Raw genomic sequence first — 1,153,433 nt, 5'->3', positions numbered from 1 at the left:
AAGGGATGTGATGGGAACAGCAGAAGCTACCCCAATACCCCACCAAGAGAGGCTATTTGGGGTCCTATGGCATGAGTGATAGCTTTGGGATCCCACTTTTGGCTCTACTGAGCCCCCTCAATCCTAATTATAAGTATATATTGAAAACTCATGATATTTCACATTTCCAGAGGATATTATTCCCTATTCCATTTCTGAGGTAGGCTTATACAGATATTCTTTGCAGGTTTTACAAAAGAAGATAAACATTTATAAGGCCCAGACCATATTGTGAATGTCATGATTTTACAATGTATCCTTAGACATCTAAGAAAAACAAAAACAAAAAACAAAAACCTACCCACCACAAAACCTTTCAGTTAAGAAGATTGTGGGGAAACTAGACCTTTGGTGATGAGTACACAGTAGTGTATATAGATGTTGAATTATAATCTTGTACACCTGAATGTTATATAATGTTATAAACCAATGTTACCTCAATTTTTAAAAACTTGAAAAAAAAAGAAGCTCGTGGCCTGTAGCATTAATGAAAAATATGAATCAAGTGTAAAGGGGTATTTTTCAGTGGCAATTTCACATAGACTTATTGGGGGCAATCTGATAGATAGATGGGTTCTACTCTTAGGATGGCACTATACTCACAAAATAACATTCACTTTAAGTTCAACACACTTTATGCCACAGATGTATTCCTGCAAAGTTTTCCTGATACTGGACTTTTGTTGATCCATACCTTCTTTACTTTCGGTCATTTTAGAATGGCTTTATTTTCATTTTCATCTTCATTTGGCAGTGGTTCTACTGTAGCTCACCTATCACTCTCTCTCTAGAAATTAATAGTGTATGCAGCAATATGTACGACCCAGGAACTCCTAGGAACTCCTAGTTAAAAGAAGCCTGAATTGTTTGGTAAAGCAAAGAACCACTCTGTAAAGGGCATAGTCACCCTCCAAAATGTTGTGCTTTATAAATCTAGATCTTCTTATAGAATGGTCTCTTAAAACATGGATTACCATCTCAAATCTAGCAGTCAAGTTATTTTCAAAAGATCTAAAAGACAAATGATGTTCAAGATTCAGCTTATCTGTCCCCACAATTTTCAAATCCAGATTTAGAAAATGAATGGCGCTTCCTGTAGGCAATTTTTTCCAGTCATAATAAAGATTAATAGAGAGCAATTTTAAGTTCTGCAGCAACCTTTTTGTTGCTATTGCATAAGCTCAACCACAGGAAACCACTTTCTGGTACACTGCCCATTTCTGATTTCAAAATTCTAAGCTCCTTAGGTTATAGAACTTAGGGTATATCTTAGGCTTTGTACACTTACCTATCTGTAAAACTATTTTAAATGTTTAAATATTATGCTAATAGTTTCCATACCAAACAAAGGTGGATTTCTGCAAAACCTTAGACAATATTTGAACTTAAGAGCAAGCATTTTAAGAGTCTTATTCCAGAGCATTATTTTGCAAACACATTTCAAAGACAAATCAAAAAGCATAATTTCAGATCATGTGTACCAAAGGTACTAGTTTTAAGTACCCGAACTATAATTGACTTCCACTGTAACAAAAGTTGCTTTTTACAGTACATCCTTGTTAAATGGATACTGCCTCTCCTATGGTTTTTCTCAGACTATTTTGACAATGGTATGTTAGAGATCACTGATATAATTCTCTGTCAAAGTTCTTCCTGAGTGTGGATAATATTTGCTTTCTTCCTGGTTTTACTCTCTCTTCCATATGGAGCTTTGGACCTGATTATTTTATGGCATTTCCTAATCAGTAAAAATCCGAATCCACACAGTACACAAATGCATTCACAAACATACACAGAAGTGGTTTGGGAGCTTCTAATGAAATTTGCCAGACACGTTTATTTAGTTTAAACTTTATGTTTGCAAGTATCAAAAATCGACACACATTTCCTGAATATCAAAAGAAATCCGATTACAAGGAGATAGGAGTGTCTCAAAAAATTCAAGGGCAGGAATGATACCTGGAAGGACCGGATCTTGCAATTAGAAAGCTCGCAGAAACCAATTCTAGGTTGACCTGGCAGTCTGTGTCTCATCACTGCTTCTTTCTTTGCAAACTAACTTTGCTCCCCTGGGCACATGGTGGAAAACAGGGCTGCCCCATAGCTAAAGAGATTTTGTATTGTGAGTCACCCACTAAGAAAGTCACTCTTTATGAGTCCCAATGTCCAAGGGGGTCAGAAACCTGTCCCCACAGAGCGAAACTACTGTGGCCAGAGGAGCAGGGTTACGCAGGACATGTATGGTTGTAAGCCAGGTGTGAGGTGCTGGATAAGCAGGGGTGAACAGCAGGATCCTTGCCCTCAAGTTACTCACTATCTAGGACACAAAGTAAAAACAGAAAACTTGTATGTTTGTACCACAGCTTCTTTATCCATTTATCTATCGATGGACACCTAGATGGTTTCCATATCTTTGCTATTGTAAATGATGCTGTGATGAACATAGAGGTGCATATTTTACTTATATGTGGAATCTAAACAAAAGAACAAAAACAAAAAAAACAAAAACAGACATAGAAACAGAGACCAAAGGGATGGTTGCCAGAGGGAAAGGGGTAAGAAGATGGGTGAAAAAGGTGAAGGGGAATGTACTCAATAATATTGTGACAAGTTCACATGGTGACAGCCTATTACTAGAATTAGTGGGGTGATCACATTGTAAGGTAGAAAAATATCGAATCACTATATTGTACACCTGAAACTAATATGACTAATATTGTATACCAATTATGCTTAATGAAAAATACAGAAAACTTGGAATCCAATGAGATAAGGAGTTTATGAACAGTACTGTGGAGGACACACAGGCGAAAGCAACTTTGCCTAGAAGACATGCCAAAGCGTTAGCAGTTGAAGTAACATTAAGCTGGGTTTTAAAGGCAGAATAGAAGTTTGTCAGGAGAAAAATGGTGTGGTGGTAGCAGCGAGAGGTGAGAGCATTCCTGAGGGGGAAAAAAGGTATACGCAGTGGGCCAAGGTGTTTGAAGATACACAGAATTTCACTGTGATTGCAGAACAGAATGTGAGGTGGGAAGGGAAGTAGAATGATAGGAGATGAAGCCAAAGAGGAACATTTTGGGTTTGGTGGGTGTGGTCTCATGTGCTATGCTAAAGAGCACAGATTATATTAAATATGGAAAGATTTTGGAGAGAAGTGATAGGATCAGGCTTTACTTTGTATTTATTTTTTAGGTCAAACTCTGCCACAAGTAGGACAGGCAGATACAGCTCATTATGATGAGAAAGAAAGAATATAATCTTATTACTAGTAGATCACAAATATGTTTCAGTGCATACTGAATTCAGAGAAGCAATCCAAGCTTTTCTGTGTGACCTTGGATGTGTCATTTTATCTCTGTGCTTCAGTTTTCTCATCAAGTTCCTCGTCTGTAAAATGGAGAATAATACACACAGGTTGTTTTGCGGTTAAAAGTGTTAATACAATAGTGCCTCGTACACAGTAGACACTGCAAGTGTTACCTGTCATTTCCTTTTCTACCCTCTGCCCTGACCTCAGGGTACCAAGCTACATCCTGTCACGGGCACATTTAGTGCAGACTGGGGATGCCCACTCAAAGGCTTCACTGTCGCTTAACTTTGGTGTTACGCTAAATGGCTCCTTTCTCAAGATCTGCAAGCATGAGAAGCAATCCATGCAGTGGTCTCTACTTCAATAGGTGACTGGAATCCAATGGGGAGCCTGTTGTCAGGAAGACTAATTGTAGTAATTAATCTTGAAGAAAATGAGAACAGTGGGTTATGGGAATAGAGCGGAGTAGGCTGTGAATAGGAAGATATTTCTGAGACAAAATCAATACAGTTTTGTGCCCAGCTCAACGTCAGAGTTGAGGAAGAGTGAGGAGTTGTAATGTAACATGTATGGAAGCAAGATGAATAGATCTTTTGATTCTCCTGTATCAATTACTTCCATTAAAAATAACTTGTCCACATTTCAGTTGACTTATTCATTTGTTCTATCAGTAGCTCTAGTTTGATAAAAACAACTGGCGTGATCTCCACTCAGCAATAGCCCTTGAAAAACAGGAGATCTACTGCCCCATCAGCACCAGTTGTTGAGAGCAACAGTTGATAACAGTTACACTATATTTTTAAAACAGGAAAAGGTTGGATATTAGGTGTGGATAATAGGGGCATGTTATATTGTACAATATATACTTCCAATTTTGTTTCTTAAAAAGAAATATATTCAACAGATTCCCATGGAAATAGCAGTCACAAGGCCAAATGTATACAGGTACCAGTGGGGTTTCATGTTGTAAACTAGTAGAAGTCTCCATGTTGCAACATCTAAAAAAATGCCTAGATAATTTTAGAGGTTAAAAAGCATTAACAAAGTTTTATTGTTGCTATTTGTTCAATCAACAAAATACACAATAAAGTAGGTTATCTAAGTTGCAACAATGTAAATTTTCCCACTTTATGAGACTCAATAATGCTATTTCCATTTTTCTCATTTTTAATTAAAGAGAGATAGAGATAGAGATGAGAAAGGGAGGGACAGAGGGAAGGAGGGACAGAGGGAGGGAAGAAAGGAAGGAGGACAAGAAGAGAGAGAGAGAGAGAGAGAGAGAGAGAGAGAGAGAGAGAGAGAGAGAGAGAGAGACTCTGTAAACATGTTATTTATTATGAACTACTTGCCCTTCTGCTAAAGAGGCTGCTCAGCAAGGCTCTTTCTCTGTGACTCTAGAAGCCATTGACCAAAGGAAATAATTTAAATCTGTGATTTTTATAGCCCATGGTTTCAAAACATTGGAAAACAAAATATACAGGACAGGACTGAATCCTGTAAGTCCTCCTTTTCAGAAATAGGGGAGAGTAGTCATGTTGTAAAGTAAGACAGCATCTATAGGTAGTTAATTATTATTAATCAGTAGGCTTTTATCAGTCATTTAAAAAATTTACCATGTAAACTTTCAAACACAAAAATACAAAATAGAAACAACCTCCCATATAGCATAACCTAGATTTAACCATTGTTAACGTTTGGTTATATTTGCTTCCTGTATTTAAAAAAAATCTCTAACAGATAAATGCCTTTAAAAAGAAACATTATCACACTCAACAGTTAAAATTAATTCCTTAATATCAGCTAACACCCAGGAAATAGTCAATCCTCTGATTGTCTGAAAATGATTTCTTGTTTTTTGGTGTTTCTTTTGGGGGGGTATGGAATTCGCATCCACTTCTACTTTTTATTTTTTTTATTAGTTTCAGGTGCACAAGACAAAGTAATACTTAGACGTTTATCCTTTATATCCCTCACACTGTGGACCCCCTCCCCCCATCCACTATCCCTCTGACATCCCACAGAGCCATTACATTTCCACTGTCTCTATTCCTAATGCCGTACTCGGCTTCTTGTAAATATATATATATATATAAATTACAGTTGGCATTCATTATTCAGGTGTGAGTGCAGTGAGGAGGCTTCAGCTTCAGGTGTACAGTGCAGTGATCAGGCATCTACATCATCCCTGAGGTGGTCTCCCAAATGGGGCAAGTGTCCATCGGATACCCTACAAAATCTTTACAACATTATTGATTATATTCCCCAAATTAGTTTTCAAAACCCCATGGCAATCTTGTGGTTACTGACTGTTTTCTAGTCCCCTCACCTTCCCCCTTATCCCCAACGCCCCTCCCATCTAGCAACCCTCAGCTTTTCCTCTATGTCTCTAAAACTATTTCTGATTAGTTCATTCACTTATTATTTTCTTTAGATTCCACATATAAGTGAAATCATATGGTATTTGTCTTTCTCTCTCTGACTTATTTCACTTAACATAATGTTCTCTAGGTCCATCCATGTTGTTGCAAATGGTAAGATTTCTTTCTTCTTTATGGCTGCGTAATACTCCATTGTATAAATGTACCACAGTTTCTTAATCCAGTCGTCTACCGATGGGCATTTCGGTTGTTTCCATGTTTTGGCTATTGTGTATAATGCTTCAATAAACAGAGGAGTGCATAAAGATTTTTGAATTAGAGTTTTGGATTTCTCCGGTTAGATACCTAGGAGTGGAATTGCTGGATCATAAGGTAGTTCCATTTTCAGATTTTTGAGATACCTCCATACTGTTTTCCATAGTGGCTGCACCAATCTGCAATCCCAGCAACAGTGCACAAGCGTTCCCTTTTCTCCACATCCGTGCCAGCACTTGTTGTTTGTTGATTTATTGATGATAGCCATTCTGACTGGCGTGAGGTGACATCTCATCGTGGTTTTTATTTGCATTTCTCTGAGGGTTAGTGAGGTTGAGCTATTTTCATATGTCTGTTTACCATCTGAATGTCCTTTTTAGAAAAATGTATCTTCATATCCTCTGCCCATTTTTTATTTGGGTTGTCTGTTTTTTTGGAGTTAAATTGAGTGAGTTTTTTATAAATTTGTGACATCAACCCCTTATCAGATACATCATTGGCAAACATCTTTTCCCATTCAGTAGGATCCCTTTTTGTTTTATTGATGGTTTCCTTTGCCGTGAAAAAACATTTTAGTTTGATGTAATCCCACATGTTTATTTTTTCTCCTACTTCCCTCGTGTGAGGGGATATATCAGTAAAAATCTTACTCCGGGTAATGTCTGTAAAGTTTCTTCCTATATTTTCTTCTAGGAATTTTATAGTTTCAGATCTTACATTTAAGTCTTTAAGCCATTTTGAATTTATTTTTGTATATGGTGTAAGGAGGTGGTCCAGCTTTTTCTTTTTTTTTTTGCATGTGTCCCAGCACCATTTATTGAATAGACTGTCTTTACCCCACCATACGTTCTTGCTTCCATTGTCGTAGATTAAATGGCCATATAGGCATGGATTTATTTCTGGACTCTCTATTCTGTTCCATTGATCTATGTGTCTGTTTTTATGCCAGTACCATGCTGTTTTGATTACTGTAGCCTTGTAGTATAATTTGATGCCAGGTATTGTTATACCTCCCACTTTGTTCTTATTTCTCAAGATTGCTGAGGCTATTCAGAGTCTTTAATGGTCCCATATAAATTTTAGGATTATATGTTCTATTTCTGTGAAAAACGTCATTGATAGTTTGATAGGAATTGCGTTGAATATGTATATTGCCTTAGGCAGTATGGACATTTTAACTATATTAATTCTTCCTATCCATGAACATGATATGTGTATCCATCTATTTATATTTTCTTTCATTTCTTTCTTCAGTGTCTTATAATTTTCTAAGTACAGATCTTTTACTTCTTTGGTTAAATTTATTCCCAGGTGTTTTATAGTCTTTGGAGCAATTGTAAATGGGATTTTTTAAAAATTTCTCTTTCTGATGTTTTATTATTGGTATATACAAATGCAACTGATTTCTGAATATTAATTTTGTATCCTGCTACTTTACTAAATTCATCTATCAGCTCTAATAGCTTCTTGGTGGAGTCTTTAGGGTTCTCTATATATAGTATCATATCATCTGCATATAATGATAATTTTACTTCCTCCTTACCGATTTGGATGCCTTTTATTTCTTTTTCTTGTCTGATTGCTGTGGCTAGAACTTGCAGCACTATGTTGAATAGAAGTGGAGAAAGTGGGCAACCTTGCCTTGTTCCTGATCTTAGGGGGAATGGTTTTAGCTTTTCCCCGTTGAGTATGATGTTAGCTGTGGGTTTGTCATGTATGGCCTTTATTATATTGAGATATGATCCCTCTATTCCCACTTTCCTAAGGGTTTTTATCATAAATGGCTGTTGGATTTTATCAAATGCTTTTTCTGCATCTATTGATATGATCATGTGATTTTTATTTTTCATTTTGTTAATGTGGTGTATCACATTAACTGATTTGTGGATGTGGAACCACCCTTGCATACCAGGGATGAATCCCACTTGATCATGGTGTATGATCTTTTTAATGTATTGCTGAATTCTGTTCGCTAATATTTTGTTGAGGATTTTTGCATCTATGTTCATTAGCGATATCGGCCTGTAGTTTTCTTTTTTTGTGGTGTCTTTGTCTGATTTGGGGATCAGGGTGATAGTGGCTTCTTAAAAAGTGTTTGGGAGTCTTCCCTCCTTCTGGATTTTTTGGAAGAGCTTGAGGAGAATAGGTGATAATTCTTTTTTGAACGCTTTGTAAAATTCACCTGTAAAGCCATCTGGTCCAGGACTTTTGTTTGTTGGGAGATTGTTGATTACTGATTCAATTTCCCTGGTAGTAATCAGTCTATTCAGGTTTTCTGTTTCTTCTTGAGTTAGCCTTGGAAGGTTGTACGCCTCTAGAAAATTGTCCATTTCTTCCAGATTGTCAAATTTGTTGGCATATAGTTGCTCATAGTAATTTCTTAAAATTTTTTGTATTTCTGTGGTGTCTGTTGTCACTTCTCCTCTTTCATTTCTGATTTTATTAATTTGGGTCCTCTCTCTTTTTTTTAATGAGTCTGGCTAAAGGTTTCTCAATTCTGTTTATCTTCTCTAAGAACCAACTCTTGGATTCATTGATCTTTTGTATTGTTTTTCTGGTTTCTATTTCATTTATTTCTGCTCTGATCTTTATTATCTCCCTCCTTGTACTCCCTTTGGGCTTATTTAGCTGTTCTTTTTCCAGATCCCTTCAGTGTGAAGATAAACTGTTGATTAGTGATGTTTCTTGTTTCCTTAGGTAGGCCTGCAATGCTGTGAATTTCCTTTTTAGGACTGCTTTCACGGCATCCCATAGATTTTGGGTCGTCATGTTTTCATTTTCGTTTGTCTCGAGATATCTTTTGATTTCTTCCTTGATCTCCAGGTTGACCCATTCATTATTTAGTAACATGTTATTCAGCCTCCATGAATTGCTGTGTCTTCCAGTTTTTTTCCTGTAGTTCATTTCTATTTTCATAGTACTGTGGTCAGAGAAGACAATTGGTATGATTTAAATTTTCTTAAATTTATCAAGACTTGTTTTGTGGCCTAACATATGGTCTATCTTGGAAAATATTCCATGTGTGCTTGAGAAGAACGTGTATTCTGCAGCATTGGGCTGAAATGCTCTGAAAATATCGATTAAATCCAAGTGGTCCAATGTATCATTTAAGGCTGTCGTTTCCATATTGATTTTCTGTCTGGAAGACCTGTCCCTTGTTGTCAAAAGTGTGTTGAATTCCCCTACTATAATAGTGTTACTGTTGATCTCTGTCTTTATGTCAGTCAGCACCTGTTTTATATACTTAGGTGCTCCTATGTTGGGTGCATAGATGTTCACTAGGGTTATGTCCTCTTGTCGGATCGACCCCTTTATTATTATATAGTGCCCATCTTTGTCTTTTAATATGTTCTTCATTTTAAAGTCTATTTTGTCAGATATAGTATTGCAACTCCAGCTTTTTTCTCGTTTCCATTTGCATGAAATATCTTACTCCAACCCTTCACTTTCAGCCTGTGTGTGTCTTTTGTTCTGAGGTGAGTGTCTTGTATACAGCATATACAAGGGTCTTGCTTTCTTATCCAGTCAGCCACCCTATGTCTCTTGATTGGAGCATTTAATCCGTTTACATTTAAAGTGATTATTGATAGGTACATAGTTATTGCCATTTTTAAATTTGCAGTTAGATTGTTTTCATCTTTCTTCTATTTACAGAAGTCCTTTTAGTATTTCTTGCAATGCTGGCTTGGTGGTAATAAATTCCTTTAGCTTATTCTTTTCTGGGAAGCTCTTTATCTCTCCATCAACTTTAAATGATTGACTTGCTGGATAAAGCAATCTAGGTTGTAGGCCTTTGTTTTCCATCACTTTGAGTATCTCCTGCCACTCCCTCCTGGCCTTCAATGTTTCTGTAGAAAAGTCTTTTGATAGTGTTATGGGAGTTCCCTTGTATGTAACCCTCCGTCTTTCTCTTGCTGCTTTTAGGATTCTCTCTTTGTCTTTAACCTTTGCCATTTTAACTATTATGTGTCTTGGTGTGGACCTGTTTGGGTTTATCCTGGTTGGAACTCTCTGCACTTCCTGGGCTTGTATGGTGGTTTCCTTCATCAGGTTAGGGAAGTTTTCGGACATTATTACTTCAAATTTGTTCTCAATCCCTTGCTTCCTCTCTTCTCCTTCTGGTATTCCTATGATGTGCATGTTGTTGCACTTGATGTTATCCCAGAGGTCTCTTAAACCATCTTCATTGTTTTTTATTCTTTTTTCTTTCTGTTGTTCCGTTTGGGTGATCTCTGCTACCTTTTCTTCTAAGTCGCTGATTCAATCCTCTGCTTCATCTAACCTGCTGGTAATTCCTTCAAGTGAGTTCTTAATTTTGGTAATTGTGTTCTTTAGTTCTAACTGGTTGTTCGTTATGATTTCTACATCCTTCTTTATGTCTTCTCTAAGCTCCTTAAACATTCTTATCACCAGTGTTCTGAACTCTGTCTCTGATAGGTTGGTTACCTCTGTTTCATATGGGTCCATTTCTGGAGGTTTCTTCTGTTCTTTTATTTGGGACATGTTTCTTTGTTTCCCCATTCTGGCTGACTCTCTGTGTTTGCTTTGATGTATTGGGTAGATCCCCTAGGGTTCTTAGTTCTTGCTGGGTTATCTTATGTAGTCAGTGTCCTTTATATTTGACTTGCACTACTTCATTCTTCTGCTCTGCGTGTGCTCCAAAGGTGACTCTTGTGTTGTGTATATTGTCCTGTTCAAGAAGATCTTTAATTGCTTTTTGCTTGTGAGTAGGTGGGGTAACTCCTAGGCTGACTAGTTATGAGACTTGGCTCTGCCCACTGCAGGGTGTTCTGCTGCGTGAGGGTTGACCGCTTAAATGGGGTTTGGCCTCTATGGGCTCTTGTGCCTGTAGAGAATTCCCTCTGGGTGTGTCACTTGTAGGTCAAACCCAGTAGTACTCTGGTTTGGTCTGGAGTTGGCCTCTGGATATGTTGAATCTTGTGCCTCTTAAGCTGGGCCCTGGTAGGGCAATTTCAGAATAAAGCAAATCACCAAGCACAACAACAACAACAACAAAGAAAAAATCAAATACATTTACATGTAAAAACAACCGACAACCCATAATCAACACAGGCAAAGATATCAAAGATATAAAGACAAAACAATAGAAAACAAAACAAAAAAGCAGCGCCAGTCTTGGCTTATGCCCACCAAGTAATCTCCAGGTTGTCCTCTGCTGTACCAAAGAGTCTTCTGTGTATTGTGCAGGCAGAGCCGGTCACCTGGTTCCCAGAGTGACGTTGGGACTGTAGATTTAGATATGTGGGGCTGAGGGGTCTGGATGGTAGTTTCTACAAAGTCAGTGCAGTTTCTGCCCTTGCCTGCACATATGTGCACTGAGAGTAGCACCACCAGCCCTGTGTCCAGTTCTCCTGAGTCTGAGGGCACTTCTTCCGTGTGTGTGTCTGTGTGTGTGTGTGTGTGTGTGTGTCGGGCGGGAGATTTCTGAGCTGCTGAAAGGCCAGAGCTGCATCTGCCGCCTACTGGTGATCCCTGAGAGTGCCTCCGCAGTTGTAATTGCCCTGCCCTAGGCAGGCCATAAAGAGTGGTGGCTGGGGGTGGAGGAGTCTCTTCTCTCCTAGCCCAGCAAAAATCACACTCTTCCCAGCCTCTTCCCTGGGTCAGAGCTGCACGCCAGTCTTCCCAGAGCCTGAGCACTAATGCTCCTCTGTAATCTGACACCACTCCTCAGTTCAGGGTCCAGTTTAAGTCTCTGGAAGGGCGGAGGTAGGATTGGAAGGGGGGCGCAGATATGGAGTATGTGTCCTTTGTCCAATCTAGGGCCCAACTGGAGCAATCAGCTGAGGTTATTGCCTCAAATGCTGGATATGCTGCCCCCTCGGCGGGAGAGATCAGCTGTGGGATGCAGGGAAAGAGCCCACCTCCTGCCTTTTGTGTTCTCTGTTCCGTCCTGGGATCCCCTGCATCTCTGCAGCTGCAGATGCTGGCCATGTTTCCGCCACCGTAGATGCAGGCCGCGTCTCCACAGCCGAAGGTGTGGGCCGCGTCTCCACTCCTCTCCCTTCCCTCTTCCCCTGCTCGCCCAATTTGCCCACCTTCAAGTAATCCTTGCACAAGTCTCTTAGCTGTTCTGCGTGCTGAGCAGAGAGTCCTTTGATGGGTTATAGATGTCCGGTTTGTGATAAGATCCGGAGGAGAATTCAAAAAGTGTGCCCCGCTGCTGTCATTCCTATGACGTCACTCTTGGTTTTTTTTTTTTTTTAAAGGTTTCATTTGTTCAAAACAAGGTCCAAACAAGGTAATTATGTTGCACTTGGTTAATGTCTGTAAAGTCTCCTTTAATCTGTAACAGGGCTCCATTATTTTCTGTGTCAGTTAACTGTTGATAAAATACAATCCTTTGCTTTGTAGAAATTTATACATTTTATCTTCGTGGTATCATTTAATATGCTCCTGTCATGTGGGGATTCAGCTCCCGCTCCACGCACTAGAATGCAGAATATGGCTAGGCCATAAAGGAACACCAATGGAGCCATGGATAGGGGAATCATACCACTATATTCTCGCTGGCGGCTGGGTTGGAGACACAGGAAGCAGGAGCCACTCGATGTGCAATCCACTGTCCGCTTCTCTGCCAGCCAACCAACCAAGCAACCAACCAACCCCCTAGCGTAGCCACAGCAGTTATATCAGTGGCCAACGGCCAACCGGTAACAGCTGATACCCAACCAGTCACAGCTGATGACCATCTACTACCCAAGCCAGCACCTTTCCACATGAGGCCGAGAGACTGGAAACTGCTTTCTGGGACTCCATCCCCACACTCCACACCTATGGGGTCTTGCCTCACAGTCTATGTGACAAGCGTCTTCCGCGAAGGGACCTGTGTCAGGAACCTGGAGGTGGATGCAATATCCTGGGCACAGCCAGGGTTCTCAGGGCACCACCAGTCCTTCTGGGCACAGATGGCAGAATCACAGCAGGCATCTGCTATCTCCTGCCATTTCAAAGGCAGACCCCAGCGTCTGCTCACCTGCCACATGGTTCAGCTTCCAGCGTGCTGCAATTTCCTATGCAGCCAATGGGCCACATCGGTGGCAGGGGCCCATTCTAACCATCGGACCCATGCTAGGGCATCTGTTTCATCGTTACCCAGGGGCACTAAGGGAGAGTGACCTGTGACATGCATTAGGGTCACCTCCTTGCTCTGCCCTAGGACCCAGATGTCCTGCCACATGGCCTGACCCCGCAGTGGATGGTGTCTTACCAACCAGTTTTGGTGTTTCCACGTAGGCAGCCACAACGTTACACCCTGGAACACCACCCAGCTGTCAGTACAAATAACTAGGGGCTCGGGCTCATGACTGATTATCATCTACACAGCCCATAGCTCAGCCCACTGGCTACTCTGGCCCGTCCCAGTATCAAACCAAATGGTCTCTGTTTTGGGCTGCACACCAATAGCCGTCCAAACGGCTGCAGCTCCTCGGCTAGAACCATCAGTAAACCAGGCATCCTCAGGTACTGGGGGCTGTCCTTCTCTGTAGGGTGAGGGCTCCAAGTACTCCCCACTAGGCAGAGCGCTTGGCTCAGCCTGGGCTACAAGCTCCACAGGCCCCAGGACCTGTTGTAGCTCTGTGCACAAAGGGCTTGAACTAAAGGTGCTATGTTGCTCCAAGTAGGCACCCCACTTGGTGAGGGTGGTGGTGTGTGCCACCCCCGTTTTGGGTCCCTGGGTCCACATACGGACCCACCCCTGGACGGGATAGGTTGTTCGAACCAACACCCGTGCCATTCCTGTGATGGCTTCTGTGGCCACTAGGGCTGCATACACAGCGGCCAGCTGTTTCTCTATTAGAGAGTAGCAGACCTCCACTCCTTTCCACAATTGGGACCAAAATCCCACTGGCAACAAGAGACACTCCTGCCATTGCCAGAGGCCCCAATCATACCCCTCTTGGGTTACATGAACATCAAGTTCAAGTGGGCGGCCAGGGTCTACTACTTGCAGAGCCTGTGCCTGCTGTACTGCTCGTTTTGTGGCAACAAATCCTTGCTCTATAGCCTCTGTCCAATCCCATGAGGCCCCCTTTTTTATCATGTTATACAAGGTCCTTGCCATTTGTGCTAAATGGGGTACAAACACCCACCAATATCCTAGCAGACCCAAATGCGTCTGCAGTTGGGAGACCTTGGTCGGCCAGGGAAATTCTTGTATTTTATCAATAATCGCCTCAGGTATGACCTTTGTCTTACCTGACCACACAACACCCAAAAACTTGACGGATAAGCCAGGGCTGTGCGTTGGCCTCACAATGTGTGATCTCTCCGCAGGGCGAGGGCTCCAAGTCCTCCCCAACCTGGGGGTGAGGGACGACCTTGACCTCACCCACATCTTCCACCAAGGACTCAGCAAGCGTTTCCTCCTGGGACTATAAGTCCCGCACCTGGGCTGCCTCAGCAAGCACCTCCCAGCCCACAGGGCTGCAATGACCTTTGCTTACCCCAACCTGTACTGGTCAGAGAACCGTTCACGTCTTCCCATTCCTCCACGGGAGTCCATCTCCTGAGAACAGTGGCCACTGGGCACCAGACACTGTGTGGGGGCCACATGTTCTCCCGCCCAGAGTCAGACGCCATTCCTACCTGGCTGGAATCCTGCTCGCCATGCTAGGCGTCCGATTGGGTGGAGGCCTCAGAGTAAGATGTCCACAACTCTAGGAGCCCACGGCAGCAGCAGATTACCAAAAGGAAGGTGACACCCGCCACAGCCTACAGGGTGGCGTGCCATCCCGAGGCTAGAGAGGACCACCAATTCACCGAGGGATCACATTTCTCCCAGGCAGATGGCATTTCCTGCTCCCGGCACCGCTCCTCATGGGTTTCCTGAGACTGAGTGTTCATACGCACAAACTGCTCCACCGCCCTTCGGAGAGCTTTGGCCGGCACCGCACCCTGCTCCCAAAACTGAGCTTTCATACGTATAAACTGCTCCACTACCCCTCTGGGGACTCTGGCCAACACCGCACCCTGCTCGCTGTGCCATGTGTCATGCGGGGACTCTGCTCCTGCTCCCCGCACCAGAACACAGGATATGGTGAGGCCAAAAAGGAACACCAACGGAGCCATGGATACGGGAGTCATACCACTATCGTCTCACTGGCGGTTGGGTTGGAGACACAGGAAGCAGGAGCCACAGGATCCGCAATCCGCCGTTTGCTTCTCTGCCAACCTGCCAACCAACCAACCAACATAAGCACGGCAGCTCTATCAGTGGCCAATGGCCAACTGGTAACAGCTGATGGTCATCTACTACCTGAGCCAGCACCTTTCCATGCGAGGCCGAGCCCAGAAATTGCTTTCTGGGACTCCGTCCCCCTGCAGCTCTTCTATCCCTACTGTCTATAAATTGGCAGTTAGATATAGAGGCTTGATTATATGCAAGTTGAATATGGGGTTTTTTTGGTAAGAATTTTTCTGAGTTAATGCTGTGTTCTTCCTATTACAATACAGGAGGCTTAGGACATCTGATTTTCTACTTGCAATGACTGTAAGATTGATTAGTAGGTTCAGGTGATGTGTCTGCATCAACCTTTCAACTAAAGGTTTTAGCAGCCATTGATCATTGCCTAGGTCCATTACTGTATTGGGTTTACAAAGAGATTTTTGGAATTCTATCATTTCTCATGCATTTATTGTGATTCTTGTATAAAAACTTTCCTTCAACAACATTTGGATACCCTGAATAACAGTTTTTACAGGAAAGATAGGATATTTGCTTCTTTGTATTAGTTTCTAGAATAAAGGGTTGATGCCCTAGCAATCTTCATGTCTGGTCAACGAAGTTCGTTTGCTCTTTTGGAGTATCATTACGAACTCTTGATTCTGAAATGGTTTCGTCAATGACCAACGGGAGCCCCTTTGAGTTGCTTATGATGTCCTTTGGACATGACACTAACAGCCTTTACCAGCTTCCTAGCTAGCAAATACATACTTTTGAGAATGAGAAAAATGCATCTTGAATTTCTATTGACATTATCTAGTTAAAATTAAACATCACAGGGTTTTTGCTTATCTTTGCTTTATCTTTTTCTTATTCTGTCACCAAGCCCACTGAATAAAGTTTAAATTTATTTGTGCTGTGTACCCATGTCATCCCCTTAGAGTGTATAAATACTGTGCTTTAGTTACCTAAAAGAATTCTTGTCCATATGGTTATGCCAACACTCAATATATAATTATCTTCAATGGCTTTAGTTTAACATTTTAGGGATTGCTTTTGGTTTCAAGTTAAAACTATAAGACAAGGTACATTCGAAGAGGACTAGCTTCCATTCCTGTGCCCTGCCTCTTCCTTCTCCCAAGAGGTAACCATTTAAATATGTATGTTTAATACCCCTCCCCTTCTTACACAAAATGCAGATATTATATACACTTTTGTATATAGGGTGCCTGGGTCCCTTAATATGTTCTGGAGATCACACTAGAACAGTATATATTTTCCTAATTCAATTTAACAGCTGCACAGCATTCCATTCTAATGGATGTATCATGGTTGATCTAACTAGTCACCTATCTGTCATATCTTAATCGCACTTTATAAAAACATTGATGTAATCCAATGTCTATTATTTTTGGTCACTATTTTTGGTGGTCTCACACACCACATAGGAATTTGGTTGGATTACTAAACAGATATTTTTTTCATGAGATAATAAATACTTGCTACTTATAAAAATTCTTTAAAAATATGTAGAATTAGAAATTATACTTTTATTTTCCCTCCCACCAATCCCAATCTCTTTCCAATGTAACTAGTACGTTTAGTATATAAACTTCCCAAACTTTTCCTCTGATATATATATAATACACATAGGGTTTTGTTTTGATTTTTACATAATTAATTTAATATACTTATTCTGTGACTTGATTTTAAAAGATGTGTTGGAGAGGTACCACATATAGATACATCTCACTCTTTTTTTGCAGCTGCATAGTATTCAATACTATAGAATGCATGCATTAACAATTTAAGCCAGTCTCCTTTTAATGAACATTTAGGTTATTTCCAAAATTAAAAAAAAAAAAGCTACAGTGAGCAACCATGTATTTTTAGGTACATGTACAAAACTTTCCACAAGCTAGATTTTTAGAAGTGGAACTGCTTGGTAAAAAGGTATGTGTTTAGGATTTAGATAGGTAATACCAAATTACCCTTCAAAAAGGCTATAACCAACTTATACTCATGTGCATAATGTATGAGAGTGCCTTTTCTTCTACACTCACCAATCTGGATATTATCCATCCTTTACTTTCTTCCAACTCGATGAGCAAAATATATCTCCTGGTTTAGTCTGCTTGGAGACTGGGCATTATTGCATAGCTTTAACATGTTCAGTATTTCCAGAACTATTAGGATGCTGACATTAAATTTTTGATTTCCACTGAATTCTGGGCAAAATTACTTTATTTGTTTAAAGAGAAAAATGTTATGCTTATAAGATGAAATAGAGTAATAGTACTAATATAGATTAGAAATGGGAATAGAACATTAAGAGCTAGTATTTCACCTTTTCGAGCTCTACAAATAAATCCTCTGCTCAATTGGTATAGTCTTGCTATTTTTTCTACACAGGAAAATCATGAATAGAACAATTCACTAATGCTTCTTGATCAGCAAGTGTCCATCTCTAAAAAATATTTCATTTAAGGGTCGACTGTCTCATTGATAGGATTGACACATGCAAGTCCTATTAACATTAATAGGAGTTACCAGCACAAATCCCCCTGCAGTGATAGGTTCAATGATCCTACAGTCTACTAGAATCCAAGTTCTAATGATTACCTGGTCCTAAGAGTCATCCTCACCAGGAAGAGCAGATGTGGCAACTTGTAAGGGAGGGGCATCTCACGGCAGCCTTACAGCTAAACTGTATTAATGGAAAGAAAAGTCTTCAAAATGTGACCTGGGATGCTAAGTGTTAAACCACCTTACTGGTGTTTTTAAAAAGCCACCATTAAAGAGGGGAATTCAAACATATCAAAGCACTTGTTTTTTGTTTTTTTTAAAGTGTGAATACTGTATGAGCTCCAAGGTGCTTGAAGGATAATACAGCTACTTGTTTAAAAATTCAATTAACCTTATCTTTGTCAAACTTGACTTATTAATAATCTCACAGATAAACTGCCAGTTTTGAAAGAGTCTTGTTATCTTTTGAATGTGTCCTGTGTGAGAAGCTTTAGAAACTACTTGGAATTGACAGAAGATGTCACTCTGCTTCAATTATTTGATTCAAGAACAAATCATAGTTCAATGAATGGTTTCTACATAAAAAGAACATCAGCAGTCTCTTGTCTGTTGCAAGTAAGCTGTTGGGGACTCAACCACAACAGACAAAAACATTTCAGGTTTTCATTCACCAATTAAGTATGAGAAACTTCAGATTCTCATACACCCAGTGAAATGTAAAAACAGTTTGTAGGCAATCAACGTACTATAAAGCCATAGCCCATGCCTCATAGCACTGATTTCAAACAGAATGAGATCTGATGCTGGCATCTAGAACAGTTCACTAAGTAAAGCATACCCACCTATCACTTGATTACCTTTCCCACAAACCTGACACAGTCGACAGATGCTTAGAAACAAAATCAATTATACAGTTGGACAGTTAAATAATAAACTGATACTAACAAATAAATCAGTTCCAAGACAGTCTTTAATTTCTTGGCACATATACAAAACTTTAACATTAAAAAATAGCATAGCATGTCTAAAAGGCATTTAAAACACTTCATTTCCTCTGAAAGCTTACTGCTACAGTGTGCAAATTATGAATAATCATATATTCATGCTTTGTGAAATACATATAAGAAAATTAACTGAGAGGAGAGAGATAAATTATTCAATACCTATAGCAGTAAATAACTTATTTGTTAAGAAAATTGCTTAATTCCTGCTTTAAAGAATCATTACAATTGAGCAATCCAATTTCAACAAAATTTTTTGAGGTCATAAGGACTTAGGACAAAGGGCTACCTTCTTAAGAACTGTAGTTGTGATAGCAGTTAATCATTAGCATGGCCATTATTTTAGACAAAGGCTGCCAATCTCAGAAACTACCATTCTAGAGGTTAACCATTAACATGGCCATTTTACTATGGGCAACTAAGTATCATAGGAGATGAGGAAAACTGTAACTTAGTTTCCTATAGAAAAATATATAAGTTTGTTTTATTTATATATCTTTTTCTGGTCAGGCATACCAACTAAAGAAATATACATTAGCAACATAGGGTTAATAACTGGTTTTCATATTGATCACTGAACTGGATGGTATTATCATTTTTGCTTAATAAGAACCATGCATACATAACTAAGCATTTTAAACACATGAATCAAAATTCTTTGATAATAGCAGTTTTTAAATTTTCAAATTAGCTACTGAAATTTCTGCATCACGTACAACATATTAATTTTATTTATATGACTTCAGGCTTATGGTTTTACAACATAACCAAAAGATTTGACTTAAAACTAAGAAAACAAATATTTATTTGCAGTAATTAAGATAGCTGAAAAGAAAGCACTTAGAACAATTTCTACTACATTTTGAGGCAACAGGAAATATCTAAAGTTCTCTAACAGTCGTGTACTATCTTAATCATCACTAATCATATTCAGGAGCTTTTAAACATTTCAACAGTATTTACTAAATAACCTGGAAGAGAAATTCTGATGCTGGTCAATAGATGAAATAGGGTGCAGTATGGGCTTGGTCACGCGACTACAGAATATCTCTTTCATTGCTCTACATACAGATAGCTGTAATAAAGCTCCCAGAATTTTTCTAGTTATTCTGGGCCCACCCTGATTAGCTGTTTACATAAATGTGCATGCTGCATTCAAGAGGCCTTAACTCTAAGACTATAACAAAGTACAATATCTTAATCGGTGCAACTTACTGCAATTGTATTCAGACTTAATACTCTCATATAGTGGAACCTATTATATTGCTGGTATTGAGGGGCAGGGTCAATACCCAGTGCTTATAGCTATGTATTGTGCATTCAGTGCATGCTACAGTTGGGATTCAGAAAACATGATTTGACTGATAAAAGATCTGAATCCATATAACAAAGGTTATAATGTAATTCTACTGTCCCTGATTCGTATAGTATTATAAAAGGGGAAGAGGGGGAAAGAAGGAACTAAAGAGATAGGGGAGGGGCTGTACAGTGAGCAGAGGGGTTAGGAGTAGCCTGAAAGGCTGGGAAGGTTTTCGTTGCATCTGGATTCAGCTATATTTGCAGGAGGTTGGAAAGGTGAGGCAAGAGATACATTCCTTGGTTCTTTCCCATGAGTCTGTGACCTGATAGAGCTAGATCTTCCCAGAAATCTGGAGAGGTCAGAGCCTCACTGCAGCTGAAGTGTGTAAGAACTATGTGCTTTCTACTGTAGCCACAGCTCTCTGGTCAGCAACACATGCCAGACTGCACAACAATAAACTTTTTATATATTTACGAAATGAAATAAGTTGTTAAATCCAAACTATTGCTGAAAACAAGTAAACTATCAGAGCATTTGGAAAAACTTTTAATATAGTCACTGTCACTGTAACTAGATTTGCTGCCTATGTACAACCCTATATTTTATGTTAAGTGCATACTATGGTTTAGCAATTGTCATATTCTATTATTTAGTCCTTGGTGGTTTCAGGTTTAGTTATCGGAAAAGAAATATGAAGAATTTGCAGTGTTTTCCTTATTAAGATTCAAAACCAAAATTCCACATGTTACTATGTTTACTGGTGTATAAGACTATAAAATACTAATACAGGAAATAGAATTTTATTTTAAAAGCTTAATACAATAAAAAAACACTATGATCTACTATGTTGGGGGAGTTGACAGCAATTATTTGCTGCATGAGATTTTTGATATTCACCTCCAAGTCAATGGGAAAATTTTGAAACAACTTTTCTTCCAGAAAAAACATTTTAAAGATGGCACTGCATTTATCTTCAAAATCATTCTCATAGAATAGGCAGGGTATTCCTATACCCATCTTACATACGGAGAAACGGAGGCCCAGAAATTACATGATTTGCCTAGTATCATCCATTAGCATAGCCAGGACTAAATGAGGTCTACAGACACTTGCGCTGGTGCTCCAGTTACTTGACCAGAGAAAATTTCCAAATACTGATGGGTCTATCCAAATCTTTCCTTCCATTTCTTCAGTATTGAGTTTTCCTAATGTATAAATGGTTCACATATACATATCACTACTAACACTAAAAAACACTGAGTAATGGGCTCATGATTTCTTTCTTAAAAATGTCTACTTTAATTATTAGCATTTGAATACTTCTTTAGAAAACAAAACAAACCTCTATGCCACAAAAGCTCTTGCCAGATCATGATACTTTAGTTTTTCTCGACTTCATTTACATATGTTTTCGTAATTTGTGTCATGATGCTCATATCCTTAAAGATAATATAATTCAAATAGTCAAAGGAAAGAAGTGAGCTGATTCCGAAGATGTGGCTTTCAAAGAAAGACACAAAGGGGAAGCAAAAGCTGCCATAAAAGCACAGAATTATTAATAATGTGTAGGATCACTTTCATCTCCAAAGCTGTATTACTGGGAATCAATTCATTTATAATTTTTATCTGCTAACTCCACAGGTTTGGTATCTTAAAGCAGGCAAGTCAATGTGCTTTACAAGTACTATGTGTCCTATTTTAGGAAAAATAAAATTTAGATTTTAGATTTCTATGACCTGTTCCTTTTGGTAATTCTGCATGTCAATTAGCTGCTGCTTTTCAACATTTTTCAAACAGTTCTTCTATCAAGAAGACTCTGAGGCTGGGAGGAATTTCCAAACTGAGGTATCCAGTTTGGTGTATTTCTGTTATTCAGAGGGCTCCTCTGGATTTCCCAGGCTTGCAGTTTCCTTGGGAGTCTCTGAGTTGGCCTCTAGTACAGCACTGGAGTCTGAAGCCCCTGGTTGTAAACTGTCTCCATCCAGGATGATGTCTTCAGGATTTGGTGGGGGTGGGCAGAATTCTTCGTTGGGGCAGATTTGCTGGAAAAGTGTCTCAGCCTGGCCAGGGAAGAAACGACACACCAGTTTTTGGACATCAGCTTCAAAGGTATGTGCCTTTCTGATACTATTTTAAAAAGTAAATATTACCCTTAAAAATATCTTTGAGTTATAGAACTTTACTCAATATACATGACCTTCAAAAAAAAATCTACTTTCAGAATTCCATGACTTTTCCCCTTTAATTCTATACATGTATTCAGATCCACTCTTCACGTGTATCTGTACTTGATAAGATTCTTCATCAAGTGTCCAGATAGTTGAGAATTTAAGGACAGGCATTCTACATGTCAGCTGAAACACAAGTTCCCTTAATACTCTTTATGTAATTTCCCAGTACAGCCTATTTGTGATATCCATAGCCTAATTTAGCATATAATAATTTTATAAAGTCATTGTTCAAATCAAGAAAACTTTTCACTATTTGCTCAACCATTTGTATTACTGGTATCATTTTTCTCCACCTGGGCTTTAAGGAGTATAGCACAGTATTCAAGATCGTAGACTCTGAATAGCCAAGTACAAATACTGACTCTGCCACTTAGCGGCAATGTGATTTGGGGAATGCTTACTCAACTTCTGAGCCTTGCTTTCTTTGTCTATAAAATGGCAGAGACTAAGCCTCTATACGTGGTAGCTGTTATCACCATCATCAAAAATAATATAAGTTAAAATGTCAAGATGTATGCTTAGCTTAGGTGGCAACGTAAGAGAATAAGAAAGTAAATGTGATCATAATTAACAACAACAATACACACACAGGAAAGTAAATATGGCAAGTAGCATTGCTATCCCATTCTAAATATATTTCTACTTTTATTTAGATGAATACAGCTCATTGTTAGATAAGGGTCTCTGCCATGCTAGGGAGCTTGCACTCTATCCTATTGGTAAAAGAAAGCCATTAAAGGGTTTTAAGATATGTGCTTGTTTTAAAGGCTATGTCTTTCTGTACCACTTCAACCCTCCTTTCCGAGGTACACACAAGGTCACGCATTAGTCTAGGAACTGATAACTGGCCCACAGGGCAAATCCAGCCTGCTGCCTAATTTTGTAAATAAAATTTTATTGGAACACAACCAATAAAATTTCTTTATCTATTGTCTACGGCTGCTTTTTCACTGCAATGGCTGAGTTGAGTAGTTGTAATAGAGACCATATGGGCTGCAAAATCTAAACTCTTTACCACCTGGCCATCTACAGTTGGTAGACTCCTGCATCAGGTGATTAAAACTGATATTCTTTGGGAGTGGGTGGAGGGATAGTAAGAACAAACTTCTGAGCTTTGATGTGGAGTTGAAAGAAAGGACAGGGAGAAAGAAATGGCTCCTTTCCCTCTTGAGTAGAGTTTAAGGATATATTTTTGTACATGTCATTTTCCTATGGATATTTTGAAATTAAATATTTGAATGCCTGCTTTGCTCTCCATCCCAGGAACTCACCACAAGTCTTTGGTGGAGACACCTTAGACCCTAGAATCAGGAGGACTGAGGTCAGACAGAGCCTGTACCTGACACTTCAGTTCCCCTAATGGACTTTTGGTGTTTTACCTCTACCTTGTCCATTTGTTAAAGTTCTCCCTCCCGTTCACTCTCTGCATGCATTCAATCACCAAATCCTATCAGTTTTATCTCCTAGTGCTTGACTCCATCTGTTCCTTCCCTACAGACATAGCTCACGCATGCACCATCTTTCCCCTAGACAAAAACAACATCTCAGAACTGGACTGGTCACCTGGCCTCTAGGGTCCCTCTGTGTAATCCATCTGCATGCTGCCCTCAGAGGTCTCTATGGAAAATATAATTCTGTTTATGCCATTTTCAGGCTTAAAACTCTTCAAGGACTCCCCACTTCGAATATGATACAAATCAAAGACACCTACTACAGCATACAAAACCCTCAGGCCTACCTTTTCTGGTCTTATCATCTTCTACTTCATCCCCTCTCCACCTGTCAGACTTTTTGCTAACATCCTAGGCTGGTGCAGATGCTACAACGCTTGAAACGTTTCAATTCAGTTGTCTTCCATTTAGATGGAGAATTGCTACTCATCTTTTATATCCCACTCTGTAAGGTTCTTTGACTCCTAGATAGATGTCATGGCTCCTCTGTATTGCTTCTGGACTTTGGATATTAACCTATTATTGCATATACTGCACTGCTATTTGTTTACATATTTTTCTCCTTTACTATATACTGATTTGTCCAGGGATGACAAGGACTGGGTTTTAGACAACTCCGGATCTTTAGTGCCTGGCATGGAGTAGAACACCTCTCTCTCTCTCGGCGTGTGTGTGTGTGTGTGTGTGTGTGTGTGTGTGTGTGTGTGTATGTGCGTGTATATATGTATATATATACTTGCATATATGTATATATATTACATATAACATACATATAATTATATATATTATTATTAATACTATTACTTTTACTTCTACTCCAGTTCCTCTGTATGTCACACTTTGTCTCCCTTTTGCCACCTCCCTGTAGGATAGATTGTCCCCTGAACCCCAGTCCCTGTGGCTGGATCCCACTCCATCTGTTCCTGTATACCCCTCTCATAAACAATCTATCTCCTCAGACAGCCAACCAATTGCAAGCTGTGGCACTACCCTTATTTGTGCTCTATTTGCCTGTGGAACTCCCACTTTCAGCCCATGTGCCACTGGTCTTTCCAGACTCCAGTCTATCCGAAGAATCTCCTCTTTCTATAACTGCTGGAAACTTTTTGAATCAACTGCCATGTTCTCGAAGGTCCACCTAATGCTTCTTTATTTGTTGCATTTCATTTGCCAACTAAGCCCCAGTTCTGAGAGTTGTCATAAAGAGATTAGTTCAGAGTAAAATGTCAACTTCTAATCCTCCACACCCTTTATAAGCCAGAAGTTAGCTTAAAAAGAGTTTCATGTGGTTTAAAAAAAATTAAGGGCTGATTATATTGTGATGTGGTTTTCTTATATTAGGAAGTACAGAGAGGACAAGCTGAGTTATTTAAGACATTCCTATGTTTATTTTATTATATTTTTAAAAATTTATTGGGGTGATAATTATTAGTAAAGTTACATAGATTTCAGGTGTACAATTCTGTATTACATCATCTATAAATCCCATTGTGTGTTCACCACCCGGAGTCAGTTCTCCTTCCATCACCATGTATTTGATCCCCCTTACCCTCATCTCCCACCCCCCACCCCCCTTACCCTCTGGTAACCACTAAACTATTGTCTGTGTCTATGAGTTTTTTTTCTCATTTGTTTGTCTTGTTCCTTTGTTGTTTTCAGTTTTATATATCACATATCAGTGAAATCATAAGATTCTCAATTTTTTTCTGACTTATTTTACTTAGCATAATAATCTCAAGATCCATCCATGTTGTCGCAAATGGTACTATTTAACATACATCTACACAAAACAAAAATAAATACTTTGTCAATCTAGTGGCTTAATATACTTAGGATATAGTTACACTAACAAGATAAAAACACTGCACATTAGATGAATTTACAAACACTAGGGTCCAACTGACTTGAGAATAAATCTTGGCTCAAAAACTTACCAGCTAGCTATGTGACCTTTGGACAAGTTATTTAGCCCCATATGGACCTTAGTTTCCTCGTCTGTAAAATGGGGATATCATGGATACTTACCTCATAGGGTTGTTCTGAGGACCAAATAAGATAGTATATATAAGATGCTTAGGATAGTGTCTGGCCCATAGAAAATGCTCAATGAATGGTAGCTTCAGAATATATGACACCTAAACTTGCCCTCTCCCTCAATGACACGAGAAAATGAATGATACTGCAATATGTGAGCAACTTGATAGTTCATCTGACCTATAAAGGTGGACTTCAACTTACAAGTTATGTGCCAAATGTCATAAGTGAGTTGGTAACCTGTCCATAAAAAGTGTTCTAAATGGTGGTTAGGTTGCCAGTCTTGCTCACATCAGCCAATTTAACTCATTTTATACCTGAAGTATGATACAAAGAGTACAGCACTATTTAACTATTGTTCCTATGGTAGTGACAGCTCCTGGGGGATGGGGCTCCTGAAGGAGGAGTGACCTATCAATGCCTTGGGAGTGGGAGGTCACAGACCAAGTTGTTCATCAGTATGAGTGGGTAAATGAGACACTAGCAGTATTATGAGAGACCATATGTCACATTCAGAAAAAAAATGAATATAAACTATAAAAACTAGCGAGTCACAGAAACAATCACAACTACCATGTTTCCCTGAAAATAAGACCAGATCTTATATTAATTTTTGCTCCAAAAGAAACATTAGGGCTTATGTTCAGGGGATGTCCTCCTGAAAAATCATGCTAGGGCTTATTTTCCGGTTAGGTCTTATTTTCGGGGAAACACGGTATCACTTAGGTTAGCATCAGTGTGGTGGTAACAGGGAATGTACCCGTATGCTCCTGCACACAACTTTAACTTGTATTACACAGAGATCATTTTATATTTTCAGTATGCCTCTAAATCATATAGTTCCATATAAATACAAAGGAGGCAGGACTATGTTATTCAACATCTATATGTTTGCAAATAAGCGTATGGTTGCAAATAAGTGTATAGTTTGCAAATAAGTTGACAAATAAGATATCAACTTGTTAACTGGTAAAATGAAGCATTTCCTTTGTTAAAAAAAAAAGGGAAATCTGCAGGTGCTTATGTTTTCTACATAGGAAAAGCCTAGGTGATATTCTGAGAGCTTTTATGGACAATTTAGAAAACAGAAGTCATCAATTAGTGAACTGGATGAACAAAGGATGATATACTGAAACCAGGAAAGTTTATCTAAATAAACTAGCATTTGTAAAACTATTACTGATTCCCTTTAAAGTAGGCATTATGTTTTCTCCCCAAACTGATGTGAAGTTAAAAGTTACATAACAAATTTAAAACTACTTATATTTAATAGCATGTAATAATTAGTACCCAAACTAGCATTATGACTATTTTCTATTGTGATAACACTGTAGTCCTGAAAACTATTTTCTTGGGAAGTAAATTACCTCATAATAAAATTACCCTTTAATTATAATCTTCTAGCTTGCAGTTTAGATCACATTAGCACTTGTATAATAAGCCCTTACTTAAAAGGCCTTCCATTTTGGTTAAAAAACATTAAAGTTCACTCAGGAATAAAAATGACCTAAGCTACCTGGCTGAAAACTTGCTGGCAATGTCTACTTTAAAAAAATTAGAACATCAAAGCAAAAATGACTTGGTCATTTTAAGCCATAAATGTAGATCTTGAACCATCCTGGGTTCCTATTAAACTAATAGGATGAATGATGAACGAGAGAGGTGACTGCCTGCTTTTGTTATCACTGGCTGAATCTGATTACCCAGTACAACTATTAGGCTCTGAAGATGAGAAACAAAGAATTTGGCAAAAAACAGTAAATGCATGGGTCATGGCCTTGCCGCTATGACTAAAAATTAAAGGCTCAGTGAAGCCATTTGCTCCTGTAAGATTCCTGTCACTCGTGGAAAATGAAACTTCCTTCTGTGGTCTTAGAGCAATGTTAAATTATCTATTTATTGATTCAATTGATAGTTGTGCCAACTATGTCTGTGTAAAGTTTAGATTTGTGCTTCGAAAAATATTTTCTGCTCTTCTCTTTCTGTCAAGTGCTGAGAAGTATATTTGTATACAAATTATGAATCTTCAGTTTAATAGTCATAGCTCATGTTTGGCAGCTTGTATCAGCCTGCTCTGTATCTCTGCATAGCCCTGCCTAGGAGGGCTGTCACAAAACTCCACCTCGATTTACCATTCTTCTCAGCAGCTAGAATAGATCTTGGGACATTGGCTTGTATCAAAACTTTAAAGGAATCGCTGGGTCACATGGTAATTCTATTCTTACCATATGACCCAGCCATCCCTCTCCTGGGTATCTACCCCCAAAATCTGGAAACATTTATCCATAAAGATATATGTACTCTGATGTTCACTGCATGCATTATTTACAGTGGCCAAGACATGGAAACAACAAAGGTGTCCTTCGATACATAATTGGATAAAGAAGATGTGGTATATATACACAATGGAATATTACTCTACATAACAAAAGATGAAATACTGCCATTTGTGACAACATGGATGGATCTTGAGATTATTATGCTGAGCGAAATAAGTCAGACAGAAAAAAACGAGAACTGTATGACTTCACTCATATGTGGGACATAAAACTGAAAGCAACAAAGAAACAAGACAAAGAGACAAAAACTCATAGACATATACAACAGTTTAGTGGTTACCAGAGGGTAAGGGGAGGAGGAGAGGGGTGGTAGAAGAGGGTAAAGGGAGTCAAATACATGGTGATGGAAGGAGAACTGACTCTGGGTGGTGAGCACACAGTGTGATATATAGATCATGTATTACGGAAATGTACTCTTGAAACTATATAATTTTACTAACCAATATCACCCCAATAAATTAAAAAAAAAACTTTAAAGGAATCATGTTAATTGTGAAACACTGTAAGTTACATGTCCTTTTCCAAGATAAGAAAATGCCTTAAGACCATTTTAAAATTACATTTTATATGCCTTACTAGTTACACTCCTTTTGAAATGATTCAGGTTAACAGAGAAAAAAAGTTTGTGCATTGCAAAATAATACACTGATAGGTCAACAGTTTAAATTAGAAACAGTGTTTCTTTAGAATATTGGCATTTTAAGTTCATTTTTATGAATATGTATTTGCAACATTTCTCTATCCTTATTCAAACACAATGGAGCTCACAAGTGACCACTTGTAGTTCATCATTATATTGAAGAACATGACAATATCTGATACTATATTGAAAGTATATTTAAAGTAGCTTTCTTATTTATAAAAAAAAGTTTAGGGACAAATTGCAGAGATGGTATTAAACGAGAGAGGTGCTTTTCTAGTCTCTTTTTCCACCTCCCAGGGGAAAAAAAAAAACACAATTCTGTTTCCCTACCATACCTACTTCTTAATATAAGACCAAGAAATATCAACAGCCTTACCTGTTTGACTGCATTATCATTTCCTAAGCCACAGTCTGGGCCAGAGCAGACGTAAACGTTGGATGGTAAATCATTATAAGAGCTCCTGCTGACATCTGAAGAATCTCTCATATTGAAGTAAAGAGCCCACAGAAGTCTTGGCTTTTCAACTTCTTCATTTTCTAAATGCAGACATAAATTTTATTTACATCTAAAGCACAAAATGCCTGTCAATTACTACAATATACAGTCAATTATTAACAAAGCCATGACTACATATTGTAGTAAATCAGAGTTTTGTATGTAAATAATAGTAAATCTAATTTACTATTGTTTCACACTCTAATTAATACATGTGCATGCTATTTCAAGCGATGGCTTTTCAACCTCAGATAACTTTGATTTTTAAAATTATTTTAATGATTAGTAAGTTACTTAAATTTAACTCCAACTGTGTTCCCTTGGATTTCTATTATTCCATCTTACAAGTATCAAAGAGTTTATGATCACGTTCATCTTTAAATTATGCCTTTAAGTAAGAAGACAACATAAATTGATTTTCTTATGTTTCCCATGGACAATTCAACTTAAAAAATTATATAGTAAGTCAATAGTATATACAGGATTATGAGATGTGCACAATAGACAGATCTACAAAGACAGATGTAGATCGGTGGTTACCTAGGCCGGGGGGGCATGGAGGTCAATGAGGGACGGCTCCTAATGGGTATGAGGTTCCTTTTAGGGTGATAGAAATATTCTAAAATTGACTGTGATAATGTTGTAACAATTCTGTGAATCTAATTAAAATACTAAATTTTATACATTAAATGGGTGAATGGTATGATATGTGAATTATTTCTCAATAAAGCTGTTATTAAAAGTAATATATACAGGATTAAAACTTTCATATCTTAACTCACTAATGCTTTGTCCTACCAGATTACAAAACTAATGGGAACCAACCAACAAATTACACAAATAAGATTCAAGATTGCAAGTTGTTTTAGCACACAGTCTCCCATTTAATAGGAAGCATCTCTAGAATGTGTGCTAGGGACTGGCCTAGGAGATGGGGATACAAAGATGAAGCAGACTTAATCCTTAATCTTCTGCTTTTTAATGTTCCCTCATATGGGGCCTAGCACACAGCAAACACTCAATGAATAATTTCTGAATTAATTTTAATCCTCTTTTCAGGTATAATCACAGTATGATATACTTATTAAAAGGCCCAACATTATTAACCTGAATAACTAAAGCCTATTCCTTGCTATCTTAATAATTACTTTTCTGCATGTCTTCCTTAGAAATGTTATAATTAAATTTTCTTCAGTTGAAAACAGAAAATGCTGCTGCTAACATATTTATTGACTAAAGCATTTTCTTTAGCCTGAATCTGAACAAAACTTCAAATTATATATAATGATAATGGATGTATATGAAGATTACCCAAGACCATGAGGCACCTTACGAATCACAAACAAAATACTAAAGGTATAATTATCTAGTTGATTAACATTTGTTAAATTGGTAATCAATGTAGAGAAATTCTCAGCTAATTGCAGTACTCAATTAACAAGAATGTCCCATTCCTCAATTCAGGATGAATAGGATTTTACTGTATTTAATTTAAAATATCTCTATGACAAGAATACCAAATGTCATTTTTCTAGTTCATCCTGAATAATCCATAATGACTACTGTGATAGGATGAAGAAACTCTGAATGGAAGAAGTGATCCCTTAAGATGCCCCTTTCTAATGCTAAGATCTACGAGTCTAAGGAAGGTATTGCTATAACTAATTTCACACAAGAACAAGATAGATGGCGAAATCTATTTATTGATGAAACAAAGAATATAAGGAACTCATATTTCACAGCTAAAACCATACGGTTCTTAGTAAATTTATTGGTGAGTTTAGTTTGACTAAATCTTACAGGAAGATAATTCAACATATTGCCTATGAATTCTGACACCAGACTCCAAGAGCACTGCAGAAAAGTGGGCTAAGGTCTGGAAGTCGTTTAATATTGTCCGTTTCTGAACATACACTAAGAGAGTTTATCTTGTATTTATTTCATCAAAGTTCCAGCTCAGAGGAGTGCTTTCACTAAATAAAAGTTGGGGAAAATGAATACGCCAATAGGTTGTAGGAAAGAAGTTTCATAGAAATTGAAGCTTTGAAAAGAGACCAGGAAGAAGATGAAAAGTTAACATAGGCTGGAGATAAATGCTCCTGATAGAAGGGAGTTATTAGGCTTTGACCTTAAAACCCTCAAAGAGACTTATAATTGTTTCATCCTTCTTTGAGGTCAGCGGGAAGGCAGAGATACCTAGAAAAATAACATGCAGTTGTGCAGTACACAATTGTCAAAAAAATATTGAAGTTGCCGAGGTTTGGCTAGGAATACATCAACTGGCCAAAAGTAGAATTGGTTTTCTGTAATACCTCACTTTATTCAACTAGACAGTGTGCAGAAACAGTAATAGGTAATTTAGAATAGGATCCTGAGCAAATTAAATTGGGGTAAGTACAGAATAAGGTAGGCAGATGAAAATCAACAATGGCACACAATACTTGGTCTATAGTTGAATGACATGTTTAGGATGAGAGAAACTATTTTAGTAACATAGAGTAGCATGAGACCAAGAGAGCAGGAGACTGTCATGGCCTCTTTCCAATACTCTTGGAAGTATTAGTATAACCACTTCTGAAGATACAGCATAAAGGTGAAGAGCTCTGGCTGATATCTTGAATGTGAAAAAGTAAGAAAGAAAAAAGAATATCTTCACAACCCTACTGGAATTTCTCAGCTGCACTGGCAAAGAAGTAGTGTATTTGAGAAGAGAACATTATCTTTTACAACAAATAAACTACCTTGTCTGGTGAATAGGCTGACTTTCACAAAGGCTTAGGAAGCACAGCACTACACAGAACATAGAACACAAATAAAAAGAAAAAAATAAGCCCAAATAATGTTATTCCTTTTGCACAGGTTTTAAAACAAAATATTTACAATGCTCTAAAGCATAAGGTTTCATATCACTGTCAAATAAGCAAAACAATAATAATAAAAGCAATCAATCTGTGAAAAAAGGGGCTTTTGCTACAGAGAAGAATGTGCTTTAATGTATTAAAAGTTCACATTGCTCATAAAGTTCCTTCTTCCTCATTTAGGCAGGAAAATGAATTGAGTTCTCTTCTCCAGGTGACTTTGCCTATTTGACCTGCCATGGCCCAGTGCTCACTTTATCTGGTGATTCATTTTCAATAACTCCAACAGTATTTGTTCTGACATTTTAATTAAAATATGACCACTACCTCATCCTGATGATAAAAAGGCCTATGTGTCAGTGAAAACTAGCTTTTCAGTGCCTCGGTGCACCTGAGGACCCCTGTGTGCACATAGTTCTTACTACAGAATTTCACTCAGGTTTTAAATGATACATCATTTTAAAACAGGATCGTTTAAACCATTAAGATTAATGTTTAAAAATCTAAAATTGGCTAAAGAAAAATCTAAAATGGCTAGAGGATGCTAGGTAATGAACATGTAATTGCCCCAACTTGATGCTTTTTAAAAAAAAAAACACAAAAATTAAATGCATTTCAAACGTGAAGAGCAATGATATGAGATTCAAATTTAGTGGACTCTTTGAGACTACCACACAATAAAAATAAACAACAAAAATTATTAACAACTTCAGAAATAAAGAAGGAATTCAGAGTTTTTGTAACCAAGGTAATTAAAGCCAAGGATGAAACTATGATTCCACATAGGTTTAGGAATATTATCATATACCATAACTTTGCAATCAAATTTTTAACAATAGTCCAAACATTTATATGGGACTTCCCAATGAAGAAAATGTAAACATGAAACAAATTAAATTTCTAACTAAAGTCAAGAAAATTTTTAGATTGTAGGATTTTATTCAGGTAGCTCAAAAAGAAATTAATTATATTGCTATTAGCTGCAAAGAACAGAGCAGTTTTCTTACGTAAATAAAAATATCCCTCTACACATGATCTCTGCATTAAGAAAACCAATAATACACTTATGAGATGAACTAAAAGTAAATAATAGTTAGGAGTAAATAAATGGTTTTCTGAACAAATAAAACATCCAAAGAGAATGAAGATACTTGAATCAATGAGGAAACGGGCCATGATTCAAGTAGACATGCAAATCCTATAATAAAAATCACCATCACTTCATATAAATGAAGAAGATCCACCAGGCTATTTTTTTGATCACTTACACACAAAATACACTATAATTTGCTCCATTCACAATTACAAGAGCTAGCTTATGATGTGGAGAGAAAAGTTTCGAAATTTGTGGTTGAAAAGCATTTTTATTTTTACCATGAATAAGTAGCATAGTGGCATATGTATCTGAGAGCTATATATCAGACCACTAGCATGCTATGCCTTAAAACACAGTTAAGAAGGATTCCTCCATTTGTCAACTAATATTTTACTCTTCCCTCAGTAGAACCAATTTTTCTTTGTAAATGGAGATAACTTTTTCTGATAAAGGAATATATGCTCTCTGTACACCTGTAAAATAAAGAAAATTTAAAAAAAAATAAAGAAATAAAATAAAGATATAAAATAAAATTAAAATAAAGAAAAAAAATAATTGTCCACAATCCCACCCAAATTAAGAGACTTAATGGCAGTGTTTTTTTTATGCATGTGAGTATGTACACATATAAATGTATATTTTTGCACTTAAATATATACATTGTGTGTATGCTATATGTTTTTCCTTTACCTTTACAGGGTGAATATATTCCCATTTTTAGGAAGAGAATGTGTTCAATCATCCTAATAAAACATGTAAGCATGATTGCCGAATGCTTTACATTTCAGTGCAGGTTGCAGAAACCTTCATGAGCTATTTCAGAGGAGTAAAGTGATTACGTTACCTTTCTATCATGAATACTATTTAGGATTATTGAACATGATTATTGTTCTTACCAATCTCCAGTTCGGTATATGGAGTAAACAATTTCTGCACAACTGGTTCTAAATCTTCTCTTGCTGATTTAGAAGATGTACATGTCAGATGGACCAAATCTGTTAAAAAAAATATTTTGAGTTCCTGCTTATCACAAATTTCACTCATATTCAAGGTACTAAGCTGGTACCATGGGGAACAGAGAGCTGAACAAGTCATGGCTGCTGCCTTCAAAGAGTTTACAACCTAGTGATAGGGGGACATGTAAAAACCATAACAATATGCTGTGTGTGTTAACTGAATAGCTGAAATATATGCTAACTAATAACTAAGAAGGAACACACGGACACCCAAGAAGAAGTAACCGTTGATGGTTCATTCTGTAAAACTAGCAGAGTAGAAAAGCTTAGGAAGGCATTCATTCATAGGAAGAGCTTAAGTTTTCCTTATAACATTCCCAAAGAGAGTGGATAAAGGATTGCTAAGCAAAATAATTGTGTAGGAAAGACTGCAAGTAGAATATTTGTTCACCTAGAGATCACGCTTCACATTTGTCAGACAGAAGAATCCACTTACACAAACTTTACTGTTAAGTTAATAACAGATCATCTATTTATTATAGGATTCTCTAAGAAATCTTTTGGGGAACACTGTTGGCTTAGTTTGAATAATACATGTAATGGAAAGTCTATAAAATGGCACAACTTAAAATAGTCTGTAATACTTTCAGAAATTCCAAATCACTTCCTCTTGCATCTATCATTTCATGGGGCTTGGACCTTGGAGAATGTTTGTGTTAGACAATATCATGTACCAAAAATAAGCCCTTCACAGAAGTGAAATATTGTAGCCTAATACATTTAGAATTTCTAAAGGCCTACATACAGAGGTAGAGGAAGGATGAAAAGTTCTACATATTGAGAGAAAGGACTAAGGGGACCCCTAAATGGGAGAAATTCTTATGGTCCTGGAAATGGCTAGGGAGGGATAGAATAATGACAGAAAGAATACATATTAGGAACAGTGTAAGTATGGAGAAATTCCTTCCCCTAAAACACTAGTAGAAAAAGTACACCCACTTCTTTTCTAAAACTTTATTTCAGACTACTCGATTTTTCTAAAATACCCCAAGAAGATAGTTCAGAATTTATCATGGAAGCCAATATCAGAATAGGTATCTTGTTATTAAAATTCATTCCACATTCAACTACTCCAAAATATATCTAAACATAAATTGAGGAACACCTAATAACCATGTGAGCTAAAATCAAATTTTGCAGTATTTTTTTCCAGGTCCACCAAAGAATGTGACATTCTAAGATGGTTCCTGTCTTATGAATGGCCTAATAAAAGATCTACCTTATTTAAGCAATATTTTTACATGAATGTCACAATAATTCCCATTGATTCAGGGATATTGTAGGATATATATGGTACTAATTATTTTAAAAGGTATACCAACCTTCACAACAAAATTATTCCTAATTAGCTTAAATTTGTCAAATGTTATATACATTGGTGGGAGTTTAATCTCCCCAGATAACTGCTGAATTAAACAGGGTATAGAACCACAAAGGTAGAAATCCCTGATACATTACACTCAAGAGAAACTATCCTGTCTCCTCATTCCCCAGTCTCAGAGAATATCATATCTCTGAGAATATCATATCTATGAGAATGTTCATATCAAAGTTCTCAATTTTCCAGTTCTTTCCTATTCAATTAATGTGTACTAGGGGAAAAAGGAGATGAATGTGAATATAAAATCAAAAAAGTGTATTTTGAAAAATATCTTCATGGTAAATTATTGGTTCTGTTAAACAGGATATATAAAAGAAATACACTGGAACAAAAATATCCTTATTTTTCCAAACAATATAACAGTTCAGTTTAGGAAGCGCTAGCAAAAATTTCTAGTAATGAAATCAGGTTACTATCTTGTACTTACTGAGTTTTACAGAAATTCTTAGAAAGAAAAATTAAAGACATTCATAACCTGAATTCCAATGTTTGTACCTTGATTTCGCTTAAATGCTACATTATTAATTGATCTACAAATTTAGGACATAAACAACTTTTTTTCTCCCTAAATATCCTGTTTTTCCTGTTGCCTATGTCACTTCCTCGTATAGGTTACTCTAAAGTCACTGCTTCTCTCCAAATCAGAGAGATTCTTGATTATGTTATTGTTTTAAAAAATTCTGATTATTCTCAAAATTAGTTTATTAATCTTTGTTCCTCTTGTAAGGGCACGTCTTAGAGTCGATTTTTCTCTTCTTTGTCTGTCAGATATAATTCTCACTTACAGTGGGTGTTCAATAAATATTTGTGGCTTAAGATAACTTGCTTCCCTGTCATGGGCAGACATTAAATACTCACAGGCTTAAATGGACATAAGTGTGCACATGAATATATGTATGCATACACACGTATGGGGAAATTTTTACTAGTTTCTTATATGAAATATAGGAAATTATCTGATCAACCAGGATAGAGTTAAGGGAAGTTATCAATGGGTAATCCTCAAATTATTTAAATCTGCCTGAGAAATGTTCACAGACACTTTAAGATACATCTATAAAATTCTCAAGAGTTTAAAAGATTATCTAGAAATGACTGTATAGCTCACCTGCATGTGTCAGACACTATTCTAAGCATGTTAAAAGTATTATCTTACTTCACCTATACAACAGCTGTTATCCTCATTTTACAGGTGAGAAAACAGAGGAACAGTGAAGTTAAGCAGATTTCCTGAAGTCATGCAATTAATAAAAGAACGTGCTGGGACTCAGAGCTAGAATTCAAGGCCCCTTGGTCTGCCTCTAGAATGTCTGCTCTTAGTCACTAAATTATGTTGGATAACTGTAATAGTCTCCTGTAGAAGTTGCAGCCTGTCACTTAAAGCAGCAATCTTCATACTAGGGTGTATACAAAGATACAAGAGGATTTTGCACAAGGTACAGTAACTAAAGGGAGTCATTGTCCAGCTGCCCAACCCAGCCTCCTTCCACTTTATTAATCAAAGCGTTTTAGTAAATTTATTTTTTGTTTAATAATCCTTTATCAAAATTATAATACATGTATTCGGGTTTGATTAATTTTATACAAATAGTAATTGTATTAATTGCTCAATCCAGAAGACATTTTCAAAAATACTTAGAAGCTTATTGTTGTAAGAAATTAAAAAAGAATTCTACTTCCATTTATTTTTTTAAATGGGTGATAGTGGATATAAAATATCTCTGGTACTTAAAAGCGTGATATTACAGTTTTACTATTATACATCAATACTTATAATGTTAGAAATTATATTCTTGGCAATTATTTGAATCTTATGAGGCAAAATTGTTTATGTCAACTTATAAGTATCCAAGGGGTACATGAGCAAAAAGTTTGAAGGCCTTAAGGCATTAAGGTAATCACAAAACCAGACATGTACAACATGTTGTCACATTTCTACTAATATTTAACTCTGCATATTTTTCAATTTTAACTCTTCAATTTTTCTCCACAGGATTAACTTGCTCAATAAATGCTAGTTAGATCAGATAGAGCTGTCCTAAAAGTACTACTCAACGAAAAAATTTTAAACCCTGACTCTATCATTTAGAAACTATGTTCCTTTTATTTCATTTAGCAACTGCTCAAAGGCTTAATGGGCTGAAAAATAACAAAATGCGTTCTCTATCACAATCCCTCTGTCTGCAATATACTTAGATTTGTGTTGACATTAAAGAAACTTTGGTGCAACATAAGCTTTGATTCATAGAACCTAAGGGTAATACTTGACAAAACGCTTGCAAATGGAGCACCATCCACAATCAGCACTACTGAAACAAGAGCATCTGAAATCCAGAAGAAGACATCACTCAACACAAAACTAGATGTAAGAACACACTTTCAGTTCTCTAAAACTGGACTTGAACACTGATCTCTCATATCATAAGCTCCTATCCTCTTATAAGGGTTTTTTTTTTTAACCACATGACAAGTGAGATTTCTACTCAGAATTTGCACAATAATGAGCACATTTAAAAGTGACAAAAGTGACAAGTCTAATGTACAGTATCAGAGTGACATAGTAGAAGATGGTTGTGTGGATCTGGTATGATTTTTGCTGTTTGTATCTACTTGACTAAGTCAGTTTATCTCTCTGGCTTCAGTAGCCTTGTGATTAAACACAAGGGGTGGAATTAGTTCATCTACAAGACCTCTTTCTAGTTCTCAAGTTTTATGAATCTAACTCCTTACTCATCAGCCATTATTCTTTCAATGATGGTATTAAACCAAAAGCTGATGGCATTACAAATGTGAATGTAAAATATAAGTTAAATGCTTGCTGAAAAAGGTAGGAAATCTATTCCTCACACTTCTGAGATTATCACACACAGCAGCCATTCACTCTATACAAGTAGGCATAAACTATTCCAAATGCATTTAAAGAAACTTCATGTATAGGCTAGCCAACAAATGCATCTCGTTGTGCAACCTAAATAGGAATATATAATTTATGCACATAGGCTCATAACTCGTCTTTCATATAGGCAGAAAGGCCAAATATAATTTATGCAATATAGTCCAAGTAAGAATGTATGACTGTGTCAATAAGATAGAAAAGGTCAGAAACACATTTTCTTTATGGTACCAAGAGAGGAACTCAGTTTGATGACATATGAGCACACATTTTGGTTTTTGAATCCAACCATGGAAAATTCCACAGTAACTACAGAGGCAGCTTGTATTTTCACAATAGAATTTAATGAAAAACACCTTTGAATGTCAACCTGAGATCACAAGGAAAAATAACTTTACTTGTAAAATAAAATCCATGCTTCGTGACAATACTAACAAAAAATAATTTATAAAGTCACATTTTCAAAAAACAAAAGAAAAAAGGCACCAAACATTGTTTTAAGTCATTATCTAAACTTATTTTTATGAAAGGTAGATAACATTTTCTTTATAGGGTCATAAAAGCAGAAAAGATTATATAAACCAATATAAAATTCTTGATTGCTCATTTTATATATGTATACATTTTCACATTATACACAAATATATAATCATATCACAGACAAATTACAACCTGTAACATCAAATCCCAAAATAACACAGCTGTTACTGACGGATTATCTACAAAAAAAAAAAAAAAGATTTCAAACTGCCTAGAATATGAATAAGAGTGTGAACTTAAACGTGAAATAGAAAGGCTACAGAGATGATGTCTTCCTCATTTGCTCATTTACAAATGTTAAAAGAAAATAAATCCTATATTAGATTCATTTAGGATAAGAAAAAATGAGTTGAAAATAAAGATGTAACAAAAAACTGCATAGAAGAAAACATAGGTACTAAACTTATGGACCTTGGGTTCAAAGAGCATTTCATGAATTTGACACCAAGGGCAAGGGAAGTAAAAGCTAAATAAATGAATGGGACTATATGAAACTTAAAAGCTTCTGCACAGCAAAAGAAACCATCCACAAAATAAAGAGGCAACGAACTGAATGGGAGAAGATTTTTGCAAACCGTGCCTCCGATAAGGGTCTAATATCCAAAATATACAAGGAAGTTATGAAACTCAACAAAAAAAACAAACAACCCAATTGAGAAATGGGCAGAGGACCTGAAGAGACATTTCTCCAAAGAGGACATACAAATGGCAAATAGACATATGAAAAAATGCTCAATATCACTAATCATCAGAGAAATGCAAGTAAAAACCACAATGAGATATCACCTCACCCCAGTCAGAATGGCTATCATCAACAAGACAAATAGTAACAAGTGTTGGAGAGGCTGTGGAGAAAAAGGAACCCTCATACACTGTTGGTGGGAATGCAGACTGGTGCAGCCGTTATGGAAGGTAGTGTGGAGGTTCCTCAAAAAATTACAAATAGAATTACCATATGACCCAGCAATCCCTCTCCTGGGTATCTACCCAAAAAATCTAAAAACATAAAGTGTGCTTCAATGTTCACTGCAGCTTCATTTACGATGGCCAAGACATGGAAACAACCAAAATATCCTTCGATAGATGAATGGATAAAGAAGATCAAATATATGGTGATGGAAGGGGAACTGACTCTGGGTGGTGAACACACAGTGTAATTTATGGATGATGTGATACAGAATTGCACACCTGAAATCTATGTAATTTTACTAACAATTGTCACCCCAATAAATTTAAAAAATAAAATTAGAAAAAAAAGAAGTTGTGGTATATATACACAATGGAATACTATTCGGCAGTAAGAAAAGATGAAATAGGAACATTTGTGACAACATGGATGGATCTTGAGAGTATAATGCTAAGCGAAATAAGTCAGACAGAAAAAGCAGAGAACCACGTGATTTCACTGATATGTGGTATATGAACCAAAAACAACAAAAGAACATGACAAACAAATGAGAAACAAAAATTCATAGACACAGACAATAGTTTAGTGGTTACCAGAGGGTAAAGGGGTTGGGGGGTGGGAGATGAGGGTAAGGGGGATCAAATATATGGTGATGGAAGGAGAACTGACTCTGGGTGGTGAACACACAATGGGAGTTATGGATGAGGTAATACAGAATTGTGCACCTGAAATCTATGTAACTTTACTAACAATTGTCACCCCAATAAACTTTAATTAAAAAAAAAACAACAAAACAAAACAAAAAAGAAAATAAAGATGTAAGGTATGTTCTGAAAGATGAACTATGTGTGTGAAATATAACTTGTTCAGCTTTGAAAAACACAATAAATGAATTTCAAATATTTAACAGTCTCAATAACTTGAATCAAATAAGCTGAGGGGAGGGGAACTTAAATTGATTTATAGATTGAAAGATATGCACAACATTACTACTTTAAAAAAGAAAAAATAACTAGGCTAACTTAGGGTTGCTTGGAAAAGCCCTACATTACTGGATAACAAATGATTTGCTATAGTGTATCAAAATACCAACTTAACCAATATTGACTTCTGTTTATCTTGCAATTACAGTAACATCTCACTTATTCAGAGGTATTTTACCTAAAACCAAGAACAAAGAAGTGTCCCCCCTCAAAAAAAAATCTTTTCAGCACCCAAAGTAGATGTTATAATGCCCACAGACTAACACAACCACTAGATCAGAACTTGGTTATGTTAATATTACATGCAATTTCAACAAATTTGGCTGTTTTGTTTTCTGGCACTCTGCAGATTATAAACAGCAAATAACAGGGAACGGAGGTCAGTGCAAAGTGCTGCCAGAAAGAACATCGTGACAGCTGCATGGAAACAGCTGGAGGAAGATATAAAATGTAGATGCAAGAAATGATAAAAGCATGACAGTGCAGGATCATTTAGCATGGGAACAAATAGGCCTAAACACGTCAATAGACCTCAAGGACATCACTGGATTACAATGAATATAATAATCTTCACGGTATCCCTAAGTTGTTAGAAAAAAGGTTAAAATATGTTTCATATATTCAGCATAGAATGGCAAGGAAATGTGTGATGCATGTTAGAAAAATAAGTATTTAAAATACTGTAAAAATTTCAATACTTAAAGAATACATCTCAGCTACTTGAAGAATGCATTTGGGGAGGCTACAGCCCACTATGGGGTATTAAATAAATGATGTATTTATTGATCAGTGTATTTCTAACTGGTTTTCAAACCTTTTCTATCTAACCTCAACTGCACTGTAATGAAAACTCATTTAACAAATCACCTACAATATTTTAATTTTGAACAAAATGTCTTTCCGGTTTCCTTAGAAGGTATTTATACTAGGCCTTTCTGGCCTGTATGCAGATCAGAAGTCTGCTTTTGGAGCAGGAGATTATTCTGAAATAAATGAGGGACAATCGCTCGCTCAGCTCACCAAGGCATGTCTCTAAGGGTATCCACCTGTTTTGGAACACACCTCTATGGCTCCTAGAGTTTTCTTTAACTCTGGTGATTGATTTTAAAGTAAAAACTAATATTTATTGAACACTTAGTAGTGCCATACACTGTTCACATTAATTTGATCCCAATAATAATCCTGAGGTGGGTACCATCATTATCCCTATTTTATAGATAGGGAAGTTGAAGCCCAGAGAGATTAAGTAACTTGCCTAAGATCAATCAACTAGTATGTAAAAGGGCTGGGATTTGAACACAGGCTACACTCAACCACCACACAACTGTGTGTCCTTAGAACGCATCTTGTTAACTATTTAGTTGCCTCGCAAGTACCTTTCATATATATGATACCCATAGCATATCATGGTAAACTTCAGTTGCACGCTTATGGCTTTACAAATTCTAAATCAAGCCAAATCTAAGGCAATGTGACATGCATGAAAAGTCATTAAACAGACTAAAAAGAGAAAGTGAACTTAAGGTATTTCAATGTCTTAAGCATTCTTGGCTACATACGTAAGACTACAGTGCAGCATTTGCATAGCATAGGATGAAAACTATGAAGTCTAAAATGTGTGATTTGTAAAAAGAAAAATTAAACTTGTTGAAAAACTGAAAATATTACATTACATATTCTGTCTTATTACACGATCCCTAAAACACTAATATAAGAGTTTCTTTAACAAAGACTACAAAACAAATTTTATGTATTATACTTCACTGAATCCAACACAGTAATTGTATAATATTTAATATAAAGTACTACAGTATTGGTCAACCCTCAATTACACTGTAAAAGGTCACAAATTTCTACCCTGTTCCTAATGGGAAGAGTTGGTACTGATTCAAGAATGGGAGAATTTGAGCAGTAGATACTGAACAGAGACAAAGGAGTATCAGAATTAGTCAACAAGTACTTACTGTGTGCTCAGAAAGAACAACGTGAAAACTTCTTTAGATAAGAGCAGAGGACCTATGGCAAATTTAAATTCCTTGTCTTCTCATATTTAAGAAAATATCTTTAAAATCAGTAACATCTTTAAAAGGAAAATATTTATATATAGATTGCTATGGCTAATGAAGAATGGACTTTACTAGATTTAGACATTAATAAAACCTAGTACTTAAAAGTAAAAAATACATCAATTTTTACTAAAAAAATCCCATCTTTTCTCTAAAAGCCATAATTTTGTAATAAGTATGTCTAACAAACAAGCTAATTTGTTCATAAATAATATATCTTTAATGCATTTCTTTGTTAAACAACTGAACTATAAATCACCAAACTTCACATCATTTATTCTCTATAAATTTCATTTTATTACCTATGAGGAATGGGTACAAGTCATAAAGTTTCATTGGTATATATTTTGATTATGTTTGATTTATTCAGGTATAACTGCATTAGTTACAGTGGTTGCCAACATTTATCTTCAAGTGAATCTTCCAAGAGGAAGAACAATGAGTTCATGATTTCATCATTACAGCCTCAATTTTCAGGGCAAGTGAAGGAATTTGGTTTCACTCAACTGGCAACACTGATTAGATGCTTGTCATTTATACAATGGGACCAAGCTCTAGATGTATTTGTCTACTTAAGTAATTGTTTTAAGGGAAAATAAGTCACAATAAAACCTACTTAATTATTTAAAATATCAAACTTATACAGTATTTAGAATTTATTCCTAAATTCTACAATATTTTGGTTTTTGATTGCTACAAACAATGAGCACATGGATTATTAACAGTTAAAAACACTTTAATTAGTGTAAATGTAAGAAATCTACAACATAGCTAGTCTAGATATATAAAAACAAGAACATTCAGACAGCATAGTAATAAGTCTTCTCCCAAGAATCTTAATTGAGACAAATTCTTCTGGAGATTTATTTTTCAAACATGAGTAATGTCTGTCAAATTCTATACCCTCCTCCCTCAAAAGGTGGGTTCTTACACCATGAATATTCAGCTTTTTCAGTTGTTAGTGCTCGACCTAAGAAATAATGAAGTTTTTCTGTTAAGAAATAATTACGTAAATTAAAAAATCTGTTGTACCGTGTTCAGGATATGCTTTACTCAAAAGGTTCAGGAAAAAATATGAACCTCTTAGAAGAGATTGTATAACATTGTAAGCTAAGAAATTTGCCTATAACCAGGGAGTTTCAAAGAGAAAAATAAGTGAACAGAGAACAGGTTTGGATACATAAAATAAACACAAGACATATTCTCTTTTTACCCCTTTTTTCTGACTTGAAAAAGAAAAAACTCAGGAGAAAGGGAAGGGTTGGTTTAAAGCCTTCTGTGGTATTATCAGACTAGTTCTATTTCAGAAAACAGACAAGCTAATTACCAAGAGCAGAACAACATATGACTAGTTGAGACATCAACGACTCTCATTTAGGAGAGCAACAAGAAAAACATACCATTAAAGATTTTTAATGTCCAAATTACAAATTACTCCTGAAAGTCTGTGAATAGGCACAAAGCATAAGAAAAGGAGGGGAAAAAAAAGCCAAACTTTAACTAAGTAATAAAAGCAAGTGTATGATAAACATGTCAATTTCTATCTCAGTGTATTTCTTAAATCTTGTTATGTATTCTATCAAAAATTAGATCTATTATAACTACTAACTAGGACTTTTTAAATAGTGCATGTTTTTATAGAAGCATACAAGATTTAAAAATGAACATGAAATTCTCTTTTACTCTGGAACAAGGCAAAGTATAACTAATAAATTCAAACTTATTTCCTTCAGTCAACATTCTTGGTGTAAGCCATACTATTGAGACTAAAAACCAAAGCCAGCCTATTTGTATATACTGCGGGTTTTGTATTTATATATTGATTAAGCTATAATTAAAGATCAACGAGGTAAGTTTACCATGGAAAAACGAAGTGAGAAAGCTAGAGATGGAGAGGGCTTTAGAAGAAAAAAAAAATCTTAGCCATTTTGCCTAAAATAATGTCCCCTGCATTATCAAACACGGATACAGGACACGTGGCTTTTTCACATGCATGCAAAATCTGAACCACTAAGGATTTTCAACTTGTATGGAATCTTCACCAATTCTATAGACTAACCCCTCAATTTCTTTTAATTGAAGTATAATTGACATACATTATATTGTATACATCATGGTATATTGTATACATCATTTCAGGTATTTGTCATGATTCAACATTTGTATACAATGTACACCAATCACCACAATCAAGTCCAGTTACCCTCTGTCACCAAAGTTAATACATTATTGAGTACAGTTACCATGCTGTAAATTATATCCTTGTGACTTATTTTAAAACTAGAAGTTTTGTACTTCTTGATTCCCTTACGTGTTTCACCCCCTCCCCAACACACCTCCCCTCTGGCAACCATCAATCTGTTCTCTATGAATAGGTTTTGTTTTGCTTGTTCTCGTTTTGTTTTTTAAATTCCACATGTAAGTAAAATCAGGTAATATTTGTCTTTCTCTGTCTCGCTTAGTTCCCTTAGCATAACACCCTCAAGGTCCATCCATATTGTCACAAATGACAAGATTTCATTCTTTTTTTAGGCTAAGTAGTACTCGATTGCATGTATACATGTACATACAATTTCCTTTATCCATTCACCCATCGGTGGACACTTATGTTGTTTCCATACCATAGATATTGTAAATAAGGCAGCAATGAACATAAGGGTGCATATATCTTTTCAAATTAGTTTTTGTTTTCTTCAGATATATACCCAGAAGTGAAATTGCTGGATCAGAAGTTTGTTCTACTTTTACTTTTTGAGGAACCTCCATACTGTTCTCCATAGTAGCTGCACCACTTTATGTGGCGTTTCCTTTTCTCCACATCCTTGGCAACACTTATTACTTGTCATTTTGACAATAGCCATTTTGACAGGTGTAAAGTGATGTTTTATTAGGTTTTGATTTGCAGTTCCCTGATGTTTGTCGATATTGAACATCTTTTTATGCGCCTGTTCACTACCAATATGTCTTCCTTGGAGAAATGTCTATTCAGATCCTCGGCCCAATGATTGCTTATTTATTTTTTGCTGTTCAATTGTATGAATTCTTTATATATTTTGTTTTTAGCCCCTTATCAAATCTACTCCCATTCAACAGGTTGCTTTTTCATTTTGATGTTGGTTTCTTTCATGGTACGCAAGCTTTTTAATTTGACGTAGTGACATTTATTTTTTTAAAAGATTTTTATTAAAATATAGCTAATATACAATATTATATTAGGTTTAGGGGTATACCATAGTTATTCAGCATATATATACCTAATGATGTGGTCATCATGATAAGTCCAGCAACTATCTGACACGGTACCATGCTATCACAGTATTATTGACTGTATTCCCTATGCTGTCTGTTACATCCCCATGACTTGTTTTATACCTAGAAATTTGCGCCTCTTATTCCTCTTCACATTTCCCTCTTTATAATTTTTCAACAGTTGACATTCAGTATTATTTTATATTAATCTCAGGAGTACAGCACAGTGGTTATACATTTATATAATTTAAGAAGTGATCCCCCTGACTAGTCTAGAACCTACCTGGTTCTGGTACTATTACCATAATATTGACTATGTTCCCTATGCTTTGCTTTACATTCCCATGACTGTTTTGTAACTATGTTTGTACTTCTTAATCCCTTTACCTTATTTTTTTTCTTTTGTTGACCTTGCCTTTGGGGTGATAACCCTCTCCCCCCAAAAAACTGGTAAGACCACCATCAAGAAGCTTACCATCTGTTTTCATCTACCCATTTTTAAGTTTCAGGTCTTACACTCAAGTCTTCAAACCATTTTGAGTTAATTTAGTGTATGGTATAAGATAGTGGTCCAGTTTCATTCTTCTGCATGTGGCAGTCCAGTTTTTCTAACACCATTTATTGAAAAGAATGTCGTTTCTTCCGTATCTTGGCTGTTGTAAATAATGCTGCAATGAACATAGGGGTGCACACACATAACTTTTCGAATTAGTGTTTTGGATTTCTTCAGATAAATACCTGAAAGTGGAATTGCTGGGTCAGAGATAGTTAGTTCTTTCTTTTCTTTTTCAATTCATATTTTTCTTATTAGTTTCAGGTGTACAAAACAATGTAATAGACATTTATCATGTAAATCCCTCACAAAATAACCCTCCTCCCCCCATCTACTACCCCTCTGACATCGCACACAGCCACTACATTTCCACTGTCTCTATTCCTAACGCTGTACTCCACTTCTTGTAACTATATATATATATATATAAATATATATATAATTATATATATATAATAAAATTATATATATATATAAAATTGTAGTTGACATTTTTTATTGTTCTGCTTCAGCTTCGGGACCCAGCAATTCCACTCCTAGGTATCTATCTGGAGAAATCCAAAACTCTAATGCAAAAACTGTATGCACCCCGATGTTTACTGCAGCACTATACACAATAGCCAAGACATGGAAACTGAAATGCCCATCGGTAGACGACTGGATTAAGAAACTGTGGTACATTTATACAATGGAGTATTACGCAGCCATAAAGAAGAATGAAATCTTACCATTTGCAACAATATGGATGGACCTAGAGAACATTATGTTAAGTGAAATAAGTCAGACAAAGACAAATACCATATGATCTCACTTATATGTGGAATCCAGAGATAGTTCTATGTTTAATTTTTTGAGGAACCCTCATATTGTTTTTCACAGTGGCTGTACCAATTTGAAATCTCAACAGTCCACAAGGGTTCCCTTTTCTCCACATCCTTGCCAATACTTTTCATTTGTTGATTTACTGATGATAGCCATTCTGATGGTTGCCAGATGTGAGGGGTGTTAGAGAGCTGGGTGAAAAGGAGAAAGGAGTTAATATGCATAATTTGGTAGTTACAAAATAGTCATGGGGATTTAAAGTACAGCACAGGGAATACAGTAAATAATATTATTTAGTCAATAACTACGTATAGTGCCAGATGGGTAGTAAACTGATCAGGGGGATCACTGCATAAATTATATAAAGGTCGAACCACTATGCTGTATACCTGAAACTGAATACCAACTGTAATTGAAAAATTAAAAATCAAAAAGCCTAAAGAATGTCCTATCCCCATTGTATATTCTTACCTCCTTTGTCATAAATTGACCATAGATGTGCGCGCAGATTCCTTACAGATTGAAGTCAATCTCTTATAAGCATCATGTAGATGGGTCTTTTTTTTTTTTAATACCCATTCAACCACTCTGACTTTGGATGGGTAAATTGAGTCCTTTTACATTTAAAGTAATTATTGATAGGTGTGCACTTACTGACATTTTGTTAATTGTTTTATGGCTGTTTTATAGTTCCTTTCTTTTTCTCTTGCTTTCTTCCCTTTTGGTTTACTCACTGTCTATAGTGTTATCCTTAGGTTCCTTTCTCATTATGTTTTGTGAATCCAGATTTTTGTTTTGTGGTTACCACAAGGCTCACATGTAACAGTCTCTGCCTCTCTCTATCTCTATCATGTGTGTGTGTGTGTGTGTGTGTGTGCATATATATTGTCTGACAATTAAGTTCGCGAACTTGCCATCATGTGCCTAAATTGGCAGCACTGTACAAACAGCTTGGTAAGGTTTCATAACCTTGGTATATCAGTGTCTCACAGCTGTGTTCATTTTGATGTGTGGCGGTGTCTTGCTGACTTGCATTCATTAGTGTTGCATGTTTTTGTGTGCCGTCGCGAGAATGTCTGAGCTTGAATTAGACAACAAACAAACATTAAATTTCTTGTTAAACTTGGCAAGAGTGGAAGTAAAATTAAGGGCATGTTAGTTCAAGTTTATGGGGATTATGCCATGAGGAAAACGGCAGTGTGCAAATGGATTAAACGTTTTTCTGAGGGGAGAGAACATATCACTGATGAGGAGAGGTCAGGGTGGCCAGTAACAAGCAGAGCTGATGAAAACATTGCAAAACTTCATCGAATTGTGTAGCAAAATTGTCAGCTGACTGTGAGAATCATAGCCAACCAAGCAAACATGAATAGCGAAACAGGAAAATCTTAACTGAAAATCTTGGCAGGAGAAAGGTGTGTGCAAAATGGTCTCGAAGGAGCTCTTGCATCACAATGCACCAGCTCAAACGGCACTGTGGGGACAGAGCCAGGAGTGCAGTTTCCAGGCTCTCGGCCTCACATGGAAAGGTGCTGGCTCAGGTAGTAAATGGCCATCAACTGCGATTGGATGGCCATCAGCTGTGGCTAGTTGGCCGTCAGCTGTAACCAGTGAGCCATTGGCCACTAATATAACTGACATGGCTACGCTAGCAGTAAATGGGGGCTAGCAAGAAGATGGTGGCTAGCAAGCGCAGATTGCAGTTAGCGCGGCGGAGTGCGGGTTGCAGATTGCAGAGAAGTGGACAGCAGGTTGCAGATAGTGTGGCTCCTGCTTCCTGTGTCTCCAACCCAGCCGCCAGCGAGACTACAGTGGTGTGACTCCCCTATCTATGGCTCCGTTGGTGTTCCTTTTTGGCCTCACCATGTCCTGCGTTCTTATGTGGGGAGCAGGAGCAGAGACCCTGCAGGCCGCCCGGCACGACAGGCACTGTCTGTGAGGGAGTTTTTAGCCAGTAAACAAATAACTGTATTGGAACACCCTCCCTACTCACCTGACCTGGCCCCCAATGACTTCTTTCTTTATCCAAAGATAAAGGAAATATTGAAAGGAAGACATTTTGATGACATTCAGGACATCAAGGGTAATATGACGACAGCTCTGACGGCCATTCCAGAAAGAGTTCCAAAATTGCTTTGAAGGGTGGACTAGGAGCTGGCATTGGTGCATAGCTTCCCAAGGGGAGTGCTTAGTGATACTAAGGGGTGACAGTAGTGATATTCAGCAATGAGGTATGTGGCACTTTTTCTACGATGAGTTTGCGAACTTAATTGTCAACAGTGTATCTATACATTTTATACATATACATATATGTATACATATATACATATATAGATTTTATACATATATATACATATCTATATCTATCTATCTATCTATCTATCTATCTATCTATCTATCTATCTATATCTCTCTCTATATATATATATGTGTATATTGGGGGTTCCAGAAAAATGTACACAAGTGAACACTTTGGTCAACGTTGCTCAAGCAGTTTGCTATAATCAGAAGTGTCTGGACACTGATGGTAACCACTTTGAGCACCTCTTGTAATTGCAGAAGTCAAACGTGACTTGCATTCATCTTTTGTTATCGGTATGTATTGAGTATTACAATTTTAATAGATTTTTCCTTTCTTATAATGTGTATACATTTTTTTTGGCGCCCTCTGTATATATAACTCTATTTTAAGTTCCTCACACGTGTTGTGTTTTGATGTCACATTTTGTATCTTTTCATTTTGTGTATCCTTTAACTAGTTGTTTTTACTACTTTTGTCTTTTAACCTTCACATTAATCACTACCTTTACTATATATTTACCTTTACCAGTGAGACTTTTACTTTCAAGCGTTTTCTTGTCACTAATTAGTACCCTTTATTTTCAGCTTAAAGAAGGCCCTTTAACATTTCTTGTAAGGCCAGTTTAATGGTGATGAACTTCTTTAGCCTTTGTTTGCCTGAACAGCTCTTTTCTCTCCAATACTGAATAATAACCTTCCCAGATAGAGTATTCTTGGTTGGAAGTTTTTGTCCTACTAGCATTATAAATAAATCATGCAATCTTTTCTGGCTTGAAAAGTTTCTGTTGAGAAATCTGCTCAGTGTTATGGAGGATTCCTTGTAACAAGATGTTTTTCTCTTGCTGCTTTTAAAATTCTCTTTATCTTTAAATTTTGGCATTTTAATTATAATGCCTTGGTATGGGTCTCTTTGGGTTCATTTTGTTTGAAACCATCTGGGCTTCCCGGATGTGTTTCCTTCCACAGGATAGAGGAGATTTTGGCCATTGTTTGTTCAAGTATATTTTCTGCCCCTTTCTCTATCTCTTCTACTTCTGGGACCTGTAAAGCAAATGTTATTCTATCTGATGTTGTCCCATAGGCCCCTGAAGCTATCTTGAATTTTTTTAATTCCTTTTTTTTTCTTTTAGCTGCTCTGCTTGGGTTAGTTCCAGTACCCTGTCTTCCAGATAACTGATTCTTTCCTCTGCTTCCAGTCTGATGTTGAACCCCTCTAGAGTATTTTTGTTTGTTTGTTTTAGTTCTGTTATTTCACTTTTTCAGCTCTGTTACTTCAGTTTGGCACTTTCTTATATTTTCTATCTCTTTTTGAAGTTTTCACTGTGTTCATCCATTCTTCCTCTGGAGTTCAGTGAACATCTTTATGACCATTACTGTGAACTATTTCTCAGGTACATTAGTCATGTCCGATTCATTAAGGTTCTATTTTTCATGAGGTTTTTATCTTGTTCTTTCATGTGGAACATATTTTGTATCTCAATTTACTTGGATCTCTGTGTTTGTTTCTATGTATTTCTCTTCAATTGTTTCAAACCCATAGGGTCCAGAAGCACAATTTCCCTAGCTGCCACAGTTAGGTGTTTAAGGGGAAATCCCTGTGTGGGATGCATTCACGGGTTGGGGTGTTTTCTCACGCAACCAGCTGTGTTGGGGACATGTCAATGGCATGGGGAGGGGCAGCGTGCCCATCCAGCTGGTTCTGTTGGGGCTGTGCTGGAGGCACACAGCCCTCTCCATTTCTAATGAAGATGCCAAGATGCAAGAAATTAATAAACTTGTCCAAGGTCAAATAACTAATTGGAAGTAATTCTGTAGACTCTTGGGAAAATATTCTTTCCACTACACCAGCATTCTCCTTAAATTTCCTATGAAGTCAAGCTGGAAACTGATTCCTACAACATGAGGCACACAAACAAAAAAAATAACTTGTTAAAATAATTTTTCTTTTCAATTTCATGACATATTAAGATAAAATGGTTTTACAGTCTTTGTTTTTCATTTGATAGTGGTTAAAAAGTTTCCAAAAAACTTTAGTTTTTTTAATTTTCAAGTTAGAATATATCACTTTAGAAACAAGACTTTGCATGTAGGGCTTTTTTGGTTTTGTTTTTTTCATTTATTCAACAGTGCTATGCATAATGTACATAATTAAGTTCTAGGAATAGAAATGGTATGCCATGGTTCTGTTCCTCACATTGGACAGGAAATGTAAAGCTAATTATGCTATAATTGCTCTGAGAAGCAGGATGGCATAACGGTTGGTTAAAGTACGGGCTCCAGAGCCAGATTGTCTGTGTTCAAATTCTGCTTCTCCCTCGTACTAGTTCTGTGACTTTGGGTAAATCATTTACCTTTTATGTGTTCAGTTTCCTCATCTGAATAATAGAGAAGACAATGGGACCTATCTCACAGAATTGTTGGAGGCATAAATTAACTCACGTAAAGTTTTTTAGAACAGTGCCTGCTTACAGTAAGTGCTTAATAAATGTTAGTTATCATTATTAAAATGGAATATATGTAAACCTAGGGAGAAGTTCAAGGGTCTACCTAAATACAGGAGCAAAAACCTAAGTGAAAGAATGAGGCCGGGAAAGGGTTGGGAAAAATAATAATATTTGAACTAGGATTTGAGGAATGAAGAGGCATTTAGTGGTTTGCAAGGCCACCTTAGGTCAAAGGAACAGTATAATGAAGGGCAAGAGGGTGAGATAAAATATAGTAATATTAAAAAATAATATTTTGCTCAATAACCCAGTGTATTAGCAATGGTATTCTTAGTATTAACAGCAGCTGTCATTTATTATATTCTTACTCTTTGCCAGGCACTGTGTTAAATGCTTTATAAACGTTGAATCTTTACCATAGCCCTAATTCATTTATATCCATTTAGTAGAAGCTCAATAAATATTTGTTGAATGACCATCATCACACAATGCAAGCAAATTGTTTTCTCTATTGTATGACAGAAAAAAGCCCATTGTTTTATGGTTGGCACAGTGTTTATGATTTATGAACAGAAAGAAAAGTATATGAGGGCAGCATTATTATTTTTTTAATTTTCAACATCAGCAAAGTGGTAGGCTGCTTCATGGGCCCTGAATGAAAAAAAAATTATGTTTAAACCCCTGCTCTGCCAGTTACTGAAGTGTGTGATCTTAGGCAATGTAATTAAACTTCCTATGCCTTACTTTTCTAATATATAAAATGGTGCTAATGGTACCTACTTCATAGGATTACTTTAAGGATTGTATGAAATAATGAATGGGGTGTACTTAGCACTGTACTGACTCCCAACAAATCCTTCATGATAGCTATTATTATTACTGGTGGTGGTGGTGGCAGTAGTAGCAGTGGTAATAGTAGTAGTAGTAGTACTATAGCAGTAATAGTAGCAGTAGCAGCAGCAGCAGCAGCACTATAATAGTAGTAGTAGTAGTAGTAGTAGTAGTAGTAGTAGTAGTACTATATTTCAAAGATAAGTATCTCCATATGACCTCAGGCAAATAATTTCACCATCTCTCTGGTTCTTCTAGGCAGGCGTAAAGAAGACCTATACAGTACTCTAGGTTATTCTTACCCACCTGACTGACAATCCCTGTGTGAAATGCAGAAGTGAGAAGACAAAAGTTTGCCTCACCACACACTGTTTTAACAGATCTGTCAAGAAATATGCTTTATCCAAAGGTGGGGATCTCCTATATTTGGAAATGTGGAGGTGTTCTCCTGCTATTTCATACCATACAACATTGTACTCTGTAGTATTTAATAATATGAAGGAAGTTCTTTGATCTCGTTAGTTATTCTGTTATATAAATCTAACTCTACTGTATGAAAAAGATACTAAGACACATACATGCAAAATGCATTTTAGTCTTTCCCCCAAAGAATACGTTGGAAATTAAACAGTGTCAAAATTCCATGGAAATGTCCAAGGCATGTTTAAAATAGCTATGACTTAACTTATAAAAGAAAATGTGAAGTTCACAATACCACTTCATGTGGCATATGACTATAGAATACAACAGGCATACTTTGTCCTCCTCAATCAGTCAGAAGACTCTTCTGAATGAACTGACCTGAAGAAGAGGTTTGGGAATGGGAGAAGATATACACACATAAATAAATGAATTAAGCGGGAACAGAATTCAGACGGCAAAGTAGGAAAGAGCCATGTGGGAAAGAGCTAACTTAGGATGAGTCACTGATTAGTATGTTACAGGGTAATTTGGAGAAGTGGTTTAAAATTTTAGGAACTATTTATCAAAGTAGGAAGATTTGATAATAATGAAGACTACAGAAAAAAGGTCAAATTTAATGACCACTTGAAACATTTTTATATCGTACTAGTCTGAAAATAAACATCCAAAATTGTGGATTCAATTGTACATAATCAAAATTATAGCAAACATTTGGTATAGTGTGTCAAATTTTCATCACAGTATCATACATGTCTGTAATATGGCCCTTTATCTTTGTGGCATGTCTAGTTAAGTATCTTTTTCATTCATGTTGCAGAGAAATCAGAAAAATCAAGATAAACAAAGTTTATGTTGTTGTTGTTTTCCTCTTCCCCATAATTTAAAGCTTCCTGAGATCAGGAATTACTTCTTTTATCACTTCTTGTCTTACTCTTAAGACCTAGTACAATGCTCTCCACTTACCCTATGCTTTAAAAAAAATGCTTAATGAGCCCAGAAACATACTTGCAACACATTGAGACTACAGGTATAGATGCCATTAATGTTTCATTGCTCTTATAAGTTGATAAGAAAAGAACAAGCACTGCTATAGATAAATGAAATGAATAAGGAATTCACAAAAGTATAAATATCCAATAAACATTACAAAAGGATGTTCAACTTAAATTATTAAATACAAATTTAAGCAAAATATCATTTTTCAACTTTCAAATTGCCAAAGGAGTTTTGATAAGATAATACCCAGTGCTCTTGAGGGTTTGGAGAAAAACGTTCTTGTTTAAAAACTATCATTGGATATATAAGTTGATAGAACTTTGGGAGGGGGGCATGTATCAAAAGTCCTAAAAGTCTAGACATATAAGGACTTTCACTTCCAGAGAAATGGAGTAAAGGCACTTTTCCCTATTCCTCCTGCCAAATACAGCTAAAAATTTTAAACATATAAAATCTCTGTGAGGTAGAAGAAAGCAGTCCGGATAGGGACCTTGGGACAAAAAGAACAAAATGGCAGAATTTCCTGGGTTTTCCTTTTGCCTCATGTATCCCAGACTGGTTACCAGAAAAACTGGCAATGCAGAAACATCAGTGGACTCAGGCGGGGAAAACAAAAAGCCCCATTGAAATACTGCTTTCTCTAGTGACAGAACCAGGAAAGGAGCAACCAAGCAAGACAGAAAAATAATTACTCTCCTCCAGTCAAAAACCACAGGAAAAACCACGGTCCTACTTCTATATCCACCATTAAAGGCTGAATGGGGAGCCCAGACTTCCAACCCTCACCAGACTGTAATGAGGTGCCACTCATTACACCCTGGTGGGGTGGTTTCAGAGAAGGCCAAGTAGGGGGCCAGGACTTTCATCCCCACCGGAAGCAGCAGTCCCCATCCTCTATAGTGTTAGTGGAGATTATGGTGGAATCCTGGATTTCCGCCCCCTACCCAGCAGTAATGAGGAACTGCTCCTCTGCCCCAGTGAGGTAGTGTCAGAGGAGGTCTAATGGAGAGTCAGGGCTCTTACCACTGCTTGAGTAATGAGGCCACACCCCTCTCCCCATGGTGTCAGTGAAGACCACGTGGGGAGCAGTAACAAGGCACTCCTGCTCCTCTTAGCCAGGGTGGACTGAATGGAGGCTTAGTGGAGAACTTTCACTACAATCACTAAACAGTAATGAGGACATTTTCCAACCTCCAAGTCCCAGCAGAGGCCAAGTGGGGAACCAGGACTTTGACCACCACCTGGCAATAACAAGATGGAACCCCTTTTCCTCACGAGAGCAGTGTAGAAAAGGCCTCCTAAAACAGAGTAAGATCTAAGCCCCATTATATAATAACAAAAATGCCTGAGTGTCAATCCAATATTACTCATTATACCAAGAACCAGGAAAACCTCAACTTGAATGAGGAAAGACAATTAACAAATGTCACATGACACAGCTACTAGAGTTATCTGAAGATTTAACATAACACAGCCACCATAAAAATGTATCAACGAGCAATTACAAACATGGTGCAAACAAATGAAACAACAGTCTTAGCAAAGAAAGAGAAAGCCTCAGGAAATAAATCAAAGATTTAAAGAACCAAATGGAAATTTTTAAACTAAAAATATAATAATTAAAATTTTAAAAAAAACCCTCAATGTATGGGTTCAACTGTAGCATGGAATGGACACAGGAAAAAAAATCAGTGAACTTGAAAGTACAATCAAAGACATAACAATAAGAAAAAAAGAGAAAACAGACTATATAAAAATGAACAGAAACACATGTAGCTTGCTCTCTTCTTGGTGCTTTTTGTACTATCTTAATATTGTTACCATTTTGGTAATATTCCTTTGCATAATCCATTGTACCTAACATGGTAGATTGCTCTTAATAGGTACAATAAATATTTTTAAATCAAAAAATGGGCAGAACCTCAGAGACATGTGGAACTATAGTGAAAGATCTAACAGCCATGTAATAGGAGTCCCAGAAGAAGAGGAGGGAGAGGCTGAAAAATATTTTAAAAAATAAAGGATGAAAATTTCCCACATTTGGCAAAAGACAACAATCTACAGATTCAAACGGGATGCATCCCCAATAGGATAAATCCAAAGAAATGTATGCCAAGACACATCACAATCAGAGTTCTAAAAAATGAAGACTAAGAAAAAAATCTTGAAGGCAGTCTGAGAGAGAAAAAAAATTACCTATAGGTAAAAAACAATTCAAATGACAGGATTTATCTCAGTAGAAACCCTGGAGGCCAGAAGAAAATATAGCTTATCATGGAATACCACTCAGCAACAAACAGGAACGAACTATAGATACATGCAAAAAGTTGGATGAACCTTAAGGAAATTACACTGATTGAAAAAGTCAATCTTATAAAATTATACACTGTATAATTCCTTTTATATGACAATCTCAAAATGACAAAATAACTGAGATGATAAACAGATTAGCGGTTGGCAGGGATTAGGTAGTGGGTGTGGGGAGGGAGGGGAATGCCTGTGGCTATAAAAGGGCAACACAAGGGATCCTTGTGGTGATGGTCACAAGAATCTACACAACTGCGTACGCACATTGTACCAATGTCAAATTCCTGATTTTAATATTGTAATATAATTTGGTAAAATGCAACTATTATAAGAAACTGGGTGAAGGGTACTCAGGACCTCTTTGTACTATCTTTGCAAATTCCTATGAATCTATAATTATTTCAAAATAAAAATATCTACACACTTTGACCCAGTAATTCCACTCAAAAAACTTAAAAAACAGTAATGGATGCTTCCAAATATTTACTTATAAGGATGGCTGTTTTTTACAGGACAATTAAGTAAAATGTTCATTAACTCTTATCACAACAGCATGGGATTAAATAAATATGGCATATCCACAATCACTGATAATGGTATCATAAGACATGCAAAAAGATTTTTGTTGCATTATTTATAAAAGCACATTTTAAAACAGTATGTAAACTATATTGTATTTTTATGAAAATACATATGTATTCACATACAAAAAAAAACAAAGAAACATACATCAAGTATTTATCATCTCTAGGTAGAGGGCTTATAGTAATTTTACTTTTCTTTTTAATATCTTCCAAATTGTCAATAGTGAATATGTATTATTAGACAAGATATAAAAATATTTCACATAGAAATATTTTTATAAATATAAATTTACAAAAATATTCATGAACATAAAATGAAATGTAATTTAGAAAACCAAAGGAGACTGCAGTTTTCTTTTATATCTAAGACACTAACACAGATAAAAAGACATGAAAAAAACTGATTAAAGTAATAGGGGAAAATAATGGTGTCATGGTAAAGATTGACCAATAGCATAAATAACTATAAAAGGAGAAAAACCTTCTCTGAGCTACTTTTTAAAATGGAAATTTAGTATCACAGCAATATTGCACAAGTTTTCTTCACTCTCCCTGCTGGCATCAAGCTCCCACACTTCTGTTCTACCACATTTTTTGCCATCTTTTAGTAAACAGTAGCTCTACACTTGAAAATATAGTCAAGTTTTCCTTCACTATTCCAAACCAGATTAGTCTTCTGCTTCTCATAATTCTTGTAGCAGTTTGAGTAAAACTTAATATAAGTTTACAGAAAAAACTCATAGACATAGACAACAGTTTCGTGGTTACCAGAGGGTAAGGGGGGTGGAGGGTGGGAGATGAGGGTAAGGGGGATCAAATATATGGTGATGGAAGGAGAACTGACTCTGGGTGGTGAACACACAATGTGATATGTAGATGATGTATTACAGAACTGTGCACTTGAAACCTATATAATTTTACTAATCATTGTCACCCCAATAAATTTAATAAAGATTAAAAAAAGTAAATAAAATAATTCTAGCTAATGATATTATGTTCCCCTCCTATGAATCTCTAGAGTCCACTGTTTGTTGGTATCTCTCTTGTTGTATTTTCATATTGTGCCTCTACTTTTGTGTTTGTCTTATCTGCCCCACCAAAACTGTGAGTCCAGTAAGGTCATGGCCTATTTCATATTCATCTTTACCTATCCTGAAAATGCCTTGAAGAGTACACTGCACTCAGTTAACATTGTCTTGTTCCATCAGGTATACAATAAGATTATGAACACTTCAAATCAGGCATGTCAGCCACTGAGTCTTTATAAGCCCTACAGTACACAGTTTAGGTTTAGGCATAGTGATGCCTAATGCATACTTGCTGATTTCTACTTACTGAAACATCTTTAAGAAATATGTTGTAGAAGGCATAATATCTGACAGTGTTACAGACAGCTATTTTAGTACATACAGGAAAAAAAACAGAACTATTTGGTCTCAAGTAGTCCCTAACTTTAGTCTCATAAAAAAGAAATAAATTGAGGATTTATACATGGTAGAAGTTCAGTATTTCGATTAAGAATTCTAAGAAAAAGTAAAGAACAAAACTAGCAGTAAAGAAAACATATTTTATGAAAGTATGTTTCCAATAAGTTGAAGAAAAATTACAGAAAGACTGGAAAGTAACAGAAATTATTTCACTGGAGAACTTATAATGGGGCCTGTGAAGATTTAGCCACTGAATGTTTACAGGCATGCGGAAAGAAAGAAATGACTTATTATATAAACATACACTGTGTGAAGAAATACTGTGAATAAAAAATATATATGGCAAAACTATAAACACGACCCTGACAACTGTAACAATACATGCCCTCTTCACTTCCTAAGCAAATGCAGAAGACAAATATAAGGAGACTCTACTGTGCTTACATGTGCCTTTCATGCATGTCATTGTTGAAGAACACAATTCAATGACCCGAACAGCAGAAGTTCCTGATTCCTCTGCTGGCACTGTCAAAATGGAAATCTAAAGAGCAGAAAAAAGTGTCAAAGATAGCTGTTAGATCTCATTTTCATTTTTTCTATCATTAGAGTGTAGTTAACTTCCAAATCAAGTATCTTCTTTTCAAACACTCATTGATGCTTGAAATTTTTTTTTAGCTTGTAAGGATTTAATTTTAGAACAGAATTTGATACAAATAACATGCAAAAGTGTCTTAATGTCCAATTTCTGCATTGTTTACATATTTATATATCATATGAGGTATGATCAAAAAACTTGGCGAATGTTTAAATTAAAAAAAAAAATTATTACAGTAGAAGACACATTGCCATGAATCCCCTTCAAAATACTCCCTCCTCGCTTTGAACTCACTCACCCCATTGTTCTTTTTTTTTTTTTTTTTAAAGATTTTTTTGGGGAAGGGGAACAGGACTTCATTGGGGAACAGTGTGTACTTCCAGGACTTTTTTTGTTTTTTCCAAGTCAAGTTGTTGTCCTTTCAATCCCAGTTGTGGAGGGTGCCATTCAGCTTCAAGTTGTTGTCCTTTCAGTCTTAGTTGTGGAGGGCGCAGCTCAGCTCCAGGTCCAGTTGCCGTTGCAGGGGGCAGCCCACCATCCCTTGCGGGAGTCCAACCGGCAACCTTGTGGTTGAGAGGACACACTCCAACCAACTGAGCCATCTGGGAGCTCAGTGGCAGCTCAGCTCAAGGTGCCGTGTTCAATCTTAGTTGCAGGGGGTGCTGCCCACCATCCCTGGTGGGACTCGAGGAACTGAACTGGCAATCTTGTGGTTGAGAGCCCACTGGCCCATGTGGGAATCGAATCGGCAGCCTTCAGAGTTAGGAGCATGGAGCTCCAACCGCCTGAGCCACCGGGCCAGCCTCATCCCATTGTTCTTGCCACTTTCTGAAGCAGTTCTGGCAGTCCTCTTTCGTGAGTGTCTGTAGTTGGACTGTCATGGCTGCCTCGATGTCCTGAATCATTTTGACTTTGGGGAAGAGCCAGAAGTTGCATGGTGCTAGATCTGGGGAATAAAGTAAATGAGGACACACCAGAATGTTTTTATTTGACAGAAATTGCTGTACCAGAAGCGATGTTTGACACGGAGTGTTATCATGATAGAGGATGAAATCAAGACACTCACGAAAGAGGACTTCCAGAACTGCTTCAGAAAGTGGCAAGAATGATGGGATAAGTGTGTTTGAAGCGAGGGGCAGTATTTTGAGGGGGATTCGAGGCAATGTGTCTTTTACCGTAACAAGTTTTTTTTATTTAAACATTCACCATATTGTTTGATCACACCTCATATATAGTGCATTCACGTAATTCATAGGCAATAAATATCTCAAATTTCCTTAATATTTATTAAATCCTTCGTTTATTTTAAAGGGATACAATTATGGTGTATGGTGTTAATACTGAATTATGTGCATTTCAGTGTTTGAAATCAGATCATATTAAATCAATTTTGATTATTCATAATGACTAAAAATAGCAGAGTACTAAAAAGCTTTTAATGTTAAAAACCCCAAAGATATTAAAACAAGCTAAGTATATGTCAACATATACCAAAGTATAGCTAAGCATATACCAAATGTTTCAAAATGAATGGCTTCAAATTAACTTAAGGGCTTCATTAATAAAAATAGAAATTCTAGATTAAAAGTGAAATTGAAAATTATTATTGTTTATTGATATACAGTATGCTGTCCTTGGCACTACTGATATGCTATATAGCTTTATATATTGACCATCAGGTCAATGTTTCTCTATAAAACCAAAAGCTTCAATATTAATTCTCAATCTCATCTTCAATCTGAGGAAACTATATCCTCTCATACAGGAAATATTTGCCAAAAGGTAAAAGCCCCCTTTTATCTGTGAGCATTATGCTTAGATCTTACTGGTAATGTCACGTTGACAGCCCACCGAGGAAATGCCGAAAAGTTCTCAAAATACAAATTCTTTTGATAACCATGACTATCCTACTATCATGTGTATTTTGGGGCTTAACATGTCTCAAAAACTGTGTTCTCCATATTCTTAACTCCCTTTTCTGCTGCCCATGATAGAAAATGTACTTTAGCATTAAAGAAGGGGCGCTATTAAAACATGTATCTAATGTTGTGTTATAGTTATCAAATGATTATGACTAAAAACATGAACATAACTGGAAAGGTATCTTAAAGACTGTACCAACATGTAAGTTCTTCTTTTGTTTCCTTTAAATATCATCTATAATTTTTAAAAATTGAGATTTAATCAGTAACCCCGCCTACCACAGCACTTTCCATTTTCTGAACTCTGAGAAGGTAACTGTCTTAAATCTCAGAGATTATAAAAGCCATCAAAAGAGAATTTCAACTCTGTAATACCACTTCCGTAAAATTTATCCAGACCTACACCTACTCTTCCTCTCTTTAAGTCTTATCATTTAATTTTATTCCAAAATTTAAAAAGAGGGAAAAATACAGGAAAGAGAAAAGCTGACCAGCTGTACATTTTAGACTGATCACTGCAATGGCTGTGTGGAGGATGCAGGATTCGAAGGAGACAAGGTAAGAGGCAGGACAACCAATCAAAAGGCAGAGATGATGAATTCCGAAACCGGAGCACTGACAATAAGGACTGAGAGAAAAAGCAGATTGGAGGAACTCCTAGGAAGTACACTGACAGGACCTGGAGGATCGTGATATGTCAGAGATGAGAGGAAGAAGTTGTTGGAAGGATGTCAGTGCTATTCATGGAGGTACGAACATTGGAGTAGCAGTTTTGAGAGGGAAGACTGTGAATTCAGCTCTGTGCATGTTCAGTTTGAGGGACCTTGGGACAGATGTCCAGCAGGAAGTTTGGCAAGTGGGCTAACACTCCTGGGAGACATAGAAGTAGCTGTCACCAACATTTATGCAGCGCTGAAACCATGAGTACATGAAGTCAAGCAGCAAATGTGCACAAAGCAAGAGGTACCGTGGGCTGAAGCAAAAACTGTGAGGAGCCCCGGTATTCAAAAGGAGGCTAGAGCCCACAGAGGAAGCAGAGAGGGAATACCTAGAGTTATGAGGAGAAACAAGAGAGCATATTGTCACAGAAGCCAAAAAGTATAGTTTCAAGAGAAAGAAAACAATTGACATTGTCAAATGTACCAGAAATGACTTAGTAGACAAAAAACAAAAACTATTCTGTAGCCCTGACCATTATGAACTTATTAATGAATTTAGCAAGAGAAACTGTGGTAGAAATGTGAGGACAGAAGCGAGGTTGGTCTAGAAATGAATGAGAAGTAAGGAGCTGGAAGCGGCAAGTATAGATAGCTTTGCAAATATTGATAAGAGCGAGAGAGAGATTGGATACTAGCTAGAGATGGGGGCAGAGTCAAGGAAACATTTTATTATTTATTTTTGGAACAGAAGATGCTAGTACTCGTATATGTATATAGGTTGAGGGGGAAATGCCAGTAGTGTGTGTGTGGGAGGGCGGGGGCTAGAGATGCAGGAGAGAAAGCAGGCATACAGGGTGCTGTTTATATGTGTCAAGGGAACTTGTAAAAGGTCTTGGCCTTGAACAAGGAGGGGAGCCCTCTCAGTTTCTGTCCTGGCGCACATAAGTTGTGGGTGGTGGGGCAGGAGGAAAAGGGCCACTGTGTTTAGTAGATGGCCTCACTTTTCTCAGTGAAGTGGTGGAGGGGGAGGGTTGAGAGGTTTAAAAGAAGATTCGGTAAAATAGCGAAGACTTGGACTGGGCACTGAGGAGAAAGGGAGAGGAAGCTGTCTGAGGCCAGTGAAACAGCTAACTGGTGGTGGGTATTAAGAGTCCAGCTGAATGCGGTTGGTGCCCTTGACAATGCCAGTCTGTCTGCTTGTGTGGTTTTCTCAAGCATCCCTCAGTGATAAAGGTGGACATTACGGCACCATCCAGCGATGGGGTTTTCCTTTGTGGGTGCAGTGGAAGAACACGGCTACAAAGGAACTGAAGGTGGTAGAGGAAGGGCAGTTCAGAAGATCTACCATGGGGTCTAAACACGGAAAAGGGAGAGGGTGGAATGGAGGTGGTAATCTGGGAGGAAACAGAGGGGACAAAGAATTGTAGGTCTCTTAAGAGGCCAATGAGCAGGCTGGGTGGGGGTAAGAGAATGAAAGCTAAAGGACAGGAGCAGATTTATGCCAATGTAAACCCATGACCTCCACACTCAACTGGGCCATTAAAACTGCCCAGCCATGTGACCATGAGACAAGTCACTCTCCAACTCCCCACAGCGATTATCTGACATTTCCCCGTGAGCTCTGACACATACCCACTCTCACACCCCCATTCTCAGGAGATGAACTCACCTTGTAATTTAAAGAGTAAGCGGAACCCACCAGATGGGAAGTCCGAAACCTACACATGGTCCTGCATTCACCCTCTTATTTCAAGGTGCTTCACATCCCATCTAAGGGGAATGCTTTGACCTATTCTCTGAATCCCATCCTCCCCAGCCTTTCCCTGACCTTGCTACATCAATCATCCTCCTTTTCTCGTGGGTATCTTCAACCTCTCTCTCTCTCTACTGGCTCCATCTCATCAGCTGAAATACACACTATCTTTTAAAGAAAAGAGAAGCCCTATTCACTTCCACAACCCTCTTCAGGAACCACTTTCCCTCTCTTACTCTTCACAGCTCAGCTTCTTCAGAAGTGTTTCTATTTGCTCTTTACTTTTCTGCCTCCCTGTTACACTTCAACCTACTCACAAAGCTCTTGGTTTACTGAGGGATACAGACGAGTCAACTGGCAATTACAGGACAGTGTGATGAGTGCTATGATACATGCTGTACCATTCCTTGCTCACACTTGTCACGTTGATTTAGTTGCAATTTATCTGTGTGTATCTGTATCCTCCAGACTGCAAACTATGAGGGCAGAGATGCTATCATGGTTAACACTGTCTCATCAAAACCCAGCAAACTGACTGGCATGTAAAAGGCACCCATTGTTTGCTGAATGATGAAATGAAAATACTGATGCTGATACACATAACAAGCATATTTGTTTCATACAACAGAAAGTTTACAACTTAAAGGATTTTAGGAACCTATTTTTAGCGGTTAACATATAGAACAGGTCTGACAGTCACACTTATTGAATAAACTGTTTTTATCAGTCACTGTAAAATACAGTCAGAAGGAGAAGGGGGCATGTTTCTGGAATTTCAGTGTTCAGACCGAGGGAAGAACCATAGGTATAAAGACACTCTTACAGAACTGGGGGTGAGGAGGAGGAAGAAGGTACTGAAATAGACAATGCTAATACGGAAATATCAGAACCTGAAATGTGTGCTGATACTCATTCACACCAGGCCTAATGGTGGGCTTAACACCAATGTTGTACACCATAAAGTCTTTTCCTCCAAGATTTTTAAATGGATTCTCAGGGGATTACTTTTTTCTTCCCATAACAATTTCATAAAAATAGTTGTCAGAAAACTAGGATTTAGTCCAATTTTCCTAGCATAAATCTGTTACATACATAAGACACAATTATTTGTTCTGCCAGATGGAAATATTTAAGAAATCAAGATTATTAAATAACTGTCATGGTATATTCAAAATGCATTAAACATATTACCACAGATGGCTTAATACATTTTGTTTCACCAAAATTAATTTAGACATTATTACCATATAGATTAAGTTAGCAACATATTAAAAAGTTAAGAACTGAAATTACCTGTTGATCTGAATCTGTTTGTAGTACAGATCTATCTGTAATCAGGACTGCCCTGGAGATCTGCCTATAATGCACAAAACAGTTAATCGGTGATTCAGATTCCATAGATAAATTTCATTTACAGTTATATAACCACCAGAAGGCATTTTTCAAAGATTTAAGTCACGATAAAAGTGTCACCTCCCCAAACCGAGTCAAGTTCTGCTTTAATCTTTTCTTGGCTCATTAAAAAAGGATGTGTGACCTGCAGACAAACCCCAGCTGATGCAATGGAGTCAAAATTAGGCTATGCTCCCCCAAAACCAGACACTGTAACGGAACAGTGGTAACATATTCAATATCTTTTGTTTGGCATACATTCGCATCTCACTCGAGCAGCAGAGTCATATAGAAGTGTCAATATAATCACGCAGCTAAATTTTCCTCAGTTTCACTTTCCCTTGGACAGTTGGTGAAGGGGGGTGCCTTACCTGTATTGCACGTGCGAGCATGTGTTCTCAGAAAAGTAACTGTCCTCCACAAGGAAATGCTTAGACATTATTCTCTGACCAAACTGATCTATGATTGCTTTGCATCTACGAAGAAGCATAGCAAAAAAGTTCTCATTGACAATTAAATAACTGAGCAAACGAACATAACGAGCTACCAATTCTGAACCTAGAAACCAATTTCTTGGAAGACAAGATTTAAAAGTTGTGTACAGTTTCATATTTTTGACACAAAACTGACACTAACTTAGAGAATACATATTCTCATTGCTATTTTGAAGTCTTTTAAACTATAAAGTAAGTGTGGGACAGAACTTATTTATTTTGAATGGCATTAATAAGTCACAAAGTTAGGACAGGTGTTATCATTTAAGTTTTTCTAATGTTTAGGAAAATAGAAGCTTTTCCTTTGTTTAGAAAACAGACTTTTTCTTAATAGAGCTAAGAAAAGGGGGAGAGAAAACTTCATTAAATACCTTGCTGTATCATTTACAGTCTGTAAAAGCCACTAAAAGCTCCTTATTTTTCTGTTAAGTGTTGCTTTCTCTTTTGTTCAAGAATAGCTATCTTGTCACACGTGTGATAATGTTTTTTTTTATTTAAGAAAAGGACTAGAGCTTCTTTTAATATCTGTTTCCACTTTACTTCAAAGGATGATCACAGAAAGATTTCTTTCAAGTGCTGTTTCCAAATAAGGAAAACACTTATGCGCGGACATTATCAGGTCTCTGTCATCTGATATGTGTTGGGGCAATGAATCATATAGAACCCTCCATTGACCTTCTTTCAATGTGTCTAGATAAAAGGATGAAAATTAGAATCCATCTCCTTGCAGTGCCACAAGTTATAAATGTACTTTATAGGGCTCATTATCCAAACTAATGGACTAAGGGCAACATCCTTGAAATGGACTTACCAGCACTGACAAAGCCAGTATGCAATATTTCAGGAACTATATGCAAATGTCTACATGTTTGCTATATCTTCTTATTATGGAAATATCACAATTGACTTTTGTCACAGCTTCTCCTTTTGGGACCAGAACTATTTTATTAGAAATCTACTTATACGTTGTTCCTCATAAAATGCAAGCAAATAATTTCAAACTTAGACCATATTTTAAATATACTGGTATAAATTCAAACATGCTATTCTCACTAAAAATTAAGCCAAATAAGAGATATTTACTAGGCATAAAGGCATTAAAAACAAAATGATGAACACCCAAGACCAACAGTGAGACAGATTTAATGTGTATTTCCTAAAGGCAGATTATGATATACTGGTATTCTTGAATAAATGATGTGCCACTGTTGTCAGGATAGACTATGATATCTCGTGATATTAGATATACATAATGTATAGTTTAATCAATTAACCATATATTAATATATAATGTAATAAAATTAATGTTATTACATTAATATTTGAGATTTCTTTCCCATCTCAACTCCATTTCCTTATCACCTCACATTTCACTGAACAAGAGCTCTTACCTTATAAAATACTTAACTAAATAGATATAAGGTATTTACACCTCAATACAGTATTTTTCAAAATAATTATTTAAAAAGTAAAAATGTAAGTTACTCACTTAGACTCCTGTTTTAAAGCATTCATAAACAATTTAAAACACAAAGTACTTCAGGCAATGGAAAAAAGAAATCTGCTGATCCATCACTAAACACTGATGGCTATTTGGCTTGAAAGCACTGACAAGCTTTTTTCTTACCTTTAACTCAGAGACTACCTAAAGTCAAGAGGGAATAATCTGGGCAGAAAAAAAGAGGGGTTAAAATCTTCTGTATCTTGATAGGGATTTGGGTTATACAGATATGTCATTTGTCAAAACTCAGCTAATGAGCACTTAAGATTTGGGCACTTCACCGTATGTAAATTTTATACCAAAAGAAAAAGCTATAAATAAATATTAAACTCTAGTTAATCATATTCATGCTGAGGTGTTTAGGGACAATTGTACTGATATCTGGAATTTACAATGAAATGCTTTGAAAAGGTGAAAAGATGGGTAGAGGGATGAACATTTGGGCAGATATATGATTAAGCAAATACCTATATTAAAATGCTAATTATAGAATCTAGATGATGGATATACAGGTTGTTCATCCTAAAATTCAACATTGGTGTAGATTTGAAAATTTTCATTGTGAAATGTAGGAATAAAATTGGGGCGTAGTGTTAGTATAAATCCTGGATTCTAAGCCTTTGCACAAAAGCTTCCATTTAAATAAACTACACAATTAAATCCTGCCATAAGCTATGGAAACCTCTTTGCTTTGTAGGATTCCAAGATCTAACAGGACTGCTTTAATGGTAGCTACACTTTTGGTGACAGGCAGGCATTGGTTTCAGAAGTTGTGGTATTAGAAGGAACTACTGGGGGCCACTCAAAATGGAAGTATGGGGGCATGGGGATTAAGGAGCTCAACTACACAGGACAATATACCAATAAATGTGCCTATTTATGCTGAAGCTTCTGGATGAAATAGTGATTCTCAGAGGAGGAGGAGAAGGAAGCAAATCAGAATCACACCTGGGGGACTTTTTCAAATTATAAGTACCCCTGGAGATTCTGATAAGCTTCCAAATCCCAGGGAAGAATCACTGTCAAGCATGCCACTGTTTACTAGTTTATGCTGTGCTAGGTGGAAAAAAGTCAAGAGCTACTGCTACATAAATATATATATATATATATTTGATTTCTGTAGAAATCGAGGTTATGGTCACATATCCCCCGTCGGTCTGGTAGATGATAATAACATGACTCACCTGGCCGTCTCATTCTGAAGTACTAAGGCTCTAGGCCTGAACAAAGCTGTTCAAAGCAAGACACATTTAAGTAAGTGATAAGATTTGTTTTCCCTCAGATACTTGACTTACTGTCATATATTTGGCCTAATTGGGAGAACGATGAAGAAAGGGATATTGATTTGGGACCTAAACTTGGAGTTTGTATTATAAGATTAATATAAAAAAATTAGATGACAGTCAAGTAATGGAAAACAGCAAAATGAAACAGTGCTGCCAGAGACATTAAAATACCCTCCTGCCCACCACTCGCACATGAACCTGAGGAAGCCATTAAAGACTAACAGCATTTTGGATTTAGTTGAGGGCCTTCCTGAGCCTCATAAATAGTAAATTGAGGAGGAACATGATAGGAGTTCCCAGTTACAGGGACACAATGACCACAAAGTTGATCATAAGAATCACTGAAGCCACACAGAACATTTCTAGAGCTGAGCTTTCTAAATCAACAAATCAAATAGTTCTCGGTTCATTGACATGAGGGCATAAATAGGACAATGATGATAAGGAAGAAAACACTCAGCAAGATGAAAATACTTTATCTGGAATTTGGCCCAGAAGAGAAAAATTGCATTAAAACAGGTATCCAACCTCTATGATCTTCAGAATTAATATCCTAACTAACTATATGATAAGGAATGCAGAAATAACATAGGAAATAATTAAAAGGAAAATATATGTAGGAAATTAGAAGATTCCCAGTCACTGAATGAAACAAAATAATTCTTCCACACTTTCTCACACACATTAGTCCACATGCCACCTCTTCAATGAAACCATTCCAAAACACTTATCACTCATTTCTCTTGGGTAAAAATCCACTCCAATAGTTTCAAACACCATTAACCTGCTCTGGCCAACCAAAGTTCTATATCCATATTTTTAACTATTTATTATCTATTTCTTTCTGGAGAGACTCCAAACACTTTTTAAACCCAGCATGCCCCAAACTGAGTTCATCACGGCTCCTCATCTGCTTCCCCCCTTGGAATCCCTGACCAGTACTTAAGAGTTTCCTAAGCTCAGAATCTCTCTTCCCACATCTAAGTTGCTTCTCAATTTTCATTCCATCTTATAAAGATTTCTTGAAACTCGCCCGTTTTCTCTATCTCCACTGACATTGCCTTAGACTCTTGTTAAGTCTAGTAAGACAATGGACTATTAACAAGTTGGTAGCTCATTTGCTCGACATAAATGTATGGCATAATGACAATGTGCCAATCGCTGTTCTAAAAGGTGAGAACAAAAATATCTTGTCCTCAATAAACTGCCAATGAAATGCAGATGCATACACAGGGATATAAAGACAATGCCCAAGTCCAGTGATAAGATGAGATAGAGCATCATGAGATCACTAAGGGGAGGTACCTAACTCAGCATAGAGGTGGGGCATGGAGGGCGGGGGAGGGATGGAGTACCAGGCAATGACCTGAGGGGAAGTAGTACATTAGCTGCTTTGGAAGGATGAAAACCAGTTAAGCAAGCAAGTAAGAACACTTCCCATAGAAAGGCATCAAGTGCAGGGGTACAATGGCAAGAAAGAGAAGTGCAGGAAACCACCGGCAGTTCAGTGTTAATTGTCAATAAAATGGAAGTGGGTGGGGAGAGAAATGAGCTTAGACAGGCAGGCAGAGACCAGATCCCAGAGTTTCATGTGTCCTGTAAAAGGGTCTTAAACTTTATTCTGAAGTGATATAAAGCCACTGAAGCTTTTTCCACAGAGAGGGACAGAGCCAAATCGGCATACTGAACAGATCTCATTGTGTGATTATCTCGTTAATTTATTTGTTATTTAATGTCCCCCAGCAGACTCTAAACTCCGTGAGAACAAAGACCATGATTGTCTTGTTCTCTGCTGTATCCCCAGTGCTTGGCACACATCAGTTAATACTTGTTGCATGGATGGCTGAATGGATGGATAGATGATGCAAGTATTCCATGCACGTGGACACTGCAGAGACAGAAATAAAGATACAGAATCTCTGATTTACGAGGTAAAGAATCTCTTTCCATCACAGGGTTTCTCCCAAATCACTGCCAGAATTACTAACTTAAAAAGTAGCAAATCTAATCTTATAATTTACCCACTTAAAACTAGTACCACTGACCATAGTCCAAACTCCTTAGCACAGCATGGAAGGATCTTCACAATATATATAATTCCTCCATGGGATTCCAAATGATCCAATTACATGAATTACATTAATTGAGTTCTTGCTGTGTGTAACAAAGGGTTCTACATGTTTTATCTGTTCACTTAATACTCAAAATAACTCAGTGAGGTTGGTACTGTCATGTCCCACTTTACAGATAAAGAAATTAGAGCACAGAGAGGTTAAACAACTTGTTTAAGTTCACCCAGCTAAGAAGCGGGGAAGCCAGGATACAGATCCAGCTCTATCTGACTTTATAGCCTGCATTCTTCACTGTGGTCTCTTTGTATACAAGGGCAAGGTCCATGTTTTATTCATCACTTTATCCCCATAGGAACTAGTATGGGGGTTGGTGGAGGTTAAATATTTAGAATGTTATCACTATCATTTTGCAAATGGGACGGGCAAAAATCCGAAACTCAGCAATTTTCCTACAATGACAAATGGTATTCAGTCACCTCATATAGTCTAACACGCTATTCACTACTAACTTCCAAGTATCTGGGAAAGGTATAGTTGCTATCCCTGACATCAGAAACAGGATATTTCCAAGAAATAGTCATAGCAGGAAATCTAGTGAGACAGCTGAAGTACACAAGGAACACTAGCTGAAGGAATTAGATTCAGACTATTGGTTACAGACATATCTGGTCCAAGGTTATCCATACCCTACCCTAATATCTAATACTGTATTGCTATATGGCCAAATCTAATTTACAGGAGATTTACATGGTCAGCACAGCTGCAAAGGAAAAGGAAGCTGCTCAACAAGAACATTCAGTGAGTGTTTCCAGAAACAGTGAACAGAGGGGCTCAGTATTAGAATTTAGTGAGAGGGTATAGAAAAAGAACTATGAGTACCTATGTCCTCTAAAAATTAAGAAAGCAGAGCCAATGGATAATACAGCACAGAGAGCACAGTCAATGGAGATCTCAGGAAAAGCAAATTAAGCAAAAGTGAAAAATAATATCTAGCTGAAAATAAGTATGCATTTGGTTACATATTCCATATTTCTTCTCTCAAAGTTTATATAATACTTTGATGTGTAATCACCACAGTAAATATGATGATACATAAATGCTATGATCATTTATGCTTCTATCAGCTTTTCTCAATGGAAGGTGAAAAGAAAAGCACAAAAAAAGTATCATCCATTTTTAATCTCCATTCATCCATTTAGCACATACTTTTTGAAAGGAATCAGCCTTGCTTCTGGAGATGTAGTAGTGAGATCCTGCCTTTTCTTACAGGACACTCAAAAACAATCAAACAAGGGGACCTGACTCAGGAGGCTGGCAAAGGGTTCTGATCCACTCTGCAGGTTCAGGAAATGATAAACTTAGACCTTAGACGTGAGGCATGAGCAGCTCTTAACTACAGCAAAGGGGAGAGATGTCAAGTGTTCCACACAGAAAAATAGGAAAAGAAAGGCAATCTAAGGAGACAAATGCAAATCTTTGCATATTCCTTGATTAATATTCTAATCACACTTAGCATAAATAATCATTTGAGTCAACCTGGAATCCTTAAAAAGAAATGTATACTGCATATATCCAAATATATGTTCAAGGTTTTTCCCTTAAAAAAATTACCCCTCACTTTACATTAAGTCTTGATAAAATATCTGCTATTACTGGTAGCTCTCTTAGTTATTTGATTTTGAACAACAAAGTAGTGTTTAGGAAAGATACATTAGCCTGAGTCAACTTCAATCAATGCCAGCATTATATATTTATGGAGACTATTTGACTTGATATAATGGATTTTTTTTTAAAGAGGCAAAACATCATTATAATTTTGGCAATTATTAGTTGAGGTATGAATGTACAATTTTGAAGTATTGGTTGTCTCTTACATAAAACTTATGACGATCACGTAAGTGATTCAGTACTGTGAGAATATTGTAGATATCATGAATATTATGAATGCAGGTCAAATTTTAAAAACTGTCCTACTATTAAGGAAATAAATAGTTATGGTTTGGAATAAATTTTCCAGTAAGAGAATCATACATAGAATCCAAAATGGCTGTATCTTAAACAACTCAGATGAACAAGAAAAAGATATTCATTAGAAAACTGGGGACCTAGTAAAATAATAATACAATAGCATAAGTAGACATTTTGTTATTTTATTTACGTGTATCCGTAAATGTAGATACATACATGTTGGTTTTTTTTTTTAATTTCTCACTGGGACTGCAGATTACACTAATATGTAATTTTACAATACAATATGATAATGGCCTACATTTGGGCATACGAAATATTTTAAGATAATTTATTTCTAAATGTTGAGGAAAAACTAAGTTCTTTCTAGGTAGTTTCATTAACCAAAGCATGTCATATCTGGGAGAAGGCTCGGAGATTACTGCAGAGTCCATCTAACTCATCTTACATATAAAGGAACTGGCCCAGAGAAAAATGACTTGCTCATTGTAATTCATGGCAGTAATAAAGTTTCAGGTCTTCTCTCATTCTAGGCCCACCTGACCATGCATGCCTTAGGAGCTGTTAGACAATAACTGTTGACTGAAGTCTTTCTATGAAGATACAGAAGATACGTTAAATCAGTAGCAATCTGTCTGCTATTTAAAATTCACATTTAATTCTAGTAGACCTGGAAGGTTCATCTTTTTTTTTTTTTTTAAGATTTTATTAAGATTTTATTGGGGAAGGGGAACAGGACTTTAAGGGGAACAGGACTTTATTGGGGAACAGAGTGTATTTCCAGGACTTTTTTTTTTCCAAGTCAAGTTGTTGTCCTTTCAATCTTTCAAACCTAGAAATCAAAGACTACTGCTTACTTAGTGTAATTCAGAGAACTGCATTTGTTAGCAACTAAGTAATAAATCCCAGTTGTGGAGGGTGCCGTTCAGCTTCAAGTTGTTGTCCTTTCAGTCTTAGCTGTGGAGGGCGCAGCTCAGCTCCAGGTCCAGTTGCCGTTGCTAGTTGCAGGGGGCGCAGCCCACCATTCCTTGCGGGAGTCGAACCGGCAACCTTATGGTTGAGAGGATGCGCTCCAACCAACTGAGCCATCTGGGAGCTCAGCTCAAGGTGCCGTGTTCAATCTTAGTTGCAGGGGGCGCTGCCCACCATCCCTTGTGGGACTCGAGGAATTGAACTGGCAACCTTGTGGTTGAGAGCTCATTGGCCCATGTCGAATCCAACCGGCAGCCTTCGGAGTTAGGAGCATGGAGCTCTAACCGCCTGAGCCACCGGGCGGCCCCTGGAAGGTTCATCTTAATAAGGGCTTAGGATGAATTAGGACCCAGAGCCCCGCGTCCATCATGAAACACAGTACCATTGGCTCGGTCCTGAACTTGACATTATAGATCAGTGTTCCTCAGTGTCATCTAAGAAGCACCTACATTAGATTCATTTGGGGTCTTCCTGAAACTGCAAATGCCCTAGCTCTACTCTCAGTACATTACTCAATTTTACTCTCTGAGGGTGAGGTTCAAACAGCTGCATGTTTTGTTTGGTTTGCTTTTTTTTTTTTTTACAAGTTTACCTGGTGATTCTTAAGCACATAAAATTTGAAAACTACCAAACTTTGGTCTTTAGATCCTTAGTCCTCAGGTATCTGTTGCAACTGAAATCTGCAGCAGATCATAATGAAGAGCTCCTCTGTTCACAGTTTGTAATAAAAATGAAGTCAACGTGAAGGTAAATGTAGCCTTTGTTCAACAAATGCTATTACCAAAGTAACGTAACCATTTTTTTTTTTTAGACAAACACGAGCCACACAAATTCTTCATGTCACTAAGAGCAACATGTGGGACTGGAATGAGGCCCAAAAAAGGTAAAAGGATCTAAGAAAATAAGCACCAAACAAGTAATTCATTATCTGGCTTTCCATCATGGGAACATACTCATACTTCAAAATGAACACATAAGGAAAAATGACTCTAAAAATCATAGAGACAACTATTCCTTCATGAACCTCCACAGAGCTCTTCATGAGCCAATATATGAATATCCTGGGCCTTCAGAGATAGATTTTTCATGTTTCACTTACATAGTGCCTTCATGTTAAATACTGTAAGTATTTTATAGGCCTTTAAGCTATATGTCTACTTTATCTTATAATGGAGAATTATTTTTCTAAAGCAAATTCACTATCTAAATATTATATGATCTAGAGTTGAATTTTTTCTCACCATATCTTAAAATACTAGTTATTGCACTATAACTAGTCTGTAAGAAGATAACAGACATGTTATGCCACTTAGACTATAAAAAATTATTGCAAAACGAAAGAAACAGCATAAAATTTATATTTTTAAGCTTCCAGTTCAAGATAGTAAGGTATTTTCTGAATGAACAATTTCTTTATATACCCCTAAAAACAGTCATCCAAGAGATATAGGTCAATAGATGCTTAAGAACACATAAGAACAACAACAACAAAAAAACACATTAGCAATTTAAATAGCTTGTAAAAGTTGATGCAATTGACCCATTTAAGTTTTAATGTAAAACCTAGAAATCAAAGACTACTGCTTACTTAGTGTAATTCAGAGAACTGCATTTGTTAGCAACTAAGTAATAAATCCCAGAAAAATATAATTGAAATACAAAAATGCACAGATAAATAGGTGGTGCTCAGCTTTTTCAAAAAAGAAGGTACATTCTTATTTCAACCTTACACCAGCCTGCAGGCCTGCTATGGTTGTAAAAGAATTTATCCTCAGATAACAGGGCAGCATAGTTTATGACAACAATCTACCTAAAAACTCATTAAAGTCTTTTCTCTTGGAGTGACATGCATTATCAGCAGAGATTAATCTGATGAGTCTTTAGGTGAGCTCCATTTTTAAAAATGCAATAACAGAGGGCTTTGTTGTCATCTGATGAAAATCAATTAGAGGAGGTAAGGCCACAAGGAAAACTAACATCACTCATCACCCACCCCCAGCAGCTGAAATGATTTGTCTTCCAAGCTTCGGTGATCAGGAGCTATAGTCATATTGCAGGGAAATTAATTTAGTTTCTATATTCTGAATTCACTTTCCTTGTTCTGGAGGATCTAAACACAAATTACTTTTAATCAAGGTTGATATGTTATTAATACCAAGGAGGATCTTTGAGGAATCATTTTTTAAAAATCGACTTTAGCATTTTTCACCTCTGCTTGGGGTGTAAATATAGGAAGGTAACTTATATCATCCTTACCTTCCGGATTCTTTGTCCACAACAAGGCACTGTACTGAATGGCGAAGACAATATATTCCACCAAACACAGCACACATCCTGGAAGAGAATAGAAGGAGAAGTAAGAGTCTTGAGGTGAAAATTAAGGTAACATTATTTGCTTTTAATAACTAATCTTATAGACAAAGGATTTTGATAATTTATTATTTTCTCTATCAGGGCATTAAGAATTTATCAGAGATAAGAATAGTAATATATTGACACAACAGAGGTCCCACTGCTAATAATACAACATGGAAGACTAGAATTGTGACCAAGCCAAAAGTACCCCTAAGCAAAGCTCAGCTGTCCCAAGTCAGCAACTAACTACTTAAGATACACAGGCTACAAACAGCCTCAAGAGGTGATGTTACCTCGAACTGAAGTGACCACACAGAAGTGTTAAGGAGGAAATGAGCAGGGAGGACTCTGGGGGACCCCTGGCTTACCAAAGAGAAAGCAAAAACTAAACCGGGAACTGAAAACTAGAGCAGTAGGCACATGAGTTAATGCTGCAGTAGCTCTGAGGAGTTTGCTGTCTCGTGAATCTAAGAGCTTGGGTTTTAATGCCCACATAGAGAAAGGAGAGGCCTTAGGTTCCAGACAAGGCAGGCAATAGAAAATGAGATGTTCCCTCACAATGTCTGGATCCTTTAAGGACTACACCTTAGTGAAAGGGTGGTCTAGGAGGGAAAAATCACTTACTACAAGAGGGAGAAAACAAAAGAAATTGTTTTATCTAAAGCTGGGTGGAGGAAGATTACACCTCTGTATTTATAACCAGTAGTCTGCCCTCACACAGGTTGGGGGGTTTGAAATTACTACACAATCCAAGAAACCTTAACCAATAAAATACCATGAAAAGTGCCTCTGGGTCTGTAGTACCCGTGGAGACTTGGTAAAAGCAATTGCTGAAACTTTCTGGAGTGATATGTCCTCATCCCAGGCTACATGGGATTGCCACAGATTTGAGTCCCCTTACCATGAGTTTATAATCTAAAATTATAGAACAGATGAAGAAATATATCTTATTCTGAGAATTAACAGACACAACAAACAGCAGGATTAGACTCCCAGGAACTGTATTCAGATTATAGAACTATCACACAGAGATTAAAAGGGATGAATAAAAAGATAAGAATAATGAAAAGTCCAGAAAGAAGGCTGTGTTACGCTAAATAATGCCCCCACTAACGATGTTCACATTCTAATCTCTGGAACCTGTAGGTATATTCCTTTACACAGCAAGAGGGCCTCTGCAAATGTATCAAATTAAGGATCTTGAGTTAAGGAGATTAATTTGGATTATACTAGTGGGTGCAGTATCATCAAAAAGGTACTTTAAAAAAGGAAGTAGGAAGCTCAAAGTCAGAGAAGATCTGAAGATCGAAGCCGAGATTGGAGTGATGCCACTGCTGGAAGGGGCTACAAGCCAAGGAACGCAGGGAGCCTTTAGAAGATGGAAAAGGGAAGAACGAGATCCTCCCCTAGAGCTCCAAGAAGGAATGCAGCCCTGCATACCCATTTTAGACTTCTGATCTCTAGGACTGTAAAATAACAAATTCATTTTGTTTTAAGAAACTAAGTTTGTGGTAATTTGTTATGGCAGCAACAGCAAACTAACACAAAGCCCCATACATATGTAGGCATGATTAAGACAGCGACGGCACTACAGACCCGTGGGAAAAGAATGGACCATTGAGACGATACAGAGAAACTAATTATATCCCTGTTTTACACCATATTCAGAATCAATTCTGGGTGGATGAAAGGCACAAATATAAAAGGCAAAACTTCTAGAAGAAAATACAGGAGGATATATTTTGGGGCTCAGAGGAAAGAAATATTTCTTAAATAACATGCAAAAGGTATCATATAGAAAAATATTGAGAAAATGGTGTACTTTAAAATTATAAACATCTGGACAACAACAAAAAAAGTGAAAAGAAAACCCACAGTCTCGGAAAGATGTGTGCAAACATGTTACAAATTGCTTAAAAATATCAGTTTGGATAATAATTTGGCAGTATCTAGTAAAGTTGAAGATGCACACATCTCCAGTGCAGCAATTCTACTGTTAGGGATAAATCTTATAAAATCTTTTATACATGTATAGAAGATGGTAAAAAAAAAATTATCTGTTGCTGCATTATTTTTAGACAGCATAGCATAGTGGTTATGAGGAAAGATTCTGACTGCCTGAGTTCATATCCCAGATATTCTCTCTACTGGCTGTGTGACTTTGAACAGGGTATTTAGCCTCTCTGTATCCTATTGTTTTTCATCTATAGAATGAGAACAAATGCATTTATGTCACAGAGGAGTCTTCTGGGGATTAAAGAAGCTACACAGTACCTGGCATACAATAAGAATTACATAAGCATTTGCTAATTAAATAAAATCGGTCCTATTTTACATATGCCACATGCAACCTAGATATCCATCAAGAGGAGAATGAATAAAATGTGTTATATTCACATGTGTAATAAAAAACTTAGCTCACAAAGAGTTCTGACCTTTGTCCTTGGCTTCTGGGAGGTGACCTCTAAGCCTCTGGAATGCCAAGCCTGTAATGAGGGCCTTGAGTCACCAGTCTGTGATATAGGGTGAGGGCTGACCACAACAGATAGTCTTATGGTGGAGACTAGCCATGCCAGAAAAACCAAGAGTGTGATATAGGGTGGAGGATTTGGGTCATGTACAATCAGTCAACTTCCAGTGGGGCTGGAGACATCCCTGTGGGAGATAAGCCATGTCTGAGTGATGGAGCTCCAATAAAAACTCTGGACACTGAAGCTCAAATGAGCTTCCCTGATTGGCCATCCTTTGTGCATACTGTCACACATCAGCGCCAGAGGAGTAACACTGTCCTGACTCCCAAGGAGAGGAAAACTGGAAACTCCACATTTGGAACCTCCCTATACTCCATTCTATACACTTCTTCCCTTGATTGATTTCTATCGATAACCATTCCCTGCAATAAAGCATAACAGTAAGTATAACAGCTTCTAGTCCTGGGAGTTCTTTTAATGAACTACCGAACCTGAGGAATCCCCTAAACTTGCAGCTGGTGTCACAAGTGTGGGAGGTTTTGTGGTAACTGTACTTCCTCTAACTGTATAGCTGACTTAACCTCTCTCATTGTATAATGGAATACCGTAAGCAATTTAAATGAATGAACGAACTATAACACCATCTATCAACATGGATAAATGGCAAAAAAAAAACCCACAAAAATTGAATGATAATAACTGGTTGGGGAATGATAATAACTGGTATGCCCAGAGTAATATTATTTATAAAAAGTTTCAAGACTGTATATGCAAAATACTATTTATTATTTGTGGATACATACATATATAGTGAAACTGCAGAAACATTTAAGAGAATTATAAACACCAAATTCAGGATAGTAGTTATCTCTGGGAAGGGAGTGAAAGTTACACTGAAGGTTTCTTTAAAGAAATTTCTCAGTTTCTTTAAAAAAACATATTGAGAGCAACTATGTCAAAATGTTAAGATTTGACAAAACTGTGACTGGCTACATGGTGGTCTTCACATTATTCTCTGTACTTTCTGAAATATCCTTAAAATATTTCATAATCAGATTATAGTGAAAAATAGAAATTCATGGTAGAGATAAGTGACATTCTCTAAGTATGGCGTAATATTCCTGCTGTCTTTATAAATTCAATCATTTTAGTGGATATGACTAGGTTAGTTAGGGTAGATGAGGTTAGGTGATAATTTCTTCTGGTATAAACAACAAGAAAATTATTTTTCCATTGAGAAATTTAGAATATTAATAATACCAGGTCTGACAATTAAGTTCCCAAACTTGTTGCAACGATCTTGCTAACCCTTTTTGGTATCAGAGGGATTATTCATTGTGAATTTGTACCAACTGGACAAACAGTTACCAAGTTTACTATTTGGAAGTGCTGAGAAGGCTTGTGAAAAAGTTAGACGACCTGAACTTTTCACCAACAATTCATGACTCTTGCATCACGACAATGCACCAGTTCACATAGCACTGTCTGTGAGGGAGTTTTTAGCCAGTAAACAAATAACTGTATTGGAACATCCTCCCTACTCACCTGATCTTGCCCCCAATGACTTCTTTCTTTACCCGAAGATAAAGAAAATATTGAAAGGAAGACATTTTGATGACATTCAGGACATCAAGAGTAATACAACCGCTGTGATGGCCATTCCAGTAAAAGAGTTCCAAAATTGCTTTGAAGGGTGGACTAGGTGCTGGCATCAGTGCATAGCTTCTCAAGGGGAGTACTTTGAAGCTGATTATAGTGATGTTCAACAAAGAGGTAGGTAGCACTTTTTCTAGGATGAGTTCACGAACCTAATTGTCCGACTTTGTATAAGAAATAGCACATTAGAGCAAGCAAGCAATATTTCATGTGCTTGAGAAACTGAACATTTTACCCAGGACACCGACTACAAGATATTCTCCGTTCTTGCTAATCTTGTTCATTAGTCACATATCAAATTATGGAACAAGAAGTATGAACTGTGCTCATATACCTGGTACTATTTGAGACATTGCACTTGATAGATTCTAAAGAGGGTTAGAAGAAGACATCTTCCTGTTGGACATTTCCCAAGTGGTATTCTACCTATTAGTGGTAGGGGAATACTGATAATAAGCCCAACCTTCATCATCAATTTCCTCTTGGTACTGAAAGATACTGTGTGCACATGAAATATTACTGGCCGACTTAAAATAAATAGGCTGAATAATGTTAAGGCTTCAAAATGTGTTCATTTTGAAGCAAGTTAAAAGTGTGAACCACACAATAAGCATTCGCAGTCGCTTAGGATATCTTTCTGTCAACTGAGTAGTAGCAGCAGTGTTTCCAACTTCCTCAGAAGCAGCTATAGATAAGCTGTTTCTAACTGACTTATGGAGTTTTTAATTTCAGACCGGTTCATGTACACACACACACACACAGATACACACACAGATACACACACAGGAAAAACAGTTTTTAAATATCTTCCCAGACTCCAAGAAAAGCAAGGAGATAAAGTTCAGAATCAGTTGTAAGTTGTATAAGGTTAAAAAATCATAAAATACTATAGCATAGACAATTACAGTATGAGAATTATCAAAAGCATAAGAAATCCACTTAACTAAAATCAACTGTAATTCTCTATGAAGACTGCCTTCCATTAAATATTACTGCCTATGAAACACATTGCTACTTTATCAAGTATCCTTTTGATTAAAAATTAATTAATTTCTATGAAGGGTAAATGAGACCTCTGAATAGTACATTTAAATATAAAATGCAATAGAGGCATCTATAACTATTAATTTTAGTAAGCCATCAAAAAATTACCAGGTTTTCAACAACGTGATTTAATTTTTCTAAATTTATTTGCTTATTTCAATTACAATTGACAGTCACTATTATTTTATATTAGTTTCAGGTGTACAGCACAGTGGTTAGACATTTATAGAATTTATGCAGCGATCTCCCCAATTAGCCCTAGTACCCATCTGGCACTATACATAGTTGTTGCAACATTATGGACTATATTCTTTATGCTGTACTTTACATCCCTGTGACTATTTTGTAACTACCAATTTGTATTTCTTAATCCCTTCACCTTTTTCAATAGATAATTGGATAAAAAAAGATGTGATACATATATAGGAAGAACACAAAAATGTAGAATGTTAAGAATTGGCTTGTATGGATAATGGTGAATATTATAGAGGAAGAAGTCCAATAGTAAGACACTGTCATGATAATTCAACAAATTTCCTCTTAATTTAAAATGAGAACATAAGAAGTATTCTGTGCTCTTGGAAAGAATTACTTGATACCTAGTATTAATTTCTGCAACTATAAATGCATACAGTTGCCATGTGCATATACGTTTTTCGTTTTTCGTTTTTCGAACTGCTTCTCACTGGCTTTTTTCCCTCATACCAGTCTTGGCTGTTGGGGGAATATGTGTTGTTCACAATGGTGGCATCTGTTCTTTCTCACCTCTGTATTTTCCTCGTGTACCTTAAGCCCAACTGACAAAATTCAGTGGTTTGTAAAAATGCCAGGTAGAATGATGGGATTGATAAAGACTCCTGTGTGTGCTATTCATATCAGTCATTCTCATAGTTTTCAAAAAGACATTTTTGGCTGGGGGAGGGATACTTAGTGGCAGTAAGCCATTGAGGAAAGTGTTTCTAAGTCAGTAAGAAGCATGATAGCAAACAGTTCTTGAGAGCTGCATTCAAAACTCAAAGAGCAGTCATTTACGTGAGAAGCAGGGAATTACATGAGAAGTGAGGAAATAATTTGGCTAGACACTGGCCTTTGGGGCACACAGCCAATAATAACAACAGTACAAATAATCATCACAGCTAGCATCGACTGCTTACTACATGTCAGATGCTTTACATGTATTAACACATTGTACCCTACAACTCTATAAGTATTACAGATTTGGAAACTGAGGTGAATGGAGATCAAGTGACTTGGACAAGGTCATTTAGTAAATGGTATTGCTGAATAAAATACCACCAAACACCGCTCAGATGACCTGGTCCCGGTGGCTTCTCTGTTAACCATCATACAAACTGCATTGCTGTCAATACCACCTTTTTTGGCATAATGGAGGAAAACAGCATGGAGTCAGGTGGTCAAAATTACTCTGAGAGTTGTTCTAATTCCTGACAGGTTGCAAAGTTATTACAAAGAGTAAAATAATTCCTCAATTTCTATACATTCTTGTCTCTCCAAAAAGCACAGTTATTCTCTACCTGTACATGTTAAATGGATGTGGAACTTCATTTCAGATAGAACATAAACTCAGTAAGAATAACTGTGGAAATACTTAACTTTAGAGTACCTATCAAATTATAAATACACTGCAGTCCACATTTTAAAAAGTGATTTACAAAGTCTACTGGTAAGCTAGAGATTTTTAAAAAGAAAAAGTGCCATTAGTAGAAGGCAAACCCTTTACCATGATTTTTTTTTCCAGGTAATAAGACTCCACAAGACACACGTTTTCTCACAGCACATTAAATGGCAGCCTAGGGACCCGAAACATGCCTTTAATGATGGACAAGTGAGATACCAAAGACAGTGAATACCCCTGAGATTCCAAAAGTCAGGCCCCAGCTTTGGTGTAGTTCCTATCAGCTATCCTGGAGCCTCACATGCCTTGCAAGGCAGCTCTGTACACCTACCTTCTACAGAACACTATGGAGCCTAGAGGGAAACAAATGTACATTTTATGGGCTTACCTAAAAAAAAAAATCTACTAATGTACTACATACAATAGGTAGTACTACCAACAAAGTCACTACAAAAATGCATTTGAAACACTTTATCAGATGTCATTAAAAGAAAGCACAGCATAGGGAATAGAGACGCTGGAATTGTAACAGCTATATATGATGTGAGAGGGGTAATAGATTGGCAGAGGGGCGTTATCACTTTGTGAGGGGGTGTAAATGTCTATTACATTGTTTTGTACACCTGAAACAAACAAAAAAGAGGTCTGTTACAATAGAATTCTGAGCGACCATTGATCATTATCGCTGTTCTTTAATGACACCCCAGCTTAAATTGTACTGATAAAGCAGAAATTCCATTCAATAGTATTAGGTTTTGTGCGAGAAACATCTAAGTTTTGTGTGAGAAAATAAAGCTTCAGTAACTGCATCTATCTATACAAAGTTCAAATGTGTCACTAACTTGTAATTACATTCAGACATATGGATTTATCATATCAGAGCACCATACTTAACACAATACAGTGAGTTTTCTACTATGTTTACCCAGTGTCCACCGGTCTGAAAAATGTGTATGGGGAGGTATATATGTTTATTTTTATAGACTTAAATAAACACAAAAGTCTTAGTGCCGTATGTGTACGTACACACACACACACACACACACACCAGTTTTAATATATAGCACATAGCATGTTTACGGGTTACATACTTCTGATGTACATTTATAGTACCACATCATGTTTACTGGTTACATATTTATATTACTTAGCAGTGTTTACTTAGACTGACATCCCTTTTCTTCTTTCTTTCTTGGTATCTGGTGTCTTTCTTCTAGCTGGAATTAGTAGGAATGGGAGTGACTGTATGATGTGTATCAGAAGTGAATGATGCATTTTTGCTGTGTTGGTCTGTCTCCTGGGAACACAAAATTGGGCAGCATACAACTCACAGTAACGTCTCCACTACCCTCCAACTCAAGATCCCCTCTACGACTGAAGCTATTGTCATCCAACTCAGCATAGACTTCCTATTGGCCCAGAACTAAATGCTTTCTCCAGAGCAAGAGCTAAACAATAGGTAATGACTCTTGTAGCCTCAGGAAACAGTTATATTCATAACAATCCCAAGCCAGGCCTTATCCCTTGCTATAAATTCTTGGGATTCATTACCTGTGAAGTTTTAGACTAATCAGTAAGACCATTAAAAAAAACAACACAATTCTCAATTGAGTGCTCCATTACATGGCCTCATTCACAGTAATCCAGTATGGCTAAAATAGCAAGCTTCTCTCAATATTGGTCATGGTGATAGAACCCAAAGGAACTTGTTGGAAGGCAATCAGTGATCACTAAAACTAAAAGGTCACTAAAAGTCATGGGTACAGTCTCAGTCACGAAGCACAAATTGCACAGAGATCAGCTCTTAGAGATGGTTATGAAATCAGTGTGGACAGTGTATCCCTGGACTTAAGAGACTGCCTAGGCCTATCCGGATTCCCCTACTTACTAGCTGTGCAACTATGCTTCAACTCTCAAGACTATAAAATGAAGATAATACCTACGGCACAGGACTGTTGCATGGATTGATTTAATGCGTGTGAAGTGCTTATTCTGTGCCTGGTAATCATAAACATTCAATATATTGTAGCTTTTGTTAGCTATCACATTCTTTAGCAAAAGGAACAATGGTAACAGGCTGTACCAACCATGCGGGGTGTGTGGACTCCATTGCTGTTACAGACTGTGAGAATGTGTCTCTAGGTGTTTAAGGCCAGTAGTTTCTTCTAACACAATGTAAGCAAATTAGGCACCTGGTCAATTCAACTACCTTTCCCGAAGGGAACTGTGACACCTCTAAGAGAACTGTTGCTGCTAAGGACAAGCCCTGATATTTACTTCTTCATTCCCAAATATTTATGAAACTAGGCCTAGTATGCACCAGATGTAGTTGTAGGCAGTAGCAATACAAAAGTAAACAAGACAAATGCTGTCCTTGCTAACATATAACTTATCTAGTGCATGAGAGAGACAATAAGTAAGAAATAAAATAGAAGATTGTGGTATGCAGTCTGAAACAGTAAAACAGGATATTGTGAGGGTGGGGTCCAAATATCAGACAGAATAATCAGGGACAGTCTTTCTGAGGAAGTGACATTTGAACTGAAACCTGATGACCAGAAGAAATCAACCATGTGAAGATCTGGAAAAAGAATTTTCTAAACAGAGGGAACAGCAAATTTGAAAACTTGGAAGTGTAAATTAACTCAGTATATTTGAGGAAGAGAGAGATAGCCATTGGGGTTGGAATATAATGAACAGTTAGAAGTACAGTGTGAAATGGGATCACAGAGACAGTCAGCGGTGTGTGATCATGTAGGGCTTCAAAGGCCAGAGGGAAGACCTTAAAATTTATTCTGAGAATAATGAAAAGCCACCAGAAGGTTTTGAGCAGGTCAGTGACATGCTCAGATTCGTATTTTTTAAAAGATGAGCCTGGCTGCTGTGTGGAGAATCGTCAAGGGGACAAGAGTGGAAAAGGGGAGACCAGTTATGTCTGCCGTAGACCAAGTGAGAGATGGTGGTGACCTGAAGCAGAGTAGTGGCCATGGAGTGTGGAGAGGTTGGGGACATATTTGAGACACAGAGCTGACAAGAACTGCTTATGGACTAGATGTAGCAGGGAGATATGCTCCTGAAGACAAGCTTAACGTAATTCATATATTCGTGAGAGCAGTCTCCCCTCTGAAATGTGTAACAATCAAATGCAACTGCTCAAGCCTCATGTAGTCTTCCCGTGCAGGTAGTGCTTGAAAGGATTCTGCGAAAACACCCTTCCTCCACCTGGGATGTGATTAGTAGAGCCAGCTAATTGTTACCAACCTCAACAACCACTATCTCCTGGCCATTCATCAAGATTAATGCTTAATACTCTGGGTACTAAACTCTAAATAGGAGGGCACACGGACCACATTTGTTTCTGTGCCTTCAAGGAGCTTTCACGGGCCTGGAAGGACACAGTGTTGTTAATTCAAGAAATTATATGATATAAGTATCTGAGTCCAATGGGGCTTTTGATGCAAATTTCATACTCATTGAAAAGGTTGTGGGCAGATGGATTGCAATTTGGGCACTGCTGTCACCCTTGGAAGGCATAATCATCATGCTTAACTTAGAAAAAGCTGTCAAAAAACAATACATAGCCTTCAGAAAATTCACTCTCAGAAACTGCCTCTATTTTATAGGTCTTAGCCATATATCTAGCTTCCTCTGTTCTTGGTGACATTCTGTAGATGATATATTCATTTTTTTTCAGCTTTTCCAGCTGTCCTTAAATTTAACCTTCTATAGGAAAAGTCACAATAAAACTATGTACTGGATGACAGAAATAGATCTATATTAATAACTGCACCAGGACCCCTGAATAAATTAGCATAAATTATAGAACACAAGTCATCATTCAATCTTAAAAAAAATATAAAGCCTTCTAAAATATTGGGGGTCAATTTATATGCTTGGGTCACAACCTAGGTTCTGTATCTACAGTTCATGTGTAGAACGGCTCCCTGATTTGTACAAGGGCCAGAACCATCATTCCAACGCAATGATTCTTCAATACAGCCTATCACAATGACATCAACAGAACTTTGGATGGGAGAGCACTGGTGTTTCCTGACTACTCTTTAAACATATCATAATTTAAACTAAGCTCTTAATGAAACTGAGCTTTGCAGTCTGAACACTCAGGCTAACAGCCTCCTGTTTCTTATCGACCACATATCTACTTAAGCAAATTCATGTAAAAATAGATCTTTCCCTTTCAAAGGGAAGCCTTTGGTTCAAACTTTTGGGATGTAGCAAACAAGTCAATTGTAAACCTACTTAGACTCTCCATGAGATTTCTTTTGAGTAATCTCCTTTTTCAGCCTCTTTCTCTGCTTTGACATTCTGTACATGATATATTCATTTCTTATTTGAATAATCTTTATTTAAATCCTTGATCCATTTTGCTGCCTAGTCTTCAAAAATCAAGTTGTACTACTAATAGCACAGGTAAAGAGGCACCAGTTTTGAATCAGGATGATAAGAATCTCTCTTTAATTTCTAATGCCCTTTATGACTATGTCCAGTATTATGTGGGTCTTTCTGAACGCAGACACAAGAATACTCAAAGCTAATGTCTTCAGAGATCCCTACATAAAGACTCCTTTCATGGGTTGGAAAATACGTGCAGAGCCATCTTCTTAGAGATAGTCACTCATACCATTTTCCTGCCTTCTCACCCTGCCTTGTGAAGCAGTCCATCGGCTAATACTCTTCAGCTTAGTTATTTTACTACTGACAAGGTCTCAGGGTCAACTATAAGTTGGGAAGTAGCTGGGAAAGTTACTATGCTGACTCTCCAATCATTTATAAAAATGTTAAAATATGGAAACAAAAATATTAAACACTGATTCTTGCAAGAGCCTACTGTAAAATTTTCTCTATGCAAGTAAGAGTTCATTTAAACCACCCCCCGTTCCTTCCTTCCAGTGCTTAAAGCAGATTTCCGTGCATAACTAAACATTACCCCAAGCCCCCATGGTGAGAGGACATTTTTTTATAGCAGTCTTTGGTATACAACCTTATCAAAGGCGTTTTGAAAATCTAAACGTTCACTGGCTCCCCCTTGTTCATACCTTATTTATCCCTCTCAAAGAACTCTGTTAGACAGCTAAGATTTAATTACCTCACAAAAACTATGTTCTTTCCCCCTGTGGGTTATGTGCTCAATAATTTTACCCTTTAACTATTTATTACAAAATTGACTGTCAGGTCAAAGAGTTAGCCTTATTCCTGTGTGGCTCCTGGACTGCTTCTTTAAATCATGCACTTCCACACCTTCCTCATACCCCAAATCAACTGATTTCCTGTAACTGCTCCTCCCAAACTGAACCCCTGCTCAAGATGGTCACGCTTTAAACGGAAATGGTTCACACACAAAAGTGACCCAGACGTCTGTGATCCCAGTATTTTCACTTTTTTTTTTTTTTACCTCTGTTGGCATGTATCTATTCATATAGTGAAATAAAATGAAGGACAGTCACTTGTGTTAGGTAAATCCTAGGAAAGGGCTGCAAGCTTCTCACTTCAAAGGTCAATGGTAATATCCTGAGACTGAACGTGGAGCAGTCGGCCGTGATTCATATCGAGTTGTGTATAAGATTAAAATTGCTCAAAGCAACCAACTAGCTACCTGCACTACACTAGTTCCACAGTAGATGCAGAGTGTAAGTCATGGACTTTGCCTTCTGTTAAGCTTATGAGACAAGTGACATTATTAAGTGTAACAGCTAGAGAAAAATTAAAAACCGTATTATGTGGTAGAGACTAGAAAGAAAGGTCGAAGAAGAGAGAGGGCAATGTGTGTTGGAGGAAAAGGAGTTACAGAATGTCAGAACTGGAGGAAACCTTTAAAACAGCTAGACCAATTCCTGGTTACAGAAAATCAGAGAGGTTTAACTATTTGCCTAAAAGCACATAGCTTCTAGCAAACAGAGGTAATGGAAGAAGATCTGATGGCTTGGCCTGAGTCAAGCCTTGAAGAGGAACAGGTTAGACTGTTGGTGGTGGGGGCAGATTCTAAAAGATGGGAAAATGAGAGAAAATGCAGAATGGTGAGAATGTGCATAGATACCTGAATATGGACGTACAAATTGGGGAATAGCAGGAAGGTTTTGAAGGATAAAATTATTATGGAATGGGGTTAAATAAAAGGTAGGTATTAAGTGTTTGGATCTGATGGGATAGGCAACAGAATGCCACTGAAAGTGACATGTCAGCTTAATGGAGAAGGCAGATACCGGGAGCAGGAGGGCAACTATAGGGGTTCTAGCAGGAATCCAGTAAGTAGTAAGTCCTGGACATGGCAGAAGAGTGGAAACTGAAAAAAGCATAACTCCAAAAAATTGAGAAGAAATAACACAGTAGTAATTAGGACAGAGTCAAAGGTTAATCCCAGAATTTCTAGTCTTTCGATTTGTAAGAATAAAAATATCACTGAAATGCTTGTGGTTTCCTTAAGGAGTACTCAATTTATACAGTAATTCAAAACCTAAGTCTAGTCTTCTGAGGTAGTATATGCATGGTATAAATTCACTACCTACTATAGTTGCTAACTATGAGTGTGATACAGTGAAGAAGCATTATGGAATGGCTATAATACTGTTTTTAAAAATCTCATTTTGGTGTAAGATATCACCCCTTTAAATAAACAAGTAAAAATTGTCATTTACATATAGCAAGGAGTTGCCAACTGGAGTCCATGGGATAAAGCTGCTGGTAGATACATTTTGTACGATCTCACAGTTTAAAAAAAAAAAAAGGCTACCATGGCACAAACAATCGTGTCCTATGCTCAACAGTTCACCATGGTGTCTACCACTCCTGTCATCTCCTTACAGCCCACTTTACTTACTTTCTATGACTTCCCTGACCTCTGTAGACATTTGTGATTGCAATCAATCTCTATGCCCCAGTTAGTTACTAAGCTTTCTTTAGTGCACATTTTATAAATTTTTATTTACGTTGTCATAAGTACGTTCTATGTTAAATGAGTATTACTTAGGATATTGTGCATTAATACTTAAAATACGGACCTTCTAAAAGAAAAAGAACAAAGAGAGCAAAATCCAATGTTAACAGAATTGGTAGAAATCTGAGTGTCCATTCATTTTATTAGCTATAGAAGATATGGAAAAAGGAAAAGGTATTTGATGCTTTGAGGTGGTCACAATTTATTTTTCTGAAAACAGTAGGATGTTTCCATTTCAAATTGACTGTAACAAGTAACAGAGGTATCTTGGGAAAGCCTGTGAATTTAGATTTATCTTAGCTTCTTTCTTTAGATTAAAAAAAAAATCGACCTATGAGAATCAGTGTTAAATCAATATTTAAACTTTATTCTGAATTCCTCTTACATGGAATAACACATTTTATACTTCAGTTGCCATTTACTACAGAGATACTCTATACTTTTCAGACATTTGAGAGATCTAAAAAATTAACAAAATGAAAATACAAATTTGAAAACCTAGCAATGGTCACGTAAAATTAATAGCTGGGTCTGCCTAATGACTAAGAGTAAAGATGATTTTCCTCACTTGTGTATATGTCTTTGTCAAAATTAGAGGAAAAAAGAGAAAATGTCACTTTTCAAGATACAAAATAAAATCATTATACTGCACATTAATTATAAAAACGACAACTTGCTTTCTAACTTCACAAAGTCTTGGATTTTTTTTTCTTCCAAAAAGAAATTCACTTTATTTTAATAGGCTCTGACAGAGTGTAATGCTTGACTGCAGAAAGCTGTGGTTACAGCATGTTTTTAAGTATCATCAACTATATATGAGTGGTGATCTACCATTCCCATACATGCAACTGTAAAAAATGCAAAGCTCAGCAGCAAGTAATTTCCCATTTGTCCCATTGCAATTAAAGTTAAAAAGAACATCGGGATCCATGTAAATAGTTCCTGAGAAACATGAAGACTGATCTAATGAGATATACTGTATCTGTAAGTTTCAAATATTAAACTGCCACTTCAATTATTTGTTTATAACAAGCTCAAGTAAAATTTACAAAAGCAACCTAATATCCATCTAATATATTATTCAGATAATTGTGAATATTTGGACTATAACCAACCTCTTTGATGCCATTAACCCCAACCAACAGACATTTAAACCAATAGAACTCTAATTAATTGAGTACTGCTTCCAACAATGAGTCAGATTTTACTAAAAGACAGCACACTAACACTGTACTCAATTTCAACTTTGCCCTAGTGACATCAAATTGTATTACAGATAAATTAACAGTTGTGAACATTTTTGGCTGGTAGCCCCTATCATACATAGCCTTTAAAAAAAAGCAATTTCAGTGCCTATCAAGGTAGAAATCAGCAGTTGTAATTTTTTTAATACCGCTGCGAAACAATAAGACCCATTATAGTTGAACTTTTGACAGCACTATTCATGATGATTTATGAGTTTGTATATAATTTGATTATTCTATTAATTCTGCTGATTACTGCTTCAGCTAATAAAGTGAAGGTCACTTCTAAAATAAATCTTCATTACATTTCACAGAAAGTAACTGCCTCCAACTAGTTGTTTTCTTTAATTAAAAACTAATGTAACAAAAAAGAAAATAGACTTCAGGGTTACAGCATCTGTTGTTATAAGAGAAATATACTGTGTATATGTAATGTTCCCAAGACAAATCCAACAAAACAGAAAGTGTCTCCTCATCGAATGTCTTTATTTTCAAAACAGAACTATTTTATACATATTCATTTGTACTAATTTTGAAATTACAAGAATAAAAACTGAACCGTAGTAATGTTTTAGAATTTGAAAACATAAAGAAAAAAACCTTTGAAAATATTCTCCAAATTCATAAATGTTAAAAATGTAACTCAATGTTTTCATTTCTAAAATTATATATGAGGAATTCTGTATATGGAAAATGAACAGGAGGTCTCTGCCTTAAGCAGAGTTTTTCCTAAAGGTGGCAAGAGACCTTCTCTGCCTCTTAAGATAAATACTGGGCACAAGGCTCTGACAGCTTTGGACAGAGATCAGAGGGAAAATTGCAAGGGCTCACATTAAAATATTAGTCTCATTTAATCTATTTTTACACACAGAACATTCTGTGTCCTGGATTTAATGCTTCATTTTTATTATTTTTTTGAAGTTCTCTAGACCTTCAGCTGAGGTCCTATCATCAAAGCTGTTGAATGATACAACTACATCAAACCAATAAAGTAAATTAAACATGATGTATACTCTCCCACAGAAGTAAAGTAATCCTCAAACAGGAAATAATATTTCAAAAGCTAGAAAATTTGAATATAAGAAATCATTGGGGCACAGTAACAATACTGCAAAGGAGCAGGTAGCAATTATAATATTTATATGCTTTCCAATGGTCTCAATTGGGGTACCATGATAAACCCCACTCCTGACTAATTTGCTCACACAATATTAACCTCCAAGTCATATTAACCTCTCTGTATCTCAAAAGACTCCATCTCAGACCTCTGAGTTCTCACTGCCTAGAATCCTTCAAATCTTCAAAAGCATATGCCTTACCATCATACTTTGGTATCACTACACCTCAGTGCCACCCTCCTGCGAGTCCTTCCCTGACATTCACAGCATCCAAAGTAGGACCACCGTACCCCTGCCAATAGTCACTTCTGCCATATCACCCTATCCTCTTTTCTTCGCAGCACATGTTACCCTTCTAAATTTTATTTGTCTACTGTATATCCAACGTTCTTTTACATCCCTCTCAACCAGAGACTTTCTGTTTTCAACAATGTGTGACTAACACATACAAAAGAGTATAAAGAAAAAATGTATATATATAAAATGAATTTTAATATTTATTCTAAATTCACATATGATAAAACAGAGATATCAAGTTTATAGTCAATGCTTGCCTAACTTTTTATGTAAAAAATTTATTAGTTTAGGACTTTGGTAAAATAGTAACTGTTACCCATGGGGGGGGGGAGAGAGAGAGAGAGAGAGAGAGAGAGAGAGAGAGAGAGAGAGAGAGAGAGACTGAGAGAGAATTCCGATAGAATGCATATGGCTACAAAAAAAACTACAAAAATATGCAAATGCATTGGTCTTAACTAACACAATAGACGCTATTACTAGATTCCTCTTGGGATCAAGAGTATCTGTTTACAAAACAGCCTTAAGGACTTAATAAACTTCAGCCAGGGAAGAGATCCATTTCAAAAGGGATATACTCAGTGGCTAGAAAAACTGAGATCAGAAACAATACAAGCCTCCGAGGCCTCAGAAAATTTTTGTATTTTTATAGGTTTATTTTGAAAAACCTCTAATGCAGAAAAGGTTGATTTCGGTGAAACTTCAAGTTTCTAATTTAATAATCATAACAAATAGCATCTTTTGTAATTTACTTATTTTTGTCAGTTATAATTGACATTCAATGTTATTTTATATTAGTTTCAGGTGTACAGCACAGTGGTTCGACATTCATATAATTTATGCAGTGATCCCCCCTAGTAACTCTAGTATGCACCTGGCACTAAACCAGTATTCTTCACTATTGTAAAAAGTAGTACATAAACACATAAATACTGAACTGTTTTCCATACTATTCTTACATTCTGTAGAAAAAACATGTTTCAACTTTGATGGCTTGATCTCTGAAATACTCTCTCTTCTTCCCATTCCTCACTAGAAACTTGTGATAACACTTAAAAAAAATGGTGTGTGTGTGTGTTGGGGGGGGATGTAATACTTTCCTATTGCTTAATTTCCCCAATATATGGACTCAAGTTTACCATACTTGTAACTCTTCCTCTCATGGGAAATTCAAGTTTTTAACCAAGTTATTTGAAGAAGGATTAGTTTCTACCTTTGTCAATAAACTACCGGGGGTGCCAAAAAAATGTATACAAGTGGACACTTTGGTCAATGTTGCTCAAGCAGTAGATCGCTGTAATCAGAAGTGTCTGGACACTGACAGTAACCACTTTGAGCAACTCTTGTAATTGCAGAAGTCAAACGTGACATGTATGCATCTTTCGTTATTGGTGTATATCGAGTATTACAATTTTAATAGTTTTTTTTCCTTTCTTAAAATGTGTATACCTTTTTTTGGCACCCTCTGTATATAAATACCGTGTTTCTCCGAAAATAAGACTGGGTCTTATATGAATTTTTGCTACAAATGATGCATTAGGGCTTAAGTTCAGGGGATGTCTTCCTGAAAAAATAATGCTAGGGCTTATTTTCCAGTTAGGTCTTATTTTTCAGGGAAACATGGTATTGACAAAGGCAAAACATGCTTAGGACACTAGCAGACATGGTAAGAGAAAAACAAGCTTTAGAGTTTTCAAAAGTAGGCAACAACAAAACAACAAATTTTTTTATAAAGTGATACCACATTGAACAATCTGGAAGAATTGTTTTAATTTTCAAACATTAGTTTTGACACTATGCATAAAGTAAGGCTGGGACACTAAGTCAATAATAAGATGGTGAAAGTAAAAATGATAACCTTATGAAAGCCACTTTAAAACCAAACCAAAATAACCAGCTGCCTCTCCCAGCCGACCCCACCCCCATCCTTGATGGCTGATCACAGTGGGGGTACCCGGGACATCTCAGGCAGTGGAGCACTGCATCTGGCTACAGCGGCAGCACTGAGATTTCGGGGGCTCAGAACCCAATCTCCCACCAGATTCTCCTACAGGGGTGGTACCTGAGGTGACCTGGCAACAGAGAAGACACCCACCTCCCCAAAGAATCTTCCACCACAGGAAGCAACACCTGGGCAAGAGGAAATAAAACACTCCAGCGCCACCTACTGGAAAACAAAAGAAAGACCTCTTCCTATCAACCTGCCCCACAGCTCAATCCCATACACAACTAAAAGGAGAAATAAACCATCAAATGCTATGAACAAAGGTAAAAAAGGCAGTGCAAAAATGGAAATGAGAAATATCCAGAAAAATAATCATAAAGGCATAGAAATAAGTGACTTAAATGACAGAGAATTCAAGACTGCAGCTCTGAAAAACTCAACGAGATGCAAGAAAACTCAGAAATAAAAATCAATGAACAAAATGAATACTTTACCAGAGATTGAAATTTTAAAAAAAGATCCAAATAGAAATTCTGGAGATGAAGAACTCAATAAAAGAAATGAAGAATGAAATAGCCAGCTTAGGAAACACCTGACCAGATGAAGGAAAGAATTAGTGATATCGAAGAGAGAAATCTGGAAATGATGCAGAGGGATGAAGACAGAGACTTGAGAGTAAAAAAGAAAAAATGAAAGAACTCTGCAAGAACTATCTGACTCCATCAGAAAAAGCAATAAAAGAACAATGGGTATACCCAGAAGGAGAAAGGAGGGAGAAGGGCACAGAGAGTCTATTCAAACAAATAGTCCACAAAAACTTTCCAAACATATGGAAAGAACTGGATCTTCAAATCCAAGAAGTGAACAGAACACCAATTTACCTTAATCCTAACAGGCTTTCTCCAAGGCACATCATATTGAAGCTGTCAAAAATTAATGACAAAGAAAAAAATGCTCAAGGCAGCCAGGGAAGAAAAGACAGTAACTTACAAAGAAAAGCCCATTACATTATCATCAGATTTTTCAGCAGAAACTCTACTGGCTAAGAGTAAGAAGAATCAAATATTCAAACTACTGATACAGAGATTACCAGCCAACAATAGTATCTCCTACAAATTTGTCTTTCACGTATGGAGGAGTAATAAAGACCTTTCCAGATATACAAAATGAGGGAATTTTCCACCACAAGGCCTGCATTACAGGAAATACTAAATGGGGTTATTCTACTTGAAACAAAAAGAAAAATGGATACAAAACTATGAGCAAGATGACTGACAGACAGAAGCAGGAAATGGCAACCCCTACACAAAACAGGGGACTATAAACTTAAATATAACATAAAGGTTAAAGGAGATAAGATATAAAAAAGAAAAAAAAGATGAAGACAGTTTACTATTGCAACTCAGAAATGAACACAGCATAAATAGGAATAACTTGTGACGACAAAAACATAAAAGGGAAGGGGTAAAGTTCCAAATTTGCAAAGGGGAATGGAGATAAAACGATGCTGACAAAAAAATGATGCTGTATATACGAAACTTTCATTTACACAACATTAATCGTAACAACACACAAAAAATCTAGAACTGAGACACATAAAAAAGAGGAAACAGAAGAAAAATATAACAGAATATCATACTAAAATAACAAACAGAAACACAAAGTCAAGGAGACAGTGGAGACACCAAACTTCCAGAAAACAAAAGATAAAATGGCTATAGGAAATCCTCATATATCAATAATCACCCTCAATGTAAATATTACATTGGTGCAAAAGAAATTGCAGTTCTTGCAATTATTTTTAATCCTTTAAACCTCAATTACTTTTGCACCAACCTAACAGACTGAATAAAAAAGACACAGTGTAGAAGATTGGATCAGAAAACAAAACCCAACCATATGCTGCCTTCAAGAGACACATCTCAGCTGCAAGGACAAATACAGACTCAAAGTGAAGGGTAGAAATGGATACTCCAAGCAAATGGCATCCAGAGAAAAGCATGTGTAGCCATACTTACATATGATGAAACAGACTTCAGGATAAAAAAAGTAACAAGACACAAAGATGGACATTCCATAACGATAAAAAAGACAATACACCAAGAAGATATAACACTTGTCAATATATATACTCCCAATCAGGAAGCACTAAAATATATAAAGAAGCTACTAACAGAACCAAAGGGAGAAACTGACAAAAACACAATTATAGTAGGAAATCGAAATACTCCATTGACAGCTATGGATAGATCATCCAAACAGAAAATCATTATGGGAAATATCAGCTTTAAATGACACATTAGAATAAAGGAACATTTACAGAGCCTTTCATCCCAGAATCCCAGACTATATTCTTTTCTAGTGCACATGGAACATTCTCAAGTATAGACAATATTTTGGGAAACAAAACTAGCCTCAACAAATTTAAAAAGACTCAAATCATACCAAGCATATTCTCCGACCACAGGGCTTTCAAATTAGAGATCAAGTGCAAAAAGAATGTGGGAAAAATCACAAATATGTGGAGATTAAACAACATGCTACTAAAGAATGGCAGGGTCAAAGAAAAAATAAGAAGAGATCAAAAGATACATAGAAACAAATGAGAAAGAAAATACAACATATCAAAATTATTGGGATACTGCAAAACCAGTAATAAGAAGGAAATTTATATCGTTACAGGCCTATCTCAAGAAACGAGAAAAATCCCAAATAAACAATCTGACATTGCATCGTAAAATACATCTAATTTGGGAATGAAGAAGTTAAACTGTCATTTTTTGCAGGTAACATGATTATTTATATAGAAAACCCTAAAGATTCCACCAAAAAAATATAAGAAACAATAAACAAATACAGTAAAGTTGCAGGATACAAAATCAATGCACAAAAACTATTGTGTTCCCTTATACTGACTATGAAATTTCAGAAAAAGAAATGAAAATAAAAATTCCTTTTGCAATTTCAGCAAAAAGAATAAAATTCCTAGGAATAACTTAACAAAGGATGTGAAGGACCTATACACTAAAAACTAGAAGACATTATTAAAAGAAATTGAAGAAGGCACAAAGAAATGGAAAGGTATTTGGTGTTCATTGATTGGAAGAATGTACACAGGTAAAACGGCCAGATTATCCAAAGCAATATACAGATTTAATGCAATCTATATCGAAATCCCAAAAGCACTTTTTCAAGAAATAGAAAAAAATCATCATATTTGCATGGAATGACAAAAGACCCTCAATTGCCAAACTTATCCTGGGAGGGGGGGAACAAAAACAGAAACAAGGTGGGAGGTATCACTCCCTGACTTCAATTTATACTACAAAGCGATAATAATCAAAACAGCATGGTGTTGGCTGAAAAACAGACACAGACCAATTGAATAGAACTGAGAATCCAGAAATAAACCAACATATATATGGGCAGATAACTTTTGACAAAGGAGTTAAAAACATACAATGGAGATTAGAAAGCCCCTTCAATAAATGGTGCTAGTAAAATTAGAAAGCCACGTGCAAAAGAATGTAACTAGACTGCTATCTGTCACCATACACTAAAATTAACTCAAAATGGGTCAAAGACCTAAACAACCTGAAACAATAAATTGCATAGAAGCATAGGTACTAAACTTATGGACCTTGGGTTTAGAGAGGATTTTATAAATTTGACTTCAAAGGCAAGGGAAGTAAAAGCAAAAATAAATGAATGGGACTAACATCTAAATAAAAAGCTTCTGCACAGCAAAATAGAAATCATCAATAAAACAAAGAGGCAACCAACCAAATGGGAGAAGATATTTACAAACAACACCTCTAATAAGGCACTAATATCCAAAATATATAAAGAACTCATGCAAGTCAAAAAAAATCCAATTAAAAATGCGCAGAGGACCTGAATAGACACTTCTCCCAAGAAGACATACAAATGGCCAACAGTTACATAAAAAGATGCTCAAATTCATTAGGTAGCTATTAGGGAAATGCAAATCAAAACCACAATGAGATACCACCTCATACCTGTTACAACGGCTATTACCAACAAGACAAGTAATAACAAGTGTTGGAGAGGTTGTGGAGACAAAGGAACCCTTATATACTGCTAGTGGGAATGTAAACTGGTACAGCCACTATGAAAAACAGTATGGAGGTTACTCAAAAAATTAAGAATAGAATTACCATAAAACCCAACAATACCTCTGCTGGGTATCTACCTAAAAAAATCTGAAAACATGTATCCATAAAGATATACATACCCCTAAGTCCACTGCAGCATTATTCATGGTGGCCAAGACATAGAAATAACCGAAATGTCCTTCAACAGATGATTCGATAAAGAAGATATGGTACATATATACAATGGAATATTACTCGGCCATAAGATGAAATACTGCCATTTGCGACAGCACTGATGGATCTTGAGATTATCATGATCAGTGAAATAAGTCCGACAGAAAAAGTTGAGAACCATATGATTTCACTCATATGTGGGATATAAAACTGAAAACAACAATTGAATAAGACAAACAAGCAAGCAAAAACTCATAGACACAGACAACAGTTTAGTAGTTCCTAGAGGGTAAGGGAGGAGGAGGAGTGTACAAGAGGGTAAAGGGGATCAAACATATAGTGACAGAAGAATTGACTTTGGGTGGTGAACACACAATGCAATATATAGATGATGTATTATGAAACTGTACACTTGAAAACTATTTAATTTGACTAACCAATGTCACCCCAATAAATTTAATAAAAATTTTAAAGAAACACCTAATCACTTTCTTAGAGATTTTATTCCATTTGCTTAAAAATACAATTCATTTTAAAAAAAATGAATCAAAGTAATTCTGATAAAAATAATAATTTCATCAATTTAATTTTTACGTTCTTTATAACTTTTTTATTATTTAAATCTGTCATCATAAACATGGATTATTTTGATAAGCAGAGAAAGAAAAAAATTCCTTTCAGGAGAAAAATAAAGGTCAACTTGCTGCAATGTATAACCAGAAATTATGCAGTAGCACGTTAGGAGAGAAAATAGCAATAGACTAAACAGAATCCTGTGTTTACTTAATATATGCTCTGCTAAAATGTATCTTTCAGTCAGCTTTATGGAATTGAAAATATATAAAAACCTAGAACCTAGAAAGCTATAGTTCACATGTTAGTTACTATTTTTTTCTTCCAAACAAGAGTATCTAAAATTACATTTTCCTTTTTCCTTAAAACACAAGGAAACATACTTAATGGCTGTTAATAAGCCAACTTCCATTTAACAGGATCGATAAATGGCATCACTCCTAGGTAAATTCCAGATCTCATTTGAATTCCATGCTTAATTTAACAACATAGTGGTTTCTCAACCTCGATGTTCTACGAGACTGTGTGCCTTAAATCTGTGGGATAAAAAAAACAAAAGGTGATGCCTCAGTGACACTTATGCAGAACCTACATCCTGTCTTATCTATGCCAACCAAGCCTCTAAAAACTCTGAGTATATCCCTGGGAATGGGTCAAACATGTAATTACATCTATCACATATGTTGACATAGAAAGGGGCTGAGAACTACTGATTTTTTAAATATTCTATTCTTAACGAAACTAGAGGACACCCTGAAACACAGAGAAATTTAAAACTGAGTAAGTAGTACCTTTCACTATGCTTTTGTGCTTCGCTATCTTCAGTGTCCTATTTTTTGCTACTTTGCTTTCATTTCCCATAGATGAGTGTTTTTCCCACAATATGGGTCTACACATGTGGGATCACGATTAAAGACTGTGGGTTCAAGAAATTAGTATTTTCAAATTCGAATATAGTCAAAAAAAGATTTACTTTAGAAACAGCCACACTGCGAGCTCCATTTTTCCTTTAAAAACTCCAGATGGGAAAGCAAAATGCTTGAAAGATATGGCTGTTTATAAATACAAGTGCATTTGTGTGAAACACTGTAGGGATATCAGTCTAAGTGTAAATTATAAATTAAAGGTCTATGACTTTCAAGTATACATAAATTAAAGATTGCAAGAGTCATTTAAAAATAATTGAAACTAGTTTGGTTTCTTGAGTAGGCCAAATGTATCTTCCTGTTTATGCTATTCATTGTTTAGCAAACTCTGTTTACATACAAAGTAAAAACATTCAAATTGTCATGAATCCCAAACTGGTGAGATTAAAATCAGTGAAGTTTTACCATATGAAAGTGGGTGGGTTTTTTTTTTTGCAATACTTTTATTCTATTTCATTATATCAGGCAAGCGAGAACCTATTGCCTAAACTGGGGAGAGGGGAGCGGATGAGTCATGAAGGAATAGAGAATAAGGAGGAACAGAGAACAAGGAAAGCCACATTAATTATTTTAGCACCAACAGAGTTCTCTTTTACAAATTATTTCTCTAGTACATAAAGAAAAAAAAACAGTTTCTATCCTGTAGTAGTCAATATTTTCCAACAGTATTTCCTAATTCAATTGTTAACACATTTAAGTTATTAAGCACCTACTATGCACCAGCCAAAGGTCTATGCAGTTAACTATGTATGAGTAAAATACACCGAATTCAATAGAAAGGAAAAAAATTATGAGTATAAATTTTGTAGAAGGCTGTGTGCTAGGAACTACAGGAGACAAAGACAACTAAATTTTATATAGCCAATATATCTATCAACAGACAATTTATTAGGTAATTTAATTACATAATTAAATTCTAAATACAAGCTCCAGTGTGTATAAACAGTCTAATATATACATTAATGCTTCAGTAATTACAAAAACATTTATTCTAAATACCAAGACTGTGATGTCATGAAACTTTTATGCTACAATACTTTGGTGTGGCACAACTTTCAATGCACTTTCCCTAACATCAACACATTTGAGTCTCACAGTAGCCCAGAGAAGGCGCTAAGATTACCCTCTCCAGAGTATAGGTAAAACAATTAAGGCTGAAAATTTAAATGACATGTGCAAGTTCATGTAAATAATAACATGACAGAGCCAGAATCAGAACCCCATTCTGATACCAAAACTCTTGTAACACACGGAAAACCTTGTAACTTTCATGTCATGAAATACAAGGAATTTTATAAAAAGACTCAGTTTTTGAGCATTCCCTACCAAAGTAGAAGGTGAATTGATGAAGAATTGGAAATAAACAGCTACAATGAAGAGCTCCATTACAATTGTATGTAATCACATTAATTGGATCAATCTGGAACAAAAACCAACTTAAACAGGGGAATAGAAGAGAACACATGGAAACTCAGCAATCTAACACAGACTTACACTTGCCAGCAAGTCAAGCCTTAGATATTTGTAATCTGGTTGCCTTCCGGTTTTTTGTTTGTTTGTTTTTTGAATTAGCTTGAAAACAAACACACTTCGCATATTATTTCTATTATATTTGCACAATATATATTAATTCCAGAGATGGGTCAAGAGCTGATTTGAGTGACCCTTAAAAAGTTAATCTGTGCAATAACATAGCGTTACCTTTCAATTTAGTCAAATGAAAATCTCAGCTCCAAAACACTGGACTTGATATAAATGTCACTGGACTTAATTCAAGTATCACTTGTCCTGTAGTAAGCCAGCCACCTTTCACTCTAATACAAGTGTGGGGACAGAGCCAGGAGTGCAGTTTCCAGGCTCTCAGCCTCACGTGGAAAGGTGCTCACTCAGGTAGTAAATGGCCGTCAGCTGTAACCAGTGAGCCATTGGCCACTAATATAACTGCCATGGCTTCGCTAGCAGAAAATGGGGGCTAGCAAGTGGATATTGGCTGAGCTAGCAAGGGCGGACTGCAGTTAGCATGGTAGTGTGTGGGTTGCAGATTACAGAGAAGTGGACAGCAGGGTGAGGATAGTGTGGCTCCTGCTTCCTATGTCTCCAACCCAGCTGCCAGCGAGAATACAGTGGTATGAATCCCCTACCTATGGCTCCGTGGATGTTCCTTTTTGGCGTCACCATGTCCTGCGTTCTTATGTGGGGAGCGGGAGCTGAGACCCTGCATGCCACCCCACATGACAAGTTATTAGAATTATTTTAAGATCTGGAGTAGTAGACCTATGTAACCTAAGAGAAAATGATTGGTTGAGTTTTTACATCTAGCTATGAGGATAATCTACTATTGGAATCAGTTAGCATTGAAGGGGGCTATTACTAAAACAGAAACTCAACCTGTATAGTTTGTGTATCCAATATAATTCTAATATATTCATGGGAGTCAGAATAAATGCTTCAGCAGCACACACTTAAAAGATAATGTAATTTTTAATATGAGGTTATTCTCAAATTAAAAGCCTTTTCTGATCAAAACCTGAAGAATAGTGCAGGCAAGGACACAAAGGCATTCCATTGCTTTATTAACAACAATGCTCACTGATCTGTGAATAACCAGGAAAAAAATGAAGATTATTGAGTTACTTTACCAATCTACCCATCCATCACCAGAGAACAGGTTTCAAAATGATGAATTATCTCTGTACCCTGCTGTTTATCCCACATAACATTCTCTCCTCAAGGGAAAAACAAACAAATGATCATACAAACATAATCACGCTTACCCTCTATACTTTATGCATCCTCTCTATGCCAATATCAGCTGTTAACTAGAGGGAAAACTATCTTTAAAATCATATAAAAACGAGGTATGTTGCTGTACTTACTTTACCCTCTAGGATCCTACAGTTTATAGAAATTCTATTGAAACAACAGTCCTCAAACTTTTGAGAGACAATCTTTTGGTTCATGTACTCCACTCTGCTATGAACCCCTGTAATGCAGGGACTCAGCTCCCACTCCCCGCACAAGAATGCAGGACATGGTGACGCCAAAAAGGAACACCTACGGAGGCACAGACAGGGGAGTCATACTACTATATTCTCGCTGGCGGCTGGTTTGGAGACACAAAAGCAAACATCCGCCAGTACCCCAACGAGGGATCTTCTTGCACCCCAGTCTCGCTGGTGGCTGGGTGAGACACAGGAAGTAGGATCAACATGATCTGCAATCCACAATGCGCTTGCTAACCGCACTTGCTAGTTGCAATCTGTACCCGCCAGCACAGCCACTGCAGTTATATTAGTGGCCAATGGCTAACTGGTTACAGCTGATGGCCAACGAGTCACAGCTGATGGCCATCCACTACCCGAGCCAGCACCTCTCCACGTGAGGTCGAGAGCCTGGAAACTGCTCTCCGGGCTCTGTCCCCACAACCCCCTTCCTAGAAAAATACAGCTACGCACGACAGACAGACAGACAGACAGACAGACAGTCTCTCTCTCTCTCTCTCTCTCTCTCTGGCATGCAATTACAAGGTATTTACCCCCAAATTCTGGAAACCCAGGTGACTGTTTCCAGGCACCGGATGGCAGCTTAAGGACCCCTGAATTTGAAGAACTCCTCTTACTATACCCAGACTTCTACTGTTGTCTATTTTAAGCTGAGGTATATGTTTTTAAGACAGTGGCTATAAGTTTGTTTATGCTATAATCGAAGATGGCCAAATAAAAACTTTAAGAGGATTGTAATCACATATATTTTTTTAAATGTGTGTGGATTGAAAAAAAGAAGAAAATATGCCAAAATGCTGTGTCATTACTGTTAACAGGTGATGGGATTTAAGTTAATTATAGTAATAATAATACTTCTGTTAGTGTTTTCCAAATTTTCTGGATATGAAATTGTATTTCTTATATAATGAAGACAATTTTTTTTATTTTAGCATGATGTCACCAACAATAGGAAAATGGTTAAATAAATTATGGTACATACATCCATATACCAAAAAACTTCAGCCATTTAAATTTTTCAAGTATGCACATATATACCCAATTATACAAAGATGTCTGTATAAGCATAGAAAAGAAAGGAAGATATGCAACTAACTTAACAATGGTTAACTCTAGGGGTGGGATTCGAGGGTGTGCAAATAGGGCTTCTATTTCTTGTAAGAGTGTGTATGTTTTCTATTTTTTCAGTATTTTCATTTTTTCTATAACTACTGAGATAATACATTATCCAAGAATTTGCTTTTTAATGGCTATTTAGCATCTCCTATATGTCAGAACTTCGCTAAATGACCTGCATGAATTATTCCATTGATTCAAATGCCAAGGTGTTTTAAACTTTTCTGTTCCTTAAAAATTTTTTACATAGCTTCAGAATATAGAACCAAAAATTGAGTAATAAGATTGTAAGAATAGACTGCAAGAACATTTTAATCTCCCTGCCTTTCAACACTAGCTAGACTACACCAATTCAACATATACTGAGTTGGACTAACCTAGTATTTCTCAAACAGGGATTGTTTTGCCCCTAGAGGACATTTGGCAAAGTCTGGAGACATTTTTGTCTGTCTCAGGTAGGTGGGTAAAGGTAGTGGCATTGTCATGGGGAGACCCTGCTCGCTCCGCCATTTGTCGTGCGAGGCGGCCTGCGAGGTCTCTGGTCCCGCTCCCCACATAAGAACGCAGGACATGGTGAGGCCAAAAAGGAACACCCACGGAGCCATAGGTAGGGGAGTCATACCACTACAGTCTCACTGGAGGCACTATAGTCTCACCAGAGGCTGGAGTTACACGACCTGCAACCTGCTGTCCGCTTCTCTGCCTGCCAACCAACCAACTCAGTGACTCTAGACTCAACTGGACTCACCAGCGCAGCCGTGGCAGTTATATCAGTGGCTAATTGGCTAACTGGCTACCGCTGAGGGTCAATTAGCCACAGCTGACGGCCATCTACTACCCGAGCCAGCACCTTTCCACGTGAGGCCGAGAGCCTGGAAACTGCTCTCTGGGGCTCTGTCCCCACAGGCATCTAGTGGGTGGAGTCCAGAGGTGCTGCTAAACATCCTATAATGCACAGAACTGCCTTTCCCCCAACACAGCAAAGAATTATCCCATCCAAAATGTCAATGGTGCTGAGACTAAGTAACTCTGGCCCATGTTCAATGACAGACCATTGATAGTTCTTGGCTCAGAGTAGAGTCCAATCTTACTCTTTTCTGGATATGGATGGGATATCAGAACAGTCTGTAATTCCTTTAAGTTCATCAGAGTCCTCTGTATGCCCTGATTAATTTCATTTCATATCTGTTTAGGCTCCTTCCAATCATTTCTTAAGACTGATCACATTCATACATACACTGCACATTCTGGAACATGATGAAATATATTTTCTTGTTCTCTAATCGGTCCATGAGTGTGCATTTTCTTTCCTCAACTGGAGTAAACATTCTTAACACTGACATTAAAGTATGTCTATGTCATATTGTTTTTCATATACATCTACACCTAAGAGAGTAGGCACAGTAGATGCTTAAAAATAGCTTCTGAATTAAATGGGGAAAAATGAAAATAATCAAATTTACAACAAATGACACAGATGCGTCTTCACAAGTTTTCTCTCACTTGAACTAAATCTTTTTTTTTTTTCTCGCTGATTAGAATTAGGCCCAGAGAATAATTCCCCTGGTTGCTTCCTCTTCAGCAATGTTCCACAGACAACAGCATCAGCAACACATGGCAATGCAAATTGTCAGATCCCACCCCAGTTCTACAAATCAACTCTGGGAATGGGGCCCAGTAAATCCATGGGTTAAATTCTGAAGCAAGTGAAAGCTTGCAAAACACTACTCTACAATTTCTTTAACATACAGGTTTTGTAGCAATTCGTAAATACCTACTATTCATTCATTTATCCATCAAATACTTAATGAATGACTAATATACACCAGGCATTGCACTGAGGCAATCCTGTATAATCTCCTAATATCAGGCTTTTTAACAATTATATTTTGTAGACAAAAGATTATTCAACTGATTAAACAGGGGTCGAAAAACCTGACAGCTATTTTTGTAAATAAGAGTTTTTTGAAATACAACCATGTCCATTCTTTTACATATTGTCTATGACTGCAAATAGTTTCAACAGAGACCATACGGCCTGCAAAGTCTAAACTATATACTACCTGACCCTTTACAGAAAAAAATCTGTTGACCTCCTGATTAGAACACTAAATCTGGCTCAGTCCCTAACTTGGCCTCATACTTACCTTGGTGGCATTCTACAACAACAGCAGCAGTAACACCCATCATAGTAACAGTGACAGTAGTAACACCTAACACTTATGCAGTACTTACTACGGCAAGCACTGTTTTAAGCACTTTCTAGATATTAATTCATTTTAATCCTCACAACCTATGAGGTAGATAGTATTATTATCCCCACGAGAAATGAAGAAACTGGAGCACATAGAGGTTAAATAACTTGTCCAAGAATACAAGGATGCAGTCTTTAGATCCCAGAAGCACCTCTGTTATTCACTTTTTAAGACCTCTTCTTTTTATAAGCACTTAAGGAATGATTATCTGAGTGAAAAGCAAAGAATGTTTTCTTTTGGTGAAAATTTGTAACAAATAGTTTTCAACCCTAGTTTTTAGGTCATGGATGCCTGTGAAAATCTGATGAAACTATGAATTTTTTTCACAGACACATATATAACATTTTCTGTATAAAGTCCCAGGATGTATGGACCCCAGATTAAGAACCTCTGGCATATTGCAGTGCAGCTCTACTCAGCTGCAGGGTTGTAAAACAATAGCGTGTAGCGAACCACTATGAAAATATTTCTTACTTAACCATGATTTATGAACTCAATGTTTAATTAGTCTGTTTCTTTTCAATTCACTTTGCCAATTTTTTAACATTTAATTTGAAATATTTAAGGCTTGATTCAATAATCAGCCTTTATACACAGACACATATTTAAACTGGTCAAATCTACTAATAAGACATAAGGCAGTTTCTGCAGCTACATATAGGTGTATAATGGAATCCTGCCTATGACACCGTGGGAGGAAACCAATGAGGCTGGCGGCATGAAACAGAGCAATGCTAACTCATCTCCAAAATATACAAAACGTAACTGCTACTGGGCTCATCCACATTAGTGTTTATGAAACTGCACACATACAAGTTATATGAGTGGAGAGATCAATCTGCTCATGGTCTGTTTTTCTTTTTACCTTTACCAACTAGGCAAAATGTGGGAAGTTGAATGAATTTCTTTATTCATCTAAACTGGTATTTGCTTTTGGGCATAGAATCAGAAACATGTTTATGGAACACCATAAGAATAGCCCTTATACTCTTCTGCTTTTTGAGGGAAAATGACTATATATAGACAGTGAGGAAAGAAATCGTAGCAAATTAAAAGTTATTAAAAGCTGACAAATGCCACAAATATTTAAAAATTCCATTGAAAAACAATATTTTTATTAATTATCTACTTTTCATTTTTTCAGGAAACATTGTTTAAAAATTATGTAAGAGGTGAGTCATAAAGAATGCCTATCAGGAAATCTGGTTTTTAGCCTTCTTTTTATCTTAAGTTTCCTCATTTGTAAAAATAGACCACCAGTCAAAACAATATAAAAGCATTCTTCCAACTCTATTTTTTTGTTGTCATTATATTACTACCAGAATAGTACGGAAATTTTTTACAAGGAAAGAGATTAAAGAGAATACTGTTGAAGGAAAAAATAATGTCAAAGAATCTAGATCCCTAATTGAATCCACACTTGTTGGGAAGAAGGGCAAGAACACTTGGGGCAGACACTAAAAAGCCATCTGAATTTTGCTCTGGTTTCACATGTAATTGAATATGTAAACTAATAAAATTTTCCTTCAGACCAAACTGTAGCCAATTTTAACACTTCTGTTAGTTTTCTAACAGGTTGATCCAGGTTAACAAATGTCTCTCAGATTTCCAAAAGTTATCTGAATAAAAAAGTTGATTATTAGAGAATAAAATAAGCAGGTTACTTTGGTCTGAGAGATGTTTTCTATTATCAGTTCTTTAAAGGGAACAATAAAACATTCAGTAACGTGTTAGTTTCAATCTTGGACTAAAGAAGGTTAGTTTTTTTAAAGCAAAGGAAAAAGGCAAAACAATATAAAATACCTTACAATTTATCTTAAAAAACAAATTCCATGGTTATGACAAAATCACAGTAGCATTTATGTGACCCATTTTGAGCATGTTCTTTCTGCCATTACTGAATGAATACTCATATATCAAATGGGAGACTCCCTTTCCTGTCCTTCCATGCTGCTCATATAATCTTGACCAAGTTACTTACGTATTTTTTTTTTTACATTTTTCTAATTTTTTGGGGTGACAACTGTTAGTGAAATTACATAGATTTCAGGTGTACAATTCTATATTACATCATCTATGAATCCCATTGTGTGTTCACCACCCAGAGTCAGTTCTCCTTCCACTTATGTATTTTTGACTTTTGATGTCCTCTCATTCTCTCTTTTAAAAGCTATATGTTAGAGATCAACTTGTGCTCTGCGATTTCCTGAGGTAGATCTTGCATCTATTCAATTTCCACATACAATACTCAGGAAAATGTTGTTTGACTACGAACACCTGGTAAAAAAGTACTTGGTGGTGATTTTACACACACACACACACACATACACATAAACACACACACACAATTTATCTGACATGTTAAAAGTAAAACATACCCATCCTTTCTTTATGTTTTAATAATCCTACTACATTAAAGGAAATGAAACCTAAGCCACTGAAGAATGGAAGACTGAATTACCTAGCAAACCATCAGTTAAATGCCCTCTCTTTAGAAAACACAAGTAACAATCTCTGGGCAGTCTAGGTCTACTTATAAAAAAATGTAAAGTTTGTTTGCTCCCACCGGTACTGCTCCATTTCACAGGTTATGAAAACATAACACAGTATATGAAAGCGACTCTGAATTAGAAAGTAGTTCTAAAGGCTACTATGTTACCAACCACACAGATAACAGAAATGAATTAGTCAGTTAGGGCTTAAAAAGAACTTCTGTTTGGAAGATATATTGTGAAGGTTTAAAAACCTATATACTGCATACATATCCTGTCCAGCGTGCCAGAAAAAATATTAACCAACTAATATGTAGTAGAGAAAATTCTATGGCTTGCTAGACTGGAAAAATATATGTTTCAATGACTTTTCTTCCAATATGGTCCAATTTATGTATCTTGACATATTAATGGATAGTAGGTAGTACAATAAATAAGCATCATTTTCTTTGCTTAAAAAAAATCTACCTATTTAAATTGATAAAAATCTCAAAGGGCATTTATTCATGAAAGGTATCTCTAGTAGTTAAAATGTTATACTGTTTATACAGAATTCATTTAGAATGCAAGGATATGACTTACAAATGTCTTTGAATCCTTCACATAAATATGCATGCATGCCATTTATAACAGTAGCCTTGATGAGAACACACTGTAACTGGCTGTGAGAAACGCTTAAGAGGCTCATATTAAAACAGAATATAGAATGGTGGTTAGAAATCACAGAACAGGTGACACCTAATTCTGATAACCTGGTGATAAAAAGTGCAGGCTATGATGTATAGATGGTGATAGTGTTACCACTTTAGGACATAAACAGAACAATATTTATATGAAATTATAAAGCATTACGCAGGGGATCAAATATAAAATCAAGAGTTAATATGCCTAGTTAATAGGCCAAGGAAATGCATTTTTATAATTCACAAAAGACATATTATGTAGGAAGAACTCAGAGTTAACTTTAATTACCAAAGATCCACCCAGAAGTTTAACATACAAGTTCAAACACAACGGAAGGAGTTTTTTGTTGTTCTTTTTCCCTCTCTTCCTTCCTTCTTTCCTTCTTTCCTTCCTTCCTTTCTTCTTTCCTCCTTTCCTTCCTTCCTTCCTTTCTATGTCTGTCTGTCTGTCTATCTATCTATCTATCTATCTATCTATCTATCTATCTATCTATCTATCTATCTGTCAATCTACAAACACACACACACACACACACACACACACACACACACACACACACACACACACACAGTTCCATCATTTCCTGAAAGTATCACTTCAAATTAAAGGGTGAGGTGTAATTTTTATAACAAACATCAAATCTGAACCACACACAAAATTCTGAGATAGGCTCTGCAGAGGATAAAAAGATATGGAAGGCTGATAAAACCTCATCCTTAGGAGATTATAATCATCTTTGGGGAAAAATGTTTTCTTTGTCTAGTATCCAACATATAAGGGTTTCATTCTGAATTTTTTTTTTATCACTACAGGACAAACAAAACTTTTAAATGTCTTTTCCCATTAAAAACAACAAATAAGCAAACACAAAATACATATTTACAAGATGCGTAAAATTAGGAAAGGAAATGTAGGGATTTGGTGGAAAAACAGAAATGAGGTTAAATATTCCCTTTTCATGAAGTGCTGGTAAGGAAGCCACAGATCTTCGGCTCACTCCCCAGTGATGTGTTCTTTCTGTTCCTATATTCCTTACCCTAATGCTCTGTAGGAGTGAGTAACAGTGGCAACATAAGAAAAAACAGTGTGTCTCCTTTTTTTTTGTTTGTTTTTTTTTGTTTGTTTTTTGTTTGTTTTTTTTTACAGTGGAGGGATGATCAGAGATTTATTTCATTATCTGCTATATCTTCTTTTTTTAAATTTATTTTTAATTCATTGGGGTGACAATTGTTAGCAGAATTACATAGATTTCAGGTGTGCAATTCTGTATCACATCATCCATAAATCACACTGTGTGTTCACCACCCAGAGTCAGCTCCCCTTCCATCACCATACATTTGATCCCCCTCACCCTCATCCCCCACCCCCCAACCCCCTTACGCTCTGGTAACCACCAAATTACGTTCCCCAGATTAATTTTCAAACCCCGTGGCCATCCTGTGGTCACCGACTGCCCTCCAATCCCCTCACCCTCCCCCCCACCCCCCACCCCTCCCGCGCATCTAGCAACCCTCAGTTTTTCCTCATTGTCTCCCAAACTGTTTCTGATTAGTTCATTCACTTATTCTTTTCTTTAGAATCCGCAAATAAGTGAGATCATATGGTACTTATCTTTCTCTGTCTGACTTATTTCACTTAACATAATGTTCTCTAGATCCATCCATGTTGTTGCAAATGGTAAGATTTCTTTCTTCTTTATGGCTGCATAATACTCCATTGTATAAATGTACCACAGTTTCTTAATCCAGTCATCTACCGATGGGCATTTTGGTTGTTTCCATGTCTTAGCTATTGTGTATAGTGCTGCAATAAACATAGGAGTGCATAAAGATTTTTGAATTGAAGTTTTGAATTTCTCCGGATAGATACCTAGGAGTGGAATTACTGGATCATAAGGTAGTTCCATTTTCAGAATTTTGAGATACCTCCATACTGTTTTCCATAGCGGCTGCACCAGTCTGCAATCCCACCAACAGTGCACAAGCGTTCCCTTTTCTCCACATCCGCGCCAGCACTTGTTGTTTGTTGATTTATTGATGATAGCCATTTTGACTGGGGTGAGGTGGTATCTCATTGTGGTTTTTATTTGCATTTCTCTGATGGTTAGTGAGGTTGAGCATTTCTTCATATGTCTGTTTGCCATCTGTATGTCCTTTTCAGAAAAATGTCTCTTCAAGTCCTCTGCCCATTTTTTAATTGGATCGTTTGTTTTTTTGGAGTTGGGTTGAGTAAGTTTTCCATAGATTTGTGATATTAATCCCTTATCAGACATATCATTGGCAAATATCTTTTCCCATTCAGTAGGATCCCTTCTTGTTTTATTGATGGTTTCCTTTGCTGTGAAAAAACTTTTTAGTTTGATATAATCCCACATGTTTATTTTTTCTCTTAGTTCCCTCGAGCGAGGGTGTATATCAGTAAAAATCTTACTCCGGGTAATGTCTGAGAAGTTTCTTCCTATATTTTCTTCTAGGTATTTTATGGTTTCAGACCTTACATTTAAGTCTTTAAGCCATTTTGAATTTATTTTTGTATATGGTGTAAGGAGGTGGTCCAACTTCATTTTTTTGCATGTGTCTGTCCAGGTTTCCCAGCACCATTTATTGAATAGACTGTCATTACTCCATCGTACATTCTTGCTTCCATTGTCGTAGATTAAATGGCCATATAGGCGTGGATTTATTTCTGGACTCTCTATTCTGTTCCATTGATCTATGTGTCTGTTTTTATGCCAGTACCATGCTGTTTTGATTACTGTAGCCTTGTAGTATAATTTGAAGTCAGGTATTGTTATACCTCCCACTTTGTTCTTATTTCTCAAGATTGCCTTTGCTATTCGGGGTCTTTTATGGTCCCATATAAATTTTAGGATTATATGTTCTACTTCTGTGAAAAACGACGTTGGCAGTTTGATAGGAATTGCATTGAATATGTATATTGCCTTAGGCAGTATGGACATTTTAACTATATTAATTCTTCCTATCCATGAACATGATATGTGTTTCCATCTATTTATATCTTCCTTCATTCCTTTCTTCAGTGTCTTATAATTTTCTGAGTATAGATCTTTTACTTCTTTGGTTAAATTTATTCCCAGGTATTTTATAGTCTTTGGAGCGATTGTAAATGGGATTGTTTTTTTAATTTCTCCTTCTGATGTTTTATTATTGGAATATACAAATGCAACTGATTTCTGAATATTAATTTTGTATCCTGCCACTTTACTAAATTCATCTATCAGCTCTAATAGCTTCTTGGTGGAGTCTTTAGGGTTCTCTATATATAGTATCATATCATCTGCATACAATGAATCAGGGATGCCACAGGAAGACTAAAAGAATGATTGAGAAAACAATAGAACTTCCCTTAGTTTCAATTGATAGGAGGACTGCTGGTCCTGGGAGACATGACACTCCCTATCCATCTCTACTCTGGCAACTAATTAGAGAAAGAGCTTGTCTGGAAATACACAGACATATCATATTCAGAATTAAGGTACTTTGAAACTTATAAAATTCTCACCTCCCTTCATAAAATCACATAGTTAAAAAATAACAGATATGAAAATACCTACTACTAGAAATATATTGGAAAGGATAGTGTGAAGGGAACCTCCTGTTACAACCAAATAACTGCCATGTTTCCCCAAAACTAAGACCTAGCTGGACAATTAGCTCTAATGAGTCTTTTGGAGCAAAAATATAAGACCCAGTATTGTATTACATTACATTATATTATATAAGACCCACATTACATTACATTATATTATATAAGACCCAGTCTTATAGTAAAATAAAACTCGGTATTATATTATGTTATATTATATTATACCTAGTCTTATAGTAAAGTAAGACCGGGTCTTATATTAATTTTTTGCTCCAAAAGATGCATTAGAGCTGATTGTCCAGCTAGGTCTTATTTTCGGGGAAACGGTATTTCTTACATTATACATAAGTTTCATTACACTGTTGAGATTTACGGTAATAAATGTCCACAGGAAACCCCCCAACCCCGTATACACACACACACACACACACACACACACATACACACAGTATAAACAAACCCTGAGCTGAATTCAAAGCTTTGAACATCAAACACTGCAATTAAAAAAACCAAGTCTTGTTGTTCGTATCAGTATGGGAGCCGTATCTGGGGCTCCTTTATAAGTAAGGATCCCCTGAAGGGAGTGGAAATGGTCCCAAGTCTTAGAGCCTTCTGGCTGAGGCAAACACAAATAATCCTTAAAGGAAAGCATCCTTAATTTGGGTTCCCAGATTTCCACAGATTAAAATCAATCAAATATAAACTCTCAATCAAAAATAAGTGCAGAGCAAGGAAATAAACCATTAACATAAATCAACAGAAACGACACATAGCAGAACATAAAATATCTATATATGAAAAGAATGGACAAGAAAATATCAAACATGACAAGGAAGATTTGAGGGGAAAAGCAGACTTCTATAACTGAAAGAAAAATATTGAAAGAAAAAAAGTTAAACTACAAATTTGTCACAGGTGAAGAGAATTAATAAAATGAAAAACATCTTTATAAAGTACCCAGAATGGAGCCAGAATGACAAGAAGACAGAAAATATGAAAGAGATTAAGAAATATGAAAGAGAGAATGCTAAGCTCTAACACATATCTAGCTGAGGTTTCAAAAAGGTGAAGAGAGACAATGGAGGTAAAACAATATTTGAAAAGATACTGGCTGATAATTTTCCAAAATAATAAATAACAATTCACGGATAGAGGAAATACAATGTAGTTTTTTTGAACCATATGGAATGGTTTAATATTGTTAATTTCATATGGTTCAACCTATACCAAGCTAGATAAATAAATACAAAGAAACCAACACCTCAATTCACTATAGTGAAATGCAGAACACCAAAGACACGATCTGAAAACAGACTGAGAGAGGAGAGGTATTATCACTTATAAAGAAATTACAGGGGCAGGCCCAGTGGCTCAGGTGGTTGGAGCGCCGTGCTCCTAACACCGAGGTCGCCCGTTCAATTCCCACATGGGCCAGTGAGCTGCGCCCTCTACAGAAAAGATTGTGAACAACAGCTCTCCCTGGAGCTGGGCTGCCGGGGGCTGCCGGGGGCTGCCAGGAGGGGCCGGTGGCCAGCGTGAGTGGCCGACCAGCAACCAACTGCCTCAGCTGGGGGGAGTGCAAGGCTCATAATACCAGCATGGGCCTACATGGGCCTATAATACCAGCTGTATTAATACTACAACTAGACTGAGAAACAACAGCTTGAACCACAGTGGGGAGGAGGAAGAGGTGTAAAAAAGGGGAAAAAATTATAATTAGGCTGACATCAAACTTTTCAACAGCAAAAATGGATCACAAATGTCAGTGGAATAAAACAGTAAAGTACTGAGAGGAAAAGAATTGCCAACCCAGAAATGTTTATCTAGCAAATCTTCACTCAAGACAAAAAGTTATTTTCATATAAACACAAACTAGGAAGCATTCACTACCAACAAATGTAAACTAGAGGAACTTTCTAACTTACATATTCCAGAAGAAACAGAATCCTGGTAACAGGACTCATGTTCTGCTTGGTAAAAGACTGAGATGGTCATATGGGATTAAAAATATGTAACAATATGCTATTTAGAGCCCTAAATATAGACTCGGAAAAGTTGAAAAATAAAGGGATGAAGAAAGACATAACAACAGGTATATACTAAAAAGCTAGAGTAACTATTTGAATATCAGAAAAGTAGACTTTAAGAAAAAAAGTGCATTATTAGGGAAGAAGAAAGTCATCAAATAATGTAAAATATTAAATTCATCAGGAAGATTAAACAATTATAATTTTATATGACCTTAATAAATTGCCTCAAAATAAGTATACAGTAAAAACTGACAGAATTATAGGGAGAAACTGACAAATCAAACATCATAATGAGATTTCAAAACATGTTACTCTATTATTGACAGATCGAAGAAAAAGACCTTAATAAAAATCAAGTTTGAAAATTACAACTCAAAGCTAGACTTAGATTCCAAGACCAATAATTAGAGAACCCTGTACTCAACAACTAGATAAACACATTCTTCTTGAGTATACAGGGAAGAATTTCAAAAATTGATAACATACTAAGTCATAAAGTTCAAAGAATTAGTGCCATAAAAACATATTTTCTAGACACAATACAATTAAATTAGATGATAATAGCAGAAGAATCAACCAAATTAGCTATTTTAATACACCTCATAACAACTCATGGGGCAATGAAAAATCACAATGGAAATTAAGATACTTAGGACTAAACGATAATGAAAATAATACATAGTAACTGTGTAAAATTTAAAACAGTAGTGAGAACTTTATCATCTTAAATGCTTGTATTAGAAAATAAAAGGTGAATATTTAACTCATTGGGTTTCAGTCTAAGAATAGGCAAGGGCAGAGGAAGGGAGGAATGAGCTGAACAAAACCCAAATAGAGTAAAATAAAGGAGATAATAAACAGCAGAAATTAATGAACAAGGACAGAAAGCTATAATAGAGAGAATTTTAAAACACCAAAAATTGATTCTTTGAAAACATAATAGGGAGATTGTGAAACTTGCCCAAGGTTACACAGCTAATAAATGAAGGAGCCAGGATTTAAATCTAGGCAGTCTGTCCACAGTCTAGTTTCTTAACTACTATGCTCTACTACTCCCAAAAGTGCCAACTATAATAGAAAAGATTGCTATATTTGACTACATTAGTCTTAATGACCTCCATGCATCATAAACACCATAAGGCAAGATATACGCGACATGTAACTGAGAAAAGATTAATGTTCAGAATATATAAAAACTCCTACAAACCAATAAGAAAAAGACAATAACCCAATAGACAAATGGGCAAAAGACATGAAAAAGCATTTCCCAGAAGAGAAAACATGAATAGCCTATAACCATATAAGAAAACCCTCCATCTCATAAGTAATCTGGGAAATGCAAAATAAAAATACAATATGATGATATCTTATGTGAGTCACATTGACAAAAATTAGGAAGTCTGATAATACCAAATGTTGGCAAAGATGTAGAGCTATGGAAATTCTGACCTACTGCTAGGGGAATAGGAATAGAAATTGATTCAACTCTCTGGAGAAATAACTGGGTACTATCTTGTATGAACATTCATATATCCCATGACTCGGGAATTCCATTCCTAAATACATATTATCCTAAAAAAACTCTTGAATACATATATCCTGAACACATACAAGGATGTCAATAAAAGCAAAAAACTGCAAACACCCAGTGTTCATCAACAGAAAAATGGAAAAACAGATTGTAGTGTATTCACAATATACAATTCACAATATATAGCAATTGAAATAAATTACCTATAATTGTACACAACAAGGACGATACTTGGAAACATAATATCTATTGGAAAAAAGAATTTACAGTATTTTTTTTAAGTAGGTAGGCAGGCAGACAGATTATAAAAGAGCAGAACAACAAAGTATATGATTACATATACTAAACCTTGAGTAAATCTCATTTTTGTCTTTCTAATTTTCATTTCTTATTCAAGTATCACCTTAACAAGAAACAGGACAACCAGCAGCAGTCTTACCTGCAGAAACACTGAGGGAGTTCTCCTTGTCCATATAAAGGAAACAAAAATGGAGTGTTGCCATACCGCCCAAGACAGTGAAGAAAGTTTTTGGTAGCTTTGAGACCATCTATGGTGCTGCTGGCTGTCTCTGATGTCATTGCAATTGAATGCAGGACAAAATATTGGAGGTTGGGAGTTAATTTTTGAGTTTTTAAATATTCAGAAAATGTAATCTTCTCATAGTCTATAAAAAGAAAGATGAAAATTTATCAATTAAAATCAGAAACACACTTCAATTTAAAACCACTGCAAAAAAATGAGATGAAGTCTGTTTGAAACACTTGGCAAAGGACATAGGTGGCATGCTACTACATTTTGGACATAGACCGTTGATTTGGGGGGGGACTAGAAATCACACTATCCTAATTGGATTGATAGCACATTTTTTAAGCTTTAAGTGATGAATCTTTGGTTAGTATTTTAGAGATTTAAAAAGTAGAAAAGCATTAAATAATTAATTAACCATCACAATAGTTTTCCATGGTTGGCAAAAATCTTAATTATCGTTAAATCTGAATAATGCTAAGAACTGTACTTTGAAATATTTAATAAATATGACAAATGGCAATTTTTTGGTAAAAACAACAATAGAGTAATACTTGATTTTTTTAAAAAAATGTATATTTCTTACTAAAACTAGGAACGATGAACTATGGCTAAAAAGTAATGCAACTAATTTCTCTGTGGCTATTGGAATCAGTCCTACTGCCTTATAATCACACATAAGGGACCCTTAAAAACTATTTAAATCAAGATCAGAAAAATGGACTGTTAATGGTAGGAAATACAATTCCATGACAAATGACAAAAACTTTACAGAAATAATTTATATAAACAAATAAAATTATAAAAAGTTTAACCACTGTGGAGAACAATTTGGCAGTATCTAATGGATTTGAAACTTTAAAGAGCAAGAGCCACATTTAGTAAAAAAAATTAATAATAATAATCCTGATGTATTTCTCATTGTAACTTTATAAATGAATCAGCAATATTATATTCCTATTTTGGATAACTTTTCCACCCAATGCCCTTCCAGTATAAAGCTCTGATACTAAAGCGGTTTATTCAAATTTCAACAAACTGTGAAGTAACTGGCTCCAGATCAGAGTGAGATGGGTCAAAGCCCAGACTAGAAAGCATGTCTTCTCCTAATCCAAGGGGTTTCTCCCATACCATCTAGCCTCTTTTTTTTAATCAATCAAAATGAACAATTCAATATTCCAAACAAAAGTAATCCTGTGAAAATGAAAAAAAAAAATAGAGATTTTTTTTTCATTACTGATGAAACAAAATTAATGGAACAATAAAAAATACAGTAACTCCCCCCCACTACCCACAATTTTACTTTCCGTGGTTTCAGTCACCCGTGGTCAATCACAGCCCAAAAATATTAAATGGAAAATTCCAGAAATAAACAATTCATAAGTTTTAAATTGCACGCTGTTCTGAGTAGCGTGATAAAGTCTTGTGCTGTCCTGCCCTGCCCTGCCCTGGACACGAATCATCCCTTTGTCCAGCATATTAACATTGGACATGTTAGCTGACTGTTAGTCATTTAGTATCCATCTCGGTTACCAGATTGACTGTCGCAGTCTCATTGTGCTTGTGTTCAAGTAACCTTATTATACTTAATAATGGCCCCAAAGCACAGGAGTAGTGATGCTGGCAATTCAGATATGCCAGAGAAGCTGCAAAGTGTATATACATATAAGAAAAAAACTAGTGTTGATAGGGTTCAGTACTATCTGCAGTTTCAGGCATCCACTGGGGGTCTTGGAATGTATGCCCCATGAATGAGGGGAGACAACTGTTATCATCTATGAAGAAGCAGTTGACAGCAGTATTTAATTAATAAGAATAAAAACTAACACCCAGCACAGCATTTCGGCAATGATAAAAATGTTCTATAGCTGCACTGTAGCCTCAATAGCCACCAGCCACTTGGAATGTGGCTAGTGCAACTGAGGAACTGAATTTTAAGTTTTATTTAAATCAAATTAATTTCAGTTTAAATAGCTACATGGTGCTAATGGCTACCCTATTGGATAGTGCAACTAAGAATGTATTTTAAAAGAGTAATGAGTGGGGTGGGGGTCGGCCCAATGGCTCAGGTGGTTGGAGCTCTGTGCTCCTAACACGGAAGGCTGCCAGTTCGATTCCCACATGGGCCAGTGGGCTCTCAACCATAAGGTTGCCAGTTCGATTCCTCGACTCCCACAAGGGATGGTGGGCTCTGCCCCCTGCAACTAAGATTGAACACGGCACCTTGAGCTGAGCTGCCGCTGAGCTCCCGGATGGCTCAGTTGGTTGGAGTGTGTCCTCTCAACCAGAAGGTTGCCGGTTTGACTCCCACAAGTGATGGTGGGCTGCGCCCCCTACAACTAACAAAGGCAACTGGACCTGGAGCTGAGCTGCGCCCTCCACAAGTAAGATTGAATGGACAACGACTTGACATGGAAAAAGTCCTGGAAGCACACACTGTTCCCCAATAAAGTCCTGTTAACCTTCCCCAATAAAATCTTTAAAAAAATAAAAAAAAGAGTGATGAGTGGCTCACTACATCAGAAGCAGCATATTAAAATACTAAAAAAGCTCAAATAATTGGAAAACACAATTACATGAAAAGCAATACCTTTATATTCATCAAGGTGTTCCTCATACTCCATACAAAATGTAAGAAACTTCATTAGCATTCGCTTTTCTACCATAGAAAGTTGTTTGCTATTAAAGACATCTGCTCTGGAACAAGGAACCTGAAACACATGACTTTAAGTTAAGACACTACTTCCTAGTGATAAACAAGTATTCCACATTATATTTTTTTCCTTGAACAAGATTATTATTTCCATTCTAGTCAGGCTGCTTCTCGTCGCCTTCCATCAGTTCTAATGGCATCTTTGTTGACTTCAGAGCTAATTAACTTATGAGCTCTTGCTTAATTCAGCCAAGTTTCCCCTTATGCCATTAAAAAGCCAATGGCATGTCACCCCTAATTGGGAACAAATGACAGCTCAAATCTAGCAATGCTGCCTGAAATTAACACTTTCTCAACCCCAACATCAAGCTGCAGAATAACTCATGAGAAAATTAACACTAGACATTTTAATTGAGCAATTCCTTACTACTTATATTTGCAAATCACCATGCAGGGTTTGAATTTTCTGTTTTACCAGGAAAATAACAATCCTTTTGCTTATCATTAATACAAACCATACAAACCACCAAAACAAACCATAACAACTTAAGCTCATACACAGTTACAATACTTGATCAGCAATAGTACCTGTTCCACTCTTCCTTCTCGAAATGCAAGAATTCTGGTAATATTTTTGAACTCTGCATATCGACTAACATTAGATTTGATTAGAAGATCAATTAGCAATCCTCGAGAATACAGCACCTGTACAAAGAAAGTATTTTAGAGGATGAAATAAATGGTGAAAATAGTGGAAAAATTTATAACACTAAATGAAGATATATAACTTTGTTATATTTTGAATTATTTGTAAAAAGCATTATACCTATTAATATTATAATACATATAATTTACTAGAGTCTCACAATTGATTATCTGAAACTCAAAATCCAAAAAAACCTGGAATGCAAGGTTTTTTCATAGCTGACTGGGAAACAAAATCTGACCCAAAGTGATAAAAGACTCTTCTGTCTTTGTCCCATTTAATGTGAATATTCATACATCTGACTGCAGAAATATAAATATGCTAAATTACAGAGTTTCTCCTCAGACCCTGCTGAGTGTTATATCATATATAGCATACCAGCATATGTACTTTATCAAATATGTATTTTTTAATCTGAATAACAGAACATACCAGGCCCCAAGGAGTTTAAATAAGGAAATGTAGCCTTATATAAGTCCGGGTAGTTATTAAGAAGAAACCACCCCAGCCCGCTAGACTTCCTTATCAACCAAAAAAGAAAAAGACCGGTTGTGCATTTCCACTGAAAAAGTATAATTATAAAGTTCCTCTGTAATCTTAGCAGTCTAGATTTATCTGAGCTATGTCTTTCTCAAGAAGTGAGGATGACGGTTATTGCCAGCATTCATACAAGGGATTGATTTAACCTTTCAGAATCTCTCATGACCAGTATCAGAGAGACAAAGACGTGAATTCCAAAAAATTTATGCACCCCTATGTTTATTGCAGCGCTATTCACAATAGCCAAGACATGGAAACAACCAAAATACCCATCGGTAGACGACGGGATTAAGAAACTGTGGTACATTTATACAATGGAGTATTACTCAGCTATAAAGAAGAATGAAATCTTACCATTTGCAACGATATAAGTGGACCCAGAGAACATTATGCTAAGTGAAATAAGTCAGACGGAGAAAGACAAATACTGTATGATCTCACTTATATGTGGAATCTAAAGAACTGAATAGATGAGCAAAGTAATCAGAAATAGTCTCAGAGATATAGAGGAAAAACTGACGGCTGCTAGATGGGAGGGAGGTGGGGATGAGGCAGAAGAGGAGGGGATTAGCCAGCACAAATTGGTAACAACAATATTGCCACTGGGATATGCAAAACACTTTGGGGAATACAATCAATAATGTAAAGATTTTGTAGGGTGTCAGATGGGCACATGTCTTATTAGGGAGACCACTTTATGGACGGTGTAGGTGCCTAACCATTGCACTGTACACCTGAAGCTGAATAATATTGTATGTCAACTATAATTCAATATATATATAGTCACAGGATATGGAGTACAGCATAGGGAATAGAGTCAACGGAATTGTAACAGCTATATACGATGCCAGAAGGGTAACAGATGGGAGAGGGAGGGTTATCACTTTGTGAGAGATATAAATGTCTATTACATTGTTTTGTACACCTGAAACTAATTTAAAAACAAACAATTTCAATGGTATTATTTAGCACGTTTTAAATTTAACTATATGGTTAAATGCAACAGATTTGGCTAATTTTCTACTGAGTTACCTTTAAGTGACTCTAACTCAGTAAATGTTAAAAATGTAAATGCTACATCTGTAATAAGGGGGGAAAGAAAATGAAAAAATTAGCTTTACTTCCAAGAAAAAGGAAATTTCAAATATCAATCTAAACCATTGGTTTGAGTACCTAAAAAGTCCATGCAAACTTTCTGTAAATCAATTATCAGTTAGATGAATTTTTATAAACTATTATATTAGTCTAGCATTGTGCAGAACAAACAAAATTGGCATTACTTTGTTTTTGAAACTAATCCTAGTACACTGACTAAATTATGGCATTTTACTTCATTACTTTCAGCCTAATATACTATGCAACTAATATAGCCCATGTTTTTAAGAATATATTGCCAAGTCTTAATTCTATACTTATAATAAAAAAAAAAGATACTTCACATTACTCACTTGTTTAAAAACACAAATATTCGCGATTCAATGATCCCTCAGTGGTCATAATTTCAAAAATATTAATGCATCAAACATAAAATGTATTTACACTTAGTGAGACCCAGTAAAGCTTAAGATTTAATGCCAGCTTAAAAAATAATGCATTCAAGATATCACTCAAGAGTGAAAACATATTTCAATTAAAACTATACTAAACTTTTGTCTGAAGCTTAGAAATAACGAATATGTACCATATTTAAACTTAAGCCTCTTTTTCACCACTCTAAAGTGATCTGCCTCAGCAATTTCACAGTGGTGAGAGGCTAAAGAATACTTCAATTTGATTAAGACAATGGGGACTAGATTTAATAATTAACAATTTTTGCTTCACTTACTATGCTGTTTCCATACTTATTAAAAGTATGGACATTTTTACAAATGAGTTTTAATTCTAAGAACTTCATCTTTGGTCATCATCTCTATTAGTCTAAGCAGAATAACACTATAAAGCATTTTATTTAACTAAACTACCCTGAGCTATAAGATTACTTTTTAAAAGGCTGTACACATGGATGTGTTTTGTAAAATCTAAGCACCACTGTACATGATGACTGTGAGATAGAATGCATACAGAAATGTCAAGTGGCTTGGAGATATCAAACTGAACTTTAGGAAAAAGGCTTCTGATAGGTATTTGACAATCATCCTAAACTTAGACGTAATAACTTCAATTATTAGAACAGATGGGATTTCCAAGGAATGAATGATTATCCCAATATCATGGAATACAATGTTTTCCAAAGAGTACATATTCAATAAATGTTCATTAAATGACTAGCATTAAAAATATGATAATAAGCCTCTTCTAACTGCTATGGATATACATTCTTTAGCTACTCCTGCTTTTGTAGGATGAGTACAGGAAATTATTATTGGTTATCTTTTAAAGGCATAAACCCCTGAAAACTATGTAGAAGAAAGTACAACTTCCTTGACCCCTGTAGACATGTTTGTTTTTAATTTACCCTAAGAGAACCACTACTATTAACCATTTGAACTCGTAAAAAATACCCAGAAGTCCCTTTCAGCAGCTCCTCAAATCTCTCAGCATCCAATTAAACTATCTCCCGCTCCACCACAACCAGCATTCACTTTCTTACACAAGTGAACAGTTTCCTACACTAATTCCAAAAATTGAAAAATCAACATCTTCTACCATTTTTCTCTGCATGATTTATACTGTATTTCAGTTACCCTAAAGGTTAGAGACTTTTATGAACTAGCCTTGATTCTTAACCATCATTTATTTAAGTTGAGCATTCCAAATTCCAAATAACTAATTCAAAATGAAATTTCAGACGAAATCTATTTGTTACTTCACATCCAGAGTTTTCTTTTGTGTGTGTATGTGTTTTTTTAATTAAAATTTATTGGGGAGATTGGTTAGTAAAATTACATAGGTTTCAAGTTTTTAAACTTATTTCCTGCTCATGAGAACAGGAAGACTACTAATGAACTACGATTAAACTTCCACCCAGAAATCAATAGCCAAGGTAACAAAGAAAGAAGATAGAGAAGGTGGGAAAGATAGGACCAAGGCGGTAGCCAGGACAAAATCAGACACAGAGAACTATGTGATAGAAAGAAACAGTAGGTAGTAAAAAGATATTCGTATTTTCAGGCATCAGGTTCAAAGACAGCAGCAATATGAGGACATGGAATTATATCAGCAAAATGTGAGAAACACGCAATTAGTCCCTCTGTTTACTCCGTAACTTGGAACTTGCAGAGGACACATTAAATCGAAAAGCCTAGTTTTGAAGGTAGTCTGATGTTATTAACTACCCTCTTCTACTTCTTTTCAATTTCGCATTGCTTGCCCTCAACTTATGGGACTTGGTCTCTGTTTCTTTATACTTTCATCCAGCCCTATATCTTGCCTCTTTAAGGCCATTATCCTTTATCTTACTGGTTTTCTATTCTTTCGCACTAAATCAGCCTAAATCAGCGTTGCTTCCTATAAACCAAATGCAACACTGTCACACCAAACTAACATTAGAGTTAAGGATGGAAACATAACCGAGGACAAAAGCATTCTTCCCAGCCTCCCTGCCACCACTTAAATTATCCTCCAAAGAACTCATACCTGAACAGACGATTTTAAAAAATCATTACTTTATTCAGAATGTTATCATAGAGATGTTAAAAAAATAGTTACTATATATAAAGGCTAAAAAAAGTTCATTTAATGGACAGACTATAAATAACATGGAACTGTAATTAGGATCATTAGAATTTTTCTGATGATAGAATTCACAGTGTCCATGCAGTAGGAGAATCTCAGAATGGACTTTGTGCTCCAGTACTAAAGCACCCTTGCAATATAGTACCGAGAATTTTTAATGGGTTTTTAAACCTATGTTTAAAGATATTTATCTGAACTAAAAAATTCTAGCTACTACTTCTTTATAAAATGAATGTCGTACACTTCAGAGAATAAAAGTATGAAAATAGAGTTTATGGGCTCAGATGCTATTCTCAATTAATTGAAAATTAGTATTGTTCTATGATAAGATGGGCAAAATTGGTACTTACCTTTGATACCAAATCGATATTAAATCTCCTGCCTTCTTTAATAATCTGCGAGTAAGTAATTCTATTTTGCTTTGGCTGTTCTGCGATGTCTTCTACCGTAGGCACATTTTCATTTGTTTCCTCTTCTGAAGTTGATGCCACACAAGTTTTATCATCACAATGGTTTTCTTTCTCCCCTGTCGTGTCAACATCATTTACTTCTAGGGCATGCTCTGGATCACTGCTTGGAGTTTGTCCTGTGGGCATTTCACAGCTCATGGTGCTTAATGACTCATCTTCTGTAGGCAGGCAGGCAGAATCCCCAGCTTCTGTGGAGTTCGCAGATGTCACAGAAGCGTGATTTTTCTGCAGTGCACCAGCCTCTTCGACACCATCATGCAAATCCTGACTAATGAAAAATTATAATAATAATAATACCACGCTTTTGATAATCGTACTTGCCTATATTTTTACCTTCTGACTTTTAATGACAATTTTTATTTCTTTACCCCATTTATCTTAACAAGTTCACTGTATGTTTTGCCTTCTGAGATCCACACATTAAACAATCACCTGTTAAGATTTCAACACAATATGAAACATAATTAAGATTTGAAAAATAAACATAAAGATTTCAGAGTTTAGCAGGCTATGTCACGCAGCACATGAGAACTTGAAGCCAACAGGGTAATTGTATTTTAGAAACAAATCAACACAGTGCTTATAAGCACAGCCTTCAGAATAAAAATAATCAACGTTCAAACCCTGACCTATGACTAGGTAACTCTGTGAAATTGTTATTTATCCTCTTTGACCTAAATTATCCTCCTGTAACATAGGGCCATCATCCTGCTATAACATAGGTGGCCAATAACACCTACGTCACAAGGTTGTTCTGAAGATTAAATGAGGTATCATATCACATGCAAAGAACCTGGCACATATTAAATTCTCAACAATGGTAGTTATCAAAGGTTATTATTGGTAGTGGTGGTGTGACAGTTAGAAAAAAGTATCTGAAAGCTTAAGTTGGCTTATCACAATGTAGTATCTACAGAATCTCTCTATATTCTTTTCTGCTGTATTTTTAGTATTAGTGTCTATTACTCTACTGGAAGCCCCACTTCCAAGTTCCTACTGGAGTTAACATTCTCAGGACATTATTGCCTTGACTGATACAACAGGCTCCCGTTCAGTCAGCCTGCATCAATGTATTTCTCCATGATGTTTTATCCTCCACAGAACTACATTTCCATGGAGTTGCCCACCATACAAAACTGATCAAAAATAAAACTGCATTGTACATGACAGGCTATGGGATGTAAACATCTGATAACTGATTGCTCAAGAACTAACAGTAGCTCTTCCTTACATCAAATCTAAATCCTACACCATAAAAGTCTTCCTCTTCCTGTCTCTAAACCAAATCACCTTCTGTATCTACTATCTTCTGGTCTGATCTCTCCTACTTTCCAACAAGGCATCTCTAACTCCTAATGTACCAACTTTAATCTCCATACTTTGGCCCATATCGTTTGTTTCTTCTGGATTATCCATTCCGCTCCCCATAATATCACAATCTCCCGATCCCCAAACAATCGCACACTTCAACAATCACTAAGAAAAAGTTTAAATTGTACTTCAAAGGAGTCTTCCCCAACCCAACCACACTCATCATTCTATCACTACATACCACCAATACACACATGAAGTTTACCTTGCATTCATGTATCAGTTCCTTTTAAACAGTCATTTTGTGGTTCAGTATATACGTTATCTTCTAAACCACATTTTAATTCTCTTGAGAGAAGACCCGAACATCTCTTCGTGTGTGCTCCTTACAATATCTACCATACTGCTCTGTAACTGTGGTATGTATTTAATAAAACGCTAGACACATAAATGGTTTGTACATGCAATACACATATACAGAGGTTGCCAACACATGTATATACATAACTTGTATACATCTTTTGCTATCAGTATATATTAAGTATTACAATTTTAATACAGTTTCTGCCTTTCTTAAAATGTGTATACATTTTCTTGGCACCCTCTGTATTTCTATCCTTTAACTGTGAAACAAACTTATTTATAGAAAACACAAAAAATTAGGCCAGAAAAAACAAACAAACAAATAAATTGTAAATTCTAAAGTCTGGGCCTTATTAAATAAATTAACACAGTAAACACTACAATAAAAAAGGTACAATGATTATGTCATAAAAATGGTGACGTGAGGTGAGCTTCTTGAAATCTCTCCTAGAACTTACAACAAATTGAACAGCTATAACTCTACAAAGGTCTCCCTGAGCACCAGAGAGGCAAGACTAAGAGATTCGCAATTGAAATCATCTAAAGGTGGGCAAATTGGGCGAGCAGGGGAGGAGGGAAGGAGGAAATGCAGAGACACCGGCTGCTGTATGGGCCACAGAGCACAGAACGCGCTCAGTGAACTGACCTCCCTGCATTCCAGAGTTACCGCAGTCACAGAAGAGGGAAAAATTAGGGCTGACAGTGCTCTGCTTATGGCCTACAGTCCCACCTGAGGGAACAGCAAATAACACGGTTGAACCCAATGCTCATGGCAGAAACCCTGGAGCAAAGACTGAGGTAAGAAGGGTAAAAACAACGGTTTAAACCCTCACTGCCAAGGAAAGGACAGAGAGCACAGGCACGGAGCCTAGCCTCCCGACCCACACAGAACTCGCCAGACCCTAACCCTCCCAAGGCAAGAAGCAGAAGGGTACCAGTGTCAGACGAAAAAAAAAGGCAGAATAATCAAAGGTCTGAGAACTGCAGCCAGCGGCCACAGATTCATAGCCCAACTAGTACTGGCGAAGGGGAGGGAGCCTTGGTAGCAGGACTGGCTGTGCTGGTGGTTGCACCCATTGCTCTGGGCCACCTCCTAATACCCACCCTACGCCTGTCCACACCTATCTGGGAGGATCCCTGCAGCAGTAAACAGAGTCTCTGAAACATACAGACTGTGAAACTGGTGCAGGACGAGCTTTGAAACTTCAGAAGCTCTCCACATCCCCCCACGGAGGTGGTGCTCTGTGACCCAGGTGACCTGTTCAGGGGACAAGCCCACCTTCCAGAGATACCCATCATTGTGTGGGAAGCTGGAACAGTGTACAAGTGTACAGAAAATATGACACTATAGTGAGAGAGAGAATAAAAGGCTGCAGTCAGAGACAAAAATAAAACATTCTACAAACAACTACTGGAAAACAAAAGAAAGACCTCTTCCTATCAACCTGTTGCAGAAGCCACTCCTGTAGAGGTCTAGGAACAGAAATAATAAATCAGTAATTGCCATGAATAACCAAGGCAACAAGACAGCTCAGATAGAAAGTGAAACATCTCCAGAAAACGAACTTAAATATATGGAAATATGTGACTTAAATGACAGAGAATTCAAGATTGCAGTTCTGAAAAAACTCAACGAGATGTAAGAAAACACAGACAGGCAGTTTAATAAACTCAGAAACACAATCAAAGAACAAAATGAACATTTACCAAACAGATAGAAATTTTAAAAAAAAGAATCAAATACAAATTCTGGAGATGAGGAACTCAGTAAAAGAAAGAAAGGATAAAATTTCCAGATTAGGTAATAGAGCTGACCAGATAGAAGAAAGAATCAGTGACATCGAAGATAGAAACCTGGAAATGACACAGATGGAAGAAGAGAGAGGCTTGACAGCTAAAAGAAATGAAAGAACTCTACAAGAACTTTCTGACTCCATCACAAAGAGCAACATAAGAATAATGGGCATATTAAAAGGAGAAGAAAGGAAGAAGGGAACAGGGAATGTATTCAAACAATAATTAATCAGAACTTCCCAAACTTGTGGACAGAACTGGATCCTCGAATCCAAGAACCAAAAAGAACACCTAATTACCTCAACCCCAACAGGCCTTTTCCAAGGCAGATTGTACTGAAGCTGTGAAAAATTAATGAAAAAAGAAAGGGAAAAAAAGAGAGTAACCTACAAAGGAAAGCCCATTAGACTATCAAATTTCTCAGCAGAATTTCCACAAGCCAGAAGAGAGTGGAATCAAATATTCAAACTATCAAAAGAGAGAAATTATGAGCGAAGAATAACATATACAGCAAAGTTATCCTTTACATATGAAGGAGGAATAAAGACCTTCCAAGACATACAGAAGCTGAAGCAATTTTCTAAAACACGACTTGCACTACAAGAAATAGTGAAGGAGGCTATTCGACCAGCATAAATAGGAATAATGGGTGACAACAAAAACATAAAAGGGGGGACAGTAAAGGCCTGAACCGGAATATGGGAATGGAGAAACTAGGCATGATGAAGAAAATGGAATACTCTAAACATGAAACTTCCTTTTATATAAACTTAACAGTAACTACTCAAAAAAAAAAAAAAAAAAGATCCAAAGCTGAAATACATACTGTAATAAAAGAAGAAACAGAGGGAAACATCATAGAATACCACCACACTGAAATAACATACTACAACAAAAAGGCAAAGAAACAATGGAGACACAGCCTTACCAGAAAACTAAAGACAGAATGACAGGAAACTCTCACATATCAATAATCACCTTAAACGTAAATGGACTGAACTCACCAATAAAAAGGCACAGAGTAGCAGATTGGATCAAAAAACTAAACCCAACCACATGCTGTCTCCAAGAGACACATCTCAGCTACAAGGACAAGCATACACTCAAAGTGAAAGGGTGGAAATTGACAGTCCAAGCAAATGGTATCCAGAGAAAATAAGCTGTAGCCATACTGATATCAGACGAAACAGACTTCAGGGTGAAAAAGATAACAGGAGACAACGACGGACATTTCATAACGCTAAAGGGGACTATACAACAAGAAGACATAACAGTCATCAATATTTATGCCCCCAATCAGGGAGCACCGCAATGTACCAAGCAACTACTAACAGAACTAAAAGGAGAAATTGACCAAAACACAATTATACTAGGGGACCTAAATACATCATTGACAGCTATGGATAGATCATCCAAACAGAAAATAAATAACGAAATAGCAGCCCTAAATGACACACTAGATGAAATGGACATAATTGACATTTATAGAGCACTTCATCCTAAAACATCAGACTATAGATTCTTTTCTAGTGTACATGGAACATTCTCAAGGATAGAGCACATATTGGGACATAAAACTAACCTCAGCAAATTTAAGAAGACTGAAATCATCCCAAGCATATTCTCTGATCATAAGGCTTTGAAATTGGGTACCAACTGCAAAAAGAAAGCAGGAAAAACCACAAACACGTGGAGATTAAACAAAATACTTTTAGAGAACGACTGGGTCAAAAAAGAAATAAGAGAGGTCAAAAGACACATAAAACAAATGACAATGAAACTATATCCTACTAAAATTTTCGGGATGCAAGAGGGAAATTTACATCATTATAGGCCTACCTCAAGAAACAAGAAAAATTCCAGATGAATAACCTCATGTTACACCTTAAAGAACAGAAAAAGAAGAACAAATGAAACCCAAAGTCAGGAGAAGGAAGGAAATAATACAAATCAGAGCGGAACAAAAAGAAATAGAGAACAAAAATAGAAAAAATTAATCTGACAAAGAGCTCGTTCTTTGAAAGATTAATAAATTCGACAAACCTTTGGCTAGATTCAGTAAGATAAAAAGAGAGAAGACACTAATAAACAAAATCAGACTTGAAAAAGGGGAAGTTATCACCGATGTCACAGAAATATAAAGGATCATCCAAAAATACTATGAAGGACTATATGCCACCAAATTCAATAACCTAGAAGAAATGGACAAGTTCTTGGAAACATATAGCCTTCCTAGGCTGAATCATGAAAAATTGGAAAATCTAAATAGACCGATCAACAGTAAGGAAACTGAATCAGTCATCAAAAACCTTCCCAAAAGAAAAAGTCTGGGACCAGATGGCTTCACTAATGAATTCTACCAAATCTTCAAAGATGATGTAATACCAGTCCTACTGAAAGTCTTCCAAAAAACTGAAGAAGAGACAGTACTCCCTAACTCATTTTATGAGGCCAACATTACCCTGATACCAAAACCTGATAAGGAAAACACACAAAAAAGAAAATTATAGACCAATATCTCTGATGCATATTGAAGCAAAAATCCTAAACAAAATTCTATCAAATCGAATGCAACTATCTATTAAAAAGATTATACATCACCACCAAGTGGGGTTCATCCCAGGGGCACAACGATAACTCAACATATGCAAATATCCAATGTTCATTGCAGCTTTGTTTATGGTGGCCAAGACATGGAAAAAACCAAAATGTCCTTCGATAGATGAATGGATAAAGAAGTTGTGGTATATATACACAATGGAATTCTATTTGGCTGTAAGAAAAGATGACATTTGTGAACATTTGTGACAACATGGATAGATCTTGAGCATAATGCTAAGCAAAATAAGTCAGACAGAAAAAGCAGAGAACCATATGATTTCACTGATATGTGGTATATAAACCAAAAACAACAAAAGAACAAGACAAACAAATGAGAAACAAGAACTCATAGACACAGACAATAGTTTAGTGGTTACCAGAGGGTAAGGGGGGTGGAGGGTGGGAGATGAGGGTAAGGGGGATCAAATATATGGTGATGGAAGGAGAACTGACTCTGGGTGGTGAACACACAATGGGATTTATAGATGATGTAATATAGAATTGTACACCTGAAATCTATGTAATTTTACTAACAATTGTCACCCCAATAAACTTTTTAAAAAAAGAAGGAATATACCTTAACATAATAAAGGCCATATATGACAAGCCTTCAGCTAATCTCATAATTAATGGTGAAAAACTGAAGCCCTTTGCTCTACATTCAGGAACACGACAGGGCTGTCCCGTATTGCCTATGCTTTTCAACATAGTGTTGGAAGTCCTTGCCAGAGCAATCAGACAAGAGAAAGAAATAAATGGCATCCAAATTGGGAATGAAGAAGTTAAACTGTCACTCTTTGTAGATGACATGAAGCTACTCTGTTTCCCCGAAAATAAGACCTAGCCGGACAATCAGCTCTAATGCGTCTTCTGGAGCAGAAATTAATGTAAGATCCGGTCTCATTTTATTATAAGACTGGGTCTTATATTAATTTTTGCTCCAAAAGATGCATTGGAGCTGATTGTCCAGCTAGGTCTTATTTTCAGGGAATGACGGTACGTATAGGAAACCCTAAATAATCCACCAGAAAGCTATTAGAAACAATAAACGATTACCGTCAACTTGCTCGCTACAAAGTCAATGTACAAAAATCCACCGCATTCCTATATACTAACAATGAAATCTCCGAAAAAGAAATAAAAACAAACAATTCCTTTTGCAATTGCAATAAAAATAAAGTACCTAGGAATAAACTTAAGCAAGGATGCAAAAGACTTATATACTAAAAACTATAAGACATTTTTAAAAGAAATTGAAGAAGACACAAAGAAATGGAAAACATTCTGTATTCATGGAATGGAAGAATCAACATAGTTAAAATGGCCATAGTACCCAAAGCAATATACAGATTTAATGCAATCCCCATCAAAATCCCAACGACATTTTTTAAAGAAATAGAACAAAAATCATCAGGTTTGTATGGAACCAGAAAAGACCCCAAATACCCAAAGCAATCCTAAGAAAAAAGAACAGTGCTGGAGGTATCACACTCCCTGACTTCAGCTTGCACTACAGGGCAACAACAATCAAAACCGTATGATACTGGCAAAAAAAACAGACACACATACCAATGGAATAGAATTAAGAACTCAGAAATACACCCACATACATATGGACAGATAACTTTTGATAAAGAAGCCAAAAACATACAATGGAGAAAAGACAGCCTCTTCAACAAATGGTGCTGGGAGAATTGCCAAGTCACGTGCAAAAAAATGAAACTATATTGCTATCTGTCACCGTGTACCAAAATTAACTCAAAATGGATCAAAAATCTAAACATAAGACCTGAAACAATGAACTGCATAGAAGAAAGCATAGGTACTAAACTTATGGACCTTGGCTTCAAAGAGCATTTTATGAATTTGACCTCAAAGGCAAGGGAAGTAAAAGCTAAAATAAATCATTGGGAATACATCAAGCTAAAATGCTTCTGCACAGCAAAAGAAACCATCGACAAAATAAAGAGGCAACCAACCAACTGAATGGGAGAAGATTTTTGCAAACAATGCCTCCAATGAGGGCCTAATATTCAAAAATATATACGGAACTCATACAACTCAACAACAAAAAAACAAACAATCCAGTTAAAAAATGGGCAGAGGATCTGAAGAGACATTTCTCCAAAGAAAACATACAAATGGCCAATAGACATATGAAAAAATGTTCAACATCATTAATCATCAGAGAAATGCAAATAAAAACCACAATGAGATATCACCTCACCCCAGTCAGAATGGCTATCATCAACAAGACAAATAGTAACAAGTGTTGGAGAGGCTGTGGAGAAAAAGGAACCCTCATACACTGTTGGTGGGAATGCAGACTGCTGCAGCTGCTATGGAAGGCAGTGTGGAGGTTCCTCAAAAAAGTAAGAATAGAATTACCATATGAAACAATAATCCCTCTCCTGGGTATCTACCCAAAAAATCTGAAAACATTTATCTGTAAAGATATATGTGCTCCATGTTCATTGCAGCTTTATTTATGTTGGTCAAGACATAGAAACAACCAGTGTCCTTTGATAGATGAGTGGATAAAGAAGTTGTGGTATATATACACAATGGAATACTATTTGGCGGTAAGAAAAGATGAAATAGGACCATCTGTGACAACATAGATGGATCTTGAGATTATAATGCTAAGTGAAATAAGTCAGGAAGAAAAAGTAGAGAACCATAGGATTTCATGGATATGAGGTATATAAAACTGAAAACAAGAAAAGAACAAGACAAACAAAGAAAGAAACAAAAACTCATAGACACAGACAATAGTTTAGTGGTTACCAGAGGGTGAAGGGGATCAAATATATGGTGATGGAAGGAAAACTGACTCTGGGTGGTGAACACATAATGTGAGATATAGATGATATATTACAGAATTGTACGCCTGAAATCTATGTAACTACTAACAATTGTCACCCCAATAAACTTTAATTTTAAAAAATAAAATACAAGAATAAAATAACTTATTTTAAATGTCAGGAAATAAAATGCCATGATATTTACTGTTATAATCTAGTACTTTTAATTAAATGTAGTGAAAGAAGGGCTTGACATCATTAATGTTACAATACTTTTCAGATCTAGGGAACTCCTGTCAGAAAGTTCTATCCCTACACGCCATTACTTAGTGGATATTAAGCAAGTCACAATCTCTCAGATTCCTTATCTATAAAATAGAGACCATTCCATCTACCTTACCTCTCATGAGGCTGCTGTAAGATAAATGAGCTAACATATATGAAAAGTATCCTATAAACTCTAAAAGGTTACTCAAACATAAGATATTAATCAAATATAAGATATTGCTAAACTTCCCACTGTTAACAGGCAACTGAAAACACGTGTGCCTAGTTTTTTGAGAGCACATGTTGAAAGCTCTTTGGCCACATAACCACACACTAGCACCATGCCATTAGCAATATTAAAAATGAAGAGCAATTATATGAAATGTGATTTGCATGTTTTCTACAGAATTGTTCACACTCTGTATTCACTGTGATTATTTTGAAAACCAATATACTAAAGAGCATTACATGAGGGATCTAAGATGACAACTTCCAGCAAAATTCCACGCCTACAGATTAAACTAAGAAATGACAGGATAGTTAATTGCACTTTACAGATAAGACAGAATACGGCAACTTCTCCTATTACAGACCATGAGAATGACACTGTGAAAATTGAGCACAGCAATTGATCTAGTCAGTGGCTCTTTATTGCATTCTGAGAAAGGGGGCTTTGTAGAATGAATGAAATACATTAACCAGTGCAGGACAATCTGGAAGACATAAGTCAAAATACTTATAGTTTGAGCGTAAGAAAAGAAATTATACTTTGTGAATTTGTTCAACAACCATAAGCTATTAAGGTTCACTATTCTCAACATCATAATTTGGTGAAATCCTGACCACTATGGAAAACATATGCATTAAAAACACAGTAGTGTTCTTACTTTCCATTAACAACAACCATAATATTTTTGGAGTTCTGCCAAGGTTAAGTTTACCTAACTAGAAGTTATAAAGATACTATAAAACTCAAAAAACTTCACTTAATTCCTCAGTAAGCAAAATTCTGTTCATCAAAAAGGACTTATCTTTCCTCTAATTTAAAACTTTATATTGTGGTAAAAAGAATTCTTGAAAAAGGCAACTCAACCTTTTGAAGCAAATTTCAGAATGAAATAACTCAACTTTATTAATTTTAAAGTATTTGGGAAAGATGAAAACACATTTGCCAACTAAAAATTAATGTCGCTGGATTACAATCTCTCAAAGGAAACTTTGACTTCTAAAATGCTACTATGATTTTAATATATGAAGGTGAAAATCTGCAGTATTAGCTCTTATAAAAATTTCCAATATTAAAAGATTTCACAAATGAAATTTAATGTCATTTATATTGCTAATTTGAATTTCAAAGGCTATTTACAATGCAGTATAACAATATTTTTGAGATAATTTTGCCTAACTGCAAGTGACCACTGCTTTGTATAATGCATTTTTCAATAATTGCCAAAATTTATATATAGCTCTGAGAATTTGGCGGTACAAATTGTGATATTGTCTAGTACTGCTTATCAATCAAAGGCAGTAACAAAAGAACATCTCAAAGTGAACATGTCTTATTAATGCCTTGCAAGTCACCCTTTTAGATAAGTCAAATGAAAAATTGCCAACCAGCTAGTTTTATTAAGCACAGGTGTTCACTATTTATTTTTCAACCATTTGCACCTTTTCCCGCAGTAGGCTTGTTGCAGAAATTGTATTCTTTTACTCTAATATATGCACTTCGTTGTAAGGACAGTCATATCTGATTTGCACAGTATATGTTATACTCATAGCCAGCTGTTGATTCCTGCAAAGAATGTTTATGGTTACTTGTAAGAGTTACAAAACTCCCACTATCCAAAAAGTGTTTTTCCAGAAAATAGTAATATAAAAACAACACTGTAATCAATTTTGAATTGCTGAAATATATTGGTAGATATATTTCCCTATTTGTTACCCACTTAAATGCTAACACATACTGTAGAATATAGCTGAAATAGCAACCTCTTGTCACCTTTGTCAAAGAACAAAATTTCATAAGGTGGTGTACAGCAGATACTGTTGGTTGCCTACTCAAAAACCATTACCTTCTTCCTCCCTTACATAAGAGATGCAATTTTGTTCCAATATCAGGCAGAAAGTGCCCAGAACTGGGGGCTGATCAAAACCAATTATGGTAATTTTACTATTTGCTAGTGATTGCTTTTGGAGTGAGCAGGTTATCTAGTTTTAGCCAATGAGATAAGGGAGAGTGCTGGGGGCTTTTGGTAAAAACTCTCCTGTCTAATAATAACAAAAAAGGAACACATGTTAGGAAAAACTCTGTGGGGACAGAGCCAGCAGTGCAGTTTCCAGGCTCTCTACCTCACGTGGAAAGGTGCTGGCTCAGGTAGTAGATGGCCGTCAGCTGTAACCACTGAGCCATTGGCCACTAATATAACTGCCGCGGCTGCACTGGGGAGGAGAGTCGAGGAGAGTTGAGTCGGTCAGTTGGCAGAAAAGCGGACAGCAGATCGCACGTCGTGTGAATCCAGCCGCCAGTGAGACTATAGTGGTATGACTCCCCTACCTATGGCTCCGTAGGTGTTCCTTTTTGGCCTCACCATATCCTGCGTTTTTGTGTGGGGAGTGGGACCAGAGACCCCGCACGACACCCTGCACGACACATGGCGCAGCTAGCATGGTGTGGTGTCGGCCAAAACTCTCCAGAATGTACTGGAGCAGTTTATACGTATAAAAGCTCAGTTTCATAAGCAGGGTATGGTGCCGGCCAAAGCTCTCTGAAAGGCGGTGGAGCAGTTTGTGCGTATGAACACTCAGTCTCAGGACGACCAGGAAGAGCAGCTGCCGGAGAGCTGGACCCCCGTGGAGGGGTGGGAAGCCGTGGACGGTCCCCCAACCAGCAGAGGCCGGAGAAAGCAAAGGTCCTTGTTGCCCTGTGGGCTGGGAAGTGCTTCCTGACGCAGCCCGGATGCAGGACTTGTAGTCCCAGGAGGATACGCTTGCTGAGTCCTCCCTGGGAGATGAGGGTGAGGTCAAGGTCGTCCCGCACCCCCAGGACAGCCCTGGCGAATGACTATGGACTACAGGGAATTGCCTTCTATCCCTAATTTAATGGGCCCCTTAACTGTTTGCTTGGGAACGTATCACCATGTAATGGAACTGGCAGATGTTTGCTTTTGTGTCTTGACCTGCCGCCATCAAGAATATGTAAGTACCTTGACTGTGAGCCGCTGTTGTTCCAGCACGGTACCCTGAGAGGCCCAGAGAGAGTGGCAGTGCCCTGAGAGCCCTGGCTGTGCCCAGAGAGCCTGGCTGTGTCCAGGATATTGTATTCACTTCCAGGCTCCTCAAACAGGGCCCCTCATGGAAGACGCTTGTTGCGCAGATTGTGAGGCGAGACCCTGTAGGGGTGGAGTGTGAGGACAGAGGAAGGAGTGCAGTTTCCAGGCTCTCGCCCTCACGTGGAAAGGTGCTGGCTCAGGTAGTAAATGGCCATCAACTGTGATTGGATGGCCATCAGCTGTGGCTAGTTGGCCATCAGTTGTAACCAGTGAGCTACTGGCCACTAATATAACTGCTGTGGCTACACTAGCAACAAATGGGGGCTAGCAAGAAGATGGTGGCTGAGCTAACAAGAGCGGATTGCAGTTAGCAAGTGAGGTTGGTTGGCAGAGAGACGTGGACGGCACGTTCCACATCGTGTAGCTCCTGCTTCCTGTGTCTCCAACCCAGCCGCCAGTGAGAATATAGTGGTATGACTCCCCTATCTATGGCTTTGTGGGTGTTCCTTTTTGGCCTCACCGTGTCCTGCGTTCTTATGCAGGGAGCAGAACCAGAGACCCGCATGACACCCCACATGACAGAATTACATGATAATTTTGGTATTTATCCACTAGACTTGGGTCATCTGCAAATCTAAAAAGTAAGATTTCATCCTGATTTAACATTATCATGCCAGAAAACGGAAAAATGTTTCATATTATCCAAAAACAGGGATAGAAAAGGCACAAGTTCTTGCCAATATTTTAGAAACATAAAATCTCTCCTCTCTAAAGAAACTACATGGCATTATGCAATTAACAGGCAACAACTGATTGGGTTTGTATGACTTAACTGTGAATTAATGTATTGTGCCTTTTCATAGTCTGCTGAATATTTAAAACTAGAAATAGTAGCTTTACTTCCCCATATAAACTACAAAAATATCTCATGGCATATAAACTACAGTCACGAAAACTAAAGGATACTGGGTTCATCCCTTATCTTCCTAACACTGGGAGGTAAGCACTTTAATTTCCCATTATAGATATGACTACTTTACAATAGTCTTCACAAAGGAAATGCTTTATTTGCTTTTTTCACTTGGAGCAATAGCTCCTTTTATGTGCACACATGTATTTGTCATTTATATGCTGCCTGAAATATAACATGATACAATGGAAACAGCACAAGTTTTTCAGTTAGATAGACATGGAATGAAACACTGGCTTTTCTACTTCTGGCTCCCCTTGATCTTCAGATTATTCATAAGTAAAACATACCTACAGCTCATCATGTACATGTCTGTAGCAAATTAAATGAAATCAAATGAAATAAAATATGTAAAGTACCAGGTTACAGCAGGTGCCACAAAGATAACATCCAATAAATGCTAGTCATTTTCACCTCTTTTCTATAAATAAATTGCATAATTACAAAGTTTGTTTTAATGAAAAACAATGTATGTATAGCAAACATATTTCTGGCCCAAACTGGAAATTATCCCACTTACTTCAAGCAGCATTCAGTATAACAAAGCTCTGATATAACAAAATAAGCTGGACAATTCTTTACAGACTTTGTGATACCTGCACTAAGCTATGATAATAGACTAATCACTACAATTTATATTTTAATATTTAGTTTAATTTTGCAGTAACCAAAAGTAATAAATTTAACATTCAAAAGATCCCTAAAACCTTTAGGTTGAGCATCAGAATTATTTTTGAAAATAAGTAAAGTCAACAATGATGAAAAATAATGTGCTGTTCTATATGTTTATGTTAGAGCATGCTGTTACTGATTTTTCATGTACTTTCAGGTCTTTTCCAAGCAGTGATAAGTTTGCAAGGATATAATTACTTATATCCTTTCCCTGTCCTCCCTGTAATCAAAGATGAAAAATCAGGAGGCTACTGGTTATAGCTATAATATTGTTTATGACCAAAATATATTAGGTTGGTGCAAAAGTAATTGCAGTTTAAAAGGTTAAAAATAATTGCAAAAACCACAATTACTTTTGCACCAACCTAATATATACTTTATTCTTCCCTGATGAAATATCAAGTGGCATATGTGAGAATCAAACCATAGATTTTGGCCTAATAAACATCAGTTCTATACATAAGCTAACTCATCTGGTCTAAAATGGGAAGACAAGTCATATTTCAGCATTCAGATCAATATAAAGCTGTCTTTACTTTATATTTTTGAAATGTATCATAATATTTAAAACAATATTAGGTATATGTAGTGCACCAAAGATTGAAGTTTGACTTCTATTTTCTTGATGTAACTAAAAACAATAAACTCTTGGCATGAATGACCATTAAAGTTTAGGACTTCTGATAATTTGTCATTTGGTCAGATTGTAGATTTGCACATGCTGAGAAAGGAGTGTGCAAGAACAAGATAATTAGCAAGTGAGAGACCCTAAAAGATTGCCCAGCATTAGTGTATAATTACAAAGTCCTCAGGAAGTGATAATAACTTCCCTTCTGAAAAAAAAAAAAAAGCTCATTAAGTGAGCCTAAGGGTAAGGAGAAAACACAATTAACTTGTGGCGTTTGGCTATGGAGAGAAAAACACATGACTCTCAATAGAAAATAGACTCTAAAAATAAAAGCTAATGGAAAGAAAGACATAAAACTGTTTCTCTTTGCAAAAGACATGCCTGTCTATGTAAAAATCTCAAGGAATCTACAAAAAAATCTCCAGAACTAATAAGGGATTTCAGCAAGATTTCAGGATACAAGATCAACACATAAAAATCAATTGCATTTCTAGATACTAATTATGAACATGTGAATACCCAAATCAAAAAGACAATACCACTTACAATTGCAATTGCTCCAAAGAAAATAAAATACTTAGGTATACAATTAACAAAGCATGTACAGGATTGGTATGCTGAAAATTATACATTCTATAATATAAAGAAATCAAAGACAACCTCCATAAATGAAGGCACACACTTTGTTGATGGATCGGAAGACTCAAAATAATAAAGATGTCAATAATCCCCAAGTTAATCTATAGATTTAATGCAACTCCTATCAAAATTCCAGCAACATTTTCTAGACATAGACAAGCTTATTAAAACATTTATGTGGAAAGGCACATTCTAGTATAACTAAAACAATCTTGACAAAGAAGAATAAATTTGGAGAAATCATTCTACCTGGTAGTAAGTCCTAGTATACAGCTGCAGGAACCATGGCAGTGTAGTACTGATGTGGGAGAAGACATACAGATGGTCCCTGACTTACTATGATTCAATTTAGGATTATTTCGACTTTACGATGATGTAAAAGCAATATTCATTTAATAGAAACCATATTTCTAATTTTGAATTTTGATCTTGTCCCAGGCTAGCGATATGCAGTACAATACTTTCTCAAGATGCTGGGCGGGGGCAGCGAACCACAGCCCCGTCAGGTACTCAATCACATGGGTAAACAACCAGTACTCTGCAGTGCACTGTGTTACCAGTAGTTTTTGGATATTGTGTTCTGAGCACGTTTAAGGTAGGCTTGGCTAAGCTATGATGTTTGGTAGGTTAGGTGTATTAAACGAATTTTCAACTTACAATGGGTTTATCACAGTGTAACACCATCGTTAAGTTGAGGAGCATCTATAAGATCAATGGAACAGAACAAAAAATCCAGAAATAGACCAATCCAAGTACAGCCAAGTGATTTTTGACAAAGATGCAAATTCATTGGAGGAAAAACAGCCTTTTCAATAAATGGTGCTGAAGCAACTGGATATCCTTAGGTTAAAAAAAAATGAACACTGACCTAAACCTCACACCTTATACAAAAATTAACTCTAAAGTGGGTCATAGACTTAAATGTAAAACATAAAACTCGTTTTTTAAAAAAAGGAGAAAATCTTCCGGATCTGAAGCTAGGCAAAGAGTTCTCAAGTTTGATACCAACAGCATAATCCACAAAAGAAATAAAAATGATAAATTGGACCTCATCAAAATTTAAAATATTTGCTCTGCAAAATACTTGGTTTAAAAGGATTGAAAGAAAAGCTGCAGACAGGGGAAAATATTTGCAAACTGCATATCTGACAAAGGACACATATTCAAAATATATGAAGAACTCTCAAAACTCCACAGGAAAAAAAAATCATCTAATTAAAAAGTAAGCAAAAGACAAGAACAGACATTTCACCAAAAGGGTACATGGATGGCCAATAAGCACATGAAAAGATGTTCAAAATGTAATGTGATACCACTCCACACCTATCAAAATGGCAAAAATAAAAAAGTGACAACACCAAATGCTGATGAAGATGTGGAGAAACTGAATTACTCATACATTTCTGGTGGGAATAGAAAATGGTACAGTTCCTTTAGAGAACAGTTTGTCAGTTTCTTTTAATACTAAACATGCAATTGCCATATGACGCAGCAATTGTACAGTTGGGGATTTATCCCAGAGAAGTAAAAAGTTATGTTCACACAAAAATCTTGTAAATGAATGTGCATAGCAGCTTTATTTATAACAGACAAAATTGGAAACAGCGCAGATGCTCTTCAATGGGTGAACAAACTGTGGTACATCCATAACATGGACTACTACTCAACAATAAAAAGGAGCAAACTACTGATACATGCAACAACCGGGATTAATCTCAAGCTAACAGCAAAAGGTTACATGCTGTACAGTTCCATTTACATAACATTTGCAAAATGACAAAATTATAGAGCCAGAAAACATATTAGTGGTTGCCAGGAGTTAGGGATTGGAGGGAGGGTAGGAAGGAGATGAGAGGGGTTATAAAATAGCAATGGCAGGGAACTTGTGGTGATGGGACTGTTTTGTTCTGTAAGTTGACTGTGAGGATAGATATATGAACCATGTGTTAAAATTGTATAGAACGAACACGAACACACACACACACACACACACACAATGTCCACAAAATATAACATTAACATCAGTAACAGTTGTAAAAAAGCAACTGAAACAAAAAAATTTCAGGAATCTGTACCACATTTTTCATTATCTGTAAAAGGGGATTCAAAAAGATTTTATGATGTAGTCTACAAGAAAGCCAACGATCTACTACATAGTGATAACTTTACTTGGAGAGAAAAATGAGGGTATTTTCTAGAAAACCAAAACTAATCTCTTAAAATGATAAAACTGTTAATTCTAATCATTTTTTAAATATTCATCTTTTGAAAATATATTTCAAATCCCCTTACTTTTTCAAGTGGAGGATACAGAACATCATTTAACTTTTGCCTGAAGACAACAGCATGCATTACGACCATCAACTAACTGGTGTACTATGCTACAATACAATGATGTCATTAAGGGATCCTCCAGTATAAAAGCCATTTGCCCCTACACTAAATGGCCCAAAACTTTCTCTCAGCTTGCTGATGCTGTCTACTCCTCCTCTGTTAGCTTCTCAGCTAGTACCTACACTAGCAGCAGGTTCAGACCCAGAGGGACTTTTGAGATCAACTAGTCCAAACCCTCGGTGTTTTGCTAATGAGACCCAGAGAGGAGACATGTCTTGTACCATATCACAGAGCAAGTCAAATGATAAAGGCAGGCCTATAAACCCAGGTCTTGGTGTGGTTCTCAGTGTGCTTGCCTCTAAGCAGATCTCCCTTTCTTATTTGCTGCTTTAAACTACTCTGCTACAAAAAACAAAACAAAACAAAACAAAACAAACAGAAAACAAGATTGTCAGAAATAAGCATTAAAGGGAAGGCTTTTGATTTAAATCAGTGGGTCCCGAGTGATGCTCTCATATGAAGTAAATCTTTGTAACAGCTACTTCAGCTCTAGCCCCTTTCACAAAATTCCAAGTCTGTGGCCATGATCCAAAAAGGTTAAGGATGCCACAGTCTGGCTGGGTCTAAGTGAAGTAGTGTTATTCCTGTTGACCCATGTTTGTAAGAACTTGTTAGAGACAAGTGGATTTTCTGTACATTCCTCCATTGGATGCTCTCAGGGCTCTTCCTGTCTACTGTGACATTAATAACCAACTACTTTTCCCAAGTAAATGAAGAAATAAAACACATTATCTCATTTCACCTTTTGCTCCACCCTTAACAGGCAATGAGAGGACCATACAGCAGAGTTCTACTTCTCTGGTTTAAAACAAACTTTCTACCACCAATTTTTTACATTATCACTTTGAGAAGTTCCACACATGAAACTGAAGAGATCAGAAATTGAAAATGAGATCATTTCCTTTGCACTCAAAATGTGTTAGTTCAGTCATTAGAAACTATTACCGTGTTTCCCCAAAAATAAGACCTAGCTGGACAATCAGCTCTAATGCGTCTTTTGGACCAAAAATTAATATAAGACCTGGTATTATATTATATTATATTATATTACATTACATTATATAAGACCGAGTATTATATTATATTATATTATATTATATTATATTATACCAGATCTTATATTAATTTTTGCTGCAAAAGACGTATTAGAGCTGATTGTCCAGCTAAGTCTCATTTTCAGGGAAACACTGTATTGTAAACCCTGAGATCAGACGAGATCAGTCGCATTCGCGGTGGTATGGCTGAGAACAGACTCTGGGTGGTGAACACATGATATGATATACAGATGAGGTATTACAGAATTGTACACCTGAAATCTATGTAACTTTACTAACAATTGTCACCCCAATAAACTTTAATTTTAAAAAAAGAAACCATAAAGCCCAATTGTCATAAAGAGTAGAGAAATCAAAGGCCTTGAAATATCAAAAAGTACCTCTCAAAGGACCATAGTGTGACTGTCACTATATCCTAGTCAAGTAGTAGTCATGGACACATACGAAAGTTACCAAATATTTATTCCTGACTTCATTAAAGTATATGACTTTTCGGTTGAGATCACCTTCTGTTAGAAATCTGTCTAACTGGCTCTAAACAATGTCAGATAGGTATACCTTTTCAAACAAAATGCCATTTAGCATTATGGAAATTACAATCTATATCTGACATTTCAAAGGCTGTCCTTTTGCAGAAAATTAACTGTGTAATTATGGGAGAAAATGCTAGTTACCTGAAAGATATGAACATAGATTAAGAAATAAACCACAAGTTCCCAAACTTTTTACAGTCTCAGGTCACACTCACCACTGTACCACAAGGATATGTAAGATGACAGAGTATCCTGAAGACTCTCTAGTGTCTTGGATTTTAAGTTTTAATTACTATTAAAGTGCCTGCCAGTCTGATGTTCTAAACTCCTTGACTCTATAACTACTTAAATGATTCACTGAACTGTGTGATTGTTGCCATTCAGTCTATCTACCACATCATTTGGAGAAAAAAAAAAAGATTTCAAATGTTTTAAAACATGAATTCTCTCAGTCAAAGACACATAAAACATTACTTCCCACTGTTCTCTCCTGGGGATTTACAATAATATGTCCCCAAATGTGATGACCACTCAACTTGATTTTTTAATTCAAAATTATAATTTTCTATTAACCTATACGGAATATTCTCTAAGAAGAGTGGTGTGCATTTTCCATTTTGTTACTTTGAATATTATCTAAGGAGAGTTTGAAGAACACTGGACTATGATTTAAAAACCCTGTATTTTAACATTGGGCTCCACCACTCTCTAGCTCTCTTGCTTAGGTGTGGCTTTGACATTTAACAAACAATGTGACCTTCATCAAATTAATCTTTCTGAGTTCTACTGAGGATTCTTTAAAAAAGAAAAAAAATGCGACTGTCTGCTCTATCTTAGTACAAGATTGTTATAAGGATCAACATAAGATAATGGACTTAAAAGAGCTTGGTAAATTATAAGTCATTAATATAAGATATTATTGTTGTTATTGTTATCTAAACAGAGAAAACTGAAAGTTACTTTTTTAAATAGGGAAACTAGCTTATCAATTAGATTTATAACAATCAATGCCACATAAATCCTTATTGTTGGCTTCTTCTGAAGAAGTGTGAATAAGAAGACATTAACTTAGTTTATGATAGATAAATACTTTTCATACCTGGCATAACAAAACACTTCTACATGTTGAATGGTTTTGTCGTTCCTGCCAAGAGCAATGGCTTCTTCATTTTCAAGGATCTGTTCTTCCCATGCTGGGTTTTCATTCACAATGTCACGGTTTTCCTAAACAAAACACAGATGACAAATTTTAATTAATTGAGCAATCTGAACTTCTACTTTTTTGAGAAAATTTATACCTTTCTAAATTCATGCTTTTCCTTTCATCCCATCAAAACTGAAAGAAGGATCACTTCAGAGTTACTGAAGCGACTCCAGCATAGTGTGCCAACTTCAAAGGAAGGAGAGGAAAACAATGTATAAAAATCAATCCCATCAAAAGCTAGCCCTGGTTTACAGATTTCTGTCAGGATATGTGGTTTTTTGATGAAGTCATTTGGATGTGGCTGTTTTGACACTGCTTAAAAACTAGGACAACTAAACTAGGACAACTAACCCTCCATCTGCTGAGTATCAAGTGTATCTGTTCTACATATTACTTGTTAGTAATAAAGCTTTTATACTTTGTTATCAAAACAGGCTCAATATTACTTCATTCTACTTATTTTCAGATCTTTGAAGGTCGATCACTAGCCATGTCGAATTATGACTATATGTAAAAGTATTTTTGAAAAGAACTCAGCCCAATATCACTAAGGACTTCGTAAGAATCAACCCCTGGATAGTTTATATTCAGAAAGATAATAAAAACAAGAAAGTACGATAAAGTACGTATGTAAACTCTCACTGTGTTGAAAGCGATTCTTTACATTTCTCAGTAATTCCTACTTAAATTTTATGGAGGAAATATGATACAGCAATATTTGAATACAGGGGATTTCTGAAGATGTCAAGATATACCTTTTCCAAATGTCAAGTATCAATTTTTAATCCATTTCAATTTTTAATCTATTTGATATCCATCTCTCAGAGAAAAATGTTTTAAAATGTATTATATATACCCAGAGAACTAGTAGTGAAATATAACTACCCTATCCTTTGTTTTAAGTAAATTCACCTCAGAAAATTTCTAAATGTACTGATTTCATAAAGTAGGGCAATAATTATCTTTCAAAGTTTCACTGTCCTGAATTCAATGTTCTAAACTGAAGAAAAATAGTGGCAGACAACTCTTATTATCAACTACAGTTATTAGATAGTATTAAACATCCAAACATAAATAGAAGAGGAGGTGAAGTACAGAAATTTTGAATGTGTAAACATAGTGTTACCAGCCTGAAAAAAGAACTGTGCACCAGTGACAAAGAGTGAAGGGGAAAAGGATATGGTGACTGATTCAAGATACTGAAGCAAAAAAAAAAGCATTAAAATAAAAGAAACATCTACAAAAATAATTTTGTTTTTATAAATTTAACCCACTACCAAAATTTATTTTTCAAAAAATTCCTTCGGTCACCAAAAGTTCTCCATTCACACAACTAGGGGAATTTTTGTTTTTCTGAGAATCTAGACTAAATTTTCTCACGGAAGTACTAAATATGCCTCAATATCAGGTGACCCTCACATATATTTCCCCAGGATCAGGTTGAAAAAAGGGTTTTGATCAACATAAATAAATGAAATAATTAAGGCACATAGATAAAACATTTAAATGTCTACTGATAACATTTACTTCCTTGATATATACATAGTTTGAATTAGTACATAAAATGCTACTTTACAAATACTGCTTGTTTCTCCACATTCTCAGTTCTATACAATAATATTATTCAAACTGAATCTTCACTATATCTTCAACGTCAATGTCTTTGTCGTCACCAGAGGCACTTGAGTCAGGTACACCATTAATCAGTACAACTACAATGCTGAGTGTGGTGCTTCGCATATAGGAAGTGCTGAGTAAGTCTTAGCTATATTATTTTAGCTAACTGAATACAATTTTCTAGAGTATATTATCCTCCTTTCTGAACTCTTCCGATATGGCAGTTTGTGATTATGTCATTACATGGTATGATGCTCTCGGTAGGAATTTCATTTAAAGCCACATGTGCCACTTATATAAAATTAGGACAGTTGCTTTTTAAATCAGTCTCATAAAAATTGGTAAATTCCATTGACATAACCAACCCCCACATTACAATGCTTTAAATGAGCTAGAAAAAGCTTCTTTACAATGATATACGACAGTTGTAGTAGTGAGATTCTAACTTTAGAAAAAATTACTAAATTTCTATTAAATTTTTTTCCTTACTTTCTGTTTTCACTGATTCTGTTGCATGAATTCTATAATTATGCAAAACCATAAATGACTGAGATCCTTTCAAATGAATGTATCTTCCCCAAAGAGTGTCTATTTTCAAAACATAATAACTAAAAGAGCAACTAGTAATATGTGAAATCTTATAAGAAGTGAAATATTTTTTCTGAAAATCTATTTTGGGGGAAAAAAATCTTGTCTTATATTTGGGCATATAGAAAAATTACAAAAAGGTATCAAGTATATATGATTTATCTTCAGCCAACATATCTATTTATATTTTAAAATGATACCTATATTTTGAAGGCATTCAAAAAATATTAGCTGAAATGGTGACTGCGTAATTTTTGTTAGCAAGTAAATAAAAATGAAGTATCAATTCGATATTACAGATGGAGCTTAGAGTTTTCTTCAATGCAGTGTTATTATGTAACATAAAATACACCCTAGTAGATTAAAAAATCAGATAAGAACGTTACCTGGTATTCCCTTAGCCAGGACAACAGTCCTGAAAAGCTAAAACTGGCCCAGTTTCCTCCATAGTAGCTTCTTCTGTAACAAAAAATAAAAGTAAAGGGTATAAAAATCTAGTCACCAATTTTCATCAACAAACCACCCTTGACCCTTCAACTTATTTTTAATATTGCTACCTCAGAGTTCAAAAGCACACATAATTGGGATGTTGAAATTACAGGAAATAGTAGGCTGAAATAAATAGAAGTGCACCTCTCAGATCCCAAAGGTAACTTTTCATCGTATAAGGAGTTAACAATCAATATCTCTCTCTCTCTCTCTCTCTCTCTCTCTGTCTCTCTCTCAGTTGGCTACTCTAAATCTAGTTGTAGGGCCCTGTGCTATTCTTAGCCTTCAGGGCCAAAAATAAAAGTACCTCCTGGGATACAGTTTTTCATATCAAAACTTTGTGGTAAGTATAAAAAGAGCAATATTCCCACTAGATGAACTATTATTCTTCATTCCACAGTCCTGTGAAGATCACTCTGTTTTAGAGAATTCAGAGGTCTCCTAACTAGGATCAGAACCATGTAGACACCGGACTTCTGCTTAATTTCCTTAAGTAGGAGATTTTGGGCAACTAGAACTCTCTAATTCTGCACTGCATATTGAACTTTCCAATCCTTGCAAAACTCTTCACGCTTATTGATCCTTTGTATGATGAGCCCCAAAACACACTCAATCCCACCTTTGATAGTATTCAGTCTGGTTCTGGTATAGGCAAGATTCTTGGTTCTGCTTTTGTTTTCATTGTTGTTTCTTTGTATCTTTCTCTAATGAAATAAAAATCTACGAAAGCTCTTTTTTTAATTAAACAAAACTAAAATATTTAATATGATATCCAAAATTACTCAACCATAATGTTACTGGATATCCTCTCAAAATTCTGGTATGTTTCTCCTCAATCAACTGTTGACATGGACCTGAAGAACAGTCAGCATTTAGGCTCAAGTATTTTACCAATAATCACTTCTTGCTCTAACAGAAAAAAATGGTTAAATTGAACACCTGTGAAAGTAGGTCTATTAATATTAGATCACTACTTCACTTATAATCTGATAGTTCTTTCAGGGATGATGCAAATTCATACACTGTCCAGAATCTCTAGTGGGCTTTAAAATTTAAATAGAATTTCAGCTATTCTAACAATTCTAGATGGACACCCCTTGTTAACATGTTAGACTCAGGAAGCCTGGAAGTGTGATCCCTTGGGTCAGAGAGAACAGTGGAAGGAGAAGGTGGGCAACAGCCAATAGCATAAAGAAGAAGGAAAAAGAGAAGGATGTCAGAATTAGTGGTTTTCCCATAGCAATTTACACCTTCTTCTCCCTTGCCTAAGAATAATACATTTCTGCCATCCCTTCACATCCTCAAAATATACCCTCATCAAAACTAGAAAATATCCTTGGTGTTGAAAAACATTTTTAAAACCCTGCAACTGCTGCCCATATACATATTTTGAATTAATTTTTGTATGTGGTGTGAGGCTAGGGTCCAATTTCATTTCTCTTCATGTGGATGGCCAGCTGCTCAGCACCATTTGTTGGAAAGACCCTTCTTTACCCAATGTCATACATACATACATATACATATACATATATATATATATATATATATATATATATGAAATATTTAGATTTCTTTTAGCTACCATAAGGTCATAAGTGAGACGCTCTAACTATTGGGTGAAAGCTTCAAAATCTAAGCAAAATTTTTAATGGATACATGGATTTATAATAAATATACATGAGAAATCTGACATTGGGAGTGGACAAAGGTTTCTCAGGGCACAGAAAGTAATAAAAACTATTGATAAATTAGAATTAATGAAAATGAAAAACTTCTCCACAAAATACATCATTTTTTTTAAAAAAATAAATGGGCTAGGCACAAAATAGGAGAAAATATTCACAAAACATATCTGATAAATGATTAGTATCCAGGATACATAAAGAACTTTCAACTTAATAAGATAAATACTCAAATTTTAAAATGGGCAAGGGATTTACACAGATTTCACAAAGGAAGATAGATGTGATCAATGAACACATGAAAAGGTGTTCAATATTAGTAGTCATTAGGTAAGCACATATTAAAATAAGCATTAAAAATGAGCGTAATGAGATACTATTAAACATCCACCAGAATAGTTAAAATTAAAAAGACTAACAATACCAGGTGTTGGTGTGGATGGCCAGAATGCTCATACATTTTGGTGGGTGTGTGAAATGGTATACTGTGGGAAAATGTCCTGCAGTTTCTTACAAAACTAAACATAAACCTACATTATGACCCAGTAATTCTATCCCTAGGTATTTACACACAAGAAAAGTGTATGTTCACAAAAGATTTGTAAAAGTTTTTCATGGTCGCTTTATTCAATAATAGGTCCAAACTGGTAACGACTCAAGTATCCACCAATAGGAGAATGGATAAATAAGCTATGGTATATCCACAGGATGGGATCTATTCAGCAATGAAAAGGAATAAACTACTGATACATTCAGCAAGATAGATGAATCTCAAAAACATTATACTAAGTGAAAGAAGCATAATGTTTTACCCAAAAACAATACATTCTGCATAATCCTATTCATATGAAGTTCTAGAACAAGCTAAATTAATCTATGGCAAAAATATCCCAAGTATGGCTGCCTTTGAGGATGAAGTGAGGGTAGAACTCGACTTTGAAGGGGCATGAGGAACTTTCCAGAGCGATCACAATGTTATCTTGATAAAGTTCTTAGTTACACAAGCGTATGCATATGCCAAAACTTGTTAAATAGTACACTTAAGATCTGTGCATTTCACTATATGTAATTTTACCTCGGAAAAAAAATGCATAAATACTGAACTCTAGTTAATGATATGCATGCTGTAGCATTCCAGACTGAAGGTACTGATGTGCACAACTTACTTTGAAATGTATAAAACAATGAGATGGAAAGATGGATGGACAGAAAAATAAATACACGGAAAGCTATGTAATAAGCAATATAGGAAAACGTTAATGGTAGAATCTAGGTAGTGGATACATAGTAAAATTTTACCAATTTTTCTGTACGTCTGAAAAATTATAATACAATGTGAGAAAATCAAAAGTAACCTAACATGAGTTTTCAAACATCCAGATACAAGATTTGTCAATTTCTAAGGTATTTTCTGCTATTAAAAAAACTTTAAGAAGGGCCATCTTGCTGTATCGTTCCATTACTAAATGACCTGAGGTCAGTTCATGGTCAGAATCTATTTTGCACCCCCATACTTAGTCATATGGTCTTTGACAGAGTTAATTGGTTCTAGTATTTTTCCATGCAGCTTCCATTTTCAACTTTTCCTGTTGATGTGCTCTTAATATCAGCATCTGGTGATCTCATCCAATTATGTATGTAAAAGGTGAAACATGGTTTTCATTACTGTGGTCTTTCTGACAAAAGACAGTAACATAATTATTAATCTACTCACTATAAAACCAACACAGACTTTGACTTAATTCATTTTGGTATCTGTATAGTTCTAAATGTGGTTTGCAATATCCCTTAAAGAGAAAGCCGAAGAATTTAGATATCAGAATCAATATAACAAAAAAAGAAGAAAAATCATACTACATTCTAATATGCTCTCTGGAAGTACTGCAATGAAAATAGTAAAAATTAAAGAATACCAAATATTTTCTTGAATTTTATCTTTGAAGATATAGCTTCGGAACTCTGATGTTCAGATTCAATTATAAAATACTATTTTCACTGTCTTTAAAATTGTTTCTGTAGTGAATAGCAAGGCTAGGTTACTGATTGTGTTTTTAAAACCCCACAAATACAATTTATTTTAAGAATAAAGTGAGAACTTCCTGACTGAGAAGAAGGGGGAATGGAACATTTTCTGCCAATTTTGTGTCACAACTGCCTCTGTACATCAAGTAAAACAAAGAGTAGTTTATGATGAAGGATGACGTTTATCTCAATTGCCAGGAACACTATTTTTTATATGATGAAAAAGACTTCCGTAAAACCAGATTCTCTTTGTGGAACTAGATAATGAGTATTCACAGTATTTAGCCAACAAACCATAAAAATACTGTCTAAAGTTTCATGATGGGAAAGTGACCTAAAATTTTCAGCTAAAATAGTAAAAATCACAAATGGGTATTTTTATTTCAAAGACAGAAAAGCCCAATAATCACAACACTGAGGTATAACTCTCCCTTGTGTGAAATATTTACCCGAAAACTACAGAAAACATGGTTTTAATCTTTCTAAAGTTTCACAAAGCTTACTGAGAGTACCACCTAAGATTTTCCAGACACAGAAAGGAAATGAGTTACATAACTGTCTCCACTAACACTAACCAACAAAACATGAAAAAAATAGTATTAAAACAGTAACAAGAGATTCATCATCCTTTACATAGTGTCTAATGTTAAAGCAATATCACTGTCTTATTGTCTACTGACAGAAACTACATTACAGGTGGAAATAAAGTTGAACTGTAAGAGAAGGCTGAGCTTGAAACCTATTAATTAGAGCCCATTCCTTAAATCATAACAATCTTCTTTTCCATTGTGCATCATAATTACAATACAGTATTTAATCTTCAGCAACAGCCATAACTACATGATGCTAAATTACATCCTGTACTGGGAAATGGATTCTGTAAGTAAGTACAGGAACATTGACAAAAGATAAGAGCTACGGACTGACATTCAGGGACATTCAGCTGGGAATCGTTTTAATTATTAAGAAGCCCAGGAGTTGAAAATGTTTTCAGGCAGGTACCTGTGGGGTCTAAGCATGCTCAATGGAAAAGGAAAACAGCAGAGCTCAACCTCTAGACCTTCCATTCTATATTTACTACTTTTACAATTTTCCTAGTAGAGTTGTAATACCACCTTCCACTGACAGCATTTTTAGTATTCAAAACTGTTTTCACAAATATTTTCTCATGGATACTTCCATGACAATGGAAGAATGGCAGGACTGCAACTGAAACTCAGTTCTCCTGAAACATAATCCTGTCTATTGCAACATAAGCAACCCAGCACTTCTAACCTGGTAAGCATTATTTAGTGACCTTATGTGTATTATAAGGATAGCTGTGGTTCAACGAAGCCAAACAGTTAGATACTCAATAGCACCTGAACCTGATTACTAAATTCACTTTTTCCAAAATGTATCCTATCAACAGCATGGGCTGTTAATAGGTGTTCCGAGAAAAAAAAGAAAGAAAAAAGGTACGATGACAGAATAAACTTGGAAAATGCTAGGTTTAAAAAGTAAAATCAGAGAGATGTCATCAAAATGGCGGCATGAGGCGAGCCACTGGAAACATCCACTGAAATTTACAACAAACTACACAGCTATAACTCCACAAAGGACTCCCTGCACAGCAGACAAGCAAGACTAAGAGGCTCACTACTGAATTCACCTAAAGGTGGGCAAATTGCAACAGCAGGGAAGGAGGGAACGGAGAAGTGCCGGGACGGAGCCGTGCGGGCATCGGACGCAGACCCAGCTCAGTGCTCCGAGCTCACTGCATGGCAGAACTACCGCAGCTGCGGGAGAGGGAAGAACTCGGACTGCTAGGGCTCCGCTGATGGCCCAGAGGGCCGAGGGAACAGCATATAACAAGGCTGAACCCAACGATCACAGCAGAGACCTTGGAGCAAAGACTGAGGGAAGAAGGCTGAAAACGGTGATTTAAGCCCTCACTGCCGAGCAGAGAACGGAAGCCTTAGGCACTGAGACTAGCCGACCCTCCCTACCCTCCCACAGCTCGCCGGGTCCCCACCTGCCCAGTGCTAGAAGTGGAACAGTAGCAGTGTAAGACCAAAAGAACAGAATATTTGCAGTTCTGAGAACTGTGGTCCGCAGACACAGATTCGCAGCCCAACTAGTTCCAGCAAAGGGGAGGGAGCTGTGGAAGCAGGACCGGCTATCGTGGCAGTCACCACCATTGCTCTGGGCCACCTCTCACAACTCACCCCGCCCCTATCAACATCTATCTGGGCGGATCCCTGCAGGAGTAAACAGAAATGCTGAAACACAAGGGATCTGAATCTGGTGCAGGAAGACCTTTGGGACTTCAAAAGCTCTCTGCATCCCCACAGGGACATGGCGCCTTATGACCGAGGTGAACTGTTAACAGATGAGAAGCCCGCCTTACATGGAATCCCCCCATAGTGTGACACGCTGGAATAGTGCAGAGAAAACATAACACTACAGTGTGTGACACAAAAACACGGCTGCAGTCGGAGAGAAAAAAAAACATTCTACCCACACATACTGGAAAGCAAAAGAAAGACCTCTTCCTATCAACCCGTTGCAAAACCCACTCCCGTAGACAGATGTCTAGGAAGAGAAATAATAAATCATTAATCGCCATGAATAAACCAGGCAACAAGACAGCTCAGAAAGAAAGTGAAGTTTCCAGAAAATGAAGTTAAAGACATGGAAATATGTGACTTAAATGACAGAGAATTCCAGATTGCAGTTTTGAAAAAACTCAACGAGATGCAAAAAAAATACAGAAAGGCAGTTTAATGAACTCAGAAACACAATAAAAGAACAACATGAGCACTTTACCAAAGAGACTTAAACTTTAAAAAAGAACCAAATAGAATTTCTGGAGATTAAGAACTCAATAGAAGACATTAAGAATGAAATAGCGAGCTTAGGAAATAGAGTTGAGCAGATGGAGGAAAGAATCAGTGATATCGAAGATAGAAACCTGGAAAGGACACTGATGGAAGAAGAAAGAGACTTGAGACTTAAAAGAAATGAAAGAACTCTACAAGAACTTTCTGACTGCATCAGAAAGAGCAATATAAGAATAATGGGCATACCAGCAGGAGAAGAAAGAGAGAATGGAACAGAGTATATTCAAACAAATTGTCAATGACTACTTTCCAAAATTGTGGAAAGAACTGGATCCTCGAATCCAAGAAGCAAAAAGAACACCTAATTACTTCAACCCCAAGAGGCCTTCTCCAAGGCACACTGTATTGAAGATGTCAAAAATCAACGACAAAGAAAGAATCCTCAAGGCAGCCAGGGAAAAGAAGACGGTAACCTACAAAGGAAAGCCCATTAGACTATCATCAAATTTCTCAACAGAAACTCTAAAAGCCAGGAGGGACTAAAACCAAATATTCAAACTATTGAAAGAGAGAAATTATGAGCCAAGAATAATATACCCAGCAAAGATATCCTTTAGATATGAAGGAGGAATAAAGACCTTTCCAGACATACAGAAGCTGAGGGAATTTTCTGATACATAACCTGCACTACAAGAAATACTAAAGGAGGCTATTCGATCACTATCAACAGGGACAATTTGCGGGAACCAACACATAAAAAGGGGGAGAGTAAAGGCCTGAACCGGAATATGGGAATGGAGAAAGTAAGCGTGCTGAAGAAAATGGAATACTCTAAATATCAAACTTTCTTTTACATAAACTTAATGGTAACCACTCAAAAAAAATCCAGAACTGAAATATATACTGTAATAAAAGAAGAAACAGAGGGAAATATCATAGAATACCACCACACAGAAATAATAGACAACAACAAAAAGACAAAGAAACCATGGAGATACAATCTTACCAGAAAACTAAAGATAGAATGATACGAAATCCTCACATATCAATAATCACCTTAAATGTCAATGGACTGAACTCACCAATAAAAAGGCACAGAGTATAAGACTGGATCAAACAACTAAACCCAACCATATGCTGTCTCCAAGAGACACATCTCAGCTACAAGGACAAGCACAGCCTCAGAGTGAAAGGGTGGAAATGGACACTATGGCAAATGGTACCCAGAGAAAATCAGGTGTAGCCATAATGATATCAGATGAAACAGACTTCAGGGTGAAAAAGATAACAAGAGACAAAGATGGACATTTCATAATGGTAAAGGGGACTATACAACAAGAAGACATAACAGTCTTCAATATTTATGCTCCCAATCAGGGAGCACGGAAATATACCAAGCAACTACTAACAGAACTAAAGGGAGAAACTGACCGAAACACAATTATACTAGGGGAGCTAAATACATCATTGACAGCTATGGATAGATCCTCCAAACAGAAAATAAATAATGAAATAGCAGCCCTAAATGACATGTTAGCTGAAATGGATATAATTGACATATATAGAGCACTTCATCCTAAAACATGAGACTATACATTTTTTTCTAGTGTACATGGAACATTCTCAAGGATAGACCATATACTGGGATGTAAAACTAACCTCAGCAAATTTAAGAAGATTGAAATCATACCAAGCATATTCTCTGATCACAAGGCTTCCAAATTGGATATCAACTTCAAAAAGAAAGGAGGAAAAAACACAAATACATGGAGATTAAACAACATACTTTTAAAAAACGACCGGGTCAAAGAAGAAATTAGAGAGATCAAAAGATACATAGAAACAAGTGACAATGAAAATACATCCTACCAAAATTTTTGGGATGAAGCAAAAGCAGTTTTAAGAGGGAAATTTATATCATTACAGGCCTATCTCAAGAAACAAAAAAATCCCAAATAAATGACCTCACGTTACACCTTAAAAAACTAGAAAAAGAAGAACAAATGAAACCTAAAGTCAGGAGAAGAAAGGAAATAATAAAAATCAGAGCAGAACTAAATGACATAGACAACAAAAAGACAATAGAAAAAATTAATGTGACAAAGAGCTGGTTCTTTGAAAACATTAACAAAATTCACAAACCCTTGGCTAGACTCACTAAGATAAAAGAGAGAAGACACTAATTAACAAAATCAGAAATGAAAAAGAGGAAGTATAATGGATGCCACAGAAATACAAAGAAAGGATCATCCAAGAATACTATGAAGGACTATATGCCACCAAATTTAATAGCCTAGAAGAAATGGACAAGTTCTTAGAAATATATAGCCTCCCAAGGCTGAACCATGAAGAACTGGAAAATCGAAACAGACAGATCACCAGGAGTAAAATTGAATCAGTCATCCAAAACCTTACCAAAAGCAAAAGTCCAGGACCAGATGGCTTCACTAGTGAATTCTACCAAACCTTCAAAGAGGATCTAATACCAATCCTGCTCAAACTCTTCCAAAAAAGTGAAGAAGAGACAGTACTCCCTAACTCATTTTATGAGGCCAACATTAGCCTAATGCCAAAACCTGGCAAGGACAACACAAAACAAGAGAACTACAGACCAGTATCTCTGATGAATACAGATGCAAAAATCCTAAACAAAATTCTAGCAAATCGAATACAACAATGCATTAAAAAAGTTATTCATCACGACCAAGTGGGGTTCATCCCCGGGGCACAAGGATGGTTCACATACGCAAATCCATCAATGTGATACATCACATAAACAAAATAAAGGACAAAAATCATATGATTATATCAATTGATGCAGAAAAAGCATTTGACAAGATACAACATCGATTTATGATTAAAACACTTAGTAAAATTGGTATAGAAGGAAAATACCTTAACATAATAAAGGCCATATATGACAAACCCTCAGCTAATCTCATAATTGACGATGAAAAACTGAAGCCCTTTGCTCTATGTTCAGGAACACAACAGGGCTGTCCCCTATCACCTCTGCTTTTCAATATAGTGTTGGAAGTCCTTGCCAGAGCAATCAGACAAGAGAATCAAATAAAAGGCATCCAAATTGGGAACAAAGAAATTAAATTGTCACTCTTTGCAGTAGACATGATGATGTATATAAAGAACCCTAAAGACTCCACCAAAAAGCTATTAGAAACAATCAACCAATACAGTAATGTGGCCAGCTACAAATATCAACGTACAAAAGTCCATTGCATTCTTATATACTAACAATGAAATCTCAGAAAAAGAAATTAAAAAAACAATTCCTTTTGCAATTGCAGCAAAAAGAATACAATACCTAGGAATAAACTTAACCAAGGATGTGAAAGACCTATATGCTGAAAACTACAAGACATTTTTAAAGAAACTGAAGAAGACAAAGAAATGGAGAAACGTTCTGTGCTCATGAATTGGAAGAATCAACATGGTTAAAATGGCCTTATTTCCCAAAGCAATATACAGATTTAATGTAATCCCCATCAAAATCCTAATGGCATTTTTTAAAGAAATAGAACAAAAAACCATCAGATTTGTTTGGAATCACAAAAGACCCAGAATAGCCAAAGCAATTTTCAGAAAAAAGAACAATACTGGAGGTATCACACTCCTTGACTTTAGCTTGTACTACAGGACAACAAGAATCAAAACAGCATGGAATTGGCAGAAAAACAGACATGTAGAACAATGGAAGAGAGCTGAGAACCCAGAAATAAACCCCCATAAATATGGACAGATCATTTTTGACAGAAGCAAAAAACATACAATGGAGAAAAGACAGCCTCTTCAATAAATGGTGCTGGGAGAATTGGATAGCCACATGCAAAAGAATGAAACTGGACTGCTATCTGTCACCATGTACCAAAATTAATTCAAAATGCATCAAAGACTTAAGCATAAGACCTGAGACAATAAACTCATGAAAGAAAACGTAGGTACTAAAGTTATGGACCTTGGGTTCAAAGAACATCTTATGAATTTTATTCCAAAGGCAAGGGAAGTAAAAGCTAAAATAAATGAAGGGGACTATATGAAACTTAAAAGCTTCTGCACAGCAAAAGAAACCAGCGACAAAATAAAGAGGCAACCAACTGAATCGGAGAAGATTTTTGCAAACAGTGCCTCTGATAAGAGGCTAATATCCAAAATATACAAGGAACTCATGCAACTCAACAACAAAAAAACAACCCAATTGAAAAATGGGCAGAGGACCTGAAGAGACATTTCTCCAAAGAGGACACACAAATGGCAAAGACATATGAAAAAATGCTCAACATCACTAATCATCAGAGAAATGCAAATAAAAACCACAATGAAATATCACCTCACCTGAGTCAGAATGGCTACCATCAAGAAGACAAAATAGTAGCAAGTGTTGGAGAGGCTGTGGAGAAAAAGGAACCCTCATACACTGTTGGTGGGAATGCAGACTGGTGCAGCCATTATGGAAGGCAGTGTGGAGGTTCCTCAGAAAATTACAAATAGAATTACCGTATGCCCCTGCAATCCCACTCCTAGGTATCTACTCAAAAAATCTGAAAACATTTATCCATAGACACGTGTGCTACAATGTTCACTGCAGCTTTATTTACGGTGGCCAAGACATGGAAACAACCAAAATGTCCTTCGATAGATGAATGGATAAAGAAGTTGTGGTATATATACACAATGGAATACTATTCAGTGGTAAGAAAAGATGATATAGGACCATTTGTGACAACATGAATGGACCTTGAGAATATAATGCTAAGCGAAATAAGTCAGACAGATAAAGCAGAAAGCCGTATCATTTTACTGATATGTGGTATATAAACCAAAACCAACAAAAGAACAAGACAAACAAATGAGAAACAAAAACTCATAGACACAGACAATAGTTTAGTGGTTCCCAGAGGGTAACTGGGGAGGGGGGTTGGAGATGAGGGTAAGGGGGATCAAATATATGGTGATGAAAGAAGAACTGACTCTGGGTGGTGAACATACAATGGGATTTACAGATGACGTAATACAGAATTGTACACCTGAAATCTATGTAATTTTACTAACAATTGTCACTCCAATAAACTTTAATTAAAAAAAAAGTTAAATCACCATCAAGAAATGTCTCAATACTGTTAAATAAGTTCATGTCTGTTTTCTCCAAGAGGGAACAAATTCAGTTGAACAAGGAGCATTTTTTTTTTTCCTTTTGAAAAAGCATTTGGAGGGATTAGAGACCAACAGAATATACTTTGAGAAATGCTGGTTTAATTCATATTAAGGAGAAGGAAAAAAACAGGATACTATGAAGTTGAGCTTGTCGTTTTCCATTCATTATCTCCCTTAATCTCCATAAGAATCCTGAGAGATTGGTGCTATAATTATCCCTATTTTAAAATTAGAATTAAAAAACCAAATTCATCATGAATTTGTGTATCTTGTTTAACTCAGCTAGGAAATGGCAAAGCCTGGATTTAAGTCCAGGGCATATCAGGCCCCAAAACCTATGCCCTTTCCACTATATAACACTCTCCTACAATCTACAAGATTGGAATATTTAAAATTATAAGCATAAGCATATAATAGGAATCCTGGAATCTGACTTAGTAAAGGCAATGGAGTGAAGTTTAACTTTTGTCCTATTTCTCCAGTTCATCTGGATAATGAAAATGAGACAATAACTTCATGACTGCATCTACTCTAATCATTCCTAGAACCTAAAATACAACCAATTTTATTGCATATCTCCTATTTAATGTGCACAAATATCTTTCTGTATATGATAGCACTCGGAAAATAATAGTGTGGCACATCTACTAATATCCATTTCCCAGCTAGTATTGTGTGATACACTATGCACATTAAAAGAGAGGCTATTCTATTTAAATTTGGTAGGAGTACTACAAGGAATCATGACATGTTTCTGTCCTCCTGGTTGACAAATAACAGAAGAGGCTAGGGAATATACTGGACTTACTGCCTTCACCAATTCTCATTTACTAAAAGCTCCACATACCTGAAACACAAGAAAGCCCTGTTCCTTTCACCATCCCCTCATTCCAAGATCAAGGAAGGTGGTCCTCCTTGTAGAGTATGCAGGTGCAATTCTAATATTAGAGAGGGAGACCAGGCCCTTACTTGGTTCTAAAAGGGTGCTATGAGTTGCTCTGCCAATCAGCTCGGCCGTGTTTCCAGTCCTTAGGAATGGAGAGGCCTTCCTGTGTTTAGCGTTATTAGTCATTCCATACTAGTGCACTCATTCAAATCCATTTTTAGACAACCACGCCAGGTACATGAATAAGTAATATACAAAGGCTGCCCTCAATTCTTGTTTTTCTCTGTGATATCATCTATTCCTACTGACTCAATTATCAGTTCTCTGCTGATGACTCACAAATTGGTATCTCCAATCTGGGCCTCTCTGGTGAGCTCCTGACAGACTTACAGTTATTTCTGGGCTGAAAATACAGATCATGAATCATCAGCTTATTTGACATCTCCCTTCATTAAATCTCTCAGGTTAACTTTAATGTCTACATGTCCAAGAGACAAATTTATTATCTGTCCCCCACCCCCAATTCAGTTTTCCCCATTTCAATAAATACCAACACCATTTTTACAGCTGCCTATGTTAAAAATGCTTGAACTCGCTCATCAGTCTTTCCTCATGTGTCAATTGTGGATAATTTCTCAAATTCATTCTGTCTTTGTCATCCCTACCTCTGATGCTTCGTTTCTTCCACTTCCAACCCAACCTCCACATTACTGCCATTGTAATCAGGCCTCGACAGACAACATTGTGCCATTCCCTGGCTTAAAGATGTTTAATGGCTCAGTAATGCCTCTAGAATTGAGTCCAAAATCCTTAGCCTTATTACAAGACCCTTCAAAACTTAGTTCCAACTTAACTCTCCAGCTTTATATCTGGGCATCACCCTTCTCTGCCATGCACCAAATGCATCAACCACAACCACACACCCAATATTGCCTGAGTCAAGTGCCTGCCTGTCTCTCCGCCTTTATTGATGCTATTACCCTCTACCGAAAATGCTATTCCATCACAGAACTAATGATGACCTACTCAAACTAGTATCATCTTCTCTGGGAGGCCTTCAGCCCTCCGATATATAACCAAAGGAAGTGATTTCTGCTTCCGTAGCTCTGCACATACTTCCATAAGAGCTCTGTTATATACTCTTATAATTAGACTGCATGGATGTTTCCTGACTAGACTAGGAGCAACTTAAGGGCAAGGACAGCAGTTTGGTCAGCTCGGAACCCTTAACACATGTTAATAACTGCTAACTAAAAGAATTAATGCACTGCTATTAATCAAGGCTTTAGGATCAGACGGACCTAGGTTCAAATCCCAGCTGTGCCTCTGACCAGCTGCATGACCTTAGCCAATAGCCTTACAGAGAGGTTCCTCTTTAAAGCCTGTTTCTTTACCTGTACAATAGGAATGAAAGCACTTAAAGCAGGTCCTGCACATAGTAAGTCTTCCTCCTCCTTCCCCTCACAAAGTACGGACACAAGAGAACATCCCCACGATGTCTCCAGTGCCCTTCCACTGGCAATTACCAAAGTCCAGGGCCAGACAGATACATTGAGTTTCACTGCCAACCGTGAGAAGGAAGAAGAGAGACAGACACAAGAATGGGGACACTGCTGAGAGAAGGACAGAAGTGACAGATCAAAGGACTTGAGGACAACTGATTCCCTCTCCCTTTTTCCCTATCCTCTACTTCACAGAGTAGTCACAGTTCCTAAAATTTAGGAACCTAAATTTAACCCTTCCTGTGTCATGAAAAGGCAAATCAAACTCCATTTTCATTAATGGAAAAGAAAAAGGAAATTAGAGTGACAGGATAAACCTTTAAGGTTTATTGCTGTAGATTACTCTGCTTCCACCTGTGAAGCTGAATGATATGCTTCAAACTCCCAAGGGGCTGGTACACAGTTGCCATTTCAAAGTAAAGATAAAACAAGGAGAAAGAAAAATATAAGAGAAAAAAGATTTTTCTTTATTTTCTTTTCAAAAGAAGGTGAATGGTAAAGAAGTTGGTCAGGGGGAGGGAGCTGTAGTGAAAAAATGCATATGTGCACTCAATTATCTTTGCATGTAGTTTTCTAGGTTCAAATTCAAACCCACTGAATAAAACAAGTCAAAGTTAGTAATATCTAGAAAGAAGATGATTTATCATGATTTCTACAAAGAGCTGTCTCAATCAATCTAGCCTGGTTGAGCTCTATGGGAAAAACAATCCTCCTTTTGCCAAGAATTGTCATTTGTAAATGAAGCTCATTTGCAAATGAAGCTCCTGTCATACAGATTTCAGTGACCTAAAGATAAAATGACATTTGTTTCAAAACCATAAAATTTCAGATTGCTTCCTAGGATTTTTTTTCCTCCACACTACCCCCCAAAATAAACGCTGAACATATTCCTGATGATTCCAAAGTAAAAGCCTTTTAATGAACCTGCTACATTTTATTATCAGACCTGCCGGCAACACCTCAACTTTTTACATGTATCCCACTGGGCCCTCACAGTGACTCTTCAAGATTGGATGTGCACTAGACCCGCTTTCTGTTGGGGAAAACAACATATGTCACATAACTAATGAGTGACAGTCACAATCTGAATCGGGTCTCTTGACCATCAAGCCTAGTGTTTCTTTGTTTTCCAACCCTTCAGCTTGTTTTTAGTGAAAAAGCACAGGCTTTGCAGTCAAATGCACCTGAGTTGTAAATCCTGGTTCTTCCCCTTAATAGACAGACATGTGACATTGGACAAGTTATTTCAATTTTCTGAGTATTTCCTCACCTGCAAAAGGAGGGAAATTGTACTTCTTTTAGAGAACTGCAATAAGAATTAACTAAATATTTGTAAAGTATCTGACATAGTACCGAGCAAATATTCAATAACTGATTATTATTATTATACCACACTGTCTTTAGTAGCATACAGCTACTAAAGAAAGAAAACAAACAGACCTCAATCTTGAATACTAGAATAGGTTAAGCAAATGAAAACTACTTTCACAAATTAGTGCCACAGATATCATGAAATCTGTCTTTAACATGGGGGAATACGGAAAGGATAAAACTAGGGAAACACTTGGTTCTTTGAAACTTTATGTCCATTTTTCTCACCCTTACAAGAGATCACTGCTGTATTTTATCTAAATAATAGAAGGTAAAAATAAAAATCTTCTAAGTGAGGTTACGTTTTCTTTTATTTCCCTTTATGGTAGACTTGAATCTAAAACCTTTCAAATACTTCTTTTTGAACTACCTCAGTCACATAGGTGCGAGTATTCCAGTATGAAAGAACCATGTTATTTTATTTTTGCCTTAAAGAAAACAAACAGACCTCAATTTCTACAAACTAAAAGCTACTAAAATAACTTCACAAGAGTAGCTGTTGAATCAATACTGGTTTCTTCTTTCAGAAGATAATAATCATAGAATACCTACACAGAGTATTTTTGTCCTTTCATTACAGAAGAAAAGCATCAGCCCTAAATTTTTCACTTAACTCTACATATGCAGAGTTAATTTCCAGGGCAGAAAAACATCACAAAACTGACAGACTACTGCAGATGCAATTTCTGAGGTGACTCAATGAGGTAGAGCTTTATTAAGCCACACACACACACACACACACACACACACACACAAATCTGACTCTAATAGGAAATCCAGTAACTCTTTCTATAAAAGGAAAAATGATGCTTAGCTCTCAAAGATCTTCATAGTCTCATATACATGGTAAGAAATCAGTAAGAAGTTATTGCGACCACTCCCATTCATGCCACCCTCCTACCATCAAATCTACATTATGCCCGTTACTCTCTTGTAGCACTACTCTTTTTTCCTTCACAAGCACAATTTATAACATAAACTTTAAGCATGTTTAATGCCTAAATCCCCTACTATAAGTGCAGGAGTCATGCTCTGTTTTGTTGTTCTCCTCTCCATATTCAGGGACTAGCAAAGCCCATTATCACATTTGAGTTTTACAACTGGATTCTAATTATAATGTATGTATTTCTTGAGAAGTGACAATTCTTGACAAATTTTGTGTCTCCCACCTCAGTGCCAAAACATAATGATGAACAATAACAGAGAGAAAAAGGAGATGTCAAAATAATGCCAACTCAATGATGGAGAAACAGTGAGCCCAGAAAGCACCATTTGAAATGATGGTCAGTCATAGCTCTACATTTCTCAGGAAATCTAATGGGATGAATTTTCTAATACGATCCTATATGATTTAATTTCGTTTTGATCAACTATTTATTTGTAAAAAAAAAAAAACACAATTAGTTTTTTTATTGTTCTTTCACCATGAGTACCACAACATAACATAATATCACTAAATAATACTCTTAAATGTGAAAAGAATGAGCAAATACAGAGTGGTGATGATGAGACACGATTATGGCATATTTTCGCCTCATCAATTCAATTAATTTTATCCTTTCACTCATGTATTCATTCTTTTCTCATGAACTATCCTTAAGTACTCCAGATAGAATATACCACACTAATACTGGTCTCTTGAAAGTGGTATGTGGGAGGAATGACATGTATATTTTTCAATTTATGTGTGCATATGTGTATGTAGTATATAGACATACACATTGCTTAAATTTTTATTATAAGTATATGTATATATTTACGATTCGGGAAAAAAGAGTTTTACAAACAAAAACAAAGAACAACTCCAGAGACAAAATAATTGTTTACTTCTCTTTATCGCAATTCCTAGATACAATTCCTAAGTAGAAAAAAAAACTTCTTTTGTCAGACAATAGAAAAATCTAGCTCAGAGATTGATAGATATCAAAGAGTGACATCAGTTCATAACCTCACAAGATAATACTATTTAGATTATCATGCTTTTTTGGACAAATTGTTAAAGTACGACAATGTTTTCAACTTTAGAAATAATAATGTGGTCATTGTATCAGATTAAAACAGCTATATTTATGACATTCATTTGGGCCCACATCAAAAATCCACTAAATACTTAATATAATGAGACTTAAAGACCCCAAACATCGAGTGCTCTCTTTTGTAAAAAGTCTCTAAGAAGAAATTAATTTAAATGAATTCAGTTAGGTAACATAATTGTTTTCAATGTATTTAGTTTATTTTCTCTCTCTGTCTGAAGCAGTTATAGTAGAAAGTGAAGACTGATAGGAAAAACAATGAAATCAAACAGTGATTCACACGATTAGGAGAAAAGATTGAGTCTGTAGACAATTATTGGTAGAAGTAAATTCTGTTCAACTATAACTGTTGCTCTCAATGAAGGCCCTTTAGCAACTTCAAGTTTAAAGTAAATGCCAATCTCTACATTTTAAATTGCAAATTGCTTTTCTAAATCACAACATCTATTCTTGAAATTTCACATGTCACCAGCTCATTAATATCTACAGTAAATGTAGTTCTCTGGAAAGAACCACAGATTTTACATTTACTGAGACAGATAGCTGGCACACAAGTATATAGCTCCTCCAATTACAATTTAGCAGAAATTAACTTTAGTTTAAAATCTGTCTACAGAAATTTATGACAACACAGCAATGAAGTGACTATTTTGAGTAAGATTAGCTGCTGTTGATAGTGATGATGCTCAGATAATGTTTATAAATCCGCAGAGGCCTATTTTGTAATAGGCCACCCCAGAACCATTTACCATCATCACTTAAATAGTATATAAATATAAACAAACAACAGCAGAAGATTAAAGTACTAAGTTGATCTTCATAAAGTCATGAATGTAATACATACACATAAAAAAACTCAGAGTGCATTTTTGCCTGTTGTTATTCTTATAGCTTTGTCTCATTTAATATTTAATGTTTTAATGTATGAAAGACTTTAATCAAAATAAGAAAGATAACACCACTCAACAGTTTGTCAGGATGAAATTATCAGTTTGGGTCACCATTCTACTGGCTAACTACATAAATCTTCCTGCAAAAAAAAAAGTGAATTTTACCTAATTGCATTTTATTGAGGCACATAGTTATACGTGTAAGTAAGTCAAACTGACTTTGTGACAATTTAAATTAGAAAAAAAGATGCTAAGACTATTATACAAATATAGAAACATGGTAAAAATTTGGAACAATACATTTTTTACCAAAATATTAGACATATACAAATAAAATTGAAATGCATATGGATGTCCACATTGTGTTTATAACAGGAAATTGCAAACACCTCAAATACAGCAGTATAGAACATGTTAAATTGTAGTGCATGAAAAAAATATACAGCCCATTACAATTAACTGAAAATTTGTATTTTTCATATGTTAAGGTGTTATTTAAGTAAAAATAAAAAGTAACACCTTCTGTAAGAAAATTTATGTATCTACAGAAGAAACTATTACCTGTCCACCAAAATCTCCCCTTCCTCCCCAGATGGGAGCAGACATATAGCCATCAAGCTAGGGATGGGTTTCTTGCCTCCATCCAACTATAACTATTTGTGGATATCTGACTTAGTTTTTGTCCAGGGAATAGGTGAGGAAGTGATAAATGCCATTCCAGGCCCAGCCCTTAAAAGGACAAAGGTCTATCCACACTCTGTCTCCTTCCTAGAAGCTGAACCTGGGCAAAACTTGTGACCCAGTTTAGACCATGCAAACAAGAATGCCCTACTGGATGCTAAAGTGAGAAGGAAGGAGCCTGAGTCCTCATGGAGCAGAGCCATTCCCCTATTAGCGGTGGACTCTTCATTATTTGTTTTAATCACAAACAATTTTTAGTAACTGTTCTTCAAGCCACTGTATTTTGGGTCTCTTTATTACAGTCCCTTATTCTTTCATTCTAACTAATGTGGCATGGCATAGAAAAAATGTCGTAACTAATGTTCATGGCATATATGAAATAAAGAGTGACAGCAGTATGCTTTCTTATTTTTGTCTTCATGATACAGGGTACATATATTACTCTTATAATTAAAAAAAATCTTAAGCAGGGTTTAATAAATTTTACAATATAAATAATTATTTCTCTGATCCTATCTTTGTCATCCTCCCTTACTAAATACAGAAGACAGGTATTGTACAGAATAATTAAAGTAATACATAATACATTTAGATGGCCTAAAAATATTCTCTAGAGCAGTGGTCAGCAAACTTTTTTCTGTAAAGGGTATGACAGTAAACATTTTAGGTTTTGCAGGCTATATGGTCTGTCACAACTACTCAACTCTGCCACTATATAACAAAAGCAGACGTAGCCAACACATGAATGAATGAGCATGGCTGTGTTCCAATAAAACTTTATTCACAAAAACGGTTACCTGGCCTGTGGACCAGTTTGCCAACCCCTTGTCTAGAGTATAAATAAAAATAACTATAAATATAAATTTAAAAAATAAATAAATAAAATAGTATAAATAAAATAAATCCTCACTGTACCATTATAGTAGTACCTCGGTTTTCGAACATCTCTGTTGACAAACATTTTGGTTTATGAATGCCGTAAATCGGAAGTAAATGCTTCGGTTTTCGACACAACTCAGAAGTCGAATATGTCACACAGCTTCCCCTGAGTGCAAGATCCTGAGGCCTAGCTGTCGGCTGTTTTCGAATGTTTCAGAGCTCGTGGATTACGTTCGAAAACTGAGACACCACTGTATTACATAGTTTAGATTGTTTTAAAACACTAAAGAAAAGTAAGAGTGAGCAGTTTTCATTCTCCATGAATAGAAACATCTTCCCCAAAAATGGAAAATCTGAAAATTGGAAAACAAATCAAACATGATCTATAGAAATTTGCTTTTTCTATTCCTTCAAGAAATGAAAAGCAAGCTCCCCTGAACCCTACACTATCACCAAGTGGCATTTATGTAGTGTCTACCCACAGATGGTGCTCTGTCAGGTGACAAACACAAGGCTCCTCATATGCCAAGATGCTAGGATATGTGCTAACTGCTATTGTTACAACTGTGGTGATGAATTGCAACAGTTATTTTTCTTTATCTCAAATCGCCCATATGGGAGATGGCTATGTTACTAATTCTGACCATAATCATGGAATGATATAAGTTTCTAGCCCCTTCACATTCATAAACTCTTACATTGAGTCATTTACCCAAAAAATATTTATTGAGCGCCTATGTACCAAGAGTCTCAAGACAGATGAAGTATATACTAATATAAGACTTCTCATTATTTCCTTTGAAGCAGCTCTCATGGCTTAAGAGAAAGCTTATGCCAGGGGATATCTTACAGTAGTCATCCATAAGCACAAAATGTTAAAATTTCATGTGTAATCTTTTAAAAATCTGGTAAATTTTGCATCTTACTCCATTATTAAATGTTTTCAATTTGATTGGAGGTATTGGTATGCATTCATGGTTTATACACACACACACACACACACACACACATACACACACACACACACACAGGTAGACAGGTACAGAAATATAGATGTACATGTATGGCTTAATATACATAAATATATTAACTAGCTCTGTCTACTGAGAGAGCCTAGAAGTAATACCACTCCAGTAAGACTCCAGTAGCACACTTAGTACTCAGAACTTGGTTTCTGAATACCATTGTCAAATACATGGAGAGAGGGCTCCTTGATAAGTGGTTGATTCTAGGGCTAGAGCAGGGAAATGCAAGATGAGCCTGGGATACCTTGCTGTGTCAGAAAGTCAGAAAGTGCTCAAATAAGGATGGGGCATTTCATAAGGAGATAGGAACTTACTGGAAGGAACTCATGATCAGCAAAGTCGGAACAATTTGAGCAAAATAAACAATGGTAGTATTAGATCATGACCCAAAGAATAAAACAAATATCCAAGAACCCACACTGATATAAATAATAGAAGAAATAAAAAGGGGGAGAAGAAACAACTCTTCTTTACAGAAGAATTGCAATAAATAATTGAAGATGGGAAGAGGAAAATTTTAAAAAATCACCATTAGGCAAACATCAGTGTACCTTGGGGAAGATAATGTGAGACTATTAACAACTAAAAAGTGGGATCCTGGACCAGATCCTGGGACAGGAAAAGAACATTATTGAAAAAATTAGTGAAATTCAAATGGGGTCTGCAGTTTAGTTGGTAGTATTCCACCAATATTAACTTCTGACTTTTGATAATTATACTATGGTTACATAAGATTATTAATTAGCATTAGTGGAAGCTGAATAAAGTGTATACAGAAACTCTCTGGGGTCGGCAGGTTAGCTTAGTTGGAGTGCCGTGCTCTTAACAACAAGGTTGCCAGTTGGATCCCCACATGGGCCACTGTGAGCTGCGCCCTCCACAACTAGATGGAAACAACTACTTGACTTGGAGCTGATGGGTCCTGGAAAAACACTTAAAATAAATTTTAAAAAGTTTTTTAAAAAATGTGTACATTAAAAAAAAAAGAAAGCTCTGTACTAATTTTGCAACTTTACTGTAACTCTAAAATTTGTTCAGAAATTTTTAATGTTTTAATGCATTTAATGCATCATAATGTTTATAAAAGTTACACACCAGGCAGATGTTCCACTGTTTATCCTTTGGCTTCATATTTCACCACCACCCCACCAAGAACCAGAACACCACTAGTATGAGAAGCATGGTTCTAACCTATTCAATAGAACTTAATTGAGAAAACAGCAAAAATACAAGGTAATGGTTTTCTGCTGTGTCTACAAATTAGAATTAGTTGGAGTAATTCAAGTCATCAGCAACAACAAAGTTAGTGTGGTATATTTCAAATATATTTGGAATAGGAATAAGAAGATCTGAGTTTTGGTTCCAGTCATCTGCTTGTCTGACCCTGGGCAAACCTCAACTTTTCATCAACAGATGACTGCCTCCCTTTTAAACTACCATGAATTTACCAGCTGTAGATCAGTAAGGACCAATGCTGTACTGAGCACGGATGAGGCAATTCTTAACTCCCATCACCAGGTACATGGCTTGGCACACACAAATATTCTTAACATTTATATATTTATCAAATATTTATTTAGGGACTGTTACACATTAGGCCTTAAACACTGGGAATATAAAGATGGCTAAGACATGATCCTTGATCGCCAAGAGTCTAACGGGGCCAACAGATCTATAAACAATAATACTGTGTAAAAAAATGTTACATTATAAAAATGTTCAGAATACTTCAAAGTACAGACAAAAAAAAAATTGACACTACTGGGATTATCAAGGAAGACTTCACTAAAAAGCAGTGTCTTAGCTATGTCCTGAAGGAGGAGTAGGAACTGTTCACACAGAACAGGGACCAACATGAAAAAGGGCATAAAGATTTGAGAGAATATTGTATATTCAGAGAAGGTAATGTTGGGACGCTGATGAAACAGGATGTAAATAGAAGGGGAAATTTCTTTGAGAATTTACAACTGCAAACCTGAAGCACAGGTGATTATGGTGTGCTAGTGTATATAATACTTGTATAAACCAGGAACTCTCAAGCCAAGAAATATAAAAATTGAGTTGGGCCAGTGTTGTTGACAGAATAATGGTTCCCCAAAGATGTCCATGTCCTAATGCCCAAATGCTATGAATATATTATCTTACATGGCAAAAGACACTTTTGAATAAATTAAGGATCCTGAGATGGAAAGAATATTCTAGAATATCCAGGTGGGCCCTAATGTAAACTCAAGGTTCATTATAAAAGGGAGGCAAGAAGGTCAAAGGCAGAAAAATGACAATGGAATATTATTCAGTCTTAAAAAGGAGATTCTGATACATGATACAAAATGGACGAACCTTAAGGACATTATGCGATGTGAAATAAGCCAGTCACAAAAAGACAAATATGGTACAATTCCAATTATATGAGGTATGTAGTCAGATTGATGGAGACAAAGTAGAATGGTGGTTGCCAGGGGCTACAATGAAGAGGAATAGAGAGTTATCGTTTAATGGGTATAGTTTCAGTTTTGCAAGATCAAGAGTTCTGGAGATCTGTTGCACAACAATACGGATATACTTAACACTAGTGAATTGTATGCTTAAAATGGTAAAGATTGCAAATTTTATTATGTTTTTTTTTACCATGATTTAAAAATTATTTTAAGATTTCTGGTCAAGATAAGAAAGTAGATGAACATGTGCTTGCCTCTTCTCATGACATCAAAATTACAACTAAACTACAGAGCAACCATCATTGAGAATCCCCTGAAGTCTAGCTAAACAGAAGTCCTACAAGTAAAGACATAAAGTAAGAAGCCAAGTCGAGAGTGGTATGAGGGGCAGAGATGCAGAATGAGTAGGTTCCACACCTGCATGTGGCAGTTAAAAATCAGGGGGAATATCTCGGCTGCAGAGGTTCCCCCTCGGAGGAGCAAGGGGTCCCAGCCACACACCAGGCTTCCCAGCCCAGGGTTCCAATGGCGGGTAGAGAAGTCTCCATAAATTCTGCCTTTGAAAACCAGTGAAGATTGTGGCTGAGTGAGACTGAGGAAGCTGGAGTCCAAGGTGCTCCTGTTTAAGGGCCTCCACGAGGACTTACTCACTTACAGACTCACTCACTCTGAGCTCCAGCACTGGGGCAACAGCTTGAAAGGTAGGAACATACGGGGAGGAACTGAGTTGTCTGACTTTAGGGCGAGGGCTGGAGAGGCAGCTTTCTTCTAGATAGAAAGGCTGGCAGAAGGCATTGCTTCTGTGTCGGGCCCTACCCCGCCCAGCAGGCAAACAGAGGTGAGTGCTGCCTCTGAGTCTCCATCAACCAAGCTGACACAGTTCACCCTGCCCTGGTGATTCACTGAGACCCTGCCCCACCCAACTTGCTGGCCCACCCAAGCCCTTTCCAGTGGCTTTTCCATACAAACAGCCTATGTTGGTTCATGCTGCAGATTTTCTTAAAGTCTCTCAAACCTTCACAAACTCCAAACAAGCAACGTCTAGCCTCGGCATGCCCAGTAGCTGTTGCTAAGCAGCCCCAAGCCTGGTATGAGTGGCAGCCACCCTCAGTTCACAGCTTAGCCTCTCCAAGGCACCTCTAAATCCAGTGCAAGTGGCGGCAATCTGCAGATTGCTTTGTGGCACATGCCAGGTGGCTCTGGACAGGGCACAGGCTGCAGCTGAACTTTGCCATCGGCAGGAATCCTCCCAAGAGACCCCAGGGCTGGCAAACCCAGTGGTTGGCTACAGATGAAGCCAAAGCAATACCTGAAGGCCTCTGTGGACAACACACCCAAAGGGCAGACAGGGCAGGCACCAGAGACCTGCTAAAGCAAATCCTGCTCAGTAGGGGTCAGCCCCTGCACAACAGCTCCTTCACTGCAGTCATGGCCAGTCCTCACAACCAATCAGCCCGAGGATCAATCCCTACCACTAACAGGCAAACAGCAACCAAGGCTCAACTACAACAGGAGGGCACACACAACCCACACAAGGGACACACCTGGAGCACCCGGCTCAGGTGACCAGGGAGACTGTGCCACTGGGCCCCACAGGACACCTACTACATAAGACCACTCTATCAAGACCAGGAGACATAGCAGCTCTACCTAATACATACACACAAACACAGGAAGAGAGCTAAAATGAGGAGACAAAGAAACACGTCCCAAATGAAAGAACAGAACAAAGCTCCAAAAAAGAACTAAACAAAATGTGGACAAGCAATCAACCAGATGCAGAGTTCAAAACAATGGTTACTAGGATGCTAAATGATATCAGGGAGAACTTCAACAAAGAGATAGGAAACATAAAAATGGAGATAGAAAACATAAAAATGAACCAGTCAGAAATGAAGAATAGAGTAACTGAAATAAAGAATACATTAGAGGGAATCAACAGATTAGGTGAAGCAGAGGATCGAATCAGCAAATTAGAAGATAGCAGACAGCGCCCAATCAGAATGAGAAAAAGGAAAAAGAATACAAAAAAAATGAGGATAGTGTAAGGGATCTCTGGGACAAAAATCAAGGATAACAACATTTGCATCACAGGGGTACCAGAAGAAAAAGAGAACAAGGAAATATATGGTGATGAAAGGAGAACTGACTCTGGGTGGTGAACACACAATGTGATATACAAATGATGCATTACAGAATTGTATACCTGAAAGTAATGTAACTTTACTAAGCATTGTCACCACAATAAACTCTAATAAAATAAAAAAAAAAAATAAAAAAAAAAGGACGAATGACGGAAAATGTCCCAAACCTGGTGAAGGAAATAGACATACAAACCCAGGAAACACAGAGAGTCCCAAACAAGATGAACCCAAAGAGGCTTACACCAAAACACATCATAATTAAAATGTCACAGGTTAAAGACAAAGAAAAAATCTTAAAATCAGCAAGAGAAAAACAGTTCGTTACCTACACGGGAGATCCCATAAGACTCTCAGCTGATTTCTCAACAGAAACTTTGCAGGCCAAAATGTACTGGCACAAAATACTCAGTGATGAAAAGCAAGGACCTACAACCAAGATTACTCTACTCAGCAAAGCTATCCTTTAGAATCTAAAGACAGGTTAAAGAGCTTCCCAGACAAGAAAAAGCTAAAGGAGTTCATCACAACCAAAACCGTATTACAAGAAATGTTAAGGGACTCCTTTAAGAACAACAACAACAACAAAAAATAAAAAATCTGAGTAACAAAATGGCAGTAACTACATACCTATCAACAATTACTTTCAATGTAAATGGATTAAATGCTCCACTCAAAAGACAAAGGGTGGCTGAATGGATGAGAAAATAAGACCTGGGGCAGCCGGTTAGCACAGTTGGTTAGAGCACAGTGCTCACAACACCAAGGTTGCAGGTTCGATCCCCGCATGGGCCACTGTGAGCTGTGCCCTCCACAACTAGACTGAAACAACTACTTGACCTGGAGCTTATGGGTCCTGAAAAAAACATACTTAAAATAAATAAAAGTTTAAAAAAAAAGAAAGAAGACACTTACATATGCTGCCTAAAACACACTTCAGATCAAAAGCAAACACAGGCTGAAAGTAAAGGGATGGAAAAAGATGTTTCATGAAAATGCAAATACAAAAAAAGCTGGGGTAGCACTACTTCTACCAAACAAAACAGACTTTAAAACAAAGGCTATATCAAGAGACAAAGAAGGACCCAGTAATCCCATTTCTGGGTATTTATCCGTAGGAGCACAAAACACTACTTCAAAGGGACATGTGCATCCATATATTCATTGCAGCATTTATGATAGCCAAGATATGGAGGCAACCTGGGTATCCATTAATGAATGAATGGATAAAGAAGAGGTGGTACATATATACAATGGAATATTACTCAGACAAAAAAGAATGAAACCTTGCCATCTGCAGCAACATTGATGTACCTAGCTAGAGGGTGCTGAGTGGAGTAAGTCAGACAGAGAAAGACAAATGCCATGTGATCTCACTTATATGTGGAATCTAAAAAGACAAAATAAACGAACAAACAAAACAGAAACAAACTCAGAGATACAGAGAACATTTTGAGGATTGCCAGATAGGAGGAGGCGGGGGTATGGGTGCAAAAGAGGAAGGGATTAAGACGTACAAATTGGTAGTTACAAAATAGTCATGGGGATGTAAAGTATAGCATAAGGACTATAGTCAATAATACAGAGGATGACAAAAAAATGTATACACATTTTAAGAAAGGAAAAAAACTATTAAAATTGTAATACAATGAATGACGCTAGCATTCATTTGATTAATGCCATCTTTTAAGCGAATGTCATACTATACAATGCTACCATAATTCAATTCAATTTCGAAAAGTGATACGTACATAGCATCTCTTAAAATGTGTACATTTTCTTGGGACGCCAGTATTATAACAATAACTTCATATGGTGTCATAGGGGAACTGATTTATCAGGGTGATCACCTCATAAGTTATATAAATATCTAAACACTACATTGTACACTTGAACCTATTATACTATTCTATGTCAACTGTAATTGAAAATTTTTAAAAATATATTTAAAAAATAAATTTAAAAAATTATTTTAAAAACCGTGGGAAGGTATGTCCATGGAACAGAGACATATGGTACTATAATACGTTTAAATCCGACATGAAAAATAGGGCTGGGAAAGATTAACCGGGACTATGAAGAGCCTTAAATGCTAAAATGAATAAAAATGAGAGAATATTTAAACATGGCTCATAGCCGAAAAATGTCTTATAAATCAATTCCTAGAATGTTTCTAAACTCTCAGAAAGCCCCCAAATCTGAGGATCTAAAACAGAAAAAACATTTTCTCACTTGAAATAACTATTTTACTAAGCTGTAAGATCTTAAGGTAGCCACATTATCAAGCCCTTTCTAATTGATTCACTGTTTATCAAAATAAGATTTAGCTTCTTATATTTCTAATCAAATATTATGTTGGTATATCACCAAACCCTATGTGATTTCTAAAACATTTTTCATTCTGGAAGACCTCAGGTTTCAGAATAAGAAAACATAAAATAAATTCAAATTTCAAGTTAGATAAGCACCAACTGGGTAATGTTAGAAAAATTACTTAACTTCTCTAAGCCTCATTTTCCCAATTTGTTAAATTAGGATAACACCACCTACCTCACTTGGTTGTGATGGTTATTCAACTACGTAACATGTGTAAAAAATTGATATGGTGAGTAGCATAAAGTGTGAGCACAAAAAATAACAACTTCGGGAAATTTAAGTATTATTTTCAATTTCAGGTTAATTAACATTGTCAGAAATAAATTTGAATTTATACTTTTGTTTATTGCGCTTTTAAATCACACTGGCCCGGTACCTGGGCTTACAGTGTGGCAGATTTTTCCACATGTGAATCCATGATATGTCAAAAAGACTGAATTAAAACATTAATACAAGCAGCTATGTATATGAGGTCTGACAATTAAGTTCACAAACTCATCTTAGAAAAAGCGCTACATACCTCATTGCTGAATATCACTACGGTCACCTTCGAAGTGCTCACATTGGAAAACTATGCACCGATGCCAGTGCCTAGTCCACCCTTCAAAGTAATTTTTTTTTTTTCTGGAATGGCCATCATGTCCTGAATGTCATCAAAATGTCTTCCTTTCAATATTTCCTTTATCGTTGGGTAAAGAAAGAAGTCATTGGGGGCCAGATCAGGTTAGTAGGGAGGGTGTTCCAATATAGTTATTTGCTTACTGGCTAAAAATTGTGTCCCAGACAGTGCCATGTGAGCTGGTGCATTATCGTGATGTTCTGAAAAGTTCAGGTCGTCTAACTTTTTCACACAGCCTTTTCAGCATTTCCAAATAGTAAACTTGGTTAACTGTTTGTCCAGTTGGTACAAATTCATAATGAATAATCCCTCTAATATCAAAAAAAGTTAGCAAACATTGTTGCAATAAGTTCACGAACTTAATTTTCAGAACTCATATAACAGTAAAACAGAATTGCAAGAGCAGGACACGTTTAAAAACTGAACCTAATTTAATTTAGAAGTTTCATCCAATTAGTAAAGAGTTCATATGCTCTCAAACTAAATTTAGAAAGGGTTAAGTGTAAATGAACTAATATCACTTTTTGGATTCCTACATATTTACAATGGGATAACATATGAGAAAGCACTGCTGTGTTTCCCCGAAAATAAGACCTAGCCAGACAATCAGCTCTAATGCATCCTTTGGAGCAAAAATTAATATAAGACCCAGTCTTATTTTACTATAATGTAAGACCACGTATAATATAACACAATATAATATAATGTAATAGCCGGTCTTATATTAATTTTTGCTCCAAAAGACACATTAGAGCTGATGTTCCAGCTAGGTCTTATTTTCGGGGAAACACGGTATAAACCAAAACAAACCTAGTTATTCTCTAATTCTGATATTCTGAAAAACATTGCAGTTAATATCTAACAGAAAATAAAAAATTCATTTCTTCTTGTTTCTTTTCTATTCTAATTTAATGAACAATTAAAGTGCCAAGATACAATGTTCAAAAGCACTAAATAGATATGTACAAACTTAGGGATTTGTTTCAGGAAGAAGCAGGACTGGAGAGATTTAAACTATGCTTTACCTTAAATTTGAATTTTCCATTAACTTCCTTTTTACAATCAATCACATTTAAGGAAAATAGAGAAAATCAAAATAGACATTTTTCTTAGTTAAGATTTTTTTAATAGTTTAAATTTTTATTAATTTTAAGAAAACCACATACACTAAATGTATTAGCTGCATTCTTTTAGCAATCAAATATAAAGCCTAAAATAAAATTGTGTATACAGGTTGTATACACCCACACAAATGTACAAGTATAAGAAAAATGGCAGGTGTGAGGTTTCCAGGCCTCTTGGAGAATTATTTATCATTGATAAAACAAAATCACTCATGTGAAAAATAATTATGGTACATTTGGTTTATTTTCAAAGTAAACATCATTGTTTCAGAGTATAACAGTAAAATTTATGTACTATATATTTCACGTGTTTTTGATGAAAACTGAACAATTCTAACAATTTTTCTAACTTAAGTTTATATATGACATATATAAATATGTGTGTATACACACACACACACACACGTGTGTATTTAAATTTTAATTCTGTACATATATTAGGAAGTATTAAATGCTACTATTGATAAACTTACGAATCAACATGCAGAACCCTCTGGCCACTTCTTGAACATGCAGCTGCAATGATGGATTCAGGCAAACCTATAAAAACACACACCTATATCATTTAGAATGTAGAAATACATATATATATATATTTACACACATATATATATATAAAATCACAAAATGTTTGATTCATGCCATCAATGTATAGAAGAGTGGCTCATCCTTGCATCCTAAACTGTAAAGTTTATATTATCATACTATTGGATGTTTCTTAAATGTACAACTAATGCTGAAAATTTATTACGTGGAGGAGATACTGTTAAAAACCAAGTACTCTAAATTATTTTTATTGGCAAATTACCATAAATGAGCAACTGTCAAAATATTGTTCATATAGCACTTTGTTATTTAGAAACTACGAGGTGTGATCAAAACATATGGTGAATGTGTAAATAAAACAAAATTATTAAATAAAAGACACATTCCCATTAATTCCTCTCAAAAATACTCCTTCTTGCTTCAAACACATTTATGCCATTGTTCTTTCCACTTTCTGAAGCAGTTCTGGAAGTCCTCTTTCATAAGTGTCTTTAGTTGCACTGTTGTAGCTGCCTCCATGTCCTGAATTGATTCAAAATGTTTACCTTTCATGGTCATTTTGACTTTGGGGAAGAGCTGGAAGTCGCATGGTGCCAGATTTGGTGAATAAGGTGAATGAGGATACATCATAATGTGTTTATTTGACAGAAAATTCTGTATCAGAAGTGACGTGTGACACAGAACATTTCCGTTGCGATCAAGACATAAGGTCAATGCTGCTGCCAAGTGCATCCAATGGAAAGAAGGCAAGGGGTCTTCAATACTGGAAGCAGTGTGTCGAATCTTAGTAACAGTGTGTAACAAGTTTCAACTTGTTTCATGCAGTCAGTCAGGTGTGAGCTACGGTTGAGAGCAGATGTGTTTTAAAGTGTGCCGTAAATCATCCTCCATCATGACAACGCTCCACATCACACATCACTTCTGGTATACAGCAATTTCTGTCAAATAAAAACATTCCGGTGTGTCCTCATCCACCTTATTCACCACATCTGGCACCGTGCAACTTCTGGCTCTTAAAGTCAAAATGATTCAGGACAATGAGGCACGGCAGTGCAACTAAAGACACTCACGAAAGAAGACTTTCAGAACTGCTTCAGAAAGTGGCAACAGTGAAGGGATAAGTGTGTTTGAAGGGAAGAGGAGTATTTTGAGGGCAGTTAATGGCAATGTGTCTTTTACTTCAATTTTCTTTTTTTTTTACTTAAACATTCACTGTATTGTTTGATCACACCTCATATGGTCACATTAGCTTCTCTGATTCTCCCAACTACACAGAAAGAAGCATGTGCATATACATTTTAAAGATTATGAAGGAATAGGTGCAAATATGTTAACTTGTTGCCCAATGTTTTAATAAAAAAGTCCTAGAGTTGAAATTTGTACCCAAATCTAATTCCAAAGCCACAGTGCCTGTGAGGAAGAATGCACACATTCATTTGAGCAATAGGTTAGCTAATTTAAAAAGAGACCATTTACAAGATATAGTATTGTACTTTCTGGTTAATACAGCCATTAGAAAAGAACATTACTGTTTGGGAATTGAATTATACAACACCATAAAGTTGGTTGTCATAAAAGGAAATATATATTACTACTCTCAATACCAACAAAAAAAATCAAAAATTACCAAAGATAATGATTTAATGATTTCATAACAAAAAAAAAATCAGGTGTTCTGCTACATTGGCTAGTTAATACCCTATGTTGTAAATTTAAGACTTTTACATAGTTTTTTGTCACTGAACTCTACCATTTCAAAAGAGGCTATTGAATATTTTATGTCGGAGGAACAAAGCATGTTTTGAAAGTTTAGTGCAATTCTATAGCGCTACTAACTGACTTTTTCACTGCAATGAAACACCCTGATCCTCTTGGATTTTTACCTAGTTGTAAAGAAATAGCACCATTCTCTTGACAAGGATTTAAACTACACACAAAACATCAAGGATTTCAAGAAATGGGAACGGTTATCTTCTTTATGTAGAAGGCAATATGCATATGGAAGCAATTGCCAGTCAATCTCTAGTTAAAAACCACATTAAACACAAAGCTGCAGCTGCATTCACGGAAGAACTAATTTTCCAGCGGTGAACACGTGCGTATATAAAGCTTGGTTCAAAAATGTAGTTCTGACCAAATGTACTATTTATCACCATTAAATATCAATTATTAGAAATAAGCCATCATAAAGTTTCAACCTTAACTTTGGAAATATTTCAAAGAAATATTAGAGTGAGAATTTGTGGTGGAGAAGGAACTAGGAGTAAGAAAGGAAAGTTTTAAATAGTTAAGCATACTTCTTCAGGTAAAACTGTATTGCTCTAGTGTTTTTTATCTTAAGATTATCTGAACTTTTTACACCAACAGAAATACTTTTCTTATTAATGAAATGCAGTCATTATGGTACTTTAAAAGCTGCAATGCTGCTTAGTCAAAAAGGACAAGAGCAAAGAAATATTCAAGGAGCTGAATAAGTATGTTAAAGTGTGTAATAATGACAGGATTAATAATACACCACCAAATATTAGTATGCGGCTTTAAGGTTCACGATGTATTTTCACATACATCAAGTCATTTAGTCCTCATTATAATCCTGGGAGCCAGGCAGCATTATCCATGTGAGAAATGGGATGAAAAAGGTTAAATAACTTGCCAAAGATCAAGTAATTCAGTAATTCATTGCCTCTAATTCAAATTACCATGGTAAATTCACTTTCTTCAACTAGAACATGAGTCTGGCTGGGAATGAGGATTTAAGAGCAGAACAGCAACGTAATGACATGGGCATTGTGTCAGTTCGACAGACCTCGGCTTGAATCTTAGCTTCGCTGCTTAACTAAGCTGTGCAACCTCACACAAGTTACTTGACTTCTCTGAGCCTTTGTTTCTTCTTCCATCAATAGGAATACCACCATTTACTTCATAGAATTGTTCAGTTGTTAGCAGAGAGGGTACTTGCTCTATAAATACTATCTACTTTTATTATTCTTCGGAAAGATATTTTTAGAAGTACTACATTTTCACCTAAATACAACTCCAAACATACACCTATTTTTACCAGATGCCAACTCCAATGGCAAACAATAATAAACTTACTCTCTCCAATCCCACCAACAATACACGAGGGTTCCCTTTTCTCCATATCCTCACCAACACTTGTTGTTTGTTGATTTACTGATGACAGCCATTCTGACCCGGGTGAGGTGGTATCTCATTGTGGTTTTTATTTGCATTTCTCTAATGATTTCTGACCTTGAGTATTTTTTCATGTCTGTTGGTCATCTGTATATCCTCTTTAGAGAAATGTCTCTTTACGTACACACACTGACGAGATGTGGAGTACAGCATAGTGAAGATAGTCAATGGAATTGTAACAGCTACATACGATGTCAGAGGGGTAACAGACTCGGGGGCAGTTATCACTTTGTGAGAGCTGTAAATGTATAACTATTACCTGTTTTGTACACCTGAAACTAATAAAAAAATTTTTAAAAAATAAAATAATAAACTTAAACTCTCCTCTATTTGGCCCAAATTAGCTGCTATTTTGTATAGTCAAATAACAAGGTCAGACAATTAAGTTCGCAAACTCATCCTAGGAAAAGTGCTACATACCTCATTGCTGAATATCACTACGGTCACCTTCGAAGTGCTCCCCCTGGGAAGTTATGCACCGAAGCCTACGGTAGGTAGTCCACCCTTCAAAGCAATTTTGGAACTCTTTTTCTGAAATGGCCATCAGAGCTGTCGTCATATTACACTTGATGTCCTGAATGTCATCAAAATGTCTTCCTTTCAATATTTCCTTTATCTTCGGTAAAGAAAGAAGTCATCAGGGGCCAGATCAGGTGAGTAGGGAGGGTGTTCCAATACAGTTATTTGTTTACTGGCTAAAAACTCCCTCAAAGACAGTGCCTTCCCTGTGAGCTGGTACATTGTCGTGATGCAAGAGCCATGAATTGGTGAAAAGTTCAGATCATCTAACTTTTTCACGCAGTCTTTTCAGCACTTCCAAATAGAAAACTTGGTTAACTGTCCAGTTGGAACAAATTCATAATGAATAATCCCTCTGATATCAATAGAAGGTTAGCAACATCGTTGCAACAACTTCACAAACTTAATTGTCTGACCTCTACACATGTGGTTTGCATGTGGTTATTTCCAGGGCTGTGATCAACACTGTCAAAAGTCATGTCTCTACTGACAAAGCAAAGCCAAGAATGCATTTGAATACTGAACATGATTTGAGTCCAAGTTACATAAAACTAAAATGACTATCATTTGTTTTACCTTAATATTTCCATTCAGATATCCCTACAAGTTTGTGAAATTGACAGGCTATTCCTATGTTAAACAAATGGCAAGGGCCTATTATCTTTGTGCTTAAAGTGACTAAAATAACAGACTAATAATATAGTTAGTAATGTCTTCCTGGCCAGGATTTCATATTTCTTCCCACCCACTTAATAAACACTGAATTCCTCGAGCAGAGGAGGCACATGGTAGATTATTTGTAAATATCTGTTGGAGAAAAGGAAAGAGAAAAGGAAAGAGAAAAGACAAAGAGAAAATGGGGAAAGAGAAGAGGGAGACAGAGATAGAGCAGACTGTTATAGGTGGTGAGGAAAAAAGTTAAAATTAAGGCAATACCTAAAAAGAGCTCAGAGTGTACAGAACACTAATTTAAATGGATTAAAACAATAAATGTAATTAAAACTTATAGGAACACAATGGAAAGAAGCACTTCCTCTGTAGAGGGGACTCCTGGAAATCTCCAAAGAGCAAAGGACACTAGCTGGGTGTTTTGGGATCTGTAACCACCCAACTGAAGAGTGTAGGAGAAAGAAAAGGTGGAAAGGAAAAGGGAAAGTGGAAGGAAAAGGGTAAAGGAAGAGGACACTAAAAGACGATGCTCAAAAAATAGTGGTTGGAGCCAAACTGTGGAGCCTAAACTGGAACCTGTAAGCAACAGGGAGTCTTGAAAGGATTTTAACTGGAACAGCATGGTCAAATCGGTGTTTCAGAAAAACAATTCTAGTCACAGAATGAAGGATGCACTTGTATAAAATCTAAGCTATAAGTTTCAGGTTTTTGTTTTTTTTTTAAGTTCTTGTTTAGGAAAAATTAACATACTAAAATTTCGTGGTCTTACTGATAATTTAGTAAAATAAATAACTGCTTGTTTTGTTTAAATTAATATTTATAAGCCAATTTTAATAGCATTTAAACCCTTGACTAATTTCAAAATAAAACCTTTTTTTAACACTTGGCACCGTAAAAAGTGAACTACTTTCAAATGATTGCTCAAATGCACAGAACATTCTCGTGAGGCATTTATGTGAAACATATACATATAGGCTTGCAATCAATTATACAACCTCTCCCACTAGGAAAAGCCAGACATGAGTTAGAAACAGATAACCTAGATAAGAGTCAAATCACACAGTATTACACCGGAAAGACACTGTAAAATATGTGAGCAGACGTACAAACACAATGTTTTCAACTGTAATATGAAGCTAATTATATATCCTACAAGGGTGTACGGAGGAACAGGTACAAAATTAAACACCTTACACAGTGTCTCCTAGCATGTCACTAACATTCAATAAACACTGGTTCTCTTCCCTTCTTTTCCTATTCCAATAAGATTAGTTATTTGAAGGGGAGAAAAAAAAAACTATCACTTGTCTACTATTTACTTAAATTATCTTCAAAGATCTAACAAGTTAACATAGTTTTATAAAAAAAGAAGTCCAATAGCCTTTTCCATATGTCTATTATAGGCCTTTTCTATATGTACACTATAGAAGTCCATCAAACATTTAATATCACTCATGCATGTCAATAATAAATATGATTATTAAATTCAGCAGTGAGGCTGTACCAAAAAACTCTACCAAAGGATTATAAGAAAAATGTAATTCTGATGCAAAACCAACAACATTTACTGGCAAATCATTATCATTAAACACAGGTAAATATGAGGTATTAAATTAGCATTTCGTAACAGTTTGTAATGAGGGAAACTCAGATTACATACTACCTTTCTCAGTTGGGGTTCTGTTATATATTTGGCAGCTAGAAAAATATATTAGAAGCTTATAAAATGTTATATGATCATATTAACAAACATGTATAGTCCCAGCTTTCTGCAATTTCCCTAAACCTGTCCAGATAAAAGAGAGATGTTTTATTATCAAATGAAGGAGCTAGGCTAAAATCAGGAGCCAAAAAGTTATGAAATTAGTATTTTCAAGGATATTACCTAAAACATTTTGTAGAAATGAAACCACTGTTCATTCATTTTTCAATAACCCCTTTTAATCCAAATTCTGAATGTTAAACCTCATCATTTATAACTATAATATTTAGGTTAGTTCTCTATGATCTATTCTTAAAATTGTATTAGTATCTGGAATTAATTTTTCTTAACACTATACTTACATAAGATAAACATAAAGTACTTACACCACTCACAGCATATCGAACAATAAATAATAGATTCCCCTGACAGGACTTTGATGACCTGGCAAAGCCCGGGTGTTTTCAGGCCAAATCATATGAAACCATTAAATCATTCTTTATTTTATAGAACATTTCAAAATGGATTCCTGCTTTCTACCTTGAAAGTCATTTCATGTGTTATTTATAACTCGGGAAGACTAGAATGGAAAGCAAATTACAAAGAAGTAGAAAATTTACTGTGACTTTTTTTTAATAAAGAATAACGTATTTCTTTAGGAAAAAAATAGAATCATTGGCAAAGAAAAACTTGTGAGTACAACAAGCTCTTAGAGAGCCACACCCATCACTATTTAACCCTATGTACAGACCTTCTGCACCACTGCAAACAAACCATAAACATTAGGTACAGAACTAACTAGAATAAACAACGCAAAGGTAAAACTATAAACTTATGTCATAGACACTAAAAAAAAAAAAGACATCAGAAAATTAGGTAGAATTGAATTTCAATCCAACTTCAAATCGTTTTGTTCATTCCTATTAAATTCTAATTTAAAAGTTTAAATCTTATATTTACACTTCAGTGGTTATCTTCAAAAGAAAAAAAACTGCCAGTGAAGTAGCCTAGGGGACTGCCAACATAGAGATAAAAATATTTTTTAACTGAAAATTATTTTAATTCAGTGAACGCCCTCCCCTCCCCCATACACACAACCATATACCTCATTGTAACCATAGACAAAATCCTACAATAGATACTCAAAAAATAAAGAGAAAGAACCCAAACATAACACTAAAGAACACTATGAAACCACAAAGGAAGAGATCAAGAGAAGAAAAAAGTAACAGAACTACAAAAATAAAAACACAACAAAATGCCAATAAGTACATACCTATGTATAATTACTTTAAACGGACTAAATGCACCAATCAAAAGACTAAATGGATTAAAAAAAAAGACCCATCTACGAGGTTAGATCAGGTTAGATCAAAAGATATGGTGAATGTTTAAATAAAAAAAATTATTACAGTAAAAGACACATTGCCATTAATCCTACTCAAAATACTACCCCTCGCTTCTAACACACTTATCCGATTGTTCTTGCCATTTTCTGAAGCAGTTCTAGAAGTCCTCTTTCTTGAGTGTCTTTAGTTGTGCTGTCGTGGCTGCCTCAGTGTCCTAAATCATTCTGACTTTAGGGAAGAGCCAGAAATTGCACAATGCCAGATACAGTGAATAAGGTGGATGCGGAAAGACCAAAATGTTTTTGATAGAAACTGTCATACCACAATCGATGTGTGACACAGCATTGTCACGATGGAGAATGAAACCATTTGCCCATTTAATGTTAATATGTTGTTCGTGATCCATGATTTAGGACACACTTAAAAACATACCTTCTATCAACCGAACTGACACCCGACTGCACCAAACAAGTTGAAATTTGTCACACTGTTACTAATGTTCAATGCACCACTTCCCATATTGAAGATCCCTGCCTTTCTGTTGGATGGCACTAGGCAGCCGCATTCACTGTAATTTTTTTTATCACAACAGAGAGGCTCCACGTCACAGATCACTTCTGGTATGAAAATTTCTCTCAAATAAAAACATTACAGTGTGTCCTCATCCATCTTATTCACCGGATCTGGCACCATGCCACTACTGGCTCTTCCCCAAAGTCAAAATGACTATAAAAGGTAAACGTTTCGAATTGATTCAGTGCATTGAGGCAGCCACGAAAGTGTAACTAAAGACATTCACGAAAGAGGACTTCCACAACTGCTTCAGAAAGTGGCAAGAACGATGGGGTAAGTGTGTTTGAAGCAAGAAGGAGTATTCTGAGGGGGATTAATGGCAATGTGTTTTTTACTGTAATAATATTTTTTATTTAAACATTCACCGTATTGTTTGAACACATCCTCGTATATGTTGCTTACAAGGGACTCACTTAGATATAAGGACACACACAGACTGAAAGTGAAGGGATGGAAAAGGATATTTCATGCAAATGGAAATGAAAAGAAAACTGGGGTAGCAATATTTTTATCAGACACAATAGCCTTTAAAACAAAGAATTAAAAAAAAAGACCAAAACAGGGCATTTCATAATGATAAAGTGCTCAATCTGATAAGAGTATACAATATTCATAAATATTTACACACCCAACACAGGAGCACCTAAATATATAAAGAAAATATTAACAGACATAAGGGGGAAACTGACAGTAATACAATAATAGTAGACTTTAGTACCCCACTTACATCAGTAGATAGATCAGTCAGACAGAAAATCAATGAGGAAACATTGTTCTTAATACATTACAGCAGAGGTAATTATAGATATTTAAAGAACATTTCATCCAAAAACTGCAGAATACACGTTCTTTTCAAGTACACCTGGAAAATTCTCCAGGACAAATCACATGGTAAGCCATAAATCAAGTCTCAAAAAATTCAAAACTAAAATGATATCAGGCCTCCTTTCTAACCACAATGGCATGAAACTAGAAATCAATCAAAAAAAGAAAACTAGGAAAAAACACGGAGAGATTGAATAACATGCTACCAAACAACCAAGGGGCAATGAAGAAATCAAAGAGAAAATAAAAAAAATACCTTGAGACAATAAAAAGTGGAAACACAACTTTCTAAAATCTATGGGACTCAGCAACAGCAGTTCTAAGTACGAAGTTCACATACCGTGTTTCCCCTGAAAATAAGGCCTAGCCGGATCATCAGCTCTAATGCACCTTTTGGAGTAAAAATTAATATAAGACTGGGTATAATATAATACAATACCAGATCTTATGTTAATTTTTACTCCACAAGACGCATTAGAGCTGACGGTCCGGTCTTATTTTCAGGGAAACATGGTAGATACAGGATTACCTCAAGAAACAAGAAAAACCCCAAATAAACAATCTTTACACATATGAGAAACAGAAAAAGAACTAACAAAGCCCACAGTTGGTAGAAAAGGAAATAAAGATCATAGCAGACATAAATGAAACAAAAACAAACAAAAAACATCAATGAAAATAAAACCTGGTTCTTTGAAAAGATGAACAAAATTAATAAAACTTTAGCAAGCCTGATCAAGGAAGAAAAACAAAACAGGGCCCAAACAAATACAGTCAGAAATAAATAAACCAGAAGCTACAACTGACACCACAGAAATACAAAGGATCATAACAGAATAGTAAAGTTATACGCCAACAAATCAGAAAACCTAGAATAGACAGATTCCCAAAACAATCTTCCAAAACAGAATCATAAAGAAATAGAAAATCTGAATTGGCCAATTACAACAAATAAAAATTAAATCATTAATTTTAAAAGCTCCCAAAAATGAAAGTCCAGGAACAGACGGCATCACAGGTGAATTCTAAGAAACATTTAGAGAAAAGCCTTCTCAAACTAAAGACTAGCCTTCTCGAACTACTCAAAAAAAAAAAAAAAATGAAGAGCAAGGAATGCTTCCAAACTCATTTCATAAAGTCAGCATGCCAAAGCCAGAGAAAGAGGACACTAGAAAACAACAACCACAAAAACATATATGTATGTGTGTGTATATATATATATATATACACATATATGTGTATATATATTATGTGACTATATCCCTGATAAACATAGATGGAAAAAAAAACCTCAACAAAACAGAAAATGTTAGCAAACCAAATGTAACAATACCTTAAAAGATTCAAATACCATGATCAAATATATAAAAGTGATACATTACATTAAGAACATGATGGTTAAATATCATATGATCATCTCAATAGTTGCAGAAAAAGCATTTGACAAAATTCAACATCCATTTATGATAAAAACTCTCACCAAAGTGGGTATAGAAGGAATGCCCCTCCACATAACACAATCCATATATGACAAACCCACAGCTAACACCATACTCAATGGTATGGCGATTAGATAATAGGAACATTTGAAAAAGGGTGAAATGATTCAAGAAGAAATTTTTTAAAAATCTTTTCAAAATGAAAACTAAACTAGAAGGAACACTAGAATAAAGAAACACAATGGATAACTACCCTAGGAAAAACTGAAGATGCAAATAAGGGCATGAAGTTACTGTAGTTATGTTTAAAAAGGAGAGCCCTTATCTTTTCGTTATATATGTTAAAATACAGATGGAATGATATACAGTAGTACCTCGGTTTTTGAACGTCTCCGGTGACAAACATTTCGGTTTACAAACGCTGTAAACCGGGAAGTAAATGCTTCGGTTTTCAAACAAGCCTCGGAAGTCGAACATGTCACATGCCACCCGCTGAGTGCAAGATCCTGAGGCCTACCTGTTGGCTGTTTTCAAACGTTTCAGAATTCAGTCTTCCAGAATGGATTACATGAGAAAACCGAGGTACCACTGTACCTGGGATGTGCTTAAAAATAATCCAGTGTTGGATAGTGAAATGAGGAAAGCTGGAGGGTACAGAGAAAATGAGATAGACCTTAAACTGATAACTGTTGAACCTGGGAGACAGATACATGGAGGGGTTATTTTATTCTCTCTGCTTTTATGTTTGAAATTTACCCATAATAAAAAGTTTTTAAAATAAGATGTAATACCAATTTCGATAGTTAATGAAAGACTGGGCCAACCAAATAAAACAATCCTTTGGAAAGCAGAGATTTAGTATTTTGGTTTTTACCTAAATTGAGAAAATTCGAACTCAAATTGTCTTAATGAAAGTGTTAAGTAATGTAACTATTTGTCAAAGACTTATGCCATGCCAGGAAATAAAATAAGCAGATTCCACTACAATTTATTTTTACTTAATTTTCTTAACACTAATATTTCTGTTGTATCAATATAAGTGATCAAAATGATCTTATCACAGCAATGGATATCCCAGCTGTCTTCAAACTTAATAACAATATTTAACTTGTGATAAGAAAAATAAAATTTCTCTGTTCTGAACATAGTTTACTTACGTGCCACAAAAGAAAAATTACCTACACTGTATAGCTATGAGACTAAAACAAATGATGAGAGACTGTGTGCTCATTCCAAGAATGTTATAAAATCACACAACAAATAACCTTCCTCCCTTATAAGAAATCCTATCATGAAATCCATTTTTTAGTAGAGAAAAAAACTTATGAGCCTTACAAAGTAAGTTTGAAAGGGCCTATGATTTTTTTTTAACTATACAACATTCCTTAGGTAATGTTGTATAGTTTTTAGGTTTTAACTTTGAAGGTAAAAAGGTTTTAACTTTGAAGGTAAAAACACTTCAAAGTTTTAAACTTAGTCTCATTTTAAGCTCAGTCTCATTATGTATTTAAGAGAAAAATCAGATATATATCTTTGAGAAAACATTGAAGATAATTATTTTATCCTGCTTATTAAAAAGCTGAACAGTAATTACATTGAGTTTATTAAAATAAAACAGTTGAAGTATAAAATTTGATCTAATGAAAATTATAATTTTTCTGCAATAAGAATTTCTGAAATACTATCAAGGATAAACCAAAATTAATGTAAATGGTTCATGAATCACTTGCCAGTGTGTTTGCACTTTAAAATGCACATTAAAAACACCTAAAAAGCAGATGGCAGTTACTTTTTTGATTTTCTCTCTTAGCCTGTAAATATAATACAATGGTAAAGAAAATATTTTAATCACCCATAACCCGACCCCTAACTTTTTTTTGCATTGTTCCCTTACTTTCCAGTGTCTGTCCACATGTATATATAAGGCAGTAGAAAATAGGGACACTGAAACAGAGGGGTTAAGTAATTTTCCCAAAGTCATGTACCCAGTAGACAGCAAAGTTAATCCTAGCCAGTCTGGCTCCAGAATCTGTGCTCTTCAACTCTGCTGTTTCAGGACATCTAAATCTTTGTCTACCTCCCCAAGCAACCTCACAATTAATTCAGTTTCCTAAATGACCTGATTCTCAGAAATGGGTACTCTAACTGGTAGTCACCAATTGCTGGAAAGGTACCGGTATGTTCCCTTTTCTAAATTAAGAAATTGGCATTCAGTGGAAGCTATTAAATGTAGAAGGAATCAAAGAACTAGAAAAAAACATTTTGTACATCCTAACAAAAATACTTATTTATACAAAGATTACCTACTGATGTTAAAACAATTATGTGAATAGGTAGTATCAAACTGAATATTTGCTCCAAATTAGCAATACCATTATTTTCAATACACAGGGGGGAAAATATATCCATACAATAGAGGCATCAGATTGTCATCATCCTAATCCAGGATCAATCTTAGCATCACTCATGGTGGATCAACCTGGTATTATGTGTCTTCTGGTATAATCCAACATGACATCCGTATCACCAAAGATCTATTCTAGCCAAAACTATTAACCTGGAATCCATCATGTCTTTAGATAGATCTTCCAATCTACAGGAAAAACACAGGCTAGAGGAAAAAGATAAACGATACTTTAAGGAAGAAAGCAGCCAAACTCAATAGGTAGAACATTCTATAGGATCACTGGCCCAGTCTCTTCAACTAGGCGATCATTAATGATGACCATCATCTCAGTCATCATTAAAAAAAAAAAAAAGAACTATGCTAGAATAAAACAGACTCACAGGACATAACAACCTGAAGCAATGCCTAATACAGAATTGGAAACAAGCTTGTACATATCAGCTGTAAAGGGTATTTTGGGGTGGGAGACTATGTAAAGTTAAACATCTCATTTAGTAGATAAAATTTTACTAATGAGATAAAATTTTACTAGAATAAACATAAAGGTAAAGACTACTGACTGAAAGTTGCAGAACGGTTATGTACAGAATGATCCTATTTTGTCATGAATGTGTGTGCTTTTGACATTATGTATTTCCTGAGGGTGGTAGGGACTTGAAAAGTTGAAAACCAAAAGGCAAATCAATAGAATTACATTGGTAAATAGGCATAACGTACTGAAGTTTACTATTTGCAAACCTAGAATACTATACAATAGCAGTGTGTGTGTACGCACGCACACAGAGAGGAATTACACTACAGTAGTAACCTCAGTTTTCGAATGTCTCCATTGACAAACATTTCGGTTTACGAATGCCATAAACCCAGAAGTAAATACTTCGGTTTTCGAACATGCCTTGGAAGTCGAACATGTCACGCAGATTCCGCTGAGTGCAAGATCCTGAGGCCTAGCTGTCGGCTGTTTTTGAACGTTTCAGAACTCGAAGGGTCTCCCAGAATGGATTACGTTCGAAAACTAAGGTACCACTGTATATGCATGTGTACACATGAACCTCACAAGCATAACCCTGATCAATGAAAGCAAGTCACAGAAAGAATACATAGAGTAGAATTCCAAAAGTTAGACAAGGGTCAAAAACAGATAAAACTAACAATGTATTGTTTAGAGATACAAACACATGTGATAAAAATACTTTATGAAAAAAAAAAGGGAACAATACAATTTACCATATTGATTACATCTATGGAAAAAGAAGAGGAGACAGTTGACAGGGAGTTTCTAAGGTAAGGGTGATGTTCTTTTTCTTTAGCTGGGTCATATATACGCGCCATTCACTTGATTATTGTTCATTAAAATAGCACACACACACACACACACACACACACACACACACACTTCATTTATATGTATATTTTACAATAAAAAAGAAAGCTGTGGACCAAATCCTGGGCCACATTATAAGACTGTCTACTCCACTGGTCAGCTAGCCTCGTTTGAAATATTGGGGCTCTTTAATATACAACATTTATATTATTTTCAAATTTTATTATGACAAGCTGCTTTAAAATAGATGTTGTCACCCTTGTAGCTTTTTACCTGTGTTGAATGATTTTCTCAGAATAAATTCTCAGATCTGCAGTCTAGGGAAGGAACATATTTACAATACTTAGTACAAACTGTCATATTACCTTGCCAAAATGTTGTCCCAATGTATAATATCATTAACATGTCAACTGAATACAACTGCATCAACAATTAGCTATTGCTCTTTTAATGTTTTCAATTAGGTTATTTTGCATTTCATTAATAAGAAAAATTGTAGGAACCAAAAGAATAGCCAACCAAAATAAGTAAAGCTTCATAAACAGGACGATGAGTCGCACACTTGATCTTGAAATTTTAATTTTCTTCACTAAGAAAACTGAAAAAAAGACATAAAATGGCAAACCCTAGCACAGGCCCAAACAGCCTATGGGTTATTTTTAACAATGATTTTATTTCAGTAGAAAATTATGTGTTTTGGAATCAATTCCGAAGGGAACAGATTATCGCTTAAAATATTACTGTATTTTCTGATCCGATTCCTTGCCATCACTTTTTTCAGTTTTAAAGGATTTACAACCAGGTCATTCAGTTCACCTGCATCAAAAGGATTGCTGGCTGACACAGATGTGTCACAATGCTGTCAATAATAAGAAGTTAACACCACCAGACTTTGTTGGTATCAGATATTAATGTCAACAATGGTAACTCCCCAAAATGAAGCAACTGCAAACTGCCAAGCTAGGGCACATTAATCTAATCGTGATAGTCTAAGGTATTTTTTTCACTTGGAAGAATCCAACAAGCTCAGTCTAATATGTCAGCTTTAGGCAAAGCAACTCCAGTCTTAACAGTTTGACCTAGGTCAAACTTAACTAAGCCTTAGGTCTGACATCTGTAAAATGGAGATAATAATCGTATCAACCACAGACAAGGATATCATGACAATCAGAGATAATGCATTTTAAGAGCTTAGCACAGTACTCGGCATATCATAAATGCTAGAAAATATTTTTCATGTATTTGTTTAGCAGCATATTGCAGGTACTAAAATTACTAAGTGTCATCTATTTGGCTTAGATAGCTCATGCCAAAGTAACACCGTTGATAGAAAAATAAGGATTAGAACTCACAACTGGACATCTTCCTGATATCTGTTTGTAAAACCTTATTTCTCTGTAATTCAGCTTGTGTAAACTTTTCCATGATAATTATTTTAAATCCCTATATAGAAAAGCAGTTTAACAAATGTGCAAATTGCAATCACAGCTATATGATTCAAAACATTTCAAAGCAATACAAAATGACTAAAAATGCCCATAACTAATAGACATTGTAACTCAACGTTAACATTGGGTTGGACAAAAAAAGATATGTAAAAACACTACTCAGAAATAAAAAATAGATGTTGGTACTTTTCTAAATGAGATATAAAACAAAGCAGTCAAGTAGTACGACATTACCCACTTAGGTTCTTGGTCAAATCCAATACGAGATGAAAACACCACACTGGCCAAGCTGCTCCGGTCCCTTCTGTCTATTTGCAAACTATTTTTAAAATACTCTCAGTATGGTAACATGAGAGGTCTCATAATCATGGATGCTTTGAGAAATCAATGTCTGATAAATTATCATACTTTTTTTACATAGCCCTTTAATAAAATTATTAGAAAAGCAAAACGACAACAAATCAATGTTTCAAAGTATTCCTATTTGGCCATAGCTAAATTTCAAACACATACATATATATATATAGTTTTTCAATATATATTAATATAAACTGGGAACTAATGGTGATTTTTAGACAATTTTATTTTTAAAACCATTTATATACATAGCAGGCACAGTCTACGTTTTCAGTTAAAAGACTCCACACTGAAACTGAAGAACAGATAATTTAGCATGAAAACAGGTCAATTATATGGAATTATAATTGTTTCTGTGCATTGGGATTTTATGTTAAACACGAGAGTATGATGGTGAGCAGCCGTATTTGATTTTAATTGCTACAGCCTGAGTTATCCAAAACATCATGAGAACACTGGAGAAAATGAGAAACTGACATGGGGCATGGGAAATGAAAATGATGCTACAGAGGGAACTCTGGTTAACAGATGCGGCTCTCTCTCTGAGGGATTGGCTGGCTCAAACTTCTGATTTACAGGGAAGGGTAAGCCTCTCCCAGAGAGTCTTCTCTGGAGTTAGATGACTCCCTTTACTTTTCTAGGTATAGAGAGCAGAAAAGACATACTTTTCCATCAATAAATGCCTGAAAAATTGCAAAGCATTTTTCAGAACAGCAAAATCGGTAGGCTTTCTTTAGCTACTTCAGGATTCTTACATTGACATGGAAGTATGCCCCAAATAAGATAAATTTGTTCAAAACCTTCAGGCAAAACAAATGACAAATAATGCAAGCTGGTGAACAAAACACAATAAAAGAAAAAAATAGAAAACATATAAATCTCCAAAAAAATATGGATAGAAATGGTGCTAATACACACAAAGGTCTTTCCCACCAAGCAGCCAAAGGAAAGAGGAGGAAGATGACCCAGACACATGAATCTTTCCACCACTCTCCATGGAAAGCATGAGCCCCAGCATGGCATTATGGGTCATAAAGTTTAACTACATTATGTGAGCACTTACCAAGCATTTTGCAAGAACTATTTCATTGAATCCCTTTTAGAAATGAGAAAATTGCAACTTGGACATTAAAGAACGTGTGAGGTAGCACAAGACGCACTGCTAATTCAGTCACAGGCTGTCTGATGTCCAAGCCACACTGTCAATCACATTATACTGCTGAAATGAGATACAAACATACCAAAGTAAATAAAATATATGGATGGTACAGCATTTGTATAACTACAGGACTTTTGAAATACCATTTTGATTCCTAGACTTTAAAACTTTTTGCCCCTGGCCACCTCCCCACCCCCAAATATATCTATTATCTATATCGATCTCTCTAGATATCTGGTTATCTAGAGATATAGATAGATACAGATATATAGATACAGATATAGATATATGCATATATATAGATATGTGTGTGTATTTTACAGTGACCTATTACACACAGGAAGTGTTTCAGAAAACTACACTTATCCTTACTACATGTAATATATTCTGATATATTCCATTCTACCTCTTTTATTAATGCTGGAATTGATTTCATGGAGAAGATATTTGCAAACAATGCTTCCGATAAGGGATGAATATTCAAAATATATAAGGAACACACAACTCAACAACAAAAAGACAGACAATCCAATTAAAAAAGTGGGCAGAGGACCTGAAGAGACATTTCTCCAAAGAGGACATACAGATGGCCAATAGACATATGAAAAAATGCTCAACATCACTAATCATCAGAGAAATGCAAATAAAAACCACAATGAGATATCACCTCACCTAAGTCAGAATGGCTATCATCAACAAGACAAATAATAACAAGTGTCGGAGAGGCTGTGGAGAAATGGAACCCTCATATACTGTTGGTGGGAATGCAGACTGGTGCAGCCGTTATGGAAGGCAGTGTGGAGGTTCCTCAAAAAATTAAGAATAGAATTACCATTTGACCCAGCAATCCCTCTCCTGGGTATCTACCCAAAAAATCTGAAAACATCTGTAAATCTGAAAACTTGTATCTGTAAAGATATATGCACTCGGATGTTCATTGCAGCTTTATTTACGGTGGCCAAGACATGGAAACAACAAAAATATCCTTCTATAAATGATTGGATAAAGAAGATGTGGTATCTATACACAATGGAATACTATTCTGCCTTAAGGAGAGATGAAATAATGCCATTTGCAACATGGGTGGATCCTGATATCATTATGCTAAGAGAAATAATCAGACAGAAAAAGTCTAAAAACATGTGACTTCACTTATTTTTGGGGTATAAAACTGAAAGCAACAAAGGAACAAGACAAACAAATAAAGAAAAACTCACAGACACAGACAACAGTTTAGTGGTTACCAGAGGGTAAGGGGTGGGGGGAGAGGATATGGTAGAAGAGGGTAAAGGGGTCAAATATATGGTGATGGAAGAACTGACTCTGGGTGAACACACAATGTGATATATAGATGATGTATTACAGAACTGTGCACTTGAAACCTATGTAATTTTACTAACCATTGTCACCCCAATATATTTAATTTAAAAAACAGAAAAAGAAAAAAAAATAAACTGCTCTAGACCATAAGTCCATGGATGTTTGGAAATGCAGGCAGAGGACTACATATAGGCATCCTGGAAGAGGATTAAAGGAGATACAGATATGGGAAATCACTTGGCACAGTCTGGGACAAACGGGTATTTGGTAAATATCAGTTTCTATGACACCTCCTGCAGCATTCCTATTCCCCAGTGTTTGAAGAAGTGAAGCTAATCCACCACCACCATAAGCATTATAGTCAATGAGCTGCCAGCCAAGGCTAACTTCCTTAAAGTTTTGATCCTCAACTAGCATCAAGGAATGGAACCTACATGACCTTTCCTGATAAAAGTAGCTTATCAATTTCAAGAAAATGTTTTTTATGAGCCATTTTGGTAGAAAATTTTCTAAAGTATATTAAACACTGACTTGACTTCTTATAAGGCCTACACAGAATTTAGCATTTTTTCAAGGACCCAGTGTCATGATTATGTACACACAATGGTAAATTTTTGAGCTGGTAGATGCCTACTTTAGAGGTCACTTAATGCAAATCTCTCATTTTGCAGATGAACAAAATGCGTCCCAAGAGGTTATGCAATTTGCCCCAAGTCACCCAGTAGGAAGGTCAAGTGATTCCAATTATGCCATGCCGCCATATCTAGTATTGCACCTTGTGGAGTACTATCTAGCAAGGTAGTCAGGATTTAGGAACAACAACCTTTGTAATTTCCATGTGTGTTATTCTGGTTATCTCATTTCTTTCCCCATAATCTTTAGCAATAAAACTTTTTAAAAGGATTTATGTGTTTACCCTCTGCAAAAAAAAAAAAAATTAAGCTAGCCTATCCTACAACTCATCTTCGGGGAAGAACTCCAAAATACAGTGTGGTGTACTTTAGAAAAGAAAGGGATGCAGACTGAATCTCTATATGGTGTTCAGAAAGTAAGAAGGATGCAATGAAAAGCCTACCCTGGCTTATGAATAGCTCTGAGAATGTCAGAGCCCCAAACAGGTCTTTAAACTAAGCAATACAGTAAATTTCACAAGGACAGTAATTAGGTTCTCAGTAAATGTGGGTTGAAAACCCAGAAAAGTGAGTGTTTGTCACTACACTAAATGGTCCCAGGACATTGTGCTGTTTGATGTAGGTTTGCATTTTAGGTGTTAAGACTCTTCCCTTTCCCATAAGGATATGAACGGTCACTTATATCTAATGAAATCCCCCAAACACAGCTTTTGCAGAAGCTGATAACATTCCCCATATCTTTTAATAGGATGCTTCTAATATACACTGAGCTGCTAGAATTATTTCTAAAATAAGAATGAATAATGCCCTAAGTAAGAGTCTAAGGGATTCCCCTAAATAAGAAACATGTCAGTATTATCACGTAGCTCTTGTAACTTCCATCTTGCCTGATCTTCTGTTGAGTTGTTGGCTCTGCTGCAGATTGCGATTACACAGGTTGCCAGGTAAGTCACCTCCAGTAACGTGTTATGCTACTGGGACTATTTTTAACCTGAAATCAATGATACTACAACCCATAAAATTATCATTCAAATAAATGTCTTTTTAAATGGCAAAATGTCTTGAAAATGACAATTGTGTACCCAAACTGAAGGTGACATTCTAGACACTTAATCACTTATATCCAGTTTTGTCCTCTCCCTTGAGACTCCAGTTGGCTCTCCTCTTATTCCATTTTCTTCCGTATTTTCCATGGTTTAAGTACTTTATCTTAACTACTCTGTCTTTGGGTGTTCCACAGATATTTCTTGTATATTCTAATTAGAAGTAAATGGGCTTAACTAAGAAAATACATACAAAAGTTTATTTTCCCATAATCTCTTCAAAACAGGATCTTAAGGAATACCTTATGTTATGCAAAACGAAATACAAATCAATCAAGGTCAAAGGGATTTAAAATATTTTCCATAGATGATTTTACTTGATGAAGCAATTATCTGTTAATGACATTGTAACTATTAATAGAACTAAATCTGTTTTAAGAAAAGTTACATCTCACAGCCTATTTCTTTTCTTTTTCTTTTTCTTTTTCCTTGTTTTTAAGGAGGGTGCAGCTCACAGTGGCCCATGCAGGGATCAAACCGACAACCTTGGTGCTACCAGCACCACACTCTAACCAACTGAGCTAACCGGCCACCCCAATTATTTCTTCTTGTTTCTGATACATGCATGATTAACTCTGCTTTTGTCAGTAAAACTAAATCTATGAAATACTGCTTTTCCTATGATTTACTCAAACCAGCACATTTAGCAATACAAATACAATTTAAGGGCTACTTTCAGCAAACTAGTTCAAAAGAGAAATATTCCAAACACATTAAATTCCAATTAAGTAATGATTGGAATTATTAGAATAATTTATCTGGGAAATGACTTTTATCCAATTTTTTCACTTTGACATACCTAAAAACAAAGCTTCATGCCATAAATTTAAGCAATGTGCTTGATAAACTCAGAATATGTTCACCATTAAGTGATAATGAAAACATTAATGTTTAAGATTAACTTCAAATAAGTTCTTCCCATATTTTGAGAAATAACATTACTCTCACTGAATTAAGTCTAAAATGAATCTTTTTCCCGATATAACAGATGCTTCCTGATGTAATTTGTTGATCACTCAAAGTATCTTCCTACATCTATCATAACATACTCCAACAGGATGGTTGCAGTCCATATTATGAATTGAACTGGAAGGCAAAATATTTATTATAAGAACTAACAGCATTTACCAATAAGAAATAGTGCCATTGCCAATTAAAATATGAATCCAGGTAAGAAAAAAAATCTCTTAATGATTCAAAAAGATATTTTAACACCCCAAGTGTTTCGGTAACAAAAACGAAAGGCAATAATATAGAACCCAAGTATGGTACAACAACTACTCTAAAATGGATGTTGTTCTCAGTTTTAGGATAGACTGAAGAGAATACATTAATAAATAGTCTACTGGCTTCTTCCAGCTCTCATCCAACATCTGTTCATAGCAATTACAAACAGGTTATCTGCAGCCATGCAGTTTTCAGGCTGGGAACAAACAACATTCTTGGTGTTCTGAGAACAATTACCCAGGTACAACTAGAATAAGAGAATTTCTGGTTAGATGACACCGAAAGACTATCTAGATTACCCTCCTTATATTCAAAAACAAGGAAACTGAGGAGCAGAGAAATTAAGTGCCTAGCCCTAGTATTTCACACAGCTAGTTAATGGCCAAGCAAGGTCTAGAACCGAGTTTTTCCAATTATCTTTACTAATGTGGGTTAATCGGAGGGTCTGAACTACTGATTCTCATTCTGGGATGTAATGGGCCTTTGGAAATTTACCAGCTATGTGATTGTGAGCAAACTGCAACCTTTCTAAGTCCTCTTGCAAAGTGTAGGGAATACCTACTCTTAACAAGGTTGTTGTGAGGATTACATACAGCTTGTAAAGTGCTCAGCACATGGAGTAGCAAATAATAAACACTGGAAAACAGGTAGCCATTATTTTTACTCCTGCCCTGGAAACATGGCTGCTCCTACTGTTTTAAGACGAACTGAATTCATTAACACAATGGACAGGGTCTCACTCTACCAGAGCTTCTCTGGCCTACCACGTTCTGCAGACAGGAGAAATCCCCACTCAACAACCTATTCCACCCCATCTAAAATCCACCCTTTACACTGTTAAGAAAAACAAAATACCAACTGCTGCCAAATGCCTTCTGCTACGTGTTGTATGTAGAATTTGTCAACTAGAAATTGCAGAGGGGTTTCTGGCTCCACCCAAAACATGGAAAATAAACGATGGGAAAACAAGGGGAAGATAAGATCACACACCTGAACTGGAACTCACAGCTTGTTCTCAGCTCATTTAATTGTGAGTAGGTCAGTGGGGTGGTAGAAAGCAAAATGCTTTCTTTCTGCACCATGAAGCAGGAATAATAGCTACCTCAAAAAAATACAATTCCCTAGGCTTCTCCACACAATAGAAAATAATCCGTTTCCTCGCCAAAGTAAATTAATACGCACACGGGTAACAACTGAGCATCTTTTGCGAAAAATTTAGGATTAAGCTGTATCCGAGCTGCACTGCACCCTAGGATTATATAAATATACGAAAAATTCCTATGAAATGGCGAGACAAAATGATGGGGAATATCACCTTGAAATCAACAAGAAGGAAATCATAACGTATGCCAAAGTCGTCTCCATTGATAAAATCCCGACCCTCCATTCTCGTGGCACTGCAAACCCACCTCCCTCTAAGGCAATTACAGGAATCACCCGCAGCAACCAACCTCAGCAATCGGCACGACCAGATCGACCCCCTACTCAAATGGCGCTAAACACCGCGGGTCCAAGCCCCTCCCTGGAGCTGCTAAATCCCGCGCTGACTCCAGACTACCTCACTTCCTTTCCGTCCTTCCTCCTATGCTCGACCCCTGGTATTTCTCGCCAACCCTCGCCACTGACAAGATAAGGTAGGAACGAGATAGACTTCCTATACTTTGTCCGGGAAGTACCAGAGCCACACATACCCGTCCCTATTACGATCACATCAAACTCCGAAGGGAGATTATCCGCCATCTTGACAGGAAACGTGTCATGTGACTATTGCTTGTGGAAATGAAATCAAGGTTGGCATTGCCTTGGTAGAAAGCGGAAGGGAAAGCAGTGCATTCTGGGTATTGTAGTTCTTGGGTGGCGGATCCAGGTAGGCGGCTACAGCATTATGCATGACAAATTTACGGGAATGTGAAAAGCTCAGTTCCTTTTCCAGGCTGAGTGCAACAGCGCATTAAGCCTGGAGATTTGGAGTACAAAACACATGTTGATTTTTACCCCAAAGGTTAGAATGAATGTGAGAAGACGTGGTAACCCTTGACAATGATGAAGCAAGAATTGTTAGAAGACAGGCAGGGCGGAGTGAAATTGCAAAGGGATTGCTCTATGAACAAAGGAAATTTGTCATTCCAGCCTGGAAACTGTTTTCCCGAGCGTGTCTGTACTTTCGTTTTGGCCCCCAAAGCATAATTTTTCACACCAGTACTTTCGGACTATATCCTGTATCTTTTTCGTTTCTGTGTTTCCTCCACAAAGTTCACGAAAAATTTCTCGCCCTTGTTTCGCCAGAATGGAACCCTCATCGTGTCTGTATTGGTTCTAGTGGGTCCAAACAGCTACCCCGGCGATATATATTGGCAAAATTAACCTTTCTTTACAGAAGGGAAGAAATACATGAAAGCATAGTAGTTGTTTGATAAGCGTTTATTGATTCAGAATCTGGTTTTCTATACATACACGAGGAGTACATTCAAGATTCTCCTGATAAGCAACTGCAGAAATGATCAAGATAAAATGGCCATTATATTAAGGTGATTGTATTTGATGAGGTGGTTTAGATTGTCTATGCTAAGCAGCTGATATAGCTCTCACAAGTATTTTCAAGACAGCCTCCTCCCACCCCGTTATATAAAATTCTTTGCTGTCTGAAAATACTAAAGCAAAAGGGGGCGGGGTGTGCATGGGAGTGAGGGACCGTACTTTTTGATCTCAGAAATTAGTTGTGTAGTTATTTTGCAAGACTTTCAAAATAATTCGAAGAGAAAGTGCAGTAGTGGACCCTCCCTTACACCACCTGTCCTCCAAGATGTTGGTGGTTTCCCCAGTCACTCTGTTGTTCCTTCTGCATGGTATGATCTTCACATTCTCTAGCAACGTTCGTCCTCAAGATTCAGTTCAGCTTCTATAATACCACCTCCTCCTTTCATCTCTTCCCTATATTTGGTTAAATTTCCCTACATAGCGCTACCACTCTGACATAACCTCCCATATTGCACTGAAAGTATTTGCATTTATATTGGTTCCTATATAGTACCCATATTCCCACACATTCTCACAAAAATACAGGGACCATGCCTTATTTGTTTTTAATTCCTGCATCTAATGTAAGCCTGGCACGTAGTAGGAATTTAACAAATGTTTGATGAGCTGAGCTTAGTCCTGACTCCCCTAATAGATGGTAAATACTGTGGAGACAGGGACTGAATCTTCGCTTTTATATTTGCGCACCACTCTCATGTGTCGTCATTTGAAGACACTCGATATCTTTGTTACTTTATTAAAGTTCCAGGAAAATTCTTGAAAATAGTATTTTGCTGTTTTGGGCTGCATTTTGCCCTAATCGTTAGCAACATTGTACATGAATATTATCAGAAGTGAAATAGATCTTATCTGTGAGACTCTTAATACCACCAATGGAAATGGAAATTAATAGTTTTCCCAGGGTAAACACAGGAAACTTTCCAAAATCTCCTCTAACAGCGAGAAACCACAAATGGGTGGTTAAAAACATGATAAAATATTTCTATCTTACTTTGGAGATATATGTGTATACATGTATATGCAAGTATACACACACACACACACACACACACACACACAGAAGTTCTGACAATTAAGTCCACGAACTTGTTACAACGATGTTGCTATCCTTTTTTGATATCAGAGGATTATTCATTATGAATTTGTACCAACTGGACAAACAATTAACCAAGTTTACTATTTGGAAGTGCTGAAAAGGCTGCATGAAAAAGTTAGACGAACTGAACTTTTTGCCAACAATTCATGAATCTTGTATCATGACAATGCACCAGCTCACAGGGCACTGTCTGTGAGGGAGTTTTTAACCAGTAAACAAATAACTGTATTGGAACACCCTCCCTACTCACCTGATCTGGCCCCCAATGACTTCTTTCCTTACCTTAAGATAAAGGAAATATTGAAAGGAAGATATTTTAATGACATTCAGGACATCAAGGGTAATACAATGACAGCTCTGATGGCCATTCCAGAAAAAGAGTTCCAAAATTTCTTTGAAGGGTGGACTAGGTGCTGGTGTCGGTGCATAGCTTCCAAGGGGAGTACTTTAAAGGTGACCGTAGTGATATTCAGCAATGAGGTATATAGCACTTTTTCTAGGATGAGTTCACGAACTTAATTGTCCAACCTCGTATAGTATATCCTTTTCAATATGACTATATCTAACTTTCGATTTTCCTTAAATATTCATTTAGTACCTACTATGTGCAAGGCACTGATTTAGAAGCTGGGATTACAGCAATGAACAAAACAGACAAAATCCCCTATCATCATGAACATTGCATCTAGTGGAATAAAACAAAACAAACAAATAATTACTCTGTAGTGCTAGTTTTCCAACATGTTTTACCCCAAATTTCAAATCCCACTGAGGCTAGAAAGCATGACCCTCAGAAAGATAAAATGCCAGCCTATATTTAATTGTTCTTTCTCTAAAGTCATCACACCCTCTCTAAGCAGGGAAAAGATTATTACATTAGAAATAGTCAAAGCTTCTACATGGAAAAAATGCTCAAAATACCTGTTCTTTCAAATGTATTTTTATACATTTTTTGCAAAGTAAAGATGAATATAAGAGTTGATAATGTCAGTAAAATTTCTGTCTATTCCATTATTCTACGGACATCTATGTTTGAGAACTGAAATATTTTAATTGGATAAGTCACAGTACAATGCGATGATGGATACCTGTGAACTGACTACCCGATTAAATCACTGTGACACTAATTTTATACTTAGTGGTTTCCTGAGTTGAAAACCAAATTCCTTCTATTCATAAGTGTACTCGACTGTGAAGTCTGATGTGTTACTTTTTTACAAACCTATAATTTGATGGTCTCTATTCCTGTCCTTTCCTTTGAGCTCCACATACATATATCCAACCCCTCCTTACTCAACATCTCTTCTGAACATGTTCATTACTGAATTCCTGAACATTTCAACCCCACACCCAATTCTCTTCATCCAATGTTTCCTACCTTAGAAATGACACCACCTTCTAATCAGTTCCTCAAGTCAAAAACTTAAGAATCATCCCTAATATATCATTCTCTTTCACCCTTCAACCATTTCATTGGCAATTCTTACCAGATTTATCTCAAAGATATATTGTAAATATATCCACTTCTCAATCAGGACTACCCTCATAATCTCTTGCCTAGAATACTACAGCAGGTCCCAGCTGGACCCCATAAGGGGTCCATAAATAATTGTGGTTGCTTCTCTCTAATCCACTCTCCACACTGCAGGTAGAGTAAATTTTTAAAAATTCAAATCCGATCATGTCCTCCTCGACCTAAATCCTTCATGATTTCACATTGCTCTTAAAACACACTCCAAAATTTTAAACATGGTCTAAAAGGCCAGGCTAAACTCTCTAGTTTCATTTTACACCCTTTTCTCTCTAAGCTCCAGCCATTGGCTGTCTTTCATTTCCTCTAATACCCCATGCTCCTACCTGCTTCAGGAACTTGAAACATGCTCTTCCATGTGCCTGAGGTGCATTTTTACCCTTTCTACTACCTTAATTCTACTCATTTTTCAGTTCATTCGAAAGGTCACATACTCTGGCAAGTCTTCATTTAGTGCACAGTCTAGCTAGCTTAGGTCTTCTAACACCCCATACCCCTCCTTTGTTGAACTTTTCATGATTAGAAATATGAAATTACTTATTTCAAAATTAAGTATTGAAAATTTCAAGTATTAAAATTACTTGTTTTATATCTGCCATTTTCTTAGAAGTTAAGTTTCACAAAGGCAAGGACTATACCTATATTATTCATCATTATATTCCCGATACATTATTTAGACCCTGCCTGACACATAATAGGCACTCAAAAATATCTGCTGAAGTCCCTCCTCTGGGTATATATCCAAAGCAAATAAAATCACTGTCTTGAAGAGATATCTGTACTCCCATGTTCATTGCAGCATTATTCACATAGCCAAGATATGGAAACAACTTAAATGCTCGTTGACAGATGAACGAACAAAGAAAATGTAGTGTATACATATAATGGAATATTATTCAGACTTTAAAAGAAGGAAATGCTGCTCTTTGCAACAACATGGATGAATCTGGAGAACATTATGCTAAGTGAAATAAGCCAGACACAGAAATACAAATATCACATGATCTCCTTTGTATGTGGAAAATAAATAAATAAATAAATAAATAAGTAAACAAACAAGTCAAATCCATAGTAATAGAGTGTAGAATGGTGATTATCAGAGGCTGGGGAGGTATTGATGAAAAGGTACATATTTTCAGTTATAAGATGAATAAGTTCTGGATACCTAATATACAGCATGGTGACTATAGTCAATAATAATGTATTGTGTATTTGGAATTTACTAAGATTGCAGAACTCAGGTGCTCTCACCACACACAAAAAATGGTAATTGTAGGAAGGGGTTAATATGTTAGTTTGTGGTAATCATTTTCACTGCATACATCTATCAAAACATCACATTGTACACCTTAAATATATACAATTTTTATTTGCCAAAAATAAATAAAATTTAAAATCTGCTAAATGAATGGATGAATCATAAAATATAGAGAGTCTTTAAAAAACAACACGAGTATTATTTTAAATGGGAATAAAATCAGTTTATTGCTCAGCAAACTTGTTTCATCAGCTGGTTCTATATGCATAATTCAACAAGTAATGCATACAGGGTTAATAAAAAAATCCAATCATCACAAAAAGTCATACAAGGCCTATTAAGACTAATAAGTCTCCATACCCTACCTGCTCATCAGTTGTCCTCCCCAGAAATAAGCACTACTATCTGTTTCTTATGAATCCTGTTAGAGATTGTGTGTGTGTGTGTGTGTGTGTGTGTGTGTGTGTGTATCAGTAATCCCTGTCTTTTTTGGCACCAAATGTAGCAGGCTATAAACATTATTTGTCACCTTATACCTTTATTTTGCATTAAATATATTTGGGAGATCCTTTGTTCTCAGTACATATAGGAATGCCTCCTTTTTAATGGCTTCGTATAATTCCATTTTGTGGATATACCATGATTTATTTAGTATTCCTCTATCGGTGGATATTCAGTTGTGTTTTTTCTAGTCCTTTGCTACTACAAATGATGCTGCAAAGAACATCCTTTTCTTAGGGAGGTAGTATAGGATGATGGTTATGAGTTCAGACTCTTGGCCAGACTTCCTAGGTTTGAGTCCCAATTCCGTCATTTACCAATGGGCCTCAGGTAAGTTATTTAACGTCTCTGAACCTCAGTTGCCTCATCTTTAAAATGGCAACAATGATATTATTTACCCTCCAAGGTGGTTATGAGTGATAAATAAATAAAGTACTTAGAACTATAATGGACTGGTAGTAAGCACTCAATAAATGCTGTTGTTAGTATTATAGTAGTTATGGTAGGAGTAGTCATTGTGAGCATGTGGGAAACACCGACTTTCACCAATCAGATTGGCAAAAATGAAAATGTTTGATACCACACAGCATTGGTAAAAGTATAGGGAAATGGGTACACTGCTGATGGAAGTGAAAATTGATACAATTTCTTTGGATGATGATTTGGCAATATCTGTTAATGGTTTAAATGCATATACTTGTTGATTTAGCATTTTCTCATTTGGAATTGATCCTACAGACTGGTGAACTTTATAATTATTATTGCAATGATACAACACCATATTGATCATTTCAATATTTTTCTGACCTTTGGGTTTTGAATTCATTTGATCAAAAAGTAACTTTTCATTTTAATAGTTATTTCAACATGCAATACCACAGCATAATCTGTTCTTAAATAAAATGTAAATTATTTTCCTCCAAGATGGCTTAGGAATTGAACATATAAACATATTTAAGAAAATCTTAAATAAATTCAAGGATTATAAAAGCTAATATTAGGAAGGTAGAACTCTTTGTTTACTGAACTATCCCAAGCATCTAGAAGAATGCCTATAATTGAATGGGCGCTTGATAAATATTTCTTGAGTGCTGAAGGGGTATAGATCTATAATACTCACCTATGAAACCCCTTTCAGTTCCATGGTCAGCGTCAACCTTTTTTCCCAAAGTGTGTTCTGGGAACATGTAATTCTGCAGGATATTAATAGCAGTTTCATGATCAAATAAATTTAGGGAGCTATTAACTAAATGGTTTCTTTACTGGAGGACTCTTCAAATCTTTCATAATAAATATACATGTGAACTATGAGGATTTCATTAATAACTTTTAAAACACAGAACATACTTTGGGAAACACTAGGCTGGACTATTGGTACACAGAATAATATTTCTTGTGTTTTCATAGATGATATTACCCTATCATCAGTAAGACACAACAAAAATTTTCTGGGAGCGATAATGGGCCAGGAGTGATTTTCTGGGAGTGATTATGGGCCGGAAGAATTATTACATACTCTTCCCAGATGTCAGTGTTGTTAGTACTGTTTAGGCTCCAGCAATCACATAATTTTACACACAAACATGCACACACACACACACAAATTGAAACCACTACCATGGAATCTCATTCTTTCCGTATTGTAAACAACCAAAACTAACCAGACACTGATATTCTAGTATAAACTACAGTTAAGAGTGTCAGTCAGATAAACCATTGATAGTCTGAGTTCTTTAAGGTTAAGAGAACTTTTTAGAAAATAGTTATGTTTGTATGAACATATATCTCTTATGAAAAACAAGCAAGAACATTTCAGGAAGCAGATTATTAACACCTTATTACAAGTTCCAGACTTACAAAGGAAACTTTTTTTTTTTTTAATGCAGAACTAGTGTTAGAGCTTGCTTTGAACTTCTGTCTCTAAGCCTGTGGCTGTAGTGGTAATATAAATTCATGAGTACAAGTAAATAAAACTTAGCTAAAAATGGAGAAAGTCCAGTCTGCTGAAGAATAACCTAAAATTACACAAAGTAGTACTTTTGTCAGCATACACACACTGTGAAGAATTTTACAGTATACCCAGATGAAGTCAGTTTAGACTTTTCATTTCAAATATGTGCAAATATTATTCCATCATACCATTTTTTTGTTGTATAAAATTCAGTTTCTTTGAATTCATGTTCATTTCCATCTTTAAAAGATCATCAGTGTCATGACAGCAACCATTTGCACTGTCAAAAATATGTTTTAAGTACAACTTTTAGTAACAAAATGATTATTTGTAATAGCTATTGTATTTGTCAGCTTCTTCAATACAGAAATATTTAGAACTCATTTATGCTTTTTCATAGTCATTGAAAAACAAAACAATAAACTATGAATAATTTTGCGGGAATTTCATGAACCTTTACAGAAAGTCTTGTTGTTCTTCTTTTAGTTGTTTAATTGTAATGTCATAGTAACAGAAAGCAGCATACCCAATTCTGCATGGATGAATAGGCACATTCAATAAGGAAGATTTAACAGAGTAAATCAAATGCCGGATTAAACATTTTCTGCATAACAGACCACAAAATGGGCATTCATTTTACCAATGGATCTTTGGCATTAGAAGCAAATAGAAGTGCATACCAACATAATTAAACTGAATATTCAGCGGCCTGATTGCAAAAGTTCCTTATATTTTATCGAACTAACATCCAGTTAATTGGAATTGTCTAAACATATTCAAGCACACACATTGAAAAGATTAAGTATAAACACTATTTATTTGCATTTCTTCATTCAATAAATTAATTTGTTTTCTTCTGTTTTATTATCCCCAAAGTTTGAATGTAGTAAATTTTCTGTATGGTTGCACAAAATGAAAAGTTCAGACAAACACATGGAAATCTGCAATATGGGATGGTTTTACATTTAACTGAATTTGATGTTTCATTTTTGGTAAGAACAAAAATCTTATGTAAAGAGATATTCAAACTCAAAATGTGAACTATTTCCCCCAAATTTGCTGACAAAATCTCACATCAGAATTTATAACATGGCTATTCATAGTAATGAATGTTGATTTCTATAATTTTTAATATTAAGTTTGGAGTTCTAAGTGATGTGTTAATAATATATTAATATCACATCATGAAATTATTGAAAATAAAACAACTAATGCCAGTTCAGCCTAGCATTCCAAGCCTTCCAAACAATGGTCCCAACATAAGCATGGTATCATAAGGAGTCTGTGAGAAATGTTATACAACTATGAAAACACATAAAATCAACTGCTCAGTTGCAGTCTTAATTTCCCTAGAGCAGTATATAAATTACACGTTTTCATCAAGATATTAAAATCATAACTGTGGGAGCCAGTCTCCAAAATGGCCCAGTGGGCCCCACATCCTGGCAGTCATGCCCTTGTGCAGTCCCTTCTCACATAAAATCGGCTAACCTGTGTACAAATAGGATTTTGTGGAGATGATGGAGTGTTTACTTCAGAGGACAGGTCACTTAAGACATTACAGTTTCCCCCTTACTCTGTCAAGGATCACTCATTCTGGAAAAAGCCAGCTGTCAGCTCATGAAGACACTGAAACAACTCTATGTCTATGTGACAATACTTTCTCCACACATGCAGCAGGGAATGAAGGCCTCCTGACAGAAGTCACGTGAGTGAATGAGCTATCTTGGAAGTGGCACTTCCATCTCTTGTTAAGCCTTCAGCCTCTTGCTGACTGCAGCCTCAGCTGCCATCTTGACTGCAACCTCATGAGAGAACCCAAAACAGAATCACTCAGCTAAGCTGCCCCTGAATTCCTGCTACACAGAAACTGTGAGACAAGAAATGTTTATTGTTCTAAGACACTAATTTCTAGGATGATTTCTAATTCAGTAATAAGTAGCTAGCAGAAAAATAAAACACTATAATCCATCTGAAGGTGACACTTCAACCGTGCTGTCTCATGGAGAGAATTGCCACTGCTACATCCAAGAAATCTATGCCCCAACCCCATCCCAAATGTTTTAGTCAAATCAAGCCCTAATCTAAACCCTCCAGCTTTATCTACTACTAATTATCTACTACCTATACTCTGTGGTCCAGCAAAACTGGTCAATTTCACTACTCCCTGAACATTTTTGTCTCCATGTCTTTCTTTATTCAAATTGCTTCCTCACACTGAAAAGCATTTCTTTTTTTTCTATCTTTGCTATAAAAGTCACATATTTCCTTCATAATCCCTCTCAGCTGCCACCTGCTTCATGCAAGCTTTACTGAGCTCCCAAACTCTATGATATAATCTTCTTTTTAAACCCTGTGTTCTTAAGTACTATTTTAGGTACAAGTGACAGAATCCCAACTCAAACTAGCTCAAGCAAAAAAGGAATTTGTTGGTTCACATAACTGAGATAACAAAAGGGTGGAGATAGCTTGACCATGGGCTGGCTCAAACAATGTCACCAGTTTCTCTCTCTCTCTCTCTCTCTCTCTCTCTCTCTCTCTCTCTCTCTCTCTCTCTCTCTCTGATGCTTCCCTGATCACCTGTGAAGATTTCCTTTGTTCCATAAGCAGTTTCTTTAATTGTCAGGGAAAACAGCTGTTGGAAAAACAACTTAAATCCTTACAGTTTATTATAAAAAGTAGAGAGTCTCTCTCTCCCCAGGTCCATATATAAGTGAAGACTCTCTTATTCCTGTCTATCGTGGTCCCAGCAGGAATTGAGGACACACTCAACCTGTATAATTTATTGTCAGGGTTTGGGGAAACCTACAAATAATTGTGCAGCAATTACAATAGAAGAGAGCTGTTATTATCTCTTGTCCAGAAGCGGTAAGGGGCAGGAAAAGTTACCCGATCCCAGAGAGAGTAGCTGTATGGAAAAGGCCACCTGGCAAGGGCTGTGACTTCAGCAGAAGGATATAGCCAATTCACAGCAAACTTGCAAGGAAGGAACCACAGGAATAAATACCCTGGCCTCATTTTCCTTCCTTCTTTTAATCTCTTGAGGCTCCCAATTGGCTGAACCCAACAAGAAGACAGGGGGCAAAGAAGTCCTTTAATGTATTTCATAAAGGTCAGCTTCCCAGGGTCTTTTTTAAATGCATGGAAATGATGATTTGTGTTTTTCCTCTTACAAAAAGTTATACCAGATCTTGCATCTGAGGCACAGATGCCATTATCTTAGAGTGACATGAGGTTAGGATTTACAATCTGTCAACTTTTCTCAGCTGGAAATCCCACGCCAAGATACCTTCCCTGCACATACATGGATATTTAGCTCCACATATTAATAATCACCTGTCTCTAGGAATTTAGACCTACTAAAAAGTTGGTTTGACCATTGCAATAGATGTTAAATAATAATGAAGTTGAGAGAGATGAAATGTACCACATACCATGTATTATTTCTCCTAATAGAAGTCTGAAATGTTTAAATTACATGCCCTTATGTGCACAAAAGTGTTTGTTAGTCAACTGGAATAATAAATTTTCTTAATTACCCTGGATGTGCATTTTTATTTTAGTAAAATACATATCTGTACAAATTTTATAAAAATGGCATGGTTTGATTTGCCAAAATGTAACATTGACAGAATTTTGCATATATTCTAATAAATGTTAGTTTAAGATCACCAAAAGAGGACACCAATCTTTGTAACTAAAATTATAAGTTTGTCTTTGCTTTTCTTTTGTAAACTGCCTGGCTCCATTAGACCTATTTTTTAGAATAAGAAATAGTGTTGTGGCATTTGAGGTATAGATAATGTGGAAATGTTTGTGATAACAATCATATGAATTACAATTGCATAAAATGATCCTAACTTTGAATTTGCTACAATTAAAAGAAGAAATCATATGGTTCTTGACTTTTTCTGTCTGACTTATTTTGCTTAGCATGATGATCTCAAGATCATTCATGTTGTCGCAAATGGTGTATATACGAAAGATGTGACATTTAAGTTCGCAAACTTATTGCAACGATGTTTCTAACCTTTTTTTGATATCAGAGAGATTACTCATTATGAATTTGTACCAACTGGACTAACAGTTAACCAAGTGTACTATTTGAAAGTGCTGAAAAAGCTGCATGAAAAAGTTCAAAACAACCTGAACTTTCCACCAGCAATTTATGGCTCTTGCATCACGACAATTAAGCAGCTCACACGGCACTGTCTCTGAGGGAGTTTTTAGCCAGTAAACAAATAACTGTATTGGAACACCCTCCCTATTCACCTGTTCTGGACCCCAGTGAATTCTTTCTTTAACCAAAGATAAAGGAAATATTGAAAGGAAGACATTTTGATGACATTCAGGACATCCAGGGTAATATGATGACAGCTCTGATGGCCATTCCAGAAAAAGAGTTCCAAAATTGCTCTGAAGGGTGGACTAGGTGTTCGCATGGGTGCATAGCTTCCCACAGGAGTACTTCGAAGGTGACCATAGTGGTACTCAGCGATGAGGTCTGTAGCACTTTTTCTAGGATGACTTCACGAACTTAATTGTCATATCTCATATACCACATCTTCTTTATCCAATCGTCTATTGAAGAACACTTTGGTTGTTTCCAAGTCTTGGCCACCATGAATAACTCATATGCGGGATATAAAACTGAAAGCAACAAATGAACAAACACTATAGACATAGTCAACAGTTTAGTGGTTACCAGAGGGTAAAAGGAAAGGGAGTGTAAATGGGGTCAAATATATGGTGACTGAACGAGAATTGACTAGGTGGTGAACACCCAATACAATATATATGTGATGTCTTATAGAATTGTACGCTTGAAACCTATATAATTTCACTAACCACTATCACCCCAATAAATTTGTAGTTTTTTTTTTTAAAGTAAGAGAATAAAATTTAGGGAGCAGCAAGTAAACAAGTAAAGTTGAATAATAAATCCAGCAAAGTGACTTAAGACTATGTGTTTAAATGATATTTATGCATTACTTTACTATACTGTTTCATTTGCCTTGTTACAAGAAGCAGTTGTTTGGAATAGCAAGCTTTCAAACTAATCTTCTCAGGGTTTAGGATAAAGCAGAGTTTGTGTTAACTGTATTGAAAAATAGTTAATATACTGTAGAATTCAACCACTTAAATTATACAATTGAATATGTTTTTACTTCATTTGAAGAGTTGTGCAACAATCAACACAGTCAATTTTAGAACATTTTCATCACGCCCCAAAGAAACTCCATATCCTTTGGCTATCACCCCCTTTCCTTTTTTGGTGCCACCCCTCCCCCTACTCCCCAGCCCCTGGTACCCGCTAATCTATTTCCTATCTCTATTAGGTTTACCTGTCCTGGACATTTCATATGAATGGAATAATATAATATGTGGTAATAATATAATATGTGGAATAATATAATAATATAATATAATATAATTTGTGGCTGTCTTCTTTCACTCAGCTTAATGTTTTTTAAGGTTCATCCATGTCATAGCATGTATCAGTACTTCATTTATTCTTATGGCTGAATGATATTCCATCATGTGGATATACCACCGTTTGTTAATCCACGAATCAGTTGATGATGTTTGGGTTGTTTCTATCTTTGGCTATTATGAATAATGCTGCCATAAACTTTTGTGTAGAAGTTTTGTAAACTTTTGTGTACAAAAAGAATGGATATGTTTTCATTTCTCTTATGTACATAATATACCTAGAAATGGAATTGATGGGTTTTGTGGTAACTCCATGTTTCATGGCTTGAGGAACTGCCAGACTGTTTTCCACAGTGACTGCACTATTTTACATTCCCACCAGCATTGTATCAGGGTTCTGATTTCTTCATATCTTCACCAACACTTGTTATTATTTGACTTTTTTATACTAGCCATCCTAGTGGATGTGAAATAGCATTTCATTATGGTTTTTGTTTGCATCTCCCTAATTGTTTGGGGCTAATAGCAGGCCATCCAACTAATATCTTCCTACTTAGGGGAAAGCAAATATTATTTTAAAATCTTGAAATCAGTATGCATTTAAGAAAGAATCAAAAATGTTGAAGTTAAAAGATATATTGAATAGACCTACTAGGTACAAGACACTAGTAGAATGTATAAAGAAAAATAAGAAATTGATATTTTCTTCTTTGAGAGAAGAGACACAAATGGCTTATAATACCAGGCATTAGATTATAAATGCTATTATAAAAGAATAAACAAAATGTCATGAACATGCAAAGGAAAGAGCTCTTCCTTCTGCTCAGAGGGTTGGTAGAAGTCTTCAATGAGATTAAAGCATAAAAGTCAAGATATGTTTGAAGAACAAAGAAGAGGTCTATGTGGCTGTAGCTAAATAAACCTGTCTAAACTTACTTTCTTCAGATAAAGATTTTTAAGTAATAGAACATATATTCTGGATATTTTCATAACTGTTAAGTGATAAAGCCATTTTTCCCTCAATATAGTCAATATATGAATTTTTACATGGTTCATTGAAAATTCGTATTCATTAAGATATTGACAAAAATTGATTAGAACAAGTTCCTTTGTAACATATGGGCTAAAGGTAGAGTTTTTAAATGGCAGGATAGTGTCTAATTTTGAACAATGTGTATTGATTTTAAAAACTACGTACGAGGAGGTATAATAATAATAATAATGTAATTGCCATCATTTCTTATGGAATTGCTGTGCCACACACTGTATTAGATATTTTAAGTACATTATCTCAAATCTTTTGAGCAACTTCACATGGTAGATATCTTCATCATCATTTACAGAGTAGAAAGCTGAGGTTCAGAGAGGTACAGAGACATTTGAGACGTAATTCCTATATTGAACTTTCTCACACATAACTTTTTAAAGCTCACTTACTGACTACACACCGCATTTGCATAGTGCGACTACAATTTGGCTTTCCTTCCACGAAACTCGACTCCTTCAATGGTTTTCACAAGAATTCCAATCGTATTGAACATATTGCTTTTTGTTTTTGTTTCCTTTTGTTGTTTTGAGTTTTACTAAACATTTGTGAAAACACAGGAAGGATCACATTGCATGTTGCATAGATTTTAATGATAAAAATCCTCAGTAGACATGTGTCTCCTTTCATGTTTCCCTAGTTGCACCATCAATGTGTATGCATCTGTATGTGTTGGGTGGAAGGCAGTGATTCTTTCATCCCTTCTTTCCATTTCACTTTCATTCTTCCTCCCTACTGTTCAGTCTTGCTGACGTGTATCTTTGATCCAAGATCTTACCCCCTGGACCTTTAAATCTTGCTCCTTTCTCTGTTTATAAAGATTTTTATTAAAATATAGCTAACATATAATATTATACTACTTTCAGGTGTACACCAAAGTTATTCAATATTTATGTACCTAAAGAAGTGATCACCGTGATAAATAAGTCCAGCAACCATCGGACACTGTACCACACTATCAAATATTATTGACTATATTCCCTATGCTGTACATTACATCCTCATGATTTATTTCTCTTATACCTGAATATTTGGACCTCTTATTCCCACTCACCCTTCCCCCCTTTTGTAATTTTTCAATTGCAGTTGACATTCAATATTATTTTGTATTAATTTCAGGTGTACAGCAGAGTGGTTAGACATTTATATACTTTAAGAAGTGATCCCCCTGACTAGTCTGTAATCATCTGGCACTATACATAGTTATTACCATATTATTGACTATATTCCCTGAGCTTTACGTTACATCCCCAGGACTGCTTTGTAACTACCAGTTTTTACTTAATCCCTTCACCTTTTCACCCTGCCCTCCAATCCCCTTCCCATATATAACCCTGATATATATCTAGTAGCCATCTAGCACCGTACATACTTATTACAATATTATTGACTGTATTCCTTATGCTATACTCTACATCCTCATGATTACTGTGTAACAACCAATTTGTACTTCTTAAGCCCTTCCTCTTTTTCACTCACCACCAACCGTCCTCCCATCTGGCAACCATCAATATGTTCTTTGTATCTATGAGTTTGTTTCTGTTTTCTTTGTTTATTTTGTTCTTTAGATTCCACATATAAGTGAAATCACATTGCATCTGTCTTTCTCTGTCCTACACTCCACTCAGCACAATACCCTCCAGGTTCATCCATGCCGCTGCAGATGGCAAGAACCCATTCCCTTCCGTGGCCAAGCAATATTCCATTGAATATATGTACCACCTCCTCTTTATCCATTCTTCCATTGACAGACACCCAGGCTGCCTCCACATGTTGGCCATTGTTAACAATGCTGCAATGAACATATGGATGCACATTTCCCCTCAAAGTAGAGTTAGGGTTTCTTCAGATAAATATCCTGAAGTGGGATTACAGGGTCCTTCTTTGTCTTTTATTATAGCCTTTGTTTTACACTCTGTTTTGTCTGGTATAAGTACTGCTGGGCAAAGTAATCTTGGTTGTAGGTCCTGGCTTTCCATCACATTGAATATTTTGTGCCAAAAGTTTTTGTTGAGAAATCAGCTGACAATCTTATGGGAGTTCCCTTATAAGTTACTAGTTGCCTTCATCTTGCTGCTTTATGGATTCTTTCTTTGTCTTTAACCGTTGCCATTCTAATCTTAATGTGTTTTGGTGTGGGCCTGTTTGGGTTCCTCTTGTTTGGGAACTCTCTGAGATTCCTGGACTTGTAAGTCTATTTCCTTCATTAGGTTAGGAAAGTTTCAGTCATTATTTCTTCAAATGGGTTCTCAATCCCTTGCTTTCTCTCTTCTTTTGGTATCCCAGTGATGTGAATTGTTGTTTGCCTGATGTTGTTCCAGTGGTCTCTTAAAATATCTTCATTTTCCTTTTTTTGATTCTTTTTTCTTTTTGCTGTTCTTATTGGGTGTTTTCTGCTGCCTTGTCTTCCAAATCTGCTTCATCTACTCTGTTGATGATTCCTTCTAGTGTATTCTTCATTTCAGTGATTGTATTCCTCATTTCTGACTGGTTCTTTTTTATGGTTCCTATGTCCATTTTTATGCTTGCTGTCTTTTTTTTGAAATTCTCACTAAATTCCTTGAGCATCCTTATAACCATTGGTTTGAACACTGTGTCTGGTAGGTTGTTTGCCTCCATATTGTTTAGTTCTGTTTCTGGAGTTTTCTCCTGTTTTTTTCATTTGGGACTTTTTTCTTTGTTTCCTCATTTTGGCTGTGTCTCTGTTTGCTTCTATGTATTAGGTAGATCTGCTATGTCTCCCAGTGTTGGCCAGGTGGTCTTCTGTAGTAGGTGTCCTGTGGGGCCGTGGCACAGTCTCCTTAGTCATCTTCTCTGGGTGCTCCAGGAGTGTCTCTTGTGTGGGTTGTGTGTACCCTCCTGTTAATAGTTGAGTCTTGGTTACTATTGGCATGTGAGTGGATGGGATTGACCCTCAGTCTGATTGGCTGAGGGGTTTGGCCTCATCCACAGCTTACAGGCTGCTGTGCAGGGGGCTTACCCCACTGAGTGCAATTCACCACAGCAGGCTCTGATGCCTGTTGAGACCACCCTTTGGGTGTGCCACTTGTGAGCTAATTGGCTGGGTCTCTATTGTGCTCTGAAGCCAACTTCTAAGTATGTTGGTTCTGGGGCCTCTTGTGAGGGGCTTCGGTGCAGGCCCAGGTCACTGCCTGTGACCAGCCGGGACTACATGGTAAGAACTACAAAGTGATCCATGGTTGTTCACTGCCTGTGCTAACCCTGGAGGCACGTGTGAGAGGCCACACTGTGAACTGAGGATGGATGCCACCAGTACCATGCCTGGGATATCTCCACAAAAAGCCAGGACACCCTGAGGCCTGCTGCCACTTGCCAGCTCCCTTAAGGTTCAGTCACTGATAAAGTGTCCTGTAGTATGCGAATTGGGTGAGGCAGGATCTCAGGAAGTCACTAGAGTGGGAAGAATTATGGTTACCAGGTTAATACAGAGGGTGCCAAGAAAAATATGTACACATTTTAAGAAAGGAAAACTGTATTAAAATTGTAATACTCAATATATACTGATAACAAAAGATGAACACAAGTCACATTTGACTTCTGCAATTACAAGAGGTGCTCAAAGTGGTTACCATCAGTGTCCACACACTTCTGATTACGGTGAACTACTGCTTGAGCAATGTTGACCAAAATGTCTACTTGTATACATTTTTTTGGGCACACCCAGTATAAATTCTGATTTGGTGCTGAGCCTGAAGCTATTCGGCAAAGGTCTCAGAGCTCACGGAGGCCAGTTGCTGCCCGCCTGGGGTCTGTGGGACTCTGATAATTCTCCAGAAAGAGTGCAATGTGGGCAGGGCTGGCTGCTCTCAGAGAAAGTGCCTCCTGTGTTGGGCGAGCTGGGGTCCCAGGGAGTCAGCAGGGTGGAATTTCACAGCTCACCAGACCAATCAGATTCAGACTTGACCATGTGGAGGTGGGCTCAACCTGTGAAAGATGGCATCCCCCTGCCAGCTACATGGGAGGAGGCCTCCTCATAAGGAAATGGCGACTGTTCTCCAGCCCTCAACCTAAAGCAACACAACTCATTCTGCCCCCCATATGTCTCCAATCCCTTCTCTTCCCCGAGTTACTGTCCCTTTGCTGGAGCCTAACGTGAGTGCCTGGGAGTGAGAGAGTCTGTGCACGGGCCCTTTAAGAGGATGCCTGGGTTTCCTGCTGCCTTCTGTACCACCCAGATGGTCCTAACCCCCATTGTTTTTCACAGCCAGATGTTGTAGTGGCTCCTCTTCCCAGCACTACTACTCTGGGCTGGGGAAGCCGGTGTGGGACTGGGGTCACTCGATCCCCTGGGGGGAACCTCCAAAGCTGAGATATCCTTCCCAGTTCTCAACTGCCACATGGAGGTTTGGTGTTAGCCAGTTCCGCGTCTCCGCCCCTCCTACCAGTCTCGACATGGCTTCTTCTTTATATCCTTAGTTCTAAAACTTCTATTCAGCCAGACTTCATCTGGTTCTCCAGGTTGATTGTTCTATAATTTACTTGTAATTTTAACGTGTTCATGGGAGGAAGCAAGCACAGTGTTTATCTACTCCACCATCTTGGATCTACCTCTTGCTCCTTTCTTAAGCAGCACTGTTGAAATTTGCCTCAGCGCTTCTAAACTCATGCAGCAGATACAAATTGCACTGTCCCACAAGTCAGGTATGAAGCTTCAGAACTTTTATTATAATTCAAATTAGCTCATGAGTCCCAATTTCACAACTGGTATAAAACATAAACCTGCCAAATCAATGTAAGTCAGTCACCTCGAATTTTAAATGTTGTTGGTGCAGGATTTGAATTTATCACTTCCTCCTTTTTTAATCTTCAAAGCTGGTTCCATCACCACTGTCTTTTTATTTTTTTAATGTTTCAATTACAGTTGGCATTCAATATTATATTAGATTCAAGTGTATAGCATACTGGTTAGACATTTATATAACTTATAAAGTGATCCCCTGATAAGTCTAGTACCCACCTGACACTATACATAGTTGTTGCAACATTACTGACTATATTCCCTATGATATACTTTACATTCCTGTGACTATTTTGAAGTGAAATAAGTCAGACAGAGAAAGATAAATGCCATATGATTTGACTTATATATGGAATATGAAGTAATTTAGTGGTTACCAGAGGGTAAGGGGGTTGGGGGGTGGGAGATGAGGGTAAGGGGGATCAAATAGATGGTGATGGAAGGAGAACTGACTCTGGGTGGTGAACACACAATGTAATTTATAGATGATGTGATACAGAATTGTACACCTGAATTCTATGTAATTTTACTAACAATTGTCACCCCAATAAATTAAAAAAAAAAAGAAAAACAAAATAGACAAGCAAACAAAAAGAAACAAACTCAAAGATACAGAGAACAAACTGATGGTTGCCAGATGGGAGGGGATTGGGGAGTCTGGGTGACAAAGGGGAAGGGATTGAGAAGTACAAATTGGCAGTTACAAAATAGTCACAGGCAATAGCGCTGTGTTGATCTCTTCTTGGGGTCTCTGGAGGACACAGTTGCTTTCCATGCACCATGTTGAGGTATGCATGATGTATTCAGGCTGCCCTGACCGAGGTCTATCTTCCTGAACACTTCTCACCACCATTGCTAATCTACTCCCAAGGTATATCCCTATGAGACTTTTAGTTTTTAGGACACTACACCTTGAGAAGCTGGACAATGACTTCTGGTGTTCTGGGTCCCATTCTCCACAAAAAAACCAAAAACAAACAAACAAACAAAAAACTTCCCTTAGTTGCTAATAATATAAATTCCATATTCTTATCTTTGCCTCCATATATAAATTTTAGAATTCCAGGAGCAATTTTCTTTATCAGCCATACTTGGCTCTTATAAATCAAAATGCTCTGGCTTTTAAATTGTCATGTTTGCTATAAGTTTCAAATTCCAATCAGCAACTCAATTGACATTTTTTTGTTCTAAGACAGGTCATCCTGCAAGCAAGGGCAGGGTATAGAGAAAACTACTTCTGTTGTTTAATTAGCAAAAAAGGATAATGGATACAAGGAGTAGAGGCAGGGGAGATGAAACATCTCAAAATATTAGCTCACAAATATTTCACAACACAGGAGCGCAACAAATAAAGGTCCCTAAATTTACATGTACCCACATTCCCTAAAAAGCAGTGGAAAATTAGGAAAAAAACAATCATTACTGTTATACAATAATATAATAATATTGAGACACAACTTGAATTAATATTTATTTACTGGAAAAGAGGAATAAAAATTACATGTGTGAAAACACATGTACACTTCCATATGTGTTCCATTGAAATCCTGCTTTTGTCAACTTTTATGAACAAGGACATGAGAAGCATTACTATAAATTGTGTTGCCTACACTGTGCTCCTAGGGCAGTGAGTTCCATGAGGGCAGATGTGTCATCTGTTTTGTTCACTGGTTTTACCCTTGATGATCAGAATAAGGTCTGGAATATAATAATAGGAGCTCAAAACTATTTCTTTCATAAACAAATGCTGGATTTTAAATTGGTGGCTAATAACTGGGATTTTATTTTGTTTGGCACATGCAGTGTTGACAACAAAAACAATAGTTGCCAATATTTAAAAACTGGAGCATTTCATGTAAAACTACAGATTTTGCGGTTTTCCTTGAAAACTCGGGGGATATGGCAATATTGGATCCATATTCCCACAGGGCAACTGAACTAAATATCATATTTGCTTTTCAGTTCACCACAGTCCCCACTGATCCTTTGTCTCAACCCACTTCATTTCTATTACCTGCCTGATGTCTGTAGATATTTGCTTTTGTGATCCTTCTTAAAATTATTAATCCATTTTACACACATATGTGTGCACGTGTACATACATAGTAAATAATTTTATATTGAGATATCTATCTGCTATTTGACAGAATGAAAAAAATAGCCCATCAGGAAATGTACATTTTATCCATTTTCTGATTCACTATTTTTGAAAATTTGAGGTATAAAACTTATTTTAAAAAAGTGAAAATAAGCTTCCCATGGAAGATTTTAAAAGTTCACAAAATTATTCTCCATTATTTACAAATATGACTTCTTAATCATTTCGTTCCTTCCCAAATGGCTTAGCTTTCTGAAGTGTTCAAGAAAGAGAATAGAATGTGCACTCATCCCCTCCACAGAAGAGTTGTTTTTCATCTACCTCCAGTTTTTTTAGCCCTTAAATTTGTCAGCTTATTTGTTCAGCTTGTTCTGTGGAGGCATCTTACTTTGCTGTACATACTTCCCTGAGTGCTGTACATACTTCACTGAGTGCCCTTGAAGTTTTCCGGAACCTTCTTTCAGAACACTATAATGCATGGGGTGGGTGTAAGTTCACAACTTAACTACTGCTCACCGACTTCATGATGACACACTTCTATCAGACAAGAACTCAAACTCAAACTGCCTGAAATTTAAAGAATTTATTGACCTGTAACTGAATATCAAGGAGTATGGCCCAAAAATGTCACTAAAACTCCACTCCATTTTTCAGCTTTACTTTCTGCTGTGTGTCACTTCTTTTTCAGATTGTGCTGGCCCCCAGTGACTCTAAGCTCTCCCCTTTTAATGGCAAGATGGCTAAAGCACCTTGATCCTCTTAGGTAAACACATTTCCAATAGGGAAGATGATTTGTTTTTCATTCAATCAACCCAGTGAAAGTCTCACTTGCTCGAACTGGACCATATACCCATCGCTGAAACAATCATTGTGGAAATGTGAAGTTCTCGATGGCAAGGATCAAGTGTCATACGTGGTTTCCCCTAGAGCTTAGGATGGACTCAACTTCACCCTAAGCACGTAAACTTGGTAGAAGAGGGGATAGCTTCCCCAAGGAAAATTATGGTACATTTTATCACAAATTGAGTAGTGAATGATTCCTCTGGAGCAAAAGTAACAGATATCTACTACAGCATCTTAATAGTGGGAAATATATTAGGTTACATTTTCTATTTTTATTGACATTTTAAATATATATATATATATATATATATATATAATTTAATTTCTTTAAGACCCTGTTAATTTCTTTAACATCTCAAAATCCAAGGCCTTTACTAATTTACATTAATGTTTGTGGTTTCTCGTGATTTAAAACATAACATTTATTTTCTTTTTTTCTTAGTTCTTTATATTCATACATCCTGTTAGCATATACCCTATACTTCTGTGGTAGTCATGTACAGGATAAAAGAAGAAGCCCCGGGGAAGTGCCATTCTTAGGAAGAAGTCCCAGAACCTAGTGCTTAAATAATATGAGAACTAAGAAAGTCATCATTGGAGAGATGGTTTCATTATTTTTTAATTGTTCTAGAGCTGCCTTAGGGCTTACTTTTTAAACCTAGATTTTATTTTACAGGCTCTCAAAACTAAAATCATACCTAAATCACCTATTAGAGTGTTTGTGAGAAAAAAGTAGATGACAACAAGAACAAATGCTATCATGTTTGTCAGTTAAGTTTTCCAGATACATAAGCCTAGAGCAAATGTCTGTGGAGTCAAAGATGGAAGCTTACTGAAGAAAGAGTTGCAACTGAGCTAAGAAGACTAGCATTGCTGTACTGTGTGTGGGTAACTGGTTCTATCTCAGCTGGCATCCGTATCAAATTTTCATGGGTTCTATTTGTGGTTTAGGCCAAGACACTGGTCCTTTCAGAACTGTACTAAGATTCATTGACGGGGGCTGAAACTAAATCAAAATGACTGAAATTACATGCAGATATAAAAGGGAAAGGTTGCAGCTGTTTGAAAACTCACAAGCTTGTGGAGATTGCCTTAAGCCTACTGAATATGGGAACGATGCAGTGGTTCTCAAACTTGAGTATCAGAGTCACCTGGAGAGCTTAAAACACGGATTCCTCCACTCATTCCCAGAGTTCCTGATTGGATAGAGAAATATGGGGTGGGGACTGAGAATGTGCCTGTGAATTTTGTTGAAAGTTCCCATGTAATATTGATGCTGCTGGTCTTGGGCCTTCACCTTGAGAACTACTGGATTATGGCAACAAGACTAATTACAGACTCCCATCATCTGGTGGAAATAGAGCTCCTGGTAAAAGGCCAGACTTGGTCAGGATTGTTTTAGGAGGGGAGGATATTAAATCCACAGTTTGAAGGTCTCAATATATAAAGCTTGATAGGGTAGAGTAAGTGGGGACTGATATCTCCTGGGCAGCAGTACACTGGAGCCACATCATACTGGCTCCTGAGAGCCATTGTCCACATCTCTTTCCAGCTCCAAATTCAGGGATCTCAGATTGGTAATCTGAAATCAGCCTTGGTGGGATCTTTATGCCACACCCATTTCCCAGCACACTACATTCCTTGCAAGTGATATTGAGTACTGATATGTGCATAAGGTTAGAAACTCCACAGAGTTTAAAATTCATAGACACTACTTTTAAGAACTTACATTCCAAATACAAACAATTGTAGCTATCCCATTAAAATTCTGTGGTATTACTCATTCAACAAAAATTGAATACTTGTCACATTTCAAGAACTGTGACAAATGCTGGGGATACATACAGCAATGAACCAGTAAAACACAGTCCTTACCTTCTTGGAGCTTACACAATTTTTTAAAAATTAAATTTATTTGGGTGACAATGATTAGTAAAATCACATCGGTTTCATGTGTATAATTCTATAATACATCAACTATATATCAAATTGTGTGCTCACCACTCAGAATCAGTTCTCCTTCCATCAACATATATTTCACCACTTTACTTCTGCCATCCCACCAACCCCTTACCCTCCGGTAACCACTAAACTATTGTCTCTGCCTATGAGTTTTTGTTTCTTTGTTTGTCTTGTTCCTTTGTTGCTTTCAGTTTTATATGCCATATATGAGTCAAGTCATATGGTTCTTGATCTTTTCTGTATGACTAAAAAAGGGCACAATAATCCCAAGATCTATCCATGTTGTAGCAAATGGCACTATGTTATCTTTTCTTATGGCAGACTAGTATTCCATTCTGTATATATACCACATCTTCTTTATCCAATTATCCATCGAAGGACACTTTGATTGTTTCCATGTCTTGGCCACAATAACTAAAGCTGCAATGAACATCAGAGCACATATATCTTTACGAATAAATGTTTTCATATTTTTTGATTTATACCTAGGAGAGGGATTGCTGGGTCATATGGTAATTCTATTGGTAATTTTTTGAGGAACTTCCACACTGCCTTCCATAACGGCTGTACCAGTCTGCATTCCCACCAACAGTGTATGAGGGTTCCTTTTTCTCCACAGCCTCTCCAACACTTGTTACTATTTGTCTTGTTGATGATAGTCATTCTGACTGGGGTGAGGTGATATCTCATTGTGGTTTTTATTTGCATTTCTCTGATGATTAGTGATGTTGAGCATTTTTTCATATGTCTATTTGCCATTTGCCAAGAAATGTCTCTTCAGGTCATCTGCCCGTTTTTCAATTGGGTTGTTTGTTTTTTTCTTGTTCAGTTGCATGAGTTCCTTGTATAGTTTGGATATTAGCCCCTTATCGGAGGCACTGTTGGCAAAAATCTTCTCCCATTCAGTTGGTTGCCTCTTTATTTTGTCGACGCTTTCTTTTGCTGTGCAGAAGCTTTTAAGTTTCATATAGTCCCATTCGTTTATTTTAGCTTTTACTTCCATTTTCTATGGAGTCACATTCATAAAATGCTCTTTGAACCCAAGGTCCATAAGTTCAGTACGTATGATTTCTTTTATGTAGTTTATTGTGTCAGGTCTTATGCTTAAGTCTTTGATCCATTTTGAATTAATTTTGGTACATGGTGACAGATAGCAGTCCAGTTTCATTCTTTTGCACGTGGCTATCCAATTCTCCCAGCACCATTTATTGAAGAGGCTGTCTTTCCTCCATTGTATGTTTTTAGCTTCTTTGTCAAAAATTATCTGTCCATATTTATGTGGTTTTATATCTGGGTTTTCAATTCTATTCCATTGGTCTATGTGCCTGTTTTTCTGCCAATACCATGCGGATTATTGTAGCCCTGTAGTACAAGCTAAAGTCAGGGGGTGTGATACCTCCAGTATTTTTCTTTTTTCTTAAGATTGCTTTGGCTATTCGGGGTCTTTTGTGGTTCCAAACATATCTGATGATTTTTTGTTCTATTTCTTTAAAAAATGCCATTGGGATTTTGATGGGGATTGCATTCAATCTGTATATTGCTTTGGGTAATATGGCCATTTTAACTATGTTGAGTCTTCCAATCCATGAGCACGGAATGTCTTTCCATTTCTTTGTGTCTTCTTCAATTTCTTTTAAAAATGTCTGATACTTTTCAGCATATAGGTCCTTCACATCCTTGGTTAAGTTTATTCCTAGGTATTTTATTCTTTTTGCTGCAATTGGAAAAGGAATTGTTTTTTGTATTTCTTTTTCTGAGATTTCATTGTAAGTATATAGGAATGCAATGGACTTTTGTACGTTGAACTTTACTGTATTCGTTGATTGTTTCTAATAGCTTTTTGGTGGAGTCTTTAGGGTGTTCTATATATAGCATCATGTCATCTGCAAAGAGTGATAATTTAACTTCTTCATTCCCAATTTGGATGCCTTTTGTTTCTTTCTCTTGCCTGATTGCTCTGGCAAGGACTTACAACACTATGTTGAAAAGCAGAGGTGATAGGGGACAGCCCTGTCGTGTTCCTGAACGTAGAGCAAAGGGCTTCAGTTTTTCACCATTAATTATGAGATTAGCTGAGGGCTTGTCATATATGGCCTTTATTATGTTAAGGTATTTTCCTTCTATACCTGTTTTATTAAGTGTTTTAATCATAAATGGATGTTGTATCTTGTCAAATGCTTTTTCTGCATTAATTGATATACTCATATGATCTTTGTCCTTTATTTTGTTTATGTGATGTATCACATTGATGGATTTGCAGATGTTGAACCATCCTTGTGCCCCGGGGATGAACCCCACTTGGTCGTGATGAATAATCTTTTTAATGCATTGTTGTATTCGATTTGCTAGAAGTTTGTTTAAGATTTTTGCATCTGTATTCATCAGAGTTATTGGTCTGCAGTTTTCTTTTTTTGTGTTGTCCTTACCAGGTTTTGGTATCAGGGTAATGTTGGCCTCATAAAATGAGTTAGGGAGCTAGGTCTCTTCTTCAATTTTTTGGAAGAGTTTGAGCAGGATTGGTATTAGATCCTCTTTGAAGGTTTGGTAGAATTCACCAGTGAAGACGTCTGGTCTTGGACTTTTCCTTTTGAGAAGGTTTTGGATGACTGATTCAATGTCGTTACTGGTGATTGGTCTGTTTAGATTTTCCAGTTTTTCATGGTTCAGACTTGGACGGCTATATGTTTCTAAGAACTTGTCCATTTCTTCTAGGTTATTGAATTTGGTGGCATATAGTCCTTCATAGTATTCTTGGATGATCCTTTGTATTTCTGTGGTGGCCGTGATAACTTCCCCTTTTTCATTTCTGATTTTGTTAATTAGTGTCTTCTCTCTTTTTATCTTAGTGAGTCTAGCCACGAGTTTGTCAATTTTGTTAATCTTTTCAAAGAACCAGCTCTTTGTCATATTAATTTTTTCCATTGTCTTTTTGTTCTCTATTTCATTTGGTTCTGCTCTGATTTTTGTTATTTCCTTTCTTCTGCTGACCGTGGGTTTCACTTGTTCTTCTCTTTCTAGTTCTTTAAGGTGATTTATTTGGGATTTTTCTTGTTTCTTGAGATAGGCCTGTAATGATATAAATTTCCCTCTTAAAACTGCTTTCGCTGCATCCCAAAAATTTTGGTATGATGTATTTTCATTGTCATTTGTTTCTATGTATCTTTTGATCTCTCCTCTAATTTCTTCTTTGATCCAGTCGTTCTTTAAAAGTATGTTGTTTAATCTCCATGTGTTTGTGTTTTTTCCTGCTTTCTTTTTGCAGTTGATATCCAATTTCAAAGCCTCGTGATCAGGGAATATGCTTGGTATGATTTCAATCTTCTCAAATTTTCTGAGGCTGATTTTATGTCCCAATATATGGTCTATCCTTGACACTGTTCCATGTACACTAGAAAAGAATGTATAATCTGATGTTTTAGGATGAAGTGCTCTATATGTGTCAATTATATCCACTTCATCTAATGTGTCATTTAGGGCTGCTATTTCGTTATTTATTTTCTGTTTGGATGATCTATCCATAGCTGTCCATGACGTATTTAAGTCCCCTAGTGTAATTATGTTATGGTCAATTTCTCCCTTTAGTTCTGTTAGTAGTTGCTTGGTATATTTCGATGCTCCCTGATTGGGGGCATAAATATTGATGACTGTTATGTCTTCTTGTTGTATAGTCCCCTTTATCATTATGAAATGTCCATCTTTGTCTCTTGTTACCTTTTTTATCCTGAAGTCTGTTTCATCTGATATCAACATGGGTATACCTGCTTTTCCCTGGATACCATTTGCTTGGAGTGTCAATTTCTACTCTTTCACTTTGAGTCTATCTTTGTTCATGTAGCTGAGATGTGTCTCTTGGAAGCAGCATATGGTTGCATTTAATATTTTGATCTAATCTGCTATTCTATGCCTTTTTATTGGAGAGTTCAGTCCATTTACATTTAGGGTGAGTATTGATATATGAACATTTCCTATCATTCTATCTTTGGTTTCCTGGTAAGACTGTGCCTCCATTGTTTCTTTGCCTTTTTGTTGCTGTCTGTTACTTTAGTGTGGTGGTATTCTATGATTTTTTTCCCTCTGTTTCTTCTTTTTTATATTATATATCTCAGTCATGGATTTTTTTGAGTGGTTACCATTAAGTTTATGTAAAGAATATTTCATATATACCGTAGTCCTTTTTCTTCAGCATGCTTCTTATCTCATTCCCCTTTACAGATTCAGACCTTTACTCTCTCCCCTTTCGTATTTTTGTTGTCACAAGTTATCCCTATTTATGCTGTCAGTTGATTGCTCAGTTGTAGTAGCAAGTTATCTTTTTTTTTCTTTTTGTAAAAATGTTTTTACCTTCTTTACCCTTTATGTTATATTTAAGTGTATTATGCCATATTTTGTGTAGGGGTTGCCATTTCCTGCTCTATCTGTTCATAATATTGCTTCTGGTTTTGTATTCCTTTAATTTTTTTTTTTTGTTTCAGAGCAAAGAGTATTTTCTGTAATGCAGGTCACGTGTTGGAAATTTCCCTCAGCCTCTGTGTGTCTAGCAAGGTGTTTATTCCTCCTTCATATCTAATGGATATCTTTGCTGGATATATTATTCTTGGCTGATAATTTCTCTCTTTCAATAGTTTGAATATTTTATTCCTCTCCCTCTTAGCTTGTAGAGTTTCTGCTGAAAAATATGACGATACTCTTATAGACTTTCCTTTGTAGGTTACCATCTTATTTTCCTTGACTGCCTTGAGGATTCTTTCTTTCTCTTTTTTTTTTTTTTGTTTTAAAGATTTTATTGGAGAAGGGGAACAGGACTTTATTGGGGTACAGTGTGTACTTCCAGGACTTTTTTTTTCCAAGTCAAGTTGTTGTCCTTTCAATCTTAGTTATGGAGGGTGCCATTCTGCTTCAAGTTGTTGTCCTTTCGGTCTTAGTTGTGGAGGGCGCAGCTCAGCTCCAGGTCCAGTTGCCGTTGCTAGTTGCAGGGGGCACAGACCACCATCCCTTGCGGGAGTCGAACCGGCAACCTTGTGGTTGAGAGGACGTTCTCCAACCAACTGAGCCATCTGGGAGGGAGCTCAGCTCAAGGTGCCGTGTTCAATCTTAGTTGCAGGGGGCAGAGCCCACCATCACTTGCGGGACTCGAGGAGTTGAACCGGCAACCTTGTGGTTGAGAGCCCACTGGCCCATGTGGGAATCGAACCGGCAGCCTTCAGAGTTAGAAGCACGGAGCTCTAATTGCCTGAGCCACCGGGCTGGCCCCGAGGATTCTTTCTTTGTTGTTAATTTTTGACAGCTTCAATACAATGTGCCTTGGAGAAGGCCTATTGGGCTTCAGGTAATTAGGTGTTCTATTTGCTTCTTGGATTCGAGGATCCAGTTCTTTTCACAAGTTTGGGAAGTTCTCATCCACTATTTGTTTGAATATACTCTCTGTTCTCTTCTCTCTTTCTTCTCCTTCTGGTATGCTCATTATTCTTAAATTGCTCTTTCTGATGGAATCAGAAAGTTCTTGTAGAGTTTTTTCATTTCTTTTAACTCTCAAGTCTCTTTCTTCTTCCATCTGTGTCATTTCCAGATTTCTATCTTCGATGTCACTGATTCTTTCCTCCATCTGGTCAGCTCTATTACCTAAGCTGGCTATTTCATTCTTTATTTCTTTTATTGAGTTCTTCATCTCCAGAATTTCTATTTGGTTCTTTTTTAAAATTTCTATTTCTTTGGTAAATGTTCATTTTGTCATTGAATTGTGTTTCTGAGTTCATTGAACTGCATATCGTGTTTTCTTGCATCTCGATGAGTTTTTTCAAAACTGCAATCTTGAATTCTCTGTCATTTAAGTCACATATTTCCATGTCTTAAGTTCAATTTCTGGAGACTTTTCATTTTCTTTCTGAGCTGCCTTGTTACCTTGGTCATTCTTGGCAATTAATGAATTATTATTTCTCTTTCTGGTCATCTACAGGTGTGGGTTCTGCAGCATGTTGATATGAAGAGATCTTTCTTTTGCTTTCCACTAGGTATTGTTGGAATGTTTTATTTTTCTCTCCATCTGCAGCCTTTTATTTTCACTCATGCTGTTGTGTTTTATTTTCTCTTGCATTGTTCCAGCTTGCCACACAATGATGGGTTTCCTGGAAGGTGAGCTTCTCCTATGTGAACAGGTAGCCTGGGTCTCAGGGCACCACCTCTGTGGGAGGATGTGGAGGGTGATAGGGTTCTGAACTTCTGACATCACAATGCTTCCTCTGTAGCCCAATGCAAAGCCTGAGTATCTCATTGGCTCTGCTTGTCCTTGCATGGATCCACCAGATAGCTGGGGGCAGCATGGGCTGAGAGAGGCGTCCAGTGTGTTTGTGCCTCTGAGCAATGGTGACTATGAGCACATAGCTGTCTCCCCTCTGCAACACTTTTTCAGTATCAGAATTAGTCACGCTGTGTGTCTGTGGCTGAGGTAGCACCGCTCCAGTTCTCAGGGCTGTAGATATTCTGTTCTTTAATCTGAAACTGCTACCTTTCTTCTGGAGCCCACTTCTAACACTAGGAAGTGGGGGTGGGTGGGTGGGGAGGAGGGGGGCAGCGAGCTCTGGGAGGGTGGGAGGGAGTCAGCCAGGCTCTGTATCTTTGTTTTCTGTTTTATACCTGGCAGTGAGGTCTTAAACCACAGTTCTCACCCTTCTGTGTTTGATCTTTGCGCCTGAATGCTGGGTTCAGCCGTATTATATGCTGATCCTTCAGGCAGTACTGAGGGGCAAAGTGTGTGGGCCTATAGCCTAAATTCTTCCCTCTCCCAAGACTGCAGTGAACTCTGGACTGTGGCCTGCAGCCTGCATCTGTGCACTTTCGCCTTCCATCCTCCCCTCCTCACGTGATTTGCCCACCTTCAGAAGATTTGATGCTCGCATCTCTCAGACATGCTTGTGTGTTGCTTGGGTTATCGTTTGTTGAATTATAGCTGTTCAATTTGTTGTAACTTCCAGGGGATATTTCAAGAAGCACTCGTCATGCCCCCATTTCTGTGATGTAATCTAGAGAGTTTACACAATTGTAAAGAAAATAAATAATTGTAATGTGAGTGACTTAACTTAATTATTTTTTTAATAACTGCTTTTTAAGTTAAATGAAGGAAATTCGTAATAATTATCTTTATGATCCCTGGAGCACAGTGGAATATTGTTAATTATTAAAATTATTTATATTTGTTGACACTACATATTTAATATATTTACTGAAAATATTTATATAATGATTATCTATCTGTCTCTCTCCAATATCGACTCTGTTTAAATTTAGAAACAGTGTGGGTACTTACTGTTTCTTAGGTATATGTTCTCTCATTTCTAGACACAGAGTTCATTGGCTTCACCCTCTGTGTATCTTTTTTAAAAAGAAAAAAATACTCATGCCATTTGGGAGAAAAGAGTTGAAGAAAATAGGCTTAAAGGTACTTAAAATATTTACATTTCAAAAAGAGTAAATACATGTTAATTTCAAGAATGGAGTTTTTTAACATGGCTTAATGTAGGGACCTGAGCCACAGGCAGATGAGCTGGCAGGCAGTCAAGGTCTCCCGACTCCAAGGGAACACTGCTTATCAGACAGTTTTGTATGCTTACCAGCAGTCAAGGTCTCCCAGCTTCTTAGGACGCTGTGTACATGAAAGCAAGGCTTGCCAGATGATTTCTCCCATGAAATGCTCTTTGTTTTGCTGTACTATATAACCTTGCTTCTTCTTTGCCTGTGTGCAGATCAGTAGCCATCTAGTCCACTGCCACCGGAGACTTCTGGTCAGTAAGTTTCAATAAACTTATGTGCTGCACTCAGCCACCTGGTGTGTTCTTTGGGCTTGTGGCTTCTCAGGTACAACTCTTTGGAACAACTCGGACTAGTCCGAACTATTGGCAAGTCAGACAGGAGCCCAGAAACACCCTTGGCTGAGTGGGCATGGAGAAAAATAAGGGGAGTTCTATGGGCAAAGTCCTGGGATGGCCTAGCACCTCTGTGTAGCGGGCTGTGGTATCCATAGTCAATGGGGGGTCATCTACCGGAGTACATAGGTGCCCCGAAAATGCTAGCCAGGCTTGAGCAATTACTGAGCACCATAGCCAAGGACTTAGGCTTAGAGAAAAGGAAAGCTGACTGCATGGTGGCGGTGGCAGTAGCTGTGGCTTAGCCGCTGTTTATGGCAGTTAAATGGGACACCACAGCAGAGCTTCAGGCTAGAATGCAGGCAGCTAAGCTACAAGAGGTGTTTCATTTAGAAAAGGAGTTTCGGTTGACATAAGCCGATGCCAAGGAAGCTATGTCAGAAAGATTAAGGAAGGTACATGAACAGCTGGAATCTCTGGCCTGCACTTCACCTGCACATGGGGCTGTAAATAACCCCATGCCCAGATCCACAGAGTGCTCACCCACCCCAACTGGGATCCCAAAGCCTCGGATCCATTAGACACCACTTCGGATGATAAAGAGGAAATATAGAAGGATGTAATAGAAAGGGGTGCAACACACATGCCCCATGCTGCAAACTCATCCAATTCTGCAGCAAAAATAGAAAACAGAACAAAACCAGCCACGGGGAGCTGACCTTGCTAATTTGCTGACACTTGAAAGGAAGCTTTTACCCCCTATGAGAGAATATACTGCTACTGAATTAATTGAGCTGGGCAATCGCTTTAGATAGAAAGCTAGAGAAAAATATGCCAGAATGGCTGCACCAGTTATGGGATAACAGGATGGAAGGAGTCATTCTGAATAGGACTGAGATGAGTAACCTTGTATCGGTACTGAGCCTCCCTCTCACTGAGGCAGCGACTTTATGCGGCGATCAATGAGGAGGAGATAATTTCACTCCATGCATGGTTAATCACTGCATGCAAGGTAGCCTGGCCCAACGAAAGGGACATATCCATGCAACCCATTAGATAGCAGATTATGGAAGAATTGCAGGATGTTCTTTGAAGTCTAGAATTAGACATGCAGTCTGTTCTCAGAACTTCATAGGGCCTGACAATGAAATTTTCACAGGAGGGTTCAAGGATCTCATGTTACAGTCAGTCCCTAACAAACAGTATGGTACCTTGGTTTCCATCTTGAGTCCTCTAGTAGAGCAAGCAATCTCCCTTGCTGCACAAGCAACAGTGGACCTAGGAGAGACTGAAAGAGTCTACCACCTGGGGTGGGGAAAGTGTCAGGAAGGCCAAACAAAAAAAAAGGAGGCCTATTTGTGTCACCTTTAAGCAAATATAGTATGAACTGCTCCAAGCAGGGACCACCCTGGAACAAACTGACAGACAACCAAATGTGGTCTTAGTAAAATTGTGGCAGAAGCTGCCCAAAGAGAAACGTTTCTGCAAAATGCCACCCAGAGATGGTCGCCTGCAGGAGAAGGGAGAAACTCAGCCCACAGCACCATCTGTGGAGGAGGGGTGGCAGGAGTCATACCTTCTGCAGTAGGATAGAGGCCAAGGCCCCTGACTCTAAGTCAGGGTACGTACTGGGGACTGGAGGCCTCATGTAGAACTGATCATCTACTGGTCTTCCAAGAATAAATAGAAGGTTTTTACTCTTGTTGATACTAGAGCAAAGTGCACTCAAAGTGTACATCTTGTTGAATACTATATGTACTATATATCAACGTGTACTCTTGTTGAATACACTTTGATATATAGCAACCCCAATCGTTTCCAGAGCTCCATTCTAGCCAAAAATGGCTATAGAGGAAGCACTATTTAGGGCTAAAATACCTGTAGTCCTACAAATTAGCTGACTCCTCCCTAAATGATATGTAGTGCACATCTCACCCATAGCTGAATACGTCTTGGGCATGGACATTCTGGCAGGCCTTACACTTAACACAACACAGAGGAATTCAGACTCAGATGCAGAGTGATGAAGCCAATCTCCTCAGGACACGCCATATGGTCTCCAGTGAGACTCCTATCCCTACATCGCACAATGAATACCCAGCTATATTGCCACTGGGGTGGGGGGGGGGTGGGCGGTGGGAGGTAGAGAAAGAAGAAATAACCCAAACTATACAGGAATTGGCAAAGAATGGGCATTGTTTGTCCAACCCACAGGGCCTTCAACAGCCCTGTGTGGCCCATGCAAAAACCCAATAGAACTTGGAGGATGACTGCTGATTATCGGGAATTAAATAAGACCCATCCTCTCCGAAGGCTACCTACACAGTTCCACTATCTGCCACAGCCTCATGGCAAGAGATCTGCAGTTCTGGCAAAAGCCTTTCTCAGTGCATCTGTTTCACTGCATAGATGACATAATGTTACCCTGTAAAGTCTCTTTCAGATCTAGAGCAAGCAGCTAAAACACTGATTTCCCATCTAGAGTAACAAGAATGGGTGGTGAACTGTAGCAAAGTGTAAGTGCCTGGGTTCTCTGTAAAATTCTTAGGCGTTATATAGGCAGGTAAGACAAAAGTCATGCCTGAAGCAGTTATTGACAAAATACAGGCTTTTTTCCTCCCTACATCTGTTCCCCAGTTACAATCTTTTGGGGGCCTCTCGGGCTATTGGCGACCCTTCATCCCTGCTTGGCCCAAATCCTTAGGCTATTGTATAGACTGGTTAAGAAGGGGGTGCCTTAGGATTGGGAAACCCAACCTAGTCATTCATTGCAGCAATAGGGCAATCAAACAGGTACAGGCGTTGGGCATGACTCAACCTGATGTACCCTGTAAATTAGATGCAGCCAGTGCCATGGAGGGTTTTGGCCAGGGCCTATGGCAATGGCAAAATGGATGATGTGTGCCTCTTGGCTTCTGGTCGCAATTATGGAAAAGAGCCAAACAACGGTACAGCCCCATCAAAAAACAGCTCTGTGTGGTATACCACACCCTTCATCTGTGTGAACTGCCCACCAGCACATTCCCTGTCACCGTAAAAACTTCCCTCCCAGTTGCTGGGTGGATTTAGGACATGCTGTAGAAACCGTGTTCAGATGCTACACAGACACTGATTCTAAATAAATGGCATACATCTTCGCAGCAGCACAGAACCTTTGCAACCAGCCCCCTCAGTGAAAAGATGCATGCTGTCCTGAGACCCATAACTTATCTCAGTATGGACCTCTCTACTGACACCCCCAATATGGACATACGAAGGGCAGCCAATTAAGTTCATGAACTCATCCTAGAAAAAGTGCTACATACCTCATTGCTGAATATAATTAAGGTCACCTTTGAAGTACTCCCCTTGGGAAGCTATGCACTGACGCCAACACCTAGTCCACCCTTCAAAGCAATTTTGGAACTCTTTTTCTGGAATGGCCATCAGAGCTGTCATCATATTACCCTTGATGTCCTGAATGTCATCAAAATGTCTTCCTTTCAATATTTCCTTTATCTTCGGGTAAAGAAATAAGTCATCAGGGGCCAGATCAGGTGAGTAGGGAGGGTGTTCCAATGCAGTTATATGTTAACTGGCTAAAAACTCCCTCAAAGACAGTGCCGTGTGAGCTGGTATATTGTTGTGATGCAAGAGACATGAATTACTGGCAAAAAGTTCAGGTCGTTTTTGTCCAACTTTTTCACGCAGCCTTTTCAGCACTTCCAAGTAGTAAACTTTGCTAATTGTTTGTCCAGTTGGTACAAATTCATAATAAATAATCCCTCTGATATCAAAAAAGGTTAGCAACATTGTTGCAACAAGTTCACAAACTTAATTTTCAGACCTCGTACAGCCATCCCCTGTGAAGGAAGGATGGGGAACAATCCAAGCAGATGCCTGGCACACAGAGGGCTATGCAGTAGGGCAGCCACCCCAGTGGACTGCCATTGCTGTGCAGCCCATCACTGATACCTTATGGTAGGATGCTGGAACGGGACAAAGCAGCCAATAGGTGGAACTATAAGCAATATAGATGGTGATTACCTTAGAAGCAGCCTTTGTCACCTTATGTACCAACAGCTGGGAGATCTTTAGGGGCATCACTCTATGGTCCCCACCTGGGCTACAAATAACTGGATGGTTGCAAAACGACCTCTATGGGACAAGGACTTATAGCAGGACATATGGGCAGTAGTACAATGAAAAACCGTCACAGTGTACCATGTCCCAACTCATGCAGTGTTAAATACCCCACCTGGAAATCATGAGGCACACAGCCTCGCCCACCTGCGCTAGGCCCGACTAATGTCAAAAGAAATAGCGCAATGGCTACATAATAAGAGCGCCCACTGAGGACAACATAGTCTCCTCCAGCTGGCTACACAATACAACCTCGATGTGTCAGCAGAAGACCTCAAAGTTGTTTGTGAATAATGACCCATGTGTAGTCAACAATGCCCTAAACAACTGGGGCAACACATAGGGCACATCAGCAGAGAACATGAACCCATTTGTCACTGGCAGGATAATTATGTAGGACCACTTCTCCCGTTGAGGGCTATAAATATGCCCTGACTCGTATGGATACAGCTAGTAGCTTTCTGTAGGCCTTCTTGAGTAAATGGGCCACACAATGGAACACCATCCGAGGACTTGAGCACCTAAGTGCGGCTGAGGGGCTCCAATCACACATTGACAGTGACAATGGGACACCCTTTTCTAGAGTCTACCTAGATCTGGGCTGAACAGCGTAACATAGTATAATCATTTCACTTACACTGCAATCTAACTGTTGCCAGTCTAATCGAATGATGCAATAGACTATTAAAGGAACAATTGAAAACAGAGACTGGCTCCCAGCAGGGATAGCCTACCCAGATACATCAGGACCTCCAAACCATCAACGACTTCCCTCGAAGAGGAAAGCCCAGTGTGTACTTTCTCCTGACAGCTGGGACCTACAAGGCCCTCCGAATTCAGGTAACTGGGCCACACAGTCTCATGCCCCAACAAAGCATGGAAAATAATCTCCTTTTGCCGTTACCACAAGATCTATTTACGCGGATGCATATGATCTCTTGGCCATCGTGCTGGCAAACCAGGCCTGGGTGGTTGGGGATCCTAGCTCCACAGGGTATTAATATATAACCTGTACTAATAATATCTCCAACCTTTGTCCTTAAAACTCCTCCCAACATCACTTTCAGAACCCCAGGCCCATGATAAAGCAGGGCTCCCTATGCATAACTCTATAAATGGTTATTATGCATGTCCTGACCATAGACCAAAGCCCACATCCCACTTCTCCTGCAGGAGATGAAATTTGGTACACAAAGCCTGGTAGACAGTCCTCTCCAGGCATAGTGTTATCTACCACTAATCAAATTGCATCTATCTTATTAGAGAGGCAAGAGCTCCTGCTACTAGGGCCCAGAAAAGACCACACTTTTTGTCCTTGGTGTAACAGGTAACCTCTTCCTAGATCAAACGTCTGATACAGACAGTATCAAACGTCTAAAGTCAAATGGACTGCTGTGCTTGCTCAGACAGGGTTAGCAGAATATATCAAAGCACGCTAGGGCCTACAGTTCCTCTTAGGGTTAGTTATTGACCTGCTGCATCCATAGATAGCCATATCTGCCATACAGTTAGACTAGTAGGTGCACCTTGGGCAGGCTTTACCTACCAGTAACCGTTAAAAAGACCCTACACCACCGTGCAATTAGAATGCAGTGAAGGCCAGACACTGCATAGCCCGTGCAGCATGGTGATTTTACCCTCTGGCCATCTTTTCTCCTCAGGCTGCTTCTATCGATGTAGAGCTACAAATCACCGCCTTTTAATCACACAGCTTAAGCTCTTAATGCTTCCCAGCAAGCTATAGCCCTGTTAAATAAAGAAGCCACCCAACTGCATAAGGTAGTACTACAAAATAGGATGGCATTAGATATCTTCTCCGTGGTCCAAGGGGGCACCTATACCCTAGTAGGAACCGAGTATGATGTCTATGTGACGGATTATCATGCCAACGTAAGTTACGCTTTGATACAAATGCAACAGCACATTAAAGCAATAGACAGGTTAGTATATGATGCCTTTTCTAGTTAGCCTCCCTTGCCCCCTCCTGACGTCTCACATTTTTTAATATTATTGCCTTCCTCCTGGGCCTGTTACTGTTTTTCCTTTGCCTATACTGTTATTGCAATAACTGCTTTCAATGTACATCTTTAACCCACAAGAGTCCAGGAGCTATGACTGCTGGGGGGTGGGATGTAGGGACCTGGGCCACAGGCAGATGAGCTGGCAGTCAGTCTAGGTCTTCTGACTCCACGGGAACACTGCTTATCAGATAGTTCTGTATGCTGCTCAGCAGTCAAGGTCTCCCAGCTTCTTGAGATGCTGTATACATGAGAGCAGGGCCTGCCAGATGATTTCTCCCATGAAATGCTCTTTGTTTTGCTATACCTATATAACCTTGCTTCTTCTCCTCCTGTGTGTGGATCACTACCCCTCCGGCCGGCTGCCACCGGAGACTCTCCCTATCAGTGTCTCAATGAACCTATGTGCTGCACTCAGCCACCTGGTGTGTTCTTTGGACTTGTGGTTTCTCAGGCACAATTCTTAGATCGACTCAGACTCAGTCCAAACACTTAGTTTTGTCTATTCTCCTGTTTTTTGTTGTTGTTGTTTCACAGAATGGCAATTTTTAAAGAAGTAATTAGTTAATGTGCATTCGGCATAATAGGGCAATTTCTGCAGTAGGTAATGGAGAAGAGGTTAGGAGTGTCCTTTTAAGGAAGCCCTGACATGAACATCAATGTGGTGTCCAGGCTATGCCAAAGGCACCTCCCTCTGTCTTCTCTCCCTTGCCTTCTAGAACTTGCCAGGTTCCAACAGGGTTGTAGGAATGGGTAAGAGCCTGCACTTTTTGATTGGTGGGTGAGTGAGGACATAAAAAATAATAATAATACTCATTTGCTCCCATCTCAGGCTCTCACTACTATTTTTTCTTTTTTTTTCTGCTATATAATTTGATTTAATTACAAAGTCTCTTTTTATAAGCAGTAATGTAGACACATATTGTTCGTTCTTTAAGTAAAGGTTAGATAATGTCATCCAAGAAAGGATCTGTTTAAACCATATTATAAAAATTAGATAAACAATTAGGTACATTAAATAAAATTGTCATTTGCATAAAAAGACATTTTAAGCTTTACATATATAGCATCATAACAGTTATAGCTACTGTAATGTAATGTGATTAATGGAAGTCAATCATTTGTAATTAGAACACATATAAAGATTTACTTTAATGCCCTCTTATTCCAGACAAGCAAGAATAATATTTGGGGTATTCCATATAATTTTAACAATTAGCTAGTACAATCCAACTACACAAAACTTTCTTGAACTGCAGCGATTCCAAAGTGATGAAAGTACTTGAAGAGCAAAAATGGCTTGAATTGAATGGAAATTCTAGGTAATGGACAGATATCATCTAGAATGCATTTGTTATGGGTGGTATATTAGCAAAGACACAAACTGAAAAGGTAAAAAGGAAGAAATACACCAATTCCCATTACTTCTTGCAAAAAGAATGGCTACCTTCACAACATATTAGCAAATCAAAACATTGTTTTAAAGTGTTTTTTTCTTATAATGTTTTTGTCTGATTTTGATATTAGAGGAATAGGTATATACAATAAGTTGGGAAGTGTTTCCTCTTCTATTTTCTGGAAAAGATTGTGTAGAACTGATTATTTTCCCCTTAAGTGTTTCATAGAATTCCCATTTAAATCGTTTGGGACTGTAGTTTTCTTTTCTGGAGGATATCTATTTCTTCACTGAGCTTTGGTAGTTTGTACCTTACAAAAAATATCAATTTCTTCGTGAACTTTGTTTTGTCTAAGTTGTTAAATATATGAACCTAGAGTTGGTTGTAGTATTTTCTAATGATCCTTATAATGTCTACAGGGTGTGCAATGATATCTTCTCTTTCACTTCTGATACTGTTGATTTGTATTTTCCCAATTTTCCTAGTCAGTGAGCTAGAAGCGTACCAATTTTATCAACCTGAAAGCATTTTTAATGCTCTCAAAATAGCTATGCTAGAAAATTTTTCTTCCTCAACACTGAATAAGAGTGACTAATTTTTAATTAAGGATCAACTTCACTGTTTTTCATCACAGTCATCACTTTCATGTAATTAGTTCGTACTTCATTCTGTGTAACACTTGACCACTAAGAGCTGAATTTCACTTATAAAAAATTAAGTAGGTTTAGACGGAATATAAAAGAGTTAATTCAGAGGGCCTAAGACTTAAGTCCTGCTCTTCTCTGGCCAAAACTATATGTTCATATAGGTATTCATTGTAGCCTGAGCACAGGGGGGTTAGGTACAGTATTTGCTGGTCTAACTGAGGAGAAATCTCTAACTTAGTGCTGCTCTAAATTAGAGTCTTTGGATCTATATCAGAACGACCTGGTGTACTGTTCAAAACGGTGATTCCTTATTATAGGACGTACTAAATAAAAATTGACAGTGTGGTCCTGAAACTGCATTTTTAACAAATTCCCTGGGTGATTCTTACAGTGAAATTATAGAACCACTGGTCTTATCTCACAGAGGGAAAGAAAGGAAAAGTTGGTTTTTAAACTTCAAGATAATAAGTAGTCTTTTGAGAAGAATAGTGATAGTAAGGCCCTTATCATCATCTGTATTACTAATTTATTATTACTTCCTCAGTTTTGTCTCACAACACTTATGAAATCATTATGTGTCCACATAACTTAACAAATTTCATAATTAACAAACAAAAGAAATGCCAGTTGAAATTAGAACAGTCTCATCCATCACTGTAGTTAGCACCATGCCATTACTACCTAACAATGCCACTTCCCTCCACTAACTATTCTAATTTCAATATAATATTTGAAGCCCCTATTATGTTTAAGTTGCATCAACATAAGGTTAAACATAAAAGGAACATGCCAAACCAAATTATAGCAGATTACATGAACAAGCATTGTTAGTGATAGATACTTTTTATAATCCATATCAAATAATTACTGAGTTTATAAAAATCTGTTTGTGGGCATATAATTAAATCCCACGTAGAAAATCCTGTACTTAGGGGCCTAGAAATTGATTTATTTAAATGTAGGTATATTTGAGAGTTTCCATGGTAAGGTCACCACTAAGGAAATTGTGCTAGTTAAAGTGAATAGTTATACAACGGACCTAACCAGGACCATTAAGGATTTCTAAATGTATTTTACTATGTAATTAGCATAACTGGCAATGCTAATGTTAACAATGCCAAACTGCAGGCAAGATTAGTTAAGAACTATGCAGAAAACCTGAGCATCCTACCCACCTTCACTTTTTATACATTCACAGCGTCTATTTTTTCTTTTCAAAACAACAACGCTTCCACCAAACGCTGCTTTCCACCAGCTCCTGAGATCCCCTGTCACTGATCAGAACGAGCAGCCTTAAAGATAATACTGGCCCCTAAGATATATTCATGACTGATAGCACTATCAAAGCTAAACCTAGATAACAAATTTCTTCTTCTCTCCAGATATGTTACTCAGTGGCAAATACATTTCTCCTAACCCAGCATGAGAAACCTTTCCTTTTGGCCATCTCCTCTTTCAAAAAGTTTGCTTACAGGAATTTGGAGCTAGAGAACTCACCAATAAACAGCCTTACTGTGCAATAAATATATTTTGCTATTAAGTCTAATGTACAAATACAATGATGAAGATTTGAAAATGGTACCCTGTCCAGTGCTATACTGGCACTTAACAAGGCTACTGATCATTCATTTACAAAAGAGTCATGTTCAAGTCTGTTTGTGATAAGCATATTGTCTAGACAGATTTATTCTTTAGGTTTGTTTTTGGTTTTGTTTTTAGTCCAGTGTCTACAACAAATACTTCAGAGTCATAACCATTTGCATTCTGGGCTTGGGTCCTGTCACGCAAGGTGGCATGCAGGGTCTCTAGTCCCGCTCCCCGCATAAGAACGCAGGATATGGTCAGGCCAAAAAGGAACACCCACGGAGCCATAGGTAGGGGAGTCATACCACTATAGTCTCGCTGGTGGCTGGGTTGGAGACACAGGAAGCAGGAGCCACACTATCTGCAACCTGCCGTCCACTTCTCTCTGCCAACCAACCTCACTTGCTAGCTGCAATCCGCTCTTGCTAGCTCAGCCACCATCTCCTTGCTAGCCCCCATTTGCTGCTAGCGTAGCCACGGCAATTATATTCGTGGCCAATGGCTCACTGGTTACTGCTGACAGCCAACTAGCCACAGCTGATGGCCATCCAATCACAGTTGATGGCCATTTACTACCCGAGTGAGGCCGAGAGCCTGGAAACTGTACTCCTGACTCTGTCCCCACACTGGCAAAGTCAAAAATGGTCTTCAGCGCTGCTGAAGGATCTGCTCAGGATGGGATTTCTCAGCTGTTCTATAAATTCAGGATTCTGTTGCTGTATGTATTGAGCAAACTTCTGTCCCACTTAGATGAGGCTAGATAGGTTAGTTAGGCCCTAACTCCAGCTGCAGGTCCCCCAGTGGCACTTGTCATGATTCCTGACATTACCTGTTAAGTTTGAGGATTCTGCATTAAACTTGCTGCCATTCTAATGAAGGCTGGATTATTTATTAAATTGGCCGTGCCAAAGCTCAATCCAGTTCTTGTAGGACTGCATACCTCTCTTAACTTCTGTTCAGCTATTCTCAGATTTGACTTATTGGAATGATTTTCAGGGTCAAGATCTAATGCCTTTTGATAACTTGTAACTGCTTCTTCAAATTTATTCATTGCAGTGAGGGCCAGCCCCATTCTCCCGTAGGCCTTGCTACACTTTGAATCAATTGTTATTGCTTTTTCACAATCCTTTATTGCAGCTGTGTAGTGACCTCATTTACTCTGAGCAGCAGCCTCGCTCTGAGCTCCATCGCTGAAGCAGCAGCTCAAAAGGCGCCAGGGACTTATGAAGAGGAATGGAATTGTCTGTTCTTCCGTTGAAGTGTCCTCTACCCAGCCTGCACATGTAGGTGTACACCATATCTGAGTCTCCATCAACTTCACTACTAATTTTTCAATTGCATAATTCACATTATTCTTCTTAGGTCTTGTCATTATATTTTAAGGCTACTGAAAGTGAGGTCTTTGACCAGTACCTGTCCCAAACTGTTATCCGCCTAAGCTAAGTAGAGCAATTGAGAATACACATTTCAAAACTTTTATAGCAATTCAACAGAGTGATTTTACGTATGTTGAATATAATGATAAAATAACTAGGGCTTGTATTTTATGTCTATTTCCTTTTCATTTATTCTAATCGTTCTTATTACATTTTACAAGGTTGCAGTCTGTGATTGAAATTTTTTTTAGAAAGTTCCTTCACAACAGCTGGTTTGAGAGCCCATGGTCTAAGCAATTTTTAGGTCAATGTGCAGTTATTACCTTTAAAAGTGTTTATAAGGTGCTACTTTGGGAGACAGATCTCAAACATAAGCAACCACTTACCCTGCTTCTTCCCTAACCATACTTCTTTGGGAGCCATAATGGGAGTCTAGAAAAGATGAGGATGGTAATTGCTACGAATACTTGCCCTTCTCATGCCATGCATTCTCCCCACCTACTGACTGATGCCCATGGAATACTATATGCTCACAGTTAGAATGCTCTGGGGTACCCACATACCTCTGCTCTACTGCTTGTATACCTAGCAAGAGTCAGTTTATGAAAACAAAGCCAAATGCTTCAGAAGAACTGAATAAAGTGCAGTTGCTCTAAAACACTTGTTCAATTGGGGTAGAATGACCACAGAGTGGGAAAAATCTGAAAAATTCTGCACTTACATTCATTTACAAATGTCGTTACTTTCTTTGTTTTAATTAAACAAATTGAAATAGTAACTGACTGTACAAAACTTCAATCAGCAGAAGTGTTCTTAAAGGAAAAGCCTTGATATCCATGTGAAAAGATTGTCAAATTAATGCACATTTGTATTATTTATGTTTTGATAAAACATTAGGAAATGAAGTCACACAATTAAGCTCGCGAACTCATCCTAGAAAAAGTGGTACACATCTCATTGCTGAATATCACTATGGTCACCTCCGAAGTACTCCCTTTGGGAAGCTATGCACCGACGCCAACACCTAGTCCAGCCTTCAAAGCAATTTTGGAACTCTTTTTCTGGAATGGCCATCAGAGCTGTCATCATATTACCCTTGGTGTCCTGAATGTCATCCTTTCAATATTTCTTTTTTCTTCAGGTAAAGAAACAAGTCATTGGGGGCCAGATCGGGTTAGTAGGGAGGGTGTTCCAATACACTTATTTGTTTACTGGCTAAAAACTCCCTCATAGACAGTGTCGTGTGAGCTGGTGCATTGTTGTGATTCAACAGCCATGAATTGTTGGTGAAATGTTCAGGTCGTCTAACTTTTTCATGCAGCCTTTTCAACACTTCTGAATAGTAAACTTGGTTAACTGTTTGTCCAGTTGGCACAAATTCATAATGAATAGTCCCTCTGATATCAAAAAAGTTTAGCAACATCGTTGCAACAAGTTTGTGAACTTAATTCTCAGACTTTGTATGTCTCACCTCTCACTAATTTTTAAATAGTAACCTCCAAAGTACTGTTCCCAATCACACTGTTTAAGAAGTACTTCTTACTGTACTTCTACAGTACAAACAAAAGGTTCAAAAGATATTCAGAGAAGGGAGGGGTTATTTTGTACTGAAATGTCAGGTATTACGTCACAGAGGGCTTAGAGGGACCTTGAAAGAACTGGCAACCTTGTGGTTGAGATGACGCGCTCCAACCAACTGAGCCATCTGGCCACCCGGGAACTGAGTGGCAGCTCATTGACTTCATTCTAGTTGCAGAGGATGCAGCTCACTGGCCCATGTGGGAATCAAACCAGCAGCCGCATTTCCCAGAGCTCGCGCTCTAAACAACTGATCCACCCATCCGCTCCAGTTCTGAGTTTTTTTATGGAATTTTTTGCATTCCCTCTATATAGTATAATGTCATATGCAAATAATGACAGTTTTACTTCTTCCTTTCAAATTTGGATGCCTTTTGCTTCTTTTTTTTTTTCTGATTGCCGTAGCTAGGACTTCTAGTACTATGTTGAATAAAAGTGGTGAAAGTAAACATCCCCGTCTTCTTCCTGATTTTAAGGTGAATACTTTTAGCTTTTCACCCATTGAGTATGATGTTAGCTGTGGGTTTGTCATATATGACTTTTATTATGTTGAGATATATTCCCTCTATTCCAACTTTGTTGAGAGTTTTTATCATAAATGGATACTGATTTTGTCAAACACTTTTACTGCACCTATTGATATGACTATATGATTTTTATTTTTCATTTTGTGTATCTGGTATATCTTGTTAATTGATTTGAAGGTATTGAACTAACCTTGCAGACCAGGAATGAATCCCACTTCATCATGTTGTAAGATATTTTTAATGTATTACTGAATTCAGCTTGCTAATATTTTTTCGAAGATTTTTGCATCTATGTTCAAAATATAGACATATCAGTCTATAGCTTTCTTTTTTTGTTATGTCTATCTGGTTTTGGAATCAGGGTAATGGTGGCCTCATAAAACCAGCTTGGGAGACTTCCCTTTCCTTGAATTTTTTAGAATAATTTAAGAAGAATGGGTGTTAATTCTTTTTTGAATGGCAAAATTCACCTATGAAGCTGTCTGGTACTTTTGTCTGTTGGGAGCTTGCTGAGTACCGATTTGATTACATTAGTAGTATTTGGTTGGTTCAGATTGTCTGCTTTTACTTGATGCAGCCTTGGAAGTTTCTATCCTTCTAAGAAGTCATCCATTGCTTCCAGATTGTCCCATTCATTAGCATATAGATGACTGTATTATTTTTAAAAAATACTTTTTATTTCTGTGGTGTCCATTGTCACTCTCCTCTTTCATTTCTGATTTCATTTCTTTCGGGCCTCTCTCTTTTCTTGCTGAGACTGGTGAAAGGGTTTTCAATTTTATTTATCTTTTCAAAAAAAACCCAAAAAAACCACGGTCATCAAAATGGCGGTGTGAGGTGAGCCTCTGTGGATCTTCCCTGGAATTTACAGCTACTCGAACAACTACGACTTCACGGAGGACTCGCTGCACAGCAGACAGGCGGGATGAGAAGGCCCAATACTGAATTCAACTAAAAGTGGGCAAATCACGCGAGCAGGGGAGGAGGGAAGGGAGAAGTGCGGAGACGGAGACGCGCGGGCACAGAATACAGACCTGGCTCAGTGCTCCCAACTCCCTGCATCCTGGAACTGCTGCAGCTGCAGGAGAGGGAAGAACTCAGACTGCTAGGGCTCTGTTTATGGCCCACAGGGCTGAGGGGACAGCATATAACACGGCTGAACCCAGCGCTCACGGCAGAGACATCAGAGAAAAGACTGAGGGAGGAAAACTGAAAACCTTGGTTTGGGCCCTCTGCCGAGCAGAGAACGGAGGCCGAGGGCACTGAGACTAGCTGCCCCCTCCCTACCCTCCCAGATCTAGCCCCGCCCTCACCTGCCCAGTGCTGGAAGCTGAACAGTAGCAGTGTCAGATCAAAAGAGCAGAATGTTTGCTGTTCTGAGAACTGTGGACTGCAGACACAGATTCGCAATCCAACTGGTTCCGGCAGGAGGGAGGGAGCTGTGGAGGCAGGACCAGCTGCGGTGGTGGTCACTGCCATTGCTCTGGGCCACCTCTCACAACTCACCCTGCCCTAGGCCCCACCTATCTGGGGGGATCTCTGCAGGAGTAAACAGAACTGCTGAAACACACAGGCTCTGAATCTGGTGCAGGAAGAGCTTTGGAACTTCAAAAGCTCTCTGCATACCCACATGGACACTGTGCCCTGTGACCCAGGCGAACTATTAACAGAGGAGAAGCCTGTGTCCCAGGGAATCCCGCCATTGTGTGAGAAGCTGGAATACTGCAGAGAAAACATAGCACTACCGTGTGAGAGAGAAAAAAAGGCTGCAGTCGGAGAGAAAATAAAACATTCTACCAACAAGTCCTGGAAAACAAAAGAAAGACCTCTTCCTATCAACCTGTTGCACAAGCCACTTCTGTAGATGTCTAGGAAGAGAAATGATAAATCAGTAATTGCCATGAATAACCAAGGCAACAAGACAGCTCAGAAAGTGAAAAGTCTCCGGAAAAGGAACTTAAAGATATGGAAATATGTGACTTCAATGAGAGAGAATTCAAGATTGCAGTTCTGAAAAAACTCAACGAGATGCAAGAACACACAGAAAGGCAGTTTAATGAACTCAGAAACACAATCAAAGAACAACATGAACATTTTATGAAAGAGATTGAAATTTTAAAAAAGAACCAAATAGAATTCCTGGAGATTAAGAACTCAATAGAAGAAATTGAGATGGCCAGCTTAGGTAGTAGAGTTGACCGGATGGAGGAAATAATCAGTGACATCGAAGATAGAAACCTGGAAATTACAGGGATGGAAGAAGAAAGAGACTTGAGACTTAAAAGAAATGAAAGAACTCTACAAGAACTTTCTGACTCCATCAGAAAGAGCAATATAAGAATAATGGTCATACCAGAAGGAGAAGAAAGAGAGAAGGGAACAAAGAATATATTCAAACAAATTGACGATGAGAACTTCCCAAACTTGTGGACAGAAATGGATCCTCGAATCCAAGAAGCAAATAGAACACCTAGTTACCTCAATCCCAACAGGCCTTCTCCAAGGCACATTGTATTGAAGCTGTCTAAAATCAACGACAAAGAAAGAATCCTCAAGGCAGCCAGGGAAAAGAAGACGGTAACCTACAAAGGAAAGCCCATTAGATTATCATCAGCTTTTTTTCAGCAGAAACTCTACAAGCCAGGAGGGAGTGGAACCAAATATTCAAACTGTTGAAAGAGAGAAATTATGAGCCAAGAATAATATATCCAGGAAAGATATCCTTTAGATATAAAGGAGGAATAAAGATATTTCCAGACACACAGAAGCTGAGGGAATTTTCTAATACTCGACCTGCACTACAAGAAACACTAAAGGAGGCTAGTCGACCACTATCAACAGGGACAACTTGTGGCAACCAAAACATAAAAAGGGGGACAGTAAAGGCCTGAACCGGAGTATGGGAATGGAGAAAGTAAGTGTGCTGAAGAAAATGGAATACTCTAAATATCAAACTTTCTTTTACATAAACTTAAGGGTAACTACTCAAAAAAAATCCAGAACTTCAATATATACTGTAATAAAAGAAGAAACAGAGGGAAACATCATAGAATACCACCACACAGAAATAACAAAAAGGCAAAGAAACAATAAGAGACACAGCCTCACCAGAAAACTAAAGATAGAATGACGGGAAATACTTACATATCAATAATCACCTAAATGTAAATGGACAGAACTCACCAATAAAAAGGCACAGAGTAGCAGATTGGATTAAAAAATTAAACACAACCATATGCTGTCTCCAAGAGACACATCTCAGCTAGAAGGACAAGCATAGTCTCAAAGTGAAAGGGTGGAAATTGATACTCCAAGCAAATGGTATCCAGAGAAAGCCAGGTGTAGCCGTAATGGTATCAGATAAAACAGCCTTCAGGGTGAAAAAGGTATCAAGAGATAAAGATGGACATTTCATAATGGTAAAGGGGACTATAGAACAAGAAAGCAAAACAGTCATCAATATTTATGCCCCCAATCAGGGAGCACCGAAATATACCAAGCAACTACTAACAGAACTAAAGGGAGAAATTGACCATAACGTAATTATACTAGGGGACTTAAACACGTCATGGACAGCTATGGATAGATCATCCAAACAGAAAATAAATAACGAAATAGCAGCCCTAAATGACACATTAGATAAAATGGACATAATTGACATATATAGAGCACATCATCCTAAAACATCAGACTATACATTCTTTTCTAGTGTACATGGAACAGTGTCAAGGATAGACCATATATTGGGACATAAAATCAGCCTCAGAAAATTTGAGAAGATTGAAATCATACCAAGCATATTCTCTGATCACAAGGTTTTGAAATTGGATATCAACTGCAAAAAGAAAGCAGGAAAAAACACAAACACATGGAGATTAAACAACATACTTTTAAAGAACGACTGGGTCAAAGAAGAAATTAGAGGAGAGATCAAAAGATATATAGAAACAAACGACAATGAAAATACATCCTACCAAAATTTTTGGGATGCAGCGAAAGCAGTTTTAAGAGGGAAATTTATATCACTACAGGCCTATCTCAAGAAACAAGAAAAAATCCCAAATAAATAACCTCATGTTACACCTAAAAGAACTAGAAAAAGAAGTACAAATGAAACCCACGGTCAGCAGAAGAAAGGAAATAACAAAAATCAGAGCAGAACCAAATGAAATAGAGAACAAAAAGACAATAGAAAAAATTAATGTGACAAAGAGCTGGTTCTTTGAAAAGATTAACAAAACTGACAAACCCTTGGCTACGCTCACTAAGATAAAAAGAGAGAAGACACTAATAAACAAAATCAGAAATGAAAAAGCGGAAGTTATTACGGACACCACAGAAATACAAAGGATCATCCAAGAATATTATGAAGGACTATATGCCACCAAATTCAATAACCTAGAAAAAATGGACAAGTTCTTAGAAACATATAGCCTTCCTACGTTGAACCATGAAGAACTGGGAAATCTAAACAGACTGATCACCAGTAAAGAAATTGAATCCGTCATCCAAAACCTTCCCAAAAGCAAAAGTCCTGGACCAGATGGCTTCACTAGTGAATTCTACCAAACCTTCAAAGAGGATCTAATACCAATCCTGCTCAGACTCTTCCAAAAAATTGAAGAAGAGACAGTACTCCCTAACTCATTTTATGAGGCCAACATTACCCTGATACCAAAACCTGGTAAGGACAACACTAAAAAGGAAATCTATAGACCAACATCTCTGATGAATACAGATGCAAAAATCCGAAACAAAATTCCAGCAAATCGAATACAACAATGCATTAAAAAGATTATTCATCATGACCAAGTGGGGTTCATCCCCAGTGCACAAGGATGGTTCAACATCTGCAAATCCATCAATGTGATACATCACATAAACAAAATAAAGGATAAAAATTATATGATTACATCAATTGATGCAGTAAAAGCATTTGACAAGATACAACATCCATTTATGATTAAAACACTGAATAAAATAGGTATAGAAGGAAAATACCTTAACATAATAAAGGCCATATATGACAAGACCTCAGCTAATCTCATAATTCATGGTGAAAAACTGAAGCCCTTTGCTCTACGTTCAGGAACATGACAGGGCTGTCCCCTATCACCTTGCTTTTCAACGTAGTATTGGAAGTCCTTGCCAGGGCAATCAGACAAGAGAAAGAAATAAAAGGCATCCAAATTGGGAATTAAGAAGTTAAATTGTCACTCTTTGCAGATGACATGATGCTGTATATAGAAAACTCGAAAGACTCCACCAAAAAGCTTCTAGAAACAATCAACAGTATACAGTAAAGTTGTCGGCTACAAAATCAATGTTCAAAAGTCCATTGCATTCCTATATACCAACAATGTAATCTCAGAAAAAGAAGTACAAAAAACAATTCCTTTTGCAATTGCAGCAAAAAGAATAAAATACCTAGGAATAAACTTAACCAAGGATTTGAAGGACCTGTATGCTGAAAACTGTAAGACATTTTTAAAAGAAATTGAAGAAGACACAAAGAAATGGAAAGACATTCCGTGCTCATGGATTGGCAGAATCAACATAGTTAAAATGGCCATATTACCCAAAGCAATATACAGATTTAATGCAATCCCCATCAAAATCCCAATGGCATTTTTTAAACAAATAGAACAAAAGATCATCAGATTTGTTTGTAACCACAAAAGACCCCGAATAGCCAAAGCAATCTTAAGAAAAAAGAACAATACTGGAGGTATCACACTCCCTGACTTTAGCTTGTAACACAGGGCTACAAGAATCAAAACAGCATGGTATTGGCAGAAAAACAGACACATAGACCAATGGAATAGAGATGAGAACCCAGAAATAAAACCACGTAAATATGGACAAATAATTTTTGACAAAGAAGCAAAAAAAAAAATTACAATGGAGAAAAGACAGCCTCTTCAATAAATGGTGCTGGGAGAATTGGAAAGCCACGTGCAAAAGAATGAAACTGGACTGCTATCTGTCACCATGTACCAAAATTAATTCAAAATGGATCAAAGATTTAAGCATAAGACCTGAAACAATAAACTGTATAGAAGAAAACATAGGTACTAAACTTATGGACCTTGGGTTCAAAGAGCATTTTATGAATTTGACTCCAAAGGCAAGGGAAGTAAAAGCTAAAATAAACGAATGGAACTCTATGAAACTTAAAAGCTTCTGCACAGCAAAAGAAACCATCGACAAAATAAAGAGGCAACCAACTGAATGGGAGAAAACTTTTGCAAACAGTGCCTCCGATAAGGGGCTAATATCCAAAATATACAAGGAACTCTTGCAACTCCACAACAAAAAAACAAACAACCCAATTGAAAAATGGGGAGACGACCTGAAGAGACATTTCTCCAAAGAGGACATACAAATGGCAAATAGACATATGAAAAAATGCTCAACATCACTAATCATCAGAGAAATGCAAATAAAAACCACAATGAGATATCACCTCACCCCAATCAGAATGGCTATCATCAAAAAGACAAATAGTAACAAGTGTTGGAGAGGCTGTAGAGAAAAAGGAACCCTCATACACTGTTGGTGGGAATGAAGACTGGTGCAGCCATTATTGAAGGTAGTGTGGAGGTTCCTCAAAAAATTACGAATAGAATTACCATATGACCCAGCAATCCCTCTCCTGGGTATCTACCCAAAAAATCTGAAAACATTTATCCATAAAGACATGTGTGCTCCAGTGTTCATTGCAGCTTTGTTTACGGTGGCCAAGACATGGAAACAACCAAAGTGGTCTTCGATAGATGAATGGATAAAGAAGTTGTGGTATATATACACAATGGAATACTATTCGGTGGTAAGAAAAGATGATATAGGAACATTTGTGACAACATGGATGGATCTTGAGAGCATAATGCTAAGTGAAATAAGTCAGACAGAAAAAGCAGTGAACCATATGATTTCACTGAAATGTGGTATATAAACTAAAAACAACAAAAGAAGAAGACAAACAAATGAGAAAGAAAAACTCATAGACACAGACAATAGTTTAGTGGTTACCAGAGGGTAAGCGGGGTGGGGGGTGGGAGATGAGGGTAAGGGGGATCAAATATTTGGTGATGGAAGGAGAACTGACTCTGGGTGGTGAATACACAATGGGATTTATGGATGATGTTATACAGAATTCTACACCTGAAATCTATGTAATTTTACTAACAATTGTCACCCCAATAAATTAAAAAAAAAAACGAGAAAGAAAAAGAAAAAAAAAATAAAAACCACAAAAAAACCCCAGCTGTTTGTGTCATTGATCTTTTGTATGGTTTTTTTAGCCTCTGTTTCATGTATTTCCCCTCTGATCTTATTTCCTTTCTGGTTCTCACTTTGAGTTTTTTTTTTTTTGCTGTTTTCTCCACTTCTCATAGGTATAAAGTTAAACTGTTTATTTGACATTTTTTTCTTGTTTCTTTAGGTAGGCCTGAATTGCTATGAGTTTTTTCCTTCGGACTTCTTTCACTGTATCCCACAGATTTGGGGTCATTGTGCTTTCACTTTAGTTTGTCTCATGGTATCTTCTGTTGTTCCTTGATCTCATTATTGATCCATTCATTATTTAGTAGATTTAGTAGCATGTTATTTAGCTCCCATGTATTTATGTAGTTTTCAGTTTTTTCTTGTAATTGATTTCGAGTTTCATACCATTGTGATCAGAGAAGACACTTGATATGATTTCAGTCCTTTTCTATTTAGTGAGACTTTTTTTGTTGCCTAACATGTGGTCTGTCTTGGAAAATGTTCCATGTGCAACTTGAAAGGAATGTATATTCTGGTGCTTTGGGATGAATGCTCTAAACCAGGGGTGTCCAAACTTTTTTCAACGTTTTTCACCAAGGGCCATATGCGGTAAAATACACAAACAGCCGGGCCACTCACTCGAGGTGAAGTACGTATTGCCTCACCTGGTTTATTTAAGTAAACTAAATATATTTTTGGAATTTGCTGCGGGCCAATTAACAATGGATCATGGGCCGCAGTTGGCCCGCGGGCCGCAGTTTGGACACCCCTGCTCTAAACATAGCAATTAAATCTGTTTGGTGTAGTGTGTCATTGAAGGCTGTTTGTTTCCTTTTTGATTTTTTGTCTGGATGATCTGTCCATTGGTGTCAGCGAGGTGTTAAAGTCCCTATTATGATTGTGTTCCTGTTGATGTCTGCCTTTATGTCGGTCAATATTGTTTGACATATGAGTTCTGACAAATAAGATTGCGAACTCATCTTATAAGAAGTGCTGCATACTTCATTGCTAAATATCACTATGGTCACCTTCAAAGTACTCCCCTTAGGAAGCTATGCACGGATGCCAGTGCCTAGTTCACCCTTCAAAGCAGTTTTGGAACTCTTTTTCTGGAATGGCCATCAGAGCTGTCATCATATTACCCTTGATGTCCTGAATGTCATCAAAATGTCTTCCTTTCAATATTTCCTTTATCCTTGGGTAAAGAAAGAAGTCATTGGGAGGCAGATCGGGTTAGTAGGGAGGGTGTTCCAATATAGTTATTTGTTTATTGGCTAAAAACTCCATTTACTTTTATTCATTGGTGAGCTCCTTTAGGACCATTTTTGCACACAACTTTCTCTTGCCAAGATTTTCGGTTAAGATTTTCCTAACTGTTTCTCTATCAATGTTTGCTTGGTCTGCTATGCTTCTTGCAGTCAGCCGATGATTTTGACGCACAATTCAACTAATTTTTGCAATGTCTCATCAGTTCTCCTCGTCACTGGCCGCCCTGACCTTGTTTTCATCAGTGATGTCTTCTCTCCCCTCAGAAAAATGTTTAGTCCTTTTGTACACTGCCATTTTCTTCATGGCATTATCTCCATAAACTTGGACTAACATGTCCCTGATTTCACTTCCACTCTTGCCAAGTTTAATAAGTAATTCAAGATCAGACATTCTCATGACAGTACACAAAAATACACAACAGCAATAATGAACGCTACTCAGTAAGACACGGCCACAGGTCGACATGCACACAGCTGTGAAACACTGGTATACCAAGGTTATGAAACCTTACTGAGTTGTTTGTACAGTGCTGCCCATGTAAGCGCATGGTGGCAAGTTTGCAAACTTAATTGTCAGACCTCATATTTAGGTGCTCCCATGTTGGGTGCTTAGATGTTTACTAGAGTTTATTCCTCTTGTTGGATTGATTCCTTTATCATTATGTAATGTCCTTCTTTGTCTCTTATTATAGTCTTTGTTTTAAAGTCTATCGTGTCCAATATAAGTATTGCTAACCCAGATTTTTCTCATTTCCATTTGTGTGAAATATCTTTTGCCATCCATTTACTTTCAGTCTATGTGTGTCTTTCAATCTGAGGAGGATATCTTATAGACAGCACATGCATGGATCTTGTTTTCTTATCCATTCGGCTACTGTATGTCTTTTGTTTGTTTGTTTGTTCTTTTAAATTAAAGTTTATTGGGGTGACCATTGTTAGTAAAGTTTTACTAACAATGGTCACCCCAATAAGCTTTAATTGTATAGATTTCAGATGTACAATTCTGTAATACATATTTTGATTGGAGCATTAAATCCATTTACATTTAAAGTGATTATTGATAGGTACATAGTTATTACCATTTTATTATTCATATTTTCGATCTTGTGTTGTTTTTATTTGTTTGTTTTCCTTCTTCTTGAAGAAGTTCTTTTAACATTTCTTGTAATACTGGCTTGGTGATAATGAATTCCTTTAGCTTTTTCTTTCCTGGGCAGCTCATTATCTTTCCTTTAATTTTAAATGATAGCCTTGCTGGGTAGAGCAGCCTTGCTGGTAGAGTTGGTTTTAGGTCTTGTTTTCCTTCACTTTGAATATTTCCTGCCACTCCTTTCTGGCCTGCAAAATTTCTGTTGAGAAATCAGCTTGTTCTCTTATGGGAGCTCCCTTGTAAATAACTAGTTGTCTTTCTCTTGCTGCTTTTAGGATTCTCTCTTTGTCTTTAAACTTTGTCATTTTAATTATGACGTTTCTTGGTGTGGGCCTATTTGGGTTCATCTCTTTTGTGACTCTCTGCACTTCCTGGGCTTGTACGTTTATTTCCTTCACCATTTTAGGGAAGTTTTCAGTCATTATTTCTTCAAATAGTTCTGGATCCCTTGCTCCCTCTCTTCTCCTTCTGGTACTCCTATGATGCAAATGTTGTTATGCTTGATGTTGTCCCACAGGTCCCTTAAACTATCTTTGCTTTTCTTCATTCTCTTTTTTCTTTTTTGTTGTTCTGATTGGATGTTTTCTGCTATGTTGTCTTCTAAATTGCTGATTCAATCCTTTGCTTCATCTAATCTGCTATTGATTCCTTCTAGTGTATTCTTCATTTCAGTTATTGTATTATTTATTTCTGACTAGTTCTTTTTTTATGGTTTCTATGTCCTTTTTAATGCTTATGATCTCTTTGTTGAAATTTTTACTAAGTTCCTTAAGCATTCTTATGAACAGAATTTTCAACTCTGTCTCTGATAGATTGGTTGTCTCCATTTCCTTGAGTTTTGTTTCTGGAGCTTTTTCCTTTTCTTTTATTTGGGACATGTTTCTTTGTTTTCTCATTTTTGCTGCCTGTGTTTTCTTCTATGTATTAGGTAGATCTCCTGTGTCTCTCAGTCTTTGCTGGGTGGCCTTATGCAGTATATGTCCTGTGTGATCCAATGGTGCAGTCTCCCTAATCTCCTGTGTCTATGTTCCAGGAGTATCCTTTGTGTGTGTTGTGTGTATTTTCCTATTGTAGTTGAGCCTTGATTTCATTTGGCATGTCAGTGGGTGAGAATGACTCCCTGGCTGACTGACTGTGAGGACTGCTGCACCCACAGTGTATGAGCTGCTGTGTGTGGGCTGACTGCTCAGAGGGGGATTTACCTTCCGGGAGCTCTTGTCCCTGTTAAGACCACCCTTTGTGTGTGCCTCTTGTGTGGCTAACCAGATAGTGCTCCAGTGTGGTCTGAAGGTGACCTCTGAGTGTGTTGTTTCTGGTGTCTCTTGGGAGGGTTTCCTATGCAGGCCAATTTCAGCCTTGCCTGTGACTGGCCCACAGCCACCTGGTAGGAGCTACAAAGCTATATGTAGTTGGTTGCTGTCTGTCCTGGGTCTGTAAGGGTTTGGGGGTGGCCTCGCTGTGAATTGAGGCACTGCCACCTATATTGGACCTGGGACAGCTCAGCAAAAGGTCCAGGGTCCCCCTAGGCCTTTTGCTATCTGTCAGCTGTCTGTAAGTCTCAGCTGTTGAAAAAGCCTCTTTAGATGTGTGGACCTGGCTGGTTGACCTGGTGTTGAGAGTATCACTGGCGATGCAGCACTAGCTGAGTGGGCTGGGGTCCCAGAGACTCCCAAGGCATGGCCAGGGTTTTTATGAATTTAATGCAGACTCAGTTTTTACACCAGTGGCTGTCCTGTGACCACTTTGCAAAATGCCCTGTGAACACTGTGGCCAGTCATCGCTCACCTTGGTCCCGCTGATCCCCAAGAACCACCCATGAGAGGCTGTAGCTCAAGTTGTGGCTAACTGCTCACCACTGAAAGTTCCCCAGACCACCGTGGGCCCTCTGCCAGTATAAAAAGGCTTCCACAGTTTGTGTGGTGGGGACATCCACACAGGCACCAAGAGTGCCCCTGTTCATTCAGCACTAGGTTGGTGGGGCAAGAACCCAGGACTTTGGCAATGTGGTGTGCATGTGCAGATTTTACCAGACCAATGTGGTCTCATATTTGGCCTTTTGAGGTAGGGTTTAGTATAAGAAAGATGGCACCCTCCTATAGGCTACATGTGAGGTGGTCTCCACACAAGGACAAACAATGGCTGCTGTCCCTCAAGCCCTTGCTCCAAAGCCACACAACTAAGTCTTTCCCTGTATGTCTCTGGCACCTCTTGAGCTGCAATCCATGTGAGTGTTTGCAAGCGAGTGAGTACATAGGCTATATGTTGTGTGTACTACAGTCTAAGTGCTCTGATATTTTGTATTCAGTTTGATTTCGTTTAAAAATGCTGGTTAGTACTGTCATACATGGTGTCATATGGTGTCTCTGGTCCCACTCCCCACATAAGAACGCAGGATATGGTGAGGTCAAAAAGGAACACCCACGGAGCCATAGACAAGGGAGTCATACCACTATAGTCTCACTGGCGGCTGGGTTGGAGACACAGGAAGCAGACATCTGCCAGTACCCCAATAAGGGGTCTTCCTGCACCCCAGTCTCTCTGGCAGCCAGGAGAGACACAGGAAGTAGGATCCACACGGTCCACAACCCACTGTCCGCTTTTCTGCCTGCCAACCAACCAACCATCCAGTGCAGTCACAGCGGTTATATCAGTGGCTAATTGGCTCATTCGTTACAACTGATGGCCAACCAGTCACAGCTGATGGCCACTTACTGCCTGAGCCAGAACCTTTCCACGTGAGGCCGAGAGCCTGGAAACTGCTCTCTGGGGCTCTGTCCCCACAAGTACCCACTAAATTAATTTTAGTTCCCAGTAAAGGGAGATGATTTTGCCCCCCAGGAGACATTTAACAATGTCTGGAAACACTTTTGGTTCTTGCAGTTGGGGAGCTGGCAGCTACTAGCATCTAGTGGGCAGAGACCATAGATGTTAAATCTCCTACAATGCACCAGACCATCTCTGCCCTTACTCTCCAATAGAAATTATCCTGTCCCCTTTATCAATAGTCACATGTTGAGAAGCTCTGCTACAGAGAACCCATCAATGGTATATGAGAGTTTGCTCCAGATATTGTATTTTCATTTTCCCTGAGCAAATGAGACGCAAGTGTTTCTTGTATTGCCATCCTGAAATTTCCAATGAGTAGAGCTGTATGAGAATTCACTATCTCCTTTTCTATTGCTAGGTGCCCTTAGTTCTTTTCCATAGCACCATTACACAGAAACAAGAGGTCAAAATACTTGGAGCCATTAATTCAAGTACCACTTCCTGTGTTATACTTAGAAATGTATCCTAAGCTAGTTAAGCTGTCCCTCTTCCAATTTTAACCTCGTGAGTTGACTATAGAAAAGTTAGCTAGGTGCAGTTTATTCTTTTATTCCACATTAGTGTTCTATTTATAATAGACAGCTTTGCACATGCCAGTGTGCCTTTCCCGAGGCCATGAGTAACGTTAAATATGTTGACTGTGCTGTAAATTTGTTCAACACTGTAGAAACATTAACACTGGAGGGTAGAACAGGGGAGGGATGTCATAAAGAAAAGGCATTTTCTTCTTTTGAGGAGCGTACAATATGGAAAGGCAGAAATTTGGAAAGTCAAAAATACAGTCAAATGAAAGAATTTGTTCACAATGCAGCATATGAAGAAGTGCCCAGAGTCCCTTCTCCCCCCGTCCCCCCTTGCTCTTGAGGAAGCAAAGTGTAAGTTGCTACTCATAGTGTGAGGAGCCCACAAGGCTCATGTGGCAAGGAACCAATGTCTCTGCCCAACAGCCAGTGAGGACCTAACACCTGCCAACAGCCACATGAGTGAACTTTGAAGTGGATATTCTGAGGCCTGTCAGCAGTCAGGACCATGAGCTTAGAAGTGAATCCACCCCCACTGAAGCTTTGAGATGGTCACAGTTTCAACCAATACCTTGACTTCAACAAAAGGTATTCTTAACCCACAAAAACTGTGAAATAGATGTTTGTTGTTTTAAGCCAATAAGGTAATTTGTTATGCAGCAATAGATAACTAAAAAAGACTATTAAATTCTCCAGCTATGATTGTGAAATGATCTATTTTGCCATTTACTTTTGTCACTTATTGCTTCATATATTTTGAAGCTCTCTCATGGGACACATACATTCATGACTGTTACATCTTCCTGATGAACTGAACTTTTATCACTATGAAATGTCCTTCTTTATCTCTCATAATATAGTTTACCCCGAAATCCATTTCATCTGATCAATATGGCAATTCTGGTCTTCCTATGCTTATTCTTTGTAAAATGTATCTTTTTACATCCATTTACTTTCAACCTATATCTATTTATTGAAAGTATATCTCTTTTAGACAACATATAGTTGTTTTTTGTTATCTTTTTGTCCATTTTAACGATTTCTACCGTTATTTGGAGTATTTAGTTCAATAATTTTTAATGTAATTATTGATGTGTGCTTGATTCTACCATTTTGTTTTGTTTTGTTTTCAACTTGTGTCTTCTGTTTTTCATTTCTCTTCCCCTCCTTTCCAGCCTTTAATTGAATCGTTTAAATTTTTTAGAATTACATTATTATTTCCTGATAAATGTTTAGCTACAATTCTTTGCATTTTATTTCTTCATGATCTCCTTAGGGTTTACATTATTAACCCTTAAATTCTATAGTCCATTCACAGTTAATGTCATTTCTGCTATAGTTGTTATATGTATTATGTATATATACATTCAGATGCCCACAAGACAATGATATTGTTTTTGCATTAAACAGTGTGTGGTTTATAAAGCAAAGAAAAAAAGGGCAAAAAAAGAGTAGTCCTTTCATTTACCCAGATATTTGCCATTTCTAATGCTCTTTATTCTTTTCAAATGGTCTGAGTTTCCACCTGGTATTATTTCCCTTCAATCCAAAGAACTTCCTTTAGCATTTAATGTAATGCGTGTGTACTAGTGGTGGAATTATCTTAGCGTTCTTTTACCTGAAAATGTCTTTATTTCCCTTTCATTTTTGAAGAATACTTTTGATGGATATAAAGTAACGGGTTAACATTTTATTTAATTTTAGCATGAATTTTTTTTTTCTCCATTCTATTCTGGCCTCCTTCCTTTCTGAGAAAGTCAGGTGTTAATTGAGCCATTGTCCCCTCCCCCCATATTATCTTACTCTTGCTTTGGAGATTGTTCTTTACCTTTGGCTTTCAGTAGTTCGACTGTGATGCTCCTTGGCATGAGCTTCTTTTTGTTCGTTCTGCATGGCATCTATTGAATATCTTGAATCTTCAAATTTCTGCTTTCATCATATTTGGGAAATTTTGAGCCATTATTTCTTTAAATGTTTTTCTGTCCCATTCTCCTTCTCCTCATCTTCTGGTATTGTACGTACTACACACATGTCAATTCATTTGGTATAACCTAATGGTTCTCTGAGTCTTGGTTCATTATTTTTAAATCTTTTTGCTCTCTGTACCTCACACTAGATAATTTTAATCACTCTATCTCCAAGTTCATTTACTCATTCCTCTGTCATTTCCATTTGGCTGTTAAGTCTATCTGAACTTTTAATTTTAGAAAATATATTTTTCATTTCTTAGATTTTCACTTAGTTCTGTTTTATTGTTTCTCTGCTGAAATTTTTACTTGTTGAAACCATATTTTGTTTACTTCATTGAGATGATTATTAAAGCCGTTTTGAAATTGTTGTACATTAATTCCAACAACTGATTCATCTTGAGGTCACTCAATTTATTTTTTCTTTGGATGTGTTCCATTTCTTGGTTCTTTATGTGCCTCATAATTTTCTACTGTATCCTGAATATTTTGAATGTTAAACTGTGGAGATTTGGGGTTCTTTTATTTTTCCCTGATTAATGTTGTTTTGTTTTGTTTTAGTTTTTGTTTTAGTGGGTGGTTTTCTTTCTTTTTCTTTCTTTCTTTATTCTTTCTTTTTTCTTCTTGTCTTTCTTTCTTTCTTTCTTTTCTTTCTTTCTTTCTTTTCGTTCGTTCTTTTCTTCTTTCTTTTCTTTCTTTCTTCTTCTTTCTTTCTTTCTTTCTTTTCTTTCTTTCTTTCTTTCTTTTCTTTCTTCTTTCTTTCTTTCTTTCTTTCTTTCTTTTCTTTTCCTTTCTTTCTTTCTTTCTTTCTTCTTCTTTCTTTCTTTCTTTTTCTTTTCTTTCCTTTTTTTTTCTTTTTCTTTCTTTTTTTCTTTCTTTTTTTCTTTTTCTTCTTCTTTTTCTTTTTTTCTTTCTTTTTCTTCTTTCTCTTTTTCTTTCTTTTTCTTTCTTTTTTCTTTTTTCTTTTCGTTCTATCTTTCTTGTTTCTCTTCCTTTCTTTCTTTTTCTCCTTCCTTTCTTTTCTTTTCTCTTCTTTCCTTCTTCTTTCTTTCTTTTCGTTTTTTCTTTTTGGTACAGGGGAGGCTGCGCTTGAATTCAAACTTCAAACTCAGTTCAAATTGGATTTAAATGTGTCTATTGCAGGACACACCCATGAGCTGTCAGTTGCAATCTCTAGTCTAGAGTTAGATGGTCTTTAGCTGAGTATTTTTAGTCTGTTCTATACCCGCCTAATTCAGAGGTCAGTCAGAAATGTGGGTAGACAGACTTTGAGGATCTCTTCTCTGGTTCTTTCTTTTGCAGGATTCCTCCATTCTCTTCAACATTCACAGTTTCCTGCGTTCAATTTTCTTTTTTCACAGGTCAGAGACAGTATTTTTTTTTCCTACAAGAATCCAAGCCAAGTGTGGACTGCAGTTAGCCTCAGGCTAAAAACTGTGGAAATACGAATTTATTTGTCCTTCTCTCCTCTACATAACTTGCACTTGCCACCAGTAGACACTTCTGTTCACTCTTTAGTGCATTCAGGTATTTGCTTTTTGTTTACACTCAGACCTTTATATTTATTTTATTCAATGGAGGAAGAGAGTTGTAAGGCAGGATCTTAATCTATCATACCTGGAAGGTAGAACTCTCTGTAGTTTAAAAGTTTTAAATGAACAATTTCAAACAAAAAATAGAAAATAGTATAATGGATTCCCAAATACCTATCACCAGATTCTATCAAGATTTGCCTCACTTGTTTCATCTAACTTTTTGTTTGTTTTTTCATTTTGGTTTAAGTATTAGGTTGGTGCAAAAACTATTGCAGTTTAAAAGATTAAAAATAATTGCAAAAACGGCAATTCCTTTTGCACCAACCTAATATAAAAGGCAAATCCCAGACACCATATTATTTCACCTCTACATACTTCTGTATGCATCTCTAAGAATCATGGATACTCTCATACATAACTAGAATGCCATTATCGTGCCTACAATAATTAATAATGTTTTAATCATCTAATATTTAGTCCATAAACAAATGTTCCTGATTGTTTAAAATGCATATTTGAATTAAGATCCACAACTGCATTTGATAGATGTGCCTGTTTGGTTGCTTTGAATCTAGAGCAGTATCTTCCTTTCATCTCCATTTTCCCTTCCATTGGCTTATTGGAAAAACCACATCAATTGTTTGTATGAAATTTTCACACTCTAGATTTGTCTCTCTCCTTCCTTGAGGTGTTATTTTACTTGTTCCTCTATCCTTTATATTTCTGTAAATGAAAGTTAACTCTAGAGATTTAATTAGATTGAGGGTCAACTTTTTGGTAAGTTGGTGCTGTGTGTGTGTGATATCACAATAGTTGCACAGGTTAAGAATTTTTATATTTCAATCTATACTAGAAGTCACGAATTGATATCACATGGCCAAATCTTGCACATTGACACATTCGACTCCATCAGTTAGTCGCTATTTCTTGTTTTGCTTGCATTGTTGTTTTTCCTAAAGTAATTCAAAAGAAAGCAAACAAAAAACCTGTAGCTGTAACTGAATCACAAAGTAGGAAAATGGAAGAGCATGATTGCTTCCTGTTTAAAGATAAAGACATTACTCGATTTACAATGGGGTTACGTCCCGAAAAACCCATCATATGTTGAACATATTGTAAGTCAGAAAAGCACTTTACTACCCCAACCTACCTAATATCATAGTTTAGCTTCACCCACCTCAAACATGCTCAGAATACTTACATTAGCCTACAGTTGGGCAATTATCATGAGTTTCATCTCAAGAATAATAGCTTTCCTCTCCTTCTTACCAGAAGCAGGAGACATAGCTGGGCATTTTGTAGACATGATGGGGTACAAAAATACAAAATACAATGTTCAAAACATGCTGGCAACATAGTATATTGTAGATTATCGGTTTTTACCTTTGTCACCACATGCCTGACTTGGAGCTGTGGCTCATTGCCCCTGCCCAGCACGGTGAGAGAGAATTATATCATATATCGCTAGCTTGGGAAAAGATCAAAATTCAAAGAACAGTTTGTACTGAATGTGTATAGCTTTTACACTATTGTAAAGTTGAAAAATCTTAAGTTAAACCCATTGTCAGTCCGAAACTGTCTGTATTTATTCTTACACCAGATAGCTTCATTCATTTTTAATACCCGCCAGGCCCCTGTAAACGCAGGAGTTTGTAACTGCTGTTTATATATATATATATATTCTCCAGCCCATTGTTGCAAGTACGCCAAAACGCTGAACACAAATGTTGAACCCAGTCTCAGTACTCAACTTACATTTACCCTAACCACATACAATTAGTTTTGGTATACTGAAACCTCTGTGTCACTGCATAGCTGAGCTCCAATTTGAAGCTTACATTGTATGTGTTTTTTAAGAAATGAGAACATTAGGGAAATTAAAAAAATATATGTACCTCTCCTACAACCCTGAGAACTAAAATTATGCATGACCAAAAAAATCTTCATAATTCCAAAAGTTTTGAAACTGGTTAAACTCCTTTAGGAATTTTACCATACATTCCATCACACAATTAAAAGTTTAAGGTGATTCATAAAGCTAAAGCATTGATGTCTCCCATTTGCAGTATCTTAACTTGGACTTTTAAAAGAGAAATCATAAACAAAAGGCCATAAAGACATCATATAAAATGAGTTTTATAAAATCAGATTCGTTGAAGACACTTATTTTAAACTGACAAGGGATATAAACAAACATGAAACTTTAGTACCCAGGACATGCAAACCAGAATATTGAAAAACATAAATTACAGGTTAAACATGTTTCTAGTTCTTTCAGGAACAATATATTTATCTAGTGTCTAAATTGAGACAAAGGAAGTCAGAAAAAGCGGGGAATTACCAAAAGAGTGTGTTATGTGTTCTCCTTGAGATTGTTTTTGAAAGCCTTTAAAAACTGGGTGTGTAAGTTAAAGCTGCTTTTAGCACTTCCTCGACAGCTCACCTTAGCTTTTGCTAAACTTGGCAGCATTATAGGGGTCATATTTTCACACGGATGCACTCTTCCTGAACAGAATGTATTTGACAGAAACAAGTTTTTCTCTCATGCCAGGCATTTGTGTGCCTGCTTTTCATAACAAACAGCAAGACAAAGCTCACCATTCTGGACTCACTCCCAATATTTCCAATTTAGCTATGAAAACAAGATTTTTGCTTCATGGTTTGGAGGAATGCCCTTTAAAAGTTAACTCTTTACAAGAACACAACATTTTCCCTTCAATAATCATTGTATCATTTATTATTTGGATTTTGTTTGCATTTCTTTGGATATCCTCATATCATCTGAGTTGGTAAGGAAGACGTTCTCATATAAGTTGTACTTCCCCCCGCCTCACATAATTTAGCATTTTATTATAGTTCTTATTTGCATTATTTTTTGTTTCAGATACTAAGTCTGATCTCAATAATCAGATTGGGAATAGCATTTGTTTTGTTTCTAGGTTTTTGACACAGTCTAGAAGAATCCCAAGCTGCCAGAGTTTTGTTTGAAACAGACTGTTTTTCAAGAGTTCATGTGTTTTCATACTCTATCCTTTCATAATGAATAGTGTCTGTCAAAAAAGGGACAAATTATTATGGTAGATTAGGACCTTAGTGGAGTAAGGGAAAAAAACCTTGCCAGGCTAGATCTAAAATATATATTCAAATACACCATAAGCTTATCTTCAGTGGTTCAAGGACAGAATGTCATGCAGCCAGTATTCTCAGTCTTCGGCAGAAGTCAAAGCATCCAATGAAAACTTTGACACTGAAAGAATGACTATTCAGTTCTTCATTTTGGAGCAGGTTATTAGAAGGACACTGGCAAAAAGACCTACTTTTAAATGGCTACATTCCTATTAGGAAGAGAAAGAAATATATATATTTTTTTATTTGTAAAAGAACATGGATGAATTAAAATTGGTATTTTAGCTGAATATAATTATGTCATCATAATCATCATAATTATCTTTGTGAGCCTCAATGACTGATTTGGAATAGAATGTTAGTGTATTGTACATGTCACCTTAATTCTTTACTGTCGTGCTTTCCTTTTTAAAATTTGCTTTCTTTAACCCCTGAAGTATTCAAAGATGCTATTATCATCCTTTTCAGTTCATAGGCCTACATTATTCACTGTTTGAATACAATATAAAACTAGAACAGCTATTTTGTGCTGAAATATATTTTTCCATCTTTGCTGGGAGAAAAAATATCAACCTTCTTATACACAGAAAACTGATATACAGAGATATTAGTTGATTCCATAATACATAAGAGTGCTACTTGTACATGAAATGAGATATTAGAAAATGTTAATGTGTGTATTATTCTGTGTGACTTCAGATCTCATCACTAAACTTATGAAAGACTATTTTGATTAGTGCCTGGACTAGATACAAATCAGATACTGAAATCAAAAAGAGGATAAATGAGCTCCTGCATAAAGGTTGGCACAAGTACCATAAAAAACCAATTTTGTATCATTGGAGTATGAGTTGAAATTTATGAATATGAGTCTCTTTTACTCAGGGTTCAAAATAGTCCTTATGAAGCAAGGCTTATACTTCATGAACTGGGCCTTCTTAGCATTCACAACTGTGTATGTATGTCTGGGTGGCTTTCAATTTTTAGTTTGAGTACAAAACTGAACTTTGCTGAACATGTGTAAAAACCTTGAATTTTCTAGACCATTTTAGCCTGAGAGAAAAAAAGTCCTATCACTAGAAGAGCAACAAAACTAAATTTTTCTGACACTTCCCCTATAACTATTGCAGGACCTCCCCATTTGGTTCAAGGAGTTCAGGAAGAACGGGAAGGGGTGGTATATCTTAAATGGGATTGACCTTCCTCTCTACTTTTGTGTAGCTAACTCCTATTCACATATCAAGAGACTCTTAGCCCAAGGAACACCTCCTTTGGAAAGTTTTTCCTGATCCTCATTATGATTTAGATGGCCCTCCTCTATATATTCATAAAACCTTATGCCTAACATCCTCCTTTTTACAGTGTTAATTATGGAATTGTAATCATTGATTACTTATTTGCTGCCCTGTGCCTTTTCCATCATCTCATTCCTTTCCTTCCTCCTCTCCTCTTTTCCCATTCCTAAATGACCACACACATACACAGGACTATGAATTCCTCACCTGTAGAGAATATGGTTTGTCGAACTTTGAATTTTCAGCACTTAGAATGATGTATTGTACATAGTAATGTCCAACCAATATTTATTGAGTGAATATATATGAATGAATGAATGCTTAGAAATTAGTCGTATCGGCTATCACCATTTTCTTCTTTTCCTCCAGCTTCCTAGCAGGATTCTGCTGCTGCTAATGCCCACTGTATTAGTAATGCCCATAACAAAATACCACAGACTGGGTATCTTAAACAATGGAAATTTATTTTCTCATAGTTCTGGAGGCTAGAAGTCCAAAATCAAGGTGTCATCAGGGTTGGCGCCTTCTGAGGGCCCTGAAGGAAGATTTGCTCCAGGCTTCTCTCCTTGGCTTGTAGATGGCTCTTTTCTGTATTCACATGTCTTCCCTTTACATATATGCCTGTGTCCAAATTTCCTCTTCTTGTGAGGGAATTTTAGATTAGGGCCCACACTAATGGCCTCATTTTAACTTAATTACTACTTTAAAGACCCTATCTCTAAATGTAGTCACATTATGAGGTGAATTGGGGGGGGCACACAATTCAGCTTATAACACTCACCAATGGTGACGCTACTAGTAATAATGATATATATTAAGCAAACATTGTTTGAGCACATATTTTGTGTCAGAAACTGTGCTAAGTGCTTTATATGCATATCTGTGACACATAAGGTTACCCTAGTGCCTGCCACAGGCACCCATACCCATTGAATCCCACCAAAGGCACCAATATTTTGTCCATCCTGTGCTTTAGTAGTTAACCTCACTGTAGAAAGAATCCTTTCCTTCCATTGGTGTGATATCCTACTAAGCAGGTTATAGAGAAGTGCTGCTCAGCACTTCTAATACTTCTAATATTCTTAAGGATTCATAGAAACAGCTCTTTCCCTTTTATTCTTTTACTGCATTCTCCATATATGGAACCTCAGCCATGGGTCCACAGGAATTCAGCCAAGGGACCATGCTGAATACAATCGCAGTGCTATACTCAGAACTGTACCTCCCCATTCATTCCTTGCAATGTCTTTGTGTGCTTTGATTCCCTCTTCTTTTGGTTTGATTTTTTTCCCCAAGACTTACATGTAATGAATGGATCCATAGCCAAATCACTTCTATCGTACCTCTAGACATGCCTGATTTCTACAAAATGCATAGCCTAAGTTCTCAAGGGAGACCCCAGCTAAATCCAGCTGCATATTGAGTCTTTACCATGATTTGTAAAGAAATTTTAATTATGCAATTGTTTCCCCTTTTTAAATATGTTGTGAGAGGTGATGAAGGGGTAACTTTCTTAAATCTGTAAACATTTTATTATTATTATTATAAGGATTGAAAATGTTTTGAACAGAGCTGGAAATTGAGGAGAAATTTAGGTGTTTGGGGAAAAAAAGACTATACTGTAAAGAGAAGTAACCTTGTGATTTCATGTAGTCCATCTTTTTTGAGCTAGATTATACAAATGCCTACATTATAGGCATTTAAGAACATAATGAACTCTTTTTATCCTTCTCATGGAAAAAAAGAGTTTATTCAGAGGTACTGGGGGAAAAAAGTTGATGCATGAGTGAAAAAAAATCATTCCCTTCTGTTTTTTAGAGGTATTGGGAATAGCTCAACTGTAGCTGCTCCAAGGCTGAGCAAGGCCTGGTAGGGAAATATGTTCTACCACAGCCTCTCAATGGACCAATGGCAGTATCCTGCGTTCAGTCATGGAAATGTTGACTTACCCAATCCCCCACCATGTGAGTACAGACAGAATTGCCCAGAGATTTTTATCCATCTAGCTGAATCCATCTTTGTAAAGATAATTTTGGAAATCCAATTACTCTAGAGTTAAAATAAAAATGAATCCCAAATATACCCTGCAGGTTTTCTTTATTTTATTTTTTTTCAGCAAAATGGATTTATTCAGAAAAAAACAAAAATTGGCATTTCTGGACATGTCATCCAATGGCAGACCATGTGCAAGTCCCGGGCTTTCTTTATTTTAAAAACTTCAAATCAATAAGGAAAAAAGGAGTTCGAAGTTGTTTCCCATTCTATGAGTGCTCCTCCACATGATTCTATTAGAATCTTTGTATTTATCACAGTTTTAAGTTTAATTGACAGCATGTTTCATTGTTCTTTCACATTGTGATTAATTTGCAGTACATCAATATTATCAAAACTTTTCAAGCTAGATTACCAAAATCCTGGTGACTTTTATTGCCAAGATTTGACAGAGAAATTATTTTCTCTAATGTTCAATCCTTTCACCCTCGATTCAGTTTACCAAAACCTCTTACAATTGCTGTTCTTGTAGTGTCAGGAAGAATTTCACATCTCTTTGCAGAATTAAACTTATTGAGTTGGTGTTTCATACACCAGACCTATAATTTTGTTTTCTTATCCTTGGGGATTGCCTATTCACATTAGTGGGAGCTGAGCAAACACATCAAGCAAACAGGAGCCCTCCCTTCACTTGAGAACTAGGTAACAAGGGTACAGTTATCAGTGCTAGTAATATTGCATCTCCGGTAGAATTTAAAGGATCACTTTTAATTACAGGTAGAGAACTAAACTTGATACGGTATTACATAGCTGCACTATTTATAAAATTACAAATCCCTTCACAAACATCGAAAAACTGACCTTTACATGTTAGCGTTATAATAAAGATGTATTTTACAAGTGTATGCAATTAAAATTTTTGCCAACAATGTTAAAAACTTGAAATAACTCAACTCTACTTCAATTTAAAAAAAAAACAAACAAACTTGAAATCACTGTGGAAAATAAAAGGCCCTTATTATGTATTCTTTAGGAGATGACAACACAGCAGTTTTCACCTGGAATTTTAATTTGCAGATCCAATATCTCTCTCTCTCCAAACAAACGCAATTTGGTATAAACTTGCACCAGTGTGTAACATGCCAATTAGATACCCCAAATAAGGTCAAGATCCATCTCAGCCGTAAGTAGGGCCTAACAGGATTTCTTTATAGTTTTAGGCTTGATTGACACTGTTGGCACTTCTCATAGATTGAAAATGTTTCATTAGGTCTTAAAATTTTCTAACAATATTGTATGATATCTATAGCAAATCATCTTTCCCAAGCAACAAACAAACAAAAAAGAGGGCATTACTAAACAGAAAACATTATTTAAATTTGTTTTGGATTGATTCCTTTTTATGTATAATATCTACTTCCCAGCCTTAATTCTTTTTTTCCTGAACAATAAACATAACCGAATATATGGCAGGTATAGAGCATGATTTGGACATTTCACTTGTTGGTGCTTTTCCACATCATTATTGGACGCACCATGCTACTGACTATATAAAAGAAACAACTAAAACTCAAGAAAGGTCACTTATGAGAGTCTACTCAAAAAATCTGATGGAGGGAAAAATGACATGTAAAACCCTGTGTAAGTAAAAGAATCCTATAATAGTCAATGTAGGTACTCCTTTGAGACAAACAACAATGTATGTTTAAAAGCTTTGTACAGATGGGATTGCAAATTGGTGCAGCCACTATGGAAAACAGTAGGGAAGTTCCTCAAAAAATTAGAAATAGAGGGCGCTGGCCCTGTGGCTCAGGCGGTTGGAGCTCCGTGCTCCTAACTCCGAAGGCTGCCGGTTGGATTCCCACATGGGCCTGTGAGCTCTCAACCACAAGGTTGTCCTTGGACTCCTGCAAGGGATGGTGGGATGCGCCCCCTGCAACTAACAACAGCAACTGGACCTGGAGCTGAGCTGCGCCCTCCACAACTAAGATTGAAAGGACAACAACTTGACCTGGAAAGAATAAAGTCCTGGAAGTACACACTGTTCCCGAATAAATTCCCCTTCCCCAATAAAATCTTTTTTAAAAAATTAAAAATAGAGCTACCTTATGACCCAGCAATTCCACTTTTTATCCAAAGAAATCCAAAACACTAATTCAAAAAGGTGTATGCACCTCTATGTTCACTGCAGGACTATTCATAATAGCCAAGATATGACTGAATAAGGAAGGTGTGGTACATATGTACAATGGAATATTACTCTGCCATAAAAAAGAATGAAATCTTACCATTTGTAACAACATGGATGGACCTAGAGGCTATTATACTAAGTGAAATAAGTCAGGCTGAGAAAGACAAATACTGTATTATCTCACTTAAAAGTGGACTTTAAAGAACAGAATGAAGAAAGAAACAAAACAGAAAGAGACCAATAGATACAGAAAACGAACTGGTGGTTACTAGATAGAGGATGATTGGGGGCTGGGTGAGAAAGGTGAAGGGAATAAGAAGTAGAAATTGGTAGTTACAGGAGGGTTACCGGGATGTAAAGTACAATATGGGTAATATAGTCAAAGTATTGTGAAAACTATGTATAGTGTCAGATGGGCACTATACTTACTGGGGGGGGATCATATCATAAATTATATAAATGTCTGACCACTATGCTGTGCACCTGAAACTAATATAAAATAATATTGAATGTCAACTGTAATTTTTAAAAGATAGTCATGGGGATGTGTAGTGCAGCGTGGGGAATATAGCCAGTAATGTTTTAATAGCTACGTACAGTGTCTGGTGAGTAGTAGTAGACTTGTTGAGGTTATCACTTTGTGAAGTGTGTAAATGTCTGATCACTATGTTGTTCTGTACACCTGAAACTAATAAAATCAATTAATTAATTAGGAAAAAAATGAAAGCTTTGTGCAGAGACCTATTTTTCCAAGTGTTGTCTGCTTCAATTGCTTTTGATGCTCCCACAGAGAAACAATAGATGGCCCTTTCTCGTAAGTGTGCTATTGCTTCTGCTGTACTGAGAGTCTGCATTAAGGAACAGTTACAAGTAATAAGAGTTAAATCTTATTTAAACAGTTACAAGTAATAATAGTCAAATAAGAGTTAAAAAAGGGTTGCCAACTAGTGAGGTCCTAACTCTGACCATGTGATAAGTACATATGAGGCAATTCAAAGAATCATCAGTCTTGAAATAAGGATTCTGTGCTTACTTTCCTTCACCCCAATCTGATTTTTCTTAGGTTCAAAAGAGAGGCATAGGTGACTCTTTGTATGATTGTTTTAGTATACCAAGCAATAGAGATGCACGTCCTTGTTTATGTGGTGAAATGAATCTCTTTACATCATTGTCCTTGAGATATTTATTTTAATATATCTTATGTTATCTAATAAAGTGTAATGGATCCATTAAGTAGTCCTAAAAGATGTTTTAATTTATCAAATTTTTGTAATAAAAATAACTAAATTTTTAAAAATCCTCAAATGCTGACAGGCAGATATGAAAAACAATCATTTAATAAGCTTTCTTATTAAGGTTTAAAGAAAATTAACAATCCACATTTGACTTGGAATTCAACAAATTCACTCTTCTTAGCAGGTATAGAAAAAATAATAATAGTCAAATTTCTAATTTGAAATGTGAGATTGATGACAATTATAGCAACTCCTCTTATTTGTTCCGTTGCTATCCAAATGCTTATTTAAGGAATGTAGCTAACTTTGGCTGACAAGAGCACTGAACACTGACCAACAATCCAATGTATTTGTTATTTTTATGAATTTTCTGATATAATGGAAATGACTGAGTTTGCAATCTATGTTCTCATCCAAGTCATTCCTACCCATGCTGAGCAGAATGGAGGATAGGACTCTGTGGTGCAATACAGAAACTTGCAGTTGATATTACTCCACTATTGGTATTCATCCAATTATCCAGCTAATATATATTAACATATTTTTTTGTTTTATCTGTAAAAATGTAACTGAAAATGTAAAAGTTTTCTAATTCGTTTGATTTAGGAAAATTGAGATAATCTATGCCTTTAGGATTTCTTTTTTTTACCACTTGGTAGTTTCCTGTGTATCCATCCAGAGCCCTACGGTGCACATAAAGCTTATACTCATATGTGTAAATTTGTATTCCTTTCTTTAACACAAACAATAACATACTATGTAAATGGTAGTATACTGTGAAACTGTTTTACATGTTGCTTTTTTCACATAATATATCTTGGACATTTTTTTCCCAGTAAATCTAGATCTGCTGCATTTTTAAATGGCTAAGTTGTATTGTAGTTATATGGATGCACCATAATTTATTTAGTCAGTTCCCTACTGGTAGACATTTAAGTTGTTTCCAATATTTTGCTACTATTGCAAGAAATCTTCAGTAACTATCCTTGAACATACTTCTTGGTCTGCATTTACAATAATACCTATAGAAAAAAGATCTTAAAAGTAGAATTGTTAAGTGAAAGAATATTTTAAATTCTAACACATTTTGTCAAAATGCTTTTCAACCAAAAATTTATGAGAGTGCCTGATTCCCTATACTTTCACTCTTCTGTTTTTGTGTGGCTCTAATTGTTAAAAGTTTTTTCTTATATTGAGCTGTAATCTACTTTTCTATAATTTCCCCCATTAGTTCTAGTACTGACCTGTGAACTTATACATACATATTCAACCCCTCTCCGATATAACAACCCTTTAAGAAATTAAAGAGTGTTATCATGTCCTGCCCCAATTTTTTTTCTCCAGATTTCACGTCTGTATTAGACATCTGCCTGAGGGCTGTCATATCCATCCCTCTTTGCCCTTCCTTTGTCCTGCACTGAAACACAAAGGGGCTATCTTGTCAGGTTATTTTTCCCAGACTCATACGTTGGTTGACTTCTGACTGTGTTCACCAATGTGAGACAATTGCAGGAGTCTGGAAGGAGGGAGGATCTAGTCATCTATGTACCCATCTCAAGATTTGAAAAGAACAGCAAATTAAACTCAATGAAAACAGATGGAAAATAATAAAGACAAAAACAGAATTTTATTAAATAGAAGGAAGACATATAATAGAGTAAATCCAATAGGTCAAAGTTACTTTTTTGCAAAGACTAATAAAGTCGATAAACTCCTTGCAAAACTACTCAAAACAAAACAAAACAAAAGATAAGACACAAATCACCAATATCAGGAATAAAAAGAGGAATAGGATCTTACAGATATTAAAAAGGTTGGAGGATATTTAGCCTTATGGCAATACAATTCAATTTTAGATAAAATAGAAAAATTTCTTCAAAAATACAACTTAACAAAACTGACACAAGATATAAGACATTTGAATAGTATTATACCTATTAAAGAAATTGAATTTTCAGTTCAAAACTTTCCCCTGCAGAAACTCCAGCCCCAGATGACGCTAAATTTTTCAAAACATTTGAGGAGAACTAGTACCAATGTGATACAAATTCTGTGAGAGAATAGAAAATGAGGGAATGTCTCCCAATGCACTCTGTGTGATCAGAATAACACTTATAACGAAATCTGAGAAAAACATAAGGAAAAAAAATTATAGCCAATCTCTCTGATGCACTTAAATGAAAAATTATTTTAAAACATAAAATTTAATCCAGTGTTATATAAAATGAATAATCATCATGGCCAAGTTGCATTTAGTCCAAGAATTCAAAGGTAAATGATATTCAAAAAATTTTCCAATTAATGTATCAAAATTTTCATAGCTCTAATTTTAAGAGAAGTGTCCTTTCTTATGGTGTATTTAACATTTTTTTCAAAATACTTTAATATGTACTTGTTGACTATTGAATTTATGCTAATAATAAAAATTAACTTTGTAAAGAAAAATCATTTAATTTATTATAAATTAATTAAATTAATAAAAATCAACAAAGGAGAAAGGAGAGAAGGAGAAATTAGAAAAAAAAAACAGGCTAAAGTTAAAATTCTATACCCATTTACAATTTCAAAATCTCTTGATCTTTTAGCAAACCAGAAAGAGAAGAGCAGTTCCTTAATCTGATAAGTAGTATAGAAGCCAAAACCTTATAACAAAGATCATGTTTAATAGTGAAATATTGATAGCTTCCCTTCTGAGAGTGGCAATAAGGCAAGAATACCTGCTATCATCACTTGCATTCAACGTTGTACTGGTGGTCCTAACCAGTGCAATAAAGCAGGAAAAAAGAAATAAAAGGTAAAAGAGTTAGAACTGAAAAAATAAGGGCATTACTATTTGTACATGACTGTTATTTATAAATAAAATACAAAAACATCTACTCACATGTTAGAAATAGTAAGTGAATTTCATAAGTTCTCTGGATACAATGTCAATATACAAAAAGCAATCAATGTTAGTATTTGAGAAAAATGACATCTTTCATAATAGCATCAAATACCTAAGAACAAATGTAACAAAAGGTGCACATACACCCTACACAGAAAGCTATAAAACATTATTGCGTAAAATTAAGGAAGACCAAAATTAATAGAGGGATATGCCATGTTCATGAATTTAAAGACTGAAAACTGTGAAGATGCCAATTTGTTGCAAATTGATATATTTTGACCCCCATGAAAGCCCCAGCAGGCTTTATGCAGAAACTAATAAATTGATTCTCAAAATTATATTGGAAATGCAAAAGCCCAAGAATAGCCAAGAATAACAACCTTAAAGAGGGTTGTCAAAAAATAATGAATGGAGCCACTTTAAAATGTAGCTGAAGCTTCCATCCTAGAGAAACTGCCTTGTACTCATGCTTCAAACCTTTGGAATGTTAAAACAGGGCAAAATAACCTTTGGATTGGGCCTAAAACAACATTGTGTCCCAAAGAACTGTTTGCAAAGATAACAAGAAAGCAGATACATATTATGACTACCGGACTGATGACTACCGGACTGAAAATTAAAAATATTGTTTAGAATTATCATCACTATGTTATGTTATCTGCACCAATAGAAATGCCTTCCTTTTAGTGATATAATTGTTCCCCTTTTCTTTCTCATAAATACCCCTCGCCTTTGTCTCCTCATCAGAACACGATTGGGCTTCTGCTTGAATCGGTGATTCCCGAATAGCTATTCTTTTTAATCTCAAATAAATGCGTGTGGCCTCTTACTTTGAAAGGCCTTTTATTTTCAGGTTAACAGAATTAATAAAATGAAACTGCCATATATCAAGATCTATCATTAATGTACATTGACTAGGGTAGTACGGTATTGGTGCATGCATAGACAAATAGAGTAATGGAGTTGAATAGAGACACCAGAAACAGACCTACACATACATGGTCACATGATTTATGACATGACAGATTTTTGAAGTACAATAGGGAAAGAATATTTTACTTAAATAACTGGGTCATTTTGATATCCATATTAAAAAAGACCCTTATTTCACACCCTTCTTCCCAGAGAATTGAAAATGTAAATATGTGTAAAAGGTAAAACAAAACTTGTAGAATATAACCTGGGAAAATATCTTCATGACCACTTGGAGTAGGCAAAGATTCCTTAAGCGGAGCACAAAAAGCACTAACTATAAAGGAAAAGAATAACAAATTAGACTTCATCAAAATGAAGATGTCTGTTCTTCAAGAATTCTAAATACTGACATTTGTGGATGGGCTTGCTTTACGGCTCAATCAGGCAACATTGAAGCCTAGAGTTTACAAGCTCTAGACACAAAGAACTAAGAAGAGACGTTAACAAGCTTTAGGAGGAAGCTGCTCACTAATAGACTGGTGGGAAGTTAGCCTATGTGCATTGTTCCCTGCCATAGGCTAAGTCAGTTACCACACCTTTATTCACTTTTCATCTTCCCTTATTTCTCTAAATGTAGTAATTATAATTTTTGTAAAGTTTTCTTCTATTTCTAGCTTTGACTTTTTTTCCCTATTATTTCCCATTCTCTGTTTTGATCTGTGTCACAATTAAGGTTTTAAAAAAATTCCTTTGCTGTTATTTTAAAGGGGTTTTGGGAGGTAAAAGTGGATAAATGTCCCATCATGTTCAACCTAGTCTCCAGGTGATTTTCAGGTAAACTAAACCTTAAGAACACTAGGCTATGTATAACAATGTAATATCAACCAAGCAGAGAGATTATAGGGCTGATTCTCCTTTTTGGCCATGTTTTTAATTTCCAGTATCTAAGTCTTTGGTACTGATTATTATTTTTATAGTATCTTTTTTTTTCCCTGGCTGCAACATCTTCTCTCACCTGTCTGAGTATATTATTTATATGTTTTAAAGTTTTATTCTGGTCTCAGCCTTGGCTCTGGCTCTCTAGTTTTACTCTCTCCAACTCTCCGAGTTTTCTTTGTTTATTTTGGCTATTTTTTTTGGGGGGACAGCAAGAGTCTTCCTTAAACGTCTAGTGATATTTGGCTTCCCATTCGCGTTAAAAATGAGACACTACAAAGCTTATTGGTAGCTAGAAAGATATTTTCAGACATGTCAAGACTCAAAAAGTACCTTCAATGTGGCACTTAGAAAGTGACTGGAGGATATAGTCTACCAACAGAAATGAGTAAATCAGGAAAGAAGAAGATTAAAAAAATGGGATCCCACACATGATGATGGCAAAGAGAACTCCTAGAATAATAGACATGCCACTGACTGGAGAGAAACTAACCCAAAGCAGAGCAGAAAAGGGCTCCAGGAGGGACCACTTCTGGTAAAACAGGAATTGAAGAATTATCTGATCGGTTTGCTTATGTGGAAAATAGCACTGAGACAATGATGGAGTATTTGGGTAGAATTAGCCCTAAGTACATGAAAATTTAAATACATATGAGGCAATTATTAATATTTGGTTAAACAAGAAATTGTTAGAGAAGGGAAATGTTATCACAGTATACTAATTGGCTAAACTATGGATAAGATGTATATGATCATCATACCAATGTAAACACTGAATACTGGTTTTTCCCCAATTGTGATATAACTATACAAGGAGTGTGGGGGAGGGGAAAGAATAAGGGTGGAAGTGTAAAGGACTTAAATTCTTATCTACTATAAGAAGCCAAAAGGTAATATTTAAAAGAGATTAACCAAGATACAGCAATATAAGCGTATTAGTTAGAAATGTGGCGATAGATGCAAGTAGAGTAATCAAAACATTTGAAAGTTGTTACCATTGAGGAGGAAGTTTGAAGATTTGGGAATGGATTGGCCAAGGCAACTACTATTTATTGCACTTGTTTTAGCATTGTTTGACTTTTCAAATTATATTCACTTTCAGGAAAGGGATTGCTAGGTCATATGGTAATTCTATTCTTAATTTTTTCAGGAATCTCCATACTGTTTTCCATAGCAGCTATACCAATTTACATTCCCACCAACAGTATATGAGGATTCCTTTTCCGCCATAGCCTCTCCAACACTTGTTATCTTGTTGATGATAGCCAATCTAACCTGTGTGAAATGATATCTCATTGTAGTTTCGATTTAATAGATAGTGAAGTTGAGCATCTTTTCATAGATCTGTTGGCTGATTGTATGTCTTCTTGTTTTTTTAAAAAAAGATTTTATTGGGGAAGGGGAACAGTGTATACTTCCAGGATTTTTTCCAAGTTAAGTTGTTGTCTTTTCAATAGTATTTGTGGAGGGCGCAGTACAGCTCCAGGTCCAGTTGCCGTTGTTAGTTGCAGGGGGTGTAGCCCACCATCCCTCGCGGGATTCGAGGAGTCGAACCAGAAACCTTGTGGTTGAGAGCCTACTGGCCCATGTGGGAATCGAACCCGCAGCCTTCGGTGCTAGGAGCACGGAGCTCCAACTGCCTGAGCCACTGGGCTGGCCCTGTATGTCTTATTGAGAGAAATATTTATTCGGGTCCTCTGCCCAATTTTTACTTGGATTGTTTGTTTTCTTGTTGTTGAGTCGTACGAGATTTTTGTACATTTTGGATATTAGCCCCTTATCGGAGGCATTGTTGCAAATATTTTCTCCCATTCAGTGGTTGCCTCTTTGTTTTGTTGATGGTTTCTTTTGCTGTGCAGCTTTTTAGTTTGATATAGTCCCATTCATTTAACTTTTCCTTCCTTTGCCTTACCATATGACACAGCAATCCCTTTCCTGGGGATCTATCCAAAAACTCTGAAAACACTTATCCGTAAAGATATATGTACTCTGATGTTCATTGCATCATTATTTATGGTGGCCAATACATGGAAACAACTAAAGTGTCCTTCAATACATGATTGGATAAAAATGTGATAAAAAACTCATAGACATAGACAATAGTTTAGTGGCTACCAGAGGGTATGTGGGGAGAGGGGTGGTAGATGAGGGTAAACAGGATCAAATATATTGTGATGGAAGGAGAACTGACTCTGGGTGGTGAACACACACACAAAAATAATAACAGCAACAAAAAAGAAACAAGTGCCCAAATGATATAAATAAATTTCTCCTTATCAGTAATTCCTTTAAATGTAAATGGATTCCATTTCTATGAGATACCTACAATATTCAAAATCACAGAGATAGAAAGTACAATAGTGGTTGCCAGGGGCTGAGGGGAGGGAGGAATGGGGAGTTATTGCTTAATGGATATAGAGAATCAATTTTGCAACATGAGAAGAGTTCTAGAGATCAATAGTGGTGATGGTTGCACAATATGAATGTTTAACTTAGTAACACTAAAATTGTACACACAAAAATGGTTTGGATGGTAAAAAAAAAAGAAGAAGATGTGGTATATATTCACAATGGAATACTATTCTGCCATAAAAAAAGATGAAATAGTGCCATTTGTGAAAACATGGATGGATCTTGAGACTATTACGCTAAGTGAACTAAGTCAGACAGAAAAAGTCGAGAGCCATATGATTTCACTGATATGTAGGATATGACACTGAGAACAACAAAGGAGGAAAACAAACAAACAAGGAAACAAAAACTCATAGACACAGACAACAACTTAGTGGTTACCAGAGGGTAAGGGGGTGGGGGAGGGGGGAATGGTAGAAGAGGATAAAGGGGATCAAATATATGGTGATGGAAGAACTGACTCTGGGTGGTGAGCACACAATGTGATATATGGGTGATGTATGATAGAAATGTGCACTTGAAACCTATGTAATTTTACTAACCATTGTCACCCCAATACATTTAATTAAAAAAAGAAAGATTAGATGGTAATTTTATTTTGTGCAGAAATACATATAATTTAAAAACAAACAAACAAAGAAACCCCCAAATTATATTCACTTTCTCCATTGAAAAAAATTTTAAAAATTCACTGGGGATTTAATGAAAGTGTAGATTCCTGGGCCCAATCCTGGATATTTGCATTCATTTAGTACAGGGGGAGGAATTTGCATTTTAAATAAACATCCCAACTCTGAGAAACACATCTGTGTAGCCCGTTTCTGTTCTTGTCCAAATAAAACATTTTTTCAAAAAGGCATTTTTGGTGGTTTTGAATTTTTCTTCTAATTTTACAGTTCTCATAGCTTCCTTGGCTTCAACCTTCTTAATAGTGTATAAATAGGTATATATGTGCCATTTAAAAATATTTGTCCTTGAATATGTTTATTTTTATAATCTGAGTTTATCTGAAAGGTCTCTGTAATGTCCCGTCATGTTTCGATTCACTCTCCTTTTCTTTTTGTCTTCTTTTTTATTTTATTTTAATTTTTCAATTACAGTTGATGTACGACATTATATTAGTTTCAGGTGTACAACATACTTGGAGATTATTCTTAGTTGTACAGTGAGATTTTTCATTTTTGAGAGCTTCCCATCCTCTTATTGTGTAGTTTCTCTATCAGAGTCTCAGTCAGTGGATTCAGAACATTTTCTTTTAACTGAGCCAATCAGAGTTGCCTGATTTTAAATTTGTTGCCTTTGTCTTAAATTTAAGAATTACCTCTCAGTTTAATTCTTGCCTTATAATGCTACAGGATACAGCAATATAGGATTTCACTGCTTTTCCAGAACCTACAACAAAATTTCCTACTGCAGAGTTTACACATGGGAGGTTTCCCTCTGATGAATTATTGTAGCCTAACCTCTGACCTACATGCTGACTTTAAATAAGAAATGCTGAATGCATTCAAAGCATGCATTTTAAATTGGAAGCAAAATATCTAGCTCAGAATTGAAGAAACTAACATGCATATTTGGAAAAATAATTTTTTTATTTAATGAATGTCCTTTACATTTTTACTATAATATTCTCTCTGATGATTCCTGGACAACTGAAAAAAAATGTTTTGTGTCTAACTAAAGCAAAAGGTTGCTTCTAGTGATTCCTCTTGCTATATTAGTACCTTAGTTAGGAAATTTTACTCTTTTTAAAAATTGATTCCCATAATACAAATGAAGCAATGACCACTTAAGAAATGAAGCTGAGAAAATGTTCTTCTGATGTTTGAAGTATCTGTGCTTATTCAATTTAATCATCTTAATGCCCCATTTATTTTCACATTAAATATAATCTTTTTGATTTCCATACTGCTAAAACCATTACATAATTCCTGTAACATTCTTTATTTGCATGTATTAAAGGAGTATTCTATAATATCCAGAGTACAATGAGGGCACTTATTAACTATTTCTCAACTTAGATTCCACTTCTAGGGTAAAATCATGAATATGAGAACAGAGAAAGATGACCAGGAAGAAAGACTATTTTATATTACTTTGAATATTTCACATGATGAAAATAGATTGCCCTTTAAATAATGAACATAAATTTTTATAATTCTCAAATAACAATATAATTCCATCAGCATCGTATGTATTTAATTTGAAAGCATTTAAAACATACTCCAAACAAATATTCCAATTAATTTGTAGATGTCTATTTCTAAGGCATCAGTTGATTGTAATCCTTATATTCGTAATATTATGACTCAGTAATATCACTATGACATTTCTTCAATTCAATTCTGATATTAAATTGTGAAAGAGCTAACCCTCAGAAATCTGTTACTTTTGTTTTCCTTTCTAATTCAGATGGAGAAAGCATTATATCACACATTTTAATGTGACCTCTATAACTTTTTACAAGACATAGATTAATGAGACTTTGTTTCAGTGACTCTAGGAAATGAAAAGTGGCTGCTAACTTAGAGACCCAGAACTTACCCATTCGTATTTAAGCGTTTCTCACTGGCAGAGACAAAAGAACTGACCTAAGCACTGCAGCAGTTTTTCAACTGGATGAAGTGATTAAATTGCCCTTTTGGAGTAGTTGCTATCCATGGTAAATATGTTTATCCTGTTCCTTAGGGAAAAGTGAACTAGGAATATTATATATAATTCTTAGTATTTTAAAAAGTCAAGACAGATGATTTTTAAATAAGCACTATTTGACACTAATTACTTGTTATTTATAAAATCTAGCCATATACATGGAAGTTATCATTTGTAGTCAATAGGACTGCATTTGATTCTTACAAAGACTGGACTGAAATTCTGCAGTTTCTATGCTTCCTAGTTTAAACAAGAGGTCCCTTTCCATATTGAGGTTACTGTGTGTATGACCCTGAAAAATGATAGTAGGGCACTGTTTAATAATAAAAAAAAACTTTCTAAATCCTACATAGCAGATATATTTACATTAAGTTATTTAATACCCTATTTCTAAAAGAATTCTAAAATATTTTGACCAAATGTTAACACTTTTTTCCTTCAAGGCAATATTTATGTAGTCATGAATGCAAGGAAATCATTTGTGACAACATCTCAGGAACCTGCACACACAGAAAACTTCTCAAGATAAGAGCTACAGATGTAAGCACATTCTATAAAAATAGCAAATTATTATTATTGAAAACAATTGGTAAGTCAATAAAAAAGAAATGTTATTTCAGCATAGAATTTCAACAAGTTTAAGATACAAAGAAATACATAATCTGTATAGTTTACATTTTCATTACAAAGTAAAACATTAACATGCTAGAAATCTGGAAAAAATCCAATTTATTTGAAAACAAAAATAATTACCTTCATTTGCACTCACACAATGCTGTGGAAGATATATTGTATACTAAAGAGTTCTATCAGGGTCTTTATATTTATTTTATTGTTTATTTCCTCTTTATTTTACTTTTAGAAATTTAAGGCAATTTAGTTTTGAAAAATAAATAGATTAAATACCCCTACTTGTCACTAGATGGCGGTAAGTCCAGGATGGGTCCCGCAGTAAAGCAGTAAAATGGAAGGAAGTTTTTGTTTGCTTGCACCAAAGATAAAAATGCATAATAACCCAAGATTGATATTTTACTGGTAGTGGTATAGTGAGTGTGTGTGGGGAAAGGAGGACAGAGGTGTGTGTGTGTATGAGTGAATGTTTTTATTCTCGTTGAAGACGTTGTCCATGGCTTACAAAAGAATTGAGACTGTTTTAGATCCTTGTTTTGTATATGTATGAAATTAAAACCAAATAAGGAATTAGAGAAAGATTAAAATGTCATATGACGAAACACAGAACATTTTCGTTTTCACACATTGCCCTTATATACAGATACTTGGTATTTGTATTCCATACAGAATGATTTACAAGTCATTGTTAATGATGTAATGACACATAATTTTTATATAGGAGCAGGTCTCATTTTTCACTTGATGTTTTCTTTCTTTTCAGACATTTTGAGCTCAAAATGCATCCATTTGGCTCTATGTTTTAACTAGAGAGTTTAGATAAGTTATTTCAAAATGCATGACTTATTGAGTTTGAATTGAATTTTTGAAACTCCTTATGACGACTGATATCAATGGGAATTTATACTTTGTATGAAGAACCCTCCCAGGGCAATAGAGATAAGTGTGATTTGCCACGATGTAGGCCTCATATTGAGAAATTCTAGTAACATGATGAACATTTCATGCTTAGAACAAAACTTTTCAGGAGTCAGTATCCAAACAGGATACAAACATCAGTTTATATTGAAGGGCATTTGGTTCTATCATCAACCCTCAGTTATTGGTAAAAAAAAATTTCCTTTTGGAGCACTCGAATTTCCTACCCCAGCCATAAAATTGCATTGAGACCTGACATCCTGACAGGCGGAAACAGTTGCATGGAATGTGGAATGTGACATGTTCAAAGAAAAGAGAAGTGATCGGATTCCTTACTGGAGAAAATCAAAGGCCAATTAGCTCTCACAGAGCAAGGTGAAACCTGTTGCAATTTTTGAAAGAAGCGAAAGAATTTTGGACAGAGCAGAGCTTTGTATTATTTTAAGCAACTGTTTTGCACAAGTGCTGCTATGTGTTTGCACCTGTCAGACTTCACTGTGAACTTGGAGAAAAGGGTTGGAGATTCAAGTAAAATAATGTCCCTTTTATCTGTTATCATTGTGAAGTTAGAAGTTAATTTTCTAGATAAACTGAAGGGCTCACTCCTATTTTTAATTTCTCATACTCTCTTAACACTCTTCCTATCCTTTAGTCACAGTTATCCTCTATTATCTTCATGCCTCTGCCCCAAATGCCTTGCCCAACACTTCCACATACTTTCACCTAGCTAACTTCAAGTGATCCTTCACGATGGCTCAAGTATCACCTCACCTGAGAAGACTTCCTTGATACCCCCTAAGTAAGGGTTGCCAGATTTAGCAAATGAAGATGCAAGGACCATGGTTAAATCTGAATTTCAAATCAGCAATGAACAATTTTTTCTATAAGCATGTCCCAAATATTGCATTCTGTATTTTACTTGCTCAATCTGGCAACCCTATCTTAGTTAGAGCTTTTTAGTCACTTGCACAATGCAATGTTTCATTGACCTTATCAAATAATTCCACATGAGAATTCCTTCATCATTGTTTGCTTTGTATATTAACAGAATAAATGAGTATGGCTTTTGTTGAAGGACTGATTACAAAATGTTACAAATTGGCCTTCAACACAAAAGTCTTCATTGTTCTTTTTTGGCCTGATTACACCATGTTTATATCTTTACTCTGTAACTTCTCAGTGTGGCGGAAGAAGAGCCTACCATTGCTAATTGATAAACTTTCAATGAGATAGAGCAATGTGACCAAAGAAGAGTTCTTCAATTTATTTCCACAGAAAGAAAGGTTTTATATCAGAGTATTGTCACTCAATAGATAGTGGATTAAAATGTAGTTATTGCAAGAAGTATAAAAGCCTTTATTAGATCTCCTTGAAGATACCACCATAAATGCCCACCACTGAAAAATCTCTAGTAACTCCTTCTTTTGCTTATAAAAGATACCTCATCTTTAAAACATTAAAAACAGATGTCACTGCATTACTTCATTGCTGATGTATGTAATAGAAATGACACACTAATTAATTTAATGCAGTATAAATGTACTGATTATTTATCACGGCTGACAATAAAATTATGAAAACATTCAATTACAGTCAGTGGTAATTCATTATTTATTGATTTTACATTATGCACACATTAATACAATGCACTTAATTACGCAGAAGAAGGGGTCGTTTTTTCTGTTGATATGCAGACATTTGAATTCATCTGTTTTATTTAAAAAACAAAAAAAATAAGTTTGAGTAATAGGAGTTGATCCAAACTGCAATAAGAATGCACTTGGGATATTAATATCAAACCGATTTTAAGTCTCCTTTAAAAGAATGCCTAAGAAATATGAGCTTTTGAGCAAGATTGCATTAATTTTAATATGCTGCTCAATTATATATCTCTGAAGGTGGCCAATGATTCTTCGCTTTGTAGAACTGCACAGCTTTAAGCACTGAAACACATACCCTGCACAATGCTTGATAGAATGTCTTGTGCATAGTAGGAAGGCAGCAGATATTTGCTTTCTAAATGCTGATCTTGAAGAAAATATGAGAAATTTTTATGACGGAAATGTATCCTGTAGATTTCTGGAGAAGGTAGTGTCACCTCTGTGACAGGAAGACTTTAAGATAGACTAAATATTTGGGAGATAGATTTTCATAAGCTGAGAGATAATATTTCAGGCAGAGGAGTGGCATGCACAAAGGCTTGGAGACATGGAAGAGAAATGCAGGTTTAGAGGATACTGACTGTAACAGTTTGACTTGTAGGAGAGTAGTGAGAACAAAATGTGGTAATTCATGGGGGCCAGGCTGGGTAGCAGGACAGAGTAAGCAGGGCGTCTAGAAGAGGGGAGTTCATAGCAGAAACAAGTTCAATTGCTTAGCATTGCTAACCTAGGTAACCGTTCTTCCTACCTCCCCATAGGCCCCAAAGTAGTCCCTTGGCTTGGTACGTAGCTCAACCTACTAGTGTTGTACATATAAATAAATTTTTAAGAGCAACTCATTCTATTTGGTGTAGGTCACTGGAGATGGCAAGAGGCTTATTTTGTTCTTACCATGTAAGATTATTTCTCTTATCTTTAAGGTTTCCATTAAACTAAGTTTAATTTCAATAATATGGTTAGTAAAGCCAAAACCATAGTGACACTGCTCCCAATGCCGTCACTTGGATTCCACACCACAAACCATAGTTTTCTTCGGAAGTATCTGAGAGGAAGTTATTTTCATCATCATTTTTAGGAAAAGAACATGGATGGCTCTTAATGTAAGCAAAGAAGAAATCAGCATTCTAGTTGGCAAAAGAGGGGAGGAGAATTACAGCCTCATTTTCCTATATTTTTCTACACTTGCTTTTGGGGCTGTACCTCTCACTTAATTGTAAAGGTGTACTGTTCAGGTTTCCATTATTTGAACACTCGTTCTGGAGGCTTATTTCCTGTTAGTTTTTCTATGTCTTTTATAACCTGTATAATTACCATCCACGGAAACATAGAACATGTAGGCGTCTATAGAAAATTCTAATAGAGAACATAATGTATATATCTTAGGCTCTCTTTAGCTTTCTGGTCCACTGTCAATTTTATCAATTCTACTTCACCATTTGGACAAGTTAATACATTAAATAATATTCCATGTGCTGCATTTAAATTGAGTTGTTTTATGGTCCAGACATACATGTGGCTTGTTTGTTCTACAAATTTATACACTTGATGAAAATGCCTACGCATTGGAACTGGGTCGAGGAGAAGAAGGATTATAGGTAAAAGATCTCTCTGACAAATATGATTCCTACTCCTTTGCCTGAATCCTGGGAGTGTTGAGGTTGGATTAAATTAAGTATGTCTGTGAGAAGAAATGGTGGAAATAGGAACTGGTGACAACTAATACGTGAGTGGAGCTTCACAGACAAAATTTATCATTCGATTATTGATATGAAATCAGCACAATTTTGGTATCCAGACAGCATGGAGGATTACAGCACCAGCTAAGGCTTCCTGTTTATTTTCATGCATAATAAGGCCCATTAAAACTAAGTAGTTGAAGGATAAATCGACAAGATGAAGACCAGTCAACAACCAGATGAAGGATACACACACACACACACACACACACACACACACCCCATCTGGATATATATACACTTTTTTATAAAATGTGTTCCTGGAGAATATATTATTTAAATCCTTTACTATAAATTAAAATCAAGTGACATTGTACTTGAGCCTGAATGCATATTCAGTGCTACTATCATCTCTTCTAACATCACTGGAAATCACTGATAAGCAGTTAAAGTAGGCAAGAATTGTAACAGGTGGGTAACCACGAGGGCCAGGTTCCTCAAAATCTCTTTTAATAGGAGAGGTCATGTTTGAAAAACTTACAATTTTAGGCATCCAGATTTTGAAAGATTGACCCTACGAATGCCCCTAAAAGCCCTTATAGATTTTAAATGCACTAAACTGACAAGATGACTCTGGTACATTAAGAGACAGACTTATAAGGGCTTTTTCCACATTATAAATGATCAATACTGAGGACTGGACAATTAGTGTTCATTTGTCATACTCTGCTCATTAGAAACTGCTCAGAATTTCCTTCTTTCTCCTGTTTCCTCTTGCAGTTTCAATTAGAGAGTTATCAGCTTGTTTCACTTTAATGCTGGTTGTATACATATTAGTAGATGGTAACAGTATTCCTCCATGTCTAGTCCACCATTCAAATGCTCAAGGCCTTTCAGGTGCTGTGATTCAGTATTGTTTTCTTAGGCTGCAGATCCCAGAGAAGCATAGACCCCTGGAAACTCAAGATGAAAAAAATCTCTGCGGGATTTTTTTTTTTTAAAGAAACGACCCCATTTAGCTGAGTTCCTATGTTTCAACCTTTTTTTCCCACAAAACATGCTGTCAGATCCTCTTGCCTTTATCGCAATTCTCTTCTTCCTCAGATACCGAAATACAATTCTAAGGCCTGGTTTACTCTCTCTCTGCTTCTTGTATCTCCCCTAGCCTGCATTGCAGAAATGTATACAGTCGTCCTTCGGTAACCACAGAGGATTGGTTTAGAACCCTCAGCAGATACCAAAATCCTTGGATGCCCTTAGATAAAATGGCGTAGTATTTTCATATAACCTACACACATCCTCCCATATACTTTAAATCATCTCTAGGTACATATAATTCTTAGTTACTTATAATATTATGTAAACACTATGAAAATAGTTGTCCTGCACAGCTAAGGGAATAATGGTAAGAAAAAAAGTCTGTACCTGTTCAGTGCAGACACAACCATTGTAGGCCTAACTACATAGTACATGTCAGCAAACATCTAACTTTTTTTCTAAAAAGTTTTGATTAGCAGTTGGTTGAATCCATGGATGCAGAATCCGTGGATGCAGAACCCACAGATACAAAAGGCTTACTGTACTTTGTCTTCTACTCATTTCCCTTATCTATTACCACTTGTCAGTATCACCCTTTCCCCACTTTTTCTGATTATTCCCAGTTCTGGGAGTCACAATTTGTATATACTGAAATTGAAATTTTGAAAAAATGTTAAAAGATGAATGATAATAGTTAACAGGAACAACACTTACTCTGTGACAGGCACTATTCTAAGCATTTTACATATGTTGTATACATTGACTCCTGCAATCACACAAAACTCTATGAGGAAGTACTATTACTATTATTCCGATTTTATAGATCAAAGAACTGAGGCACAGCAAGGTTATGTAATTTGCCCAAGATCACACAGCTAACTAAATTGTGGACCCAGGCAGTCTGGCTGCAGATTCCACTCCCTCAGCCACTCTGTTAGACTGCTTTCTCAGTGAGGGATAACTAAGATTTGGCCTGAAGGAATCTTATGGTTGTGGAGGAATTACTGTACTGTACAGTCCTAATTAGGCAGCGATCAGTGAATAAAGCAGTGAACTGTAAAGTAAGAACAAATACAAGTGCTCCTCCTACTGCAATGGGATGTCTTGGGTTTATATTCCTTTTCATAAAGTATTCCTCTTCATTGAATGTAAGGCAAGTATTGGAAATAATGAAAGTTTCTCAGTAGTTTGGAATGTGAAGATATAATTTATGCCTTTTTTGTCACCTCAGAACTTAACGGATTTCAAATGTAAACTTTGAAAGTTATTTTATTAACATTTCAAAAAAGGTTAAACCTGAAATTTATGGTTTGTGTCATCATCATATGGAGAATGGCTTAAAATCCTAGATAAAAGCTTCGTCTTAAATTCAGATGACGTATTTTTTCTAATACTACAACCCTTCTCCTACTTCTTAAAATAGTTCCTATCTTGTTTATTAAAGATGCAACTTTATATTTAAAAATCTAAACTTTACATTTTTTTTTTTTTTAGAATTTAGTGTAGAACAATATCTTTTAAAGAAAAAGTCTAAGAATAGTGCAATGGTTAAGACTTGGGTTTCTAGAGTCATATCGGAATTTTATTTCTAGCTCAGCCTTTTCATATGGGTGTGACTTTGGACAAGTTAATCATTTTGAGCCTTGGTTCCCTCATCTGAGAAATGGGGATAATAAAAGAATTTACTTCTCAGAGCTGTCATGAAAATTAAATAAGATGATACACAGAAAGTTTTTAGCACAATGCTTGCACAAGGCAAGCATTCAATAAATGTTAGTTATATAAATAGCAATACAGTAACTTTATTATGAATATTTTACATTTTTACACAACTTGCCCAACCCTCTGATGGCATATATACATCTGGGAGTTGAATGTCAACTTTTAGATTGGCTTGGTGATGAAGTGCTTAGACCCGCTTATCTGTATAAAATCCAAAAATGGCTCAGTCATTTTTGTCTGGATTGTTGCAGAAAAACCCAGGGAAGAACTTAGCTGTGTTTTCAATAACACAACATTTAGAATTCTTGCTTTCTTTCCTCATTTTTGCAGAAGAAAAATAAAAATGATAAAAGGCAGTAATTGCCTAGTGTTCCGATGTTGCTGGGACGATAAATACCCTCATATTTATATTTTCCCCACATCAGAGAAATTTCTCTTCTATCTAGGATGAAGAGGGATATAGTATCTCTTTTCTCTCAAGTCAGAGCTGGTTATTTTGCATATTTTGTAAATTTACACATTAGCTCTGTGAAGTTTTAACATCTCTCAGCGATTATTTGAAAGAGTTATCTCAATGATCTACTTCCTCATTTAAGGTACCCTTACATAAAAACATGTAGAATAAAAAAAGTTAATAAGATTTCAAAGAGAGATTTAAATGTCTTATTATAATTTTGTAATATATTCATTACAAATGTACAACAAATTCCTTAGAAGAAAACATAACACAATATAAATTTATCACACTTAAAAGAAGCTTTTGTGAGGAAATTCATGCTTAGATAAATAAAAATTGAAATAAGTTTTACGTAATCTGAGAAGCCAGCCATCAGTAAAAAGATCCAAAAACTACCAATAAGCAAAGTCATCATTCTTTTAACAAAAAAAATCTTTAATGCTCATCAACCTCTTACACTCTGCTTCAGAATTGGTAATAATGAACATTTATATAGCTTAATAACATATAGATAACTATCACATATCCATTCATTTAATAGACATGCGTGAGCACCTACGATGAGCCAGGCACTATGGTTGGCACTTGAAATAGCGTATTGATTAAGATACATCAATATGCTCTAACCTCACCGAACTTATTCTAGGAGAGGAGTGAAGACTGTAAGATACAAAAGAATGTAATACAAGGCAACATGTTTTAATTGTGTTAAGAGAGGCACAAAGTGCTATGACAGTTCCTAAGAGGAAAAGCCCATTTCTGGCTGGTAAAAGAGAGAATGAGGGAGGTCTTTGTGGAGGTGAATTGGAGTTAGTCTTAAAGGATGTTTAGGATTTGGATGGGTGGAGATAAGGAGGTAGGCGTGCAGCAACGTCTTCTATGTGGAAAGAATGAAAGAGGCATTAGCACCAGGATGGGAAGGTATAAGAGGTTTGAGAGTATGGGAAATTAATACCCATTTACCAGTGCACAGGCAACATGTCAGATTATTGGAGGAAAGGATGTAAGGTAAAACAAAGAAGGAATTAAATGTCACTCTAAAGAGTTTGGAATTGATCTGGTAGCCAGAGGGGTAGTAATGAAGATTTTTAAATAATAGGGTGAAACTAGAAAAAAATAATCTGATATAGTAGCTAGATTGGAAGAGGAAGTACCTGAAAGTAGGGAGATTAAGAGGTAATTGTTGTAATGGTACATACAGTGAATAATGAACAATACTAAGGTGGCAACATTGAGAATGGAAAAGAATGAAAATGAGAGAGACTGCTGAAAGGGTATTCACAAAACTTACTGACTAACTGAATAGGGGTACAATGGATACAGAGAAATCAAAGATGTCTCCCAAGTTTCTATTTCATCTGCATGGAGAAAGCATTAAGATACATCAGAAATGAAATAACAAAGGGAGGATTTGAAGGGAGTAAGATAATCAGTTTTGAGCATGCTGAGTTTGAGGTGACACATGCAAGTGGAAATGTTTAATTCTCCAGGAGAGTTTTAAGAAAGCTAGAACTAAATTTGGGGTAATCTAGAAAGAAATGATGGTTGAAGCTGTAGAAAGCTGATGAAATTGCCACATGTAAGAGTATAGACATTACTCTTTTTTTGTAACATTTCACATTTAAGATCGAAGATGTGAAAAGGAAAGGGAGTGTGGGAAAGAAGATAAACAGATTGTTGGAGTCATGAAAGCCTAAGGATAGGTGTTCAAGAATGATGCTGGTAGTGTAAAAAGCTGCAGAATATCAAAGGATGAGGATTTAGAAAATGACTTTGGATTTGGCATTTAGGTGGTCAATGATTACCTCCGTTAAAGTTGTTTCAGCCAAGTGCTGAGGAGAAACTCAACTGCAAAAGGTTAAAGCATGAAAGTTTGGTAAGGAAACAATTGTAGATTTTCAATAAGGGTGTGAAAAGCTGATAATTCCAGGGCAACTGGGTTTGAAAATTTTGCCTGCATCAGAATCACCAGGACTTGTTAAAATGCACGTTGCTGGGCCTCATTCCCAGAGTTTCTGATTCAGTAGGTTTTAGGGCCACACAATTTGCATTTCTATCAAGTACTCAAGTAATGGTGACACTGATGGGTCACATGCTGAGAGCCACTGGTTAAAGTTGAGGAATTTTTTTTTTTATTTGTTGGCTTAAGGATTTGTAGCCTTGACAATTTTCAATAATAAAAGGGGAAAGAGCAAGTAGAGAGGGAGAGATTGGAGATGCCAAAGAAGTGGTGGGAATAAAACTGCTGGATTAGTGATTTGGAGGAGGTGAGAGGCGTCAAGAGCATCAATAAAGGGAGTAGAGGGGACTTTTTATTTCCTGACAGATGAGGGAAATAGGAGAAGATAAGAAAGAATACGGAACACACTTTTTATGAGGAGAGAAGGGAGGTTGAGGAAGCTTCTGTCGCCTAATTTTGTGGTAAAATCATAGAGAAGCAGGAAGCTGTAGCTGATGAGAGTGAGGGGGAGGGTGACTTGCAAAAAGTAGAAAAGGGTTAGAGTAGCTGCTGCAGGGAATTCAATGGGGAGTCAACAAAATGAATAAAAGGATACTAAGTAGCAGTGGGAGTCCAGTTAAAGTTAGAATGGCTTGAATTTGAACAGTTAAAGCCTAAGATTTAAAAGGGAACTATACCTTGAAAGACACAGATGGAATTTAAAGCTCACCCAGCTCCTCCTCCCCTAGAACAGTGCAGACTGGGGTATGATATGTTAAGAGCTGGCTAGTGCTTATACTTTATGAGGTGCTTTGAGAGTTTCTTTTTCTATTTCAGTTAGTAAATTTTCATTGTTCCTTTAAGTGTCTTATTTTCACTGTTACTCCTTGGCTTATGATCAGTTTTCTTCTCGCTCCAGTGGTGCCCCATTCTCCATCTTTGCTTCCATTTTAACTCATCTTCAATTTAACACTGACTTGGATGAAAAAAAGAGAATTTATGTGGTAGAAGGTCATTTTTTAGCCAACTTCTTAGAAAAACATATATTCTATTGAATGGGGTGTACCTATACACTTTAGCCAGTTAAATTCTTGATTATATGAATACTTTCATTTTACATTTATTGCCTTGCCTAATCAATTTCCTTTTATTGTTTACCTAAAAATGAACCTTAGGGGGCTCTTGAGAGGTTCTGATTAGAGGCCATATTATAGATTGCAACCTCAGTTGGCTGCTGGTTTCAAATATTTCCATTAATTACCTTGGGTTTTGCTTGAATGCCCATTCTGAAAACCAGCTCCTTCAAAGGGTTCTGGACATTTTGTAATCCCTCATAAAATTGCCAATATATCTATTTTTAAATATAATAATACCTGCATTTAATTGACAATGTCAAACTGGAATTTTTTGCCTGAAATCACAAATGAGCACACTCTCCCTCCAAATGGAGTATGAGTTAGGACAAAATGTAAATTGCTAATTAAAGCCCAGAAGATTACAGTATTTCAGTGGCTGAGAAGTTACACTTAGGTCCCAAATCATTCTGCTAGAATAGTGGCATCTAGAACTTACTGTTCTGATGAGATATGATATCTGCTTGTACTAATTTTGTTCTTATGTGCTGGGGTGCTTTGCTCTTGTCTGGAAATAATTCACAAACCTTGCTTATTTTCTTAGTTTTAGTGCAGTGCCTCTCTCCATGGAGGGTCATCTCCCAAGGGGACTCTATTTACTGCAGCCTTTATGATTTTATACTGCTCCATGCACTTCCAACTTACAGGGTGCTGACATGCAAGGCTTCCTCTGGCCTTGTAGAAATCCAGCCTTATTTAGAAATATGTTTGGCTTATGGAAGACATTAAAGTTAGAAGGGATAAAAACAAATTCTCTATGTGGAACTTGATTGTCCCAATCTCAAAGCACAGATAATAATAAGAGCAAAAATAGCAGTAATAGAAATAGAGCTATCAAAATATCAAGAAAACCCAAGAAGACAACACCTGGCCTCTTAGATCTAACTGGCTAAATCTTTAAATTACAAGTATACCTTAAGAAAATTGTCAAGTTTATTTTCTGGAAGACTGCAAATGGCAGGGAATTCAAATCATGAAACCAAGAGTCTTTTGTGTGTTGAATGCTTGGACTTTAACCCTTCAGTGATCAATGGCTAATTTTAGTCTCTAGTATTTCTACTAGAATTTGAACCTTAATCTCTGGTAATAAGTAAAATGTTACTACATATCTGCTAGATCACAATAAATATATGACATGTCTAGTTCAAGCCTTTTCTAAAGTTGTCAAAGTATATTTGTTTTTTAGTAGTACAAATAATGATTGCAGCCTCAAATGTTCTATCTTTCCTGTTTACATTTCAGGATTTCTTAAATTTGAAACACCATACTAACAATTGTCACCCTAATAAAAAAATAAAAGAAAAAAGAAAAAAATTGAAACACCAAAACTTCTGTGTAATGCCCTATTGCTGAAAACTCCAAATCACTCTGCAAATAAAAATGATTTTATAATGTAAGTGAAGCAATATACTGTGTTTTTTTAATGCAATTAGAGGAATTAAAAATAAAACCAACTCTTTCCTTTAAAGTCAAACTTATTCACCTGGCAATGTCAGTCGCACTAAGTTAATCAGAGGTAAATTACTTCAACACACAGCTTAATAGCCATTTCTGTCAAAACACCTGTTGAACAAAATTTGGGGTTTATCTTTTAAAAAACCAGTAAATACAAACATTTTTGTCAGTGCTTTCCTATTCTTCCTTGAAAACCTCTACTTTTTGTTGCAGATTCCTGCCTCTGCTATCTCTTCTCAGTTGTCCTTTTTTGCTCCTTGTTATCTTCTTCCCACAACAGTAACAAACGAGCAAAAACGATTTAATGCCTTTTTAAAAGTGTTCTTTGGATGGCTGCATGCATTTCAGTCTATTATGTTAGAGTCGCTTACCATTATATTCCCAAACCAACTATCATAACAACTTGTTAGCATTTTGACTCTACACAACTTAAAATTGAAACAATATGAAGTGACTCAAAAGGTAGTTCTTACGACTTTGTTAACAAAATTGAAAAAAGGAGAAAATCTGTTAAAGAGAGAGGCAGAAAAATCCAATTTAAAACATTTATGTTTCATTAAGGAAGAAAAAAAAAGCCCACCCATTCCTTCTCTTTAATACTGCTAAATACAAGAAGAGCTGAATAAAAATTCAGTAACTTTCTAAAAATTGTTTACATTCTGGTAGGATACTGGAGAAGTTGCTTAAGCTATATCATAGGCAACGTTTTGTAAAGAAATGAAGAATGGATTTCACTTTCTGAATAACAGTCTCTAGAGGAGAGGAGTACAGAAAAGGAAATAACTTGATTTCAGAGAATCAAAAGGTGTCTTTAAACAACTTTGATACAGTGATTTAGCCACCATATACCATATGGAAAAGACCGTGTCTTTTCCCTGAGATGTACCTTGCGTAGACATTTTGCTTATTATGAGCTCTTGTAGTGCGTTTATGCACTTGACAAATTGGGGAAGAGAAATCTTGAGTTACATACAGTTCAGGACGTGGAGTTCTAATCACTGGTCTATCAAAGTCCATGGACGAGGGAAGAAAATACAACATGAGAGAGCGCAAATTCTCACTCTTCTCTCGTGTTCTGTAATGACTGTCTTGCGTCATAAAGGAACTTTTCGTATCCATTTCAGCCGGGACGGGGCAATCCTGAAATTAAGGGATGGTGACAAAGAATGCCAAGCCTGTTCTAGGACAGTGGCGGAAGTACTGTAAATGAGGCGTCTGTCACCCACAAATCAAGTCTCTGCCTGCTTTCCAAAGTGTTCGCAGGCTCACGGTGCCTGCTGAATGTCAGTGCGTAGGAGCAGGTTAGTAACCTGCATCTCTATTTGAGTGCGTATCTTGGTTCCTCTGTGCGCTTGGGTATGGGAGAACTTGCACCAAACGCACTAGGTGGGCTGAACAAGGGCTGAACTGAATACTTCTGAACTCACTGGAGTCTTTCTCCTTAAAGCTGGGCGAAGCCATGTCTTAGCTCCCGCAGCTTGGGAATAATGTGCAAATGAAATTGGAGCTGCCACCTCCTTTTTCTCGTTTGAACCCGGGTGCAGGGTGGCGGGGGAGAGGGGCACGTTCTAGAGTGCCCCTTTGTGTTCCCACGTCGAGACAATCATGGGGCGCGGAGGGGAGGGGTTCGTAGCCTAGGCCACATTGAGAGCTCTGCGTGATAACTGCACATTCTCTTGTCAGACTGCTAGGCAAGAAGCGGCGGCACCACACCGCCCCCTTCTCGGGCTCCATCCCCATTCACCCTCCAACCCTGAACAGCCTCAGGTAGCCAGGAGGCGGGCCAGGCAGTCTCCACCTCCTGGCGGGCGGCAGCGATTCGGCGCACTCGGAAGCCGAGGGGTGGGAGTCCATTGGCTGACGGAAGCTGCCAGTCTCAGGAGGGGGTGTGGTGGGGGTGGGGTCTCGGGGCGCCGCGGGTTGGGTCTGCTCACTGTTTGCTGGGTGGTGGGTGTGCGTGAGCGTGAGCCCTGCTACTGTAGACTTGCGAACAGTTCTGAGAGATAGCGCGCCAGAGAGAACGAGAGTGAGGGAGTGAGTGCGAGGGGACCTAGAGGAGACAGGGCGAGAAAGCGAGGGCCCGAGGACCTACGATTTGAGACTGAATGACCATGGCTGTATCCGCACCTCCGGTGATCATTGCAACTTCCAGTGGCGCCGGCGTCCCGGGGGGCTTGTTTCGGGCCGAACCTCTGTACTCAACTCCTGGAGAGCCTCCCCGTCTCACCCCGAATATGATCAACAGTTTCATGGCCAATAACCACCACAGCGGCAGCACTGGAATCGGCGGGGTCGGTAGTTCCAGCGGAGGCAGTGGCAACACCAACACCAACGAGTGCAGGATGGTCGACATGCATGGGGTGAAGGTGGCTTCGTTCCTGATGGACGGCCAGGAACTCATCTGCCTGCCGCAAGTCTTTGATCTCTTTCTCAAGCACCTGGTGGGAGGGTTGCACACTGTGTACACCAAACTGAAGAGACTGGACATATCCCCCGTGGTGTGTACTGTCGAGCAGGTCCGGATCCTCCGCGGACTGGGGGCCATCCAGCCCGGAGTGAACCGCTGCAAACTCATCACCAGGAAAGACTTTGAAACTTTGTTCACCGATTGCACCAATGCCAGGTGAGATACTAGATTCTTGGTTTGTTCTCCCCCTTTTGCCCTCTTCTGCATGTCTCATCGCTCTTATCCAACTTTGTAGAGAGTGAGTCGTAACTAGCTTGCCTCTACTGTTCACGCTGTAAGTCCGCGGGAAAAGAGGACTAGAAGGACTCATTAGTTAATTTGTCCGTCCGTTCTAGTCCGCACTGAATGGCAGGGCTTGAGCCTAAGGAAGTCCCGAACAAACTTTAGTTTGCGGTCCTTTGCTGAAACTTTCCAGCCTTTCTCCCATATCTTGCATGGCTTCTTGGCTGCTTGTGGTTATTCGTTAATTTCTCTATTTGGTTTTCTTTCCTGCTCTTTTGTGGCCGTACGGGTCGGATAGGTTTTCTCCTGAACACCGACACGAAGGGCTTTCTGGGGTAGAGGGCTGGCTGAGCTGTACACTGGGCTCCTAAGCTGGCAATCCAGAACACAGCATTTGCGGGATGCAGAGGGTCGGAAGTCTAGAAGCCATCCCAGAGGGTGATTCGTTCCCCATCCTGTGTGTTTGTTGTGAGAATGCCTGGGGTGTGCGGTGGTAGTTGTGTTGGTGGAGGAGAAAGACGAGAGAGAGAGAGAGAGAGAGAGAGAGAGAGAGAGAGAGAGAGAGAGAGAGAGAGAGAGAGAGAGAGAGAAAGAGAGAGAGAAACGTGTGCTCATGCCTGCTACGCAAAGCTCCCCGTACACGATACAGGAAAGTCGATGGATCCTATTTGTTTTTTTAAAAAAGAACCACGACAGATGTCACTTTCCTGGGATCGTCCCTTTTGTGTCATCTGCAGAGGGCAATGTGGGGCATGAAACGCTGGGGCTGGGATCGGGTTGGGGGTTGGAATAGAAGTTGGCAGGTTTTCTAGAGAGGATGCTTTCAGCTCTTCCCCCAGGAAAACAGTTGGAAGGATCCCATTCCCCCAAAGAGAGGATTCCTTAAATGATGATGGCCAGCTTCTCTGGTTGTAAGTGTACTTCCTTCATATCACAGCTTAGAAGTACATTATAGAACAAATGTCTATTTGCAAATGTGCATAAGCAAACTGGATTCAATGTTTCTGACTTAAAAAAGAAAAAAAAGGAACGTTAACTATATTCAAGGTTATTTGACTTTTTAAAGACCTGTGAATTAGTCGTTTTAGTGTTTATTCCATCTCCAGCCTGCTAAAATCTGTTAGGAAGATACACATTTGGCAGATGTGATTAGTATACAAACCAGGAAATCATCACCACCACGTTAAAGGGAGCAAAGGGTTTTGTTGTAAAACAGCACTACTGTTGATCATTTTGCAAAAAACTTCTGCAGAAGTAGACTTTCTCACAGCGCAACTTTAAATCCTAAAATCTCCGGGTTTATGAGCTAAAACTGCACTCAGTTGCCATATCTGTTGTAAAATGCAAATTATTATGTAGAGTTGAAGTATACTGACAACTTGCAGACAAACTGTTGCAATAAGATAATGCTACAGAACTGAGAAGGGAACCTTTCGGTTTTGTTTGTTTGTTTGTTTCTTTTTGAGTAGTGTTCTCCTGTAATCTAGCAATTAAACAGAAACCTGTTCATATGGGAACTCCTACCAGATTCATATCTGGGGCTTCCCAACCTGGTTTATTAGATCAAAAAATTTTAAGGAAGATTGAGGGCCTTGAAACACAAAGGATAACTGCTCTCTCAGTAACATAAGTAATTATAGGCGGTAAGAGTAGGAAGGACATTTTATTTTGACCACAGAGCACTTCACTAATACACAAACTCAGAGGGTTACTGGGGACTTCAGGTGAGGACCATCTAATTCATTTGTAGCATTTGAAAAGACTCACATTTAAACAATTGTAGATGTGAAAACCTATTTTCTCTCTTTCTGTCTCTCCCTATCTCTCTTTACCCCTCCCCCTTCTCCTCCTCTCTCCTTTCTCTCTTCTCTCTCTTACAAACACCTATATCTAAAGTGTAACAATTATTACACATAAGAAATTCTTCCTTCCTTAATAATCAATTTACACATACTTGAGCAAAATCTATGATTTTCATTTAAAAATGAAATAGATTACTATTTTAATGCGATTTGATGCTTTTCTCTGTAAATAGAAACTTTTTTAAAATTAATTTTTATTAGAGCTACTTACTGAAAGCAAAAATGATAAATTACTCTGTATCTAGAGGCAGGTGTTCTTATAGTATTTTGGGACCTTGTTATATGATGTGGTTTTAGGTTATAGTTTTATTTCAGTTAAGTTTTATTTACTCCTTGTCATAGCATTTACAGTGCTAACTTTTTGGCTTAAATTGCTTTTGTGTATGTGCATAAAGGTGATAGAGAAATATTAAAAATGTAAGGAGAAATATACCTGAGGTATGATACGTGTGCCTCTTATTACTTTCTTTTCTTTATGGGTATTTTATTTATTAAATTTATTTTCTATAATTGTGTTATAAGCATTGTGATATGTAATTGTAAACATTTATGAAATATATTCTATTAATATTCTATTAATGCAATCCATGAGTGAAAATGAGAAAACTAGAAACACACCTATATTGCATTTTTTAAATAGTAAAAAAAAAAGCAACCTTACAATTTCTGGGAAAATATAATTAATGGTAAAATAACATCACCATATTTTATTGATGCAAAATGCTCCCATAGTCATGTTGTTAAAAACTACAAAATATGATAACACTTATAATGGGTGCTTTATGACTTTAGGTAACATTATTTACAAAAATGTATATCTCAAATCGTTCCCAACATCTGAGTGATTTAATGAAATTGTGAAATTGGTATTTAGATAAACGTTATTTCTATGACTTTTCTATTCAGCAAAAATAAAAAAAGTGAGGGATGTAAACAGGAAATGAGGCCCATGAGAGAAAAAATAAGGTAGATGAGACATGAAGCCAGTAAGAGAAAAGAGATGTAGGATATGAGCAGAATAATGCCATGAGAGTAAGTGAAAGATGGATCAGGAGAGCTTATAGAGATGCCCAAAGAAGATGAGTAATGTACCAATGGAGACTTGGCTAAAGAGGATTGTCATTCAGGACTCATGACTTCTTAGCACTTTTAGCTAAAAGGGGGGAAAAGTGCAAGGTAAAAGTACACGATCAGTGAGTGGAAACTCTTACATACTATTCTTATTTGAAAAAAGAGATTTTTCATTTCCCGATAGATTTCCATAAAGTGTTGTTGAATAGAAGGTCTATTTGTAATGGTGTCATTGAGAATTTTATTTTCCTACATAAACATTTCTTCCCCTCTCTGTCGGGTAACTGGGGAAGACAAGTCCTGACTTTTAGGGTATTTTAATTTGAAATGCTTCCTACACTATTCCAAAATACACAAAATGGACCATTTTCAATTCATTCACTTTCAAAGACCTTAACTTATTGGCATTAAGTGGCATTTTGATTTGTCTCAGAGCATATTTTCATTAATGTCCACTGAAGAAAAATGAATGAGTAAAATACATACATGATTATTTCTTTGGCAGTACTGAAAGTCAAAAGAACTCTATCAGTGCCTTATATTGACTGTTTTGTTATTAGCTAATTATCAAGATATTCAAAATTGTCTTCCCAGAAAAGAAGTTGGAAAATAATACCTGCCTCAGGTATTAGAGAATAGTAAAACCAAAACTCTTAATTATTCATTGTTCTATGAAATAAGTCAAGCTTTACATCACTGCAATTACAAAGGGCTATACAGTATTTTTCCTTGATGCCCTTTAACTTCAAAAATTCATTGCAAAGAGATTATTTTTGAGGATTATTCAGAAAACGGTAATTAACAGACCCAAAAGAAATGGGAAAAGTTGTTATCTTGTTTCAGATCTTTGTTTTTGCGGATAGAGCACTGTGAATTTTTTTTTCATTTCTTTTGTAAGAGAACTTGGAGTTTTTACTATCAGAGAGAGCAGGCAGATTCAGAAAGCAAATGTCTGAAAAATCTCACTCTAATGCAATCTGTTTTCCTTATTAAATTCTTCAAAGTTTAATGTAGCAGTAAAATATTAAATTAAAAATTGGTATTCAGTGAAAATCAGACAACATATTTTAGTGTTATCTCTTTATTTACCTATCTACATAAAAGTACATTGTCAGATTTCATGATCAGCATTTAATTTCATTTGAGGACCAACTAATCAAATGTTATTCGGTCATTTAAATATAGTTAAATGGATGCTTGAAAAAAACAAGAATGTATGGCTAAGAAAAGATTTTAACACATTTGGAGACATGATTCAACATATATTCAAATGAATAAAATTCACTCTTTTAAATTAAAAATTTAAATGGTCTAATTGCAGTTTATTGTTATTTTGACTGTTGTGAACAGAATATAAATGGGCTTCCATATTAGAATTACTTTATGTGAATTATAAGGACTTTTACAACAATTTTAAACTACTTTCAAATACTAGAAATATGATTAGTGTAAGCACTCGATGAGTTTGGCTTTACATTCACACTTGATGAATATAGGTCGTAATCCACACAGAATAACACTTTACTTTGAAAATTGGTATTTTCGTTATAGTAAAATTAAGCAGAATCAAATTTTTGAAGAACTTGCATCACTTTCCTGGGCTAACATTTTGTATGACTTATATTTTCAGAAATGATAAAAAGGTTTTAGAAATTAATCTGAGCGGTAAATACAGACTTTTTTTTCATAGGATAATGAGGGAACAGTCATATTGTTTACTAAATGCAGTCACATAGTGAAAAATATTCTGTCTTTTATTAGAAGAACGATGTCAAGATTATAACTAAAGCAATCTATTCATGTGCCAGTGATCAGAACTTCCACGTGCACATCCATTTCAAATATACACTTCTGCCTAACCAACATTTTTTGTATTTCTCTAAATACTTTAGCTGGATTTCTTATTTGTCCCAAACACTCATTTATGAGGTGATGGATATTACATTAAAGAAATGATGCATGATATGTTGGAGAATATCTTTGGATATTTATGTAGGATATTACCCTCCATGTAGAGTACATGAATGCCAATAAATAATTAGGAAGTGATGGTCTTCAGACATTTATGTTTTATATGGTTTCACACAGGAAATCCCTAATACCTGTAGAAAATATCAAGTCTGAATTATTTGATGCTTTCTTATGTAAGTTTTTTTGTCTTAATGAAATCCCTACATGTTTTAAAAGTGCTTCTAGCAGGCAAATATAATTGTGAGAAACCCTAATCATAATGTATTATATTTCAGTTGGTAATCTAGACCTCCAGTGGCACTTAATCTGGTGCATTTAAAGGTACCAATGATTTAGGTTTGTACACTCTATACATTTCAAATATGTATTAAAACTGTCCTAATCGACTAAAACTGAAAATACTATGTTTTTGGAGAAAGGACATCAAACCTTTCCCCAAAAGCAAAACAGTTAGGTATTAATAATATTCTTGTTGCATTTTCAAAAGGTCTTTGGTAGCATTTTTTTCCTCCCTTTCTTCCCTTTCACCATCTCAACCTGCAAAAGTCTTCACTGTCACTTCAGATCACACAATTCTAAAAAGATAAAACAACATTTAAACACATTTGCTTTGGAAGGGAAATTGAGCATTTGCACCCAATAAGCCTGATTGTGGAACTGCATGCAAATTGTGTTTTGATTTATCTCTTTTACACTTTTTTCCATTTGAATTGATCTTGCATTAATTTCACCAAGCGGCTCTGTGAGGCTGCAGATGTTGCCCTGTGTTTAATAAATCAATGAGACAGATTTGAATGAATCACTTCAGATGGATTCTCTGCTCGGTTTGATGTCTAGATGTTATTCTTAGCTTGTTATCATGACAGATGCATTAATGTTCCCATACACTGCCAGCGATGTCAAAGAGATTGAAGCTTTTAAAGTGGCGGCATCCCTTTTTCCATTTTCTGCTAGAACAACTAAATTTATTTTTTCAAATTTATAAATCAGAGGAAAATATCAAACCCGTCATAAGTTTCTTCATGGGAAAGATTCTTAATTTTCATGCTTTGTTAACTATTCCAAAATGATGGAAATCAATAGAGTAAAACCTAAATATAATGTAGCTGCTTAATAGTGCTTCCACATTAATATTTAATCATAGTAGGAAAAATGAGAATAAGTAATATATGATTGGGACACATTGAACGTGTCACTATAAATAGAATAATGCTGTATCCAAATTGATTACAGAAGGGTGTTAGTTTTTAAATCCTTACTAATAAGCTTCTTGTTGGCTTAATGCAGCTGCAATATACTCTTATCAAGGGATTTAGGACTCCTTCAGGATTTAATATTTCTTTTTAGTAGGATGGGGACAGCCTGTGTTCATTGTGTATTCATCATTTCTTCACTTTGTAAAACTGAAAATCTTAGAAAAGTTAATTTTATTTTAGTATATTTCAGTTATTTATATTCTGGGTTATTTGTAAATCATAAAAAATTCAGTAACAATGAATGCTACTTTTATAATTTAATTTCTTAGACTACAGAAAAACATACACACACCAAAAGGAAATTGGTGATAACTAGTGAAATCTATTACCTATCTGCATTAAATATAAGTACCATACTTTATTTCATTTAATCCATGGTTTCATTACCTTGGTTTTTGGAGCAAAACAATTTTGTCACTTGTGAAATATTTTGAATTTAATAATGTAGGTGTTAAAACTTTTTAGTAAACCTCTGATATTTGAAAATACTCATTTTAAAAATGAGATTCAGTTTTTCTCTTGTTCAACCTTCTGAGGACCATATATTTTTAAAAATCAGCTTTTGGAGATAGTTCCTCTTTACAGGTCTTTACAGTATGCTTTCATGATAATTTCATTGTTACCTTTATTAGAGTAGGAAAACAGGAAACACTGTTAACGGATACTTTTGAGGTCTCAAATTCTTTAGGAAAATTTTTATCTCTATGTTAGGCTAATATTGGAAACTTAGGATACATGCTATGATCTATAGTATAATTTAAATTGGAATTTATAATGAAGTTCTATAAAGTTATGGAGGAGTCATTTTTTTTTTTCAAATTTTGCTTAAAACATGGGAACGTCTTCATGGTGAGATCTTGCCACATTCTTCTTTACAGCTGAATTTATATACACGTGTTAGAATTGGTGAAATAATTCTCCTGAGAATGTAGATATAAGATGTAATTCACATTATTTTATGGCAAATTGAATTTAATATAGCTAAAGAACAAATTGATATATTTATCACTACCTATAATGATATCCTTAAGAGAAAACTAAATTGGTTACATAAAACAAAACCTTGGGTTTGTAATAATTTCTGAGGAGTAATTTTTAACCAGTAATATTCATAGTAAAATTTAATTAAGCCTAATATCGTGTATGTATTGGGCACCTAATTTACATTTGTTAAATGAATACAATGATAAACACACGGGCACGCGCATGTATCCCTCTTATCAGAATTCTTTGCACAAATTGCTGTTCCTTAAAAAAAACTAAGAAACAGTTATATAATCTATGCAATTATTAAAAAGATACTAATCCTGAAATTTTAATTTATTATAAAGCCATTTGTAATCATGCCGTATAAGCTTTTCACAAATAAACATATAAGGCTATCAAAATCTAATACATGAAATTGGGATGCTTGAACTGAACTACATCTTTAAAGAAAGTATGACTTCTTGATATTTCCTTTTATTGAAAACGCACAGGAGATGTTCTAATATTATGAATAGGCAAGGATTAACAAATAAAACAAGCCTACTACTATAAGATGATTCTCTAGCTATTTAGATTTATATTACTAGATAATCAGCACTAACCCTGGTGACAGTTGATTTTTGATCTTTTCGAAAAGTAAATGCATGTTTATCCAAATGAGTTGGTAAGAAGAGAATTTTCCTCCCTTCTATCTATAGCCTGTAAATAGAAACACAAATACTTAACGAATTACTTTTTTCCTGAATAATATCAAGACCCATCCAATTGCAGCACAAATTTGCATGAATATCCTCCTCACCCATTTAAAGGAATAACTTAGTTCTTTCAGGTGTAATTAATTTTGAAAAGTAAATTACCTTTCCTCTAGGACCCCTGAGGTTGAAACTACTCTCTATATGCACTATTTTGACTCATTACAATTAGTTTATTAGAGCAAATTGTGGAGAAAACTTTGTAATTATAGTACTGGAAAAATACATAGTATAGGAAAGTTTAAAAAATAATGAACCGCAGCATTTTTATTGCTATGTAACTATTTTTATTTTTAAACAAATTGACTCCTTAATAGTGTATAATGTAGTGTGTATGTTAAGGTATGAAACATTCAATTGCAGTTGTTTCCCATCATCTTATCAGGTTGTTGGCAACTGCTAGCTGGTAACAGCATTTAGGCTACATTTAGTCTATCTGGTATTTATGTGATGGGTTAAAAAGAAAAAAAAAGTAATATTGATCTGTCTCCGGATTAAAGTTTGAAATGGGCAACAGCCTGAACACAAAAGGCTTTTTTTTTTTTTATGATTTCTCAGCTAGCCATTGATCTCCTAGTTTTATTGCATTCATTATTTATTAAAAGAATTTGCAAGCTAAACATAACGTTAAGCTAGTTTGCACACAGGGACCGCACTTAGGAAATTGAATGGAAATTGCATTAGAGATGAACATCTGTGCTATTTTTCCACTCATGTGTTTATGGGTTTGTATAAAAGGTGTATTGGATTAACAGTTATAACCATTATAGCTTACAGCAATATGTTAGATTCTGAGCTTTTAGTTATTTAGAAGAAGTCTGCCTCTCACTTGTTTGTCTAAAAAGTATTGTAATATCAGAAATAATATTTATATAAATTTATTTTTATTATATTTGTTAATGCATTATCTATATTATGTATCATTGTGACATACCCTGTATTGAAGTAAAAACATTTAAAAAAAACATAATTATCATAGAAGACTATACCATCTCAATGGCTTTGGTAATAGAGTACATAGATGCAGTTTACATAGTTAAGAATGTTGAGTTTAGTGTTATATTTAAGCACACCAAATCTACAGAAATGATATGAAAAAGCTTTAATGTGACCCTCCATAAAATGTTATTATTATATATGTATATTAGGCCTTGATCCTTTTGAAAGGATAATAGACATACAGACACTGAAGACTTGTACTGTATAATACTAGAATATTAGGGTAAGATGCTTTCTGATATGGTTCCCCTCTTGAATTCAATCCAAGGAAGTTTAATTACAGACACTCACGAGGATCTCACCTGAAACAGTTCTCCAAAGCATGTAAGTTAGACACTAGTGAGTGTCTTTTTTCAGTATTGTCTTTAATCTGTAGGCCTTTGGAAAACTCATTCTATCCACTTCATTATTGAAATTTAAATAAAATAAAGTAAAAACTGCTTCATAATCATTTTGATTTCCCATGATTAGATTTGTCATGATTTTGTGTGTGTGTGTGTGTGTAAAGTATACTGTGTGGTGCCAGGCAGTGTTCTAGGTGCTGTGTACAGAGCGAACAAAACAGTCTTTTCTCTCTTGGAGCTTGCATTCTAGATCCATGATGTTTTTAGCTCATTGTATAGAAACCATATACCTCCTCTATTATGTTTGCTAAATTGAGAAATCTTTGAGATTACAAATTTTGTCATATCCATTGTTGAATAATCCTTAAATTTCCGTTCTCATATCTGCCTCATGTGTTGTATCAGTAAACACTGTTTTTTTTGTGTGTGTGTGTGTTTTGAATTATACCAGAAAATGTCCAACTAAAAATAGAATTATTGAGATATAAAAAAAATATTTTAGTTTTATAAACGTTGAGAATTACTCATGTTCTAAGTAAAAGACATCAAAAGGAGATTGGAATAAAACACGTATTTCCTCGTAAGAATAGCTGTAATGAATTGACTTTAGTATCTTTTATCTGACATACATTTGTTGCAAGGGATATGAGTCCTTAAAAATTCAGAAAATTAGTCATTCTATGAGACATATGTTTTTGGAGTAAAATGTGCAACTGTGGATTAAAAAACTTGTTTTTCATGTAAAAAAGCTTGCTTTCATTTGTGTTAAGAGTTTTAAATAGATCAAGCTTAGAGTTTGGTTTGCTTTGCATGTCGTCCTATACAATATTGTATGCCAAAAATTAAAACAGAGATAAGAAAAAGTCATTTGTTTTTATTTGTTCAGAATACATTGACCCTTATATGTATTATATTTAAATATAAATATTTTTGGAAAACAAGATTATTTGCAGACATGTATAATTATATATTTAATTTCTATATTAAGTTTTCTGCTTTGAAAATAACTTGTGATCTTCCAAACTTCTAAATTTATTTTGTAAAAAAATTTATGAGTACCCTCTAGGATTTTATTTGAGAAAAACAAAAGGGGACTTCATTCATAGAAAAAAATTTACTGCATAGTGCATTTTATGCATAGTACACAAGTTTCAGGTCACATTTTATAAGCCAATTAGAATATTCAGTTAGAACACACTATATATTTATATATATACACATGTACATTTGTCACTTTATTTCAACAAATATTTAATAACTACCTACTATTAGCCTGTATAAGGCTACTTACAAAGGAGAAAGTAGTGATCTTAAGAACTATCCAAATTCTTATTTGTCTCATCTCCAGATTACAAAGATGGAGTTTTGTTGTTATATGGTTAACTCTCAGCTAACCTACATTAATGCAAGGAACAGTAAATGATGTATACAATTCAAAATCGTGGAAAATTAAAATAACATTAATTAGGCTTTTCAGTGCATTATAAAATGTTTATGGCATATTTATCTGTCTAAATATATTTTGCTTATTCTACTATTAAATTGTATTTACATTTTATGAATATTCACTGGTAGGAAGGAGAGATAGCCCAGAAACATGCCAAGGTTGAATTAAATCTGAAGTTGAATGCTTCATGTAGAAAATGTTTGAAGTGAACAAAGCATAAACAGGAATTGAGCTTATATGTCGTAGCTAATAGCAGTGTACTAATCATGTTAGTTAGTGATTAACTAAACTCGTATTTTGCTTGAATTGATTCCTATGTTGTCTGTGGAAAGATTTATGTACTTAATGGATACAGCACTCATTACAGCTGTTGGCAGATCAAAACCTGGCAAATTGCATGAGGCCAGTTGTTAACTTTATCACACTTTCTGTGTTTAGGACACCTACATAACCATGTTCCATAAGTTAAATAAACATTTGTTGACACCAGAGGAATCGTGGCTTTGGGTTAAAACACATTAATGAATATAGCACTAAATCAGATTTTTGTGAAATGTTTCTACTCTGTAATGGTAATGATTAATTGATTTTTAACGAGCAGTTTAAGAAATGGAACATTATATTCTTGATGGTAATCATGTCCTGCAAGAGTGGTCATTTTGATGATAGGCACAGGTTGAACATTGTGACCTCCTTAGGGGTAGGAACTGCTCCAGAGCCTAATTGATACAAGTACATTTGGTAGAGCCACTTTCTTACATTTGCTGTTGTTTTGGATTGGTCCTTGTCGTACTAGAAGACTGACAGGTTTTAGTTAATTTAGGGGCACGTTCTTTTTCATGAGGTTGTATGATGTTTACATCATCCCCATTCTGCCAGAGTCTAAAGCTTTTCTTATTCTTTGCAGTTTAGTGCCATTGAATTGAATGACTCTTCTTTTCTTTTTAAAGATTTTTATTAACATATAGCTAACGTACAATATTATGTTAGGTTCAGGAGTACACAATAGTTATTTAACATTTATATACCCGCAGAAGTGATCTCCATAAGTCCAGCAACCACCTGACCCTGTACCACGCCAATTAGAATATTCAGTTAGAACCATCACAAATTATCAACTATATTCCCTATGCTGTACATTACATCCCCACAACTTATTTGTCTTATACCTGGAAATTTGAACCTCTATTCCCCTTCAACTCCCCCGCCCCCTTTTTAAATTTTTCAATTACAGTTGACGTTCAATATTATTTTGTATTAATTCAAGGTGTAGAGCATAGTGGTTAGACATTTATATAATTTAAGAAGTAATTCCCCTGACTAGTCTAGGACCCACCTGGCACTATATGTAGTTATTACCATATTATTGACTATATTCCCTATGCTTTGCTTTATATCCGTGTGATTATTCTGTAACTACCAATTTGTACTTCTTAATGACCTCCCTTTTTTCACTGTGCTCCCAACCCCCTCCCATATATCAATCCAATAAATACAGTATCTATCTGGTACCATACCTAGTTATTACGGTATCATTGACTATATTCCTTATGCTATACCCTACATCTCCATGACTACTTTGTAACAACCAATTTGTACTTCTTAATCCCTTCCCCTTTTTCACCCATTCCCAAACCCCCTCCTGTCTGACAACCATCAAAATGTTCTCTTGTCACGCGGGGTGTCATGCGGGGTCGCAGCTCCCGCTCCCCACACAAGAACACAGGATATGGTGAGGCCAAAAAGGAACACCCACGGAGCCATAGCTAGGGGAGTCATACCACTATAGTCTCACTGGAGGCTGGATTCACACCACGTGCGACCTGCTGTCCGCTTTTCTGCCAACTGACCGACTCTCTCTCTCTCCACCACAGCCACGGCAGTTATATCAGTGGCCAATTGGCTAACCGGCTACAGCCGACGGCCAACTAGCCACAGCCGACGGCCATCTACTACCTGAGCCGGCACCTTTCCACGTGAGGCGAGAGCCTGGAAACTGCTCTCTGGGGCTGTCCCCACATTTCTGTATCCATGAGTTTGTTTCTGTTTTATTTGTTTGTTTACTTTGTTCTTTAGATTCCACATATAAGCAAAATCACATTGCATCTGTCTTTCATTATCTGACACACTCCACTCAGCACAATACCCTCCAGGTCCATCCATGCCATCGCCGATAGTGAGAACCCATTCCCTTCTATGGCTGAGCAATATTCCACTGTATATATGTACCACCTGCTCTTTATCCATTCATCCATTGATAGACACTCAGGCTGCCTCCACATCTTGGCCATTGTAAACAATTCTGCAATGAACATATAGATGCACAGGTCCCCTTGAAGTAGCATTTTGGGTTTCTTTGGATAATTATCCAGAAGTGGGATTACTACATCCTTCTTTGTCTCTTGTTATAGCCTTTGTTTTAAAGTCTATTTTGTCTGGTATAAGTATTGCTATGACAGCTTTTTGTTTGTTTGTTTCTGTTTTCAGGAAATATGTTTCCCCCATCCCTTTACTTTTATTCTGTGTGTGTCTTTTGATCTGAAGCGAGTCTCTTGTAGGCAACATATGAAACAGTCTTGTTTTCTTACCCATTCAGCCCCCCCCATCTTTTGATTGGAGAATTTAATCCATTTACATTTAAAGTAATTGTTGATAGATAATGTAGTTATTGCCATTTTATTATTCACGTTTTTTATTTTTTCGTTGATGGTCATCTTAAAGAAGTCCCCCTAAGACTGGTGATGATGAACTCCTTTAGCTTTTTCTTGTCTGGGAAGCTCTTTATCTGTCCTTCAGTTCTAAATGATAGCTTTGCTGGGTAGAGTGCTTTTGGTTGTATGTCCTGGCTTTTCATCACTTTGAATATTTCCTGCCAGCCCCACTGGCCTGCAAAGATTCTGTTGAGAAATCACCTGATAGTCTTATGGGAGCTCCGCTGTAGGTAAATAACTGCTTTCTCTTGCTGCTTTTAAGATACTCTCTTTGTCTTTAACCTTTGGCATTTTAATTATGATGTGTCTTGGTGTGGACCTGTTTAGGTTAATCTTGTTTGGGACTTTCTGTGCTTCCTGGGTTTGTCTATGTATTTCTTTCATCAGGTTAGGTAAATTTTCAGTTATTATTTCTTCAAAATAGGTTTTCAATTCCTTGCTCTCTCTCTTCTCATTCTGGTACCCCTATGTTGCGGATGTGTTGGTATACTTGATGTTGTCCCAGATGCTCCTTAAACTATCCTCATTTTTGTGGGTTCTTTTTTTGTGTGTGTATGTTCTGATTGGGTGTTTTCTGCTACCTTATCTTCTAAATCACTGATATGATCCTCTGCTTCGTCTACTGTTGATTCCCTCTAATGTATTCTTCATTTCAGTTTTATAGTCTTTATTTCTGACATTTTAATAAATGTTTTCTATTTCCATTTTTATGTTTCCCATCTCTCTCTCTTTTTTAAAAGATTTTGTTGGGGAAGCGGAAGGGAACAGGACTTTTTTGGGGAACAGTATGTGCTTCCAGGATTTTTTCCAAGTCAAGTTGCTGTCCTTTCAATCTTATTTGTGGAGGGTGCAGCTCAGCTCCAGGTCCAGTTGCCATTGTTAGTTGCAGGGGGTGCAGCCCGCCATCCCTTGCGGGAGTCATGGAGTCGAACTGCCAACCTTGTGGTTGAGAGCCCACTGGCCCATGTGGGAGTCAAACCGGCAGCCTTCGGCGTTAGGAGCATGGAACTCCAACCACTTGAGCCACTGGGCCAGCCCTGTTTCCTATCTCTTTGTTGAAGGTCTCCCTGAGATCATTGAGCATCCTTATAACCAGTGTTTGGAATTCTGCCCCTGGTAGAACACTTGTCTCCATTTTGTTTAGTTCTTTTTCTGGAACTTTGTTCTGCTCTTTTATTTGGCAATGTTTCTGTCGTGCGAGGCGGCCTGCGGGGCCTCTAGTCCCGCTCCCCACATAAGAATGCAGGATATGGCTAGGCCAAAAAGGAACACCCACGGAGCCATAGATAGGGAGTCATACCACTATCTTCTCTCTGGCGGCCGGGAGAGACACACGCAGTAGTAGCCAAACAATCCGCAGTCCGCCATTCACTTCTTTTTTTTTTTTTCCCCAGCCATTCACTTCTCTGTCTGCCTGCCAACCAACCAACCAATCAATGCAGCCCTGCAGTTACATCAGTAGCCAATTGGTTAACCGGTTACAGCTGATGGCCAACCAGTCACAGTTGATGGTCATTCACCATCCGAGCCAGCGCCTCCCCACCGAGGCCGAGAGCCTGGAAACTGCTCTCTGGAACTCTGTCCCCACAGTTTCTTTTTCTTCCCATTTTGGCTGCCTCCCTGTGCTTGTTTCTATGTAGGGCTGCTATGCCTCCCAGTCTTGTAGAGTGGCCTTATGTAGTAGGTGTCCTGTGGGACCCAGTGGTGCAGTCTCCCTGGTCACCAGAGCTGGGTGCTCCAGGTGTGTCCCTTAAATCGGTTGTGTGTGCCCTCCTGTTTTAATTGAGACTTGATTGCTCGTTGCACATCAGTGGGAGTGATTGACCCTGCAGCTGATTGGTTGTGAGGACTTGCTGTTACTACACTGGAGGAGCTGTTGTGCAGCGGCTGACCCTACAGAATAGGGTTCATGTCAGCAGGGCTCTGGTGCCTTCCTGGTGTGCTTTTTGGGTGTGTCATCCCTGAGGGGACCAGATGATGGTCTGGTTGGGTCCGAAGAAGGCCAGTGGACATGCCAGCCCTGGGGCCTCCTGGGAGGGGACCCTCCTACAGGCCAAATTCAGACCAAGTTCAGCCATAGCCTTTGCCCTGCTGGGGGCCACTTAGCATGAGCCACAAAGCAATTTGCAGGTGGCCACTGCCCGTGACATGCTTGGAAGTGTCTCAAGAGGCAAACCACAAACCAAGGCCAGCTGCCGCTGGTGCCGGGCTTTGGGCTATTCAGCCAGAGGGACAGGACATGCTGGAGCCAGATGCTGCTTGTTTGAGTTTTGTGAACCTTTGAGAGATTTTAGGAAAGTCCTCAGCATGAGCAAGGTAGGCTGTTGATATGGAAAAGCCACTGGAAGTGGTTTTGGTGTGCCCAAAAGTTGGGAGGGGTGGGCTCTCAGGGAATCAGAGCAAATGATGGTGTTAGCCAGGTTGATGGAGAGTCAGATATGGCATCTGCGTGCATTTGCATGCTGGGAAAGGGGAGGTCTCAACAAAGAAACAGTGGCTTCTGCTAGCTCCTCTGTCATGGACAAAGCTGCCCCTATAGCCCTCGTTCTGGAGCCAGACAACTCAGTTATCTCCCATATGTCCCTGACACCTTTTGAGCTCCTGCCCCACTGCTGGAGCTCAGAGCCAGTGAGTCCATCAGCAAGTCTGTGCACAGGCCCTCTAGGAGAGTCGCCTGGAACTTCAGCTGCCCTGTCTCACTCAGCCACAATCTCTGCTGCTTCACATACTCAGAAGTTATAGGGACTTCTCTCTCCAACACAGGAACCCTGGACTGGGGAGTCTGGAGTGGGACTGGGACCCCTCGTTTCTCTGCAGTGACCTCCACAGCCGAGCTATCCCTCCAGATTTTTTAATGGTAATACGTGGGTGTGGGACCAGCCCGTTCTGTGTGTCTATCCCTCCTACCAGTCTCAAGGTGGCTTCTTCTGTATGTCTTTAGTTGTAGGGCTTCAGTTCAGCTAGATTTCAGTGATTCTCAATGATGGGTGTTTTGCAGTTTATTTATAATTTTTATATGGTCGTGAGAGGAAGTAAGCACAGCATTTACCTACTCAGCCATCTTGTCAGGATCCCTTGTTACTGAATTGCCTGTTCTTCTGTGTATTGCTTGTTTTTTTTTTTCAAGAGGGTTCTCAGTTTTTAAGTGGAAACACAACTCCAGAAATACCTTTTAAAAGATCTTTTTCTGTATTAATGGGAAAAATGTAAAAGTATTTGTCCCATATGGATTCAGGTTCCATCAAAGAATGGGCAGTGGAGCCCAGTAATTTAAAATTTTCTGTCCAGTTAGAATGCTCTTGATTTTAAAGACATGAGGACTATAATTTGGGTTATGTTAGCATTGATGTAGTTCCATTTGGGCATAGACAAAGGAATGAAGCTAAAGAAATTCAAGAAAACCTTATGAGAAAATATTTCTCATGGAAATATTGAGTGGACTAGAAACTAGCTGATAGGTGAGAGGTAGGTAGTACACTATGGGATGATGAAGGCATTTCCACAGAGCTCTTGAATGAATTATTTATTTTAATTGCATTCATTTTATTTTAGTGGTTAATTTAAGCAGATTCATGAACAGAAACAGAAAAGCATAAAAAAATTAGCCTTAAATAAAAATAAAAACACTAAAGGCAAATTGTAGAAATGTTATTCCACTTGAGGTGAGCTGGTGGCATTTGAAACCATAACAGTACCTTTGAATATGTGTTGTCAGTAAAATAATATTCCTTTATTACACTAGTAATTGTTAACTTTAATTTCTAAAATATTTTACGCAGTGTCCATTTATATTGCTTCTGTAAGTTTCCTATCATTGGTCTGTTAGTCTAATTCTAGCTTGCCATAGCACATTTTTGAAACACATGTTGAATATGAATTTTTTAAAAAGGGTTACATTTTGCCTTTGGGTATGTGTGTGAAGTTTTTATTGTATTCAATAGTAACTAAGTTTGCATTTTAGGAAGTAATTCGAACCACTGCCTTCAAGATTATTTAATGTGTATTAAAAGTTGAATTAAAGAACATCAAAGTGACATTTTTGTCATTTTTTAAATTTAATAAGTACAGTAAAGTTTAAATATTTCCTTCATTCCTTCTGCCTGAAACTATATCTGGAAGTTTAAAAAGATTAGTTAGATGTAATGGTAAAAACTTTACATGTATATACTGGTTTATAGTTTATATAGTGCTTTCATATACATTAGCTCATTTAATCTGATCCTTAGAATAGTATATTTTTATAATTTTCTTGTGAAATTGCTACATTTTTATAAACAGATGACTGATCACTTTACCACATGATACTTCTGGGGATCGCTTAATCTCATTCAGACTTTTTTCACTCAATGCTAAATCAGCATCATTCGTAGTTATAATGAAACTTACTATGCTTCTAGGGAAAAATAGTACTTTATGTTCATGCAGAAGTTCACAGGCTGCAAAACTTGTTCACACACTATCTGTATTTATCCTCACAGCAACTGTAGGGGGCAGGTCACCTGATCGGGAATTTAGGTGAGAGAATTGAAATGTAGACAAGTAAAATGAATTGCTTCAGACTATGCTGTCTAGTACAGGCAGAGCCAGTTCTTGAATCTAAGCCTTCTCTTGTACCTTCTCGGGTACACTATGCTCTCTCTATGTGTCTCTGATGTAGGAAATCTTGATAGCTGGACTTGGGCAAACAACTTCAGTTAGGCAAAGGAGTGTTCCAGACATTAAGGGAATTATGGAAAATCTAGTGGTGGGAAAGAGAGATAAACAAACTAGTAGGAGAGATAAGCACTGCACAGGAACTTCCAGAATGTCTTTAGGGTACATGCCTTGATATGAAATATTGGTTTTTAATGGTGATGTTTTTAGAAATATAGTAATTAAACTCCTTCAGTATAGAATCAATTCCATATGCATGTACAGAAAGGTTTGGGGAACCAACCAAAACTTAAAATTTTGAATGGAAAAGTGAAAGGAATAATAATTCAAGAAAATATGTAGAGATGGCAGTAATTCATTAAAGCATGATATTGAAAGAATTTATGGAACTGGGGCCTAATTACTAAAAAATATGAATTATCTCTTGTGTCCAAAATACTATGCTAGGATCTGTGGGTACCTTCAAGAGAGCTTTAAATATTATTGTAGAGACAGGGCATACACACATAAAAAGACTACCAGTCATTCATTCATTCATCAAATAGCTATTGGATGTCTACTCTGTATCAGGCACTTTTCTAGGTGCTTGGGACACATCTGTTAAAAATAAACAGAAAAAGATCCCTGCTCTTGACAAAGGGGTTATATTCTAGAGTATAGTAGTGTGAATGGAGGGAGACAATAAAAAATATGTATAATAAAGCAGTAAATTGTATGTTAGAAGGTGGTAAGTGCTATGGAAAACATAAAGCAAGTAGAGCAAAGTAAGGATATGCAGGGACTGGAGTTGGTTGCTGTGTTAAATAGAATGGGCATTATAGGCCTTATTGAGAATGTAAGCTTTGTTCACAGACTTGAAAGGCAGGAGAGTTAGCTAAGCCAATTCTGGGGAGATAATGTCTCAGGCAGAGAAAATAGTTTGACCAAAAGCCCTAATGCAGGAGCATACTTAACAGGTTTGACCAACACTAAGGAGGCTAGTGGCTAGAGTGGCATGAATGAGGGGAAGAGTAGTAGGAATGAGATCATAATGGTAACTTTGGGGAACAGGCCATATAGGGCCTTTTTGGCCACTTTGAGGACATTGACTTTTACTCTGAATGAAATGGGGAGTCACTGCAGAGTTTTGAACAAGGCTCTACCAGGATTTGACTTAGGTTTTTAAAGCCTCACTCTGGCTGATAGGTTGAGAATAGGCTTCAAGTGGGGCAAGGGTAGAAGCAGTTAAGATGCTCTTGCAGTGAACTGGGAGAGAGGTGGTGGTGGCTTAGACCACAGTGGTACAGTAGAGGTGGTAAGAATTGGTCAGATTCTGAATAGGTTTTGAAGGTAAAACCAATAGGACCTCCTGATGGATTAGACACTGAGTGTGAGAGAAAGAGTAAGGGACACCTCCAAGATTTTGGTATGAGCAACTGGGAGGATGGAGTTTCCATCATTTGAGAGGGGGAAGGCTATAGGTGAAATGGGTTTGGGAAGAAAGCTCAGGAGTTCAATTTTATATGTATTAGTTTTTAGGTATCTTTTTGCCTTTTCAGCAGACATGAGTAGTCATTGGATACAACTGGGATGTTTGGGAGAGACATCTGGACAGGTGATATGAATTTAGGACAGGAGTGACTAAATAGAAAAAAAAAAGAGTTTTGAGGACTGAGTCCAGGGTAATATCAACATAAAGAGATTATGGAGAAGAGGAGGGATTAGTAAAATACTGAGAAGGAACATCCAATGAGGTAGTAGAAAAACCAAGAGAGAATTGTTTCCTAAAAGCTAAGCAAAGAAAATGTATCAAAAAGGAGGGAGTGATTAACCATATCAAATGCTGCTAATAAGCCAAAAATCATGAAGACTGAGAATTAGCTACTGGATGTGGAAATGAGTCACTGGAGCAGTTTTGGTGGAAGAATAGTAATGAAAAAAATTTTTTTATTAGTTTCAGGTGTACAAAACAATGTAATAGTTAGATATTTACACCCCTCACAAAGTGATAGCTCCCCTCCCCCGATCTATTACCCTTCTGACATCGAATATAGCTGCTACAATTCCACTGACTATTCCCTATGCTGTACTTCATATCACGTAACTATATATATATATATATATATATATATATATATATATATATATATATATATATATATTAAAGTATAGTTGACATTCAATATTATTCAGCTTCAGCTTCAGGTGTACAGCGCAGTAGTCAGGCATCTACACCGTCCATGAAGTGGTCTCCCTAATAAGACAAGTGCCCATCTCACACCCTACAAAATCTTTACAACATTATTGATTACATTCCCCAAACTGTCTTTCATATCCCTGTGGCAATATTGTGACTAACAATTTGTGCTTTCTAATCCCCTCATGTTCTCCCTTATCCCCAGCCCTCTCCCCACTAGCAACCCTCACTTTTTCCTCTGTATCTCTGAGACTATTTTTGTTTAGTTTGTTCATTTATTCAGTTCTTTAGATTCCACATATAAGTGAGATCATATGGTATTTATCTTTCTCTGTCTGACTTACTTCACTTAGTATAATACCCTCCAGGTCCATCTATGTTGTCACAAATGGTAAAATTTCATTCTTTTTATGACGGAGTAATATTCCCTTGTATCTATGTACCACATCTTCTTTATCCAATCTTCTATTGATGGACACTTGGGCCTTATTTTCTTATGCATTCAGCCACCCTATGTCTTTTGAATGGCACATTTAACCCATTTACATTTAAAGTAATTATTGCTAGGTATGTAGTTATTGCCATTTTATTATTAATATTTTTATTTCTTCTCCTTCTTCCTTCTTCTCCTTCTCCTTCTTCTTCTTTCTCTTCCTCTTCCTCCTTTCTTTAACATTTCTTGTAATACTGGTTTGGTGGTGATGAACTCCTTTAGCTTTTTTTTTGACTGGGAAGCTCATTATCTGTCTTTCTATTCTAAAGGATAGCCTTGCTAGGTAGAGAAATCTTGGTTGTAGGTCCTAACTTTTCATCATTTTGAATATTTCCTGCCAGTCTTTTCTGGCCTGCAACGTTTCTGTTGGAAATCACCTGACAGTCTTATGGGAGCTCTCTTGTAGGTAAATAGCTGCTATTCTCTTGCTGCTTTTAAGATTCTCTCTTGGTCTTTAACCTGTGGCATTTTATTTATGATGTGTGTTGGTATGTACCTCTTTGAGTTCATCTTGTTTTGGACTCTGCATTTCCTTGGCTTGTATGTCTGTTTCTTTTTGCAGGTTAGGGAAGTTTTCCATCATTATTTCTTCTTTGAGTTCATCTTCCTCTTTGAGTTCATCTTGTTTTGGACTCTGCATTTCCTTGGCTTGTATGTCTGTTTCTTTTTCCAGGTTAGGGAAGTTTTCCATCATTATTTCTTCAAAGAGGTTTTCAGTTCCTTGTTCTCTCTCTCCTCTTTCTGGTACTCCAGTGATTCAAATGTCAGTATGCTTAATGTTATCCCAGAGGTCCCTTAAACTATCCTCATTTTTAAAATTCTTTTTTTTTCTTTTTGCTGTTCAGATTGGGTGTTTTTTGCTACTTTGTCTTCCAAATTGCTGATCAGTCCTCTGCTTCATCTAATCTACTGTTGATTCCCTCTAATGTGTTCTTCATTTCAATTATTGTAGTCTTCATTTCTGACTTTTTAAAATGGTTTCTATCTCCATTTTTATGTTTCCTATCACTTTTTTGAAGTTCTCACTGAGTTCATCTGTTCTTCCCCTAAGTTCATTGAGCATCCTTACAACGAGTGTTTTGAACTCTGTATCTGGTAGATTGCCTGCCTTCATTTTAATTCTTTTTCTGGAATTTTGTCCTGTTCTTTCATTTGGGACATGTTTCTTGCTTCTCATTTTGCCTGCCTTCCTGTGTTTGTTTGTATGTATTAGGTTGAAATGCTATGTCTTTCAGTCTTGGCAGGGTGGCCTTATGTAGTAGGTGTCCTGTAGGGCCCAGTGCCACAGTCTCCCTGGTCACCTGAGCCAAGTGCCCCACGTGTGTCCCTTGTGTGGATTGTGTGTTCCCTCTTGTTGTAGTTGAACCTTGATTGCTGTTGGTATGTTAGTGGGTGGAATTGAACCTCAGGCTGACTGGCTGTGAGGACTGGCCATGACCACAGCGGACAAGCTGTTGTGTATGGGCTGACCCCAAGGAGTGGGATTCACTGTAGTGGGGTCCTGGTGCCTGCTGAATTCAGCCTTTGGGTGTATTATTTGTGGAACTAGTCGGGTGGTGTTCTGGTGTGGTTTGAAGCTGGTCACTCTGTTCTGGAGCCTCTTGGGAGGGGCTCCAGTGCAAGCCCAGATCAGTTGCTCCCTGTACCTGCCACAGGGCCACCTGGTAGGAGCTACAAAATAATCTTCATTTGGTAGTTGCCTATGCTGGGCTTGGAGGTACCTGGGAGAGGCTGTGCTGTGAACTGAGGCAGGCTGCCACTAGTATCGAGATGGGGGCCACTTATCAAGAGGTATAGGGCACGTTGAGTCCAGCTGCTGCTTGTTTGGGGTTTATGGACCTTTCAGATATTTTAGGGAAGTCCACAGCATGGGCTGAGGCCAGCCACTTGTACTATCAGTGGCTGACAGAGGTTTGGGTGTATGCACATGTTGGGTGGGACAGGTTCGGTTCTCAGAGTATCAGCAGGGTGGGGCAAGTTTGATGGTGCCTGCCTAAGCCTGCAGGCTGGGTTGGAGGAGGCCTAAACAAAGGAACAATGGTGCCTGCGTGCCAGCTCTGTGGGGGAAGGGCTAAACAAAGGAACATAATGGTGGTTGAGATCTGCCCCTCCTGCCCTCACTCTGAAGCCAGACAGTTCAGTTCCTCCCCATATGTCCCTGGCACTTTTTGGTCAGCTACCCCAGTGCTAGAGCTCAGAGTGAGTGCATCCATCGGTGAATAAGTGTGTATGCTGGTCCTTTAAGAGGATGCCTGTGTTTCTATCAGCCTGCCTGTCTCACCCAGATGGAATCTCCACTGATTTTCAAACCCAGCTGTTGTAAGGACTTCTCTTCGGGGCACTGATGGTCTGGGCTGGGGAGCCGGTGTGGGGTGGGGCTCCTCGCTCCTCAGGGGTTCCTCTGCAGCTAAGATATCCCTCCTGATTCTTAACTATCACAGGTGAGTGTGGGACCAGCCCGTTTTGCATCTCTGCCCCTCCTACCAGTCTCAATGTGGCTTCTTTATATTGTTAGTTATAAGAGTTCTGTTCAGCTACTCTTTAGGTGGTTTTCAATGGAGATTGTTGTATAATTTAGTTGTAATTTTGATGTGGTCATGGGTGGAGGTAAGTGTTTACCTACTCCTCCGTCTTGACCAGAAGTCTGATTGTTTTAAGTTTCTCAATGAAATGGGAAGCAAGTCATTAGTTGGGAATGAGGATTGGAAAAGAGGTGTTGGAGGTTTGAGGAGAAAGAGAAAGTGTAAAATACGAGCCATTTAGATGAGTAGAAGAGTAAATGTCATGTGGGAGACCCTGCTCGCTGCGCCATTTGTCATGCAAGGCATCCGGCGGGGTCTCTGGTCCCGCTTCCCACATAAGAACGCAGGATATGGTGAGGCCAAAAAGGAATACCCATGGAGCCATAGGCAGGGGAGTCATACCACTATAGTCTCGCTGGCGGCTGGGTTGGAGACACAGGAAGCAGGAGCCACACGATCCGCAATCTTCACTCCGCTGCTTGCTGGCTCCGCCACCATCTTCTTGCTAGCCCCTATTTTCTGCTCGTGTAGCCACAGCAGTTATACTAGTGGCCAACGGCTCACTGGTTACAGCTGACGGCCAACTAGCCACAGGTGATAGCCATCCACTCACAGTTGATGGCCATTTACTACCTGAGCCAACACCTTTCCATGTGAGGCCGAGAGCCTGGAAACTGCACTCCTGGCTCTGTCCCCATAGTAAACTATTTAAAGATGTTTAATATAATTGCCAGGTAACATTAAATATCCATGGAGGTTTATGATCATAAATTCAAAATGATCAATGTGGTCGTGCATTTTAATTCCACTATGTAGAGCTTCATTGGTACTGGCGCAAAGTAGTCAAATTTGATTTAATGAGAATTGTGGTTTTGCTAAGTGGTATGTGTATAACAAAGACAGAGGGGGCAAGAGAGTTGAGGGTTTATGCACAAAGTGATTATGTTGAATGACAATGCATTTTAAACTGGTAAGGAAAAAAAAGATATCAAGGAGATGAGAGACAGTGAAAGGATGGTAGTATCAATGAATTGAAGATGCCAAGGAGAGGTCAAAGTATTGTTGAAGTTGGAGTACTGGAAGGAGTGAACCAGAAGTGGTGGTTTGAGAGTAGGATGCACAGAATTAAGACTACGGAAAAGTTGCAGTTATTGGTAATTACAAGGTTTAGGGTATGACCATGCACATGAGTGGCTGAAGTCAAGAGGACAAGATCTTTGGAGGAAGGGAGGTCAATAAACTGAAAGGCCAGACTGTTGGTCGTATCACTTACATGTACATTGTTCATTGAAATTGCTAAGGACTAAGAGAGGAGTGTCAATGTCACATTTCAAATTTTGTAGTACGTACAGTAATGCTATTAGACTTTGCTTTGTTAAAAAAACAAAAAAACTTTTTAACTTGATTTCTAAAATGTTAAAAGTTATTGGAATTAAGAACACAGGGAACTCAACTTGACCAAAGGTATTGTTTACAAAGTAATCCAGGGAGCGCCCTTTTTGTTGCTAGATGGGATGCTGCCAGATTTCATGAATCATTTAATAAAACCTGTTAGATCTTCAAATTAAAAGAAATTAATCCATTCGCTGTATTCTGAAAGTTTGAATATTTACTCTGACAATCCCTGTTTTGCAGTGGGCATGCTGTGCTTCAGTTAAGCTGTCTTGAAGAATATGGTGAAAAATAACATTTTCTAAATAATTGAAATAATGTTTGGTTTATTTCATCCATTATTAACATTATTTTACAATAGATGATGTACTTCATTTTATTATGAACTGATCTTATACGTGGAACACTATCAGTCCCGGGATGTGTGTTTGTTGATTTTATTAGTACATCATATATCCATGAAGAATAAATTAAGTTCCTACTTTCATTTCAGCACATCGGTATTTTATAGGCAGAGTACTACAAATCTGCTAGATATAGTGCAGAACTGAGAAATAGTCCTGGTTCTTTACCTATAGATGGCTCCTAATGTATTCAAAGTGGCAGGAGCCCAATTAATATATATTTTTAACACCTGCTTTTTTTCTGATTCATGCATTATTAACCTCACATAGAAACTACTTAAACAGCTCGTGCTGTAGTCACCACTTCTCCTAGCCACTCTTTGACTGCTCTTGGGATTTCTGTGACCTTGGAGGTTTGGTAATGAAGAAATAGTTAAGCTTTAAATCAGATTCTCATGTGAAATCATTGTGGAGCACAGCTAAGAAGTTGGTGGTCTCAATCCTATTAATAATTCCTTGCTAATTACCTAGGAAATGAAGTTTCTCTGGTGAGGCTTGCCCAGCCATTCACCTGGCATCTTAATAGAGTGGTTGAGAAGAAGGATTTGGTCAGCATTTGCAAACTCCCATTAGATTCAGTCACTTGTTCTGAGTGAGTTTTAATTTCTGCAGCTGGAGAATAGCGAGGGAAGCCAGATGTAGTAACATCTGCTATTAAGACTCTTGTTTAGGGAAAAAAAAAAGGCAGTTCTATTGTTAAAAGTTGATTTTAGCTTTGTTGGGTGGTTTAAAAAATCTTGTTTTCCTTCTTTATATAACACTGAAAAGAGACATGTGCATACACCAGACACTGGGTTATCTCAATCAGGATAGACTGTGCACTGTCCAGAGTGTTGTAGAAAGACTATTTTAGGCACTATGACCCTAGTATCTATTACACAAAAGCAAAGTAAAGGAACAAGTGATTACACAATCTGCCTGATATTTTAAATTTGATAAGATTAGAACTTCAAATGATTTTTTTATTCAAACATGAATCATTGGCAGGTTTGTTAAAACTGAATGGAACTGCAATGCTGTAATGTAAACTGCTAAGGAAATTGGTATCAGAAAATGTTAAGGTTGAGATTCCTTCCCAGGAAAAATTTCCTCTGCTCAAGGTCTAGTTGAAAATAGCCATCTTTAAGGATCTAGCTGAAATCTTACTTCCTCTGTGAGTACTTCCTTTATCATCTGCAGTGCTCTCTTGCTTCTCCGAACTTTTATCTGCAGATTACCTTTCTCCTTCTCCTTCTCCCTCTTCCTCTTCCTCTTCCTCCTCCCCTCTCCTACCCCCCTTTCTCCTTTCTCTGCCTTCTCTTTGCCCTCCTCTTCCTCTCCTCCATCTTCTTCCTTTTTTAATATATATAGTTAACTTTTAAGCTGTATATGTTTTCTCTCACCCCAAACTAGCTTCTGAATTAATCAACTTTAGGAATAGTTGGATGTGTTGTTTTATCACTCATAGTGTCTAATAGAGTACATGGATGTAAGTACTCAAAATGTTTTCAGTTTGTTGGTTTGACAGTCTAACGATGATTTATAATTAAATTTATTTACTTTGGAAAATGTTTATATTTTAAGGAAATCTATTGCTATACATAAGGGGTGTATTATTCTGATTCAGATTGACAACCCTTTGAACAACAGAAGCTTAGGGAATTACTATTCTATCTCAGATAGCCATATTTGTCCTGATTCCAAAATTTTCTAGATGTATGATCTTCCAAGCCTCAGTGTTTTCATCTAAAAATGGGGATAATATTAGTTGCATAACTCATGGGGTTAACGAAGATTGAGATCATGTACCTAAGGTGCTTAGCACATAATAAGAGCTCAGTAAATGTTAGCTCTTATCAATACTAAAAGTAGTATTACACAAATATGTGTGAACACACATGTATACATACATCATTTAGAGCACAAGAAAGGAAGCAAATCTCAGAATAAAAGGAACCAGTTTTCAGAGTATTTTGCAACCAGTACTAAATTAACTGGTTTACTGTGAGTGGCACTGTATGCACTTCATTTTCTAGGAAATTCTTGCATGTTGACTTTCTAGGCTGATATGGCAGCTGGTAGGCCATTTATTACTAGTTCTATTTTGGTGGAAAATTCAGCCTTGTGTGTCATTTAGAGTTTGTGACACATGTACCCTCCCAAGGCTTAATGAGTTTTCTGCAGATGGGCTGTTATTTATTACAGTCATGTAGAATAAAATTGATTGTCTTCTAAAATTAATTTTTCATTTGCCTCCAGCCTTGCTTTAATAGAGGACACACAGTTGCCTGTTTGCAGAAATACTGTTTAATCACATTAATATCTCAACCCCCCCAGGCTGAAGAAGATAATTGTACAAACGAACAGCAAAATCTGTATCTTTAACTTCTTTTTATGATTAAATTATGCAAATGACTTATCTTCTGCCCTTCCAAGCACTAATCATCTAATGAGGAATGATGTGTTAAAGGGATGGTTTTGAATCAGGAGAGGAATGAATGCAGGAAGCAGAAAATGGGAGCTGACAACGAAACCACTGAAGGTACAGTAATGTGTACTAGATGAAGCTATGTATTTGGTACAAAAAGAGATAGGAAGGCTCATATATACTATCCACAGAACTGGCATGTGTCATGTTTTGGCAGGAAATATAATTCCTTATCTCTGATGACATATTTTTTGAGATTAACTTCAAATGCTTAGTAAGGCAAGTGTTAAGTTTCCTGTATTCTTGAACACTCAGGGGATCTAAGGTTGTTATTATCTCACCCAATGAGGGAATTGGCTTATTCTTTTAATCCATGGAGGATAATCTGAAGCAAAGTGGTGGGACTGTCCCTTGATCATGAACATACACTAGGTTTTTCAGAATACTCCTTTACCAAACCCAGTTCCCTTTTCCCTGAAAAATTAAACAAAGCCAGGACATGCAAACCCAGAACAAGTAGAGTCCTTCTACTGAGCAACTCAGAGTTAAATTCCAAGCAGCATTCCAGATATGTATTTGCAAGATCTGACCTCGGTTTTGTGCTTCTGCTTCCAGACATTGATTGTGAAAAGATTTTAGCACAATAGTACTATTTAGTTGTGAGTATAATTATTCTATACAATAAAGATATAGTCTCTTTATCCATAATAAATATATTATGTTAACAATAACTATAATAACATTAATATTCCTTGTGGTTTTAGCAACCATGTCAAACTTTATACATTGATGTAGTTCTTATAAAAATGTAAAACAAAATGTAATAAATCAGCCCATAGGAATAAAATCACTTTACTGTGGATGTTTTAGAGTCTCCTAAAATTCTTTCTTGTATGTACATCTGTGGGAGTCAGAAATCATAATGTTTATGAAGTCTGACAATTAAGTTCGAGAACTTGTTGCAACGATGTTGCTAACCGTTTTTGAATATCAGAGGGATTATTCATTATGAATTTGTATCAACTGGAAAAACAGTTAACCAAGTTGACTATTTGGAAGTACTGCAAAGGCTGTGTGAAAAAATTAAACAACCTGAACTTTTCGCCAACAATTCATGGCTCTTGCATCACAACAATGCACCAGCTCCCACAGCACTGTCTGTGAGGGAGTTTTTAGTAAACAAATACTGTATTGGAACACACCCTCCTTACTCACCTGATCTGGCCCTCAGTGACTTCTTTCTTTATCCAAAGATAAAGGAAATATTGAAAGGAAGACATTTTGATGACATTCAGGAGATCAAGGGTAATACGATGACAGCTCTGATGGCCATTCCAGGAAAAGAGTTCCAAAATTGCTTTGAAGGGTGGACTAGGCGCTGGCGTCAGTGCATAACTTCCCAAGGGGAGTACTTTGAAGGTGACCATAGTGATATTCAGGAGTGAGGTATGTAGCACTTTTTCTAGGATGAGTTCTCGAACTTAATTGTCAGACCTCATATGTCCATTTATTGTCTTTTATTGATTTGAACTCTGTGCTTTAACTGGTCATTATAGTGAACTCCAGGATATTTTATTTACATAACATAAACTATTTCCTAATGAATTTGAGAACAACATCTCAAGAAATATTCCCTAAGTAGAACATAAAATTTTTTTGAAGTACCAGATACATTTTCTCAAGTTCTTGAGACCAGTCTTGTCATTCTGTTACTATTTTTTATTGAGCTTATTCTCCTGCATGTGCTGGTTCAGATCACTGAGAAGACCCACTGATCACCAGCAGCTGCTGTTGTCTATTGGAATATGGCAAGTCCTTACTATATTGATGCAAACTGGATATAGGAATATATTTAACATCCTTGCTTGTTAAGAGTAGGCACCAAACTATAGTGTATCTGCTTTTATTGGGAAAAAATGTTTAAGGTATTTATTTGGACAACTGTAGTCAATGAGTCTAACTTACTGACCTTTCGTAAGGTTGACTTTTTTGAACTTTGTTCTGGAGATTTGACATGCATTCCTGTAGAGGACAACCATTTATAGATTTTTTTATGGTGAAGAGACTACTGCCTCCAGTATTGCGCCAAATTCAGAAGGACCAAGTTAGCCTGTGAAAGTGAAGGGTGAGTCTTTTAGAACCTATTCCATTGCCATCCCATGAAATTTATCTCACTTTTCCCTTTGGAAACTAGCATGATTATTACACTCGTCCCCCCACCCCTGCCAAAGTTGTTCATTACTATATTGTGTGAGAAAAAAAAATGAACTGGATATGACCGTATTAATATATTCTTTTCTTGTGATATTTGGTTAATACTCAAAGACATTACTGTGGTTTTTCTAATAAGTCTGAATAAATTGGATGGGCAGTCCTTTGTTTTCTTTATAAATAATTTATTATTTTTCAATTACAGTTGACATACAATATTATATTAGTTTCAGGTGTACAACATAGTGATTAGATATCCCCCTCCCATATGGCAACCATCAAAATGTTCTCTTTATCTATGAGTTTGTTTCTGTTTTCTTTGTTCGTTTATTTTGTTTTTTAGAGTACACATATAAGTGAAATTATATGGTATCTGTCTTTCTCTGTCTGAGTTATTTCACTCCATATGATACCCTCTATGTCCATCAATGTTGTTGCATACGGCAAGATTTCATTACTTTTTTATGGCTGAGTAATATTTCATTGCATGTATATACCACTTCTTCTTTGTCCATCTATTGATGGACACTTAGGTTGCTTCTGTATCTTAGCTATTGTGAATAATCCTGCAGTGAACATATGGATACATATGTCTTTTTGAATTAGTGATTTGGGTTTCTTTGGATACATACCCACAAGTGGAATTTGGGGCCTTCTTTTTCTTGTTATCTCCTTTGTTTTGAATTCTATCTTTTCTAGTATCAGTATTTTGACCCCAGCTTTTTTGCGTTTGTTCCCATTTTCATGAAATATCTTTTTCCATCCCTTTATTTTCAGTCTGTGTGTGTCTTTCGATCAGAAGTGAGTCTCTTGTAGGCAGCATATGTAAGAGTCTTGTTTTCTTATCCATTCGGCCACCCTGTCTTTTAGTTGGAACATTTAATCCATTTACACTTAAAGTAGTTGTTGATAGACATGTAGTTATTGCCATTTTATTATTCATAGTTTTGAACTTTTTTTTTTTTTTTTTGTCTTAAAGAAGTCCCTCTAAGAGTCCTTGTAATACTGGTTTGGTGGTGATGAACTCCTTCAGCTTTTTCTTGTCTGGGAAGCTCCTCATCTATTCTTCAATTCTAAATGACAAGCTTGCTGGGTAGAGTAATCTTGTGTAGGTCCTTGCTTTTCATCACTTTGAATATTTCTTGCCAATCCCTTCGAGCCTGCAAAGTTTCTGTTAAGAAATCAGCTGGCAGTCTTATGGGAGTTCCCTTGTAGGTAACTAACTGCTTTCTCTTACTTCTTTTAAGATACTTTCTTAGTCTTCAACCTTTGGCATTTTAATTATGCTGTGTCTGTGGTGTTGGCCTGTTTGGGTTCATCTTGTTTAGGACTCTCTGGGCTTCCTGGATTTGTATGTCTATTTCCTTCACCAGATTAGGGAAATTTTCCATCATTATTTCTTCAAATAGGTTTTCAATTCCTTGCTGTCTGTCTTTTCCTTCTGGTACCCCTATGATGAGATTGTTCATATGCTTGGTATTGTTCCAGAGGCCCCTTAAACTATCATCATTTTGCGGGGATTATATTTTTCTTTTTGCTGTTCTGTTTGGGTGTTTTCTGCTACCTTATCTTCTAAATCACTGATTCTATCCTCTACTTCATCATCTACTGTTAATTTCCTCTAATGTATACTTCATTTCAGTTATTGTATTCTTTATTTATGTCTGGTCTTTTTAATGTGTTCTATCTCCATTTTTATGTTTCCTATCACTTTGTTGAAGTTCTCCCTGAGATCACTGAGCCTCCTTATAACCGGTGTTTTGAACTCTGCATCTTGTTGATTGCTTGTCTCCATTATTTCAGTTCTTTCTCTGGAGCTTCATTCCGATCTTTCCTTTGAGACATGTTTCTTTGTCTCCTCATTTTGCTACCTCCATGTGTTTGTTTGTATGTATTAGGTAGAGCTGCTATGTCTTCCAGGCTTGGTAGTGTAACTGTATGTAGTAGGTGTCGGTGTCCTATGAGGCCCAGTGGCACAGGCTCTCTGGTCACCTGATCTGGGTGCTCCAGGTGTGTCCCTCATATGGGTTGTGCATGCCCCACTATTGTAGTTGAGCCTTGATTGCTGTTGGCACATCATTGCATGGGGAGGGGCATTGGTACAGGCCAGTGTCGGCTGCTACCTGTGCCCTGCCTGGGGCCACTGGGTATGAGCTACGATGTGATCTGCAGATGTTTTCCTCTTCTCCTGGGCCTGGAGGTGCCTGGAAGATGCTAAGCTGTGAACTGAGGCATGCTGTCACTAGTGCCAGGCTTGGGACTACCTAGCAAGAGGTACAGGGCATGCTGAGGGCAGCTTCTGCTTGTTTGGGGTTTGTGAACCTTTGAGAGATTTTAGGAAAGTCCACAGCATGAACAAAGACAGGCTGTTTGTATGGAAAAGCCATTAGAAGCAGCTTGGGTGACCGCTTAAGTTTGATGAGGCAGAGTCTCAGGCAATAACCAGGGTGGGGCTAACAGTATTAGCTAGCTTGATGGAGACTCAGATATGACTCCTGCCTACATCTGCAGGCTGGGTAGTAGGAGGGCTCAACAAAGGAACAATAGCTCCTGCCAGCACTTCTGTCTGGGAGAAAGCTCTCCCTCCAGCCTTTGCCCTGAAGCTAGACAATTCAATTCTTCCCTGTATGTCCCTGGCACCTTTGAGCCATTGCCCCAGTGTTGGAGCTCAGAGTGAGTGAGTCTATTAGTGAAAAAGTCCATGTGGGGGCCCTTTAAGAGGAACACCTGGGATTCTAGCAGCCCTCTGTTTCACTCAGCCACAATCTCCACTGGTTTTCACAGCCAGAAGTTTGGAGTTTTTCTTTCCTGGGACTGGAACCATGGGCTGGGAGCCTGGTGTGGAGCTGGGACCCCTCACTCCTCACGAGGAACCTCCACAGCTGAGGTATTCCTCCCAATTTTTAATTGCCACAATGGGTGTTAGATCAGCTCATTACACGTGTCCTACCTTCCTACCAGTCTCGAAGTAGCTTCTTCTGTATATCATTAGTTATAGTTCTTCTGTTCAACTAGACTTCAGACATTCTGAATGATGGTTGTTATGTAGTTTTGTTGTAATTTTGAGCTGGCTGTGAGAGGAAGCAAGCAGTGTTTACCTACTCTGCCATCTTGACCGGAAGCTGACATTCCTTTGGTTTTAAAGGAGCCAAAGAAGAATGGTTTGAATGTTTGGGAATAATAGTAATCAATTTTATAACCCCTGGGTTCTAGTAAGTTTTCCACAACATGTCATTTGTACATGACAATACAACAGTAATATCCAAACTAATTTTTATTATTTTGTTTTAATAAAATAAATATTTTAGATTTATGATTGTATTATTTAAATAAATTAACAAGAGATCTGATTGAGAGAGTTGCCACATCTCCACTGGCTCAGTCACAACATTAAGTGCTACCCCCACCTCCGGGCTCTTATAGCACTTCTACAGAGTTTTAGGGTTATTAGAAACAGATTTGAAAATATAGTATGGAGCAATTAAGTGCTTTTAAGTACGATCAAGAAAGTTGGTCAAACAAATGAGAAACAAAAACTCATAGACACAGACAATAGTTTAGTGGTTACCAGAGGGTAAGGGGGCTTGGGGGTGGTAGATGAGGGTAAAGGGGATCAAATATATGGTGATGGAAGGAGAACTGACTCTGGCTGGTGAACACACAATGTGATTTAATAGATGATGTAATACAGAATTGTACACCTGAAATCTATGTGACTTTACTAACAATTGTCACCCCAGTAAACTTTAATTAAAAAACACACAAAAAAGAAAGTTGGAAAATAATTTGAATCTATAACTCCACTGTTTTTCTTAATTCAATGCCTAGAATAAGAGATACATAAAACAACATGATTATCCACCAAATGGGAGATTAGTACCCTCTACTCAGGAGGCTTATATCCTCCAAAAATTGGGGGAAAAATGAGAGAAGTTTATCATCTAGTGTTGCATTATAGCCAGAATTCAGACATCTCTTTCTTAGAATTAAGACTACAAAGCTGGGTTTATATTATGCCTCAGAAGGACTCAGAAGCATAGGAAGTATGGAAGATTTACCTGCCACTGTTTTATCTCTCCTCCTGTTCAATAATTGGGAATATTGAGTACTCTTTTGAAAAATCTGATTGCCATACCTATATGTCAACTTGGTATATGGTAAACCATACTAAATGATCTGGTGGCAAAAAATGTATGCCTCTGGTGAACGCTACCTGTAAGAGGCAACTTTCTCAGCTTCCTAGGACTATAGGGCTTCCTATAGTCAATAGTTTTTCTGTGTTCTTCTCATTAATGTGACTTTGTCTTTTCTCCAATCCTTTATTCCGTGTAGTGGTAGGGAATCTTAATGAGATGGGACAGGGTCTCACCCCAGGCTGTAATTTCTAGGTAATTAGTTTAAGAGGCTGAGGCAGGAGTAGAACATGTCTTTTGGTTTGCTAAAGGACCTGGTTCCTTATCCAGTGCATGCTTAATGTCCTGGCATGCTTAGTTCTCTAGACTCTTGCCCTTAGTTGATACCAGTTTAGTGGTAGTGATTAATTTCTGTCTTTTTATGTAGGGGCTTTTGAAGTTCACTCATTTTCAGAGTGATATTTATTAAACATATAGCATTATATAGCTTTCTTTCATAAGTATTCTACATACAGAATGTTACTAAATAGCTGTTACTAAATATATTTTGAATAACTTTCTAACTGCCCATAACATTATTTAGTTTAAAAACCTGATTTATTAAATGGCATCCAATAGCATGCATCTATACCCAAACATAGACATGATTGCCACATTATAATTCAATGAAAATACATAGATTAATATTTTTAGAAAACAAGAAGCCTGCCATCTTTTTTATAGGGTTTGAAGTTATAATAATAATGTCCGTTTATTGAGTGTCATCTGTGAGCCAGGCACTGTGCTTGGGACTTTCCATTCATTGCCCAGTTTAATCTTCACAATCACCTTATGAGTTTGCTATTGCTAGTCTATTTTTACTGTTGAGAAAACTCACCCTGAGGGAAATTAGATAAAAGAGCTAATCAGTGCAGATCCAGGGATTCTCTGATACCAAACCTTGTTTTTTTGACTATACAATACTGTACTAACTAAAATAATACATTAATTAAACATTTGTAATCTAAGGCATCAACTGTATCAAGCTTGAGGAAAGAATATTTGAGATAAGGACACAAAATTGAAATGATCTATTTTTGGTTGCTTAGAATATAGAACATTTATCTTTGATCATTGGTATATACTAACACATTTTAGAGGGCTGATATTGGAAAATGTTGGTTTTCTTCAGATGTATTTCCATCAAGCTCTGATTTTAAAAGGGTTAGAGATTGTCATCTATATAATGAATATCTATTTATTTTGACATTGCACTTATTCATTGAACTTAGTAAATATTTCAAATAATGAAGAACGTATTTCAGCAGAAAATAGAGTAACTGAATCTACCATTGTTCTGTTTCTCTTGTCTACTGCCTTTAAATGATAAAATGGTGTTTTGAAGACAGGTAGTAACAACCCTCTAAAAATAATTCAGGCTGTTGAATATTAAGTAGGATGTTTATAGGGAGCTATAAACTGGAAAAAGTCTTACATCTCTACTGCACAGGATTTAATTATGCAATTTGCTATGACTTCAAGGGGAATGAGAGACCATGTTTTATACAATATTGCAAAGGAACCATATTAGGGAAAGGAATAATGAGAATCCACGACAATGGGGGTCCAGATGTCAGGCGAGGGTATAGAATATGTAAGTCATTTAACCTTTTCCTAATAATTGTGGTGATCTAAATTGTGGGGCCTGCAGGAACTTGCTTTTTCTTACATGTGTTTTCATGACCCCTCTGTCAAGTTAGTACTACCTCATTTTGCAAGTTGAAGAACCAACTCTCAGAGGAATTAAGTGTCTTATCAAAGCCAAACTGGCAATGGTGGAAAAGAAACGACAATGTGCTTACTTTGAATCCTCTGGTCACTGAACAATGTCTCCTATAACATCATTTTCATTGCCATATAACTCAATTTACTTAGGAATCTTGGAACAGCTTATTAACAGTAGTTAATGAAGTATTATCGTTATATAGGATGACAGTAAAATTTAATGAGAGGCATTCAAGAAATCTAGAGAAGGCTGAGACCCAGAAGGGCAGCAATGGAAGAATTAGGAAAGATTACCCAGAGCAAAGACATGTCATTAGAGACCGAAGCTAAAATCATCCACAACCTTGTATCCCCAATTACTATGCACGGTTGTGAAACTTGGACAATGGAGAAGGCTGATACGCGTAAAAATGATTCATTTGAAATGTGGTATTGGAGGAGAGCTCTATGGATACCCTGGATGGCTGGAAAGATGGACAAGTGGGTTGTACAGAAATTAAGCCCAAAACATCACTGGAGGCAAAAAATAATAAAACTGAATCTGTGCTACTTTGGGCATATCATGAGCAAACCAGACTCTGGAAAAGACAATACTGCTGGGAAAAATAGAAGGCAGCAGGAAAAGAGGAAGACCTAATATGAGATGGATTGAGTCCATAAAGGACACCATAGACATGAGTCTACAAGAGCTGAGCAGGACTTTTGAGGACAGGACATTGTGGACATCACAGATTCAATAGGGTTGCCAGGAGTTGGAGCCGACTCAATGGCACATAACACACACATTTCATGAGCAGAGTGAGATGTTTGACTGGATATTGTGAAAGCATAGTCAGAGGTGTCAGCTACCTGGAGATCATAATTGATGCCATCAGAGGAAAATCTCTCCTAAAGTTTTGGGATGGCATAAACAACTATAAGAGTATTTTAAAAAGATTTAGGAGGGAGAGGGACCAAGATGACGCAGTAGCTAAATGCTGTGTTTACCTTCTCTCGCAACCACATTAAAATTACAACTAATCTATAAAATAACCATTATTGAGAATTGTCTAAAATCAAGCTGAACTGAAGCCTTTCAACTAAGGGCGTGCAGAAGAAGCCACCTCCAGACTGGTAGGAGGGCCAGAGACATGGAATAGGCTGGTCCCACACCCACGTGTGACCATTAAAGATTGGGAGAGCTATTTCAGCTGTGAGGGTCCCTCATCATCTCCAAGAGGAGCAAGAGATCCAAGCTCCACTACAGTCCAGCGTTCCAGTGCTGGGGAGAGAAGTCCGCATAATTTCTTCCTGGGAAAACCGGTGGAAATCGTGACTGAGTGAGATGGAGTGTGGCTGCACTCACAGGTGCTCTTCTTAAAGGGACTGTGCGCTGACTTACCCACCAATGGAATCACTTGCTCTGCCTCCAGCACTGGGGCAGCAGCTGAAAACGCAGCAGGGATAAATGGTGGGGAATTGAGTTGTCTGGCGTGAGATGGGGGCTGGAGAGGCAGCTTTCTCCTGGACGGGAGAGCTGATGGAGGTTTCTTTGCTGAGTCCTCCTTCCCAGCGCCCGAACATAGGCAGCCACTATATTTGAGTCTCCGCAATTTGTTCGCCACACCCCGGTGATTTGAGACCTGGCTCTGCCCAACTTTTAGGCACTCTCAGGCTGCTTCCAGTGGCTTTTTCATGCAGACTGCCTGCCTTGGCTCAAGCTGCAGACTTTCCTGGACTCTCAAAGGTTCGCAGAACTCAGACAAGCAGCATCTGGCTTGAGCATGTCCTGTGCCTCTGGCTGAGCAGCCCTAAGCTGGCACAAGTGGCAGCCGGCCGTGGTTCGCGGCGTGGCCTCTTAAGGTGCTTCTAAGCACAGCATGGGTGGCAGCCATCTGTGGATTTCTTTTTCGCTCCTGCTGGGTGGTCTCAGGTGGAGCATAGGCTGTGGTTTAAGTGGACCTACAGCGGATCCCCTCCATGGTGGTCCTGGGGCTGACGCCCCCAGTGGCTGGCTTCAAAATGAGCTGGAGCCATAGGATCAGCCCCTGCACAACTCTTCCACTGTAGTCAAGGCCAGTCCTCACAGCCAGTGAGCCCAAGCATCAGTCCTCACATTGATGTGCAGTGGACAGAGGGTCAGCTATAAGAGGAAGGCACACCCAACCCACACAAGGGACACACCTGGAGCACGTGGCTCAGGTGACCAGAAAGACTGCGCCACTGAACCCCACAGCACGCCTACTACATAAGGCCATTCTACTAAGACTGGGAGACATACCGTCTTTCCCCGAAAATAAAACCTAGCTGGACAATCAGCTCTAATGCGTCTTTCGGTGCAAAAATTAATATAAGACCTGGCCTTATTTTACTACAATATAAGAACAGGTCTTTAATATACTGTACTGTACTGTAATGTAATACTGGGTCTTATATTGATTTTTGCTTCAAAAGACACATTAGAACTTATTGTCTGGCTAGGTCTTATTTTCGGGGAAATATGGTAGCAGCTCTATCTAATACATAGAAACAAATACAGGGAGGCAGCCAAAATGGGGAGACAAAGAAACATGTCCCAAATAAAAGAACAGAACAAAGATCCAGAAAAAGAACTAAGCGAAATAGAGATAAGCAATCTATCAGATGCAGAGTTCCAAACACTGGTTATGAGAATGCTCAATGATCTCAGGGAGAACTGCAACAGAGATAGGAAGCATAAAAATGGAGATGGAAACCATAAAAAAGAATGAGTCAGAAATAAAGGATACAATAACGGAAATTAAGGCTATATTACAGGGAATCAACAGTAGGTTAGATGAAGCAAAGGATCCAACCAGTGATGTAGAAGATAAGGTAGTAGAAAACACCCAACCAGAACAGCAAAAAGAAAAAACAATCCAAAAAATTGAGGAGAGTTTAAGGGGCCTCCGGGGCAATATCAAGCATACTAACATTTGCATTGTAGGGGTAGCAGAGGGAGAAGAGAGAAAGCAAGGAATTGAAAACTTATTTGAAGAAATAATGACAGAAAATTTCCCTAGCTTGGTGAAGGAAATAGACATACAAGCCCAGGAAGTGCATAGAGTCCCAAACAAGATGAACCCAAAGAGGCCAACTCTGAGACACAGCATAATTAAAATGCCAAAGTTTAATACAAAGAGAGAATCTTAAAAGCAGCAAGGGAAAAGCAGTTAGTTACCTACAAGGGAGCCCCCATAAGACTATCAGCTGATTTCTCAACAGAAACTTTGCAGGCAAGAAGGGAGTAGCAGGAAATATTCCAAGTGATGAAAAGCAACGACATATAACCAAGATTACTTTACCCAGCAAGGCTGTCATTTAGAATTGAAGGACAGATAAAGAGCTTCCCAGACAAGAAAAAGTTGAAGGAGTTCATCACCACCAAACCAGTATTACAAGGACTCTTAGAGGTACTTCTTTAAGATAGGAGGGGGGTTAAGGATGGGTGAAAGGAGAAAGGATTAAGAAATCTAAATTAGTTGTTATACGGTAGTCGTTGGGGTATACAGTATAGCATAAGGAATATAGTCAATAATATTGTAATAACTAGGTATGGTGCCAGATAGGTACTAGATCTATCAGGGTGATAGATGGGAATGCGGTTGGGGGCAGGGTGAAAAAGGTGAAGGCATTAAGAAATACAAATTGGTAGTTAATACAGTATGGGGAATATAATCAACAGTGTTGCAAAGATCATGGAAGGTGCCAGATGGGCACTGGACTTATCAGAGGGATCGTGTCATAGACTGTAGATGCCTGACCAATGCGCTATATACCTGAAGTTGAAGTAGAATAATATTGAATGTCAATTATAACTATGTATATATATACATGTATATATATAGTCACAGGATGTGGAGTACAATATAGGGAAGATAGTCGATGGTATTGTAACAGCTGTATAAGATGACAGTGGGCCAGTAGCTTGGGGGGTGGGTTATCACTTTATGGGGGTTTAGATGTCTAACTATTATGTTGCTTTATACACCTGCAACTAATAAAAAATGGAAAAAAATAAAACTAAAAAAATTAAATAAATAGATAAATAAATAAATAAGGTTTAGATATTGTCCTGTCAGATCTTACCATATAAAGGAGAAACTGCAAGATACTCTAGTTGGTATTAATTCCTATTCAATAGTAATTAATAAAGTAACTTGCTATCTGACTTAGGTGGTTTTTCTGGAAAACATTTTTACAAAACTTTTAATAATTTGAGACTAGGAGGGTACCAGAATGTATCTAAGTCTGAGATTCCACTCTGAGGAAGAAGGAAACTCTAGGACATAGAATGTCAAAAGGGTGGTAATAGGTTTACAGGAAAGATATACCAAGGAGATGGATCAAAATAAATAACAGTGGGCTCCTAGGTTTGATTTATTGTCATATACTTCTGCTACGGCTTGCATGTAACTACTGACTTATTCTTCCAGTGAGTGTTAACAAGGAAACGCTATGCCAGTAGTGAAGAAGCTTATTTTATTGGTTAGATAGCCCATTTAACCCAAAAGAAACGGAGCTTATAAAATTTTATGTGGCCTGGTACATTTTAGGTATTTTTATCTGTACAATAGATAAAATGAAAGGGACCCTCAATACTAATTACAAACGAGCCAATTTCTGCTGAAAATATAAATGGTATGAGTTGTTAATTCCATTCTCTTGTCTCTGGTTCGCTGTGTAATAGCTGTAAATCAAGAACTAAGGGAAGATAGACAAGATAGTGATTGAAAGTTAGGGTGAGTTAGTAGTTGGGAAGAGTTATGTTGCTCTCTACTCCCAGCCTGCCATCTAGTTACAGGTAAGGAGCTGTCTTTTGATGGTGCTTACAATAGAGTATTTATGTGTGGCGAAACCACTGATCTCACCAGATAAGGTATTTGACATGAGTTTCTATCTTTTTAATATGATGTGCCCTGTGGTAGGTTGAATAATGACTCCCCAAAGATGTCCACATCCTAATCCCTGGAACCTGTGAATGTTACCTTACATGGCAAAAGGGATTTTGCTGATGTGATTAAGGTTAAGGACCTTAAAATGAGACTATCCTGAATTATCTGAGTGAACTTGATGTAATCACAAGGGGCCTTATAAAACCAAAGTAGGAGGGTCAGAGCCAGTAGGAGATGTGACACTGGAAGCAAGAGGTTGGAGTGATGTGAGGAAGGAGCCATGAGCCAAGGAATTCAGGGAGCCTCTAGAAACTGAAGAAAAGGCAAGGAATTATATTCTCCCCTGAAGGAACCAGGTCTGCTGATACCTAGAGTTTGGACTTATGCCCTCCAGAACTTAAGAGAATACATTTGTACTGTTTTAAACCACACTTTGTGGTAATTTATTATAGCAGCAATAGGAAACTAATACATGCCTTAAGTTCTGTTGTCTGTCCCACAACAGCTGTCACATGACTGAGTACATGGTAGACGGTAAGCGTTTTTTCCTTGGCTATCCTACCAGAAAAGCTAGGAAAAAATTAACTAGAAGTGACTCTGGGAATCTTTATATAACAAGTGGACAGTTGTTGAAAAGGATTTGGAAAATCTTCAAAATTTCTGTAAAATGCTAGAATTTGTCTTGAGCAAATTAAAGATTAATGTAGCTAAATTCTATGCAAACTGCTATAGGTCTCCATATTCATACACACATATTTAGAAAGTATAGGAAGTTAGTAGTCATTACAAATTTTGACTTTGTTATCATTTAGCTGTAGCAGAAATGTCTGGATGCAGTAGACTGTCCACATTACTATTTTTATCACTGGAACTAAAATCTAATTAAAGAAAAAGAAAGATAATTGGGGTATTTAGAAAGCTTTGGTTGCATTCACCTTCATAAACCATGACAATGACCAAATGTCATTTTTTAACTGCTTATTCAGACCCCATCATATTAATGGGTTCAAATAATGGACACGAACACATCACAGATAGGCATGTTTAAAATAACAATAGCCTGTATGGCTCTATAATAGCCTTGGAATGAGTTTCATAAAGTACTGTTTGTTAGTTCAGTTTGAAGACCCTCCAGTAGGGTGCATTAGCCATTAAGCAACTAAACCAAAAGAATATAGATAAGACTTTTCTTAGGCTGTGGTACCAAAATTCTCAGTAAAAATGTTATCTAAGTTATAGCTGTATTAAGAAAACACAAATATTAACATAAAACATTCATTTGTTCATATTCGTATTTTAATGTCCTTCTGGCATTGAAACATCATGAAAATTAAATTTGTCATTTTTCCATCACCAGATGCTCACTCTTTCTACTTTTTCCATCTTGTTAATAGTCACCTTATCCCCTATACTGTAAATTTTATAATTTTAAAAAATCCTCACTTCCTTTGTCCTTCACATCCAAAATATCAAATCCTCCTGATTCTTTCTTCTCAATATCTCTGAGACCATTCATCTCCTCTCTGAGATGCAGATCTCTACATTTCATTCTTAATACCATAAACAGCTATATTAACTCCTCTTTTTTTTTCAATCCTCTGCATATTTGACCAATTTCATTACTCATTACTCTCCACCATGGTGACTTTTCTGCAGACACTTTAATCTTTTAATCTGCTTCAATTTTCCTGACTCAAGACATGTTCATTTCTGGAAAGCTCTCCCCGATCTTTTCCATTAATACATGCCTCTTACCCTTTCAAAACTTCTTAAAACTTATGTTTTGAAACAATATCTCTTAATTAGTCTTACTCAATTTTGATTTCTCTTTGTTGTTAGTGTGGTTTCCAACACTGACTGACTCCCTGAGCTGTGCTTTGTAGGTAATGCAATGTTGGCCCATACTCACTGACACTCTTTTTTTTTTTAAATTAAAATTTATTGGGGTGACAATGGTCAACAAAACTACATAGGCTTCAAGTGTACAATTCTGCAAAACATCATCTGTATATTGCATTGTGTGTTCACCACCCAGAGTCAGTTCTCCTTCCATCACCATATATTTCACCCCCTTTACCCTCTTTTGCTACCCCCCTCGAGATTGACAGTCTTACTGCAAGGTGCTCACCTTGCCTCACCTCTATCAATGTCCCAGGTGTGTGTGGTATCTGTTCAGTGTATTGCAGTGCACTTTCAGATTTACACACAGACAAGTTTTCATAGAACAATGGTCAAAAAAGATCATTTTATATTCCTAATGTTATGAATAGTGTTGAAGTGAACAATTGTGTTTAGAAAAAAAATCCAAAAAAATTCCAACAGTAGCTACAAAAAAGAGCACTTTGTGCATTTGATTGTTGCTTTCTAGGTTGTTATCCCCTTGAAATCAGTAACAAGCCTTGTGTGTTTTGATTTTTCACAAGAAAGTGCCTAACAAATAGGAGGTGCTCAATAAATATTGAGTTTAATTCAAATATTATAATGAATATTTTATTAAAGTTTAAATGATACAAATAGCTGCTTCTGGCTTTTACTATTCAATCTGTTTGCAACCAGCTTGACTTTAACAGTGAGAAATATTGCCAAAGTCATGTGTATAGTGAAAAATTCAGTATTTTGTATAAAGTGTGTGTGTGTGTGTGTGTGTGTGTGTGTGTGTGTGTGTGTTGTGCAGCTTAGTACAGGGCCTATAACATAGTGAATTCTCAGTTCATGGTAATTAGCAAGAGTAATATTTCAAAACGATCCAGTGTTCCTTTATGGGATATGAAATAGATATTTGGTCGATTGTTGCTCTCAGTTGTTGTCTTGGTTAACTCCACATAACGTTCTAATAAATTTAAATGGTGTTCACTAATATTTTGGCACTAGGAAGAGGCAGTGAATTCCAAGAAGTAAATGATCTGTTCCTGTTTCCTACCTTCAAGGAATTCTATTGGGTAAACAGTATGTGCATACATGAAACAACAAAATAATATAACTATCAACACATGTAATATGGACTGTTTAGTTTCTGTAGAAGTTTAGAAAAGGAAGGGATCTGGCTGTTTTCAGTTCTTTAAAAAAGGTAAGTTTGCTTTTCATTTATTTTGGGATAGTGTGGAGAATCATAGCCTCTTTATACTTACACATTTAAACTATACACTGTCTGCAAGAATTTGGTCTACCTTCTTTTTATGCGGTATAGTGCCCTCTGGTGAATGTTCACTCCAGTATAAGCATTCTATTCCACTAAGTTTATTGTAAAATCATTTATTCTATGAACCATTACTGGAAAATAAATTCTATTTCCCCATTAGTTTCCAGAAAATAATGCCATATTGAATACAAGAGAGATAATATTCTGATTTGTAATTAAAAATTTTAAATGATTGTAACTTAAGCCCATGTAAATTTCTGTTACTCAATATAACAAAAATTTACCTGCCTTTTTTTCATTATCTTCCTATGTGAATCACTAGATTAAACTTCCTGCAATTATTGACAGTGTTGCCTGTCGCTACTTTTGCATTTCTTAAAGGTAAAGAGGTTTTACTAATACTGATATTTTAATAAAATAACAAAGTCAAGGATGATATTCTACAAGGGAAGGCATTTGATACAGAAGCTGAGATATCACAGGTCATAACTGGGCTGCATTATTTTTTTCCTTTTTTTAAGCCATGCATTTTCTTACCCCCCCTTTTTTAAACATGTTTGCTTAAAGAGGTAGAGTCTACTTTTTTCTGGATATAACTGGAAGCTGTCTTGTGTTTAAAGTGGTTTGTAACTATATATATAGCAAGTCAAGGCAAATAGCTGTTGTAGAGATATATTTTAAGCATTTTCAATATAGACTGTTTATGACCTCTGTCCAATTCGTGACTTTTCTCAAGGAGTAAACTAAAGTTCACACACACACACACACACACACACACACGCAAAAGAACGAAAGAAAGGTGAATATCTTAAAAGAACAGTAATTGTCCTTACCAATTATTTTTTCTAGGTACTAAGAACTCCCTTAGTTTATATACTAACAGGTATGTGCTGTTAGTCACAAGAGAACTTACTGCAGGTTCCATCTACCATTTGTGAATGACTTTATTGTTTTCTTTAGAGATCTGTATGGCATTTTTATCATAAAGATATTCATTATTTTTTTGTATTTTTAAGTAGACATAGGTCAAAGGGAATATATTGTGAATTCTCCTAATTATTCATAAGTCAGCTCTGCTGTTCACATCATTGTGATGTGATCTTCCTGCTCCTCTAGTAATCTCCTGAAACTGACAGATTGATGGAATTGTTTAGAATTCTGTGTGACATAGAAAGAAACCAGACTTCCCCAATTCAGCTAATTTGACCGCGGGAGACTAATTAGCATTGAGTTGTTTTTTGTAAAAATATCAAAGCCATGCAGGAATTGTTTAAAGTGAATATCCATCTTATGTTAGGGAATTTAGTGCATCTTGGGAAAAACCCTTCATATTCTTCATGAAGAAAGTTATGAACTCACTAAAATGTAGTCTTCCTTCAAGATATATGGAAGTAGAAAAAAATGACAAATAATCGTTTTAAGCACTTAGTTAAAGTTATTTATTTCAGTTGGTTTTCCATCCTAAAATACTATTATTGTGGTTTCTTTTTCTTTTTAACGTATTTTAAATTAGTTTCAGTTGTACAAAACAACATAGTGATTAGACATTTACACCCCTCACAAAGTGATAACCCCAACAAGTCTACTACCCGTCTGACACCGTACATAGCTGTTACAATACCATTGACAATATTCCTTATGCTGTAACTTACATCCCGTGACTACATATTTTTTAAAATTATAGTTGACATTCAATGTTATTTTATACTATTTTATATTAGCTTCAGGTGTACTATGTAGTAGTTAGGCATTTATATAATTTATGAAGTATGTTGTGGTTTCTTAAATTACTCTTCAAAAGAGCAGCTATTAAATATTTAACATGAAAAATTTTATAAAATGAAAATGAAAAATTACTGACTAATAAATAATATATATAACTTATTTAGTAGTATTTATTTTTACCAGAATAAAGTATATTTTATTTGAGTAGGCTGAAAGAGTAATTCTATGATTCTTAGTAAATTAAGTCTAAATTCACACATTTGGGCAAGTGCTTGCTAAGAAGTGTTTTTACTCTAAGAGTCAAGTGACTGAAGTTCTAGTTTGTTTCTCTCTGTCTCTCTTTTTTTAAGCGAGGAAAGTAGCAGATTTGTTAAAAGCGTAGTGTACTCTCTAGAACAGCGGTGTCCAAACTTTTTTCAACGTTTTTTACCAAGGGCCATATGCGGTAAAATACACAAACAGCCGGGCCACTCACTCGAGGTGAAGTACGTATTGCCTCACCTGGTTTATTTAAGTAAACTAAATATATTTTTGGAATTTGCTGCGGGCCAATTAACAATGGATCATGGGCCGCAGTTTGCCCGCGGGCCGCAGTTTGGACACCCCTGGTCTAGAAGGTGAGAGCAGGCAGACCTGGAGAACAGCAACTGCCTGCCTCTCTCCCATTTTTTAAATAAATTTTTCAGTTTTATTGAGGAATAATTGCCAGATATATTTGCATATATTTAAAGTGTACAGTGTGATGATTTGATATCTGTGTACATTGTGAAATGATTACCACAATCAAGTTAGTTAGCATTCATCACCTCACATAATTAATTTTTTAATTTATTCTACATATAAGTGATGCCATACAACATTTGTCTCTATGTGGTTTATTTTATTTACCATAATGCACAAAATGGGTTTATCCCCATTTTGTTGCAAATGGCAGGTGTCACGCAGGGTGTCATGTGGGGTCTCCTGTCCCGCTTCCCACATAAGAATGCAGGACATGGTGAGGGCAAAAGGAACACCCACGGAGCCATAGGTAGGGGAGTCATACCACTATAGTCTCGCTGGAGGCTGGGTTGGAGACACAGGTAGCAGGAGCCACACGATCCGCAACCTGCCGTCCACTTCTCTCTACCAACCAACCTCACTTGGTAGCTGCAATCCGCACTTGCTAGCTCAGCCACCATCTTCGTGCTAGGCCCCCATTTGCTGCTAGCGTAGCCACAGCAGTTATATTAGTGGCCAATGGCTCACTGGTTACAGCTGACGGCTAATTAGTCACAGCTGATGGCCATCCAATCACAGTTGATGGCCATTTACTACCTGAGCCAGCACCTTTCCACGTGAGGCCGAGAGCCTGGAAACTGCACTCCTGGCTCTGTCCCCACAGCAAGATTTCTTTCTTTTTTAAGGCTGAATAATATTGTGGATGTGTATTTGTCTGTGTGTGTGTGTGTGTGTGTGTGTGTGTGTGTATGTCTGTGCATATGTGTGTATAATCACATTTTCTTTATCCATTTCACCTGTCAGTGGATACTTAGGTTGACAGTTAACATGAGAGTGCAGGCATCTCTGGGATATATAATATAAAAATATTGTGTTTTTATTTCCTTCAGATACATACTGAGAAGTGGGATTGCTTGATAGTACAGTAGTTCTATTTTTAATTTTTTTTAGGAAACTTTTCTACAAAGGCTGTACCAATTTGCATTCCCACTAACAGTATACAAGGACCTGAATAGACATTTTCTAAATAAGACATACAAATAGCCAACAGATACATGAAAAAGTGCTCTACACAACCTATCATCAGGGAAATGCAAATCAAAACCACAATGAGATATCGCTTCATACCTGTCAGGATAGCTATCATCAAAAGGACAAGAAATAACAAATGTTGGTCAGTTTGTGGAGAAAAGGGAACCCTTGCTCCTCTTTATCTTGTTTTGTGACATAGCACAAGTCACCTGTCCTTTTTCAGCCCTGTTTATTTGTAAAAGGGGCATAATAACTGTGGGGACAGAGCCCCAAAAAGCAGTTTCCAGGCTCTCGGCCTCACGTGGAAAGGTGCTGGCTCAGGTAGTAAATGGCCATCAGCTGTGATTGGATGGCCATCAGCTGTGGCTAGTTGGCCGTCAGCTGTAACCAGTGAGCCATTGGCCACTAATATAACTGCTGTGGCTACGCTAGCAGAAAGTGGGGGCTAGCAAGGAGATGGTGGCTGGCAAGCGCGGATTGCAGAGAGGCAGATGCCGCCAGTGAGAGTAGAGTGGTATGACTCCCCTACCTATGGCTCCCTAAGTGTTCCTTTTTGGCCTCACCATATCCTGTGTTCTTATGTGGGGAGCGGGAGCAGAGACCCCGCAGGACACCCTGCACAACAATAACTACCTTACTTCTTTGAGTGATTGGAAAGATTGAATTGAAATATAAATGTAGGTTTGCAATGCATCACTATACATTTTTATATTTGTTTTATCCCTCCCTTCACTAAATTACAAACTACTTGAAGACAGAAACTGCATCTCATTGTCTTAAGCTAATTTTCGTTTACTAGCTACTAAGTACATGCTAGGCTCTATTGTAGCTCCTTGAAACAAAAAAGTTAATAAAATATAGTCCATATGTTGGAGGAGCATATACTTTATGGAGAGAGAGAGAGGAGGGTATTAAGTGGGGGCAGTAGATGAACATTCAACTAAATATAGTGCTATAGAGCTATGTAACAGAGGTATATGAAAAATACAGAAAGTGCTATAGCAACGGAGATGGGGAAGTTATTGATCCTGATTTGGGAGAGTCAAATGGTTTCCCACAGATGGCTTTACAACTTGTTCCTGCTGCATGGGTCGGATTGTTTTCAGGCAGAATTGGAAGAGGACATTCTAAAGAGAGAGAAGAGGCTGGAGAAAGTACAGATGTGTGGAAGTACTTTGCACGTTCTGGAGAGACAGAGTAATTTCGTGTTGTTGAGGTGTAGTGTAAATGCATGGGGAACTGGCTAGAGATTCTTGAGAAGCTGGCTAGGGTTTTTAAAACCTTGGGAAAAATATTCTAAGAAGAAAGGGTGGAGTGAAGAAAAGGAGACTGAAGGCTGGGAAATTATCTAGGAGACTGCTGCAATGCTCTGAGAAAGATTTTGAGGAGTTGGCTGTGGTAGTGGGAATGGAGAAGGGATTTGTTTGAGAGCCATTCCAGAAGTAACATTGACAGGATTTGGTGACTTAATGAAAAGCTAGGCAGAGCCTTTTTAGGTAAAGAAAATGAGCCACTTTAGATCTTGTCACTCAGCACCATGCACAATGCCTTGTACATGGTAGGGGGTCATTAAATTGTTGTCTATTGTGATTGATTCAAGTTATTCACTAGAAGACATTAATATTGTTATCATAAAGCCAAGGCTTTACTTTCTTGCTTCCCAAACTGTCATTCTGTTATCTTTAAAGAGTATTAGATTAACTGGTAAATGATTTTTAAGGTCTGCAAGGGCAAGAAAACAATTCTGTTTTTCAAATAAAAGCGTAAAGATTGGCTTCCTTGTTATTGAGGACATGGAAGAAGAGGTAGAGATATTCAGAAAGTTGCCATTTGTTGTCATGTGAACAGAACTAGGTTGATGTTTATCTTTTCAGTATACCTGATGAAAGGATTTGCGAGACAGATTTATAGTATTCTTAGTTAAAATATTACATTTACAAAAAATTTAATTACCCTAGGTAATTCTCCAAAAAGCCCTTTGAAGTTGACAGAAAATATATTACTACCCTCATATTGTAGCTGAGGACACTGACACTTAGAAAAGTAAAATAACTTCTCTAAGGATGACAGCTAGTAAATCTTAGTGTCAGGAATTTCCCTCATTTCTGATTTCAATTTCTCAGTGAGACCCAGGAATATGTAATTTTTATCAAGCCTCAGCTTATTTTTCTGCAGACAGTACTTGAGAATTTCTCATTTGTAAACCAGACTGGAGTTGGGAAATAAGAATGGAGTGGGAGAGAGGGATTATCTAAAAGAGAAGTAGGTGTCTCAAGGGTTATGGGATTATGGAAGAGGATGGAGTGTCTACAAAAGGCAGGGAAACAGGAATATTTCTGAGTCCTTAGTGCAGTTCTTGGGCTCAGAATCAAGGAGCAGTGGTTCTCGTGGTGATGATGGTTGTTGTTGCTGCTGTGTTTATTGTTATTTGATGTTATTATTAGCTTATTTAAGCAGATATGGGACAAATTCAAGTTACTGCTTGAAAGTATACGCCTTGCCTCGCCAGGACCTAGCGGTGAAGCTGTATTCATGGTTTCCCTGGTTGAAAGTCAGTAAAGTAAAAGCTCCAAGAAGGTAGGACCTTTGTCTGCTTTGTTCATTGTTCTGTCTCCAGAAGTTAGAACTGTTTCTGCCACAGACTAGTTACTCCAAAAACCTTTGTTGAATCAATTTTCCTGTGGAAAGATATGTTCTAAATTTAAACCTTTGTTTTTGTTGTTAAGCAATGATAATCTTTCTGTAATTGAAGTCTCAAGAGGTTAAGATATGTAACATAAATGTGATGGTTGTTTGGTTGCATTGCTGTTTGTAGGACTGCTACAAATGCTCCCCAGGATTGGGCCAAGCAGTTTCTAAAGGCCTGATCTGAGTAGTAGTTGGGTCTATTGGAAGTAGAACTATTACGTCATGTAGATTATACAGTTAAACAGGCCTTTGTGAGCTGGCCTAGGGACATTATATTTTGAATGAGTTGTTTCAGTTGACTTACAATTTAGGAAAGTGGTAAATTGAAGTCCGTGGTATTATTGTGACATTATTTGAAAAAAGTGTTTGCACCTTGGCATTGTTTAATTTATACTAAAATGTAAAAGCAAGAAAATAAATTCAGAAATACTTTTCAGATTAGAGTTAAAGCAATGTATGATAACTTCTCCTGGAGTTATTTGACTTGTATTGCAGGAATCTTGAAGATTGAAGTCTTCAAGTTCCAAAGAAAACATCCTTAATGCAAGAATTGTTTTTAACAAAAACAAGAACCTGGGGGAAGCATCTAGGGGACTGGAGGTACATCCAAATACCCCTCAAATTGTATTATATAAACAACTGCCTGTTCCATATACTTGAAAGGAAGCCCTGTGCAGCTGACTTGCATGAAGAAACAAGGTATTTGCATGAGGATATGACACACATTACAGCATAGTTTTTCTTTTCCTCCTTATTAGTAAGGAAGGCAATCCATTAATGATTTATGCTTTTACTTATAAAAGCAGAACTATATATGCTGGCCCTTGGATACTTTAAGAACTCATTTGAGAGTGATTTGAAAGGTACTAGAATGGTAACCCCGGGAAACAGAGAATAAGTTTTCTTTTTATAGAGTATTTTATTTTATTCAATTAAACCACTCAATTCAATAAATAGGTTTGTTGAGTCAATGAAAAAAATGGAATGTATAAATGCTAGTGTGTGTATAATGTTCCATCTGAGCAAGATTGTGGAAGTTTCAAAGATAACTAAGATGTGGCTCTTTAACTTCAAAAGTTTGTAATGGAGTTATAAGCTCTTACCTGCTGCCTACTCCAAATCAACAGCTTTTATGCTTTATGAAATGCTTTTACATATCTTCTCTCAATGAATTCATAAAACTCTATGAGTTAGGTAGAACAGACTTTCCCTCATTTTATAGGGAGGGAAAATGACTTGCCTGAGGTTCTATTGCTAATACTAAATGGCTGAAGGACTAGTGCAATCTACCCTATATATGTAGAAAGCCAAACCTTGATCAGTCCCTTGCTAAGAAGCTCGCTCTGATGAACCACGACCCCTTTACCATTCTGTTCAGTTAGCATTACATGTGAATATGCACTCCTTGGTGTATACATTTGACTTGTTCTTAAGTTATTTTCACTGGGGTATGTTCGAAAAGGAAGAACCTAGGCGTACTTGTTTTTCACATCCTCTCCTTGGTAGTGTTCTGTTGGCTCATGCTGAAGAATGCACTTCACCGAGAATCTCTGGTACAAGATGATGGTTGTGTCTGAGTCTGTTTGGTACTTCGTTTCCTTGAATTACCTGTCTAAATGAACATTGGTGGTAAAGTTCACACTGCATTTGTAAAATGTAAAATGTTTTGCACACTTGTCCTTTAAAAGATTAAAATACAAATATATGCAGTCTACTTACCAGGAAGGCATCATGATATAATAGAAAGACACCAGATAGTAGGCAAGTGTTAGAAGACCCAAGTTCAAGTCATGATTCCAGAACTTAAAAATGGCCGTCATTTAGCCTTGCTGAATCTCTTTCTTCATTTGTAAAATGTGGATAATAACAACCATCCTATTTGCCTCATTAGTTGTAAACTGTCTTGTTTGCCTCACAGTTTGCTATCAGAGAGTCCATCCTTGGACCTACCTCCACTATAGTTTTCTAACCTAGAGCACTGCCCACGTACTAAACAGACTTCAGTGGCCTGAAAGGTTAATGTTCTTTCATAACATGAGATGTTTGTTTACATATTTTTGGAGAGAAAACAGGTGTAATATTGGGTATAATCTTTATTATAATTAATTTATAAACTGATAAAAAAGTCACTTGATAACTTTATAAACCAGTGATTCTCCAGTTTTGGAGAACATCGTAGTCCACAGGGAAGCATGTTAAACATACACATATTCAGGTCTCACCCAAAGATTCAGTGGTTTGGACTGGGAGAATCATTTTGATCATGAAGAAATCCAGGGAGAAGGAAGTAACGTAAAATGATTCAGCCAAACGTGAAGATTAGTTAGTCACAGATACGTGATCCCAGTTCTGGGTCTATTATTATATGTTCCAGGCCACGCTTCTGTATTTATTGCCAGGAAGGGGAGAAGTAAGTTGGGTGGCATTCTCATATGTCCTAGAACACAGATCCATTGTATTCTGATTCCACAGACTCTAAAATCCAGTCAGTCTTTGTGTAATTCTGTGTATCATATCGCTTTGCAATTAGTGCCAGGACCTTTTTAGTGGATGCATTCCATGTACAAGGTGTCAATGTTTTTGTTAATAAATCTGATGTAGCTACAAATTTGACAAGGCAGAAGTAAAATGTTGCATTAATAATATATTTTTAGGATTTTGTTACCCATAATGATGCTCATAGAAGACAGTAAAGAATCTGGAAACCTTAGGCCAACAGCAAACTTCTGTATTTTAAAATAAAAGTATATTTTCATGGACCTGAAAACGATTGAAAAAGAATATAACTTGGTTTTGTTCAAGTAAAGACACAGGTAATGGGTATTGGGGCTGAAGCTTTGACTTAAACATGTGTAATGAATTGTGCCCATATGATATGCTTATACACCCTAAAAAAAATATCTATTCATGTTAAAAGTAGCTTTGAGGTAAATATTTGGACCTAACAATTTTTTATACTATAATACTTATTTCAGTTTTATTTTATTCTGTTCTATTTTAATTTTTGATAATTTTCATTTTCATTGCATGGTAGAAGCCCTGTAACATGGTATATTTGATTTGGGTTAATGAAAAAACACAAACAGGAAAACAAAATTTATTCAAGCAGGTTAAGCATTTCAGCCTGCCCTCCACAGTACTTTTCAAGTGTGGTAATGATATAGTTAAATTAATATAGTAATTAATATAGTTTATAATTAGAAAAGACTCCAGTTCCTAATGCAAGGTCCAAATATATCACCAAAGTTTCCTAATCACAAATAATACCTTTTTTGAAATTCAGAACACCTGAGTGGGGTTGGGGGACTAGGGTTGCTTTTCTTTGTCCATCTGTAGATTGGTATTTACAAAACTACTGGTCAGACAGTGTATTTATAGAGGACTTTGAACTCCTACCAGGAAAAGCATTATAAAAATGTAGCTTTTATTATCATCACACAGGCATTATAACTGGTAAAATTGGTTGTGTTAAGCACTAAAGATCAGGGTTCACAGATTACATTGTCAATTTTGTCGTAAACTTCCTATTTGACTGTGAACATTCAACTTCACACCTTTTGTTCCTGAGTTTACCTTCTGTAAAATGTGGATAATAATATTTAACTATGTCATCCAGGATGTTATGAAGCTTAACTTTCCTTTTTTCACGATTGTCAAATATAAAGGACCATAACAATTATTAGCGCCACTTTTTCTAACTGGCATCTTTGTGGAAAGTCTTAGCATAGCATGTATAAATAAATCAGAGAGGTAAAATCTTTTCCTTCTCACTAATATGTAGTTAAAGAATTTTGCATGTATCTTTTCCCTATATTACTTTTTCCCATTCATGGACTTAAAGGAAGGATCTTGAATTCTCTTGATTGACTTCACTCATTAAACAAGTGTCTACTGCACACCTACCGTGTGCCAGGAATTGGGCTTCGTGCCAGGAGTTCAAAAATGGTGCTTCCCTGTCTAAGCTTTTGGAAGGCTGGTAAGTATAGATCACAAGTTTCTTCAGCTGAGTCCTGCTGTTGTGCAGGGGATCCTGCCGACTACGCCAAGTGTCATGCGGGGCGTCTGGCGGGGTCTCCGGTCCCGCCCCCCACACAAGAACGCAGGACATGGTGAGGCCAAAAAGGAACACCCACGGAGCCATAGGTAGGGGAGTCACACCACTATACTCTCACTGGCGGCCGGGTTGGAGACACAGGAACCAGGAGCAACACAATTCTCAACCCTCACTGCGCCGCTTGCAGACTCAGCCACCATCTTCTTGCTAGCTCCCCCCTTTCTCCTTTTCTTCTCTGCTAGCCTCTTCTCCTAGCCTAGCCACGGCAGTTATATTCATGGCTAATGGCTCACTGGTTACAGCTGACGGCCAACTAGCCACAGCTGCTGGCCATTTGATCACAGTCGATGGCCATTTACTACCTGAGCCAGCACCCTTCTATGTGAGGCCGAGAGCCTGGAAACTGCTTTTTGGGGCTCTGTCCCCACACTCCACCCCTACAGGGTCTCGCCTCACAATCTACGCGACAAGCGTCTTCCGCGAGGGGCCCTGTGCGAGGAACCTGGAGGTGAATGCTATTTCCTGGACACAGCCAAGCTCTCTGGTCACAGCCAGGGTTTCTCAGGGCACCACCAGTACTTCTGGGCACAGCCAGACTTCCTGGACTTCTTAGGGTCCCACTAGTCTCCCCGGGCACAGCCAGGGTTTCTCAGGGCACCACCAGTACTCCTGGGCACAGCCAGACTTCCTGGACTTCTTAGGGTACCACTAGTCTACCCGGGCACACGAGGGCCTCTCAGGGCACCGCCACTCTCTCTCTCGGCACAGCCCGGCTTCCTGGACACAGCCAGGGCCTCTCAGGGCACCGCCACTCTCTCTGGGCACAGCCCGGCTTCCTGGACACAGCCAGGGCCTCTCAGGGCACCGCCACTCTCTCTGGGCACAGCCCGGCTTCCTGGACACAGCCAGGGCCTCTCAGGGCACCGCCACTCTCTCTGGGCTCAGCCAGACTTCCTGGACACAGCCAGGGCTCTCAGGGCACTGCCACTCTCTCTGGGCCTCTCAGGGTACCGTGCTGGAACAATAGCGACTCACAGTCGAGGTGCTTACATATTCTCAATGGTGGCCGGTCAAGACACAATAGTAAACATCCGCCAGTTCCACTACATGGTGGTATGTTCCCAAACAGTCAAGCTGTCCATTAAATTAGGGATGGAAGGCAATTCCCCATAGTCCATAGTCATTTGCCAGGGCTGTCCTGGGGGTGAGGGATGACCTTGACCTCACCCTCAGCTCCCAAGGAGGACTCAGCAAGCCATTCCTCCTGGGACTACAAGTCCTGCATCCGGGCTGTCTCAGCAAGCACTTCCCAGCCCACGGGGCCGCAACAACCTTCGCTTTCTCCGGCCTTTGCTGGTTGGGGAATCGTCCACGTCTTCCCACCCCTCCACGGGGATCCAGCTCTCAGGCAACTGCTCCTCCTGGTCTTCCTCAGACTCACGCACAAACTGCTCCACTGCCCTTCGGAGAGCTTTGGCCGGCACCGTACCCTGCTCGCTGCGCCATGTGTCGTGCAGGGGATCCTGCCGACTACGCCAAGTGTCATGCGGGGCGTCTGGCGGGGTCTCCGGTCCCGCCCCCCACACAAGAACGCAGGACATGGTGAGGCCAAAAAGGAACACCCACGGAGCCATAGGTAGGGGAGTCACACCACTATACTCTCACTGGCGGCCGGGTTGGAGACACAGGAACCAGGAGCAACACAATTCTCAACCCTCACTGCGCCGCTTGCAGACTCAGCCACCATCTTCTTGCTAGCTCCCCCCTTTCTCCTTTTCTTCTCTGCTAGCCTCTTCTCCTAGCCTAGCCACGGCAGTTATATTCATGGCTAATGGCTCACTGGTTACAGCTGACGGCCAACTAGCCACAGCTGCTGGCCATTTGATCACAGTCGATGGCCATTTACTACCTGAGCCAGCACCCTTCTATGTGAGGCCGAGAGCCTGGAAACTGCTTTTTGGGGCTCTGTCCCCACACCTGCTGTTACTTCCGGTACAGTGTAAGACATCAGGATGCTGACAGGGCTCCAGAAAGCACACCAGTTGAAGCTATTAATGATCATGTCTACTGTTTCATAGGAGTGAAGGTGGAGATGATGCTGTCTCTTAGATTCCATCATTCACCCATTATGTAGGTGTATGACCTTGGGTACTTCAGCTCAGCTTCTTTGCATCTCAATTTTCTCATCTGCAGTCTCTAAGATAGGGGTGTCCAAACTGCGGCCCGCGGGCCAACTGTGGCCCATGATCCATTGTTAATTGGCCCGCAGCAAATTCCAAAAATACATTTAGTTTACTTAAATAAACCAGGTGAGGCAATACGTACGTCACCTCGAGTGAGTGGCCCGGCTGTTTGTGTATTTTACCGCATATGGCCCTTGGTGAAAAAACGTTGAAAAAAGTTTGGACACCCCTGCTCTAAGACCTCGTTTAGTTCTGAATTTCTATGGCTTCTGCCTTCCAAACTGTAGGCAAAATGGCAGTTTATAAAGACAAGGGAATTTGTTTCTTTTCATTAGTCTCATTAGCCAATCAAGAGTGGGGAAAAAATGCCTGGTATGAAAGTTCTATCAACCCTGAATAAATAATATTCCACAGTAGAGGGAAACTATGAGCTTGGTGATCCACCATAAACACAAACAAATTATCAAGCCACATTTGTTGTCTTCTTGGATTACATTTCCTCATTTTAGAGGATCAACCAAAATTGGACTTTTCTTTGAGGTTAATGTAATGTGCAGTGTTAAGTGAAGGCAGAAATGAAACATTTTAGTTTTCAAACAGAAGGCTTTGTGTGATTTACTCTGTTTGTAGTAGGCAGATTTATCATGCTCAGAATATCCTTATTGTTTGTACTCCTTAAAGTCCTAAGAAAATCCATGCAGAATTTCCATTTCAGTGCAGATTATACAGGCTTCCTAAAAGTTTCAGTTTAGAATCTCTGTTTCTCTTTCCTTGCTTCACCTGAGTGGCAGGAGGCTTATCGCTGAGGAGGGTTGAGCCTCCTAGTACTTGTGTATCATGGCCCCTCAGCTCGATGCTTTAGGTGATTATTTCAAAATCCAATATATTCAAACTTTGGTCTCTGAGAGCAGTAGAATCAGCACACAAGAACAATAGAGTGATAAATATAGAATTTTCATAAATGAAAAGACAATATCCTGCCATTTTAAATCAATGTTCAGAAGGTGATCTCAGCATTCATAACCTACTATGTGCTTTAGTTTTGTGCTTGTCAAGAAAAGAAAGGAACAGACAAGAAGTTGACAGTACTTATTTCAAATATTATTGTGGCATAAAGAATAAGTTTAATATATGCCAAGAGTGAGCTCCACTAACATTGTGACGTTAATTTAATGCGAGTCTCTTTAAGCCCTGCATAATTGCTGCCACAAAAGGTAGTGCAGCTCAGTGAAAAATGCTTTGTGCAGAGCCACCCAAAATTTGTCTGGCTGATTAGAGTAATACAACTGTTACAATTTCTAGTTTTATTTTTCTTCACAGTATTGGTTCATCTGTGAAGATAAAAAAGGGCTCTTTAAAAATGTCCATTTTGTTCAAAAGCATGATTACTATCTATATTTTCCTTGAATTGCTTATTGTGTCATGTTCACAAAAGCTTTTTTGTATTGAAATGCATGAACTTTTGCATTTAGAATGTGTATAATTTTTCTCAGTGTGATTATATCCTTTTTAAGAATAATAATTTTAAAACCGCCTTCTTTTAACCTTGTGAGGGTTTCATTTTTAAAACATCTCAAAAATAAAAGGAATGAGTTAGTAGTAATTTTATTGTTGATATTCTATGGACTTTGGCTCTGCAAACTTTCATTCAAGATTACTTTGACAGAGAATTAAATTAAAAGAAAATAAAAGAAAGACAAGAAACACTGACATCAGCTCAAAAGTTTTTTCGCTGACTTTTAGTTAACAAAGTTCTAAATGACTACTAGTCTTCCACCTGCAATCAAGTGTAATAAACCTTCACAGCAGAAGTCAAATTCTAGGGGAAAAAAGTTGGAAGCTCACACTTACACCATAAAACCTTGTTTATTGCAACCATCAGTCTTCTAAGATATGCCCCACAATGGGATTTGGTAAAGCCATTACAAGGTGCCGTATGAGTTCCATTTGCCTACAGTAAATAGAATGTCAGAAGTGTCAGGGGGAAATAAATATCGGGCTGGTTAAAAGGGAGCAGAGATGGCTCAAAGCATCATTGAGAGGATTGATTTATCTGGCGTGCTGTAATGACTGCAGATGTGGATCTGTTATTCTAGATGAGCAATGAATTTGATGAGCTGATAACACAGGGCCAGAGAGGCCTGGTTTTAATTACTGATGAGGAATTTATTTGTGAAGCACTGTGATTTACTGAGGGTTTGTTCTGTTATTGACAGGTGACCTTGGGGCTTTTCTCTTCTGATGAATCTAAAAAAAGGAGCTTTTAAAAGAAATAATCAAACAAAAAGTATTTTATCTGCACTTAGAACACAATGAAGTCATTTGAGATACGTTGTTGGGGTGGAGGTTGCATTCTTGCTACATAAAAAGTTTGCTGTTCCGATTATTTGCTGTTTATAAATTACTGTTGATTTTACTCAAATATATTTTTATATATTTCCTTTTAAGTAAGCCAGACTTCTGTAACTAGATGTGGGCATTTATTAGTGTACTTCTGTCACTAGTATAAACTATTAAGACAGATTTGCATGGAACCCTGGAATGCCTAGCATAGTTGCTTCATTAAATGATAGCTAATTTGTGTAATTTGAATTGGGAGTTAAAGGGGAGTTTATGGCTCTGATATAATTCTGGTGGTGACCTGGAGTTTCTTGTTTTTGTGAGTGATACAGAATATTAAAATTAAAGAAAGGAAGGTCAAAAGAACAGTGATCATTTGTATTCATTGTATCAACTCCCCTCCTTAAAGTTAGAGAATTTGCCTCAAGTTAACTAAATGATAAATTTTGAATATTTGCAGCACAATTTGCATGCCTTTTATCTTGGCAAAGCAGGGTTGAGTATGGCAATTATATGTGTTTTTTTCTATGTATTTTTAAACAATTGAAATGTAGAACTTGTAGACTTCCATCTAAGTCATGTATTCAAAACTCTGAGCTCCAAAGCGTTGCTTACCTATTTTATTTCAACCAGCATTTTTCAAAAGTGATTCTGTAGTGACTGTGTGTCAAACAGTAATTTCTGTTGCTGTAGTTGTTTGCAAAAAAACATTGACCCTGTCCAGTTTATAGATACAGTTAATTGTTTACAGGCTACTTAAAAACTCACTAAAGCAGGAAAACAGCTGGACCTCAAAAGTTCCTAGAAGAGACCTGACTTGCATTGAATGGTATTTATGTGTATAAACTTGTTACTAGTTTCTTTGGGAGAAAGACAAGGATCAAGTCAGTTGAGAGGTAGTTAGTCAACTAATTTTCTTTGGCAGACTTTATGTCTGATTTCATTTCTTTCTTATTTTGAAGAGTTAACAGGCACTGCAATTTCTTTGTGAGGGTTGTAATGTTTTCTGAAAAAAAAATTGCGCAATCTGTAGTGTTGAAAATCTTTGCTTATATAAATAGGCTGAGGTCTATACGTCTGCATTTGTATGCATGTATAGATCAGCAACTAATTAAATGTTTTTGTTTATAGTGGATTTTATTAACTAACATTCTGAATGTTTTAGATAGAGGAATTTTATGGTTAAAGACAAATGTGACTATTTTAGAATTAATTTATAATTTCAACAGCACCTCAAATTGTGTTCTTATTAACATAATGTATACCTAAGGTATATATTCCTAAAGCTCATATATTTTTTAAATTTATCAAACCAAGGTGACTTGAATTTTTTTTTTAGTTGGAGGTCAGTAGAAATCATATAATAATTAAAGACAGGATTTACCTGTCTTTTGCCTGTTTTGTACTTTCCTGTTTTTTGTTGTTTTTTCTTTCTGTGTTTTTCTATTGTGGGTTTACCATTATAAACTACACATAAATTTCTGTATTTTCCCATTAACTAGAAAATACACTTCTGATCTTATTAATTTTAGGTAGGTTAAGTTCCACTAAACAAATGCCAAGTGTATGTTTTCAGACAATGGGTAAATGCTCTCATGGTAGTAAAATCTGTATTTTGGGAAGCTCAAGTACATCAAAGGGCCAAGTGGTTCAAACTACAGTTACCTTACCACAAACTTTGACCCAGGAGACACAAGAGTCAGTACCTACTTTAAAGTGTGGGACTTACTTCCATAGGACCAACTATGTGACTTAACTTCCATAGCACGTTTACATATTTGCCTTTACACACGCTCTTTAAACTCTTCAGTGCAATCTCCTGACAGCATTCTGTTAGTCTCCATGGCTGATCTCCAAAGAAAATAGAAGTAACTGGCATAAATTCCATTTACTGTGGTGAGACAGGAATCAAAATCAAATACTTTAAAAAACTTGAACAAATTAAGGAGTGAATGTAATTAAGAGGCTGCTGCTAGCAAAGGAATAAAGGTAGAGTAGGCAGTTGTCTATGAACTGTGTCCACAATGTGGTATTTAATAAACACATCAGGATTTATGTATACAAACTAGTTACTTAGGTACAAATAGTTCTCAGTAATACTGCTTCTGCTCATAACAGTATTGAATCACCATTTTTGGAATTACATTTTAATCATATTTCATTTTTCTAAAAATAGTCAGTGATGGTAGTCCGTATCCTTTTAAGATGAATTATTTTTCATTTATAGCCTCATAAAATTTAGATAGTGAAACACTGGAAAACTCAAGTAATATTTTTCTAAGGTATTTTCCTTGACCTTTGAAAAGATTGAAATTCTAAGATTGCATTTCTTTCTTCCTTGCCTTCTGTGATAATATAATTTTTTTTTGTCTCTTTGATCACTCTTCATCGTTTGATGGTTCCACTGTATCCCCATACCTAATGAATAACAAAATTCTGTCTTGGCTCTCTGTTCTTCTACCTTTATATGGACTGCCTTGAAGAGTTCATGATTTAAATTATCACCTCTTCAAAAATCATCATCAAATCCCAGAAACAATAGCTTCTCTTCTTTCCTGTCTTAAAATTCTAGTTTCTTTCATGTTTTACTTCATATATCCTAAACTGAAAATTCCTTAGAATTTTTATCTTTAAAACAGCCTTCATAATTGTCTCTACTAACATTAATTGTATACATAACAGTTGTATATATTCTTCGTAATTGTGAATAGCATTGTTGTGATTCCATTTAACAAGCTTATGATTCTCATTCACATTTTCCGGACTTTTAACCACCTTTTCACCCTATTTTTCTTCCTCTTTCCTCTTCTCTAATTTCCATACCTAACCAACCCTAACATACAATAGCTATGATGCTGAAATAGCTTCCTGGCTTATTTCAAGTCTCTTCCTCTTCTGGTTTATTCTTCATATTGCTTCTAGGATAATCATTTTAAAAATTGTATGTTATGCTGTTATTTTCCTTAAGAGTCTAGTGAATCTTTTAGTGGCTTTTTAATTGCCGTTAGTGTGAAATTTGAACTCCTGAGCTAAGCATTCAGTCTTTTCCATTCATTGATTACCTCCTACTTATAAAGTCTTATCTAGCTTTCAGAGTTTTTGTTCTGACAGCTTAAGTGATCACTCATGGGCATGTGGCTCACAAATTAATATCTTCAATTTGATGTTGTAGAAGAAGGATGAAACTGGTGAATCATGGCATTTGGCTTTGCCTCTCACCAAGTAATTCTGGGTAAGTCAGAGATCCTCTGCAGTGCATGCAGAAGGCACTTAATAAATGTTGATAGAATTAAAATACTTTCTTAAAGTGTTATTTCTATATATGATCATTTAAGAGTAGTTATTATTATTTCCATGAATGAACATCTATATCACAAATATAGTGAAATCCAGAGAGTTTTCTATATTAGTTCTAGACCCCCCTTTGTTTCTATTCAATTTATTATAAAATTATCTTCGTTAAGCAAGTACACACTGTACTACTTTTCTCATCCTTATACACAAAAGTGGTTTCTTTTTTCTTTTGACCAAATAGAGATAAATATTCCTCATTTTCCTCTCAGCAGGTTTGGGCATTTGGTGACTTCTCGGCATTCCTATTTTCACTTTTCTGAAATAAAATTTTTGATTATTTCCCTACCTGCATGATCTCTTTTTATAGAGACCTTTTTCAAAAAACTTGAAGTATGTATGGCATGTATTTGGAATCAGATCTTCATTTATTCTCATTTTATTTTGGAGGTACCGTTCCTCTTATAGTGTTATAGTAAAATTTATCGAATTCAAAAATATACGTGGGGTTTTACTTCCTTCCTATATAAGATTCAAAATAACAAAAATATAGCATCTTTCTTAGTTTTCTTAGTGAAGGACCCTGTGGTTGAACTGAATGTTCTTGTATCTACTTAGGGGTTTACAGGAGAGGGAAATACACAGCCATTTAAGCACTTGCTATAATGTAAAAGATAAAGGGAGGGAAACCTAAACCTCATGTGTTGAATGTAATATTTATTTATACCATTAACATTCTAAAAAACAAGGCTGACATTAAATTATGGGAAAAGCCATTTGTGATGTCAGGATATGGTACAGGGTGTAGAGGGTGAGGTAGTTGCCTTTCTCTTTCCCCTCTCTCTGTCTCATTCTTGGTAGTCCTTCCCAGTATTCCCATAATTACACTAACTTAAAAAATTTTTTGTTATTGGAAATATTTCTTTTCCCACATTTTTTTCTCTCCACACTCTTTTAGAAACAAGTGACTGTTTGGAAGGACATAGTTGGCAAAAGGGATGCACATTTCTAGAATACCTGGATCTAAGGAAAAAGTAAAGTTAAATCACAGGAATTCTACCATTTAAGAATTCTTGATAACATTTACCCAGAATGGACTGATGTTTCTTTGGTATCCTCTTTGGGAAGAGTTTGCTAGGCAAAACAATAATGGTTAAGATTAAATATGTATTGTTTTTTAAAAATATGCAAGACAACTTCCAAGTGTTTAGTCGTATTTAGTCATATATAAACAATGGATGTACTATCCTATGTTGCAGAATATACATAGACTTTATAGAATTGAGGTTCTTTTTGAATAGGTAATAGATGCATGTGTTAAGAAAAATTACAAAAGGGTATGTATGTCATTAAAAGAAAGTCTTGTTTCCATCGATTCCTTTCTGTCAGTCACCCAGTTCCCTTTGATTAGGTTTACATTTGTGTGAGGTTGTGCCACTTTAGTTCTGAGCACCTACCACTTGCTAATAAATGAGTAGCTTGAAAAGAGGTTGGTGAGGATGTAGGCACAAGTGCCAGGTTCTTGTGTCCTTGATAGCTGATGAAGGACAGTCTGCTAGTTACAGTAACTGGGTAAGAGGAAGGTTAGATCATGACCCAAATTTCTACAAAAAAGAAGTCAAGTTGACATGTGGTAGATAGACTCAAAAAATTTTATTATGACAATTGTAAATGAGCCTTATCTGATTATTAAAGCAGTATATCTTCTCAGCGACTTTGTTAGCAGTTCTCAGATATGACTATATAGATCTGCATTCTGTAAATAAAAAAAATTCACTATATCCAATGAGTATTTCCTCCATTCCTGAATGAGCAAATCTGTATATACTTATCAAACAAACTCTAAATTAAAATATGTTAATAGTTACTTCAGCAATATGATGATTTTGTGTGCTTTGTAACAACCACATTTAAATATGTCATTGATCTAAAAATTGATACAGTGTTTCATTGAATATATATGGACAAGTTGTGAGCACCAATTTGCCATGGAGATATCATGGCTTTAGGAAATATAAACAAAAGATTTATATTTTGGGAGATAAATGTTTTTCTGGATACCTGTTAGTTTTTATTTGTGATAAGGGAGATTGCATTGAATGCTGCATTCAACAAATACTGCTCCAGGGACTTTTATAGAGGGATTTGGAAAAATTAATATAGTTGAAAAGAGAGGGAGATAGCACAAGTGAGTAGCAAAAGTTATAAATATTAAAAAGTAACAGGACTGTAATAACTATACAGGGATTTCTTTATTCACAGTGGCATTGAAATACAACATTTTACCTTTGAGTAATGCAATAATAAATGAAACATAAAAAGGAATAGAAAGAATAGGAAAGGTAAGAATTAAATAAACAGTAACTAAAATGCCATATTGTCTATTATACACATCCTATTTGGAAAAAAAAAAAAGGTTGATTTGTAAACTACTCTACCCCATTCTGTTCTCCTACTCTTAACCTCATAACAAAACAGTTATGCATTAGAAGTTCTATTCATGAAATTAAAAAAAAAAATGCCCTTTTAGGAAATTAATGTATAAACTGTAAATTCATTATTATTAATAAAACTACAGAAAATGTCACATATCACATCTAAATATATACAATGGTAGTAAGATAGTGATAAGTATTTAGAGAATAAAAGATCAATTTATTTGAATGTATACTGTTGTTTCAGGGAACATATCAACACACATGCAAAATGCATACAATATTAGTGAAGTCAATAATCAAATCTGGCAGTGAAATATGGGACTCGATTTGAGAATGACAGATAATATCAAAACTACAAAAATGGAAAAATATTGAGATTGTTATTACATATAAAAGTGATAAAAAAAGAAATACTAGTGTTTAGAAAAAGAAACAAATAATTTAATATTAGCAACATAGAAGAAATCAGGTAGATGAAGAAGTAAAGATCATGTAGAAAGCAAAAGAAACAAAATGGTTAGAAGTTGTAAGCAGAGTGAATACAGTTAACAAATATAACAAAGTCATGAAAACTTTCAGGTTATGTATCCATATATGTGGGCAGATATAAAGTTTTTCCAACTGTGGTTCTTGGAATTCCAAGATCATATAGAGTTGCCTCAGGGCCATCAAGCAGAGGGTTGGGGTCTGATGGTTGTAAAGGGGCATCGATTAGAGTAGTTCTATTACATGTTGGGCTTCCAGGTAAGATTGTTTAGATAAAGGATTTAGTATCTCCTCAGTCTCTCTCCATCTCTCTCTCTCACCGTTGCTCTGGGTGATTACCCAAGGTCTCACAGTTACTATGAGGAGAAGGTATGAACATCATGCTGTATATTACAGCTAGGATAGTGTGTAAATAAAAAAATCCAAGAAGAATATATGATTTTATACCTCAATAATATTTAAATCTTAAATGTTACTTGATTTTAGTTGTTTGATAATTTTGTAGAAAAAAGGCTTGTTAATATTTGTCTTGTTATATTGTTTTGCATTCTTTAGTGATTATTATGTAAATGGTTTCCTCAAAATAACTGTTAAATCACCTATTAATTTCTTCTCAATTTTTGAAAAATGTTCATTTATTGTTTTCTAAAATCAGTCATCAGCAGCAAGTTTTCTTGACATTCGTGAGAATTAGTAAAAATCTACTGTATCAGTTAACTTTTAAGTAACAGTTATCAGTGTTATCACATTTATTGCATAGTTAATGCTTTCTGATTTTCCTTTGTATTAAAGTTTGATGGTTGATGGTAAAACTGGAGTCTATAATTACATGAATTCTAAGGAAGAGTAAAACACCATTTTGTGGCTCATAAGGTGCAGTTTGTTTGTGAAAAAAGTTTTGTTTGTAAGGGTCTCCACCATCTCTCCCTTTTTATTCCTTTTGTGATTTTCCATTAAGATCTGCACATAATGTAAATTTGAGATTTGAAAAAGAACAATTATTTTATATTATTTGTATTCCATATAAAATAGCTTAAAATTCCATTTAATATAAAAATGTGCTTACAAGGAAACACTTCCCTAGTCCCACAAAGCCTGAATCCTTATCCCTGGGTTGTAATTACTGGAAATATGATAGAAGGATATTTAAAGAAATACATACAGTGTTGATCTGCTCTCATTTCTTCTTTGATATCCTGATAGAACTTGGGAGAATAGTTTGAATGTCAAATGCACATTGATAGGAATAAGATAGCTGATCTATTTTTATGTTTTTTCCCTTTAATATGTGATTTTAGTAATAACTGGCACTATGATGAACTACTTAATGTCAGTTTTCTAATGAAACATCTGTACAGACTCAGAATGTAAGATGATGGATTTAGAATGCAAGCTCTAGGTTTATGCATTATTTCTGAGGGGAGACACTTCGTATGAAATAGAATCCCCTGGTAACAATTGCTGAGAAGAGGGTTTATGATTCCTAGGGAACTTTCTATGGGATCATTTTTTATGTTATGTTGTTTAGTGAAAAGGGGCTTATAACCAAACTACTTTTAAATAAAAATATTTGTTAAGTTGAAACATGAATAGTGGGAATTGTTATATATTTTAACAAAACATTAAATCTTATATAATAGAATTTGTGGACCAAGTTAAGTTATAGAATGTCATTACATTAAAATAAAAAGTTAAATGAGAATATAGTACTGTAGTGAGTTCTAGTTCTTGTTTCATGAGAAAAACTGAATTTATGATTCCTGCCATCCAATAGTTGGTGTATTTATATTCATATTTCAACATAAATATTTATTAACATCAATAGCAAACTGGAACAATACCAGGATGCGTAAAGTCAGGTGTATTTGACTACACAGGCTGCTATAACAAACTACCACAGATTGGATAGCACAAACAACAGAAGTTTATTTTCTCACAGTTCTGGAGGCTGGACACCCAAGATTAAGATGTCGGCTGGCAAGTTTGGTTTTTTTTGAGGCCTTTCTCCTTGGCCTGCAGATGTCCACTTTCTCTCTCTGTCCTCTCATGGCTTTTCCTTTGTGTATGTGTACTGCTAAGCAGAGAGATCTCTGGTATCTCTTCCTCTTTTTATATTTACCCCAGTTGTTTTGGATTAGAATCCCTCCTTTATAATTTCATTTAACCCCAATTGCCTCTTTAAAGGCCCTATCTCCAAATACACACACACTGGGGGTTTAGGGCTTCAATATATGAATTGTAGGGGCCACAATTCAGTCCATAATATCAGGTAAACTCTCCTATATAAGGTAAAATTTTCTGTATGTGAAAATAATGCGTTAAATTGGATTAAAACATAAGAGGAATTTCTCAGTCCTCTCAAGTATTAGCACAATGGGTTGGGTCTCTAGAAATTATTGCTTCAGATTGTAACAGGCTGGAGTTCTAGACTGTAGCAGGTCAGTTCTAGAAGATGAACTATAATGCATAAAAGTAAGGATCTGCACATATATTGAGGATATCATTCTAGAAATACAGGATAGGCAAGATCTAGCTTACCAGCAGCAAATGAACAAATGACCTAAGAGCCAGTGGTACAAGAAGGGGATCAAGGTGGGTATCACTTAGTAATGAATAGATTCCTTTGGGAACTGGATACAAAACAACCATATTGGGACTAGATGTTGAAGAGTCTTGGGGCACAGGGTCAGTTATTGGGTGGGAGGGTTTAGGCAGTCAGGGATAACAAAAAAACACTGGAACTGCTACTGGGAGGAGACAGCTGACTGTAAAATGTTAGTTGAATATTTTCAAAATTTTACCCAAGGTTGTTAAAAGGAAGTCGATTGAAGAGAATGCAGCACTAGTGAAATGGGACACAAAGCTGACTACTTAGCCAGTATAAAAAAGCTGGATAAAGGAAAATGGTCACCAACCAGGAGAGCATTGGAAAGGAGAGAAAAGTCTGAGACCATAACATGAAAGAAAGAAGGGGAATTATATCAGTTCTGTATGAGGGTAATCCAAGTTATAAGGGCCAGAGTCGCAAATGACAACTAGGAGAAGAAAATGCATCAAATATACAATAAAAAAAGTGGTATGAGTGGGAGCAGGGAGAAAAGTTTAATGTCTAGGAAAGAGGGTACAAACTTTGTGTTTTGATGAAATGCGAACTTGCCTCAAAACCCACACCAACCAAATGCCTACAGCTCCTGCTTACAGTGGGGGGTATTCCAAAAGAAAGCATGTTATTAAATGATCACAATGTAACTCTTGGATGAAATAATAATTCATTGCTTTGTAAACAATAAGAACTCAATAATACCTAACTTGTCGTGTCCAGCATGACTAGAGCAGTGGGAAGCGAGGAGGGCAGCACAAGGTTAAGAAAGACAGTAGACAAGAGTAGAGTGCAAGCGGGGCCAAGGGACTCAAGTCTCAAGGACTGAGCCCCGAATCTGGCCAACACATGGCTTTTATTAGGTGTGGAAATAAAAGAAGTAAAGCTTGTCAATCTCAAGATCTGTGAATCCAATCCATTACAATAGGAAACTGATTTAAGCTAATCACCTTGCCTGCAGGCAGTGGAACCTTTAGTCTCAGGATAAGTACTTTCCCAAGGGATAAAACCTTTACACATATGAATAGATGGACAGCACATCATTGAGTCACTTCCCCTGCAGGTTTGTGGGAAGGAATGCAGCCACAGAGGCAGAGGCTCTCCTTAGCCCGGGGAAGGTGGGGGGCTATGCTCACTTCTATGAACCCCTTGGGTTCTCCTGTTGGTACCCCACACGGCTCTGTGTGGCTTGGGTTGCCCCCCCCATGGGGAATGTTATCCGTCATTGGCTAACCAGCCATGTTTCTGGGGCGAACCAGGGAGAAATAAGGTGCAAGCACAAAGGTGAAGCAAAGTCCCTGAAAGGCTCGGTCTCACAGACTCTCCTTTCTTTAGGGGCAGGTATGAGGAGATAGACGGGTCGGCTGCTGCTTGGCAACACTAACTGATACTCAATTACAGGCCTTTGCACCATAGCCATTTGTCCTTTCCATAGGGAATTGAACTATATATAATCACATTGTTGAACTTCATATTTTTTCATGTACAATGTAATGTCCTCATTAGAGAACTTTGCTTTCTTTTACATTGAACCTCAAAGATAAGTTGTCTTTTTTTACCTCTAGATTTTAGTTTCTGTTGGTGCCTTTTAAAATTTTAGCCTGATCCCCTTTTTGTTAAGTCTTCTACATTAGCATGACGTCCAGCAATGAATACTTCTCTCTGAGCTCAGGAATAGTCTAAATTTTGATGTCTATAATTAACCTTACACCATTATGTACATTATGTAAGTAAATGTATATTATTTTTGTATGTATGTATAATAAAGGACACTTTTTCTTTCTTTCCATCATTTGTTTGGTGTCAGATAAAACAAAAAACTTTTTTTCTTATACCAGAAAATAGAATTGGGAGATGTCTTTATAATGACGAGCTTGCTATCTGCTCATGGATCATCCTGACAACTTCTGTTTTCGAGGGAAGGTCCAAACAGAAAGGGACATCACAGTTTGTCTCCCTGCCAAAGGGAAATATAGACCTTAGCTTTAAGGAGAAATAGCCTTTTGCTGTTCATTTGATTGTTAGGGTTGTAGTTATTTATCTTCTATTGTGCACACATTCTAAAGCATTGAATGCTGGACTGATATCCCCATTTCCAGATGCTGACCCTCTCTTGAGAAGTAGGGCCTTGGTGTATCGCTATGTAGCTTGTATGTCTTAATGACATGGAAAGGTGTTTTTTCATTTATCAAAGAGGGTTCTCTTTGAAATTCTAGTTTCATAGCTTTCTCCATCAGTCTCTTCTCCATGTTTGGAATGTTGTTTCTGTTTTGTCTTGGGGTTATTGATCTGGCCTTTGCCCTTTCCCGGAGGAAGGAAAGCTGTCATTTAGAAATAATGTGAGTTTCTAAGTTTATTGTGTATTTTTGTTTTCACTTAGGAACTGAAAATGGGCTGCGGTATGCACATGTATCTAGACATGAGTGCAACTTTAAGAAGTTATTTAAGAACATGTACATTTTTGTGAAATTTTGGTCATCTATTTTAAAAAACAAAAATCTTGAGAAGTATAATTGGAATTTACTTGATTCTTGTGCCTGCGTTTGCTAGTGTGCTCACTCTCTCTCACCTGAGAAACATACTCCACACATAGATGATGGTTGTCATTGATGCATGTGCGTTTTGTAACTTATTAATCACAAACCAGCACCTTCCATACTGAATTATACAAATACCAGTAGATGACCCAGATTACCCAGAAATTTCAGAGTAAGGTTAGTAACCATACTTAGTTTTCTATTTGAAATGGTTGTTAATAACTTAAAAAGTGAGGTGGCTTATGACAAGTATTTTTTTAGTTAGGATTTTTTTTTTTCATATTATTGGGAGGCAACATTTATAAATATAATTAATGAAACTCTAATAAGAGAAAAAATTTTCTTCAATGCTGAGCACAACTGGATTTCAACTCGTTCAGCATTGTCATACACCTGAAGCGATGATTTAATATGCAACCAGTTTTTACTGTTTTGGAATAGGAAATGCATGGTCTTCAGGAAAGCCTAAGACTTCCCCTGTTATTGGCGTAGCAAATAATGAGTTTCACTCAACAAAGCTGCTTTGTTGTTTCTAATCCAACCCCCAGCTCCATTTTCTCCCCCCTATATTTGGAGAGTCCGTTCCTGCATGTGGTAGCCTTCAGTGAGGTTCTAAATGATGGGTTAGAGCTGACAGTACTGACAGGGGATGGAGAGATGCTCTTTTTTAACCAAGTCAGAGAGAATTTGCTCTTCACTTCCTAGTGAGCTCTGACCTTAATATTTCTATAAGAAAATTAAGAATTTTGCATGCACTCTCTTAAAAAAAAATCTATGGATACTCTAAAAGAGAGGAATTTGTATTTCCAAATATGCTGACCACCTGCATCCAAAAGTGTGGTGAATTTAGATATATCATTCTGGATTGAAGTTCCAATAAATGTATTGTGATTTTGTTTCAATTCAATATTGCAAAATTTTCACCCTCCCCTGTTGCCATATTAGGAGACTAGCATTGTTTTAAAAAAATTTTTTTTGAACTAGCTTATTTTCATGACTCTGGTAATTAGTGGCTTGGGATATTTTTCTTTTAGATTCAGTCTGGGAGTTACCTAGTTTTAGAATTTACCACAGGTATTTTCCCCATTCTTTTTTGCATAAAAGGGATCTTAAGTTACAAAATATGGCACAAAATTATTCTCAGTGGATATTATTTTGAAGTTTTTGAATCTGAATCTGAAATTTGTCTATCCTTTGCTTCACAAGGTTTGTTCTTTGAAAAAAACATGGTTGGAGCTATTAAAGTAACCTATTTGTCCCAAAACTTCTGAAAAGCGGGGGAGGAAGTGTTGGACCCATCTTGATAACAACAATCAGCCTTTGTAAGGTTTCATTCCAGGCTAATGGCTGGTGAAATTGTTCTGGGTAGTTAAAATGAAATGAAATGAATTAAAGAACATGAAGGAGAGCGAGTAGAATGGTTTATTGCTTTTCTTTGAAGGCACAATAGCCATACTCTGTCTCTTTGTTACTCATATCTGTGTGGCAGATATTTAAAGACAGGGCTTTGAATACCATGATGGCTAAATGAAGGCTATAAATCCAGAGCTATGGTGCAAAATTCTATGGTGAGCAGGTATTAAAAGAGGATACCAAAGACTCCAGTCCTCAAATTGTTTTAACTGATGAATATTCATAGTTGAAGAAAGGAGCAAACACAATTCTTCCCCATCTCTGAGAAACATCATACTAGAAGTGAAAGAACTAATGCCTGGTTTTAAAAAAATACACGTATTGAATATAGACACAAGAAGGCAAAGCCCAGGCAAAGTCAAAATGTTACTTCTTTTGGAACTGTTCAGAAGTTTTCCTGAGAACTCTATAAAGATGAAGGCAGTTTTGAAAATATGAAACAGTCAAGTGAGATGTTATTTATAATTCAATTAAAAATTAACCAGCTAGGTGACTTGGATCTAGCAGTGAACAGAAATTGGACTTTTAAATGTCTGGGAGCTTACAGCTATCAATGCGAAAGTTGCACAAACTGGTATAATGCAACTTAAAAAGCACTTGGTCTTATGGTGTTGTTACACAGCTGAAAAAATAAAGTGTCATATCAGGTTGGGGTCACATTTGTCTAAGAAAAACTAACAGGAGGATTTCTTTTGTCAACACAGGAGATGAGCTGTATGATAAGGGGAAATTATACTCTCTGATCTACCCTTCTCTTATGGAAGTGACTAGAGATTAAAGCCTCAGTCTGGAGTTGCATTACTTTTATACATTTTTCATGTAAGGCAATTTTACAAAAGAAAAATGCTGGTAAAAAGAGGTCCAAATTTCTTTACAAAATTAAGTCTGTTTGGGATTCTTGTTTTTCTTTTTTTCTTTGTTGTTCTGACAAATGGACTTAGAAAAAAAGAAAAGCTAAGTATTCCAAGTTAAGAAGTTGTGTGCATGCATACTATGCGTTTCTAATATGTTTGTATTCATCATAAGTTGTATGTGAAAAACAACTTATTTTTAGTTCAAATAATGGAATATATATTATAGTGTCAATATAATTTCTCATTGGAAAACTACACTAATTTCCCATTAAAATATACATTAAATGTTAACTAGATACAAATGTTGTTATAAAAATATAAAAAGATCTCATTTTTTTGGAGGATTTAGGCCCTTGCCTTTGGTTACAGAGATAAATTTAGTCATTTAGTCTGGGGGAAAAATCGATCCTACCCACTCTTTGAAATGTGCATATCAGTATTCTTTCAAATGTATGTCACTATTAAAATAATTTAATAGATTAAATTATTTGACATTTAAAATAATAGTTTACATTTATTGAGCATGTACTATGTGCCCAATACCAATATTATAAGTCTAAGATCAATCATATGAAGTGGATCTCATGATGAATTAAGTGGGATTATATAATCTTCAATATGTTTTGGACATTATGATACCTGTGTTTGCCTTTTTTAAAAAATTTTATACCACGGACTGGTTGGGTACAAGAAAAGTGCCATTTTGATTCACAAGGACTTAGCTTCGTACTTCTATAAAGAGAGCTTTTTTTCCATATCTTTTGGTGTGTTTACTCAACTTCTTTGCATGATTTTGTTTCTCATCAGTCATATACATTTTTTTTTCTCATCCATGTTTGAATTCAGCATTTTTTCAGCCATACTGTCTCTGGTAGGCTTCAAAGAACATCAGAAGGTCCTCATTCAGCTAAAAACATTACCCCCTATGAAGCAGCGTGGTTCCCCAAATTCTCAGTATTAGCCCCTCCCCTACCCCAATATTAATGCCTCTATTAAGATGCTGATAGATTCTTCAGGGTACGCCTGGATGGGATATGCAACCCTGAGCATGTTGATCCTGCATGACCAGTACAGGGCTGACAGATTGGGAAAAATCAGGTTGATGATCTTGAAAGATGCTAAAGACAACTCTGCCTTACTTCATTTGCTTGATCATTACCATCAACCAGTTGGTGTAATGAGTTGGAATTTGGAACTCTTTTCAGAGTTGCCCAGGTTCTGGCAAGAGTAAATTTCATCTGCTCTAGGGTGGGAGATAGTAGTGAGGATACACCTAAGGAAATAAAAGATGGAGAGTTGTGTCTCTATGAGAACTTTTAAGGTAAGCTAGAGAAGGACTTTGTAGAGGAAATGCTTTATAGAAAAATTATAGTGAGCAGTTCTTCAGCGTAGGTGCTTGTGATTCAGGATAGTAAATAAACTTCTCTCAGCATTTTACTCACTTGGGCATGCGTTTTTCAGGGAGATGAACTTGGGAGACATAAACTTTGAGGAAAATTTTAAAAGATGGTACAAATTGTGTAATTTGAAACCTGTGGACGGACAGTGACATGTGCATATGAAATAAGTGGTGACTTGGTCAGGAAGATTGACTATAGTTTAATGTGTTTTGAGAAATTTCAAGCTGTTCCAACCAACACAATTGGACTTTCTTCTATGATTCCAGCTATCGTTATTTTGCAACATGAATTCTGCCTACAAATTATTCTGAAGTACTCAACATTTCTTGAATACATACAGCCTTCTACCAAATTTGTACCTTGGCCACACCCCACTTTGTCTCAGATAAACTTTATTTTTTAGAACAGTTTTATATTTACTGAAAAGTTGAGAAGATAGTACAGAGAGTTCTCATGTACACTGTAGCTAGTTTCCCCTATTTTTAACCTATTACGTTAGTACAGTACATTTGTTACAATTAATGAACCAGTATTTATACATTGTTTTAACTAAAGTCCATATTTTATTCAGAACTCCTTAGTTTTTAACATCATGTCCTTTTTCTGTTCTGTGATCCCATCCAGGATGCCACTTTATATTTACTTGTCATGTCTTTTTAGGCTCCTCTCATCTGTGACTAGCCTTGTTTTGGATGACTTTAACAGTTTTGAGGAATAGCGGTCAGGTATTTTGTAGGATGTCCTTAATGTGATTTGTCAGATGTTTTTCTCACAATAAGCCTGGGTTATGAGTTATTGAGAGGAAGACCACAGAGGTAAAGTGCCATTTTCATCATATTATATCAAGGGTATGTACTATCAACACGATATATAACTGTTAACGTTGATCTTTTAGGATAGTTTTAACTTATTGGTTTAACTTCATGTCTTGTTTTGTTTTCCACCATTTTCTGTCATCAACCTTCACTGAAGCCGTATTGAATTACATTTACTTCATGGTGTTTCACCTATTGAGACATGCTGTTCCCTCTGTTTACTTTCCCATCTTCACCAAGGTCATGCATTCATATTGTTCAGAAATACCACCGTCCCTGGGATGCCTCTGCTCATTTAAAGGAGCTTCCTCTCTGTCCATATATCTATAAAGCACTTATTAAGCTGTTAGATAACTGTTTTCACTTGTTTGTCTTTCCCACTGGATGTAAGCTCCAGGACAAGAACCATGTCTTATTTGAGTTTGTATCCTCAACTAGCAAGCAGTGTCTCATAATTTGTGGGCACATGGTAAATGCTTATTGAATGAAGAGATGAATGCAGGAGTGAGTGAAAGAACTATAAAGTTGAAAACGGTTGTTAACACAAGCCCAAATATTATCTCATATAATTATTAATTATTTCCCCCTATAATTCACAGTTAAAAGGAAACCTATTAAAAAGAGGAAAAAAAGTACATATCAGATACTTGGGGTAAAAAGCTAGAACAAATAACTTTGATGGAGTATCCTTTGGCAGTACATATTTTGTCCTCTCCTTTTCCTACATTTGATGTGGTCATTGATGTGCAGAATTATGATCTTCTTGTCTTGTGAGATCTTTAATCATTTTAGATTAGTTTTGTTTAAGTTTTTTTATTTAATTAAATTTACTGGGGTAACAATGGTTAGTAAAATTATATAGGTTTCAAGTACATTTTTATAATATATCAATTTTGTTTAAGGTTTGAAACAAAAACATGTTTTAGCTCAATCCTGAGGTAATCAGATTTCTCTAAATCAGAATAATCCATTCGCTGATCATTCTGGTTAATTGAGGTTTTATTATTTTTCACTTGACAGATTTTAGTATTCAGAATAATAAATAAATATTCACAATAATAAATATTTCACAATAATAAATAATTCTTAATTCCAATGATTTGTCCTCAATCATTCTTTTTACCTCATTGGCCTCATTTTTCTGAGAGTATCCTTAGGTGCCATTTGGCAGGTTTTTCTTCCTAAATGTCATAAAGTTTCTCCTAAGAATATGGGAAGCATTTATAGTATGTGTCTGACAATCCAGGTTGGGGAAAAAAAAGGGGGTGGGTATTAGCCTTGATTTAATAGTTTTGCTGTGGTGGCCAAATTTCAAATATAGCTTTATTTACTCCTTTGAAAAACTTCAAATGTTTTTATGGCTATCTGGTAGCACTAGGCACATGTTGGGATACATTCTTGTAAGGAAGTGATTAAGTCCTTCATAGCAAAGAAGCAAATACCAAACCAGCAGCTTTTTATGGTTATGAAACTTATTCTTAAACTTTGAAAATGATGTATATGTTGGTAAAAATATAATGTTCCAGTAAAAGTCATTGCCCGTTTATTAAACTACAACACTACTGCATTTTCGTAATAAAAACTCGACATTTGGATAGTGTTTACTTTAATAAAATTGCTCACTGCTTCTCTCTGATTGTATCTGTTCTTGGATAAAAGAGCAATTCAGATATAATAATAGTTTGCATGGCATAATGAATGTGTGTCCCTACCAGTACATAATGCAAGAACATGAAATTAATCAAAAATATAAGGATTTTTTTTGTTTCCAATATTGGGTGTTTGTTTTCATCTTGAGTTCAGTTGATTAGTGGGATAACTGAATTTTATATTAAAATTTAATAGACAGGGTTTTCATTTAAAAATATTAGCAGTGTTCTTAAATAAAACAAGCAAATGTAAATCATGATAAGGTAATTCAGTTAGAAAGGGATGGCTTTAGTGTGTGTATATTTATGAGGATTAATGGGATGACTGCTAGAATGTGAGAAGTACTAAAAATCAAAGGCAAGCAAAGAGCAATTTTCAGGGTTTGCATTTTGGTTGCCAGTGAGCCACTTCTCTGTTGATAGAGAAAACAGTAAGGTCACAGTACCAAATCTTATCCATCATAGTTTATATCATAGTTAATGCAATATTATTATAAGTAAGAGTAACCAGTCATGGTTACTGGTATGAACTTTGAAGTAACTAATTTAGGTTGTTAATTTTCTTCTTTTTTTTCTTTTAATGAAATATACATACAGAGGAGTGCACAAATTATAAGGATACAACTTAATTTTCACAAGGGAAACACATCTGTACTTGTAAAGCAGCACCCCGATCAAGAATTAGAGCATCATCAGCACCCCAGAAGTCCCTTTTTTGCCCTGTGTTAGATACTGCCTCCCTGCAAAGGGATACGCTGCATTCTGACATTTACCATCATACATTTGTTTGCTTATTATTGAGCTTCATCAAAATAGAATCACAATGTATGTAGTCTTTTGTATCTGGTTTCTTTTATTCACTTTTATATCCATGAGATTCATCCATGTTTTTACGTGTAGCAGTAGCTTATTCTTTTTCATTGCTGCATGATAGTCTATTGTATGAATATATAAAAAATATTCATCCATTCTACTGTTAATGGATTTTGGGGTTATTTCATTTTTGGTGCTATTATGAATAGTGTTTCCATGAAAATTCATGTTTGTGTTTTCGTGTCTTTGGAGGACACATACACTCATTCCATATGTGTGTGTGTGTGTGTGTGTGTGTGTGTGTGTGTGTATGTGTATGTATATATACACATATATACAAATATACATATATTTGCTGTATCATAAGACACTCTTATTTTAAGCTTTATGAAAGCTGCTAAATAGCTTTATATTTCTACCAGCAAGCAAAGCATAAGAGTTACAGTTTCTCCACTTTATTTTTAATACTGGGTATCATCCATCTTTTTCATTTTAGATATTCTTGTGAGTGTGAAATGAAGTCTATTAAAATTATTAGAAGAAAATATGTGTCTGCTTAGGGGTTTTTAAATATAGAAAATTCCAATCAGTGAGCATCTCTAAGTGATATCCTGATATTGACTGTGGAGTCCCCTGGCTGGGAAGAACCAAGTGTCATCATTTCTCCTTGGAGCAGCTCAGTGTCATTCACTTAATTTCAATCTTTTCATCTCACCAAATACTACCAAAGCAAAACATTTAAAACTGATTCTATTTAAAATGTTATTTGAAACCAGCACTGCGAGTGTGAGTCCTGGAAATGAAATCTGCAATAGTCCTGAAAGATTAACTTGGTAAACTGAATTCTGAACTTTAAACATACACTCACCGCAGCAGAGAATTTTGTTGGGTTTTGGGTGAGCAACAAGCAGGGTATGGATTTTGAATATCTATGAAATGTTTAGGAAATGTTAAAGTTGGATTCTTGAACTTAAGTTCTTTGGGCTGCAGCTATTCACAATTGAATATAATGAGAGAATACATTAATCACCATGGCTGCTGTATCAGAGTATTATTATTCTATGTTTTGTTCTTCATCTTTTCCCAGATGGTCTTTAAATCTAGATGGCAGTGAAGAGACAGTTACTCTGTTGACCATTTTCTGATCATTATCTCTTTAAGAGAGATTATTTTTTATCTCCTTTAAACAGATTATCCCCATATGATAGGTTGCCCACTACTCAGAGAAAGTGGATTTATACAGAGACAGAGAATATTATTTTTGGTGTTGCCACCACTCAGGGTTCCTTCCAAGAAAGGTGTGGTCTCCACAGTCTCTGGTAATCTTTTTCAGTTCATCAGAATAAGTCTGTTACTGTAACATAGAAAGAGGCGATGTCTGATACCTGATCATTGTTTATGAAGGGTAATTTATAGTAGAATATTCATTCAGGTCATAAATTAACTCTGAGTTGGCATTATTTTTAGAGTCATAGAATTCAATTAGATTTTTCTTTCTGAAACCAACAGAGTGTTTACATTTCTACCCTATCATTCTAACATTAGACGATTGGCAGTATTTTTGTAGTGTTATATTTAGTACTTGAATATTTATTAAAATATTTGCATTGATAGCTTAGAATAATTCAGTTTTACTTTACCAGGTAGCAACATGTTGGGAAATTCAATGGGTGTTCTATATTCACAGAACAATATTTGTAGGTCAGGCTTACTCTGTAATACATTTTAAGAATTGATTATCTTGTATTAAGAGGTGGGGGTTATTCCTAAAAGGGTTTAATCTGTTATTAGGTCCTAAGAGAGGCCACATTGCAAAGCCATTCAAGAGCACTGGTTAAATCAGTCTGGGTTTATTGACCGTCCACACTGAATTTAAAAAGAGGACAGAAGCCTTTCTCTTGTATAATCAACCTCTGAGTCAATTGATTATCCTAATACTACAACAACAACTATTTTTCCCCACTCACTCATACCCATATGGCATTTATTTTTCTTACCAGGGTAGTATCAGTCTGTTCCACAACCTATTTCTTAAAACTTAACAATAATGCCTGAACAACTTTCCAAGACATTAAGTACTCTTTTACAGCAAAAATTATAAAGCTTCATAACAGTCCACTGTACACATTTACTTGATTTAACTAACCCACTCTTGTTTAAATTTTTAGGTGTCTAATATTTCACTGCACTAGCAAATTCTATTATGAAATCTGCATAGCCTAATCTTTTTGCACATTGTCATTAATTTTTTAAAATTTATTTTTCAATTACAGTTGACATACAATATTATATTAGTTTCAGGTGTACAACATAGTGATTAGACATTTATACACCTTATGAAGTGATCACCCCAATAAGCTAATACAACTTCTAATACTGAATAAATATCTTGGAAAGATACAGTTATAGCTAATTTATGGATGGAGCAAGTCTAATTTGATTAGACTGAGGTTGAGGCAATGTGTTGTACAGAAAGAAGAATGGAACAGGTGGTAGAAAATTTCTAGTATTTGTTTGGTGGGGCCGGTTGCTCTCTGTGTAATATTATGCAAGTCACTTACTTCTCTGGATCTTAGCTTCTTCATCTGTAAAATGAGGAAAAATATTCACTGTTATTACCACATATATTCATCATAAGCATTGAAATGACTTGCAAATTTAAAGCACTCTGTAAACAAAGTACACTATTATCAGAATTTTTCAAATATAGGATAGAGAGATTGCCACTAAAAATTATTATATAAGAGAGGAAAACTTGGTTTCCATTGAGTACACATTATATATGATAACTAGTGAAATAATTGAACATAAAACAAAAAAATACATTCACACCTTATGTATATTATATAATCTTAATTTTAATAGGGTTTTGCACTATCAGTAAGATATAGTCTGATAAAGGATTTAGGGCAGGACTTATAAGAACAAAATTAATATTATTATAGAAAATAATATAGATGTAATGTGAAAACCAATAAAGCAAAGATATTGGTGTAACTATCTTACTTTGAGGAAACATTGAAAAAAACCGATGACTTCTTCACCACCCATTTTTCCCATCCATGGCAAAGGAATTAAAGTAAATGTGCAAATTCAAAATTATCAAATAAAAGCTAATTAAAATGTCATCAGTGGTATCATGTATTTGTACTAGCTGAGTATATTTGAAAACTGAGAGCCTTTTTTTTGGTACTAGTTCAGGAGTAATATCAAATACTTACCTATCACTTGGATATTTCTAGCTCAGTCATAGTATTGCTTTTTACTTGGACAATTGGTCCATATTGTTATATGGATGTACAAAATAGTAATTGGACTTATAAAAATTATTAATAATACTACGTATTTAATGATAGTTTGTACTATTTCAAAGTACTTTATACATCTCATTTTTTTCCCTTTAAGTCATTATAAATTTTGAAAATGTTATTTGAGTTCTCTACATTCTTATTATAAACTGCCTTTATAGGTAGCTACAAAGTTCCAAGAGTAGGGAGATTCTGACATACCATTCTGAATAACATTTATTTTGGTTTTTAAGTTAATGTCACTGAAAAACCCTGTAATATAACAATTCAATGAATCCACAGTAATTTAACACCAAATAAAGAGCTTATAATATTGATCTTTCTGGGTTATTACTTCTGCTTTTAAAGGTAAATGAAGCATTAACACCTGAGACTACAGCATTGATCACAACAGTGTCATTGTAAAAGTCTCACTGCTGTTGATTTACTTTAAGATAAAATAAAGGGCAACCTACCTTTGAATCAGGTGATTAACTTACTGAAGCTGCAATGTTAGCTTTTCAGTTAGTTTCCAGAAAGCACATTTCCCAATAGGAGTTCTGACTTCTTACTTTTATAGATGCTCTGGACATTGGATGCTTGCTTTCAGTGTCTTTCCAGTAATGTGTCCACATCTGCTCTGAGTATTAAAAATATCTTATTAGAAGAATTTATTTAAAGCATAGTTGTCCATTAAAATAGACATATACACTAAATGAGTCTTGGAGATGGTCTGTTTTCATAGTCTCATGGAAATATCAAAGATGTAAAAGCAGCAAATTTCATGTAAGTTTCATTAACTGAAGAAATACTTCAGCCTGTTTGAAATATCTCAGTCATTCATTGACAATTTTATTTCCTCTTAAATGACTACTTCCTAAATTCCTTTCTATTATGCTGTTGTTTCCCTAGTGATAAATGTGTATTGCCTTTTCACGTGCTGATGTACAAATTTGAGAATTTCTAAAAACAAAACAAAACAAAACAAACCCCCCCCCTTCAAACAAGACTAATTAGATTCAAATTTAACATGAATATTTCTGGAAAATAGACCAATTAAGACACAAGGGGTAAATAATAAAGTTTTATGGCTTCAGTTTTAAGAATTCTAAGGGAACTTAGTAGGAAGTATGCATTAAGAGGAATGTGCTTACTTGTCTACAAATTTTTTTTGGCTTTACTCTCTATTTGAATTTTTCTTTAGTTTAAAAGCCATATGGATTTTGAAAACCAGGTGTCTATGGAATAGACAGAAAGATAAAGAAAGGCTAAATATATAAATGCCATGTAAGCCATCCAGAGATCTGGTTAGATTCTTCATGTTTACTGTACTAGGGAGATGATACCAAAAAGGAAGTGACACAGATATTTGCATATTATGTTATCTATACTTTTGACCCTCTGGTTAATATGCTTCCCATATTTACAGAGAACTCTATTAAATCCTAGCAAATACTTTGTATGATTTATTAGATTTTTAAATGATCCATGTAAATACTATAAATCAGGCAGTACCAAGTTAAAAAGAATCAGCTCCGAGAACAATCCCTGGGTATAAGGGGACATCACAACTCTTTTTAGGTGACAATTGGCTAATGCTTTCTAACATGTTTAAATGAATATGAGCATGTATTATACATGACCGTCATACAAACAGATATGTATAACAGCATCACTTTAATATTCTTCCATCTATTGCTGAGTAAGAGAAATATAATGTTCAGAATTGTTGCTGGCTGCCTAAACACAGAATACTATTTATTAATCTTCTCTTTCCCTTATTCATTACCTTTCTAAAAACTTTAGATTCTCATCTGGTACTTTCTCCCTCTCTTGTGTTTGCTCTTATTTTTTTTTGTGTGTGTGAAGCAATAAAAACGTTTATTTCAGGAACTAATTTACATCATGTGCCAAATTCAAAAATGACAGCTAAGAATAAAATTCAGCTCTAGCAAGGAGGTTTTAACAAAGGATCCTTGCATCTATTCCAGTGAGTTCCCAATAGTAATTAAATCATTTCTTGATTCACTATTTTTGCAAACAAAGCTTCTTTACTTACTTTTTGTTGTATTTCACAAGAACTAAAGAAGCACTCATAAAAAAGGGAAGGAAAGAAAGCAAGTATAACTTAAGATATACTGCCAAGTATATGGTGTGTCATTCTAATACATATGTGAGGAAGAAGGTTTGTAAAACAAAAATTGTGGAAAGTGTATTTTCATAGTTTGTTTAAAGGAGAGCCCACAAAAGAAGTTTTTCAGAGATAAAGATGAAAAATGCACCAAGGGGCAGGTGGTGCCATTAGACCTGCTGTTAGGACTGACAGATCAGTACCGAGGTGGCATCAGGGCAGGGAGGCATCAGCTTCAGTAATGGAGAGTTGTCTGGGGGAAAGATTGCTCTATCACAGTGATGGGTTCCTAGCATGTTATAAATCGAAGATTGTTCTTTCCTGCCACTGAGATGAGCAGCTCTTTCTCCTTTCCAGAATGAAATGTCTGACAGAGACAAGGAACAGATGAAAACAAAAAGTAGAAGAAAGTTTTATCCCTTTAACATAAATCTCCAGGAGGGAAAGAAAGACAGTGTAGTGCCAATCTCTAAATTACACGTGAGGTGAAGAAAATGCCCCCTTTTAGCAATTCCTTCTCAGACTAGCAAGCAGCATAGATAGACCATGATAACAGTTCCCTCTTGGCTTGATGTAACTCGGTTCTTAATTTTAAAAATCGGAAACAGAATTTTTTTTAATGGATTCATACTTTTGCTTTAGCCTGAAAGACATGTTGAGCTGGGATGGTATTCAGTTAGAAGGTACAGTATGTCGTAACATATGTAGAACCCAGGTCTTGATTTCTGGCTAAGCACAATTCTACGTGAGTAACCCTTCAATTTTAAGCAGTGTACTTACCCTCTTTGGTATATGTCTCCTCATCAGGAAATTGTGAATGATAATATTGATTGCATCAATTATGGGGATAATACATGGGATGACATGTAAAAAGAATCTGCAACAGTGCTTTGTGCCTAATAAATAACTGGAAAGTGTTAGTGTCTTTTCCTTTGCACCAGTCTATTAACTTATGTAGCCATCATTTCCAATTTCCCAGAAATGATTAAATGGGAACAAAAAACCTTTTTTCTGATTATTAAAAAATAATATTGTCATCAAGATGATAATATCAGTGAGGAGATACATATATACATATATAAAAATATGTATTATATATAATATATAATATAATATATAATATATATATGTCTCCTCACATGTATTATCACCAAGTTACCAAAATTGATTGCATTTTTAATAAATGAAATGAAAGGAAACACACCTACTTTGCAGAAAAAAACATTGTGAACAACGTGTCTAGGGTAAATTCATACTATGGTGAGTGTGACAACTTTATAATAATTTTAACCACAGATTGGTTAAGTGATCTACCTAAAACCCCACAGAGAATTATTAGCAGAGACAGAAATGAGCATTGCATCTTCTTTCTTTCCATTCAGTACTATAGCTTTTGGTTCATTAATTTGGTTCAATTAATAAATCCCTAGATTCACACAGGGATTTTCTTTAAAAAAAAAAAAAAAAAGTAAAAGAGAAGACCAAACTAGGAGGGAAAACATGTCATTGCAGGCTCAGATACCTCTTAGGGAAACAGGTAGAGTAACAATGAGGGTACTAATAGATCCACATACTAAGTCATCACCATACTTGTGAACAGTAAATTGCCAAATTCTAACTCCTTGAAAAGCAGCACGGTGTTCCTTGAGCTACTTTGCTTTGACCAAAGTAATAGATTGCAACTTCCTCCTTAAGAGAGATTATCACTGATCTCTAAGATGAGAATTATAGTAAAAGTGTAGAAAAAAATTCTCACAAAATCATATGTTGAATCAAGGCAGCAGTTCTCAAAGTATGGCCCAAGGTATCCCTGGGGGCCCCTAAGATACTCCCCAGAAGTTCACAGAGTCCCCTCTTTTTACAGTTACACGTGTGTAAGGTTGGATTTTCTCCTTGTACTTCAACCAAAACAATAGAATGCATCAGATTGAATTCAGAACTAGATAAGAGACTCCAGCTCTCTTCCAGATTTAGAAAAATGTGAAACAATGCCAGTCTTCTCACTAAGTGCTTTTTTGTTTTTATTTGGAAAATAGTTATTTTTTCCATAAAAATGTGTGATTTCTGTTAATATATAATGGTTTTATTATTTTAATGAATTAATAAATAAGTTGGAAAGGGATCCTGAGAGCTAAACCTTTTGAGAACTATTGAATTAGGATGCAAGAATTTTTATTTGCTTAGCGATTAGATCTTTATCTCATTTTATATATATATATATATATATATATATATATATATATATATATATATATATGTTTCTGGAGAGAGAGAAAGTCTGATTATAAAAGTAAAATATGAGAACATTTGGGAATCTACTTAAATGCAAATATAAACCCCCTATATTCACACCATACAGAGAGGCATTAAGTGATTTTTCTTTCTTTTTTTTAATGCATACATCTACATATTTATTTAAACAAATTTGGGATTAAAAGATATGCCTATTTGTCTATCCCTTTTCTTTCATTTAACTTTATATCATGAATACTTTTTGCAGTGTTTTTAATAATCTCCAGAAACATGGTATTTAATGATGGTATGATTCCTTGTGTATAATCTTTAAGCTATTACTAATAGGCATATAGATTTATTTTTAGATATTGTTATCAGCATATTTTAAAAAATTTTTTTAAATTGTTTTTAAATTTTTTTTATTTTTTAAATTTTATTGGGGAAGGGGAACAGGACTTTATTGGGGAGCAGTGTGTACTTCCAGGACTTTTTTCCAAGTCAAGTTGTTGTCCTTTCAGTCTTAGTTGTGGAGGGCGCGCTCAGCTCCAGGTCCAGTTGTCGTTGCTAGTTGCAGGGGGCGCAGCCCACCATCCCTTGTGGGAGTCGAGGAATTGAACTGGCAACCTTGTGGTTGAGAGCCCACTGGCCCATGTGGGAACCGAACCAGCAGCTTCGGAGTTAGGAGCTCGGAGCTCCAACCACCTAAGCCACCGGGCCGGCCCCTATTAGCATCTTATCGTCATCACTCCTTTCATTTTATCAAACATACATTTGGTTCTAGTAATGTTCTAGGAACTGTGCTAAATTCCTAATCTCCCTTGTTGCATTTAAACCACTTTTGGGGTGTCTGCTTATTTACCTAGGAAATAGTCTTTTTCTTTCATCCCTTTAATTCTTTTTCTTTCTTTCCTTTTTTTTTTAATTAAAGTTTAATGGGAAGGCAGTGTGGAGGTTCCTCAAAACATTAAGAATAGAATTACCATATGACCCAGCAATCCCTCTCCTGGGTATCTACCCAAAAAATCTGAAAACATTTATCCGTAAAGATATATGTGCTCCAATGTTCATTGCAGCTTTATTTATGGTGGCCAAGACATGGAAACAATCAAAGTGTCCCTAGATAAGTTATTGGATAAAGAAGATGTGGTATATATACACAATGGAATACTATTCTGCCATAAGGAAAGATGAAATAGTGCTATTTGTGACAACATGGATGGATCTTGAGATTATTATGCTAAGCAAAATAAGTCAGATAGAAAATGTCGAGAACCATATGATTTCACTGATATATGGGATCCCTTTAATTCTTTATATCATGGGAGCTAGTTGACAGATCATACCTAAAATGCAGTGGGATGTACTGGACCATTTCTTGGATTCAATACAAGGTCAGACAATAAAGTTTGTGAACTTGTTGCAACAATGTTGCTAACCTTTTTTGATATCAGAGGGATTATTCATTATGAATTTGTACTAACTGGACAAACAGTTAACCAAGTTTACTATTTGAAAGTGCTGAAAAGGCTGCATGAAAAAGTTAGATGACCTGAACTTTTCGCCAACAATTCATGGCTCTTGCAACAGGACAATGCACCAGCTCACACAGCACTCTTGGTGAGGGAGTTTTTAGCCAGTAAACAAATAACTGTATTGGAACACCATCTCTACTCATCTGTTCTGGCTCTCAATGACTTCTTTCTTTACATGAAGATAAAGGATATATTGAAAGGAAGACATTTTTATGACATTCCGACATCAAAGGTAATATGATGACAGTTCTGATGCCCATTCCAGAAAAAGAGTTCCAAAATTGCTTTGAAGGGTGGACTAGGCACTGGCATCAGTGCATAGCTTCTCAAGGGGAGTATTACAAAGATGACCTTAGTGATACTCAGCAATGAGGTATGTAGCACTTTCTCTAGGATGAGTTCTCGAACTTGATTGTCATTCCTCATATATAAGAATCAAAGGGTTTTCTTTCTGTCAAGATGGTGGAGTAGGAAAACACTGTGCTTGCTTGCTCTCATGGCTACATCAAAATTACAACTAAACTATAGAACAAGCTTCATTGAGAATTGCCTGAAGTCTAGCTGAACTGAAGTCTTACAACTAAGGACACACAGAAGAAGCCACCTCAAGACTAGTAGTAGAGGTGGAGACACATAAAAATCTGGTTATACACCTTTGTGTGGCAGTTAAAAATCAAGAGCAACATCTTGGCTGTGGAGGTCCCCCCTGAAGAGCGAGGGGTCTCAGCCCCATACCAGGCTTCCCAGTCCAGCATTCCATTGCTGGGGAGAGAAGTCCCCATAATTTATAGGTATGAAAACCAGCAGAGATTGTGGCTGAGTGAGATAGAGGGTGACTGGAGTCCTAGATGTTCCTCTTAAAGGGCCTGTGCATGGACTTACTCACTGACAGATTCACTAGCTCTGAACTCCAGCTCTGGGGCAGCAGCTCGAAAGGCGCCATGGACATACTGCTTCAGGGTGAGGGCTGGAGGGGCAGCTTTCTCCTGGACAGACGAACTTTCAGAAACCATTGTTTCTTTGCTCAGCCCTCCCCTCTCCCAGCATGCAGACTCCGGCGGCTGCCCTATCTGAGTCTCCATCAACCTCGCTAACACTATTCATCTGCCCTGCCCTGGTGATTTCCTACTACACCCAACTTGCAGAACCACCTAAACTGCTTCCAGTGGCTTTTCCATACAAATGGCCTTTCTTGGTTCCTGCTTTGGACATTCCTAAAATCTCTCAAAGGTTAACAAAACCCAGTCAAGCAGCATCTGGCTTCAGCAAGTCCTGTAACTGGCTGAGCATCCCTAAGCCCAGCAATAGCAACAGCTAGTCTCAGTTCATAGCTTCGCCTCTCCCAGGCACCTCCAAGATTAGCAAAATAGGCAATCATCTATAGATCATTTTGTACTTCATATCAAGTGTCTCCAGGCAGGGAAGAGGTGGTGGTTGACACTGGTCAGAACCAGAGCCCCTCCCGCCAAGAAACCACAGAACCAAAACACCCAGTAGCCAGCTTTGGACCAAGCCTGAGTATCACCCGGTCACCTCCAAGAGTGACACACACAAAGGGCAAACTAGGCACACACCAGAGCCATGCTAAAACAAATCCTGCTCTATAGGATCAGTCATGCACAACAGCTCTTCCACTGTAGTCACGGCCAGTCCTCACAACCGATGAGCTTGAGGCTCAGTCCCTCCCATTGATGTGCAAACAGCAACAAAGGCTCAACTATAACAAGAGCACACACACAACCCACACAACAGACACACCTGGAATTCCCATCCCATCTCAGGTGACCAGAAAACTGTGCCACTGAGCCCCACAGCACATCTACTACATAAGACCACTCTACTAAGATCGGGAGACATAACAGCCCTACCTAATATATAGAAACAAACACAGGGAGGCAGCCAAGTGGGGAGACAAAGAAACATGTCCCAAATAAAAAGGTAGAATAAAGCTTCAGAAAAAGAACTAAACAAAATGGACAAGCAACCTACGAGAGGCTGAGTTCAAAACACTGGTTATAAGGATGCTCAATAATCTCAACTTATTGATGAACTTCAACAAAGTGATAGGAAACATAAAAATGGAGATAGAAAACATAACAAAGGACCAGTCAGAAATAAAGCAATAACTGAAATGAAGAATACATTAGAGGGAATCGATAGTAGATTAGATGAAGCAGAAGATCGAATCAGTGATTTAGAAGATAAAGTAGCAGAAAACACTCAAACAGAATACCAAAATGAAAAAAGGATCCCCCCAAATGAGGATAGTTTAAGGGGCCTCTGGGACAACATCAAGCATACTAACATTTGCATCATGGGGTACCAGAGGTGAAGAGAGAGAGAGCAAGTGGGGTACCAGAAGGTGAAGAGAGAGAGAGCAAGGAATTGAAAACCTATTTGAAGAAGTAATGATGGAAAACTTCCTTAACCTGGCAAAGGAAATAGATTTACAACCCCAGGAAGCACAGAAAGTCCCAAATAAGATGAACCCAAACAGACCCATACCAAGACACATCATAATTAAAATGTCAAAGGTTAAAGACAAAGAAGGAATCTTAAAAGCAACAAGAGAAAAGCATTTACCTACAAAGGAGACTATCAGCTGATTTCTCAACAGATACTTTGCAGGATAGAAGGGTTTGGCATGAAATATTTGAAGTGATGACAAGCAGGGAAATACAACAAAGACTACTCTAGCCAGCAAAGTATAATTTAGAATCGAAGGAGAAATAAGGAACTTCCCAGACAAGAAAAAGCGAAAGGAGTTAATCATCACCAAACCAGTATCACAAGGTCTCTTAGGGGGACTTCTTTAAGATGGCCAAAAAAAGTCCAACATATGAATAATGAAATGGCTATAGCTATATATTTATTAACAATTACTTTGAATGTATATGGTTTAAATGTTCCAATTAAAAGGCATAAGGTAGCTGAATGGATAACAAAAAAAGACCCTTACATATGCTGCCTACAAGAGACTCACTCAAATTGAAAGATACACACAGATGGAGTGTAAAGGGATGGAAAAACATATTTCATGAAAATGGACACAAAACCCAAATAATCTGAGGTAGCAATACTTATACCAGACAAAATAGACTTTAAAACAAAGGTTACAACAAGAACAAAGAAAGACCCAGTAATCCCACTTCTGGTTATTTACCTGAAGAAACCCAAATCACTACTTTGAGGGGATGTGTGCATCCATGTGTTCATTGCAGCATTGTTTACAATGGCCAAGATGTGGAGGCAGCCTGGGTGTCCGTCTATGGATGAATGGATAAAGAGGAGGTGGTGCATATATACAATGAAGTATTGCTGAGCCATGGAAGGGAATGGGTTCTTGCCATCTGTGGTGGCATGGATCGTCCCGGGGGTTATTGTGCTGAGTGGAGTATATTAGACAGAGAAAGACAGATGCAATGTAATTTTGCTTATTTGTGGTATCTGAAGAACAAAATAAACAAAACAAACTCATAGATACCAAGAATATTTTGGTGGTTTTCAGATGGGAGGGGTGGGGGGGTAGGTGAAAAGGGGAAGGGATTGAGAAGTACAAATTAGTTGTTACAAAGTGTGCATGGGGATGTAAAGTTAAGCATAGGAAATATAGTCAATAGTATGGTAATCACTATGAATAGTTCCAGGTGGGTACTGGACTAGCCAGGGGGGGATCACTTCTTATATAAATGTCTAACCACTATGCTATACACCTGAGATTAATATAAGATAATATTGAATGTCAATTGCAATTGGAAAATTAATAAAGGGGGGGAGTTGAAGGGGAATAAGAGGTTCAAATTTCCAGGTATAAAACAAGTCATGGGGATGGAATGTACAGCATAGGGAATATAGTCAATAATACTGATAGCACAGTATGGTGTCTGATGGTTGCTGGACTTACCATGGTGATCATTTCTTTAGGTATATAAATGTTGAATAACTATGGTATACACCTGAAACTAATATAATATTGTATGTTAGCTATATTTTAATAAAAGTATTTTAAAAAGAACCAAAGGAAAATCATTTCTAAATATTAGAATCTAAATTATTGTAATGAACTCTAACTTTAAAAAATTATCATGACTTTTTTTCCTGCTTCTGTTTGATGTGGTTAGCTAAGATCTCTCTCTCTCTCTCGCTCTCTCTTAAAATCAGTGATCAAAATACATGAAGGAGCAAGAATACTTAGTCTAATACATTTTCCTATGTACATATTTTTTGTGCTCTGTTGTACTTCTAAGTTGTACTCCTTGAATAACTTGTTATTTATAGAACAATATAATTTTTCATAAGATACCCATGTTGGTTGTGACAAGACCCATTAAACATTTAAATAGTGTTATTCAGTACATCATTGAAATACATGTGGAAATTGTTTATTTTAGGCTGTTTATTTGTATATCAAATATAAAATTTTACTAATGTGCTGAGTTGAGATTTTGGTTAATCTTTGAATGGGTGTATTGTCATCTAATCTTTTGAGAATCTTTTGTTTCTTTAAGGACACAAATTGAAGGGAACTTTTATTTCTGTGGATAATTGTGACAAGCACATTTAAAAATGAAATGTTTAATGGAATCATGAATAAATGGAAACAGATTTGTCTGTCAAAAATTAAATAGCAGTATTTTCTGAGTAATATCAAAATCTAATCTAAAAGAGTTTTAGCCATTTCATACAGGTGACATCTGTACTTAAATATAATTTTCTCTCCCTGTTCTGGCATGACTGTTAATTACTTACTCAATGTAGTTCAACATTTAGTTAATAAATATGTCAAGCTTTTACCATGGTGTTCTTTTTGCAGAGTTGTGAATTTGCAATTAGTTTTAGATTTACAACATGGTGACAGACAGTGCTGTATAAATAGAGGTTAAACACACAATTTACATATTAATTTCATGATTCATTTAGTCAATGATTTATGTGGATATAGATTGTATTTAATCTCTGTGCTGTAGTTGTTTCAGGCATGACGAACAGAATCACTATTCTAGCAGAGAAGTAATGATGTCTGTATTGAACTACAGGAAGTTGAGAGGAAAATAAGAAACGTTTGGAAACATAATGATTCATTATCTTTAATACTCTCTCAAAGGCAAGTGAAAAGCAATTATGGATTTTTAAAAGGAACACATCTGACAAAACTAAGAGTGGGGGAGGAGGGAAGTTAACCAGCTAGCGCGGTGCCTTGCATGCAGTAAGAACTGAAGTATTTGTTAAATTGAAATAACTTGAAGTTGAGCATCATAATATATTTTGAAGTCTGGACAAAACTTACTTTAAAATTTGGGAAGTTTTAAGCAGTTCCATTTAACTGGCTTATATTAATTAATCTTGTTCCCTCATGACAAGCAACCCCATATTTTAAAATCTTCTTAGGCATGCGGGAAAGAATTTGACATTCTCAGTCATACTGGTGCAATGTTAAATACAAATTACAGTAAATAAGAAATTTTCTTTCTGCTTCTTTTATTTGAAACATTGATACATCTGAAGGTTTGAAATAGATTGTCACATAATGAAAAATCCCCTCAAGCTTGCAATGGACATAGGTCAGCTTTAAGTTGATCTACTTAAGGTTTTCAACATATTTTTTAAAAGATCTTTTTAAGATAGGGTAATTCTGTATATGCCTCTCTTTTTACAATATCAGACATTATGATTAAGCATTAAACCAGACAAAACTTAATAGTTATAGTAATATTCCTGAAGCAGCTTGTGGTCTTCAAACTGACCCCATTTTGCTCTTTTTAAATGGGAACATCATTATTGTGGAGAATCCTTCAGGTAGTGTTGCGAGATTGACCTTGTTTTGTTCTTGAAAAGAAGATCATACCCTACAAACCTGATATTCTCAAGACCCTCTGTGTGACAGTACAGATGGAAAACCCAATATTGCTCAGCAAGGACTGTGGAATGCTTTCACAGGTCAATCAATGAGCTAGGTTCTCTGAATAGGTAAACTACTTTGGACATCTTTGCGTTATGTACTTTTTCAAGCCACTAGGTTAACACTGCAAGAATTTGAATTTTTGAATTGAAATTCTAGTGGCTTGAAATAATAGCAAAAACCAGGTAACATTTATTTAATTTAATAAAACAAATCTATTCACTGTGTATTTAATCCCTATTTTATGCCAGGTCCTTTTACATACTCAAAAGATCTGGACAATACATATATATACACACACACATATATATATTCTATTCCCTATGCTGTACTCCATATATATAGGGGAATAGAATCAATGGAATTGTAACATCTACATACAATATCAGAGGGGTAGTAGATTGGGGGAAGAGGGTTATCACTTTGTGAGGGGTGTAAATGTCTGTTACATTGTTTTGTACACCTGAAACGAATAAAGAAAACATCTCATTTAATCTTCACATACCCCTCAATAAGGTATTAATTCAGGTTTGTGGATGAAAAATCTGAGCCTCTGAGAGATTAAGTGACTTGCCCCATGGCAGGTTATGAGGATCTAAACCCAAATGGAGTTTCCAAAGACTTACTTTGTTTTGTTTTTTTCCACGTCATACTGTTTCCTGTTAAGGGAAGGAGTTGATGTTTTTGCAAATGTACCTAAAATATCCCAAGAAGTGAAAATGGAGGATCTAATCCCAGGTGTTCAATTTTCATTCTTGTCAACACAGAGATTAAATACAATCTATATCCACATGAATCATAACACCCTTACTTAATGTTGCCCAGTCTAAAGTGTCTATGATGATTCCAGTGAATTTAGCTGATTTACTTAATAGACAAAACTGATTGCTTCTGTTGTCTGTGTTCCCTTTTGCTGGTTCAATTCCAGCTATTTCTCATGTGCAGAGTTCCCATAGACTTTAGAAAAGTTTTAAGAACCAAAGAATTCGATGACCAGTAGGTAAATGTTGATGCTTTTTCACTCAGTAGTGTCTCAGTGTTTTTCTTGGATGCAGTAGTTTCTTGTGATGCCACTTAAAAGAGATGAAAACGTGTCTCCAGTAGAGGTAATACACAAATCCGTGGCATGTGTTCAGTCCTTCGGATAATCTAATGGCTTAATACAGGGGAACTTTTTGGAAAATAAAGCCACGGCATCAAAGCAATTGGTGGTAAAGGGAACAGAAAATTCCACAAGCCAATTCTTTGGTTCCTCTTCCCCTAGTTGTTCTTACTCCCTTTCTTCTACTCTCCATTTTGTACTGTCATGATGATTTCCAAAGAGTGAGGCAGGGATTACAACTTGATTTCATCTGAAGACATCTTCTGACTACTTAAAATTCAAAGCCAATAGTCCTGGATTTAAAATTATCAAAGGTGACTGATAGGAGTGGAGGGTGGAGAGGAATTCCTGGGAGGAAAATGCCTAATGAAGTATATTGCATTCTGGGGCCAATACTTGAAATGGTAACTATTTCCATTTGCTGAGCACTTAATAGGAACTTCTCAACTTGAGCAAATGGAGGTGAATAAAATAATTCCCTTCCCATTAAGATAAGTTAGTTTATTAGAGCCTTCTGCACTTTGAGCTGTCCTCTCAGCCAATGAGCAATATCCCCTAGAGCATGCATGTGGAGGAAACTGAAGAAGTAGCATGAGTGAAGTGGTCATTTTCAACAGCAGAATGTCTAGAAAAAGGCAGTTTAATGAATGAACAGGCAGATATTCTTGGCAAGATTTCAAATATTGCAAAAATAAACACTTGAAGCTAAGGGCAGGAAAGGGTGCTGAGGATTAAACATTCTCCCATATAAATCCACAAAACTGAATCCATTGCATTTCCATTTATTTAAATAATTTGCATACTACGAGCAGTGTACTCTCATCTTGGTTTATAGATGAATTTCTTTTTTCTTACTGGACATAGAGTTAAATCTCACTTTTAAATCCCTTGAAATTGTAATGTGATGAGTAGCTGACTATAGGGAGCAGGTGTCAAACAATATTTAAATGACATTCTCAACAAAATAAATATTGAACCACCCTGTCACTTTCGTGAGGGAATAATCTGCTCAAAAAAAAAAAAAATCCCATTCATAGTATACCAGCTCTGACATTTGTTCTTCAGGAATTATTTGCAGTTTATCTTCTGAGCTGGAGCCTTTTATCAGCACAGCAGTTGAACTACAGTGTAAAAAGATGGTAATTGAGTATTTTATCAAATGCTTCTAACCAAACGGACTTTGGAAGTCGTAAATGAAGATTAAAACCATCGCTTGCAGGGATGAACAAATTGGAATGATTTATTATCTGAAACATCAATATGTCACTGTTCAGAAATAAAATAAAAAGAAACAAACAACCCCAGCTCTCCTCTACAGTAACACCACCCTCCACCCCACTTCCAGAGATAGACATCCAAAGCACTTTTAGTGGCAGCGAAAGCAGTGGAAGGTAAGTGCATTTTAATTACTTGTGCTAGCAAGGCCACTAAAGGAAAAGACAGGAGAAAAAGCATCATAATAATAGGCCAGCTGCTGTGGAACATTATGTAAGGAAAAGAGACAGTAATAAAAGAACCATGTCAAAGGAAAGCAACTATGAATGTGTACTTCAGTGCTCCTGATTACAGAAAGAGGATTAAATATAATAAATGGGGCAATTTAGAAAAGTGAATGTACTGCTTATGTTTAACACCTAAGTAGCCAATGCTTTTAAAATGGGCTTTATCTTACTTATCTAAAATAGCTTTAAAGAATGATGTTAGAAAAACATTGCAGGAGTATTCTGTCTTAATTATGTTAATCTCAGGATGATTTGGATTAAATGCAGCATGTCTGTGTATTCAGATTGCAGCCACCAAGTAGATTAACGACATGAAAATTATTTATAGGGACTTGATATATTTTTATCACATTTTATTAAATGAAATATTAAGGTTTTTCTTTTTTTAAGTAAAAAGGTCAGAATTTCATTGAGTAAAAGAGAAACCCCCCGTTTTTTGTGATAGTTCAAGCTATTAAAAATGGTGTTTTCACTTTGGGGATGTCATTGAGTAAGAATGTTTAGCTTCCTTCCAGGCTGCCAGCAGGATGCAATTGTCTTCGCTGTTTATTCTTTGTGTGAATCTAAGAGCTCGCTAACCATGACTACTCACTAAGTACAAAACAATCTTACATCAGGTAGAAATCCAGGCTAGGAACTTTTTAAGGCATGTGAAAAACAATTAGGTACAGTACTTCTGGTTTGGATAAAGGAAGCTTTATTTTCTTCCTTCATTGCCCTCAAACTTCCATCTCTTTCACATCTTCTGGATATAAAATTCAGGAAGCAATTGCTTGTTACACACCAAGCATAGAATAATTTTATAAAGAAGTCTTAAATGCTTGAATAATATTTTGAAAACCTAAAGAATCTTCTTCTCTCTTGCATTTCAGTGACATTGAAAAAAAACAATTTTCTCTCTTTTTAAAATTAGTTTCAGGTGTACAGAGAAATGTAATAGACATTTACACCCCTCAAAAAGTGATAAGTCCCCCAATCTACTACCCCTCTGACATCCTATATAGCTGTTACAATACCATTGACTGTATTCCGTATGCTGTACTTTACATCCCATGAATGGATACGGGGGAGGTACCAAAAAAATGTATACAACTGGACACTTTGGTCAGCGTTGTTCGAGCAGTAGTTCGCCATAATCAGAAGTGTCTGGACACTGATGGTAACCACCCTGAGCACCTCTTGTAATTGCAGAAGTCAAACGTGACTTATATTCATCTTTTGTTATTGGTATATATTGAGTATTACAATTTTAACAGTTTTCCTTTCTTAAAATGTGCATGCTCTCTCTCTGTCTCTACACACACACACACACACACACACACACACACGGTACCAAAAAATGTGTACATATATTTAATTATAGTTGTTATCAATATTATTCTACTTCAGCTTCAGGTGTATAGCACAGTGGTGAGACATCTACACAGTCTGTGAAGTGATCCCGTTGATAAGTCCAGCGCCCATCTGGCACCCTACATAGTCTTTACAACATTATTGATTATATTCCCCATACTGTATTTTATATCTTCACGACTGTATTCTGACTACTACTTTGTACTTTCTAATCCCTTCACCTTCTTCCCCATCAACATTCCACTCCCATCCAGCAACCACCAGATTTTTTCCCTATATCTCTGAGTCTATTTCTGTTTTGACCTAACTATTCCACTCCTGGGTATCTATCCAAAGAAATCCAAAACACTAATTTGAAAAAAAATATATATATATATGCACCTCGATGTTCATTGCAGCACTATTCACAATAGCCAAGATACGTTAACAACCAAAAAGCCCATCGGTAAACTATTGGGTAAAGAAACTGTGATACATTTAAACAATGGAGTATTACTCGGCCATAAAAAGAATGAAATCTTACTGTATGCAACAACTGGATGGACCTATAGAATGTTATGCTAAGTGAAATAAATCAGACTGAGAAAGACAAATATCATATGATCTCATATGTGGAATCTAAAGAACACAATGAACGAGCAATTTTCTTTTTTTAAAAAAGATTTTTATTAAAAATATTCATAACATACAATATTGTATTACTTTCAGGGGTACAGAATAGTTATTCAACATTTATATACCTAAAGAAGTGATCTCCACGATAAGTTCAACAACCATGTGACACCATACCACTCTATTACAATATTATTGACTATATTCCCTATGCTGTATGTCATATCCCCATGACTTCTTTTATACCTGAAAATTTGGACCTCTTATTCCCCTTCCACTTCCCCACCCTTTTTAAACTTGTCGATTACAGTTGACATTCAATATCATTTCATATTAATTTCAAGTGTACAGCATAGTGATTAGACATTTATAAAATCCAAGAAGTGATACCCCTGACTAGTCCAGTACCCACCCAGCACGATACATATTTATTGCCATGTCATTGACCACATTCCATATGCTTTACTTTACATCCCCAATTTGTAACTACCAATTTGTTTTTCTTAATCCCTTCACCTTTTTTACCCTGTCCCCCAAGCCTCCTCCCATCTGCCGACCATCAAAATGTTTTCTGTATCTATGAGTTTGTTTCTGTTTTATTGGTTAATTTTGTTCTTATATTCCACATGTGAGTGAATTCACATTGCATCAGTCTTACTCTGACACTACTAAGCACAATACCGTCCAGGTTGATCCATGCCGCTGTAGATAGCAAGAACCCATTCCTTTCCAGGGCCAAGCAATATTCCATTGTATATATGCACCACCACCTCTTTATCCGTTCATCCATAGACTGACATCCAGGCTGCCTCTACATCTTGGCCATTTTAAACAATGCTTCAGTGAACACATGGATGCACACATTTCCTTGAAGTAGCATTTTGGGTTTCTTGGGATAAATACCCTGAAGTGGAATTACTGGGCCCTCCATTGTCTCTTTTTATAGCCTTTGTTTTAAAGTTTGTTTTGTCTGGTATAAGTATTGACACCCCAGCTTTTTTTCCCTTCATTTCTATTTTCATGAAATATCTTTTTTTTCCCCTTGCTTTCCTGTCTGTGTGTGTGTTCAGATCTGAAGTGAGTCTCTTGTAGACAGCATATGCAGGGGTCTTGTTTTCTTATTCATTCATCCCTCCTATGTCTTTTGATTGGAGCATTTAATCCATTTACATTGAAAGTAATTGTTTATAGATATGTAGCTATTATCATTTTAGTATTCATAATTTTATTTAGTTTTTCCTTCTTAAAGAACTCCCTCTAACAGTCTTGTAATACTGCTTTGCTGGTGATGAACTTATTTAGCTTTTTATTGTCTGGGGAGCTTTTTATCTGTCCTTTGATTTTAAATGATAGCTTTGCTAGGTAGAGTAGCCTTCATAGGTCCTTGATTTACATCACATTGACTATTTTCTGCCAAACCCTTCTGACCTGCAAAGTTTCTGTTGAGAAATCAGCTGACTGTCTTATGGGAACTCCCTTTTAAGTTACTAGTTGCCTTTCTCTTGCTGCTTTTAGAATCCTCTCTTTGGCTTTAACCTTTGCAATTTTAATTATAATGTGTCTAGGTGTGGGTCTATTTGGGTTCATCTTATTTGGCACTCTCTGCCCTTCCTGGACTTGTATGTCTATTTCCTTTGCTAGGTTAAGGAAGTTTTCAGTCATTGTTTCTTTAAACATGGTTCTCAATCTCTTGCTTTCTCTCTTCTTCTGGTACCCCTATGATGCCAATGTTGTTATGCTAGATGTTGTCCCAGAGGTCTCTTAAACTACCCTCATTTTTGAGGGTAGTTGATTCTTTTTTCTTTTTGCTGTTCTGATTGGGTGGTTTTTGCTACCTTGTCCTCCAAATCACTGATTCTATCTTCTGCTTTATCTGTTTGCTGGTGATTCCTTCTATTGCATTCTTCATTTCAGTTATTGAATTCTTCACTTCTAACTGGTTCTTTTTTATGCTTTCTATGTCCTTTTTTTTAATCAAAGTTTATTGGGGTGACAATTGTTAGTAAAGTTACATAGATTTCCGGTGTACAATTCTGTGTTACATCATCCATAAATCCCATTGTGTGTTCACCACCCAGAGTCAGTTTTCCTTCCATCACCATATATTTGATCCCCTTTACCCTCATCTACCACTCGCCTCCCCCCTTACCCTCTGGTAGCCACTAAACTATTGTCTGTCTATGAGTTTTGTTTCTCATTTGTTTGTCTTATTCTTTTGTTGTTTATGGTTTGTATACGACATATCAGTGAAATCATATGGTTCTCTGCTTTTTCTGTCTGACTTACTTCGCTTAGTATTATAACCTCAAGATCCATCCGTGTTGTTGCAAATGGCAGCGTTTCATCTTTTCTTATGGAAGAGTAGTTCCATATACAATTCCATTGTATATATGTACCGCATCTTCTTTATTTAGTCCTCTATCGAAGGACACTTCGGTTGTTCCCATGGCTTTGCCACCATGAATAATGCTGCAGTGAACATAGCAGTACATTTAAGGATAAATGTTTTCAGATTTTTTTGGGTAGACACCCAGAATAGCAATTGCTGGGTCATATGGTAATTCTATTCTTAATTTTTTCAGGAACCTCTATACTGTTTGTGGCTGCACCAGTCTGCATTCCCACCAGTAGTGTATGAGGGTTCCATTTTCTCCACAGCCTCTCCAATACTTGCTATTACTTGTCTTGTTGATGATAGCAATGCTAATGGGTGTGAAGTGTTATCTCATTGTGGTTTTGATTTGCATTTCTCCAATAGCTAGTGAAGTTGAGCTTTTATCATATATCTGTCTGCTGGCGGTTTCTTTCTCTCCTTGGGAGAAGTGTTCAGTTCCTCTGCCCATTTTTTAAAAATTGGATTGTTTATTTTTGTTGTTGTTGAATTGTATGGGTTCTTTATATATTTTGGATATTAGCTTCTTGTCAAAGGTGTTGCAAACTCCTTTTTTTGTTAAGATAGTACAAGATATTCAGCATTTTATGTGTGAATCTGCAAGGTTAAATTCTGTTTATTGAAGAGTTGGTATCTCCACTAGGTCTTTCCAATCCAAGTTAAATAGAAAGATCAAACTCATGAGCTTTTAGAAACTTGAAGATGTTACAAAACTGTTCTCTTATAATTTAACTAACGATGACTTACTATGTCCATTTTTAGCAATGCAAAATCTTTCCCAAGATATCTATTTTTATAACAACTGGGAATATTAGCAACAGTTTTTTTGAAAGAGAGGCATTGTTGTAATTAAAAGGATTGGTCAGCTGGATATCAGGAAATGTGCATTCTGCTGCTAATTGGTCATGTGGCTGGAATAAGCTAACCTTTGTAGGTCTCAGTTGTGTTATTTATAATATGAGAGAGGCTTGAAGATTATTTCATTTAAGTCATTTAACTTTCTAAAAGACTGAATGATCTGTGACTTGCCTGAAATTGGGACTAGAACCTTGACATCCTATTTTACAGCTCACGACACTGTACTACTGTATATAGACTTGCCTCTCACCGTCAAGGCCAGTTAACTGGTTTCTTTTGGACTGGAAAGAAAGAATTACCAAGTTCTCAGCTCTCTGTGGGAAATATCCTTTCTTCTTCTTTTTTTAAATTAAGTTTATTGAGGTGACAATTGTTAGTAAAGTTACATAGATTTCAGGTGTACAATTCTGTATTACATCATCTGTAAATCCCATTGTGTGTTCACCACCCAGAGTCAGTTCTCCTTCCATCACCATATATTTGATCCCCCTTACCCTCATCTCACACCCCCCACCCCCCTTACCCTCTGGTAACCACTAAACTATTGTCTGTGTCTATGAGTTTTTGTTTCCCATTTGTTTGTGTTGTTCTTTTGTTGTTTTTGGTTCATATATCACATATAAGTGAAATCATATGGTTCTCTGCTTTTTCTGCCTGATTTATTTCGCTTAGCATTATAATCTCAAGATCCATCCATGTTGTCACAAATGGTCCTATTTCATCTTTTCTTACCACCGAATAGTATTCCATTGTGTATATATACCACAACTTCTTTATCCATTCATCTATCGAAGGACATTTTGGTTGTTTCCACATCTTGGCCACCGTAAACACAGCTGCAATGAACATTGGAGCACACGTGTCTTTATGTGTAGATGTTTTCAGACTTTTTGGATAGATACCCAGGAGAGGGATTGCTGGGTCATATGGTAATTCTATTTGTAATTTTTTGAGGAACCTCCACACTGCCTTCCATAGGGGCTGCACCAGTCTGCATTCCCACCAACAGTGTATGAGCGTTCCTTGGAAATATCCTTTATCATCATTTTTTCTGAAATATAGACCTGGGAATAGGATAACATTTCTAATCATAAATGTGCATGGGGAGTTGGGAAGCTGTGGGTAATTTCTGTAGTCATTGGGTTCAAAGCCATCTTAAAAGTTTTAATTCATAAGTTTAGTTAGGTTTGAAATGTATAGAAAATCAGTGCATATTATGGAGAGTGTTGTAGCAAGCAGTTCCTAGTACTTCCTTGTTTCAATACAAGCAGTTCCATTTATAAATGAATGCACATAGGCAACACTACTGTGGGTGGATGAGTGTTAAAAGTGATTCTTCCACCCTTCCTAGAGTGTAGGAATCTTCTTCTCTTAAGGGAACATTTATATTTACCTCCAATAGTGCATATTTTATTAACTTTCTAAAAGACTAGAGTCACACTTTGCATTTTAAAAGGCCTGTTACCACTTTTACCCCCTTTCAGTTGCTGACCAGTTTTCATAGAGCAAAGGGCAAAAGGTGATGGTTATCAAAACAGAAAACATTATATATACATTTTTTCTTTTGTAATTAGAGTTTTTTTTTTTTAAAAAATTCACCCTTGAAATAGAATTCAAGTAACATTACTGTTTCATCTTTTTAAGAAATACCATCTGAATAAAGGCAATTTCATAGGCATGCCCTGTCTTTGAATCAACATTGTGAATGTTGAGTCACTACATTTGTATACAGTATAAAATCAGAGAATAAATAAAGCATTAATTGTGTGTCTCTATTTTTTAAAAAAGATTTTTATTAAAATATATCTGACATGCAATATTATATTAGTTCAGGTGTACATCATGTTTTTTTTTGTTGTTTGTTTTTACTTTTTAATTTTTTAAAGACGTTTATCTATTTCTTTAACTAATTTCTTAGAAATACCGGTTATCTAGCAACTTTGCCTCTTATGAAAGAAGTGGTACTGTTAACAGTATAGTCCACAGATGCTGACATCAGAGAGAAATAGGAGGCATTTCACTATCTTAAAGAGGAAATCTGGTAGAGTGGAAATTTTCTTATTAAAGATAGGTAAGCATGGAGATTGGAATGGAAGCATGTCAGGGATATGGCAGAACTATCTGCATAATACACATAAATAACTTGATCATACTTATTTATGTGTATTATGTAGATATTATTAATTAGTTCTAATTATATTTATAAGGAAGAACGTGTTATCTATGTGTAAATAGTATTATGTATATAATATGTAGTATTTTATATATACTATAATTAAAATTTATAATGCTATAAATAGTATGTATGTAATACTATAATAAATGTCAATAGTATTATGTATATGTATACATGTAAAAATAAAATTTGTGTTTGTGTGACTTGATAAAGGGCTACTTTCTCATTGTGTCTGTAAAACTGAAGGGATTGCAATGAACAAAATGAAGTTGTCCAAAGCTATAACTTGAGTTTAGAGGAAAAGCAGGTTCTAGACAGCGGTTTTCAAATTTTATCATGCATCGGACACCCCTAGAGATCTTGCTACAACCCAGATTGCTGGGCCCCAGTCCCTAAGTTTCTGATTTGGTAGGTGCCCCCAATGATTTGGTCAGTGTCCTCAAGGGACCAAGGGTTTGCATTTCTAACAAGTTTCCAGGTGATGCTGATGCTGCTGGTCTGGAGACCACACTGAGAAGCACTGTTCGAGAATCAATCCGCAAAATTTTACTTTCATATTCAATCTATGTTAATTGTAGGAAACAAGGGTTGGGTGCTAGTGTCAACTCAACAATAGTTAATGAAATGATTTTAAGCAAGTTATAGAACCTCCCCAAACCTTAGTTTCCTCATCTGGAGAATGAAGAGATCAGACTTGAATAATTTTGAATACCACTACAACACAGAAATTCTTTAAAAAAAGACACACACAAAAACTGATAATGACAATTGATGACATAAAAGTATATAATTTTACTTTATTACATGGTCTCATGTAGTGTTTTATGCAGTGTGTTCCACGTAAATTTGTAGCATGATTTGGATGCAGCATGGCTTAGTAGTTAATAGTGTAGGTTCTGGAACAGACTGTCTGGATTTGAGAGGTGGCTTTGCCGCTAACTTGGAGTGTGAGCTTGGGCATGTTACTTAACTTCTCTGTGCTTCAGTTTTCTCAAAACATTATATGGTTCCTACTTCATTGGATTATGAAGAGTAAATTACATTACCCATGTAAAAGTTCGTAAAACATGTTTCTGACCCACAATAAGTGCCATATAACTATCAGTTACTAGTATTATTAGCCAATTATATAAATTTATCTCTGTAAACTGTTTTACAGAATATTGAAGTAACTTTTTTGGTCTGATATTCAACATCTATGTATGAAAAAATAATTTCGATAATAGTCTGAAATAACCATAATGATGCACCTCAAGCTACTTTCTAAATTATATTTTCTAAATGGTTGAAGCCAAAGTTAAATCAATTTAATTTAAGTGTTTGATTATTTTTATATCAATAAATGATCATGAGTTTACACTAATGATTAACCTCACTATTGATTGTAACTTTGAAAGGAATATACACTCATTACTGTGGATGAAACCTTCTATATACATATATTGAATATTCAATATCGAAATGTTAGAAAACATTCCTCTAATTGCTAGAAAATAAACTGAGATAAGTGAGCATAACCTTATTCATGAGAACTTATACTGTTGAGATGTGTGTCTATATAAAATCTGTGAAGATAACTGTCTATTCAAATATAAACATCTGAAGACTGTCTTGACTATGCAACATCTGAAAATTTGAAATCTGAAAAATTCAAAACTATTGATTTTTAAAATAATTTGTTTTTCTGAAAATCAGCACCTTAAATGGAGACTAATGATTGAATGCCTTCTCAAGGATAAATTTTTTTCATGTCCTCACTACCTGTGTGTCATTCATTTTTCTATTCATTTAATTATTTTTGGCCTCAGTTACTTTGTTTGTAAAATGTGGTCAGAATGAATAGTTTTTTTTTTTGTAACACCTTTTTTGAAGTGCCATTTACACTTGTAAGAGTTCAGTTCAATGATTTTTAGTAAATTTACAAGAGTTGTGCAGCTATCACTATAATCTATTAGGTTGGTGAAAAGTAATTGCGGTTTAAAAGGTTAAAAATAATTGCAAAAACTGCAATTACTTTTTTATTATTAGTTTCAGGTGTACAAAACAATGTAATAGTTAGACTTTTACACCCCTCACAAAGTGACAACCCCCTCCCTCAATCTACTACCCCTCTGACATCATATATAACTGTTACAGTTCCACTGACTATTCCTTATGCTGTACTCCACATCCTGTGACCCTATATAGACACACACACACACTCATATAATTATAGTTGACATTCATTATTTTTAGCTTCAGCTTCAGGTGTACACTGTGGTGGTCAGAATCAATAGTTTTAAGATCCCTTTTAGCCATAACCTTCTACATTTTTTATACTATTAGTACTATAAGAAAGTGATCACAATACTGTGCCAAATAGAGATTATTCATATTCATCGCCTGAATGTTTTAAAACCAGTCCTGGCTTAGTATGTTAAGTACCTCCCCCGATTTTCTAGCACTAAATGTTATAGTTGAATTCATAATAGCCCTAAATTTCACCATACATTGGCTTCATGGCTAATATAGGTAAAACAAGTGCTCATTACTTGAATGGCATAGACCACAGTCTGCCAGGTTAAATTCTGATAGCAAAAAATTTGATGTCAGTCACTATGTGCTAATTTTTCATGTTTGCGTGTTTGTAGTTGTGGGAATGGTAGTGGATAAGAACAATTGGCAGGAAAAAAAGATTACTAGAAAACATAAGGAATTCTTTTCTTTCAAAAAAAGTAATGATTTCCGTTCTGTGGATGAAAAGAATTGGGTTAAGTTTATTTTAGCATGTACCAAAGGACCATAGTGTAATAGACTTCTTTCATTGCTTTAATCATATAATGGAAATATAATAATCTCAATTTTCTTAAGTTCCCTGAGAAAAACAGCATGCAAATGAACAGTAATCGTAGTAAACAGTAGCTAACATTTAGTGAATGCTTACTATGTGCCAGGAATTCTTCTAAATGCTAATATGTATTGACTCATTTAATCCTCACAACAACCTGTGAGCTAGGTAGGTACTGTTGTTATCCCTGTTTTTCAGCTGAGGCACAAAGAATCTAAGCAACTTGACCAATGTCACATAGCAAGTAAAAGGCGAAGCTTAATTGAAGACCTAATACTATACTTCTGACAAGAAATATTCCTTAGTGAGTGTTATTACTAGGTGCAAAGTTACTTTGTTACTGAAAGCCTCTTGGGCTAAATATAGAGTAATAGTAGAGATAATTTTTTTAAGAATAAGTTTACAAAACAGAACAAAACAATGATGATTCCTCAAAATTTAATACCTAAGTTTCACCGAGGAGGGAAGTTCAAGGAGCAGTTGGACTGCCCTATAGGTTTCTGTTGCACACTCCCTGCTGCTGTCTTTGGAGAAGTGTAAGTGTTGGTGAAAACTCTTTGTCTTATCACCATATTTGGTTTGAACCTGTAGCAGCTAAACCTTATATACTGCATTATATACTGCATAAAGCGACAGTCCACTGCCACACAATTTAATGACTCAGTTAGTAGTCTGCTAGTTTTTTTTTTTAAAGCAAACTCTGATAATACAGATAATCATATTTCACACTATAGACAATACGCTGGTCTTCTGCAGAATTTCTTCTGCCCCATATAATGAACTCAATAGTTGACTGGTTGCATTATTTTCATTTAATCCCCAGCCATAGGACCTGGTATTTTCTTTTACCAAAGGCAGGACTAAAACTTAAAAGTATATTACAGTGGGACAAAATTTATGTAGAAATGACGTGTGAGGTGTCAACTTGCTTAACTATAGTAGAATGGGCTAAAACCACAGAACTTACTATTGCTCTCTAATGGGGTTCTGTGAGATTTGTCATTTTGGTATTAAAAATTACTTTGAGACTTTTAGGTCTTTGCTGTTTGGTTTTATATATTCACTATTATTGTCTATTAACTTTGAATTTTTGAGCTAATGGGGTGGCTGGTTCTAAATGTAAGGCTTTCAGACAAGTGAATGGGAATCAATTCTGCACCCACTACTCAAAGTGGGAAACAAACTTGGATGGAATTCATCTTTTAATGATGAATTATACTTTTTTTCTGAAAGAGCTAAGCAACTTTCACATGTATTTTCTAATTTCTATTCAGAATATTCCTCAGCTAGGGTAATGTTGTGTTGGGGCTAGTGATGCATGCAGATCATAGAAATCCATGTTTCCAAATTGGTGTATTTCAGTCAGAATTAAGTTGAGTGACTTGTTGAGCTTTGAAGGCTGATTGATATTGGAACCTAATTCTACTGATTCCTAATAATACTTTGTTTATTAGACTTTGATACAAAATATGACTTTGAATAGTAAAGTCGTTGTTTTGACTCTGATACTGCACATAGAAAAGAAACAACACAGATTTATTTTTGAGACTATAGTGGAGGACCTCTGATGATGAAACATGTTGGAAGGGGAAATGAAACAATAATCGTTAAGTAAATTTCTCCATATACACACGTGGGAATAGCTCACTCTATATAAAAAAGTTATGAGTCAAATGAAATTTGCCAGCACCTGTAGATGTCGTTTCAATTATGAAACATGGTTAGTTAGAAGTGGGATTAGTTTCATGTCAGATTTTTCTATAAATTTATAAGGTTAATTCCTCAGTAGTCATTGATTTTGATGCTTCAAAACCACCAGCAGGTAATCAAATCTTCTCACTCTTTACACTTGCACCTGTTTTAGCAATTTTTCTTCTAACTCACTAGTTATCACTCTTACCTAATGTGTTGTTATATTTGGATATTAGAAAGACAGAGTGTAGACTCGACAGTATTTCAAATATAGTTTTCCATTTTGATAAGTTTTCCAATTTGATATAGTTTTCCAATTTGATAGTGTGCACATTTCATCTGGGTTTCACTTTTAACATCCTTTTTGGATGCTTATAGGTAGGTCCCCCAAAGAAAGAGATATTACCTCTTTCTTTTTTAAAGCATCAAAATAAATCAAATTAATATTTAGACACATGTCTATAAAACCTCCCATTTTAATCAATCAATCAATGAATCAATGAACTGTATCTTGGTTGTGTATTATGTACCCATGCTATAATAAATATTGCAGGCGAAATTTATAAGAAATATAAGATGTTTTGGCACTCATATAGCTTACAGTCTCCTGTAGGAGTCAACAGATGTACAAAAAAGAGTAGACAACAGCTTTACAGCAAATAAGTGCAAAATTGTGTACTATGGAGAACAAGTGCGATAGGAGGTCAGAGGAGAGATTGATATGAGATAGTTCCATCAAGGCTCTTCAAAAATTAGCTTGTTTGACTCTCTATGTTAATGCTGTTCTTTCAGCTTTATAGTTCAGTTTCATAATGTTCCCTGCTCCACCCCCTGCTCAAATTGCTACTTGTACTATTTTAAGAGTAATTCAAAAGCTACCCTTTCCATGAGTCTCCACTGTTAGATTTGATTTTTACCTTTTCTGTGTACTGAATATTGTAACACAATATTTCTATTATTTTATTTGCCTCTAGTGCCTATCACAGTGCTTTGCTCACAATAGAACCTCAATATATGTTTATTCAGTGGAATTGTTATTAAAGATTGGAATTGTATAGAAGCTGAGCCATGAGAGATGAATGGGAATTGGTTAGGCAGAGAGAAGTAAGGAATGCAGCTATGGGGATGCAAATGAATTTGGCAATGTTAGAGGCAGTAAGAAAAGTGCACTGTAAAATATACACTTTGAGTTGAGTATAATAAAGGCATTTTTTAACTTTCCATTCAATTCCCCAGAACCAGTGTATTTTAATGCAAGAACTAAAAAAACGCTACCTTAAAATTTATCATGCCCTTGTTAAAATAGTTTTATAAAAAGGCTCATGGTGTTTCCAATTATCCTTCTTAAAATAATGCCTACTAAGTTAAGTATATTGTTTTAACAAAAGGGGGCATTTTGAGAAAGATGGGGAAAAAGTAAAAGATGACAGAATTTAATTCAGATTTAGAGAGAACTGAAGAGTAAATGATAAGAGTGTTATTAAGTTTATTGTAGAGGTTATTCTCTGAAAGTAGCTAGAGCTTAGAGATAGAGCAACAACACCCCCTTAAAAAAAACATGAGCAAAACAGTTTTGCATGAGCATTACTAAGGTAATTTGGATTGGGATAGATTGGACACTTAATTAAAGGGTTGGAGAGCTCTTTAGGTCTTTCTGATGCAGAGAGAAAATGGCATAAATCAGTACCATTTAAGAGCAACTAGGTTTAGATTGTTGTTGAATTGAATTATATGGATCATTTCAGAAGTTAACTCAAGTGAGGTGGTGTACATCAGATAAAAGTCCCCTTAAAGATTTAGTTGATGATTCCATATGATAAGATTAGTTGAAAACCTTTTCTGAATAAACAGAATCTTTCACTAACATTGCAAATACTTCCAGACTCTCACTGTGGCTCTCATCTAGTGTGGCTTTTATCACTAGATCAGCAAGTCTGTGGCTCGTTTGGTTTCATGTATCTCTTGACTGTGTTGCAATCATTTTAGAAGGAGAGAGGACTAAAGATTTTAATGCTGACAGGACCACAAAAGAGCTTTCTTTCCCCCTCCAAGTAGTTGTCTCCCTCTGTAACAAAGATGACATCCAAATGGGGGACATGCAGATAAGCCCATGCAGCTCAACGGACAAACGAATTATTTGATAATAGAGAGTTTTATTTATTTTTTTACATGATGTGTTCATGTCTCTGTTACCATTCATAGACCTTTTCATAGTGCTCCTGTTATCTGTATGTGTATTTTAGGAAAACAAAACTGTAAAAGTAAAGAGTTATGTATTTTTACTAATATATAGATATCAGTCTTTCAGAAGATCTTACTTCACTTTTACTTTCAGTTAGCCCTATACATTAATTTCCTTTTTTTCAAAGTAAAGAATGAGGAATTCTTTTTTTTTTTTTTTTTTAAATCTCCTACTTTATTTGAATAGGATGCCCAGGCACTTCTCCTAGGCTTTTCATTACTTATTGGTTGTTAGTTACATTTTAATTCACACTTTTGGGCCTCTATTTAGTACAATTAAATTATTATATATTGTGATGCCTTAGCATTCTAAAAATATACATATTCCTATTGGTGCCTAATGATAATGCATACTATGGCTAATAGGGGAAAAAGTCTCCCTCAAAACAAATATTCCATCAGATAAAATGGAAAATTACTAAAAAGAGTTTCAGCATATCACTATTTGAATTTTCTCCAGATAAAAACAAAAGCATGTTTTGATATAAATTTTGTCAATTAGGGATATGATGATTTTTCTAGAGATCTATATATAGTATTATGGTACTGTGGGAAATAAAGTAAGATTAGTTCACCTGAAAACAAGCGAGGCTCTTTTTTTTTTTTTAAAGATTTTTATCAAAATATAGCTAACATACAATATTATATTAGTTTCAGGTGTGCATCATAGTTGTTCAACAGTACCAACCTGGCACTATAAATAGTTATTACCATATTATTGATTATATTCCCTATGATAAAGAAGTGATCACCATAAGTCCAGCAACCATCTGACACTGTAGCATGCTATCACAATATTATTGACTATATTTCTATACTGTATATTAAATCCCCAAGACTTACTTGTTTTATACCTGGAAATTTGGACCTCTTAATCTTATTTATCTTCCCCCCTTTTTAAATTTCCGATTAGAGTTGACATTCAATATTGTGTTGTATTAGTTTCAGGTATACAGCATAATGGTTAGACTCTTGATATCTTTTGGAAAATCATAAGTATTTAGAATTTCCAAATTATATGATGCTGGTCTAATGGGGTTACACCCAGATTCATATTTAAGAGAAGCCCAGTGGCTCATAGAAATAATATGCTTATTGCTTTCAGAATTGATTTTAATGTTCAGATCTTTCTTTTGATCTTTACAGAATGTGCATTTTAGATTTAGGTATCCTGTTTGGGTATTTTTATATTTTTCCTTTAGGGAACATTATTGGTGTGCATCCTGCACTAGAAGTTTCAAGGTCGGCATTACTTACACAGTGGTAATAGTCCCAACAGAAAGATAAATATATAGTGACTGAGGCTGGAGTTCTAGTTCTTTCAGTTACTGAAGGTCAACAGCCCCTTAGAGGTACTCTCCAACCTTCAAATGTCTATAGGTTAAATTACTGATGAATCGCTGCATTTTTCTAAATGGAGGGATCCTACATTGTACGGGGAAGCAGCCCGATGCATTGTGTCTTTGAAGTGATGTAATTTTCAACAAGATGGGAAGCAATTTCAGTCCAGGACCAGTTCCAGAACTTTATGGAAATGATTGTAAAACTGACCACTCAGGCTGAGTATATTGGCCAAAAAGATTTAGGGGGCACCATTTCTTTTGCAAACCGGACTTGTAACGTTGCCTTAGGATAGATTTGGAATGAACTGACACATTAAATTCTCAATCATGTTAACATTTTAAACTATGTATATGTACTGAAGGTATATAGTATTGAAAAGTCTGGGGGTGTTGGGGGCAGAATTAATTAATAAAAACAATAAAGGACATCACAAAAGAAGATAAATATAAAAATCACCTTCGATGAATACAAAACAGTTTCAGGCTTGAGGGAATCATGTAGCACAGAGTATTGAACAAAGCACAGTAGTACATAGTAAAACTAATGAGACACTTGACTGCACATTTCTACTGGCATATTTTAAAGAATGTGATCCTCGAAGGTCAGGGTTGAGAGAACTAAAAAGGCAGAATAAAGAAGAATGCATGGCAGCTGCTAATTTTTTTTCCTCCTGGTTTGCATATAATGAAGTAACATTCCACAAAGGGTTTATACCACAAACTTTATTGTGTAAGTTAAAAGTTCTTTGTAGTCCAGGGACTTTCAATTACAGAAAATTAATACCATAACAATGTTTTGATATTGTCCTTAAAATAATTTAATGTTTAATGACTTAAATTTTAATTACAGTTTGATACTAATTTAGAATCCTTTCATTAAAATGGATGGAATAACAATTTCAGATAACTTTTTTAAACAAAAATTATGTGTGAAAATTGTATGTGAAATATCTTAGTACATGATGACTTTGATATCATTTGTGACAAATGTATCACCTCATTTATTTAAGTCAGATATAATGTTTATTATTAGTAGATTATATGTCCAAGTTCGCCTATAAAATATAAGAATCAATGGCAGTGTCTTCCATAAATTTATATGAGAATAATCTCACTTTTTTATTATTAAACTTTTTATTATTAGACCCCTCCTTTTTATTATTTTGACTTATCTATCAGTTGAATAAAAATGGAATCCTTTTGATTTCAAATGGGTATTTTGAGATTTACAAATATATATCACAGTGATTAAAAATAGTTTGTAAGAAGATCTGGTGAAATTGATTACATATATGTTGGAATTATTACAACATTTTACTGAGCTTAGTAATTTTATTATACTGGATTATTCTTGGGAATTTGGAATGTGAGGGATCTGTAGAGGCTGCACACAGAAGATAAAATACTAGATGTTACTGGCAATGTCTTGTTGGAAGATAGTGAACCAGGAAACGGATACAGTGCATATGTACACACATACATTCACAAATATACTTTTTCTGGCTTCAGAGTCATATACAGAAATATAATTTAGGTAGAAGGCAATAAAAACTCTACAATTCTACTCACACAACGTGTCCATCTGGTAAACTTATAATAGAGTGATAAGTAGTTCAATTTTCAGAATGTTATAGGGTTAAAGAAAAACAAAAGAAGAGCTTTGACCACAGGACAAACAAGACCAAGTTCACAGTCCATGGGTCACATCTGGCTCCCAATAAGATTTGATATGACCTATATCACGACCCAGTGACAGCAAGTGCCTTTCTGCTTTCTGGTGTAAAATGTTAATTTGTCAGTTGTATTGGTCTGTGAGCAGCTGCCTGAACATGAACACATATAGCAACCCTATCATAGGAGGTTAGTTATACTAGGTCCTGTGATTACATGATTTCATTTATGTAGAACATTTCAAAATCTTTCTAAATGAAATCTCTTTCCAGCAAGAGTAATGCCAAAAGGAGAACTTGTTGGAATTCAGTCAAATTGTATGAGGCTGTTAAATTATTCTACTGCAAGTGAATCAGGGGTGAAGTATGTGAAATTGGTGGTAGCTGAATTGTGAGTGATAGCACTCAGTGGTCACACAATATTATGTTGTCTTTAGAAAATGTTTCATACTCATACTGCTGTCAGAGTGTAATCTCTGAAAAAAAGAGAACATGAAGATATTTCCTGTAGTAGATCATTCTAGGTATTTATATATGGTCAATGGGATACTAATAGGGAGACCATGTAATTTATCTTACAACTGGAACACTTTTGAGTGTGGAAGGGGGCACTATTAATAATTACATCAGAAAACTGGCATAAGCCAGAAAGGTCTGTGGGATGTATAGGTATCCTAAGAATGAGATATAAAACTTTAAAAAAATATTTTACTTCTATTTTAAATACATATTTTTTATTTTTCAGTTACAGTTGACATACAATATTATATTAGTTTAAGGTGTACAACATAGTGATTAGACATTTATATAATTTAGGAAGTAATCACCCCAATTAATCTGACACCATACATAGTTAATGCTATACTTTACATCCCCATGACTATTTTCTAACTACAAATTGCACTTTTTAATCCCTTCCCCTTTTTCGCCCATAGCCCAACCTCCCTCCCATCTGGGGACCATCAAAATGTTCTCTGTTTCTATGAGTTTGTTTGTTTATATTGTTTTTAGATTCCACATATAAGTGAAATCATATGGTATTTGTTTTTCTGTCTGACTTATTTCACTTAGCGTAATACCATGTAGATCCATCCATGTTGTCACAAATGTCAAGATTTCATTATTTTTTGTAGCTGAGGCATATGCCATTGTATATATGTACCACTTCTTATTTATCTGTTTGTGTATTGATGGACACTTAGTTGATTCCATATCTTGAGTATTGTAAATAATGCTGCAATGTACGTAAGGGTGCATATATCTTTTTGAATTAGTGTTTTGGGTTTCTTCAGATAAATACCAGAAGTAGAATTGTTGGATCCTTCCTTGTCTCTTGTTACATCCTGTGTTTTAAAGTCTATTTTGTCTGATACAAGTAAGTATTGCCACCCCAGTTTTTAATTTGTTTGTTTGTTTCCATTTGCATGAAATATCTTTTTCCATCCCCTTACTTTCAGTCTCTATGTGTCTATCTGAAGTGAGTCTCTTGTAGGCAGCATTTGTATGGGTCTTGTTTTCTTATCCATTTGGCCATCCTATGTCTTTTATTTTTTTGTGTGATTACTTTTATATTTTTACTTTTATTTTTTTAATTAAAAAAATTTTTCAATTAAAGTTGACATAATATTATGTTAGTTTCAGGTGTACAACACAGAGATTAGACATTTATATAACTTACCAAGTGATAACACTGATCAATCCAGTACCCATCTGACACCGTACATAGTTATTATAATACTACTGACTATATTCCCTATGCTATACTCTACAATCCTGTGACTATTTTGTAATACCAATTTGTGCTTCTGAATCCCCTACCCCTCTTCACTCATCCACCCCCATCTGGCAACCATTAAAATGCTCTCTGTATCTATGAACTTATTTCTGTTTTTTTTGTTCATTTATCCTGATCTCTAGATTCTATATATAAGTGAAATCATATGGCATTTGTCTTTCTCTGTCTGACTCACTCCACTCAGCACAATACCCTCTTTAAGTCCATCCATGTTGCTTCAGACGGCAAGATTTCATTCTTTTTTTATGGCTGAATAACATTCCATTGTATATATGCACCACTTCTTTATCTGTTATCCATTGATGAACTCCCAAGTTGCCTCTATAACTTGGCTGTTGTAAATAATGCTGCAATGAACATTGCACATATCCCTTTGAAGTAGTGTTTTGGATTTCTTCACATAAATATCTGGAAGTGGGATTACTGGATTCTTCTTTGTTTCTTGTTATAGCTTTTCTTTTAAAGCCAGTTTTGTCTGGCATAGGTATTGCTACTCCAGATTCTTTTCTGTTTCCATTTTCATGAAATATCTTTTTCCATCACTTTACTTTCAGTTTGTGTATGTCTTTTGATCTGAAGTGAGTCTCTTGTAGGCAGCATATGTAAGGGTCATGTTTTCTTATCTATTCAGCCACCTTTTTTGTGTGTGGATGTTTTTAGAACTTAATTTTATATATTTTTATATTAATTTCAGGTGTACAAAAGCCAAGATATGGAAACAACTGAAATGGCCATTAATAGATGATTGGATAAAGAAATTGTGGTAGATGTATACGATGGAGTCCTACTATGCCATAAAAAAGAATGAAATCTTACCATTTGCAACGACATTGATGGACCTAGAAAATATTATGCTAAGTGAAATAAGTCAGACTGAGAAACACAAGTACCATATGATCTCACTTTAATGTGGAATATAAAAAACAGAATAAATGAGCAAACAAAACAAAAATAGACTCAGAGACACAGAGGAAAAAAAACTGATGCTTACTAGATTGGAGGGGTATTGGGGGATGGGGAAAATAGTGAAAGGATTAGAAAGCACCCTGTACTTTTTAATTGGAGCATATAATCTGTTTATATTGAAAGTAATTCTTGATAGATACCTAGTTATTGCTATTTTATTATTCATATTTTTTATCTCTTTTTTTCTTCTTCTTAAAGAAATCCCTTTGACATTTCTTGTAATACTAGTTTGGTGTTGATGAACTCCTTTAGCTTTTTCTTGTCTGGGAAGCTCTTTATCTGTCCTTTGATTCTAAATGATAGCTTTCCTGGGTAGAGTAATCTTGGTTGTAGGTCCTTGCTTTTCATAACTTTTAATGGTTCCTGTCAATACCTCTGGCCTGTCAAATTTCTGTTGAGAGATCAGCTGATAGTAATATGGGATCTCCTTTCTAGGTAATAGCTGCTTTTCTCTTGCTGCTTTTAAGATTCCCTCTGTCTTTAACCTTTGGCATTTTAATGATAATGTGTCTTGGTGTGGGCCTCTTTGGGTTCGTCTTGCTTGGGACTCTGTGCTTCCTGGGCTTGGATGTCTGTTTCTTTCATCAGGTTAGGGAAGTTTTCCGTCATTATTTTTTGAATTGGTTTTCAATTCTTTGCTCTCTCTCTTCTTCTGGTACCCACTGATGTGAATGTTGGTACACTTGATTTTGTCCCAGAGGCCCCTTAAACTGTCCTCATTTTTTGGGATGCTTTTTTCTTTTTGCTGTTTTTTGCTACCTTGACTTCCCAATCACTTATTCATTCCTCAGCTTCATCTAATCTACTGTTTTTTCCCTTTAACGTATTATTCATTTCAGTTATTGTATTCTTCATCTCTGACTGGTTCTGCTTTTTTTTTTTTTTTTTTTTTTGGTTTCTATGTCCTTTTTTATATTTACTGTCTCTTTGTTGAAGTTCTCACAGAGTTCATCTATTCTTCCCCCAAATTCATTGAGCATCATTATTATAACTAGTGTTTTGAACTCTGCACCTGGTAGATTGCTTGTCTCCATTTCTTTAGTTCCTTTTCTGGAGTTTTGTTTTGTTCTTTCATTTGGAACACCTTTCTTTGTCTCTGCATTTGGCTGACTCTCTGTGTTTGTTTCTATGTATCACCCTCTTTCCCCGAAAATAAGACCTAGCCAGATCATCAGCTCTAATGTGTCTTTTGGAGCAAAAATTAATATAAGACCCAGTCTTACATAAGACCCAGTCTTACATTATAGTAAAATAAGACTGGGTCTTATATTAATTTTTGCTCCAAAAAAACATTAGAGCTGATTGTCCAGCTAAGTCTTATTTTCGGAGAAACACTGTAGGTAAATGTAGGGACGGAGTCCCAGAGAGCAGTTTCCAGGCTCTCGGCCTCATGTGGAAAGGTGCTGGCTCTGTTATTAGATGGTCATCAGCTGTCATCAGATCACCATCAGCTGTAACTATTTGACCATCAGCTGTAACCAGTTAGCCATTAGCCACTAATGTAAGTGTCGTGGCTACGCTACCAAGCGTGGATTGCAGCTAGCAAGTACGGTTAGCAAGTGGATTGTGGATTGCAGATCGTGTTGATCCTACTTCCTGTGTCTCGCCTGGCCACCAGTGAGACTGGGGTGCAGGAAGACCCAACGTTGGGGTACTGGTGGATGTTTGCTTTTGTGTCTGGACTGGCCGCCATTGAGAATATAGTGGTATGACTCCCTTATCTATGGTTCTGTTGTTATTCCTTTTAGGCCTCACCATGTCCTGTATTCTTGTTCAGGGAGCAGGAGCTGAGTCCCTGCATTACAGTAGAGCTCCTACGTCTCTCGGTCTTGGTAGAGTGGCCTTATGTAGTAGGTGTCCTATGGGGCCCAGTGGCACAGTCTACCTTGTCACTTGATCCTGATGCATCAGGTGTGCCCTTTGTGTGGGTTATGTGTGCCCTCCTGTTGTAGTTGAGCCTTGATTGCTGTTTGCATGTCAGTAGGATTGATTGACCCTCAGGCTCATTGGCTGTAAGGAATGGCTGTGATTACAGCAGAGGTGCTGTTGTGCAGGGCCTGACCCCATGGAACAGGATTTGGTTTATCAGGGCTTACTGAGTCCACCCTCTGGGTGTGTTATTTGTAAAGGTGGTTAAGTGGTGCTCTAGTGAGGTTTGAAGCTTGACACCAGGTTCTGGGTTCTAGGGTTTCTTGGGAGTGTTGCTGGTGCAGGCCAAGATCAGCAGTTGCCTCTGCCAGGCCAAGGGCCACCTGATATGAGCTATAATGTGAGTTGCAGATGGTTGCCACTTGTGCTGGGCTTTGATGTGCCTGAGAGAGGCTAAGTTGGGAACCAAGGTTGGCTGCCATTAGTACAAGGCTTGGGGATGCTTAACAAGAGGTACGGGACGTGCTGTGGACAACTGCCGCTATTTTGGGGTTTGTGAACCTTTGAGGGATTTTTAGGGAAGTCTCCAGCACGAGCCAAAACAAGCCATTTGTATGGAAAAACCAATGGAAGCGGGTTGGGTGGGTATACCAGTTAGGTGGGCAATGGTCTCAGGGAATCACCAGGATAGAGCAAACGGTGTTAGCCAGGTCAATGGAGAGTCAGGCTTGGCGCCTGCCTGCATATGGGCCTGCAGGCTGCATTGAAGGGAGGGCTCAGCAAAGGAATAAAGGTGTTTACCAGCACTTCTGTCTGGCTCAAACATGTCCCTCCGTCTCAAGCCAGAGAATTCAGTTCCTCCCCTTATGACCCTGGCACTTTTTGAGCTGCTGCCCCAATGCTGGAGTTCAGAACAAGTGAGTTGTCAGCAAGTTAATCTATGCATGGGCCTCTAGCCACTCTCTGTCCCAGCCACAATTTCCGCTGGTTTTCACAGCCAGAAGTTATAGGGACTTCTCTTCCCAGCATTGGAACCCAGGGCTGGGAATCCAGTGTGGGGCTCAGACCTCTCACTCCTCAGGGAAGACCTTCACAGCTGAGATATCCCTCTAGTTTTTTAACTGCCACATATGGGTGTGGGACCATCCTGTCCAAGTTTCCGCTCCTCCTACAAGTCTCAACGTGGCTTCTTCTGTATGTACTTAGTTATAGGACTTAGGTTCAGCTAATTTTCAGCTGGTTCTCAACAATAGTTGTTCTGTAATTTAGTTGTAATTTTGATATGGTCATGGGAGAAGTCGAGCATACTGTTTACCTACTCTACCATCTTGACCGGAAGTCCAGAGATCTAAAATTTTACAAGATAGTTTCACAGATGACCTTGGGATGACCAATAGTGAAACTCATTGTCATTTGCCTAGCATTGAAGTGACATTTGTATAAGTGAATCAATTTTCATGTAATAGGTATCCGTTTTATAACATGAAAATATAATATGTTTTCCTGAGCATTTTGTGTGTATGGATTTTCCTTGTGAGCTCTACAAAGTTTGAATGTGGTAGGATGTTGCAACATCATTAGATGGAAATTCTTGATACAATGGCTGCATTAAAAAATGATATAATTTCATAATTTCCACTAGTGTTTTGAACTTTTTGGCCTACTTCCAGTTTTTGTTTTCTTCTAATTAGAATTTTTGTTTAAGGCTGATTTACAATGTAACATAACAGGGCATGTTTTATTTGCTTTCCCTTTGAACCCTATTCTTTTCTGCATACCTTCTAATATTGTTGTTAAAAGATTTGAGAAAAACACTGTTGATTCTCTTGTTTGCTCTGATGCTATCTTATTGTGGCCTCTTAGACAAATGACCAAGCGGCTTGTTGATGTCTTTATGAAGTTTTATAATAAAATAAACTGTGTGAGTGAATTTTGTGCAGCTTACCTTGGTTTTAATCTAAAAGACAATATAGTTACGTGGAGCAAGCAGTACCATGTTTTCCCGAAAATGACATGGGGTCTTATATTAATTTTTGCTCCAGAAGACGCATTAGGGCTTATGTTCAGGAGATGTCATCCTGAAAAAATCATGCTAGCACTTATTTTCTTGTTAGGTCTTATTTTCGGGGAAACATGGTAGTATCTAAATAGAACCACAAACTAAGTCCTTTGCAGGTAATACATTCATCAACAAGCCTTTAAATCCATTTCAAAATGCTGTTGTAAAGGATATTTTTCCAGTTTTGAAAACACCTAATTAGATCAGTTGCTGCAGTGTCTCTGAATTATTTTCATAGAAAAGGTTTCTTTTTTTAAAATTAAATTTATTGGGGTGACAATGGTTAGTAAAATACAGATTTCAAGTGTGCATTTCTATAATACATTATCTATATATCACATTGTCTATTCACTACACCCCCCCAAAAAAACCAAAAAGAAAATACAGCTTTCAAAGTTCAGGTGCAACTTGTAAAGTGATGGCAAAAATTATTTTATCTACGACCTACTTGGTTAATTCATATTTGTTTCTGTCTTTCTGCACCTTTGGTGTATAACTAGGTTTACTGAATTTTCATAATATTTTGAGGAAAAAACACAGTTCAGTTTAAAATTGTTTGTGTCACTGTATAACTGTTGTTGAAAGATAAGTACCTTCCACCCTCCTACTGGTTTAAGAGGAAATGCAATCATCAATGTATTCTCTTGGTTTAATCCATTGTCGTGTTCAAATTATTTTTTCATTTGTATCTTTAGATTCTGAGATATGTTGAGTTTGGAAAGTTCCCCTTTACTCTGTCAGCATCCGTCTTTCTTTTTGAATAATTGTCCACTTTGTACCCACATATTTTAGTAGCCTCAAGCTTTACTTTTTGTAAGGTAAAAATTTTTTTTTTTTTGGTGACTATACAGTATCTAATTTTTTGAAGGAGGATCGGTAATGTCACTTGCATTTTATAATTAAGTTGCTCTGGATCAGTCTTTCCACGATAAATAGGAAGCAGTTTTATTATGATTCTTAGAAGAGAGAGGAGTTCACCTCTCTCTTCCTCACTCCACTACTCAACATGGGGATTTTTGTTCTACTTGTGCTTTTTTACATCCAGTGACATGTGCATATAATGATGATGTTCAGCTATGCAGTGACTGAAAATGCTCAGCACAAAGTAGATGCTTATACTCCTTGGATGAATATATTGAACCCTAAAGTTTATTTTGTATCTCACAGAGATTTCTGTGTTAGATATGATTACCTAAAGAATATTTAGGCAAATTGGGAGTTGTGATGGTCGCTTTAGGCCAGGTTTTACCTATAGTAGGGGAAAAGGGTGACTACCTCTCAAAAATTTATTTCACATTCTGAGAAGTCAGTTTGTTCCATAACTTGAAAAAGATTCTATTCTTTGTTCAAATGAAGAAGGAAATGTTTCCAAATAATGTGCATCCATATATAGTTCAGGTTAAAATTAGGGCCATTTGTAGCATCTCTCCACATTTGGCCTCCTCTATTTGTCATCATTTTGAGAAAGGGTGTAGGTATTTGCATACAAGTAACATTTCCATAAAATTTGCAGTTTACTGACAGTAACAACATAAAACCTATTTTAGAGAGTCTCACTCTATATTTTTTTAAATACGCAGCCAACCCAGATAGAACACTAAATGAAGAAACTTGAAGGAACTAAATTTTACTTCCTAAAGTAAAAATAAACTTTCACTTTGTGAGAGAAAATTACATTATGGTGATTGAGCAAAAAGTATCTAATTCTGCACTGATAATGTTGGGTTTAATGGGATTTCACTTTACTGATAGAATGTCTCACATTATGTTACTTTTATTTTAGTAATACAAGATCTTTATTTTTAAAAAGTTTTCTTTATGAATGTACCAATTTTTAAATTTAATTTTTTACTGATATAAGAAAAATAACCAAAATAAAATCAAGTGGCTCATCTTAATTTATCTTCTCTTTGTACTTGAATACTTGACTTTGTACTTGAATACTTGACTATATAATTTATAGCAAGCTAAGTGTGTGGTACATGAAACTTCTGCTTTGCTAGCTTTTCAGTTGTTTTCTATGATTTAAAAATTATTAAAATGGAACAAATATTTAACCTCATCTAAGAAAAGTTTTCTTTCAGTCTGAAACATTGCAAATGTTAATGTCAGTACTGTGAGAAATTTAATATGAAATGAATGCAGGAAAAAGAAGGAATGCAATGTATATGTTACATGTGATTTATCTTGTCCTTAGAACATTGATCTAACGTTGGACTCAAGAACGGTAAGAGGAATAGTGATCATACAGGATATACAAAAATCCATTAGTGGTGGCTTTTAATTATTTCAGTCATAGAAAAATTGGACATGGAAGAAAAGACTAATGAAATTATTCTATATGTTTTATAATGTTAACAAAGAACATCATAGATATTTCTTAAAGTTTTCATTGCAGCATAATGGATCGGGCAACAAATAAACATAGCAGCATAATTTTCTTTGTTTTTACCAGTGCCAAATATAGATTAATAAATACATTATTGAAGGCATTTTAATTTTTAAAACCTTGTCTCCTTGTTTCAGTGCTAGTAAATATTCCTGAAATATAAAGAAAATTATTCTTGAACTATAAAGAAACTGCCCTGTGGTCAATGGTAGTCTTAACTACCTGTCAATCAAAAGCAGAAGTTTGTTGAGACATTTAATTACAAGATAATGTAGTCATCAAAATGTCGTTGTGGTAACTGACAGCTCATTTTGGACTGAAAGCTTGCAGCTACCTCCCCTGAGGTCAGCGATGTTCCGAGGTTAACTTAGTAATGACAAGTCCTTTATTATCACATTATGACATTGAAAAAAATGCAATTATACTAATAAATTAATAACAGTAATAAAATGACAGTCATAATTGCATAATATACAAGTTGTCAACTGCATTTTTGTTACACGTTTGGAATTTTTATCTTATCAGTATATCTGCATTATGTTAGTTGTTCCCAATATGACATAGACAAATAAGGATTTCTGAAATTTTTCAAAAGCTATGTCTACACTTACGGAAGACCCATGTATCCCTATTTTTTGATCCCACTTATCTTCTTACCTCCTCTTTCTCCTCTGCTATTTTACAAAGCTTTTGAATAAATAAGAAGAATTAGTATTTACCACCTGATCCAGTGTTAATATGTAGTTAACAGTCTTATTACTTCACCAAGCTGCGTCTTCTGTCATAAGTTTTTTTTTTTCTTGGTTTAAATGTCTTCTACTTAATTCATTCAGATAAATGAAGGGAAGAGGACCTGGTTTTACTTTTTATTTCTTCTTTATTTTAGTTTATAATGCTCCTCATACTCTAGAAGAACACATTTTATTTAGTCAAATATTTTGCACAAATGTTTTTTAGAGTAGATCCACTGTCATGCACGGTTTCATGCCGGGGTCTCTGGTCCCGCTCCCCACATAAGAATGCAGGATATGGTGAGACCAAAAAGAAACACCCACGGAGCTATAGATAGGGGAGTCATACCACTATAGTCTCTTTGGCGGCTGGGTTGGAGACACAGGAAGCAGGAGCCACACTGTCCGCAACCCGCCGTCCTAACTGCAATCCGCTCTTGCTAGCTCAGCCACCATCTTCTCACTAGCCCCCATTTGTTGCTAGCATAGCCACAGCAGTTATATTCGTGGCCAATGGCTCACTGGTCACAGCTGACGGCCAACGAGCCACAGCTGATGGCCATCCAATCACAGTTGATGGCCATTTACTACCTGAGCCAGCACCTTTCCACGTGAGGCAGAGTCTGGAAACTGCATTCCTGGCTCTGTCCCCACATCCACTTTTTATGTTAAAATGAATGATAATGTCAGTAGTTACTTCTAAATGGCCATAGATACAGTTTTAATATTTTGATTAATCTAAATAGCTGTAGACACAATCTTTGATTTTCTAACTTTGCATAAATCTAGAAAATAGATGTCTGCAGTATCTGACTACTTTATGCTGTGAAATCTTCCAGCTAATCTAAGAAAGGATAGACTTCTCCACAAATAGATTAATAATGGATTTATCTGTAGAGTGATCTAACCATGAATTTGTACTTGGTGGTTGACATTTATTTATGTTGAAAGCCTGTGACAAAATGTTTAGATGGCTATTGTTTCCATTGACCTGAATTACAGAGAAGTAATTGTATGATTTAGCAAACTTTCTCCTGAGATTGGGAAGACCTTTTATAATGGTGAGTTGTTCTTTCTTTTTATATTTTCTTACAACTCTTTCTTTATATCTTCTCTTGGTTGTGCTTAAAAACTCCTAGGTGTGCTAGGGATAAAAGTTTTTCTCTTTGGTACTCAAAGTCAGAAAGTTTACCCAAGTCACTTCTTTGGCCACAGGATTAATAAATGGTTAAAGATCTGATTTCTTAAGAGAAGTTTGAATGCACTACACAATAGTTATATATACATACATATATACATATACAGAGGGTGCCAAAAAAATGTATGCACATTTTAAGAAAGGAAAAAAAAACTATTACAACTGTAATACTAAATATGTACCTATAACAAAAGATGAATACAAGTCACTTTTGACTTCTGCAATTACCAGAGTTGCTCAAAGTGGTTACCATCAGCGTCCAGACATTTCTGATTATGGTGAACTACTTCTTGAGCAACGTTGACCAAAGTGTCCACTTATATCCATTTTTGGCACCCTCAGAGTGTGTGTGTGTGTGTGTGTGTGTGTATGTGTATTTCCTCAGTGAAGAGAAGGAATATTCTAGAGCCAAATATGTCTCACAATATGGTTGTGAATTGGCAGTGTTTTTGCAAGTTTGAAAATAATACTAATGATAATAATCAATATTTACTTAATAAAGTTTATATATTTCTGGCACTATTTTGAGAACATCACATATACAAATACATACAAGTCTAATCCATGCAAAATCATATGAGAGAGGTACTACTATTATTGCCATTTTGCAGATGAAGTGAGATGCAGTGAGGGTAAGTATCTTACTTCATGTTACACAACTATTATTGTAAAGGTGGGATTCAAACCCAGGCAGTCTGGCTCCGAAATACATGTTCCTAAACTAAGGATATCATAGGAGAGTATACTATAAGGAACACTGGAATGGGAATCAGGAGACCTGGATTCTAATCATATTTTATTTATACTAAGTAATCTTATGATCTTGCACAAGTTTATTCACTGGTCCTAAGTTTCCTCTCGCAAAATGGGAAAGTTCGGGGTTCTCTAATTTGGGGTTATGAGAGCTTCAAAACGACACTAATTCTTTTGGCATCCACTCCTTGCCCACCGAACTTTCTGTTTCAATGTATGCCACTTGTTATGTTGGTTATGGAGGGTGAACGGAAACGAAAAGAGAGTTTAGTCCAACTGGGAAGTAGGACTTAATACTCTGAGCTTTCCAAAGATGGAATAGTCTGACTTAAGCATATGGTGCATATACCATCAGTGGAGATGTTCAAACAGAGGTTGGGTGACCACTTGATGGGGTGCTTAAGATAGGACTGAAGTGTCAGTTGGGCAGTAAGATAGACAGGATGATTCCCCCCAGCTTTATTGAGGTATGATTGACAAATAAAAATTGTATATATTTAGGTCACACAACGTGATTTTTTAAAGATGTACAACATGCTGATTTAATATACGTATGCATTGACTTTTAATGTTCCTTTCTATCCTGAAATTTTATGATTGTACGAATCTCATCAATATCTCATTCGTTCAACAAAAGCAATCTAGCTACAACTATATTAAAGCACATATGTGTTTGGACAATTAAGTTTGCGAACTTATCCTAGACAAAGTGCTACATACCTCATTGCTGAATATCATCATAGTCACCTTCGAAGTACTCCCCTTGGAAAGCTATGCCCCGACCCAGCACCTAGTCCACCCTTCAAAGCAATTTTGGTACTCTTTTTCTGGAATGGCCATCAGAGCTGTCGTTGTATTACTCTTGATGTCCTGAATGTTATCAAAATGTCTTCCTTTCAATATTTCCTTTATCTGCAGGTAAAGAAAGAAGTCACTGGGGGCCAGATCAGGTGAGTAGGGAGGGTGTTCCAATATAGTTATTTGTTTACTGGCTACAAACTCCGTCACAGACAGTGCCATGTGAGCTGGTGCATTGTCATTATGCAAGAGCCATGAATTGTTGGTGAAAAGTTCAGGTCACCTAACTTTTTCACTCAGCCTTTTCAATACTTCCAGATGTAAGCTTGGTTAACTGTTTGTCCAGTTGGTACACATTCATAATGAACAATCCCTCTGATATCAATAAAGGTTAGCAACATCATTGGAACAAGTTTGCGAACTTAATTGTCAGACATCATATATATGATTATGTGAATATATGTATACATTTTCCTTTGAGAACCTGACTTATAATATGAATCTTGCATGAATTTCATCTATTTAAAAAGCTTACAGACGTTCTAGTTCTAAATAAGATAAAATGTAAGAGGCAATTCTGCTTATTTTAAAATGAGACACAGTTACAGCGAATAAAAGCATTTTTAGCTTAAGATGGCATTATACAGGAGGGTTCAGATATCAAGTAAGCAGATATTTTGGAATGGAACATATTCTTTTTTTTAAATTAAAGTTTATTGGGGTGACAATTGTTGGTAAAGCTACATAGATTTCAGGTGTACAATTCTGTATTACATCATCTATAAATCCCATTGTGTGTTCACCACCCAGAGTCAGTTCTCCTTCCGTCACCATATATTTGATCCCCCTTACCCTCCTCTACCACCCTCCTCCCCACTTACCCTCTGGTAACCACTAAACTATTGTCTATGTCTATGAGTTTTTGTTTCTCATTTGTTTGTCTTGTTCTTTCGTTGTTTTGGGTTTATATACCACATATCAGTGAAATCATATGGTTCTCTGCTTTTCCTGTTTGACTTATTTCACTTAGCATTATAATCTCAATATCCATGCATGTTGTCACAAATGTTCCTATTTCATCTTTTCTTGCCGCTGAATAGTATTCCATTGTGTATATATACCACAACTTCTTTATCCATTCTTCTGTACAAGGACATTTTGGTTGTTTCCATGTCTTGGCCACTGTAAAAAAAAAAGCTGCAATGAACATTGGAGCACACGTGTCTTTATGTATAAATGTTTTCAGATTTTTTGAGTAGATACCCAGGAGAGGGATTGCTGAGTCATATGGTAAATCTATTCGTAAATTTTTGAGGAACCTCCACACTGCCTTCCATAGCGGCTGCACCAGTCTGCATTCTCACCAACAGTGTATGAGGGTTCCTTTTTCTCCACAGCCTCTCCAACACTTGTTACTATTTGTCTTGTTGATGATAGCCATTCTGACTGGGGTGAGGTGATACCTCATTGAGGTTTTTATTTGCAATTCTCTGATGATTAGTGATGTTGAGCATTTTTTCATATGTCTATTTGACATTTGTATGTCCTCTTTGGAGAAATGTGTCTTCAGATCCTCTGCTCATTTTTCAATTGAATTGTTTGTTTTTTTGTTGTTGAGTTGCATGAGTTCCTTGTATATTTTGGATATTAGCCCCTTATCGGAGGCACTGTTAGCAAAAATATTCTCTCATTCAGTTGGTTCCGTCTTTACTTTGTCAATGATTTCTTTTGTTGTGCAGAAGCTTTTAAGTTTGATATAGCCCCATTCATTTATTTTAACTTTTACTTCCCTTGCCTTAGGAATCAAATTCATAAAGTCCTTTTTGAACCCAAGGTCCATAAGTTTGGTACCTATGTTTTTTTCTATGCAGTTTATTGTTTCAGGTCTTATGCTTAAGTCTTTGATCCATTTTGAATTAATTTTGGTACATGGCGACAGATAGCAGTCCAGTTTCATTCTTTTGCATGTGGCTTTCCAATTCTTCCAGCACCATTTATTGAATAGGCTGTCTTTTCTCCATTGTATGTTTTTTGCTGCTTTGTCAAAAATTATCTGTCCATATTTATATGTTTTTTTTTTCTGGGTTCTCAGTTCTATTCCATTTGTCTATGTGTCTGTTTTTCTGCCAATACCATGCTATTTGGATCATTGTTGCCGTATAGTACAAGGTATAGCACAAGGAGTGTGATACCTCCCGTATTGCTCTTTTTTCTTAAGATTGCTTTGGCTATTCAGGGTCTTTTGTGGTTCCAAACAAATCTGATGTTTTTTTGTTCTGTTTCTTTAAAAAATGCCATTGGGATTTTGATGGGGATTGCATTCAATCTGTATAGTGCTTTGGGTAATATGGCCATTTTAACTATGTTGATTCTTCCAATCCATGAGCATGGAATGTCTTTCCATTTCTTTGTGTCTTCTTCAATTTCTTTTAAAAATGTCTTATAGTTTTCAGCATACAGGTCTTTCACATCCTTGGTTAAGTTTATTCCTAGGTATTTTATTCTTTTAGCTGCAATTGCAAAAGGAATTTTTTTTTCTTTTTCTGAGATTTCTTTGTTAGTATATAGGAATGCAATGTACTTTTGTACGTTGATTTTGTAGCCGGCAACTGTACTGTATTTGTTGATTGTTTCTAATAGCTTTTTGGTGGAGTCTTTAGGGTTTTCTCTATATAGCATCATGTCATCTGTAAAGAGTGACAATTTAACTTCTTCATTTCCAATTTGGATGCCGTTTATTTCTTTCTCTTGCCTGATTGCTCTGGCGAGGACTTCCAACACTGTGTTGGAAAGCTGAGGTGATGGGGACAGCCCTGTCGTGGAATGGAACGTATTCTAAGTAGATGAAACTACTATATAAAGAATGGTACTGGGTATAAGTTGTGCTACCTTAAAACTTCCTTGCTTATGCCTTAACTATAAACAACTGAGTTGCTGTAAGTATGGGCTCTGCAGAAAATATTGTCTACCTTTCAGTGAAGGCTGTACCATTACTATCTGTGAAATCTGGGAGTTAATATAACCTTTTCAAATTTCACTTCCCTCACTTGTCAACTGTGGGTAATAGGCAACCTGCCCCCTAGTTATTGTCAGAATTAAATGATTAATAGGTGGAATTAAATGATTTAGCTGTTATTTTATATCTATGTTCTCTCTGTTTTAAGTGTTACTGAGGTATAATTGAAAAATAGGAATTACATATATTTACGGTGTACAACTTGATTATGAGTGTTTTATTTTTTAATATAATCCATTGTTGACCTAAAAATTGTGGTAGAAGATCGATGGCATATTTCAGTCTCTGTTAATGTCATTATTTCTATGTGAATATCTGGTATGTAAAGCATATGGCTTTCATGTCAGTGTACACTACATATCTGCACTCTAAGCATGTGACAGAGAGCTCATGCTTAGTTGAGTACTCCACATCTTCCACCATAACTGCAAGAGAAATGAGAGAGAGAGAAAGAGAGAGAGAGAGAGAGAGAGAGAGAGATTGATTTAGAGTGAAAGAAAGGAGAGTGTATTAACTAGGTTCTTTCAATACTGTATTTATATCAGGTTGGATGATTCAAAAGTGTACCTGTAATGTGTTATCTGATTGTCCTTGAAAATTACGGGGGCTAAGCTTTTATTGAGGTTTGAATTTAGTTTTAGTCACATGAACAATAATTTTGAATCTAATTTTAATGAAGTCATCTTTTTGTAACTGTTGATTTTGTATTTTATTTAATTTTCATTGTTACTATGTCGTATCATAAGTATATTATACAATAAACTTGGTGCCATTTTAATGAGGCCAACACTACTCGTTCATTCTTTGTCATTTGCAACTGTGAGATGGAAGTAAAATCTTTCCCATGCTTCCAACTTTAGAAGAAGTGTCATTAGTTTGAACTGAATGTAGGAAATCTTCAGTTTAAGGAAATAAAATTTTGAGTTTAGGTAAATTCTTTAATTAAAGCAAGGTGAGCAGTTTTTTTTTGCCTTACAGAAGGACAGTTACAGTATCGTGGAAAAGTAGAACCTTTGAAGTAAGTAAATGTGGATCTAATCCTTGCTCAGACACTCACTAGCTGTGATTTTGGGTAGATTACTTAGCTTTACTGAGCCTCAGTTTTTCATCTTTAATGTGTGTTAATATCTGCCTTACAGAGTTGGAGAACTTCATTAAATAATATGTGTAAAACATACTGAGTAAGTGTATGTGAATGACTATTTTTGAAGAATTTAACTTCCCTATCTTGTCAGGCTACTCCCTCTAACTTCTCCAGGGGTGACCATTTACACAAAATGCAATGTGAATGACACTTCTTGGAGTTGTACAATCTTTGGCACTTGTTTACAATTAAAAAAATATGGAGACATCATCAAAATGGCAGCGTGGCGTGAGCCTCTGGAAATCTCCCCTGGAATTTACCACAAATTGAAAAACTATAAATCCACAAAGGACTCCCTGCACAGGAGACAGAAAAACCAAGAGGCCCACTAAGGAATTCACCTAAGGGTGGGTGAATCTCGCTAGCAGGGGGATGAGAGAAGGGAGAAGTGCGGAGCCGGAGCCATATGGGTGCAGAAAACAGACCTAGCTCAGTGCTCCGAGCTCCCTGCATCCCGGAACTACCGCAGCTGCAGGAGAAGGAAGAATTCGGACTGCTAGGGCTCTGTTTATGGCCCACAGGGCTGAGGGGACAGCATATAACACGGCTGAACCCAATGCTCACGGCAGAGACCTCGGAGCAAGGACTGAGGGAAGAAGGCTGAAAACGGTGGTTTAAGCCCTGACTGCTGCAGAGAATGGATGGCTTAGGCACTGAGACTAGCTGCCCCTTCCCTACCCTCCCAGAGCTTGCCCCGCCCCCACATGCCCAGTGCTAGAAGCAGAGCAGTAGCAGTGTCAGATCAAAAGAACAGAATATTTCCAGTACTGAGAACTGTGGTCCGCAGACATAGATTCGCGGCGGAACTAGTTCTGGCAAAGGGGAGGGAGCTGTGGAAGCAGGACCGGCTGTGGTGGTAGTTGCCGCCATTGCTCTGGGCCACCTCTGACAACTCACCCCGCCGTGTCCCCACCTATCTGGGTGGATCACTGCAGGAGTAAACAGAAGTGCTGAAACACAGGGGCTCTGAATCTGATGCAGAAGGAGGTTTGGAACTTCAAAAGCTCTTCACATCCCCACAGGGATGCGATGACCTATGACCCAGGAGAACTGTTCACAGAGAAGCCGAACTTCCAGGGAATCCCGCCATTGTGTGAGAAGCTGGAATAGTTCAGAGCAGACATAAAACTACAGTGTGAGAAGAAAAAAAGGATGCAGTCAGAGAGAAAATAAAACATTTTTCCAACACGTGCTGGAAAACAAAAGAACGACCTCTTCCTATCAACATGTTGCAGAACCCACTGCTGTAGATGTCTAGGAAGCGAAATAATAAATCATTAATGGCCATGAATAACCAAGGCAATAAGACAGCTCAGAAAGAAAGAGAAACGTCTCTAGAAAAGGAACGTAAAGATATGGAAATATGTGACTTAAATGACAGAGAATTCAAGATTGCAGTTCTGAAAAAACTCAACGAGATGCAAGAAAACATAGACAGGCAGTTTAATGAACTTAGAAACACAATCAAAGAACAACATGAACATTATATCAAACAGATTGAAATTTTAAAAAAGAACCAAATAGAATTTCTGGAGATTAAGAAATCAATAGAAGAAATGAAGAATGAAATAGCCAGCTTAGGTGGTAGAGTTGATCAGATGGAGGAAACAATCAGTGACATCGAAGATAGAAACCTGGAAATGACACAGATGAAAGAAGAAAGAAACTTGAGACTTAAAAGAAATGAGAGAACTCTACAAGAATTTTCTGACTCCATCAGAAAGAGCAATATAAGAATAATGGGCATACCAGAAGGTGAAGAAAGAGAGAAGGGAACAGAGAGTATATTTAAACATGATTGGAAGTTCGATGAGAACTTCCCAAACTTGTGGAAAGAACTGGATCCTCAAATCCAAGAAGCAAATAGAACACCTAATTACCTCAACCCCACCAGGCCTTCTCCAAAGCACATTTTATTGAAGCTGTCTAAAATCAACGACAAAGAAAGAATCCTCAAGGCAGCCAGGGAAAAGAAGACAGTAACCTACAAAGGAAAGCCCGTTAGATTATCATTAGATTTCTCAGCAGAAACTCTACAAGCCAGGAGGGAGTGGAACCAAATATTCAAACTATTGAAAGAAATTGTGAGCCAAGAATAATATATCCAGCAAAGATGTCCTTTAGATATGAAGGAGGAATAAAGACCTTTCCAGACATACAGAAGCCGAGGGAATTTTCTAATACACGACCTGCACTACAATAAATACTAAAGGCGGCTCTTTGACCACGATCAACGGGTACAATTTGTGGCAACCAAAACATAAAAAGGGGAAGAGTAAAGGCCTGAACTGGAATACGGGAATGGAGAAAGTAGGCATGCTGAAGATAATGGAATACTCTAAATATCAAATTTTATTTTCCATAAAATTAAGGGTAACCACTCAAAAAAAAAAAATCCAGAACTGAAATATATACTGTAATTAAAGAAGAAACAAAGGGAAACTTCATAGAATACCACCACACAGAAATAATAGACAACAACAAAAAAGCAAAGAAACAATGGAGACACAGTCTTACCAGAAAACTAAAGATAGAATGGTAGGAGATCCTCACATATTAATAATCACCCTAAATGTAAATGGACTGAACTCACTAATAAAAAGACACAGTGTAGCAGATTGGATCAAAAACTAAACCAAACTGTATGCTATCTCCAAGAGACGCATCTCAGCTACAAGGACAAGCATAGACTCAAATTGAAAGGGTGGACATTGACACTCTAAGCAAATGGTATCCAGAGAAAATCAGGTGTAGCTATACTGATAGCAGATGAAACAGACTTTAGGGTGGAAACTGTGGTAAGAGACAAAGATGGACATTTCATAATGGTAAAGAGGACTAGCACACGCAGAGGAGGACGACGTGGTGCGAGTCAAATATAAAGGACACATACTACGTAAGATAACCTAGCAAGAACTAAGAACTCTAGGGGATCTACCTAATATATCAAAATAAACACAGTCAGCCAGAATGGGGAAACAAAGATACACGTCCCAAATAAAAGAACAGAAGAAGCCTCCACAACTAGAACCAAATGAAGCAGACGTAACCAACCTCTCAGAGACAGAGTTCAGAATACTGGTGATAAGAATGTTTAAGGTGCTTAGAGAAGACATAAAGAAGGATGTAGAAATCATAACAAACGAGCTTAGAGAAAACATAAAGAAGGATGTAGAAATCATAACGAAAAACCAGTTAGAACTAAAGAACACAATTACCGAAATTAAGAACTCACTTGAAGGAATTACCAGCAGGCTAGATGAAGCAGAGGATCGAATCAGCGACTTAGAAGACAAGGTATTAGAGATCACCCAAACGGAACAACAGAAAGAAAAAAGAATAAAAAACAATGAGGATGGCTTAAGAGACCTCTGGGATAACATCAAGCGCAACAACATGCACATCATAGGAATACCAGAAGGTGAAGAGAGCAAGCAAGGGATTGAGAACATATTTGAAGTAATAATGTCTGAAAACTTCCCCAACCTGATGAAGGAAACCAACATTCAAGTCCAGGAAGTGCAGAGAGTTCCAACCAGGATTAACCCAAACAGGTCCACACCAAGACACATTATAGTTAAAATGGCAAAGCTTAAAGACAAAGAGAGAATCCTAAAAGCAGCAAGAGAAAGATGGAGGGTTACATACAAGGGAACTCCCATAAGACTATCAAATGATTTTTCTACAGAAACATTGAAGGCCAGGAGGGAGTGGCAGGAGATACTCAAAGTGATGGAAAACAAAGGCCTACAACCTAGATTGCTTTATCCAGCAAGGCTATCATTTAAAGTTGATGGAGAGATAAAGAACTTTCCAGAAAAAAATAAGCTAAAGGAATTTATCACCACCAAGCCAGCATTGCAAGAAATACTAAAAGGACTTCTGTAAATAGAAGAAAGATCAAAACAACCTAACTACAAATTTAAAAATGGCAATGTCTATGTACCTATCAATAATCACTTTAAATGTAAACGGATTAAATGCTCCAATCAAGAGACATAGGGTGGCTGAGTGGATAAGAAAACAAGACCCTTGTATATGCTGTATACAAGAGACTCACCTCAGAACAAAAGACACACACAGGCTGAAAGTGAAGGGTTGGAGTAAGATATTTCATGCAAATGGAAACGAGAAAGAAGCTGGAGTTGCAATACTTATATCTGACAAAATAGACTTTAAAATGAAGAACATACTAATAGATAAAGATGGGCACTATATAATAATAAAGGGATCGATCCGACAAGAGGACATAACCCTAGTAAACATCTATGCACCCAACATAGGAGCACCTAAATATATAAAACAGGTACTGACTGACATAAAGGCAGAGATCAACAGTAACACTATTATAGTCGGGGACTTCAACACACCTCTGACAACAAGGGACAGGTGTTCCAGACAGAAAATCAATATGGAAACAACAGCCTTAAATGATACATTGGACCACTTGGATTTAATCGATATTTTCAGAACATTTCACCCCAATGCTGCAAAATACACCTTTTTCTCAAGCGCACATGGAACATTCTCCAAGATAGATCATATGTTAGGCCACAAAACAAGTCTTGATAAATTTAAGAAAATTGAAATCATACCAATTGTCTTCTCTGATCACAATGCTATGAAATTAGAAATGAACTACAGGAAAAAAACTGGAAGGCACACCAATTCATGGAGGCTGAATAACTTATTACTAAATAATGAATGGGTCAAGCAGGAGATCAAGGAAGAAATCAAAAGATATCTCGAGATAAATGAAAATGAAAACACGACGACGCAAAATCTATGGGATGCCGCGAAAGCAGTCCTAAGAGGGAAATTCATAGCTTTTCAGGCCTACCTAAAGAAACAAGAAACATCACTAATCAACAGTTTATCTTCACATTTAAGGGATTTGGAAAAAGAACAGCAAAATAAGCCCAAAGGGAACACAAGGAAGGAGATAATAAAGATCAGAGCAGAAATAAATGAAATAGAAACCAGAAAAACAATACAAAAGATCAATGAATCCAAGAGTTGGTTCTTAGAGAAGATAAACAAAATCGACAAACCTTTATTTTAGCCAGACTCATTAAAAAAAGAGAGAGAGGACCCAAATTAATAAAATCAGAAATGAAAGAGGAGAAGTGACAACAGACACCACAGAAATACAAAAAATTTTAAGAAATTACTGTGAGCAACTATATGCCAACAAATTTGACAATCTGGAAGAAATGGACAATTTTCTAGAGGCGTACAACCTTCCAAGGCTAACTCAAGAAGAAACAGAAAGCCTGAATAGACTGATTACCACCACGGAAATTGAATCAGTAATCAACAGTCTCCCAACAAACAAAAGCCCTGGACCAGATGGCTTTACAGGTGAATTTTACAAAGCGTTCAAAAAAGAATTATCACCAATTCTCCTCAAGCTCTTCCAAAAAATCCAGAAGGAGGGAAGACTCCCAAACACTTTTTACGAAGCCTCTATCACCCTGATCCCAAAATCAGACAAAGACACCACAAAAAAAGAAAACTACAGGCCGATATCTTTAATGAACATAGATGCAAAAATCCTCAACAAAATATTAGCGAACAGAATTCAGCAATACATTAAAAAGATCATTCACCATGATCAAGTGGGATTCATCCCTGGTATGCAGGGGTGGTTCAACATCCGCAAATCTATTAATGTGATACACCACATTAACAAAATGAAAAATAAAAATCACATGATCATATCAATAGATGCAGAAAAAGCATTTGATAAAATCCAACAGCCATTTATGATAAAAACCCTTAGGAAAGTGGGAATAGAGGGATCTTATCTCAACATAATAAAGGCCATATATGACAAACCCACAGCTAACATTATACTCAATGGGGAAAAGCTAAAACCATTCCCCCTAAGATCAGGAAAAAGGCAAGGTTGCCCACTATCTCCGCTTCTATTCAACATAGTTCTGGAAGTTCTTGCCACAGCAATCAGACAAGAAAAAGAAATAAAAGGCATCCAGATTGGTAAGGAGGAAGTAAAGTTATCATTGTATGCAGACGATATGATACTATATATAGAGAACCCTAAAGACTCCACCAAGAAGCTATTAGAGCTGATAGATGAATTTAGTAAAGTAGCAGGATACAAACTTAATATTCAGAAATCAGTTGCATTTGTATATACCAATAATAAAACATCAGAAGGAGAAATTAAAAAAACAATCCCATTTACACTCGCTCCAAAGACTATAAAATACCTGGGAATAAATTTAACCAAAGAAGTAAAAGATCTATACTCAGAAAATTATAAGACACTGAAGAAAGGAATGAAGGAAGATATAAATAGATGGAAACACATATCATGTTCATGGATAGGAAGAATTAATATAGTTAAAATATCCATACTGCCAAAGGCAATATACATATTCAATGCAATTCCTATTAAACTGCCAACGTCGTTTTTCACAGAAATAGAACATATAATCCTAAAATTTATATGGGACCATAAAAGACCCCGAATAGCAAAGGCAATCTTGAGAAATAAGAACAAAGTGGGAGGTATAACAATACCTGACTTCAAATTATACTACAAGGCTACAGTAATCAAAACAGCATGGTACTGGCATAAAAACAGACACATAGATCAATGGAACAGAATAGAGAGTCCAGAAATAAATCCACGCCTATATGGCCATTTAATGTACGACAATGGAAGCAAGAATGTACGATGGAGTAATGATAGTCTATTCAATAAATGGTGCTGGGAAACCTGGACAGACACATGCAGAAAAATGAAGTTGGACCACCTCCTAACACCATATACAAAAATAAATTCAAAATGGCTTAAAGACTTAAATGTAAGATCTGAAACCATAAAATACCTAGAAGAAAATATAGGAAGAAACTTCTCAGACATTACCCGGAGTAAGATTTTTACTGATACATACCCTCGCTCGAGGGAACTAAGAGAAAAAATAAACATATGGGATTATATCAAACTAAAAAGTTTTTTCACAGCAAAGGAAACCATCAATAAAACAAGAAGGGATCCTACTGAATGGGAAAAGATATTTGCCAATGATATATCTGATAAGGGATTAATATCACAAATCTATGGAAAACTCACTCAACTCAACTCCAAAAAAAAAACAAACGATCCAATTAAAACATGGGCAGAGGACTTGAAGAGACATTTTTCTAAAAAGGACATACAGATGGCAAACAGACATATGAAGAAATGCTCAACCTCACTAACCATCAGAGAAATGCAAATAAAAACCACAATGAGATACCACCTCACCCCAGTCAAAATGGCTATCATCAATAAATCAACAAACAACAAGTGCTGGCGCGGATGTGGAGAAAAGGGAACGCTTGTGCACTGTTGGTGGGATTGCAGACTGGTGCAGCCGCTATGGAAAACAGTATGGAGGTATCTCAAAATTCTGAAAATGGAACTACCTTATGATCCAGTAATTCCACTCCTAGGTATCTATCCGGAGAAATCCACAACTTCAATTCAAAAATCTTTATGCACTCCTATGTTTATTGCAGCACTATACACAATAGCTAAGACATGGAAACAACCAAAATGCCCATCGGTAGATGACTGGATTAAGAAACTGTGGTACATTTATACAATGGAGTATTATGCAGCCATAAAGAAGACAGAAATCTTACCATTTGCAACAACATGGATGGATCTAGAGAACATTATGTTAAGTGAAATAAGTCAGACAGAGAAAGATAAGTACCATATGATCTCACTTATTTGCGGATTCTAAAGAAAAGAATAAGTGAATGAACTAATCAGAAACAGTTTGGGAGACAATGAGGAAAAACTGAGGGTTGCTAGATGGGCGGGAGGGGTGGAGGGTGGGGGGGAGGGTGAGGGGATTGGAGGGCAATCGGTGACCATAGGATGGCCACGGGCTTGAAAGTTAATCTGGGGAACGTAATTTGGTGGTTACCAGAAGGTAAAGAGGTTGGGGGGTGGGGGATGAGGGTGAGAAGGATCAAATGTATGGTAATGGAAGGGGTGCTGACTCTGGGTGGTGAACACACAATGTGATTTATGGATGATGTGATACAGAATTGCACACCTGAAATCTATGTAATTTTACTGACAATTGTCACCCCAATAAATTAAAAATAAATTAAAAAAAAAAGAGGACTATACAGCAATAAGACATAACAGTCATCAATATTTATGTCCCCAATCAGGGAGCACCGAAATATACCAAGCAACTACTAACAGAACTAAAGGGAGAAATTGACCAAAGCACAATTACACTGGGGACCTAAATATGTCATTGACAGCTATGGACAGATCATTCAAATAGAAAATAAATAATGAAATTGCAGTTGTAAATGACACATAAAATGAAATGGACAAATTGACATTTATAGAGCACGTCATCCTAAAATATCAGACTGCATATTTTTTTCCAGTGTACATTGAACATTTTCAAGGATACACCATATATTGGGACTTAAAACTAACCTCAGCAAATTTAAGAAGATTGAAATCATAGCAAGCATATTCTCTGATCACAAGGCTTTGAAATTTGATATCAACTGCAGAAAGAAAGCAGGAAAAAACACAAATACATGGAGATTAAACAACATAGTTTTAAAGAACAACCGGCTCAAAGAAAAAATTAGAAGAGTGATCAAAATATACATAGAAACAAATGAGAATGAAAGTACATCCTACCAAAATTTTTGGGATGCAGTGAAAGCAGTTTTAAGAGGGAAATTTACATCACTACAGGCCTATCTCAAGAAACAAGAAAAATCCCAAATAAATAACCTCACGTTACACCTTAAAGAACTAGAAAAAGAAGAACAATTGAAACCCAAGGTCAGCAGAAGAAAGGAAATAACAAAAATCTGAGCAGAACTAAATGAAATAGAGAACAAAAAGACAGTAGAAAAAGTTAATGTGACAAAGAGCTGGTTCTTTGAAAAGATTAACAAAATTGACAAACCCTTGGCTAGGCTCACTAAGACAAAAAGAGAGAAGAAACTAATAAACAAAATCAGAAATGAAAAAGGGGAAGTTATCACGGACACCACAGAAATACAAAGGATCATCCAAGAATACTATGAAGGACTATATACCACCAAATTCAATAACCTAGAAAAAATGGACAAGTTCTTAGAAACATATATAGCCTTCCCAGGCTGAACCATGAAGAACTAGAAAATCTAAACAGACCGATCACCAGTAATGAAATTGAATCAGTCATCCAAAACCTTCCCAAACGCAAAAGTCCGGGACCACATGGCTTCACTAGTGAATTCTACCAAACCTTCAAAGAGGATCCAATTTCAATCCTGCTCAAACTCTTCCAAAAATTTGAAGAAGGACAGTACTCCCTAACTCATTTGATGAGGCCAAGATTACCCTGATACCAAAACCTGGTAAGGACAACACAAAAAAAGAGAACTACAGACTAATATCCCTGGTGAATACAGATGCAAAAATCCTAAACAAAATTCTAGAAAATCGAATGCAACAATGCATTAGAAAGATTATTCGTCACGACCAAGTGGGGTTCATATCCGGGGCACAAGGATGGCTCAACATCCGTAAATCCATCAATGTGATACATCACATAAACAAAATAAAGGACAAAAATCATATAATTACATCAATTGATGCAGAAAAAGCATTTGACAAGATACAACATCCATTTATGATTATAACACTTAATAAAATAGGTATAGGAGGAAAATATCTTAACATAGTAAAGACCATGTATGGCAAACCCTCAGCTAATGTCATAATTAACTGTGAAAAACTGAAGCACTTTGCTCTACGTTCAGGAGCACGACAGGGCTGTCCCCTATCACCTCTGCTTTTCAATATAGTGTTGGAAGTGCTTGCCAGAGCAATCAGGCAAGAGAAAGAAATAAAGGGCATCCACATTGGGAATGAAGAAGTTAAATTGTCACTCTTTGCAGATGACATGATACTATATATAGAAAACCCTGAAGACTCAACCAAAAAGCTATTAGAAACAATCAACAAATACAGTAAAGTTGCTGGCTACAAAATCAACGTATAAAAGTACATTGCATTCCCATATGCTAACAATGAATTTTTTAGAAAAAGAAATAAAAAAAACAATTCCTTTTGCAATTGCAGCAAAAAGAATAAAATACCTAGGAATAAACTTAACCAAGGACGTGAAAGACCTATATGCTGAAAACTATAAGACATTTTTAAAAGAAATTGAAGAAGACACAAAGAAATGGAAAGATATTCCATGCTCATGGATTGGAAGAATCAACATAGTTAAAATGGCCATATTACCCAAAGCACTATACAGATTGAATGCAATCCCCATCAAAATCCCAATGGCATTTTTTAAGGAAATAGAACATAAAATCATCAGTTTTGTTTGGAACCACAAAAGACCCTGAATAGGCAAAGAAGTCTTAAGCAAAAAGAACAATACTGGAGGTATCATACTCCCTGACTTTAGCTTGTAGTATAGGGCAACAATAATCAAAACAGCATGGTATTGGCAGAAAAACACACATGTAGACCAATGGAATAGAATTTGGAACTCAGAAAGAAAACCACATGTATATGGACAGAGAATTTTTGACAAAGAAGCAAAAAACATACAATGTAGAAAAGACAGCCTTTTCAATAAATTGTGCTGGCAGAATTGGAAAGCCAAGTGCAAAAGAATGAAACTGGACTGCTGTCTGTCACCATGTACCAAAATTAATTCAAAATGGATCAGACTTAAGCATAAAACCTGAAACAATAAACTGCATAGAAGAAAACAGTGGTACTAAGCTTATGCACCTTGGGTTCAAAGAGCATTTTATGAATTTGACTGCAAAGGCAAGAGAAGTAAAAGCTAAAATAAATGAATGGGACTATATCAAACTTAAAAGCTTCTGCACAGCAAAACAAACCACCGACAAAATAAAGAGGGAACCAACTGAATGGGAGAAGATTTTTGCAAACAGTGCCTCTGATAAGGGGTAATATCCAAAATACACAAGGAAATTGTGCAACTCAACGATAAAAAAAACCAAACAACCCCATTGTAAAATGGGCAGAGAACCTGAAGAGAAGTTTCTCCAAAGAGGACATACGAATGGCCAATAGACATATGAAAAAATGCTCAGCCTCACTAATCATCAGAGAATTGCAAATAAAAACCATAATGATACATCACCTCACCCCCGTTAGAATGGCTATCATCAACAAGACAAATAGTAACAAATGTTGGAGAGACTGTGGAGAAAAAGGAACTCTTATACACTGTTGGTGGGAATGCAGACTGGTGCAGCCGCTGTGGAAGGCAGTGTGGAGGTTCCTCAAAAATTTACGAATAGAATTACCATATGATTCAGCAATCCCTCTCCTGGGTATCCACCCAGAAATTCTGGAAAGATCCATAAAGACACATGAACTCCAATGTTCATGGCAGCTTTGTTTACGGTGACGAATACGTGGAAACAAACAAAATGTCCTTTGATAGATGATCGCATAAAGAAGTTGTGGTATACATACACAATGGAATACTATTCAACGGTAAGAAAAGATGAAATAGGACCATTTGTGACAACATGGATGGATCTTGAGATTATAATGCTAAGTGAAATAAGTCAGACAGAAAAAGCAGAGAACCATATGATTTCACTGATATGTGGTATATAAAACTGAAAACAACAAAAGAACAAGACAAACAAATGAGAAACAAAAACTCATAGACACAGACAATAGTTTAGTGGTTACCAGAGGGTAAGGGGGGTGGGAGGTGGGAGATGAGGGTAAGGGGGATCAAATATATGGTGATGGAAGGAGAACTGACTCCAGGTGGTGAACACACAATGGGATTTATAGATGATGTAATACAGAATTGTACACCTGAAATCTGTGTAACTTTACTAACAATTGTCACCCCAATGAACTTTAATTAAAAAGAATATGTATTCCTTAAGGGACATTTACTTTCTAGATTGTAAAGAGGTAATTTTCAACTTGGATGTGTTCAGAACAATTCCAGTGACATTATCTTTGGCGAATAGTGAGGAAGCCAAGTGAAGGAAGTAACAATCAATGTGTCCTATCTATCTATCTACCCATCCGTCCATCCATTTACTCATTTAACAGATGTTTTTCAAGAGTTGGCTGTGTGCCAGACACCATCATAGCCACTCAAATCTGTGTAAATGGATGAAAATGAAATATGTGTTAGAACTCGAGTAAGAAAACTCCCTGAGGTATAAAATTGCATAATTGCCTTTTTAAAATAAGGGTCTCTGCTCTTAGATACAAACTAGGTAAGAGTCCTAGAAATCTTCTTTGTTCTTCCCCTTTACTCAGGACATCTGCCCAATATTCCTTCATTTGTCACTATGAAATATTGGGCATCTTTAAAACTGATGGTGAAACTTAAAAGGAAAGGAAATGTTAAATATAAATATTCTCTTTCTAATCACTTGCAGATTCTTGTGATTTCCCCACCTCTGACTTTCCTTTTCACCAAGACACATATGTCATTTCAAGCCAATCTTTCACCCTATGCTTTGAGAGAAAAGTAAATGTTACACTGAGATTTCTATTAATTTTGAACTGATGAGTAATTTCTAGCGAATCAATGTTATTTACTAAGTGGCAGTATGGAATCGTAGTGAAGTTGTCAAGAATGGATTAATTATTTTTCCTCTGCTCCTGTTACTGAATGAAACTATTGTGAGTGTAAGAAGCAAGATAGGAAAAAATCAGTAATACAAACATTAAAGCTTTTTAGTGGTTTCGGTTATCTCAGAATTTTCACTGTATAAGAGATAGAAGAGACATCAGTGGTCGTTTAGTTTGACCTTTCGTTTTACAGATGAAACGAAATATAGAAAAATGAAATGACTTGCATTTTGTAGCTCAGATATTTAGTAATAACCATTGAAACCTAGTTTTTGAGACTTTGCCCAGTGTTCTTTCTGGTGCATTAAGCTTATTTTCCTCAGTTTTCCTTTATTATTCATTTATCTTTCTGAGTATAAGGAATAACTGGAACAAATATTTTTTTAAATCACATTAAATTATCATTTCAATGTTTTTTACTTTCCTTTCATCATTTGCATATTTCCCAGTCTTCCTTATAATTTACTGCCTTTTCCCATTTTTACAATACTTGTTTTTTTTCCCCTTCCTCCTTCATAACTTTATTTCTCAGCTGCTTTTCTTCTTTATTTTTCCTTCCTCTTTGGAAATATTTACAATAGCTACACATTAAAACACAAAAATAATTTCACTCACGACACAGCTATGGTAAATTTGTTGTTTTAATCTGTCGTTGCATCACTAATAGTTTCCTTTTGGTAATGGATGTTGTCCAAGGACTGAAGGGTAGAAATCCTGGTCTGGTTATAGTCTGTGTATTTAGCTTCTTGGGAGAGAGGCATTATTGTACTTATGAAATTATTATTAATAATCTAATATGTTAAGAACATCTCATTTGGAGAGTCGTTAGCTTTTAGAATTTCGTTCTTGTAGGTGACCTTAACCAGAAAGTGAAAATTGGAGGTAAAATAAGGAAAAGTGCTCACTTAAGTCAAATTTTCAAGTAAGAATTCTAAGAAATTTATTAAAGTAATTCCCGTGCAGCTTTGTTTTTTAATCAGAAATGTCTTTGAACTTTTTTTCTCTTTATATCTGAAGATGACCACAATGGTGTGAATATGTTTACTCAGTGGAAATTGGGAATAAAAGAGAAACTCAAAAAGAAAAATGATCTTTGATTTTGAAGCCTGAGACTCTTGGCTGTTCAGCTGTCTCCTCAGTCCCTCAACATGGTGTGTTTTCTAGTCTGTTTCCATTTGGGTCTGGGAGGGTTCTGCTTATACTTAGCTTTCAAGTCATTTGCCTTTAGTTGTTGAACTGCAATTAGGTGTAAACTTATTTTCTTGCCCCCACTTCCTTTGTTGCTTTTAAAGACAGCAATTAGGAAGGGTTAGGTGAATAGGTTACCATTTTATCCATCTCTGTTACTCTGACTGATAGAACTATTAAATAAAGGCAAATTGTAATTCTTTATTATCTGCCTGCCTCATTTCTGCTCTTTGCCTTGGAGAATAGCTGCATTAAAGATCAGAGTGTTATTGAAAACTCCTAAAAAATAATAACTTGTTTGGCCACTCAAACAATGACACAATTCCTTGGAAAAACAGGTCTATTGTGTATGTGTGGATGAGGGGAGGTATTCATCCTGAAGTACTGAAGTGGTGTGATGGGGATGGAGAAATTGTACAGAAATTATTGCTCTAGCATAGTTGAAAAACAGTAATATTGATAAAGAAAAGCCAAGAGTATCTATATGATAAATGCACTTATAATTAGTGTCATCATTAGCATGGACAAAGTATATTTCAATATCCACAAAGAAGTCTTTACACTAAGCAGTTAGCTTCGCTATGAAGGGAAAAAAAACAAAATGAGCTATATACAGCTGAATAGGCTTTTCAGAGTCTCCAAGGGGGTGACTTGTCTGTTGATGGCCAGTGGGGGTGGACTAGTGAAATAATTACTTAACAGCGTGTAAACAATGTGAGATGTGAAGTACGCTTCCCCCCTTCTCCCCTGCCCCCTTTTTCATTGAGAGAGTTTCTTGTTGAGATGGCTCCACTGGGACAGGCAGCAGAGAAATTTGATTAAATAGATGCCTGAGGTCATGACCCTGTCTAAACATGGTGCAGCTCTCAGCATTAATCAAAGAAATTTTTTTCTTACTTAAAAAAATTCTGACCTTGCTGTATATGAGTAATAGTGAGCTTTGGATTCGGTTATGGTTGAGTACGGGGGCTGTGTAAATCTGAGTGAACATTCTGTGTGTAGAAAAACAACAAAAAAGGAGGCTGTCTTCAAGGACAATAGAAAACTATAACATTATTTTAGATCATGTTAAGGGACTTTCATTTGATGATAGCCTATCAATAGCCAGTGGGATTTGAAGCTCCATTAGAATTCACTAGGACTCATTTATTGCAAACCACTGTTGACACTGATCTGAGTGTTTAGTGGATATTTATAGCACTGTAGTTGGTATGGGATTCCTGTGTTCAGGAACTCTCCTGGGACGGTTTTATTTTGGGCTAGTGTTTGAAAACTGATTGGAAGAGATTTTCTTGGAAAATAGAGAAAACTACATGTTTGGTGAGAGAACAACTAGAATAGTGGTCATTGGTGACTCAGATAAGAGCAAGAAAAATGCAACTTTTCTAAGCATGCATGTGCCATTTTATTAAGCAGAATATTTGCTTCAAGTGAGAGACTTCTTGTTTTTCATCCTTGTTTTAAGAAAGGGATCAACTTTGATACAATTAGATAGCTATTTCCCTCACGGGAATTGACTTAGCAGAGTATACAACTGATTTTAGATCATCAATATCTTATTTGCCCAAATAAGAATTCTTTTGTGGAATGTGGACTTAGACATCAAAAGTCTTGATTAACTAGAACAATCAGATAAGGAGGTTTTTCACTAATTAAAATTAATGGTATTTGTGTTGTCCATCCTTGTTGAAAATGTTTTTAATAACGTTGATCCATTTTATTGCCTGCCTTAGCTAACATAATACAGTGAACCTAAATACAATATTTTTTGGGTGATTGAGCTCTTATGGCCTCAGAATCATCTTTCTACTTACCAATTTTGCTTACACAGTGATATGGATAAAGCTATAGAAGCTCCATCCATATAGAAGCTCTGTCTGTATAGGAGCTTGGTCTTACTGTGTCTTGGAATATGCTGGGAAGTTAGTGATGCTTTACAAAACAATAATAATTTAAAAAATATAACACTTCTTAATAATTTGAAAATATGTTTCTCTTAATGATAGGATATAATTAAATCAATGGTGTTAATTATTCTAACTAATTGAATTTTAGATCATCAAGGTATTTAATTTGGGGTGGCAGTTGATGGGGATTAAGTTTGATATGTTTCTGTGAAGTAAGCAGACTTGTTACAATACTTTGAGACAATAAGCATACAAGAGAGCTTAAGAAATCCCCAAATAGAAAGCTTCCCTTGAGGTGGAAGTGTTAATTTAGTGACCATAGGTCTATTATTTAGATTGGTTAGACCATGACCATGTGGATTTAGTTTCTAGTTCATGATTTGAACATCTATGGAAAACATGACTTCAAATGTACAGAGATCACTTGAACTTAATATACTATTTACACATGATATTTTACTTACAAAACCATGATTTCATTGTTATTCTGCGAATGGGGAAGGGAGAGTGTATTTTTCACCATAGAAGTATGATTCAAACTGGTTGTACTATAAAAAGTGAAACACCAGGATTGTATTTGAACTTGGAAAACTACTTTCAAAGCCTGTCCATTCACCATGGAGTTTGCACATGTCCATACAAACAGTTTCTGCTGTCATACATCATCGGATGAAAGGTTTAGCAAGTTAATACTGTTGGGGCAGTTTTAAGAGGTGAGACTATTGGTGTCGGTAAATGTAGGGTCCATCAAAAAAAACCTAACCAAATGCAGTCAGTTATATTACTTGACGAAAACTGGGCTTTGAAATAACAGCAAGGTCACTTGCATAACGTTGTAGACAAGAGCCCATTTCTAGAACCTTGATATTATCTCTAGCTTTGGAATATTAAATACTCTAAATTACAGTGTAAATCCCTGAAGAAGAAAACAGCAGCGAGTCTGTTAGTAATCTAATTGTCACTGACTGGTGCCTGTCCCCCAGGTTGACATTGCTATCATACAGATTTTATCTGCACTCTACTTTTACATAAGAAGTAGATGGCAGGAAAATGTGCAATTAGGGAATTATTATGGGAAACATCAACACTTCTATTGATTGTACATAATTTTTTTTACTATCAGATATCTACTTTCCCTCACAATTAAAAAAATCATCGATTAATATACTGCTATAAGTGTCAATTCTTTCAACTCATTGTGTATGTGATGAGTGTGATTTGGAGGAGGAGGAGTAGAGATATGACACAATTCCAGGATATTAACCCTTCTGAGACCTGCAGGTGCTTATGTGGGTGATGATACATGTACAGAGTGAGCACTCCAAGGCACTGAGAAGCCCAGAGCCATCAGAAACAAAAAAAGTATTGAAGTACATTCCCATTCTGAGCCTTTAGGACTCTGTTTGAAAAGATTTTCACAAACTACGAGTTTTCTGTTTAACACTTAATCAACCTTAAAATTAAGCTTAAGTGAAAAGCTCACATTTGCCTGAAAAGTATGGTAGCTAAGATTTCATTGTAAAATGTTGGTAAAGTGTTTTAAATTTATGGTTCTATAGCCACTAAGTTTGAGATCTCGAAAACCATGCTAGTGGTGGGTAAATTTTTTTTATGACACTTTGATACATACCCATATCTACCTTAGTGTTCTGGTCTATTTCTCACCATTGTTTTTGTAATAAATAAAATGGTTTTATTTTGAAAATGCCTTGATTCTTTAAGATCAGTGGTGTCTAGTTAATAAATACTTCTGTCAAGGATACTAAATTGTATCTAAGGATCATAATTGTTGGTATGGCCTCAGATTACTAGCTAATACTTTTATTTGTATATGATCATATCTAGTACTAAGCAGTGTATTTCAATCAGTACTTTAATCCCTAAAAAGTAAAATGAAGCAAATTTTGATTGCAGTTCCACGTTTACCACTGAACTCATTTTCTTAATGAGAGTTAGTCAATCTGAAAATGAATGACTATTGTATCTGTCTTCAGCTACTATTTTTGTATATGTATATTAAGGTAATCAATTAAGAATCAGTTTGAGTTCTTTAAGGAAATGTTATGGTAGACACGTAATACTGGCATCTCTAAAATACAGGGACTTGAGCAATCTGTTATCAGAGGTTTAGCTATGATAGTACCAATTATGCTGAACAGAACATTTAAACAAATTACAGATTTGAATTCTGAATAGTTCTTTGTCTTTGGTGTTTGTTTAGGAGTAGAACACTAACGTTCCATAATCCTAGCTTCGAGAATTCCATCAATGCAACATTCCATATATAACCTATTTGTTTCATCCCATCAAATTTACAAGGTTATATTACAGAAAAAAATACATTGAGCGTAAGAAAAGCATGTTTTTGCATGTGTTATATTTAACTTAATGCTACCATTTTAAACATGCTTATGTAATTTATGCTTATTAGTTTTTTATTGATCTTTTCCTATAACTAGTACTTTATAAATTTAAATTACATCAACTCTTTTGCAACAAAAAGAAAACATCGTAGAGAAAGTAACTTGTGATTTAGAATAGTCAAAATCCAGAGATAAACCACTCTATGATTTAATGCCTCCAGATGTAGACTTCTTATATTTTCAATTTTTCTTCTTTTATTCTGTTTATTTCCATTTTTGAAGTTTTCATGTTTAGCAATGACCATTTAATCTCAGTTCCTGAATATTCAAATGAAATAAAACTTAAAAGATGAAGTAATTATGTATTTTTAAATCATGCACACTTAAGAAAAAGGTGAGCTTGCGGAATAATTCCAAAGGCGGTGTCATCAAAAGCCTGCATTTTATTGAAGGGAAATTGCAATGGAGGTTTACTCCCCATCTTTGTGTGAATTCTCCAGTGAGTCTTTGGGAAGGAATGACCTTGCTGACCTTCTCATACTCTTAACAGTAGCAAGTGTGGTCATTTAGTCTGAACTAGAAGCAGAGGGGTCGTGAAGAGAGCCTGAAAGCTAACAATAAGAATTAGTAACTAGTAGACAAGTCTAAACATAGGCAAAAAGTACTCTTGATGACTTAAATCAAAGGAGCCTGACACTCCTTTATATACCATTCTTTTCTTGATACTGATCAAAGAGCAATAGATATTTGGGAGAAAATAATGAGATACAAGTTTCTATAATGTTAATATTGATCAAAATGTGAGCCCTTTGATAATTATTTTAAAATTAAATTGAAAAATGAATATAAATATGAATTTTACCAGCTGGCACTATATGAAACAGCAAATATCTCTAAATCTGGTACTGTTTCTCAAAGGATAATTACAATACCTGGTGGAACAAGAACTTATTCCATATAACATTATTTCACAAAAAATCAGAGCAAGGGAACTCAATTGCCCAGATTTTTAAACTTTGAAGTTTTATTTAGTAAGTAAAGTAGATTCTATAGACTTTCTATTCCTATGTTGCAAATGAAACAAATTCCCTTTAATCTTATTGTAATGATTCCTGGTTTATCAGAATAATTATAGCAGACACTAAAATCCCTTACTGTTTGCCAGGCATTAACCTGAGCACTTAAATATATTTGGAACTCATTGAATGTAGGCAACAACCTTATGAAATAAATGCTCATTATTTCTATTTTACAGATGAGGAAACTGAGGCACAAGAAGGTTGAATTACTTGCTCAAAGTCAAAGCTAATAAGTAGTGGAATTTCCTGAATGAAGTTTCCAATTCTGGCTTCAAATTCCATGATCTTTATCCCTGTACCATACTGCCTCTTAGGTTTGGTGCAAGTTTGCCAGGAAATCAGAAAAAGGGAAGGGAAGAGTCTGAAGATCTGCAGTGGTTTTTAAAAAAACTTCTTTCTGAAAGATTCTGTAAAAAATGCTAATGTGATACGGATCCATTATGTACCTGCTTTTCTTTTCTTCATGAGGTTAAATGAAATTCTAGAAAATAGGAAATGAAATACCCTGATACTGCAACATTACAATTTTTTTCATAGAGATTTTTCCATGTTATATCAAGAACTTGTTGGCTACGTAAAGTGCTTTAATAAATTTTTAAAATTATCTTTAAATAATTGCCAATCTTTTAAAAAGGATTTGATCTTGTGGTTACCAGTCTAATAAATTAAAAAAAGGATTTGATATATTTTCATCACCTTATCAACTGCAGTTAATAGAAATCAGTAAAAACACTGTTGTTTTTTACGTTTTACCCAGCAAATGTTTTTTGGCTTGGTTGATTTTCCTAAGGCATTAGACTACTTGTAGATTTGGTTACTGGCTTATTCTTTATCCAAGAAGGTAAATATCAATCAAGTATCCATTATTGAATGGAAAAAGAGTATGCTTCTGTTGGAAAGCTTATTTAATTTATAAGTAACTGAAAATCGTAGTGGTGGGAGCTGTTTGACGTATTTTCTTGTACCTCAAATAGTAAGTTTCTAACAAGAGTTCTTGACCAGGAAATTTAATTTCTTAGTCCTGTCAGCTGCTGGTGTGAGATGTTTATAGCCTCAATTCCAATTTGCATCATCTGTGCCCAGAACGGCAGGGTGACATAGAGCCTAGTAAATTCCAACCATAGAGGCTTCTAATCATATTCAATGGAAGAAATATCCATTTTTTTAAAGGTACTATTTTGCTGCAGTCACTTATTGTCTACAGGAAAAGAGAGAATGTGGTAAAAGTAGTAAAGGTCAACAGAAACAACTAAAGCGATAATAATACCCTTGGCATTTTAGGCATTAGAGTTTGGAGTTAAGAGTCTTCATTAATAAGGCGAGGTCTTTGAGGATTTAGCTGTAGATTGGGAATACATCACAAGGATTAACATGGGAAGTTATTTATGAAATAGTGTTCATTATATTGACATCCTCAGAAGGTAGAATTTAAAAATTCTGCAATCTATAATATAGATTGCAGATCACTATTATTTAAAATTCTAGGATTGGAAGAACACATTGGAAGGAAGTGACAAACTGCAAGGTCTTAATGATATAGACCCAATCAAAAAGTAACTGGAAGTGTGTATGTATATAGAAATCTGCATCTAGTTGAAAATTGAGATTCTCTTTGGTCCCCTTGCCCATTTCCTCCACATTATTAATTTTCTAATTTTCTAGGTTGAAATTGTATCTTTCTTGTCTTTATTTTCAGGCAGTATATGTCAACAAGATCTACCAACTTTTAAACAAAATTTAAATAAAAGAACTTCAATTACAGTTGATATTCAATATTATATTATTTTCAGTTGACAATATAGTGATTAGACATTTATATACATAACTTATGAAATGATTCCCCCAATAAGTCTAGTACCCACCTGGCACTATACATAGATTTTACAATATTATTGACTATATTCCCTATGCTGTATTTTACATCCTTATGATTATTTTGTAATTGCCGATTTGTACTTCTTAATCCCTTCACCTTTTCTGCCCTGTCCTCACCTCCCTCCCATCTGACAACCATCAGTTTGTTCTCTGTATCTGTGAGTCTGTTTTTGCTTTGTTTGTTCATTTATTTTGTATTTTATATTCTACATATAAGTGAAATCATATGGCATTTGTCTTTGTGTGACTTATTTCACTTAACATAACAGCCTTTAGGTCCATCCATGCTGTTGCAAACAGTAAGATTTCATTCTTTTATGGCCGAGTAATAGTCCATTGTATATATGTACCACATCTTCCTTATCCAGTCATCTATTGATGTACGTTTAGGTTGCTTCCATATCTTGGCTATTCTAAACAATGCTGCAATGAACATAGGGATGCATATATCTTTTCGAATTAGTGTTTGGTATTTCTTCAGATAAATATCCAGAAGTGGAATTGCTGCAACATATGATAGTTTTATTTTTAATTTTTTGAGAAACCTCCAAAATGTTTTCCATAGAGGCTGCACCAATTTGTAATCCTACCAACAGTGCAGGAGGGTTCCCTTTTCTCCACATCCTTGCCAACAATTGTTGGTTGTTGATTTATTGATGATAGCCATTCTGACAGGTGTGAGGTGATATCTCATTGTGGTTTTAATTTGTATTCTGCAATGTTTTAGAGAATCTTATCTTTTTCTTTTATTTTCTTACTTTTCATCCTGACTTGGGCTCTTTTCCTTTCATATCTGGAGCTTCTTTTACCAAGCTATAGTCATATTTGCTTCTATCCACAGTCATTTTCCCTTTCTAATCCTATTCAAGGATACTTTTGCCTAAACATTTTCATCAGATTGTTTCTATGCTCAAGTACCTGTGGTGACAAGTCCAAAGGCTCCTGCCTGACCTTCTGACAGCAATCTTTGCTCTTTCTCATTGCTTCAAGGGAGCACACACATCTCACCAACTTCCTCTCTGGTTACCTCTTATTTGTAGGCTTTCATTTCTGGGTCCATAACTCCTAATTAAACTCACCCACTTTCAATGAGTATTACATTTTTAAATGCTTGTGTTTTCTTGTGTTCTAGCTATTATGTTAATGATGATGTCCTTCGGAGACACTAGTGTAGTTATGATCAGAAATTCAAGAGACTTATATGAGTGAGCATTATTATAATTGTATCACTTTCCTTTCATCTTAAATCGTTAAGCCTTTCAAGCTACTTTCTATTTTCCTATAAAGTTTCTCTCCCCTTTCTTTGGAAAAAAAGAATGGTATTAGGTTGGTGAGAAAGTAATTGCGGTTTTTGCAATTATTTTTAACCGCAATAACTTTTGCACCAACCTAATAATTCAGAAGCTAAATTTAACTTTAATTAACCAATCAGGGTTGCTGAAGATCAGTGTCCTTATCCCAATGAAGTTGATATGTTAGCTGTGCTTTCTTTATTTTTATGGGCTCAGGACAGGGTAAGTATTGTGGTTGTGTAACATCTTTGTTTTCCATAGCCAATGCACTTTATTTTAATAGACCCGTGCGTTTACTACATCACACATAAAATGATGAAGGTAAGAATGCAAGCTTTTTTCATTTATAGATTTCCTGACAAGGATTAGATTGTGTTTTTAAACTGATTGCAAAAGAAAAAAGGAAAGGAAGGAAGGAAGGAAGGAAGGAAGGAAGGAAGGAAGGAAGGAAGGAAGGAAGGAAGGAAAGAAAGAAGGAAAGAAGGAGAAAGGAAGATAAGAACGGAAAAAAAGAAGAAACGAGGGAACAAGGAGTGAAGGAAAGAAGGAAGGAAAAGAGAAGAAATAGGAAACAGACACCTAAGTAACAGAAAGAAGGACTAAAATTATTTTGAATCAAAACTGTCACTTTCTAGAGGTAAAAACAATTGTTCTGTATTGTTCAAGTTTTATTCACTATTATTCAAGAAATTAGTCAAGTTTCTGAGAAAATGTAATGGACCGTGTAGCCTCAAGTCACACTGACTGCCTGATAAGGCAAAGCAAGATTTACACAAGTCTCCGACTACAGACATTTATTTCCCTTACGAAATGAGACAGCTTTATCTTTATTATTCTAGTGCGTTTTAGTTTACAGTTTTGCTGTAAACAATGTTTCAGAAGCTCATTTCAAGATTCCTACATAAATGAAGAGGAAAAAGTAAGGCTTGGTGCTGGCAGCCTACATTTCATAAATTACATGGTTGAAAGAAAAAATTGCTGGATAACAGAAAAATAATTTTTAAATGATGGTTGTGCTTTATGCTGAATCTATGTGAATAACAGAGACTAAATTGGTCTGGTTAAGAAATTCTTGTTTATATTTTAAAAAAAATATGAAAGCCAGACTGTGATGACTTTGAAACTCAAATACCAGTGACTTCAAAGAAGACATTCCTCTTTCTTTTAATCTAATATATGTCAAAATTGCTGTGATGGTAATACATTACTTGAGTACTAGCATGCAATGTACAATAATCTGCCCAACCTCTTGTCAGGGTCTAAATTCATCCTGTTCCCTTCTCTCTCTTTGTGCAGGCTGAAGGCCAGAGTTTTATTTGCTATGGCAAACATTCCTTGGCCAAAAACAAATAATTTAATGTTAATTGCATTGTCCTACCCCTGATACCCACAGGAAGTGTCACTTCAATATCTCAGGACAAACTCAGAGTCTCTGTGTTCATAGAAAACTATCCATTACATGTCATTAAAAAATGATGTAAGTTACAGTTGAGAGTATCATTGGCTTCTGAAGATAAAATCCTATAAAATAAAACAGTCACTGTGGGCTGGAGTGGTATGTACTGCTCCAAGGTTTATCTTAAGATAAAACTTAATAAAATAAAACAGCTGACTTAAGCTGGAACAGGGTGTGCTATCTCCATACTGCAAATCCGTTTCTTTTTTTCTGTCTCTGTATCTGAAACCTCAGTTTGTAAAGTTTTTACAGTGTTTCTCCCTTGCCCCCATTCAAATAACATATTTCCTTGGTAAAGATGAATTAAAATTTAGATTCCCAATTGAATATTTTTTTTTTGTGTGGTTTAGCTCTGAAAACTTATGGAAGAAATTTGACCCTATACAATCACTGGGAACATAGACTATTTCATTTGAGAGTTCAGGATACACTGTGCCTTTATAAATAATTATTACAATAAATTTTCAGTATAATAAAGGGTTATAAAAATGAATGTACTTTATTTATTTTATTTCATATTTTAATTTCATGTCCTAAATGTTTGGTGCTTTTCAGACATAAAGTTTTCAGGGAGAACTTATTTATAATTTCAAACACACTGCATTTGCAATTTTCTTTAAATAATAAAGAATTATCAGTGTGAAAAGAGTAATAGACAATTTTGGATAGTGATTCTTCTCGTAGAAATAGTTACTAGTCAGTCCAGAAGGATTCTATGATGCTCAGTAGGAATTTTTTAATTTAAGAAATTCTAACTTTTGAAATTATTTGCAAGAATAACAACTGAGGGAAAACCATCAATATTCAAATCATCATTATTCCACTAGTATTGCTTGTTCTGTCTCTTATTTTCCTCTGATGAAGTGCAATTTGGATTTTCCAAGGCCATAAAATAAGCAAGGAATGGCCTGCAACAGTGTAGCTGAAGTAATCAGAAAGGACAATTCCATCTCCATATTCCTCTCCCCTCAGCAGGAGGGTAGCCAGCACACACATACGCACAAATGCTTGTGCGCACACACTATTTCTTTGGTTTTACAGCCTCACTCCAGGAGGTTTGTCTCTTTCTAATTAGATACACAGAATCCATTCAGCTTGTTTGTGAGGTTCACAAGTTGATTCCCTCTTGCTCTTTCTCTTGTCTTCACTGTCTTCAACTAGACAATGAAAACAAAGATACAGTAGACCTCATTTTCTCATTATTGATTTCATGCAGTAGCTGCCAGCTTTTTTAGCTTGTTCATTCTGTAACCCTCTGGTCAACTTTTTAAAAGTACTTTTCTTTGACCATCTGCTAAATACAATTGGTTTAATAATTAAAGACTCACCATCATCGTTCAAAGAACATAAATGTTGCTCTTGCAGCTGCGATACCAACATTTTGGAATCAAATACACAGGTTTCATTCCAAGAATCATATCAAACACTTTGGGGCACTAGTAATGCATGCTTCCCCCAACCCCTTCCAACCCCACCAAATAGTTTAGGGTAAGGGGAAACATTCTTTAATATTTATAACTTAAGATTTCTGTTTAAGGTCTTATCTCCCCCCTTACCTTTTGCTTCCAAGTATTAGGGATTGATACGCAAGCCTGTTGAAATCTCGTGTGTGTTTTTTTTTCTCATGAATACAAGGCAGTTCTTGAACATTCAGGAAGACACTCCAGGAGGATGCACATACGAGTGGTCATATAAAACCACTCATTATAATGAAAGCAGATGTACTTCCAGAAAGAATTAAGCTCATGGTATCTAATGTGGAATCACTGTTTACAAGTCAACGTCCCATCATCTGTCTTTTTCTTAGTTGAAGGCTATCTCATGTACAGATAGAATCTGGAAATAAACCTTCAACTCAGACCCTTATCATTTTGTAATGTTGCTAAAATTGACATGCTGGTCATTAGGCTTATGAGTGATGCTATTTCCTATTTTTCTTAGCATGATAGAGCTATACCTTGTGGTATTGATTCAAGATGTGTAGTTTTTATCCTTGAGTATTAGAAGTGCATTTATTGGGTGGTAATCAAAAGATATCCAATCGTTACTGTGTGTGGCATCAGCAGAGTTTAATTGAGATGTGAAGGTGGATGCAATCTCAGTCTGAATTTTTCTTTAAGGCTCTGATTTGACCTAAACATTTCAATGATTTTTGCATTGATTAAAATGTTCTTTTGAGAACCCTTGTTTATAAAACCATTTACCTTGTTTCCAGTGTACCTTGGAACTGCCTGCACAATTACAGTCTAATAGGGTGAGAAAGGGTATTTCATTTTTTATGCTACTTCTATACCATCATTAGTATATTTAAGGTTTTTTGTTTGTTTGTTTGTTTGTTTGGTTTGGTTTTTTTTGGTTTTTTTTTTCAGAATCATTTTTTTCAGCCCTATATATCATGGCTGCAAAATTCATGTTTGCTAAATTTGTTATGTGGAAAATTATAGTACAATTTAGGTTTTTGAGGTGGAGGTAACATTTTCATTTTGTGAAATGTAGTAAAACAGTTTTCTTCAAAGTGGAATAAAGGAAATGTTTCCCTTAATAAGGTGAGCATAACTTATATTAGCTTCTGTGAACCTGAGAATTTGGACTGTGTTTTAAAAAAATACCATCTTTAATATTTTTGTCATTATAAACATAGCTCTATTCTAGTCAGCTTTGAACTCTGGTCCCTGTTAATTTTTAAGATGGAAAAGAGCAAGGTGACTTTTCCAAGATACCTATTTAAATACGTATTCTTACACACCAAAATGTACTTATTCAAATTAAGGTGGTAAGTTTGAGTGGGAAGCTGCATTTTTACAGTAATCTTTGCTTTTCTCTGGGAATCTTCTCATCATGGTTCTATTACATTTCATGCCCCCACAGTTGTTTTTAGAAACATAACCAAGATCTATTGAACTCTGGAAGCTAAGCTGAACTAAGCTGAGCTAAGTCCTCTGAGTTGATTTCCCCTGTGCCTTTTCTTAGTTATATTAACGTGTCTTTGTTGTGTTTAATAAATAAATCTATATTTATTAAACCTCTGCCTTCATTATTTTTATGTACAAACAGGATTACAAATCATTTGGCACTTGGTTCTATGTTTTAGTTTTGGGGACTAGCTCCCCACCCCCCAAATGCTCCCTGCGCTTTAGAGCTTTAAACATGTCTGGGCACAAAATGTTTTACACATGTGAAACAATCAGAACTCTTTATAAGGAAACACATAGCTAAGTGTTCTCCGTATAGAAGCCAGTGTAATTTGCAGGATCAAGTCAGAAAGTAACATTCTTATCCTTCCAGTGAAATTCTATTATGTGACATTCTTCATATATTTAAATAAAGTAGAACAGAGTAATGCCATTTTTATCAAGGTTTTTCATGGCTTTTCCAAACACATAGCCTTAATAAGGTAATGCTTTAGTGTAACATCCAAATTGTTAAACTCATTCTTGCTTTCCCTGGCAAACCAAAGGATGAAATTGAATTGCTACATATATGTACACTTGATTGAACGGAGTGAACTGATGAAAGAGTAACAACAGAAATCTTGTTTTGTTTTGTTTTGTTTTGTTTTCCTGCCAAACCTCAGGCAGATGCATTGATAGTAATCTTCTTCCTTTCAGTCCACAATAAAGGGTTTAGGTCAGTCCTGTAGGGTCAGAGGAGGTTACACTTGAGATGAATTTTTAAGGATGATTAGTAGGAGTTTGCTGGGCACACAAGGTGCCTGTGTAGGTGCTAGGGGGATTACAGGCAGTGAGGATGCTAGACTTATGGAATGCTCTCCTTCTCACACATCGAATTTTACCTTTCCTCATCCTCCCTATTACCTTCCCTCCTACCCCCCCCCCGCCGTTTTTCCTCTGCATGATTTTGTTAGATAATAGTTTGAATAAACCCGAATGTAGCCTATCAACTAATATTTGCTAACACCAATATTTCTATATGTAAAACATATCATTGGAAATAATTATATCTACAGCCAAGTTGTAAGAGACAGAAAAAAATCATTTTAGAAGATATGTATTACTAGCTAGGGTACTCTGAGTGTGTGTTGTTTCTTCCAATCACTTTCTCCACTGGTTAGATGGACTTGTGTACAGTACTAGTCAGAATAGGTTTAGTTGAGACAGAATTGTGTTTCCCAAATTATCCCTTCTGAGCCTCCCCAAACACATGTACATACACCAGATCTGGATAGAAATAATGGAGTTGTTGCAAGGCCCCTCCTACCCTGCTGCTAAATGATAATCTTGTTATCATTTGGCTACCTGCAGATGCTACTGAACAGATTTACCATGAGAATCTCAGCCAGAAGGAATACCCAGTGTTATGATAGCAAAAACGGGTAGGGAATAAGCCCCTCTTAAGAGACGTTTCTTCCTCTCAGCTCAACTTTGATTATTCTTGATTGAAAAAAGAAAGAAAATTATAGTTTCAGTTTTGCAAATGACTGGTAAAGAGATACTATGAACATGCTATTAAGACTGAACTGTAATGTACTTTCCACAGAAGAACAGTTTTCACTGGTAGATATGAGGCATGATCAGTATGGTGAATGTTTAAATAAAAAACATTTATTACAGTAAAAAACACATTGCCATTAATCCTCCTCAAAATACTCCCCTTCGCTTCAAACACACTTATCCCATTGTTCTTGCTGTTTCTGGAAGCGGTTCTGGAAGTCCTCTTTTGTGAGTGTCTTTAGTTGCGCTGTTGTGGCTACCTTGCTGTCCTGAATCGATTCAAAATGTTTACCTTTCATGGTCATTTTGACTTTGGGGAAGAGTGAGAAGTTGGGCAGTGCCAGATGCAGTGAATAAGGTGGATGAGGACACACTGTAATGTTTTCATTTGACAGAAATTGCCATATACCAGAAACAACGTGTGACATGAGCATTGTCATGATGGAGGATGATTTACAGCACACTTTAAAACACACCTTCTCTCAACTTTAGCTCACACCTGACTGACTGTACTGAACAAGTGGAAACTTGTCACACACTGTTACTAAGGTTCCACGCACCACTTACTGTATTGAAGATCCCTGTTTTTCTGTTGGATGGCACTCGGCAGCAGCATTCACTGTATTTTTTTTTATCACAATGGAAATGATCCGTGTCACACATCACTTCTGGTACAACAATTTCTGTCAAATAAAACCATTCTGGTGTGTCCTCATCCACCTTATTCACCATATCTAGCACTGTGTGACTTCTGGCTCTTCTGCAAAACCAAAATGATTCAGGACATTGAGGCAGCCATGACAGCACAACTAAAGACACTCACGAAAGGGTACTTCCAGAACTGCTTCAGAAAGTGGCAAGAACGATAGGCTAACTGTGTTCAAAGCGAGGGGGAGTATTTTGAGGGTGATTAATGGCAACGTGTCTTTTATTGTAATAATTTTTTTATTAGGTTGGTGCAAAAGTAATTGCGGTTTTTGCAATTATTTTAACCCTTTAAAGCGCAATTACTTTTGCACCAACGTAATACTTAAACATTCACCGTATTGTTTGATCACATCTTGTATGTGTCATGTGCTAGTAACAGTCTGATTAATGAAGGTTACGGGGAACCTTGAGCTCCTTGCATAGGAAGCTAGGCCTGCAGAATATCATTGAAGTTTTCATGTTTAAAATTTTATAAACCAAAAACAACAAAAGAACAAGACAAACAAATGAGAAACAAAAACTCATAGACACAGACAATAGTTTAGTGGTTACCAGAGCGTAAGGGGGGTGGGGGGTGGGAGATGAGGGTAAGGGGGATCAAATATATGGTGATGGAAGGAGAACTGACTCTGGGTGGTGAATACACAATGGCATTTATAGATGATGTAATACAGAATTGTACACCTGAAATCTATGTAATTTCACTAACAATTGTCACCCCAATAAATTAAAAAAGAAAATTTCAGATCAGATTTGAAAATGATGAGCTAGTGTCACAGAGCCACATTACATAGCTAGAAGTGAGACATGTTAATGGATATTATGTGTCGGTCAAGAATGTGCCACGAGAGAAAGGGAGAAATAGGACTGATGTATTTTGTCTTACGTGTGTTTACCTAAAAGGATACCTTTAGTTTCTTACAGATAATTTTTTTTACAATTAAGATTAATTTATGTTGATTCCGATGCTGAATATAAATACTATTATCAACATTAAAAAATAAAATGCAAAAAGTTAAGTTAAATGATAAAAGTTAAGATGAAATATATTGGCAATAATCGTTTCCCTTGGAAATGTCACCTGTGAACTAAGCTATATTCCGATACTATACAGTACATTAAAAATATCCACCCTCCATAATTTGTGACAGATTTTATATTAACCTAGAAAACAAGATTTTCCAATATCATTAGACCAGAGAAAGAAAGCATAAGCTTGTATGATTACATAGAAGACTAAGAGGAAGGTAAGAAAATGTTAAATTCTGATTTTAGCTGACAGGAATGATCCCTTCTACCTGTTGAGTGAGCACATTTAATTCATCTGTTCATTTTAGATTTATAGTTTCTCTAATATTGTTTTACTCTAATTAAATATTCATTGTTTATATAGTGTCCATATAGTGGTGTCCAATGTATTATATACATCTGTATGTCTTCTGTGCCTTTAGGTGCAATAAGCATTTGTAGGGTAATACTGTAGAATCCAGATGTTTTAATATCATGATCACTGCCACCCTACAGAATAATCACTTTCCAAGTATGTTCCCCCTCGGCTGCACACTTCTACCCTGTTGGCATCTTTGTATGAAACACTGGAGAAGTGATAAATGGAGCATAAGGGTGAAATACACACATATGCGCATCACATGTTCAAGTACATGGATTAAAATGGACATTTCTTACTAACACCTTTTTCTTTTGTTATTTTTCCCCCCAAGAATATAAGAACAGCAAATTTATTGGTGTTTGAGGAACTGAAGGAGGTTTAAGGAAAAAGCACGCCTTTATGTTTTATAGAATCAACAAAATGAGTATTTTCACTCTATTGTTAATAGTTCGGTACTGTTTGTATGAGTGTATATCATTCTTCCAAAGGCCTGCAGCTAATGGACATTCCTTTTATTTTAGCGTTAGTTCAGCTTTACTTTTATTTATTTATATTATAGTTGACTTGCAATATTATATTATTTTCTGATGTAAAAATATACTGATTTGACATTTTGTATACCTTATGAAATTATCACCATGATAAGTATAGTAAACATCTATCACTATACAAAGTTATTACAATATTATTGACTATATTCCCTATACTGTAGTTTAACATCACCATGACTTATTTATTTTATGACTGGAAGATAGTATCTCTTAATCTACTTCTGTTACTTAGCCCATCCCTTCTGGGAACCAACAGTTTGTTTTCTGTATCTATTAGTGTTTTGTTTTGTTTTTTTTTTTTTTACATTTCACATATAATTGAAATTATATGATACTTTTCTTTCTGTGTCTGACTTATTTTACTGAGTATAATTCCCTCAAGATGTATCTATGCTTTCGCAAATGGAAAAATTTCAGTCTTTTTTTATGGCAGAGTAATATTCCATTATGTGTGTGCGTGTGTGTGTGTGTGTGTCTGTACCACAACTTCATTATACATTCATCTATGGACATTTAGGTTGCTTCCATATTTTGGTTATACTAAATAATGCTGCAGTGAACACAGGGGTGATTATATCTTTTCAAATTACTGTTTTTGTTTTCTTCGGATATATATACCCAGAAGTTGAATTGCTGGATCATATGGCAGTTCTTTTCAAATTTTTTTCAGAAACTTCTATACTGTTATCCATAGTGGCTGTAGCAATTTACATTTCCACCAACAGTGCACGAGGGTTCCTTTTTCTCACAGCCTCTGACATGTGTGAGGTAATATCTCATTGTGGTTTTGATTTCCATTTCCCTGATGATTAGTGATGTTGAACATCTTTCCATGTATCTGTTGGACATCTGTATGTCTTCTTTGGAAAAAAATATCTATTCAGGTCCTCTGTGCATTTTTCAATTGGATATTTTATTTTTTTGATATTGAGATTAATGATTTCTTCATATATTTTGGATAATAACTTCTTGTTGGCTATATCATTTGCAAATACCTTTTCCTATTCAGGTTGCCTTTTTGTTTTCTTGATGGTTCCTTTGCTGTGCATAAGTTTTTGGTTTGATGTAGTTCTATTTATTGGTTTTTGTTTTTGTTGCCCTTACCTGGGGAGACACCCCCCCAAAAAAAAATATTGCTAAGACCAATGTCAAAGAGTTTTCTGTCTATGTTTTCATCTAGGAGTTTTATGGTTTCACGTCTTATATGTAAGTCTTTAATCCATTTTTAGTTGATTTTTGTATGTTGTGTAAGAAAGTGGCCCAGTTTTATTCTTTTGCATGTGTCTGTCCAGTTTTCCCAACACCATTTATTGAAGAGACTGTCTTTTTTCCACTGTGTGTTCTTGCCTCCTTTGTCATAGTCTATATGACCATATAACAGTGGACTTATTTCTGGGCTCTCTGTTTTGTTCCATTGATCTATGTTCCTGTTTTTGTGTCAGTACCATACTGTTTTGATTACTATAACTTTGTAGTATAGTTTGAAACCAGGAAGTGTGATACCTCCAGTTTTGTTCTTCTTTCTTAAGATTGCTTTGGCTATTTGGGGTCTTTTGTGATTCCATACAAATTTCAGGATTCCTTATTCTAGTTTTGTGAAAAATGCCATTGATATTTTGATAGGGATTGCATTGACTGTATAGATTGTTTTAGGTAGTATGGATATTTTAGCAATATTAATTCTTCGGTCCATAATCACGGTATGTCTTTGCATTTATTTGTGTCATCTTTAGTTTCTTTTATCAGTGTCTTATAGTTTTTAAAATACAGGTCTTTCACCTTCTTGGTTAAATTTATTACTAGGCACTTTAATCTTCTTGATGCAATTGTAAATGTGATTACTTTCTTAATTTTTCATTCTGTTACTTCATTATTAGCATATAGAAACACAACAGATTTATATATATTAATTTTGTATCCTGCAACTTTACTTAATTAATTTATTAGGTCTAGTAATTTTTTGGTTGAGTCCTTAGTGTTCACTGTATATAGCAAGGGAAGTTCTTACCTCCTTGGACAATCTGTCGAGATCATACTGCAGTACGTGTGTCCACTGAACATGCTCATTAGTGATGTTGAGCATCAATCTGCAAACACTGACAGTTTTACTTCTTTTCCAATTTGGATGCCTTTATTTCTTTTCTTTACTGATTGCTGTTGCTAATATTTCCAATACTGTGTTGAATAAAAGTGGTGAGAGTGGGCTGGGCATTCTTGTTTTGTTCTGATCTTACAGGAAAAACTTTCATCTTTTCATCACTTAGTATGTGTTAGCTGTGGGTTTGTCATATATGGCCTTTATTATATTGAGGTGTGTTCCCTCTATTTCCACTTTGCTGAGAGTTTTTATCACAAATGGATGTTGAAGTTTGTCAGATGCTTTTTGTACATCTATTTAGATGATCATATGATTTTTATCCTTTGTTTTGTTAATGTGGTATATCATGTTGATTGATTTTCCTATATTGAAATACCAGTGAATCCCTGGAATGAACCTTACTTGATCATGATGTATGATCCCATTAATGTATTGCTGAATTTGGTTTGCTTATAGTTTATTGAGGTCTTTTTGCATCTATGTTCTCAGGGTTATTGGCATGTAATTTTCCTTTTTTTCGGGTGTGTTAGTCTGGTTTAGGGATCATGGTAATGCTGACCTCAGAGTAACTTTGAAAGCAATCCTTCCATTAAAATTTTTTTGAATAGTTTCAGAATCATAGATATTAACTCTTCTTTAAATATCTGATATAATTCACCTGAGAAGTCATCTGGTCCTGGACTTTTGTTTTTTGGGAGTTTTTGATGAATGATTCAATTTCATTACTAGTAATCAGACTATTCTGATTTTCTAATTCTTCCTGGTTAAGTCTTAGACGATTGTATATTTATAGGAATGTATCCATTTCTACCAGGTTGTCATATTTGTTGGCATATAAGTGTAGTAAACTCTTATGATCCTTTGTATTTCCATGGTATTGGTTTAACTTCTCTTCTTTCATTTCTGATTTTATTTATTTAGGTCCTATCTCTTTTTATTCCTGATGAATCTGGCTAATGGTTTATCAATTTTGTTTATCTTTTCAAAGAACTTGCTGTTAGTATCATTGATCTTTTTTTTTTTTTTTAGTCTCTATTGCATTTATTTGTACTCTGATCTTTATTATTTCCTTCCTTTTATTCTTAGGATTTGTTTGTTGTTGTTTTTCTAATTCCTTTAGATATAAAGTTAGATTGTTTATTTGAGTTTTTTGTTTGTTTGTTTCTTGAGGTAGGTATGTATCACTATGAACGTCCCTTTTAGAACTGCTTTTGTTGCATCCCATAGATTTTGGAATGTTGTGTTTTCATTTTCATTTATCTCAAGGTATTTTTTGATTTCCTCTTTGATACTTTATTGACCCATTGGTTGTTTAGTTGCATATTGTTTAGCCCCCATGTGTATTTGTTTTTTTATAGTTTTCTTGTAATTGATTTCTACTTTCATACCATTGTGGTTGGAAAAGATACTTGATATGATTTCAGTCTTCTTAAACTTATTGAGACTTGTTTTGTGATCTAACATGTGATCTATCTTGTAGAAGGTACCACGTGCACTTGAAAACTGTATTCTGCTCTTTTTGGATGTAATGTTGTGTATAAATGTAGTAATTTCATCTTCTCTAATTTGTCATTTAAGGCCAATGTTTCTTCATTGATTTTCTGTTTAGATGACCTATTCATTAATGTAAATGGAGTGTTAAAGTCCCCTACTGTTATTGTAATATTGTCATTTTCACTCTTTATGTCTGTTAATATTTGCTTTATGTATTTATGAGCTCATATGTTATATACATAGATATTTATAAGTATTCTCTTGTTTGAGTGATAACCTCGTCATTATGTAATGCCCTTTTTTGTTTACAATCTATAAAGTGTATTTTGTCTGATATGAGTATTGCTACCGCAGCTTTCTTTTCATTTTCATTTGGGTATAATATCTTTTTCTATCCTTTCACTTTCAGTCTCTGTGTGTCTTTAGATGTGAAGTGAGTCTCTTGTAAGTGATATATATGAAGGTCTCGTTTGCTAAATTAAATTTATTGGGATAACACTGGTTAATAACATTATATAAGTTTCAGGTGTACAACTTTATGACATGTATATATTCTGTTGTGTGCTCAGCACCCGAAGTCTAGTCTAGTTCCATCACCACATATTTCTCTCTTTTTTTTCTTACGGGTTTTGTACTTTATCCATTCAGCCACTCTGTGTCTTTTGATTGGAGCATTTAGTCTATTTACATTTAAAGTATTTATTGATAAGTATGTACTAATAGCCATTTTGTTAATTGTTTTCTTGTTTTTGTATTTATTTTTTCTTTCTTCTCTTGCTCTATTCCCTTGTGATTTGATGACTTTTATTAGTCTTACGTTTGGATTTTTTTCTCTTTATTTTTTTGCTTTATATCTATTAAAGGTTTTTGGTGTGTGGTTACCATGAGGTTCATATACAATTACCTATGTATACAGGAGTCTATTTCAAGTTGAAGATTGCTGAAGTTTGAATGCATTCTAAAAGTACTATATTTTCACTTCTCCCCAATGTTGTGTGTTTTTGACATCATACTTTACATTTTTATATTTTGTGTATCCCTTAAGAAATTAGTATGGATATAGATGTTTTTACTAATGTTGTCTTTTAATCTTTATAAATGGTTGATCCATTACCTTTACTATCTTTACCTTTACCATTGAGATTTTTTTCTTTTATATTTTTTCTTATTTGTGGCTATGACCTCTTCTTTTATGTTTAAAGAAGTCCCTTTAACATTTCTTGTAAGACCAGTTTAATGGTGATGAATTCCTTAAATCTATGCTTGTCTGGAAACCTCTCCCTCTTTCAGTTTTGAATGATACCCTTGCCACATAGAGTATTCTTGGTTGTTGATTTTTTAATTTCATCTCTTTGCATATATCGTGTCACTTCCTTCTGGCCAGCAATGTTTCTGTTGAAAAATCTGCTGATGGTCTTATGGTGATTCCCTTGTACATAAGTAGTTGCTTTTCTTTTGCTGCTTTTAAGATGAGGGTAAATGGGATCAAATATATGGTGATGGAAGGAGAACTGACTCTGGGTGGTGAACGCACCATGTGATATATGGATGATGTGTTACAGAATTGTACACCTGAATTTTATGTAACTTTACTACCCATTGTAGCCCCAATAAACTTTTAATTAAAAAAAATTGCTCTTTATCTTTAATTTTTGACATTTTAATTATAAAGAGTACTGGTATGGACCTCTTCGGGTTCATCTTATTTGGAACTCTCTGTGCTTCCTAGACCTGGATGTCTATTTCCTTCCCCAGGTTAGAGAAGTTTTCATTTGTTATTTTTTCACATACATTTTTTGCCCATTTTTTCTCTCTCTTCTCCTTCTAGGACCCCTACAATGCGAATGTTAATTCTCTTGATACTGTCACAGACGTGCCTTAAACTATCCTCATTTTAAAAAATTATTTTACATTTTTGCTGTTCTGTTTGGGTGATTTATACTACTCTGTTTTCCAGATTGCTGATTTATTCTTCTGTATCATCTAATCAGCTGTTTATTGACACTAGTGTATTTTTAATTTTGATTATTGTATTTTTCAGCTCTAATGGATACTTCCTTATATTTTCTGTCTTTGTTGCAGTTCTCAGTAGTTATCTGCTCTTCTCCCTAGGTGGGTGATCATCTTTATGTCCAATACTCTGAACTCTATATTGGGTAGATTGCTTATCTCTGTTTCGTTTCTTTTTTTTTTTCTGAGGTTTGGTCCTGTTCTTTCATTTTGAATATATTCCTTGTGTCCTCATTTTTCTACTTCTCTGGGTTTGTTTCTATGTGTTAGGTAGAATAGCTACATTTCCTGATCGTGAAGTGGCCTTATATAGGAGATGTCCTGTTGGACCCAGCAGCTCAATCCCCTCTGACAAAGAGAGCCAGGTGTTCCAGGGGTGTTTCCTGTGTAGGCTGTGTGTGCCCTTCTATTATGGTATGGCTGTAACTGCTGCAAGTGTGCTTATAGGTGGGGCTGGTCGTTGGCCCTACTGACTGTGAGGCCTGACCACAACTGCTGTGGGTGTGCTGTGGAGCAGGGCTGCCCTGGGGCCCAGCTTGCTGTGAGGGCCTGGCACGACTGCTGTGGGCACACTGGTAGGCAGAGTTGCTATCCAGCTGGCTGCAAGGTCTGGCATAGACATACAAGTGGGTGGAATTTAGCAGGGTGTGCCTACTGGCACTAGGAGGCTATAGGCATGATTCCAAAAGGTGCCCACCAGTGCTGGCATAAAGCTCCACAGAACAAATTCACAAAAATGGCTGCTGGCATTGTTGCAGTCCCCAGGGACTCCCAGCTGTCTCCTGCCTCTCCAGTATGCACTTAAGTTTAGTGGTGGGTTTCCTTCATCTATGGTCTATGTGACTTTCTATCTGGTGTTTTTGCACTGGTTTCTGGGTCAAGGGAGTCTGTGCATGAGCCCTTTTCGGGCGGGTTTCGTTTCCTTGCATTTCTATAATTTTCTTAGATGTATATACCCCTTAGGTTTTCAAAGTCAGGTGTTTTGGGGGACTCATCTCTCCTATGCAGGTTTGTAAGGGTCGGAGTGCCTGATGTGGAGCTCAAATTTATCATTCCTCTTGGAAAAGTTCTGTACCTTTGAGATCCCTCTCTACCATGAAACCCTGTGGCGAAAGAGAGAGAGAGAGAGAGGGAGGGAGGGAGGGAGGGAGGGAGGGAGAGAGAGAGCAAGCATTTTCCTTAGCGGGACTGTATCTCTGCTTCTCCTACCCTTCTTGGTGCTGTCCCTTGTTGTGGAGGCTCTGTTCATTTACTTTCCAGATCCCCTACAGAAGGAATTATTCCATATGTAGTTGTAGATTTGTTGTATACATGGGAGGAGATGAACTCAAAATCTTTTTACGCTGCCATCCTGAACTCCAAGGCTTCTACTATACATACCTTTTTGATTCAAATGCGTCTCCCAACTTTTCCTGAGAAGAGATTGAATCTCTCTTTATTTCTTTAGTAATGAAAAATTTTTACAAGCCAATTCTAAATGATTTGCTAGACAAAAAAAAAATAAACTCAGATATATGACCAATATATAACTTATTCAAAAACACTTTTACCCCAATGGCATGAAAAGAAACAAAACTTACAAGTTAAATAATATTTTAGTGGTACCTCAATATGTTTGTTTGAATGATGACCCTGAATGTGCATTTTTTTGTTAATGAGCATATTTTGAATTATAGTATACACTTTATTATCCTGAGGGACCCTTGAAAAACCTGTCATTAACACTAACGTTATTAAGTTGAGGCACATATAAAACCTGGAGTAATCTTTCAGAAATGAAAGAGCAGCTTGTCTTTTTTTTTTTTTTCTGTCTCAGCTGGCAATTTGCTAAAATTTCAGAAACCTTTTAAAGCTTCCCTGTATTTTAGCATTTTGCAGCAAAAATACATAATTTGTAAAATTGTACATAATTTTATTATTTTGTGTGTAGACCTACTGCTTATCCTATTTGTTGTTTTAAAAGGAATTTTTAGGTTGCTAGAGGGAAATTGTGAATTTACTTAATATTGTAGTTTTTAAAAAATGTGATTGATATCTAAGGATGGTAGTTATTGGAATAATGATACATTTTTCAGTTTATGTATTATTTTATTCTGTTGAATAATTATTATTTCACTATTTAATGTCAATGTTTCAAAAAGAGAACTGCAATGGTTTTCTTTATATTTTATGATAGGGTCTCACCTTCAAGAGATTTAATGGTGCTTTAGTGTGTATAATCATAAGAGGATTATTATTCATTTTGTTAACTTTCCCTCTCTAAAGTAAGATAATTTCAAAATTAAGTATAGTATTTAAGGGTTTATTTGAAAGGTGTCAAGAGAGTGTGAACTTAATTGGTGTACTAAGACTTTATATTTTTTATTCAATAGATATAAGCATATTTACAATATTGCCAAAGATTTAAGGTTAATAAACTACTCCTTTTTTGTAAAATATTCAAAACACAGTGTTCAACTTACATCCTTTGGCAGAAAGATGAATATTTTGAAATGAAAATTAAGTTGAACAGAAGAATACAGAATAAATTATATCTAATTTTCTCCTTTAGGAATTGAGTTAAATTTGGCAGATTCAAAAGGATTTATTTTGTAACATTTAAAAAATAATAGAGATCTCTACTCATTTTTAATTCAGAAATAAGAAAATTAACTTATCAGATGTTATTTTGATGGTTACAATTGTAATAATTATGAAAGAATAAATAAACACTTGGTCCATATTAGTAAATATCTTTAATACCTACAAGTGATTACACCTGTAGCAAAAAATACTGAGATTATAGCAGAAAAATCCTTAGATTATTCTTGCTTTTCACTCAGCAATTATTTATTATGTGTTTAACAAGTGCTAGTCTTTAGAAAAATGGTAGATATTGTCTAAATGTAAATATTCAAATAAGAAGCCCTTTGGGAGTCCTGCATAGAAGTCTTAATAACCCAAGGCAAAGATAAATGTAGGATTTAGAGTCCAGGATTTCAGTTATACTGTGAGGTGTATATTCAGAGAGAGAAAATGGAAATTATTAAATCATATGTGTGTGTGTGTGTGTGTGTGTGTGTGTGTGTGTAGCCAAAAATACACTTGAAAGTTAGCCAAAATCTAAAGTGTAAAAATGATGAATTTTAACCAAAACCTTTAAGTGTAATTAAAATAGATTTAAGGTGATATACTAAATGAAATACAGAAATTTTAAAAGGAGGGTTGTTTTGAAAAAATATTCATAAGAGATGCACAATTAAAACATATGGATAACTTGGGGGAATTTATTTGCAAAGGACAGAAAAGTCACTAATTCCATTCCTTGCTAAATGTCCCTAATTCCTTTATGCTAATAATGCACATAATTGTCTTAAGTGAAAGGACAACATACACTTACATGTTTTCTAAGACACTCAATTGCTTCCTCTTCTCCAGCCAGCGCAAACACAACAGCTTATGACTCCAACATGTCACCAAGTTACTGAACTTTGAAAAGACAGTTACTCTAAAATATTGTATATTTGCCAGTTGCTAATTAGATATTTTTTTAGTACTATATTCTAGTTTTAACAGTTAGGCTTACTTTTAGTTTTGTTAGTACTCGTAAATCTAGAAATCATAATAGCTTAGCAGCAGTTCATCAGTGTTTAGCAAAAATCTTGGTGAGGTGACATAGGTTTGACACTTGGTGCTTGAATTCTGTTTTCTGGTGCTTTGGCTCCTTCAAATATAGGAAAATAAGACCAGAATCTAATATATGGCACTGATCAATTATCAACCCAAAGGAAAACTGGTTCTAGAGAAAAATTGTTTGTCAAGAAATTCAAACTTTTTAGAATTTATTCCTATTTAATAGAATAGTATTTTCTTAATTAAAACTTTCCATTTAGACATATATATTTAGATTATATTTTAAGTACAGTAAATTCTCACGTAATACTGTCGGTATGTTCTATGACTTTAAGTGAAATGACTTATAATGAAACCAATTTTACCATAGACTAACTGATATTAAACAACAGTTAAGTTCCTAAGGCATCCATCAACATTATAATGGAATGAAATTGAACAAAACAATGTTATTCAAGGACCTGCTGTATATCCAATAATCTAGGGTTTGAAAGTCCAATTTAGGTGCTTTATTCAGAATCAGGTTTTCTTAAGGTACATTTGAAAATGTAGTACTTCGAGAAAAATAAGTTGACTTTAGGCCTCATTTCTCCTTTTTTAAAGGTGTTCTTGGTGCTTCAAATAGATTCCAAAAGTTTCTTCTGTTTCATGATTATCATCCTTACAATTCCATATCCTTTCAAAGTTTTCATTAAAATATAATATGGTTAGCATTAAAATATTTTGATCATGCAAAATATCCTGTTGATATTGTTGTGTGACAAGGTAGTGAGGTAAATTTCTGTTTGCTGTGACAATGTGCCTTGCCTAACCACAGCTTAATCTTAACATTTAAGCAGTTGTCAAAACTATATTATAACTGATTTTTAAAAGTTTTCTATGAAGACAGCTTGCTTCTATTTAACTGTAAATATACACAATTGCTTTCATTAGTCTTTTTTTTCCTTTTAGCAAGAGACCAAAATTGAAAATTTAACAATGATCATTAATTATAAAATTATTTTTCCCTGAAGAATAGTTCCGAAAAACTGTGTGATCTGGTATTTAAGATTTTGTTTTTCTGGATGGAACACATACATTTATATGTAGATGTACGCTCTACATACCTATTATGTTAATCAGATCAAATGTTTGAACCACAGTAGTATTTGAAGGATATAAAGAAGCTCTTTGATCAACAGGCTTTTGTAATTTGCGAATGAATTTTGTTTTCTACAATTAAAAAACATTTATACTTGTGTTGCACACGATTTTTTAATTTTAGCATGCAAAGATTATTGAAATAGGGTATTAGTTTCTTTCCTATTAAAAACATTTAAAGAAAATCATGCTTTTAATACGAAGTCAAGGCTTTGAACACTTTTGAGTTTTCCTTCATCCCTAAATGCTCTATAATTTGTGTCTGAAGAATTTATGGTCTATCTGCCTATTTTGTGTGACATTGCTATTGATTTTTTCCCATTTTTCGTTTGCTGCAGATTGAAATAGGTAAATAGTAAGTTTGAGGGAATCAGGACATGGTGTTTGTGAGCATAGCAAAAACGTATTATTTACTACTAATGCACCTTCAGAAATAACTGGGTGGTCTTTCCTTGCCACTTAATGTGATTTTTAGGGGGAAGCATTCACAGATACAAAGACATTCTTCAAGATGTGATTACTATAAGACCAAGAGCCTTACAACTAAGCAGAGTAAAAGCATAAAGATCTCATGTAGGATTGCTACAATTGGGTAGAAGGGGAAAAAAGGGAGGCCTAGTTGCCCTGGAGAGATGAAGAGGCAGTCTGAAATCTCTTGATTTTCAGTGTGAAGACTGAAACATTTTCTGCAGCATGGAAGGGAAAGAATGTAATGCTAAGGAGTCCTAAACCAGAGGTGACTGTAAGAGACATTAGCAGAAGTGTATTGTGATAAGTAGGAAGGACCTGTAACACATGCTGGGGAATATTGATTGAGTCATTTCCCCTAACAATGATTCATTTTCACATAACTAAGAGGAGAGTGGAGTTGTTTTTCTTTCTCTCCTTTTTCTTTAGTTTTTTCATTCTTGTAATATTTTGTTTGAATCAAGTGACAAAGTGATAGGAAGAGTTTTCTCCAAAACCCTGTGGCAGGATTGCTGATGAAATTTGAGGAAAAAAAATGCAAGCCTGGTGAAGTTTTAGATTTAAGGTGGCATATCATCTAACAGATGGAGAATACACATAGCTATGTTTGAATAAAGAAGATTCTTATGCATTATTTGAGAAGACAGTTATGTGAGTAACCTCTAGTAATTGATAAATCGAAAAAGGATAAATATGCAAAAGGGATAATACAGACAGCTTCTGAAAAGGAGGTAAAAACCCCACTAGTCACTTAAACAAACAGAATGACCCAAAGAAAATATTAGGTAGTGAAATAGCTAACAGCCTTCATAGGCACTCATTTAGTGCTAATCACAAACCTTGATGTGAACTTAGCTAAGAGATTTATATTTGGATAAGGCATCTAAATAGCCATATATTGGAAATTTTATTTGGAGACTTGTTGGTGGGCCTGTTTGATTTTGCTAAAATGTTAAAATTGACACCTAAAATAGAAGACAGTGTCAGTATATTGATTTTTCATCAAGGGGAAATTATTATTTTATTTGATTGGGATCAAAAGACAAAGGCAAAACCTTCTACAATGAAACCTAAGTGACATCATATTGAACACTTTTGAAGCAACAGAAAACTAGCTGTAGAAAGAGTGGAAGGAATACCACAATAATCCTTAGGGAAGAAAATTTCAGTTGGATGAAATGTTCTGTAGTTCAAAATGTATGGCATTGCAAAAAGGTAAAAGCATTAAAATCAGAATGTCAGAAAGTCAAACTCTTCTCTTAAAGGTTTTAATAGTATTCATCAAAGTTTGGTAAATAATAAACATAATAAAGAAATAAAGAGTAATTTTAAGCTTCCCTTTAAAAGCAATATTTCATTGCAGCAAAGATTTGATATAAGACCTGGAAAAAATGAGCTTTATCTTGACATTTACATTTGGAATAAACACTATCAACTCATACTTTTTACCAAACATGTGTCTTCAAAAGACTTTAACAACGCTTTGCAATGTTCAAGCTGATTTTGTTATCAAGGCGATGTTTAGCAGTTAGGTTTTGTTGCTGTCAAAGAATCATGGCTTAGTGGGGAGGGGAGCATATGACTGAGTGCTGTGCCAAAGGCATGCGCAAAGTGCTCTGTGAGCAAAGATGAGGGAACCATAATTCAGTTGGTGTTGAAAAAATGAAAAAGAAAACCGAGGCAACTAGAGCTAATGTTAAGATTAGCGTATTGTTTGACCTGATTTTACTATTAGAAGTGAATATAGTAACTTCTTCACAGCGGAGGTAAAGTCCAGAAAATTTCACGGCCCTTTTAAAATGTTCATTATAGCCACTTTGTAATTAGGTGCTTTTATGTACATGGTCTTTTGCTAGACACTATAAGGAAATATCCATTAGTTATGGTTCTTGCTTTTACTTGTCTAATTCCTAGAAACATGCAATCATCCAAGACTGAATCATGAAGAAGTAGAAATTCTGAGTAGACTGATTACTAGTAAGGATATTGAATCAGTAATAATAGTAATAATAATAATAATAATAATAATAATAATAATAATAATAATACAACCTCCCAACAAATAAAAGCCTAGGACCAGTTGGCTTCACTGGTGAATTATTCCAAACATTCAAAGATTTAATACCAATCCTCCTCAAAGTCTTCCAAAAAATTGAAATGGAAGGAACACTTCCAAACACATTTTATGAGGCTACAATTATGCTGTTTGCATTTTAAATGATAAAATCAATGGACACTCACAGGCTTAGGTAATGTTGAATATATCAATGAATAGATGAAAATGTGCTTATTGTTATGTCCTTTCACTTTAATGTAAGGAGGATGAAGTGGGAAGGTACACAGCAGTCAATATGAGTGGTGTGTTTTTCTTTGTGTAACTGTTAGGCAAACTATGTAATTCGTTCTCTCTATTTATAGGAATTTTCCAGTCAGGAAGTTCAAAATAAAACTAACTGCCTGGAGGAGAAATGAAATGAATGACAGCATATTTTTACCTGCATGCATGCTTATAACAAAGATCTAAAAGTCTACAGGATATATGATGAGATTATGGCATTCCTATAACCCCACTTAGAATATTATGTTTAGTACCAGTTACCATATACATAAAAAAAAAAAGATGTAGCATTTGAGAAGGGAAATTAGGTTGACCTTAGAACTACAAGGTATGAGCTGTGAAGACTGGTAGAATTCTGAATTTCTTCTGTAACCTTTAAAGAGCAAGTGTTGAAGAAGATTTAATTGAAAATAAACTGACTTCAGTATACATATAGATAGATAATGTCAACTTTGTTTTTATTACCATACAGATTATTGTAAAAGAGATGTATAAATTTCAGTGGAAGTAAAACTTGCTGAAACAAACATCTGCACTCCTCAGCTTTCCAAGTCCCTCTTTCTGTAGCATGCAAACAGAACAATGCTCTACTGATTTCCTCTGTTAAGCAAAATGTCTGAAGATTTTTCAGTTAGTTCTTTTCTGAAACGTAGAAAGGATAATGCCCCTTAGCTGAATACCACTGAGAGGCATTGCAATAACTGTAAACCAAGAAACATTAGGAGAAGTGTCTCAGGAGTATGTCTCAGGAGTAGCAACTAATCTGCAATAACCACTAACTTCTCAGAATAATTTTTAATTTAATCTACCTGCATTTTTGGTAGGTAGTTGGCAGTTTAGGAATCAGAGAACACTGCAGTAATTTCCTACCTGGTCTCACCTCCATACTGTCTTGTAACAATTCATTCTGCCTGTCTTGTCAGTTTCAACTTCCTAGAGCATTGTTCTCTTCCTTTGTTCTTCAAAACCTATCTATCCTTCAAGACTCAAATCAAATTTCATCTCTTCCATAATGACTTCACTGACCACTCCAGGTAAAAGTGATTCCTTCTTCTAAATTCGTATAGCACTTAGTTTATTATCACCATGCATTCAACATTCATTTACCAGATATTTTTGAGTGCTTACTCTGCGCCAGGAAATTGTGTGGAATTTATCACTCACAGCCTTTCAATGTAACAATATATGACCATGATTTATCTCTCTTTTTAGATGGTAATATTCTGATATCAGGGACCATGCTCGAAGATCTTTGTATTCTCTATAGCTCATAGCAAAGAGCCTTTGTACATAGTTGGTGATCAGTATTTATAGTGTAAATATTGAATTAACAGGCTGCTATCATATGGTAAGGAGGGAAATATAGCCTCTATGGGATCAGTGTACAAACTGTTAAACATCAATTATAACATGTTTGAAGAGCTTCATTTTTAACTCTTAAAGAAGTGTTTTTTTTTTAACATATCATAAAAGTGACAAGATGATCAAGGAAAAAAGGTATCAAGAGAAAAGGGTAGTTCAGTCATATTTAGACAGATAAATATTGTAAACAACAAGAAGTGGAAGAACACTGAAGCAGATTTGAAAATGCTTCAGTCTCAGTTTCTATGCATATAAAAGTGGGACAGTATTTCAAACCCACTTTTGCACACAGGATAGTCATACTTTATTAGTTAGCAAAGAAAAAATGCTCTGTTTACTGTAAAACTATAGAACAATGAGGTGTTATTATTTAACATGAGATTTTGGACATATAGATGAGTTATATGTAGTGTTTCAAAGGTGAATATTTGTAATTTTAAGTATCTGCCTCTGATGTCTTAATTGGTGAAGAACATGCGTTTTATTTTATTTTATTTTATTTTATTTTAAGATAGTAGAGTGGTCTTTGTTAGGGATTAAGTCAGGGGATGAACATCAGGGATTTAACAGACTTTCAAATAAATAATCCTCTTCATTCTCACTCCTGCCCCTTAGTAATACATTGAGAGTGTGTCCAGGCTAGGATTCCTTTGCTCTGACCCTGCTTGATTGTCTTCGTCTGCAGCTAGACTAAACCAGATAGGATTACCACAATGATCAATTGGCAAATGAACTCATTTTCTTAGAAACAGCTTAGCTGAGTTCTGCTTACAGAACTGTCTGTATTACTCATTTAATTTAAGCTTCACTAAATAAATAAGCCAAATGTTAGAAAAAGTTAAGGTAAAATTAAAACAAATTTTAGAATATTCATTCTCTCCATGAATAACTTTATAATGAATCTACATTTTTACCCATGAGCAATTCAGTATATTTGATGCCATCAACTAAGTTTGGGCTCATGATGTTTCTAATCAACTTTAGCTACTCAGTGAAAGTCTACTCAGATTGTAAAACACCATGACTGCTCTTATATAAATTAAACACCATCACCAATGATGCAAATCAGTGCTGCATAGCAGAGATGGGTTCTTAAAATATGTTATATGAAAGTGAGCTTGAAGACTCTACAGTGATGAATATGAACAAGAGTGAAGAGTCCCTTCACACAGTCAACATTCAGTTCATTTGACAAATATTTACTGAGCTCCTACTCTGTGCCAGCATCTCTGTTATGTTTTGGAGTGAATCAGTGAACAAGAAACCTAAACCTATTCTTTCATGGAGATTGCATTTTCATAGAGAAGATAGGTCTAAAAAAAGTAAATAGATAAAATATTCTCACATTGTTATGAATGTTATGAAGGAAACACTGTTTTAATCAGCAATTCAGAATTGGAGACTGCCACTAAGCTCTCTACACAGGCAACATACTATTTAGGAAGTAGGCCAATTTACTCTTGCTTGAGTGGAATATCAAACCATGAAACCCAACACTAACTAAAAGCAGTGATTATGTCCAGTGTCTCAAGGGCTTTAATGTATATCTACCATCAATGTTTTATTTGATCTGGAGCATTTCCTTAGTGTTTTCTGTGAGTCATTCTGAACATACAATAACGAGACATAATCATCAATGGAAAGACCTGAAATATAATTAATGTAACAGTAAGAATTGAAATATGACTAGGGTACCAGTGTTTAAAAAAATCCTTTACAAAAGGCTGGCTAAACCCCTCCAATACAGATCAATGGATAAGATTTAAAGGGTAACTCATGGGTCTCTGGCCAAACTTACAAACATGGATAGAAAAACTATAGGAGAAACATTTTCAACAGAAATATTGTGGACCAAGATGCCCATAGCATTAAGTGATTTAAATTTTATGACGGTTCTGAGGGATTTTAATATTTTAAGCTTTAAAAAATATAAATGATTTCAGGTAGGTTATCTAATGATCAGAGCTTATTTATATGCCTGATACTGAGTTTGAATATGTGAAAGAATATTATTGAAAAAAACTATTTGTGATGCATAAATATCACTAATGGTATTTAATTTGCCTCATCCTTGATGGAACATACACTCATATTGCACATACTGAGATAATTTTGAGAAGAACAAGTTATTCTAATTTTTTAGTGATCATTGCCTTGAAAAATACATTTGGTACTCTAAACCATAATCTTATCTTTGAGATTATTTGTTATTGTAGGACATATGAGAAGTAGCATTGAACCTACTGAGCCCCCTCAGATTGGATTGACAAAGTACTGTTTGTATACAGCATCATCTATCGGAGACAATTGGTGTAGAGTTTTTCATTCTTTAAGTTATATTGACAGCCTCCCACAGGTATCTATATAGATGTATCTATATCTATAGGGATATCTATATATCTCCTGAAATTCCTTCTCTACAAACAAGTTTAAAAAAAATGCCATAGGCTCATTTACCTTTACTATCACCCCATGCCATATTCAATTTTCCTTTTCTTTTTCTCGAGACTCTGACTTTAAATGTCCCTGAGAATCAAGCTTATGCACCAAAGTCTTTAAGAAGAAACAGATATTTATTATGACCAAAGTTTTTTGTTATTTCCAAATAACTCTAGGAAAAATACATTTCTGAAAGAAGGAAAATAACAGTTTTAATTGTTTGGGCCTTGAATCAGAAGATCGTGCTTTTGGAGATTTATGTGATCGGTAGTTTGTTTGGATGCCCTCCGGAAACTTAAATACGCCTAAAATATCCTGGCCTTTATTTTTACAATGAAAGATATTTCAGTTCATTTTTCTTTTAACGCACAGGCTTGTCAAATAAATTCCAGGATTCCTAATGAGATTAAATAGCTTTATAACGGCTGCTATGGAGTGAGAGTTGACATAAAATGAATAAAGTTATTTGCTAGGAGTAAGGAAAGTTCCCTAAAATTGTACTCCAATAGTGGAAATGCAATAGTTAACACGATTTAATCACGTCTCCAAAGAGAACCTAAAAGTTTTAGTAACAGCGGTGTACTGGTCATTACTCTATAGGTAAACTTGGGGGGAGGGGCAGGACATTGCTTGATTTACGTTCTATGTATTTATTACATTTGTTCCCAAATCAACATTTTATTTATTGTATTGGGCCAGAAATACAAGATCTTGTCTGTGTAAAGAACAACTTAAACCTAATTTAGTATTCCCCCAAATATGGCAGTATATGCCAGGTTAACAGTACACTCCCATTTCAAAGCATAGGAAACATTTTTTCCCCACCTTTATTGAGGTATAATTGACAAATAAAAATTATATATATATGTTTAAGGCGTGCAGTCATTTCACAATATATACATAGATCTAAAGCATGGGGAACATTTTATTGATCTTTTGGAATTTTAAATTTATGGCTACTACTCTGATTGAATGACATTCTTTCTCGGAGTATAATAACAGTTTATTTTTTATTGAGTCTATTTTCACCTAACATGGTTTGCTTTAGGTGCTTTTCTGTATGTGAAAAAATACTAAAATGGTATCTACTTCAAGGGTCAAAGGCTTTGCTTTCCTCATTAAAGATAGTGCGTATGACTTTGCAGGTAGATAAACAATCTAGCACTTTTAGTGTACTCTCAATCAATAACTGGGCTCTTATGGAAGTTTCCAGATGTCTTACATTTTCTTTGGGGCAATTGACTAATGTTTGAGTAAATTATACCCACAAACCTTAAAATACTGGCCATAAAACTCAAATTCCTACTGGAACCAGGGGCATAACATAAATTCATTTAGAGGGCCAGGTGTAGGATCATATGAGATTATGGGGCCTGTAGGGGACAGAAAAGTGTGTGCTCTGTCTGTGGGTCGATATTGCTTCTCTATGTCATCTAGTTGTGCTGAGTCAGTAAGTATGTGGGACCAGTACTGCCAGATCCTGATCCTCCTCCTCCTCCTTTCTTCTCCTCCTCCTTCTTCTTCTTCTCCTTCTTCTTCCTCTTCTTCTTCTTCTTCTTCTTCTTCTTCTTCTTCTTCTTCTTCTTCTTCTTCTTCTTCTTCTTCTTCTCCTCCTCCTCCTCCTCCTCCTCCTCCTCCTCCTCCTCCTCCTCCTCCTCCCCCCTCCTCCTCCTCCTCCTCTTCCTCCTCCTCCTCCTTTTACTCCTCCTCCTCTTCCTTCTTCTTCTTAGAGAAACTACTAGAAGTTCAGATTTTATGTAAAATTTTCAGATTTTCAAAGCTCTGGGCTGACCAAGCAAAATATATTTGGCAGGCCTTCTTTGCCAGTTTGCAGGCTCTGCTTTAAAAGATCACACTGTAAGGTATATAAATGTCAAATCACTATATGTGCACCTGAAACTAATATAATATTTTATGCCAACTATACTTTAATAAAAAATTAAAAAGAAAATAAAAGCAGTGTGGCGTGGAAAGAGCACTGGCCTAGAGATCAACGGAGCCATGGATCTGATCTTGTCTTTTTTGTTATCTAAATGTGTAAGATGTCTATTGACCTTATTATGTTTCCATAAGGATAAAAAAGAGATGACAGTCTTTAGGGATGAGTTCAAAAACTCGTCCCCTAATATACAGTAGAGGAAGCAGTGTGACAATTTCAGGGGCAGTAATGTAAATTAAGAGTAAGGAGATTTCTGACACTAACTTCCTATGTAACCTTGGTCAAATAATTGAACATCTCAGGGGCTAATTTTCTTATCTGATAAATGGTGGTGTTGGCGGGTAGTAAACTAGAGCAGTTCAGACACCCAATACATCACATAGGAAAAGGAAGAACTTTACTAATTAAAGGAATGAAAAGGAATGGCTCCCTCTTGTCTTTCCTTCTGCCACCCACCAGCACTTGACTGAAGTTCTTTTAGAGTCCAGTTTGAAATACATTGGCATAGATCACTTCAAAGGTTTACTGTAACTTTAAAATGCACTTTTTAAAGTAATTTCCCCTGTGTGAAGAATTAATGAAGGTAGCACTCTATTTATTTACCTTCGCAGCAGAGGTAGGACTTACTATGTGATATTTGATAGAGAATTTTCAGTTTATCTTCAAAAGGACTAAAATACTTAAATCCAATGAGTCAGTGAGTTTTTAACTGGACTCCTTACTTTGTGATATTTTGTTGGCTCTTGTGTGTTTTGTATGCTGTTTCTCTTCTGTTAAATGTGATTTTATGGTCTAAATTTTGGTTTCAAAAGTAAGAATTCCACATCTGATTCTTTTACCAACCTGACTCCAATAAGAAAAGGGAATGCTGGGTAGCAACTGTTACCATTAACTAGGTGGCATTGCATTCACACACTACACGTTAGAAGAATCAAAGTATGAAAATTTATTTATCAGTAATACAGGGTAAAAATGATCTTGATATATTCAAAATATACACTGCTCTTAATTATTCTGCCCTTGGGTCTCAGCCAGAGCAGAATCACCTGCTAGTTGTAGCTTGTATATTAGGGAAGGGTCTCACTATAATAAGGATAATCAGTGTCCTAAAGCAGAGCAGCAATGATGACAATTGGAGCTGGTGAGCTGAGTAGAGATCCTAACTATTTACCACGATATGTTGTAGGACCTCGGTTGGTGGTAGTGTTATATTGAGTATCGTATTTGCCCAATCTTCTTGAATATGTGTAAGCCCGTTTTGTTGGTGGCTTTTTAAAAATGTGTGTGTGTGTGTGTATATCTATATCTATATCTATATATATCTCCAGAAAATGTATACACATTTTAAGAAAGGAAAAACCTGCATTAAAATTGTAATACTCAATGTATACTGATAACAAAAGATGAATACAAGTCACATTTGACTTCTGCAATTACAAGAGGTGCTCAAAGTGGTTACCATCAGTGTAATTTATTTATATATATATATATATATATATATATATATATATATATATATATATACACACACACATATCTATTTCAGCCACAAAGATAAGTTTTAGTGAATTGTTCATGGTTTTAATTTCATAGCCAGACTTAAAAGTAGAGGAGACAGCAAAATGTAACTTCAAGGGACAAAAGGAATTAGAGAGGATATGAAACATTCTAGGCCTATTCCAGGAAACCCATATGAGAGGGCTGTTCTGGACTTAGGTGATTTGTAGGATCTGCTTGTTCAGTAAAAATTGTCCAAAATGTGGATTATTTGACAAAATACAAGGGAATCTACAATAAATTAGTTGACATCACAGAAGGAACAAATTCAATAGTGTAGAAGTAACATTTTATTTCGTATTTCAAAAGTGAAGGCAAACTCTTAAGAAAGTTCTAAATCCTTAGGAAAAGGACACTTAATTTACAGACACATATTTATTGGATAATACTAACACGAATGTCTTAGTATTTGGTAATTTTAAAGTTTAAGCTTAAATAATCTATGACGCTCACTCAGGTCATAGAAGATTTAAATCATTTCTTTTTGTTTGAACTTAGTATAATTATATATCTATATCTATATCATCTATATCTATATCTATATCTATATCTATATCTATATCTATCTATCTATATATATGTATTGACAGCCAAAAACGTTCTGCTGAGTTTGGAAAGATTTTTAAGTAAAAAAAGAGGGGCGTCTTTGGTATTGGTAAAAGGAAAAAATATCCTCAAATCCACTGATATATAGTTTATTGGATTAAGAAAGTATGCAGTAGCATTCACTTGGTATGTATGAGTATATTCTACTTTAAGAAAGTGTCATTTCAAAACAGGTTGGGTGTGTGAACTATAAAGCAAGATTAAATAGTTCTGTCAGTCAAGTGATAGAACATAAAAGTAGGTGAAAAAAAATGGCTCACCTTCTTTCATTCCCACCTCCTTTCTCCAGCAAGCCCAAATATATGTTTCCATTTGTAGTCTATATTTAGAAATCTTTCTACAGACCTTTAAGCAGGGAAGTAGTTACCTTTCAAAAACAAACAAAAAACCTGAAAGGAGATTATTAACAAAAAGGCAATCAGAAGAAAGATTATAAAGGGGTGATGAACTAAATATACTGAGGGTGCCAAAAGTGTATACACATTTTAAGACAGGAAAACTGTATTAAAATAGTAATACTTAATATATACCGATGACAAAAGATGAATACAAGTCCCGTTTGACTTTTGCAATTACAAGAGGTGCTCAAAGTGGTTACCATCAGCGTACAGACACTTGTGATTACAGCGAACTACTGCTTGAGCAACGTTCACTAAAGTGTCCACTTGCATACGTCTTTTGGCACCTCCGGTATATATATATGTATGTATACATACACTGTATGTATACATACATATGTATGTATATATACACTCCAGTATATATATATATATATATATATATATATATATATATATATATATATATATATTTGTAGTGGGCATTATAAGGAGGTTCCTGTTTCTGTACTAATAAGAAGTGCATTAAATTCAAAAGAGCCAAATTACAATTTTTATAGCCTTTTATTTTAGCATGGAATTTTAGATTTCATTGTTCTTCATTAAAGGGTTTAGGAACACTGGGAAATATTATACTACTGGAAAGAATGGTTGTTTTGTTAACTAAGCTGATTATGTGGGTTTTTTATTGATTTCTTTTGGTATATGCTTATTTTGTGTGGATGTGTGTATGACTGTGTATGTGCGTGTGTGTGTGCACGTGCCTGTGGGTATGCATGTGTAACCCTTTGGGGGAAGATGTAAGATAGTTTAGTATTGCTTCAAAAATAAGTATAGAGTGAGCTGTGTGACTAATGGCTCCATGTTTAAGAAATATAAACATAACATTGATATTGGCTTACTTTTATCATCTTGTTGGCCACATAAAAATGTGAAAAAAAAAACTGGAAGGGGATTTTTCCCCCTAAAAAGTATTGGAATACCCAATGGGATGGGAAGAAAGGCTCTAGAGCGAAAGGGAAAAGACACAATATTGCTGAATCTTTTTGGGAGTTGTTACGACCCGAGGCCTTTTTCTTCAACAGAAATCTATAACCTTATTTCCTTGCCTTCATATATAGAAAAGCCCTAAACCACATGACATTTCACATTATTCTTTACTGAGTGTGGGATTATACCAGAAATATAATAACATTATTCATATATTAAAAACACTATCTAATAGCAATGCAGGCTTTCCGACCTTCCTCGTGCTCTTCCCTGCTGGTGTTTCATTTTGTGTACTATCTAAAATTTCTTCAGAATTTAAGAAGATTTTTTGTGAAATATAAAGCCTTGATTAACTGGAAGCTAACTAACCAGAACTCTCAATTAACCAGTTTTATTTATTTATTTTTTGCTATACTCTCCTTTTAGAAGGAAGAGGCAAATGACAAGAAAACAAGCTGTTAACAGGTATTTATGTATTTATTTTTTAAAAATCAACTTCCTGGGAATGTCCTGGAGCCTGTACAGATTCAGCCCAACTTCAGTAATTTTGTTACCCGTACTATACTTCTAAGGTAGGAAAATAGAGCCATTTAAAATTTTCAGCAGCAAATGTTGAATCTTGCTTAATTATTAGTTAATAATAATAAAAAAATGAAATCCAAATAGCTAATTAGAACCTGTCTCTCCATTTGATGGTTCTAGTTAATTGGGGTCGCCACAGTTTCACTACTGCCAGTTAGGGACCATTTATATCTATTATGTGGGAGTGGATCCTAGGACCACGCAGTGGGGAGATGACTTCCAGCCTCAGGGAGCAACGCCTTCCCTGGGAACTAATGCAGAAGCTAGAGAAAGGCTGCAAAGTTGATGGGGGTTGAGAGAGGGTCACTGACATAAAACCCTTGACACCTAAGTAAAATAATGGGAAAGTAATTCACCCACCCCATGGCTCTGAAATGCTTAGGAAGGTACATTCACTTTTGCAGGGCAGCACAGGTTATTAAGTGTGCTACAGCAATAATGGAAAAAAACAAAAACAAAAACAACTACAGGTCTTCTGATCTTTGGAGTTGTTCTAAGCACTAGGCATAAATATATTTTGTAGGCATGCTATTAGTTCTAAAATATTTGAACTAATTGTTCTTCTGAAAATACAGTTTTTAAATATTTGGAAGTCTAAGAAGCTTGAAACTTCTTAAAATATCTATGAAAATTTCAGTTAAATTGCAATCAGAGATACCATATTGTTTCAGGGCTTATACCATTTAGGTTGTAATGGGGGGAAAATGGGCAGTAACTCAGAGAGAGGCAAGGGAGAAAGAGAGCAACCCATGATATTAAAGTATGTTTTGATATTGCCTGGCTATAGTGCTCCCTCTTCTATTCCACACACTGTACTCAGGTTAACTCACCCTTTGGTGACTTTTCCCCCTTCCTTCAGGGCTGCCCTTGATGCATGGTTTATCCATATTTTTCTACAAGAAAAATGTTACAGGGATGTAGGGGAGAAGGAGACCACACTATATGCTTTATCCTGGCTTTTCAACATAGAAAATAAAAATCACTATGGTGGTATTTCTTATATTTGGGATATTTTCTATATTAAATATTACTCTAAATATTATGCACACTAAATAATACACAAGTGACCTGAAACAGTGGATGTGCCTCCTTAAGTGCCAAACTTTTTTGTTAGACTGTGACTTCAATGTTGGGGAGACTGGAACCCACTAGATTTCATTAATGAATGATTTTAACTGAAAAACTTTAAATGGATTGAGTTTTGAGTTTAGGTTTGGGATATTGAAAGCAAGTGTTTTTGATTTTATCTGAATGCAATTGAATTCAAGCACTGAAATTGACTTTCCTTTTATTTTTATTTTCCTAGTGAAATGACATGCAATTAATGTCAACTTTTCTCTTTAAACTAAGCATAGCAATAGATTATAACTGTATATATTTATTTCTAGATTAATCATAACACACATTATATATTTATACATGTGATAAGTTTTTACATTTACTGTAATCTGTAATCTTACAAAAACCATGAAATGTTTTTGAAAGTATATGTATCGATTAATTCCCAGAAACTACAGAGAAACTCTAATGCCTACTGAGGCAAGGCTTGTATCATAAATGAAAGACCATAAGTGAAAGGGCGTGGTGGGGACTATGGTGATCTAGAGAGTATATATTCTTTTAAAGGTGGCAGCTATTACTCAGCTCAGATGATTGCTACCATGTGGGAATGCAGACCCAGTGTTGCTATGATCTGACTCTTTAAGAGAAACCAGGAAGCCAGATTTTTATGTGAAATTCGCCTAATTCTTAAATGTTGGTAACAAACTCAATGAAAAGAAAAGAGCAGCAACCCTATGCAGGCAAAACAAAACCCATCCCATCTGTGGTCTGAATCTAGCCCTTGGGCTGTCAGTTTGCGACTTCTGCTTTAAATTGTAACTACTCTAGGTACTGCAATTAAAAAAAAAGTTATAAATGCACCTGGAGGTCTTGATGATGGAAAATTCATGCAAATAAATAAATTATAAGTAAAGTGCTTGTAAATAATTCTCCTGGTACTCAAAATAGTGGTTTGCAGTTTGTGATTGTTTTTCCCTTACTATATAGAAATAGCCGAGATCATTTTCCCTTAATGTGGTTTGAAAATTAAGGTAAAATTGTGAATTTTTTGCTTTCATATTTATCAATGAAACACTGTATGAAAGACCATTACTGCCATGTCCAAAAGAGAATATTTAAGTATAGGTTCGGTCACATAACATAATTAAGGCCTTCTATATATTTTTTTAATTTTTATGAAATTTATTGGGGTGATATTGGTTAGTAAAATTATATAGGTTTCAAGTGTACATTTCTATAATACATCGTCTATATATTGCATTGTGTGTTTACCATCCAGAGTCAGTTTTCCTTCCATCATAATACTTCTACTTAAAGCCCAATTAGTGGTGCTTTAATAGGAAGAAAATCATGTACATAGCATATACTAGTTTATTTTAATTGGCTTGCCTTTAAACACTTTCCCAATTTTATCTAGTGAAAGTCCTTTATTTTTACAAATGGATAAAATCAGAAATAAGAGAATTGTAAGTAGTTAACACAACAAAACTTCATTTGAGCTTTTGATAGACATTGACAAAGATAAAACAAAAGTTGGTCATCTGAGATTTTATTAAGAGGTAACTGTTTGATTGATCTGAGACTTTGCTTGTTTGCCTGTCCTGCCTTAGACCTTAGCACATAATCCCACTGTGCTACAATGCTTTTGACATCTGTATGCCCCTTTTATCATTGACAATCCAGAAGCATATTTGTCTAGAAAGGAAACAATTAAATTCCAATCTCTCCAGGAGAAAAGAAAAGAAAAGAAAAGGGAAGGGAAGGGAAGGGAAGGGAAGGGAAGGGAAGGGAAGGGAAGGGAAGGGAAGGGAAGGGAAGGGAAGGGAAGGAACACCCACTGCTAAACTTGCTTTAAGACCCGTATTATCTGCACCATAAATCCTTACTCAGGATGGTAAGTTAACATTGTCATTTCTGAAGAGAAACTTAACAGAGGACTTAAAAAAAAAAAGTGAAGAAGAAAGAGAAAGAAAAGAATGCACAATCACAATTCCTAAGCTGATTAAAAAAACCCTTCATTTGTTGACAAATTATTCTAGTGGCAGATTTAACATAGACACATGAAAGATGAGATGTTAAAGAACTGGTCAACACATATGACAATGTGCGAAACAGCTGATGTTTACTTAAATATAATTTGGGTAGACAGTGCTGCCCTTACTAGATTGTCAGAGAGTTTTGACCACAAGTAATCTGTTGTGTGTTGGAATGAACTATGTTTAAATGTACTGATAAATTAAACCTTTGCCTAAAAACTCTGACAACTGGAGATTCTTAGTTAATTGGTTAGTTCTCAAAGTAGAGAATTTAAGAAATGAATGAATATTTGATGCATTCAGCCAGCATAGGCATATAAATAAAGTAGAAGAGAGTAAAGGGGGTCAAATATATATGGTGATGGAAGGAGAACTGACTCTGGGTGGTGAGCACACAATGTGATATATTGATGATGTATTATAGAATTGTTCACTTGAAACCTGTATAATTTTATTAACCAATGTCACCCCAATAGATAATATTTTTTTTAAAAATTTCAGGATAAAATTTGATGAACAACTAGTACTTTTTTGTTGTCAGAACATAATAATATCAAACATTTTTCCAACATGATATCACAGCTGATTTTCCATTTATGTTCATTTAATCCTCGTAACAACCATACAAGATAGGTGGGTGCTGTTATTGTAATTCTTGTTTTACAAATGATGATACTGAGGCACAGAGAAGGTTAAGTGACTTATGTAATGCTATACAGCCTATAGATACCAAAACCAGCAGTTGAATCAAGGTAGTCTTATCTCAAAGCTCATATACTTTGGATCAATATAATTTATAACCTGACAACTGGGGTCATACTAATCACACACAAACACATAAACACACACACACACACTATAATATATATATATATATATATATATATATATATATATATATATATATATAAAATATATGTACATATTAAATATATATATTTTCTGGCTTGTTGAAAAAATGACATTTCTATTTTAAAATCAATTTGGTAGCATCATTTCTATTGTGTAATAAATTAGCAACATTAATTATAAAATAGTTCAAATAGAAAGAGCAGGAAATAATGAGAGACATCTGCGGGCCAATAACCAGAGCTACGTTGTGCTACATTTGATTCATGGCACAATTTAAAAAAAAATGTATCTATAAAGCATTAATGATATGAGTAACACTAATTTCCTTTCTACTCCACCCTTCAATAGAGGTAACCTCCCTCTTAAGATTGGTGTGTATCATTGCTGTTTTTTTTTTAATTATATGTGTAAATATGTAGTATTAATTTTTGTGTTTTAAAGTGTACCTAAATGGTTTGAAACTATACTATCTTTTTGTAATCATTTTCATACTATGTTTTTGAGATTTATCCAGGTTGATACATGTAGATCTAGTTCATTTATTTTTTGAATAGTATAGTCCACTATACTATTTCATTGTGTGAGTATATTACAGTTTGATTATTCTTTACTATATTGATAGACATTTAGGTTATTTACAATGTTTTATTGTTACAAACAGTGCTGTAATAGACATCGCATTTTCTTGTGCCCATGTAGGAGAATTTCTCTGGGCTATAAACCTAGAAGTGAAATTGTTGAACTGTGGGCTATGTACATCTTCAACTCTAGTAGTTATTACCAAATTGCTCTCTAAAGCTGTTCTGATTTACACTCCTACTAGCATTACACAAGAACTCCTATTTCCCCATATTGTGGATAGTGTAGCAGATGTTTTTAACAGACAATTCCTTTCAAGAAAAAATAATTCTTTTTAGTGATTTTCTTTCATGATTATACAGTCGAGACATTGATTCTTATCACTTAGTTCACATAACAATGTTAACTGATACTATTTGTGTCATTTTTCTTCATTTTAAAACATGTAGTTCAAATAAGCTAACGATACTACTTAAAATTTATATTTTCCAGGTTACAAGGCATTTTCCCATAAAGCCTCATTCGATGAGATAGTATGGCAGGAAGAGCTCTAAAAAAAGAGCCAGAAGTCCATGGACTTAAAACAACCCTGCAAATAACTCTATAGCTTGGGACCTCAGTTGCTGCATCTGTAAAATTAAGATGTCAGACTAAGCATTCTCTTAGCGACATACTATAACCTTCAATCTATTCTACATATCTCCCCTTTTTCTTAATCTATAATTTACTTATTGTGCATAAAGCATAAGGACAAAATTGAATTTTATCGATCTGTGAAAACTTGTAACACCCTTTGGCTTAGTTGAGATCCTCAGTTTTCCTATTTATCGTTGCGTTTCTCTTAATTTAAAGACAATTAAGGGTGGAAAAGGGAGTAGAAGATGGGAACAGGATCTCAGCATTATAAGGACTAGACCGACAGTGGCAAGACGCCATCTTGAATTCATCTTCAGTGTTTCCCACTCTGAAGCATCACATTACAAATACTGAAATACAATGAAAACTTGACCACTGTTTGTTATGGCTTTGTGTTTCTTTTAAAGATCTTTTTATGCACATTTCAGACTCAGAAAAGAGAATAGTATTTTCAGCTCACTTAAGATTTGATTTCAGTAGTGCCTTTGTGATGCTGTGTATAGCTACTTAAAGAAGAGGTTGACAATTCTGTATTTCTTTTTGGATAATGGGGTTAAGTAATTGGATTTTGTGTTTGCAGAGACTTTTGATTAAAAAGATCTGGATCTCTACCCTGACGTTTAACAAAGAAGAGCTTGCAGGGTTTTTTAGATTGTATATGTACTGGAGAGAACAATCAGTTAGGAATCTGTCTAATATTGTAGGAGATCAAAGTATAATAGAGATTTGGTTGAACCTGATTTTATTTGTACTCCAGAGATTGCAAATATATCACACAAACAAGCTCACATACACTCGCACACACAAGTATATACTATCTCTAGCATAGAATATCTATTAATTTTAATGTTTTAAAAAAAGAAAACTGTTTATTATCTATGAGGACATTGAACATACTTATGTTTCTAGTGAAGCTTCTACTTATGGAAGATGACAATTCTGGCAAGATAGAAATCAGTTAATCTCTTGTGATGAAGACATTTTTAGGAGCCTCTCTTTCTATAAGTAGTCCTGGGAAAACATTTTGATGGTGGCATTTCTAGAAAGTGAATTGACTTCCTGCAGAGTTTCAACGTCAGATATTATAAGAAAATTCTTGTTCACACACTTTGTTTAGATGATCTCCAGATTAATACAGTTCACATATGTATGCCTCATTGTTCAAATGTGACAATAAGCCTAGAGAATCCCATATAAGTTGCTCTTGAGGGTTTTCACCCACTTTGATCTGTGAACCGACTGTCAGACACATATTTAAGAAATTCCATTGCCAGTTATGCTAATTGGCACCCTGTTTCACAGTTTAATCATACTCTGAAAACCACTGTTTTGCTTACTGTATCACTTCCACTAGTTCAGTGAAGAGGAACTTGTTTATATAGATTTAGGTTTATATAGATTTATATAGATTATATCTAGGTTTATATAGATTATTTTTGGCCAGATCCTGCTGATCTATTGTGGAGATTTTATCAGATTGTCTAACTTTTTCAATAAGCACTAAATAAGTCACTTAAAATGCAAGATATCCCAAAGCCCTTAAGTTAGTTTCTGTAGGTCAGAGCATTTTGAAGACACCGCTTCTTGGCTAACAAGACTATTGGGAAATCAGTACTCTACTCTTTTAAAAGACAAATATTATGGTTGCTTAGTATTTATAAAACAGGAAAGTAGGAGATATAAGTGTGTTGTGTTGCCTTTTATCATCTGAGTTTCTAAAAAGTATCATTCGTATTTGAGATGTTAGTGGATATTTATTTACAAAACCATTTGCAACCACTTATATGTACTGCTCCTTATTGAGTACCGACACTTTTGTTAGCCTGAATGAAGACCTGGCAAACAACAATTATCTTTTATGCACAACACATCAAAATCATGGCCACTTTTGTCTTTACCACTGTCTTCAAGAATACTCATGTGCTTTGCCGTGGATGGCATTTAGAAAATAATACTAGAATATTAGTATAGGAAGTGTTCCCTTTTGCTTAATGAAAACCCAGATTGAACCTTGTGCAAGTCATTTACATGATGTTTCCTTGGGATTACCTACATTCTTGTCTAGTCTGACCTTGTAATTTTGCTCACAGTTGGAAATATAATGCAGAGTGACTAAGATAATGTTGTGTACACAGACTTTAGGTGGAGTGACATTATAGTCAAGCAAGTGTCACCTCACCTAAAGTGAAGGAAGACTTAATTAGCATAATCCCATGAATGTGTAGCATAATAATATAATGTTCTGCATGTTACTTTTAATAATGTGAATGTGCAGTACAGTAGGCCTTGGGGTGTATGTTTCTTTAATATAAATGAAAGAAAAATGGAATGATAGAAGGAAAGCAGACTTTTGTAGTAGGATACTTGTCTGAATGTTCAGGTGAAGTCTGTCCTTTCTTTTAAACATAGAAGAGTTGCCTAGTGATGTGAAAATGAAGGGACTGCTGAAATATCCATATATCTAGATACCAGTGAGTAGGGTGACAGACCATGAATTTTTCTGGGGGATGCAGGGTAGTTTTAACCAAATGACTGAGACAGGATGAAGAGGAAAGGCTGATAATCACCTATTATTGTGCAATGGGGAACATATGATTAATTTACAAGAAGAGTGGTGACGTTTTCTAAAATTGTGTAGCCCTATTCTTAAAAGTTTGTCAGTGCAACTAATTAGCTTCTAAAATGAAGTTGATTCTAAGACCCAGTATGAATGCATTTGAAAAGACAGGCATTGTCCCCAAATTGGTAGGGTTTGTAATACATCTTGATGAATGCTACAAAATAATGTGAAGAAATGGGACTATTATGCCAAAATGGCTGTTCTTTGGTTTGTAGTCCTTGAAGGAATTATGTTCCATGGCAACGTACTCTAAATTCCTGCAGATATATGTGAAGTGCCCTAAAGATGTGTCTTGCTTCTGTTTTTGATAACAGTAAGTTTTCAGTACAAAGAATACACTTGCTAAAAGGGTTCTCCTCCAAGTATATTAAGACTCCAAAGATCTGCTGTTATTTTAGATTGTCATTTGGAATTTTTGTTTTTTAACTAATTATAATGCTCGAAAGGGAGCAAGTATAAAAAGGTTCAACTATACAACCTAAACATTGTTTTAAAATAAATCCATTAGAAAACTGAGATGTAAAAAATATGTAGCTTAGTTAATAGATTCATGTAAATGATATATTATTCAGTATGATACAAAATGCTAGATAGATCATCTGATATATACAGTGTTCCAGATCATTAAAAAATGTGTAATGTGAAAGCTGTTAAAACATGTAAAATATTGAAGCCTGTTAATAACAGCAGCCATGCTTTGATCTGTTGCAATTAGGAGAGTTTAAAGCATTTTGAATTAATTTGTCATTACAAAATATTCTTCCTATAGACAATATTTTCTTTAAATATATAAACAAAAATATTCTTTGGTTTTTATTTGATAAAATGATTTGGACATATTTATTTAAATGGTTAGTTCTAGCCAAATAGTTATGCTGCTTTAAAATATTAATAAAATTAACCTAAATAACAAAATAGCAATTTTTATATTCTTTATGCTGCAAAAGTTTTACAAATACCCATTAAATCACAAACTGATATATATAACATATTAAGTAGAAAGAAGATAGTGGTTTTATTTTTAAATCATGATTTACATTTGGCAATAAAGCACCCACTGAATTTGGAACATTGCATGAAGGGATTTGGGACATTTGTTTGAGGCAGCCCATTCAAAAATGGTATATAGACATTTTACTTTTGGGTTGCATTAAAAATTGTGCTTTCCTTATTTCAGGTTTGTCCAGATCTTCCTTTTCAAAAATCACTGTGATCTTTGAAGCTAAATTGGACTCCAATTCATGTAGGGATAAAGCAGTTTTTAATGAAGTTAGGCTTGGCACAATGGTGGTTAGAGGCAGTGGTTTTATTTCTTTTAGGAAGTTATTTTAGAACAGCTTTAGATTTACAGAAAAATTGCAAAAATAGTACAGAGACTTCCTATGTATCCTGTATCCAGTTTCCCTATTGTTAACATCTTACAATTAATGCATCAATTTGTCGCAATTAATGAACCAATACGCATACACTACTATTCACTAAAGTTTATGATTTATTCATACTTTCTCAGTTTTTCCCTAATATGCTTTTTCTGTTCCAGGATGTTGGATACCACCTAACATTTAGTTATCATGTCTCCTCCTTAGGTTGTTCTTGGCTGTGACAGTTACTCAGACTTTCCTTGTTTTGAATGACCTTGACAGTTTTGAGGAGTATAGGTCAGGTATTTGTAGAATGCCCCTCAATTGGGGTTTGTCTGGAATTTTTATTATAGTTAAATTAGGTTTTTGAGGGGAAGACCATAGAGGTAAAGTGCCATTTTCACCACATCATATAAAGGATACATACTATCACTATGACTTATCATTCTTGAAGTGGACCTTGATCACCTGGCACATGTAGTTTTGTCAGGTTTCTCCACTATGAAATTACTTTTACTCCCCGGTCCCTATCTATACTGTACTCTTTGGAAGTTTTTGGATGGAAGTCACTATACGCATCCCACAGTTAAATGGTGGGGAGTTATGCTTCACCTTCTAAGGGCAGAGTGTCTACAGAAATTATTTGGAATGGGAGATTTGTTATTTATTTATTTATTTCGGTATGTTCTCATAGGTATTTATTTTATACTTTGGTCATAATCGAATATCTTATTGCTTAAAAATGTCCAGTTTATAGCTGTTAGGAACTCTTAGTTGGCCCCTGTGTATCTTTTACAAGCCCCAATGATTATGGACTTTTTAATTAGCATTTCCTTGCTTTTGAGCACTACAGGATGCTCCAGTCTCACCTGGTGGATTTTCTACCCTAGTCCTAGAATCAGCCATTAGGTGGAGTTTTGATTAAGGGAAGATTAGATATTCTCAATCCTGAGCATGTGTTGGAGGTGGCTAAGAAAGAGGGTCAGAGGAATTCTCTCAGTTCCATTTTCTGGTTGGTGCCTTAAATTTTCCATCATCCTGATAATGCACATTGGCCTCATTCTCTCACCACACACATCTGCCCATTTCACTCATAATATCTAGTGAAAGGAGAATAAAAAGCATCAGTCTTCTACAGTCCCACACATTGATGTTCATGCATAGATTTAGAAATGTACTGTGCAACTCGCCAATGTACACATCCTTTCTGCAGCCTACCCTCTACTCCACATCCAATACACTAGTTTAACATCAGTTCCCGAGTCACCGCGGAATCATTTTTTTTTTTTTGTATCCTCAAGATGGTGTTGGGTTGAATAGGTTTGGGAAACATGTTTGTTTACCACAGGTCTCAGCCTATAATTTTAAAATTTGCTCTATGAAGCTATAAGAGAAGATATAATATGCAAGATTTCTCAGTCTTTTTTGATTAAAAGCACCTTTTTGTTCAGAGAACTAGGACACTTTTAGAAATGATGCTACATTAGTACGAGCCCTAAATCTGTAGTCAGAAATCTTGTGTTTAATTAATCCCTCAGTGTACCAACAACTAGCTCTATGATCACAAGCAAGTCACTTCACATCTATAAGTCTCTGTTTTTTCATCCATAAAATGGACTTAATGAATATGTCTCACAAGGTTGTTGTGAAGAGCAAACATGAGCAAAAATATGTAAGGATATTTTGGATTTAATGTATCATGTAGGTGGGGGACCATGCCTTTGTTTTGCTGACCACTTTTACAGACATTACCTAGCCTATTTTCCTGATATTTAGTCTTCAATGTTCAATAAATATTTATTGAATTATATTACTATTACTTACATTATTTTCTATTTCTCTCCAAGTGCCGTGTGGCAGCTTATGACATTTTATATATTGGTTTTTTTTTTAAATTAAAGTTTATTGGGGTGACAATTGTTAGTAAAGTTACATAGATCTCAGGTGTACAATTCTGTATTACATCATCTATAAATCCCATTGTGTGTTCACCACCCAGAGTCAGTTCTCCTTCCATCACCATATGTTTGATCCCGTTTACCCTAATCTACCACCCCCCTTACCCTCTGGTAACCACGAAACTATCTGTCACTGTGTACCAAAATGAACACAAAATGGATCAAAGACCTAGGCATAAAACCTGAAACAATAAACTGCATAGAAGAAAACACAGGTAATAAACTTATGGACCTGGGGTTCAAAGAGCATTTTATGAATTTGACTCAAAGGCAAGGGAAGTAAAAGCTAAAAAAAATGAATGGGACTATATCAAACTTAAAAGCTTCTGCACAGCAAAAGAAACCATCTACAAAATAAAGAGGCAACCAATTGAATGGGAGAAGATTTTTGCCAACAGTGCCTCCGATAAGGGGCTAATATCCAAAATGTACAAGGAACTCATGAAACTCAACAATAAAAAAAGAAACAACCCAATTGAAAAATGGGCAGATGACCTGAAGAGACATTTCTCCAAAGAGGACATACAAATGACAAATAGACATATGAAAAAATACTGAACATCACTAATCATCACAGAAATGCAAATGAAAACCACAATGAGATATCACCTCACCCCAGTCAGAATGGCTATCATCAACAAGACAAATAGTAACAAGTGTTGGAGAGGCTGTGGAGAAAAAGGAACCCTCATACACTGTTGGTGGGAATGCAGACTGGTGCAGCCGCTATGGAAGGCATTGTGGAGGTTCCTCAAAAAATTAAAAATAGAATTACCGTATCACCCAGCAATCCCTCTCCTGGGTATCTACCCAAAAAATCTGAAAACATTTATTCAGAAAGACACATGTGCTCCAATGTTCATTGCAGCTTTGTTTACAGTGGCCAAGACATGGGAACAACCAAAATGTCCTTCGATAGATGAATGGATGAAGAAGTTGTGGTATATATAAATTGTTTTTGAAATTAGGAGTTCATGTAACAAAATGCAGGCAGAAATGTACAGTTGAAGTGGCCATATATATGGAAAAAAAGAAAACACCCCACAACTTTTTATTCTTGCTTCTGTTTTGCCGAGCATATGCTCCCAGCCAATGTCTTGTTGCATTCAGATTAGTTTTCATTGCTTCAAGATGACCAGATTTCCTTTTGAAATAAGGGCACTGGAGCTTTCACCTCAACACCGTGGTAATGTAAAATTCCTGCTACAGAATCGGTGAGCTGGTGCCAGAAGAAGAGGAACACCTGTGAACACAGGCTGTCAGAGGCCCTCGGAGCCCTGGAGTTTAAGGCTACAGCTGCTGGGTTGAGAAGCATTTGGAAGTGCTTTGTCACTCTTTCCTGGGCAACCACCGGAGCCCCGCTAAAGGCTTTCTACTTTCTTTGGACATATAATTTGTGCCGATGAACAGGAGTTATGGGGTGGAGCTGTGATGGAGGTGACAGGGCAGGCCCTGTTGAGCAATATATTTTGGTAAGAATAGTAGTATCCAGGTAATAACAGGAACAGGGACCTCACGTCATCCATTTTGCTTAATTCCCTACAAAACAATGGATTCTGTAGGTATTCTCAGAGGTAAACATTTTAGGTTCCAGCTTTTCTTTTTAATCAAGCGGAATATGTTTATTATATTTGATTTCAAGAAATTTTCAGCCTCCCTAGAAATGCTAGGTGTTTATTTGAAGGCCAGGAAGAACCCATTCAGCTTTGGAAATTGTAAAAATATTTGAATCAAATTATAGGCTTGTGGGTTAGTTAGTGAGAAAATAGGCAAGATCAGTTTAGGGGTCTTTCCATTCTTAATATTTAAATCATAATGATACATACTAGTAAAGCTTTTTCCTTTATGTAATTCATGAACACTGGAAAATAGAAATGCAGTAGTTTAAAAAAAAAACTCTATTTATGGTAATGGTATCGTAACATTTTCACAGGTGTTGGTCAGAGGTAGAAACTTCTCAAAGATAGTTTTACAATCGGTAGTACTGTTCTTATTCACATTCTGGAATAGTTAGAGATTTTACCCCCCTCAAACGATGAAGTATAGACTTTAATGCTGTATAAAATATGTGTGTGGGTTGAGAAGGGAAAACTTAACATTAGATCATATGGTACTATGACTGTATTGCCTTTTGGATTTACTATTTTTTCCCTGAATCTACTTTCTTTCAAAAGCTAGATTTCCCATTCAGAGTATCAACTGGCATCTTCGCTAAATTATTCATTGCAGATTTTAACCAAATATATTAGTTTTTTATTTAATTGAAATTAATAGATTGTGGGACAAGACAAGACACTCTTTTGTGTGTATTCTTGAAGTTTTTGAAACTTTCCTATGTAACTTATAACCATCTTCTTTAAAATAAGCATTTACAGGAAGGAAATTTAAGCAAACATTTTCACCTTAATCCAGAAGTTGTATTTAGGAATTTTTCCTTGCACTTTGCACATCCATTGAGTTTACTGAACTTGTAGCAGCACAGCTAAATTCTAGCAACTGCAAAAATAATTAGTGAAATTAAGTTGAAAATTTTGTAAACAAGTGAAGTTATTATTCATTCTGTACCACACTACTAAAGTGGGAGGACGTGTTAAATGATAAATTAGGCATGAAGTGCTTTAATCTGTAAACTGAACATGTTAGCAAACGGCTTGCGTTTGTAATTAGTATTTAAGGCCACAGGAGAGTGCCTCTTTTAAAACAGTGACAGGAAATTGATCAGTTTAGGTTGTCATAGCAACCGATAGAGTTCCATTGCTCCTGTTGGGTTTAGCCTTTTATGCTACATACCCATGTTTAGAAATATGTTTATGAACTATGAAGATAAACTATTCAGTAATGTAAAGGAGGTTGGGATGCTGAAATGCCAAACTGACAAAGTCCGAATGAATGCTTGAACACTCCATAACAAGCTTAAGTGTTCTATGGTTGTCATGACATTTCTTTTACAAAGCAAATGATGTCTGGAAAAAAATCTTAAAACTAGACGAAAATGCAAATCCCTTTATGACAGTATGTGGCTGTCACATTCATAGTAACAGACAATAATTGATGATTTATGAGGTGACACCATGGCAACAAAGTCTTTCATCATTGGCACCCCTTGGTTACTTTTATATCAAGGGCTTGCAGGCGCCTGTGAAAAGTTTCCAGCATGACATACAAGGAAGTCTACTTGTATCTTAATCCATTAGATCTCATTTAATGCAGGTTGGAAGTGTTGTAGAGATTTTCAAATCATCTGACAAAGTGAAAGCTTGGCAAGGTCTTTGGTTAAAAAAAAAAAATCTCTGTTAAGCGAGTAAGCACGTTCAGTAGTTGAAAATGGACAGATTTGTTTTCTGTCACTTAACCTTTCAAAGAAAACCTGTAATGCCTCTCAAGTTTGAGTGCAAGCTGTCAGGTTGTTTAATGCTATGGTGTCTGATAATATCCTTATGTAGGGAGGTGGGAGAAGGAGAAAAGGCGTGCAATGTACATTGATTTGCTTTGAACTCAGAAGATAGATGATGTTTTAAATTTGATTTTAGTGTTGAGGGCTTTGTAAAAGTGGAATAAATATGTAACTAGATATTCTGGAATGACTTTAATGTGTTTGGTAGGCTGAGGAGTAACATGTTACCATTACTTAGAGGGGATCATGTATCCATTTTTCTATCATAGATAATTTAAAATATTGGAAATATAATAAACCTCCTGCCTTGGTTTTATTGTCAGTTTGTCAAAAATGAATTTTTTTTTTGGATATTTGAACCCCTGAAAATTTTCCTGGACTGTTCAGCCACCTATTTGGTGGAAACAGAGGCCTAGATCTGATGATCATCTTGAGGTCCTTTCCAGTGGAACTGGTCTATGATTTATAAGGAGTTGTAGATACACCAACAATTGGAGATACTGAATGTAAAATACTGAAACTATCCAACTTAAATTACATGAATATAACATACGCATGCATATCAAAGTTAACCTACATTTTGTACATGAGGTTTTAAACAATAAGAATGTAAGGAATTTTCCAAACACATGTATCTTATCTAAATTTAAGCCTTTTTAAGGATAAAAATCCATAATACACATTTCCTTCAGAGGATCAGATAAACCAACTATATAAAATAATATCTCTGGTATTTGTTCATTAATATTTTTATTTATACATTTCCTGCAAGACTGTGGAAGGGATGTAAAATCCTTAGTTAGGTTTGACTATGCTCACGGTTGGTAATTTTGTCCCAATTAATAGTTATGAAAATGGAATTTACCGTTCAATTGTCATAATATAAGAAAATAAGTTAATTTTGATTCTGAATCTTCTAGATGGTGGTTATATCACACAAGAGAACAGGATTCTTAATTTAATTAAAATAATACTGGCTTTTGGCTCAAGATTTTATTCAGTGATCTCGAATATGTGTATGATGTAAAACAGACTCCTCTGTTTTCTAAGAGTTTATAATTTAGTTTACCAGCATACTATCTATAAGCATGAGTCAACCAGAAAATAAACCCAAAGTACTAACTTAAGAAAGTGTAGACCACAGGCATAAGAATTAAAACTATTTATGGTAATGGAAAAAGTCTGAAATAGTTTCATAGAGGACAGTTAGGAGATAAGACTATTTCAACTGTGATATATAGATGATGTATTACAGAATTGGACACTTGAAACTTATGTAACTTTACTAAACATTGTCACCCCAATAGACTTTAATTTAAACAAAATGCCATCAGCATGACAAAAAACAAAACAAAAGAATATTCCAACTCAGATCTTAAATGAATTTGGGAGATTTAAATTGTCAGGAAAGTGTTACTCTAAGTTTTGATAGCCCACATGAAGAAAGGCACAGAGATATAAATAATTATGGCATATGATGGGAGTATTGTAGAACTTGTCCCATTTACACTAAGGCGATGGCACTGGGGGTTAGTCAGAACAATACTTAGATATTGAATAGTCATCTTATTTGCTTCTCTACCTACATTCTTGACAGCTCCTGAGAATTAGTTCCTCCTCCACACTGCTGCACACCACTATTCCCTTTGATCTTAGAATAAAGTCCACATATCTTAACTTTTCTTTCAATGCCTTATATCAGTGGTTCTCAACCAGAGGTGATTTTGCTCCCACAGGCCATTTGGCAATATTTGGAGACATTTTCAGTTGTCATACTAGGGGATGGTGGTGCTGCTGGCATCTAGTGGGTGGAAGCCGAAATGCTGCTAAATCCTACAGTGCACTGGGAAGCTCCCCCAAATACAAAGAATTACCCAGCCTAAGACATCAATAGTGCTTAGGTGGAGAAATGAGAAATGCTACCCTATATGATCTAACCCAGACCCACCTTTTTAATCTCATCTCAAGCTACTTTCTCCCTTACTATCAATTCAGTCACTTTGGTGCCAGTGAATATTCCATTTTCACGTCTCACTTTCATTAATGCTGTTTTCTCTACTCGGAACACATTTCTGTTTCCCTTCTCCCTATAACTCTGCCTTTCATTCTGCTAAACCTACTTAGTTTTCTATATATGCCTATACATTAGACTCTTTGAGTGCAGGAAGCATGTTTTATTCCTCTTTCTATTCCCAATTGCTCAGCGTGGTTTTGGAGATACAACAAATGCTTATTAAAGAAATACATAGATTAGTGGAAGGTTTTGATACTGACCTAAAGTTTTGTAAGGGTTTGGGTGATTGCCCATAATGGCTATGTGAATGAAGTGGAAGAAGTAAATTTAACACTGCAAAGAGAGAATTCCCACGGATTGGGTAATGATTTGATGTGGATTGTGACATAAGAGTCAAAGATAATTTCTACAAACCTGGTAGACTGAGGGCATGGGGACGGAAATGGGAGAGTTGGGAAGGAAGCTTGGTCTTGAGTCAGATAATGAGAATCTATTTTTATTGACTTAGTGATGCCTATAAACAGCTGGAAACAGATTTCAGTCTGGGTGAACTTACCAGCTCTGTGATCATTTAACCTCAGTTCCTTTATATGTAAAATGGGGAGAGTATGTACCAACACGATCAGATGGTTATAAGGATTAAATGAGTTCATATGTATAAAGTACTTATCTCATCCTAGTGTTAGACATATAGTTCACACTTCATAAATCTTAGCTATTATTATTATATCCATTGCTATGAGTGTCCTTCTTTGGTTTCTTCCTTTTGAAATTATGCACCCCCCAAGTACATCTACCACCTTTTCCATGAAGCCTTTCATGACGACTCAAAGGAAAGATGATCACCTTCTTCTAAACTCCTGTAGCATTTTAGTTTAGCCACTATTTTTTGCACTTCTCATATACTTCTACAATTGCATGTGTATTTACACTGTAAGTTCTTTGAAAGTAGGTGTGTGACTTACTCATCCTTTCTTGACATATACAATGTGCTAAATAAATATTAGGTTATGATAACTAGGTGTCATTATCATTATTATTATTACACTTGGGGAATCATCCATAAAGGTGTGATAGTTGACTTAGAATTAATATATTCTCACATTTATATTCAGTATTAGTGCTCCTAATATTTTCAAAGAACATCAATTATGTTTTATGAAATAGAACCGAGCATCGTTTAAAATTGAGTAAGTGGTAAGTAATTTGAATAATTTAAAATGCATTTAATTGATGCTAGTCAAGTTTTATTATAGGAAAAGCATACCTCATTAAAGAGTATTTTTTTTTGAAAAATTAGATATGTTCAGCTTCAGTAATAAATTTTTGTTTAATTTTTTTAAAATTAGATATTTTCAAGTTATTAAGTAATTGCAAAAGGTCTTTTGTTTATAAGGTATGAAGGAGTATTTTTGCTTTTAATGCCAAACCTTTGAAGAATCAGATGTATAAAAGATCTCATAAAAGATAGTGGAGTTTTTGAAAACTGAAATAACCACCATCCTCAATTAATTTCCAAAACTGCACATCCCTTGAGGCTTCCCTTGAGATGTTCAGATATAAAATATCATGTAGGTAATTGTTCAGAACTAAGTTCAGAAAATACAGATTGGTGATGTCTGGAAAGTTTTATAGTTACAGTATATAACTTAAGAATTTCAGTATGATGTGTTCTTTCTTGTCTTTTGCAGAGAGTTTACTTTGATTCAGTGATTCAATAAACTGCTCTGTGCTTAGGGAAGTGTTTTTTATATTTGTAATTTATTTATTACATGGGCATGCTCCCTAGTTGGATTAGCCTTCTTTTACTATAGATGTGAGTACAACTGCTGTTGAATTCAACAGGGACTTCAAGTGCATTTCTTAGGGATGTACTTTGCCTTAGGTCTACATGTGTAAGCAGGGCAGTATAATAAATGAATCTTAACTGAAACGTTACTTGAGCATATTCTCTGATTTATAATAACCAGCTCCAACATATAGCACCAAAGGACTAGGTGAAACCCCATTTTGAAGACATAATTTTTAATATACGAGGTCTGACAATCAAGTTTGCAAACTTGTTGCAACGATGTTGCTAACCTTTTTTGATATCAGAGGGATTATTCATTGTGAATTTGTACGAACTGGACAAATAGTTAACCAAGTTTACTATTTGGAAGTGCTGAAAAGGCTGCGTGTAAAAGTTAGATGATCTGAACTTTTTGTCAACAATTCATGGCTCTTGCATCATAATAATGCACCAGCTCACACAGAACTGTCTGTGATGGAGTTTTTAGCCAGTAAACAAAGAACTATATTGGAACACTCTCCCTACTCACCTGATTTGGCCCCCAATGATTTCTTTCTTTACCGGAAGATAAAGGAATATTGAAAGGAAGACATTTTGATGACATTAGGGATATCAAGGGTAATACAATAAAAGCTCTGATGGCTAGTCCAGAAAAAGAGTTCCAAAATTGCTTTGAAGAGTGGACTAGGCACTGGCATCAGTGCAGTTTCCCAAGGGGAGTACTTCAAAGGTGACCATAATGATATTCAGCAATGTGGTATGTAGCATTTTTTTTCAGGATGAGTTCACAAACCTAATTTTCCAACCTTGTATTACAGTATTTCCTTTTAAGCAATTTCACTCTAATCTTACAAAATGAGAACCTTTCCAAGTGTTCAGTTGCCTTAGTTAAGGTGTACATAATCAATTTATTTTTGACATTTGAGATAATTTCTTTGATGTGATTAGCTTTGCTATTAGGCATATGTACCTTTTTTACATGATGTTGACTGCTAACTCAAAGAAGAGAAAGGGTGGGGTTACCTGGATGTTGCATAAATAGAGAAAAATTGCATGAGAAATTAATACTTATTGTACCATTCATCACCATGCATCAACAAGCAGTGACATTTAGTTGGCCAAAAGGTAACCAAAAAAGATAATCTAGTGAGGCATTATTCTGTAAATATCTATCAATATCTGGTTGATTTCCTCAGATTAGCTAAGAAACAAGGGCTAAAAATGATGTAATTTTATAAACATAAAAATATTGTAGACTAGAAAACATTCTATTACTGAACTTTTGAATTAAGTGACTTGAGTGGCATTTAAGCAGTGAAATTCAACTTCTTGAGATCAAAGATGGTGGGGCAAGGCCTGGAGGACAGTCGCCATTTTCTCTGTGTGGGGTCCTCCTTTTGTGCAGCTGGCAGGGTGGCACCCACCCCACATGGACAAATCGGAAACTGAATTGGTCTGGTGAGCTCTCCTAGAACCCCGCCCTAACCAACTCCCCAAACCCTGGGGGTAGTTTCTTGGTGAGCAGCCAGCCCTGCCCGTATTATACTCTTTCTTGGAAAGCTCTCGGAGTCCACAGGCGCCATATGGTCAGTGACTGGCCTTGGTGTGCTCTAAGACTTTTGCTGAGTATCTCCAGGCACAACACTGCCACCATACTAGAATCTGCATTAACCTGGTGAACACAATTCTTCCCACTCTAGTGACTCCTTGAGAACCTGCCTCACCCAAATTGCATACTTTATCAGTGACTTTATATGAGGCTTTATCAGTGGCTGAACCTTAAGGGAGCTGGAATGTGGCAGTAGGCCTCAGGGTGTCCTGGCTTTTTGCAGAGATACCCTAGACCTTGTACTGATGGGAGCTGTCCTCAGTTCACAGCCTGGCCTCCAGGTTTAATACAGACAGCAAACAACCACAAATTGCTTTGTAGCTCCTACCAGGTAGTACCTGGATGGTCACAGGCAGTAGGTGACTTGGCTCACCCAAGAAGCCCCAGAACAAACATACTTGAAGGTTGGCTTCAGACCACAGCAGAGCACCGCCCAATAGGCCGGCCCGACAAGTGTCACACCCAAAGGGCGGTCTCAACAGGCACGAGAGCCCGCTCAGGCGAATTCCATTCAGTCGGGTAAGATCTTCCCCCAGCAGCTTCTAAGCTGTGGATGTGGCCAAACCCCACAGCTAATCAGCCTGAGGGTCGATCCTAACCACTGTTGTGCCAATAGCAATCAAGGCTCAATTATAACAGGAGGGCACACACAACCCACACAAGGGACACTCCTGGAGCATACAGCACAGATGATCAGGGACACTCTGCCACTGGGTCCCACAGGACACCTACTACATAAGGCCAGCTGGCCAAGACTGGGAGACATAGCAGCCCTACCTAGTACATAGAAATAAACACATAGAGGGAATCAGAATGAGGAAACAAAGAAATGTGGCCCAAATGACAGAACAGGAGAAAACTACAGAGAAACAACAAAATGGACCTTGGTGTGCTCTAAGACTTTTGCTGAGTATCTCCAGGCACAACACTGCCACCATACTAGAATCTGCATTAACCTGGTGAACACAATTCTTCCCACTCTAGTGACTCCTTGAGAACCTGCCTCACCCAAATTGCATACTTTATCAGTGACTTTATATGAGGCTTTATCAGTGGCTGAACCTTAAGGGAGCTGGAACGTGGCAGTAGGCCTCAGGGTGTCCTGGCTCAGGGTTACCAGATACAGAGTTCAAAACAATGGTTAAATAATGCTCAAATAACTTATTGAGAACTTCAACAAAGAGATAGCAAGCATAAAAAGGACATAGAAACCGTTAAAAAAAAAGACCAGTTATGAGAATGCAGACTGGTGCAGCCGTTATGGAAGGCAGTGTGGAGGTTCCTCAAAAAATTATGAATAGAATTACCATATGACCCAGCAATTCCTCTCTTGGGTATCGACCCAAAAAATCTGAAAACATTTATACATAAAGACACGTGTGCTCCAATGTTCATTGCAGCTTTGTTTACAATGGCCAAGACATGGACACAACCAAAATGTTCTTCGATAGATGAATGGATAAAGAAGTTGTGGTATACATACACAATGGAATACTATTCGACGGTAAGAAAAGATGATATAGGAACATTTGTGACAACATGGATGGATCTTGAGAGTATGATGCTAAGCAAAATAAGTCAGACAGAAAAAGCAGAGGACCATATGATTTCACTGATATGTGGTATATAAACCAAAACCAACAAGAGAACAAGACAAACAAATGAGAAACAAAAACTCATAGACACAGACAATAGTTTAATGGTTACCAGAGGGTAAGGGGTATGGGGAGTGGTAGATGAGGGTAAGGGGGATCAAATATATGGTGACGGAAGGAGAACTGACTCTGGGTGGTGAACACACAATAGAATTTATAGATGATGAAATACAGAACTGTACACCTGAAATCTATGTAATTTTACTAACAATTGTCACCCCAATAAATTAAAAAAAAAAAAAAAGGACCAGTTAGAAGTGAAGAATACAGTAACTGAAATGAAGAATTCATTAGAAGGAATCACCAGCACACTAGATGAAGCATAGGATTGAATCAGCTATTTGGAAGACAAGGCGATGAAAGTACCCAATTGGAATAGCAAAAAGAAAAAAAAGAATCCAAAAACATGGAGATTGTTTAATAGATCTCTGGGACAACATCAGGTGTAACAACATTCATATCATATGGGTACCAGACGGAAAAGAAAGCAGGAGATTGAGAACATATTTGAAGAAACAATGACTGAAAACTTTCCTAACCTGGAGAAGGAAATAGACATACATGTCAGGAAAGTACAGAGAGTTCCAAACAATATGAACTCAAACAGGCCCACACCAAGACACATTATAATTAGAATGACAACGGTTAAAGACAAAGAGAGAATCCTAAAAGCAAAAGAAAGGCAACTAGTAACTTATAAGGGAGGTTCCATAACATTATTTCTTAACAGAAACTTTGCAGACCAGAACAGATTGGCAAAAAATATTCAATGAGTTGAAAAGTAAGGACCCACAGACAAGCATACTCTATCCAGTAAGGCTATAATTTAAAATTGAAGGACAGAGAAAGAGCTTCCAAGACAAGAAAAATCTAAAGGAGTTCATCTCCACAAAACCAGTGTTACAAGGAATGTTCCTGGGGCTTCTTTAAGATGAAAAAAAATTAAAATGACAAATAATGAAATGGCAATAGCTACATATCTATCAACAATTACTTTAAATGTACGTGTATGAAAAGCTCCAATCAAAACAGGAGGAAATGTAACGGCTGTATGTGATGTCAGAGGGGTAGTAGATTGGGGAAGGGAGGTTACCACTTTGTGAGGGATATAAACGATAAATGTCTAACTATTACATTATTTTTTACCCCTGAAAGTAAAAAAAAAAACCCAAATACCCACAAAAACAAAAATAAAAATGAAAACAAAGCAAAAGACATTGGAGTGCTGAATGGACAAGAAAACAAAACCCTTAACATATGCTTCCTACAAGAGACTCACTTCCGTTCGAAAGACACACACAGAGTGAAAGTAAAGGCATGGAACATTATATTTTATGAAACTCAAAATGACTAGAACAAAAAATGCTGGTGTAGCAATACTTGTAGCAGACAAAACAGACTTTAAAATCAAGGCTATAACAAGAGACAAAGAAGGACCCAGTAATCCCACTTCTGGGTATTTATGCTAAGAAATGCAAAATGCTACTTTGAGGGGATCTGTGCATCCATATATTCATTTCAACATTGTTTACAATGGCCAAGATATGAAGGCCATGGATAGAAGAATGGATAAAGAGGAGGTGGTACATATATACAATGGAATACTGCTTTGCCATGGAAAGGAATGGGTTGTTGCCATCTGCAATGGCATGGATAGACCTGGAGGGTATTTTGCTGACTGGAGTGTCAGACAGAGAAAGACAGATGCAATGTGATTTTGCGTATATGTGGAATGTAAAGAACAAAATAAACAAAACTGAAGCAAACTCATAGATACAGAAAACATTTTGATGGTTGTGAGATTGGAGGAAGTTCGGGGGGTGTTGCTTATAAAAGGGGAAGGGATTAAAAAGTACAAATTGGTTGTTGCAAAGTAGTCATGGGGATGTAGAGTATAGCATAAGGAATATAGTCAATAATATTGTAATAACTATGTGTGGTGTCAGATGGGTACTAGATTTGTTGGGGTGATAGATGGGAAGGGTTTGGGGGTCAGGTGAAAAAGGTGAAGGAATTAAGAAGTACAAATTGGTAGTTACAAAATAGTCATAGGGATGTAAAGTAAAGCATAGGGAATGCAATCAGTAATATGGTAATAACAATTTGTAGTGCCTGCTGGGTACTGGACTAGTCAGGGGGGTCAGTCTTAAATTTTACCAATGTCTAACCACTATGCTGTACACCTGAAATTAATATAAAATAATATTGTCAACTGTAATTGAAAAACTAAAAATGGGGGAAGGTGAAGGGGAATAAGAGATTCAAATTTCTAGGTATGAAACAAGTCATGGGGATGTAATGTCAGCATGGGGAATATAGTCAATAATATTGTGGTAGCATAGTACGGTGTCACATGGTTGCTAGACTTACCATGGTGATCACTCCTTTAGGTATATCAGTGTCGAATAACTGTGGCATACCCTTGAAACTATTATAACATTGTATGTTATTTATATTTTTAATAAAAGTCTTTTAAAAATACAACTTCTTGAATTATACGGGGAAAATACCTTTTATTGTAATTATCTTCTTCTCTGCCTCGCCATCCTTTAAGGCCTAAATTATAAGTCACCTCCTCCATGTACCCTTCTTTGAAGTGAACTGAAACCAGAAAATATTTCCTTTTTTTCTGCTCTATTTTTATGTTTTTTTGTTGTTCATCCTCATGTTTATTCTTTCATTAAAAATATTTGTTGAGTATCTACATGTGCCAGGTACTGTTCTAGGTACTCAACATACAGTTATGAACAAAACAGATAGGAAAAAAAATCCCTGCTCATAAGGAACTTATGTTCTAGTGGGTGGAGCCAGACAATAGACAAGATAAACTACTTAAATACTCATATATTATATTATATGTACTAAAGAGAAAAATAAAGGTGGAAATTGGGATTTGAAGGAGGGGTGGATTTAAATTTTGGATACAGTGATCAGGGAAGCCCTTACTGAGGGTACTTTTAAGGAAAGACTTGAAGGATGTAAGGAACCAGCCTTGTGAATATCCAGGGGAAGAATCCTCCAGGCCAGTGTGGAGCAGAGTGAATGAGGGAAACTGGTAAGGGATTAGATGAAAGAGGTGAGAAGGGGCTAGAACATGTAGAGTCTTCTTTTTACTTTTAAGAAAATGCGAAGGCATTCTAGGGTTTTGAAAAGAGGAGTGACCTGATGTTACTTAAGTTTTAACAGAATTATGTTGTGGGAGGATCACATCTACTAGGATATTTAAACATGGATTATAACAGGATTAGTTAGAGAGACGGAGAATAATCATGGCTAAAATTTTCAAAGTGTTAGAAAGAATGAACTATAAATCAGTAGGTGATTCTAAAAAGGGGGACCATTTGATGACGTATTTGGAGAACATGGGATCCAAAGCTGAATATGTAATGGAGAGAGTAAAAATTATCTAGAAGCAATAATGAGGAGCGAGGATGTGGGAGAGTAAACAGCCAACACCTGAATAGACTCATGTATTTTAACCATGGAATAGCAACTTTAACTAACTGTGGGTCCTATTCACTCAACTAGACTGCGAGTTTATAAGTAAGATAGAATGAGAGTGTGGGAATGCACAGTTCTCCAGGTTATGTATGTATTTGCCTTGCTGTATTTGTAAACTTCTGGTAACAAGGGCAAGGTCAGTATACAGGAAGTTCTTTGTGTAGGAAGCAAAACTTCAAAAATGGTCACCTTTTAAAATGATGAATTGTAACATTCCAGGTTTTTTCTTCAGAGAAGCAAGGTTGCTTAAAAAAACGTATTAGTAGTATAGATTGCAAAAAATGAGAAAGCGTAATTCCATTAAGACAGAATGGAGTCATATAAGCCTATAGAGAATCCTCAAAAAAAGCAATTCTTTCATCCAATGCACTAAATGACATAATGAAAGCACTAAAAAAAGATATACTTAACAGTATTTTAACAACCTGTAAAGATAGGACAATCACAGTTGGTAAAAAAGAATAGTTTTGCCATGAGTTATTCAAGCAATTAAAAATAAATGTATAAATGTTTTCTGGTACTGAGGGCAATATAAGTCTGAAACACATTTAAGTAATAAGACGTGTTATATGTAGGGTATATTATTTCTTTTTAAATAGGAAATGCTTTATCCAAAGAACATTTTGCATTTTTATAGTGAGAGAAATAATAAAATTACAGAAGAAAAGATTCTCATAGGACTCTCATTAGTAAAAATAACACTAAAACTAAAATATGGTATTGACGGTATTGTAAATTTAATTAAGAAGTATGTTAGAGGTATTGCTAATGAAACTGGCGTGGTTTTAGTTTATGTTGACTAAACCACACTTAAGACATGGACAAAATTCATGTTAGTTTAGAAATGCTAAGATATTTTCAGAATACATGAGAAAATTATGAATCCCTATAATAAACTTTGACTCAAGTGCTAGAAAAAATATATTCCAGATTTTCAATTGTGTTCTAATATCAGAAACAGATCTACATCTATATTTTTCACAGTTTCTGCAGAGAATAGCATGTGTATCTGGTCCATGGTCTAAACAATAGATTTAGATCCAAATTAAAATAAAAACTTATCAAAATTACTTACTGTAGGTTTTATAAAATGAAAACTTTCTATCTGAAGAATTTTAAAGACCTAAAAGGAAAATGTAGAGGGGAAAAATACATATGAATCAACTCATGAAACACAAACTTTAGAATTATTCTTAGACTGGATTAATTTGTTTTCTTCTGTTTTGGCCACCTAGAATAAAGCTACTTTGACAGAGAAACTTGAACTTACATGATTTAGCCTGAAAAATTTTAGTTAATAAAAAAGGAACACTAATGCATCATTGGTGGGAATGCAGATTAGTGCAGCCCCTATGGAAGGAAGTGTGGAGGTTCCACAAAAAATTTAGAATAGAATTACCATATGACCCAGCAATCCCTCTCCTGGGTATATACCCAAAAAATCTGAAAACACTTATCCATTAAGATATGAGTATGTGCTCCAATGTTCATTGCAACTTTATTTACGGTGGCCAAGACTTAGAAACAACCAAGTGTCCTTCGATAGATGATTGGATAAAGAAGATGTGGTATATATACACAATGGAACACTACTCTACCATAAGAGAAGATGAAATAGTGTCATTTGCGACAACGTGGATATTAAGATTATTATAGTAAGCGAAATAAGTCAGACAGAAAAAGTTAAGAATCATATGACTTCACTGATATGTGGGATATAAAACTGAAAGCAACAAAGGAACAAGAGAAACTAATAAAGAAAGAAAAACTCATAGACACAGACAATAGTTTAGTGGTTACCAGAGGGTAAGGGGGAAGATGATGGTAGAAGAGGGTAAGAGGGGTCAAATATTAGGTTGGTGCAAAAGTAATTGCGGTTTAAAAGGTTAGAAATAATTGCAAAAACCGCAATTACTTTTGCACCAACCTAATATATGATGATGGAAGAACTAACTCTGGGTGGTGAGCACACAATGTGATATATAGATGATGTATTACAGAATTGTACACTTGAAACCTATGTAATTTTACTAACCATTGTCACCCCAATAAATTTTAATTAAAAAAATAATATGGTAAGCCAATAAAACAGTATGTTCATTCATTAATTCATCAATAGTATTGAGAACCAATAGTACTGTACTAGGTGCAGTGAATGAAACTTGGAAGTTTGAAAATCTAGTTGGGAAAACAATATAGAGAAATTGAATAAGCATGGTAGACCTGAATTTATATCCCTAAGTCTACCACTTACTTCCTTTGTGACCTTTACCAGTTATATAATCTTGTTAATGCTCTTCTTTCTTATTTATAGAAAAAGATAATAATATTCTCTACATTATTGCTTTGTTGTGAGAAGATAGAACGCATGTAAAGTATCTATAATTCAGCAAAGGGTGGGCTTTTTATTATTATGCAAAATCTTTAAATTTTAATAGATTGTGATTACAAACTTGACATGATTAATATAGACAAAAGTGTTGCGGAGGAAGCGATCACTGTGGTGTACAGTATTTTGACTCTATGGATAAGGGAATGGTATTGAGCTTTATAGAATGTTGAGATATGTTCAATTGCTAATGGATGGGAAGAGCTTCTAAATGGGGTACACCATACCCAAAGACGCAGAGAAAGAAGGGACAATTGCCTCAATGGAGGCAATTTTTTCTAGGGCGCTGAAGCCCAGAGGTGTAAAGGCATGGATATTACATATGAAAAGAAGAGGCAAAATATTCAATTTTAAGAATGAATGAAGATTTTGCAGCAGAATTAACCATATGGTTTCACACATATGAGTAACAAATGAACAAGGCAAACAAAGAAAGAAATAAAAGCTCATAGACACAGATGATAGTTTAATGGTTATCAGAGGGTAAGGGGGGAATGGGAATGGTAAGAGAGGGGAAAGGGTGTCAAATATATGGTGATGGAAGGAGAACTGACTCTGGGTGGTGAACACACAATGTGAGATATAGGTGATGTAATATAGAATTGTACACTTGAAACCTATGTAATTTTACTAACCAATGTCACTCTAATAAATTTAAAAAAATTCTTCATAATGGTTGAGCAATAGAAAAATCACATTTCTTTTGTTTTCATTTCTCTGATTATTAGTGATGTTGAGCATCTTTTCATGTATCTATTGGCCACCTTTATGTCCTCTTTGGAGAAATGTCTATTCAGATCCTCTGCCCATGTTTTACTTGGATTGTTTGATGTTTTGTTGTTGAGTTGCATGGGTTCCTTATATATTTTGGATATTAGCCTCTTATCAGAAGGATTGTTTGCAAATATCTTCTCCCATTTGGTTAATTGCCTCTTTATTTTGTCGGTGGTTTCTTTTGCTGTGCAGAAGCTTTTTAGTTTGATATAGTCCCATTCATTTATTTTAACTTTTAGTTCCCTTGCCCTTGAGGTCAAATTCATAAAATGCTCTTTGAACCCAAGGTCCATAAGTTTAGTATCTATGCTTTCTTCTATGCAGTTTATTGTTTTTATGTTTAGGTCTTTGATCCATTTGGAGTTAATTTTGGTATATAGTGACAGATAGGAGTCTAGTTTCATTCTTTTGTGTGTGGCTTTCCAGTTCTCCCAGCACCATTTGTTGAAGAGGCTGCCTTTTATCTATTGTATGTTTTTGGCTCCTTTGTCCAAAATTATCTGTCCATATTTGTGTGGGTTTATTTCTGGGTTTTCAATTCTGTTCCATTCGTTTGTTTGTCTGCTTTTCTGACAATACCATATTGTTTTGATTATTGTTGCCCTGTAGTACAAGCTGAAGTCAGGGATGTGATGCCTCCAGCATTGTTCATTTTCCTTAGGATTGCTTTGGCTATTCGGAGTCTTTTGTGGTTCCATACAAATCTGATGACTTTTTGTTCTATTTCCTTAAAAAAAATGCCATTGCGATTTTGATGTGGATTGCATCAAATATTACTTTGGGTAATATGGCCATTTTCACTGTGGTGATTCTTTCAGTCCATGAACACAGAATGTCTTTCCATTTCTTTGTGTCTTCTTCAATTTATTTTAATAATGTCTTATAGTTTTCAGTGTATAGGCCTTTCACTTCCTTGGTTAAGTTTATTCCTAGGTATTTTATTCTTTTTGTTGCAACTGCAAAAGGAATTTTTTAAAAAAATTTCTTTTTCTGAGATTTCAGTGTTAGTACCATGTTTCCCCAAAAATAAGACCAGGTCTAATATTAAGTTTTGCTCCAAAAGACGCATTAGGGCTTATGTTCAGGGGATGTCATCCTAAAAAAATCATGCTAGGGCTTATTTTCCTAGGTCTTATTTTTGGGGAAATATGGTATATAGGAATGCAATGGATTTTTGTACGTTTATTTTGTAGCCGGCTACTTTAATATATTCATTTATTGTTTCTAGCAGCTTTTTGGTGGAATCTTTAGGGTTTTTTATGTGTAGCATCATGTCATCTGCAAAAAGTGACAATTTAACTTCTTAATTCCCAATTTGGATGCTTTTTATTTTTTTCTCTGCCTGATTGCTCTGGTTATGACTTCCAATACTATGTTGAAAAGCAGAGGTGATGGGGACAACCCCTATCTTATTCCTGAATGTAGAGCGCCTGTCTTCAGTTTTTCACCATTAATTATGATATTAGCTGAGTGTTTGTCATATATGGCCTTTATTATGTTAAGATGTTTTCCGGTGAGATATCACCTCACACCGGTTAGAATGGCTATCATCAAGAAGGCAAATAATAACAAGTGTTGGAGAGGCTGTGGAGAAAAAGGAACCCTCATACACTGTTGGTGGCAATGCAGATTTGTGCAGCTGCAATGGAAGGCAGTGTGGAGGTTCCTCAAAAAATTACCAGTAGAATTACCATATGACCCAGTAATCCCTCTCTTGGGTATCTACCCAGAACATTTGAAAACATTTATCTGTAAAGATATATGTGTTTCTATGTTCATTGCAGCTTTATTTATGGTAGCCAAGACGTGGAAACAACCAAAGTGTCCTTTGATAGATTATTGGATAAAGAAGATGTGGTATATATACACAATAGAATACTATTTTGCTGTAAGAAAAGATGGAATAGTGCCATTTGTGACAACATAGACGGATCTTGAGTTTATTGTGCTAATCGAAATAAGTCAAACAGGAAAAGTCAAGAACCATATGATTTCACTGATATGTGGTATACAAAACTGAAAACAACAAAGAAACAAGAGAAATAAAGAAATAAGAACTCATAGACACAGACAATAGTTTGGTGGTTATAAGAGTGTAAGCGGGGACGGGGATGGTAGATGAGGGTAAACGAGGTCAAATATATGGTGATGGAAGGAGAACTGTCTCTGGGTGGTGAACACACAATGGGATTTATACATGATATATTACAGAATTGTACACTTGAAATCTATATAACTTTTCTAACCATTGTCACCCCAATAAACTTTAATTTAAAAAAAAAAGAAAAAAACATTGTTTCTTTGACTTGCGTTTTCTATTTTACAAAGCTTTCTGATACTCTCAACCCATTTGTTTCTCAGGCCTTCCATGTGAGGAGGGTAATGATAGAAAATATTTTTTTCCTTTTCTTCAGTTACTATTATTAGTAATTGACGTGCCATTTGACTGAAAACACAGTGCCGTTTTTACTGCACTGCATAGCTGGAGTGTTAGTCAAGTCACAGTGCCCCAGGTTCAAAACAAAATGATACTATTGGGAATATACACCATTAAATTGTGATGGATTCTCAGTTGCACCAGTTAGAAACTGTAAAGTGTAGCCTATGATATTATTTGAATGCATTATAACAGATTGGCAATGTGTGACAAATATTTAATAAGCATCTACTATATGCCAGAGATTGTAATGGACATTAGGGATACAAAAATGAATGTAACTTGCTCCATACTCTCAAGTAACTCAGTATGTTGTAGATATCGGGTTAAGATAGCTGGAAGAGAGGGGGAAGTTGTGGGAAACACTTTTTATAAGTGTGTTAAACGTTATGCTAGTGGTCTAATTCAAGTGCTATACAAATTTATGAAAGGATTTCTGTGGGGACAGAGTCCCAGAGAGCAGTTTCCAGGCTCTCTGCCTCATGTGGAAGGTGGTGGCTCGGGTAGTAGGTGGCCATCAGCTGTGACTAGTTGGCCATCAGCTGTTACCAGTTAGCCATTAGCCACTGATATAACTGCTGTGGCTAAGCTGGTTGGTTGATAGAGAAGCTGATGGATTGCCGATGGTTGGCTGGCAGAGAAGCTGAAGGAGGATTGCAGCTAGCAAGTGGGGTTAGCAAGCATGGACGGCAGATTGCGGATCGTGTGGATCCTGCTTCCTGTGTCTCCAACCCAGCCGCCAGCAAGACTATAGTGGTATGACTCCCCTATCTATGGCTCCGTGGGTGTTCCTTTTTGGCCTCACCATATCCTGCATTCTTGTGTGGGGAGCGGGAGCTGAGTCCCTGCATGACAATTTCTCTCCCTACCTTAAAGTTAGAAAAAAACCGTCAAACATGGATACAGTAAATAACACTGCTGATTCTCTAAAATTATTATTCTTATACAAATGTCTTCTACACCAAAAGTAGCATATTAGATCATTTTTCTAGGATTGTGATAGGTGTTTCGATTAGAAATTATGCTAACTTCATAAGTAAACCATCTGCATTTTTGTGAATATCTTGGGATTTGAGAAGTAGGAATCAAATTGAAGTGGAATAGAAAGAAAATATCTGGGAAAAGTTCTTCTGGGATGTACACTTTCTAGTTCTTCCTGTTAGGACCTGGACAGAAGTCAGCCCTTGAACTGTTAGTCACATGCTCCATATATGGGTTTTGTTTTGCTCCTAAGTACACTGTAAACTTCTGGAGAACAGGTGTCAAGAAAATTGTTTTTGATACTCTAGATCCAATTATCGTGCATATTAGTAGATACTCAATAAATAACTGAAATAAAGGAATGAATCATGAAACAAATATGAACTGAGTAAAAGAAATAGTTGAACTAGGGCAGAAAGTGATAGGAAATTAAGTAGAAGTGTGTTAAGACTTTACCCCAGGTCCTTTAAAAGCATACCTTCTTTTATCTTTCTACTCTAGTGGAATAGTTTGATTTTTGAGATTAGCAAAGGGAAAGGGATATTTGGCTAATTATCTATTGAATAATAATCTGTTGAGAGAACTATCCATCACTTTTCCTTGCTGATGGTTTGTCAAGTTACTCATAGAAAACTGAACAATTTTTAGTTATTTTTAGAGACCACTACATATCCTATTACCCTTCTCAGATAACATAATGTGTGAGGTAACTGTTTAAAGGCCTAGTCATAGTTAAATGACCAATGATGACTGAAGCACTTGGAGTAAAAATGAGGCAGAGTGGCACTTAGTATTGATATACAAAGAGTAAAATAGCAAATTGGGAAAGAGTAGAACATATTTTTCGTACAGTTGACCTAAAGCTTGTTTCCAATTGATAGTTGTCATCCATCTAAGCAAAAAAAAGAAACAAAAAAACCGAAACAAAAGCAACTGAAAACTTGCTCTGAAGTAAACAGGTGAACAGTATGTAAGACAAAGCAGTTCCCCAAAGGCTTTCTTAGTACATGGTCATTATTTCACCCCTGACTGAAAATAAACAATGCTGACAGAGTATGTTGGGGAGCTATGATGTATGAACAGTGTCAGTGCTGTAGGCTGATAACCTATAGCTCGACATCCTTATCTATAAACTTTGACAGATACATCACTTTGTTATTTTATTAGCTTGTTTCTTTGATAGCAAAAGATAATCTTTTCAGTGTCTAAAACAGCAATACTTTATTAAGTGAAATATTTGGGAAGCTGTCAATGAAGTTCAGGTTTTACTAAGGAACAGTCCTTTACACTTGGATTCATTTTAAGTCGCTGTTTCTCAATATGGGATTAAGTTGTTTGCATGTTAAAAACAGACAATACACTTTTGTCACATTAAATTATTTATGTCAAATAATCTTGACAACTTCCTTATAAAAATAATGCTTTGCTAGAAAATGTTGTTGTGGTTGCTTAAATTAAACATTGTTATCTAATAAATTAGTATTTTGGTCTTGTGAATTTTAATTAGAAAATAACAGCTGTTCCTATTTGGAACTGACTACGTGCTTTTCTAATAGTCTTGCACTCCGTGGATACAGTGGGAATTACACAAACCTCCACTTGGGAAACTAAACCAAGTTGATCCTATCGTGTATAAGAATTAGAAAAATAATCTTCTAGTGACACTTTTTCAATAGTTTGGTTTTTTGCTTGATTGATCTCCTGCCATTAACCTGATATGAGTCACCTGATATTAGATTAATTCCTGATATCAATTTGAAATTTGTTGCCTCAAATCCCAAACCAAATGTGTGTGAAGCTTGAATGCTGATCCTGATTTTGCTTATCTGTCTCACCTTTTCCTTTCCCAAGGCTCTACCCTATTTTTCCTGAAGAACATCTTCACTATCCTGACCTCTATAGTATCCTTGTGGTGTCCTGTTTCTGAGACTCTAATTGATGGGACAGTTCATCTTTCTGCCACAACTGGCTGGGTCTTTCCGTCCATGTTAACCATACAGGTTATTGTCAGAGTTGTGCTTTGGAAATGAGAATGGTTTCATGAGCTATAAGGCTTTGGCAGGTGTGTCAAGTGTTAGTCTACAAGATGTTATCCTTCTTGTTTAGATTCATTGCCAATATGTCCTGAGCACATTTGTCCTATTAAATAGACTCGCATTGATAGAAAAATGAGACTTAAGGCTGATAGAGATTAGCACAGCTGAGACCTTTTCTTTTTTCCTTCAACCTGGTCCCCATTTATGGAGAACATGGTTGGAAGGGCCTAGTCAAGTTTATGTAGTTTTCTCATTGCTCTCTGTGCTGTGTATTGGTAACTGGAGAACAGAGCCCTATTGAAAGCAAACCAGTCACCTTTGTTTTCATTTTGTTTAATTCTAATTTTTTCCTTTGATTTTTCTTGTGATAAGAAAAAGGGAATGATAATTCTCCTCTGTATTTTCATTCTATTTCTATAACAGCTTAATTGTAGCAACCGGCCATCATTAATTTTTTATTTTAGTTCAGGAGATCATCTTGATTTTGAGTTTTGCTTGGTGTAGCTCTTTCTTTTTGCTATTTTATCTTCCCTTACCTCCATTGTTGCTACTGGCATTCAATTTTCTGCATCGTATAAAAAACATTGAAGAAGACTTCCCTCAAATTTATGAAAAACAAAATGTCACCAGAGTGATTTGTACTCATCACAAAACTTCATCTGGAGAAAATTTGTGGCTCCCTGTACATTGGCTCTAGTCCAGGATTTCCACTGAGAGGGAAATTACGATATTTTCTCTAACCAGGAGGAAATTGTAGCCAGAGGATGTCTGGGAGAGTTATCCACCTGATGCACTGAGAAACTCTACCAAAATGTTTTGTATATATAAGACGATGCTACTGCTTCTATAAACCACCAGGTTCATGAGGAGAAGGGCGAAAATGGGCTCATTGGTTTTATTCCCCTTTTAGAGTAAAGATTATCCATTTCTTTCTGCTTATATTTCTAGTTTGCAGTCAAACAAGTTTACTGGCTGTTATTGAGAAGTAGATGGACCAAAATGAGGGTCATAACTGGGAAACAGAAAAATTAAACAAAATGTGGGAGATTGAAGGACATAGGTTTAGGAATAGAACAAGATTACATATGCAGAAAACTATTTTTTTGTACCTGAAATGAAATTCCACATAGGGATGAAGATAAATGTGACTTTGTACTGATTTGAAGAAATGAGTAGTCAGTTAAGTTCTGGAGAGATTGACTGGATAGAGTGGGAGGAGTACAGCTCAGACTATTGACTTCAACAGTGAATGGATTCAAGTCACTTACCTCCGGTTTTAGCAACTTCAGTGCCTAATTGGATTTATTTTACATATATATATATATATATATATTTTTTTTTTCTATGTGTTTCTTATTGCAGTTTCTATATACTTTTAAAAACAAAAGACTGTCCCGTGTATGTGTGTGTGTCTGTGTATGCATTTATTATAAACAAGTTTTCTGTTACTTAACGGAGCATTGAGTCCCTTGAAATTGCAAATTGCCCTTCTACTTAATATAGAAGCAAAAAATGCAGACATACCTGTTCATCAGGAAGGTGGGAATGAAGAGCCCTAGAATTACTTAATTGTTTAAAAGGCAAGTTTCTCATGGTTAGTGTATGCAATGTGGAGTGGGAATTTCATGAAAGTGTAGCTGTTGGGGTTTCAGAAAGTTATGTAGAATAGTAATGTCACTAAGTAGTTGCTTTTGTAGGTGATCTGATTCTTGGATTGAGGTGGGGCAGCTATAAGATCATACAGGTGATACCCAGTTTCAGCAGGTAACATGGTGTCACAGGAAGTGCATAGACTTTTGCATCAGAGAAATCTTGGTTCACATCTATGCATTATTTCTTCTAGCTGTTGTGACCCAGGGCAAGTTTCTCAAACTCTTGTGAGTTCAATGTCCTCAGCTGCAAAATGAAAATGATGTCTATCTCCAGGGTCATTGTGTGGAGATTAAGTGAGACCTGACACCTATCAGTGCTCAATAAATGGCAGTCTCACCTGCCATGAACATCCCTAGTTATTCAGTTTGCCCATTGTCTTCAGTTCCTGATAGAGAACAAAAACAGTTAAGGAATAAAGCAAAGTAGCTAGTCAATCATATTTACCTCAGTGATAGGAAAGTGTGCCGGTAAACGCATGGTGCCAGTGCTATATGCCAATTAAATATGCAACTACACTTTCCATGTGTCTATATTTTATTGTGCTCTAGGTCTCTGAATAAGATATTTTTCTTTTGATGAGGAATAAACATCACTGATGACTTTATTGTATTGTGATGCATAAATGAGGAGGCAAACTGTTAATAAATTTTTGTGACAGATGCAGACATGCACACTTTTTTTTCCTTACAAAATTATAAATTAACATCTTTAGAGAGGATTTCTTTAAAATATTCCATGGAGTTTATGCCATGTCTAATAAAATCACAAGTACTGCACATGTATTTGTGTCCAAGCATTTTTCTTTTTGTAACAGAACACATTTGCATGAACAAAAACAGAACCTGTCAAATTTTCCCAGCAGCTTATTTTTATGCTATAATTGTGTTACAGGAAATTTACCCCCTGTCTAACCCTTAATCACATTCAAATGCACCTAAAGTGTATTACTTAATGTCAGAAGTTAATAATAATAATATTCCTCATTTACATTTATATAAAATTGAAAGAACATAAGAAATTGTAAATGTTTAAATTTATTTGCTTCATTAAGACATACATTAATAAAGGTTTTGAGCCTATGAATTCTGTCTTAGATTTCAGTAATTTTGTTCACATTTTATTTTTTTAACCAAGAACATTTTGAACAGTTTTAATGAAAGGTAGTGTATTGTATGCTGCCCTTAGAAATTTTAAATGACTTTTTAGATAATGAATCAAACACAAAGAAAAGTGTAAATAATTATATGTTATGTAGGAATTTTTAGGAACTGATGGTGGAAGCTAATTTCCATCCACTTATACAAGCATAAAATGCATGTTTCTCTCCTAGACTTTTCCTTTCTCTCCATTCATCATGCACCAAAGTACACAATACTTTATAATGTACACTTGCTCACAAATTTTCAGTATAAGTAAATTGTAAATTATGAATGTAAACTTCATGGCACCTCCTTATAGAGCATGAGAATTAAAAAATATTTCATGGTTATGAGCAGATGCTTTCATTCATGTACCTAGCAAGTATATTTAAAGTGCTTACAACATACAGTTCACAATTGTATAGTACTTCATGATCTAGTAAGTGGTTTAACGCATGTTATCTCATAGATTTTTAAAGCAGCCCCAGCAGTTAGGCAGTGCTAAATAGGGTCCCTTTAGAGTGAAAGATCAGGATAGCAGGCTTATTAATGGCTGAGGGTAGAGTTAAGCAGTACTATTTGAGCGGTAGCTTGAAGGGTGATTGATATGAATGGATGTAGATTGGGATTAAGGATATTACAGGTAGAGGGAATTGTAGCAGTAATAGTGAAGTAATAAGAAAGCATAAGTGGTTGTGTCTGAGAAATTCAGAATAATTCTGTTTGCCTAGAAAGAGAAACAGGTTAAAGTTTTTTGAGTGAGGACCTGGTAGCAGAATTTTCTTTGTCTTGCTAACCTCTTTAAAGATAAATCCGAATTCCAGCACAGACATTTTCATTTTGAAATGAAGCTTCATTAGTGGAATTTTTTTCAGAGTACTATTGATTCATATAACTAATTTCTAAATTAAAAAAAACTTTTGTTGTATGAATGTTTTGGTATCACCCTCCTTTCTCAAATCAACGTCTATTAAAATAATTCTATTTTTGGAATGCTACCTAGCTTTTAGCTGGAGAGAGAAACATTCTTAGACATATGGAAGAATTACTTATACTTTGTTTATGCCAGCTGGTTATACTGGAAACAAGACCTGCTTAGTCATACAGGATAACATTTATAATACTTAAATTCTTACACCATTGACAGTACAGCTATGTAAATAGTTTTGTAGTTTAATGGGAAACACAAAATGAGGGAAATACCCTGGGGAGCATTGAGGCAATGGGCCAGAAAAAAGTTGAAAATTTTAAATTTATGCCAATCATGTACATGTAAGAACTACAATGAAAATTGAAGGAAAAAAACTCTCACTGTGTAAATATGGTTCACTGTTTGTTAGTATTTAAGAAAAATGACATCTTTACAATTAAGAGACTTAACTTAGTGCAGAACAGAAAGAAACTGACACATAGTATGCATGGTGGAATGAGTCAAGTAAATATTCTATGGGGGAAAAACGTTGCAGATCCAAGTTTCTATTTGATCTTTTTCTTTGTCTTTTCCCTGAATCAACTGACAGGATAGTTTTAAAAGACTATTTTGTCCTTGGTTTGTTTTATAGTCTGATTCCATTATTTACCTTCTTTGGCTATAGTTTTCCTTCCTCTTCTAGAGGAAGTTGACAGTGAGAATAGCATTACCATATTTGGAAACTTTTGTGTTATTTATGGAGGAAGGCCACCCTGTAATTGATTGTCCCTCGTACATGAAAATCACCCTTTTGAGTCATGCTTTTGATGTTTTTTTTTTTTAATTATTATTTTGTTTTGTTTTAGCTCAGTCAGTGTTATCTGATTTAGACCCCCCTTTTTTTCAGCATTGTGCCTTTTCAGAAAACTGACTGGTGTTAGGAGGCAGTCTGTGATTGTTGGCCCACACAGGGATGAAAACCTTGGCTTTGGCTTAATTTAGCATTCTAACTAACCAGTCTGTATTCATGATGAACAAATGATAAATTGCAAATAACTTGTTCACATCATCAGCCAACCATTATTACACTTGAGTAGTTACTTATTATACTGCCCTCAAAGCGTTAATGAAAGCTTCAGAAATAATTTCATATTCTTAATAATAGCATGTAACAGAAAATAATCATAATGATCGGTTCATCATCTTTATCATATCAAATACCATCCACTAAGCACATATTTGCCATCATTCCATGCTGGGTAGCAGTTGTGCAGATGATCTACTCAATCTACAATGTCTTCTTAAAGGATTTGAAAATTGAAGACATGTCTGATGTATATCAATACCTAAGGATATATGGCAGGATGGGAACACTGGAGAAATATGCAAATACATTAAATATATTTCACATTATATACATGGGAGGGCTAAATGTGTTTTAGGTGTGAGGACAGTAGATAGATTATTTTGGGGAGTAGAAAGAGGTACAGTTATCCCCTTTTTTCTGTAGGGAATATGTTCTAAGACCCCCCCAGTGGATGCCTGAAACCACAGTTAGTACCAGATTTTCACCTTTTCACTTAAAGGAAAGAGTTTACAGCTTCTCTTTGGCATGTCTAAATTGCCAGCATCACTACTCTTGTGCTTTGGGGCCTTTATTAAGTAAAACAAGAGTTACTTGAACACAAGCACTGTAGTACTGTGATAGTCAATCTGATGACCAAGATGGCTACTGAGTGACTAATGGGTGCGTAGCATATGCTCTTGTACAGTATGAATATGCTGGACAAAGTGATGATTCGTATCCCAGGCACAGTGGAGCAGCAGGGCATGAGTTTTCATCGCACTACTTAACAGCACTAAATTTAAAACTTAGGAATTATTTATTTTTGGAATGTCCCATTTACTATTTTCAGACCGTGGTTGATTACAGGTAACTGAATGAAATTATGGGAAGAGAAACTACGGATTGGGGGGACTACTGTACAGTTAATTTTGAGAGTTCCATATGACGATTGCATCTGGATACAGGAAAAGGACTTCTCCTTTGATCTTTCTACAAAGTTTCAAGGAGGGGGAGGATATTTATGAGTTATTAATAAGAATAGCAATGAAATAGTTTGGCAGTCTTTCTAATCCTAGGAGGAGATTTTCTTGTGCAAATTGGATGAAGCCTTGAAGGAGAAGAAAGGAATTTCCTGTACTCAACCTAAGTTATATTTACAGAAGTAAGGTTAAAAGATCAGCTTTACTTAGTCTAAAGAGTTCTGATGAAGAACTAAGAAGCACAGACTATTAAGTGAAATGATAAACTAGGGTTAGGTAAGTCTTATGGTACAGTATGACCCAGATCACGGGCTGGGATGACAGCAGCAAATAACTGCTTAGTGGTGCTAAAAAGCATAAGAATAAGTTGGAAAGTATAAGAGCTGGGATGAGCAGGTGGTGGACTGGTTTAAGATAAAAAAAAAATAAATTGGTACAAAGGAATGCTTGTACAACTGAAACCACATGCTTATGAGACTGATATATTAGAACAATTACGTAATATTCTGTGATTTTAAAATAGCAAATATTTTAGTTATGGAACTGAATGATAAATAAGGAGCTATTCTTTCCTCTTCCCTGTATGGACGTGGTGTGTGCATAAAGTTTGCTAAGCAAAAGCATATTTATCACAGTATTAAAGTGGACGGTGCTGCTGCAGTTTTCATCTGTTACTAGGGGTGGCATTACTTATGTGGGTGTATACGTGGGGTATGTGCACATGTGTGTGTGCGCGCATGTGTGTGTGTGTACATGCGCGCACGTACATGCACCTAGCAGGTTTTTTCCCCTATTTCATGTGTTCCCTCTTTCTCCTTTGTTTAGTAGCTAGTTATTTTCTTAAACTCTGACTTTCTCTTTCCACAAAGAACAAGTCACACCAGAAAAAAGTGAAGGGGAATAAGAGGTACAAATTTCCAGTTATAAAATAAATAAGCGACAGGGATGAGGTGTACAGCACAGGGAATATAGTCAATAATATCATAATAACTTTGTACGGTGACAGATAGTACTAGACTGATTGTGGTGATCACACTTTAAGGTATATAAATGTTGAATCACTATGTTGTACACCTGAAACTAATATCGTGTTGTATGCCAACTATACGTTAATAAAAAATCTTAAGAACAAGTCATACCAGTCCTGAGGGTGGATTTGGCTGTGTCATCCAGGGTTTTTCTCTACAAACTTTTTTTTTTGTTAATCATCAGAAGGAATATCTTTAAAGCTATAGTTACTTACAAAAAGCTCTTTGTAGAAGATTCATTAGATAACTTTGTAATGTAATGTATTCTTAACGTTGAACAACACTGTCAAATTTATATAGTTATATAATTCCCCCATTTCTAGATGCTTATTTGCAGAATTAAAACGAATTGTGCCTTTACTTCTCTGTCTGCCTCCAGCTTTCTCTTTCAAGCAGGGAGAGGATCATTTCTTGTCGTCATGGTTAAAATATTTCAGTTCATTATGCTTACCAGAATGCTGTCTTGTAGAAGTAGCATTCCTAGTCTAACCCCAAAGAGACAAGGTACAGCGTCCCCCCAAGGTATTTATGTACTTTGAATATTTCATTTGCCTTTATCTACAAAATAAGATAGAAACAAATAAGCAGAAACATGCAAATAACAAACTAGAAAAATGTTCAATAAAAAATATATTAAATCGAGTTTAGACCCTCTGGAAGAGCTGAGGTGTTTGCTTTTTTTTTTTTTTTTAATAGATTTCATTTAGAGTGCCTATCAGCCAAAATGCAGAAGCAACATTAAAAATATTTAGAGTACATTCCTTTTTGTCAGTTTTCTTTTGTTATTTCTTTTGCCTGATGATTCCACTTATATCATTCAAAAGAATTCAGTCCAGATGATAGGAGCTCTTTGTTACATTTAATAACTTACAAGAGCAATTTGCTCTTGACTTAATGAGTCTGCCCTTTATCTTTAAAGATGGGCTGTGCGACAGATTGAAGTCTAGGGTTGGTTGTATGTTGGACAGGGATCATACCTCTTAATTAGTCCACAAAGTATTGTCTTATGTTTGAGGGAGAACTGTAGGTTTTAGATTTTTTTGCCAGACATAATGCTGGAAATTGGGCAAAATATAAATTCAGGATTTGTGGTTCCTATCAATACACAATTGTTGAGGATTAGTTCTCCCACTCTAGGGAAAGATTTTTGCTGCTTTTTCTTATCAGTGGTTTATGTCTATGAAATAAATTTGGTTTTAGTATGTGATGGATTATGGGAAAAAGCCCATTCTGGGACTACGAATGTTAGAAACGGGAGTGGCTCTGCAGTCTCTTGGAAGTTATTTTCACAGGTTCAGAGACTGTGGCTGGCTTGTTACTTGGAAATACTCTGATTTTGAGGTTTTTCTTTGAAGAAACCTATAGCTGATTTTAAATGCCTAAGAACAATTTGTTTATAAAAAGAAGTGTTCTCCTAACCATTATTGTCATGAAATAATGGTAAAATTTTCAAATATAAATGAAAAGTCTTAAATATGTAATTGGTAAGAAGTAAGTACCATTAAATGTTTACTAACTTGGTTCAGTAAATGGAAATAAAAACAACCAAGACTAGAGAAATTTGAATCAAATGACCTAGTTGACAATATAAGGGATAGTTTTATGTATATGTTTGGGCTTAAGTTTCCTGTTCTACTGACAGAAAAGATAATAGTTGGAGGTTTATTTTAGAATGGAAAAGATTAAGGTAGTATAAGTATTTCTTTAATTTCAGAAACTGACTTTGAAAGCTTTTTAGGTTGAGTGGTGAAAAGATTTTTAGGGTTCTTCAAAACCCAGTTCACCTAAACAAAGTTTGTATATTATTTAAAAGTTAGAAGACTATTTGTTTATTTCAAACCTGCAGTGGAATTTATACCTACTAAGTTGAGAGACTGTTAAATTCAGAAGGTAAAAAAGGTTTAACAAGAGAGATAAAATGGAACTGTTAGATCCTATACTATATAATTTACAAATTAATATGACAGTAGCTGAAATATAATGTAGACATACTGTATAAAATCCCAAATAAAAGTAGAAAATTTAAGATTAAATAATAGCCACTGAAGTTGATATCATGTATATTCCTTTTAAGAAGTTTCAGTATGAAAATTCAGACATAAGAATGACAAATACAGATTATTAAATTTTTGATAATTTATAGTTGCATATTCTCATAATGTTACTGAATTCAGGTGTTAAAGTGCTATTTTGTTTAGTTTTTATTTTTACAAAAGCTACCACTGCTAATGCCTATTTGATTGTTGGCCTGCTTGAGACGAATGATGATGTTATGAGTTAATGAGATGTTCTAATTCTGCAAATACAGTTCTTGCAGCCAAGTGAATATGTCTATTATTAGAACTGGAAAATAGTCAAATGAGTGGCCTAGAGTGAAAGGCCATCTTAGCATTGTTCTCTTTAGTTATTTAAAAAACTATTTTTTAACGTCTAACTTAGTTAATACAGGATTTTCATACCAGACAAGAATATATAGCATATTCTTTTAATTTCTATTACTTCCTTAACCACTTTTTTTGGGGGGGAGAAATATATCAATATTTAATAACCTGGACTTGTCTAGACTTTCTTGTGTCAATATAATGGGGGCTGGTCCCTAAACTTGTTATTTTTATTAATGTATTTTATAAATTGAAGATAATATTGAGTGGTAATTCTCCCTCTTTATACAAATGAAAGGTAGGAGTAGACTTAAAAACCAAGTATGTGGCTATAGCTCCATTAATTCAGGGACAGATCTACCTTGCTTTTCACTGTGTCCTTAGCACCTGGCATGGTAAATTACATATTCAAGTTGTTTACTACATAAATAAAGGCCAGCTTAGATATTCTCTGAATTTGTTGTTTATAAAATTCTAGGTCTTGTGGACTTGGGAAACTGCAGAGGAGGCATTTGTACTTTTTTTTCTTTTTTCTGATGAACACATACATTGGGATATTAACAAAACTATGTAAATGGAGAGGGTAATCTCTCTTTGAATTCACTTTCACTCAGCCTTATTATTTTTTCTTGTACCCATTGCATTTCTTCCCCATACTTTCTATAAATTGTGTCTACTAAGATGCAAGTAAGCAAAATCTTATTTTGATTTGGGCTAAAAGCACTTGGGGTATAGAAATAAAAACTGATTTCAAATATAACCTACATATATAACTGATTTCAAATATAACCTCGGAGAATTGAAGTTCTAATTTTTAATACTATAATTGAAAGAAAGAATATAAGGCTCCTAAGGACTTTCATGTTGTTGTTAATAAATTGACTGTTCTTTTAAGTGGACTTCTAAATTGATGCTGTTTCTTTTCTGAGACAGAACTTACAGAATTTCATAAAGATAAATCAGACAAAAATAAACAAACTTTAGAGAGAAAATGAGAATTTTCTTTGTGTCAGTACTGCAATAGAAAGCAGAATATTTTCAAACAAACTCATTTCAATGAATTACAGTGACAGATTCTTTTCAATTTATGCAATATTGTGGCAAGGTTTGTGTAAGTGTTGGTTAACTTATCTGGTGCCTATAATTCTTTTTATAGTTTCCATTATATTTTGTGTAGTTTGTAATACATTTTATAGTTTGTATGATAGTTTTGTTGTGATGCTCTAAGCCTGCACTGTCCCATATGGTAGGTAGTGACTAGACCTATGTGGCTCTTGAGCACTTGACATGTGGCCAGTCCAAATTGAGATGTGCTGTGTGAGGTATACACTGGGTTTTGAAGACTTAGTATGCAAAAAGAATGTAAAATATCTCATTAATAATTTTTAATAGTGATTATGTGTTGGAATTACATTTTTGATGTACTGGGTTAAATAAAATATTATTCAAATTAATTTTACTCATTTCTTTTCCTTTTTAAAATGTGGTTACTAGAAAATTTGAACTTACATATGTACTCACATTGTATTTCCTTATATTTGATAGTGATTTTTCAAACTCTTATAATTCAATTATACCTAAATCTGGCAGTTTTCTTGTGGGTGGCAGTTAGGGACTAGGTTTGTAGAAGACAAGTGGGCATCTAATCCATAAGTGTATTTCCTAGAGCCAACTGAAAATGCCTATTATTGTACTTGTAACATTTCAGTACATTTTAATACATGGAATTTGGTGTAAAGCAAGTCTGTTTTTCTCCAGCCTGTGGGTTTATTATTGTAAATATCTAAATACTTTTATTGAAAAGATAAAGAGATTATCTTTTCCTGATTCACCTTCTCTAACAATGAATCATGGAAGGCCAAGAACCAGGAAAAACATTCTTTTCTCGCTGCTCCTGATTGTTCAGCCCCATTCCCACACAAAATATACAATGTGTCCATGCAATTCAAAAGCTATCCTTAGGTTTCAAGGAATATTGATAAGAGATGTGCTAAGACTCACTTTATGTGATGCTGAACTTTTATAAAATTGATAAAAATATGACCTGCTTTTTTAAAAAAATTAAGTTTATTGGGGTGACATTGGTTAGTAAAATTACATAGGTTTCAAGTGTACAATTCTATAATACATCATCTACATATCACATTGTGTGCTCACCACCCAGAGTCAGTTCTCCTTCCATCACCATATATTGGGTCCCCCTTACCCTTATCTACCACCCCCTCCCCCCCTTACCCTCTGGTAACCACTAAACTGTTGTCTGTGTCTATGAATTTTTGTTTCTTTATTTGTTAGTCTCATTCCTTTGTTTTTTCAGTTTTATATCCCACATATGAATGAAGTCATATGGTTCTGAACTTTTTCTGTCTGACTTATTTTTGGCTACCTAGAAGCCTTATCTTGTGATCCTATTTAAAGTATCAGCCACTGTGTGTGTCTCCTCCTGTATAACCATTAACTCTGCTGTATGACTATACTCTATTGTGTGCTGCCTTGAAGTTGTTTACATTTTATCTATTGATTTCCTTGAGTAAATTTCCTCTGTTCTTTAAGCTTGAGAGTGAATAATCTAGGCATAGCAATCATATATAGTGATTTTTTATGGGTTCATAGTTTCTCCAAGGAGAGACCAGAAGCTGCAAAATGCAAAATTGCATTCCTTTCATGATGGTTTTTTATGAGTTAAAAGTGTGTTGCCAGCCTTACATTAATTTTGTGTGCCTGCAAAAATTTGGGTCATTGTTATTTAGCCAAATTGGTTTTATAGAATTATTTAAGAATGAAATAACGAGTTATGTAATGCTCAGAATAATTTTTTTAAAGCAAATGGAAGAAAAGAGGCAAATAAGAAAAATGAAACAAATGGTGTCTCATTTATAAGGTTGTGCTCAAGTGGATTTAATTACCACAAATTTTTTATAATACATAGTCAGTAATTATAGGTAAGAATATGTGAGCTTTTGAAGACTTGAATTCAACTGAGAACTTGAAAGATCATATATAGAATGTGAATATGATGATTGGCATAAGTATTACAGTGATAGAAATGACAGAATTATTTAAATCTACAAAGTGACTCAGCTCCTCTGTTATAATACCATTACATCAACATAGAATCATAACAACAATAATAAAAACAATGTGATAGCAGTGTAACGAGAATAATACCAGCAGTTATTTGTACAGTCTTTTAAAATTTAAGGTTCTGAATGATTAGATTATTTGACTAGTTGTATAATTTGTGCTACAAGGAGACAGAGGTTGTTTTGAATTTTGTACTAGTCATCCATTTGACTTTACATTCTTGTTTAAACAACTCATAAAGTTGAACTTGTAAAGGTACCATTGATTATTCTATTTGTGATAAATCTTCTAAAATGACACTGGGACGAATGGATTTGGATTAACAAGGAATTTTCCATATTTACTTTTAGCTTTTGTGGTCTTGGTGAAAAAATTATTTTTCTTTCTGTATTGTCAAGTCTGTAATTAAAAAAAGAGGAAGCTTTAAGGTCTAGAGAAAACTCATTTTAACCACCAAAAAAAATCTATCTGCTAGTTTTATTTGGATTGACAAGCACGCCCAGGATACACTGTTGGCTGCCACTGAAACATTCTTCGTCAGAGAAGTCCCTAAAGTCAGCTGAAACATCAACTAACTTAGAATATCTGAATCTTGGAAAAGTTTGAGCGACAGCAAGCAAACTGGGTTTTTGTTTTTGTTTTCCATTTGGTTTATTTTGTGGTACAAAAAAGATTCAGTGAGTATTTACATCTTCCCATGACATTTTGTACCGCTACAGTTTTAAACAGATTAGAGTAGAATATTAAATAAATATTACCAAATAAGCTCAGTGCTCTGTTTCTCCTGGTACTGAGTGACTTTAATCCTCTCTGACAAAAGAGGGTTTCTGCCCTTAGTAAAAGCTGTTAGGTAGTTCTCTCTACAGCCTATAACACACGTCGAGAAAGTTTGGCAGGATCAGAAATATCAGAGTAAGAAAAAATGCCATTGATCTGAAGCTTGGAAGAATAGTCAGGTGTTCCAAATGTCCCAGGCAAATATATTTATTTTTCCAGCTCTATTGAGATATAATTGACATATATCACTGTGTAAGTTTAAGCTGTATAATATGATAATCTGATACATGTATATATTGGGAAATGTTTACCACAGTAATGTTAGTTAACACATCCTTCACCTCACATAATTGCAATGTTGTTGTTATGGTGAGAACATTAAAGCTTTACTCTCCTAGCATTTTTCAAATGTACAATACAGTATTGTTAACTATAGTCACCATGCTGCATATTACCGTGTTTCCCCGAAAATAAGACCTAACCGGAAAATAAGCCCTAGCAGATTTTTCAGGATGACATCCCCTAAACATAAGCCCTAAAGCATCTTTTGGAGCAAAAATTAATATAAGACCCAGTCTTATTTTCAGGGAATCAGTATATCCTCGAAACTTCATATTTTAACTGAAAGTTTGCACCCTTTGTCCGGCATTTCCCCATTTCTCCAATCCATCAGCCCCTGGTAACCACCGTTCTACTCTTTGTTTCTATGAGTTCAATGTTTTTAGATTCCACATGTATGTGAGATCATACAGTGTTTATCTTTCTTTGCTGACTTGTTTTATTTAGCACAATCCAGGGAAATATCTTGACTGGCAGACATTTTAGTTGTTGTGCTCAACTAACACATAACAGTGTACATTGGAGAATCAAAATGATAACATCTCCCTTATAGAATGGAATTTGATATAAGGCAGGACTGTTTTTCTCCAGGCTGTGAGTTTATTATTGTAAATATCTAAAGAACCTAATCTATGAAATTCCTTCCATCTGGAGTTTTATTTTTAGATTGACAGAATTTATACATGCATGGCCAGATGAGAGTTAAACCCTAATTAAAAGTCGTGCTTGTGTATTTTGAATCACATTATGACAGGGAAACTGTTAAGACTACAGGATATAATTTTGTCATCAGAGAATTGGAGATGATCAGTAAAATCATACTTAGAAGGAGCATAGCGTGGTGGTTGAAAACACGGACTCTGGAGCCAGACTGTGGAGACTCTAACCCTAGATTCGTTATTTGCTAGCTTTGTGATCCTGGACAAATTGGTTAAACTGTCTTTCAGTTTCCTAATCTTTAAAACATGGATGTTGATAATAATAATACCTACCTCTAAGGCAGTTTTAAACATTAAATGAGTTATTTTATTAGCATTCTTAGTACAATATCTGGACACAGGAAGAGCATATGTAAGTGTCTGTTAAATATATACATAAAATTTGGGGGAAAAGTAACCTCAGCCGTCATCCATGAGATTATGTGTTGTTATTTCCTGCAGTGGTATCCACCGTGTTTCTCCCAAAATAAGATCTAACTGGAAAAGAAGCCCTAGCATGATTTTTCAGGATGACATCAACTGAACATAAGCCCCAATGCATCTTTTGGAGCAAATCTTAATATAAGACTTGGTTTTATTTTTGGGGAAAGACGGTAGAAAAGCCTTGCCTGATTATGTCTACATGAATAAATATGTAAAGCTCACATATGGTATTATGATTTCTTTGATGAATTTACTGCGTGCTTCAGAATTATCTAGGGTAAGTCTTATGGTATGTTCAGCTAAAATAATGTCCACTGTTTTGAAAAAAAGGAACAGGGGGCAGCGGTTAGCTCAGTTGGTTAGAGCACGATGCTCTTAACAACAAGGTGGCTGACTCGATCCCCGCCTGCATGGGCCACTGTGAGCTGCGCCCTCCACAACTAGATTGAAACAAGTACTTGACTTGAAGCTGATGATAAGTCCTGGAAAAACACACTTAAAAAAAAAAAAGGAACAGGTAAATCTCAGTAATTTTGGGGCTGTTTATATAACATTTCATTTTTCAATTACCTGTATACCAGGTAGTGTGCTAGGCACTTAAAACTTTCACTAGAGCATGGGTAGAGAAAGTAAAAGGAAATGAAGCTCGATTTTTCAAGTTATTGGTAGCTTGGATAGATTGCTTAGCTGGAGGAACCATTCAGGCTGCAATTGTGATAACAAATGCATGTACTAATTTCACTTTTTATGTCCTTAGTTTGGAATTCTGTAGCTAAATAGTTAAAAGGTTCTGTAAAATTAGGCTAGGAAGTTAACATTTTAATTTCTTAATGGTGGTAGATTGCCAGGTATTTATTGTACTAAGAAAGAAGAACAAGGAAGGAAGAAAAACCATCAGGAGTTTACTGTATTTATCAAAGAACACGTGAGCAATGCAGAAAAGTATAACATATATTCTTCTGTCAAATCTTTGTGAGAACAGGTGTGTGAACATATAGTGCTCATGGAAGGTAATTTGCAGCATCGAGCATTTTTTAATTGTGACTGTGCTATGCAGGATATAATTCTTTATTGCATTTGGTGTTGTAGTCAGTATTTTACCTGCATGAGAGAAAAAAATTCTATCTTTTAATATGCTGAATTTGATTCATTAACTTCTAGCGTTTTCATGTACATGAAAGCTACTTTATAATTATTTGCCTCCTTATGTACATGCATATAATTTAATGCCTACTTTTAAAACTGTGCCTTTTAAAATTTAAGCTAATTTATTTACTTATGACATCCTGCTTGGTTTCTGTACACTATTTTCTCAATCTCTCCCAAAATGAAAAAAAGTTCATTTATCTTGATCCATCATGTTATACTTATTTAACTCTGATTCAAGTGAAAGTACAACAAAATACTTTGTTAATATAAGCTCTTTGCAATCTCACAAGATTGAAGTACAGTTGCACACATTCCTAAACTATCTACATTATATATGACCAGGTTCCATTTTGTCTTTGTCATGTGTATCCAAAGAAGGGCCCCCCTCCTACCACTAGTTTTATTTTTCTTGAATTCTCTTCAAATGGCATTTGGTGAAAAAAAAAAACAACATAATTTGTCAGTAAGGGCTCAATTAAAGGAGTTCTATGTGGGTAAAAGGGTTGTGACTCATAATCTGATTATTGGTATACATTGCTGAAAAATATCTAACTTCTCGATTTTAGCCTCTGTTGCGACAATTACTTTCTATATCTGTCAAGGTCTTTTTCCACTAAGGTTTTCAAATTTTGATTTAATATTAGTTTTTTTTTTTTTTTGGAAATGGTGTTCAGCTTATATTTAAAACTTGTGTATTTCCAAGCTTATATTAATTTGAAAACTTTAATTCTGTTTTTTCATTAGTAGAATCTTATATTAAATAATAAAATATTAAAACAAATTTGATTTGAATCAGAGCAAATGATTCAAACGTTATGATTGATTCAATAATAAGTTCGCAGAAACATATGAAATGTGACTTCAAAAAAATATTCCCAACTGCTTTTTTTGCTTTGGCATCCCCAATTAGGGACTATTTTGGATTACCTCTAAAAGGTAATTTATATTATTTGTAAATACCTAGGATCCTGTAGCACTGTACATAAATGAGTTTGCATTTAGTAGAATGTTAGTTTGTGTACTCTATTTTCAGAAAACTGATTAGAAATGGCAGGACACATTTGTGCATTCATTCTTAAAGCAGTTCAGCTTTTCTTTTGACAAATAAGTGAACTTCTGAATGTACAAAATAACATTAAATGGGTTATGCCTGTGTTTCAATAAGGGGTTAGTGACCCGAAGAAGTGAAATCTGTGTTTCTACTCGATTTGTGTCATTTTGCATTTATGAACATCTTTATTCCACAATAATTTTTAAGAGAAATGACTGATTTTAACTGATTTGATATAGTAGTACATATAATTCAGAATATCTTAATATGTATATCTTCTGTAATTGCCCTGAGGAAGCTCTGTAGTTCATTAATCAACACTTTATTAGTTTACAATGCATTATGAAATACTAGCTGTCCTTTGGATTATAGCCTTCTCACTGGGCCATACCCTAACCCTGAAATCTCTGTTAATGTACCAGTAAAAATTTAGAAGTTTTACTCATAAGAAAACTTTTATCAACTGCTATTTTAATTCAAGGACATAACCGGAACCCTTCAGTAGTGTTTTACATTTTGCCAAAATCACTCAACTCTTTTGTTTTCATCTTATTCAAGACTAAATCCCTGTGGCAAAGTGGAAATGACACCAGGTGCATTTTCCCCATGAGCCTGGATTTTTTTTTATATAGACAAAACATAGTATGAATATAACAATGTGATTTGATTTTCTCCTTGAGCCTGTTGATATGATGGAGTACATTAATTGATTTTCGAAAGTTGAACCAGCCTTGCTTACCTGGAATAAATCTCAGTCTTGGTGTAAAATTCTTTTTATACATTGTTGGATTTCATATGCCAATGTTTTGTTTAAGATACTTGCATCTATAATTATAAGATATTTTAGACTGTAGATTTCTTGTAATGATTTTGTCTGGCTGTGATGTTAGGGTAATGCTGGCCTCATGAGAAAGCATTAGGAAGTGTTTCCTCTGCTTTTATCCTCTGAAAGAGATACTATAGAATTGTTTCATTTTTTTCCTTCAATATTTGGTAAAAATTCACCAGTGAACCCATCTCAGCCTGGTGCTTTCTGTTTTGATAGTTTACTAATCATTGATCAATTTTTTAAAAGATTGTATTCAAATTGTCTATTTTTCTTGTAAGTGTTTTGGCAGATTATTTTTAAAGAATTGAACCTTTGATACAGATATCAACATTCATGGTCATAGAGTTGTTCATAATATGCTTTTATTGTCCTTTTAATGAGATTTGTAATGATGTCCCTCCCCTCTTTCATTTCTGATATTAGTAATTTGCATCTTCTCTCTTGTTTCTTAGTTCATTTGGCTAGAGGTTTATCAATTTTATTGAACTTTTTAAAGAACCAACTTTTGGATTTTTTTTTTCTCTCCCGTTCCCCCTTCAACTCCCCCAACTCCAAGCCATTATTCTCAGTCTAGTTGTGGAACATGCAGCTCCCTAGCCCATGTTGGTATTATGAGCATTGCGCTCCACCCGACTGAGGCAGTCGGTTGCCTGCCATAGGTCCGCCACTCACAGCAGCTCACAGCAGTTTTCGCCAGCTGCTGGCTGCTCACGCTGGCTGCTGGCCACTCACACTAGCCCACGGCAGCCCATGGCAGCCCAGCTCCAGGTCGAGCCGTTGTTCACCCTCTTAGCTGTAGAGTCACTGGCCCATGTGGGAATCGAACCCATGATCTCTGTGTTAGGAGTACAGTGCTCCAACTGCCTGAGCCACCAGGCCACCCTGGATTTTTTGTTGATTTTTTTTTTATATTGATTTCCTGTTTTCAATTTTGACTTCAATTATTGTTTCTTTTGTTCTGTTTACTTTAGATTTAATTTGTTCTTCTTTTTATGGTTTTAGAAATTGGAGTCTTAAGATTATTGATTTTAGGTCTTTACTTTTTTTAATATATGCATTCAGTGCTCTGAATTTCTCTCTAAACATTGCATATACTTCATTCCACAAATTTTGATAAGTTGTATTTTCATTTTCAATTAGTTAAAATATATTTAATTTCTCTGGAGAGTTCTTTTTTGATACATGTGTTATTTGGGAATTTGTTGTTTTGTTTAATCTCCAAGTATATTGGAATTTTCCAGACATCTTCCCTTTATTGATTTCTACTTTAAATTCATTATGGTCTAAGAGCTGACATTGTATGACTTCTCTTCTTTTAAATTTGTTAAGTTGTATTTCATAGCCCAAAATATGGTCTACCTTGGTGAACATTCTATATGAGCTTGAGAAGAATGTGTGTTCTGCTGTTGTTGGATGAAGTAGTCTATAGATGTCAACTGCTGTATTTTGCTGTGTATAATGCACACATTTTTGCACAAATTTGTGAGGGAAAAATGAGGATGTGCATTATACATGGGTAGTACTAATTCCATATCTATATAAATGTTTTTAATTCTTTTATTTATGCTTATGAGTTAAAAGTGTAACTCTATAAATCAATAATGATATCCGTATGCAAAATAATACCCTGGAATACGATAATTAGTTCTGTTGAACTTACGACAAACTTGCAATTACAAAGGTTCTTGGCCTTCTATGATGTGTAAATATTGCAAGTTTGTTACTGGTGCATAAAATTTGTTGTACCTTGTATCTGTTCTTGTGTTTTGTAATTATTTGTTACATAAAATTGCTTGTACTATAATATGTTAAAAAATAAATGCTAAAATTCCTTTATAATACAAAAAAATAAGTACCTAAATGTAAACTATAAAAATGTGAATTAAAAAATTAAAATGAAAAAGTTTTTTCCCTGTAAATTTCGGCCAAAAACATGGGTGTGCATTATACACAGGAGTGCATTCTACACGGCAAAATACGGTATAACCAGTAGATTGATGGTGTTGTTGAGTTCAACTGTGTCCTTACCGATCCAGCCTGCTGGACCTGTCCATTTCTCAAAGAGATATTGACGTCCATGGGTATAAGAATGGATTCATTTATTTCTCCTTGCAGTTCTATCAGTTTTTGCCTCACACATATTGATGCTCTCTTGTTAGGTGCCTATACATTCAGGATTGTTATGTGTTCATGGGTAATAGACCCTTTTATCATTAGGTAATGGCCCTCTTAATAACTAATAATTTTCATTGTTCTCAAGTCTGCTCTGCCTGAAATTAATAGAGCTACTCCAGATTTCTTTTGATTACACTTAGCAATGTATATTTTTCGCTATTGATTAACTTTTTTTTTTAAAGTGCTTAAGTAAATATTTAATGTTTGGCTGATTGGTACAGGACTTAATTTTCCTTCATCACTTACTTAGGATGTTGATGTTGCTGATGACTTTATTATTTTTAATTTTTAAAAAAATTTTTCAATTACAGTTGACATTCACTATTATATTAGCTTCATATAGTGATTAGACATTTATACAACTTATGAAGTGATTACCCTGATAAGTCAAGCACCCATATGATACCATGCATACTTTTTACAATATTACTGACTGTATTCCCTATGCCATCCTTTACACACTTATAACTATTTCATAACTACCAATTTGTACTTCTTAATCTCTTCCCATTTGTCACCCATTCCCCCAACTCCCTCCCATCTGGCAACCATCAAAATGTTCTCAGTATCTATGAATTTGCTTCTTTGGTTTAATCCTTATTTTGTTTTTAAATTCCACATATAAGTGAAATCATAGCATTTGTCTTCCTCTGTCTGACTTATTTCAATCAGCACAATACCCTCTAGGTCCATCCATGTTGTTGCAGGTTGCAAGATTTTATTATTTTTTATGGCTGAGTAATATTCCATCACACACACAAACACAAACACACACAAACACACACACACACAGGGTGTCAAAAAAATGTATACAAGTGGCCACTTTGGTCAATGTGGCTCAAGCAGTAGTTCGCCGTAGTCAGAAGTGGCTGGACGCTGATGGTAACCACTTTGAGCACCTCTTGTAATTTCAGAAATCAAACGTGACTTGTATTCATCTTTTGTTATTGGTATATATTGAGTATTACAATTTTAATACAGTGTTCCTTTCCTAAAATGTGTATACACTTTTTTGCACCCTCTGTGTATGTATTTGTGTGTGTGTGTACATACATACATACATATACATACATGTATGTATATATATACATACATATATATATACATTTTCAGAGAATTAAGTTCGCGAACTCATCCTAGAAAAAGTGCCACATACCTCATTGCTGAATATCACTATGGTCACCTTCGAAGTACTCCCCTTGGGAAGCTATGCACTGATGCCAGCGCCTAGTCCATCCTTCAAACCAATTTTGGAATTATTTTCCTGGAATGGCCATCAGAGCTGTCATCATATTACCCTTGATGTCCTGAAAGTCATCAAAATGTCTTCCTTTCAATATTTCCTTTATCTTTGGGTAAAGAAAGAAGACATTGGGGCCAGATCAGGTGAGTAGGGAGGGTGTACCAATACAGTTATTTGTTTACTGGCTAAAAACTTCCTCACAGACAGTGACGTGAGCTGGTGCATTGTCATTATGCAAGAGCCATGAATTGTTGGCAAAAAGTTCAGGTCGTCTAACTTTTTCACGCAGCCTTTTCAGCACTTCCAAATAGTAAACTTGGTCCACTGTTTGTCCAGTTGGTACAAATTCATAATGAATGATCCCTCTGATATCAAAAAAAGATTAGCAACATCATTGCAACAAGTTCGGGAACTTAATTGTTAGACCTCGTATGTTATAATAAAGTACATTCTACCACTAGATGAAATTGCCAAAAATTGATTTGTGAATTTAAATTTAGATTGTAAAAGGACCCTATTCAATTGGCTTAAAACAAATGAGCACTCATAAAAATTGGAGCAATAACAGAAACTGACCCAATTTCTTTTCAAGTGCACATGATCGACAATTAATCTTTAGTAAATACAAAGCTATGAATCCATTTACTTTTACTGTACATGTGGCTTTGTATTTAAAGTGGATTTCTTATAGAAAACATATAGTTGGGTTTTCTTATCTCATCCACTATAATAATCTGTTTTTTACTTGGTATATTTTAGAACATTGACATTTAAAATGATTGATATATTTGGATTAATATCTACCATATTTGTTACTATTTTCTGTTTATTCTCCTTGTTCCTATTTTTGTCTTCTATCTACCCTTCTGTCTTCTCTGGTTTTGACTATTTTGTATCATTCCATTTTCTCTCTTAACATATCAATTATACTTTTTTAGAACACTTTTTAAATGATTGCCCTACTATATGTCATAAACATTTACAACTAACGCAAATCTCCTTTTAAATTACATTATTCTGCTTCCCCCAACTACCTTACAATAACAAAATATTTCCAATTTTTCCCTCCTTCCCCTGTATTACTGTTGTTATTAATTTCACTTATACATAACCTATAATTATTAAATACATTATTATTTTGAACAAACTGTTATGTTAAATTAGTAATAAGACAAATTAAGATATTTATTTTACCTTCACTTTTTCCTTCTTTCATGTTCATCCCTCTTTATGTTGATTGAGTTTATGAACTATATCATTTTCTTCTCTCTGAATAACTTATTTTAACATGTTTTGCTTTGGCAACAAAATCTATCTGTTTTTGTTTGTCTGAGAAAGTCTATTTCTCCTTCACTTTTTAAGGATAATTTTGCAGAATATAGATTTCTAAGTTGGTGGGTTTTTTCTCTCCACATTTCAAATATTTCACTTGACTCTCTTCTGGCTTTTATGGATTCTGAGGAAAAATCAGATGTAACATTTTTCTTTGCTCTTCTGTAGTCAAATATTTTTATTCTGTTATTGTTGTTGTTTGTATCTGACTTCTGTCAAGATTTTATGTTTACTTTTGATTTTCTGCAGTTTGAATATGATGTTTCTAGGTGTAATCCAATGTTGTGATAATACCTCTGTCTTCTGTTTCCCTGTTCCTATGGAGTAGATTATAAGGGTGAAGGCTAAAGAGTTCTGTCAATAATTTAGTCAAAATGTAGACTTAAGCTTATGGAAAAAGAAAGAGGGAATAGGATGAGTAGGTCATCTCAGCACCCTGTGGTACTCAAGGAATTCTGGATCATGAGGACATATTACGGTTCTGTGAGTAACAACAATGTTAGGGATCAAAGTACTACATGGCCTGTTACTTCAACCAGACTGAGAGAAAGGATCCTGAGGCATGGCCTTTTACAGTAGTAACTGTGCTTAATGATGACTGATTGAGAGCAGCTATGCATTCAGGGATAAAGGCACCTAAATGCAAGCATCTTACCAATAAATTTAACATACATTGTTGTATACATTCAGGGATGATGTAGACGCCTGATTACTGACTGTACTCCTGAAGCTGAAGCTGAACAATACTGAATGTCAACTACAATTTCATTTATATATTAATATATATAAAGAATTTATATATAAATATATGTATTAATATATACAATTTCATTTATATAAATATATATAAAATTATATTTACAAGAAGCAGAGTACAGCATTAGGAATAGAGACAGTGGAAATGTAATGGCTGTGTGTGATGTCAGAGGGGTAGTGGATGGAGGGAGGGGGGTTGTCACTGTGTGAGGGATATAAATGATAAATGTCTAACTATTACATTGTTTTGTGCACCTGAAACTAATTAAAAAATGTTTAAAAAATGTTGTGGGTACCCAAATGCAACCTACTAAATTCAAGTTTATTTATTAATTAAAAATATTTGTTGATCACATGTGCTAGGTTTTGTTGTAGGCACAAAAATGCAATAATGAATAAAAGAAAATAACTAACATTAGAGTTGAGGGATACTGATGATAAACAAGTAATCAAATGCATTATAATTTGTGTAAGATAAGTGCTATGAGGCAAAAGAAGGGAGTGTAAACAAATGAAAATGACTTTGGGATTTTTTTTCAGTTAGGATGGTCAGGGTGGTCTTCTATGGTAAGGTGACATTTGAACCTGTGTAACATAATGGGCATGCAATCTAATTATTGGGTAAGAATCTCTGGGCAAGGAGAGCAGAAAGTGCAAAGATCCTGAAGCTAATATTTTAAAGCCTAGGTGGGAGAGAGAGGGTGAGAGTTTCGTACCTATTGTTATTTGTTTGGGGGATGGTAGATCCCGAAATTGGATTGTCCCTAACAATAATTACCACTATATTTATGAAATATTAACATAATGGTCATGTTTAAATCAAATACCTCACATCATTTAGTAGCTGTATTTTAATCAATTCTAGATTGTTCTGGTAAATTTTATTGGGAAATTACATAAAGGAAAAATTTTGCTTTTGACCCTCTTTCTTGCTTTCTGCTCTTTTCACCATCTTGGAGTCTAAATTTATAATTGAACAATCCAATCTCTTCTTACTTTTAGGGATACTTTATGGTTTGTGCTCATTTTGTATCATATTTTGCATAATAATGTTTTCACTCAAAAGCTAAATATTGGAAAAATCTCCAAGTCCAAAATGATTCTTCATTTTGACTTTCATGATAGGAATTGTAGGTTTTTAAATAAGAATAGATTAAGACTGTTGGTAATGTGAAAGGGTAACACAGAATCTGGAAATAAAGCTGTTCACTCAGTGTCAGAGGGTGATAGAATGTGATTAACGAAGGAGATAATGAAGTGAAGAAATTAGCAACAGAGTACACTTGTCTTGGTTGTGGCCTTTTTTTTTTTTTTGATGCAAGCTAAAGAATACAGTTTTATTCCTAAGGGGAAACTAATAGTAAGTTATTTTAGGACTTATGATAGTGAAGATGTGGTCATGAAATAATACAGCATTTTGATTTTCAATATTCACTTTGTGTAAGTAGGAGATATTTATAATTAGTTTTGTGCTCAAGTGTGTACCAAAGAATTTATAACAGGAAGAGCCAGATATATAATTGGAAAAAATTATACAGATTTCTTTGAAGTTAAGGGGTTAAGCATGTAAGGCAGAATTTACTATAAGGCACTACTTATGCTGTAATGGCTTAAACTATTTTAAAATAAATAAGAAGGATATTTTTAATCATAAATAAGTGGTTTCAAATCATGTAAATATTCCAAAACCAAACATTTTTTTCACCGTAAACATGAAAACAGCATGCTATTTTGTTCTTCAATTGTTTTGTACCACGTATTTCCCATGTAAAACTGGTTTCCATATGAAGCTTCAGTTATAGATTAAAATAGATATTTAAAGAAGCTGGACGAACTTTTAAAGACCATTAGAATGCATTTGGATGCTTTTTAAATAAAATTTATAAAAGGGTTAATTATACTTTTGCAAGAACTTTAGCTATTTCTTTAAAATGCTTTCTGAGGGAATCCAGTCAGTTATTTAAAAAACAACCTGTAAGCATACACTATGTGCCTGGAACCATGCTGTAGTTTTTATATGTTTGCTTATTCCAATTCATGAGGATTCAAATGTATATTACTAACCTCTAAGTTTGTGTGACAAACTAATGCAGCATGCATATATATTTTACTGACCTTTAGCTTAACAAATAGAACTTGTAAATTTGAAAGATAATTGAAATGCCCTGGTTCATTCTTTGTTGCCTCTGCTTTCTTAGATATGCTTAGTTTTCTTAAGGAATGAGAGGCCCCTAAATTTCTGTTTACAAAATCAAATGATTAGAATGGCAATAGTTTTATAAAGAAAACAGCTCTGACATGATAGTGTGTGGGAGAACCTGGTGCTATTCAGTAAAGTGCTTAGCATTTCCATTCCCAAAGTTAAGTTTATTTACTCAAATTCTCTTTGATAAAATAAAAATGTCATTAACACGATCTTGAATTTCTTTTTATAGGACTATAATAAGAAGCTGTCTTTGTATTATATTATTAATTTCCTCATTACTTACTGTTGAACTGCTATGAAATTGTCTAGTGATTCTCAAGATGTGTTTTACAACTGAATTGATAATCAAGCCTTAATTTGAAAATCAAATTTTCTCTTCCTTCAATCTTAACAATTCAGAAAATTGTCCTTTGATTTCATAACAGATGAAGAGTTGGTTACTTAAAAATAAAAGAAAATCAAAAGCTGAAAACCGCAGCCTGCTATCACCTGAAAAAAACATGATAGGGATCACTGTGGTTTCTTAAAGAAAGTTAAAATATATTTTTTGATATTAAAAGTGAAACAATAATTTAGTAATTATTATCAAAGGAGAAATGTGGCCTTTGAAATAGAAAAAGATTTCCACAAGTTATCTCTATATAGAGCACTATTTTATTACTGTCAGATTACTAAATTTCAAACTGTTATGTGTAAATGAGTTATGAATGCTATGTTTAAAATGTAAGTTTTCTCTGGACTTTCTTTTATAAAGAATGCTTCCTCTACTCTAACCATTTGTAGAGTTGAATTCTATTATCGCAGAGATCATTTTTTAAACATGTATTTGATCATACTACAGGTCAAATCTCATCTTTAGAAGCATAATCAATGATTTCCTTTATATTGAATATGTAGTATGCACTTAAAGTATGCAAGCTATTGTACTACTAAGTACTAATATTCTTGGATTCTAGCATATATAGTTGGCTCTTTTAAATATAAGGGTCTAAAAGTTTTAGATTATAAACTATTCACTACCAGATTGTATCATTGTTGTACAGACTATGTAACTCAGTGATCTGAAAGATTTTAAAATTTTCCTGAGAACTGATAGCAAGGAAGATAGCCTAGGACTGTCAGCAAGTGAAGCATTAAGCAAGGAATTTACAAGGGGTACCACAATTTGGAAAATTGTATTCTAAATAAATACTTTTCAACAAATTCACATGTAAAATGAAAAAAAAAAATGAGATCCACGATGTTAACAAAAATCCTTATTGCCTACCCCCCTAGCACAATGAGATATAAAATTGCAAACAAAATTGTAATATGACCTTGTTATTGCTTGCTTTGCACAAATTACTAGAGACTGAGTTACTCTTTACAAGTCTAGTTCAAAGTAACACCCATTGTTAATATCATGAAAAAACAAACAACAAAACTAGCCAGGTGTTTAAGGCAGCTGCTAGTTTAAAATTGAATTAAATGGTCTCATATTGTAAGTATTCATGTTCAAAAATCTGTGAATTCCACTGTAGCCTTTTAGTAACCCTTTTCCATTTGAATGCCTTAACAATGCGTGAGGAATAATTTTTGTCATCTTTGTCATCATATATCAACCCATTCAGAATATAAGGACTCAAGTGTTTGAGAGAAGCACTTGTTTGCATGAATGGATTAAGGGCTCATTTATATAATCATTCCCTAGTAAATAAACTTTGAATGCTGTTGACTTACATGTAATGTTTCTTAAAATGTGATCAAGGCACAACCATGAAATCCAAGGAGTAACGAATTGATGGTGGTGTTGGGGGGTTCTCCTTCCCTCCCTCACCCCTAAGTTTTGGAAGAAGAAGAATGTTATGCAAATACAAGTGTGGGAGAAAGGGATTTTTTCCCTGTTACTTAATGCTAGTAAAGCTTAATGGTGTTTTAGAAGTGATATTACACCTCAGAAAAGGGGTAATGCATCTTTAAAAGCTAAACTACATCTTCTTTACTTTTATCAAATTCTCTATAAATCTTTCATGACAGTTTATTTAACAAAGTGTCATTGAAACTGTATAGATGATTGATGTGACCCATGTAAGATCAACATGAAATGTTTGTAAATGTCAGCAAAATGTGACCATCTAAAAGCATATAAGGATGGAGTTTCTGTGAAAGTGAAAAACAAACAGAAAAATGTTTATCTTATTCTTTGCTTTCTGGTATGCAATTACAAATTCATAGAAGAAGTATTGTATTTGATTTTCCATGGAGTTCATGTCATCAGAGGTCTAATTTGCTTTTGACATTTACCCTTTCAAAGGTTTGGTCTCTTATTCATTGGATAAGTTTTTTCTATTGCTTATGGAAAAATAATATAAACTCAGAACTTATTAGAAAAAAAGATAATTGTTCTGGAAAGTATTAGCAGAACCTTGACCAAAAATTTTATGAACAAATTATACGAATCAATCAGCATAGAAATTTCATTGCAGGGCTCCCATCTATGCATATCGACAAAAATACCATTGTTGGTTTTCCATTTAATAGAAAACATTAATGATATAAAAACAAATGTAATGAGATTAAAAAAGAAGGATAAAATAACAGATTAAACTATAAATATGTAAGAGTACTTCAGTAGCTCCCTCTGACTTGAATAGTTTCTTTATATTTCTCTTCAATGTATTTTTATGTAAAACAAGTATTATCCTTATAATAGAGCAATTCCTTCCTTGGGAGTGATGTTTTGGTTGTTCTATTTTTGCATTACATTAACACAAAAGCAGAATGAATAGAGTGAAATCAATGCAGATGATGAATAGGAAATGAATGGTAGAGAATACAAAACTGAAATTTGGAAATCAGTTGGCATCATGAGATTTTCCCATTGAAATGGGAACATTTTTACAGGAGGGGGATTGCACATGTATTGTTCACCTAATTAATACATTCTTCACTCCTTTTTGCAAACAAATGTACAAGTCCACAATTACCATGAAGAATTGCAGGGTGCCTATCATCATTATAAGCTGTTTCCTATCACAATTGTGTGTTGTGTGTATATATATATATATATATATATATATATATATATATATATATACACATACACACACACACACACACACAGATGCACACACACACAGCATATATGTTTGTTTGCATAGTATATAGTTTGAAATATTATTTGGATGTCTTGCTCATTCTGTGGAGCTCATAGAGAATGCTTGGTAATGGTACAGCAAAACCATAATTAACTGAAAAAAAACTACTTGAAATCCTCAATTAAACAAATTTATCTGGGGAGTTGTACTTAGCTTTGAGGAGGACATGGCAAGATAAGACAGTTCAAGAGTATCTTAAGATCAGTACACATTTCACTTCAAAGTTATTTGCTCTCTACATCTCTAGTATAGTACAATGGTTAGTTATGTTCAGAGTGATGATCATAAGCTATCGCAAGATCCCTGGTCATGAATGGATTAAGAGCTCATTTATATAATCATTCCTTAGTAAATAAACTTTGAATACTGTTGACTTACATGTAATGTTTCTTAAAATGTGATCAGTGCACAACCATTAAATCCAAGGAGTAATGAATTGATGGTGGTGTTGGGGGGGGGGTTCCATTTTATTAGGTTGGTGCAAAAGTAACTGTGGTTTTTACAATTATTTTTAACCTTTTTAACCATAATTATCTTTGCACCAACCTAATATTTATAAACTTATATTTGCAAAAGTAGGGAATTGTTCTAACCTATTTTTGAAAGATATTAAACCACAGCACTTTAAGAATAATTTGAATTGGAATTTTTGAGCATATACTGATGGCAAAGCTCTATGATAGACCCTAACCATAATATCCCGTTCCCTGAACAATCCTGTTAATTATTGTGCTTTGAAAAACATGTTAATTGTCTTTTAGCTTGTTAAATATGGATGACTATATTTTCATGTATATGCTAATGTTCCCAAAACTGTACTGAATATTATAGGAGTATATGTAGTCACAGAATTAGCTCCTGCCTGCCTGTTGGTGAATCTTGTTGGAGAAATAATTCCTATAGTAATGTATTGATTACCTAAATATAAGGTAAGAAGTCTAAATGCCTTAAGACAGGTACCATAGATAAAGACCAGCAATAGCAGGTAGAGGGGTCATAGAAGAATGAGAAACCTTTGGCTTCTAAGAATACGAAGGTTTACAATGAATAAAAATGACTGAAAGTCAAAGTCTCTTAATAAAAAGGAAATGTGTATTAGGAAAAGAACAGAATTTAACTCAAGATTACACTTTTTCTTGACTCCTAAATTTCTACAAATCCTAGTTGAAAACTAAATAATTTTTCTAAATTTATATTGCTGTTATTCTCTGCAAGAAAAAATATGGATAGTTTTTCTCAGAGGTTTTCCATGACAATATTTGATTTTTTTACTGTAGTGAAAAATATAAAACTTGAAACATAGTACAGCATTAAATTCTGAAAGAGAGAGTGCAAAATATTTGATAATGTCATAAAGTTCCACTAAATCAGAATCTACAAATGGGAATTTTTTTATATAATTGGAACAATTCTATCCTTTCAATGAAAGAAGTAAGGACAGAGATTTGCATGGATGCCCATGTCCAAAAATGAGATGAACTGCAGTCTCCTCCTTTGCAAACCTGTCTTGATACTGCGTGGGATACTTGCATGTTCCCAGCAGCTCAGTTTTGAAATGAGCCTGGGGTGTCCATCAGGTCATGATTAGATGCTTTGAAGCACCCAAGACTGTGGTTTTGAACTTGTGACATTCCTAAATATCAGAGTTTACATCCAGATATCATAGCTTATGACAGATACCTATGTGCCCTTTGAAGTAAGGGGCACCAGGTCCAATGAAATTGGCCATAATTTTGATAAACTTGAAGAGATGTGTACATAATGTTGTGGGATATCAAGTTGATGCGTTAAGCCTTGTATGCCCTGACTTGATTCTTACTGACTTTTAAAATATGGTTTGGAGTATTTATTACCTCAGAAAGAGTTTTCTACTTTTAATCTCAATAGAAAGTGTACTTTAAGATATTCTTTTTGAATGCTTTTTCAGAATGGATGAACCAAGGAGCTTTGCAGTTGGGGCACTCTGTATAGTAGAATACAAATGTGGAATAATGTATTTGTTTTGACTATACACCATTGATTTCCTATACCATAACCCTTTAAGGTAACCAACCATAAAGACCTTGAGAGACTCATTTCATTTTGCCAATTTTGGGCAAGAAGGTTGAAGGAGTTTATGACTATGCTATGTGGTTGCCCAAAGCTGGACAATCTAAATGCAAATCTAACATTGCAGATGAAAGTATTAGTCTCCATGGATGAATTATTGGATGGTAGAAGTGGAATAGGTACTTTACAGTGATAGAATATGGTTGGAGAGCCGTCTTCAAGCTCACGCAGCTGTTGTCATGTTACTGTTTACATGTTGGGGGAACTGGCTTCACATACCTAATTTTGCAATTTAGAAAATTTTCTAAAGGTAAAATCATGTTGCCAGCCAAAATGATGCTGTACTCTCTTTTCTTCTTTCCGAAGTATCTTACTGTTATCAGCAATCAGAAGTGATTAGGAAATTCCAATTCTGCTTAAGAATGAAGTGAAAAAATTACCAGAGCAACCGTTGGTTACTGCATTCTTATTTAGACAATATCTTCAATCTAGAAATGTATCATGACTGTGAAATGGTTATGGGTCAAGTTCATTAGTGCTTGGATAATGAAATAGAATAAAGTATAAGCAAAAAAACATGCAATATATAAAGTCACTGATTTAAAATTTGATATTAGGGTATTGCTGGCTACAGTAATGTTCTAAATACTTGGATATAATTTAGGGAGGTCTCCACTTTATTTGGCTATATTTGTGACTTTGTAAATCAAGCCCCATTTTAATCACTTTATTCTTTTCCTGTTTCTTGGTGTACTATCTACCATTTGTCCTTATTCCATTTTTTAAAAATTATACAATCATTATATTGATACATTCTTATTCCATTTTTCATCTGAGCATGTCTCCACTTATTTAACTTCAACTCCTTCTTTTAAGGTGTTAGGGACTCTGTTCATTTTGATGTCAGTTAAAAGCTAGTGGGCATATTCCCAATTCTTTTTTAAGCTTTTTGCTAAAGACATAAACTTATCTCATTTCCAGTGAAGACATCTGTAGAATACCGTTCTGTATGACAGTTCCAAGCTTGTTACTCCCAGCAAGTTAATACACCCACCAAACAAGGTCAGGGAGTGTATCTTCTCAGCATGTGAAAGGCTTATATTCAAAGTCCTACAAAACACAAAAAACAGTTATCATGTGATGTTCTCTAATACGTTAGAAAGTAAAGACTTACATCTCTATTTAGCCTATGTGATTTAGGAAGGGAAGGTTGGGAACAAAGTGATAAGGACCAGCAATTGGAGACATATTTTAGTGTCCTCCATTTTAACCCCCAGTCCCCAATGAGCCAAACATAACATTATTGATAGAGGGGATATGACAATAAATTTGTAAGGTGTTACCTCTGGAAAATTAAAGTGGAGTAAATTATTAAGTCATTCAATAAGCATTTGTTAAGAATTTACCACATGCCATGAATTCTACCAGGGTCTGCTGATGCGGAGATGTGTATTTACACATATTATTTGTATGTGTGAGTGTTTGTGTATAAAGTTTCCAAATTCTAGATCTATAGTGAATGCTAATCTGCAGCAAATATTAATAATTCAGTAAATATTTGCTTTATCAAATGGAATGAATTGAGATTGTTATTGCCTTAATATTCAACTTTGAGAATGAGAACTTAATATGTGTTTCCTACCTAAACTGTGTCTCTTTCTATACTGACACAGGCTCTCAGTAAGTTAGAGGTTTCATTGATATTCTGCTGTGGCACTGTTAATCTTATTTTGATTGAAACAGGGTACTGGACAGCAAAATTGATGGGTGTTTATGGTGAGACTACTGCAAAAAAGTGGTAAAAAGGCTTCATATTTAGGTGTGCCTGAAGCAAGAATTATGACCTTCCTTAAAGTTATCATGTAGAAAATACTCTGCTTATTGCACTTCTTTTAGAGCACTATGGATTATCAATCTATGTATTTAAGCACATTTAATATCTATATTTTGATTGACATATCTTTTGTCAGTTTCAATGATTTTCTTGCCTAAGCAACATATAATAGAGTTTCACAAAGGACAGAGCATTTATCTTTACTGTTAGGTGATGCCTTTTCCAACACAGAAATTGTACAGCTAGTCATATGTCATATAATAATGTCATCAGATTGCCTTTTGTTAAGTTTTCTGTTTTATTTTTACACTTTATTTTGACATTCAATATTATTTTATATTAATTTCAGGTATATAGCATAGTGGTTAGAAATTTATATAATTTAAGAAGTGATCCCCCTGACTAGTACCCACTTGGCACTATGCATAGTTACTACCATATTACTGGCGATATTCACTATGCTTTACTTTACATCGCCATGATTACTGTGTAACAACCAATTTGTACTTTTTAATCCCTCTTTCTCACTCCCACTCCCCCCCCCCCAATCTGGCAACTATCAAAATGTTCTCCTTATCTCTGAGTTTGTTTCTGTTTTGTTTGTTTATTTTGTTCTTTAGATTCTACATATAAGTGAAATCTCATTGCATTTGTCTTTTTCTGTCTGACATACTCCACTCAGCACAATACCTTCCAGGTCCCTCCATGCTGCTGCAGATGGCAAGAACCCATTCACTTCCCTGGCCATGCAATATTCCATTGTATATATGTACCACCTACTCTTTATCCATTCATCCATCGACAGACACCCTTCCTTCACATCTTGGCCGTTGTAAACAATGCTGCAATGATCATATGGATGCACACGTCCTCTTGAAGTAGTGTTTTGGGTTTCTTTGAATAAATTCACAGGAGTTGGATTACTGGTTCCTTCTTTGTCTCTTCTTATAGTGTTTATTTTAAAGTTGATTCTGTTTGGTATAAGTATTATTGCTAACTGAACTTTTTGTTTGTTTGTTTGTTTCCATTTTCAACATATTTTTCCCATCTCTTTACTTGCAGTCTGTGTGTTCTTTTCAATCTGAAGTGAGTCTCTTGTAAGCAGCATATGTAAGGGTCTTGTTTTCTTATTCATTTAGTCATCCTACCTTTTGATTGGAGCATTTAATCCATTTACACTTAAAGTAATTGTTGATAGATATGTAGCTATTGCCATTTGAGTCTTCATAATTTTGATCTTTTTTTTTTTTTTTCCCCATCTTAAGTCCCTTGAAAAGTCCTTGTAATACTGGTTTGGTCGTGATGAACTCCTTTAACTTTTTCTTGTCTGGTAATCTCTTTGTCCTTTCTTCGATTCTAAATGATAGCTTTGCTGGGTAGAATAATCTTGGTTTTAGGTCCTTGCTTTACATCACGTTGAGTATTTTGTGCCGATCCCTTCTGGCTTGCAAAGTTTCTGTTGAGATACATTATATTATATAATACCCGGTCTTATATTAATTTTTGCTCCAAAAGACGCATTAGAGCTGATTGTCCGGCTAGGTCTTATTTTCGTGGAAACACAGTAGTTGCCTTTCTCTTGCTGCTTTTAGGATTCGCTCTTTGTCTTTAACCTTTGCAATTCTAACTATAATGTGTCTTGGTGTGGGCCTGTTTGGGTTCAACTTGTTTGGGACTGTCTGCTTTCTGCACTTGTATGTCTATTTCCTTTGTCAGGTTAGGGAAGTTTTCAGTCATTATTTCTTTAAATAGGTTCTCAATCCCTTGCTTTCTCTTTACTCCTTCTGGTACCCCTATGATACGAATGTTGTTATGCTTCATGTTGTCCCAGAGGTCTCTTAAACTGTCCTCATTTTGTGTGTTTGTGTGATTTTATTTTTCTTTTCCCTGTTCCAAGTGGTTGTTTTCTGCTACCTTGTCTTTTAAATTGTTGATTCAGTCCTCTCCTTCATCTAGTCTGCTGGTGATTCCTTCTAGTGCATTTTTCATTTCAGTTAATATGTTTTTCATTTCTGACTGGTTCTTTTTAATGGTTTCAATGTCCTTTTATATGCTTGCTATCTCCTTCTTACAGTTCTCACTAAATACCTTGAGCATCCTTATAACCGTTGTTCTGAACTCTATCTGGCAGGTTACTTGCCTCCATTTTGTTTAGTTATTTTTCTGGAGTTTTCTCCTGTTCTTTCATTTGGGATGTATTTCTTTGTTTCCTCATTTTGGCCACCTCACTTTGTTCTATGTATTAGGTATATGTGTATGCCTTCCAGCCCTGGACAGGTGGTATTATGTAGTAGGTGCCCTGTGGGGCCCAGTGGCACAGTTTCCCTGGTCACCTGCACTGGGTGCTCTAGGATTATCTCTTGTGTGGGTTGTGTGTGTTCACCTATTGTAGTTGAGCCTTGGTTGCTATTGGCATGTCAGTTGGTGGCGTTGAAACTCAGGCTGTCTGGCTCTGGTGTTTTGCCATGTTCAGAGCTTACAGGCTGCTGTGCGGGGTGCTTACCCCACTGAGTGGGATTTGCCCCACTGGGCTCTGGTGCCTTTTCAGATCGCCCTTTGGGTATGCTGTTTATTAGACTAATTGGGTGGTGCTCTGCTGTGGTCTGAAGCCACCTTCCATGTATGTTTGTTCTGGGGCCTCAGTGCTGGCTCATGTCACCCACTGCCTGTCACCAGCTGGGGACTACCTGGTAACAACTATAAGGTGATCCACTGTTGTTTGCTGCCTGTGCTAAACCTGGAGGAGCATAGGAGAGGTCACGCTGTGAACCAAGGATGTCTGCCACCAGTACTGGGCCTGGGATAGCCAGGACACCCAGAGGCCTGCTACCACCTGCCAGCTCCTTTAAGGTTCAGCCACTGATAAAGCCTCATGTGGTATACAAGTTGGGTGAAGCAGGGTCTCAGAGAGTCACTAGATTAGGAAGAGTTGTGGATACCAGGTTAACATAAATTCTTGTTTGGTGCCAGTGCTAGCCTGGGGCTACTCAGCAAAAGTCTCAAAGAACACCCAGGCCAGTTGCTACCCACCTGGGGTCTGTGGGACTCTGATAGTTTTCCAAGATAGTGTGCAAAGTGAGTGGGGCTGGCTGCTTGCACAGAAAGTACCTCTGGCGTTGGCAGCATTGGGTAGGGCAGGGTCCCTGTGAGTCACCAGAGCAGATCAGTGGAGCACACCAGGCCAATCAGATTCAATTTGGCCATAAGTGTAAGGGGTGGGCTCAACACAGGAAAGATGGTGCCCGCCTGCAGGCTGCTCTGGAGGAGGACCTCCTCACAGGGAAATCGTGGCTGTCCTCCAGCCCTCATGGGAATCCACACAACTCAGTCTGCCCCCTATCCCCATATATCTCCTACAGCCCCCAAATTACCATCCTTTCACTGGATGCCTGGGAGTGCCTGGGAGTGAGGTAGTCTGTGTGTGGGCCCTTTAAGAGGATGGCCTGGTTTTCCACCGCCTTCTTTCCTACTAGAAGGTTGGAATTCTCACTGTTATTCACAGTTGGAGGTTGAGGGGCTCCGCTTCCTGGCACCAGTACTCTGGGCTGGGAAGGCTGGTGTGGGGCTGGCGTCCACTGATCCTCTGAAGGGGAACCTCCAAAGCCGAGCTATCCCTTCTGGTTCTCAAATGCCACACAGAGGTTTGGGGTTGGCTAGTTCCGTGTCTCCGCCCCTCCTACCAGTCTCGACATGGCTCCTTATTTATATCCTTAGTTCTAAAATTTCTGTTCAGCCAGACTTCAGATGATTGTTCTATAATTTGTTGTAATTTTGTTTATGGAAGGAAGCAAGCACAGTGTTTATCTACTCTGCCATCTTGGGTCTCCCTCCTCACATATTCCTAGTAATCATTTTTTTGCTTTGAACATTAGACTGATTCTCAGGGTTTTTTTTAAGTTATGCATTTTTTACAACAACACAGGTACTAAAATTGGAATGGTACAGAGAAAGATGAACATGGCCCCTTTACCAGGCATGTACATTTATGAAATAGTTTTCATATTTAGCCTCCTCATCTTTAAAAAGACCAAATCAAATGCCACCTCTTTTGATCTCCTCAGGTTGAATGTTTCTCTGGTTTTTGCTCCGCATGTATAGCTTATGTCAGTATTTTACTCATTTGTATACATTTATAACTTTCTCATTAGATTGTCAGCTCTGGCCATGTATAATGCATCTTTATATTTCCCACGGCATTGAACACAGTGCCTTGTACATAGTGCTCACTGAAAACTTCCTTATGGAGTTGAATTTCTATGAATCATTTGCTGAACATGAGCTGCAGTATGCAAACACAAAAATACATAGGTTTATAACTTGTAAAAAAACAAATGAGAGAAGATCATTTAAATTTTCCAGGTGCTCTAAGCTTTTTTTTTTTTTTTTAAATTAAAGTTTATTGGGGTGACAATTGTTAGTAAAGTTATATAGATTTCAGGTGTGCGATTCTGTAGTACATCATCTATAAATCCCATTGTGTGTTTACCACCCAGAGTCACTTCTCTTTCCATCGCCACATATTTGATCCCCTTTACCCTCATCTACCACCCCTCTCCCCCCTTACCCTCTGGTAACCACTATTGTCTGTATCTATGAGTTTTTGTTTCATTTGTTTGTATTGTTCTTTTGTTGTTTTCAATATGGGGTATTAAATACCGCATATCAGTGAAATCATATGGTTCTCTGCTTTTTCTGTCTGAATTATTTCGCTTAGCATTATATTCTCAAGATCCATCCATGTTGTCACAAATGGTACTATTCCATCTTTTCTTATGGCAGAATAGTATTCCATAGTGTATATATACCACAACTTCTTTATTCATTCATTTAACAAAGGACACTTTGGTTGTTTCTATGTTTTGGCCACCATAAATAAAGCTGCAATGAACATTGGAACACATGTCTTTATGGATAAATGTTTTCAGACTTTTGGGGTAGATACCCAGGAGAGGGATTGCTGGGTCATATGGTAATTCTATTCGTAATTTTTTGAGGAACCTCTACACTGCCATAACGGCTGCACCAGTCTGCATTCCCACCAACAGTGTATGAGGGTTCCTTTTTCTCCACAGCCTCTCCAACACTTGTTATTATTTGTCTTGTTGATGATAGCCATTCTAACTGGTGTGAGGTGATAATCTCGTTGTGGTTTTTATATGCATTTCTCTGATGATTAGTGATGTTGAGCATTTTTTCGTATGTCTATTGGTCATTTGTATGTCCTCTTTGGAGAAATATCTCTTCAGGTCCTCTGCCCATTTTTTAAAGTTGGATTGTTTGGTTTTTTTTGTTGTTGACTTGCATGAGTTCCTTATATATTTTGGATATTAGCCCCTTATAGGAGGCATTGTTTGCAAAATTCTTCTCCCATTTGATGGGTTGCCTCTTTATTTTGCAATGGTTTCTTCTGCAGTGCAGAAGTTTTTTAGTTTGATATAGTCCCATTCATTTATTTTAGCTTTTACTTCCTTTGCCTTTGAAATTAAATTCATAAAATGCTCTTTGAACCCAAGGTCCATAAGTTTGGTACCTATGTTTTCTTCTATGCAGTTTATTGTTTCAGGTCTTATGTTTAGATCTTTGATCCATTTTGAATTAATTTTGGTACATGGTGACAGATAGCAGTCCAGTTTTTCTTTTGCATGTGGCTTTCCGATTCTCCCAGCACCATTTTTGAAGAGGCTGTCTTTTCTCTGTTGTATGTTTTTGTCTTCTTTGTCAAAAATTTTCTGTCCATATTTATGTGGGTTTATTTCTGAGTTCTCAGTTCTATTCCACTGGTCAGTGTGTCTGTTTTTCTGACAATATCATACCGTTTTGATTATCGTTACCCTGTGGTACAAGCTGAAGTCAGGGAGTGTGATACCTCCAGTATTGTTCTTTTTTCTTAGGATTGCTTTGGCTATTCTGGGTGTTTTGTGGTTCCATACAAATCTAATGATTTTTTTTGTTCTATTTCTTTAAAAAATGCCTTTGGGATTTTGATGTGGATTGCATTAAATCTGTATATTGCTTTGGGTAACATGGCCATTTTAACTATGTTGATTCTTCCAAACCATGAACATGGAATGTCTTTCCATTTCTTTGTGTCTTCTTCAATTTCTTTAAAAAATTTCTTATAGTTTTCAGTATATAAGTCTTTCACATCCTTTGTTAAGTTTATTCCAAGGTATTTTATGCTTTTTGTTGCAATTGCAAAATGAATTTTTTAAAAATTTCTTTTTGTGAGATTTCATTGTTAGTATATAGGAATGCAATGGACTTTTGTACATAGATGTTGTAGCAGACAACTTTACTGTATTCATTGATTTTTTCTAATAACTTTTGTTGGAGCCTTTAGGGTTTTCTATACATAGCATCATATCATCTGCATAAAGTGACAAGTTAACTTCTTCATCCCCAATTTGGATGCCTTTTATTCCTTTCTCTTGCCAGATTGCTCTGGCTGGGACTTCCAGTACTTTGTTGAAAAGCAGAGGTGATAGGGGACAGCCCTGTCGTGTTCCTGAACATAGAGCAAAGGGCTTCAGTTTTTCACCGTCAATTATGATATTAGCTGAGGGTTTGTCATATATGGCCTTTATTATGTTGAAGTATTTTTCTTCTATGCCAACTTTATTAAGTGTTTAATGATAAATGGATGTCGTATCTTCTCAAATGCTTTTTCTGCATCTGTTGATATAATCGCATGATTTTTTACCTTTACTTTGTTTATGTGGTGTATCACGTTGTTCGATTTGCATATGTTGAACCATTCTTGTGCCCCTGGGATGGACTCTACTTGGTTGTGATGTATGACTATTTTAATGCATTGTTTCATTCTATTTGCTTGAATTTTGTTTAGGATTTTTGAATCTGTATTCATCAGAGATGTTGATCCGTGATTTTCCTTTTTTGTAGTTATCCTTACCAGGTTTTGGTATCAGGGTAATTTTGGCCTGATAAAATCAGTTAGGGAATATTGTCTCTTCTTCAGTTTTTTGGAAGAATTTGAGTAGGATAGGTATTAGATGCTCTTTGAATGTTTGGTAATTCTTTAGTAAAGCCATCTGGTCCCAGACTTTTGCTTTTGGAAAAGTTTCAGATGACTGATTCAATTTCCTTATTGGTGTTCAGTCTATTTAGATTTTCCAGTTCTTCCTGGTTCAGTCTAAGAAGGGTATATGTTTCTAAGAGCTTGTCCATTTCTTCTAGGTTATTGAATTTGGTGGCATATAGTCCTTCATAGTATTCTTGTATGACCCTTTTTATTTCTGTGGCATCTGTGATAATTTCCCCTCTTTCATTTCTGATTTTGTTTATTTGTGTCTTTTCTCTTTTTATCTTAGTGAATCTAGCCAAGGGTTTGTCACGTTTATTAATCTTTTCAAAGATCCAGCTCTTTGTCACGTTAATTTTTTCTGTTGTCTTTTTGTTCTCTATTCCATTTGGGTCTGCTCTGATTTTTATTATTCTGCTGATTTGGTTTTATTTATTCTTCTTTTTGTAGTTCTTTAAGGTGTAATGTGAAGTTATTTATCTGGGATTTTTCTTGTTTCTTGAAATACACCTGTAATGATATAAATTTCCCTCTTAAAACTGCTTTGGCTGCATCCCAAAAGTTTTGATAGGGTGTATTTTCATTCTCATTTGTTGCTGTGTATCTTTTCATCTCTCCTCTTGTTTCTTCTTTGACCCAGTTCTTTAAAAGTATGTTGCTTAATCTCTACATATTTGTGTTTTTTTCCTGCTTTCTTTTTGCAGTTGATATCCAATTTCAAAGCCGGGTGATCAGAGAATATGCTTGGTACGATTTCAATCTTCTTTAATTTGCTGAGGCTCGTTTTATGTCCCAATATACGGTCTATCCTTGAGAATGTTCCATGTACTGTAGAAAAGAAAGTATACTCAGATGTTTTAAGATGAAGTGCTATATAAATGTCAATTATGTCCATTTTATCTAATGTGTCATTTGGGCTGATATTTCTTTATTTATTTTCTGTTTGGATGATCTATCCGTAGCTGTCAGTGATGTGGTTAGGTCCCGTACTATAATTGTGTTTTGGTCAAATCTCTCTTTAGTTCTCTTAGTAGTTGCTTTGTATTTTTTGGTGCCCTCTGATTAGGGGCATAAATATTGATGAGTGTTGGGTGCTGTAAGTTTATTGGAGTTTTCTAGATGTCTGAATGATTAAGGAATTGGTGGCAAATTTTGGTAAGATAGGGAAACTGATTGTGCATAAAAGGAGAACTGTTCCCACTTCAAGAGTCACTTTTTACAGCTAGGGGTTGTTTGCAATTGTGAAACATATGTTCAACATGAAGATAGAGACTCGTGAAAAATATTATAGCAGTTGTTGATCAATGCTGGAAATAGCTTGCCCCATTATGTCATTTGGACTGCTTCTTTCTTTTTGTTATATGTGCTATCTTATAAGCATACCATTTTCCCCTTGGAACAACTGAAGTGACCTCTCTTCTCAGTTTGTATCAAAGGTTAAAGGTATCTTGTAACAGCCTGTAACTCATGGGGAAAATGTGTCTTTGCATCTCTTTGTTTGTAGACATAGTGCTGTTGAAGACTTGCCTTTTTCTCCAAAAATAGTCTTTCGGAAAAAAATGCAGTCTGGAAAAGTTATGGGCGTATTGTTTTTGCCACATCTAAAGCTTTCCAAGGGTTCTAAATGAGTTGCTGCTCACTTTGATATTTTGACCTCTTTCTCGCTCTGTCTCTCTGTATGTATGTGTATATATGTATTATGTATATATACACCCACACGTATATATTTTTTAGTTTTTTTTTTACCTTACTCAAATATGCCATGCTAAACAAATGGTTTCCTTCTATCAATTTGAAGAGAATATTTTTAGCTTGACTGCTCTGTCTGGCTATGCTGATGCTCAACAATGATTCTGTGATTTTACTGTAATGTTAAAACTTTCTGTTAGTGGAAGAAGGGCTGTTGAATTGCCACCACTATACAGTTGCACCAAGATGAAAGAAAACAAAAACGTTCATCTCTGTCAAACAAATTTATCTGAATAGAATCCACCAAACTGTAGTCATAATTTTCTAAGTGTGCTTGGAACTCTGTGGATGTGCAAACGAAGGACCATATGGAATTGGCTTTTTCCAAGGTAGCAGTGGGTATGGTATTGTGGATTGCATGTGCTTGTTGGCACTGCTGGCAGTTCAGTACCCTGGGAAAGGCATTACTTTCAAACATGAGTAATTGATGAATTGTATGTAATATGCAAATGTGAATGCATAAATCTCCTGAATGACAGCTTAATTTATGTGAGCTTTTAAGAATGTGGGATTAGATTTTAATTAAATATCTTCAAAGGCACCCTGACTTATTCAGTATTTTGGCTTCTATCTTTAGTTAGAAGTGGGGGAAGGTTTAAATCATAATTTTACACATATCATTCACATTTTTCTACTAAGTGGTCATTGTTTCATAGAAAAATCAAGGTATTTAAAGAAGAAAGGCATTTATCTTTAATTATAAAAACTGCTGTTATGTTATAATGGTTGCAGTTTGTCATATATGATAGGTAGATATAGGAGAATATATGTGGTTTGAAAGTTAATGTCCTAAACTTTAAACATTATTCTGAACCATATTTCAGATTCTACCATATATTTTAGTATGACAAATTGAGCAGTGGCAATTGTGGATGACATTTTTTAGTACATATTGTTGGATATTAGTACTGTGTATGATTTTCTATTGCATGTTATTACCTTAAAAATAGCTAAAATAAAGAGTGAATGGAGATAGATCTGTCTACTTCCCTTTGTTCTTAAATATGTAGTGTACATAGAAGTTGGTGTGTGTGTATAGGTTTAGCCTCTGTTTAATAATAGTATTTCAAATTGTATTTAATGTGCAGATTAGGATTAAAAAGAAGCTAATTAAAATCTTTGAAATTTATGAGCACTTTTTCCATTTTTCTGTCTATGTGACCACATTATGAATTAAAGGATATAAATTTAGTAGGTACACTTATAGTGTGCCGTAAATGCTGTTAATTCTTTCAAAATATATTTCAACTCATTTATAGTTTATTGTAAATCACATTGCCCATAAGTAATAAATATTTAAAAATCTTGACCAGTTATGGATTATGCCTAGTTTTCATGTGTGTTTCCTACATGTTTGCTTTCTGTTAATTTCATTGAAAAGCTTAATTTTTGATTATTGAAACATGGCTACCTATACCTCTTCACTTGAATATGCTTTTCCTCTAATGTATCACTGTAGTGGTTGATTACACAAAGTCTGGAATCATACTACATAGGTTCTAAATCCCAGCTCTACCACTACCTGTTGTGTGACCTTGGGCAGATCTTTAACTATGCCTAAATTTTAGTATTTTTGCCAGAATGAGATGACTTAATATAAAGCACTTAGAAGTGTGTCTGGCTCTTGATAAGCCTTATGCAATTTAATGTTATTATTTATTTCCACTGTTCCCATCACACCCTCATTTTTACTTGACAGGCCTGTCTCCTCTTTGGCTCCAAGACAGCTTCATTCCCATCTCCATGATTTAGCCTGGAATGTGTCTATGGTATGTCTTATTCCTGCCCAGGGCACATCCAACCTTGAGACCTGGCTAAGGGCTCCACTCCTCCATAAAATCCTCACTGACTCCTTCCTCTGAACCAGCTCCACTTTTCCTTAGTTTTCTTCTATCACAGCCTTTGCCGTTTAATCATTTCCTTGTTTATTTGGTTTGCACCAGGCTTACCGGTGTGAAACTTCTAGTCCACTTAATTTGGTTTCTGTCATGTAACTTAAAAATTACTCCTAGTGTGAAGTCCTAGCTCCTTTCATCTGATTTGCCTTTATCCAAGTTTGGTGAATCATAGAGACACAAGGTGTTTCAAACCCCAAGTGAGATGACCATGTAGAATTCCCTCCTTCAGCCTCCTGCTTATTCTGCTCTGTTATGGTTGAGTTTGTTTCTTCCACTCTGAGAAGGTTCTCTTCTGTTTATTAGAAATTAAGGAAGGAAAGTTATTTGTCTTACTCTAGGTTAAGAAATAAATGCGTAAGATATAGTGGATTTAGAATCAGGCAGATCTGGATCTGCTGGATTAGCCTTCTGCAAGTCAGACTCTCTGAGGCTTAGTATCTCATCTTAACATAGGGATAATAGTACCCCTCTCATGGAATTGTTTAGAGAATTAAATGAAGTTGATGGAAACTTGATTGTAATGCTTGATACATGGTAGGTATTAATTTGCCAATACTTTTTCTTGCTTTTAATCATCCAACAACAGTAACAAGGTCATAATAGCGGACTATACAATGGAATCAAAGCCCTTCCTTAACTGAGCTCTGAAACGGAAGGAACAGGGAAGAATTTGTCCAGGAGCAGTGTGGGACTCAATTTTCTAATTTCTTCTCCGTAGGGCCCAGAATGTATAGATACCTAATTTTAACACATACTATTATTTTTTAAAGGAAATGAAAAGGACTGAGATCAGGATGCATCTGTTTTAGGCTTTTTAAGTCAGAACATGGAAATCAAGCTAAACAATAAATACTTAGGTTTTTCCAGCTTTCACAGAAGGAGACAAACTCGATTCCATTGTGAGCTCATTGAAATTGGACTCACTTTAAATGTAATTTAAAAAAAATTTAAAAAAATAAATAAATGTAGTTTCATTGGCTTTAGCCATTTCAACTCTAGCAACAACATATTATATACTATTTTCTCTTTGATTTTGTGAACTGAATATAACTTTTTCTATACTCTAACTCAACCTACATTTCTGTATGAGGTGCTATGCCAGGAACTATGGTGGGCTCAAGGATAAAATCGGTAAGCTCCACACTGAATTGTCCTCAGTGTTCTAATGTGGTGAGGAAATCTTGCAGAACATTTTGCACTAGTTAGACTTTCTCTGAATATCTATTTAATTTGATATTTCACCTAGGAACTAGAGTTCTTTATGCAGCATGCATGTAATACCTTTTAACAAATGATGGACCTATACTATAAAATAGTCAATGAAAGTTTAGGTTTAACAATTTCTCCTGCATAACTACAGTTTAGTGAAAAAATAATTTAAAAAAATGTTCGGTAATAAATGATCTCTTAATTATGCCGATTCTTACCAGCCACGAACAATTTTATGTTAAATAATGATCTTTTTCATAAAAGCACAAAAAAATCTTTCTCCTTGGAGTAATAGTTGTAAAATATTTTCAAATTGTAACCACTACCAAGGTAGTACAAATAATGTAGGAATTTAGAGCCAAGTGGACCTGATTTTGAATTTCATGACTAGCTGTGTGACATTAGGCCAGTAATCCAATCTCTGTGAGCCTCGGATTCCTGTCTGTATATTGAGGATAATATACTTGCAGAGTTTTGGTAGGTATTATATATGGTGTATCTACATATGTATCTTATCTGTATTTCCATCTCTCTGTCATCTATCACACTTTATATATCACACTTTATATCTCAGTGTTTTCATTTACTTTTGCTTGTACACAAATTCAACTCAGGTAATTATCAGATAAGTATAGACATGCATCATTTTCAATGGTCCAGATTGGAAAAATGAAGCAAAGAAGAAATGTTTAAACCATTATAATGATTGTTATATATATAAAAAAAGCCATGGACTCAAAATCAGTAAGCATAGGTTGCAGTCATGGTTTCTCTCCAACTAGCTGTGTGATTATAAGTAGGTAAGTCATTTCACCTTTTTGGGCTTTAGTTTCCCCATGTGCACAGGGAAGAATTTGTACTAACTGTACTCTAAGCTTTCGTACAGCTTTAATTTTCTAGGATTCTTTAGGTTCTTTGACTATGGAGATAGCATAGCAGAGTGAGTTAGTGTGCTGGACCTAGATTCACCTTGCCTGGGCTCTTAATCTCAGTTCCCTAACAAAACAGCTGTATAACTTTGGAAAGTCATGTACAGCCCCATTGCCACAACCTTTTCTCTTTAAAATGAGCATGTCAATGATAATATATACTTCATAATGTTGAGTATTAAATGAGTCAACATATATAAAGAACTTAGAAGACTTTCTAGTACATGGTAAGTATTCACTACAAATTACATATTACCCAGAGCTGCAGGAGGTGCACTAATGAAATATGCCTTGCTGGTATCACATGCTGATGATGCAAGCACATATCCATACAGCAGTCAGTCAGTGGGTATAGCCAGTAATCCAGAATGATACGTTGCCTATCTATTCCCATGCTGAGATCTTACTTTGAGGAAAGAATTCATGTCTGATACTTCCTGTTGTCCCTCATGCAGATCATCTGACATTGGACTTTGCCTCTAGTAGATGCTCGTGAATAGTTGATTGATGATACAGATTTTAATTCTTCCCAGAGTAGCTGCATTAAAAAAAATCTCCAAAGTTCTCATTTTTAAGTTTAATAAGAGTCTAGATACATATTTATGGAAGAATGCAGCCTGAATCATAATGAGCAATAACAATATTGGACACTATGGAAGATAAAGATTATAGATGATGTCACTTCATAAATTACATTTTAGGCTAACCTGCTTTCACTACCACATTTCTGACTGATTTCCTCCCAAATAATGTATTCTTATATAGTATCTTCCTAGATGTCAGATGTTCTTTATTGTACAATAAAGCTGGAAAACGATTTTTTTTGTTAGAAAAAGAAAATTCTTCTGTTGAAGGAATTTGAAATCTGTTCTTTATAATTATCTAGTCTACTTAGTATGGTTTATTTTTCATGAGGCCTTAAAACAAATAGGTTAGAAAATTACTAGAAAATAACCTCTTTGGACAATAAGGATATTTACTCTGTCATTGATGTTTACTTAGGAAAAAGCTGTGTAATCAAAGCCAAGAAGTCAGTGTACTTTAGAAGGAATACTAAACCCTTTTTGCCTGCCACCTCTTGGACATGGTTGCACAGTGCATCCATGTGGTCTCTTATTCATTTTGCAATTTAATTCCCCTCCATTTGTTTTAATTTCAAAACACCCATATTATGTACATTGTAAAATGGAGACAAGTTGTTTTTTATCCTTTTTTCCTAAATAGAAAAAATTACAAGTCCAGACATCTCCTTTCTGCTTTGTTGGGTCAATATCCAACTCCTCGTAAACAAAATACTGCACCATTCTAAAAACAAACCAAGCCCAGGCTAATTTTGCAGAATGTCACAGAGAAGGAAAAATGGTAAACTGTCATTACTAATCCCTGTGCTGGGGGCAGTTGTTCATTTTAGAGCTATGTATCTTCACTGGTCTCATAATCTGGAAGCAATACAGGAGATGGCTCTCAGAAATAGAAATAGACAGACACTCTTGCTATATCTGAATAATAATACCAAGAAATGTAATGCTGGTAACTAACAATTTACTTTGGTCAAGTTTGCTCATTTCGAGCAGAATCAGACCAAACCCAGAGACTTCAGTCGCTTTGAGTTGTCTGGGTTTGAGGTCAGTATGTGCTGGTTAGATCCTATAATGTGGCTTAAAACTCACCTTCCTTTATTCAGTAGGTCTGGAGGAAGGCCTAGGCAGTTATTAAAAGCCTCACATGTAATTCTGATGTGTTGCTAGGATTGAAATTCACCAGGTTATTCTTTTTTACAATAAAAATTCTGTCCCTTTTCCATTTTCTTTAGGATGAACTACTTTCCCAGTGAGACTATAAATTTAGTGAGCAATGGTATGCTGTAAACATTAGAGTCTTAACACTGGTGGACTATTTAAGTAGAGAATTGTAGCCCATCTCTTGTAGAAAGAAGAAGGTCCTTTCAATTGATGCATGTATAGATTCATGAGTATAATTATATGTGACTGAATTTGGAAGATTGGAGTTGAGGACCGTTAACCAAAATGGCAACATAAAATACATTAAAAGCAGCTTAGATATCAGAAATAAACTCCATGTAGAAGCAAATTGAGTTTCTTAATATGTATTACATACTCAGTAGATAGACATCGTTAGAATAATTCCACAAGAAAACGAAAGTATAGCCTGAAATGCAAACAGTTCAGTCTCCCAGTCTGACTTCTGGCCGTTGGATGTACATAGTGCCTTTTTTTTAAATTAAAGTTTATTGGGGTGACAATTGTTAGTAAAGTTATATAAACTTCAGGTGGACAATTCTGTATTACATCATCTATAAATCACATTGTGTGTTCAGCACCCAGAGTCAGTTCTCCTTCCATCACCATATATTTGATCCCCTTTACCCTCATCAACCACCCCCTCTCCCCTTACCCTCTGGTAACCACTAAACTATTGTCACACAGTGCCTTTTACTCCAGAGGTGTTACTTGCATGAACATAACCATCGTACAGGACAACCTTCTTAACAGGATCACTGAATGCCTCATGACTCAGTTAGGTATTTTGTTGAAATACAGTTGTGACTTTAGAATATTAAGTCTGTGGTGGAAGGAGAGTTTTGAAATAAGAGGATCCCTATTTTTTTTTTTTTACAATACAGCTTCTATACACAATGATGTTACTAAAAGTGGCCATAATCAATATTCAAATAATAATTTATACAAAATATAATTCATTCAACAAAATGTTTCCTTCTATATAGAAAAAGAAACAAATCTTTATTTTGGCAGCAAACATTTCCAAAGGAAGCAAATCCTTTAGTCACTCTGGCCAAAATAAATGTTTTCTTTAAGGCTGTTAAGGCAGGCAAATATTTTCAAACCATTTTCAAAATACCTCTATCCTTTATTTTCACAGAGAGAGCCTCTCTCCTTCCCATCCATCATCCTATGGAAGTATTTTGAAAATGTATTTTGACCATGAGAACAGTGAAAAGATTTTGAAAATGCTGTATTTATAAGTGTTAAAAGGATGCTCTTAAAGTTGAAGAAAGATTAAGCAAAAATGACAGTCATTGTGGTGCAGTTGAAGGAACACTAGAATAGGTAGAACAAGGTTCTAGCTTTGACTCTTGTTGGCTTCTTGTTGGCTGACCTTTAACTTACCAACTCACCTCTTTCGGCTTTCACTTTATTAATCAGCAAGTTGAGGGAGTTCTAAATGCCATATATTTTATATTTTGCATTTCAAAAAAAAATATATTGACTACATGCATCTTCAAACATTAAAGTATCCTCTATATTTTTAAATTAAAAAGCGACCCAAACCTGCCCATTTTTAAAAATTGGATTTTTTTTTTTGGTTTAGAGTTGTATGAGTCCTTTATAAATTTTGGATATTAATCCCTTGTCAAATGTATCATTGGCGAATATCTTCTCCCATTCAGTAGGCTGACTTTTCATTTTGTTGATCACTTCCTTTGCTGTGCAAAACTTTTTAGTTTGATGTAGTTCCATTTGTTTATTTTTTCCTTTGTTTTCCTTGCCTGAGGGGATATATCAGAAAAAAATATCGCTAAGCAGCACTGTTCACAATAGCCAAGATATGAAAGCAGCCCAAGTGCCCATCAATAGACGATTGGATAAAGAAGAGGTGGTACATAGTATATACAATGGAATATTACTCAGCCATAAAAACAGAATGAAATCCTACTATTTTTGACAGCATGGATGGACCTAGAGAACATTATGCTAAGTGAAGTAAGTCAGACTGAGAAAGACAAATACCATATGATCACTTTTATATGGGGAATCTAAAGAACAAAATAAATGATCAAAGAAATGGGAAACAGAGTGATAGATGCACAGAACAAACTGATGGTTGACAGAGGGGAGGAGGGTTATGGAGCTGGGTGAGAAAGGTGAAGGGATTAAGAAATACATCTTGGTAGTTACAAAATAAGCATGGGGATGTGAAGTACAGCATGGAGAATATAGTCAGTAATGTTGCAACAACTATGTAGAGTGGTAGGTAGGTACTAGACTAATCAGGGGTATTACTGCATAAGTTATATAAATGTCTAACCACTATGCTGTACACCTGAAACATAAAGTAATATTGAATGTCAACTGTAACTGAAAAAATAAATAACTTAAAAAACTGACCCATGTTGTATTTTTGTTTTTATAATGGTAAATTGTCTTACCCTTGTGTTTTATTTAAAGAAATAAAAACAGAGAAAAAAACAAACATAGTATTCTAAAACTTGAATTAAGTATTGCCGGTTATGTGTATTGTATTCTTTAGCGGCTATGGATGGTTTCAAATTTTTTCTACTACAACACAATTGTCTCTAAAACCACTTTAAATGATTTCCTTCTTTGCCTTAGTTTCCTGGACTGGGCAAGTAAAAATTCCTGTATTTTTCTTAAGTTTGATAAAGAAGAAAAGATTGAATATAAACACTAAGTGAAACATGAGTAGTATTTTTCTCCCATACTGTCATCTGTGGTTTAAAACTTTAGGCAGCTTATGGAGTTCTAAGGAGTTTTACTCAAACAATAATGGATAAGAAGTTTAAGAAAAGCAAAATATGATATTCATTATATACTATGCTACAGCAAAAGCAAATTGTTAGGACAATTAAATAAACTATACCAATTTAACAGTTGTAAGATTATTAATTATACCTCTATTACCAATAATAATTGTCAAATTATTAAACACTATTACTACCAGGCAAAACTATACAGGCATATCCTCTTTCTCTGTCTCTCTCTCTGTCTCTCTCTCTGTCTGTCTCTCTCTCTCTTTCTCTCTCATGTGTGTATGTGTGTGTATCTTTACTACAACTCTGACAGATAGGTGTTGATATTTCCAGTTTACAGATTAAGAATCTGAGACATATAGAAGTTAAATGACTTGCCTAATATCAGATGACTTGCCTAGGTACAGTTGGCAGTAGGCTCAAAACCTGGTTTATCTGCTACTAAAAGAATTTAAAACTTCTGTTTCTGTGTCATACAACTGCAGCAAGTAACAGTCTTTATAATAATAATGCAATAGATAGGTGAAGGGTATGAGCTGGATAGTTTCATCAGTTCCTAGAGTCCTTTTCACGTGCACTTTAGAATGAGGTTAAGATAGAAGCAATCTTGATTGAGCTGACAAATGATCTGTCCAAAGCAAGGCCCCAAAGTCAAACTCTGGTCATAATTCCTGGAGGTCTATTTCATGCCTTTTGACTTAGAAGGCCAGAAGGGGCTCAAGCCCATTAGTGTGGCCTAAGCAGAGAGAGTACTGGCCCTGCTCTAATCTGACTGTGGTTGTTGATCTTTGCCTACATCTGAATTACAGTGAAACCCATTTCGCTACATGTGAGCAAGTAGTATAATAAAATTACAGGAGGCCACAGCTGTGACATTTTTGCATACATGGAATAAGACTTTAGCAAATGAAGAACGGTATCAGGGAGTGGAATTATTTCTTTATTTGTTTTTAAGGACTGCTTGTGATGTGTCATTGCTTTTAAATAGAAGTTTTCCTTTCTGAGTCAAATGTTATAACTCACAAATAGTTAATGAGTGCCTACTAAAAGCCCGACTTTTATTGTTATTAATTTTTTAGCATCAATGATGTATGTAAGTAAATATAAAGATGCAGGCATCCTCAAGGAACATGAAATATAGTTAGGCAAATAAAATATTAATTAAATTTCAAATTGGAGAGTTATATGAGAATATCAGAGTAGGATATAAGAAATGTCACAGTGAAGATGAGTGGAATGAACAAATAAAGTATTGTAACTTCAGAGTTGTAATTGGGCACCCAACTCCTAACTTCAACATCTTCCAATCAATATACTTAATCTCGTATTTTTTTCTGGTTTAAACCACAATTCGCATTTCTTTTCCACCTCTGAATCGCCAAGTGGTACCTTTATCTTTCTTCATTTCATCTTGTCTTTTTCAGAGACTCTCGTTTTATGTCAATGAAATGAGATTTAAAAAACAAGAACCTCATTTGATACACAATATTTATAGATATGAGTATATAAATTCTAGACTGGTATTGTCCAGTAGAGGAAATATGATATGTGTCACAAATGTGATTCCCCATGTGTAATTTTAAGTTTTCTAGTGCCACATTTTAAAACTAAAAAGAAATGGTGAAATTAATTTTAATAATTTATTATTAATAATTTGTTATCAATTTTATTGACCCCAATATAGCCAAAGTAATATCATTGCAACAAGTAATAATATGAAAATGTTAATGATGTATTTTGCAGTATTATTTTTCTACCAAAACTTCAAAATCCAGAAGTTTAAGGTCTGGAATGATTTCAAAAAGGTCTATGCCTCTTAGCGAATGAGAGCTGGCAAGGGCAAAATGAGAAACTGTCATTGTGTAGACCATAGGGGACCTTGCATCGTCTATAATGAGGACAACGGCATCATCGAAGTCTTCAGAAACATCCCTGGAACTACTCTGCTTGATGTAAGGAAACCGAACATTTTGAAACTTGCTCCTGGTGGGCAGGTGGGCCATTTCTGCATTTGGACTGAAAGTGCTTTCTGGAAGTTAGATGATCTGTTTGGCACTTGGCGTAAAGCTGCCTCCCTCCAGAGTAACTAAAAGCTTCCTATGCATAAGGTGCTCAATACAGACATTAGCAGAATCTTGAGAAGCTCCGAGACCCAAAGAGCAATCCAAGCATCATGCAAGAAGATTCATGGCAGAGTTTTGAAGATGAATCCACTGGGGAACCTGAGAATCACGTTGAAGCTAAACCCATATGCAAAGACCATGCGCCAGAACACCATTCTTCACCAGGCCAATAAGCACAAGCGGCGAGTGTGTAAAGCAGCAATAGCACTAGAAGCCAAATCAGATGAGAAAGGGGTTCCAGGCAAGAAGCCTGTGGTAGGGAAGAAAGGAAAGAAGGCTGTTGGGGTTATGAAGCAGAAGAGGCCTTTGGTGGGAGAAAAGGCTGTAGCTACCAAGAAACCAGCAGCTGAGAAGAAGCTTGTGGAAAAGAAACCCACCACAAAAGAAATGAATCCTGTAACATAAACCTAAATTTGTTTATTCTGTAAAGGTCACTTTGGACAGCTAATTTTTTTTAAAAAAATCCAGATCAAAGAGGCAGTGAGAAACATGAAAAAAAAAAAAGTGAATGACCGTATTAGCATACAGCTGAACAATGATGTTGTAAATATATTTACATCATAGCAAATGATTTACAATTATGATATCAATAGCTAAGTTCCTGACATAGACATAGTATTAGTGTTTTCATATTTTAGAAATGATTTTTATTTCTACACATCACATTATCTGTTCATTCCAGTGTGGGAATAAACATACTGCGAATCATTCCTTAGAATTGTCCTTGCTTAGGAAACTGGCAATTACTTAGCCGTCATTTTTGACTTTATGTTTTTACTTTGGACTTTTAATTTAAGGAAGAACCATACCTGTTTTATAGTTAGGAATTGCCATAAATTTTTATGAATTATAACAAATTATAGATATGGCCTAAACTGTTTTATTTATTTGCCAATACTTTCTGTTTAGCAGTTGAATATTTAATTTTTGCCTGCCTGTTGAATAGCATTTCTCTTTAAAGTGTATGATCGCAGATTCTGAAATATTTCAATCAATTAATGTTTGTCTTTGTCACTCCCAATCTAGTCAGGTTTGATTGATATATTACCAATATTGTCTCTGGTTATAGAGGCTGATAAGTTACTTGCTTTGTGCGAGGTGGGATCAGACAGTATGGTGAATGTTTAAATAAAAAAAAAATTACAATAAAAGAAACATTGCCATTAATCCCCCTCAAAGTACTCCCCTTTGCTTCAAACACACTTATCCCATCATTCTTGCCAGTTTCTGAAGCAGTTGTGGAAGTCCTCTTTGTCTTCAGTTGCACTGTCGTGGCTGCCTCTATGTCCTGAATTGATTCAAAACATTTACCTTTCATGGTCATTTTGACTTTGGCGAAGAGCCAGAAGTTGCATGGTGCCAGATCTGCTGAATACGTGAATGAGGACACACTGTAAATTTTTTTTTTGTTTTTGTTTTGTTTTGTTCTGTTTTGTTTTGTTTTCTTAGGAGGGCTCAGCTCACAGAGGCCCATGTGGGGATCGAAACAGCAACCTTGGTGTTATTAGCACCATGCTCTAACCAGCAGAGCTAACCAGCTGCCCCACACTGTAATGTTTTTATTTGACAGAAATTTCTGTATCCGAAAAGCAATATGTGACACGGAGCATTCTCATGATGGAGGATGATTTACTGCACACTTTAAAAAACACCTCCCCCCAACCTTAGCTCACACCCGACTCACTGCACTGAACAAGGTGAAACTTGTCACACACTGTTACTAAGGTTCTATGTGCCGCTTCCCATAGTGAAGATCCCTGCCTTTCTGTTGGATGGCACTCTGCAGCAGCATTCACCATATTTGTTGACCATAACGGAAAGTCTCTGTGTCACACATCACTTCTGGTATATGGAAGTTTGTGTCAAATAAAAACATTACTGTGTGTCTTCATCAACCTTATTCACTGGATCTGGCACCATGCGACTTCTGGCTGTTACGCCAAATCAAAATGACCATGAAAGGAAAACGTTTTGAGTAGAGTCAGGATATCAAGGCAGACAGGACAGTGCAACTAAAGATAATAAAGAGGACTTTCAGAACTGCATCAGAAAGTGGCAAGAACAATGGGATAAGTGTGTTCGAAGAAAGGGGGAGTATTTTGAGAGAAATTAATGGCAATGGGTCTTTTACTGTAATAATTTTTAAATTTAAATATTCATCATATATTTTGATCACACCTCATATTTCTTTGACAATATATGCGTATACTTAGCTTTAAAAAATAATGAGCACCTTAAATGTTTGCATCATATCAAAAATCTTAAGAGACGTCATAAAAATGGTGCCATGAGATGAGCCTCTTGAAATCTCCCCTATAATTTACAACAAATTGAACAACTGTAACTCCAGAAAGGGCTCCCAGTGAAGCAGACAGGCAAGACTAAGAGGCACACTATTGAAGTCTTCTAAAGGTGGGAAAATTGAAGGGAGCAGGGGAGGAGGGAAAGGAGAAGTGAGACAGGGTCTCGCGGGCACAAGACACACACCTAGCTCGGTGCTCTGAGCTCACTGCATCTCGGAACTACCGCAGCTGTGGAAGAGGGAAGAACTTCAATGGCTAGGGCTCTGGCTCTGGCCCACAGAGCTGAGGGGACAGCATATAACATGGCTGAACCCAATGCTCATGGTAGAGACCTCGGAGCAAAGACTGAAAGCTGAAAATGGTGGTTAAGCCCTCACTGCCACAGAGAACAGAATCCTTAGGAGCTGAGCCTAGCTGCCCTCTCCCTACCCTCCCAGAGTTCGCCTGCCCCGACCTGCCCAGTGCTAAAACCGGAACAGTAGCAGTGTCAGATTGAAAGAACAATATTTGCAGTTCTGAGAACTGTGGTGCGCAGACATTTAGTTCCAGCAAAGGGGAGGGAGCCGTGGAAGCAGGATTGGCTGTGGTGGTGGACGTAGCCATTGCTCTGGGCCACCTCTCACAACCCATTCTGCCCCTGTCCCCACCTCTCTGGGTGGATTCCTGCAGGAGTAAACAGAGCTGTGGAAACACACGGGCTCTGAATCTGATAGAGAAAAAGCTTTGGAACTTCAGAAGCTCTCCACTTCCCTCCATGGAGGCAGTACCCAGTGACCCAGACGAACTGTTCACAGAGTTGAAGCCGGACTTCCATGGAATATTCCCACTGTGTGAGAAGCTGGAGCACTGCAGAGAAAATATAACACTACGGTGTGAGAGAGAATAAAAGGCTGCAGATGGAGAGAAAATGAAACATTTTACCAACACCTATAGGAAAGCAAAAGAAAGATCTCTTTCTATCAACCTGTTGCAGAAGCCACTCCTGTAGATGTCTAGGAAGAGAAATAATAAATAATTAATTGCCATGAATAACCAAGGTAACAAGACAGCAAAGGAAGAAAATGAAAAGTCTCCAGAAAATGAACTTAAAGACATGGAAATATGTGACTTAAATGACAGAGAATTCAAGACGGCAGTTCTTAAAAGACTCAACGAGATGCAAGAAAACACAGACAGGCAGTTTAATGAACTCAGAAATGCAATTAAAAAAAATGACCATTTTACCAAAGAAATTGAAACTTTAAAAAAGAACCAAATAGAATTTCTGAAGATGAAGAACTCAATAAAAGAAATGAAGACTGAAATAGCCAGCTTAGATAGTAGATTTGACCAGATGGAGAAAAGAATCAGTGACATCGAAGATAGACACCTGGAAATGACAAGGATGGAAGAAGAAAGAGACTTGAGACTTAAAAGAAATGAAAGAACTCTACAAGAATTTTCTGACTCCATCAGAAAGACCAATATAAGAACAATGGGCATAACAGAAGAAGAAGAATGAGAGAAGGGAACAAAGAGTATATTCAAATAGTTGACGAGAACTTCCCAAACTTGTGGAAAGAACTGGATCCTTAAATCCAAGAATCAGATAGAACACCTAATTACCTCAACCCCAACAGGCCTTCTCCAAGGCACATTGTACTGAAGCTGTCAAAAATTAGTGATGAAGAGAGAATCCTCAAGACAGCCAGGGAAAAGAAGACAGTAAACTACCAAGGAAAGCCCATTAGATTATCATGAGATTTTTCATTACAAACTCTACCAGCCAGGAGGTAGTCGACTAAAATATTCAAACCACTGAAAGAGAGAAATTAAGTTCCAAGAATAATATGTCCAGCAAAGATATCCTTTAGATATGAAGGAGGAATAAATACCTTTCCAGACATACTGAAGCTGAGGGAATTTTCTAACACAAGAGCTGCACTACAAGAAATACTGAAGGAGGCTATTCAACCACCATCAACAGGGACAATTTGTGGCAACCAAAACATAAAAGCGGGGAGAATAAGGCCTGAACCAGAATATGAGAATGGGAAAAGTAAACATGCTGAAGAAAATGGAATACTCTAAATATCAAACATTCTTTTACATAAACTTAATGGTAACCATTCAAAAAAAAATCCAGAACTAAAATATATAACGTAATAAAAGAAGAAACAGAGGTAACAACCATAGAATACCACTACACAGAAATAATTGAGAACAACAAAAAGGCAAAGAAACAATGGAAACACAGTCTTACCAGAAAACCAAAGATAGAATGATAGGAAACCCTCACATATCAATAATCACGCTAAATGTAAATGGACTGAACTCACCAATAAAAAGGCACAGAGTAGCAGATTGGATCAAAAAACTAAACCCAACCATATGCCGTCTCCAAGAGACACATCTCAGCTACAAGGACAAACATAGACTCAAAGTGAAAGGGTGGAAATTGACATCCCAAGCAAATTGTATCTAGAGAAAATCAGGTATAGTCATATTAATATGAAGAAACAGACTTCAGGATAAAAAAGTTACCAAGAGACAAAGATGGACATTTCAAAATGGTAAAGGGGACTATACAACAAGAAGACATAACAGTCATCAATATTTATGCCCCCAATCAGGAAACACTGAAATATACGAAGCAACTACTAATAGAACTAAAGGGAGAAATTGACCAAAACACAATTATACTAGAGGATTTAAATAATCATTGACAGCTATGGATAGATCATCCAAACAGAAAATAAATAATGAAATAGGAGCCCTAAATGACACATTAGATGAAATGGACATAATTGACATATATAGAGCACTTCATCCTCGAACATCAGACTATACATTCTTTTCTAGTGTACATGGAACATTCTCAAGGATAGACCATATATAGGGACATAAAACTAACCTCAGCAGATTTAAGAAGATTGAAATCATACCAAGCATATTGTCTGATCACACGGCTTTGAAATTGGATATCAACTGCAAAAAAAAAGCAGGAAAAACCACAAAAAGGTAAAGATTAACAGCATCCTTTTAAAGAACAACCAGGTCAAAGAAGAAATAAGAGGAGAAATCAAAAGATATATAGAAACAAATGACAATGAAAATACATCATACCAAAATTTGGGGGATGCAGCGAAAGCAGTTTTAAGAGGGAAATTTATATAATTACAGGGCTATCTCAAGAAACAAGAAAAATCCCAAGTAAATAGCATCACGTTACACCTTCAAGAACTAGAAAAAGAAGAACAAATGTAACCCAAGATCAGCAGAAGAAAGAAAATAATACAAATCCGAGCAGAACTAAATGAAATAGAGAATGAAAAGACAATAGAAAAAAATTATTATGACAAAGAGCAGGCACTTTGAAAAGATTAATAAAATTGACAAACCCTGGGCTAGACTCACTAAGATAAAAAGAGAAAAGACACTAATAAACAAAATCAGAAATGAAAAACGGGAAGTTATCACAGATGCCACACAGATACAAAGGATCATCCAAGAATACTATGAAGGACAATATGCCACCAAATTCAATAACCTAAAAGAGATGGACAAGTTTTTAGAAATATAGCCATCCTAGGCTAAATCACAAAGAATTGGAAAATCTAAATACACCGATCACCACTAAGGAAATTGAATTAGTCATCTGCAACCTTCCCAAAAGCAAAAGCCCCGGACCAGATAGCTTCACTAGTGAATTCTACCAAACCTTCAAAGAGGATCTAATACCTGTCCTACTGAAACTCTTCCAAAGAATTGAAGAAGAGATAATACACCCTAAACTCCTTTCACAGGGCCAACATTACCCTGATACCAAAACCTGGTAGGAAAACACACAAAAAGAAAACTACAGATCAATATCTCTGATGAATATAGATGCAAAAATCCTAAACAAAATTCTAGCAAATCAAATGCAACAATGCATTAAAAAGATTACTTATCATGACCAAGTGGGGTTCATCCCAGGAACACAAGGATGTTTCAGCATATGCAAATCTATCAAGGTGATACATCACATAAACATAATAAAGGACAAAAATCATGCGATTATATCAATTGATCCAGAAAAATTGTTTGACAAGGTGCAACATCCATTTATGATTAAAACACTTAATAAAATAGGTATAGAAGAGAAATATCTTAACATAATAAAGGCCATATATGACAAATCCTCAGCTAATCTCATAATTAATGGTGAAAAACTGAAGCCCTTTGCTCTAAGTTCAGAAATACGACAGGGCTGTCCCCTATCACCTCTGCTTTTCAACATAGTGTTGGAAGTCCTTGCCAGAGCAATCAGCAAGAGAAAGAAATAAAAGGCATCCACATTGGGAATGAAGAAGTTAAATTATCACTCTTTGCAGATGACATGATGCTATATATAGAAAACCCTAAAGACTCCATCAAAAAGCTGCTAGAAACAGTAAGCGAATACAGTAAAGTTGACGGCTACAAAATAAACATTCAAAAGTCCATTGCATTCCTATATACTAACAATGAAATGTCAGAAAAAGAAATACAAAATACAATTCCTTTTCCAATTGCAGCAAAAAGAATAAAATACCTAGGAATAAACTTAAGCAAGGATGTGAAAGACCTATGTGCTAAAAACTATAAGACATTTTTAAAAGAAATTGAAGACGACACAAAGAAATGGAAAGACATTCCATGCTCATGGATTGGAAGAATCAGCATAGGTAAAATGGCGATATTACCTAAAGCAATATACAGATCTAATGCAATCCCCATCAAAATCCCAATGGCATTTTTTAAAGAAATAGAACAAAAAATCATCAGATTTGTTTCGAACCACAAAAGACCCTCACTAGCCAACTCAATCTTAAGAAAAAATAACAATACTGGAGGTATCACACTCCCTGACTTTCGCTTGTACTACAGGACAACAGTAATGAAAACAGCATGGTATTGGCAGAAAAACAGACATGTAGACCAATGGAATAGAATTGAGAACCCAGAAATAAAACCACATAAATATGGACAGATAATTTTTGACAAAGAAGCAAAAAACATACAATGGAGAAAAGACAGCCTCTTAAATAAATGGTGCTGGCAGAATTGGAAAGCCACGTGCAAAAGGATGAAACTGGACTGCTATCTGTCACCATGTACCAAAATTAATTCAAAATGGATCAAAGACCTAAGCATAAGACCTGAATCTATAAACGGCATAGAAGAAACCATAGGTACTAAACTTATGGACCTTGGGTTCAAAGAGCATTTTATGAATTTGACTCCGAAGGCAAGGGAAGTAAAAGCTAAAATAAATGAATGGGACTATATCAAACTTAAAAGCTTCTGCCCAGCCAAAAAAACCATCGACAAAATAAAGAGGCAACCGACTGAATGGGAGAAGATTTTTGCAAACAGTGCCTCCGATAAAGGGCTAATATCCTAAGTATACAAGGAACTCATGCAACTCAACAACAAAAAAACAAACAACCCAATTGAAAAATGACCTGAAGAGACATTTCTCTAAAGAGGACATACAAATGGCAAATAGACATATGAAAAAATGCTCCACATCGCTAATCACCAGAGAAATGCAAATAAAAACCACAATGAGATATCACCTCACCCCAGTCAGAATGGCTACCATGAACAAGACAAATAGTAACAAGTGTTGGAGAGGCTGTGGAGAAAAAGGAACCCTCATACACTGTTGGTGGGAATGCAGACTGGTGCAGCCGCTATGGAAGGCAGTGTGAAGGTTCCTCAAAAAATTACGAATAGAATTACCATATGACCCAGCAATCCCTCTCCTGGGTATCTTCCCAAAAAATCTGAAATCATTTATCCATAAAGACACGTGTGCTCCAATGTTCATTGCAGCTTTCTTTATGGTGGCCAAGACACGGAAACAACCAAAATGTCCTTTGATAGATGAATGGATAAAGAAGTTGTGGTATATATACACAATGGAATACTATTCGGCGGTAAGAAAAGATGAAATAGGACCATTTGTGACAACATGGATGGATCTTGAGAGTATAATGGTAAGCGAAATAAGTCAGACAGAAAAAGTAGAGAAAAATATGATTTCATTGATATGTGGTATATAAACTAAAAACAACAAAAGAACAAGACAAACAAATGAGAAAGAAAAACAGACACAGACAATAGTTTAGTGGTTACCAGAGGGTAAGGGGGGTGGGGGGTGGGAGATGAGGGTAAAGGGGATCAAATATATGGTGATGGAAGGAAAACTGACTCTGGGTGGTGAACACACAATGGGATTTATAGATGATGTAATACAGAATTGTAGACCTGAAATCTACGTAATTTTAGTAACAATTGTCACCCCAATACACTTAAAAAAAATAAAAAAAAATAAAATGTATGAATGGGACTATATCAAACGTAAAAGCTTTGCACAACAAAAGAAAACATCGACAAAAGAAAGAGGCATCCAAATAAATGGGAGAAGGTTTTTGCAAACAGTATCTCCAATAAGGGGCTAATATCCAAAATATAAAAGGAAGTCATACAACTCAACAACAAAAAAATAACCCAATTGAAAAACGGGGAGAGGAATGGAAGAGACATTTCTCTAAAGAGGACATACAAATGGCAAATAGACATATGAGAAAATGCTCAACATCCCTAATCCTCAGAGATATGCAAATAAAAACCACAATGAGATATCACCTCATCCCTGTTAGAATGACTATCATCAACAAGACAAATAATAACAAGTGTTGGAGATACTGTGGAGAAAAAGGAACCCTTATACATTTTTGGTGGGAATTCAAATTCGTGCAGCCTCTATGGAATGCAGTGTGGAGGTTCCTCAAAAAATTAAGAATCGAATTACCATATCACCCCGCAATCCCTCTCCTGGGTATTTCCCCAAAAACCTGTAAGCACTTATGTATAAAGACATGTGTGCTCCGATGTTCATTGCAGTTTTATTGGTGGCCAAGATACCATGGAAACAACTACAATGTCCTTCGATAGATGAATGTGTAAAAGTGTTGTGATACATATACACAATGGAATACTATTCTGCCATAAGAAAAGATGAAATAGTACCATTTCCGACAACAAGGATGGATGTTGAGATTAAATGCCAAGTGAAGTAAGTCAAACAGAAAAAGGAGAGAACCGTATGATTTCCCTGATATGTAGTATATAAAACTGAAAACAACAAAAGAACAAGAGAAACAAATGAAGGAACAAAAGCTCATAGAGATTCACAATAGTTTAGGGCTTACCAGAGGGTAAGGGGGTATGGGGACTCTAGAAGAGGGTAAATGGGGTGTAGTATATGGTGATGGAAAGAGAACTGACTCTGGGTGGTGAACACACAATATGAGATATAGATGATGTATTACAGAATTGTACACCTGAAATCTATGTAACTTTACTAACAATTGTCACCCCAATAAACTTGGGGTGACAATTAATTTAAAAAAATCTTTATCAGTAACATTGTGCATTAATTACCAGTGTGTACATAGGCCGTTTGTTTCCTCTGAAATATCCTACCTAGGTTATTAAAAAAAAATGGATTTGAAATAGGTAATCTTAAGTGGAAGTAAGGGCCTTGCTCCAAATGCAGTTGGTTTAATGTGTTACTCATTTACTGTTATGGGTAGTTAACGTACAGAAAGGGAGAATTCTTGATAATGTATGAAGATTAAATGAGAAAACAAACTCCAAGGGATGGGCGTTGCTGTTGAATTCTCCATAAAGCATTGTGACAGCTATTTCCTCCTGTGAGAAGGAAAAGCTGACAATAGGGAGACAAATGAAGATTCTATGGTATTATCACAAAGATCCTATAATATTAAATATAAGGAATAGAAGAAGTCATTTAAGCTAGTATCTTCAGCTAACAAATACAGAGGAATAGGGTCTGGGGGTTAGGTGACTCACCCAAGATCCTAGAGATAACAATGGCAGTTTCAAATCTGTTGCAACACTTTCATGCCACTAAACTATGCTTATTTTCACGACTGCTAAATGTTTAGCAAAACAACTTTCCATATGTTTTGGTACATAGACATGTTTCCCATACTTAAGTTTTGTTATCAGATACTTTACAATGTCTTTCTTTATTATTTTTCATTGCAGATATAATAGTTTTATCTTCAATTATATAAAAAATGCAAATGGCATAGTCCAATGAAGTATTATTTAAACCACAATGCTGTCCTTTCAGACAGTTGTGTGCTGGTAAATGTTTAACAACTGGCTGGGAGGGGAGCCCTGATTTGTAGTACTTGCTGATTTCTGTGATATAAATACTCCCTCCATGGCCTCTTTCAAGCTACCAACCTGAGATCCTCAATGTGAAGTTAGGAAGTGACCACACAGTTGGTGCTTACAGGCTGGTACTAATTGGTCCAAATCCATCACTGCTTTCAGAGCACCAGTGACAGACTGGGGATTCAGTTCCAACACTTTTTATCTCACTTGGGTCTTGATTTTCAGTTTATGTACATATACAAACACTCACATGTACATTTGACTATTGAATTTCATGTTTCTGTCTGTATTCTCTCTTAATCCAATATCCATTGCTTTAGTAACAGATTACTATTTACCAATATATTAAGAATATTACTTTGAGTAATAGATGTTGCTCACAGGAGGATATAAACCTTAACATTAATCAGTACATTTCAGGAGGAAAAAAAAGAATTTACCAACAACACATGTACAAGATTTGGGTAAAATTCCCTGCCTTTGACTTTGACTAAATACTATGACATACTTCTTTAGGCACATCCTTAATCCATATCCCACACTCCCACTCACTACTTCAAGGAATGAAGTTGTAGAAAAACAATGCTATTTAAAGTGGACATCTTGAAATATAAACTATAAATTTCTAGCATAATGCTGCCGAGGGCGGAAACATCTTGTATTTATTAGAATTTATCTGGAACACAACTTACCTAGACTTTCTGTAGTACTCTTAGTCAGAGGTGATTAACCACCAATTTTAGAGCACCAACAATTGCACAATGTTAATGTTTAATTAGCAAAAGGGAAGCACCTGTAGTGTGGAGGAAGAGACTCCAAGATTAGACGATACACATTCAGGTTGTAACAAAAGACAAATTAAATGACCATACTATTTATTTTCAGGGAAAATATAGTTGCTAAGTTGTTAGATAGCCCCAGCTCATGGGAAGTAAAAGCAGCAAATAACTTTTTGCGTGTATATTTCATTGCTGACTTTTAACCAATGAATTCCAGTGAGGAATGTTTGGGAGTTTTCCTGTCCAGCATAAAGGCAGGCTGGTTGTGGTTCGGACAATTAGACAGATCTGTCACACCTTCAGTTTAATATGTCATGCTTTGCACTTGATATGTTAGCTCTCATCCCTGAAAACTTACTTGCCTCCCTCCCCACCTAATTCTCTTCTTCATCAGCCTTTTTGTATTCAAATGGAAGACATTATTCTAAGTTCTTTCTTAACATCTTTCCTTTGCTGCCACTTTCCCATTTATAATTATCCTTTTATGAAAGGATAAAAAGATTTAAAATTATTATTCTAGGCAAGAGGCCTAAGGTGAAACCCTGTTGTATTTAATGTGTAAATTATAATGTGTGCAGTTGTGAATACGGGTTTGTGAAATGCTCATGTAACCACAAAAATTTAAAGGAAACTGTCAGAGAGTTTGTACTCTTTAGTGGCTAATATTCATTCAAAAACATCTCATAATATGTTATATCTGAAAGGTAAATGAATAAAGTTAAACACAACCACTGACTTTCTGAAAGACAGGAAGATAAAGGATACAATAGCCTCTCACCAAGGGTTTAGGAAAATGCAAAACCCCTTCCTTCCTCACTGTTACTTTCAAGATTATTTGGAATGATTAATTTTCCTGTGGCTTAATGTAAATTGAGAATTAAATAGAAACTATTACCTTGCTGACCTTGCTTCCCCAGTTTTCAAGCTAAAGTTATGGATGACCTTTCTAACCAAGTGCTTTTGAAGCAGAATCAATCCTTTCATCTAAATAGGAAATGGAAGGAAAATATTTTTCAGTTTTTATACCCTGCCCATTTTCAAAAAAGTTTCCTTTCTAAATTTAGATTGCAAAAATATTCAGTGTGCTTCTCTCCTGTTGCTTAATTGGTAACTCTGCCGCCTGTCAATTTTGGTATTTTAAACCATTTCTGGGAGAGTTCAGCAGAAAATCAATATATTTGGCTCTTCTACCTCCGAAGTTCCAAAGGAATCTCACAAAAGTGCTTACATAACACTGTATGAAGTATCCTGGCAAAACATTCAAAATAATTCTCTTAACCTTTCCTCCCTTCCTCCCTCGCTCCTTCCTTCCTTCCTTCCTTCCTTCCTTCCTTCCTTCCTTCCTTCCTTCCTTCCTTCCTTCCTTCCTTCCTTCCTTCCTTCTTTCCTTCCGTCCCATCCTTCCTTCTTTCCTTCCTAGTCGATGTTTACTTTGTACCAAGAACTATGTTAGGCGCAATGAAGCAATACCTATACAATAAGATACAGTCCTTATCAACAAGAAATTCAGAGTCTAGACAAGTAGCTAGATTCTATTTACATTTAATTTCTTGCAATATGCAGAGTGGACAAACTACTCACTTTACCATAATGCTGAGATAAATTTCATTTATATTTTTACAGTGCCTAAACGGATGAAAGTGCTGTATACATGCAGAAAATGCCTTCCTACCCTAAAGATGGCAGGAGGGTTAGAGTAGAGTCATCACCAGCTCTTTCATGAGGCAGATATTTCTCTCAGTACACCACATTGATGGGGGCAAATTTCCCATTGTTTAAGAACTTTATTCCATGGTTTTGACCTTGATAAATATTATTTTATCTCAAAAAGAGAAACAGTCAACAGGTTTTTACTACTTAGAGCAGGCTTTAAATTGTATTGAGCAATTATGAAATGAGAGTGAGCTTAGAAAAAGCTATCAGTGATGAAACATTTTTTATTTTAGGATATAAAGGTTTATTTCTGTCTCTATCCTCCTGCCTTGAGGGGTTGTTATTTAACAGCATATTTGTTATTGTCTAGCCTGCTGTGCAGAAAATAGCATTCTCTCAAAGCAGAAAATAACCCCCAGAAAGAGAAAGTCCAAAGACAATGAACACATACACTGTAAGATCCTGTCACAGATAGTATGTTTAGTACAGTAATTATAATAATATTAATATAAGAGTAATGGGCTGGGAAAGGCATGAAAAACAAAAGCAAAAGCACACAGAATAAATACAGACTCTGATTTCTCATTTACAAATACAATTCCTTCATGTCAACTTTGAAAATACTTTTTTTGAATTAAAATTCATTGGGGGTGACAATGGTTAGTAAAGCTACATAGGTTTCAAGTGTACAGTTCTGTAAAACATCATCTATATATCACATTATGAAAATATTTTTAATGTTTTATACCCTCTCTCTCCCTATATTTGGGGATATATTTTGTTTTAAAGATGCTCACACATTGGTTGTTTCTTTTCTTGCACATTATTTTGTTATGGAGGATTTTGGAGAGTGGAGTTTCTGATTCCTGAAAATTCCTTGAATCAAATCATCTTGGTACCCATTTAGCAGATGATGAAACTGAAGAGAGATTGAGTTTCTCAGGGTTACAAACTGAATCGATGGCGCAGATATATTCAATCTTAGTTTCTGAGTTGACAGTCTATTGCTGGCCTGTTGAATTGTGCTGCCTCGTGGAAACCATAATTTAGGAAGAAAAATGACGTTTTGTAAAAGTGTGTTGATCTGTATCTAGGCTGTGGCGTCTCAAGTTTTACTTGTGATATTTGAATCTACCCAAATTTACCTGAGTTCAAAATGAAAGTGATGGAGGGCAGGGAACCATATGAGACAATCCAGTTGTTTATAAGCATGTCCGCTGCCATGGCAGTCTCACAGGTCTTCATGCTCATTTACTAAAGTCTATCCATGATTATGCCATAATCAGTGACAAAAAATTTGAATTTGGTTCTTGATTTACGTGTCAACTGCTATGATCCATTCTGACTTCGATGAAAATTGTCTTTATTATTTCAAAGCAGAAAAGAGATGTGGGACAGTTTTTTTTTTCCCCTTGGAGGCGGAAATACCTAAGAAATGTTTTCCTGTCAAAGTAAGAAATGGGGAAGGGAAAATGTGAAAGAAATCTGTGTATAAACATGTAGTACATGTTACTGTAAGAAAATTAGAATTTCAAAATTAAAATGTAAAGTTTGAACTCTTCAATTTTACATTAGAAGTTAGGACTTCTCAGGATGTAAATTAAGTATGTAGTAGGAAATGGTTGGGAGAGCTTTTCTTTTAAAATTGTGGTAAAATACATGTAACATAAAATGTACCATCTTAACCATTTGATTGATTAATTATTTTTTTTTAAATTGTAAAATACAAATAACATAAAATTACCATCAACAACATTTATAAGTGTACAGTTCAGCAGTGTTAGCTATATTCATATGGTTGTGCACCAGATCTCCAGAACTTTTTTATCTGGCAAAACTGAAATTATACCTATTGAACAACTAATTCTCCATTTCACCTCCGCCCAGCCCCTGGCAAACACATTCCCACTTTCTGTTTCTATGAGTTTAACTACTTTAAATACCTCATATAAATGTAATCATATAGTATTTGTCTTTTTGTGATTGCCTTATTTCATTTAGCGTGGCATCAAGGTTCATCCAGGTTGTAGGATGTGTCAGAATTTCCTACCTTTTAAGTTGTACAACACTTTTAAATTTTCAAACAAGTCATATATATATATATATATATATGTATATATATATACATATATAATATACACACATACATACATATATATGTGCGTGTGTGTATATATATCTATACACACATATACATACACATATATACACACATACATATATATTTTACATATATATGTATATATGTGTGTGTATGTATATATATTCTACACAGAGTTATCAGGTGAAGAAAATGCTATGGTATTATTCATACATTTTGCCCCTTTTGGGTAATTTTCCACAGAAGCAATCCAGCCACCTAACTTAAAAGATAAGCTGAAATAGATAGATGAGGAAGTTGAAATGATGAGGCAGATGTATATGCCTTGAAGTTAATGAATTATGTGCATTTGACCACAAATACAGCTTAGATCTAACAATCAGATTCATAGATTATTTCATTGACATCTCTAATCTTAAAGTGAGAGAACACGTCTAGAATAGTTAAATGATTTGCCTGAGGTCACACAGCTCAACAGTGGCAAAAGTGCTGTGCTAGTTTTCTGTTGTTGTGCAACCAATGGCTTCAAATTTAGCAACTTAAAACAACACCCATTTGCTGTCTCACACTTCTGTTTGTCAGAAATATGGAAGGACTTGATTGGGTTCTCAGGGTCTTTCAAGGCTGAAATCAAGGTGTTAGGCTGGGCTTCTTTCTGGAAGCTCTGGGGCAGAAACTGCTCACAAGTTCATTGAAGTTGTTGGCAGAATCTAGTTCATTTCAATTGCAGGACTGGTGTGCCTGTTGCCTTGCTGGCTGCTAGCCCAGGGCTGTTTTTGGCTTCTAGAATCCACCTGCATTCCTTGACACGTGGCCCCCTCCAACTTCAAACCTGCAATGGTACATTCTTTGATTTTCTTTCTGTTTTTAAAGGGTTTGTGGGATTATATTAGATCCACCTAAGTAATTTCCTTGTGTTTTATTCACTCAGAGTCAACTGATTGGTTACCTTAAACACATCAGCAAATGGGATTTTGCCATGAAATATAGCATAATCTCAAGCATAATGTCTCATCATATTCAAAGTTCTAGCAATTAGAGCTGGAAATCTTGGGATGAAAGAGAACTTTGGAATTCTACCTACCACACTGGAATTAACCCTTTTGCCATGACGCTTGGATATATCCAAATGAATATATCTGAAATTTTTATACATAAAAATGTCATTTATATACAAAGCAGCTCAAATTGTTATTATTAAATGCAAAAAATAGTCAGAATATCAACTTTTTGTGTTTTTTTTGTATGGATTTCTGACACATTTTATGCTAAGCAAAATAAGTCAGACACAAAAAGTCGAGAACCATATGATTTCATTGATATGTGGTATATAAATATGTAAACAACAAAGGAACAAGACAAATGAAGAAACAAAAAATCATAGACACAGACAATAGTTTAGTGGTTACCAGAGGGTAAGGGTGGGGAGAAGGGTGGTAGATGAAGGTAAATGGTGTCAAATATATGGTGATGGAAGGAGAACTGACTCTGGGTGATAAACACACAATGTGAGATATAGATGATGTAATACAGAACTGTACACCTGAAATCTATGTAATTTTACTAACAATTGTAACCCCAATAAACTTTAATTAAAAAAAAACTTGAAATCAATTAACAGAGTGAAAGAGTTAAGACTCAGGTTTTACTCCTAGTGCTTTCCACTGCACCACACTGAATAACATCTAAGATTGTTTAAAGTACTTTTATTTTAATATGAATTGCTAATAATTATCCACGCAGAACAAAATTTTTAAAAGATTTTATATCAGCAAGGAAACTGGCTTCTGTATTTATTAATTGAATGTGTGCTTTCATGCTGTATCCCTAATCATATAGACTAACACAGCTTAATTGTGATCGGTTACTCAAGGTCTTGCTCAACTTCCTAAGCTCTCCTGAGTTGTGATATTAACACCATACTTCTGCATTTTCCGATTGACATTCAAACTTGAAATGTTAACTATTGAGATCATCATGGGATTATACACAGACTGCCAATTACCAATGAGACTTCATTGGCCAGTCATGAAAAACAATATTTTGGCTAGTTATTATATAACAGACTCCTTAATGGTGGTACTAAAGTGCCCTTTGTGATAAAGAAAGCCTGTATGATGATACCAAGTAAGAGGCCTTTCAGAAAAGCAGCAGCAGTTACAGTAGGTTATACTTCAGTGTTCCCAAGGCAGTGGAGCTTAACAAAACATTTCCCTGGTAACATTCATTTAACAGTGTTTCACAATGAAAGCCTTCTAGGGTCAAATACTGTGCTGTAGCAGATAGTGAATCAACTGGTCCAGCTGAAGTACAAGACTCATTTAAGAAGTAATTGGAATTTGTCTTTCTCTGTCTGACTTATTTCACATATCATAATACACTCTAGGTCCATCCATGTTGTCACAGATGGTAAGATTCCATTCTTTTTTATGACAGAGTAATATTCCATTGCATACATGTACCACATCTTCTTTGTACAGTCGTCTATCAATGAACACAAAGGTTGCTTCCATATCTTGGGTATTGTAAATAGTGCTGCAATGAACATAAGGATGCTGACGTTTTTTCGAATTAGTGTTTTGGATAAAAACCCCAAGGGAGATTGCTGGGACATATGGTAGTTTTGTTTTCCATAGTGGCTGCACCAATTTGTAATCCTACCAACAGTGCATGAGTGTTCCCTTTTCTCCACATCCTCACCAAGACTCAATGTTGATTTTTTGATGATAACCATTCTGACAGGTTATATCTCATTGTGGTTTTAATTTGCATTTTTCTAATGACTAGTGATGTTGAGCATCTTTTCATATGTCTGTTGGCCCTCTGTATGTCCTCTGTGGAGAAATGTCTATTCAAGTCCTCTGCCCATTTTTTAATCAGATTCTTTGTCTTTTCAGTATTAAGTTGTATGAGTTCTTTATAAATTTTATACATTAACCCCTTATGGGTTGTATCATTGGGGAGTATCTTCTCCCATTCAATAGGATGTCTTTTCATTTTGTTGATGGTTTCCTTTGCTGCGCAAAAACAGTTTTAGTTCGACGTAATCCCATTTGTTTATTTTTTTCTTTTGTTTCTCTTGCCCGAGGAAACCATATGGTTTCATTTATACATGGAATCTGAAAAATAAACAAACAAACAAAAACAGAAACAAACTCATAGATACAGAGAACAAACTTATGGATGCCAGGTAAGAGGGGTTTTTAAGGTCTTGGTGAAAAGGTGAAGGAGCTAAGAAGTACAAATTGACAGTTATAAAATAGTCACAGTGATGTAAAGTACAGCATAGGGAATACAGTCAATAATATTGTAATAAGTATGTATGGTGCCACGTGGGTGCTAGACTTATCAAGGGATCCCTTCATGAATTATATAAATGTCTAACCATTATGATGTACATATGAAACTAATATAATATTGAATGCCAACTTAGTGAAAAATAAAAAAAAATTAAAAAGGTAATTGTAGAAAAGGGAAGAAATAAATATTGAGGCAGATCACTAGAGTAAGCATTTATATTTATTTTTGTATGCATTCAGGAATATTGAATATTATAGAGCAAAAGATGACGTAACTAAAGGGATGTTTCACCAAAATTCATAGCATGGTTCATGTAGAATGGACTGGAACAGTGAAGCAACCTGTGTAAAATAACCTCGGTGTGAAGTGATGAGGTCCTGAATTAGGATGTTAGAAATAGGAACGGAAAAAGATGGAAATTGACAACACATATTACAATGGAACAAAAGCATTAAAGACTGAAAATGAAGGGATAAGATGAGGGAGAATCAAAATTATCCTCAAGGTTATAGTTTTGGTAACCAAGAACTTTTGCACAGTGATATACTGTTTGAATTCAAGAATGCCTTTATTATAAGAACATGTGTCTGACAGTGATATGATATACCTTAGAAGGGGAAATGTTTAATTTGATTTACTCTAAGATTTACTAAGGTGCATCCATTCCACTGATGTTAATAGGAATTACACAAGCAGAACAAAAAAAGGCTGCTAAGAATTCAAGCTATCCATCAGCACTTCTGTTATAACAATCTTTGTTAATTATACTAAGAACTGTATTAAAATTCAGTCATTTTATGACAAAAGTAAACTTATTTAAAGGTGCTAACACCAGGCCTAGAGCACATTTAACTTACATAGGGAGCAGTCAAGTAAATGAATTAGCTGCTTCACAGTTATACTTTCTAGCAAGTGAGCAGTCAACGCTTAAATTGTTTATTACATCAGATTTCTTTTTCATTGAAGGAAAAACAGAAATTCGGTGTTAGCAAGGGAATTGAACATCACAATTTAAAATAACAGCTATAAATAATTCAATTTATTGCAATTATAATATTAATGCATAAACCTGAATTGTTCTCCATGATCCTTGACGTTGTAGTGCATGACCCATTAACCAGTGGAGGTTTTCCTTCATCCCCTGAACACCCTTATGTTAAAGATAATCTCCTTAACTTGCCTAACTCTAATGTAATGCTGGTGTTGATGCTTTTAATATATCCAAATTTAAGTTTTGGATATGCCTATTAGAACTGAAAAAAGGAGTAAATGGTAATGGAATATAAATGACCTCGCCTCTGGTGTGTTTTTTGTTCCTTGTATTGATAGTGCCTAGAAACATGATGAACCACATTTTAAGTTCCCATGAACCAAGGGCTGATTGACGCCCAGTTTAACATAAGCACCATTTTATGAGAGTTACCATAGTGACCAGGTTCCAGTTATCAGCTTGAACAATTTCATATATGATTAATGTTAATTGCTCATTTTGCATGGATGCCTTTTTCCCAGTTGCTGAATTGGTTGCTGCTGCCTTTGATCTGTTTAGGAATACAATCCAGTGCAATAGTTAGAAAAGTGATCAGTTTGCCAACAGTGAGAGAAGACGGATTCAGGTTGCTGTGAGGTCAGAGTTTGTTTCTCTTCATAAACACTAAAAGGTCAGGTAGAGTTTAACTACCATTGGCATCCTTGAAATGTTGTAATAAATGTCAGACCTAAGAGATTATTATTAATCCACGATGCAATTAAAAGTCTTACTGTTCTGGCAAAAAACGAAAAAAAAAGATTCTTATTTAATTTAACAAGCACATTGAAAGTCAAAGTAGCACTTTCACAGTCAGGTAAAGAACACCTTCAAAGCTAATATTATTCGTGGTTTTCATGGCTTCTAATGTAAGCAAGGAAGAGACACATTCAGGGACTATCCCAGGGGATTTTAAATATCAGTGATAGCTCTGAAAAGTAAACCCCAGGTCCTTGTTAACAGCTCCCACTTCAACAATCCAACAGCAGTAGTCTTTACAAGTTGCTGCTCATACCACCTTTAACTGCCATTATATCTTTAGCAATTTGCTCAGTTTGTCCCAGACTGTTACAAGTGTTTCTTTAAAGAGTAGTAAGCCAAGCTTTCATTGAAGAGGACATGACTTGTGATTCCTCACTAAATCATGTGTGACCATATGATTTATGTTAAATATCTTGAAGGCTCATGACATGACTAATGAATGTATTAACAAGACTTTTTTCTTTGAAACAAAAAAATCATGCCTTTACTAAGTTGCTTATGATTCATATACAAATAGATGACATGAAATTAAAATAATTCCAATAGTGAAAATTCATAATCTTAATGAGCAAAGTATCAGCTACTTTGTCTATTACAACTTCAAATAAATTTATAATAAAATGTGTCATATCTTGTTGATACCAGAAGACCTATTGAATTTCCCTCTTAGCTCTACAAAGTGTATAAACGGCAAGGTAACATTGATGGTAATTCACTTCAACTGCAGAAATATGAAATACTGTTGACATATATTTCAAGTTGGGTTATTCTTTAGTCTCAGGAGTTATTATTTCATTGCTTTTAATGAAGTTTACAGAATAAAAGGTAAACTACATATCAAGATAAATTATGTTGAAGGATGACTTGGACCTAGAAAAAAATCATGATTTTTTTTGGAATAATGTCTCTCCAAACCACCTATAAATGTTACACCCAATGTCGATTCTATAAAGCTGAAATCTCTCAAAGATTTAGCTGAACTATTTAATGAAAGTTTTGATATTTTATGGGGTTATTTGCCATGTACTTTAACAACTTTCATTTGTGGTGTCTATGCCTGATACATCCACTGAGCCATTTGGATGGGAACTTAAAAAAAAAAAAAAAGGTCCGTTTTGTTTTACAGAGCACAAATAACCTTGTAATTAAACTGAAAACAAATAATTGCCAACAAGTAATTATCATTCAATTAACGAGTAATTACGTGGTTTTTTTGTACCCTGTAAAATAAAGCATTACTGAAATCAGTAAGGCAATCAATATTTTAGCAGAAACAGGATGCTGCAATGATGGACCTTTCAACCTATGCTGATTAAATTGTCATCCAAATAACAGTTTCCTAGTTAAATCACCACATGTTTATTTGTCTTGATTAATATGTAAATATCTGGCTGATGCTAATAAAGCTCTTAGAAGTATGGCAGGATCATCTATCAAGAATGATCTTTACCAACTTTCTGCAGAGTCCTCTATAAGTCTTTCATCATGTTGTCAGCCTTGTGTTCTTTGAAAGGAAATGCAGAAAATTTAGTGCTAGGAGTATCTCACTATAAAGGATCGTTAGGTCTAAAAGTAAAAATAAAGCAATCTTACTTTAGTATGGAGTGCTATTGATTATAAAGCACTTTCACAAGCCTGATTTTAATTAATTTACTCTAGGGGCCCAAGTCTTCTTCCCAAGAGTAGGCATCTGAATGTGATTTTTGCTTTCTAATAAATTTAAGCAAGTTTGGAAGTAGATATCATATAATCATACTCACTAAAGAGTTAATCATAAATTTTAAATAACAGGTCAAACACATATCTTTCTCACTAGACTGTAAGCTCCTCAAAGTCAGAAGCTGTTCTAGGTTCTCACAGTATATCAAAGAACAAACAGACCAAAACCCTTGGCTTTGTCAAGCTTACATTTTAACTTTTGTGACCCTGATACCTAGTTCCAGTTCCAGACATACACTGCAGAGCATGTTTGTGTACTGGATGATTGAATAAATGATACTGTCACTGCGCATGTATAACTCCAGGGACTTTTAGTCCTTGAGAAGATTGTGAAGCTTGTGGGGCCTCTCAGACATAACACAGTGGCATCTACCCTTTAACCACAATCACATTTGAATGGATCATACTTAGAAGGTTCTATAATTGCTGTAAAGTCCAAGACTTAAAAATGATTAACTGATGAGTAAATGATGCAACTGGCTTGCAATTCATGTGTTCAAGGAGAACTGAGCAATCTAGGGAATATTTGGAAATTGTAACAACTGTGGAATAATATTTCCTGTTATTATGAATGAACTGACTTAACCATTTACCAGATCCTACTGTGTGCTAGACACCATGCAAATTGCTCAGGATACAGTGACAAACAAAACCAGACATATGTGCTGCCTTCATGGAGCTTCCATTCTAGATGGGGAGACTCAAAATTAATCCTGCCAACATCATAAAATTATAAACTGAAAAGAATGGTAGGATGGAGAATATGGTCCTTCGGTTTATGGCATATGTAGTAAATGCTACCAAGCCATTTGTGACATAAGCCATGACTTCTCCAATATAGATCTGATGGTTGGAAATTTGACCAATTTTTTCAAACCTTGGAGTTTAAGGTAGAACCACCAGACTAAGAGGCCTCTAATGCCTCCCAAGTCTGAGCCAGTTTATTGGAAAAGAGCTACTTTTAATTGTGAGATTGACCAAGATATTTGGCACAGAACTAGTTAAACTGTATGGCTTTCAAAGTTCACCGTCAACAGCTGGCTCATCATATGGAAGTAGAGGGAGCATCAGGCTGCTTCCTTCTGGAGGCAGCCTGTCTGAAACTGATCAAGAGCATGAAGACAAGACTGAAATATTTACATTGGAAGAGTACAAAGAGTAATCAGTTGGACCTGAATAAAGTTAGTAGGCTTGAGTCCCGACAAATGGAAAGACCAAAAGAAGCACTTAAAAAGCAGAGATTTGGTGAAGATTATTTAACAAGAAAACATGCCTTCTTCTAATAACTGGATATACCCTGATGAATATTGTTCAGTGATCTTGGGATCCTTTAGGGCATTTGAAATAAATAGCATATATCTCTTATCACTATACCTTAAAGGAGTTAGGAAGCCATAAAACAAGACAAGGATAAACAGGATAACAACACTATATTAAATAGAATAAATTATGGCTCACAGTCAAGTAGAAAGAGGGAGAGGAGAATCGGTTTATAAAACTGAAACATTGAATGAGGAAAACAGAATCTTTCGTACTAGACAATATTGATGTACAATGAAAGAAAGTAACACCAGCGGTATGTGAAAAATGAGCTGGGTAATGGTACCTCTGTGTAAGGTTGCTAGAAGTTGTCTTCATTTAAAAGCAGAGTTTGTCTTACATTGATGGAGCACTTTCCTACTGCAAAGTTGATAGAGTGAGGTTTAACTTAAATTTCTTTGAGAAGCAAAAGTCATTTTTGGAAATGTTCTCTATCTGAACCTCATACATTTTTGTGGCTTGGATTATTTAATAGTATTTTGTCAAAAGCCCTATTATTCTGCTTTGTAAACTGTATTTCTACTAAAAACCAACAGCAAAAAAAAAAAGAAAAAACAAACAAACAAAAACCAACAGCAGTATCTTAGGCAACATTAGAAAGTCATATTTGAAATATATTGGGTGACTAGAGACTGACTTGATTCTAATGTGCGATGACTTATGCGCCTCCTTATTGTGGTGACAGCTTCCAAATGATATATTCAGTACACTGGCTGTATTAGGGTACAAGATGGAGGCCAGATACTGGCTTTCTATTTCATTATTTTATGGCTTTCTATTTCATTATTTCACATTTGCAACTGAACTGTTCACACTAGGGTGAAGATTGTGCAAATGGAATGGGTTAGGTTAATGTTATAAGTTTAGCCTCAACTCATCAGTTAAAAACACCAATCAATCTGTGAGAAAAGACAGCCTAGATTGCAAAGGTGGCAGGTTTTGTTAGTACAGCCACTTCAAGAGTGTGCACTGCTGGTTAGACAGCCTGGTTTTAAAAAATAGGGAGGAAAAAACCTACTGAGGGAGAGGGGTCCTTTGTTCCTCCTGGGCTCCCGGCAGCTGTGGAAATGCTAATAAATATCAGCTCTTACTCTACATCTCTCAGCTCTTTACCCCTCACCTCTGGCATGCTGGGAAGAGACTTAATTACTTCATATTTTATACAATTTTAATTCTGTGAGTCACTATCTCAGATTTCAGTAGCATGTGTTAATACTAGGGATAAAGTGAGGGGTAACTGTGGGTTTCTCACAACAGGTAAGTTTCATTGCAAAGTGCTGGTTTATAAATGGAATCAACTAAAAATTGATCTTTTATGGTTTTAATGTTTGCCATAACTATGTTGGGAAATTTAGTGGGAAGGAAAATACTGGTCTTTTAGTAATCAGTGAAACTAGAGTTAATATAAAATTCTGTCACTGTTGGCAATTAAACAAGATTTAGAAGGTGAATGTAGCAAGCGATATTTCCAAAAATCTTTAACCTGATATTTGTTTGTCTGTTTTTCAACAGTTCAAGGCCTGGCAGGCCTCCTAAACGTTCTTTGGGAGTGTTGCAGGATAATGCTCGCCTTCTGCCCCACTCAGTCCCAGGCCTCTTATCACCAGGACTTATCACTCCGACAGGTAATAAAATCCATCCAATGATCACCCTTGTCTCCTCATACTGTCCAGCATTTAAAATAAACTAATATTGATCTAATTGCCTTGTCCTTCAGAGCTTTTCAAGCTCTACTAGAGGTTACATTATTGAATTTTTTGAGTATTCATGAAAAGAGTTTTGGTACTCCAGTGACTCAAATCAAATACACATGACTTTTTTTTAAGTTAATTCTCATTTTCATGCAGGAAATCCCTTTCAAGGCCTTATTTTGCGTATGTATGCTTTTGTGTGTTGGGGGCAGGGATGGGGGTGCACTAGCCAAACTAGCATTGTCTGAAAGCCTCCTATAGGATGCATCACACCTGCTTACTTATACTTAGTAATATTCTTCTTGTTTTCAAGGGTTCTGGGCACCTGTGTATCTGTACAAGTTATTACTCTAGATTAAAAAGTGGAAAAAAGATGCATCTCTGGTAGAGAAACCTTATGATTAGAAAAGAAAAAGTGCAAGTGGTCAGTCTTAAATCATAATCCGTTGTTTTTCATTGAACACTGTGATAAACAGTGCTCCCCTAAAAATACCAGTCTCTTAAATTAGTATTGAACTTTTTGGACTCAAAAAAAAAAAAAAAACAAAACCTAAAAGTGCACAAAACACTTAAAAATAAGCTTAACATTTCTCTCATTGGACCTTTAAAAATCATTAAAGCTATTACATGGTAGAAAATGAATTCAATGACAATGAGATCTTTATAAATTCAGTGAGACAAAAATTTGTAAAGCGCCTACTGTGTTTTGGGTATTAGTCCTATAGATAATGCATCATTATGTGAATAGCAGGCCTTGTCACAGTAAAATTAAGGAGAAGGACATGTAAACTAATAATTGCATTAAAGTGTGATACAGACTATAATACAAGTACGTACATACAAGGTAATATAAGATCACAGAGATGGGAGCCACTACGTTAATTTGGTAAGTTGGTTAATGCTCAGAGAGATGGGATCTTCAGAACTATGTCTTATAGGCTGAGTGTTGGACAAATGCAGAACTGGGGAAAACATTCAAGGCAGAGAGAAGAATATATAGACAAATATGCACTGATGACAAATAGCCTAGTGTGCTAGGGTCAATGACAGTTAAGTTGCAGAGATTTGAGGTCAGAGACTCCTAGATGATATGGTTAGAATAGAAAGGGTGGGAAAAGATAGCTTGTGAAGCTAGTTTTTTTATTTATCATGTTTTGTAGTTTGTAGTTTTCCCTATAGACCAGTGGTTTCCAAAGTATCTTTTAAGGGCATTCTTTACTGGCTGACATGGACTTGGGGAAATACTTCCAGGTTCCCCACTTCTGCCTCAGTTAGACTTTTACATATTGTAATTGACATATGATTAAAAAAAAACTGCTGTAGGTAAAAGGAACAACTTCTAAGTAACTGAATAAATGTTGTAAAAAACAATTGCTGTGGAGGGTAAATAGCAGTGAAGGGAAGGAGGGTCAGTTGCTCCAGTTCAAGGGAGAAATACTGAGGACCTGAGCTAAGGAAAATTCAGTAGAGTGGAAAAAATTTCAGAGAAATTTAGTAATTTGCATTAATCACACTTGACAATTGATCAAAATAGAGGGTGAAAAGATGAAGTCTTAGATGATTCATATCTAACCTGGGTGACAAACTGGATGATGGTATCATTATCTAAGATGGATAACTTAGGAAGAGATTCAAGCTTTGGGGGTTAGATAATGATTTTTGTAAACTTTAAGTATTTATAAGCAAATTCTAATACAAGAAGAAAGGAGCTCTGCGTATATAAATTAATATAGAGGGAATAGCAGTGCCTGGAATATATCTTAGTATTCAATAAATGATAATCTATTTTTTGACTTCTAAAATATATTGACAGAGCCTAGAAATTGTACCTTGTAAATAATTATATCAGTGTCCAGATTTTGTCAGAGTGTTTACATTAAAGAAAAAAAAAAGGATTTGAAAATTGCCTTGAAGCTAATGTACTCTTGAGTAAACTTTAGTACCTTAACTGTTGAGGAAAACCTGTAATGTATGTTAAGTTCTTATTATATACCAGGCATGGGTGCTAAGTGTTTGTATACACTTCATTTAATATTCATAGTAGTTTTACGATATTGTAAACAATTTATGACTCAGTGAGTTTAATTTCGTAGGGTCACAAAGCAATTGAGTAGCAGAACTGGATTTCAAACCCAGGTTTTTTAAACTCCAGAGCCCATAACTCTTTCCTGATCATCATGGTGTCTTATAGTGCATGTGAAAATCCATTGTGAAGCTTTCACCTCCTCCTACTATACTTGGTATATGAGTTCTGACAATTAGGTTAGTGAACTTGTTGCAACGATGTTGCTAATCTTTTTTGATATCAGAAGGATTATTCATTATGAATTGGTATCAACTGGACAAACAGTTAACCAAGTTTACTATTTGGAAGTGCTGAAAAGGCTGCGTGAACTTTTCACCAACAATTCATGGCTCTTTTCACCAACATCACGACAATGCACCAGCTCACACAGCACTGTCTGTAAGGGAGTTTTTATCCAGTAAACAAATAACTGTATTGGAACACCCTCCCTACTCACCTGATCTGGCCCACAATGACTTCTTTCTTTACCCAAAGATAAAGGAAATATTGAAAGGAAGACATTTTGATGACATTCAGGACATCAAGGGTAATATGATAACAGCTCTGACGGCCATTCCAGGAAGAGTTCCAAAACTGCTTTGAAGGGTGGGCTAGGTGCTGGCGTCGGGTGCATAGCTTCCCAAGGGGAGTACTTCGAAGGTGACCATAGTGATATTCAGCAATGAGATATGTAGCACTTTTTCTAGGATGAGTTTGCAAACTTAATTGGCAGACATCGTATATGCTTCACCCCCTACCAGATAATGGAGCCTCCTTCCTTGGATTACAGCCTTGGCCTTCTGTCCTACAACTTGGATTTACCACTGTGAGAGCCATCAAAGCAAAACTCCTTTAACCCTTTGCTTGTGTCTAGAATGAAATGATAGAGGTAGATAAGGCATTGACTGGGGGAAAGGCATGAGTACTTTTAAATGGCAGACAGTGGGAAAAAATGTTAAACAAGGGAAGGAGGAAGAATCTGCACATATATACAGTAATTCCTCTCCTTAGTTTACATGAGGTTCTTTTACATGACCAAGAATATCCTACTCACTATAGTCAAATATAAGGAGAAAAAAGCTCTGTAAAACCAAGTAGAAATAATTCTGGGAATATGCATTATTTTGGATTAGACAAATCACTTCTTGCCTCCACTAGCAAAGATAATTGAGATGGAATCAGTTCTCCATTTAACTATCAGCAAGTTTCATATTTGACATTATTCTTAATATGCGTTACAAACTTGACTTTCATTAATTTATTTAAAATACTTTTGAAGAATTCAGTTGATATTTTTAATATAGTTTGCTACAGGTTAAGAATTTTTTTTTTCAAATGATTATTGAAATGTTTTAGAATACTTTTTAGTTTTAGGTCCCTATGTCTCAAAGTATGTTTTGTAAAGAAAGCAATAGTTATACAGCTGTGTATAATTTTACATAATACTGGTGAATCAGTTATTGAAAAAGAGTCTACTGCTGCTTTCTGTTTCAATGTCATACGTGTAGAGAGGCCCCTTTGAACCCAGCTGAGTTTGCCTAAGTAATGGAACTTGTTCTATATTTGTTTATGTTATTTCTTGAAAATCGGATCTAAAGGTACCAAAATAGAATGATAATGATGTCTCTTTTCAGATATTGTGTGATGTTTTCGTATATTATTTTTGCCTTTAAGTTGTTGTTTACTCCCAAGTAATTGTAAGCAAAAAATGCAAGTGAAAAGGTTTAGAAATTGATACGGTATCATCCTTAGATTTATTTAGGAAGCGTTCTCAATTTATGAATGTGAATCTTTCAAAATGCAGAATATTTTTCAGGTATGCTACATTGTTTTATCTGCTTCTTATAAAGGTAATTCCTTTTAATTTCTATTTTAATATGATTTTATTTTTATTTTTGATTTGTATTTTTTATTTCAAAGATGGGCATTTTCTTCTTGGTTACATTTCCCATGTATAATGAAACCTGATTCCTTCAAACTTCACTTATTCAGAATTTATGATTATTCATACAGTGGCTATGCTAACATCTCTAGTATTAATAAAAATATCTTTTTTAGCGAATTAAAACTATAAACAAAATTGTGTGTGTGTGTGTGTCTGTGTGTGTGTGTATGTATGTATGTATGTGTGAATGTCTGCATGAGTGTAGGGTCATTAAAATACTTAGGAGTTTTAAATGTGCTTAGGTATCTAAAAATTACTTTAGCAAGCTCTGTTTCCATATAAATAATTAACATACTAATTACTTATGAGAGGTCGTTATTCATTAAGATAGGACTTACATGATATCTTTTTGGTAATAGTCTTTGCTATTTATTTAGCTATTATATCTATGTAACTATAGACATAGATATAATATCTATATCTATCATCTATTTGCATCTATAAAGATACATATGCTTTCATTCTTTTCATTTAACATATATTTATTGAACATCTATTCTGCCCAAGCAGTATGAGGAAAATTACAACACATTAATATAAAAGTCATTTTGTGGGATCAAATATATGGTGATGGAGAAAAATAATATAAAAAATAATATATTATTATTAATATATATTAATTAATAATATTAATTAATATTAATTAATTAATAATTAAGAACTGACTCTGGGTGATGAACACACAATGGGATTTATAGATCATGTAATACAGAATTATACACCTGAAATCTATGTAATTTCACTAACAATTGTCACCCCAATAAATTTAAAAAAAAAAAGGAAAAAAAGTCATTATGTGAGTAAGTTTTCCCAAATTCCATTCAGTTTTTTCCCTAGTAATTACAAAATGATGAAGTTTGACTGTGTTTTGTCTTCATATATTGAACTGCTGATATACTCCTCTCATGTTTCTGTCTCTGTTCCTGTTGTACAATCCATATCTTAATTCCCTGATAACACATTAGTACATAATAATCCCATTTAATAGTATTTTCTGTAAAAATCATTTGGGCTATAGGGGGAAACAGAAGAGGGAATATCCTCCCTATTTTCTCTGCAGCTCTGCAGAAATGCTACTATCCCTGGATCACACAAAAAGGATGGATTAGTCATGTGTGCCTTCGAATTTCCCAGAAGATGACTGCTCCCCTTTCCTCAGCTTATGAAGCATTTCAGAGACAGATGTGGAATTTGGCCTGAGAGCAATTTAAACTGACAGCTTACAAGGAAGTAATAAAGTGCTTCAGATGAAATTCCTATAGTGTTCATTCCTTAAAAGGTAGCAGATTCTTTAGCTGTTTTTTGTTTGCTTGTTTGTTTGTTTTATCGAACTCTATAATGGCAAAATATTTTTAGGAGTCTCAGCTGCTGTTCAAGTATCTGGGTAACTGAGCCCATGAAGATCCAATCCAGTAATGGTAGCTACAGCACTCAATTCAGGATTGGCAGAGCCATAAGTAGAATCCTGCCAAGACTTGGTAGTGTGATATCAACTTCATGATATGATATAATGCCAATTAGCCTGATCACATCACTGGAATCAGTGTCCCTTTCTTTTCACGATGCATTTCATATTCTCAGTCAGTTTGGATGCTAAAAAGTGGTCATAAGGAAGACAGAAAGGTCCTAGGACATTATTTTGTGAGTGTTAAAAGGAGAGATCAATCTAGAAAAAGCCAAATGAAGCTTTTTGATGGTTGACATAAAACATTTCTGTTTCTATGACTATTGTTGAGTTTCCCAGTGAACAATATTGTAAAACGTGCTGCATGTCACACAAATGATAACTGCTCTTGTGTCGCTGAATTTTCTTTCAGTTATTTCTTGCGTACTCAGGAAGAACCATTGACCTAATAGGAGACAGAAGTTGAATTATTAATATTTTCTAACATAGAGCGGAGTTTAGACTTACATGTAATTACAGTTTCTCTACTAAATAAAAAGTTTAACTACATCAGTTTAATATCAAGAACTCCATTCATTGTATTTGTTGAATCTGGGTTCCCAAATGCTGATTGCTGTGTTAATGTCTGTCAGTGCTTTTTTTTTCCTATACGTATTATAAGTATTTTAACCTAAAAATGTCTCCACCCAATTTTTTTAGACTCCTGCCAATCATTTTTTTCTTGCATGGCTGGCTTATAAAGCAGAAGCCATGGCTTATTTCCAATGCAGGTGTGGGGGGGGAATTGGATTTTAAGCAAACCTCACAGGATGATGATGGTGATGATGATGATAATCTATATAGTGTTTTATAAAGTACCTCCACATATTTAATGTGTGTTTCGGTGTATGCATTAGCTAAACTTTAAGTTTAAAAAGAATGATTTTCAAATGTTTTCTTCTTTGATATTCTCAGCCATCCTGTCAGCTTAGCATTAATATTTCTGGTTAACAGATGAAGAAAATGAGTTTTCAAGAAGTGAAATGATACCAGAGGGTAAAGGGGGGAGAGGGTGGTAGAGAAGGGAAAAGGGGGTCAAATATATGGTGATGGAAGGGGAACTGACTCTGGGTGGTGAATACATAATGCAATATATAGATGATGTATTATAGAATTGTACACTTGCAACCTACCGTGTTTCCCAAAAAATATTTTATTATAATACTATTTATTTTTATTTATTTTAATATTATTTTATATATTATATTATTTTTATTTTTATATTTATTCCTTTTTATATTATTTATTTATTATTATATTATTTTACTATAAGACCCGGTCTTAGATAACACATTATATATTATCTTAATTATCTAAATTATATATTATATATATTATATATTATATATTATCTAAATTATATAAATTTTTGCTCCAAAAGACGCATTAGAGCTGATGGTCCGGCTAGGTCTTATTTCTGGGGAAACACAGTATGTAATTTTACTAACTATTGTCACCCCAATAAATTTAATTTAAAAAAAAGAATTTAAACGATTTGCCCCAAATCTCAGAGACTAAGAGGTGGAGCCAGAATTTCAAAGTCCAGGTCTCTTGATCATTAATACCATAGTTTTACAAATACATTGAACTACATCTTTCATGCAAAAACTTAGTATTGAAAATTTAGGCTATAAATCTTCAGGATCTTATCAGAACTGCTTATGTTAAATGTGAGAGATAAGATATCTGGTATTTCAGTAAAAGGAAGTTTTTGGAATAATTCATGTAGTTTACTGTTGGTGATTATATACCATCAATAAAATAAAACGTTGCTATTTTCCTCTTTTCCTTGCCTGTTTTGATCATTCATATAGAAGTTTATAGTGAGGGGCAGCTAGTATAATTAGATGTGGCTACATATTTTTTCCAAATTTAAAAACAATCTTCTGAATGATTACATCCTACTTTTCCTGTAGAGAAAGGAAGCAGTTATAAATTGTTCCTGGTGACAATTCTTGAGTGAATTACTTTGATATATATGACTAATGAATTAATATGATTAAGTTAATGAGAAATAGAAATGTTGCCAAGCTCCACTAGTCCAGCTGCAGTGCTGCTCCACATTTACAGTTCTAGCTTCCTCCTGTGTTGAGAGGATCACTGATGACTACACACTGTCATTGTGATAAATGATATATCCCACAGTGCCCTGCTTTCCATCTGGTCAATCCTCAAACCATCCCCAAATGAGAGATCTCATAAAAATCATACTCACTAGCCAAGTCTAGTGGATTATAGAAAGATGCATTTGCATCTCCAGGGCCCATCCCCCAACTCAGTTTTCCCCATGATGTGGAATTTACATTACGTGAAATACACAACTCTTCACTTACTACATGTGTCACACATTCAGTGTCTGCTCTTTATTCTGGCTTGCTTTTTCCCAAGGGAGAAAGAGCCCATTTAAATAGCACAATAAAACTTTCCATTGTATAATATGCCTGAGGAATCATAAGCTGCCTTATCTCTTTTTTTGGAGGCAGTGGATGGCTGTATTGAAATGACACATTACATTAAAGCATGTAGTTAGGTTAATCAAAAACATTCTGTATAGTTATTTAAAAATACACTGAGTATCAATCGTTCAAGAAACCCTAGAAAGAAAAATACATTTCCTACTATTTTGTATCAAAAAGTTATAGCATCTATAGGCATCACCTTCATGTTGTGACCAAAAATGAATAACAAAAACTAGCCTTAATACATAGTTCTCACATTTAAAAAATTATGTAGACCATAAGATATCCTGCCTTTAATGTCAACCATATGTTATGGGTAGTAATTGGTTACTGTGGTGTTGTTGGTGGTAAAAATGCATTGAGATACTTCTTTGATTCCCTTTATGCGGTGTATAAATTCTGGATGATGTTTTGAACTCATTTTGTTCATATTTAATGTAAGAAAAATCCTGAGAGTTCTCAAAATGTCAAAATTTTTTATTGTATATTTATACACATTCCTGAGTCAACATGGATATTGCACAAATATAAAGCTTAAAAATGTTATTAATGTATGCTTCCCCTCTCTGATCACTCATTTAATCCTTTTAATTGTCACCTGAAAGTGCCAGGAGAGAGGTTTCTTAAATCATTCTGCAAAATAAATCTGGATTAATAAATCATACAATATACTTCTTACATGATCATTAGAAATAAAATTTAGAATTCTCACTTTAAATGACAACATAAAAAGGGCCAGTTAAACTCGGGTTCAGTTTTTTTCTCTGAATGCCCAAAAGTAACATTTTATTTTTTAATAGTGTTACTTGTGTAACCCAAGGATCAACAGAGAAGAACTATCTTTTTAATCATATAAAAGACCCTTTCCCCTTTGCATCCTATGTGAAAGTACATGAAGTCACTTAAATTACTGTAATAAAAAAACCCCCGGAAAACTACAAAAGAACAAGACAAACAAAGGAAGAAAGAAAAACTCATAGACACAGACAATAGTTTAGTGGTTACCAGAGGGTAAGAGGGGAGGGGGGTGGTAGAAGAGGGTAAAGGGGGTCAAATATATGGTGATGGAAGGAGAACTGACTCTGGGTGGTGAACACACAATGTGATATGTAGATGACGTATTACAGATTATACACCTGAAATCTATGTAACTTCACTAATAATTGTCACCCCAATAAACTAATTTAAAAAAATAAAAATTAAAATAAATAAATGAAATGGGCCATACAGGATACTGATGGATATTAAATAGAAGCCAAAGTAAGGAGGGGGAATTTCTCATATAGGACTAACATTGGGTGAAAGAGGGCAATTGGTAATGATCAGTTGGTGGATAGAGGGTCATCATATGTAACTGTGGGTTGCTACCTATGTTTCATTATTTGTAAAAGACTGAGAAAGTCCCTTGCTAAAACTACACTATTAAAAAAGTTTTTGTGGCACAACCGAGCATATTCAAGTGTACGATTTGATGTTTTGACATGTGCACACCCACGAAATCGTCACCACAATTAAGAGAGTGAGAATATCCATTTCCCTAAACTTTCCTAGTGTCCCATCCGTTCTTTGCTGTCTTCCTCCCAGACAACTACAGACCTGTCTTCTGTCAGTATAGTTTATATTTTCTAAAGTTTTACTCGTATATGAAGGAAATCATAGAATATGCATTATTATTTTTTATTAAAGTTTGTTGAGGTGACAGTGGTCAACAAAATTACATAGGTTTCAGGTGTACAATTCTGTAATACATCATCTATATATTGCATTATGTGTTCACCACCCAGAGTCAGTGTCATCACCATATATTTGACCCCCTTTATCCTGTTCTTTTATTGTCTGACGTGTTTCACTTAGAATAATTATTTGGAGATTCTAAGTTGCTGTGTGCAGTAATAGTTCTTTCATTTTGATTGCTGAGTAGTATTCCATGATATGGATAAACCACAATTTATTTATACATTTTCCTCTCGTAGACATTTGAATTGTTTCCAAGTTTTTTTTGCTATTGTGAATAACACTACTTTAAGCCTTTGTTTACACGTTTCTGTGGATATATGTTTTCATTTCTCTTGAATAAATATGGGAGTGGGATTACTTTGTTGTATGGTTAAGAGTATGCTTAAGTTTATAGGAAACTTTAAAACTGCTTTCCAAAGTTGTCATACCCTTAGTTTCCCATCAGCAGTGTATGAGAGTTCCAGGCAATGATAATTGACAACACTTTGTCTGGTTGGTCTTAGAAATATATTCTTTAACAACCTATTCCTGAATCCTGTATTCAAGCATTTGCACCAAATACTGTCTCCTGTTTAAAGGTTAATCCTTGAATTAAAGTAATTAGTACTTTGTTTAGTCATGTGATGTTAACATATAAATGGTTATCCATTGTTGCCTAAGTGCAGGTTTATAGTCAGTGAGGAATAGAGACTGAGGACCATGGTGAAGGGCATATTCTTTGGGATGATCAATGGTTTGTTTGTGTGAAGCATCATGGACCTTGACCTTGTGAAGAGGAACAAAAGAAGGGACAAGGGAGTGAAGCCAAGGATGAGAAAGTGCGAATGTGACCCAAGCAAACTCTTTCTACTTCATAGTTTTGCCTAGAGCCAGCGTAGAGGAGAAGGAAACAAATATTTGCAAACTAAAAATTGGAGTCATACTTTTTATGACTGTTATTTCACAGTGTTAGGTTTTTGATCAGGATCACACTTGAAAGCTGAAATAGATACTTCTAGGGGGAAAAAAGGAAATTCCCTATGAGGCTAAAGAAGTAAAATAATTTTCTGTAAATTCACTTATGGAAAGGGCTTTATGAAAGAGCACACCCTTTGGGCTTAGATATTTTAGTCACAAGGGATAAAAGCCCTAAGTTTAGTTTTCAAAAGTAAAGAAACAAACCTCAAGATATTAAATGTCATTGTGAAAGTATGAGTTAATTAAGAGCTTAATTAATTAAATAAATGGATAAATGGCAAAGAACACTGTCTTTAAACTGTTAGAAATATGTGGTATTCCATAACACTAGCAAAGTAAAACTGAAGTTGAAGTCAAACAGTTTCTGCTGTATATTTTAGTGAAGAATTTATGATTTATGGAAGTGACCCTTTTCATTTTCAGAGCATAGCTTCTATGTCTATTACTTTTTTTAAAATTGTGTCCCAGGTTGATGTTTGATTACTGTACATTGGATTTTATTTTAGGACAGGAATATCTGTTGAATGTTTTTTGAAAGATAACTAAAATGACCAAGGAAATGGAGAGGCTTGCATATGAAGCAAGCTAAAAATTAATAGTACCCTTTAGGCAAGATAGATAAAATATAAAAGAAATATGGTGTAAGTATATTAGCCCATTAAAGACATGCACTGAATGATTGAAGACCTGTTCACTATTTTACAGAATATGAAATAAATATCCTGAAGATTGGAGGAGGAAATAGGAGTAAGACTTGAAAACTTTATAGGCTGAAAGGGAAAGAGAAATACTGATTTTCTGGTTTAAAAGTTTGTCCCAATTGTAGTCCAGTTCAAGTTCTGTTAGAACTTATTGACGTAACAATGCTATAAAAAGTGATTTAAAAACCTTAGGGAATGTTAATTGTAAGCCCACTTTTTTTTTTCCCTTAAAAGTGACATCTGTTGAAATTAATGATTATAAATTTCCAAAAATCGTCATTGGGTGTCTTGTTAGATAGAGAACAATTGAAAGGTCTGTCTTTTCATGACATTGTTTACATTATTTATTTCAAAATTGATAGAAAGAGGTATGTAAAATAGAGTTCGCTTTTTCCTTTTTTTTAACATGCTTTGAGGAATTCCTACTAAAACCATACATTTGCTTATATATTACTTTTATCCATTTGACCAGCAATTAATCCCTTAATAACTTACATTATACAAAATTATTTTGTATTTAATTTTATATTAAAAGTTGCAACAAATACTAACTGAAAATGTTGGATAGCTTCTACTGATATGTTGTGGATTTCTAAAAATTAAATGTAAATATTAGTGGAAGATAAAACATACGAGGTTGACAATTAAGTTTAAGAACTTGCTGCAACGATGTTGCTACCCTTTTTTTTTATATCATCAGAGGGATTATTCATTATGAATTTGTACCCACTGGACAAACAGTTAACTAAGTTTACTGTTTGAAAGTGCGGAAAAGGCTGCGTGAAAAAGACGACCTGAACTTTTCGCCAACAATTCATGGCTCTTGCATCATGACAATGCACCAGCTCACACATCACTGTCTGTGAGGGAGTTTTTAGCCAGTAAAAAATTGTATTGGAACACTTTCCTTACTCACCTGATCTGGCCCCCAATGACTTCTTTCTTTACCTGAAGATAAAGGAAATATTGAAAGGAAGACATTTTGATGACATTCAAGACATCAAGGATAATACAATAACAACTCTGATAGCCATTCCAGGAAAAGAGTTCCAAAATTGCTTTGAAGGGTGGGCTAAGCGCTGGTGTCGGTGCATAACTTCCCAAGGGGAGCATTTCGAAGGTGACCATACTGATATTCAGCAATGAGGTATGTAGCACTTTTTCTAGGATGAGTTCGCGAACTTAATTGTCAGACCTTGTACTTCCATAATTATGTCCATGTTTAAAATCCAAAAGGGACATTACTTCAACATTAGTCCTACTTGTAGTTAACAGCTCAACTGTCCACTAACACTTTGATTGTTTCAAAATTACAAATCTCTTTCTTATGCCTTGCTTGAAACTCTTCTATGCCTTTTTATTAACAGCAAAATAAAGTTAAAATTTCTTAACATGGAAAATGAGTCTTTCTGATCCTCCCTGAGCATAACTTTTTATCCTCATCTACCACAACTCCTTCCTCAAATACCATGTCCTGTATAATCTCATTAAAGTTCTCTCTTTGCTTCAGATACCCATGCTTTTTTATACATTCATAACTTTGTGTATATTCTTTCATCTGCTTTGGTCTATTTGTGAAGGTGAGCAAAAGCTTATTACAATTACAGAAACTCTTTTGACATAGGAACTTCTGAATTGATATAGCAGTATATTAATTATATGCAATTATTTTATTCTCTTTAAAGTGAAAATAAAATACTTGAATAGAGTGATCATTTCTGTCAATTTACTATGAGTAGCAAGTTCTTTTAACAAAACTAATGAATAATTATTGAACACTAATTCCTTTTTCAACTCTTACAAGCTCTTTTGTGTCACTATTTTCATGTCATTTTAACGTTTTGTTTCTAAAACACAGAATAATAGATCAGGATGCTAGATAAAGCCAATATTTCTGGCATGTCAAATGTATGCAAAAGCAAAAACTTCTATGATGACATCTCCATCTATTTGATTACTTGAAAAAGCCACTGACAACCTTCATGCACTCCTAGGAATTAGTACAGATGCTCTGCTATACAGAAAAATGGACTGAAAACTTCAGACTTTTGAAAGTATTCTGGAACATTGATTCATCTGCTATAAGATTCCCTTTAGCCTGTTTAATTTTTATTTTTAATTTATTAATTTGAAGTTTTAGTCACTTGTCTGCCGTACCTCATGACAGAGTTGGGGATAGTATTAGATTGGTGCAAAAGTAATTGTATTTTTTGCCATTTTTAACCTTTTAAACAGCAATTACTTTTGCACCACCTGGTAGTTGGAAGGAAAGTAGAAATCAAAGATTACAGGAGGGAAATAACCCCAAGATGAAGGTTCACCACAGTATGGCCACAATTATATGGAGTTATAGAAAGGGATGAAAGAAGTTAATTGGTCATTTGTATGTGTCTAGTTTAGTAAAACTATGGGTTGTATTCAGTGTTTCTTGTCACAGGATATAAGACTGAAAAGTTATTTCTGAATTTTATCACCTGTGTTTGGTATAGTAGGATGACAAACAAATAGATAAGGAATTAACATATTGTTTGAAAGGGACAATTTTCTTCTTTTTCATTAATATTCTTCCATATCAATCAAACTAAAATAAAAAAAAGAAACTATATGTATCGAAAACTATACTGCCAAACAGTTTGCAATCTAGCTTACTGGTCAGACCATCTTCAACTTAAACTAAATCGTGCAATGGATTATACTTATCCTTATTTCCAAACTCGGAAGTACTCCCCTTCCTTTCTATGGCTGATCCATCCAAGACGGACCCAAAACTCTACTTCATGTCATCCCATAATTTTACTAAAATGCTTTCTCTTTTTAAGTTGTTTATTTTCCTTTATGGATCTTCAGTATTTGACGGTACCTCTTTCTTCTTGAAAACCTTGTGTGTTTTTGGCTTTATGATTGTATACTATTCCTAATTTTTCACCTCATCTGTCCCATTTTGTGTTTACTTCATTTTTGTACCTTTTAAATATTATTTAAAGCAACTTAATAACTATTTGTTACTTTAAATTGAGTTTTTTTCAAAATAAGTAGTCTTAAATTTTCAATTTGTCTTGTCAAATTCACATTGATCTTCAACTTAAATATAAAATAACTAAATTCAGTTATCTGATTACATTTAATATGTTTACAATTTTCCCATCACATACCAGTTTCCATACTAGAAGCAAAGAGGTGGAAAGGATAGCCAATATATAGACTTTTCTCAATTAATGGTGATATCCCAAACAACACATAATTAAAAGTTATTCAGAAGAAGGTCCAAGATTGTGGAATAGGTAAACACTATGTCTGTCACCTCTCAGGATCACATTAAAATTACAACTAAATTATAGAACAATTAACCTTGAGAATCATCTGAAGACTAGAGGAACAAAACCCCTATAATAAGGATATAAAAAGGAGGCCACATTGAGACTGGTAATGGGGGCAGAGATGAGAAATGGGCTGACCCCAACCCACAGGTGGCGGTTGAGCAAAAGGAGGGACATTTCAGTGGCAGCAGTCCCCCCTGAAGACGGTGGGGTCCCAGCCGCATACTGGCTCCCCAGCCCACGGGACCCGAGCTGGGAAGAGGAGTCTCCACAACACATTGAGTGAAAATCAGTGAGGATTCTGTCCATCCCTCCTAGTGAGGTGGAAGGTGGCTAGAAACCCACATGTCCTCTTAAAGAGCCTGCACACAACTCACTTGCTCACCAGCACTCATCCTGAGCACTGGCAGAGGGACAGTGACTCAAGAGGTGCAATATACATACAGGGAAAGAATGAGTTGTATGGCTTTAGGGCAAGGGCAAGAGGGACAGTCCCCATTATCACTGTGTGGAACCCGCCTCATATATCATCTGCAGGAGGGTACCATCTTTCCTGTGCTGAACTCACCCCCACAGGGCCAAATCTGAGATTGCATCAGTCTGGTAAAATCTGCGTGTGATGTACCACCTTGGTGTGTCCATTGGGCCCTGCCCCACCCAGCTGGTGCCAAATCATCCAGGGCAGCCTCTGCTCTTCAGCAGCCAGAACCACTCTGCAAACTGCAGCGGGTGGGGAGAGGGCTTGTACAGCAGTGAATGGCCTAGGAAGCTGGGAAACATTCAGTGGTAGGCAGTCAGCTCTAGTTGTGCTACACGACTTCTTGGGAAGCTGTCAGGGATCTGCAAGCCCATGTCAAATGGTAGCTGGCCATGGTGTTCTCTGGACATTTTGCAGAGTGGCCACAGGCTCTGCACTGGCGCAAGAGCTGAATCTGCATTAACTTTGTAAAAACCACTGTCCACATGTTGTGGATTCCTGAGACCCCACCCCACCCAGCTAGTGCAGCATTGATAGGGTCACTTTCAGCTCCTGGATGGCTGCCGTCACCCTATAAGCTGCTGGAGGCTTATATAGCAGCTGACGGCCTGTAGGAGAGAAACATTTAATGGCAAGCAGTCAGCCTCAGCTTGCACTGCAGACTCTCTTGGTTGGCTCTCAAAGATCTTCAGGACAGAGTTGAGAAGTGGCTGACTGTGGTATTCTCAGGGCATTTTGCAAAGTGGCCATAGGCTTGGTACTGGTACAGGACCTAAATCTGCATTAACTTTGTAAATACTGACCACACCCCAAGATTCTGTGTGACCTCACAGCACCTGACTTGGGCATCATTGCCAGGGGCACTGTCAGCACCAGTTCAACCAGCCCAGCCCACACTCTTAAGGAGACTCTTTAATCTGCTTAACCTTAAGGCTCAACTACAACAGGAAAATACAACACACACAAGGCACACACTTGAAACACACACACACACAGGTGATCAGAGAGACTGTGCCATTGGACGACACAGGACACATGCTACATAAGGCCACTTGGCAAACACTGAGAGACGTAGGAGATCTACCTAATACATAGAAGCAAACACAGAGAGAGGCAGCCAGAATGAGGAAACAAAGAAACACGTCCCAAATAAAAGAACAAGAGAAAACTCCAGAAAAATAAATGAAATGAAGACAACCAACCTACCAGAGACAAAGTTTAAAACACTAGTTATAAGAATGTTTAAGGAACTTAGTGACAACTTCAACAAAGAGATAGTAAGCATAAAAAGGACATAGAAACCATAAAAAGCAGTCAGAAATGAAGAATACAATAACTGAAGTGAAGAATACACTAGAAGGAATCAACAACACATTAGATGAAACAGAGAATTGAATCAGCAATTTAGAAGACAAGATAGCAGAAAACACCCAATCAGAACAACAAAAATTAAAAAATAATAAAGAAGACAGTTTTAAGTACCTTTGGGACAACATCAAACATAACAACATATGCATCATAAGAGTACCAAAAGGAAAGGAAAGGGAACAAGAGAGCGAGAATCTATTAGAAGAAATAGTGACTGAAAACTTTCCTAACCTGGTGAAGGAAATAGATATACAAGCCCAGGAAGCACAGAGAGTCCCAAACAACATAAACCCAAACAAGCCCACACCAAGACACATTATAATTAAAATGCCTAAGGTTAAAGACATAGAATCCCAAAATCAGCAAGAGAAAGACAAGTAGTCACAACTAGTTATTTACATGGGAACTTGTATAAGACTGTCAGCTGATTTCTCAACAGAAACTTTGCAGGCCAGACGGGATTGGCATGAAATATTCAGAGTGATGAAAACAAAGGACCTACAACCACAACTAATCTACCCAGCAAGGCTGACATTTAAAATTGAAGGAGAGGTAAAGGGCTTCCTAGACAAGAAAACGCTAAAGGAATTCATTACCACCAAGCTAGTATTACAAGAAATGTTAAAGGACTACTTTAAAAAGCGGAAGGTGGAAAACAAACAAAAGAAGATCAATAACAACAATAATAAAATGGCAATAGCTCTGTACCTATAAATAATCAGTTTAAATGTAAATGGGTTAAATGCTCCAATCAAAAGACATAGAATAGCAGAATGGATAAGAAAACAATACTCAAACATATGCTATCTATAAGAGACCACTTCAGATGTAAAGACATACATAGACTGAAAGTTAAGGGATGGAAAGAGATATTTCTCACAACTGGAAACAAAAAAAATCTGGGGTAGCAATACTTATATCAGACAAAATAAACTTTCAGTCAAAGAATATAGGAATAGATAAAGAAGGGCGTTACATAATGATAAAGGGATCAATGCAACAAGAAGACATTACTCTAGTAAACACCTAAGCATGCAACATAGGAGTACCAAAATATATAACACAAATATTGACCAACTTAAAGGGAGAGATAGATAATACACAATCAGAGTAAGGGACTTTAACACCACATTGACACCAGTGGACAGATCTTCCAGACAGAAAATCAACAAGAAAACAGTGGACTTAAATGACACACCAGACCACATACATTTAATTGATATTTTTGGAGCATTTCACCAGAAAGCAGAAGAATATACATTCTTTTCAAATGCACAAGGAACACTTTCCAAGATAGACCACATGTTAGGCCCCAAAACAAGTCTCAATAAGTTTAAGAAGACTGAAAGTATATCAAGCCTCTTCTCTGATGACAATGGTATGAAACTAGAAATCAATTTCAAGGAAAAACAACCTGAAAAACACTCAAACACATTGAGGCTAAATAACATGCTGCTAAGTAATGAATGGTCAACAATGAGATCAAGAAAGAAATCAAAAGATACCTTGAGACAAACGAAATTGAAAACACAACAACCCAAAATGTATGGGACATAGCAAAAGCTGTGCTAAGAGGAAAATTCATAGCAATGCAGGCCTACCTCAAGAAACAAGAAAAATCTTAAATAAGTAATCTCACTTTATACTTAAGGGAACTGTAAGAAGAACAGCAAACAAAGTCCAAAGTGAGTACAAGGAAGGGAATGATAAAAATAAGAATGGAAATCAATGAAATAGAGGCTAAGAAAACAATACAAAATATCAGTGAAACCAACGGATGGTTCTTTGAAAAACTAAACAAAATTGATAAGCCATTAACCAGACTCAACCTGAAAAAGAGAGAGGACACAAATAAATCAGAAATGAAAGAGGACAGGTGACAACGGACACCACATAAATAAATAAATAAATAAATAAATAAATAAATAAATAAATAAATAAAATACTGCCAGCAATTACATGCCAACAAATTGTAAAACCAGGAAGAAGTGGATACATTCTAGAAGCATACAATCTTCCAAGGTTGAATCAGTAAAAAACAAAATTTTACCCAACTGATTACTACTAATGAAACTGAATCAGTGATAAATAAGATCCCAACAAATAAAATTCCTGGACCACATGGCTTAAAAGATGAATTCTGCCAAAAAATAATTAACACCTATTCTTCTCCAACTATTCCAAAAAATTCAAGAGGAAGGAGGGCTCCCAAGCTCATTTTTGGAGGCCACCATTACCTCATAAAATTATTGGAATCAGTCCGAACCAAACAAAGACATTATGTGAAAAGGAATATTATAGGCCAATATCCCTGATGAGTATCGATGCAAAAATCCACAACAAAACATAAACAAAGCATATTCAGCAATACATTAAAAAGATCATACATCATGATCAAGTGGGATTTATTCATGGTATGCAAGGTTGGTTAAATATCCACCAATCAACTAACTTGATACATCATGTAAACAAAATGAAATATAAAAATCACGTGATCATATCAATATATGCAGGAAAAGGGTTTGACAAAATCCACCATCCATTCATGATAAAACCTCTCTCAGTAAAATGTTAATTGAGGGAACATATTTCAACATAATAAAGGCTACATATGACAAACCCACAGCTAACATCATACTCAGTGGGGAAAAGCTAAAAGCATTCTCCTTAAGATCAGGAAGAAAACAAGGATGCCCACTTTCACCACTTTTATTCAATATAGTTCTGGAAATCCAAACCACAGCAATCAGAAGAAAAAGAAATAAAAGGCATCCAAGTGGAAAAGGAAGAAGTAACGCTGTCATTATTTGCAGATGACATGATACTATATATAGAAGACACAAAAGATTCCACCAAAAACCTATAAGGACTGATAAACGAATTTAGTAAAGTAGCAGGTTACAAAATTAATATTCAGAAATCGGTTGCATGTTTATACTCCAATAACTATCAGAAAGAGGGATTAAGAAAACAATCCCATTTCCAATTTCATAGAAAAAAAATACGTAGAAATAAATTTAACCAAGGAAAATGGTTAAATTTTTCTGTACTTGGAAAAGAGGAATCCATTGAATAAAAAAATTAAAAGACATACAAATAAATGGAAGCATATATCATGATCATGGACATAAAGAATTAATATAGTTAAAATGTCCATATTACGCAAAGCAATCTATCGGTTCAATGCAACCCCTATCAAAATATCAATGATATTTTTCACAAAATTAGAACAAATAATACTAAAATTTGTATGGAACTATAAAAGACCCCATATAGCCATGACAATCTTGAGAAAGAACAAAGGTGGAGGGATCATGCTACCTGATATCAAATTATACTACAAGGCCATAATAATCAAAATAGCATGGCATTGGCATGATAACAGATGCATAGATCAATGGAACAGAATAGAGAGTCCAGAAATACATGCATGCCTATATGGTCATGATTTATTAAGCAAGAATATACATTGGGATAAAGGCAGTTTATTTAATAAATGGTGCTGGGAAAATGGACAGATACATGCAAAAAAAATTATACTGGACCACCTTCTTGCTCCATATACAAGAATAAACTCTAAATGAATTAAAGACTTAAATGTAAGACCTGAAACAATACAACTCCTAGAAGAAAATATAGGGAGTAAACTTTCAGGCATTACCCTTAGTAATATTTTTACTTACGTTTCTCCACCAGCAAAGAAAACAAAAGAAAAAATAAACAAATGGGAATGCATCAAACTAAAAAGGTTTTGCACAGCAATGGAAGCCATCAACAAAATGAAAAGATATCCTAGTGAATGGGAGAAGGTATTCACCAGTGATACATTGGAGGAGAACTTAATATACAAAATCTATAAAAAATTCATATAGCTCAACACCAAGAAAACTATCCAATTAAAAAAGGGGCAGAGGACCGGAATAGACATTTCTCCAAAGAAGGCATACAAATGGCCAATAGACATATGAAAAAATGCTCAATGTCACTAATCATCAGAGAAATGCAAATTAAAAACACAATGCAATATCATCTGACAGCTGTCAGAATGGCTGTTATCATTTAATCAACAAACAACAAGAGCTGGTGAGGATGTGGAGAAAAGGGAACCCTCATGCACTGTTGGTGGGATTGAAAATTGGTGCAGCCACCATGGCAAACAGTATGGGGATTCCTCCCAAAATTAAAAATAGAACTACCTTATGACCCAGCAATTCCACTTCTTGATATTTATCCAAAGAAATCCAAAACACTAATTCGAAAAGATATGTGCACCTCTATGCTCATTGCAGTGCTATTCGTTATTCAATAGTCAAGATATGGAAACATTGGAAATGCCCATCAATAGAGGAATGGATAAAGAAGTGGTACATATATACAAATGGAATATTACTCTGCCATAGAAAGGAATGAAATCTTACCATTCATGACAACGTGGAATACCTAGAGGGTATTATGCTTAGTGAAATAAGTCAGACTGAGAAAGAGAAATACCATATGATCTCACTTATATCTGGAATCTAAAGAACAAAATAAACGAACAAAGAAAACTGAAACAGACCCATAGATACAGAGAACGAACTGACAGTTACTAGATGACGGGGGGTTTGGGGGACTGAATGACAAAGGTGAAGGGATTAAGAATTACAGATTGGTAGTTACAGGAGTCACAGGGATGTAAATTACAGTATTGGGAATATGGTCAATGGTATTTTAAAGACTGTATAATGTCAGTGTGTACTAGACTGGGGATTCACTTCATATATTACATAAATGTCTAACAACTGTGCTGTACACCTGAAACTAATATAAAATAATATACAATGTTAAGTATAATTAAAAACGTAGTCACGGGATGTTTAGTGCAGCATGGGGAATATAGTCAGTAATATTCTAGTAACTGTGTAGTGTCAGGTGAGCAGTAGACTTGTTGGGGTTATCACTTTGTGAGTTACGTAAATGTCTGATCGCTATGTTGTTCAGTATGCTGAAACTAATAAAAAAGTTATTCATAGCTCTATTTTGGAATGCATTGTTTTATCTTTTATGTTTTTTGAGGTGGAAGTGTTAAATTCATCTGTGTAATGTCTTGTTTATTCAACTCATTCATTTAGTAGTCAGTGTCCTTTATGTATCTAGAAATGATGATTCAAAGTTTAATATGACATGATCTCTGCCTTCAAAGAACTCACTCTTGAGATTGGGAGGGTGTCCCAATAAGTAAATAGTTATTAGATAATTTTATATATGTCTCTTTGCATATGAAAAAGAGGTCCCCATGAAAGAGATGGATAATTTTTCTGATGATAGAAATAATTATGTGGTAGAAATCTTTGAATGTGTAGGGAGACAAAGGAGTTTACCATTACAATAAAGGTGGGGCATATCTTCGTTTGTATAAGTATAATGAGTGCATAATGAAGAGTGTGATGACATACCTTCCACAAGAAAGATATCAGTGTTCATCATAGTTGTGAGTCCTTCTGAGGACAGCTCAGAAAGAACATCTTGAGGATATCACCTTCCCATTTTCATTTTATAAGTTGAAGCTGTTTGTTTTGTTGATGATTACTCTCTTAAATATGCATAGCACTTAAGAGATTTTAAAGAACTTTGGTGACTATTACCATATTACATCCTTCAATGTAGACAGAATGGAGTGTTTACGTTAACATTTTTGCTGATAAAGAAACTGAGGCCTACAGAAGTTAAATGATTTGCTGAAGAATACACAGTTAATTGCAGTGGAGTCAAAATACAAATGTAACTTCTCTGACTTCATGTTTAGTGCTCTTACAATAGCAAAAAGATAAAAACTGCTATATTGAGAGCTGAGTGAATGCATTTATATGTGAGGTACACAAGAATGTTATATAACTAGCTCTATTACTAACTGTGAAGTGATTCTGAGCACATTACTCTTTTCTGTGCCTGACGTTCCTCATCTATAACATGAATATAATAACAGTGTTGCCCTTCTAAATGTGTTGTAAAAGTTAAATGACATTATGCATGTAAACAACTTGGCATGTGTCTGGCATAACAAGCATTCAATAATGGTGAACTATTACTATCTAATATAATTAATAAAATAAATAAATCTTTATTATTGTTTGGGAAATCTGACTTAAAATCATGTAGCCATGGCATTAAGATACTATATTACAGTTGACCCATCTGAAAGGGCGTCTTTCCATCTATAACTTGACTTCAGAGGTTTAAAAATAAGTGAAACAGCTTACTTTAAAAACTGTTTGATTGCAATATTAAGGTCATAAAGCAGTCTCATTTTTGTCAACCTAAAAACACTTATAAAATAATGTTATGTTTAGCTGTGATAAACTAAATACAATTTTAAGAATCTGTGCTTGAACGTAAGATTATTTGTGTTTTTTTTTAAAACGTGGGCTTTTTAGAGAATGCATATGATTCATACTTTTTCTGCTTCTGGGTAGTTGCTACCTGCTAATTTTCAGATAGTCCTAAATACTTCTCAACTGTGTCTTTCTGTATTTGAGGAAAATCAGGAGCAGGAAGCACATGTGAATATCCAGTAGTTCACAAAGAGTATACTGTCTGAAATAAAATGGCAGGGTGATCACAAATTGAGAAACAGGATGTTATATATGAAAGACCCTGAGGACAGAGGCTATAACCATGATGCAAAGAAAATATGCATCACGTAACCTGTGTGAGAGACATTACTAGCTTCAGATCCATTTTTTGTAACCACATTTGTATGCATAAGAAGTAGCTCAATCAGAAGAGTCATTGTCAGATATGACGAATGGCAACACGTGTCATGATCTCTTCTGCTGGCATATTCAGTAGAGTCAAATCTTGTGGTGAATATCCAAATTGTGGCTGCTGATTTGGAAATTAATTTGCTGGACTGATAGCTGTTCCTCAGTTGGAACATGGGAAGAGTGAGTTATCTATCTACCTATCATCTATCTATATCTATCTATCTATCTATCTGTCTGTCTGTCTGTCTGTCTGTCTGTCTATCATCTGTTTAATGTAGCATAGAACTGATTCACTTTGTCTCAAAATTACGAACTCCAAATTAGATAAATATTTGCTTTATGTTATAATTTTTAGTGTTATGATTGCTGTAATTTGTTGCTGCTCTGACAGGCTGTAAGAAAGATGTGTGTCTTCACTACATAAAAATACAATAAATTAACAGAAACTAGTGTGCTAGAGCAGTAATAGTCCATATGTTTATGAATGCTGATGGGATGCCTGGTTGGCATCCTGGAATGTTAAGACTAAACAAAGTTTCTACCCAATAATGAATATCATCTCTCACTCTATAGTCCCTATGAGCCAAGGAACTGAAATATTCATGACCAAATGCTTACCTGTGAAAAAACTGTGTATTGCAAAAATGTGGGTGCTAATATAATGATAATAGTATTTGGTTAAACCTATAAATCAGAAACACATTGGTGGGCAAAGCAGGCATCCTTTCTTGCTTTAAAATTAATTTTTGACTGAAGGCATATCAAGTTCTCATTCCTATTGAATTGAATTTGCAAAATGCAAGATAATAGGTACCTGATGGTTTTAGAATATGTACTTCCTACCACAGTTTTGTCCTCTGTGATGGTGCTTTTTTACCTGTATACTGAATAATATTTGCTTTTCTCCTGTATGCTCATTGTGGTCAGAGTCTGTTTTATTCCCTCCCATTCCTACTTCCTGCCAGTGTCTAGCACTGTATATTACCTTTAATAGATGTTGAATATGTGTTTGTTAAATTGAAATATGCATATAAAGCTATGCAACTGAGTAGGCTAGACTCAAAAGAAAAAAAAAAGAGGTAAAACTTTGTCATTCTTTGTTCCTGGTAGAAAAAGAAGCTAGTCCTTTTTGATTAACATTCGTACACCTTAGTTTGGAAAAAAATGGGAAATAGGAAATGACTGCTTTTAGTCTAGAATTATTATTAAAAATTTGGGCAAGGAGATAAATACTACTAAATTCATTTGAGATTGTATTTAGGAGATACAAGTAATAGATAACTTTTACTGAACGCTGTATGATCAGTACTGTGCTATATACACATTATAACATTTAATCTTAACAACTATATAAGATAAGTACCCTATTATTCTGATGTTATAGATAAAGAAATTGTGCTACAGGGCTTGGGGATGGTGGTGATGTGACTTTTCCAAGAATAAATCTGCCATACGTTTTGACCATAAGATTTCAGCCCAGGAGTCCTGATTCCAAAACTTGTATTTCTTAACTCCTGAATTGTTAAAAAAAAAAAAAGCGCCCCCCCTTTTTTTATTGATGGTTAGGGGGCAATCAATATCTGAAGAATTAGGAAGTATTTACACTTTAAAATAAAATCCTCATTTCCACCTAATACTTGATCCATTATTTCACTTTGAACAATTTGTTTGCAGAGACAGTGATGGAAAGATGTAGGACACTCTGTCACTGTATCTTCCCTCCTATTTGTCTGTCCTTTGTCTATTATTGTGCTTGTGTGCTTCTCCACCAGACAGCTAAGGATAGAAAAACAAAGCAGAATTCCCTGGAGCAAGAATAAGGTATCAGATTTATCTTGGCATTTCAATCACCCTTCCACTCAATAACACAGATAATCTAGAATTTAATATAATCCCTATACTCTTAAAAAGATTACTAAGGGCAACAAATTGTAATGTGATCTAGAGCCCACCATGTTCATTTTTGTAAACATCAAAATTTCCTTCCAACTCTCAGACTATTCTGGAAGATAAATACATAATGTTATGTTATTTGCATAGCTATGATTTAAACTAGAAATGGTACATTTATTAGGAAAAATAAACTTTATTAAGAGTAGATCACATTATATATATTTTTTGTAACTGAGAAATATGGGCAGATTAAAAAGTGAACCCTGAAATGAAAGAATAACCTCAAGATATGAAAGATAATAATCTTTCATAAGTTTTAGCATATTGAAAGGGTATTTCTACACTATCTTATTAAATTAGGCAAGGTCACCTTTTCATTTTCCTAATATAGCTGGTTTGTAAGGTTTATTCCTATGGAAAAAAAAATGGATGACTTACATCGCAAAATATGAAATGAAACATGGCTAAAATAGTAGTGATTTGGATGGAATTTAATAGTATTTGTTATTTTTCAATTATTTTTGTAGCAGGATTTTTCCTTGAATGGTTTAATTAAAGTGGGAATAATTGATGTGCAGATTGATTGGCTATGCCTTTCAAATGCACTATTTCCAAAATTCCACCAGCAGGTGGATTCAGCCTAAGGCAGTCAGTGTTCAGTGTTGGGCTTGGAGAGTTTATCCTCTTGCATCTGAAACCTCCCTAAAATTTCTCTTTCAAACTGGATGATGTCATCAGATACCTCTGGGCTGTTGTTTGCCAATATCTACTTAGCTATTTTTTTTCAGGTTATAAACCAATTGAACTGTATATTTTTTATTAAGATTAGCACTATGGGACTTGACGCTGTCCTCCCTTTCCCTGGTTGTGAAAACCTCACTCACGAAGCCTCTTTACCGGACATTTGACCTATGGAGTATAGAAAAATTTGGGCCACGTGCCTGTGGATTAGATGCACCTGTTTTTAGTGAAGCAGTGAAAGCAATGTAAAATTCTCCAGTGCCCCAATCTAGTTATTGTGCCTGATGACACTTTGACATGCCAAAAAGAATCTCCATTACATAAAAGAAAGAGGTGAACTTGTGGAAGTGAATGTATAAGCATCAATAAAACTTTATTGAATACCTACTAAGTGCATGCAATTAAAATAAACCATGTAAATTTCTGTACATGGTATTTGTAATTTCATTGGTCAGTGGGAATGTCTATTATCCATCGGCAATAAGTGGAAATACATTTTACAAAGGTTGCCTCTTATGAGTCAAAGTGTGTATTTGTAAGTAATCGTTGCTTTCTTACTTGTTTCTAAGATCATTTCAGTTCTGTCACTTGATGTATTACTGTGTTGCTGTATGTTGGGATGGCACCGCATCATACGCATTTTAGAAGTGAAACCATAAGTCCTGCAGCGCACACACCACACAACTGCCTACAGTAAAACACATTATTGACATGATTCGGTGGAGTCACTTACCATGTTTTCTTTTGTACCGTTTTTCTGGTTGATTTTAAGTATATATTTCAAAAATCTATTAGTAAAGGAAGTGAATTTACCATTAGCACTGATTAGAATGGGTGGTCAATTAAGGACGTAAGGTGTCTAACTACTTTTCACATTACACACTGTGTTTCCCGAAAATAAGACTGGGTCTTATATTAAGGTTTGCTCCAAAAGATGCATTAGGGCTTATGTTCAGGGGATGTCATCCTGAAAAATCATGTTAGGGCTTATTTTCCGGTTAGGTCTTATTTTGGGGGAATCACAGTAGTACATGGAATGGAAATCACAATAATGCACTAGGAAGAGTTAATTCCCACTATCATTAAGGCTCAGACAGAAAACTGTTCTTGTTACTCTTTGCACCCATTCAGTGCTCAGTGAAGTGCAATTGACTTGGCCCCAGCAATCGTTGAGCAGATGACTTGATTACACTGAAATCAGGCAGAAAATGTCCTCTTCTGGCCACTCCAGTGAATCAGTCAAATTATTGAGTGGCAAAACTAATTCTATGCCTTGGGCCATCAGAGCTGCCACTTCCTATAAGTCAAGCCTTCACTTAGTGTGAAATTGTTTTTTATTTTATTCTTTCATTTATTATGCTTATTTCAGCTAATTCATTTAGTGAATGTGAATTAGCCAGTGCGCTTGGGTGAGTTTAGATATGCAACTTCCTGATCTAGTGGTACTGAAATATATTAGAGTGGCAAACCACTTAGGAAACACCCAAAACTTATTATGATCCATATAGTTAGCAGGTACAAAACAATGCTTATGATTTAAAAATGAGACAGAATGGGGAAGGAAAGATTAAATAAGATGAGCTTTAATGAAACTTTACTCCTACTAAATTTTGCTTAATGTAAGTACAGATACTTAAGCTTTATAAAACGGCACATGCTTTTGGTTAAATGCAGATTTTTAAAAATTATTAGTGTCTGGTGTACAAAACAACGTAATGATTAGACATTTACACCCCTCACAAAGTGATAACCCCAAAAATGTCTACTACATATCTGACATTGTACATAGCTATTACAGTACTATTGACTATATTCCTTACACTGTACTTTACATTCCATGGCTATATATGTATTTTTTAAATTATAGTTGACATTCCATATTATTTTATATTAGTTTCAGGTGTACAGTGCAGTGATTAGGCATTTATATACTTTATAAAGTGATCCCCTCAATAAGTCTACTTCTCATGTGACACCATACATAGTATTTACAACATTATTGATTATACTTCCATAGTGTATTTCACATTTCAGTGACTATTTTCTGACTACCAATTTGTACTTCCTAATCCCTTCACCTTCCTCACCCATCCTCCCAACTCCCCTCCCATCTAGCAACCGTCAGTTTGTTCTCTGTATCTATGAGTCTATTTCTGTTTTGTTTCCTCATTTACTCTAGATATAAGTGATATCATATGGTATTTGTCTTTCTCAATCTGACTTATTTCACTTAGCATAATAGCCTCTAGGTCTATCCATGTTGCTGCAAATGGTAAGGTTTCATTCTTTTTATGACAGAGTAATACTCCATTGTATATATGTACCACAATTTTTTTACCAATTGGCTGTTGATAGGCATTTCAGTTGTTTCCGTATCTTGGCTATAGTGAATAGTGCTGCAGTGAACATAGGGGTGCATATATCTTTTCAAATTAGTGTTTTGGATTTCTTTGGATAAATACCAGAAGTGGAATTGCTAAGTCATATGGTAGTTATATTTTTAATTTTTTGAGGCATCTCCATACTGTTTTCCATAGTGGCTGCAATTTTCAATCACACCAACAGTGCATGAGGGTTCCCTTTTCTCCATATCCTTGCCAACACTTGTTTGTTGATTAATTGATAACGGCCATTCTGACAGGTGTCATGTGATATCTCATTGTGGTTTTAATTTGCATTTCTCTGATGATTAGTGACGTTGAGCATGTTTTCAAATGTCTATTGGCCATCTGTATGTCCTCTTTGGAGAAATGTCTATTCAGGTTCTGAAATGTCTATTCAGATTCTTCAGGTTTCCATTTTTTAACTGGATTGTTTGTTTTATTGCTGTTGAGTTGTATGAGTTTGTTACTAATTTTGTACATTAATCCTTATCAGATATATCATTGGCAAATGTTTTCTCCCATTCAGTAGGATGTCTTTCAGTTTTGTTGATGGTTTCTTTTGCTGTGAAAAAACGTTTTAGTTTGACGTAATCTCATTTGTTTATTTTTTCTTTTGTTTCCCTTTCCTGAGGAGATATACTAGTATCAGTAAATATATCAATAAATGTATTACTAAGGGCAATGTCTGAGAGTTTACTTCCTATATTTTCTTCTAGGATGTTTATGGTTTTGGGTCTTACATTTAAGTCTTTAATCCATTTTGAGTTTATTCTTGTATATGATGAAAGAAGATGCTCCCATTTCTTTTTTCTTTTCTTCCTTTTTTTGCATGTATCGGTCCAGTTTTCCCAGCATCATTTATTGAATACACTGTATTTACCCCATGGTAAATTTTTGATACCTTTGTCATAGATTAAATCACCATATAGGCAGGGATGTATTTCTGGGATCTCTATTCTGTTCCATTGATGTATTTGTCTGTTTTAATTCCAGTACCTTGCTGTTTTGATTATTATAGCCTTGTGGTATAACTTGATATCAGGTAGTGTGATACCTCCAGCTTTGTTCTTATTTCTCAGGAATGCCATGGCTTTTAGGGGTCTTTTATGGTTCTATATAAATTTTAGGATTATTTGCTCTAGTTCTGTGAAAATTGCCATTGGTATTTTGATAGGGGTTGCATCATTGAATATATAGATTGCTTTGGGTAATACGGATATTTTTAATTATAATATTTTTCTTATTCATGAGCATTGATTATGTTTCCATTTATTTATATCTTCTATAATTTCTCTATTCAATGTCTTATAATTTTCCGGGTACAGGTCTTTTACTTCCTTGGTGAAATTTATTTCCAGTTATTTTTTTTTTTATGCAATTGGAAATGGGATTGGCTTCTTAATATCACTTTATGATAGTTATTGGTGTATAAAAATGCAACCAATTACTGAATATCAATTCTGTACCCTACTTTTTTACTAAATTGATTTATTAGGCCTAATAAGTTTTTGGTGGAATCTTTTATGTTCTGTCTATATAGTATCATGTCATCTAAAAATAATGACAGCTTTACTTTTAACTTTCACACTTGGGTGCCTTTTATCTCGTTTTCTTGTCTGATTGTTGTGGTTAGGATTTCCAGAACTATATTGAATAAAAGTGGCGAAAGTGGGCATTCTTGTTTTCTTCCTGATCTTAAGGAGAATGCTTTTATCTTCTCCCCTTTGAGTATGACATTAGTTGTGGGTCTGTCATATATGGCCTTTATTATGTTGAGATATGTTTCCTCTATTCCCACTTTGCTGAGAGATTTTATCGTAAATAAGTAAGTCAGATGCTTTATCTGCTTCTATTGATATGACCACATGAACTTTATTTGGCATTTTGTTATATGTGGTGCATCACATTAATTGATTGGCAGATATTGAACCAACCTTGAATCCCAGCAATTAATCCCACTTGATAGTGGTGTATGATCCTTTTAATGTATTGCTGAATTGGGTTTGCTATTATTATTTTTTTGAGCATTTTTGCATCTGTGTACATCAGGGATATTCCCCTATAGTTTCCTTCTTCTGTAATATCTTTGGTTTTGGAATCAGGGTAATGGTGGCCTCATAAAATGAGTTTGGGAACCATCCTTGCACTTGCAATTTTTTTCCATAGGTTGAGAATAATAAGTGCTATTTTTTTTTTTTGAATCTTTGGTAAAATTCACCTGTGAAACCATCTGGTCCAGGACTTGTGATTGTTGGGAAGTTGTTGATTATTGATTCAACTTCGTTGTTAGTAATCAATCTGTTCAGATTTTCTGTTTCTTTTTGACTCAAACTTTGAAGACTTCCCTCAAGGAATTTATCCATTTCTTCTGGATTTTCAACTTGTTGGAATATAATTGGTTGCAGTTGTTTCTTAAATTTTTTTTTTTTTAGATTTCTGTGGTGTTCATGGTCATTTGTCCTCTTTCATTTCTGATTTATTTGGGTCCTCTCTCTTTTTCTTGATAAGTCTGGTTAATGACATCAATTTTGTTTAGCATTTCAAAGAACGATCCCTTGGTTTCATTGATCTTTTGTGTTGTTTTCATAGCTTCTATTTCGTTGATTTCTACTCTTAATTTTATAATTTCCTTCCCTGTACTCACTTTGGGCTTTGTTTGCTGTTCTTGCAGTCCCCTTAGGTGTAAAGTGAGATTATTTATTTGAGATATTTCTTGTTTCTTGAGGTGGGCCTGCATTGCTATGAATTTCCTTCTTAGCACAGCTCTTGCTGTGTCCAATAGATTTTTGGTTTGTTGTGTTTTCATTTTTGTTTGTCTCAAGGTATCTTTTGATTTCTCCCTTGCTCTCATTGTTGACCCATTCATTATTTAGCAGCATGTTATTTAGCGTCCGTGTGTGTGTGTTTGTGTGTGTGTATTGTAATTAATTTCTAGTTTCATACCATTGTGGTCATAGAAGAGGTTTGGTATGATTTCAATCTTCTTAAATTTATTGAGACTTGTTTTGGGCCCTAACATGTGGTCTATCTTGGAAAATGTTCCATATGTACTTGAAAAGAATGTATATTCTTCTGCTTTGGGGTGAAATACTCCAAAAAATCAATTAAATGCATCTGGTCTAGTGTGTCATTTAAAGCCACTGTTTTCTTGTTGATCTTCTGTCTGGAAGATCTGTCCATTTGTGTCAATGGGGTGATAATGTCCCCTATTATGATTGTGTTACTGTTGATCTCTCCCTTTAAGTTGGTCAATATTTGTGTTATATATTTAGGTGCTCCTATGTTGGGTGCATAGATGTTTATAAAGTTTATGTCCTTTTGTTGCATTGATCCCTTTTCATTATGTAACATCCTTCTTTATCTCTTATAGTCTTAGATTGAAAGTCGATTTTGTCTGATATTGTATTGCTACCCCAGATTTTTTTGTTTGTTTCTGTTTGTGTGAAATATCTTTTTCCATCCTTTAACTTTCAGTCTATGTGTGTCTTTCATTCTGAGGTGGTCTCTTGTAGACAGCATATGAATTGATCTTATTTTCGTATCCATTTTCCTACCCTCTGTCTTTTGATTGGAACATTTAACCCATTTACATTTAAACTAATTATTGATAGATACATAGTTTTTGACATTTGTTATTCATATTATTGATCTTATTTTGTTTGTTTGTTTCCCCCCTTCTTCTTAAAGTAGTCTCTTTCACATTTATTGTAGTACTGGCTTGGTGATAATGAATTCCTTTTGTGTTTTCTTATCTGGGAAGCTCTTTATCTCTCCCTCAATTTTAAAAGATAGCCTTGCTGTGTAGAGTAGTCTTGGTTGTAGGTCCTTGTTTGTCATCACTTTGAATATTTCATGCCAATCCCTTCTGGCCTGCCAAGTTTCTGTTGAGAAATCAGTAGGTAGTCTTATGTGAGCTCCGGTGTAAGTAACTACTGTGTTTCCCCAAAAATAAGACCTAGCCAGACAATCAGCTCTCATGTGTCTTTTGGAGCAAAAATTAATATAAGACCCAGTATTATATTATATTATATTATATTATATTATATTATATTATATTACCTGGTCTTATAGTAAAATAAGACCTGGTCTTATATTAACTTTTGCACCAAAAGACACATTAGAGCTGATTGTCCAGCTAGGTCTTATTTTCAGGGAAACACAGTAGTTGTCCTTCTCTTTCTACTTTTAGGAACCTCTCTTTGTCTTTAACCTTTGCCATTGTAATTATAATGTGTCTTGGTGTGGGCCAGTTTGGGTTTGTCATGTTTGGAAATCTCTGTACTTTCTGGTCATGTATGTCTTTTCCTTTGCTAGGTTAGGAGAGTTTTCAGTCTTATTTCTTCAAAAACATTCTTGATCTCTTGCTTCCTGTCTTCCCCTTTTGGTACTCCTGTGATGTGAATTTTGTCGCATTTAATGTTACCCCAGTGGCCCTTTAAAGTATCTTTTTAAAAAATTCTTATTTCTTTTTGTTCTGATTGGATGGTTTGTGCTACCTTGTCTTCTAAATCGCCAGTTCTATCCTCTGCTTCATCTAATGTGCTGTTGATTCCTTCTAGTGTATTCCTCATTTCAGTTATTGTATTCTTTATTTCTGACTCCTCTTTTATGGTTTCTTTGTCGTTTTCATGCTTTCTATCTCTTCGTTGAAGTTGGCACTAAGTTCCTTAAGTATTTTTACAGCCAGTGTTTTAAACTCTGTCTCTGGTACTTTGGTTGATTCGTTTTCATTTAGTTCTATTTTTACAGGTTTCTCCTGTTCTTTTAATTTCTTTGTTTCCTCATTCTGGCTTCGTCACTGTGTTTGCTTCTGTATATTAGGTAAATCTCCTTGTCTCTCAGTTTTTGCTGGGTTTATGTAGTAGGTATACTATATGGTTCAGTAATGCAGTCTCCCTGATCTCCTGTGCATGTGTACCAGGAGAGTCTGTTGAGTATGTTGTGTGTGTTCTGCTGTTTTAGTTGACCTTTGATTGCTTTTGGCGAGTCGGTGGGTGGGATTGATTCCCAGGGTGACGGATTGTGAGGATTGGCTATGCCCACATTGTACGAGCAGCTGTTTGGGGGCTTACGCCTCATAGGTTGATATACGGGCTCTTGTGCCTGTTGAGACCACCCTTTGGGTGTGCCACTTATAGGGCTAACGAGGTAGTGCTCTGCTGTGGTCTGAAGCTGGCTCTGGGTGTGTTGTTTCTGGTGTCTCTTGGGAGGAGCTCCCATGCAGGCCAATTTCTACTTTGTCTGTGACCAGCCCATGGCTACCTGGTAGGAGCTACAAAACTATATGTGGTTTGCTGCTGTCTGTGCTGAACATGAAGCTGTGTGAGGGTGGCCTCACTGTGAACTGAGGCTGGCTGCCACCAGTATGGGCCTGGGGAAGCTTAGCAATAGCAGGCCCAGGGCCCCCTAGACCTATTGCCACCTGCTGGCTTGTAGTAAGGATAAGCCATTAAAGGAACCTTCTTAAGTGTGCAGGTCAGGCTGGTTGACCCGGTGTTGAATATGCCTTCAGAAATTTAGTTAGCTGTAGCGGGCAGGGCAGAGTTCCAGGGAGTACCAAAGTGTGGTCAGTGGTTTTCACAAGGTTAATATAGATTCATTTCTTGTACCAGTATCTGTGTTATGACCACTTTACAAAACACCCTGAGAATACTTCAGCCAGCCACCATTTCTTTGGGAGAATGCCTGTGAGCACATCACAAAAATGCCCTGAGAAAACCATGGCCAGCCATAATTTGCCTAAGGACCACAGCTCCCTGAGAGTTGGCCAAGAGAGGCTGTGGCATAGGTGGCATAGGTTGTCGTTCACTGCTCATCAGGAAAAGTTCCCTGGGCCACTGTGGGCTGCCTGCTGCTATAAATGGTTTCCACAGCTTTTGGGACAAGGCCAACTGCTCAGTAGCCGAGAGTGCCTTAGGCAATGCAGTGCTGTCTGTGTGGGGTGGGGACCCAGGGCAAAACCAAGGTGGTGCACACACACAGATTTTACCAGACCAATGCAGTCTCAAGTTTGGCCCTCTTGTGGTAGAGTTCAACATAGAAAAGATGGCACCCTACTGTAGGCTACACGTGAGTCAGATTCCACACCGGGATAATAGCTACTCTCTCTCCAGCCCTCACCCTGAAGGCACACAACTCAGTCTTTCCCTGTAAGTCTCTGGTGCCTCTCAAGTTCTGCCCCTCCACTGGATACAAGGTGAGTGTTTGCAAATGAATAAGTTTGTGTATAGGCCCGTTAAGAGGGCATCTGGCTTTTCAGCCACCTTCTGTCTCACTCAAGATGGGCAGTTAGAGTCCTTGTTGATTTTCAGTGCCAGATGTTGTGGAGACTCCTCTTCCTGGCACATGAACTGCTAGGCTGGGGAGCCCAGTATGGGGCTGGGATCCTTCCATCTCCAGGGGGGACCTCCACCACCCAGGTGTCCCTCTCAGTGTTCAACCACTATCTGTGGGTTTCAGGTCAGACCATTACGCATCTCTGCTCCTCCTACCAGTCTTGATGTGGACTCTTCTTTATATCCTTAGTTATAGGGGTTCTGTTTAACTAGTCTTTAGATGATTCTTTTTTGTGTGTGATTAATTGTTCTCTAACTTATTTGTAATTTTGGTGTGATCCTGGGATGCAGTAGTATGGCATTTACCTAATCTGCCATCTTGGACTCCCAAGCTAAATGCAGATTTTTAAGTGAGAGATGATTTATTCTTGGTTAAACAAATAGTCCTTCCTGTCCATCTCTGAAGGAAACCTTCATGCAGTTTCTTACATACTTTAGAATATCGTGATCAGATTTAACTCTGTATTAATGGAATCACTGTTATCATTGTGCACATGTGGGGAAAATTAAGGTGCACAATAGGATCTTTCTATGCAGAACTTCAATTTGTCATTGGCATGGGACAAAGTATTTGTACCATCTTAAAATATTTAACAAAGAATTTGTTTAACATTCAGTTTTCTGTCCACTTTTGCTAATTATTTATACATAATAGGAAAATGTACTCTTTTTTCCTAGCAATCCAAAGCCTAAACTTGACTCCAACATTTTAAAGAATAGCCAGTACTCTATTTTCATATATTTCTGTGATTCAGAGCATGGTTTTAGTGACCTGGTAAACTCTGAAAATTTGTTCTCCTACTACATAATGCCCCTTAAAATTTTGTTAGGAAATTGCAGTTGAACTGTTGAGAATTTTCTGCCTGCACATATTAATCTAATGAGATTAGATTGTACTTGCAGAAGTGGATGAGCTATAGTGTAGGATATTAGATGTCACATGTCAGATGTCACACATATGAATTTCTTTAGTTTGACAGCTAGGAACTAAAGTCCCATGTTCTATATATTTTGTTTGACATCTCAAGAGGCATTTGTCTACTTTGCGATATATAGGTATGAGTCTTTTCTCTTGGAATAGTGTATCCAAATTATGCACGACATTTTTGTAATAATGATGCTAATTTTCCTCTTGAGGTAGCACAATTTAAATGCATAATGTATGCATTGTTTCTGGTAGAAATTTTTTTCAGTTTCTTTAAGGCTTTTACTAAGAAATAGTCTTTGGCTTGTTTAATAGTGGTTTCTACAACTTGAAAGTATAGTTTTATAGAATTCTAGTAACATGTAAGAGGAATAATTGAAATCTCATTTAAAGTGTATGAATATTATATTATATTATCCCCCAATTTAAGAATCACTTAAAATTTTCATTGAATTCTGTTAGGTATACAGTGAATAAGTTAAAACAAATTATTTGTAGAAATGATCAGAAGTGAGAATGGAAAGCTTTTTTTGTTCTTTATATTCTTCCAGGTGTAAATTGAAACCACTGCTTTTCTTTATAATAATTTTGGGGTTATTTAACCTAGAAAGACTTTTTTAACTTAGACAATCCTAAAAGTGTATTCAGAACTACTACTTATATTTTATTAAATCTACATCTGACATTACTAGTATATTCTTAAGAACAGTTAATTGGAGTAAAACTTATTTGCATATTACAGTTGACCCTTGAACAACACAGGTTTGGAATGCATGGGTCCACTTATATGTGGATTTTTTTTTCAGTAAACACTGTAAATATATTTTATTTTCCTTATAATTTTCTTATATTAACATTTTTCTTTTCTCTAGCCTGTTTAATTATAAGAATACAATATATAATACATATAAAATATGTGTTAATCGACTGTTAATGTTATTGGTAAGGCTTCCAGTTAACAGTAGGCTATTAAATAGTTTAGTTTTTGAGGAGTCAAAAGTTAAACGTGGAATTTTAACTGCAAGGGTAGGGCGTCAGTGCTCTTAACCCTCATGTTGTTCAAGGTTCAACTGTAATAAGTTTAATTTAAATTTTCATTTTCAACTTAATTTCCATAAACAATTTTTGGAGTAAGGAATACATTAATTAAAAATAAGTATTAATTAATCAACATTAGATATTTACTGATAATATAAATAATCCTCAATCATCAGTTTCTTTGAAAACTACTATTTATCAACAAAAGATGGGGTTTATTTTTCTTAGCTCATAAATATGTATATCTATAAAAAATACAACAATCTTTGTACTGAAAGTTGAACTTTTTGGAGTCAAGTGTATGTCATTTTTGAATGCAAAATTGTATACCCTAGTGAGATTAGAACTTGAGTGTTACAGAGATTAGAACTTGAATGATATTGAGAAAATCATATTGAAATATTTATTTGAATATTTTTAAAGTGTAGTGAACCATGTAAAGAATACTGAAAAGTATTCAAGGCAATACAGAGAGAATAATTTTGAATAATTTGGGGTGTATGTGTGTATAAAAGAAGGAGGCCTAGAAAGGATTATTTACTTGCATTTATTTTTAAGTTATAGTTGATATAAAATATTTTATTAGTTTCAGGTGTACAACATAGTGATTAGACATTTATATACCTTATAAACTGATTACCACAATAAGTCTAGTATCTATCTGTCACCATATATATATAGTTATAATATTATAATCCCTATGCTGTATGTTACATCCTCATTACTAATTTTGTAACTGGTAGTTTGTACTTCTTAATCCCCTTCATCTTTTGCACCTATCCCCCAACCCCCTCCAATTTGGCAACTACCAATCTGTTTTCTGTATCTATGAATTTTATTTTGTTTTGTTTGTTCATTTATTATTATTATTATGTTGTTGTTGTTATTTCAGATTCCACATGTAAGTGAAATAGTATGACATTTGTCTTATTTTATGTGACTCTTTTTATTTAACACGATATCCTCAAGGTCCATCTGTTGCTGCAAATGGCAATATTTCTTTTTTTATGGCTGAGTAGTATTCCATTGTATACATATATTACATTTTCTTTATCCATTCATCCATCAACGGACATTTAAATTGTCTCCATATCTTGGCTATTGTAAATAATGCTGCAATGAACAGAAGGGTACACATATCTTTTCAAATTAGTGTTTTCACTTTCTTCAGATAAATACCCAGAAGTAGAATTGCTGCATCTTATGGTAGTTCTGTTTTTAATTTTTTGAGGAAACTTCAATAACTGTTTTCAATAATGGCTGTACCAACTTACGTTCCCGCCAACATGAGGGTTCCCTTTTTTCTACATCCTCACCAACTGTTGTTCTTTGTTTTCTTTTTTATAATAGTCATTTTGACAGAACAGAGTTGGAGGTATCAAGTTCCCTTATTTAAAATTATACTACAAGGCTATTTTAATCAAAACAGTATGGGCACAAAAGCAGACACATAGATCAATGGAACAGAATGGGGAGGGAAATAAACCCATGCTTGTATGGTCAATTAATGTATGACAAAAGAGACAAGAATATACAATGTGGTGAAGACAGTCTGCAAAAAAATAGTGTTGGGAAACCTGGATAGATACATGCAAAAATACTGAAACAACCACTTTCTTATACCATATACAAAAATAAACTCAAAATAGATTAAAGAGTTAAATGTAAGCTTGAAACCATAAAAATCCTAGAAGAAAATAAAGGCAGTAAGCTCTTTGATATTGGTCTTAGAGATATTGCTTTACATATTTCTCCTAGGACAAAGGCAATAAGAACATAAACAAACAAATGGGATTACATTAAATTAAAACATTTTTGCACTGTGAAGAAAACCATCAAAATGAAATGGCAAATTACTGAATGAGAGAAGGTATTTGCAAATGATATATCTGATAAGGGGTTAATAGCCAAAGTACATAAAAACTAACATAACATCAAGAAAACAAACCATCTGATTAAAAAATAGAGGACACGAATAGGCAGTTTTTTCCCCCAAAGAAGATACAGAGATGCTAACAGACACATGAAAAAATGCCCAACATCACTAGTCAGCAGGAAAAGGCAAATCAAAACCACAACGAGTTGTCATCTCACACCTGTCTGAATGATTTGATACTAAAACTTTGGAATTTTATAGTATTTTACAAAGTAAAATTGAATTTAGTCTATGGAATAGTTTAATTTCAGATATGTTTGGTTTTTCTTCTCCATAACAAAGTGGGAGAAATATGTTTACGTAACCTAAATGTAGGGATAAAGCTTCTAGTAGTAAACTATTAGATAGATGAAGTAAAGTATTCAGTAGCATAATTGGTAATTTTTCACAGTGTTAACTTATCAATGAAAACCCTGGTTTAGTGCAAAAGAGATAAAAATAACAGTCCATTATTTTTCTTCTTCAAACCAGGGCCGTGTTGTGATGGCCCTGTGCCATTCTCAAGTTGTGACAGCCTGATGATGTTGGCCTTACTGGAGGGGAAAAAAAATCCTGGATTCAGAGATTTTTGTGGGTAAAAAGCAGGCTGTGGGTAATGCTGTGTGCTTTCACTTTATCAGAGTTACATGAAGAAAATGACCCATGAGGAGATTAGTGGTGAATACCCCCATCAAGTATTTTGGTTTTGTCACTAAGAGACTGATGAAAACTTAGACCAGTGTTGTGAAAGCTATGGAGTACTATGTGGGAAAAAATGGTCGAGTTATTATGTATCTGCTAAAATCAATTCCCAGAGGTTTGTTTTACATGGAAAATATGACTCTTGCAACAAACTTTTAAAAAGTAAAGGGGTGAAGTGGGAAGTGAAGTATGGTTTCAGCATCCTCTCAGAGGCAACAAATGAAAGATTTGTCCCTCATTAAACCATTTCTTGATATTTCCCAATAGATTTTGAGCTGAACACTCGTTAATCCCAAAGCTTTGACAAGCGAGGCCTGCAGAATTAGGCCAACCACTGCTACAAATAGCCAGTACACATGAAATGGTAATCATTGCTTTACAGTCTATTATTAGATTAACTTCATAGGGATTGCTTTTTTCTCCTGTGCGTTGATGCATAAATGACATGCTTTACCCTCCAATAAATCTAATAGCAGAGTGGCTATGACATGATGTTCATAGCCCTCGGTCCCATGACAGATTATTTTTGATTGCTACAGGAGTTTGGAGCAGCTTGAAACCATTAGAATTTAAAGGCATCATTGAAATGTCACAGCATACCTGACTCACAGAGAATATTGCTGATTCTGAGTTATGTTCACAGCTTTTTGCCCCATGATATCGAATATCACTCTGTAACTAACTTAGGCAACTGATTACAAATCATCAACTGAGTTGATAAACAGTTTTTAAGACGAGGCATAAAAAAAGTCGAGAACCATATGACTTCCCTCATATGTAGGATTTAAAACTGAAAGCAACAAAGGAACAAGACAAAGAAACAAAATCTCATGGACACAGACAACAGTTTAGTGGTTACCAGAGGATAATGGGGGGAGGGGGTCATAGATGAGGGTAAAGGGAGTCAAATATGTGGTGATGGAAGGAGAACTGATGCTGGGTGGTGAACACACAATGTGATATATAGATGATATATTACAGAATTGTACACCTGAAATCTATGTGATTTTATTAACTGTTGTCACCCCAATAAATTAAATTTTAAAAAAGTGATAGCTCTGTCCCTTGAGGATTTCTAGCATTGCTAAATATCACCAGGGAGAGTTTCTGTCAATAATTTTTATTTAACTACTTGAAAGCTTCCTTCCCCTCTTGAGTTACATTAGAAAGGCATGATATTAGATGCTAAGCCTCTTATATAGGCATTTCTAAATACAATCTTTCTGTAGCAGAACAATTTTATTGTTTCAGCAAATCTATAACTTGTGTTTTATGTCGATATTTCCTCCACACCTCAATATATGAGGTTTTTTTTTTTTTTTCCTGATGATTCAAATTCAATGTGTTTATTATTCCTGTCTTCTGGAAATGGCCTTTGGTAGAAAATGTGATCTGTGTGTGCTTTTTCCAGGCTGCAGAACCTTGAAGCTTTCAACTTGTGCAGGACTGGTTTCAAGTGCTTTCTGATTCCCTTTCAATTTAATTTTAGGGGGATCTCTATGTGTTAAAACTAGGATGAATCATTTTTCTGGGATATTCTTGGTCTGTGCCTGTTCTGATGCCTTGCCCAGGTTAGCATTTTATTACTCTCGAAAGAATACTTGTTTAAAAAATTATACAGTTATCTTAGTTATTAAACCATCTAATCTTTATGTGAATAAATTTATCTTAGCATCTTTTGCAATTTAACATGTATAGAAATGAATTCTAACATTATTTATTGTCCGTCTCCCGTCCATAGCCAATACCTCTCAATGAACACTTTTCTGACTGGAAGAAAATGAAGAGGCATATCATCCTTAGCATGCAATCTCATTTCAGATACTCTTATATGGAGACAATTCGAATGCCAAATTGAGCTAAACAGTTTTAAAAATTGTTGTACCCACCATTGATCCTCACCCTTTCTATGGCAAACTAGCTGTAAACTAACATTTTAAGTAGCCCAATTTTTCTCTATATCATCATTATGTGAAGTACTAAGACATATTTAATGATATCTTTATATTCACTGTATTAGTCACTGGCATTATTGCAAAACACCCCAGGCAGCACAGCTAATGAGGGAGCTAAGGATGGGTCTCTTCTTAGGAAAGATTAAAATGCATAGTAACTTTGAATTGCTTTAATCAGAAATTTTGAACATTTTAATAAATTACAAGTAAGAATGCAATTCATGCTATGAAAATACATTGTATGCTAGACTATAGCTACATATGAAGTAAAATATACTATATAATTTGATTGAGAAATGCCTTCATTAAATTTATCGCAAGATTTGTTCTATGCAGACTCTAAAGCTAATGTGAATCTAATCTAATCCAATGGTTGTTATTTCTTTCTTTCTTTCTTTTTTATAATAGACTTTCTTGGCTTCTATATTCAGTATATAGTAGCAGTTTAACAGCATTGAAAGCCCCATGGAAAACAAAATGTTCCTAACATAGTGTTTATTGTTATTTATGTAGTACATTTTAATAACTAAATATACATCAGATGATACACTGTATAGTATATAATCAGGGACCAATCAACAGACACATTTAGGGAAAAGAGTTTATTTCAAAGAGAGAAAAAATGAATGTGCATAGCAATGGTAAATAAGTAGGTGAGTTTAGACATTTAGTACATAGATAGGAAAGTATAATAGGTAGGCAGGTAAGTTTAAAAGTCAAATGAATTGGATATGATTTCTTTCAAGTAGTCAACTGTAAAGCCAAACACAATGAATCACTGATCTAAGTTCCTTAGATTTCCCTGGTATCAAATAGCCTTTGTTGACTATCAGTTAAAAAAACACTCTTTAATCATATTTGTTAAGTATAAATAATTCATGGATACCAATAGAAGAAAAAAACAACACATGTCTGAGTACTGAGGTTAGAATACCTCATTCAGTAACTACTCAGAACAATTTTTTTGTTTGTTTGACAATGTGCGTTGAAATAGGTTTCTTGTGTGTGTGGCATGATATCTGATTTCTCTAATGCAGTGGTTTGAAACATTTGATGATTGATGTATTTTGTGTTACAAAAAGTTTTTATAAGAAGATTTAATGAGAAGTTAATACAATTGTTTTGATAATCTGGTTGGGTTTGTTATCGTTTTCATAAGTATCGAGTGGAATGGTGTAATAGTATCACCAGAGGCAGTTTGTGTATAAAAATAATAATAATACAAAGTGTAGACACTTTCTAATTAGAAAGTTTTTCTTTCTGTTTTACTCTCAGAATTTTAAATAGTCAATTCATTTTATTATTAAAAATTTTGCCATGCATATACTCAAGATAGAAACACTGTATGACATAGAAAGATATACTTCTGAATAGATTTTTTTTTTAATCGGGGTATTAACCTATGGTAATCTTAGCCTATAGTAACATGCCTTATATGATACAAAATATTGGCATATATTATTTTACTTATGATTATAAATTGAGATGGAGATGCATAAGAGGAAGTAGTTAAGCAGCTTCTGTTATAACTTAGAGAGTATCATGATATTTATTTTCTTCTGTGCTATGGCAGCCTGATCCTATAGATTGAGACTGAATGGATCTGAGCTAATGACTAATTAAGTGTTATTTCTGGTAAATCATATTTATCTTCTCCAAGGAATATTTTTCTCATCTGTAAGATGTAGATGGTCATGCTTGCCCTGTTCATTTCTTAGGTTATCATGAGGTGCAAATGAATGTATGGATTATAAATGAAAGTACTTTGAATGATGTAAAATACTGTATTTGGCACTATTCTTTTTGTAGTTTTGTTTACCTTTTGTCAATGTTTTAATATTAATGTATGCTATGTTACAGAATTAGGTTATAATATACAGACTATAATTCTTGTAACCTGAAGGAAATATTTTGATTTTGTGGATATCATAGACTAACTCATGAGATGAATGATTTTTTTCCCTGACCTATGAAAAATATTTCATTACTACCAAAAACGTATTATTCATTTACTGTTTATAGCCCAGATGGCTAATAACATATGGAATAAATCTTCTGCACACCTGCCGTGTAACAGGTTCCTCATGCTGTAGCATAATACCTTAAGTAATACCAAAGCATACTTCTAATGACTTCAAAGCTATCCAAAATCACATTCATGTTGAAAACATTTTATTATTTGTAATTTTTTGGTTTGTCTATATTAAATGTAAAAGAAATGAGTTTTGTAGAAAGATATACCTTTCCATATGTGAGAAATATTTTTGAAGCTCACATATGCTCTCAGGAGTTAATGTTTTCAATATTTACAAGAGCAAATCATTTCTGGAAACCATAAGTGCTATGTATCCTATCAGTTGGGCAGTCAGCCACCATTTGGAAGAAGTCTTCTCCTCATTTCTATCATCCTATAATTTACTCCAGTAAAAATTAAAGTGTAATTTGTATCTTTGAGAAGGAAAATGCTAATTGAAGCCATGTCATAAAAGTTAAATTTAGCAAAACTATTAGTTTTGGGGTTTTTTTTCTTTTCTTCTTCTCTTTTAAAAAAAAAAAAAACTATTTTAAGCCCATTATTTAAAAATATTACTATTAAAAAGGCTGTAAAATCGTGCTGGGTGTCAGCATGTCTTCAAATACATTTTAATTCTCGTTTTCCTATGCTTAAATAGTAAAAACTCTGTAAATTAGGAACTAAAATTAATTGAATAAATTCCAATGAAATGTTTTCATGTTTTTTATATGCATTTTGAAAAGTGTATTGTAAACTTTTCAGAGCTGGTGATGGTGGCTGAAGTGTCCATACTTCTCAAATTTAATGCGGTACAAGTGAAAATGATGCTGATGTTGTGTGAAGCACCATTTATTTTCAGTTTTTAAACCCAACATGTTTACTACCGTGTTTCCCCGAAAATAAGACCTAGCTGGACAATCAGCTCTATTGCGTGATTTGGAGCAAAAATTAATATAAGACCAGATATTAGATTAGATTAGACCCGGTCTTATGTTAATTTTTGCTCCAAAACACGCAATAGAGCTGATTGTCCAGCTAGGTCTTATTTTCAGGGAAACATGGTAAGTTAATATACATTTTAATTCCTGCATCTACAATATCTAAATTAGATTTGGCTAGTATGATTCCCCAGCCAAAAACTGTGATTTGTGCAGTAGCTATTTCATCCCACAAACTCTCAAAATACGTTGAGTGATAATGAGTAAAAGTGAGGCATTTGCCAATTTTAAGGCATCATTTCTATATGCTAAGCGTGCCTTTATTCATTTTGATAATAGAACTCTTATAGGATCCTAGAAGTAAAAAGTTTTTAATCATTGACATAGTACACAGTGTCATACTCCCACAGTGGAGGATGGGTGATGGAAGCCCACAATAGGGGAAGCGCTCCTGTTTTTCACACAAGTAAGCTACTCAATAGGGGCAGGTAATGGTGGGGAAAGGGCACATGTTAATGGCCTGAAAGAAAATTGTTGCCTGCTCAGTACTCAGAAAAGGCAATTTTTTTTTAATTAAAAAGTATATTAACATAGTCATTGTCTTAGTTTGGACTGCTATAACAAAAATACCACAAACCGGGTGGCCTAAACATCAGACATTTGTTATTCACAATTCTGGAGGCTAGAAGGCCAATATCAAAGTGCCAACAGATCCACTTCTTGGTGAGGGCTCTCTTCCTGCTTTGCAGAAAGCTGCCTTCTTGTATTCTTGTGTGGCTGAGGCAGAGGGAGAGGGGAGAAAGGGAGGAGAGAGGGAAAGGAACAGAGGGAGAGGCAGAGACTAGAGAGGGAGAGAGATCTTTTCCTCTTTTTATATTAATCCCATCGTGGGTCTCCACCCTCATAACCTAATAAACCCCCAAAGGCCCATCTCCAAATGCCATCACATTAGGGCTTCAGCATAGGAAATTGAAGGGAAACAAATATTTAATCCATAGTAGTCATGTAGCAATAACAGAAACAGCTTCACAAATGCATACTGTATGTCAGGAACTGTGCTGGGTGCTTTTCATTCATTATCTTATTTAACTTTCACAACAACTTTATGAAATAGGCATTCCTTATCTTTGTTTTATAGATGAGGAAACAGAGATTCAGAGAAGTCGAACTGCTAATGAATCAGTGCCAAGTATATCTGGCTTTTCCAAGACCATGCTCTTAACTATTGGGTAAGGTTACCTTTCTCAAGTTCTAAGTTCCAGGTATGGTATCTACTAGTCAGTGTGGAATATTGGAATATATTGGAATAGCTGAAAGAGCATGGACTGTCTCTAGTCCCTGCTATACCTACAGCCAGATTTTGAATTGGAACACATTGCTTAACTTCATTGTGCCTCTCTTCCTCATCTATCAAATAGGGATGATGGTCTCTGTCTATAGGCCACTGGGAGAAGAAAATTAGATGATAGATATGAGTGGGCTTTGAAAAAAGAAATTGAAGACACTATATAAATGAATTTTTTTTCAGAAGGCAAACCTTCCCACTAAAACATACTTACCTTATTTTCCTCATGTTTTAATACTTAAGAGTGAGATAGTATTTTATTATTTTTCTGTTAATGGACATGGCCAGGTAGTGGTAGTAACTATTACGTATATTGCTGCCTGTTTTGAAGTTTGATTTTTCAAGAAGATGGTGCCTTTCTTTGCCTGTAAGGTTTGTTTTGGTTGTTTTCTTTTTTTTCCTTTGAATTTATCTGTGACAATGAAATTGTTTCACTGTGAATAAACAACACAATCTTAATTTGTTTGAAACAAATTAAGTTATGTAGTTTTATGGATGGTGCATAGCTTTAAAAGAAGGGTTAGGAAGTTTGGAGCACTGAAGAGCTTTCCCTTTTCTCATTATAACCAGACAGTATATCTAATTATATCAATGATTCTGAAACCTTTTAACATAAATGACCTGCATTTTATATTCGATTACCTAAAATTATAAATACATATAATAATACATATCTGTACCAAATCAATCACACACACACACACACACACACACACACACACACACAGAAGGCTATTGTATTAATTGGAGATATATATATATATTCAGTCTTTTGTTTTCTAATTTTTGATCCATAAGTCTAAGTTTGAATGGTGACCTAAGAGGGTTTTGTTTAATCAAAGGTCGTTAATGAGCAATGGAAAAAGGGCACATGGTCTTCTAGAACACTTCTTTTTTAAGTTTTTATTCCTAATTACTACAGCATTCTTTGATGATACCATCACTGCATTGCACCATTAATGCATTCATTTTCTATTTTCTTATTCAAAAATCCAACATTTATTGGAAAGTGAGTAGATGAAAAGAGTTGAGTAACAAAAATATGATTGTATTCCCATTTCTTTTAATATTCAAAGATAGAAATAATAAATGGACAAATAATAACTTGAAAGGCATATACAGAGGATTTGGACTTTAGGACTATATTTTGCTGCCCAAGACTTTAGATTGATCTGGGTTTCTCAAAGAAAGGAGTGAGGAAAATCTAGAATTGTTTCATATTAGCCCTATTTGGAGGATAATTTTTTTCTGAAATAGACACTTTTGTAATGTATAATATGGGTACTCGGGAGAGACTGCCCACTAGATTTCTGCAAAATAGTAGGTGATTTTTTATGGAGTCAAACCCGCTGACCTAATTTAAGGAAATTTTGATATTTCATGCATGCTTACTGCACCAATTTAGAAATATCATCAGAACTATTTTTGGATTAAAAATAAACGTTATAGAAAATACTATATTAATTTTATAGTCATGGCCATTTAAATGTATATTGTCATCTTGAAAGTTCTGCTAATTATAATAAAGAGTTTGGCTGGGTTAGCTCAGTTGGTTAGACAGCATTGCAATTAACACCAAGGTTGCCGATTTGATCCCCTGCATGGGCCACTTTGAGCTCCACCCTCCTTAATTTTTTTTTTTAAACTAAGGAATAAAGGATTTGGTTGCAAAATAAAGGGTTTGGCTGTTTAAATCAGGGAATTGTATTACTGTAGACAAGTGTAATATTATTTTGAAAGTATAATATTAAAAGTATTCCAGGGAAATATTTCAGATTTCTTTGTGATATAAAATTCCACATATGATAAAGTTTTTTACAATGAGAGTTAACACTAATTTGGGAAAGAAGTAAAACATAAATGTTGGACCAAGAGGCCTTATGTGGTCATGTAAACAGCCCCGTGTTTTGTATTATTTCAGTCACTAGCTCTGTGTCCTTGAGTGAGTCTTGTATTCTCTTTAGAACTCAGTTTTTGACATGCACTGTTATGTCTCAAGTCCTTCCTAAGTTCATTATCCATTCATCCATTTCTGTAAAACACCATACAAATGTAATGCATGATTGCTGTTGCTGTTATAAGACTAATAATATTACCAACATTATAACCAATAACAAATCACAAAAATTATATTGATCATCTAAATCAATTGCCTTATTTCCAAAGGTTTGTTTTATCTTAAAAGAATCTGCACCTCTTTGTTTTAAAATTTTATCTGTTAACCCTTCACATGTATTACCACATGTACCTGTTACAGCAGGCAGTGATATTCAGGAGCAGCCAATAAACCTTAAGATAATTGAAGGAAGAACACTTAGATAATTTCCCATCTTCCTTCCTGAACTATGGTACAAAATCCAAGTCAATGCTATATTAGCATAGCTTTTCTATTTGCTATCAGTTATAAATGCTGGGATTAACTGAGTGAGTGTTTTCTCAGAAAGACATAATGTAATCTCAAACCTAATACTCCAACAACCATGCACTAATTAAAACTGCAATTATATTTTTGCTCAAACAAAACGACTTAATAAACATTATCACAAACTGTTTACCCTTCCCAAAAACAATTTATGCTCACTAATACAATTTCCCATTAAAACTGCTGCCAGGTAAATTAAAAACTCTTGAAATAGTAAGTAAGTGGGAAATTAATTCAACAGTTTAATCTAGACCTAATAACAGTTGCAAGCTCAGAAAAAGATTGCTACAGCGGGGAGTTAATTAACAGCTTATTCCCAATTTGATAAAAGTAATCCACTCTAATTCCAGTGTAATTTACCTCAATGTAATATAAAACCACAAGCTGCTTCTGGTGCTGGTAATTATTAGCTTTGTCCTGTGGCCACATTGACAATAAAAGTCAGCAGTATCTTAATAATAAGAGTCTGTCTCCTAAATGCCCACAATTAAAGACGTAATATGAAATCTTACAGTAGCAGCAACCATGTATATTGCCACACAAGCAGGGGTTGCGGTTTAGATTTAAACTACGTTTAATTGCTCCACCTAGTTCTAGAAAACAGGTGCACTGTGTGAAAAGTAAGCATTTTATTGTCTTCATATAGGGAAACATAGAGAAGATAGGTGATGAATCCTTCCTATTCTTTCCAATCCTGCTGCCACTGACTTAGTACAGCTATGATCTCTTTTTATTTGGACTATTGCACAAATCTGTGTAGTTTCTCTACCTCCACCCCCACTCCAACCCATCCTCTGTGTAACCACCTGCTCAAATCTCATAAACTCCTTGGATAGAAACCTTTATTTGCTACCTGTTGTCCACAGGATGAAGTTGAAACTCCCTAACATGGCATAAAAATCCTTTCATGTTCTGGCCTTAATCTGCTGTTCAAACTCTACTTATTGACTTGGAAAATAAACGAAGACAAATTCTGCTGCTTCAGTACCCTTTCCTTGCTTATCTGCCAGTTCCTCTATGAAGTTTTCTTTGACACTCCCCATGAAAATTTAGCCAATTCTTTTTTTCTTGAATTAAAGTTTATTGTGGTGACAGTGGTTAGTAAAGTTGCATAGATTTCAGTTGTACAATTCTGTATTACATCCTCTATAAATCCCATTGTGTGTTAACCACCCAGAGTCAGTTCTCCTTCCATCACCATATATTTGATCCCGCTTACCCTCATCTACCATTCCTCTCCCCGCCCTTATCCTCTGGTAACCACTAAACTATTGTCTGTGTCTATGAGTTTTTGTTTCTCATTTGTTTGTCTTGTTCCTTTGTTGTTTTCAGTTTTATATCTCACATACTAGTGAAGTCATATGGTTCTCGACTTTTTCTTTCTGACTTATTTCGCTTAGCATAATCTCAGGATTCACCCATGTTGTCACAAATGGCACTATTACATCTTTTCTTATGGCAGAATAGTATTCCATTGTGTATATATACCACATCTTCTTTATCCAATCATCTATCGAAGGACACTTTTGGTGCAGCCTCTATGGAAGGCAGTGTGGAGGTTCCTCTATAAATTAAGAATAGAATTACCATATAACTCAGCAATCCCCCTCCTGGTTATCTACCAAAAAATGCTGAAAACATTTATCTGTAAAGATATATGTGCTCTGATGTTCATTGCACTTTTATGGTGGCCAAGACATGAAAACAGCCACTTCTTTTTTCTATTCTATTACAACACTCTAGATTCCTCTATCATTCCACTTATTGCATTGCCTTTTATTTCTGTTAATATGTTTATCTCCACATGGTTTTCAAAGTGTGGTCCATGGACCAGCAGTATCAGCATCACTTGGGGACTTGTTAGGAATGCAATTTCTCAGGCTTCATACCAGACCTCCTGAATCAGAAACTCCAGGGGTAGGGTCCAGCAGTTTGTTTTAACAAGCCCTGCAGGTTATTCTGATGGACAGTAAATTTTGAGAATCATTTAGATTGTGAGCATCTTGGAGGCACAGGCAAAATCCTATTGATTTAAAAAATCTTCACATCGCCAGTTTTAGCACACAGTAAGTACTAAAAAATATTTTTTGAATGAATGAGTTATGGGAAAATGGAATAAATGGTATGCAAAGATGGCAAATCTTAGAGAAGGTATAATAATGCATATAACTTCCAATTTGCCCCTTTCTCCAACTAAAATGCAAAATTTTTTCCCTGAGTAGATTCCTTACATTAAATAGTGAAGCAGTCAAAGATCATAAATGATTGTTAATGCCTTCTGTGCAACAAAAGACAAATCCCACAGAAGTATGTTTGTTTGATTACTGATATTCTCAGAAGGTTAATATAGTTTATTTTCTCATTGGAAGTAATGCTTTGGATGAAAAAATTAAAAACTTTGATTATCTCATTATGTAGCCAAGATCGTGTATTTCTTTTAAATGTTAAAATTAATACTCTTAGTTAAAGTAATAACTTTCAGTTGACATCCGAGCATTACATGCAGTAACATATGTTGTATGTTCCTGGTATTTTGGCTGTGGGTACTAATGCTCTATAAAATTGATATGTTATTATTAATACATTAATATAGATAAGTAATATATAGATAAATGGGACCAGTAAAAATAATAGATTTTATCAAACTACAATGAAGTCATTGAAAAGTACATGTTTTATAGTACATGAATCTCAACTATAGAAATAAGTAATGTATGTTATTATCCCACCACATTAGGTGTTATAACAAAGGTCAAGTGTTTTTTATTCCTCACTATTATCTATAACATTTGTTTATGACATAAAACAAACTGAATAGGCTCCTTCTGGATTTTGAACACATACCTTAGAAATGTAATGTGTTTTGGGAGGAGCTCTATCAGATAGAAAGGCCAAAAAAACACCAATGATGTTATAATGCAACCTTTTTGTTATTCCATCTAGAGCATGTATGTGATTTTCGGAAGCAGAAAATGAGCCTTGGAAAATTAAAAAGTGTTAGTAATTTTGTAGGTGCATCATACATCATACTGATTATGTAGATGTAGGTGAACACAGATATTTGTGGGATATGAGTTTATGCATATGCCCATACCATGTGGTTACATTCACTGTGACTTTTATTGGGGTGTATTTTAGAAATAGACAACTCTGTATATGCATGTGAACATCATCATCATGATAATGTCATAATAAATCCTTTAAGTGTTTTAAAAGAGTTTTTATTCAATTTCTTATTTCATCCTCACAGTGTTTTTTAAGGTAATCAGAGCAGATATTATTTTTATTTTACAGATGATGAAACCAAGACCCAGATAACTGAAATGATAGAGCTAGAATTAGAACCCAGGTTGCCTGAATGTCAGTCAAGTGCTTCCTCCATTTTGTTATACTTCTCCAACACTTATACAGATTCAATTCCACTCACCAAACACGTATAGACTGACTACTGTCTGCAAGACACTGTGCTTAGGTATATTTGGATGTGATGCGTTCTAATGTCTTCAAGGATGGTATTTGGATAGTTGGTAAATAAAAAGGAAAAAATTCTAGGTTGGAGTAATAACATAAGAAAAACAGATGTGGTTTAAACCAAGGCGTATTGAAAAAATGGGCAATGAATGAATGAATAGGCTTGGTAGAGGAATGGGAGAATAGAATGATTCGGGTTTGTTGTACTGAGCGTCCTGTTTCAAAGTGGAGTTTGCACTTTACTCTGTAGGAAGCCAATGAATCTTTTTTGACAAGAGGATGATGGGATGAGAATTTTAAGCAGATTTATATGGCAAGTTAAGTGGTTATATTGGAGCAGAGAGGTAGGTGTGAAGAGTGTCTGGAGTTTGAGCTATAATTAGAGGTTGCTGTAATCCCAGTTTGAGGAGATAAGGCCTGAGCTAGAATACTGGCAGTGACAATAGAAGAGAGTGATGTCTGTATTCCTTATCTGTATGTGTGTGGAGAGTGCCAGCTCTCTCCCTGGTTTATAAGATCCTTGCTAATTTCTATGTGTAGTTTTAAAAATTTCTATGTATCTCAGACCTTGACAAACAAAGCACTTTGCTTATTGTAGGTACCTGATAAATACTGTTAACTGGCCAGCTGTATGAAATGTTCATGGTGTTTAAAGTAGATGAGGTTATGATGGCATTTATTTTTATAGCTTTAAGTTTGGACTTTGTGATTGAGGTTTTTTTTTTTTGTTTGTTTTGTTTTGTTTTTTAACTCCATTTGTTATTGAAACTTTCAGTGGTTAGTTTTAGTTAACTTATGAATCAGGGATGGGAAGATTAGACTGGAAGGTTACACTGAGTGTTTGAATTACCTGTTTTTATAGAAGCTTTCAAGCTTTTCTGTAGTTTATGTCGATGAAAATGTGATGTGTGAAACGTGATATTTTGAATGGGGCTCATATTTCATCCATATTTGGTGCCTTTGTGTTGGATTCCTGATGACTGAATGCTGTGTAGATCTATACTCTAGACATTGTTTGATTGCTACTTAACAAATATGATATATTTTTTTTCATTAACAAAGGTTGATATGCAGGCAGGAAAATAAATAGATAAATGAAATACCCCAAATCTAAAGTTATTGAGATACGGATTTCAGAAAAGGTTGGTTAGGTCAATCATGATCACTCTCAGTAGTACTACTACCTTTCCCCTGTTTTCAGTACAGAAACTTTTATATATCCGAACAGATTTAAGACTTATGACATTTTACATGAATGCATTTGTTTTTAAGTCCAATGTGACAGAGAGGATTTAGCCCAGTCTTTAGATATGCATTATTACCAAATGGTACTGAGTTAACCCTTCAGAGCTTTGATCGTGCAAACTCTTCTCTTCTTGGTTGATATTCATTCCACTGAGCACATTTTTCTCACAGTAGATTAGGTTTGGTTTATGATGATAATACACTAAGGCAGATAACTCTCATCTTTAATGAGCTCCACAGTTGTCCTAGGGAACTCCTTAACAACTCACTTTACTCTGGGTGGTGAACACGCAATGTAATATATACGTGATGTATTATAGAATTGTACACTTGAAACCTATATAACTTTATTAACCATTGTCACCCCAATAAATTTTAATTAAAAAAAACACAACTCACTTTAATGTTGTACAGTTCTAATAGGCTTTGAATTAGGGTATCATCTATGGTTTGTGACAAAATTACGATCGGAGGTACTGTCACCATGCTTACACTTTAAGTTCTCAGTCATTTGCACTACCAAAACCAAACTAATAAAACCAAAATAAAACGAAAAGTCATCATTCCTGAAAAAGTAGGAGGACGTGACTGAATACCAACCTCGAGCTCTAGACTATATGTTAATCCCCTTACTGGATACCTAGATGTCCAAAATACCACTTAAACTCAACACATTCAAAGCCATGTTCATTGTCTTCACCTCAATATTTTATCCTCCTCCCTGTGTTCTCTTTCTCAGAGAAAATGGTACAATCCTGGCCAAATCAGGAATCTGGAAGTCATCATTAACTTCTCACTTAGGTAAACAGTAAACTTATAGATTTTATCTTTTAACCCTCCCATGTCTATTTCCTCCCTTCTGTTCATACTATCAACACCCCCAAAATACCCTTCATCATTTTCATAGACAACAACATAAACCCTTTTAATGGATTTCAGTTTCTATATTAGCCCTCCCCTATTGTGGTAGAATTTACAAACACTCAATCTTGCCAATTTTATATGTACCACGTGATGAGTTGGGGCAATTGAATGTGGTTATAATCACCATAATCAAGATATAGACCATTTCCTACCCTCTTTGCAGTCAGTCAATGACTGATTTCTTCTCCCTTACTAAAGTTTTGTCTTGGAATCATAGAGAGGGTGCCAAAAAATGTATACAGATTTTAAGAAAGGAAAAAACTGTATTAAAATTGTAATACTCAATATATACTAATAACAAAAGGTGAATACACGTCATTTTTTTGCCTTCCCCGGTATAATATGTAGTCTTTTGTGTCTACCTTTCACTCAGGACAATCTTTTTGTGATTTATCTATGACGTTGACTGCATCAGTACTTCATTCAATTTTGTTGTTTGGCTATACCAAAATTTGTTTGTCCATTCACTAGTTGATGATGATTCGCTTGCTACCATTTTTGCTATTATGAATAATGATGCTATGAATTTATACTACTATACATATGTCTTTTGGACATATGTTTTCATTTCTCTTGAGTAAAAACTAGGAGTAGGATTGCTGAAACATATGGTAAGCATATGTAACTTTAGAAGAAACTGTGAAATTGCTTAAGTGACTCCACTAATTTGTATTCCTACCAACAGCATAGGAGTTCCAGTTGCTCTACTGGATTGTTATTATTTCTTTTTAAATGTTTAACTAATTCACCAGTGAAGCTATCTAGGCCTGGCATTTTGATTTTGGTAAGGTTTTAAATTGAGATTGAATTTATTTAATATATAGTTATTTGTGTTTTCTTCTTAGGTTACTTAAAGTCCTTCTTGATATGACTTCTGCATGACTTTTTATTGTTATCCTTCATACCATTTCTTTCTCACAGCTCTAGGCTTTAGTTGCCTAATATATATATTATATAATAAATATAATATATTATATATAAATTATATAATATATATTATATATAAACACATATAATATATAATATAATATAACAATTTTATATATATATATATATATATATATATATATATATATATATATATATATATATATTACATTATACAACTTCATTGATCTGTCTGTTTGGAATATTGTGCCCTGCACTTCACATAGCTAATTATAAATTCCTTAGTGTTCATCTCAGGAAGCTACCCCTTTCAGGGAAAGCTTTAGTGAATTTACTTGATGTTTCCTTTTCCCACGCATCTGTCCATGTCCCACTACCAGCTGTCTTAAGTGTCCTTCTTTTGTCCTCTCTTAGAATCACATGTAGCCCTTCTAATGGATGGTAATTGTCTTTTCCTTTTTCTCTTATTAGTCTCAGGTAACAGAGGTCAAGCACCTTGAGTTTCATCTGTGTTTTTTGGGTCAAGCACATAGAAAGTGTTCAGCAGTCATTAGAATGAAAGAAGCAAAGGAGGATATGAGGAAGAAGGAAGAAAGGAAACAAGGGAGGGGGGATAGAAGAGAAGAATGGTGGGAAGGAAATAAAGATGTTTTTCATAGAGATCACCATTTGTGATTTTAACTGTAAACAAGAGAGTAGGAAAGTGCTTTTAGTAGAAGCCTGATTCTGATTCACTTCTACTACTCATACCAGAAACTGGAAATCTAAGTTCTTTAAAACATCTGCCATCATCATTAATCCTCCAGGGCCCTCTCATATATTAGGAATATTTATAAATAGAAGTGGTGTGAAGGAATTCAGGGTGATAGCTCGATGAATATAAGTGTTATAACACCCAGAAGCCATAGAGTTAATTGCTTGTCCTAAGCCCATGTTATGACATTCAGTCTAGGCTTATGTTTCCAACTGCTAAAATGACAGAATCTATAAAATGACCAGTTTCCACCTGTGTGGTTATGGTAAGAGCCCTGAAGGTCTTTCCCTCAAGGTCCCATTGTTATTAAGAATAACCATGTTGTCAGAAGAAAAATATACACAATTATCTACAAAAATACAGGAAATATACGAGGTGTGATCAAACAATACAGTGAATGTTTAAATAAAAGAAATTTATTATGGTAAAAGACACATTGCCATTAATCCTCCTCAAAATATTCCCCCTTGCTTCGAATACACTTAGCCCATTGTTCTTGCCACTTTCTGAAGTGGTTCTGGAAGTCTTCTTTCATGAGTGTCTTTAGTTGGGCTGTCGTGGCTGCCTCAATGTCCTGAATCATTTTGACTTTGGGAAAGAGCCAGAAATCTCACGGTGTCAGATCCGGTGCATAAGTTGGATGAGGACACACCGTAATGTTTTTATTTGACAGAAATTGCCATATACCAGAAGTCATGTGTGACATGGAACGTTGTCATGATGGAGGATGATTTATGGCACACTTTAATGCACACCTTCTTTCAATCGTAGTTGAAACTTATCACACAGTGTTACTAATGTTCGCTGTGCCGCTTCCCATATCGATGATCCCTGCCTTTCTATTGGATGGCACTCGGCAGCACCATTCACCATATTTTGTGTTCACAATGGAAAGGCTCTGTGTCCCACATCTGGTACGGCAATTCCTGTCCCATAAAAACATTACAGTGTGTCCTCATTCACCTTATTCATTGGATCTGGCACTGTGCGATTTCTGGCTCTTCCCCAAAGTCAAAATGACCATGAAAGGTAAATGTTTTGAATCGATTCAAGACATTTAGGCAGCCAGGACAGCACTACTAAAGACACTCATGAAAGAAGACTTCCAGAACTGCTTCAGAAAGTGGCAAGAACGAAGGGATAAGTGTGTTCGAAGCGAGGGGGAGTACTTTGAGGGGGATTAATGGCAATGTGTCTTTTATTGTAATAATTTTTTCATTTAAACATTCACTGTATTTTTTGATCATATCTCATATGCCTATTATGTGCCAAGCTCCGTGCTACTACTCAAAGCGCTCCTATCCAGCTTTATTTTCTGCCCTCTCGTTACTCTTCTTTATACCATATTACCCCTACACAGGTTACACATACTTTTATCACTTCTCAGTGCAGTCATACAATAGATATGACTAATAATTATTTTGATTAGTATTTTATATTCTTATATCAACATGAGAAACATATTTGTTTAATAAAGGCAACAATTTTTTATTTGAATGTGGGTCTTTGGTTTGTTGATGTGCAATGTTGGGCACTTGCTAGTAAGGAACTGTGTTTCCATTATAAACATTACTTGAGTGAGCTTTAAGAAATAATCTATGAAGACTGATGCCAACTTTAAACTCTTTCTATAATAGGTTTGGCACTTGAGAGTAATTTTTCCTTTACAAATTTTAATGACCAAAAAATTGATCTGGCTTGCTTTTGAGTTACAGTGAATTAGCATAAATTGTTAATTATGTTCAGCTGTAATTGAGGGATGCTTAAAAACCAGAAACAAGGACCATGATTCCAATAAAAGTTTGCAAGTAAGTGGTCCAGAGTTTTAGTTGGATTCTATGTGCCATTTAACAGAAGTGACCTAAGAAAGAGATTTAACCTTGAAGAGAGTACTCTACCTAATTTGCAAATGAATTTTATGTGGTGCTCTTAGCCTTTTCTTAAACTCCATTATAGCATAATTTTTATCAGAACAGAATTCACTACATCCTGAATCTCTCTTATGCCTGGAAGGGGGTGGGTAGTTATTGAAGTAGTAAAAGAAAAACACATCAGAACACATTAGAAATACTAGGCTGCTTACATAAGCAAGTGCACAATAAGTAATTGTTGACGAAATTACAATATTAAAGAGAGGCTCCAATGTACTTTGACCTTAGGGTATGACTGTTCAGTTCAGCTAGATTTCACACCATGCAAATAAAGCACAGTTGTGAGACTTTGGGGCAGGTATTTCCATGTTCATAGATTGTAGCCCCCTTCAACTGGCGAGTTTGCAAATACGTGGTACGGGTCACAGAAAAATGGGCTATGTAAACTATAGATGGAACAATTAAAATCTCTTTTCATTGCTGTGGAAAACCACATACTGGTTGCACATATTCATGTGCAGATGCACAATGAAACTGCAGGGTGACTTTTTGAAGTCTAATGCTCAAAAAAAGCACAATGCCATTAATTTGTAATTATTCATTTATTCATCCATTCATTCATTTATTCAGCAAATATTTCATGCCTTTTATGGACCAAGCACTATGCTAAACACGGAGCATTAATAGGTAAACAAAACAGTATTTTTTCTTAAAGAGATTAAAATTTAGAGGTCTAAGGTCATTCAGAAATAGTCAATATTGAGTATAAAAAACATAACAGAGGCAAAGAAAAGAGTGATATCAGATTTTTGTGAGGGGATCAGGACATGTATTATAAAGGAGATCTGCTGAAGCTAGATGCAAGAAAATGGTTTCAGATTTTGTCTAATATGCATTGACATATTTTACCCTAACTTTACAAAGTGATCCGTTTTTAAAATACACATTTTTATGGCATTTGTTAAAATAAATATTTTCCCCTAAATTTGTGTATGATATAGAAGACAACATAAAGTATGTAGAATGGTTTTAGGTTAGGACATTTATACTGCAATTATTTCTAATGTAGCCATTTGTTCCCTCATCTGCATAATAGATCTTTTTATCTCAAAACAGCATTTTAAAATTCATTTTCAAAAGTAAATTTGACACTGATATAAAATACGAGAAGTATTTTATTTTAGTCATTATTTTACTAGCTACATTCAAGAAATGTTTATTTTTTACTATATACCAGGTACTGTAATAGATGCAACATCTAATTTAGATGAAATAATACAGCAAACAAGTGGCAATTGCAATTATCTTTATTTTCTTAAGATTTTTGAGGTTTGCGTGTATTTGTTTCTGAGTGTTTGTGTGTGTGTGTGTTTTGGAGCAGGAAAGGTGGAAGGAAGTAGGAGTGGAATAAGATATTAGTCAGGTTGTTTTTTTTATTATTTAGGTAAAATTGGTATGTATTATTAGTTTCAGATGTACAGAATAATAATTTGATATTTGTATACAGCACAAATTGATCACCACAATAAGTTTTGTTGCCATCCATCAGTTTACAATTGATACCCTTCATCCATTTTGTCCAGCTCCCCACTCCCTTCCTCTCTGATAGCCACCAATCTGTTCTCTGTATCTGAGGTTTGCTTCATTTGTTCATTTCCATTGCTTTTATGATTCCACATATAAGTGAAATCATATGATATTTTTCTTTCTTTGTCTGACTTACTTCACTTAGCATAATACCCTCACGGTCCATCCATTTTATTGCAAACGGCAAGATTTCCTTCCTTTAATTGCTGAGTAGCATTATATATGTATGTACGTATATATGTATATGTAGGTATGTATATATGTATATGTACATATGTCTACATATACATATACATACTCATACACACATATATATATATCATATCATATCGTATCATATCTTCTATATCTTCTTTATCCATTCATCCATCATTGGACACATAGGTTCTTTCCATATCGTATCTTGGCTATTCTAAATAATGCTGCAGTCAACACAGGGGTACATATATCATTTTGAATTTGTGTTTTTTTCCTCAAATAAATTCCCAGACGTGGAGTAGCTGGATCATTTGGTAGTTCTCTTTTTAATGTTTTAAGGGACCTCCATACTGTTTTCTATAGTCGCTGCACTAATTTACATTCCCACTAATAGTGCACTAGGGTTCCCTTTTCTTCACATCCTCCCCAACCGTTGTCTTTTTGATAATAGCCATTTTAACAGGTGTGAGATGATAATCTCATTGGTGTTTTGATTGTCATTTTCCTGTTAATTCATGCTGTTGAATATATTTTTATGTCCCTGATGGCCATTTGTATGTCTTCTTTGGGAAAATGTCTATTTAGATTTTCTGCCCATTTTTAAATTGGATTTTGTTTTGTTATGGAGTAGTTTATATTTGGGATATTAACCACTTATTAGATAAGTCATTTGCAAATATTTCCTCCTATTTAGTTGGTTGATTTTTCATTTTGTTGATGGTTTCCTTTGCTGTGCAGAAGTTTTTAGTTGATGGAGTCATACTTGTTTATTTTTGCTTTTGGAGTCACTTCCAAAAATTCAAACCCTAGACTGATACCAAGGAACTTACTGCCTATGTTTTCTTCTAAGAGTTTTATGGTTTTTAGGTCTTACATTCAAGTCTTTAATCCATTTTGAGTTAATTTTTGTGTATTGCATAAGATAATGGTAAAGTTTCATTCTTTCGCATGTGGCTGTCCAGTTTTCCCAACACCATTAATTGAAGAGATTATCTTTTTCTCATTATATATTGTTGGCTCCTTCATTGTAAATTAATTGACCATATATCAGGAGTGACAAAAATATGTATACAAGTGGACACTTTGATCAATGTTGCTCAAGCAATAGTTCGCTGTAATCAGAAGTGTCTGGATGCTAATGGTAACCACTTTGAGCACCTCTTGTATTGCAGAAGTCAAACTTGACATATTCATCTTTTATTATTGGTATATATTATTATAATTTTAATACACTTTTCCTTTCTTAAAATGTGTATGCATTTGTTTGGCACCCTCTGTATGTAGATTTATTTCTGGATTCACTATTCTGTTCCATCGATCTATGTTTCTACTTTTATGCAAATACCATACATACTTTTTTGATTACTATAGTTTTGTAGTATAGTTTGAAATCTGAGTGCTTGATACCTCCAGCTTTGTTCTTTTTTTAAGATTGCTTTGGAGAATCAGGGTGTTTTGTGATTCTGTAAAAATTTTGGAATTATTTGTCTTAGTTTTGTGAAAAATGCCATTGGAATTTTGAAAGGAATTGCACTGAATCTGTAGATTGCTTTGAGTAACATGGGCATTTTAACAATATTTATTCTTCTAATCCATGAGCGCAAATATCTTTCTGTTTGTTTTTGACTTCTTCAATTTCTTTCATCAATGTCTTATAGTTTTCAGTGTATGGGTCTTCACTTCGCAGTTAAATTTAATCCTAAGTATTTTATTCTATTTGATGCAATTACAAATGGGATTGTTTTCTTATTTTTTCTTTCCAATAGCTTATTAGGGTATAGAGACACAACAGGTTTCTGTATATCGATTTTGTATACTGCAACTTTTCTGAATTCATTTATTCTAATAATTTTTTGGGAGGGTGGAGTCTTTAGGGTTTTCTAAATATAGCATTTTATCATCTGCAAATAGAGTTTTACTTCTTAATTTCCAATTTGGATGCCTTTTATTCCTATTTCTAATTACTGTGGCTAGGAATTCCGATACCATGTTGAATAAAAGTGGTTACAGTGGGCATCCTTATCTTGTTCCTGACCTAAGAGAAAAAACATTTAGCTTTTCACCATTGATTATGGTGTGTGCTGTAGGTGTGTCATATGTGGCCCTTATTATATTGAAGTACAATTTCCTCTGTATCCAACATCTTGAGAGTTTTTATCAAAAGCAGATGTTCAATTTTGTCAAGTGCTTTTTCTGCATCTGTTGAGATGATAATGGGGTAATCCTGTTTGAGGTCCAGTAACATTTTTTTTTAAATCAGTAGGTTTACGTATTTTGATGAACCCAGGAAGTTTTTAGCCATTATATTTTCACATTTTTTCAGCATTGATTACATTCTCTTCTCTGGGACTCAGATGACATATTACACCTTTTGTTATTATTCCACAGATATCTCATGATCTGTTAATTTTTTTTTCAACTTCTCTCTCAGTTGTTCAGATTAGATAATTTCATTGCATTGGTCTTTCTGGGTCTGACATACTCCACTCAGTACAATACCCTCCAGGTTCATCCATGTTGCCACAAATGGCAAGAATCCATTCCTTTCATAGCCATGCAATATTCCATTGTATATATGTACCACTTTATCCATTGATCCATTGATGGACACTCAGGCTGCCCCCACATCTTGGCTATTGAAAACAATGCTGCAGTGAACACATGGAAGCACACTTCTCCTTGAAGTAGTGTTTTGGTTTTCTTCAGATAAATACCCAGAAGTGAGACTATTGAGTCCTACTTTATCTCTTGTTATAGCCTTTGTTTAGAAGTCTGTTTTGTCTGGTAGAAGTATTGGTACACTGGTGCTTTTTGTTTGTTTCCATTTTCATGAAATATCTGTTTCCATCCCTTTACTCGTAGTCTCTGTGTGTATTTCAATCTGCAGTGAGTCTCTTGTAGGCAGGATATATGAGTCTTGTTTTCTTATCAATTCAGCCAACCTACCTTTTGATTGGAGCATTTAACTCATTTACATTTACAGTAATCTTTCATAGACATGTAGTTATTGCCATTTTAATATTCACATTCTTGATATATATTTTTTTTCATCTTAAAGAAGTCCCTCTAAGAGTCCTTGTAATATTGATTTGATGGTGATGAACTCTTTTAGCTTTTTCTCATCTGGGAGCTCTTTCTCTGTCCTTCAATTCTAAATGATTACTGAATAGAATAATCTTGGTTGTATGTCCTTGCTTTTCATCACTTTGGATAATTTGTGCCAAACTCTTCTGGCCTGCAAATGTTTTGTTAAGAAATCAGCTGGTATTTTTATGGAAGCTCCCTTGTAGGTAAGTAACTGCTTTTCTCTTGCTGCTTTTAAGATTCTTTCTTTGTCCTTAACCTTCGGCATTTTAATTATGATGTGTCTTGGTGTGGGCCTCTTTGGGTTCATCTTGTTCAGTACTCTGTGCTTTCTAGGGCTTGTATGTCTATTTCTTTCACCAGGTTAGGGAAGTTTTCCATCATTGTTACTTCAAATAGGTTTTCAGTTTTTCGCTCTCTTTTCTTCTCCTGGTACCCCTATGAGGTGAATGTTGGTACACTTGGTGTTGTTCCAGAGACCCATTAAACTATCCTCATTTTTTTCTTGGATTCTTTTTGCTGTTCTGGTTGGGTGTTTTCTGCTATCTTGTCTTCTAAATCTCTGATTCGACCCTCTGCTTCATCTAATCTACTATTGATTCCCTCTAATGTATTATTCAATTCAGTTATTGTATTCTTAAATTTTCACTGGTTCCTTTCTGTGTTTTCTATGTTAATGTTTCCTATCTCTTTGTTGAAGTTTTCTCTGAGATCACTGAGCATCCTTATAACTAGTGTTTTGAACTCTGCATCTGGTAGATTGCTTGTCTCCATTTTGTTTAGTTCTTTTTCTGGAGCTTTGTTCTGGTCTTTCATTTGGGACATGTTTCTTTGTCATCCCATTTTGGCTGCTTCCTGTGTTTGTTTCTACATATTAATTGTGGTTGCTATGTCTCCCAGTCTTAGTAGCGTGGCCTTATGTAGTAGGTGTCCTGTAGATCCCAGTGGTCCAGTCTCCCTGGTCACCTGAACTGGGTGCTCCATGTGTGTCCTTTGTGTGGGTTGTGTGTGCACTCCTGTTGTAGTTGAGCCTTAGTTGCTGTTTGCACTTCAGTGGGAAGGATTCAGCCTCAGGCTGATGAGTGGCTGTAACTATAGTGGAGGTGCTATTGTACAGGGGCTGACCCTACAGAGCAGGATTCACATTAGTGGTCCTCTGGTGCTTGCCACATCTGCCCTTTGGGTTTTTCATCCTTGGAGGCAAGCCAGGGGATGTTCCATCTGGTTCTGGAGCTGCCTACCAGGCCTGACAGCCCTGAGGCCTCCTGGGAGTGGCCCCACTATTTGCCAAGTTCTGATGCAGCCTGTATACTTTCCAGTGCCACTTGACATGAGGCACAAGACAATGTGCAGGTGGCTGCCACCCGTGGTGTGCTTGGAGGTGCCTTGAGAGGCCAAGCTGCGAACCGAGACTGGGTGCTGCTAGTGCCATACTTGGTTCTGGTCTGCATGAGATACGGGACACGCTGAAGCCAGATGCCCCTTGTTTGGGTTTTGTGAACCTTTAAAAGATTTTACAAAAGTCTGCAGATGAGTCAAGACAGGCTCTTTGCATGGAATAGCCATTGGAAGTGGCTTGGGTGTGCCCACAAGTTGGGTGTGGCATGGTCTGGAAATCATCAGAGTGGTGTTAATGGAGTTAGCCAGGTGGATGGAGACTCAGATATGGTGGCTGCCTGCATCTGTTCCTGGGATAGGAAGATAGGCTCAACAAAGAAACAATGGATTCCACTTCTGTCTGGAAGAAAACTGCCCCTGCAGTCCTTGCCCTGAAGTCAGATAACTCACTTTCTTCTTGTATGTCCCTGATGCATTTTGAGCTGTTTCTCCAGCACTGGAGCTCAGAGCAAGTGAGTCCATCAGCAAGTAAATACTTGTGTGGGCCGTATAAGAGGCATGCCTCAAACTTCAGCTGTCCTCTGTCTCACTCAGCCACAATCTCTGATGGTTTTCACAGCCAGAAATTATGGGGACTCTTTCCCCGGCACTGAAACCCTGGGCTGGGGAGCCTGGTGTGTGTCTGGGACCTCTTGCTTCTCCAGAAGGAGGGGGGACTTCCTCAGCGGAGATATCTCTCCCTATTTTTAATGGTAACATGCAGGTGTAGGACCACCCCATTCTGTGTCTCTTCACCTCCTGCCAGTCTTCAGGTGGCTTCCTCTGTATTCCTTAGTTGTAGGACTTTGGTTCAGTTAGACTTCTGTTGACTCTCAATGATGTTTGTTGTGTAGTTTAGTTGTAATTTTGATATTGTCATGAGTGGAGGCAAGCAGAGCATTTACCTACCCCACCATTTTGACCAGAAAAAGTCCTTAATCTTTTTTCTGACAAACCTATTCTGATAGCATGGAGTGACCCCACTGCCTGCTGTAAAGCGCTGGCATTCCAGAGTTGTCCTTGCAACAGCACTGCCACCTGGCTTTCCCAGCCTCCATGGCAGACAGGAATGGGAGTCCCAACTTCCAAGTCTGACTAGTTACCGTACCTGTGTCATTCAAGTAGATCCGTATTATTTTCAAGACTTATTCTTGTTATAGCATATATAACTACTTTATTTTTATTGCTGAATAAGATTCCATTTCATGGATACATCAATATTGTTTATCCTTTCATTAGCTGATAGACATTAAAATTGTTTCCCACTTTTTGGCCATTATGAATAAGGATGCTATAAATATACATGTATAAATTAATTAACTTGCTTTGAAGATATCCATCCTAATGGTGTTATCTCAGTCTCTTTTTTAATCCATTAACAAATTTTAGGCCAGTTTTAGGTTTACAGAAAAATTGAATAAAATTATATAGAGTTCCCATATAACCACTCTCCTCTCACATACAGTTTCTTCTATTATTAATTTTTTGCATTAGTGTGGTACACACTTGTTTTAATTGATTAGCAAATTCAATATTCACACATTATTAAGTAAAGTCCATAGTTTACCTTTGTGTTTTACAGTTCTATGAATTTTCACAAATGTATAATATGTATCCATCATTACAGTATCACACAGAATAGTTTCACTGACCTGAAAATCTGTGCTCCACCTATTCATCCGTCCTTCGCTTCCTCCAAACCTCTGGCAACCACTGGCCTTTGTACTGTCTCCATAGTTTTGCCTTTGTCAGAATGTCCTATAGTTGAAATCATGCAGTATGCAGCATTTTAAGCCTGAATTATTTTACCTAGCAATATGCATTTAAGGTGACTTTATGTCTTTTTGTAGGTTAATAGTTCATTTCTTTTTATTGAATAACATTCCATTGGATGAGTGTACCACATTTGTTTGCCTATACCTATTGAAGGACGTCTTGGTAGCTTCCAAATTTTAGCAATTAAGAATGAAGCTGATATAAATATTCTCTCATGTAGGTTTGTTTGTAGACCAGAATTTCTAACATATTTGGGTAAATGTCAAGGAGCACAATTGTTGGATCATGTAGTAAGAGTATATTTAGTTTTGTTAGAAACTACCAATCTGTCTTGCACAGTGGCTGTACCATTTTGAATGCCCATTATCAGTGAATCTGACTTCCTGTTGCTCCACTTTTTTGCCACCATTTGGTGTTTTCAGTGTCTTGGATGTTGGCCATTCTAATAGATATGAAGGTGTATTTTTTTTCTTTTAATTTGCAGTTCCTTAATAATATATGGTATTGAACATGTTATCATATGCTGATTTGCCATCTGTGTACCTTTGGTTAGTTGTCTGCTCAGGTCTTTTGTTAAATTTTTAATTGGGTTGTTTGTTTTCTTAGTGTTGAGTTTTAAGAATTCTTTGTGTATTTTGGAACAAGACTTTCGCAAGATTTTCTCTAAAAATCTGGGAGAAATGCCAAAAATTGCCTTTTTATTCTCTTAACAGACTCTTGGCATAGAAAAACTTTTTAATTTTAATGAAGTACAAATTATCATTTTTTTCTTTTATAGACTGTGCTTTTAGTACTGTGTAAAACGTCATCACCAAACCCAAGGTAACCTAGATTTTTCTCCCATGTTACTTTCTAGGAATTTTGTAATTTTGTGTTTTGCACTTCAGTCTGTCATCCATTTTGTGTGTGTGTGTGTGTGTGTGTGTGTGTGTGTGTGTAATTTTTGTTAGCAGTGTCAGGTCTGTGCCTAGATTCATATTTTTTGCATGTCTGTGTCCAACTGTTCCAGTTCCATCTGTTGAAAACACTGTGATTTTTCCATGTAATTGCCTTTGCTCCTTCATCAAAGATCAGTTGATTATATATGTATGAGTCCATTTCTGGGCTATCTACTTTGTTCCATTGATCTGTTAGCCTATCCTTTCACCAATACCACACTGTCTTCATTACCGTAGACTTCAAGTAGGGTAGTGTTAGTCCTTTGACTTTGTTATACTTTTTCAGTATCGTGTTGCCTATACTGGGGATTTTGCATTTTGGTATAATCTTTAGAATGATTTTTTTTAATTCCAGAAAATAACTTCCTGGAAGTTAAATTTGGATTGTGTTGATTGTATAGATAAAGTTGGAAGAAGTAACATTTTAATATTATTGAGTCTTATATTCATCGACATGGATTGTCTCTTTATTTATTAATATTTAGATTTACTTTGGTTTATATCATCAAAGTTTTGTGGTTTTTCTATGTTTCTTATACATATTTTGTTATGTTTATACTGTGTTTCCTTTTCTTGGTGCTAATACAAATGAAGTGGTGTTTTAAATTTCAATGCGATGTTCATTACTGGTATATAGGAAAGCAATTTACTTTTGTATATTAACACTTTTGTGTTCTGCAACCTTGGTATAATCACTTATTAGCATGAGTTCTTTTATTATTTGGGATTTTCTACATAGACAGTTTTATGTTATCTACAAAGGCAATTTTATTTCTTCCTTCCCAATCTGTATACCTTGCATTTACTTTCTTTGTCTTCTTGTATTAGCTGGAACTTCCAGTATGATGTTGAAGAGGAGTGGTGATAGGAGACATTATTGCCTTATTCTTGATTTCAGCAGAAAAGCATTTAGTTTGTCACCATTAATTATAATGTTAGCTGTAGGATTTTCATTGATATTCTTTATCAAGTTGAAGAAGTTCCTATCAAGTTTCTATTTCAAGTTATTGAGAATTTTTATCATTAATATGTTTTGGATTTTGTCAAATGCTTTTTCTCCATTTATTTATATGGTTGTGTAATTTTCTTGTTTATCCTCTTGATGTGACAATTTATAATAACTGATCTTTGTATGTTGAGCCAAACTTGCATATCTGGAATAATTCTTACTTGATAGTGGTATGTAATTTTTCGTACATTGTTGGATTCCCTTTGCCAATATTTTGTTAAGGACTTTTGCATCGATGTTTATGAGAAATACGTATCTGTAGTTTTTATTTCCTTTAATGTTTTTATCTGGTTTGGGTATTAGTGTAATTCTGGCCTCCTAGAATGAGTTAGGAAGTGTTCCCTCTGCTTCTATTTTCTGTAATGAATTGTAGAAAATTGGTGTAATTTCTTCCTTAAATGTTTGGTATTATTCACAGGTGAACCCATCTGGGTCCGGCATTTTCTGTTTAATTATCAATTCAATTTCTTTAGTAGATAAGGTCCTATTCAGATTATCTATTTCTTTTGTGTGAGTTTCTGTTTTTTGTCTTTCTAGGAATTGTTCCATTTCACCTATGTTATCGACTTTGTGAGAATAGTTTTTTTTTTTTAATTTGTAAATAAAGTTTTATTGGAACGTATCCAATAATATATTTACATATTTTCTTTCGTGCTATATAACAGCAGAGTTGAATAATTGTGACAGAGACCCTATGGCTCACAAAACCTAAAATATTTACTATCTGGCCCTTTACATAAATATTTTAAGTCATAAAATTGAGTTCCACAGAAATATGTTGTTGTAGTTTTTTTAATATTCCTTTATTAGTTTTTAATGTTTATAACATCCATGGTGATGACTCCTCTTTCATTTCTAACATTACTAATTTATGTCTTCTATTTTTTTCTTTGGTAGTCTAGTTAGAAGTTCATATATTTTATTGATATTTTCAAATAATCAAGTTTTGTTTTCAATTTTATAGATTTCTTCTCTAAATTTATTATTAATTTTATTCTGCTTTTTTTGGATTTAATTTGATTATCTTTTTTTTTCTAAGATGGAAGCTTGGCTAATTCATCTGAACTCTTTCTTGTTTGTACTATATTCATACAATTACATAGATTTCCCTTTAAGCCCTGCATGTATCACATTCTACCAAGTTTGATAAATTTTATATTAATTTTTTTGGGTTCAATCATTTTAACTGTACCTAGAATTTCTTTTCTACTTATATGTCATGTAGAAGTATGCTATTTTATCTGTATGTATTGTGAGTTTTCAGGTATCTTTCTGTTATTGATTTCTAGTTTAATTTCATTGGGATCTGAGGGCATACTTTGTATGATTTCTATTCTTTCAAATTTGCTAAAGCATGTTTTATGACCCAGAATGTGTTTAGTCTTGGAGAATGTTCAAAGTAGTTTCAGAGGAATGTGTATTCTGCTCTTGTTGAATGAAGAATTTATAAATGTCAATTAGATCCAGTTGATTGATGGTGCTATTCAGTTCGACTCTGTCCTTACTGATTTTCTGCTTGCTGGATCTGTCAATTACTGATAGATGGGTGTTGAAGTCTCCAACTACTAAAGTGGATTAGTTTTTTTCTGCCTGCAGTTCTATCAGTTTTTGCCTCATGTATGTTGATACTTTGTTTTTAAGCACATTTACCTTAAGGATTGGTATGTTTTCTTAGAGAATTGACCCCTTTATCATTATGTAATGACCTTCTTTATCGCTGATAATTTTTCTTGCTCTGAAGCCTTGTTGGTCAGAAATTAATGAAACAACTCCAGGGTTCCTTTGCTTGGTGTTAGCATGGTATGTCTTTTTTGATTCCTTTACTTTTAAGCCATCAATCTTTATATTTAAAGTTGGTTTCTTATAAATAAGATATAACTGGGTATTTTTTATCCACTCTGATAGTCTTTGTCTTTTAATTGGTGTATTTAGACCATTGACATTTAAAGTGATTATTGAGATAGTAGGATTAATATCTATCATATTTATAATTGTTTTCTATTCATTGCCCTTGCTCTTGGTTTCCACTTTTGACTCCCCCTCTTTTCCTACTTCTCTGGTTTTCAATGAGCATTGTATGTAATTCCATTTCATCTTGTCTTTTAGCATTTTAATTATACTTGTTTTGCTGTTTTTGTGGTTGACCTAGAATCTGTAATCTACATTTATGACTAATCCAATTCTATTTTCAAATAACACTGTGTCCAATACCTTCCAGTTAGTGCAATTAGTGAGTATTCTTAATTCCTTCTCTTCTCCCTTTTAATATTACTGTCATTTATTTTGGTTATCCTTATGTTTTAAGTTGCCAAATTTGTTGTTGCTATTACTATTTTGAATATACTGCTAAGTGCTAGATCAGTTAAGAATAAAGAAAATAAAAGATTTAATTTTGCCTTCATTTATTCCTTGTCTAATCCTCTTCCTTTCTTTATATAGATCCAAATTTCAGACCTATATAATTCTTCTTTCTTAAGAAGTTCTTTTTAACATTTTTGCCTGTCTAGTCTAGTGATAAAAATTTCCTCAATTTTTGCTTGTTTGACAAAGTTTATTTCTCTTTTGCTTTTGGAGGATAATGTCACTGGGTAAAAAAACAAACAAAAAAATGTGGATTTGCAGTTAATTTTTTTCTTTCTATACCTTAAATATTCCACTCTACTCTCTTCTTCCTTGCATGGATTTTTAAGAGAAGACTGATTGATATAAATCTTGTCCTTGCTCCTCTACTGGTAGTTTTCCCTGTGCTTGCATCTTTTATGATTTTCTCTTTGTTTTTTGTTTTATGCAGTTTGAATATGTTATGCCTAAATGTGGCGGAAAAAAATATGTGCATATGTTCTCCTTCTTTATTTGTTTTCTAAGCTACCTGTATCTGTAGTGTAGTGTCTGTAATAAACGTTTCATTATTACTTCAAATATTTGTTCTCTTCCTATCTTTCTTTCTTCTTCTGATATCCCCGTTACACATATGTTGTACCTTTTTAATTACCCCATAGTTCTTGGGTATTCTGTTTTATCCTTTCCATTCTTTTATCTCTTTGATTTTAAGTTTTGCAAAGTTTATATTGCCCTCTCTTCATGCTCATTGATTCTTTGTTCTAGTCTAGTACTAGATAATCATCAAAGGTATTCATAATTTTTGTTAGTTTTTCAAAATTTTCTAGCATTTCATTTTGTATGTTTCTTAGAGTTTCCATCTTTCTGCCTACATTATTCACCTTTTTTGCATAGTGTCAACTTTTCTGTTAGTATCCTTAGTGTATTAATCATAGTTATTTTTGATGCTCAGTCTGAAAATTCCAAAATCTCTGCTATATCTGAGTCTGGTTCTGATGCTTACTCTTTTTAAACTATGTTTTGTTGTTGTTTTTTAGTGTGCCTCATAACTTTTTGTTGTAAGCTGGACAAGATATACTGGATAAAGTAACTTAGTTAAGTAGGCCTTTTAGTGTGAGGTTTTATTTTTATTTTGCTAGGTGTTAGGCTGTGTTTAATTTTTGCTATTGTTGTAGGTTTCAGAAGCTAAAATTGTCTCTCTTTTCCTTGTTGCAGTTTCCCTTGTGGACCTTGGGTTTTCCTAGAGACTACTTCTTAAATATTATCTAGACATGGAGTTTTTTTTAAGGGATGACTAGTGTTGAGTATTTCCCTTCCCTAGGTTAGTTAGTTTTTGGTAAAAGCCACAGTCAGTTAGGCTCTGGTAACATAGTTTCCCTGAGAACATTTTTATTAGAAAAAACAGAATGCTCTGGGCATATTTAAAATGGCTACTTTTCCCTTCCCCCTGCCAAAAGAACTAGGGGACTTTTCTCTGATATTCACTATGAAAAACTGGTAAGGTCTCTTGGAACTAAAACTCCTGAAATTGTGTGTGTGTTTGGGGGGGGGGGCACAAGACTGACCCTCACTGAAGTTTTTAACTCTCAAGCTTGTCTACACTGAGCTTTTGGCAATTTATCATTTACAGTTTTAGTTTTATACCTTGGTATTGGTTCTAATGGTAAACTTCTTTTCCTAAGCTTCTGTTCTCCTAAGCTGTGATTCTGTGTATTCACCTGTCTTTACAATTTTGAGGACAGAAGTTCACCTTGTGACCTCAGCTTTCTGATGGATCTCAAAAGAAATCTTGATTTTTCAGTTTGTTGCTTTTTTTTCTCTTATGAGGATGAGAGTAATGACTTCCAGAAAATCTCTCACTGTGAATTCAATTTGCATTTTCCTCCTCAAGCATAATAATGTTAAACATGTTTTCCTGTGTTTACTGGACATTTGTATATAATTCATTGCAGAAAGGTCTATTCATATCCTTTGTCCATTTTTTTTAATTGGGCTATTTGTCTTTTAATTATTGAAGAGTTGCAGTTCTCAGATTATATGTTTTTAACTTCTTTTGTTACATTTATTCCTAAGAATTATATTCCTTTGGCTATTATTGTAAGTGCATTATCTCTCAATTTCATTGTGTTCTTTTTAAGTTTTAAGTGTTTTAAGTGTTTATAGAAATACAATTATTTTATATATTGATTTTTTTATTCTACAGTCTTGTCAATCTACTTTATTAGTTTAATAGTTTTTTTTAAAAAATAATTCCTTAGAATTTTCTGTGTAAAAGATTATGTCATTCACAAACAGAAAAAAAAATATGTCTTCCTTTCCAGTCTTGTTGCGTTTCATTTCATTACTATAGCTAGAACCTCCAGTACATTTTTGAACAGAAGTGGCAATAGCAGACATCTATTTCTTTTTCCTGATTTCAGGGGGAAAATATTCAGTTTTTCACCATTAATTATAATGTTCTGTGAGATTTTGTATATGCCGTTCTCGGGCAGTAAATTCCCTCTAGTCCTAGTTGTAGAGTAGAATGTTTTTTACTAAGAAGGGTTTTGTATTTTATCACATACTTTTAACTTCTATTGTTATAATAATGCGGTTTTGGTCCTTTATTCTTCTGATGTGATATATTACATTAATTGATTTCTGAGTTGCAGTAGCAAGTTCTCGTTTTCTTCTCTTTTTCCTTTTTTTTTAAAGTATGTTTTTATCTTCTTTACCCTTTATGTTATGCTTAAGTGTATAGTGCCCTAGTTTGTGTAGGGGTTGCCATTTCCTGCTTCTGTCTGTCTGTTAGTAATCTTGCTCATGGTTTGTATTTTTTGATTTTTTGTTTCAGGTCGAATAGCCTCCTTCACTATTTCTTATAATGCAGGTCATGTGTTAGAAAATTCCCTCAGCTTCTGTATGTCTGGAAAGGTTTTATTCCTCCTTCATATCTAAAGGATAACTTTCCTATATATATTAATCTTGGCTGATAATTTCTCTCTTTCAATAGTTTGAATATTGGATTTCACTCCCTCCTTGCTTGTAGAAAAAATATGGAATCCTTCACGAATGCGTGTCATTAGTTGATTTCCTTTGTTAAGTTATTCTTGCATTCCTCAGTTAAATCTTAATTGGTCACGGTGGATAATGTTTTTTTTATATTTTGCTGGATTTGGTCTGTTAGTATTTTGTTGATGATTTTTACATCTAGATTCATAAGATACATTGTTTTGTAGTTTTCTTGTGACATCTTTGTTTAATATTATTATGGTGTAATACCAGCCTTGTAGAATGAGCTGGGGTATGTTCTCTCTTCTTTTATTTTTGGAAAGTTTTGTGAAAGATTGATGCTAATTCTTCTTTAAGAGCTTGGTAGAATTCTCCAGGGAAGCTATCTGGTTCTGGGCTTTTCTTTGTGGGAGGTTTATTTCATCTCTTTTCTTATTATAGATCAATTCACATTTTCTATTTCTTTTTGAGTCAATTTTGATAGGTTGTGTATAGTAATTTGTTCATTCCATTTAGGCTTATAATCCTTTTTATTTCTGTAATGTATTCTTCTTTATTCCTCATTTAAGTAAATTGAATCTTCTCTCTCTTTGTGTCAATCTATCTAAGTTTGTCAATTTTGTTTATTTTTCAAAGAATTAGATTTTGGTATCCTCGATTTTATGTATTGTTTTTCTATTTTCTATTTCATTTATTTCCACTATAAGTTTTAGCATTTTCTTTCTTCTACTTACCTTGGGTTTAGTTTGGTCATTTGTTGGTTTGTTTCATGAGATGGGAAGTTGAATAATTGTTTTGAGATCTTCTTTTTATGATAAAATACATATAACATAAAATTTACCATTTTAACTATTTTAAAGTGTACAATTCAGTAACATTAATAAAGCCACAGTGTTGTGCAACCACTATGTTGTTCCAGATTTTTTTCTCAACCGAAGTGTAGCTCTATGCTCATTAACCAGTCATTTCTCATATGCCATATCTCAGCCCCTAACTACCACTAATCTGCTTTCTGCCTATATGGATTTTCCTGTTCTAGGTATTTCATATAAATGAAATCATACAATATGTGGCCTTTTGCATCTGGCTTCTTTCATTAGCATAATGTTTACAAGGTTCATCCAAGGTGTAGCATGTATCAGTATTCATTATTTTCTATGTCTGAATAATACTCTGTTGTGTACAAGTTCTGACAATTAAGTTTGAGAACTCATTGTAGAAAAAGTGCTACATACCTCATTACTGAATATCACTGTGGTCACCTTCGAAGTACTCCCCTTGGGAAGCTATGCACTGACACCAGTGCCTAGTCTACCCTTCAAAGCAATTTTGGAACTCTTTTCTTGGAATGGTCATCAGAGCTGTCATCATATTATCCTTGATGCCCTGAATGTTTTCAGAATGCCTTCCTTTCAATATTTCCTTTATCTTTGGGTAAAGAAAGAAGACATTGGGGGCCAGATCAGGTGAGCAGGGAGGGTGTTCCAATACAGTTATCTGTTTACTGGCTAAAAACTCCCTCACAAACAGTGCCGTGTGGGTTTGTGCATTATCGTTATGCAAGAACCATGAATTGTTGACAAAAAGTTCAGGTCATTTTTGTCTCACTTTTTCTAGCAGCCTTTTCAGCACTTCCAAATAGTAAACTTGGTTAACTGTTTGTGCAGTTAGTATAAATTCATAATGAATAATCCCTCTGATATCAAACAAGTGTATCAGCACCATTTTGACTCTTGATTTGGACTGCTGGAACTTTTTTGTTGGTGGATAATTGACGGACTTCCATTGTGCACTTTGTCGCTTTGTTTTAGGGTCATATTGGTACACCCATTTTTCATCACCAGTGATAACACAGCCCAAAACATCGTCTTGCCTTTCCAAAAGGTCTTGGCAAACTTCGACTTTCCTTTGCTTTTGTTCATCGGTGAGCTCCTTCGGGACCATTTCTGCACACACCTTTTTCATGCCAAGATTTTCAGTTAAGATTTTCCTTTGTTTCTTTTAAATGTTTACTTGGTCTGCTATGCTGCTCACAGTTAGCTGACAATTTTGACGCACTATTCAATGAATTTTTGCAATGATTTCTTTAGTTCTGCTCGTTATTGGCTGCCCTGACCTTTCTTCAACAGTGACATGTCCTCTCCCCTCAGAAAAATGTGTAATCCATTTGTACACTGCCATTTTTTTTCATGGCAGTGTCCCCATAAATTGGACTAACATGTTCCTGATTTCACTTCCACTCTTGTCAAGTTTAACAAGAAATTTAATGTTTGCTCGTTGTTCTAATTCAAGCTGAGGCATTCTTGCGACAACACACAAAAACACGCAACAACAATAATGAACGCCACTCAGCAAGACACCACCACACATCAACATGAACACAGCTGTGAGACACTGATATACCAAGGTTATGAAACCTTACTGAGCTGTTTGTACAGTGTTGCCAATGTAAGCTCATGGTTGAAAGTTCGCAAACTTAATTGTCAGACCTCATATATGAGGATTTCCAATAGGTATTTTTTTGTAACATAGAAAATTATTTCAAACATATATCATTTCATAAAGTCATTTTTTTTGTCTTGTATGAAGGGAACATTGATTGCTTTCCTTAATGCCTGTATCATTTTTCTTATTTAGCAGTTAGTTTTTGAGGGTCAAGGATGTGCTCTCATTGTTTTCCTTTTTTTTATTATTAGTTTCAGGTGTACAAAACAATGTAATAGGTATTTTATCTTTTGTTTTCTAGAAGCTCAGTGTCTCTATTGATTTTTGCTTTTGTGTTTCTTTCTGTTATTTTAATTTGGTGGTATTCTATGATTTTTTCCTCTGTTTCCTCTTTTTTATGTTATGTATCTCAGTTCTAATTTTTTTTGTGTGGTTACCATTAAGTTTATGTGAAAGAAATTTTCATATAGAGTAGTAGTCCATTTTCTTCAGCATGCATCATATCTCCTTCCATCTTTGCAAATTCAGATCTTTACTCTATCTCTATTTATGTTTTTGTTGTCACAAATTATCTCAATTTATGCTGTGAGTTCATTTCTGACTTGCAGTAGCAGATTGTATTTTTCTCTTTTTCTTTTCTATGGTTTTATCTCCTTTGCCCTGTATGTTATGTTTATGTGTATAGTGTCACATTCTGTGTAAGCATTGCCATTTCTTGCTTTTGTCTGTCTGTTAGTCATCTTGCTCATAGTTTTGTATCCTTTTCTTTATGTTCCAGGGCAAATAGCCTCCTTCAGTATTTCCCGTAGTGCAGGCCTTGTGGTGGAATTTTCCCTCAGCTTCTGTGTATCTGGAAAGATCTTTATTTCTCTTTCATATCTGAAGGATAACTTGGCTGGATGTGTTATTCTTGGCTGGTAATTCCTCGCTTTCAGTAGTTTGAATATTTGATTCCACTCCCTCCTGGCTTGTAAAGTTTCTGTTGAAAAATCTGGTGATAATCTAATGGCCTTTCCTTTGTAGGTTACCATCTTTTTTTTCTTGGCTGCTTTGCAAATTCTTTCTTTGTCATTAATTTTTGACAGTTTCAAAATAATGTACCTTGGAGAAGGCCTTTTAGGATTGACATAATTAGGTGTCTGTTTGCTTCTTTTTTTGAGGATCCAGTTCTTTCCATAGGTTTGGGAAGTTATCACTGACTCTTTGTTTGAATACACTCTCTGTGCATTTCTTCCTCTCTTTTTTTTTGGTATACCCATTATTCTTATGTTGCTCTTTCTAGTGAAGTCAGATAGTTCTTGTAGATTTCTTTCATTTCTTTTCCCTCTCAAGTCTCTCTCTTCTTCTATCTGCATAATTTCCAAATTACTATATTCTATATCTCTAATTATTTCCTCCATCTGGTCGGTTGTATTTCCTTAGCTCCCTATTTAATTCTTCATCTCTTTTAATGTGTTTTTCATTTTCATAATTCCTATTTGATTCTTTTTCAAATTTTAGTCTCTTTGGTAAAGTATTAATTTTGCTCATTGATTTCATTTCTGAGTCAATTAAGCTGCCTATCTGAGTTTTCTTGCATCTCATTGAGTGTTTCCAGAACTGCAATCTTGTGTTCTCTGTACTTTAAGTCATGTATTTCTATGTCTTTTAGTTGATATTCTAGTGATTTTTCATATTCTTTCTGAACTGCCTTGCTACCTTGGTTATTCATAGTAATTATTAATTATTTCTCTTCCTAGGCATCTACAGGAATGTGTTCTGCAGCAGGTTGATATGAATCGGTATTTCTTTTGTTTTCTAGTAGGTAGCACTGGAGCATTTTATTTTCTCTTTCCCTGTTCCTGCTTTTCCTAGTGAAAGATTCCCTGGGGAGTTGGGCATCACCTCTGTGACCAGGTCACTTCAGTCTTAGGACACCAACGTTGTGAGAGGACGTGGTAGGTGTTGGGGCTCTGAGCCCCTGAAATCCCAGTGCTGCCCCTGCAGCCAGATGCAGAGCTATGCACTTCAGCAGCCCTGGGTGCTCCCACTGGGATCAGCCATGAAAGGTGAGGGCGGGGTGGGCTGAGATAGACTGCTTGTGTATTCGTTGGTTTGTTCTCCTCTGAGTGAGTAATGGCGACTGCCAGATCACAGCTTCCTCACCCCTATAGCTCCTCCCTTGTCACTGGAAGTAGCCGCAGTGTATGTCTGCCTCTAAAGAACTGTCTCTCCAGTTCTCAGGGCTGTCGACATTCTGCTCTTTACTCTGACACTGCTACAGTTTCTTCTGGGGCCTGTTGCTAACACTGGGAGGGTGTAGGCGAGGCACACTCTGGGAGGGTAGGGGAGGCACCCCAGCTCTGTGGCTTTGTTTTCTGCCTGGCAGTGAGAGCTGCTAGACCACAGCTGTCATACTCTTCTATATTTGGTCTCTACCATGAGGTCTCTGCACTGATTACTGGGATCAGCCCTATAGTATCCTGATTAGTATGGCTGGAAATGCTCTAGTCACAGAGAATGCACTTGCTCTCTGAATCCTCCCCTGTCCTAGAACCACAGTGAGCTCTGGGCTGTGTCCATGGCCCTGTCCTCATCTCTGCATTTCTCCCTTCCCTGCTCCCCTGTTCGCCCTGATTTGCCCACCTTCAGATGTTTGATGTGCAGATTTCTCAGATGTGTTTGTTTGCTGTGCAGGTAGTCCTTTGTTGAATTTTAGCTGTTCAACTTGTTGTACCTTCAATTGGAGAGATCAAGGGGGACCCCTCATACCTCCATGTTTCTGAGGTTCATGAAGTTTGTTTTTTGCAATCTTATGATTTTCGTTTTCCTTGTTTGGAATTGTAGTTCTTTGTATGTGGAAGTACGGGAATGAAATTTGCTCCTTTGGATCACATTTGTAAAATGGTGAATTATAGACAGATAAATAAAAGTATATATTAATGGAAGTGCAAAGATGGTATTTTCAGTGTAGTTTTGAAAGTCATCAATGGGTATGCATTTGTCTTCTATTCCTGATTTTTGAGGGAAATATTGGATATTATGAAACTGTTTCCCACCTTTCTATTGAAAAAAAATATTGGTTTAAGAAACTTGAAAAAAAAACTAATAAAATATAAAGTAACAGTTATTTGGAATTCTGGAGCAGGTGTTTTAAAAGTATAGTTGGTTACAAGAAAGAAAATTATTGTCTTGATTTCAATTTTGATTCTGTTCAACAAGCATACCTACTATTGTGAAAATATTCTTCTAGTTCAGCATTATACACTGGAATTTCTTTTTGATAATTTAGTTGTTCTTTATATGTGCTGGCCAATATAGTAGCCACTAGTCACAAGTGGCTGTTGAGCACTTGAAATGTGGCAATTGGGACTGAGGAACTAGCTAAAGACTATAATATTATACAGTACAGTTCTAGACATTGTTGCAAACACAAATATAATTGCTAATGAATTAATATTTTGTGTACTGTATTAACATTTTATGTTTATCTAATTATTTATATTCATTACAAACTTCTCATCATTTTACTGTTTATAGTGGAAGAAAAAAAGGTTGAAGGGTAAAATAACTTTTCCAAATATACACAATGAATAGCAAAATTTGGTTCCATACCCAGGTATTGGAAATTATGAATACATTTTCTATTAATATCCGTGTACAGATTTTTGTGTAAATACCTTTGTTTGTTTTAGATAAATACCCATCAGTATGAATCTGGGTTATATGGTAAGTATATGTTTAACTTTATTTAGACAATATCAAACTGTTTTCCTGAGTCATTTCGCATATCCATTGGCAATGAGTGAGCATTCCACTTGATTCACATCATTGTCAGAAATTGCTATTGTCAGTTTTTGTTTTTGTTTTGTTTTTTTGGATATTAAGCATTCTAATGGGTATATTTTGCTATCTAATTGTGTTATTAATTTGCATTTCCTGAATGACTAAGGATGCTGCACATCTTTTTATGTGCTTGTTTGCCATCCCTATATCTTTGGTAAACTGTGCAGATCTTTTGTCATTGGGTTAATTTTTTCTCATTATTAAATTTATATATTCTTGATACAATTCCTTTATCAGATATGTCATTTAAAAATATTTTCTCTCGGTTTTTGAGTTGTCTTTTTCATTTTTAAAAGAGTGTCTTTCTGAGAAGTTAAGTTTTTAATTTTTATGAAGCCCCTTATAAATTTTTTTAAGGATTATGGTTTTTTATTTTATCTAAAAAATATTGCGTAGTCCAGGGTCACAAGATTTTCTCTGTGTGTTCTTCTAAAATATTTTATAATGTTGGGTTTTATTATAGGTCAATTATATTAGTTTGCTATCTGTGGCTTTCATAACAAAGTACCACAAACTTGTTTTAAACCACAGGAATTAATATAATTAATATTTTTACAGTTCTGCAGGATGTAAGTCTAAAGTCTAGGTGTTGGCACAGTTTGTTCTTTTTGAAGGCTGTAAAGAAATGATCTGTTCCATGCCTGTCTTCTTGTCATATAGATGGCCTTCTCTGTATGTTTCTTTACGTTGTCTCACCTCTGTATAGATCTGTGTCCAAATTTTCCCCTTTTATAGAATACCAGTCATATAGAGTTAGAACCCACGCTAGTGACCTTATTTTAACAAAATTACCTCTATAAAGACCCCTTCTATAAACAAGGTCGTGTTTTAAGGTACCGTAGGTTAGCACTTCAACACATGAATTTGAGTGGGGTGCACAACTAAACACATAATATTTTGCCTTCTCCTGTTGTTAAATTTATGTCCTCCTCACATGGAAAGTACATTTACTTCCATCCCAACATCCCCAGAAATCTTATACCATTTCATCATCAATGCTAACATCGATATCTCATCTAAATCTCATTTAAATTTGCTATGGGTGAGACTCTGGAAATGATTTATCTTGATGCACAATTCCTCTCCAGCTGTGACCCTATGAAGCCAGAAAAGAAGTTATCAGCTGCCAAACACAATGGTGGGACAGGCATAGGATGGACATTCTCTCCAATTCCAAAAAGGAGAATTGAGAAGGAAGAAAGGACTCAGTGGGTCCTAAGCAAGTTATAAACCTAACTGGAAATTCAATTAGATTTTAAGGCTTGAGAATAATCCTTTTTGGCTCTATGCTCTGTCCTCTGTGCCCAGCAGGTGGTGACCCCACCCTTTGTTCCTGGATAGTGGCTCTAGCCCGTCAGCCTGCACCCTCTTGGCATGTAGGGGCAGTAGCAGCTCCACCAGGCTCTGCATCTGTGTCTCTATCCTCAAAGTCATTCTTTATTTTGTCCCATCTCTGTTTCCTTCAATTCATGCTGCCATTTCTTACTGTATAGCAGTCTTAAAAACTTTGTTAACCCCTCGTGTAACTCATGGGAGTCCAAGACATCAAATAAGAGGGTCCTCCATAGATCTTTCCTGTATAACCAAATCTCTATTCCTGGCTTCTACTAAGATGGTTTATTGAATCCAAGAGTCATAGGCTTATTCTGTTTAGCAAACAGTTGTCCAGCCACCCTTGATCTTTTTTCTAGAGCACCTATCTGGATAGGCTGAGAATTTTCCAAATCTTCAAGTTCTTGTTCCTTTTGCTTAGTAATTCACCTTCAGTTTACCTCTCTCCTCTCATTTTACTGCAAGCGGCAAGGAGAAACCAAGCTGCTCCTTCAACACCGTGTTTAATAACCTTAGCTAAATTCCCAACTTTATTGTTTACAAATTCTACTTTCCATCCAACAGAACACTATTCAGGCAAGTTCTTTGCCACTTTATAAGAAGGATCACTTTTCCTCCCATTTCCAGTAACATCTTCCTCATTTCCACCTGAGATCACATCAGGAGCACCTTTAACATTCTTATTTGTAGCAATGTTCTCTTCATTGCAATATATGTATTTTCCAAGGTAATAGAAGTTTTTCCTCCTCTTTTCTTTCTGAACTCTCACCGAAATGGCTTTTAACATCCAGATTTCAACCAGTAGTCCTTTCAAGGAAATCTAGGCTTTTTCTAGCATTAGTCTCAAAATTTTTCCAGCTTCTAATCATTACCCAATTCCAAATCCATTTCCGCATTTTTATATATTTGTTACAGCAGAGCCCCAATTTCTGGTACCAAAATCTATGTTAATTTGCTATGGCTGACATAACAAAGTACTATAGACTGAGTGGGTTAAACAACAGAAATTTACTGTCTCACAGTTCTGGGGGCTACAAGTAAAAATCAAGATGTTGGCAGGTTTGGTTCCATTTGAGGGCTGGGAAGGAAGGATCTGTTCTCTGTCTTTCTTCTTGTTGATATCTTCTCATGACTCTTCAAATCTTTTCTCTATGCACATATGTGTTCAAATTTCCCCTTTTAATAAGGACATTAATCATATTGGATTAGTACCTCAGAATGTGACTGCATTAAGAAATAAGGCTTATAAAATTTATTAAGTTAAAATGAGGCTGTTAGTATGGGCACTCAATCTTATTGGTGTCCTTATAAGAAGGAAATTTGAACACACAGATACCATGGATATGTGCCCGCAGTGGAAAGACCATTTGAGGGTACAGCAAGAAAGTGACCATCTGCAAGCCAAGGAGAGAGGCTTCAGAAGAAGCTAAACCTGCTGATACACCTTGACCTGAGACTTCTAGCATTAAGAACTGTGAGAAAATAAATTTCTGTTTTTTAAGCCTCCCAGTCTGTGGTATTTTGTTATGGCAGCCCTAGGAAACTCACACTCAGCTACCACTATTATTAATCTCACATTTGTGTGGTTTATTCATTGCAATTAATAAACCAGTATTGACACATTATTATTGTTAACTAAAGTACATACATTATTCAGATCTACCGAGGTATTAATTTATGTTCTTTTTCTGTTTTATGATCCCATCCAGGATACCACATTACATTAGTTACCACCTCTTCTTGGGCGCCCTTTGCTGTGACAGTTCCTTCAGACTTTCTTTGTTATTGATAACTTTGAGTTTTGAGGAGTGTTGGTTACATATTTTGTAGAATACCCATAAATTGGGATTTGTTTGATGTTTGTCTTGTGATTAGACTGAGGTTATGAGTTTTCAGAAGAAAGACAATAGAGGTATAATGCCATCATCATGATGACATCATATCAGTGTTGATGCTAATGTTGGTCATCTGGCTGAGGTATAGTGTTTGTCAGGTTTCTCTTTTTTCCCTCCTTTCTATACTGTATCCTCTGAAATGAAGTACCTATACACAGCCATACTTGCGGAGTGGGTTGTTGTACTCCATCACTTTGAGAAAACAGTAGCAACATAAATTACTTCGACATTATCTGCATGGGGGTACTTGTCTGTTCTCCTCCATCGAATTATTTATATCAATATGGAGTCACAGATCTTTATTTTATGATTTGGGCTACAATCTTACATGGCCTTATTGATTTTGTTACTCACATTTTCCCAGCTCTGGCCATTGTAAACATTTATTTGTGCCTATGTCCTTTTGACATAGCCCCAAGATGCTGGGTGTGTTTTTTGTTTATTTGTTGTTGTTGGGATTTTTTTTTTAACACTTCCTTACTTTCTGGAGCTTCAAGATGTTGCAGTCCTAGATGCAGCCATTTCTTCAAGAATCTTGGTTCTTATTGGAGAATGGCATTTTGAAACCAACATATGGGAATTAGGCACTAGTATATTTTTTAAATTGCTAGTTTACCTAGGATTTTTTCTTTAAAATCAAAAATAGATGTTGAAAAATTAGCAAAAGTAAAATAGAATATTGGTTGCCTTTGGGAAGGATAGAGGCAGTGGTCATTGGAAAGGGACGTAAAAGATGCTGGTAATATTCTATGTCTTGATCCAGTTGGTGGGTATATGGATGTGTTTACTCTATTATTGTGCACTTTTATGTATGTATGCTATACATCAACAAGAGCTTTTGTATGTACAAAAGTAAATAAAATATTTATTGTAAGAGTGCCAGAGTCTATTTAAAAATATATATGAAACATAAAGCTGTTTTTTTTTCTTTTTTAAAGATTTTTATTAAACTATAGCTATCATACAATATTATATTAGTTTCAGGTATATACCATAGTTATTGGACATTTATATACCTAAAGAAGTGATTACTATGATAAGTCCAGCCACCATCTGACACTGTACTATGCTATCACAATATTGACTTTATTTCTTAAACTATACATTATATCCTCATGACTTACTTGTTTTATAACGGGAAATTTGAACCTCTTATTCCCCTTCACCTTTCCCTCCCTTTTCAATTATTTATTACAGTTGACATTGAATATTTTATATTAGTTTCAAATGTACAGAATAGTGGTTTTAGACATTTATACAAATTAAGAAGTGATCCCGCTGACTAGCCTAGTACCCACCTGGCACTATACACAGGTATTGCCACATTATTGACTATATTCCCTATGCTTTACTTCACATCACCGTGACTACTTTGTAACTACCAATTTGTACATTTTAATCCCTTCACCTTTTTCACCCTATCTTCCAATGGCCCTCCCATCTATCACTCCAATAAATCTAGTACCTATCTAACACCATATATAGTTACTACAATATTACTAACTATATTCCTTATGCTACACCCTACATCCCCATGACTACTGCATAACAATGAATTTGTACTCTTAATCACTTCCCCCTTTTCACCCACCCCCCAAAACCCATCTCATCTGGTAACCATCAAAATGTTCTCTGTATCCATGTATTTGTTTGTTTGATTTGTTATTTGGATTCCACATATAAGCAAAATTACATTGCATCTGTCTTTCTCTCTCTGACATACCCAACTCAGCACAATACCCTCCATTCATACTGCCGCAGTTGGCAAGAGCTCATCCCCTTCTGTGGCCTAACAATATACCATTGTATATCTCCATCACCTCCTTTTTATCCATTCACCCATAACAGACAGCCAGGCTGCCTCCACATTTTGGGTATTGTAAACAATGCTGCAATGAACATACGGATGCACATGTCCCCTCAAAGTAGCATTTTGGGTTTCTTCGGATAAATGCCCAAAAGTGGGATTACTGGGTCCTTCTTTGTTTCTTGTTGTACCCTTTGTTTTAAAGTCTATTTTGTTTGGTATAAGTATTGCTACCCCAGATTTTTTTTTTCATTTACATTTTCATGAAATAATCTTTTTCCATCTCTTTAGTTTCAGTCTGTCTGTGTCTTTCAATCTGAAGTGAGTATCTTGTAGGCAGCATATGTAAGGGACTTATGTTCTTATTCATTCAGCCACTCTGTCTTTTGATTGCAGCACTTAACCTATTTACATTTAAAGTAATTGTCATTTTATTATTCATATTGCCATACTATTCATACTATTGCCATTTTATTATTTATATTTTTAATTTTTTTCCATCTTAAAGAAGTCACTCTAAGAATCCTTGTAGTACTGGTTTGGTGGTGATGAACTCCTTTAGTTTTTTCATGTGAGGGAAACTATTTATCTGTCCTTTGATTCTAAATGATAGTTTTGCTGGGTAGAGTAATCTTGGTTGTAGGTCCTTCCTTTTTGTTACTTTGAAAAGAGAGGCCCATGGGGGACCTCTGGTGCCTATGCAGTCTACTTTATCAGTATGTCATCCTTGGAGGCAGCCAAGTGATGCTCTGTCTTGGTCTGAAGATGGAAACTGGCATTCAGGCCCCTGCGGCATCCTGAATGACCCATAAAGCAGTCTGTAGATGGCTACCACCCATGCTGGATTTGGATGTTCCTGGAGAGAGTCAGTCCTATACCTGCAAAAACTTAAATAATAGCCTACCATGTTTCCCCAAAAATATGACCTCGCCAGACAATCAGCTCTAATGCGTCTTTTGGAGCAAAAATTAACATAAGACCCACTATTATATTATATTATATTATATTATATTATATTATATTACATTACATTACATTACATTACATTATATTATATAGACCCAGTCTTATAGTAAAGTAAGACCGGGTCTTATGTTAATTTTTGCTCGAAAAGATGCATTAGAGATGATTGTCCGGCTAGGTCATATTTTCAGGGAAACACAGTAAAAGACCTTGGAAGTTAATTCTTCTGCAGGGCCTTAAGTAAGGAATGCAACCCTTCTGACATTTTTATTCTCTCCAGTAAGTCTTGTGTCAGACTTCTGACCTACAGAAACTGTAAGATAAAAAGAAATTTGTGTAGTTTTAAGCTGCTAAGTGTGTTCAGTTTTTTTTTTTTTTACAGCAGTAATATGAAACTAATGCACTATCATTTTAGTAATTTCCACTTTCTTCATTTAGTTGTTTTGTATTTAATGATATATTGAAGGTCACGAAATAAATAGAGGAGTAGTGTTATATTTTTAAAAAAGATTATGAATCAGTTAAAGTAATGTTATACTTTGTTTAATAAGATAGAACTTATATATTACTAAACTTGAAAACTGGTCTAAACTCCTCTTGTGACAGTTAAGGTAACTAAGGCTTAAAAAAATTCAGAGACTCCAGAGCAAGTCAAATAACCAGATAATGGAAAAGCAAACTGAGGTCTTTCTCCCTATATTTTACTTAAGGACAAAAACTAGTGCTATTTTAGGCAACATGTTCTTCAGATGTTCATAAAGGAAGTAGGATGAATTTATTGGGAATAACATCATGGATAGGAATGAAGCAGTCACTAAATAATGGGTAAGATTTATATAGTTCAAAAAAAAAAGGTAAAAGTTTAGATACAGGAATGAGCCTATGAGCCTGGTATATTAGACGAAGTTTAAGAACTAAAGTTGGACAGTGTGTTAAGAATTATAGAGGTAGGATTGCCAGTCAAGATGGTGGAGTAGGTGAACATAATACTTGCCTTCTCTCATGATCACATCAAATTTACAACAAATTACAGAGCAACCGTCATTGAGAATCACCTGAAGTCTAGCTGCACCAAAGTCCTATAACTAAGGACATACAGAAGAAGCCATTTTGAAACTGGTAGGAGGGATGGAGTCATGAAACAGGCTGGTCCCACACCCAAGCAGGACTGTTAAAAATCAAGAGGAATATCTGGGCTGTGGAGATGCCCCCTGGAGGAGCAAGGGGTCCCAGCCCCACCCAGGGCTCCCCAGCCCAGTGTTCCAGTGCTGAGGAGAGAATTTCCCATAACTTCTATCTGTGAAAAGCAGAAGAGATTATGGATAAGTGAGATGTGGGCTGCTAGAATCCTAGGCACTTTTCTTACAAGGCCCACACAATGGACTCACACTGATGGACTCACTCACTCTGAGCTCCAGTGCTGGGGCAGCACCTCCGAAGGTACCAGGGACATACAGGGAGAAACTGAGTTGTCTGGCTGCAGGGCAAAGTCTGCAAGGGTAGCTTTCTCCAGTGCAGAGGCTGTGGCAGAAGTCATTTTTCTTTATTGAGACCTCTCCCCTCCCAGCATGTAGATACAGGTGGCTGCCATATCTCAGTCTACATCAGTCTGTCTGACATAGTTCATTCACCCCATCCTGGTGATTCCCTGAGACCACTCTCCACCCAACTTGTGGACTCACCCATGCTGCACCAGTGGCTTTTTCATATAAATAGCCTGTCTGAATCATGCTGGAGACAACCCTGACTCTCAGAGTTTCACAAAACCCAAACAAGCATAATCTGGCTTTGGCGTGTACCTCTGGCTGAGCAGCCCTAAGACCAGGACTAGCAACAGCTGGCCTCAGTTAGTGGTTTGTCCCCTAAAGTCAAGTCTAAGCCCAGTATCGGTGGTGGCTATCTGAAAATTGCTCTGTGGTTCAAACCAGGTGGCCTGAGCAGGACACAGGCAGAGGGTGAACTTTCACTGCAGCGGGTCACTCCCAGGAAGCCTGGAGGCCAGCATGTCTGATGGCCAGCTTTGGATAGAGTCAGAGCATCCCCTGGCTGCCTCCAAGGATGATGCACACAAAAGACACACTGGAGAGGAAGCAGAGCCCTGCTAAAGCAAATCCTGTTCTTGGAGGTCAGCCCCTGCACAACAGTTCCTCCACTGTACTCATGTGTAGTCCTCACAACAAATCACCTGAAGGGTGAGTCCTTCCTACTGACTTGCAAATAGCAACCAAGGCTCAACTACAGCAGGAGGGCACACACAGTCCACACAAGGGACACACCTGGAGCCCCTGGCTCAGCTGACCAGAGAGACCGGACTCCTGGCACTCACAGGATACCTACCACATAAGGCCACTCTACTAAGACTGGGAGCCATAGCAGCCCTACCTAATACATTAGAAACAAACAAACGGAGGCAGCCAACATGGGGTAGAAAGAAGCATGTCCTCCCGCCAAAAAAAAAAAAAAAAAAAAAAAAAAAAAACTAAACAAAATGGAGACAAGCAGTCTATCTGATGCAGTGTTCTAAACACTGGTTATAAGGATGCTCAATGATCTCTGGCAGAAGTTCAACACAGAGATAAGCAACATAAAAATGGAGGTAGAAAACATAAAAGAGAACCAGTCAGAAAAAAATAATACAATAACTGAAATGAAGAATACATTAGAGGGAATCAACAGTAGATTAGATGAAGCAGAGCATCGAATCAGCGTTTTAGATGATCAGTTAGCAGAAAACACCCATTCAGAACATCAAAAAGGAAAAAGGATCTACCCCCCCCCAAAAAAAAAAAAAAACGAGCATAGTTTAAAGAACCTCTGGGACAGCGTCAAGCCTAACAACATTCTCATCATAGGGGAACCAGAAAGAGAAGATAGAGCAAGGAGTCAAAAACCAATCTGAAGAAATAATAACAGAAAACTTCCCTAAACTGCTGAAGGAAATAGACATAGAAGCACAGGCAGCACAGACAGTCCCAAAGAGGGTGAACCCAAAGAGGCCCACTGCAAGTTACATCATAATTAAAGTGCAAAATTTAAAGGCGAAGATAGACTCTTAACAGCAGCAAGAGCAAAACAGTTACATACCAAAACATAAGTCTGTGAGCTGAGTTCATAACAGAAACTTTGCAAGCCAAAAGGGATTGGCACAAAATATTCAAAGTGATGAAAAGAAAGGACCTACAACCAAGATTACTCTACACAGCAAAGCTATCATTTAGAATCAAAGGACAGACAGTTTCCCAGACAAAAGAAAGCTATAGGAGTTCATCACCATCAAGCCAGTATTACAAGGAAACTTAGAGGGACTCCTTTAAGAAGAACAATAACAACAACAAAAATAAAAATATGAATAATAAAATGGTAATAGGTAGATATCTATCAACAATTTATTTTTTTTAATTTATTGGGGTGACAATTGTTAGTAAAATTACATAGATTTCAGGTGTACAATTCTGTATTACACCATCTATAAATCCCATTGTGTGTTCACCACCCAGAGTCAGTTCTTCTTCCATCACTATATATTTGATCCCCCTTACCCTCATCTCCCACCCCCCACTCCCCTTACCCTCTGGTAACCACTAAACTATTGTCTGTGTCTATGAGTTTTTTTTTTTCTTAGACGTTTATCATTTATATCCATCACACCGTGGACCCCCCTCCCCCCATCCACTATCTCTCTGACATTGCACCGAGCCATCCCATTTCCACTATCTCCACTCCCAATGCTATACTCTGCCTCTTGTAAATGTATACATACATATATATATATATATATATATATATATATATGTATATATATATATATAATATTATAGTTGGCATTCATTATTGTTCAAATTACTTTAAATGTAAATGGGTTAAGTGCTGCATTCAAAAGATAGAGTGGGCAGAATGGATAAGAAAAGACGTCCCTTATATAAGCTGCCTACAAGCAAATCATTTTAGATTGAAAGACACAGACAGATTAAAGGGATGGAAAAGGATATTTCATGAAAATGGAAGGAAACAGGCAAAAAAGCTGGGGTGGCATTATTTACACTAGGCAAAATAGACTTTAAAACAAAGGCTATATCTTGGCCACCGTAAATAAAGCTGCAATGAACATCGGAGAACATGTATCTTTATGGATAAATGTTTTCAGATATTTTGGGTAGATACCCAGGAGAGGGATTGCTAGGTCATATGGTAATTCTATTTGTAATTTTTTGAGGAACCTCCACACTGCCTTCCATAACGGCTGCACCAGTCTGCATTCCCACCAACAGTGTATGAGGGTTCCTTTTTCTCCACAGCCTCTCCAACACTTGTTACTATTTGTCTTGTTGATGATAGCCATTCTGACTGGGGTGAGGTGATGTCTCATCATGTTTTTTATTTGCATTTCTCTGATGATTAGTGATGTTGAGCATCCTTTCATATTTATATTGGCCATCTCTATGTCCTCTTTGGAGAAATGTCTCTTCAGGTCTTCTGCCCATTTTTAAATTGGATTGTTTTTGTTGTTGTTGTTATTAAGCTGTATGAGTTCCTTGTATATTTTGAATATTAGCTCTTTATTGGAGGCGTTGTTTGTAAAAATCTTCTCCCATTCAGTTGGCTACCTCTTTATTATGTCGATGGTTTCTTTTGTTGTACAGATACTTTTTAGGTTGATATCCCATTCATTTATTTCAGCTTTTACTTCCCTTGTGTTTGAGGTCAAATTCATAAAATCCTCTTTGAACCCAAGGTCCATAAGTTTAATACCTATGTTTTCTTCTATGCAGTTTATTGTTTCAGGTCTTATTTTAAGTTAATTTTAGTACACGGTGACAGATAGCAGTTTAGTTTCATTCTTTTGCATGTGGCTTTCCAATTTCCCAGAACCATTTATTGAAGAGTCTTACTTTCCTACATTGAATGTTTTTGGCCAAGATATGGAAACATCCAGTGTCCTTCCAGAGATGATTGGATAAAGAAGATGTGGTATATATACACAATGGAATACTATTCTGTGGTAACAAAAAAAAAAAAGACGAAATAGGGCCATTTATGACAACATGGATGGATCTTGAGATTATTATGCTAAGCAAAGTAAGTCAGACAGAAAATGTCAAGAACCATATGATTTCACTGATATGTGGGATATAAAACTGAAAGCAACAAAGGAACAAGACAAGCAAATAAAGAAACAAAAACTCATAGACACAGACACTAGTTTAGTGGTTACCAGAGGGTAAAGGGGGGTCGGGGGTGGGAGAAGAGGGTAAACAGGTCAAATATATAGTGATGGAAGGGAAACAGAGTCTGTGTGGTGTATACACGATGTGATATATAGATGATGTATTACAGAATTGTACACTTGAAACCTATTTAATTTTACTAACCATTGTCACCCCCATAAATGTTAATTAAAAAAAAACAGGCTATAACAAAAGATAAAGAAGGATCCAGTAATTTCACTTCTGAAGAAAGTCAAAATGCTACTTCGAGGGGATGTGTACATCCATATGGTCATTGCAGCATTGTTTACTATGGCCAAGATGTGGAGGCAGCCTGGTGTCTGTTGATGATTGAATGAATAAAGAGGAGGTGTTACTTATATACAATGGAATATTGCTCGGCCAGGGAAGGAAATGGGTTCTGCCATCTGTGGAGCAGATGGATGGACCTGGAGGATATTGTGCTGAGTGGAGTATGTCATGCAGAGAAATACAGATGTAATGTGAATTTGCTTATATGTGGAATCTAAAGAACAAAAGAAACAAACCTAACAAAAAATGTCATCGACTCAGAGAACATTTTGATGGTTGTCAGGTAGGAGGGTGTTTGGGGGGTTGGATGAAAAAGTGGAAGTTATTAAGAAGTGCAAATCGGTTGTTACACAGTAGTCATGGGGATGTAGGGTATAGCATGAGAAAGATAGTCAATAATATTGTAATAACTATGTGTGGTGTCACATGGGTACTAGATTTATCTGGGTTGTGGGCAGAGTGAAAAAGGTGAAGGGATTAAGTACAAATTGGTACTTGTTAAATAGTCATGGAGATGTAAAAGCATAGGGAATATAGTCAGTAATGTTGTGATATTGTGGTATGGTGTTAGATGGTTATTGGAGTTATCATGGTGCTAACTTCCTTACGAATATAAATAAATGTTGAATAACTATAGTGCACACCTATTCCTAATATAATATTGTATGTTAGCTCTATTTCAATAAAAATCTCTTAAAACTTATAAAGGTAAGAATCACCCAAAAAAAAAAAAAAGAGTTGAAGGCATGGTGAAGAGCATTGAAAATCAGTCAGATAGGTTTGTGCTTTATTTTGAAAGCTATATTGATTTCTAATAATAAATCCTTTTTGTTAATAAAGCTACTGATTATAAGTGGTTTCTTACCTTGGCATTTATGTAGTAATACGAGGACTGACAAAATAACATTTATGAAGACATTATTTTATGCAAATTTTTTTGAAAATTGATTTATATTGAGAGCCTTTCAATAGATTTTTCATGGACACCTTAATTCTGATCTATACTACACATATCTCAATGATTCTTATGGAAAGATTAGAAGTTGAGGGAATTTGCTTGTCAATGGTTTATGATAATAGAGCTTGATTTCTTTGGTAAAAGTAAAATATTACCCACAATGTGTTGAGCTGGAATGTAAATTTGAAAATAAAATCATTTAATTCAATCCTCTCACATTTTAGATCAGGCCACCAAAGCACATACATGGAGTTGTGACTTGCCCAAACTTATAAAGAGAATCAGTGGCAAAGCTGGAATTAACATTCATGTGCATTTTCTTCTATAACATTCACTATGTTATTGCTGGGGAAATGTTCATACTTTACTATACAAAATCCTAATTCTCACATTAGTAATTACGTGACAGATTTCTTCCTCATAGGAAAAAGTCAGTCAAATTCTCCCAGTGCGTGTTATTTCTTGGACATTTTTCAGAAGTTCTTTGACCCTTTCTGTTTTTTTCTTTGGAAGTAATTTATTTTTAAATGATCCATAGGTACCTAGAAGAGTTAACATACTATTTAAATACTCTAACTTATCCCTAAGAAATCTTTCTTTCCTCTGATGGAAGAATAGAAGGAAGCAAAGACACTATTTATTGAGGGCCTGCTATGTTAGCAACCTGTACTAGCTTTGCCAGAGCTTATGTTACCTCAGCTACTTTTAAAAGATAGGCATATTTTTACTCATTGTTCTAGACTTCAACTTGTTTTTTAAGGTCTCATAATATTTACCATCAGGAAATTCGTCTTTATAATGAATCTACATTTTTTTTTGATGTTGTTTTCCTAGCTGAACATCTAGCTTGGCATATCGGGAGTTAAATGCATGCTAACATGACGGAATAGTAGAATATATTTTGTTATATAAAATCTTTCCAGTTTGAAAACACTTTAATTCTTTATACAGATAGTTCATGGTCATTTATCAGTAAATTATAAACTTGGTCCTTTTAGTAGTTTTGTGTTTTAAATAGTCTATAATTAATTTGTGGGGGGAAAAGTCTGTGTTCTTTAGATGGAAGGCTGTCAGAGTGTTTTCCACTTTTCACTTCTTATGAGTGCTGGTGTTCCTCAAACTCTCAGTCTCTATTTTCTCTCCAACTTTGTATCTCTTATCTCTATCCTGTGCTGAGTGCTGTTTCTGTGACCTTTGTATTTTAGTGCTTGTATAAACGTAATTACCCTCATCTTTACACTGTTTCTCCTTAAATCATCATCCTGTTACTATCCACTATAAAACCTATTAATTTTTTCACGTAAAAATAAAATATCATCTTTTTTGGTAAAATCCATTGGCAAAGACTTCCCAATGGAGTGTGAAAGCTGCTCAGTAGGTAACTTCTTGGATTTGGGAAGATGAAATAAATTGTCTTCAGTTTTTAGTTTTGACTACTGTGGTAGAACCTCATAATTTTTTAAAAATGGTTTCTTATTGAGTTATCTTGATTCTAATGTTTACTGAGAATGAGATACTATCATTGATGTCTTTTTGCCAAATGGTGTGTTCCCTTGATCTCTTTTATAAAATAGAATATATAAGCTTATGTAACAATAATTCAGGACCCATAGAATAAATGAATCACATGATCTGTTCCAGCAGATGGGGCAAGTCCTTCTATTTTCATACTAAAGACCTAATTCATAAATCATTATTCAGCCTATTTCTATGTAATTCTCATATACTTCATAAAGGAAAAGTGCAGAATATACTTTTTGTTATAAATGAATGTTGACTCTTCTGGCAAACTTATTGCTGTGCACATGTTTAAGTCCCCCTCCACCTCCATAGGTTGGGCAGGGTCTCTAACCAGGTACTGTGGCCTGCCAGCAACGTCACCGTAGTGTGTTCCCAGACACACATTCTGAGCCCATTTCAGCCAGAACAAAGGGAGCAGGCAGGATCAACAGGGCATTACTTAACCATACGTACTTTGCCTCTCGACCAAGAGCTCCTATGGCTTCATAGGACAGTACCCTGAATGCCTCAAATACCCACTAAGCTCTGACTGGCCTACCAAAGTGACCTGGCACACTCTGTCTATACAGAGCCCATTTCTACATAAGGCCACTTTTACCAAGACTAGAACAAACAGCTCTTTTGTCTAATTCATATTGTTGGCATAAAAAACATCTAAAGCTGTAGAGAACTTTAATGAGTTTATTTGAACCAAACTGGTGACAATTGCTCAGAAGCAAAATCTCAATGAATTAAGAAAATGCTCTGAAGAATGGCAGTTTTGCAGCTTATTTTATACATTGGAATCAAAGGAGAGACCTAAAGAGGGTTACATGAAATCCATGGGTGATAGATTAAGGAGGCGGGAGTAAGCAAAGCAGGGAAATCTCTGGGATTGGATAAAATGTGAAATGGAGAGACAGATACATCTTTTACATTGGTGGGTACAAGATAGTTAGTAGTTAATATTTACAGCACATAAAGATGGTATTCGGGGAACAAGATAACAATAAGGGGTTTTGGAGTCTCTGGTTCTGGTGAGGTGGGTTGTGCCTTGAGGGCATTCCAAGGATATGTTATCTTAGCTGCAAAAAGACAATAGACAGGCTCACTTAAGGTAAAGACTGATCTTTGTCAAGGAATCTACAGGCCAAGGATGTGACTATCGCCATGATCTGCTTTTACAGTTAGGAATTTTATGTTCAGACTATCCTAAGTGGTTAATTTCGGTCTTTGAGTTTGTAGGGCTTGCCATGCTGACCTCCCCTGAGCTTGTCAGGTTTAGTATGTGCCCCCTTTTTTGTCCACAATATAAACAAATATAGAAAGTCAAACAAAATAAAAAGACAGAAGAATATTTCTCAAAGGAAGGAACAAAAAAAATCTCCCCCCACACACACACAAAATAAAAAACCTAAGGAAATAGAAGTAATTTGGCTGATAAATTCAGAGATAATGCCACAATTAACATAGGGATGCATATATCTTTTCGAACTAGTGTTTTGAATTTCTTCTGATGTATACTGAGAACTGGAATTGCTGGGTCATAAGGTAGTTCTATTTTTAATGTTTTGAGGACCCTCCATACTGTTTTCCACAGTGGCTGCACCAATTTGCAATCCCCCCAACAGTGCACCAGGGTTCCCTTTTCTCCACATCTTTGCCAACGCTTAATGTTTGTTGATTTATTGAGGATAGCCATTCTGACAGGTATGAGATGATATAAAATTGTGGTTTTGATTTACACTTCTCTGATGATTAGTGACATTGAGCATCTTTTCATATGTGTATTGGCCATCTGCATGTCCTCTTTGGACCATGGCCATTTGCATGTCTTCTATTCAGGTCCTCTGCGCATTTAAAAAAAAAGATTTTTATGAAAAATTTAGCTAACATACAATATTATATTATTTTCATATGTGCAAAATAGTTATTCAACATTTATATACCTAAAGAAGGGATCACCATATCGGTCAAGCAACCATCTGACACCATACCATGCTATCACAATATTATTAACTATATTCCCTATACTGTACATTACGTCCTCATGACTTATTTGTTTTATATTTGGAAATTTTTACCTCTTATTCCCCTTTTTTAGTTTTTCAATTATAGCTGACATTCAGTTTTATATTAATTTTAGGTGTACAGCATATAGTGATTAGACATGTATATAATTTAAGAAGTGATCCCCCTGACGAGTCTGGTACCTACCCATCACTATACATAGTTATTGCCATATCATTGATTATATTCCCTATGCTTTAATTTACATCCTGATGACTATTTTGTAACTACCAATTTGTACTTCTTAATCTCTTCTTTTTCACCCTGTCCCCAATCCTCCCTCCCGTCTATCACCCCGATAAATCTAGTACACATCTGACACCATGCATAGTTATTGTAATATTATTGACTATAGTTCTTATGCTATACCCTACATCCCCATAATTATTTTGTAACAACCAATTTGTATTTTTTAATCCCTTCCCCTTTTTTACCCACACCCAGCGCCTCTCTCATTTGGAAACCATCAAAATATTTTCTATGAGTTATGTAAATTAAGTATGCAAACTAATCCTAGAAAAAGTGTTACATACCTCATTGCTGAATATCACTACGGTCACATTCGAAGTACTACCCTTGGGAAGCTATGCACTGATGCCAGCGTCTAGCTCACCCTTCAAAGAAATTTTGGAACTCTTTTTCTGGAACAACCATCAGAGCTGTCATCATACTACCCTTGATGTCCTGAATGCCATCAAAATGTCTTCCTTTCAATATTTCCTTTATCTTTGGGTAAAGAAAGAAGTCATTGGGGGCCAGATCAGGTGAGTAGAGAGGGTGTTCCAATACAGTTATTTGTTTACTGGCTAAAAACTCCCTCATAGACAGTGCCGTGTGAGCTGGTGCGTTGTCGTGATGCAAGAGCCATGAATTACTGATGAAAAGTTCAGGTCGTCTAAGTTTTTCATGTAGCCTTTTCAGCACTTCCAAATAGTAAACTTGGTTAAATGTTTATCCAGTTGGTATAAATTCATAATGAATGATCCCTCTGACATCACAAAATGGTTAGCGACATTATTGCAAGAATTTCGCGAACTTAATTCTCAGACCTTTATATATCTATGAATTTGTTTGTTTATTTTGTTATTTTGATTCCCCGTATAAGTGAAATCACATTGCAGCTGTCTTTCTCTGTTGACATACTCCACTCAGCACAATACCTTTCAGGTCCATCCATGTGGCTGCAGATGGCAAGAACCCATTCCTTCCATAGTCAAGCAATATCCCATTGTATACATTTACCACCTCCTCTTTATCCATTCGTCCATTGACGGACACCCAGGCTCCTTCCACATCTTGGCCATTCTAAACAATGTTGCAATGGGCATATGGATGCACAAGTCCCCTCAAAGTAGCATTTTGGATTTCTTCGGATAAATACCCAGAAGTGGTATTACTGGGTCTTTCATTTTCTCTTGTTATGGCTGTTGTTTTAAAGTCTATTTTGTTTGGTATAAGTGTTGCTACCCCAGGTTTTGTTGTTGTTGTTGTTTTGTTTTGTTTTTTGTATTTCCATTTTCAGGAAATATCTTTTTCCATCCCTTTACCTTCTGTTTGTATGTGTGTCTTTTGATTTACAGTGAGTCTCTTGTAAGCAGCATATGTAAAGGTGTTGTTTTTTTATCCATTCAGGCATCCTATGTCTTTGGATTGGAGCATTTAATACATTTATATTGAAAGTAAATATTGATAGGTATGTACCTATTACCATTTTCTCATTCATATTTTTCATCTTAAAAAGTCTCTCTAAGATTCCTTGTAATACTGGTTTGGTGGTGATGAACTCCCTTAGCTTTTTCTTTTCTGGGAAGCTCTTTATGTTTCCTTTGCCAATTTCTTCTGGCCTGCAACATTTCTGTTGAGAAATTAGCTGATAATATTATGGGAGCTCCCTTATAAGTTACTAGTTGCCTTTCTGTTGCTCCTTTTAGAATTCTGTCTTTGTCTTTAACCTTTGCCATTTTAATTATAGTGTATCTTGGTATGGGCATGTTTGGGTTCATCTTGTTTGGGACTCTGAGCTTCCTGGCCTTGTATGTCTATTTCCTTCACCAGGTTACAAAAGTTTTCAGTGATTATTTCTTGAAATAGGTTTTCAATTCCTTGCTCTCTCTCTTCTTCTTTTCACCCTATGATGCAAATGTTGTTACTGTTGATGTTGTCCCCAAGGTCTCTTAATCTATCCTCATTTTTTTTTTTTTTTGCTTTTCTGATTGGGTGTTTTCTGCTACCTTGTCTTCTAAATCACTAATTTGACGTTCTGCTTCATCTAGTCTGCTGGTGATTTCTTCTAGTGCAGTCTTCATTTCAGTTTTTTTATACTTTACTTCTGAATGGTTCTTTTTTGTGGTTTCTATGTCCTTTTTATGCTTGCTGTCTCTTTGTTGAAGTTCTCACTAAGTTCCTTGAGGATCCTTATAATTATTGTTTTTCTCTCTCTGGCAGATTGCTTTCCTGCATTTAAATTAGTTTTTTTTCTGAAGTTTTCTCCTATTCTTTCATTTGGGCATCATTTTTTTTTCTTTTCTTTTTGGCTGCCTCTTTCTGTTTGTTTCTCTGTATTACACAGATCTACTGTGTTTCCCAGTCTTGGCTGGGTGGTCTTATGTAGTAGGTGCCCTGTGTGGCCCAGTGGCACAGTCTCCCTCGTCACCTGCTCTGGGTTCTCCAGGAGTATTGCTTGTGTGTTCCCTCCTGTTACAGTTGAGACTTTATTGCTATTGGCATGTCAGTTGGTGGGGTTGACACCCAGGCTGACTGGCTGTGGGGTTTGGCCACATCCACAGCTTACACAGTGCTGTGCAAGGGGCTTACCCCACTGAGTGGGACTTGCCCCAATGGGCTCTGGTGCCTGTTGAGCCTGCCCTTTGTGTGTGCCGCTTGTAGATCTAATTGGTGGTGCTCTACTGTGGTGTGAACCCAAACTCCCAAGTTTGTTGGTTCTGAGGCCTCTTAGAATGGGCTCTAGTGCTGGCCCAGGTTACCCACTGCCTGTGACCAGACAGGGCCTAGCTAGTAGGAGCTACAAAGCAATTCACGGTTGTTCACTACCTGTGCTAAACCTGAATGTGCATAGGAGAGGCCATGCTGCGAACTGAGGATGGTTGCCATCAGTATCAGGCCTGCAGTAGCTCTGCAAAAAGCCAGGATACTCCAAGGCTTACTGTGATCAGCCAACTGCCTTAAGGTTCAGACACTGATAAAGCCTGGTGGAGTATGCAACTTGGGTGAGGCAGGGTCTCAGGGAGTCACTAAAGTAGGAAGAGTTGTGGTCACCAGGTTAATGTAGATTCTGGTTTGGTGTTAGTGCTGAGCCTGGAGCTACTCAGTAGACATCTCTGAGCACACCAAAGTCAGTTGACACCCACCTGGTGCCTGTGGACTGATAGTTTTCCAAGAAAGAGTGCAATGAGGGGAGAGCTGGCTGCTCGCCAAGAAAGTTCCTCTGGGAGTTGGGTAGGGTGGGGTCGCAACAGAGCTCACCAGACCAATTCAGATTCAGATTTGGCTATATGGGGAAGGGTGCAGCAGAGGAAAGATGGCACCCACATGTCGGCTGCATGGGAGGAAGACCCCGCACTGGGGAAATTGCGACAGTCATCCAGCTCTTAACCTGGAGCCAAATAACTCATTCTAACCATCATGTGCTTCTGACACACCCCAAATTACTGCCTTTCTTCCAGAGCCAGTGTGAGTGCCTGCAAGTGAATCTGTGTGAGTGCCCTTTAAGAGGATATCTGGTTTTCCTGTAGCCTTTCGTCCCACCCAGATTGTTGGAATCTTCACTCTTTTTCATAGCCCAGATGTTGTCGGAGCTTCTCTTCCTACCACCAGTACTCCAGGCTGGGGAACCAGGTGTGTGCCTGGGGTCCCTCACTCCTCTGGCTTGAAACTCCACTGCTAGGATAACCCTCTTGATTCTCAACTGCCACATGAAGGTTTGGGCACAGCTCGTTTCTCATCTCCATCTCTCCGACCAGTCTCAATGTGAATTCTTCTTTATATCCTTAGTTATATAACTTTTCTTCAGCTAGACCTCAGTTGGTTCTCCAGGTTGATTGTTCTTTAATTTAGTTGTTATTTTAATGTGTTCATGGAAGCAGGGACAGTGTTTATCTACTCCGTCATCTTGGAAGTTTTTTATGCTTATTTTTTAATGGGGTTGTTTGTGTTTTTTTTCGGTGTTAAGTGGTATGAATTCTTTATGTACGTGTATTTTGGATATTAGCCACTTAATTGGATTTATCATTGATGAATATCTTCTCCTGTTTAGTAGGTTGTCTTTTAGTTTTCTTGATCTTTTACTTTGCTATGCAAAAACTTTTCAGTTTGATGTAATCCCATTTGTTTATATTTTCTTTTGTTTCCCTTGCCCTAGGAGACATATCATATATATATATATCTCATATTGGGGTATGTCAGAAGCATATATATATATAATATTATATATATAGTATATATATAATATTATATTATATATATATTATATATATAATATATATAATATATATATACTATATATATATATATTATATATATATAAAACTAAGAGCAATGTCAGAGTTTACTGCCTGTGTTTTCTTCTAGGAGTTTTATGGTGTTGGGTCTTACATTGAAGTCTGTAATTCAGATTAAGTTAATTCTTTTATATGGCATAAGAAGGTAGTCTAGTTTCATTTTTTGCATGTGTCTATCCAGTTTTCCAAACATCACTTATTGAAGAGACTGTTTTTACCCCATTGTATGGTCTTGTCTCCTTTGTCATAGATTAATTGGCCATATATATGTGGGTTTATTTTGGGGCTCTCTATTCTGTTCCATTGATATATGTGTCTGTTTTTATGCCAGGACTATGCTGTTTTGATTGCTGTAGCCTTGTATGATAATTTGATATCAGGAAGCATGACTTTTGATCTGTGTGTGTTTTTCAGTATGCAGTAGGTCCCTTGCTGGCAGCATATATATGGTTGTATAGGTCTTCTTTTCTTATTCAGCCACGCTGTGTCTTTGGAATGGAACATTTAATCCATTTACATTTAAAGTAATTATTTATAGGTATATAGATATTTCCATTTTATAATTCATATTTTTATCCTCCTCCTCTTCCTCCTGCTCCTTGTCTTCCCCCTACTCCTCCTCTCCCTCTTCCTCCTCCTCTTCCCCCATTTAACTTTTTTTTTTGCAATACTGGTTTGGTGGTGATGAATTCCTTTTGCTTTTTCTTGTCTGAGAAGCTCTTTATCTTTCGATTCTAAATGATAGTCTTGCTGGGTAGAGTAATCTTGATTGTAGCCCTTTGCTTTTCATCACTTTGAATATTTTATGGCAATTTCTTCTGACCTGCAAAGTTTCTCTTGAGAAATCAGTTGAGAAACTTATGGAAGTTCTCTTGTTGGTAAGTTACGGCTTTTCTCTTCTTGCTTTTAAGATTCTCACTTTGTCTTTAACTTTTGCCATTTTGATTATGATGTATCTTGGTGTGAGCCTCTTTAGGTTCACCCTGTTTGGGATTCTCTGTGCTTCCTAGATTTGTATGTCTATTTCCTTCTTCAGGTTAGGGAAATTTTCAGTCATTATTTCTTGAAATAGGTTTTCAATTCCTTGCTCTCTTTCTTCTCCTGGTACCCCTATGATGCAAATATTGTTACCCTTGATGTTGTCACAGAGATCCCTTAGACTATATTCATTTTGTTTGTTTGTTTTTTGTTTGTTTTTGTTTTTTGTGGGTTTCCTTTTTTGGATTTTTTTTTCTTTTTGCTGTTCCAATTAGGTATTTTCTACTACCTTGTCTTCCAAATTACTGATTTGATCCTCTGCTTCATGTAATCTGCTGTTGACTCCATCTATTGTATTCTTCATTTCATTTATTGCATTCTTCATTTCTCCCTGTATTTTTTTTTCTGGTTTCTATCTGTTTGTGTGAGATGTCGCTGAGTTAGTCTATTCTTCCCCTAAATTCCTTGAGCATCCTTATAATGAGTGTTTTGAATTCTGTGTCTGATAGATTGCTTGCATCTATTTGGTTTAATTATTTTTCTGGGGTTTTGTTCTCTTTTTTCCTTTGAAACATGTCTCTTTCCTCCTGATTTTGGCTGCCTTCCTGTGTTTGTTTCTATGTATTAGGTACATCTGCTAAGTCTCTGAATCTTGGTGGGGTGGCCTTATATAGTAGGTGTCTTGTGGGACCCAGTGGTGCAGTTTCCTTAGTCAACTGAGCTACTCCAGGTGTGTCCCTTGTGTGGGTAGTGTGTGCCTTCATGTTGTAGTTGAGCCTTGATTGCTGTTGGCACATACGTGGGTGGGATTCACCCTCACGCTGACTGGCTGTGAAGACTGGCCATGATTACAGCAAATGAACTGTTGTGTGGGGCTGATCCCATGGAGTTGTATTTAGTTTAGTAAGGCTCTGGTGCCTGCGAAGTCTACCTTTTGGGTGTGTCATTTGTGGAAATAATAAGATGGTGCTTTAATGTGGTCTGGAGCTAGCCACCTGGTGTATTGGTTCTGGGGTCTCTTTGGCAGGTCTCTGTTGCTGGACAAGTTCAGCTGCTGCATCTGCCTGCCTCAGGGCCACCTGGTAAGAGCTACAAAGTGATTTGAATTTGGTAGCTGCCTGTGCTGACCTTGAAAGAGCCTGAGAGAGGCTATGCTACAAACCAAGACCAGCTGCCAATAGGTCTGAGCTTGTGGCCACTTACCATGAGGTACAGGGCATGCCGAGCTGAGCCACTACTTGTTTGGGGGATTTTGGACTCCTGAGAGATTTTATGAAAATCCACAGAGCAAGCCGAGGCTGGCCGCCTGCATTGATAAGCTGCAGAAAGAGGTTGTGGCCATCATGTTAGTTGGGTGGGGTACCATCACTGGGATTCACCGGGGTGGTGCTAGCAGGGTTAACCAAGTTAATGGATACTTAGATTTGGAGCCTGCCAGTACCTGCAGACTGGGTGGAGGGAGGACTCAACAAAGGAACAGAGGAGACTGCCAGCACTTCTGTCCTCAAGAGACCTTCCCTGCCAGCCCTCCTCCTAAAGCCAGACAATTCAATTTCTCCCTGCTTGTCCCTGGTGCTTTTTTAGCTGCTGTCCCTTCACTGGAACTTATAGCCAGTGTTTGTGAGTAAGTGAATCTCTGCTCAGGCTCTTTCAGAAGACTCTAGGTTCTGCAGCATCCCTTAGTCTCACCCAGAGGGAATTTCTGCTGATTTTCACAGCCAGATGTTCTGGCGACTCCTCATCCCTATACTGGTGCTCTGGGCTGGGGAATCTCCACTCACTCTTCGGGAGACCACTGCAGTTGAGATATCCTTCCTGATTGTTAACAGCCACACATGGGTTTGGGATCAGCTTGTTTTGAGTCTCCACCCCTAAAACCAATGTCCACAAGGCTTCTTTTTTATATCCTTACTTACAGGAGTTCTGTTCAGCTAGTCTTCAGGTAGTTCTAAAGGGTGGTTCTAGCAATATCTGTCCTTTAAATAGCCAGAGATATGTAGATGATAATGTGTAAAGTTAAAAAGCAATATTTTGAGTTTTAGATGTTTTATAAATAGTTTTATCTTTGTTTACTTTGTATATCTAATAGCTATCTTATGTATCATCTAAGTCTCAGTTATACTTTAGATATTTGGAACTACATGCAGTTTAAAATAGAAAGATGGTGCAATTTGGGAAGGAAGAATAATTTATTCTTGCTCATTTATATAACCTACATAGACTTTCACACTAGATTTGGCTTACCTCCCCTGTTTTTCACTTAACTTACAACATCTATTTGCACATTTTTTAATGTATACAGAATCATCTGTCATGATGACCTAGGTTCAGTTCTAGCTTTTTTAATCTCACTATTTGTCTTGTATTTTCTCTTATATATTCTAGCTATTCACATTGATTTGTAATTTTCTATGAAAATACACTTGACAATCTAAAATGAATTTCCTTCAACTGGAAACCTTTTTGTCCATGATGGGAAAGAAACTTGACCACCAAATATAAACAGGATCTTAAAAATATTTTTGTAACTAAGGAAGAGAAGATGAAATATTCAAATACCTGTTTGAATAGGTCTTTTAGGAACCCTACAACATAAAGACATAAAATAATTCTATGTAGAAATTTCTTTTGCAAAATCCATGTCTGTTGCCATTAAATATCTATGGTTTAGACTCAGGCAACCGACCAATGTAATATTTTGTCTTCTACATGTTTAAACCAGGTATTCCTGAAAACCGGAAAAGTATCCACAGGCAAATATTCTGTGTGAATGCTTTGTTACTAAAGCCAGCAGCAACAAAGGAGGATATAGAAGAAAGGTTTTTAACATAATGTCCTAAATACCTGTAAAGTACATCAACCAATTTATCTCAAGATTATCTACCTATAAGGAAGAAACTGTTTAGAAAATCATCCTATGACATTATCAGTAAACAATAAACTCTCGAGACTTCTTCAAGCCATAGATCATGACTGACATTGCTATGAAATAAGCCATAGTCCTCAGGATTTGAGATGTTTCATAATACCTATCTTTTCCCCACAGAAGCTACACAAATGAATTGCTGAATGAACAGGAAGATACAGGGTCAGTTGTGTGTGGGCTGATGATGCATACAATACTTTGCCTTAGTCATTCTACCAGAAATGTTGCATTCCAGTCACTCTAATAGTTTAATAATATTTAACAATGAAAATTCCTGGAGTCTTCTAATGTAGACATGCATTAAATACTTGCAATACCAACTCATTATAAACAAAAAAATTAGAATGCACGTGGAGGGTAGATGTGAAGAGAAACCGTGTTCTATTTGTTAAGTCTCTAACAGCTGATATATGAAATATTCCAATTAAATGTTCAAAAAAATAAAAATCATGCACTTATTAGTCACATATTTTTCATTACAATTTTAATATTAAGAGATATTTTAAACTAATCCAAACTTATTTCAGTCTTTGATCTACATAGCTACTGAGCTTTCTAATAACTAGTTTTTTAAATTAAATTTATTGGGGTGACATTGGTTAGTAAAATTATGTAGGTTTCATGTGTACATTTCTGTAATACATCATCTATATATTGCATTAAGACATAGTCTGCAAACTGGAAGAGTCAGTTCTCCTTCCATCACCATATATTTGACTTCCTTTTCCCTCTTGTACCAACCCCGCCTCCCTTAAACCATTGTAACCACTAAACTGTGGTTATCTGTGTCTATGAATTTTTTCTTAGTTTGTCTTGTTTGTTTGTTGCTTTTAGTTTTATATCCCACATATGAGTGAAGTCATACAGTTTTTGACTTTTTCTTTCTAACTTATTTCACGATAATCTCAAGATTCATGCATGTTCTCACAAATGTCAGTATTTCATCTTTGCCTATGGCCAAGTAGCATTCCATTGTGTATATGTTCCACATCTTCATTATCCAATTATTTATCAAAGGACACTTTGGCTGTTTCCATGTCTTGGCTACTGTGAATAATGCTGCAATGAACATAGGGTACACGATCTTTATAAATAAATGTTTTCAGATTTTTTTTTGGTAGATATCCAAAATTTTTCAAAATTATTCAATTTCAAATATCCATATAATTAAAATGGTTGAATTTTACTTTATTTAGGCCTACAGAGATTGAAATGTTTCATTCCCCATTTTCCCCACTTCTACCCTTTGGCAATAAAGGTAAAACAATTCCAGTTAACTGTTAACTAGTCCTCTATGGTCATAACTTTTAAACTGGTAAAGCTGGTTACCTTTAAAGTTGTGTACAGACAAAGAACATGAAATAGGGTGTCAAACTTCTCTTTAATCAGGTAACGTCTGAGACTGTCAGTTGTGTTTAGTTCCCTGTCACTTTCAGAATTGGAGTTGGTTAACTGTTTTTGAAACGTGGAGAATAATTCTTCCTTCTCCATGGGCAACATGAACAGTAGCCTTCTCTAGCTTCTTCACCATCATTTTCATGAATAATGTATCAGAAAAGATAAACACCCAGTGTTAATAGTATGTTTTCTGTATTTTACATGCCTCTCCTAACTATAGCTTTTTACCTTGAAAGATAAGAAAAAACCCTCAGTGTTCCCCTAACATATTGGTCTGTTTTCCCTTTGAAACTGGAATTCAAACATATTGTAAATCCTGAGTCTCAAACATATTTTAATCTGGGCATTCTTTCCTCAGGACGTTTAAATTTTTATTTGTTCCAGAGAATAGTTACAAAGTTATTTTATGATTTTCTCCACTGTGCCTTCTGTTTGTGATTTAGACAGACTATAAAAGAGCTAGGGTGGAGAACTAGGGGAGTGGGAGTGATGCAACAGGGCAAGAAAAAAAATAAATAAGCAAACAAGCAAAAAATAAATAAGTAAATAAAAGAACAGAGAGAAAGAGAGCACCCTACTCTACCCCCCTTTTATCAAAGACAAGTAGATTTGAGGGGATCTCCAATTCTGGGTAGCTGTCAGCTTTCACTACGAAAGAGTCCTTAATCTTTCTGATTGACATCCACCTTTTTAGAGGCTAGTGTAACATAAGAACAATGGGTCTGCCTTTTAATAAAGTTGAAATATTTAAGAATCATTAAGAAGAGGCTGTTTTATATGTTGTTTACCTTAATCACTTTTTTCCTTTCTAAAATCATTTGTTAATCTATTAATTTCGTAAATCGAGCTTCTTATTAGAATCACTGATCTTTGTGTTGATCATTTTCTTAAAAATAACCCAGTGGGTAAAGCCTTTTGATAGGTGATGAGAAGCTGTTACTTCAAAAGCTCTTGTTCTATTTTTCTTCAAAGCATTACAAGATTAACATACTTATAGACAGCTTGCACCTGCTAGGAGAAACAACACATTGAGACAATTATTAGCATAATTCAATAAATAAAACACAATACACTAAAGTTTCACAGTGATAATGTGTGAGCACTTGACAAAAGTCAATTTGGGGGAAGGCATGCATTATCTAGATAAGTGCTTGATAAATTAAATGGTATAACTCTCTCCCCACATCTCAAACGGTGGCCCATATTGTATATATAAGGTTATCTAAATTATTGCTGTAGTTTTGAGAATCACTTAATTACTGGAACTAAAAATAAAATAACTTTTTTTTGTTCTAGGATTTTAATAATTAAAAAGCATGGAAAGAATAAAACTGTGGAGTTAGATAAAACTTGGTTCAAAGCTTTGCCTTATTATTTATTCACTATGTGGTCTTGCCTGAGCTAATCAATCTCTTTTAGTCTTTCTTACCTCATCTGTATAACTGGCATTATAGTCCTTGCATTTTCATAAAGTTGTTTTGAAGATTAAATGAAATAATGTATGTAATGTTTCTAAATGGTGCTTGAAAATAGTAGTGGGTACTCAATAATAGTTCTTTTTTATCCCCTCTTACATTGGCTCTGTCCAATGCTGAGCTACAAAGTAGCAAACAGTTCTAGTTCATGGAAAAATGTACATTCAAAAATAATGTAGTTTCAAGTGAAGGGGGCCCTTTGCTATTTACAACTTTGTAGTGACTTCAATGATGATTTTCTTTAAAGAACATATCATAGGAAAATTTTGGTTTTTGAGCTCCCTTTTACATTTTTTGAAAACATGGATATCCTATAGTTGTGGTACTTATAGATGAAAAAATAAAAGCTGTTTACAAATGCTACTACAACACCACCTAACAAAGTAGGAATATGTTTCACTGAACTTTGCTAAATGCCAAAGTAATACAGAGTTATTAAAGCCTCAAGAAGAAAGCCAATTCGTTTCGAGTCATGATATCACCTAAAACTAAAGTATTATATAAAAGCTAAACAATGCCAAATGGATTTGGCAGAGATCAAAAGCCAAACCTATTTCTTTTCTTTCATCTTCAGTGTTCCATTTCCTAGGAGTATGACCTTAGTCAAACATCTATTAAAGTTAGCTTTTGATCTCAACCCCTTTTTGGGGTAAAAAAAAGTCAATCTTTAAATTTTTCTTCTAGAGACAATCACTCTATTGTGTTTTAATGTTCCAGTAGTGTGTGAGTAAATAGGATTCTCTGATATATGTGATAGAAGACTGGTTAAATGGGACAATCATTTTTGTGTCGAAGACAAGAATCAAAAGAAATCATTCTTCAGAAGCTATTAACTGAAAAAAAAAAAATCCCCCCAGGTCAGTGGCAACGTGTTAACTGGTCAATCTACTGCCTTTTTAGGTCCTTTGATGAAAATACCTTGTAATTTGATAACAGGTAGCTGCTCATTTGTAATGTAATTTTCTCCTCACCAGTCATAGCAATTCCATGATCAATCAGGGGCAAATACTTTTTTCTCCATATTCTTAAAAAATTAAAACTTTGTTTAAAAAGATCTTAAAACCACTAGGAAGGATTATACATTTTTCATTCTTCCTGCCATCTATTAAGTAAACTACAGGGAAGTTTTCATGATATGTTAAAGATACAAGAGATATGCCAACGCATGATAATTAGTTGAATTAAAAAGAAAAAAAGTGGTATTTGATGTCAGTGTATGTAAATACCACAGTGTATGTAAATACTATTTACCCATGCATATGGCTTCATTCTAAATATTGAAAATCTTTATATCACATTTTCTAAACTTCTGTTTTATAGAATAGCAAATTCATTAGACACACATTTATCAAGTACTGTCTACCTGCAAGACAATATTTTAGATCTTGCTATGAGAACAAATTGAGTAAGAAGTAGTCAATGTTCTACAGAAGCCTTCATAAGCCTTCATTTTAGATGGGAAAGTGAGGCCTACTTATAGACATAATCATAATAATAAAAGGCAAGAAGTGATAAATATGTTCATATAAGTATATCTGTGAAAGTACTATGGGAAAGTTCAAAGGAGAATTATTTCAAATTGTGAGAATTAAAGAAGGCTTTTTGGAGTTGATGGTGTTTAAGTTGTGCTTTAAAGATTGGTAAGGCTGCATGCAGTTGGCAACACAGGGATAAAAGTATTGCAGGCAAAAGAGACAATCTGCAAAGGTGTGAGAATGAACTAGTACAGAGTGTGTATGGGTAACAGTGTTCAGTCTGGTTAGAGTAGTGGGTATATGATAGAAAAAAATAGGAGCTCTGACTGTAAAGATGGGTGGGGGTAAGTTGTGGAAGTTGGTAAATAGCAGATTAAGAGTTCTGGACTTTATTCTATAGACAGTGGTAAATCACTACACATTTTTGTGCAGGTGAAGAATGTGAAAATACTGTTGTCTATGAAAATATCACTGATAAGAGAGGATGGGTAGACTGGAAGGGGACAGAATTGAGGCAGGGAGGTCACTTAGGAAGTTCTTCAAGTTGTCTAGCTGAGAAGGAATAGAGACCTACTAATTCTGATTTCACTTTACAGAGTCAAGATATCTCTTTTAGATTCATAATTTAACAGTTTGAAGTAATGCTATCTAAAATATGGTTTGGAAAATTACTGTTGTGTTTGAAATTCCTGGTAGCAGAAATTCAAACTAAAATGTAAAATACCCTTTTATCTATACAATCTGATTATTTCATATGGAACTCTCTAAAGTTCCTATGCTCCCAATTCAATTGATACCAGCCAGAGCAGATATTTGTTTTAAAATGTGTCAGTCTTCCTTGAGATACATGACAATTGTTAAGAAAGAAAAAAAGTACATCTAACTAGACTAAGATCCCATGTTCTTTAAAAAAGTAGGGAGCAATAACAGGTTAAGAGGAAGTTTGATAGAGTTGAAGAGGTTTCATTACTAGGATCACCAGGAGAAGGAATGGTGGTATGGATTACCTTGAAATTATACCTTTGACTCAGGAAAACCTATGATTTATGCCAATCTGGTTGTACAAATTACTACAATCTTTATGGAAACAGCCTTCCAACAATATCAAAGACCTAGCAGGATAACAAAGGAAAAAGAATGAATCAGTTGAAATGAAAGAGAATAACCAGAACGTAGTTGGGTGAATCAGAATCTGGGATGATGTCTCTGTTCTCATTTGATTGGCTCTAGACATACTGTCTTATTCACAGGAGCAATAGCCATGGGAATTCATAATGCTACAGAAGATAGAGTTCCTTGTGTCATCATCAAGATGGTGTAGAGTTCTTAATATTGTGCTGGGCCATTCCATCCTCATCTGTCTTTCAGCTGTGTATGTTTGTTTATCTAGCTATAGCAGTTTTGAGGTCAGACATATTATTACCAAAATGTTTGGAATTGTGAGTGAAAAAAGGTTGGAAAAGAGATCAACTTCTTTATGGCTTCTGTTTCATTTGATTCATTTGAGTTAGTGTGCCCCTTTAGCAACCTCAAGCCATTGTGGCAAGTAGAAAACAATGGTTTGTATCTCTTTCTGAATTTATGGTTAATAGGACTGTGACAGAATTCAGGAAACCAGATAGAATGTGCCATCTTATAAATTATCCATTAGATCCCAGCTCCATGCAGAATCCTTTTTATCATGTGTGTATGTTTGCACACACGCGCACATGTGTGTGTGTGTGTGTCTCTTCTATTAATAATCTGGCCTAGTTATTTAATTTAGATTTATTTTCTAGTACCCAAGTATTAACTCATAATTATCAGATAATGACACTTTTGAGCAGGATAGGTAAGGGTCAGAATTCTCCTTTGCACCTCTGTATTATGCTAGGCCATAATAAAATATTGGACACCAGTAGTTCAAACATGTCATCTTAGTGTCTTAAATGAGGATAAATTCTTCACAGCATTTTTAGGAGAAAATCATGCTCTTTAGATATTATTTTTTTTTAGTGTTGGATGGTAACACCTCATGTTTTCTTAAATCCTGCTTATCCTGGGAGTGATACTGCTCTCAGAAGAAAAGCTATTTAACTAAAACTTCATATGATGTAGAATTCTTGGCCACGTCACTTTGACAGTGAGGTTTTTCTGGTCCTAGAAATTTAAAGAATGTAGTTTTAATATAGATATAACAATACAAAAATCTTTTATTATATTTGATTATTAAAAATGCAGTAGATTGGTGAATTTCAAAAGTGATGATAGTGTTAACACACTGTACTTTATGAGGCAAAGTAATGTAAGCTTTGAAAAATATTCTTGCCAGATACATTGTTGAATATCCAAGAATAAGAGCCAGGTTCTCATGTTATCTATTTATTCTCCTTTGTAACTCATGTGACAGATGTTAATGTTATTGGATGTTGCAGGTAGTTTTAAGTAATTATACAATTTGATAGCTAATAGAGACATAGTTATCAATATTGATGTCTCAACACATATAGCAACATTTATATATAATTAAATATTATTATTTGAGTGGGCATAATTACGACTTTCTCCCTTATCTCTTGTTCTCTGATGGTTTAGAATTAATCTGTTAAACAGTTTTAGATTTAAAAGAATTAGATTCACATTTCTTTAAATATACAAATGGAAGCCTCTGAGATGTGACCATAAGTTTATTCATACATTTACATTAATACACCTCTGGTTAACTTCATGTGATCTTTAAATTGAGAATACGACAAGTTCTGTTGCAAATATTTTCACATAATGATGTTCAATATAACATATTGCTTTGCTTTCTAAAACAGATGCTTGCTGTATAGCTTCAGTAAGCATAAGCTGATGATAAAGAATGGCACTATTAGACAGTGAAACAGTAAAACAAAGGCAGAACTATTGGCACTTTCAGTGTTGAGTGACCTATCTGCCTTTGCCCACCTCTCACATTTGTTGTTATATCTTGTCAGGAAGTTCAGGCAGAACGTGATTGTAAAGAGAATGCAAAATAGACCTACGACTAGACAATAATGTATAATTACTAGTGTTGGGGAGGTAGCCCTTTTTCTTCCTCTTGGTGGCACCCCTTCACAATACCCATTAGTTTTTCTGCAGTCCTTCACTGGGCACTACCATGTACCCACTACTACATCAGACACCAAGAAACGCAAACATTAAGAAAAATACATAGTTTATTCTAGTAAGGAGCTTTCAGTCTAGGTAAGGGAGACATACTTAACATATAAAATGAATAAATGACAAGTCAGTAAGTGGTTATCTTGGAAGTACTGTATTCCATGTAGATTCATTGAAAGTTAACATTGGAATGAACTTCATTTTTTAAAAGACAGTATTTTTAGAGCAGTTTTAGGTTTACAGTAAAATGGACAGGAAGCTACAGAGATTTCTGATGTACTCGTTACCTCCACACATGCACAGCTTCCTCCATTATCAATATCACTCAGCAGAATGGTGTATTTGTTACCAAGAATGAACCTACATTTACACATCATTATCACCCAAAGTCCATTGTTTACCTTAGGATTCACACTTGGTGTTGTACATTCTATGGAATAAAGCATACATATAATGACATCCATCCATTATTATATTACACCACATTTTTTTCTGCCCTAAAAATACTGTGCTCTGCCTTTTCGTCTCCCTGCCAACCCATCACTGGCAACCACTGATTGTTTTGTTGCTTCCATAGTTTTGCCTTTTGCATAATGTCATATAGTTAGAATCATACAGTATGTAGCATTTTTAAGGTTGGCTTCTTTCACCTAGTAATATGCATTCAAGGTTCCTCCAGGTCTTTTCATGACTTGCTAGCTAATTTCTTTTTAGAGCTGAGTAATATTCGTTTGTCTGGATGTACCACAGTTGATTTATTTATTCACCTACTGAAAGATATCTTGGTTGCTTCCTTGAACCTCATTTTAAAGACAAGAAAATTGATTCTGAGAGGGGTAAAATTACTCAGATAGGTATATAACTAGCTATAAATAAATCCTGTTTTAATATCTAGCTCTTCTGATTCTTCTTGCAGTATTCTTTACATTATAATTTGGTCCAGAGAAGCACTATCCTTGGAATCTTCTCAGGTCCTTCCTGATGTTATATATTATATCTTTGGTTATCATAAATATGCAGATTATCTTAAAAACACAAAAGTTTCACCAATCAATATTTCTAGATGCTTTGTTGGCTATTTTGGTCTTCATTTAACTAGTATGTAAATATTTAGAAGGCAAAATGTCTTAATGTTGAATAAAAACAACAAAGAATCATGGTAGTAGCTTTCTCCGGCAGTGTTTGAGAACTACTATCCAGAAGAGTGGAGAATTGATTGCATAGTTGTATCTCTGGAATTTATATGGCATTTCCAATGGAAGACCAGTTATTTAAAAGCCATGATAGGCAATGATCTTCAGGAAACCCATTACCTTTCTAGAAGATGGTTCGTTATTGATATTTAATATTCTCTTAGTGGCAGTTAGATACCTTTTCATAAAAACAAAATACATTTAAATTTTCATTAATTGCTACATAGAAATTAGCATTATGGCTCAATTGTAGACCAAACTATATTTTTAATTTGAGGCTAATTTCCCATTTTTTCTATTTCCAGGAACTTTTCCTCTTGAATATGCTCTCTAAACAAAATATACTTTATTTTATCTAATTTTGAAATGTATTGCTGGTTTTTCACAAAGGCAGAACTGGTTTTCAAAAAAGCAGAAGGAATACGAGTCTTATAGGTACAGTGAGCAGAATAAACAATATGGAGACAATGAAATTCCACAGAAATCAGCCATCACTTTTTTATATTAATATCCTCAGTGAGAAGTCTTAAAGTATATCCTCTGAAACATCTGATTTTCTGAATTGCATATTTCAAAAAGACATTTAGTAAATTGAATTTCCTTTCCAATCTGGATGCTATCTTAAGGCAAACTTGATTTTTGTTATAAATTTGAACTTGGCTAGGTTTTTCTATCCTTCTCTCCTATTAATGCTGTTAATACTTATTTACTCTCTCATTTTTATTTATTGGTGATACCTGCTGCAGAAAAATACCAAATCACCTAAATGTAGGCTTCACTTTGATAAATTACTGTTATTATTGATTTGCAAATCAAAAGTGAATTCGGTTAATGGATCAGTATTTTTTTCAGCTTTCTTCTAAGAATGTGATTCTTTTCTAGGCTCTCTATTTCTATAAAATTATAGTTCATATGCTATGTATTTTATTGTATATATTCTTGTTGGAACCATTTTTATAGTCAAATACATTTCAAAGTATAAATTTTGGTTAACATATTTGAACTGAAACTTAAATACTTTCTTTGAGTGACTATCGAAGAAAAAAAAGCCACTAATTTGGCAGTATACCAGAAGCTAATAATCTTTCCCTTCTTTTATATTCTTATCAGATTTTGATTATTGGGGAATTACTGACTTGACCAAACATGTTTAGTTTTATTGTGATAAAATGTACATAGCATAAAAGTTACCATTTTAATCATTTTTAGTATACAGTTCAGTGGCATTAAGTACATTCTCATTGTAGTGCAACCATCACCAAAAATATGGAACACTTTACAAATTTGCATTTTATCCTTACACAGTGGGCCATGGCAATTTTCTCTGTATTGTTCTAATTTTAGCACATGTGCTACTAAAGTGAACACCTACATATATTTTTTAAAGTGTCCAGAAATCTTCTCCCATTAGGTTGCTTGCCTCTATATTTTGTCAGTGGTTTCTTTTGCTTGCAGAAGATTTTTAGTTTGATATAGTCCCATTCATTTATTTTAGCTTTTGCTTCCCTTGCCTTTGAGGTCAAATTCATAAAATCCTCTTTGAACCCAAGGTCCATAAGTTTAGTACCTATATTTACTTCTACGCAATTCATTGTATCAGGTCTTATGTTTAGGTCTTTGGTCCATTTTGAATTAATTTTGGTACATGGTGACAGATAGCAGTCTAATTTCATTCTTTGCATGTGGCTTTCCAATTCTCCGAGCACCATTTATTGAAGAGTCTGCCTTTTCTCCATTGTATGTTTTTGGCTTCTTTGTCAAAAATTATCTGTCCATATTTATGTGGGTTTATTTCTGGGTTCTCAATTCTATTCCACTGGTCTGTGTGTCTGTTTTTCTGCCAATACCATACCATTTTGATTATTGTTGCCCTGTAGTACAAACTGAAGCCAGGGAGTGTGATACCTCCAGCATTGTTGTTTTTTTGTGGGATTACTTTGGCTATTCGGGGTCTTTTGTGGTTTCAAACAAATCTGATGATTTTTTTTTCTATTTCTTTAAAAAATACCATTGGGATTTTGATGGGGATTGCATTAAATCTGTATTTTGCTTTGGGTAATATGGCCATTTTAACTATTTTGATTCTTCCAATCCATGAACATGGAATGTCTTTGCATTTCTTTGTGTCTTTTTCAATTTCTTTTAAAAATGTCTTATAGTTTTCAGTGTATAGGTCTTTCACATCCTTGGTTAAGTTTATTCTAGGTATATTATTCTTATTGTTGTAATTGCAAAGGATTTTTTTTTATTTCTTTTTCTGAGATTTCATTGTTAGTATATAGGAATGCAGTGGACTTTTGTACATTGATTTTTGTAGCCAGCAACTTTAGTGTATTCATGACTTCTGCAAACAACTTTTCCGATAAGGGGCTAATATCCAAAATATGTAAAGAACTCATACAACTCAGCAACACAAAACCAAACAATCCAATTAAAAAAATGGGGACAGGACCTGAATAGACATTTCTCCAAAGAGGACATACAAATGGGCAATAGACATATGAAAAAATGTTCAATCATCAGAGAAATGCAAATAAAAACCACAATGAAATATCACCTGGCCCCAGTAAGAATGGCTGTCATCATCAAGACAAATAATAACAAGTTTGGAGAGGCTGTGGAGAAAAAGGAACCCTCATACACTGTTGGTGGGAATGCAGACTGGTGCAGCCGCTATGGAAAGCAGTGTGGAGGTTCCTCAAAAAAAATTAAGAATAGAATTACCATATGACCCAGCAATCCCTCTCCTGGGTATCTACCAAAAAAATATGAGAACGTTTATCTGTAAAGATATATGTGCTCTGATGTTCATTGCAGCTTTATTTACGGTGGCCAAGACATGGAAACAGGTGTCCTTTGATAGATGATTGGATAAGGAAGGTGTGGTATATATGCACAATGGAATACTATTCTGCTATAAGAAAAGATGAAATATTACCATTTGCAACAACATGGATGGATCTTAAGATTATTATGCTGAGCACAATAAGTCAGACAGAAAAAGTTGAGAATCATATGACTTCACTCATATGTGCGATATAAAACTGAAAACAACAGAACAAGACCAACAAATGAAGAAATGAAAACTCATAGACACAGACAACAGTTTAGTGATTACCAGTGGGTAAGGGGGAACGGGGGTGGTAGATGAGGGTAAAGGGGATCAAATATATGGTGATGGAAGGAGAATTGACTGTGGGTGGTGTACACTCAATGTGATATATAGGTGATATATTACAGAATTGTACACCTGAAATCTATGTAATTTTACTAACTATTGTCACTCCAATAAACTTTAATTAAAAAAAGTGTCCAGAATAATTTTTAGACTAAATAAAAAGGAAAATCAGTTGAATAGTAGAATAGTATTCAAACTCGTTTTGATTGGTGAACTGTTACTTTTTAAAATATTCTCTGGCTTATTGAAATTGATCAGTATCTATGAGGCTACATTTTATAGGCTATCAGGAAGGTATCTTATCTGTTGGGTTGGTTTCTTTGAAGCAATCTTGCACTTGGTGATGGGAAGGCTATGGACTGCTTCTACTGTTCTTAGGTTCCTGTATTCTTGAGCCAGCTAGACATTGGAGCAATTACTCTTGTCCTCATGTCAGAAATTTGAGGTGTTTTGTCACCCATAATCTATGTCTAATGTACACTCTGTCCTAGATTTACAGTGCTATTTGCTGGATTTGCCACTGCTCATTTAAAAATCATAGACCAGTGGGAGGTCAGGGCTGCAAGGCCTTAAAAATTACCTTGACACATCTACTAACACTCTATAAAATGTTCAAAGTGGTACCTAGGGAGGTGTATAACCTATTAGAATGTTTATGTAATATTAGTAGAGTTTATATAGCTCAAATTTTCATAAATAAAAAGTGGTCTATTGAGAGGTACCCGCAAGATAATTAATAATTCTCTCAGTGATTATGCTTAAAAAGCTGAGACATTTTCAATTTAAAATGATATCAACGAAGACAAATATAACTGATGATTACTCAATGAGAAATTAGTTAACTTTATGTAAACAGTGTCCATATATATAGTTTAAATTCAAATACAGTAAAAAATAATGTCCAATTTGTTGAAATTAATCTTGCATCCAAGTTAAAAAACTATCAATATTTAGAGCAACACTGCTCAAAATGTGTTCCTTGGAGTTCCTTTAGAGCCATTAATAGGTTATTCCATGGGAAAGAGTTCCATTATCCAATAAGTTTAGAACAGGTAGTGTACTCTGTGCCTCTTTAGAAATGTCATAGTAAATGTTAGCATATTATAAGCTTTGAAAAAATCTGCAGTACAGAAACCTGGACTCAAAGTTCCTGGGATTAAACCCCAACTTCAAGATTTATTAGCTGTGTGACATTAGTTACTTTATTCAGTTTCCGTGACTCAATTTCCTTGTTTGAAAAATGGAAATAGTAATAGTAATTCCCTACTAAAGTTTTTGTGAATATTAAACAGGTAAATATGTAAAGAACTTACAACAGTGTATGGCATACAATAAGTGCCACATAAGGTTTGTTATTTTCAACCCAGTGTTGCCTAAATTGGTCATGGAACTCTCTTACTCCACCCCCTTTTTTAAAACAAACTCTTTTAACATTTTGTAGAATAAGTATTCAAATGGAACATAATTTAGAAAATGTTGCTATACGACAAGTTCAATATGGTGCTTCTCTCTTGCTTTTAGTCTTTCAACAGTAGATGTAATAGGAGCATTTGAAGAGTTTATTATTAGATTTTCAAACTTTTAAATGCCTATTTAGCATTTTCAGAAGAGTTTACAGGAAAATAAACAGTTGATTAGCAACCTGGACTTTTGTTAGGCGCTTCAGGCGACAGGACAGCAGTTTGCTCAAAGCAGCGTCCAACCTTCTTCTAGGTTCCTGGTTTGGTTGCACTCTCTACTGTGCTGTGCTGCTTGGCCTGCCAACCCTTACTAATTGTCATTTTACCATTTCTCACCCCATTCTGAATGGCAAATTCAGTGACTTATTGTACATCCTCCAATCTGTTGTTTTTGAAAGACAAACTAAACTTTTGCAGAGATTGAGTGCATCCTCTCTTCATGTCAATCTGTAATTCAACAAAGTGTGCAGAATATCCCCGCCAACATAGTAGATTCCTAGTGCCTACATCATTTGATGCCTTTGCTGATGTCGAGCCAAATGCACTGGTTGTCTACTGTTTTCAGAACTTCCCATAGCTGTATTTTCAACTTTTCCCTCTCAGCCATAGAGCTGAGTAATTTTAAATGTGTATTTCTCCCTGAATGGGGATTCCTAAGAATCACTATAATATTTGTTCTTCATTTGAGTGACCTGTAATTACTTGCACATGGCATCTCTGCTCTTTCATTCTTCATTCTTATATCATTATGGCTTTCCTGTTAGTTGCATTCTGAATCTTTCACAGTTGCAGTATTTTTCTGAGTAAAAGAGTTCAGAGCATACGCATCTCCTGAAAATGAGCCTGAATACTATCTCTGTTTGGAAAGATTTACATCTTCCCAGTTGATTTATAGGGAATTTTAAAACTGTTTTCACTAAATTCAATGTGGTATGTCACATTAACATTTCATGCCACCAGATGTTTCATTATTCATGTTTTAGTATATCATACTTGACCCAAAGTAGCTTTGAATGCAAATAACAAACAAGCCAACACACAGTATTGACTGTCAAAGTAAAATAATAATGTGGCACATCTAAACTGCTTTTCATTTTTGAAAGGATATTATTAATATAACCCTTTGACTGTTAAATTAATTAAATGCTATTTTTAAAAATATAAAACCTTACTACAATGAACTGACTCATCATTTTGTTTAATTAATTCTAAACCTCAAGATTTGATTACTCATAGCTCTCCTTTAGTTAATTTACTTTTCCACAGTTTTCACATAAAAGCTTTCAAACTGTATAAAGGGATGAACACAATATAACCAATTAGGAAACTATAAAATTGCTTTAATTTTTATTCACATCAGTGTTGTGAACCAAAATTCACTATTTTTTTTTTCTCCTGTAAATTTTACAACAAACCATGGATTCCTTCGCACCCCACACTTTTAGTTTGAGGATTATAGATCACATAAAGTTTGTAAGTCTAGATTTGTTAACTAGTGAGAAAGGAGTGTAAGAAAAAAATTGCTTTAGACCATACATGGATAATGCAAAACCAGTGCTTTCAGAAAACTATATGATATAAAGTAAATCTCTAGTCACAATTACTGGTTCATACAAGACTGTAAAGACCATGTAGTCCAACTCATTCATTTTACATATGAATAAACTAAAGCCCTGAGAATTTAGATGACACATCTTTTCCCTTGTTTTGGTCAGTGACCTATAATATATCTCTGCAGACCCATTTTAGAGAATATTTTTAAATTATATAAATTAAAATTAAGATTAAGAAGGTGGAAATCTATCTATCTATCTATCATCTATCTATTTATGTATTTATTTTAAAAAGAAGGTGGTAATTAGTGGACAAAGCACTCAGAGTAAAAGTCAGGAGACATGAATTCTCATCCTAGCCCTACCATTGACTGGCTGCATTACTATAAGCCTCTCACTTTTCCTCCATTGGACTCAGTTTTTCACTCATAAAACGGAGAAGGTGGTTTAGACATTCATTACATTTCTTGTAACTGTTAAGAACTTTTTTCACCACTCTAAGTCTGAAGTTGGAGCTCATATACTTACTAACAATAATAATAGTAAATTAGTAACACACATACATGGGCACATGCATACAGTCACCAAATCATGATATGTTGGGCATTTTCATATTGTTATATTGAATTTTAGGTTAGGAAGTAAGTGTTGATTATATAAGGGATGTGCATTATAACTCGGTCAATAACTGCAGTAACTAGACACTGAGCCAATCATGAAATTAGGTGAATAAGAATGGAAGATGCTGAGATTACAGAAGTAAATGCTCAAATATCATAAAGTGCAAAAAATGAGTGCTTTCCCAGTAACACTGAGTCTCTTCTCTGCCTTTCCAAATCTATTTCAGTCAGTTAAATATCTGTAATTTGAACATAATGTAAAAGTTACCATTTCAGATTCAGTGTCTAAAAAAGATAACTTATGTTTCTAGATGTTTATGTAGATATTTACCAATAATTGTAACACTTTCACTTTTAAAAATGTCTTTTCATTCTCATTAAACTTACCATTTTCTGCTTGTCTGATGCATGCTGAAAATCTCATTCCCAAGTAAAACTTAACTCAGCAGCTCCAAAATCAGCGTGCTCTTTTTGTGTGCTCTTCCAGGGCTGCAGTTTGAGAACTCAGTGCCAAGCGGTGATTTGCTGTTTTAAATCCATCAGTGTTACACTGAGCAGCATCCTGAGGTTAAGAATTTAGCTGAACCATTTAATATATGGATAATTGCTAATGAAAGATCAAGTAAAGCATACGATCGTTTCCTCTGCTTTCCATTTGCTTGATGGTGGTTTTACTTGAAGACATAGACATGCAGGTGCTGTCCTGAAGACTGAACAAATAGGATTTAAGGTTTCATAAGTTTAAAATCACGGCAACATGCTCCATGAGGCAATACAAAATATGAGTTAGAGGCTAAGCCTCTAAACTTTGAACCAAATGTAAGTAGATACAGAGAGACAATGAAAAATATGAGACTGTATGTGATAAGGGGATCATCATATCCCTTTAGAGATTTTCATTAACTCATGTTTGAACTACTTCAATACTTCAGTACATCTAGGTCCCATCAGGAACCTTGGATTTTGCTCCATATCTTCCCCTAAATAACTGACCTATGACAGGTCACTGTGAGACACTTCCTTTATCTTCAAAATGAAGAGATTGAACTAGATGGCTCCTAAATATCTTTGTAGTACTATTATACTGTGGTTCTTTACTACCTTGAAATTACTTTCTGAATTTGCTCAGAGATTTTTCCTTCAATGATATAATACAGATAACAATTGCTTGAAATAATACATAGATGTTATAACTTATCATCTTTTCTCTGAATTTTAAAAATATAACGGGAGTCTTGCTCATTCACTCTCTTGAGTGTCATTGTATGAGATACACATTTTACTTGGGATTTCTTGTCTATAAGATATTTTGTCGACTTTTGTTTTTCATAAAGTAAGAATCCATATTTTGTTCATAAAAATCCACTATTTCCACTACCAATAATGAAACAACTAGTAATTCAATAATTAACATAGTCAGGATCCAGTTCTGGATTGCTAGTCAGAGGAGCTGATGTAAATTCTGGAGGCTTTTCTTGATACATTTTTTATTATGAGGCACTCAGCCCTGGCAGTCCTAAGCAGGGTCCCTTTGTTTAAATGATTATCATCATATTGTTGGCCCACTTGGAGAGTTGGAATTCAGTCAAGCTAAATACGCTAGAAAATGTACAAATGTATATCATCAATTCAGAGACTAAAGCAATTTTCTTTCAGATCCTTTCTTTGCCAAGCTAATCATAGACAAGCTAATATGGTTAAAAGTTTGCTTCATTTTGAGTGTTCCATGCATTGTGAAGAGTACAGCGTGGCAAAATTGAGACTTAGTGTTTCTCCCAAGCACACAGTTAGATGTTGTAGGATGTACATACTTCCACTTACACCTTTGATAAAGATTCACCCTGCCTCTTAGAATCAGATACTTCTAATAATGGCAGTTATGAGTTGTTTTCTTTTGGCAACAACCAATATATGCCTTCTTAGCCTTGATTTGAATTTGCATAAAAGAATGGATTTCACTGAATTCTAAAATACTTAAATGTGCCAGAATTTGTTTGTTTTGCTCATGGCACCTATGCAGCAGCAGATGGATAGGGATTTCAGCACTATCTAAAAATGATAAAGTTGAAAATCTCTGGTGCTCAAGGTGCCCAGAGGACAAGGAAAGAAATGGTGGAGATCTATAAGCTATGGGATATTGGTGATGTTCAAGCACATGGCTGTAGACTTTTGTCAGGAAGACTGAGAATGCAGAACTACAGCAACCTGATGGAACATCTCAGTGGGATGTTCCATTTCTAAGGCAGATGTGATCTCCTTATTGGAACAAGGGAAAGAGCCCTGGATGTTACAGAAGGACTTTGCCCAGCATATTTTGAAACCTACAGAGTTTGGATTATTTTATAGACAAATATAAAATAGCAAAACAAATTTTAAAAAGATGTAGAATGCCAGAGTAGAAAAACTGGAAAATTTTGCACAAGAGAATTTTACAGATTATCTCTGGTTCTGCTCCACAAGTGTTCTTCAGTTTCAGATTCAGGCTGAAGAAAAATGACCCCTATTGGGAACATGCTGTTATAAGGGCAAAGAGAAAAGAAAGGAAGATATGGATGAAGCATACCATGCCTGTTCAATCTTTTGCTTGTACTTTCCATAAGTATCTCTGTTCTCACATCAATAGCCAAGAATCATATGTACATTTTTCTACAATTGTCTTTCTGGACAAATATCTCATAGATAACCTTCCAGGTCAACACTGCAGTTGACACTTGGGTTGCTTCCGCTTTTGAGTGTTGTAATAATGCTCCTATGAACACGGGTATACAAGTATCTCTTCATGTCCCTTCTTTCAATTCTTTTGAATATATACTCAAAGGTGAAATTACTGGATCATATGGTAATTCTATGTTTAAATTTTTGAGGAACTGTCATGCTGTTTTCCACACTGGCTTTGCCATTTTACATTCTGACGAACAGTGCACAAGGGTTCCCAATTCTATGTCCTTGTCATCACTTGTTTTCTGTATTTTTTTTCCAAATTTATTGGGGTGACAATTGTTAGTGAAATTACACAGATTTCAGGTGTGCAATTCTGTAATACATCATCTATACATCACATTGTGTGTTCACCACCCAGAGTCAGTTCTCCTTCCATCACCATATATTTGATCCCCCTTACCCTCATCTACCACTCCCCATACCCCTTACCCTCTGGTAACCACGAAACTGTTGTCTGTGTCTATGAGTTTTTGTTTCTCATTTGTTTGTCTTGTTCTTTTGTTGTTTTTGGTTTATATACCACATATCAGTGAAATCATATGGTTCTCTGCTTTTTCTGTCTGACTTATTTCGCTTAGCATTATGCTCTCAAGATCCATCCATGTTGTCACAAATGTTCCTATATCATCTTTTCTTATCTCCGAGTACTATTCCATTGTGTATATATACCACACCTTCTTTATCCATTCATCTATCGAAGGACACTTTGGTTGTTTCCATGTCTTGGCCACCATAAACAAAGCTGCAAAGAACATTGGAGCACACGGGTCTTTATGTATAAATGTTTTCAGAATTTTTTGGGTAGATACCTAGGAGAGGGATTGCTGGGTCATATGGTAATTCTATTCGTAATTTTTTGAGGAACCTCCACACTGCCTTCCATAACGGCTGCACCAGTCTGCATTCCCACCAACAGTGTATAAGGGTTCCTTTTTCTCCACAGCCTCTCCAACACTGGTTACTATTTGTCTTGTTGATGATAGCCATTCTGACTGGGGTGAGGTGATATCTCATTGTGGTATCTATTTGCATTTCTCTGATTATTAGTGATGATGAGCATTTTTTCATGTCTATTTGCCATTTGTATGTCCTCTTTGGTGAAATGTCTCTTCAGATCCTCTGCCCATTTTTCAATTGGGTTCTTTGTTTTTTTGTTGTTGAGTTGCATGAGTTCCTTGTATATTTTGGATATTAGCCCCTTATCAGAGGCACTGTTTGCAAAACCTTCTCCCATTCAGTTAGTTGCCTCTTTATTTTGTCGATGGTTTCTTTTGCTGTGCAGAAGCTTTTAAGTTTGATATAGTTCCATTCATTTATTTTAGCTTTTACTTCCCTTGCGTTTGGAGTCAAATTCATGAAATGCTCTTTGAACCCAAAGTCCATAAGTTTAGTACCTATGTTTTCTTCTATGCAGTTTATTGTGTTAGGACTTATGCTTAAGTCTTTGATCCACTTTGAAGTAATTTGTTAGCAGTCCAGTTTCATTCTTTTGCACGTGGCTATCGAATTCTCCCAGCACCATTTATTGAAGAAGCTGTCTTTTCTCCATTGTATGTTTTTTGCTTCTTTATGAAAAATTGTCTGTCCATATTTATGTAGTTTTATTTCTGGGTTCTCAATTCTATTCCATTAGTCTATGTGTCTGTTTTTCAGCCAATACCATGCTGTTTCGATTATTGTAGCGCTGTAGTACAACCTAAAGTCAGGAAGTGTGATACCTCCAGTATTGTTCTTTTTTCTTAAGATTGCTTTGGCTATTCGGGGTCTTTTGTGGTTCCAAACAAATCTGATGATATTTTGTTCTACTTGTTTAAAAAATGCCATTGGAATTTTCATGGCGATTGCATTAAATCTGTATAGTGCTTTGGGTAATATGGCCATTTTAACTATGTTGATTCTTCCAATCCATGAGCACAGAATGTCTTTCCATTTCTTTGTGTCTTCCTCAATTTCTTTCAAAAATGTCTTGTAGTTTTCAGCATATAGGTCTTTCACATCCTTGGTTAAGTTTATTCCTAGGTGTTTTATTCTTTTTGCTGCAATTGCAAAAAGAATTGCATTTTGTATTTATTTTTCTGAGATTTCATTGTTAGTATATAGGAATGCAATGGACTTTTGTACATTGATTTTGTAGCCAGCAACTTTACTGTATTCGTTGATTGTTTCTACTAGCTTTTTGGTGGAGTCATTAGAGTTTTCTATATATAGCATCATGTCATCTGCAAACAGTGATAATTCAACTTCTTCATTCCCAATGTGGATGCCTTTTATTTCTTTCTCTTGCCTGATTGATCTGGCAAGGACTCTGCTATGTTGAAAAGCAGAGGTGATAGGGGACAGCCCTGTCGTGTTCCTGAATGTAGAGCAAAGGGCTTCAGTTTTTCACCCTTAATTATGAGATTAGCTGAGGGATGTCATACATGGCCTTTATTATGTTAAGGTGTTTTCCTTCTATACCTATTTTATTAAGGGTTTTAATCATAAATGGATGTTGTATCTCGTCAAATACTTTTTCTGCATCAATTGATATAATCATATGATTTTTGTCCTTTTTTTTTGTTTATATGATGTATCACATTGATGGATTTGCGGATGTTGAACCATCCTTGTGCCTCGGGGATGAATCCCACTTGGTCATGATGAATAATCTTTTTAATGCATTGTTGTATTCGATTTGCTAGAATTTTGTTTAGGATTTTTGCATCTGTATTCATCAGAGATATTGGTCTGTAGTTTTCTTTTTTTGTGTTGTCCTTACCAGGATTTGGTTTCAGGGTACTGTTGGCCTCATAAAATGAGTTGGGGAGTAGTTTCTCTTCTTCAATTTTTGGGAAGAGTTTGAGTAGGATTGGTATTAGATCCTCTTTGAAGGTTTGGTAGAATTCACTAGAGAATCCATCTGGTCCCAGACTTTTGCTTTTGGGAAGGTTTCAGATGACTGATGCAATTTCGTTACTGGTGATCGGTCTGTTTAGATTTTCCAGTTCTTCATGTTTCAGCCTTGGAAGGCTATATGTTTCTAAGAACTTGTCCATTTCTTCTAGGTTATTGAATTTGGTGGCATATAGTCCATACTAGTTTTGGATGATCCTTTGTATTTCTGTGTCATCCGTGATAACTTCCCCTTTTTCATTTCTGATTTTGTTAATTAGTGTCTTCTCTCTTTTTATCTTAGTGAGTCTAGCCAAGGGTTTGTCAATTTTGTTAATCTTTTCAAAGAACCAGCTCTTTGTCACATTAATTTCTTCTATTGTCTTTTTTTTTCTCTATTTCATTTAGTTCTGCTCTGATTTTTGTTATTTCTTCTGCTGACCTTGGGTTTCATTTGTTCTTGTTTTTCCAGTTCTTTAAGGTGTAACGTGAGATTATTCATTTGAGATTTTTCTTGTTTCTTGACATAGGCCTGTTGTGATATAAATCTCCCTCTTAAAACTACTTTTACTACATTCCAGAAATTTTTGTAGGATATAGTTTCATTGTCATTTGTTTCTATGTATCTTTTGATCGCTCCTCTAATTTCTTCTTTAACCCAGTCGTTCTTTAAAAGTATGTTGTTTAATCTCCATGTATTGTGTTTTTTCCTGCTTTCTTTTTGCAGTTGATATCCAATTTCAAAGCCTTGTGATCAGAGAATATGCTTGGTAGGATATCAATCTTAAATTTGCTGAGGTTAGTTTTATGTCCCGATATATGGTCTATCCTTGAGAATGTTCCATGTACACTAGAAAAAAATGTATAGTCTGATGTTTTAGGATGAAGTGCTCTATATATGTCAGTTATGTCCATTTCATCTAATGTGTCATTTAGGACTGCTTTTTCGTTATTTATTTTCTGTTTGGATGATCTGTCCATAGCTGTCAATGATGTATGTATGTCCCCTAGTATAATTGTGTATTGGTCAATTTCTCCCTTTAGTTCTGTTAGTAGTTGCTTGGTATTTTTCGGTGCTCCCTGATTGGGGGCATAAATATTGATGACTGATATGTCTTCTTGTTGTATAGTCCCCTTTACCATTATGAAATGTCCATTTTGTCTGTTGTTAGCGACCTTTTCAACCTGAAGTCTGTTTCATTTGATATCAGTATGTATACACCTGGTTTTCTCTGGATACCATTTGCTTGGAGTGTCAATTTCCACCCTTTCACTTTGAGTCTATGCTTGTCCTTGTAGCTGAGATGTGTCTCTTGGAGACAGCATATGATCTAGTTTAGTTTTTTGATCCAGTCTGCTACTCTGTTCCTTTTTATTGGTGAGTTCAGTCCATTTACATTTAGCGTGATTATTGATATGTGAGGGTTTCCTGTCATTCTATATTTAGTTTTCTGGTAAGGCTTTGTCTTCCTTGTTTCTTTGCCTTTTTGTGGTTGTCTGTTGTTTCTGTGCGGTGGTATTCTATGATATTTCCCTCTGTTTCTTCTTTTATTACAGTATATATTTGAGTTCTGGATTTGTATTGAGTGGTTACCATTAAGTTTATGTAAAAGAAAGTTTGATATTTACAGTATTCCATTTTCTTTAGCACTCTTACTTTCTTCATTCTCATATTCCAGTTCATGCCTTTACTCTCCCCCTTTTTGTGTTTTGGTTGCCACAAATTGTCCCTGTTGATGGTCGTCAAATAACCTCCTTTATATTTCTTGTAGTGCAGGTCATGTATTAGAAAATTCTCTTAGCTTCTGTATGTCTGGAAAGGTCTTTATTCCTCCTTCATATCTAAAGGATATCTTTGCTGGATACATTATTCTTGGCTCATAATTTCTCTCTTTCAGTAGTTTGAGTATTTGGTTCCACTCCCTCCTGGCTTGTAGAGTTTCTGCTGAAAAATCTGATGTTAATCTAATGGGCTTTCCTTTGTAGGTTACCATCTTCTTTTCCCTGGCTGCCTTGAGGATTCTTTCTTTGTCGTTGATTTTAGACAGCTTCAATACAATGTGCCTTGGAGAAGGCCTGTTGGGATTGAGGTAATTAGGTGTTCTATTTTCTTCTTGGATTCGAGGATCCAGTTCTGTCCACAAGTTTGGGAATTTCTCATCAACAATTTGTTTGAATATATTCTCTGTTCCCTTCTCTCTTTCTTCTCCTTCTGGTATGCCCATTATTCTTATATTGCTCTTTTTGATGGAGTCAGAAAGTTCTTGTAGAGTTCTTTCATTTCTTTTAAGTCTCAAGTCTCTTTCTTCTTCCATCCGTGTAATTTCCAGGTTTCTATCTTCAATGTCACTGATTCTTTCCTCCATCTGGTCAACTCTACTACCTAAGCTGGTTATTTCATTCTTAATTTCTTCTATTGAGTTCTTAATCCCCAGAAATTCTATTTGGTTCTTTTTTAAAATTTCAGTCTCTTTTGTAAAATGCTCATGTTGTTCTTTGATTGTGTTTCTGAGTTCATTGTACTGCCTTTCTGTGTTTTCTTGCATCTCGTTGAGATTTTTCAGAACTGCAATCTTGAATTCTCTGTCATTTAAGTCACATATTTCCATATCTTTAAGTTCCTTTTCTGGAGACTTTTTCTTTCTGAGCTGTCTTGTTGCCTTGGTTATTCGTGGTAATTACTGATTTATCATTTCTCTTTCTAGACATCTACAGGAGTGGCTTCTGCAACAGGTTGATAGGAAGAGGTCTTTCTTTAGTTTTCCAGTACTTGTTGGTAGAATGTTTTATTTTCTCTCTGACTGCAGCCTTTTTTTCTCTCTCACACGGTAGTGCTATGTTTTCTCTGTACTATTCCAGCTTCTCACACAATGGGGGGATTCCCTGGGAGACGGGCTTCTCTGTTAATAGTTCGTCTGGGTCACAGGGCGCAGTGTCCTTGTGGGTATGCGGAGAGCTTTTGAAGTTCCAAAACTCTTCCTGCACCAGATTCAGAGCCCATATATTTCAGCAGTTCTGTTTACTCCTGCAGGGATCTGCCCAGATAGGTGGGGCCAGGGGCGGGGTGAGTTGTTAGAGGTGGCCCAGAGCAATGGCGGTGACCACCACCACAGTGGGTCTTGCTTCCACAGCTCCCTCCCCTTTGTCGGAACTAGTTGGGCTCCGAATCTGTGTCTGGGGTCCAGAGTTCTCAGAGCAGCAAATATTCTGTTCTTTTGATCTGACACTGCTACTGTTCAGCTTCTAGCACCGGGCAGGTGGGGGCAGGGCGAGCTCTGGGAGGGTCGGGAGGGGCCGGCTAGTCTCAGTGCCTAAGGCTTCCGTTTTCTGCTGGGCAGTGAGGGCTGAAACCACCATTTTCAGCCTTCTTCCCTCAGTCTTTGCTCCGAGGTCTCTGCCGTGAGCGTTGGGTTCAGCCGTGTTATATGCTGCCCCCTCAGCCCTGTGGGCCATAAGCAGAGCCCTAGCAGTCCAAGTTCTTCCCTCTCCCGCAGCTGGAGTAGTTCCGGGATGCCGGGAGCTCAAAGCACTGAGCTGGGTCTGTGTCCTGCACCCGCCCGTGCGGCTCCAACTCCGCATTTCTCCCTTCCCTCCTCCCCCACTCGCTTGATTCACCCACCTTTCGGTGAATTCAGTAGTGGGCCTCTTCGTTCTGCCTGTCTGCTGTGCAGGGAGTCCTTTGTGGAGTTATTGTTGTTCAGTTAGTTGTAAATTCCAGGGGAGCTTTACAGAGGCTCCCCTCACGCCGCCCTTTTTATGACGTCTCATGTTTTTTGATAGTAGGCATCCTAATGTGTGTGAAGTGCCATATCATTGTAGTTATGATTTGCGTTTCCGTAATGATTAGTGATGTTGAGCACTTTTTATGTGCTATTGGCAATTTGCATATGTTTTTTTGAGAAATGTTTATTCAAGTCCTTTGCCCGTGTTTGAATAGTGTTTTATTATTATTATTATTATTGTGTAATTGGGTTGTAGGATTTGTCTGTATATCCTGTATAAATATACATCATCAGATATATGTGTAAATATTATTTTTTCTGTTTCTGTGAGTTGCTCTTTTACTCTATTGATAATGATTTTTTGACGCACAAAAATTTAAAATTGTCATGAACTCCAGTTTGTTTATTTTTTCCTTTGTTGCCTGTGCCTTTGGTGTCCTATCCAAGAAATCTTTGCAAAATCCAATGCCACGAAGCTTTTGTCCTATGTTTTCTTCGAAGGCTTTTATAACTTTATGTCTTACATTTAGGTCTTTGTTCCATATTCAGTTACATTTAGTATATGGCATTAGATAAAGGATAACTTACCAACTTTATTCATTCGGATGGAAACTATTAGAAAGAATCAAATGGAAATTCTAGAAATAAAGAACACAGGAACAGGCATAAAGAATACCTGTGTGGGCTAATTGATAGTTTTGACACAGCTGAGGAAAGAATCAGTAAACTTTAAAATGTAGTAATAGAAATTATGCAAAATGAAACCCAAAGAAAAAAAACAATGAAAAAAGTAATAAATACATGATTTTATGCACAAAGAACCCCATTTAACCCACACGTGGTCTATGAAAAGGCAGAAAGTTTGGAGAATGACTGTTGTCTTATAAGCTTAATCAGGTGGTATATTATTTTCCTATTCACGCTATAAGAAATTACCACTGTTAAAGTAATTACATGAGGAGGCCCTTAGACTGAGGTGGCGCTAATGCCCTGGTAGCCTACGTAAACAAACCAAAACCTTAGCCAGAGTCAATTTCTGTAAATGCCTCAAGGTTAACAAATTGGAAGTTAGGAATAAGCAATCAGAAACAGCCAACTATGCTTTCCCAAATAAGGTAACCTCTTAAGCTATAGCCAGAGAATGCCCTTCTGCATCGGCTCTAGAAAAGCCTTTCCCTTAGCCTGTGTGGGTAAAGAGCTTCTAATCACTTTCAGTTTGGCACTGCCAGACTCAAATTGATGTTTGTTCAAATAAACTTGCAAACTAATAAAGTAATAATAAAAATTTCAAAAATTAATGTGAATTGACTAGACACTTTAGCAGGCATTGATAGAGTATGGATTGCTCTATATTTGGTACCAGTTTACATATATATATATATATATATATATATATATATATATATATATATATATATATTTGTACTGCCTGATATAGACTTCCTAGGAGAAAGTATTTCAAACTTAAGCACTCATGTTTTTAATTTGGGTTTTTATTCCTACCTCCTTCCATCATTATAAAGAGTTAAAAATAATTGTCTTGTATTAATGCAAAACAATGTAATTATAATACAGGGAATGGCACACTTTCAGAGGTAGCATGCCATGTTTTTATTTATTTGATCCCTCAGTGTATAATGATTAAGAGGGTATACAGGTAGAAAGACTACTTGAAGTCTTTTTCTTTCAGTCCTTCTCCCTCTCCCTTCTAAGGTGACTCTCACAGGCAAGACAGCCCATCCTTCAGCAAAAGCACCAACAAGGACATTGACTAGAAAGTTGTTCCTTCTAGCATTTCAGAGTGCTTCCTCTGACAATGTTGTTTCAGATGGAATTGAGTACATGGTGAGTTCTGTCTAAAACAACTGTCCAGGGCTCTTACTAAACACCAGAACACATTAGCATGAGTTTTGGAATTTCTCAAACAATTTTCATATAACTCTTTTCTCTGTGTTTTGTACTGGAGATCTGACCCACATTCAATGCATTTTTAGATTTTCAAACAGTCCATTGTAAGATGAAGTAATTACAAGAGTTGAAAATTACTTTGTTAAATAATATTATTTATAAATTAGACTTGGACTTACTTTTGTCTTGTGTTATGCAGCATAGGCCTGGTAAAGAAAATGTATCCAGCTTTCAATTATATTAAATGGTCCTCATTTTAAAAGGGATAATTCTGGTTTTAGGTATAACAGCTGCAGCAATGGCTGAGGCAATGAAGCTGCAGAAGATGAAGCTTATGGCTATGAACACTCTTCAGGGAAATGGAAGCCAAAATGGGACCGAATCAGAGCCTGATGATCTTAATTCTAATACAGGTGAGTATCTTCAGGATTCCAAGTCAGATGACTCATTGATTTTTTCTGCAATGGGAGAGAGGAGGGCTGAGCAGGGGAGGAGAGAATAATATATATACTTTGATTGTAAGCAATTACTATAGAAGTAGGCTTAACCCTACCTCTAACTTGCATATGTAAATTAGAAAACGATTATAGGTCAGAATCTCATTTAAGGAAACATTGAATTATATTCATGGTTTTGTTGTAGAGGGATTAAATACTAATTTTTATAATGCTAGGTATTGCACCTTCTGCTTGCTAAAAGCTGCCTGCTTCAGTTTCACCCCAGTCTTCTTAACTCCTCTTTCTCTAAATAATTTACCACTGAATGGCAGTTCTGAGAGTCCACCTTGGCTGGTCTGCAGTCTCTTCAACTAGAGTACCACCTCTTCAGCTCAGTAAAGGTGCTGGTAGACTTGAGGTATTATCATCAGGGGCTAAAGAAAAGAGGTGGAACAAAGAGCAAGCAAGGGAAAAAGATGGAGAAAGGGAGATAAGAGAAAGATGCCTGTATCCCATTGAAATGTCCTCTCCCTTCTTACTACTTGTTTTCACTCCTTTATCCTTGGCTAATAATTATACCTTGGCTTTTTGATAAGACCACCTCTCATATCTCCTTTGGAATTAGGTGGAATTAGAACTATCAACATGGATGAATGGGTAGATGGATAGATATTTAGATAGATAGGTAAAGTTTAATTTTAATGGGGAATAATAAGGGCCAATCAAAAATGTCCTTAGGTGCCATAGGTTTCCAATCTAACTGCAGGTAAATTCAATATAATGTGATAGGTGGATCAGTAGTAGCCTTATCTCTCTTTTTGGGGAGCTCCTAGAAGTTCAAGCATTATGGGGCCTTATTTTGGAGGGAAAAGCAAAGGGGAATTAAAGAGGGAAATTACTGAATCAAGTCAATGTGAAAAACTACTGTGACTTTAATACAGTGAAGCTCTCCTCATCTAAAATGGAAATGTTCATGGTGAATTATAGAATGAGAATTATTCTTCAGCTAGTGCCCACAGTGGGGAATAATGAATAGTTTTAATGGATTCATGATAAGTGGAAGCAACACATAGATAAGACTAAAATTAACACTAAGCAAAATAATGATAACAATAGTAAGAAATTACCAGTTACTATGTACTGTCTCCCATGTTTTTTTCCTTTAGTTCCATTTTCTATTTAGGTATTATCTACATATAACATTGTGAAAGTTTATGGTGTACAATATGCTTATTTGATACACTTATATATTGCAATCTTATTATCACCATAATGTTAGCTAACATCTTCATCACATCACATGATTGTGATTTCTTTTTTATGGTGGGAACATTTAAGATCTAGTCTCTTAGCAACTTTCAAGTATATAATATAATATTGTTAACTATAATCACAATACTGTGATTAGATCCTCATAATTTATTCATCTCCTATCTGCCATGGTAATTCATTTAATTCTTATCAGATTTTCAGAAAAAAAGACATTTTCAGTACTCCCATTTTACAGATCAGAAAATAGGCACAAAGTGATTCAGCTTTGCCCATAGTCACAAAGCTAGTAAGTTTCAATCCCATGCCTGGTTAAATCCAAAGTGTTTGCCCTATCTACATTCTTCCTCCTCTTCAATGATGTTTTGTTATAGGAATTTTATTTTATCAAACCCCTTACATAAAAATTGTTTTATGATGAAGGTACAGTGATAAACTGATGATTGGTTTCCTAGTTTTAAGACTTCTTAACTCATACTGGCTTCCTAATTTTACATTGTCTTGGAAGTGACCAACATTTGCAAGAAAGCCTGTTGTAAATAAAAAATAATTTTTCTACCAATAAACATTAATGCTAACTCAAGCAATAACTCGGTCATATTTTTCTCAGTTATACCAGTTTCTGAAAAAGACTTTCTCCAAAACTTCTGTTGTTCCTTTATAATAAGACAACATAAAACCTTTTGAGAGATATACTGGTGACCTAATTTTTAACTTAAAATTAGGTTGGTGAAAAAGTAATTGTGGTTTAAAAGGTTAAAAACTGCAAAAACCACAATTACTTTGGCACCAACCAAATAAATAGGTAATTTTCCTAGCGATATATAATCTGGCCTAACTTGATATCCATCATTGTGGTAAAAGAAAGTATTAGGTTTCCATTTGTGTATGATGTTTTACTTGGTGCTATAGAAATGGAATTAAAGTAGTAACCATGCTTGACCATGCAGAAATTGCAATTTATCCTTACCTTGGTGTCACAATGTCATAAAATAATAGTGATGATGATAATAATAACAATAATAAATAAATAAGTCCCTGAGGTTTTTCAAAGTCTCTAAATGAGCAGTGTTGCCATGAACACACCTGTACACCAGATCCTGTTACCCAGAGGAATCTCCTAAGCTATAACCTCACCCTGTGGGAGAAAAGGAGTGCAGGTGGACTTCAGCAGCCTTTGCCACTGAGGACTCCAGCAGCCCTCACTGCCACCATGGATACCCACAACCTTGCCTGCAAAATACTCCCACAGTCTTTGCCACTCATGAATTCAGGTGAAGACACTGCACAAGGTCAACACCATTGTTCCCTCCCCAACCCTAGATCTGGAGCTGCACCCAAAAAACATACAATGGAGGAAAGAAAGCCTTTTCAATGAATGGTTCTGGGAAAATTGGAAAGCCATGTGCAAAATAGTGAAACTAGACTGCTATCTGTCACCGTATACCAAAATTAACTCAAAATGGATCAAAGACCTAAACATAAGAGCTGAAAGAATACATTGCATAGAAGAAAGCATAGGTACTAAATTTATGGACCTTGGGCTTTGAGTGGATTTTATGAATTTGACCTCAAAGGCAAGGGAAGTAGAAGCAAAAATAAATGAATGAGACTATATCAAACTAAAAAGCTTCTGCACCACAAAAGAAAATATCAACAAAGCAAAGAGGCAATCAAGCTGAATGAGAGAAGATATTTAAAAAATTGACCTCCAATAAGGGGCTAATTTTCAAAATATATAAAGAACTCATACAAGAAAAAAGTAGACAATACAATTACAAAATGGGCAGAGGACTTGAACAAACAATTCTCCCAATAAGAGATAAAAACAGCCAAAAGACATATTAAAAATGCTCAACATCACTAGCTATTAGTGAAATGCAAATATAAACCACAATGAGATACCACCTCACACCTGTGATAATAGCTATCATCAACAGCACAGGTAATAACAAGTGTTGGAGAAGCTGTGGAGAAAGAAGAACCCTCGGAAACTGCTGGTGGGTGTATAAATTGGTTCAGCCACTATGGAAAAAGTATGGAGCTTGCTCAAAATCTGAAGAATAAAGTTACTATATGACCCAGGATTCCCTTTCCTGGGTATCTACCCCAAAAGTCTGAAACATTTATCCATCAAGATATATGTACCCTTATGTTCATTGCAGCTTTATTCACCATGGCCAAGACATGGAAACAACCAAAGTGTCCTTTGATAGTTGATTGAATAAAGAAGATGTGGTACATATATGCAATAGAAAATTACATGGCCATGAGAAAAGATGAAATATTGCCATTTTCAACAACAATGGATGGATCTTGAGATTATCATGCCAAGTGAAATAAGTCAGACAGAAAAAGTTGAGAATTATATGACTTCACACATTTGTGGGATATGAAACTGAAAGCGACAAACAAACAAGACAAACAAACAAACAAACAAGAACTCATAAACCGGAACAACAGTCTAGAGGTTACTAGAGTGTAAGGGGAGAGGGTGGGTGGTACAGGAGGGAAAAGGGGGTCAAATACATGGTATGGAAAAAGAACTGACTTTGGTTGGTGAGCACACAATGCAATATATAGATGATGTATTTTAGAAATGTACGCTTGAAACCTATATAGTTTTACTAACCAATTCACCGCAACAAATTTAATAAATTTTTTAAATGGAGAGATAAAGTCTTTCCCAAAGAAACAAAGAACTGAGGGAATTCATCACCATCAGAACTTCCTTACAAGAAATGATTAAAGGATATTTAAACAATGAAATGAAAGTATTCTAAACTACAATGTAAAATTATATGTATACGTAAGTCTCACCGGTAAAAGTAAACATATAGACAAATACATGTTAATGTAACACTAATGGTGGTCCGTAAATTACTTTTAACCCTAATATGAAAGTTAAAAGATAAAATATTATTAATGGATACACACTATGATAAGAAGAAAACTCTAAATGCAAGAACACATAGTGTGTGGGGGACAGTAAACGTGTAATGATTTTCTATGCAATAGAAGTTGTTATCAACTTAAAATTAAGGTTTTAGGTGCATATTTTATATAAGCCTTGAGTCATACAATAAGTAAAAATCTATAATAGATATGTAAAAACATAAATGAATAAAAAGTTCACTACCCAAATAAATCAATCACAAAGGCAGCAAGAGAAGAGAGGGAAAAACAACTTTAAAACAGAAAATAATTAACAAAACAGCCACAGTAAGTCCTTACCTATCATTAATTACTGTAAATGTAAATAGGTTAAACTCACCAATTAGAAGACACTGAGAAGAATAGATAAAAAAAATCAGATTAAGCGATCTGCTGTCTACACATGGCTCCATTTAGATTTAAAGACACACATAGGTTGAAAGTGAAAGGATAAAAAAAGATGCAGTGCAAATGGTAACCAGAGGAAAGCAACAGTGGCTGTAATTATATCAGACAAAATAGACTTTAACTCTTAAACTGTTTTTGGAAACAAAGAAGGTCATCATACAATGATGAAAAGATCAATTAGACGGAAAGATATAACATTTATAAATATATGTGTATCCGACATCAGAGCACCTAAATGTATAAAGCAAATATTGATAGATCAGGAGGCGTAAATTAACAGCAATAAAATAATAGTAGGGGACTTCAATACCCCACTTACAATAATGCACAGAACATCCAAACAGAAAAATCAATAAAGAAAAAGCTGACTTCAACAACACTATAGACCAAATGAGCATAACAGACATATACAGAACCTTGTACTCTACTGCAGAAGAATACATTTTTTTCCGAGTAAATTCTGCTAGATAGAGCCCATGTTATTATAGGTCACAAAGTAAGTCTTAGCAAATTAAAAAAATAAAAAAAATCATACCAAATATTTTTTCTGACCACAATGGAATAGACTAAAAATCAGTAACAGCAAGAAAATGGGAAAATTTATAAATATGTAGAAAATAAACAATAATTTTTGAACAACCATTGCATAAAAGGAAATCAAAAGAAATTTAATGAGTATCTTCAAATAAATGAAGATGAAAACAAGATATACCAAAACTATTGAATGCAGCAAAAGTAGTACTAAGATAGAAGTTCCTAGTGATAAGTGCTTAATTGAAAAACAAAACCCTCAGAGAAACAATTAATTTTGTACCTTAGATAACTAGAAAAAGAACAAACTCAGCTCATTGTTAGCAGAATGAAAGAAATAATAAAAATTATAGCAGAAATAAATCAAGTGGAGAAAATGTAGAACAAAAACAACAAAACTAAGGGTTGGTCTTTTTTGAAAGATAAAATCAACACACTCTTAGGTACACTGAGGAAAAAAGAGAGAAGATGCAAATATATAAAATCAGAAATGAAAGAGGAGGCATTGCACTGCTTCAGAAATATAATGGATTACAGGTGATGATTAAGCACAATTATACATCAACACCTGGATAACCTAGAAGAAATGAATAAATTCCTAGAATATACAACCAACCAAAACTGAAACAAGAAAAATTGGAAGGCATTCATAGATAAATTACTAGTAGGGAAATTATCACAACAAATCAAATCAAATAAAAGTAAGTAATCAAAAAAGAAATAAAAATAAATAATTTAAAAGCATCCCAACAACAACAAAGCTAAGGTCGAGATGATTTTTCTAGTGCATTCTACCATTTAAAGAAGAATTAACTCCAAACTTACCAAACTCTTCCTAAAATTGAAAAGGTGGGAGCACTCCAAAACTCATTTTCTGAGCCCAGCATTACATTGATAAAGCCAGATAAGGATACTACAAGAAAAAAATGAAGGGCGAGTATCCCTGTTGAATACATAAATTCTCAATAAAATACTCACAAACCAAATTTAAGAGCACATCAAAAGGATAATATGCCATGACCAAAGGGATTTATCCGCAGGATGCAAGGTTCATTTACCATATGCAAATCAATGGATAAGATACTAAAAATTAACAAAGTGAAAGAAAAAAACACATGATTATCTTAATAGGCACAGAAAAATGCATTTGACAAAGTTCTAAATCCATTTATGATTAAAACTCTCTACAAATAGTTATAGAAAAAACTTAACTCACAACATAAAGGTCGTATATGAAAATCCCACAGCTAACATCATAATCAATGGGTTAAAACATAAATCTTTCCCTTTATGTTCTGATATAAGGCAAGGATGCCCACTCTCAACATATTGTACTATACGTCTTAGCCAGACCAGTTATGTAAGACCAAAAACTAAAAGGCTTCCAAATTAGGAAGGAAGAAGTAAAATAATCTCTATTTGCAGATGACATGGTCATGCATGCAGAAAACTATAAAGCTCACCAAAAAACTGTTAGAATAAGTGAATTCAGTAAAGATATAGTATCCAAAATCAATATACTAAATCAATAGTGTTTCTATATATCCACAATGAACTATCCAAAAAGAAAATTAAAGATATAGTTCCATTTATAATGGCAAGAAAAATAATTAAATGCTTAGGAATAAATTTAATGAAAGAGGTAAAAGACTTGTACACTGAAAATTACAAAATGTTAGTTAAGAAAATTAAAGAAGACACTGATAAATGGAAAAGTATCCCATGTTCATGGATTGGAAGAATTAATATTGGTAAAATGTCAATACTACCGAATGTGATCTACATGTTCAATTGCAATTCCTATAAAAATTTCAATGGCCCTTTTCAAAAAAATGGGACCAACAATCCTGAAAGTTTTAAGGAACCTGTTCAAGATGGCAGAGTAGGTAACTGTTGTGCTTGACCTCCTCTCACAACCACATCAAATTTACAACTAATTTATAGAACACCATCCCTAAGAATCACCTAACATCTAACTAAACAGAAGTCCTACAACTAAGGATATACAGAAGCAGCCACATGAAGACTTGTGGGAGGGGTGCAGATGTGGCACAGGCTGGTTCCACACCCCTGGGGCACGCGTGGCAGTTCAAAATCAGGAAGGATATCTTGGGTGTAGAGGTTACCCCCCGAGAGGAGTTTCGGATCCCAGCCCCACTCCAGGCTTCCCAGCCCAGGGTTCCAGTGCCAGGAAGAGAAGTGCCCATAACTTCTGGCTATAAATAACCAGTGGAGATTGTCAGAGTAAGATGGTGGGCTTCTGTAATTGGAGGTGTTCCTATTTTTTTTTCCATTTTTAAAAATTATTTATTTTCTCAGATACAGTTGACATTAAATATTATTTTTTATTAGTTTCAGGTGTACAATTTAGTGGTTCGGCATTTATATAATATATGCAGTGATACCCCCAATTACTCTAGTACCCATCTGGTACTATATACAGTTGTTGCAACATTATTGACTGTATTCTCTATGCTGTACTTTACATCCCTGTGAATACTTCGTAATTACTAATTTGCATTTCTTAATTCCTTCACCTTTTTCACTCTGCCTCCCAACCCCACTCCCCTCTGAAAACCATTAGTTTGTTCTTTGTATCTATGAGTATGTGTCTGTTTTGTTTGTTCATTTATTTTGTTCTTTAGATTCCACATATAAGAGATCATATGATATTTTTCTTTCTCAGTCTGATTTATTTCACTTAGAATCATATCCTCTAGGATCATCCATATTGATGAAAATGGTAAGATTTCTTTTTTTTATGGCTGAGTAATATTTCATTGTATATCTGTTCTACTTTTTCTTTATCTTGTTGTCTATAGATGGGCACTTAGGTTTTTTCCATATCTTGGCTATTGTAAATAATGGTGCAATGAACGTAGGGGTGAATATATACTTTTGAATTAGAGTTTTGGATTTTTTTTGATAAATACCCAGAAGTGGAATTCCTGAGTCATAAGGTAGTTCTATGTTTAATTTTTTGAGGAACCTCCGAACCATTTTCTATAGTGGCTGCAGCAATTTGCAATCCCACCAACAGTGCACAAACTTTCCCTTCTCCCTGCATTTTTGCCAATGCTAGTTTGTTGATTTTTCGATGATAGTCACCCTGACAAGTGTAAAGTGATATCTCATTGTGGTTTTTAATTTTCATTTCAACTCCGATGATAAGTGACATTGAGCATCTTTTTATGTGTCTATTGAACATGTGTATGTCCTCTTTGGAGAAATGTCTATTCAAGTCCTCTGTCCATTTTTTAATCAGTTTTTTTTCTTCTTCTTTTGGTGTTGTCTGAGTTCTTTATAAATTTTGGATATTAACCTCTTATCAGATATACCACTGGCGAATATCATCTCCCACTCAGTAGGTTGTCTTCTAGTTTTGTTGATGGTTTCCTTTACATGCAAAAATATTTAGTTTGATGTAGTCATATTTCTTTATTTTTTTTTCTTTTGTTTCCCTTCCCTTAGGAGAGGTATCAGAAAAATATCACTGAAACCAATGTCAGAGAGTTTACTGCCTATGTTTTCTTCTAGGAGTTTATGTTTTGGGGTCTTGGATTTAAGTCTTTAATTCATTTTGCATTTGTTCTTGTATGTGATATAATGGTTATCCTGTTTCATTTTTTTTTTTTTTGCATGAACCTGTCCAGTTTCCCCAACGCCATTTATTGAACAGAATGTCTTTACCCCACTGTATATTCTTGTCAGGCATCCCTGTTACAGGGTCCACTCACTGACTTATTTGCTGATGGATTCACTTGCTCTGAGCTCCAGAACTGGGGTAGCAGCTCGAAAGGCACCAGCCACATACAAGAGGAGTTCAGTTGTCTGGCTGAAGAATGAGGGCTGGAAGGTCAACTTCCTCACGGAGAGAAGTGCTGGCAGAAACCATTTTTCCTTTGTTGAGCCTTCCCATCAGCTACCCTGCATTCAATTCATAGGTGGGCACCATATCTGAGTCTCATCAACCTGGCTAACACTGTTACCCTGCTCTGGTGATTGCCAGACCATGCTCCTCTTAACTTGTGGGCCTACTCAAGCGTCTTCCATGGCTTTTACCTACAAACAACGTGTCTTGGCTCATGTGCGGACTTTCTTAAAATCTTTTAAAGGTTCACAAACCCCAAACAAGCAGCATCTGGTTTCTGCATGCCCTGTACCTCTTGCTACACAGCTTCAAGCTGGTACTAGTGAAAGCTGGCCTCAATTTACAGCTTAGCCTTTCCCAGGCACCTCCAAGTCCGGCACAAGCAGCAACCATATGAATATCATTTTGTAGCTAATACGAAGTGGCCCCAAGAAGGGCACAGGCAGTGGCTGATCTTAGCCTGCAATAGAACCCCTCACAAGAGGCCCCAAAATCAACATATCTGGTGGCCACCTTTAGATCACACCAGAGCCTGACCAAATCACCTCTACAGATGATACACACGAAGGGCAGACTCAGCAGGTACCAGAGCCCTACTAAAGCAAATCCTGTTCTGCAGTGTCAGCCCCTCCACAATAGTTCCTCCACTTAGACCCAGAGACTCCTCTCACATAATCAGCCTGAGTGTCAGCCCCTCCTGTTGATGTGCAAACAGCAATCATGACTCAAGTACCACAGGAGGGCACACTCAACCCCCATAAGGGACACACCTGGAGCACTCAGCTCAGGTGATGAGGGAGACTGCACCACTGAGCCCCACAGGACATCTACTACATAAAGCTACTCTACTAAGACTGGCTGTCATAGAAGCTCTACCTAATACAAACAAACCCAGGGAGGCAGCCAAAATGGGTAGACAAACAACATGACCCAAATGAAAGAACAGAACAAAGCTCCAGAAAAAGAACTAGACAAAATGGAGACAATCAATCTATCAGATGCAGAGTTGAAAACACTCGTTATAAGGATTAAGTTCAATGAAAACTTCAACAAAGAGCTAGGAAACATAAAAATGGAGATAGAAAACAAAAAGCACCAGTCATAAATGAAGACTACAATAACTGAAATGATGAATACATTAGAGGGAATCATCAGTAGATTAAATGAAGCAGGGGATCGAATTAGTGACTTGGAAGACAAGATAGTAGGAAGCACCCAATTAGGACAACAAAAAAGATAAAAGAACCCAAAATATGAGGATAGTTTAAGGGGCCTCTGAGACCACATCAAGCATACCAACATTTGCATCATAAGGGTACCAGAAGGAGAAGAGAGCGAGGAATTGCAAACCTATTTTAAAAACTAATGACTGAAGGGGAGATCCAGATGGTGGAGTAGATAAACACTGCGTGTACTTCCTTCCATGAACACATTAAAATTACAACTAAATTATAGAAAAATCAATGTGAAGAACCATCTGAAGTCTGGCTGAACAGAAGTTCTATAACTAAGGATACAAAGAAAAAGCCATGTCAAGACTGGTACAAGGGGCAGAGATACAAAATTAGCTGGCCCCAAACCTCTGTGTGGGAGTTGAAAATCATGATGGGTATCTCAGCATGGCGGTTCTCCGCAGAGGAGTGAGGTACTCCAGCCTAAAACCAGGGTCCCCAGCCTGGAGTACTGGTGCCGGAAAGAGGAGGGCCCACAACATCTGGCTGTTAAAAACATTGGAATTTCCAACCATCCATGTGGGACATCTGTAGGAAACCCAGATGTCCTCTTAAATAGCCCGTGCACAGACTTTTCCAGGCACTCACCCTGGGTCCCAGCAGTGGAATGGCTACTCAGGGGACGTGAAAGGCATTTGGAGCCAGGGGCAAGTATGAGGCTTTTGGCCTGGGGCAAGGGCTGGAGGACAGTTGCCGTTTTCCCCATGTGGTGTCCCCTCCCATGCAACTGGCAGGCAGGTGCCATCTTTCCTGTTGGAGCCTTCTGCTACCATGGCCAAATGTATATCTGATTGGCCAGGTAAGTTCGACTAGGACTGCACCCCATCCAACTTCTCCAACACCAGAAGCACTCTTTTCTTAGGAGGTAGCCTCACTCACATTGCACTCTGTGGGTGCCAGGCAGGTGACGACTGGCCTTAGTATGCTCTAAAACTTTTGCTGAGTAGCTTCAGCCTCAGCACTGGCAGCAAACCAGAGTCTACATTATCTCTTCCCACTCTGGTGACTCCCTGAGACCCTTCCTCACCTAACTCGCATAACATATGAGGCTTTATCAGTGGCTGAACCTTAAGGGATCCAGCAGGTGGCTGCCATACTTTGGGTGTCCTGGCTTTTTGTGGAGCTACCGCAGGCCTGGTAGTTATGGAAGCCATCCTCACTTCACAGCATGGCCTCTCCCACGTGCCTCCAACTTTAGCAAAGGCAGAAAACAAATGTGTATCACCTTGTACCTCCTACCAGGTAGTCCGTGGCTGATCACAGGCAATGGGTGACGTGGGCCTATACTAAAGTCCCTCCCAAGTGTCCCCAGAACCAATATACTTGGAGGTTGGCGTCAGACCATAGAAGAGCACTGCTCGATTAGCCACATAAGTGGCACACACAAAGGGCAGTCTCAACAAGCACCAGAGCCCACTGGGGCAAATCCCACACAGTAGGGTAAGTCCCCCACAGAGGAGTCTGTAAGCTGTGAATGTGGCCAAACCCCACAGTCAGTCTGAGGGTCAGTCCCACTCACTGAAATGCCAGTAATAGTCAAAGCTCATCTATGGCACACACAACTCATACAAAAGACACTTCTGGAGCCCCCACAGCAGGTGACCAGGGAGTCTGTGCCAGGGCCCCACAGGGAACCTTCTACATAAGAGCATCCTGTCGAGAGTGGGAGACATAGCAGATCTACCTAATACATAGAAACAAACAAAGAAACAAAGAAATACATCCCAAATGAAAGAACAGGAGAAGACTCCAGAAAAAGAACTAAATGACATGGAGGCAAGCGAGCTACCAGATACAGAGTTCAAAACAGTGGTTATAAAGTTGCTCAAGGAACTTAGTGAAAACTTCAGCAAAGAAATAGCAAGCATAAAAATGACGTAGAGACCATAAAAAAGAACCAGTCATAGTGTAGAATACAATAATTGAAATGAAGAATGCACTAGAAAGAACCACCAGCAGACTAGATGAAGCACAGATTTGAATCAGTGATTTGGAAGACAAGGTAGCAGAAAACACCCAATCAGAAAAGCAAAAAGAGAAAAGAATAAAAATAAAAAAATTAGGATATTTTAAGAAACCTCTGGGACAAAATCAAGCATACCAACATCATTGGAGTACCAACAGGAGAAGAGAGAAAACAAAGGACTGAGAACCTATTTGAAGAAATAATAACTGAAAACTTTCCTAACCTGACAAAGGAAATAGACATACAAGTGCAGGAAATGCAGAGTTCCAAACAAGATGAACCCAAACAGGCCCACACCTAGACACATCATAATTAAAATGGCAAAGGTGAAAGACACAGAGTATCCTAAAAGCAGTAAGAGAAAGGCAACTGGTAACTTATAAGGGAGCTCGCATAAGGTTGTCAGCTGATGTCTGAACAGAAACTGTGCAGGCCAGGAGGGATTGGCACAAAATACTCAATGTGATGAAAGTCAAGAACCTATAACCAGTATTACTCTACCCAGTAAAGCGATCATTCAAAATCTAAGGACAGATAAAGAGCTTCACAGAAAAGAGAAAGCTAAAGGAGTTCATCACCATCAAACCAGTATTACGAGGAATGTTAGAGGGACTTCTTTATGACAGAAAAAAAAGATCAAAATTTTGGATAATGAAATGGCAATAGCTATATATCTATCAACAATTACTTTCAATGCAAATGGGTTACACATTCCAATAAAAAGATGTAGGAAGGCTCAATGGATAAGAAAGCAAAACCCTTACATATGCTGCCTACAAGAGACTGACTTCAGATGGAAAGACACACACAGGTGGAAAGTAAAGGAATGGAAAAAGGTTTTCATGAAGATGGAAATGAAAAAAGAAAAAAAAAAAACCTGGTGTAACAATACTTCTGCCAGACAAAATAGACTTTAGAACAAAGGCTATACCAAGATACAAAGAAGGACCCAGGAATCCCACTTCTGGGTTTTTATCCAAAGAAACCCAAATTACTACTTCAAAGGATGTGTGCATCCATATGTTCATTACAGCATTATTTACAATAGCTAAGATACGATGGCAACCTGGGTGTCCATCAGCAGATGCATGCACAAAGAAGAGATGGTACATATATACAATAGAATATTATTCAGCCATAAAAAAGAATGGAATCTTGTCATCTGCAACAAGATGGATATATTTAGAGAGTATTGTGCTGGGTGAAGTAAGTCAGATAGAAAAAGACAAATGCCATATGATTTCACTTACACGTGGTATCTAAAGGACAAAATAAACAAAATGGAAACAAACACATAGATACAGAGAACATTTTGAGGGTTGCCAGATGGAGGAGGGTAGGGGGCATTGGTGAAAAAGGGTATGGGATTAAGAAGTACAAATTTGTAGTTGCAGAATAGTCATGGGGATATAAAGTATAGCGTAGGGAATATAACTAATAATATTGTAATGACTATGGATGGATACCAGATTTATTTGGTAAATGGATACCAGATTTATTTGGATGCCCACTTTGTAAGCTATATAAATGTCTAAACACTATGCTGTACACCTGACACTAATATAATATTGTATGTAAGCTGTAATTGAAAGCTAAAAAGTTATTTTAAAATTCTTAGCTAAAAAAAATATCGAAATGCAAAATGCTCTGAATAGTCAAAACATTCTTCGGAAAGAAGACAAAAGCTGAAAGCACCATAGTGCTGTCATCATATTACACTTGATGTCCGGAATGTCATCAAAATGTCTTCCTTTCAATATTTCCTTTACCTTTGGGTAAAGAAAGAAGTCATTGGGGGCCAGATCAGGTGAGTAGGGAGGATGTTCCAATACAGTTATTTGTTTACTGGCTAAAAAATCCCTCACAGACAGTGCCATGTGAGCTGGTGCATTTTCATGATCCAAGAGCCATGAATTGTTGGTGAAAAGTTCAGGTTATTTTGTCTAACGTTTTCACACAGCCTTTTCAGCACTTCCAAATAGTAAACTTGGTTAACTGTTTGTCCAGTTGGTACAAATTCATAATGAATAATCCCTCTGATATCAAAAAAGTTTAACAACATCGTTGCAACAAGTTCACAAACTTAATTTTCTGAATATATATATAAACCTGAATGACATTATGCTAAGTGAAAGAAACAAGATACAGAAAGAAAAATACTGCAAGATCTCACCCATATGTGGATTCCAAAATAGTTTAACTCATCGAACCAGAAACCAGGAGCTGAAAGGTGGGGGAAATGGGAAGATGTTGATCAAGGTGTACAAAATTTCAGTTATGCAAGATGAATAAGTTTTGTGGATCTAATATTGAACAGCGTGATTATAGTTAACAATACTGTATTGTATACGTAAAATTTGCTAATAATGTAATTGTTCTCACCAAAAATAAAAAAGGGGGGGAAGAAATACAAAATGCTAAATATGCCAGGTGACAGATATGTCAGTTCACTTGATTATTGTGATTACTTCACGATAGATACCTTAAATATATACAGTTTTATCAATTATACTTCAATACATGTGGGAAAAATTCTGGAAAAATGAAATGTCTGTTCATTGGAAAATTATAAGCTACATTTTCACAAGTGACAATTTATAAATGGAAATTCACATCAAGAATTTTAGATCAGAAAATGGATTATAATCAAGGGACTAGTATGTCTTTGATCCCCTGTGGGTATCCTACCTCAGGATTTGAACTGGTTAAGTTTTGTAACTTATTTGAGATCAAAGACTGGGCTTGATACCTCTCTTTTTGATGTCCGTGCTTATAACTTTTGATTTACTTTAGTGCCTTCTACGAAGGGAAAAAAGCATGTAGATATTGACAAGGGCGATATCAGTTAACAGCATTTACAGTCTGATTATTGTCTATGGGCATGGTCTTCCTTAATGTGTGTGGTTGACATAGTAAGGGTAAATTAGACATTTAAAACAAAGTAAAACTAGGTTTTAGAGAATCACTAAGGTTCTATTTACAAGATAAATACTATGTCTAATCAGGCAAAGGAAAATCAGTCAATGCAGTAATAATATCCTATCAAGTGGATTGCTGGGTATCATATGACGAAAACATATTGAATGTTATGTACAATTTGTGTGGTGACCTAGGGACTGAGCAGTACATTATGATCTAATGTGGTTATTTTCAGCGTTGGTTACACAGAATTCCAGTGCTATAGTTGATGTGACTAGCAAACAATAGAGATCCCATAATGTCTCAGTATGTGAAAGAAATAAGCACTGTGGCAAGTGGACATTAAAAGTCACTCCATAAGAGATTATAGTACTTTTTGAATATGATTCATAAGTAAATTGAATTTTGATACACAGTGTACAATATTCCAACAATGAAAAAGGTAATATGTTGTCACTTTAGGAAGAAAAGACAGAAATCACTGGCTTTCAAATGCATATGACCTAGGAGAGGAAATTTTTAAAAAATGAATCAGTATACAAATTACTATACTCTGAGATGGAAAGTGACAAAAGCAATGAAAGTAACAAAGTACTGTGAGAATATAGAGAAAGAGGGAATTTCTTCTGAATAAGAAAATCAGGAAGGAATTCAAGTGCAGAGTGTGACATTGGAACTCTTCTTTCAAGGATGTTAAAGTGAAAAACGGAAAAATGGATGGCTTGAATGATGTGTTAAGGAGACTGTATGATTGATTCTCCAGGGCAGGTGTTTTTATTTTTAAAATAGTTTTCTTTATTTTTCAATTACAGTTGACATACAATATTATATTAGTTTCAGGTGTATAATATAGTGATTAGACATTTGTATAACTTCTGAGGTGATCACCCCAATAAATCCGGGACCCAACTTACAGCATACATAGTTACTACAATATTATTATATTCCCTATGCTATACTATACATCTCCATGACGATTTTGTAACTGTCATTTTGTACTGCTTAATCCCTTCCCCCTTTTCACCCATCCCCAGGCTTCCTCCCATCTGGCAATGCTCAAAATTTTCTCCTTCTATGACTTTGTTTTTGTTTGCTTTTTCATTTGTCTTATTCTTTAGATTCCACACAAACATATAACTAAAATTATGTGACATTTGTCTTTCTCTGTCTCTTTTACTCCACTCAGCACAATACCCTTTAGGTCCATCCATGTTGTTGTACATGGCAAGAGTTCAGTCGTTTTAAAGGCTGAGTTATATTCCTCTGGGTATATGTACTACCTCATCTTTATCCATTTATCCATTAATGGACACCCAGGCTGCCTCCATATCTTGGTTATTGTAAATAATGCTGCAGTGAACATATGGATGCACAGGTCCCTTCGGAGTAGTGTTTTTGGTTTCTTTGGATAAATACCCAGAAGTGGGATTACTGGGTCCTTTTTGTCTCTTGTCATAGCCTTTGTTTTAAAGTCCATCTTGTCTTGTGTAAGTATTTTTTAACCCAGGTTTTTGTTTTCCATTTTCATGAAATATCTTTTTCTATCCCTTTACTTTCAGTCTGTGTGTGTCTTTGGATCTGAAGTGAGTCTCTTGTAGGCAACATATTTAAGGGTTTTGTTTTTTTGTCCATTCAGTGGCCTTTCGATTGGAGCATATAACCCTTTACATTTTAAAATAATTATTGATAGATATATAGTTATTGCTGTTTTATTATTCATAATTTTGATCTTTTTTCTTCTTCTTCTTAAAGTAGTTCCTTGAACATTTCTTGTAGTAATACTTTGGTGGTGATGAACCCCCTTAGGTTTTTCTTGTCTGGGAAGCTCTTTATCTCTCCTTCAGTTCTAAATAATAGCTTTGCTAGGTAGAGTAATCTGGGTTGTAGGTTCTGGCTTTTCATCACTTTGAATATTTTGTGCCAGCCCCTTCTTCATGCAACATTCCTGTTGAGACATTAGCTGACAATCTATGGGAGCTCCTTTGTAGGTAAGTAATTCCTTTGCTCTTGCTGCTTGTAAGATTCTCTCTTTGTCTTTAACATTCGGCATTTTAATTATGACATATCTTGGTATGGACTTCTTTGTGTTCATCTTGTTTGGGACTCTCTCTACTTCATAGACTTGTGTGTCTCTTTCCTTCACCAGGTTAGGGAAGTTTTCAGTTATTATTTCTTCAAATAGGATTTCAACCACTTGCTCTCTCTCTTCTCCTTCTGGTACCTTTATGATGTGAATGGTGGTACACTTGACATTGGGCCAGAGTCTCCTTAAACTATCCTCCTTTTTTCCGATTCTTTTTTTCTTTTCGCTGTTCTGATTGGGTGTTTTCCCCCACCATCACTGATTTGATCCTCTCCTTCATCTAATTGAATGTGAGTGTGTGTTTTTTCAGTTACACTTACCATTCGATATTATTTTATTTTAGTTTCAGGTGTACAGCATAGAGGTTTGACATTTATATAATTTATACAGTGATCACCCTGATAGTCTAGTACCTACCTGGCATCATACATACTTGTTGCATCATTAATAACTTATTCTCCATTTTGTACTTTACATCCCCATTACCATTTTGTAATTACCAATTTGTATTTCTTACTCCCTTCCCCTTCTTTACCCAGTTCCCCAAGCCCCCTCTTCAAAGCAACCACTGTTTTTTCCCCCTGTATCTATGAATATGAATCTGTTTCTGTTTTGTTTGTTTATTTATTTGTGTCTTTCGATTCCACATGTAAGTGAGAATGTATGTTATTTGTCTGTCTCAGTCTGACTTATTTCACTTAGCATAATATCCTCTAGGTCTATCCATGTTGTCACAAGTGGAACATTTCATTTTTTAATGGCTCAGTAATATTTCATTGTATATATGTACAACATCTTCTTTAACTAATCATCTATTGATGGGCACTTGGGTTGCTTCCACATCTGGGCTATTGTAAATAGTGGTGCAGTGAAAATAGGGGTGCATATATCTTTTTGAATAGCATTTTGGATTTCTTCGGATAAATACCTACAAGTGGGATTGCTGGGTCAGAAGGTACTTCTACTTTTAAATTTTTGAGGAACCCCCAAACTGTTTTCCATAGCGGCTGCACCAATCTGCATTCCCACCAACAGTGCATCAGGGTTCCCTTTTCCCTGCATCCTCGCCAACACTTGTTTTTTGTTGATTTATTGGTTACAGGCATTCTGACAGGTGTGAGATATCTCATTGTGGTTTTAATTTTCATTTGTCTGATGATTAGTGACATTGAGCATCTTTTCATATGTCTATTGAGCATCTGTATGTCCTCTGTGGAAAAATGTCTGTTCAGGTCTTCTGCCCATTTTTTAATTGGATTGTTTGTCCTTTTGGTGTTGAATTGTATGAGTTCTTTATAAATTTTGGATATTAACCCCTTATCAGATGTATCATTGGCCAATATCTTCTCCCATTCAGTAAGTTGTCTTCTAGTTTTTTTGATGGTTTTCTTTGCTGTGCAAAAACTTTTTAGTTTGATGTAGACCCATTTATTTTTTTCTTGTGTTTCCCTTGCCCAAGCAGAGATATAAGAAAAAAATATTACTAAGAGCAATGTCAAATATTTACTTCCTGTGTTTTCTTCTAGGAGTTTTATGGTTTTGGGTCTTACATTTAATTCTTTCATCCATTTTTTTTTAGCCTTGTATATGGTGGAGGAAGGTGATCCAATTTCATTTTTTTTGCATGAATCTGTCCAGTTTTCCTCACACCATTTATAGAATGAACTGTCTTTACTCTACTGTATATTCTTGCCTTCTTTATCATAGATTAACTGACCATAGAGGTGTTGGTGTAATTTTGGGCTCTCTGTTCTGTTCCATTGATCTGTGTGTTTGTTTTTATGCCAGTACCATGCTGTTTAATAAAGCTTTATAGTATAATTTAATATCAGGTCATGTGATAACTTCAAATTTGTTCTTCTTGTCTAAGATAGCTGTGGCTATTTAGGTTGTTTTGTGGTTCCATATAAGTTTTAGGATTATTTGTTCCAGTCCTTTGAAAAATTCCATTTGTATTTTGATAGGGATTTTATTGAATCTGTAAATTGTTTTGGGTAGTATGGACATTTTAACAGTGTTAATTCTGCCTATTCATGAGCACACTGTATGCTTCCATTTATTTGTATCTTGTTCAATTTCTTCAATGCCTTATAGTTTATGAGTACAGGTCTTTTTTTAAAAAAAATTAGATTCATTGGGGTGACAATGGTTGGTAAAATTACATAGGTTTCGGATGTACAATCCTCTAACACATCATCTATATAGCATATTGTGTACTCACCACCCAGTGTCAGTTCTCCTTCCATCACCATATATTTGATACCCTTTTCTACCATCCCCCTTCCCTGTACCCTCTAGTAACCACTAAACTGTTGTCTGTGTCTATGAGGATTTGCTTCTTTATTTATTAGTCTTGTTCCTTTGTTGCTTTCAGTTTTATATCTGAGTACAGGTCTTTTACCTCATTGGTTAAATTTATTCCTAGATATTTTTTGATGCAATTGTAAATGGGCCTGTTTTCTTAATTTCTCTTTCTGACAGTTTATTGCTTGTGTATAAAAATGTATCTCATTTCTGAATATTATTTTTTTATCCTGCTACTTTACTGAATTCATTTATCAATTCTAATAGTTATTTAGTAGAATATTTCAGGTGTTCTATATGCAGTGACTCTGGGTGGTGAACACACAATGTAATTTATAGATGATGTGGTATAGAATTGCACAACTGAAATCTATGTAATTTTAATAACAATTGTCACCCCAATAAATTTAAATAAAAAAAATAATGACAGTTTTACTTTTTTATTTCAAATTTGGTTGCCTTGTCTTTTTCTTGTCTGATTGGTGTTCCTAGGACTTCTAATACTATGTTGAATAAAAGTGGTGAAAGTAGGCATCCTTTTCTTGTTCCAGATCTTAAAGAGAATGTTTTTAGCTTTTCCCCATTGAGTATGATGTTAGCTGTGTGTTTTTCGTACGTGGCCTTTACTACATTGAGGTATGTTCCCTCTATGCCCAGTTTACTGAGAGTTTTTACCATAAATGGATTTTGTGAAATGCTTTTTCTGCATCTATTGATATGATCATATGATTTTTATCTTTCAATTTATTTTACATGGTATACAACATTAATTGATTTGCAGATATTGAACCAACCTTGCATCCCAGGAATAAATCCCTCTTGTTAATGGTGTGTGATCTTTTTAATGTATTGCTAAGTTCTGTTTGCTAATATTTTATTGAGGATTTTTGCATCTATGTTCATCAGGGCTATTGGTCTATAGTTTTCTTTATTTTTGTAATGTCTTTGTATTGTTTTGAACTCAGGGTAATAGTTGCCTTGCAAAATGAGCTTGGGAGCTTTCTCTCCTCTTGAATTTTTTGAAATAGTTTGAGGAGGATCACTACTAATTCTTTTGTGAGTGTTTGGTAAAATTCACCTGTGAAGCCATCCTGTCCAGGACTTTTGTTTTAGGGGAGTTTTTTTTTTATTACAAATTTGATTTCATGTGTACTAATTGGTTGGTTCAGATTTTCTGTTTCTTCTTGATTCAGTCTTGGAAGATTGTGTGTTTTTAGGAATTTATCAGTTTCTTCCAGATTGTCCGTTTTGTTGGCATATAATTGCTTATAATATTTTCTTGTAGTCCTTTGTAGTTCTGTGGTGTCTGTCATCACTTCTCTTTCCCTTCTGATTTTATTCTTTTGGGTCCTCTCTCTTGCTCTCGCTCTCTCGTTTTTTAATGAGTCTGGTTCAGGGTTTATGAGTTTTGTTTATCAATTCAAAGAATCAGGTAATGGTTTTGTTGATCTTTTGTGTTTTTTTTAGACTCTTTCATTTATTTCCACTCTGATCCTTATTATTTCCTTCCTCCTACTCACTTTAGCCTTTGTTTGCTGTTCTTTTTCTAGTTTATTTAAGTGTAATATGAGATTTTTTATTTCAGATTTTTCTTGTTTTCTGAGGTAGGCCTGTATTGCTATGAATTTCCTCTTAAAACTGCTTTTGTTGTGTTCCATAGCTTTTGGATCACTGTCTTTTCATTTTTGTTTGTCTCAAAGTATCTTTTGATTTCTTCACTGACCTCTTTATTGATCCATTCATTATTTAGCAGCACGTTATTTAGCCTCTATGTGTGTTGTTTTTCAGTTTTTTTCTTGTTACTGATTTGTAGTTTCATACCATTGTGGTCAGCAAAGATGCTTGATATGATTTCAGTCTTCAAAATTTATTGAGACTTGTTTTGTGGCTTAATGTATGGTTTATCTTGGAAAATGTTCCATGTGCACATGAAAAACGTATATTCTGCTGTTTTGGGGTAAAATACTCAAAAATACCAAGTAAGTCCATCTGGTCTAGTGTGTCCATAAAGGCCTCTGTTTCCTTATTGATTTTCTGTCTAGAAGATCTGTCCATTGCTGTCAGTGGAATCTTAAAGTCCCATACAATGATTGTATTATTGTTAATTTCTCCTTTTATGTTGGTCAATATTTGCCTTATATATTTTGGTGCTCCTATGTTGTGTGCATAAATGTTTACAAGGGTTATAGTCTCTTGTTGGATTGATCCCTTCATCATTATGTAACGTTCCTCTTTGTCTCTTATTATAGCCTTTGTTTTAAATTGCATTGTTTCTGGTATAAATATTGCTAGCACAGATTTTTTGTTTGTTTGTTTCCATTTGCATGAAATATTTTTAAATCTGTGCACTGTCATTCTGTGTATGTCTTTTAATCTGAAGTATTTCTCTTGTAGACAGCATCTGCATGGGTCTTGTTTTCTTATCTGTTCAGCTATGCTATGTATTTTGATTGGAGCATTTAATCAATTTGCATTTAAAGTGATTATTGATAAATACATAGTAATTGTTCTTTTATTATTTATTTATCTTCTTTCCCCCCTCCTTCTTAAAGAAACCCCTTTAACATTTCTTGTAATACTGGTTGTGGTGATGAACTCCTTTAGCTTTTTCTTGTCTGAGAAGCTCTTTATCAGCCCTTCAATCTTCCATGCTAGCCTTGCTGGGTAGAATAATCTTGGTTGTAGGTCCTTGCTTTCCATCACTTTGAATATTTCATGTCAGTCCCTTCTTGCCTGCAGAGTTTCTGTTGAGAAATCAGCTGACAGTCTTATGGGAGCTTTCTTTGAAGCAACTAGTTGCCTTTCTCTTGCTGCTTTTAGGATTCTCTCTCTCTCTTTTTTTTTTTTTGTCTTTAACCATTGGCAATTTAATTATTATGTGTCTTGATGTGGGCCTATTTGGCTTCATCTTGTTTGGGACTCTCTGTGCTTTCTGAAATTACATATCTATTTCCTTCACCAGGTTAGGGAAATTTTCAGTCATTAGTTCTTGAAATGGGTTCTTAATTCCTTGTTTTCTCTCTTCTCGTACACCTACTATGCAAATGTTGTTACACTTGATGTTGTCCCAGAGTCTCTTAAACTATTCTCATGTTTTAAAATTATTTTTGCTGTTCTGATTGGGTGTTTTCTACTGCCTTGTCTTCCAAATCACTGCTTCGATCCTCTGCTTCATCTAATATGCTGCTGGTTCCTTCTCATGCATTCTTCATTTAAGTTATTGTATTCTTCATATCTGACTGGTTATTTTTGTTTTATATGTATTTTTTATGCTTAGTATCTGTTGAAGTTCTCACTGAGTTTATCTATTCTTCTCCTAAGTTCATTTATTTTTATAAAACATTGTAAAAACAAAAAAGTAGATAATCTCTCTTTATCCCATTTATCTGTGGTCATGTGAACATTTTACCTTTTAGAACAATTAGAGAACGATTTTTTGCCATTTTCACAATGATCTATATAATAATAAAACTTATAAAAAGAAAGTTTTTTCTCTTTAATTTTAGAAGAAGCATGCTCTATTTAAATGCCATATTGTAGCAGGATTGCTATTCAATTTCATCATTGCTGTTAGTTACTAAATCCTCATAACACAAAGTATGGCAGCTTCAAAATATGTATCAAATATTCAATGAAAATTTTGTATTGGTCTTAATATGTTTCTCTATCTTGTCATTTTAAAAAAGAGTCATATTTTATTTTCTCTGCACATTTCTCATAACTTCTTATTGCAACCCTCCATTACCCTCTTGACTATTGTCATTTAATTGTGGATGTCTTGGCTTTTGTTTTTTGTAATAGGTTTTATCAATATATGGAGATAAACATCACATTGTTCATACTTAAACTCAACGGGAAAATGTGCAGATTTGTAACATTTTCCTTGAGGGTATGAGATCGGCCACTGCACATTTTGCTCTTCAAAAAATCAACTAGTGTAGTCACAGAGCACATATTCTATCACCGAAGGTAATTTCCAAATTTTTCGACATATCCTAGAACAAGGAGGAAAGAACCCTGTATTTAGTTGAAATGGTTGAATATCACTGAATAGGAATTTTTCATATATGAATTCTTCTGTCACCTCCTGTTTGGTGAAAACTGATATTTTGGAAGATTCTGTAAGAGTAGAGGCAGGAAAGAGTGAAAATAAAATTAATAACATTAGACTTAAAAAAGAAAAAGCAAACATAGAGTTTAGGAGATTCTTAGGCAAGAAAAGCAGTTTCTCTTTTGAAGACAGACCTATAGTTTCTTTGATTCAAGGTTTTGTGTAATAGCTTCTATAATGGCTGCTCCATGACTCTGCATCAAGATTTCAGCATGAATAACAACCTGTTCGTGTTTCATTTAGCTCCAAATGAGAAATTCTGTCTTTTATTGTTTTAGGAAATTAGTCTGTGTAATATTGCTCTTGGAGCTTTATAATTAATCACTAAAGGTTATGGCTGTGGAGAGTTTGTGGGAAATAGATGCCTGAATAATTATAATTGTAGCTGTCAAATCAGAAATATAGTTACACAGCAGCAGGTCCTTTTTTTTTTTTCTGTAACAAAGACTTCAAGGGTGGTCTATTTACTTGTAGAAATAAATGGAGTATTTTTAAAACTGCATTGCTTATTTCAGGAAGAACTGTGCACACTGACTTCCTCTGGAGAATCCAAGATGATAACCATGTAAATCGTTATCCTCTGAGTCCCTGCTTGTTCTGACTTTTGTGTTGGTTTAGCTTCTGAGCAGATGTTGAGTATTTTACATTCTAGAAATATAGTTTATCATGGAAAGAACCAATGTGTGTGTGTGTATATATATACATACATGTGTATGTATGTATATATATATGTATGTGTATATATGTATATATACATATATATGTATGTGTATATATATACATGTGTATGTATATATATGTATGTATGTGTGTATGTATATATGTGTGCATATATATGTGTGTATATGTGTGTGTATATATGTGTATATATATATGTATGCATATATATACATACATATATGTATGTGTATATATATACATGAGTATGTATATATATATATGTATGTATGTGTATATATATATATATATATATACACACACACATATATATATGTGGTTTATTAACTTGCAAAGTTGAATTAGAAAATCCCAAGGTTACTTTGTTTCTTTATGTTATTCAGACGCCTCATTAAATATAGAGCAAGATGTTTCTAGAGAATCAAATGAGGCATGCTTGTTTTTATTAGATCCTGATACCAAGAACTGTTTTTAGATGGCTTTTCTCATAGAATTGTAAACTTTCAACACTCTAGTCATCTTTCTTCAGTGCCTATGTCACCTTAAAAAAGAACAGAAGCCAGGAGAACCCATTGTATTTTTAAAGACCCTTCTAAAAACTTATTCCAAGAATAAGCATCTATCACTAATGGGAAATTATTTGTTATGTCTACTCTTAATATCTCATTTAGTGGATAAAAAACTTTTTGTTCTGTCAATGTTGTAAGACAGTTTGTATCAAAACAGCTCCAAGTTATTCCAAAGCATTATCTCTTCATCACAATAAATAATTTGAAATGACATGATCTTTCCTTATAGATCTTATTGTCATCCTATAATCATTCTGTGTCTTTCTTCTTAATCCTTCTCCTTCTTTCTGCCTCCAACTAGGCTATCATTTGACCAAAGGGCAGAACTCCATGTCTGAGGAAGGACCTAATCAATGCTGTTGGATTTACTGTCTTGGTCCCTACGTGTTATGCTTCTTAGGCGCTTCTCTGTTTTTGTATATTAATGCTAGTACCTACCTTGGCTACAGTTTGTTCTGTGATTTTGAATTAGTCCCCTCCCCTCTCTGTGCTTTAGTTACAATGAAGGAATTTCAGATAATCAGTATTGCCTTTGAAATCTAATCTTCATTTCTGTGATTCTTGAACATAGACATTGATCCATTGGTGACCACTCTTTGAGTGACCTTATTCTACCTCTTGGGAACTCTCTATGTGTGTGACTTGCCTGGATTTTCACAGTTTATTGATGAGCCAATTGTTTAGACAGGTCTCAGAAACCTTGATAAAGTCAAAATAAATTACATCTATTGCTTCCCTTCTATCTCTCAGACTTTCATTCTGTCACAGAAGGAGATTAGATTGGTTTGACAAGATTTGATCTTTCAGAAGCCATGCTGGGTTTTACCCAGCATACTGTTCTCTTCAAGGTATTTTCAAATTGATTTGCCATATCTTCTAGGAAATACATGTATTCCTTAACTGATTAAGTACAAACAAGTAAAAAATTAAAGAAAAGGAAAATATAAGCAATAGTTCTTACACTCTACCTAGAAAAATAGAATTTTAACTCCTTTCTCTAAAACCTTTGGTGAAATTACTGCAAATGAGTTCTCATATACATGTTACTTGGGAGACCAATAGCTGACTATTAGTATACATTTTTCTTTTTAGAAAAGGTCATTTGTCGATTAATTGGAACATGACAAAAATATTCAATAGTAATTTAAGCAAATTACAGTGCCAAATTTCAAAAGCCAATTTATAGAATATATCTACCTCTTGTAACAAACAATCCAATTAAAAAATAGGCAGAGGACCTGAAGAGACATTTCTCCAAAGAGGACATACAAATGGCCAATAGACATATGAAAAAATGCTCAACATCACTAATCATCAGAGAAATGCAAATAAAACCCACAATGAGATATTACCTCACCCCAGTCAGAATGGCTATCATCAACAAGACAAACAGAAACAAATGTTGGAGAGGCTGTGGAGAAAAAGGAACCCTCAGACACTGTTGGTGGGAATGCAGACTGGTGCAGCTGCTATGGAAGGCAGTGTTGAGGTTCCTCAAAAAATTAAAGGTAGAATTACCATATGACCCAGCAATCCCTCTCCCTACCCAAAAAATCTGAAAACATTTATCCATAAAGACTTATGTGCTCCGATGTTCATTGCAGCTTCATTTATGGTGGCCAAGACAAGAAGACAACCAAAGTGTCCTTCGATAGATGAATGGATAAAGAAGTTGTGGTATATATACACAATGGAGTACTATTCGGCCATAAGAAAAGATGTAATAGTACCATTTGCGACTACAAGGATGGATGTTGATATTATAATGCTAAGCGAAATAAGTCAGACAGAAAAAGCAGAGAACCATATGATTTCACTGATATGTGGTATATAAAACTGAAAACAACAAAAGAACAAGACAAATGAATGAGAAACAAAAACTCATAGACAGAGACAATGGTTTAGTGGTTACCAGAGGGTAATGGGGCAGGAGGGTTCTAGAAGAGGGTAAATGGGGTCAAATATATGGTGGTGGAAGGAAAACTGACTCTGGGTGGTGAACACATAAAGTGAGATATAGATGATGTATTACAGAATTGTACACATGAAAGCTATGTAACTTTACTAACAATTGTAACCCCAATAAACTTTAGTTAAAGAAAAAGAGTATTTGTATATCTAGGATCATGCACACCGTCGTGATCCTATTTCCTTTATAAAGGGTAATGTAACATACATAAAGTTTTACATAGAGTTGGGCCTATTTTATATTCTCCCACATTTAATGAATGTTCACGTTTAGTAAACATATTAGTCTAAGAGAATTGGAAATAATCACTATTCTTCTAAACTCGAATTCTCTGTGATTCTATGACACTTAGATATTATCAGTATTGTAATATGAATTTGACCAGTGTATGCAGTGAACCTATTGAATGTGTTGATCCAAAATTCAATAAATAATTATGTCTTTATGAGAATGTTTTAAAATTTTCTTGCATCCAAAGTGATTTTCTTTTTGTCTTTTTTTGGTCTTGCAAAAGCCACTTTTATTATACAGAAACAATTTTGAAAGCAATTGCTCACAAAGTTTCTGTCATTTTGTGGCTCAAATTAATGTTTGTCTATCACCCACAAATACTCTTTTCTGCACTTTGGGATTAGAAAACTAAATTGTCTAACCTTTTTGATTGAGATATAATTGACATATAACAATATATTAATAGTTTCAAGTGTACAGCATAATAATTCAATATTTTATATGTTGCAAATTGGTCACCACAATAAATCTAGTTAACATCCATCACATGCACAGTTCAATTTTTTATTGTGATGAGAACCTTTCAGATTTATTCTCTTAACAACTTTCAAATAGGCAATACAGTATTATTAACTATAGTTCCCATCCTGTACACTGCATCCCCATAACTTATTTATTTTATAACTGGATGTTGGAACCTTTTGAACCCCTTCAACTATTTTGCCTACCCCTTCCCTCCACCCTACCAAACCCCTGCTTCTGGCAACCACCAATCTACGTATCTCTGTATCTATGAGCTCAGTTTTTTGTTTTCCTTTGTAAAAATCCACATATAAGTGGGATCATATGGTATTTGTGTTATCTATGTCGTATTTCACATAGCATAATGCTATTAAGGTTCATCTATGTTGGCACAAAGTGAATTTTTTATGAGTTTTATTAAAGTATGATTCACTTACCACAAAATTTACCTTTTTTTTTTTTTCATTATATGGTGATGGAAGGAGAACTGACTGGGTGGTGAACACAATGCAATGTATAGATGACATATTGTAGAATTGTACACTTGAAACCTATATAATTTTACTAACCAATGTCACCCCAGTAAATTTAGTATTTTTTAATTTTACTCTTTTAAAGTGTACAGTTCAGTGGCTTTAGTATATTCACAGATTTGTGCATTTATCACCATTATCTAAATCCAGAAATTTTTCATCACCCTAAAAGAAACCTTGTATCCATTTGGAGTCACTCCTTATTTCCTGCCAACTTCCCAGCCCCTGGCAATCACCAATCTACAAATGCCTTGTGCTGTCTCTCTGAATTTGTTTAGTTTAGACATTTCATTTGAATGCAATCATGTAATATACGACCTCTTAGGTCTGACTTCTTTAAGTTGACATAATGTTTCCAAGATTCATCCACATTGTAGCAGTCATCAGTACTTCATTCCTTTTAATGCTTGGATAATATTCCATCATATTAATATAGTACATTTGTTTTTCACCATTTATCTGTTGAGGGGCCTTTGGGTTGTTGCCACTTTTTGCCTATTGTTAATAATGCTGTTATTAGTGTTCATGTGCAAAGTTTTAGGCAGATGTATGTTTTTATTTCTCTTGAGTATATACCTAGAAGTGGAGTTGCTCCGTCAAATGATAAGTCTATGTTTAACATTTTGAGGAAATGTCAAACTGTTTTCCAAAGTGGCTGCAAGTGTACATTCCCAAGACAAACTATGTGGATTACATATCCACAGATTGGTTTTAAAAATTAAATTATAATTTATCATGTTTCGCTGGATACTCTGCACGCTATGGTTTTATTGTGCAAATTTCATGACATTTGAATGTTATAGTTCACTTCCCAAGAGGCAACTTGGTCCTGCTGGGTAGCAGAAACTCCAGTGCCCCTAATGATATTAAGAGCAAAGGTTGCGACTTTAAAGAGGGTTTAAGAAGTGAAATATGATAGTTTGGTTGATATAGGGAGAGAGGAATTGACCTATGACTTTTCTAAAGTTTATAGTATGTCAACATACAACAGGGAAATAAATCATGCCACAGAGGGAGCATCATGGCAGTATTGTCATCTAAAACAATGCTTTTGTAGATGCAATCTTCCTAGAATTAGCCTGGATCCTAACCTTTAACTACTCTCCAGAGGTGGAGGTAAAATTGTTCAGAGATAAAAAGGTTAAAGGAAAGTGTCACTAGCAGGGACAAAAGCCTGCCTAATTGACTCCAGGGGTAGGAGGAGGTTTGTGAAAGACTTTCTGCTGAAATGTCATGAAAATGAGCGCCATGTGGGAAGAAATTATATGTTGGGGACTTTGTCACCGATAGAAATACCTTTTTTATTTTAATTACAGTTCATTAGGGTGACAATGCTTAGTGCTGTTTGCAATAACATGGATAAAGCTTGACATTATTACACTAAGTGAAATAAGTCAGATAGAAAAAATTGAGAACCATATGATTTCACTGATATGAGGGATATAAAACTGAAAATAACAAAGGAACAAGATGAAATATCTTTTTTTTTCAGGTCAAATAGTTTTTCTTTTTTTTTTAATATATTGGGGTCACAATTGTTAGTAAAATTACATAGATTTCAGGTGTACAATTCTGTATTACATCATCTATAAATCCCATTGTGTGTTCACCACCCAGAGTCAGTTCTCCTTCCATCACCATATATTTGATCCCCTTTACCCTCATCTCCCACCCCCCACACCCCTTACCCTCTGGTAAACACTAAACTATTGTCTGTGTCTATGACTTTTTGTTTCACATTTGTTTGTCTTGTTCTTTTGTTGTTTTTGGTTTATATACCACATATCAGTGAAATCATATGGTTCTCTGCTTTTTCTGTCTGACTTATTTCGCTTAGCATTATACTCTCAAGATACATCCATGTTGTCACAAATGGTCCTATATCATCTTTTCTTACCACCAAATAGTATTCCACTGTGAATATATACCACACATTCTTTATCCATTCATCTATCGAAGGACATTTTGGTTGTTTCCATGTCTTGGCCACCGTAAACAAAGCTAAAATGAACATTGAAACACACGGGTCTTTATGTATAAATGTTTTAAGATTTTTTGGGTAGATACCCATGAGGGGGATTGCTGGGTCATATGGTAATTCTATTCGTAATTTTTTGAAGAACCTCCACACTGCCTTCCATAACGGCTGTACCAGTCTGCATTCCCACCAACAGTGTATGAAGGTTCCTTTTTCTCCAAAGCCTCTCCAGCACTTCTTACTATTTGTCTTCTTGATGATAGCCATTCGGACTGGGCTGAGGTGATATCTCATTGTGATTTTTATTTGCATTTCTCTGATGATTAGTGATGTTAAGCATTTTTTCATATGTCTATTTGCCATTTGTATGTCTTCTTTAGAGAAATGTCTCTTCAGGTCCTCTGTCCATTTTTCAATTGGGTTGTTTGGTTTTTTTTGTTGTTGAGTTTCATGAGTTCCTTGTGTATTTTGGATGTTATCCCCTTATCGGAGGCACTGTTTGCAAAAATATTCTCCCATTCAGTTGGTTGCCTCTTTATTTTGTCGATGGTTTCTTTTGCTGTGCAGAAGCTTTTAAGTTTCATACACAGTCCCATTCATTTATTTTAGCTTTCACTTCCCTTGCCTTTGAAGTCAAATTCATAAAATGCTCTTTGAACCCAAGGTCCATAAGTTTAGTACCTATGTTTTCTTCTATGCAGTTTATTGTGTCAGGTCTTATGCTTCAGTCTGTATTCATCAGTGATATTGGTCTGTAGTTTTCTTTTTATGTGTTGTCCTTACCAGGTTTTGGTATCAGGGTAATGTTGGCCTCATAAAATGAGTTGGGGAGTACTGTCTCTTCTTCAATTTTTGGGAAGAGTTTGAGCAGGATTGGTATTAGATCCTCTTTGAAGGTTTGGTAGAATTCACTAGTGAAGCAATCTGGTCCCGGACTTTTGCTTTTGGGAAGGTTTTGGATGACTCATTCAATTTCATTACTGGTGATCGGTCTGTTTAGATTTTCCAGTTCTTCATGTTTCAGCCTTGGAAGGCTATATGTTTCTAAGAACATGTCCATTTCTTCTAGGTTATTGAATTTGGTGGTATATAGTCCTTCATAGTATTCTTGGATGATCCTTTGTATATCTGTAGTGTCTGTGATAACTTCCCCTTTTTCATTTTTTATTCTGTTAATTAGTGTCTTCTGTCTTTTTATCTTAGTGAGTCTAGCCAAAGGTTTGTCAATTTTGTTAATCTTTTCAATGAACCAGCTCTTTGTCACATTAATTTTTTCTATTGTCTTTTTGTTCTCTATTCCATTTACTTCGGCTCTGATTTTTGTTATTTCCTTTTTTCTGCTGAACTTGGGTTTTGTTTATTCTTGTTTTTCTAGTTCTTTAAGGTGTAACGTGAGTTTATTTATTTGGGATTTTTCTTGTTTCTTGAGATAGGCCTGTAATGATATAAATTTCCCTCTTAAAACTGCTTTCGCTGCATCCCAAAAATGTTGGTAGGATGTATTTTCTTTGTCATTTGTTTATATGTATCTTGTGATTTCTCCAATTTCTTCTTTTTCCTGGTGGTTCTTTAAAAGTATGTTGTTTAATCGGCATGTATTTGTGTGTTTTCCTGCTTTCTTTTTGCAGTTGATAATCCAATTTCAAAGCCTTGTGATCAGAGAATATGCTTGTATGATTTCAATCTTCTTAAATTTGCTGAGGCCGGTTTTATGTCCCAATATATGGTCTATCCTTGAGAATGTTCCATGTACACTAGAAAAAATTGTATAGTCTGATGTTTTAGGATGAAGTGCTCTATATATGTTAGTTATGTCCATTTCATCTAATGTGTCATTTAGGGCTGCTATTTCACTATTTATTATTGGTTTGGATGATCTATCCATAGCTGTCAATGATGTATTTAGATCCCCTAGTATAATTGTGTTTTGGTCAATTTCTCCCTTTAGTTCTGTTAGTAGTTGCTTGGTATATTTTGGTGCTCCCTGATTGGGGGCATAGGTATTGATGACTGTTATGTCTTCTTGTTGTATGGTCCCCTTTACCATTATGAAATGTCCATCTTTGTCTCTTGTTGCCTTTTTACACTGAAGTCTGTTTCATCTGATATCATTATGGCTACACTTGATTGTCTCTGGATACCAATTGCTTGGAGTGTCAATTTCCAACCTTTCACTTTGAGTCTATGCTTGTCCTTGTAGCTGAGATGTGTCTCTTGGAGACAGCATATGATCTAGTTTAGTTTTTTGACCCAATCTGCTACTCTGTGCTTTTTTATTGGTGAGTTCAGTCCATTTACATTTAGCGTGATTATTGATATGTGAAGGTTTCCTGTCATTCTATATTTAGTTTTCTGGTAAGGCTTTATCTTCATTGTTTCTTTGCCTTTTTGTTGTTGTCTATTATTTCTGTGTGGTGGTATTCTATGATATTTCCCTCTGTTTTTTCTTTTATTACAGTATATATTTCAGCTCTGGATTTTTTTTGAGTGGTTACCCTTAAGTTTATGTCAAAGAAAGTGTGATATTTAGAGTCTTCCATTTTCTTTAGCATGCTTACTGTCTCCATTCCCAAATTCCAGTTCAGGCCTTTACTCTCCTCCTTTTTATGTTTTGGTTGCCACAAATTGTCCCTGTTGATGGTGGTTGAATAGCCTCCTTTAGTATTTCTTGTAGTGCAGGTCATGTATTAGAAATTTCCCTCAGCTTCTGTATGTCTGGAAAAGTCTTTTTCCTCCTTCATATCTAAAGAATATCTTTGCTGGATATATTATTCTTTGTCATAATTTCTCTCTTTCAATAATTTCAATATTTGGTTCCATTGCCTCCTGGCTTGTAGAGTTTCTGCTAAAAAAATCTGATGGTAATCTAATAGGCTTTCCTTTGTAGGTTACCGTCTTCTTTTACCTGCCTGCCTTGAGGATTCTTTCTTTTTCATTGATTTTAGACAGCTTCAATACAATGTGCCTTGGAGAAGGCCTGTTGGGATTGAGGTAATTAGGTGTTCTATTTGCTTCTTGGATTCGAGGATCTCGTTCTGTCCACAAGTTTGGGAAGTTCTCATCAACAATTTGTTTCAATATATTCTGTGTTCCCTTCTCTCTTTTTTCTCCTTCTGGTATGCCCATTATTCTTATATTGCTCTTTCTGATGGAGTCAGAATGTTCTTGTAGAGTTCTTTCATTTCTTTTAAGTCTCAAGTCTCTTTCTTCTTCCATCCCTGTAATTTCCAGGTTTCTGTCTTCGATATCACTGATTCTTCATCCATCTGGTCAACTCTACTTCCTAAGCTGGCTATTTCATTCTCAATTTCTTCTGTTGAGCTCTTAATCTCCAGAAATTCTGTTTGGTTCTTTTTGAAAATTTCAATCTCTTTTGTAAAATGCTCATGTTGTTCTTTGATTTTGTTTGAGTTCATTAAACTGACTTTATGTGTTTTCTTGCATCTCGTTGAGTTTTTTCAGAAGTTCAATGTTTAATTCTCTGTGATTTAAGTCACATCTCTCTATATCTTTAATTTCCTTTTCTGGAGACTTTTCACTTTCTTTCTGAGCTGTCTTGTTGCCTTGGTTATTCATGGCAATTACTGATTTATTATTTCTCTTCCTAGACATCTACAGGAGTGGCTTTTGCAACAGGTTGATAAGTAGAGGTCTTTCTTTTGTTTTCCAGTACTTGTTGGTAGAATGTTTTATTTTCTCTACGACTGCAGCCTTTTTGTTTCTTTCTCACACGGTAGTGCTATGTTTTCTCTGCACTATTCCAGCTTCTCACACAATGGGGGAATTCCGTGGGAGACGGGCTTCTCTGTTAATAGTTCGCCTGGGTCACAGGGCGCAGTGTCCGTGTGGGTATGCGGAGAGCTTTTGAAGTTCCAAAGCTCTTCCTGCACCAGATTCAGAGCCCATATGTTTCAGCAGTTCTGTTTACTTTTGCAGGGATCCACCCAGATAGGTGGGGCCAGGGGCGGGGTGAGTTGTGAGAGGTGGCCCAGAGCAATGGCGGTGACCACCATCATAGCCGGTCCTGCTTCCGCAGCTCCCTCCCCTTTGCTGGAACTAGTTGGGCTCCGAATCTGTGTCTGGGGTTCACAGTTCTCAGAACAGCAAATATTCTGTTCTTTTGATCTGACACTGCTCCTGTTCCGCTTCTAGCACCGGGCAGGTGGGGGCAGGGCGAGCTCTGGGAGGGTAGGGAGGGGCCGGCTAGTCTCAGTGCCTAAGGCTTCCGTTTTCTGCTGGGCAGTGAGGGCTGAAACCACCATTTTCAGCCTTCTTCCCTCAGTCTTTGCTCCGAGGTCTCTGCCATGAGTGTTGGGTTCAGCCGTGTTATATGCTGCCCCCTCAGCCCTGTGGGCCATAAGCAGAGCCCTAGCAGTCCGAGTTCTCCAGTCTCCGCACTTCTCCCTACCCTCCTCCCCCGCTCAAGGGATTCGCCCCCCTTTCGGTGAATTCAGTAGTGGGCCTCTTCGTCTTTCCTGTCTGCTCTGCAGGGAGTCCTTTGTGGAGTTATTGTTGTTCGATTACTTGTAAATTCCAGGGGAGCTTTACGGAGGCTTACCTAACACAGCGATTTTGGTCCAAGTCTCAAGATAAAATATCTTAATACAACATTGTTCATGGATTCAGGTATATTCCCAAGAGAGTTAGTACATCTTCTTAGGATTTTTCCTTTCTCTACCAACTTACCATGGAGAAATGGGCCTGAATATTAAACCTTAAAACAGTTAAATAAGAACCCTTTCAAGTGAATGATCACACTAAAAGTTACCAACATATTTATGTATTACACATGCATTCATATGTTCATAATCTGTATCTAATCATGTATATTTTAATGATGAGAGGAGAATGCTTACCCATAAGATAAGTTATTAGTTATCAAAATACTCTCAATATATTTCTGTTTCAATTTTATTAATAAATATTTAAGCAGCAAATTATAAAGTGAAAGAAAACAACATATGAAACTTGATTACGCACAGTGAAAATCAGTAGCCCTCAAGAATAAAGTAAGAATATTGTTGGAAAACTTTCTAGAAATCTCAGTTAAGGCCATTGGCTTTCAGGGTAGAATCTCAATATAGAAACTTAATGTAAGCATCCACTATAGGAAATATTTTTTTCACTTGTGTGAGAGTTTTGGTTTGTAACTTACTAAAATGAAGTTTACTGGACATTGATTCTCAAAGAGCATGTTTCATTTAGCAACATTGGATTCAATTAATGAAATAATATAAGTCATGTCATCAGAATTGGCCTTATCATAAGTAAGATGATTTCATAAACTCTGGGAAATCATAGTGTTTCTGCCATTGCTGACTCTCCTAGTACTTGTCTATTTTAAAGTGTACAGTTCATTTTAAAGCTCCGCAGGGTATTATAATTTTCACACTTAGCAGTTATTTACATCTTAGTGTGAATGAAAGTTTGAAAGTTGGTGCTGATGAGAAGAGGGAGTTATTTGGGCAGCGCTTAATAGATAAAGATTGTGTACAACCAGGAGAAAAGAGAGATGAAGGTTAGAGTCACAAACACTAACTCTGCCTGTTTCACATTTTATCTCATTCTTTTCTGAATCTACGAAATTTCCTAACGAAAGGTGTTTCTACATTTTATTGAAGACACCTAACTTTTCTTTCTTGTGATGAAAATGAAAGTCACTTCACAAGGATTATTCTCCATGTGCAAATTGAGTCCATGTCTACTTTACCGAATGCAGTCCCAGACCAGGTTTCTTTTTCTACGTGAATCTAATTATCAAGCCTCTTTAGCTAGATCATGAATGGTTACAAGTACCTCCTCTAGGTGATCATTATAAGATCCTAATATTTGTCTAAAATGGCTTACAGAAATTGGCAAAGAAACCTCCAGGACTTATTTGCATCTAAATCATTTTTAACCAGGAGGCAAACATCCTTTTCTCCAGATGCTTAAGTTTTTCATTTTATGGGGCAGCAGCTTCTATGAAAAAATACATACCTCATTATAAAAATAGAGCACAAATGCTCTTCCCTTCAAACTTCCTGGCTTTTAGCTGGCTTTGTCCTGTTGGGACATAATCAATAGAACATCAGTACATTGTACTTGAAACTGTACCTCCTCCCATAAAGGACAGAGCAGGGAACAAAGCATTTGTTTTCCTTGTGTAAGCTCTGAAGTTAACATGCATGATTTAATAAATGTGTTTTTGCTTTCCCAGGAGAGGTATCAAGCAGTACTAAATATTTCAGTGATATTTCCTTAGGAAGTTCAAATGTTTTGAGTGTAGACCTTTTTTTGAGGGGTGAGTGGGTGAGGGGTGATGTTTGAGGAATCAAGCGGATGGGAAAAAAGTGTCCTGTTATAAAGTTTTATTGTTGTTGTACCTTTTTTCCAACTGTACCTGCCATGGAGTATTCTCATAAATGCAAACATCCTTCACAATCTGTTTAAACAACCACAAATACATCACTCAGAGGAATATTTAAGGAACCATCAGGAGGGGGAAAACTCATTGGTTTAATGGAATGCCGTCAAGTCAAATCAGCATCACGAACAACACTGGGGCAGAATTGATACTTTTGCACTGACATGTTAAAAGAAAAGCCCATGCATTATTTAGAAAACCCAGAAATCTGTCAGCTGTATGATTGCCGAGTTAGCAGAAGCAGGAGGATGCTGCTCAAGTTGAAAAGAAACACGTAGGCACAGATCCATATTGTAACCTTTCATGTTCTATACCCACCATGAATAGTCAGCTATTACACGGTCAGCATGTTTGAGTTTTTCTCTTAAATTGTCAAGTGCTTCAAAAGGCAAAAGAGGTAGGTCTTTCATTCTGAAAAAACAGTCTAGGCTGTTATTTGAGCGTTAGAGGAAAGGTGATAAGACCAAAAAAAGCCTTTCATCAGCCTTTCAAAGTTTTTCATCTTTGTGAGTGCTGTGCAGGTTTCCCAGCAGTGTTTTGGGGTTGTTAAGGCAGGTATTACTTTTACACATTTATCCTATGAACAGGTGTTTCTTAATAATTTCTCTTTCAACAAAATGGAGGAAATGCTTCATTTTAGTGCTTTTACCACACTAGCATATCATTTATAAACATGGAAAGTTTTATTTTCTACTAATATAAAAATGAGTATATAGATATTATACATATCAGCATTTGTAATAATTCTATTAAATACACAATGGTGGCATATCTCCACTATCATATTGTCAATATTTAGTATTTTACCTCTTCATGCCCTTGTATTACTCCTGTGAGGCCAGTAAGAAGCCAATACTCTTCTTATTATCATAACAGAAAGCCACAAACAAATCCAGTGTCTCCCTTAAGGTTACACAGTTTAACAATAGGTGAAAGTTAGTGGTAATAGAGACAATATCTTATGTTTTCAGTCTAGTGAACCTAATATGCTTTCTATGCTACTGTTACATACTGACATTTCTCTGTAAGTCACTGTGCATGAATTAGTGTTTAATTGTCTTTATGACAGAAAACATCTAATAAAAGTCTTCTATTCCATATTAACTGCTAATTTATAGCCAATGAAGGAAAAATCACATAACTAGCTAACCAGGAGTAATGGCCTACACATGGAAATTCCAATTTTGGGGGTCATCGAGATTTTTTAAAAGTCTTTTCAGGTAGCTTGTACAAATTGAACTGCTAATGAGGTGATCCAATTTAAAATTGCATCTTATTTTGGTAGAAAATTATAAGCCTTCCGGTATTATTACTGCTGGCAATAATAATTCAGAGTAATGTATAGAATACATGTTATTTCCTATTTTCTGGGTCCCTAGCCTTTCTATGGAGAAAGATGTGCATACTGTGCCATAGAGACAGTTAAAGTTTCTTTTCGTAAGATCTTTTGGGTTTTGTATAATACAGGATTTCTTCTGAGTGAGCATCAATTTATGCTTTTTTTTATTTTCAGAAAACTCATCATCATCACCATTATCTCCTGTTTCGACTGACAAGATCACAATAAGTGGGACACTCAGGAGCTAAATTAATATTTTCAGTTTACCTATGGAATTGTCTGAGGTCTTAGTTACCACTTTTGCCTAGCTCTTTTGTCTCTTGATGATGTTTTCCAACTCTATACTTCTCTTTTATTCTTCACCAATCTTTTTTATACTTCACTTCTGAACTGTATCTACATTTGAAATTAACTGCCAGTTATAATAACAGTATTTAATATACTGTCGTAATGTTTTGGAGGTCTGTGTGAGAGAGAGTAAGAGAGAAAAGAGAAGAGGGAGAGAAAGCTGTCCCTCCCAAGCAAACTCTTCCTGATTATTTCTCTTTTTTTTTAAATTAAAGTTTATTGGGGTGACAATTATTAGTAAAGTTACATAGATTTCAGGTGTACAATTCTGTATTACATCATCTATAAATCCCATCGTGTGTTCACCACCCAGAATCAGTTCTCCGTCCATCACCATATATTTGATCCCCTTTACGATCATCTACCACCCCTTCCCTCCTTACCCTCTGAAAACCACAAAACTGTTGTCTGTGTCTATGAGTTTTTGTTTCTGATTTGTTTGTCTTGTTCTTTTGTTGTTTTTGGTTCTTATACCACATATCAGTGAAATCATATGGTCTTATACCACATATCAGTGCCACATATCAGTGAAATCATAAGTCATTTCCTGTCTGACTTATTTCGCTGAGCATTATATTCTCAAGATCCATCAACATTGTCACAAATGGTCCTATTTCATCTTTTCTTACTGCCGAATAGTATTCCATTGTGTATATATATCACAACTTCTTTATCCATTCATCTATCGAAGGACATTTTGGTTGTTTCCATGTCTTGGCCACCGTAAATAAAGCTGCAGTAAACATTGGAGCACACGTGTCTTTATGGATAAATGTTTTCAGATTTTCTGGGTAGATACCTAGGAGTGGGATTGCTGGGTCATACGGTAATTCTATTTTTAATTTTTTGAGGAACCTCGACACTGCCTTCCATAGCGGCTGCACCAGTCTGTATTCCCACCAACAGTGTATGAGGGTTCCTTTTTCTCCACAGCCTCTCCAACACTTCTTGCTATTTGTCTTGTTGATGATAGCCATTCTAACTGGGGTGAGGTGATATCTCATTGTGGTTTTTATTTGCATTTCTCTGATGATTAGTGATGTTGAGCATTTTTTCATATGTCTATTTGCCATTTGTAAGTCCTCTTTGGAGAAATGTCTCTTCAGGTCTTCTGCCCATTTTTCAATTGTGTTCTTTGTTTGTTTGTTGTTGAGTTTCATGAGTTCCTTGTATATTTTGGATATTGGCCCCTTATAGGAGGCACTTTTTGCAAAAATCTTCTCCCATTCAGTTGGTTGCCTCTTTATTTTGTCGATGGTTTCTTTTGCTGTGCAAAAGCTTTTAAGTTTCATATAGTCCCATTCATTTATTTCAGCTTTTACTTCCCTTTACTTTGGGGTCAAATTCATAAAATGTTCTTTGAACCCGAGATCCATAAGTTTAGTACCCATGTTTTTTTTTATGCAGTTTATTGTTTCAGGTCTTATGCTTAAGTTTGATCCATTTTGAATTAATTTTGGTACATGGTGACAGATAGCAGTCCAGTTTCATTCTTTTACAGGTGGCCTTCCAATTCTCCCACCACCATTTATTGAAGAGGCTGTCTTTTCTCCACTGTATGTTTTTGGATTCTTTGTCAAAAATTATCTGTCCATATTTCTGGGGGTTTATTTCTGAGTTCTCAATTCTATTCCATTAGTCTACATGTCTGTTTTTCTGCCAATACCATGCTATTTTGATTATTGTTTTCCTGTAGTACAAGCTAAATCAAGGAGTGTAATACCTTCAGCATTGTTCTTTTTTCTTAAGATTGCTTTGGCTATTTGGGGTCTTTTGTGGTTCCAAACAAATCTGATGATTTTTTGTTCTATTTCTTTAAAAAATGCCATTGGGATTTTGATGGGGATTGCATTAAATTTGTATATTGCTTTCGGTAATATGGCCATCTTAACTATGTGGATTCTTCCAATCCATGAGCACGGAATGTCTTTCCATTTCTTTGTGTCTTCTTCAATTTCTTTTGAAAATGACTTACAGTGTTCAGCATAGAGGTCCTTCACATCCTTGGTTAAGTTTATTCCTAGGTCTTTTATTCTTTTTGTTGCAATTGCAAAAGGAATTGTTTTTTTTTCTTTATTTCTTTTTCTGAGATTTCATTGTTAGTACATAGGAATGCAATGTACTTTTGCATGTTGATTTTGTAGCCAGCAACTTTAGTGTATTCTTTGATTGTGTCTAAAACCTTTTTGGTGGAGTCTTTAGCGTTGTCTATATACAGCATCATGTCATCTGCAAAGAGCAACAATTTAACTTCTTCATTCCCAATTTGGATGCCTTTTATTTCTTTCTCTTGCCTGATAGCTCTGGCGTGGACTTCCAACGCTATGTTGAAAAGCAGAGGTGATAGCGGACAGCTCTGTCATGTTCCTGAAAGTAGAGCAAAGGGTTTCAGTTTTTCACTGTTAATTATGAGATTAGCTGAGGATTTGTCATATATGGCCTTTATTATGTTAAGATATTTTTCTTCTATACCTATTTTATTAAGTGTTTTAATCATAAATGGATGTTGTATCTTGTGAAATGCTTTTTCTGCATCAATTGATACAATCATATGATTTTTGTGCTTTATTTTGTTTATGTGATGTATCACATTGATGGATTTGCGGATGTTGAAGCATCCTTGTGCCCTGGGGATGAACCCCACTTGTTCGTTATGAATAATCTTTTTAATGCATTGTTGTATTCGATTTGCTAGAATTTTGTTTAGGAATTTTGCATCTGTATTCATCGAAGATATTGGTCTGTAGTTTTCTTTTTTTGTGTTGTCCTTACCAGGTTTCGGTATCAGGGTAATGTTGGCCTCATAAAATGAGTAAGGGAGTACTGTATCTTCTTCAATTTTTGGGAAGAGTTTGAGCAGGATTGGTATTAGATCCTCTTTGAAGGTTTGGTAGAATTTAGTAGTTTTAATCATCTGTTTCGGAGTTTTGCTTTTGGGAAGCTTTTGGATGACTCATTCAATTTCCTTATTGGTGATCTGTCTGTTTAGATTTTCCAGTTCTTCATGGGTCAGCCTAGGAAGGCTATATGTTTCTAAGAACTTGTCCATTTCTTCTAGCTTATTGAATTTGGTGGCATATATTCCTTCATAGTATTCGTGGATGATCCTTTGTATTTCTGTGATAACGTCCCCTTATTAATTTCTGACTTTGTTTATTAGGGTCTTCTCTCTTTTTATCTTAGTGAGCCTAGCCAAGGGTTTGTCAGTTTTGTTAATCTTTTCAAAGACCAGCTCTTTGTCACATTAATTTTTCTATTATCTTTTTGTTCTCTATTTCATTTGGTTCTGCTCTGATGTTTATTATTTCCTTTCTTCTGCTAACCGTAGGTTTCATTTGGTCTTCTTTTTCTAGTTCTTTAAGGTGTAACGTGAGTTTATTTATTTGGGATTTTTCTTGTTTCTTGAGATAGGCCTGTAGTGATATAAATTTCCCTTTTAAAACTGCTTTTGCTGCATCCCAAAAATTTTGGTAGGATGTATTTTCATTGTCATTTGCTTCTATGTATCTTTTGATCTCTCCTCTAATTTCTTCTCTGAACCAGTTGTTCTTTAAAAGTATGTTGTTTAATCTCCATGTATATGTGATTTTTCCTGCTTTCTCTTTGCAGTTGATAATCCAATTTCAAAACCTTGTGATCAGAGAATATGCTTGGTATGATTTCAATCTTCTTAAATTTGCTGAGGTTAGTTTTATGTCCCAATATATGGTCTATCCTTGAGAATGTTCCATGTAAACTAGAAAAAAATGTATAGTCTGATGTTTTAGGATGAAGTGCTCTGTAAATGTCAATTATGTCCATTTTATCTAATGTGTCATTTAGGGCTGCTATTTCGTTATTTATTTTCTGTTTGGATGATCTATCCATAGCTGTCAATGATGTGTTTAGATCCCCTAGTATAATTGTGTTTTGGTCCATTTCTCCCTTCAGTTCTGTTAGTAGTTGCTTGGTATATTTCAGTGCTTCCTGATTGGGGGCATAAATATTGATGACTGTTATGTCTTCTTGTTGTATAGTCCCCTTTACCATTATGAAATGTCCATCTTTGTGTCTTGCTACCTTTTTACCCTGAAGTCTGTTTCATCATATATCATTATGGCTACATCTGGTTTTCTCTGGATACCAAATGCTTGGAGTGTTAATTTCCACCCTTTCATTTGGAGTCTATGTTTGTCCTTGTAGCTGAGATGTGTCTCTTGGTGACAGCATGTGGTTGGGTTTAGTTTTTTGATCCAGTCTGCTACTCTGTGCTGTTATATTGGTGAGTTCAGTCCATTTACATTTATGGTGATTATTGATATGTGACGATTTCCTATAATTCTATGTTTAGTTTTCTGGTAAGATTGTGTCTCCATGGTTTCTTTGCCTTTTTGTTGTTGTCTTTTATTTCTGTGTGGTGGTATTCTATGTTGTTTTCCTCTGTTTCTTCTTTTATTACAGTATATCTTTCAGTTCTGGATTTTTCTTGAGTGGTTACACTTAAGTTTAAGTAAAAGAAAGTTTGATATTTAGAGTATTCCATTTTCTTCAGCATGCTTACTTTCTCCATTCCCATATTCCGGTTCAGGCCTTTACTCTCCCCCTATTTATGTTTTGGTTGTGACAAATTGTCTGTGTTGATGGTGGTCGAATAGCCTCCTTTAGTATTTCTTGTAGTGCAGGTCGTGTATTAGAAAATTTCCTCAGCTTCTGTATGTCTGGAAAGGTCTTTATTCCTCCTTCATATCTAAAGGATATCTTTGCTGGGTATATTATTCTTGGCTCATAATTTCTGTCTTTCAATAGTTTGAATATTTGGTTCCGCTCCCTCCTGGCTTGTAGTGTTTCTGCTGGAAAGTCTGATGATAATCTAATGGGCTTTCCTTATCAGGTTACCGTCTTCTTTTCCCTGGCTGCCTTGAGGATTCTTTCTTTGTCGTTGATTTTAGACAGCTTCAATACAACGTGCCTTGGAGAAGGCCTGTTTGGGTTGAGGTATTTAAGTGTTCTGTTTGCTTCTTGTTTTCGAGGATCCAGTTGTTTCCACAAGTTTGGAAAGTTCTTGTCAACTATTTGTTTGAATATACTCTCTGTTCCCTTCTCTCTTTCTTCTCCTTCTGCTATGCCCATTATTCTTATATTGCTCTTTCTGATGGAGTCAGAATGTTCTTGTAGAGTTCTTTCATTTCTTTTAAGTCTCAAGTCTCTTTCTTTCTCCGTCCGTGTTATCTCCAGGTTTCTATCGTCGATATCACTGATTCTTTCCTCCATCTGGTCAACTCTACTTCCTAAGCTGGCTATTTCTTTCTTAATATCTTCTATTGAGTTCTTAATTTCCAGAAATTCTATTTGGTTTGTTTTTAAAATTTCAATCTCTTTCGTAAAATGCTCATGTTGTTCTTTGATTGTGTTTCTGAGTTCATTAAACTGCCTCTCTGTATTTTCTTGCAACTCGTTGAGTTTATTCAGAACTGGAATCTTGAATTCTCTGTCATTTGAGTCACATATTTCCATATCTTTAACTTCATTTTCTAGAGACTTTTCACTTTCTTTCTGAGCTGTCTTGTTGCCTTGGGTATTCATGGCAATTAATGATTTATTATTTCTCTTCCTAGACATCTACAGGAGTGGCTTCTGCAACAGGTTGATAGGAAGAGGTTTTTCTTTTGTTTTCCAGTATGTGTTGGTAGAATGTTTTATTTTCTCTCCGACTGCAGCCCTCTTTTCTCTCTCACACTGCAGTGTTACATTTTCTCTGCAGTATTCCAGCTTCTCACACAATGTGGGGGATTCCCTGGAAGTTCGGCTTCTCCTCTGTTAACAGTTCGCCTGGGTCAGAGGGCGCCAGGTCCCTGTGGGGATGTGGAGAGCTTTTGAAGTTCCATAGCTCTTCCTGCAGCGGATTCAGAGCCTGTGTTTCAGCACTTCTGTTTACTCCTGCGGGGATCCGCCCAGATAGATTGGGACATGGGCGGGTGATTTGTGAGAGATGGCGCAGAGCAATGGCAACAGCCACCACCACAGCCATTGCTGCTTCCACAGCTTCCTCCCCTTTGCCGGAGCTAGTTGGGCTGCGAATCTTTGTCTGTGGATCACAGTCTCAGAACTGCAAATGTTCTGTTCGTTGGATCTGACACTGCTACTGTTCTGCTTCTAGCACTGGGCAGGTGGGGGTGGGGCGAGCTCTGGGAGGTTAGGGAGGGGGCGGCTAGTCTCAGTGACTGAGGCTTCCATTCTCTGCTCAGCAGTGAGGGCTTAAACCACCGTTTTCAGCCTTCCTTCAGTCTTTGCTCCGAGGTCTCTCGTGAGCGTTGGGTTCAGCCGTGTTATATGCTGTCCCCTCAGGCCTGTGGGCCATAAACAGAGCTCTAGTAGTCCGAGTTCTTCCCTCTCCCGCATCTGCGGTAGTTCCGGGATGCAGCGAGCTTGGAGCACTGAGCTAGGTCTGCATCCTGCGCCTGCGCGGCTCCGTCACCGCACTTCTCCCTTCCCACCTCTCCTGCTCGCAAAATTTGCCCACCTTTAGGTGAATTCAGCAGTGAGACACTTCGTGTTGCCTGTCTACTGTGCAGGGAGTCTTTTGTGAAGTTATAATTGTTCAATTAGTTGTAAATTCCAGGGGAGATTTCCATAGGCTCACCTCATGGCGCCATTTTGAATTCCTGATTATTTCTAATTATTTTCCACTTCGGATGCTACAACTGTCCGTTATAGTTATTTATGAAAATGCATTTGGTACATGCTACATTTTATGAAGTAATTGATTTTGGATAACTGTATACATCTGATCAGTCTGAAGACCTGCCCTCAGGAACTGCCAGAATGGTTTGGAAATGAGGGAAAATAAGGGGGTACATTGAGATTAAGTTGGGAAGTTGCAGAGGAAGCCAGCCAGTTAGATTATTAGATGTTAGGAGATCTGGATTCTAGAGCCACTTATGCCAAGATGTAGCTGTGAGACCTTATGCTATTCTGTTCCTATACCTCTCGTTTTTGGATGTATGAAAATAGGAAAAGGAATTAGATGACATTTAAGGACAATTCCACCTGTGGTAATTCTTCTTTGTGCATAGGGTTAGTGGTCAGTTCTAGCACTCTAACTTTAGAAGGGAGCTAGACAAGCGTTTTATACATAGCTAAGGCCATTTAGTTCAGAGACTGCCTGTAAAGGAAATGCAGAAAACTAATAATCCAGAAATGGTTTAATTGTCTACTCTTCCCCCTGCCCCAGAATTCTAGTATGACTCAAATATATGTTCTTCATACATATTAGATAACACCCAGTTGCCATACAATGCATCTTCTCAGCAGTACACACTTTAAGTGGCCCTGGTGTGAACGTCCCTCTACCCACTATAAAAAGGTAAAAGCATTAATATAATACATGCTGGAAGAAGAATTGGGCTGGTCATTGTTCCTGAAATAGCTAAAACCCAAATGAGAAGCCTTGTCTCTCCTTTGCCTATAGGACCAGATCAATTATATTTATCTACCTTCAGTTTAGAATACCTCTGATTTCCATGAGCTGTATGACTTAACATACTATGAACAGTGATACTTTAAGCTCTCTTCAGACTACCTGAACAAACTTCCCATAAGAAAAGTTGTAAATAAATAAAGTGCAATAGATTGTGTACTTCAGTCTTTCAGCAGTGCTTCAGGGTACAGTCTTTCTTGGATGCATTAACGCTAATGGGAAATGCATGCACTCATTGAAGGAAAATATACACCTTGTAGTTTGTATTTCAGCCATTTAGGCATATCGCATGAGCTACTTTACTTGATTTATCTAGTCTGTAACCTTCCTTGCATTCTAAGAACTGGCACTGTGTTTAATAGCAGAAAAACTAACTTTGCCTCATTGAGTCAAAATTGCCTACGTGCAAGTAATCCATTTTCATATATAAGCTTTGTTGTACAAAATTTACTTTGAAGTACAAGGAATATGTCTTTGTAGAGAACAGGGAAATACCTCCAAGCACCTGCCAAGAAATAGGAAGAGAACCTTTCAGTTTCTTGCTATATTTACCATAAGAACTAAACGCAATGCAACAAAAACTAATGACAAAATGCAAGTTAAACTGTTTAGAATGAAGCATTTACGCATGTCTATCACCTTGCTGATCTTCTAACAAATTTATAGTCTTAAGAACAGAGGTCTAAATCTTCAAAGCTTGAAAAACAGAGGTGCACAATGAACTAATCTTCATTTTTTCCCTATCTTCTTACAGCAGCACTAATGGAAATGTATTTTGTTTAATGACTCTGAAATCCTGTTTGTAATTAGATGTGGGAATTGGTCTTACTTTGTAACAGATGATACTGGAATAATAATATGAGAGATGCTACACTGAGACCACTATCCTCCTAAATCTATATCATTTTTCATTTTATTGACAGGAGATATGTGCAAGGAACAAAGAAATTGATTTTAAAAAGGAGAAAAATAAGATCTAATAATAACTTCCAATCCACATATTTTAGTGTTAGTTTCAGTATATTGCAATGGGGGAAAGAAAGGGCAAGCACCTTGTTTTCAATTTTAGGGAAAAAAAAGGTTTTAGGTTTGTTGCTTTGTTTCTGATAATGATTTTTGAATGTTATTGCAGACTAGGTAGAGAAGTTTAATTAAGTGACAGAGATCATATCATTGAAGCATGTATTATATGTTAGCATGATTATATAAAATAATACTGTCTTTTAAAGCACAATTTTATATTCAAACAAAGAATTTAAAGAGTGAGTGGACTGAATGCAGCAGCTGTTCTGTATATCATGTTCTTCATTGTTAATAAATGCTACTGTTACAAATCATTTTGGTCACTAAAGATTTAGTAATGTTTATAGGTATTAGATGTTTTTACATTCAATGCTAATGGACTCCAGGAGTCACACAAAGACTTACATAGAAATTAGATGTATTATGGATAGGTTTCATGTTCCCTTTGAAACACTTGTGTTATTGCCATTCTTGGTAATAAGAATGCTTGGGCATTTTCTTGGCGATTTTGATTAGTATGTACTTAATAGTATATGATGGTCAATTTAGGTATTATTGCAATTCTTTGCTTTCTAATTCATGTGTTGTACTCTTCTTAGTAGATCCGAGACTTGGCAAAAGAGAAAAAATATTGTGGGTCATTTCCTTGGAAGCTAAAATTTGTTTAACAATTTAGTATAAAAAGCAGTTTTACATCTGTTTATTTCCTTTGATTGTCAAAAAAAATCCTGTAAAGTAGGTAGCACAGGTATTATCATTATCCCTTCATGGAAGTTGAAGAAACCAGAAGCCCAAAGAGGCTCAGATTTGGTGAAGTTCAAGCAGAGAGATATGATCAAATATCGTGTTTCCCCCAAAATAAGACCTAGCCAGACAATCAGCTCTAATGTGTCTTTTGGAGCAAAAATTAATGTAAGACCCGGTATTATATTATATTATATTATATTATATCATATCATATCATATCATATCATATCATATCATACCCAGTCTTATATTAAAATAAGACCGGGTCTTATATTAATTTTTGCTCCAAAAGATGCATTAGAGTTCATTGTCTGGCTAGGTCTTATTTCCAGGGAAACACGGTGTGTTACTTTTAACTCCAAAGCCAACATTCTTCTATAGCAAAACAACTCATTTTGAAAAAATTCAATCGAGAATACATATGGTTCCATCAATATACAGGTTAATAGATTTTGGTGACTTCATAATGTAATGAAGTCAATGTAAGAACACAATGTAATTAGAATGGAAATTTCCCCAAACCATGGGTTCATGACTCTGTTCACATTGCAAAGCAATGGAATAGATTTCAATTCAGAGATGGTGGACACAATCATTTATTTGCTATGCCAACTAGCACTTTGTTTTTCATGAACCAGCATAGTCACTGGGTTCTCTACTCTTTCCTTGCAAAAGAAATCAAAGATCGTATCAGTGACAATTATAAAATCCTTGTTTCTTAAGATTAAAAACAAGGCATGTGCACTTTACCTTCTCTGTTTCAATATATTGCAAACACCAACATATTTGTATTGGAGGTTTTCATTAGATTTTCTTTTCTACCATTTAAAATCAATCTTTGTTGTTTGTACACATAATCTGTTAGCTATAAGGCCTAGTAAAATGACTTGTGTGAGCTCAAATGTACCAATTACTGTAGGGATTCTAGCTGCTTCATTATGAAATATTAGCTTCTTATACTTATGCAGCAACAGGATAATTGTCTAGTTTCCCTGGTTATATTCATTAGCCTAGAATACTGTCTTACATAAAATTGTCATGATAAATATATAAAGGAATGATCAAGTATATCAACTTTAACAGATGTTCCTGGCACATAGCGGGTTCTCAATAAATATTTCCTGAATGCTGATTATGTAGAATGGCATTGTAGTCTATACATAATACTGAGAGTCCTATGGATTACTGTATTGTAGGACATACTCAAATTCCAGGTCTCTCTTCATTATATTTTTAGAATCTTCTAAGATCTGTACTTTATTGTTTAAAATATGTTTGATTTGCCCATGTATTTATTTATTTCCATTTGTCTCCTATCACGTTGGGAGATATGAGAAGCATAAAATGTCCTGAAGAAAGAGATTTCACAGAGTAGTGGAGAATTTACCCATCTCTTAGCATGACACTTGTAATAATTGCCAGAAATAAAGAATAATATGCCTCAAATATCCAGTATAAATCTATTGATATCGATAATATGATTTTATTTCAATTTTTCACAAAATAATGGAAAGTTGTTATTCATTTTTATATGCCTGAATAGTCTATTTCCATTTTTTACCTAATTACATAAAAACTTTATTGCTTTATTTATTTTAATTATAGTTAGCATACAGTATTATGTTAGTTTCAGTTGTACAACATAGTGATTTAACATTTATATGCCTTATGAAGTGATCATCATGATAAGTCTAGTAATCATATGTCATCATGCATAGTTATTATGATATTATTGACTATGTTTCTCATGCTGTATATTACTTCCCTGTGATTTATTTTATAACTGAAAGTTTGTACTTCTTAATTCCCTTTCCCTTTCCCACCCATTCCTCCTACCTCATCAGTTTGTCGTTTCCTTTATTCTATTCACTTGGAGCTATGTTGGTTCTTCTTTTTCTAATTCCTATAGGTGTGAGGTTAGACTATTTATTTGAGATTTTTCTTGTTTCTTGAGGTAGGACTGCATTGCTATAAATTCCCTTATTCAAACTGCTTTTGCTATGTCCGATGGATGTTGGAATGTTGTGTTTCTATTTTCATTTGTCAATATATATTTCCTTCTTGGTTTCTTTGTTAACCTACTGTGTGTTTACTAGCAGGTTGTTTAGCTTCTATGTGTTTTTTCCAGTTTTCTTCTTGTAATTGATTTCTAATTTTATAATGTTGTGATCAGTGAAGAGGTTTGATATAATTTCACTCCTCTTAAATTTACTGAGACTTGTTTTGTGGCCTAACATTGGTCTATCCTGGAAAATGTTCCATGTGCATTTGAAAAGAATGTCTCTTCTGCTGTTTGGGGGTTGAATGATCTGTAAATATCTATTAAGTATATCTGGCTAATGTGCCATTTAAGGCCACTATTTCCTTGCTTATTTTATGTCTGGATGATCTATGCATTGATGTATAGAGTGTTGAAGTCCCCTACAATTATTGTAATATTATTGCTCTCTCCCTCTTAATATTTATTTATGTATTTAGGTGTTCTTACATTCAGTGCACAGATGTCTACATGTTATATATCCTTGTTGGATTGGTCCCTTTATCATTATGTAGTGCCCTTCTTTTCTCTTGTTAGTGTTTGTTTTAGAGTTTATTTTGAATGATGTAACTATCACTACTTTAGATTTCTTTTTGTTTCCATTTTCCTAAAATATCTTTCTCCATACCTTCACTTCAGGTATGTGTGTGTCTTTTGATGTGAAGTGAGTTTCTTGTAAGCAGCATACGTATGGGTCTTGTTTTCTTATCCATTCAGCCACCCTATTTTTTGATTGGAGTATTTAATCCATTTACACTTAAAGTCATTATTGATAATTGTGTAGTATTGCTAGTTTATTCATTGTTTCCTGGTTCTTTTTGTAGTTCTTTGTTCCTGTCTTCTCCTGCTCTCTTCTCTTGTTCATTGATGACTTACTTTAGCGATTTGTTTGGATTCCCTTCTCTTTATTTTTTTGTGTATGTATTACAGGTTTTTGATTTGTGGTTACAATGAGATTCATATATAAAAAGCTATACTTATAGCAGTTTATTTAAAATGGATGCTCACTTAAGTTTTAACATAATCTAAAAGCACTATACATTTTACTCACTTCCATGTTTATGTTTTTGACATAATATTTAACATCTTTTCTGTGTTTATATCTCTTAATTTAAAATTATAGTTACACATGATCTTTCCATTTTTGTCTTTAAACTTCGTACTAGCTTTATACTTGGTGATCCATCAATGTTAATGATAATGTTTGCCATTATCAGTGAAATTCTTTTCTTACTTTTAATTTCTTGTTTTTAAGTTTGGCAATTTCATTTCCACTTAAAGAAGTTCCTTTAAAATTTCCTGTAGTTCTGACTTAGTGATGATGAACTAACTCTTTTAGCTTTTGCTTTTCTGGGAAACTATCCTTCGATTTTGAATGATAAAATTGTTGGGTAGATTATTATTTGATGTAGGTTTTCTCCTTTCATCACTTTGAACATATTGTAACTCTCCCTTCCGACCTGCAAAGTTTTTGCTGAAAAATCATCTGATATAGTCTTGTGTATTTTTCCTTGTACGCAACTCATTGCTTTTCTCTTGCTGCTTTTCAGATTCTCTCTTTATCTTTAACCTTTAGCATTTTACTAATGGTGTGTCTTGTTATGAGCCTTATTGTGCTCATCTTTTTTGGAGACTCTGCTTGCTGGACTTGGACGTTTGTTTCTTTCACCCGGTTAGGGAAGTTTTCAGCCATTATTTCATCAAATAGATTTTCAATCCCTTTCTCTCTTCTCCTGGGACCCCTATGTTGCAAATATTGGTACACTTGATGTTGTCCCAGACGTTTCTCTCTCTCTCTCCCTCTCTCTCTCTCTCTCTCTCTCTCTCTCTCTCTCTCTCTCTCTCTCTCTCTCTCCTTTCCCTTTTCCTCCTCCTGCTCCTCTTCCTCCTCCTCTTGCTTCCTTCCTCCTCTCTTCCTCCTTCCCCTTCCCCTTCTTTTGCTGTTCTTATTGGTTGGTTTCCACTACTGTGTCTTCCAGGCTGTGGATATATTCTTCTGCATCATGTAATCTGATATTGATTCCTTCTAGTTTATTTTTCATTTTAGTCGTTTTATTCTTCAGTTCTGATTGGTTCTTTCTTTATATTTTCTGCCCGTTTGTTGAAGTTCTCATGGAATCCATCTATTTTTCTCCCAAGTTCATTGAGCATCTTTATGAACATTGTTTTGAATTCTCTGTCTGGTAGATTTCTTGTCTTTGTTTCATTTAGCTGTTTTTATTGGCTTTTGTCCTGTTGATTTGTTGGGAAAATATTCCTCTGTCTCCTCAGTTTGGCTGACTCTCTGTGTCTGTTTCTATGAATTAGGCTAAGTAGCAAACTCTGTCCATCTTGAATAATGGACTTGGGTAGGAGGTTCCCTTTTCTACACTGCATGTACCAAGTGTCTTTGGCAGGTTGGTTGAATCTGAAGCTGGAGCAGGCATGAGATATGCGTCCCATGGACAAGCTATCTGGTGATGCCTTGGTGTGCCAGTTGGAGCTGGAGTGAGCACAGGCCGTGGGTAGTTCCAGGGCTAAGCTGTGCTGAGGTAGGGCGATTTTGGCTGTAATTGGGACCAGCTTAGGCACCGAGCTGTGTCCCAGGGACATCCTGTGATGGGGATGCCTTTCTTGGCCAGTTGAAGCTGTAGCTATATCAGGCAGAGACTGTGAGAATTCCTGGGGGCAAGCTGTGTCAAAACCTGAAGGTGTAGCTGAAACACGTGTGGGATTCAGGAAGTCATGGGGGCAAGCTTCGCTGGGGCTTGGGATTGTGGGTGGAGTAGGTACAAGTCACAGGGAGTCCCAGAAACAAGCTGCTGAGTTGGTGTGAGCCTGGAGCCTGCGATGACCTTGGCTGACCATTTAAAGTGCTTTAATCAGGCTCTTGCCCATGCAATCAGAGTGGAGGGTAACACAACAAGTAGCACTTTCCTGTGCCTGTGATCCCAGACAGTTTCCAAGCTTTCCCTCCTATTTTGCAGATGCTCTCATGTTAGTAAACAGATTTCCTTCCCATATAGTCTAGGTGCCCTTTAAACCACTGTTTTTTGTTTCTGTTTTTTTTCTGCTGTGCCCCAGGGTGTGTGTGTCTGCACAAGGCCCCTCAGTGTTCCCACCTACTGCAGATTCATGTGTTGACAGTGCGATTCATGTAAAACCATGTCTTCATGTCTCCTACGTGTTTCTGTGTGATCCCTCTCTCATTTGTTGTGTGGAAGCTATTCAGTCATCCCTTAGTCCTTCTTCAGGTGTAACTGCTGTGTCTGTAAGTGTAGATTCCATGTGTTCTCGGGAGGAAGTGAGTTCAGGGTCTTCCAATGACACCATCTTAGACTGCTCCCTCTCCATCTTCATTATTGATAAAGATTATTTTGTCAATAAAAACAAAGAATTGTGTTTCCCTGCAAAGTCCAAAATAAATACATTAATGTAAGTTTTTTTGACTAACATTGTTTTGTCTTCTAAAGAGCCTACAGGAAAGTATACTTAATGGTAACGTAGTTATTATGAACAATTCTGTAACATGTTTCAACTTAGAAACTTCAGAGGACAACATTAAATTTGTTGCTGTAATTTACGACTGCAAACAAAGTTATAGCAGTTTTTATCAATGGGTTATTTTGGATCACTTCTAATTTGAAAGATAAGCTTTGTCTTAATTGATGGGAGCATTAGCACAGGGAAATTCAGGTATTAGGCATGGCAGAATACAGAAAAAGGGACTAGACAGATTTTGCAGAAAATTCAAACTGAGGATATTAGAGTAGAACATACTTTGATGTGCTGATGATATTTTTGATAGCATGTGTCAGGGTAACGGGAAGAGGGCAGTAGTGGGTATTGATCAATAAATACAAAGCTAGGAGGAATTGGAACAACATAAACCAAACCAGTGGAGCCTAGATATCTCAGAAGCAAAAGTCAAGTAATGGTTGATGTTGAATCATTGGAAATCTGTAAAATGTCATATATTGAATATAAATTAAATACAAATAAAATAAATTCCAGGAATAGTAGATTAGAATGGTCAGTAAAGTAGGCAAAGAAAAAGATATACAAGAACAAGTATAGGCGTATCTACATTCTTCACCCATTTATAGAAGCACTCAGAGAATCTCATCATATCTGAGTTGAATTCAGTTATACAAATTATATTCAATTAGGATATTCCTAAAGATAGAATTCCGTACTTCAGAACGGAAACAGCCTGAAAACCATAATGCTAAAGAAAAATACAGGCAATATTGCAAACGTACCCATCTAAAACATTATTACAAATATAAAATTGGAGAGACAGATTATAGATATATTGCCAAAAAATGCCCTAAAGTTAAATAACAAAATACTTGTTATTTTCACTCATTTACATAGCCACCAATCCATTTGTTCTTCTTTCCCTTAATTCATGTATTAATTCAAAAAACATTTATCGATTGCCTACTCTGTGACATTGATATTAAGGAGTATAAGACACAGTCCTTTCCCGGGAGATAATCATAGAATTGTTGTGAAGATAAAATGAAATAATGGATTTGAAAATGCTTTCAAAAGTGCTTTAAACATCATAAGCATTTTTACGCAAACTCCTGATATGAGTGAGGATTATTTCATAAACTCGGATACTGTATATAGATAGTTCATTTGCATGAATTAGGCCTCGTGAACCACCATTTTCTTAATTTTTAAAATAATTCTGGAAATATATGTAGCAGGAGAAGTGGTTAGCAAGATTTTCTGGATAATGGCAATAAAATAGTTATGTACGTTTTATAGAACTTTTTATTTCAAAGCAGTTTTATGGCCAGTATCTCATGAGTTTATGATGTGAAAGTCAAATAAGATTATGGATGTGACATATACTTTGTAAATTCTAATTGTCAACATATGTGAGGAGTATGATTCTTTACTTATTTTAAGAATAGAGATTTATTTTTCTCCCAGAGGAGAGGTGCCTCCTTCATACATCCTGTGAAATCTACCCCAGTTCCCAATCAATGTTTGATCCCTATTCTCGCTCTACCTCTTAGTGCAGACACACAACTCTAAATATCTTTTGACTGATGAACAGAAACAGGTTTTAGTAGTAAATTAATCATTCAGCCATTAAGTGACAATGTCATCTTAACCTTCATTTGTGTGATCTGTTTTCCCCATCTGAAAAATGATCATTTTAAAAGCTCCTTCTAGCTGAAATATACTGTTACTGTAAGTACAAATGAGAATTTGTTGTTTTTCTTCTTATCTATAACATGAAGGAATAGGCTATGGACAATATTACAATGACCAAACTAACCAGCAAATTTTAATTTCCCTTTAATGTGGCTCAGTTGACTTTTCCAAGGAGTCAGTGCTATCTCGCCATGTGGTGCAGGTAGAACTGCTGGGGAAAGAAATAAATAGAAAAAGCTGTTACACACACACACACACACACACACACACACACACACTACAGATGTCAGTAGTAACGGCCTCAAAATCAAATTATTTTTTAAGCATATTTGCTGTTTTTGTTTTTGTTACTTTTTTATTAAATTTATTGTGGTGACATTAGTTAATAAAATAATATAGGTTTCAAGTGCACAATTCTATAATATATCATCTATATATTGCATTGTGTGTTCACCACCCAGAGTCAGTTCTCCTTCCATCACTATATATTTGAATCCCCTTTACCCTCTTATATCTCCTCTCCCCCTTACCCTCTGGTAACCACTAAACTGTTGTCTGTCTATGAGTTTTTGTTTGTTTGTTTGTCTTGTTTGCTTGTTGCTTTCAGTTTTATATCCCACATATGAGTGAAATCATATGGTTCTCAATGTTTTCTGTCTCACATATTTCACTTAGCATGATAATTTCAAGATCCATCCATGTTGTCACAAATGGCAGTTTTTCATTTTTTCTTATGGATGAGTAAAATTCCATTGTGTATATGTGCCACATCTTCATTATCCAATCATCTATTGAAGGACATTTTGGTTGTTCCATGTCTTGGCCACTGAATGATGCTGCAGTGAACATAGGGGTACATATATATTTATAGATAAATGTTTTCATTTTTTTGGGTAGATGCCCAGAAGAGGGATTGCTGGGTCAAATGGCAATTCTGTTGTTCATTTTTTGAGGAATCTCAATACTATATTCTATAGTGGCTATACCACTGCAGTTCACATTCTTACCAGCAGTGTATGAGGGTTCCTTTTTTTCTACAGCCTCTCCGACACTTGTTATGACTTGTCTTGTCGATGATAGCTATTCTAACAAGTGTGAGGTGGTTTCACATTGCGGTTTTGATTTGGATTTTCCTAATAACTAGTGAAGTTGAGCATCTTTTCATATAACTGTTGGCCATTTGTATGTCTTCTTGGGAGAACTGTCTGTTTAGGTCCTCTGCCCACTTTTTTATTGGATTGTTGGTTTTTGGTTGTTGAGTTGTACAAGTTCTTTATATACAGAGGGTGCCAAAAAATGTATGCACATTTTAAGAAAGAAGAAAACTGTGTTATAATTGTAATACTCAATATACACCAAACACAAAAGATTAATACAAGTCATGTGCATACATATTTTTGGCACCGCTGGTAGTTTGGGTATTAGCCCCTTATTGGAGGTGTTATTTGCAAATATCTTCTCCGATTCAGTTGGTTGCCTCTTCATGTTGTTGATGATTTATTTTGCTGTGCAAAAGCTTTTATTAGGTTGGTGCAAACATAATTGTGGTTTAACAGGTTAAAAATAATTGCAAAAACCGCAATTACGTTTATACCAACCTAATAGTTTGCTATAGTCCTATTCATTTATTTTTATTTTTACTTCCCTTGCCTTTAAGGTCAAATTCATAAAATCCTCTCTAAGACCAGGGTTCATAAGTTTAGTGTTTATGTTTTCATCTATGCAATTTATTGTTTCAGGTATTATACTTAGATCTTTGATCCATTTTTATTTAATTTTGGTGTATGGTGACAGATAGCCTATTTTCATTCTTTTGTATGTGGCTTTCTAACTCTCCCAGCATCATTTATTGAAGAAGCTTTCTTTTCTCCATTTTCTGTTTTTGGCACCTTTGTAAAAAATTATTTGCAGATATACATGTATTCCTGAGTTCTCAATCCTGTTCCATTGGTCTGTGTATCTTTTTTTCTATCAATAACATTTTGTTTTGATTATTGTCACTTTTTAGTATAATTAGAAGTCAGGGAAAGTGATACCTGTGACTCCACCCCACCCCCACCCCTCAGGATTTCTTTGGCTTTTTGGGTTCTTTTTGATTCCATACAAATCTGATGATTTTTTGTTCTATTTCTTTAAAAAATGCCACTGGAATTTTGATGGGAAATGCATTAAATCTGTATATTGCTTTGGGTAATATGGCCATTTTAACTATGTCGATTCTTCTTATCCATGAACATGGAATATCTTTCCATTTCTCTGTGTCATTTTCAATTTCTTTTAAAAATGTCTTTTAGTTTTCAATGTATAGGTTCTTCACATCCTTTGCTAAGTTTATTCCTAGGTGTTTTGTTCTTTTTGTTGCAATTGAAAAAGGAATTGTTTTTTTCACTTCTTTTTCTGAAATTTTATTTTTAGTATATGGGAACACAATGGATTTCTGTGCATTGATTTTGTATCCTAGAACTTTACTGTATTTGTATATTGTCCCCAATAGTGTTTTTGTTGGTTTGTTTGTTGTTTTTTTGTGGAGTTTTTAGGGTTGTCTATATAAAGAATCATGTTATTTGCAAAGAGTAAAAATTTGAGTTCTTCATTCACAATTTGGGTGCCTTTTATTTCTTTCTATTGCCTGATTGCTCTGGCTAGGACTTCCAATACTATCTTGAATAATAGTGGTGAGAGAGGGTATCCTTGTCTTCCAATACTATCTTGAATAATAGTGGTGAGAGAGGGTATCCTTGTCTTGGTCCTGATCTTAGAGGAAAAGCTTTCAGGTTTTCACCATTAAGTATGATATTGGCTGATGGGTTTTCATATATGGCCTTTATTATTTCGAAGTACTTTTTTTTTTTAATTTATTGGGGTGACAATTGTTAGTAAAATCACATAGATTTCAGGTGTACAATTCTGTATTACATCATCTATAAATCCCATCGTGTGTTCACCACCCGGAGTCAGTTCTCCTTCCATCACCATATATTTGATCCCCATTACCCTCATCTCCCACCCCCACTCCCCTTACCCTCTGGTAACCACTAAACTATTGTGTGTGTCTATGAGTTTTTGTTTCTCATTTCTTTGTCTTGTTCTTTTGTCGTTTTTGGTTTATATACCACATATCAGTGAAATCATATGGTTCTCTACTTTTTCTGTCTGCCTGATTTCGCTTAGCATTATACTCTCAAGATGCATCCATGTTGTCACAAATGTTCCTGTATCATCTTTTCTTACCGCCAAATAATATTCCATTGTGTATATATACCAAAACTTCTTTATCCATTCATCTATCGAAGGACATTTTGGTTGTTTCCATGTCTTGGCCACCGTAAACAAAGCTGCAATGAACATTGGAGCACACGTGTCATTATGTGTAGATGTTTTCAGATTTTTTGCGTAGATACCCAGGAGAGGGATTGCTGGGTCATATGGTAATTCTATTTTTAATTTTTTGAGGAACCTCGACACTGCCTTCCATAACGGCTGCATCAATCTGCATTCCCACCAACAGTGTATGAGGGGTCCTTTTTCTCCACAGCCTCTCCAACACTTGTTACTATTTGTCTTGATGATAGCCATTCTGACTGAGGTGAGATGATATCTCATTGTGGTTTTTATTTGCATTTCTCTGATGATTAGTGATATTGAGCATTTTTTCATATGTCTATTTGCCATTTGTGTGTCCTCTTTGGAGAAATGTCTCTTCAGGTCGTCTGCCCATTTTTCAATTGGGTTCTTTGTTTTTTTGTTGTTGAGTTGCATGAGTTCCTTGTATATTTTGGATATTAGCCCCTTATCGGAGGCACTGTTTGCAAAAACCTTCTCCCATTCAGTTGGTTGCCTCTTTATTTTGTTGATGGTTTCTTTTGCTGTGTAGAAGCTTTTAAGTTTGATATAGTCCCATTCGTTTATTTTAGCTTTTACTTCCATTGCCTTTGGTGTCAAATTCATAAAATGCTCTTTGAACCCAAGGTCCATAAGTTTAGTACCTATGTTTTCTTCTATGCAGTTTATGGTGTCAGATCTTATGCTTAACTCTTTGATCCATTTTGAAATAATTTTGGTACATAGTGACACATAGCAGTCCAGTTTCATTCTCTTGCATGTGGCTTTCCAATTCTTCCAGCACCATTTATTGAAGAGGCTGTTTTCCTCCACTGTATGTTTTTAGCCTCTTTGTCAAAAATTTTCTGTCCATATTTATGTGGTTTTATTTCTGGGTTCTCAATTCTATTCCATTGGTCTATGTGTCTGTTTCTCTGCCAATATCTTGCTGTTTTGATTATTGTACCCCTGTACTACAAGCTAAAGTCAGGGAGTGTGATACCTGCAGTATTGTTCTTTCTTCTTAAAATTGCTTTGACTCTTCGGGGTCTTTTGTGGTTCCAAACAAATCTGATGATTTTTTGTTCTATTTCTTTAAAAAATGTCATTGGGATTTTGATGGAGGTTGCATTAAATCTGTATATTGCTTTGGGTAATATGGCCATTTTAACTATGTTGATTCTTCCAATCCATAAGGACGGAATGTCTTTCCATTTCTTTGTGTCTCCTTCAATTTCTTTCAAAAATGTCTTATAGTTTTCAGCATATAGGTCCTTCACATCCTTGGTTAAGTTTATTCCTAGGTATTTTATTCTTTTTGCTGCAATTGCAAAAGGAATTGTTTTTTTGTATTTCTCTTTCTGAGATTTCATTGTTAGTACATAGGAATGCAATGGATTTTTTTACGTTGATTTTATAGCCAGCAACTTGACTGTATTCATTGATTGTTTCTACTAGCTTTTTGGTGGAGTCTTTAGGGTTTTCTATATATAGCATCATGTCATCTGCAAAGAGTGATAATTTAACTTCTTCATTCCCAATGTGGATGCCTTTTATTTGTTTCTCTTCCCCGATTGCTCTGGCAAGGACTTCCAACACTATGTTGAAAAGCAGAGGTGATAGGGGACAGCCCTGTCGTGTTCCTGAAGGAAGAGCAAAGGGCTTCAGTTTTTCACCATTAATTATGAGATTAGCTGAGTGCTTGTCATATATGGCCTTTATCATGTTAAGGTATTTTCCTTCTATTCCTATTTTATTAAGTGTTTTAATCATAAATGGATGTTGTATCTTGTCAAATCCTTTTTCTGCATCAATTGATATAATCATATGATTTTTGTCCTTTATTTTGTTTATGTGATGTATCACATTGATGGATTTGCGGATGTTGAAGCATCCTTGTGCCCTGGGGATGAACCCCACTTGGTCATTATGAATAATCTTTTTAATACATTGTTGTATTCGATTTGCTAGAATTTTGTTTAGGAATTTTGCATCTGTATTCATCGAAGATATTGGTCTGTAGTTTTCTTTTTTTGTGTTGTCCTTACCAGGTTTCGGTATCAGGGTAATGTTGGCCTCATAAAATGAGTAAGGGAGTACTGTATCTTCTTCAATTTTTGGGAAGAGTTTGAGCAGGATTGGTATTAGATCCTCTTTGAAGGTTTGGTAGAATTCACTAGTGAAGCAATCTGGTCCCGGGCTTTTGCTTTGGGGAAGGTTTTGGATGACTGATTCAATTTTGTTACTGGTGATCAGTCTGTTTAGATTTTCCAGTTCTTCATGGGTCAGCCTTGGAAGGCTATATGTTTCTAAGAACTTGTCCATTTCCTCTAGGTAATTGAATTTGATGGCATATAGTCCTTCATAGTATTCTTGGATGATCCTTTTTATTTCTGTGGTGTCCGTGATAACTTCCCCTTTTTCATTTCTGATTTTGTTAATTAATGTCTTCTCTCGTTTCATCTTAGTGAGTCTAGCCAAGGGTTTGTCAGTTTTGTTAATCTTTTCAAAGAACCAGCTCTTTGTCACATTAATTTTTTCTATTGTCTTTTTGTTCTCTATTTCATTTAGTTCTGCTCTGATTTTTGTTATTTCCTTTCTTCTGCTGACCTTGGGTTTCCCTTGTTCTTCTTTTTCTAGTTCTTTAAGGTGTAACATGAGGTTATTTATTTGGGATTTTTTTTCTTTCTTGAGATAGGCCTGTAATGATATAAATTTGCCTCTTAAAACTGCTTTCGCTGCATCTCAAAAATTTTGGTAGGATGTATTTTCATTATCATTTGTTTCTGTGCATCTCTTGATCTCTCCTCTAATTTCTTCTTTGACCCAGTCGTTCTTTAAATTTATGTTGTTTTATCTGCATGTATTTGTGTTTCTTCCTGCTTTCTTTTTGCAGTTGATATCCAATTTCAAAGCCTTGTGATCAGAGAATATGCTTGGTATGATTTCAATCTTCTTAAATTTCCTGAGGCTGATTTTATGTCCCAATATATGGTCTATCCTTGAAAAAGTTCCATGTACACTAGAAAAGAATTTATAGTCTGATGTTTTAGGATGAAATGCTGTATAAATGTCAATTATGGTCATTTCATCTAATGTGTCATTTAGGGCTGCTATTTTGTTATTTATTTTCTGTTTGGATGATCTGTCCATAGATGTCAGTGATGTATTTAGGTCCCCTAGTATAATTGTGTTTTGGTCAATTTCTCCCTTTAGTTCTGTTAGTAGTTGCTTGGTATATTTCAGTGCTCCCTGATTTGGGGCATAAATATTGATGATTGTTATTTTTTCTTGTTGTATAGTCCCCCTTAACATTATGAAATGTCCATCTTTGTCTCTTATTATCTTTTTTCACCCTGAAGTCTGTTTCATATGATATCATTAATGGCTACACCTGATTTTCTCTGTGTACCATTTGCTTGGAGTGTCAATTTCCACCCTATCACTTTGAGTCTATGCTTGTCCTTTTAGCTGAGATATGTCTCTTGGAGACAGCATATAGTTGGGTTTAGTTTTTTGATCCAATCTGCTTCTCTGTGCCTTTTTATTGGTGAGTTAAGTCCGTTTACATTTAAGGTGATTATTGATATGTGAGGATTTCCTGTCATTCTATCATTAGTTTTCTCTTATGGCTTTGACTCCATTGTTTCTTTGCCTTTTTGTTGTTGTCTATTATTTCTGTGTGGTGGTATTCTATGATGTTTCCCTCTGTTTCTTCTTTTATTACAGTATATATTTCAGTTCTGGATTTTTCTTGAGTGGTTACCCTTAAATTTAAGTAAAAGAAAGTTTGATATTTAGAGTATTCCATTTTCTTTAGCACACTTACTTTCTCCATTCCCATATTCCGGTTCAGGCCTTCACTCTTTCTCTTTTTATGTTTTGGTTGCCACAAATTGTCCCTGTTGATGGTGCTCGAATAGTCTCCTTTAGTGTTTCTTGTAGTGCAGGTCATGTATTAGAAAATTCCCTCAGCTTCTGTATGTCTGGAAAGGTCTTTATTCCTTCTTCATATCTAAAGGATATCTTTGCTGGGTATATTATTCTTGGCTCATAATTTCTGTCTTTCAATAGTTTGAATATTTGGTTCCGCTCCCTCCTGGCTTGTAGTGTTTCTGCTGGAAAATCTGATGATAATCTAATGGGCTTTCCTTTGTAGGTTACTGTCTTCTTTTCCCTGGCTGTCTTGAAGATTCTTTCTTTGTCGTTGATTTTAGACAGCTTCAATACAATGTGCCTTGGAGAAGGCCTGTTGGGATTGAGGTAATTAGGTGTTCTCTTTGCTTCTTGGATTCGAGGATCCAGTTCTGTCCAGAAGTTTGGGAAGTTCTCATCAACAATTTGTTTGAATATATTCTCTGTTCCCTTCTCTCTTTCTTCTCCTTCTGGTATGCCCATTATTCTTATATTGCTCTTTCTGATGGAGTCAGAAAGTTCTTGTAGAGTTCTTTCATTTCTTTTAAGACTCAAGTGTCTTTCTTCTTCCATCTGTGTAATTTCCAGGTTTCTGTCTTCGATGTCACTGATTCTTTCCTCCATCTAGTCAACTCTAGCACCTCAGCTGGTTATTTCATTCTTAATTTCTTCTATTGAGTTCTTAATCTCCAGAAATTCTATTTGGTTGTTTTTTAAAATTTCAGTCTCTTTCGTAAAATGCTCATGTTGTTCTTTGATTGTGTTTCTGAGTTCATTCAACTGCCTTTCTGTTTTTTCTTGCATCTCGTTGAGTTTTTTCAGAACTGCAATCTTGAATTCTCTGTCGTTTAAGTCACGTTTTTCCATATGTTGATGTTCCTTTTCTGGAGACTTTTCACTTTCTTTCTGAGTTGTCTTGTTGCCTCGGTTATTCACGGCAATTACTGATTTATTATTTCTCTTCCCAGACATATACAGGAGTGGCTTCTGCAACAGGTTGATAGGAAGAGATCTTTCTTTTGTTTTCCAGTACTTGTTGGTAGATTGTTTTATTTTCTCTCTGACTGCAGCCTTTTTTTTCCTCTCACACGGTAGTGCTATGTTTTCTCTGCACTATTCCAGCTTCTCACCAATCGGGGGATTCCCTGGGAGATGGGGTTCTCTGTTAATAGTTCGCCTGGGTCACAGTGTGCAGTGTCCGTGTGGGTATGTGCAGAGCTTTTGTAGTTCCAAAGCTCTTCCTGCACCAGATTCAGAGCCCGTATGTTTCAGCAGTTCTGTTTACTTCTGCAGAGATCCGCCCAGATAGGTGGGGCCAGGGGTGGGGTGAGTTGTGAGATGTGGCCCAGAACAATGGCGGGGACCACCACAACAGCAGGTTCTGCTTCCACAGCTCCCTCCCCTATGCCGGAACTAGTTGAGCTCCTGATCTGTGTCTGCAGTCCACAGTTCTCACAACAGCAAATATTCTGTTCTTTTAATCTGACACTGCTATTGTTCCGCTTCTAGCACCGGGCAGGTGGGGGCGGGGTGAGCTCTGGGAGGGTAGGGAGGTGGCAGCTAGTCTCAGTGTGTATGGCTTCCATTCTCTGCTCGGCAGTGAGGGCTTAAACCACCGTTTTCAGCCTTCTCCCCTCAGTCTTTGCTCCAAGGTCTCTGCCATGCGCGTTGTGTTCAGCCTTGTTATATGCTGCCCCCTCAGCCCTGTGGGCCATAAGCGGAGCCCTAGCAGTCCGAGTTCTTCCCTCTCCCACAGCTGCAGTAGTTCCAGGAAGCAGCGAGCTCGGAGCACTGAGGTAGGTAGGTCTGCGTCCTGCGCCTGCCCATGGGGCTCCGTCTCCGCACTTCTCGCTTCCCTCCTCCCCTGCTCGCGCCATTCGCCCACCTTTCGGTGAATTCAGGAGTGGGCCTCTTCGTCTTGCCTGTCTGCTGTGCAGGGATTCCTTTTTGGTGTTATTGTTGTTCGATTAGTTATAAATTCCAGGGGAGCTTTACTGAGGCTCACCTCACGCCGCCATTTTGATCTAATCACTCTTAAAGTACTTTTTTCTATACCCATTTTCTTAAGCGATTTAATCATAAATAGGTGTTGTACATATTAAATAATACACAAATTATATATAAATACCTATTAAATAATATATAATATAAAAATATATATTATAGATGTCAATAGTAATTTCCTCACAATCCAAATTCTTAATGTGTATTTACTTAAATTGAATTGTCTACTTTGTTTTAGTGTGATAAGAACTGAATTTCATTTGATAAAGTGACTAAAAGCTCTGTATATCATGTCTGCTCCATGAGTATAAAATAGACCTGATGAAGCTGGAAATAAATATAATTATTTCCAGAACTGCAGTTCTCAGAGATCCTAAGTGTTTATATGTGATACCTTCTAATTCAAATAAGATCAGCAATATTTCACATTAGCTTGTATATGAAAATCCATGGATTATATTAGCAAAAGAGCATTCAATAATAGCCATTTAACTAGTTTTAGGTCATTAAACTTGACACAAAAAGTATTATAGAGGAAGACTTCAGACATTTTTGTTTGCTATATAATTCCCCAAATCTCTAAAGACTCATTGCCACCCTATGTTTTTTTTTTCTTTCCTGTGTCTTTCAGACACTAATTCATCATTTGTTCATTTTTACATGTGCATTCAGAGTCCATAGTTTGTTACTCTTATTTGGAAGTCACCTTTCTAGACTGTCAAAAGAGAATCCATCTGCCCCTACCTAGCTGCAGTCTGTCATTTGACAACTTTGGAAGTCACAGTTTATTGGACTTTACTAGTCACTGGGCTCACGAAATATGTGGTGATTGCAAATTTAGAAATCTTAAATGTCCAAGTGTTCTACCAGCAAAAAGGCTGTAAAAGATCGACTGTCAAACTTTTTCTGTCTTGAATTAATTTTTATTGGTGTATACATATAGTTGGTTTTTATCTTTTGCAGCTGCATGGTCAAAAGAGCAGACTAGATTCGTGTTCCATATTAATCAAAACCCACTCATTAAGATGTTGAACTTAAAAGGATAAGTAACATCACTGAATAGAAATTTTGTTTATCTTTTCTGGCTTAGGAATAACTTATTGCACAAAGTAGAAATCAGTTACTCTTTTGCATTTTGGTTTGCCTTATTGGAGAACTGATAAAAATACAAGATTCCTACCTCACAAGAAAATGACAGATATTTTAAGCTGATTTTGTGCACTTTGCCCTACATGTTTATGTAGCACATGCTAACATTCAATAATTTATTTCTTAGAACCAACTAGAGTAGATAGAGTCCACTGTGGGTATTTTTCCCTTTATTATCTTTTAAAAAATATTTTAAATACAAAAAAATATGTAGCACATATGTAAATTATAAAGTATAATAATATAAATGTCAGTGAATCCACCATGCAACTCAAGAACTAAAACATTATCAGAAACTTGCATTTACTTATGTTCCTGTCCTTTTTCCTATCTTCCTCCCACCACAAAAGGTAAGCACTCCCCCAATTTTATTCTGTTTAGCTTCTCCTTGCTTTTTTACACTATTTATTTTAAGAGAACTGTTTATTTATACAAACAGCTTTCAGAATTATTGAATGCCAGAGCTGGAATGCACCTCTGAGATCATCCAGCTCAATTCCATCACTTACATAAAAGGAAACTGAAACCTATAGGGAGCGGGATGAGTACGTTTCACCTTTTAGTGGAAATTTAATCATTTGGAAGGTTGGAAAAATGCTGAAATTCTGAGTCGATTCATTTAGTCATAATTACAATCATAATAGATATTACAATACTTAACAATAAAACTAGGTGCTATAGTTGTCAAATTAGGGGTCTTTGTAACTTAAAAATACAAAAAAAAATATCAGAACATATTTACAGAAAAATTGCTTATAGGTCAACATTGTATGCATTGTATATTAGTCTGAGTTATAAACCGAGAGCTTCAGCCCCATTGAAAAGTAGCAATCTTCCAAATGTGGAGTGAATTCTTTTAAAAGAAACAACTCAATGAAAAATGATATTTGATCAAAATATTAATCTCTGATTTTCTTTAGAATTACATTGTTGCACACATTAAACTAATAGTTAACTAGTGAAGTAATGTGATAAGTTCAAGTGTGTGTGTATATTTTCAGACCAGCTAACCAGAGTATTAATTTCCAAAACAGATCCTAGAAGTTGTAACGTATTATTGCTTCAATATGTCAATCATCTCCTTACAGAATTGATAACCTAAAAATTCTTTCTGATGGCTTGTCATTGTCACACTCCATATGTTGGTTACTGGATTCATTTTAGGGTACTCCTGGATAAAATGGTACGGGTTTACCTAACGAGTAACTTTTGCTAAAGTTTTCCAGAGTGTTAAAAAGACATTGGTGCTTTTGTAAACACACCATAATGTGTTTCTAATTGTTTATTAACTGAATCTATTTAAATTGGAACATATTGGCCTCCTACTGAGAAAATTAAAGGAATTCTGAACCAACCCTATTGTAAATTGAAGACTCAGTATCTGATTTATTTGTTCTTAAATTCATAGTTTTGCCCAAAGTTCAATTTTACTAATTTGTATTAATGGGGTAGTAATAAGTATGAAATGTAGACTGGCGCTGACCAGTAGAACTTCCTGTGATGATGGAAATGTTTTTCTGTGCTGTCCAATATGATAGCAACTAGCCACATGTGATGATATAGCACTTGAAATATGGCTAGTGTGACTGAGGAATTTATTTTTTTATTTTATTTATTTAAATAATTTAAATAGCAACATGTGGCTAATGACTACTATATTAGACAATTCAGATAAAATCTATGCAAAGGCTAATTTGGTGATATTCAAGAAACAAGGATGCAACCATAAAAAGTTATCCTACTGGACAAGTTTGCCTGAGTTGATAGTTATTTGTAATTAGTATACTGTTTGTTTTGAAATAATTAATTTTAGGCTACTTTCTTATGTGACTGAAAAAAAAGTAAAAAAAAGAAAAAGCATTTAACTTCTTGATACATCCCTTTTATATAATTGGAAAAGATATCCATCATTCCACCCTTTATTAGTAGAGTTGCATAATCTACATTTATTAGTGTAGATTTATCATTTTCTCACAAGAAGTTACAAAAGAGAGGAACACAATGATATGATTTTCATTTAACACAAGAAGTAAGAATAATTTTAATGACAAAATAGAGGAAAAGTTACCAGTAGTTATACTGGAACTCAAAATATTTTGTTCCTCTGATAGCATCCTTAACTAAATACCCAGCATAACATTTCTGTGGTAGAAAAAGGGATCTGAGAATCAAGTTAACCAGTGCCTAAACATTTTAGTGGTTAACTTTTTACTGAGTTGCCATTTTCATTTAGGAAGCATAATAATAATGACATTATATAAATATGCAAATTTTGTCCTAAAAAATACTTCTTTTTCCAATCTTTTTTTTCTTAATTAAAGTTTTTTTGGGTGACAATTGTTAGTAAAGTTATATAGATTTCAGGTGTACAATTCTGTATTACATCATCTATAAATCCCATTGTGTGTTCACCAACCAGAGTCACTTCCCTTTCCATCACCATATATTTGAACCCCCTTTACCCTCATCCACCACCCCCCTCCCCCCTTACCCTCTGGTAACCACTAAACTATTGCCTGTGTCTATGAGTTTTTGTTTCTCATTTGTTTGTCTTGTTCTTTTGTTGTTTTTGGTTTATATACTACATATCAATGAAATCATATGGTTCTCTGCTTTTTCTATCTGACTTATTTCACTTAGCATTATACTCTCAAAATCCATCCATGTTGTCACAAATGGTCCTATATCATCTTTTCTTACCACCGAATAGTATTCCATTGTGTATATATACCACAACTTCTTTATCCATTCATCTATCGAAGGACATTTTGGTTGTTTCCATGTCTTGGCCACCGTAAACAAAGCTGCAATGAACATTGGAGCACACGGGTCTTTATGTATAAATGTTTTCAGATTTTTTGGGTAGATACCCAGGAGAGGGATTGCTGGGTCATATGGTAATTCTATTCGTAATTTTTTGAGGAACCTCCACACTGCCTTCCATAACGGCTGCACCAGTCTGCATTCCCACCAACAGTGTATGAGGGTTCCTTTTTCTCCACAGCCTCTCCAAAACTTGTTACTATTTGTCTTGTTGATGATAGTCACTCTGACTGAGGTGAGGTGATACCTCATTGTGGTTTCTCTTTGCATTTCTCTGATGATTAGTGATGTTGAGCATTTTTTCATATGTCTATTTGCCATTTGTATGTCCTCTTTGGAGAAATGTCTCTTCAGGTCCTCTGCCCATTTTTCAATTGGGTTGTTTGTTTTTTTGTTGCTGAGTTTCGTGAGTTCCTTGTACATTTTGGATATTAGCCCCTTATTAAAGGCACTGTTTGCAAAAATCTTCTCCCATTCAGTTGGTTGCCTCTTTATTTTGTCGATGGTTTCTTTTGCTGTGCAGAAGCTTTTAAGTTTGATATAGTCCCATTCATTTATTTTAGCTTTTATTTCCCTTGCTTTTGGAGTCAAATTGATAAAATGCTCTTTGAACCCAAGGTCCATAAGTTTAGTACCTATGTTTTCTTCTATGCAGCTTATTGTGTCAGGTCTTATGCTTAAGTCTTTGATCCATTTTGAATTAATTTTGGTACATGGTGACAGACAGCAGTCCAGTTTCATTCTTTTGCATGTGGCTTTCCAGTTCTCCCAGCATCATTTATTAAAGAAGCTGTCTTTTCTCCATTGTATGTTTTTTGCTTCTTTGTCAAACATTATCTGTCCATATTTATGTGGTTTTATTTCTGAGTTCTCAATTCTATTCCATTGGTCTACGTGTCTCTTTTTCTGCCAGTACCATGCTGTTTTGATTATTGTTACCCTGTAGTACAAACTAAAGTCAGGGAGTGTGATACCTCCAGCATTGTTCTTTTTTCTAAGATTGCTTTGGCTATTCGGGGTCTTTTATGGTTCCAAACAAATCAGATGATTTTTTGTTCTATTTCTTTTAAAAATGCCATTGGGATTTTGATGGGGATTGCATTAAATTTGTATATTGCTTTGGGTAATATGGCCATTTTAACTATGTTGATTCTTCCAATCCATGAGCATGGAATGTCTTTCCATTTCTTTGTGTCTTCTTCAATTTCTTTTTTTTTTTCAAAGATTTTATTGGGGAAGGGGAACAGGACTTTATTGGGGAACAGTGTGTACCTTCAGGACTGTTTTCCAAGTCAAATTGTTGTCCTTTTAATGTCAGTTGTGGAGGATACCATCCAGCTTCAAGTTGTCCTTTCAGTCTTAGTTGTGCAGGGCGCAGCTCAGCTCCAGGTTCAGTTGCCGTTGCTAGTTGCAGGAGGCGCAGCCCACCATCCCTTGTGGGAGTCGAACTGGCAACCTTGTGGTTGAGAGGATGCGCTCAAACCAACTGAGCCATCCGGGAACGCAGCAGCAGCTCAGCTTAAGGTGCTGTGTTCAATCTTAGTTGCAGGGAGCGCTGCCCACCATCCATTGCGGGAGTCAAGGAATTGAACTGACAACCTTGTGGTTGAGAGCCCACTGGCTCATGTGGGAATCCAACCGGCAGCCTTCGGAGTTAGGAACATGGAGCTCTAACCACCTGAGCCACTGAGCCGACCCTTCAATTTCTTTTAAAAATTTCTTATAGTTTTCAGCATATAGGTCTTTCACATCATTGGTTAAGTTTATTCCTAGGTATTTTATTCTTTTTGCTGCAATTGTAAAAGGAATTGTTTTTTGTATTTCTTTTTCTGAAAATTCATTTTTAGTATATAGGAATGCAATGGACTTTTGTACGTTGATTTTGTAGCCAGCCACTTTACTGTATTCGTTGTTTCTAATAGCTTTTTGGTGGAGTCTTTAGGGTTTTCTATATATAGCATCATGTCATCTGTAAAGAGTGATAATTTACCTTCTTCATTCCCAGTTTTGACGTCTTTGATTTCTTTTTTTTGCCTGATTGCTCTGGCGAGGACTTCCAACACTATATTGAAAAGCAGAGGTGATAGGGGACAGGCCTGTCCTGTTCCTGAACGTAGAGCAAAGGGCTTCAGTTTTTCACCGTTAATTATGAGATTATGAGGGTTTGTCATACATGGCCTTTATTGTGTTAAAGTATTTTCCTTCTAAACCTATTTTATTAAGTGTTTTAATCATAAATGGATGTTGTATCTTGTCAAATGCTTTTTCTGCATCAATTGATATAATCATATGATTTTTGTCCTTTATTTTGTTTATGTGATGTATCACATTGGTGGATTTGCGTTGAACCATCCTTGAGCCCCTGGGTTGAACCCCACTTGGTCGTGATGAATAACCTTTTTAATGCATTGTGGCAATCAATTTGCTAGAATTTTGTTTAGGATTTTTGCATCTGTATTCATCAGCGACATTGGTCGGTAGTTTTCTTTTTTTGTGTTGTCCTTGCCAATCTCTAAAGATTCCTTAGAGCTTGTTTGTAAAGCTGGCCCTGCCTTTTTATAAAAAAAAATATCAAAAATAATGCTATTTACAGACTCTTTTTCTAAAATTAAGAGAAGCTTCTTTTCATTGATTCTGAAGAGTTCTCTTGGCTTCTGATAATGTAAAAATGAAAACATTGCCAAACTGTCCTAAACACTGGGCTATAATTAAGGTAAAATAGGTTTTGGATCTTCAGTGTACTCAGGTTGCAAATAGCAGCCTCACATCATCTGAAAGCAAGGAAATAGGATGTGTGAGGGGAGATTATTCCTAATTATTCTAGGTGCAGTAGTCCCGTGTGATAGGGATATTAGGAGACTATGTTAAAACAACTTCACACACACACACAAAAAACCACACACACAAAAAAAAAACAAAACTAAGTCAGTTATTAGGAGTGAAAAGTGAATTCTCAAGTTTTACAAAGTACATGAGCTTTGGGAAGTGTGTATTTGTCATTATGGTTAATTTGCACATACCTCACTGAAGAAAAGGCCAGGGGAACTAGGCCGAGAACACAGCTGTACAGGCGGCTCAACTAATTGCCTCTCCATCCTCAACCTCATTTATCTTCATTTCTTCCCAATTATACCAAATTATCAATAGTCTCTGTTGCATCAGAGTCTTAATCCCCTTTATTCAGGCAGCATTAGGTAGTGGCAGATGAATTCTTGGAGTGAGTCAGGGTAAACAGCCATGAAATGCCACCTCTGGCAGATGGCATTGCTTATAAGAAATGTGACAAAACATTTGGAATTTGTAAGTGGGCATTGGTATGAGGATGCAAGCTGTTAATATTTTTTTAAAAGATAATCAAGATGGTGCATGGTACAAATGAAACCTATATTTTAAAGAAAAAATACAACGATGCAGGTATTCACATCTCAAAATATTAATACGTTTTTAGATGGTATATTCCCACTGAGCACTGTAACGATGAAATCCTTTCTGGCCATAATATTTTATAATAAATGGCCTATTTTCATTTGAAGCAAGGTACACACATCCTGTATCCAAAGACAAAATATCATTCATTTTTCTTTCCAATCAAATACCAGACTGTGCAATATTGTATCTGTTGCCAAACTGAAAATATGCTTCACAATTGGAAAACAAACTGAACTTCATAAAGAAAACATATTAGGGAGAAAACAATGTTTGGAAACATTTACAATTTTTACTTGGTTGAAGTAATAATAAGAATCCATTTTTTGTATTATTTACAAAATATCAGTAACAGGAATCTAAATAATTTCTTTTCATTTGATCAACAAACTTATTGATTTGCAGCAATAATTACATAGCAAGTACATTTTATGAATTTAAGTTTCAGAAGCGTATGATCTATAGCCATTACTGCATAGATATAATGGATGGAATAAATAAATAAGAGTGATCTTTGGAATGAAACATAAAATAATAAAATAGGCCACCTTAGTTTGTTTTATTATCAGGTCAAGATATTTTTACAAGAGCTAGTGGATTTATTTTGACCTTTTCTGTAATAGAGCCTTCTGTAAGGAGTGGGTGTCTCTTTCATGTTTCTCATCTGCATACTAGATGCTGAATTCAATTGAATGACCACAAATTTGATCCCTTTGGACAGTGATAGAAAAGGGGATAAGTGGACAAAACTGTGGAGCTGTCTGATCACTTGTTATCCCAGAATCCAGATCTCCATGTCCTTTTCGCTTCCTCCTACTCCTGGGCAACTGTATCTTATATCATCATCTATCTGTTATAGAGTTTTATGTAAGTTACGTCCCAGGAATGTTCCTTCTCATTTCAGTTTCTACAGTAATTTAGATTTTGCATACTTACTTTAATAAAACATGTCTGAACTATCTAGACTTAATGAAGTAAATGTGTATTAACTGAGTTGTTCATTGAGCATGGGAAATAATGTCCAGTCTCTTTTCTAAACTCGTTCTTGAGGTCCTTAATTTGAAACCCAATTTCCAAGACCACTTTGTATTGTGCAGTGTTAGATTGGGAGAGTGTAGGAAATTTGTGTGAATGCATAAGGATGAATTGTCCCCACACAGATCTATTGATGGGTCATCCCACTTTTTATTTAGAGTTCAAATCTGCTGTTTGCTGTTCTACAACCTGGGAAACATGGATATTACTACTGTTCACAAGTTAATGCCAAAAAAATCTAAACAGATTGAAAGTTTTAAGATGCCTATAGTTTTGTAACGTCAATGATTTTGCAGCTACCATTATTTTATAACACTTCAAAAAGTTACCTTTAAAATTTAAAATACAGACTTTGCTTTTAGTGCCAGATATAGTTGATTTTTTTTTTTTTTTTTTTCTGAATGTATTCATCATGCCAGATTTCAACCTTGAAAACAAAAGTCTGTAAATGGGCCAAAAGTACCAGACATTCTTTGGCTATAAGTCGCTGCTACCTTTGCTGTAATGCCAGCCCTAATAAGCTGAGCCTGTGTGGTCTACTGTGCATATTTAAACCATTCATCCTTACAAGAATGAGTCTGAGCTTAATGGTGGTTATGCGTTGGGATTTAGTAGCCTGCAGACAATAAATAGAGAATCTCATACTAAATATATTTTGCAACTGAATTAGGTCTTTATGTGAAAGAATATCTAGTCCATTAGTAAATCACACCATTACAAATATATATTTAGGCAAAATAGACTCATTTGTTTAAATTCTACTCCCTTTTTTCTGAGCATACCACACATACCATGAAGAGCAAGTTCAAAGAGTTTAATGATGGTAAAATTTCAATTTTTAAAATTCCCAAGCATATTAAATTGTTTTATATTTTTATTTTAAGGTCAATTTTGCTCCTCCAACTCTTGATGAATTTTGAAAATGCATACTGAACCATGACTGAAAGATTCTAAGACTTTCCTAACTATTGCACTACTCCTGAGAAACTAAAACTTGTTAAAATTAACTAAGGATTATCTAACCATTCTATCTAGTATAGAACACAGAATTCTGTTTTTGAAACATCTGCCTGTTATATATGCATGTATGTGTATGAGTTGTAGTCAAAATATATGGTGAATGTTTAAATAAAAATGTACTACAGTAAAAGACACATTGCCACTAATTCCCCTCAAATTATTCCCCACGCTTTGAACACACTTATCCCATTGTTCTTGCAACTTTCTGAAGCAGTTCTGGAAGTTCTTGAGCACTTGAAAATTTAGTGCATATCTCACCTAAACTTAACATTATTTTGTTTAAAAAATGTTAGTGGATTTTTCACCTAATAAATTTATTCTAATTATTTAGTCCATAATGACTCTTTTGTCCTCAGTTTTAAAACAAGACATTTTCTTTATCTAGGACTCAATTAATATAGAGTTGAGACCATGTGTTTCACTCCCAAATCTGTATACATGTCTGACTCCATTCTGTCATGCTTGATTTTATTTTCTTGAATTTATTTCTTTATGATATGGTAAGCATATAATATTAAAAATGCAATATTATTAAGTATATTCCTTATGGTATCCCCTACCTCCCCATGACTACTGTAGAGCAACCAATTTGTACTACTTAATCCCTTCCCTATTCACCAATCCTTAACCCCCCTCCTATCTTAAAGAAGTCCCTCTAAGATTCCTTTTAATACTTGTTTGGTGGTGATGAACTCCTTCAGCTTTTTCTTGTCTGGGAAGCTCCTTATCTGTCCTTCAATTCTAAATGGGAATGCGGTTGGGGGCAGGGTGAAAAAGGTGAAGGCATTAAGAAATACAAATTGGTAGTTAATACAGTATGGGGAATATAATCAACAATGTTGTAAAGATCATGTAAGTTCCCAGGTGGGCACTGGACTTATCAGGGGGATCACATCATAGACTGTGTAGATGCCTGACCAATGTGCTATACACCTGAAGAGCTGAAGTAGAATAATATTGAATGTCACTATAACTAAATCTATAGGTTTACATAGTCACGAGATGTGGGGTTCAACATAGGGAAGATAGTCGATGGTAATGTAATGGCTATGTAAGATGTCAGAGGGGTAGTAGCTTGGGGGTGGGATATCAATTTATGAGGGGTTTAAATGTCTAGTATATTGCTTTGTACACCTGAAAATAATAAAAAATTAAAAAAGATTAAACACAGGAAAAAAACGCAGCTGCAGAAAGGATGTGTTCCCATTTTTCATCAGGAAAACAGTCTTATTTCTGATGACTGTCTAATGTACTACTTGAAAATTTGTTCAAGCTGGTTAAATAGAGGTTGGAAATTGAGGATATATAGATATAGATATACATATCTATATCTATATCTATATATATATCATCCTCTTACAGCATTTTCCTTATATTTTGAATTAGGTATATTTTTATTGCTTTAAGTCCATAGCTTTTACCATATTTTTACGAAAATTAAACAAGTGTTGACAATCATATTGGATGCAATAATGCTGCCTTTCCCACTTGAATAATTGTTTTCAGTTGTGGCATTAGGCCTTATATATTCTGTGTTCTTTTCAGGGATTGACTTCCAAGATGTGTCATTTTTCCACTCTTTTTTCTCTCTTCAGACATCAACTTGGCCTTTTTCCTTTTTTCCTTTGCAGCCTCACCCTCATTTTCAAATGGCAGGGAAAACTATCCAGAGTTAGCCTATGTGGTTTATATTTTTTAAAGACTTACATTTAAAAGAAGGACCTGAATACAAAAGTGACTTTCCTGCCTAATTGCAATTGAGAAGTTTTCTTTGAAGGCCTTCCCACTTCGTGACTCACTGGTCTGGTCACTATAGCTCTTGGCCTAGAAAGCCTGTTTTTTTCTTTTGGTTTTTTTTTTAGTTTAGTTAGAATTTAATAAATGTTTAAATTGGTACACAATGTTGCTGTTATTTGAATCAATACTTTCTTTGTGATCTCAGAATGTTACTCTTCTTCATTACAGAACAATAATGTGTAAGAATTAAGGAAGAATGAAATATAATTTATGTCATTTTGGAGGATCTTAAAAATAAGAGATTTAAATTTTTCACAAAAATCAATGCACATATACGAAATAAGAAAAGTATGCAAAGTTAGGGAAAGAAGTACATACATGACTTTTGTAAAACATGAACTAGAGTGTATTTAAGATATAACACTCAAATTACATATATATATTTTTATTAGTTTCATGTGTACAAAACACTGTAATAGGTAGACATTTATCATTTATATCCCTCACAGAATGATAACCCCCCTCCCCCAATCTTACCCCTCTGACATCGCATACAGCCGATCTTTGAAACTACCACTTTATCACTTCTTTTCACGAAGTGTCTCATTTTGTTCCTGTGACAAAACTGTGTGCACATTCACAATAAAAGCTTCAGCTAAAAGTACTTACATCAATATGCCTTATATAAGCAACAGTTGATGATAGTGGTTTATTGTGTACATTTTGGAGCCTGTTTTGGTTTAATTCCTTACTGGTTGAATGAGCTTGGGCAAATGACTTAATCATTTTTTGCCCAAGTTTTCTCTCTGAAACGTGACTGATTGTAGTACCTACCATATAGGGTTGTTATGAGAGCTAGATGAATAGTTTCTGGCACATATCGTGTGCTCAGTGTGCTTTGAACATTTTTCTGGCACATTGTTAGTGTTCAATAAATGTGATTCCCATAGATAGTAGAGTTATATATTGTAATTTTTTCTAAGTAGTGGCCCATAACTGCTAATTGTAGTTTTAATTACTCACATAGTGATAAACCCATTTATGAACCTCTTTGATACAATAAATAGTAACTCACAATTTCTCTTTTAATAGAAGGGAAAAATTCATTCCATACATCCCTAGCACTAAGAACCCAGACTTAGTGTTTCTTGTTAAATTTATAATTTTTATGTAGCGCTATTGTTACTTTGATTGTATAATTACTCATTTCCTTTCCCCTACTCCATTTCCTACTTCCTTTTTTTTCCCATTTATTTTTAAAAAGCTGTGTTCCTTTACACTCCTTTTTTCCATTTAAAATAGATTTTGGTATATTCACTCAAATGCATCAACTTAAAAAAATATATGTACCTTTCCTTTATATTGTTATATTAGATTTGTGCTTATATTTCAATTTATTATATTTTGCAGTTTTATAGCTTTCTATGAATTTGAGTCTTTAGCTAGAAGCCTTAAAAGTGTAAACGTTTTTCTCTAGTGTTGATTTTGTCTTTGAGTAAAATGATTATTTCTTTCCTGCTGAAATTCTCCTTTTCTCTGTATCTTGCACTTTCATTTTGTCTGCCTGTGTCTTTCCTCTCTTCTCTTATATTTTGCCTTCATTTTAGAGTGACATGAAAACATTTGAAAAAAGTTATGAACCACTCTTTCTACCAGCATTCCTTTCATTTTAGTGCTTATTCAATCTTAGTAAATATGTTGCTCTTTCTTATGGTTCTTCTTTCAAGAAACACTTGGACTATTACCCACTGCCTGCCAGCCAAACTCCATTTCCTCTGCACAGAGAGAGAGAGAAAAAAGAACATTTTGCCTCTGCTTTCCCAAGAAGGGACCAGGCTATACATAGTTGTTTATATCTCACTCACCCTCCTAAATACACTCAGTTGTTTTGTGTGTGTGTGTGTATAAACTTTCTGACATACCCACTATTTTCTGTATCTTTTTCTTGCATCTGCTTTTGAGACAAAGTTTTATTTAGCTAATATGATGTCTTTTAAGAAAAAGTTTGGAGTATATATTTAAATATTCAAAGAGATTTTATAGTGTAATTATCAATAGAATAGATTCCTTCACCTACAGGGTGACAGGCATATTTTTAAAGTATGACTGACTGATGGACAGATTGGGAATTGCTGAATTAATGGGCACATTTCAAATCCTTGGCAAGGCTTGACAGTAATTATATCTGCTAAACCACTTGATATGTTGTTGGAAGTAGCCCAGTACAGTCATATTGTGAATTCTTGCTTTTCGGTGCTTTAACATACCTGATTATACAGTTCATTTTAAGGAACGTATATTAGAATGCATATGGCCATGCAAAAAAATGTACTACCTGCAAAAATAATGGATTTTTGCTTTGTGGATTGTTTAGTTCTCAGGGTCACTGGTGGTCTTCATCATGGTGGTAATGTTATTAAAAAAGAAAACATATTCTAAAGACGTCTGATGTCAACAGCTAAAACATTTTACTTTGTCTTTAATATTCTAAAATATGTGATATTTAGTGCTTAACATATCCAGCTATTGTGCTAAATGTTTTACATGTTTTTTTTTTCCATTTACTCCTTACAGTAATCATAGAATAGGTAGATATTATTTTCTCCATTTATAGATATCAACAGACTGGGGCTCAAAGAGCTTTAGTATCTTTTCCAAAACATACAGCTATTAATATTAGTTGGAGGAGCCAAGATGAATCTTGGCCCTAGGTCTGTCTGATCCCATTTCTACTATGCTATTCTAATTTTGGGAGGATATAGTCTTTCCCTCTCTATTTTACATCTGTCTGTATCTGCCACTGTTTTTCATAGACTTTTACTAGTTGACAGCTGCCAGTCAAGTAAGATTACTCTAACCTCACCACTCCAAAGCACACAAATAGACACCTGAAATCCCAACAAGAAAAGTTGTTAGATGAGTAATAATTAACTCTCCTGATTTATTATAAAAGATCATAATGGCTTCATTTTAATTTTCTGGGAAAAATGAATTGTTGTCTAGAGACCACTTTAAAGTTCCCCCAATCATTTTTTGATACTTATAAAGATTACTGTGGCAGGTAAGTATTAATACTCATAGGGATTATATTAATATATATGTACTGTGCGTATCAGTCATATGTATAACTGTAATTATATATATCAATATTGGGGGGGGCTAAAACACGGAGAAGATGAATTATTCTGCCCTTTCCATGTCTTGCCCTTGGCCTTTGTGAGAGGTGTAAATGTCTAACTATTTCATTGTTTTTTACACCTGAAACTAATAAAAAAAATTGATGAGAAAAAAATATATGGCTTATTTGGTTAAATTAACAGTGTAACAGAAGCAGTACTTAAATTATGTAAATGATAGGTTTGTAGACCATAAATCAAGTGTATAAGAAAATGAAAAATGAGGATTGTAAAAATTTAACACTGTGAATCTAATATTTTGAGAAGATTTCTCATTGATTGTGAAAAGAAATTTGCGCTCCCTTTAAAAAATTTTTTAAGGGACTTGTCTGAAATATTTTGTTCATGCACTCTATCAGGTAAATAATGAGCATGCTCTCTTAGCATGTATAAGTTTTATTATTATCTATATACATGTACTAAAGTATGTACATAAGAAAGAAATTAAATGGTGAGACTAAGATTGAAAAACAAGATTTTAATTAATGTGTTTTGATATAAAAGCTTTTAGAAATATATTATTAATGTCAATGAGAGTAATGTGATTAATGTGTCCAATTTAATGATGTTGACAAGATTTTCACCTCTTAATGAAGGTGACAAAGAGTTCCCTATAAGAAGCAAGACAAGTTGCAGATCTGCTATTTTATTGTTCTCCTGAACTTACATTATCTTCAGTCTGTGGTTGTGTTGTGTTGTCCATCAAATAAGAGGTAAATTAAAAATAAATAACATAGTCATTAATCCACTCATTTGGGCATACATAGATCACATCACAATGGGATAAGAGTACCTGACAGACTGGAGTTACCAATGGCCAGCCACTTGCTCTGCTGTGAAATCCCACTTGTCCTTTGAGATACCTCTAGCTTTTGACTGTTGAGGGTATCAGTGATGATCTGTATCTTAAATATTAGTGAAACATAATGTACTTACTTTTTAATTAAAATAAAAAATGAAAATTGAAACTTGAATATCTTGCTCTACCTTTATAGATCATCTTTTGTATTTTCAGGGGCATGCATACTTCTCTTTAGGGACCTAACAATTTAAGGTATATTTCACAAGAGCATATGTCACAGCTTATGAATTATAGGACCCTTCTCTTTAAAATAAATCCTTAGCATTTATTCTCAGCAGTTGATGTGAAATATTTCAGAGATATGACAGAAAAATGGAAAAAGATAGGTGTTAGTATTATGTGATTATTTATTGCAAAGTTACTTGATAATATGGTTGTCATTTAGACAGACCGCATGCTATTAAGTGTGACAGAAAGAACTCAAATTCAGAAAATAAAGTACTGTGAATGGCTTGAACTTGAAATAGTTTCTGAGAATCTTTCAACTTGTACTAGTTACACAAGAAAGAAATGAATCCAAACTTCAAAAAACTATCTTGTCACATGCAAAAAGTTCTGCACTAGCCACAGTGTATAGTTTATATGAAATTGAAGGATTTCTTTTATTTGGCTCCAGGAAACACAAAATTATGCCAGCATAAAACAAGGGCAATTTTAAAATACATGGCGTTCACAGGAGAGTGATTAAGTTTATAATTTAAATTGCAAAATAATAGCAGACAAAAACTGATTTTCTTCCAATGTCTACGGCAAAATTTCTTTTAATCAGAGTCTTTTTCAAGTTATGCAAAATGAACAGTTTGCAAGAGTTTTCTCAACCCTGTCATCACACTCAGCAGGTCATATAGGAGTGTACTATGCCTTCATTACATGTGATTTAATTCCCTGTATAGCTGAACTAATCTTTGAATCTCAATAATACAATGTTCAGGTTTTAGCCACTGTGCTTTAAAGTGGCTCACTGGGAATATGTAGATCTTGTAGTATTTTAATTTAGAAACAAATGTTCTGGGACTTTGAGTTTTATGTTTACTTAGTGAAACATGTCAGCCTAATTCTTAGAATGATACATGAGTCAGTTGTAATTTACTTGGGTAAGCCTGTGGTGAATTCTTAATTTTTAATTATTAAGTATACTGTTAAGCAATAGTTTCCCATTAAATCCAGATGTAAACTTATGCACAATTAATATTTAAAACTTTTGGACTTGACTCCGTATTCTTTAGGATGGCGATGATGATGATAAATGTGTAGAGCTGTTTTTTGTGTGTGGTTTTTTCCCTAATTAAAGTGATGCTGGTACATTGATAGGATAGTTGTAGAACATGCTGGTCCATACTCACTCTTCTTTACTAGTGTTTGACGTATGTAAACTTTGTGATCATGGATCCGAGGTATTCTTTTCTTGCTTTCTGGATACTGCTGTGCTCAGTTTTTCCCTCCACTTTTCCAATTTTCCTTTCTGGTAATCCTCCTTTAGTTTTGTTTTTGATAGCTTGTTTTGGTAGCAGTGACGGGTCATTTGGAGGAGAAGAGCCTACAAATAGGAAAGTCAGTTGAGAGGCTCTTGAGATAGTACAAATAAGAGAAGAGTAAGGGTACAAATGAAGGCAGTGTCAGTGGCAATAGGAATCAAACCAATGACAAATCATTTATAGGAACTTAGCCACTTTAGAAAAGAGTAAAGAGGTAGAGAGATGGCAGTGAGGCTTATTAGACAAATATCTTTGAGGGCAAGGACTCTGCCTATTATCTTTGTATTCCGAGTACCTGAGAATAGCACCTGACGCATATTAGGAACTCAAAAAATTTAAGTTTAAACAATTTAATGATACAGCTGCCAGATATAGAGAATAAAATCAAGATTCCTTTCTTTGAATAATGGTCAATTTAGTATTGGGTGTGTTTAAGTGAAGATGCTATAGATACCTCTGGTTTAAACTGCTTACACAAACTAATCAGTGAGTCCTTATACTCTAGAAAGCACTAACTTTCTGCAATGAAGGAAATGCCCAATATCTCCACTTCCAATATGGTAGTCATGACCCATATGTGAGTTTTGAGCACTTGAAATGTGACTAGTGAAACTGAGGACTTTAATTTTCCATTTCATCCCATTTTAATATATGAAAATTTAAATAGCCACATTTGAAAAGTGACTACTGTATTGGAGAGTGCAACTCTAGAGGTCCATCAGTGAGCCACTATTGTACCTCTGAGGAAACTTGAAACTCTTAGCCCACATACCGTGTTTCCCCAAAAATAAGACCGGGTCTTATATTAATTTTTGCACCAAAAGACACATTAGGGCTTATGTTCAGGGGATGTCATCCTGAAAAATCATGCTAGGGCTTATTTTCCGGTTAGGTCTTATTTTGGGGGAAACACGGTAGTCCTGGGGTGTGGCTGTTTCTGTAGGCAACATTTCAAAGCAAAAGAGAAGACAAACTGCTAAAAAAAAAGACATATTCAACATTTTCAGGTGAATACTTGTTACTTATTTTCTATAAATATCAGTTGAAATTCCAGATACAGTTCATGTTTTGCATTACCAATCTGGAGCAATCTAGAAAATTGCTGAATGTTCTATTTTGTGAATGCATATAAGAAAACCAACTAAAAGTATAATATGACAAGCTTTGCAGATTACAATACCTCTGTACACATATTCCTAGTTTTCCATTCACATACTGGTGCTTAGGAATGTTCTAAACCCTGAATTAGTGTCCATCTCTCTGTGTCTCTGCCTGTCTCTGTCTGTCTGTCTCTCTCCCTACACATATCATATTATTATTATTTAAAGTAAAAGGAAGACTTTACTGCTTATTATGACAACGTTTTTTTACGATAAGAGCCTACATGCTCTTTAGGTTCATCAAACAATGTGCACTCAGCCAGGACTTGAAACAAAATACTCTATGAATGAGAAAACAAGTTTGTTACATAGACTCCGACAGCTTCCCATTTGGCTGCTTGTTCTGTGCTTTATGTACATAAGATTCCTGGAAACACAATCAATTTAAGTCCATATTTTCAAGTAATCTTGAGTTATGTGTTTTATGGTAGCTACAAAAGACTGAATGAAAGTAAAGGCAGCTTGTTGTAAATGTTTACATTTTTCATACCCAAACCCATACTTTTGGACTTAATAATTAATCTATATATGTAATCTATACAGTTGTGCTTTCCAATTTATAATAGCAAGTCCTACTATATTTATTGTTCCACTTAAACTTCAAAAGGCACTCCCAAATTGAGTCAGAAGACAGATCCTTTTTTAAAATATGAAACCCTCATATATGATTAATTTAAACCTTAGAAACTCAAACCCAGAGAAATAATAGCCTATGCATTTATAGAATATTACTAACCCCTAATGGGAGGGGGTGATGAACCCTGAGTACTAAATTATCCTGATACCCTTCACTGTGCTATGAATGTTTTGTCAGCTCCCTTTACTTATTCTTAAAAGCAATGCACATTAAGAAAGTGAAGACCAGCAATCTGATGAAATGAGAGTGTTAAGTTTATGAATGATGTTTGGTACTTATATTTAGAATCTTACTGTTGTATTTAGTTTACATCCATTTTAAATACTTTGAGGTTTTGGCTTGTAGGCCTATGATAATTTTTTGACACACCTAATATTTTCCATACTTTTCACAAACCTGATCATACTAAGCATTATGTTATTAGATGTGTCGGAAGAAGGGGGTTTGGAAAATTTTGATGAACTAAAATACTGCCTTGGATCCTACTCAAATTATGTTCCTGCTCCTTTTTTAAAAAATATTGTTTTAAGTAAATGGAAATTCTATGTGTATTGTAAAGGCCCCATGATTCAGCAGTCTCTGCCCTCTACCACATCCCCCACAAAGAAAAAGCAACAAAAATAAGCAATCCTCTGAGAACCCTAACATTTTACAATAGGTTTTAAAAGGGAAAAAATAAAGTTGCAAATGGTTATTAACTAAGGCAACAAGTTTATCAAATGCATTATCAAATATTTTCCCATAGTTCATCACTTCATTATTTTACATTGATTCTAATTAGGAATATATATATTTCTACTACGTGGGGGCTTATAAAAAAGTAGTTCTCTCTAGCTTTCTTATTGGAAAAATTAACATTAAATTAATTAACTATAGTATTAATGTAGTAACAGTGTCTATACTATGTATTTTACAGTTTTAGTTTTAGTAAATATTGAGCTAAAGTAGTGATAGGTAGTTGATACTGAAAAGCTGAAATCATTTATCCAATTCTTGAGAATTTGCTGCACTTTTTTTTATTACGTTTATTAGGATGACAATGGTTAGTAAAATTATGTAAGTTACAAGTGTATATTTCTATAATAGATCATGTATGTGTTGCATTGTGTGTTTACCACCAAGAGTCAGTTCTTCTTCCATCACCATATATATTGATCCTCCTTTCCCCCCTTACCCTCTAGTAACCACTGAACTGTTGTCTGTGTCTATGAGTTTTTGTTTCTTTGTTTGCCTTATTCCTTTGTTGCTTTCAGTTTTATATCTTACATATGAGTAAAGTCATATGGTTCTTGACTTTTTTCTGTCTGATTTATTGTGCTTAGTATTATAATCTCAAGATCCATCCATGTTGTCTCAAATGGCAGTATTTCATCTTTTCTTATGGCTGAGTAGTATTCCGTTGTGTATACATCCCACAACTTCTTCATCCATTCATCTATCGAAGGACACGTTGATTGTTACCATGTCTTGGCCACCACACTTTCTACATTAAATTTCTCTATTTAAAAATGTTTTTGATTAGGTTTATATTTAATACAAAGTTTCTTGAAAGAAAGATGAACACTTTGATGAGGTTGTTCTCAACGCACTGCCTACTTGGTTTCTTAGACATGCCTTGTTGAAATACTATCCAGTTTTTCTCCTCTTTACTAAAGGGATTCCCTTACAAAGCTAATATGATCTTGTTAAGTAAAAGGTGCATACTCTAGTGGTATGGGCTGAATTGTCCCCACTTCCCAAATTCAAATGTTAAAGCCCTAACCCCCAGTATCTCAGGCCATATTTGGATATAACATATTTAAAGAGGTGATTAATTTAAAATGAGGCCATAATAGTGGGCCCTAATCCAATCTGGCTACTGTCATTATAAGGTGACAAAATTTAGTCATGCAAAGAGATACGAGGAATGTGCACAAACAGATGAAAGACCATATAAGGACACAGGGAAAAGGTGGCTATCTGCAAGCCAGCAGGAGATGTGTCAGGAGAAACCAAACCTGTTGACATCTTGATCTTGGATTTCTAGGCTCCAGAACTGTGAGAAAATATACTTTTGTCATTTAAGCTACCTATTCTGTGGTGTCTTTGTCCATTTGGGCTGCTATAACAAAAATTCCATAGACTGGGTGGTTTATAAACATAAATGTATTTCTTACAGTCCTGGAGGCTGGAAAACTAAGGTCAAGATGCTGGCAGATTCAGTGTCGTGTGAGGGCCCCCTTCCTAGATCATAGACAGCACTATTCTTCTGTGCCCTCATATGGAAAAAGGGGGCTCAGGAGCTCTTTGCATCTCTTTCGTAAAGTCACTTATTCCATTCATGACCTAATCAACTCCCAAAGGCCCCACCTCTAAATACTATCCCATTGGGAATGAGGATTTAACATATGAATTTGGGAGGACACAAACATTAGTCTCTAGTATATGGCATTTTGTTATGGCAGTCCTAGCAAATTAATACATCTAGAGATAGACAGATAATACATAGATAGACAGATCGATAGATAGACACATAGATACATAGATAGGAAAAGGAAGGTGGATACCTAAGCCCTCTACATAGTGGTAAAAAATAAAAAAAGGTTTACACTAGATTCGATTGGTAAAATATTTTGTTAGCTTCAAGAGCCATGGATGTTATTACAAATTAGCAAAGGGAAATAGGCAGTGAAAAATTTGGGGCTACAAAAGCGTCCAAATTGAGTCATAAGTCAATTTGCATAAATTTAAAAATGGTAAAGATTTTAGATGAAAAGGCAAAAATGTGTCCAAAATTTTGATGCCTTCTAATGCAAATATCAAGGAGGTCCCACATTCTTCAGTCACTCACTTCACATACAGTTGCCTTCAGAGTGTAAGATAATTTCTTATATTCATACTCAGTGAAGATGGGAATAGCCAGAAACTACCCTCCTTCCATCATTTTTAACACAGTAGTTAAAAAGATGAGAGTTATTGGGAAATGTTCATCTTAAGCTCTCCTCAAAGCACAAACAAACACCTTGGAATCCTTTAATGAGGTCTTTTTTTAAAAAAACATTTCTATTCCAATGTATTTGGAATATATTATGTATAAAACATTAGACTAATACCTAATGTACCATTTAATATTGAATGTAGACTAACAGTTTCTCAATTTATAAAATAAGTATTGACATAGTCTCAGCTCTAATATTGCTGTATGCTGTTGATGCTGTGATGCTGCAATACCATATTAATATCAGTGATATAATTTAGTGTCTTCTAAATATATCTTTCTTTGTCAAAGTTTTGATCATCATTTTACAAATTACAGTTCTGTAATGGTGAGGTAATTTCATATATTGGACACAGTGCTAAAATGATGGAGTGTTTCCATTTTTGCTCAACAATTGATCTTTCAAATTTTTGCATTTTATGATATTAATCATGTTTATTGGCCCAATGTTGCTATGAAGAATTCTCAGTGTTGCAATGTGGTTACTTTCATCGTTTATTAAAATATTTTCCTTCTCCCACCATCCCTGTTCATTGCAGCATAACAATGCCTTATTGACTTTAATTGGAATTTCAAATTTGTGAATGCTAACTTATGTCAATGCACCAACCATAAATTACCTCCCTGCTCTTAGGCAAAGACTATACAACAGCAAACATTTGGATGAAAAGAGAGAACGATTATGTGTAATCGTAGGAGTGTTGCACGTTTTCAATGAACACATCAAACCTCCACATGATCAAGGGAAAGATTTCTGGTCCATTAAGCCAGTATATCAAATTCAAACAAATCTTTGAGCTTCCATGCATGGTAACTGAATTGCTTATAGCAGGAACTGAACAATTAGCTGCTTATTTCTTCCCCCATTTGATTGGAAACTCTTTGTCCAAGTAAGCCCTTAGCCTTTACATATGCTGCTGGAGAATCTGATGTTTCCTTGTTTAGAACTCATTAATTAGAGACTGGTCGAGACCTCCAATTTTGGATTAGGGATGGACTTTGGCCACAAGTAAGTTTGAAAGAATCCTGAGTTGGAGGTAGATTTCTAGAGCTGGAGTAGGAGTACATGAATGGGTAGAAAGGTTAAAAACAAAAGCCTCTCAGAGATTCTAGTAGACGGTTTGCTTAAATAAAATTTAAATCCTCAGGGATAATACCAATTAGCTGTGAAAATATTTCCTTAAAAAGTCTTCAGCTCTAAAATCTGCTTTTGTAATGTGGCACCTGAAAGCAAAAGTATAAAAATGTTCTACCTTTTTGACTCAGAAATCCCACTCCAGGAAGTTAATTGATCCTAAGGAAATAATTCAAATGAATATTGTTTTTATGGTGTAATTTATAATAGTGAGAAATTTAAAAACTCAAAGTCTAATGTTTAATAAATTATAGTACATTAACTCAGTAGACTACTATGTAGCCATTACACTTTGAAAATATGATACCTGAAACAACATGGCAGAGTGTTTGCAATGTAAAATTGAGTATCCATGTGAACAAAGCTTAGGAGGGAACTCAAAGAAGTGAAAATAATTACAATGTTGAATGTTAGGAATATCAGCATGTTGATTTCTTCCTACCTTTTATTTAAACAAGTAAATGTACATATTTTACAGAGTTCCCAAGATTCCCAGGCCTAAACCCCTCCACAAAACAAGGTCAATGTTTTAGGCAGCATATGGGATGGAGTCAACCAGGTGGAGATGCTAATGTCATAATCCCAGCATGGGAATGGGAGTCAAACCAGATCCCTGAAGGAACCACATCAAGCATATAGATGGAGCTGCACACACAACCATTTTGTTTTCTAAAGCTAGACTGTCTGCAACTGAAGTGATTGGATGTCAACCACTTACCCCTCTATTGGAAGTATTTTCCTTAAAATATGCACTGGAAACAATGTAGTTGTTTCCTATATGGTTCTGTCCCCGAAGTATGCTGATTGCCAAATGAAACAGCTATACAACAGTAGATCATTACAATAATATAATAGTCTGCATTTATGCACACTTCACTTTCTAGCATGGATGATCAAAGTAAAGTATAACTTCAAATTGGGAGCCATAGTTTTATATTTTATCCATTTTATTCTGTACAAAAGCTTGCTGTCTGTGAAGAGATTAGCTTTCTGAGGACTGGATCTGAGAACAAAATGACTGATCATTTTGTTTCTTAACACATATTTTTGCATGTTCCTGCTCTTACAAATGAGTGTGCTCTATTTGAGTGAACAGCAACTGCTCTTCATTAAAATATAGCACATATATGTTAGGGTTGGGATGGGAAGGAGTAGTCGTCAGTTAATGGTCTTCACCATATGAGTGCTTTCAAAAGCTATTTATTATGATTCCAGATTTGTTTAGACTATCTGTAAGGCAAGTCAGCCTATATTATTAATGAGAATTGTTTAGTCTTCCCAGAGGCAGCTTAAATCCAAAGCTATTAAAAGTTTTTACAGCCATATTAAAATGACTTACCTATGTTTAATAATAATTTTCTAAAAAGTAATAATAATTAAAACTCTAAAAAGGAATTTTGAAAAAGCCTTCTCCTAGAAAGTGGACAAATGGCAAACTGTTCATATGAATGTTTTTCAGGTGGAAGTGAACCCTCCTGGGATAAGGATAAGATGCAGTCTCCTCATGCTGCTCCTGGACCCCAACATGGAATTACTCATGCAGCCCTGGCTGGCCAGCCAGGCCTTGGGGGTGCTCCTACCCTCAATCCACTGCAGCAGAACCACCTGTTGACCAATAGTATGTATACTGTCCTCTCAAAACTTGCTGTGTTGAGAAAAATACCATGCAAGACCCACTGGATACCTTGGGCAAGCAGGGCTAGTCTGTTTCTCTTCAAAAAGGTTTAACAATTTAAATCAGAAAGATAGACAAAGAGGGATTCATTTGAAAGGGTGGGGTTTATAGAGTTGAGATGGATTGAGAGGTCATGTAGCAGAGTAGAGGTACATAGGAGACCATGTAGCGGAGTAGTTAAGAATTTATGCTAGTCATATAAATGGGTTTAAATTCCACGTTTTGAATTCCATATCACTGTTTGACATTGGAGAAGTCACTTAATTTTTCTAAGTCTCAGTGTCCATAACTACAAAGTAGAAATAAAAATATACCCACACATTAAGGTTATTGTGAAGACTGAAAATAATCAAGGGAAAACTGATAACAGTGACTTGCATACAATAAGTACTGTATAATTATAACTATTATTATTACTCAGTAATCAAACTACTAGAAATGTACAGAAAATCAAGTTTAGATGATTGTCGTGCGGGGTGTCAGGCGGGGTCTCTGGTCCCACTCCCCACATAAGAACGTAGGATATGGTGAGGCCAAAAAGGAACACCCGTGGAGCCATAGATAGGGGAGTCATACCACTATAGTCTCGCTGGCGGCTGGGTTGGAGACACAGGAAGCAGGAGCCACACTATCCGCAACCTGCCATCCGCTTCTCTGCCAACAAGCCTCACGTGTTACAATCTGCTTTTGCTAGCTCAGCCACCATCTTCTTGGTAGGCCCCATTTTCTGCTAGTGTAGCCACAACAGTTATGTTAGTGGTCAATGGCTCATTGGGTTACAGCTGACGGCCAACTAGCCACAGCTGATGGCCATCCAATCACAGTCGATGGCCATTTACGACCTGAGCCAGCACCTTTCTACGTGAGGCTAAGAGCCTGGAAACTGCTCTCTGGGACTCTGTCCCCACATGGTATTTTACTTTAAAGAGGTTATAATCTCTTTTTTTTTCCTTCCTCTATAAGGAAGAAACCTCCCATAAAAATTGAATGTTAAGGAAAGACATAATAAATGCCAGAAAAGTTATAAACATTACATTATGAGAAGTCAGAAAAGGACTGATTAAGGTAGACATGTCATAAACGAAGGAAACTTAGAGGACTTCTGGTCTAACATATAGAAAGCTTAGAAGTTGTCACTCCTGTCCTCACACCAAGAATAAAAAAATACACAAAACTGGAACAATCTAGAACTCAACAACTCTTTTAAATTCATTCAAGATTGAATTCACAGGGCAAAGCTATCCCCCAAACTGGAGATAGGCAGATACAGAAAATCTGTATGCAGCATACAGGGAGCAAGAGCCACAGGTGGAGTTTGGTAGAAGCATTTAAAATGTAATCGAGTAATTGCTGGAGACTCAGTGTGGAACTAGCTTTAGAGATACTTAAGGAGTCCCTTCACTTTCATGAGTTTTGCCTCCAGGAGCCCCGTCAGGTTCTCACTGTGAAGACCTCAGAAAATTCCCCTCATACTTCTAGCAGGGAAAGAAAAAAAGTAACCATTTCAAAATATGCCCAGAGTATTCTTTTCTTTAACAAAGTCCTGGCCTCAAAGGAAACTATTTTATCTGAGCTTAAACTGCTTGGTTTTGCTAGAGCCTAACTGACCTTGGGATGGAATATACTAAACTCTATCACCTGTAGCCACTGATGTGAGGGAAGGGAGATACACAGCTCCAGCCCCTTTAGCCGTCCATGTGGAGAAAGAGAATTACTCAACCCTAGCCTCGTCTAGCCTTCCTGTCTCACCTAAGAGGGGAAAAACGCTGTGCAGCACTTGTGAAAGTTACAGCACAAGGACATAGGCTGTCAAAAAGACTGAGACCTAATCATAAAATTATAGAATGCTTATCCTCCCTACACATTTTACCACCACTGCAATAGGACTCTGTATAATAATAGGAGATTACAACTGAAAGAACTGAAAATCTCAAGCTCAATTTAATACGGATTCTCTAGAGAAAATGAAAGACAACTGGGGCATGGGGGGTGATTACAGCTACTAATACAACAGCTACAGCAAACAGTAAACACAGCCCAACTACCAGCCAGAAAAAAACATAAAACCTCCCACTAGAGGCCTGTTTACCTCAGTTCCCTTTAGTCAATATACAATTTCTGAACTTAAACAAACAACAAAAGATTTACAAGTCATGAAAAAGACAAAACACAGTCTGAAGAGATAAAACATGCATCAGAACCCAAATTAGATATAGCAGATATTTTAGAATTGTCAGTCCTGGAGTTTAAAATAACTATGATTAATATACTAAGAGAATGGAAAAAGTAGAAAACATACAACAATAAATGAGAAATTTAAGCAGAGAGATGGAAACTCTAAAAATCAAAAGGAAATGCTGGAAATCAAAAACACTCCAACAAAATGAAGAATGTATTTCTTGAATTGACTCATCAGTACTGTGGAAATATTTGGAGAAATAATCAGTAAGCTTGAAGATATGCCAATAGAAACTTCCAATCAAAAACCTGTCATGCAGGGCAGCATGCAGGGTCTCTGCTCCCGCTCCCCACATAAGAACGCAGGATATGGTGAGGCCAAAAAGGAACACCCATGGAGCCATAGGTAGGGGAGTCATACCACTATAGTCTCACTGGAGGCTGGATTCACACGATGTGCGACCTGCTGTCCGCCCTCTGCCAACCAACCGACGACTCTCGACTCTCCTCGACTCGACTGGACTCGACTCCCCAACGTAGCTGCTGCAGTTATATTAGTGGCCAATGGCTCAATGGTTACAGCTGACAGCCAACTAGCCACAGCTGACGGCCATTTACTACCTGAGCCAGCACCCTCCCCACATGAGGCTGAGAGCCTGCAACCTGCTCTCTGGGGCTCTGTACCCACAAAACCAAAGTGAAAAATACTTCTCCCATTCAGAAGGACACCTTTTTGTTTTATTGATGGTTTCCTTTGCTGTGAAAAAACTTTTTAGTTTGATGTAACCCCATGTTTATTTTTTCCTTTGCTTCCTTTGCCCGAGGGAATATATTAATAAAAATATTACTAAGGGTGATGTCTACAAATTTACTTCCTATATTTTCTTCTAAAGGCATCCTATTGAATGGGACAAGATATTTACCAATGATACATCTGACGGGTTAATATCCAAAATTTATTTAAAAACTCATACAATACAACACACACAAAAAAAACGAATTCAAAAATGGGCAGCGGACATAAAGAGACATTTCTCTAAAGAGGACATACAGATGGCCAACAGACATATGCAAAAAATGCTCAACATGACCAATCATTAGAGAAATGCAAATGAAAACCACAATGGGATACCACCTCACTCTTGTCAGAATGGCTATCATCAATAAATCAACAAACAACAAGTGCTGGCGTGGATGTGGAGAAAAGGGAACCCTCATGCACTGTTGGTGGAATTTCAGATTGGTGCAGCCACTATGGAAAAACTGGGTGGTGAACACACAATGTGATATATAGATAATGTATTACAGAATTGTACACCTGAAATCTATGTAACTTGACTAACAATTGTCACCCCAAAAAAACTTTAATTAAAAAAAAATGAAAATGGAACTACCGTATGACCCCGCAATTCTATTCTTGGGTATCTATTCAGAGAAATCCAAAACACTAATTCAAGAAAATGTATGCACCCCTACATTTATTGCAGTGCTATTAATAGTAGCTGAGACATGGAAACAACTGAAGTGCCCATCGGTAGACAACTGGATTAAGAAACTGTGGTACATTTATACAATGGAGTATTACTTGGCCCTAAAGTAGAATGAAATCTTACCATTTGCAATGATATAGATGGACCTAGAGAATATTATGCTAAGTGAAATAAATCAAAAAGAGATAGACAAGTACCATATGATCTCACTTATATGTGGAATCTAAAGAATAGAATAAATGACCAAACTAAACAGAAATAGTCTCAGTGTTATAGAGAAAAAACTTATGGTTGCTAGATGGGAAGGGTGTGGGGATGGGGGAGAAGGGGAGGGGATTAGAAAATACAATTAGTAGTCACAATAGTGCCACGGGGATATGAAAGACAGTTTGGGGAATATAATCAATAATGTAAAGATTTAGTAGGGTGTCAGATGGGCACTAGTCTTATTAGGGAGACCATTTTATGGATGGCGTAGATGCCTGACCACTGTGTTGTACACCTGAAGCTGAATCTAAATAATACTGAGTGTCGTCCATTATACATAGATAGATAGATGATAGATAGATAGATAGATAGATAGATAGATAGATAGATAGATAGATAGATAGATAGGTAGTCACAGGATGTGGAGTACAGCATAGTGAGCAGAGTCAGTGGAATTGTAGTGACTATGTACAATGTCAGAAGGGTAGTAGATTGGGGAAGGAGGGTTATCACTTTGTGAGGGTTATAAATGTCTAATTATTATTGTTTTGTACACCTGAAACTAATAAAAAAAAGTAAAAAGTGGGGGAAAAATGTAGAACAGGGTATCCAAGATCTGTGTGGCAATTACAAAACGTGTAGCATAAAACAAGTAATGGGGGTAACAGAAGAACAAGAATGAAGGAAAGTAACAGAAGAAATATTTGAAGTAAAAATGACTAAAAATTTTCCAAAATTAATGAGACACCAAACCACAGGTCCAGGACTCTCAGAGAACACAAAGAAACATATATATATATATATATATATATATATATATATATATAATATATATATATATATATATATATAAAGAAACATATATATATATATATATATATATATATATATATATATATATTTTTAAATCTGCACCTACAAATATTATACTCAAACTGGAAAAACAAAAACAAGGAGAAAATCTTGAAAGAAGACAGAGTGGGGTGGCGTGGGGACCTTCCTTACCCATACAGGAACATAGATAAGAATTACACTGGACTTATCTTCAGAAAACAGGAAAGCAAGCATAGAGTATTGTGAAATATTTAGACTGTTGAAAGAAAAAATACCCACCAAACTAGAATTCTGTATACAGTGAAATTTCTTTTTAAAAGTGAAAAAGAAATAAAGACTTTTTCAGACAAAAGCTGAGAATATTTTTTACCATACCAGCAGATCTGCCCTGTAAGAAATGTTAAAAGATCTTCAGAGAATGAATGATATGGGTCAGCATCTTGGGTCTACATAAAGAAAGGAAGAGGGTTAGAGAAGAAATTAAGGTAAATGTACAACCCACAATGAATTCTGAATCAGGAAGAAATAGAAAATCTGAATAGACTAATTACTGATAAGGACATTGAATCAATAATCAAAAAAATCTCCCAATGAAGAAAAGCCCAGCACCAGATGGCTTCACTGATGAATTTTACCAGATATTTAAAGAAGAATTAACACCAGTCCTTCTCAAACACTTCCAATAAATCAACGGGGAGAGAACTTCCCAAACTCATTTTACAAGAGCAATATTATCCTGATGCCAAAGTCAGAAAAGGACACTACTAGAAAAGCAAACTACAAGCTAATATCCATGATTAATATAGAAGTTAAAATTCACAATAAAATACCACCAAACTGAATTCAGCAGCACGTTAAAAGGATCATTCACCATGATCAAGTGCCATTTATCCAAGCGATGCAAGGATGGTTCAACATATGCAAATCAATCAATGTGTTACATCACATTAATAGAATAAGAGAAAATAATTATTTTGTCATTTAAATAGACACAGACAAGCATTTGACAAAGTTTAGCATCCATTCATGATAAAAACTCTTAAATTAGGCATCGAATGAACACATTTCAAACATTATGAAGGCCATATATGACAAACCCACACCTAATATCATTCTCAATGGTGAAAGGTTGAAAGCATTTCCTCTAAGATCAGATACAGGACAAGGATGCCCACTCTCACTACTCCTATTCAGTATAGTGCAGGAAATCCTAGCTAGGACAATCAGGCACACACACACATACAAAAAAATGTGTCAGAATTGCAAAGGAAGAAGTAAAATTTTCTCTATTTGAAGATGACATGAATTTCTATGTAGAAAATAGTAAGGACTGAACAAAGAAACTCTTAGCTCTAATCAATGAATTCAGTAAAGTTGCAGGATACAAAATTAATGTACAAAAATTCATAGGTTTTCTATATACTAACAACAAATTTTCTGGATAAGAAATTAAAAAAAAATGATCTCATTTATAATAGCATCAAATATAACAAAATACTGTGGAATAAATTTTTATCTAAGTAGGTGAAAGATCTATACTCTGAAATGGACAAAGCATTAATGAAAAAAATTAAGAAGACAAATAAATGTAAAGGTGTCATATATTCACTGATTGGAAGAATTAATAGTGTTGTAATTTCAATAGTACCTAAAGCCACTTATAGATTCAATGCAATCCCTATAAAGATACTGATGGCATTTATTGGAGAATTAGGGAAAAAAACACTCCTGAAATGAACATGGAACCACAAAGATCCCAAATAGCCAATGATATCCTGAGAAAGAAGAAGAAAGCAAGGGGCATCACACTTCCTTATTTCAATCTATATTCTACAGCTATAGTCATCAAAAACAGTATGATACTGGCATTAAAACAGATGAATAGACAAATGGTACAGAATTGAGAGCCCAGCAATATATTCAATCATATATGGTCAACTAATACTTGACAAGGGAGCTAAAAATACTCAATGGAGAAAAAAAAATCATTCTCTTCAATAAATGATGCTGCAAAAAATTGAATACTGACCTGTAAAAGAATGAAACTTGATCTCGATCTTATACCATTCACAAAAATTCTCTTGAAATGGATTAAAAACTTAAATATAATACCTGAAATCACAGGTAAACTCTTAGAAAAAAATATAGAGAAAAAAACTCCTTGAAATGGATCTTGATAGTGATGTTTTAAGAATCACACCTAAAGCATAGCAACAAAATAAATTTTAAAAATAACAAGTGGGACTACATCAAACTAAAAAGCTTCTGCACAACAGAAGAAACCATTAATAAAGTGAAAACACTATCCACAGAATGGGAAAAAAATATTTGCAAGCCATATACCAGACAAGCGCTTAATATGTAACATATGTTAAGAATTCATACAACTCAAAAGCAATAAATAAATAAATAAATAACCTAATTTTAAAATGGGCAAAGGATCTGAATAGACATTTCTCCAAAGAAAAAGATATATGAAAGGACAGCAGGTACATTAAAAGGTACTCAGCAACACTAATCATTAGGAAAATGAGAATTAAAACCTCAATGAAATACTATCTCAACTTGTTAGAAGGCCATCATTAAAAAGACAAGAGATAACAAATACTGGCATGGATTTGAAGAAAGGGAACCCTTGTGTACTGCTCGTGGGAATGTAAATTGGTGCATCCGCGATGGAAAACAGTGTGGAGGATCTTCAACAAATTAAAGTAGAGCTACGGTATGATTCATCAGTTCCACTTCTGGGAATATATCTAAAGGAAATAAAAAACACTAACTTGAAATTATACTGTGTTTCCCCCAAAATAAGACCAGGTCTTATACCATATTTTCCCCCAAATAAGACAGTGTCTTGTATTAATTTTTGCTCCAAAAGATGCATTAGGGCGTATTTTCGAGGGGTGTCTTATTTTTTCATATACAACAATCTATATTTATTCAAATAGAGTCATGTCATCTTCTGGAACATCGTCATAAAGTACTAAACGCATCTGTCTGGCTGACGACCTTAACTGGGGCTTATTTTGGGGGTAGGTCTTCTTTTCAGGGAAATACAGTATCTGCACCTTGGTGTTCATGGCAGCATTATTTATAATAGCCAAGACGTGGAAACAACCTCAGTGTCCAACGATGGATGAGTGGATAAAGATATGTTGGATATAAAACTGAAAACAACAAAGGAACAAGACAAAGATGGTGAACACACAATGGGATTTATAGATGATGTAATACAGAATTGTACACCTGAAATCTATGTAACTTTACTAACAATTGTCACCCCAATAAACTTTAATTAATTAAAAAAATTGTAAGTAAAAAAAGAAGACAGAGAAAGAAACAAAAAATCATAGATATAGACAATAGTTTAGTGGTTGCCAGAGGGTAAGGGGTGGTGGTGGTAGATGAGGGTAAATGAGATCAAATATGTGGTGATGGAAGGAGAACTGACTCTGGGTGGTGAACACACAACGTGATATATAGATGATGTACTACAGAATTTTACACCTGAAACATATGTAACTTTACTAACCATTGTCACCCCAATAAACTTTAATTAAAAAAAAAAAGAAGTTGTGGCATATATGTATGCAGTGGAATATTATTCAATCATAAAAATGAAATCCTACCATTTGTGATTACATAAATGGACTTTGAAGGCATTAGGCTAAGTGAAATAAGTCAGGCAGAGAAAAACAAATACTGTATGATCTCACTTATATGTGGAGTGTAAAAAAAGAAAAAGTATAGAAAAAGAGATGAGATTTGTGCTTACCAGAGGTAGAGGGTGGGCTGGGGAATTAGAGGAAGAAGGTCAAAAAATACAAATTGCAGGTGTAAGATAAATAAGTGCGAGGGATGTAATGCACAACAGGATGATTATAGCTAACAGTGCTGTAAGATATAGGAAAGTTGTTAAGAGATTAAATCCTAAGAGTGCTCATCAGAAGGATAACTGATTTCCTTTTTTCTTCTTTATTTTCTTTTTATTGTATTTATATGAGTACATGGATGTTAGTTGAACATACTGTGTTAATCATTTCACAACATATGTAAATCAAACCATCATGCTGCATGCCTTAAACTTATACAGTGATTTGTGCTTTTTTCTAGTTCTTTAAGGTGTAATGTGAGGTTGTTTATCTTGAATTTTTCTTCTTTCTTGAGATAGGCCTGTAATGATATAAATTTCCCTCTTGTTACTGCTTTTGCTGCATCCCAATAATTTTGATAGGATGTATTTTCATTCTCATTTGTTTCTACATATCTTTTGATCTCTCCTCTTATTTCTCTTTTGACCCAGTCATTCTTTAACAGCATGTTGTTTAATCTCCACATACTTGTAGTGTTTCCTGCTTTCTTTTTGCAGTTGATATCCAATTTCAAAGTCCTGTGATCAGAGAATTTGCTTGGTATGGTTTCAGTCATCTTAAATTTGCTGAGGCTGGTTTTATGTCCCAATATATGGTCTCTGCTTGGAATGTTTCATGTACACTGGAAAAGAATGTATAGTCTGATGTTCTAGGATGAAGTGCTCTATAAATGACAATTATGTCCATTTCATCTAATGTGTCATTTAGGGCTGATGTTTCCTTACTTATTTTCTGTTTGGATGATCTGTCCATAGCTGTCAATGACGTATTTTAGTCCCCTACTATAATTGTGTTTTGGTCAATTTCTCCCTTGAGTTCTGTTAGTAGTTGCTTGATATACTTTGGTGCTCCCTTATTGTTGGAGATATATATATATATATATATATATATATATATATGTTATTTCTTCTTGTAGTGTCCCTTTTATCATTATGAAATATCCATCTTTTTCTCTTGTTTCCCTTTTTATCCTCAAGTCTGTTTCATCTGACATAAGTATGGATTTTCTCTGTTTCCCATTTGTTTAGAGTATTGATTTCCACCCTTTCACTTTGAGTCTATGTTTGAACTTATAGCTGAGATGCATCTCTTACAAGCAGCATATGGTTGAGTTTTGGTTTTTCATCGAATATGCTACTCTGTGCCTTTTTATTGCTGACATTAGTCCATCTACATTTAGGGTGATTATTGGTGTATGAGGATTTTCTACATCCATTTAGTCTTTTGTTTTCTGGTATCTTGGCATCTCCATTGTTACTTTGCCTTTTTGTTGGCTGTTTGTTATTTTTGTCTGGTGGTATTCTATGATTTTTCCCCTCTGTTTCTTCTTTTTGTATGTTATATATCTCATTTCTGGATTTTTTTTTGGGTGGTTACCATTAACTTTATGTAAATGAAAGTTTCATTTATACAGTAGTCTTTTCTCTTCATCATGCTTCTTATCTCCATTCTCCTTTGTAGATTGAGACCTTTACTCTCTCCTCTTTTATGTTTTTGTTGTCACAAGTTATCCCTACTTAGGCTGTGAGTTAATTTCTGAGTTGCAGTAGCAAGTTATCCTTTTCTTCTTTTTTCCATTCTTTTAATGTTTTTATCTTCTTTACCCTTTATGCTGTGTTTAAGTGTATAGTGCCCTGTTTTGTGTAGTGGTTGCCATTTCCTGCTTCTTTCCATCTGTTCATAATATTGCTTATGGTTTTGTATTCCTTCAATAATTTTTCAGGTTGAATAGCTGCCTCCAGTATTTCCTTTAATTCAGGTCATAGGGTAGAAAATTCCCTCAGTCCCTATGTCTGGAAAGGTCTTTATTCCTCCTTCATATCTAAAGGATATCTTTGCTGGATATATTATTCTTGGCTCATAATTTGTCTTTCAATAGTTTGAATATTTGATTCTACTCCTTCCTGGCTTATAGAGTTTCTGCTGAAGTCTGATGATAGTCTAATGGGCTTTCCCTTATAGATTACTGCTTTTTTTCCCTGGATGCCTTGTGAATTCCTTCTTTGTCATTAGTTTTTGACAACTTCCATACAATGTGCCTTGGAGAAGGCCTGTTGGAATTGAGTTAATTAGGTGTTCTATTTGCTTCAAGGATTCGAGGATTCAGTTCTTTCCACAAGTTTGACAAGTTCTCATCAACTATTTATTCAACTATACTCTCTTTTCCTTTCTCCTTCTCTTCTCCTTCTGGTATGCCCATTATTCTTATGTTGCTCTTTCTGATGGAGTCAGAATATTCTTGTAGAGTTCTTTTGTTTCTTTTAACTCTCAAGTCTCTCTCTTCTTCCATCTACATCATTTCCAGATTTCTAGATTCGATATCACTAATTGTTAACTCCATCTGATTAGCTCTATTACCTAAGCTGGCTATTTCATTCTTCATTTCTTTTACAGAGTTCTTCATCTCCAGAATACTATTTGCTTCTTTTTTAAAATTTCTGTCTCTCTTGTAAATATTCATTTTGTTCTTTGACTGTGTTTTGGAGTTCATAAACCATCTATCTGTGTTTTCTTGCATCTCATTGAGTTTTTTCAGAACTGCAATCTTGAATCCTCTGTCATTTAAGTCACATGTTTCCATTTCTTTAAGTTCATTCTGGAGAGTTTTCATTTTCTTTCTGAGCTGCCTTGATACCTTGGTTCTTTATGGCAATTAATGAATTATTATTTCTCTTTCTGGTCATCTACAGGATTGGGTTCTGCAGCAAGCTGATATGAATATGTCTTCCTTTTGCTTTCCAGTAGGTGATGCTTGAATGTTTTATTTTCTCTCCTGCTGCAGCCTTTTATTTTCTCTCATACTGTATTGTTTTATTTTCTCTCGCACTGTTCTGTCTTCTCACTCAATGGAAGGTTGGCTTCTCCTCTGTGAGCAGGTCACTGGGGTCTCAGGGAACTGCCTCCTTGTGAAGACACGGTGGGCAATAGAGTTCTGAGCTTCTGAAATCAAACTTGGGGAAAAGATTTAAAAATTTAAAAAGTATGGTACATGATATACGTATTTTTTTCTTATTTTTAATTAATCAAACAAATCATACTATTCAAAATAATGACAACAATGTGTTGGGTTATTACACCTGATTGATAAGTGATGTAAATGACAGCAATGGGGACAAGAGGGAGGAATTGGAAATACTCTACTATAAGGTACTTGCACTGCACATGAAGTGGTACAGTGTTATTTGAAAGCGAACTTAGACACGTTTTAAAGGTATACTGCAAGCTCCAGGGCAGCCACTTAATTTTTTAAAAAGTAAGTATAATTAACATGCTAAGAGAAAAGAGAGAAATGCGTCATATAAAATGTGCAGTTAACACTTGAGAGGGCAACAAAAGTGTGGAAAACAAAATTTAAAAAAAGAAATAAACAAGGACAATGAATAGAAAAAATAAGAAATATAATAGCTACTTATCCAACTATCAGTAATCACTTTAAATATGATTGATCTAAATACACCAATTAAAGGCATAGACTGCTCCATGTGCTGTAGTGACCTGGGATGTCATGCCTTTTCTTTACTTAAATGCAATATACTTCTTATATAATCATGTAGCAAGAAAAAAATCAAAACAATGCAAAACAGCAATAAAAAATGGAGATTGTAAGAGTACATAACAAAACTAAACTAAACTATATGTTGTCTGTATGAAACTCAATTTAAATATAAATATAAAGACATTGATTAAAAGTAATAGATTGGAGAAATACGTACTATGGTAACAACTAATCAAAAGAAAGCAGTATTAACTATATTAACTTCAGATAAAGCAAGTTTCAGAGCAAGGAGGATTCTTAGATGAGAAGGGCATTACATGATAAAGAAGTCAGTTCTTCAGGAAGACATTAACAAGCTTTAATGTGTTTCCTAATATTAGCACGGAGTCAATATATATGAGGGAAAAACTGATAGAACTTCCAGGAGAAATAAATGAATCCACTATTATGTTTGAAGACTTCAATGTTCATCTGTTGGAAATGGACATATCCAGTAGGCAGATAGGCAGAAAGGGTATAGTTAACTGATTAGCACCTTCAACCAACTGGGTCTAATAGACTTTTATATACTATTTCATCCAACAACAGAACAATACATTCTTCCTAAATTCATGTGGAACATTCACCAAGATAGACCATATTCTGGGCCATAAAATATACCTAAACAAATTTAAAAGAATAGACACCATACAAAATATGTTCTCATTCATAATGGAATTAAACTAAAAATTAATAACAAGGACAGCTAGAATATCCAAAAATATTTGGAGATTAAACAGAACGCTTCTAGGTCACACATGTGTCAAAAAAGAAATCTCAAGAATATTTTAAAGGAAATGAAAATAAAAATATGTCTTATCAAAATTTGTGGGATGCAGCAAACGCAATATTTTGAGAGAAATTTATAGCACTGAATGAATATGTTAAAAACAATATATAAAATTGTCGATCTAAGCTTTCATTTCAAGAAACTACACATCTACAAGGAAATTAAATCCAAAGCAGAAGAAAGGAATTAATAAAAAAAATTTTGGCGTAGAAATCAATGAAGTTAAAAATAGGAAATAAATAGGGAAAATCGATGAAACTGAAAAACTGGTTCTTTGAAATGATTAATAAAATTGATAAAGTCCCATCCAGGCTAACTAAGAAAAGGAGAGAAGATACAAATTACTAATATCAGAAATGAGAGAGGAGCCATCACTGCTGACACCATGGACTTTAAAATGATAATAAAGGAATATTACAGAGAACTCTGTGCCAACAAATTTGATAACCTGCGTGAAATGAACCAATTGTTTGAACGATATAATCTATCAATACTCATACAATAAGAATTTGGTAATCTGCATAGGCCTTTATCTATTAAAGAAACTGAGTCAATAAAATAGAAAGTACAAAATCCAGATGGCTTCACTGGTAAGTTTTACCAAACACTTAAGGAAGAAAATATACCAATTTTCTACAGTACTTTCCATGAAATAGAAGCAGCAGCAACACTTCCTAACTCAATCTATGACACCAGCATTACCCAATTACCAAAACAAGACAAAGACATAACAAGTAAGGGAAACTATAGACCCATATTTTTCATGAGCAGACATGCAAAAATCCTCAACAAAATATTAACAAATCAAATTCAATAATGTGTAAAAGAATTATACATCATAATGAAGTAGGATTTATGCTAGCTATGCAAGGCTGATTCAACATTTGAAAATCAATTCACGTAATCGGTCACATCAGCAGGCTAAAGAAGAAAAATCATATGATCCTAACAAAAGATACAGAAAAAGGATGTGGCAAAATATAATAACCACTCATAATAAAATCTCTCAGGAAAATAGGAATAGAAGGGGACTTCCTCAACTTGATTAAGAACATCTACAGAAAAACTTACTGTTAACATCATATTTAATGGTAAGCAATTATATATTTTTCCTCTGAGATCAGGAACAGCAAGGATGCCTCCTCTCATCACACCTTTTCATCATTGTTTTGGAAGTCCTAACTAATATAATATGACAAGAAAAGGGCATAAAAAGTATCTATATTGGGACAAAAGGGATTGTCTTTGTTCAAGGATGACAGGATTGTCTACGTAAAAATGTCCAAAAGATTTGACTAAAAATATCATAGAACCAATAAGATATTATAGCATGGTTGTTTAAAAAAGTCGGTTGCTTTCCCATATAACCAGCAATGAACAATCACTATTTGAGATTAAAAATGCAAGGCCATTAGCAACAACAACAAAAAAATACTTAGGTATAACCTGACAAAATATTTATAAGCTCTTTAGAAAAAAATACTACAGAACTCTGATGAATGTAATCAAAGAATATCTAAATAAATGGACAAATATTCTATATTTATATGTAAGAAAACACAATGTCATTAAGATTCATCCTAACTTAGCCTATACGTTCCATGTGATTAGAGTCAAAATCCAGGGAAGTTATTTTGTGGATATCAAAAACTGATTCTCAAGTTTATATGGAAAGCAACAGACCTAGAATAGCCAACATAACATTGAAGAAAAGCAGTCAGTCAACTGATCCTACCCTACTTCAAGATTTACTATAAACCTACAGTAGTCAAGACAGTATGATATTGACAAAATAATAGACAATTAGATAGTTATAACAGAAGGGAGAGCCAAAAAATATGTCCCTACAAATGTAGTCAACTAATATTTGATTAGGGAGCAAAGGCAATTAAATGGGGAAATCATAATCTTTTCAATAAATCACGCTAGAACAACCAGGTATCTACATGCAAGAGAGGGAGGAGCGAGGGAGGGAGGGAAAGGGGGAGAGAGAGGGGGGGGAAGGGAGGGAGGGAGGGAGGGAGGGGAGGGAGGGAGGAAGGAAGGAAGGAAGGAAGGAAGGAAGGAAGGAAGGAAGGAAGGAAGGAAAGAAGGAAGGAAGAAAGAATCTAGACACAGACCTTATACTCCTAATGAAAATTAACTCAATCTGGACCATGGACCAAAATGTAAATTTCAAAATTCTAAAACTATGAGAAGATAACATCAGAGAAAAATCTAGGTGATCTTGGGTTTGGCAGTGAGTTTTTAGATACAATATCAAATGCATGATCCATCAAAAAATGATAAATTGGACTTACACATTAAAAATTAAAAATTTTAAACTGTTAAAATAGTGAAACACACTATTAAGAAAATGAAAAGACAAGCTACAGAATGGGAGAAAAATCTTTGTGAAACACATACCTGATAAAGGACTGATATAAAATTTACAAAGAACTCTTAAAATTAGCAATAAGAAATAAACAACCCAATTAAAAATGAGCAAAACGCCTGAACAGACACTTCATCAAATAAGATATGCAGATAGTAGATAAGCATATGAAAACATTTTCAACATCCTATGTCATTAGTTAATTTCTGATTAAAGCAGGATACCCCTACACATCTATTGGAATGGCTAAAATTCAAAACTCCATTAACACCAATTGCTGGTAAGGATATGGAACAACAGGAACTCTCATTTCTTGCTTGTGGGAATGCCAAATAGTGTTGAACACACAATGCAATCTATGCATGATGTATTATAGAAATGTACACTTGAAACCTATATAATTTTACTAACCAATGTCACCCCAATAAATTTAATTAAAAAATTTTAAAGAGAAAAATATAAATAAATAACCATTATGGAAACTTAAAAAAAAGGCACAGCCACAATGAAAAACATTTTGGCCATTTCTCTCACACACACACACACACACTATATATATATATATATATATATATATATATATATATATATATATATATATCCAATTGAATTGAAAATTTATGTCCACACAAAAATTTATTTTTTTCTTATTTATCCAAGTGAATTGAAAATTTATGTCCACACAAAAATTTATATACCAATGTTTATACCTACTTTATTCATAATTGCTAAAAGTTGGAAGCAACAAATATGTCCTTCAATAGGTGAATGTGTAAACAAACTGTGTTACATCCATACCATGGAACAGTAGTTAGAAATAAAATCAGATGAGCTATGAAGCACTGAAAAGACTTGGATGAACCTTAAGTGAAGATTGCTAAGTGAACAAGGCTAGTCTGAAAAAAAGGCTAGTCTGAGAAAAACCTAAAACTGCTCTAAAAATAAAGTCTATTGATTTTAAGAAAAGGCGGAGGACCTTTACCATAACCCCCAAAATAGGGTTAGAAAAGTAGATTCCAGAGAGAGTCATGAGCAAGAGTGAAGGCTAAAGTGAATTCAGACTGTAGAGAGCTGCAAATAGTCCTATGAGGCAGAAGTACAGTATACATAGAGTAATATAATGAGATACCAAAGCAGAAAAGTAATTTCACATGGAACCAAAGAACTTATATTTTATTATAGAGATAGTAAGCAGCTACTAAAGTCTTAAAATTGAAGTGGAAAGGCAAATGAAAACCAACCAGGACGACAAGGTACCAACCAGGTATGCAAAGATTGGTGCCTGACTGTAGAGATGGCAAGATACTACACAGGTCAGCATCACTTGGAAATTGAATGAATATGAGATTTTAGAGGGAGGATTAGAGTATTAGTGAAGTTTAAGCCTTTATGGCTAGAACTTACATAAAAGTTTTAGTAGTTGTGCAGAATACGAAGATGTGTTAGAAATAATGCATATAGCAGTTTGCATGATGTCCTTGAGGTTAACAGGAAAGAGATTACCCATTTTGGTGATTTCTAAAAAGAATTTACCTTCTTTACCATACTGATAAAAAGTCTGTACTTCCCCAGAAATAAATCCATGCCTATACGGTCATTTAATCTGTGACAAAGGAAGCAAGAATTTACGTTACAGTAAAGACAGTCTATTTAGTAAATGGTGATGGGAAAACTGCACAGATACGTGCAAAAAATACTGGACAGATACATGCACCTTCTTACGCCACATACAAGAATAAACTCAAAATGGATTAAAGACTTAAATGTAATACCCGAAATCATACAACTCTTAGAAGAAAATTTAGGAAATACACTCTCAGACATTAACTTCAGTAATATTTTTTGCTGATATAACTCTTCAGGCAAGGGAAACAAAAGAAAAAATAAACAAATGCAACTACATCAAAGTAAAAAGTTTTTTCACAGCAAAGAAAACCATCAACAAAACAAAAAGATATCCTAATGAATGGGAGAAGATATTTGCCAATGATATATCTGATAAGGGTTTAATATCCAAAATTTACAAAAATCTCTTACAACTCAACACCAAAAACACAATTCAATTAAAAAAATGGGCAGAAGACCTGAATAAACATTTCTCCAAAGAAGACATACTGATGGCCAACAGACATATGAAAACATGCTCAACGTCACTAATCATCAGAGAAATGCAAATTAAAACCACAACGAGATACCACCTCACACCTGTCAGAATGGCTATCATCAACAAATCAACAAACAACAAGTGTTGGCAAGGATATGGAGAAAAGTGAACCCTTGTGCACTGTTGGTGGGATTGCAAATTAGTACAGACACTGTGGAAAGCAGTAAGGAGATTCCTGATAAAATTAAAAATAGAACTGCCTCATGATCAGCAATGCCACACCTGGGTATTCATTCAAAGAAATCCAAAACACTAATTCAAAAAAATATATGCACCCCTATGTTTACTGCAGTGCTATTCACAATAGTCAAGATATGGAAACAACTGAAATGCCCATTAATAGACAATTGGATAAAGAAGTAGTAGTACATATATACAATGGAGTATTACTCTGCCATAAAAATGAATGAAATCTTACCATTTGCAACAACATGGATGGACCTAGAGGATATTATGCTAAGTGAAGTAAGTCAGACTGAGAAAGACAAATATCATATGATCTTACTTATATCTGGAATCTAAAGAACAAATGAAAACAAAACAGAAATAGATTCATAGATACAGAGAGTAAACAGACGGTTGTTAGATGGGAGGGGTGTTGGGTAAGAAAGGTAAAGGGATTAGAAAGTACAAATTGGTAGTCACAAAATAGACTCGGTGATGTAAAATACAGTATAAGGAATATAGTCAATAATGTTGTAAAGACTGTAGGGTTTCAGATGGATACTGGACTTATCTGGGGGATCACGTCATAGGTTATATAAATGCTTAACCACTGCACTGTACACCTGAAACTAATATAAAATAATATTGAATGTCAATTATAATTAGCTAGCTAGATAGATAGATAGACAGTCACAGGATGTATAAAGTATAGCACAGAGAATATAGTCAATGGTATTATAATAGCTATGTACTGCGTCAGATGGGTAGTAGACTTGGTGGGGTTATCACTTTGTGAGGGGTGTAAATGTCTAATCATTATGTTGTTTTGTACATCTGAAACTAATAAAAAAAGTTTGTACATTTCTAGCATATGACTAAATGAGCCAGATTATTAGAGTGTTGTGTACTATTGGTGGCTCTCAGGTTAATGTTTTCAGCTTTGGGAGAAGGTTGACTTACAAAATTCAGTATTTGCATATGCTTTGTATGTGTAACTCATGTGGGGTCACTGTTATACTGTCCTATAATGTAAATATTAGGTTATAGGGTATTATAGTCAATTATCGGTTAGTTATTTCAGGTCATGATCGGAAAGTGTGACTTTTAAGTCCTTCATGGACATTTGAAATGTTGATTAATTATATATTAAAATTGTCAGGGGGCGGCCAGTTAGCTCAATTGGTTAGAGCATGGTGCTCTTAACAACAAGGTTGCTGGTTTGATCCCCGCATGGGCCACTGTGAACTGCGCCCTCCACAACTAGATTGAAACAACTACTAGATTTGGAGCTGATGGGTCCTGGAAAAACACACTTAAAAAAATAAATAAAAGTTAAAAAAAAAAAAACTGAAAGAACAAAAACTCAATAGACATAGGCAATAGTTTAGTGGTTACCAGAGGGTAATGCGGGGGGAGGGGAGCTCTAGAAGAGGGTAAACGGGGTCTAATATATGGTGATGGAAGGAGAACTGACTCTGGGTGGTGAACACATAAAGTGAGATATAGATAATGTAATACAGAATTGTGCACCTGAAATCTATGTAACTTTACTAACAATTGTCGCCCCAATAAACTTTAATTTAAAGAAGAGAAAAAATCATCAATGGGTTGTTAAATTCTGTTTGTAGTTTGCTTTTAGTTTGCATGTCAATTGGACTTTAAGTAGGCATATGACTTGATACAGCCAGATGGTGTCTGGATGATGCTGAAAATCTTTGGAGAATCAGGAAAGATTATCACACTGTCAATGGAAATGTAAATTGAACAAAGGCTTAGTTAAGCATTTGAGTGGTAAAGGGAGGAACTGATGGCTACCTTTCACTTCAGTTTGATCAATTTTTTACTAAAACACCGAGTACACAAAGAAGAATTGAAGTCAATAGTTATCTTGGATTTGTGGTAAAAAAAAAAAAAAAACAAGAAAAGAAAAAGAGCCTTATATAGAAGACTATTTATGTCACTGATGGTTGCTATTGTCTTGAGCATAAAGTGAAGGTTTTAAGGGAAAGATATACACTGATTAATTTAATACACGTTATGGACTATGCCATCATTATATCAAAGCTGTATGATGAGTAAAGTATAAAAATGTGTACCATGTTTCCCCGAAAATAAGACCTAAATGGACAATTAGCTCTAATGCATCTTTTGGAGCAAACATTAATACAAGACCCAGTCTTTTATATTATATTATATTATATTATATTATATTATATTATATTATATTAATTACATTATATTAATTACATTACATTGTATTATATTACGTTATGTTATGTGACATTACATTATACCGGGTCTTATATTATAGTAAAATAAGACCGGATCTTATATTAATGTTTGCTCTAAACGACGAAGTAGAGCTGACTGTCCGGCTACCGATGGGTCTTATTTTCGGGAAAACACAGTATGCATTTCAGTAGTTTTGGAAGGCTAAGTGAAAATAAACGTCTAGTTTAAAAGTGGGTGGTAGTGCAGAAGGCCATTTTTAACTCAGTGTTTACACTGTGTTGAGTCTTCTTTCCTAATCATAGGGAAAATGTTTCATAACTGAAAAGTTTGGATTGGTAGATTGCTTCTAAAATGGATTTAGAGATAGTAAGGCATAAGTGAAATGACAGGGGAAAGTTTTAAAATACTTTATTAATATTCGCTGAGGATTTGGAGCCATAGGGAGCACAGAGTATGTTCCCCTGTTTGGGTTCCACACAGAATTTAAGTTTCTAGCTTTCCAAAATCCTTGTGTAATTCTGATAACAATGCATTTTTTGGCTCTCTATCAGAAATATTGGTAATCACTTTTATTTAGTAGTTTCTTTAATTGGGAGGATCACTTTAGTGTTGTATGAGACCTGTCATATCTAAGGGTGTGTGTTTTTATGCATTGTGCTGAATTCGAATTATTTTTATTAATGTTTTCAATTCAACCATCATTGTTGAATGTAAGAGATGCACTTCAAATGAATTAACAGTATTTCTTTCTTCTATCCTCCTTTTTGTCTTAAAAATATCTGTTTTCATAGTTTGTATTACTGTTACTGTTGATCGAGGAATGAGATTTAGGGGGGTCTCTGAATATACTTCCTATAGATCCATTGTTGTTCACTTGCTCTTGTGATGTGGGAAGCAATAAAAAATGAGGGAATGGCAAAGAGGAAAAATACATGTTATTAATTGTTGATAATTGTGTGTAGAACCAACATAAACATTGCCCATCATAGAATTTCTATAATCTGTAACAATTTAAGAAAATTATAGGCAGGGATGTTTTAGAACATCTGTTAAAGATTACTGATTTCTGGGCTTCTGTCCAAAAGAACGCAAGATTACTATCGAGGCAATAGTTTAAAATACATTGTAAAATCCTATGGTTTACTTATCATAGGCATGTTAGCATTTATATTGCTAGGCTAATATTCCCTCGCCTCTGCTCAGAGATGTTTCCTCACAAATCCCAACCTTTTAAGTGGTAAGTAGACAACTATTTTAATTTGTTAGCTTCTTCATGATGACATATTTGTGGCTAACACAAGGGTAAATGTGGATAATACTTGAGAGATGTTCTTTGAGAAATTTAAAATATGTGAAAATTATTTCACTTTGCATAAGAAAACAAACAGAATTCTAGACACTACTAAAAAATATTGGAGTTTGGTATTAAACTGGAAAACAGGTTGATGTTTGATAGGGGAGTTTTTCGTTATTAACCATGGCTTCAAATTGGAGCAACTGGCATTCATTTCAGATATTTATAACTAAAGGGTAGAACATATTCCAAGGCTTACTTTCTTCAATAATTCTGAGTCTAGAGAATCTACATCCTGTCTTGCCAGCACCACTATTATATCTCCTACACACAGTGTTAAGCTACAGAATATCAACACATAAACATATTAAGATGATTAAAAAGCTAATTACTTCCTTCTGTTAAAAATATTTACATAGCTTAAAGATATTTGTTTGTTTTATTGGGTAAAAAGATTGTACTTATAAATACTTTGGGAGTGAGAGCAAGAACAAGGAATATTGATAAATAAAAGTCTGGATACAGGAACATTTTTAAAATCATAAACAATATTAAATCTTACAGGAAATGTTAATTGCCCAAAGAATACTAGACTGTAATGAAACTTAATTTAAAAAAAATCCAACAAGAATGAATTTACTTTTTTTTTTTTACTTTTTCATAGCATCAATTTTAATGTGATTTCTCCTTGTCCAAGGAATCTAACAAATGTAATAATTTAACATGCACTGTCTCTTTTAGGACTGGATCTGCCATTTATGATGATGCCTCATCCCCTACTTCCAGTCAGCTTACCTCCTGCATCAGTTGCCATGGCAATGAATCAGATGAACCATCTAAATACTATTGCCAACATGGCTGCTGCAGCCCAGATTCACAGTCCACTCTCCAGAGCTGGGGCCTCTGTTATAAAGGTAAGAATCATGATTTAGAAAAGGACAAAGGTGTTAGTTACATGGAATTTTTGATAAAATATTAGCAATACCACTGGATCTTCAGAATAAACACAGCTCCTTGACTCAGTTGCTTGACATACAGAACTGATGAAATTGATTTATGACTAGGCCTGCCGAGGTGTTTATTTTGTTTTGCTTTGTTGTTGCTATTTGGTTTTATTCCATGACCACGATCTCACTTTTACTTCTGGCTTCCTGTCTTGCAATCATGAGCACAGTGTGTGAGGAGGTGTAGCCAGAGTAATGATAAAGAAACAAGGGCAACAACCATTCCCATTGCTGGGGTGAAAGAAAGGAAACACTGTACATCTTTTTGGTGTTTGAAAGGCAGTTGTGGGTAGTATATACCGTACAGGACTTAATAGTCAGAAAGACCTGAGTTCCAGTTCTGATTCTGCCACTTAAGAGCAGAATGACGTTGGATATGACATTAACCTGTCAGAACCTGTTTCCTCAACTGCAAAATAAAGATCATACTAATTATTCTACATTTTTCATTGGCTGTCCAGAGATAATATGAGTAAAATACAGGTAAAAACTGTGAGCCATTAAGCAAATATTTATGATAATTTGCATCATTATCATTATGATGAGCATACTACATTTTCAAAATTTCATGAAAATTGACTAATGAACTACAAATATTTTTTTTTTTTTGCTTTGGAATTACATCTTTTTTTAAAAAAATTATTGGGGTGATAATTGTTAGTAAAATGACATAGATTTCAGGTGTACAATTCTGTATTACATCATCTATAAATCCCATTGTGTGTTCACCACACAGAGTCAGTTCTCCTTCCATCACCATATATTTGATCCCCCTTACCCTCATCTCCCACCCCCCACACCCCTTACCCTCTGGTAACCACTAAACTATTGTCTGTCTCTATGAGTTTTTGTTTCTCATTTGTTTGTCTTGTTCTTTTGTTGTTTTTCGTTTATATACCACATATCAGTGAAATCATATGGTTCTCTGCTTTTTCTGTCTGACTTATTTTGCTTAGCATTATACTCTCAAAATCCATCCATGTTGTCACAAATGGTCCTATATCATCTTTTCTTACCACCGAATAGTATTCCATTGTGTATATATACCACAACTTCTTTATCCATTCATCTATCGAAGGACATTTTGGTTGTTTCCATGTCTTGGCCACCGTAAACAAAGCTGCAATGAACATTGGAGCACACGGGTCTTTATGTATAAATGTTTTCAGATTTTTTGGGTAGATACCCAGGAGAGGGATTGCTGGGTCATATGGTAATTCTATTCGTAATTTTTTGACGAACCTCCACACTGCCTTCCATAACGGCTGCACCAGTCTGCATTCCCACCAACAGTGTATGAGGGTTCCTTTTTCTCCACAGCCTCTCCAAAACTTGTTACTATTTGTCTTGTTGATGATAGTCACTCTGACTGAGATGAGGTGATACCTCATTGTGGTTTCTCTTTGCATTTCTCTGATGATTAGTGATGTTGAGCATTTTTTCATATGTCTATTTGCCATTTGTATGTCCTCTTTGGAGAAATGTCTCTTAAGGTCCTCTGCCCATTTTTCAATTGGGTTGTTTGTTTTTTTGTTGCTGAGTTTCGTGAGTTCCTTGTACATTTTGGATATTAGCCCCTTATTAAAGGCACTGTTTGCAAAAATCTTCTCCCATTCAGTTGGTTGCCTCTTTATTTTGTCCATGGTTAAAGTTTGATACAGTCCCATTCGTTTATTTTAGCTTTTACTTCCATTGCCTTTCGAGTCAAATTCATAAAATGCTCTTTGAACCCAAGGTCCATAAGTTTAATACCTATGTTTTCTTCTATGCAGTTTATTGTGTCAGGTCTTATGCTTAAGTCTTTGATCCATTTTGAATTAATTTTGGTACATGGTGACAGATAGGAGTCCAGTTTCATTCTTTTGCACGTGGCTATCCAATTCTCCCGGTACCATTTATTGAAGAGGCTGTCTTTTATCCACTGTATGTTTTTTGCTTCTTTGTCAAAAATTATCTGTCCATATTTGTGTGGTTTTATTTCTGGGTTCTCAATTCTATTCCATTGGTCTATGTGTCTGTTTTTCTGCCAATACCATGCTGTTTTGATTATTGTAGCCCGGTAGTACAAGCTAAAGTCAGGGAGTGTGATACCTCCAGTATTGTTCTTTTTTCTAAAGATTGCTTTGGCTATTCGGAGTCTTTTCTGGTTCCAAACAAATCTGATGATTTTTTGTTCTATTTCTTTAAAGAATGCCATTGGGATTTTCATGGGGATTGCATTAAATCTGTATATCGCTTTGGGTAATATGGCCATTTTAACTATGTCGATTCTTCCAATCCATGAGCACGGAATGTCTTTCCATTTCTTTGTTTCTTCTTCAATTTCTTTCAAAAATGTCTTATAGTTTTCAGCATATAGGTCCTTCACATCCTTGGTTAAGTTTATTCCTAGGTGTTTTATTCTTTTTGCTGCAATTGCAAAAGGAATTGTTTTTTGTATTTCTTTTTCTGAGATTTCATTGTTAGTATATAGGAATGCAATGGACTTTTTTACGTTGATTTTGTAGCCAGCAACTTTACTGTATTCGTTGATTGTTTCTGATAGATTTTTGGTGGAGTCTTTAGGGTTTTCTTTATATAGGATCATGTCATCTGCAGAGAGTGATAATTTAACTTCATTCCTAATGTGGATGCCTTTTATTTCTTTCTCTTGCCTGATTGCTCAGGCGAGGACTTCCAACACTTTGTTGAAAAGCAGAGGTGATAGGGGACAGCCCTGTCGTGTTCCTGAACGTAGAGCAAAGGGCTTCAGTTTTTTACCATTAATTGTGAGATTAGCTGAGGGCTTGTCGTATATGGTCTTTACTATGTTATTTTCCTTCTATACCTATTTTATTAAGTGTTTTAATCATAAATGATGTTGTATCTTGTCAAATGCCTTTTCTGCATCAATTGATATAATCATATGATTTTTGTCCTTTATTTTGTTTATGTGATGTATCACATTGATGGATTTGCGGATGTTGAAGCATCCTTGTACCCCGGGGATGAACCCCACTTGGTTGTCATGAATAATATTTTTAATGCATTGTTGTATTCGATTTGCTAGAATTTTGTTTAGGATTTTTGCATCTGTATTCATCAGAGATATTGGTCTGTAGTTTTCTTTTTCTGTGTTGTTCTTACCAGGTTTTGGTTTCAGGGTAATGTTGGCCTCATAAAATGAGTTGGGGAGTACTGTCTCTTCTTCAATTTTTTGGAAGAGTTTGAGCAGGATTGGTATTAGATCCTCTTTGATGGTTTGGTAGAATTCACTAGTGAAGCCACCTGGTCCCTAACTTTTGCTTTTGGGAAGGTTTTGGATGACTGATTCAATTTCATTACTGGTGATCTGTCTGTTTAGATTTCCCAGTTCTTCATGCTTCAGCCTTGGAAGGCTATATGTTTCTAAGAACTTTTCCATTTCTTCTAGGTTATTGAGTTTGGTAGCATATAGTCCTTCATGGTATTCTTGGATGATCCTTTGTATTTCTGTGGTGTCCATGATAACTTCCCCTTTTTCATTTCTGATTTTGTTAATTAGTGTCTTCTCTCTTTTTATCTTAGTGAGTCTAGCCAAGGGTTTCTCAATTTTGTTAATCTTTTCAGATAACCAGCTCTTTGTCACATTAATTTTTTCTATTGTCTTTTTGTTCTCTATTTCATTTAGTTCTGCTCTAGTTTTTATTATTTCCTTTCTTCAGCTTACTTTGGGTTTTCATTTGTTCTTTTTTTCTACTTCATTAAGGTGTAACGTGAGATTATTTATCTGGGATTTTTCTTGTTTCGTGAGATAGGCCTGTAATGATATAAATTTCCCTTTTAAAACTGCTTTCACTGCATCCCCAAAATTTTGGTAGGATGTATTTTCATTGTCATTTGTTTCTATGCATCTCTTGATCTCTCCTCTAATTTCTTCTTTGACCCAGTCGTTCTTTAAATGTATGTTGTTTAATCTGCATGTATTTGTGTTTTTTCCTCCTTTCTTTTTGCAGTTGATATCCAATTTCAAAGCCTTGTGATCTGAGAATATGCTTGGTATGATTTCAATCTTTCTAAAATTGCTGAGGCTGATTTTATTTCCCAATATATAGCCTATCTATGAGAATCTTCCACGTACACTAGAAAAGAATGTATAGTCTGATGTTTTAGGATGAAGTGCTCTTTATATGTCAATTATGTCCATTTCATCTAATGTGTCATTTAGGGCTGCTATTTCGTCATTTATTTTCTGTTTGGATGATCTATCCATAACTGTCAATGACTTATTTAAGTCCCCTAGTATAATTATGTTTTGGTAAATTTCTCCCTTTAGTTCTGTTAGTAGTTGCTTGGTATATTTCGGTGCTCCCTGATTGGGGGCATAAATATTGATGACTGTTATGTCTTCTTGTTGTATAATCCTCTTTACCTTTATGAAATGTCCATCTTGGTCTCTTGTTACCTTTTTCACCTTGAAGTCTGTTTCATCTGATATCAGTATGGTGACACCTGGTTTTCTCTGGATACCATTTGCTTGGAGTGTCAATTTCCACCCTTTCTCTTTGAGTCTATGCTTGTACTTGTAGCTGAGATGTGTCTCTTGGAGACAGTATATGGTTGGGTTTACTTTTTTGATCCGATCTGCTACTCTGTGCCTTTTCATTGGTGAGTTCAGTCCATTTACATTTAGGGTGATTATTGATATGTGAGCATTTCCTGTCATTCCATCTTTAGTTTTCTGGTAAGGCTGTGTCTCCATGGTTTCTTTGCCATTTTGTTGTTGTCTGTTATTTCTGTTTGGTGGTATTCTGTGAGTTTCCCTCTGTTTCTTCTTTTATTACAGTATATATTTCAGTTCTTGATTTTTTTTTTCTTTTTGAGTGGTTAGCCTTAAGTTTTGTAAAGGAAAGTTTGATATTTAGAGTATTCCATTTTCTTTTGCACACTTACTTTCTCCATTCCTATATTCCGGTTCCCATCTGTACTCTCCCCTTTTTTGTGTTTTGGTTGCCACAAGTTGTCCCTGTTGATGGTGGTCAAATAGCCTACTTTAGTATTTCTTGTAGTGCAGGAAGTTTATTAGAAAATTCCGTGAGCTACTATATGTCTGGAAATGTCTTTATTCCTCCTTCACATCTAAAGGATATCTTTGCTGGATATATTAGTCTTGGCTCATAATTTCTCTCTTTCAATAGTTTGAATATTTGGTTCCACTCCTTCTTGGCTTGTAGAGTTTCTACTGAAAAATCTGATGATAATCTAATGGGCTTTCGTTTGTAGGTTACCGTCTTCTTCTCCCTTGCTGCCTTGAAGATTCTTTCTTTGTCGTTGATTTTAGACAGGTTCAATACAATGTGCCTTGGAGAAGGCCTGTTGGGGTTGAGGTAATTAGGTGTTGTATTTGCTTCTTGGATTCTAGGATCCAGTTGTGTCCACCAGTTTGGGAAGTTCTCATCAACAATTTGTTTGAATATATTCTGTGTTCCCTTCTCTCTTTCTTCTCCTTCTGGTATTCCCATTATTCTTATATTACTCTTTCTGATGGAGTCAGAAAGTTCTTGTAGAGTTCTTTTATTTCTTTTAAGTCTCAAGTCTGTTTCTTCTTCCATCCGTGTAATTTCCAGGTGTCTATCTCCGATGTCACTGATTCTTTCCTCCATCTGGTGAACTCTAGTACCTAAGCTGGTTATTTCATTCTTAATTTCTTCTATTGAGTTCTTAATCTCCAGGAATTCTATTTGGTTCTTTTTTAAAATTTCAATCTCTTTCATAAAATGCTGATGTTGTTCTTTGATTGTGTTTCTGAGTTCATTAAACTGTCTTTCTGTGTTTTCTTGCATCTCGCTGAGTTTTTTCAGAACTGCAATCTTGAATTCTCTGTCATTTAAGTCACAGATTTCCATATCTTTAATTTCCTTTTCTGGAGACTTTTCACTTTCTTTCTGAGTTGTCTTGCTGTCTTGATTATTCATGGCAATTACTGATGTATTATTTCTCTTCCTAGACATCTACAGGAGTGGCTTCTGCAACAGGTTGATATGAAGAGGTCTTTCTTTTGTTTTCCAGTACTTGTTGGTAGAGTGTTTTATCTTCCTATCCCACTGTAGCCTTTTTTTCTCTCTCACAGGGTAGTGCTATGTTTTTTTCTGCACTTTTCCAGCTTCTCCCACAATGGGAGGATTCCGTGGGAGATGGGCTTCTCCTCTGTTAATAGTTTGCCTTGGTCACAAGGCGCAGTGTCCCTTTGGGTATGCGGAGAGCTTTTGAAGTTCCAAAGCTCTTCCTGTACCAGATTCAGAGCCCATATGTTTCAGCAGTTCTGTTTACTCCTGCAGAGATCTGCCCAGATAAGTGGGGCAAGGGACGGGGTGATTTGTGAGAGGTGGCCCAGAGTAATGGCAGCAACCATCACCACAGCCTGTCCTGCTTCCTCAGCTCCCTCCCCTTTGCCAGAACTAGTTTGGCTGTGAGTCCGTGTCTGCAGACCACCGTTCTCAGAACAGCAAATATTCTGTTCTTTTGATGTGACACTGCTACTGTTCTGCTTCTAGCATCGGGCAGGTGGGTGCGGTGCGAGACCTGAGAGGGAAAGTACAGGGCAGCGAGTCTCAGTGCCAAAGGCTTCCATTCTCTGTGTCAGTGAGGGCTTAAACCACCGTTTTCAGCCTTCTTCCCTCAGTCTTTGCTCCGAGGTCTCTGCCGTGATCTTTGGGTTCAGCCGTATTATATGCTGTTCGCTCAGCCCTGTGGGCCATAGTTGGAGTCCTAGCAGTCCGAGTCCTTCCCTGTCTCTCAGCTTCAGTAGCTCCGGGATGTAGGGAGTTCGGAGTTCTGGTCTGTCTTGCCCCCGCGCTGCTCAGTCTCCCCACCTCTCACTTTCCTCCTCCCCCGCTTGTGGGATTCGCCCACCTTTAGGTGAATTCAGTAGTGGGTCTCTTCTTCCTGCATGTGTGCTTTGCAGGGCGTCCTTTGTGGAGTTATAGTTGTTTAATTTGTTGTAAATTCCAGGGGAGATTTCCAGAGGCTCACCTCACCCCTCCATTTTCATAAGATATGATCTCAAGTGTCTTTTGATCTCTCCACTTATTTCTTCCTTGACCCAGTACTTCTTTAAAAGTATGTTGTTTAATCTCCACACATTTGTGGTTTCTCCTGCTTTCTTTATACAGTTGGTATCCAATTTTAAAGTCTGATGATTAGAGAATGTGCTTGGTATGAATTCAGTCTTAAATTTGCTGAGGCTAGTTTTATGTCCCAAAATATGGTCTATCCTTGAGAATGTTCCATGTACACTAGAAAAGGATGTATAGTCTGATGTTCTAGGTTGAAGTGCTCCATAAATGTCACTTTTGTCCGTTTAATCTAATGTGTCATTTAGGGCTGGTATTTCTTTGTTTGTTTTCTGTTTGGATGATATAGTCATCGTTGCAAATGATGTATTTACTTCCCCTACTGTAATTGTATTTTGGTCAATTTCTCCTTTTAGTTCTGTTAATAGTTCTGTTTTATATTTCATGCTCCCAGATTGGGGGCATAACTGTTATGTCTTCTTGTTGTATAGTCCCCATTGTCATTATCATTTATCATTATGAAATATCCATCTTTGTTTCTTATTACATATTTTTCCTAAAGTCTATTTCATCTGGTATCAGCATAGCTACACCTGCTTTGCTCTGAATACCATTTGCTTGGAGTGTTAATTTCCACCCTTTCACTTTTGAGTCTGTATTTGTCCTTGTAGCTGAGATGTGTCTCTTGGAGGCATCATATGATGGGGTTTACTTTTGTTCCAGTCTTCCACTCTGTGCCTTTTGATTGGTAAGTTCAGTCCATTTACATTTAGGGTGATTATTGGTATATGAGGATTTCCTATCTTTCTGTCTTTGGTTTTCTGGTAAGACTGTGTCTCCATTGTTTCTTTGCCTTTTCATTGCTGTCTATTATTTCAGTGTGGTGGTATTCTATGATTTTTCCTTCAGTTTCTTCTTTTTTATGTTATATGTTTAAGTTCTGGATTTTTTTGGATGGTCACCATTAAGATTATGTAAAAGAAAATTTCATATTTAGAATATTATATTTTGTTCATCATGCTTCCTTTCTACATTCCACATTGCCGTTTCAGGCCGTTATTCTCTCCCCTTTTAAGTTTTTGTTGTCATAAATTATCACTATTTGTGCTATGAGTTAATCTCTGTATTGCAGTAGCAATTGCTTTTTTCCTCCTTTTTTAAATTTTTTTTTCCCTTCTTTACCCTGTATGTATGTTTAAGTATGTAGTGTACTATTTGGTGTAGGAGTTGCCATTTCCTGCTTTGTCTGTCTGTTTGTAATACTACTCATGGTTTTGTATTCTTTTCTTTTCTTTTCTTTTCTTTTTTTTTTTTTTTTTGTTTCTGGTCGAATAGCCTCCTTCAGTGTTTCTTGTAGTGCATTTTGTGTGTTCGAAAATTCCCTCAGCTTTTGTATGTCTGGGATATTTATGTCTTCATATTTAAAGGATATCTTTGCTGGATATATTATTCTTGGCTCATAATTTCTCTCTTTCAATAGTTTGAATATTTGATTCCAGTCCCTCCTGGCTCATAGAGTTTCTGCTAAAAAATCTGTTGATATTCTAATGGGATCTCCATTGTAGGTTACTGTCATCTTTTCCCTGGCTGCCTTGAGGATTTTTCTTCATCATTGATTTTAGACAGCTTCAATACTATGTGCCTTGGAGAAGGCCTCTTGGGGTTGAGGTAATTAGATGTTCTATTTGCTTCTTGGATTTGAGGATCCAGTTCTTTCCACGAGTTTGGGACGTTTTCATCGACTGTTCAGATATGCTCTCTGTTCCCTTCTCTCTTTCTTCTCCTTCTGGTACTCCCATTATTCTTATATTGCTCTTTCTGATGGAGTAAGAAAGTTCTTGTAGCATTCTTTCACGTCTTTTATGTCTCAAGTCTCTCTCTTTTTCCATCTGTGTCATTTCCAGATTTCTATCTTCGATGTCACTGTTTATTTCTTCCATCTGTTCAGCTCTATTACCTATGTTGGCTATTTCATTCTTCATTTCTTTTATTGAGTTCTTAATTTCCAGAAAGTGTATTTGTTTCTTTTTTAAAATTTCAATCTCTTTGGTAAAATGTTCATTTTATTCTTTGTTTGTGTTTCTGAGTTCATTACACTGCCTGTCTGTGTTTTCTTGCATCTGTTGAGTGTTTTTTTTCAGAACTGCAATCTTGAATTCTCTGTCATTTAATTTCCAGATTTCCATGTCTTTAAGTTTATTTTCTGGAGACTTTTCATTTTCTTTCTGAGCTACCTTGTTACCTTGGTTCTTCATGGCAATTAATGAATTATTATTTCTCTTCGAAGGCATCTACATGAGTGGGTTCTGCAATAGGTCGATAGGAAGAGGTCTTTCTTTGGCTTTCCAGTAGGTGTTTGTAGAATGTTTTATTTTCTCTCTGACTTCAGCCTTTTATTCTCTCTCATACTGTAGAGTTATATTTTGTCTGCACTCTTCTGGCTTCACACACAATGTGTAGGTTCACTGGAATGTGGGCTTCTCCTCTGTGAGCTGGTCACCTGGGTCACAGGGCACCGCCACCGTGTGCATGGGGGGATGTGGAGAGCTTCTGAAATCCCAAAAGGCTTCCTGCAACCACATTCAGAGGCTGTATGTTTCCATGGCACTCTTTTCCCCTTCAAGGATCTGGGGTAAGTTGTGAGAGGTTGCTCTGAGCAATGACTACCAGTGCAGTTATGTTGCCCCTAAAGTTCTTCCTTTTCACCAGAATTAGTTGCAGAGTGTGTCAATGGCTGTGAGGCTGCAATTCTCAGAGCTGTAAATATTCTCTTCTTTTGATCTGACCCTGCTACCTTCTACTTATAGCACTGTAGAGTATGCTACCCCTACTTATAGGGGTGGGATGAGTTCTGGGAGGGTGACCAGGTGTCACCCAGGCTCCGTGTCTGTGTCTTTCATTCTCTGCCTGGCAATGAGATCTTAAACCACCATTCTTACCCTCTTTCCTTCAGTCTTCTCCGAGGTCTCTGCCATGAGCATTCAGTTCAGATGTGTTTATGCTGATCCCTCAGGCAGGACTGTGAGCCATAAGAGGAGTGTAGGCAGTCCGAATTCTTCCCTCTCCCATGACTGCTATAGCTCCAGAATGCAGGGAGCTCTGAGCTCTGGTCTGCGTCCTGAGGCCTGTTATCTGCATTTTCTGCTTCCCTCCTCCCTCACTCGCCCAATTTTCCCACCTTGGTTTATTCCAGTTGTGTGTTTCTCAGGCTTGACTCTGTGCCACACAGGGAGTCATTTGTGAAATTATAGCTGTTCAATTTGTTGTAAATTGCAAAGGAGATTTCAAGAGGCACCCCTCACACCGTCATTTCCATGACATAATCATATATATATATATATATATATATATATATATATATATATATATATATATATATATATATTTTCCCCCATTGGTTGAGTTCCTATTATGCATCAGTTTTTTGGGGTTTTTAATTTTTTTAATTTTTAGGCTTACAGTCTAATGGGGAGAGACAAACAGAATTAACCATTTTAAATTTCCTTTTTACTTTATTTTTTAATTTTTAGCCACTTATACATAAACATAGCTTCGAAACTCATATAGTTGGATAAAATGATTTTTAAATTATTTTTTCAATTACAGTTGATATTGCATATTATTTTATATTAGTTTCAGATGCACAGCATAGTGGTGACACATTTATATAACGTATCCCCCCAATTAATCTAGCACCCCCTGGCTCATAGATGCAGAGAGCAAACTGATGGTTGCCAGAGGGGTGGGAGGTTAGGAAGAAGGTGAAAAAAAGGTGAAGGGACTAAGAAATACAAAATGGTAGTTACAAAGTAGTCACAAGGGTATAAAGTACATAGTCGCTATAAAATTCTTGATTAAAATTTTAAATAGACAAACTGAAGTTGTATGTACTATTTTGAAAACATGCTTTTGCAGATGTTGTTTCATACCCTGTGAGATCAGGATTCCCGAGTCATAACAAGAATGGCAACTACATATAATGATTTATATTTTTCTACATTCTCTGTGCTTAAAATTTTACTAGTAGATGATTTGTTAGTGTGCTATGTTTGCCTCTAATTTTTCAGTTTTTTAAAAATTAATGATGTGGGATGCAGCCAACTGTGATCGAGTGTGTATTCACATATTATGTACTTTTATAATGACAATCTACTTGTGTTTGAATGTTCATAGACTCAAATTAACACAGCACTTATTATAGTTGTTCATAAACTTAGTATTTGCCTAGTCAGATAATGTTGAATGCTAGAATGAAATAAAAATCTCAGATTCCCATAAAATACTTAAGTGTTCAGTGTTTGAGATTTTATATTTGAGCCAGCATCCAGTGGCAGTGTGCTTATAAACCAGCTCTCCCAAAACAAAGCACAACAAAAGAAAAAAGAAAACCCTCTGATTTATAACATTTGGTGTATATATTTTCACCATTCCTGATTTCAAGTTATCCACAGTTTAATACCTGAATAGATGAAATACTGAATATTTGACAGTTGGCTCTAGTTTGAGCAGGCTTCAAACCTACAGTCTCCTTTTAAAGTATTGCATGAAATATGATGAAATGTTTATCAAACCAAACTCTCCATGCCAATCCCCCTCATGTCCATTAAACAAAACAAATGAAAACTTTTCAAACCAACCAGTATATAGCTACTGATTTCTATTTCTTCAGAAAAACTAACATGTTAAGTAAAAGTTTAAGAAATCTCTATAAAAATGAATGAATAAACAGTTTGTTTTCCAATTGAAATTGTACCACCTTAATATAAAACAATGTCAAATTGGAAGGGACATAATTGCATTTGGACCTTTTTCTTCTATCAGTGTGTAAATATTTCTACCTCAGTGTGAAAAAACTTTCATGATTAGATGTGTTGATTCCTGAAGATGCCCTCAAATAGTGAAAGCTAACACAAGGGCGAATAGACCTGGCTGGCTATTCACCACTGCTGTTGTTTTTTTGATTTTCTTTTCATAGGTTGGACAGAACACCATAGACTTTTAGGGCTCTGAGAAGTGATGTGACATTTAGGAGCTTAGACTTCTCTTTAGAATTTCTTTAAATTATATATGTATGTATGTATGTATATATATATATATATACACACATATATATATTCTCTATATATGTATATATATATATATACTCTTTAGAATTTAATTTCTTTAAAATTATATATATATAAAAGAAATTAAATTCTGAAGAGAATGTGTGTATATATATATATTTATAATTGAATAAATGTCCCCACCTCCATGGATGTAAACAATTAATAATGAATCTTAGATACATAGAACATACCTACTATAGCAAAACTGTCCATTGTGGTAGCCACTAAACACATACAGCTATTTCAATTTAATTGAATGAAATGAGCACTTTGGTCCCTCAGTTACAACTAGCCATATTTCAAGGGCTCAGTAGTCACATTTTACTGGTGGCTACTATATTAGCACAAGTATAGAACATTTGCATTATTGCAGAAAATTTTAATGGGAAGTAGTGTTCTAGAGCATTAAGTAGGGTGGATGAAAAGTCCACCATCACTAGTAATCTTTGGGAGAAAAAGGATAATACAGATTTTCAAGTCAGGAAGTATATTGAAAATAGCCTTGCAGTTGGCCAGAAAGGATAATTATTGCTGAATATTGGCATACTTTATTATTGTCATAATTTTCTGTTAGAAAACAGAGCAAGAACACAGAATTCACTGATTTAGGAAAGGTTTAATGTGTGCAAAGGACTGTGTTACATTAATATATCAAAAACACAAAAATGAAATAGACATAAGCCCCATCCCCAAAAGAATTTATAGTATTACATACTGTTTCTGGCTAGAGCCATCATTGTCTGTTAGCTAAGTAAGATACATTAAGAAGCAGATTTCATTGGAGACACTGTGGCATAATGGGTAAGAACATGGGCTCTGAGGTCAGACTGTCTATTTGAATTCTGGTTTCACCATTCTTTGTTATGTGACTTTAGGCAAATTAATTAACCTACTTGTATCTCAGGTTGCCTCATTTCCCAATGAAATGGGGATAATAATTGTACCTACCTCATAGTATTAATGTGAGAATAAATGAGATAAAGCTTATTCACACAGATTACTTTTTAGCATCTATCTAGTAAATACTCAGGGCATATTAGCTAATATTATTTTACTATGTTTTACAGTCAAGAGTCCATATAGAAATAGTAATAAGTAGAAATCAATATCATTGCCAAGAACTAGCCTGAGGAAGAAGGAGCTCCCCTATATACATTCCTCTGTGCAGCCTCTTATCAGTCCCAGGACCAAGATTTCCCCCACCATTAGACACATATACAGGCATTGGGCCCTCCCTCTAAAGAACATTCATTTACATGTAATGGTTGCTTTGAAATCAATGCCAGTAAAGAAGGATTAGGGATCTGGTGGGGACTGGAGAGGGGTGCCCATTCTAATATCAAAATTGATCTGATTTGAATTTTTTATTTTAAATTAACTTTGAATGTTTACCTGTGGATTATTTCATCTTTAATTTGAACTATGAGCATCCTAGGCCATATGAAAACACACATAGGCTTTCCCTCCATCTCCAGTGGGTACATTAGGCACTCAATGAATGTTTGTTGCATGAATGTATGAAAACTAATGATTCATTGGATATTAAACTTTGGGGACTGTTTCCAACATAAATAATCATTAGTTATACAGACTTATGTTCCAAAGCTAGAAAAGACTGCAAGTTGCAAACAAATGTATTTGTTTTTGGGTTTTGTTACTGTTGTTGTTCGGATTGGGGTTTTTTTTGCCAGCAACTAGGAATACTGTTACTCCAGGTACGTAGCCTTTGCTTCTGGCTCAGATCCCTTTACTGTTGTCTCAGCTATTAGCATTTGAAGCTAATAACTAATGTAGCTATAACATGAATTGAAAATTGTATTATGATCATTAGGCTTGCAAAGCTATTCATCCTTTAGTTATATCACTGAATGTGGCAAAATACTGAGAACAAAATAGTTAAAATACCTGATTAGTATGAAAACCCACTTCCTATTTGACATTTAAGTATCTTATAATATAGTTTTTTCTGCATATGTGGAAAACTTTGTAATATCAGTGTGCCATAGTTTTCACTGATAACAAATTTCAGAAATTTAAATAGGAAGCTGTTATTTGGCTGTTTACCAGTACCATCTGATTAGCTATGTTTTTTTGTTAGCCCGAGCAGCTGGCAATTAATGAATTGATAGGAAATGGTCACAAGGCAGTGGCATTAGCATGTGAACATCTGGTATTAAAATTAGTCAGTGCAGAGAGGGTTTTTTGTGATATTTCAAATTCACTGAAAAATCACTAGTTGAGTCTTATTCTAAATGGTCTATGGAAAAACAAAGCAATTATTATCTTTTAGAAAATGAGATGAAGATGCACTGAATAAGAATTGAGGTGTGTGTGTGTGTGTGTGTGTGTGTGTGTGTGTGTGTGTGTATTTGGGTGGGTGGCAGAGGTCCAAGTCCACAACATAATTTGGAAACCATGCATTGTCCCACTGACTATTCATCCTCCCAGGTACATGCTATGAGCAGATATTATGCCTGATTCCCTTAAGCTGTCGGCCTCTTTTAGAACAAGTTGATCACATTGAAGAGGTGAGAGTGGCCTTTTTCCAAATATCACATAGGTCACAGATAGGGTATGCCAATGATTTTGGACTCTTTCATGGTTACATGTTATAGCTGTATCCCCAATCTGCCTGTTTTTTCTAAATTCATGAAAACCCTGCCATATCCATCTATGTTAACTTAATATCATTGTAAATTGGAGATTGTGGAAAACAGACTAATTGTTAAAATGATTCAGACCTGTAAAGTGGCTTGCTTCCATTCAGAGATACAAAATTTGGGCATCAAATTCTCCCTCAGAATTAGTGATAAACTAAGTTAGCAACAACAATGAACAAACGTTTGGTTTTTGTGTGTGTGTGTGTTTTGGATGTTATTATTAAAGTCTGTCAGGTTACAATCTGTTCTGTTTCTGCAGAACTCTGGTGACAGTACAGAAGGAGCACATTAATTAAATATGAAATATGAAGACAAATGCATGAATAAAATATCTAGCATTCAGATAAACTTCTAAAAGCCACTCCTCAGCAGCAAAATGCCATTAAATCCTTTAGGAACTCATTAATAGATTAACATTTGGAAGAGTAATTACAGTGAGAGTTGAATTGCAATTAAATAATATAAAAAAACAAATTATATATTACATAATCCTGAATACTTGAAAAAGTCAATATAATAAAATATCACAGGCAACAATTTATCATTGAGATGGTAGCTATTAAAAGGCAACTGCGCACGTACACATACATATAAACACATGTTTGATATGCACAGATTAGTACTTCATAAGTTTTTTGTTTACTACCATATTTCCAGGATGTAAAAGAATACACTGAGATGAAATAAAACATCTCCATGAAAATGTACAGAGTGGATACGTTACTGCCAGTGAACTAAATCTTAAATCAAATTGACTGTGTTAAACCTTGTGTAATACTGAATTTTCTAAGCATTAACCCTGCTCTTTCTTAACTGTCAAATGTACTTTCAAATTATTTAATATGATGATCATCTCCTTTGACTATTTGTGATATATGTCCCCCACAAAAGTAAATGGTATGATAGAAGAGGGCATAGTATGTACTAATTAATAACAATTTCCATAACAGCTCTATCTTTTTTGGCATAAGACTTGAGCTATATAAGTATATGCTAGAATCTGAGTTATTATTAAAGATAATTTTACTAATTACAGGGGAAATGGGAATTTGATTAAGTATGTATCAATTTTGGAATTCTTCCTCCTCTGCTACTTTGAATCTGGAGAAAACTTCTTCAGTGTTTCATAAGAGCTACAGCTGTATTTGATGGGGTGTGGATACAACATATGAAGTGTAACAGGGTTTTAAAAGACATTAATGCCAAATAAAATGAAGTCATCAATGAGTAAAAATGACTCGGGTTTTAGATATGCAGTTTTCCTTTTTAAATGCCCTTATTGATTTGTTGCAAACATTGTTAACCCTGTATTTGGCAAATTGTAAGGACATTATCACTTGTGTTCTCATTTGTAATAAAACAGATTAAATTGCTGTGAAATTTTAACTAGGCTGAGACACAACAGTAGCCACCTAATGAACCGAAGAGCAATGCAGTTAAGTAGCTAAATAGATGCATACTGATTACAGGGCTGAAAAATGGATCTGTTTACTTGCAAAAAAGAAATTGTTCATAGAACTATTATTTTAGGAGAAATTATACATTCCCAGTTCCACACAATAAAAAAAAACAACCTAATTATTAATCAATATAAGGCACTGGACTAATCTAATATAGTTTACATGGTGAAAAAAGTCTGACCTTTGCAATGCCTTAAGATAATAATGAACTAAAACTTGAATGAATTTGGAAAGTGCAGGCTACATAATCTTAAAGCAGAAATATCACTTCATGAAAAATGTTATTGCTACTGTAAATCATGTTCTCAAAGTCAGTTTATTGTTTTACCTAACATATTGTTAAAAATGGCAAAGAAGTAATTTAAGAAAGTTATTTGAGTTTATATTATTTTTATCATATGCTAATTTTAAATATTATGGGTGATCCTCTTTGTAGAATTGTATTTTTCTCATTATTCATAGCATTTTCTATTTATGTTGATGTTCCCCTGTTTTTTTTTTTTTTAAGAACTTAGCATGAGTTTTCATTTTTTATTAGGTATAGTGGGCAAGAGCAAGTATAAGTGTCAGTTAGATTCTCTTGCTTTTCCAAACCATCCACTTTATGAATCACTCAAAAGTTTTCCTTTTTTTTCTTTTTTCTTTTTTTTTTAATTTACTGGGGTGAAAATTGTTAGTAAAATTGCATAGATTTCAGGTGTACAATTCTGCATTACATCATCTATAAATCCCATTGTGTGTTCACCACCCGGAGTCAGTTCTTCCATCACCATATCTTTGATCCCCCTTACCCTCATGTCCCACCCCCCACCCCCGTTACCCTCTGGTAACCACTAAACTATTGTCTGTATCTATGAGTTCTTCTTTCTCATTTGTTTGTCTTGTTCTTTTATTGTTTTTGGTTAATATACCACATATCAGTGAAATCATATGGTTCTCTGCTTTTTCTGTCTGACTTGTTTCGCTTAGCATTATACTCTCAAGATCCATCCATGTTGTCACAAATGGTCCTATATCATCTTTTCGTACCGCCGAATAATATTCCATTGTGTATATATACCACAACTTCTTTATCCATTCATCTATCAAAGGACATTTTGGTTGTTTCCATGTCTTGGCCACCGTAAACAAAGCTGCAATGAACATTGGAGCACACATGTCTTTATGTGTAGATGTTTTCAGAATTTTTGGGTAGATACCCAGGAGAGGGATTGCTGGGTCATATGGTAATTCTATTCGTAATTTTTTGACGAACCTCCACACTGCCTACCATAACGGTTGCACCTGTCTGCATTCCCACCAACAATGTATGTGGGTTCCTTTTTCTCCACAGCCTCTCCAACACTTGTTACTCTTTGTGTTGTTGATGATAGCCATTCTCACTGGGGTGATTATTGATATGTGAGGATTTCCTGTCATGCTATTTTTAGTTTTCTGATAAGGCTGTGTCTCCATTGTTTCTTTGCCTTTTTGTTGTTGTCTGTTATTTCTGTGTGGTGGTATTCTATGTTGGTTCCCTCTGTTTCTTCTTTTATTACAGTATGTATTTCAGTTCTGGATTTTTCTTCAGTGGTTACCCGTAAGTTTAAGTAAAAGAGTTTGATATTTAGAGTATTCCATTTTCTTTAGCACGCTTACTTTCTCCATTCCCATATTCCGGTTCAGGTCTTTACTCTCCCCCTTTTTATGTTTTGGTTGCCGCAAATTGGCCCTGTTGATGGTGGTCGAATAGCCTCCTTTAGTATTTCTTGTAGTGCAGGTCTTGTATTAGAAAATTCCCTCAGCTTCTGTATGTCTGGAAAGGTCTTTATTTCTCCTTCACATCTAAAGGATATCTTTGCTGGGTATATTATTCTTGGCTCATAATTTCTGTCTTTCAATAGTTTGAATATTTGGTTCCGCTCCCTCCTGGCTTGTAGAGTTTCTACTGAGAAATCTGATGATAATCTAATGGGCTTTCCTTTGTAGGTTACCATCTTCTTTTCCCTGGCTGCCTTGAGGATTCTTTCTTTGTCGTTGATTTTAGACAGGTTCAATACAATGTGCCTTGGAGAAGGCCTGTTGGGGTTGAGGTAATTAGGTGTTGTATTTGCTTCTTGGATTCTAGGATCCAGTTGTGTCCACCAGTTTGGGAAGTTCTCATCAACAATTTGTTTGAATATATTCTGTGTTCCCTTCTCTCTTTCTTCTCCTTCTGGTATTCCCATTATTCTTACATTGCTCTTTCTGATGGAGTCAGAATTTCTTGAAGAGTTCTTTCTTTTTTTTTAAGTCTCAAGTCTCTTTCTTCTTCCATCTGTGTAATTTCCAAGTTTCTGTCTTCGATGTCACTGATTCTTTCCTCCATCTGGTCAACTCTAAAAGTTTTCCATTTTTATTATGGTAGCTTATATTGATGTGTGTATGATTCCTGTTTGCCAGTACATAGTGATTTTGTTTGTCCAGTTTTATTTTTGTTCAGTAACTGCTGTACTTTGTCCCTGACCATTCATTCGAAGGTCCAGTAAAGAGATAAACATAATTCACTAAATTCAATATTTTAAGTAAATTTCCAATGTTAGAATTCAAAGACAAATACTCAGTGCTTTACACTTTATGCACATATTTTGGCATAGAATAACTGAGGCTAGACAACAGTGAAAGGCAAAAACTAATTTTAACTTCATATATGAAATTACTTACTGGTGTGTGTGTGTGTGTGTGTGTTTGTGTATGTGTGTACCCATACTATTTAGACAATATATTTTTAAGCATGTCACTTTAGGTTTAATTTCACAACTGATGAACTAGTCTTTCCAAAAAGTAGATGGATGTGGTATAACTGCTATATATCTTGCTCTTCATCCCCATACCATCCCTCCAAGATACAAATATAATTATTTGAAGAAAGAACTTGATTCTTCTGTTTTGCTTATATGTTTCTTTTGATTTTGCCTTATATACATAGTGTTATAACTAGATATTTATCTGTATCCTAAATATAAATGAAATTATATGTTCTGTCTTAAAATATTGTTTTTGAGGCATGACAACAGTTATAGATCCTTTGAAGTGTAATGTACATGTACAATTACAGTAGTCCCCCCTCATTCATGGGACATACATTTCAAGATACCCAGTGGATGCCTGAAACTGCAGACAGTACTTGACCCTATATATACTGTTTTTTTCCTATACGTCATACCTATGATAAAATTTAATTTATAAATTAGGTATGGTAAGAGATTAACAACAGTAACTAATAATAAAAAGAACAATTATAACAATACACTATAATAAAAGTTATGTGAATGTGGCATTATTAAGTAAAATAATAGTTTTCTGAATGCAAACACTGCAGTACCACAGCAGTCAACATGATAACCGAGAACAGCTCCTAAGTAATGGCTGGGTAGCACATATAGCATGGATACGTTGGACAAAGGGATAATTCAAGTCCTAGGCAGAACAGAGTGGGATGGTGTGAGATTTCATCATGCTACTCAGAATGGTGTATAATCTAAAACTTATGAATTGTTTATTTCTGGAATTTTCCATTTAAAATTTTTGGACCATGATTGACTGTGGGTAACTTCAACCTGAGAAAGTGAAACGGAGAATGATGGGTGACTACTATATCAGTATTTAATTAGTATATAATACTGCTGCTACCTTGTTTCCCTGAAAATAAAACCTAGCCAGACAATCAGCTCTAATGTATCTTTTGGAGCAAAAATTAATATAAGATCCAGTGTATATTATATTATATTATATTATATTATGTTACATTATATTATATTACATTATACTGAGTATTATAATATATTATGTTACATTATACTATATTATATAAGACCTGGTCTTATATTATAGTAAATTAAGACCAGATCTTAATTAATATTTGCTCCAAGGGACGCATTAGAGCTGATTGTCCGGCTAGGTCTTATTTTTTGGGAAACACGGTAATATATTCAAATTCTACTATACATTTCATTAAAATTATCAAATGGTAATTAAACAATAATATAAAAAACATTTTAAAATGAACATACTACATTGATGACTGTATTAGTTTTTTTTTTAACTGCTGCTGTAATATAATGATTTATGACAGATTTAGTGGCTTAAGAAATGCAAATGCATTATCTTACAGTTCTGTAGCTTAGATGTCTTACACTGGAATCACTGAGCTAAAATCACGGTGTTGCAGGGCTACATTTCTTTCTGGAGCTTCCAGGGAAGAATCTGTTTCCTTGCCTTTTCCAATATCTAGAGGCCACCCACATTTCTTGTCTCATGTTTCCCTTCCTTCAACTTTACAGCCAGCAAAGTTGCCATCTCTCTGATCATTCCTCCACAATCATATCTCCCTCTGACCTTCCCTTTCTGCCTCCAAGATATCACAGTGTAATTTCTATATGTCAAGATTCTCAATCACATCTGAAAAGTTCATTTTGCCATGTAAGGTAACATTCACAGGTTCCAGCTACTAGAATGTGGACAGGACATCTTTGGGGGGACCATTATTCTGCCTGCTACAGTGGCAGACATTGCAAAATGTTAACTTCTACTAATGAAATGATAACTTTTAATTCTCATGCTATTTTTCATTAAACAAACAGTTTTGCTTTATGGGATTTGTAAATTTTGGGCCTCTCATGCAAATTGGTGTGAAAATGTACAAGCACAAATTTGACAAACTAATTCTTAGTGTTATGATGATTAGAATATTGATGATGTAGTTACAGATCATTAGACAGACTATTTAATTTAAGAAATTTATTATGGATGAATTAATATTTAGTAGATAAAACATTCTTTGTCCCAGCATATCTATCACTCAGTCACATTTATTACATATATGAATACACACCACACTTTGGTTCTTTTATTGTTCAAATTAACTGAATGTTTGTCAGATTTATTCATCAATTTGTAGTGCATAAACATAGTGAATAACTACAGAGTTTTGTAACAATATTCATATTTACAAAAGTCTTGAAAGCCATAACAGTTACTGTAGAAGTATATAAAAATATTTTTATTCAAATTAATTATTGACAATTTAAAAAAGTCTAAACACTACTAAGATATTGATATTGCTAGTTCTTAGTGTTAGTATGGAAAATCCGTCATTGTGTCCTGTGACCATGAAACCATTTTGTTGGCAGAATTCAACACAAATTCTTAAGATCTGATAGATTGCAGGTATGTTATTAATATTTCCATAATTTTTGTCTGTGGAGAAAGACTAAACATGTGCCAGGTGCGGCTATTAGTGAGTTTTATTCCAGGATCCTCAAGTGTTTACCTTTGGGAGATCTCTTTCTTACTTAGAAAGTAGCATCACCCTCCAGGCCTTGGCATGAACTTTATATCAATGTAGAAGCATATAATAACAGTAACCTCCACCGCACACCTATGTTTATATTCCTTTGTACATTTTCTAGTAAAGTAAATGGAAACTAGCTTTTCTTGAGCCTCTACCACGTATCCAACATGGTGCTGAGCCCTTTTGCTTTCTTCTCTTTTTTAACCTACACGATATGCCATTCATTTTGCAAGAACCAAAAATATGCTTTTGTCTAAAGATATGTGTTTAAGACCAGGTATTGTGGATATGCATGCTTTCAAGATAAGTGAGAGGTCAGCATTTCAAATGTTATGGGTATAACCAACAAGAGAAACTTGGTGCACAGATGGCATTTCCTTTTGTGTCTCCTTTTGTGTCAGGAACGGATGCCGGAGAGTCCTTCTCCTGCTCCCTCTCTGGAAGAGACTCGTCGCCCTGGGAGCCAGACATCCTCCCACCCCAGCAGCAGTGTATCCAGCTCTCCCTCTCAGATGGATCACCATTCAGACAGAATGGGTGAGCATCTCACCCGAAACAAGGAATTTAAAGATATTCTTTCAGGAAATTCTTCATTAGGCAATAGAGAGGGGAGAAAGAAGCTGGGGAACTGATGCCTACTTAGTATAAATGGCTTTTTGAAATGGTCACTTTTTTTTATTGCTGAAGCAATATAAACAATAAAATGCAACAAAATATTAGAAGTTTGTTCTGTGGAAGGGCCTTCATTTACTGTGTCACTGGATCTCATGGGAGTAATGTGATGGGATTTTTGTAGAGTATATGTTAGTTCAGTACGTTGGTATTTAACAGCTAGTGTGCTACAATACACTTGTTACATTCTCAGCATCCTCCAAATAATGGAAGATAAAATATCCTTTAGGCAGTTAATCATTGAGCGATTAAAAAGTGAATCAATGTATGATTTGCTACAATCTCAGAATTTGGATCATAAATATTTAACATGCTTTTCCTTAATTTTTTTTTTTTTTTAATCTCAGAAGTCTTACACCATAGACACTATTGCAGAAACACTATAATGTCATTGTCAGTGATGTGGCATATTGGAGACTTGAATCTAGCCATAGTTCTGGCTCTAACTAGCTATGAGATCTTGAGTATGTCACTTAACCACCATGAGTTTCTTTACATAATATCTGAAAATAATTACTGCCCTGCTTAATAGGCTGGACTTTTGTGAGGTCAAATGAAATAATATGTGGAAAAACACATCTGAAGTTTAAACTGCTAAGGAAACGTGGGTGGGTAAACACTGCTTTTCTCTGTGTGGCTTTACCTTGATTGCTTATCATCTCCTGCTATCTAATCCTACTGAGGTCTACAGATATTACTAAGTGCATTCAGTTGTAACAACTTCTCATTTAGTTTACAATAATTATGAACCATGTGAGCTAGGTAAAATCTTTGTTAATCTTCTGTAACTACACAATATAATTTCCTAAGTATCAATTTTCTTTAGGGAAAATGATTTCTGCTCTTGTTTTAGTCTTACTATAGGGACATTGCTTATGTGAACTCTAAATTTTTATATTTCACAGTAGTGATGGCTTCAAGACTCTCCAAAATAATGTTTTTTGTTTTGTTTTGTTTTGTTTTGGTCAAGGGAAGAATTTGAGGGATTAGAGAAGGTGTTAGGTTCTGGATTTGTGGTAAAGAATGAAGATGATTTCTCCCTTATGGAAATTCATCCAAGTCTCACTTATCCTGTCGATATTACATATTGTTTGTGGCTCTTTAGCTTCACAGTGAGCTCAGTGGGTCTCGAATCTGGCTCCCCATTATAATCACTTGTGGAACATTTACAAATCTGGATGCCCAGGCTATACGCTCAAAGTCTGATTTACCAGGTTTGCAACAGAGCCTGGCAGCAGTGTTTTGTTTTGCTTTTCAGTATCTCCTCAGGAGATTCTATTGTGCAGGCAGAGTTAAGAACACTGAGCTAGAACTTGAGGCTAATTGCCCTAAGGGAGCAAGTTTAATTCCTGCAAGAGTTGACGGTGATGTTCTAAGCTTTCCTCTGTTCTGTGGACACAGACTACCTGTTTATTACAACATTGTGTGCAACTGATTCAAGGGAGTCTGAACAGGACCAGCGGATATACCAGGATGGCTATTGATGAATCAAGAAACCAAAACACACGTTCTTCTGTCAGGATGCTGTTTGTATTGATAAGGAAGCAGGGAGAGAGGCAGGGAGGAGAGAGAATTATTTATTGAGTGCTGGTTAAAAGCAGCACATAGGGAAATATAATCTGTGATAGATATATTGTAAGAGAATGGTATGTTACACTTAGAAGTAAAATCAAATATTTCCAAAGAAATATAATATTCTAAAAAAATCTTGAGGACATAAAACATTTCTAATTCCCCCTGCAGTAACTAGGCTCTCAATTATATTCCACAATTGTTCAAGGATGATAGATATTGTCTGTAAATGAACTAAAAGGTTTGATGAGTTTTAGTTTAAAGTCACCTTGTTTTATTTATAGAGCTATATAATGTTTTAATAAAATATAACTAAAGAGAATTAAATGATAAACTATGAAAATTGGCATGATTTCCCTCTGTTAATATAAACTTTTTGTGAAGAAGCACTTACAATAACTACCAGGAAGTTATATTTTATCTATTAATATTGCTATATATATTTGCAAAAACTCTATAAAGTGAGTTAAAAGCATAATTATTTTAAACTCATGAACTTAAGTGGTAAATTTTTTTCAAAAGCACTTTGGGAAATATATTATTAATTATGGAGGTAAATAGCTAATTTGCATATAAATTTTAAAAGAAGTAAGTATTTTAAATGATTTAAGGAATTATGTTGGTAATTATATATACTATATATTAATTTTACATTAAAAATCTACATGATTAAGCAGCTAATTGATTTTTAAATTACGTGATCATCAGACCAACACAAATCTTTCCATTGTTTCAGAAATGGAAGTGTATAAAATTCACGTTAACTATTATTTAAATAAAATGGCTACTTATGTAATGCTTTTTTGCCTTTCTTTTTGGTGTTTTGCAAGAAAATCACTCAGTTATACCTCTTATTTACAGTTATGATGCCCAACAGTAGAGAGGAACTTATTGTTGAACAGGATAATGGACCAACCATCAAAAAATTCCAAAGAGATAATAAAGGTAAAACTATTTTTGCTTATTTGATGTACATATAAAGATCAGATACTAACTCAGTTAACATCCCAGTCACGTATATTGCATTCACATTTCCCTAAGTTAGAAAAGATTCATACTGGCTTTGGGCAGGTTATTTTACTAGTAAAAAGAAAAAAGAATGTTTACCTGAAGCTTGTTTATTTGATGTTATAAATGACATATCAGCCTGAAGTTTGTCTGTGACTATGGTTGGAAACTTCACATCCTTTTATTGTGCTTGATCAGAGACATCTGACCCTTTTTATTATACATGCACTTGGTTAGCTATGTTCAAATGATTCACCATTTGATGGTTATGTTTGAAAAACTGAGTTGCTGTCATGGAGGAGAGATATTCCCTTCAGCCCTCAAAAGTGATTATAAAAATATATATTGATTTAGACATTTCAAATGAAAGCTTAGCAAGTTACTCCAATCAAGTATTTGCCTGGAGTGCTGATAGATATGACACCAATCTGGCTTTTGATCCACTGAGGTACATGTATCACCTCTGCACAGTATCCAGTTTTTTCTTATGATATCTGTTTAAAGAAAGGAGGGAGAGTAAGAATTTCAAAGTCAAGCTATCTTGATGTGAAATCTGAGTACAACTTTATTTAAAAGGCTGCAAAGGTAAGAAAAAAGGGAAAATATATCAGCACATGTTATAAGCTATGTATTATGACTGTCACCAGCAGTTAGACAGTAACTCTAAGCTAAAGAACATAAGGTAACATGTAATTTATCTGATCATCAGATGGTCTGTTTGTACTTTACTATAGGATGCATTTTTCTACCCATACAGAAGGTGCTCATACTACATAGTTTTTCTTGACTTCATGAACTGAAGAGTTAATGGAGAAAGTTTTTCATTTCTTCTCTAGAACCTGCTTCCTAATTGCCTAGATGAACATTTTTAGTTAGAATTTGGAATGATGTAGGATTTTAATTTCATTGATCTGTGGTTGGTTTCTTTGCCACATGTTTAGTATTTTCTTATCCAAACACTGAAAGCCTATACCCTCTGGGGCTTCAAACTGTAAATGATTGATTTCAGAATAGTTGTCAGAATGGAAGAATTCAGGTTCAGTATATTAAACTACCCAAACTCTTACACAGGTAATGAAATTCTAGTTAAAGATGAAACTTCATTTATAACCCACCAACAGTTTGTTCCTGAGACCTCTTTTCCACCAAGTCATGACCATTTGAAGGACAGCTTGGTAATAAAGCAGCTTTTCTCGGAAAATTTCAAGCTCTACCTGATACATATGGTTTTATCAGAACTGCAAACCCTGTAAGTCAAAATGGCATTTAGGACTGGCCTGGGTGCTGCAGTGCTCAAGTACACACTGCTGTATCTTATGAAATATCAGCTGGAGTGCTAGTACAGATCTACAGTAACTGATTTTCATAAAATACACAGTGGTATGTACTGGCATTGCTGAATCTCTTGCTGTGGAATGGCACAGTTTTACTCATTTCAGTCAAATAGGTTGGTCACACATTCTGATGAGGACATTAATAGACAGGAGTGGCATATTAAACTGCACCCCGGTTATAATGGAAAGCTTTCTTTTAAATGAGATTGTCTGTGTCAACTTCTACCAGTTATATTTGTGATATTAAGACAAAATACATTTTCCTCAAATAGATTTTCGTTATTAAAAGGGAACACAGTTAAAGTAGAAGCCTCAACATTTATTAAGTATGACAAGTAAGCAGTTTATACAACTGTGGCAAACATATGTTTTCACATCTGTTTTGAGTAATATCATCATGATTTTAAAAATGATTTATAGCTCTGGAAATTATAAAATGCCAGCTTTACTATTATGTGGAAATTTTCAGAAAATGAAGACATACCATTAGAGTATGCTTCATGTAGCCTGTCTCTTACTGTGCCTCATAAAATTGGGTGACAGTGCAATACATGTCTCAAATGATAATTTGCATTTTTGCCTTGAATTTTCATATGCAGGCAATTCAAAGTCTCTATGATCTGGGTTTTCCTAGTGGTGATATCCATTTAGATGGTGTCCAAAATGACTTAACGAAATTGCAATTTTAGTTTTGACTCAAGTACTATATTTTGACTAAACTGACTGGTCAGTCAAGTAAAGCCTTTGAGCTTATTTTGCTCTGACTTTGTCAAACAAATTGACCAAATCAATTGCATGTTACGACATTGTGTTACATGGTTTTGTATAGTCAGCTCTGGGATTCTTTAGAGTTTGAGCAGTTGGGACCATCCTCCTTAGTTTACCCATGTGGAAGCAATGGCATAAGGCAAGACCATCTTCAGCAAACCACTAGCAAGAATAGGGGCTTTTGATATTTTGCATTTTGTACTGAATGTATTTACTGAAAATTTTATAGGTGCAAGAAGCACTGATGATAAAATTTGAAATGCTACAGAAACAGTGTAATAATAAATTTATCATCTAGTCCAAGACTTGGGTCCATGGACCATTACATTTTAAATTTGTCCACAGACTACAGATGAAAAGCTTAATAGTTTTAATATCTGTTGATCATAAGAGTCTAAAGTATATCTCATCTAGAATCAAAGTATTATTTTATTTATTTTTATGCAAATAGGCTAATTTTAGTTTAGAGAAGATTTTTGGCTACATAGTAACACTATAATAATGTGAAACTTCTGTATAAGGTAAGATGTTTTTCTTTCTTTATGTATTCCTGCAAAATTCTTAGACACTGCACTAAATCTTTAACACTTTGTGCAACTATTTAGGTGATTGAGAATAATTATTGACCTCAATTAAATTGACAAATAGGTCTTCTGAACATTACTTTTTTTTAAATAAAAGAGACTGATTTATTGGGCCAACTAAACTACAAACCTCATTACAAATGTACTTTATGATTAAGTTAAAATACATAATGGGAAAGAAAATATACATTTTTGTGCATTTTATGCTATTTAGTGATTCTAAATACAAATGAGAAAAACAAAGAACATACCTTACTGGAAATAGTCTTTAAATTACCTTCGTTTTTAAAACTTTCTATTTGGAAACAATTGTAGATTCACAAAAAGTTGCAAAAAGAATACAGAGATTTCACGTAACCTTCAACTAGTTTCTCCCAATAGCTATACTTTTATAATTATATGATATGAAAATCAGAAATTTACAGTGGTACATCCATAGTCCTTATTCAGATTTCACCAGTTTTACACATATTCATTGTTGTGTATATCTCTGTGTGTATCCTTCTATGGAGTTTTATCACATGTGTAGAGTTGTGTAACCACCACCACAATCAAGATACAGGACTGTGCATCCCCAGCCCCCACCCTTTCTGGCCTGCCTACGGCGGGGCGGGTGCAGCTGCAGAGACACACCCGGAGATCAGCAGTGAGGCAGGCGCAGCTCTGGGTTTTCAGCAGATCAGAAATCTCCCGCCCGCACTCACACACACACACTGAAGAAGTGCCTTAAGTCTCAGGAGTTCTGGACACGGGGCCGGTGGTGCCACTCTCAGTTTGCATATGTACAGGCAAGGGCAGAAACTGCACTGATTTTGTAAAAACTATCATCCAGACCCCTCGGGCCCACGTATTTAAGTCTGCAGTCCCAAAGTCTCTCTGGGCACCAGGTGACCGGCTCTGCCTGCGCAATAAGCAGGGGGCTCTTTGGTACAGCAGAGGACAACCTGGACATTGCTTGGTGGGCTTAGGCCTGGACTGTCGCTGCTTCTTGTTTTACTTTGTTTTGTTTTGTTTTGCTTTGTCTTTATATCGTCGATATCTTTGCCTGTGTGGAGTGGGGGTTATCAGGTGGTTTTGCATGTGAATGTATTTGATTTTTTTTCTTTGTTGTTGTCGTTGCTGTTGTGCTTGGTGATTTGCTTTGTTCTGAAACTGCCCTGTCGGGGCTCAGCTTGTGAGGCATGGTCAGCAGATCAGAAATCTCCCGCCCGCACCCATACACACACACACTGAAGAAGTGCTCTGAGACTCAGGAGTACTGGACAAGGAGCTGGTGGGGCTACTCTCAGTGTGCATACGTGCAGACAAGGTCAGAAACGGCACTGACTTTGTAAAAACTATCATCCAGACCCCTCAGGCCCACGCATTTAAGTCTGCAGTCCCAAAGTCACTCTGGGCACCAGGTGACCGGCTCTGCCTGCGCAATAAGCAGGGGTCTCTTTGGTACAGCAGAGGACAACCTGGACATTGCTTGGTGGGCTTAGGCCGAGACTGTCGCTGCTTTTTGTTTTGCTTTGTTTTGTGTTGTTTTGCTTTGTCTTTATATCTTTGACATCTTTGCCTGTGACAAGTGGGGGTTATTGGCTGTTTTTTGCATGTGAATGTATTTGATTTTTTTCTTTGCTGTTGTCGTTGCTGTTGTGCTTGGTGATTTGCTTTGTGCTGAAACTGCCCTGCTGGGGCCCAGCTTGAGAGGCACGGGATTCAGCATATCCAGGGGCCAACTCCAGACCAAACCGGAGTGCTGCCGGGTTTGACCTCCAGGTCACACACCCAGAGGGGGTTCTCTGCAGGCACTGGAACCCATAGAGGCCAAACCACATTTGGGTGGTAAACCCTCACGCAGCAGAGCGCCCTGCGGGGGGCAGAGCCAAGTCTCACAACGGGTCAGCCCAGGAGTTAACCCCACCTACTCACAAGCAAAAAGCAATTAAAGATCTTCTTGAACGGGACAGTGTACACAACACAAGAGTCACCTTTGGAGCACACGCAGAGGAGGACGACGCTGTGCGAGTCAAATATAAAGGACACATACTACATAAGATAACCTAGCAAGAACTAAGAACTCTAGGGGATCTACCTAATATATCAAAATAAACACAGTCAGCCAGAATGGGGAAACAAAGATACACGTCCCAAATAAAAGAACAGAAGAAGCCTCCACATCTGGAACCAAATGAAGCAGACGTAACCAACCTTTCAGAGACAGAGTTCAGAACACTGGTGATAAGAATGTTTAAGGAGCTTAGAGAAGACATAAAGAAGGATGTAGAAATCATAACGAACGAGCTTAGAGAAAACATAAAGAAGGATGTAGAAATCATAACGAACAACCAGTTAGAACTAAAGAACACAATTACCGAAATTAAGAACTCACTTGAAGGAATTACCAGCAGGCTAGATGAAGCAGAGGATCGAATCAGCGACTTAGAAGACAAGGTAGCAGAGATCACCCAAACGGAACAACAGAAAGAAAAAAGAATAAAAAACAATGAGGATGGCTTAAGAGACCTCTGGGATAACATCAAGCGCAACAACATGCGCATCATAGGAATACCAGAAGGTGAAGAGAGGAAGCAAGGGGTTGAGAACATATTTGAAGTAATAATGTCCGAAAACTTCCCCAACCTGATGAAGGAAACCAACATACAAGCTCAGGAAGTGCAGAGAGTTCCAACCAGGATTAACCCAACCAGGTCCACACCAAGACACATTATAGTGAAAATGGCAAAGCTTAAAGACAAAGAGAGAATCCTAAAAGCAGCAAGAGAAAGACAGAGGGTTACATTCAAGGGAACTCCCATAAGACTATCAAATGATTTTTCTACAGAAACATTGAAGGCCAGGAGGGAGTGGCAGGAGATACTCAAAGTGATGGAAAACAAAGGCCTACAACCTAGATTGCTTTATCCAGCAAGGCTATCACTTAAAGTTGATGGAGAGATAAAGAGCTTTCCAGAAAAAAATAAGCTAAAGGAATTTATTACAACCAAGCCAGCATTGCAAGAAATACTAAAAGGACTTCTGTAAATAGAAGAAAGATCAAAACAACCTAACTACAAATTTAAAAATGGCAATAACTATGTACCTATCAATAATCACTTTAAATGTAAATGGATTAAATGCTCCAATCAAGAGACATAGGGTGGCTGACTGGATAAGAAAGCAAGACCCTTGTATATGCTGTATACCAGAGACTCACCTCAGAACAAAAGACACACACAGGCTGAAAGTGAAGGGTTGGAGTAAGATATTTCATGCAAATGGAAACGAGAAAAAAGCTGGAGTTGCTATACTTATATCTGACAAAATAGACTTTAAAATGAAGAACATACTAAAAGATAAAGATGGACACTATATAATAATAAAGGGATCGATCCGACAAGAGGACATAACCCTAGTAAACATCTATGCACCCAACATAGGAGCACCTAAGTATATAAAACAGGTACTGACTGACATAAAGACAGAGATCAACAGTAACACTATTATTGTAGGAGACTTCAACACACCTCTGACAACAAGGGACAGGTCTTCCAGACAGAAAATCAATATGGAAACAACAGCTTTAAATGATACATTGGACCACTTGGATTTAATCGATATTTTCAGAACATTTCACCCCAATGCTGCAAAATACACGTATTTCTCAAGCGCACATGGAACATTTTCCAAGATAGACCATATGTTAGGCCACAAAACAAGTCTTGATAAATTTAAGAAAATTGAAATCATACCAATTGTCTTCTCTGATCACAATGCTATGAAATTAGAAATGAACTACAGGAAAAAAACTGGAAGACACACCAATTCATGGAGGCTGAATAACTTTTTACTAAATAATGAATGGGTCAAGCAGGAGATCAAGGAAGAAGTCAAAAGATATCTCGAGACAAACGAAAATGAAAACACGACGACCCAAAATCTATGGGATGCCGCGAAAGCAGTCCTAAGAGGGAAATTCATAGCTTTGCAGGCCTACCTAAAGAAACAAGAAACATCACTAATCAACAGTTTATCTTCACATTTAAGGGATTCGGAAAAAGAACAGCAAAATAAGCGCAAAGGGAGCACAAGGAAGGAGATAATAAAGATCAGAGCAGAAATAAATGAAATAGAAACCAGAAAAACAATACAAAAGATCAATGAATCCAAGAGTTGGTTCTTAGAGAAGATAAACAAAATCGACAAACCTTTAGCCAGACTCATTAAAAAAGAGAGAGAGAGGACGCAAATTAATAAAATCAGAAATGAAAGAGGGGAAGTGACAACGGACACTGCAGAAATACAAAAAGTTTTAAGAAGTTACTATGAGCAACTATATGCCAACAAATTTGACAATTTGGAAGAAATGGACAATTTTCTAGAGGCGCACAACCTTCCAAGGCTAACTCAAGAAGAAACAGAAAACCTGAATAGACTGATTACCACCACGGAAATTGAATCAGTAATCAACAGTCTCCCAACAAACAAAAGCCCTGGACCAGATGGCTTTACAGGTGAATTTTACAAAACGTTCAAAAAAGAATTATCACCTATTCTCCTCAAGCTCTTCCAAAAAATCCAGAAGGAAGGAAGACTCCCAAGCACTTTTTACGAAGCCACTATCACCCTGATCCCAAAATCAGACAAAGACACCACAAAAAAAGAAAACTACAGGCCGATATCTCTAATGAACATAGATGCAAAAATCCTCAACAAAATATTAGCAAACAGAATTCAGCAATACATTAAAAGATCATACACCATGATCAAGTGGGATTCATCCCTGATATGCAAGGGTGGTTCAACATCCGTAAATCAATTAATGTGATACACCACATTAACAAAATGAAAAATAAAAATCACATGATCATATCAATAGATGCAGGAAAAGCATTTGATAAAATCCAACAGCCATTTATGATAAAAACCCTTAAGAAAGTGGGAATAGAGGGATCATATCTCAACATAATAAAGGCCGTATATGACAAACCCACAGCTAACATCATATTCAATGGGGAAAAGCTAAAACCATTCCCCCTAAGATCAGGAACAAGGCAAGGTTGCCCACTATCTGTGTTTCTATTCATCATAGTACTGGAAGTTCTGGCCACAGCAATCAGACAAGAAAAAGAAATAAAAGGCATCCAAATTGGTAAGGAGGAAGTAAAGTTATCATTGTATGCAGATGATATGATACTATACATAGAGAACCCTAAAGACTCCACTAAGAAAATATTAGAGCTGATAGATGAATTTAGTAAAGTAGCAGGATACAAAATTAATATTCAGAAATCAGTTGCATTTGTATATACCAATAATAAAACATCAGAAGGAGAAATTAAAAAAACAATCCCATTTACAATCGTTCCAAAGACTATAAAATACCTGGGAATAAATTTAACCAAAGAAGTAAAAGATCTGTACTCAAAAAATTATAAGACACTGAAGAAAGGAATGAAGGAAGATATAAATAGATGGAAACACATATCATGTTCATGGATAGGAAGAATTAATATAGTTAAAATGTCCATACTGCCTAAGGCAATATACATATTCAATGCAATTCCTATCAAACTACCAACGTCGTTTTTCACAGAAATAGAACATATAATCCTAAAATTTATATGGGACCATAAAAGACCCCGAATAGCAAAGGCAATCTTGAGAAATAAGAACAAAGTGGGAGGTATAACAATACCTGACTTCAAATTATACTACAAGGCTACAGTAATCAAAACAGCATGGTACTGGCATAAAAACAGACACATAGATCAATGGAACAGAATAGAGAGTCCAGAAATAAATCCACGCCTATATGGCCATTTAATCTACGACAATGGAAGCAAGAATGTACGATGGAGTAAAGATAGTCTATTCAATAAATGGTGCTGGGAAACCTGGACAGACACATGCAAAAAAATAAGGCTGGACCACCTCCTTACACCATATACAAAAATAAATTCAAAATGGCTTAAAGACTTAAATGTAAGATCTGAAACCATAAAATACCTAGAAGAAAATATAGGAAGAAACTTCTCAGACATTACCCGGAGTAAGATTTTTACTGATATATACCCTCGCTCGAGGGAAGTAAGAGAAAAAATAAACATGTGGGATTATATCAAACTAAAAAGTTTTTTCACAGCAAAGGAAACCATCAATAAAACAAAAAGGGATCCTACTGAATGGGAAAAGATATTTGCCAATGATATATCTGATAAGGGATTAATATCACAAATCTATGAAAAACTCACTCAACTCAACTCCAAAAAAACAAACGACCCAATTAAAAAATGGGCAGAGGACTTAAAGAGACATTTTTCTAAAAAGGACATACAGATGGCAAACAGACATATGAAGAAATGCTCAACCTCACTAACTATCAGAGAAATGCAAATAAAAACCACAATGAGATACCACCTCACCCCAGTCAAAATGGCTATCATCAATAAATCAACAAACAACAAGTGCTGGCGCGGATGTGGAGAAAAGGGAACGCTTGTGCACTGTTGGTGGGATTGCAGATTGGTGCAGCCACTATGGAAAACAGTATGGAGGTATCTCAAAAATCTGAAAATGGAACTACCCTATGATCCAGTAATCCCACTCCTAGGTATCTATCCGGAGAAATCCAAAACTCCAATTCAAAAATCTTTATGCACTCCTATGTTTATTGCAGCACTATACACAATAGCCAAGACATGGAAACAACCAAAATGCCCATCGGTAGATGACTGGATTAAGAAACTGTGGTACATTTATACAATGGAGTATTACGCAGCCATAAAGAAGAAAGAAATCTTACCATTTGCAACAACATGGATGGACCTAGAGAACATTATGTTAAGTGAAATAAGTCAGACAGAGAAAGATAAGTACCATATGACCTCACTTATTTGCGGAATCTAAAGAAAAGAATAAGTGAATGAACTAACCAGAAACAGTGTTGGAGACAAAGAGGAAAAACTGAGGATTGCTAGATGGGCGGGGGTGGGGGCGGGTAAAGGGATTGAAGGGCAGTCGGTGACCACAGGATGGCCACGGGGTTTGAAAATTAATCTGGGGAACGTAATTTAGCGGTTACCAGAGGGTAAAGGGGTTGGGGGTGGGAGATGAGGGTAAGGGGGATCAAATATACGGTGATGGAAGGAGAACTGACTCTGGGTGGTGAACACACAATGTAATTTATAGATGATGTGATATAGAATTGCACACCTGAAATCTATGTAATTTTAATAACAATTGTCACCCCAATAAATTAAAAAAAAAAGATACAGGACTGTGATAAGGGGTTAATATCCAAAATATATAAAGAACTTATATAGCTCAAAAACAAAACAAAACAATTTGATTAAAAAATGAGCAGAGGATCTGAATAGACATTTTTTCCAAATAAAATATACAGATGGCCAGCAGACATATGAAAAGATGATCAACATTGTTAATCATCAGAGAAATCCAAATCAAAGCTACAGTGAGATATCACCTCACATCTGTCAGAATGGCTATTATCAAAAAGAAAATAAATAACAAATGTTGGTGAGGCTGTGGGGAAAAGGAAACCCGTTCACACTTTTGGTTGTAATGTAAATTGGTATAGCCACTATGGAAAACAGTATGGAGGTTCCTCAGAAAATTAAAAATAGAATCACCATATGATCCAGAAATTGCACTTCTGGGTATTTATCCAAAGAAAACAAAAATACAAATTTGAAAAGTTTTCTGTACCCCTGTGTCCACTGCAGCATTATTTAAAATAGCCAAGCTCTGCAAATGACCTAGGTGTCCACTGATAGGTGAATGGATAAAGAAGGTATGGTGTATGTGTATATATATATATATATCTGTACTTGTTGTGGAATACTACTGAGCCATAAAAAATAATAGTTTTGATATTATCCACAATATGGATGGACCTTGAGGACTTTTTGTTAAGTGAAATAACTCAGACAGAGAAAGGCAAACACTGTATGAATTACTTTATGTGTGTAATCTAAAAACAAGTAAATAAACAAAACTCATAGATACAGAGAACAGATTGGTGGTCACCAGAAGGGAGAAGGGTTAGGGGATGGCTAAAATATGTGAAGCGTATCAAGAGGGACAAACTTCCAAATATAAAATAAATAAATCATGGGAATATAATGTACAGCATGGTGACTATAGTCTGTAATACAATATAGCAAATTTGAAAGATGCTAAGAAAGTAAATTTTAAAATATTTTATCACAAGAAAAAACATTTTTAACTTTGTATGGTGATGGACGGTGGCTTGACTTACTGTAGTGAATACTTTGCGGTGCATACAAATGTTGAATGATTATGTTGTAAACCTGAAATTAATATAATGTATGTCAATTATACTTCAAAAAAAAAAAAAGGATACAAACCGTTCGAGCACCACAGGGGTCTCTTTCTCTTTCTATTCCTTTATTGTCTCCCACCCCGCCATGATTCCTAATTCTTGACAACTGCTAATCTCTTCTCCATCTCTGTAATTCCATCATCCTTAGAATGTTCTAATGAAATTGTACAGTATGTAACTCTTTGAGATTGGCTTTTTTTTTCACACAGCATAATTCCCTTGATATATATCAAATTGTTACATGTGTCAATAGTTATTCTTTTTTCTGTTTTGTTGCTGAGTAGTATTCCATGGTAGGTATATGCCACAGTTTGTGTAACCATTCATCCATAGTAGGAACCTCATTTCCAGTATTTGTTTATTACTAATAAAGCTTTTAAGAGCATTGATGTACAGGTTTTAATGTAGATATAACTTTTCATTTTTCTGGGACAAATACCCAAGTGCAATTGTTGGGTCATGTGGTAAGTGTATGTATAGTTTTATAACAAACTGCCAAACTATTTCCCAGAGTGGCTGGGCCATTTCTGTATTCCTACCGACAATATTAGTGGTTCAGGTTCTCCATATTCTTGCCAGTATTTTGTGCTGTCCTTTTTTTATTTTTAATTTAGCTGCTCTCATGGGAGTGTGTAGTAATGTCTTATTGTGGGTTTAATTTGCATTTCTCTAATGGCTAATGATCCTGAACACCTTGTATGTATATCCTCTGGTGATTGTCTATTAGTGTCCCTTCCTCATATTCTAATTGGCTTGCTTGTTTTTATATTGTTAAATTTTGAAAGTTCTTTATATATTCTAGATACAAATTTTCTGTTAAATATGTGGTTTGCAAATATTTTCACCACTCTGTAGTTTGTTTCTATATCCTCTTAAAAGGGTCTCAGGCAAAGCAAGTGTTTTTTAAAAAAAATGTTTTTGATGCAATCCAATTTGTAAGTTTTTTTTTTTCTTTTATGGTGCTTTTCGTGTCAAGTCTGAAATCCTTTCGCCTAGCCCTACTTCCTGAAGATTTTCTCCTATGTTTTCTTCTATACGTTTTATAGTTTTACTTTTAACATTTATGATCATGATATCAGGTCAAGGATGTTTTTTATTCTGCTCCAGCACCATTTGCTGAAAAAGCTATTCTTCTTCTATTGAATTGCTTTTGCACTTTTGTCAAAAGTAAGTAATCTGTACTTGTTTGTTTCTATTTCTGTGTTCTTTATTCAATTTTGTTTATGTGTATCTATCCTTTTGCCAGTATCATGGACTTGATTATTAAAGCTCCACAGTAAGCTTTAATATCAGATATAATAATTCCTACTACTTTGTTCTTTTTCAAAATTGTCATGGCTGTTCTAGGGCCAGTGCTTTTGTGTATATTTCATAAAAGCAAGTCTATGTCCATAAAAATCCTTGCTGTGATTTTCATGAAAACTGCATTAAACCTATAGATTAATATGGGGGAAATTTACATTTTTACTATTTTGAGTTTTCCAATCATGAACACAGTATGTCTTTCCATTAATTTCAATTTTGTTTGACTTCTTTCATCAGAAAATTTAGTTTTTCACATACAGTTCGTGTACAAGATATGTTAGATTTATACCTAAGTATTCCATTGTTTGAACAATTAGAAATGGTTTGGATTTTCAAATTCTGTTTTCACACTAACTCTTTCTTAGTATATAGGAACACTATTGATTTTTATACGTTGATCTTCTACTCTTCTATTTTATTTAACCTCCCCTATTAGCTCTAAAAGTTTTCTGGGTTTTTTGTTTGTCTGTTTGTTTTTACTTAAAGTTTATAGGGGTGACAATTGTTAGTAAACTTACATAGATTTCATGTGTACAATTCTGTAATACATCATCTATATCTCACTTTATGTGTTCACCACCCAGAGTCAGTTCTCATTCCATGACCATATATTTGACCCCATTTACCTTCTTCTAAAACCCTCCTTCCCCCTTACCCTCCGGTAACCACTAAACTATTGTCTGTGTCTATCAGTTTTTCTTTCTTCATTTGTTTATCTTCTTCCTTTGTTGTTTTCCGTTTTATATACTACATGTCAGTGAAATCATATGGTTCTCCACTTTTTCTGTCTGACTTATTTCACTTAGCATTATAATCTCAAGATCCATCCATGTTCTTGCAAATCTCCACCTTTTCTTATGGCCGAATAGTAGTCCATTGTGTATATATACGACAACTTCTTTATCCGTTCATCTATCGAAGGACACTTTGGTTTTTTCCATGTCTTGGACATCGTATAAAAAGTTGCAATGAACATTGGAGCACACATGTCTTTATGGATATATGTTTTCAGATTTTTTTTGGTAGATACCCAGAGAGGGATTGCTGGGTCATATAGTAATTATATTCTTAATTTTTTGAGGAACCTCCACACTGCCTTCCACAGCACCTGCACCAATTTGCATTCCCACCAACAGTGTATGAGGTTTCCTTTTTCTCCACAGCCTCTCCTGTACTTGTTATTATTTGTCTTGGTGATGTTAGCCATTATAACTGGGGTGAGGTGATATCTCATTGTGGTTTTTATTTGCATTTCTCTGACGATTAGTGATGTTGAACATTTTTTCATGTCTATTGGCTATTTCTTTGTCCTCTTGGAGAAATGTCTCTTCAGGGCTTCTGCCCATTTTTTTAATTGGATTCTTCACATTTTTTGCTGTTGAGTTGTGTGAGTTCCTTATATAGTTTTGATATTAGCCCTTTATCAGAGTTGTTGCTTGCAAAACTCTTCTCCCATTCGGTTTGTTGCCTCTTTATATCTTGTCGATGGTTTCTTTTGCTGTGCCAAAGCTTTTTGGTTTGATATAGTCCCATTCATTTATTTTAGCTTCTACTTCCCTTGCCTTAGGAATCATTCATAAAATGCTCTTTGAACACAAGGTCCATAAGTTTAGTACCTATGTTTTCTTTTATGCAGCTTATTGTGTCAGGTCTTATGCTTAAGTCTTTGATCCATTTTGAATTAATTTTGGTACATGGTGACAGATAGCAGTCCAGTTTCATTCTTTTGCACGTGGCTATCCAATTCTGCCAGCACCATTTATTGAAGAAGGTGTCATTTCTCCATTGTATGTTTTTTGCTTCTTTGTCAAAGATCATCTGCCCATATTTATTTGGTTTTATTTCTGGGTCTCAGTTCTATTCTATTGGTCTACGTGTCTGTTTTTCTGTCAGTACCATACTGTTTTAATTGTTTTTGCCCTGTAGTACAAGCTAAAGTCAGGGATTGTGATACCTCCAGCATTGTTCTTTTTCTTAAGATTATTTTGGCTATTTGGGGTCTTTTATGGTTCCAAACAAATCAGATGATTTTTCGTTTTATTTCTTTAAAAAATGCCACTGGGATTTTGATGGGGATTGCATTAAATCTGTATACTGCTTTGGGTAATATGGCCATTTGAACTATGTTGATTCTTCCGATCCATGAGCACGGAATGTCTTTCCATTTCTTTGTGTCTCCTTCAATTTCTTTTAAAAATATCAGAATTTTCAGCGTATAGGTCTTTCACATCCTTGGTTAAGTTTATTCTTAGGTATTTTATTCTTTCTGCTGCAGTTGCAAAAGGAATTGTTTTTTTTAATTTCATTGTCTGAAAATTCATTGTTAGTATATAGGAATGCAAAGGACTTTTGTACGTTGATTTTGTAGCCAGCCACTTTACTGTATTCGTTGATTGTTTCTACTAGCTTTTTGGTGGAGTCTTTAGGGTTTTCTATATATAGCATCATGTCATCTGCAAAGAGTGACAATTTAACTTCTTCATTCCCAATTTGGATGCCTTTTATTAGTTTCTCTTGCCTGATTGCTCTGACAAGGACTTCCAACAGTATGTTGAAAAGCAGAGGTGATGGGGGACAGCCCTGTCGTGTAATGAAAGTAGAACAAAGGGCTTCAGTTTTTCACCGTTAATTATAAGATAAGCTGAGGGTTTGTCATATGTGGCCTTTATTATGTTAAGGTACTTTCCTTCTATTTTATTAATGTTTTAATCACAAATGGATGCTGTATCTAGTCAAATGCTTTTTCTGCATCGATTGATATAATCATATGATTTTGGTCCTTTATTTTGTTTATGTGATGCTTTACATTGATGGATTTGTGTATGTTGAACCATCCTTTTACCCCTGGGATGAACCCCACCTGGTCATGATGAATAATCTTTTTAATGCATTGTTGCATTCGATTTGCTAGATATTTGTTTAGGATTTTTGCATCTGTATTCATCAGAGATATTGGTCTGTAGTTTTCTTTTTTGTGTTATCCCTACCAGGTTTTGATATCAGGGTAATGTTGGCCTCATAAAATAAGTTAGGGAGTATTGTCTCTTCAATTTTTGGGAAGAGTTTGAGCAGGATTGGTATTAGATCATCTTTGAAGGTTTGGTAGAATTCACTAGTGAATCCATCTGGTCCCAGACTTTTGTTTTTCGGAAGTTCAATTTCATTACTGGTGATCGGTCTGTTTAGATTTTCCAATTTTTCATGGTTCAGACTAGGAAGGGTATATGTTTCTAAGAACTTGTCCATTTCTTCTAGGTTATTGAATTTGGTGGCATATAGTCCTTCATAGCATTCTTGGATGATCCTTTGTATTTCTGTGGTGGCCGTGATAACTTCCCCTTCTTCATTTCTGATTTTGTTAATTAGTGTCTTGTCTCTTTTTATCTTAGTGAGTCTAGCGAAGGGTTTGTCAATTTTGTTAATCTTTTCAAAGAACCAGCTCTTTGTCATATTAATTTTTTCTATTGTCTTTTTGTTCTCTATTTCATTTAGTTCAGTTCTGATTTATATTATTTACTTTCTTCTGCTGACCTTGGGTTTCGTTTGTTCTTTTTCTAGTTCTTTAAGGTGTAACATGAAGTTACTTATTTGGGTTTTTTCTTGTTTCTTGAGATACGCATGTAATGGTATAAATTTCCTCTTAAAACTGCTTTCGCTGCATCCCAAAAATTTTGGTAGGATGTATTTTCATTCTCAAGTGTTTCTATGTATGTTTTGATCTCTCCTCTAATTTCTTCTTTGACCCGGTCATTCTTGAAGAGTATGTTGTTTAATCTAGAAGTATTTGTGGGGTTTTCTGCTTTCTTTTTGCAGTTGATATCGAATTTCAAAGCCTTGTGAGCAGAGAATATGCTTGGTATGATTTCAATCTTCTTAAATTTGATGAGGTTAGTTTTTTATCCCAATATATGGTCTATCCTTGTGAATGTTCCATGTACACTAGAAAAAAATGTGAAGTCTGATATTTTAAAATAAAGTGCTCTATAAATGTCAGTTATGTCCATTTCATCTAATGTGTCATTTACGGTTGCTATTTCATTATTTACTTTCACTTTGGATGATGTATCCATAGCTGTCAATGATGTATTTAGTTCCCCTAGTATAATTGTGTTTTGGTCAATTTCTCTCTTTAGTTCTGTTAGTAGTTGCTTGGTATATTTCAGTGCTCTCTGATTGGGGGCATAAATATTGAGGACTGTTATGTCTTCCTGTTTTATAGTCCACTTCACCATTATGAAATGTCCATCTTTGTCTCTTGTCACCTTTTTAAACCTGAAGTCTGTTTCATCTGATATCATTATGGCTACACCTGATTTTCTCTGGATGTCATTTTCTTGAAGTGTTCATTTCCACCCGTTCACTTTGAGTCTATGCTTGTCCTTGTAGCTGAGATGTGTCTCTGGGAAACAGCATCAGGTTGGGTTTAGTTTTTTGATCGGATCTGCTACTCTGTGCCTTTTTATTGGTGAGTTCAGTCCATTTACATTTAGGGTGATTATTGATATGTGAGGATTTCCTGTCATTCTATCTTTAGTTTTCTGGTAAGGCTGTGTCTCCATGGTTTCTTTGCCATTTTGTTGTTGTCTGTTATTTCTGTGTAGTGGTATTCTGTGTTGTTTCCCTCTGTTTCTTCTTTTATTACAGTACATATTTCAGTTCTGGATTTTTTTTGAGTGGTTACCATTAAGTTATGTAAAAGAAAGTTTAATATTTAGAGTATTCCAATAGCCACGAGTCTCAGTGTCGAAGGCTTCCATTCTCTGTGGCAGTGAGGGCTTAAACCACCATTTTCAGCCTGCTTCCCTCAGTCTTTGCTCCGAGGTCTCTGCCGTGAGCGTTGGGTGCATCCGTGTTATATGCTGCCCCCTCAGCCCTGTGGGCCATAAGCGGAGCCCTAGCAGTCCGAGTTCCTCCCTCTCCCGCAGTTGCGGTAGTTCCGGGAAGCAGTGCGCTCAAAGCACTGAGCTGGGTGTGCGTCCTGCGCCCGCGCGGGCTGTCTCTGCTCTTCTCCCCTCCTCCCCTGCTCAGGCAATTTGCCCACATTTAGTTGAATTCAGTAGTGGGCCTCTTCATCTTGTCTGTCTGCTGTGCAAAGTTCTTTGTGGAGTTCTAGTTGTTCGATTTGTTTTAAAATCCAGGGGAGATTTCCACAAGCTCACCTCACGCTGCCCTTTTGATGTTGTCACTGGGAGCATATATATTGATAAGTGTTATGTCTTTTTGTTCTTTGTCCCCTTCATCTTTATGAAATGTCCGTCTTTGTCTCTTGTTATTTTTTTTTCCATCCTGTAATCAGCCTCATCAATTTTAATTATGGCTACACTCACTTTTCTCTGCATGCCATTTGCTTGGAGTATAGTTTTCCACCCTTTGACTTTTAGTCTATATTTGTCCTTTTAGCAGAGATGTGTCTCTTGAAGGCAGCATGTGCTTGGGTTTTGTTTTTTGATACAATCTGGTACTCTGTGCCTTTTTATTGGTGAGCTCAGTCCATTTGTATTTAGGTTGATTATTGATACGTGAGGATTTTCTATAGCTAATTTATCTTTTGTTTTCTGGTAGTTTACTGTCTCCATTTTTCTTTACTTTGTGTTTCTACCTGTTATTTTAGTTTGGTGGTATTCTGTGATTTTGTTTCGTCTGTTTCATCCATTTTTGTGTTATGTGTTTCAGTTCTGGATTTATTTCAGAGGTTATTGTTAAGTTTATGTAAAAGAAAGTTTCATATATACAGTAATCCTTTTTCTTTAGCATGCATCTTATCTCCATTTCTTTTTGCCCGTTCAGATCTTTACTCCCCTCCCCTTTTATGTTTTTGTTGTCACAAATGATCACTATCTATGCTGGGAGTTCATTTCTGAGTTGCAGTAGCAAATGGTTTTCTTTTTCTTTTTCTTTTTTTTTATGTTTTTTCTTCTTTACCCTTTATGTTTTGTTGAAGTGTATAGTGCCCTATTCTATGTAGAGGTTACTATTTCCTGCTTCTGTCTGTCTGTTAGTAATCTTGCTCATAGTCTTTTTTATCCTTTTGTCTTTTTATTTCAGGTCCAATAGCCTCTTTCAGTATTTCCTGCAATGTAGGCCTTGTGGTGGAAAATTCCCTCAGCTTCTGTATGTCTGGAAAGGTCTTTATTCCTCCTTCATCTCTAAAGGATAACTCTGTAGGATATATTATTATTGACTGGTAATTTCTCTCTTTAAACTGTTTGAATATTTGATTACATTCCCTGCTTGCTTGTAGAGTTTCTGCTGAAAAGTATGATGAATATCTAATGGGCTTTCCTTTGTAGATTACCATCTTTTTTTCCCTGCCTGTCTTGAGAACTCTTTCTTTGTCATTAATTTTTGACAGCTTCAATACAACATGCCTTGGAGAAGACCTGTGAGGACTGTGGTAATTAGGTGTTCTGTTTGCTTCTTGGAATTGAGGATTTAGTTCTTTCCATAGGTTTGGGAAGTTGTTGTTGAGTATTTGTTTAAATAGACTCTCTGTGCCCTAGTCACTCTCTTCTCCTTCTGGTATACCCATTATTCATCTATTGCTCTTTCTGATGGAATCAGATAGTTCTTGTAGAGTTTTCTATTTTTTTTCGTTTTTTACTCTCACTTCTCTCTCTTGCTCCATCTGCATCATTTCCATATTTCTATCTTTGATATCACTAAATCTTTTTTCTATCTGGTCAGCTCTATTTCCTAAGTTGTCTATTTATTCTTTATCTCTTTTATGGAGATTTTCAGCTCCAGAATTTCTATTTGGTTCTTTTTTAAAATTTCAATCTCTTTGGTAAAATATTCATTTCATTTATTAATTTTATTTCTGATTTCATTAAACTGCCTTTCTGGGTTTTCCTTCGTCTCATTGAGTTTTTTCAGAACTGTAACCTTGTATTCTCTGTCATTTAAGTCATATATTTCCATGTCTTTAAGTTTATTTTTTGGAGACTTTTCATTTTCTTTCTGAGCTGCCTTGTTACTTTGGTTATTCATATCAATTAATGGGTTATATCTCTTCCTAGGCATCTACAGGAGTGAATTCTGGAGCAGGTTGAAATGAAGAGGTCTTTCTTTTGTTCTCCAGCAGGTAGCGCTGGAACATTTTATTTTCATTTATGCAGGAGCATTTTATTTTCCCTTGCACTTCTCGCACAGTAGACTTCCCAGTGAAGTGAGGTTCTCCTCTGTGACAACGTCACCTAGGTCTCAGGGCACCACCCCCAGGGGAGGATGTGGTGAGCAATCGGGTTCTGAGCCTCTGAAATCCCAGTGCTGCCCCTGTAGCCAGGTGCAGAGCTGTGTGCCTCAGCAGCCCTGGGTGCCCCCACTGTGATCAGCTGTGAAAGGTTTGGGTAGGGTGGGCTTGGGGAGGCAGCTGGTGTGTTTGTGGCTTTGTTCTCTTCTGAGTAATGGCAACTGCCAGACCACAGCTGCCTCATCCTTATAGCTTCTCCTTTGTCACTGGAATTATCTGCAGTGTGCATCTGCCACTCAGGAACTGTCTCTCTAGTTCTCAGAGCTGTAGATATTCTGCTCTTTAATCTGACATTACTATAGTTTTTTCTGGGGTCTGCAGCTAACACTGGGAGGTGGTGGGGGTGGTAAGCTGTGGGAGGGTGACGGGAGCCGGCCATGCTCTGTGGCTTTGTTTTCTGCCTGGCAGTGAGGGATGTTAGACTGCATTGTCCCACTTCTGTATTCAGTCATTGTCCTGAGGTCTCTGCCCCCATTACTGGGTTCAGCTGTATTATATGCTAATCCCTCAGGCAGAATTGCTGGTGCCACAGAGAGTGCACTTGCAGTCTCAACTGTTCCCTCTCCCGGGACCACAGTGAGCTCCAGGATGCACCCTGAGACCCCCTTCTGTGTACTTCTCCCGTCTTCCCCTCTTCAACCCAATTTGCCCACCTTCAGATGTTTGATGTGCGGATCTCAGATGTTTTTGTGTGTTGCGTAGGGAATTCTTTGTTGAATTATTGCTGTTCAACTTGTTGTAACTTCCAGGGCAGAGATCACAGAGCACCCCTCATGCTGCCATATTTTTGATGTCACTAGAGAATGTTTTTTTTTTTTTTAATGGTGGAACTTAGTGCTTCTTGATTGAAAATTAGAAGCCACTGTGAAGAAATCATATGTCAAATCATCTTGCTAATGTACTTGTGCCCAGTAAATATTTGTGGAACCCAAATCCTGGGTAAAAAGGAAATCCCACAATTTCCTAATAGCCTAGCTGGATTAGGCTGTTTTCAGTGAGAATGAAATATTTTCACATCGATGCATTAACTGTCCTCTACATTTATAATTTTTGTCTTGACTGAATCTAGTAACCTTGGTGAGGCTACTGGTTTACTTCTTGAATTCAGAATATATGTTAGACATCTATTCTTTTGGATTTATGTTTAAAATATTCACAAAATAAAAAATACAGAGAGATGCAAAGTGAAAAAAATATATGAAAAGCTAAGTTTTACTGTTCTGAAAAATATGTAGAAATTAGGAAACATTGAAGAGAGAAGCTGAAGTGCCATTTATGATTTCAGCTACTTTAATCTTTAACATACACATTTGATCAAATTTGTACAGAGCATGCTGCTTTGAAAACTCTATTCAATGTACTTCTTTTGCTGTTTTCGTCTACACAGGATTTTAGTACCAATCTTGTCTGAAATAGTGCATTTCCTGTCATGGAAAACAACTGGAGCTTTAATAAATAAAAAGTTAATAGAAACATGAAAGCTTTTAAACATGGGCCCCATTGATCTACTCTATTTGAAGATATAGGATGTTATGAGAAAACAATGTTCACATTAATGCATTTTGATAGATACATATTATAAATACATATTATAAATATGTGATAAGCCTGATATAACCCTATCTATATGTCCGTATGTCTAATATCCTGCCTTCCAAACAAAAGAAAAGGAATGCATATTGAAAGATAAATTAAAGTTGCTATTCATCTTTTGACATACTTTCTATAATGCCTCAAGTATTGCAGATTAAAAGGAATTTAGATGAAAGGAAAGTATTTTTTAAAGGATACTTTTAAAGGGCTACAACAGAATAAGAAACAAACAAAAGTTTCTAGCCATAATTTAACTGCAAATGGATCAAAAGGGAGAAGTAATTATGTCACCTCTAGAACCCACTGCAAAAGCTCCCTCAAACAATTGTAACCTGAAACTCATTACTCAGATCAGTGGAAAAATAGCAATTAAAAGACCTTATATCTTTAAGTTAGTATCTACAGGAAGTTGTTCTCAAATAAATATATTTTATAAATCCACTTGAACCTTGTGCTGCTCCATCGGTGTGGAAATGAGATGAAGGTGAGTTTATTCCTACTCCTTCATATTCTTTTTTTGAGTGCCTTCCATTTGTAAGGTGATTTGCTAATTCCTGGAACTGGAAAGACAGCACCCAGATAATTGGGAAATTTGAGTATTTTCTATTCTCTGTATTGTGTAAAAGTACTAGAGATCTGTCTGCATGTTGCTAATTCAGAGTTATAAAGGCACAACTTTTGTTAAGATGTCAACCTCCCACTTAAAAAAATATCAGAAGCAAACTAGTATAGTGGGAAACTTACATTTGGAATTAAAAGTCCTAAGTCCCTGTCACAGCTTTCCTACATACTGCTATTGTATTTAGTACATAATTAGCCCTTGATAATGTAGAATAAATTAAGTAATTAATAACACATTAGACAAATTTATCTCTCTAAATTTTAGTTTTCTTATCTAAAACGGGAATATGTCGCCTCTGAGTTGGTCTGAAAATTGGTCATATTGATTAAAGGAGACTATTTTTTACATTTTCAATTTAGAATTATTTATATGAGAGTAGTATTAGTTTTTTTGTTTTAAAAATGAAGTGTTAATGATAGGATTTCTCTATAATTATTAGGATCATTTCATAATTATTTGTAAAATAAACCATTAAAATCAGTTTTTCGGACCCTAACAAACCAATAGAAACAGGTTCATACCTATTAATGTCTCCTTTCCATTTCTCATGTGTTTTACATCAGTTCAATTAAATATCTCCAGTGGCTTGTCAGTGTACAGTAGCCCCCACCCCTTGTCCATGGGGGATATATTTCAAGACCCCCAGTGGATGCCTGAAACTGCAGATCGTACTGAACCCTATATATACTATGTTGTTCCCTACACATACATATCTATAAAGTTTAATTTATAAATTAGGCTATTTCATGGATGGAAGATACATTCTTACCGTAGATCTTAGCAGTGTCAGCATGTGATTTTTTTTTAACCTTAGGTCAAGAAGTTTCACCTTTTCATCTTAAAGGAAGCACTTTACAGCTTCTCTGTGGTATATAGGAATTGCCAGCATCATTAATCTTGTGCTTTGGGGCTATTATTAAGTAAACTAAGGGTTACAAGTACATAGGCACTGAGATACAGCAACGCTGCACCTGATAATCCAGCTAGCTGGCTATTAAGTGACTAATAGGTAGAGAGCATATATAATATACAGCATGGACCTGCTGGATGATGGAATAATTCGTGTTCTGTGTGGGACAGAGCAGGATGGTGTGAGATTTTATCATGCTACTCAGAATGGTGCACAATTTAAAACTTCTGAATTGTTTATTTCTAGAATTTTATATTTAATATTTTTGGACTGATATTGACCATGGGTAACTGAAACCATGCAAGGTGAAACTGCAGGTAAGAGGAGACTATTGTAGCTGTTCCAAAATACTTAGCTAAGAGTCCCTTTCCAGATACGTAACCTGAATTTGAATTTCAGATAAAGAGTAAAACCTTTATATTTAGGCCCATAGATTAGATTCCTATTTGGTTTTAAAAAATCTTTTGTTTCATATATTTTAATTAATCTGCTCAGGCAATTGTGTTTTATTTTCTTCAGTGAAATACATAACAAATGAGAATGGCTTCATTTGGTTTTTCTTGTTGTTGTTGGCTTTTTTTTTTTGATGGCTGCATTTTTTACAGTCACAGATAACAGATGATTCTTATAAAGCCAATGTTTTATTTATCTTTAACATATTTTCAAAGAAAATTAAAGCAAAACCTTGGGAGAATAACTTGTATATAAAATAATTTGTTTAAAAAAAGTGTATTAGTTTTCTGTTGCTACCATAAAAAGTTACCTCAAACTTAGTGGCTTAAACCAATACAAATTTATTATCTTAACATTTCTGTAGGTCAGAAATCTGGTATGGGCTTCACCAAACTAAAATCAAGGTGTTGGCAATTTGTTTTCCTTTCTGTGGGCTCTAGGAGAGAATCTATATCCCAGTCTTTCAGATTATTGGCACAATTAAGTTCCTTGTTGTTGTAGGACTAAGGTAACTGTGTTCTCACTGACTTTCCCCTGAGCCTGTTCCCAGTCTCTAGAATCGTTCTACATTTCTTGGCTCACATCCCCCTTCCTTCCATCTTAACCCTTAAGAAGGGTTAAGACCTTCTTATGTTACATCTCTCCAACCCACTCTTCTGCCTTTCTATTTAATGACTCATGTGATTACACTGGACCCATTCTGATAATTAGGAATAGTCTCCTGATCTCATGTCCTTAAGCTTAATCTCGTCTGCAAAGTCTCTTTTGCCATGTAAAGTAAAATATTCACAGGTTTCAGAAATTTGGATCTGGGCATCTTTGGAATAGGGGCATTAGTCTGCCTATCACAGACCGAGAGATAAAAATAGTTTTATTTCTAAAGATATGGTAAAAAGTGAACAACCACTTTTTTAGCATTAGATTGGACATGTGATAAGCAAAGAAAAATGGTACCACAATGTGAGGATAACTAGAAAATAAGGGAATATAAAATGAAAAAAAAATGAAGCAACTATGGCGTTTTTTACAATCTCTTGCATTCATTTTTTGTGTCATATGCACAGGTAGGAAGTAACAGCATCTGGTAGCAATTAAGCGTTTTCTTTTCTCTTAAAAAATCAGCTATAGGAATTAAAAAAAATTAATGTGTAATGATTTCTGAAAGATAGTTAAGATTGCTTGGATTTTGAGATAAGGACTTGACAAATGTGTAAAATTGATGCAAAAATGTTTTTGAAAGGAGGAGAGATTAACATTCTCTATAGTGTATGCCAAGATTTGTGTATTTCTAGTGTTAGCAATTGGTCTGCTTTCAAAAAATGATAAATACTGATGTTTGCTATGGAAACAATTTTGCTAAAAATAATTTTAAAAGACTATCTTTTTGTTTTTTATAATGGTTACATCCAACTTATTGAGAATGTATTATATACATATAAAAGGAACTCTGCTTCCATTTGTAAAACAGATTTTAAAGCATTCTAAAGTATTGATGTCCACAAAAATCTCCTAATTTTATTTGAAATTTTATTCCTTGTTATTGTGGTTTCTAATTGTTACTTTGACTACCATGACATCTAGTATAGCTGATATAGCTGTTTCACAAACTTGTTAACACTACGTTTTATTTTATTTTATTAAATTTATTGGGGTGATATTGGTTAGTCAAATTATATAAGATTCAAGTGTACAATTCTGTAATACATCATCTATATATCATATTGTGTGTTCACCACCCAGAGTCAGTTCTTCTTCCATCACCATATATTTGACCCTCTTTACCCTCATCTACCACCCTCCTCCCCACTTACCCTCTGGTGACCACTAAACTGTTATAAAACTGAAAGCAACAACAAACAAGGCAAACAAACAAAGAAACAAAAACTCATGAATGTTACTTTTTAAATGGTAGGCTTTTGTAAAAAAAACGGGCTATTTACATTTAGGTAAAGACAAAAATATAATATGATGGGCACAGATCATCGATTTATTCAAGAAACTTACTGTTCCACATTTCATGGAACAGTTTTAGTAAATTTCAGCACTTATTTATCAGAGGGCTATCAATCCAGAAATATCTAAGCCCCACTCCACAAACACACTTAATAACTGTTGAGTGTCAGCAAATGACCTTTGGTTTCCACAATGCAGTCATTTAAGTAGCTAATATTTATTAAGAACTTACTACGTGCCATGCATTGCTCTAAGTGCTTTGCATGGATTATCTCATTAAATCCTCACATTACATTCTCATTTATCTATGAGAAAACTGAGGCTCAGAGAAATAAAGTTTCTTGCCCCAAGTCACACACAAAAAGAACTAGATTTCATAACCAGGTCATTGGACTTATTCTAATCCACTGCTTCTTAATCACTTTGAATATATTAAGAAACTACCAAATCATTAAGTTTAGGTGTTAATTAGAGTAAGGTGCATGGCCTCACAGTTTAATAAGTACTAAGATAAGGGGAAGGTGTAAAGCAGCATATTTTAGGTAAAATAATTCTGGACTTGGATTCTAGTCCCACACTCTTCACTTGTCAGATGAGTGATATTGGATAAATCACAATATATCTCAAACTTGGTTACCTCATTAGTAAAATGAGAGTAATACTTTACTGTGTTATTAACAAGTTTAAATGAAATGATGTATATGAAAATACTTTGCACTATACATATGTTAGATATTAATTATAAGAGGGCTCATTGTCAGTAGTAGAGCATGTGATAGTAAGAATTATTCCAATGTAAAACCACAGCAACGCCATATTTAAGTCACGGTATTTAACAGGATGACACTGAATCATTAAGTTTCTCCTCTCTTCTTGCATTTATTTTACATGTGAATTTATTTTCTTAAATGAGATTATTCTAGACCTCAGTCACATTCTAGGAAAACACATTCTAAACTTGATCCATAGTGATCTTTTGTTTCTCAATACATAAAATATTTGTATGATGTAAAATACTTATATAGTAAATGTACAGAGACCTAGTAGTCTGTGTGACTCCTACCATGTCACTTTGCTTATTATTTTTCCCCACTGACCTTTCTAAATGTTAAGGATGCTTAAAGGTATGTCTTTCACCATTAGCACTGCAGTCTTGAAACTTACTTCTTTCTTCTATGACTTGACTTGATCCTGTTCTTCCTCTTTCCTTTCTGGCTACTCTTCTTCAATATTTCATTGGCAAGCTTCTTTCCCTCCTTCAAATTTAGATGCTTCCTAACATTCTTTCCTCAGAACTCTTCTTTCTCTAAATACATTTTCTCTTGAAAATCCTGCCCATGTCTGTGGCTTGAACTTCCAGCTCTAGGGAAATAACTCCCAAATCATATCATTTCTCTACTAAAATTCTTCACTGCTTCAAACTTGTCCCCTAAGATAAATATTTTCCTGACCCTAGCATTCAAATTCTTAAACACAGTAGTATCCTGAAAAATTATTCATCAACTGACTCCCAATAAATAACCAAATGAATAGTCCTTATTTGCAGTACTTGCCAAAGTCTGTGGTAGAAATTCTTCTACTGTGACAAGCTTCAAGCTAACAACATGGTGTTACTGAACACAGACATGAGGATAGATACTAAGTCACATCTCTCAAGCTGGTGTGAGCCGGTTCCAAAATACCACTGCCTTTACCACTTCTTCAAATTTTATCTCCAGCCTTATCTCCCCAGTCTGCTCCAAATTAGATTTTTTTTTTTTTGCTAAATACGCACCATACATTTCTACCTGATTACTTTATACATTGCTATTTTGTTTACGTTAGTGACTAAATTTGGAAAAGACTGACACTTCTTTTCCTACTGAAATCCTAATCAGCTTTTCAAGTTTCAACTCTTTGAAGATTTTCCTGGTATCCCCACTAACTTACTCTGTTATATTCTTCTGTGAGTTGCTTTTACTAATTCCAAACCTCCCTATGTTTTTCTACCACCAAGATTCTAAATATCTTGCATCCAGGGATTTGTTCTTCCCAGTGGTACTCAGCCCTGAGTCTTGCTTATATCCTTAATACCTGCAGTTGAAGCAAATTGATAGCTGATGGGCCGCCCAATCTCTCACTTACAGTTGGTCAATATGGTTTGATGTATTCTAGTTGTACATTTAGACACCCTCCATCCCCATTTTTTGAAGTAGCAAAAACGAGATTTCCTGAAACAGATCACCCAAACCCGAAAAAACCAGTTGTTTATCTTGTGTAGACTTGACCTATATTCAAGAATCATTGCGGTGAACAATTGTCTTTAATAATGAATTTAATGTTGTGGATTTCGTTGACCATAGAATTCCACTCTTGTGGGAAAATTAAATATTGCCAAACCATTGTTCTTTATCTACTATTGGGCTGCATAAGACATGAATGGAAGTTAATACATTGGCTAGAACCTCTGAAGCAAAATTTATTTCATATAATGCTGCTAATTTGTATTTTACTTGTGGCATTATTTAAACATATATTTCTCTCCTTTCTTCCAAGTTCAAGCAAAATATCACAAAGAAAGAAATGTCCCTTAAGTATTCAAATGATATTTGCATTTTTCCCTAGAAAATATCAAGGAACAGGGCACCTACCAGAAATGTGGGCGAGTGGGTACTCTGAAAATCTATTTGTGTAAGTAATTAGAGTGCAGACTTTTAGAGATTTCTTCTCCAGGTACTATAAACTCAGTTATAGAGTAATGCACTGATATAAATTCTTAATTTGACTTTTTCTGCTATTTGCCACTCTGAATTCTCTTTGGCATATTTAAGTCTCTTGCTAACTCAGGTGATCTAGGCTATCTTTATTTACATTGAATGACTTAAGCAATCAACAAATACACACAAAGTGCTTAATGGATGGGTTATGTTCAAAGAACTAGGTGAGGAAACTGGTTTAGGCAATTTGGCCATTTTGATACAGCTAATAAATGTTACATCAGAATTTGAACCCAGGTCTGCAGTGTTCTTTGCCAGATAACACACTGCCTGGCCATCTTCATAAAATATGTTCTGGACAGGGAGTCTGCTGTTTTTCTTTCCTGTCAAACGGGTTCATTCATTAGAGACCTGTAGATGAAATGGCAGGAAAAGTCAGTGGGATCCAGCTTAGTATGTCAAGATTTTCAGGGTAAGGGGTTAATATTCTGTTTTACAGGTCTTCGAGGGTGATGAAAACACACTTTGTTAAAGGTAAATATATTTGTCATTTGAAAGATTGATTAGAAGAGGTAAAAACTAACTCTGTGTGCAGAAAATTGAGATTTGGGGGCATGCTGGAGTTTAAGCAAAGCAATTAGAAAGTTATGTTAAAAATCATATATGTCCCAATCAAAAGAATGTGCTGTTTCAGATTATTCCCTGTGTTGGATTTTCCTGTCTTTGGCATCTTCCCTTTGTATGGATAATTGAGTATTCAATCTATTACTGCTATACTGTATCATAACAAATATTTTCCCTGTAGCATAGTATATGGAATAGTATTTCTAAGTAATAGCTCATTCACTGCTTCAAGCCAAACATAAACATGAATTCTCTTATCACATTTGATATTTCTAAAGTAATTAATGGACTTTTGTAAGGCCAATAAATTATCAATATAAACAGCAAAGAGAAAGACTATTTTCGGCAGAATTTCATGATTAATAATGTCAGTTTCCAAAAGTAAATCTATTTACATTTCCTATTTAAGACTGCAGGTTTTCAAAATCATTCTAGATAAAACTCTGGAAACTGTATTGTTTAAATTACAGTCTATGTTTTTCTTATTGTCTCTTCCTATATGGAAAAAAAAAAACTTCAATAGAATCTAGGAAGAGTTTGATCTTGCAAAGGATTTAGCAGCCCTATGACAAAATGGATAAATCTATGTATCATAAAATAGGATTATTTTAATGTGTTTCCAACTAATTTTTAGAAAAATGCCAGGATTTTTATGTTACTAATTTGAGATAATGTGAAGTGCTATAATATTATTTTATTATTTTTAAAAAATTCTAGGAGCATATATCTATAATCATATAGGCATATAGTTATATAATCATATAGGAATCAAAGAAATAGACATTCTCATTCTTGGAAGTATCAGAGTAGGTCAGGTTAATGTCATTTCATTTTAAGGGTCACATTTATTATTTTAATGACAAGATACTGTTATTGATTTGGACACTCAAAATGATGCCAGAAGCTCTCTGAGGTTCCTCTGGTATTCCAGTAGTGGAAAACTGTAATCACAATGGCCATTTAGGCTACCCTCATTTTATATGGGGAATTCTCAGTGAAGTCACCACCAGGAATTTTAAAGCACACATACATACAAAAACACACATTCATCAGTGACTGCGTAAATTGGTCATATTGTCATTCAAACACTAATATGCTCACATATTCATGTGGGTGGCTACATTATCACAGCAAAATTTTTATGGTGAATCATCCTTGGCTCTGAGAAAACTGTAAAGCCCAAAGAAAAATCCTAAATTCAAGGCGTCAAAGAATTGTCAAATACCATGCCCCTAACCATCAGAACAACTTTGGAAGAATCAGAGAGAGCTCTTGGGTGCTTTAGACTTGAGGTAGTTGTAAGCAATTTACTTCAGTTGCCTCTAGTTTCCCCAGATCAATCGTAATAGCTCATTTTACTCTGTCAGTTGCAAACATAAAACAAATTTCTGCCTTTTCTCCCTGCCCAACTCTTACCCCAAAAGGTACATAAGGATAAATGATATATTTATAAATCCTTCAATCCCATTAGTAGAGATGGCCAGAGAGTTCATTTTACCTGACAGTTTCTATCACTAGTTAGTTAACAAGGTCAAATTCTTAAATATGGGCAAATACCTTATTTTTCAGAGGAAATAATATAATATATATTTTGGGGGGCATAATTTAACTCTAACCAAAGAAATAATTCAATATTGTTTTAGATCTGGAATGTTCTAGGGCCCTAATAATAAGAGCAACTGAAATACAAAGCATTCCTTGAGAACTATGTCCTCATTTTCAGTTGATGTATTAGTGCCTAATGCTTCATCATATTCCCCCATGGTACTTATCAAATACTAGAGAAGTACAGAGAAATTTGTCAAGTATTCAGTGCATAGTTCCCTGATAAAAGCTAATATCCTCTTACTATATAACATTGGTTCATGCTTAAATCCAAATATTAGCTATTTTATTTTTTGTGGTAGATTTTTGTGTTTACAGCCACATTAACCAGGTGACACTTTTGAGAAACAGAACAAAAATAGTCATGGGTTTTTCTTATGAGCATCATAGAAATGCTTTATGGCTTGCTTAAAACTGAGTCTTGCAGTGACAGTATTCAGGCTCAGTTTTGCTTACAAGTCAACTTGATGATGTGTCTGCCAGTATTGTATTTCTATTGTTTTTGCTTGCTGAACTTATTTGCTTATTAAAATGATTTTTTATTTTTTAATTAAATTTATTGGGGTGACATCTGTTAATATAAGTATATAAATTGGAAGGGTACAATTCTATATAATACGTCATCTATATACTGCATTGAGTGTTTAGTACCCAGAGTCAGTTCTCCCTCCATCACCACATATTTGACACCCTTTTCCCTCTTCTACCTTTCCCCTGCCACTGTTACCCTCTGATAACCACTAAACTATTGTCTGTGTCTATGAGAAATTATTTCTTTGTTTTGTTTATTTATAGCTTTCAGTTTTATATCCCACATATCAGTGAAATCATATGGTTCTCGACTTTGTTTGATTTGCTTTGCTTAGCATTATAATCAAAATATCCATTCAGGTTGCACAAATGTCAATATTTCACCTTTTCTTGTAGTGGAGTAATATTTAATTGTGTGTATGTAACACCTCTTCTTTATCCAATCATCTATCGAAGGACACTGGTTGTTTTCTTATCTTACTCACTGTGATAATGCTGCAGTGAACATAGTGGTATGTATATCTTTATGGATAAATGTTTTCAGATTCTTTAGGTAGATGCCCAGGAGAGGGATTGCTGGGTCGTATGCTAATTCTGTTCTTCATTTTTTTTTTTTTAAGATTTTATTGGGGAAGGGGAACAGGACTTTATTGGGGAACAGTGTGTACTTCCAGGATTTTTTTCCAAGACAAGTTGTTGTCCTTTCAATCTTAGTTGTGGAGGGTGCAGCTCAGCTCCAGGTCCAGTTGCCATTGTTAGTTGCAGGGGGCAGAGCCCACCATCCCTTGTGGGAATCAAGGAGTTGAATCGGGAACCTTGTGGTTGAGAGCCCACTGGCCCATGTGGGAATCAAACCGGCAGCCTTCGGAGTTAGGAGCACAGAGCTCCAACCGCCTGAGTCACCTGGCCAGCCCTATTCTTCATTTTTTGAGGAACCTCCATTCTGTTTTTCACAGTGGCTGTACCAATTGACATTCCCAACAGCAGTGTATAAGGGTTCTTTTTCTCCACAGACTCTCCAACACTTGTTACTTGTTTTCTTACTAATAACCATTCTAACAGGTGTGAGGCAGTACCTCTTTGTGGTTTTGATTTGCGTTTCCCTAATATCTACTGAAGTTGAACATCTCTTTATATATCTGTTGGCTGTCTGTATGTCTTCTTGGGAGAAGTTTCTGTTCATGTCCTCTGCCCATTTTTTAAATTGGATTGTTTGTCTTTTTGTTGTTGAGTTGTATGAGTTCCTTATATTTTGGATGTTAGCCCATCATCAGAAGTGTTGTTTACAAATATTTCCCCCCATTCAGTTGGTTGCCTCTTTGTTTTGTTGATGGTTCCATTTGCTGTGCAGAAGCTTTTTGGTTTGATATAATCCCATGCATTTATTTTTGCTTTTACTTACCTTGCCTTTGAGGTCAAATTCATAAAATCCTCTCTAAGATCAAGGTCCATAAGTTTAGTACCTATGTTTTCTTCTATGCAGTTTATTGTTTCAGGTATATATTTAGGTCTTTGATTCATTTTGAGTTAATTTTGGTATATGGTGACAGATAGTCTAATTTTATTCTTTTGCATGTGGCTTTCCACTTTTTCCAGCACTGTTTATTGAAGAGGCTTTCTTTTCTCCATTGTATGTTTTTGGCTCCTGTGTTGAATAATGTTTGTGTGTGTGTGTGTGTGTGTGTGTGTGTGTGTACTGTATAATGTGTATGTGTGTATATATATATATATATATATATATATATATATATATATATTATATATGGGTTTATTTATATATACTGTATATATACATTATACAGTATACACATACACACACACACACACACACACACACACACACACACACACACATATATATGTAATATATATATATGGGTTTATTTCCGGGTTCTCAGTTCTGATACATGGGTCTGTGTGTCTGTTTTTCTGCCAATACCATGCTGTTTTGGTTATTGTCACTTTGTCATACAGTTTGGAGTCAGGGAGAGTGATACCTCTGGCTTTGTTCTTACTTTCTCAGGACTGCTTTGGCTATTCAGGGTCTTTTGTTATTGCATACAATTCTAATAATTTTTTTGTTCTATATCTTGAAAAAATGTCATTGGGATTTTGATGCAAATTGCACTAAATCTGTATATTGTTTTGGGTAATGTGACCATTTTAACTATGCTGATTATTCCAATCCATGAACACAGAATATCTTTCCCTTTCATTGTGTCTTCCATTTCTTTTAATAATGCCTTGTAGTTTTCAGTGTATAGGTTCTTCACATCCTTTAAGTTTGTTCCTAAGTATTTTATTCTTTTTGTTGCAATTGCAAAATAATTCTTTTTCACTTCTTTTTCTGAAATTTCATTGTTAGTATATAGGGACGCAACGGATTTTTGTACATTGATTTGTATCCTGCAAATTTACTCTATTTGTTCATTGTTTCTAATAGTTTTTTGGTGGAGTCTTTAGGATTTTCTATGTAAAGAATCATGTCATCTCCAAAAAGTGACCATTTAACTTCTTCATTTCTGATTTGGATACCTCTTTTTTCTTTCTCTTGCCTGATTGCTCTGGCTAGGACTTCCAATACTGTGTTGAATAACACTGGTAAAAGGAGGCATCCATTTTTTATTCCTGATTTTAAAGGGAAACTTTCAGTTTTTCATAATTAAGTATGACATTAGCTGAGGGTTTGCTGTACATGGCCCTTACTACTTTGAGATACTTTTCCTCTATACCCATTTTATTAAGTATTTTAGTCATAAATGGATTTTGTATGTTGTGAAATGCTTTTTCTTCATCTATGATGTAATCATATGAGTTTTATCCTTATTTTGTTTATGTGGTGTATCACATTGATCAATTTGTGTATGTTGAACCATCCTTGTGCCCCTAGAATGAACCCCACGTGATCATGTATAATCTTTTTAATGTATCGTTGTTTTCAATGCTAGTATTTTGCTTAGGATTTTTGTATCTGTGTTCATCAGAGATATTGGTCTGTAGTTTTGTGTTGTGTGTTATCCTTACCAGATTTTGATATCAGGTAATGTTGGCCTCGCAAAATAAGTTAGGAAGCATTGCCTTTTCTTCAATTTTTTGAAAGAGTTTGAGGGGTACAGGTATTAAATCATCTTTTAATATTTGATAGAATTCACAAGTGAAGCCATCTAGTCCTGGGCTTTTACTTTTCGGGAAGTTTTACATGATTATTTCAATGTCCTTGCTTTTGATTGGTCTATTTAGATCTTCCAGTTCTTCGTGATTCAGTGTAGGAAGGTTATATGTTTTAAGAACTTGTCCATATTTTCTAGGTTATTGAATTTGGTGGCATATAATCCTTCATAGTATTCTTGTATGATCCTTTTTATTTCTGTGGTATTCGTCATAACTTCTTTCATTTCTGATTTTATTTGTGTCTTTTCTCTTTTTTCCTTAGTGAATCTAGGCAAGTGTTTGTGATTGATCTAAAATGAGAATGAAAATAATGATATTCTATGTTTAACTGCTTTATCTCTTATTTTTAAACAAAATATACAAAATACTTAAAGATAAACACTGAAAAGATTTTCTACATTACAATTCCTAAAAATATAAATTCAAGCCACTGTTTCACAAATATCTTACGCAGATCTACAAAGTATAGTTTCTGTGGACTAGAGAGATACTAAAGTTTGTACCATTTTGTTTCCTTTGAAAGAATAGTTCACAGTTAATATTGATGCAAAAGTATGAAAGTGTTTAAGTGGGAAGATAATGTTAACTCAGCAGTATCATTGCTTTGATATTTGTTTAAAGTCTCACAAACTAGATTGCTATTTGATTGACAACCTTGTCAAAGAGTGAATGAAGACTGACACTGTAATATTGAAAATGCAGCATTTATAAAACTTGAAACCCAAGTTTTCTCATGACACTGCTTCTTTTGTGGAAGACTGCATTCTACATTGTTTTTAAATAAATGTGTACACTGCTAGATATAGGTAATCCTGATGGTTTTTTACCTTGAATTCCTGAGTTCCATTCACCTATTTAAACACATAGGTTTGGTATGTCCCTATTAGCTAGCAAACATAATTGAGAATCTTAGTTGTAAGGAAAAGTCAAAAAACCAAAGCCTGATCATCCCAGTGTCTGTTCATTGTCAGAATATGAATTTATGAGTCTGTGAAATGTTGATCTATTTGTGCTGTGTACCAAAAGCTAAGCATGATGTGTAGTTAAGAGACAGTTGTTAAGAGCTCAGAATCTAGAGTCAGATAGAAGTGAGTTCACTTTTGAGCTTTACTGTGTGATTTGGGCAAGTGTCCTTTAACCTCCCATAGCTTGTTTCCTCAGCTAGAAAATGGGGGAATAAATAGTACCAATCTTATGCTGTTGTTGTGAGCATTAAAATGAGATAATGAATGTAAAATGGTTAGCATATTACACGACACTCTTATAATTATTACTATTACTATAGTGCTTATTATGATGTTGTGCTCACCAAAACAACCAATAATGCTTTAAAAACTGTTTGAATTATCAAAACAAACAACTATTTGTCTTAAGGCATTTAGGTGTCCTACTAACAAGAAGCTAGAAGTCAGTCTCACCTTTTCTGGGCTTACAAACCTAGTTTATTAAATATCGTTGTTCCTAACATGAACTTTATAAAGATATTCATGCTATACAAGCAGAGTGCAAAGTACTTATTCATCTTCATTATATATAACTGGCAAAATTGTGAAAACATGGAGATTGTGAAATCATTATAAAAATAAGGCAAGAGTGTTTTCATTTTCTCCACATCTGGGAATAGTGATGGTAGAATGCTGTACAGTCGACCCTTTGAGTAACACAGGTTTGAATTGTACAGGTGCACTTATATGCAGGTTTTTTTCAATAAACACTGTAAATGTATTTTTTATCTTTTATAATTTTAATAACATTTTCTTTAGCTTACTTTACTGTAAGAATATAGTATGTAATACATATAACATACAAAATATGTTTTAGTTGACTGCTTATGTTATCCTTACAGCTTTCCAGTCAACAGTAGGATATTAGTATTTAAGTTTTTGGGGAGTCAAAATTTATACAAGGATTTTTGACTGCTCAGGGGGTCATTGCTTCTGACCTCTGTATTGTTCAAGGGGTCAATTGTATTTGGAAATGGTAGGAGACATACAGGAAAAAGACATTATCAGTGTTGTTATTCTGGTTTTAATTGCCAGAAATATACTAGGGTGTATGTCTATTCCAATTGCCTAGAATCTGTTCTGAAATGGCTTTACTAAACACACAGTGTCAAACAAAATCCTGGCTAAATTGCCTTAAGATAGTCACATCATCATCACTAAAAGACATTTCTAGATCTCCTGAGGATAGATTTTCTACTGTAGTATATAAGACAGTCATATTTGTGTTATTGTTCTTTTAAGGAAATCATCCTATTAGCCCACACACATTGAGCAGTTGATCAGATGCTTCTGTGGAAGTACAAGAACTAAACAGGTCTATCTCCTACTTATCAGGAGCTGAAAATCTAGCTAAGAAAACTAAAATTTCCTCTACAAATCCAACCTTAAAGCGCTTCTGTGGTTATACTTCTTTCTAATTCAAAGGGCCAATCTATGTGGGTAACTAGCTCACCCCATTTTTAAACCTTTTATTTTTCTTCAGCTAAGGCAACATGTGATTTATTGTATACGTTACATTCAGCCACAACTGAGGACAGAACTTGTCCAGAATGTCACAGGTCCAGAGCAAAAGATTGTTTTTGTATGAGCAAAGTGGGTCTCTCAAAAGGTGGTCGTGGGGAACAGATGGCAATGTATGTTCTAGATCCATTTAGAAGTCCTGGACATTAGGCACGTAGTCCACCAATTTGTTACAGTGTTCCTGGCCTCTGGCTTTCCTCATTTCTGCTCCTGTGGCTTCCACAGGTGATCAAGCTAGTGGTTTACTTGGACCTCTGCCTCATCTTTCTTCTTTTGTGCTTCAGCCTGTGCATTCGCTTCCTCCTCCCGTTGGCTCTCACGGCACGGAGGTATCTAAGAAGATCTTAAATCCTTTAAAGAGACTAGAACCCATTTAATGCTCTGAAAAGTGTTCCAGTTTTTACTCTTAGTAGGAACTGTAAAAGTTTCTCATAGTGTTTAAGAAAGAACCATAAATTTTGGCGAGAAATATAAATTCCTCGGATACAAGAACACCTGGTAATTGGCTTACTTTTCATTGTTTGAATTTCTGTATGGAATTTTCAGAGTAAAATTTAAGTATTGGTTTTAGTGCAACATAATAACATTGTTCCTGAAGGAAAACATTCTGATAGAATGAAGTGTCAAAAACTATTTTGTTTATATATAATGCATATGCTTTAGGCTTGGTTTACTACAAATCTATTCTAGCCCAAATATTTTCTTAGCAAATAATCATTCAGTTTCTTTCAAAGTACTTTTCAATATCATGATTTGATTATTTTGACACTTTTATGTTTTAAATTTACATCTTGAACTATCCACTAGTAAATAGCAACATAGGAAAAATGAGAACAATTCCAAGACTGTAATATTTTTTAATATTTATGTTCTTTGTCTATTTGTTTAATATTTTAGCCATTCTCAGAGTCACCTATTGGTGATATTGGGAAGAGGCAATAAAACTCATTAGACCTATATCTCACTGTCAATATCTTTATGACCACAAAACTACCACATATCAGAGCCGTTTAGCATAAGATTTTGTAATTTTTCCCTTTCTGATAATGCTTATTTATCTCTCTATGATTTATTCCTGTTTCTCATTGCTTAGAAAGTGTCTAAATTAGGCATTTAAAAATTAATTAAGTTCCACTTTGAAAACAAATATTCCCATGGTGTTTCACTTAATAGCTCAAGTTTAGAAAAGCTGTTAATTTTTTTCCCTGAGAATTGTATTTGCAAATGAAAATAATTCCTATGTAAATAACAGCTGAAATATCTCCATGGTGCTTTGAGTTTAGGACATTTCCTTAAAAAGATATAAGTTACTGCCACCCTTTTTAAAACATGATTCTTCATTTACTGTTTCCCTTCACCTGTCGAAATAATTACTTTTCTGCCTTCAATAGTTTATTCTGGTCATTAACATTTCTGTAAAATTAAGTTTGAAAGGTGCTTTTAATGTTCAGATAGACTGCAGTGCACATTTGGCTGTTAAAGATCAACCTACTTAAGGCTGAACTAATGTTTAACATTCACAGCTATTTGAAGTAGTTCACTGCCCAGTTTAATGATGCTGCCAAGGGCAATGATCATATTACTTGCTATTATATTTTGGGGGTTTGTTATTCCAGTAATAAAGACAATCAATGGCATTTCTGAACACAGTTGACTCTAATTCTTTACATAGTGCTTCCCCACTAACAAACTGCAAACTATAATTTCAGTGGAGGTGGTTAGTGGGAGGCATTAGATGAGTTCTATTTCATGGAAGTTCTTTGAGAAAAGAAACTATATTCATGATGATATTATTTATAAGTGTGTGTATGCATGCATATATGCACACAAATGATGATGCATTTATGTGTATGTGATGAGTATAAAGTCATGTTACAGGGTGTTTTGTATATGAAATTTAGAGAAATCAATCTTATTATATCATTACCTTGTACAAAAAAGAATAGAGTAAAACATAATCAAGAAATAATCATTGTGAAACTACGATGTCTGCAAAGCAGAGCAAAGAAGTGTTCTAGGTGCTATACGATAGTAAAGTGGTGTAATACAGAGTTCTTCTTATAGAGACTTTACATTTTAGGAACAATAAGAACATCAAAAAGTGGAATGTCACAGGGCAGGAAAGGATTACTTTGCAAATGACTAGTATAGGCATTTGGTGCTGTGAATGCAGGTGGAATGGATTGTGTAGTCACAAAAGGCTTTATGGGGGAGGTGGGACTTGAGTTAACTATGGAATGAAGAGTATGTTTTCATTAAGTACAGTGAAGATATAAAATGTTCCAGATGACATGAATAAATTTAAACAGGATAATAATGTGCTCAGTCCATATTATTAAGCTGAGCAAACACTAGAAATATTGTGGCAGTATAAAACTTCTAAAGTACAGTGCTGCTTGCTACCAAGGAAGTGCTGAATTCACATTTAGACTTTGTCCTTCCTACAAACACTCCCATCCAAAATATTTTAAAATATTATTATGACAATCACAATATAATCATTTATTACCTCAGGGCACACATGGCTCTAAGGACTTTTAGAGTATTAACTAACTCATTTAAACTTCAAAATGACCTTATAAGGTAGGTACCACAGTTGACCCTTGAACAACATGTGGATTAGGAGTGCTAATCCCCACACGAAGTTGAAAATCTGCATATAACTTATTTTTTACACTTTATTTATTTTGACATTTAATATTATTTTATATTGATTTCAGGTGTACAACATAGTGGTTAGACATTTATATAATTTAAGAAGTGATCCCCCTGACTAGTCTAGTACCCACCTGGCACTATTCATAGTTATTACCATATTATTGACCGTATTCCCTATGCTTCACATTACATGCCCATGACTTTGGTAAACATTAATTTGTACTTCTTAATCCCTTTACCTTTTTCACCCTGACCCCCAACCCCCCTTCCATCTATCACCTTGATTAATCCAGTACCCATCTGACACCATGCATAGTTATTAAAATATTATAACTCTGTTACTCATGCTATCGCCTACATCCCCATGACTGCTGTGTAATAACCAATTTCTACTTCTTAATCCCTTCCCCTTTTTCATTCACCACAAACCACCCTCCCATCTGGCAACCATCAAAATGTTCTCTTATCTATCAGTTTGTTTCTGTTTTATTTGTTTATTTTGTTCTTAAGATTCCATATATAAGTGCAATCATATTGAATCTGTCTTTCTCTGTCTAACATACTCCACTGAGCATAATACCCTCCAGGTCCATCCATGCTACCACAGTTGGCAAGAACCCATTCCCTTCCATGGCTAGGCAATATTCCATTGATATATGTACCACCTCCTCTTTTTCCATTTATCCATTGATGGACACCCAGGCTGTCTCCACATCTTGGCCATTGTAAACAGTGCTGCAATGAATATATGGATACACATGTCCCCTCAATGTAGTGTTTTGGGTTTCTTCGGGTAAATATTCAGAAGTGGAATTACTGGGTCCTTCTGTGTCTCTTGTTATAGCCTTTGTTTTAAAGTCTATTTTGTCTGGTATAAGTAATAAGTATTGCTACCTCATCTTTTTCTTTTCTTGTTTTTTTTTTTTTTTTTTTTTGGTTCCATTTTCATGAAATATCTTTTTCCATCCCTTTACGTCTGTGTGCCTTTCGATTCGAATTGAGACTCTTGTAGGCAGCACATTTCAGGGTCTTGTTTTCTTATTCATTCAGCTACCCTACATATTGATTGCAGCATTTAATCCATTTACATTTAAAGTAATTATTGATATATATGTAGGTATTGCCATTTTCTTATTCATATTTTTTATATATGTATATTTTTTCATCTTAAAGTTTTTTTAAGATTCCTTGTAATACTGATTTGGCAGTGATGAACTCCTTTTGCTTTTTCTTGTCTGGAAGCTCTTTATCTGTCCTTCAATTCTAAATGATAGCTTTGCTGGGTAGATTATTCTTGGTTGTAGGTCCATGCTTTACATCACTTTGAATATTTCCTGCCAATCAGTTCTGGCCTGCAAAGTTTCCGTTGAGAAATCAGCTGACCCTCTTATGGGAGCTCCCTTGTAGGTAACTAACTGCTTTTCTCTTGCTACTTTTAGGATTTTCTTTGTCTTTAACCTTTGGCATTTTAATTTTGATTTGTCTTGGTGTGAGCCACTTTCGGTTCATCTTGTTTGGGACTCTCTGAGCTACCTGGATTTGTATATCTATTTCCTTCACAAGGTTCAGAAGTTTTCAGTCATTATCTGTTCAAATAGATTTTCAATTCCTTGCTCTCTCTTTTCTCCTTCTGGTACCTATGATGTGAATGTTGGTACACTTGACATTGTCCCAGAGGCCCCATAAACTTTCCTCATTTTTTTTAAATTCTTTTTTTTTTTTCTTTTGCTGTTCTGATTGGGTATTTTATGCTACCTTGTCTTCTAAATCGCTAATTCAGTCCTCTGCTTCATCTAATCCACTGTTGGTTTCCTTTAATCTATTCTTAATTTCAGTTATTGTATTCTTTATTTCTCCGACTGGTTCTTTTTTATGTTTTCTATCTTCATTTTTATATTTCCCATCTCTTTGTTGATATTTTTCCTTAGATCTCTGAACAAACTTATAATCAGTTTTTGGAACTCTGTCTGGTAGACAGCTTGTCTCCATTTTATTTAGTTCTTTTTCTGGAGCTTTGTTCTGTTCTTTTATTTTGGACATGTTTCTTTGACTCCCCATTTGGGCTGTGTCCGTTTCTATGTATTAGGGTGGCTGCTATGCCTCCCACTCTTAGTAGAGTGGCTTTATGCGGTAGGTGCCCCATAGGACAGTCTCCCTGGTCACCAGAGCCTGGTGCTCCAGGTGTGTCACTTGTGTGGGATATATGTGTTCTCCTGTTGTAGTTGAGCCTCAGTTTCTGTTCGCATGTCAATGGGAGGGATAGACCCTCAAGCTGATTGGTTGTGAGAACTGGTCATGACTATAATGAAGGAGCTGTTGTGCAGGGGCTGACCCTACAGATTAGGGTTTGCTTTAGTGGGGCTCTGTTGCTTGCCTAGTCTGTTTGGGTATGTCATCCTTGGACGTGGCTGGGTGATGCTCCAGCTGGGTCCAAAGCTGGCCTCCAGGCATGCCAGTTTGGGGCTTCCTGGGAGGGGACCCACTGCAGGCCAAGTTTACACACAGCCTGTGCTCTGCCTGGGGCCACCTGATATGAGCCACAAAGCAGTCTACAGATGACCATCACCTGCAGTGGGCTTGGACCGTGCCTCAAGAGGAAAATCTGCAAGCTCAACCCAGCTGTTACTAGTGCCAGGCTTAGTCACTAGAGTCACTAGCTCAGCCAGAGTTTTGGGGCATGCCAAAGCCAAATACTCCATGTTTGGGATTTGTAAACATTTGAGAGAGTTTATGAAAGTCTGCAGCATAAGGTAAGACAGGTTGCTTGTATGGAAAAGCCACTGGAAGCAGGTTGTGTGTACCTGAAACTTGGATGGAGCAGGATCTCAGGGAATCACTAGGGTGGGCAGAAGAAAGATGATAGCCAGTTTGATGGAGACCCAGATATGATGGCCAGGTACATCTACATGCAGGGAGGGGGAGGGAACAACAAAGAAACAATGGCTTCTGCCAGCTCCTCCCTCCAGGAGAAAGCTGCCCCTCCAGCCCTCAGCTTGAAGCCAGACAATTCAGTTCCTCCCCATATGTCCTTGGAATCTTTCAAGCTGCTGCCCTAGCACGGGAACTCATACCAAGTGAGTCCATCAATAAGTCCATGAGTGTCCCCTTTATTAGAAACACCTGCCACTCTAGCTGCCCTCTGCCTCACTCAGCCACAATCTTCACTGGTTTTCACAGCTAGAAATTATGGGGACTTTTCTTCCTGGCACTGGAACCCTGGGCTGGGGAGCCTGGTGTGGGGCTGGTACCCCTTGCTCCTCTGGGGGGGAACCTCCACATCTGAGGTATCCCTCCTGACTTTTAATGGTCACATGCACATGTGGGACCAGCCCTTTCCATGTCTCTGCCCCTCCTACCCATCTCAAGGTGGCTTCTTTTGTGTGTTTGTAGTTGTAGAGCTTTGGTTCAACTAGACTTCAAGCAATTCTCAATGATGGTTGTTCTGCAGTTTAGTGTAATTGTCATGGTCCTGAGAGAAGGTGAGCACAGCATTTACCTACTCCTCCATCTTGACTGGAAATCCCCTCATAAAACTTTGGCTCCCCAAAATCTTAACTACTAATAGCCTACTGTTGACCAGGAGACTCACTAATAACATAAACAGTCAACACATATTTTACATTATATATATATATGGTATGCTATATTGTTACAATAACGAGAGAGAGAGAAAATAAAATGTTATTAAGAAAATCATAAGGAAGAAAAAATACATAGTGTTTATTGAAAAACATCAACATATAAATGAACCCACATAGTTCAAACGTGTTTTTCAAGGGTCAGCTGTATTTTTACCCATTCTACACATTATAAAACTGAGGTTTAGAGGGAAAAAATTTTCCCAAGGTCACTCAGTAAATGGTGGAAATTTAATTTGAATCCAGGCCATCTGACTTTAATTACTTAATGACTGTAACATGCATCTTTCCAGACTGTCTGGCTCAGTCATGAAAGAGGAGGTAAAATGATTACACACTACTTTCATTAAAAAAAAAAAAAAGCAAAATGGCACAAACATTAAGACAAGTGAGGTTGGTGTATAAATGGGAAAGCTCTGGTTTATCTTGCACAGGTATATTTTCTTAGACTTTACCCTTTAGTAAAAGAGACTGCCTGGGAATAGAGTTCTTGTGTATACCTATACAACTGTCTCTGCACATTAAAATTTTTCTAGAGAAAAAGTTTTCTCACTGGTTCCTGGGAGGAAGAATTACCAAAGTTTGAAAATTTATTGAAAGACATTCTCCCTGACATTAAGGGATTCTCTAGTTTCTGTTTTCTATTTGAGATTATGTCTTATTTCCTTAAACATTAGTGTCTTGATGAAACTAAAAACAAAATGTGTTTATATATGTATATATTTTCCTAATTAGTGCATACACATCCATAATATTTATATTTATGTATTTTCAATAGTTTAAATAAACCCCCAGTAATTTTTTGGTTGCTTGCTAAATAAAAATGGCATATATAAATGGGTTACTTAGAAAAAAATCAGTTTTCATTTATGGAATAAATAGTTTCAAACGCACTTTCTGCTGTCAGCCCCTGACACATTCCTTTGAATGGCCATACTATTCTGCAAACCTGATGAGAATAATATCTATTTTAGTATGAATGTAAATAGATAATATCTATAAGGATGCCTCAGGTAACATATAGAAATTTCATCGAAAATTAAAGTTTTTTTTTCAATAAATTTTATTGGGGAATATTGGGGAACAGTGTGTTTCTCCAGGGCCCATCAGCTCCAAGTCATTGTCCTTCAATCTGGTTGTGGAGAGCACAGCTCAGCTCCAAGTCCAGTTGCTGTTTTCAATCTTTAGTTGCAGGGGGAGCAAGCCCACCATCCCGTGCGGGAATTCAACCAGCAACCTTGTTGTTAAGAGATCATACTCTAACCAATTGAGCCATCCAGCCACCCCTCTGGCAGCTCAGTGGCAGCTCATTGTCTTCCATCTAGTTGTGGAGGGCGCAGCTCACTGGCCCATGTGGGAATCGAACCAGCAACCCTGTTATTCAGAGCTCACGCTCTAACCCACTGAGCCATCCAACTGCCCCCAAATTAGAGCTTTTTAAAAGAGAAGTAACCATCAGACAAACATGTCAATTTCAGTCACCTTTAAGTTATATGCATCATCAATTAGTCATTAAACATGCCATACAAAGACACCAAAGATATAATGCAAAAAAGTAGAAGCAACCATGTTTGCCTCCAAGAAGTTTACAGCTTAGTTAAGGAAACAAGTCAAATGCTTGCAATATTCAGTAATAATGACAGGACTGACAACCCAATGTATGAATTATTAAATGAATAATGTTCTGTGTAAATCTACTGACATTCTTATGCCCAGATTTACTAGAGCCTTAATTTTTTTTTTCATTTTTCATTTATTTATTTAACAATATAGTGAATTCCTACTATGTGCCAGGCGGTATTCTAGGTACTACATATCACAGCAATAAATAAAAGAGGCAGGAATATCTCCTCCGCAGGAGGAAGTTATATTTAGTTGGAGGAAATAAATAATAATATAAATTATATATATTTGAATATGTATGCATATCCATGTTTATCTATTGTCTATCTGTTGAATGTAACATGGTGATAAATGTGATGGAGAAAACAAACTAGAGAAGAGGGATGGACTGTATATGCAGAGTTGAAACATATTCCATTTAAAATATGGTGGCCATAAAAGGCCTCATGGAATATAGTAACATTTGAATACAGAGATGAAGCAAGTGAAAGAGCTAGCCATAATAATATCTGAGGGGAGGTCCTTCTAGTTGGAGAGAATAGCAAATGTAAGGGTCCTGATGTTGGAGTGTGGCTGAAGCAGAGTGAGTAACAGAGACTGTAGTAGGAAATACAGCAGAGCGGTAAAGGGGGCCAGAACATGTACGACTTTATAAGCTATTTAACGATTTTGTCCTTTCCTCTGAGATGGAAAATCATTGGAGTGTTCTGAACAGACAGGAGATATAACTTCATTTCTGTTTTTAAGGATCCCTCTGGATACTGCTTAAGAAGAGAAGCATAAGGAGTAGTCAGAACTGATATGACATGAGATTATAATGGCTTGGCAAGGCGGTAGCAGTAGAGGTGGGGAGAAGTGGTCTTATTTTGGATATAGTTTCAAAGGTAGAGACCAAAGAGTTTGCAGATGGATTTGTTATTATATAATATGAGAGGAAGACAAAAGTCAACGTTGACTCCAAAGACTTTATTTTGAGAATTGGAAGGATGGCATTGGTCTTTCCTAACATGGAAGTCTTTAGAAGGAGCATTTAAATAGAAGCAATGAGGAGATTGATTTTGGTCATGTAAATTTTGAGTTATTTATTAGATACCCAATGAAAATGTGGAGTAAGCAGTGGGACATACAGTCTAGAATTTAGGAAAAAGATACAGGCTAGAGATATACATTTGGGAAAAATCTGCTTATAGATGGTGTTTAAAGCCATGAAATTGGATGAGATTAACAAACGAAATGATTAAAGAAAAATGAGAAGAGGCCCAAGGACTGAGCCCTCTGACATCCAGTGTAGGTCTTAGAGGTAAAGAGGAACTTGTGAAGGAAATTCAGAAGGAACAGTAAATGAAGTGGGAAGAAAAGCGAGAGAGAGAGAGAGAGAGAGAGAGAGAGAGAGAGAGAGAGAGAGAGAGAGAGAGAGAGAGAGAGAAAAGAAGAAGAAGAAGAAGAAGAAGAAGAAGAAGAAGAAGAAGAAGAAGAAGAAGAAGAAGAAGAAGAAGAAGAAGAAGAAGAGGAGGAGAAGGAGGAGGAGGTGGAGGAGGAGGAGGAGGAGGAGAAGAGAAGAGAGAGAAGAGAAGAGAAGAGAAGAGAAGAGAAGAGAAGAGAAGAGAAGAGAAGAGAAGAGAAGAGAAGAGATGTTCCAGAATTCAAATGAAAAGCTCACTTCAAGACAGATTGCCTGATCAACTGTGTCAAAAGCTGTTGATAAGTCAAGTAAGATTGGGGATAATGATTAACCTTTGGATATAGCAATGCAAATAGCTGGCTAACTTTATAAGAGTAATGTCTGTAGACAGGTGAGAGCAAAAGCTAATTAAAGTAAGTTCACAAAAGAGTCCAAAATAGCAAACTTAGACAACTCTTTCAATGAAAAATTAAGAAGAAAAGATCCTCTTTTTTAAGATGAGAAAATTTTAGAAACACACTTCATAATTTAAAGTCAAGGAGACAAGATGTGAAACTGGAGAGCTAGAGTTTAAAGAGTTGAGAGTTCCAAAGGCATTTCTTAATAATGCCGCATACATGCTATGTATAGCATGTATGTGGCCTATATGTTTCTCCAAATTACAATTCAGAGAATCTTCTTCTCATAAGTTTCAAGAAAAAGACAATCTAAGATAACTAGATCCCAAACATGGCTATGTACAAGGTTAAATTATTTGTATCTCAGAATTTAACAGTCACATCATAAGAAGCAAACGTTTGTAGGCATATGCAGGAGATTTTATAGGCATATACAGGAGGCACAATGAAGAGAGAAAATTGGAACTCCTCTCCTTCCTTCTATAATACCAAATATAGACCATTAACTACTCCCTAACACTATGTCAGCATATAAACCTTGGTCATGGGCTTTGGGGAAGGGTAGGAGATAGGAAGGCAGGAAGGAGCAGAGGCAGGTAAATAACCACTTGGATGTGGGGTTACAGAATTGAAATGAACAAAATATGCATCTTGGCTCTCTTTCCTTTCCCTTGAAACTGAAGCTCAGAGAGCAGTACCAGAAGTTCCTTGAATAGTAAGTAGCAGAGTGGAGATGCGCATGCACGTATGGGCCTAAAGAGCAAGCTGCTGCCCATTAGGTTGTGAGTGCTTGGTAATGATTATATCACAGCTGATACATCTGCGACCTGCAGGGACCAAGCTCTGAGCAGTCAGTGCTGGTGTCGTGGTTATCATCATGATAAGGAGGCGGCCAAACTAATTACTCTAAGTGATGGATGAGGATGTGGATGGAAACAGCATGTCCAAATTAGTCTGATGAAAATTCTTACTGATTTTGTGATAAAAGAATAAGAAAAAAGCATCTCAAATGCTCACAGTAGTCTGGGTTAATTGTTTACAAACCACTTGTAAATACTTGAAAGAAACATTTTGCTGTGAGTACCTCATGTGCCGATTGTGAGATGACATTGTGGCTATTGGATTTGAAAACCTTTTTTATATAGTGAACAGGAACTGAGAACAAGTTTAAGACTAATGCAGTAAATAATATTTTCCTCCAGAAATGATTTTCTTGCATTATCATTGCCTTTAATGAGCGCTTGACAAATCTTCAAACAATGCCACCAATCTAGTGCCAACATAGAAACATTCAACTAGAGGTTTAAATTTTAAAAAAACAAACATTTTATACTTTTATACTTTTCAATGAAAAATAAAAGATTCATTTTATTCTGCCAGTGCTAGAAAAGGTGTTAGAGTTTATTTTGCTAAGTAAAATAAATATAGATACACTGTCTAAATATGATACATAACAGTCTTTTTTGTTCACAAGCACACAGCTGTCATGGAACATATTACTTGAGACCCCAATCAGTGGAATTGAATTTGCTTTTACATGCCTTGTCACAATTGTTGAACCACAATAATACACAGAATTTGTAATTATATCATTTTCCTATTTTCATATTCTCCATGATGATTTCTTTATTTTAATTGATAATGCCCACACTTCAAGCTAATGGGGATTTCCCTTTTCCCTTACTCTGACTTGATGGAGAGTTTCCCCTTACCAATGCCTAATTACAGATTTGAGGGGAGATGATAGCTCAGAAATAATCAGAAAGTAAAATGAAACTTATTTATGTTTACAGCATACAGAAAGAAACTTTAAGTCACTGGCGACTCACTTTAAGTTTCTCCTTTTTTTTCAATCTTGATAAAACACCTACTTAATTAAAGTTAAATGAGGTTCTAAGACTATGTAAGACTTTGTTCATTTTTTAACATAAGCTGGCTCTACTCCTAAGGTATGTTTAATTGCACTTTTCCCCTTTCTGATTTACGCTGACGTGTGGTGCTTGCTTTCCAACTTGTGAGAACTGTCAAGATGTCTTTTTGGAAAACAATATTCATATATCTACATATGAGGGTTTATATTTTTAGGCCAAATCTTTATTCCCAATGTATGTAACTATAGATCATTTTTGCCATGCATGTAAAAATATGTGTAGCCATGATTAATGATTCATGAAACAAGTTGTGATTATTATAGCAAATGGTTAAATTTTAGAGGCTTCTCTCTGGTTTTAGTAATGGAAAAGGACAGTAGCTCCCATGAGGTATTTTTATTTTCCTCATGAAAGGAGAGAATCACCCTCGTCTGTGACGGATATTTCTGCATGGCTTTTCAGCTTCAGGTATTTAATAGTAGGTTAGGTCTTAAAAGAGTGATTGACTATTTGGATTGTGCTTTGTTTGCATAGCTATCACACGTACATTTCCCCTAAATTTTAGGTTGTACCCATCTCTAGAATACTGTTGAAGCCCAAAAGGCTAATTGCAAAAATAAACAATGGAGCTGATTTCAAATGCTATGTACAATTTGGAAAACATATCCCTGCCTAATAATTATCTTTGATTACTATGTTAAAAATATATTGTGCTTATTCAAAAGGTATTAAAAAAACAGTGATATCTATTAAACCCTAAATAACAGGATACAGCTCTATCTATCCTGGTACTTCTAAATGAATTTGAACAAGGTTTAAGATATTGCTATATGCATAACACTAATGGTAGATAAGAGATAAAAGGCAGTTAAATATATTTGTATGTAAATTCCTTGTTCGTATATGGAGATATTGCAGCATAGAATTACATTTTTCTGCACATAAAATACAATGTCAGAAGGATTCATAAAGCTACATATTTCTTAAAGTACTAGGAATAGATTGTCACCTACTTTCCAGATGTACAATTTGACAAAGGTAGAAGGGTGGAATCAACCAAAGGAAAGCAATAATTGAATTTTCCAGTTGTAATTCAATTTAAAATAATAGTTCATTGCTATAGCAATTCTTTCTTTTTATATATAAAAAATATTTGACATTTGTATTACACTCCCTGATAGAAATGACAAAGATAGCTTCAAGTTTTATATGCACTTGATTCTGTCACACACAGAGATGCACACACAGATTTGGGTCTTTAAAAATTAATTGGACAGCATTCCCAGGAGGCTGCCAAAGATAGTGGAGGGGCAGGTCCTGTTGCTCGATGGCCGAGGCCATCTCCTGGTCTACCTGGCGGCCATCATGGCCAAGCAGGTACTGCTGGGCCAGAAGGTAGTGGTCATGTACTATGAAGGCATCAACATTTCTGGCAATTTCTACACAAACAAGAAGTGCCTGGCCTTCCTCCACAAGCGGATGAACATCTCGAGGCCCCTACCACTTTTGAGTTCCCAGCTGCATCTTTTGGCAGACCATGCAATGCATGCTGCCCCTCAAGACCAAGCTGGGCCAGGCCAGCCGGGACTGCCTTAAGGTGTTTGATGGGATGCCTATGACAACAAAAAGATAATGGTGGTTCCTGCTGCACTCAAGGTTGTGCATCTGAAGCCTACACGCAAGTTTGCTTACCTGGCTCATGAGGTTGGCTGGAAGTGCCAGGCAGTTACAGTCACTCTGGTGGAGAAGAAGGAGAAGGCCAAGATCCATTACCGAAAGAAAATACAGCAGCTCATGAGGCTACAGAAACAGGCCAAAAAGAATGTGGAGAAGAAAACTGACAGATACACAGAGGTCCTTAAGACCCATAGACTCCTGGTCTGAGCCCAGTAAAATTGACTTTAATTCCTGTTTGGTCTGGCCTGCCCTTCCTCCATCGCTACCCTCGGATGTGGGGGACCCCCAGGGGCTGCCTTCCAGGGGCCACAAGCAACCTGGGCTTTAGAAGGCTAGGAACACAGAAGGGGCCTTAGTCACTACTGTTTTTAAGAAAAGCCTTTTAAAAAGTTTTAATGGCTCTAAGAGCTGGGCAGGTGTGGGGACAGAGTCCCAGAGAGCATTTTCCAGGCTCTCGGCCTCGCGTGTGTGTGGGATGCTTGCTCAGGTGGTGATTGGCCGTTGGTTGTAGCTAGTTGGGCAATTGGCTGCTGATGTAACTGCTGTGCCTGCGTTGGTTGGTTGGCTGGTTGGCAGGCAGAAAAGCTGACGGTGGATTGCAGATTGTGTGGCTGCTACTTCGTGTGTCTCTCCCAGCTGCCAGCGAGAATATAGTGGTATGACTCCCCTATCTATGGCTCCGTTGGTGTTCCTTTTTGGCCTAGCCATATCCTGTGTTCTTATGTGGGGAGCGGGAGCTTAGACCCTACAGGAGACTCGGCATGATAGCAGGAATAATTTGCCTGTAACCTTGTTCATAAAAGTTTTAGGAAATCCACAGTTGAAACAGCCAGTTCATTTTCAGTATTTGCAAGTGAGCTGGAAAGCACAAGTTTAAATTTCCCACATGATCGGACACTCTGGTATATTCTGTAGCAATTAGGGTGTGAGAGAACACTTGGAGTCCCCATGACCCTGGTGTTGTACAAGGGTATTGACAGACAACCAAGTAGTCATAGGTATTGATTGTCTTCCCCTACTGTACCTTGTGAACAGAAACTAATACATTATTTTAAAGAAAAAAATTTTTAAATTGAATTGGACATTTTAATCTGAAGAGTGTCAACTATGAAAGATAACTGATTCAGTTACTTTTTCTCTCAATTTATTACATGTTTTATATTAAATTGGTTCAGCAAAAAAGGATCAAAATAATTTACGTGTAGACACAGCTCACATTGTATATGACTATGGTTCGTCTCTTTTCAAAGTGTAGTATTCAAGATTAAATTATACTTTATTGTACATAATAGGGACCAAGTACTCAGAAACGTAAAATCCACAAGTTTAAAGTTCACTTTTTCAAAACTTTAAAAGTCGAATTGAAGAACCACTGATTTAAAAAGTCAATTAGTAAGGTGTTATAAAGGACGAAAAACACTTATGTACTCAACTGTCAGAGAACAAGAACCTAATTATGACCAAGCATACAATGCTGATTTAAACAAATGTTCTCAATGGAATAACTATTGATTTAAAGAAATGTTCTCAATGGGATAACTATTGTGTAAACCTGAAATTAATATAATATTGTGTGTTAGCTTTATTATTTTTTTATTAAAGTTTATTGAGATGACAATTGTTAGTAAAGTTACATAGGTTTTAGGTGTACAATTCTGTAATACATCATCTATATATAACATTGTGTGTTCATCACCCGAGTCAGTTCTCCTTCCATCACCATATATCTGACCCCCTTTACCCTCTTCTACCACCCTCCCTCCCTCCTTACACTCTGGTAACCACTAAATGATTGTCTGTGTCTATGACTTTTTGTTTCTTCATTTGTTTGTCTTGTTCCTTTGTAGTTTTCAGTTTTATATACCACATATCAGTAAAATCACATGTTTCTCGAACTTTCCTGTCTGACTTATGTCATTTAGCATAATAATCTCAAGATACATCCATGTTGTCATAAACCGCACTATTTCATCTTTTCTTATGCCAGAATAATGTGCCATTATGTATATATACCACAACTTCTTTATCCATTTATACATTGAAGGACACTTGGTTCTTTCCATGTCTTTGCCACAGTAAATAAAGCTGCAATGAACATCAGGACAAATATATCGTTATGGATAAGTGTTTTAAGATTTTTGGGGTATATACCAAAAAGAGGGATTGCTGGATCATATGTAAATTATATTCTTAATTTTTTCAGGGAACATCAACACTGCCTTACATAAAGGCTGCACCAATCTTTATTCGCACCAGCAGTGTATGAGGGTTCCTTTTTCTCCACAGCCTCTCCAGCACTTATTATTTGTCTTGTTGATGGTAGCCATTCTAACTGGGGTGAAGCAATATCTCATTTAGACTTTTATTTCCATTTCTCTGATGATTAGTGATGTTGAGCATTTTTTCATGTCTATTTGCCGTTTGTATGTCCTCTTTGGAGAAATGTCTCTTCAGGTCTTCTGCCCATTTTTTAATGGGATTCTTTGTTTTCTTGTTCTTGAGTTGTATGAGTTCCTTGTATATTTTGGATATAAGCCCCTTATCGGAGGTGTTGTTTTCAAAAATCTTCTCCCATTCGGTTGGTTGCCTCTTTGTTTTGTCGATGGTTTCTTTTGCTGTGCAGAAGCTTTTATGTTTAATATAGTCCCATTCATTTACTTAGCCGTAACTTCCCTTCCATTTCAAGGCAAATTCATGAAATATGAAATCCTCTTTGAACTCAAGGTCCATAAGCTTATTACCTATGTTTTCTTCTATGCAGTTTATTATTTCAGTTCTTATGTATATGTCTTTGATCAATTTAAGCTAATTTGGGTACATGGTGACAGATAGCAGTATAGTTTCATTCTTTTGAATGTAGCTTTCCAATTCTCCCAGCACCATTTATTGAGAGGCTGTCTTTTCTCCTTTGTATATTTTTGCCTCTTTGTTGAAAATGATCTGTCCATATTAATGTGGGTTTATTTCTGGGTTCTAAGTTCTATTCCATTGGTCTGTGTGTCTGTTTTTCTGCCAATAACATACTGTTTTGATTATTGTTGCCCTATAGTACAAGCTGAAGTCAGGGAGTGTGACACCTCCAGCGTTGTTCTTTTTTCTTAGGGTGCTTTGGCTATTCGGGGTCTTTTGTGTTTCCATACAAATCTGATGATTTTTTTTGTTCTATTTCTTTAAAAATGCCACTGGGATTTTGATGAGGATTGCATTAAATCTGTATATTGCTTTGGATAATATGGCCATTTCAACTATGTTGATTCTTCCAACCTATGAACATGGAATGTCTTTCTATTTCTTTGTGTTCTGAATTTCTTTCAAAAATGTCTTATAGTTTTCAGCATATAGGTCTTTCACCTCCTTGGTTAAATTTATTCCTAGGTATTTTATTCTTTGAGTTGCAGTTGCAAAAGGAATTTTTTTAAATTTCTTTTTCTGAGATTTCATTGTGAGTGTATAAGAATGCAATGAACTTTTGTATGTTGATTTTGTACCTGGCAACTTGACTGTATTCGTTTGTTTCTAAAAGCTTTTAGGTGGAATCTTTAGGGTTTGCTATATATAGCCTCATGTCATCTGCAAAAAGTGACAACTTCACTTTTTCATTCCCTGTTTGGATGGCTTTTATTTCTTTTTCTTCTGTGGTTGCTCAGGCTCGGATTTCCAATACTGTGTTGAAAAGCAGAGGGGACAGCCCTGTCGTGTTCCTGAACGTAGAGCAAAGGGCTTCAGTTTTTCACCGTTAATTATGATACTAGTGGAGGGCTTGTCATATATGGCCTTTATTATGTTCAGGTATTTTCCTTCTATACCCATTTTATTAAATGTTTTAATCATAAATGTGTGTTGTGTTTTCTCAAATGCTTTTTCTGCATCTATTGGTATAATCATATGATTTTTGTCCTTTTTTTTGTTTATGTGATGTATCACATTGATGAACTTACATATGTTGAACCATCCTTGTGCCCCTGGGATAAACCCCACTTGGACATTATATATAATCTTTTTAATGCATTGTTGCATTCGATTTGCTAGAATTTTGTTTAGGATTTTTGCATCTGTATTCATCTGTATTCAGACATTTTGGTCTGTAATATTCTTTTTTTGTGCTATCCTTACCAGGTTTTTGTATCAGGGTAATGTTGGCCTCATAAAATGAGTTAGGGAGTATTGTCTCTTCTTCTATTTTTTTGGAAGAGTTTGAGCAGGGCAGGTGTAAGATCCTAGTGTAGCCATCTATTCCCAGACTTTTGCTTTTCAGAAGGATTCCGATGATTGATTCAATGTCCTTACTGATGATCAGTCCATTTAGATTTTCTAGTTCTTCATGATTCAGCCTAGGAAGGCTATATGTTTCTAAGAACATGTCCATTTCTTCTAGGTTATTTAATTTGGTGGCATATATTCCTTCATAGTATTCTTGGATGATCCTTTGTATTTCTGTGGCTTCCGTGATAACTTCCCCTCTTTCATTTCTGATTTTGTGTATTTGTGTCTTTTTTCTCTTTATTGTAGTGAGTCAAGGGTTTTCAATTTTATTAATCTTTTCAAAGAAGCAGCTGTTTGTTACATTAATTTTTTTCTGTTGTCTTTTGTTCTGGATTTCATTTAGTTCTACTCAGATTTTTGTTATCTCCTTTCTTCTGCTGACATTGGGTTTTATTTGTTCTTCTTTTTCTAGTTCTTTAAGGTGTAACATGAGGTTATTTATCTGAGATTTTTCTTGTTTCTTGAGATAAGCCTGTAATGATATAAATTTCCCATATATTTGTGGGTTTTTTCTTTTTCTTTTTTTGCAGTTTACATCCAATTTCAAAGCCTTGTGATCAGAGAATATGCTTGGTATGATTTCAATCTTAAATTTGCTGAGGCTAGTTTGATGTCCCAAAATATGGTCTATCCTTGCGAATGTGCCATGTACAGTAGAAAAAAAATGTGTAGTCTGATGTTCTCGGATGAAGTTCTCTATCAATGTCAATTATGTCTATTTCATCTAATGTGTCATTTAGGGATGATATTGATTTATTTCTTATCTGTTTGGATGATCTATCCGTAGCTGTCAATGATGTATTTAGGCCCCTTACTATAATTGTGGATTGGTCAATTTCTCCCTTTAGTTCTGTTAGTAGTTGCTTGGTATATTTCCGTGCTCCAGGATTGGGAGCATAAATATTGATGACTATTACGTCTTCTTGTTGTATAGTCCCCTGTACCATTATGAAATGTCCATCTTTGTCTCTTGTTACCTTTTTTATCCTGAAGTCTGTTTCATCTGATATTACTAAGGCTGCACCTGATTTTCTCTCGATACCATTTGTTTGGAGTGTCAATTTCCACCCTTTCACTTTGAGTCTCTGCTTGTCCTTGTAGCTGAGATGTGTCTCTTTGAGACAGCATATGGTTGAGTTTAGTTTTTTGATCCAGTCTGCTTCTCTGTGCCTTTTTGTTGGTGAGTTCTGTCCATTTACATTTAGGGTGATTATTCATATGTGAGGATTTCCTATCATTGTGTCTTTATGTTTTCTGGTAAGACTGTGTCTCCATTGTTTCTTTGCCTTTTTGTTGTTGTCTGTTATTTCTGTGTGGTGGTATTCTCTGAAGTGTCCCTCTGTTTCTTCTTTTATTACAGTACATATTTCAGTTCTGGATTTTTTTTTTGAGTGGTTACCCTTAAAAACTTGTTTATGTAAAAGAAAGTTTGATATTTAGAGTATTCCAATTGCTTCAGCATGCCTACTTTCTTCATTCCCATATTCTGGTTCAGGCCTTTACTCTCCCCTTTTTATGGTTTGGTTGCCACAAATTGTCCCTGTTGATGGTGGTTGAATAGACTTCTTTTGTATTTCTTGTAGTGCATGTCTTGTGTTAGAAAATTCCCTCAGCTTCTGTATGACTGGAAAGGTTTTTAGTCCTCCTTTATATCTAAAGGATGTCTTTGCTGGATATATTATTCTTGGCTCATAATTTCTCTCTTTTAGTAGTTTGAATATTTTAATCCACTCCCTCCTGGCTTGTAGAGTTTCTGCTGAAATATCTGATGATAACCTAATGATCTTTCCTTTGTAGGTTACCATCTTCTTTTCCCTGGCTGCCTTGAGGATTCTTTATTTGTTGTTGATTTTTGATAGCTTCAATACAATGTGCCTTGGAGAAGGCCTGTTGGGATTGAGGTAATTAGGTGTTCTATTTGCTTCTTGGATTCGAGGATCCAGGTCTTTTCACAAGTTTGGGAAATTCTCATCGACTATTTGTTTGAATATACTCTCTGTTCCCTTCTCTCTTTCTTCTCCTTCAGGTATGCCCATTATTCTTATATTGCTCTTTCTGATGGAGTCAGAATGTTCTTGTAGAGTTCTTTCATTTTTTTTTAAGTCTCAAGCCTCTTTCTTCTTCCATCCATGTCATTTCTGGGTTTCCATCTTCAGTGTCATTGATTCTTTCCTCCATCTGGTCAACTCTACTACCTAAGCTGTCTGTTTGATTCTTCATTGCATTTTAAGTTCTTAATGTCCAAAAATTCTATTTGGGTCTTTTAAAAATTTCAATCTCTTTGGTACAATGTTCATTTTGGTCTTTGATTGTGTTTTTGAGTTCATTAAACTGCCGGTCTGTGTTTTCTTGCATCTTGTTGAGTATTTTCAGAACTGCAGTCTTGAATTCTCTGTCATTTAAGTGACATATTTCCATGTCTTTAATTTCGTTTTCTGGAGACTTTTCTTTTTAATTTTTTTTTTCTGAGCTGCCTTGTTACCTTGGTTATTCATAATAATTAGTGAATTATTATTTCCTTTCCTAGGCATCTCCTGGGCTCTGCAACAGGTTGGTAGGCAGATGTCTTTTCTTTGTTTTCCAGTAGGTGTTGGTAGAATGCTTTATTTTCTTTCCAATTGCACCCTTTTATTCTATCTCATACTGTAGTGTTACATTTTCTCTGCACTGCTCCAGCTTCTCACACAATGGGGGGATTCCCTGGAAAGTGGGCTTCTCTTCTGTGAGCAGGTTGCCTGGGTCGCAGGGCATCGCCTCCGTTGGGGGATGTGGAATGCTTTGGAATTCCTAAGTTCTTCCTGCATCATCAGATTCAGAGCCCTTGTATTTTTCAGTGGTTCTGTTTACCCCTGCAGGGATCCACCCAGATAGGTGTGGACAGGGGTAGTGTGGGTTGTGAGAGTTGGCTGTGAGCAATGACGGTGACCACCACCACATCCAGTCCTGCACCCAGGGCTCCCTCCCCTTTGCTGTCACTTGTTGGGCTAGGAGTCCATGGCTGTGGGCCACAGTTCTCACAACTGCAAATATTCTGTTCTTTTGATCTGACTCTGCTACAATTCTGCTTCTAGTACAGGGCAGGTGGGAATGGGGCGAGCTCTGGTAGGGTGGGGGTGGGTAGGCTCAGTGCCTATTGCTTCTGTCCTCTGCTTGGCAGTGAGGGCTTAAACCACCGTTTTCACCTTTCTTCCCTCATTCTTTTCTCTGAGGTCTTTGGCAGGATGTTGGGTTCAGCCGTGTTATATGCTGACCCCTCAGGCGGCACTGTGGGCCATAAGTGGAGCACCAGCAGTCTGAATTCTTCCCATGGGTGTAGTAGCTCCAGAATGCAGTGAGCTTGGAGCTCTGAGCTCGGGTCTGCATCCTGTGCCCATGCGGTCTTCGTCTTTGCACTTCCCTTTTCCCTCCTCCCCCCGCTCACCCAATTTGCACACCTTTAGATGATTTCAGTTGCGAGTCTCTTAGTCTTGCCTGTGGGCTGTGCAGGGAGTCATTGTAGAATTATAGCTGTTCAATTTGTTGTAAATTTCAGGGGAAGTTTCAAGAGGCTCACATTACACTGCCATTTTCATAACTTCGTCTCGTGAAAACTTTCTAATTGAGATATTTTTAAATAATTTCCATTGTCATATAAATAAGCTGTATTTGTCTAATCTAATATAGTTATTAGAGCAAATTATTACCGCACTCTTCAATGTACAAGTCTGTGAACTCGTTTGAATTTACATCACAATACCGTGCACAACTGAGTACTCAGTAATTATTTCTGATAAAAGTCATTAAGTTAGATGTGAATATCAAAATAGAGGAGAGTGAAATTGAAACAAGCCCTGCAAACTAACTAGAAATGAAGCAGAAGATACAATATTGACACATGAAACAAAATGGCACATTAATGTGTCCTAGTGATGATGTTTACCCTTCCTGCTCCCTTGGCTATATCTTAGGAATTGTTTTATTATTATTATCATTTTACCAAAAAAGAGCTTGTTCACAAGATGGCATAAGCTCTCATGGCATTAAAAATATATATAAAAATAGGATTGTGCATTTGGTCAATGTTGTTGAATTGAGCATTAGTAATAGATGCCTGTTTCTTTGATAAAAGAGATTTTCAGACAAGAAGCAACAATTTTGTTAATGCCTATGTTACATAGGAAAGAAAAAGTGTGAAAATTGCAGTGCTTTGCCATAATAACTGAAATTTATTTTAAGGACATTTCAGCTTTGTCAAATAATTAAATTAAATGTTGGTGTCATTTTGTACTGGCTAGGTTGACAACAGTGTTGTGATTATGATTTCAAGACCCATCTATTTGGAAAACCCTTACTTTTTTTCTGTCATCAACATATGGTGCCCCAGTGCCTCAATTTCTTACTTCTTAGCTAAAACAAAAAAATCAGTATATATTCTCACCAGTGTGTGTGTGTGTGTGTGTGTGTGTGTGTGTCCATGTTTGTGTACGTGTTTGTGTGCCTCTGTGTAGAAGAGAGAGAAAGAGCAGGAGAGTGAGCACTGGTACAGTGATATTGTCAAAAATATGAATATGTGCAGATTATAAACAGGTATAATTGCACAGTTAGTGAGCATGTTAATATAAAGATCAATATGTATAATTATTTATCCATTTCTCATTGAAAAGTTTATATGAATGACAAACTGTAAACTGTTTGTTATATATACTTTTTTTTGCCAAGTTTCCATGACAGCATCATTCTTATTTTGAATCATCTTTAATTTTTATTCCTATCCCTGCCCAAATCCCCACTTCCCACCTTTCTTGGATACAAGAAAATAGTATCTAAGGATCAATCCATGGAACTGCTGTTTTGCTTACTATACAATTTTTTTGTGTTACATTCATTCTTGGAAAAGTATTTTGCTTTTACCTGTATAAAGTCACTTTTTAAATTTTATTTTTTGATTCTATGTTACAAATAGGTTCCATTATACATTTTTTTCGGTGTGATGTAAATTGATTTTCAGAATCTCTAGGTCTATAGTACAGTCTAGTGGATGTGTCTCTAATTTCATGCAATTACTTGAAGCTGTGAAAATACATACTTAAAATTAGATATCATTTTGAAATCATGTTTTAAAATTACCAAGACTACTAGTTAAAATATATTAGCATAAGAATGACTATTAATCATCTTTAAATGTAGCAAAATTTGACTTTTATATAGCCCGATGTTTTCTCAAATTGTGGTCTCCACACCAGTAACATCAACCATCAGTTGGACACTTAGAAATTCCAGTCACCAAGCCCTACCCTAGTTCTACTAAATCAGAAACTTTGGGAGTTGAGAATATTTTTTAAAGACATTCAGGACATGCTGATATATGATAAAGTTTAAGAACTACTGCTGATACGGTTCTGGATTAATAATTTGTTCCTTTGTACCTTGCACTCATCCTCTTTATTCAGGTATGTTAACTAAGCCCTCCCACAAAAAGCAGTTATTTTAAAGTTAGTACCTGAATTGCCAGATCGGAGCAGTAAATTTCTCTTCCTGATTTGAGCCAGAGTACAAAGAAAGATTTCTTCCCTGGTAGATGGACCAGACTGCACATTTCCTGGCAGGGAAGCAAAATGAGAAATCTGCTTGACAGCCTCTGCAGTTAGCCAGATGACTGAACCCCTAAGAAGTTTAAAAGCACGGTTATACTGGAACTCTGAGGCCATTTTACACATAAGCCAGGGTAACAAAACATTGTCACCTGAAAGGGTCAGCTAATTGATGGAAATGTGTGTTCACCCTGTGCACCATCTTTCCTAAACACATCTCTTGAAAACATCAGCTCTTTCCCAGTGCCCACTCCTGCCACTCGTTTGCCAGTTTCTGATGCAGACTGTTACATTATTACTTCCCAGTCGTTTAATGTTATCTTCTCTGCTCTGCCACCTTTTTCACCATGTAGCCAGGCTGGTTTTCTAGAGAAAAGACTTGTCCATGCCCCTGGTGTTTTTTGGTTGTTTATATTAGACATTCTTGTCTGCCTTGCAGTTTTTAGCTCAAATTGTGGTTTCTGTATGGAACTTATTTATATTCTGGATCCTCAGCCTTTTTCTATGTGCTTAAAAAAATCAGTCAAGTTTGCTTTATCTTTGAAAGAATGATACATGATCTCAAAGGTGATGGAAAAGTATGTGTGGGGGCCAGAAAGATTTATGCTTTACTGTTTTTTGCTCTAAGTACTAGGGGTATGTACACAAGTTCAATAAACATATAGTAGGCTGGCTATGACAACTCAACTATTTTTCGAATTTTAAAATTTCAGTTTGTCACAGTATCTGTAGACTATGCTAATCCCTGATTTTACTGGGAAGGCTAAGAGTTGACCAGAAACTCTTCACCTCCATCCCCTCTTTCTTCTTTCTTCCCAACACATACTTGTAAAAAAAACTTTTAAAATTATATATTCAAGTACAATATTGTCTTTTTTTTTTTTTTAGTTTCAGGTATAGAGAACAGTGTAATAGTTAGACATTTACACCACTCACAAAGAGATAACTCACCTTCCCCAATCTACTAACTCTCTGACATTATACATAGCTGTTATAATTGCAATTTCATTGACTGTATTCCCTATGCTGTACCCCACATCCTGTGACTATATACCGTGTTACCCTGAAAATAAGACCTACCCCGAAAATAAGCCCCAGTTAAGATCATCAGCCAGACACTTTTATTTTTATTTATTTTTTTAATGCAATAATATAGCATTTTTATTTTTTCACCTTAATATATATACTTCTGCTATGTTACCATTAATAGTTTCATACAATCCTTTATATGTGTTTTTATTAGTTTCACGTGTACAAAACAATGTAATTGGCATTTATCATTTACATCCCTCACACAGTGACAACCCCCCTCCCCCATCCACTATCCCTGTGACATCACACACAGCCATTACATTTCCACTGTCTCTATTCCTATTGCTGAACTCCACTTGTTTTATATATATATATATATATATACATATATATATATATATATATACATGTATATGTATATATACATATATATGTATATATATGTGTACACATATATGTGTGTGTGTGTGTGTGTATACATATATATATAATTGTAGTTGACATTCATTATTGTTCAGCTTCAGCTTCAGGTGTACAGTGCACTGATCAGGCATCTACATCATCTCCCTGAGGTGGTCTACCTAATGAGACAAGTGTCCATCGGATAGCCTACAAAATCTTTATGACATTATTGATTACATTCCCCAAATTGACTTCCGTATCCCCGTGGCCATCTTGTGGTTACTGATTGTGCTTTCTAATCCCCTCACCTTCCCCCTTATCCCCACCCTACCCCCATCTAGCAACCCTCAGTTTTCCCTCTATGTCTCCGAGACTGTTTCTGATTAGTTCATTCATTTATTCTTTTCTTTAGATGCCACATATAAGTGAGATCATATGGTATTTCTCTTTCTCCGTCTGACTTATTTCACTTAGCGTAATGTTCTCTAGGTCCATCCATATTGTTGCAAATGGTAAGATTTCATTCTTCTTTATGGCTGCATAATACTCCATTGTATAAATGTACCACGGTTTGTTAATCCAGTCATCTACCGATGGGCATTTCGGTTGTTTCCATGTCTTAGCTATTGTGTATAGTGCTGCAATAGGAGTGCATAAAGATTTTTGAATTGGAGTTTTGGATTTCTCCGGATAGATACCTAGGAATGGAATTGCTGGGTCATAAGGTAGATCCATTTTCAGTTTTTTGAGATACCTCCATACTATTTTCCATAGTGGCTGTACCAGTCTGCAATCCCACAAAAAGTGCACGAGGGATCCCTTTTCTCCACATCCTCTCCAGCACCTGCTGTTTGTTGATTTATTGATAGTCATTTTGACTGGGGTGAGGTGGTATCTCATTGTGGTTTTTATTTGCATTTCTCTAATGATTAGTGAGGTTGAGCATTTTTTCATATGTCTGTTTGTCATCTGTATGTCCGCTTTAGAAAAATGTCTTTTCATGTCCTCTGCCCATTTTTTAATTGGGTTGTTTGTTTTTTTGGAGTTGAGTTCAGTTTTTTATAAACTTTGGATATTAACCCCTTATCGGATATATCATTGACAAATATGTTCTCCCATTCAGTAGGATCCCTTTTTGTTTTATTGATGGTTTCCTGTGCTGTGAAAAAAATTTTAGTTTGACGTAATCCCACATGTTTATTTTTTCTCTTACTTCCCTTGCCCAAGGGGATATATCAGTAAAAATCTTACTCCGGGTAATGTCTGTAAGTTTCTTCCTATATTTTCTTCTAGGAGTTTTATGGTTTCAGATCTTACATTTAAGACTTTAATCCATTTTGAATTTCTTCCTGTATGTGGTGTAAGGAGGTAGTTCAGCTTCATTTTTTTGCATGTTAGACAGAAACTTTCAGTACGTTATGATGATGTTGCAGAAGAGGATAACATGATTGTATTTGAATAAATGTAGATTGTTGTACACGAAATAATACATCCTCTGAAAATACGTCCAAATGCGTGTTTTGGAGCAAAAATTAATATAAGACCAGGTCTCATTTTGTGGTAAATACAGTATAAGACCCAGTCTTACTTTCAGGGAAACATGGTATATATATTTATACATATACATATATATATAATATATATATATACATATTATATTGTTATATGTATATATATATATTATATACTACATATTATATATAATATTATATATTATATATTGTATATATATTTATATTTGATATTCGGTATTATTCCAATCTTGTCTTTTTTTAAAAAATTAAAGTTTATTGGGGTGACAATTGTTAATAAAGTTACATAGATTTCAGGTATACAATTCTGTATTACATCATCTATAAATCCCATTGTATGTTCACCACCCAGAGTCAGTTCTCCTTCCATCACCATATATTTGATCCCCTTTACCCTCGTCTCCCACCCCCCACCCCCCTTACCCTCTGGTAACCACTAAACTATTATCTGTGTCTATGAGTTTTGGTTTCTCATTTGTTTGTATTGTTCTTTTGTTGTTTTGGGTTTATATACCACATATCACTGAAATCATATGGTTCTCTGCCTTTTCTCTCCGACTTATTTCACTTAGAATTATAATCTCAATCCTTCCATGTTGTCACAAATGGTCCTATTTCATCTTTTCTTACTGCCGAATAGTATTCCATTGTGTATATATACCACAATTTCTTTATCCATTCATCTTTCGAAGGACATTTTGGTTGTTTCCATGTCTTGGCCACCGTAAATAAAGCTGCAATGAACATTGGAGCACACTTGTCTTCATGTATAAATGTTTTCAGATTTTTTGGGTAGATACCCAGGAGAGGGATTGCTGGGTCATATGGTAATTCTATTCATAATTTTTTGAGAAACCTCCACACTGCCTTCCATAGCGGCTGCACCAGTCTGCATTCCCACCAACAGTGTGTGAGGGTTCCTTTTTCTCCATAGCCTCTCCAACACTTCTTACTATTTGTCTTGTTGATGATAGCCATTCTAACTGGGGTGAGGTGATGTCTCATTGTGGTTTTTATTTGCATTTCTCTGATGATTAGTGATGTTGAGCATTTTTCATATGTCTATTTGCCATTTGTATGTCCTCTTTGGAGAAATGTCTCTTCAGGTCCTCTGCCCATTTTTCAATTGGGTTGTTTGTTTTTTTGTTGTTGAGTTTCATGAGTTCCTTGTATATTTTGGATATTAGCCCCTTTTCAGAGGCACTGTTTGCAAAATCCTTCTCCCATTCAGTTGGTTGCCTCTTTATTTTGTCGATGTTTTTTTTTTCCTGTGCAGAAGCTTTTAAGTTTGATATAGTCCCATTCATTTATGTTAGCTTTTACGTCCCTTGCCTTTGGAGTCAAATTCATAAAATGCTCTTTGAACCTAAGGTCCATAAGTTTAGTACCTATGTTTTCTTCTATGCAGTTTATTGTTTCAGGTCTTATGCTTAAGTCTTTGATCCATTTTGAAATAATTTTGGTACATGGTGACAGACAGCAGTCCAGCTTCATTCTTTTCCATGTGGCTTTCCAATTCTCCCAGCACCATTTATTGAAGAGGCTGTCTTTTCTCCATTGTATGATTTTGCTTCTTTTCAAAAATTATCTGTCCATATTTATGTGGTTTTATTCCTGATTTCTCAATTCTATTCCATTGGTCTATGTGTCTGTTTTGCTGCCAATACCATGCTATTTTGATTATTGTTGCCCTGTAGTACAAGCTAAAGTCAGGGGGCGAGATACCTCCAAAATTGTTCTTTTTTGTAAGATTGCTTTTGCTATTCAGGGTCTTTTGTCTGATGATTTTTTGTTCTATTTCTTTAAGAAATGCCATTGGGATTTTGATAGGGATTGCATTAAATCTGTATCTTGCTTTGGGTAATGTGGCCATTTGAACTATGTTGATTCTTCCAATCCATGAGCATGGAATGTCTTTCCATTTCTTTGTGTCTTCTTCAATTTCTTTTAAAAATGTCTTAAGAGTTTTCAGGATATAGGTCTTTCACATCCTTGGTTAAGGATATTCCTAGGTGTTTTATTCTTTTTGCTGCCATTGCAAAAGGAATTGTTTTTTGTATTTCTTTTTCTGAGATTTCATTGTTAGTATATAGGAATGCAATGGACTTTTGTACGTTGATTTTGTAGCCGGCAACTGTACTGTATTCGTTTATTGTTTCTAATGACTTTTTGATGGCGTCTTTAGGGTTTTCCATGTATAGCATCATGTCATCTGCAAAGAGTGACAATTTAATTTTTTCATTCCCAATGTGGATGCCTTTTATTTCTTTCTCTTGCCTGATTGCTCTGGCGAGGACTTCCAACACTATGTTGAAAAGCAGAGGTGATAGGGGACAGACCTGTCGTACTCCTGAACTTAGAGCAAAGGGCTTCAGTTTTTCACCGTTAATTGTGAGATTATGAGGGTTTGTCATATATGGCCTTTATTATGTTAAGGTATTTTCCTTCTATACCTATTTTATTAAGTGTTTTAGTCATAAAATGGTTGTGATATCTTGTCAAATGCTTTTTCTGCATCAATTTATATAATCATATGATTTTTGTCCTTTATTTTTTTTTATGTGATGTGTCACATTGATGGATTTGCAGATGTTGAACCATCCTTGTGCTCCAGAGATGAACCCCACTTGGTCGTGATGAATAATCTTTTTAATGCATTGTTGTATTCCATTTGCTAGAATTTTGTTTAGGATTTTTGCATCTGTATTCATCAAATATATTGGTCTGTAGTTTTCTTTTTTTGTGTTGTCCTTACCAGGTTTTGGTATCAGGGTAATGTTGGCCTCATAAAATGAGTTAGGGAGTACTGTCTCTTCTTCAATGTTTTGGAAGAGTTTGAGCAGGATTGGTATTAGATCCTCTTTGAAGGTTTGGTAGAATTCACTAGTGAAGCCATCTGGTCCCGGACTTTTGCTTTTGGGAAGGTTTTGGATGACTGAATCAATTTCGTTACTGGTGATCAGTCTGTTTAGATTTTCCAGTTCTTCATGGTTCAGCCTTGGAAGTCTATATGTTTCTAAGAACTTGTCCATTTCTTCTAGGTTATTGAGTTTGGTGGCATATAGTCCTTCATAGTATTTTGGATGATCCTTTATATTTCTGTGGCATCTGTTATTACTTCCCCCTTTTCATTTCTGATTTTGTTTATTAGTGTCTTCTGTCTTTTTATCTTAATGAACCTAGCCAAGAATTTGTCAACTTGGTTAATCTTTTCAAAGAACCAGCTCTTTGTCAGATTAATTTTTTCTGTTGTCTTTTTGTTCTCTATATCATTTAGTTCTGCTCTGTTTTTTATTATTTCCTTTCTTCTCCTGACCTTGGGTTTCATTTGTTATTCTTTTTCTAGTTCTTTAAGTTGTAACATGAGGTTATTTATTTGGGATTCTTCTTGTTTCTTGAGATAGGCCTGTAATGATACAAATTTCCCTCTTAAAACTGCTTATGCTGCGTCCCAAAAATTTTGGTAGGATGTATTTTTATTGACATTTGTTTCAATGTATATTTTGATCTCCCCTGTAATTTCTTCATTGACATAGCAGTTCTTTAAAAGTATGTTGTTTAATCTCCATGTATTTGTGTTTATTCCTGCTTTCTTTTTGTATTTGATATCCAATTTCAAAGCCTTTTGTTTAGAGAATATGCTTGGTATGATCTCAATCCTCTTAAATTTGCTGAGGTTAGTTTTATGTCCCAATATATGGTCTATCCTTGAGAATGTTCCATGTACACTAGAAAAAAATACATAGTCTGGTGTTTTCGGATGAAGTGCTCTATAAATGTCAATTATGTCCATTTCATCTAATGTGTCATTTATGGCTGCTCTTTCGTTATTTATATTCTGTTTGGATTATCTGTCCATAGCTGTCAGTGATGTATTTAGGTTCCCTTGTATAATTGTGTTTTGCTCAATTTCTCCTTTCAGTTCTGTTAGTAGTTGCTTGGTATATTTTGGTGCTCCCTTATTGGGGGCAATAATATTGATGACTTTTATGTCTTCTAGTTGTATAGTCGCCTTTATCATTATGAAATGTCCATCTTTGTCTCTTGTTACCTTTTTCACCCTGAATTCTGTTTCATCTGATATCCTTATGGCTACACCTGATTTTCTCTGGATACCATTTGCTTGGAGTGTCAATTTCCACCCTTTCACTTTGAGTCTATGCTTGTTCCTGTAGCTGAGATGTGTCTCTTGGAGACAGCATATGGTTGTGTTTAGTTTTTTGATCCAATCTGCTACTCTGTGCCTTTTTATTCGTGAGTTCAGTCCAATCACATTTAGGGTGATTATTGATATGTGAGGATTTCCTATCATTCTATCTTTCGTTTTCTGGTAAGTTTGTGTCTGCATTGTTTCTTTGGCTTTTTGTTGTTGTCTGTTATTTTTGTGTGGTGATATTCTATGATGTTTCCCTCTGTTTCTTCTTTTATTATATATGTTATATATATAGTATATGTTTCAGTTCTGAATTTTTCTTGAGTGGTTACCCTTAACTTTATGTAAAAGAAAGTTTGATATTTAGAGTATTCCATTTTCTTCTGCATGCTTACTTTCTCCATTCCCATATTCCGGTTCAGGCCTTTACTCTCCCTCTTTTTATGTTTCGTTTGCCACAAATTGTCCCTGTTGATGGTGGTTAAATAGCCTCCTTTAGTATTTCTTGTAGTGCAAGTTGTGTATTAGAAAATTCCTTCAGCTTTTGTATGTCTGGAAAGGTCTTTATTCCTCCTTCATATCTAAGGATATCTTTGCTGGATATATTATTCTTGGCTCATAATTTCTCTCTTTCAATTGTTTGAATACTTGGTTCCACTCCCTCCTGGCTTGTAGAGTTTCTGCTGAAAAATCTGATGATAATCTAATGGGCTTTTCTTTGCAGGTTACCGTCTTCTTTTTCCTGGCTGCCTTGAGGATTCTTTCTTTGTCATTGATTTTAGACAGCTTCAATGCAATGTGCCTTGGAGAAGGCCTGTTGGGGTTGAGGCAATTAGGTGTTCTACTTGTTTCTTGGATTGAGGATCCTGTTCTGTCCACACGTTTGGGAAGGTCTCATCAACAATTTGTTTGAATATATGCTCTGTTCCCTTCTCTCTTTCTTCTCCTTCTGGCATGCCCATTATTCTTATATTGCTCTTTCTGATGGAGTCAGAAAGTTCTTGTAGAGTTCTTTGATTTCTTTTAAGTCTCAAGTCTCTTTCTTCTTCCATCTGTGTAATTTCCAGGTTTCTATCTTCTATGTCACTGATTCTTTCCTCCATCTGGTCAACTCTAAGACCTAAGCTGGCTATTGCATTCTTCATTTCTTCTATTGAGCTCTTAATCTCCAGTAATTCTATTTGGTTCTTTTTTCAAATTCCAATCTCTTTGGTAAAGTGCTCATGTTGTTCTTTGATTGTGTTTCTGAGTTCATTAAACTGCCTTTCTGTGTTTTCTTGCATGTCATTTAGATTTTTCAGAACTGCAATCTTGAATTCTGTGTCATTTAAGTCACATGTTTCCATATCTTTAAGTTCATTTTCTGGAGACTTTTCCCTTTCCTTCTGAACTCTCTTTTTGCCTTGGTTATTCATGGCCATTAATGATTTATTATTTCTCTTCCTAGACATCTACAGTGGTGGGTTCTGCAAAAGGTTAATAGGAGGAGGTATTTCTTTTGTTTTCCAGTACATGTTGGTAGAATGTTTTATTTTCTCTCCAACTGCAGCCGTTTTTTCTGTCTCACACTGTAGTGTTATGTTTTCTCTGTACTGTTGCAGCTTCTCATACTATGGGGGATTCTCTGGAAGGCGGGCTTCTCCTCTGTTAACAGTTCACCTGGGTCATAGGGCAGCTTGTCCCTGTGGGGATGGGGAGAGCTTTTGAATTTCCAGAGCTCTTCCTGCACAGATTCAGAGCCAATGTGTTTCAACAGTTCTGTTTACTCCTGCAGGGATCCACCCAGCTGGTTGGGAGAGGGGCGTGGTTAGTTGTGGGAGGTGGCCCAGAGCAATGGCAGCGACCACCACCCCAGTCTGTCCTGCTTCAAGAGCTCCGTCCCCTTTGCAGGAACTAATTGGGCTGCGAATCTGTGTCTGCGGACCACAGTTCTCAGAATGCAAATATTTTGTTCTTTTGATCTGACACTGCTACTGTTCCACTTCTATCAGTGAACAGGTGGGTGCAGGGCGAGCTCTGGGAGGGTAGGGAGGTGGTGGCTCATCTCAGTGCCTAAGGCTTCCATTCTCTGCAGCAGTGAGGGCTTAAACCACCGTTTTCAGCCTTTTTCCATCAGTCTTCGCTCCAAGGTCTCTGCCATGAGTGTTGGGTTCAGCCATCTTATATGCTGTCCCCTCAGCCCTGTGGGCCATAAATGTAGCCCTAGCAGTCCGTGTTCTTCCCTCTCCCGCAGCTGCTGTAGTTCCGGGATATAGGGAGCTCGGAGCACTGTTGTAGGTCTGCGTCCCATGGCTGCGCGGCTTCGTCTCTGCACTTCACCCTTTCCTCCTCTCCTGCTCGCACAATTTGCCCACCTTTAGGTGAATTCAGTAGTGAGCCTCTTTGTCTTGCCTGTCTGCTGTGCAAGGCGTCCTTTGTGGAGTTATAGCTGTTTAATTTGGTGTAAATTCCAGGGGAGATTTCCAGAGGCTCACTTCACGCCGCCATTTTGATGACATCTCCAAATGTCTTTTTTAACAGAAAGAAATACTGGAATAAATCTGATGAAGACAAATCTTCCCTCAAGCCTTATGATTACTAGTCTACATATCCAAAATCATTACAAGTGTTGTGGACCCAGGATAATTACTATTCTAGATACTGAGGAGATAGCAGTGAGAAAATAAAGAAACACACAAAGGCCTCTGTTCTCATGGATAGTGTATTGTAGTGAGATGAAATATATAAGAAAAATAGTTAATAAGGAATTATATTGTATATTAAATGGTCATAAAATTTATAGGAAAAATATAGGTTAAGGGCATGGGAGTAGGGGTGCAGCTTGAAATGTTAAATAGGATATTCAGTACAGGTTTCACTGATGAGGTTGACATTTGAGCAAAAAACTGAAGTCAGGGACTCAGAATTAAATGCATCATAACTCTAAAACAAATCTTGTAAAATACTGTGTCAATTCTAAATTATTTATTTCACCTTACCATCTTATTACGTTAAGCTTATTAAAGGCTCCAGTAGAAGTTCAGTACAGAAAGGGAGATACAGTTAACTGTCCATTCATTGAGATTTCCCTACATAATTCCAGATCAGTCATTCTCAACCAGTATTGACATTTGGGCCAGATAATTCTTTTTGGGGGATGGAAGGGGTGACATCCCAAGCCTCTCCCACTATATGCCAGTAGCACCCCCCCACACACCTCTTCAGTTTTGACAGTTGAAAGTGTCACCAGCCATTGTCAAATATCCTCTAGGCTGCAAAATTGTCCCCAGTTAAGAACCACTGATCTGGATTGAAGAAGTCTTCTCAGACCTTTGATAACTGAGAAAGCCTAATTTAGGACAACACCAGGCTCCTCCAGTTATTACTAGAAAAGGATCTTTCCAAAATTTTCAGGAATGGTGAGCAGATCCTTAGGTGGTCAAATACTCCTCTCCCACTCCTGGGAATTTTCGATTACCATTTAATTTATTTAGCAAACAGTTATATTGCATTTACTTTGGATCAAGCATCTATGAATTTTGCAAATAGTAACTCATTAGTCTTTAATAAGAACCCTATGAGGTTTGATATTATCATTATTGTCCTAACTTTACAGATGAGGAGATTGAGGCACAGAATGGTTAATTAACTTTCCAGAGGCTTGCAATGTTTGAAACATAGGCAGTCCAGCTCTAGCATCTTATCTTCTTCATCACTATGCTCTCAGCTGCCTAAATTAACGTGTAACGTATGTTAATATTTATTATTAGCATTTTAAAAGCTCTGAGATGTTCAGCCTGAATAGATTTAGCAAATTAAAAAGGAAAAGAAAACAGTATGCCCAGTGAAATTTGAATTTCAGATAAACAAAGAATGATTTTTAGTATAAGGATGTCCCATGGAATGTTTTGGACATACTTACATTAAAAATTCATTTGCTGTGTGAATTTCAAATTTCACTGGGCATCCTGTAATTTATCTGGCAACCTTTGCTTTAAGGAAAACTATGTAATATTGTTTAACCCAGGTTTTTCAACACTAGTTTAAGCAATGAACCTTTTCTTGTTGGCTTACCTCATATCCTGGGGAAGTCTCATGGGACTTCATTCTAAGGACAGTGGGAACACTTTTCAGCTAGATTCGTTTGAGTGCTTACTCCAGATGACAGTGATCTCTCCTTTGAACTCCAAGAGGCACTTAATAATCTATGCCACTTGATTTCACACTTAATTGTCCACTTCTGTAACTTGCTGACTTTTTTTCTGCAATAATGTGTCATCTCCTAAGGATCAAGAGCAAAACAGGTTTTTGAAGTATACTCTCTCACTTTCTCAGTTTGGTGACCTTTCATTCTTTTGCTAGTAGCTTTCCGATTTCATTTATCAGCATTATTTTGTCTCCTTAAAGAAATGTAAAAATTTGGGAATCAAGTTTTTCTTTTCCACATTTGGTGATGGTGACACTTGAGTCATTGTTCAACTCAGATCATGAACAGTTTTTTTTATATTCATGCAGGTCAGATCAATACACAGCAGTTGTCATTTTGTTGTTGTTAATTGTTCCTCAGTTTGGAAGAGGTAAGCAGGTGTCTTCCTTGTGCCAAATGTAATTGTAATGTCACCAAAAAAGGAGAGTCCCTTGGGCCAGCTGTATTTGGGGGATAGCTCTCAAATCAAATAATGAAATATAATTTATTTGTTAAAGAATAAAAACTAATGATCTGGTAAGTGGCTGCGTTTTTCCACGGCTGAGTGAGGCAGCTGCATTCCATTTCTATTTCTGTATCACAATCCCAAAAGCCCAGAAAAAGTGGGAACATGAGGACTGGAGTCATACATAAAGTCTCTAGCATCCTTGTCTTTAATTTTTAGGGGAACTTTTCCATTCCAAGCATTTACCATATGCTTATCTCTTTTTTCTACAAATAAAGTTCTTGTAAACGTTTATATCTATTCATCTGGACTCTCAGCAAGAAAGTAAAATTAAGAACTTATTTTCTAAATGGATTCCCAAGTGCTATTACAAAGTTTGGTAGGTTTAACAAACAGGCTCAATAAAAGCGGTTTCCACTTTGCTACAATAAATGAAGTGGTTATGTGTGCTCAGCTAGATAGCAGCTGTCCTATCTTTATCTTTTACTTTATACCAATGTGTCATATGTGTTGGTAAAGGTTTTAATATATACATTTGAAGCACCAGCCTTTTAAATCAAAATGCTTTCCCCCTGGATTACAAAGAGGTGCTCTTCTTTTACTGACAAGCTATGTTTCTAGTCTAGTACTTGCCCATATTCAATTTTATTGCCAATTGAAATTTCTCAAGCCTACCTAATAAATTCTTATATAAAAGTTCATTTATTTAAACTGAGCAAAATGTAGATGTCGTTCAGATGTGAAGACCTATTACAAGATTGAAATAGATTTCTAATGCATTTATCATTCATTTTTGTAGCATGTGATTTAAATTAAAAAAAATGACAAATGGTTTGACAGTTTTCACTCATATACAGCAAAACATAATACACTTCAACTAGTTTGGGGCCATTATGGACCTTAACATGCAATGTGACCTTGGTCTGAAAAAGCAAGTTTGGTTAGCACAGAAACTTAATCATAAGAAGTCATAAGTAGAATCCTTCTTCTTTACTGCCCTTTTCTAGGACTCGGAAATTTATTGCTTGTGGGACAGGTAGGATATGAACAATGGGCCAAATAGAGTCCAGGGTTATCTCATCTGTGTGAAAACTGCTGCTGAAAATCGATGTGACCTCTGCTACACTGTCATCCCAATTCCCACCCTGTGTGTCCTATTTGTCTTTCGGTAGAAGCTTAGATCTGTGTGCTGTCTCTATGTGTCTCTCTTGGGCCAGATTATCAAAATGAATCATTGCCTGCATACCTCTTATATTTCTATTTATTTTCCTGGTGTTGACTAGGTCTGATGAAATATGATTCTTTTTGCATTTGATCCTCACTGCAGCAAGCAGCACCTAATTCAGTTGTGTCTATCTCTTTAAAGAAGAGTAATACTATTTTGAAAGTTCAATCTACTGTACAGCAACATTACAAACCATAGACCATGCAACCTGTCTTCATAGTCAATAGTAATTTTCCTTTCACCCAATGTAATGGCATTTCTTTCATCTCCGAATAGAAGACTTCTGGCAATTTTAATGTAGTTATAATTTTGTTTTATGCATACTAAATGTATTCCTTTCTTTTTTTTAGGTATCTTGTTTGTAGAATACCCCTTAGACTCTTACCACTGAGTTTACATGTATGTGTAGAGTGATACATAACAAGGAATCCAAATTTTAAGAACTCTGCCCCTGATACAAAATATTTATTCAGGGGAAACATTACACTATCAATGAATCAGCAGGAAGTCAATGTTCTAACTTTGTAGCCATTCCTTATTATAAAAGTAGATCTCCTAGGCTACATAAGGTTTTACTTTTAAGATTCATAAACATTAATGAAAAGGTGTAGAACCTCCTCAGTTATTATTAATATTGATAGATCATTATAAATTCATTCTATCCACCTAATACACCCATATGTAGAAGATAAAATATTAGCTAAATACAGACTTCAAACAATACAAGTAAAACGTAATATTGTATGGTTATTTGTTGAGAAATGCACTTTAGAAACATTACAGCTGTTGCTTAAGATGTATTTTAGAATTTATTTTTTTATGAAATATTTCAAATGTTCAGACCTTCTAGTTCATGTAGATAACAGAATTTACGATAATGTGCTCATTTCTTCTGGAATAATTCACCTCTTGCAAAACTGCCACTGACAAGAAATAAGAGGGAGAGAGAGAAAGAGAAGGAGGGAGGGAGGAAGGCTGGAAGAAATGTTCTATAAGAGGTTAGGGTTAATTTTACAAGAGAGCTGTAGAAAACACATGTATTTATGATCAAGATATTTTTAAGCTTTACTAAAAGAACATTCCTGAGAATATGTTCGTTATAGATAGCTTCCTATACTAAAAGAAAATTAACAGACTAGTTTATGTATTTTATTAAATTCTTTAAGATAGATAAACCAATAACCTTTATAACGTTTTGGATTCAAATAATATAAAGATTCAGTGAAAATAATTTTGATTCTCTAAGAATAATTGTTTAGCATTTTTTCTCCCTAGAGACTTTGGAAAATTAAAAATTGTAAAGGTGGTCTATACCAAGAGCATCTTATTCAGAGATAATGCTATTCCATCCTACAGACCGTTCCCACAATTCTATGCCACAACTTCCCACACAAGAAATCCCACAGCAAACAATGAAGACTATGACATCAGTTGCACACTACATACAAGGTCTGACAATTAAGTTTGTGAATTTGTTGCAACAATGTTGCTAACATTTTTTGATATCCGAGGGATTATGAATTTGTTCCAAGTGGGCAAAAAGTTAACCAAGTTTACTATTTGGAAGTGCTGAAAAGACTGCGTAAAAAAGTTAGACGACCTGAACTTTTCACCAAAAATTCATGGCTCTTGCACCAGGACAGTGCACCAGCTCACAAGGTACTCTCCATGAGGGAGTTTTTTAAGCCAGTAACAAATAACTGTATTGGAACACCCTCCCTGCTCACCTGATCTGGCCCCCAATGACTTCTTTCTTTACCTGAAGATAAAGGACATATTGAAAAGAAGACATTTTGATGACATTCAGGACATCCAGGGTAATACGATGACAGCTGTGCTGGCCATTCCAGAAAAAGAGTTCCAAAATTGCTTTGAAGGGTGGACGAGGCACTGGCGTCAGTGCATAGCTTCTCAAGGGGACTACTTTGAAAGTGACCATAGTGATATTCAGCCATGAGATATGTAGCACTTTTCTAGGATGAGTTTGTGAACTTAATTGTTCGACCTCAAATGTAGGATGCTTGCGATTGAAAAATGAGGTCTAACTGTATGACAAATCCATATTCCTGTTCCTGGAGGAACCAGAACCAATAGCTAGATTTTTGTTTTTAAACCATGTGAAAATTTGTTAGGTATAGATTCAAGCCTATTTTTTCTGTTTTGTTTTGTTTTTCTTGAATTAGTCTCATAACATATGGAGTCACAAAAATTTTTCTGACCAGAGAAAATCAGATTTTTCAAACTTTGCTTGTGGCCACTTATTAAAATAAAGAGACTGTGGTGAGTAAAATAATTTTGTTGGAGCTGCTCTGATTCACCCCATCATGCAGTGCTGTTGAAGCCATTTAAGAATGCCAGAGTTTGTTCGGCTACATTCAAAGAGTACCTCTTTGTAGCAGTTTGTTTTTACATACATTGAAAAAGCCCCAATTCCTAATTGCAGGGGAAACTTTGCTATGTGGTTCATATATCTCAAATAAAAGATTTTCAAGTAGATTGCCAAGTAGTCAGCTTCTCATAGTTAAGAGGAGATTCCTTTTGTAATTAGGTATATCTGTCCAAAACAAATTTGAAGAAACTTACTAGACAAAAATTCTGTTTGTGTCTCTTTATCTGAAGCTAAGAGAGAATCCCATTAAAGTAAAGAGAATATGGGAGAGCATAATATAAAAGGGGAAAAGATACAACTTGAGTTTTTGCAACAGAAGTGACATTTTTTCATAAGGAACATCATTCACAATGTAACACTAGAATCAATCCAAATGCCCATCAACTAATGAATGATTAAACAAAAAGGAATATATCCATGCAATGGAATACTTTTTCAGCAATAAAAAAGAAACCATTGATACATGCCACAATATGGATGAATCTCAAAAAGTTTATGCTAAGTGCAAGAAGCCATTCACAAAAGACCATACTTTGTGTGATTATATTTATGTAAAATATCCACAAAAGGCAATCATATAGGGACAGAAAGTAGATTAGTGGTTACTAGGGGCCACGGATGGGAAAGAAGATTAACCGTAAATGAACATAACTGGTATTTTGGGGTGATCAAGAGGTTCTAAAATAGATTTGTGGTGATGTTTGCACAACTCTAAATTTACTAAAAATCATTGAAGTATACATTTAAAATAGGTGAATTTATTGTATTTAAATTATGTCAATAAAATTATTATAAACAATGGAGATAGAGAGAGAGATTTGAAGAGGGGAAAAAAAGCAGTTTGTGGTCTACCAGGAAGTTATCTAATTATTTAATTTATAGGTATTCATAAATATATCTTAAATTTGTCTCTTCAAATTTCATGCCTCTTTAGCAGTAAATATTGCTTTATTTTCTCTGATTCTTTTTAAATTCAATTTATTGGGGGTAACATTGATTAATAAGATTATGTAAGAAAAAGGAACCCTCATACGCTGTTGATGAGAATGCAGATTGGTGCATCTGCTATGGAAGGCAGTGTAGAGGTTCCTCAAAAAATTAAAAATAGAATTAACATATGACCCAGCAATCCCTCTCTTGGGTATCTACCCAAAATATCTGAAAACATTTATCCGTAAAGATATATGTGCTCTGATGTTCATTGGAGCCTTATTTACAGTGTCCAAGACATGGAGACAAACCAAAGTATCCTTCCATAGATGATTGCATAAAGAAGATGTGGTATGTGTACACAATTGAATACTATTCTGCCATAAGAAAACATGAAATATTTCCACTTGCGACAACATGGATGGATCTTGAGATTATAATGCTAAGTCAGACAGAAAAAGTTGAGAACCATATGATTTCACTGATATGTGGGATGTAAAACTGAAAACAACAAAAGAACAAGACTAATAAATGAAACAAAAACTAATAGACACAGACAATAGTTTAGTGGTTACCAGAGGGTGGGGAGGGCGGGGGGTGGTAGATGAGGTTAAAAGGGATGTAATATATGGTGATGGAAGGAGAACTAACTCTGGGTGGTGAACACACAATGTGATATATAGATGATATATATATGTGATATATATATAGATATAGATTACAGAATTGTACAACTGAAATCTATGTAACTTTATTAACAATTGTCACCCCAATAAACTTTAATTTTAAAAAAAAAGATTATATAAGTTTCAAGTGTACAATTCTATAATACATCATATGTATATTGAATTGTGTGCTCACCACCCAAAGTTTAGTCTCCTTTTGTCACTGATTCTTCACTGAAATGTTTATTTTGAGAAATTATAGGTAGCTGGAGAATAGATATGACTTCCAATTAGAATTTTCATCATTTAGCTTTAGAAACAAATCTTTATAGATGCCATTAGATGTGAAAGAAACATTGAAAATTTTGTGCTGTTAATTTGTGAACCTTCTGATTTTAATTTTGTTTTTTGCAGAAGAGGTACCAGTTCAAATCCCAATGATGAAGTCACCATTGGACAAGATCCAACTGACTCCTGCACAGGCATTGCCTCCTGGATTCCCGGGACCATTCATTTTTGCCGATAGTCTGTCCTCCGTGGAAACTCTGTTGACCAACATTCAGGTCAACAATATTTCTATAAACAAAATAAATGTAATACAAGACATTAGCACCTACATAAATTATGTCATATTTGAAAACTAAAACAGATAATATGAACTGCATGTCATTTGTTGTACTTTGACAGGGTTTACTGAAAGTGGCTTTGGATAATGCTCGTATCCAGGAGAAGCAGATTCAACAAGAAAAAAAAGAACTGCGAATGGAACTCTACAGAGAGAGAGAAATCAGAGAAAACCTTGAAAGACAACTCGCAGTTGAGCTTCAAAGCAGAAGTAAGTTTAACAAGTTCAATTGTGGAGTGAATATTGTGTTGGTGATATTTTCAATAGTAATAGAAATATTCTCAGGAGTAGCTTAGAAATGCTGAAAACAAGTGGCAAGCTACGAATCAAATACTGTGTGGAATCCACAGGTAAGATATTTATACTAGTTTTCATAATAAAAAATAATGAACTAGATCTGCACTTCAGTCCAGTCGCAGATTTGAAAACATGAATATTCTTAGTATTCTTAACAGTTACACACAGTCCATCTGGATATAGATAATCTAACAAATCCTTATATATAAAATGCTTACTGTTTGCCAGGAACAGTGCTAGATTCTGGGATTATAAGATAAATAAAACTCAGTCCCTGCCCTTAACAGATTTACATTTTAAAGGGCTGGTACAACCAGCCAGTTAAGTTCAAGACAAAGTGGCAGAAGCAATGATGCATGGTATATATACCGTTATACAGAAAGGGGGTAGTTAGTTCATCTTGGTGAGTGCATGCGTGGTTGAAGAAGGCTTCCTGATCCTGACACTGAACCGGAATCTTGAAGAACAAGTAGGTTAAGAAAAGTCACGAGAGTACCTGAGTTATTTGAACATTGTTGACAGAGGTATCGGTGAGCATAAGCATAGAGGCCAGAAGCCTCATACGTGAGCAACTATACACAGTTTGCTATTAGAATGGATATGAGTTTTAGGAAGTAAATGGTGGGAGATGATGCAGGAAGATGGAGGTAGAAGCTAAATTACTATGAAGGATATTTTTAGCCATGTAAAAGGTAAGCTTGGACTTTGTCCTGCAGTTTATGGGTAGTATTAAAAGATAAGCAGGGGGTGATCTGGTCTGATTTCAGTTGGATAGAGTACTTCAGTGTTGGGAATAGGTTAGAGGGGGGTTGGAGGAAGACTAGAAACAAGGAAACCGTGTAGGAGATTGCTGTCATCCAGGCAATGGTGATGAGGACTGAATTAGGGTAGCATAAGTGGGGATGGAGACAAAAGAGAGAGAATGGAGAAATGCTGTTTCACAAATAGAATGAACTTTCCAACTATGGGTAGGCATTTTATTAACTACACACATGGACGAGATGAGTTTATATCAAAATCAGAGAAAATTAAAATCTTCATTTTTGCCAATAATTTCCACCTGTTCCTTATATTTACCATAAAATACTAAACAGCAGCCAAAGTGACTATTTTGAATTTTAGCTTTTTTTACTTCACTGCTTAGTCTTGTATGGATGAATCACAAAGCAAAAATTAAGTAAAAGAGTTAAGAGTGGGAAGGAGAGGCAAAGAAAGGGAGAGAAAATCCACAACCTAGATAATGCCTACCTAAACAAGGAAGAATGACTATAGTTGAGTTAAACTCACTAACTTTATAGTATTCCAAAAGAGCATATTATATTCTGAAATTTTTGTCAAGTAAATGAAAACTTAGTGTATATTTTTATTAGTTTCAGACATGCAAAACAATGTAATATTTAGACATTTATACCCCTCACCATGTGATAGCCCCCCACCAATCTATTACCCCTTTGACATTGTATATAGCTGTTAAAATTACATTGACTCTCTATTCTCTGTGCTGTACTCCACATCCCATGACTATATATATATATATATATATATATATATATATATATATATATATATAATTATAGTTGACATTCAGTATTATTCAGCTTCAGGTTTACAGTGATCAGGCGTACACACCGTCCATGAAGTGGTCTCCCTAATGAGACAAGTGCTCATATATTTTTTGTAGGACCTAGGAATCATTGGTCCAGTTCAAAATGGAAAATCAGTCATTACATTTAAAAAGAATTAAACCTCTTCTTATCTTGACAAAGCCAATAAATACTACTAAGCAAAGGCTAAATTTGTTTTCTAAAGTTTGGAGAAATTAGCATATTTCTGGTTTTTGGTATTCAAGATAGATAAGAGAACTCTTCCCCTGGTGTAGAACTAAGCCCACTGGATTCTAGAAACTCCATTTTTTACCTCAAGGCTCTTCCGTCCACAATCTGGGCCCTGCCCTCAGCTTTGGTGAAAGGGAGGGGCCTCTACATATGCTGTGCCATGCCTGATGCACTTGGTTTGCTGTTGGGAGGGCAGTGGCAGAAGGGGTGTGATGGAAGCATGTGTGGAGATAAAAACACATCTATAATTAAGAAAAGACATAGGTAATTATGATTAGCCTCATAAAAACAAATTTCATAGGGAGAATTTTTATACTAAAGAACCAACTAATCATATGTTAAATATTATATTCTCAAATTGATTTATGAAAATCTACTACATACAGTAAAATTGGCCTCTTACTTTTAGGGATCTACTCATACTGATTTTTGTTTACTAACTTCTCATTGACTCTCCAGGTCTATCTTTATAATTGCTATCACATCTTTTATCTTTTAAAAAGTCTTAGAGACAGTCAATGTAATATTGTATATATTATCAAATTTACTCTAAAATATTGTATTTAATGTATTTAGCATTTATTAAGATATAATAATAATACCACTACTACTACTATCATTATTACTACTGCTACCACTACTACTACTACTACTGATGCTTACTGCTGCTGCTGCCACTATTACTACTACTACTACTACTTATAGCTAATGCATGTCAACTGTTTGCTATGTGCTATGCATTGTTTTTAACATTTTACATCTAATGACTAACATACTTGTAGGAAACTGTTATCATCATTGATTTAGAGAAACTACTTCATCTCTATGTGGTCTCAGTATTGTCATCTATTACAATAGTTGAATTGAATACTCACTTGAATTCCTTTCTAGTTTCTTAAGTATCTCATACTCAGCACACCCAACTTTTCATTAAGAAGGGTGAACTCTTTACCTGAAGTCATATAATTGAAAACAAAAAGGGGGGAAATTTATATTATGGTATAAAGTAACATCTTTCCAAGTATATAGAAATAACAGTAACAATATATATACTTATATAAAGAACATGTATAAAACTGTAAATATATATTAATAATTCCTATGACTATCTTTTTTCTCCAATTAAAGGAAGCATTGTTTCACACTCAAAGTGTGTACTTTACCAAACTGTGTTTTCATTGCTAGCCAGAATGTTTGACTTGAATTAAACACAAATATACGTACATAATAACATTCTTTATAGTTTAAATTCTTAGAATCTTAGAATGATAGAGCTACAAGTACAAAAGAATGTGGAGGTCACTTGTCTTGGTCCTTAACCTACTGTATGGTCCCCAGGCTTTGAAACAACTACCTATGTGATCTTTGGCCCTCAGGTTAAGAAAATTACTAGCTGTATAATCTTGGGTAAATTTCATGACCTCTCAAGAGCTCAGTTTTCTCATATGTAAAAAGTAGTTAATAGTATTTTCTTGGCTCACTCATTGTAAGGCTTAAATGAGATACAGACCCAGAAAACGCTCAGTACATAGTAAGTCCTAAAATAAATGATAGTTATTATTTATTTACATAATTTTAAATGTAATATGCTGTGAAATTGTCTACAATATATGGAATTGTACAACAATGTGTGGAATATTTTTGCACCAATAATTGTACTGGAAGCAAAATTTTGTCTTATAAGGACATTACGTTATACATTAATTTGAGTAAATTTAGATTTCTGATTTAAATAATGTATTAAATGCTTTCTTTGAGTGGTGATAATTAAGTATAATTACAATAGTAAAATATTTTTATATTCAATCTTACTTATAGAATGTTGAATATAAGCACTTTCGTCAGAAATAAGAGAAACCATACATTCTCAGTGTCTTTGTTCTAAGATTTCCATTTTGTATTACCTTAGACCTCTGAATTTTTGTCTCAAATGAATGTAAATTTGCCTGGCTATCTGACTCTTTCTATTTAAGTTAAAAGTTCATTTTCATGAAAAAGACATTGAACTGTGAGATACATACAATTGAAACTCAAATTAGCATCATATTCAGTTCAGTTAAAGTATATTAATTTTATGTAAATACTTTTAACATTTAAAAAGTCATATAATTTATTTTGGGGGGATGACATTTTTTAAATTATTTATTTTTTCAGTTACAGTTGACTATAACTGAAAATTCAATATTATTTTATATTAGTTTCAGGTGTACAGGATAGTGAGTAGACATTTACATAATTTATGTTGTGATCCCCCTAATTAGTCTAGTACCCACCTTGCACTATTTTGCTTAATGTTCCTTGAAAGTTTTTCTATTGCTATCATGTCAATATCTTAATTTATTAAAACCAATTTAAGAAGAATGTAAAGGTTGGTCTGCTTAGCACCTTGTTATGAACCTATATATTGCTGGAACCCAATACTTCTATTTGAGAAATTGTCACAGATTTCAAGGTTTCAGAGTTTAGAAACAATCACACATTAGGCAGTTGAAGTGTCTAATTAAGGTATTGTAAACTGATAGTAATTTTAGACTGTAATAATGAATAAAAAAGCATGTATTTGAGCAAAAGGAGCCTTGTCCCAGGAGACACAGATTCAGGTACTAGCAATTTAAGCTGTGTTCCACTGAGACGAAGGGGAAGCCACAATTTATACTAAATGGATCTGCCCAAGTTCTGAATTAGATACATTTTATGTACATGAAGTATTCAAATTGTGCAGTTCTGATTGGACGGAGCAGGTCTCACTCCCTTGGTAGAAAGAGGAAGCCAGCATTTCCCTGCAGTGATTGAGTCGAATGGTGTAAACAAGCAAGTTATAGTGCAGGAAGCCTAAAGTTCAGTGTGAATTTCTTCCTGGTGGTGAGAGCGTGAGGAGCCCCTGTCAGCAAATGGCTGGTAGGCTCCATAAAATTTGAGCCTTTAGTTCACCATGTGGAGTCCATCTCAGCAGATAAATTCCTTTTTGGGGTTCACATCAAATGATTCTCAGTGTCCACAATATAAAGCCTTGAGAATTGAGGAAAAGTTGTTCATTAGCTCTTCATTATCTTTTCTGCTTACGAAAAAGAAAAAAAAAATGCTGTTGTGCTTTTACTAGTTGTTTAATATAAGCATTGCTGAAAGTTATTCTCTTTAAAAATGGATAGATAGATAGATACCCTTAAATTGTTAACATCTCAGAGGAAAAGACACTTTCAATTGTAACTTTTAAAAAACATACCATGTTTTGCAACCCAGTAGATAGGAGAGGTCAGACAATTAAGTTTGCAAACTCATCCTAGAAAAAGTGCTGCATAACTCATTGCTGAATATCACTACAGTCACCTTCCAAGTACTTCCCTTGGGAAGCTATGCACTGATGCCAGCGCTTAGTCCACCCTTCAAAGCAATTTTGGAACTCTTTCTGGAATGGCCGTCAGAGCTGTCATCGTATTATCCTTGATGTCCTGAATGTCATCAAAATGTCTTCCTTTCAATATGTCCTTTATCTTCGGGTAAAAAAAGAAGTCATTGGGGATCAGATCAGGTGAGTAGGGAGGGTGTTCCAATACCGTTATTTGTTTACTGGCTAAAAACTCCCTCACAGACAGTGCCATGTGAGCTGGTGCATTGTCGTGATGCAAGAGCCATGAATTTTTGGTGAAAAGTTCAGGTCGTCTAACTTTTTCATGCTGCCTTTTCAGCACTTCCAAACAGTAAACTTGGTTAACTGTCTGGTTTGTACAAATTCATAATGAATAATCCCTCTGATATCAAAAACAGCAACATCATTGCAGCAAGTTCACAATCTTAATTGTCAGACTTCATATATTCATTTTTTTTACATTTTGAAATATGAATAATAATATCTTAATGAATAGTAAGAATATCTTCTTAAGAGATTTATAAAATATTTAATATCATTAAATGCATGTTGTTAGTCAAAATAGAAAACAACTTTTCACCATTACCACCACCACCATACAAATACGTGTATAATTATAGAGCATACACACTGGAAAGGTGAAAGCCAAAAGAAGTCGGTTGTATGATTGAACACTCTTTGGTTGAGCTAATTAGAATTGGAACCAAAAGAAGCTAATTATGTTAACTGATACATTTATATCCCTCTGTGTGTCAATATCTGTGGTTTATAATCCATCAAAACTAGCAACCCTCTTTCATTGACCAAACCTTTGCAAACCATTTACCTTTTCACATTTTAGCTACCATGCAAAAGCGCCTGAAGAAAGAGAAGAAAGCCAAGAGAAAACTGCAAGAAGCATTTGAATTTGAATCAAAGCGCAGGGAGCAAGTAGAGCAAGCACTTAAGCAAACCACTACTAATGACAGTGGCCTGAGGATGTTGAAAGGTAATGTCTGATTTGGACTTTCACACTCAAGGTACATAAAGCAAAACCTGACTTAAAAGGGAGGGAAGGAAGAAAAAGAGGAAGGAAGGAAGGAAAAGGCTTTGTCCAGGAATAATTAAAAATCAATTTAAGGCCAAGTGATTTAGGTCATTAATTAAATCTGTCAAAATAATCCCGATTCTGGGAGATACAAATAGTTTTAGAATAACAGGAAATCGTGCTGACTTTTGCAGTAGAAAAAGTAATACTAATAACCTCCCTGCACCTAAAATGTGAGTGTTATATTTATGTTAAAATATGCTAATGTTTGATATACTGTATTTTCATGAGCTAAGTGATGATGATTCCGTTAATGCAGATTGCATCAATGTTGAGGATTTAAGGAGCCCCTGGTTGGAAAAGAATGTTCTAAGTAAATCCCTGGAGATCCTTTTGAGAAGAGGTGCTTTGGTCATGAAATCTCTTAATTCCAAAATTCTCTGATTCCATTTTTAATTCTGAAACCCTACAACACTGTTTAATCTCATAGAATATTCAGGTTCTTCTTTCACAGAACATTGACAGCTCATATATTAACTGATTCGTGTGTATAACAAGGATGAGCCTAACGATTTATACACACATGTACACATACCCCATATACATACTCGTATATTACACACACGTGAACTAAAAGGGAGTTGCTTCAGTGTCCTATACTAAGATGAATAAAGACTTTTGTACAAATGTTTAATCATATTCTTTCCTTTCCAAAAGTTCAGTTCCCTTTTTACTGTGACTACCTTGGATCATTTTGCTCACAACTAATATATATATATATATATATATATATATATATATATATATATATATATATTCCTAGATTATTAGCTCATGACAACCATGACTCATTGAGACAAAGAAGAGAGAGGGTAAATAATAACACATTAATATTTTATACAATGGGACATCTTAGACAGGGGAGCGAGCATCTTGCTTATTCAAGTTCTTAAAAATAACATTTCTGACAATGGGACAAATGTCCTGTGCAGTATTATTATTTAAGGCCCTGAACTTGTAATTTGAGGTAGTTTGACTTTTTTTTAACATATTTGAAATCCACACATAAGTGATCTCCACTCTAGCTCCAATGTTCTCTACTATAAAGGAAAAACAGCTGTTTCTACAGCATGATGGGTACCTTGTATTCAAATAATTTCCTTCTCATGTTAATCCTTGACGGCATTGGGTAATACACTGGCATCTGTTATCACATTACCCAAGAAGAGTGTCTTAGCAAATGTGTATATACAGAAATGCCTATGTTAAGCTGTGCTTCATATATATGTATAACTTTTAGATAATCACGTTTCATATTTAAAATAGAAAAACATCTAACTCCCTTTCTTTTCCTCAAGTTTTTTTTTTTTAACAGTTTCTGTATCCCTTTGCCCTTAGAGCCTATACTACATGTAAACTGCAACCCATGCCCTGTGTTTTGGTGTTTCCATGTGCTTAGCATAGAGATAATCGCATCATCTATTACATTTTGCAAATGGAAAATGCGCCATGTGGATGGGGCACTTATATTTAAGCAATTGCATCCATCTTTTTCTTATTCCACAGTCAAGCCATGTTACCTGATAGTCTGTGGGGATTTTTATGGACAGATTTTCCTGAGATTTATCTCTAGAGAATGAAATGAATAAAGAAGTATTTACAATATACCTGTAAATATATTGCCCAATTGTCGAATTCAGCTACAGTTTATAATCCTCCCTCCTAACATAAAAAATAAAAAAGACATTAAAAACAAAACTAAAACGCCACCCAAGGTTTTGTGTTATCTGTAGGACCAAAGTACTGCCTTACTGATAATTTTCACTTTAAATGGAATCAGAAAAAACAGAATTGTACTTTAATCTTGAATGTCACTTTTTTCAGATACTGGGATTCCAGATATTGAAATAGAAAACAATGGGATTCCTCATGATAATACTGCTATGCAAGGTACAGTAAACAGCATACTTCTCTAACTGCTTAATATCTGATCCCTGCGGGTGGAGTGGGGATGAGCTCCTGTGTGGACATTCTTCATATAAGTAAAATAAATAAGTTTACCTCTTCTGATTTTATGACAGAAGAAGAAGTCTGCACTGTTTTTTAAGATTATATATATATATATATATATATATATATATATATATATATGGACTGATTTTACATATACAATGTGAGCAAATTTCTTTTATGTTTTTAACTGTTAAAAAGATATACTTTTATGTGTTAGTCATATTCTAAAAATGCATAGATTGAATATAATTTGCATTTTAAAAGTGTAAAATGATATGCTTTTAAAAATCTCACTACTATTTGTTAAAGCCACAGGTATGATAATCATAACCTATCAATATTTTAAAAATATTCTAGACATTTTTTATCAACTTTTAAATTCCAGTGCTAAATTTAGATAATTTTAGAAATCACCTAAATATGGGAAAAAATAGCTTGTTTTTCATGATTTGCAGGATCCCCATAAATGCTTAGATCATTTAAAAATATTTTTAAAGTATTTAGTAGTGAGAAAATAGATAAAACAAATCAATACAGTTTTATTGGAGTGCAAAAGCACCTAAAAATTTTTGACCACTGGAGATTTTCCAGTGTAATTCTAATGCAGTTTTGTATGCATATTATATTTATTTTCATGTTTATTGTGGAAAAAAATGTTTCACTCTAATAAAAAAGGCATCTCCTTATTTTATATAAGCAAATGATTTACTAGCTTTCATAAAGGAAGACAACCATGGATATGTTGCTTGCTGGAGATTTAATTAATCTGTGTCTTTCCACTGTGTGATGAAAGCAACATTACTGCATATGACCAAAAGATCCATTTGAGTTCATCTGAGAGTCACCATTTTATGTGGCAGCTTCATATAATCTAGCAACCCTCACTCCTGTAGTTTTGCACATCATCTGTATAAAACCAGGAGTATCAGAGCTCATGGATCTTCTGGTAATGCCTAGTTCTGCTGTAGCTGGCTAGACATAACTAATGCATTAACTAGGTGCATTGCTCATGCATATTTAGCTCATTCAATAAAGATTTTGCTGTCTCTTATCCTACTTCTGCTTGCTTGCTTTCTTCCCTCAACTTAAAGGCTGTGTTTAGAGTGTGAGCAAAGCCAATTTGGATGGGACTCCATGTTTGTCCAATAAATTAACCACAGTGGAATTTGTGAAGAAAACCCCACTTGTGGGCTACCACTAGTTGAGGTTGTCAACACATATCACGACCATGGCAGGGTTGAATAATCCTGAGGGATTTGATCCCTTCTGAATCTTTGACACACAAATATAGACCTGGTCTTTAAGGAGCGTTGAGCTTGGTTGTGCCTCTCCATTGAGTGGAATGTAAGGTCAGCTTTGTAACTGGAGTGGTTAAACCAAACATACCACCAGTGGGTTGTATCTTTTTTTAAATTAAATTTATTGGGGTGACATTGGTTGATAAAATTATACAGGTTTCAAGTGTACAATTCTATTATACATCATCTATATATTGCATTATGTGTTTACCACCCAGAGTCAGTTCTCTTTCCATCACTATATATTTGACCCCTGTACCCTCTACTACCATCCTCCCTCCCCCTTACCCTCTGGTAACCACTATTATACTTTAATCCTATACTCCCAAGTCATTGCTGTGTATTTAATTTATATGATGCCTTTAGGTCACAGTAGTAACATCTTTCCCAACTCTGAGATAAATACAAGCTTTTGAACTGTCCAAAAGTTATTTTATTTTCATGCAACAAACAGTAGATATCTTATTCATGGGTGGTCAATTAGGTGATATAAGCAAAAGGTAGATTCACTCTGTATTTGGTACAAATTTTTTATTTTAATGAAGCCTGCAAAAAAATGGTTTCTGCATATTAACTTGTGATTAAGGGAGGACACATTTAATATTTGTTTTCACTCAGCATAGTTTGAATAAGTTCTAGTTTTTGCTGGCTAAACATGAGAGAATTAGATATACCTTTAAAAGAATTGAGATGGAACTTACTTTAAAGCTAGGGAATTAACTTATTATTTTTATTTCAAATTACAAATTAAATTCTCAACTATTTGTGGTTAATTTTGTCAATATATGGTAAAATACAGTGGATTAATAATTCCTTCTTGAACATCTGCCTTTTAGGTTATATCAAGTAATATTCTTGATAAATGTGATAAAAATGGAAAAGTATACATTCTCACCCCCTCTTAGCACAGAATTTAAGCACCATAAATGATAAAGTTCCCATCATCAATTTATGGAAAACTAGAGTGAATGCCTTGTGTTAATATGACAGCAGGATCACAATTTAATATCTAAAAGAAATTATTTTTTTGAGCAAAAAGTGATTTATTCTACTAGCCAGGGGAATTGGTGCCTGAAACGAGTAACAGAACTCATCATAGATGTAGCTCACCAAATCAATCAATTCAAATAATTACCTGAAAAAATCCCAATAATGTCACTTATTATTTAAGATGCTCAGAATTGAAAGATTACTTTTATATGTATCTATGGACTTCAGAAAATGTATAATGCTTGGAAAGCATAAAATGCATGCTTAACCATTATTTTTCCATTCTTCCTAATAATTTTGTGTATTATAGTTCTTTTCTTTTGTGACTTATTATAATATTCTCTTCATCTTCTCCACTTCTCTCAATTACCCGTTTCTTTTTTAATTGGAAGATTATTTCCTAGTATTGTTTATGAGGGTCAATTCATGTATGCCAATCTATTACCATTTCTAAAACTCATCTCCATCACAGCAAACAATTCCAGCATCAGTGAAGTCTTTTCTCTTCCTCTTGTCAATAGCTCTGCTGGAAAGAAATCTCATTTACCTAGTGCTCTCCCTTTGAAATTCAATTAGTTCCACTGTGACATTTCCTTAAGAGAGTTTAAAGAGGATTTGAAAGAATGTTGCTTGGCCATCCTGAGAATAAGTGAAGTCATACAGTTTTATGGTAATTTCCACATGGATTTTAGTACAGACAAACTGCCCATATACTAAGATTCTTACATGTATTCAAAATCTATTAGGCTTAGTTATTTCATGTATTTTATGCTTTGAATGTTGTTTGATAGACAATATATCATGCATAGACCACCTTCTGATAAAAGGACTTTTGTGTCCCTTATATTTTAGCAGTCTAGATAGCAACTCCTCTTGAATATTTTAAGGTGATCAAACAATGAATACACACTCCTCTGATGGCTGTGTCCACTATTGCTGGAGGTGAAGGATTCGGTGGAGCATATACACTAATATCCTCCCACCCAGATTCCCATAACTCAGATGGGGCCCTGCAGGACAGCACATCAACCATCTTATCAACCAATCTCCGTTTCACATAAAATAAACATGCTGTGTGTCATTAAGTGCACCTTCAGATCAATGATTTTTGCAAATGACATTCAAGTACCATTTGCGTAGTACATTTTTGCTGATAAAAGCAAATTAAATTAGCACAGCTACAAGTGCGCTGATAAAAACTCAAACTGAACAGCAGTACCATTAGCTAACAAAGTAATATTTTCTCTTTACTGCGTTCTGCCATTTAGTTATTATCCTATTGGAAATCTAATTATAATCCTTTTACTCCCTAGTCAAACTTCACAGTTTTTGCAAGCTTAGCACTGACAAGTGATTTCATTACATTTGATTGCCAGCGCCCAGATTGACTTAACTTCACTTGGAGACCTAAAAGCCCTCTCAGTTTCTCAGATTCCCTGTTTGCACATTACAGCAACAGCTCCTTTAATTAATTAGCATGAACAGCAGTAACATGAACTGCTGAACAGAAAATAACATCATTTTATGATCGCAGGGAGACTTCTCCTTTTGCATGTTTATACCTTAGTTAACTTTTGTATGACTATATTTCATTGTTAGGGACTATTGGTACAGTTGACAGTGCATGTTTCTTAAATTTTTGAAAATTGACACCATTATCTTAATAATAACAGATAAAACAAACCCAGAATATGAAGCTTGTAAATTTTAGAAAACAAACAATAGCCTTCATGAACTCACTTTCTAGTAATAAAATAAAAAGTCCAGGGAAGACAACATAATACAGTACAAGGGCGCAAGTGACTCCTGTTTCTGTCACTACATTTGTTTGGGGAAAACAAAACAAAACAATCTAGGAACTACTTTTTGCAAGAGGAATGTCAATCTCTGTGAATAATTTTTGCATTTGGTTTTTTGCCTGCATGTTTGACAACGACACAAAATCATCTAACAGTGGAATGTATTTTTCTCTGATATTTTTCCATAAATATGGTGGAATCTTAAGTAAATTTTCCTTTTTTTTTTTTGCTACTAATACACCAAAAGAGATATTAAATCCAATCTACATGTCAAAAGTAAACCAAAATTTGATGTAAAAGGTAAACCTACTTAACCTTTTTTTCCCTCTGAACCGTTTTTGTTTAGAAAAAAATGTGGGAACTTATTCAGCGAGTATAGACTGAGCATTCTAAACTATACAATGCTTATATTATCTATACGGCACTTGGTTAAGATGCCACGGAAGAAATAAAAGGAAAATGACTAAAGTACCATTTGACTCTAAAAGCAGCAGACACAATTTGAACATCACTGTGTTAAAAATACATGTATTTTACAGTATAATTTAATATACACATATTTATAATATAGAACTTTTAAGATTTATACTATGAAAGATATATGAATATTTATATTATTATCCATGATCTCAAAATCAATCTGAACTGTGTCTAGCCTTCCTTAATTTGTAACATCCTTATTATCTTCTCTCTTTGCTGCTTGCTTAGTAACCTAGAACAACAGTCCTCCAAAGAGCTTAAGATGCCATGCCAAAACTTATTTCAAAAATTTACCCTTGGGCTAAGATTGTCATTGCAGAATTTGATAGAAGTGAAAGTGATGGTAGGAGCAAATAAGGGGACCAGAGATGATGTCACATATGATTTCCTGCCATGTATGTGATATGACAAGAAAAACTAAAAGGAGAGCAGATATAATTTCTCTGTAGGCTTTGCTACTAACTCCCACCACATTGTGCTCTACACCTTTCTCTAGGGTTTCCAAGACTACTTCCTACCATACACTCATTAGTCAATAATTTCCCTCCCCTTTGATGTCTTGTGCTGTGTTGGAAGATATACATTGGCACTCTAATATTCCTATTATAAAGTGGAAATGTTCTCTTGCAAAGTATATAGCGTGTCGAAGATTAGAGAGATTGTGGGAAGTGGGTCCTTTTTCCTCTTCAGTGCTTCCTTTGAGAGTAGGAGCCTTTTACTACCCAGGGAAACTTTTACTGCAACCACTATCATAAAGCGGAAAAGACTCTAGCATACACCCAACACAGAAGACCCTAGCGTCTTTCTCCAAAGCAGATGCATATTTTTTCCCTGTAAGTTTCATTAGATGGCCTGAGTCTTCTTACTTTCTTCCCCAAGAAATATTTGTGTCTCATTTTCTTCATCCTCCATAGAGATATTTTTTTTTTAAATCTTGATCGATGGTATCTCCCAGACCATACCTTTTTGCTGTGCAATACCTGTCAGATTATAACACACATTATGCTTCTAGTTCTTTCTTAGAATGTGAAGCGCTTACGTTATGAGATAATTTGGGGCCTGATTGTCATGGGGATGGCTTACGAGTACAGCACTTAACCACTGCATTGCTAACAAAATATTTGCAATGGCTGAAAGTCTGGCGCTCTAATTATGATGATAACATAAAATATTGTCTCCAGACCTACGTTATAATTCTAGTTATATCTCACTTGCATAATAGATGAAATAGTAGTTGTAATAATAGCAAGATAGTAAGACTTGCAAGCCCAGATAGGTTGTTCTGCTACTCAGCATTTGGAGTCTACAGAACTAATTCATTAATTAAAAGGTCTTTCTGAGTATAATCTAGGAAGGGTTGTTTAACTCAACTCAAATAGCTGCTTTACTAGTTACTTTTTGCCCTATCCACATATGCAATATAATTTTTTTAAGCTTAGGATTCACTATATCCCAACCCCTACCCAGATATATTGTAAGAACATGTAAAAGGAAGCCTTTCTCTGATTAAATGTTTAAGTTTTATTATTCACTTTCACATTTGTGTTTTAAGGAAGAAAACACAGTATTTTCATAGAAGGCTGTAATCATATGTTATTGCTGTCATACCACTTTAAAAAAACAATTATTATGTTGCTGCCACAGATATTGGCACATATATATTGCTGCTATGTGGTGGTTCTATGCCAAGTTGCTTATCATTCTTGAAATGAGAAATTGGTAACCTAAAATTGGAATAGTGGAGGGAGGGGAGCAATACCTAGTATTTGTATAGCTTGGTGAACTTTGAGACATTCTTTTCTATTTCTTTTTTTGAGGGGGTACTTAATTTAAAGAGGTAACTTATTGGGTGACTTACCTGAAGCTTCCATCAATAAATTTGGTCATGGCTAAATCCAGGGTATAAATAATAAATCTATTCAAGATGTCTCCCTTCTTAATTTCCTCCAGTCCCCCTTCCTTTTAAAGGCATATTTTATTTTTATATTTGGCTAAGTTTTCCTGTTCTGTTGCACAAAAATGTGTCAAGTCTAGGCTTATTGCTAGCTCTCTCACTGGTAACAATTCCATCAGAAAAAGGATCTTGTCTCTGTGCCATTCTTAACACACACATCCGCTAGCAGGATGGTTAAGAAAGGTATGAGTAACCCCATTTTGTAAGTAGAGAAGTAACCTAAGAGAAATTAAATGGCTTGCTGTTGATAGTGGGTTCTAAAACACTGTTCCCTCTTAATTCCCTCTCCCACTGTTCTCGATATCAATCAATATTGATAATGTCACTATCAATCCATGCCTGTAAAAATCTCTCATAGTTAGGTAGCTAAGATATGAAGTCAGACAATTAAGTTCACGAACTCATCCTAGAAAAAGTGCTACATACCTCATTGCTGAATGTCACTACAGTCACCTTTGAAGTACTCCCCTTGTGAAGCTATGCACCAATGCCAGCACCTAATCCACCCTTCAAAGCAGTTTTGGAATGTTTTCTGGAATGGTCATCAGAGATGTCATAGTATTACCCCTGATGTCCTGAATGTCATCAAAATGTCTTCCTTTGAATATTTCCTTTATCTTTGGGTAAAGAAAGAAGTCATTGGGGGCCAGATCAGGTTAGTATGGAGGGTGTTCCAATACATTTATTTGTTTACTGGCTAAAAACTCCCTCCCAGACAGTGCCGTGTGAGCTGGTGCATGGTCATGATGCAAGAGCCATGAATTGTTGGCGAAAAGTTCAGATTTTCTAAGTTTTTCATGCAGCCTTCTCAGCACTTCCAGATAACAAACTTGGTTAACTGTTTTTCCAGTTCGTACAAATTCATAATGAATAATTCCTCTGATATCAAAAAAGGTTAGCAAGATCATTGCAACAAGTTTGCGAACTTAATTGTCAGGCCTCATATTTATCTGGACTATAATATTATTCCATACAAAACAAAACATCGGGGCTTGGGTGGTGAAAGGCTTCTCCAGTTTGTAGTTAATTAACCAAAGCAATAGTCTAAAACCAACTATAATTGAATAATGACTTCTGCCTTAAAACTTTGCAGAGATTGGGGTAATACTTAGAAAAATCACACAAATACCATATATCTCTCTTTTGTATTTAACACTGTGTAGAGATGCTGAAATAGTAATAGAAGGGACACACCTGGAGCACCCAACTCAGGTGACCAGGGAGATTTTGCCACTGGGCCCCACAAGACACCTACTATATAAGGTCGCTGTACTAAAACCAGAAGATGTAGCAGCTCAATCCAATACATTGAAACAAACATAGGGAGGCTGCCAAAATGCAGAGACAAAGAAACATATCCCAAATGAAAAAACAAAACAAAGCTCCAGAAAAACAACTAAACAAAATGGAGACAGGCAATCTACCAGATGCTGAGTTCAAAACACTGGTTATAAGGATGCTGTGTGATCTCACCAAGAACTTCAAAAAAGAAATAAGAAACATTAAAATGGAGATGGAAAAAAAATACTAATCAGAAATGAAGAAAACTGTAACTGAAATTAAGAATACATTTGAAGGAATCAACTAGATTAGATGAAGCAGAGAATGAAATCAGCGATTTGGAAGATAAGTAGCAGAAAACACCCAATCATAGGAGAGAAAGGAAGGGAGGGAGGGAGGGAGGGAGGAAAGAAGGAAAGAGAGAGAGAGAGAGAGAGAGAGAGAGAGAGAGAGAGAGAGAGAGAGAGAGAGAGAGAGAGAGAGAGAGGGAGGGAGGGAGGGAGGAAGGGAGGGAGGGAAAAAAAGGAAGAGAGAAAGAAAGAGAGAAAGAATCCAAACAAATAAGGATAGTTTAAGGGGCATCCAGGACAACATCAAGCATAGGAACATTCTCATCATAGGGGCACCAGAAGAAGAAGAGAGAGAGAGCAAGGAATTGAAAACCTATTTGAAGAAACAATGACTGAAAACTTCCCTCACTTGGTGAAGGAAATAGACATACAAGCCCAGAAAGTACAGAGAGTCCAAAACAAGATGAACCCAAACAGGCCAACACCAAGACACATCATAATTAAAATGGCAAAGGATAAAGACAAAGAGAGAATTCTAAAAGCAGCAAGAGTGAAGCAACTAGTAATTTATAAGGGAGCTTCCATAAGACTGTCAGATTTTCTTAACAGAAACTTTGCAGGTTAGAGGGGATTGGCAGAAAATATTCAAAGTGAAGAAAAATAAGGACCTACAGCCAAGATTACTCTACCCAACAAAGCTATCATTTAGAATTGAAGGACAGATAAAGAGCTTCCCAGAATAGAAAAATTTAAAGGAGTTCATCACCGCCAAACCAGTATTACAAGGAATCTTAGAAGGATTTCTTTAAGATGAAAAATAAAAGACCAAAATTATGAATAATAAAATGGCAATAACTACATATCTATCAACAATTACTTTACATGTAAATTGATTAAATGCTCTTACAAAAAGACAGAGTGGCTGATTGGATAAGGAAACAAGACCCTTACATGTGCTGCCTACAAGGGATTCATTTCAAAGGTAAAGACACACACAGACTGAAAGGAATGGACTGGGAAAATGATATTTAATGAAAATGGAAATGATAAAAAAAAATTCTGGCGTAGCAATACTTATACCAGACAACATAGACTTTAACACAAAGGCTATAACAAGAGACAATGATGGACCCAGTAATCCCATTTCTGGGTATTTATCTGAATAAAACCAAAACACTACTTCAAAAGGACATTGCATCCGTATGTTCATTGCAGCATTATTTACAATAACCAAGATATGGAGTCAACCTGGGTGTCCATCAGTGGATGAATGGATAAAGAAGAGATGGTACATATATACAATGGAATGTTACTGAGGCATAAAAAAAGAATGAAATCTTGTCATCTGAAACAATATGGATGTACCCAGAGGGTATTTTGCTAAATGGAATAAGACAGACAGAGACAGACAAATGTTATATAACTTCACTTATATGTGGAATCTAGAAATCAGGCTAAACAAACAAACAAAACAGAAGCAATCTCATAGATACAGAGAGCATTTTGATGGTTGCCAGATTAGGGAAAGCAGGGGAGATGGGTGAAGTGGGGGAGGAAATTAAGTTGTACAAATTGATAGTTACAAAATAGTCATGGGGATGTAGAGTACAACCTGGGTAATATAATCAGTTGTATTGTAATAACTATGTATGGTGTCAGACAAGTACTGGATTTATGGGAGTGATCACTTTGTAAGTTATATAAATGTTGAATCACTGTGTTGTACACCTGAAACCAATGTAATACTATATGTCAACTGTAATTGAAAAATTTTTTAAAAAAGAAATTAAGAGAAAAGTAAAATAAAACATTGGTAATAATCCACGTACTTAAGGTTGCATCTACTTTATATCAGTAATGCAAATGCTTATTTGGGCAACATTTCACCAAACCCCTATTAGCTTTCAAGAAAGCATATTTTTATTAGTATTTCTTTTCTATGTTTCTATTATTCTATAAATATTTAAGTGCTCTTATTTTCTTGAAAACAATGCAAATGAATGTCATGTTATCTCAGCATTGGTGAATAACCACTTAAAATGAGTGAGGCACAACCCACAACTAAAATGTTACAATATCCTGGTAACTGCACTTCAAACTTCTATGGGAAATATAGGAAATGGTCATTTTTAGCATTGTTCAAGCAAACATTTAATATTTTTCCATTGCTTCCATTATCACTTTTCTCCATATTTTGATTCCTTTGAAATGAGGATTTTTAGTATTTTTCTATCAGTTCAATATACAAAGAGAGCAGTTAAAAGTTATAAAAAGAGCTTAATTGTGCTTTTATGTATTATACTAATACATTTTCAATATGCGTCCTATACAAAACTCAAATAAATTTGACCTTTACAAAACATTTGTAACTTATTTATGGAAGGTGGGTGGTAAGATGTTAGATATTTTTGGAGGATCAGCATAGAAAGATAAGTAGCTTACTACTTTTCACCTTGGCGTTATCTACAACAAGAAGTAGTGAAAGAATCTGTCATTCCACATATGACATAAGTGCTTAGAATAGCTTAGTATGACTCTGAACATAGTCAGTGTTCCATAAATATTAGTTTTTATTTGTTCTTTCCCTGTCTTTCTCTTCCCTGGTGGAAAATAGAATTCAAGTACTTCTGAAGCTCTTAGTGTGCCTCAAAATTTGGAGGTCTATGTGCTGACACATGCGCTTTTAGTGCTATTTTATCACTGGTCTATGGGAGACACAATGAAGTGGTAGGAAGAGCACTGGTCTAGTCATCAGGGTTTCCCAGTTACTAACTGGCTAACTCAGTCACTAACCTTGAGAAGTCCTTCAATCTTTCTCTGACTTAATTTTAGTAAAATAGTAATAATATTTGTCTAATCTTCCTGATCAATAAGTTAGATCAATACTCTATAACAAGTATGACAGGTAAAATATATTATTGCTATGTCCTATAAAATACACGTAAAGTTAGCATTTGTGTTTGCATATACACATATACATTTTAGTAGGGGTGAAATATTTAGCATATACTTGATATATAAAATTTTCTCTAAAATATATGCTCTTTAGTATACAGTCATGGTAAATATATTTTTATATTTTATCCCCATATGAGACTAGAAGGGAGGGACTAATCTCCCATTTTAGGGTGGGTCTTACAAGAAGTAGAGATTAGATAAAGGGGGAAAGGGTATATTAAAGAATCAATTCACAAAAACAAAGTGAATCAAAAGCTAGCAAGAGAGGTTGATACTCCATTATGATACCATTACAAAGAACAGACTTGTCTTTGGTTTGATTAAAATATAAGTCAGATGTTTTTTAGGGCTAATAAGTCGAAGTGGTTATTATGTTCAAGAAACTTTCATTTTTTAAAAAGTGCCACATTATAATAATAAGCACTGCACCCTTCTGAAAAATGATTTTAAATCAGTGCTTTTCTCTGGACACAGAGAAATCAAGTGCTATACTATTTTATTATCTGCCCCATATCTTGGAATGGTCTACTTTTCCTACTCTCAAATTAATAGTTTCAAGCTCATGCTGCTGTACTAATAACTAACTGGACCCCGGACTAACCTCACTACTGTTGTTCATTTGTTCTGAGAATGTCACATTCTGAAAATGTTTCCACAATTGAAGTAGAATTCATGCAATTAATTGCATATTTAATTTGGATTGAAGGTAAGATTAAAGTAGAGCATTAACCAGTACGTTGTTTTATCTCTCTCTTATTCAGGTTAGGAAAACATGACTTTTCTAATGTGATCTTATTTAGTGCCAAAGAACATAGTGTCCATTTGAAAATCAGAGACACATCACTAATTAAGTAACTTAAAAGAAAACGTAGCGCTTAACACTTAGCCAGAGAAATCATTTATAAAATATTGCCATTAGTTCGCAAATATGTTAGCTATCTGAAGAGAAAGGTTTGGTAGCCCAAAGGATGCTTGTAATGCCTGTTAGTTCTTAAAGAAGTCCCATTGTTTATATAAGTGAATAAGAGGTAAGGAAACACTTGGAAGAAAACATGAGCCCTGGGTAGAAAAAATAATTTTTTTCTAAACATCAATTTAAACCTTCAAAAACATTATAGACACATTTCTTGGCAGTTTAAAAAAAATAAATAGTGAGAAGTTACTTTTAAATAACTATTCTCTCAGGGAAGGAAATCTCATCCTGAGGGGAAATGGCAATCATTAACAATGATTTCAACTCAGAGAAAACGGCGTGGATCTTTTACTCATGTGTTAGACTGTGAAAGGGGGAAAAAATACCTTTTTAAATGCCTTGCTTATTAAGCTAGTCATGCGTTTTACCACAGGTTGTAAAGCAGCAGAACATGCACGAGGGGCTCATAAGTATATTTTAAAGTTTGGGAATATCATTTACACGGTTTTATATTTTCAATATCACCCCCAGAGAATAAGATTAAGCTTTAAACTACTGTAAATCTACAGTTTTGCTCACCTTTGTATAATTTCATTTTTAATAGAATGAGACTCACATGGGTGAATATATGATTAAGGGATAGCCTAATAAAATAATTCATTTATTGCACACAGATTTATTCAAGCCTTGGTCATATATAGCACCGCAAAATACTATAAAGCCAGTTTGTGGTTTTCCGTGAGTTCATTGAGTAGATTTTGGATTTTTTCTGTTGGAATGAAATTTTGACCCAGTCTTATTGTTTTTTCCTGTGCAGCCTGAACACTGATGGCGGAACTCCACCTGATCATAGGCACGGATAGTATGCTGTAGCAGTTACCTGATTATCTAGTGTTGTAATTCTTTAGAATTCATACTCAAATTCTTAAAACATGGAACCTTCAATTGCTATTTGTTCATCACCAATAAATAGAATCTTGCACGTACAGGAAAAATGTGCTAGAGAATGGGTTTCACACGTTGTTAGGGTATAATCATAATGATGATTGAATATGATAACTTTACACTTCTGTAACCCCTCTCTTCCATGGAGTTCATAGTGCTTCATAAATGTTACCATGTTAATGCACACAGCATCCTAGAGGGGGTAGAACTTTTAAGACAGAGAAAATGCTATTTCTAAATGGTGTAACAGAAATTAAAATGCAGATATGCCCACTTTAAGCTGTGATTACTATGAAATAGCTTTACATTTGGCTGATCTGGGATTTAACAGGAATTATGTGAGGACATAATTTGTTTGTGCAAATGATCACTATTTGTTATGACTGTTTTAGAGCTCACCTTTCTAAAAGATACACGTTGCTTGTAGCACACTCTAAGGGAACATAGAGAGCTTTAGTTTGTAGATTTTACCACACCTAGTTCTTCCTTTGATCTGTTGATGGTGGAACAACTCATTTAATCCCTTTCTATTAGCACATTCCTTATCTGTAAAGAAGGTAATGATAAAAACACATACCCAAGCTACTAAAAATACCCCATTTATACTTTCTGCTCTGTTCCCATCTCCGATCCTGCTTCCTCTCTATTAAACTATCATCAAGCAAACTGAAAAATCTATAGACATAAGAAAACAGAAAGGCAGATATGATGGGTCGGTCACATCACAGATATTTTCCATTGCACACCCTCTGGTCTACACGTGGCCCGATGCCTAAGATGTTCCAGTGATTAGAACCAAATGGGTCATTTGGCTTGAATTGCCCAGGAAATGGCCTCAAATATTTTTAACTGTTTACTTAATGGAGACCTGGCCAAAGGCTGGTGGCAAATACCTGTCATTATTTTCATGCCTCCTAAGAATCTAATAGAGCAGTATTCCAATGTGTCAAATGGTACTCCGGTGATCAAAAAGATTTAATGCCCCCCTAAAGTGCCCTCCTTACACAAGCAAAATCAAATCCATTACATTATTTTTACATCTGCCTGAGAATTAAGTTCTTTTGTGACAGAAGCACCGTTTATCTTATGTAAAAAGCCAACTGAGTTTTTATCAATTTTCCAATAATCAGTTCCCTGTGACAGTACATGCAATTTCTGCTGGAATGGCTACCTACCTTACACACTTTTAAATATTACATTAATTCATATTAATGTGACATTACAGTCATTCCATTCTCTGAAAGAATTCCTTCTAAGGTACAGGCATTTGGCTTCTGGTGCTCTCTACAGACTAAAAGGTCTACTTGTGTAGATGAGGTGTGATGATGCTTTAACCTAATTCACTGAACTAATGCAAATTAGAAGCAAGTCATGGAGAAGGACTGAAGCAAATGAAAATTTTTAAGATTACATTAATACCAAATATCTGAATTAAATAACAGAGGTATGACTAAAATATAGCATCCAGAAATGTCTCATTATTTGATGGCAAACAGCATATATTGAACTATAGGGGAAACGGAACAGCATTTTCAAATTAAGTCACTTCAGAATAAACTAGTGTCTTTTTTACAAATAGATATGTTTAATCGACTTTGCTTGACTATGTGGAATCCTTATGTGTTTTCTTCTGGCCCTTTCCCATATATCTGTGTTTTTAATGACACCTGATTTTAGCTTTTCCTTTTCATCAGTTTCAGATATATACCACAGAATGCCAGGCTCACACTAACTTGAGTTTGGAACAGTCAGGTGTGGCCCTTTAGGGCATAACTGATGGGCAGAGGCTCATCTCCTGTACAGAGGTGGCCATACCAGACAGCTGGGTCATGGTGTATGCTCACGTCAGACCTTGATGTGCTAAGGGAAGGACTTCATGGGCCCTCATTTTTATTTTTAAAATGGTCACTTTGTGTGTGTCAAAGGCCCTTTTACTTATCTGATAAATCTTAAAGCAATAAACTCTGTCCGCTCCCCCAAATGTCACTCCTTGTAAGTCCCTGAGCTCCCTAACATTGCTCTGGAGAGGCTTTGTTCCTTGCTCTTCCTGATCTTTAATCTTGCCTGCACCCAGAATGCATATTAGATCATCTCTGTTTGGAACTCAAGTACAAACCCTCTTAAAAACATGAAACATTCAATTACTAATTAGCTGTTTCCTGTTCTTAATGAAGTGAGCATGCAAGGTTTGGATTAAAATTCAGCTACTGCTCTCCTCTGTTTATAGTTCCAGATGTTTTTGTTTTATCTAGGAGTTTACTTTGACAGCTACTACTAAATGATAAATCACTCATATTATAGCTGAAATGCATTTTGAAATTGAGATGTGGCAAACTTTGAGATTGCTCCAAGGATCAGTGTCAGTTCGCAGGTCAATATCAGCTCCTTCCTTATGATCACTCAGTATCGGCATATGTAAAACAGTAACAGAATCTGTGTCAACATCATGCAGCCTGCTATGCAAGATTCCATGTTGCTACTATCTTCTAAATTAGGAGAAAAAATTTTATTACTATGAAATCTCAATTTAATTGTATTCTGGGTAGAAAAATTGATTTATATTAATACTGTCTTCTTTTTGCTGGCCTAGTGTTTCTGTGGATTTTTGATCTGCTGTGGAAACAGTTTCAGATAGCCCTTATAAACCGGCACATTTAATGAAGGATGTGGGCAGATATGTTTGTCTTTTTTTTATAAAGATAATAATTAAACATAATAAAGGAGGGAGACTTTCAGAAATTTCATTTTTCTAAAGGACAAATGATGATTGCTTTTTGGCGTTTGTTACTATGCTCATGTACCTTTTTTAGAGGATATTATTTTTTTTTGTCATTGCTGTCAAGTTTGTAATGTTCACAATTTGTATTGCATGATTTAAGCTTTAGCTATAGAGTATAAATTTCAATACTGGTAAAATGACTGCCATTTGATGTTGAAGAACTTTCCTTTGACATTTTGGCTATGTATGCAGAGGATAAGGTAGACTGGAATACTGAGCAACTATCTGGTACATTTTATCAGAATAGTCTCAGATGCCACAGGGAGTCAGAAGAATTCTCTGGGGTGACAGATGACTATACAGTTTCCAAAAATTCAAGCTTTGTTTTCTTCTGATTGCTGGAAAGGTTCAGGTGAATTCCATGTGCTCGTAGTCTAGTTGCCCTCTAACGAAGTCTGAACCTTCAGTTCATCTGACTAATATAGACACAGATTATTTTATTCTTCTATTAACTTACCACATCTTTATTTTTGGTTCTGAGGTACTATCCAGAAGATCCCCCTGATACCACACTATGCCTTCTACACAAAAAGAATAAATATTTTAAAGATTTTATATGCAAGTCTTAAAAAGTGTATTTTCTTCCTGACAATGCTAAGCTTGAACTAAACCAAATTAATGTTTTAGAGTAGGCATATCAGTCCAACAACAATAAATTACTCACCTTTATGTGTGAAGATGATACATTTCACTCACAAACATAGACTTGAAGTGTTTCTTAAGCATGGGTGATAGATTTGTACTGATCATCCACACTTTCTTTTCTGGTTCTTCTTTTGTGACCATAGGCCAATTTTTATGAGGCCATAAGCCATGGCTGTGGAAAAGAACAAGGTTAGACAAAATGAGATAGAATCATTTTTTGAAAATTGTTTCCAATTATAATTTTTACCCACACCATTAAATATTTTCTAACTTTAGGATGGTATGGATTCTTTCGATTACCAAGATTTAAATAGAAACTGGTTTGACCAAACACAGTGGAAAAAATCATATTCAGAACTAGTCTCCCTTCATGCAATATACACAGTCTCAGAGTTAACCTGGGGAGAGGAAATTCTAAATCTACAAAACTCATTACCCGAGACCATGCCCAGATATTCCTTTCTCCCTGTTTTGGTAAAACATAGGGATCTCAAATATACCATTATGTACAAAATGAAAAGTAAAATAGATTGCTATAAACATCACAGTTTATGAAAAGAATCTTCAGTCTTCAATGTCTTCAGTGCTGTGGAAAGAACGGAAGCTACAGTATGAAACTTGAAGGATCTTTGAAAACTGACACATTAATATATAGAAATGTTAAGAAATTCAAAATTTTACCGATACTGAAGCAAGCCTGTTATAGCAGATCATTTAGATTCCTGAAGACAGAAGTTTAGTATTTTTAAGCACGTATCAGAATTACTCCTCAGAAGAACTAACTTGTTTTCTTTGTTTTAAAGGGGATAACTATTACTGTTTAACAATGGCACAACAGTTTTATTCGGCCTGAAAGGTCCTTGCTGGCTTTACATAAATGAAGATGCTTGTGATTCCAGTTTATCTCTGAAACTGTTCAACATGGAACTATTTCAATTGTGTTTATCAGCAAAGCTTTGTTTACTGAAGCAGCTTCTCAATCAATATTGTGTTATAAAAAAAGGAACGTGTGTACATTCTAAAAGCAATGATGTAAACTTTGTCCTTGCATTAGATTGATGAGTTTAAGAATATGAACTAAATCCTCATGGCTAAAGTAACTTGACCATATTTGATGCTTTTCTATGCTCACTTCAGCTTGGCTTTTTGTCTTTTAAGGGAAAAAATGCGGTAGTATGTTAGAGACTAGAAACTTATATGTATGGTTTCTCTGTTCTACCATATATTAAGTTAAAGTATACCTTCTTTGTTAAAAATGTACTTGCTAAACTTCAGTATAAATAAAAGCATTTTGACTTTGTCAATTGTCACTGAGTTTTTATTTTCATATTGCCAATTGTAGTCATTGAAGGAGAGTCCTAGTGCAAATCGAAATATAGGAACTAGGAAGGTGTTTGGAAAGCTTCCTCTGGTTTGGTTATTTTCGAACAAATATGAATATACATCTTATTTCAGTTTGTCTGTTTAAATAGATCAACAGTATAGTCCTTTATTCTTCTATTGAATCCCACTAGATTGCCTTTTCCTGGCTGTGTGTGCTTAATGTGCTTCTAGGAGGAAGGGTTGTATTGGGAAGCAGGGAAAATATGGTGAAATCAAGAATGAAAAATATTTTCTGAATATTATTTCTAAAAAGTTTCTCTCAAACCACCTTCAGTGGGGAACAACAACAAAAACAAGAGGGGACATATTATCTACTCTGGCCCGAAGAAAGTCCAGGTATCCTTGTACATCCAAGTATCCATTATAGCTTAATGAAAAACCAAGGCTGGACGAAGAAAACCTAATGCCATAGTCTTCCCCTACACTTTATCTAATCTGTCTTCACCTTCTCCTTGATTCATTTCCACTACAATCCTGGAGACCTATCAAATTCTGGTTCACCAAGGAACCTCTCAGTTTTTCCTATACAGTACCATTTCCGCTTTTCACCCTGTCTTGTGAAAGGTGTGTGGTGTCCCACAGTGCTTCTAGCTAGCCAGCCCACAACTGTAGTCTTCTAGTTTGGAACTATGTTGCTTAATTCCACAGATCTTTCCTCTTATCATCATCTCCTCACCGTCATCATTTTATGGAAGTTTTAGGGGTCCTGAGAAGACTATAAGCTCTTGTTTTGCTCTAGAGGTGAAAGATCCTGAAGTGTTTTTTTTGTTGGCTAAACAGGCCTGCTCTAGCTGTATGCCCTTCCCCCCACCATAACACAATAAGCAGGGTACCAAATAGTCAATCCAATGATATGCAAGGTTGCATTACGTAGTACTTAATGTTATGACCAAAGGAATCCTGTGTCATTAGCTGCTCAATTCTCAGAGGTGCAGGAGCCCAACACTGTGTGTGGTTTAGCCCCATCTAGTAGCAGTTATCCCCACTGTCTTAACATTGATGAGGGTGATTCAATTCTGGGTCGAGTGATGGCTGGGACTTCTTGGGAAGTGGAGGCAACTATAGGAATTCCTTGGTTATTTGAAGCCAACTTCTTTGGCCCATCTGGAGAGAGTGAGCAAGGAAAATACTGGGGGTGAAGCCCACCTGTACCTCCATATTTCCTGGAATAGGATTGCTTGTCATTTTAATGCAAACCATTGACCACCCTACCACATCCTCCTCCTCACCTTAATAAAAGGAACTGGGTACAGGATAGGAATTTTTTCATCACAGGGCAATGGTTTCACTGTGTATCAATTCTTTCTCTTGTATAAACCTTTTTCTAGGGTTGGGAGAACCAGTGTTACACCATTGCCCTTGCACTCTCTTTGAAGAACATGGTTTATATTCATCCTGAGATTGTGTCTGGAGGAGATGAATCAGCCTCATGCAAACTTCAGGGACTCTGATCTCAAGTTCACTACTTGTGGAATCATAGTTGGGGAACACAACTGCTTCCACCTCCAGACAAACTCATAGAACCTTCATCTGTAATTACAATCATAGTATAAAGTTGTCTTCTCATGCCATTCAAAGCACCTAAACATTTTGGGGACCCAATTGTTATCACTCTTTCCAACTAACATACATCTATAAATGAATGCCAAGGGATTTGATCATGAAGGCCCCCCTCCAAGATCAAACATGAATGTTGTGCTTTCTTACTCAAGGAAAAGTGTCTATATGGATGATGTTCCAAAAATAACGTAATGAAATTTTAGATTAAAGAGTGGAAGGGTCTTCAAAGACTATCAATAGACTGATATCTCAAAGGTAGGCACACAATTACTATTTGCACAATTATAATTCCAAGGAGCTACTTCTTTTATTAGACAGCTCTCAATATTAGAAAGGTCAAAACTGATATTGAACCAAAGTGTTGCCACTTCCACTTGAACTTGATGGAGGAAAATTACCCGCAATCACACACATAGCTAAGTGCCTCCTTAGTTTAAAATGATAGAAATCCATCAGATGTCACACATAATGTTAAATGAATAATCAGCATAGTTTTATTCCTGTTTGCACTTATGTGCATGCATGTGTGACACGCCCAGTATATACACACGAAACACATCTGCTTTTCTTTTTCAGTGAATTACTGAAATCAAATCTGGACTTTTTAAAAAAATTTCATCTGATTCAACTCTCTCTTGAAGTGTATGAGCAGCTAAATTATGAGATATAAAAAGAAAGGTACGAAAGTATTTGGCTATCATGGGGGTGGTGGTAGTCATTTCAAATATAAATGCCTAGATGTCAGCGATAATTCTGAAGCCCAGCTCTTTAATGGTTTAAACGAAAAGTCCCCTTTCTCAACCTCATGCTGGCCATATAAGAGTTTGTTTCTACATCTTATCTCAATTACACTGCAATCCTTCTCTAACGTTTCTAGTTTTAAACTAAATGACAATAGAACTGAGGTCACAGACCGGAGACCCTGTTTCAAGTCCTGATACATTAGAAGTACAGGAGGCCGAAATTCCAGGAAGACAAATATGCTAATTTATCAATGGTAAGGTAACCTAGGATATCAGGCATGTTTATTAAACTCTTTGGAATTTATGCTCCATCAACAACTTTCCTCACTCAGTTGAATCACAGAACTGTGGTGACCAGTATGCACTGCAATTAACAAATGCAGTTAAACTCAACTAATAAAGTTTGAGGCCATGCCATGACAATTCATTATGTTATGATTGAGGGACTACTTATTCACCTTTGGATGACTTTTTAAAAAGCAAGTTAAATCCATAACACTTTGGATAAAATTTATGCTAAAAAATATGGTAGACTTTGTTTCTTGGATTGCCGTGCCATTTGAAGTTAGCAGGATATGAAGATTTTTAAAATTCCAGAGCAACATGAATACACCAAAAAAATCTATTTTAAATAGTCAAAAAGGAAAATTAAAATTAAAAGAGAGTATTTAGGTGCAATTAAATGTCTAACATTGAAAAGAATTCTTCATATAACAAGAAACTTACAGTACGGTTGAAGCAACAGGGTTTACTTTATAAACAATTAGTAGCCACTATAAATGCTAAATGATTAAATACCAATATGTATGGTACAAAGGCTAAGGGAGAAAGAACACGTTATATGCACAAATAATGGGCCAGCATTACTAAACTTAAATGGTGCTCTAAAGAATAAGTAGGACTGAGTGGTGAAGGGTGAAGATAAGAGATCAGCACCAGCTAACCCTGAGAGTAAGAAATAAGAATGGTATGTACTGTTCTTGAATCAGTGAGGAATCCACTATAAGGAAGCACAAATTCTTGTCCAAACTTAGTGGGAGATAAGATTTGATAACTTAAGATGGAACTAAATTATAAAGGACCTTCAATAGAAAGCAATGAGCATATAACAGGAATCCATCTGAGAAATTAATCTGAGAGCATTGTGGGATGGATCGAATGAAAGATGGTACAGGAAGAGAAGCAATTGCATGTCATAAAGTAACACTTTTATATTTTTCTCTACATATTTCAAATTTAAAAGTAGTATTGCTTGTAGTTAAGGATGACACACTCACTATCAATTTTCACAGATGTTTAAAATTTTTCTTAACTATGAAAATGTGAGATACTCTGCGGGTCAATCAATATGAAGAAAATGTTCTTGGCAAGATTTAGTATTTGGATTTAAGCTTCAACAAACATTAATATAATCATAAGCCATAAACTGAGTTTTATTTGAAATAAAACATTTTAGCTGATGATTCAGTTAACCTAATTCTTTCACCTTTACTAATACAGGCAGACCTTGAATTCTAAACGGAATAACAAAGGAACAGCTTTCATATGTGACTCATGGCTCCAGTTTTGTCTCAGCTCCCTTCCTACCAAGGTTTCACTCCTTTCACTATTTTTAGATGTCGGCTGTTCTGCCAGCTGAGAAGATAAGTTCCCACAAAACCTGCACCCACCTCCTACCACCTGTACTTCCCTGTCCAGGAGAACCCCAAAGTCAGAGCCTCTGTAGCACTCACAGTCCCATGAAACTTCCTGTTCCCATCATTCAGTAGACTGAAATAGGGGAGACATAATTCCATACCCTGCTAATAGAAACACACTGGTTGCTGTATCTTTTGGGTCTAATATGGAACTCATAGTTAGGTCAATTTTTTTCCCATGGGCAGGATTATTAGATAGGTAGCTGGAGGTTTTAAAGCACTGATGGCTCCATCAATAGATCCGCTATCCTATTAGTTTACTTGTATGTTTTGTTGGTTTATCTTAAACCATTACATAAGACAAGATTGATATGGAAAAATGTGTTTTCTATTCTGAATAACCAAATCATTCATGAAACTCTTGAACATGTTCCATTGGAAATCAGGGGCTTCCCAACAGTATTACCACAGAATCAGACATTGGCAGGGAACAAGACAGGGTACAAAAATAAATTTTTCCAACAACTAAAATGATTTGTTTTATAGTCATCATGGTGTACATTACATTCCTGGGACTTATTTATCTTATAAATGGAAGTTTTTACCTTTTGACCTCCTTCACCCATTTTGTCCATGCTCAACCCCCTGCTTCCGGCAACCAATAATCTGATCTCTGTATGTTCCAGTTTGGGATTTTTTTAGATTCCACATCTAAGTGAGATATTACAGTATTTGTCTTTCTCCAACTTATATCACTTAACATAATGTCCATCTGAATTGTGGCAAAAGGCAGAATTTTCTTTAATATGGCTAAATTACACACACACACACACACCAGGGATGCCAAAAAATGTATACAAGTGGACACTTTGGTCAACGTTGCTCAAACAATAGTTTGCCATAATCAGAAGTGTCTGGACGCTGATGGTAACCACTTTGAGCAACTCTTGCAATTGCAGAAGTCAAACGTGACTTGTATTCATCTTTTGTTTTTGGTATATATTGAGTATTACAATTTTAATAGTTTTCTTTTCTTAAAATGTGTATATATTCTCTCTCTCTCTCTCTCTCTCTCTCTCTCTCTATATATATATATATATATATATATATATATATATATATATATATATATATTTATTTATATATATATATATATTTTTTTTTCTTTTCTTTTTTTTTTGTTCATCCATTAATGAACACTTAGGTTGTTTCCATGTCTTGGTTATTGTAAATAATGCTGCAATGAACATCAGGGTGCAGATATCTTCTGAGATAGTGCTTTTGTTTCCTTTATATAAATACCCAAATGTGGAATTGTTGGAGTATATAGTAGTTCTATTTTCAATTTTTTTGAGGAACCTCCATACTGTTTACCATAGGGGCTGCCCCAATTTATATTTTCACCGACAGTGTGCCAGTGTTTCCTTTACATCCTCTCCAACACTTGTTATTTCTTATCTTTTTGATAATAACCATTCTAACAGGTGTGAGGTGGCATCTCATTGTGGTTTTGATTTGTATTTCCTTGATGATTAGTGATGTTGAGCACCTTTACAAGTACCTGTTGGCCATTAGTATATCTTTTTGGAAAAAAAATGTCTGTTCAGTTCCTCTGCCCATTTTTTTTTTAAATTAAAGTTTATTAGGGTGACAATGGTTAATAAAGTTACATAAGTTTCAGGTGAACAATTCTGTAATATATCATCTATATGTCACATTGTGTTTTCACCACCCAGAGTCAGTTCTCCTTCCATCATCATATATTTGATCCCCTTTTACTCTCATCTATCACCCCCCTCCCCCCTTACCCTCTGGTAACACTAAACTATTGTCTGTGTGTATGAGTTTTTGTTTCTTTATTTGTTTGTCTTTTTCCCTTGTTGTTTCGGCTTTATATCCCACATATCAGTGAAAGTATATGGTTCTCGGCTTTAATCAGAGCATTTGTTTTTAGCTATTGAGATGTATAAGTTCTTTATGTATTTTGGATATTAATCCCTTATTAGATATACGATGTGAAAATATTTCCTCTCATTCCATAGGTTGCTTTTTCATTCTATCGATTGCTTCCTGTGCTGTATTGAAACTTTTTATTTTGATGCAGTCTCACTTTTTCATTTTTGCTTTGGGTTTCATATCCAAAAAAATCATTACCAAGAACAATGTCAAGGATCTGACCTATGTTTTCTCCTAGGAATCTTATGATTTCAGCTCTTATGTTCAAGTCTTTAATGCCTTTAAAATTGCATTTTGTGTATAGTGTAAGATAATGTTTCGGTTTCATTATTTTGCATGTGGCCATCCCGTTTCCCCAACACCATTTGTTGAAGAACCCGTTCTTTCCCCATTGCATATTCTTGGATGCTTTGTTGTAAATTAATTGACCATACATGCGTGGGTTTATTTCTTCACTCTCTATTCTGTCCCACTGATCTATGTGTCTGTTTTGGTATCAATACCACGCTATTTTGATTACTAAAATTATTCTTTTAAATACTAAAATATTGGGGAGAGGACCACTTGAGGTAAAGATCAATCACATACTTACCCTATATGCTTTACTTCCATAACTTCTGAAGACTAATTATATTTTCTTTATGATTCAGGATCATAATTATGATTTTTTTTATCAGCTAACATGCTGGAAGTTCTGCTTTTCAGTCTACTTGTCTCTTCCTTGTATATCCTGCAGATAATTGTAACTTCTGCCATCTTTGTGACTTCTGCTACTAATGACCATCTTTTCCACTTACTTGCTTTCTATTTGCAATCTCGTGTTGCCTCCAGAATCTCCTGATGTGGGTTTCTAAACCTTTAATATGCCCATTCATGCAAAGACTCAGATTCATCTAAAATAGACATTCATTAATTCATTTCTTCCATTCATCTATTCATTCTTTCATACAACTATTTATTTCATACAAATATTTATTGAGCACTATGCTGTATATTGGGATATGGTAATTGATAAGAAAGAAATGGACCCTATCTTCAAGGACCTCAAAGGCCTTACATATAAATACATTATTTTGTGTGGTATCATGGGGGAAATACAGGTTTCTGTGGGAGCACAGAGGGGGAACACTTTACTAAGACCTGTGGTCAAAGAACACTTTCTGGAGAATATGGCATACCTGAAGGATGAACATAGCTAACTGGGGAGAACAGAATTTAGGCCACCTTCAAGCAAAGATACAATTTATTTCCAGAAAGAAAAAAAAAATACATCCATTCTCCAAAATCCTTCCTTTTTCAGTATTTTGGTACTCTAGGAAGAAATTAATCTAAAGTCTCCTCTTATCTCTATCCCTTGATTGTCTGTGATCCATTATTTCTCAACAATTAGAGGTGGCCAAAAATACAAGGTACTCACTCCATAGTCTCTAGGGCTTGAGAGGTTCTGAAGCTGCTAAAAGCTTCCAGTGCCTCAAGCGCTCAGATATATCTCCCAGGTTAACCCACTCATCCTTAGTTCTTATGATATCTGCAACTATGAGAAGGGAAAAACAGTTTTTTATTCTCTTGGTCCTTGAGGATGAACAGTCTTATCTTGAGTGACTAAAACCACAGTAAATATTTGTGTAGACATTTGACAAATTGTCTTTGCATAGGAAGATCTGACAATTAAGTTCACAAACTCATCCTAGAAAAAGTGCCACATACCTCATTGCTGGATATCACTATGGTCACCTTTGAAGTACTCCCCTTGGGAAACTACACACAAACATCAGTGCCTAGTCCACCCTTCAAATGAGTTTGGAACTCTTTTTCTGGAATGGCCATCAGAGCTGTCATCGTACTACTCTTGATGTCCTGAATGTCATCAAAATGTCTTCCTTTCAATATTTCCTTTACCTCTGGGTAAAGGAAGAAGTGATTGAGGGCCAAATCAGGTGAGTAGGGAGGATGTTACAATACAGTTATGTTTTCTCCCTCACAGACTGTGCCTTGTGAACTTATGCATTGTCATGATGCAAGAGCCATGGATTGTTGGCGAAAAGTTCAGGTCGTCTAATTTTTTCATGCAGCATTTTCAGCACTTCCAAAGAGTAAACTTGGTTAACTGTTTGTCCAGTTTGTACAAATTCATAATGAATAATCCCTCTGATATCAAAAAAGGCTAGCAACATCATTGCAACAACTCCGTGAACTTAATTGTCAGACCTCATACATAATTTCTTTTAATGTTACTTAGTCAACATGTTTTTAAAGGAATATATTTCCTTTATTTCCTTATATTCCGTCATTGTACATCCTTGATGCTTTTCTACTCTAAGAACCATGTCAAGAGTGACATGGGTGTTAGGGATAGATACTCAAACTGGTTTAATCTTAATAAGAGTAATGTTTTAGTCAGAGCCTAAAAAAATGCATCCTATGGTTTTAGTCCAGGGACGGTGTGAATAATCTTTTAGGCTGTCAGTCTGATCTACTTATTCCTGGAATTAGAAGCTACTTCTGAAGAATCTGACTGGCCAGAAATCAGGGAGTTATATAATTCAAAATTGTTGCCAAAGTAGCAAACTATTGTCTTACTGGAACACAAACATTTCTGGACTTATATTTTCAAGTGTCTAATGAACATGTTCATTTGGACATAACATTTGGGAGGCATGAAATACATTCAAAACAAAAATTTTGAATTTTTCTTTCAAACTTGCTCCTTTTGGTGTAATCCTTTTCTTAGTTAAGGCATAACCATCACTGGGTCTCTCAAGTAGAAACCTGAAAAACATCCTGAATCTTTCCTGTATTCTGTTACCAACATTGACTCAGCCATCAAATCCAGTCAGTTCTATCTCAGAAATATCTTTCAAAATCATTTCCCTTCCAAATTACCACTATATTAGTTCAAACCCCTATTGTCTCCTACCTGGAGAATTTCAAAGCCTAACTAATATCTTTCAGGTATTAGTCTTTCCCACTCCATTCCATCATAAACCCATCTACTAGAGAGATCTGTCCAGGATTTTATTCGGGTCATGTTATTATTAGTCTTACTCTTTAAGTGCCTCCTCCCTAATTGGGGATGGCATACAAGGCAGTCTTACTTCTTTCACCCCAATCCCTACTACATTCCTTTACATACTAAACATGCACCCACAACCTAAGCAAAACGTAATATTCAATGCTTCCATTTCCTTATATCTCATGCTCTTGCTGCCTAAAATCATCAGCGTGTAGAGCTAGCTACATAATTTGCGTGGCCCAATGAAAAATGAAAATATGTGACTCCATATTCAAAAAGCAGGAAAGAATTGTCATTAGGTGCATATAAAGGTTTTTCCTTTCTTCCATGGTCTCTCTCTTATCCTGACATGGTGTTTCAATTTTCTACTTAATATCATTGGATGAAAAATTAAAATTGTTAGTATGATTTTTACCATTCGATTTTATTAAGCATGTTACCAGTTTCAAATGCAAAAGTCAGCCTTACTGGTATCTTTTTCTCCATCAGGTGAACTTCTACCTTATCCTTTAAAACTCAGCACAATTATCTTTCTGTGAAGTTTTCCCCAAGCCTATTCTTTATTGGCATCATAACCCTTTGCACACTTCTTGTCAATGTACACAGGCTTTAAAACCAGACAAACAAGTTTGAATCTCAACTGTCTCTCTGTAACGTCAGACAAAATATTTAATCATGCTGGGCCTTAATTTTCTTGTCTGAAATGTAAATGATAGTACCCACTTCACAGGATTGGCGTGAGGCTTAAATGTACTTAAATAATTTGAACAGTGCCTAGCACATAAAAGGCACTCAATAAATGACAACTTTTATTGTCATTATTGTCAGATGACAGTATACTAGAATTATTTTTTGTTGTATTCATCTTCCCACTAGACTAGAGATCATGTATATTTGAGTTATAGATCATTTATATAGTGTAACTCGCCTAATATCGACCATGGCTCTCAGCAAACTCAATAAATGTATGCTGAATGAATGAACCAATGTTTTTACTGAGTAATTAGCACAGTGCCTGGCACATAGTAGTCATTCTTTTAATGTTCACTGAATAATGTGTGAAGGAATGATTGAATGTTTTAACCACCTTGGCGTGTATTCCAGTTCAACCTGATATTGACTGCTACAAATACATAGTAAGCTCCAATTGTGTCTCCTTCTGCTCAAAATAAATACTTTTTTCTATAACTCATAAAATAGTTATTAATTTACTTCCTAGATTTAGCTAAAATCAGAGTTCTCAGTTGCAGTCAAAATTAGGAAGCAAAGGATGTAGGTTGGAGGGATTGAGAGGAAAAAAATTTCCTTCACACCCCAGTTTTTAAAAGGAAAATACTGGGCAGAGAAGATTCTCTATTAAACGTCTCCAGTCATTCTGAGGCAGAGTAGGTAGCCTACGACCCCTTCCAGGATACAACCTAAAGCACTTCATTGGCTACACAAGTAACAAGTGACTGTATCCAGTACCTGAAGCTGGAGAAGAACAAGAACCAGTTTCATCCAGCAAGGCTGGTCCCTATGACTGGGACATGACCTTTAGCTAATTTTAATGTCATTTGCATTATTTGTCATTTGCATACTGTAATTTGCATTGTGGTTACTACAACTCCCATCATGCATCTGACACTATGACAGTTCCGGAGGAACCAAATAAGGAAGAAAAACCTGGAAGCAGAGGGTTCCACCCAGGGAGAGGAGATGAATCAACCATATGAATGGGACATCACCAATTCCTGCCCAGAGAGGGATAAATACACTTGATCCTGACTTCCTCCGTGCAACTTGTTCTCTGAGTTCACTTGCACTTTCCTCTCAAGTGTGTACTTTCATTTTCAATAAATAACTTTCACTTTCCTGCATCTGTCTGCCTCTTGAATTCTTTCTTGTGCAGAGACAAGAACCCAGTCCCGGCTGCTCCGGGTTGAATCTTCTTCGGAAATCCCTGTGAACCTCCAGTGACAATTCCTATCTTAAAATTTGAGGATGCTGGGGTTTTTAAAGGATTCCTGACTTGAGGCAAGATTCTTTTTTTTTAATACCATAGTATAAGATGCCCTATGGAAAGCTAAGTTTTTCTTTTCATGTTGAGGTAGCTCTTAAACTTCCACAGTTAAATAAATAGAGAGTTTAAACCATCCTTCTGAATTACAAATTGTCAGTTTCTGTGACACACTCAAGTAGTAAAAGAAAATATTGATGGAATGACATCTGATGTTCTGTTACAGTGCAGCCAACTTTCAACACATCTAGAACATCAGTTCAGGCCCATCTGTATCATTAACCTTTGGTGAACTGTTAGCACAAGCCTCTGGGCATAAATCTAGCAATTCTCACAGTGCCAATTGTTAGAAAGAACAGGACTATTTCCTCTTATGACTAAACTCCCAGTTAATTTACAATGGTATAATCTAAGGATTAAAAGTAAAATTAAGTAGATATTGCGTAGCAAACTTGAAGAGCCAAATGCCTGCATTTTCTTTAACATCCTGCAACTGTAATGTTAGTACTTTCCCTCAAAACCTGCTTACATTTCTCTAAACTACAGTGATATTAGCTTGATGAGTATATCATTACATTAATTTCTAATGTGCCCTTTCAAGAAGATTTTAAACATCAAACTACTGGGAAATGACACTTAGTGAATTAACAAACTTTACAGAGGAAATCTGTTAAGTTCTTATTAATTTGTTACTGATAAATATTGACAGGCCAGGATATGAAACACAAATATCTCAGCCTTACCTAATCAAATGGCTTGTAATACTTTATTTTGCTGAGTTTTTTTATACTTTCAATATGAACAAATTAGGATTTTCAGTGAGCAACCATTTGTTCCTAAATATGAAGTTCAAATTAATTAAAAAGAAAGCAAACATTGTTTTTCTATAACTCCCATGTGAATCAGGCTGTCAGAAAACATGATGAATAATATTTCTGTTTCAAAGATGCCAAAAAGCTCCATGATAGCAATGTTTCTCATTGGCATTTCTTTCAGGGTGAATGTTCCCTTATATCTGAGGGTGCCTCCTTTGATGGATATAGAAAAGAGTAAAGTGAGTGTCTATGACTGCAGTCCAGACAGATCATTTGTAGTGACCCTAAGGCACTACAGCAACTTTCATGCCATAAAAGCATACTCTATAATGGCCATCTGCACAGAATCACTTATTATGCAGTTTAATATTTAAAGTATTCATTTGTAACATGGCCTTTCTCACAATGCCTAATGACAAATTGCAGCAATGGATTGCTATTGAATGCATTTAGGTTTATTTTTCTAAAAGGAAGGCGTTTCTTCACAGGACAACAATCTCCAGTGAAAAAGTGAGGACAAAGCCCATTGTTTTTACCCAATATAAAGTGATTCCACTTTGAAAATTAAAATGGCTGCAGTTACATACAGATTAAAAGCCATAAGCATTTACTTGATATTAGTTTTCTCTGACTGAAATGCTAAAAGTCATCATCATTGTTATCACCATCAGGACAGGCTTATGGTATCTACATGTTATCTAAAGTAGTTACTAAAGGAAATTTTGGTTGATAATTGGCGTAAAAGATATAGTGCAGCTACCATGAGTACATCCTCCAATTATATATTCTATTTTGACAGCGTGGAATATATTAGATTGGTGCAAAAGTAATTGAGGTGTTTGCAATTATTTTTAACCTTTAAACCACAATTAATTTTGCACCAACCTAATAACAACATATATATGATTTTACGACAACAGTTCTCAGGTGTATGTAAAAGGATTAATGCCATACTAAATGTGTGAACCCAGCAATGCTTTGAAAACCAGTCACTGTAAGATGTTTTAGGATACAGCTATTATAACCTAGTGAAAAATTAGGGCTAACGCAATAATTATATGATAAAAAACACATGTAATTAACACATATTTGCACATATCCCTACAGACAACACAGATGCTTCTGAAGGAGAAAAAATATAATTGATTTGCTTAAATATATACAAATGTACATATATAACTGTATCTATGCAGAATCTTATGCTTGCAGTTGTATTTATATATATATATATATATATATATATATATACTATAATATATATTAGTAAGCATTCTCTTTAAGAATCTTATGTTTATAGTTGTAATATATATAGGCATATTTAAACAGATGATCGTCAATCTTAAAGAGAATGTGTGTGTATGTATATATATATATATATATATACACTATATATATAGTATATATAAAATAATTGCTATATATAGCAATTATTTTTAACCCTTAAACCGCAATTACTTATATATATACAAATGTAATGACTATTAATTTAAAAGTCTAAGGTTTGGAAGAAACCACAAAAGTAATTAAACTAGTATAGATCGACGTCTATATTGTGTTGTGAAGAGGAAGGCCTCTCTGAGCATAACCTCTGGGGCAGAAACCATAAATGAAAAGACTGATGGATCTGAATCTTAGCAATCAACGATACCTACATATGAAACATACATACTATAAAACAAAAGGATTTCCTTTTATAAAAGTTAAAGGAAAACAACAGGTAACATATTTACAGTACAGACTGATAAGGGGTCAATAACTTTATTATGTAAAGAGTTATTGATATTCAATAAGAAAAGTCAAATTAAAAATTGACATATTAATCAATTTACTAAAAAATTCAAATTTGAAACATACCCAACCTCACTGGTAATAAAATGCACATTGAAAAGAGAAACCTCTTTCACCTATAATGTTAAGAAGAAGGAAGAATAATAATTATGTGTAGTGTTACTGAAGTTGTGTGGAAAAATTCACTCACATATTTGAGAAAATTAATAAATAAAAACCTCATTTAAAATGGAGTCAGGAGACTAGAAGAGAGAACGCTTACCATATTTCCCTGAAATTAAGACCCAGTCTTATATTAATTTTTGCTCCAAAATATACATTAAGGCCTATTTTCAGGGGATGTCTTATTTTTTTCATGTGCAACAATCTACATTTATTCATTTATTCATGTACAAAAATCTATATTTGTTCAAATAAAGTCAAGTCATCTTCTTCTGGAACATCATCATAACTCTCCAAATGCCGAATTCCAGCTTGAATTTCTTGCGACTCCATTTCCCGTAGAACCATTGGCCCCAATCTCTCATGTCCAGCAATAGAGCTGTCAATAAATGAGCACTTCTTGTCCATGTAGTCTGCTCATAGTGCATTGGTAACACAGCTGTTAGTGATTTTATCCCATGAATTCTTCCCTCAAGTAACGACCTCGTGCAGGCTAGTCTTCACAAAGTTTCCACGCTGACTTCTCTCCATTTTGTTTTCAATGTAGTCATTGATTTCCATGCGCCAATGGTCCTTGAATGGCTTGTTTATTGCAATATCAAGAGTCTGGAGATAGGCAGTCATTCCTGCGGGAATCATTACTTGATTTATTCTTCTCTCTGCAAGGAAGTTCTTCATGTCTTTAGCGGGGTGAGTGCTGGCTGAGTCCAACTTGCAGACCTCTTTGGCCACCTCGCAAAACAAGTGGCAACATTTAATCAACCCACTTCCTTATGACTGCTTGTGTGCACCAGGCTTTTTTGGTTTCAAGAACATAAACGCCTGAAACACGTTTAACATTATCTTTCTTGCCCTTAGTGATGATTAGAGGTGGGGCTTTCTCTCCATCCAGATGAATTGCCAAAATACAGGCAACACGCGCACTTTTGTAACCAGTGGAGGGAATGTAGATTGACGAGGCACCCCTCTGATCAATTGTTGTTTGAGATCCTTGGCCCATAAACACTGCAGTTTCATCCATAGCAATCATGTTGGAGAGTTGGTATTTAGAATAGTTGATGCCATCAACAAATGACTTGAATGCAAGTGCACGTTTAATAACTTCTGTATCTTTCAGCTTGAAAAGTGGTGTTGATTTTAGAGACAGTTCATATTGCTGAAGGAAGCCATCCAGCCAGTGTTGTGATGCTTTGAATTCTTCTGGGGATATTTCTAACTGTGGTGCCACTGCAAGGGCAAATGCTTGAATATCAGCCCTGCGCACAACCAAAGCCTTTGCTCTCCTGTCAGCTATCCATTCACAGATGATGTCTTCCAGATCAGAAAATAATGGTTGCCGACCTGATCCACACTTGCACTTCTTAGCATTTCCCTCGTCCACCTATTGACTGAGGTATGGTACTCTGCTTACCATTTTTGGACCATTCAGAGATCCAACTTCTTCTCTTTGCAGAAAGCCGTAAGATTCTTGCCCTGGGAGTCCTCCACAATTCCTTTCTTGTACTCAATTAAATAGCTCTTCCTTTTTGCACTCATCTTGTCTGGGGGTCAAAATATTATTCCCTTTAAGTCTACCATTAAATAAAATGTTAACTGAAGACTTATGAGACAGGAGTGGCAACAAAAATGATGATAGTTAAGAATGATGGTCCATACAAAAGTGGCGAATAATTGGAGGAACCAAAATTCAGAAAATGTTTATTTCACACGAATGGATTAAGTACGTCCGTTACAACACACTACATATTGAATTGTGAAGATTCATATTAGACACAAGCACGTCCGTTCGTTATTAAGTGTGCACGTTAGTCCTGCATTGTGTCTCTACTCTGCTTGGTCATTTGGCAATAAGTCTCGAGTTCTTCTGTTTATATAGGCATTTACCTCTCATCCAAAAGCGCCCACTTGGGTATTTACAAATACTTAATTATAATTTATATTATCATTTATTTTAAGTATTAATGTCAATAATGTTATTTATTTATATTTAATTATGTATTAATATTATTATTTTATAATTCAATACTTCCATCGTGTGTTGCAATGGACATACTAAATGTGTCCACTTGGCTGATGATCTTAACTGGGGCTTATTTTTGGGGTAGGGCCTGTATTATGAGCATCCTGAAAAATCATGCTGCGGCTTTTTTTTCTGGTTAGGTCTTATTTGGGGGGAAATAAGGTAGTAGTGTCACTCAACACACACTACTGACCCTAACAGGAAGTTGCTGTAGCTGCAATTGGAAGAGGCTAACATTTTCTTTAGTGTCCTTATTTTTGTTTTCCCTGTTGTCTTTGGGTTTTCCCTTGAGACTCCTTTTTAAATAGTGTCTTAACCTTTTAGTTCCTTAAGATATAAACCACTATTGTTATACAGGAGCCAGATTGATATGGTGGTAAGCTGTGAGGGAGAGGAAACATGCTGTACAACCATGACTAGGGTTCCTTCATTTAGGGGCATGTGTCTCTGTGATGTGACTTTCACAAGTGCCTGTTAGCTTTGTCTCCCCACTTAGGTGAGCCAGGACAACTACAGGGGACTAGAGTTGGGTGTTTCCCTTCTCCAAGGTCAGTTAGACTTTGGTAAAAATAAGTGGGCTAGGTTCCGTTGGGTAGTTTCTTTTAAGGATGTGCCATGGTTAAGGAGAAAGTGTTTTTGGATATGAACCACTAGCACAAGCAACAAAATAAAAACAAACAAACAAACAAAAAACAATAAGTGGACTACATCAAGGTAAAAAGTGCACAGCAAAAGGAAAAAAATCAACAAAATAAAAAGACAACCTATGATATGAGAGAAAATATTTGTGAATCAGTTACTCTATCACTCATAGCATTGAATTGAGTATCCTCTCTTGGAGAAATACCACTGCTTGTGTTTTATTGCTACTTCCTACTCTAATTTGAGCTCAATACAGCACATAGGGGGTACTCTGAAAATTTTAGAAAAACATTTGGATATTTTATTCAATTTTTAGTTGTCTTTCAATGATAGGACCTTTAAGAATATCTGTTCTTCCATATTTCCAGAAAATTAATTTTTCGTGACTCGGTGTTTGTTATGATTTTCTGGAAATTTTTTCATTACTTCTAACTTATTAAAATTATTTGAAATATTCACTGCATTTTTTTTTCTTTTAATACTCTCTGCTGTATCTGTTTCCTTTCCATTCTTTATATTATTTGTATCCTTTCCCTTTTGGTCTTCACAACTCTTTACATCTGTGTGTCTATTTTATAATTCATCCAAAGAACCAGAGTTTTGTGTTTTGATTATCTCCATTGTTTCTTGGTTTTCTAGTTCATTAGATTCTGCTCTTATTTATTTCCTTCTATTTTAGGTATATTCTACTTCAATATTTTTGCAATGTTTCTATTATTAATTGTTGTGTAGGTGTCACAGGTAATACAAAGGTCATACATTGCCTGTATCTTATAATCATAAAGAAGCCCACTTTCTGAATTTGTTCTAGACAATGTTGTACCTGTTCTTTCTACAGTATCTTAGGTTAAAAGCATATCTCAATAATTTTCAATATTTTTCCTGTTATATGTATGCACTTCAAACTATAAATTTCTTTTTGAATTCCACCTTAGGGGTATCCCACTAATTTTCATACACAGTGTTTGGTTGTACTTCAGTTATCTATTATCTGTTATCTATTAAGATTTCTTTTTTTCACCCAAGAATTATTTTGAAGTCTATTTTAAAATTTACAAATGCATGGATTTTATTTTTTGGCTATATGTTCAAAGAATTTTTTAATAAAATTTATTTTTTTAGAATATTCAAAAATGTTTTTGCCTAGTATATGGACAATTATGCAAATATTTCATGTGAAAGAAAATGTAGTCTTCAATTGCTGTTTCCAAGGTTCAATAGTTGTCCATTATAACAAATTTCTTAATGGTGTTGTTCAAATCTTGTATGTCTTTAAAACAATGTTTTGACTTTTAATTATAAACAAATTTCTGTTTAATACTTCCAAAAATATTTGTGGATTTTTAAACAGTATTTTTTTTGCAATTCTGTCAAAGATTTCTGGATATATTTGGAAGTGATTTTGTGATTGTTTTATATTCCTCTTGAACAGATCAGTTTATCATTCATTAATAACCTTCTTTATCACTTATGATACTTTCATTTTCTTTAATTTATTTGTGTCTTATTTGGATTTCCTAGAACTGGAGCCTGAGATGGAGATTCATGTGCAAGAGATTTACTGAAGGAATTATCTTAGGTGGACCTCAAAATGAGAAATGGAAGCAAGATTGGGCAATGGAAGAAGTAAGGCAAATACACTTTCAGGTGTACAGCCTTAGTCTGTTCCCATGAGGATTTCAGGAGTGTGAATTGCACCACAGATTTTGTGTTTTCTTGAGGCAAGGGCTCTGGGCTTCTATACTACACAATAAGTCACTGGCCAGGGATCATCCATGAGGCTTGCATAATCACACTTCAATTAAGGGCAATCCTCTAGAGAAGTGTGCAGGTAAGAGGTATTCGCAGCCAACACAATAACAACTGAAGTGCAAAAACTTGGTAAAGTGGATCAGGCAAGGAAAACAACAAATTTTGCTATAGTTTGATAACAATATTGTCATACCAGATGTCTTTTAGTTACTAATTATCTCCTAAGTATATCTTTTTTGTTTATTTTAGTATGTCTTTTTAAATTTTATTATATTTTCAGGGGTGACACTACTTAATAAAGTTATATAGGTTTCAAGTGTACAATTCTATAATACATAATCTGTATATTGCATGTAGTTTCACTATCCAAAGTCAAATCTCCTTCCATCACCGGATACTTGACCCCTGCCCCTTTACGTTGTCTACCTCCCCCAACCACATTTTACCTCTGGTAATCACCATACTGTTGTCTGTGGCTAAGAATTTTTGTTTGTTTATTTCTTTTGTTTGTTTGTTTCTTGCTTTCAGTTTTATATCTGACGTGCGAGTGAAGTCATATGGTCCTTGATTAGTTTGAACAGACTTATTTCACTTACCATGATAATCTCAAGATCCACCCATATTGCCACAAAAGGGAATATTTCTTCTTTTCTTGTGGCTAAGTAGCATCCTGTTGTAAATACGTACCATATCTTCTTTATCCAATCATCTACCAAAGGACACATTGATTGTTTCCATCTTTTGGCCACCGTGAATAATACTGCAATGAACATCAGAGTACATATACCTTTACAATAAATAGTTTCAAATTTTCAGGTAGATAAATAGAGGAAGAGTTGCTGAGTCATATTGTACCTTGTTTCCCCCAAAATAAGACCTAGCCAGACAATCAGCTCTAATGCATCTTTTGGAGCAAAAATTAATATAAGACCTGGTATATATTATATTATGTTATACTATATTACATTATATTATATTATATTATATTATATTATATTATATTATATTATATTATATTATTACCTGGACTTATATTACAATAAGACCTGGTCTTATATTAATTTATGCTCCAAAAGACGCATTAGAGCTGATTGTCTGGCTAGGTCTTATTTTCGGAGAAACACGGTAGCTGTATTCTTAATTTTTTTAGGAACTTCCATACTGTTATCCATAAATGGCTGCACCAATTTACATTAAAACCAGCAGTGTATGAGGGTTCCATTTTCTCTACAACCTCTCTAAGACATGTTATTACTTGTCTTCTTGAAAATAGCCAATATAACAGGTGTGAGATAGTATCTCATTGTGATTTTGATTTCCATTTCCCTAATAGATAGTGAAGTTGAGTATCTTTTCATGCATCTGTTGCCCATTTGTATATCTTCTTGGGAGAAGTGTGTGTTCAGGTCCTCTGCCCAATTTTTATTTGGATTGTTTGTTTTTTTGTTGTCATTGCTGTTGTTGAGTTATATGAGTTCTGTATATATTTTGGATATTAGCCCCTTACTGAAGGTGTTGTTTGCAAATATTGTCTCCTATTAGGTGGTAGCCTTTTTGTTTAATGACTTATTTTGATGTGCAGAAGATTTTTAGTTTGATATAGTCCCATTCATTTATTTTTGCATTTATTTCTCTTGCCTGTGAGGTAAAATCCATGAAATCTTTTTTAACAAAAGTGCATAAATTTAGGACCTATATTTTCTTCTATGCAATTTATTGTTTCAGGTATTATTTTCAGGCTTTTGAGCCATTTTGAGTTAATGTGCATGTGTGTTGGCATATGGCAGACTAGTTTTACGCTTTTGCACATGCCTTTCCAATTTTCCCAGCACCATTTATTGAAGAGGCTATTTCTATTGTATGTTTTTGTCTTTGTCCATAATTACTTGCCCATATATATGTGGGATTAATTCTGAGTTCTCAGTTCTCTTCCATTGGTCTGTGTGTCTGTTTTTCTGCCAGCACCATGCTGTTTTGATTATTGTGACTTTGTAGTAAAATTTGAAGTCAGGCAATGTGATACTTCGGAAAATTTTTTTTTTTTTCAGGAAGGCTTTGGCTATTTAGGGTCTTTTGTGGTTCCATACAAATCTGATGATTTTTTTTTGTTCTATTTCTTTTTTAAAATACCATTGGGATTTTGATGTGGACTGCATTAAATCTATATTACTTTGGGAAATATGGCCATTTCAGTTACGTTGATTCTTCCAATCCATGACATGGAATATCTTTCCATTTTTTTTGTGTCTTCTTCAATTTATTTCAATAATGTCTTGTAATTTTCACTGTATATGTCCTTCACACCACTTGTTAAGTTTACTCATAGGTATTTTATTTTCCTTGCTGCAATTTCAAAAAACTTATTTTGGGTTAGGTACGCAGGAAAGGAATTACTGGGTCACATGGTAATTCTATTCTTCATTTTTTATTTATATATTTATTTTTATTTTTATTTTTATTGGCGAATATTGGTGAACATTGTGTTTTTCCAGGGCCCATCAGCTCCAAGTCATTCTTCTTTCAATCTAGTTGTGGAGGGCATAGCTCAGCTCCAAGTCCGGTCGCCATTTTCAATCTTAGTTGCAGGGGGCACAGCGCACCATCCCATAAGGGAATTGAACCGGCAACCTTGTTGAGAGTTCGCATTCTAACCAACTGAGCAATCCAGCCGCGCCTTTGGCAGCTCAGTGGCAACTCGTTGTCTTTAATCTAGTTGTGGAGGGTGCAGCTCATGGGCCCATGTGGGAATAGAACCAGCAACCCTATTGTGAAGAGCTCAACTCTAACCAACTGAGCCATCCGGCGGACCCTCTATTCTTCATTTATTGAGGAACCTCCATAAGGTTTTCCATAGCGGCTATACCAATTTACATTCCTATGAACAGTGTATCAAGGCTCACATTTCTCCACAGCCTCTGCACAGACTCTTATTTGCTTGTTGATGATAGCTATTCTAACAGGTGTGAAATGATATCTCACTGTGCTTTTGACTTGTATTTCCGTAATAGCTAGTGATGTTGAACATTTTTTCATATGTCTACTGGCCATTTGCTTGTCCTCTTTGGAGAAATGTCTATTCAGGTCCTCTACCCAATATTATTGGATTATTTGCTTTTTGCTGGGTCTATAAGTTCTTGTTTCTATGTCTATTTGTCTTATTCTTTTGTTGTTTTCAGTTTTATATACCACACAACAGTGAAATAATATGGTTCTTGATGTTTTCTGTCTGACCTATTCCGCTTACCACAATGATCTCAAGATCCATCCATGTTGTTGCAAATGGCACTATTTAATCTTTTCTTATGGCAAAATAGTATTCCATTGTGCATATACCATAACTTCTTTATCTAATCATCTATCAAAGGACACTTTGGTTGTTCCCATGTCTTGGCCACCATAAATAGAGCTGCAATGAACATCGGAGCACATATATCTGTATGGATAAAAGCTTTCAGATTTTTGGGGTGTATACCCAAAAGAGGGATTCCTGGGTCATATGGTAATTATATTCTTAATTTTCATGAGGGTTCTTTTTCTCCACAGCCTCTCCAACACTTCTTACAATTTGTCATGTTGATGATAGCCATTCTAACTGGGGTGAGGTAATACCTCATTGTGGTTTTATTTGCATTTCTCTGATGATTAGTGATGTTGAGCATTTTTTCATAAGTGTATTTGCCATTTCTATGTCTTCTTTGTAGAAATCTCTTTTCAGGTCCTCTGCCCATTTTTCAGTTGGGTTGTGTGTTTTTTTGTTGTTGAGTTTCGTGAGTTCCTTTTTATTTTGGATATTACCCCTTTATCAGAGGCATTGTATGTAAAAATCTTTTCCCATTCAGTTGGTTGCCTCTTTATTTTGTGGATGGTTTCTTTTGCTGTGCAAAAGCTTTTAAGTTTGATATAGTCCCATTCATTTATTTTAGCTTTTATGTCCCTTGCCTTTGGAGTCAAATTCATAAAATGCTCTTTGAACCCAAGGTCCATAATTTTAGTACCTATGTTTTCTTCTATGCAGTTTATTGTTTCAGGTCTTATTCTTAAGTCTTCGATACATTTTGAATTAATTTTGGTACATGGTGACAGATAGCAGTCCAGTTTCATTCTTTTGCACGTGGCTTTCCAATTCTCCCAGCACGATTTATTGAAGAGGCTGTCTTTTCTCCATTGTATGTTTTTGGCTTCTTTGTCAAAAACCAACTGTCCATATTTATGTGGTTTTATTTCTTGGTTCTCAATTCTATTCCATTGGTCTATGTGTCTGTTTTTCTGCCAATACCATGCTGTTTTGATTATTGTTGTCCTGTAGTAAAAGCAAAAGTCAGGAAATGTGATACCTCCAGCATTGTTCTTTTTTCTTAAGATTGCTTTGGATATTCGGGGTCTTTTGTGCTTCCAAACAAATCTGATGATTTTTTGTTCTATTTCTTTAAAAAATGCCATTGGGATTTTGATGGGGATTGCATTAAATCTGTATATTGCTTTGGATGATATGGCCTTTTTAACTATGTTGATTCTTCCAATCCATGAGCACAGAATGTCTTTCCATTTCTTTGTGTCTTCTTCAATTCCTTTTAAAATGTCTTAGAGTTTTCAGCATACATGTTTTTCACATCCTTGGTTAAGTTTATTCCTAGGTATTTTATTCTTTTTGCTGCAATTGTAAAAGGAATTGTTTTTTTTTTAATTTCTTTTTCTGAGATTTCGTTGTTAATATATAGGAGTGCAATGGACTTTTGAACGTTGATTTTGTAGCTGGCAAGTTTACTGTATTCGTTGATTGTTTCTAATCGCTTTTTGGTGGAGTCTTTAGAGTTTTCTATATATAGCATCATGTCATCTGCAAAGAGGGACAAATGAACTTCTTCATTCCCCATTTGGATACCTTTTATTTATTTCTCTTGCCTGATTGCTCTGGAGAGGACTTCCAATGCATTTGAAAAGCAGAGGTGATAGGGGACAGCCCTGTTTTGTTCCTGAACATAGAGCAAAGGGCTTCAGTTTTTCACCGTTAATTATGAGGGTAGCTGAGGTTTTTCATACATGGTCTTTATTATGTTAAGGTATTTTCCTTCTATACCTATTTTATAAAGTGTTTGAAACATAAATGGATGTTGCATCTAGTCAAATGCTTTTTCTGCAACGAATGATATAATCACATGATTTTGTCCTTTATTTTGTTTATGTGATGTATCACATTGATGGATTTGCGTATGTTGAACCATCCTTGTGCCCCGGGGATGAACCCCACTTGGTCGTCATGAATAATCTTTTTAATGCATTGTTGCATTCGATTTGCTAGAATTTTGTTTAGGATTTTTGCATCTGTATTCATCAGAGATATTGTTCTGTAGTTTTCTTTGTTTGTGTTGTCCTTACCAGGTTTTGGTATCAGGGTAATGTTGGCCTCATAAAATGAGTTAGGGACTACTGTCTCTTCTTCCAATTTTTGGAAGAGTTTGAGCAGGATTGGTATTAGATCCTCTTTGAAGGTTTCGTAGAATTCACTAGTGAAGCCATCTGTTCCCAGATGGCTTTTCGGAAGGTTATGGATGACTGATGCAATTTCCTTACTAGTGATCGGTCTGTTTAGATTTTCCAGTTCTTCATGCTTGAGCCTACAAAGGCTATATGTTTCTAAGAAATTGTCCATTTCTTCTAGGTTATTGAATTTGGTGGCATATTGTCCTTCATAGTATTCTTGGATGATCCTTTTTATTTCTTTGGTGTTTGTGATAACTTCCCCTTTTTCATTTCTGATTTTGTTTATTAGTGTCTTCTCTCTTTTTATCTTAGTGAGTGTAGCCAAGGGTTTGTCAATTTTGTTAATCTTTTCAAAGAACCAGCTCTTTGTCACATTAACTTTTTCTATTGTCTTTTTGTTCTCTATTTCATTTAGTTCTGCTCTGATTTTTGTTATTTCCTTTCTTCTGCTGACCTTGGGTTTCATTTGTTCTTTTTCTAGTTCTTTAAGGTGTAACATGAGGTTATTTATTTGGGATTTTTCCTGTTTCTTGAGATAGGCCTGTAATGATATAAATTTCCCTCTTAAAACTGCTTTCGCTGCATCCCAAAAATGTTGGTAGGATGTATTTTCATTGTCATTTGTTTCTATGTATCTTTTGATCTCTCCTCTAATTTCTTCTTTGACTCGGTCGTTCTTTAAAAGTATGTTGTTTAATCTCCATTATTTGTGTTTCTTCCTGCTTTCTTTTTGCAGTTGATATCCAATTTCAAAGCCTTGTGATTAGAGAATATACTTGGTATGATTTCAATCTTCTTAAATTTGCTGAGGTTAGTTTTATGTCCCAATATATGGTCTATCCTTGAGAATGTTCCATGTACACTAGAAAAAAATACATAGTCTGGTGTTTTCGGATGAAATGCTCTATAAATGTCAATTATGGCCATTTCCTCTAATGTGTCATTTAGGGCTGGTATTTCATTATTTATTTTCTGTTTGGATGATCTATCCATAGCTGTCAGTGATGTATTTAGGTCCCGTAGTATAATTGTGTTTTGGTCGATTTCTCCCTTTAGTTCTGTTAGTAGTTGCTTAATATATTTTGGTGCTCCCTGATTGGGGTCATAAATATTGATGACTGTTATGTCTTCTTCTTGTGTAGTCCCCTTTACCATTATGAAATGTCCATCTTTGTCTCTTGTTACCTTTTTCACCCTGAAGTCTGTTTCATCTTGTATCAGTATAGCTACACCTGATTTTTTCTCTGGATAGCATTGGCTTGGAGTGTCAATTTCCACCCTCTCACTTTAAGTCTATGGTTGTCTTGGTAGCTGAGATCGTCTGTTCGAGACAGCACAATGTTGGGTTTAGTTTTGTGATCCAATCTGCTACTCTGTGACTTTTTATTGGTGAGTTCAGTCCATTTACATTTAGGGTGATTATTGGTATGTGAAGATTTCCTATCATTCTATGTTTAGTTTTCTGGTAAGACTGCGTCTCCTTTGTTTCTTTGTCTTTTTGTTGTTGTCTATTATTTCTGTGTGGTGGTATTTTATGATGTTACCCTTTGTTTCTTCTTTTGTTACAGTACATATTTCAGTACTGGATTTTTTTTTTTTGAGTGGTTACCCTTCATTTTATGTAAAAGAAAGTTTGATATTTAGAGTATTACATTTTCTTCAGCATGGCTACTTTCTCCATTCCCATATTCCAGTTCAGGCCTTTACTCTCCCCTTTTTATGTTTTGGTTGCCACAAATTGTCCCTGTTGATGGTGGTCGAATAGACTCCTTTAGTATTTCTTGTAGTGCACGTCGTGTATTAGAGAATTCCCTCAGCTTCTGTATGTCTGGAAAGGTCTTTATTCCTCCTTCATATCTGAAGGATATCTTTGCTGGGTATATTATTCTTGGCTCATAATTTCTCTCTTTCAATAGTTTGAATATTTGGTTCCACTCCCTCCTGACTTGTAGAGTTTCCGCTGAGAAATCTGATGACATTCTAAGGGGCTTTCCTTTGCAGTTTACCGTCTTCTTTTCCATGGCTGCCTTGAGGATTCTTTCTTTGTCGTTGATTTTTGACAGCTTCAATACAATGTGCATTGACCTATTCCTGTTGGGGTTGAGGTTATTAGGTGTTCTATTTGCTTCTTGGATTTGAGGATCCAGTTCTTTCCACAAGTTGGAGAAGTTCTCGTTGACTATTTGTTTGAATATACTCTCTGTTCTGTTCTCTCTTTCTTCTCCTTCTGGAGTGCCCATTATTCTTATATTGCTCTATCTGATGGAGTCAGAAATTCTTGTAGAGTTCTTTGATTTCTTAAGTCTCAAGTCTCTTGCTTCTTCCATCCCTGTCATTTCCAGGTTTCTATGTTCGATATCAGTGATTCTTTCCTCCATCTGGTCAACTCTACTTCCTAAGCTGGGTATTTCGTTCTTAATTTCTTCTATTGATTTCTTAATCTCTAGAAATTCTATTTGATTCTTTTCAAAATTTCAATCTCTTTTGTAAAATGTTCATGTTGTTCTGTGATTGTGTTTCTGAGTTCATTAACCTCCCTTTCTGTGTTTTCTTGCATCTCGTTGAGTTTTTTAAGAACTGCAATCTTGAATTCTCTGTCATTTAAGTCACATATTTCCATATCTTTACATTCATTTTCTGGAGACTTTTCACTTTCTTTCTGAGCTGTCTTGTTGCCTTGGTTATTCCCGGCAATTAGTAATTTATTATTTCTGTTCCTAGACGTGTACAGGAGAGACTTCTTCAACAGGTTGATAGGAAGAGGTCTTTCTTTTGTTTTCCAGTACTTGTTAGTAGAATGTTTTATTTTCTATCCGACTGCAGCCTTTTTGCCTCTCTTATACTCTAGTGTTATGCTTTCTCTGCACTAATCCAGCTTCTCACACAATGTGGGGGATTCCCTGGAAGGCGGGCTTCTCCTCTGTTAACAGTTCGCTTGGGTTATAGGGCGCCTCATCCCTCTGGGCATGCGGAGAGCTTTTGAAGTTCCAAAGCTCTTCCTGCACCAGATTTAGAGATCATGTGTTTCAGGAGTTTTGTTTACTCCTGCAGGGATCTGCCCAAATAGGTGGGGACACGGGCGGTGTGATTTGTGAGAGGTGGCCCAGAGCAATGGTGGCAACCAAGACCACAGCCAGTCCTGCTTCTATAACTCCCTCCCCTTTGCCGGAATTAGTTGAGCTGTGGACCACAGTTCTCTGAACTGCAAATATTCTCTTGTTTTGATCTGACACTGCTACTGTTCTGCTTCTATCACTGGGCAGGTGGGGGTGTTTGATGTCTGTGAGAGTAGAGAGGGGCATCTACTCTCAGTGCCTATGGCTTCCGTTCTCTGCTTGGCAGTGAGGGCTTAAACCACAGTTTTCAGCCTTCTTCCCTCAGTCTTTCCTCGGAGGTCTCTGCCTTGAGAGTTTGGTTCATCCACTTATGTGCTGTCCCCTCAGCCCTGTAGGCCATAAACAGAGCCCTAGCATTCCGAGTTATTCCCTCTCCCACAGCTGCGGTAGTTGCGTGATGCAGGGAGCTGGGAGCACTGAGGTAGGTCTGCATCCTATGCCCGCTGGTCCTCGTCTCTGCACTTCTCCCTTCCCTCCTCCCCTTCTCACGCAATTTGCCCACCTTTAAGTGAATTCAATAGTGAGCCTCTTCGTCTTGCCTGTCTGCTGTGCAGGTAGTCCTTTGTGGAGTTATAGCTGTTCAATTTGTTGTAACTTCCAGGGGAGATTTCCAGAGGCTCACCTCATGCTGCCATTTTGATGACATCACCTGCCTATTATTCTCATATTGCTCTTTCTGATGAAATCAGAAATTTCTTGTAGCATTCTTTCATTTCTTTTAAGTCCCAAGTCTCTCTTTTCTTCCATCTGTGTCATTTTTCAGATTTCTGTCTTCAATGTCACCAATTATTTTCTCTCTTTCATCAACAATATTAACTACACTGGCTATTTCATTCATCATTTCTTTACTGAGTTCTTAATCTCCAGAAATTCCTTTTGGTTCTTTTTTAAAATTTCAATCTCTTTGGTAAAATGTTCACTTTGTTCTTTTTTGTGTTTCTGAGTTCATTAAACAGCCTGTCTGTGTTTTCTTGCATCTCGTTGAATTTTTTCTGAACTGCAGTCTTCAGTTATCTGTTATTTAAGTCACATATTTCCATGTTTTCAAGATCATTTTCTGGAAACTTTTCATTTTCTTTCTGAGCTGCCTTGTTACCTTGGTTATTCATGGCAATTAATTAATTATTATTTTTCTTCCTAGGCATCTACAGGAGTGGGTTCTGTAATAGGTTGATAGGAAGTGGTCTATCTTTTGCTTTTCAGTTGGTGGGATGTTTTAGTTTCTCTCCTTCTGCAGCCTTTTATTCTCTCTCATTCTGTAGTGTTATATTTTCTCTGTACTGCTCTGTCTTCTCTCACAATGGGGTGGAGAGGTTCCCTGGAAAGTGGTTTTCTCCTGTGCAAGCAGCTCACCTGGGTCTCAGGGCACTGCCTCTGTGGGGGGATGTGGAGGGTCTGAAATTCTAAGGCTCTTCCTACACCAGACTCAGAGTTTGTGTGTTTCAGCAACTGTGTTTATCCCTGAAGGTATCAGCCCAGATAGTGGTGACAGAGCTGGGGAGTATTGTGAGAGGTGGTTCTGAGCTATTTTGACTACCACCAGCAGAGCTATTCCTGCCCCAAAGACGCCCTCCCCTTCACTGGAACTAGTAGGTCCATGAGTCCGTGCTGCAGGTCAGCAGCTCTCAGAACTGCAAATATTCTGTGCATTTGTTTTGACACTGCTACCGTTCTGCTTCTAGTACAGGGAGGGTGGGAATGAGCCAACCTCTCAGACGTTGGGAAGGGTTCGGCCAGGCTCTGTGCCTATGTCTTCTGTCCTCTGCTTGGCTGTGAGGGCTTAAACCACTGTTCTCACTCTTCTTCCTCATTCTTTGCACCATGTTCTCTGCCGTGAGAATTGCGTTCAGCTGTGTTATTTGCTGATGCCTTGGTGGGACTGTGGGCTGTAAGAGGAGTGCTAGAAGTTCAAATGTTTCCCTCCCCCATGCCTGCAGAAGCTCCGGAATGCAGGGAGCTCGGAGCTCCAGTGTGAGTCCTGTAACCCATATGGTCCACATCTCCACACTTCTCCTTTCCCTTCTCCACCACTCACCCGGTTTGCTCACATTTTGTTGATTTCAATTGTGTATCTCTTAGTCTTTCTTGTTTGCTGCACAGGGAGATTTTTTGTGGAATTATACCTGTCCAATTTGTTGTAAATTCTAGTGGATATTTCAAGAGTCTCACCTCATGCTGTCATTTCTATTATGTATTATTTTTTTAAAAATCTTAACAAAGTCCCTCAAACATTCATTGTAATACTGCTTTGGTTGTGATGAACTCCTTTAGACTTTCTTGTCTGGGAAATGCTTTATTGGTCCTTCGAATCTAAATTATAGCTTTGCTGGGTAGAGTAATCTTGGTTGTAACTCCTTTGCTTTTCATCACTTTGAATATTTCCTGCCAGTGCCTTCTGGCCTGCAAAGTTTCTGTTGAGAATTCAGCTGACAATCTTATGCTATTTCCCTTGTAAGTTACTCACTGCTTTTCTTTTGCTGCATTTAAGATTCTTTCTTTCATGTCATCAAAATGTCGGCGTGAGGTGAGCCTCTGGAAATCTCCCCTGGAATTTAAAACAAATTGAAAAATGATAACTCCACAAAGGACTCCCTGCACAGCAGACAGGCAAGACAAAGAGTCTCACTACTGAATTCACCTAAAGGTGGGCAAATTGCACTAGCAGGGGAGGAGGGAGAGGAGAAGTGCAGAAGTGCAGAGACGGAGCCGCGAGGGCACAGGACGCAGACCTAGCTCAGTGCTCCCAGCTCCCTGCATCCGGTAACTATCAAATTGTGGGAGCGGGAAGAACTCAGACCTCAGGCTCCGTTTATGGCCCACAGAGCGGAGGGGACAGCATATAACAAAATTGAACCCAACGATCATGGCAGAGACTTCAGAGCAAACAATGAGGGAAGAAGGCTGAAAAAGGTGGTTTAAGCCCAAACAGCTGCAGAGAATGGAAGCCTTGGGCATTGAGACTAGCTGACTCTCCCTACCATCCCAGAGCTCACCTAGCCCCCACCTGACCAGTGCTAGAAGTGGAAGAGTAGCAGTGTCAGATAAAAAAAAAAAACAGAGTATTTGCAGTTCTGAGAACTGTGGTCCGCAACACAGATTTGCAGCCCAACTAGTTCCAGCAAAGGGGAGGGAGCTGTGGAAGCAGGACCGGCTGTGGTGGTGGTCGCCTCCATTACTCTGAGCCACCTCTCAAAACTCACCACTCCCCTTGCCCCACCTATCTGGGCGGATCCCTGCAGAAGTAAACAGAACTACTGAAACACACGGGCTCTGAATCTGACACAGGAAGAGCTTTGGAACTTCAAAAGCTCTCTGCATCCGCACAGGGGCACAGTGCCCTATGATGCAGGCGAACTGTTAACAGATGAGAAGACTGCCTTCCAGGGAATACCCCATAGTGTGAGAAGCTGCAATAGTGCAGAGAAAACATAACACTACAGTTTGAGAGAGAAAAAAGGCTGCAGTTGGAGAGAAAAATAAAACATTCTACAAACACGTACTTGAAAGCAAAAGAAAGATCTCTTCATATCACCTTGTCACAGAAGCCACTCATGTAGATGTCCAGAAAGAGAAACAATAAATCACTAATTGCCAGGAATAACCAAGGCAACAAGACAGCTCAGAAAGGAAGTGAAAAGTCTCCAGAAAATGAATATAAAGATATGGAAATATGTGACTTAAATGACAGAGAATTCCAGATTGCAGTTCTGAAAAAACTCAACGAGATGCAAGAAAACACAGAAAGGCAGTTTAATGAACTCAGAAACAAACACAATCAAAGAACAACATGAACATCTTACCAAAGAGATTGAAATTTTAAAAAAGAACCAAATAGAATTTCTGGAGATTAAGAACTCAATACAATTAATTAAGAATGAAATAGGCAGCTTAGGAAGTAGAGTTGACCAGATGGAGGACAGAATTAGTCACATAGTAGACAGAAACCTGGAAATGACACGGATGGAAAAAGCAAGAGATTTGAGACTTAAAAGAAATGAGAGAACTCTACAAGAATTTCTCACTTCATCAGAAAGGGCAATATAAGACTAATGGACATACCAGAAGAAGAAGAAGGACTGAAGGGAACAGAGAATATATTCAAACAAATAGTCAACGAGAACTTCCCAAACTTGTGGAAAGAACTGGATCCTCGAATCCAAGAAGCAAATAGAACACCTAATAACCTCAACCCCAGCAGTGTTTGTTAAAGGCACATTGTATTGAAGCTGTCAAAAGTCAACGACAAAAAAAAGAATTCTCAAGGCAGCCAGGGTAAAGAAGAACAAATAAAACCCAAGGTCAACAGAAGAAAGGAAATAATAAAAATCAGAGCAGAACTAAATGAAATAGGGAACAAAAATACAATAGAAAAAAATTAATCTGACAAACAGCTGGTTCTTGAAAAGATTAACAAAATTGACAAGTCCTTGTCTAGGATCACCAAGATAAAAAGAGAGAAGACACTAATAAAATCAGAAATGAAAAAGGGAAATTTATCACAGATGCCACAGAAATACAAAGGATCATACACGAATACTATGAAGGACTATATGCCACAAAATTCAATAACCTAGAAGAAATGGACAAGTTCTTAGAAACATATAGCCTTCCTAGGCTGAACCATGAAGAACTGGAAAATCTGAACAGACCGATCACCAGTAAGGAAATTGAATCAGTCATCCAAAACCTTCCGAAAAGCAAAAGTTCAGGAACAGATGGCTTCAGTAGTGATTTCTACCAAACCTATAAAGAGGACCTAATACCAATCCTGCTCAAACTCTTCCCAAAAATTGAAGAAGAGACAGTAGTCCCTAACTCATTTTATAAGGCCAAAATTACCCTGATACCAATACCTGGTAAGGACTACACAAAAAATGAGAACTACAGACCAATATCTCTGATGAATACAGATGCAAAAATCCTAAAGAAAATTCTAGCAAATCAAATGCAACAATGAATTAAAAAGATTATTCATCACGAGCAAGTGGGGTTCATCCCAGGGGCACAAGGATGGTTCAACATATGCAAATCCATCAATGTGATACATCACATAAACAAAATAAAGGACAGAAATCATATAATTATATCAATTGATGCAGAAAAAGCATTTGACAAGATACAACATCCATTTATGATTAAAACACTTAATAAAATAGGTATAGAAGGAAAATACCTTAACCTGATAAAGGCCATATATAACAAACCTTCAGATAATCTCATAATTAATGGTGAAAACCTGAAACCCTTTGTTCTACATTCAGGAACACGACAGGGCTGTACCCTGTAACCTCTGCTTTTCAACATAGAGTTGGAAGTCCTTGTCAGAGCAATCAGACAAGAGAAAGAAATGAAAGGCATCTAAATTGGGAATGAAGAAGTTAAATTTTCACTCTTTGCAGATGACATGATGCTATATATAGAAAACCCTAAAGACTCCACCAAAAAGCTATTAGAAACAATCAACGAATACAGTAAATTTGGTGGCTACAAAATCAATGTACAAAAGTCCATTGCATTCCTATGTATTAACAATAAAATCTCAGAAAAAAAATTTAAAAAATTAAGTTTGTAATTGCAACAAAAAGGATAAAATACCTAGGAATAAACTTAAGCAAGGATGTGAAAGACCTGTATGCTGAAAACTACAAGACATTTTCAAAAGAAATTGAAGAAGACACAAAGAAATCGAAAGACATTTGTTGCTCTTGAATTGGACGAATCAACATAGTTAAAATGGCCATATTACCCAAAGTAATATATACAGATTTAATACAATCCCCATCAAAATCCCAATGGCATTTTTTAAAGAAAAGGAAGAAAAGAATCATCAGATTTGTCTGGAACCACAAAAGACCCTGAATAGCCAAAGCAATTGTAAGAGATACAAACAATGCTGGAGGTATCACACTCCCTGACTTTAGCTTGTACTACAGGACAACAATAATCAAAACAGCATGGTACTGGCAGAAAAAAAGACACGTAGACCAATGGAATAGAATTGAGAACTCAGATATAAAACCACATGAATATGGACAAACAATTTTTGACAAAAAAGCCAAAAACATACAATGGAGAAAAGACAGCCTCTTCAATAAATGGTGCTGGGAGAATTGGAAAGCCACGTGCAAAAGAATGAAACTGGACTGCTATCTGTCACTATGTACCAAAATTAATTCAAAATAGATCAAAGACATAAGCATAAGACCTGAAACAAACTGCATAGAAGAAAACATAGGTACTATACTTATGGACCTTGGGTTCAAAAAGCGTTTTATGAATTTGACTCCAAAGGAAGGGACGTAAAATCTAAAATAAATGAATGGGACTATATCAAACTTAAAAGCTTCTGCACAGGGAAAGAAACCATCGACAAAATAAAGAGGCAACCAACTGAATGGGAGAAGATTTTTGCAAACAGTGCCTCCAATAAGGGGCTAATATCCAAAATATACAAGGAACTCATGCAATTCAACAACAAAATAACAAACAACCCAATTGAAAAATGGGCAGAGGACCTGAAGAGATATTTCTCCAAAGAGGACATACAAATGGCAAATAGACATATGAAAAAATGCTCAACATCACCAATCATCAGAGAAATTCAAATGAAAACCACAATGAGATATCACCTCACCCGTCAGAATGGCTATCATCAACAGGACCAATAGTAACAAGTGTTGGAGAGACTGTGGAGAAAAAGGAACTCTCATACATTGTTGGTGGGAATGTAGACTGGTACAGCCACTATGGAAGGCAGTGTGGAGGTTCCTCAAAAAATTAAGAATAGAATTACATATGACTCAGCAATCTCTCTCCTGTGTATCTATCCAAAAAATCTGAAAACATTTATCCATGAAGACACGTGTGCCCCAATGTTCATTGCAGCTTTATTTATGGTGGCCAAGATATGGAAACAACCAAAATGTCCTTCGATAGATGAATGAATAAAGAAGATGTGGTATATATACACAGTGGAATACTATTTGGTGGTGAGAAGAGATGAAATAGGACCATTTGTAACAACGTGGATGGATCTTGAGATTATAATGCTAAGTGAAATAAGTCAAACAGAAAAAGCAGAGAACCACACGATTTCACTGATATGTGGTATATAAATAAAAAACAACAAAAGAACAAGACAAACAAATGAGAAACAAAAACTCAGACACAGACAATAGTTTAGTGGTTACTAGAGGGTAAGGGAGGGAGGGAAGTGGTAGATGAGGGTAAAGGGGATCAAATATATGGTGATGGAAAGAGAACTGACTCTGGGTGGTGAACACACAATAGGATTTATAGATGATGTAATACAGAATTGTACACCTGAAATCTATGTAACTTTACTAACAGTTGTCACCGCACCCCAATAAACTTTATTTTTTTTAAAAAAAGAGTTTCCTTCTTTGTCTTTAACGTTTGCTATTTTAATTATGACGTGTGTTGGTGTGGGGACAGAGTCCTAGAGAGCAGGTTCCAGGCTCTCGGCCTTACATGGAAAGGTGCTCGCTAGGGTAGTAGCTGGCCAACGGCTGTAACTGGTTGGCCATCAGCTGTTACCTGTTAGCCATTAGCCACTAATATAACTGCTGTGCCTCAGCTAGCAAGCTGGGATTGTAGTTAACACAGCAGATTGCAGTTAGCACGGGGGATTGCAGTTAGCAAGTGAGGTTGGTTGGCAGAGGAGTGGACGTCAGGTTGCGGATCATGTGGTTCCTGCTCCTGTGTCTCCAGCCCAGTTGCCATTGAGAATATAATGGTATGACTCCCCTATTTATGGCTCCGTGGATGTTCCATTTTGGCCTCACCATATCCTGTGTTCTTGTGCGGGGAGCGGGATCTGAAACCCTGCATGACATTTGGTGTGGGCCTCTTTGGGTTCATATCGTTTGGGACTTTGCACTTTGTGGGTTTGTATGTCTATACCATCACTAGGTTAGGGAAGTTTTCTGTCATTATTTCTTCAATTGGGTTTTCAATTCCTTACTCTCTTTTTCCTCCTGGTAAGTCTATGATGCAAATGTTTGTATGCTTGATGTTGCTCAGAAGCTCCTTAAACTATACTTTTTTCTAGGATTCTTTTTACTTTTCTGATTCGGTTTTTTTCTGTATACTTATCTTTTAAATTGCTAATTTGATTCTCTGCTGCATCTAAAGTAGTATTGATTCCCTCTAATGTGTTCATCATTTCAGTTATTTTGTTCTGTATTTCTGACTGTTTCTTTTTTATATTTTTATCTCCATTTGTATGTTTCTTATCTGTTTGTTGAAGTTCTCCCTGCGATCACTGAGCATCTTTATAACCAGTGTTTGGAACTCTCCATCTGGTGGACTGCTTGTCTCCATTTTGTTTAGTTCTTTTTCTTGAGTTTTGTTCTGTTCTTTTATTTGGGATATGTTTCTTTGTCTTCCCATTTCAGCTGCCTCCCTGGGTTTGTTTCTCTGTATTAGGTAGGGCTGCTATGTACCGGTCTTAGTAGAGTGGTCTTATGTAGTAAGTGTCCTGTGGGTCCCAGTGTTGCAGTCTTCCTTGTCACCTCAGTGGAGTGCTCCAAGTGTGTCCCTTATGTGGGTTGTTTGTGCTCTCCTCTTGTAGTGAAACTTTGGTTGCTGTTTGCATGTCAGTGGGAGGGATTAACCTTCAGGCTGATTGTGAGGACTGGCCATGACTTTAGTGGAGGAGCTGTTGAGCAGGAGTATACCACGGAGCTGGATTTGCTTTGACAGCGTTCTGGTGCCTTTCTAGTCTGCCCTTTGTTTGTGTCATCCTTCGAGGCTACTAGTTGGTGCTCTGCCTTGGTCGAAGCTGGCTACTAGTCCTGCCAGCCCCAGGGTTTCCTGGGATGGTTCCTGTCACAGGCAAGTTCAGATGTAGCCTTTGCTCTTCCTAGGGCTACCTATCGTGAGTGACAAAGCAATCCACAGTTTGCCACCATCCGTTGTGGGCTTTGAGGTACATTGAGAGACCAAGCAATGAACTGATACTGGCTGCCACTAGTACCAGGCTTGGGGCTGCTCAGTCAGAGGCACAGGACATGCCAAAGACAGATGCTGCTTATTTGGGTTTTGTGAACCTTTGAGAGGTTTTAGGAAAGTCTATAGCATGAGCCTAGAAAAGTTATTTGTATGGAAAAGCCAGTGGAAGCAGCTTGTGTGGGCCTGAAATTTGGGTGGGGCATGGTCTCAAGGAATCACCAGGGCAGGAAGGATGAATGGTGGTAGTTTGGTGGAGACTCAGCTATGGTAGCTGCCTGTGTCTTCACACTGGGAGCAGAGAGGGCTCAACAAAGAACAATGGATTGTGTCAGCACATTTTTTCTGGGAGAAATCTGCCACTCCAACTCTCACACTGAAGCTAGAAAACTCAGTTACTCCCCATTTGTCCCTGGTACCTTTCAAGCTGCTGCCCCAGCACTGCAACTCAGAGTGAGTGAGTCCATCAGCGAGTAAGTCTGGCATGGTCCCTTTAAGAGAAGCACCTGGGACTCCAGCTGCCCCTGTCTCACTCAGCCACAATCTCTGCTGATTTTCACAACTGGAAATTATGGGGACTTCTCTCCCAGGCATGGGAACCCTGGGCTTGGGAGCCTGGTGAGGCCCTTGGACCACTTGCTCCTTTGGGAGAACCTCTGCAGCTGAGATATTCTTCCCAATTGTTAATGGTCACATGCATGGGAGCAGCCCATTCTGTGTCTCTGCCCTTCCTACCTGTCTCGAGGTGACTTTTTCTGTATGTCCTTTATTGTAGGGCTTCAGTTCATCAAGACTTCAGACAATTCTCAATATGGTTGTTTTATAGTTTAGTTGTAATTTTAATGTGGTTGTGAGAGAAAATAAGCACAATGTTTGCCTACTCTGCCATCTTGACCAGAATTCCCCCTTCAGAGGATTTTTAACAATGGGAATGAAGTCCATACATTTGATTCGATCCTCATTGCAAAGGTATTTTTTAATCAGCCTAGAGAATTTCCCTGTTTTTACTGTTTGGGTCTGAAAAGTAGTCATCTCATCCAATCCTATAAATACTTTGAGTATTTCTTTCTAATCATTTTCATTTCAAGTTTTGATTGTACCAGTTATTTTCTGAGCATATCTCTTTCTTTTAAGACCTTTTTGAATGCAGGCAACAACAAACAGCATGTATTCTTAACATTCCATTTTCCAACCTCTTCCTCTAGAATCATAATTTGACATGGTACATGATTCATCTTTCATGTTATTGCAGGGAAGGAGAGTACATTTTTTGCTACTGCATAACAGAACTAACTACCCTTATAGCCTCTGATAATGACTTCTTTGTTGCCCACTGACCAACCCATAAGCCAGTGGCAAATATTTTGGTCTTTCCTGAAGGAGCATTCCATAATTTCTACTCTGATCTATTATGTTACAGTAATGAAAAACCCTGCAGTCTTATTGGCTTAAAACCACAGGGGTTTCTTTCCTGTTCCATTGCCATTGAAGTTGAAGATGGGCTAGTCTCTGGCCCCCAGGGTGACAGAGTGTTTATTATCTGGGGTCTTATGAATAACCATGAAAAATAAGAAAGAAAGACAAAGCACACAAATCGAATACCAGTTTTTCCACCTAAATTTAATAATTCTGATCACATTAGTTGGTTAAATCAAGTTATATGGACCCACTTCAATCCAAACGGATAAGGGACTTCAATCTTGTGATTTTCCAGGAATGGAAAACAAAAATATTTAATGATATTGTTGATTAAATGCATTGCTTATAAGCTACTGAAATGATATTGTTCATGATTTTATGATAGGTTCTTCTAAAGAAGAGATTTCCCCACTCGGGGCATTTTCTATGCTCAGTTATATAAGTATCTCTACACTGTGGGTTTCCATTTGCCTTTGGTAGTGGTTCTAGAGGTTGTTGTGCTCTGGGACCAAATTTCATATTAATGTATGGCTTAAGATGCCCAAATCACGTAATAGTTTAACTTGTAACCCTATAACTGTATGTGGAATACGTTTGTATTTTTACTTTTCATAAGAAATTTTATTTCTCTATTGAGACTCGGGAAAGACAAATTTCTTGCTGCTTCCCTCATCCAGTGGGTAGTTTTTCTGTCCCCCCCCACCATTTTTTTAATCAAAAATTCAGATCTTCCAGATTTCAATCATTATACATTGTGCTCAGTTTCAGCTCTCCTCTTTCTTTGATCAAGACTACATATCCTGATCCTATATAATATATCCTTTACACAATCTTTCTGCCATTATTGCCTTTGCTTCTGTTGCTAATTTTGAGCTGCTGTAACATCTGTTCATGTCCTTGAATCTCCTACTTGTTTTCAACCACTAAGCATTTTGCTTTCTTTTTTCAAACTCAGCTTTATATTAAAGTTTTGTGTTTTGTGTTTTACATCATTCATTATTTCTATGGACTTTGAATATGGGAAGGGTCTGAGACAGACTGTCCACCATGTTATGAAAGCTCACTTACATCTTTAATAAACATTATTTCTAAATAAAGTAGAACTAAATAGATGTTTCTTAATGCAAAACTGCTAGTGTAATTTATCCTTAGTCAAACGTCTTAATAATTTTTGTATATAGAATTATTCATCTCCAAGATACACATTTTCTTCACAACTGGGGTGGGCCATTTATTCCTCTTTAAAATAAAATGTACATTTGTTTTGTGAATGATATCATGCTGGTAACTTAGTTCAATTAGTGTTTAGATCAATTAGTGTTTGGCATACTTATAAGCAATGCATTTTTTCAATTCTGCAGGGCTTTGTCTTGAGATTTTTCTATGTTGTGACTATTTGCAGCTCTTTAAAATCTATAATGTCTGCATGATTAAATTCCTTCATATAACACTTTCAAGACGTGAAGTTTAGGTCACTTGAACATGAAAATCTCATTGGAATTGCAGAAACTAGACTTTTTATGGATTGACCCATTTGGTCTTGTGCTATGAGAACTAGGAAGTTCTAAGCAAACTGGTGCTTTGGGGATCTATTAGTTGGATAAAGTAAATTACTCTATGTGGAAAGATCTTATAATTAAAAGTTACATTTAAAGATGTTGGAAGTGAAAACACTGGAACAAAAAAAGTGTCCTCAAAAATATATTTGTCTGCAAAAATACATATACAAATATATTAAATGGATTAATTATTCAAGTAAAAACAGATAATTGAGGATGCAAATCTGATAGAAAAAGTAAACGGAAAACAGATGATGTAATTATAGCCTCAACTGATCTCTCCAATTCCTGTGGTTTAACAGACTCTCACAGTTAAAATGAGGTTTAATGACATTTTCATGAATTTGAGTTACATAGTTCTGCATTTCCCATTATAGCCTTTGTTTTAAAATAACAGATTCTATCTTTAAATAATATTTTCTTGATATCATTACACCTCTCTGTTTATTATTTGTCTCTCTCTCTCTATTTTCTCTTTTCTTCTAATACTCTCACATACAGCAGCAGTGGCAATTTTGTCAGCAGAGCTCAGTATTCTAAATTTTTCTTCTTAAGTGTGAAAAAGAGCTATTTGGCATGAGAAAATACCTGATCAACCATCTAATATCATTTGAGAGCAATAAAATAGTAAGATAAAATCAAGGAAGCAGAATTTTGCAATAGGCAAATTTTATATTTGCTTAATATCTTAATTTTTTTATGCTCAATAAATAGGACTCTTTTAAAGAAAATACAGAATTAATTTCCAGAAAAGTGAAGCTCAGACAATTAAATGTACAGCCTTAGTGGAAAAGAGGTCTTTAAAATTTCTGTCACATTTGTTTTTATCAAAGTTTAACCAGGTCTTGTTCTCTAGTAAATTCCTATGTCATTAACAAGATCACATTTTTTTCAGAGAACTGTTCACTTACCTCTTTTGTGTGCTTAATGGTATATATCATAATCACTGTAGATTCCCAATAGATAGTTGTGGATTAATTTACCTCCTAATATAAAGTAGTCAATAGTTATTTCTCAATGACCTAATTTTTATCTATTATATAATGTCACTTACAGAAGTGTAATTTCTAAATCGTTAAGTTGTAACTTCACTTTTGTATGCCACTGTTTTTACACCATCAGACTTCAAAGTTAAGCCACTTTATTCCATGGATGATCCATTTGTTGTGAGGAGACAAGGGTACTCTTTTTCATTTCTGAGTACAAATATAAGCAATTGAAATGAGGGAATCTTGAATTTGATTTTGAGTTCAGTTACAATGGACGTGAAGATTGTATATTTTTATTCTAACACATTTTATTTTAATAGACAGCTTCATTCTTTTTTATTAACTATTATAATCCACTGTATTACGTGTGCATTTTTAAATTGAGATATAATTAACATAACATTGTTTAAGGAGTACAATGAGTTGATTTGATACACTTATATATTGTCATATGATTACCTCCATAGCTTTAGCTAACACCCCTATCATGCCACATAATTGTCAGTTTTATTTATTTATTTTTTGTAGTGAGAACACTTAAGGTTTAGTCTTGTGCCAATTGTGAAATATATCATACAGTATTATTGACTCTAATTACTATGCTGTGCATTAGATCTCTAGAACTTATTCATCTTCTAGTTTCAAGTTTGTACAGTTTGACCAACATCTCCCCAATTTCCCCATCTCCTCAGACCCTGATATGTACCATTCTACTCTCTGTTTCTATGAGTTTGGCTTTTTTAGATTCCTCCTACAAATGATATCATACTGTATTTACACTTCTCTTCTTATACTTTGGCTTTCTCCAAGTTGTCTCAGGTATGATGAAGCAGGATTTTGTGTGTCTGAGAAGATACTGTAATTCTTTTTACTATTGTTATTTACTACTTGGAATCTGAGGTATTTCTCAGTACAGAACCCTCTGTTCCTATTTTATCTCCCAAGAAAATTTACCTCATACATATTTAGTAAATCTGGAATTTTTTCCTTCAAGCATCTGATTAAGAAGAATAAACCTAAGGCCATGAATTATGTGGCTTGATGTTCTAATATGCTTTTTTATAAATCATTTTCTTGATTTAAACTAATGATTTTTTTCTGATATTTCTTTTTAGACTCTCTCTGTTCAATAATAAACACTTGTATGATTACAAATAACAGAGGAAATAATTGATTAGAAAAGCATGAACAAAGTCAGTGAAAATTTCAAGAAAGGGTGTATTTGAAGTAGTGTACATGATTTTAAGTAAATAGTTCAATTTTATATCAAGGCCTTTCATTATAAACATCTATCTAAATAAGATTAAGCTTATCCCAATGAGTTAAGTCATATTGACTCAATGTTTCCGTTTCTCAGAAAGTTCAACTTCTCCATTCTTCTTCTTTCAAAAGAAAAGTAATTGCTGCATATGTTTTTCATATTATATTAACATTTGGAGTAAAGTTTCTACTTAAATTAAATGTTCTCATAATTCCTTACAGTGACATCTTCCATTGTAGTTCACAAACACTTTTCTGTCTGATAAATTATTTGTAATGGGCCATATCAAATAACACACTTCTATAATTTCATTTTAATGTATCTATTTAGGGCCTAGTATATAGACTTTACTTTAATTACATTGTATTACTTCATTTTGTGATGTTTCTTGTGGTTTTAATGGGATTGGAAATGTTTTTTTAAGAAACATATTTTAAGATATATCTCACACAGTAAGCTAGTTTACACTGTAAGATATATCTTATGAGTAAGATACACAATAAGATATATATCTTACATAGTAAGATATATATCTTATGAGTAAACTAGTTTCATGATATAGAAAATCCATAATGATTCCTGGAGACTGAAATCATATGTAATTCTACTTCACAGTACTTCATATACCACATGGAAATGTAATAGAAAATAATTCATTTTCTGACAGTTAAAAAACTTTGTTTTTTTGGCTCCAGCCAGTTTGGAAACATGAGGTAGAGCAAGGGAGTTTTCAGTTTTTGAATATTTGAAAAAAATGTAACCTAAATATGCCATAGGCACAAAAATGTTATAAACATCTGAATGCACTTATTTGATAAAGTGCACAAAGCATTTTCTTTTAACTTTATGATATCTGATTATCAATCACAACCATTTGATTATAAATAACTCACTGAATCTTAAAAACACTCTTTTGTGAGGAATTGTATTTAATGATCAAGATGGAATGAATGTACAACAAAATTATTTGCATTTCAACAATTTTGTTATGATATATATATATACTAAGACCACAAAACAAAATTAACTTGATTCAGAAAGGAAATATAATTTTTACAGTTAAGTTTTTCTAAACATCTTAAATAATGTTTTTCCTTTAAGGTATTTACATTAAAAATATGCCTCAGAATTATAAAATCTGGCATCCATTATTATTCACGGCAGACTTTGCCTGAGGTAAAAATGTGATGTACTCATAGGTGGAGTTTGTTTCCAACGCTCCATATGTTGGCAAAATAAACAGTTGCCTAAATGGAATGAAGGAGAGCTGCCACAAAAATTTACTTCCCACTTCCACAACATCTCAAGTATTATCATTAGAAATAGCCCTGTATGATTGTTATTTTAAATTATTCGCATTTTAAATGGGAAAATGAATGTGGGTACATAGTGAAAATAAACAAAGACAAGAAAACATACTATGGAAATTAAAGATCACTTATTCAGGAAGATTAATTCTTTTGATTCAATTTAAGGCCATGGAAAAAGGCTATTTACAGAAAAATGGAAGAGGAATTATGAACATCAAAATACTGACATAGGGATGAGGGAAGAGCAATGAGGAAGGGTAGAACAAACAAAAGGCAAAAGAAGTATACCCAAGAAAAACTTTGGCAACAAGAGAAAAGGTAAAAAAAAAAAAAAAAAAAATTAAGTATGTGGAAACTAAGAAACATCCTCTTGAATAAACAATGGGTCATTTAAAAAAAATCATGAAACATAAAATGGAAACACAACACACCAAGACTTATGGGATGCTGCAAAAAAGCAGTTCTTTGAGGAAAGTTGTAGTGCATAATTAGCAAATAGATCTCAAATAAACAACTTCACTTTACACCTTAAAGAATGATAAAAATAAGAAAAAAAACCTGAGCCCAAAGATAGCAGAACTAAGGAAATAACAAAAATTGAAATAGAAATAAATAAAATATCAACCAGGAAAATAATAGAAAAGATCAATGAAACTAACAACTGGTTTTTAGAAAAGATAAACAAAATTGACAAACTTTTAGCTAGACTAACTAAAAAAATAGAGGTGACTGAAATAAACACAATTATAATTGAAAGAAGAGATTTTGCAACTGGTATTACAGAAATACATAGAGTTATAAGAGAGTACTGTGAAAAATTATATGCCAACAAATTAGATAAACTAGAAGTGGATAAATTTCAAGAAGTGTACAACCTACCAAGATTGAATAAAAAAGAAATAGAAAATCTAAACACACCAATGAGAACTAAGAAGATTGAATAAGTAACCAAAATTCTCCCACACAGAAAAAGCCCAGGACAAAATGGTTTATCTGGTAAATTCTACCAAACTTAAGAAAAAAATGACGCCAGTATTTTTTAAACATTTCCAAAAATTGAAGAACAGGGAATTCTCTGAGACTTTTTATGAGGCAAGTATTAACCTGATACCAAAGCCAGGTAAGGATGTTACAAAAAATATACCTAATGAAAGTAAATGCAAAATTTCTCAGTAAAATATTAACACACTTAATTCAACAACATATTAAATGGATAATACACCATGGCCAAGTAAGATTTACCACTCAGATGTAAGCATAGCTCAACATGCCAATCAATAAATATGATACACCATACTAGTGGAATCAAAGATAAAAATAATATGATCACTCAATGCAGAAAAAACATTTGATAAAATATAATATCTTTTCGTGATAAAGGCACTCAACAAATTGGGTATTAAAATAACATACCTCAACATAATAAAAGCCATATAAGACAAGCCCACAGGTAACAGTGCACTGAATGGTGAAAGTTTAAAAGCTTTCTCTATGTTTAGGAACAAGACAAGGATGCAACAGTCTTACCACCTTTATTCAAAACAGTATGGGAAATCCTAGCTAGAGCAATTGTTAAAATGAAGAAGTTAAAAAGCATCCAAATCATAAAAGAAGAAGGAAAAGGGTTTTCATTCTCAGAAAATATGATCTTATATAGAAATTGTAAAGACTCAAGCCAAAAAAAAAAATACTTAGAATGAACTAACAAATTCAGTAAGTTGCAGGATACAAAATTAACATACAGAAATCTGTTGCATTTCTATAAATTAAAAACAAACTATAAGAAACGTAAATTAATCAAAGAATCCCATTTACAAATACATCAAAAAGAATAGAATACCTAGGAATTAATTTAACCAAGGAGGTGAAAGGCCTGTACACTGACCAAAATATATAAAACATTGATGAAAAGAAATTGAAGAATATACAAATAAATGGAAAGATATTCCATGCTCATGGATTAGAAGAATTAATATTGTTAAATTGTGTATACTACCTAAAGCAACGTACAGATTCAATACAATACTCATCAAAATCCAAATGACATTTTTCACAAAACTTAAACATATATATATATATATATATATATATATATATATATGTATATATATACATACATACAGTTTTACAGATATATATGTATATATATATATATACATACACACACACACACACACACACACACACACACATATATATATATATATATATATATATATATATATATATATATATATAAAACTGTAAAACTAAGCAATCTTGAGAAAGAAGAACAAAGCTGGGTGCATCACACTTCCTGATTTCAAATTATATTTCAAAGCTATAGTACTTAAACCAATATGCTATTGGCATAAAAACATTTACATGGAACAATGGAACAGAATACAGAGCCCAGAAATAAACCTACATATACATGGTCACTAAATTTATGACAAAGGAGCCAAGAATATATAATGGGGAAAGGACAGACTCTCGAATAAATGATGTTGGGAAGACTGGACAGCCACAGGTAAAAGAATAAAACTAGATGGCTCTCTTATACCATGCACAAAAATTAACTCAAAGTATATTAAAGACTTAAATGTGAGACCTGAAACCATAAAACTCCTAAAAGAAAATATAGTCAGTAAGCTCCTTAACATCAGTCTTACAGATGATTTTTTGGGTCTGACTCCAGAAGCAAAGGCTCAAAATAAAAAATAAATAAGTGATATTACATCAAACTAAAAAGATTCTGCACAGCAAAGGAAACCATAAACAAAATGAAAAGGCAAAATGTGGAATAGAAGAAAATATTTGCAAATCATATATTTGATAATTAACATACAGAAATCTGTTGTTAGATTCAAGATAAATAAAGAACTCATACAACTCAATATTGAAAGAAAACAGTTCAATTAGAAGTTGGGCAGGGAGACGGTCCAAGATGGCAACTTAGATATACGCTATGCTTACTGTATCCCAGGATCACACCAAAATTACCAATAAATTATAGAAAAATCCACCTCAAGAATCATCTGAAGATTAGCTGAATAGAACGCTTATAACTAAGGCTACAAAGACGAGGCCCCATCGAAACTGGTAGTAGGGATGGAGACATGAAATGGGCGACTCCAAACCCACAGATAGTAGTTGAACAACAGGAAGAACCCCGCAGTGGCAGAGGTCCTGCTGGATGAGGGAGGGGTCCCAGCTCCACAATGGGCTCCCCAGCCCAGGGTCCTGTGCCATGGAGAGGAAATCCCATATCTGGAAGTGAAAATCAGTGAGGACTCTGTCTGCCTGCCCCAGTGAGACTGAAGGCAGCTGGAAACCCAGATGCATTCTTAAAGGGCCCACACACAGACTCATTCACTTGCACTCAACTGGTTCCCACTAGTGGGGCAGCAACTTGAGAGGTGCCAGGGACATATGGGAAAAGGCAGTTGTGTAGATTCCAGATGAGGGCTGGAGAAACAGGAGCCATTGTCCCTGTTTGGAGTCTGCCTCACGTGCTGCTTATAGGAGGGCGCCATCTTTACTATGTTGTACCCTCCTCCTAAGGGCCAAATCTGAGACCTCACTGGTTTCGTAAAATTCACATGTGCACACCACTTTTGTGATGTTCTGGGTCCCCTCACCACACAGCTGGTACTACATTGCTGGGGGTACTCCAGGCTCCTGGGTGCTGACCTCACCCCACAAACTATGAAAAAACTTTTATAGCAGTGGAAGGCCCACACATGCCCAGAGAAATTTTGGTGCTGGGCAATGACCTACAACCTATGCTACAGCCACTTTGGGGCAGCTCTTGGGGGTCTGAGGGCCTGAAGTGAGTCATGGTTGGCCACAGTGTTTTCAGGGTATTTTTTTCAAAGTGGTTAGAGGCCTTATACAGGTGCAAGAAACAAAACTGCATTTCCTTTGTAAAAACCACTGCCCACACCCCATAACTCCCTGGAACCCTGCCCCACCCACCTAGTGCTACATTACCTAAGGCACTCTTGACTCCTGGGTGACCGGCCCTCTCACACAAGCTATGGAAGACTTTTACAGCACCAGATGGCCTGCAGCTGCCTGGGGAACATTTAGTGGTAGACACTGAGCCAGAACTTGAGCAGCAGCGGCTCTTAGGTGGCTCTCAGGAATCTTTGGGCCTGAGGTGAGTCGTGGCTAGCTGTAGTGTTCTTAGTGCATTCTCTGAAGTGATCAGAGGACAGGCACTGCCCTGAGGGGAGGAGAGGCTAGTTGTGGTATTCTCAGGGTGTTTTACAAAGTGGTCACAGGCGAGGCACTGGTGCAAGAACTGAATCTGCATTAATCTTGTAAAAACCACTGGCTGCAACTCATGACTCCATGGCACCCCACTCTGCCCAGCTTATGCTGCATACATCATCAGAGGCTCTCTCAACAACAGCTCTACCAGCCTGGCCTACACACCTAAGAAGGCTCTTTCAACAGCTGAGACTTACTGGCAGCCAGCAGGTGGCAACAGGCCTGGAGGGCCCTAGGCTTTTTGCTAAGCTGCCCCATGTCAAATACTGACGGTAGTCGGCCTCAGTTCAAAACAAGGCCACTTCCACAAGTCTCCACGTTCAGCACAGGGACCAACTAATCACGTATATCTTTGCAGTTCTTACCAGGTAGCCCCAGGCTGGTCACAGGCAAGACTAAAATTGGCCTGCACTGGACTCCTCCCAAGAGACACCAGGAACACAACCAGAAGACAGCCTGAGACCACACCAAGGCACTACCTTGCTAGCCACATAAGCTGCACATCCAAAGGGGTGTCTCAACAGTCACAAGAGCTTGTGGGTGCGGAACACTCTCTGGGGTTTCATCCCCACACAGCAGCACATTATTGTAGGCATAGCCAGTCTTCACAGCCAGCCAACCTTGGAGTCAATCCCACCCACTGAGGGCCAAAAGCAATCAAGACTCAACAACAGCAGGACAATACACAGAATACACACAAGAGACACTCCTGGAACATAGACTCAGGTGAACTGGGAGATGGTGCTATTGGATGGCACAGAACACCTACTAAATAAAGCCAACCAATAAAGAATGACAGACAGGAGATCTACCTAATACATAGAAGAAAACATAGACAGGCAGCCAGAATGAGGAAATACAAAAACATGTCCCAAATAAAGGAACAGGAGAAACCTCCAGAAATAGAACTAAATGAAATGGAGGCAACCAACATACCAGAGACAGAGTTTAAAATGCTGGTTAGAAGAATGCTTTAAAAACTTAGTGAGAACTTCAACAAAGAGATAGTAAATAAAAAGAAGGGCATAGAAACCATAAAAAAAAAATCAACCAGTCAAAAATAAAGAATACAATAACTGAAATGAAGAACACACTAGAAGGAATCAACAACAGATTAGATGAAGCAGAAGATTAAATCAACACTTTAAAAGACAAGATAGCAGAAACACCCAATCAAAACAGAAAAAAACACAAAAAACAATGAAGATAGTTTAAGGGACCTTTGGGGCAACATCAAGTACAATACAACAACATTTGTATTAAAGGAGTGTCATAAGGAGAAGAGAGACAGCAAGGTATCAAGAACCTATTGGAAGAAATAATGACTGGAAACTTCTCTAACCTGGTGAAGGAAATAGACATACAACTACAGGAAGCACAGAGAGTCCCGAAAAAGATGAACCCAAACAGGCCTACACCAAGACACATCATAATCAAAATGGCAATGGATAAAGACAGAGACAATCCTAACAGTAGCAAGAGAAAAGCAGTTAGTTACCTACAAAGGAGCTCCCATGAGACTGTCAGCTGATTTCTCAACAAAAAATTTGCAGGCCAGAAGGGAGAGGCAGGAAATATTCAAAGTGATGAAAAACCAGGGACTACAACAAAGACTACTCTACCCAGCAAGACTGTCATTTAAAATCGATGGAGAGATAAAGAGCTTTCCAGAGAAGAAAAAGCTAAAGGAATTCACTACCACCAAGCCAGCATTACAAGAAATGTTAAAAGGACTCCTTTCATCAGAAGAATGGAGAAAATAAACAAACAAATAAAAATCAAAAATATGAATAATAAAAAGACAATGACTATGTACCTATCAATAATCACTTTAAATGTAAATGCATTAAATGCACCAATTAAAAGACATAGAGTAGCTGAATGGATAAGAAAGCAAGACCCATGAATATACTGTCTAAAAGAGACCCACTTCAGATCGAGAGACAAACACAGACTGAAAATAAAAGGATGGAAAAAAATTTTTCATACACATGGAAACAAGCAAACAAAATAACTAGGGTAGCAGTAATTATATAAAACAAAATAGACTTTAAAACAAATACTATAATGAAAGACAAAGAAGGACATTACATAATAATAAAGGGATCAATCAACCAAGGGAATATAACCGTAGTAAACATTTATGCACCCAATATAAGATCACCTAAATATATAAAACAAATATTGACTGACATAAAGTCAAAGATCAACAGTAACACAATTATAGTAGGGGCCTTTAAACCCCACTGACACCAATGGACAGATCTTGCAGACAGAAAATCAACATGAAAACAGTGGCCTTAAATGATACACTAGACCAGATGGATTCAATTGATATTTTTAGAGCATTTCACCCCAAAGCAGCAGAATATATATTCTTTTCAAGAGCCCATGGAACATTTTACAGTCCAAATGTTAGGCCTCAAAACAAGTCTCAATAAATTTAAGAAGTTTAAACTCATATAAAGTGTCTTTTCTGATCACAATGATATGAAACTAGAAATCGATTACAAGAAAAAAAAAAGAAACAAAAAGAGGCTGAATAATATACCACTAAATAAAGAATAGGTCAGCAATGAGATCAGGAAAGAAATGAAAAGATACCTTGAGACAAATGAATATGAAAACAAACGACCCCAAATCTATGGGACACATGAAGCAGTCCTAAGGGGGAAATACATAGTAATGCAGGCCTACCTAAAGAAACAAGAAAAATCTCAAATAAGCAGTCTAGCTTTGCCTAAGTGACCTGGAAAAAACAAAAGCAAACCAGTCCCAAAGTGAATACAAGGGAGGAAATAATAAAGATCAGAGCAGAATTAAACAAAATAGCAGCTAAAGAAGAACACAAAAGATCAATGAAATCAAGAGATTTTTTTTTCCAAAAAGATAAACAAAATTGACAAATATTTAACCAAACCCATCAAGAGAAAATGACACAGGACCCAAATAAATAAAATCAGAAATGAAAGAGGAAAAGTGACAACAGACACCATAGAAATACATAAAATTTTAAGAAAATACTATGGTCAACTAAATACCAAGAAATTGTACAATCTGGAAGAAATGGATAAATTTCTAGAAGCATACAACCTTCCAAGGCCAAATAAAAAATAAAGAGAAAATTTGAATAGACAAATTACAAGTAACAAAATTGATCAATTATCAATCAGCTCCCAACAAACATTAGTCCTGGACAGATGGCTTCACAGGTGAATTTCACCAAACATTGAAAAAAGAATTAACACCTGTTCTTCTCAAGCTACTCCAAAAAATTAAAGAGGTAAGACTCCCAAGAACATTTTATGAGGCCACCATTACACTGATTCCAAAACCAGAACATTACAAAAAGAGAAAACTATAGGACAATATCCCTGATGAACATACACAATCATAGCAAACCAAATTCAGCAATACATTAAAATAATCGTACACCACAGTCAAGTAGGATTCGTTCCTGGTATGCAAGATTGGTTCAATATCCATAAATCAATTAATACACAGCATAAACAAAATGAAAAATGAAAACCATATGTGTAACAACGAGTGGGGGGAAAAAGGATGAGGAGGGACACACGCTAGAGTGGGGCTAATTAATTAATTTATTTAACAATATCTAAATCTATTTATTTAGCAATCTTCACTCAATCTAGTTAGAAGTGTACAATAGTAAAGGTCAAAGGCAATTAAGGCAATCAAAGAATGCAATCACAAAAGTGTGCAATAACAAAAAGTAAAATGCAGTTAAGATTAAACTACATACACATTAATAACAACGTTATGTCAAAGAAGCTTACCAAATCGTGGGAAATAACTCTGAAAAGGTTGGGCACCAGTCAAACCTCACAGGACTTCCGGCCTCCAGCGCTGGAAGCCGGGGCCGGAGATCACCGGGTCTGCAGTTGGAAACTGGAGTGTCTCCCAATGCCGTTCTTTAAGTTCTCAAGAATGCCAGAATGATGATGAAATACCAAAGAATCTCTCTCCCCTATTGCAAAAATCTCTCTCTACTCAATTCAGGTCGGTCATATATATATCTTTTCCAAAAATGTAACTTAGAGCCAAGTTTCTTGTTCCTGTCTCCCCCTCCAGGAATGGCTAGTTCCAAGAGGGTGTGGCAGTTACTGATGTGAATGTTGCCCATCTGGCCGAAGGGCCAATTCATCCAGATAAGCAACAGGGCCTGGCAATGTGGTGGTCACATCGCCCTAATATACTTTAGCTACTTCTTCACTTCATCTGCTGATGTGGGCAAAACAGAACAAAGAGGGAATTATTTCAACCCCTGTTCAAGAATTCCTTTAACCCTAAGCTAAGCATCACCTCACAGCACAGACAGAACAGCAAACATCATCTCATATCTCCCCTGCTTGGGAGAATGAGACCAAAGGGGGAATTTACTCAACCCCTGATCACACTATAGAAATCACCTCACATACAGGAACAAATAAAAGCTAATAGACAAAAGCTCACATCAACCAATGAAGGCAAATTTTCTTCAACATCTTCCCTACATGTGGTCAATCAATAGATGCAGAAAAAGCATTTCACAAAATCCAGGATACATTTATGACAAAATCTCTCAGCAAAGTGGGAATAGAGAGAACATATGTCAACATAATAAAGGCCATATATGGCAAACCCACTGCTAATATCATATACAATGTGGAAAAGCTACAATCATTCTTCTTAAGATCAGGAAGAAGACAATGATGCCCACCTTCACCACTTGTATTCAACATAGTTCTGGGAGTCCTAGCCACAGCCATCAGACAAGAAAAAGAAATAAAAAAGAAGATTTTTGGTTTGATGCAGTCCCCTTTGTTTATTTTTGCTTTTGTTTCCCTTGCTCAAGGGGATGAACCCAAAAAGATATTACTCAGCTCGATGTCAAATAGTTTACTTCCTATATTTTCTTGTTGGAATTTTATGGTGTCAGGCCTTGCGTTTAAGTCTTTAACTCATTTTGAGTTTATTTTTGTATATGGTGTAAGAGAATGGTCCAGTTTCTTTCTTTTTCTCTTTTTTGTATGTATCGGTCCAGTTTTCCCAACACCACGTTGAAGACACTCAGAACGAGAGAGAGAGAGAGAGAGAGAGAGAGAGAGAGAGAGAGAGAGAGAGAGAGAGAGAGAGAGAGAGAGAGAGAGAGAGAGAATGAAATCATGCCATTAAATCATGCCAATGAAATCATGGATGGTCTTAGAGGGTATTAAGCTAAATGAAATAAGTCAGGTAGAGAAAGACAAATACTGTATGGTGTCACTTATATGTGGAATCTAAAAAATGTGTAACAAACAAACAAAACAGAAACTAACTCAGAAGCAGAGACTGAAGTGATGGTTACCAGAAGGAAGAGGGTTTAAGGATGGGTGAAAAGGGAGAGGGGAAAATAGTCAATGATATTGTGATAAGTTTACATGGTAACAGATGATTTTTGAAATTAGTGGTGATCACATTGTGAAGTATAAAAATATTGAATCACTATATTGCATACCTAAAACTAATATAACCAATATAAGATTTTATACCAAATATAATTAAATAAAAATAAATGAAAAAATAAGTAAACCAAGGGAAGAACAATCTTTTTGGCATCAATAGAGTATTTATTGCATATCAGTGGTTTGGGGGATGATAATTTGCAAACAAATTATACCATCACAATATGACAAATAGAGCAATATAAAGTGAATTGATAAATGTCAAAGCATTTTTTACTATATTTGAACTGCAATTTTTACAGACATCCTTTATTATCATATAGTATTATGATTTCATTTATACTTATATCAGCTACAGTAAAAAAATCCTTTTATTTGTTTTTCACTTTTTTTTTTAGCATTCTTTTCATGAATTAAGAAACTATGAAAAAGGTTGTCCTGAAAAAAACAAAAATTCAATAAACATACCCCAAAAAGTATGTTTCATCGAGCTTATAATCCTTATTCTATTTTGGGGCAAATGTGTTTTATTTTTATTTCTGGACTCCCCCTATTGTCTATACCCTTTTAGGGGGGGATGGAGGCAAAACAGGAGGGTAGGAATAGAGAGTGGGATGGGATATAATGTAGTAAAAACTATTACCTCAGGCCCAATATTTGTTACTGACAGAGTTTTTGTTAAATTAAAAAAAAATTTGATGAATAGACAACATCTAATTTTTGTGTGAAAGAATCCTAAATTATTTACGATCATTATTCCAAAAGGAAAAAATTAATTGTAAATAATTAGAAGTCAATTAAAGCAGGGTTCTGCTGGGTAATGCAAATCTTTTATAGTTTTGTTTCAGTTAACTGCCTCATTAATGATTTATAGATGTGTATACAGCTGTGGGAACCATAGCATTATCTAACGCACTCAGAGAATAATTACACATGAAAAGAACTATGTAGCTCAAGGGAAAATCTCTAAAATTACTCACTGCCTTACCTTCAACTATATTAAAATGCAAAGCATTTAAAAATAGTCTGTGATATTTCATCATGTTTTTTATTCATAATGCTGTCAATTTTTGAAAGAGAAATTTGGATTTTCCATTGTATTAAAATGTTCATATACTTCTCCAGTGCACAGCATGCAGAGACATCAAGGCTTATCAAGCAAAGAAAGTAAGCAATTTATTTATTGTTTAGGAGACCATGTCATAATACATTTTTCTCTTTGTGCAACTGTTTTGTATGAAGAATGAAAATTTATACAGTTAAATAATTTATAAGCCAAAATAATAATGATAATAATAATAATAATATTGAATGCAGTTAATTTTGAGATAAAGTCATAGAATTACAGTTTCTCACCAGATTATGTTTTGTTCTATAGGGTAATATATTTTATTACATCCAGTATTTCATTACCTTAGGATTTTTCCAGATCTGTTTTAACATTGTTTGTTCCAATCCCTATCAATTTCTTCTTCTGTGTGTATTTTTTTCTGAATTTTAACTGACTAAATGATATTATACATCACCAATGATATCTTGACTGTTTTTGCTTCTGCACTTGATAGACATACACATAATTTTGAACATCTAGGTTCTTAATTCTGACTTTACATTTACAAATAATGTATATTCACAATTTCAGAGCCTCCTATTTACTCCAGTGAAAATTCAATGTAAATTGATTTCTGGATTTCTGGGTATGTAAAAACAGAATAGAAATTGATTTTTTTTTAAAGTGAGAAAGAAGTTAAAAAACTACATTTTGGGTTGTTAACACATTGTCTAAGAATATATGTCCTATAAATTAATTACACAGTAGTATAATTTGTTATTGGCTATGAGTCATGACAAATGCAATTAGACCTCACTCTCTTCCTGTCAGAAGATCTACTGAGTCAGGCTTTAGGTGATGTCAAAATAACTTGTAACTCATACACAACACTTTCTTACTGAAAGAAATGATACAATGTACAAATGATTGCTAGGAATACAAAATGTAATAAGGTGTAAAATCAGCTGAAATCATTAACAAAATAAAATTTTACATTGTCCCATTAGAACTAAATTTTTATGTAAGCCTCAGCATAAAACCAAATAAATGTGTTTTCTGTTCCTCAGCAAAGCCATCACTGTTATTGAAACAAAATACATATTTAGAAAAAAGATGGGAGGTGGACACGATGACCAATATGTTATTTTCATCTGTAATTTATTTTATTAGGTGGTATCTCTTCCATTTGTTCACATTAACATCATGTTAAGCTATATTAAAAAATAAAAAATAATATCACATGAAGAAATTTTAGTAACTTGATATTAGGTATACAGTGTATAACACAAAAATGATATCATTTTGAAAAATAAATATAAGTGATTCCAAGGAAATGTTATAGATTTGGTCTGTGGACTTAAATAAGAGTTATGACATTATTTGTACACAGAAAATATGTTCACTGGAAAAATTTTTATCTTTTCATATAATGTTGTATGATCTAGATGTCCACTACTTCTATGGGAACCAAATTTCATGTTTTCATAGCTACTACACCTTTATTTTTTATTTTTTCTTTTTTTTTAATATTTATTTTTTTAAAAAATTTATTGGGGTGACAATTGTTACTAAAATTACATAGATTTCAGGTGTACAATTCTGTATCACATCATCTATAAATTACATTGTGTGTTCACCACCCAGAGTCAGTTCTCCTTCCATCACCATATATTTGATCCCCTTTACCCTCATCTCCCACCCCTCACCCCGCTTACCCTCTGGTAACCGCTAAACTATTTTCTGTGTCTATGAGTTGTTTTTTTTTCTTAGACGTTTATCATTTATATCCCTCACAGTGTGGACCCCCCTCCCCACATCCACTATCTCTCTGACATCACACCTAGCCATCTCATTTCCACTATCTCCACTCCCAATGCTGTACTCTGCCTCTTGTAAGTGTATACATACCTATATATACATATATATATAGTATTATAGTTGGCATTCATTATTGTTCAGCTTCAGGTGTACAGTGCAGTGATCAGGCATCTACATCTTCCCTGAGATGGTCTTCGAAAAAGGACACATGTCTATCGGATACTCTACAAAATCTTTACAACATTATTGATTACGTTCCCCAGATTAATTTTCAAAATCCCGTGGCCATCTTGTGGTTACTGATTGTTTTCTAATCCCCTCACCTTCCCCCTTACCCCCAGCCCCCCGGCCCATCTAGCAACCCTCAGTTTTTCCTCTTTGTCTCCAAAACCGTTTCTGATTAGTTCATTCACTTATTCTATTCTTTAGATTCCACATATAAGTGAGATCATATGGTATTTGTCTTTCTCTGTCTGACTTATTTCACTTAACATAATGTTCTTTAGGTCCATCCGTGTTGTTGCAAATGGTAAGATTTCTTTCTTCTTTATTGCTGCGTAGTACTCCATTGTATAAATGTACCACAGTTTCTTAATCCAGTCATCTACCGATGGGCATTTCGGTTGTTTCCATGTCTTAGCTATTGTGTATAGTGCTGCAATAGGAGTGCATAAAGATTTTTGAATTGGAGTTTTGGATTTCTCCGGATAGATACCAAGGAGAGGAAATACTGGATCATAGGGTAGTTCCATTTTCAGATTTTTGAGATACCTCCATACTGTTTTCCATAGTGGCTGCACTGATCTGCAATCCCACCAACAGTGCACAAGCATTCCCTTTTCTCCACATCCGCGCCAGCACTTTTTGTTTGTTGATTTATTGATGATAGCCATTTTGACTGGGGTGAGGTGGTATCTCATTGTGGTTTTTATTTGCATTTCTCTGATGGTTAGTGAGGTTGAGCATTTCTTCATATGTCTGTTTGCCATCTGTATGTCCTTTTTAGAAAAATGTCTCTTCAAGTCCTCTGCCCATTTTTTAATTGGGTCGTTTGTTTTTTTGGAGTTGAGTTGAGTGAGTTTTTTATAGATTTGTGATATTAATCTCTTATCAGATATATCATTGGCAAATATCTTTTCCATTCAGTAGGATCCCTTTTTGTTTTATTGATGGTTTCCTTTGTTGTGAAAAAACCTTTTAGTTTGATATAATCCCACATGTTTATTTTTTCTCTTACTTCCATCGCGCGAGGGGATATATCAGTAAAAATCTTACTCCAGGTGATGTCTGTGATGTTTCTTCCTATATTTTCTTCTAGGTGTTTTATGGTTTCAGATCTTACATTTAAGTCTTTAAGCCATTTTGAATTTATTTTTGTATATGGTGTAAGGAGGTGGTCCAGCTTCATTTTTTTGCATGTGTCTTCCAGCACCATTTATTGAATAGACTGTCTTTACCCCATTGTACATTCTTGCTTTCATTGTCGTAGATTAAATGGCCATATAGGCATGGATTTATTTCTGTACTCTCTATTCTGTTCCATTGATCTATGTGTCTGTTTTTATGCCAGTACCATGCTGTTTTGATTACTGTAGCCTTGTAGTATAATTTGAAGTCAGGTATTGTTATACCTCCCACTTTGTTCTTATTTCTCAAGATTGCTGAGGCTATACGGGGTCTTTTATGGTCCCATATAAATTTTAGGATTATATGTTCTATTTCTGTGAAAAACATCGTTGGTAGTTTGATAGGAATTGCGTTGAATATGTATATTGCCTTAGGCAGTATGGACATTTTAACTATATTAATTCTTCCTATCCATGAACATGATATGTGTTTCCATCTATTTATATCTTCTTTCATTCCTTTCTTCAGTGTCTTATAATTTTCTGAGTACAGATCTTTTACTTCTTTGGTTAAATTTATTCCCAGGTATTTTATAGTCTTTGGAGCAATTGTAAATGGGATTGTTTTTTTAATTTCTCCTTTTGATGTTTTATTATTGGTATATACAAATGCAACTGATTTCTGAATATTAATTTTGTATCCTGCTACTTTACTAAATTCATCTATCAGCTCTAATAGCTTCTTGGTGGAGTCGTCAGGGTTCTCTCTATATAGTATCATATCATCTGCATATAATGATAATTTTACTTCATCCTTACCAGTTTGGATGCCTTTTATTTCTTTTTCTTGTCTGATTGCTGTGGCTAGAACTTCCAGCACTATGTTGAATAGAAGCGGAGATAGTGGGCAACCTTGCCTTGTTCCTGATCTTAGGGGGAATGGTTTTAACTTTTCTCCATTGAGCATGATGTTAGCTGTGGATTTATCATATATGGCCTTTATTATGTTGAGATATGACCCCTCTATTCCCACTTTCTTAAGGGTTTTTATCATAAATACCTGTTGGATTTTATCAAATGCTTTTTCTGCATCTATTGATATGACCATGTGATTTTTATTTTTCATTTTGTTAATGTGGTGTATCACATTAATTGATTTGTGGATGTTGAACCACCCTTGCATATCAGGGATGAATCCCACTTGATCATGGTGTATGATCTTTTCAATGTATTGCTGAATTCTGTTCGCTAATATTTTGTTGAGGATTTTTGTATCTATGTTCATTAGAGATATCGGTCTGTAGTTTTCTTTTTTTGTGGTGTCTTTGTCTGATTTTGGGATCAGGGTGATAGTGGCTCCGTAAAAAGTGTTTGGGAGTCTTCCCTCCTTATGGATTTTTTGGAAGAGCTTGAGGAGAATAAGTGATAATTCTTTTTTGAACGTTTTGTAAAATTCACCTGTAAAGCCATATAGTCCAGGGCTTTTGTTTGTTGGGAGATTGTTGATTACTGATTCAATTTCCCTGGTGGTAATCAGTCTATTCAGGTTTTCTGTTTCTTCTTGAGTTAGCCTTGGAAGGTTGTACGCCTCTAGAAATTTGTCCATTTCTTCCAGATTGTCAAACTTGTTGGCATATATTTGCTCATAGTAATTTCTTAAAACTTTTTGTATTTCTGCGGTGTCTGTTGTCACTTCTCCTCTTTCATTTCTGATTTTATTAATTTGGGTCCTCTCTCTCTTTTTTTTAATGAGTCTGGCTAAAGGTTTGTCAATTTTGTTTATCTTCTCTAAGAACCAACTCTTGGATTCATTGATCTTTTGTATTGTTTTTCTGGTTTCTATTTCATTTATTTCTGCTCTTATCTTTATTATCTCCTTCCTTGTGCTCTCTTTGGGCTTATTTTGCTGTTCTTTTTCCAGATCCCTTACGTGTGAAAATTAACTGTTGATTAGTGATGTTTCTTGTTTCTTTAGGTAGGCCTGCAATGCTATGAATTTCCCTCTTAGGACTGCTTTCACGGCATCCCATAGATTTTGGGTCCTCGTGTTTTCATTTTCGTTTGTCTCGAGATATCTTTTGATTTCTTCCTTGATCTCCTGCTTGACCCATTCATTATTTAGTAATAAGTTATTCAGCCTCCATGAATTGGTGTGTGTTCCAGTTTTTTTTCCTGTAGTTCATTTCTAATTTCATGGCATTGTGATCACAGAAGACAATTGGTATGATTTCAATTTTCTTAAATTTATCAAGACTTGTTTTGTGGCCTAACATATGGTCTATCTTGGAAAATGTTCCATGTGCGCTTGAGAAAAACGTGTATTTTGCATCATTGGGGTGAAATGTTCTGAAAATATCGATTAAATCCAAGTGGTCCAATGTATCATTTAAGGCTGTTGTTTCCATATTGATTTTCTGTCTAGAAGACCTGTTCCTTGTTGTCAGAGGTGTGTTGAAGTCCCCTACTATGATAGTGTTACTGTTGATCTCTGTCTTTATGTCAGTCAGTACCTGTTTTATATATTTAGGTGCTCCTATGTTGGGTGCATAGATGTTTACTAGGGTTATGTCCTCTTGTCGGATCGATCCCTTTATTATTATATAGTGCCCATCTTTATCTTATAATATGTTCTTCATTTTAAAGTCTATTTTGTCAGATAGAAGTATTGTAACTCCAGTTTTTTCTCATTTCCATTTGCATGAAATATCTTACTCCAACCCTTCACTTTCAGCCTGTGTGTGTCTTTTGTTCTGAGGTGAGTCTCTTGTATACAGCATATACAAGGGTCTTGCTTTCTTATCCAGTCTTCCACCCTATGTCTCTTGATTGGAGCATTTAATCCGTTTACATTTAAAGTGATTATTGATAGGTACATAGTTATTGCCATTTTTAAATTTGTAGTTAGGTTGTTTTGATCCTTCTTCTATTTACAGAAGTCCTTTTAGTATTTCTTGCAATGCTGGCTTGGTGGTAATAAATTCCTTTAGCTTATTTTTTTCTGGAAAGCTCTTTATCTCTCCATCAACTTTAAATGATAGCCTTGCTGGATAAAGCAATCTAGGTTGTAGGCCTTTGTTTTCCATCACTTTGAGTATCTCCTGCCACTCCCTCCTGGCCTTCAATGTTTCTGTAGAAAAATCATTTGATAGTCTTATGGGAGTTCCCTTGAATGTAACCCTCTGTCTTTCTCTTGCTGTTTTTAGGATTCTCTCTTTGTCTTTAAGCTTTGCCATTTTCACTATAATGTGTCTTGGTGTGGACCTGTTTGGGTTAATCCTGGTTGGAACTCTCTGCACTTCCTGGGCTTGTATGTTGGTTTCCTTCATCAGGTTGGGGAAGTTTTCGGACATTATTACTTCAAATATGTTCTCAACCCCTTGCTTCCTCTCTTCACCTTCTGGTATTCCTATGATGCGCATGTTGTTGCGCTTGATGTTATCCCAGAGGTCTCTTAAGCCATCCTCATTGTTTTTTATTCTTTTTTCTTTCTGTTGTTCCGTTTGGGTGATCTCTGCTACCTTGTCTTCTAAGTCACTGATTCGATCCTCTGCTTCATCTAACCTGCTGGTAATTCCTTCAAGTGAGTTCTTAATTTCGGTAATTGTGTTCTTTAGTTCTAACTGGTTGTTCGTTATGATTTCTACATCCTTCTTTATGTCTTCTCTAAGCTCCTTAAACATTCTTATCACCAGTGTTCTGAACTCTGTCTCTGAAAGGTTGGTTACCTCTGCTTCATTTGGTTCCAGTTGTGGAGGTTTCTTCTGTTCTTTTATTTGGGACGTGTATCTTTCTTTCCCCATTCTGGCTGACTCCCTGTGTTTGCTTTGATGTATTAGGTAGATCCCCTAGCGTTCTTAGTTCTTGCTAGGTTATCTTATGTAGTGTGTGTCCTTTATATTTGACTTGCACTACTTCGTTCTTCTCCTCTGCGTGTGCTCCAAAGGTGACTATTGTGTTGTGTATATTGTCCTGTTCAAGAAGATCTTTAATTGCTTTTTGCTTGTGAGTAGGTGGGGTTAACTCCTAGGCTGACTCGTTGTGAGACTTGGCTCTGCCCACCACAGGGCGTTCTGCTGCGTGAGGGTTGACCACTTAAAAGTGGTTTGTCCTCTATGGGCTCTAGTGCCTGCAGAGAATTCCCTCTGGGTGTGTGACTTGTAGGTTAAACCCAGTAGTACTCTGGTTTGGTCTGGAGTTGGCCTCTGGATATGTTGAATCTTGTGCCTCTTAAACTGGGCCCTGGTAGGGCAGTTTCAGAACAAAGCAAATCACCAAGCACAACAACAACAACAACAAAGAAAAAAATCAAATACATTCACATGTAAAACCACCCGATAACCCCCACTCGACACAGGCAAAGATATCAAAGATATAAAGACAAAGCAAAACAAAACAAAGCAAAACAAAAAGTAGTGCCAGTCTTGGCTTAAGCCCACCAAGTAATGTCCAGGTTGTCCTCTGCTGTACCAAAGAGCCCCCTGCTTATCGCGCAGGCAGAGCCAGTCACCTGGTGACCAGAGAGACTTTGGGACTGTAGATTTAAATGTGTGGGCCTGAGGGGGTCTCGGTGATAGTTTTACAAAGTCAGTGCAGTTTCTGCCCTTGCCTGCACATATGCACACTGAGAGTAGCACCATCAGCCCTGTGTCCAGTACTCCTGAGTCTTAGGGCACTTCTTCTGTGTGTGTGTGTGTATGGGAGGGTGGCGTGCGGGCAGGAGATTTCTGAGCTGCTGAAAGCCCAGAGCTGCGTCTGCCGCTTACTGCTGATCCCTGGAGTGTCTCTGTAATTGCACTTGCCCTGCCTTAGGCAGGCCAGAAAGGGTGGGGGCTGAGGATGGAGGGGTCTTCTCCCATCCAAGCCCCGTCACACTCTTCCCACAGGCCAGAAAAGGTGGTGGCTGCGGGTTGAGGAGTCTCTTCTCTCCTAGCCCAGCCAAAATCACACTCTTCCCAGCCTCTTCCCTGGGTCAGGGCTGCCTGTCAGTCTTCCCAGAGCCTGAGCACTACTACGGCTCCTCTGTAATCTGACACTACTCCTCAGTTCAGGGTCCAGTTTAAGTCTCTGGAAGGGCGGGGATAGGATTGGAAGAGCAGTGGGAGGGGCCCAGGTATGGAGTCTGTGTTCTTTGTCCGCACTAGGGCCCACTAGCTGCCCTCCTGGTGGGAGAAATCAGCCGTGGGATGCAGGGAAAGAGCCCACCTCCTGGTCTCTGTGCTCTCCGTTCTGCCCTGGGATCCCGTGCATGCCTGGAACCGCGGGTGCTACCACGGTTTTCGCCGCCGCTGCCGCTAGCCGGGACCCCGTCGCTGACCCGCGCGTTTTCACTCCGCTCCCTTCTTTCCTTCCCCTGCTCCCCCAATTAGCGCACCTTCAAGTAATCCTTCCACGAGTCTCTTAGCTGTTCTGTGTGATGAGCAAAGAGTTCTTTGATGGGTTATAGGTCCCGTTTGTAATAAGATCCGGAGGAGAACTCAGAAAGTGCGCCCCGCTGCCGCCATTCCGATTGCTGAAACAACTTTCTAGGCTCAAGTTGGAGATGCTTCAACCCAGGTCCTGGTCAGCAAACCAAAACTTGGAAAGTTCTCGATTCCGTCTAACTGCTCCAGTTGACCGGAAACCTACTACACCTTTATAATTTACAACAGTTCATAATGTGTTATTTACAATGAAATTTTTTTCTAGAATATAGTTTTATAATTATTAGAATAAATGTAGAGAACATTTTTATAATTTGGGGGTTAGAATTTCTTTCTATAGGAGGTTTAAAGAAAAATACTAGCATGTTTAAATACATAAAGCTTTAAAACTTCAATATGATGAAATCTTCTGTATGATAAATAAAGTTGAAGGACAGTAAAGAAAGTGATAGAATATTTCCAACATATAAAACAAAAATTCCTATTCAGAATTCATAAAGAATTCCTTCAAATCACAAAAAAGATCAAAATCACAGAAGAATTTCAGTTTACAATAAACAAATGAAATTATATCAAACTTACTATTTACAATGAAACTTTCTTAAAATCACTCAGCCATGGGGCATAAGTTCATGTTCCCATTTCCTAATAATTCTATACTTGGACCATGTAAAAGTAAATCTTGAGGTTTTCAGTTTTAATTCGAAGGAAGAAAAGTAAAAGAATATTGTAACCCTAATTCTCAGATTCTTAATTAAAAGAACAAGTAATAAAAACAACAAATATCAATAGAAGAAAAACTAAAATCAATAAGAAAAAGAATCAAAATTTCAATAATAAAAAGCTGGCAAAATGTAAACAAGGAAAAAAGCGCAGCCAATGTATTCATTAATAGTTTCAAAATGTGGCAGCCAAGAAAAGAAAAGAGGTAATAATGTGGCAGAGCAGATATTAGAAAGAAACGTGACAAGGACCACCCCACCCCTACACTTTAGAAACAATAATTGTAATTCCACAAAAAACATCTCATTAATTTTACCAAATGTGGGAAGCATACAGTATACTTGTTTTGATTCTCTTAGAGGACATAGTTGCTGAAGAGATACTTGTAAAACAGAGGAAGTTTGGGACTGAATTTTTCTGACAGAAGTGAAAGATAATGAAGAATTAGTGGAGTAAATTTTAAAGGATACATCAAGGGAATGGAATACACCTCAGAACCAGGTGTAGTAAATCTTCGTACAACAGCTATAACAAAACCTGGGGAAGGAAAGCTGAGCTCCGACTTGTCCTTTCTTCTCTCCATGATTGCACACTACAGAAAAAGTGGACAGAACATAAAATAGCCAGCCTCAAATAACTGCCCCTTGGGGAAAACATTTAACTTTCAGAAACAATGGCACGGGAGTTAAAATCACCCACAATACATATATGAGAGCAAGGAAAAAGTTTTGGACAAAGCTATAGGGATTCTATAGTGCTGAGCAGCTAAAAGATTTGGCATGAAAATTATGGCAATGTGTTACAGCAAAAAAAAAAAAAAAAGTTAGATACTTTTACTACAAAAGACAGAGGAGGAAACCAAAATCAAAGAAAACATAACCCAAGAAACACAAGGAAAGTCACTACAAATACTTTTTACTCTAGAACAACTTGGATTAAATAAAATGAAGAGCTAAAAGATAGAGTAAAAATAAGATTGTTGACTTAATAAATCAAGGACCAAAACATCCTTATGCAATTAATAAATAAACTAGAAAGAGCAAAGACCAAATTAGGATAAAAAGCAAATCAATCACATGAAAGAAAGGTTTGAGGTAACTACACTGAACACAGCTGTGAAAAACCAAGTAATCAGAAAAGAAAATAGGTATGGAACACAAAGAAAATTTCCTATGTGAATAATTGGTGTCCCTAAAATAAATAACAACATATTAATTAGGGAAATTAAAATATATAATAAATGTAAATTTACATGAAATAAAGAGCTAGAAATGGTTCCAGGAAAAACTAGGACACATCACGTGTTTAAGTGATTGAACTTCATGATAAAAATATTTGTTTTTCCTAAAGGAAATAAAATGTGACCCAAACATTCTTTACCCAGATAAAATGTTGAAACATGAAGGCAGTAGGCATTCTAAACTATAAAATTTGAAGAAGTATCATTTCTGGAAGCTTCTTGAAAACAAACAAAAAACTACTTGATTATGCAACCAGGTGAATTAAGAGCTAAATTTAAAAATTTTCAAAAGCAAGTCACAGAATTATAAATTTGTGTAAACTTGCATAAATTATACTAACAGAAGAGAATTTAAATGTTATACATCTTGGTTGTGTAATAATAATAACAGAAATCTCAAGTCAGGAAGAAGAGAGGGAGATAGGGCACCATGTGAAAATGCTATCTTACAGCAGAGACAATCGATTCTGTGTTAACTTTAAAAGTGAAGTTAAAGATACGAAATAAAAAAAATATATTTTTTTCAGAATCACTTTCCTTATATTTGAGATAAATATCAAGAAAATAATCCTTTCCTTAATCCACTTTATTGAGGTATAATTGACATAGAGAAAGCTGTATATCATTAATGTAGACAACTTGATGAATTTGCAGATAAGTATACATCCATAAAACCATCACTAAAATCTATGCCATAAACATACCCATCACCTCCAAAAGTTTCCTTTCATTCTCATGTATTTATTGATTAGTTAATTATTATTATTATTAGTGTGTGATAAGATAACTTAACCTCAGATCTACCCTCTTAGACAATTTTTAAGTATACAATATCCTTAACTATAAGCACTCTGTTGTATAGTAGACCTCTAAGACTTAGGCTAAGTGAAAATATCCAGACACAGGGCAAATAATACATGATGCCACTTGTATAAGGAATATAAAATAGTCAAACTCATAGAAACAAAGGGTAAAATGGTAGTTACCAGAGGCTGGTGGGGAGAGGGAAACTGGGAGTATTAGTCAAATGATTTCTTATGATGAACTAACAGTTGAATCTTCATCATTTGCCTCACTTGCATTTCAGTTTCATGTTCCATTGAATTCATGTGAACTTATATTGAATGTACTTATTTATTTAAAATAATGCATATGGCAGATCCAATATTCATAACACATTTTCTGTGATAAATTTATCTATCTGTATATGAAGGTCAGATTATTATGTTCATGAACTTGTTGCAAATATGTTGCTAACCTTTTTGGATATCGGAGGGGTTATTCATTATGAATGTGCACTAATTGGACAAACAGTTAACCTAGTTTAATATTCGGAAGTGCTGAAAATGCTGCGTGTAAAGTTAGATGACGTGAACTTTTCGCCAACAATTCATGGCTCTTGCATCATGACAATGCACCAGCTCAAGGGCACTGTCTGTGACGGAATTTTTAGTCAGTAAACAAATAACTGTATTGGAACACTCTCCCTACTCACCTGATCTGGCCCCCAATGACTTCTTTCTTTACCCAAAGATAAAGGAAATATTAAAAGGAAGACATTTTGATGATATTCAGGACAAGAATAACACGACAACAGCTCTGATGGTCATTCCAGAAAAAGAGATCCAAAATTGCTTTGAAGGGTGGACTAGGCACTGCTGTTGGTGCATATCCTCCCAATGGGAGTACTTCAAAGGTGACCATTATGTAATGTCCATCTTTGTCTCTTGTTACCTTTTTCACCCTGAAGTCTGTTTCATCTGATATCATTATGGCTACACCTGATTTTCTCTGGGTACCATTTGCTTGGAGTGTCCATTTCCACCTTTTCACTTGAGTCTATGCTTGTCCTTGTAGCTGAGATATGTCTTTGGAGACAGCATATGGTTGGGTTTAGTTTTTCGATACAATCTGCTACTCTGTGACTTTTTATTGGTGAGTTCAGTCCATTTACATTTAGGGTGATTATTGATATGTGAGGATTTCCTGTCATTCTATCTTTAGTTTTCTGGTAAGGCTGTGTCTCCATTGTTTCCTTCCCTTTTTGTTGTTGTCTATTATTTCTGTGTGGTGGTGTTCTATGATTTTTCCCTCGGTTTCTTCTTTTATTACAGTATATATTTCAGTTCTGGATTTTTTTTTGAGTGGTTACCATGAAGACTATGTAAAAACAAAATTGCTATTTAGAGTATTCCATTTTTTTCAGCATGCTAACTTTCTTCATTCCTATATTCCAGTTCAGGCCTTTACTCTCCCCGTTTTTATGTTTTGGTTGTCACAAATTGTCCCTGTTGATGTTGGTCGAATAGACTCCTTTACTATTTCTTGTAGTGCAGGTCATGTATTAGAAAATACCCTCAGCTTCTGTAGGTCTGGAAAGCTCTTTATTCCTCCATATCTAAAGGATATCTTTGCTGGATATATTAATCTTGGCTCATAATTTCTCTCTTTCAATATTTGAATATTTGGTTCCACTCCCTCCTGGCTGGTAGAGTTTCGGCTGAAAAATCTGATGATAATCTAATGGGCTTTCCTTTGTAGGTTACCGTCTCCTTTTCCCTCGCTGCCTTGAGGATTCTTTCTTTGTCGTTGACTTTTGACAGCTTCAATTCAATGTGCCTTGGAGAAGGCCTGTTGGGGTTGAGGTAATTAGCAGTTCTATTTGTTTCTTGGATTCTAGGATCCAGTTCTTTCCACAAGTTCGGGGAGTTCTCATCGACTATTTGTTGGAATATACTCTTTGTTCCCTTCACTCTTTCTTCTCTTTCTGGTATGCCCATTATTCTGACATTGCTCTTTCTGATGGAGTCAGAAAGTTCGTGTATAGTTCTTTCATTTCTTTTAAGTCTCAAGTCTCTTTCTTCTTCCATCCGTGTCATTTCCAGGTTTCTATCCTATCTTCAATGTCACTGATTCTTTCCTCCATCTGGTCAACTCTACTACATAAGCTGGCTGTTTCATTCTTCATTTCTTCTATTGAGTTCTTAATCTCCAGAAATTCTATTTGGTTCTCTTTCAAAATTTCAATCTCTTAGGTAAAATGTTCAAGTTGTTCTTTGATTGTGTTTCTGAGTTCTTTAAACTGCCTTTCTATATTTTCTTGTATCTCATTGACTTTTTTCAGAACTGCAATCTTGAATTCTCTGTCATTTAAGTCACATATTTCCATATCTTTAAGTTCATTTTCTGGAGACTTTTCAATTTCTTTCTGAGCTGTCTTGTTGCCTTGGTTATTCATGGCAATTAATGATTTATTATTTCTCTTCCTAGACATCTGCAGGAGTGGGTTCTGCAACAGGTTGATAGGAAAAGTTCTTTCTTTTGTTTTCCAGTACGTATTGGTAGAATGCTTTATTTTCTCTCCGACTGCATCACTTTTTTCTCTCTCACACTGTAGTGTTATGTTTTCTCTGCACTATTCCAGCTTCTCACACAATGGGGGGATTCCCTGGAAGGCGGGCTTCTCCTCTGTTAACAGTTCGCCTGGGTCATAGGGAGCTGCATCCCTGGGGGGTTAGGAAGAGCTTTTGAAGTTCCAAAGGTCTTCCTGCACCAGATTCAGAGCCTGTGAGTTTGAGCAGTTCTGTTTACTCCTTGTCACGCGGGGTGGCCTGCGGGGTCTCTGGTCCCGCTCCCCACATAAGAACGCAGGACATGGTGAGGCCGAAAAGGAACACCCACGGAGCCATAGGTAGGGGAGTCATACCACTATACTCTCATTGGCAGCTGGGCTGGAGACACAGGAACCAGGAGCAACACAATTCTCAACTCTCACTGTGCTGCTTGCAGGCTCAGCCACCATCTTCTTGCTAGCTCCCATTTTCTGCTAGCATAGCCACAGCAGTTATATTAGAGGCCAATAGCTCCCTGGTTACAGCTGACGGTCAACTAGCCACAGCTGATGGCCATGAAATCACAGTTGATGGCCATTTACTACCTGAGCCAGCACCTTTCTATGTGAGGCTGAGAGCCTGGAAACTGCTTTCTGGGGCTCTGTCCCCACACTCCACCCCTACAGGTTCTCGCGTCACAATTTACGCAACAAGTATCTTCCCCGAGGGGCCCTGTGCGAGGAGCCTGGAGGTGAATGCAATATCCTGGACACAACCAGTCTTTCTGGACACAACCAGGGTTTCTCAGGGCACCACCAGTCCTTCTGGGAACAGCCAGACTACCTGGGCTTCTTAGGGTACCAACAGTCTTCCCAGACACAGCCAGGGCTCTCAGGGCACTGCCACTCTCTCTGAGCACAGCCAGACTTCCTGGGCTCAGCCAGGGCTCTTAGGGCACTGCCACTCTCTCTCCGGGCCTCTCAGGGTACCGTGCTGGAACAAAAACGACTCACAGTAAAGGTGCTTAATATTCTGAATGGCGGCCGGTCAAGACACAAAAGCAAATATCTGCCAGTTCCACTGCATGATGGTATGTTCCCAAGCAAACAGTCAAAGGATCCATTAAATTAGGGATAGAAGGCCATTCCCCATAGTCCACAGTCATTCACCAGGGCTGTCTTGGGGGTGAGGGAAGACCTTGACCTCACGCGCATGTCCCACGGAGGACTCAGCAAGTGTTTCTTCCTGGGACTGCAAGTCCTGCATCCGGGCTGCCTCAGCAAGCACTTCCCAGCCCACAGAGCAACAAGGACCTTCGCTTTCTCTGGCTTATGCTGGGTGGGGAACTGTCCATGTCTTTCCACCCTCTGGCTAGGACTTCCAATACTATCTTGAACAATAGTGGTGAGAGAGGGTATCCTTGTCTTGGTCCTGATCTTAGAGGAGAAGCTTTCAGTTTTTCACCATTAAGTATGATATTTGCTGAGAGTTTGTCATATATGGCCTTTATTATGTTGAGGTACTTTGTATACCCATTTAATTAAGTGTTTTAATCATAAACGGATATTGTATTTTTTCAAATGCTTTTTCTGTGTCTTTTCATATAATCATGATTTTTGGTTTTTATTTTGTTTCTATGGTGTATCATATTGTTCAATTTGTATATGTTAAACCATCCTTGTGCCCCTGGAATGAACCCCACTTGATGGTGATGTATAATCTTTATAATGTATTGTTGTATTTGATTTACTCGTATTTTTGCATCTGTATTCATCAGAGATATTGGTCTGCAGTATTCTTTTCTTATGTTATCCTTACCATGTTTTGGTATCAGGGTAATCTTGGCATCATAAAATAAGTTAGAAAGAATTACCTGTTCTTCAAGTTTTTGAAAGAGTTTGAGGAGGACTGGTTTTAAGTCATCTTTCAATGTTTGGTAGAATTCACTATTGAAGACATCGGGTCCTGGACTTTTGCTTTTATTTCAGTTTCCTTACTTTTATTCAGTCTATTTAGATTTTCCAGTTCCTTGTGATTCCGTCTATGAGCGTTATATATTTCTAAGAACTTGCCCATCTCTTGTAGGTTATTGAATTTGGTGGCATATACTCCTTCATAGTATTCTTGTATGATCCTTTGTATTTCTGTGGTATCCGTGGTAACTTCTGCTCTTTCATTACTGATTTTGTTTATTTGTGTCTTTTCTTTTTTTTCTTTGGTGAGTCTTGCCAAGGGTTTGTCAATTTTATTAATCTTTTGAAAGTACCAACTCTTTGTTGCATTAATTTTTCTATTGTCTTTCTGTTTTCTATTTCATTTAGTTCTGCTCTGATTTTTATTATTTCCTTCGTTTTGCTGGCATTGGGTTTTATTTTTTCTTCTTTTTCTATTTCTTGAAGATGTAATTATAAGTTGCTTATTTGGGGTTTTTCTTGTTTCTTCAGATAAGCCTGTAATGGTATAAATTTCTCTTTTTGTAACACTTTCACCATTCCCAATAATTTCGACATGATGTGTTTTCATTCTCATTTGTTTCTATATATATTTTTTTATCTTTCCTTTTATTTTTCTTTCACCCAGTCGTTCTTTAATAGCATGTGGTTTAATATACACATATTTGTGGTTTTTCCTGCCTTTTTTGGCCGTTGATCTCCAATTTCAAACATTGTGGTTGGAGAATATGCTTGCTATAATTTCACTCTTCTTAAATTTGCTGAGGCTGGTTTTGTTTCCCAACATATGGTCTATCCTTGAGAATGTTCCATGTGCACTAGAGAAGAATGTATAGTGTGTTGTTTTAAGATGAAATGCTCTTTAAATATCAATTATATACATTGGGTTTTATGTGTCATTTAAGGCGGATATTTCCTTATTGATTTTCTGTTTAAATGATCTATCCATAGCTGCCAATTGCATATTTAGGTCCCCTACTACAATTGTGCTTTTGTCAGTTTCTCCCTTTAGTTATGTTAGTAGTTGCTTTATATATTTTGGTGCTCACTGATCAAAAACATATATATTAATAAGTGTCATGCCTCCTTGTTGTATTGTCCCCTTTATCTTTATGAAATGTCTATCTTTGTCTCTTGTTATTTTTTTTTTTAAATCCTGAAGTCTCTTTTGTCAAATATAAGCATGGATACACCCAGTTTTGTCTGGATGTCATTTACTTGGAATATTTTTTCCACCCTTTCACTTTGAGTCAATATATGTCCTTATAACTGAGATATGTCTCTTGAAGGCAGCATGTTGTTGTTGGCTTTTTTTCCCCAATCTGCTGCTTGTGCTTTTTTTTTTTTTAGTGAGTTCAGTCCACTTATATTTACAGTGATTGTTGATATATGAGGATTTCTTATAGCCATTTCATCTTTTTTTTTTTTTCTTTCTGGTAGTTGGTGTCTCCATTGTTACTTTACCATTGTGTTTCTGTCTGTTATTTTAGTTTGGTCGTATTCTATTTTTCCCCCTCTGTTTCCTCTTTTTTCTGTTATGTGTCTCAGTTCTGGATTATTTTTTGCGTGGTTACCATGAAGTTGTGTAAAATAAAGTTTTATATATACAGTAGTCCTTTTAATTCAATATGCTTCTTTTCTCCATTCCCCCTTGCAAATTCAGACCTTTTCTCCCTCCCCTTTTATGTTTTATTGTCACAAATTATTCCTACTTATGCTGTGAATTAATTTATTTGCAATAGCAATTTTTTTTCTCTTCATCCTTTTTTTTTTTTTTATGTTTCTATCTTCTTTAACCTATATGTTACGTTTAAGTGTATAGTACCCTATTCTGTGAATGGTTGACATTTCCTGTTTCTGTCTGTCTGTTAGTAACCTTGCTGGTAGTTTTTTATTCTCCTGTCTTTTTGTTTCAGGTCAAATAGCTTCCTTCAGTATTTCCCGTAATGCAGCCCTTGTAGTGGAAAATTCCCTCATTTCTATATATCTGGAAAGGTCTTTATTCCTCCTTCATATTTAGAGGATAACTGTGTATGATATATTATTATTGACTGCAAATTTCTCTCTTTAAACTGTTTGAATATTTGATTACATTCCCTGCTTGCTTGTAGAGTTTCTGCTGAAAAGTCTGAGGAATATCTAGTGGGCTTTCCCTTGAAGGTTACAGTCTCTTTTTCCCTGCCTGCTTTGAGAATTCTTCCTCTGTCATTAATTTTTGACAGCTTTGGTGTAATATGCCTTGGAGAAGGCCTGTTTGGATTGAGGTAATTAGGTGTTCTGTTTGCTTCTTGGATTCAAGGATTTAGTTCTTTCCATAAGTTTGGGAAGTTCTTGTTGACTATTTGTTTGAAGAGACACCCTGTGCCCTACTCCTTCTCTTCTCTTTCTGGTGTAACCAATATTCTTATATTGCTCTTTCTGATGAAGTCAGATAGTTCTTGTAGAGTTCTTGCATTTCTTTTAACTCTCAAGTTTCTCTCTTCTACCATCTGTGTCATTTCCAGATTTCTATCTTCAATATCACTAATTCTTTCTTCCATTCGGTTCTCAAGCTGGCTATTTTATTCACCTTTTTACTTTTTTTCCTTCGGCTCCAGAATTTCTATTTGGTACTTTTTAAAAATTTTAATCTCTTTGGTATTCATTTTGTTTGTTGATTTTATATCTGAGTTCATTACACTGCCTGAGTTTTCTTGCATTGCTGAGTTTTTGTTTTTTCAGAACTGCAATTTTGAATTCTCTGTTTTTATAAGTCACATAGTGCCATTTCTTTAAGTTTATTTTCTGGAGGTTTTTATTTTCTTCTGAGCTTCCTTGTTATCTTGGTTATTAATGACATTTAATGGATTAGTTTTTCTTCCTGGGTATCTACAGGAATGAATTTTGTAGCAGGTCAATATGAAAACGTGTTTCTTTTGCTTTCCTGTAGGTAGTTTGTAATTTTTAAAATTTTCCCTTATGCTGTTAGTTTCTCACAGGGTGTGAAATTCCCTGGGGAGGTTGGCTTCTCTGAGACCATGTCACCTCAGTCTCTGGGCACCACCCTTGTGGGAGGATGTGTTGTGTGATGGTGTTCTGAGCCTCTGAAATTCCAGTGCTGCCCCTGCAACCAGATGCAGAGCTGTGTGCATTAGTAGCCCTGGGTGTCTCCACTGGGATCAGCTAAGAAATGTAGGGTTGGGTGGGCTGGGAGAGGCAGTTGATGTCTTTGTGGCTTTGCTCTCTTCTGAGTAATGGTGACTGTGAGACCACTGCTGCTTTGCTCCTATAGGTCCTCCCTTGTCACTGGACTTGGATGCACTGTGCTTCTGCCACTCAGGAACTGTTTCTCCCATTGTCAGGGCTGCAGATATTCTGCATCAACATCTCATTTTGTTTTTGTATTGTTTTTATTAGTTTGTTGAATTGTCTGTCTGTCTTTTCTTGTAGCTCATTGAGTTTCCTTTAAAAATTTACTTTGAATTTGTTGTTAAATTAGGTTCGGCTACTGAAAGGCTATTGTGATCATTTAGTGGTGTCATGTTTTTTTATTTTTCCTTATTCTTAGGCTTTTGCATTACTGTCTGCTTCTTTGAAAAAACAGTCTATTTCTCTAGTCTTAATGCCTTAAAGGGAGAAATACTTTCCCTCAATTCTGCGAGAGATTCTGGGGTTTTCTTAGACCTTTTATGGGTATACCTGCTCCATACTTTTTGCTCCCTCTTGTGGCCACAGTTTTAAGCTTGTATGCCTTCTCTGAATGCTATGACATATTAGGCCAAGTGTTGAAAAGGATCTCTTTTGTTTTCCCAAAGGTAGTGCTTCGCTCAAATTTGTGGTCTCTCCCTGGCCCACAGATTCAGCCAATTCTTTGTGTGTCCTCACTAGATATCTGCAAAAGCCTTCTTGAACCACTGTAAGGAGTTTGCAATGGGGAGCTGGTCATAGGGAGGGGATGTGTGTGAGTGAGGAATATGGAGCACTACAGGTATCCATGGACCAGTTAGGGGGGAATCTGTGTACGAGGACTGACAATTGGGTTCGTGAACTTGCCACTGTGTGCTTACATTGGCAGCACTGTACAAACAGCTCAGTAAGTTTTCATGATATTTGTTTGTTCATGTCCACATGTGGTGGTGTTTTGCTGAGTGGTATTCATTATCATTGTTGCCTGTTTTTGTGTGCTGTCTCGAGACTGTCTGAACTTGAATTAGAGCAATGAACAAACGTTAAATTTCTTATTAAACTTGGCAAAAGTGGAAGTGAAATCAGGGACATGATAGCCCATGTTTATGATGATAATGCCATGAAGAAAACAACAGTGTACAAATGTATTAAATATTTTTCTGAGGGGAGAGAATGCCTCACTGATGAAGAGAGGTTCAGGGTGGCCAGTAACGAGCAGAACTAAAAACATTGGAAACATTCGTCAAATTGTGCATCAAAATCGTCGGCTAATTGTGAGAAGCATAGCAGACAAAGTAAACATTGATAGAGAAACAGTTAGGAAAATCTTGGTACGAGAAAGGTGTGTGCAAAAATGGTCCTGAAGGAGCTCACTGATGAACAAAAGCAAAGGAGGGTCAAAGGTTGCCAAGACCTTTTTGAGAGGCAAGACAAAACTTTGGGCCATGTTATCACTGGTGATGAAACATGGGTGTGCCAATGTGACCTTGAAACAAAGCATCAAAGTGCACAATGGAAGTCAGCCAATTCTCCAAGACCAAAAAAGTTCTGTCAGTCCAAATCAATAATCAATACGATGTTGCTAACCTTTTTTGATATCAGAGGGACTATTCATTATGAATTTGTACGAACTGGACAAGTAGTTAACCAAGTTTACTATACGGAAGTGCTAAAAAGGCTGTATGAAAAAATTAGACCACCTGAACTTTTTGCCAACAATTCATGGCTCTTGCATCACGACAATGCACCAGCTCAAGGGCACTGCCTGTGAGGGAGTTTTTAGCCAGTAAACAAATAACTGTATTGGAATACCATCCTTACTCACTTGATCTGGCCGCCAATGACCATTTTCTTTACCCAAAGTTAAAGGTTCTATTAAAAGGAAGACATTTTGATGGCATTCAGGACATCAAGTATAATACAACGACAGCACTGATGTCCATTCCAGAAAGGGTTCCAAAATTGCTTTGAAGGGTGGACTAGGCACTGTCATTAGTGCTTAGTTTCACAAGGGGAGTACTTTGAAGGTGAACATAGTGATATTCAACAATGAGGTATGTAGCACTTTTTCTAGGATAACTTTGTGAACTTAATTCTCAAACCTCGTATGAGGCATTTCCAGAGGCTTGTGGGTGGCTTCTGATGGAATCCTTGAAATAAGTTAGGATATGCATTTCTTGAATCCTTTCCAATAGTCATAACTCCCACTCTCCCAGAACTTTTCTATTTCCCACCCCATTTGTGGTGCTCCCATTTAGTATTCTGGATATGGTGAGAGAGAAGAGATCCTATCTGGCAGTGGGGAAGCCAGGTACTGACTCATACTCTGCCCCTTTGCCACATGGGATAAATCAGAGTTTGAAAATCTTTCTTGACTCTCATCTGTAGCACATTGGAGGTTGAGTGACACATATAAAGTGAAACTGTTCTTCTTACCCACTCTAATGCATCCAAACTCACAGTTGTTTCCCAACAGAGTGCTGGAAGTTTTCCTCTGGAAATATGCTCTTCTAAAATAGCTCTTGTCTGTGAGTTATTGTTTAATTCAGTGTTTTCCAGGGGTTCCCTTATAGTGGCTCAGAAGCTCTGGAACAGGTCCATGGGCATCTGCAGGGTTTACAGCCAGTGCTAAGGTCTGTTTGCCTATTAACTGGCAAACAGGTGGATGACACTCCTCCTGGTACTTAGGTGAATGGTGCTAGAACCCTCACCTCCCACAAAGGCACTTTTGTCTATAGGTGGATGCTGAATTTCAGTTGTTGAGTGGGGAGTAAGGCAAAGCAAGGGATGTCTGATACATCAATAATGCTGACCTCACTCTTCAACTAGATGTAGTTTAGTCTGTAATATTCTTCCTTATTCACTGTTTTTGGAATTTTGGATTAATATTTTCCTACAAACATTTTGGCCATTATTTCTTTAAGTCCCTTTTTCCCTAATTTTATCTTATCTCACTTTCTGGGAATCCAGCTGCAAATATATTAGATCATTTTTGCTTTTTTTTTCTTAGTGTTTAATCCTATTATTAGATTTTCACCAGTTGTTTTACAATATACTGTTATTCATCACATAAAAAGCTACTGGGTTTTAAATTAAAAGACTTACATGTTATACAAAACCCTGTAATTGACAAAATTTGAATTCTAAATTTTGTATCCCCTTAAAAAGCAGTTTGCCAAAATTAACGTTTTTCAAATGCTATTTTCTGCAGGAGTTCCTTGATGTCTTATAATGGCCATGTCCTGCTTAGAAGTCATCCACAGATTTCAGTTGAACTTGTACATATAATTTGGGTTTTCTCTCCCTGTGCCACTTCCATTCCAGGATATTTCAATTTTCAGATGTTTTGGCATCCACAGAATAGACTCTAAATTCTTTTTCTTCTGACCAGTGAGACTGTCACATTTACTTTTGGCTTTCTTTTTCTGTGGATGCAACAGTTGACCTGGGTTGTTTTCCTTCTTTCAATTATCTGGTTCTCTCCAATTTCTGTCTGCATTTGGTTTTTCCAGATCACTCAAATCATTGTTTTTGTATGATTTTCCCACTGGGTTTCAAGTTTTTCTTGCCTAGAGGGAATCTGATACAAGTCATTTAGCCATGTGTAGAGCTGGACTGAAGTATTTCTTTCAGTTATTTTTTCTTTGAGCCCATAAAGGAAACAAATTTATTGTATTATATTCTAGTAATTTTCTCACTATATTATATTGCCTACAAATTGTGCACAATATTACTTTGTTTAATATTAATTACAATATTAGTTTTCTTACTGTTGACTACAAGTATATCACTAAATTCACAAGTTTATTGAGCCCTTTCCATATGGATAGCTACATAATTCAAATTAATAAGGGCTAATATTTATTGAAAACACACTACATGTCATCACTGCGAACACCTTACAAATATTGTATCAGTTAATCTTTAGAGTATTCCTAGAGGAAATATTTTTCTCCAGTTTTCAATTGGGAACACAGAGTCATTAGGTACTTGCACAAGTTTACACAACTGGGATTAAATACAAAGCCTTATTCCAGATCCCAAATTCCTAATCTATACACTATAATGTGTTGTGCTTTGTCCATATCTGTTTCTTTGTTCCATCTTCATATAATCATCTTTATTCATTCTTTCATTTACCAAGTCAAATTTAGAAAGCTTTGCAAAAACCACTCCAAACAGCCACTCTAAGCGTTGTGCACCCTTGAGGGTACATGATAACTTTTGGGCATATTTTCCTATAACTTCTGTTCAACTTCCATTTAATCATCATGTTTTACAATTTTCCTGAAGCTGCTGATGCAGAGCCTTTAATTCAAAAGCATTGCTTCAGATCATTGAGAATCACTTTAAGTCTTGCTGAACCAAAGCCCTACAACTGAGGACGTACAGAAGAAGCCACCTTAAGATGTGTAGGAGGCACAAAGATGTGAAATGGGCTAGTCCCACACACAAATATGACAAGTAAGAATAGGAAGGTATATCTCAGCTGTGGAGGTTACCCTTCCAGATGAACAGAGGGGTCTCAGTTTGAAACTAGGCTACCCAATGCAGGGTTTCAGCACCCAGAAGAGAAGTCCCCATAACTTCTGGTTGTGAAAATAAGCAGAGATTGTGGCTGAATGAGATGGAGAGTGACTGCAGTGACAGGCAATCCCCTTAAATGACCCCCCAACACACACTTACTCACTGATGGACTCACTTCCTGTGAGCTGCAGTACTGGGCAGCAACTAGAAAGGCACCAGGGACATGGGGAGGAAATGAGTTGGGTAGTTTCCAGGCAAGGGGTGGAAGGGCAGCATTCTCCTGGAGGAAGAAGCTGGTGGAAGACATTGTTTCTTTGTTGAGTCCTCCCTGTGTGCAAATGCAATGGGCTGTCATATATGAGTGTCCATCAACTTGACAAACACCGTTCATTGTCCTCACCCTGGTAATTCTAAGACCACCCCACCAAAGTTGTAGGCCCACCTCAGCCCCTTCCAGTTCCTTTTCCGTACAAACAGCCTACGTTGGCTCATGCTGCTCACTTTCCTAAAATCTCTCATAGGTTCACAAAACCCAAACAAACAGCATCTGACTTTGGTGTGTCTGTGACCTTTGGCTGAGCACCCCTAAACTCAGCACTAGCAGCAGCCCACCTTGGTTTGCCGATTGGTCTTTTGAGGTACATCCAAACCTAGTTAGGTGATGACCACCTGCAGATTGCTTTGTGGTACATGCCAGGTGGCCCTGGAGAGGACACATGCTGCAGCTGAACTAGGCCTACAGCAGGACCCCTCCCAGGAGGCCCCAGGTCAGGCATGGCCAGTGGCCAGATTCAGACCAAACTGGAGCATCACCTAGCTGCCACCAAGGATGACACATCCAAAGGGCAGACTGGGCAAGCACCATTGTCCTGCTAAGTGAATCCTGCTTTGTAGGGTAAGACTCTGCAGCACAATGCCTCCACTGTAGTAATGGCCAGTCTGTACACCCAATGAGCCCAAAGTTAATCCCTCTTTTTGATGTGAAAACAGCAACCAAGTCTCATTACAACAGGAGGGCACATACAACCCACATAAGGGACACAGCTGGAGCCCAGTTTTGATGATGAGGGAGACTGCACCATTGGGAGCCACAGAATACCTACTGTGTTTTCCCGAAAGTAAGACCTAACTGGAAAATAAGCCCTGGCATGATTTTTCAGGATGAAATCCCCTAAATATAAGCCCTAATGCATCTTTTGGAGAAAACCTTAATATAAGACCTGGTCTTATTTTCAGGGAAATATGTTACTATATAAGGCTACTCTATTAAGACCAGGAGACATAGCAACTCTACATAGAAGCAAACACAGGGAGGCAGCCAAAATGGGGAGAGATAGAAATATTTCCCAAGTAAAAGAAGAGAACAAAGCTCCATAAAAGGAACTAAACAAAATGGAGACAAGCTGCCTGATGCAGAGTTCAAGTAGTTAATTCTAAGGATGTCTACTTATCTTAGGGAGAACTTCAACAAAGAGATAGAAAACATTAAAATGGAAATAGAAAACATAAAAAAGTAACCAATCAGAAATAAAGAATGCAATAACTGAAATGAAGAATACATTAGAGGGAATCAACATGGGATTAGAAGAAGTCAGGAGGATCGAGTGAGTGATTTAGCAGATAAGGTAGCAGAAAACACCCAATCAGAACAGAAAAAATAATGAATACAATTTAAGGGGCTTCTGGGACATCAAGTGTATCAATATTCATATCATAGGGGTACTAGAAGGAGAAGAGAGTGAGAAAGGAATTGAAAACCTATTTGAAAAAATAATGATGGAAAACTTTTCTAACCTGGCAAAGGAAATGAATATTCAAGCCCAGTAAATGCTGAAAGTCCCAAACAAGATGATCCCAAAGAGGCCCACACTAAGACATCATAATTAAAATGCCAAATGTTAAAGACAAAGAAAGAATCTTAAAAGCAGAAAGAAAAAAAGCAGTTAGTTACCTACAAGGAAGCTTCCATAAGATTATCAGCTGATTTCTCAACAGAAACTTTGCAGACCAGAAGGGATTGGCACCAAATATTCAAAGTTATAAAAGCAAGGACCCACAACCCATAACACTCTACCCAGCAGAGTTATCATTTAGAATCAAAGGACAAATAAGCACCTTGCCAGAGAAGAAAAAGCTAAAGGAGTTAATTACCAACAAACCAGTTAGTTATACAAGGGATGTTACTTTTTTTTAAGACAAGAGACTTTTAAGAGACTTTTTTTTAAGACAAAAAAATTTAAAACATCAGTAATATGAATAATAAAATGGCAATAACTCCTTATCTATCAACAATTACTTTAAATGTAAATGGATTAAATACTCCAATCAAAAGACATAGGGTGGCTGAGTGGATAAGAAAACAAGACCCATAGATATTCTGCCTACAAGAGACTCACTTCAGGTTGAAAGACACACAGAGACTGAAAGTAAAGGGATTGAAAAAGACATTTCATGGAAATGGAAATGAAAAAAAAAAAAGCTGTGGTAGTTATACTTATACCAAACAAAATAAACTTTAAAACAAAGGCTATAACAATAGACAATGAAGGACCTAGTAATTCCACTTCAGTATTTATCTGAAAATACCCAAAATACTAATTTGAGGGGACCTGTACATCCATATGTTCCTTGCATCATTACCTCCAATACCCAACATATGAAGACAATCTGGCAACCCCTGAATGGATGAATGGATAAAGAAGAGGTGGTACATATATAGAATGGAATATTACTCATTGAAATCTTGCCATGTACATCAACATGGATGGACCTAGAGGGTATTGTGCTGGGTGTCGTAAGTTCAGACAGGGAAAGACAAAAGTCATATGATTTCACTTCTAAGTGGAGTGTAAAGAACAAAATAAACAGCAAGCAAATGAAACAGAAACAAACTCATAGATACAGACAATATTTTGATTGTTGCCAGATGGGAGGGGGATAGGTAGTGGGTGAAATAGGAGAAGAGACTAAGATGTATAAATCTGTTGTTACAAAGTAATGGGGATGAAGGGTAGAGCATAAAAAAATATAGTCATAACTATGTATAGTGTCAGATGGGTACTAGATTTATCAGGGTGTTAGTTGGAAAGTGTGTCGGGAGGCAGGGTGAAAAAAGTGAAGGGATTAAGAAATACAAATTGGTCGTTGCCAAATAATTATAGGGATGTAAAATAAAGCATGGGAAATATAGTCAATAATATGGTAATGACTACGTACACTGCCAGGTAAATACTAGACTACTCAGAGGGATCACCTCATATAAATGTGTAACCACTATGCTGTACACCTGAAATTAATATAATATTGGATGTCAACTGTAATTTTTAAAAAATTTAATGGGTAAAAGATGAAAGGGAATAAAAGTTTCAAATTTCCAGGTATAAAACAAGTAAGTCTTGAGGAGGCAGTATACAACAGGAAATATAGTTAATAATAATGTGATTGCATGGTACAGTGTCAGATGGATACTGGACTTATCATGGTGCTCATTTCTTTAGGCACATAAATGTTGAATAACTATGGTGTATAACTGAAACTAATATAATATAATATTATATTATTATAATATAATATAATAATATAATAATATAATATTATATAATATTATAATAATATTATAATATAATAATATAATATAATAATAATATAATAATAATATAATAGTATATTAGCTATATTTAATAAAAATCTTAAAAGTGTTGCTGCAGAATAGGTCCCTCAGCAAATGTCTTTGTGAGATACCTTTGGCATCTTTCATTCTTGGTTCCAGAACCTTGATTGTAAGAAAATTTCAGTGAGTCTGTCAGAACACCAGACCACTGAAAAATTCACTGCTTTGTTTTCCTTGACCTCTCAATTTTATAAGAGCTATAAAACACAGGGAAGTACAGTTTTGTGCTGGTCTTAAGTTTCTCATTAAAAGAAATGTGCGCATGTGTAAATGAATAGAAAATAACTGAATACATAACCTACCAAGTCTATTTTAAATCACAAAACTAAATGAGAAACCACTTTACCTTGAGAATGTAGTCATTCAAATATAGTTCTTGCTCTTAAAACATTATAAATTTCATATAATAATGGTTCTTTTGTTTACTCCAATTTTTGGGAATATTTCCAAAGAATTTATTTATTTATTTATTTATTTATTTATTTATTTATTTATTTATTTATTTATTTATTTCACTAGAACAAAATTGAAACTGTGGAAGTTTTAGGCACCAAATGAGTGTAATTGTACCCTGATGATCATACAGCATTTGCCAATATACACCATGAAAATGATTCTTGTAAAAATTATTAATGTAAAGCTTTGTTGTAAAACTCTTCACTCAAAAAATACAAGTAGTTCTTTCATTCAACATTCAAATATCACTCCATAAAGCCTCTATTCCTTGGTCAAAAATATTGTTATTATCACTGGGTTATGGCCAAGTTTACTCCCTTTAAAACATTTGTGGTAATTAAAGATTAGCCTTTGTCAAAATGTTAGGTTGCAACAATTATGAATGGCATTTAAATTTGCAGCAAATATGAATCTCAATCTATATAATTGTATACACAATGAATATACATTCTTTAGTTTTTTCCCAATTTTTTCTAATTAAAGTTTATTGGAGTAACAATTGTTAGTAAAGTTACATAGATTTCACGTGTACAATTCTGCATTACATCATCTATAAATCCCACGGTGTGATCACCACCCAGAATCAGTTCTCCTTCCATCACCATATATTTGATCCCCTTTACCCGCATCTACCACCCCCCACCTTACACTCTGGTAACCACTAAACTATTGTCTGTGTCTAAGACTTTTTGTTTCTCATTTGTTTGTCTTGTTCTTTTGTTGTTTTCGGTTTATATACCACATATCAGTGAAATCATATGGTTCTCTGCTTTTTCTGTCTGCCTGATTTCGCTTAGAATTATAATCTCAAGATCCATCCATGTTGTCACAAATGGTCCTATTTCATCTTTTCTTACCGCCAAATAGTATTCCATTGTGTATATGTACCACAACTTCTTTATCCATTCATCAGTTGAAGGACATTTTGGTTGTTTGCATGTCTTGACCACAGTAAATAAAGCTGCAATGAACATTGGAGCACACGTGTCTTTATGGATAAAGGTTTTCAGATTTTTGGGACAGATACCCAGGAGAGGGATTGCTGGGTCATATGGTAATTCTATTTGTAATTTTTTGAGGAACCTCCACACTGCCTTCCATAGTGGCTGCACCAGTCTCCATTCCCACAAGCAGTGTATGAGTGTTCCTTTTTCTCCACAGCCTCTCCAACTCTTGTTACTATTTGTCTTGTTGATGATAGCCATTCTAACTGGGGTGAGGTGATATCTCATTGTGGTTTTTATTTGCATTTCTCTGATGATTAGTGATGTTGAGCATTTTTTCATATGTCTATTTGCCATTTGTATGTCCTCTTTAGAGAAATGTCTCTTCAGGTCCTCTGCCCATTTTTCAGTTGGGTTGTTTGTTATTTTGTTGTTGAGTTTCATGAGTTTCTTGTATAATTTGGATGTTAGCCACTTATCAGAGGAACTTTTTGTAAAATCTTCTTCCATTCAATTGGTTGCCTCTTTATTTCATAGGTGGTTTCTTTTGCTGTGCAGAAGCTTTTAAGTTTGATATAATCCCATTCATATATTTTAGCTTTTACTTCCCTTGCCTTTGGAGTCAAATTCATAAACTGCTTTTTGAACCCCAAGGTCCATAAGTTTAGTACCTATGTTTTCTTCTATGCGGTTTATTGTTTCAGGTCTTATGCTTAAGTCTTTGATCCATTTTGAATTAATTTTGGTACATGGTGACAGATGGCAGTCCAATTTCATTCTTTTGTATGTGGCTTTCCAATTCTCCCAGCACTATTTATTGAAGAGGCTGTCTTTTCTCTATTGTATGTTTTTTGCTTCTTTGTCAAAAATTATGTGTCTATATTTATGTGGGTTTATTTCTGAGTTCTCAATTCTATTCCATTGATCTACATGTCTGTTTTTCTGCCAATACCATGCTGTTTTGATTATTGTTGCCCTGTAGTACAAACTAAAGTCAGGCAGTGTGATATCTTCAGCATTATTCTTTTTTCTTAAGATTGCTTTGGGTATGTGGGGTCTTCTGTGGTTCCAAACAAATCTGATTATTTTTTTCTATTTCTTTAAAAAATGCCATTGGGATTTTGTTGGGGATTGCATTAAATCAGTGTATTGCTTTGGGTAATATGGCCATTTTAACTATGTTGAGTCTTCCAATCCATGAGCACGGAATGTCTTTCCATTTCTTTGTGTCTTCTTAAATTTCTTTTAAAAATGTCTTGTAGTTTTCAGCATATAGGCCTTTTACATCTCTGGTTAACTTTATTCTTAGGTATTTTATTCTTTTTGCTGCAATTGCAAAAGGAATTGCTTTTTTTATTTCTTTTTCTGAGATTTCATTGTTAGTATATAGGAATGCAATGGACTTTTGTAGGTTGATTTTGTAGCCAGCCACATTACTGTATTTGTTTATTGTTTCTAATATTTTTTTGGTGGAGTCTTTACGGTTTTCTATATGTAGAATCATGTCATCTGCAAAGAGTGACAATTTAATTTCTTCATTCCCAATGTGGATGCTTTTTATTTTTTTCTCTTGCCTGATTGTTCTGGCAAGGACTTCCAACCCTATGTTGAAAAATAGAGGTGATAGGGGACAACCCTGTAGTGTTCCTGAATATAGAGCAAAGGGCCTCAATTTTTCACCGTTAATTATGAGATTAGCTGAGGGTTTGTCATATATGGCCTTTATTATGTTAAGGTATTTTCCGTCTATATCTATTTTATTAATTCTTTTAATCATAAATGGATGTTGTATATTGTCAAATGCTTTTTCTGCATCAGTTGATATAATCATTTGATTTCTGTCCTTTATTTTGTTTATATGATGTATCACATTGATGGATTTGCGGATGTTGAACCATCCTTGTGCCCTGGGATGAATCTCTCTTGCTCGTGATGAATAATCTTTTAAATGCATTGTTGCATTTCATTTGCTAGAATTTTGTTTAGTATTTTTGCATCTGTATTCATTAGAGATATTGGTCTGTAGTTCTCTTTTTTGTGTTGTCCCTGCCAGGTTTTGGTATCAGGGTAATGTTGGCCTCATAAAATGAGTTAGCGGGTACTGTCTCTTCAACTTTTTGAAATAGTTTGAACAGAATTGGTATTAGATCCTCTTTGAAGGTTTGGTAGAATTCACTAGTGAAGCCATCTTGTCCTGGACTTTTGCTTTTGGGAAGGTTTTGGATGACTGATTCAATTTCGTTACTGGTGATCAGTCTGTTTAGATTTTCCAGTTCTTCATGGTTCAGCCTAGGAGGGCTATATGTTTCTAAGAACTTGTCCATTTCTTCTAGGTTATTGAATTTGGTGGCATATAGTCCTTCATAGTATTCTTGGATGATCCTTTGTATTTCTGTGGCATCCGTCGTGACTTTTCCTCTTTCATTTCTGATTTTATTTATTATTATCTTTTTCTTTTTATCTTAGTGAACCTAGCTAGGGGTTTGTCAATTTTGTTAATCTTTTCAAAGAACCAGCTCTTTGTCACATTAATTTTTTTCTATTGTCTTTTTGTTCTCTATTTCATTTAGTTTTGCTCTGATTTTTATTATTTCCTTTCTTCTGCTGACCTTGGTTTCATTTGTGTTTCTTTTTCTAGTTCTGTAAGGTGTAACATAAAGGTTTTTTGGGGGATTTTTCTTGTTTTTTTGAGATAGGCCTGTTATGATATAAATTTCCCTCTTAAAACTGGTTTCCCGGCATCCCAAAAATTTTGGTAGGGTGTATTTTCATTCTCATTTGTTTCTATGTATCTTTTGTTCTCTCCTCTAATTTCTTCTTTCACCCAGTCGTTCTTTAACATTATGTTGTTTAATCTCCACGTATTTGTGTTTTTTCCTGCTTTCTTTTTGCAATTGATATCCAATTTAGAAGACTTGTGATCAGAGAATGTGCTTGGTACGATTTCAGTCTTCTGAAATTTGCTGAGGTTAGTTTTATATCCTAATATATGGTCTATGCTTGCCAATGTTCCATGTACACTAGAAAAAAATGTATAGTCTGATGTTTTAGGATGAAGTGCTCTATAAATGTCAATTATGTCCATTTCATCTAATGTGTCATTTAGGGCTGCTATTACATTATTTATTTTCTGTTTGGATGATGTATCCATAGCTGTCGATGTATTTAGGTCTCCTAGTATAACTGTGTTTTGGTCAATTTCTCCCTTTAGTTCTGTTAGTAGTTGCTTGGTATATTTCGGTGCTCCCTGATTTGGGGAATAAATATTGATGACTGTTATGTCTTCTCATTGTATACTCCCCTTTACCATTATGAAATGTCCATCTGTGTCTCTTGTTAACTTTTTCACCCTGAAGTCTGTTTCATCTGATATTAGTATACCTACACCTGATTTTGTCTGCATATCATTTGCTTGGAGTGTCAATTTCCACCATTTTACTTTGAGTCTATACTTGTCCTTGTAGCTGAGATGCATCTCTTGGAGACAGCATATGGTTGGGTTTGGTTTTTTGATCCAATCTGCTACTGTGTGCCTTTTAATTGGTGATTTCAGTCCATTTACATTTAGGGTGATTATTGATATGTGACAATATCCTATCATTCTGTCTTTAGTTTTCTGGTAAGACTGTTCTCCATCGTTTCTTTGCCTTTATGTTGTTGTCTATTATTTCTGTTTGTGGTATTCTATGATTTTCCCTCTGTTTCTTCTTTTATTACAGTATATATTTCAGTTCTGGATTTTTTTGAGTGGTTGCCATTAAGTTTATGTAAAAGCAAGTTTGATATGTAGAGTATTCCATTTTCTTACGCACGCTTGCTTTCTCCATTCCCATATTCTGGTTCAGGCCTTTACTCTCCCCCTTATTATGTTTTGGTTGCCACAAATTGTCCCTGTTGATGGTGGTCGAATAACCTCCTTTAGTATTTCTTGTAGTGCAGGTCGTGTATTAGAAAATTCCCTCAGCTTCTGTATGTCTGGAAAAGTCTTTATTCCTCCTTCATATCTAAAGGATATCTTTGCTGGGTATATTATTCTTGGCTCATAATTTCTCTTTCAATAGTTTCAGTTTTTGGTTCCACTCCCTCCTGGCTTGTAGAGATTCTGCTGAGAAATCTGATGATAATCTAATGGGCTTTGCTTTGTAGGTTACTGTCTTCTTTTCCCTGGCTGCATTGAGGATTCTTTCTTTGTCGTTGATTTTTGACAGCTTCAATACAATGTGCCTTGGAGAAGGCCTGTTGGGGTTCATGTAATTAGGTGTTCTATTTTCTTCTTGGGTTCGAGGATCCAGTTCTTTCCTCAAGTTTTGAAAATTCTCATCGACTATTTGTTTGAATATACTCTCTGTTCCCTTCTCTCTTTCTTCTCCTTCTGGTATGCCCATTATTCTTTTATTGCTCTTTCTGATGGAGTCAGAAAGTTCTTGTAGAGTTCTTTCATTTCTTTTAAGTCTCAAGTTTCTTTCTTCTTCCATCCGTGTCATTTCCAGGTTTCTGTCTTTGATGTCACTGATTCTTACCTCCATCTGGTGAACTCTACTAACTAAGCCGACTATTGCATTCTTACTTTCTTCTATTGAGTTTTTAATCTCCAGAAATTCTATTTGGTTTCTTTTTAAAATTTTAACATCCTTGGTAAAATGTTCATGTCGTTATTTGATTGTGTTTCTGAATTCATTGAACTGCCTTTCTGTGTTTTCTTGCATCTCGTTGAGTTTTTTCAGAACTGCAGTCTTGAATTCTATGTCATTTAAGTCACATATTTCCATATCTTTAAGTTTCTTTTCTGGAGACTTTTCACTTTCTTTCTGACCTGTCTTGTTGCCTTGGTTATTCATGGCAATTACTGATTTATTATTTCTCTTCCTAGACATCTACAGGAGTGGCTTCTGCAATAGGTTGATAGGAAGAGGTCTTTCTTTTTTTTTCCAGTGCTTGTGGGTAGAATATTTTATTTTCTCTCTGACTGCAGCCTTTTTTTCTCTCTCACATGGTAGTGCTATGTGATACCCATAGCATGGGTAGTGCTATGTTTTCTCTGCACTATTCCAGCTTCTCCCATAGTGTGAGTATTCCCTTGGAGACGGGCTTCTCCTCTGTTAATAGTTTGCCTGGGTCACAGGGCACACTGTCCATGTGGGTATATGGAGAGCTTTTAAAGTTCCAAAGCTCTTCCTGCATCAGATTCAGAGCCAGTATGTTTCAACAGTTGTTTACTCCTGCAGGGATCCACCCAGATAGGTGGGGCAAGGGCCTTGATGAGTTTTGAGAGGTGGCCCAGAGCAATGGAGGTGACCGCCTCCACAGCCTGTCCTGCTTCCCAGCTCCCTCCCCTTTGCGGGAACTAGTTGGGATGTGAATCTGTGTCTGCAGTCCACAGTTCTCAAAGCTGCAAATATTTGGTTCTTTTGATCTGACACTGCTACTGTTCCACTTCTAGCACCGGGCAGGTGGGGGTGGGGCGAGTTCTGGGAGGATAGGGAGGGGGCGGCTAGGCTCAGTGCCTATGGCTTCCGTTCTCTGCTCAGCAGTGAGGGCTTAAACCACTGTTTTCAGCCTTCTTCCCTCAGTTTTTGCTCCGAGGTCTCTGCCGTGAGCGTTGGGTTCAGCCGTGTTATATGCTGTCCCCTCAGCCCTGTGGCCTATAAGCGGATCCCTAGCAGTCCGAGTTCTTCTCTCTCCTGTAGCTGTGGTAGTTCCGGGATGCATCGAGCTCGGATCACTGAGCTAGGCCTGCGTCCTGCACCGGCCGCTCCATCTCCTCACTTCTCCTTTCCCTCATCCGCTGCTCGCACAATTCGCCCACCTTTAGGTGAATTCAGTAGTGAGCCTCTTCGTCTTGGCTGTCTGCTGTGCAGGGAGTCCTTTGTGGTGTTATAGTTTTTTCAATTAGTTGTAAATTCCAGGGGAGATTTCCAGAGGCTCACCTCACACTGCCGTTTTGATGATGTCTCTTTTCTTTAGTTATTTAACATAAAAATTTTCTGAGTCTTAGCCTTAATTCTACAAGGTTGGCAGAATTTTCCTTCTAATCCATCACTGTGGCCACTCTACCTTCGCTGTGCCATGAAGGCAGTAGAATACAGAAGCTCCCATTATGTTCAGGAAAAAAGGGGAAGACATTTAATTTCCAGCCCATAATAATTGCTGATGACAGATTTATGAACACAGTGTCCTTTTGAATATGATGGTATCCCTATATTTTTATCTCCGTAATGTAAGAACATTTAGCAACATACAAAAATAAACAAATATGTAAACAAACACAAAATCCACTCTGGTTTCTCAGGTTTTTCTGTTTTTGTCTGATTTGACTACACTAAGATATCTGCTTAACGTAATGATTAAGGATGTAGGCTAAAATCATACACATAAATTTATAGACCTATGTGTGATTTTTGGTAACTGACCTTTAGTAATACTATATGTATGACTTTGGGTAATAGACCTTGTGTAAAATAATGTGTGTTATCAAATATAATAAGTTATGAATTTTAGTAATGCAAGATACTTAAAACAGTGTCTGGTACAAGTACCAAATTGATGTTAACATTTGTTATAATCATTAGCTGCTTATAATTGGAAGGAAATAAAATAAAAATTTGGGAGAATAAGCACATATCTTAAAAACAACTTTGAATCCAATGTAATGAAGTAGGTACCACATCACTTAAATGATAGTTTTAATCTTTTACCCTTGACAGAACAACTCTCAGGCAAGACCACATACTGAAGGGGAAGGTCACATTCATCCAAGCCAATCAGATCATCTCACTAACCATTGTAACCAATAAGTGATATGTCTAATCCATAAGAGCTATCTCTAAAATCTGATAACTTTTTGACCCAGAGGTAGTGCCTGGTCTTTGTGAGAGGATATCCCTCTGCCTTGCATGAGTAGGTTAAAGTACCTATCGAAACTTATGTGAAAAAATCTTACAACTTAGTAAATCCTGTGACAAAAGAAGTCTACCTTATTTTATTTATCCCACTCTAGGTTCAGTTACGGTCATCATTTTGTCACATATGACGTTTGATGGAAAACAATTAGAAGCTCTAAGAAAGTGGTTTAATTGATATTACTTATATTTTTAAAAGATATTTCAGACTACTGTGTGAAAAAATTGATTGCCGGGTATCAGAATGGAAGCAAGGAAACTGATAAGGAGGCTAGAGCAGCAGTCCATATAAGAGATGGTAATGGCTTGGTTCAGTTGGCAACAGTGGAGAAATTTAGGGTATGTCGTAGAGGAAGAATTAATAGGACTTATTTAAAGATTAGATATAAAATAGATAAGCATCATAGCTGTTTGGCTTGCAAAATTGAATTGAAGCTGGAGACATTTACTGAGATAAGTTATAGTAATGGAGAGTTCGGATTCAAGTGTTGATAGGTTCAAGTGCAAATAGATGCACCATTAATATATTATGGTTTATTTTACCATGTTTTCCTCTGGTGTAAGTTTAAGTTGTTTTTTTTCCCTTTTATATAGAGTTATGCAGTTATCAGGTTATGTTCAGATTAGTACATTTGATCCATCATTTCAATGGCATAAATAAAATAAATTACAGATTAAAGATATGCCCATTTAAAATTAAAAAATGAAGCAAATGCGAGGTTCACCTGCCCATGGGTATTTAATGTAGTTGATGAGCAGCAGGTTAGGCTCTATGAATAGCTATACATTTATTAATATTTTAATGTATTCTTTAAAAGACTGAAATACAAAACCCTCTGGAATATTTTACTGACATTTCTCAAAATGCTAATGGCCAGTTTCTTTATAAATCACATCAAGTAAGGTTTTAAATGGAAAACATCATATTCAAATAGAAAAATAGTAACAAATAGCTTTTATCTCAGAATTTCCTTTTTCATGAAGCTCATATAAAACAATGTATAGTACTCCTTAGTCCAGTAGTCATTTTTGGCTACAAACTTTCAACATTGATCCTGGAGTACAAAAGAGAAAGGAAAAATGTAAAATAAAAAGAATAAACATACTAAATCTCTACGTTCATTGGCTTGCCAAACATCAACCACATATTTTAACTCAAAAAACAATGCTCTCAACTAACTTTATAAAATGAATTAACAAGTCTCTTCTGAAATAGCTGTTAACCCCATCATCACTAGTTAATTAACCGCAAACAAGTTGGGCAAATAATAACTGATCCAGCAAAACTTCTTGAAGTGAAATTTATATACAGAGAAAAAAATACAATGATTTCCTATTATTATAATGTAACCTCAAGTTGCAAGATATAGAAGGTAGGTCCTCAACAAAGTTCTTCTTTCCCATCAGAGTTTATTGACAACAATCAGGAGTCTACTTAACAAAAGAGCTTGGCCAAAGAGCCTCCAAAGCAATTTTTCTATTTGCAGGGCAAGATTACACAAAAGGAATCTTTTGAGTGACATGGTTAAGAGTTAAAGTCAAAACATAAAAATATGTATGTGTCTGTATCTGGTATAAAATTGATTCATACTGTGGGGATAGAGTCCCAGAGAGCAGTTTCCAGGCTTTCAGCCTCATGTGGAATGGTGTCGGCCCGGGTAGTAGATGGCCGTCAGCTGTGGCTAGTTGGCCATCAGCAGTAACCAGTTAACCAATTATCCCCTGATATAACTGCTGCGGCTGGGCTGGTGAGTTGAGAGTCAGTCGGTTGGTTGGCAGGCAGAAAAGCAGATAGCAGGTCTCATGTTGTGTGTCTCCAGCCTCCAGTGAGACTATAGTGGTTATGACTCCCCTACCTATGGCTCCGTGGGTGTTCATTTTTGGCCTCACCATATCCTGCGTTCTTATGTGGGGAGCAGGAGTAGAGATCCTGCAGGCCGCCCCGCACGACAAATGGCAGAGCGAGCAGGGTCCCCCGCACAACAAATGGCCAGTGAGCAGGGTATGGTGCCAGCCAAAACTCTCCGAAGGATGGTGGAGCAGTTCGTGCGTGTGAAAACTCAGTCTCAGGAAGCCCATGAAGAGCAACGCCAGAGACGGGGAGCGCAGCCTGCCTGGTAGAGACTTGACCTCTCAGTGAATTGGTGGTCCTCTTGAGCCTCTGGATGGCATGCCACCCTCTTGGCCATAGCAGGTATCACCGGCTTTTTGGTAGGCTGTTGCTGTAGGCTCCGAGGGTTGTGGACATCTTACATGGAGGCCTCCACCCACTCAGACACCTGGCACGGCGAGCAAGATTCCGACCAGGTAGGAATGGAGTCTGACTCAGGGGAAGAGGACATGTGGCCCCCACACAGTGTGTGGTGCCTGGTGCCCACTGTTCTCAGGAGTTGGACCTCAATGGAGGGGTGGGAAGACATGGATTTCTCCCCAGCCAGCGTGGAGAGGGCCCTGCAGGTTTTGGTTGAGTGGTTGCTGGAGGAGGCGAAGGATACAGCCAGCCGTGTGGGCTGGATGTTCCTCACGGCCTTGAGTCTCAACACAGAAAATGCCTTAATGAAATAGCCCAGGTGCCGGACCAGGTGTCCTGGTTGGAGGCCCTGGAAGCTCGGGTCCACCTGTTAGAAGAGGGGCCCCACAGTGGAGACTCTGAGGCAGAGGCGGAGGAAGCGAGTGGAGACAATGTAGCTCCCAACCCCCAAGCCCGGCCAATCTTTAAGCAAAGGGTAAAATGTGAGCAACCTTTGGGCCCCGGGGGCATTGCTGCAGGCAACGCAGCTGTGACTGAGTTTACAACCTACACCCCTTACACTCCCACTGAGTTGCAGGAGCTGGGGTGGCGGTAGAGACAGCACCCTGGAGAGCCAGCCTCTGCTTGGCTATTACGTTTATGGGATGAGGGAGCAGACGACATGCACTGCTCCCCAGGCGAGATGGAAAAGCTAGCCTTTGTGACAGTGCATCCATCCCTGCGACAAAGGTTTCAGAACTGCCATAGGTTGGCCCAAGACCAGGGCAGCCACACTCTAATGGAGTGGCTTACTGCTGCGGTACGCACAGTATGGGGACAGGCTGGCGAGCTACCAGATACTGTGAGTAAATGGCAGTCATATACGGCTTCTCAAATCATCCGTGAAATGGGTATGAGACATGCTATTTTCAACCCTAATATGCAGGGGCCAGATGACGAGCTTTTTACAGCCAGCATGAGAGATCTGGTTTTGGATACTGCTCCTGCGAGTGCTTTTGGATCCTTTCACATCCCTGTGACAAACTAATAAAGAAACTGGTTTACCTTTTATTTAAGTGTTGCCACTTGATGTTAAACAAAACAAAGTTGACTATGTTTTTCTTAAAGCAGCATCAGAAATGTCACGTGTGATAGACATTTTTGTTCTTAAATCAAGAACAAACACAGATTTTCATAGTTCTTTATCTCAGCACCCTGTGAAAAAAGCACTTTCTATGACCACTGCTTATGAATATCTGTATGTAGAAAAGAAGGATCATTATGTTCAAATTCAGGAACCAATTTATGGAAAATATTCATTTTTAAAACCCAGCTTGACTTTTTTCTCATTTATTATATCTCCATGGCTGATGAAGCTTCTACAAAATTTTTCATTACCAATGATGTACTCAACCATTTGATTTTCCGTGTGTTAGAGGTGTCCAATTAAGGGATATTAGGGGGAGAGATCCTCTCTAGAAGACAATTTTAGTCAAGGAACAGCTCCCCTCACTTCCACAAAAAGAAAGTCAACATTCTGATAAATTGTGGCTGTGAGTTTTAGCTAACAACTATTCTAACTAAAAACTCCTGTGTATGTATGATTTTATATTTCACTGGAATTCAGTGGACCTCTAAGAACTAACGCTGGATTCTAAAGATATCACCCACATTGTTTCTGTATATTTTCCAAACATTTAAAAAGAAATTACGTGTGGATATTTTGATATTCTATGCATACCCTAAGCAGTGAGTAAATCTGTAAACTCAAGAACCTTTTAGAAATGTGGAACATAAAAATAAAATAATAGCTCTCTATGAGTTACCTGTTCAAGCAGCAATATCTGTGAGACAGAGTATTTCTAGGAATTTTTGGGATTCTTATAATTGTAGTTTGGAACTGAAAATGTGTAGTGTTGTATTTCACAAGATGATATGTCTGTAGAATATTATTTGTCCATGGGGAAAAGAAATAGGAAAACTTATGTATTTGTATATAACATGAAGAAAAATCCAACAGCATTTTATTTTTGTATATTACTAATTAAAATTATTTATCTTTTGCTTAAATGGTTCTCTGTGGTTAATACCTTCAACCATAGTTTCAGTCTTGCATGAGGAGAGTATTACTCTGCCTGACCTTTCTTCCCTGAACTTTTCACTTGGCTTACTCCTCCTGTTCATTCTTCAAAATCATACCATTTCTTCATCAAAATCTTTTGTTTCCATCAGAATAGTAAAGTCCATCTGTCACATGCTCTCATAGCACGCTGTGTTGTTTACTCATAATATGGATCAGGATAGTAATAAATTGTTCCTTTGCTATAAGAAAGAACCAGTTTCTCTATGTAAATTGTAAGCTCAAAGAGAGCAGGAATGAAATATATTTTTTACTCTTGTACTGATATCATCTACCACAGCACTGAGAACAGATAGGTGTTCAATAAGTCATTGTTCTATGAAGGAATAAAAACATGCATAAATGAAAGAATGAAATTACTGAAAGCTAATCAATAGGATAGTCATCATGGAAATCAACCATATCATTGACTTATTTAACTAATGTTAAATCTCTCATTTAATTTCCATCACACATGAATATTCAGATCCTGCTTGAAAATAATCCACTGCAACTTGAATGAGTTTGAAGTTAAAACATATATATTTTTATTTGACTATACCTCTTGAATGGGCTAATACTTCCAGGTTAAAACACATTCTATAAATTATGATAGACATTTCAGTTTGATGAAGTCTTTTGTTTGTTGGTATATTTAGTAAGACTTCACAGATTTAAGTGAATTTGGTATGTGATATTGTACAAAGTGTACTATCGCTTTATTGAGACAAATACAAACACAAATACACACATATACATGCAAAGATACAGAGTACAAACACTAAATCCCATCAAAGTTTGTTGAAGATAAGACTAAAAATGTTTCTTTATTGTTAACACATAATTTAAATTATATTGAGAAACATACTAAATTAATGTTATGTACATAGCAAGCACTTAATAAATACACTTTTAATTAAATCTAATTTTAGACTATCAGGGGAAAAGCTTTTCCTGAACTTTCCTCCTCTTTTTCAAATGCATTAACAGAGTTTTAGGCAACCTTGTATATTGTCTAAAATGACAACTTATCAGTTTGTTTAAATAGCTTTTGGCAACTTGCTTTCAGCAAAATGTTGAAGTTTTGAAGCAGTGATTGTGTGAATAGTAACAGCATTGAACCAAAAGAAAACAGAAAAATAATCTATTAACTCTATAGATTCCAAAGTCAGGAAATTAATATTTTTGGGTAGGAAAAAAAATTGGGCAGGAGGTATCTTTATTAGAAGTTAATGAGATAAACCATTTAAATGTAATGTGATAAAAAATCACTAATGCTCAGGCCCATTTATAGGTGTTTCTCATTTTCCATTAATCATTTATTTTTATAGTTTAGTTTTACAAGCATAGAACATAGACTATTAGTATATTAATTACATTAATCTTGGATTGATCCAAAGATATTTTAGATTATTGTGTATTTGCTGACAAGTACAGCCTATTTAAAAACAAAATAATTTCTCACTAAAGGAACAAAATATTAATTTGAGCTTGCTTTTATTATTTATTTGGCAAATGTTAAGGAATGCTCACTCTCTGTTTCTCAGTCTTTTAGGACCTATAGGCTAGCCAGGAATAAAATTATCATGAAGATGTTTTAAAAGGTTTGAATCTTTTGGAGACATCCCTTCCCTTCAGTATTTAATAAGGAAAATCACCTTCTGTGAATTCAATAAGATTTGAGGCCCTCACAAAGATTTATACCACATTACATACTGAAACCAGTGTACAATGGTTCCCATGTGTACTCAGTTATCAGAATAATATTCTTTGACTGTCTGATCAGCTTACATTTTATGCCAACAGAAAATTCAATATTACATGGTGCTGAGGCAATAAAAATATTTATTTATGCATCCACTTGTGCAATACCTTAAATAAGCTAAGTAGAATAATAATTTTGGATGTTTAAATTTATTTCTAGTGCATAATGTGAGTTTCTAACCCAATTATAAGACTTTATCATCTGTCGCCATTTTAATGTAGATTTTCAAGTAAAACAGTTTCTGTTTTGTTACAAACATAACTTTGAGCCAAATAGTTGTTAAGTTAGTTATGACTGTCAACTTACTTTAATATCAACAGCCTTCATTAACACATTGTTCTCTGTTACTTATAAAAATAAATCTTTTTAAAAATTAGAGTTGAGAGTTACTGGTCTCATGACACCTCCATACATATTCTTTTTTTAATGAACACATTCATTTTTATTAGTTTCAGGTGTAGAAAACAATGTAATAGTTACACATTTACACCCCTCACAAAGTGATAACCCCCCAATCTACTACCCTCTGATATCTTATATATCTGTTACAATTCCATTGACTATATTCCCTATGCTGTACTCCATATCCTGTGACTGTGTGTGTGTGCAGAGTCTATGAAGTGGTCTCTCTAATAAGTCCAGTGCCCATCTGGCACCCTGTATAATCTTTACAACATTATTGATTATATTCCCCAAACTCTGTTTCATATCCTGATGGCTATATTGTGACTACTAATTTGTATTTTCTAATCCTTTTACCTTCTCACCCATCCCCACCCCCTCCCATCTAGCAAACATAAGCTTTTTTCTCTCATACATATTCTTAAAGACTCTCTACTTAAATTGGAAAAACACACCTATAAATGTGCAAAAGTGCAATTTGCTTGCAAGGGAAAACATAACATTTAATTGCATGCATAAATAAATCTTCAAAGTATACACAAAGTGCTTGATCTGAGATGCTATAATGTCTGACATCTGCAGAATTTTGCTTGCACAACACATATTTGTGGTTTATTAGCCAACCTGCTCTTTGTTTACAGTACCTCCATTTGTTGCATAAGCAGCTATAAATTATGCTGTTGAACAACTGTGCTCCAGTGGATTCCAGAGATCATTCTCTGACAATACATGCACACACACACACACACACACACACACACACAGGTGCACCTGCAAGAAAAAAATTTGTAACTACATGAGTTTACAGAATTTAATTCTGGTGAGTAAAATGTTTCTGTATGTTAAAAATTGTTTTCTGAAATAACACATTACGTATGACAGAGAGTAAAATAAATTAATATAAACCATGTTAATGTTAGTGTTACCATAGATTTGGCATAGTTCAAGTTTAATTTTTAGCATCATTGGAATCATATTTTTAGTTATTTTGCATTGAGAATGTTGAGAGTTTGGGAAAAAATAACATAACAATCCCAAAATTTTAAGTAGAAGTTTTGGAAATGCCATACACATTTGCTATCACAAAATGACTTTTTTCTTCCTTAATGCCATGTTAATGGCTCAATCAATACATTTAAGAAAAACATGAATTGTCATGTTAATAACATTAATTCATTTAAGAAATACATGTGATAGGCAGATATAATAGACATCAATCCAGTTAAAAATTGTTCAGACATGAAATAAGAGTGAATTCAAGATCATGTGTCCAGAGCAGTACACTCCCAATATTGGAAAAGGACAAGTAGAGTAGTATGAAACCATCTTCAGCTAAAAATGAAATAAGGGATTTCATATACTCAGCCTGAGCCCCATTAGGGAATTAAATTGCTAACGGATATTTGAAAGCATTTCAATAGACTGGTGACCATTGTCATCCATTTGACCATCAAGCAAACAGCAGAGTTGGAAATAAATTTACAAGAGAATCATATTTTAACAGTCACCATTATAACATCTGGTTTGTTATAATGAGGTTATTTCCATGTTATAGCAGGTGGCCCATAATCATAGTGCTTTGTTGATTTGGTGACAGTGACATCTATTAAACCTCAAATCCTGTATAACAGATGGTTTCCTCCAGTTTCTGCTTATGGAGATGTCAAGGTCTATATAATAAGACATTGTTGTTTTAGCATTTAACTTTTATGTTAAAACATATTTCCCAGAACTGTTTAAGTTTTATAAAATTTGTAAAATATTTTATTGGCAAATGAGACCTGAAACACAAGAGGCACTGGAGAGGACAAAGCCAGAATGAGAGGAGATGTGAAAAAGTATTAAATATTGTATGGTGGTTTCATTAACATTTACTATTTTTTTCTGAAATTATAAACAATATTTCTCTTTGGATACTAAAGGTAGTTTGCCATTAAAAACATTCTAATGTAACAATAATTTGATCACCCATTGTGTTTGTTAAAGTGGAATTATTCTAGTTTAATTATTAAGTTGTCAATATTAATTCTGTATCTATATACTGTGGTGCCAAAAAATGTATACAAGTGGACACTTTGGTCAACATTACTCAAGCAGTAGTTTGCCGTAATCAGAAATGTCTAGACGCTGACGGTAACCAAATTGAGCACCTCTTGTAATTGCAGAAGTCAAACATGACTTGTATTCATCTTTTGTTATTGGTATATTTTGAGCATTACAATTTTAATACAGTTTTCCTCTCTTAAAATGTCTATACATTTTTTGGCACCCTCTGTATATTCACGGGATGTAAAGTACAGCATAGGGAATGTTGTCAGCAGTATTGTAACAGCTATATACGATGTGACAATGGTAGTAGACTTGGGGAGTTATAACTTTGTGAGGGGTGTAAATGTCTAATAATTATGTTGTTTGTACACCTGAAACTAATATAAAAAACATATTTATAAAATCTAATCTGAGGGGGAAAATGTATATATATTTTTATTTTTTATTTTTATTAGTTTCAGGTGCACAAAACAAAGTAATACTTAGACGTTTATCATTTATATCCCTCACACTGTGTCAACCCCCCTCCCCCCATCCACTATCCCTCTGACATCGCACACAGCCATTACATTTCCACTGTCTCTATTCCCAATGCTATACTCCGCTTCTTGGAAATATATACATACATGCATATATATAATTATAGTTGGCATTCATTATTGTTCAGCTTCAGCCTCAGGTGTACAGTGCAGTGATCAGGCATCTACATCATGCCTGGGGTGGTCTCCCAAATGGGACAAGTGTCCATCGGATGCCCTACAAAATCTTTATAACATTATTGATTATATTCCCCAAATTGATTTTCAAAACTCCATGGCCATCTTGTGGTCACTGACTGTTTTCTAATCCCCTCACCGTCCCCCTTATCCCCACCACCCCTCCCATCTAGCAACCCTCAGTTTTTCCTCTATGTTTCCAAAACTGTTTCTGATTAGTTCATTCACTTATTCTTTTCTTTAGATTCAACATATAAGTGAGATCATATGGTATTTCTCTTTCTCTGTCTGACTTATTTCACTTAAAATAATGTTCTCTAGGTCCATCCATGTTGTTGCAAATGGTAACATTTCTTTCTTTATGGTTGCGTAATACTCCATTGTACAAATGTACCAAAGTTTCTTAATCCAGTCATCTACCGATGGGCATTTCAGTTGTTTCCATGTCTTGGCTATTGTGTATAATGCTGCAATAAACATTAGGAGTGCATAAAGATTTTTGAATTAGAGTTTTGGATTTCTCCGGATAGATACCTAAGAGTGGAATTTACTGGATCATAAGGTAGTTCCATTTTCAGATTTTTGAGATAGCTCCTAATTGTTTTCCATAGTGGCTTCACCAATCCGCATTCCCACCAACAGTGCACAAGCGTTCCCTTTTCTCCACATCCCCGCCAGCACTTGTTGTTTGTTGATTTATTGATGATAGCCATTTTAACTGGGGTGATCCCTTTTTGTTTTATTGATGGTTTCCTTTGCTGTGAAAAAACTTTTTAGTTTGATGTAATCCCACGTTTATTTTTTCTCTTACTTCTCTCACCTGAGGGGATATATCAGTAAAAATCTTATTCCTGGTAATGCCTGTGAAGTTTCTTCCTATATTTTCTTCTAGGAATTTTATGGTTTCAGATCTTACATTTAAGTCTTTAAGCCATTTTGAATTTATTTTTGTATATGGTGTAAGGAAGTGGTCCAGCTTCATTTTTTTGCATGTGTCTGTCCAGGTTTCCCAGCACCATTTATTGAATAGACTGTCTTTACCCCACCGTACATTCTTGCTTCCATTGTCGTATATTAAATGGCCATATAGGCATGGATTTATTTCTGTACTCTCTATTCTGTTCCATTGATCTACGTGTCTGTTTTTATGCCAGTACCATGCTGTTTTTATTACTGTAGCCTTGTAGTGTAATTTGATGTCAGGTATTGTTATACCTCCCACTTTGTTCTTATTTCTCAAGATTGCTGAGGCTACCTGGCGTCTTTTATGGTCCCATATAAATTTTAGGATTACATGTTCTATTTCTGTGAAAAACGTCATTGGTAGTTTGATAGGAATTGCGTTGAATATGTATATTGCCTTAGGCAGTATGCACATTTTAACTGTGTTAATTCTTCCTATCCATGAACATGATATGTGTTTCCATCTATTTGTATCTTTCATTTCTTTCTTCAGTGTCTTATAATTTTCTGAGTACAGATCTTTTACTTCTTTGGTTAAATTTATTCCCAGGTATTTTATAGTCTTTGGAGCAATTGTAAATAGGATTGTTTCTTTTTAATTTCTCCTTCTGATGTTTTATTATTGGTATATACAAATGCAACTGATTTATGAATATTTTGTATCATGCTACTTTACTAAATTCATCTATCAGCTTTAATAGCTTCTTGGTGGAGTCTTTAGGGTTCTCAAAATATAGTATCATATCATCTGCATATAATGATAATTTTATTCCTCCTTACCAATTGGGATGCCCTTTATTTCTTTTTCTTGTCTGATTGCTGTGGCTAGAACTTCCAGCACTATGTTGAATAGAAGTGGAGAAAGTGGGCAACCTTGCCTTGTTCCTGATCTTAGGGGGAATGGTTTTAACTTTTCCCCATTGAGTATGATGTTACCTGTGGGTTTATCATATATGGCCTTTATTATGTTGAGATTTGATCCCTCTATTCCCACTTTCTTAAGGGTTTTTATCATAAATGCCTGCTGGATTTTATCAAATGCTTTTTCTGCATCTATTGATATGATCATGTGATTTTTATTCTTCATTTTGTTAATGTGGTGTATCACATTAATTGATTTGTGGATGTTGAACCACCCTTGCATACCAGGGATGAATCCCACTTGATCATGGTGTATGATCTTTTTAATGTACTGCTGAATTCTGTTCGCTAATATTTTGTTGAGGATTTTTGCATCTATGTTCATTAGCGATATCGGCCTGTAGTTTTCTTTTTTTGTGGTGTCTTTGTCTGATTTTGGGATCAGGGTGATAGTGGCTTCGTAAAAAGTGTTTGGGAGTCTTCCCTCCTTCTGGATTTTTTGGAAGAGCTTAAGGAGAATAGGTGATAATTATTTTTTGAACGTTTTGTAAAATTCACCTGTAAAGCCATCTGGTCCAGGGCTTTTGTTTGTTGGGAGATTGTTGATTACTGATTCAATTTCCCTGGTGGTAATCAGTCTATTCAGGTTTTCTGTTTCTTCTTGAGTTAGCCTTGGAAGATGGTATGCCTCTAGAAATTTGTCCATTTCTTCCAGATTGTCAAATTTGTTGGCATATAGTTGCTCATAGTAATTTCTTAATTTTTTTTTTGTATTTCTGCAGTGTCTTTTGTCACTTCTCCTCTTTTATTTCTGATTTTATTAATTTGGGTCCTCTCTCTCTCTTTTTTTAATGAGTCTGGCTAAAGGTTTGTCAATTTTGTTTATCTTCTCTAAGAACCAACTCTTGGATTCATTGATCTTTTGTATTGTTTTTCTGGTTTCCATTTCATTTATTTCCACTCTGATCTTTATTATCTCCTTCCTTGTGCTCCCTTTGGGCTTATTTTGCTGTTCTTTTTCCAGATCCCTTAAGTGTGAAGGTAAACTGTTGATTAGTGATGTTTCTTGTTTCTTTAGGTACGCCTGCAATGCTATGAATTTCCCTTTTAGGAGTGCTTTCGTGGCATCCCATAGATTTTGGGTCGTCATGTTTTCATTTTCATTTGTCTCGAGATATCTTTTGATTTCTTCCTTGATCTCCTGGTTGACCCATTCATTAGTTAGTAACATGTTATTCAGCCTCCATGAATGGTTGTGTCTTCCAGTTTTTTTCCTGTAGTTCATTTCTAATTTCATAGCACTGTGGTCAGAGAAGACAATTGGTATGATTTCACTTTTCTTAAATTTATGAAGACTTTTTTTGTGGCCTATCATATGGTCTATCTTGGAAAATGTTCCATGTGCACTTGAGAAGATTGTGTATTCTGCAGCATTGGGGTGAAATGCTCTGAAAATATAGATTAAATCCATGTGGTCCAATGTATCATTTAAGGCTGTGGTTTCCATATTTATTTTCTGTCTGGAAGACCTGTCCCTTGTTGTCAGAGGTGTGTTGAAGTCCCCTATTATTTTATTGTTACTGTTGATCTCTGTCTTTATGTCAGTCAATATCTGTTTTATGTATTTTGGTGCTCCTATGTTGGGTGCATAGATGTTTACTAGGGTTATGTACTCTTGTCTGATCGATCCCTTCATTATTATATAGTGCCCATCTTTGTCTTTTAATATGTTCTTCATTTTAAAGTCTATTTTGTCAGATATAAGTATTGCAACTCCAGCTTTTTTCTCATTTCCATTTCCATGAAATATCTTACTCCAACCTTTTACTTTCAGCATGTGTGTGTGTTTTTTGATCTGAGGTGAATCTCTTGTATACAGCATATACAAGGTTCTTGCTTTCTTATCCACTCAGCCACCCTATTTCTCTTGATTGGAGCATTTAATACATTTACGTTTAAAGTGGTTATTGATAGGTACATAGTTATTGCCATTTTTAAATTTGTAGTTAGATTGTTTTCATCTTTCTCATATTTACAGAGGTCCTTTTAGTATTTCTTGCAATGCTGGCTTGGTGGTAATAAATTCCTTTAGCTTATTTTTTTCTGGGAAGCTCTTTATCTCTCCATCAACTTTAAATGATAGCCTTGCTGGATAAAGCAATCTAGGTTGTAGGCCTTTGTTTTCCATCACTTGAGTATCTCCTGCCACTCCCTCCTGGCCTTCAATGTTTCTGTAGAAAAGTCATTTGATTGTCTTATGTGAGTTCCCTTGTATATAACTCTCTGTCTTTCTTTTGTTGCTTTTAGGATTCTCTCTTTGTCTTTAAGCTTTGCCATTTTAACTATAATGTGTCTTGGTGTGGACCTGTTTGGGTTTATCCTGGTTGGAACTCTCTGCAGTTCCTGGACTTGTATGTGGGTTTCCTTCAATAGGTTAGGGAAGTTTTCAGATATTATTACTTCAAATAGGTTCTCAATCCCTTGCTTCCGCTCTTCAGCCTGTGGTATTCCTATGATGTGCATGTTGTTGCGCTTGATGTTATCCCATAGGTCTCTTAAACCACCTTCTTTGTTTTTTATTCTTTGTTCTTTCTGTTATTCTGTTTGGGTGATCTCTGCTAACTTGTCTTCTAAGTTGCTGATTCGATCCTCTGCTTCATCTAACATGCTGTTAATTCCTTCAAGTGAGTTCTTTATTTTGGTAATTGTGTTCTTTATTTCTAACTGGTTGTTCATTATGATTTCTTTCATCCTTCTTCATGATTTCTATATCCTTCGTCTCTAAGCGCCTTAAACATTCTTATCATTAGTATTCTGAACTCTGTCTCTGATAGGTTGATTACCTCTGTTTCATTTGGTTCTATTTCTGGAGGTTTCTTCTGTTCTTTTATTTAGGACATGTTTCTTTGTTTCCCCATTCTGGCTGACTCTGTGTTTGTTTCGATATATTAGGTAGATCTCCTAGAGTTCTTAGTTTTTGCTACATTATCTTATGTAGTATGTGTCCTTTATGTTTGACTTGCACTACTTCGTTCTTCTCCTCTGCGTGTGCTCCAAAGGTGACTCTTATGTTGTGTATATTGTCCTCTTAAAGAAGATCTTTAATTGCTTTTCATTTGTGAGTAGGTGTGGTTAACTCCAAGGCTGACATGTTGTGAGACTTGGCTCTGCCCACCACAGGGTGTTCTGCTGTGTGAGGGTTGACCACTTAAATGTGGTTTGGCCTCTATGGGCTCTTGTACCTTTAGAAAATTCCCTCTGGGTGTGTCACTTCTAGGTCATACCCAGTAGTACTCTGGTTTGGTCTGGAGTTGGCCTCTGGGTATGTTGAATCTTGTGCCTCTTAAGCTGGGTCTTGGTAGGGCAATTTCAGAACAAAGCAAATCACCAAGCACAACAAAAACAACAACAACAAAGATAAAATCAAATTCATTCACATGTAAAAGCAATTAACAACCCCCACTCAACACAGGCAAAGATATCAGAGATATAAAGACAAAACAAAACAAAACAAAACAAAAAGCAGCGCCAGTCTTGGCTTAAGCCCACCAAGTAATCTCCACGTTGTCCTCTGCTGTACCAAAGAGTTCCCTGCATATTGTGCAGGCAGAGCCGGTCACCTGGTGCCCAGAGTGACGTTGGGACTGCAGATTCAGATGCGTGGGGTTGAGGGGTCTGGATGGTAGTTTCTACAAAGTCAGTGCAATTTCTGTCCTTGCCTGCACATATGCGCACTGATAGTAACACCACCAGCCCTTTGTCCAGTTCTCCTGAGTCTTAGGGCACTTCTTCCATGTGTGTGTGTTTGTGTGTGTGTGTGTGTGTGTGTGTGTGTGTGTGTGGAGGGTGGGAGATTTCTGAGCTGCTAAAAGCCCAGAGCTGGGTCTGCTGCTTACTGCTGATCCCTGGGAGTGTCTCCACAGTTGTAATTGCCCTGCCATAGGCAGGCCAGAAAGGGTGGGGGCTGGAGATGGAGGGGTCTTTTCTCTCCCAGCCCAGCTGTGTCACACTCTTCCCACAGGCCAGAAAAGGTGGTGGCTGGGGGTGGAGGAGTCTCTTCTCTCCTAGCCCAGCAAAAATCACACTCTTCCCAGCCTCTTCCCTGGGTCAGAGCTGCACGCCGGTCTTCTCAGAGCCTGAGCACTAAGGTTCCTCTGTAATCTGACACTACTCCTCAGTTCAGGGACCAGTTTAAGTCTCTGGAAGCATGAGGGTAGGATTGGAAGAGCGGGGGGGGGCAGGTATGGAGTTTGTGTCCTTTGTCCGGCCTAGGGCCCAACTGGAGGTATCAGCTGAGGTTATTGCCTCAAATGCTGGATATGCTGCCCCCTCTGTGGGAGAGATCAGCTGTGGGACGCAGGGAAAGAGCCCACCTCCTGGCTTTTGTGTTCTCTGTTCCATCCTGGGATCCCCTGCGTCTCTGCAGGGGGATCTGTCACTTCCGCCACAGATGTGGGCTGCATCCCCAAAGCCACAGGTGCAGACCGCATTTCCACAGCCGCAGATGCGGGCCGTCTCCACTCTGCTCCTTCCGTCTTCCCCTGCTCTCCCAATTTGCCCACCTTCAAGTAATCCTTGCACAAGTCTCTTAGCTGTTCTGCCTGATGAGCAGAGAGTCCTTTGATGGGTTGTAGATGTCCTGTTTGTGATAAGATCCGGAGGAGAACTCAAAAACTGCGCCCTGCTGCCGCCATTCCTATGACGTCATTTACTTGGAAAAAGTATATTTAAAGCACTCCAAAAATTTGGAATACTGGACCAGATACATACCCTAAATAAGTCTGACTGAAGTAATAAATCTTTTAAAGAAAGATTTCGCCAGAGGCATAACATATTGTAAATCTTTAAAAGCAGCACTGTTCTGGAGTTTTTATTTTGTACAGAATGACCTGGGACATATAGTTTAGTAGAGACAAGGTCCTTCACAGCAGTGTAGAATAGAAAACTTTCCAAACAGAGAAGTACAAAAGATAAAAATGATATTCCCTTGAGGAAATACCAACGCAGTAGCATGCATCTTAGCCTTCCTTGAAATGATCTCAAACTCCTCTTTAGAAACACAGACTAAGGACCTAGGCAAAATTTTATTGTCTTACAAAATAAATAAGAAATCATTAAAAAGAAAAGAAGAAAGAAAGGAAGAAAGAAAGGAAGGAAAGAAGGAAGGAAGGAAGGAAGGAAGGAAGGAAGGAAGGAAGGAAGGAAGGAAGGAAGAAAGAAAGAAAAAGAAAGAAAGAAAGAAGAAGAAAGAAAGAAAGAAAGAAAGAAGAAAAAAGATTATAAAGTGGTTGAGATGCAAGCCAATATTTATAGATGTGTTAAAAATGGCAGCTGTAACATAAAGGTGGAAAGAAAAGGGACTTATATCATTGTATGATGTTGATTTGAAATGGTAAAATATTAATTCTAAGAAGACTGTAAAATTTTGGTAGGTGTATTGTAATTCCAAGGGGAACCATTAAAATAATAATGTAAAACTATGCAGTCAAAAATAATACATACATTGGAATTGACTATTAAATTTATTTAATAATCAAACAGAAGACAGAAAAAGAGGTAAAAGAGGGAAAATACAGCAAAAATAAATAATAAAACCATAGAATCAAATCAAACCATATTAATAATTATAAAACATACAAATGGTCCAAATACACCAATTAAAATTCAAAGATAGTCAAATGAATGAGAAAAACAAGACTGAAGTTTCAATGCACAAGAAATCTGCTTTGAATATGAAAATACAGGTAAGTCAAAAGGGAGAGAATGACCAAAAAAAAACTATACCATGCGAACATTAATCAAAAGAAATAGATGAACTTCAGTAGACTTCATAACAAGTTAAATTACCAGGGATAAATACAAACATTACACAATGATCAAATTTGAAGTCAGCTGTAGAAGACTTCATAACAAATTAAATTACCAGGAATAAATACAAACATTACACAATGATAAAATTTGGGTCACTTCACCAGGAAGCCATGAAAATCCTATATCTGTATATTCACTTAACAGCAGAGTCCTAAAATACATTAAACAAAAACTGATAAAACTAGAAGTAAAAACAGAAAAATCTATAATTATAGTTAGAAACATTAATATTCCTTTCTCATCAATTTATAGCAAAGTAAAAAAAAAAACCAGGAAAGATACAGAATACTTGAACAAACTATCAATTGACATGACATAATTGACATTTTGAGAGCTCTCCAGAGAACAGCAACAGAATACACATTGTTTTCAAGTGCCTGTGGAGTAATCATGAAGAAAAACAATAATTCATTACTTGGCCATGAGAAAAGGTGAAATACTGAGATTTGTGACAACATGGATGGACATTGAGATTAGTACTGTTATTACTTTATTTAAAATTTAGTGGGGCAACAATAGTTAGTAAAATTACAGAGGTTACAATTGTACAGCTCTGTAATACATCATCTATATATTACCTTGTGTGTTCACCATCCAGAGTCTGTTCTCCTTCCATCGCGACACATTTGACCCCATTTACGCTCATCTACCACCCTGCTCCCCCTTTAACCTCTGGAAACCACTAAACTATTGTGTGTGTCTTTTGAGACACACAAAAACTATTGTGAGTTTTTCTTTCTTTATTTGTTTGTCTTGTTCCTTTATTGCTTTCAGTTTTATATCCCACATGTCAGTGAAATCTATGGTTCTCAACTTTTTCTGTCCAACTTACTTCACTTAGCATAATAATCTCAAGATTCATGCATGTTGTCGCAAATGACACTATTTCATCTTTTCTTATGGTAGAAGAGTATTCCGTTGTGTATATATACCACAATTTCTGTATCCAATCATCTATCGAAAGACACTTTCATTGTTTCCGTGTCTTGGTCACCGGAAATAAAGCTGCAGTGAACATTGGAGCACACATATCTTTACCGATAAATGTTTTCAGATTTTTTGGGTAGGTACCCAGGAGAGGGATTGCTGGGTCATATGGTAATTCTATTCTTAATTTTTTGAGGAACCTTCACACTGCTTTCCATAGCAGCTGCACCAATCTGCATTCCCACCAACTGTGTATGAGGGTTCCTTTTTCTCCACAGCCTCTCCAACATTTGTTACTATTTGTATTGTTGATGATAGCCATTCTAACTGGGGTGAGGTAATATCTCATTGTGGTTTTTATTTGCATTTCTCTGATGATTAGTGGTGTTGAGCATTTCTTCATATGTCTATTGGCCATTTGTATGTCCTCTTTGGAGAAATGTCCATACAGGTCCTCTGAACATTTTTAAATTGGATTGTTTGATATTTGCTGTTGAGTTATATGAGTTCCTTATATATCTGGATATTAACTCCTTATCGGAGGCATTTGTTTTTGCAGATATCTTTCCCATTCGGTTGGTTGCCCCTCGTTATCTCAAGGTTTTCTTTGGCTGTGCAGAAGATTTTAGTTTGATAATGTCCCATTCATTAATTTTAGCTTTTACTTCCCTTGCATTTGAGGTCAAATTCATAACATCCTCTTTGACCCAAGGTCCATAAACCTAGTATCTATGTTTTCTTCAATGCAGTTTATTGTTTCGGGTCTTATGTTTAGTTCTTTGATCGACTTTGAGTTAATTTTAGTACATGGTGACAGATAACAGTCTAGTTTCATTCTTTTGAATATGGCTTTATAATTCTCCCAGCACCAATTATTGAAGAGGCTTTCTTTATCTTCATTGTATGTTTTTGGCTTCTTTGTCAAAAATTATCTGTCCATATTTATGTGGGTTTGTTTCTGGATTTTCAATTCTATTTCATAGGTCTGTGTGTCTGTTTTTCTGCCAATACCATACTGTTTTGATTATTGTTGCTCTGAAGTCAGGGAGTGTGATACCTCCAGCATTATTCCTTTTCTTAGGATTCCTTTGGCTATTTGGGGTCTATTGTTGTTCCATACAAATCTGATGAGTTTTTTTTTTTTTTTTGTTCTATTACTTTAAAAAAATGCCAGTGGGATTTTGATGGGCATTGAATTAAATCTGCATATTGCTTTGGGTAATATGGCCATTTTAACTATGTTGATTCTTCCAATCCATGAATAAAGAAAACCTTCCATTTCATTGCGTCTTCTTCAATTTCTTTTAAAAATGTCTTATAGTTTTCATTGTGTAGGTCCTTCACATCCTTGGTTAAGTTTATTCCTAGGTATTTTATTCTTTTTGCTGCCATTGCAAAAGGAATTGTTTTTTGTATTTCTTTTTCTGAGATTTCATTGTTAGTATATAGGAATGCAATGGACTTTTGTATGTTGATTTTGTAGCCAGCAACTTTATTGTATTCGTTTAATCTTTCTAATATCTTTTTGATGGAGCCTTTAGGGTTTTCTATATATAGCATCATGCCATCTGCAAAAAGTGACAATTTAACTTCTTCGTTCCCAATTTGGATGCCTTTTATTTCTTTCTCTTGCCTGATGGCTAGGACTTCTAATACAAAGTTGAAAGGCAGTGGTGATAGGGGACTGCCCTGTCTTGTTCCTGAACATAGAGCAAAGGGTTTCAGTTTTTCACCGTTAATTGTTATATTCACTAAGGGTTGGCCATATATGGCCTTTACTATGCTAAGGTATTTTCATTATATACTCATTTTATTAAATATTTTAATCATAAATGTATCTTGTATCTCGTCAAATGCTTTTTCTGCACCTATTGACATAATCATATGATTTTTATCCTTCATTTTGTTTATGTGATGTATTACATTGTTTGAGTTACATAAGTTGAACCATTGTTGTACTCTGGGATGAACCCCACTTGGTCATGGTATGTGATTTTTTTAATGCATTGTTGCATCCAATTTGCTAGAATTTTGTTTAGTATTTTTACATCTGTATTCATCTGAGATATTGGTCTCTAATTTGTGTGTGTGTGTGTGTGTGTTATTCTTACCAGGCTTTGGTATCAAGGTATTGTTGCCCTCATAAAATGAGTTAGGGAATATTGTCTCTTCTTCATCTTTTTGGAAGAGCTTGAGTAGGACAGATATTATATCGTCTTTGAATGTCTGGTGGTATTCACTAATGAAGCCATTTGGTCTTGGACTTTTGCTTTTGGGAAGGTTTCAGATGACTGATTAAATTTCCTTACTGTTGTTTGGTCTATTTAGATTTTCCAGTTCTTTGTGATTCAGGCTTGGAAGGCCACATGTTCCTAAGAACTTCTCCATTTTTTTTTGGTTTTTGAATTTTGTTGCATATAGTCCTTCATAGTATTCTTGGATGATCCTTTGTATTTCTGTGGCATCTATGGTAATGTCCACTCTTTCATTTCTAATTTTGTTTGTTTGTGTCTTTTTTTATCTTAGTAAGACTAGCAAAGGGTTTGTCAATTTTATTAATCTTTTCAAAGAACAAGCTCTTTGTTGCATTAATTTTTTCTATTGTCTTTTTGTTCTCTATTTCATTTAATTATGCTCTGATTTTTATTATTCCCTTCCTTCTGGGGACCTTAGGTTTCATTTGTTCTTCTTTTTCTAGTTTTCTAGGGCGTAATGTGAGGTTGTTCATTTGGGATTTTTCTTCCTTCTTGAGAGTGGCCTATAATGATATAAATTTCCCTGTTAAAACTACTTTTGCTGCATCCTAATAATCTTTGTAGGATGTGTTTTCATTTTCATTTGATTCTATATATCTTTGGATATCTCCTTTTATTTCTTTTTGACCCAGTCGTTCTTAAAAAGTATGTTGTTTAACCCCCACATGTTTGTGGTTTTTCCTGTTTTCTTTTTGCAGTTGGTATCCAATTTCAAAGCTTCATGATCAGAGAATACGCTTTATATGATTTCAATCTTAAATTTACTGAGGCTAGTTTTATGTCCCAACATATGGTCTATCCTTGAGAATTTTTAATGTGCACTAGAGAAGAATGTATACTCTGATGTTCTAGGATGAAATGCTCTATAAATGTCAATTATGTCCATTTCATCTAATGTGTCATTTATTTTCTGTTTGGATGATCATTATTTCATTATTTTCTGTTTGGATGATCTATCCATAGCTGTTGATGATGTGTTTAGGTCACCTACTATAATTGTGTTTTGATCAATTTCTCCCTTTAGTTCTGCTAGTATTTGCTTTGTATATTTTAGTTCTCCTTGATTGGGGGCATAAATATTGATGACTGTTATGTCTTTTTGTTGTATAGTCCCCTTTACGATTATGAAATGTCCATCTTTGTCTCTTGTTACCTTTTTACCTTTTTTATCCTGAAGTTGTTTCATCTGATATCAGTATGAATACACCTGATTTTCTCTGAATACCATTTGCTTGGGGTGCCAATTTTTACCTTTTCACTTTGAGTGAAAGCCCATGTAGCTGAGATGTGTCTCTTGGAGACAGCATATGGTTGGGTTTAGTTTGTTTTATCCAATCTGCGCCTTCTTATTGGTGAGTTCAGTCCATTTACATTTAGGGTGATTATTGATATGTGAGGATTTCCTATCATTCCATCTTTGGTTTTCTGGTATGATGGTGTCTCCATTGTTTCTTTGCCTTTTTGTTGCTGTTTATTATTTCAGTGTCGTGGTATTCTATGATTTATCCCTCTTTTTCTTCTTTTATTGTTATATAATTTCCATTCTGAATTTTTTTGAGTGGTTACCATTAAGTTTATGTAAAAGACAGTTTCATATTTAGAATATTCCTTTTTCTGTAGCTTACTTCCTTTCTCCATTCCCCTTGCAGTTTCAGAACTTTACTCTCCTCTTTTATGTTTTTGTTGTCAAAAATTATTCCTACTTATGCTGTGTGTTGATTTCTGCATTGCAGTAGTGAGTTGTCTTTTTCCTCTTGCTTAAAAAATATTTTTTTCTTCTTTACCCTGTATGTTATGTTTAAGTGTATAGTGTCCCATTTGGTGTAGAGGTTGCAATTTCTTGCTTCTTTCTGTCTGTTCATAATACTACTCATGGTTTTGCTTTCTTTTGCTCTTTTGTTTCAGGTTGAATAGTATCCTTCAGCATTTCTTATAGTGCAGTTCATGTGTTAGAAAATTCTTTCAGCTTCTGTATGTCTGGAAAGGTCTTTATTCCTCCTTCATATCTAAAAAAGATATCTTTGCTGGATATATTACTCTTGGCTCATACTTTGCCTCTTTCAATATTTTGAATATTTGAGTCCACTCCCTCCAGGCTTGTAGAGTTTCTGCTGAAAAATCTGATGATAATCTAATGGGATTTTTTTGTAGGTTACCGTCTTCTTTTCCCTGGCTGCCTTTAGGATTCTTTCTTTGTTGTTAATTTTTGACAGCTTCAATACAATGTACCTTGGCGAAGGCCTCTTGGGATTGATATAATTAGGCATTGTATTTGTTTCTTGGATTTGAGGATCCAATTCTTTCCACATGTTTGAGATATTCCTGTCAACTATTTGTTTGAATATGCTCTCAGTTCCCTTCTCCCTCTGGTATGCCTTGTATTCTTATGTTGGTCTTTGAGATGTAGTCAGAAAGTTCTTGTAGAGTTCTTTCACTTCTACTGAGACTCAAGTCTCTGTCTTCTTCCATCTGTGTCATTTCCAGATTTCTATCTTTGATATCACTGATTCTGTCCTCCATCTGGTCAGCTCTATTACCTAAGCTGGCTATTTCATTCTTCATTTCTTTTCTTGAGTTCTTAATATCCAGAATTAATGTTTGGTTCTTTTTTAAAATTTCAATCTCTTTGGTAAAATGTTCAATTTGTTCTTTGATTGTGTTTCTGAGTTCATTGAACTGTCTGTCTGTGTTTTCTTACATCTCATTGAGTTTTTTAGAACTGCAGCCTTGTATTCTCTGTCATTTAACTCACATATTTCCATGTCTTTAAGTTCATTTTCTGGAGACTTTTCATTTTCTTTCTGAGCTGCTTTGTTTCCTTGGTTATTCATGGCAATTAATGAATTATTATTTCTCTTCTTAGACATCTACAAGAGTGGGTTCTACAACTGCTTGATAGGAAGAGGTCTTTCTTTTGCTTTTCTGTAGGTGTTGGTGGAATGTTTTAGTTTCTGTCCTGCTGTAGCCTTTTATTTTCTCTCACGCTGTAGTGTTATGTTTTCTCTTGCACTGCTCTAGCTTCTCATGTGATGGGGGATTTCCTGGGAGGTTGGCTTCTCCTCTATGAGCAGAACCCCTGGGTCTCACTGCACTGCCTCAGTGGGGAGATGGGGAGAGCTTCTGAAGTCTTAAATTTCTTCCTGCCATTAGATTCGGAGATTGTGTGTCTCAGCAGCTCTGGTTACCCCTGCAGGGAAATGCTCAGATATCTGGGTGTGGGGTTGGTGTTGGTTGTGGCAGGTGACTCTGAGCAATGTTGACTACCAGTTCACAATTGTCTTGCCCCTACATTTCTTTCCCTTCTACCGGAATTAGTTGTGCTGTGAGGCTGTGGCTGCGGGGTTGCAATTCTCAGAGCTATAAATTTTCTGCTCTTTTGTTCTCATACTACTACCATTTCTTCTGGAGTCCGCTTCTAGCACTGGGATGGTGGTGGTGGGGAGAGCTTTGGAAAGGTGGGGAGGGGTCAGCCAGGCTCCTTGCCTATGTCTTCCATCCTCTGCTTGGCAGTGAGGTCTTAAACCACCATTCACACTCTTCTTCCCTCAGTCTTTGCTCTGAGGTCTCTGCTGTGAGCACTGGGTTCAGCCATGTTATGTGCTGATCCTCCCACAGGACTGTGGGCCATAGGGATGCGCTAATAGCCTGACTGCAGTAAGTGCCAGACTGCAGAGAGTGCTGAGCTCCACTCTGCATCCTGTGGCCCATGCCCAGCCTGCATCTGCATACTTACCCCTTCTCTCCTCCCCTACTCACCCAATTTTCCCACCTTTAGATGATTCCAATTGCAGTTCTCTTAGGCATGCCTGTGTCCCATACAGGGAGTCCTTTGCTGAATTATAGCTGTTCAATTTATTGTAAATTCCAGGGAAGCTTTGAACAAGCACTCCGCACATTGCCATTTCCATGACATCTACTTGGATCTTGAGATTATTATGCTAAGCAAACAAATCCGACAGAAAAAGTCGAGAATCATAGGGCATTATTCATATGTGAGATGTAAAACTGAAAGCAGCAAATGAACAAGACAAACATACAAAGTAATAAAAACTAATATACACAGACAACAGTTTAGTGGTTACCAGAGTGTTATGGGAGAAGGGTGGTAGAAGAGGGACAGGAGGATCCAATCTATGGTGATGGAAGGAGAACTGACTCTGGATGGTGAACACACAATGCAATTTATAGATGATGTATTATAGAAATGTACAATTGAAACCTATGTAATTTTAGTAACCAATGTCACCCCCAATAAATTTAAAAGTAGAAAATAATACTGAGGTCAAGAAGCCTAATATTGAGCTCTGTTAATTTAATATGCTCAATAAGTGATAAATACAATAAAATCAAAATTAATATTCTAAAAAAACATTATGTTTCATACTTTAAGTATATGCAACCTTTAATTGATACTCATACATCAAACAAGTTGAAAAAGGAAGAGTTAATTAAGAACTGAGGTTTTTCTTAAATACTACTGAACTATTAATTTATGTGTAGCTGTATAAATATTAAATATTAAAAGTTATACAAATAATTATATAATGCAACCCATAAAAAAGTAAATTTCACAGAAACATTGAAAAGAGTGATTTTTGTGGAAATTCTCAATAGTTTTCTCTTTTTCCCCCTTAATTATACCCTACGTATCAAGATAACTTTCTTTTCTTGAACAATCTGGGGATATGTCCAAATCTTAATAACTCTGAGACATGTTCAATTATATTTAATAATTTAATCAGGTTTTATGTGTAGAAGTCTTCTTGCCTGTTCAATTAGTCTACTACGACAGTTCAGACTAAAGTTGTTCTAATCTTTTTTTTTTTTTTCAATAAGTAGGCTAATCAACACATTCATTCACCCATTAAATGGTAAGGTTCTTGTATTTTCTGTTTTGTCATCACTTTGGGGCAAATATAATTCATGTGAACTTTATTTCACAATAAAGTTCTTATGGAACAAGTAACTAATTTTAATTTACTTTTGTCACTACTGAATAAAATTACAGTTTTGAATTTAACATAGATAAATAAGAATGCCACATGGTCATTTTGAATTGAACTGCCTTATATGATTACCTTTAACCAAAAAGGATTTTCTGGGATAAAAAAAACAAATTCCTATAAAATGTTGATATCTTCTTTAGAACACCTCAGTATTTATACACCCATATTTGTTTATTTCACATTTTGTTTATTTTATGAACTTCACTCATTTAAAAATATTCATCTCCTCACAAATATATGTATTTTACCTAATAAGTTATTAACAGATTGAAGTGGTTGACTATGTGCACACTGCTTGCTTTATTATATTTGGCACTTGAATAACTTTCTTAGTCTAGTTCAAAGCTCAGCACAAAAGTACAAATATTAGTCTAGTCATGCATTAGTATGAATTTCTAATAAATCTGTTAAAGATTTAAGCAAGGTTATTTAAATAGTGATTTTGAATTTTAATGTTATTCTAGCAATACAACTCACTTTCAGATAGATGATTATTGTACATTGACATCATGCCTCAGGCATACAATGTTTTTTAATGAATTATATGCTGGTCAAGAATGTCTTCATTTTAACTGCTGCTTAACTCTGATTTTTTTAAACAAGATCTTCTCCATTAACCAATGCCTAAGCCTAATTTTGTAGTTTGCTTTATTATTTTCTCTCATCTACTACTCTAATTATTCCATAGTTGTTAGGAAAAGAAACACTGATTTCATTTATGAAAATAAATAATTATTTAGATGGCTGCATCATGCGTACACTTTTTACTTCCCCCAGTTAAATGTATGGTTTCGAAAAGGTTTCTTCCAAATATGTGTTCCTCTGTTTTCTTTTTTCCCTAATATTTATCTTTTTCTTTTCATTTTCGATATGAGAAACCTTCCTGTATCTGATGCACTGTCATTGACAATCTTGGAATGGCTGCATAATATTGATGTCTCCTTCTTTTGTTCAGGTTGATGTAGGAAACAACACCCTCATTCCAGACAAATATCTGGGAAAGTGCCATGTGCCCCAGAAGCCACAGAAGCCTCTATTTTGTATGGATGCATAAAGTACATTATGACTATAATTATATTGCTGCCAAATGCCCTACTGCTAAACTAATTGTACACGTAAAGGATGTGTGCATTTATGTATACATTCATAAGACCACACAACACTAGACACCTTACTTGCAAAAGTGAACAAACGGTTTACTATACAAAGAATGACCAAAGAATTGACCTTTCAGCAACTTTTTCCCTTGTCTCCATTCAAATAAAATTATTTATTTTTTTTGCAAACATTAAAACAAACAAATATCTTGTACCTAGAAACTTTTAAAGGGAATTCATTAGGAAAAAAATGAATGGATAATTTTTTTTGGAGAATGCATTAACATCTGTCAAATGAAGTAATATGGGCATTAGGATGTATATTTTCTTAGCAAGTGAAAAATGAGGAACTGAATTTTACACCAATTGCAAATTAGTGCAAGAAATGATGAGTTGAAAAATTTATATTTTTAATGAACTTTATTTTTAAATGAGTTGTTTTAGGTAGCTTGTCCTGTTGTAAAACCTTATTTATTGATTTTCTCTTTAAAGCAGAAATGTTAGGACATAGTTAAGCAAACATTTTATGTAATTAGCCAGATAGTAAATATTTTGGGCTTTGTGGGCCATGCTTGCTGTCTTTGTCACAAAAACACAACTCTGTTATTGTAGTGCAAAATCATCATAGACAATATGTAAATATGTGGTTGTGTTTCAGTAAAATTTTATAAGTACACGTAACAGGGCTGGATTTGGCCAACAAGCTATAGTTTGTGGAAAAGCAATGGATGTATTAATAGGTTGTAAGTACACTTCTAACTTGGGAAGTTACTACTAAAATTTGATTATGAGCAAAATAAATGCAGTGCTGGATTCTAGTACACTTCTAACTTGGGAAGTTACTGCTAAAATTTGATTATGAGCAAAATAAATGCAGTGCTGGTTTCTAGCATTTATAATTGATATGCCATTACTTGTATCAATTTTCAATGTTGGCTAAACCCATCTTATGAGTAAAATAATATACAGTTTAATTTTTTGGAGAAAATCATAAGTATTTGTATCAAAAATCAAGTAGTAGATTTCATTATATCAATCCAAAGAAGTAGATTCCACTCTATAAATTTTAATGTTGGATTAAAATGTTGATTTAACGATCCAATGTCTTACTTGAAGTGCAATTATCACTCAAAAACACAAATAGCCTTTTTAAAAAAAATCTTAGATTAAACCCTCATACACTGCTGGTGGAAATGCAGATTGCTGGAGCTAGTATGGAAAACAGTATGGAAGTTCCTCAAAAAAATTAAGAATAGAGTTACCATATGACCCAGCAATCGCTCTTCTGGGTATCTATCCAAAAAGTTTGAAAATATTTCTTGTAAAGATGTATGTACCTATGTGTTCATTGTAGCATTATTCATGGTAGCCAAGACACTAAAACAATGAAAGTGTCCTTCGATAGATGATTGGATAAAGATATGGTGCATATATACAATGGAATATTACTCAGCCATAAGAAAAGATGAAATACTGCCATTGGGAAAATAAGGACGGTTCTTGAGATTATCATGCTAAGTGGAATACATGAGACAGAAAAAGTCAAGAACCATATGACTTCACTCATATGTGGGATATAAAACTGAAAGCAACAAACAAATAAATAAGAAAAATAAACAAACAAAAACTCATAGACAGAGACAACAGTTTAGTGGTTATGAGATGGTAAGGGGGAAACGGTGGTAGAAGAGGGAAAAGGGGGTCAAACATATGGTGATGGAAGGAGAATTGACTCTGGGTGGTGAACACACAATGCAGTATACAGATGATGTGTTATAGAAATGTACACTTGAAACCTATGTACTTTTTCGGGGGGTGTGGAAAAAATGGCAGTGTGAGGTGAGCCTCTGGAGATCACCCTGGAATTTACAACAAATTGAAAAACTATTAATTACACAAAGGACTCCCTGCACAGCAGACAGGCAAGATGAAGAGTCTCAGTACTGAATTCACCTAAAGGTGGGCAAATTGCGTGAGCAGGGGAGGGAGGAAGGGAGAAGTGTGAAGATGGAGCCACAGGCGCAGAACTCAGGCCTATCTCAGTGCTCCAAGCTCACTGCATCCTAGAACTACCGCAGCTGCGGGAGAGGGAAGAACTCGGACTGCTGGGGCTCCATTTATGGCTCACAGGGCTGAGGGGACAGCATATAACACGGTTGAACCAAATGCTCATGGCAGACACCTCGGAGCAAAGACTGAGGGAAGAAGGCTGAAAACACTGAGTGGTTTAAGCCCTCACTGCTAAGCAGAGAACAGAAGCCTTAGGCACTGTGACTAGACGCTGCCTCCCTACCCACCCAGAGCTCACCCTGCCCCCACCTGCCCAGTTCTAGAAACAGAACAGTAGCAGTGTCAGATCATAAAAACAGAATACTTGCAGTTCTGAGAACTGTGGTCCACTTGCTCTGGGCCAATTCTCACAACTCACCCCACCCCTGCCCCATCTATCTGGGCAGATCCCTGCAGGAGTAAACAGAACTGCTGAAACACATGGGCTCTGAATCTGGTGCAGGAAGAGCTTTGGAACTTCAAAAGCTCTCCGCATCCCCACAGATACATAGTGTCCTATGACCCAGGCGAACTGTTAACAGAGGAGAAGCCCGCCTTCCAGGGAATCTCCCTATTATGTGAGAAGCTGGAATAGTGCAGAGAAAACATAGCACTACAGTGTGACAGAGAAAAAAATGCTGCAGTCGGAGAGAAAATCAAACATTCTACCAATAAGTACTGGAAAACAAAAGAAAGACCTCTTCCTATCAACCTGTTGCAGAACCCACTCAGGTACATGTCTAGGAAGAGAAATAGTAAATTATTCATTGCCATGAATAACCAAGGCAACAAGACACCTCAGAAAGAAAATGAAAAGTCTCCAGAAAAGGGACTTAAAGATATGGAAATAAGTGACTTAAATGACAGAGAATACAAGGCTGGAGTTCTTAAAAATCTCAATGAGATACAAGAAAACAAAGAAAGGGAGTTTAATGAACTCAGAAACACAATCAAAGAACAACATGAACATTTTACCAAAGAGACTGAAATTTTAAAAAAGAAACAAATAGAATTTCTGGAGATTAAGAACTCAATAGAAGAAATGAAGAATGAAATAGCCAGCTTAGGTAGTAGAGTTGACCAGATGGAGGAAAGAATCAGTGACATTGAAGATAGAAACCTGGAAATGACACGGATGGAAGAAGAATGAGACTTGAGACTTAAAAGAAACAACAGAACTCTACAAGAACTTTCTGACTCCATCAGAAAGAGCAATATAAGAATAATGGGCATACCAGCAGGAGAAGAAAGAGAAAAGGGAACAGAGAGTATATTGAAACATATAGTTGATGTCAACTTCCCAAACTTGTGGAAAGAACTGGATCCTCAAATCCAAGAAGCAAATAGACTACCTAATTACCTCAACCCCAAAAGGCCTCCAAGGCACATTGTATTGAAGCTGTCAAAAATTAATGACAAAGAAAGAATCCTCAAGGCAGCCAGGGAAAAGAAGACGGTAACCTACAAAGGAATGCCCATTAGATAATCATCAGATTTCTCAGCAGAAACTCTACAAGCCAGGAGGGAGTGGAACCAAGTACTCAAACTATTGAAAGAGAGAAATTATGAGCCAAGAATATTATACCCAGCAAAGATATCCTTTAGATATTAAGGAGGAGTAAAGACTTTTCCAGACATGCAGAAGCTGAGGGAATTTTCTAATGCATGACCTGCACTACAAGAAATACTAAAGGAGGCTATTCGAGCACCTTCAACAGGGACAATTTGTGACAACGAAAACATAAAAAGGGAGAGAGTAAAGGCCTGAACTGGAATATGGGAATGGAGAATGTAAGCATGCTGAAGAAAATGGAATACTCTAAATATCAAACTTTCTTTTACATAAACTTAATTGTAACCACTCAAAAAAAATCCAGAACTGAAATATACACTGTAATAAAAGAAGAAACAGAGGGAAACATCATAGAATACTACCACACAGAAATAATAGACAGAAACCTATATAATTTTATTAAGCAATGTCACCCCAATAAATTTTAGAAATTAAATACATAAAGTCTCTCTCTCTCTGTCTCTCTCTCTCTCTCTCTCTGTCTCTCTCTCTCTCTCTCTGTCTCTCTCTCTCTCTCTCTCTATATATATATATCTATATATATATAGATAAATAGATAGATAGATAGATAGACACACACATGTATATGTATATATATGTATATATATGTATATATATACACACACATGTGTGTGTATATATATACATATATATACATATATATGTATATATATCCTTGGCGAAAACAAAAACTCCTCTTAGGTAATAAAGGTTTAAAATTACATGATGATTGCAGCTCTTCTCATTCTAATTCTATGAGGGGTGATAATTCTGGGAGCAAGGAAAGCAAAATGAAATTTGTCATTATTTTTATTGTCAATAATTTTAAAGAATACTGTATATATGTGTGTGGAATGGGCCATGTGGAAAAGGTAGAAGGTAGCTATCTTGGACAGACTATCATACAAAGCTCTCTATTGCAGTGTGGAAGAATCAACAGTTGAATAGCACTATGATAAAAGAACATTCTCTTTGGGGACATTGCTGATAAACCTAGAAAGTAGCCAGGATATATATAGCAATGGTCAATACCACAAAAGCAGGGGAATGGAGCAGATAATCCAACAGATCTTTTCCTTCTGTAATGTATTTATCATTATCTCTGTGTTTTTTATTTATTTACAGATGCTATAGAGCCAACTCATTTCTCTTTTATTATAAAAAGAGATATGGGGACAGTATATAAAGGTAAAATCATAATTTGTTCATTCCTAACCATTGATAATATATTTAAGACCAATTATGATCTCTGCATGACATGAAAGCATATATTTCTTGGATGTCTTTACACTGAAAGAACTAGAATGATCCTCTTGTAGGGCACACAGGAAATATAATGACAGAAAAGACAAAAGACGACACATTAAACTTTAAATCTTTTTGTCAAATGAAACCTGTGGCTCCCCCACCTGTAATTCTGCTTTTAGGGTAATTACAATGATGTCTATAGTCCTGCGCAGAAACTATATGTAAAGTATAATTATTTCTAGAAAATTTTAGTGACTAATTTCTTTGACCCCCCCCTTTATTTCTTATCTGTGAAACACTAGAATTTGTTTTATTTAAACTTTTGAAAGGGTTTGTAATATACATGAATAATTCTTTAAAGTAAAAAAGTATAATAAAATTTGCTACTCTCTCTAGGGCTATTATAAAAACATTTTGAAACTGCCTATGATTTGTCCAAGATCATATTTCATGCTTTTACTACAGGTGGTCTTTGCTGACAGAATTCAGAGAATAGTCCTTCTGCCTTTTTATGTGTCACTTATTAAATAATGTCAAGAAGAAAAAAGATTTTGTGATACATGGCCTCAGCGGTAAAATAAAACGTGATAAAGAGCTTTGTAAATAAGTCTACATTCTGGAAGATGTGCACAATATGTAATAATTTAATACTAAAGAAGTTGAAAAAAGTTTAGATTTCTTTTTACACTTTGATGAAAGTATGAAAAAGATTAATCTTACATATATTCATGTAAGTTACAATCTATATATCAGGTGGTTTGCCCAATATACAAGTATATTATAGATAAAATATTACTGTTGTAGCCTTCAAATATTCATTTTGATATGTAAAAATCTAATGAAAATTGTGTATATTGTGCTATTTATGTACATATTAACATCTATGTGATCTTTAGCAAAAGAGTGAGGCATTAGGAATTCTCTTGTTTGCCTTATTTTTGCAACTGTGAGTACATATGTACTATAATCTTTACTTGGAGCAAGAATATTTATACTTAAGACACAACACTCAACAAGAGGAAAGATCTGATGTAGAAGAAAGGTATAGAAAATGTTAACTGTAGCTTTAAATAATATTTCTCTAAATATTTTTTTCTGTATGAAAGTAGCAAGATCTAAAGCATCCCCTGCTATCTAGTTTGACATCTACTATTGCCCATATGCTTATTGATTGGTAAGAAAAAGAAACACCAAATGGGAATTTTTATCTCATTAATCATGTCATATCACAGGGATTAGGACAAAAATGAGAACTTTATGATTCGCAGCAGACATCTACTGCCCAATAAGACAAGTGAACAAATAACTATAATATGGATAGAGTATCTTCACACTAATTAAAGATCAGCTATAAAATTGTGCACAAGAATTGATTATATTATGCTCTAACCAGTTTCTACTCTCTGCACAATGAATAATATGAGAATATTCTAGCTTTTCAATGTCCTATTACTTTTCATAGCCCTGAAATCTGATTATTAAAACTCCATGCAAAAAATCAAGAGGCACTTGAGAAACCAAGATGATGTTGTAGGTAAATGCTGTTTTTACCTTCTCTCACAACCACATCAAAATTACGACCAATCTACAAAACAACCATTATTGAGAATCACCTAAAATCAAGCTGAACTGAAGCCTTTCAACTAAGGACATGCAGAAGAAGCAACCTCCAGAGGATAGGAAGGTCAGAGATATGGATCGGGCTGGTCCCACACCCAGGTGTGGACATTAAAGATCAGGAGGGCTCTTTCAGCTGTGGTGGACCCTCATCATTCCCTAGAAGGGAAAGAGATCCCAGCCCAACTCGAGCCCAGGATTCCAGTGCTGGAGAAAGAAGTCCCTATAATTTCTGGCTGTGAAAACCAGTGGAGATTGTGACTGAGTGAGACTGAATATCGCTGCATTCACAGGTGCTCCTCTTAAAGGGACTGTGCACAGACCTACCCATCAACGGAATCACTCACTCTGAGCTCCAGCACTGGGGTAGCAGATGGAGAGGTGGCAGGGACAAATGGTGGGGAATTGAGTTGTCTGACTTGGGACAGGGGTTGTAGAGGTGGCTTTCTCCTGGATGGGGTAACTGGTGGAGGCCATTGTTTCTTTGCTGAGCCCTACCTCTTCCCGGCACTCGAACACAGCCGGCTGCCATATCTCAGTTTCCACAGTTTGTTTGCCATGCTCTGGAAATTTGAGACCTGACCTCGCCCAACTTTTGAGCAAAACCCGGCTGCTTCCAGTGGCTATTTCATGCAGACCATCTGTCTTGGCTCAAGCTGCAGACTTTCCTAGACTCTCAAAGGTTCGTGGAATCCAGAGAGCCAGCATCTGGCTTGAGCGTGTCCTGTGCCTCTGGCTGAGCAGCCCTAAGCCAGCACAAGCAGCAGACAGTCTTGGTTTGTGGCTTGGCCTCTCAAGGCGCTTCCAGGCCCAACATAGGCAGCAGCTGTCTGCAGATTTCTTTCTGGCTCCCCTGGGTGGCTGTGGGTGTGGCAGCGGCTGTGGCTGAACTTGACCTACAGCAAATCCCCTCCAAGGTGCTCCTGGGGCTGGTGCCCCCAGTGGCTGGCTTCAAAATGAACTGGAGCTGTAGGGTCAGCCCGTGCACAACAACTCTTCCACTGCAGTCAAGGCCAGTCCTCTCAACCAGTGAGCCCAAGGGTCCGTCCCTCACATTGATGTGCAGTTATCAACCAAGGCTCAATTACAAGAGGAGGGCACACACAACCTACACAAGGGACACACTAGGAGCGTGTGGCTCAGGTGACCAGAAAGACTGTGCCACTGAACCCCACAGCACACCTACTATATAAGGCCATTCTACTAATACTGGAAGACATAGCAGCTCTACCTAATACACAGAAACAAACACAGGGAGTTAGGCAAAATTGGGAGACAAAGAAACATGTCTCAGATAAAAGAACACAACAAAGCTCCAGAAAAAGAACTAAGTGAAATGGAGATAAGCAATCTATCAGATGCAGAGTTCCAAACACTGGTTATAACAATGTTCAATGATATCAGGGAGAACTGCAACAGAGAGATAGAAAGCATAAAAATGGAGATGAAAACCATAAAAAAAGAATGAGTCAGAAATAAAGGATACAATAACGGAAATTAAGGCTATATTACAGGGAATCAACAGTAGGTTAGATGAAGCAGATGATCCAACCAGTGATGTAGAAGATAAGGTAATAGAAAACCCCCAACCAGAACAGCAAATAGAAAAAAAGAATACAAAAAATTGAGGAGAGTTTAAGGGGCCTCCGGGGCAATATCAAGCATACTAACATTTGCATTGTAGGGGTAGCAGAGGGAGAAGAGAGAAAGCAAGGAATTGAAAACTTATTTGAAGAAATAATGACAGAAAATTTCCCTAGCTTGGTGAAGGAAATGGACATTCAAGCCCAGGTAGAGCATAGAGTCCCAAATAAGATGAACCCAAAGAGGTCAACACCAAGACACATCATAATTAAAATACAAAGATCAAATACAAAGAGAGAATCTTAAAAACAGGAAGAGAAAAGCAGTTAGTTAACTACAAGGGAGGCCCCATATGACTATCAGCTGACTTCTCAACAGAAACTTTGCAGGCAAGAAGAGAGTGGCAGGAAATATTCCAAGTAATGAAAAATAATAACATACATCCAAGATTGCTCTACCCAGCAAAGCTATTATTTACAGTGGAAGGACAGATAAAGAGCTTCCCAGACAAGAAAAAGTTGAAGGAGTTCATCACCACCAAACCAGTATTACAAGGACTCTTAGAGGGACTTCTTTAATATAGGAGGGGGGTTAAGGATGGGTGAAAGGGGAAGGGATTAAGAAGTCTAAATTAGTTGTTATACGGTAGTCATTGGGGTATAGAGTATAGCTTAAGGAATATACTCAATAATATTGTAATAACTAGGTATGGTGCCAGATAGGTACTAGATCTATCAGGGTGATAATCAGGAATGGGGTTGGGGGCAGGGTGAAAAAGGTGAAGGCATTAAGAAATACAAATTGGTAGTTAATACAGTATGGGGAATATAATCAACAGTGTTGTAAAGATCATGTAATGTGCCAGATGGGCACTGGACTTTTCAGAGGGATTGCGACATAGACTGTGTAGATGCCTGACCAATGTGCTAAACACCTGAAGCTGAAGTAGAATAATATTGAATGTCAACTATAACTAAATATGTGCCATGTTTCCCTGAAAATAAGACCTAACTGGAAAATAAGCCCTAGCATGATTTTTCAGGATGACATCCCTTGACAATAAGCCCTAAGGTGTCTTTTGGAGCAAAAATTAATATAAGATCCAGTCTTATTTTTGGGGAAACACGGTAGGTATATATAGTCATAGCATGTGGAGTATGACATAGGGAAGATAGTCGATGGTATTGTAACAGCTGTATAAGATGTCAGAGGGGTGGTAGTTCGGGGAGTGGTTTATCACTTTATGAGGGGTTTAAATACCTAACTAATACGTTGCTTTGCACACCTGAAGCTAAGTTTAAAAAATGGGGAAAAATCAAGAGGCAGCATGTATGTTTTGAATAGTGCAGCATTACATTAAATTATACATGCAGCCTAGACAGTGAAATGAAATTATGAAATTGCAATACTTTCTTTTTGTATTTAGCTTTGCATGTATTTTCATATAATAAGACACTTATTGGTAAATTTAAAAGATGGAAACCAAATTTAAGTGTACCAAACCAAAAGTTATTGCACACACACACACACACACACACACACACACGAGTTCTGACAATTACATTCGCAAACTCATCCTAGAAAAAGTGCTACATGCCTCACTGCTGAATATCACTATGGTCACCTTCGAAGTGCTCCCCTTGGGAAGCTATGCATCAATGCCAGTGCCTAGTCCACCCTTCAAAGCAATTTTGTAACTCTTTTTCTGGGATGACCATCAGAGCTTTTATTGTATTACCCTTGATGTCTTGAATGTCATCAAAATGTCTTCCTTTCAATATTTTCTTTATCTTTGGGTAAAGAAAGAAGTCACTGGGGGCCAGATCAGGTGAGTAGGGAGGGTATTCCAACACCATTATTTGTTTACTGGCTAAAAACTCCCTCACAGTCCATGCTGTGTGAGCTGGTGCATTGTTGACGACAGTTCAGGTCATCTAACTTTTTCACACAGGCTTGTCAGCACTTCCAAATAGTAAACTTGGTTAACTGTTAACTTAGTACAAATTCATAATGAATAATTTCTGTTCTATCAAGAAATGTTAGCAATATTGTTGTAATGAGTTCAAGAACGTAATAGTCAGAACACACACACACACACACACACACACACACACACACACACATATATATGCAAGTGGCACTTAGCATCTTTTTCACATGAAGTTCTATAATCTATAGACTATAGTCCAAATTCAAACCATAGAAAGAACTCTTGTCAACTTAGTATTAATCATCCTGACTATTGGAGGCCTCCAGGTGTTAGGCAGGTATCTTCTGATTCTTCCATTGGTGTTTCACAGACATTGCATCTATGAGATATAGTTAGTGATTTCACAACTGCTTCACAGCTGTCTAACAAATGTCTTCATTTCCTTTTATACTTCAATGCCCTATTAAATGAGACTGTGGCCAGGATTAATTCAATGGTATCCCCTTAATCAACTGCTATAGTTATCAACCAAGTCCAGAGATGAGAAATGTAAGTATAAAGACTTATGTATGAAATATACTAAGTATAATTTAGGCCCTGATTATTAACACTTTCTGCATACTAGAGTAATACAAGTCATGTTATGGCAGTTTTGCTATGTGATACATTAAGTTGAACATGCACGATTTAGCAGTATTCTATGAGGGAAAATGACAAGTGGAGTGAGAAATACATTGATCTTCAAAATGCTTAAAGTGTCTTACAAAAACCTGTAATACCTGCAAAAGTAATGTAAATATACCGTATAATTTGGCCATTTTCCAATCCCAAGTAAGCATGCTTGCTCATGCCTGCATGCACACACACACACACACACACACACACACACACACGCACAAACATATTATAAAGGTGTTTATTCGTATACATCTCTAGACTGCTTCTCTTAGCCAATAAATTAGATTTGTGCAAAAGTTATTGCTGTTTTCACAATCATTTCTAACCTTTTAAACCGCAATTACTTTTGCACCAAACTAATAATTTATTTTGAATCCAAAAAAGGCAGGACCAAAGAGGAAAACGATAAGCTAACATTTCCTGTTTTGTTGTGTTTGTTTCTGTAATATAACCTATTGCTAATTGCTCTCATTTTTTTTTTTCCAAAATACTATTTTAAATTTGACCTGGAATTCTCAAGCTATCTTGTCAATCACAAATGTGAGTAACTACAGAATTGCCCTTGAGACAAACCTTGATTTTATAAGGTCTCATGGGATTCACCTACTAATGCCTCTCAAATGGCTTTATTTAAATAGCTTCATCTTTTCAAAAGAATTCATCAACTACTCTTACTCTGGCAACACTGACAGAGATAACAAGCACTGGTTATTGTGTTCTTTCCGCTTTTACACTCATATTCCCAGCCCCACTCCCATTTAAGTTAAAATCTCCTGTGATACCTATTTCTGTCTGTTGGGGATGTCCATGCAAATATAAGTCTAGATTGCTTGAATCAGCACATCCAAAGCAGATCTCAGTCATCCTTTCTTTAAATATGCCAAAGTTTGCTGTCCAATTTTGTTTTCTGTCCTGGTTAACAGCATTATTATCCTTGTAGCTACACAAATTCAAAATCTCATTGTCATAATTTTATATAGAATTGATCAGAAGTTTTATTGTTTTGAAAAATTTGAATAGCTAATAAGTACAGTTGGTTCAAATAAAAAATTTAAGATGCACAGTGAAAAGTCTCCCTACCATCTTTTTTCCACATCGGCCCAGTTCTACTCTATCCCCAATCCTACACAGGTAACTATTTTTATTAATTTATTATATGCCTTCCCAGAATTTGTTAGTGCATATAAGCAAATATAAAAATACATTCTCATTTTCCTGACTTTTTATACAAAATGCAGTATATCTGTACATTGATTTGTACATTGTTTTTTTCTCTTAATATCTTGGTTTCATTTTCTAAGCAGTATTTTGCCAGTATCTTCAATTTTTTATTACAGATTGGTAATATTCCATTGTACACGTGTAATATAATTTTAAAAGTCCCCTTTTGATAGAAATTTGCATTATTTCCAATATTTTGTTATTAGAAACAAAGCTTCAAAGAATAATTTTCTACAAACACCATTTTACAAGTGTGTTAGTGAAATGTGCAGTAAGTTTACTGAGGTAGAAAAGCTCTGCCAAATTACATAAATTTGTAGTTTCAGAATTACTACTAAGTTGCCTTTCAAAGATCTTATACCAATTTACATTCCTACTAGCAGTATATGAATGTCAGTTTCTCCACAATCTAGACAACAGAGTGTGTTTTCAAACTTTCAGAATTTTTTAATGTCTTATTAAAAAATGCTAGCTCAGTGTAGTTTTATTTGCTTTCTCTTAATATACATTTGGGTGAGCAGCTATTATTTGTTTAAACAATTTTAACAGCTATATTGAGATATAATTCACATATCATAAAATTCACCCATTTAAAGTGTACAGTGTGATGGTTTGGGGTATGTTACATTATTGGTTTTTAAAAATTAGTCAAATATATGTAACACAACATTTGCCATTTTAAATATTAAATGTACAGTTCATGGCATTAATTAAAATTACAGTGTTGTGTGACTATCACCAAGAGTAGCAATCCTTGTCTGTCAACATATAAGAATATGCCCTTCAATATTAATTTTCGTTATTTATTGTTGTAAACCATTTTATTGAGGTATTACTGACATAAAAAGCTGTACGTATATAATGTATACTCTGTATGTTTTGAGATAAGTCTACATGTGTGAAACCATCACCACCATCAAGAATATAAACACATACAACACTTCCAAAATTTCCTCATGCTTTGCTATTATTATTTTTAGTTATTTTTTGTTTCAGTTTTGATAAGACTACATAACATAAGTGCTACCCTCAGCAAATTTTAAATATACATTATGGTATTGTTAGCTATAGGCACTATGCTGTATAGATTTCCAGAACTCATTTATCTTGCATAAATGAAATTGTGTACCTTTAACCATCATCTTCCCATTTTCTTTTTCCCCCAGCCCTTGGCAACCACTTTTGCATTCTCTGGTTCTATGAGTATGATTATTTTGTACTACACGTAAATGGGATCATACTCTCATTTGTCTTTCTATGTCTGGATTTCTTGACGTAATATAATGCTGTGTAGGGGCATCCATTTTGTCACAAATAAACGTAATTTATTTTTTATCAAGAATGAAGTATATTGCATTATATGTATATGCCATCATTTCTTTTTCCATTCATTTATCAATGGACATTTAGGTTGTTTCCTTATCTTGGCTATTGTAAATAATGTTGCAATGAACATGGGAGTCCAGATATCTCTTAGAGATACTGATTTCATTTCATTTGGATACATGCCCAGAAGTGGGATTGCTAGATCATATGATAGTTCTATGTTTAACTTTTTGAGGAACTTCCAAACTCTTTTCTATAGTAGCTGTACCAACTTATATTTCCATCAACAGTACATAAGGGTTCCCTTTTTTCCATGTCCTAAGCAACACTTGTTACCTGTAAAAAACAAACAAAAAAACAAAAACACCGTCGTGCAGTTATGAGGTGATATCTCAGTGTGGTTTTTATTTGTATTTCCCTGATGATTAGTGATGGTGAGCACATTTTTTGTACCTATTGGCCATTCAAACATCTTCTGTGAGGAAATGTCTATTTAGATCATTTGCTCATTTGTATTCAGATTATTTGAGGATGTTTTGATATTGAGTTATATGAGTTCCTTACATTTTTGAACATTAACCACTTATTAGATATATGGTTTGCAAATATTTTCTCCCATTTATGAGGTTGTCTTTTCATTTTGTTAATCGTTCCCTTTGCTCTGTATAAGCTTTTTAGTTTGATGTAGTCCCATTTGTGTACTTTTGTTTCTGTCGCCTGAGATTATAGGGTCATGTCCAAAGGGAAAAAAAAATCATTGCTAACACCAATGTCAAGGAGCTATTTCTCTACGATTTTTTACAGGAGATTTACACTTGCAGGTCTTACATTTAAGTTTTTAATCCATTTTGATTAAATATACAGTGTATAGTATAAAATAAGCATTCAGTTCTATTCTACTGAATGTGAAGTTCCAATTAAAAACAAAATTACTTTTATTTTTAATTAAATTTATTGGGGAGAAAACAGTTAGTAAAATTACATAGGTTTCAAGTGTATACTTCTATAATACATGATCGAAATATCACATTGTGTGTTCACCACCCAGAGTCAGTTCCTGTGCCATCACCATATATTTGATCCTGTTTACCATCATCTACCACCCCTCACCCCCCATTACCCTCTGGTAATCAATAAACTGTTGTTTGTGTCTATGAGGTTTTTTTTTAGTTCCTTCATTTTTTTTTTGATTTTTTAAATTAGTTTCAAGTGTGAAACTACAAAACAATGTAATAGACATTTACACCCTTCACAAAGTGAAAAACCCATTCCCCCAATTGACTACCCCTCTGACATTTAAATAGCTGTTACAGTTCCACTAAGTCTATTCCTTATGCTGTACTCCACATCCTGTGACTATATATATAAATTTGTATATAGTTGACATTCGTTTTATATATATATATATATATATATATATATATATATATATATATATATATATACACACACACACACACACACACACACACACACAAACACACACACATATGTATATAGTTGACATTCATTATTATTCAGCTTCAGCTTCAGGTGTACACTGCAGTGGTCAGGCATCTACACAGCTCATGAAGTGGTCTCCCTAATAAGACAAGTGTCCATTGGATACCCTACAAAATCTTTACAACATTACTGATTATGTCTATGAGTTTTTGTTTCTTTGTTTATCTTGTTCCTTTGTTGCTTTCAGTTTTATATCCCACATATGAGTGAAGTTATATGATTCTTGACATTTTCTGTCTAACTTATTTCGCATAGCATAATAATCTCAAGATCCATCCATGTTGTCACAAATGGCAGTATTTCATCATTTCTATGGCAGAATAGTATTCCATTGTGTATATATACCACATCTTCTTTACCCAGTCATCTACTGAAGGACACTTTGGTTGTTTCAATGTCTTGGCCACCGTAAATAATGCTGCAATGAACACAATACACCAAAATTAACTCCAAATGGATCAAAGTGCAGGGACAGAGTCCCAGAGAGCAGCTTCCAGGCATCATGTGGAAAGGTGGTGGCTTGGGTAGCAGATGGCCATCAGCTGTGACTGGTTGGCCATCAGCTGTAACCAATTACCCAATTAGCCACTGATATAACTGCCATGGCTGCGTTGGTTGGTTGGTTGGTTGGCAGGCAGAAAAGTGGACAGCGGATTGTGGATCATGGGGATCCTACTTCTTGTGTGTGTCTCGCCCGGCCACCAGTGAAACGGGGGTGCAGGAAGACCCCTTGTTGGGGTACTGGCAGATGTTTGCTCTCTGTGTCTAATCCAGCTGTCAGCGAGAATATAGTGGTACAACTCACCTATCTATAGCTCCGTGGGTGTTCCTTTTGGCCTCACCATATCCTGCATTCTTATGTGGGGAGCAGGGCTGAAACCACACATGACAATCCACATGACAAAAGACCTAAACATGAGACCTGAAACAATAAACTGCATAAAAGAAAGCATAGGTACTAAACTTATGTACCTTGGATTCAAAGAGGATTTTATGAATTTGACCTCAAAGCCAAGGGAAGTAAACGCTAAAATAAATGAATGGGACTAGATCAAACTAAAAAGCTTCTGCACAGCAAAAGGAAACATCAACAAAACAAAGAAAGCAACCACCAAATGGGAGAAGACATTTGTAAACAATGTCTCTGATAACAAGCTAATATCCAAAATATATAAGGAACTCATATAACTCAACAACAAAAAGACAAAATATCCAATTTAAAATTGGCAGAGCCTGGCCTCACCTATCTGGGCGGACCCCGCAGGAGTAAACAGAACTGCTGAAACATACGGGCTCTGAATCTGGTGCAGGAAGAGCTTTGGAACTTCAAAGGCTCTCTGCATACCCACACGGACACTGCGCCCTGTGACCCAGGCGAACTATTAGCAGAGGAGAAGCCCATCTCCCAGGAAATCCCCCCACTGTTGGAGAAGCTGGAACAGTGCAGAGAAAACATAGCACTACTGTGTGAGAGAAATAAAAGGCTGCAGTCAGAGAGAAAATAAAACATTCTATCAACAAGTACCGGAAAACAAAAAAACGACCTCTACCTATCAACCTGTTGCAGAAGGCACACCTGTAGATGTCTAGAAAGAAAAATAATAAATCAGTAATTGCCATGAATAACCAAGGCAACAAGACAGCTCAGAAAGAAAGTGAAAAGTATCCAGACAAGGGACTTAAAGATATGGAAATATGTGATTTAAACAACAGAGAATTCAAGATTGCAGTTCTGAAAAAACGAGATGCAAGAAAACACAGAAAGGCAGTTTAATGAACTCAGAAACACAATCAAAGAACAACATGAGCATTTTACGAAAGAGATTGAAATTTTAAAAAAGAACCAAATAGAATTTCTGGAGATTAAGAACTCAATACAATTAATTAAGAATGAAATAGGCAGCTTAGGAAGTAGAGTTGACCAGATGGAGGACAGAATTAGTCACATAGTAGACAGAAACCTGGAAATGACACGGATGGAAAAAGCAAGAGATTTGAGACTTAAAAGAAATGAGAGAACTCTACAAGAACTTTCTGACTCCATCAGAAAGAGCAATGTAAGAATAATGGGCATACCAGAAGGGGAAGAACGAGAGAAGGGAACAGAGAATATAGTCAAACAAATTGTTAATGAGAACTTCCCAAACTTGTGGACAGAACTGGTACCTCGAATCCAAGAAGCAAATAGAACACCTAATTACCTCAATCCCAACAGGCCTTCTCCAAGGCACATCGTATTGAAGCTGTCTAAAATCAACGACAAAAAAGAATCCTCAAGGCAGCCAGGGAAAAGAAGACGGTAACCTACAAAGGAAAGCCCATTAGATTAACATCAGATTTTTCAGCAGAAACTCTACAAGCCAGGAGGGAGTGGAACCAAATATTCAAACTATTGAAAGAGAGGAATTAAGAGCCAAGAATAATGTATCCAGCAAAGATATCCTTTAGATATGAAGGAGGAATAAAGACCTTTCCAGACATCCAGAAGCTGAGGGAAGTTTCTAATATACGACCTGCACTACAAGAAATACTAAAGGAGGCTATTCGACCACCATCAACAGGGACAATTTGTGGCAACCAAAACATAAAAAGGGGAAGAGTAAAGGCCTGAACCAGAATAGGGGAATGGAGGGAGTAAGCGTGCTAAAGTAAATGGAATACTCTAAATATCAAACTTTCTTTTACTTAAACTTAAGGTGTGGGGACAGAGCCCCAAAAAGCAGTTTCCAGGCTCTCGGCCTCACATAGAAAGGTGCTGGCTCAGGTAGTAAATGGCCATCGACTGTGATCAAATGGCCAGCAGCTGTGGCTAGTTGGCCGTCAGCTGTAACCAGTGAGCCATTAGCCATGAATATAACTGCCATGGCTAGGCTAATAGAAAAAAGAAAAAAGGGGGAGCTAGCAAGAAGATGGTGGCTGAGTCTGCAAGCGGCACAGTGAGGGTTGAGAATTGTGTTGCTCCTGGTTCCTGTGTCTCCAACCCAGCCGCCAGTGAGAGTATAGCTGTATGACTCCCCTACCTATGGCTCCATGGGTGTTCCTTTTTGGCCTCACCATGTCCTGCGTTCTTGTGTGGGGAGCGGGACCAGAGACCCTGCCGGACGCCCCGCACGACACTTGGCGTAGTCGGCAGGATCCCCTGCACTACATAAGGGTAACCATCAAGAAAAATCCAGAACTGAAATATATACTGTAATAAAAGAAGAAACAGAGGGAAACATCATAGAATACCACCATACAGAAATAATAGACAACAACAAAAAGGCAAAGAAACAATGGAGACACAACCTTACCAGAAAACTCAAGATAGAATGACAGGAAATCCTCACACATCAATAACCACCTTAAATTTAAATAGACTGAACTCACCAATAAAAAGGCACAGAGTAGTGAATTGGATCAAAAAACTAAACCTAACCGTATGCTGTCTCCAAAACACACATCTCAGCTACAAGGGCAAGCATAGACTCATAGTGAAAGGGTGGAAATTGACACTCCAAGCAAATGGTACCCAGAGAAAATCAGGTGTAGCCATAATGATATCAGATGAAACAGACTTCAGGGTGAAAAAGATAACAAGAGACAAAGATGGACTTTTCATAATGGTAAAGGGGACTATACAACAAGAAAACATAACAGTCATCAATATTTATGCCCCAATCAGGGAGCACCAAAATATACCAAGCAACTACCTACAGAACTCTAGGGAGAAATTGACCAAAACACAATTATACTATGGGACCTAAGTACATCACTGACAGCTATGGATAGATCATCCAAACAGAAAATAAATAACGAAAGAGCAGCCCTAAAGGACACATTAGATGAAATGGACATAATTGACATTTATAGAGCATTTCATTCTAAAACATCAGACTATATATTCTTTTCTAGTGCACATGGAACATTCTCAAGGATAGACCATATATTGGGACATAAAATCAGCCTCAGCAAATTTAAGAAGATTGAAATCATACCAAGCATATTCTCTGATCACAAGGCTTTGAAACTGGATATCAACTGCAAAAAGAAAGCCGGAAAAATCACAAATACATGGAGATTAAACAGCATACTTTTAAAGAACGAGTGGGTCAAAGAAGAAATTAGAGGAGAGATCAAAAGATACATAGAAACAAATGACAATGAATATACATCCTACCAAAATTTTTGGGATGCAGCAAAAGCAGTTTTAAGAGGGAAATTTATATCATTACAGGCCTATCTCAAGAAACAAGAAAAATCCCAAAAAAATAACCTCATTCTACACCTCAAAGAACTAGAAAAAAAAAGGCAAGTGAAACCCAATGCAGCAGAAGAAAGGAAAAAACGAAAATCAGAGCAAAACTAAATGAAATAGAGAACAAAAAGGCAGTTGAAAAAATTAATGTGACAAAGAGCTGGTTCTTTCAAAAGATTAACAAAATTGACAAACCCTTGGCTAGACTCACTAAGATAAAAAGAGAGAAGACACTAATTAACAAAATCAGAAATGAAAAAGGGGAAGTTATCACAGACACCACAGAAATACAAAGGAACATCCAAGAATGCTTTGAAGGACTATATGCCACCAAATTCAATAACCTAGAAGAAATGAACAACTTCTTAGAAACATATAGCCTTCCAAGGCTGAACCATGAAGAACTGGAAAATCTAAACAGTTTTTAGATTTGCAGGTGGCTTTCCAATTCTCCCAGCACCATTGATTGAAGAGGCTGTCTTTTCTCCATTGTATGTTTTTGGCTTCTTTGTCAAAAATTATCTGTCCATATTTATGTGGTTTTATTTCTGGGTTCTCAATTCTATTCCATTAGTCTATGTGTCTGTTTTTCTGACAATACCATGCTGTTTTGATTATTGTAACCCTGTAGTACAAGCTAAAGTCAGGGAGTGTGATACCTCTAGCATTGTTCTTTTTTCTTAAGATTGCTTTGGCTATTCGGGGTCTTTTGTGCTTCCAAACAAATCTGATGATTTTTTGTTCTATTTCTTTAAAAAGTGCCATTGGGATTTTGGTGAATTTTTGACAAAGAAGCCAAAAACATACAATGGAAAAAAGACAGCCTCTTCAATCAATGGTGCTGGGAGAATTGGAAAGCCACGTGCAAAAGAATGAAACTGGAGTGCTATCTGTCACCATGTACCAAAATTAATTTAAAAATCGGTCGATTACCAGTAATGAAATTGAATCAGTCATCCAAAACGTTCCCAAAAGAAAAAGTGCGGGACCAGATGGCTTCACTAGTGAATTCTACCAAACCTTCAAAGAGGATCTAATACCAATCCTGCTCAAACTCTTCCAAAAAATTGAAGAAGAGACAGTACTCCCTAACTCATTTTATGCGGCCAATATTATCCTGATACCAAAACCTGGTAAGGGCAACACAAAAAAAGAAAACTACAGATCAATATCTCTGATGAATACAGATGCAAATATCCTAAACAAAATTCTAGCATATGGAATACAACAATGCATTAAAAGGATCATGCATCACGAGCAAGTCGCGTTCATCCCCGGGGCACAAGGATTGTTCAACATCTGCAAATCCATCAATGTGATACGTCACATAAACAAAATAAAGGACAAAAATCATGTGACTATATCAATTGATGCAGAAAAAACATTTGACAAGATACAACATCCATTTATGATTAAAACACTTAATAAAATAGGTATAGAAGGAAAATACTTTAACATAATAAAGGCCATATATGACAAGCCCTCAGCTAATCTCATAGTTAATGGTGAAAAACTGAAGCCCTTTGCTCTACGTTCAGGAACACGACAGGGCTCTCCCATATCACCTCTGCTTTTCAACATTGTGTTGGAAGTTCTTGCCAGAGCAATCAGGCAAGAAAAAGAAATAAAATGCATCCACATTGGGAATAAAGAAGTTAAATTATCACTCTTTGCAGATGACATGATGCTATATACAGAAAACCTTAAAGACTCCACCAAAAAGCTATTAGAAAAATGAACGAATACAGTAAAGTTGCCGGCTACAAAATTAACGTACAAAAGTCCATTGCATTCGTATATACTAACAATGAAACCTCAGAAAGAGAAATACAAAAACAATACCTTTTGCAATTACAGCAAAAAGAATAAAATACCTAGGAATAAACTTAACCAAGGATGTGAAGGACCTATATGCTGAAAACTAGAAGACATTTTTGAAAGAAATTGAGGAAGACACAAAGAAATGGAAAGACATTCCATGCTCATGGATTGGTAGAATCAGCATAGTTAAAATGACCATATTACCCGAAGCAATATAGAGATTTAATGCAATCCTCACCAAAATCCCAATGGCACTTTTTAAAGAAATAGAACAAAAAATCATCAGATTTGTTTGGAATCACAAAAGACCCCGAATAGCCAACGCAATCTTAAGAAAAAAGAACAATGCTAGAGGTATCACACTCCCTGACTTTAGCTTGTACTACAGGGTTACAATAATCAAAACAGCATGGTATTGTCAGAAAAACAGACACATAGACTAATGGAATAGAATTGAGAACCCAGAAATAAAACCACATAAATATGGACAGATAATTTTTGACAAAGAAGCCAAAAACATACAATGGAGAAAAGACAGCCTCTTCAATCAATGGTGCTGGGAGAATTGGAAAGCCACGTGCAAAAGAATGAAACTGGAGTGCTATCTGTGACCATGTACCAAAATTAATTCAAAATGGATCAAAGACTTAAACATAAGACCTGAAACAATCAACTGCATAGAAGAAAACATAGGTACTAAACTTATGGACCTTGGGTTCAAAGAGCATTTTATGAATTTGACTCCAAAGGCAATGGAAGTGAAAGCTAAAATAAACGAATGGGAGTATATGAAACTTAAAAGCTTCTGCACAGCTAAAGAAATCGTCGACAAAATAAAGAGGCAACCAAATGAATGGGAGAAGATTTTTGCAAACAGTGCCTCCGATAAGGGGCTAATATCAAAAATATACAAGGAACTCATTAAACTCAACAACAAAAAACATACAACCCCATTGAAAAATGGGCAGAGGACCTGAAGAGACATTTCTCCAAAGAGGACATACAAATGGCAAATGGATATATGAAAAAATGCTCCACGTCACTAATCATCAGAGAAATGCAAATAAAAACCACAATGAGACATCACCTCATCCTAGTCAGAATGGTTATCATCAACAAGACAAATAGTAACAAGTGTTGGAGAGGCTGTGGACAAAAAGGAACACTCATACAGTGTTGGTAGGAATGTAGACTGGTGCAGCCGTTATGGAAGGCAGTGTGGAGGTTCCTCAAAAAATTAAAAATAGAATTACCATATGTCCCAGCAATCCTTCTCCTGGGTATCTACCCAAAAAAATCTGAAAACATCTACACATAAAGACACGTGTGCTCCAATGTTCATTGCAGCTTTGTTTTCGGTGGCCAAGACATGGAAACAATGAAAATGTCCTTCAATAGATGAATGGATATAGAAGTTGTGGTACATATACACAATGGAATACTATTTGGCAGTAAGAAAAGATGAAATAGGACCATTTGTGACAACATGGATGGATCTTGAGATTATAATTCTAAGCGAAATCAGGCAGACAGAAAAAGCAGAGAACCACATGATTTCAGTGATATGTGGTATATAAACCCAAAACAACAAAAGAACAATACAAACAAATGAGAAACCAAAACTCATAGACACAGATAATAGTTTAGTGGTTACCAGAGGGTAAGGGGGGTGGGGGGTGGGAGATGAGGGTAAAGGGGATCAAATATATGGTGATGGAAGGAGAACTGACTCTGGGTGGTGAACACACAATGGGATTTATAGATGATGTAATACAGAATTGTGCACCTGAAATCTATGTAATTTTACTAATAATTGTCATCCCAATAAATTAAAAAAAAAATAAAAAACAATAACTGAAAATTTTCCTATGCTGGTGAAGGAAATAGTCATAAAAGCACAGGAAGCACAGAAAATCCAAACAAGATGATCCCAACCATGCCCGCACCAAGATATATTATAATTAAAATGTCAAAAGTTAAAGTCAAAAACAGAATTGTAAAGTAGCAAGAGAAAGGCAACTAGTTACTTACAAGGGAGCTGCCATAAGATTGTCAGCTAATTTCTCAACAACGAGTATGCAGAAAAGAAGGGATAGGAAAAAAAATTCAGAGTGATGAAAAGAAAGGACCTACAACCAACACTACTATACTTGGCAAGGCTCTCATTTAAAATTGAAGGAGAGATAAAGAGCTGCACATACAATCAAAAGCTAAAAGAGTTCATCAGCACCAGTGCAGTATTACAAGAAATGCTAAAGGTTCTTTAAGAAGAAGAAGGGGAAAAAAATAAATATGAATATAAAATGGCAATAACTATGTACCTATTAATACACACTTTAAATGTAAATGGATTTAATGTTCCAATCAAAAGATTCATATTAAGTAAACAAGAACCACACATATGCTGTCTAAAAGAGACCAACTTCAGATCAAAAGACATGCAGAGACTGAAAATAAATAGATGAAAAAAGATATTTCACACAAATGGAAATGAAAAATGCTGAGGTAGCAATATTTATAAAATAGGCAAAATAGACTTTAAAACAAAGGCTATAATAAGGTTAAAAAGGACGTTATGTAACAATAAAGGGATGAATCCAACAAGAGAATATAACCCTTGTGGACATTTATGGACCCAACATAGGAGTCCCTAAATATAAAAGCATATTGATTTTTCTCCCCGTAAGGGGAGAAATCCACAGCAACACAGTCATGATAGGGGATTTTAACACCCCATTGATTCCAATGGACAGGTCTTCCAGAGAGAAAATCAATAACGAAACAATGGCCTTCAATGACAACCTAGATGACATGATGACTTGATATTTTTAGAGCATTTCACCCCAAAGCAGCACAACATACAGTCTTTTCAGTGCACATGGAACATTTTCTAAAATAGACCACATGTTAGACCACAAAACAAGTCTCAATATACTGAAGAAGATTGAAATCATATCAAGCATCTTCTCTGACCACAATGGTATGAAACTAGAAATCAATTACAAGGAAAAAAACCCTGAAAAACACACAAACGCATGTACATTAAATACCATGCTACTAAAAAATTAATTGGTCAACAATGAGTTCAAGGAAGAAATCAAAAGATACCGTGGAAAACAAAAAGAAAAAACAACAGCAACAACATCAAAAACACACTGATCCCAAATCTATGTGGCACAGCAAATGGAGTTTTAAGAGGGAAATGCATAGCAATACAGACCTGCCTCAAGACACAAAAGAATATCAAATAAACAATCAAACCTTACAATTAAAGAAACTAGAAAAAGAAGAGCAAATAAAGCCAAAAGTGAGTAGAAGGAAGGAAATATGAAAATCAGATTGGAAAAGGGATGAATTATATGGTGATGGAAGGAAAACTGACTCTGGAAGGTGAACACACAATGTGATATATAGATGATGTATTACAGAATTGTACACCTGAAACCTAAGTAACTTTACTAACAATTGTCACCCCAATAAAATTTAATTTAAAAAAATCAGATTGAAAATAAACCAGTTTATAAGAACAATACAAGAGATCAATGAAACCAAGAACTGGTTTTTTTGCAAAGATAAACAAAATTGATAAACCTTTAGCATGACTCATCAAGGAAAAAGAGAGAGGACCCAAATAAATAAAATCATGAATGTAAGAGAAGTGACAGCTGACAGGACTGAAATACAAAGGATTATGAGAAAATATATGAATAGTTATATTCCAATAAATTGAACAACCTGTAAGAAATGGATAAATTCCTAGAAGCATACAACCTTCCCAGGCTGGATCAGGAAGAACAGAAAATCTAAACCAACCAGTTACTACTAATGAAATTGAATCAGTAATCAAAAAACTCCCAACAAACAAAAGTCCTGGACCAGATGGCTTCACAGGTGAATTTTACCAAATATTCAAAGAATTAACACCTTCTCAAACTATTGAAAAAATTCAAGAGGAGGGAAGTCTCCCAAGCTCCTTCTATGAGGCCACCTTTACCCTGAATCCAAAACCAAACAAAGACATTACAAAAAAGGAAAATTATAGGCTGATAGCCCTGATGAACATAGAAGCAAAAATCCTGAACAAAATATTAACAAACCTAATTCACAGTACATTAAAAATATACACCATGTCTAAAGAAAAGAATAAGTGAATGAACTAATCAGAAACAGTTTTGGAGACAATGAGGAAAAACTGAGGGTTGCTAGATGGGTGTGAGGGGTGGGGGGTGGGGGGGAGGGTGAGGGGATTGGAGGGCAGTCGGTGACCACAGGATGGCCACGGGTTTGAAAATTAATCTGGGGAACGTAATTTGGTGGTTACCAGAAGGTAAAGGGGTTGGGGGGTGGGGGATGAGGGTGAGGGGGATCAAATGTATGATGATGGAAGGGGAGCTGACTCTGGGTGGTGAACACACAGTGTGATTTGTGGATGATGTGATACAGAATTGCACGCCTGAAGTCTATGTAATTTTACTGACAATTGTCACCCCAATAAATTAAAAACAAAACAAAATATACACCATGATCAAGTGGGATTTATTCCTGTGATGTAAGGTTGCTTCAATATCTGGAAATCAATTAATGTGATACACCATGTAAACAAAATGAAAGATAAAATTCATATGATAATATCAATAGATACAGAAGAAGCATTTGATAAAATCCAGCATCACTTTATGATAAAAACTCTCAGCAAAGTATGAGTAGAAGGAACGTATCTCAACATAGTAAGGCCATACATGACAAACCCAAAGCATAATAAATGGGGAAAAGCTAAAAGCTTTTTCCTGAAGATCAGGAACAAGACTAGGATGTCTACTTTCATAACTTTTATTCAACATAATATTGGAAGTTCTAACGACAGCAATCAGACAAAAGAAAGAAATAAAAGACATCCATATGGGAAAGGAAGAAGTAAAACTGTCATCATTTGGAGTTGACATGATACTATATATACAGAACCCCAAAGATTCTACCAAAAAACTAACAGAACTAACAAATGAATTTAGTAAAGTTGCAAGATACAAAATTAATATTCAGAAATTGGTTGCATTTTTATATACAAATAACAAACTATCAGAATGAGAAATTAAGAAAACAATCCCATTTACAATTGCATAAAAAAATACATAGGAAATAATTGAACCAAGGAAGTGAAAGACCTGTCCTCAGAAAATTATAAGACATTGAACAGAGAAATTGAAAAAGATACAAATAAATGGAAGCATATACCACAGTCATGGCTAGAAAGAATTAATATAGTTAAAATGTCTATACTACTAAAAGCAGTCTATAAATTCAATGCAATCCCTATCAAAATACCAATGGAATTTTTCACAGAACTACAACAAATAATACTAAAATTTATATGGAACCATAAAATACTCCGAATAGCAGTGGCAATCTTGAGAAAGAACAACATTGATCGTTTCACATTACTTGACATCAGACTGTACTACAAGGCTATAGTGATCAAAAAGTATGGTATGAGCATGAAAACTGACACACAAATCAGTGGAACAGAATAGAGAGCACAGAAATAAACCCATGCTTATATGGTCATTTAGTCTATTACACAGGAAGAAAGAATATTCAATAAAGACAGTGTATTCGATAAGTGGTGTTGGAAAAACTGGACAGATACATGCAAAAAATGAAACTGGACCAACTTCTTACACCATATACAAGAATAAACTCAGAATGATTAAAGACTTAAATGTAAGACCTGAAACAATAAAACTCCTAGGAGAAAACATCAGCAGTAAACTCTCCGGCAATACCCTTAGTGATGTTTTTTTCCTGATATATTTCCTTGGGCAACGAAAACAAAAGAAAAATACAGAATGGAAGTACATCAAACTGAAAAATTTTTGCACAGCAAAGGAAAACGTCAACAAAATAAGAAGACACCGTAATAAATGGGAGAAGATATATGCCAATGATACACCTGATTAGGCTTAATTTCCAAAATTTATAAATAATTCATATAAGTCAACACCAATACAAACAAATAATCTAATTAAAATGGGCAGGATACATAAATAGACATTTCTCCACAGAGGACATATGAAATATGTCAATAGACATATGAAAGATGCTCGACATCACTAATCATCAGAGAAATGCAAATTAATACCACAATGAGATACCACATCACTTCTGTCAGAATAGCCATCGTTGATAAATCAACAAAAACAAGTGTTGGCAAAGATGTTGAGAAAATGGAACCCTGGTACTCTGTTAGTGGGATTACAAATTGGTGCAGCCACTACGGAAAACAGTATGGAAGTTCCTCAAAACATTAAAAATAGAACTACTTTATGACCCAACAATTCCTCTTCTGAGTATTTATGCAAAGAATTCCAAAACACTAATTTGAAAAGATATATGCACCCCTATGTTCACTGAAGCACTACTTACACTGGACAAGATATGGAAACAACCAAAACACCCATCCATAGATGACTGGATAAAGAAAAGATGTTACATATATACTATATAATATTACTCTGCCATAAAAAGAATGAAATATTACCAATTTTTGGTACACGAATGGACATAGAGTATATTATGCTAAATGAAATCAGTCAGACAGAGGAAGACAAATATCATATGATTGATCCCATTTATATGTGGAATCTAAAGAACAAAATAAATGAGCAAACAAAACAGAAACAGACTCATAGATACAGAGAACAAACTGATGGTTATAGATGGGAGTGGTGTTGGAAGGCTGGGTGAAAAAGGCGAAGGGATTACAAAGTACAAATTGGTAGTTACAAAAAAGTCACAGGGATGTAAAGTATGGTATGGGAATCTAGTCAATAATGTTTTTAAAACTATGTATAGTGCCAGGTGGGTACTAGACTTACTGGGAGCATCACTTGATAAATTATATAAATGTGTAACCACTATGCTGTACACCTGAAACTAATATAAAATAACATAGAATTTCAAATTCAATTGAAACACTAGTCATGATGATGCAAATTACAGCATAGGTATAGAGTCAATAATATTGTAATAACTACATACTATGTCAGGTAGGTAACAGACTTTTTGGGGTCACCACTGTGAGGTATATAAGTGCCTAATCACTATGTTGTTTTGTACACATGAAACTAATGTAATATTGAATGTCAACCATAATTGAAAAATAATTTTTAAAAAACTAAAAAAATAACACATTTATTCTATGCAGAGAATTAAAATGTGTGATATATAGAGGATGACTGGGAAGCTACATTAGGTCAGTATTGGCCCCTCTGAGGTTACATTTACCATGATGACTGAATTATAAGTGTGTTTCATGCAGAAGGAAGAGCTAACACGTACACCTTAAAAAGGATGCAGAAATAAACCCACATATGCATGGACAGATAATTTTTGACAAAGAAACCAAAAACATACAATTGAGAAAAGACAGCCTCTTCAATAAATGGTGCTGGGAGAATTGAAAAGCCATGTGCAAATGAATGAAAATAGACTGCTATCTGTCACCATGTCCTAAAATTAAATCAAAATGGACCAAAGACCTAAACATTGGACCTGAAACAATATTCTGCATAGAAGAAAATATAGGTACTAAACTATGGACCTTGGGTTCAAAGAGAACTTTATGAATTTAACCTCAAAGTCAAGGGAAGTGAAAGCTAAAATAAATGAATGGGACTATATCAAACTAAAAAGCTCTGCACAATGAAAGAAATCATTGACAAAATAAAGAGGCAACCAACTGAATGGGAGAAGATTTTTGCAAACAGTGTCTCTGATAAGGGGCTAATATCCAAAATATATAAGAAACTCATATGACTCGACAACAAAGAAACAAACAATCCACTTAAAAAATGGGCAGAGGACCTGAAGAGACATTTATTCAAAGAGGACATACAAATGGCAAATAGACATATGAAAAAATGCTCAACATCACTAATCATCAGAGAAATGCAAATAAAAACCACAATGAGACATCACCTCACCCCAGTTAGAATGGCTATCATCAACAAGACAAATAGTTACAAGTGTTGGAGAGGCTGTGGAGAAAAAGGAACCGTCATACACTGTTGGTGGGAATGCAGACTGGTGCAGCCGTTATGGAAGGCAGTGTGGAGGTTCCTCAAAAAATTAAGAATAAAATTAACATATGACCCAGCAATCCCTCTCCTGGATATCTACCCCAAAAATCTGAAAACATTTATCCATAGAGACATATGTGCTCCAATGTTCATTTCAGCTTTATTTGCAGTGGCCAAGACATGGAAAAACCAAAGTGTCCTTCAATAGATGAATAGATAAAGTACTTGTGATATATATACACAATGGAAAACTATTGTGCCATAAGAAAAGATGAAATAGGACCATTTGAGACAACATGGATGGATCTCGAGATTATAATGCTAAGCGAAATAAGTAAGATAGAAAAAGTCTAGAACCATATGATTTCACTGATATGTGGCATATAAAACTGAAAACAACAAAAGAACAAAACAAACAATAGAAGAAACAAAAACTCATAGACCCAGACAATACTTTAGTGATTATCAAAGGGTAATGGGGGAGGTGGGTTATAGATGAGTGTAAAGGGGGTCAAATATATGGTGATGTAAAGAGAACTGACTCTGGGTGGTGAACACAAAATATGATATATAAATGATGTAATACAGAATCGTACACCTGATATCTATGTAACTTTACTAACAATGGTCACCCCAATAAACTTTACTTAAACAAAAAAAGAAAGAAGGATGCAGAATTGACATATTGGAGGAACAGAAAGAAGATGGGTGCCATAGCCCACAATAAATGATAGCAAGTGTAGTCTGAGACAAAGGCAGAGTTTGGCACTTGCCAGATCATGTAGGGCTTTTGTGAGTAAACCATAGTAGGTACTGTGGGTTTTACTGAATTGTAAAATCATTTTAGAATGATATAGTGAGATATACAGTTTCTATAAGATTGTTTTTGCTGCTTTTTGGAGAATACATTATAACGAGTTAAAAGTAGGTATGGAGTGACAAACAAGGAGGCTATTGTAGTAGTTAAATGAGATATGATGGTGGCTTGGACTACACTGGTGATGGCTGATGTGGAGAGACACTGGGTGAAAGGTAGAGGTAGAGTGGACAGGACTTGCTAACAGATTATATAGATTTGAGGTGCACACAGATGTTTTGTTTGTTTGCTTTTTGTTTTCAAATCTGAACTCATAGAGTTCACTGTATAATCCCTCAGGTTTCACAATGGGCTGCCTCTCTATATCAATTAATTTTATGACCTAAATTGTTCAAAATGTGAAAAACTTTAGCTTTCTAGTTATTACTGGTGTGTGATAACATTTACTTATGGGTTTTAGTGGCAAGAAAGAATACTCTAACCATAGCTATGTCAGGTCTATAAATATTCAAAAATCAGATTTCTTAAAATTCGGAAAGACAAGCAATTATCTTTGTAGGGACTTCTAAAAGGCACTTGGCTCATATAGGCTAATAATGAAATTCTGACCATAAAAATATGAGGCATCTTAATAGGAAAATAATTTCATGAATCTGGGGCAGAGAAGTGGAGACTGGAACATGCAGCTCCTAAAACCAAGTAGCTGGGCTGCTTCTTCCTGCTTGGTCAAAATATACCTACCAGAGTTTTTAGCTCATTACTCCCTCTCCCTTTTGTTAATTGCAACATATTTTTAAAAGGGCTAAAGTGAAGAGATTTATTAATTTTTAAATTTGAATGTTCTTAAGGTGAGTTTTTTAAATGATTCCTTTGTGTATAGGAATATGCTATTGTGAAAATATGGCTTGAAAAAGATGTTCTTCGTGTATTGTTTGTTTATTGAAAATTTTGCTGTTTCCTATTGTCCCCACTGCTAATTGCAATGCTGTGCATAGTAGGCACTCAATGTAACTTGAAAACCTGATCCTACCGTTTGCCTTCTTTATTGTTTTCCCAAGACAGGCAAAGTGAGTAGTTTGAGACGTGTAGAGGACACATAGGCTTAGGGAAAACTAAAAGGTATCAAATCTTTGTAAAGTGTACTTCACTAAGGGAATAAACAGACCCAGTTTTGTTTTTTGTTGTCATTTTGTTTGCTTGTTTTAGTTTTGTTTACCTCTTGAAGCTCCTTCTCACTAGGTAGACTCAGTTAGCATTCTTAAGTCATTTGGGAATGGTCTAATGAAAATTGGAAGTATTTTACATGCCATTTTTAAAATATATTGAAATATAGAGCTAGGACATAAACTACAAAGCTTGTTAATAATGGATTAACAAATGACACACTAGGTTTTGGGTACATTAAAACAAACAAAAAAAGAATGTGTTCCTGCCAACTCTTTCAAATAAAAGATCTCTATATAGCAGTCATACAATTTTAAGTGTAAATAAGAATGCTAGGAAAGGCACAAATATTTAGAAGTTTATACTTATTGGGAGAATTTGGGGGAAGAATGAAGTTTGTCATGCCTGAAATTATACAAATCTTTAGCTCAAACTTTGTTTCCTATGTACAAATAAAAATATAAATGTTTCCCTTTCCCTTTGGTTTAATTTCAAAATACAAAGATTATAGTTTATAATTTTTTAAATAGTTTAATGATTTCTGCCTAATGAGGTGGAGGAAACAAGCTTACATATGTATCTTTTTACTAATTTTGTTTTTTATTTATAGCCTATTTTAAAATAAATGGCCTATCTTATCACTTCTCTATTAATATTATTATAGAGATAAGTTGATTTATTTTTCATTGTTAGGCCAGATATTGGATCTATTTTTCTAAGATATACTTAAAACATGTACTATAAGTATTAATGGCAATTGAAACAATTATCATTAAAATAATGGAATCATTTCTTGCCCCAAGTACTGGAAAATCTTGTTAGGAGTAGATTTATTTCTGTTCATATAAATGAGCTAGAACTAATGTAGACCATTGTTTTTATTCCATATGATATTTGTCTAACAAATAATTCTGGTATTTAACACTGTTCTTGGAGCACAGAGAGTATTCAACAAATTTTTATGATTACTATTATTACTGTTTGCATAATTTCAAATAACTTTTACACAACTCCAAAAGGAGTTTTTATTATCCCCATTTTAATGAAAACATTAAAGTTTAATAAGTCATTTTCCTGAGGTTATTTTATTTTTTATTCCATAAAGAATAAGGTGACATCTGGTGAATTATCCTGTCATTACTTAGAGATAAGCCAACGTGACCAAATGAAGAGAAAAGTGAAGTCAAAGCTAGATAACCTGTTATTCTCTAATTAGGACTTAACAAGACAAATTAATGGCTCAAAATAGTCCTTTTTCAGAATCTGCGTACCAAAGATTACTTGGGTGTATCCAGATAAAAGTGATGTGATTATCTTAGGCATTGAAGACAGGTTACAATCTAGTTCATTTAATTTAAACAAAATATTTAACATTCTCTGGTCACTTGAATGTCCCTGTTGTCTTTGGCTTATTCATCCATTTTCTGACCTCAACTCCTCCTACTCGCTTGCTTGTGAAACCCAGGCATTAAAATAATAATTATTTCACCTATATTGATTCTTACTCTAAGAATCCTTTTGTCTAATGCACAGAGCACTGGATCAGGTTTCAAAGGGTATGAGGATCTATTCCGCACGCTTCTATTTATCATCCATATAAAGTTAGGCAATTCAAAAGATCTCTTTGAAGTGCGATTCTTTCATTTATATCATGGGGATAATACCACCTGTCCTAATCAAAAAAGCATTTCTGTGAGAATCAAATTAAGTAATGTATGCCAAGTGCTAGATAAGCTGTAAAAAACAATAAAAATATAATATGATGTAATAAAAAGTAATGATCATTGCAAAGTGAAGTGTATACATCTCTGAGAATGTTCATAATTTTCCAAATGTGTAAATGCTCAAATATATATGCAAATATTCATAATTAAATTCATTAACAGGTTAACAATCATGTATAAATGATAAATGCATATGTGATTGATATTTCTATTCTTAATCATATGATCACATATTTAACAAATGAAGACTATTTTTATTATTATTAGCATGTTAAAACATTTTTTATTTTATAGCCACACAGACTATGGTTTTCAGCTTGAGTTTGTTGCTTCACTTATAAAGTGGACAGGAGATGATATTTGTCTAACAAATAATTCTGGTATTTAACACTGTTCTTGGAGCACAGAGAGTATTCAACAAATTTTTATGATTACTATTATTACTGTTTGCATAATTTCAAATAACATTTACACAACTCCAAAAGGAGTTTTTATTATCCCCATTTTAATGAAAACATTAAAGTTTAATAAGTCATTTTCCTGAGGTTATATAGCTTAACATCCTTATAATGTGTGGTAAACCCATAAATAATATGAGTAATCTGAATAAATAAACTCCTTGAGAAAAACTATCATCACAGCCATGTTAGACATATTAGCTCAAAAATAAAGGATATTTACTGGATGGTAGATATGAGACAAACTTAGTTTTTGAGTGACTGTGAAGTAAATGCCCTATTGCTGTGAGTATAGGGCACCTGAATAACTGATCAATTTTATATAGATCAGAAATAGTTAAGCTATTTTGAGAAATAGTTGATAGGTCAAATCTAGTAAAAGTTGAATCTATTTTCCATGTAGATACAGCTTCATCTAGAAAAATCAGAAAAACAGACCATTGCATGTTCTATATTGTCATATATAACCATAGAACCAGTGATTAAATTATTTTCTTTTTAAACTTGTTTCTGTATTATTGGAAAGACAAAGCTGATTAGCAAATATATAACAGAAAGGGATGTTCAAGTGTTTTTCTCTAGCAAGTCTGTATACTCTTAATAGGCAGAAAAATTTAAAATACTTTTACATGTTCCAAAGTTTGGTATTCACTAATGCATTCATTCATTCATTCATTCATTCATTCATTCATTCATTCATTCATTCATTCAATCTTTCATTCAACACATTTTCTTTACCACTAAATGTTAGGTATTGGAGGTGCTCAACAAATGGGAATGGAAGTGGGAGGAGATCAACTGTATCATATATGCATTCTTATTTTTCCAAATATATAAATAAGCATATACATCTGCATATCACAATATTATTTCACATGATTACACATTTAAAAAAATTCTTTGGAATTTTATAGGTCAAAATAAATATAGACTAGTTAAAGTTTGCAAAGTATGCAAAATCTGGATGTCAAATCATTTAGCATCTAGGGATAGGAGCAAAATGGATATCTGAAATACAAACCCATGGTCTACCATAACCACAAGTGAGTTTTCTGTAAAATATTCTGCCTCAGCCATTCAATGCACGCAGAAAGGCTATATCAATAATATTCTATGTACTTCTATTCCAAAAATCTTTGAGATTAATTTCAGTCTCTCCAGTGATTTGACAAGTCAGAAATTCAAATAAATGAAACCCAATGATCAACTTTTCATTATAACATACTTTTATTTTATTTAATTACTTAATTACTTAATTGATTTATTTTAATTTATTTTTTTAAAGAGGATATAACTCACAGTGGCATGCAGGGGTCAAACCGGCAACTTTGGTGCTATCAGCACCATGCTCTAACCAACTGAGCTAATTGGCCACCTCTATACTATACTTTTAAATGATTACTTCTAATGCCATTTCTAAACTTTTAACAATATTCTAGCTGAACAGATTTCTGGATTAATCTCAAACACTTTTATGAGAAAAGCAAAAAAGGGCCAAAATAATTTATATATAAAAATAATGATGATGCACCTACTAAAATATTTCCTTTGATAATACCATATTTTGCCACGTAAAATGTGCTCCTATGTATAATGCATGCCCACATTTTGGGCCAAAACTTTCAGGGAAAAAATTCTTTCATTTAAAATTTTTAATTCAAAATTTTGTTTACATTTAGGTACTTATTTTTTGCACTATAAAAGAATTTTTTATTTATTTTTTTTAATTAAAATTTATTCGGGTGACAATGGTTAGTAAAGTTACATAGGTTTCAAGTGTACATTTCTGTAATACATCACCTATATATTACATTGTGTGTTCACCACCCAGAGTCAGTTCTCCTTCCATCACCATATATTTGATATTGTTCACCCTCATTTATCTCCCCTGCCTCCCTTGCCCTTTGGTAACCACTAAACTATTGTCTGTGTCTATGATTTTTTGTTTATTTATTTTTTTGTCTTGTTCCTTTGTTGCTTTTAATTTTATATTCCACATATCAGTGAAATCATATGGTTCTTGAGTTTTTTTGTTTATTTTGCTTAGCATATTAATCTCAAGATCCATCCTTGTTGTCACAAATGACATTATTTCAAGTTTTCTTACTGCAGAATAGTATTCCATTGTGTATATATGCCACATCTTCTTTAACCATTCATCTACCGAAGGACACTTTGGTAATTTCCATGTCTTGGCCACTGTAAATACAGCTGCAATGAACATAGGACCACTTATATCTTTATAGATAAATGTTTTCAGATTTTTGGTATATAGTAGCATTTATTTTTTAACATATGATGGGTACAAAAGATTTTATGTAACAAATAATTACAAAACACAAGAGCAAATACAAGGTACAAGAAATTTTATGTACCAGTAAGAAATTTATGATATTTATGCATCATAGAAGGCCAAGAACTCTTCGTTTTTGCAAGTTTGTCATAAGTTCAACAAAACCAATCATCATATTCCAGGGTATTATTTTGTGTACAGATATCATCATTGATTTCTGGAGTTATACTTTTAAGTCACAAGCACAAATAAAAGAATTAAAAACATATAGTTATGGAATTAGTACTACTCATGTATAATATGCATCCTTATTTTTCCCTCACAAATGTGGGCCACAAAGTGTTCATTATACATGGCAAAATATGCTACATTATGCTTCATTAGAAAAGTAATCATTAACCAATGCAATCAATGGGAATTAATTTGGGGCTCACATTTTTGGTTAATGATTACTTTTCTATTGAAGCATAAAGTAATGGCTGTGTGTGATGTCAGAGGGATAGTGGATGGGGGGAGGGGGGTTGACACAGTGTGAGGGATATAAATGATAAATGTCTAAGTATGACTTTGTTTTGTGCACCTGAAACTAATAAAAAAAAAAAAAGAAAAATCGACAAAAAATAAATAAATAAAATAAAATGAATACTAAGTAGAAAAAAACGCATGGCTAAAAGATATATAATTAAAAGAAAGAAAGAAAGATAAAGAAATGAAGAAAAGAAGGAAGGAAGGAAAGAAGGAAGAGAGGAAGAAAGGAAGGAAGGAAGGAAGGAAGGAAGGAAGGAAGGAAGGAAGGAAGGAAGGAAGGAAGGAAGGAAAGGAAGAAGAAAACAAATACCACTTGGAAATAGGATGATGGATGTTTCAGTAAAGATATAATATGACATTTGAAGTCCTAGTGAGATTTCAACAAGTTTTGCATGGTAAATTCCATTAATAAGCTGGCCTTTTTCCAAAGATGTGTGTCCCTCTCATCTGTCATGGTGTCCTCAGTGTAAGAAAACCTGACCTCATCTGCTCAATCATAGGACAAAATTTCTAATTACTTCCTCTTTGCTCATTAGCAACAAAATGGTTTAGATAAAATCATAACTTTAAATACACTGATGCTGATAATGAATAGAAAAACAGTTAAGGGAGAAAAGGCATAACTACATTCTTCCAAGAAAATATTGAATTGATGTTTAAAATTGGTATCATTTATCTTATCTTACCAAATAGTATGTGAATTCTAAAAAGAGGATTTATTTATTCTATTAATTTGCATAACCCACCATACCTTGTACATAGTAGTATTTGTGATTTAAATAAATGAATTTTAATAATGTTGTGTATTCTAAACTCATTCAGAACTAGTTACAGGTTATTGGCCAATCGTTCACAATCTGTTTTTGTTCCTGTATAATCAAAATATACAATGTACTACCATCAATAACAACTGCTCACTAGACAGTGATTTGCATGCATAAAAGGTAAGAGTAAGGGCAGGGCAGCACAAGGACTGAGTGTGTGTGCACTTAATAATCTGGGGAAGTAGGAATTATGTAGTATGTAGTTGGAAAAAAATTATTTCCAAATGTTTCTGACATATTTCCTCACATCTCATCTCTTGGTACCCATTTCAGAATCATCACTATACCTATTTGTCCATTTTATCAAAGGTTAAACTAAGGTAATAGGCAACAAAATTGTTTTAACTTCCATTACATTAAATTGAAGGTTTAAAATAAAACATAGTAGGTCATGTGAGGATTTAAGTAAATAACCAAGTCAGGGAAGAATGGAGTCAGTAGGAGGGGAGAAAACAATCATCAGACTTGGGCCCGTTTCTCAGGCTATGGCTCTGAAAGACCTGAAGAGATAGAAAAACTCCAAATACTAAGAAATCCAAAGTTAAACTTTTCATTTAGGCAGATTTATCTCTTCATAAGCAGAGAAAAAACAGAAAGCTAATTCCTGAAAATATCATGCCTCAAACACACTGAATAGTTAGGGTAGAGCAGATATCCTGCTTGAATAGAGTTGATTGATTCAGAGAGGAGTGTTGGAGTGCCTGCAGGAGGCAGGTTTGTATAGTGGATGATGTTAGGCTGAGGGCAGACAATACTTAATACCACAGATTGGAGCAGTTCACTTCCCATGGGACAAACAATGATAAAACTGCACTATAACTTGTTTTTAGATGCAATATTCAGTAACATAATAACAGTATTATATACAATGTTTAACTTTTTTCCTTCATTCAATTAACAGACTAAAAATTCACTTTTTTGCTACACATTATTTTCATACTTATGTCAACTCTGTGGAACTTGTGAGGGCTACAAATTTTTTTATTAGTATGGACACTTTAATTTTTTAAGAAGACGGTACTTCTTACCCTCTTTAATTTTAAAAATAAGGGCAAATCACAATAAAATATTCAAATAACTCCACAAGTATTCTCTATAGACAAAGATAGCAAGGCTTCCCAAACTTAACTAAACCTTTGGATGGCAGCTAATATATAAATGTCTGAATCTGATATATAAAAGAAAGCTTAATGATCATTTATTACACATGAGCGTGCAGGGTTTTTGAAAGTTAGATTCATGGAAGTTGAAGTATGTTTATAGAAAAATACATAAAATATGTGCAGTACATGCTTAAAGTAATATTTCCAAAATGGTATTCCTCATGAGACTAGTATTTTGTTTAGTTTTGTACTGTTTAGTTCTTTGTTGTTAGCAAAATATTAATACCAAGGGCAAGAGAAAAGTATTTCCATAGTTAAATAAGTTTGACCAGAGTCATGATACACATTACCATAATAAAAACTTTTAGAAATCTTGCAGTAAAGAAATGTCTTTATCTTTGAACCATTACTTCCTCAAATTCCTTGATCATAGAACACTGTTTAACAGAAACCATCTGTGACTGACAATGATGGAGACGTACCCAACAATAATACTCCCATCTCCTTTCTTATATAATGACAGAAGACTCCTTTTATTAGCAAGATGGTAAATGCCAACTATTACTTTTTCCAGGTTTCCTTGTAACTAAGGCATGAGCTAATGGGTGTGGCCAAATTGTGTCCAGTGGAATATGAAGAGAAGTATCCTGGTGGCTTCAGAGAGACATTTGTATCTCTAACAAATACAGACACAGAAAATCAATCTCTTTCAATTTTCATGTTCATGTCTACATGTGACATCTGGGATTTCTGCAGTCGTTTTGTGATTATTAAAGGAAATATAATTGTTGTATGGAAGATGGCAGAACAGAGTTGGAAAGAACTTGGGGCTCTCATATCATTGAGTTCCTTAATTAACCGTATTAGGAGTTGCCTACCTCAAGAATTCTTGTTAAATGTGATGTGTGTTTTTGTTTCTTAAGGTCAATTATTTGAGTTAGTTAATACCTATAGCCTAAAGTGCTCTAACATATACACCTATTAGTCTGAGGGACACTTGTGTTGCCCAAACATACTTTGGGATATATTGGCTAGAGAGAATTTTAAGGAAGTCATGACACTTTCCATCATTACGTGCATTTTGGCTGTCCACTGTATACTAAGGTAAATTTTATGTAAAAATTTAGTACTTTATAAAAGGACAGCTAAAAATGACTTATCATTAAGATTGCTTTAAGGAAAAAAAATGAAGGCATATAAAATTTATCCCTATAGATAAAATGAAGGAAATGAAGTGAAGAGAATAATACAAATTTACTTTCTAAAATTTCTATGGGAAAATGTTAGTGTAAACCCATTAATTTTAAGAATATGGTTAGATATAAAGGGTGAAAAATCATATGAAATACTTGGGATGAAAAAGATATCTAGTTTATTGAACATAAAATGGTAAATGAATGAATTCATATTCCAGAAATTGAATAAAGGGATCCTCTGAAAAACAATATTTAATAAGATATATGTTTTATTTTTCACACTAGACACAAGAAAAATAATCAATTAAAAATACAAAACCAAATTGGTACTAGAAGAAAACATGTGTGAATTCTTCTATAAATTGGGTATAGAGAATTTCTATTTTTAGGATGCAAAACAGATCGTTTGTGAGAGGAAGTCAGGGAAATTAGGAGGAATTTGAAGACAACTACGGTATTATACTGGGGTGTTGTGGGGTATTATATTAGCTGGTTGAAATTGTGTTATAAGGACATTTATTTTGAGACGTATATTGTGGGAAATGGAATGTGAAAGAATAATGGGAAAAAATGGGATGATGAAAAGGAGAAACATAATGAGAAATGGAATGAAAGAAGAAGACAATGAAGAAGAGATGAGAAAATTTAATTAAATTTGACATATGAGTACATACTATTTGGAAAACCCTATGCTAGGTGTACAGATAATTAAAAAATGCAAAGTCATAGCGCCTGCAATGTAAGGGCATTCACTATACTGCAGGAGACCAGAACACAGTATAATTTTAAAGGCAGATTGATAATTTAGTGAGAATGGGGAAGGGAGGGATTAAGTTATTAGATAAATAATTCGTGGAAGGTTTTGGGGTTTTGATGGACTGTTAGGGCCGCAAAAGTTGTTATGGATCCAGGGAGAAAGCTGGGGTATCTTTTTTTTTTTTTTCCTAAGCAAAGACAGAGAAACAGGAAAGTAGAGAATATTTTTGGAAAATGGCAAAATGATCAATATGTCAGAAAGACTGCTGAAAAGAGAAACAGGGTTAGATATGGGGGGATGTAAATCTGGAAATGCAGATAGCCTATATGTGGACACAACAATAGTATTAGGAAAAATAAGACCCTGGAATGGAGAAAGTCCTCTAAATTATGACTCAGAAGTTTCATTTGTACACCATATTTATTCAACATTTAAGTAACTAAAGAAGTAATCACCATGGCAAATCCAGCAACCATCTAACATCATGACAGAATAAATATTTAGAATTAATAATCTAACAAAGGATACAAAAGTATAAAAAGTAGTTAATCCATTTAGTTATGCTCTGATTTTTATTATTTCTTTCCTTCTGCTGACTTTCGGTTTCATTTGTTCTACAAAGAGTAATGTTAGATTATTTATCTGGGATTTTTCTTCTTTCTTGAGATACGACTGTAATTGTAAAAATTTCCCACTTTTTAAATTTTTTTTTTATTTTTAATTAAAATTTATTGAGGTGACAATTGTTAGTAACGTTACATAGATTTCACATGTACAATTCTGTATTACATCATCTATAAATCCCATTGTATGTTCACCAGCCAGAGTCAGTTCTCCTTCCATCACCATATATTAGATCCCCTTTACTCTCATCTACCATCCCCGTCCCCCCTTAGCCTCCAGTAACTACTAAATGACTGTCTGTGTCTATGAGTTTTTCTTTCTCATTAGTTTGTCTTGTTCTTTTGTTGTTTTTGGTTTATATATCACATATCAGTGAAATCATATGGTTCTCTGCTTTTTCTGTCTGACTAATTTCGCTTACCATTATATTCTCAAGATCCATCCATGTTGTCACAAATGGTCCTATATCATCTTTTCTGACAGCTGAATAGTATTCCATTGTGTATATATACCACAACTTCTTTATCCGTTCATCTATCAAAAGACATTTTGGTTGTTTCCATGTCTTGGCCACCGTAAATTTAGCTGCAATGAACATTGGAGCACACGTGTCTTTATGGATAAATGTTTTCAGATTTTTTGGGTAGATACCTAGGAGTCGGATTGCTGTGTCATACGGTAGTTCTATTTGTAATTTTTTGAGGAACCTCCACACTGCCTTCCATAGCAGCTGCACCAGTCTGCATTCCCACCAACAGTGTATGAGTGTTCCTTTTTCTCCACAGCCTCTCCAACACTTGTTACTATTTGTCTTGTTGATAGCCATTCTAACTAGGGTGACATGATATCTCATTGTAATTTTTATTTGCATTTCTCTGATGATTAGTGATGTTGAGCATTTTTTCATATGTCTATTGGTCATTTATATGTCCTCTTTAGAGAAATGTCTCTTCAGGTCCTCTGCCCATTTTTCAATTGGGTTGTTTGTTTTTTTGTTGTTGAGTTTCATGAGTTCCTTGCATATTTTGGATATTAACCCCTTATTAGAAGAACTGTTTGCAAAAATCTTCTCCCATTCAGTTGTTTGCCTCTTTATTTTGTCGATGGTTTCTTTTGCTGTGCAGAAGCTTTTAAGTTTCATATAGTCTCATTCATTTATTTCAGCTTTTACTTCCCTTCTTCTTACTCAAATTCATGAACTGCTCTTTGAACCCAAAGTCCATAAGTTTAGTACCTATGTTTTCTTCTATGCAGTTTATTGTTTCAGGTCTTATGCTTAAGTCTTTGATCCATTTTGAATTACTTTTGGTACATGGTGACAGATAGCCATCCAGTTTCATTCTTTTGTACAAGGCTTTCCAATTCTCCCAGCACCATTTCTTGAAGAGGCTTGTCTTTTCTCCATTGTATGTTTTTTGCTTCTTTGTCAAAAATTATCTGTCCATATTTATGTGGTTTTATTTCTCACTTCTCAATTCTATTCCATTGGTCTATGTGTCTGTTTTCCTGCTAATACTATGTTGTTTTAATTATTGTTGCCCTGTAGTAGAAGCTAAAGTCAGGGGGTTTGAAACCTCCAGCATTGTTCTTTTTTCTTAAGATTGCTTTGGCTATTTGGGGTCTTTTGTGGTTCTATACAAATCTGATGATTTTTGTTCTATTTCTTTAAAAAATGCCATTGGGATTTTGATGGGGATTGCATTAAATGTGTATATTGCTTTGGGTAATAATGGCCGTTTTGACTATGTTGATTCTTCCAATCCATGAGCACAGAATGTCTTTCCATTTCTTTGTATCTTCTTCAATTTCTTTCAAAAATATCTTGTAGTATGCAGCATATAGTTCTTTCACATCCTTGGCTAAGTTTACTCTTGGGTATTTTATTCTTTTTGCTGCAATTGCAAAAGGAATTAATTTTTTATTTCTTTTTCTGAGATTTCATTGTTAGTATATAGGAATGCAAAGGACTTTTGTTCGTTAATTTTGTAGCTGACAACTTTAGTGTATTCATTGATTGTTTCTAATAGCTTTTTGGTGGAATCTTTAGGGTTTTCTATGTATAGCAATATGTCATCTGCAAAGAGTGACAATTTCACTTGTTCATTCCCAATTTGGATGCCTTTTATTTCTTTCTCTTGCCTGATTGCTCAGGCGAGGACTTCCAACACTTTGTTGAAAAGCAGAGGTGATAGGGGAGATTCCTGCCTTGTTCCTGAATGTAGAGCAAAGGGCTTCAGTTTTTCACCGTTAATTATGAGATTAGCTGAGAGTTTGTCATATATGGCTTTTATTATGTTAAAGTATTTTCCTTCTATACCTATTTTATTAAATGTTTTAATCATAAATGGATGTTGTATCTTGTCAAATGCTTTTTCTGCATCAATTGATATAATCATATGGTTTTTGTCCTTTATTTTGTTTATGTGATGTATCACATTGACAGATTTGCGTATGTTGAACCATCCTTGTGCCCCTGTGATGAACTCCACTTGGTCGTGATGAATAATATTTTTAATGCATTGTTGCATTTCATTTGCTAGAATTTTGCTTAGGATTTTTGCATCTGTATTCATCAGAGATATTGGTCTGTAGTTTTCTTTTTTTGTGTTGTCCTCACCAGGTTTTGGTATCAGGGTAATGTTGGCCTCATAAAATGAGTTAGGGAGTACTGTCTCTTCTTCAATTTTTTGGAAGAGTTTGAGCAGGATTGGTATTAGATCCTCTTTGAAGGTTTGGTAGATTTCACTAGTGAAGCCATCTGGTACTGGTCTTTTGCTTTTGGGAACGTTTTGGATGACTGATTCGATTTTGTTTCTGGTGATCGCTCTGTTTACATTTTCTAGTTCTTCATGGTTCAGCCTAGGAAGGCTATATTTCGAAGAACTTGTCCATTTATTCTAGGTTATTGAATTTTGTGGCATATAGTCCTTCATAGTATTCTTGGATGATCCTTTGTATTTCTGTGGCATCTGTGATAACTTCCCCTTTTTCATTTCTGATTTTGTTTATTAGTGTCTTCTCTCTTTTTATCTTAGTGAGCATAACCAAGGTTGTGTCAATTTTGTTAATCTTTTCAAAGAACCAGCTTTTTGTCACATTAATTTTTTCTATTGTCTTTTTGTTTTCTATTTCATTTAGTTCTGCTCTGATTTTTATTGTTTCCTTTTTTCTGCTAATGTTGGATTTCATTTGTCCTTTTTCTAGTTCTTTAAGGTGTAACATGAGGTTATTTATTTGGGATTTTTCTTGTTTCTTGAGATAGCCCTGTAATGATATAAATTTCCCTCTTAAAACTGCTTTCGCTGCATCACCAAAATTTTGGTGGGATGTATTTTCATTCTCCTTTGTTTCTATGTATCTTTTTATCTCTTCTGTAATTTCTTCTTTCACCTGGTCGTTCTTTAAAAGTATGTTGTTTAATCTCCATGATGTATTTGTGTTTTTTCCTGCTTTCTTTTTGCAGTTGATATCCAGTTTCAAAGGCTTGTGATCAAAGAATATGCTTGGTATGATTTGAATCTTATTAAATTTGCTGAGGCTGATTTTATGTCCCAATATATGGTCTATCCTTGAGAATGTTCCATGTACACTAGAAAAAAATGTATAGTTTAATGTTTTAGGATGAAGTGCTCTATAAATGTCAATTATGCCCATTTCATTTAATGTGTCATTTAGGGCTGCTATTTCATTATTTATTTTCTGTATGGATCGTCTATCCATAGTTGCTTGGTTTATTTCGGTGCTTCCCTATTGGGGGCTTAAATATTGATGACTGTTATGTCTTCTTGTTGTATAGTCCCCTTTACCATTATGAAATATCCATCTTTGTCTCTTGTTACCTTTTTCACCATGAAGTCTGTTTTATCTGATATCAGTACAGCTACACCTGATTTCCTATGGATACCATTTACTTGGAGTGTTAATTTCCACCCTTTCACTTTGAGTCTGTGCTTGTCCTTGTAGGTGAGATGGGTCTCTTTGAGACAGCATATGGTTGGGTTTAGTTTTTTGATCCAATCTGCTACTCTGTGCCTTTTTATTGGTGAGTTCAGTCCATTAACATTTAGGGTGATTACTGTTATGCGAGGATTTCCTATCATTCTATTTTTAGTTTTCTGGTAAGACTGTGTATCCATTGTTTCTTTGCCTTTTTGTTGTGTTCCATTTTTTCTGTGTGGTGATATTCTGTGATGTTTCCATTTGTTTCTTCTTGTATTACAGTATAAATTTCAATTCTGGACTTTTTGTTGTGAATGTTTACTCTTATGTTTATGTAAAAGAAAGTTTGATATTTAGAGTGTTCCATTTTCTTCAGCATGCGTACTTTATCCATTCCCATATTCCGGTTCAGGCCTTTACTCTCCCCCTTTTTATGTTTTGTTTGCCACAAATTGTCCTTGTTGATGGTGGTCGAATAGTCTCCTTCACTATTTCTTGTAGTGCAGGTCATGTATTAGAAAATTCCCTCAGCTTCTGGATGTCTGGAAAGGTCTTTATTCCTCCTTCACATCTAAAGGATATCTTTGCTGGGTATATTATTCTTGGCGCATAATTTCTCTCTTTCAGTAGCCTGAATATTTGGTTCCACTCCCTCTTCGCTTATAGAGTTTCTGCTGAGACATCTGATGATAAATTAATGGGCTTTCCTTGTAGGTTACCGTCTTCTTTTCCCTGGCTGTCTTGTGGATTCTTTCTTTGTTGTTGATTTTAGACAGCTTCAATACAATGTCCCTTGGAGAAGACCTGTTGGGGTTGAGGTAATTAGGTGTTTTAGTTGCTTCTTGGATTGAGGATCCAGTTCTTTCCACAAGTGTGGGAAGTTCTCATCGACTATTTGTTTGAATATATTCTCTGTTCCCTTGTCTCTTTCTTCTCCCTCTGATATGCCCATTATTCTTATATTGCTCTTTCTGATGGAGTCAGAAAGTTCTTGTAGAGTTCTTTCATTTCTTTTAAGTCTCAAGTGTCTTTCTTCTTCCATCTGTGTCATTTCCAGGTTTCTATCTTTGATGTCACTGATTCTTTCCTCCATCTGGTCAACTCTACTAACTAAGCTGGTTATTTCATTCTTAGTTTCTTCTATTGAGATCTTAATCTCCAGAAATTCTATTTGCTTCTTTTTTAAAATTTCAATCTCTTCGGTGAAATGTTCATGTTGTTCTTTGATTGTGTTTCTGAGCTCATTAAACTGCCTTTCTGTGTTTTTTTGCATCTCGTTTAGTTTTTTCAGAACTGCAATCTTGAATTCTCTGTCATTTAAGTCACATATTTCTGCATCTTTACATTCATTTTCTGGAGACTTTTCAGTTTCTTTCTGAGCTGTCTTGTTGCCTTGGTTATTCATGGCAATTAATGGTTTATTATTTCTTTTCTGGATATCTACAGGAGTGGGTTCTGCAAGAGGTTGATAGGAAGAGGTCTTTCTTTTGTTTTCCAGTATGTGTTGGTAGAATGTTTTATTTTCTCTCTGACAGCAGCCTTTTTTTCTCTCTCACACTGTAATATTATGTTTTCTCTGCACTATTCCAGCTTCTCACACAATGGCGGTATTCTCTGGAAGGCGGGCTTCTCCTCTGTTAACATTTTGCCTGAGTCATAGGACACCATCCATGTAGGGATGCAGAGAGCTTTTGAAATTTTAAAGCTCTTCCTGCACCAGATTCAGAGCCCCTGTGTTTCAGCAGTTCTGTTTACCCCTGCAGGGATCTGTCCAGATAGGTGGGGACAGGGGCAGGATGAGTTGTGAGAGGTGGCACAGAGCAATGGTGGTGACCACCACCACAGCAGTCCTGCTTCCAAAGCTCCTTCCCCTTTGCCAGAACTAGTTGGACTGTGAATCTGTGTCAGCAGATTTGTAGTTCTCAGTACTGCAAATATTCTGTTCTTTTGATCTGACACTGCTACTGTTCTGCTTCTAGCACTGGGCAGGTGGGGGCAGGGTGAGCTCTGAGAGGTAGGGAGGGGGCAACTAGTCTCAGTGCCTAAGGCTTCCATTTTCTGCGGCAGTGAGGGCTTAAACTACCATTTTCAGCCTTCTTCCCTCAGTCTTTGCTCCGAGGTCTCTGCCATTAGCTTTGGGTTTAGCCATGTTATGTGCTGTTCCCTCAGCCCTGTGGGCAATAAACGGAGCCCTAGTAGTCCGAGTTGTTCCCTCTCCCACAGCTGCGGTAGTTCCTTGATGCAGGGAGCTCGGAGCATTGAGCTACATCTGTGTCCTGTGCCTGCGCGGCTTCGTCTCCATATTTCTCCCTTCCCTCCTCCCCTGTTCGCGCAATTTTCCTAGCTTTAGGTGAATTCAGTAGTTAGACTCTTTGTCTTGCCTGTTTGCTGTGCAGGGAGACCTTTGTGGAGTTATAGTTTTTCAATTTGTTGTAAATTCTAGGGGAGATTTCCAGAGGCTCACTTCCCGCCACCATTTTGATGACGTCTCCAAATTTTTCTCTTATTACTGCTTTTGTTGTATCAGAATAATTTTGATAGGATGTATTTTCATTATCATTGGTTGTTTTGTATCTTTTTATCTCACCAGCTGTTCAAAAAAAATGAAAGAAGTCAATTCTTCCCAATTCATTTTATGAGACCAACATTACCCTGGCATCAAAACCTGGTAAGGGTAACACAAAAAAGAAAGTTGCAGACCAATATCTCTGATGAATACAGATGCAAACATTGTAAACAACATTCTAGCACATCGAATACAGCAATGCATTAAAAAGATTATACATCATAAGATATTGGGGTTCAGTTGGTTGCCTCTTTATTTTGTTGATGATTTCCTCTGTCTTCAATCATATGTGTGATATAAAACTGAAAGAAAAAATGGAACAAGAAAAACAAATTAAGAAACAAAAACTCATAGACACAGGCAACAGTTTATTGGTTACCAGAAGGTAAGGGGTAAGGGGGGTAGTAGAAGAGGGTTAAATATATGGCGATGGAAGGATAACTGAATCTGGGTAGTGAACACATAATGTAATATATGGATGATGTATTACAGAATTGTACACTTGAAACCTATGTGTTTGTTGACCATTGTCACCCCAATTAATTTTAAGTAAAAAAAAAATACCTGAAACAATAAACTGCCTAGAAGAAAACATAGGTACTAAATGTATGGACCTTGCATTCAGAGAGGATTTTATGAATTTGATCTCAAAGGCAAAGGAAGTAAAAGCTGAAATAAATTAATGGGACTATGTCAAACTGAAAAGCTTCTGCACAGCAAAAGAAACCGTCAACGAAACAAAGAGACACCCAACCGAATGGGAGAAGATATTTGCAAACAATGGCTCCAGTAAAGTGCTAATGTCCAAATTATATAAGGCACTCATACACAAACAACAAAAAGACAAACAACCAATTTAAAAATGGGCAGTGGACATGAACAGAAAATTCTCCCAAGGAGACACACAAATGGCCACAGTCATGAAAAAAAGCTCAACTTTACTAGCTATTAGGGAAATGCAAATCAAAACCACAATCACCTCACACCTATTAGAATGGCTATTATCAACAAGACAAGGAATAACAAGTGTTGGAGAGGCTGCAGAGTAAAAGGAAACCTCATATACTGCTGAGGGGAATGTAAACTGGTACAGCCACTATAGAAAACAGTGTGGAGTGTCCTGAAAAAATTAAGACTAGAATTACCATATGACCCAGCAATCCCTCTCCTGGGTATACACCTGAAAGATCTGAAAACATCCGAAAAGATGTATGTACTTGGATGTTCATTGCAGCATTATTTATGGTGGCCAAGACATCGAAACAACCAAAGTGTCCTTGGATAGATGATTGGAGAAAGAAGTTGTGGTGCATATATACAATGGAATATTTTTCTGCCATAAGAAACGATGAAATACTACCATTTGTGACAACATGGATGCATCTTGAGATTATTATGCTTAGCGGAAGCAGTCAGACAAAAAAAGTCGAGAATCTTATATGTGGGATACAAAACTGAAAGCAACAGAGGAACAAGACAAACAAAGAAACTAAGACACACAGACAAAGACAACAGTTTAGTGGTTACCAGAGGGTAAGTGGGTAAGGAGGATGGTAGAAGAGTGTAAATGGAAGGAGAATTGATTCTGGGTGGTGAACACTCAATGTGATATATAGATGATGTATAACAGAATTGTACACTTGAAACCTGTGTAACTTCACTAAACATTGTCACCCCAACAAACTTTATTTGTATATATATATATACATATATATATATATACACAAATAAATAAATAAATACATATATACATATGTGTGTGTATATATGTGTATATATATGTACATATATATAAAACAATGATTAGTAAAAGTACATAGGTTTCAAGTGTACAATTCTATAATACATCATCAATATATCACATTGTATGCTCTCCACCCAGAGTCAGTTCTCCTTTCATCACCATGTATTTTATCCCATTTACCCTCATCTACCACACCCCCACTTCCTTACCCTCTGGTAATCACTAAACTATTGTTTATGTGTATGAGTTTTTGTTTATTGTCTTGTTCCTTTGCTGCTTTCAATTTTATATCCCATATATCAGTGAAATCATATGGTTCTCAGCTTTTTCTGTCTGACTTATTTACTTAGCATAATCTCAATATCTATCCATGTTGTTGCAAATGGTACTGTTTCATCTTTTCTTATGGCTGAATAGTATTCCATTGTGTATATATACCACATCTTCTTCATCCAATCATCTATGGAAGGACACTTCAGTTGTTTGCATGCCTCAGCCACCATAAACAAAGCTGTAATCAATATCAGAGCACATGTATCTTTATGGATAAATGTTTTAAGATATTTTGGGTACATACCAAGGAGAGGGATTGCTGGGTAAAATCTGAAAACATTTATTATATGGTAAAATTGTTCTTAATTTTTTGAGGAACCTCCACACTGCCTTCCATAGTGGATTCAGTAATCTGCATTCACCAGTGTATGAAGGTTCCGTTTTCTCCACAGCCTCTCCAACACTTGTCACCCCAATATATTTAATTCAAAAAAGTAGTTAATCCAAAAGCAGAAAGTTGAATGATTTCAGATTTTTGGGGTAGATAACCAGAAGAGGGATTGGTGGGTTATATGGTAATTCTATTCTTAACTTTTTGAGAAACCTCCATACTACTCTCCATAGTGGCTGAATCAATCTGCATTCCTACCAGCAGTGTATGAGGTTCATTTTTCTCCACAGCCTCTCCAATACTTGTTATTATTTGTCTTGTTGATAACAACCATTCTAACAGGTATGAGGTGGTATCTCATTGTGGCTTTGATTTGCATTTTCCTAATAGTTGGTGAATTTGAACGTTTTTTCACATATCTGTTGGCCATTTGTATGTCTTCTTGGGAGAAGTGACTATTTAGGTTCTCTGCCCATTGTTTAATTGGATGGTTAGTTTTTTTGTTGTTGAGTTGTACAGGTTCTTTATATATACAAAGATATATGTACCCCTATTTTCACTGTATTATTCACGTTGGCCAAGACATGGAAACAACCAAAGTGTTTAAATCTTTATTCTGTCACATTAGTGCTTTAATGTTTGCATTAATGCTAATAATATACAACTTAAACTTATCATAATTTACTTTGAAGTCTATGGTACTACTTCACTTATAGCATAACAACGTTACAATAATGGATTTCCACTTCTCCACTCCCTGATTTTTGTCTATTTTCATTATACATATAATAAACCCAACAAGAATTTCCTATTAATTTTGCTTTAAATGGTCAATTTACTTTTAAAGTAATATAAATAATAAAAACATATATTTAACTATTTAGTTATAGTGTCTAGTGCCCTGTTGTAATTTGTGTAGATCCATATATATCTCTGGTGTCATTTTCTTCTTCCTGAAGGGTTTTGTAAACATTCCTTGTAAGCCTGTTGGTGATCAATGTTTTTCAGGTTTTATATTTCTGAAATGCTTTTATCTCATTTTCATTTTTGCAAGATATTGTCACTGGGTGAAAAACAATTCTAGGTTAATTTTGCTTTCTTTTAGTACTTAGGATATTTTGCTCCACCTTCTTTTAGCTTGCACTATTTTCAATGAATAATCTTCTGCCGTCTTATTTTTGTTCCTCTGTACATGGCTGTTCTTTTTCCTATAATTGACTTGAAGATTTTCTCTTTCTTACTGACTGTTGTCAACATGATTATAATGAATTTTCACACAGATTTATTTGTGTTTCTTGTGATTGGGTTCATTGAGCACCTGGGATTTGTGGGTTTATAATTTTTGTCAAATTTGGAAAATATTTAGCCTTTATATTTTCAGGGTTGTTTGTTTGTTTGTTTACCACCCTTTGCTCTTCTCTCCTTCAAATGTTCTGATTACATATATATTTGCTCACTTGACATTGTTCTAGAGTTTAATGATGTTGTGTCCATTTTTTTCAGACTTTTTTCTCTGTTTCTTTCATTTTAGATAGCATCTTTTGTTTTATTTTGGATTTCACTTATACTTTCTTTCACAGTGCCTAAACTGTTGTTAATATAAGTGTATTTTCCTTTTTCATTGTATTTTTTATTTCTATAACTTCCATTTGGCGATTTACATACAACACATGTGCACAATTTTTTTCCTATGTCTCTGCTTAACATGTTAAACATTTCATGTTTTTCTCAAACATATGAGACACAGTTATAACAATTATTTTTGCATATTTATCTGCTATTATTACTATTTGTATTATTTCAATCAATTGGCATTTTCTCTCATTGGGAGTTATATTTCCTTGCTTATTTGAAAGCTTGAATTTTTTTCATTGTGTGTCAGAAATTGTGAATTTCACCTTTTTAGGTGTTCCATATATAAAATCCTTATGTATAAACTTGAGCTATTTTTGTGAGATATGGTTAAATAATCTGGAAACAATTTTATCCTTTCAGATCTTGCTTTTAAACCTTGTTAGGAAAAATCAGAATTGCATTTAATCTAGAGTTATTTTTTTCTCAATAACTGGTAAAATATCCTTCTTAGTTCTTTACCTGACGTTCCCTGAATTATGAGATTTTCCACTCTGGCTATTGGAAACAGGCTCTATTTTAAGAGCTGTGTGAGCTTCATGCAGAGCTTCCAATAATTGTTTTGAATGGTTCTTCCTTGGGACTTGGGTAGTTTTCTCACACACATGCATTGATCAGTATTCAATAGAATACTTAACAGCAAATCTCTGCAGATATCTAGATTTATCCCTCTGTGCATGTCTCTCCTTTTAATACTCTGCTCTTGGAGCTCTAGCTACTTTGGCTTACACAGACTCCATCTCTGTATAAGACTCTCATTGCAGAAACACTGACAATCTTGGTTCAGTTTTTATTCCTTGTTCAGTGGACAAGACAATTTTTCCAGATACTAGTCTGGTGCATGTATTGTGTTATTTTGTCTAGTTTTGTAGTGCTTATAGGTAGAAGAGTTATCCTGTTACTCCATCTTGTCCAGAAGCAAAAGTCCTATACATTTTAATAAACTGCCTTCTGCTTTCTTAAGAAAATGAACAACTAAAGTAATAGTTGGTACCCAAAATAAGAAACATGGGATCTTGAAATATTCTACATAAAGGCGATGAAATAGCATGAGAAAGAAAGATCTCGATTATTGAAGCAAAGTTGCTTAAAACCTAATTTTCAACTTTTCAATCTTTGCCCTATATTTTATTGATGTGAAATATCTCACTGAGTTAACAATATCTCACTGGTCAAACACTAATTATTATCAAAAAGTTAATAGGAGAATAGAGCCTTTCAATGGATGATGTCACTCATCACAATGTTATTTACCTGACTATATGGGTTTTAGAATGACCTCGGTCAATATTGTCAAATAGTTATTGCTGAGATGGTATTAAAGACACTTTGCTCACCATTGTTTGATATAAAGGAAAAGTTTAGATAATTTTATTTTGTACTGTGAAAATATTTCCATTATACAGCAGCTGCTGCTGTTCTCAAGGTATCAATCATGTAAAATTATGTATAAAAGATATTAAAATAAGTTATCATTTCTGGGGTACACTGTGTTATTCACATAAGTCCTCTTGAATATAGAACCAATATAGGCTACTTTTAACCAGGAAATATATTACAATCCACTCTTATTAAGACACATAGACAGTATGGAAGAATCGTCTTCTTTATGACTAATTTTTGTCAAGCTATATTAAAACTTATCCCAACAAATTTCACATTTCATACTGCTGTGAAGAGCTCATATAAAATGAGTCTATGTTTTAAAACATCAGGTTAGCTTCCAGTACAACAATTAGCTGGTAACATATGTCACTGCTGCCAAGAGGATTTCTAATCCTTTAAACATTAATCTAGCATTTTTGCTTCTGTCACAACAAGGCAGCCATCTGTGTTTGAACCTTCTGGGAAACCGAGGATATGTTTGCAGAGTAGAAGAAAAAAAAAAGGCAAATAGGCAGGAAATTGAGGTTTATGGAGCTGGCATCTAAAGTCAAAGTTTTTTTAAAACGTTGTATAAGAAGTTTGGTGGCTATATGAACAGTTTTCATCTGTAACTGCTCAACTGCAGCAACTGCTTTTTTATTTCTATATAAATATGTACTGTTTCTACTAAAGAGCTCTTCTTTATGCATATGCATGTAAAGAGTAAAAATGATGTAATTTAGTCTGGAAACATTTGTTGATATTTTATAAACTGAGGTTTGCAATGCTTGGTTAGCATTGACTTTAACATATTCTAAGGGAGGTATTTTGGGTGCTTCAAAAGCTGCTGAAATTCAATGTAGTTTAATCACATTTTAGAGACTTATTAGAAAAGTCAGTGATCCAAAATACAGAGAGGAAGAAGTGGCAACTAACTTTTAACAATGTTTTCTAGACACATATGGTCAGTTCAGCCCTAGGATGCTGAAATGGTAGTTTTGGGATTGTTACTGGCCTGTGCACACTATTAATTCATGAGGAAGCTCCTTCTTATATTTCCTCTGAATTTGTTTTACTTTGATGGAATTCACAGTGCTATATGGAAATAAATATGGTAAGAGTTAGAAAGTCAGAGGACCTAAGTTCTAGGCCTCAGCTTCTCTACCATATGAAAATATGCAATAATTTAATTATCCTGAGTCTGTTTCTGCATTTACAAAAGGAAGACAATAGAGCAAATGATTGGTGCATATTATTTACTTCACAATCTTAGCAAAAGTTAGTTCATACTCAGCTTTTGGCTAATTGATGTCTAGAAAAAGTCACAAACCATATGTATATCCTTAGTTTTTTGGACTGTACCATGCACTTTTATAGCTTCTGTAGCTAGATAGCTGAGTATTTCGCTAGACATATGCATGGTGAAAATCCAGAATAAGTGAAGAAGGGGAGAAACCATAGTAATAGGAACTTTTTCAGTTCTAAGTGATTGATCTGGTTCTCACTTATCTGTTTAAGCATTGACAAAGTCCAGGAATATCTCACCTGAGGAAATGCTTGATTCATGTTCTCAAACAATATCATGATGAATTTATCTTCCCATCAATGGCCACCCTGTCCTTTGTACTAGCTTCACTCTCAGGCTGACTTTTTCCACAAAATGACAATATGGCTCCTAGCATCTCTAGACTTATATTTTACTACCTTAGAAGATGCAATGGAAAGAAAACTTTTCTTTACAGTAACTAAAGCAGATATTAGAGAATTAGTTCTGATGAGATCAACTTGAATCATGTGCTTATCCCTGTTCCAATTATTGTGCCAAAACAATAGAATATGGATATTGGCTGGGTCTGGTTCATGTTTTACACTTGGATCTAGAGAGGTAAAATAGACCCACAAACCCATAAGGATTGATATCAATGATAATAGCTAAAACTACATTGGCACTACCCATATGCTTGGCACTGCTTTACAATCTTTACAGATATCACCTAATTTAATCCTCATAGCAACACAATGGAGAGTGGGAAACTATTAGTATTCCCATTTTATAAAGGGAGGAAATTGATACATAGAGCGTTTAAGTAACTTGTCTACAGTTACATAGTTATGATTTGGTAAGGCAAGGATTTGAACCCAGGGAGTACTGAAACAAAGTTAGAACTTAACCAGTACACTATATGGGAGAAGTGGATGAATAGCCATGGGAAACAACTGGACTGTTGTTACTAAAAGAAAGGCCAATATAAGATGAGTAAGAATACATGATATTTACTCTATAGAATAGTCAGAGAAGAGCATTAAAATTAGTGACTCAGGGGGAATAATGAAGCAAAATTATTTATTCTAGGCTGCCAGGAAATGCTTTGCTTCACAGACGAATCCCGTCTCTACTTTTGACATTTGTACTTTCTTGTGCAGATTGCTTCCTGAAACCAATATCTTTACCATTCTATTTTTAAACAAAGCTTTACCTTATCTAACTTAATATACAACATTTACACCATAAGCATATATTCCATTTCAATCAAGAAAAATTCTTCCTCTCTGCTTCACTGTAAAGAATGGTGGGTAAATACCACAAAGCTTTTGTCGGAACCAAGTAGTACATGGGCGAATGCCTTCAGGATACAATGTCCATTTCAGTCCAATTCTTAAGTTATTAATTAAAATCTACTGTTTTGTCAGAGGTATGTATATTTATCTCACGAATCCATTCCTTCTTGAGGAATGGTGCCAAGAAATTTAAATTGGAAAATAATCCCATCCAAAATGTTTTTTCCATAATTATTATCAATCAGAAACAGGAAATACAGCAACAACAGATTTATTATTTTAGAAAACAAAGCCACTGGATGAGAATGTTAGTATCGTTCCCTGAATACTTCCTATCATCACACTTACTACCCCCAACACACATACAAACACCCACTAACTCTATTTATGTTTATTTATTTGTTTATTTATTTATTTTTATTTTTATATATTCTGTATAGAACTTTCTCCTCTCATCCCCTTAGAGGAAAATATCTTTGACATCCAGACATGCATTTGGCACTTTAAAAGTTTACAGATCAAAACATCTGGTAAACTGAAAGTAAGAATGGAGCAGTCTTTTCCAATTTGGGCAGAATCTCATAGACTTAGTATCTAGAAAATGGTAGCTGCTTAACAGTACCATCATCTCTTACCAGGAGGTGAAAAAATACTATATTTAATTTTTACTGGAGATGAAAATTAGACTCAGATTAATCAATTGAGTTGTAATATGTTCAATTTCAATGTTTCTATTCTTTAAACAATTATTTAAAAAATAGCTGCTATAAAATATTATATTGGTTATAGTATTAGGTTGGTGCAAAAGTAATTGCGATTTTTGCAATTATTTTTAACCTTTTAAACTGCGATTACTTTTGCACCAGCCTAATAGTTTCAGGTGCACAATGTAGTGATCAAACATTTTTATACCTTATAACACAAGCACCCCACTAATTCTAGTAATCATCTGTCACCATACAAACTTATCACAATATTATTGATCATGTTCCCCTTCATCTTTTTCACCCATCCCCGCACCCATCCTCTTCTAGTAACTGTCCCTTTGGTCTCTGTTTCTATGAGTGTGTTTTTGTTTTGTTTGTTCATTTGTTTTGTTTCTTAGATTCCACATATATATGAAAACATAAGCTATATGTCTTTCTCTGCCTGACCTATTTCACTTTGCATAATATCCTCTATATCCATCCATATTTTCACAAATGACACTATTTCATTCTTTTTTATTGCTGCATAAGATTTCACTACATATATATGTATATATATGTATGTATATATATGTATGTGTGTATATATACATATATATATATATATAATCATCTTTATGCATTAATGTATCAATGAAGATTCCTCAGAAAACTCTAAAAAGATATACACTATGACCCAGAAATTCCACTTCTGGGTGTTTATTCAAAGAAAATGAAAATATTAATTCAAAAAGACGTATGCACCCCTATGTTCATTGCATCATTATTTACAGTACCTAAGATATGGAAGCAACCTAACTGTCCAATGATAGATGAATGGATAAAGATGTGACACACACACACATACACACACAATGGAATATTACACAACATTTAAAAAGATGTTAGTTTTTTGCATATATTTATTCATTTTTTTTTTTTTTTTTTTTTTTTTTTTTGGAAATGCTTTATTCAGCTTTATTGAAAATACTTCTGAATCAGATTGAAAGCTATGCAATTATTTGCATGTAAATATATTTGCAAAATATTTTAATTGTTTTTAATAAAACAATCATTATTCTATGTTCCATTTAGTAACTGGCTTACAATTAAATGTTGAGTTAGTAACCAATGTGTCCTTATAAGTGAAGCAACATGCGATCTTTACTTTACACAATAAATGTTATTGCAAAACAATACAAACATTTTTGAAAATCAATAGACAATTCACAAAGGAATCTTAATCTATGAAAACCTATTCTAGAGAATAATGTGAATTCTTCTGAAAGAAAATATTTATTCTTTTTTTTTTTTTTTGTACTGATTTTTTTTTTTTTTTTTTTTAATTTATTGGGGTGACAATTGTTAGTATATTTATTCATTTTAAAGATTTTTATTAAAACATAGCTAACAGACAATATCATATTAGTTTCAGGTGTACACTATAGTTATTCAACATTTGTATACCTAAAGAAGTGATCATTATGATAAGTCCAACAACCATCTGAAACCATACCACACTATTACAATATCGTTCACTACATCATCTATGCTATATATTATATATCCAGGACTTATTGATGTTATACCTGGAAATATGAACCTCTTATTCCCCTTACGTTTTCCCATGTTTTTATTTTTTCAATTACAATCGACATTCAATATAATTTTATATTAACTTCATGAGTACAGCATAGTACTTAGACGTTTATATAATTTAAGAAGTGAGCCCCCTGACTAGTCTCGTACCCACCTGGCACTATTCATAGTTATTGCCATCCTATTGACTATATTCCCTATGATTTACTTTACATACCCATGAGTATTTTGTAACTACTAATTTGTACTTCTTAATGCCTTCACTTTTTTATTCTGCCCCCCAAATCCCCTCCTATCACCCCAATAAACCTAGTACCCATCTGACACCATAGATAGTCATTACAATATTATTGAGTATATTACTTATGCTATACTCTACATCTCCCTGACTACTGTGTACCCACCAATTTGTACTTCTTAATCCCTTCCCCCTTTTTCAGCCACCCTGAACTCCCCACCCATATGGCAACCATCAAAATGTTCTCTATATCTATGAGTTTGTTTCTGTTTTGCTTGTTTATTTTGTTCTTTAGATTCCATATATAAGCAAAATCACAGTACATTTGTCTTTCTCTGTTTGACAACCTCCACTTAGCACAGTACCCTCCAGGACCATGCATACTGCCACAGATCAAAAGAACCCATTCCCTTCCATGGCTGAGCAATATTCCATTGTATCTATGTACCACCTCCCCTTTATCCATTCATCCATCAATGGACACCTAGGCTGCCTCCACACCCTGGCCATTTTAAACAGGGCTGCAATGATCCTATGTATGCACACATCCCTCGAAGTAGCATTTTGGGTTTCATGGGAAAAATACCCAGAAGTGGAATTACTGGGTTCTTTTATGTCACTTGTTATAGCCTTTATTTTAAAGTCTACTTTGTCTGGTATAATATTGCACTCCAGATTTTTGTTTATTTGTTTCCATTTTATGAATTATCTTTTTCCCATTCCTTTACTTGTAGTCTATGTGTGTCTTTCGATCTGAGGTGAGTCTCTTGTGGGCAGCATATGCAAGGGTTTTGTTTTCTTATCAATTTACCCACCATATCTTTTGGTTGTAACATTTAAGCCATTTACATTTAAATTAATTGTTGATAGACACATAGTTATTGCCATTTTATTATTCATATTATTGATTTATTTTTTGACTTAAAGAAGTCCCTCTAAGTTTCCTTGTAATACTGGTTCGGTGGTGATGAACTCCTTTAGATTTTTTATTGTTTAGGAAGCTCCTTATCTGTCCAATTCTAAATGATAGCTTTGCTGGGTATAATAATCTTGGTTGTAGGTCCTTGCAGTTTATTGTGTTGAATATTTTGTGCCAATCCCTTCTGGTCTACAAAGTTTCTGTTGAGAAATCCAGTGAGTCTTATGGGAGCTCTCTTATAGGTAACTAACTGCCTTTCTCTTGCTGCTTTTAAGATTCTTTCTTTGTCCTTATCTTTGGCATTTTAATTATAATTTGTGGGCCTCTTTGGGTTCATTTTGTTTGGGACTCTGCACTTCCTGGGCTTGTGTGTCAATTTCCTTCATCAGGTTAGGGAAATTTTTATCATTATTTCTTCACATACGTTATTCAATTCCTTGCTTTCACTGTTCTCCATTTGGGACTCTGCTGCAAATGTTATGCTTGATGTTGTCCCCAATTCTCCTTAAACTATCCTCATTTTATTGGATTCTTTTTTTTTCTTGTTATGGTCTGCTGTTCTGGTTGTGCATTTCTACTACCTTATTTTCTAAATCACTAATTCAGTCCTCTGCTTTATCTAATCCACTGCTGATTCCGTCTAATGCAGTCTTCATTTCATTTACTGTATTCTTTTTTTCTAATTAGTTCTTTTTTATGTTTTCTATTTCCATTTTTATGTTTTCTAACTCTTTGTTGAAATCTCCCTGAGATCACCGAGCATCTTTATAACCAGTGTTTTGAACTCTGCATCTGGTAGATTGCTTGCCCTTATTTTTAAAAATTCTTTTTTCTGGATCTTTGCTATCTTTTATTTGGGACATATGTCTTTGTCTCCTTATTGTGGCTGCCTCCCTGTATTTGTTTCTATCTATTGGGTAGGGCTGCTATGCCTCCTGGTCTTACCGTGTTTCCCCCAGAATAAGACCTAGCTGGACCATCAGCTCTAATGCATCTTTTGGAGCAAAAATTAATATAAGACCAGGTATATAATATAATATAATATAATATAATATAATATAATATAATACCGGGTCTTATATGAATTTTTGCTCTAAAAGACGCATTAGAGCTGATTGTCTGGTTAGGTCTTATTTTCAGGGAAACACGGTAGTAGAGTGGCCTTGTATAGTTTGCATGCTGTGAGGCCCAGTGGTGCAGTCTCACTGGTCACCTAGCTGGGTGTTCCAGGTGTGTCACTTTTGTGGGTGGTGTGTGCTTTCCTGTTGTAGTTGAGCCTGGGTTGTTGTTTGCACATTTGTGGGAGGTATTAACCTTCAGGCTGATGGTGTGGACTACCCATGATTACAGTAGAGAAGCAGATGTGCAGGGATTGACCCTACAAATCAGGATTCACTTTGACAGGGCTTTGGTTTCTTCCTAGTCTGCCCTTTGAGTATGTCATCCTTGGAGGAGCCAGCTGATGCTCCATGTGAGTCCAAAGCTGGCCACAAAGCATGCCAGCCCTGTACTTCCTGGGAAGAGCCTAGCCAAAGGCCAAGTTCAGCTATACCTTGTGGCCTGCCTGGGGCCAACTGGCATAAGCCTCGAAGCAGTCAACAAATGGCTGCCACCTGTGCTGGGCTTAGAGTTGCCTTGAGAGGCTAACCCACAAACAGAGGCCTGTTGTTACTAGTGCTGGTCATAGGGCTGCTCAACAAGAAGTACGGGATATGCCGAAGCCAGATGCTGCCTGTTTGAGCTTTGTGAACCTTTGCAAGATTTTACAAAAATCTGCAGCATGAGCCAAGACAGGCAGCTTGAATAGAAAAGCCACTGGAAGTGGCTTGAGTTTGCCCAAAAGTTCGGTGGGGCAGGATCTCAGGTTATCATTTGGACAGGGCTAACAATCAGTGTTAGTCAGGATGATGGAGACACCAATATGGCAACCACCTGTATCTGCATGCCTGGAGCAGGGAGGGATCGACAAAAAAACAATGGCTTTTGCCAGCTCCTCCATCAGAAAGACAACTGCCCCTCCAGCCCTCACACTGAGGCCAGATAACTCAGTTCTTCCCTGTCTGTCCCTGGTGCTTTTCAAACTGCAGTCCCAGTGCTGGGGCTCAGAATGAGTGAGACTGTCAGTGAATACATCAATGCCTGGGCCCTTTAAGAGGACCACCTGGTACTGCAGCCATCCTACCTCCCTCAACCACAATCTCCCCTCGTTTTCATAGTCAGAAGTTATGAGGATTTCTCTCCCCAGTAATGAAATGCTGGGCTAAGAAGAGTGGTGTGGGGTTGGGGCTCGTTTTGCCTCAGAGGGTACCTCCGCAGCCAAGATATCCCTCCTGATTTTTCATGGTCAAATGCAGGTGTTAGACCAGCTTGTTCTGCATCTCTATCACTCTCAAGGTGACTTCTTCTGTATGTCTTTAGTTGTATGGCTTTGGTTCAGCTAGACTATAAGTGATTCTCAATAATGGCTGCTGTGTGGTTTAGTTGTAATTTTGATGAGGTTGTGAGATTAGGCAAGCTCAGCATTTACCTACTCTGACATCTTGACTGGACTGATCAAGAATGGTTTTGTTTTTTGTTTTTTTTCAATATACCTCAAAATTTTAAAGCTAAACCAATTTACCTTTTAACTCTCCAACTCTTCTGCAAAAGCTATCAGAAAACTTCATGCCTACAAAACCATTTTTTTAAAATTTATTGCGGTGACAATTGTTAATAAAATTACATAGATTTCAGGTGTACAATTCTGTATCACATCATCTATAAATTACATTGTGTGTGCACCACCCAGTCAGTTCTCCTTCCATCACCATATATTTGATCCCCCTTACCCTCATCTCCCACCCCAAGCCCCTTACCCTCTGGTAACCACTAAATTACGTTCCCCAGATTAATTTTCAAAACCCCATGGCCATCTTGTGGTTACTGATTGTTTTATAATCCCCTCACCTTCCCCCTTACCTCCACCCCCCCACCCATCTAGCAACCCTCAGATTATCCTCTTTGTCTCCAAAACTGTTTCTGATTAGTTCATTCACTTATTCTTTTCTTTAGATTCTGCATATAAGTGAGATCATATGGTACTTATCTTTCTCTGTCTGACTTATTTCACTTAATATAATGTTCTCTAGGTCCATCCATGTTGTTGCAAATGGTAAGATTTCTTTCTTCTTTATGGCTGCATAATACTCCATTGTATAAATGTACCACAGTTTCTTAATCCAGTCATCTACTGATGGGCATTTCAGTTGTTTCCATGTCTTTCCTATTGTATATAGTGCTGCAATAAAAATAGGAGTGCATAAAGATTTTTGAATTAGAGTTTTGGATTTCTCCGGATAGATACCTAGGAGTGGAATTACTGGATCATAGGGTAGTTCCATTTTCAGATTTTTGAGATACCTCCACACTGTTTTCCATAGTGGCTGCACCAATCTGCAATCCCACCAACAGTGCACAAGCGTTCCCTTTTCTCCACATCCATGCCAGCACTTGTTGTTTGTTGATTTATTGATGATAGCCATTTTGACTGGGGTGAGGTGGTATCTCATTGTGGTTTTTATTTGAATTTCTCTGATGGTTAGTGAGGTTGAGCATTTCTTCATATGTCTGTTTGCCATCTGTATGTCCTTTTTACAAAAATGTCTCTTCAAGTCCTCTGCCCATTTTTTAATTGGGTCGTTTGTTTTTTTGGAGTTGAGTTGAGTGAGTTTTTTTTATAGATTTGTGATATTAATCCCTTATCAGATATATCATTGGCAAATATCTTTTCCCATTTAGTAGGATCCCTTTTTGTTTTATTGACGGTTTCCTTTGCTGTGAAAAAACTTTTTAGTTTGATATAATCCCACATGTTTATTTTTTCTCTTACTTCCCTCGCGCGAGGGGATACATCAGTAAAAATCTTACTCCGGGTAATGTCTGTGAAGTTTCTTCCTATATTTTCTTCTAGGTATTTTTTGGTTTCAGATCTTACATTTAAGTCTTTAAGCCATTTTGAATTTATTTTTGTATATGGTGTAAGGAGGTGGTCCAGCTTCATTTTTTTGCATGAGTCTGTCCAGGTTTCCCAGCACCATTTATTGAATAGACTGTCTTTAACCCATCGTACATTCTTGCTTCCATTGTCATAGATTAAATGGCCATATAGGCATGGATTTATTTCTGGACTCTCTATTCTGTTCCATTAATCTATGTGTCTCTTTTTATGCCAGTACCATGCTGTTTTGATTACTGTAGCCTTGTAGTATAATTTGAAGTCAGGTATTGTTATACCTCTCACTTTGTTCTTATTTCTCAAGATTGCTGAGGCTATACGGGGTTTTTTATGGTCCCATATAAATTTTAGGATTATATGTTCGATTTCTGTGAAAAACGTCATTGGTAGTTTGATGGGAATTGTGTTGAATATGTATATTGCCTTAGGCAGTATGGACATTTTAACTATATTAATTCTTCTTATCCATGAACATGATATGTGTTTCCATCTATTTATATCTTCTTTCATTCCTTTCTTCCGTGTCTTATAATTTTCTGAGTACAGGTCTTTTACTTCTTTGGTTACATTTATTCCCAGGTATTTCATAGTCTTTGGAGAAATTGTAAACGGGATTTTTTTTTTTAATTTCTCGTTCTGATGTTTTATTATTGGTATATACAAATGCAACTGATTTCTGAATATTAAGTTTGTATACTGCTACTTTACTAAATTCATCTATCAGCTCTAATAGCTTCTTGGTGGAGTCTTTAGGGTTCTCTATATATAGTATCATATCATCTGCATACAATGATAATTTTACTTCCTCCTTACCAATTTGGATGCCTTTTATTTCTTTTTCTTGTCTGATTGCTGTGGCTAGAACTTCCAGCACTATGTTGAATAGAAGCGGAGATAGTGGGCAACCTTGCCTTGTTCCTGATCTTAGGGGGAATGGTTTTAGCTTTTCCCCGTTGAGTATGATGTTAGCTGTGGGTTTGTCATATATGGCCTTTATTATGTTGAGATATGATCCCTCTATTCCCACTTTCTTAAGGGTTTTTATCATAAATGGCTGTTGGATTTTATCAAATGCTTTTTCTGCATCTATTGATATGATCATGTGATTTTATTTTTCATTTTGTTAATGTGGTGTGTCACATTGATTGATTTGCGGATGTCGAACCACCCTTGCATACCAGAGATGAATCCCACTTGATCATGGTGTATGATCTTTTTAATGTATTGCTGAATTCTGTTCGCTAATATTTTGTTGAGGATTTTTGCATCTATGTTCATTAGAGATATTGGCCTGTAGTTTTCTTTTTTTGTGGTGTCTTTGTCTGATTTTGGGATCAGGGTGATAGTGGCCTCATAAAAAGTGTTTGGGAGCCTTCCCTCCTTCTCGATTTTTTGGAAGAGCTTGAGGAGAATAGGTGGTAATTCTTTTTTGAACGTTTTGTAAAATTCACCTGTAAAGCCATCTGGTCCAGGGCTTTTGTTTGTTGGGAGATTGTTGATTACTGATTCAATTTCCCTGGTGGTAATCTGTCTATTCAGGTTTTCTGTTTCTTCTTGAGTTAGCCTTGGAAGGTTGTACGCCTCTGGAAAATTGTCCATTTCTTCCAGATTGTCAAATTTGTTGGCATATTGTTGCTCATAGTAATTTCTTAAAACTTTTTGTATTTCTGCGGTGTCCGTTGTCACTTCTCCTCTTTCATTTCTGATTTTATTAATTTGGGTGCTCTCTCTCTTTTTTTTTTTAATGAGTCTCGCTAAAGGGTTGTCAATTTTGTTTATCTTCTCTAAGAACCAACTCTTGTATTCATCGATCTTTTGTATTGTTTTTCTGGTTTCTATTTCATTTATTTCTGCTCTGATCTTTATTATCTCCTTCCTTGTGCTCTCTTTGGGCTTTTTTTGCTGTTCTTTTTCCAGATCCCTTAAGTGGGAAGATAAACTGTTGATTAGTGATGTTTCTTGTTTCTTTAGGTAGGCCTGCAAAGCTATGAATTTCCGTCTTAGGACTGCTTTCACGGCATCCCATAGATTTTGGGTCGTGGTGTTTTCATTTTCGTTTGTCTCAAGATATCTTTTGATTTCTTCCTTGATCTCCTGCTTGACCCATTCATTATTTAGTAATAAGTTATTCAGCCTCCATGAATTGGTGTGTGTTCCAGTTTTTCTGCTGTAGTTCATTTCTAATTTCATAGCATTGTGATCAGAGAAGACAATTGGTATGATTTCAATTTTCTTAAATTTATCCAGACTTGTTTTGTGGCCTAACATATGGTATATCTTGGAAAATGTTCCATGTGCGCTTGAGAAAAACGTGTATTTTGCAGCATTGGGGTGAAATGTTCTGAAAATATCGATTAAATCCAAGTGGTACAATGTATCATTTAAGGCTGTTGTTTCCATATTGATTTTCTGTCTGGAAGACCTGTCCTTTGTTGTCAGAGGTGTGTTGAAGTCCCTTACTATGATGGTGTTAATGTTGACCTGTGTCTTTATGTCAGTCAGTACCTGTTTTATATATTTAGGTGCTCCTATGTTAGGTGCTTAGATGTTTACTAGGGTTATGTCCTTTTGTCGGATCAATCCCTTTATTATTATATAGTGCCCATCTTTATCTTTTAATATGTTCTTCATTTTAAAGTCTATTTTGTCAGATATAAGTATTGCAACTCCATCTTTTTTCTCATTTCCATTTGCATGAAATATCTTACTCCAACCTTTCACAGCCTGTGTGTGTCTTTTGTTCTGAAGTGAGTCTCTTGTATACAGCATATACAAGGATCTTGCTTTCTTATCCAGTCAGCCACCCTATGTCTCTTGATTGGAGCATTTAATCCGTTTACATTTAAAGTGATTATTGATAGGTACATAGTTATTGCCATTTTTAAATTTGTAGTTAGATTGTTTTCATCTTTCTTCTATTTACAGAAGTCCTTGTAGTATTTCTTGCAATGCTGGCTTGGTGGTAATAAATTCCTTTAGCTTTTTTTTTTTCTGGAAAGCTCTTTATCTCTCCATCAACTTTAAATGATAGCCTTGCTGGATAAAGCAATCTAGGTTGTAGGCCTTTGTTTTCCATGACTTTGAGTATCTCCTGCCACTCCCTCCTGGTCTTCAATGTTTCTGTAGAAAAGTCATTTGATAGTCTTATGGGAGTTCCCTTGTATGTAACCCTCTGTCTTTCTCTTGCTGCTTTTAGGATTCTCTCTTTGTCTTTAAGCTTTGCCATTTTCACTGTAATGTGTCTTGGTGTGGACCTGTTTGGGTTTATCCTGGTTGGAACTCTCTGCACTTCCTGGGCTTGTATGTTGGTTTCCTTCATCAGGTTGGGGAAGTTTTCAGACATTATTACTTCAAATATGTACCCAATCCCTTGCTTTCTCTCTTCACTTTCTGGTATTCCTATGATGCGCATGTTGTTGCGCTTGATGTTATCCCAGAGGTCTCTTAAGCCATCCTCATTGTTTTTTATTCTTTTTTCTTTCTGTTGTTCCGTTTGGGTGATCTCTGCTACCTTGTTTTCTAAGTCGCTGATTCGATCCTCTGCTTCATCTAACCTGTTGGTAATTCCTTCAAATGAGTTCTTAATTTCGGTAATTGTGTTCTTTAGTTCTAACTGGTTGTTCGTTATGATTTCTGCATCCTTCTTTATGTCTTCTCTAAGCTCCTTAAACATTCTTATCCCCAGTGTTCTGAACTGTGTCTCTGAAAGGTTGGTTACCTCTGTTTCATTTGGTTATAGTTGTGGAGGTTTCTTCTGTTCTTTTATTTGGGACGTGTATCTTCGTTTCTCCATTGTGGCTGACTCTCTGTGTTTGCTTTGATGTATTAGTTCTTAATTCTTGCTAGGTTATCTTATGTAGTATGTGTCATTTATGTTTGACTTGCACTACTTCGTTCTTCTCCTCTGCATGTGCTCCAAAGGTGACTCTTGTTTTGTGTATATTGTCCTGTTCAAGAAGATCTTTAATTGCTTTTTGCTTGTGAGTAGGTGGGGTTAACTCCTAGGCTGACTCATTGTGAGAGTTGGCTCTGCCCACCATAGGGCCTTCTGCTGTCTGAGGGTTGACCCCTTAAATGTGGTTTGGCCTCTATGGGCTCTAGTGCCTGCAGAGAATTCCCTCTGGGTGTGTGACTTGTAGGTCAAAACCAGTAGTACTCTGGTTTAGTCTGGAGTTGGCCTCTGGATATGTTGAATCTTGTGCCTCTTAAGCTGGGCCCTGGTAGGGCAGTTTCAGAACAATGCAAATCACCAAGCACAACAACAACAACAACAACAACAACAAAGAAAAAAATCAAATACATTCACATGTAAAAACACCTGATAACCCCCACTGGACACAGGAAAAGATATCAAAGATATAAAAACAAAGCAAAACAAAACAAAACAAAGCAAAAGAAAAAGCAGCGACAGTCTCGGCCTAAGCCCACCAAGTAATGTCCAGGTTGTCCTCTGCTGTACCAAAGAGCCCCCTGCTTTTTGCGCAGGCAGAGCCGGTCACCTGGTGCCCAGAGTGACTTTGGGACTGTAGATTTAAATGCGTGGGCCTGAGGGGTCTGGATGATAGTTTTCAAAAAGTCAGTACAGTTTCTGCCCTTGCCTGCACATATGCACACTGAGAGTAGCACCACCAGCCCCGTGTCCAGTACTCCTGAGTCTTAGGGCACTTCTTCAGTGTGTGTGTGTGTATGGGGGGGTGCGAGCGGGAGATTTCTGAGCAGCTGAAAGCCCAGAGCTGCGTCTGCCGCTTACTGCTGATCCCTGGGAGTGTCTCGGCAGTAGCACTTGCCCCGCCCTAGGCAGGTCAGAAAGGGTGGGGGCTGGGGATGTAGGGGTCTTCTCTCTCCCAGCCCAGCCGCACGTCATCCTCTTCCCGCAGGCCAGAAAAGGTGGTGGCTAGGGTTGGAAGAGTCTCTTCTCTCCTAGCCCAGCCAAAATTACACTGTTCCCAGACTCCTCCCTGGGTCAGGGCTGGCTGTCAATCTTCCCAGAGCCTGAGCACTACTATGGCTCCTCTGTAATCTGACACTACTCCTCAGTTCAGGGTCCAGTTTAAGTCTCTGGAAGTGCGGGGGTAGGATTGGAAGAGCGGGGTGGGGGAGGGGCCCAGGTATGGAGTCTGTGTTCTTTGTCCGCCCTAGGGCCCACTAGCCGCCCTCCTGGCGGAAGGAATCAGCAGTGGGATGCAGGGAAAGAGCCCACCTCCTGGTCTCTGTGCTCTCTGTTCTGTCCTGGGATCCCGTGCGTGCCGGGAACTGCGGGTGCCACCGCGGTTTTTACTGCCGCTGCCGGCCTAAACCACGCTGCGGGCCCGCGAGTTTTCACTCCGCTCCCTTCTTTCCTTCCCCTGCTCGCCCAATTAGTGCACCTTCAAGTAATCCTTCCATGAGTCTCTTAGCTGTTCTGTGTGATGAGCAAAGAGTTCTTTGATGGGTTATAGGTCCCGTTTGTAATAAGATCTGGAGGAGAACTCAGAAAGTGCGCCCCGTTGCCTCCACTCCTATGACGTCTGTTCAAAACCAATTTTTGATTGGTTATCAATATTCATTGAGAAGGTAGAACAACTAAAGCAGTTCAATGCTCTTGCATTTCCTCTTGTATTCTTAAGTACAAGAATTCTGAAAAGTAAGCTCGCAAACTAATCCTAGAAAAAGTGCTACATATCCCATTCCTGAATATCACTATGGTTATCTTCAAAGTACTCCCCTTGAGAAGCTATGAACGATGCCAGTGTCTGGTCCACACTTCAAAGCAGTTTTGGTTTTTTTGGTTTTTAACATGTTTTTATTAGTTTCAGGTGTACAAAACAATGTAATAGACATTTATCAGTTTTGAAACTCTTCCTGGAATGGCAATCAGAACTGTCGTCAGATTACCTTTCATGTCCTGCATGTCATCAAAATGTCTTCCTTTCAATATTTCCTTTATCTTCAGGTAAAGAAAGAAGTCATTTGGGGCCAGATTAGGTGAGTAAGGAGGGTGTTCCAATACAGTTACTTATTTACTGGCTAAAAACTCCCTCGCAGACAGTTCCCTTTGAGCTGGTGTATTGTAGTGATGCAGGAGCCATGAATTGTTGGTGAAAAGTTTAGGTCATCTAACTTTTTCACACAGCCTTTTCAGCACTTCCAAATAGTAAACTTCATTAACTTTGTCCATTTGGTACAAATTTATAATGAATAATCCCTCTGATATCAAAAAAGGTTAGCAACATCATTGCAACAATTTCACGAACTTAATTGTCAGAACTGCAAGAATTTTGAAGTTAAGAACTGTAAGAACTATTTTTTTCATATATTTATATACTTGGGTATAACACAGATCCTGGCAAACAGTAATCACTCAGTGAATACTCAAATGAATCAAATAATGAAAAAATGAAGGAAGATTATCTACTCTAAGTGGTTTCCAAAGATTCATACAACTTTCATAATAATTATAAAAAGTGATAGTACTGTGGTTAATATTTAAGTTACTCTTTGTTTCCAACTGACATAGATTTTTTTGTTGCAACAGTCTGAATTTCCAACTTCCTGTTATTAATTTTTGTATATATTTATATTCAAACACATTGTGTGTACACACACACACACACACATATATTTATATATATATACACAATGCACTTGAATACAAATATATGTAATGTGCAATACACACACACATCTGCTTCTATAAAATGCACTTATTATAACTTCCAAAAAAAATTACAACTTGTCTCTGCCTTAGTGACTTCGTCTTGGGCAAGTACAAAGGTACTGGAATATCACTAAAGGTTATATCCATTACTGTAATGTTTACAACTAAAATTGGTTTTGTATTGTCCAGCTTCATTACTGTGAAAAATAATTATATCTTATAAGACCCATATTTTCCAATAACATTGCCGGTCAAAACAAAACAAAATTTAAAATTTCAAACATTTTTATTTTTAGTAACATAAAATCAAATGCATAAAGATACAATTGAAAACAAAGAATAAATAATGTAATAATGCTCTAGAGGTCTTAATGCACATCCTAACATGTATTAGGTTGGTGCAAAAGTAATTGCAGTTTTTGCAATTACTTTTCTATTTAGTCAAGTTCTAAAGTTTCACTGATGCTAATTTTTTTTAAAATTAAAATTTAGTGGGGTGCCAATTGTTAGTAAAGTTATATAGGTTTCAGGTGTACAATTCTGTAATACATCATCTATATATCACATTGTGTGTTCACCACCCAGAGTCAGTTCTCTTTCCATCACCATATATTGGAACCCCTTTACTCTCATCTACCACTCCTCTCACCCTTACTCTCTGGAAGCCACTAAACTATCGTTAGTGTCTATGAGTTTTTGTTTCTTCATTTGTTTGTCTTCTTCTTTTGTTGTTTTCAGTTTTGTTTTGCTTTTTTAATTTGTCTTTTAAAGATTTTATTGGAGAAGGAAAACAGGACTTTATTGGGGAACAGTGTGTACTTCCAGGACTTTTTTTTTTCCCAAGTCAAGTTGTTGTCCTTTTGATCTTAGTTGTGGAGGGTGCCGTTCAGCTTCCAGTTGTTGTCCTTTCAGTCTTAGTTGTGGAGGGCACAGCTTAGCTCTATGTCCAGTTGCCGTTGCTAGTTGCAGGGGTGCAGCCCACCATCCCATGTGGGAGTCAAACTGGCAACCTTGTGGTTGAGATGATGCAGTCCAACCACCTGAGCCATTCGGGAGCTCAGCGGCAGCTCAGCTCAAGGTGCTGTGTCCAATCTTAGTTGCAGGGAGCGCTGCCCAACATTCCTTGCGGGACTCGAAAAATTGAACTGGAAACCTTGTGGTTGAGAGCCCACTGGCCAATGTGGGAATTGAACCAGCAGCCTTCGGAGTTAGGAGTATGGAGTTCTAACCACCTGAGTCACCGGGCCATCCCTGTTTTCAGTTTTATATACCACATATCAGTGAAATCATATGGTTCTCTGCTTTTTCTGTCTGACTTATTTCACTTAGCATTATACTCTCAAGATCCATATATGTTGTCACTAATGGTCCTATTTCATCTTTTCTTACCGCCAAAGAGTATTCCATTGTGTATATATACCACAACTTCTTTATCCATTCATCTATCAAAGGACATTTTGGTTGTTTCCATGTCTTGGCCACTGTAAATAAAGCTGCAATGAATATTGGAGCACAAGTGTCTTTATGTATAAATGTTTTCAGATTTTTTGGGTAGATACCCAGGAGAGGCATTGCTGGGTCATACGACAATTCTATTCGTAATTTTTTGAGGAACCTCCACACTGCCTTCCATAGCGGCTGCACCAGTCTGCGTTCCCACCAACAGTGTATAAGGGTTCCTTTTTCTCCGCAGCCTCTCCAACACTTGTTACTACTGGCTTGTTGATGATAGCCATTCTAACTGGGGTGAGGTGATATCTCATTGTGGATTTTATTTGCGTTTCTCTGGTGATTAGTGATTCTGAACATTTTTTCATATGTCTATTTGCCATTTGTGTATCTTATTTGGAGTATTTTCTCTTCAGGTCCTCTGCCCATTTTTCAATTGGGTTGTTTGCTTTTTTGCTGTTGTTGAGTTGCCTGAGTTCCTTTTATATTTTAGATATTAGCCCCGTACTGGAGGTGTTGTTTGCAAAAATCTTCTCCCATTTGGTTGGCTGCCTCTTTATTATGTCAATGGTTTCTTTTGCTGTGCAGAAGATTTTTTGTTTGATATAGTGCCATTCATTTATTTTGGCTTTTACTTCCCTTGTTCTTGGAGTCAAATTCATAAAATGCTCTTTGAACCCCAGGTCAATAAGTTTAGTACCTATGTTTCCTCTGTGCAGTTTCTTGTTTCAGATCTTATATTTAGGTCTTTGATACTTTTTCAATTAATTTTGGTACCTGTTGACAGATAGCAGTCCAGTTTCATTCTTTTGAACGGGGCTGTACAATTCTGCCAGCACCATTGATTGAAGAGGCTGTCTTTTCTCCATTGTATGTTTTTTGCTTCTTTGTCAAAAATTGTTTGTCCATATTTATGTCGTTTTATTTCTGTTTTCTCAATTCTATTCCATTGGTCTATGTGTCTGTTTTTCTGCCAATACCAAGCTGTTTTCATTATTGTAGCCCTGTAGTACAAGCTAAAGTCACGGAGTGTGATACCTCCAGCAGTGTTCTTTTTCCTTAGGATTGCTTTGGCAATTCAGGGTCTTTTGTGGTTACAAACAAATCCGATGATTTTTTGTTCTACTTCTTTAAAAAATGCCGTTGGGATTTTGATGGGGATTGCATTAAATCTGTATATTGCTTTGTCACATTAATTTTTTCTATAGTTTTTTGTTCTTTATTTCATTTAGTTCTGCTCTGATTTTTATTATTTCCTTTCTTCTGCTGACCTTAGGTTTCATTTGTTTTTTTTTTTTTTTCCTAGTTTTTTAAGGTGTAACGTAAGGTTATTTATTTGGGATTTTTCTTGTTTCTTGAGATAGGCCTGTAATGATATAAATCTACCTCTTAAAACTGCTTTTGCTGCATCCCAAAAATTTTGGTGGGATATATTTTCATTGTCATTTGTTTCTATGTATCTTTTGATCTCTCCTCTAATTTCTTCTTTGAACCGGTCGTTCTTTAAAAGTATGTAGTTTAATCTCCATATATTTGTGTTTTTTCCTGCTTTCTTTTTGCAGTTGATATCCAATTTCAAAGCCTTGTGATCAGAGAATATGCTTGGTATGATTTCAATCTTCTTAAATTTGCTGAGTCTGATTTTATGTCCCAATATATGGTCTATCCTTGAGAATGTTCCATGTACACTAGAAAAGAATGTATAGTCTGATGTTGCAGGATGAAGTGCTCTAAATATGTCAATTATGTCCATTTCATCTAATGTGTCATTTAGGGCTGCTATTTCATTATTTATTTTCTGTTTGAATGATCTATCCACAGCTGTCAATGATGTATATAAGTCCCCTAGTATAATTGTGTTTTGGTCAATTTCTCCCTTTAGTTCTGTTAGTAGTTGCTTGGTATATTTTGGTGCTATCTGATTGGGGCATAAATATTGATGACTGTTATGTCTTCTTGTTGTATGGTCCCCTTTACCATTATGAAATGTCCACCTTTGTGTCTTGTTACCGTTTTCACCCTGAAGTCTGTTTCATCTGATATCAGTATGGGTACACCTGATTTTCTCTGGATAGTATTTGCTTGGAGTGTCAATTTCCACCCGTTCACTTTGAGTCTGTACTAGTCCTTGTAGCAGAGATGTGTCTGTTGGAGACAGCATGTGGTTTAGTTTAGCGATTTGGTCCAATCTGCTACTCTGTGCCTTTTTATTGGTGAGTTTAGTCCATTTACATTTATGGTGATTATTGATATGTGAGGATTTCCTGTCATTCTATGTTTAGTTTCCTTGGTAAGGCTGTGTCTCCATTGTTTCTTTGCCTTTTTGTTGTTGTCTATTATTTCTGTGTGGTGGTATTCTATGATGTTTCCCTCTGTTTCTTCTTTTATTACAGTATACATTTCAGTTCTGGATTTGTTTCAAGTGGTTACCCTTAAGTTTAAGCAAAAGAAAGTTTGATATTTAGAGTATTCAATTTTTCTTCAGCACGCTTACTTTCGCCATCCCATATTCCAGTTCAGGCCTTTACACTCCCCCTTTTCATGTTTTGGTTGCCACAAATTGTCCCTGTTGACGGTGGTCGAATAGCCTCCTTTAGTATTTCTTGTAGTGCAGGTCGTGTATTAGAAAATTCCCTCAGCTTCTGGATGTCTGGAACAGTCTTTATTCCTCCGTCATATCTAAAGTAAATCTTTGCTGGATATATTATTCTTGGCTCATAATTTCTCTCTTTCAATAGTTTGAATATTTGGTTCCATTCCCTCCTGGCTTATAGAGTTTCTGCTGAAAAATTTGATGATAATCTAATGGGCTTTCCTTTGTAGGTTACCGTCTTCTTTTCCCTGGCTGCCTTGAGGATTCTTTCTTTGTTGTTGATTTTAGACAGCTTCAATACAACGTACCTTGGAGAAGGCCTGTTGGGGTTGACGTACATAGGTGTTGTATTCGCTTCTTGGATTCGAGGATCCAGTTCTTTCCACAAGTTTGGGAAGTTCTCATAGACAATTTGTTTGAATATATTCTCTGTTCCCTTCTCTCTTTCTTCCCCTTCTGGTGTGCCCATTATTCTTATATTGCTCTTTCTGATGGAGTCACAAAGTTCTTGTAGAGTTCTTTCATTTCTTTTAGGTCTCAAGTCTCTCTTCTTGTCATTCCCAGGTTTCTATCTTCAATGTCACTGATTCTTTCCTCCATCTGGTCAACTCTACTACCTGAACTGGCTATTTCATTCTTAATTTCTTCTCTTGAGTTCTTAATCTCCAGAAATTGTATTTGGTTCTTTTTTAGAATTTCAATCTCTTTCGTAAAATGCTCATGTTGTTCTTTGATTGTGTTTCTGAGTTCATTAAACTGCCTTTCTGTGTTTTCTTGCATGTTGTTGAGGTTTTTCAGAACTGCAATCTAGAATTTTTTGTCATTTAAGTCACATATTTCTATATCTTTAAGTTCCTTTTCTAGAGACTTTTCACTGTCTTTCTGAGCTGTCTTGTTGCTTTGGTCATTCTTGGCAATTACTGATTTATTATTTCTCTTCCTAGACGTCTACAGGAGTGGCTTATGGAACCGGTTGATAGGAAAAGGTCTTCCTTTTGTTCTCCAGTACTTGTTCGTAGAATGTTTTATTTTCTCTCCGACTGCAGCCTTTTTATGTTTCACACACGGTAGTGCTATGTTTTCTCTGCACTGTTCCAGCTTCTCCAACAATGGGGGGATTCCCTGGGAGACGGGCTTCTCCTCTGCTAATAGTTCACCTGGGTCACAGGGCGCAGTGTCCATGTGGGTATGCAGAGAGCTTTTGAAGTTCCAAAGCTCTTCCTGCATCAGATTCAGAACCCAGAAATGTTTCAGCACTTCTGTTTACTCCTGCAGGGATCTGCCCAGATAGTTGGTGAAGGGGCGGGGTGAGTTTTGAGAGGTGCCCCAGAGCAATGGATGCGACCACCACCACAGCCATTCCTGCTTCCACAGCTCCCTCCCCTTTGCGGGAGCTAGATGGGCTGCAAATCTGTGTCTGAGGTCCACAGTTCTCAGAACTGCAAATATTCAGTTCTTTTGATCTGACACTGCTACTGTTCTGCTTCTAGCACCGGGCAGGTGGAGGCAGGCGACCTCTGGGAGGGTAGGAAAGGGACGGTTAGTCTCAGTGCCTACAGCTTCCATTCTCTGCTTGGCAGTGACGGCTTAAATGACTGTTTTCAGCCTTCTTGCCTCAGTCTTTTCTCCAAGGTCTCTGTCGTGAGCGTTGGGTTCAGCCATGTTATATGCTGTCCCCTCAGCCCTGTGGGCCAGAAATGGATCCCTAGCAGTCCGAGTTCTTCCCTCTCCCGCAGCTGCAGTAGTTCTGAGATGCAGCAGGTTCGGAACACTGAGCTAGGTCTGTGTCCTGTGCCAGCGCGGCTCCAACTCTACACTTCTCCCTTCCCTACTCCCCTGCTCGTTCTATTCACCACCTTTAGGTGAATTCAGTAGTGGCCCTCTTCATCTTGCCTGTCTTCTGTGCAGGGAGTACTTTGTGGAGTTACTGTTGTTCCATTTGTTGTAAATTCCAGTGGAGATTTACAGAGGCTCACCTCATACCGCCATTTTGATGACGTCTATCACCCACATTTCTATGACATAATTCCCTGTTATTTTAAATAAGGTATTTTTATTGATTGTTATTTATGGATTATAGATAAGAGTTGAGGAGAGATTTTACTACCCTGCTCTAAAATTTCAGAATGGGGGACTTTTTCTTTGTTCCAAAAGAGGGGTGGATATTGGAGTGAAACTTTCAGTTTCTCACTTTGACTTTCTCCTCCCTATGGTAGTAGAAGAAACTTGTGCATTGTGGGACAGGAACATGTGATACTGCCCAGGAATCTCTGTATCAAGAAGTCAATGTATTCTGTCTTTGACTCTCTTGTCCTCTTTGTTATCTGGGTGACTGGATTTTTCAGGGGTGTGACCTTTCATGCAACTGGTCTGCAGTTTCTAATTTCTTTATCGGTAGTTGTGAAAACCCCTAATTGGCCTCAGGCCTAAAGTTATCCTCTATCACTCTATCCCAGAATAATAAAAGTGGTATGTTGACCCTCACTTGGCTTCATTTGTCCTTACTCAGGTCGCTGGAATTGAAAAAGGGATTGTACAGGCAGGTGATTATTTATACAAATGTACAGCAATACTGAGAATATTTAAACTTTGAACCTTAGAAAAATCTCCAAAGAGTCATGATTGGTAACTATTATTTTTCCCAACTAATTTAGGCCTTTAGGATTGATCAATTTCTAACCAGGAATATTTAAATAAATAAATGCTCATCAGAAGCATGGTGGCATACAGGGTGCCCTTGTTCTCTCCTCTTGAAGCAGTAGCAGTGTCAGATCAAACTAATTGAATATTTGCAGTTCTGAGAACTGTGGACCGCAGACACAGATTCACTACCCAACTAGTTCTGCAAAGGGGAGGGAGCTGTGGAAGCAGGAATGCCTGTGGTGGTGGTCGCCTCCATTGCTCTGGGGCACCTCTCAAAACTCACCCCGCCCATTGCCCTAACTATCTGGGTGGATCCCTACAGGAGTAACCAGAAGTGCTGAAACACATGGGTTCTGAATCTGATGCAGGAAGAGCTTTGGAACTTCAAAAGCTCTCTGCATACCCACATGGACACGGCGCCCTGTGACCCAGGCGAACAAAGGATTTGCTATGCAACACACAAACATTTCTGAGAGATCTGCACATTGAAACATCTAAATTTGAGTAAATTGGGGCAAGCAGGGGAGGGAAGAGGGAGAAGAGTAAAGATGTGTGCTGTGTATGCAGCCAGAGCTCTCTGTGGCTTTCAGGAGAGTAGAGGACTCATGCTGCAGGTACTCACTGTGCTGCAGGCATTCACTGTGGCCCTGAGCATTCTTTTCTGAGTGATCAGAATTTAATATGGCTCAAGTCAATAATGGAGCAGATACCTTGATGCAGAGACTGAATACAGAATTGTGACAGCTATGATCTAGCAGCTGCCACTTCCAGGGAGAAAACAAAGCAACAGTGTGTGGCTCCCTCCTCCTGCCCTCCCAGAGCTTACCTCCCTATACCCTCCCAGAGCTAACAGCAGGCCCCAGAAGAAACTGTAGTAGTGCATGTTGAGTTACAAGCAGAATTTCTATAGCTCTGAAAACTGAATAGACAGTTCCTGAGTGGCAGAGGCTCACTGCAGCTAATCCCAATGAAGAGGGTGGAGATACAGATACAAGACCACTGATAAGGGGTTGATATTCAAAACATATAAAGTACTCATACAACTCAATGACCAAAAAACAACAACAACAACAAAAACAATCCAATTAAAAAATGGACAGATGTCCTGAACAGACCTTTCCCAAGACATACCAATGGCCAACAGATGTATGAAAAGATGCTCATCTTCACTAGCTATTAGGGAAATGCAAATCAAAACCAATATGAGATACCACCTCGTAACTTTTAGAACAGTTATTATCAACAAGACAAAGAATAACAAGTGTTGGAAAGGTTGTGGAGAAAAAGGAGCCCTCATACACTGCCAGTGGTAAAGTAAATTTGTACAACCACTATGGAAAACAATATGGAGGTTCCTCAAAAAGTTAAAAATAGAATTACAATACTACCCCGCAATCCCTCTTCTGGGTACCTACCAAAAAATCCTGAAAACATTTATCCATAAAGATATATGTACCTCTATGTTCACTGCAGCATTATTCATGGTGGCCAAGACATGGAAACAACAAAAGTGTCCTTCGATAGATGATTAGATAAAGAAGATGTGGTACATATATAAAATGGAATATTACTAGCCATAATAAAAGATTAAATACTGCCATTTGTGACCATATGGATGGATCTTGAGATTATCATGCTAAGAGAAATATGTCAGATAGAAAATGTTAAGAACCATATGATTTCATGCGTATGTGGGATATAAAACAAAGCAACAAATGAATGAGACAGACAAAGAAACAAAAACTCATAGAAACAGATGATAGTTTAGTGGTTATGAGAGGGTAAGAGGGGAGGGTAAGTGGTAGAAGAGGGTAAAGGGGGTCAAACTTATGGTGTCAGATGGAGAAATAACTCTGGGTGGTGAAAATGCCATGTAATATATAGATGTTTTATATAAATGTACACATCAAATCTATGTAATTTTATTAACCAATGTCACCTCTAATAAGTTTAATAAAAATGAAAATAAATGCTAAAGAATGAAAAAAGAAATATTAAAAAAAGAATCTAATAATAAATTATTTTGTATTCTTTTTGTATTCAATGGGCACTTCTGGAGGTGAAGTAACTGAGTATGATAGAGTAAGGATTTGCCCCAAAATTTCTTCCATAAATGCACTAAGAACATTGGGAAAAAATTAGAATTCACTTTTTGAGAGTAGTGCAAATTAACCAATGTCTTAGAGCTTTCTGGAAAGTATTTATTGAAGAAGAAACATTTAATGTTAGTAAGAACAGCAGCTTATGAAGTATTTTAACTTGCTCTATATTCATTGTCTTCTTTCTGACTCTGTGATCATGGTAAAAACCAGTAGCCTGGCAGCCAATGAAGGAAGTTTAAAACTTGTGCACTGAAAACTACCAAAAATGTTGAAAGTAGTTAAAGAAGACATAAATAAACAGAAAGACATTCCCTGTTCATGAATTAGAAGACCTAATTTTACAAATTTATCTCCAAATTCAATACAAGCTTTATCTAATGTTAAACTGTCATTTCTACAGAAAAGGACAAGTTAATTCAAAAATCAATATGGAAATAAAAGGTACCCTGAATAATTATAACACTGTTGAAAAAGAAAAAAAAAAAGCAAAAGTAGGAAGAATCATGTTTACCTACTTCAAAACTTACCAGAACCAAATGATGATTAAGACAGTGTGGTACTGGAATTGGGATAGACTTATAGGTCAACGGAATAGATTAGTAGACCCAAAATAAAGCCATGTGTCTGAAAATTTTCAAAAAGGGTGCAATGACAATTTTATGAGAAAAAAATAGTTTCGTTTTGCTTTTTAACAAATGGTGCTCTGATACCTGTATACTCACATAAAAAAAAGAATGCAATTGAACATTTAATTCAGGCAATATATAAAAATTAATTCAAAATAGATCATAGATCCAAATATAAGAACTAAAATAATACATCATAGAAATGGCGGTGTGAGGTGAGCCTCTTGAAATCGTCCCAGGAATTTACAACAAATTGAACAGCTATAATTCCACAAAGACTTCCTATGCAGTAGAGAGGCAAGACTAAGAGACATGCAATTGAAATCATCTAAAGGTGGGCAAATTGGGTGAGTGGGGAAAGAAGAAAGGGGGAAGTGCGGAGACACTGGCTGTGCCCAGGCCACAGCTTGGAGCTCTGAGCTCACTGCATTCCGGAGCTACAGTAGTCACAAGAAAGGGAAGAATTCAGACTGCTGGTGCTCCACTTATAGCCCACAGTAATGCCTGAGGAATAAGCATATACATGGCTGAACCCAATGCTTATAGCAGAGATCTTGGAGCAAAGGCTGAGGGAAGAAGGGTGAAAATGGTGGTTTAAGACCTCACTGCCAAGCAGAGGACAGAAGACCTAGGCATGGAACGTAGCTGACCCCAAACCAACTTCCCAGTGCCAGAAGCAGAACAGTAGCTGTGTCATATCAAAAGAACAGAATATTTGCAGTTCTGGGAACTGAAGTGCGCAGCCACAGACTCTCAACCCAAATACTTCTGGTGAAAGGGTGCAAGACTGGCTGTGCCGGTGGTTGTGATCATTGCTCAGAACCACCTCTCACAACCCACCCCACCCCTGTCCCCATCTATCTGGTCGGATCCCTGCAGGAATAAACAGAGCCACGGAAACACACAGGCTCTGAATCTGGAACTTCAGAAGATCTCCACATCCCCCCACAGAGGTGGTGTCCTGAGACCCAGGTGAACTGCTCACACAAGAGAAGCCCACCTTCCAGGGAACCCCAGCCCCCAACTGTTTGAAAAGCAGGAATAGTGCAGGGAAAATATAATACTACAGTGTAAGAGAGAATAAAAGGCTGCAGTGGGAGAGAGACTAAAACATTGTACCAACACCTACCGGAAAGCAAAAGAAAGACCTCTGCAAAAAGGAGTGGGTTGCAGAACCCACTTCTGCAGATGCCTAGGAAGAGAAATTATAATTCACTAATTGCCATGAATAACCAAGGTAACAAGGCAGCTCAGAAAGAAAATGAAAAGTCTCCACAAAATGAAATTAAAGACATGGAAATATGTGACTTAAATGACAGAGAATTCAAGATTGCAGTTCTTAAAAAACTCAACCAGATGAAAGAAAACACAGACAGGCAGATTAACAAACTCAGAAACACAATCAAAGAAGAAAATGAAATCTTACCAAAGAGATTTAAATTTTAAAAAAAACCCAAATAAAATTTTTGGATATTAACAAATCAATTAAAGAATAAATAATGGAATATCCAGCTTAGGTAATAGAGCTGACCCGATGGAGGAAAGAATCAGTAATATTGAAGATAGAAATTTGGGACACAGATGGAAGAAGAGAGAAACTTGAAAGTTAAAAGAAATGAAAAAACTCTACAGGAACTTTCTGACTCCATCAGAAACAGCAATATAAGAATAATGAGCATAGCAAAAGGAGAAGAAAGGGAGAAGGGAACAGAGAGTATATTTAAATAAATAGGCCACAAGAACTTCCCAAAGTTGTGGAAAAACTGGATCCTTGAATCCAAGAAGCAAATAGAACACCTAATTACCTCAATCCCAACAGGCTTTCTCCAAGGCATATTGTATTGAAGCTGTGTGGGGACAGAGCCAGGAGTGCAGTTTCCAGGCTCTCGGCCTCATGTGGAAAGGTGCTGGCTCAGGTTGTAAATGGCCATCAACTGTGATTGGATGGCCATCAGCTGTGGTGCCATCAGCTGTAACCAGTGAGCAACTGGCCACTAATATAACTGCCGTGGCTACACTAACAGAAAATGGGGGCTAGCAAGAAGATGGTGGCTGAGATAGCAAA

The 1,153,433-nt window shown here is 35.9% G+C and overlaps 2 protein-coding genes, 1 non-coding gene and 2 pseudogenes across 3 annotated transcripts; 2 read left to right on the top strand and 3 right to left on the bottom strand.

Moving 5' to 3' along the window:
- Window positions 1-18,644: 18,644 nt before the first annotated feature.
- CHM (CHM Rab escort protein) lies at window positions 18,645-201,709 on the bottom strand. Its single transcript, XM_033114497.1, has 15 exons — window positions 201,611-201,709; window positions 178,599-178,665; window positions 148,363-148,435; window positions 145,667-145,791; window positions 125,148-125,535; window positions 120,465-120,581; window positions 119,814-119,934; window positions 117,137-117,362; window positions 75,735-75,812; window positions 65,557-65,661; window positions 65,087-65,150; window positions 59,309-59,405; window positions 34,038-34,136; window positions 29,068-29,228; window positions 18,645-22,053 (listed from the first exon to the last, which is right to left on the bottom strand). The coding sequence occupies exons 1-15, from the start codon at window positions 201,657-201,659 to the stop codon at window positions 21,862-21,864; spliced, it is 1,962 nt and encodes a 653-aa protein (XP_032970388.1). The 5' UTR covers window positions 201,660-201,709; the 3' UTR covers window positions 18,645-21,861.
- A 41,484-nt stretch (window positions 201,710-243,193) lies between these two features.
- LOC117013414 (small glutamine-rich tetratricopeptide repeat-containing protein beta-like) lies at window positions 243,194-243,870 on the bottom strand (annotated as a pseudogene).
- Window positions 243,871-296,798: 52,928 nt separating this feature from the next.
- On the top strand, window positions 296,799-958,121 carry DACH2 (dachshund family transcription factor 2). The gene is made up of 13 exons (XM_033108843.1): window positions 296,799-297,465; window positions 479,454-479,492; window positions 589,730-589,842; window positions 719,896-720,027; window positions 807,982-808,140; window positions 830,074-830,246; window positions 852,308-852,443; window positions 855,012-855,095; window positions 931,905-932,053; window positions 932,178-932,325; window positions 938,456-938,602; window positions 940,526-940,591; window positions 953,435-958,121. Exons 1-13 carry the CDS (start codon window positions 296,948-296,950, stop codon window positions 953,437-953,439), a joined length of 1,869 nt encoding a protein of 622 aa, XP_032964734.1. The 5' UTR covers window positions 296,799-296,947; the 3' UTR covers window positions 953,440-958,121.
- LOC117030333 (U6 spliceosomal RNA) lies at window positions 702,842-702,949 on the bottom strand. Its single transcript, XR_004424367.1, has one exon. It is a non-coding gene; the product is annotated as a U6 spliceosomal RNA (small nuclear RNA).
- LOC117024621 (60S ribosomal protein L13a-like) lies at window positions 901,130-904,905 on the top strand (annotated as a pseudogene).
- Window positions 958,122-1,153,433: the final 195,312 nt, after the last annotated feature.

Source organism: Rhinolophus ferrumequinum, chromosome X (genome assembly GCF_004115265.2).
Source record: "Rhinolophus ferrumequinum isolate MPI-CBG mRhiFer1 chromosome X, mRhiFer1_v1.p, whole genome shotgun sequence".
Classification (NCBI taxonomy): Eukaryota; Metazoa; Chordata; class Mammalia; order Chiroptera; family Rhinolophidae; genus Rhinolophus; species Rhinolophus ferrumequinum.
The sequence above is the reverse complement of the archived record's forward strand: the minus strand, read 5'-3'. Positions and strand labels throughout refer to the sequence as shown.

What these genes read in the sequence shown, in the direction of transcription:
- CHM (XM_033114497.1), bottom strand. Translation starts at nt 201,659, where the DNA reads ATGGCGGATAATCTCCCTTCGGAGTTTGATGTGATCGTAATAGGGACG. An exon ending in CCTGGCTAAGGGAATACCAG is followed by an intron (nt 145,792 to 148,362) that starts GTAACGTTCTTA and finishes TGTTTTGTTTAG; the next exon opens with GAAAACCGTGACATTGTGAA. An exon ending in ATATCGATTTGGTATCAAAG is followed by an intron (nt 120,582 to 125,147) that starts GTAAGTACCAAT and finishes TTCTTTGTACAG; the next exon opens with GTGCTGTATTCTCGAGGATT.
- DACH2 (XM_033108843.1), top strand. Translation starts at nt 296,948, where the DNA reads ATGACCATGGCTGTATCCGCACCTCCGGTGATCATTGCAACTTCCAGT. An exon ending in ACCGATTGCACCAATGCCAG is followed by an intron (nt 297,466 to 479,453) that starts GTGAGATACTAG and finishes CTCTCCTTTTAG; the next exon opens with AAGGAAGAGGCAAATGACAA. An exon ending in AGGACTTATCACTCCGACAG is followed by an intron (nt 589,843 to 719,895) that starts GTAATAAAATCC and finishes TTCTGGTTTTAG; the next exon opens with GTATAACAGCTGCAGCAATG.